At 39.0% G+C, this 1040000-nt stretch overlaps 5 protein-coding genes, 5 long non-coding RNA genes and 5 pseudogenes across 44 annotated transcripts in view; 8 read left to right on the forward strand and 7 right to left on the reverse strand.

Moving 5' to 3' along the window:
* PAQR8 (progestin and adipoQ receptor family member 8) overlaps positions 1-54086 on the reverse strand; it is a 95366-nt gene extending 41280 nt beyond the window's left edge. The window contains exons 1-5 of one of the 12 annotated variants that reach the window (XM_077903680.1): positions 53471-54068; positions 50511-50653; positions 42062-42175; positions 12839-12972; positions 6235-6442 (exon numbers count right to left, since the gene is read on the reverse strand). In XM_077903680.1, the coding sequence (XP_077759806.1) occupies positions 6235-6425 (191 nt within the window). In that variant the 5' untranslated portion in view covers positions 6426-6442; positions 12839-12972; positions 42062-42175; positions 50511-50653; positions 53471-54068. Of the gene's footprint in view, positions 1-4229; positions 4509-6234; positions 6443-12838; positions 12973-39528; positions 40441-42061; positions 42176-50510; positions 50654-53470 lie in introns of those variants that run through there. The other 11 variants (XR_013383358.1, XM_077903678.1, XM_077903681.1 and 8 more) reach the window with 11 other exon arrangements.
* Positions 54087-76896: 22810 nt separating this feature from the next.
* MCM3 (minichromosome maintenance complex component 3) lies at positions 76897-98262 on the forward strand. Its single transcript, XM_077903685.1, has 17 exons — positions 76897-77103; positions 79205-79317; positions 79729-79937; positions 80385-80515; positions 82690-82928; positions 83395-83503; positions 84566-84719; positions 85289-85420; positions 85999-86207; positions 89758-89932; positions 90263-90389; positions 91180-91330; positions 93226-93366; positions 94478-94581; positions 95317-95402; positions 95830-95899; positions 97349-98262. Exons 1-17 carry the CDS (start codon positions 77026-77028, stop codon positions 97545-97547), a joined length of 2427 nt encoding a protein of 808 aa, XP_077759811.1. The 5' UTR covers positions 76897-77025; the 3' UTR covers positions 97548-98262.
* A 15621-nt stretch (positions 98263-113883) lies between these two features.
* Positions 113884-117593, forward strand: IL17F (interleukin 17F). Its single transcript, XM_077902608.1, has 3 exons — positions 113884-113910; positions 115987-116192; positions 117353-117593. The coding sequence occupies exons 1-3, from the start codon at positions 113884-113886 to the stop codon at positions 117591-117593; spliced, it is 474 nt and encodes a 157-aa protein (XP_077758734.1).
* An 11008-nt stretch (positions 117594-128601) lies between these two features.
* LOC144316857 (quinone oxidoreductase pseudogene) lies at positions 128602-129806 on the reverse strand (annotated as a pseudogene).
* Positions 129807-160118: 30312 nt separating this feature from the next.
* On the reverse strand, positions 160119-167795 carry IL17A (interleukin 17A). 2 transcript variants are annotated; one of them, XM_077902638.1, is made up of 3 exons: positions 167769-167795; positions 161749-161945; positions 160119-160356 (listed from the first exon to the last, which is right to left on the reverse strand). In XM_077902638.1, exons 1-3 carry the CDS (start codon positions 167793-167795, stop codon positions 160119-160121), a joined length of 462 nt encoding a protein of 153 aa, XP_077758764.1. The 2 variants fall into 2 exon arrangements, with proteins under 2 accessions (XP_077758764.1, XP_077758763.1); XM_077902637.1 differs by having other exon boundaries at positions 161749-161951.
* Positions 167796-245724: 77929 nt separating this feature from the next.
* Positions 245725-246188, reverse strand: LOC144316859 (small ribosomal subunit protein eS24 pseudogene; annotated as a pseudogene).
* Positions 246189-246997: 809 nt separating this feature from the next.
* On the forward strand, positions 246998-247757 carry LOC144316860 (transcription factor BTF3 pseudogene; annotated as a pseudogene).
* A 20553-nt stretch (positions 247758-268310) lies between these two features.
* Positions 268311-738852, forward strand: PKHD1 (PKHD1 ciliary IPT domain containing fibrocystin/polyductin). Of its 2 annotated transcripts, XM_077903688.1 has the most exons (69): positions 268311-268478; positions 276190-276353; positions 278774-279026; positions 279372-279506; positions 281032-281109; positions 281710-281854; positions 284519-284627; positions 288734-288791; positions 292091-292169; positions 293440-293514; positions 294868-294932; positions 295444-295483; positions 296113-296183; positions 299130-299231; positions 300041-300136; positions 303389-303530; positions 306335-306449; positions 307611-307889; positions 309307-309396; positions 309508-309598; positions 310278-310420; positions 311783-311913; positions 312933-313108; positions 315710-315848; positions 318055-318182; positions 320457-320641; positions 321576-321698; positions 322905-323010; positions 323721-323996; positions 344189-344319; positions 346227-346362; positions 346759-346954; positions 347664-347731; positions 349177-350775; positions 352740-352883; positions 358604-358823; positions 365167-365317; positions 417471-417627; positions 437970-438182; positions 465524-465734; positions 466530-466687; positions 468961-469152; positions 472443-472568; positions 475054-475110; positions 475560-475690; positions 486065-486177; positions 487419-487524; positions 492034-492168; positions 498573-498708; positions 501193-501439; positions 513731-513908; positions 515280-515475; positions 526257-526322; positions 532617-532745; positions 574956-575093; positions 591153-591266; positions 593716-593803; positions 609708-609862; positions 611239-611391; positions 616510-617388; positions 618522-618690; positions 620473-620630; positions 690623-691637; positions 701967-702102; positions 703277-703364; positions 710591-710698; positions 716751-716909; positions 721076-721195; positions 735745-738852. In XM_077903688.1, exons 4-69 carry the CDS (start codon positions 279455-279457, stop codon positions 736197-736199), a joined length of 12225 nt encoding a protein of 4074 aa, XP_077759814.1. In that variant the 5' UTR covers positions 268311-268478; positions 276190-276353; positions 278774-279026; positions 279372-279454; the 3' UTR covers positions 736200-738852. The 2 variants fall into 2 exon arrangements, with proteins under 2 accessions (XP_077759814.1, XP_077759813.1); XM_077903687.1 differs by lacking the exon at positions 276190-276353.
* Positions 410080-444304, reverse strand: LOC144317385 (uncharacterized). Its single transcript, XR_013383367.1, has 5 exons — positions 444170-444304; positions 441013-441153; positions 440107-440226; positions 439643-439808; positions 410080-410483 (listed from the first exon to the last, which is right to left on the reverse strand). It is a non-coding gene; the product is annotated as an uncharacterized LOC144317385 (long non-coding RNA).
* On the forward strand, positions 451122-452693 carry LOC144317879 (keratin, type II cytoskeletal 8 pseudogene; annotated as a pseudogene).
* On the forward strand, positions 713094-713214 carry LOC144317955 (U4 spliceosomal RNA; annotated as a pseudogene).
* Positions 738853-760389: 21537 nt separating the features above from the next.
* On the reverse strand, positions 760390-814436 carry LOC144317387 (uncharacterized). The gene is made up of 10 exons (XR_013383389.1): positions 814348-814436; positions 813406-813581; positions 807944-808121; positions 805485-805590; positions 804945-805103; positions 799796-799891; positions 785705-785788; positions 771563-771786; positions 763066-763327; positions 760390-760599 (listed from the first exon to the last, which is right to left on the reverse strand). It is a non-coding gene; the product is annotated as an uncharacterized LOC144317387 (long non-coding RNA).
* A 49377-nt stretch (positions 814437-863813) lies between these two features.
* LOC144317386 (uncharacterized) lies at positions 863814-990606 on the reverse strand. Of its 21 annotated transcripts, XR_013383371.1 has the most exons (14): positions 990455-990606; positions 984061-984223; positions 970901-971058; positions 968345-968905; positions 963618-963749; positions 959430-959496; positions 953499-953564; positions 943865-944009; positions 943003-943172; positions 939172-939227; positions 938746-938934; positions 896146-896299; positions 890745-890893; positions 887866-888240 (listed from the first exon to the last, which is right to left on the reverse strand). It is a non-coding gene; the product is annotated as an uncharacterized LOC144317386 (long non-coding RNA). The 21 variants fall into 21 exon arrangements; XR_013383385.1 differs by lacking the exon at positions 943003-943172 and having other exon boundaries at positions 887865-888240; XR_013383376.1 differs by lacking the exons at positions 938746-938934; positions 939172-939227 and adding an exon at positions 889998-890054.
* On the forward strand, positions 957806-959587 carry LOC144317388 (uncharacterized). Its single transcript, XR_013383390.1, has 2 exons — positions 957806-958823; positions 959407-959587. It is a non-coding gene; the product is annotated as an uncharacterized LOC144317388 (long non-coding RNA).
* A 22930-nt stretch (positions 990607-1013536) lies between the features above and the next one.
* Positions 1013537-1030363, forward strand: LOC144317389 (uncharacterized). 2 transcript variants are annotated; one of them, XR_013383392.1, is made up of 4 exons: positions 1013537-1013718; positions 1028168-1028581; positions 1029728-1029950; positions 1030144-1030363. It is a non-coding gene; the product is annotated as an uncharacterized LOC144317389 (long non-coding RNA). The 2 variants fall into 2 exon arrangements; XR_013383391.1 differs by having other exon boundaries at positions 1029728-1030363.
* The last annotated feature ends 9637 nt before the right edge of the window (positions 1030364-1040000 follow it).

Consider the following 1040000-nt stretch of genomic DNA (forward strand, 5'->3'; position numbering starts at 1 on the left):
ACTCTCCTCTCCTTACTTCTATATAGATCCCTTTCACATAAAAGCTCAAGTACCAGGCATTAACTACATGTGAGGTAGGTGACCCTCTGGGTACCATATTTGTGTGCATGAGAAAACAACTCTTTGTTTGTTTTGCCTTCTGTAAAAATGCAGTGATAGGACCTGCCTGGTAAAGAATACGTTGAAAGAGAAAAGAAAGGCTTATTTTCTCTAGCCCAATAGGCCATAAAGTATAACAAGGGGTGACAGGACCAGTTTTTTTACACACATATGAGAGCATATATACCCCAATAAAGGTTGTAATTCAAAACAATTACTTTCCAATCCTAAACACATTCACATACCTGTACTGGATGCCCCTTCTAAATCCACCAGTCCTTCAAAAGGACTTTCATTACTTTAATAGGCATACTTCCTATTACAACCTCAATTCCTCACCTCAAAAACCAGAGTTGGTCCCACTTGCTATTTGGCTGTTTCCCAACTAAGGAAGGTTTGCCATCATGGAGGCAATTCAGTAAGTGTGTTACAAATTCTGAAGGCAACTCCAAGGTAGGAACTCTAAAATTATGCTCAGCAATGACAGCATGACTAGAATCAGGCCACAGCTTGCCAAGATGAGTCTTCTGAAGGGGAGAAATATTCATCTGAATGTATAAAGACTGGCATATTTATTTTAACATTTGGATAAAGAATAGAAAGAATCAGCTAGCTATGTCCAAGTAAATAAATATGCTGTGCAATAATGATAATGCAGATTTTGGTGCAAGGTTCTGACCACCCTCTTATTGAGAGAAAAAAAAAAAAAAAAAAAAAAAAGCCTGTCCTGAAATGATACTTGTAAAGTGAATAAATCACTTTTCCATTAACTTGGATAATTATTGAAGAGATTTCCTTCTCATGAAGAAAAAAAAAAAAAAAGAGTCCCAACATAAGCTAGTTGCCAAAATAGTCCTTGGTCCTCCCAGGAAGCTTAAATCTTAGTATATGTCATAATATGAACCTATATCTATAGCACAGAATAAAAGGAGTGGGGATCATCTCTTTCCTCCTGCCCCTCAAAGCCCAGGATACGTCCGTGGATAAATGAACTGAATAGGATTCCTGCCCACCCCACCCCACCCCACCCCGTCATCCTGAATTAGCTGTTACGTGAAATAATTAAACTAATTACTATACAAAACTAACCGTATTGGATAAGTTATTATACAATGTCAATATTATTTAGCTAACTGAAGGGAGATAGAGACCCAAAACAAACAACAGGGGAAAAAAAAAAAACAAAAAACAAAATGTACTGGTCATTTGTTTATCTTTAGACACACATTTGGACACCCCATTCACTGAGGTCCTAAGCAGCCTAGTGTCCTGCCAGGTGACCTTGGTGAAGCAGCTCAGGGGTGGGTTCAGACTGTGAACACATCTTAAGAGCTAGAGTGCGGTTGAGGGCAGCCCACCTTCCATGCAGGTAACTTCCTACCAACTTCAGTAAAGGAAGCCCTCCCCAACACACACAATCCAAAACTGTACACTATTTCTCCTGTCTACTCGGCTGTGGAATGCAGCGCGTTTGTGGGCAGTGTGTGTTCGTGTGTGTGCGCGCGCGTGCACGCCCCCCCCCCCCCCGCCTTGCTGATTTTCCTCCAGTTTTTACTCAGAAACAGCTTCTCCCAGAGTATAGGGGAATGGGGAGCAAGTGCCACCAGTGGATCTAAGAATTAAATGCACCTTTATTATGAGTTGTGCCCAAGGCACACACACAGGTAGAGCTTCTCTGCATATTTGAAATCTCACTCCTTAACGACTCTTTTAAGCCCCGCCTGTGCTCAGTGGGTCCCTGGGCAAGACGCCTTGTAACCCAGCTTGGAAACAGGAGGTGCGGCCAAGGCCCGGGCCGGGCCGGCGGATCTGCCCCCGAGCGTCCCGCTCCAGGTCCCACACGGATGCCCGGGATGCCCGGGATGCCCGGGAGGCCCGGCGCCCCCGCGCGGCTCAGCGACCTGCGCCCCTGCCTGGTCCCTCCCGCCCCCCGGCGGTGGTGGCCTGGCCCCGCTCGCCCGAGCGAACGCCGTCTCGAGGCTTCCATGACCCCATTCCACCGAGAGGGCGCGACGTGCCGCGAGCCCTGCCTCCCGCCCCCGCCCCCGGCACCCCCGCCGCCCCGCCGCGCCTGCCCTTCCTCCGAGCCCCGGCGCCCCACCACGTAGCCCTGGCCCCCGCACAACTCCGCTTCCCGCGCCCCTTCCCCGACAGCGCCCCCATCCTTCTCCCCGAGGAGCCCGACCCTCTCCGGCCCCCCCCGCCCCGCCCCGCCGCCTCGGGCTTCCTCCCCTCCGCGCTCTCCCCGCCGCCCGGCGGAGGGCGCCCCAAGAATGCCGGCAGGACGCCCCGGTCCCCGCAGCGAAGCTCTCCCGCGTCGCGGTCCTGAGCCCCCTCGGTCCTCCAGGCTCGGGCTCCGCAGTCCCGCACGTCTGGATCCTGACCTGCAGCCTCGGCCCCAGGGCTCGGGCTCTGGGACTCCCCAGCCCCGGAGCACTGACCCCGGGCCCCCGGCTCGGCTCCTGCTCGTCGCGATTCTGGACGCCCTCGGGGTCGGGGTCGGGGTCGGGGTCGGGGCGCCCCAACCGCTGGAGGCTGACCTTCCCGCCCTCCTCCACCCCCCGCCCCGCCCCGCCCCGCCCCGCCCGCCGTTCTCGAGCCTGGGGCTCCCCATCCGCACGGTCCCGACCTCTCGCCCGGCCGGCGCGGCTCCCCCGACTCACCGCAGCGGCGGCGGCTGAGCCCGCGAGCGAGCCCAGCCCAGCCCGGCCCGCCCGGCCCGCACTCCGGCTCGGGCTCCCCGCTCCCAGCTTCCCTCCCGCAGGCGGCGGCGACTGCGGCGGGCGCAGCTCAGGGGAGCGGCCCGGGGGCGGGGACCGCCCGGCTCCGCCCCTTCCCGGCCGGGGGCGGGGGCGGGGGCGGGGCGGGGCGGGGAGGGGGGAGCAGACCCGCGCGCCCCCCGCGGCCCCCGACGCCGCCTCGCCCCCGAGGACGTCGAGGACCCCTGTCCCTCCCCCGGGGTCAGGCCGCACAGTCCCCTTTCAGCGGGGACTCGAGAGGTACAGAGGACTCGAGGGACAGAGAGACGCGTTAACTGCTGTCCTGTCGGTTCGAAGAACCCACTCCAGGGGCCCATTTCTGATGGTTTTTTTTTTTTTGCTTTTTTTTTTTTGTTTTTTGGGGAGGTGTTTTTGGAGGACGGTGAGGGCAACAACAACAAACTTCATCTTCCATCCCAAGAGCGATTCAAATGCTGGCCTCTCCACCACCCGCATCTGCACCTTCAGGGCCATCCTGCCTGTGAGATCATGTGGTAGCACACCCAGGAGGGCCCTGGCAGACACACATTTTCACACTCCTGAGATACACCCGTGAAGTTCTCTCCTGTGACTTAAGCACACACAAACACACCTCTTGCACTGTCATGCTAGGAACCCACGTCCATACCCCTGTATGCTCAATCCACAGCTCCCTAGCCAGTCGGCAGTATCCGTGACCTACATCCACAGGGCGACAGGGCAAGAGGTGAAATTCCACATGTAGACCCAGACTTGCCCCCCTTGCCCGTAATTTCTGGACCTTTTACCAGGATAACAATACACTTAAGATGTAAGAGCATCAATTAACAAATCAAATTGGCTTTGCTGTTAAAAAGCAGTGTCCATTATCTGGAAAAAAGAAAAACCGATCAGATGCTGAGAACATGGCCTGAGCCAGTGCTCCTGCAGGAGATTCATTTGATTTATGTTATTGCTTTTCCGAGACACTGAGGCCTAACTCTGGTTTGGTGATACCTGGCAATTTGCCATTATACCACCCTGCTTAACAACAACACCTCGCTTTTTTACTGTGTTTTCACTTTTCAAAACATTTTAAAATCCATTATTGTCTTTATCTTCAGCAAAACAACATGAAGCAAAGATAGGTTTTCCAACAGAAGTTATTTGAGTTTCATAAATGGAAGACTTAATAGATCCAGCAGTTCAGTGACCAGGTTTGAAGCAGAGTCAGGACTAGGAAAGAGTAAGGGGCCTGGTCTTCAGGTCCACTGCTCTTCCCACAGAATCACAGGCCCAACACACATAGATACTGGTGGAAATGTCACAGTAGGCCCTTGGCAGATTTGCCCTCTCCATCTCTGCTTTATCTCAAAGATGTCAGGGAATTCTCTATTCGCAAAAATGCAACCGTTCAATATTAACAGGCATTTATTTTTCATCCAAAGATCATAAATGTACAGCAAAGCTGATCGACAGGGGATAAACAGTCATTTTTTCCCCCTCTCTCTGCCACTCTAAAAACAAAATTACAGGTCAGCAAATATGAAGGCCCAACCACAGGCTCAGTCTAACTGAAGTGAGCTATCAGTGAGAGCTGATGAGTCTGTGAGATGCATGCTGATTATGCTTGCAGCTTTTCTTCTCCCCTGAGACTCCCTCCACCTGGAGCAATAGAAGGGTTCTCTTGTCCTAAAAGAAGACCAACAAGTCCTTTAAGGCTTTCTCAGTGTCACAGCAAGAAAATGGTATGAACCTTTATCTAGGGAGCAGGCGTCAAAGTGCAGCATGAAGCGTAATGGGTGTCAGGCATTTTTATCTGTGGGCAGAGGGTTCTGTTTACAAGCGTTGCCATCCAGAGCCACTAGATAAAAGACATGGTTCCTCATTCATCTTGCCTCTTTTTCTTTTAAGTGTGGTAAAATGCTCATAAATGTTACCATCTTAACCTTTTGAAAAAAACTTTTAATTGTGGTAACATAAACATAATATAAAATTTGCAACCTTAACCATTTTTCACATGTACAGCTCAGTAGCGTTAAGTACAGCCACAACCTTCATGCCTTATAAAACTACTTGGATCTTACACTAGCTTCTTCCATTTTTTTACTCAGAGGTGATGGCTCACTTCAGTTTGGGCAGTACAAGTGACATCTTTGGTAATTCTGGAAAAAAGAGTCCGAAAGTGACCTTACTATTTTTGAGTTAATAAAAGCCTTCTGGATTTTTCATAAAGGATAGTAAGGATGGCCTTTAGTACATAGAAGTTCACAGCCAACCTCCCTCCATGTAATACTTTCATCTGGCAACAAAATTTAGACTTTTGGTTTTTCTGAAAGCTGTTAAATAGGCAAGATCTGGGATATTACAGAATTTCCTCTAAAAGAGAATGCTAAACTGCTAACCCAATCAACATTCTATCAGACGCATTTCCCGTTCAGATTGCCCTTGAGAGCCACAGATGCAGCCAATATACAGTGTAATTAAAAAATAAATATGCAAGATTAAGGAGCTACTTTTGTACCAAACTCTTAACAAAATAATTTGGTCCATTTTATGTTGTATACATACCACACTGACACTGTTTTTCTATTGCTTTCACAGTGTGTTTACAAAGCATTGTTTTCCAAGAAGCTCCAAGTGCATGCGATGACATCGTATCACTAAACTTCTTACATTTTATGTGAAGTAGGAAAGGGGTAGGAACTGTTAGCCTTACAGTGACACAAAGAAATGGAAGTATGGTAGAGCTAAAACATCTGCTGGAACATCTATTCTGGTTTATACTGGTCTACCCTGAAAGACCTACTCCTGAAAACTCATACAAGAGAGTGTTGTTTAAAAACACTAGTTATTTTTATTTTCTTTTTACATCTTATGGGCAAACAGAGGGCCATGAGTGTTTTCACTGTCTTGGCAGAGAAAAGGAGAATCACTTTGCACTGTGGACCACTATCCTATACCATACACAAAAAAATTACTCAAAAAGAAACTAAACTACTAAAAGAAAACATAGGCAGTAAGCTCCCTAATATGGTTCTTGGCAATGTTTTTTTGGATCTGACTTCAAAGGCAATGGCAACAAAAGCAAAAATAAACCAATGGGACTAGATCAAACGAAAAAGCTTCTGCAAGGCAAAGGAAACCATCAACAAAATAAAAAAGCAGCCTACAGAATGGGAGAAGATATTTGCAAATGATATATCCAATAAGGGGTTAATATCCAAACGACATACAACTCAGTAACAACAACATCCAAGCCCCAGATGGTCCAATTTAAAAATGGGATTTAAAATGTGAAGATCTGAATAGGCATTTTTCCACAGAAGACATGTAGATGGCAAACAGGCACACAAAAAGATTTACTAATAATCAGGGAAATGCAAATTCAAATTCACAATGAGATATCATGTCATACCTGTCAGAATGGCGATTACCAAAAAGATAAGAAGTAAGAAATGGGGATCCCTGGGTGGCGCAGCGGTTTGGTGCCTGCCTTTGGCCCAGGGCGCGATCCTGGAGACCCGGGATCGGATCCCACGTCGGGCTCCCGGTGCATGGAGCCTGCTTCTCCCTCTGCCTCTCTCTCTCTCTCTCTGTGACTATCATGAATAAATAAATAAAATCTTTAAAAAAAAAAAAAAAAAAAAAAAAAAAGAAGTAAGAAATGTTGGTGAGGATGTAGAGAAAAGGGAATGCTCTTGTGCTGCTGGTAAGAATGTAAATTGGTGCAGCCAGTATGGAAAACAGTATGGAATTTCCTGAGAAAACAAGAAATATAATTGCCCCGTGGTCCAGCAATTCCACTTCTGGGTATTTCTTCAAAGAAAATGAAAATACTAATTAGGAAAGACATATGTGTCCTATATGTTCATTGTAGCGTTATTCACAATAGCCAGGATGTGCAATCAACTGAAGTGCCCATTGATGGATGAATGTATAAAGAAGATGTATAAAGAAGACGGAATACTACTCAGCCATAACAAAGAATGAAATCTTGCCATTTGTGACAATATGGATGGATCCTGAGGGTATTATGCTAAGTGAGGTAAGTCAGGCAGAGAAAGACAAATAGTGTAGGATTTCACATATAAGTGGAATCTAAAAAACAAAACAAATTGAACAAACAAGCAGAAACTCATAGGTGTAGAGAACAGATTGGTGGTTGCCAAAGGGGAAATGGGTTTGGAAATGGGTGAAATGGGAGAAGGGGTCCCAGGGGTACAGACTTCTAATCATAAAATAAGTAAGTCATGGGGATGTAATGAACAGCATGGTGACTATGGTCAATAATATTATATTGAATATCATGTAACTTTATATGGTGATAGAGGAAACTAGACTTATTGTGGTGATAGTTTTGCAAACTATACAAATATTGAATCATTGTGTTGAATACCTGAAATTAATATAATATTTTACATCAATTATACTTTAATAAAAAAAAGTATGGGCTTGAAAGTCAGACCATCTTGAGTCTGAGCCTCATTACCATCACTTAGTCTTTGGTACTGTACTTCAGTACTGTAAAATGGAAATAAAAATTGTACCTGCTTCATATATTTATTGCTAGGATTAAGTGAAACAACATACATTAAACACTCATCATTGTACTTATAATAATAATGAGGGCTTGATAAATGTAGATAAAAAAGCAATGGCTTCATGTAAATGGTTCTTTATAGGATCCTTGTTCTAATACTTTCTATTTGATGAGAAGATATACTTATTCGAGAGGACTGCATAGGAGTAATTTGGAGAAACTTGAATATCTCTATTTTTAACACTGAAGTCAAACCTATCCATTCCTTAATATTCCATCATCAGACAGACATCCATACTTTGCTTGTGTGCTTGCTTGCTTGCTTGCTTTCTTCCTTCTTCCTTCCTTCCTTCAGCAGGCACCACACCCAGCATGGAGCCCAACACAGGGCTTGAACTCATGACCCTGAGATCAAGACCTGAGCTGAGATCAAGTGTTGAATGCTTACCTGACTGAGCCACCCAGGTGCCCCCACACTCAGCTTTTCTATTTAGACCCACTGCGAGGTGGAGAAACAACCATGATACTAATTTCACACACAGGATTCTAACAAGCTGTGGTTGGATCAAGTTAAAAATTAAAATAAGATGGGATCCCTGGGTGGCGCAGGGGTTTGGCACCTGCCTTTGGCCCAGGGCACGATCCTGGAGACCCAGGATCGAATCCCACAACGGGCTCCGGGTGCATGGAGCCTGCTTCTCCCTCTGCCTGTGTCTCTGCCTCTCTCTCTCTCTCTATCATAAATAAAAAAAATAAAATAAAAAATTAAAATAAGAATAATGGTTTTCCTGTATTGTGTGTCTATATTATCTTATTTAATAGTAGAATGGTAGGGGTTCATTAATTTGATTTCCTCTGGAGTGGTTTATCCCTGTCTGTCCCTAGTATATTTCTTAATGATAACAATCAATTAACAATTCAGGGAGCAAACCAATGAACACATATAGACAAGAGAGACAAAATGCAGCAATTGCTCCTGGGCATGTGTGAGGTTGTGTCGCCTTGCATTTGACTTCCCACTCTGTTGCAACTTGTGCCTGGCTGAAGAGCTTCAGATGGGAAAGTACAAGGAGCATGATAAAATGAGCAACCAGTTACCCTTTACATAATCAATAATACAATATAAATTCCTACATTCCAATAAGGTTTGATGTACATAAGTGTTAATTTTAACATTTATTCTAAGACTTAAATTTAGAAAATATGGTTTATAATTGGATCATAATAATCTAATGGCAAATAAGAGCGTGGATATTAAAATATGAGGCCTTTATTTATTCTTTAGAAGAATGAAAAGACTCAGAGTAAATCACCCAATTGCTCCCCTCTTGAAAGGTCCTAACAATTATGTTTCTTCCCTTCACTTTGCTCCTGATTCTTAAGTTATTATATTCAGGGGGAGGGAGGAAGATGGGGGCAATCCCTAATCCAGGGGAAAATCAGAGGAATTGAACTTCAAGGACTGAAGTCAAGGGATGCCTGGGTGGCTCAGTGGTTGAGCATCTGCCTTTGGCTCAGGGCGTGATCCTGGGATCTGGGATTGAGTCCCGCACGGGCTCCTCCTGGGGAGCCTGCTTCTCCCTCTGCCTATATCTCTGCCTCTCTCTGTGTGTGTCTCTAATGGATAAGTAAGTATAATCTTTTTTTAAAAAAAAACTGAAGCCAAAAATTTGGAGGAGTAAACATTTTTTAGTCTGCTCAACTCCAATTCAATCTGAACTGTGTTCTTTTTTTAAATTTAAATTCAATTAACCTATAATGTATTATTGGTTTCAGAGGTAGAGGTCGGTGATCCATTAGCCTTATATAACACTCACTGCACATGACATCATGTGCCCTCCTTAATGTCCATCACCCAGTTATCCCATCCCCTGCCCTCCCCTCTAGCCAACTATGTTCTAAAGGGAGATTAGGACATTTCTTAGCTTTAGGACTAGAGAAAGAGCCATGAGAAGTCACTCAGGATGGAAAATAGGCTTGTATAAAACCTCTGCCTTTGCCACGTCTCCCACTGGTGTGTGGCAGGGGAAGTATACAACCTCTTCTAGCTCATTTCTTTCTATTATCTGTCATGTAAGTCAGGTTGATGAGCAAAGGCACAGATCATCCTCTGTTAAACAGTGGTGGGGTAGGGCCAGAATCCCTTACTGTGGCAGAATGTTCCATCCATTGCCTTTTAGTTGATGTTTATCTAAGAGAGACTTATCCTGGCTCTCAGTTCTTTTAAAGAGCATGGAAGGATGAAAATGGCAATCTTGGACAACATGACTAACAATTGCATTATTGATGCTTGCTTCTGGCTTGGTTTCAGGGTTTTAATGATTTTAAAAAGAAAAAAAAAATCAATGCAACAATTAACCAGTTTAAGCCAGCTCATGTTCACTGAGTCTGTCTTTACTGCATAGGGGTGAGCTAGGGATCCAGAACTGCCCCATTCATTTGGCCATCTAGAGATCTAGAGCTATACCCAAAGATATGTATAAGGGAGAATAGAGGAGATCTAGGGTTATACTCAAGCCTAGACCTCAGGAGTAGAGTAGACAAACTGGAGTCTTCTCTAGTTCATGTATATACCTCTCTGAATAAGCCCAGTGACCTGAATGTTGAGCCAGGCTTAAAGTTATAAGTTTGGTTAAAAGTGACCTTTAGTCTAATGAGACAAAGCATCTTGATTGAGCTGACCTCTCTTACATCATTACATCATTTTGTAATTCCCTATGTCTTTTTTTGGCTTCTCCATTAGACTGTAAACTCTTAGGCAGTAAGGTTTGTGGACATGCCATTTGCTGCCACACCCATAAATCTAGCCCATAGTATGTGCTGGAAAAAAAATCACCCAATAAGTGAATGAATAATGTGAATGCTCTGCATATTTGGAATCCAGTTAGCCCAGGAGTCCATGATCACTTACTCTAGATCCCTTAGAGGATGGTAGAATAATCTAGAAATGGACTAGAAAAGAACATGCCCCAGGGATGGGAACAATGAGGACAAGAAAAAGAAACTTAGGAGAAGCATGTTTTCCCATTTGGAGAGAGAAGGAAAAAGAATGAGCCAGGGTAATTCTGGGTCCCCAGCAGGACATGCTACAGAAATAGACCACTCCAGTTTTTTAAATCAAACTGGATTGAACTGAAGTAAACGGAGTTGCAGGAATTCATCCTATGGAGGGGACATCTTGAAGAGTTCAAACTAAAGTAAAATTCTTGGGGTCTGGCTCAGTAGCTAGAGCATATATCTGGCTCAGTAGGTAGAGCATATGACTCTTGATCTTGGGGTTATAAGTTCAAGCCCCACATTGGGCATAGAGATTACTTAAAAATCTTAAAAAAAAAAAAAAACCCTACAGTAAAATTCTCCCCCTCCTTTATTCTCCCTCCCAATTAAATTAAATTTCTCTGGTTACTCTTCCCACTAGACTATGACTCTCCAGCCCTGAAGATATCCAGGGATGAACCTGGAAGCCACTCTAGGCATAGAGATATAACTTTATTGGGTCTTTCTCCCCAAATGTTCCTGAGAGTCTTCAAGAATTACCTAACAGCATGTGTATTTTGACCAGAATCTTAGAATCCTGTTAATGCCAATGGGAAGTTTCAGCAGGAATCACATAGGGCAAATAGTCTCTGGGGTAAAATATGATATCTGAGTCCTGACCAAATTGACTAGGGTCCATGCATGAGATGGAATACTGTACAGTCTTCAAAAATCATGCAGACCGCATGGCATACAGAAACGTGCAGTCTGCAGTTCTGTGGTTCAGTAAAACAGCAAGTTATGTAGTGTGATCCAACTTTATAATAAAGACATATATGGGGGCACCTGGCTGGCTCAGTTGGTGGAACATGTGACTCTTGATCTCAGGGTTGTGAGTTTGAGCCCCACATTGGGTGTAGAGGTTACTTAAAAATAAAATCTAAAATAAAATAAAATAAAATCTAAAAGAGAGAGAGAGAAAGCAAGAGAAATGCACCACAAGAAAAAAAAAAAAAGAATGAAAAGAAAAAGAAAGTTGTACATTCATAATGGTTATTTCTCAATGGTGATATTCCAGGAGAAAATTTTTAAAAATAATTTCCAACATTTTTCAAAATATCCTTAATTAAATACAAACATAAACAAATGGCTGTTGTTCATTGTTCTGCACCTAAGTTTAATTCTAATGGAATATAATTAGTTGTAGATTACCGTAGGACAAAAATGAAATGAAGTTAATTGGGACATGTTGGTGCTTCTGAAATCATAACAACAAATGAGTATTCTTATTCTCTTTTTAAAATAGGTATTAAAAGAGGTAACTTGCTCAAGGCAATCATAAACTGTGTCAGAGTCACTCCATCATCAGTGGTACTGGGGAAGCGGATGACAGGGAGGTCAAAATCAGCATGCTTAGATTCCAAGAACCCAAGGTTCTTGGAGGGGACACTGAGTGCAAAAGGCAATGTGTCCCATCTCTTAACAGCCACTAATAGTCATGACTGGCTCCTTTGGCCAGCTCCTTTGGATGTAAACAGTTTCTCTTCCTGCCATGCTCCTTGTTAATGGTGCATTTGACATCTCTTGTCCCCTCTATTAAATCAGGGCTGGAAGAGAATGGTGCTAGCTGATCCAATTTTATGGAGATTGAGTCCAGTAAACTTTGCAACAAGATGAGGCCTGGCTGCTTTAAGTCTCTCTCTCTCTCTTCTCTCTTCCTCTTTAGACAGATCCAATTAGCCCTGATCCCTCTACATTGTTGACAAGGGGGTCAGCAAATCGTTTAGGGCAGGAGGGAAATACCTTATTTGGATGTTATGAGGACACTAAATAAGATTTAGTCTGGAGACAAAGGGACATGTGCCTATTATCCAATATGCAGTAGTCTGTTATTAATTCTTTCATCTATTCAGAAAATATTTATTGAAGACCGCCTTGCCTCCATGCTAAGAGCACTCTGCTAAGACCTAAGGATAAAGAGATACATTTGATGCAATCCCCATCCTCCCATCTAGCAGAGAAAATATTTATACAAATAATTATGAAACACTGTGGCAAGGGTGGTTAACAAAGGGATACCGGATGATTTTCCCTGTATGAAAAAACAGGGGAGGAGCACCTAGCTCCCTTAGTCATCTAGCTTTTTAGTGTTGGGAGGGTCAGGAAAAGCTCAAGGTAAGTCATGAAGGATGAGGTCTAATAAGCAGACAAGAGGAGAGGGAAACATTCTGGCCTGAGGGAACAGCAGGGACAAGCTGACAACAGCGCCACACTAGCAAGGAATGACAAGGGCACATATGCATGCAACCCCTGCTTATAGCCTTCAACGAGGATGGAAGAGATGGTACAGTCCATAACCTAATAGTTTTACTGTCATTTAATCAATCACACACATGGAATACTAAAGAAAGTAAAAACAGCCCTTTACTTTGGGTTCCAGTGGCATGTTCCAGAACATATAAAATCCTCAGGGGAAGAGATATTCCAGAGCAGCTCCTCTTACCTCACCAGTTCCTCTAACTAGCACCAAGACTTAGTATCAGCATTCACAGTGGCCATGTGATCTGTACCCAGAGTAAGTAAGTACAGGAGGGTTATTTCTCCCCTTTGGACTCTCTTCCTCCTCTCTTCAGTCCTCTAAAAAAAAAAAAAAGATTTATTTATTTATTCATGAGAGAGAGAGAGAGAGAGAGAGAGAGAGGCAGAGACACAGGCAGAGGGAGAAGCAGGCTCCATGCAGGAAGCCCGATGTGGGACTCGATCCCGGGACTCCAGGATCATGCTTTGGGCCAAAGGCAGGCGCTAAACCGCTGCGCCACTTTAGCCCTCTTTCTTTGGTATATTTAAATAGTTTCATTCTCCCCATGCCCTGCTCTACCCAGCATCCCACCTCTTCTGGTTCTTAGTCTTGGAGGCTGTCAGTCACTCCATCCACTTCTGCTGCTGGACTGGGTCAGGAGCTTCAAATCAAGTGAGTGGCGGATAGAGCCCAAGAATTGGCCTCAGGGTCAAATATCTGAAAGATCTTCAGACATTTCTTGTGGCCTCATTTATCCATTTGCTAGCAAAGCATTATTAATTGTTATATTAAGCCTGTCAACATCTCTGCTTTGGGGGGTAGTCTCAGCTTGGCAATGAGTAGACCACGGGGTTTGGGAAAGTTGGAGAAAGAAAATCCATCGTACTCCATGAGAGGAGCCATGTCAAGGAGTGAGACTGGAGAAGGAAGCAGGGGTCACATGATAAAGGGCTATGCATGTCCTGGGAAGGACCTTGAACTACACAATGATTCTCCACCAGAGTCAGGGTTGGGGGGCAAACCCCCTTCATGTCATCAATCTCTCTGCTATCATGGGCTCCTGTTGTGGTGGGAGCATGGTATGGCCCCCAGGTGTGTTGGGTCACTACAGTAGATAAGCAATTATCAACAAGGAAATTATATGAGATATTTTCTTTTTGAAATATCTTTCTGGAGGCAATGTGAGAGAAGGAATTGAGACTAGTGAGGCTGGAGGCATGAGAAACTGGGACAATGAGACTGTTAGGAAGCAGTTGCAGTTATGTAGGCATGAGCTGCTGAGGGCTTCAAGGAAGACAAGAGTATTGTGGATGAAGAGCAAACACCAGATTTAAGAAGTATTTAAAAGGTGGTTAATTGGAGGTAGGAGGTTGGATCCCAGGAGCTGTGTGCTTGCATACAGATACACATCCCTATATTTCCCAGGTATTATTTCTCATCTCACTGTGTTGCGATTCTTCATTAAATAGTCTTCCCAGGTCCTCTGCAAAGGTTAAACCCATGTACATCTTGTTCCCAGCACACAGCACCATGCCTGATACATAACAGGTCTTTATTTTTTTTTAATGTTTTTTTTTAATTTTTATTTATTTATGATAGTCACAGAGAGAGAGAGAGAGAGAGAGAGAGAGAGGCAGAGACATAGGCAGAGGGAGAAGCAGGCTCCATGCACCGGGAGCCCGACGTGGGATTCGATCCCGGTTCTCCAGGATCACGCCCTGGGCCAAAGGCAGGCGCTAAACCGCTGCGCCACCATAACAGGTCTTTAAAAACATTCACTGAAAGGATAAATAAGCAAATGAATGAATGACATAAAGAATGACCCACACGTGGATGGATTAAATGACTGGATGGTTAGGGGAGCTATCAACTAAAGGAAGAAATACAGGAGGAAAATGAGAGCCAGTTCCAGAACTGTAATTTTATTTTCCTTATGTTGGGTTTGAGGTGCCTGTGAGATCTTTGGGGAAGATGTTCAGCTGCAACGGGAGCCCAAAGAAGGGTTCTAGTCTGGCATTGTAAATTAGGTGGTTGTCAGTGAATAGATAGACATTCACAGCATAGATATAGGAAGGATAAGTATACAGAGGGAAGCAAAAAGGGCTAAGAACAAAAAAGTTCTTTCTAACCAGAAGGCTGGTGGGTTTTTTGTTTGTTTGTTTGTTTGTTTTTCGTATTGTTTGTGTTTTTATTAAGATATAATTCACAGGACACTGGGGTGGCTCAGTTAGTTAAGTGTCTAACTCTTGGTTTCGGCTCAGGTCATGCATGATCTCAGGGTCATGAGATCAAGAGCCCTGTTTTGAGCTCCATGCTGTGCTCAGTGGGAAGTCTGCTGGAGATTCTCTCCCTCTCCCCTCCTCCCACTTGCCCACATGTGCTCTCTCTCTTTCTTTCTCTTTTTCTAAAATAAATAAATAAAATCCTTCTTTATAAATAAAAATCTTATACATAAAAAATATATAATTCACATACCATACATTTCAGCATTTTAAAGTGTGTATTTAAGTAGCTTTTAGCGTATTCACAATGTTGTACAACCATCACCACTATCTAATTCCAGAACATTTTTATCATCCTCAAAAGAAACCCCATACTTATTAGCTATCACATCCCATTCCCTGTTCCCTCCAGCTTCTGGCAACCACAAATTATCTTTCTGTTTCCATGGATTTGGTTATCCCAGATATTTTATGTAAATGGAGTCATCTAATATGTGGCTTTCATGTCTGGCTTCTTTCAGTTAGCATAATGTTTTCAAGGCTCCTCTATGATGTAGCATGTATCAGCACTCCATTCAGAGGGCTGTTTAATCTTTGCTAAAGATTAAGCACCATTCCCATCTTTGCATTCCCATCTTTGATTTGTAAGGCTCTCTCAGAACTTTTGAGTATATCCCTCAAAGTTGAGATGGTGAGTCCCTTCATTAATCTACTGAATTTCCTGAAGGGAGTCATAAAAAGCATCCTCAGCTACTCCCTGAAGGCATCCCTGACTTCTCTAGCTCACAAGGATGTCTTCTTTTTCTGACTCCCAGGGCACACACTGTGTGCACTATGCAATTAAATGCCTGGTTCTATAAATTTCCCATCTTCCTTCTCAAATCAGAGTGAAAACTTCTGGGGACAGAGGGCAGGGAGTGTCCTGTGCTATATTTTTCTTCTATTGTTTGCAACACTTAATATAGCATTCTATGGAATTATTCCTACAATCAAATAGAAACCAAAATAACACTTACATTATTCCTCTAATTGCTAAAAAGTTTCCAGGGACACTATTAATTTTTAAAATGGATTTGACTCTTTTTTCTCAGACTCTTTAATAGACTGCTCTTATGACTGTCCAGTTCATGATTATTTTCCATTCTCTAGAAACTGGTTCTCTTCTGTCCCCATTCCAGGTTGATATCCATCTAGCATGCCCTTATCCAGCTATAGTGGTTCTTCATGGCTGATGTTCATTCTCAATGGTTGATGTTTATCCCATAGTAACTGTTAAATATTTTCAATACCACTTCTGTGCTACCATTTACATTGTAGCCACAATAGTATACAGCAGGGTCCCCTGTGCCCCCCACTGCAACATGACTATGCCACTTAGTTAGATAGGCCAGGAAAAGCCACCGGACCCAAACTTTGCCAATTAGTCCCCTTCATAAAGAATTCGGATTTGGTTCATTCTTAATCTATCTGATGTTTTGACCAAGAAAAAAAAGTAAATTCAGGAGATATTGGCAGTGGCAGCATGCAAACTGAAAAACTATACAAAGCCAGTTAGAGAAATGAAAGAAAAAGAAAAACACAGTGAGGGAGTCCTTCCTACAGAGAGGAGCCTGCAAAAGATGGATCTAGAGTCTTAATCCTATCCAAACCCCTGATTTTAACTCATCCTTATAGGCTGACTATATCTCTGCCCTTGAGTTCCATTAAAAGTCTATGTATCTTTGTGTGTTAATTTATTAAGGTACCAACATTCTTGTTGAAAAGAACCAGAAAGAAGAGCTACTTTTGTTTCATTCTTTTCCCCTTGCTCCTTATTTCACCAGCTCCCAACCCCTTCCATGCAGACTGACGGTTCAGCTGGGATGCACCTTTTTGGCTGTAGTGGGTATTAAATATTTTGTATCATATTGCTTCTCAAATCCTCATCCCTAAACCCTCACATACCCTATCTTGCATATTCCTGCTGGCACAATGGGATGAAAGATCAGAATCAGGTTTTGTTTGAGTCAAAGGAAATCTACTAATGTGCCATTCCTTGCATACTACAGTTTCCAACAAATGTCTTTTAATTTTACCTAGTTCCAGTGACTTTGTTATTGATAACCAAGAGTTCTAATTGAGAATGCTTTTATTTTTAATTTTTTAAAATATTTATGAAAAATTTGTTTAAAGATTGATTTATTTATTTTAGAGAGAAGAGGTGGGGGGAGGAGGAGAGGGAGAGAATCCTCAAGGAGATTCCCCACTGAGGGCAGAGCCATCATAGGGCTTGATCCCGTGACCCTGAAATCATGACCTGAGCCAAAATCAAGAGTGGGGCGCTTAACTGACTGAGCCACCTGAGTCTCCCAATTATTTTAAATATAAACATTATTTTTTTAAAAATGGAGTTAGAAGAGACTTTAGAAATCATTCTAGGGAATCCCTGGGTGACTCAGCGGTTTACCCCTGCCTTCAGCCCAGGGCCTGATCCTGTAGACCTGGAATCAAGTCCCACGTCGGGCTCCCGGCATGGAGCCTGCTTCTCCCTCTGCCTGTGTCTCTGCCCCTCTCTCTCTCTATGTCTATCATGAATAAATAAATAAAATCTTAAAAAAAAAAAAAAAAGAAATCACTCTATCATTTGACGGATGAAAAAACAGATTCAGAAAGCCAGAGAACTTGTCTGGCATCACACTGATCTATGAGACTGGAGACTGTAGATCCCCCTTGTATTCACTTTGGGTGTCTTTCCCTTCAACTACTCCCTCTCCTTCTCTGCTTCACACCCCTGGCATCATGCATCATTTAATGGCAGAAGAAATTACAGTAATCAGTGCTTGTGTTACTTGCCCTGATAACTGCCACTGATAAGGAGAGTACAACTGCATTTTTTTTGGGGGGGGGGCCACTTTGAAACTATCAACAATCCTGGTTGACCTGCTAGATCTTGACTGTGGCTGACAAGCAGAAATTGATGCATACCATATGGTGGTTTAATTCAGTAATTACCAAATAAAGACAACTCTTAACTGCCTAGCACACATTAAGAGGATTTTCTGCTCTTTGCTTTGATACTGCAAGCTCTCTGACCACCCCCACCTGACAGCACCACCATATCATAACACATTCTCTTCTCCTTAGTATTACCACTTCCACTTTTTGCATCCTCTGTCCTAGTCTACACTTGGCAAAGGAAAGTGAGGAAACCTAGAATATCTCAAATAATCAAAGATGTCCTGTATCACTGGTTGTGAAATAGTTCTTTGATTGGCCAAATCCCAGCCAGGCTGCAGGCAGCATGTGTGTTGCCTGGCACAACAAAATGTCTCACGTCTAGCCAGATGCTTTGAGCAAGCCAAGGTGAAACATGATCACAGTCTGTAGATACTCTGCATGTCTGCCAAGATGGAGTACCTTTCATCTTAGGGCATGAAACACCAAGCTGGATGGACTCAGAGGTTTAGTCCATGCTCCAAGGTAACAATCTGTCTTTTGACCCCACTTCTGTCACTATTTTCAGTACAGCTGCAGATACATCATTTAAATCTTCTCCATTTCCATTTGTTTATGCAAAAGCACACTACTGACTTACTTCTGAGTCCCTGTTATTCAAAATCTCATGGCTTTGTCCATGCTATTTATTTTGTTAAATATTTTTTAATTTGTTACCAAAAAAATCATATTTAGCCAAGTAACCAATGTCTACCCTAGGCTGTTAATTTCTTGAAGGCAAATACTATCAATTATTTTGTATACTGCCAGGAGCACAGCATTTATAAATCCATGAAAACCTTGAGTATAACTACTTCATGATACTTCAATTCAATTTAGCAGCAATGTAATGACTCTCTTCTGCAGTGGCTGTTTCTGCCAGCATCTTTTCCTTTGAGAACTCACCTTCCCTCACATGCTAGTGCTGACAATCACATTGCCCCCTTCCCATGGGTCCTGTGAGTCAAGAATAGACCCAGGATGGTTGATTAGAGTTTCCTAACCCCTTGGCAATAGGCATGAACATATAACCCAAACTGGACCATTTGACGTTTTCTCTGGGACTGGAAGGAATCATTAGTAAAGAGATACACATCTGCCTAGTAAGGACCGTTCAAACCCAGTGCTTGAGGGACTCTGCCTGAGAATGAAACCATAGACCTAGTTCTGGCTATGCAACTTAAAGAAAATCTGCTGGACTTGGCTCTGGAAAAATTTCTGTTGGTAGGGGAGATAGTCATGGTCCTTTTTATTTTTCTTCCCTTCTGACTTGCATGCATATGTCATGTTTGGAGCTGAAGCAGCTATCTGGAGACCATGAGGGAAAGACAAAGAGAATCACAAAGATGTCAATACTGACATCTGCAAACCCTCCAAACAATAACTAGCAATTACCTTACTCCGGCCAAGCATTGACAAACTAAGGTCCTCAAACATAATTTGTGTTTGTATGGCTCAGGGCCACTGCCTAAGCAGGCTAGCATGGTAAGCTGAAGAGACCAAACCAGGGCATCCTCCTCTGCCCCTACTTCCCCTCTCTGCTCTTGGTACTTGGCTCTCTGGCCAATAGCAGGTATGCATCACCAGTTTCCAGGGTCTAGCTGGCCATCACCAAGATATTAAGGATTCCACTGTTGGCAACAGATGGGTACTGAGTGGTAGACTCTCAGTCTAGGGATTGGTGACCGTTAGTCCCCTTGTCTCTGGCCAGCTGCCCAAGTTGATATGCTGGGTTCACAGGAGTATAAGATGCACAGGAACTCTTGATGTCACTGGGGCAGAGTGATATTAACCAATGAGGTGGCCATCCCTACTACCCATTGGACCAAGCCCCTCCCACTTAAGCCGATAAGCTCTTCCTCTCAAGAATGTCTGCAGCAGAAGGCAACTGGATGCAAACTATGCCCACCCACATGGCCCCTGCGAAAAAAATGGAGCAGGCAGGAGTTTTCTCTTTTGTTATAGAAGTGCCTACATAGTATCTTTGATTTTACTTTTTAGCCCACAAAGTCTAAAATATTTACCATTAACATTATAGAAAAAGTTTGCTAACTTTTTCTATAATATTAATAGTTTTTTTTAAGTCAGCAAACTTTTTCATAATATTAATAGTTTTTTTACTATTGCTCTAGGCAATATCTGTTATGGGAAAGAGAGGGAAAAATCCTGTAGTCAAATTTCTTGTGATTCATAGCCAAACACATATCTAACTTATTTTAGTAAGTAGGACTTCACTAGACAAAGATGTTCTAGGTAGAGCAGTTGGGACACAAATGATAGCCTAAGCAGGGATAGAGAAATAAGAGCTTATGAGCCAGGTGTGAGGAAATGAAGAGCTCTAGGGTGGCTTGAGAACAAGGTTAGTAGTAGGGCCAAGTAATTAAAGACATCTTTTAAAATTTTATGTCAACCCATTAGTGGATCATGACATCAATTTGTGGACTGCAACCAGCATTTGTTTAACTTGGTTTTGTTTTTTACACAAGTGTTCTTAGAAGCTTTATTCATTATAGATAAAAACTGGAAAAAATCCAAATGTCCTTCAGCAGAGAATGGTTAAATAAACTGTCAGACATCTATATTATGGAGTACCACTCAACAGTAAAACAGAATGAATCATCAATGCAGGCAACAGTTTGCATGGATCTCAAGAGAATTATGCTGAGTGCAAAAAAACCCCACTCAATCTCAAAAGATTATAGACCAAATGGTTCAATTTATATGATATTATTGAAATGACAAAATTATAGAGATGGAGAACAGATGTGTAGGTGTTACAGGCAAGGGCATGAGGGAAGGGCAAGAGCTGGCTGTGGCTATTAAAGGGTAGCAGAAGAGTCTGCATGGTGGACTGTTCCTTATCTTAAATATGATGGCGGACACACAAATCTACACCTGTGGGGCAGCCTGGGTGGCTCAGCGGTTTAGCACCGCCTTCAGCCCAGGGTGTGATCCTGGAGTCCTGGAATCGAGTCCCACGTTGGGCTCCCTGCATAGAGCCTGCTTCTCCCTCTGCCTGTGTCTCTGCCTCTCTCTCTCTCTCTCTCTCTCTGTGTGTGTGTGTCATGAATAAATAAATAAAATCTTTAAAAAAACTACACCTGTGATAAGCTGTATAGAACTAAATGCACACATGCAAATAGATGAACACAAAACTGGTTAAATTTGAACAAGGTGGGTGGATTGCATTTGTGTCAATATCCTGGTTGAGATATTGCACTCTAGTTATGCAGGATGTTACCACTGGGGGAAACTAGATAAAGGGTATATAAGTATATAAGATTCCTGTGATATTTCTTACAATTGATGTGAATCTACAAATATCTCAAAATAACAAGTCAAAAAATACATAGAAAAGAGATGGTAGCCTTAGTTTGGCAGGTCTATGAGAAAACAGCACAAGATGTTGAAGAAGGGTGGAAGAATGTGTTCATAACAGAAGTTGGGAGTGCTAAGAATCTGGATACATGGCAAGCCAATCCTTTTCAAATAGAACTTGTTTTATCAACACTACTGCAGACTTCATTCATATTCACTGAACTCTATTTCAAGTATTTGAGGACCTGTTATATTTCAGGCAACTTGATAGAACATTTTCTACTGGCTTCCTTTGAACTAAATTATAAAATGAGCTCTTTTGGGGGAAAAAACTTTTAAGATACAAGAACATTGATTTATATCGAATATGCTACTTAATTTCCTGTTCATGTATGTAGAAGACAAAAAAGAAACTTTTCTAAAAATATTCAATGTCAGTCGCTAAGCAAGTGATTCTTAGAATTAAAGACAAAAGGGAACCCCCATTACTATAATGTTTCTCAAGGTGAGGTATGTTCTCTCAATGTTTTTGCATCAATTGAATATAAAAGTTTAAAACTCTGTTGCAAATCAATAATAAAAAGTAGCCCTGTCTCAGGGCCTTTCTTGCTTAAAGAAGATGAAGTCTGCGTTTTTTTCTACCTTAAAATACCTAAAACACTGTCTGTAGAAGGAATATTGGCAATTTAAAAAGATTACAATAGTTCTTATTTGTGGTCTATATAATGGCTTTCCCATGAACTTCCAAAATTTTCAATTATTCTACATACACCACAGTTAACTATAAAGTAGTAATTTTAGAGGATGCTAAGTATCAGCTCAAATTATCCCCACAAAGAGAGTGAGGGAAATGTTTGTGTATAAAAATACATTTTCATGATTATTAGCTTAAAAATAAAAGAATCCCGGAATGATATAGTGTAGCAGTACATAAAATGTTGTCTTTGCTAAGGCAAGTACTATGTTCTGTTTTACATGCTTTGCAAAGGCACTGCCTTTTCATTCTCATCCTCATCCAACAAGTCACCAAGTCTCTTGCTTGCTCTCACGTGTGGTTATTGCACATGTTTATCTTTCTTTGCTTTCCAAACTTGCTCTCTACTTCAAATGTAGATATCTGGTCATCAAAAGTATACTGTCCCATCTGAACATCCTTAAAATGCTACTGGGGAACAGAAGAGGGAGGATTAGGTAGATGCCTATGAGTTGAGGTCTGGTTCTCTCCCGCTTTGGAAGCCAGTCCTTCAGGGAGAAATTCCTAGACTACTCTCTCTTGCTGAATTCTTTTCATCTAGGATTGTTAGCAGGTTCCCGAGGAGCAGTTATTCAGTATTTGAACATCTTGGTGTACCCTGGGGGTCTGTCCAAGAGAAGCTGATTGAAATCATCCCCTGTTCCTTGTCATCCATTTCTGAGCCACAGGGGCTTATAGTTTCTGCCAAAGGCTCAACTTCATCCTCAGCTGCAAACTTCTTTTTTTTTTTTAATTTTTATTTATTTATGATAGTCACAGAGAGAGAGAGAGAGGCAGAGACACAGGCAGAGGGAGAAGCAGGCTCCCTGCACCGGGAGCCCGACGTGGGACTCGATCCCGGGTCTCCAAGATCGCGCCCCGGGCCAAAGGCAGGCGCCAAACCGCTGCGCCACCCAGGGATCCCAGCTGCAAACTTCTTAAATCTAGAGGCAGGAAACTGGACTCTAGATTCTCTCCCCATAAGAAAAGCCCTGGTCTTGGGGCCCTCATCATGGCATAGAACATCTCAAACCCTCTATGGCCATAGTGACCACAGGACAGAGCACAAAGCAACTGCCACTTCTCACTCTGGTGAGGAGAGAAGCACATGGGCTGCAAGCAGCATTTTAAAAAAGAATCAACCAATAAATAAATAAATAAAAATAAAAAAGAATCAATAGAGTAAGAAAGGAAAGATAGTGTATCATAAATAGTAAAGATAGGTATAATTTTGTAAAATGTTTTAGTTATATTTGTGTATATATATATGTTAGGTCATAATGTAAAACACACACATATATTACATATATACTATATAATATAAACTATATAATATTGGATATACTATATATAAAATATAGTATATATAGTATATAATTATATAAATATTTTTACATTTGATCAGGAGGGTAACGGCATAATCAGATACAGAGAAAGAACAGGTTAAAGGGTGAGAGACACCAACTGGTAGGCAGTAAATTAGGCAAGTACTATCAGGGCAGAAGACTTTCTTACAGGGCAAGTGATAGATATTCAACTTAAACTTGAGTAAACGAGAGTTTATTTCTCGGCTGGCATAGCTGAGAAGAATGTGAGGTTATTTTACAGAACCAAACGATAACGAGCTACAGGAAACCAGAGCTTGGTGACAGCGTGGGAACTCATGACTGCTCTGCCTCTCCCTAGTTTGGCCTCATTGTTTGCTGCACAGAGGCCCTCTCAAAGTGGCGGTAAAGACAGCCTCTAGCAGCTTAGGATCCATTTCCTCCTCCAGTTTAGCAAGTCTGCTGGTCTTTGTCCAGAACTTGGACATCAATCCCAGTGAATGACTCTAAAAGACCCTTTCCTATTCCTATTCCTATTCCTTGTTCTTTTTTTTTTTTTTTTTTTTTAGATTTTATTTATTTATTCATGAGAGACACAGGCAGAGGAAGAAGCAGACTCCACACAGGGAACCCAACATGGGACTCGATCCCAGGTCTCCAGGATCACACCCTGGGCTGAGGCCTGCGCTAAACTGCTGAGCCACCTGGGCTGCCCTCTATTCCTTGTTCTGAACCTTTTACAAGGTTTTAGTTAGAGTGCTCTTAGCTGGGAGCTATGGAATACCCATTCAAAAGTAGTTTAAAGGGCAGCCCTGATGGCTCAGTGTGGTTTAGGGTGCTGCCTTTGGCCCAGGGCCTGATCCTGGGGACCCTGCATGGACCCTGCTTTTCCCTCTGCCTGTCTCTGCCTCTGTGTGTGTGTGTGTGTCTCTCATGAATAAATAAATAAAATCTTAAAAAATAATAATAAAAGTAGTTTAAATAATGAGTATAATGAAATATTTTTATTATAGTTCCAAGTTGGTTGGTTAAGATAGTGGTGCAACAAAATTGGTTAGAGTCTCAGGTAGCTTCTTCACTATTCTCTTGACTTTCCCTTCAAAGGCAAGATGGTTGCTGCATTTCCCAGGATCACCTTGTTACAAAACAAAGTTCAGGGGAGAAAGAAGCAAGTCTTTGACTTGCATCGATATTTAGAATGAGGAAAGGTTTCCCAGAAATGTCCTCTTAAATTTCTTTGGTTGTGATTGTGTCCTATGTAGGCATATTTAGTCCATCAGTGGCAAATGGGATAAACAAGACTGTTAAGACCAATCAACCAATACCCCCTAGGGTTGGAGATACCCATGAAGCACATGAATGCCCACCATCTAAAACACAATTAGTGTTCTGAAAGAGAGAACAATGGTTAGTAAACAAGCAACTAGCATATCTACTAAGCAATGAGAATGAAATACTGTATTAGTGTTCTATGGCTGCATAAAAATTTGCCACTAATATAGTAGATTAAAACAAGACATGCTTCTTATTTCACAGTTTCTATAGGTCAGAAGTTTGAGGACAGTATACTTGAGTTTTCTGCAAGGCTGCAGTCAAGGTCAGACAGCACTAGGTTTTCTTCTAGAGGCAAAACTGGAACAGCGTCTACTTCTAAGCTTACTTTTGTTAGTAAAATTTATGTTCTTGCTCTTGTAGGACTGAGGTCCCTGGCTTCTTGTTGATTGGAGATTACCTTCAGCAACTAGAGGCTGCCCTCAGTTCTCTCCCAAGTGAGCTTCCCCACCATAGGCACTTATTTCATCAAACCAGCAAGAAAAATCTCTAGAGTGAGTCTTCTAGCAAGATGGGTCTTACAAAATATAAACATGGGAGTGATACTCCATCACCTTTGCCATAGTCTGCTGGGTACAAGCAAGTCATACATACTACCTATACTCAAAGAGAGAGGATCACACAGAGGCATGAACACTAGAAAGTGGGAATCACAAGGGGTCATTCTAGCAACTTTCTGCTGCAGATACCATGAATAGCAAGGCCTTGGTCATATACCAGCTCAGTTACCAGAAGATGGGGGATGGGAAAGCTTTCTGGAAAATTAAAGATGTAGCTTCCAGTTAAAATAAAAATTAAAGAGACATTCTGAAAATAGAATTACTAAGATATGGCAACCATTTTGTATGGTATAGGAAATGGAAGAGAGAAGCATGACTCAAAGGCTTTAGAGCCAGTGACTGGGAAAAGTACAATGCTATTACTGGACCTGGAGACTCAAGCAGAATGACAGAGAAGGGATTCTCTGAGGTGAAGAGATTCATTGAGGTTCTCATAGGTGTTCATCTGGAGCTCAGGGCAGAGAAGCATAGACTTGGATATCATTTTTTTTTAATTTTTATTTATTTGTGATAGTCACACACAGAGAGAGTCAGAGACATAGGCAGAGGGAGAAGCAGGCTCCATGCACCGGGAGCCCGACGTGGGATTTGATCCCGGGTCTCCAGGATCAAGCCCTGGGCCAAAGGCAGGCGCTAAACTGCTGCACCACCCAGGGATCCCCTAGACTTGGATATCATCAATCCAGGGGTAGATGACATTGACAACTGTGGGAATGGATGGTATATTTGTGTATGTAGCAGCAGGTAATCATGGCCACACACTCTTCTGCTGAAAGCCTTTCACATTTCCAATCAAACTCCTCAAACTTCCAAAGTCCTTCATGGTTTTATTGTTGCTTACCTCTCTAGACTCTTGATAGACTCTTTCCTTAGAACAGTATTCTACTTTTTATGGATCTCCAAAATGTCCTGTGCTCTGTATTTCCTCTGAGACTTTTCTTGTCATTTTCCACTGCACAAAACCCTTTTCATCCCTTTCTATATCATTGCCTGGCTATGTATCTTTTGGGTTTCCATGCAGATTATGCTCCCTGGAAAGTCTTCCATCATTCCCTGAGATGTTGAAGATACCCCTCTTTGTGCTTCCAGAGCAGGCTATACTACCTCTTTCTGTAGTTTTAATGGCACTATACCATCTTTACTTACTTTCTTGTCTCTTACTAGCTTCCTGAAGGCAGAGATGGGTTTCACTCTTAATTGTACCTCCAGTTCCTAGTACAGTCTTTAGCACACAGAAGATGCTCAACAAGCACTTGTTGAATAAACAAGGAGTTAATGCTAACATATTTCTTGGTTAAAATTTGTTTACTTATAAGTATCAGAAAACTCAATCCAAAAAGGGGATCACTGCTTAAGCAAAAGCAGGACTTAATGAGTAAGCAGAGAAGTCCCGGTATTATGTTGTTTTTAGATGTGACGTGGTGCAGAGGCCCAAATGACTTCACTAGGACAAATTTTCTTTCTCTATCCTTTGGCTTTGCTTCCTCTAGCTTAGCTCTATTCATAAGCTGGGTCTCCCTTGTGGTAGCAGGATGGCTTCATTTGCATTCGGTTTTATATCTTCACGCTTTCAAGCCCAGGGGGAGAATGCACTTCACTCCCAGAAGACTTAGCAGAAATCTCCTAGAGTCTCAGTGATTCTGAGTGGAGGTCTCCTGTCCACTCCTGAGCCAATCACTGTTTGTCCAAGCGAATGAAAGACTCTGCTTGGTCAGGCCTAGGTAACATGCCATGCTCAGATCTCCTGGAGCTGGAGGTTGGGAAGGTGTAGACTCTCCAGACAGAAATCTTGGACTTGTGCTGGAATTTTGTGGAGGAGATCCCCCCAAAAGCAAATTTCCATTAAAGCGATTCCTATCATTCAAGGAATAGGGAGGATAAATACCCAGGAAAGAAATTCTAAGTAAGAGACATAGCCAAAAACTAAAAACAATGTTTAGTGTTATCAAAGGGAAGGAGACTATCAGTTATTTAATACCAACTACAGGAGAGAAACTTTTCATGTAATATCCCCACTTAATCCTCACAATAATCCTGGTACATAGACTTTTAAAATTCTTGGTTGACAGAGTCTCAGGGTAAACTGAGCCTGAGGGGATCTGTGACTCACCCAGACCACACAGCTAGTAAGTGGTGTAGCTGGAACAGGGACTCTCTGTCTCCAGAAAACCAGGTTGTGACAGAAGTTCAGCAAGATGTCAAATCCAGCAAAAGGGCCAAGATAAGTGAGTATTATGATGAGGACTGGATATTTGGAAATAGGAAGTTCCAGCAGAGACATTGTGTCTATTTCAGAAGAGTTGTGAGGGCCACAGGGATTGAGAAACAAAGAGGGGACTATTCTTCCAGGAAGTTCGACAATGAAAAGAAGGAGAAAGAGGGCATATATATATATATATATATATATATATATATATATATCTGTTTAAATGTGTCTTTCTAGCCACAAAGAGTGCTCCTCAAAAGCAAAGACTTTATTTGTTTTTATGTCTCCAGCCTAGGAGAGGCCTTGCCCACACTGTCAATCACTGAGCATTTGGGAAATTAATGAATAAATGACTGCATGAATGGAAGAAAAAAAACTATATCCCAAGAACAAAAGAAGATAGAGAAAGAAATGTAAAGATAGAATAGAGTTGAACATGTTTCTAGGGCAAGTGCAAAGAGGTTGACAGTGAAAAAAAGTTGATGAATGAAGCCAAGTCCCCTGTGTGGTTCAAATCCCATGGAAGAATGAGCCTTACATAAAGATTTAATTTTTCTTTCACCAAGGCAAAAGAGAGGGAGGAAAGTATAGGCTATGATCTTCAGGAAGTCTAGGGTGGAGGGGAGAACCAAAAGCACTTTTATCTATTTCCCTCAGTGTTCACTGTGAAATAGTCAAGGTGCTTATCTCTCTAACTCTGTTGAATGTACCTTCAAGGCAGTCCCAATGTTTCAATTCATGTCTCACCCCCAGAGTCCCAGGCATAGAATAGGAGCTAAAATAAATGTATAAACTTGGTGGGCTGAATTGAATAAAATTAAATTATCTTTTAAAAGAATTTGAGCACAGCCTATAGAAAGGACAGCCACAATATAATCTTGATTTGGTGGCTTGTGGGGGCTTAGTAGGGTGCTGTGGGAAGATGGAGGAAGGCAGTACAATGTGTACATGTGATCTGCTCTACAGAATGTATTTGCTTGGTAAACACCTCCTTATCTTTTTCCTTTTAAATACAAGCTTACGCCCCACTTCTTCAGAACATCTGGGCTTGGGCAGTGATGATTAGGTTGAGTGCTTGTAATCACAGGTCTATTTTGGGAAATTATAAGGTGTGAAGTCTCAGAGGTTAGCAGTCAGGAGTGATTTACTGATCATCCCATGGGCCAGCACCAGCCCTCCCTCTTAGTGGATTGACTCAGCCAGCACTGACACCTGTTCAGCAGGCCACACTGCCTCTGACCACATGCCTCTTCTGCCCTCTCTCAAAGAGACTATGACAGCAGTCAAGTGAATAAGGCCTAGGGCCACCAGGGGTGCCTCCAGCTGCAGAAGGTAGCCTGACCTTGAACTCTAACACAGCTTTAATTCTTCACTTTACAGAATGAGTTAACAGGGAAAATGGATGATTGATGATTCGAATAATAGTGAATGGAAGAAATAAAATGATCCACGGAGAAAAACTCACTCTCCTGTCTGTATTTAGTCTCTGATGGGAATAAGGATAAAGTTAATGGATGGGGTAGAGTGATATAGGAGGTGGGTCGAGAGTATCAGGAGGTCCCTTGGCCATCAGTAGGCACTTTTATGGCTGTATTCCTGTGAAGAGAAACAAAGAAAGGGGGGCTGCAGAGAATGGAAGGTAATTCCACCTCTTTGCAGTAGTGGAGAGCCAAGAGTAGGGCTGGTCTAGGCAGGGAGGCAAGAGGAACTCACCTGTCCATTTCCAGGGATTTCTGAGCTTCCTATTTGTACAAGCAGGTGGTCTCTCTCCACGTACTGTGCAGAAGGCCAAGTGGACTCAGTACGTCCATTTGCTAAAAGATCTTTTTTCTTTTTTAAACATGGAGGTTTGGAGACCTATTTTACAGAACTAACAGAGCTGGGGTTACAGCCTTCTTGAATAAATGAAGTCAGAAGACAAATTCCTACCTTTGGAGGGATTTGACTGCTATGCTGGATTTTCAGGCACAGTAATAAGCATGAAATAATCTTCCTAATATCCAACTATAATACCTGACTCTTACTCCATAAATTGAGACCAAATTAAATAAAAAAACCTCCTAAATCTCTTGCAATCTGGCTTCCTCCCCAACTATTCCACTGAAATTGTTCCTGTCGAGATTGCCTATGAATTATTTTACTTTACATTTGTACCTGTCTTGGCTGCTCTGCAGCATTTAACTGTGGACCATGTGTTGAAATGCTCCCTTCCCTGGATTTTGGGGCAGCAGTCTTTCCTGGTTTTCCTCCCATTTCTCTAGCCTCTCCTTCTCAGATGCTTGCAACACGCTCAGATTTATCTGACTATATCTTTTCTTGGTTTAGGTACAAAGGGAGGAACCCACCCTTGTCAGTTTAGGTAGATAAGGATAATTAGAAGGTACTAATTGGCTTACAGAATCAATGGAAGAGTTGAAGAAGTAGATTCTAGGCAGAGTTACTAGGAACAAAACCACACTCAGGACCAAGTTGCCAAGGAAGCTGCTGCTTCTGCCACAATCGGGAAGTGCTTGCTGAGATAGGAAACCGAAGCTATAGTGGCCCACCTTGGGTCCAGAGTCACTACACTCCATATCAGCAAAATGGATACCTTCTGCCCTGCCTGGTCCCCCATGAATTCAGCTCTGAAGCTGGAGTCTTAATGTGAGTGTGTCTAATTGGCAGAACCTAAATCACATCCTTGGAAACCCTAGAAGCAGGGAGTCTCAGAAGTGTTTTTAGCTTTCCAACTTTATAGCACAGGAAGGAGCACTAAAAGGAGATTGAAATAGATGTTGAGTCACGTAGTCCCTTAAATTTCAGTGTTCGTCAGAGTTATGTTCTTGGCCCTTTTCTGGTGCTAAGACTATCTCTCAGCAACTCATGGCTTCAACCATCCTGTGGGTTGTCTCTAACTCTGAGCTCCAGACTTGAATGTCCAGCTGGCTGCTAGACAGCTCTGTCTCCTCTAAAGTCACTTCCTCCCCCATATCTTCTATATCAATGAATGGCGTCACCATCTATCCAGTAATCCAAGCCAGAAATTAGGGACATTGCTCTGCCTCTCATCTGCCTTGCGCAAATGGCTGTTGAGGTATGCAATTGGCCTATATTTTCTAGTCTTCCTGCAATGAGGTCGGGCCATGTGACTGCATCTTGGCCAATATAATCTGAACATAGGTGATGTGAGCAAAGTCCGGGTGAAACCTGTGGAAACCTTTCATATATTATCTGTGTTCTCTTTCCACATCTGCCAACTGAATGAATAGAACTTTAGGATCCTAGAGGATAGAGCCATAGATATAAGCAGCCTGGGTCCCTGAATGACTCAGTGGAGCTTTGCAACTCCCAGAACTGATCTGCATTATACAACGATGTGTGGGTGGGCTGGGAAGGGGAGTGGGGTCATGAGAGTGTGTCATTCAGATCTACTGCAGGGAGAAGGAGACAAGATTTACTATGACCCCAGCTGCTGCCACACTGGGCCTATCACTGTGTTTGTGCCAAGGCTACATTTCCCATGAGCTTCTACCAGCCAAGGACTGAGCATGGTGAGTGTAGGAATTCAGACCCGTTTCTGCAAGACTCAGGATTCCTCCAGCAGGTAACTCTGACTCCTGGAGTCTCCACTGGCCTGGATGAATTTTTCTTGGAACTACAATGAAGTCTGGGTATCTTGCTACCCAATTCTTCCTTCCTTGTGGCTCTTCTTCGGTGGTGTCAGGTCTGTACTGTGGTCTGAAAGCTCTCATCTCCTCTCATGACATCTTTCTATTTATCCTTCACAAGTGTTTCCCCTAATCAACCAAGTCTTGTACAACTAATCTCATCCGGGCATCTGCTTCTCAGTAGCCCTGAACTAGCACAGGGGAGAAATGAACCTTTAATGTATCATACCACAGAGATTTGGGAGTTGTTTGCTTCAGCAGTTAGCATATTCCAGTTAACCACCAAGTTTTGAATATTTCTAGAAGTTAGTTTCTCTCCTCTTTGCAATCGTGTTTTTTAGGCCTCCTGAGCTGACTGCTCATCTTCCTGAGTGAGTCTTCTGTGCCTGCTCTTGGTAAGCAACCCTGTTTCAGAAACTACCACCTTATCACAGCATTCTTACAAGAAAATTATTAACCTCAATTTTACACAAAGGGAACTGAGATTTAGAGAAGGTAAATCTTCCCCAATGCTATCTCATAAGTAACAGAATTGGAATTTGAATCCAGATCTGTTACCAAACTTTGTGTTCTTTGCACTACCCCAGTGAATTGGATTTAAGTATTTTTTCCTGTGCAGTATGTATATCATGACATTCATATGCATACCCACTCCCTTGAGTTTATCTAAGTTCTGATGCAAATTTACCTAGAAAATGAAGCAAATAGATCACAGACTACTCAGCGAAGAGGTATTATATTAATAAAAGCATATTCTAAATATGTAAGTAGAATATCCACTTAATGATATTGATACTTCTCTGCATGTTTTCTTCATTTCCATTTTCTCTCCTTTTTAAACTAAAAATATAATTATTGGAAAAATAAAGATAAAAATATAATTATTGGAAAAATAAATATAAGATTATAAATAAAAAATATTTTAATCTCCACTGGTATTAGAGGTTATATCAGGAGCCTCTCTGAAGGTTAAAACAGGTATAAGCTGAAGGGAGTTATGCATGCTATTTCCACAGCTCTGGAGAAAATGCCGTTCAAAATAATATTTAAAAGCAAGTGGCTTAGAGTGCTATCATATAAACATTTAGTCAAGTACCTATTTTAATTTATTTAAAACTAAAATTTATTAAATTTAAATTTATAATTTTGTTTATAATTTCAATTCTTTATTATCATTTACAAATTTTAAATGCAATTGACATAGAAGCAATCTTCATGCATGGGTGTGAGGACTCCCACACCTCACCATGCTACATGCAAATCTGATTATGTCATGCCTGTTAAATAGCTTTCAGAGGCTCCACAGCCTATTGAGGATAAGGAGCAAATTCCTCAACCAGCATTCCAGCCCTTCTGTGAACTGGCCCTTGTTTCACCTCTTGGGACTGTCTCCATATCTACCCTCCACTGCAGCCCTAGTAAACCAGTGACGAGCTCACCAACCCACCATGCTTCCTTGTGTCTCTCTGTCTTTACAAATGCTATCCTTTTTGGAGGGAACATCTTTCTCTTACTCTTGTCTTCTGAAACACTAAGAATTTCCCAATATACGGTTTATGTACTACCTTCTCCCAAAAGCTCTCCCTGAAATCACTCTCAGCCATACCTACCTCCTAGGCTGAATCAGGTGCCCTCTCTACCACCATCTCCCCCTCCCTTTCTTCCCTGAGGCTTCCACAACATCCTCTGTCCTATCACACTAGTGTAATTGTCTAATTATATATCAGTTCTCCCCATGAAGTGGCTTCATTCTTAAAGTTAGAAATTGATTTTAAATAAATACATTACTCCAAAATAGTAAGTGCTTAGCAAACAAATGCTTGTTAAATTCATTTAACAGAGGAAGGAAGGAGGAAGGAATAAAAATGTTGGCTTCTCTAGTATACAATTTATGTATCCTCTACGTAATTTATAAAGATGAATCATTTGCCATATAAAAAAATGGAGTTTGTACCCTGTCACAGGCATCAAATATATTATTGGCTTAGCTAAAATTTAGGGGTCAGAATTTTAGGAACTGAGAGTTAGGGAAGGAAACTAATTAAGTGGTTATTAACAGACTTACTGAAGAATCCATGAACTCACCAAAGTAATATGCAAAACTGTATTTGTGTGTCTATGCACAACGTTTATGTGTTCTCCTCTATCAGGCAGGTGGGCAAGTTTCTTTGAAAGGACAAATGGAGGGACGCCTGGGTGGCTCAGCAGTTAAGCATCTGCCTTTAGCTCAGGGCATGATCCTGTAGTCCCAGGATGGAGTCCCACATTGGGCTCCCTGCATGGAGCCTGCTTCTCCCTCTGCCTGTGTCTCTGTCTCTCTCTGTGTGTCTCTAGTGAATAAATAAATACAATCTTAAAAAAAAAAAAAAAAAGGAAGGACAAATGGAAAGCAGCCTGATTTATTCCAGACAAAGCGCCATGGAAACATTCTGATGGGCAATGAGGGGAGAAGGAGGGATAGGCCATTATAAGAATAATGAGATGGCAGCTCCAAAGAAGGGGTGATTCATACATTTTAATTTATGATTAGGTTCTCATTTGGTGAAGTGTTTCACCATCAAATAAAGTATTAAAAATATAGTATATTTACCAATTCAAGTGTGACAGGTCAAATTTTACCCCTGCCCCATCTCTGTTCATGAGTCTGTGTCTGTCCTATTCATCTACTGAGGGTAATGAGGACAAGAGAATTGGTAAGTGCAGAGAAAGACAAAATTGATTTACATACATAAAATTGATTTGTATTTATACTTGTGAAAGAAAGGACTGAATCCAGAGGTGAAAGAAAGGGTCTTCTAGAGTTTTGCCAGCAGGAGAAAGGAGAGATTCAGAAAGCAGCAGCTTGAAGACATGAAACCTAGGAATGAGCTGTCCCCACATGATTTTTAGGAAGTGTGATTTTTTTAGGAAGTATGTCCTTGCCACATTTTCACCAGGCTCAGTAAAGACATGAATTGCTTTTCAAGGTCTTAGGCATCAGATTTATGTTTGTTTTTAGTGTGGGTGCTATGTGGCAACAAGCTTTCAAGCAAGCCTCAATTTATTTGTTCAAGTTACACAGGTTTGCCTGCCCATTCTGCTGTGAAGTAGCCTGAAGTCTACACTTGACTCACCTCTTTTGGGTCTGGGTTGGGTAGGTTGGGGGATGGTGAGTCACGAGAGGCTAACTGACCCCCTATCAGTAGTTTCACTGACCAAGCCACTCCCAAGTTTCTATTTGTTTTATGGGACGTCTGGGCCATTCTTCAGGTGGGGAAATCTGCCCCAGGAAAAACCACTAGGTCTCTGGACAAAAGTACAGAAAAGATGAAGCTGTTTACTTCAGGCCTCTTTTCCTTTAGCTAGCTGCAGGGAGGGTGGATAGCTGACAGTTCCCAGCTAACCCCCTCTGCCTTGAGATTATCCTCTGCTGAAGTGAACAGCTTCATCCAAAGTTTTGTTCCCTTCTCAGAGGCAGCCCATACCCAATGGCTGGTCAATGTCCCCAGAGTAAGGGTAACCCTTTGGGGCCATCTCAGTTCCAGAGACTCTCTTGCAATCTGTGGAGGCCTATGTTGTGACAGCCTCACAGTCAATCTTCTCTGCTCAATCCTGCTTCTTTACACTCCCACAGATGTTGATCCAAGAGAGCCCTCCAATAAGCTTCCTGCATGCTGCTCTCCACTGCAGATGCTGTCTCCCTGGAAGCCCAGCTTGTGACAGTTGATTGGAGGAACAGTGCAAGAAAGCAGATGTTAAATCTGCATCATCCGCTAGTTATCTGGAAATAAGGACCCCATCACGTTGGTTGGTAGAGCATGGATAAAGCCAGGTCCACAACAGCAGTGTGATCACTGAGTTTCTGGAATGATACACTTTTGGAAGGGAATGCATTGGCTGGGGCAATGGAACCAGTTTTTGAGAAGCATGAGGAAATTGGTAATTAGAAGGGCAAAAGATGCTCTGGAGAAAGACAAGGAAAGGCTGAGTGTGATTAATTAGCAATTAAAGGCTAAACATAAAAGTCAGAGGGCCTTCTTGTAAAGAACAATGAGACTCTCATCTCCAATAGCTGGAGGGCATCTAAAACTGAAGATCAGGCTCAGATCTAACCATAAACTTAGCAGAGTTCCAGAAAACCTTAAATTCTCGGTGGCAGGTCGGCTACACTTAGGTCCAAGCTCTAAATGGAAAAGAGCAGGATTCTGATAAATGAGGGGTAGATATTTGGGTTGATGGAAATCATGAATATGCATATTCCCCTGAAGCCTCTAGGTATGCAGAAAAAACCCACTCCTCCCTGTCAAAGGCTGGTACTCATCCCTACTCATCCCCCCATTAAGGATGGTTACTTAGGCCTCTGGCTTGCAAGATAACATGTGTTCCCATGTGAATCTGCCACCATTTCCCTTCTTGCCACCAGGACCATCATAACCCATTACAGTCAATAACATAACCCATTAAATCACAGCAAATGCAGTCATGGATGCACTGGGTCTGTGAGAGGAGGAAAGGAACTACACCCTGAAGGAGCTGCAGGTCCTGGGCAATGCATACTAGCAGAGCTAAGAGAGGATGTGGAATCAAGGGGAAGTAGAATATAAAGTTGGCTAACAGAGTGTTAATTGATATGGGAGCATTCTCCTGGGCTATATAGGATTATTAGACAATGGCAGGGACCCCAGTGTACACTGCTAAGATGGCTCTCAGATTCTTGGAGAAAGTGATGCTCACATTCAATGAGGAGTGAATGCCAAAACTTGTCTTGCAGACAATGGAAAAAAGGATCAAATGTCTCATAGAAGGAAGCATGCTTGAGTGGATTTATTATGTGGGGCTGAAAACTCCACCAGATGACTGTTTTCATGTGAAGGCTCAGAGGAAAGACCAAAGAAGTAAGGAAGGACCTGGTAAGAGGGACATCTGATTCACTGAGGAACTCACTGGTGGCTCTCCTTTATAGTCCAGAGCTTGTGGTTAGAGACGTCATTATAGAACTGGGACCCTTGATAATGATAGGGATGACAACAACCTGAAATATCAGACGCAGTGACAGTGTTTAGCTTTTGCTTTTAGAAGCCAAATGGGTTCAATCATTAAAGTGAGAGGCAAGGTTGCAGATGTTGCAAGAGGGGCTTGATCCATAGAAAGCTATGGAGAGGGTTATCAGAAAAGATTATCCTTATGGGCAAAATAGATGGACAGCCAATAGGAGTATTATTCAATCGACTCAATAAAAATAATTAGGGATGAAAGATCAAGAGGCTGAGGGCAGAAATGCCAATAAGAATTCATGATCCTTTGCCCAGCTTCCATATCTGAGTTATTTTACACACCCAGAACTCTTACCTGAACCACAGAACACAGTAAGCATTAAGTAAACAGAATGGCTCAGGCAGTTGACATCAGCTAGCCTTTGTGTTGTGCCTCAGTGTTGGTACAACAAAGTAGCCATGGTGGCAGGAATGGGAGATACATATGGGCTCAACAGTATGGGCTCCCACTCACCAAGACTGCTTAAGCTATTGCCACTACCAAATTTCTGATCTTCCAACAATAGAGGCCAATCCTATATTCCTAATATATCCCCATCACTTACAGGAGATCAACCAGTCATTTGGTGTCAAGTTGACTTCATTGGACTCCTTCTACCCTGGAAGGGGCAATAATTTATCTTGACTGAAATCAACAAGTACTCCAGCTATTAGTTTATCTTTCCTGTTTACGGGCCCCTGGACAACACCATTATCCAAGGGCTCATAGAGTATTTGATCCATTAATAGGGAGTTCTACAAAAGATAACGTGGGAATAAGGTGAGCTGTAGTAGTGAGTATATGATCATAGGATCCACTGGCCCTATCCAATCCCATACTGCACCACATAGATAAAGCAACAGAATAACTTGTTGAGGTACAACTGAAAGACCAGGCTGGAGGTGATACCTTACAGTATATACCCTAAATCAACAACTACTATATGGTGTGGTGTCCCTCGTGGTTAGAAAACATTGGTCTAAGAATGAACCAAGGAGTAGAAATAGAAGTGTCCCTGCTTACCTACACTCCCAGAGACCTACTGGGAGAATTTCTGCTCTTGTTCCTGAAACTCTGGGCTTTATGAATTTAGAGAGCTTAGCTCCCAGGAAGAGGATGTTCCACCAGGGTGCACAGCAGGAATCCTATTCAAGTTTTGTCTGCTGCCTTGTCACTTCAGTTTCCTCATGCCAAGAAATCAGCAGGCATAGAGAGAAGTCACTTGCCTTATGGGGGAAATTGACTCTAAATATCTGGAGGATATAGGGAGGCTTGGAATAATATATTTGACCCCAATATACTGGTAACCACTTGGTACTCTCTTGCAGCAGCTTTAACTCAAGGAGGGCAAGGTGACCAGGAAATCAAGATCCTAATGCACAAGAGTCTGGGTGACGCCACTTAGGAAAACCACCTAACCCAGAAAAACTGCTACCTAAGGGTAAGTGAACTTCATCATGGATAGTAGAAGATGCAGTTAATGAGTACTAGGTGGGACCTCGAGACCAGGTGCAGTGGAGAAGACTAGTTTTTAGTTCTATGTTAATGAACCTTCCTCTAAGTTGCCCCCCAGGTGCTGATCAAAAAGAGGGTCAAGAGGTAGAAATGTCTTATATTCAAATCTCCATCTCAGACTCTGCTTTCTGGGGAACTCAAATTGTGGCATTTTTAATTATATCAGTTCCTAATACATCTATTTTATTTTTTTCTGTGTTTCGCCCTAGTTGATACAATTTTTGCAGGGTGGGTAGGGGGCCTGATTATCTTCATGTACATGTGCTTTTGTGTTTATTAACACTGTCATAAAGCACTCTTTCCACATATTATTACACAGTCTTCATAAATCTGATTTTAATGTGGATATAACATTCCCTTCAATTGATGTGCATAATTTTCAAAAACCATCCTTCTATTGTGGGCCATTCAGGTATATTTTTATTATAGACTATATCTTACATAAAATTAATATCTTCCTTCAGATGACTATCTTATTCAACTGAATTAACTCCTTATATCAATCCTGAGTAGTAGGATGATGGAGTAACAGGGGGTAAACATCTATTTTTAGGTCTCTTTTTATCTGTTACCAAATTGCTTTCCAAAAAAATTATAGCATTTATACTGCTGCATCAAGGAGCATTTCAACACAATCTTCTGTCATTAGAAATTATTACTATAGAATTTGTTAGTAGTTTAATAAATGTGAAATAGTACTTCGTTATTGTATTAACCGGGTATCTATTCTATAAATTCTGGCTGAGATTTTATTGTTTATTATTACTGTAATTTCCTTTTGTGTGTTAATGTTCCTAGGAATATTGACAACATTTTTGTAAACTAGAAGGCACTCATCACCATCACCAAAATAGAAGAGAACTGAAAGAGTTTTTGATGAGTTAAATTCAAGTAGAAACAACATGGTAATCTGCTAGAAAGAGCACTGGACTTGGAATGAGTACATGTAACCTCCAGTTTTAGTTGAGTCTGTTACTACTTATGGTATTTTGATAATATTTTAGATTAATAAAAAAACTGAGAGACCTCAGAGTAGTAGGCCTGATCCTATTTTGATTTTTTTTTTTTTTGCAAAGATCTTTAAAAACAATAGATCCAAATATAAAACTTATCTGAAGGATTTCAGTCTCTGGTTTATGCTCTCCAGAATTACTCACATTACATCTGCCCTACACCTGGAGGGTGGAGTGTTCAATTCTCCAAGTTGTCCAGGTTACTGGAGCTGACCAGCATGGCTCACTTGTCTCAAGCAATTGATATTTGGTGATAGAGAGGTTACCAGGCTTCTGAGGCCTACACTTGGTTGGCAGAACAGAGAACTAGGCCAAGGAGAGAAGGTGTTCAGACCTAAAAAACATTATTTTATGTTCCATGGTTTAGAAAAGTTTAAGAGAAATAGGGCTAGTTGACATTAACAGACACTTTGGAAATCATAGTTATTTTTACCTGTTTAGGATTATTGGTTTTTGGTTTGTGGTTATTAGATTATTGATTTTTCCTTAATTTTCCAACATTTATTGAGGCACTAAGCTAAGTGCCAGGGATATAAAAGTGAATAATACAGTCCTTGCCCTTAAGGAAGATCATGATTTACAATGGAGATAGCCACTTACAAGATTATAACTACAATATGTAATTATAGGAGTGTGGTAACCACAGCTGTAAAAGTATACACAACGGCTTTCTTCTCCTGTTGTGAATGATGTGTTTCAGAGTTTTAGTGTTTTAAAATATCTTATACTTTTGCTTATTAAGTAAAATAAAGAGATTAGGGACTGAAAGCTGAAGCAAAAATGTCATTATTTGAAAGTTATAAAACTGCATATCTGAAAACCCCAAGAATATCAGCTAAAAAATTACCAGAGCAGTAAAAGAATATAGTAAGGTGGTGGCATTCAAAATTAATATACAGAAATAATTAATCTTCATACAGACAAACGACTAGTCAGAAATACACAGGAAAGACCCCATTTATTTAAAAAATTAAGGATAAAACCACCACATATAAATTAAACAGTAATAGATGCATAATACCTATAGAAAAAAAATTTTAGAACACCAGTAAGGAACACAAAAGATAATTTGGAAAGTTAAAACACATTCTTGGAGAGGGTGATGGCTCAATATCATAGATATGTCTTTTTTCTCTAAATTAATCTATAAATTTAATCCAGTCATCCTCACCCATCCAAATTTAATTAGCAAGCTGATCTAAAGTTTATATAGAAAGATAAACAAGCAAGAATATCCAGGAAATTTTTTTTTCCAGGAAAATTTTGAAGTTAATGAGAAGGGACTAGCTCTTGCATATATTAAAGCATATTATAAAACTATAATTTTTAAACCAGTATACTAATGATGTATGAAAAAATTAACCAGTGGAATGGAATAGAGAAATCCAGGAATGGACCCAAGCATATATGGGATTTTGTATATAATAAAGTTAGCAAAGAGATGCATTACTTACTCACGTTAGGAAGGCAGTGTAATGGATGCTGTGGTGTGCCATCTATATTCCTGGTTCAGGGCCAAGGCACTGATTTCCCCAGCTGCTGGTAGTGCTGTTCACTGATGCTCCTGGCTGAGCCCCTCCCCAGAAATTGCTCTCAGCCAAAGGCAGCTGCCTCATTTAAAGTATACCTTAGGGTCAGTAATATCCAAGGACTGGTTGATGCAGGAATACAAAAGCCTGGACCTCTTTGCTCAATTTAAGACAATTCTGTAAGGACATTCCAGATCCAGAGCTCATGGAATCAGATAAAAGCTTTATTGCCACTGAATCTCAATTCAACTTCTTCCTCTGCCCAGTTCTGTTTCCTTCATTTCCTTACAGGTATGATTCCTGAGAGTATTTCCCAACAAACTTTTTGTGTTCAAATCTCTGTCCCAAAATCTGTCTCTTGGAGAACTTGATCTTCAATATGACTTTCTTCTTTGTTGGATGCAAACCTTGCAAATTTAACTAGAATAAATTTCAGCTGAATCAGAGCTTCAAATGTAAAATTTTAAAAACTAAGCTATAAATGTAGAAGAAACTAGAGAAGAATTTGTATACCCCTTATTAGCATAAATATTAGAACTCATTAAAAAGATGGATTTTTCCACATTAAAATAAAATTCTGATGAATGGATAAACAAAATGTGACATATGCATACAGTGGAATATTATTCAGCTTTAAAAAGGAAGGAAATTCTGACTGATGCTACAACATAGATGAACCTTGAAGATGTTATACTAAATGAAATAAGCCAGTCACAAAAGGATGAGTGCCATGATTCCACTTATATGAGATCCCTCGAGTAGTTAAATTCACAGAAACATAAATTGGAAATAGTGGTTACCAGCGCCAGGGGTGGGAGGGTAGTGGGAAGGGAGGAAAGGGAAGTTGTTATTTAAGGAGTTTAGAGTTTCTATTTTGGATTTCTGTTCTGGAAATGGATAATGTTGATGGTTATACAACATAGTACCTGTGCTTGATGCCACTGAATTGTACACTTAAAAATGGTTAAAATCATCTATTTTATGTTACATATATTTTACCATGATAAAAAATAAATAAAATTGTTTGTCAAAACCCACCAAAGTGAAAAGAATATTTGCAACTTCTATCAGAACAAAGGATTAATTGTCCTATGAAGCAATACAGAAAAGACCCAAAGTACAAAAGAAAAATGGGAAAAATTGTAGGAACAGAGAATTCACAAAAGCAATGAAATTGGCTTTTAGATATATAAAAGTATACTCAACTTCACTCATAAAAAGAAATACAATTCAAATTTCAGAGATACTACCTTACACCTGTACCATTCCAAAAGCCAATGAACGTACGAGGAAATATGCATGCATTGCCACCCCATTGAAGGAACATTGGCAATACTGATCCAAATTATAAAAATGTATATTTTTGACTCCGAAATTCTACTCCCAGGAATTTACTCTACAGACATACTGTACTTATATACTGTACTTATTATACAAGATTACAAGATTATACATTGCACTGTTTTTTAAATGATAATTAAAGTTTAAAAACTATTTGAATATAACAATCAATTTATAGTAGCATTATTCATAATAGCTCCAAATTGCAAACTATCTAAATGTTCATCAAAGTTTGTGAATGGATAAACCATGTTATATATAGCTATACAATGCAAAACTACTCAGCATTAGAAAGGATCAAATTACAGATGAATCTCAAAAACCTTATGCTCAGTAAAGAAGCCAGACACAAGCAACCACATGGTATATGATTCCATTTATATGAAACATCTGTAAAAAACCAAGCTATAGGGACAAAAATTAGGTATGTGGTTCCCCAGTGTGGAGAGCAGGGAATTAACAGCAAACGGACATGAAGAATCTTATTGGGGTGATAAAAATGTTCCAAAGTGGATTTATGTTGATGGTTGCACTATTTGATACATTTACTTTAAAAATCACTAGACTGTACTCTTAACGTGCAAAATGCCTCAGTGAAATTATTTTGAAAAAGTTCCAGGGGAGGATGGTGTTCACTTGGGTGGCTTGCATACCTTTAGAATGAGGAGGCTCAGTTGAGGCCCTTTCCTTATTCTCTTACCTTACGTTTTGCTTTTTTGCCAGCTAGAATCAGCCTGAACAAGGACTGGTGGATCCCCAAAAAGGGTCAAGGAAGAGGGTGGACTTCCTTGGAGTGTTGAAGACTCTCCTGCTCCTGAAGGAGAAAATAGGAAAAGGCAGAGTTAGTGCAGAATCACCTGAGCTTGGGTGGGGTATCTTAGGAGCTTCAGAAGAAAAACCCTTTATCAGGCAGAACCCAGAGCTGGAGCAATGCACATAGGGACTAAGGGCCCAGCGGGAAGTATAAACCCAAGTTGAGGCCAGAGAGGAGCACTCTGCCAGATAAGCAAGGAAATGGATTTCCCGTATGGCTTGGGGTCGGTGAAGTTTCCAGCCTGGTTGTGTCTTCCTTTGGTGTGGTGGAGGGAATAGCTCTGGTACTGAGCCTGTAGAGGTAATACTATGCTATGCAACTCTACTAATGATATATGACACAAATTCAGAGTGGATGGAGCAGAAGATGCATAAAGTTCTCTCTCTGTAGTTTGATAATTTCACTATTCTGTGGCTGATTCTGCGAGGTTCCAGTTAGAACATAGAAGCTAACCAGTAATCATTCTAATAATTACGCTTCCAGGGCACTTCCATGGAACTAAGTAAGTGGCAGGTAAGAGAGAGATGTGAAGGGGAGTGGAGGATGTTGAGAGATATTAAGAAGAATGCTAAGAAGGAAAGAAAGGCCAGGATACCATCAGAAGGTCACAAGGTATAACATGGGAACTGGGCACCCTGGCTTTGCCATCACAGACTGGATTCTAGGCCAGGCTACCTCTCACTATTATGTGCTTGTCCTTGAAGAAGTTGCATAAAGTTTCAGATCTTCAGCTTCCTCACGTGTGAAATGGAGACCTGGCAGTGCCTTCTACACAGAATTCTCATGGGGATCAAGCATCCAAGTGCTTGGCACAATCCCAGGCACATATTGTTGCTCATTAAGTGCTAGCAAGTTGTATTATTGTAAGTTCTCATCACAAGAAAAAAAAAAATTAGTGACTATGTGTGGTGATGGGTGTTAACCAGACTTACTGTGGTGATGGTTTGGCAGTGTATACAAATATTGCATAATTATGTTGTATACCTGAAACTAAAGAATGTTTTATATATGTCAACTATACCTCAATTTAAAAAAAAAGCATTATAAAGAGGCCCACGTGGTAAAAAGCTGACGCCTCTTGCCTAATAGCTAGGACCCATTTGCCATCCAGATGAGCAGGCCACTTTGAGAGCAGATCTTCCAGCCCAACTCAAGTCTTCTGATGGCAACAGCTCTAGCGATTAGCTTGACAGCAACCCCACATGAGACTTTAAACCAGAACCATCCAGCTAAGCTTCTACTGAGTTCCTGACTCAAAGACACTTTGAGATAACAAATATTTATTTTTTAAGCAAAAAAAAAAAAAAGGAAAGAAAAAAGGTAGTAAGATCATGTAGTGGGGGAACATTAGTGGGCATCTCCTCTTTCACAAGCAGCAAATAAAAGTCAAAGCACACTTCTGGTTAGGGTTGATGTTTCTGGTGGGTATACCAAAGACTATGTCTGTTTCTCACCCTGTCTCTCTAACCCTGAAACAAGTCAAAGTGAAGGTATCTTGCTGACTTATAACAACTATCTGCAGAGGGGACAAAAGTGCTTTCTGCTTTGGTCAGAGGAAGAATTCATGAGCTGTTTGTATCGCAAACTGCTTAATTAGACTGCTAGCACTGGCTCCTCGCCTTATGCGTGAACTGTTACCAATAATCCATTTTAACCCCTCTTAAGTTCCTAATGGCAGCTTCAGTAACTGAGAGTTTGGGGGGGGGGGGCAATTTTTGAGCCTTAAATATGTACAAATAAATCAGGTGACTTTAATATTGAGCATGTTAATCTGTACTTGTAAAACAACAGATAGAATATATGCATTATTTACAATGTCCTGTGGACTCAATTTTTTAAGATTTATGAGACGGTGGATGTTTTCGTGCTTAAGTTGAGTTAGGAATAGCAGTTATCATCTGTATCATGTAAACTTAATTTAACCTGTAAGGCCATAATATCTCATTTTTATAGTTAAGTATGCCTTTATCCCTCAAAATCATGCCAAGGTCACCCAATTGTGCCCTTGCTCAGCCAGGACATTTTCACTAGCTGGTTTCACTTGGAAGGCAACTGAATCTGAACTTCATCAGGAATGTCAGTTCTGCAATGTGGCCTCCAAATCCAGTTTTCACACCCTGAAATATTCTATGACCTTCCCAATACTTTAAAAATAAACCCAGGGGTATCTGGGTGGCTCAGTTGGTTAAGAATCTGTCTTCGGCTCATGTTATGATCTTAGGGTCCTGAGATCAAGACTCACATTGAGCTCCACATCAGGCTCCCTGCTCAGCAGGGAGTCTGCTTCTCCCTCTCCTTCTACCCCCACCCCTGCTCATGCTCTCTCTCTCAAATAAATAAAATCTTAAAAAATAAATCAATTTAGAGGAGGGTTGTGGTGGGATGGGCAAAGTGGGTGAAGGCGAGTGGGGGTGAAGGCGAGTGGGAGATACAGGCTTCCAGTTATGGAATGAAAGGCACAGCATAGGGATATAGTCAATGATATTGTAATAGTGTTGTATGGTGACAGATGGTAGCTACACTTGTAGTGAACATAGTGTAATGGATAGAGATATTGAATCACTATGTTGTATGCCTGAACCTAATGCAACAATGTGTGTGAACTACACTCAAATAAAAAATAAAAAATTAAAATTAAAATAAAAAAATAAATTTATTTTGTATTTAAAATAGCCAGAATTTGGGATGCCTGGATGGCTCAGTGGTTGAATGTCTGCCTTCAGTTCAGGGCATGATCCTGGAGTCCTGGGATTGAGCTCATATCGGGTTACCTGCAGGAAGCCTGCTTCTCCCTCTGCCTACCTATATGTCTGCCTCTCTCTCTCTGTATCTCTCATGAATAAATAAATAAAATCTTTAAAAAATAATAAAAAAATAAAATAGCCAGAATTGGCTACATTTTTGTTCACTATAGAGAGCCCTGACTGATATATACTTCTCACACATCAGTTATCTCATGCAAAATGTGAGTAGTATAAATTACACATTATTAGCCCTAAATTAGATTTTTTTTTAAATTGTATTTTTTTTTAATTTTTATTTATTTATGATAGTCACAGAGAGAGAGAGAGAGAGAGAGAGAGGCAGAGACACAGGCAGAGGGAGAAGCAGGCTCCATGCACCGGGAGCCTGAAGTGGGATTCGATCCCGGGTCTCCAGGATCGCGCCCTGGGCCAAAGGCAGGCGCCAAACCGCTGCGCCACCCAGGGATCTCCCTAAATTAGATTTAAATGTTAAATAAGTAATCTAAATATCTCTCTTGCAAATAATTACCAGGAAAATTATCTCATATTTATTTATTTATTTAAAATTTTTTTTTTAAAATTTTTATTTATTTATGATAGTCACAGAGAGAGAGAGAGAGAGAGAGAGGCAGAGACACAGGCAGAGGGAGAAGCAGGCTCCATGCACCGGGAGCCCGACGTGGGACTCGATCCCGGGTCTCCAGGATTGCACCCTGGGCCAAAGGCAGGCGCCAAACCGCTACGCCACCCAGGGATCCCTATCTCATATTTAAAAATGAAATTAGACTGCTTGCTTCTTTCTCCATTTCTTTCTTTCTTTTTTTTTATTTTTTTATTTTTGTTTATTTATTTTCATTTTTTTTTCTTTCAAAGAAATTTACATGTATTAAAATAAGAAGAAAATGTCTGGGTGCATGGGTGTTTCAGTTGGTTGAGCGTCCAACTCTTGGTTTTAGTTTAGGTCATGATCTCAGGGTTGTGAGCTTGAGCCCTGCAGCAGGCTCCATGCTTAGCATGGAGTTAGCTTGAGATTCTTTCCCTCTCCCTCTGACCCTTCCCTGTGCACATGTGTGAGTACAAATGCACATTCCCTCTCTCTCTCTAATAAACAAATCTTTAAAAAAAGAAAAGAAAAGAAAAGAAAAAATGTCCGTGGGTGAGTTGGAAAGTTATTTTCTTTAAAAAAAACAGCTTTAACATCCTTTGGTAATAAAAATATTATAATATCTTGAACTCTATGGATATTAAAATTTTAATTAATGAAAGATATTATTTTAGAAAATGTATAAGAAAACTTTGATCTTCTAGGAAGAAAGATGATATAAAATATAAGATACCATCATTAAAGATATTACAATAGGCATATAATGGACTTAGACATATGTGCACAGCCAGCTGGAAGAGATGGGAGGAAATGGAGTCTTTGTTCCAAGGGGCCAAGTGACCAGCTGATCCCTGAGAGATGTACGATATGGATGAAGGATAGCATGGACATGTGGGTCTCTGTGACAAGGGTTCTTCCATGTCAAAAAATACAGATATTGTTATTTTTAACAATGCACAGACATTTATATTTCACATTCTCTTTTAACTTGAGGTCATTTTCAAACTAGTTTTATGTAAGCATTTTTCTCACCTTGTTGGAGTTCTATTTCAAAGAGAAACTTTTAAGGAACTAGACAGGATGAGGCAATACTTGGAGAGGCTAGGGGTAAACCCAGTGTCATTCAGAACCTCTATAGACTAGTGATTAGTGCTCAGTAGGCAAATGATGCTGTATCAGAGAGCATGAGGCAAATGACAGTGTTATCTGGGCAAGAAACACAAAATATAGTCCTGATACTCTCCCTCTGTGCTCCTATTCTCCATATATGCATGGAGTCTGAATAATTATTTCTTGATTTAGAGAGGAAAAAAATGCAAACTCACGCTCTAATTACCTCAGATACTCAATGATAAAAAATAGAACAAAATAAACTCATGGTTCAACTTGAAGTTTTGAAGGAAATGTATGCTTGTGTTTTCACAGTTTTTTTCCTTCTAATTTAAAGATTAAATAGTGTATCCATGTCAGATTATCTCCATTTTCTTATCTGTGGTTCAAACTTGAATACTTAGAATTTAATAAGGCATAGTGATGAATATAAAAGAATAAAAAATAGGATTCCTGCTTTCAAAGAGCCTTTAGAATCTCAACCATGGATAACTGCAAGGGTCTGCTGGTCCAGCTTCCTGAACCCTGTCTTTGTTCTTTGCTGAGTTTACCATCTACCCTACAGTTGATCTCTACTACTTCCATCATGTCTCACTGCTACTGCCAATGACTCCGTATGACTCTTAGAACAACTTTCAAGCCCCTCCACAGTATGGTCTGAACCCACTGTCTAATTCAGTCTTGAACCATTTTCAAGTGGGAATCAGGCAGTCAAGCTAGCGTTTCAACTGTTCTGAGACCAGTAAACCTATCTTTACAACCAGGCTCCTCTTCATGCTGCTCTCCCTATTCAATGCTCAGTCCCCTTCTCCATGTAATCAAATCCTGTCTATTCCACCTCTCTCTACTCAATTGTTTCCTTATAGGTCCATGTCTTATTTCCAATTTCCCTTTTTTTGGGGAAGACTTTATTTTTTGGAGAACAATTTTAGGTTCATAGCACACCTGAGCAGAAGGTACAGGTATTTCCCATATATCTTCACATATGCATAACCACCCTCATTATCAACATCCCCCACCAGGTGGTACATTTGTGACAACTGAAGAACCTATGTTGACACATCATATCACCCAAAGTACATAATTTACATTAGGGTTCACTCCTGGGTGTTGTACATTCCGTGGGTTGTACAAATGTATAATGACATGTATCCACCATTGCTATATCATACAAAGTATTGTGATTTCCTTTCAGTTCTAGACACTTTCACATTGCTATTTATTTACTTTAGGAGTGTGTGCTCTTTCAGTTATTAAGCAAATATTTCATAAACACTATTGTCTGACAGTGTAATTGACACTGGATGTATAGCTGTGAACAAAACAGACCTAGTTTCTACCCTCTTAGAACTTATAAATGAATGAGGCAAGATAGACTGTAAGTAAATAAATAAATGAATGCAAATAATTCAAGTGATAAGAGCTGCAAAGGCAAAAAAAAAAAAGAAAAATTAGAAAATTATGAATAACAGAGGGGCCTAAATTAGATGGGGTAGAGGGTGGGGACAGTGTGTGGTCAGGGAGGGTCTCCAAGGAAGTGACATTTAAACAGATCCTGAAGGATGGATTAGGCAGCAAGAAGGGTGGCAGTTATCTGCAAAGGCCCTGAGGTAGGAAGGAGCTCAGTGAATTTGAGGAAGTGAAAGAAGCCAGGGGAGGCAAAGGAAAGTTGGGAAAGATGAAGCCCTTTCTTGCTATCTAGACCTTGAACTCCTTAAGCTCAGAGACCCCATTTTGTCTTTCATATATTACCCTTCATTGCTACCCTGAGTACCAGGCACAGTATTTAACATATAGTAGATACACCAATACATTGATAGATTTGACTACTTTACTTATTTACATTCTTACTAAGATATCAAGAGTTTACTTAGGGAATTAGAATAAGTTTAAAATAATGCATAATCAAGTAGAGTTTTTTAAGACTTTTTTAAGACTTTAAGTGTAGAAACTAGGTCTGTTTTGTTCATAGTTTTAAGTCTTTGTTTTAAGACTTTGTTAAGTCTTTGTTTTAAGACTGGGGTAGGTTCCAGGCACTCTCATTCTCAGAGGCCCTACTATCCCCACATTATTCCAAACGTGTTCAAATGGACCCATAGTTTACATCAAACATTGTTTATATGTTACCACCTAAAAGTAGAGTTGAGTCAAGTTGTTTTTCATGATGATAAATTTGTGGACATTTAAAGACACACATATTAATTTTGATTATGCAAGGTTTTTTTAAAGTTGATTTACTTTCAGAGATCTCAAACATTTTTTTAGACCCTAAAAAGAACTGTAGGTCCTGAGCATTTTGCATAAGAGGTACAGCCTGCAATCAAGGGTTGAACTGGTTATAAGAACAAATGCACAGGGATTTTGAGATGGGAAAGATGAGGGAAAGGAGATGTCAGCAGAGCAGGAGGTCTCACATGCGGCTTCTGGTAACCTGCTGATTTGCCTGGCCAATACTACTACTCCCAGGAAACAGGAAGTAAGAGGGCACTTGGATCCCAAAGCAGATGCTAGTGAGTCAATTGAAAGCACTAGGAGTCTTGGTAAGAAGTAACCATATCTTTTTAAAAATTTTGGAGTATCCAAGGACAGACAGTCAGATTTTATGAAGGCAAATATCAAACCATCCAGGAAAAAAAAACTTAGGTCTGATTACCTGGCCAGAGACACTGAACAGAAAGATATCTCTAGAAGGTGAGAGAGCTGTCAAAAATCTGATACCGAGGATACAATGAACAATGTGGATGGCAGGAAGCTGAGAGCTACAGACATTGTGCAGGTTGAAATCCAAGCTCATTGAGGTCAGATTTGGAAAAGACCAACTGGGAAAGAGAAGGCATAGATACAAAGACAGCGTCTTTGTTCAGACTGCCAGAACATAACACCATTGACCGGGTGGCTTACACAACAGACATTTATCTCTCACAGTTCTGGAGGTTAGAATAGAAGTCAGGATGAAGGTGCCTGCAAAGTAGGTGTGATTCTGAGGCCTCTCCTTTTGATTCTAAGCGGTGTGCTCGAATAACCTCCTCTTTGTGGGCAAGGAGGGGGTGGAGAGCAAGCTCTCTGGGGCGTCTTCAAATAAGGGCACTGATCCTATCATGAGCACTCCACTCTCATGACCTCATCTAAACCTGAGTATCTCCCATATAAAACCACTGGGGAGGGGGTTAAGGCTTCAATATGTGAATTTTGAGCAATATAATTTAGTCCACAGTGGAAGGGTACACCTAAAAGAGGAGCAAGGGGATGAGCTGAGACTTGAGAAAAATAAGCACAGTTCTTTTTTTAAAAGGCAGTGTAATAATGAAGAAAAGAATAGGGACTTCAGATTCACACAGTACTGGCTAAATCCCATTTATTAACTACGTAGCCTTGGACCAATTACTTAACATCTCAGTTTCCACAGCTGTAAAGTGAAGATAAAAATGCATACAATATAGGGTTGTGGTAAAAATTAGGAGATTGAGGGGTTAAAGTGCCTGACACAGAAAAAAGGCCCTTTGAAACTTTTGATGGAGCATGGAATGCACAGGAGTGTGCATCAAGAGCAGAAGATGTGGTGGTAATGCGTGACAGAGAGAAACTGTTGAGTGCTGAAATGCACTGTTCACGAGTACCAGTTCTAGTGAATGGGAGGCAGGACTGGGCAGCTTCTCTAGTACCTTCCAACTCTGAAGTCTCATAAATCCGTTTACCTGTGAAGAAGCAAATCTATTCATCTCACCTACTTTGCTGTAACTATCAATCCATTTGTCTCAGCACTCTTCCAAATATCTCTTTCAATCTTCCTTATGGTCTGACAACCTAATAATAATAGCTATTATTATTCCTATTTTACAGAGGTACAAACTGAAGCTCAAAGAATTGAATCACTTACTTAGCCCAAGATTATACTGCTGGAGAGTAACAGAATCTGGATTTGCATCCAGGACTTCCTGGCTTCCACCTCAAAACACCAGCTTTCCTGATCCAACTTTCGTGAAGTTGAATGTTCGTCAGACAAGAATCAGTAGGAAGACACTGGAGCACAAAATGAGTGGGATATTGTAAGAGAACGCCCAGCTTCGAATGAGCTTATGTCTCCAAGGTTGAACAAATTCCATTTGGGGTACCAACAGAATTTATACATGAAAAGACTGTTGGCAGTTGTTCAGGGACTGTGGAGCCAGGGAGGGGTGCCAGAAGGCTGGATGGGTACACACTGTTCCAATTTGTGAAAAGGGGAAGAAAGTGGATTCTGCAAACTATAGATGCCAGTCCTGGGCAAAGTTCTTGAAGGGCAAGTTGTGAACATAAAAAAAAAAAAAAAAAAAAAGAAAGGAAATAATTATTAGGTGCCAGTGAGTTTTCAGTGAGAAGAAATTATTCTAGATAAACCTTTCTCCCCTCTGTGATAAGGTAAAATACTGCTATGTTTTTATTTAGACAAGTCATTTTGTTCATTCTGATGAACAAGTTACAAATGTATATACTGGGGGATAGACAAATGGAGTCATAACAAGTTAAAAACCTATTCTTTTCAACTTAATAAATAATTTTAAATGTTATTGTTTCCATGAAAAATATAAATTTTGGCTATTCATTTTTTTCATTTCTTTCTATCATTCTTTCTCTTCTTTTTTTCTATCATTCTTTTCTTCTTTATTTCTGTCACTCAATAGTTTTTGAGCATCTCTATCCATCTGGAGAGCTACAAAAAGGCTGACTCAGTTCCCTAAACTCAAAGTGTTTCAAGACACTAGGGTTCCCACTCTTAATTCAAATCCTGGGCTCAAATCCCACCTCCATCAGCTCACTAGATTTGTGACCTGTGGAAATAACTTGACCTCTGTAAGCCTCAGCTTCCTCATTCACAAAATGAAGATAAAAACAGTTCTAGCATTATCAGGTTGCCTTGTGTACAGTAAGCATTCAATAAATAGAGCTATTTTTATTTTCAATAAACTATTCTAAGTTATGGCACTTAGGGAAAAAAGTAGCACAGGATCCCAATGTTAATCATGGCCATGTCCTTTCCTATGTCTTTCGAGATTCTTTTATCAGCTCCTTTTTATTTATATAGATAAGTAATTTGTTTAATTTTCTAGGCCAAACTCACTTCCTTTTGTGGTCAGTTCCATAGGTTTTATATTAACTGAGGGCTTCAACTTGGCTTCCTAGAACATTATTTTCTTATGCTTACGAGAGGCAGATCAAGGCTCCAGTGTGGCCCTAGGAAGTACAAGAGGAGACTAAGTAGAGAAATCAGGGTCAGCCTTCTGGGAATGAGTGCTACCTGGGGTTAGATTGGGGGTAGAGTACAGGCCCAGTCTCAAATACCCATGGACACCTGACATGTAGGAATGTGTGAATCTGGCTTGGTAAAGACTGTATCTAGTAACTGTCTTTTGTTGATTTGTGCAAAATGTAGGTCCAGTGTTGATGGCATGTATGAATCTTTTTTTTTTTTTAGATGAAATCCAGAGTTTTATAAGAAATCTCCTAGTATTTCATTGTTAGCAACTAACTTAAAAACAAGTCTGAGAAGCAAGATTCAGCCCACTGGCCATGAGCTTGGCTCCTGAAAGTGTTCAGTGTTCCACGGGCAAACAGCCTCCCCAGTCAGATCTACGCCCTCCCCTACAGAGGAGAAAAGGGACTCTGGAAGTCACACAGCTAATTGTAGAAGCTAGGAGACTAGAACCAAGCTGACAGAGGCAGAGTAACCTTGTAGTTACAGGTTGAATTTAAGCATTTATTTATCTATCAGTCAAAATCCTCTAGTGGCCAGCTTCTTGCACCAAAGAACCAAGTTTCTGTGAACGTTGTTTTGGAATTACTGGGGAGAGTCTTTACTGCAAAGAGAGGAAGTGGGAAGCCAGAACGTCTAGGTTTTATTTTTATTTTAAGGGTTTTAAAATTTCTTCCACTCTCCTCTCACTTTTGCCTATCTTTTTCATTTTGAGAGCCAAGTCCCCAAACTGCAGAATCCAATTCAGGTGGTCCCTTCCAGGTGTCACTCACATGGTGGACCTGTCTCTGCTTACCAACTCTCCTTTGTTGCAAGGATCTGTTTTCAGCTAAGAGTGTGCTTGGCATAAGTCTGATAAATTCACTCACTTCAAGTGTTAATAGCAGCAAGGCCCAGGTATCTGATAAGAATAAGAGCCCGCAGTCACCTGTTATCTCTTCTTTTGCGTTTCACACTCTTTTAACTTCAAAGTCAGTTTTCCGTCCCTGTAAGGGCAGACCCCTAGATAGCTGGCTGGGAGAGATCCTTTCTTCTGCCTGGGGAGTGAGAGAACTGTTTTCCCACAGAGGTTAGAGCATGGCCAATCCGGCAAAAGAAGACAATTGAGGATTTTCAGGAAATCCAGATAGGAGTCCCTCCAGCTATTTTTAAAACTTTTCCGCAAATTGGACATATGTATATATATTCATATATCTATATGATATATATTAATAATTTGTATATCTATATAATATAGAATTATATATAAATATATATCTATATAATATATAAATTATATATGTGTGTGTGTGTGTGTATATATATATATATATATTTTTTTTTTTTTTTAAAGCAAGTAGACGTGGCTTGGAGGAAGCAAGGAGGCGAGAGGGGCCTAGAAGAGCCAGGGAGGAGGGGCGGTGGGCGGGCGGAGGGCGAGCGCAGGCGGGAGGCCTTGGGGTCCGGGCAGTGGTGAGAGGCGCGCGCCCTGCCTGGGTTCGGGCTGCGCGTAGGTCCGCCGGGCTGTCCCCGAGCAGCGCTGCAGGGGAGCTCGTGCTAGGGCAGGGGGCTCGCTGGCCCAACGCTGCCGGTGCCCCCCGCCGGGGCTGGGGTCCGCAGGTTCTTACCTGTCTCCGCTCAGAAGCCGACGTTCAGGTTGGGTGAACAGAGCCCGGCTCAGAGGTGAACCAGCGAGTCAGGTCAGTCCTCGGTTCACTGCATCTGCGCTGCAAGGACCTGGTGCAGGTTTTCGAATTTAACAAAACCCCCTTTTCCTGTAGGGACGGCCCGGAAGCGGTAACGTGGGCGGTGCTGGCGGAGAGGTAGAGCAAACCTTGGGAGAAGGGACAGAGTAGAGCAGTCAGTAAAGGTGATCTGGGGGCAGCTTCTGTGATAAAAGCTTCAAACCAGAATGGAAAAATAAAATTTTTAGACTGTCCTCATCCATGTACTGTCCTTTTTTTTTTTTCTTAAAAGTTATGTGTTGCTGGGGGAGGGGGCATTGGGAGCATTCATTTTTCTTCCTTTCCACTTCCCACCAACCAGTTGATAGCAACTAATTAGGAACAGAAGGACTTGCTCAAAGGTAGGCAATGGGATGCTGAGAAAATCAGCTGGAAACTCCTCTTGCCTCCATCTCTCCTCGTGGGGTTCAATGGGACCAGTCTATGACTGCTAAGGAGAACTTTAAATGATTTGTGAAAAGACCTGACATCTAAGGTGGTAAGTTAAGTTAATGATAACAAAGGAGGAAGCACTAGGCACTCAGTTTTTAACATGTTAGGAGGAGGTATTACTAAAGACTGATAGTGAAGATGTCTTACATCAAAGGAAATAGGCAGAAAACGCAGAATAGAAACTCACATTTCCTCTTGATCAATGGGGGTTGGCTAAGCTGTTATTTCCAAGTGGAAGATGCCAGAAAGTTTAGTAAGAGAGCAGTTTTCTGACAGGTGGACAGAGAATATACTATTAAAATGAGATTACAGTGAGCCCCAAGGTTGTGACCGTAACTAATAAACTCGTTCCCATTCAGATAGGAGATATGTTTAATTACTACATGGAAGGATTCATCTAAGTCATAAAACCCCAAGTGCCATAATATTCAGTCCTGCCCAAGTCAAGAATCAGCCACCAATAGCAAGCACAGACTTTCCATTTACAAACCTAGCCACCTAGAAAGGGATGAGTAGTCACTGCATTTTCTTTCTCTAAGCTGCTGATCTAATAACCAAGGTGCAATGTAATCCTTTGTGCCTGTTGGAATTCCTAGCACATAATAAGGCTCAATAAATATTTGTGGAATGCATTGCTGAATTCATAATGTTTACTACTTTATATATATATATATATTTTTTTTTTGTTTTGTTTATTCATGAGAGACAGGGAGAGAGAGAGAGGCAGAGACACAGGCAGAGGGAGAAGCAGGCTCTCTGCAGGGAGCCCAGTGCAGAACTCAATCCCGGGACTCCAGGATCACACCCTGAGCCCAAGGCAGGCGCTAAACCACTGAGCCACCCAGGGATCCCTTACTACATTGTATTTATTAGACTTGCTTAGAAATAAGCTCTGAGATGCAGTTTCAGCCATCTTTAGCTGATATGGGATCTGGCCTTTTAAATTAGTCCAAGGAGGGGAGCCTGGGTAGCTCAGTTGGTTAGGCAGCTGCCTTTGGCTTGGGTCATGATCCCAGGGTCCTGGGATCAAGCCCCATGCCAGACTCCATGCTCAGTGCAAAGTCTGCTTGTTCTCTGCCCTTGCTCATGCTCTCTCTCTCTCTCTTTCTCTCAGATAAAGTAAATAAATAATCTTTTAAAAAAGATATAAATTAGCCCAAGGATGTTAGAGCAACAACGTTAGGGTTAGGTGAGTCCGCCCTATTTGCTTTACAAGGAGAACACTTGAGGCGCACTGAGAGGAGGTATCTTCCCTAGGCACATACAGCCTATGGAGCTGGGATATGAACACTCCTAATCCTACGTAGGAGGGACACCAGCTCTTAGAAAAATATCAGCCCAAAGGACACATGACGATATAGAAGTAGATTTTCATTAGGGAAAAAAAACATCAGGAAAGGCATTGCAGTGATGTGTGAAGTCCTTAACAGTCTCTCAGTCCTGACATTAAGCCCTCATAGGGTCATTATAAGTGACTTGGCAATGTGGAACTCTCAAATCTAGAACTATAAATGCTAATGTTAAAGTTATTCTGTCTTGTGGTTGTTCATTCTGAAAACTCTAAGGAATAACTAACTGATCTTTTATTGTGCTTCTGTGAAGCAGGTCCTTCATAATAAAGAAGTTGAAATCCAGGGTGTAATTTTTAACTAAGAGCCAGATGCCTGAGATTGAAAAGCATTTTATCTTCTTGCCCTCCAAAAGATTAACTGATCATCTCTTCAGGTACTTCCTTGTGGGAGCATCAGATGATCAAGGCAAGTGAAGGTCTTTGTATTTTCGGAGTAATCCTTAGTTTTAGTGTGTGGAAGGGGACTTCCCATAGAATTTCACCAGTGTGTTTGCTTTGTGAAGAGATCCAGAAGCCCAAGAGAAATGAAAAGTCCTCCAGAAGGAGTCATTGAGAAGTCTTGTCTGTGAAGAAAAGAAGGCACACTAAAAACCTTGTCTAATTTTCTCTGAGCTCTTTTACCATAGCTGAGTTGCTGACTCAGTCTGCAAGAAAATGAACAGAAGTTGCTGATGTGTGGTTACACGGATGGAATTACATTCGTTACATTCAGTTCATAATGGCAGGCCTGATAATCATCAGCTAACTCAACCCTGAGCTTCCTGATGCCCACACCTACATAGGGGATAAGAATTTCATTGGCCATCATTAGGAAAGACATATACAGCAACATATCACTCTGCCTAACTCAGCTCAGTGGCACTCACAAGCCCCAAAGCATGCTCCGTGAATTCAGCCCAGGGGGTGCTGCCGCTGGTTATGTAAGCCACCCTGCAAGTGGGAGCCACTGTTGCCATGCTTGGCTGAGTAAAGAGGCTGACAAAGAGGCTGCCCTGCCCAGGCCATGCAGGTCCACCTGAATCAAGCTGTCCTCCATACCTGGATGACCCATGCAGTCATCCACTCTCTGCTCAGAAAGCCACCGATGCCTGCTATGTCCCAGTCCTTTGGGAGAAGAGCACACAGGACTGGGGCTCTCCCTACACAATCCATCTTTGGCAAGAACTCTAGGCAGACAGACTTAGCCTTCACAGATGGAGGCAAGCCTTCTGGATGTCTCAGGAGACATTTTATGGTATCTGCAAAAAGCTGGTCCCGAATCTTCAAAGGGAAGCCACCCACACGAAGCTACCTTCCTCTGTGTCTCAGAAAGTAGCTATTGGAATGTATCTGCTGGCCTCCCTGGTGCCTCTGGGCTGTGTAACTGAGCTCTCTGAAGTGGGCAGAGCTAGTTTTGGGTGTATTGTCCACCAAGTTGTGGATGCCATCTGTGCTACCTTTCGGCACCTCCAAGAAAACCAGTCTGACTTGGAGGAGGTCATGGAGAGGTTCTGGACAACAATATGGCTTCCTGATGTGTGCCGGGGCTATTGGAGGCACACATATCGAGGTGTCCTGCCCCAAAGGGCAGAAAAAGAACTATACAAATAGGCATCTGTACTTTTCAGTAATTCCTCAAGCTATGGCGGGTCCTGATCTTCATTGCAGCCAAGCATTTGTTGGCTGCTCAGGGCAAGTAAAACTGATTGGATCCAGCCTTAATTCACATGTATTGAAGGCAAGTTATTTTTGCCCTACGGGAGGTGCAGGCACTCTCTTCTCCTCTACCCAAAAAGAAATGGGGAAAGCCTTGTGGCCACAAAGCTTGTCCTTATGGGTGAATAGAGCATACCTTCTCCATCCATCATGGCTGGCAGCCTCGTAACACCAAATCATCACTCATTGTATTTCAGTAAGTGGCTCTTGGCTTTCTGGGGGCACTATGGAGCAAGCCTTCAGGAACTTGGAAGGGTGGTGACAGTGTCTCCAGGGTAAGGTATATGTCAGGCACAGAACATTTATGATATGTTCACTGGCTGCGACTGGCTCCATAATCTGTGTATCCACTGACATGAGGTCTTCCACCTAGAGTGCAACCAGTGCCTCCCACCCTGACTGTGGCATGGAGTAGAACTAGACTGCAGCCTGCCATGCAGACAAAGAGGCACAAAGGCAGTAGGAGTTCCAGGTGGGTCAAGTCATCAGGGCACCTGCTTGTCCCAAACCCAGCCAATTCAAGGTGATGACTATCTACTCTGCTTTTTCACTTGAATTTCTCCTTTAGGCCCTTTTTCTTCTTTCCATGTTAAGCTTCCCTTCTCCCAAAGGATAAAGCACTGCCATTAATGTTTGTCACACTCCAAAGGTGCTGTATCTTTCTATAAAGTGCCTGGAAAGGCATGTAGGCTGGTCATCTCCAGAGAAGAGGAACAAATTGTCTGCACTGTCCCAGGGGCACTGTCACAGAAACTTGTTTCAGGTGTGTGGCTGATATACAAGCGCTGAGCAGTTTATAGTGGCAGATCTGCTCACCTGCTGGTCCTGCTTAAGATTTCCTTAGTGCTGCTTTTATCATCAATAAAGGCATAATGCATTTTCATGTACATTTACAGTGATATACACACACACACCTATGCTTCTCTGGAACCATCCTATTTAAATAACAATAATCTATATTAATTTTCTATTGCTGCTGCAATTGCTATTGCCACAATCTTGGTGGCTTAAAACAACACAAATCTGTTATCTTGTAGTTCTGGAGGTCAGAAGTCCAAAATCAGCCTCAGTGTGCTAAAGTCAGGGTGTAGGCAGGGCTATGCTTCTTCTGAAGGCTCTAGGGTAGAGTCTGTTCCTTGCCTTTTGCAGCTTCTGGAAACCACCTATATTCCTTGGCTTATGGCCCCTTTCTCCATCTTCAAAACTAGCTGCAGAGCATCTTCTCTCCTTTCTGACACTGCTTCTATTGTCATGTCCCCTTCCCCATCCTGCTTCTCTTGAGCTCTGAAGTCCTTTCCATGTCTAACAATGATTCCATGTTCCCAAACTCAGAGAAAGTGCTTACAGCCAGGAGAGGATAGACATGTGCTAAAGTTGCCCAGGGACCCTTCAAGGCATGAATTCATCTTCCAAACAATGTCCTGGGCCACACATGTACTGTTGAGTTCATTTACTAAAAGTTTTATGTGCTACAATGTATTAGGCACTAGATATACAAAAGTGAAAAAGATATAGTCCTTGCCTTCAAAAATTCCAGTGGGACAAAAAGCCAAGCAACTGGACAGTTACACACAGTAAGAGAACTGTTGTGGAGGTAAGATCTGGGCATATGGCTGCAGAAGAGGGGCAGCCAATTGCGTAAACCTGTAAGAGTTTGCCCTTGAGCTGAGTGGTAAAGGACAAGCATGGGAGAGGGAGCTTGAGAAAGTGGGGCTTGCAAAAGGCACAGGAGTGAAAGCAATGAGTTGCTCCAGGAGAGTTGGAGGTAGTTATGCAAGCTAGAGGGTGGAGTGGGGTGGCAGAGGCAGGTGGGGACCTGCCTGCCAGGCTAAGGAGGCTGAACTTCCTGTAAGCCAAAAGGAATCATTGATGGAATTAAGCAAGGCATGACATGGTCAGTTTAGCCTCTTTTTTTAAGAATTTATTTATTTATTTATTTATTTATTTATTTATTTATTTATTTATTTTAGAGAGGGAGAAAGAGAGTGGGAAAAGGGGCAGAAGGCCAGAGAGAATCTCAAGCAGACTCCCTGCTGAGGGAGGAGCCCAATGAGCAGGGCTGATCTCAAGACCCAGGAGATCATGACCCATAGATCATGACCTGAGCCAAAATCAAAAGTCAGATGCTTAACCAAATGAGCTACCCAGGCGCCCCTCAGTTTAGCCTTTTAAAAGACAATCCTTTGTAGCACAGAGGAATGAGTTAGAAGGGGAAGAAAGAGGGCAGGAGAATCAGCTAGGAAATCAGTGGGGAATATATGAAAGCTGGAGGCTGAACTGTATAGCTGTGTGTGTGTGTGTGTGTGTGTGTGTGTGTGTGTGTGTGTGTATAGGGGTGGGGTGGAGTGCACTTTATTGGATTACCCAGAAAGTTTTGCTTTGTTTAGCATCCACCCTCTTCTACTTGTGATTGGCTAGAGTAGCTTACTGGATGATGCAGCTGTCCATTCTCTGCTTTGGGGACTCTGAAGAAGATAGAGTTTCAGCAGCTGCCCTGACCTTTCAGGCAGTTTTCTAAAGGCAAGTATCTTCCCCCACCCCTCAAGCTGCCAGAGTCCTCTTCCATGCTGAGGCTCACCCACCCGCAGAGGCTGGAGCTGGCTAGAGTGAGAGGCAAACTGGGGACTGAAATTCCATAGAACTGGAGGAGGAGCCTCAGCCTCTCCATTTTAAGAAATGTAGCCAGACAATCCCAAACCCAGCTGTGATTTTGCTTGTTTTTGCCCTGTGCCCCTCCATTTTTCTCTTCCTCCCTCACATAATTTCCTGGAAGTAAAAAACCTCACAAGAGTCCATGTGGGGTGGGGGGTAGGTGGGGAGGATTTTAGGGTGGACCATGAGTGTATGAGCAAGCTCTACTAGTTAAAAAGTGTTCTTTAAAACAAAGTTTTGGATAGTCTTTTGAAAGATCTCTTTTAAGATTTGAGGGTCACCTTGGGGGTGGTGGTGATAGGTAATTTAAAAATGCTTTTTAATATTAATGATAATAAGGCAGAGAGAAAGCCTTTGTTTTGGTTGGGGGACATGAGGAGATAGGACAGAAGTTCAGTTATTTGCTAATATGGGGGTGAGAATGAAGAGGAAATGGCATGTTCTTGAGCTGTTTCAGGCTTGAGGGGTGAGGGAGGCTGGTCTTAAGGCCCCAAGAATTCTAAGCAATTGCAACCAGTGACCAGAGGAGAGGGCGTGGCACCCAAACCATGGATGGAGAAGAGTAAAATCACAACTCAGGCCCATCTTTTACTTACTCCTGCATTCTACCAAGAGATTACTGCTAGAAAGATAGTGGTGGGGCTCTGGTGAGATTAAGGTAAGCTTTGGGTGAAGCCTAAACATAGAAAAGTTCTGGAGTCCATCTCCTAGGACTCCATGGTGTTGGAACCTCTTCAGGTCTCAATTTCTTTCTCTGCCTGAAGCTTTAGCACTGCTTCACTTCTAGTGTGAAAATGTCATTGTCCTTGCTCATTGTAGACCTAGCAGCATTCTCTGAGGCCTCAGACAAGTTTATGATGATCAGGTGATCAGATCAGATCAGATCAGATCACCCAGTTCCTGGGGTGGAGACTTTTCAGCTACGTGGCAGGAATGGAAGAGGGAAGGAGGCCTGCTTCTCTTGTCCCCTGCCATTCTTAACTTTCTGGAACCAAGGAAGGCAGGTGCTTACCCAGAGGCCTGGGTCACGGTGACAGCATGGCCCTGGGCAGAGGGAGGAGCTGAGCAACTGAGTGGAGGTTGAGATCATCAAAGGTACAGAAGGAGAGAAGCTCCACCAATGGTTTTATCATTATTTGGTGAAAAAACATCAAAGGTAAACCCTCTTACCTCCAGGAAAAAGGACAAGTCTTTTCAGGGAGTTTGAAAATATCCACTAAAACACCCACCTCCAAGGATTAGTTGGAAATGGCTAGAGAGAAGCACTTATGAGTTAAGTGTGTGTGTGGAGCTCCTACTCTCTGCACAATAACTGTAAATGAGATACTAAAGATGTTTTGAGATACTAAGGCAGTATTCCTGCTTACAAAGACTAAAAAAAAGTCATACACAAAAGGCTTAGGATAATACCACGCAAAAAAAAGAATGCTCTGGTGTAGGCTCAGGCAATTATCACCCTCAGCCGACTCTGTGCTGTGCAGAGGGAGAAGGGTTAGTTGGCCTGTGTTTGCTAGTGGGAGACTTGCTACCACTGCCATATGCCACCTGCAGTGACCAGGGTGGTGAATCTGACTACTTTAGATACTTCATAGAAACAATCATATAGGGCAGCCTGGGTGGCTTAGAGGTTTAGTGCCGCCTTCAGCCCAGGGCGTGATCCTGGAGACCCGGGAGCGAGTCCCACGTTGGGCTCCCTGCATGGAGCCTGCTTCTCCCTCTGCCTATGTCTGTGTGTGTGTGCGTGCCTCTCTCTCTCTCTGTGTCTCTCATGAATAAATAAATAAAATCTTTAAAAAATTAATCAACAATCATATAGCACTTGTCCTTTGGTAACTAGCTTATTTCACTTAGCACAAAGTCCTCCAGGTTCATCCATTCCATAGTATATGTCAGGATTTCCCTCATTTTAAGGCTACATTGTATTCCATTGCATGTATAGACTGCATATTGTTTATCTATTCATCCACTGAGGGGCATTTATTTTGCTCCAATGTTTTGGCTACTGTGTATAATGCCAATGAACATGGGTATGCAAATACCTCTTTGACATCCTGATTTCAATTCTTTTGGATATATACCTAGAAGCAGGATTGCTACATCACATCGTAGTTCCAGTTTTAATGTTTTAAAACTGTCCTACTGTTTTCCCAAGATGATGTGCATTTTTATCACTAATGAATACCAAATCCTGTACTTAAGATAGTGGCTGGGCATAAGGTAGACCCTCAAATGTCTTTGAATGATAACAAAAAGGGCTTGAGGTTAACAAGAAAATTGACCTAAGCTTCACCACCATGGCCTCTCTTGGCTAAGGCCTGAATCATTAGAAGCCCTGATCCAGAAGCTTGTCCACCATTTGCTATGGGGCTGAGATAGAATGAAACATAAGGAAGAAACCTAAAACACTAGCTGCTTTTGAATCAAGATCTTTTTATTAAAATTCTAAGTTTCTTTACTTCTTATTCACCTTTTTATCTACCCCTTTCCTCTATTTAATTTTTGAATTTCTTCTAAAAGAAAAAGGAGAAAAAAGAAGCAAGAATCCAAGTCCCAATGGAGAAATCTTCCCAAAGTCCTGAGTACCTGAGTATGGCAGAGGCTGTAGTCTGTAGGTCTCATTCCTGGCCCAAGTGGCCTAGAGATGCCCTTAGGAGGGCTCTTATGGACATCCTCCTGGTGCTAGGTATAACTCTGTCTAGCCAGCTGGACCAGGGCTGCCATGTGGGTATTGTGCTATTCTAGCTAAGCAGCTGGCTCCTGGGCAAGTTCTCTGACCAGGCACCTGTTCACTGCCATTTCAGCCACAACTGTGTCACCACACAGTTTGATGGTGCCTGAAGGCCCTGGCTGTGCTGGAGCTTGTGTACTTGGGCCACCTGTGCTTCAGGGCATACTGCAGACACCCCTGGAAATTTGGGGGCTGCTAATGGAGTCTTTCCAGGAGGATAGTTTTGGTCTGGATACTCTGGCCTCCTCTGGAGTTCTGCTGGAGAAACAGAGAAAATATACCTACTCTGCTCATCCCATTCTTTTCAGACTCCAGCTTTAAAACTGTAAAAGATTACCATGATGACCAGTTATCAACTATATTTAAGACAAGAGCCAGTTAAAAGCCAGTGGAAGAATCACTGGACTTGGGTTTTAGTGTCAGCCTTAACACTGACTGGCAGTGTCACCTTCTGCAAATTACCATCCTTTGGCTAGGTTTTCTCATCTATAAAATGCTAGGGTTGAAGATAGTCTCTAGCTATTCCTTAGAGCATTAATATGTTGACTCCAACATCTGTAGTGAAACCAGGCTTTCTTAAATTTTCAGGAGCTCTGACTCCTTTGAGGGGATCCCAACTTTTATCACTTATGACTTCCTTCTCCACCCAGTCTCATGTCATTAGGGCTCTGATAGAAGATACTTGGCCACTTATATGCCCAGTCCCTTGGTCATCCCTTGGGTATCCTTCATCTCAGTTGTCTTATTGGTCTGGGTACCAGCTGGACTTTCAGGGCTGAGGTCACTGGACAGCTCTAACACTTCTACTTCCAGCTTAAACTGATACTCTGTCTCTATCTCCATTTGTGGTTCTGGTGACTCCAGCTGCTGCTACCTGGGAGAGTATCCTTCTGCTCATCCATATTTCTGCTCATTACCTTTTCTCCTCCCCTGTGTTGGTAGTGGTTGAGATCCCATGGACAGGTCTGCTCCCTGAGGTTGTCAGGCTGCTGTTGCCCATGATCTGCCGCACCTGACCTATCACTAGTGCAGAATGCCATGTGGGCCTTCTTGTAGGCCCCTAGGGGTCCTTGAACTTGATAGAGCCCTGTGCGTGCTAGACACATCCCTGCTCCTGAAGGTACCTGGCCACATCTTCGAAGATCAAAGTATTATAGTGAAACATCTTCAGGCACCTCTTGATGGCAGGCTCCTTTATGATGGCAGTGGATGGCCAGATGGATCCTGCTGTGGTGTCTGGATGGTTCCACTGGCTCCTGGCCTGGGAGCATGAGGGTTGAAGCCATCAGTGGAAGTCCTGGCCTGGTATTACCAAAAATAAAGAGCACTAGATACTTGTTAAAGGTGGCAAGGCAGATTTTGTTCAGACTACTGCAATAGGGAAGAGAGACTCCACTGTAAAGTGAGCTCAATTAAGACTGAGGTTTTTTAAGGGGCTAAAGGGAATTAACCCCTTAGAGGTAACTGAAAGGGGCTACTTGATAGTAAAAAAGCAGGAACACAAGGGGAGTAGGACAGACTATGGGGAACTAAAAAGGGGGCCACAGGGAAATGGAGAATTAATAAAGTGGGTAAGTGGAAAATGGTTGAAAATAGTTTGGCAATGTGGGTTGGGACAAAGTACATTTTCACGTTTGGCAGAGTTTCATTTTCTTGAGCAAAGACTCAACATAGGGGCTGGGGTCACGTTTAGGCACACAGCCTAATGTAGGCAGAGCCAGGCTAAAGTTTGATCAAGTTTCTTAGCACAGTGTTTGGGCAAATCTTTTCTGCTGTGTGGGAGTTCAGAGTCCATTGTTGCTTCCCCGGGCATAGCATTTCTATTGGAGCAATTTGGAAGCTAGGAGGACAGTAGGCTGGGATCCCTTTTCTTTCTTTACAACCCCAATGGGTGATGGGATAGTCAGGGTGGGCTATACTGAGGTCAGCTAACATGAAAGGCCCTGTACTCTGTTTCTACCCCTATTGCAGAGTGCTTGGAATGGAAGTAGGGGAGAGACAATGTTATTGAGGAAAGAACTCCCAGAGAAGCCCCCCACTCCTGTAGAATTCGCTATGGTTGCTGTTTTTTTTTTTTTTTTTTTTTTTTTTGTTCCTTTAGCTGCTGGAGATTATCAGGGATGTGCCCTGTACAATAGATGATGCTATGGAGGTTTCAAGATAGTAGAGCTTTCTAATGTTGTAGGCCCTTGTACTCTGCCCTATTTTGCTCAAGCTAGAGCTTCTGGCATGGAGGGACAGAACCTACAGAGAGGGTTTATTCACCCAGATGAATCAGAGACCCCAGACCTGCCCAGGATCTAACAAGACTGGATATGAGGTGAGGAGTTAGTTTCTTGGCCAGCCACAGCCATCTCAATCTCAATCTCAATCTCAATCTCAATCCTTGTTGACAAGGAAAGGTAAGTATGCACCTGCTGTCTTGTGCCCTCTTGAAGCAAACAGCAGGCTTCCTCAAAATAAGCCAGGGGTGCACTGCCCATGTGTTTGTTTCACTGCAGTGTGCAATTATCTGAGTAACATTCAGCTATCCTGCTTATTTGCCTCTGCTTCAATATGGCTCCTGTAGAGCTCACTGCTGAAAGACACTAGCTGGCCAATAAGCAAGCAGGCCCAAGGCAGGGCCAGTTACCCCCCAACAGACTGTTTGCACAAACATCTTTTTTTTTTTTTTTTTTGCACAAACATCTTTGTAGGAAAATCCCTTCAATGACAACCAAGCAGAACAGACCTGTTTCCACAGCATAGATGATAGAAATATCTTGCCGTCCAGACTGCTGTCTCTGTTAAGATAGTACCACCCACAGCTGTAAGGAAGAGCTGATTTGTCTTGAAAAGAGAGGATTGTTATCATGAAGACCAAGGCTGGCTTTGGGAAACCAGAGCTGGGAGTGAAAAGGTGGGTGGAGGACCCACACTTCAGCCTGGGACACAGGGGAGGAACAACATGAACCCTAGGTGTCAGGGACTGCCACATCCCTGTCCTTTATCCTCTTGATCATGACTCCCCGTCACGGTTCCCACAAAGTAGAAAAGTCAGGTTCAGGATTCTGTGGCACTCCTGGAACACCCCCAGAAAATCCTCATTTCCAGACATTGTTCCCAGTCTATCTCCCTTGTCTTCCTGATAAAGCACTCACTCTGTGGGCCACCTAGATGTGGGTTTCTGTCCCAGCTTAGAGCTGGGCGGAGGCTTAAAGGTTTCAAATTTTGAGAGCCTGAAAGAGAACCCAAGAAGGCGGTAAAGCAAAAGACAAAGGCTTGGAAAGCTTAAACAAGAAGCCAGGAAATCACTTAAGATCTGAAATTGTGTATTCAAAGTTAATTCAACAGACATTCACTAAGACATACTCTGTCAGGCATGTGCTAAGCACTCAAGGTAAGAAGTGGAATGAGACTTGGTTCATGGGGACCAATTATGTAAACTGTAATTGTAATACAATGAAAGGAGAACTAATAAAAAAAAATGCCAAAGCGGGGATCCCTGGGTGGCGCAGCGATTTGGCGCCTGCCTTTGGCCCAGGGCGTGATCCTGGGGACCCGGGATCGAATCCCACGTCGGGCTCCCGGTGCATGGAGCCTGCTTCTCCCTCTGCCTATGTCTCTGCCTCTCTCTCTCTCTGTCTCTCTCTGTGTGTGACTATCATAAAAAAAAAATTAAAAAAAAATGCCAAAGCAATGAGATGAGGTCATTCCACCCTGCTTTCTTCTATAAGGATATGCTGGGGGTGGCTTCCATGTAAGCAGTCAATTGGTAGCCCTCTGCCATAACTCTTTCTCCTCCCCCAATTCCTCCCCCTATTCTTTTCCTTTACTTCTCTCTGCTTTCTTCTTTCCCCACAGCCATCAGTGGCACCCAAGAGTACTCACTCATCCCACTAATAGAAACAGTGCCAAATAAGTTCTGACTCCTGTCCTAATGAAACAGAACTTTCCAGTGGAATTAGATTGTCTAGCTCCTTGGTCCTATGGTGTGAGGAGGACTTGTTATGTTAGATTATTATTTTGTGGATAGAAGTTTCCTAAGTGGCAAAAAACCAAGTTCAAGTCCTAAGACCTAAATGAGTCAGATAGAAACAGTCTAACACAGAGAAAAGAGGAAAGGATCTGGGTGGATATGTTTTTTTTGAACTTGAATTTTTATTTATGAAAAATAGTTTCAAACAATATAGTCTAAAACCCAGATACTCACCACCCACATTTTATAGGTTGACACTGTCATATTTGCTTCAAATATTTTCTTAAAAATATTTAGATTCAACTAAAGATCTACTCCCTGTCCTTTGACCCTCCTCCAGAGGAAATCATTCTTCTAAAGTTGAGTTGTGTCATTCATTTCCATGCATATTGTTATAGCTGACATATTTATATGTTAATAAAACATAAATACTACTAGTTTATGTTTTAAAATTTTACATAAAAGGTTTACTACTGTATATATCTTTTTCTACCTGATTTTTTTTTTTTTTACTCAATATGCCCTGGATATACGAGGTTCCATTAAAATTCTGTATTCTATCATAAGAAGAAACTGGTATAGTTCTTATTTATTTCTATCATATTTCTTATGCTTTCTATTTACTATGCTTTGATTTCTTTTTTTCCCTCTCTTTTTCCTATCTTCTGTGTATCAATAGTGTTTTCTTTATTCCTCTTTCCCTCGACTAATTTGGAAACGATACATTCAATTTCAATTTTTCTAGCTTCTATCCTTAAGTTTTTATCTTTTTTTTTTAAGACTTTTATTTATGCATGAGAGACATAGCGAGAGAGAGAGACAGTACACAGGCAGAGGGAGAAGCAGGCTCCATGCAGGGAGCCTGATGTGGGACTTGATCCTGGGTCTCCAGGATCAGGCCCTGGGCTGAAGGCGGCGCTAAACCGCTGAGCCACTGGGGCTGCCCTATCCTTAAGTTTTTAATATGAATAACTCCTTCCAAAATGTCCCTTCTCCTTCCAAACAAAGACCTTAGAATATTTACCTTTGATCTGCTCTAGCCACTTGCCGTGTTATTATTGTGTAATGCTGTGTTGTCTAATGTGGTAGCCATTACCCACATACAGCTACTTAAGTTGAAATTAATATTAAATATAATTAAAAATTTTCTTGGTTGCATAGCCATGTTTTAAGTACTTCAGAGCCACACGTGGCAATTGGCTACCATATTGGACAGAGCAGATATAGAACATTCCCATCATTATAGAAAGTAGTATTGGACAGTGCTACTTGTTTACATATAGTTTTAGCCCTCTCCAAACTAGTTATTAGTAGTACTGATTTTTAGATTTACCTTTGTGTTTACCAATTTCTTTGCCTACCTTTGTTTTTTTTTTCCCCTTACTTTTGTATTCAATTTCCTTCCTTCTGAAATTATCCTATAGGAGTTTGCTATGGACTGAATTGTGTCCTGCTCAAAATTCATACGCTAAAGCCCCAAACCCCAATGTGATTATATATGGAAAAAGGTCTTTAGGAGATAATTATGGTTAAATGAAGTCATAAGGATGGGGTCTTAATCCAATAGGACTGGTGCCCTTTTTAGAAGATGTTCTGTAGGGATAGATGTTTTTGTGATTTGTCCCACATAACCAACCACCTGGACTAGCATATACACAAGCAGGCTAAGGAGTATCGTTTGTGATACTCATGTTGTGTGAATAATCTTGGGAGCCTAGTTCCTTGAAATATATTATGTAGCCTCCAGGTCAGACTGGCCCTTCTGTTCTGGACACCAAGAGCTACAATTTTGTCTCACATCCCCTCCTGCTTCAGTCTGGGATGGCCCCCAGAATGGCATCAGGGAGGGGAGGCAGACACCTATAGCTCAGGGTCCTCAAAAATACAGAAACATGATAACATAGAAATATAGCTTGCTCCAAACTGCATGTAGGTGAACAAATATTTAATTTTAAACCCTGTTGTCTGCCATATGAATATGGCCCTTATGGGGACGATCAGTTGGAAGTCTCACCTGAAGGGAGAATGCTCTGCCCAGGCCTCTCAATCGGTACTCTAACCTGCTGTTTCCACAGAATTTCCCCAGTTGAGGCTGGATGCTGTAAGTATCTGATCTGATGTAACTTTGTCTTATTATCGTTTCTTGCCTTCATCTATGTATAGTCTCCTTTCCTCTTCTGTTTCTCTTAGGTTTCAATAATAATAAAGTTTTCTTACCTTTTTGAGACTGAAATATGACTATTATGAATCTATTATTCGGAACAGAAGAGGAAGAGAGACCCTTCTTTCCTTCTCTCTCTCAATTTCTCCTTTTCCCTCTACATATGCTTATAGGAAAGGTCATGGGAGGACTCGGCAAGAAGGTGGCCATCTGCAGGCCAGAAAGAGAGATCTCACCAGAAACTAAACCCTGTCAGACCTTGATGTGGGACTTCCAGCCTCCAGGACTGTGAGAAACAAGTTTCTATTGTTTAAGCCATCTAGCCTGTGGTATTTTGTTATGGCAGCCCTAACAGACAAATATAGTCTGTTCAACAAAGGTCTCAAGTGTTATTCTGAAAGTCTTTATTTTGCCCTAACTCTTTAATAACAGTTTAGCACGGTATAGGATTCTAGGCTGTCAGTTATTTTCTTTGGGAATTGAAAAATATTATTCCATTGTTTTTTAGCTTTTGTTGTTCTAGTTGAGAAATTTGTGGCCAGTCTAAAAAATTTTTTTGGATTGCTTTTAATATTTTCCCCATATTTCTGGGTTTCATTACAGTGTGTCTAAGGGAAGATATGATTTCATATTCCTTGCTTCAGGTTCATTGTAATTCTTTAATCTGAGGATTCTTATTTTTTTTTTGAGGATTCTTATTTTTGATCAATTCTGAAAATTTTTCACATATTATTTATTTTTTAAATTTTTCTCCATCTAGAATTCCCATTAAATATATTGAAACTTTTCATTCTACTATTAATTTCCCTTAACTGCTCTTTATATTTTTCGTTTCCTCTACTCTTCTGCATTATGGCAATTTCTTTATCTCCACCTTCTAGTTTACTAATTCTCTTTTCATATTTGTCTATTCTGCTTTTAACCAGTCCATTAATTTATTCTTCCAATAACTCTATTTTGCAATTCTAAGAGTTTGGTTTGCTCAAACCTATCTTTCTTTTGGGGTCTTGTCGTGTACTGAGCATTTCTCTACCTATTTATTTTAAGTGTATAGATTTTAGAATATAATTGAATTTCTCTGGACTTTAGTTGTCTAGATTATGAACTGTGGCTTTAAATTAAATGGCCTCTACAACTCTGCATTTCCAATCAATGAAGGTGGCATTGGAGCCTGGCAGTGAATAAAGAATGATTATTTTAAAAGCCACCTTCCCCAGACCTCTAGGGCTTTGTGCCAACATCTTCCATTTTCTCATCTCCCCTTCCTATATTAGCACAGAAAGAAACAGGTGGCTAACCAGCTGAAAACAGGCCAGGAAAAATATCCATCTGGGTTTGGTTTCAGATCAGAGATATTTTTTGGAGACTCATCAAAGAATCCAGTTGAAAGGCTGGAAAAGAGATAAACACTACACCTCTCAGCTTTTCAGAGATTTTTGGATTGATTGTTGTAGTACTTAAAATATAAAATTAGAGTGTTCATGGTTTTTCTACACTCTCTGGAATATTGGAAGGCTCAAAGAAGGATAATGAAGGCCTGTATTTCTTTTTATATAAAGATTACCACAATTGAGCTAGAAGAATATAAGGTGCTGGAAGTGAACTATGGATTATAAATTGGGGTGAAGAGCGTAGGATGTGATCTTAATATATTTCTATAAAGGGAAAGTGAGTGATCAATACAACCATCTCTGCAGCTTGTATCTCAGAGTGCCTCACAAGCATTTCAGATTCTGCTCCTATGATGTCAAATGTTCAGTGAGTAGAGGATGCAATGAGACTCAATCTGTGAATGCTGTGGATACGACCTGTAGGTTCTTAGGCAAATGGAATAGAGCCAATTAAAACTGATGTTTGGCTTACTTCAAAAGGCACTGGCTTCCCCCAACATCCCCCTCACCTGACAGGATGCAGTCATGCTGCTTTTATGATTTATTTCCTCTGCTTAGATTTTTAGAATAAAGTTGATTGAGGCATAATTTATGTACACTTTGCTTTACTGAGGTATAGTTTATATATACTTTGTTTTAAGATTCAACAAATATAATTTTCCTTTCTATTCCATGCTGTACTAGACAAAGTTTTGGAACTAAATGTCAAAGTTGTATTCCTCTCCTACTGATGTTTTGGAAGAGGTGGCTGCCTCTTAAATTTCTCTGAGTCTTAACTGTGAAACAATTATTCATTCTAAACAGAGATCTAAATAAAGATCATTAGCAACTAAATGCTTTTTATAAGCCCTTGAGACATTGTGTGTGTGTGTGGCATATGTGTTTATTCTAAACCAAGCACAGCCTTACTCTGCTGGTCAGTGTCCTCTACAGTCAGGTCCAAGGCAGCCCTGCTTCTAGTCCTACAATGAACTCACTTGCCTTTGTACTTTGCTTAGAATGTCATTGCTGTCACATTTCCCTGCAGGAAATCTTGCCCACCTGTTGAGGCTCAGATCAAATCCTATCCCTTTTCTTTAGCTTTCCATCATCACTCATCCAAATTCATATCTGCCATTTTGAAACTCCTAAGGCACTTTGTACCTCGCCTAGAAGACATGTTGCCTTTTCCCATGATAATTTATGCTTGTGCCTTATTTTTCATACTAGACTGTAACCTTGTCATCTTATTCATCTTGGTATCCTCCTAAATACCTTGCATATAATAAAATACTGGTAGTATTATTTGTAGTATGAATATTCACATCTCAAAGCTCTGTTGGCTGAATAAAAATAGGCATTTAAATAATTTGAAACTTCAAAATTATGATATACAGTTTACTTGAAGGGTAAGATAGAATAAAAACTGATGACAAATAACATCTAATTTACTGTGCCATACATAACTGACACATAATTGATTAAATGAATGAATAAACAAATGTTATAGGACACATATAGACACTAGCCTATCTGTAAACTAACACAAGGTATTCATCATGTCCAGAGAAAGTCTCTTTGTACTTTAAACAGTAAGATGAATAAGAAAAAGTATAATGCACTATGGTAAAATATAATACACTGTCTTTTTAACTCAAGTAAAATATTTTAAAATACTAAATATTTGTTTATTTTTTTTTAAGATTTATTTATTTATTTATTTATTTATTCATGAGAAACACACACACACAGAGACAGATAGGCAGATAGGCAGAGACACAGGCAGAGGAAGAAGCAGGCTCCATGCAAGGAGCCCGACGTGGGAATCCATCCCGATCTCCAGGATCACACCCAGGGCTGCAGGCGGCGCTATACCGCTGCGCCACTGGGGCTGCCCTACTTGTTTGTTTAATATTTAAATAAATTCTACTGAGTCTGCTGGGTCAGATTCTGCATTTGGATCTTAACATACTCATTTGTTCTTAAATGAGTATTCAATATAGCCATACAGGCCTGGGTTTATATCCTACCTCTATCCCTTACTGGTATGGGATTCTGGGATCCTTAAAGCTGTAAGTCCTCTCACCTGTAAAATGAGGATTAAATATAACCACATTACAAAGTATTTTAAAGATTAAATGAGATTATATAGTAAAGTGCTTAGCATAGTGTCTGGCATATAGTACATGTTCAATAAATGGTTGCTATTCTTTTAAGTTAAATTATAACCTATTTCAAGAGATAGATTTTTGTATTCTAAAGTTGTGCTGTCCAATGTGGTAGACACTACCCACATTTGGTAATTGAGCATTTGAAATGTGGCTAGTCTGAATTGGGATGTGGCTAAGTATAAAAATCACACTGGATTTTTTTAAGACTCAGTATTAAAAGGTAAAATATCTCAGAAATACTTTTTATATCAATTACATATTGAACTGATAAATTGGGTTAAATAAAATGTATTGTCAAATTAATTTTCACCTCTCAAAAGTAAAAACTGTTTTTAATTAAAAAAATAGGTACTAGAAAAAACCTTACATTATATATGTGTCTTGTATTTCTATTGGGCAGCACTGAGCTAAAGTCTCTGGTCAAGAAGAGAATTAGGTATACAGATGTTCCACTAATATTTGACTGGTTAGTCGATATGTCTAAACCTCTTCATCATTCATTACAATGGCACAATTAAAAGCACAAGAAACTGTATTTTTTTAAGTGCCCACAAATCAAGACAGATTTACAGAATGATTATTATTAGAGAATCTCATGTGTAAATGAGTTATTTACTCAGTAAGTTTTTGGTGATTTTCTCCTGCAAATCGTTAAGCACTGAAGCAAAACTCTTCAAACAGCTTTAGTGAAATTTTTGCAGTTAAGAATGGGAATGACGTTTTATTTGTCAATAATACCTCAGTAAGGCTGAAAAAAACAAAAACGAACAGAGATGACCTTTCCAGGACTAAGAAACCCAATTGCTGAAATTAACTTTGGCCAATGACAATGAATCACAATTTGAATCACAAATTGTCAGCAGGCCAGCTATGTTGTCAAACCTAATAGGCAAATCAGGATCACTGAATGCCCTCTGGCTCCTGTATTTTACTTGTATTTTACTTTGATCTTTATAGCATGTCTAACTGGAAGGATTCCAGGAAGCAAAGGATGGGGGAAAATGCTGAACACTCTCCTGTCAGTATAAGACATACTGGCTAACTCCAGAGACCATTTGGTCTTCTTCCATAATGTTCCTTAAGCATGGAGCATGCCTCTGATGGTTTTCAACACAGGCAGAACTGGAGCCAGATAACATTCTCTGAATGTATTACTCCTTTGCCGATTGTATTTGCAGCAAACAAGGTCTCACTGAAAGAAATGCCTGGATTGGTTCCATCTAAGCTTTTGCTGGGAGTGGAAACGGGCTTCAATATGATTGAATTGTTACAGAATGCACCAGGGTGCATGCTCCCCTTTCCCCCCAACATCTCTTGACTCTTCCCCAACCACTAATGCCTCTACCACCATCTCACCACCAACACCAGTGGTTAACATTTACTTAATGCTTACTACATGCCAGGTACTTCTTTCTCTCTCTCTCTTTCTCTCTCTCCCTCTCTTTCTATATATATAAATTTTTAAAAATTTATTTATGATAGTCATACAGAGAGAGAGAGAGAGAGGCAGAGACACAGGCAGAGGGAGAAGCAGGCTCCATGCACCGGGAGCCCGACGTGGGATTCGATCCCGGGTCTCCAGGATCGCGCCCTGGGCCAAAGGCAGGCGCTAAACCGCTGCGCCACCCAGGGATCCCTCTTTCTATATATATAAAATCTGGTTATTACCTCACTGAATACTCAAACTGTCCTTTAAACTAGATACCAGGGCAGCCCAGGTGGCTCAGCGGTTTAGTGCCACCTTCAGCCCAGGGTGTGATCCTGGAGACCCGGGATCGAGTTCCACATCAGGCTCCCTGCATGGAGCCTGCTTCTCCCTCTGTGTCGCTGTCTCTCTCTCTCTCTCTCTCTCTCTCATGAATAAATAAAATCTTTAAAAAAATTTAAAATTTAAACTAGATACCACTTCTAATTTTCAGGATGAGGAAACTGAGGTACAGAGTAGTTAAGGAGGCTGCCCACAGTTGCACAACTAGTAATTAGAGCAGCCAGAAAGAGAAATGAGCCTGCTGATGTAGGTTCTCAAGACCCTAGACCACAGCAGCTGGAGAAGATTATGACTAGTCCACAGAACAGAAGAGGACAGATGGGCTTCATCAGGACAAGCCTGGACCTGTAGATTATTCCTTAGGCTGCTCTGGTACCTAGAGGTGTAGGGTTTTTGACCTCTGGTTTTTTGTGGCCTCTGAGTGAGTGCCAAAGTTCTATAATGGTATATGCTATTTTCCTGAATGCCTAAAGCTCCTTCTTAATCACAGAGTATGGTTTCAGGTTTTGCAACACATGATAATTACTCATTGGTTTGAAAAGAGGTACATATCATTTAGTGAGAATAAATCATCTTATCATGGTACCTTTGGGTGCCATAATATCCCAAAGTTTTGTGTCCCTAGGACATGGAAAATGGAAGTATTACATACACTTTGCAATCTTTCTTTCCCACCATCTTCCTGCATGTTTTTGCTCTCCAGGGAGCCCCCTAGTGTTTCTTTAGCTTGGAGACTGGCAAAGGCCCATCAGACAATTGGGTGGAGAGAAAATGGATACAGAGGGAAAGCATGAATGTGAGCAATAATAGAAACCATTGATCCACTACTTCATCAGGTTACATATGCTTCCTCATTCTGAGTGAGTAGTAGAGGAAGGCCTTTGGCTAAGTTCAGGTAGGCTCTGTATGAGATGTGTTATAAATGCTTCTAAAATTTTTTTTTTTTCAGTAACAACCTGATTTTTCTTTCAGAGTAGTTTAGAGGAGTAGGGAATAACAAATGAAACCCTTTCTTTACTCAGAGATCTCATGCCCTCATGAAAGAGAAAAACACCAATTAAATATCCACATGTCCTTCATGATGGAAGATTATGACATTAAGGCAAATGAAGTCTGTATCAAGGACCACAGCATGATTAATTTTAAACTGAATTGTCTTTACAGTTTCCAAGTTTGCCTTGGGCTCATGGAATGTTAGAATAGGATAAATCATTAGGAATTTTCTAATTTCCTCATCTTTTATATGAGGAAACTGAAGTCAGCAGAAAAGTGTGTTAGAGTCAAGGATATGGTTTTCATACTTCCACTCCTTTGGGCTTTTACTTTGAAAATGAAATTATTTGCTTAATTTGTTTGCTTCAACTAAGCATCCTGGTTCTTTTAGTATTAATTTCAACTTGTTTCCAGAGCTGAGAATATTGTCAGTACCACCTTCAATATATTAATAAAATGATAGCTATGATCAAGGGATAAAGGCACTCTTAAGTTAATAAGTAATTATTTCTTACTGTACAATTGCGAACAGATCCTCATCTAGAATTTCTATTTTTTAAAAAATTTTTGCCTGTTAATATATACAAAAGCCAGCAGTCAGATGACCAGCTTTTATCCTTGACTAAGGATCAATGTATCTACCCACTATGATGACACCGAACACATAGAACTATAAACTGTAAAATAACTAAAAATGCATGTTCACATACAAATAGATGCTATATATAAATTTTTTTTTTGTTTAGGCAGATTATACTTAGAATACTTATTAGGTAGGACACAGTGAGTCCTGGAGACCTTTGAACATAAGCTGATAATTAATTGGCTGACATTTCAGATATAGAGTTAACAGGTGTCTTGTCAGTCACTAAAATTAAAGACATTCTGCAGACAACGGGACTGTTCTTCACGGTGCACCGGGTGGGTATACACATAATAAAAATCATTGAGCTGTACACAAGATTTGCCCATTTTACTGTATATAAGTTATGGCCCAAGAATAAACCTAAAAAATATAGACCACAAAAGACTAAAAACAAGCAACAAACAAACACAAATCTTGGACATGCAATTGATCATCTAGTTGTTTGTCATTTCAGATTTGCTGTCACTTAGTTACGACAGATACCTAAGAGTGGCTTGAAAACACTTTTCTGTTTGTTTCTTCCGTGTAATTAGGTGTCAACGAAGTAAGTTACATTAAAAGATCTTGTGATCTCCTTAGAAGGAGAGAAAGGCTTTAATTTACCCACTTGCAAGTAAGATGGTGCAATGATCCTGTGCAGAATTTTGTGGACTAACACGAGGCCCTCCCTAGGGAGCGGAGTACAATACTGAAAATGTTTCCTCACTTCGCCCTCCGCCGCCGCCTATTTTTACGCTGAACTAAAGAACCTTTCCCAAAGATGCTATTATTCTATGTCCATCCCACAGAGTCTCAAAATCCACTTTTTTTTTTTTTCTTGGAACGCTACTTGCGGCCAGTTGCTTGAGAAACGCATCCAGCACACCTGATTTGAATACGCTTAAAAAACGATTTGCTTTTATGTTTTTATCTCCTTGTGTATAAATTCCCATTCTCTGACGTTTAGGTTGCTTTTATTTTTTTTACATTTTAAAAATTTTTTTAGTTTTTTTTTTTTTTTTTTTTTTTTTTTTAAGAATAGGTTACTTTTAGTAAAACCGCCAGGCTGGGGTCCTCTGCGGCAAGTCAAGGTACCGCATCTTGAAAAACAAACAAAAACAAAAAACTACAAAACTTCCGGCAAATGGGGAAGACTACGACTCCCAGAATGCAGCGCGCGCCCCGTCTGGCCCGGCGGCCCAATGACGAGCCTCCGCGAGTCTCCTCTCCGCCCCATTGGTCAGCTTTCCTGTTCGTGAGGGGGCAGAAACACAGGGCTCCGGAGGTCCTGTTTCCCGCCACCGCGAGGCCCGGCTCGGGAAACGCCGAAGAAGAGCAAGCTCTCGATTGGATGCTTGCTATTCTCGCGTAAGAGGAATCAGCCAATCAGAATGTGTATATTCTCCGTGAACCCCTCGCCCCTTCGCGACGTAGCCTCTGGTGGCGGGAAAAGTCCGCAAGTTTTCGCGCCGGGGCGGGGCCGTGTGGAGACCCTCCGCGCGGAGCTGGAGGAGGCGGCTCTGTGGCGGCGGGCATGGCGGGGACTGTGGTGCTGGACGACGTAGAGCTGCGAGAGGCGCAGAGAGATTACCTGGATTTCTTGGATGACGAGGTGAGGGAGGCGCGGGGGCGCGAGACCCTGGCGCTTGGAGCCCCTGGGGCCGCTCTGCTCCACGCCGAGCCGGGTCAGGCCCGTGAGCCCCCGGGAGGTCCGCCGGGGCCTCCGGGCTGTGGCGGCCGGCCGGCGCCTCAGGACTCTTCCGCCCGCGACCTCGCCACGTCTCGAGGTGGAGTCGGTCGGTGGTTGGTGTCCTGTGGGTGCAGCCTTGCGGGAGCCATCCTGTGTCGCTGCTGCGTGCAGGTGACCGCGGGGTCTCGCGAAGGGCGAAGGGTTTCTTTCAACTGCCAAGAAGGTGGCAGAGCTCCCTTTGACCTTTCCTAAATCCCTCCCCACTCTGGATTTGGAGGGAGCGTGGGGGAAAGAATGCTGAAGAGCGGTAGTGACCAGCCACCTTAAAGACCTGCAGGTTTTGGGGACGGACTTCCTTCCGGGCGGAAAAGACCTCCTCATTTGGCCATATCCCTTTTCAGTGCCCAAGAAGGTGCAGAGGAACAGTGTTTGCTAAGCTGGGAAGGGGGGGGGGGGGTTGTACGCCACCCAAGATTGGAGGCCGTAGAATATTAAAAAAAAAAAAATTTTTTTATTGGAGTTCAATTTGCCAACATGTAGCATAACACCCCGTGCTCATCCCGCTGAGCGCCCCCCTCAGTGCCCATCACCCAGTCACCCCATCCCCTGCTCACTTCCCCTTCCACTACCCCGTGTTCGTTTCCCAGAGTTAGGTGTCTCTCATGTTTTGTCACCCTCACTGATATTTTGACTCATTTTCTCTTCTTTGCCTTTACTCCCTTTCACTAATTTTTATATTCCCCAAATGAATGAGACCATATAATGTTTGTCCATTTCCAATTGACTTATTTCACTCAGCATAATACCCTCCAGTTCCATCCACGTCGAAGCAAATGGTGGGTATTTGTCGTTTCTAATGGCTGAGGAATATTCCATTGTATACACAGACCACATCTTCTTTTTTTTTTTTTTTTTTTTTGTAGGTTTATAGTAAGTCTTTATTTATTTATTTATTTTTTTATTGGTGTTCAATTTACTAACATACAGAATAACCCCCAGTGCCCGTCACCCATTCACTCCCACCCCCCGCCCTCCTCCCCTTCCAACACCCCTAGTTCGTTTCCCAGAGTTAGCAGTCTTCAGACCACATCTTCTTTATCCATTCATCTTTCGATGGACACCGAGGCTCCTTCCACAGTTTGGCTATTGTGGCCATTGCTGCTAGAAACATCGGGGTGCAGGTGTCCCGGCGTTTCATTGCATCTGTATCTTTGGGGTAAATCCCCAACAGTGCAATTGCTGGGTCGTAGGGTAGCTCTATTTTTAACTCTTTGAGGAACCTCCACACAGTTTTCCAGAGTGGCTGTATCAGTTCACATTCCCACCAACAGTGCAAGAGGGTTCCCCTTTCTCCACATCCTCTCCAACATTTGTTGTTTCCTGTCTTGTTAATTTTCCCCATTTTCACTGGTGTGAGGTGGTATCTCCTCGTGGTTTTGATTTGTATTTCCCTGATGGCAAGTGATGCGGAGCACTTCCTCATGTGCTTGTTGGAGGCTGTAGAATATTGGTGGGTAAAGCACCTTGCAGCGTTGTTAATGCTGTGTCTGTAGACAAATAGCAAGGCTCCCTATTCCTTTAAGTCTGGATGTGAGCGAACTCTTTCCTTACCACACAGCTGATGGGAAGAGAAAGTATTTTAGTTCCCTACATAATTCTTAAATGAAAAGGCGCCTTAATATGCAAGGTAAGGTTTTGACAAGATTTCTACTTGTCCCTTTAGATTTCTTGTGAGCTTGTTTTAATTCTCCACTAGAAGTGGAAAAATGACTGCATACAGGAAAGCTGCAGATGATAATAGAAAAATAATAGCATGGACATTGAGGAGATCATTATAACTCCTGCAGCTGCATTTGGAATCTCAGGCTAGTGAGTGAAAATGTGAAGAAATTGGAGGTCAGTTCTTCTGCAGAGATTGATTGATTGATTGATCTTGCTGTGGGAACCACCTCTGTTTAAATACTGTCGTTTTTTTTTTTTTTTTTTGGATTTGTGGCTGTGATACGTAGTGGTTATTTTGCAGGAAGACCAGGGAATTTATCAGAGCAAAGTTCGGGAACTGATCAGTGACAACCAATACCGGTTGATTGTCAACGTGAATGACCTGCGCAGGAAAAATGAGAAGAGGGCTAACCGGTAAGTGGCAGGGCTTTCCAAGAGGATACCCTGGCTCTGAGTGATAGTGGCTCCCTTTCTCTTCCCCGGATTGATTGGAACAGGCTTCCCAGGAGAGGACCTGGATGAAATGCTTTTGATCCTTGTTGCCTCACCAGCTTCTGTTTTTTTTTTTTTTTTTTTTCTTCTTCCCAAAGTAGGTGGTGGGTGTTTTCCTCTCAACAGCTCCGCCTTCCATGTTTAACTGAGTATCGTTTCTGCATCTTTGAGAAGTTGAATTAAAGTTAACTGTCAGTTCTGATGTATTTTCCCAAGTCTTCTAGAACGGCAGGAGAAACTAGGAACTAGATTTTCTTACCACTTTTGGTTTTGACGGTCAATTTTTTGAAATTTTCTCTCTGCCTAATTATTCTCTCTCTTGCCGATGTGCAGCCTCCTGAGCAATGCCTTTGAGGAGCTGGTTGCCTTCCAGCGGGCTTTAAAGGATTTTGTGGCCTCCATTGATGCTACCTATGCCAAGCAGTATGAGGAGTTCTACATAGGATTGGAGGGCAGCTTTGGCTCCAAGCATGTCTCTCCTCGGACTCTTACCTCCTGCTTCCTCAGCTGTGTAGTCTGTGTGGAGGGCATTGTCACTAAGTGTGAGTGGCTTCAAGTGGGGCCAAGGGAACGGAGGTGGGATAGACTTAGAGGGCTGGGAAAGCAGGAAGATAGAGCTACTGAGTAGAGCTAGGTAGTGTAGGGCCTTAAACTGACAGAGGGGAGCTGGAAGCAGCTGTGAGCATATACAGTGATGAGGGGGTCCAGAATGGTGAATTCTGCTGAGCGTAGGGGAGTTTCGGCCCTTGGCAATCTCCTCATTCTTAACTCTGAACTATTATTTCTTGGTCAGGATTGGTTGTACTTGAGGTTTTATATAGAAATGTTGATGTTCTAAATATAAAAATGAATAAAACAAATATTATGGAAGTAGCTTAAACTAGTCAGAAGAACACAGTATTTAGAATCAAGATAGACTTGCCTGGGTCAAGTTCCACCTCTGTTGCTGTCTAGTTGCATGACTTTATATGCATGTGTTCCTTTGCTAGGCTCTCTAGTTCGTCCCAAAGTCGTCCGCAGTGTCCACTACTGCCCCGCTACCAAGAAGACTATAGAGCGACGTTATTCTGATCTCACCACCCTGGTGGCTTTTCCTTCCAGCTCTGTCTATCCCACTAAGGTGAGGGGAATGAATTACTTGGGGTTCTTGGGAAGTTGGAATCAAAGATGTCTGTTTTAATGCAAATAATTGATATCTGAAGTCTTCTAGAAGTAAATCAGATGAAAAGTAAGGATTAATCTAAAGGAAAGATTGATTGCTAGCTAGAGTTTAATATGGAAAGTCTTCAATTCTTTTTTTTTTTTTTTAAAGAGAATAAAGATTCACTTTAGAAAACCTGGCAAATTATAGAAGGATTGAAAAAAGACACTAATCTACATTGATCTTTTAGCAGGGTTATATATAACTTTATCATCTACCTAAAGTAATATGGGAGAGTGTTTATGCTATAATGTTACCATGAAATCTTTGCAGATATTTTACTTTGGGTTTGGGAGAAGAATGGCATTGGGAATGGCTTTTTACTTAAGTGTTCAGATTGGCCTGAACTGAGAACAATGGGAGGCTTTCTTAATGAGACAAGATGATTAATGTTGGATACTTATCTGAATTCATTCTATCAAAGAATACCTGTCCCTGCCGTCAAATTTTAATTGAGAGCCACTGTATCCAAATAATTGTTAAGCACTGTGGAGGATACAAATACGAATGAGACCCAGTTCTTATTTTCAACTCAATTGGTGCAGGAATCTTAACATAAAACAAAAATGAGTATCTTAGAATTATAACTAAAGCATACTTTAGAATCATTGAGTCTATCTGCAGGTGAAACGCTGAAATTCAGAGAGGTTAAGTGACTTGCACATGGTTCCAGTTAGTGATGACCCTAAGGGCTAGGATTCATGTCCTTTTACTTTCAGGCCATTTGCCTTTTTTAAGTCATCCTCTTTTTCATTAAGATCCCTCCTTCTAGAGTGTCTTCATAAGTACTCAGAGAGTACTCTTCTGATGATTACAGGGGCCAGGCTTCTTTGCTCAATACTTGAAATACGTTGGACTCCTGGAGGTCGTCTAGTGTGGTACTGAAGAATATGGCTTTGGAGTTAGACTTGTCTCGAGTTCTGGTTCTGCAATTTCCTATGTGACTTGGGGAACTTACTTAAACCTTGCCAGCTTCAGTTTCCTTATTTGTTAATGTGAAAAATATCTGCTTTACTGAGTAGTTGGGATGATTACATGAGATCATCTCATAAATAACAGCACAATGCCATCTACATAGTAAGCACTCAATAAGTGACAGCTGTTTTGTTTTTAGAAAATTCAAATAGCAAGCAAGTCAAAGTTTAAAATGTTTTTACTAAAGTTTAATATACATACAGGAAAGTTTATATAAGTATACACTAAATATATACCTATAAAATCAGCATCCAAACCAGGAAACAGTACCTTCCTAGCACTCAGATATTTGAGGACCCACACTCCCAAATGTTAACCCTATTCTGATATCTAGCAACATGGAGTACTTTTGCCTGCTTTTATATTTTATCTAAATACTCATATATTGGGCTTCCTTTGTTCATCAGATGTTTTTGAGATTCATCCATGCTGTTATAGGTGTATTTTATATCTTTTCATCACTGTATAGTATTTTTTTTTTGGTGGATATACCACATTTATTTAACCATTCTGTTGATGGCATTTGGATATTTTCTAATTTTTGGCTATTGGGAATAATATTGCTATGAACATTGTAGTATGTGGCTTTGGATAGATGTTTCTGTTGGGTATTACCTAGGAGTGGGAAATACTGTGCCATAGTATAGGGGGAACAGGAATCTTAATTTAGGTGTTAATAGAGCCATGGTTCCTTTAGGATATAGTTGTCCCTTCCATTAGATGATTTGTTACTATAACAGATGGGAATGGAAAAAAACTGGAGAAGACATTTGGCTTTTTTTGTTCCTAGATACTAAAATCTCCGGAGGTCATTTCCAAATTATATTTGCTTCCTATAAAAAATGAGTACGGGGATGCCTGGGTGGCTCAGCAGTTGAGCGCCTGCCTTCGGCCCAGGGAGTGATCCTGGAGTCCCTGGACTGAGTCCCACATCGGGCTCCCTGCCTCTCCCAGGCAGAGAGCCTGCTTCTCTCTCTGCCTCTCTCTGTCTCTCTCTCTGTCTCTCTCTGTCTCTCATGAATTAAAAAAAAAAAAAAAATCTTTAAAAACAAAAAAGTGAGTATGGCATTTCTAAGACTGGGGTGAGATAATGATGCTTTTCTGTGTGTCTGTTTCAGGACGAGGAAAACAATCCCCTTGAGACCGAATATGGCCTTTCTGTCTACAAGGACCATCAGACCATCACCATCCAGGAGATGCCGGAGAAGGCCCCAGCAGGCCAACTTCCCCGCTCTGTGGATGTCATTCTGGATGATGACTTGGTAGATAAAGTGAAGCCTGGTGACCGAGTCCAGGTGGTGGGGACCTACCGTTGCCTTCCGGGAAAGAAGGGAGGCTACACCTCAGGGACCTTCAGGTAAAGGGGCAGTTGTGAGGTATTTGACATGCTGCTGGCAGCTTGCATTTCTGGTAGTATTCTTGCTCCAATTTTGCCATATTCTGGAGCATCACAACAGACAGGTGGAACAACCTTGCTGCATGGGAGATGGGATACCTCTTTTTCATCAGATAAAACTGGTAATAGTATCTTATGCTAAAAGTGGGAGTTACTGGTAACATGGTCATAGCCTCATGGCTTACCTGGGAGTTCACATATTCCCACCTCCGTCTCATCCACACTTCTGTCCGAAGATCTGTGTGGCAGCAGAGGATAAATTCCGAGGTGAAGAATTATCAGCATATTTGTGTCACAGACTAAGATTAGTCAGTTGCTGAATTCAGAACAATTTGTCTTTTTTCTTTATTGTTTTCCAAATTGCTATTGGCTCTGATGTTAGGATTTGAAAACTGCAGGCTTCCTCTTATTCCTATCTTTGTCCCAGGACTATCCTGATTGCCTGTAATGTGAAGCAAATGAGCAAGGACGTTCAGCCTTCATTCTCTGCTGAGGATATAGCCAAGATCAAGAAGTTCAGTAAAACTCGTTCCAAGGTCTGAGCATCTTTTAGGAATTTGAGGGTGGGATGGATTTGTTAGGGTTGTGTTTGGCGTAGGACACCTTTTATCTTTGCACTGGATCACGAGGAGGGTCAAGGTTTTTTCTCTGAAGCATGTGGTGTTAGCTTTTAGTTTGACCCAGTCAGTAAGCAAGAGGGTGTTTTTGCTGTTCAGTATTTCTTTTGTGTTACCTGCTGGGTTGCTAAGTGAACCTAAGACAAGTACTAGAATAAGAAAATATCAATGTACCAATAAGTCCATGCAGAAGACAGTAGTGACGCATTGTTACCGAAGTTTAAAATAGGTTATTTTTTTAATTCTCTAATTTGTTTTTCTTAAAGACAGAATGTCCACATTTAGAGTTGAAGAATATACAGTTGACCCTTGAATAAGAGTTGAACTGTGTGGGTTTGCTTACTTGCAGATTTTTTCTGATAAATACAGTGCTATAAATGTATTTCTCCTTCGTATGATTTTCTTAGTGACGTTTTCCTTTCTCTGACTTACTTATTATAAGAATACAGTATATAGTACATACCATACAAAATACATTAATTGACTGTTTTTATGTTATTGGTAAAGCTAGTCAACAGTAGGGTATTAGTAAAGGTTTTGAGGAATCAAAAGTTATTTCTTTTTTGTAGTCTGAATTTTTGATTACATGGGGGATTGACACCCCTAACTTCTGTATTGTTCAAGAATCATCTGTATATGCCTGTGTGATAAAGGTTACTGAAAAAACAAACCCAAACCAAACCAAAAGGTTATTGGAATCACAATGCACATTCTTATTAAACCGAAAATGTTTTGAACCCGGCAATACTCTTTTCCTTGAAGATTAAACCTCTAAGCAAGTTTTGGAATTCAGACTTTCTCTATATCTGTTCTGTTAACGGTCTGATCAATGTGATTTGTCATAAGAAAAGGTTTTACAATTAGAAACAATGTCTACATTTGTGGATTTCTTCAAGCATTTTTATAGACTGAAGTATGAAGCAGAGTTCAGCTTCATTGAATCTCACCAGGCTTTTGATGCCTCTGGTAATTCCTTCTTAGGATATCTTTGATCAGCTGGCCAGGTCATTGGCCCCTAGCATCCATGGGCATGACTATGTTAAGAAGGCGATTCTCTGCTTGCTCTTGGGAGGGGTGGAACGAGACCTTGAAAACGGCAGCCACATCCGTGGAGACATCAATATTCTCCTGATTGGTATGGCATTGGAGATTTACATCAGACTCTTGGTCTTCTCTTGTGGAGTGTGGTTGTGGGAATCTATAATCTGTAAGATTGTGTATTCTCTTCCTTTTTTTTTTTTTTTTTTTTTAAGATTTTATTTATTCACAAGAGACACACAGAGAGAGGCAGAGACAGAGGCAGAGGGAGAAACAGGCTCTATGCAGGAAACCTGACGTGGGACTCGATCCCGGGTCTCCAGGATTACGCCCTGGGCTGAAGGCGGCGCTAAACCGCTGAGCCACCTAGGCTGCCCATGTATTCTCTTCCTGGTGTATTTCAGTTCCATCAGAGGGCAAAAGGCTAAAATGAATCTTTTCTTATTATTATTCTCTATTTTTGGGTTTCTTTATTTATAATGTCTAGAATATATTCTTCCATGAATGTTAAAGCAAAAGTGAAAGGATACTATTTACAACCAGTTACTGTAAATTTCTATTATGGCAGGAGCTGTGCTAGAAAAGTAGAACTTGCTGAAGTAGGGGTGGGAGCGGGGCTGGGGGAGGGGTTTCCTAGCAAGTCACCTTGCCCCCACCCAATTACAGGGGATCCATCGGTTGCCAAGTCTCAGCTTCTACGATATGTGCTGTGCACTGCTCCCCGGGCTATCCCCACTACTGGCCGAGGCTCCTCTGGAGTGGGTCTGACAGCTGCTGTCACCACAGACCAGGAAACTGGTAAGAGTTTAAGGGTCTTTGGCAAAGGTCTCACAGTGAAACATGTATAGTTTCTTTGAGTTTGCTCTCAGTACTAGCTTGTACTGGGAAGATACACTAGTAAGGTTAGTTTGAGCCAGACTGTAGAGGATTGAGTATTCTCGGGCAATAGGGCACGAATGATTTAAGTCTTTGGGTGGCCCTCTATGGATAAGAATGTCTCCTAGAAGATACTTTTTGAAGGAGAAAGCTTTGCAAATTGGAAAGAAAAAAGAAGGTTGTGCTATTTTATAAATCAGAGGAAGGGATTGGAAGACTAGTGAAGAGAGAGCAGAGATCCAGCTAGAGAATCACTTGAGGATGAACATAAAAAAAAAATCTATGAAAGAAGTTTGTTGGAGGCTGACTGCTTGGGGATTATTCACGTTGGAGCTAAAACGGTTGACCCACTAGGGTATTTCTCTTAGTCTCTGGGAACTATTGCTCCTCACTATGTTCTCATGAGCTGCAGTGAGTGTTTAGGACGGAGATTGAAATCTCTCCCCTGGTCCTCTACAACCTGAATAGTAACACATATCTTTATTTCCTCATTTTTCTAGGGGAGCGCCGCCTGGAAGCAGGGGCCATGGTCCTTGCTGACCGAGGTGTGGTTTGCATCGATGAGTTTGACAAGATGTCTGACATGGACCGCACGGCCATCCACGAAGTGATGGAGCAGGGTCGAGTCACCATTGCCAAGGCTGGCATCCATGCTCGGCTGAATGCCCGTTGCAGTGTTTTGGCAGCTGCCAATCCTGTCTATGGCAGGGTAAGTGGAGTCAGGCACTTCACTGTTGTCCTCACTTTTGGTTTTGCTGATTAGGTGGGCCATGAAGTTGATTCTTGGTGCCTGGGAGGAATAATAAGCCAAGGACTAATAAGCTCATCCAACGTTTTGTTACTGTCCTTGATTTAGGGCAGTGGTTCCTTACCTTTTCATCCACATCGGAATCCCCTGGAAAGTATTTATTTAAAGTAATTTTAAAAATACAAAGAAGAAAATAAAAGCGACCTGCAGTCTCAACCTAGTAACCTGTATTGTCATTACAGCAAAAATACCACCTGCAGATGTTAGGATGTATAAAGAGAATATAGAGTGCAGTATAGACATTAAAAGCCTTCCTTTTCTCTCCTATATCTTCCCTAAGAGATAACTGCTAACAACTCTTGACGTGTTTGGAAACAAAAACTTAAGTGGGTACCAACAACTACACTGGCTCCTTGTTAACAAATTAGTTTGTTTATCTTTGTTTTTTTTACTATGATGATGATTTGCTAAGGTGTATCTTTTATCTAGCTTTGGGGTTGCTGAATTTTGACTTTATTTTTTCTTTTGGGGGGGGAACTGTCTTATATTCCATTGTATGGATTTATAGTAATTTGTTTAACTTGTTTCCATTTGATGGGCATTTGGGATTTTCCTTTTTCCCTCTTGCTAATTATGAAATGGAGTTGCAGTGAGTATTCCTTTATGTGCATTTTGTTATACATTTAGGAATATATCTGTATGATATATACCTAGTAACAGAATCACTAGATTAAAGAGTTACATGGATTTTCATTTTGGTAGAGATTGCGAAATTGCCTTTTAAGATTGTACCATAATAATACTTTTAAGTAAGACTTACAAATACTTTATATTTATCAACTTCTTTTATCTTCACAGTAACATTGTAGGTGGTAGTTATTATCCTCATCTTACAGCTGAGAAAATGGAGGCATAAAAGGTTAAGTAACTTACTCAAGAGTCACAAGCTAGAAAACAGCTGAGACAGAATTTGAACCCAGAACCTAACTGTGCTCTGGCAATTTATGATTGAACAGTGTATGAGGATACCGGTTTTGGTGGAGTTATTTATTTATTTATTTATTTGTTTGTTTGTTTATTTATTTTTTAAATTTAGCTTTTTTTTTTAAAATTTTTTATTGGAGTTCAATTTGCCAACATTTAGCATAACAGCCAGTGCTCATCCTGCCAAGTGCCTCCCTCAGTGCCCATCACCCAGTCACCCCAACCCCCTGCCCACCTCCCTTTCCACTACCCCTTGTTCATTTTCCAGAGTTAGGTGTCTCTCATGTTTTGTCACTCTCACTGATATTTTCACTCCTTTCCCTTTATTCCCTTTCACTAATTTTTATATTCCCCAAATGAATGAGACCATATAATGTTTGTCCTTCTCTGATTGACTTATTACACTCAGTATAATACCCTCCAGTTCAATCATGTCAAAGCAAATGGTGGGTATTTGTCGTTCCTAATGGCTGAGTAATACTCCATTGTATACATAGACCACATCTTCTTTATCCATTCATCTTTGATGGACACCGAGACTTCTTCCACAGTTTGGCTATTGTGGACATTGCTGCTACAAACATCGGGGTGCAGGTGTTCTGGCGTGTCACTGCATCTGTATATTTGGGGTAAATCCCCAGCAGTGCAATTGCTGGGTCGAAGGGCAGTTCTATTTTTAACTCTTTGAGGAACCTCCACACAGTTTTCCAGAGTGGCTGTACCAGTTCACATTCCCACCAACAGTGCAAGAGGGCTCCCCTTTCTCCACATCCTCTCCAACATTTGTTGTTTCCTGTCTTGTTAATTTTCTCCATTTTCACTGGTGTGAGGTGGTATCTCATTGTGGTTTTGATTTGTATTTCCCTGATGGCAAGTGATGCAGAGCATTTTCTCCTGTGCTTGTTGGCCATGTCTGTGTCTTCCTCTGTGAAATGTCTGTTCATGTCTTTTGCCCATTTCATGATTGGATTGTTTCTTTGCTGTTGAGTTTAATAAGTTCTTTATAGATCTTGGATACTAGCCCTTTATCTGATATGTATCTGATATGTATCAGATTTGCAAATATCTTCTCCCATTCTGTAGGTTGTCTTGTAGTTTTGTTGACTGTTTCTTTTGCTGTGCAGAAGCGTTTTATCTGAAGTCCCAATAATTCATTTTTGCTTTTGTTTCCCTTGCCTTTATGGATATATCTTATAAGAAACTGCTTTGGTCAAGTTCAAAAAGGGTGTTGCCTGTGTTCTCCTTTAGGATTCTGATGGATTCTTATCTCACATTTAGATCTTTCATCCATTCTGAGTTTATCTTTGTGTATGGTATAAGAGAATGGTCTAGTTTCATTCTTCTGCATGTGGCTGTCCACTTTTCCCAGCACCATTTATTGAAGAGACTGTCCTTTTTCCAGTGGATAGTTTTTCCTGCTTTGTCGAATATTAGTTGACCATAGAGTTTGAGGGTCCACTTCTGGATTCTCTATCCTGTTCCATTGATCTATGTGTCTGTTTTTGTGCCAGTACCACACTGTCTTGATGACCACAGCTTTGTAGTACAACCTGAAATCTGACATTGTGATGTCCCCAGCTATGGTTTTCTTTTTTAATATTCCCCTGGCTATTTGGGGTCTTTTCAGATTCCACGCAAATCTTAAAATGATTTGTTCCAACTCTCTGAAGAAAGTCCATGGTATTTTGATAGGGATTGCATTAAATGTGTAAATTGCCCTGGGTAGCGTTGACATTTTCACATTCCACGGCATATGGGGATACCTGTTTTGGTGGAGTTTTTAAAAATGCAGGTGTCTAACTCCAGTCCATGGTTTCTGAATTCACTTTGGGTTGGGGCTATTGGTCGCTATGGTTTAGAAAGGCTCCATAAGATTGGTAATAATGCATAGCTTGGTTTGAGAACCTTGGTTTTTAGATTAATGGTAACATATTTATGTCATTCTGAAGAATTATATTGGGAAATTTGGGGAAAAAATTGCAGGTCCTGAAATGGGAGTGTGGTCAGAATCATTATTAATGTTACCCACATGGTTGTTAGGCCCTCTGACTGTGAAGTTTCTGCAGGTGGGTAGCCTCATAGGCCCAGAATTGAAAGATGAAGAGGTATACAGGTTCTTGAAGACATGATTTATAGATTATTGTCCATTTTTGTTGTGATTTTACTCATTCCTTTCTGAGTAAGGGACTCTAAAGTTTCCAAATGTTTTTGGCTGAGCCAGCTTGTCAGCTTTATAACAGAGGAGAAGGAATCATCTTTCAGGGGTAGTCCTATCCTGGGAATGACAGGAGCAGAATAAAGCTTGGGAAGGAGGAGGCTGGTTTTGAGATCTATGATTCGCCTGTTAGAGGCACTTCAGCTAGAAGGTGGGGCTCTTGAGTTCTCACAGGTCTCCCAAACTTCCTTGAGAGAAGGGTTGGTTGCAGGGAGGCTAACTGAATTAAGTATTTTAATAGCTTTAAATAGCCTCCTTGTCCTCTCCCAATTTGATTTTGCCTCCACTGTCCTTTTTCCTTCCATTTCACAGTATGATCAGTATAAGACACCTATGGAGAACATTGGGCTGCAGGACTCACTGCTATCCCGATTTGACTTACTCTTCATCATGCTGGATCAGATGGACCCAGAGCAGGATCGAGAGATCTCAGACCATGTCCTTAGGATGCACCGTTACAGGGCCCCCGGGGAACAGGATGGCGATGGTGAGTGAGGCCATGGGAAAAGTCAGGCTGATTAATGGAGGGGGACGTAAACAGTTGCGGTTATCTTAGACTTGGCCCAGGTCGTGGTGGGTGTTGCCCTTTCTGGGTTGGTGTTGAAGGTGTCCTTGCCTGCATGGCCACTCTTCCTACTCCCTGGAAGTTATCCTGAGGTGTATCTTTTGTCCATTTCTGGGTCTAGGAACAACTCTGAGCATCTTATGTGTGCCAGGTGGTTCCACTTTTCTTATTTGTGGGTTCCACATATCTGTGTGACTTTGCTTTGTTAGAAGCAAATTCTTACTGTCCTTTCTCCCAACTTGGGTTTTCCAGCCATGCCTTTGGGTAGTGCCGTGGATATCCTGGCCACAGACGATCCTGATTTTAACCAGGAAGACCAACAGGACACCCAGATTTATGAGAAGCATGACAACCTTCTGCATGGAACCAAGAAGAAAAAGTGAGCGTTCTTCACACTTTCTCCCTTGAGGGAACCTGAGATTTGTGTCATATTTGCATGTTTTTATGTGCTGCCCAGGCGAGGTCATGCTTAGATTCATAGCCATGTGAGCTTGTTTTCTTTGCTGGATCCCACACTTAATATACCCCTTTCCCTGGCCAGTTACTTGTGTTTGTGGTAATTAGGCTTAGGTTCTAATCTTTTCCTAAAATGAGAAGTTTTGATAACATGTGCTCAACTGATGGTGGGTATTTATGTTGTCCTCATATGTGAAGTACTGCACAAGTCTTGTAGCTGTTTGTGACAAGCTTATGTTGAAGGGACAGCAGATGACAAGCCCTGGGTGCTGTGTAAGTGGATTTGGATAAAGGAGATAAGGGATCAAGTGTTTAAAGCATGAAATGTGAGATCTTATACCTCTGTTTAGGGTTATAGTATGGTAGAAAGCATATAGTTTCAAACCTATCATTTAAGAAAATAGAATTTAAAGTCAGCAAACTGAATTTGAGTCTTTTCTGAGCCATTGTTTTTACCGATTAAATAAGGTAATACCTAAACTCCTACCTGTACTGTTTATCTCACAAATAATATCTAAGTAATAGCCACAGAATTCAATAAATATATGTGAAAAGGTCTTATACACGTTCTGTATGAGTGGGATTTATGATAATGGATTTTAGATTGTATCTCTACCACTTGACCTTGACTTCTGAGGAGAGGCCAAGCCCCCAACCCCCAGTCAGGTGCCAAGGTATGGCAGAGAAGAAGAATTCACTGTGTGTGCATCCAGGGAGAAGATGGTGAGTGCAGCATTCATGAGGAAGTACATCCACGTGGCCAAAATCATTAAGCCCATCCTAACTCAGGAGTCAGCCGCCTACATTGCAGAAGAGTATTCACGCCTGCGCAGCCAAGACAGCATGAGCTCGGACACTGCCAGGGTGAGTCCCCACAGGGAAGATGGGCCTAGGAATTCCTGAAGTAGAAGGCTGGGGAGTCCCTCTTATCTGGGAGCTCTAAAAGCATTTTAACTTAGTGGTTCCTTACCTTTTTCTTTCTGGTCTGAAGGACTTCCTGTATTATAGTTCTAATTTTAAAAAGGAGAATGACGTGAGAATACCAGAGTTACCTATAACTCATTAATTCAGATGACATTGGCCTCCAGAAGCTATGATTCATTCAGTAAACATAAGGAGCAACTTTTGGGAACTGAACTGGTGTGTGTTCTTAACATGCAGGGTTAAAATAGAAAGAACTATCCTCAGATACCCAGAGAGCTCAGATCTGGGACTAGCAGGCAGGAAGGTAGATGGAAAGATCTTATATGCATATTTATATATATCTACCACAGGGTGGTACCTAAAAGAGAACTAATGTGAAAGATGATTGGAGTATAGATGAAGAAACTATTAGTTTTTCCTTTAGATTATAGAAGGGGTATGAATTTGAGGGAAGAAAGGGTGATATTTGAGCTAGACTTTGACAAGTGATTAGTTTGGTAACCATAGTAGTTATCCAAAGTCATTTCTAGAAATCTGCCTGTGAATTTATCTAAACTTTTTGGGGCAGTATAGTTCACACTGGATTTCATGGCAGCAAGACCCAAGTCTAAGACCATTATTAGGTGCTATAGACATAGACCCTTGGATTTAGACATGATCCTAGGTCACCTATTCCACCTTCACACCCAGACAGGACTTCTACCTTCTGGAATTTCTGCTAAGACTTCTTGACATCTCTAGTGGCAACATGCCTGGTACATCACTGCATTGAAATGTTAGAACATTCTATTTATTAGGCTTAAACTTACTTCCACATGACTTAGACCCATGGGTCTTAATTTTGTTTTCTGGGGATTGTGTATGACCTGTCTTCTTCAGATTAAGCATCCCCTTTCTTTTTAATTGTTTCTCTTGCCACGTGAACACATTCCAGTGTGTCAAAAAGCCTTCTATTGAACGTAAAACACTTGAAAGGAGAAGTGACTAGATCAAGGATCATACAATGCGAGATGTGGGTGTGACAGAAAGAAGTAGCCCTCTGTACTGGTCCCAGGTCTTTTCAGCTAATATTTGGGCCTTACACAAGTCTCTTCACATCTCACAGGTCATAGTTTTTTTATCCATAAAGTGAGAATGTTGGATAATGTTAGGGATGTTTAACTAGGTGAGCACATCACAATCACCTGAAACTTAAAAAGAATACATGTACAGTCCTAAACACATACATTCTGACTCATTAGACCAGAGATGCCATTCAGCCAATAACATGTAAAAATGAAAGAAGCACACCAGTTGGTATGCATCCACCCCCATGAGAACTGCTTGATGAGAACATGCTAGATTTCTGCTCCTCCTCTGGACTTGAATTTATCCAACTTCAGATGACCTCTTCCACACTCCTCCCCTAGTGTGACCTTGCACAAATTACTTGAAGCCCTGAGTCCCATTTCCATCCCATTTTCATCCATAAAACTTGGAGAAGTTAAATGGCACAGTTGATATAAAAGCAAAGTTCCTGGAGCGCTGCAGGCAGACAGTAAAGGATTATTTTTCTTCCTTATTGTAGTCTTTCTAGCCTTTTCTCTTTCCAGCTATAAGATGCCTCATTTTCTTCCCTGTTCTACTATCCCTTTGTCCCTTAACACTCATGTTTCCTTGGTTATTTTTATCTTTGTGAATTTTATGTGGTGTTTATACAGAATACAGAGGTCTGAATCCTTTGCTTTACTTCCTAGAATCATTCTGGTACTATCTTGACATTTTCTGTACAGTGGGAATGATGGGCATGCTTAAGGAATTCTGGACAAATAATCGTCCCTTGTTTTCTTCCCTAGACATCACCAGTTACAGCCCGGACGCTGGAAACTTTGATTCGATTGGCCACAGCCCATGCCAAGGCTCGCATGAGCAAGACCGTGGACCTGCAGGATGCAGAGGAAGCTGTGGAGTTAGTCCAGTATGCTTACTTCAAGAAGGTGAGGGTTCCGATGCTTGTGCGTGAGAGATTTTTCTGAGTAAATGTTGGTGCTTGGGCTGCCCAGCCCTCCCTGGTAACACTTGCATTTAGGTCATCAATGGAAAGCAGCATCTAGATGCATGCCAGGACCAGCTGGAAAGCTTTAAAATACTGATGCCAGATCCCCTAATGACCCCAGAGATTCTGATTTAATTGATGTGTTACATAGTCAATTGACTGCTTCTCTGTCTACTCATACTTCCTTTGTCTCTTAAAAAAGTAGATATTTCCAGAGGATTGATGTTGGTGATCTTCCTCTTCCCTCTATACCTTTTGCATTGCCAGTCTCTTCAAGTATCCCACTGGCATCTCAACAACTCGCATCAAAACTCTCAATTCTCAAACATGGCCTGTCATTCTGTTTCTGCTTATGACATTGTGTTTCTGTCATTTTAGACACCAAGCTTTGGGGCCTTCGTTATCTTTTCATTGTTGCCCATCCCCTCCCCATTTTAGTGAATTGTAGCCCTTGAGGTTTAGTTATTGGTCTGATTGGCTTTTCCTGCTTACTCTTTTTTTCTAGGGTGGGAGTTGTCTTAAATTTAAATTAACTACCTGATCTATAAAGAAATGAATTATTTTCCACTTAACCATTATGGGCTGAACTTTCTTTTCATTCATTTCTTTGTTCCTTAAACCATTGAATACCTACTATGTGAAAGGAATTGAACATTCCTCTCAACATTTTTTTTAAAAGATTTATTTATTTTAGAGAGAGCACAAGAGCAGGGGCAGAGGGAAAGGGAGAGAGAATCTCAAGCAGACTCCCCACTGAGTGGGGAGCCCCAAATGGGGCTCCATCCCACAACCCTGAGATCATGACCTGAGCCGACAATAAGAGTTGGATGTTTAACTGAGCCATCCAGGCACCCCACCTGTCAGCATTTTTAAAGATAGGTAGCAGCCTGTTCCTCTGTCCCTGGTTCTGGGATTCAGGGACAAAAGAGGCTCAGTCATTAGACCCATGGAAGTTATTTCTGCTGATGGTGTAGAAGGGACTCTTACTCAGAGTTCTTCATTTAGTTTCTTGGCATGATTGACCCTTTCCGCCCACTCATACTTGGTCTTAGGTTCTAGAGAAGGAGAAGAAACGAAAGAAGCGAAATGAGGATGAATCAGAGACAGATGATGAAGAGGAGAAAAGCCAGGAGGACCAGGAGCAGAAGAGCAAGAGGTAAGACAGAGCAAAGAGAAAAGAGGTAGACTTCAGTTGGCGTTGAGGACAAGGGAGAGGGGTGGATCTGTACTGCTGGTTGACATCAAGTTTGTTTTGGGAAATTCGGGTGCCAAAGACAACCTAGGCAAAGTAGAGAGCTTAGCTAGCTCCTCTATTCTCTGGTATGATGCTTTTTTTTTTTTTTTTTTTAAGATTTATTTATTTATTCAAGATAGAGCATGTGCATGTGTATTGGCGGTTGGGGGCAGAGAAGGAGGGAGAAACTTTAATAGACTTGTGCACTGAGCATGGAGCCTAATACAGGGCTCGATCCCACAACCCTGAAATCAGGGCCCTGAGATCACGACCTGAGCAGAAACTAAGACTAGGATGCCTACCTGACTGTGCCATACAGATGCCCCTGGTATGATGCTTTTGACCTCTTTCTGCTAAGGCAATGTTAAGTGGCAGGAGCACTAACTCCCACAGGTTTTTGAGTGTATCTTTCAAAGCCCTTTCCTCATGGTAACCCTTTCATGCCTGTGGTTGAATTTCTAAGTGGATGATAGAGAAAAAGAGCACTGGGAAGTGGGGCCTGTTTGTGTTCTGGTCCAGAGACCTTTGGTCTCTTTTAAGAAAAAAATTTTTTGGCCTAGCATTTCACTTTGATTGTAGATCTAGTTCTTTTTCTCTAGTCAGAGGTACAGGATGGGTTTCCCAAAGCCTTTCTCTTAACTGCTGTGGGTATTCTAGGAGAAAAACTCGTCACCCTGATGCTAAGGATGGGGGCTCCTATGACCCCTATGACTTCAGTGACACTGAAGAAGAAATGCCTCAAGGTGAGTGAATGTCTCCTATTGATAGAGTTGGTTCCTTTGACTGCTGACCTTAGTTGCTCTGTGTACTGCATTTTCTGGTGGGTGCCCATTTCGTTCCCTGCTCAGGGCCCTGTGTCCAAGAGGTTTGTCCCAAGAGAACCTCAGGAAACCCAATCAGAACTTTGGAAACTGGGCTTTGCTCAGTTGTTTGCTTCCTTCTTGATGAACTGTGCTCTTTGCCAAGCCTGGCATAAGCATCCCAGATAACATGTTGAGGATCTTTTGCGTGACTCAATTTCTTTACCCTGGCTGGCTCCAGAAGAACCCTAGGAAGTGAGGCTGGTCAGACTCAGTGAGGTATGGGCAATGGAGATTACTTGTCTGGTGTTTGTGGAAATGGCCTCACCATATTGTCTTCCCATTATCTGCAATCATTTATCATCTAAAGTGCACACTCCAAAGACAGCAGACTCACAGGAGACCAAGGAGTCCCAGAAGGTGGAATTGAGTGAATCCAGGTGAGTAGGAAATGAATGCCACATGCTGCTGAAGCAAGGACTTATTTCTGGGGAGAGGGTATGAAACAAGCTGGCTATCAGCAGAGCTCAAAATAGTAGGCCCAATGATTTTTAGGACAGTTTATATTCTGATTATAATTTTGAACTTAAGAAAAATTACCAAAAAAGTAGCAAAAATAGTATCAAGAACTCTTTTATACTCTTTACACAGAATCTCCAGTTGTTTACATTTTACCATTTGCTTTATAAACAGTTCTCTGTGGGAATTTTAAATATAATGTCCTTGGGAGTTCAGGTAGGAGGAGAGTAGAGTCTTGAAGCAAGGACAAATTTTTTGTCTTACTGTAACCTTGGGTTCTTTCAGTAGGGTATACACACACATACACACACAAATTTTCTTCATTGAATTGTTGTCCTTTGTTCTGGGGTGAAAAATTGTTACCACTAGAGGTTCAGAAACTGTTTTATATAAACATTTTTTTAGAGCTTTTTTTGTTTATTTTAGAAAGTGTACATGGGTCAGGGGAGGGGGAGAGGGAGAGAATCTCAGGCAGGCTCCTCACTGAGCACAGTGCTGGATGTGGTCCTGAGATCATGACCTGAGCTGAAAGCAAGAGTTGGTCACTTAACCGACTGAGCCACCCCTTATATATAAATTTTTGTGTTTACTGAATACCAAACAAAATCTATGCTTAAGGTTCACTTTTTTTTTTATTATTTTGAACTATATTTTAAAGCGCTTTCTGAGTCAGCTTATGTAGATTTTTTTTAATGACTGCGGTTTTTTCCATAGTATAAATATATAAAATTTTATTTGAATTTTCTAATGATGGGCTCTTAGGTTCTATAAAGCTGGTATTGACAGTAAAACATACTTATTACTGTATTCATGCAAATGTGTAGCTATAAAGTTATTTTTAGAAATGGACTTCCTGGGACAAAGGATATGTACTTAAAATTTTTAGTGTGTGCTGAATTGCCTTTCAAAGGTGCTGTTCCAGTTTATGCCCCCCCCCCTTTTTTTTAAAGATTTTATTTATTTATTTATTTATTTATTTATTTATTTATTTATTTATTTGAGAGAGAGAAAAAGAGGGCATGCGCTGGGGGAGAGAGGATCAGAGGGAGGGGGTAAGAATCTCAAACAGACTGAGTGGAGTGCAACTCGGGGCTTCTCACAACCCTGAGATCACGACCTGAGCCCAAGAGTTGGATGCTTAACTGAGACACCCAGGTGCCCCCCAATATACATTTCTATGGAAACACCAATTTCCCACATCTTCATAGGCCTCTGGTTTTTAAAATGGTATTATTTCTTAGTATGCAGGAAGCTCTTTAATAGAATGTTGAGGGGATGCCTGTACTATATTAATACTTACATAGATCTTGCCTGAGAGCATTTGGGTTTGTTGACTTTTCACCCTCACCCATCTTTTCCTGACTGGGTAGGTTGAAGGAGTTCAAGGTGGCGCTCTTGGATGTGTTCCGGGAAGCTCATGCACAGTCGGTGGGCATGAATCGCCTCACAGAATCCATCAACCGGGACAAAGAAGAGCCCTTCTCTTCAGCAGAGATTCAGGCTGCCCTGAGCAAGATGCAAGATGACAACCAGGTCATGGTCTCTGAAGGCATCATCTTCCTCATCTGAGAACTTTGGGGCCCTGCCAAGAATGTTTTTTCCATATTCCTCTCCCTGTTCCCGCCAGTCTTTGCCTTCATTCCCTGGATGACAGTGTTAATTGAATGGAAATTGAGGGACATGTGACAAAGCTGAGCTTTGGGAATGGGTAATGAAAGCTGCTGTAGGATAAAAAGAAGAAAGTGGGAAAGGACTATGACTATTTTATCTTCATTCATTCATTCTCCCTATCTCCCACCCAGAATAAATCAAACTATTGTTTGCAGTAAATAACATCTAACTTCTGAGAATATGGGGGGAGCACAGCTGGTTTCTGCTCATCCTTGTTTGTTGGTTGTTTTCACTTTCCTGGGCATGTCTGTCTAGAACAGGTTTGGGGGGCAGCCCTCGTGGCTCAGCGGTTTTAGCGCCTGCTTTAGGCCCAGGCTGTGATCCTGGAGACCCAGGATCGAGTCCCACGTTGGGCTTCCTGTGTGGAGCCTGCTTCTTCCTCTGCCTGTGTCTCTGCCCTCTCTCTCTCTCTGTTTCTCATGAGTAAATAAATAGATAATTAAAAAATAAAAATCATTTAGAACAGGTTTGGGCTGTTTTATGCTGGTAAAGTTCTGAGGCAAGTCACAAAGGCCAAGAAGGCTCGCTTTTTTGTAGCACCAGTGAAAACTAATACATACTTCTGACCTAAATATCTGATACACTGAATAAACTTACCTATTTTTAAATTATACACATGGTCTTAATACTTTGTGCTTTTGTGGTCAGGTTTAATTTTGTTATCCTTGAAAGCTCTGCCCTGCAGGATTTGCTGCTTCCACATTTGCACCAAGTCACCACATGGTGGCAGCAGGCTGCTGTGCTGTCCTTGGGGGTTAGGTCTTTAGGCAATTTTCTTCCTCAGGGACACCAGCATTTATCAGTTAAACTTGTGCAAGCCAAACTTTGCCAATTCGGAATACCTAAATGGCTACAGGAGGCCAGTGAGTGAGAGTCCAGGAGAATTGACCCTTTGCCTGCCTTTTTTGAGCATAGATCAAAACTCATATTCATTACTTCACAGAGAAGTAATACCTGGTATATCAGACATCTCAGTATTGTGAGTTCTTACTCATAAAAAGATCCCCCTATGGGGTCTTTTTGAAACCACTTGCGCCTGGATGTTCAGTTCTTAGTCTTTTTGCACAGAAGTTTATGGAGAGGTCAGGATGGGTTCTTCCTGCTGTAATCCTTTGAGTAGCTTCCAAGGAACTTTTTAAGATTACTTAAATTAAAAAAAAGAAATGTGACTTTATTGGGGCCTATGTCGCATGAACTGGAGGATGCTCTGAAAAGGAGGTTGTGTTGCTTCTCCACTCCAAGATTGGTGTACTTCCTCCTCCCTTTTTTGATGAGGGGAACATCTTACCCTGAAACCATGGGGCAGAAAATGGAGAGTTCTAGTTTCATCTTTGATTTTTTTTATTTTTTTTTTTGCTGATGTGAAAATCCAAGTCCTATCAGAAGTAATCTAGAGAGTCAGGAGAGGGCATTTGTATCAGGGTGAGGAATCTGAAATTAATTGAGCACTGGCAATGAGTCCTATGTTGTGCTGTACTCAGCAGTGGGTGCAGGTATGGGACTATTTGCTCTTGAGGCCTACCAGTTGGGGATTCATATCTAATGTGACCACAAGAAATTTTAAAATATAATGAGGGATCCCTGGGTGGCACAGCGGTTTAGCGCCTGCCTTTGGCCCAGGGTGCGATCCTGGAGACCCGGGATCGAATCCCACGTTGGGCTCCCAGTGCGTGGAGCCTGCTTCTCCCTCTGCCTGTGTCTCTGCCTCTCTCTCTCTCTCTCTGTGTGACTATCAAAAATAAAAAAAAATAAAAATAAAAAAAATATAATGAGAGCATATAAAATAACTACAGGAATTGAGGGGGCTATGAGAGTATCAGGAAGGGGTGCAGACTACCATGGGGTACTGGTGTAAAGAAAAGCCTAAGGGCTTTTAGGAATCTCCTCAAATGATCATTTCCAGAAAGGTCCAGCATTTTGTCAGTAATACTGACTCTTGCTCTCCTTCATGCCTGGAGAAAGTGAAGTAGAGTAGGAGAGTAGGAGGATCCAGCAGTCCGAGATCGCTATAAAGGCAAGTTTCCCTTGCTAACGTTTCAGTGCTCTACAAGCTAACCAAAAGAATCGAAGGAGAAGACCATGTATTCTGCAGCCACAGTAGATGCTAATTGTGTTAAATTAACTGTTAGGAACTCAGTAACTCTTTACACTGGGTTTTTAAAAACGTGTGTGTGTAGTTTCCCAACTTACAGAAACATTAAAAAGGTTGGTAAGCATTTAAAGGATATGTTCCTATTCAGTGTCCTTATGTCCTCGTTCTGCTGCAGGAACTGACAGGCTGCTTGTGCAGACATTGACTTGTCTGCAGGTCATTCCCCCTGAGGGTGTTGCTGTGCCACACAGCACTGAGATGTATGATGGCCCAGATTCACCAGGACAAAAAAATACACACTTCATTATCTACATGCTTCCCTCAAAAAGAGATGTCCGTTTACATTTAATTTTGCTATTGAAATAGTTAAAATAATTTGTGGGCCTTAGAGAGATATGTCCTATCTTGGAAAATTTTATGCTAGTTTATCCCTTAGCTCTCCTGGATAAATGAAGTGTCAATATGAAAAGATAGTTGTCAAAAAAGACCATTTAGTAAGAGTTGCTGGAATGGGGTCTCTCCTCTGCCACATACCAAATAACCTAGGGTAAGTATTGAGCTACTTGTTATTTTATCTGTAAAATGGAGGTACTTCATGCCTTGAAGGGTGCTTGTAAGACATAACAGCAAGTGGTAAGTGCCTGCCAGCATGGAAATACTCCATGATACTCCTGTTATTACTGTAAATTCCAAGTTTCACTAAAAATGTTTCCTTTTAGTGTGTTTGCAGAAAATATGATCCTTTGGTCAAAGCTACTTAAAGCAATCACCCTCTTGTTGAGTTCCTGAATTTTGTTCCTTTCCCTGCCCTTCCATATGTGGCTCTGACTCAGGTACTTCTCACAGGGATGACCCTTACCTCTAGCTCATGAGCCTTCTCCCAAGGATGAGGATCCATCTGCCTGGTGTGGGCAGCCCTCCCCAACAGCCCTGTGAAGTATAGTCATTAGGAAAACACAGAGTAGAAAGGTAAGGAGGAGAAGGGCTCACAGACACCAACAATAGGTTATGCACTTCTCATTTTTCCTGAGTTTTCATACTATACTCAGTGGTCCTAATGATGCCAGAACATTTTTTTTTTTTTTAAGATTTTATTTATTCATGAGAGACCTAGGCAGAGGGAGAAGCAGGCTTCCCTGTAGGGAGCCCAATGTAGGATTCGATCCCAGGACTCCGGGATCATGACCTGAGCCAAAGCCAGACACTTAACCACTTAGGCACCCAGGTGCCCTGATTCCAGACTTTTTGAGGCCAGATTTATTCTGTGGGTTTGGTTGGTGGAGTAAGGCAGGTCTAAGTCCCCTGTTTGCTGGCCACCTCCCTAATCCGTCCTGGCAAGAGCTCTGTGGGAGATGTCTACCTCCCCTCCCATCATCGCTCCCCAGGAGCCAGGTATCACCACTTGAACTTCAGAGTCGGGAAAGTGGCGAGTTGAAGTGCTGTGCACAGTTGCACAGGAGATCTCTTCTGAGAGCCTAGACACAGGAAATGAGCCCCCTCTGGGAAGCAAGGGAACTACCTTCAAGTCCCTCTTCTGACAGCATGTGGCTGAGTTAGTGAGCCAGGCTGGGCAAGCCACTTCCTTAGAGGGAAATGCTTGGTTTCTTTATCTGGGAAGGGAGGTGGTTGAAATAGGTGATCAGAGGTCTTCTGGTAATGCATGACTCTTAACACCCAGTGTCAGTTCTACCCACAAGACAATGCTCTTGGCCCTGGCACCACTTGGAGGCAGGTCAGAATGAGTCTTCTATCCTCTTGTTAAATATCCTTTTTGAGGGTAGTGATTTTTGGGTTTCTCTGTTTTGTGGGTAGAACGCTGGATGTTTCCATTTATCTCAAGGGGTTTTATTTAATTCCTAGAAAAGTTTTAGAATAAAATCAGTTTTTGCTTAATTTCATTTTAATTTAATGAAATATAAACGTAATTCACTTTCTTTTTCAGATCTGGTGCCTCAGTGATGAATGCTGGTTCCTGCCTGGTCCATTATTAACCAGCATATAATCCTGGCTCATTCTCTTCAGTCTTTTCCTCAAGGGAGGGAATTAAGATTCTAAATTCTTTTCCTAAATATTTTTACTATTAAACCCTGAATATGTTCTCACAGCCTGTAGGAGGATATTAGCCTCTGCTGAGATCTACCATACTGGTAATAGTTCTCCCAGCAGGTACTTTTGATAGTAAACTTAAGCCTTTCTACCTTTAAGTACCAACATTTAACCTTCACATAGAAAGGTCGGCTCATGCCATCTTACATATATGTGCTGCTATTCTATTTAAGTGGATGGAGCCCTGAATGAGAGCTGTAATAAAGCTGGATAAAACCTGCAAAAATATAGCCTAAAGTTGGAGTTGAACTATGTGTATAGATTTATTTTTTAAATATGTTACTGTGACTAATAAAAGATAATGGACTATTTAGGAAAATAGAGAACAAAAATTATTTTATCATCTTACTATAACTATTGTAACTTATTCTTGATAAATGTTATTTTTAAAAAAGATTTTACTTATTCATGAGAGACACAGAGAGAGGCAGAGACATAGGCAGAGGGAGAAGCAGGCTCCCTGCAGAGAGCCCAATGCAGGATTCAATCCCAGGACCCTGGGATCATGACCTGAGCCAAAAGCAGACATTCAACCACTGAGCCATCCAGGTGCTTCTATTCTTGATGAACTTTAAAACCAGTTTTGAAAGTGACACTCTTCCATATACGCAGCAGTACCAGCAAGTTACAGATTAGGCATTTGAGATTGAGATTAATGAATAGTGGTAGGGATTTAGGGAGTAAGAATGTTTTGAAACTTTGATTTTAAAGTCAGAGTTCTGAAAATCCTGCAGAAGAAGTGAAAATACATGTCACATTTAACTCTAGTGGATAATAAAAAACTTAACAAATTAGATTTAACATAGGGATGCTGTGTACAGGTTCCAACCTCCCAAGCAAACTAACTCCCAGACAGCAATTCCATGCACTTAGTGATTGTGGCAGTTGAGGAGGGGTGGCCCTACTAATAGGTGGCCCTACTCATTTGTTAAGAGTTTATTATATGTACTAAGTACCATGTAAATCATCTCATTGAATTTTCCTTACCATCCTCTAAAATGAGTTTTACTCTCCCAATTTTTCCAAAGAGGGAGTGGCCTTAGGTCAGAGAATTAATCCAGGCCCCCTTAGTTAGTAGCCAGTAGATTCCAGATTCAAATTCAAGGCTGTCTTGATTCTTATTCTTTTTTTTTTTTTTTTTGTAAAAATTTTATTTATTTACTCATGAGAGACACACAGAGAAGCAGAGACACAGGCAGAAGCAGGCTCCACACAGGGAACCCAACATGGGACTCGATCTCAGGTCTCCAGGATCACACTCTGGACCAAAGGCAGCACTAAATTGCTGAGCCACCCAGGGATCCCCTTAACTACGGTATTCTAACCATGCTATTGTTTTGCTGCCTTCAAAGGGCTGAAACGGCTCTAGGGAGCTGGAGGTAGCCACAGTGACATCTGTTAGTGGAGCTGGTGTGATAGCCCAGGTGCCAGTGTGCAGAGTTGAAACTGAAGACTTTCCATTATTGGTGATACTCTCAGCAATTTGCCCTTGGAAGTCTATTTGGTAATGATTGGTATTTGCTATTTCCTACCATCTCACAAAGTTTGCTCTGTGGTGAGCCCTCCAGTTGCCAGGACATTACTGTTCTGGAACCTGTTTAAAATTTTTTTTAACTAAAACACTAAAGTATCATTTTTTTTCTCATTATGAAAACAATCTTGTCATTAGAGAAATCCTAGAAAACAACTGTAAGAAGTAAATAGGAGCACCTGTAATCTAGTTACCCAGAGAAAATATATTTTGGGTTCCTCCCCGACCAGATAAGTCTATGTATATGCCTATACAGTTGGGCACTTGTTAATTAATTTTTCATGATTATAAATCATACTGTAGTGAACAGCCCTGTTGCCAAATTTTTATGTACCTACTTATTTACTTCCTTTGGATGATTTCCTAGAAGTGTAATTGCTGGATAATATGAACATATTTAAAGTTTTTTGATATGTTTCATTAAGTTATCAATTTATACCCCCACACATATCCAACATCCTTGCTGACATTGGATATCTTGCTCATCCCCACCCACACCCTATTTATTTATTTATTTATTTATTTATTTATTTATTTATTTTTCACACCCTTCTTAAATTGCCAAATTTACTCTGGTTAGGATTTGAAATTACCTTTTTAAGCTCTCATACTATGTACTTACCATATAATATCTTTAGTAGTATTTGCAATTCAGACTTAATAGAATAGTTAAAAAAAATTCTCCCTATCATTACAAGCAGTAAGTGCAAAGAAGGCAACTTCCCACTACCATCTAATCTTTGAGAACTAGAGATGAAAAGTTGGTAGAGCAAGGCATCTTAAGAGCTGTCACCAAAACCATCTGGCCTGCCCTTGTTTCCATTTATCTTGTTTACATCCAGATAAATGTGTGTAAGACAATGTACAAAGGCTAAAAATAAAAAGGGCAGAATAAAAAAAAAAATCAAAGACTGATTTTATTTCTTCTCCTCTTCAGAGAACAAGCAGAGTCATTCAGGTGTCCTGCTTCCAGTCCAGATATCACTTAGAAGATGCTGCTCACTCTTCAAGTCTTATCCTCTGACAACTGCTCTCTTCTCCACTGTGCCTTGGGCATCTTTGTTTTAAATTTTTCTCCAGCCTGCCTCTGCACTGCTTCTCTGGGCTTGGGGTCAGAAGCCCTGGTTTGTATTTCAAACTCTGTTATTTGATAGCTGCATGGCTTTGGACAGTTGTCATGCACTTTTAGGTCTCAATGTCTTAAACTTGTGAAATGGAGAGATTTATCATCTTTTCCTCATACAGCTGTGAGAATCAAATAAAATCAAATATATGAAAAGGCTTTGTGAGCTGCATGGCTTTACCTACAATGTAAGGCTATTAATATTATAATCATTTTCCTTCCTTGACAGCACTTTGTTAAAGAGAAAAATGGCTCTAGAAGAGTTGGAGAGAGGGGCCCCTTTATTTGAAGATAGATAGTGGAGGGAATCAGGAGGCCTTAGTCCAGGCTGGGCTCCTCCAGCAGAGGGGGTCTGGAGGGAAGCCATCCAACCTCCATCAACAGCTGAGAGGGTTGGACTCGATTACCTCTAAAGACCTGCACAACTCTGGAAATCTGTGATGCAGGCCAACAGCAGAGGTAGAGATGCTTCCCTGCCTTAATGGCTACTGTAATGGCTGTTAGGTGAAGGGGTGCTCTGGACACACACATTTGCAGATGTGACAGGTGTCATGCAATAAGAAAGTCAGCAGTTTTGTTCTCTGGGTTATTTGCTAGCATAAAACCTGGGTAATGGGGGCACCTGGGTGGCTTAGTGGTTGAGTGTCTGCCTTTGGCTCAGGGCATGATCCCGGGGTCCTGGGATGGAATCCCACATCTGGTTACCTGCAGAGAGCCTGCTTCTCCCTCTGCCTTTGTCTCTGCCTCTTTCTCTGAACTGTCCCTTGCAGGAAACCCATTTCATCCTGCCATTCTACAGTGTTTCTTCCAAAATGAGGGGAGCCCTGAGATAATTCTGAGTCAGCCAGTCACTGAGTGAAAGTAAGACATTTTCCAGAAGTGTAGTTACAGTGCTCTTTCTCTGGTCTTTCCCCCACCCCCAAGTTATTCTCTTCTTAACTTGGATCTTTGTGGGAAACATACTTAGGAGTTTTAGCATTTTGGAGTCATGTGATTGTTTTCCATAGAAAGAGGAAAAAACTGAGGAAAAGGGTAGAAGATACATTACTGTATCCACCCACATACACATTCATAAACACCCCTACTCCAAAGGCTGAGATTCAGTATGTTTAATTAAAATATCTCTATCTTCTCTCCCTTCCTTCCTTCCTTCCTTCCTTCCTTCCTTCCTTCCTTCCTTCCTTCCTTCCTTCCTTCCTTCCTTTCTTTTTTTTTCGTTTCTACCTTTCTACCTAGTTTTCATAGGATCCCAAAATTGAAGAGACCTTGAGGGAGATCCAGGGTAAAGAGCCCCCTGATATACAATTGCCCTCTGGAATGTCTCTACCTGATATTCACCAACATCTTGGTATGACCTTCTGGTGACAGTCTAATCTCTCTCCATTCTATAAAACTTCCAAATACTTGAAAACAATATTATGTGCCTGTTGTTTTCTCTTGTTCAAAATAACCCTCTTTAATAATTTATTGGGCAGCCCATCTGATCTATTAGGAATTGAAAGTAATGTAGGGGAAGAAAAACTTTCTTCTGCACCCTCTTAGGTTCTTGTCCCGGGTCCTGTAATTTAAACTGACAAAAACAGATTTTTTTTAAAAGATTTTATTTATTCATGAGAGACACACACACAGAGAGGCAGAGACACAGGCAGAGGGAGAAGTAGGCTGCATGCAGGAAGCTGATGTAGGACTCAATCCTGGGACCCCAGGATCATGCCCTGAGCCAAAGGCAGACGCTCAACCGCTGAGCCACCCAGGCATCCCCAAAAGACAGATTAATAGTAGAAGGGGTTTGTTATTTATGCATATGGAGGCCTTATAGAAGAGATACGAAAGACCAAAGAAGTGGTCAGACCTGGGGACTCATTCTATTTTAATGAAGAGTGACGAACTATGGAGAAGTAACTAGACCAAGGGTTGGATTTCTAGGGGAAGTAAATTTTGGGAAGATAGGTATATGGGGGAAACTAATAAAAGATGAGGATAATTAGTAGGATTTGTTATGCAGACTCAAGTTGCTACCTTCACTATTGATAAAAGTTGCCTCCCATGATTAAGAGTTATCCTCTCTCCCTAATATGAGAGAGGGAGACAGCTTTACAAAGGGAAAAATTTATGCCCTGCTTTTAGACAGGGGGAGGCCAGAGAATTTTTCCTGCATTTTATAGTGGCATACTCTGATCCCCTTCATTAGCAAGAAACTGGAAAGAAATAATAAACTAGTGTCAACATCAAATTAAATCCAGTGAATAAGCACTCAGAGTACTAGTTATGAATAGGATATTTTGCTAGGGATGTGGGAGTGGAACATAAAGCAGAAGTCACAGTTGTCTCCTTGAAAGAGTTTAAGATCCAGAAAATAAATAAGACCCAATAAACACTTGAAAACTTAAAAAGCCAAAGCACCTACAAATAGCTGTTCAAAGGGACAGTAGGAAAGTTGTCTCTAAGTAAATGCAAAGTGAAATGCCATGAGAGTAAGTTGAGAGATCACAAAAAGAAAAGATACCAGTGGGTTACCAGTCAGAGATGGATTTTGAGGAAGAGGCTAAGAATTTGCAGAGAACCTAAATGCTAAGCAGAAAGAACTGAAAGGTCAGTCCAGGGAAAAGGAACTGGCCCAGAGAAAGCAAGGGCTCAGAAACAACATTCTGTGGAGCAGAAGCTGAAAATTGAGTTTCCCCTCACGTGGCAAGTTTGGAAAGGTGACTTTATTTAATGAACTGGGCTGGTTCCACGCATTAGACTTGGACCAGTGTCTAAGGAATTGGAAATTTAAACTAGATGCAAGAAAGGAGGGCAAGGTCATCTTTCTGATGCTAGACATGCCATCCCAATTCTCTACTCCAGAATACTGCTGGTTGTCAGTGTGACAACAACGGGGAAATCCAGGAGCAAAAGTCACTGATCCTGGTTCCTGTATGACCCTGGTGGAAAGAAGCTGAGGAGAAATTTTAGTGAGAGGAAGCCAGGAAAATTCGACAGCATTTGATAGACACTCACTCGGGCTTTCCCCAGGCATCGGCACCCGGGTCTTATGTTGACTAATTCCATCCACCTCGATGCAGGAAATCAGCTTGGCTGCTGAGTAAGTGAAAGTCTGCACGAAACCTGAGTTGCTTACAGCTAGCCTGTGGGTAGCTTGGTTAGGCCACCCCAAAGCAGCTGTTACGGAATTATGACATGGTACAATCTCACTGTCCTGTATTGCCTTCATCCTACCCTCACCAAGGAACGTTATGGTTCTTAGCCATGAGGGTGTACAGCTTTGAGATTTAAGGCTCAGGTTTTCCTATCCCATTCACTTTTCCAGGGCACTTGACTATTTTTGTTTCAGTGAACGTAATGCATCTAGTGACCCCACTATGATTTTACGGGAAGTCTTGCATTTCTTAAATGTTCCGTCATAAAGCAGTGCGTCCCAGACTTTCATGTGATGTGATTCTTGTGAAAAATACAAAGTCTGACTTAATGGGTTTGAGGTGGGGGACAGAGATTTTACATTTTTTTGCATATATTTTTAGGCACTTTTCTATGTACCTTTACACTTTTGTATATACACGTATACATATATAGTATGTATGTATCTATACATACAGGGTAAGGTCATGCATTATATGAATTGTGTCTTGATATTTTCAACAAATGTTAGAACAGGGGTATTTTTAAAGTTATTAAATTCTCTTGGAAAACAATTTCTTTTTCTTTAATTTTTATTTATTTATGATAGTCACAGAGAGAGAGAGAGGCAGAGACATAGGCAGAGGGAGAAGCAGGCTCCATGCACCGGGAGCCCGACGTGGGATTCGATCCCGGGTCTCTAGGATCGCGCCCTGGGCCAAAGGCAGGCACTAAACCGCTGCGCTACCCAGGGATCCCAGAAAACAACTTTTAATGATTATTTCTATTTCAGTTTCTAATGGTTGAGTATCTGCCTTCAGCTGAGGGGTCCTGGGATCTAGTCCCACATCAGGCTCCCCACAGGGAGCCTGCTTCTCCCTCTGCCTATGTCTCTGCCTTTCTCTCTGTGTCTCTCATGAATAAAATAAATAAAATTAAAAAAAAAAAAAGGAAAACAGAGAGAGAGACACGCACAGAGAAAAAGGAAAAGAGGGCTTTTCCGTATTTTTTTTTCTTTTTTAAGATTTTATTTATTCATGAGAGACACACAGAGAGAGGCAGGGACACAGGCAGAGGGAGAAGCAGGCTCCATGCAGGGACCCCAATGTGGGACTCGATCCCGGGACTCCAGGATCATGCCCTGAGTCAAAGGCAGAGGCTCAACCACTGAGCCACTCAGGCATCCCACTTTTCTGTGTTTTTTTTTTCCCATCCCTGTTGTCCTAAGTCCCACATAATTTGTATGCCCACAAACATTAGTGTATGAAAACCCTGGTGCTGTATTTTCATCTGACAAATGATCATTATTATTAGCCCTTTCTCGTGGTTAAGTCAAAAGTAAAGTTGTTTTGTTCTTGAAAGTCTTTCACAGTAAAAATTTGTTCAACTTAAAAGAGGGGAGTTGGTTGCTATGAAGTGTGATTTTCTGGAGATTCTAGAAAGCACATAATGAGTCTGAATTTGACTTCAAACAAAATAGGTAAAACTCAATTAACAGGCACAAAAAATCCTGGAGCCAGAAATAACCCTTTGCATTCAAAAGGGAGAGGATTATGTGGAGTTTGTAGAGTCTGTAGCTTCACATCTGTAACAGATGTGGTCATATTACCACATGGTTTTCTTCAATAGGGAACAGAGAAGTAAGGTTATAAAAGGGAATGGGGCATGGACTTTCTGAATGATCTAGAGGTTAAAAAGACAAATAAACCATGTATCTGATTAGTTTGAATAACCTAAGCAGAGGAAGAATTTTTATGATGAGGAGAAGAGCTACAAGAAATTTGAGGATTGGCATTAAAAATCATACTTGAAGGCCATTCTGACCCAGTGTTTTTAACCTATATTCAGTAAGATCTGATTCTCATATAAATAAGTGCTTCAGGGAAATTAGAAAGAAGTGTTTTAACATCATTTGGAGATAAGACTGGGGTTAAAGTAAATATATACTAATAGCCTGTGTTTAGTGAATAAGATAGTGAATGATGGTCTCAGTTTATTTTTTTGTATTTGATTCCTTACAAATATTTTTTAGATTTAGTGTATGATAATATTGTTTAACTATTTTGATAAGGAGTCAGAGCACTGATAAAAAATGAAAATAAGCAGAAAATCTGTAAAATTATTTAATATTCCTATCAGTCAGTTGAGACTGGGATAAAATACTTCGATTTGGAAAGAGAAAGAATGGGAGGTACGTAATAGTTTTGGTCTGGGGGTGCCTGGGTGGCTCAGTGGATGAACATCTGCCTTTGGCTCAGGTCATGATCCTGGCGTCCTGGAATCGAGTCCTGCATTGAGCTCCCTGGAGGGAGTCTGCTTCTCCCTCTGCCTATGTTTCTGCCTCTCTCTCTGTGTCTCTTATGAATAAATAAATAAAAATAAAATCTTAAAAAAATCGTTTTGTAGTAACTTTGAAGACCTGCTTGTGGGGATCCCATAGCCAGCGCATGTGGGATGTTCTCTGATTAGACCCTGATTTTGTTTTTTGAGAGGGGCTCACCTCCCAAGTATTCATATGGTCCCCGGCTCTATCTCTCGAAATATCTCCCCCAATAATATCTGGCCACAGCTGAAATAGTATGGTGAATAAGCCTTCCTTGGGGTCATACTTCCTGCTCCTAGATGCTTACAGGACTGAGAGTTGGTTTGTGACTAACTTTCAGAACTCTCTCGAAAACTTAGTAAACTTTATGTAAGTAGTTCTTTTTGTGGTAGAATTTCCAGGACATCGCCATTTCTTTGCTTTTTCATTCCTGGAAATCTCTCTCCCTCTTTGATTTAGCAGTAGATTACTAGAACTATACCCTTAAATACTCCACAAAAAGAACTGACATTACCCAATTGAAAGGAGTTACTAGATGCTTCATTTTGATTTTTGCCTGTAGGAAGTTTATTTGGTTGAAAGGTGTTACTGGGCATTACTCTCTTAAAGCCTGTTGCAATCTCATCTTTTGTTTTTAGGGGATAGATATAGTTGGGCTTTTTTTTTTTAAGGCTTGAATTCTGGACTCTCTTCATTCTCTTGCCTTTTATTTGTACTCTTGCCAACTCTTTCCTGTATTACCTTGTCAAATGCGGACAATAGTATCTAACATACATAACTGACATTCTGATTTCCAATATCTTCTTCTAGAGCTCTTATTGTACCTCCAGGTAACTGCAGGTAATAATTTTACTAAATGTTTTGCCATTCCATAACATAAGTCATGTAATGTTATGCAATGACCTATGCCCTCTCATTGCATCCTGGTGCCTGACCATTAGTGATCATGGCACTCTTTTAGCTTTTTGTTGTACTCCTGACAACATATCTTGATCAGAGCCAACTTTTTTGAGGATAAAATCTCTCCAATGTAAACTAAATGTGTACATTTAACTATCAATATCCCCAACAATCTCATGTTATTATCGTATTGATTAATATATGTATATTTACTTTCTTTCCCTAACTAGATTTTTTTCAGGATTTTATTTATTTATTCATGAGAGAGACACATACACACAGAGGCAGAGACATAGGCAGAGGGGGAATCAGGCTCCGTGTGGGGAACCTGATGCGGGACTCAATCCCAGGACCCCAGGATCATACCCTGAGCCGAAGGCAGTTGCTCAACCACTGAGCCACACAAGCGTCCCCGCAACTAGATTTTAAACTCAATAAGGTAGAGACTATAATAGTACAGTCTATTTCCTCCAACAGTAGCCCCAACAAACATGTAGCATGACTTCTGTCACATGGTAGAGCATAAAAAGCCTTGCTAGTTTGGATGTTTGACCAGCTATAATATTTTACCACACGTGAGTCTGTAACTCATTTTTGGAACTACGACATCTTTTGCTGTCTCCTTCTGTGGGTTCTTGGACTTGTGTGTAGAGTGTCCTGGTGGTCAGTGAGTTAAATAACAGTTCCACTTGTATCACTGAAACTTAGAGTTAGGTGGTAACAGCTTTGGTTTTGGTTAACAGCTTTGGTACAGGGATAGTCAGTGAAGGGGTTCCACCATAACCAGCTGTGTGTGTTAATCATATATTCATTATTGTGTCCCTAGTATTAGCACATAATTTACAGTGTAAGAAGTAATTAGTAAATGTTAGATGAGATAATGTTCTGGATCTGTTGATTAAGTTTGAACTTGGGGATAGATGGTTACTAGTTTGACATCTTGATGAGTTACTTGTTTTTACCTTAATGAGGGAAAACTGTGACTTCTGGGTATAAAAGGTCAGTTTCCTTCTTACATAAAGGGCCATTTAATTCTCTGCAATGCAGCAAATCCTCTTGTGTTGAATCAGGGACTTTTAAAAGAGTTTATTTATTTATTTACTTAGAGAGTGAGAGAGAGAGAGAGAGAGAGAGAGAGAAGGAAAAGGGGTAGAGGGAGAGAGAATTTCAAGCAGACTCCCTACTGAGCCCAGAGCCTGTCTTGGGGCTCAATCTCTGGACCCTGAGATCATGACCTGAACTGAAATCAAGAGTCAGATGCTCAGCTGACTGAGCCACCCAGGTGCCCCAAATTAGACATTTTTAATTCAAAGTGACTTACTTGTTCCTTCTTTCAAGAGAGCTAATGTAGTCTTCTATGTATTGAGATACGGCTCTGTATACAGAGGAGACCACCAAAGAAAGCGAGTCACTCAATACACTCAATTTACTATGCTCTTAAGGGTCTATTGCATATATTGCTTTGGTAGCATGACTGATAGATAATTAGCTATTTTGAAAACATGGCTCTTGATTTAAGTACTAGCTTCTCTGAGTATATGGAAGGGCCTTGGAAATTCTCTATATAGTGGGCTTAGGGACTTCAATCTGCTGGAAGGGGCTGTCTAGGGGACTCATCTTGAATCTATATATGCATAGAAAATGCACTGTTTTAATTTAGGTCTTAGACTTGAGGATGTATATTTAGAGAAGGAGGCTGGTAGAGATCATTGAGAAGGAGAAACTGAAGTTACCCTAAGTCCATGAAGACCTCAGAAAACCATTCTAAAATATATACACAAGTAGGAGAGAGACTAAATATGAGCACCCGAAGTAACAAGGAAGGGAAAGATACCTGAGGGGATAATTCAAGGAAACATTCTTTGGGAGTTAAACTTCTCATTGATCCAGAGGAGAGGTTCAGAGAAGAATCTACAGGTATGGGAAGGAGAAATATGGATTAAAGGATGAAATATGGATAGAAGAATTTCTATCAGTATTAGAGGGGCTTCCAGTGATCCCAAGAACTACTGCCTTTTCATTGCCTTCATTTAAAGAAAATGGAGGAAAGTTGTTCAAATATGTTGTAATAGAGGAAAATGACTTACCCTGCTAGAATGTACCCTGCCTTTTAAAAAGAGCATGTGCAATTTTCCCTGATCTTACTGGGGATAAAAAAAAAAAGGTAAATTACTGTTATTTCAGAAATATCTATGTATCCCTAGAATACATATACGAGACATAGAGTATGTGCTTAATAAATGTTTGTTGACTTAAACAGAACTGAGAAAAATTAACTTTCTGTAGGTCATTTAAAATTATGTTAGAGCATTTAAACGTTCCATGTGCTAATTCATTTTTGTTAAAAAAATCTTCAATCAGAGAGGGCCAAGATAATGGTCATTTATATGTTTTATGAAAATGATTATTTATTAAGCATCAGCAGGATTTTAAGCATGAGGTTAAAATAGAATTTGTTCAAGGAGCCTATGAAACCACCTGCAGATATAATTCTGAATCTCTTACTGATGTCATGAATTTCTTTGGATTTGTTTTCTCATTCATAAAATGGAGCCAAATATAGTCCTCTCATTTAATACCAAGGACCCTCTAAGGATGACATATCTCCCACTTAAGTCATGGTTCATATTGCATGACTGGAAAGTAGAACATACGGTATGTGACGAGAGTCATTAGCCATTTGTGGAAGAATGTGAAAGATCATTACAGCAATTTGTAATTTGGTTAATCTCTGTAGTAAATTAGTTAAGAATTTTGCTGTAATATGAGGGCAGTGGGGGTGGAAGAAAAGGACCAAATCTTCCTTTGGTCCCTCTCTGATTCCCCTTCAGGAAGTGGAATAGAAAAAAAAAACCAAATACATTCGTCAGTAACTCTGGGGTAACCACAACTTAGACAGTAAGCAGGTCAATCGAAATAAGGACAGTGATTGCTATAAAACCATCAGGTACTCCAATTGACACAGCACAAGCATATACAGCCTGACACACACACACAGGAAGAATTTACTAACACAAAGCAGACAACCAGAGCAAAATGACAATGGCCATCCTGCGCAACATAGCTATGGTGAGTAAAAATCGTTCCTGTTTAGTAGCAGTCATCCTTAGGATTTTAAGAGAGCAGATTTCTAAGGAATTAGGCTTGATTGGCATCTTTTTTTGGGATTATTTCTTAAAAACAGAACCAACTTTAGTTTTGACCCCTGTATAGTGGAGAAAAAGAAAAAATAACTAGAAGTTATAATGGGGTACAAAACATAGCTCCTAATATGGTGGCTTTTGCATAGGTAGTTGATAGCTTGTTCACCTCTGGTGTCACAGACGTAATCTCCCCTGTGGCTGAACATGATCTCCCCTAAGGATCATGATCTGAACATGCTCTTCCCTGTGGCCATTATTATAAAGTTAGATTAGTCTAAAACTCTTATCTCATAGTGAGGACTTCTAGCCTTTTAGGATATGTACATATGTATTTTAGCCAAGTAAAGTGGGGCCCCAAAAGTTTTAATGATTCCCCAAGACTACAAGTAGACAAAGAGTGCCCAGGATGAAGGAAGTAAAATCACTCAAAGCTGAACTTTGGATAGCTCCCAGAGGAGGGAAATTTGCAGTGTCTCAGCTGATTATTTTGTCTTAGTCCTCATGGAGGAGAGAGGGATGTTAGTATGATGGAAATCTACCTCTCCTGGGTCTAGAATCTTGCCTGGCATTAGTCAGGTAAAGCCTGGGAAGAATCTAATTTAGAGGAACTTGAAAACACGGTTTGGGAGGGTGCCTGGGTGGCTCCACCAGACGGGGGTCTGCAAAATATAAAAAGGAGGTCCTTTAAATAGACATTTCTAGTTACCTCCCCTCCCCTCCCTTAACCTGTAAAAAGTATGAGCCTGAGCAACATTAAGCCCAGAGAATGAAAGCAACTCACTTTCAGCTCTTGTTCTGCATTACGTTGAGAGTGGGTGATGGGCTTTATCCGTCCCCAGTAAGAGTTGGTAGTGATGGTGGGGTGAGTAGAATGTGATTTTGACAAAGGGAAACTGGGGAGATTTTTAGCTCTTCTTTTAGTTAGGTCTTCACAGAGCACTTTCTTTGTGCATTACTGTAACATCAGATAGACCAATATTTTGATGTAAGTATAAAGAATATATGTTCCAGAGCTAAAGACAAAGAGTTTCCATATTTTCTGTGGTTGTACATAATTAGTGGCCCTGCTTCTTTCAATTAGCATGGATAATTGGAACTTTGCTGTAGTTGGTTTTGTGCAGTGTTTTTCTTAATACTTTGGGTTTAACTGTATTGTTCATTCACTCACCCACTCTTCCATTCATCAGAAAGTATTTGTAGAACATCTGTTCTATGATACACTCTCCTGCAGGAACTTACAATCCAGTAGGTGTCTGTCTGACCTGAACACAAATAGTACCTTTCCAGACAATAAAGAAATGGCACTTGAATGCTCTGGCCTTCAATGCTAGATGGCAAGTGCTTTATGATTCAAGGAAAATGAACATATTCCTAATTGAATGACTTTAGAGGCAGTTCTTGGAGAAGACCACTTCTGAGTGGGGCCTTGATGGAAGGGTAGAATTTGGATAGGTAGAGGTGGGGCAGTATAGTCTAGGTGGACAGATGGCTGGGAGGATGGATTTTGTGGGAAATTCATGAAATACAAAGCTGTGAATAAAAACAAGAACTATCATTAATCTCTTATTTTTATTAGATACATTTATTGGTGATTTACATAGAATATCACACTTAATCTTGTGAATATTATTATAAAGCAAGTATATATATATATATATATATATATATATATATATTTCCAGTTGGAAAGAAGAGAAATCCAGAGGTTCTGGGATGAGGCCAAGTCAAGATTAAACCCAGTCCTAGATCCTGATATCTTTCTATCCCACTGTTGAGGAGCTTTCAGACTGTTGGAGGCTCAGTTACCAGGCTAATGAATTTACAACTCAGAGAGGCACTCTAGTACCTTCCAGTATGACTGTTCCCATTTCCAGGTGAGGACCTGAGAGAGCCGTGGTCCCATAAAAGACTGAGGATCCTGAGTTCAACTAGAACATGGGGTGCCTCTTGCCAGGAAATAACACCAGGGTCTCTAACCAACTCAACTGTCTCCATTTTCCAGGTCAAGTCCCTGCTACTGTTGGTGTTGGGGCTCACTCTTTTGAGTGAGGTGGCAGCTCGGAAACATCTAAAGGCAGGGGAAACTGCTCTGTGCCCTCCTCTGGAGGATAATAGTGTGAGGGTTGACATTCGCATCCTCAGGCAAAACCGGGGTATTTCCATCTCAAATGATTTCCAGAATCGCTCCAGCTCCCCCTGGGACTACAAGTAAGTGTAAATGAGACTGATCTTCACATTCTTTTGAAAAAATATGTTAACTTATTCTAATCATAAAGTAGAAAATTTAGAAAATGTAGAAAAAAATAAAAGCCCCAAGATTAACTCTTAAAAACAGGAATCTCACTTTGCCTGGGAGCTCATAATTTTTTCCTGCTGTTTTGGGTGAGGTCCTTCTATGTGGTCAGAGGTCCTGCTATTTTGCTTCCAATTTCTCATTGACTCAAATGCCTTTTCCTGCTTCGTGAATTCCCAGGTTGGAATTTACAAACTTTCTGTGTTGGGAGAAGGAGCTCTTTAAAGCAGCCCACATAATGATCTTTGCATGGGGATATGTGTGAAGCAGAAAAGTCAGTGTGGAATGATCCAGTCAGATTAGAAATCAGTCTTCAAGGAATGGGGAGCAGGGAAGAGTGGACAAGAAAGGCCAGTCTGGGAAAGGGGATGGGAGATGGGGATGAGATATTTGGAGTACTCTCCGGTGATATCGTCTGATGTGTCAGATCTTAGAATACCAAGCACTCATCTATATGCTCCAAATAGAGGCACAAAAACAGATTCCAGGGATAATTAGAAGTGCTTCTGGGGCTGCCTGCATGACTTCCTCCAGGAAGGAAGTGTGTATGGTGGCAAGTTGGCTGGTGAGGCTTTGCTCACTTCGTGACTCTTGGTAGAGAGGGCTAAGAAGGGAGAAACCTAGAAAATGTGCTGGATTCACAGGACCTCTGGGGCTTTGTTTTTCCTTTCCAAGCAACAGGCTTTGCAGACTGTATATCAGGAGACCCACTCGTATTGTCCATAAATCTACGCAAAGGATGAATAATAATTATAATAATAGCAGTGTAATGAAAAATGAAAGATCTGCCATTTATTGAATGCCAACATGTAGTGTTTCATGTGCATTCACATCACTGAAAATTGTCAATAGTCAGATGAAAGAGACCTGTGAGAATCCCCATTCTAGAGTGGAGGAAACAGGCTTAGGCAGTTAAGCACCTGCTGGAGGGCAGTCATGAATCCAGGCCATCTGGCTGCAGCCCTGGGTTGCTCGGAAATGCCTCCCTGCAAGCGAGTGCCCAGTGCTGTGGGGCACTCCTGTCCATCTCTCTCTCCCTTGTCTCACCATCTGCTTTTGTCTGCTCCCCCTGCAGCATTACCCGCGACCCCCACCGGTTCCCCTCAGAGATTGCAGAGGCCCAGTGCAGGCACTCTGGCTGCATCAATGCCGAAGGGCAGGAAGACAGCTCCATGAATTCGGTTCCCATCCAGCAGGAGTTCCTGGTCCTGCGGAGGGAGCCCCAGGGCTGCTCTCGCTCCTTTCGCCTGGAGAAAGTGCTGGTGACCGTAGGCTGCACCTGTGTCACCCCCATCGTCCGCTATGTGCGTGCCTGAACATCAGCTTGGCCGAGGAAGCCCTGAAATGCCCCTCCTTACCCAGCGCTCTGCAGCAAGTCCAGTGTGGTCCCAATTCTCTCCCCTTCATAGGCTTCTTGGTAAGACCTGCCTGGAATTCTCAAAGCTCTGTATTAGATATAGTGTTAGCTTCTGAATCATAACGTAGTCCTGAGCTGTTCCATCGTCCCAACCCCTTGAAAATGAATGGAGGAGAATGAAGACGCCCATGCCCTCTCTGTTTGTGGGCAGTGATAACTACTGCTTAGCGTGGCAGTCACTGTGATACGGGGCCATCTCCTGGGAATTCTGTTGGGAAAATGGGGCTCTGATTCTGTGTGGATGAAAATGTAGAAAATGTAACCACAATATGGGTATGTGGGAGGGCCTGTGCAGGGTGGGGTGGGAAGGATGGGGATAAGGATCTAGTACACATGTTTATTCAGAGTTGCTAAGTAAAGAGGTTGGCCTGATAACTATAACTCATATTTGTAAGGAAACTGTCCATCTATTTATGATATATTGTTATATAAAATTTTAGGAGAAAAATTAATATATCAAGTACTAATATAATAAAGTATTAATGATTGAAAAATTCTTCAGGTGTTTGTTTCTTGTCTTGGCTTCTATTCACAGAGCTCATACTGCTCAAGATTTTGAAATTCTAAACTTGTCTTTTGTTTTTCATATTTTCTCATCAATTCCTTATCAGAGGACTACTGTTAGAATTGTTTTATTATTATTATAAATATTATATTATTATTAGTAGTAGTAGTAGTATTGTGTGCATGTGTGTGTGTATATAGTGAGAACATTTAAGATCCACTCTCAGCAAATTTCAAGTATACAATACAGTATTGATAACTATAGTCACTATATACACTAAATCCCAGAACTTATTCATCTTACAAATAAGTTTGTACCTTTCGACCAACATCTTCCCATTTCTCCACCCCCTCCCCCCAGCTTCTGGCAACTACCATTCTACTCTGTTTCTGAGATGGAGAATGATTTTATTATTAATAGTACTTGGGGGCTACATGGAGAATTAAGGAAAATGGTGTAAGCTGAACTCAGTTTCCCTGGTAACTCTTTACTGCTCCATGTTCCTGGCTACATTATTTTACAAAGTGAACATTTATTGGCCACTGAGCTAGCCACTGGAGATATAGAGACAAGTAAGAAATGCATATGGAAGAACCACAGTGTTGGGACTCGCCATCCACAGAGCTCCGGGTCACTGGGGCCATGCAGTCTCTTTGTGTTCTCCTCATTCTGACCTCTGAGACCTTAGGGTTACTAGTTGTCTTTCATTAATATCTTATGCTTCCTGGGGGCACAGGAGCTTCCAGATTCTGGTCTTCGTGACATTCTGGGGAAAATTCAGAGGTTCTCTCATACAACCTTTGCTTCTTTGTGGCACAGCACATTTTCTCCTTAATGCTACCACTGGCTCAGAATACAACTACATTGCCCCTGCTTTTCAGATCCAAGAGAGGAAGTGGGGCACAAGTTCTCACTCCCACCTGAAACTTGGCTTGAGGATAGGCAGGTGGCAGAAGCCTGACACCTATTTTTAACTGGGGTGTGGGCAACTTTATTCTAGTCTAGGTGAGAGTGGGAATAGAGTAGCTGGGTATGCTGGGTCTTCACCGTTGGCTGCAGAATCTTTTGCTTATGGTATAAATATTGATATTTGTACTTAAAATATTCAGGCTTTTGAAATCTAAAAAACATTTCCTGTCATAGCTTCCATCTTCATAAGTTTGCTATGAATCTCACATGTCCATTTTGGTGCTCAAATTTGTGTAATGAATCCTCCTTTCTCTGTTGATTTTAGCAGTAATTGCCTTATCCTGAGGGTAGCACATATAAAAAGCCTCCAAGTGGTAGAAGTATACAGAGGAAGGAAATTGTAGAGGGAAAAATTAGTGTGTGTATCTGAGTGTATCAAGATATTATCATGTTGGGGCACCTGGGTGGTTAGGTGATTGAGCATCTGCCTTTGGCTCAGGTTGTGATCCTGGGGACCTGGGATCGAGTCCTGCATCAGGCTCCCCACAGGGAGCCTGCTTCTCCCCCTGCCTCTTTCTGTATCTCTCATGAATAAATAAATCTTTTTAAAAAAGATATTACCTTGTACACATATACACATGTCATTTTATTTTTTTTTAAGATTTTGTTTATTCATGAGCTACAGAGAGAGAGAGAGAGACAGAGACAGAGACAGAGACACAGGCAGAGGGAGAAGCAAGCTCCATGCATGGAGCCTGTTGTGGGACTCGATCCTGCAATGCTCTGGGCTGAAGGCTGGTGCTAAACTGCTGAGCCACCCAGGGATCCCCCAACACATGTCATTTCAAAACAATGTGCTACATACTATGATCAAGGCATGAAATGTTAGGAAGACACAGAGGATGATAGCTCTCCAGGAAATTTTGGAAAGGAAAAGATTTACACTGAGATGAATATGTGTCAGTCTGGTGGAAAATGGGAGAAATGAATTCATAGCACAGGGAACAGTATAAGCAAACAAAGAGGCATACAGAAGCCTGGCATGTTAGGGGAACAGTGAGTAGTCCCATGTCCCTGGATAGTGTGGACATGGGGACATGGTGGGGAATATGTAATAAATATCTCTTGAAAGAATGATTGAATGAATGAATGTGGAACAGTAGGCAAATGGCCCGCTTATGAATGGTTTCGTGTGCTGTATTACAGATGTGATAAGAGCATAGCTGTATCTTATAGTTTTAGCAGGAGTGAACAAACAGGATCAGAAGCTGAGGCCAGTTAGAAAACCAGAGAGGTGGCAGTTTCTCTCCTGTGGTAGATTCACACTGTTAGAACTGGATGGGCTCCTGCAGATCACCTGGTGGACCTTTTACATTTGCAGATGAGGCCCGAGGAATTAGGGGACTTGTTCAAGGTCACGTGGAGTAGTCAGTGGCAGAAAGGAACTCAATGACTCCAAGTTCATGACTTTTTATGTTGGATTTGCAGTACTCGATCATGTTTCCAGTAAATATCCGTGATTTTTCTGTGCGGCCTAGGGCTGGCTCTGGGAGTGGGTGCAGAAGTACCTCCATATCTCACACTTCCAAGTATGTTGCACACAGTGCCCCCTGGGGTTTGAGGCCTGCCTTACAGCTGCTCTGAGGGCTGGATGTCATTCAGGAAATTGCACATTGTCTCCAGCTCACAAGGTGGCACAACACACCCATAGGTAAAAGGCTCCCTTTGTGGGGCAGAAATCCGTCTCTGGTAGCCAGTTGAGGCACTGCTGAGACAGAATGAACAGCCTGTGTTCTTCAGGCTGAGCCTCGCTTTGTTTTGAATGCAAGAGAAAAGGTCTACGTTGAGCAGTCTAGATGTTCTAGAATACTGCATTGCCGTCATAACGTGCAGAGAGAGGAACTTCTCTTTCACATGGAACTTGAAAGCATATAGTCTTTTCTTTCGATATCCAGTTCTTATTTATGACAGCTTGGCTGAGGGGAAATACGTATTCTCTCTGTCTGTCCTTCCCTCGCCCTCCCTCCCCTACTCCCACATCCAGACAAAAATCACCTATGTTTGTAATGCTCCAGGGGCAAAATTTAACTGGTAATTTACAGTGAGGAAAATGGTCACAAAATTGGTTTTCTATTCATTCATTCGTTCATTCATTCATTCATTCATTCATTCATGAGAGACACAGAGAGAGAGAGGCAGAGACACAGGCAGAGGGAGAAGCAGGCCCCATGCAGGGAGCCTGACATGGGACTCGATCCTGGGTCTCCAGGATCACGTCCTGGGCTGAAGGCGGTGCTAAACCACTGAGCCACCCAGGCTTCCCTGGTTTTCTATTTTTTTCTTTTTTATAGAAAAAAATGCATTTAATACTTAGCTTTTGGCTTTGAATCCTGATTCTGTGATTTTCTGGTTATATGAATTTAGGCAATTTAGTTCTTCTGAGAATCAGCTTATTCATATGTTAAATGGGAAATAATATCTATTTTAAAGAGTAGAGTGTAGGGATGCCTGGGTGGCTCAGTGGTTGAGCATCTGCTTTCAGTTCAGGGTGTGATCTTGGGGTCCTAGGATTGAGTCCCACGTTGGGCTCCCTGCAAGGAACCTGCTTCTCCCTCTGCCTATGTCTCTGCCTCTCTCTGTGTATCCCATGGGGAAAAGAAAAAAAAAAAAAAGTAGAGTGTAAAGTAATTGAAATTAAAAAAAAAAAAAAAAAAAAAAAAGACGGGATCCCTGGGTGGCTCAGTGGTTTGGCGCCTGCCTTCGGCCCAGGGCGTGATCCTGGAGTCCCGGGATCGAGTCCCACATCAGGCTCCCTGCATGGGACCTGCTTCTCCCTCTGCCTGTCTCTGTCTCTCTTTCTTTCATGAATAAATAAATAAATAAATAAACCTAAAAAAATAAAAAATAAAAAAAAAGACTTAATACAGTACCAAGGAAATAATAGGTTCTTAGTACCTGGTTGTCCTTAGCCCAAGAAGTACAGAACTTATGTTTCCCATTTGCTTGGCCCCAGGAAACTCACAACCAACTCTTTTGCTTAAATACCACAGCTCTATTATTCCTCGTGGTTATTAAGTTTTCACTCTTCATTTAATCTCTCTATATACACATATAATTTAAGGCGGTTTAAACAAAAGATCTAGACATTGTTCATATTATTATATAGATCCTTTGTTCAATCCACTTTAAATTAATTTGACAGGAATAGAGGAACTTATAGATTTGAGACATTGAAATAAAATTCCCCTTGGCCCGAAATGTTCATTGTAGTGTACTCCACTGGTATAAATGGGAAGAAAAGCATTTTTTGGTCCAATTAGTCCCAGGAGCTGTACACTTCCCTCAGGGTATGAAACAATACACCATTTCTCCAACACTGAAACATTCTTTTCCACAGGCTGTTTGGTGCCACAAGAATCGCTGAGAAAGTGGTAGCTTCTGAACCTTGTTTGTACCTCTCCATGTGTCATAAAGGACTACAAAGACCCAGCCCTTCCTCCTTGAAGCATGCCTAAGAAGATAGAATTCCTTCAGTTAATGAGAGAAATCACATGTGGGGTGTTGGCCCGCTGGCAGTGAGGAGAAACAGTTATGTATGGAGGGTTTTCCTTCATTTGTTCCTTATGTTCGTGAATATGGTAACCAGGGAGGTGGCACTTACCAACTTATAACTCTGCATCTTCTTATGTTCAAGGCAGGATTAAATTGCATTTGCAACAGAACCTTACTTTCCTTTTTCTTTCCTTTCTTTCTTTCTTTCTTTCTTTCTTTCTTTCTTTCTTTCTTTCTTTCTTTCTTTCTTTCTTTCTTTCTTTCTTTCTTTCTTTCTTTCTTTCTTTCTTTCTTCTTTTTTTTTTTTAGATTTAGAGAGAGTGCTCACACCCGTGTGCAAGCAGAGTCAGGGACAGAGGGAGAGGGAGAAGAGAATCTCGAGCAGATTCCATACTGAGCGTGGAGCCCATTGTAGGGCTCCAACTCATGACCCTGAGATCATGACCTGAGCCAAAATCAAGAGTTGGATGCTCAACCAACTGAGTCACCCAGGCGGCCTGTCAGAACCTTACTTTTCATGTCTGGAGTACTAGTGTGGCCCTGGGGGCTAAATTCAATAACAGTTCCATTGAAGGTTATTAAACATAACAACAATAGCAGCTCATATATCCTCAGTGTTGGCTATGTATACTGTTTTATACACATCTTAATCCTCACATGGCATGAGTTTGGAAAGATTATTATCCCCTTTCTACAGACGAGGCAACTGAGGAATTAATTACTTGCCCAAAGTCACAAGAGCTAGTAAATATTAGCCTCAAGGTTTATTTTTTTATTTTATTTTATTTTATTTTAGCCTCAAGGTTTATTTTATTTTTTTTAACTTTTATTTATTTATGATAGTCATACAGAGAGAGAGAGAGAGAGAGAGAGAGGCAGAGACACAGGCAGAGGGAGAAGCAGGCTCCATGCACCGGGAGCCCGACATGGGATTCGATCCCGGGTCTCCAGGATCGCGCCCTGGGCCAAAGGCAGGCGCTAAACCGCTGCGCCACCCAGGGATCCCTAGCCTCAAGGTTTAAACTTGTATCTCCTGGACTGAAGACCCTCTATTGCCTGATCATCTCATTGGTCCATTTGTGTAAAGTTGAATAAATTACCTAGTACTTCTTCACTTGATTTTTTTCTGTCAAAAATTAAGAACGATTACATTTCTTACATAAGTCACTCACTGGAAGTTCTCAAGATTCATTCTTGATTTACAAGGACATTGGAGATCCACTACTCACTGCCTTTCCAGAAATACATATCTTTTTAAAAAATTATTTATTTATTTATTTATTTATTTATTTATTTATTTATTTATTTATTTATGAGAGAGAGAGAGAGAGGCAGAGACACAGGCAGAGACACAGGCAGAGGAAGCAGGCTCCATGCAGGGAGCCCGACATGGGACTCAATCCCAGGACTCCAGGATCACGCCCAGGGTCGAAGGCAGGTGCTAAACCACTGAGCCACCAGAGATCCCCAGAAATACATATCTATTTACTAGTACCAGATGCTTGACCTTGATCTTGTAACTTTATAATAGGAATTATGTGAAATGTGTGGTTTAAAAACTGTGATGTATTGGGGTGCCTAGGTGGCTCAGTGGGTTAAATGTTGGACTCTTGATTTCTGACTCATGGTCTCAGGGTTGTGAGATCAAGGTCTTCATCAGACTCCACACTGGGCATGGAGGCTGCTTAAGATTCTCTCTCCCTCTGCCCCTCCTGATCTTAAAAAAAATTTGAAAACTGTGATGCACTACTCTTTCACTAATAGCCCTTAGTGGGTGCTGATTTTAAGAATTTTGCTCAGTAGTGAAAAGAACATATGTTGAAACTAAGATGTGGTTTATGTATACAATGGAATATTACTCAGCTATTAGAAATGACAAATACCCACCATTTGCTTCAACGTGGATGGAACTGGAGGGTATTATGCTGAGTGAAGTAAGTCAGTCGGAGAAGGACAAACATTATATGTTCTCATTCATTTGGGGAATATAAATAATAGTGAAAGGGAATATAAGGGAAGGGAGAAGAAATGAGTGGGAAATATCAGAAAGGGAGACAGAACGTAAAGACTGCTAACTCTGGGAAACGAACTAGGGGTGGTAGAAGGGGAGGAGGGCGGGGGGTGGGAGTGAATGGGTGACGGGCACTGGGTGTTATTCTGTATGTTAGTAAATTGAACACCAATAAAAAATAAATAAAAAAAAAAGAAACTAAGATGAAATTTAAAAAAAAGGATGACTCTCATCTGAGCATTAAGGTTGCCTACACAATGGCCACCTCTTCTCTTAAAATATAGAGACATCACAGCAGTATCAGAGATCACAGAGTAATGGCTGAGCACATGGGCATTGGGGCTAGATGCCAGGTGAAAATGCCAGCTCTAGCACTTACTAGCTACACCATTACTAGTGACCTTGGGCAAGTCATCTAACCCCTCTGTGCCTTTCTTTTCTCTACTGTAGAATGGGGATGATAGCAGTACCTACTTTTTAGGGTTGTTGAGAGGCTAGAGTGAGATAATATACATAAGGTGCTAAGACTAGTACCTGGTATGGTACATGTATTGTCCAGTATGTTATTTAAAAAGCGAAAAGTCACCCAGTATCGCACCCCAATTATGTATTAGTTTTTATATCTTGTTTTCTCTTCTGCTCTTTTGTCTCATCTGCTTTATACACTGTAACCATAATATATATATACAATCTGTATTTGATATTTTTTACGTTACATTTTACACATTTTCTATGTTTCTGTATAGTGTTCAAATAATTTTTAGTTGTTTCATACTACTCTTACAGATTGATGAACCAGAATTTATTTATTCCTTTTTTTAAACCTTTATTTTCCCCCTTACAAAAGTAGATGCTTGTTGCTATTTTAGTGTCTTTTTATGATGAACTATATAATGTGGATGGAAGAGTATATCTTTATATATGTACAGTTGCCTTCCATGTTAAAATTTTATGTGTGTGCATTTTCATGTCTACAGGCTACGTTGGGCCAGTTACTTAATATCTTTGAGCCTTGTTTTCCTCAACTATAAAATGCGGATGACAATAATACTTGTCCCCTAGGGTTTTGTGGTGTAGATTAAAAAAATAAATATAAATCATTGCAGTAGTTCTAAGTTTACACTAGCTGTTACTAGTAATGTTACTAGTAATGTATTTACTGGTTTAATACACCACCTTAAGCAGAGCCTATGGATACATACTCTCACCCTTTAATTCTTGTTAAGAATTAAGTAAGTAGGGATCCCTGGGTGGCTCGGTGGTTTAGTGCCTGCCTTTGGCCCAGGGAGTAATCCTGGAGTTCCAGGATTGAGTCCCGCATCAGGGTCCCTGCATGGAGTCTGCTTCTCCCTCTGCCTGTGTCTCTGCCCCCCTCTCGCTCTCTCTGTGTCTCTCATGAATAAATAAAATCTTAAAAAAAAAGAATTAAGTAAGTAAATCAATGCATTGGACAAAGATGGATTTATGAGTTGTTCTGGGGTTGTGGCTGTCACAAAACTTAGACTTCCTACTCCACTGGCTTACCTCTGTGGTTTCCTTACATGCTGTCTGTAGGTGACATACCACAGCCCTTTGCATGGCCTAAAGGCAAGGGCCAGACCTTGTTTATAGTGGTGACAACACCAGAAGCCATGCAACCATCTCCCACAACCACATTCTCGTGACTTTGACAGAGATCAGATCTGGAAGGCACCGTTCTGGATGGGCTACATGTGCTGGATGTTGGAGTGAGTGCACCTTGTTTCTTCAGATGGGATACCTTGCTCATGGGAAACTCCAAGCTTCTGGGGTCCCAGGCATTTGCCAAATCCACACTCCTGGGATTTTCAACATCTAGGAGAAAAAAGACACAGATTTCTTGTCAGATCACTCGTCAAAAACCTAATTGCCTTTGATGGTCACTCCAAACCCTAAGTGAGATCCATTAAGAAAACAAGATTTGCTTCTACCACTTGCTTTGGACTGTGTGTGCATAGGGGATGCCAAGCTTCTGGATACTATATTTGAAAACATGTAGAAAATAGAATGAAGTATAAAAGAAAACACATCCTTTGGATCTATGGATCTAAGCTGCTCAGCTTTTGAAATCTACTACTATAATTTAGGTTTAAGAATTTAGATGAATTGAGGTTGTCATATGAGACATATGAGGCATTTACTGGGTGAAGAAATGGTTGAATTACTTTCATTGTACAAAGGTGAATACTAAGAAATTCCCAATTATTTTCATTAGTAGCAGAACCCTTTATAATAAAAGCTAAGGTTTGTTGAATAGAATAGACTCTCTTCTAACTTATATACATTTACTCATTCAATTATGAAAATGCTTTGATTTAGGAACTATTAATTAGAAGTGTAATTGTACAGGAGAAAATGAAGGCACAGATTGAGTGAATACCTTTTATGAGTTTACAATAGACTCTTGTCTGTCATCACTAAGCTACATTGTGTCTCTGTAAGAGATCCACCAGGAGTCCCTTGCCTATACTGAAATGTCTCAACCATGGAATCTTCTCAGAGGATCCTTTTCTGCAAGTGGTCAGAAAGAACAGGTGAATTACAGTATTTGGTCATCCAATTATAGAATTTTATGGGAAGCTCACTGGAAATGTAATCAATAGATCCTTGACTTTACCAGCTTCCATAAATACCTCACATTGTAGTGGCTTTCATCTTGTTTGTGTATAGGAATTCTAGTCCTTTACCAGGTCTTCTTCCTCAGAGGTTTCTGGGAATCTCTGAGCAGCATCCTCATGTCTCTCTAATGTTTCCTGAGGTTGCTTACTTACCTTGGTCAATTGTCTGGCTTTGAACAACCAATCTCTGCCCTCCCATCCTCCCCTCTTCTCAATGCCCCCTCTCCCCACCAGAAGAGGCCTGGTAACTTCTGTCAGGCTTTATGATTTTCCAAGGCTAGGCTATCAAAGGTTATGCAGCTTCCATCCGGTTTTCTTAAGAAGCTGATTCCAGTGGAAGGCAATCGCCATGTAAGAAGTCAAGCTACCCCGGGAATGCCATGCTGGGAAGGCCATGCATAGATGCTCTAGTTGACAGGCTTGATGAGCTCCCAGCCAACAGCCAGCATCAACTCCTAAGCATGTGAAAGAGCCACCTCAAGCACTCAGCCTAGCTGAGATTTTTTAAAAAAAATAACAATCAAACTTTATTTCCTTGTACATAATATTGATTGACAGGAAGATTTCTAAGTAATCATCCCTTTATTTGGTTTAGATGAAGACTTCCAGTACAGAACACTATTAGAAATTAACCATTAGGAACCATGTAAAAGAGATATAAGGCACGTACCATATAATGACCAAATAGATAGAAGTAGTTTTAATTTTTCTACAGAATTTACTGCGAGTTACCACGTAATGAAAACAAAAGTAGGTTACTCTAAATGTGTTGAATTTGTTTAGTAATTTAAATAAAAAATACATGGCTCCCATTACACAGATAATTCTAAATCTACTCTGAAAAATAAATCAAGAAATATCTATCGGAAGATGACATACCTATCATAGCATACCAAAAATAAGGCTGCTCTCTTCACAGAGTATATGGAGAATGAGTAATCAACCATCAACAGTGAATGTTCTAATATTTGGGGGAATATTGGAAAACTATTTGTTAAAAAATAAATTTCTCTCAACATTGTTTATCTCGTCCTTGTAGATCCAGATGAGATTAGTCTAGAAAGGCAGTCTTCTTGAGTCCAGAAAAATCAGTCCAGGATAGTTCCAGGCTAATCAGATACTAAAGAATCTTTACAAAGACAAACAGGCTTGGAAATCACATAGTCTTATTTTGAATTAGCTTCCTTAGTCAAAGGTCTTGGAATTAATGATCAAGTACCAGGATTTTCTGTAACGCACCCAATGCCAAATGACTACTGACTGACATTCTACTTCCTACCATGATGAGTCTTTGATTAGAGGTAGGTGGGAGGCATAAAGAATATGGTGAACTATAAAATAAATTGTGCTCCAATGACCAAATCTCTAAAGATAAATCTTGTTTTTTAATATAAGAAATTCACTGAATCTAATGAATGCTGATTAGAGCAAAGGTAGTGTAAGTAAAACAGGGGCAGGAGATCTCTAATTGCATTGGAAATATATGAAAGAATGAATCATTGTAAGAGAATCATTCTAAGAGAAGAATAATTTTCCCAGTTGCCCCACTGCTGTGGATGATATTTTCGTGAGCCTGGGCCACCTTCTCCAGTGAATACTGAGAACCTATCACAGGTTTCAACCAACCAATTTCCATTCCAGCTTTAAGGGCCATTGCAAATTTCCTAAATTCCTCCTTAGTTGATGAATAAAGAGCAGTTTTAATTATACTGGTTTCCTTTGGGATGGTATCCCATGGGTTTAAATCAATAGGACCTCTGCTGCCAACAACTATTATTTGTCCTCCATAGGACAGACAATCCAAATCATTACTAAGATTTACATTAGCTAACATTTCAATGATCACATCAATGCCTTTTCTCACCAACAGATTTCTTGATTTTATCAATATAATTAAGTTCTTGGTGATTAAACACTTCATGGCCTCCATTCTGCAAGACAGTGTTTTGTCCTTCCTCATTACCAGCCGTACCCAAAACTTTTAGGCCATAAGCCCTGGCAATTTGGCCCACTGCTATTCCAACTTCTCCACTAGCCCCATGAACCAGAACACTTTCTCCAGCTTTCACACGGGCACTGTGGAGCAGAGCTCGGTAAGCAGTAAAATATGGGACGCCGATGGCAGCTCCTTGTTTCAAGTCCAGTTTCTCCCGCAGTGTGTACACAGTGTGTGATATGAAGCAAGCGCATACTCAGCATTGCCCCCAGAGATGGTGGCGGTAGTGAAATCTCTATCACCTTTCTTGAAAGTAGATACATTATCTCCAATATTATCCCAGCCACATCTGAACCCGGTGTGTAGGGTAAGAGTGGTTTTTTTCTGTAAGTACCAGACCGAATATATGTTTCCATGGGGTTTACACCACATGCGTGGACCTTGATTAGAACCTGATGGTCTTTTGGAATTGGTATTGCAACATACGACCGGAGTTTCAGCACTTCTGGTCCACCAAATTAAAAAACTCCAGTCGCTCTCATCAACTTCCCTCCAGTTGCCATGGTGATCTGGTTCTAGAGTGGGGGAGGAAACCTGCGGATGGCTCACTGGGTGAGATCCCGCCTAGCTGAGATTTTTAATTCACTTCAGCCCCAGTCGATATCAGAATGCAATCTCATAAGTAGGCCCAGTGAAAAATTAAAGCACACAATTCCAAGATGTCAAGCAGAGTATTAAGCCAAGTGTGGGGTCCATTTAAGAATAGGGTCCTATGCAACTTCACAGGTTGTACATACATGAAGCCGGACTGCTCACAAGATCTCCAGAGAACTCCGCTGAGCCTTTCCCAAAGTTTTGTGATCAAAATAAATCAGCACAGATTTATGCTGTGCTGATTTATTATAGGGCCACAGTAATCACATTAGCCCTAAGGATAATTATTTCAGCTCACCATTGTTAAACTTTCTAAAAGTTCATTTAGCCTTAAATTTGTGAGTATGAGCTGGGCTATACCTATAGTCCAATTCTTTTTATTGTTCTGTCCTCGAGTGGGAATTGAAAATTGTGCCTTGGTATCTTTACTGCATTTTTTACTATTTCAACAATATTGCTAGTTAAAAGCTTGCAAACACGCATTTGTATGGTAACAAGTAACAGTGCACAGCAGCCCAGGATATTGATAGTTCAAAAGGCATTTTTTTCTACAAAGGACATAGTCTACAGAGATACAACTCTGCCAACGAGATAAATGGCCTTCAAAATCACCTTCTACAAAGAGAAATTTAATCCCCAGGTACCACAGCTTCCCCAAGTTGTTCCACTTTATAGCTGCATAATTAAAAGGCCTAATTGCATGCATTTCTTAGAAAACAAATGGGAGTTTCAAGACACATCTTGTGCAAGACAAAAAAAAAAAAATTTAAAAAAAGCTTGCCTCTTGGAAATGCAGATTTCTAGATTCTACTATTTGCACTAAGCTTTCAAAGATTTTAGGGAACTCTTATTGAAGGAAAACATACTTTGCAGTTTATTCTGAAATCGAATAGAGCTGACTCTCTGGTTTTATTTATTTGCCAGAATTCTGCATTAATAAGCACTTTTGTGACCTTAGAATCTGATGGTAAATTAATATTCATAGAGAGAATAATTTTAGGTGTTGCTTTCTTTTTTTAGGTGTTATTTTCTAAATAATCAAGAGATTATTATGTTCTATTGTGTTAGGGTGCTGTAGAATGTCTCTGATTGCTTTCTTCTCAGAAAATCTTGCATGGGAAGTAGGCTCAATATTGACCTCCAAATATATCCATGTCCAAATCTCGAACCTGTACTTGTTACCTTACATAGCAAAAAGGTCTTCGCAGACATGGTTAAATGAAGGTTGTTGAGATGTGAAGATTATCCTGGATTTTTATGGTAGACCTAAAATGTAATCACAAATGATTTTGTAAAAGGGGTACAGAAGGAGATTTGACAACAGAAGAGGATAATGTAATGGATAGAGGAAGGGGCCACTGATCAAGAAATGAAGTTCTGGAAGCTGGAAATGGCAAATTCCCTGGAGCGTTTGAAAGAAGCATATCTCTGCTGACAACTTGATTTTGGCCCAGTGAACTGTAAGGGAATAAATATGTGCTGCTTTAAGCCACCATGTTAGCGGTAATTGGTTGTGGCACTGGTAATAAACTAACAGAGTGGGTGTCTGATTGTTTATTTCTTCTTTGAAAATTTTTCTTGCATGGGAAACTCTTCATCAGCCTGGTTGTTTGATTGCCCCTAAGCATTGTATTCCTGGGCTGGAAGAGCACACATTAGGAATTATTAGGCATGATTTACCTGTTGGTGATCTCTGGGCCACTATCCTTGATGCAGAGCAGGAACTGAGTTTCATTGTGTTCAGGCCTCTTGTTAGCCTATTCTGGACAATGTGTTTTATCTCATGGCCAACCCAATTGAACAGAGTCTTGGGTGACAGCAGGAGGTGCAGACTGGGAAATGCCTCTGACTCACCCCTGTGGTGGGTCAGAAAAGGTGCAGAAGGATGCTGTTTCAGGTTGACTGCTATGTGCCCCGTGTGGGAGATGTATGAAGAGCATTCTGGGACACAAAGTTGGCTTCTCACCATCTGATCGAAACGAGCAACTTCTTACAGTAAGCTCAGGGGAAGGAAGTCAGTGTTGGTGCAGTGCTCCTTCCACGAACTTAAGCCCAGATGTCTGACCTACATTTTCATCCTCCAAAATGACCTTCCTTCTACTGTGGTGGTTCAGGGTTCAACACAGAGAAGTAAACAGTGCATAGTAATCATGTTTGATATTAAGATTATTTGAAATTCTTTGGCTTCTCAAACTCTTCGAGTTTGATATACTAAAAGGCAATAGGGCAAAAAGTTGAGTGGGTCATTATTTGTCTTGGTGGGTGTGATTTCTTTTTAGGAAAACTTGCCTCCCTCCACTTCCAGAGCTTCTCATTCTTTGTTTCTGACCTCATGTGGGATTGTCAGCTACGATTGGGTCTCAGGCTTAGCAAAACAGACCATTTTCTATGTGTTGTGGTTTGTGGACCACTGTGAAGGCATTCTGCCTCCAAAATAGATCTTTGTGTTATGCTCAAATCCTCTCTTCGAAAAATCACTTTTGAGGGCTCCCCTTTTTTAAATACACACCTCCAGGAGGTTGACACATTGGAGTGGTAAGGTAGGCTAAAGTTTTGTGACATCCTCCCCAAACTCTCCTCTTAAGGGTCCAGCATTGTACCAACTACTGGGGAATCAAAGATCAGGAAGCCACGTCTGGTGATATTTTTCTACCTCCAGAGGGATTGCCAAAATTGATATCTTTGTAAGAGATCTAATGTGCTTTTTGTTTATTGGTTTGTTTTTGTTTTTTCTTTTTTTAAAAAGATTGTACTTATTTATTCATGAGAGACACGGAGAAAGAGGCTGAGACTTAGACAGAGGGAGAAGCAGGCTCCTTACAGGGAGCCTGATGCAGGACTTGATCCCTGTATGGGGATCATGCCTTGAGCTGAAGGTAGACACTCAACTGCTAAGTTGCCCAGACACCCCTGTTTTTGTTTTTTTCCAACAAACTACTAGAAATAATAAGGGTGACTAGAAAAGAAAATGACTATATATGATAGAAGATAGAGAAAATAGATGTGGCTTTTTTGGAAAAGGAATGGTATGAAGGGTGAAGTTTCTCTTTTTTAAATTTATTTTTAAAAATATTTTATTTAAATTCAATTTGCCAACATATAGTATAACATCCAGTCCTCATCCAATCAAGTGCCCTCCTTAATGCCCATCACCCAGTTGCCCATCCCCACACTCTCTTTCCCTTCTGCAACCATTTGTTTCCCAGAGTTAGGAGTCTCTCTTGGCTTGTCTTCCTCTCCAATTTTTCCCCACTCAGTTTCCCTTCCTTCCCTTATAGTCCCTTTCAGTCTTTCTTATATTCCACATATAATTGAAACCATAAGATAATTATCTTTCTCTGATTGACCTATTTCACTCAGCATAGTACCCTCTAGTTCCATCCATGTCAAAGCAAATGGTGGGTATTCATCCTTTCTCATGACTGAGTAATACTTCATTGTGTGTGTGTGTGTGTGTGTGTGTCTATATATACACAACATCTTTATTCATTCATCTGTTTTTTTTTTAAAGTTTTTTTTTTTATTTATTTATGATAGTCACAGAGAGAGAGAGAAAGAGAGGCAGAGACATAGGCAGAGGGAGAAGCAGGCTCCATGCACCGGGAGCCCAACGTGGGATTCGATCCCGGGTCTCCAGGATCGCGCTCTGGGCCAAAGGCAGGCGCTAAACCGCTGCGCCACCCAGGGATCCCTATTCATTCATCTGTTAAAGGACATTGTGGCTCCTTCCAGTTTGGCTATTGTGGACATTGCTGCTGTAAACATTGGGGTGCAGGTGTCCTGCCATTTCACTGCATCTGCATCTTTGGGGTGAATCCCCAGTAGTGCAATTGCTGAGTCATAGGGCAGTTCTATTTTTAACTATGGAGGAACCTCCACAGTTTTCCAGAGTGGCTGCACCAGTTCGCATTCCCACCAAAAGTGCAAGAGGGTTCCCCTTTCTCCACATCCTCTCCAACATTTGTTGTTTCTTGTCTTGTTAATTTTAGCCATTCTCACCGGTGTGAGGTGATATTTCATTGTGGTTTTGATTTGTATCTCCCTGATGGCAAGTGATGCAGAACATTTTCTCACATACTTGTTGGCCACATGTATGTTTTCTTTGGTGAAATGTCTGTTCATGTCTTCTGCCCATTTCATGATTGGATTGTTTGTTTCTTTGCTGTTGAGTTTAATAGGTTCTTTATAGATCTTGGATACTAGCCCTTTATCTGATATGTCATTTGCAAATATCTTCTCCCATTCTGTAGGTTGTCTTTTAAGTTTTGCTGACTCTTTCTTTTGCTGTGCAGAAGCATTTATCTTGGTGAAGTCCCAATAGTTCATTTTTGCTTTTGTTTCCCTTGTCTTCATAGATGTGTCTTGCAAGAAGTTGCTGTGGCCAAGTTCAAAAAGGTTGTTGCCTGCGTTTTCCTTTAGGAGTTTGATGGATTCTTGTCTCACATTTAGATCTCTTAAAAAAATTTATTTATTTATTCATTTTTTTAAATTTAATAATACATTTATTTTTTATTGGTGTTCAGTTTGCCAACATACAGAATAACACTCAGTGCTCATCCTGTCAAGTGCCCCCCCTCAGTGCCCATCACCCATTCACCCCAACCCCCCGCCCTCCTCCCCTTCCACCACCCCTAGTTCGTTTCCCAGAGTTAGGAGTCTTCATGTTCATCTCCCTTTCTGATATTTCCTACCATTTCTTCTCCCTTCCCTTCTATTCCCTTTCACTATTATTTATATTCCCCAAATAAATGAAAACATATAATGTTTGTCCTTCTCCGATTGACTTATTTCACTCAGCATAATACCCACCAGTTCCATCCACATTGAAGCAAATGAGAGACACAGAGAGAAAGGCAGAGACACAGGCAGAGACAGAAGCAGACTCCATGCAGAGAGCCGGACGTGGGACTTGAACCTGGGTCTCCAGGTCCAGTATCACACCCTGGGCTGAAGGTGGTGTTAAACCACTGAATCACCCGTAGTACCCGGGCTGCCCGCACATTTAGATCTTTCATCCATTTTCAGTTTATCTTTGTGTCTACTGTAAGAGAATTGTCCAGGTTCATTCCTCTGCATGTGGCTGTCCACTTTTCCCAGCACCATTTATTGAAGAGACTGTCCTTCTTCCAGTGGATAGTCTTTCCTACTTTGTTAAAGATGAGTTGACCATAGAGTTGTGGGCCCATTTCTGGGTTCTCTATTTTGTTCCATTGATCTATGTGTCTGTTTTTGTGCCAGTACCACACTGTCTTGATGATTACAGCTTTGTAATACAACTTGAAGTCAGGCACTCTGATAACCCCAGCTTTGGTATTCTTTTTCAACATTCCTCTGGATATTCGGGGTCTTTCTGGTTTCATACAAATCTTAAAATGATTTGTTCCAACTCTGTGAAGAAAGCCCCTGGATTTTGGTAGGGATTGTGTTGAATGTGCAAATTGCTCTGGGTAGCATAGACATCTGCACAATATTTATTCTTCCAATCCATGAGCATAGAATGTTTTCCATCTATTTGCGTCTTCTTCGATTTCTTTCATAAGTGTCTGAGTTTTTAGAGTATACATCCTTTACTTCTTTGTTTAGTTTTATTCCTAGGTATCTTGTGCTTTTGGGTGCAGTTGTAAATGGAATTGACTCCTTAATTTCTCTTTCTTCAGTCTCATTGTTAGTGTATAGAACTGCAACTGATTTCTGGGCATTGATTTTGTATCCTGCCACACTGCCGAATTGCTGTATGAGTTCTAGCAATCTTGGGATGGAGTCTTTTGGGTTTTCTATGTACAGCATCATGTCATCTGCATAGAGGGAGAGTATGACTTCTTCTTTGCCAATTTGAATTCCTTTTATTTCTTTTTGTTGTCTGATTGTTGAGGCTAGGACTCGTAGTACTACGTTGGATAACAGTGATGAGAGTGAACATCCCTGTCTTGTTCCTGATCTTAGGGGAAAGGCTCCCAGTGTTTCCCCATTGAGAATGACATTCACTGTGGGCTTTTCCTAAATGGCTTTTATGATATTGAGGACTGTTCCCTGTATCCCTACAGTTTGAAGAGTTTAAATCAAGATGCTGTGTTTTGTCAAATGCTTTCTCTGCATCTATTCAGAGGATGATATGGTTCTTGTATTCTCTTTCATTGATGTGATCTATCACACTGATTGTTTTGTGAATGTTGAACCACCCTTTCATCCCAGGGATAAATCTCACTTGGTCATGACAAATAATCCTCTTAATGTACCGTATGATCCTATTGGCTAGTATGTTGGTGAGAATTTTTTGCATCCATGTTCATCAGAGATAGTGATCTGTAATTCTCCTTTTTGGTGGTCTCTTTGGTTTTGGGATCAAGGTAATGCTGGCCTCATAGAATGAGTTTGGAAGTAGTCCCTCCATTTCTCTCCTTTGAAACCGTGTTAGTAGAATAGGCATTATTTCTTCTTTTAATGTTTGGTAGGATTCCCCTGGGAAGCCATCTATCCCTGGACTTTTGTTTCTTGGGAGGTTTTTGATGACTGCTTTAATTTCCTCACTGGTTATTGGCATGTTCAAGTTTTCTATTTCTTCCTGCTTCACTTTTGGTAATTTATACATTTCCAGGAATGCATTCATGTCTTCCTTATTGCCAAATTTGGTGGCATATAGTTGCTCATAATACATTTTAAAAATCGTTTGTATTTCCTTGGTATTGGTTGTGATCGCTCCTCTTTCATTCGTGATTTTATTGAGTCTTTTTTCTTTTTAGTAAGTCTGGCTAGGGGTTTATCTGTCTTATTAATTCTCTTGAAGAACCAGTTCCTGGTTTTGATTATCTGTTCTACAGTTCTTCTGGTCTCTGTTTCATTGAGTTCTGCTCTAATCTTTATTATCTCTCTTCTTCTCCTTGGCTTGGGTTTTATTTGCTGTTCTTTCTCCAGTTCCTTTAGGTGTGAGGTTAGCTTGTGTATTTGAGATTTTTCCAATTTTTTGAGAGAGGCTTGTATTGCCATGTATTTCCCTCTTAGGACCACATTTGCTGTATCCCAAAGATTTGAACAGTTGTACTTTCATTTTTGTTAGTTCCTTGAATCTTTTAAATTCTTCTCTAATTTCCTGGTTGACCCATTCATCTTTTAGTAGGATGCTCTTTAACCTCCAAGGGTTTGAGTTCCTTCCAAATTTCTTGTGATTCAGTTCTAGTTTCAAAGCATTGTGATCTGAAAACATGCAGGGGGTAATTCCAATCTTTTGGTACTGGTTGAGACCTGATTTGTGTCTCAGTACGTGATCTGTTCTGGAGAACGTTCCATGTGCACTTGAGAAGACTGTGATTTCAGTGCATTAGGATGGAATGTTCTGTATATATCTGTGACATCCATTTGGTCCAGTGTGTTATTCAAGGCCCTTGATTCTTTGATGATGTTCTTCTTAGGAGATCTGTCCTTTGCTGAGAGTGCTGTGTTGATGTCTTCTACTATTAATGTAGTATTATCTATATTACCTATGTATCTCTTTATTTTGACTATCAATTGATTGATATACTTGGCTTGTTTGATTATTGGCATAAATATTCATAATTGTTAGGTCTTCTTGTTGGATAGACCCTTTATGTGTGATTTAGTACCCCTCTTAATCTCTTATTACAGTCTTTGGTATAAAATCTAATTTATCTGATATGAGGATTGTTACCCTATATTCCTTTGGAGGGCCTTTTTGAATGGTAAATGTTTCTCCACCCCCTCATTTTGGGCCTGGAGGTGTCCTTAGGTCTAAAATGAGTCTCTTGTAGATAGCACAGAGATGAGTCTTTCTTTTTTTATCCAATTTAATATCCTGTGTCTTTTGATTGGGTCATTTAGCCCATTCATGTTCAGACTAACTATTAAAATATATGAATTTAGTGTCATAGTATTACCTATATAGTCCCTGTTCCTGCAGATTTTTCTTGGCTCCCTCCTTCGCTTACAGGGTCCCCCTAGATATTTCTTACAGAGCCAGTTTGGTGGTCTTATATTCTTTCAATTCCTGTCTATTCTTTCAATTCTTTCCTCTTTAGAGATAAAGAGATCTCTCTTTATGTCTCCTACTATTCTGAATGACAGCCTTGCTGGATAAAGTATCCTTGGCTGCATGTTGTTCTCATTTAGTACCTTGAATATATAATGCCAGTCCTTTCTGGCCTGCCAGGTCTCTAGATAGGTTTGCTGTTAATCTCATATTTCTCCCCATTAGATTAGGAATCTCTTGTTTTGAGCTGCTTTTAGGATTTTCTCTTTATCTCTGAAATTTGCCAGCTTCACTATTATATGTCAGGTGATGATTGTTTTTTGTTGATTTAGTGTGGTCCTCTCTATCTCTTGGGTATAAGTGCCTATTTCCTTCCCCAGGTTAGGGAAGTTCTCAGCTATGATTTGTTCACATACACTTCGTGGTTCTCTCTTTCTGTACATATTCTGGAATCCCAATAAGATGAATATTATTTCTTCTCAAGCTATCATTTATTTCATGAAGCCTCTCCTCATGCTTCTTAATTTTTTTCACTTTTTTCTTCAGCTTTCTTCCTTTCCATCAACTTGTCTTCTATGTTATTCACTCTCTCCTATCTCCCTAACCCTAGCAGTTAGAGCATCCAATTTAGACTGCATCTCACTTAAAGTATTTTTAATTTTGAGAATCTCCAGAGTCCTTTATGCTTTTTTAAGAGCCACCAGTAATTTTATAATTTACCTCTAAAGTGTATCTCTGACGTGCTCCTTAAATCCACATCCATTAGGCCTGTGGCAGAGAGTATTACTCCAGTTCTTTCTTTTGTGATGAATTTTTCCTTCTGGTCATTTTGTACAGTGCAGAATAGCTGTATGAGCGAGCGGAGTCAAAAATATCAATCACGACCTAAGAAAAATACACCCTAGACAATTCTGAAGAAGTCAGGGACCAAATAAAAGTGAAAGAAAGGAAAGGAAAAAAGACCATTAAAGTGAAAAACAATTTTTTTAAATAGAAAAAGAAAGAAAGAAAGAAGAAGAAAGAAAAAGAAAGAAAGAAAGAAAGAAAGAAAGAAAGAAAGAAAGAAAAAAGAAAGAAAGAAAAAGAAAAGAAAAGTGGTGGAGGAGAGAGAATATAGTGTCACAGAGTGGACCGAGAGGGTGATCCTCTTGGTCTGAGTGTATTTTGTTCTGCATGTTAGAAGGTGCTAAATTCTATGTTTATATCAATCAGCACAATAGCAACCACAAGAACGAAAACAAGATAAAAGAAGGAGGCAGAATGAGAAGGAAAAGAGAATATAATTTCACAGAGTGGACCAACAGTGTGCTCCACTTGGTTTTGAGTGTATTTTGGTCCATATGTTAGAAGGTACTAAATTCCAAAATTAAAAAACAAAACAAGACCGAAAAAACTCAAATCCATAACATATATCTACAAATTTAAATTTAATACTTTGAAAGGAATTAAAAAATAAAGACATATCTATGACATATAATTATAAAATATGAAAGCCAAAAAGGAAAAAAAAACCTTAAAAATGAAAAGTTGGTAAAATATTGTAGTTAAGGCAGGAAAAAAGAAATAATACTGGAAATTTTTAACCCAAAAGAAAAACCTCGAGTTCTATTTGCTGTTTTCCCTCAGTCCTGGAACTATCCAGGGCTGCTTGGTCAGTAAACTTGCTCTTCCCCTGTTCTTCCAGCACTTCTTCGGGGAGAGGGGCCAGCTGCACTGATTCTCAGGTGCCTGTGCCTGGCAGAGATGCTGTGCCCTTTGCCAAGTGGCAGACTCCATGTAAAGCTGCTTGTCCTGTGAGGCCTTTGTTCCCTAGAGGCTTTCCTCTTACAGATGAAGGGAGAAAAAAGAAAGAAAAAATGATGGCAGCCAGATCTCCAGCTCCAGAGCCAAGAGCTCCCCTCATGTTCCGAACTACAGTCTGTCAGTGTACACTGGCTTAGATCCCCCCTGGGGCAGCTTCAGAGGCACTGATCTATACCAATTGAAGGACACCTGGTGGTGGGAGAGCTTTCACCATCTTGAGCCCTTCCTGGTTCTGCCTGTCCTGAAGGGAACGGGGAACAGAGCATAGTCCACTTCTGTCCACTGCCAGGCTCTTATAAGAAACAATCACTTTTGATCACTTTTCTCTCTGTGGGGTTCCAGCTGTTCTCTCTTTACATCTGAGGTTGAATTCCAGGTGTTCAGGATGATTAGAAAGTTATCTAGGTAACTTGGGTACCATATGAAACGAGGATCCCTACTCTTTTGCCATCTTGCTTCCTCAGGTTCATTCTTTCTCTTCTTTCTCTCTCTTTCTCTCTTATTCTCTCTCTCTCATTCTCTCTCTCTCTCTATGTCTTCTCTTTTTTTCTTTCTTAAGGAAAAAACAAAGTAATTTTCTCCTAAAGTGAAATGACTGTCCCAGGATGGAAAAAGTATATAAGACAAAAGCTGAATGGATATGGAAATTTGCAGATGGTTTGTGGAAAAAGAATATATATATATAAAGGAATATAATGTGCAGTTAAAGTAAGATTGGAATGGGTTTGTATAAGTTAAGAAGAAAAAAAGAGTTTTAACATCAAATGCATACTGATACCAAATTAGAATTTTGTTTCCTCCCTGTTAAAGGACAAAGTTTTCTTGGACTATTGGTCTGCTCTTGGTAAGAAATTGTAAACAAAGGTTTTTCTTTACCTTTAATGGTATCTACCTAGGAAACAAAGGTGCTGTGTTTTGTCTTTACCTGGTCTTTGATTGCTTAAGAAACTGAGTATTTTCTATTAAAAAAGATCAAGTTTTTTTTTTTTTTACAACTATGAGACTTTTTGTATAGGTTAAATTTCATGGGAAACCTTGTCTAATAAGAAACAATGTAGACTTTCTTTAGAGTATATTTGTATGAAATTCCTAAATCTGATATGCCCTGGTATCATGTGTCAGTCATCATTTGAAAATGTATGTCAAAGAAATAACCAAATTTCTTGCCAATTGGGAAAATGAGGAACTCTTATCAGATCCTTAACCATGGACATTTTAAGGCTTCTGTCATTTGCAGACAGTTATTGCTTTACTCTGATGCTTTGGCAAAAAGTATTTCTGCAGAAGTGCCTCATCTTCAAGGAGATTCATGGAAAAGACTTTGACAATTACAGATTTCTGGTAATTAAGATAAATTTGCCTTCTTGTGGGAGGGACACTAATGAACCTTTCAAGTATTTCCCCAAGGCTACCTGCATAGCCTCCCAGTACCTATGTGATGGTAACTTAAGATGTGTCCCTATTCGCTTTCCCTATATCTGTCAAATGGACCCCTATGTCAATGATATAAAGTTAACATGTGAATGTTTGTCTTTGTTGCAGGACAAAACCCTGCAGGCTTTTCTGGAACATCTGTGAGGGAGAAGATGTGTCAAGAATCCACAGAAAATTCAAGGCCCAGGCACTGCCATAAAATTTGAGAGTTGTATGGTCAGGTAAGGTGCATGTTGTCCAGAAGCTGTGTTTTATAAGATGCAAACTTATCCAACCCCTATGAACATAAAGAAGATACAAGTCTTTGTAGGGATTTTAGGGGTTTAGAGGTCTTCTAGTCAATCAGAAAACTGATGCCATTGCTTATCTGGATACAAGCCCTAGCTGACCCTTCAGTAGATACAGGAGACTGAGTGCATAGGAAGACTGGCCACCACAGTTCCTGGGTGGGATGGTGTTTTGCCAAAGAAGCCAGATGGCCTTGAAATACAGTGACGTGTTTAATGCAGTAACAATATGTTCTGTATGTTCCAAACAATGTCTAAGGCAACTGTTAAAATGGTCTGTGGTCATCCACTAGAATTCCCAACTGGTAAGGGATTGGTAGATTGATTATATTGGTCACCATCCTTGTGAGTGAGGATTCTAAATATGCCTTGGTCTGTGTGGACACTGCATCTGATTTAACTCAAGCTGTCTTTAGTCACTGTGCAAACCTGGCTGCTGCTATGAGGGGATTAGAGAAGCTGAGTACCATGTACAGATACCTTGTTGAATAGACAATGATAGGAGGTCACATTCCAAAGGTCATGATACACAAGACTGGGCAAAAGAACGTGACATTGAATGGAGGGTCCATCTCCCCTATAACCCTCAAGCAACAGAGTTGTAAAAAAGACAAATGGGATATTAAAGCAGGAGATTAAATTACTAAGAGTTAAAACCACCTTGGCCTGGTGGATTAAAGTATCATCCCAGGCTTTAGTACATTTGAATGATCCTCCAGTAGGACTTCATATGCCAGACTTCAGATCCCTGCCAAGGCCCCATAAAGACATGGAAGTCATGGAAAACATGTATCACCCTGAGTCACACCATGGATCAAGGTGCTATACTGCTGAGAACACCGAGCCCCATCATGCCTGGGAAAGGCAGTATCTACTGGAATTTGCAATTAAATGTCCTACTGGGATAGGTGTTATTTCACACCCATGGGTGAGGGGGAACTACTTTTTCTTACTGGGATCCAGTTGTCCTGCTACAAGTTAGGCCTGTTGAAATGTACCATGCCTGGAATGGGACACATACCATTGGAGAAGGCAAGAAGGTGGGGGTCTCCTAGGCCACTGCCTCATGTCTGTTAAGGCTGTCTTCCCCAGCCAACATGTATGGTATATACAATCCGGTCAAGTTCCTAAAGCTGCCAACTTCCCTCTCCTCAAAGCCACATTCTATTTTCCATTGGTATTCTTTCTCTTCCCTCCCCTCCCCTCGCCTCCCCTCCCCTCCCCTCCCCTCCCCTTCCCTTCCCTTCCCTTCCCTTCCCTTCCCTTCCCTTCCCTTCCCTCCCTCCCTCCTTCCTTCCTTCCTCCCTTCCTCCCTCTCTCACTCACTTTCTTTCTTTTTTGTTTAGGGCCTCTTTGAACTTGCTGATCTGCCAGTGTTTGAAGAAATTTAGAAAAATTACAACTACAGTAGCAACTCAGGGGTATTTCAGGTTGGGCCATGATTATGAAAGCTTTAACTTTTTCTAGAAGTAGAGAAAAGTTATTTCTGTTTAATTTTTTCTTTAGCTCTGAACTTGAAGCTGATGCTGAGGGCAGGCAAAGGGTTCTAAAAAGTGGGGGAAAGGTCTCCAAAGAGATGGGCATCAGACTAGCTCTCTTTCTGGCTGTGCTAGATTCACTCATATTATTATTCAAGATGAGAATTTTGACTTCGCTGCAATGAAGACAGCACAAGATTTGTTTCTTCCTCTTTCTCTCTGGATCTGAGAGAAAGGGTTATCACCTTCTTGTGGTAAGCAACACTATAGTGAGGCATCAACTATTCAGGAGGGTGTAGAGAGTCTGGTTAACCACACAGCTTACTGAGACACAAGGAGACAAAGCCTGGAGAGGACAGGGCTTGTGGGAGGAGCCTTTGTTGTGACACAGAGATAAAGGCTAGATTATCTGGGACGGGGAGAACTTTATAAATAACAACAGTATCTATTCAAGGACAAAAGTGAAAACCAGATCCTGTACTGTATAGTCCTCTGTCATTTCAGAAACTTTGGCAAATCATCTGAAACCCTTGGTTAAGGAAATATTGAACAGATGTATAAGTTTAGTTGCAGATACTGCACTCCTGGTAGAAAACTGTAATTTATAAAATTAAGTGTAACCTGCAAATATTTCTGTTCTTCTTTTCCAAAAATTTCCCTGGGGCAAAATTCTTTGCTCATCACAGTCACAGTGAAATGGTAGACTGAATGCATAATTTCCAAATATAATTACAATGACAGAGCTTCTGCTAAAATTTGAGCAGCAGGTAATATGAAGGTATATTCTTCAACAATTGACTACTTTCATGTTAGCATGATGCTTTTTAAAAAAATATTTATTTATTCATGAGAGACACACAGAGAGAGGCACAGACACAGGCAAAGGGAGAAGCAGGCTCCATGCAGGGAGCCCCACGTGGGACTCAATCCTGGGTCTCTAGGACCACACCCTGGGCTGAAGACAGTGCTAAACCACTGAGCCACCTGGGCTGCCCAGCACGATGCTTTTAATATTCATTCATATTGTTGTGCATCAGTGGTTTGCTCCTTTTCACTATTGAATAGTATTCCATTGTATGCCTGTGCCAAAATTTATTTTTTCTTATACCAGTCAATAGGCATTGAGTTGTTTACAATTTTTGGCTACTATGACTAAATTTTACACCTAAATCTTTGAGTGGACATACATTTTCATTTCATCCTAAGAATAGGATTGTTGGGGCTTATGGTAGTGTATGTTTAACTTCTAAGCTATTTTTAAAAATGATTGTGTCACTTTGCATTCCTGCCAGAAACATATGAGAGTTCCAGATGCCCCCACATTCTTGTCAGCACTTGGTATTGTTAGGTTTTAAATTCCCATCTCTCTAGTGGGTAATTGTATTTCAATGTGCTTTTATTTTCTTTCTTTCTATCTATCTATCTATCTATCTATCTATCTATCTATCTATCATCTATCCATCTTATCTTTTTAAGCAGGCTCCATGCCAAATGTGGGGCTTGAACTCATGACCCTGAGATCAAGAGTTGGATGCTCTACCAGCTGAACCACCCAAGCACCCCATGAACATGCTTTTATTTTGCATGTCATACTATATTGATTTAAACATTTGGGACACCAAAGAGCTCTGTCCTTTCATTTAGGTGTTATGGTTTATAGTAGCTTGTAAGCACAAGTAGTCAATCCCATGTACCAGCAGTTCTGTCTTAGAAAATTCTTTATCAGAAAAGTTGATTTTTCATCTTTTATGTCAACTTGTCCCGATCTTGTGAGGATTCCTTTGAGCTTCTTCACAGAATATATTGCATCTTGTCATGTGTCCTTCAGTGATCAATCCAGTTCCAGTTTCATCCTTTTTAAGTACAAGTATACCTTTCACCTTTATCTTTCCTCCTGATAGACTGGCATTTATCTTATTCTGAACTCACCCAGGTGATACAGGGCTTTTCTGGCTTTCATGTTTGTGCCACAGTCACTCCACCATAGTCCTATATTGAAAGCTTCAGTAAGTCATCACTGATTCTCTTTACTGATTTGGTGTTATTCACAATGCCCAGTGACCCTAATGGATCTGCTCCATTTAAAAAAAAAATCTTAAGATGGGAAGCCTAAACAATAGAGTCCTGGACAGCTGAAGTCAGATAATAGGGATTGAAATGTAAATTTTTTAAAACATTTTTATTTATTTATGATAGTCACACACACACACACACACACACACACAGAGAGAGAGAGAGAGAGAGAGAGAGAGAGAGGCAGAGACCAAGGGAGAGGGAGAAGCAGGCTCCATGCACCGGGAGCCCGACGTGAGATTCAATCCTGGGTCTCCAGGATCGCGCCCTGGGCCAAAGGCAGGCACTAAACTGCTGCGCCACCCAGGGATCCCTGAAATGTAAATTTAAATGCCATCTTTATATAGAGACAGCTGAAGTCACAGATCTTGGGAGTATATCCACATTTAGGGCACAAGACAAAGAAGTGAAACTGACATGGAAATAGAAGAAATTAATAGGGAGATGAGGTCAAATGTCACAGAAACCAAGCCAAGGGAGAGTTTTAGGAAGGAGAAGGTGTTCAATAGGGTTAATCCTGCGCAGAGGCTTAAAAGGAGAGAACCAAGAAGATGCTGCTGAATTTGAAAGTGGGAGGTTATTCAAGATTTTAGAATGTGCAGTGACAGCAAAACAGTGGAGTCAGAAGCAAGAATGCATAGGATCAAGTAATGAGAAAGTGGAGGAAATAAGGACAGACATGTCTTTCAATAACCATGGCAGACATAAAGATACTTCCATCTGAGCCATCCTTTGCTTCTTCCGATAGGGGAAGAGGTGGACATCTTTCAGTGCTTTGGATTCTATTTTCCTTTGCCTGAGGAAACTTACTCTCCTAAACTGTCCTCTGTCTTCAACCTTTTGTCTTGAACTCACAACCCTGAGATTTAGAGTCGCATGGTCTACTGACTTAGCCAGCCAGGTTCCCCTCATATTGCTTTTGATCCATGGCTCTATGTATGACAGTTGTTACATATGAGGAAAAAAGTAAACTGTGTTTGGTCATTTGGATTTGCCTTCAGGGAGAATAACCAAGAAGAGCTGTTCAGTTGAAGAAAGCAGCTGCTCTGTGACACTTTGTAAGCTCTGCTCTACCACCAGTGTTTTAAGATGCCTCGATGTGGTTCCAGCCCTCGTTGTCTGGGCCCATCTGTGTGCTTTCCTTATTCACTTCTGTTTTCTCACAGTGCCCCACCCTCCATCCCACCCGAAGACACAAGAGCACAAGAGGTCTGAGATTTGGATCTCCAGGATGGATGTTCCCCATGAATGTGAAGGGAAGAGTCATTGTTTTTGTTGCAGAACACAGAGTCTGGGGCTTGAAGTGTGAGGATAGGAATGAACAAAAGCAAACATAAGAATGTTTCTTACAGGGCCCCTGGGTGGCTCAGTTGGTTGAGCATCTGCCTTCAGCTCAGGTCATGATCTCAGGGTCCTGTGATTGAGCCTTGCCTTGCACTCCCCAGTTAGTGGGGAGTCTTCCTGTCCCTCTGCCCTTCCCCTTGCTCATTCTCTTTCTCTCTCTCAAATAAATAAGTAACATCTTAAAAAAAAAGTGTTCTCAGAGAATCTGTCATTCCTTCAGCATAGTCCATCTGAGGTTCTCTTTGACTGAGCCTTGGAACTTAAAGGAAGGAGATGCTATTTTGAGACAGGCCCTTCCCAATCTCAATCTATATCATATTTTCTATTTAGTTCAGAGTAAGTTGGCTGGGGACTCTGTGTACTTTAAGACTCTGAGTGAGAAAATTTGGAAAAACAGTCATTGAGCTGCTTTTGGATGAAAGTAGTGGGCTCAGAGCTTGCTAAGTTATGTCTGAGTGGGTTCATTTGACTGATAAGGTGATTGATGTTCAGAGAATTTAAGTAATCTACCCAAACTCATAGAGCTAAATAACAGATAGATATGGGCTAAACCTAATCCAGCCAGGGCCGTTTGTCGTTTAGGCTCTAGTACATAGTGCTCAGGGTTTATAAACTTAGCTGGAGCCTAAAAAATGTTTGAGATGTGAAAAAAGGAGTTAACTGGCCCCAAAATGTTAAAGGAAACAGATATCAAAAAAGCAAAGTTAAATTTTATATTGTCTTTTTTTAAAAAAATTATGTGCCTTCACAGAATCAAGCATCATGTCAATTAGTTGCATTTTATCACGTTAAATAATTCTATGTAAATTATATTTATTGTTGGATATAGATGAATTTTTTATGGTTGGATCTCATGTGCAGTGAGGCTTCAAAAGGAAGAGTGCCTAAGGCTTAGGAAAGTTGTAACATGGACCTATCTATTCACCCTACCCTCTGGAGAAGCTGTTATCTTTTGCCCTTCTTGGAAAACTTTTATTTCAGACAAATAAAAAGCAAGCAAGAAGGAGAAGATGAAGTAGGGGCAAGGGAGGTGAGGGATAGGAGAAAAGAGAGGGAGAGGTAGGCACGATCAACTCTAGGAAGATGGTCTTATGTTTCCTTTTTACTACCATAAATGCTTAGTTCAAATTAGGCACAGATTAAGCAGCTAACAAAAATACATGAAAGAAGGAGAAAACATTGATTAAAAAAAATTGATGCGTTAAATCTCCCAGTTCCTCTTACTGGAGTTTGATCAGGGCTGAGAAGAGAGCAGCATTCATGGTGCAGACTGACCTCCAGATGGGACCCACATCCAATTAGAAGGGAGATGAAAGGCTTTTCCAGCAGAAGAGGAAAACCCACCCAAGGAACAAGACCAAACATATAATGGCACACATTGACTCAGCTGTTTCTTAGTTTGGTCCCTGTACTCCACCACAATATTAGTGGGGGTTCAGAATTTTCTGCTGACCACTTTTATATATAGTATAGCCAGGTGGCCAGTCAATATAAAGAACAGATGCAATAGCAAATCATTTAAGTTTATTGAGCCATTTCTATACCCTAGACACCATGACCATGCCAACAGTGTAATGAGCATTATCAAGGATATCCAGAATGACTAAAGCTGAGGCCAGGTGTCAACCAGGGCTGCCAAAAGCAAGTTTACACTTGTTATCATATGCTCTGAAAAAGGTAGATAGTTATTTAATGTGAATTTATTTGATTATTAATGTTGGTTAATGTTTCTGCATTGGTTTCAAAGACATTTTGATCCTTTATTATTTTTTCAGTTTACATCTTCTGTCCTTTGAGGAGATGTTCTTAATGCTTGCCTTATCAATTAACATGAGCTTTTCATATTCATTCAGTCAACAAATGTCTACTTGTAGTACAGTATAAGTGTCTACTAGAGTTGTAGTTGGGATGCTTCTGCTCATGCAGGGGTCTCATTTCCCAGCACCCTCAGAATCCATCAGAGGGAAAGAAGACTGGGTTCCCAGATTTCCACATCCAGGACCACATGGAGGTCCACCTGCAAGGTGCCAGACATTGTTCAAGGCACTGGGGAAATAGCATTGAACAAGGCAGACAAATATTCCTTCCCACAAAGAGCTTTGATTTCTAGTGAGGAGAGAGAAACAAAACCAGAATAAATAGGTGACATAGTACACACCATGGAGAAAAAGAAGTCATAGAAGTTGGAGGCAGAGTGCCAGGGTGGTCAGAGAAGCCTTCACTGAGAAAGTGACATTTGCCCAAAGACAAATTCTTTTTTTTTTTTCCAAAGACAAATTCTAATAAGGGAAGAGAAGTTCATGAGGAAGAAGAGTGTACTGGGAGAGGGAACAGCAAAGATGAAACCCTGAAAGTGGGAGTGTGTTTAGTTCTTGGACTAATAATCCAGCTATTAATGTCTTGCAGTATTTGTGACAAATATTTTCTCAATTTGTGGTTTTCCTTTCAGTTTAATGTTTCAATATATAAAAGATTTACAGTTCTGTGCAGCTGAATCTATGACTTTTCTCCTTTGATTTTTCCCATATCTTTAAAAAACTTTTAATTGTGAAATACATAATGTATACAAAAGAATGAATAAAATAGTATGTGTACAATAAAAAGAACTAAATAAAAACAAACAAAATCCCAACACCTGAAATCATGGTACCCTAGTTCAGAAGTGAAATATTACCAGGACTTGAGGTTCTGGTGCCCCTCCCCTCCTCCTCTTTCCCTCTAGAAGGAGCCGGATTTTCATGTTCCTTTTGTTCTTGCTTTTAAAAATAGTTTTATCACACTTATGTTTACATCATATACATATATATATATATTTTATTTTGTTTTTTTTTGTAAATTTATTTTTTATTGGTGTTCAATTTGCCAGCATAGAGAATAACACCCAGTGCTCATCCCATCAAGTGCCCCCCTCAGTGCCTGTCACCCAGTCACCCCACCCCCCCTCCCACCTCCCCTTCCCCCACCCCTAGTTCATTTCCTAGAGTTAGGAGTCTCTCATGTTCTGTCTCCCATTCTGATATTTCCCACTCATTTTTTCTCCTTTCCTCTTTATTCCCTGTCATTATTTTTTATATTCCCCAAATGAATGAGACCATATAATGTTTGTCCTTCTCCGATTGACTTATTTCACTCAGCATAATACCCTCCAGTTCCATCCACGTTGAAGCAAATGGTGGGTATTTGTCGTTTCTAATGGCTGAGTAATATTCCATTGTATACATAGACCACATCTTTATCCATTCATCTTTCGATGGACACCGAGGCTCCTTCCACAGTTTGGCTATTGTGGACATTGCTGCTAGAAACATAGGGGTGCAGGTGTCCTGGCGTTTCATTGCATCTGTATCTTTGGGGTAAATCCCCAGCAGTGCAATTGCTGGGTCGTAGGGCAGGTCTATTTTTAACTGTTTGAGGAACCTCCACACAGTTTTCCAGAGTGGCTGCCCCAGTTCATATTCCCGCCAACAGTGTAAGAGGGTTCCCTTTTCTCCGCATCCTCTCCAACATTTGTGGTTTCCTGCCTTGTTAATTTTCCCCATTCTCACTGGTGTGAGGTGGTATCTCATTGTGGTTTTGATTTGTATTTCCCTGATGGCAAGTGATTCGGAGCATTTTCTCATGTGCATGTTGGCCATGTCTATGTCTTCCTCTGTGAAATTTCTGTTCATGTCTTTTGCCCATTTCATGATTGGATTGTTTGTTTCTTTGCTGTTGAGTTTAATAAGTTCTTTATAGATCTTGGGTACTAGCCATTTATCTGATATGTCATTTTCAAATATCTTCTCCCATTATGTAGGTTGTCTTTTAGTTTTGTTGAGTGTTTCTTTTGCTGTGCAAAAGCTTCTTATCTTGATGAAGTCCCAATAGTTCATTTTTGCTTTTGTTTCTCTTGCCTTCATGGGTGTATCTTGCAAGAAGTTACTGTGGCCAAGTTCAAAAAGGGTGTTGCCTGTGTTCTCCTTTAGGATTTTGATGAAATCTTGTCTCACATTTAGATCTTTGATCCATTTTGAGTTTATCTTTGTGTATGGTGCAGGAGAGTGGTCTAGTTTCATTCTTCTGCATGTTGATGTCCAATTTTCCCAGCACCATTTATTGAAGAGACTGTATTTTTTCCAGTGGATAGTCTTTCCTCCTTTGTAGAATATTAGTTGACCATAAAGTTGAGGGTCTACTTCTGGGTTCTCTATTCTGTACCATTGATCTATGTGTCTGTTTTTGTGCCAGTACCACACTGTCTTGATGACCACAGCTTTGTAGTACAACCTGAAATCTGGAATTGTGATGCCCCCAACTAAGGTTTTCTTTTTTAATATTCCCCTGGCTAATTGGGGTCTTTTCTGATTCCACACAAATCTTAAAATAATTTGTTCCAAACTCGTTCTATGAGGCCAGCATCACCTTAATTCCAAAACCAGACAAAGACCCCACCCAAAAGGAGAATTATAGACCAATATCCCTGATGAACATGGATGCAAAAATTCTCAACAAGATACTAGCCAATAGGATCCAACAATACATTAAAAAGATTATTCACCATGACCAAGTAGGATTTATCCCCGGGATGCAAGGCTGGTTCAACCCTCGTAAAAACAATCAACATGATAGATCATATCAACAAGAGAAAAAACAAGAACCATATGATCCTCTCAATAGATGCAGAGAAAGCATTTGACAAAATACAGCATCCATTCCTGATCAAAACTCTTCAGAGTGTAGGGATAGAGGGAACATTCCTCAACATCACAAAAGCCATCTACAAAAAGCCCACAGCAAATATAATTCTCAATGGGGAAGCGCTGGGAGCCTTTCCCCTAAGATCAGGAACAAGACAGGGATGTCCACTCTCACCACTGCTTTCAACATAGTAGTAGAAGTCCTAGCCTCAGCAATCAGACAACAAAAAGAAATAAAAGGCATTCAAATTGGGAAAGAAGATTAATGTCTTGCAGCTATTAATGTCTTGCAGTATTAGTCAAACTCTCCCACTTCACCAAAGACATGATACTCTACACAGAAAACCCAAAAGACTCCACCCCAAGATTGCTAGAACTCATACAGCAATTTGGCAGTGAGGCAGGATACAAAATCAATGCCCAGAAGTCAGTGGCATTTCTCTACACTAACAATGAGACTGAAGAAAGAGAAATCGAGGAGTCAATCCCATTTACAATTGCACCCAAAAACATAAGATACGTAGGAATAAACCTAATCAAAGAGGTAAAGGATCTGTACCCTAAAAACTACAGAACACTTCTGAAAGAAATTGAGGAAGACACAAAGAGATGGATATATATATATATATATTCCATATATATATATATATATTATTTATTCATGAGAGACAGAGAGAGAAAGAGAGAGAGAGAGAGAGAGAGAGAGAGGCAGAGGGAGAAGCAGGCTCCATGCAGGTAGCCCGATGTGGGACTCGATTCTGGGTTTTCAGGATCACACCCTGGGCGGAAGGCAGGCATTAAACCACTGAGCCACCCAGGCGTCCCCTTATGTTTATATCTTAAATAACATGTTGTTTAGTTGTGAAAAACCAAGGGGCAAACACAAACCTAGCTAGTGAGAGGCCACATCACCACTATTGCAGGAGGCACCCAGGAGCTGTGCGATCCTTTATCTTGTTTAGAATCTGCCTTTAGCTTTCCTGAGAGTTTGCAAGAGCACCTGGGGAAGGCAGAAGTGGACCTGGGAAACTGAGAGTTGTGGGGTGGGGCAGGGAAGCCAAGTGGCCAGCTGCCTCCAGAATCTGGTACAGAGTTCTAGCTGGGATGCTTCTGCTCATGCAGGGGTTTCATTTCCCAGGACCCTCACTATAAATGAAAGGGAAAAAGGACTGGGCACCCAAATCTCTACATGGAGAACACAGGCACAGGGACCAGGAACACTTCACTTGAAATCTCGTGTGATATTTCAGTCCACCTGGGCTGATGTAACAGAATACAAGATTAGATGGTTTATAAGCAACAGAAACTTATTTCTCACGGTTCTGAAGGCTGTGTCCCCACATGGCAGAAAGGATGAGGGAGCTCTCTGGGGCCTCTTTTATAAGGGCATTAATCCCATTTATAAGTGTTCCACCATCATGACCTACTTCAGTCCCAGAGGCGCCACTTCCGATACCATCACACTAGGGATTAGGTTTCAATGTACAAATTTTAGGGGAAGACAAGCATGTCTACCACATGTGAGTGGGGATAAAGTTCTGTTCTACCACTAAGCATTCTGGATCTTGCCCTCAGCCATTTAGTCTACCCTAACAGATACTGCACATTCTCCATGTCCGTTGGAAAGATAGTCATGGTAAGCAAGCTGCTCTGTATTGTCTATTTCTGAGACTACCAGGCCCAATCTCCAGATTTCAAATGTAGATCAAAACAAATCCTTTGGTGACAGGGAGATGAATGTCTTAAACCAATCCAGTCAACAGAGAAAGGAGCTCATCAACTCATAGCCAAAGAAGCCAAGTACAAATAAGAATCTGGGATAGGCTTATCCAGCTATTCTGTTCTTAAATTCAAAAGAGAGCTCTGTGGGAGTGGGAATGTTACTGCTAACAGTCTTTACTATGTGTGTCTCTTGAATCATATGGCTCCAATCTAGACTCGGTGCCCTCCATCCCTGGTACACAGCTACCATTCTGGCATCTTCTTTGCCCCTTCCCTATGTTGATTCCCTTTTCCCTATATTTCACATCTTCTATGTCTTACTTTATGCTCTTGTTTTGATGCAGCACATTGTTATTATTTTTTTAATTTGACTATAGTTGACACACAATGTTACATTAGCTTCAGGTATACAATTTTGAGGCTTGACAAGTTTATACATTATGCTGTGTTCACCCTTTACCCATTTTGCCCATCACACCATCTTCCTCTCCTCTGGCAACCACCAGTTTGTTCTCTGAATTTATAGATCTGATTTTGCTTTTTGTTCATTTTTTAAAGTTTCCATTTATGAATAGAAAGATGTGGTACTTGTCTTTCTCAGTCTGACTGATTTCAATCAGCATAATACCCTCTAGTTTCATCCATGTTGTCTCAAGTGGCATGATCTCATCCTTTTTCTGTGACAGTGTAATATTCCATTATATATATCCCACATTTTCCTGTCTCTTATATCTACTATCAATTTGTATTTGTCATCTATTTGTTACTTTGGTACTCTTCTTCTGTATTCCCAGAGAACATCTCAAATTGGTCTTCTCCAACAGTCCTCTCAAAGACTGGTCTGTAGGTGGTTTCCAGACAGAAAGTACCACCTAGGGATTTTTTTAAAGATTTTATTTATTTATTCATGAGAGACACACGCAGAGAGAGAGCGAGAGAGAGCGAGAGAGGCAGAGACACAGGCAGAGGGAAAAGCAGGCTTCATGCAGGTAGCCCAATGTGGGACTCGATCCTGGGGCTCCAGGATCATGACCCGGGCTGAAGGCAGGTGCTAAACCCGCTGAGCCACTCAGGGATCCCACCTAGGGAGTTTTTAAGTATAGTTTCTCAAACTCCATATCCAGAGATATTTATACCCTTTTAAAGGTGGTGAGAAATAGATCAAGAAGGACATTCCAGATCAGCAAGAAGTATAGGCAAAGCCCCACATGTGGGAACAGTTATGCATAGCAATGAGTGCTAGTGGTGGAGAGGGATAAAGTGATCTAGAGCACTGTGAGAGATGGCTTGGGCAAGGTCATGCAGGAGCATTTTTGTCATGCAGTAGAGTCTGTGCTTTATAGTAAGGCATGGGGGTGTTACTGAGGAATGATCAGGGGAGCTATGTGATCAGGTCTGCATTTTAGAAAGAACACCCTTGAACTATGGAGAGAAATGGAACAGAGCAATGATTATTGCATGGTAACAAAACAGATTTGGTTGACAGGTGCATCAGAAAAGTTGGTTGAGAGGTGTAACAGCAATGTTACTTGTTTTGTAGTATGTTAAAACACCAAAACTCGTAAAGAATATTTTTTAAAAATTAGAGTAGATTCAAGATTATTTATTAATAATATCACTCTCAAGTGCAATGTAGGCTTTCTTACACTTGAAAGTGGCCGTGTAACTGTCCAGCTCTTTGGAATCGTATAACTGGGAGTATATCATGACTGAACCTTCACTCATATGTCCTGTGGCAGACGAAATGCTCTGTCTCACTAAATCCCATTTCATTTTCCTTTTTTTGAATATGTAGAAAGGCTACATTTCTCAATCTTCATTGGTATTTGGGTTTGTGTGACTGAGTTTTGACCAATGAAATTGGCTCTTAAAAACTGTACATATAGTTTTCAGCCTTCTCTTTTATTTCTTTGGCTACATGTCCAACAGAAATATAATGCTGGCCACATTTTTAATTTGAAATTTCTAGTAGCCATATTACAAAAGTAAAGGGGCACCTAGGTGGCTCAGTTGGTTAAGAATCTGACTCTTGGTTTTGACTAGGTCATGATCTCATGGTCATGAGATCAAGCCTTGCATTGGGTTTTGTAGTGAGTGTGGAGCCTGCTTAAGATATTCTTCCTTTGGGCTGTGGCCCCCCACCCAAATTCTCTCTCTCTCTCTAAAAAAAAAATAATAATAAAATAAAAAGGGAAAAGAAACATGAATTTCGAGTAATTTCAGTTTTAATAATATATGTATATATATTTAAGATTTTATTTAATTATTCATGAGAGTCACACACAGAGAGAGCAGAGACATAGGCAGAGGGAGAAGCAGGCTCCCTGTGAGGAGCCTGATGTAGGACTTGATCAGAGGACCCTGGCATCAAGACCTGAGCCAAAGGCAGACGCTCAACTACTGAGCCATCCAGATGCCCCAGTTTTAATAATATATTTAACCACCCCAGCACATCTCTAAAATATTGTCATTTCAACATTTATTAGTATAAAAGACAGAAAGATATTTTACATTTAAAATATTGAAATGGGTGATGGTGGTCAAAAGGTACAAACTTCTAGTTATAAGTTAAATAAATCCTGGGGATGTAATGTACAGCATAGTGAATAGGGGTAACAATACTGTATTATATATTTAAAAGTTGCTGAGACTGTAGATCTTAAAAGTTATCACCGTAGGAAAAAAATGATTGTAACTGTGTGTGCTGATGGACACTAACTAAACTTATTGTGGTAGTTTTTTTGCAATACAAACATATATCAAATCCTTATGCTATGCACCTAGCACTAATATAATATGTCCATTATATCTCAATTTTTTTAAAAAGAGGAAAATACCAGAATCGCCAGAACTAAGGAGCCAAAGTGGAAAACAAGCATTGCAGTGTTCCACAGCACTAACTCCTTCAAAATATTAAGAGTATTTGTCACAGTCCCCCTAATATCTTATATCCTTCCCATCTGTAATAAGATTGCTCATGCTTTGTATTTAGGAAGAACACATGCTAAGTGTACTGTCACCCTTTCTGTATGAGCCACATATGAAATTATGACCTTCACAACTAATAATTGAGCTCTTGCAAAGAATTGCTCTCAAAAATAGCAAAAAAAATTCTTTGAAATAAGTGTGTATTTTACATATAACACAACTCAATTAGGATTAGCCACATTTCAAATGCTCAATAGCCTAGTCTTTCTTTCTCTTTCTTTCTTTCTTTCTTTCTTTCTTTCTTTCTTTCTTTCTTTCTTTCTTTCTTTCTTTCTTTCTTTCTTTCTTTCTTCTTTCTTTTTCTTTCTTTCTTTTTCTTTCTTTCATCTTTTTTCTTTCTTCTTTTTTTTTTCAAGGGAGAAAGAGAGTGTGCTTGCACTCCCAAGAGGGTAGAGAAGGGGTTGGGGGTCAGAGGGGAGAGAGAATCTGAAGCAGGCTCCAGGCCCAGCACCGAGCCTATTGTGGGACTCAATCTCACAACCCTGAGATCATGACCTGAGCTGAAGTCAAGAATTGGACACTTCACTGATTTAGCCACTCAGGAGCCCTGAGACAGTGCAGTTCTAGGTGGTGCTACTACAAGAAAGCAGAACCTCTGTCAGCCTGAGTTCCTGAATGTCTGAATGGAGCAAAGCTCCATGAGAATCCCTGCTGGATAGAAACAAGAACAAGAAATAGACTTTAGTTTATTTGGGCATTGTCTATTACAACATTTTTTTAAAAGATTTTTATTTACTTATTTGACAGAGAGAGAATGAGGAGGGGGAGCAGCAAGCAGAGAGAGAGAGAGAAGCAGGGTCTCCATTGAGCAGGAAGCCTGATGTGGGGCTTGATCCCAGGATGCTGGGATCATGACCTGAGCTGAAGGCAGATGTTTAATGGACTGAGCCACCCAAGCACCTCTGCAACAGTTCTTAATTATTTACACTGACCAGGTCACAGAAAAGTTTGAGAATCATTGAATTATGAACTGTAAGAAGCAAAGCCAAGAGACCATTTAGAGCCATATTACAATGCAACTTTCAGTAACTTTGGAGTTAGAGAAGGGAGAAAAGACATAAGAGAACTGATGAGAGGTTTGTCACAGATTGGCTGAGAGGAATGAGTGACAGAGAAATTGGATTATTTCTTGCTCAGATGAGTAAGTAGTTGCTGACATTTGAGTTGATTAAAAAAGGCAGTAGGAGAACTAGCTTGAGAGTAAAGCTAGTGAGTTTAGTCCCTGTTGACTTTGAGGTGCCTATGGACTATTGGTTCAAAGTTTACTTCATTATTGACTGTCAACTACATGCCAGGTCAGGTGCAAAAGGTCTAGCTCTCAAGAAACCACAAACTGGTGAAATAGATAAATCCAATATAGTACATATGAGGAGTGATAAATGATGCCCACAATGCTCTTAGACCCAGAAGAGAGGGCACTGCTCTGGAGTGATGGCTCTTTAGAGGAAATGATACCTAATGGAGTCTTCAAGCATGTGTGGAGCAGTGGAATAGGGCAGAGGGGTCAGGGCAGGTGTTTTAGGCCATTTGCACTTCTGTAAAAAAATATAACATATGAGGTGGCTTATAAATGACAGAAATTTATTTCTAATAGTTCTGGAGGCTGGAAGTCTGAGTTTGAGGGGCCAACATGGTTGAATGAAGGCCTTCTTCCAGGATGAAGTCTTCTTGTATACTCAGCTGGCAGAAGGAAAGAGGGAGTTCCTGGGGTCTCTCTTATAAGGATGCCACTCCCGTTCATGTGGGCTCTGCCCCATGATCTAATCATCCACAGTGGTTCCACCTCTTAATCCCATCATGCTGGGGGTTAGATTTCAACACATGACTTTTTGGGGAGACGTACACATTCAGATCGTAACAGAAGGGGATGAATGGAGGAACAGGAGGGAGAGAAGGTGATAAAGGCTTTCAAGGTAGAGAGGATTACATGACACGGGCATTGAGTTCAAGAAAAGCATGGTGATCACAACAAGGAATTCACTATGGCTAGAGGGTAAACATCAAAGAGGAAGCAGGAGATAAAGCAGATGTAGGGGCAGGGCCAGGTTACAGAGGGTGACTATTGTTGTGTCTGCTTTTGTGCCATAGACAGATGCTGGAGGAGGGACTGGGGAGGATGGGAGCTATAGCTGCCAGGACATCTGGGAAACAGTTGCAGTAACTAAGGAGAGAAATAAGAAAAGATGATGACTTAAACCTGGGCAGGGAGGGAATTAATTTTTTTAAAAAGATTGTATTTATTTATTCCTGAAAGACACACAAAGAGAGGCAGAGACATAGGCAGAGGGAGAAGCAGGCTCCCTGTGGGGAGCCTAATGTAGGACTCGATCACAGGAACTGGGATCACACCCTAAGCCAAAGGCAGATGCTCAACCACTGAGCCACCCAGGTGTCTCAGGGAGGGGGTTAATTTGAGAATGTTCAGAAAGTGAAAGTTAGAGTTTCGTGATGTGTGGGCATTAGGCCTGAGGAGGTGGAAGAGGGAAGCCTCAGGGATGCCTCACAAATTTCTAGGTGACTGGGTAGATGCTGGAGCTAACAGGGCAAGAGGGAGACAGAATAAAAGCAGCACCTACTGGAGGGAGATGCGGGAGGTAACTCCTTCTTCCCACCCATAGAACTCCCAGGCATACAGTCTAGTGGGAAAGAGTCGATCAGGACTGTGGATACATTTGCCCATTTCCTGCTTCCATCCCAAAACAGAAACAAATTTTTATTTTCACCGCCATCATTCGGGGAAAACTGGGAAATGAGCAGCAGGATTTAAACACAAGGTTGGGAAGTATGAAGGTGGTAAGGAACTGCCAGGGCCAGCTACTTGTGGACCTGTTAAGTGAGGACCAGGACAGGAGATGGCCAAATCAATGTGGGCACACAAATGACACCAGAAGGAGGGACCCCTGGGTTTGGAACTGGAAAAGAGCAGAGAGAAGTCACGGACCTCCTAGTGGGGCTGGTGCATGTGGGAGAATGAAGGATCTCACAAGATAGACTTTACCAAACAGAGAGAAGTTGGACTGGCCTGAGAATTTCCAGAGGCCTCTAGAAGTAGGGCAAGATAGTGTGTCAGGCCATGGTGGGGGAACAGGATTATGACTTGAAACCTGAAACTACTCTGGGATTGAATATGATTCAGTTTTTATTTTACTTGAGCTAAACATTTCTCATACTTGAAGTTTGTTTTGCCTCACTGGCTCTTTTTTTTTTTATCCTGGGAGCATTGGATCAGAGGCCAGGAGCAGGAGGGGTAGTCCTGGGGTGTGGCCTGAGGAAGAGGAAAATATTCCTCTCTAGATCTCCAGTTGTTGGCATTAATTTCAAAAGAAGCCTAAGTTTGGGGAGAGAATAGACATTCTAGTCTGAAAACAATGTTTTTTTTTCCCCTTAGCCCTTCTTCCTGTCAAACTTCAGGTCATATTTTTGGGATGGTCTTGTCTTGTCTTTGTAAGTTCTTAAATAATGATGGGCTGTTTTCACAGAGCCCTTATTTTTACTTGCTTAATTCATTTTGGAATGCTTGTGTCCTCAGCATGGGCCAATAGTATGAAAGCCTCAGTCCTCTATTGTCTGGAAGGCTTATAAAATTGAGTACTTGGACTTGGGTTGGGTGGGAAGCTATTACTCAAAGGCATGCCTTGTTTTGTTCTGTCAGCAAAATTTCAAACTCTTTCAAATAGGGAAAAGCTGAGTTCTCTGAAGTACTTTTAATGAGAAAAAATGAGAAACCAATTTTCTTTCCAAACTTTATTACAAAATTTTTTTATTATGAGGGTTTAACAGAGCAGTTAGACTTGCCATCTCTCTTGTGAAACCTCAACAATTTACAAAATTAATAAATATGAAACTAGGTTTAGTCTTTAGTCATTTTTTAATAGCCATGTCATCCACTTGTAAAGCACAAAGAGGAAAAAGAATCCTTTATCCATGTGTAATACAAACTCAGAAATTTTCAACCGCCATTGAATTCTCTGTAGGATTTCCCTAGGCAGAACAGATAATCACACTCTTTCACCTTTCTATAAAGACCTAAGAAATATAAATAGATCCATAAATAGTTCATATAAATAGAGATTTTACCTGTTAAATAATAAAATTATCAAGTCTGGAATCTGGTCTTAAAAAAGTACAAAATAAGGCATGTAATTCATTAAAATGGAAACTTTGGCCCCCAAGTTATCTCAGGGTCTATTAAATACATAAATAACTTAAAGCCCTTAAAAAAGCACAATAAAAAGCAAAGTGGTACTCAGTGAAAACTTTCATCTTTGGGGAGAGGGAAGGCTCATTCAGATTTTATCTCTGCACAAAAGTGTTACCTCTGAAACTTCAATTGGATGAACTAGTTTAAGAACCCTAATGAGTTTAGTCAGAAATGGGGCTGGGTCTACTTTCCCAGAAAGTCTGCTCTGGGGAGCTGGGATTAGATCAGAAGCTCTTAAGCCACATGGCGAACAATAGGGGTGACACAGGTGCAGCCCACAGCCACCAGCATCTTCTCTAGCCGGAAGGAGTGGGGGCAGTGCTGCGACTCCCTTCGCAGAACCAGGATCTCTTGCTGGATGGGGACGGAGTTCATGTGGTAGTTTATGTTCCCTTCATTATTGACACAGCCCAAGTGGCGGCACTTCGCCTCCCAGATCACAGAGGGGTATCTCTCAGGGTCCTCATTGCGGCTGTAAAGAAGACAAAAGCAAGGGAGGAAGTGAATACCTGGTAAAGCAGGAAGGAAATCAGACAGGAATAAATGAAGGGAGGCAAATTCACAGGGTGACAAAAGATAGGCATTGCAAATTCTTGAAGTATTGCTAGTCTGAAAAAGTAGTTTGGGGAAAACTTGGAGTTGTAAGCATATGAAATGTTACAGAAAAGAATGATCCATTTTTCCCAATTTCTTTGAACACCAAACCAAATAAGATAGACTGAGACTGCAGAGGGAATTTCAGTTTGATACAAAGGACAATTTCTTAGGGTCTGTTTAATAGAGAAAGGCCAAGGGAATCATCTAAGATTATGAGAGCCATTAATCTGATTTATTGAAGACTGTCTTTGAAGCAGGGAATTTTATCTGAAAGCACATTCATGGGAGAAAGCCCAGATCTGACACGAAGGATTGGAATCTCTATAACCTTCTCTTCCCTCTCTTCTCCAGCTGAGTGAATGACTTGTTTTGGCTTTTGAACTGACTTATTTGAACTGTTCTTAGTAATGGGAGGAGAAGAAACCACAGTCAGGTGAATCTATAGTCATCACATAACTGAGGCTTATTTGCATGAAATCAAAGCACTATAATCCATTTTGTATTTAGTCCTAATGGGGTCTAAATATTGGTTGTATTAAGGTCATGGCAAATATAATAGGTCTGTTGGTGATATAGATAAAGACTATATAACTCAAAAAGGGGTGGAAATATTCAACATGATATTTTTCTTCACTGGGATTCAAACTATGTTATTCCACTGCTAATCTGACAAAAAAAGGCACAAAAATCCCAGTTAATTACTAGTTACTTTCAACAAATCATCTTAATGGTAGGTCTGGTAAAGAAAATTCAAGCATTAATCCTCTATGATAAATTTCCATTTTTAGGGCAGCCCGGGTGGCTCAGGGGTTTAGCCTCCCAAAGTGTGATCCTGGAGACCCGGGATCGAGTCCCACGTCGGGATCCCTTCATGGAGCCTGTTTCTCCCTCTGCCTGTGTCTGTGCCCCTCTCTGTGTCTTTCATGAATAAATAAATAAAATCTTTAAAAAAATTTCTATTTTTAAAAAATAAATTAATAGATTTGGGGTATCATAAATATTAGAATAATGACCACCATTAATTTGAGTGGGTTTTTGGTGTTGGTGACACTGAGATCTAATGGATAGGTATTATGGGGGAGAGGTGGTCCTATGCTCTATCAAAGAAGTCTATCGAATAAAGTTTGAGAATCCTTGCTTTGCACAATGGCCATTCCAGATGTGATTGATGATTTTGAGTAAAATAATCCTCAAGGTGACTTAACTGTCAATCTGATGCATAAAAGATAGAACAACACAGAGATTTTTATCTGGGGCCATTACGTACTGCAGATTCCAAGGTGAGGTAGATCGGTTGTAGTAATCTGAGGGCCTTCTGGAGTTCGTATTCCGGTTAAGGATATTTAGATTGACCTTCACATGCTGAGGAAAGTTCTTGTCCTCAGTATTTCGGCATCCTGGATTTTGTGGGAATGCTATTCCTGCCTTTATGATAGCCACCAGGCTCAACAGCAGCAACAGTGACTGGAACTGAATGAGAAGGAGAGGTAGGAGATTGAATTAATGTATGGTTTTTGTTAACAAATTGTGCCGATCACTGTATTGTTAATCATAGAGAACGTACAGTCTGTAATAAATTTTCAGATCAGTAAGATGAAAAACTGGTTATATGACCAATTATATATAATAATGTTATAGACCATGGAGTGTTTACCAGTCTTAAACATTCTCCTTTCAACTGAGGAGAGATACCTTTTTTATTGGTTGGCAGTAATCTTAGTAAAAATGACAAGTCATCATTCTGTCGGTACATGGATCTCTGTCAGGCCATTAGATTAAAATGGCTTTGGTTTTCTGAGAGAAAATGTCCTCCTATATCATTTATCTCTGTCCTAGCATTCTTGAAGTCCTATGTGAACCCAAATGCTCACCTTAGAAGAAAGGCCTGAAGAAAATTCATGTCACATCACATCAGTATTCATGCAAGAAATGCTGGGCAGACGTTCCACCCCAAACTGATCCCCCCCCTTACAATTTAATAGTGAAACCTGCAAATTCCAAAGATAAAGAGAAAATTCTTAAAGCAGCAAGAGACAAGAGATGCCTAGCTTATATGGCGAGAAATATTAGATTAACAGAAGACCTCTCCACAGAGAACTGGCAGGCCAGAAAGGGATAGCAGGGTATATTCAGAGTACTAAATGAGAAGAACATGCAGCCAAGAATACTTTTTCCAGCAAGGCTCTCATTCAGAATAGAAGGAGAGATAAAGAGCTTCCAAGAGGGCAGCCCAGGTTGCTCAGTGGTTTAGCGCCGCCTTTAACACAGGGCATGATCCTGGAGACCCAAGATAGAGTCCCACGTCGGGCTTCCTGCATGGAGCCTACTTCTCCCTCTGCCTGTGTCTCTGCCTGTCTCTCTCTCTGTGTTTCTCATGAATAAATAAGTAAAATCTTAAAAAAAAAAAGGGCTTCCAAGGCAGGCAGAAACTGAAAGAATATGTGACCACTAAACCAGCTCTTCAAGAAATATTAAGGGGGAACTCTGTAAAAGAAAGAGGACACCCAAAAAAATACTTCACAAAAACAGGGGCTGAATAGGTATTATGATGACACTAAATTCATATCTTTCAATAGTAACTCTGAATGTGAATGGGCTTAATGATCCCATCAAAAGATGCAGGGTTTCAGAATGGATAAAAAAAAGCAAGGCCCATTTATTTGCTGTCTACAAGAGACTCATTTTAGATCTCAGGACACCTACAGCCTGAAAATGAAAGGTTGGAGAACCATTTACCATGCAAATGGTCCTCAAAAGAAATCAAGGGTAGCAATCCTTATATCAGATAAATTAAAGTTTCTCCTAAAGACTGTAGTAAGAGATGAAGAGGGACTCTATATCATACTTAAGGGATCTATCCAGCAAAAGGACCTAACAATCATGAATATTTATACCCTTAATGTGGGAGCTGCCAAGTATATCAATCAATTAATAACCAAAGGAAAGACATACTTAGATAATAATACACTAATACTTGGAGACTTCAACACGGTTATTTCTGCAAATGACAGATATTCTAAGCACAACATCTCCAAAGAAACAAGAGCTTTAAATGATACACCAGACCAGATGGATTTCACAGATATTTACAGAACTTTACATCCAAAAGCAACTGAATACACATTCTTCTCAAGTGCACATGGAACGTTCTCCAGAATAGACCACACACTGGGTCACAAATTAGGTCTCAACTGACACCAAAAGATTGGGATTATCCCCTGCTTATTTTCAGACTATAATTCTTTGAAACTTGAACTCAATCAAGAAGAAATTTGGAAGGAACTCAAACACATGGAGGTTAAAGAGCATCCTACTAAAAGATGAAAGGGTCAACCAGGAAATTAGAGAAGAATTAAAAAGATTCATGGAAACTAGTGAGAATAAAGATACAACCATTCAAAATCTTTGGGATACAGCAAAAGCAGTCATAAGAGGGAAATACATGGCAATACAAGTATCCCTCAAAAAATTGGAAAAATCTCAAATACACAAGCTAACCTTGCACCTAAAGGAACTGGAGAAAGAACAGCAAATAAAACCTACACCCAGCAGAAGAAGTGAGATAATAAAGATTCGAGCAGAACTCAATGAAATAGAATCTAGAACATATCAACAAAACCAGGAGTTGGTTCTTTGAAAGAATTAATAAGCTAGATAAACCATTAGCTAGCCTTATTAAAAACAAAAGAGAAAAGACTCAAATTAATAAAATCACGAATGAACAAGGAGAGATCACAACCGATGCCAAGGAAATGCAAACGATTTAAAAAACATATTATGAGCAGCTATATGCCAATAAATTAGGCAATCTAGATGAAATAGACACATTTCTAGAAAACCACAAACTACCAAAACTGGAACAGGAAGAAATAGAAAACCTGAACAGGCCAATAACCAGGGAGAAAATTGAAGCAGTCATCCAAAACCTCCCAAAACACAAAGTCCAGGGCCAGATGCCTTCCCAGGGGAATTATATCAAACGTTTAAAGAAGCAACAATACCTATTCTACTAAAATTGTTCCAAAATATAGAAAGGGATGGGATACTTCCAAACTCGTTCTATGAGGCCAGCATCACCTTAATTCCAAAACCAAAGACCCCACCAAAAAGGAGAATTATAGACCAGTATCCCTGATGAACACAGATGCAAAAATTCTCAAAAAGATACTAGCCAATAGGATCCAACAGTACATTAAGAAGAGTATTCACCATGACCAAGTGGGATCTCCCAAGGATGCAAGGCTGGTTCAATACTTGTAAGGCAATCAACATGATAGATCATATCAACAAGAGAAAAAACAAGAACCTCTCAATAGATGCAGAGAAAGCATTTGACAAAATACAGCATCCATTCCTGATCAAAACTCTTCAGAGTATAGGGATACAGGGAACAATCCTCAGCATCTTAAAATCCATCTATAGAAAGCCCACAGCAAATACCCTTCTCAATGGGGAAGCACTGGGAGCCTTTCCCCTAAGATCAGGAACATGACAAGGATGTCCACTCTCACCACTGCTATTCAACATAGTGCTAGAAGTCCTAGCCTCAGCAGTCAGGCAACAGAAAGAAATAAAAGGCATTCAAATTGGCAGAGAAGAAGCCAAACTCTCCCTCTTTGCAGATGACATGATACTGTACATAGAAAACCCAAAAGACTCCACCCCAAGATTGCAAGAACTCATAAGCAATTCGGCAGTGTGGCAGGATACAAAATCAAAGCCCAGAAATCAGTGGCATTTCCATACACTAACAATGAAACTGAAGAAAAAGAAATTAAGGAGTCAATATCGTTTACAATTGCACCCAAAAGCATAAGATACCTAGGAATAAACTTACCCAAAGAGATAAAGGATCTATACCCTAAAAACTACAGAGCACTTCTGAAAGAAATTGATGGAGACACAAAGAGATGGAAAAACATTCTATGCTCATGGATTGGAAGAATAAATATTGTGAAAATGTCAGTGTTACCCAGGACGATTTACATGTTCAATGCAGTCCCTATGAAGATACCATGAACTTTCTTCAGAGAGTTGGTACAAATCATTTTAAGATTTGTGTGGAATCAGAAAAGACCCCAAATAGCCAGGGGAATATTGAAAAAGAAAACCATAGCTGGGGACATCACAATGCCAGATTTCAAGTTGTACTACAAAGCTGTGATCATCAAGACAGTGTGGTACTGGCACAAAAACAGACACATAGATCAATGGAACAGAATAAAGAATCCAGAAATGGGCCCTCAACTCTGGTCAACTAATATTTGACAAAGCAGGAAAGACTATCCACTGGAAAAAGGACAGTCCTTTTAATAAATGGTGCTGGGAAAATTGGACATCCACATGCAGAAGAATGAAACTAGACCACTCTCTTACACTATACACAAAGGTAAACTCAAAATGGATGAAAGATCTACATGTGAGACAAGAATCCATCAAACTCCTAGAAGAGAACACAGGCAACACCCTTTTTGAACTTGGCCACAGTAACTTCTTGCAAGATACATCTACGAAGGCAAGGGAAACAAAAGCAAAAATGAACTATTGGGACTTCATCAAGATAAGAAGCTTTTGCACAGCAAAAGACACAGTCAACAAAACTAAAAGACAACCTACAGAATGGGAGAAGATATTTGCAAATGACGTATCAGATAAAGGGCTAGTATCCAAGATCTATAAAGAACTTATTAAACTCAACAGCAAAGAAACAAAACAATCCAATCATGAAATGGGCAAAAGACATGAACAGATATTTTACAGAGGAAAACATAGACACGGCCAACAAGCACCTGAGAAAATGCTCCGAATCACTTGCCATCAGGGAAATACAAATCAAAACCGCTATGAGATACCACCTCACACCAGTGAGAATGGAGAAAATTAACAAGACAGGAAAAAACAAATGTTGAAGAGGATGTGAAGAAAGGGGAACCCTCTTGCACTGTTGGAATGTGAACTGGTGCAGCCACTCTGGAAAATTGTGTGGAGGTTCCTCAGAGTTAAAAATAGACCTGCCCTACGACCCAGCAATTGCACTGCTGGGGATTTACCCCAAAGATACAGATGCAGTGAAAGACCGATGAGACACCTGCACCCCAATGTTTATAGCAGCAATGTCCACAATAGCCAAACTGTGGAAGGACCCTGGTGTCCATTGAAAGATGAATGGATAAAGAAGATGTGGTCTGTGTATACAATGGAATATTAATCAGCCATTAGAAATGACAAATACCCACCATTTTCTTCAACATGGATGGAACTGGAGGGTATTATGTTGAGTGAAGTAAGTCAATTGGAGAAGGACAAACATTATATGGTCTCATTCATTTGGGGGAATATAAAAATTAGGGAAAGGGAATAAAGGGGAAAGGAGAGAAAATGAGTGGGAAATATCAGAGAAGGAGACAGAACATGAGGGATTCATAACTCTGAGAAATGAACAAGGGGTAGAGGAAGGGGAGGTGGGCGGGGGGATAGGGTGACGGGGTGACAGGCACTGAGGGGGGCACTTGGCAGGATGAGCACTGGGTTGTATGCTATATTTTGGCAAATCAAACTCCAATAAAAATATACAAAAAATAAAGATACTTTACTCTAAACCATAGTTACATGTGTATCTATTAGCATAAGTAGGTTTGGCATATAAGACTATGGTATAATAGGAGCACCTGAGTGGCTCAGTAGGTTCAGTGTCTGACTCTGGATTTTGGCTCAGGTCATGATCTCAGGGTCCTGAGATTGAACCCTATGTTGGGCTCCATGTTCATTGGGGTTTCTGCTGGAGATTCTCTCCCTCTCTTTTTGCCCCTCCCCCATCTCCCTTCTAAAATAAATAAATAAATCCTTTTTAAAAAGGCTGTGGTATAATAATAGAATAATGGAAAGGAAAATCAGTGCTGCAATTAGTTAAATTCTCAAGGATACTGTCCTATTTTATTAGGGAATAAAGAAAAATGCTGTGGGAGAATTATATTAAGTCCCTTGTACTCAGAAAAGCAGATTTTCAATAAACAATCTTTCTCACTGCACAGCATCATGTGACACTTCTCATGTGGTTTAGCCTTAATCTAGCTATCTTTCAGTTTTCATCTCATCTTTCAAACTGATGTATATCAGTTCTTGAAAATGCTATAAAATGACAAGTATCTACCAAAGCTTTTGTTTCCTATCCTGTGTATGCAGCATTCTTGGATCTCCATAGTTACAATCCAGAATATCAAGCCTGCAGTCCAAAAACATTATCTGGTCTAAATCAACAAAAGCATTGCATATTAGTGTAGGACTCACCATGGATGAAGTTGTCACCAGAGTCATTGTAGTTTCTCCCAATTGACTGGAGATGGATGAGCTTGTGTCTGTTGCGAAATGGACAAAGTGTAGCGCTATCTTCTCCGTTTTTATAGGACTTTGCTCCTCTGTGGTCACTTACGTTGACGTGTTGAAGTGGGTTCAAGGATGACACCATTTTAGTTCAAAGTTCCATCCTCAAATGAGGTCAGAGAAATTTCCTTTCGTGATGGGTAAAGAAGAAAACGTAGCTGGCTCAGGTTTGAATATCTCTTGAGATGGGGGAATGCAGGATTGAGAATTACGATGCCTGGGACACTGGACAAAAGTCACTTTTGTGTTCATTGCAGCTCTGCCATTCATTACACATGCCCTTGGGTACCTCATTATCTTGAGGTTCAATTTCCATTTTAATAGAGTGAGTTTTTGGGGCACCCAAACTCAAACTGAGATGGCTCAGTGGTTGAGCATCTGCCTTTGGTTCAGGTTGTGATCCTGGGGTCCTGGGATCGACAGAGACAGAAAGAGAGAGAGAGAGATTGAGAGGGAGAGACCATAAGCAGGCAGAGCAGGAGTGAGAGCAGGAGAGGGAGAAGGAGACTCCTCACTGAGCAGGGAGCTTGATGTGGGTTTCGATCCCAGAACTCTGAGATCATGACCTGAGCCAAAGGCAGATGCTTTTGAGCCACCTAGGTGCACTATTCTACAGCCTTTTTAAATAAAAAATAACAATAGTCTGTCTCAGTATAGGAAGAGGCCCTGTGCCATCATTAGTGATCAATATGTGTTAACATTTGAGGTGATGGCTATCCAAAGATGTGCATGCCATTTTATTTAATGCCATGAACGTCAATAGTAAAACTCCTTTTCTCTTGATTTTTTAATTTTTTTAAATTTAAAAATATTTTTTATATAAATTTATTTTTTATTGGTGTTCAATTTGTCAGCATATAGAATAACACCCAGTGCTCATCCCGTCAAGTGCCCACCTCAGTGCCCATCACCCAGTCACCCCCACCCCCCCACCTCCCCTTCCACCACCCCTTGTTCGTTTTCCAGAGTTAGGAGTCTTTCATGTTCTGTCTCCCTTTCTGATATTTCCCACTTATTTTTTCTCATTTCCCCTTTATTCCCTTTCACTATTTTTTATATTCCCCAAATGAATGAGACCATATAATGTTTGTCCTTCTCTGATTGACTTATTTCACTCAGAAAATACCCTCCAGTTCCAATGGATAAAGAAGATGTGGTCTATGTATACAATGGAGTATTACTCAGCCATTAGAAATGACAAATACCCTCCATTTGCTTCAATATGGATGGAACTGGGGGGTATTTTTAAATTAAAAAAAATATTTATATAGGAGATACACAGAAAAAGAGAGAGAGAGAGACAGAGAGAGAGAGAGAGAGGCAGAGACATAGGCAGAGGGAGAAGCAGGCTTCATGCAGGGAGCCCACTGTGGGACTCGATCCCAGAACTCTGGGATCATGCCCCAAGCTAAAGGCAGTTTCTCAACTGCTGAGCCACCCAGGCGTCCCCTTTTCTCTTGATTTTGATCTAATAGAGAGAGGAAATAGCTGTAGTGTATCCTCTTGAGTTTTATTTATTTTTATTTTTTTAAAGATTCTTATTTATTTATTCATGAGAGACACACAGAGAGAGGCAGAGACAAAGACAGAGGGAGAAGCAGGCTCCCTGCAGGAAGCCTGATGTGGAATTTGGTGCCAGGACCCTGGAATTACAACCTGGGCCAAAGGCAGATGCTCAGCCACTGAGTCACCCATGTGCCCCTCCTCTTGAATTTAAAATGTGGAGGCCAGATTTTACTTTGAAAATAGGCTAACATCATCAAGCAACATCAGACACTTCAAATGAAAACATGATATTAAGGGAGAATGTTTGTGATAGTCATCTGGAAGGCCTTGGAGAATTGCCAAAGTCAGGATTTAATTGAGATCCAGATTTATATTCAGCTTATCAAGGTCTAGATTATCTATCCCCAACTTCAAGATATTAATGGTATTATGTACCAGAGGCTCAGCTTTGAGCTTAAAGCCTTTGTCTCATAAGAAGCAGGACTTACTATATATGAATTTAATATGATTTATTAACTAGGAAATAACAATCTTAATGTCAACCTGATAGTATCTTTGTTCCTCTCCAGCATATTATTGTTAGGTGTCCACAGTGGCTGTGTTTCTAAGGACCAACCTGAATGATGAATTGTTGGGTGGGGATATTGTAGAGGTAGATACAGGCTTCCTCTGGAATCCCTGTTGGAGGAATTTCTCCTCCTTAGTGACATGATGGATTGAAGAAATGATTGACAATGAGGACATCTGAACAGGGTGATTGTTAATAGGCTGGTGAAGGCTGAGAGATGAGGGATAGAGTCCTCTTCAACATTTGGATTCTGTTTTATCACCATTGGTCATTCCAACTCTTGGGGGGTTGTTCTTCCCTGATGAAGATCTGTGTGAGCAGCTTCTTTGAGGACTTATTTTCTTCTACTTTTGATTTTTGATACTGCCCCATATATGGTCCAGAGAAGACTACTTTATCTGATGGAATCAGATCATAAAACTGTTTGAACATCTTTACAAAATAAACCTAATCTATATGGTCAAAACAACCACTACATTATCCATGTGAGATATTTGATTCTGTTCCTGGTAACTTACAAATAATGCATAATGACTTTATCATTTATCTCAGAAACAAGACTCTCTTTACACATCTTTTCCAGCCCTAAAGCACTGAGATAATGCCTGGAATCTCTGTAAAAGACCGAGTCATGCAAGAAGGAAGATACCTCACAGTACGTCATCTTAAAACAACCGCAATCTATCAGTGTTTCCCCAATCCCTACATTAAAATCCACAATCAAACACATCATATAAGCATGTCAATTTCTCCTTTGAGTAATAACTGTTAACCTCATGGAAACCAAGCCTCCTCCTTAGGTGGGTTTCTCACTAGCCTTTTACTGAAACACTGATTTAAAGTGGGTCAGGAAACTTTCCATTTCTTTTTCGAACAAATAAATTTAGAATTCTATAACTATACATTAGCAGGCACATGCAAATTTGTTTTACGGTGGCCTTCCCTTTGGTAATGCTGACTTCATCTTATACCCCGAGAATCAAGGTCAGCAAATGATTGAAGTTTCAAGTCTGAACGGATGTCGCTGAAAAGTAAGGTCTAAAATTAAACAAGCAAATCAAACCGCACACTAAGGGTGGGCTACCAAGATAACATCGTTATTTTCTTTTCAGAAATTTTGAAGCTAATGTGATTTAGAGACAACCTCAGAACGTATTTAAAAAGAAGCAGATAGCATATGAATTGCTGACTGGTTTTTCTTCTCTAGGAAATACAAAGCATGATATGGTGATGTGGCAACTCTGTGACTAGGAAAAATGGTAAAATCAATAGACAAGTCCAATAAAAGCCAGTATAGTTACTCTAGTTGAGGTTTACATTTGCCTCTGAGCTTCCTGGTAGCCAAATCAAAAAAGTAGATATACTCAGTTACATAGTTCTCATTATGAGAAAGGAAGAAGCTAGCTAACTTCTTAGAGGAGATGGGAGTTTTTCCTATAGTTAAATTTTGAAGAGAAATTTTTGTCTGGGGCTTTTAAAGGGCTCTTGTTTAGTATATTGGTTAAGGACAAGTTTTTGACATTAGACATTCCCGTAATCAGATCTCAGCTCCATATTAGTAGCTGTGTGCCTTTGGGAAAATTATATCCCCTGTGACTCGGTTTCTATACCAACAAAATGGAGATAATAATAAAACATGACTCATAAAGAGTGGTGAGGAATGAATTAGATAATATTTGTGGGATAATATATATGTGTATTAAGTGCTCACTCAATGTTGGTAAAATGTTAACTTATATCAGAATGTCAGGGCATGAGAATTTGTTAGTTTTTGTCAAACTTTTTTTGAGAAAAGAGCCATTAGTTCTGAGGGATACTACATGTCTGATCACTTGAATGTCTATTCTGTGAGGATAGGGGAATTTCTTCAGATTTCATAATGGTCTGGATGAAATAGCCATCCATCCAATGAATGTTTCTCAAGTACCCATTACATGCCAGGCACAGTGCTAAGCTCTGAGGATACAGTAGGGTAGAAAGAGAAAAGGTCCTGTTTCAAGAGGCTGACATGCAGGGTAATTCAGGACCTATATTCATGTTCTGTGCTTATCAGACTATTTGCTAATAATAAAGTAGGCTTTTTAGGTGTTTAGATAACCTGAAAACCAGTGCCCTGGACAGTAGAAACAGGAATTCTGATTAGTACAAAGAATAGTTCCTGTTATGACTTATTAATTTGTCCTTCTGGTTTATATACTATTGTACTGTCAATAAAGGAATTTCGAGGTTTATATATATTGTATTGAACTTAGTGAAAGGGAATATAAGGGAAGGGAGAAGAAATGTGTGAGAAATATCAGAAAGGGAGACAGAACATAGACTCCTAACTCTGGGAAACGAACTAGGGGTGGTGGAAGGGGAGGAGGGCGGGGGGTGGGGGTGAGTGGGTGACGGGCACTGAGGGGGCCACTTGACGGGATGAGCACTGGGTGTTATTCTGTATGTTGGCAAATTGAACACCAATAAAAAATAAATTTATTATAAAAAAGAGCTGCCATCCCGTATATATTTACCAATATATTTTCTATTATCTATCTATCTATCTATCTATCTATCTATCTATCTATCTATCATCTATCATCTATCTATCATCATATACCTTTCTACACATGTACATACACACACACACACACACAGTTCTTTCAGACCATGAAAGTGATATATGCTCATTTATTATACAAAATAGTGAGGTGGGGAGGGAGGCAAGAAGGCAGAAGAGTAGGGGTCCTTGTTTTATCGGGTCCCCCAAACTTAAGCCTAGATAACTTTCAAACCATCCTGAACATCTATGAATTCAACCTGAGATGTAAAGAGAGAAGATCTAGAAGCTACAGAGAGAAAAGTCCCCTACAAGTCCTACAAGGTAGGAGTGTGGAGAGAGGAACAGAGTGGATATATCAGAAAATAAACAGCTGTGGCTGGGAGGGAGCCTCGGTAAGCCACTGCAGGAAGGTGGTGCGGTGCACAATGGGGAGATTTAGAAATCTCCTGAGAGTGTTTTCCCTGTCTGAAAAGTGCTCAGTAGGGAAATAGGGTAGATCACAGGAGGGGCAGTAAAATCTCAATATTCCTGGAGAAATAGTAAGAATAGGGTAGTCTGGGAGAAAGCTCACCACAAACTGTGGTCAGATCGTAGAACGGATGCCTCCTACGTCCTGGTAAAGGGCTGGAATGCAGCCACCCTCCAAGGGCATCTGGGAGAGGCACATCAGAGGCTCAAGTCCAGTGGTGCAGGGCTCTCTGTCCCAATGCCCAGCAGTGGATAGAAGTGAAAAATCCTCTGTTCACTGTTCCCTCCGGTACAGGCAGAACCAGGAAGAGCTTAAGATGGCAAAAGCTATCCTGCCGCTAATCGCCCTTCATTTGGTGCAGATCAGTGCCCCTGCACCTGCCTCCAGGGGGATCTAAGCCAGTGTGCACCTACAGACTGTAGTTCGGGACATGAGGGGAGCTCTTGGCTCTGGGGCTGGAGATCTGGCTGCCACCCTTCTTTCTTTCTTTTTTTCTCTTTTCATCTGGAAGAGGAGAGCCTCTAGGGAACAAAGGCCTCACAGGACAAGCAGCTTTACATGGAGTCCTGCCACTTGGCAAAGGGCACGGCATCTCTTCAGGCACAGGCACTGGCACCTGAGAATCAGTGGATCTGACCCCTCCCCCAGAAGAACTGCTGGAAGAGCAGGGGAAGAGCAATTTTACTGACCAAGCAGCCCTGGAAAATTCCAGGACTTTTCTTTTTTCTTTTCTTTTCTTTTCTTTTCTTTTCTTTTTTTTCTTTCTTTTCTTTCTTTTCTTTTTCTTTTCTTTCTTTCTTTCTTTCTTTTTTTCTTTTCTTTCTTTTCTTTTCTTTTCTTTTTTCTTTCTTTTTTCTTTTCTTTTCTTTTCTTTTTTCTTTTTTTCTTTTCTATCCAACAGTTTATTAGTTACATTTAAAGTTACAGGCAAAAAAATCAAAAAAATAAAGTTACAGGCATTCATGTTGTCCATAAATTTTCCAGAGAACTTCATTCTAGTTTTAGCTAAGTCAATATTTGCTATCTTGTTAAGTACCATGCACACTTCCAGATGCTAATTTTTGGTTATTTTACCATTCAGTGGGTAAGGAGGTAGGTATTCACCTCTAAAAATGAAAAACAAGAGAACAGCACATTGATAAACCAGTCCCCCCCAAAAATTCAACCCAACTTTACTAGTGTAGATCTCTCTAAACTTGTTAACTCATACTTAATTCTGCAAATCCACTCAGTAGTAATTGCCAATGTCACCTCTGCCTTCATCCAGTATTGACTTGGCTGTTTTAGAACTCTGTAGAAATAAACATTAACTTATAGAAAACTCATAGCAACACAAATAATTCTTTCATGTAGACATGTACATAAATTTCATTCAGTGAAATTTCAAGTGAACACCCTGAACAAGAGGATCCATTTCCCAGATGGCTTTTCCATTCTTATGTCTGGTGCTTTGGTGTGGATGGCTGGAGGACTGGACTCAGCTGCTGCTGTTGACGAGTGAACCTACATGTGGGCTTTTAGGTGGTTTGGAATTCTCAGAACTTCACGGTTGTGTCTTCAGGAGAAATCATCAAGAGACCAAGTATTGCAAAGGACCAAAGCAGAAACTGCAAGTCTCATTTTGACCTCACTGCAGAATTTGTATTTCTTTCTGGTCAAAAATTTCCAGTATTATTTCTTTTTTTCTGCCTTAACTACAGTATTTTATCAACTCTTAATTTTTAAGTTTTTTTTCCTTTTTGACTTTCATATATTACAATTAAATGTCATAGATATAGTCTTCATTTTTGAATTTCTTTCACCTATTCAATTTAAATTTGTAGATATATAAGCTATGGATGTGGGTTCTTTTTGGTCTTGTTTTGTTTTTTAATTTTGGAATTTAGTATCTTCTAGCATATGGACCAAAATACATTCAGAACCAAGTGGAGCACACTGCTGGTCCATTCTGTGAAATTATAAATTGGATGCTCTAGAGGCTAGGGTTAATGAGGTAGAAGAGAGAGTGAGTAACAAAGAAGACAAGTTGATGGAAAGGAAGGAAGCTGAGGAAAAAAAGAAAAAAACAATTAAGAAGCATGAGGAGAGGCTTCAGGAAATAAATGATAGCTTGAGAAGGAATAATATTCGTCTTATTGGGATTCCAGAAGATGTAGAGAGAGAGAGAGAGAGAGAGAAGTACATTTGAACAAATCATAGCTGAGAACTTCCCTAACCTGGGGAAGGAAATAGGCACTTATACCCAAGAAATAGAGAGGAACACCCCAAATAAACAAAGAACAATCATTACCCCGACATATAATAGTGAAGTTTGAAAATTTCAGAGATAAAGAGAAAATCCTAAAAGCAGCTCAAGACAAGAGATTCCTAACCTAATGGGGAGAAATATGAGATTAACAGCAAACCTACCTAGAGACCTGGCAGGCCAGAAAAGGCTGGCATGATATATTCAGGGTACTAAATGAGAACAACATGCAGCCAAGTATACTTTATCAAGCAAGGCTGTCATTCAGAATAGTAGGAGACATAAAGAGAGATCTCCTTATCTCTAAAGAGGAAGGAATTGAAAGAATAGATAGGAATTGAAAGAATATAAGACCACCAAACTGGCTCTGCAAGAAATATCTAGGGGGACCCCGTAAGCGAGGGAGGGAGCCAAAAAAACAATCTCAAGAAACAGGGACTGTATAGGTAAAACTATGACACTAAATTCATATATTTTAATAGTTAGTCTGTACATGAATGGGCTAAATGACCCAATCAAAAGACACAGGGTATTAGACTGGATAAAAAAGCAAGATCCATCTCTGTGCTATCTACAAGAGACTCATTTTAGACCTAAGGACACCTCCAGGCAAAATGAGGGGATGGAGAACCATTTACCATTCAAATGGCCTTCAAAAGAAAGCTGGGGTAGCAATCCTCATATCAAATAAATTAGATTTTATACCAAAGACTGTAATAAGACTTAAAGGGTCTATCCAACAAGAAGACCTAACAATTATGAATATTTATGCCCATAATCAATTATGCTAAGTATATCAATCAATTGATAGCCAAAGTAAACAGATACATAGGTAATATAGATAATACTACATTAATAGTAGGAGACTTCAACATGGCACTCTCAGCAAAGGACAGATCTTCTAAGAAGAATATCATAAAAGAATCAAGGGCCTTGAATAACACACTGGACCAAATGGATGTCACAGATATATACAGAACATTCCATCCTAATGAAACTGAAATCATAGTCTTCTCAAGTGCACATGGAACGTTCTCCAGAATAGATCACACACTGGGTCACAAATCAGGTCTCTACCAGTACCAAAAGATTGGGATTACCCCCTGCATGTTTTCAGATCACAATGCTTTGAAACTAGAACCCATCACAAGAAATCTGGAAGGAACTCAAACACTTGGAGGTTAAAGGGCATCCTACTAAAAGATGAATGGGTCAACCAGGAAATTAGAGAAGAATTTAAAAGATTCATGGAAACTAACAACAATGAAAGTACAACTGTTCAAAGTCTTTGGGATACAGCAAAGGTGGTCCTAAGAGGGAAATACATGGCAATACAAGCCTCCCTAAAAAAATTGGAAAAATCTCAAATACACAAGCTAACCTCACACCTAATGGAACTTAAGAAAGAGCAGCAAATAAAACCCAAGCCAAGCAGAAGAAGAGAGATAATAAAGATTAGAGCAGAACTCAATGAAACAGAGACCAGAAGAACTGTAGAACAGATCAACAAAACCAGGAGCTGGTTCTTGAAAAGAATTAATAAGACAGAAAACCCCTAGCCAGACTTACTAAAAAGAAAAAAGACTCAATAAAATCATGAATGAAAGAGGAGAGATCACAACCAATACCAAGGAAATACAGATGATTTTTAAAATGTTTTATGAGCAACTATATGCCACCAAATTCGGCAATCTGGAAGACATGAATGCATTCCTGGAAATGTATAAATTACCAAAAGTGAAGCAGGAAGAAATAGAAAACTTGAACAGGCCAATAACCAGTGAAGAAATTAAAGCAGTCATCAAAAACCTCCCAAGAAACAAAAGTCCAGGGATAGATGGCTTCCCAGGAGAATCTTGCCAAACATTAGAAGAAGAAATAATACCTATTCTACTAACACTGTTTCAAAGGAGAGAAATGGAGGGACTACTTCCAAACTCATTCTATGAGGCCAGTATTACCTTGATCCCAAAACCAGACAAAGATACCACCAAAAAGGAGAATTACAGATCACTATTTCTGATGAACATGGATACAAAAATTCTGATGAACATGGATACAAAAATTCTCACCAACATACTAGCCAATAGGATCATATGGTACATTAAGAGGATTATTCATCATGAACAAGTGAGTTTTATCCCTGGGATGAAAGGGTGGTTCAACAGTCACTAAACAATCAGTGTGATAGATCACATCAATAAAAGAGAATACAAGAACCATATCATCCTCTGAATAGATGCAGAGAAAGCATTTGACAAAATACAGCATCCATTCCTGATTTAAACTCTTCAAACTGTAGGGATACAGGGAACAGTCCTCAATATCATAAAAGCCATTTAGGAAAAGCCCACAGTGAATGTCATTCTCAATGGGGAAACACTGAGAGCCTTTCCCCTAAGATCAGGAACATGACAGGGATGTCCACTCTCATCACTGTTATCCAACGTAGTACTACGAGTCCTAGCCTCAACAATCAGACAACAAAAAGAAATAAAAGGCATTCAAATTGGCAAAGAAGAAGTCAAGCTCTCCCTCTATGCAGATGACATGATGCTGTACATAGAAAACCCAAAAGACTCCACCCCAAGATTGCTAGAACTCATACAGCAATTCAGCAGTGTGGCAGGATACAAAATCAATGCCCAGAAATCAGTTGCAGTTCTATACACTAACAATGAGACTGAAGAAAGAGAAATTAAGGAGTCAATTCCATTTACAACTGCACCCAAAAGCATAAGATGCCTAGGAATAAAACTAAACAAAGAAGTAAAGGTACTATACTCTAAAAACTCAGACACTTATGAAAGAAATCGAAGAAGACACAAATAGATTGATAACATTCTATGCTCATGGATTGGAAGAATAAATATTGTGCAGATGTCTATGCTACCCAGAGCAGTTTGCACATTCAATGCAATCCCAACCAAAATTCCAGGGATTGTCTTCACAAAGTTGGAACAAATCATCTTAAGATTTGTATGGAACCAGAAAAGTTTCCGAATAGCCAGAGGAATGTTGAAAAAAGAAAATGAAAACTAGGGGTGTCACCGTGCCTGACTTCAAGTTGTACTACAAAGCTGTGATCATCAAGACAGTGTGGTACTGGCACAAAAACAGACACATAGATCAATGGAACAGAATAGAGAACCCAGAAGTGGGCCCTGAACTCTGGTCAACTCACCTTCGACAAAGCAGGAAAGAATACCCACTGGAAAAAAGCAAAACAAAACAGTCTGTTCTATAAATGGTGCTGGGAAAATTGGACAGCCACATGCAGAAGAATGAAACTAGACCATTCTCTGACACCATACACAGAGATAAACTCCAAATGGATGAAAGATCTAAATGTGAGACAAGAATCCATCAAAATCCTAGAGGAGAACACAGGCAACACCCTTTTTGAACTTGGCCACAGTAACTTCTTGCAAGATGCATCTATGAAGATAAGGGAAACAGAAGCAAAAATAAATTATTGGGACTTAAGATAAAAAAGGTTCTACACAGCAAAGGAAACAATCAACAAAACTACAAGACAACCTACATAATGGGAGAAGATATTTGCAAATGACTTATCAGATAACAGGCTAGTAGCCAACATCTATAAAGAATTTATCAAACTCAACACTGAAGAAACAAACAATCCACTCATGATATGGGCAGAAGACATGAACAGACATTTCTCCAAAGAAAACCTACACATGGCCAACAAGCACTTGAGAAAATGTTCTGCCTCACTTGCCATCAGGGAAATACAAATCAAAACCACAATAAGATACCACCAAACGTATATATATTTATCCTGCAATATGTGTGTGGTGTGTGTGTGCTTGTGTGTGTGTGTGTGTTTCCAAAATGCTGGGCAGAACTCTCCACATGCCACTGGTAGCACTGGAAGCTAACTCTGAGCGCTCACCATTTTTCTAGTGGAGTATTACAATGGATTATAATAACCATGTATGCTAGTGGTTACAATGGAGTATTAGTCAATCATCAGAAAGGATGAATACATACCATTTTCTTCAATGTGGATGGAACTGGAAGGTATTATGCTGAGTGAAATCAGTCCATTGGAGAACAACAATTATCAAATGATTTCACTCATGTGTGAAATATAATAGTGAAAAGGACTCTAAGGGAAGGAGGGGAAGCTGAGTGGGGAAAAATTAGAGAAGAAGATAAACCATGAGAGTCTCCTAACTCTGGGAAACAAAAAAAAAAGGGTTGCAAAGGGGGAGGAGAGTGGGAGGATGGGGTAACTGGATGGTGGGCACTTGATAGGATGAACACTGGGTGTTATACTATATGTTGGCAAATTGAATTTAAATAAAATATTGAAGAAAATTTCCCCAAATACTGGGGTGAATGTAGAAAGTAAAGTAAAAAAAAAAGAAGAAAGCCAAATTAATCCATAATCCTAATTCTTAGAAATAAACTTGGAGTATACTGCTCCTGTAATTTTACAAGACTGTGATCATTTTAGGTGTATTGTTCAGGTTTTGTTGGTGTTGTTTTAGTTTTTAAAAATACATTTAAAAAACTATGAATATTTTATGTAATGAATTGGGCCATGTTATAATACTGTTTTGTAACTTGTTTTCTCACCTCACAATGCATTCTAAACATTTTGTCCTCATAAGCTTCTTTTGGTTTGTGTGTGTGTTTGAAACACATTGGCTACCTAACCTCCTGAGAAATGAGTGAACAGCAAACCATTTAACCGATTGTCAATTGTTAAATATTTTAGCAGCTTCTAAATTTTCATTATGACTCTGACTTCCCTATTTCATCCCCCCATAGCAGTGACATTCCTACTACCTGGGTGCTCAGTAGAATTCCTGTGGAGTTCTACACTTCCAAAGTGACTGAATTTGACTGAAACCAATATTCTCAGGATGTAAAAACAATGAAATAGAAAGGCCCACAGGGTTAAACATGCTTGGTTGTGAAAGTAGGGTGACCTTTGTGAATTCATAACACTGGCAAATTACAATTGCCTTTGATGATGGCTTGACTCAGAAAGAAGCAACTCCAACTCAAGTGTTAGAAAAGAACAATTTAATCACAAAACCCAACAGGATGGGTTAGAAGAGAGAAGTTTGCTCTGTAGTTACAGTAGTATGAAAAGTGTAATGGTAATAGGACACATTCAGTATTTTAATTGTTATGTCAGATAAATCATTAAATGAAAGGATTGATTTGTTCAGGCATCACTGCATTGCAATTTTCTGACTTTCCTATGGTGGAGAAAGGAGTGAATATTTTGGGTCAAAATACTTCCTCAGCAATTTTTGCTTGGTAAGAATAAATAGAAATTGTGTTAATGTTAACAGATTTGTTAAGGAAAGTATGCTATCTGTCCACAACAATATGAATATAATGTATTGAATCTATTCATAGATGGATGACAATAGCATATAATAATAAAAATAATGCTGAAGATAAATTGACAGAAATCTATAAAGCTTCTTAAAAATCCTAGGTGGTTTTATTACAAGGGCAATAGCCATTAAAGTCATCAACAAAAATATTGACGTCGGAAAGGCCTATGAGTATGAAAAACAGTAGCCAACATAAGGTAGGTATCCAATGTCAATAATATACATTTTGTAATATCACAGAGCAAGACTTTTTTGGTATTTATCTATTCATTAATTTAATTTAATTTCTACAAAAATCCTATAGTATATTATTATTGAAATTTATAGAAAAAAGAACAAAGTTTTGGTGAGTTTCAGTAACTAGTCCAAAGTCACCTAATCTGCAGGTGGCCCTGAGATGGGTCACAGATAGGGTTGATTCTCAAGTATGTGGTCTCTTCATTCTGACAAACTGAAAACACTGATAGTGAAACTTTTTTTTTGCAATTTTATTTTTTAAAAATTTTAATTCCAGTATAATTAACATACAGTGCTATATTAGTTTTAAGTGTACAATACAGTGATTCACCAATTCTACATATTACTCAGTGCTCTGCTAGATAAGTAGATTCTTAATCCCCTTCACTTATTTCACCCACCCCCATACACCTCCCTTCTGGTAACCAACAGTTTATCCTCTATAATTAAGAATCTGTTTTTTTGGTTTGTCTCTTTTTATTTTCCTTTGTTCATTTATTTTGTTTCTTGAATTCCACATATAAGTGAAATCATATGGCGTTTGTATCTCTCTGACTGACTTATTTCATTTAGTGTTATAGTCTCTAGATTCATCCATGTTGTTTTAAAAGACAAGATTTCACTTTTTATGGCTGAATAATATTCCATTGCATATATATATGCCACATCTTCTTTATCCATTCATCTACTGGTGGGCACTTGGGCTGCTTCCATATCTTGGCTATTGTAAATAATGCTGCAGTAAACAGAGGGGAGCATGTATCCCTTCAAATTAGTGTTTCCATATTCTTTGAGTAAACACCCAGCAATGGAATTACTAGATAATATGGTAATTTTATTTTTAACTTTTTGAGGAACCTCCATACTGTCTTTCACAATGGCTGCACCAGTTTGCATTCCCACCAACAGCACACGAATGTTCCCTTTTCCCCACATCCTCGCCAACACCTGTTGTTGATGTTGAAACATTACAAAAATTTATTCTGCAACTTACTCTACTTCCTAAAAGTAAATTTCTCTTATTTTTGGAGCTTCAAAATTTTGAAGTTTTAAAAATTATAAAATTATCTTTTGTTCATCTACTTGCAGGTATCAACCCCCTTCCATTTACCCTTATCTATTACCTGTGTTTTATGACAATTTCTCTCTGTCTGGTGTAATGACCATGTATAGATTAAGATATCTCTAATATACATTTATTTAATGACCCTCCCCCAAGGTGTAGATTTCCATAAAAATAAATGAAGGAGGAGCATAGAGAGGTGTCTATATTTCTATCTTTCACTGAGGGTGGAGGTAAAACGATCAGTGCTTAATTATCTGGCTTAATTTCTGATTAGAAGATTAGTAACCTTTATTTTTCTTTTTCCCTAAAAATGGGGGCATTAGAAGTATAATTTAAGTGTGAGAACCACATATTACATGTTGACTATGAAAGAGATTGTTTTTCTATTTGACCTGAAGAACTAGAACATTACAGTCATTATACATTTCTACTATGGAGGAAAACTTTGCAGGAGTCATGGTTTAGAGCATTAGACTAGTACTGAGCTAAACCTCATGAACCTGATGCCAAGTGTAAGATGATAATAGGTGAAAAACAATTTTGAAAAATATCTGATGTACATATTATTAAAAATGTTTAATCAAAGTTCAATTGTATTTATATATCATTATTCATATATTTCGTCTGTTATGAATGTGCTTTAAATTCATTTCAAATTATTCACTATTAATACAGTGATAAATATGTTATTAGTTAGATCTTTGCTCAACTACATGTTATTATTATTATAGGACACATAGGGGTTGTATTATTGTCTCTATTTCATTAAGAAAATTTGCAGATTATATAGTTTCTTTCCCTATACTAGAAACTCAGTTGAGCTGGCTTAAGCAAAAACATGAAATAATTGTAAGGATATAAAGATGGCTCAAGGAAATCAAGGATAGGAATTACAGCATGCATTTAGGAGAGTACTGGGACAAGAGCTAAAAAACAAACAGGAGTCAAGCAACTGTTTCCTCAATCTCTCAGTCTCCTTTTTTTTTTTTTTTTAAGATTTTATCTATTTATTCACGAGAGACATAGGCAGAGGGAGAAGCAAGCTCCATGCAGGGAGCCCGACGTAGGACTCGATCCCAGGTCTCCAGGATCAGACCCTGGGCTGAAGGTGGCGCTAAACCACTGAGCCGCCCTCAGTCTCCTTCCTTAAACTATGTCATTACTCTCTGTGAATACCTTTTCTCTATACTGCTGACTCTCCAAGTTCACATATTCTCAGGTCCACTGATAGGCATTTCTCCAATCCATGCCAGAGTCTCAGGAAAGTCTGATTGGCTTAATTTGAGTCATGTATCCAATTGGCTATCCTTGTGAGGGATCATTTGGTACAACCAGTGCTGCTGGGGGTCTAGCCTTGTGGTTCAGTTAGCCCTATTCTCAAAGAAAAGGGCTGTTGGTTGGGAAGACATTCTAAGTAATGTGTGTACTCTAAGTAAATTCCCCCCTATGACAGAGGAAAGACATTTGTAGGTGACAAGGTAGTTTCATCCATACCATCAAATCTTGGCAAAGATGCCCATAGTTCTTTGAGCTTTATTATTCCTGGTCAACCTGAAAACGATTGTTTTTATTTTGTTGATGGCATTATTTTTTTTCAAATTTTTGAGTTCTAGTTAACATACAGTGTAATATTAGTTTCAAGCATATGATACCATGATTCAACACTTCCATACATTGTCTGGTGCTCATCACAAGTTCACTCCTTAGTCCCCATCATCTATTTCACCCATCCCTCCACCCACCTCCCCTCTGGTAACCATAAGCTTGTTCTCTAGAGTCAAGAGTCTGTTTTTTGGTTTGTACTCTCTTTTTCCCCTTTGCTTGTCCACTTTTGTTTCTTAAATTCCACATTTGAGTGAGATCATATGGTATTTGTCTTTCCTCTGACTTATTTTGCTCAGCATAATACCCTCTAGCTCCATCCAACTTGATGTAAATAGCAATATTTCATTCTTTTTTATGGCTGAGTAATATTCCATTGTGTGTGTGTGTGTGCATGTGTGTGTGTGTGTGTGTGTGTATACCATATGTATATCTTCTTCATTCATTCATCAGTTGATGGACACTTGGGCTGTTTCCAAAATTTGGCTATTGTAGATAATGCTGCTATGAAGTTGATGGTATTATATTTTAAATATATATGTATATACTTTATATATGTATGTATATATAGAATTTATATGTATATATGTGTGTGTATAGCCACATATGTATCCATATTTTATATATAAAATATTTTTAGTCTATTTTCATGAGACTTAAACTTATTAAGTTGCAGTTCTTAGCATTGTACAAAGCATATATGGTAGATGTTTAATACATGCCTGTTTATTATATTCTCAAGAGCATTTCCCTGCCTGAAAAGGCTAGCTGTAGACCTATTATCTATCACTTTTAAAAGTAATTATGTTTTATATAAGTCTGTGTAGATCTTGCTGAACCTATGTGGTTTTTAAACTTTTCTTTGATAAGATCTGCTGCATAAAGCATGGGGACCAAATGTGGTAAGCTTAATACCTGAAAGTGAGATATAGGGAACCAGGGTCATATGTGGGCTCAACAGAACATCTGCTAGACATGATGAGTAAACAGCCATCAAGGAAGTGGTTGACAGACCATTTGACCAAGGTGAAAAACTCACTTATCTTCCTTATGCTCGTTGCCAGAAAAGATACTTTGGCAGGGTGCCTGTTGTATACATAGGAAGGCTCTAGAAATGCTTTGTTTTTGGGAGCTAGGATCACAGCAGAAATATATTGCTTAATTTGTTAAATGTCTCCATCCATCCACCCATCCCATCTATCCTCTAATAAACATTTATTGAGCAATTATTATATAAAAAGCAGCAAGAATTAGTTTTAGAAGGAGCACTGGTTAAGACTCACTCAGAGTTCACAAATACATAGGAAAGCTTTGATTAGACACCTCTGTGACCATACTCAAGTTACATAATATTCTATAAAAATCAAGTTTCTCATCTTTAAAATGGCAGTAATAATAATACTTATAAAGTCATGGTAAGGGTTGGAAGAGATACTGCATGTAATGTTTTTTGCACAGAGCCAGAAATATTAAGTATTATTATTTTTAATCATCAAAATCAAATTCATCATCGACTACAATGAGTTCTTATAGGAGCTCAAACTTTAATGCGCTGTGAAATATATAGAAAGAAAAGTTCTGCCTGCCACAAGTCATCATTCTAAGGAAATTGCTTCATGTAGGATGTGCCCATAAAATAAAAAGATATCTGAAGGAAGAAAAGATAATCAGAATATTTTGCCTATGTGTTGCCAAATACAACTTTATTTCTACTACTGTATCCAGATGGGCTAATTTTTTCACTTTGCATTTGAAAATATGGACAGTATGTGAACATGGCCTTAGACTTAGACTTACAGAATGAAAAATGGAAACAATTCAGAGAGCTTATCCAATCAGTAGGCATTCTTGAAAACTTGTCTGAATATCTATGCTTTATCTAAACACATTCAGAAAGAGAGATGTTATAACTGCCTTTGAAATTTATCCTTATTTCTAACCAAACTCCTCACATATGTAAATTCAATTAATTTGTTTTGTTTTATCTTTAAGGAATATCTTCCAAGTTAACGAGAACGCTTCTGCTTGCAGACTATCTTGCTCACCAAAACCACATCCATCTTCCTTAATCATTGCTCTAATCAAAGCATTTTTTTAAAAATGTGAAGCTATTATAGAATAGATGAAGTCTGGACTTCTCTGTCATACATCAAGATCTTCCACCTGAGGGACCGTCCTTCTTGTCCAGCTCTGTTCTTTTTAATTCTTAGCGCTGCCTCTGTCTGGTCATTTTCTGTCTTGCAAACATAGAGCTCCCATTCTTTCAGCAAGTCTTTGCTCCTGTAATTTATTTCTGAAGAAACTAGACAACCTCTCACTTTTGAATAGTATGTGGCTAAATGGTTTGAAAAGTGAGCAGTTATAAATGTTTAAACATTTGCTAGTAGTTCATTATGGAAGAGAAGAGTTGAGAGGGTAAATGACAGAGTTTAGGGATGATAGTCATCTGTTTACACATGAGCTGGGAACTGTGTGTCTTTCTCAGACCAGGACATGGGAAAGATGGGAGGTTCCAAGACAGGGATTCTTAATTTACGGTCCTTGGATTTCTAGGACAGGATTCAGAGACCTGGGAACTTACAAAATTACAAGGAAAGATTTATGTGTATGTGCATGTATTTCAGGGGGGAGGATCCATAACTTTCATTAGGAGAAACAGGACATTTGATGAGAAGCAGCTTTGGTTAGGGATTTGACCGGCCAAAGGGATGTAGGATGAAGCTGGGACTGAGCACTGCCAGGATGAAACTCGTCACCTTGTACCACACCGGGTGATGAAGTCTTTGCTTGGATACTGGAGAGAAACTCAAGGGGCAGGAACCAAGGGTCACTAGACTACACCTGTCATCAGCGCTGGCCAGGAGGAATCTGTACAAAATGATCTTAGAACCTCCTGAGTGTCAGAGTGCCCAAGATTAGGCTGAGACTAGAAAAGGGTTTTTTCTTAGTTCCAGAAGTCAGAGATTAGGCAACCACAATTTAGGCTGGTTTAGAGCACTGATTTTGAAGGCAGGATGGAAAATCTGGTTGGAGGAAGCAGGGGGCCATATGGAACATGCTTGTGAGATTAAGAATTGAATTCTGGAAAAAATGGAGATCCTTTTTAACAGGGCCACCCACAATGGTTTCAGGTGGGAGTATCCTTGTAGGTGGAAAGAAGAGTAACTTCTATGTATGTAGACCATTTTGTCGATTAAGAGATTTGTGATGAGGGTTTAGCTATCCAAGTTTCCTATTATCTTATATGTTCAACATTTTTTCTGTGTTCACATTATGTTTATTGTAATTCCTCCTTTCAGTGTTTTGTAAGACTTTGAAGTTGTGAATCTAAGCTGTTTTGAAGAACCAGAAACTTAGGAAAGTGATAAGGTTTTGTGGGGCGGATGAGAGGTACTATCTTATCTGGGCAATGGAAAACATGTGGTGCAGTTAGGAGACCCCTCTTCCTGCAGCTTCCCTCCATGTATGCCACGTGGGTCCCCCACTTACAGCTCTCCCACCCCCAGATACCCACCTGTTGCCTAACTGTCCTTCTGTCATATTTAAATCCATGAGGCTGCAACTCCTTACTGAATTTCTGGCAAATCTCTTGTTTTCTCTTCCTAGAGCAGTGGTTCGTCATCATAAAATAGATTGGGGAGATTTTACAAAATAAACCCTTACCACAGAGTCCAACTGAGGACACATATTGTGTGTATCACTTGTTAAAAAAATGATTTGACATTTATATGTCTGTAGTTTATTTTCCCTAATAATGCCCTGAGTACTCACAGGGTTGTTGGAGGCAGACACATGGGTTCAAATCCTGGCTTTTTACTCTGTGCTATTTAATATGAGGTATGCAAGCTTGCTAAACCATGGTTCTTCATCTATAATTGATTAAGTGCTAATAGATGGTAATGTGACAATCACATTATAAGCATTTAAAAATATTAGGTACTGGGGTACCTGGGTGGCTCAGTAAGTTAGGCGTCTGACTTCTGCTCAGTCATGATCCCAGGGTCCTGGGATCGAGCCCTTCATGGGGCTTCCTGCTGAGTGTGTATGTGGGTGTCTGCTTCTCCCTCTGCCCCTTCCCTCTGCTGGTGCTCTCACTCTTTCTCTCTCAAATGAATAAAAACAAACAAACAACAACAACAACAACAACAAAAAAACCTTTAAAAATGCTGAATACTAAGAAGAATTGAGTTGGTAATATTTAAGGGTAGAAAGAATATACTTAATATACCTGAAACAATGTATTCTAAATTTGCTATCTACTAAATATAAAAAAAGGAAGGCTTTTTTTTTTTCCCTCAAAGAGATACTTCAGAAATAAATGAATCTAAATGAACTAAGTGGAATTCTCTGGCAAATTAGATCCTGTGTTAGACTTATAAGGTATAAGAGGAGAATGGCTAACAGGTTTCAGGCAATTAAGCCCAAATTAGGGCAAGAAGAAGCATTTAAAGTTTCTTTGTTAAGAAACACTATTAAAATTAATAAGGGAAGAAGGATCCATGGTTTATATCTCCTAGCAGGAAGATCAAGTGTTGCTGAGTTAACAAAATAGGTTAATACTATAACTTAAACTGCCAGATTACAACAGCAGTTCATCTTTGAAGGTTAGTGAACTAACTGGATCAGTTAAGATGATTTTATGACCTATTTTCTAAGGAAATAAAGTTTCAAGTTTACTTACAGAAACTATGCAAATGAAAGAGATCATAGCTCAATAATGACAAACTGAGAGAATGAGAAAGGTAAAAAGATTGTAATTTCCCTACAAAAAGATTTTCCGACCAAAGTTAAAAATTTGACAATCCAATCTCCACGAGAAATAAAAAGATATACATTGATGAAGTTAGCAGATGGTTTAGAAGCTCTCAAGACTTCTGAATATAAGAAAAACAGCATGTAATGGGAAAGATATATTGAATAATAAGAATCTAATGATTCTGAATTTATGTTTCTAACAAAATAGCAATTAAAAAGACAGCTTGGAAAACACATCAAAGATAAATGCTGGAAATGTAGGGAGGAATGAAATTTAATCGAAATTACGTCTTCCCTGTTAGAACAATAAAGATTTTATGATTCGTGTCTAATAGAAATTGAAATATTTACTTGATATCAATACAAATGGAAAGGAAAAATGGTCAGAAGATACAATATTTTGCCTAAAACTAAGAATCTGTTATAGAAATGGATGTAACTGTGTGCTTTGTTCTTCAGATGCCTTTTTTTTTTTTTTTAGATTTATTTGTTTATTCATGAGGGACACACAGAGAGAGGCAGAGATACAGACAGAGGGAGAAGCAGGCTCCTTGCAGGGAGCCTGATGCAGAACTCGATCCCAGACCCTGGGATCATGCTCTGAGCCAAAGGCAGATGCTCAACCACTGAGCCACCCAGGCGTCCCTTTCAGATGCCGTTGATGTAATATTTTGCAGAGTACCAGCATTTTAGCACAACACAGGAGAAAACAATCCTCTTTCTTTCCTATGACACATTAGGAAGCACCAGGTACTCTTATATGTCCTTCGGGCATCTGAGCGAAGGACTGCCAGGCCCCAGAGCCTGGGTTTACCCAAGGCATTCATGGTCATCAGAATACATGCTTCCATAATAATAAGAATCTTCTGAGATGGGGGAGGAATCCTCTTGGAAAGCCATACCCATCTTTGTTACTCTCTTGTAGCTGCTGAAGAGTGAAAACTTTGTTGCAGATGTGCTTGATTAGGTACATGGCTCTTAGGTGCGATGCTGTAGGAGGGATCCTGAAGGGGGCTGGCGATGGAGGAAAACCAATACAGTTGAGTTTTCTTCAGTGAGATTCACTCCACATTTGAGTGAGTCTTGAGGATCAGAGTGGAGATTGAAAAGTCACATGGGTGAGTGAAACCTTCTTGTTGTCCACAGAGAAAGGAGTCTGAATGTGCAAAGCGCCCGACACCACAGCCTGAGGCTGCCTATGCATTTAGGGAGACTGGAGGCACATTTTCAAAGGATTGTCTGGTCATGACATTTCTGTCACCAGGCAGTCACGGTAGTGTTTGGAATGATGTTGTTGGAGGTAAATTTCTTCGCCTATAAGTTTTGCCCAGTCTCTGAAATTCTTTTATTAAAACAAGTGATATTAGGGGTGCCTAGGTGGCTCAGTCAGTTAAGGTGCCTTCATGATCTCCGGGTCCTGGGATCCAGCCCCACATGGGGCTCGTTGCTCAGCAAGGAGTCTGCTTCTCCCTCTCCTCCCTGATTGAGCACACTCTCTCTCAAATAAATAGATAAAATCTTTTTAAAAAGTGATGTTAAATTAAACACATGGTGGTGGGTGCTCCTTTCAAAGAGACTTTCTTGATACTCCAAGGGCACCTAAGGAGCCAGGAGAGAAAGCCTGGGGGTAAGGGTAAGATGAGGGAAGGTGCAGAGACAGTATTGAAAAGGTAAAGGATAAATTTTCCTGCTCCTTGGTTGGTTCTGAGACCTGTCTTTTGTATTCCCAATTATTGGGGTTGCAGGCTTGAATTAGGCACTCCATGACCTGTAGTTACTCTTTCTTTCTTTTTTTTTTTGTTTTTGCAGTGACTATGTATGTATATATGTGTTTATTTATTTAGCTACTCTTTCAAGGTCAGCTGATTATAATCCTGAAAATCTTTAGTCACATGCCCATACCTATTGTTACTAGCTTGGAAGAACATTAAAACAAATAATACTTCTATGTGCATTTTGAAAAACTGGAACTGGCAGAAAAATATTCACGTGAACAAAAAATTCACCAATCACCCCATCAGCTCACAAAAGCATCACAGCATTCACATCTCTTTATGTCTATCATCATATGTAGCTGAAATTAGTCTGGATATACAATTTTATATCTGACATTTTAAAAGATTAAAATTTAAAATTGTATGATATAGGTTTCCCCATATGATTAAATATCTTCGTGAATATTTTAGTGAGTGCCTAAAATTTCTTTTTGTGGCTATACCATAATTTAATATTTCCATATTATTGCATAATTAGACTATTTCTAGTATTCTGCTATAATAACACGATGAACATCTCTGCATATAAATCTTTGTCTCCACTTTAGATTATTTTCTTAGGATTCTAAAAGTGAAATTGATAGAGTATAAACATTTTTGGAAATCATGTTACATATTCAACTTACTTCCTGAACACCTGGGTTCCAATTTCTATTACTACTACCAAGGAGAGTACACACTATTTAATTTATTGAATGAATTGAATTGAATCCTTCCTGGCACTTTATCATAAGCAATCCACACTAAAAGAGAAAAAGCATAACATTAATAACAGTACATTTCTAGCTAATTGATACAGAAAGAATTGCATTTAGCTATTATGATTGACATTTCCTTGAAGACTAGTATACAGGGAAAATTTCCTTACATTTATTAGTCCTGATTTTTGCTCTTCTGGGAATTATCAGATGCTTTCCTGGGTCCAAATATTTATGGAAGGAACTGATATCTGGTGCTGTTTGGAGGAAGGGTAGCATTTGTAATTTGTATGTGGGAGACTGGCTCTTCTTCAACTTGCTGTTAGTAAAGAAAGTCTCTAAAATGGGCTTGGTCGCAAATGGATATCTCAGAGATCTTCAAAATCTATTAGAATCCCCAATGATAGCAAATCCTTGGGACATAGTGCTTACTTTGTCCCAAGGATGTTCTAATTGACCCACTAACTCCTTCCAATCACTCTCATGGGTAGATAGTATTATTAGATAGTATTATTATGATCATCCCTATTTTTCAGGTGAGAAAAATAAAGAATAGAGTGGCTAAACAATGTGCTGGAAATCACACCACTAGTTGACCACATGACTGAGTGTTGAACCCAACAGTCTGCACCCAGAGTCTAATTTCTTCATCACTATTCTGCTTTGGCTTGCCAAGCATGTCAGAAAGATCTCCCAGACAAGATGTGTGATCCTGTTCTAAGCCTTCTTGGCATCCAATGTTTCTTTTCCCTACTTTGTACTAAATTAAATATGATCTATGCAGTGTTTTCTTAAATGTCTCTTCTGCCAGAAATTAAGCACCCTGAGGGCAGGAAGCTTTTCAGTCTTATTAACATCCTATCCCTAGCATCTATCATGTGCTTACGTACGGTATATAGGCCCAAAATATTTTCTAGATGAATGAATGAATGGTGTCAAGTGTCATCTTTCGGTGGATCTTTGGCTAGGGATTGGGTTAATATCTGTGTGTGGTCAGATAATGAGGATGTGTGTGTTGGGGGGGGAGAGCTGTGTGAGCACCCAAGTGGATGAGTGTACATACTTTGTCACTTTGTCACTCCACTGGGTGAAGGTCTTGTGCTGGTTTTTCCACTTTCTGTCCATGTTCTCCTCCTTCACTGCCAAGGGCATCTCCAAAATGTTATTTTGCTGTATTCGCAATTGTGGACCTGCTTTTCTCTGGCCTGGAGAAGGATGGATTCTGATAAGTTGGTTTAATCATGAAAGATTACAATATCAACAGATCTTAGTAAGCATCTAGCCCACCTGGAATGAGGAAGCAGGTATGTCACTACAGAATTTGGTGGCGGTGCCTAGGGTGGCTCAGTTGGTTAAGTGTCTGACTTCAGCTCAGGTCATGATCTCAGGGTCCTGGGATCAAGTCCCATATCAGGCTCTGTGCTCAGCAGAGAGTCTGCTTCTCCCTCTCTCTCTGTGCCTCCCTCCCCCCAAAGACCTCTGCTGGTGCATTCTCCTTCTGTCAAATAAATACAATCTTAAAAAAAAAAAAAAGAATTTGGTGAAGGCTAAGGCTAGTTTATGAGCTTCCTGATGTCTGACTCCCTAGTCAGTGCTCTTTTTACTGTAACACATGGATTTAAGTAGTTGTGCTAACAAATTTAAGCTGATTTTTGTGACTTGTTCTAATTCAAGCTTAAGCAATTCACACATTATAAGCACAAGTGTGTAGTACCTGGAGTGTAAGGGGTCAAATTCTCTGTCTCAGACTCTGTTGATGATGGGATGGTGATTCTGAATGTAACCTCCAGGCATCCTTTAGACCAGTATTGTGCCATAGAGAGCATATGAGGCACATGTGTAATTTGAAAATGTTTTTAAAGTAAATAGAAATAGGTAAAATGAATTTTAATAATAAAAAATGATTAAGCCCAATACATGTAGAACATTATAATTTCAACATGCAATAATATAAAATTAATAGGGGCGCTTGGGTGGCTCAGTGGTTGAGTGTCTGACTTCAGCTCAAGGTGTGATCCTTGAGTCTCGGGATGGAGTCCCGCGTCTGGCTCCTTGTATGGAGCCTGCTTCTCCTCCCTCTGCCTATGTCTCTGCCTCTCTTTCTCTATGTCTCTCAAGAATAAATAAATAAAATATTTAAAAAAATTAATTAGCAAGAAATTAGAAAAGACAATACTTGCCAACACGTACACACTACAATACAATGTCTTATGGAATATAGCAGTTAAAGGGAAATGCAGTTCTACCAAAACAATAAATCAGAGTTTAACAGAGAAGTATTGTACACTGCTTCAATTTTTAAATTTAAGTTTTAATTAAAATTAAGTAAACATAAAATTCAGCCCCTCAGTCCTATTAGCCACATTTCAAGTGCTGAATAACCATGCATAGCTAGTGGTTACTGTATTGGAGAGCATGGCTTTTTAGAGCTCCACGAGAAAGGACTTTGTGGCAACAGATGGCTCTTGCTATTTCCTTGGGGGCTCGTGTGATCTGAAGATATCCCAGGGGTTCTGGGCAATCTGTGGTTCATTCTCAGAATGATGGCTTCAGAGAGTTGATATTAATTCCTGAGTGCTCTTTGATGGGGTTGGAGATCTGTGTTTTAGTTTGTGTTGGTCTTTTGGGGGTCTCTCCAAACTTACATTAGAGAATACTCCAATATAGCTTGTTCTTCCTAGACAATGGAGCCTAGTAACAACTCCTTAAAAGTCAAATTTCTGGAGCCAAATCCTGGCTATGCAATTTACTGGATATATGCCTTCAGGCATGTGACCTGATTGGTCTTCTACCTCAGTCTTTTCGTCTGTAAAATGGGGATTGTGATAGTACTATATTATGGGGGTTATTATGAAGAGCAAATGCATTTATACATGTTAAGTATTTATGAGTGTGCTTGGCACATACTAAGATCTTGGGAGGTGTTAGCTATCATTATTTTTAATCATAAGCTACATGCAGTCTCTGAAATCCAAGATTTAGCAGGTGCTGTTCCTTCTGTTGTAAACACTCCACCCTAATAAAGCTTTCTATCCTTTAGTTCCCAATTTAGATTTTACTTCTCTTAGTTTTTGAGGGTCAGCCCAGGTGGCTCAGTGGTTTAGCGCCACCTTCAGCCCAGGGTGTGATACTGGAGACCTGGGATCGAGTCCCACGTCTGGCTCCCTGCATGGGGCCTGCTTCTCCCTCTGCCTGTGTCTCTGCCTCTCTCTCTCTGCTTCTCTCGTGAATAAATAAATAAAATCTTAAAAAAAAATAAATGTTTTTGAGAAAGGTAGTATCATTTCCATTTCATAAACCAGTAAACGAAAGATAAGCTAGGTGAAATAAATTTTTTAAGGACAGCCAGATAGCAAATGGCAAAGCCAAAATTTTAACTGGACTTGTCTGATTCTGAGCTCATATTTTCAATGGATGGTCTGGTGTACTCCATGAGTTGTACGCTCCAGTGGAACCTTGGACTTGTTAGCCTAGAATTCCTCATGTCTGGCCCAAGGGCTCAGGAGGCTAATTTGTATACCAGCTCTCTGGAGCAAACTTCGTGGCTCCTTCTCTCTTACTCTCTTGAGTTCTACTAGTAGCCACTGACCCCATAATTTAGGCTGGAAGGACTGAGCAAAATCTGGATTCACTCAATTCATTGGGTTTAATCAGATTCATACAACCCTCTGTTCTATATAAACTCTACTTTCAATGCTTCAATTAAAAGACAAATGGGGCTAGAAGCTGCTTTCTTTTCGATGCTTGGGATCTTATTTTGTAAACAACTGCTCCTATTGCCTTGGACACAGCTTATTCACTGTGATAATCTGTGAATTGTATGTATAGTTCTAAGTATTTATTAGCATTATTCCCTAAGCGTAAATTGTATGTATAGTTTCTAAATATTTATTAGCACTATTCCCTCAAAATGCATATTATTAGAGTGTGTTCTATGTTTAAACCTTTGTTATCTGGACACACTTTAGAGTAGAAGCTCTAGAGAGAAAAGGACATTGTCCTACTCTTTGGCAAAGCTTTACAAACATATGTCTGTAATTAGGCATGAAGGGGTGTTCTTTCTGATATTACAAATGGAGGAAGAATTAATCACTTTGTTGTCCAAACTGTACTTCCTATTATCAACTGCTATCATCTGGTGGCAAATTTTTTAAAAAAATTCTTTTTATTTTTATTTTTTGTATATTTTTATTGGAGTTTGATTTGCCAACATATAGTATAACACCCAGTACTCATCCTGTCAAGTGCCCCCTCAGTGCCTGTCACCCAGTCACCCCAACCCCCCACCCACCTCCCTTTCCACCACCTTTTGTTTGTTTCCCTGAGTTAGGAGTCTCTCATGCTCTGTCACCCTCACTGATATTTCCCACTCATTTTCTCTCCTTTCCCCTTTATTCCCTTTCACTATTTTTTTATATTCCCCAAAAGAATAAGACCATATAATGTTTGTCCTTCTCCAGTTGTCTTATTTCACTCAGCACATTACCCTCCAGTTCCAGCCATGTTGAAGCAAATAGTGGGTATTTGTCATTTCTAATGCTGAGTAATATTCCATTGTGTGTGTGTGTGTGTGTGTGTGTGTGTGTATATATATATATATATATATATATATATATATATATATATATATGCCACATCTTTAACCATTCATCTTTGATGGACACTAAGGCTTCTTGCACCGTTTGGCTATTGTGGACATTGCTGCTATAAACATTGGGGTGCAGGTGTCCTGCCATTTCAATGCATCTGTATCTTTGGGGTGAATCCCCAGTAGTGCAATTGCTGTGTCATAGTGCAGGTCTATTTTTAACTCTTTGAGGAACCTCTACACAGTTTTCCAGAGTGGCTGCACCAGTTCACATTCCCACCAATAGTGCAAGAGGGTTCCCCTTTCTCCACATCCTCTCCAACATTTGTTGTTTCCTGTCTTGTTAATTTTCCCCATTCTCACTGGAGTGAGGTGGCATCTCCTTGTGGTTTTGATCTGTATTTCCCTGATGGCAAGCGATGAGGAGCATTTTCTCATGTGCTTGTTGGCCATGTCTATGTCTTCTTCTGTGAGATTTCTGTTCATGTCTTTTGCCCATTTCATGATTGGATTGTTTGTTTCTTTGCTGTTGAGTTTAATAAGTTCTTTATAGATCTTGGATACTAGCCCTTTATCTGATAGGTCATTTGCAAATATCTTCTCCCATTCTGTAGGTTGTCTTTTGGTTTTGTTGACTGTTTCTTTTGCTGTGCAGAAGCTTTTTATCTTGATGAAGTCCCAATAGTTCATTTTTGCTTTTGTTTCTCTTGCCTTCATAGATGTATCTTGCAAGAAGTTACTGTGGCCAAGTTCAAAAAGGGTGTTGCCTGTGTTCTCCTCTAGGATTTTGATGGATTCTTGTCTCACATTTAGATCTTTCATCCATTTGGAGTTTATCTTTGTGTCTGGTGTCAGAGAATGGTCTAGTTTCATTCTTCTGCATGTGGATGTCCAATTTTCCCAGCACCATTTATTGAAGAGACAGTCTTTTTTTCCAGTGGATAGTCTTTCCTCCTTTGTTGAATATTAGTTGACCATAGAGTTGAGAGCCCATTTCTGGAATCTCTATTCTGTTCCATTGATCTATGTGTCTATTTCTTGCCAGTACCGCACTGTCTTGATGATCACAGCTTTGTAGTACAACCTGAAATCCAGCATTGTGATGCCCCTGGCTCTGGTTTTCTTTTTCAATATTCCCCTGGCTATTTGGGGTCTTTTCTGATTCCACACAAATCTTAAGATGATTTGTTCTAACTCTCTGAAGAAAGTCCATGGTATTTTGATAGAGATTGCATTAAATGTGTAAATTGCCCTGGGTAGCATTGACATTTTCACAATATTAATTCTTCTAATCCATGAGCATGGAATATTTTTCCATCTCTTTGTGTCTTCCTCAATTTCTTTCAGAAGTGTTCTGTAGTTTTTAGGGTATAGTCCTTTATCTCTTGGGTAGGTTTATTCCTAGGTATCTTATGCTTTTGGGTGCAATTGTAAATGATATTGACTCCTTAATTTCTCTTTCTTCAGTTTCATTGTTAATGTATGGAAATTCAACTGATTTCTGGGCTTTGGTTTTGTATCCTGCCACACTGCCGAATTGCTTATGAGTTCTTGCAATCTTGAGGTGGAGTCTTTTGGGTTTTCTATGTACAGTATCATGTCATCTGCAAAGAGGGAGAGTTTGACTTCTCTGCCAATTTGAATGCCTTTTATTTCTTTCTGTTGCCTGACTGCTGAGGCTAGGACTTCTAGCACTATGTTGAATAGCAGTGGTGAGAGTGGACATCCCTGTCTTGTTCCTGATCTTAGGGGAAAGGCTCCCAGTGTTTCCCCATTGAGAATGATATTTGCTGTGGGCTTTTTATAGATGGATTTTAAGATGCTGAGGATTGTTCCCTGTATCCCTATACTCTGAAGAGTTTTGATCAGAAATGGATGCTGTATTTTGTCAAATGCTTTCTCTGCATCTATTAAGAGGATCATATGGTTCTTGTTTTTTCTCTTGTTGATATGATCTATCATGTTGATTGCTTTACGAGTGTTCAACCAGCCCTGCATCTGGGGGATAAATCCCACTTGGTCATAGTGAATACTCTTCTTAATGTACTGTTGGATCCTATTGGCTAGTATCTTGTTGAGAATTTTTGCATCTGTGTTTATCAGGGATACTGGTCTATAATTCTCCTTTTTGGTGGGGTCTTTTTCTGGTTTTGGAATTAAGGTGATGCTGGCCCCATAGAACGAGTTTGGAAGTATTCTGTCCCTTTCAATCTTTCAGAACAGCTTTAGTAGAATAGGTATTGTTTCTTCTTTAAACATTTGATAGAATTTCCCTGGGAAGCCGTCTGGTCCTGGACTTTGTGTTTTGGGAGGTTTTGGATGACTGCTTCAATTTTCTCCCTGGTTATTGGCCTGTTCAGGTTTTCTATATCTTCTTGTTCCAGTTTTGGTAGTTTGTGGTTTTCCAGAAATGTGTCCATTTCTTCTAGATTGCCCAATTTATGGGTGTATAGCTGCTCATAATGTTTTTAAAATCATTTGTATTTCCTTGGTATGGTTGTGATCTCTCCTTTTTCATTCGTGATTTTATTAATTTGAGTCTTTTCTCTTTTGTTTTTAATAAGGCTGGCTAATGGTTTATCTCTCTTTTTAACTCTTTCAAAGAACCAACTCCTGGTTTTGTTGATCTGCTCTACAGTTCTTCTGGTCTCTATTTCATTGAGTTCTGCTTGAATCTTTATTAACTCTCTTCTTCTGTTGGGTGTAGGTTTTATTTGCTGTTTTTTCTCCCATTCCTTTAAGTGCAAGGTTAGCTTGTGTATTTGAGTTTTATCCAATTTTTTGAGGGATGCTTGTATTGTGATGTATTTCACTCAGGACTGCTTTTGCTGTATCCCAAAGATTTTGAGTGGTTGTATCTTCCTTCTCATTAGTTTCCATGAATCTTTTTAATTCTTCTCTAATTTCCTGGTTGACCCTTTCATCTTTTAGTGGGATGCTCTTTAACCTCCATGTGATTGCATCTGGTGGCAAATTTGAGGAATAGCAGAAACCTTCAGTAAGTAATTCCATAGTAATTTTCTCTTTTCATGTTCAGCAAAGTGTATTGAGTGTGGTCATGTGTTTGCCTATAGTATATGATCAAATGAAGCATTTTTTGACAAAGCTAGCACTTATCATAAATTAACACCTTCAATCATTTTTCTTCAGGTTATAATAATAACCGATATTTAATGAAAGTGTATTAGACACCAAGACCTGTTTTAAGTGCTTTTCATGTATTATCTTATTTATTATTCATGAGACATCTGTCAGGTGGATATCATTATTCATTTTATCACATTGTGGCATCCACAGGTTGACTAATTTGTCTACTCACACTGCTGATAAGTGATAGAGCTGGAACAGTAACCAAGAGATCTGTTTTCTGTATGCATGCTCTTAACCACTACTTTACAATAGATGCATAAACTAAGATGGCCAGGGAGGGAGAAGATACTGGAAGTAGGAGATTTGGGTGTGAATTTTAGCTCCACTGTTACCTTGTTAATAATAATTGCTTGGTCCAAAAATGATTTACCTCAACAACATCTGACCTTGGTCTTATTTCCCTTCTCTGGGTCCCATTTTATTTTCTATAAAATCTTGGAAGTGGACGGGATCATTGGTTTTCAAGCTGGTATTTGTGATGTGCTGGTGGTTCCACATGTGATGAGACCAGTGGGAGGGGGATGAGAAGGAAGGGAGTGCTTGGCTGGTGGGATTGGGACCCTCATTCCTACCACTTTTGCCTCCACTTCTGTTACATAGTAGCCTTTTAATTAAAGTTTTGGTTCTAAAAAGACGTTATACTTATGAGAAAATTTAGAAACTACATGCCCCAAGTCTTTTGGGAACTCTCAGAAATACCTGGTAGAGAGAACATGGCCAGACAATTGTGGAGAGAGTCATTGAAACAAAGTTCTACTGATCTTCAGGAGAGAAACAACAGAAACTCCATTTTCATGTGGATTCTTCCAGCCCAGCATTCTGAGATATTGTTGCTTCTCTGGAATATTAAGAATGTATATTTATAATATGCTCAAAATATTATAAAGAGCTTTGTCTATGGAGAGAACCTAGTTCTATATTTGGAATAGGAAACAGGTTTAAAGGCAAAACTTTTACATGAAGACCTTTTAAAACTTTCTCTTTGCAGTGTGTGGGGTGCAGGCTTTAATTCAATAGAAGAGAAGAAACAAAGCAAATCATGTACTATTTGTCTTAATGTTTTTGGCAATTTTTTGCCTACCAAAATGCATTAATAATTATAGACATATTTATATCATTAAAATTTTTAGACATATGTTTCTTATTTTATGTAGTATTTCCTCAGTTATGCTAGACTTTGGTTGCTGATAAAGTCTGAGAGTTTTGGTCCTAGGTGTAGATTTTATGTCACTGTTGAAATCTGTGCACATTCTTACCACAGTACCTAGTGCATAGTAGGTGCCCATTAACTATTGAAGGAATATTGCTGGCTTTGCATGAAGGAACATGCTAGATTGGAAGCTACACAATTTAATTCTTTGGCTTTTGGGCCTACTGAATATTTATTGGCTTATAAAATTGATTTTTTTCCCATTTACTGCTTTCCCCAATTTTATAGATCTGGAACTGATGCCAGGGAAATGGCATTGTTTCAGAATGTTATGGGAAGTTGGTTAAAGAGAATCAAAACTTAGGTTTTCCTAATGCCTCTATGTCAACTTTCCAAAAATCAATTTCCTGAAAGTCATTCATCAATTGATCAGTGCACCACATTTACTTGCTTTTAAATATTCAGTTTTGAGTGACCTACTTTCATAACTTTGTTTTAAGGGTTCTTAAATTTGCTCTGGCCCCAGTTCTTGCTGCTGCAGTTGATTGACATGGAGTAGAAAGAGGTGGAAGATGAATGGAGATGTTGGAGGGCAGGGGTGGTAGTGGTAGTGGTGGTGGTAGTGGGCTCAGTCATTGACAAAAGAATGTAAGGAATCTTTACTTTCAAGAGTATATTAATGTTTCTTTGTGAATGTATTTTCTTTTCCCCTTCTTTGGAAAAATAGGATCATAGGATTCTCAAATTATTAAACATTCTCATTAAATTGTCTCAAAACCTCTCTCTCTCCCTCTTTCATTTTATTCACACTTCTCATCTTCCCCCATGCCATCCAAGGCAAGCATTAAAATGAGCTTAATTTATATCTTTTTGCTTTTGTGTTCTTGTAGCATGGGTGTTGTTTGTGCATGTGTATTTTTCAGTTACCCAAATGATATTATGTTGTAAATTTCATTCAGTTTCTTACCAGCCCACTCAGGATTCCATCATAAAAGGCATTCAAATTATTACTAGCACCCTTTGACCAGTGTTTCTGACCTGATGGTGCACCTGTTCCACATTTCACCCAGCTCCTCTCTCAGTGATGGGTGCCAGGTTGCAGTCAACTCTCCTCTGCCTACCACTGCAATAATAATACCCTTGAACATGTGCTTCTACAGATTCTGGGTGGGAATTTCTTTAGGCTCTATGTCTAGGAGTGGAAACTCTGCATCATCAGGTGTGGTTGTATCAGTTTTACTGAGACTTGCCAGAACTCTCCTCAGCCTTTATTTCTTTCAGAACACAAGGGTTTCTCTGTGCAGATCCAAATGTTTTGCAAATCTAGTATGTGTTAAGTCATATCTCATGGTTTCCATTAACACTTCTGTGATTACTAATAACTTTGAACATCTCTTTTGAGGTTTGTTAACTTTTTAATTTTTTTGTTTTATTGCTGAGCGGTGGAATTTCTTGTATACTATAAATATTAGTTGTTTAGCCTTTGCAATACTTGTTTTATAGTTTGCAAAGCACTTCTGTGAATTTTTCTATTCGTTAATATTTCTGTGGAGTTCCTTACTGAACAGAAATCAGTAATTTTGATGTAATTTGATTCATTCCCCCCTTTTTAATTTTCTGTTTGAGACTTTAAGAAGCGCTTCCTCACACCTAGGTATCAGAGTGTTACTCTGTATTTTCTTCTATTGACTTTAGAACTTTACTTTTAGCAGGTGAGTTTTTAATCTACCTGGAGTCTACCTACCAATTGTATTTCTTTCTATAAAATGATCTGTTTTCTCTACATAATCTTCTTAATAATCCACCTTTTTCCATTCAATATGGGAGCTATTTTGATAGCTATTAAGTTTTCCTATGCAGAGGTGTGCCTCTGAGTTCTCCAACTGTTTCATTGGCTTATTTCTCTTTTTGCATAAATACTACACTGAACTAACTTATGGTTGTGGCTTTCTGATAAGTACTTTCTTTTCCTTTTTCAGCTTCGTTGAGATATCATTGTCAGATAACATTGTGTAAATTTAAGGTGCACAACATGATGTTTGATACATGTATATATTGTGAAATAGTAGCAAAACAAGGTTAACAATTTCATCACATAGTTAACTTTTTTTTTGTGGTGAGAACACTTAAGATTTATCCTATTAGCAACTTTCAAGTATATGATATAGTATTATTAACTATAGTCATCATGTTGTACATTAGATCCCTGGAACCTATTCTCTTATAACTGAAACTATGTACCCCTAGACCAACATCGCCCTGTTCACCCCATCCCCACTCCCTGGCAGGCATCAATCTACTCTCTGTTTCAGTGAGTTTGGTCTGGTAGGCCTTAATATCTAGCAGGGCAAGATATGTACCTGTTTTTTAAGTTGACTTAACTTGCAATTAATAATTATTCTTTCATTATTTTTGGACTAAATGCAGTTGGTTCCTAAAAAAATAATAAGTAATGCACCCCAATGTTTATATCAGATTTATAAACAATTGCAAAAATATGGAAAGAGCTCAGATGTCCATCAACAGATGGATGGATAAAGAAAATATGCTATGTATATACAATGGAATATTATTCAGCCATCAAAAAATGAAATCTTACCATTTGCAATGATGTGGATGGAACTAGAGGGTATTATGCTAAGCAAAATAAGTCAATCGGAGAAAGACAATTATATGATTTCACTCATAATGTGGAATTTAAGGAGCAAAACAGATGATCATAGGGGAAGGGAAGGAAAAATAAAATAAGAAGAAATCAGAGAGGGAGACAAACCAGAAGAGACTCTTAACTATAGGCAACAAATAGGGTTGCTGGAGGGGAGAAGAGTGGGGAACTGGGGTAACTGGTGATGGACATAAAAGAGGGCACTTGAAGTAATGAGCACTGGGTGTTATATGCAAATAATGAATCGCTAAACTCTACCTCTGAAATGAAAAAAAAATTTTTTTTGACTTGAAAAAAAATAAGTGATCCAAACTTTATTTGAGATTACATTAAATGTGTAGATTAATGGGAAGAAGAGATCTCTATATGATATCACCCATATGGGTCAAGAGCAAAGAATGCATCTCTACTTATTGAAATCATTCTCAATGTTTTTTTACTGAGCTCTTAATTTTTCAGAAATAAAACATTTCAGTTAAGAGAGTAGTTTTATTGTAACACCAAATGGTGTCTTATTTCTAAAACATATTTTGCAGCTATGGCTGATGTTGAAAAATTCTGTTGCTTTTCTTCTTCTTTTTAAATCTTATATCCTGCTACCCTGCTGAACACTTTTTTTCTTTTCTAATAGCTGGCCTGTTGATTCTGTTAGTATTTATAGAGGTGGGTAATCATATTATCTGCAAATACTCACAGGTTTATCTCTTCCTTTCCAATTCTTAAACCTCTCCTTCACTCTTTTTTTTTTAAGATTTTATTTATTTAATCATGAGAGAGAGAGAGAGAGAGGCAGAGACATAGAGGGAGAAGCAGGCTCCATGCAGGGAGCTGGATGTTGGACTTGATCCTGGTACCACAGGATCATGCTCTGAGCCAAAGGCAGATGCTCAACTGCTGTGCCACCCAGGCATCCATCTCCTTCACCCTTCTATGTCATCTGGGACCACCAATGCCATGTTTGACTGTAGTGGTATGGAGGAGTTTCTTTACCTTGTTCCTTATCTTAAAAGAAATGGAACAAAGTTTCTCCTTAAAGTATTTGGAAGAGGTAAATAATTGTTTTTAGGTGTATAACTTTTACCAAGTTAAAATATAACCTAGTTTGTTAAGAATTGTTTAAAAGTTATGAATAGTTGATGAAATCTGCCAAATGCCCTTTCTGCACCTATTGGGATAATTAGATAGTTTTGCTTTTTTACTGTATTTTGTAGTAAATTATATTGATAGATTTTTAAAATGTTGGACTATGCTTGCATTCCTTTGGAGAGGGAGGAAATGTACCTGTTCATAATATATTATTATTGTTTTATTACTCTTTAGATTTGCTTAGCTGATATTTTACCCAGGATTATCACGATTATGACCATTATCCATAGTCATAAATGAAAATAATAGAATTTTATTTATATCATTCATAAACAGCTTCAGAGTCAAGATTATACTAGTTTCATACAATGAACTGGAAAACATTTGCTTTTTTTTTTTTTTTTACTTTCTGGGCAACTTTAAATTAAATATTAATTCTGTTTTGTGCTGTTCATCTGGAGAGGCTTTGGCCTTTTGGGTGTTCTTAGACCTCCATTTACATTTACTTAATACTTTCTTATTTCATGACTATATTTATCACAAATATGCTTATAAGAAAAATGTATTCATAGGAAGAAAATACTCCTTGGATATTTTTTTCCTTTGGAGATTTTTGTAAACAGTTGGCATGTAGATATTGGTGAAATGGCCTGTTTCTTTTCTTAGCCTTCTATTGAGATACACATTTTTTTGTACATTGAAAACCGTTCTGTTATTATTTTAAGGAAAACAATACTAAAAAGTAGTACTTTTCAATAAATCTGAGAATGCAGGTTCTATGGTATTCATGTATTAACATGAGATGGAGGGAAAGATTTCCCCACTGGATTCTGGTGAGTCAGATGAGGTTGAACTCCAATGGTGCCCTGGCTCTTTAAGGAATTTCTTTCAGCAGATTTCTTTCTATCAAGCAAATACATATGATACCTTAAGCAATAGCACTAATGATTGAAAAGTTAAGCTATTTAGTTTGTTGAATTTTGTTGTATTTCTGCCTGGCTTTGGCTGCAAGGATGCTCCTGGTCAAGTTCAATGCCTGATTGTAGTGCACGTCTTTTCCTGGTTTGGGTTACTTTCTTCATGTACGTGTTTCAGATCATGTGCTCTCCTCTGACTTTATCTTGAACTGCCCCAGAACCTTTCAGACTACCTAAATCTCAAGTACCTGCTTTTTTTTTTTTTTAAAGAGATTTTATTTATTTATTTGAGAGAGGGAGAGAGCACAAAGGGAGAGTGAGAGGGAAAAGCAGACTCCCTGTGGAGCAGAGAACCCGATGCGAGGCTCGGTCCCAGGACCCTGAGATCATGGTCCCACCTGAAGGCAAATGCTTAACTGACCAAGCCACCCAGGAACCCCACAAGTATCTGATTTTGTAATTTCATCATCTTTAAATGGAGATAAAGACACCTATATTGTTGTGAGGCTTAATGAAACTATGGAAGAAATGAGAACCCCCAAGCTGAGGGGCAGATGCAGGGCAACCCCTTGGGGCTCACTTACTTCTTAAATGACTCACTTCCATACACTAGCCTCTGGGAAGGAGCACAAATTCCTGTCTCAGAAGAATTATGAATCACTACATCATGGGCTTTTAGAGTCAAAAAACCCAAAAACCCAAACTACAAAACTGAAGGTTGAACTCTATGTGTTCATTGGGAGAAGTAGGAATGGCATAAATGATAGGAACCATATGTCCCTGTTGGGGGCCGTGGAAGTAATGGATGCCCTTAAGAGGCTCCAGCTAATGCTCACCTCAGCTCTCACCCCCAAGGACACTTTTGGTTTTTCCCAGTCTAGCCTTATTTGTCCTCCTTCTCCTTTAGCTGATTAGAGGGAAGAGTTTCTGGCTCAGCTTCACTATTTCAGCCAGTTGGAAGCTTGGGGATGTCCCCGCACATCACTGCAAGGCTGAGGACTGGATGGGAACCCTGGGGGTGATGCTCAGACTGTGACCTGTTAGGGCATGTGGAATTGAGGCGGAGGCCTCCAGACAGCCAGGGAAACACAATGGGAAAGATGCAGGGGGTGAGCAAGACAAGTGAGAGGAGATAATAGGGTAATAGAAAGATCTAAAGTGAGTAATGTCTAGGGCAGTTTTTAGTGTTTATTCCTCACGCTGGGTTTTTCTTTTCTGAATGTCTGCTTCCATGGTTCCCCTGATCCATTTCCCTAGAGATCTTTCTGAAATCCTTTTCCATCAAGAAGGACTTCTGTGGATCAAGTAGAAACACATTACATTGTTGGAATTTGAGAATTGGTGTTTGAGAAGATATTATTGCTTCTGGCCTAGAAACCCATGTGCAGCGAGGTATTTGGAAGATCTACAGTTCGAGAACACAGTGTCTGTTCTCAATATTTAAAAATATATCCCTTTCAGGGCGCCTGGGAGGCACAGTCAGTTAAGCATCTGACCCTTGATTTTGGCTCAGATCATGATCTCAAGGTCATGAGATTGAGCCCTGTGTGGGGCTTTACACTGAGTGTGAGGCTTGCTTGAGATTCTCTCTCAGTCCTTTCCCTTTGCCCCTCCTCCCTGCTCATTCTCTCTCTCTCTCTAAAATGAATAAATAAATCTTAAAAAACCTGTCCCTTTCTTTTTCTCCAATTTCTTCTCTATCCTTCTTTCTTCACTCTTCTGCACCTCAATTCACACCCTCCTGCCCTCACCCCCTCCTCCCATGTATGTCCATGGTGATGAATAAAGCACATTGATCAGATTCAACAGAGAGTGACTGAAGGCACCATTTGCCACTTGGAAAGGCTGGGAGCCAAAGGAATGTCTGTAACACAAGAAGCATTTTTTTTTTTTTTTTTTAAGGATTCTCTTTCTCTTCCCATCTCTGGGCTTTATTTCTCTACCCTATATATGTGTGTGTATGGGTGTGTTTGTGTGTGTGTATGTGTTGGAGGGGTTCTATTGCCACAGGCAGTGGAAAAAGTTTCTCTTTGTTGTAGAGTGTGTTTTATTTTGGCATATGCCCTTAGCCACCATGCACATTCCAGTTTGGACAAGTGAGGCAGAACAGTGGTCACTCTGGCTAACATGCTTTACTGAGTGCCCTTGGTTGGGGGGTGAGGTGTTTTAAAGTTCAGCAAAGGCAGTCAACAGGTGGCTGTTTTTCCAGGATGCATTTTTCCAGTTCTCTAAAATGCCCACAGTTACTACCTCAGGAAGAGGATGTGGAGGCTGGGGGGAGGGCAGGGGGGAGTGCGGGGAGGATCAGAAAGGAGACAGAGGTCTTGAGGACCATCACATATGTTCAACAGCTGAGTCTGGCAGGGTCAGGCAGTAACAAGGATGTCACTCTGAGCTTAGGTCACTGGGTAGAAGTCTTCTGACCAGTAGTCTGTCTCCATAAAACCTAAAAAATAAAGGAAATGGGGCACCTGGGTGGCTCAGAGGTTGAGCATCTGCCTTCAGCTCAGGTCGTGGTCCTGGGGTCCTGGAATTGAGTCCCACATTGGGCTCCCTGCAGGAAGCCTGCTTCTCTCTCTGCTTATGTCTCTGCCTTTCTCTGTGACTGTCATGAATAAATAAATAAAATCTTTAAAAATAAATAAAGAGAAAAAAGTGTGCAAATTCCCTTAGAGGATACCACTCTACAGACTTCAGTTGCTGTCAAACAACATTGGGGTTTCTTCCTTCAGGTACCTTCTGAGGTCCTGGGCCCTAATTCCACTTTTGGATATGTTGACTGAAGGAGTATTTTTAAAAACCATTGTGATGTGGCCCCTGACAATTCCAATGAGAACAGAGAAAGGAGCTTTGAACCTTTAGCATTTTTAAAAAAAATAAAAACATAAATTACAAGTAACCTGCCTACATCACCTTAATTACATCCTTCTTCTCTGAATGACCCCATAGGGGTGGATACAAGTCTGGGATTGGAGGAAGTTCAGGGATGGGGTGTGGTAAGGCTCAGGGAGGGGTGAGTGTGGCTATATATATAATTTGGTAACAAGGAAAAGTCAAACATTTATTTAATTTTATTTATTTATTTATTTATTTTTAATTTATTTTTTATTGGTGTTCAATTTACTAACATACAGAATAACCCCCAGTGCCCGTCACCCATTCACTCCCACCCCCCGCCCTCCTCCCCTTCCACCACCCCTAGTTCGTTTCCCAGAGTTAGCAGTCTTTACGTTCTGTCTCCCTTTCTGATATTTCCCACACATTTCTTCTCCCTTCCCTTATATTCCCTTTCACTATTATTTATATTCCCCAAATGAATGAGACCATATAATGTTTGTCCTTTTCTGATTGACTTACTTCACTCAGCATAATACCCTCCAGTTCTATCCACGTTGAAGCAAATGGTGGGTATTTGTCATTTCTAATAGCTGAGTAATATTCCATTGTATACATAGACCACATCTTCTTTATCCATTCATCTTTCGTTGGACACCGAGGCTCCTTCCACAGTTTGGCTATCGTGGCCATTGCTGCTATAAACATCGGGGTGCAGGTGTCCCGGCGTTTCATTGCATCTGTATCTTTGGGGTAAATCCCCAACAGTGCAATTGCTGGGTCGTAGGGCAGGTCTAATTTTAACTGTTTGAGGAACCTCCACACAGTTTTCCAGAGTGGCTGCACCAGTTCACATTCCCACCAACAGTGTAAGAGGGTTCCCTTTTCTCCACATCTTCTCCAACATTTGTTGTTTCCTGCCTTGTTAATTTTCCCCATTCTCACTGGTGTGAGGTGGTATCTCATTGTGGTTTTGATTTGTATTTCCCTGATGGCAAGTGCTGTGCGGCCCGGGAGCGCGAATCCAACATTTATTTAATTTTTAAAAATAAAAACAATTTTTAAAGAGTCATGAAACAGTGTAAGTGTCCAAACATGACTAGGCCTTGGGAATAAAGGGGTCCAGGACAGCTGCTCCAAAGTGACCATAGTAAAATGTGAGGTACTCAGGATAACATGAGAAATTTTAAAGGGCAACATTCAAGATGCATAAAGTTATTTCTCTCACACTGATCTTTTTTTTCTCCTCAAGAACTATAAGAAAACAGAAATTACTTTGCATGCCTGCTAACAGAAAAAGCCCATGGAAGTATTTAAATCTGGGAGGAAGAAACTACTTGGGCATGGCCCCCTGGGACAAGCCATGGGATATCAGGAAGTTCAGGATGCAAATACATGTGCTTCTGTATTTTCTAAGTGTGCTCTCCTTAGAATACCTTTTATTTATAACAGTATGCTTTTCTGTGAAAAGAACAAGAATTCCTAATGTTTTAGTGGAAAATTCTATAAGTATGTGAGACTTCCTTATTAGCTCTCTATGAAGAAAAGACCAAAAATTTGGAGGGTGGGGGTTGAATGGAAATGTGGCTACTATTGATTTCCCCAGAGAAAAACTTGAGAAGAAATGAGTTTACACAGTAGGGGGGATTTTAGGGGAATATAATGAAGAGTTTTCAGCAGTAACTTTCCTTCAAGAATGTATGAAGCTTCTTTCCTTAGGTTGTAGGATGGTCGTCTCGGCAGGGTCCACATTAGGCCACAGAGAGCCCTCTTCAGTGACCCCCACCACCTTCTCCCAGGTCCCTCTGCCTGCAGCGATTCCAGGGGTACTCCAAGTGCTGGAGTCATGTCCCAATTAAGCCCTGCCCTTTGAGGAGCCATCAGGCTTTGCCCTACATAATGGTTATGTTTGTAGCAAGGATGGCCTGATCTGACTCACAGAACATTCCCAAATTTCATTTCCAAAGACCTATCTCCAATGACCCATGTTTTTGTCCAAACAGTATTTTCGATTGCTTTAGATGTGGATACCTATGTTGGAAAAGAAGCTGGGGATACCACAGAGCACTACCGTTTTTCATGTAAAGCTTTAAATATCTAAACTTTGTACACGTGTGCCTTTGAGAAAAATTTAAGAAGTATTTACAAAAATCTCTGCTGCTTTTTGTTATATAAGTAATACATGCTCATTGGGCAAAATTAAGAAAATTTAGAGAACTACTCTCGAGATGCACCATCTAGAATTAGTTACCATTGAAACTTCTTTGTAGATGCTTTCATATTTTTCTCAACACACACATAGATGTATTTTTTTTTAAACAAAATTGGATCAGGTTATTTTGCTTTGGTCACTTAACCATATTTATTTTGTTTACAAGTGAAAGAATTTCAGTAGTAAGTGCCGTAATAGGGATACAGGATATAGGGACTGGGCTTTGGGAATAAATGGGTCTAGGACATAAATGCCTCTGGGACTCTATATCTCTTCTCATTATGTTTTTTCAAATGCAATTGGTTTATTCTTCTCTCTTAGTGAATGCTGGGAGGGACATACTAGGACTAGTTATGGAGCTTTCTTTACATCTTCCCAAGTTAGCTCTACAAGGAACTATATCCCTTTTTTACAGACCACAGTCCAAATTCCCACAAAAGGCCTCCCTGGGATTGCCTAACTGTGTGTAAGAGCTCACCAGGATTACTTAGCTGTGTGTAGTCATGAAAGGTTTTTGTAGAAAACTGGTGAGTGGAGTGGAAGAAGAATGTTAAGGAGAATTTTAAGGAGAAGGAAGAGGGTCTGAGCTGTTAACAGAGGCAGGGAGGGTTTGGGACAGGGAAATAATAGCATCCTCAATGCATATGTGTTGATAAATTATACTCTAGAGAGTATCACCAATACTCACTCCCCACTGCAGTGTATGAGCTGCCTGTTGGCCAGCAGTCTTGCCAAGGATGGAAATTATCATCTAAAGGAAGGCCTTGATGAATTTTATCTAATGGGATCATCCTGTTCTGAATCTCTTCAAGATACGTAATAGCCCCAGCACTATTTTCTATCAACTCCTGTGGGAAAGAGCGCCTTCAGCACTTTCCATGCTATCATTATTTTCTTCTTAGAGATTACGCTTGCCGGATGTGGGGGGTGGGATCCATTTTGAAAGTGAGCCAGAGTTGTCAGTTGTGACCACCGTGATGTCATGTGCTGCCTCTTCCTGGCACAGGAATGATAAATATACAGGAACATTCATGAAGGGACACAGGCTTCATGTAAGTACAGCTAGAGCAAAACCACATGCCCCACTGGGTGGCCTAACCTAGATTTCTGCCCTGAAAAGGGGCTGTGGCAAGATGAGCAAGAGCAAACCTGGGGCATGATGCCCCAACTCTTGTGACTGAACTGAATTCCTTACCTAATGCAGAGTTCAGTCTTGTGACACTGCCGAGCAAAGTCATCACGAACATTCAAACTTAGCAGAAAATATCCATGTTCTGATGGGTTTTGCCTTTCTTTTTTAGTGGCTAGCAGAAGCAGAGATGCATTTCCTCTTCTAGTTTTATGAAAATCATACAGAAACTTGCATTGAAGTTGTATTCTTGGGGCCAAATACATGGGGCCAAGAATGGAATCTTGGATTTGGAGGCAGGCTGTGGCTGGAACTGCTTTCACGCTGTGGGAAGGTCAAGGTCAAGGGATATTGGGATCGACATATTTACCCCATGTCTTCTGACCCTTGTCAGAAGTCCTATGACCTGCAATAGGTACATAGCTGCTTCCTAAATCACCCAGTAGGAGGGGGTTTTCAAGTCGAGTTGCGTGTGGGTTGCTTCTTCCTAACATAGAGGAAGACGTTATTTATCTTAGACTTACATGGTCCTGTCTAGTTTCATCAGGTATTTTGGCCATAAAATCCCCAATTTGAAAGTGGCCTTTTCTCCTACCATGTGCACCTGCCATCCTTTAATCTTTAGTGACATGACTTCTGCTCTCCCAGAGGTAGAAGGTCTTGTCAAGTCCATCTAGTTTTTGACTATGTCATATTTGTTTTCACATCATTTAACCCTTCTGTTCTTCTGGGTATCTGCTTCAGAGCTCTATCACTGTGCTTTAGGTCCCCTAAGAGGCATGTGTCTAGCTCTGGGGGTGGCTCCATCAGAAAAAGGAGAGGGGACTGGCCAGTATCCCACTCCTTACTACTGGTCTGCACCAGTGTACTGTGTTTAAAGAGAACAGCAGAAATAGTTGAACCAGAAATTCTATGATCCCACAGTTTGTGTTTAGAATACAAAAAAAGAACAGGTGATTTATTAAATAAGTGTTTATTGAACACCAATTTAGTTCCAGGAACATTTCAGGTACATTATCAAAGATAAAAATCCTTAAAAACATATTATGTACCCATCACTAGTTTTATTCATTTCCATGTATTTTTTATTTCATTCTTACGAAAACCCTACAAGGTAGATGCTATTATCAATATCTCCATTCTACAGATAAAGAAATAACCAGAGAGGTCAAGCAGCTTGCCCAAAGTGGCGCAGCTGGTGGGAGTGGGTAGGAATTCTGGGATTTGAGCCCAGGCACTCTGCCTCCTGTGCTTATGCCTAAACTCCACACCTTTGGAATACACACTCTGTGGCCTTCATGTACTCAGGAGGACGTATGGTTACAGACTAGCATCTCAGCACTGCTCACAAATGAAGGCTTCCCAGTCAGGATATTTCTTTAAGATCAGTCCCATGTATGAAGCAGTTTTTAATAGTATATTTTATTACATACTAGTAACACATGTAAGGGTGAATGCATGCTACATGATAATAGAATTAATAATTGGAAAATAAAAAGATCCTGTAAGGAGGTTTTATTTATTTTTTGAGTTCTTTTTTATTTTATTTTAAAAATCTCATCTTCCCTTTGTCAGGTGCCTGAGGACCCAACATCAGCCTTGAGCTGTTGCCATGTACAATAGCAAAACAACAGGTACTGTTTCTTGAGGGCTTATATTTGGCTCTTTGTAACCATAACCTTTTAAATCTTTAAATCAGCTTTAAGTATCATTGTCCCCATTTTATGGATGAGGAAACTAAGGTTTCTGCAATGTTAACTAAAGTTCAGAGAGGCTGTCGCAGAGCTAAAAAGTGAGAGGGGCAGGATCCAAACCTGGGTCTCCCTGACTCCCAGGTATGTACGGATAAGCACCACATCCCCTGTGTGGAGGTGTGGTGGGCTCTTGGCATTGAGACCACACTGTCAGAGCACAGCATGTGAAAACACGCATGCTTCTGGAATTCAAACAACAAATGTTATGAGCTTTAGCTAAGTTCTGGGTACACTCCCAGGTGCACTGTCAAAGAGATACATTTTGGAAAAAAGACAGGTCAGGATAACCCCCTTAATAATCGATAACAATTATTGAGAGCTTTCTAACTCCTTTACATGTATTTTCCTTTCATTCCGCATAAAACCATATGAGGTAGGTGGTATGTTTATTATCCCCATCCCATAGATCAGGGAACTGAGTCATGTGCATATTGCTTAGTGAATAGATATTTGTGCTTTGACTCGCAATTCCACAAATAACCATCCACCTCAGGAAAAGAACCTTACCAATACTGCTGAAGCTTCCTGAAGCCATTTCCCAATTTATCTCTTTAGTTTCACCTCAGAGGCAACTATTATTCCAAATTCCTTTTTAAAAAATAATTTAAATGTTATTTTTAATAGTTTTATCATTTATGCATTTATTGCTAAACAATATATTGCTTGTTTTTTATATAATAGTACCATGCTGCAGGCAGTCCTCTATGACTTGGTATTTTCACTTAAAATGGTATTTGGGGCTGTATGGATGGGTAGAGATTTGATGGCGTGCCATGTGCCAGGCATACTTGGTGGACTATGTGAGAAGAATTATGTTTTGGAACTATCTGTGCTTTGACTCGCAATTCCATTGAATTGTGCCATATTCATGTGTCTAATTTCTTAGACTGTTGGCCCCCTGTGAGCAGGAGCCCTGTCTTCTAGGTCCTATACTCTTCCCCTGGCTGGCACAAATTCCATCCTCAAAATCTTTGCTGAATGCGTGTGTCAAGAGCATGGGAGCGGTTCTAGTTGTGGTTGCAAGGGCATGGACCTCTATGTGCAGAGCATGAGACTCCTCTTTGCTTTTGAACCCAGGGCTCCTCTCTTCTCCCTTCCCAGGAGCATGAGAGTATATGACAAAATCAGAGTCATTCCTTAAGGGAAGCATTAATAAGTAATTTCAGCTTCAGGCGAATCTCTTCTGTTTCTCCAAGGACTGGGTATTGCCAGCCCTGCTGTAGCTGGTTGAAGGGGACCAAACCTCTCAGGAAGACGGACTTGGTTCCGTTTGACCAGCCAGAGCAGGGGGCAGCTCCCTTGGGAGGTGACCGTAGCCTCCAGGGTGTAAGGATCCTTTGGTACCTCTGAGTATCGGTTGTACAAGCCTGCAACATAGACAGAACCAGCATTAGCATGAATCAGATCCCAGTAGCTCACCATGTCCAGGACGCTCTCTCACAGGGCTTGTGAAAGCCACACGAATTTGTACTTTGCATTACATGACTTTGTTTTATCTTCTGTCTTTGATTCTTATTCATTTTCAAATAGAAACAGTGTGAAGAACTGAAATGATATCGAATTGTATGATATGAAAAACGAGCCTTCCATAATTCTCTCTTCTCCTATATTCCAAAATAAGTGTAATATTTTGGTCTCTATTCTTCTGAATATTAAGATTATTTTAAATATTTATGTAATTTATTTCAAAAATTAAAATGTATAATTTTTAATTCAAATATGATGTACAAGTAAAAAAAATCCATGTCATGCATATGTAAGCTATGACATGTAATGATGAAACCAACACCCACAAATAACCATCCACCTCAGGAAAAGAACCTTACCAATACTGCTGAAGCTTCCTGAAGCCATTTCCCAATTTATCTCTTTAGTTTCACCTCAGAGGCAACTATTATTCCAAATTCCTTTTTAAAAAATAATTTAAATGTTATTTTAATAGTTTTATCATTTATGCATTTATTGCTAAACAATATATTGCTTGTTTTTTATATAATAGTACCATGCTGCAGGCAGTCCTCTATGACTTGGTATTTTCACTTAAAATGGTATTTGTGCATTTATCCATATTGATGAGGCAGCTGTAGTTTATTAATTTTCATTTTTTATGGTTTTCTATTATGTGAATATATTACAATTTATTTAGTCATTCTCCCAGCAACAGACATTGAGATTGTTTGGTTTGACAAGTGGGTAGAATTGGCAAAACAGTTCTCAAGGGAGGTGGGGAAATCTTTGATTTTTGTAGTTTCTAAGGGAGAAGTCTGGATTCCAGCCTGTAAGAATTGTATGTTGCCCTTGCAGAGGAAAGCAACATTTATGAGTCTACAACGCTGGGGGTGAGCCTGGGCATTTGTGTAACCTGCCCTCCAGGAGATTCCCATGCAGCTGAAGTTTGAGAGCCCCCGGACTTGTAGAGGTACCCCCTGGTTTCTGCCTATTTCTGGGAAAGTGTGATCAAGAGGGCAGGAAGCTGATGAGGAAGGAGACCTTCCACAGAAAGGCCTCCTGGCTATTGTAATGATGTATTTGAGTGGGTAGGGGATGAGGCAGGCAGAAAGGAGAGTTTGAAGAATGCCAGAAGGCTGTCCTCCTCCCTTGGGGGATACTCTTGCCTATTCTTTTAATTTCCTCTCCCTGATGAAGAGAAGTGGAAAGCAAGTGGCCTGGGAGTCACACTTATCTGGGTTCAAATCCCACTGATGTTTCCTGGTTCTTTTGCTTTGGAGAAGTTACATAAATTCTTGAAACCTCGATGTCTACATCTGTCCAGTGGGGGAGCACACCTACCTTGTCTCCTCTTATTAGACTGAATGATAACAAAGGCAAGGTGCTCAATACAAAATGGGGGACACAGTAGACAGTTTCAGGGGTTGGGGGAAAAGTCCTAGAGACAATCATGCCTGCTTTTGAGGCCAAAAGTTTCATTCTCCACTTCAGGCTGTTCTTCACATATTTCCCTTCCCAGGGCTGCAAGTATTTTCATTTCATCTCTGAAGTTGTAAAGACCACTGATGAGGAAACAGAGCTGGTTTACCTGGCCAAGCGGATTTCTGCCAAGTGGACTGCACCTGGGGGGTCTGTCTGAAATAAGTAAGTTATTGCAGAAGTCAGTGCAGTCAATAAGGCACCGTAGATGTGGCGACTGGGGAAAAGCATGTTGTGGTGTGGTGGTGGTGGTGGTGGTGGGGGGGGGGGAGAACAGGAGCTGCAGCAGCTATGGCTTGGCTCTAGATGGTTTGTGCAGGGCCATATTGCAGCTACTTTCTTGTGTGAGTCCCCTCTGCCTTGGCATGCATCCTGCAGCTCTGCCGTCAGGCATCTTACCTTCTTCCTCCACCTCCTGTCAATGACATAGGGGTCTGGGGGCTACGGCCCACGGACTCTTCCTCAGGCTAACCTAGTTCTTGCCCAACCCTCCTTCTCAGCTGCTCCTGGGGAGCAAGGGAGTAGGCAGCTGTGGGGACGGGTGGGGGGGCAGCCAGGCACTACATGTGTCCCACTCATCAAGTCAGGACAGACCTCTTGCAGGGCAATTTCTTTGAGTCAGGACAGTATCCCTCATCACCTCTCCCCTCTCTTCACTCATGTCCTACTCCACCTGCACTACCAGTTTCTGGGTAGATGACATGAAATCAATCTCAGGGGAGGAAAAGGAGAACTATCTTTGGAGCGGGTTTGATGTAGAAGAAGGAAGGGTTGTCACTGGGAAGTAGAGCTTTGAGTCATCTGCCTATTTTAGAGACGTGAAGCCTGACCAACATCTGGACCAGAAGGGTAGTAATTTTCTTTGGAACACTGAGTGTGCCATACTATGCCGACTTCAGAGGCTTTGTTCATTCAAAGCATCGCAATGTAGAGCAGGGTTTCTCAATCTCAGCAGAGGGACACTTGGGGCCAGCTAAGCCTTTGCTGTGAAGGACCGTCCTGTGCATTGCAGGGTGTTTAGCCACTAGATGCCAGTAGAATTCCTTAGCTGTGACCAGCAGGACTGTCCCCCACCCTAGGCATTGGCCAATGTGCTCTGAGGGACAATGCCTCCTGCAGCTGAGAGCCACTGATCTAAGGCTCTAAGTCTCTGTGTTCAGTCCTGCAGCTGCCCCATCCCTGGTCAGCCCCTCACGTTCTTCTGAATTCTCTCTAGTCCCCTAGGAGTACAGGCCAGCATGCCCTGGAAGGCCATTAGACCCCCACCCCGTGTCTGGAAGAGGTAGTGGGTGGCACTGCCTGCGCTGCAGCAGCCTGATGGGGCCCCCGGCCTGGTGTGCTGTGGTGCAGTCACCTGTGAGGGGGGTGGTCCCCTCTGCCTCCTACCACTCTGCATTCGCCCTTTCTTGTCCTCCTCTGCCCCTGCCCTTGTCTTGTGGCTTCTCAATTCTGTCTCACAGTCCCCTCCTCTGCATCTGGGGCATCTGGCCTTGTGTTGGTCAAATCCTATGCTTCTGCTTATGAACTCACAGTAGAAATTCAGAGTGGCCCAGCCCTCATCTCTCTCTCTCTCTCTCTCTCACACACACACACACACACACACACACACGAACAGCACGACAGGAAGCAGAGCTGTGGAAGGCACAGGCCCTCCTGCAGCTGGGGTTTAAGTGAGGGAAGGGGTCCTTTCAGCTTCCTCCCTTATTCTGAAATGCTGGGGTAGGTGATAGCATGAGCCTTGGGTGACTGCTGTGTCTCCTCGCGCCCAAGGCTTCACTCTGTGAGTCCAACTCCTTCTGAATGTGGGTTCGGGCCCTCTAGGGTCAGGGCCAGAGATGTAGGGGTTCAGGGAAGAGGAGGGGAAGGAACTCAGCCACCTGGATGAGTGACTTGCTGTTTGAGTATTCTGACCTTCTTGGCAAGCAGCTTCACCCAGCACTGCTTTGCAACAGGGCTGTGATGTGAGGTGGAAAAGGTGGCAGAGCAGGGCCAGGAGGCTTCTAGAGACCCAGACCATGGTTTCCCCATCCTCACAGCACCTGCTGACCTGCAGGGAAAGCCCTGGAGCTGCGCAAAGTGCCATAGACTTGATGGTCCTAAAGGGAAGTGATAGAGATGGATGTGAAGGAATCACAAGTCAGTTTGGTTAGTAGAAAACTCTTATTTCAGGAGCAAAATGACTGGAAGGAGGAATGTGGAGGGTGAAGGCTGACTGTGTGAAAAACTTTTAGGAAATGTGATCTCTCTGCCAATGGGCATGGGGTGGGGGATAGTCTGGGAGGCTGGCACAGCCATCTGCGTGCCTGGAACCTGGCCTCAGGAGGGAGAGAAGGGTGAGTGGGAGAGGGCCCCACAAGATCCAGAGGCTCCTGCTTGGTTGTAGATGGAAATACCTGGGGGCACAAAACCCCCAAGAGGAAAGGGCCAGACCTGTGCCAGGGGCTGGTGTGGGCCTGTGAAGAGGCACTTGCCGAAACCACACACTTCCTTACATTCCATAGCAACGTAATCCGTATGGGGATATAAAGAAGCATGTGGCCTCGGGAAGCAGTCTTGGCCCTGGCCTGGCTTCTCCTGTCATCCAGATGCAGCCCTGCACATCTAATGGTATGGTACCTCTCCACCCTCAGGAAATGGGAACTATCTGGGGCAGGACCACTGGGAAGTACCTCCACCATCCTATCGTGGCCCCCCAGATCATCCTGGAATAACATGCTGTGGAACGGTGGTGCTCTGCAGGCCCAGTTTCTTTCCCTACCTTTTATTCAGAAATAAACATCACCCAAGTGGCAGTGGCCTACTTTGGTGCAGCCATCATCTTGTTATTGTTATTGCTATTATTTTAATAGCTGCTGCTTTATATATGTCGATATGATTCTTTTTTCCTGTTTGGAACCCTACAAAGGCAAAACTTTTTTTTAAAAAAGAGAGAGAGAATACAGCAGAAAACTGTTCTTCATGCGTGGGGAGTGCATCTCCCACGTCGAAACACAGCGGGCCCTCCTGCGCTGCCTATTGTACAGTTGTTGTGGGCACACGTTGATGGGCCGCAGCTGCTGGCCCAGCATTCCAAGCACGATTGTTCATTGTGGGAAGGATTTTTTTGTTTGGCTTCTGCTCCCCCTGGCCCGTCACCTGCCCCACAGTCTGGGAGGCCAGGGTGAGGGTGAGGGATGCTGGCAGCTGTCTTGCCACTCTGGGTCTGGACAGGCCACCCTGGCTGGAAGGAGATGGGGTTTTCAGCTTCATGGCATCTGATTCTCTACTAGGAAACGCGGAGGATGCCTAAAGTAGAACTGCACCCCAAAGGAGGTTAGAGGCTCAGGGCAGTTAATGAACTCTACTAATAAAAGTACTGAACATGAGAACAAGCTTTTTTTTTTTTTTTTCCTGAGCATATTCTGTGATGGGGATAATTTTCTGTGCTTTGCAAACACAATCTCCTTAAATCTTCACTACTCTATGAAGTAGCTATTATTGTTATCCGGCTTCATAGGTAAGGGTCATAGAAACAAATTGGTTTACAGATATATACATGGTAATCCTTAACAAAAAACTAATTTGGTTGGAGGGACAGTCTCAGTCAACCCATGGAGACAGGCCTGGAAGGTAAAAGTTGAGAAAGAAGAAAGGGAAAGAAACACTATGGGCCTTGCACTCTGTACATTTAATTCCTCTGTATTTGTGTACTTGGGGTGCTGCTGCTACTGCTGGTGATGGCTTAGAAACCATAATTTTTTCTCAGGAAAATAGGAAAATGTCCTAAGTGCCCCATTCAAAACCTTTACTGGCTGGTCTTGGGAATTATCCATTTAATCCAATCCAATGACTATATAAGCTTCTGCTATGAGAACTTGGCTCTCCCCCATAGTCAAATGCAAGCTTCATATGAGTGAGAATGTGGGGTTGTTCTTCCTCCCCCAGGTCTGGGGTGGTGGTCAATCAAAAGCAGGGGCTGATGAGAGGAAAGAAATCGGGGCCAAAGGAGATGTGGCTGAAAAGAGGAGACTGTCTCATCTCTTCCAGTGAACCAGGGAACTTACCAGCTAAGTAGTTTCATTTTACCGTCAGATCAAGATCCTCCAAAGTGTTTGGCGTATCAGTTTAAGGAGTGAGGGTTTGCACAGAAGAGAAAGATCACTGTGTTTTTTGGTCCAGAAAACAAGAAAGACTAGCTTTAAAAGACTTGCCATTCATGAGTAAGCTGAGATCCAAAGGTGATTAATTCATGTAAGAATACAAAAGAAAAGATTTCCAGAGAAATAATGTGAGATAAGCAAGATGTGATATGAGATAACTTAACATTAGGGTGTGAATTTCTTTGTCTTTATCAAGTCCAACCTTATATGGTCAAGAGTTTGCTAAATTAAAAGTTTACTTCAAAATCTACAGGAAAAAAATAATAACAAAAAACTTTTAATAATTACTCCGTTGTTCTTGAGTCCAGGAAACTAATTTCTTTTCAACTTAGAATGCACAAAGAAGTGGCACCTGGGTGGCTCAGTGATTGACCATCTGCCTTTGGCACATTGTGATCCCAGAGTCCGGGGATGGAGTCCCACATCACGCTCCTGACAGGGAGCCTGCTTCTCCCTCTGCCTATGTCTCTGCCTCTCTCTGTGTGTCTTTCATGAATAAATAAATAAAATCTTTTAAAAAAAATACATACACAAATAATTTTGAACCTGAAGGGAAAGTTTGAAACGGGAACAAATGTGTTGTCTAAACCCTATGATAAAAGTGTTGTCTAAACCCTTGTGACCCTTTCCCTGATCATCCAATTTAACATGCAAGGAAAGAAATTCATGGAATGGCTTAGAAAATGGAGCACAGGTAGGCTGGAAAGACAAAAATGAAACAAACAACCGCAACAGAATTAAACTGTTTCAGGTCAAGCATGATTAGAAGTAAAAAATCAAGTATGGGAACATAAAGACATGTTTCTCTGAACTTTGCAAAGGGCATTGATATGGAAATTGAATGTAGGTTTTTTTCACACTATCATTTAGTGTCCTGCCTCCCCAAATCTTCTGACTTTAGTAGATAGTGTTAATAGGAAGAATGGAGAAGGATGATGTGTCTCCTGGCCACTTTGTGCTGGGTGGTATTGGTGACCTTTCTGTCCCTTATCCCTGTACCAGATCCCATGCCAGCTATCTGCAAATAACTGTGTAACCCCATCTGCCCACCACAGGATGGGTTGAAGATTAATGGGATAACACATGCAAGGGTCTTGAATTTCTCAGAACAGACTGATGACAATAGAAAATGTCACTCAACATGTTATTGAAAACAAGATTTATTTCTCCCTCCCTCTGTCCTGTAATCAGACAAGTGTTCAAAACCTTAAATGAATAATAAACAGTCCTTTTCCTCGTTCCTGGGGAGCAAGTATCGTTTTAAAGCTCCCAGAATTTAAGGAACAGTAAAAGCAGGATCTAAAGTATAAGTTGCAATCACATGCTTTTTTCCCCCCTTTCCTCTATTTCTTTCTCTGAGCTGGGCAGCATTTGCACATAAGTGACTAAGGCACAGCACTACGGAGAAGTGGGGATAGGGATTTCCCATTCATGGTCAGCAGAAAGACTCTTGGATTTGGGACAAACCTAGGATGTGTTAAGACAGGGAGAACACCGTGTAACTAATGTAAGTAACATGATGTACTCTTTAGGCAGAGGGCAGTAGGAAGGAAGGCCATGGCGTGGGCACCGGTGTATCTGTGCCTCTAGCTCTGTGACCTTGAGCAAACTACTTCACCTCTTTGAACCTCACTCTCCTTATCTGTAAAGTGAGGATAATAATGCTTACTGAGTAGACCTCAATGAGATAGATTTCTGTAAGGTGTCATGAACAGAGAATTAACAGTCTAATAAATGGTCTCTTACTGTGATTACTATTATTTGATATGTGCTTACTACAAAGACGGCAACCAAAACTACTCACTGCATGGAAGTCCCTATATATGCTCTACTTTAAAGAGATTCATTGACATGATAATTGTTATTATGAAAGGGGTGGTTCTAAGATACTTGAGAAAGCTTAAATATTATGAAAAATATTTCCCCCCACAATTTTGGTTTGCCTGTTTTTTATTTAATTTTTTTTAATTTTTACTTATTTATGATAGGCACACAGTGAGAGAGAGAGAGGCAGAGACACAGGCAGAGGGAGAAGCAGGCTCCATGCACCAGGAGCCCGACGTGGGATTCGATCCCAGGTCTCCAGGATCGCGCCCTGGGCCAAAGGCAGGCGCTAAACCGCTGCGCCACCCAGGGATCCCTGGTTTGCCTGTTTTTTAAAAACAATGTTTGATATTCTCCAATGTCTGAAAAAGATTTGTTAAGGATTCATCAGTGTCATTTCTGATAACAATTATTATAAGGTTCTGAATATCCGGGGCTCCAGTCTCACTTGCAGGACTTTTATGAAAAGAGAGATATGGTGAAATGCTCAGACTGTTCCCTTATTGGCCACAAGGCCTTGGGCCTCTGGCGACAGATCCTTACTCAGTCAGCCCTTTGCTGGATGAGGGAAGGAAAACAGGACTTTTGGCAGAAAAATCACCTGTGTCAACTCTGAGTATCTAATACAGGGAACTTACCTCTCTCCCTACTCCTTCTCCACCCCACAGTCAAGCTTGCAAGTCTTAAATAACCAATAACTATCTCTTTTCTTTTTTTCTTCTTAGAATATAACCAGAATTGTATGCTTTTATGGGAACTAGGACCCTGCTAGTGTCCATAGGAGGAGTGGCCTGCTCAGATGCATCCACCCCCAAACCTGAGCACTTGTGACCTTCTGCACCAGTATCATTACTCATGTTCTTGGTAACTGTCCATGAAAGAGAAGCTATTCTGGAGTTCACCAAGGTACAGGCCAAATTATTTGGGGCTTACCATCATCTGGCTGAGGAGGTAGGAAATAAAGCAGAGGCCCCTCCTTTTAAGGCAAGCATGGGGTAGTATGTCAGGAGAGGACCTTATTTTTCCTAAGGCTCAGCCAGAATGTCTAGCTATTTTTAGAGGCCTGGCCAGTTCTGGGTGTTGATTCCATCATGGGCATGAGTCCCATTTTAACTTCCCAGGGCAGCCAAAAGCAAGGCCACTCCAAGAGCCCATCTTGTCTCCCTGCAGGCATCCTGCCACCTTTCTCTGCAGAGGTAAGTACTGATGGCCTTTCACCATCACTGTTGTCCTTGCCCTGCTTCTCATCAGAGCTGGAGAGCCAGAGCTGGGACTTCAGGGGAGATGGAACAAGGGGTAGAGAGGGAGCCAATGTTATACTAAGGCAGTTACTTATTTATGCTTCCAGCAATTCTGTGAAGCACATTTTATTGGACAGGAGAAGGCTGTCTTCGGCAGGTGAAGAATTTGGAGGCACAGAATAGTTAAGAAACTCACCCAAATCACACAGCTGGCAGATGGCCAACCTACGACTTACAGTTGCTCTCTAACCCAAAGGATACATTCATTCTAACACGCGGTGTTTTCCAACGTTGCCTGATCCTTAGTGTCACAGAGGCACTTATTAACACCCCTTTCCCTCTACCTCACTCCACAGCCGTGAACTTGGAATCTCCAGGATGGCCAGGTGTCCATATTTTTAACAAGCACTCCCAAGCGATGCTCCGCAAATTTGGCTAAGAAGAACTCCTGAAGCATTGCTTTCAAACTTGTGTGAACAAGAGGATCACAAGGGAGCTTGTTAAAATGCAGATTGTTCTGACTTGCTCTCAATAATACCAAAATAAGCCAGTTGGGCTAGGGCCCAGGAATCTGCACTTTTGCAAGCACTTCCAATTTATTCTGTTGTAAGTGGACAGAGGACTTTGAAAATCATTGACCTAATAATATATATATATATATGAGAGAGAGAGAGAGATGAATGTTAAAGTAAAAAAATTGTTAATACTGGAAAGGACTCATTTTACGAAAGTCTCAGGAAAGTTGTATAGTTTGGATTAAAGGAAGATTTTCTGCAAACATTGTGACAAACGGTTAGACCCAGACACAAGGTGATGCCCCTCCGCAACATGAATGGCTACCTTATTAGTAACAGAAAGGGGAGCGGGCACTCAGGAGCCAGGTGCTCAGCAGCCACCTACAATGTTCTTTTCTCTTAGCCCATCTCTGCTCTTTAAAATTTCTCTCTCTTTAAGCCTCAGTTCAAAAGACACATCCGCCACAGTTTTCTCCCAGTTGTCTCGTTCTCTTCTTAGTTCTTATTGTGTGGACCTGTATCGTGTCTTATTTTGCTGCTCCATTCCTTGTGTATTTACCTCTAATTTCACATACCTCCTCTCATGGGACCAGGATCCTGGCTACTTCCTTTTTGACTTCCTACACCACCTAGTGAAGGCCTTTTGCACAGGAAAGGTGGAACAGGTAAAACAACCCCCACCTCATTCAGAGAGCACTCACTGTACACAGGTACTGTTCTCAGTGCTGTAATAAGTAACTTCTATCAGAAATACTCCTATTTTGCAGGCCAAAGACACACAGCATTGACTGAGAGGTGGTTATTTGTGGAGGGGTCTCTTGAGAAGCAATAGCTCTATCGGCAACTGGAATCACCCGTGTAAGGAGATGTGAGCTCTGTGTGTTATTTTAAAGCATTGTAACCTCCTGATTCAGTGTTTCAGAGTCATCTGGAGGTCTTGGTCAAGCACTTGTGCCTGGCCCCAGCCCCAGAGTTTCTGATTCAGGAGTTCTGGAGAGGGATCTGAGAATTTGCATTCCTAACAGGGTTCTCAGGTGATTCCAATGCTGCTTGTCTGGGGACCACACTTGGAGAACCACTGCTCTAGTTTAGAGTTTCTGATGTTGAACAATTCGAGGGCCAGGAATCGGCCCTTACATTGTGAGCTTCCTGAAAATGGGGAGGTAAGGAAAAAGAGTAAAGCCACACAGAAGCCAGGATGATGTAAATCCTCTTCAAGGTATGATTGTAGGAGCTTTCACCCTTGAGGGTATAGACAGATGATCAACACCCCAAAGAAAAAAAAAACACCCCAAAGAGAGGGGAACCCCTGTCTGTGAAGTTACAAAGTTGCTAAATGACCAAGTCACTGAGAATTTTCTGCTTGGGGGCTTGTACACGACTGGGGATCGTCTCTTTGGCTCCCAAATCTTATCAAACAAACCTTGGCTGGAGTATGGTGAAGAATGGATATAAAATGAAGCGCATGTTTTTCTTGGGAAAGACAGCCCAGCAGGGGGTCCATTGACTCACAGGATCTCGTATCATATTTGCAAAGGGATGGCGATGATTATATAACATAATGTAATAACACAGAATAATGATAAAGCTCTTTAGCTCCAAAAACTCTTTTTAAAAAAGTACACCTATTACATTGAGTGAGTAGTAAGAATTATTTCCAGGGGCCATGTCAGAGAAACTGGTTCTTGTCCTAGTTTTCCAAAGAAATACATTGCTCAGGGGCTTAGCTTCTTAGTTTTTCAAAAAGATGTAACAGTTCACGTTGTTTTAGTGAGGGTGTCTTTGGGGTCATCCGAAGAAACCACTCTTTTTGCTGATGGAGTATTTGAGATAAATTACATATTAGAAATAAAGTCCTTTGGGTTACTTTGAAGGAAATTTCAACACACATTCAAAGTATTTTACCAAGGCACTGAAAAGACGAGCCGAAAGTTCAAGGTCATATGCTGTCAAATTTTAATAGGTCACTCCTAAAACCCTAGCTCTTCTTTAGTAATTGACTAGCTCCTAGGGTGCTTGTGCCAGGATCTCCCCCCTCGAGCTGCCCTGCGTTGCCCTGTCCCCCTGTCTCCACACACACCCTCCTTGCCTCTGCCTTTGCTTCAGATGCCCACACACGGAAACAAGTCCACTGTCAGCATAGCCAACAAATCATTCCTACGCACTGAGAATTGGGCAGGGGTGATTTCTCTCATTGATTTCCCCTCGCCCAGCTCTGCCTCATGGACCTGGATTCCAGCAGTCCTCCCCCCCCCACCCCGCCCATGTGATAAGCAGAATGTGGAGCTTCACCTGCTCGCATAGACACTGCCGTGCTGGCTTCAGATGACAGAAGCAGATCGCCTGCAGGGCTTCCCAAAAATTCACAAAGAAAGCAAGACAGATGGGCAAGCAGGAACGGCCAGGGGACAATTAGAGGAGAAAGCAGCACAGGGAACAGCTCAGTACATACCTGGGGGAAAGTTGCAGGCAGGTCCCTCTTCCTCTGTGCGCCTCCTTCCCCTGCAGGCTTCGGCCCCATTGAGGTGTTTAGAGCATGGGTTGTTATTATTATTATTTTTTTTTTTCAGAGCTGGCAGTGTTGGCTTGCATTTCTATGCCTTCTTGTCAGAATTCTCTCAAGGAAACAGCAGCTGGTGAGCTCAGAAATGTCAGTCAGAATCTTGGCCTAGTTTGGGGCCTTGAAGATTCTTACAGAAAGTTAAAAAGGTTTCTGGGCCAGTGTCTCCTTTGGGTTTTCTTTCTCCTGCTTCTCACCTTTTCCATCTTCTTTTTTTTTTTCATTTTTTTCATTTTTTTTTTTTTTTTTTTTACCTCAGTAGCTAGCTACTTAAATTGCCTGCCTGTGTCTTTACTGATGGTCCCCTCCTGGGTATGGCTGTGGGGCTTCTTCAGCCTAACAGCCTGGTGATTTTTGAAGCATTTAACTGGTACCTGTACTCTTATTACTTATTTTGTCTCCTTACTTATTCCCTGTTTTCTTTCCTTTTACCCTTATCTTTCAAATCCCTATCCTAGCCATCTTTGTCTTTTGGTATATATATATATATATATACCCCCTGCCCCGATGAACTGTCATCTCTCCCCGGGCTCTGTCCATTCATCTGTCTTTTGCACAGGTCTGTCCTTTATTGTTGCTTTCTCTCCTTTTGGGTCCTGTTTAGCTGAGATCTTGCCCCCCATCTCCTCACCCCTCCTCCTGCTCCTTGCCAGCCTCACACTCTGCCTTCTCTTGTCCCTGCTCTCCAAGCGAGCCTCCCCCTTTTGTACTCCCCAGCCCTCTGCCCACCCCCAGCACACTCTCCACCTGTTTGTGTCTTTTAAGGGCCTTGGTCATGTCCATGCCTTCTGTCCACCTCAATCACCCCAGTGACGGGCCTCTGAAAGCCGTTAAATTACACCTCTTCAGCTGTCCCATGGCAAGGAGAAATGTCCTTTGCTAAATCCCTTTGCAGATAGGCAAATCTATATTAATGCTTCAGTTAATGGAATATACTGAAATGAGGCATGTATTATTTTAAGGAGTGAGAATATTCTTCTTTTTTTTTTTTCAAGTGAATGAATCCCTATCCTTTGATACTGGGTTTCTTTTAGGCTATGTCAATATATACCACTTCAGATACAATCATTTCAGTTTGTTTCTAACTTGTTTTGGTCATCTTTCAAAGGGGAGGATGGCTGTAGTAGAGCTATAGAAAAAATGGCTAATTTCTGGCTTGACTAGATTCAATAATTTATGTTTAGTGAATGTCTGCTAATCTTGGTGTACTGTGCTGAGCCCTGGAAATGCAAAGACATATCCATGTTCCCTTCCTTGGGAGGCTTAAATAGGTTCTTTTGGAGCTAGAACCTATATCTAGAAAAATATACAAAAAAAAAAGAATATGATAATTGCAAAGTGATAGTACAAAAAATAAGTATTATTAGCATTTAGAGGCAGATATTGTTAAGTGGTGAACCAGGTAGTGACAGCTTAACAGAGGACATGTGGTTTCAGCTGTGTCCTAAAGATAGGGAGGCCTTACATACCTGGAGGGGTGACAGAAAGCCTTTCCTAGATGGGGGAACAGCTAGAGCAAAGGCATGGAAACTGGAATGTCCAGAGTGCTCCAGAAATACTAATTAACCTGTGGCTGGATCCAGTGCTTTGTAGAGGGGTGACCCTGGGGAAGGCCTTGGGCACAAAGCAGCCATGTTGAGGAAATATACTCATAGTAGGAAATCTCTCTCTCTCTCTCTTTTTTTTAAAGAGTCCTTTGGACCACACATTCATAGGTAACCTAATTTTAAAAGAGTAATGCTATGTTGGTATGATATCTACAAATTAAACAAATATAAATTTGGATTCTTTGATAATCATCATCTGGAAAATCATGGTCTGAAATCTGTTGCTATTGAATATGGAGATAAATAAACATTCTATCTCCAAATTCTTTTTCTTATTTAATTCTGGCATTTGTTATGAAGGTCTGCTGTTGAAACTGCTCATCCCACTCATTCACAGTCTGTCTCCAGTTCTATCTTTTTCATATAGCTTGTCCCGAATGCTAGTTAACACCATCTTTCCTCTTTCTGAAGACTCCATCCAACCTGGCTGGGTTAAGTTATTTGCTATAGGTCTATATACACTTTACCATGCCATTATACTGTTTTTTTTTTTTTCCTTTTAAGATTTTATTTATTTATTTGAGAGAGTGAGAGTGTGTGCAAGCTCACACACTGGGGGTAGGGGCAGAGGGAGAGGGAGAAGCAGACTCCTCACTGGACAGGGAGCCTGGTGGGGCTGGATCCCAGGGTCCTGGGATCACCACCTGAGTTGAAGGCAGATGCTTAACTGATTGAGCCATCTAGGCGCCCCACCATTATATTGTTTTAAAATTTGTTTTACAATTTTTTTTTGTGTTTGTGTAAGTCTTGAATTCACAAGACTATAAGCTCCTGGAAGTCAGATTTATACTCATTTTAATTTCTTGCCTTGTCTTTAGTACAAGGCACACAGTGGGCTCCCAATAAATGTTAAGTAAACCATGTAAAGAGGTTTGCTAAAATTCTACAACAGATTATAAACCCACCAGCCACCCCATTGATAGGTAGACAAACATCTTTTTAATGTTGTATCAATCTTTCAGTTTCTCCGAGATTTATCTAGGATCAAAGAGGGAAGTGATTTTAGGTGAGGAATTCTGACTTCTCTGATAAAGTGCTACTTTTGTTTCCTTAAAATCTTCAACAAACCAGATCGTTGTTTTTGTTTTTGTTTTTGTTATAACGTGGGACTCAATCCACAGTCTCCAGGATCACACCCTGGGCCAAAGGTTGTGCTAAACTGCTGAGCCACCCGTGCTACCCAACCAGATTGTTTTTTTAACCAGGAAAATCGATGAGCGAAGTAGAGACTGGAGTGAGGGGTGACTAGGGTCTTTTGCCGAGATCTTTCCTAATGAGATGCTCTTCCCTGTGGAAATCTCCAGAAGCCAGGAAAAGGGTAAAATTAAAGCTGGTCTGAGCAAGATTGTATTCAAAATTAATCTTGAAGATAATCCCATTTACCTCATTTAATACAGGAAGACACCAAGACTCAGTTAGCAGAGACTTGCCCTCCATCACAGAATGAGCACCTCTTGACTGCTAGGTCAGTGCTCTTTGTATCGCATCCTGACTGCCTCCTATTTGGTAGAGAGCCCTTGAAGAGGTCCCCTCCCAAGCTCCCCCCACCCCCACAGGGTGACACTGGGACAGGGCAGTGGTGGCAGAGGCAATACTCAGACTGACCTGTTTCTGACTGCAGGGTACCTCTTAGAGCCCTCCAACAGTGAGCAGAAATGAGGGGAAACCCCACAACCGTGGAAAGAGTGTTCCATGTTAAACATGGGTCCAGTGCTTTGAGTGGGATCAGCTACTGAATTTCATAAGGATGATAATAATAATAATGAAATCATGGGATGATAATAATAAATCCTTTGAGATGCTGCCAGAACTACATATCACAAGCTTTAGATGCCAATGGGCAGCTGCCTGGCTAAATGTGGTCCCCAGTTGTCAAGGAGAGACCCACCCCGATATGGGAGAAACAAATCAACAAGGGTGTGCAGGGCACACACAGGGCAAAGCCACTTGGAGGTGAAGATTTCAATTTAGACACCACTCCTTAAGGAATTAGCAATTTGAAAATGTGCTCAAAATGTCAAGTTTGACAGAGAGGCATTTATGACTCCATGAACTGGCTTGCATGGATCTGAGATCAAATAAAGTATCGGGTGCCCCAGTTGATTATCTTGTTTTCAACCAAACAATTGACAGTTGTCAGCATTGAAGAGGCTGGACACACATGAAGGTGGTGTTGGCAGTCAAGTTCTGTTAACTTTTTTGTTTCCAAGATGGTTTGATTTCCTCAAATGTAGAAGATAGGACTTTGTTACTTTCTGTGTGATTGCTAGAAATTCCTGAATCTCACCTCAATTTCTTCATCTAAAAAATTGATGTAATAATATCTGAATTACTTCCCTTGTTAGGTTTGTTGGGAGGAATAAATGAAGTAGCTTATTTGCTATGAGATATCCCAAAGTGGTTCTTGGTTGGTTGGCTTTGGTCATATTGGGGTGGGTAAATATTCAGCAGTATGATAAAGGTAAGTTTGAATTTCATTCGATGGTGGATGGAATTGATGGGGTGGGGGTGGGGGGTAGGTTGCTTTGAAGCATTTGTCCATAAATGTTTATTCTAAGAGGAGAATATCTAGTATAATCTTCTCCTTTTGTACTAAAGGAATAAAGTCCTGACTGAGTCTTGGAGTGATTTTGTCCCCCCCTCCATGTTGTTCATGGAATAAGCATCAGAGCTAGGGTCAGAACCCAGGCCCAGATCTTGGGCTCCTGATTCATAATGTTACAGCGTCTGCCAGGTTTGTTCAAGTGAGACCAAAAGAGATAAACACTTATGAGAATTATCTGTCAGTGAAATAATACTACATAAATGTGAAGTGTTATTTTAATGAAATGTGTCCCCCCAAATCCCTGTACTGCAGACAATTACTCTTTGCCCTGGGTAAAGGCAGAAATGTGGGGCCTTGGACACCAGCTGTTCCCCAGGAGGTTTTCCCAGCTGCTGCTAGGGCCAGCTCTGTGGTGGAGGAGCTCAGCAGTGGGGGATTCCAAGAGTGCAGATTCTATATAGGATGGAGCCAAAGCAGGTCAAAGGCAGAACAGTTGAAGCTGTTTGCAAACAGGTGGGAACAATGGAACATTCATTTGGTTAGATGTGCCCTTAAATCAACACAAAGGTTATCCCAGTTGCTTGGTTTGGGAAGACACTGCATATAGTGTTTAAAGGCTTTCTCCTTGTTTCCTTTTTCATTTCCTTCTTTCCTTCCTTCCTTCCTTCCTTCCTTCCTTCCTTCCTTCCTTCCTTCCTTCCTTCCTTCCTTCCTTCCTTCCTTCCTTCCTTCCTTCCTTCCTTCCTTCCTTCCTTCCTTCCTTCCTTCCTTCCTCCCTCCCTCTCTCCCTCCCTCTTCCTTCCTCCTTACTTCCTTTTCCCTCTTCCTTTCTCCCCTTTCTCCCTCTTCTTTTCTTCCCTTCCTTCCTCTCTCCTTTGTCTCTCTTCTCCTTTTCCTAATGTTTATAAATTTAACATTTGAGGCTTGATCAGAACTTAAAAGAAACTATAAAGGCGATTTCACTCTCTTTAGCTTACAAAGGGATGTTAAATGAAAGTTGACTACCAGTCATTGATTTTCCCCCCTGTTTTATAATATGTGATTTCAATGCAGAAAATTTTTTTTTAAAGATTTTATTTATTTATTCATGAGAGACACACAGAGAGAAGAAGAGGCACAGGCAGAGACAGAGAAGCAGGTTCCTCAAGGGGAGCCCGATGTGGGACTTGATCCCAGAACTCCAGGAGCATGCCCTGAGCTGAAGGCAGATGTTCAACCACTGAGCCACTCAGGCACTCTAGAAAAAAATTTTTTTTGTTTTGTTACATATAAAGGAAACTAAGTTCTATCAGGCTTTTGGCCTGGGACAGCTCCATGCCTTCCCACATGTTTTCTCATTTAATCCTCACAAAACTGTTTACCCCAAAGACATGTTAAACTCCCTAACGGCAGAGTTCTTTATCTTTCATATTCTGTCCTGGCTTTCAGCATTTAGAGTATTATTTTATTTTATTTATTTTTTTAAGACTTAAAAAAAAGGTTTTATTTATTTATTTGACAGAAAGAGAGAGAGAGAGAGAGAGAGAGAGAGAGAGAGAGAGAGAGAGAGAACGAGTAGGGGGGAGAGGGGCAGAGGGAGAGGAAGAAGCAGGTTCTCCGCTGAGCAGGGAGCCAGATGCAGGGCTCCATCCTAGGACTCTGAGCAGAAGGCAGACACTTAACCCATTGAGCTACCCAGGCACCCTTAAGTTATTATTTTTAAAAATGTAACCTATGTCATTTTTATCCATGCACCAGTTAAAATAATTTTGAAAAAAGACATTTTCTCAAACACATTTTAAAATTTATATTTGGGGTTTTAAATGATAATTACTTAAAAGACTCAATTTTTGGCCTATTATACATACTTATATTTTAAATTCAAATAGTATATCATTATTTTAAGTGTATCCAGTGAAACCTAATCCATAGCAATTTGACACTCATCATCTCTCACTAAAGGAATACAAAAGTAAGCTCTTTGAAGCAGTTGAAATTTGGTAATATTCATTCTCTTTCCCTGAAACCTGTTACCTTATTTTATTTGTTAACAACACATTTTATCCTAATGCAGTGCATTATGTTTGAAAATATTTTATTTATTACTCTATCAGATTTTGCTTATTGGTACAAAGCTTGAAATTAAAGTAAACATAAAAAATATTTATTGGAAATATATCTCATGAAATTGATAGGGCTTTAAAAACTTTCCAAACATTTCCATGAGTTCATCTATCCCTGATGGATATTACCAATTGTTGGGGGGAGGTTTGGCATTGACTCTCTTTTATTTTTCCACCTATATTTATGAATATTGAGAGTACTTGATTGCATAACCAAGAAAATGGGAGGGGAAGGAATTTTATGATGGCAATTTCTCAAAATTCTTTGATCCGCACTTGAGTTTTATGCCAGATATTATGCAGTATTCTATTATAAGAATTATGATTCATGATCCTTCACTCACAACTTGCTGAGGTACTCCTTCAATTTTGTTGAAAGCTAGAAAATGGGACCTATACCATTTGCAGAAGAACCTGTTACCCAATTATGAGAGTATTCTGTTGGGAGAGGCAGTCTGCTTGGGCCCTGAGTGTTCCTGAATATTCTTGCGGGGTCTGCAAAGAATGCAAGGCTCCTGCTGCTTTATATCTGGGCCATTTCTCAGGACAGTGAGCAACCTTGAGATGAAGTAACAACTCTCCCCAGATAAAGAGCAGGCTTGCTTCTGCTTGCTATAAGAGTGTTGAATCCCCCAGGCTTCGTGTGATACAAACCCACAGCGTACACAGCATGCACCTAAGTCCACCCACTGACGTGCATTCCCTCCACGAGATTTGGAGGACACCGGAAACCAATGCAAACCAACCAAGCTCATGCTTCTCACTGTGCTGAGGGTATCAAAGGTCATAACCTCTGACCATCAAGTTTCATGTCTTTTGTCTGCTTCCATGAAACCCTCACAGATTAGTTCATTAACTTTTAAGTACGGTAAAATCCCAGATCCTTCACAGACCCTGACATATTTATGTTTTTAATTTCTGGGAACACTACCAAAGAAGACATTATCATGGCTCATTGAATGACTCTTAATTATAGTAGTTACTGTTTCACATGGAGGCAGCCTGATGACTATAATACAATCAAAGTGTTGGGAAAAATAATCTAAATATTGTTAAGTTTAGTACACACTTGTCAATGCCATAGTTTTGAAAAACTCTTTGCAAATTTTATCATGTATTTTGAATATACAGTCCTTAAAAATTGGGAACCGTAAAAAGAAAATTGGAGCCATAGATTTAATTCATTCAAGTTTTAGGAGTCTCTGCCATTATAATCTATTGGCAAAACCAGCCTTTCTAGTCAAACCAATCAGTTAAGATAAACTTACTCAATGTGACCTACCTGTCTTTATTTTTTCAATACAAATAAACAAGTTAATATGCCTTTCTGGGGCACCCATTTTATTTCTGAACACAACAATAAACCATCTCAAACAGCTCAAATTGGTATTATCTCAAACATCTCAGGAAGACAGAATTCAATGCCCCTAACTTCACACCATTCGTTATCCGGGAGATCAGCATCCAATGCTATCCAAAATTCTGGAAGAATTCAGATTCAACCATTTGGTAAGTCAAGCTTGTTCATGAATAAAACAAGGTTTCATTAAGTTTTAAAGCATAGATCTGAGCAATGAAGCCCCTGTTGTGCCTGGGCATTGCAGAGACTCTAAAGGTAGACATTCTTATTCATTCTCCCCAAAGAAAGCCCAAATCAACGCAAATAAAAGGAGGGAAATTTGAAAAATTACATCTTCAGTTACAAACCTAGAAAAGCCTTTGCGTGCTGTAGCATTTAACAGGATTGTTAAATACAATGTTGTTTCTTTTGCTGGAATGGTGGACGTATATTATTAATTGAAAATGGTTGGAACTGTCCTTCGGTTTACCAATCTGTAAGGCAAATATTTTTTATCTCCTTCAATTTTCAACATAATCTGCTGAATGGCTTTTCAGTGAATTACCATTATATCTGAATAGAGAATCAGTTTAATTGTAGGAATGCTATTCCTTGAATTCTGGAACCATGCGCTCACCTGCCTGCTGAATATCTTCCTCCTCATTTCCAACAGATACTGCAAACTTGAGATCTCTAGAACTGAACTAATTTTCAATTCTAAACTCATTTTTCATCTTCAGCCTTACTGATCTCTGTTGACAGCAACTCCATCCTTCTAGTTGCTTGGGCCAAAATCCATCCTGGGAGTCATCCTAGAATCCTATTTTCATTTTTATCCCAAGTCCAAATTATCAGGCAATCCTATAGGCTGGACTTCAAAATATATTCAGAATCTGGTCATTTCCCCCAACTTCCACAATCTCTGTCCTGTTCTGAGACACTGTCTTTTTTTTTGCCTAAATTAATGCAGGGCAGCCCGGGTGGCTCAGCGGTATAGCGCCCCCTTCAGCCCAGGGTGTGATCCTGGGGTTCCGGGATCGAGTCCCACGTCGGGCTCCCTGCATGGGCCCTGCTTCTCCCTCTGCCTGTGTCTCTGCCTCTCTCTCTCTCTCTGTGTCTCTCATGAATAAATAAATAAAATCTTTAAAAAAAGTAATTAATGCAGTAGCCTCCTAACTATTCTTGCTGCTTCTGCCTGTGCCCCTCTACAGTTTATTCTTAACACAGCAGCCCAAGGGATCATTTAAAAACATACATCCGGGCAGCCCAGGTGGGTCAGCCGTTTAGCGCGCCTTCAGCCCAGGGTGTGATCCTGGAGACCCGTGATTGAGTCCCACGTCGGGCTCCCTGCATGAAGTCTGCCTGTGTCTCTGCCTCTCTATCACTCTCTCTCTCTGATGAATAAATAAATAAAATCTTTAAAAATAAATAAAAACATACAAGCAAAAAATAATAAAAACATTTTGCCCATCCTCCACCTAATGCCCTGAAATGGTGCCCATTCACCCAGAATAAAAGTCATTATCTTTACCGTGGCCTACAAGATCCTCCTACATGATTCCCCCCTACCCTTAATCCCCTGACCTCATTCCCTACTATCCTTCCTTTTTGACTTCTCCTCTCACCACTGACTAGCCGCCTTGATGCTTCATCTGCACCCCAAGGGTTCTCCCATTGGGAGGGGTCTTCATTCTCACTACTTCCTCTGCCTGAACTGAATTCCACAAATATTCATATGGCTGACCCATTCACCTTCTTCAAGCTTCTGTTCACTTGTCACTTCAATGAGGCCTACACTGAGAGTGCTATTTGAAATTGCTACCCATATTTCTTGGCTTAGCATGCCCAATTCCCCTTTATACCTTTGGCAGGCTGCCTCAAAGATAGCCCCTGCGATCCTCACCTCCAGGTATTCAGGCACTTGGGTAATCTCTTTCCTTCAAGTAACTTGTTCCTAACTAATAGACTATGGCCAAGTTGAGGAAATGTCACTTCCATGATAGGATTATATACAATTTTAACTTCTATCCTGCTAGCAAATTTTTTGATTGCCCTCTTGACTTGCACATTTTGATGTCAGAAGCTGCTCTGTGGGAGAAGTGTGTGTGTGGCAAGGAAGTGAGGAGCCTCCATCAGCAGCCAGATAGTAACTGATGATCACAATCAAACAATCTGCAAGCAACTGAGTGCTGCCAACAACTGCTGAGGAACCTCAAAATTGGATCTTTCTCTGGTCAAGCCTTCAGATGAGACCACAGACCCTGTACTCTTTGATTGCAGCCTCATGGCAGACGTGAAGCAGAGGGTCCAACTAAGTTGTGCCTGGATTCCTGATCCACAGAAACTTTGAGATAAAAAATTTGTTCTTTTAAGCCACTAAATTTTGGGAGTAATCTGTTACTTAAATAACAAATATATCCTCTGTACCTTTCCCTGCTAGAATATAAGCTCCAGGGCAGAAATATTTGTTTTATTACTAATGTATCCTAATTACTCTGAATAGTGCTTGGAACATAGTAAGTTCTTGTATTTTTTTGATGAATAAATGAATGAATCATTGAACTAATGAATGATATCTTGGTGTCTAGCTATTAAAAATTTCGTCAACTTTCTAGCTGTCACCACAGTATACCAAGAATTAGAACTTTTTCAACAATCATGTAACACTTTCCATATTTTGCAATGAACAGTGCTAATTTGTAATAGGTTATACAAAGTTGACTTTGATGACTATTTGAAAATGTTAAAGTCATTTACATTTTTGCCAATGCCCTTAGTTTTCATCAACAAAAAATGTGTAGTTTTAGTTTTCAAATCCGGATGTTTGAAAAGAAGAGACTGCAAGATAAGTTTGTACCACCCTTAATCTCTAGAGTCACAAATTCCCCATCAAGAGCAGTGTATTTTTTAATAATAGGGGATCAGAGAGGACATTAAGATAAAATTGGCATCACCAGTCTACTTTATATCTAAATTCAACACATCCACATATTGGCCCAAGTGCCCATTTCTTATGTTATACTTTGCAGTGACAGAATTATATCAAGGAAAGAAAGAGAGGCAGCTCTATGACAGTTTCATAGGGCCTTGATTGAAGCAGGTTTTGCAGATTTCTAATATTTCAAATGCCCCCCCCCTTTTTTGGTCATCTTTGAGTTTTTTTTTTTTTTTTTTCCAACTCAGGAAAATTTGCCCTAGGAAGAATCAGGTGGAATTAAATACATGATGTCTTTTTGTTGAGTGCAAAATATCAGGCTCTGAAAGTAGTATAAGAGAATTGGACCAAGGTGGTAAGAAGAAATGAGATTTAGCAGAGTATATGTAGGAGCCAAGGATCTGGGAGTAGTTTCCTAGAACTTTCTATATCCATGTATCTGTTAGGAGATCTTTGTTTACATCCATTTCCAGCACTCTGATCTAATCAACTGAAGAGGGTTTGCTTGGGGTTAGGGTGGGGGCCAGAACGGTTGAGGAACCAAGTGGCTGTTTTCATAGTACTCTAGGCTGACTGCCTTCAAATGAAAGGCTTACCCTATTGTGGCATGGAGCTAAATGAAGAAAATGTTAATCATTCTCATAGCATTTGAGAGTCACAGATTTTATAGAATTAAATATATTTGCATCTAAAAATGGAGAAATAAGTTCACTCCAGTAGAAAAAAATGTCTAAGGGTACAAAAGCAGGCAGAAGTCTAAATAAGAGGGAAAGTCCAAGTGACTAATTTTTCCTTTTTTCTTTGTTTTAAAATGTTTTATTTATTTATTCATTTTAGAAACAGAGAGAGAGAGAATGCATGGTGGGGAGGGGCAGAGAGAGAGAGAGAGAGAATCCTAAGCAGACTCCACACTGAGTGTGGAATCCGATGTAGGGCTCAGTCTCACAACCCTGATATCATGCCCTGAGCAGAAATCAAGAGTTGAGTGTTTAACTGGCTGAGCCACCCAGCCACTCCTGCATTTTTCAATCACAATCAAAAGTTGACTTTATTCATAATGTCAGATTGTCTTCCACTGTTTTGAATTATACTTTTTATTTCAGTAACAGAATGATAGTTTCACATATCACTAACGCCTCCTGCGAGAGTTGTCACATAAGTATAAACAAGCCACATTTCTATCTTTCTAATTTTATTAATATTTAATGTATGTATGATGAACAAAAATTAAGTTTGGAGAATGGTTTGGTCAGAGGGGTATATAAATTGTACACAAGGCAGTATGGCACCCATTTCTTAATCTGTAGTTCTCAAGGATCTGTCAGTAGTATCTGGCAGAGGCCTTTGGTAGCTGGAGCACTTATTTGTGAATAAACAAACAAATACATAAAAATCTCCCTGGGGAGTCTCAGAAATTTTGACATACTTGGGGGAGAATCATCAGAAGTTAAAGTCCTGATGAGCACATAGGTAAGGGCAAGGCACATGACATTTGGGTTCATGACACCTCATTTGTCATTACATTCCAATGTGTGTGGCTGTCCAGTGAAAACTCAAGTTACAGACAAAAATCTTAGTTCTTGTTGAGTGGCAACTGTTGAAACCCCTTCCTTCTTCTCTCTCAGCTGCTTCTGAGTTACCACATCCCACACTCCTCCCCCACTCTTTCCACAAGTGGCTAGGGCTGAAAAGTACCATTTTGGCAATGATTTGGGGGTGAAGTAAACCTTTTTCGTGTTGATTTTTTTCTCAACACAAAATCTATCATCCCCTGTCTCAGGCCTCTGATAGACCTAGTTGAGATGGAGTCCCAGACCTCTTGAAAATCATTTCAAGGAGAAATGAGGGAGTGGTTCTTACAGCAGCAATAGGAAAATGACTAGTACAGCCTGCCTGCCCTTACTCCATTGACAGAAACCAACACTCCCACTTGTTCCCCAGACTTGCTCTGCCCTTAATGCTCAAGACCAGTAAGTTGCCTAGTTAATGTTTAAAACAAAAACCTGTTCAACAGAAAGAAATTCTCCCAAAGGGCGAAAGGCCTTCATGCAGAAACTCCCTTCAAAGTCTTTCCTGGGCAAAGAACACTAGATGTATAATCTCAAATAACTTTTGATGAGATGGAATTTTAGTTTCTCAGGGAAGAATATTATTAGAGTTTAGGTCAGGAAAAACAAGATTCTGAGTAAAAGCCTAGAATTTCTGTGCAAGGGGAGGGGGGTACTGAGAAGATTAGTGGACCCTAGACATCAGTGTGTTCAGAAGAGGGTCTTGGGCCCTTTGAAAACAAATCACCAGATTGGCCATGAGTTGGGTCTACAGAACAACTGGATGTTCAATGGAGAAGTCAGTCAAATAGATTCTGAGAAAGGCCATCTTCTCTGCTCTTTTGTGATACACAAATCATTAACTAGCTCCAACCACACTGGAAGAATGTTTGGGAATTTTATCAACTGTGGTTAATGTGGGCAGCAAGAAAAAAAATACCCAAGTAAATATTTGACATTCAGCCTGTGATCTGAGGAGAGGAGGCAATGGAGGATCCTACTAAAATAAATGGTATTTTATTTTTAATTGCTTGATAAGAATGAAAGAACATTGTGAGAACATGTAAAGTCTATAGGCCTTCATTCTCAGCTTGGAGTGCCTTAACAGACCCCTCATGAGCATTCTTACTTCCCTATTCTGCTAGGAGTTAGATATAGTCCCCTAAGGGATTATACATGACTGGGGTATATCAAAGATCGACCCCACAGCTGGACAAATAAATAGTTATTTGAGGACTTTTTCCTGTAGGATCACATTTCCACCTATGCCGTATCTAGAGAGTAGATAGGTAGGGCTTGTATGCATAGAAAGGATGATAGCTAAAATATGAATTCTTTATTTTGTCCATGGATATATCCTAAATGCTTAGAACATCTCTGTGTTAAATGAATGGCTCTATTCATATGATGAGATGGATAGCCTACCAAGACCAGCACAGTTTCTAATGCATAGGTGCTTCTTAACAGTAGTTGCTTTCCTAGAACAATGCTCTTGTATCTTTCAGGTCATGGCTCCTTTGCCCCTCATCTTAGCCTTTTCCCACTAAAAAATCAATGAAAGGGTGACTCTACCCCCTTTCCTTCCTTCCTTCCTTCCTTCCTTCCTTCCTTCCTTCCTTCCTTCCTCCCTCCCTCCCTCCCTCCCTCCCTCCCTCTCTCTCTCTCTCTCTCTCTCTCTTTCTTTCTTTCTTTCTTTCTTTCTTTCTTTCTTTCTTTCTTTCTTTCTTTTCTTTCTTTCTTTCTTTCTTTCTTTCTTTCTTTCTTTCTTCTTTCTTTCTTTTAAAAATATTTTATTTATTTATTTATTTATTTATTTATTTATTTATTTATTTATTTATGAGAGACACACAGAGAGAGGCAGAGATATAGGCAGAGGGAGAAGCAAACTCCTTGCAGGGAGCCTGATGAAGGACTTGATCCCAGGAACCTGGGATCACACCCTGAACCGAAGGCAGATGCTCAACCACTGAGCCGGTCAGGTACCCACCCCTTCTTTTCTTCTTTTCTAACTGATAGCATTCCTGCTCTCTGTCTTAACGTAGTTGCCCCAATCCCTGCATATATACCCAACCCAAAAGGGAACCACCTTTATAGTTTTACAATGAAGAAAGGGGGAAAAAAAAACCCCACAACTCTATCAGGATACTTGCCCCTGTGAAGTCTGAGTGTTCTCTTCTGTGTGCTCTTATCCTTCATTGCATTTCTAAAGGTGCTTAGGGAACAGAGATGCTACTTATGGAGTGTTTTATAGGGTAGAAGAAGTGAAAAATCTTTATTTCTAAGGAATAATACTTGGCTTAGTATCAGTCACGTTGATATGTCATGTATATATCCCATGCTGGTACAGAATTCAGGAACAGGAAAGAAGAGAGAAATTATAAACTGGGAGAAAATATTTGTAACATGTATATCATCTGAGAAGTAAAATATCCACAATATGTAAAGAGCTCCTATAAATCAATATCATAGTAAAGATTACAGGGTAAAAACAGACAAAGGTTATTTTATTGGTCACTTCCTAGCAGGAAATAATGGCTTACTCAAAGATTTCAGTTAAGAAGTTTAATGAAGGGACTGTATACAGAGATAATACCAGAATTGAGGACAAAAGTAATGGTACTAGCAAGATTAGGAAGCCATTACCACTCCTAGCTCTGGAGGCATAAGGGGAAGGAAAGGTTTTTTGAAGCTTGGAGAGAGCTGGGGTTTCCTGCAGGTTCTGGGTCCTGGATCTGAGCCTGAGCAGACATGCAAGGCAGGGCATAGAAAGGTAAAGAAAGGGTCTGTGGTGGGGCTGGAGGAACAAAGAATAAGCAGGATAGTCATAAACAGAAACCCACAGTTTAAATATAAATTATGTAATAAATATTTAATTTATTTAAAACTCAACCTTGTTAATGAGCAGTGAAATATAATTTTAACAATAAGATACTATTTTCTCACATCAGACTGGGAAAATTGAAATAAAGTATTTAATTTAGTTGGTGAGGATGGAAAGAAGTCAGAACTCTCATAAATTATTGGTGGCATAAATTGATAGTTGTTTTGGAAAGTAATTTGGCAGTAATTATCCATGTAAAAAATACTCTGACCAAGCTACCCAACTTCTAGAAGCAGCTTACCCCCTGAGAGTGTATTAAATTGTTGTGTTCAGAAGGAGACCCCATCCCTGCCCCACTCCATTCCTGGAGACTATAGTCTCTGAGGGAGGATAGCCATTTCTCACTCATTGTTCACAGCTTGTGTCTCAAAGATGTAGTTTAGCAAATATTTATGGAGTGTCTACTTTGTGCTAAGTTCTTTACCAGGCACTCAGGATAGAAAGGGAATACACACGGCTCCTCTCTTGGAGGGCTTATGATCAAGTAGATAAGAAGGTTACATAAACAGATAATTTGAATAGGAAGTGCTAAAAGGGGACACCTGGTTGGCTCTGTGGTTGAGCATCTGCCTTCAGCTCAGGGTGTGATCCAGAGTCCTGGGATCAAGTCCCATATCGGGCTCCCCTTGAGGAGCTTATTTCTTCCTCTTCCTATGTCTCTGCATCTCTCTCTGTGAATAAATAAATAAATAAAATCTTTAAAAAAATAAAGTGCTAAAAGAGGAAACAGACATATTCACAGAATAATATCAAAACAAAGAGGTGGAAGAGTGTTACTTACATGGAATATGTCCTCAGAGAAGTTACACATTTCTATTGAGTTTTGAGAGACAAGCAAGATTTACCCAGGTGAATAAGGGATCAAAGGCACTCCAAAACGAGGGGAGAGCATGAACAAGGCATAAAAGCAGGAAACAGAAGAGTATGTTGGAGAGACAGAAAGTCAGCTTAGTACAGACTAAGATGGAGTAATAGGGGTCAGACTTACCCTCCCACCTTTAAGAAACAAAACACCAGACAAAATATATAAAGCGTGGTTTTCAGAACACCAGATATCAGGTCATGGACAGTGATCTCTGAGAGATGGAAACAAATGAGGCTTGTTTTAAGATTTCCTCAGCTTACTGCTTAGAGTCAGGCACCAGGCTGTAGTGCAGGGACAGGGAGCCCAACTGGAGCCCAGCCGACTCTGAGATGAGGACACAGTGCTAAGAATCCTAGGAGACCAAGCCCAATTTCACTGGAAATTACAAAACACTGCTGAAAGAAATTAAAAGGGATTGGATAAATGGACAGGTATGCTTTGTTTATGTGTTGGAAGACTCTGTGTTTTTTAGATATTAATTCTCCCCAGATTAATCCATAGATTCAGTGCAATCCCTCCAAAATACCTGCAAATAGAGATCCCAATAGAAAACAACAAGTTGATTCTAAAATTCACAAAAGTGAAGTCATAACAACTTTGAAAAAGAAGAAAGTTGGAGACCTGGCACTGCTTGACGTACCTATAATATACCTATAATACTCCCTACACAATAAAGACTTACTATATAACCATAATAATCAAGACAGCGTGGTATCTGGCATTAACACAGACATTGGAACAGAATAGAGAGGTTGGAAATAAACTATATGTATTTAGGACTGATTTTTGACAAAGGTGTAAAGGCAATTGAGTGGAGAAAGGATAGTATTTCAGTGGTGCTAGGACAGAATGGATCATAAGCCTAGATTTAATATTTAAAACTACACAACTTGCAGAAGAAAACATAGAAGAAAATCTCTGTGACTTTGGGTTATAAAAAGATTTCTTAGATACAGTACCAAAAGGACAACCCATAAAAGGAAAAAAAAAAAGATAAATTAGGCTTTATCAAAATTAAAACCTTTTTTTTTAGAACCCACTGTAAGAGAATGAAAAGTAAAGACATAGATTGGGAAAAATATTTGCAAATTTTTATATCTCATAAAGAACTTCTATTCAGAATACCTATAGAATTCTCAAAATTCAACAATAAAAAAACAAACAATGCCTCCTACCACCCCCTCAAAGTGGACAAAAGATTTGAAAAGAATTTAAATTTGAATTTATTGAAGCAGATTTATGGATGACAAGCACATGAAAAGATGTTCAATCTTAACAGTTATTAGGGAGTTGCAAAATAAAACCATAATGAGATATCTATTAGAATGTTTGAAATAAGAGAAGACTGACCATATCAAATATGGGTGAATGTGTGAAGGAAATAGAACTTAAACATTGTTGGTAGGAATTTAGTACAACCACTTTAGAAAACAATTTGATAATTTCTTAAAAAGTTAGACATATACCTACCATGTGATCCAGCTATTCCACTTCTAGGATAAGAGAAAAGAAAGCATATGTCATTATAAGGTGTTTTCAGGTGCTATGATAGTCTTTAAATTCTTTACTCTTTTTTGTTCTTTCCAATTTTTACCAGAAAAGTGGTGGATGGCTGCAATGAGCATAGCATGTCTTTCTGACTTTTCTGGTTTGGGAGGAATGTGGAGAATAGGTAGACTAAATTAATTTGCTCATTCATTTAAGAAATGCTGTGTGCCCATTTTGCTACCTGCTGGTTGGGAATACAGGCAGGTAAAGGGAAAATTATGACAGTCTAGTAGGTGTGGAGACCATGGGAGTGGAGAGCACCAGGCATGAACATAGCAGGGCTATTAGACCTCAGCAGGACAGGGAAGTAACAGGCAAGTAGGAATCAGCCAGTGACAGAGAAGAGGATAGTCAGGCAAAGTCCTAATGGGGAATGCACAGGTGCCATTTTGGATTTCAACCTGGAATTCAACCTGAGGGCTCTAAGGGGTTGTTAAAGGGTTGGAAGTGGGGAAAGCCACTATCTTATGTGTGCTTAGAAAGAACACACCGCCTCAGGGTGACAAGGGTAGAAAGGAGACAAGGCTTGGGGAAGTGAGCGTAGTTAGGAGGTAGGCAATGAGGGTAATTTAGGCAGAAGGTGATGGTATCCACATGAGGGAATGGCTGTGGGATGGTGAGAGGTGGCTGGGTTGGAGAGACAGAGGTCTTGGCTACTATAAGGCAGTTGGAGGGGAGGGAGAAATTCATGAAGACACCCATTTGGGATGGGAGTTATGAGGGCAGATTATGGGTTCAGTTCTAGCATGGTGTGATGATATCCAGTAGGACACATGATAAATAGTTTGAGTCATAAGAGAAAGAGAACATTGTTGAAGATGAATGTTTAGGAATTAGTAAATCTTCACTGTACCATAGGCAAGGAAATTGACTGGAAATTGACAAGTTTTTTTTTTAATTTTTTAAAAATTTTTTAATTTATTTATGATAGACACACAGTGAGAGAGACAGGCAGAGACACAGGCAGAGGAAGAAGCAGGCTCCGTGCACCAGGAGCCTGACGTGGGATTCGATCCTGGGTCTCCAGGATCACGCCCTGGGCCAAAGGCAGGCGCTAAACCGCTGCGCCACCCAGGGATCCCGAAATTGACAAGTTTTAAACGACCAGTATACTGTTCTCTTTGGAAATCAATGCTGAATATCTAGTGTAAGGGCTTTAGCCATGCAGGAAGCAATGACTTTCTGTGAAAGGCCCAAGAAAGAGTTATAGTGGTAGTCTCTGAAGAACAGCTCATCCCATCTATTGTTTAGATACTCTATTTGAACGGTATGGGAGGGAGGGATTGGAGAAGGATTTTTTTTTTCCTTTAAAAGTTTTAATGGCCAGGAAATGGTATAGAATAACTGCCAAGTCACATAAATTAACTTTTTTGTTCAGTTTGTGATCCTGGAAAGAACACTCAAACAGCCAATGCAAATTGCATGGGAATTTCATCAGTGGTCGTCTGGGCATGTGACTGAGCGTGGGCCATGGACCAATCTTTACATGGTCCAGAAAAAAAGGCGGCTGCCATGTTTGGCAGGCTTCAGCTCTCCCTCTATCTCAGGGTTCGGCTCTGGTCTTGGTCTTGAGTGATAGGGATTCTCCGGTAAAGGCTGATCTGTTTTCACTTTGGTGACCTTGGACAGCTCTCCCAGGTCAGGTGGTACCCAGCCCGGTTTGTCCAGCACATACTCAGCTGGCAGGTATTGACTTCTGACAAATGATGTTGACAAACTAATAGAGGATCGCGGGGGTGAGGCTGATAATGTGTCAGGCAGTCACAAAAAGAAACATACAAACAAGACCACCAAAACAAAAGAAGCTTTAACAAACTCAAGAAAAAGCTGCTTTTTATTCATTAATTTTGTCAGCTGTTTCTGTATGTTTGCAACCAAGAAGTAGCAAATGTGAAAAATTTAAGAAAATGTTATATAATTAAAGCAGATCAAGGGGAAAAAACTATCCATTGAGATAAAAAAAAAAAGTTCCACTCAGAGGCACATCTTCCATGCATTTGTGTCAAAATAAACCAAGATGTGGGTAGCACTATCTATGCCACTGAACGGTGTAAGTCCATCTTCTTAGCTTCTTCCTGACCATGGCTGCAGAAAGCCAAGTTCATACTCCATGCTATTTGATGCTAGAGTGGAGAGGGAGAGACCCATTAATCTCACATGTAGAACATCTGCTGTCCTTATGATGGGGGTAGCTGGGAGCACACCTCCTAAGCCCCCACAGATATAGGAGGTCTGCATGGGGCTGAGCTGATGGCTGAAACCAAAGAAGTCCCAAACCTGTTGTCAAAGCAGCTGCACGAGCCATAAATTGCTTGCAGAAGCAGACCCAGTGGCTTTCTAAGGGGAGAGAGTGAAACGGGAGCAGCTATGATTGAGATAGATTTCTCTTTGGTTTTCTTATCCAGCTCAGAGCTACAGAATTCCAGGTTCCTTCTTGGAGACAAAAAAATCCATAGGCTGTATTTTCCTATAGATTCCCTAAGTCAGGCTTGTTTTCACCATCACCCTGGTGAGTAGTTCCACCACTGGGCTGATTACCATTTCCAAGAGAGCATTGAAGAGCCTTCTCATTGTGAGGTCAATAACAGAGCATCCCTTCTCTGGGCCCTGCAGGGGCTCCTTATCATATTGATCTTTATGATGTCATACATATGTTTTTACAAATGAAGAAGAGCAATCCTGTAAATTTATCTCTACTTCATTTTCTTCCCTGGCAGATTACAAATAAAGATCTTGGCCATCCAAGTGGGGTCTCATACCTATCTCTATGAGGGCCACACATCATACATAAGTTGTGTGTTTTTATGTAAGGTGTGTATGTGTGTGTGTGTGTGTGTGTGTGTGTGTGTGTGTGTGTGTTGAGGAGGGATGGCTTATTCATACGTTTTAATTTTATTTTTATTTTTTCACATTAACATTAAACTAAGAATAGTTTATTAATCCTCTCGTGAAAAAATCTGCACAATCACCACAGATAAAGCCACTGCAGAATCTTTACTCCTTCTGTTTCCAATCTCCAGCTCACTTCTTTTTACCAGCACCAACATTGGCTTTTGCAGTCCCCCTGACTTTCTTCATTCTATTCTTGCATTCCTTTCACTGTTTTCTTGACATCTTTTTCTTCTCATTTAGGTCATGTCTTGCAAGTCTATGTTTGGGTTCATTTTTTTTTTTTTGCATAATCCAAGGAATCATAAATCATGCCAAAGCCAGTTGTCTTGCCATCACCAAAATGGGTTCTGAATCCAAATGCAAATATGACATCTGGTCTGGTCTTATACATTTTGGCTAGTTTTTCCCAAATTTCTATCTTAGGTACTGTCACTTTTCCAGGATGAAGAATATCAATAACCATCTGTTTCTGCTGAAGTAGTCAGTTGGTCATGAACTTCCTGATTCGGGTAGTTACTGTGTCATTCATGATGGCAGCCGAACTTCAAGAAGCTGGAGAAGAAAGAAGCCATACATTTGAATTTTAATGAGTGTTTTAGTTTATTTCCTGTTACTGAAGAGTTTTAAAGAAAGGAGACATATAGAAACTCGCACTGGTCATGAAAACTATAAGGGCAGCAATCTTGCATCTTATATAATTCCCTGGCTCCTTTTCCTTCTGTCCTTCCTTCCTTCTTTCCTACCTTCCTCCAACAAGCTACTAAGTAGTCCCCATGTGCCTATTATAATCCTAGGTGCTGTGGATATTGAAATGAATTAGGAGACTTTCCTATCCTTGAAGAATTGTCTACACTTGTGTATTGAGAGCATTCCCTAAATCCAGAAGGAGGCTTATTTTGTGTGTCAATGACCAATAACCAGCTGCCTATTACATTGGTGCTGCTGCCAATCCACCCTCTTGGACCTGTATTTGGAGTTCTTTCCCAGTTGAGCTAATTGTTTTGAGGTGATCCGTCCGTACTCTAGCATCCGGTTACTGGTGACTAAGGACACTCTTCTCCCCTGTGACTGGCCACAGCTGGAGGCACAATCTGTGGTTATGGAGGTAGGAAAATGAACTGGAATACAACCTTGGGAACTTGAAATTAATTAGGACAACGCCTGAACACAGTGTGATGGCCCTTGTTGAGAATCAATTTCTTTCTCTCCTGCATCATCTATTTGTGCCATACAAGTGTGCTCCAAGATCACCACTAGCAACAGCAAAAACCTGTCATAGAGGCATCTCCATGTGTATACACCTAATCTCAGTTGGTCCACTTGAGACCCCCTGAGCGCCAACCCTATTCCCCCACGTGGTCCCATTTCTGCTCCAACAAGATGAAAGAGACTATCATGAACCAGGAGAAACTCGCCAAACCGGAAGCACAAGTGTGCATTGGTGGGAAAGGAACTGCTCGCCGATAGAAGAAGGTGATTCATAGAACAGCTACAGCAGATGATAAAAAAAACCTTCAGTTTTCCTTAAAGAAGTTAGGGGTAAACAATATCTCTAGTATTGAAGAAGTGAATATGTTCACAAACCAAGGAACAGTGATCCACTTTAACAACCCTAAAGTTCAGGCATCGCTGGCAGCGAACACTTTCACCATTACAGGGCAGGCTGGGACAAAGCAGTGGACAGAAATCTACCCGGTATCTTAAACCAGCTTGGTGCAGACAGTTTGACTAGTTCAAGAAGACTGGCTGAAGCTCTGCCTAAACAATCTATGGATGGAAAAGCACCACTTGCTACCGGAGAGGATGATGATGACGAAGTTCCAGATCTTGTGGAGAATTTTGATGAAGCTTCCAAGAATGAAGGAAACTGAAGTGAGTCAACTTCTGAAGAAGATAAAACTTAAAGAAGTTACTGGGAGCTCCTATTTTATATTATGACTGCTTTATAAAATTTTGTTCATGGATCTGATAAAATCTAGATCTCTAATATTTTTAAGCCCAAGCCTCTTGGACACTGAAACTCTTTTCAGTTTTTGCTTATACACAATTCATTCTTTGCAGCTAATTAAGCTGAAGAAGCCTGGGAATAAAATTTGAAACAAGATTAATAAAGTTCTTTGCCTAGGAAAAAAAACCTCCAGAACCTGTCATAGCAAAACTTCTTGAAAAAGATGTCTTTTGCCTCCTTCCCATGTTTTTACCTCTTATTCTCTTCTCTTCTTAGCGGTTGGACTTTTTTCCTCTCTGCAGTGAAACTCTTGCAAGGTCACTAATGATATTTACCCTGCCAAATTCAACTATTGCTTTCTAGATCCCATTCTGGCTTCTCTGCAGCCACCATTCACTTGCTTACTCACTGCCTCTTCTCAGTTACTATGTCAGCTCTTTCTTTTTTGCTTGGTCTAAAAATATTAGAGTACCCTGCTGACCCCTAACTCTTCTCTAGTTGTAATATCTCTCTCTTTTTTTAAAAAAGTTTTATTTATTTATTAGAGAGAGAGCATGAGTGTTGAGGTGGGGTAGGGGGGAGGAGCAGAGTGAGAGGGAGAAGCAGGCTCCCCTCTGAGCAGGGAGCCCAATGCAGGGCTTGATCCCAGGAGCTCAAGATCATAACCTAAGCCAAAGGCAGACATTTAATTGGCAGAGCCACCCAGGTGCCCCTGTAGTAATCTCTCTTGGGGGTAAGTAATCCTGTATAGCCCTGTGCCTTGACCAGTATTCATCTATACAGATGACCCCAGATTTACCTCTCTCCAACTTTCTACCTCATATATCCCACTTCCCACTTGACTTGTCCATTTGGATGTCAAAGAAGTATCTCAGATTTAACATGGCCAAATTGTAACTCTTAACACTCTATTTTATATTTTTCCCTTTCTCTTCTCCACCTCGGGAGATAACATTCAGTAGTTTAGGCCCCAAATCCAGGTTGGTGTCATCTTTGCTTTATCTTTTTCTTCTCTCTTCACTTCTGGTCTGTCAGCAAGCCTTCCCAAATATATTCTATATCTGTCTCTTGTGCATCACCACTTTATTCCAATCCATCAGTAAGTCTTATCTGGGCTACGACCACTCTTTCCTCCCTTTGATCAATTTGTAACTAATTAGCCATGAGATTTTGCAAAACACTAATCAGAATGTTTTATTTTATGGTTTAGGCCCCTCTAATAGAGTTACATTTTATTTAAAATAAAATCTTAAAGCCTTACCATGATCTCTTCTATAGCTTATGCAAACCCCACCAGCTTCTCTTACGTCAACCGCTATCACTTCTCTCAATGCTCTATTCTCCAGCTACACTGACTTCCCTTCTGTTTTTTAGACGTTCCTGTTCATGTCCACTTCAGGCCCTCTGCAGTTGTTCCTTCATGTGGAATCCTCTTCCCCCATGGCCATCTCCTTCTGGATGTTTTGGTCTCTGCTGATATATCATTGCCTCAGAATATTCCCTGGATATCTAAAGCTGCTAGACAACCTTGTAACCCCCATTACATCATCTTGTTTTATTTTAATTTTAATTTTTAAGTAATCTCAACACCCAGTGTGGAGCTTAAAGTGGAGCTTGAGCTCATGACCTTGAGATCAAGACCTGAGCTGAGATCAAGAGTCTGATGCTTAACCAACTGAGCCACTCAGGCTCCCCACCTTGTTTTATTTTTTATTACTCAGGTTTCTCAAGTTCTGAAGTTATTTATTTATTTATTTATTTATTTATTTATTTATTTATTTATTTTTACTTCTCCTGTCTTCCTCCAAAAGAATGTAACCTTCATGGGAATAGAGACATTGTCTCATTTAATTCCCTATCTCCAGTGCCTACAATGGTCCGTGGTGCATACTGGGTGCTCATAAGTCATTTCTCTGCTCATTATGTTTTACTTCTTTTCATTTTAAGGTAAGTCAAGGTCTTGTGCATTTGAAGACCTACAAGATCCTATACAATTTGCCACCCCGCCCTGTTCCCCAACCACCAATGCCCTGAGCTCATCTTTCTTACTCTACTCTGGTCTCATTGGTCTGCTCACTAAATATTGAACAGTGACACCTGGGTGGTGCAGTCAGTTGAGCATCTGACTCTTGCACCTGACTTGGCTCAGGTTGAGGGTCCTGAGATTGAGCCCTGCCTTGGGTTCTGTGCTGAGGGCAGAGCCTGCTTGAGATTCTCTTTCCCTCTCCCCCTGCCCCTCCCACTGTGCACATTCTCTCTCTGAAATCAGTCAATCAATCAACCAATCACTCTTAAACATTGAACAGACACACACACACACACACACACAAAACAAAACAAAACAAAACAAAACAAAAAAAACAAAAAACATTGAACAGACCAAGCAGATGCTCTAGGGGATTTAAACTTGCTGTTCCTCTGATGGGAGTTCTCTCACCTGAGCCATCTGTAGGCTTGCTCTTCATCTTTCATGTCTTCATCTGGGGACTTCCTTCCCTTTCCTATCACAAATTTTAGCTCCTACCCTGGCATTTCCTTTCTTCCTTCCTTAATTTTCCTCCTTGGCACTTAACACAATCTAACTTGGTATATATTGTTCTCACTGTCCTTGTTTATTTTCACTCTCTCCAGCTAGACTGCAGTTTCTAGGAGGGTTAAGGTTTTTTGTCTGTTTTGTTCACTATTATATCCAATGCTTGGGTAGTGCTTGGTATACAGTCATTCTCAAATGGCAAACATTCGTTGAGTGGATGAAAAAAGGAAGAGCCTGGTAGGTTCCATTACAAATTCTGGACTTTATTGGGAAGCCATTGAATGATTTTAAGGAGATGAATGTCAGATTTCTATTGAAAGAAGATTGCTTTGGAGATCTGTGACAGATGGGGAGAGTAAATATGGTAATTAGGTGACAGGGTAGAAGGAACTTGCAGTAGTTTGGGGGACAGATATTCATAGCCTGGATTAGGGCTGTGGCAGAGGGGATGGAGAAAGGGGGTGAATCTGAGACAGTCAAGAGGCTGAATGTATAAGAACTGGTGAGTGATTAGAAATGGGAAGCTGAGCTGCATCAAGAAACAATCTAAGGTTTCTAGAGTGAGTACCTGTGTGAATGGTTGTTCTATTCCTGGAAACAGAAAACCCTAGAGAAGGAAGAGACTTCAGGCAGAAGATCAAGGGCTCAAAGTATCTGGACTCGCTGAGTTTCGCATGCCTGGGAGATAGAGGAGTGGAAATACTGTGTTGGCAGTTGGATATTCAGGTCAGGAGCTCAGAATAGTTGAGTCATCGGCACATAGATAGTACATGAAGCCATGGCCGTAGGTTATAAACAAAAACCAGTATCAGGTTGCGCCTGTGAGACCAAAAATTCATCGAACGTTTTTATGGTTCTAGCATTTATGGTTGTTTTTCTCTGAGAAGATTTGTTTGCTATGTCACTCCTATACTGAGTGTCAGAGTACTCTTAATCTCCAACCGGAGCCTTAAACTTTCTGTTGAGTCCTACCTGTGACCCTCCCACCAGGGTTAGTCTGGACATTAGTGCAACTCTGTAGTCTCTTCACTGCACTCTGTTTTCGGATTTCCCTGCTGCATCACTTCTGAGTTTTCTCCACCAACCAACCTGGCTGTGAAGAAGATACACGGGGATGGTGATAGTCATCTAACCCAGCTGCAAGTTGGAGCAACTTTTTCTCAAAGCTTTTGGAGCTGTGCTTGGACCACAGTCATTTGATGTTATGTGGAGGCAGAGGACACACAACTAAGAAATGAAGAGCACAAGGCTAATGGAAATGCCTTAAATTGAACACAGATTTTGCTATTGCTCCATAAACATCTTTGACATTATCGTATCTTTGTTTCATTCTGAATTAATGGTGATAGGAAACTATGCATTTGCTTTAGGCTTTTTTATCCTTTTTCTTTTTAAAATATATTTTTTAATGATGTATTTACTGTAAAAAGTTCAGTATAGAAGGGTATAAGTGAGAAATACAAGTCCTGTTTCCTCCTCTCCACCTTTTTTCTTTTTTAACTGGTTCAATTGGTTGTCTTGTTAAATTATGTTTTAAATTCAAATTTGGTTGTGTTCAACAGCTTAGCATGATTCACTCTGGTTCCACTCAGGTTTCTTTGTAGCAGCTGTTTGCCATGAATGAATATCTTGCTTGTGCTGGGGTCTTCTATGTGGCTTCTCTAGGCAGCTTTTGACTGAAAAGCACCTGGGAGTACAATCAGATCTTAATTCTTGGGCAGGAGGTGGTGTGCTCTGAGAACAGGCAGCTGCCTCCCTTTGGGAGGAGTGGGAGCAGGTGGGGGCAAGAGGGCCACATGCCACCAAATCCCTTGCAAATTTTCCCCCTTCCTCAGCAGAGGCTGCCAATAGGGCTGAATACCATAGGGAGATTTTTTCCACTGTGAACAACTGTCCCAGGACAGCAAGCTGGGATCATGTTTCAGGAATCTTGTGTTGCCCTTGAGAAGCCATGCGGATGGCTGTCAAGTGTGTTGGGGATAAGAAGGCTCCAAAAAGAAGTGATGAGTCATGAGGCACTGGGGTGAAAGGGGGTCTTTTGGTGGGGTTGGGGGCAGAGTGCAGTCAGATACCTCCAACTTCTACTTCAACTTTTTGTGAAAGTGAATTATCAAAATGGTAATGACTCACACTTTAAAAAATTAATTATTTGTTTCATCTAATTTTTTCCTTTCCTTGAAACTTTTTTATTTCAATTTAGTTTCCAGTCAAGTTTGAAAGATATGAAATTTATTTAAATTTGAATTATGAAATATATCATAAATGTAATTTCATAAATATGAAATAATTAGGAAATATTTCATAAGTTCAATTATGAAATCTATTTATATTTAATAGTTTATTAAAATTAACTGGACACATAATAATATCACTGTGCTCATTTTCTTTCTAATTGCTCTTTGGCTTTGAACTATATCATTAATCCCTTCATTCCTAGGACCATCCATCCCTTTTTAAAAAATTACACACATTATGCATGAATACATCTTATAAAATTTTCCAATAACACCAGTTCTTTGCATTTGAGGGCACTTTACAGTTTGCAAAGTGTATCACAATTATTTTCTAATCTGATCTTCAAAAGAAAAAAGTCACCTTTATCTGGTAGATGAAGATTCTGAAAGGCAGAGAGATTGAGAGATTTGCCTATGTTCATGCTGAAGTAGGAGTCAAAACAAGATCTTCTGTGTTCTCTATAGTAGCTTCTCTGCCTTTATGCGTACAGAGTGGATCAGATCCCAAGAGGGTCATTTCTCTGGTTTTGGATATCCTTGATTATGTTTTTGTTTGATATTTATTTATTTATTTATTTATTTATTTATTTATTTATTTATTTTTAGAGAGAGAGAGTGCACACGTGTGTGCGTGAGCATGCAGGGGGCAAGAGAGAGAGGAGGAGAGAGAATCTGAAGTGGACTCCATACCTAGCATAGAGCCTGACATGCAGCTCAGTCTCACAACCCTGAGATCAGAACCTGGGCTGAAATCAAGAGTTGGATACTTATCTGAGTTACCTAGGTGCCCCAGCCCTTGACTACCTTTTGCTTTACACCCCCCTGATGCCTTCCTCCCCTCTTCACCCCAGGCTCCTTTACCCTGCCACCCATCACCAGTGAAGATCTAGCCACACTGTTCCTCTTCTAGACCTAACCCCTGTCATTCGGATGCTCCATATCCTCCGGAAATGGCTCTTGCTAATGGGCTGCCTAGCAATGATGACTTTGCTAAGCTGCCTCAATTTCTTCCAGTGATGGAGAAGGACCATCTGAAGAGATACACTGGAGCCAGCACACCTTTTTTTTGACCACCTCTTTGTAGAAGCATACTTAGACACATGGGGTCTTCCCGGCTTAGAGTTCCATGAGAAGAGTCCTATTTGTAGGAAATAGTGGTGGCATTTCATTACCTACTTCTCAGAATGTCTGTAAGCTCTTGCATTTGTCCTATATGCCAGGACTTTTAAGATCAAATATCTCTGCTCCTAGCCCATCTCTTAAGCTCTTTGGTAAATAAAGGATGCACTAGTAATCAGAAGGGTAGACGTGGACCAGGCACCTAGTCCTGGAGATGATGAAACTCTACCAAACTATAGAAAAAGCAATTTCTGAAATCCCAACTGGTGTTTGTGGAATACGTTGCTTCTCTCAAATTAACATACTGGGGCTTTTTGCATTTAACTCTACATCAGATGAGATGAGAAAACATTCTCCTAGGTACTTACTCTCAACATTATACTGTGACACTACTTCATTTTGACACCAGATGTGCAGGTTTTCCCAACATTAAGCCATTCTGTTATACCAGCGGGGTGTCCTACAATTTAACTCAGTTCTAATACTATTTATCTGGAGACAGTATCAGATCCCACAGGTTAAGGCATCAGTCCCACAAGGCTGCTCCCACATTAGATGCCAATTGCAAATCCAGGTTATTACCTGTAGTTCTGACCAACTGGCTATAAATCAGAAGTTCCCGTGATCCCCTCTTCAGGCTCAATTAATTTGCTAGAGTGGCTCACAGAACTCAAGAGAAACATTTCACTTACTAGATTACCAATTCATTATAAAGGGACATAACTCAGAAGCAGTCAGATGGAAGAGGCGCATAGGGCAAGCATGTGGGAAGGAGCAGAGAGCTTCCATGTCCTCTCTGAGGGCACCTCTCCCCTACACCTCCACCAACTCAGAAACTACCTGAACTCTGTTTTTTGGGGGTCTTATGGATGCTTCATTGCTTAGGCATGACTGATTAAATCCTTGACTACTGTGATTGAATTCCATCCTCAGCCCCACTCCCATTCCTGGACATCAGGAGAGTGGGGCTGAGAGTTCCAACCCTCTAATCAGAAGATTGGTTCCCTTGGAAACCAGCCCCCATCCTTAGGAGTTTTTGAAAAATTATCTCATTAACATAATCAGATGTAATTGAAAGAGGTTTGTTATGAATATCAAATGACCTTTATTGCTCTTACTACTGTGGACATTCCAAGGATATTAGGAGCTCTGTGCCAGAAATGGGAAGAAAACCAAATATGTATTTCTTTTTCTTAAAAAAATTATTTATTTATTTTAGAGAGAGTCCATGAGTGGGCAGAGGGAGAGAGAGAATCCCAAGTGGACTCCACACTGAGTACAGAGGCTGACTCGGGGCTTGATCTCACCACCTTGAGATCATGACCTGAACTAAAACCAAGCCTCAGACGGTCAACCGACCAAACCACCCAGGCACCCCTCAAATATATGTTTCTTGTTACAAATCACAATATTACACCAGAAATTCCCGAGAATGTTCAGAAATCCTAGTTGCAGGCAAAATGATAGATCTGTGATGAAATTGTTGTGAGATACTGGAACATCTTAAGTAGGATTCCTTTCTGCAGGACTTCTCAGAGGCTTTAATAACTCAATCTACTTTGTAAGTCTTTATGAGAGGGGATAGTTCTTAGCATTTTCCAAACTTATTTGTCTGCAGAACTTGTTTTTTTATGGATTTATATGTGTATTTATATGTCTTTCTAAATTATTCAGATGTGCAAAATATACTTTCTAAGACTCCTTCAAATGAAAGAAGTTGCTCTAATGCTGCTCTGTGAGGTTGATTGGTGTGTAGATATTTTGGGCTAGACTGGGCACTGAGGTGCATGAAATTTCACATTTTGAATGCCTATCTTTTCCTGATAGGTATTTGCTCACAGCAGTCTGGTTCTGTGTTTATCTTCAAGGGTTCAATAGTGCCCCCCAGTGGGTCCAGTTAGATCCTGGCTTTTCTGTGCAATAGTCCTATGACCTTGGCAGTTTCTACAAAACAAAGTCTTCTAAAGTCCCAAAAAAGATAATACTGTTATCATACAGGATATCATTTAAACAATAATATGACACAATAATATGAGCTTGTTTTGGAACAATAATATTAAGCTAAACAAAATAAGAATAATTCACGATCTTACGGCTCAAAAATCAACTATTAATCTTTAGACATTCATATCCTTCTAGTCATCTTTATTTATATGTATACATAAAAATACATATCTCTCCTGCTCCTAAGTGAAAAAGTTTTTTTCTAGCTTGTGTGTGTGTGTGTGTATTCATTTAAACATCATTTTGAATATTTTTGGTCCTTTTAAAAGAGGCAGGAGGGGACACTTGAGTGGCTCAGTGGTTGAGCATCTGTCTTTGGCTCAGGGTGTGATCCTGGGGTCCTGGGATAGAGTCCCACATTGGGTTCCCCATGGGGAGCCTGCTTCTCTTTCTGCCTACGTCTCTGCCTCTCTCTGTCTTTCATGAATAAATAAATAAAAATCTTTAAACAATAAAGGAAGCAGGAGAAGAGAGAGGGTGAAGTATTGATGGAGTAACTCAGGAGCTAAGTAGCTTGCTATGTTTTATGGGTAATTGCATCAATGTCTTCCAAGAGAAACACACTTTATTTTTTTTTTAATTAATTAATTAATTAATTTAATTTTTTTTAAAATTTTTTATTGGTGTTCAATTTACTAACATACAGAATAACCCCCAGTGCCCGTCACCCATTCACTCCCACCCCCCGCCCTCCTCCCCTTCTACCACCCCTAGTTCGTTTCCCAGAGTTAGCAGTCTTTACGTTCTGTCTCCCTTTCTGATATTTCCCACACATTTCTTCTCCCTTCCCTTATATTCCCTTTCACTATTATTTATATTCCCCAAATGAATGAGAACATATAATGTTTGTCCTTCTCCGACTGACTTACTTCACTCAGCATAATACCCTCCAGTTCCATCCACATTGAAGCAAATGGTGGGTATTTGTCAGTTCTAATAGCTGAGGAATATTCCATTGTATACATAAACCACATCTTCTTTATCCATTCATCTTTCGTTGGACACCGAGGCTCCTTCCACAGTTTGGCTATCGTGGCCATTGCTGCTATAAACATCGGGATGCAGGTGTCCCAGCGGAGAAACACACTTTAATGGCACCCAAAGACAGCTTTCCTGGCTGTGTCAGTTTCCTGTGGCTGCTGTAGCAGTACCGCAAACCTAGGAACTTAAAACAATATGGATTTATTATCCTACAGCTCTGTGGCTCAGAAGTCCAAAATCAGTCTCATGGACCAAAGTCATGGTGTTCTTAGAGCCGGTCCCTTCTGGAGGTTCTGAGGGGATCATCTGTGTCCTTGTCTTTTTCAGCTTCTAAATGCCACCTGCATGCCTTGGCTCATGGCCCCTTTCTCAGGTCATGTCAACTTGGCTTCCATTGTCACTTCTCCTACTACTGACTCTGGTCCTCCTTCCCCTTCTATAAGGACTCTTGTGATTACATTTGGCCCACATGGACAGTCCAGGAGAACCTCCCCATCTCAGGATTCTTTTTGAAAAAAGTAATTTTATTTATTTACTTGACAGAGAGAGAGGAGAGTGAGAGAGCGAGTGTGCATAAGCAGGAGGAGTGGGAGAAAGAGAAGCAAGCTCCCTGCTATGTAGGGCTCAATCCCAGGACCCTAGGATTATGACCTGAGCCAAAGGCAGACACTTAACTGAATGAGCCATTCAGGTGTCCCCCATCTTTGAATTCTTAAGCACATTTGCAAAGTCCCTCTTGGTGTGTAGGGGAGTATAGTTCCCTACTATGAAAACAGGTTCCAGGGATGAGAATGTGGGTATCTTTGTGGGGAGAGTGTTATTCAATCAATTCAGTCTACCACACTGGCTTTTTCTTTCTTCTACTGCTTCTTATTTTATTTTTTTACAACTTCAGGTAAGAATTATATATTTTTTATTTTCTGGAAATCATGGTCTCTAAAGGCTTGGATTAATCTGATAAAGATGAGATTTTGTCAGAAGGTGGCAGTAAGTCAAATAAAGCTCTCTTGCATCACCTGCCTTGGCTGAAAGTCGCACTTCTGGGATTGACATAAAGGGTTTGGCCATCTATGCACAGGGTTAGGGGGAGCAGACAACTGAGCATTCTTGGCATGGTTCAGAGCTGGAGTCTAGAAGTCGTTGTGTACCATCCCTTCCATGCTGTATTTGAGAACTTAGCATTTCAGAGTGTTCCTGCCACGTCTCTGGTTTGGCTGTGTGCCCCCTTTGAAGCTCTGTAGCAGTTGCTGTCCATAAATAAGGCATGCCCGGCACCATCAAAGTTCTGAGATGAAGGGCATGACTCACAAGAACACTGGAAGTGCAGGGCAATGTTAGGGAGCCATCCTGGTTTCATTCGTCTTCGCCCACCTCCCCTCTATCCTCCCACCTCCAACTTTGTGTAAAAAATACATGAAGGCCCCAGAGAGAATAATCAAAGCTCTGTCACGCTTGGCAGACTCTCTCCTGCTTCCCTTTAATGAGAAGGAAGAGGGAAGAAATGAGCATTTGGATAAGAGCCCAGTAGCCAACATCAGTTCAAACTTTTCCTGAGCCGCGGTGCCTCCTGGATGACCCTCTGGGTGGTAACGCTAATGATAACTGCATTTATGGGGGCTCACTTCTGACTCGACTATGCTAGGTTTTCTCTTCTCATCTTTATGACATCCCCCTGGAGTTGAAGTGTAAGAATTTCCATTTCACAGTTGAAAAGTCAGGGCTGCAGGGAGGTGAAGCAGTGCTTTCCCCAATTTTTCACTCCTAGGCACACCATAGACAGTGGTAACATTTGAACTTTACCCTGAGGGAAAATGATAGAGATGCTCAGAGTAAAGGTGGTGGGCCTTGGCCTCCAGGTGCTGAGGTACTATCCGCAGTGTGCTGAAGTGGGTGAGACCTCAGCATACCTTAATTTTCCCAAGACTCCAAGGCTCAAAAGTTGTAGATTGGAAGCCATGTTTGTATGATTCTTGAGTCCAGATTCCTTTGTGTGTGTGTGTGTGTGTGTGTGTGTGTGTGTGTGTGTGTGTGTGTGTGAATACTAGGCTCTCTGGAAGCATCTTGACTAAAATAACCACTTTGTCTTTAATTTATCTTCTCCTTCCAGTTATCTTATCTTGCTGCCTGTCTCAGGTCAGGTTCCCAAGAAGCAGAGCCTGTGCCATCCTTGGGCAAGGTGCTTTTTAATACGTGACCGCAGGAGATAATGTGTAAAGAAATGCGGTTGAGGATCCTGCAAGGCAGGCAAAGATGTGGTTGAGCCTGATGGGGGAGCTCTGGAATACCACAGTACCACAAAGCCCTTTTAAATCCAGAACTGGCCTTTTGAACTCCACATCCATCAGTCAGTGGCTTTGGGCTGCTTTGGGAGGAGGGTGTAATATCCCAGGCATTCCAGGCAAGGTGGCTCCCCGGGCTGTGGGGTGGGCACAGCTACAAGGGAACCTACACTCACAGCAGCAGGGGGACAGGTGCACCAGCCTGGGATCTGAGTTGGGCATCACCAGCCTCTACCTCTTGTCTCGGTCATCAGACAACCTTTTGTCCAACAGCCCAAATAGAAACGCCAGGCTCATCGCTGTTATTTCTTTCTGTTACATTATGTCACTGGTTAAGTTCTCTTGAATCTATATTAGAAATGCCTTTCAGGGTGCCTGGGTGACTCAGTTGGTTAAGCATCTGTCTTTAGCTAAGGTCATGATCTCAGAGTCCCAGGATCGAGTCCCATGTCGGGCTCCCTGCTCAGTGGGGAATCTGCTTCTCCCTCTCCCTCTCCCTCTGCCCCTCTCCCTACTTGTGCTCTCTCACTCATTCACTCTCTCTCAATAAACAAATAAAATTAAATTTAAAAAAAAGAAAAAAGAATTCCTTTCAAACTTGTTCTTCTCTGGCTATTGCTGGAGTTCAGGCAACCACTATTTTCCTATTAGTCCATTTTCCTTGAATCATTCCCAAGACCTCATCACATCTCTTCCAGCATCCATTTTCTTCTCCACCGGCCTACACAGATGCCAGTTATTCTTTGTGTCAGTTGATGTCATTTGATGGCCTGAAAAGGATTGGCAGCTTTCCAAAGCCTATAGGATAAAATGATTGTTTCTGTAGCATGGCCAAAAATGCTCTTCACAATTTGGCCCATCCCACCTGTCTATCTGTATCTCTCGCAATCTCCTAGGGCACCTCTGGGTCACACAGAAATGCTCATTTTCCCCAGACATCCACTAAGTTTTTGTTGGATGAATTAATGAATGAAGACTAATGGTTTTGTACAGAGATTCACAGTTCAGGTTAATATGGATAGTTTGTCTCTTTCTGAGGGACTATTTGAAAACCAGGATACCAGGACTGGAAGCTCTGTTTTTAATTCCAAGTTTGAAACGTGTTACCATGGCATAGACTCTACTTTCTCATATGTTCCATTTGTTTTAACTTAAAATAATTCCATGAGTGTCTTATCTGATTAAGGTTTATTTTCTTGCAGGGCACCTGGGGGCCTCAGTTGATTAAGCATCCTACTCTTGATTTCTGCTCAGGTTGTGATCTCAGGGTCTTGAGATTGAGCCCTGTGTGGGGCTCTAGGCTGGGTGTGGAGCCTGCTTGAGAGTCTCTCCCTCTCCCCACTCATGCTTTCTCCCTCTCTTGCTCACTCTAAAAAAAAAAAAAAGGTTTATTTGCTTGCTTGCTTCTTAAATATGAAAAAGTTGGAGATTATTCTATAATGATCAGAATTTTGGCTATTTTGAATCTGCACAGTCTCTGCTTCTGCCCCAGCAACGAAACCATTCTGCTTAACATAGTTTAGGGGTCCAAACATGGTTATCAATGTCTAAATTGAAAAGATAAAGAGAAATAATTTATTTCTCAAGGCGATGCTATTGGTATGTACAGGTAATAACAAAATAAAGAGCCAAATATAATAATTTCCCTGCAGCTTTGGTGAGGAGTGGGTGAGCCTGGGCGAGTTTTCCAGGGTGTGAAATTAAGAAGAAGGTGGGAAATGCTGCCCAAAGGTGAGTGTGGGTCCAGTGCCACATGAGCCACCCCAATGCAGCATTATTTTGAAGTGGGCTAGAGGGTGAAAAGCAGGTCTGAGTTAAATAAATCTGTGACCACAGACAGATGTACAAAGAGAACAGGTTTGTGGGGACTGAGGAGGGTCTTTGCCTCAGGTTTAGGGAGCTAGCCGAAGCTGGATCAGGTCACATTGCACCTTTCTTTTTTTCAATGATCTTTTTCTCTATGTATCAACCTGCTTTTTAGAAAAGTTAATTTGCAATGTTAATTTTTTTCAAAAACAAAGATCTTTTGTTTCTTTTCTCTGCACATATAGCTGTAATGTTCATGGCAGTTTAGCTGTTGGATGGGACCACAGAAATCTCTGAGAAAGCACAGGGCTGAGGTTTGGATGTCCACACCACACCGATAAGTTTCAATGTCCATACATTTAAACCTTCCACTGCTGCCTCTACCCAAGACTAGCTGACCCTGCCCTAGTTCTGCAGCTTTCTTTTACTTTGTTTCTCAGTATGTAGCTTTCAACCTTACTTTTGAATTTCCTTTTTAAAGAAAGTCTTTCTCCTCTGTCCATCTGTAGAAATCTCACCCATCCTTTCACATCCCACATAGGTGTCAGCTGCTCCAAAGGCCTCCCTGAAGTGATTACTCTGGATCTATCACTCATTCTTCTTCTATGGTGTTTCCAACATCCTGCCTTATGTTGCCTTGTTTGTAAGTGTTCTATTTTTTTCTTTCAAGTAGATTGAAAGCTTCTGAGGGCAGAAGTTACATTGTGGCCCTCACATCACAGGTACTCCATCAACATTTACTTTTTTTTGCTTAATGGGATTGAGTTAGAGTTAGAAGTTATGAATTCAATTTCTTCATTAAGTGAGAAACCAACAAATGCAATTAATGACAGCACATTTTCCTTATAGGGCTAGTTCTTCAGGACTGCTGCTGAGTGTCTGTCTGCATTGGGATATTCATGTGGGCTAGGAAAGAAGTTTCTTTCTAAGTGTATCTCATTCCACGAAGTCAGCCCTAAGACCACCTTATGCATTGGTGCCTATTGGTCCTCACAGCAGAAGGCATATACCAAATTCAGTTGGAGAAACACATGGGGGTCTGTGATCCAGGGATTTGGGTTTCTAGTCCTTATTACACATGAATTAACTATGACTTTAGAAGAGCTTGCTTCATATTTCTGAGAGTCACAGTGAGTACAATAGCCATTGGACTGTAGTAAGGATTATATGAGTTAATGTGTGAAAAGAAAAGAAAATCTTGAAAAAGTAAAAAAAAAAAATTAGGCATTATTTTAGGATATGAATGTTCCCAGCATGATGTGTCTCAGTGCCTCAGACATAGTCTACATAGCAAATGTGTTACTATAAATCTTGTTCATGGTCTGTGACTTTATTAATTTATCTATTCATCTGTCCATCCATCCATTTGTTCATCCACTATTTCCTTTATTGAATACTTACAGTTTATCACATATGATGTACCAAAATAAATAGGCTTACTCAGCATATGGTGAGCCTGGGTGCCCCACCTGTGGAAGACTAGCTAGCATTCAGAGTAGTGTTCAAGGGCAGTAGTGCTCCCCCTGACAGATTACTCAAGGTCAGGATGAAGCGTGGTTCAGAAACCTGATTGGCCAGCATAGCAAGGACTCTCTGCTTCTCAGGTGAGTTTTAATTCACTGAATCCTAAGTGACTGCTCAGTTATCATCCAATGCTCATTGATTTGCTCGTGATAAGGCAGATCCTGGCTGGCGTAGCTCTCCTTTTACACCTGTACCCCAGAGCCAAAATATATGCTTGGTGGCATGGGAATCAGTCCTGGGGACTGGATATAGGATTTGAATGTTTCAGGGCATCCGGTACTACCTGATGCAACTTTCTCTACACGAAGTGGAACACATTAAGATGGACTGGATTTTTTAAAATATACTTTTATTTTTAAATAGTATAAAAGGCAAGAAATTACAAAAATCAGAGTTCCTATGTACCCTTCATCCAGCTTTCCATAAGGGTAACATCGTACACAACTATAGAACCTTTATAAAACTAGGAAATTAACATAGATACAATGCTTTTAACTCAACTGCATGCTTTATTCACATTTAACCTGGTCTGGATTTTTTTTAACAAATAGAAATAAGGTGCAAACTATGAGATACACCTGAAGTGTTATTAAAAAAGCAATAATAAAGATTTGATGAGCATGATTGAAGGCTTTGACTAGAGCAAAAGAAATCCATTTCACCTCCATCAATAATGATGTATACAGAGTTTAATACATCAATAATAATTATTTAAATATAATCAGATTAAGTGCTACAATGAAGAAAAAAGATTTAACAAGTATACAGAATGGAGGAACTCATCTGGCCTTGGAGGAAAGCTTGGGGGGATAGTCATTTGGAGATCTTAGGATGAGTAGAAATTAATAGTCAGGTAACAGGAGTACAGAGTGGTTCTTAATTCAGAGTTTAGAAGATCACGTAAGTGTTTATCCCTGGACCCACCTATTTCTAAGCTTCTTAGGGCTGATTCTGGTTACTATTGCTTCATAACAAACCACCCTACAAGTAGTGGCATTAAACAGCAGATTTATTGTAGTCACAGATTCTGTGAATCAATGCTTTGGAAAAGGCATAGCAGGGAAGGCTTGTCTCTAATACACCATGTGTGAGGCCTCTGATAGGAAGATTCAAAGGTTGGCAGTGACTGGATGCCCAGGGTCTGGAATGGTGTGAAGGCCCATTCACTCATGCGTGTGATGTCTGGAACTGCAAATTGGAGTACCTACAAGAGGTGTCTCTATGTGGCTTGGCTTCCTCCCAGCGTGGCAGCCCCAGAGTAGATGGAGTTCTCACAGGGGTGACTCAGAGCTCTGAGCGTAAGTAAGTGTTCCAACATACAAGGCAAAATTGCATTGTGTTTTCTGACTTAGCTTTGTAAGTCAGGCCGCATCATTTCTGACACCTTCTATTAGTTTTAAGTGAGTAACAAGCCCCTCCGCTTCAGGGGGAGGGAGACGTGGACTCTGCTTCCAGTGAGATAGCTGACAGAGAATTTGTGACCATTTTTGTAGAACTGCCACATTACATATCTTCACAAGTAGGCCATCTGAATGGTGTTCTTTAGATGACTAGCCATAAATCTCACTGAGCAATTTGATCCATTATCTTGTTTTTATTGTTGAATTCTGAAGGCAATCTTCTTTCTAGGTTTTTGGAATCCTGTCCTTTTGATCACCTGTATGTCCCTCATAGTAAGTATTGCACTCTCTGCTGTTTTATCAGCTGTGTAACATTTGCCAGGGAAGGGGCAAGTGCTTTTTTATCTTTCAAACAGTTTCCTCTAAGATATAGAACTTGACAGTATCAGAATATTCTGCTGCTAAAGCAAGCACTCCACTGGGCCGCAGAAATGTCTGACTTCAGTGTCACTCATCATTTTAAAATTAAGCATGAGATACACTTCTGAAATCTCAGCTGGGCTTCTGGACTCAGAGAGTAACATGGTACCACACTAGAAAAAAATTAATTGCTTCCGTGTTGTTGCTCCCTGCTGGTATGATTTATTTTAAATTCCACTGAACCCAGGGAGAAGGAGCTTTCCTGTAATTCAGAAACTGACATGTGCTATTTCGCCCACATCTCTCACAGATGCTCCAAATTCAGAGCAAAGGATGTTTCGGCAGTCTGGAAGATGTTGGATATTGCAACATCTATTTTATCCGACAGGACAAGGATCGAGTTACTCCACATAAGTACATTTTATGAGCAACTGAAGTCTACCCCCTTCCAGTGCCAATGTATTTTTATAAAATATTTAATTTTTCTAGAATAAGGTCGAACATGTACTATACTCATTTCCCCATTTTCTTACATGCAGCATGATCAACTGTCTTGCTTTGTCTGGGACTTGCCCTGTTTTAACATCAGAAGTCTCACATTCCAGGAAAGGTCCTAGCTGGGATAAACTGGAAGAGGTGGCCACCCTCCACTTAGATATACACTTAATTTCACTACTTTCCAATTGCTGGGTTTGGTTGGTATGAACATTCAGCTGTGTTGAACGTTATAATCCAATGATGCCCTCAGGGTGATTGAGGCATATCACTATGTGTCTTCAAACCCTATGATGTTAGAGTCGCTAGTCAGCTCTGCTCATTTCTTTGAGGAACTATCTACAGTTCAATGTCACTTCCAAGTGTGCAGCTTTATAAGCTACTGTTCAATGTCACTCCCAAATGTCCAGCTTTGTAAGCTGTTTTTGCCTGTGCCCCACAGGGGCCTTGTTGGTTTTCAGGATTCTCATTGAGATGATGGAGATCACTACAGTTTGGCTTCTGGATAAGTGGGGTCATTGTTATCAAAATAATTTAGTGAGCAAAACTGACTTAAGACAGAGGCAATAATGACAAATTACTTTTGAATAATTTTATTTAGTGGGAAAGAAAATTTTCTGAAGAAATTATGAAGCAGGTATGTCACCTGTAACTTAGACCCTCTGGTGGAACAGATTTGTTTCCCCCCAAATTGGAATGCCTGTATTCATTTATCTTTAGGATCTCAATTTACTTAGGAGTATGATATTAAACCAGAGAGAATATCATTGCTTTAGTTTTGTTTTGTTTCTCCATGGAGAAGGGATACCAGGAAGACTTGAGGAAAAGGAAGGAGGATAAGGGGTCTATTTTAGACAGGTGGAAGAGGAATTGCCTGGGGAGGATTCTTCCAACACAGAAATAGCATAGCAGGGCCATAGCTCCATGGCTGGTCACATAGGACCTGTCCCTGGAGAATGACAGCAAAGTTTGCTTCAGAGCTCCTCTTCCTCATACTTCATCTAAGTAAGATGAAGTTCTTACTTAGACTAAGGGGCCATGTGAATGTCCTGCTCCATGCTCTGCCTCTGCCTTCTATCAGAAACATGTGCGTAATTTGAAGAGCATATAAAAACCAAGTTCGATGGAGAGAAAGCAAAAAAGCAAAATGCACTGAGCATTCTCGGTTTCTACTTAAAACCTAGTTTTGGCTTTTGCGGCCTTCATCTACTCAGTGTTTTTTCTCAGATGGATTTACAAGGCATTCCTGTATGTTTTATTATGCCTACACTGTATAAGGTACAGTGTAAAATGTTCTCTGGGTACAGAGAAATAAAGATAATTATTTTCCTTAAGAAATGCAGCATCTGGTCTGGAAATGACATGTATAGCTCAAATGTTGCCAGGCATCACCAGCCTGTGCATATTCATGAGGTCACATTTACAATAGCATCTAATTTTTGATGACTTGGAACTCTACATTTTCCCACTTGGGAAATTAGTTATCTCTTAGAGCTTATATGTCAGTTAGGTTTCCAGTAGGAAGCAGATGGACATTCAGCCTGAAAAAATAATAAAGGAACTATTCTAAGAGATGTGACCAAGGCTTAGGAGAAGCAATAAAGGATGGTGTGGTACGTGCAAACTAGCAACAATAGGAGCTGTTAGTCTTGGGCCTGAAGGGACAAAGAGAAGGGCTACCAGAACTTGCAGAGTGTAGGGAGAAAGAGAGGCTACATGAAAAGGGTACCCTATCAGAAGCTAAGATTAGCTGGGAAGTAACTGGGGGAAATACACCCCTTTATCAAATCTTGCCCCTCTGCACCTCCCCCTGGGCTCCTGGTACTGTCCTCCATTTGTGAAATCAACCAGAAGCCAATGGGCAAGGAAGACCACTGGCATAGTCCACACAGGTCACCCTTCCAGGGCACAGAGCAGGGTGGAGAAGGATAGAGAGTAGATCTGGGGGGTCAGATGGAAGATCTTAAACACACTGATTTCAGAAAGTTCCTAAGATGATACTCCCTTGTTCTTCTTTTGTTCTGGCTTCCTCTGTTTAAGAACCACAGCCTACAAAATGACCTAGGATTTTCACCACTGACTGACACTTCTGCTGAGGTGACTAATAACATGTCTGAAGTTCTTGCCAATGTGTTTTCTTCCAGTGTACCTGTGTTAGTCTGAGTCCTCTGAGAAATAGATGCTAAGACAGGATTAAATGCAAGGACTTTACTAGGGGAACTGCTAAAGAGAGAAAACAGGGATGAGCTGGCAAGGCTGGGAGAGTTGTCAGACTGACCCTAAGTGAAGGAGAGGTGGATAGAAGTATCTTAGGCTGCTATCTAATCTAAGGAAGGTTCTGCAAGATTGTTGGGGAGCCTTCAAGCCAAAGACCTTATGAGAGGAGTCCTGTACCTTGCTGGGCCTGTCCCATTCACTCCTTGGTTGGGAGCAGCCTATAGAGTGTGGCCTTGGCCAAATGTGGTGATGAACTTCAGGACACAACAGCTAGACCCTTATTTGATTATACTTTCCATAATTGGGGATCTGTAAAGTGCTTTCTCATGGGCCCCCCTCCCCCCACTTCCCAAAGCTGCTAGTCCCCAGGAGTTCAGAGTGATGTTAGAATCCAATAGAAAAGGGTCAGAGAATGACTTTCTCCCTTGACCTCCCTGAGTTTGTTTCATAGCCCTGAACAAAAATTTCTGTGCCAAGGTTTCATAAACTCTCATAGACATGGCTTCCTGTAGGATGGTGTCAATGTCTGGGAGTGGGCATGGCTACCTGTGTTGAGGTGGCAGGGGAACAAGGGTCAGGCTGCCTTCTGAGGAACATTTGTTTTCAACATTGAGTCACAGACCTGAGCTCAAGACTTTATTTAGATTTTCTCTATGAGAGGGAATTTGGCGTATGTTTAGATGTCTAGAGATTGTGTTTGCTTGGCAGACTTAGATCTGTACCTAGATTTGAGGCTCTCAGGTGGACCCGGGAACTCACAAAGGGGAGTACTTGATGGTCCCCAAGCTTCAGGTGGTATATTACTCCCTGTAGAGTTACTCCAAGGTCTTAGAGCAGTAAATGGCTCATTTCTCTTCATTTCTTTAACAGTAGAGCTTGATTGCCCACCAGGAGGCTCGTAAAGCACAGAAGCCAAAGTTATTAGGATTCTTTTGATTAAGAATGGAGAAGCAAATCCACCCATAGGAAAAATGGGGTGCTTTTGAATAAAATCTTGACAGTAAGGCTGGCCAGAAGAATTACAAATATCTATTTTAGGCTATTTACCCAAGAATAGATGAGATTAATTTTTGGAAACCTTTAGCAATAAAGAAGCTGGTGATGTATATTGGAATGGATGGTAGGACAGAAACAGAGAGGTCAGACATGAACCAATGAAAAAAGTGCCTGGTGTTGACTTCCTGGACCTATTCTCTGATTCTTTATCAGGAGTCAAACCAATGACTGAGACCCATCGTCTTGGTCCTACTAGAAGCTGGTGAGTAAAGGTCAAGGACCTCATCTTCTTGGTCAAGAAAGTGTGGTCAGAAGGGAGGGAGGAAAGTACAACAAAGAGGGCTAATGTGCCCTTTCTTAGGATGACTTTGAATAAATTACTTCTTTTTTCTGTTTCTCTAGCCCCACACCCCTGTAGGGAGAGTGTCAGCCCATAGCAGGGAACTCACAAATCATTCCTCTTGATGAAAAGAGGACTAGCCCTCCATTGGCCCTTTGTCTTGGGCCCTGTGTTTGGTCACTGACTTACTGGCAAATTCTTTCAATCACTGAATGCCTGTTTGTCTCACTGGGTGGACTTTTACTTAAAATTCTTGTCTGGGGCACATGCAGTAAGTGGAGAAAAATGTAAGACAGTCTTTGGTCATTAATAAAAGTCCCCGTGGTAAAAGCCTAAGTAGCTTGTGTTAATCATTAAACTCGCCCTATGGTCACTTCTGAACTTTTATTTTGGTGCATTTTTGGCCAGGACACAAACGAGTTAGGTGAGTTACAGTCCAACACGAGGGGTTACCTGTACAGTAGCTACAGGCTGGGCTCTAACCAGATAACATGGCCATGGGTTCTTATCAGAGATAAATGAGGTTATTTAGAAAGGAAAGATCATCTCTCCCATGAGTTACAACGAGACAGAAGCAGAAAAGGTAAGTGCAATTCAGAAATGTCTCTGCTCTCCATTCTCTAGATACTGTACTTCTTGCCAATGTCCTAGTGAACAAAAGGAAATGGAGGATCCATATTAGCAACCTTACTGCTCTGTCTCTGAGTTCCAGAGGGGAAGGTGACAAGGAGGGAAGAAAAGAGGAAGGGGAGGAATGGGAGCAGAGAAAGACAAAGTGAGAAGAGGACCAAAAGCACACAGCTCTTGTTTGGTTGGAAATTCTCTGGTTAAGAGAATTAAGTGGAGGCTAACTTTATCCTTAGGAAGAGTAAGTAGATTCATCATGTTGAGAAAAATTACACTTATTATTGATTTGATTGCTCCATTCTAGAGGAAAAGATGCAGGTCTGAGGATAGAACTTTAAGAAAACCAATGTGTTAAGTATTTACTTCTGTTGTTCCGAACTAGGAAGCAGAAAATATTAAAATCATGCAGTCAGATTGAAAATAGACTCTCCCGTGCTGAGGATATTCCATTGGGTGTAATAGGCAAGTCAGATCCTGTTCTTTTGACTGAGTAGCAAATACTCCTGGGTACCTTTCCCTATGCAGTAGATGTATTTCTGAACATCGGATGTTTTAAAATAGAATTCTATTCCAAATAGTTGTAAAAATGTAGAGAATTTTGCAACTTATAGGAACACTTGTTGAATCCACTTGGATATCATAAATCTCCCTTCATAAATGTTAAGTAGCCTCCATTCCTATCCCACCTGCTGGGGACTTGAAGGCACATACTCAGATTGTTTCTGTTTTACTAACTCCTAGCACAGTGCCTAGCATATACTAGGAATATAATAAATGTTTGTGGAGCTTAATTAAATATAGATTATTTCATATATTGGGTTATCTTAATCAGGACATTCCTCTAAGTTCATTCTAAGTTCCAAGCAGATATTCTTTTATCTGGGAGTTTTTTGTGGCTTTTATATTTTCTGAAATGGTATAACTATTTTTGCTAGTCTCAGTGTTTTCTTAAAAATGTAAATTAGACATATATTTAGTAATATACACATTTAATTCTGTAAAATTTTAAAACTTGTTATTATTTTTAAATTTAAATTTTAATTCCAGTATAGTTAACATACAGTGTTATATTAGTTTCAGGTGTACAATATAGTGATTCACAATTTTGCATATTACTCAGTGCTTATCAAGATGAGTGTACTCTTAATCCCCTTCACCTACTTCACCCATCCCCCCACCCAACTCCCCTCTGGTAACCATCTGTTTGTTCTCTGTAGTTAAGAGTCTGTTTTCTGGTTTGTCTATTTCTTTCCCTTTGTTTAGTTTTATTTCTTAAATTCCACATATGAGTGAAATCATATGGTATTTATCTTTTTCTGACTGGCTTATTTTGCTTAGCATTATATTCTCTAGGTCTATCCATGTTGCTGATGGCAAGATTTCATACTTTCTTATGGCTGAGTAATATTCCATTATATATATGCCACATATTCTTTATATATTGATCTATCAGTGGACACTTGGGTTGCTTGCACAATTTGGCTATGGTGAATAATGCTGCAATAAACATAGGGGTGCTTATATCCTTCCAAATTAGTGTCTTTGTATTCTTTGGATAAATATCCAGTAGAATTTTTGTAACTTTTAGAAAACTTCAGTGTCAATATATTTCAGAGGATTTTGTCTGTCCTCTGACTTGGGTATGCCAGGAGGGGGTGGGGGAGCTCAGCAGCCTCTGTAGAGCAGTCATTAAGATGTTATCTAAGGCATATGGCTTTTTAGCTGGACTTCCATGGATTCTGCTCATCTTACATGTGTGAAAGCCATTTCTTTCAGATTAGGTAAACCAGGCATAGAGTTTTAAAATATATATTCACCAATTAGAATTTACTGAATACTATGTGGGACCTTTGCATAGAGATGATTGTGGAAATAGAAGAATGGGCTGTAGACCTCTTTGAAGAATGAATAATTTAAAAGAAGAAGTGTATGTGCCACCCTGTGGCAGAGAGAAGAAATGAATATTTGTTGCAGTGGGCTGTCTGCTGTGGGCAGTTTGGCCAGATTACCGATGTCCAATTACAGGTGGAAGCTAAAAGTTAGAAATTGGAAGAAGAGCTCACATTAGAGAAAGATGTCCAGGTGTCCACTACTCTGCTGGCTCTGTGGCTGACAGACAAGGTGGAAGAGCAGGATAATAATAAGAATAATAAGGATAATAAGTTGGAGAACTTTGTGTGCTTTTTTGCAAAGCTAGGAGGGCACAAAATGCCATGGATTAAGATGCCAGCACTTATGACAAAGCCTGATTGGGATCCTAAGAGGTGGAATCCCTGTGGAAGTGAGGAGAGCAAGGGGGAGGATGTTGAAGGGGATGTTGTGAAACAAAGTGACCCATGACATCCGACCTCTGATACAAAGGAAAGCAAAAGCACAGCAACAGCAACCCCAGCCAGCTGGAGCAGCCACCAGTTCAGGAAACACTCAGGATGAGAGAACATACTCCACTACTGAATTTATTGATACAGATGCCAAATTCCAGCAAAGGATAAGTATTCAGGCATGGTTAGTGTGGCAATGGGATAGATACAGGAGGCCGTGTCATTTCTCTGAACAGGCAGGAGACAGAGAAGATGAGCAATGTTGCCATATACTTTGCCTTCTAGCAGTGCCTGAATGATGTTCAGGGGCTCAAGGGACTCAGTTTCTCATAGGTTGGATTATTCTAGCCTGTAGGGAGGCTTAGCCTAACAAGGGGACTTTCCCTGGGCACAAGGTGTCATGGAAATCTATAGACAGGGTATCACAAATTCTTAGGGGATTGAAAATAAGACAGGGAATCTATCCCCCTGTCTTTGAAGGCCCCAATCAGGCCACATTCACTGCAAGGATGAAAGCCAACATACTTCAGTGTGCCCTTAGCACCTGGTATGGGACACTGAGATCCATGCTGAGTCCAAAGGTGGGACAAGACATTTATGATGTTGGGCAAGCCATTGATGATCTAGGAGAAACTGAAAAATCCTGAGAATGGGTATGGGCTGTGGGAAAGGCTTGAGACAGAAAGGGGATTTATAAAGCTGTTCCAACTGGCTATAAAGGGTCTAATAAAATTAATGAGAATGTAACTGTGGTTTGATGGGACTCCACCTGAAAAAATTGACTGGCAATCCAATGCTGTGTTGGTCAGCCTGGGGGAAATCCTTAAAGCCTGAATAATAGTTAAGCCCAGTTCCATTGGCCCCTACCATCCCTGGTGCCCTGGCTCCGCCAGCAGAGGCCTCAGGGATATAGTCCTATTTGGGGTGGGTGCCTTCCACACCTACTGTATAGGATGCAGTCCAGGATTGCCTCCAGGTGAGGGGCTGTAAAGGATGTTGGAGTCCTCATGTTTAGCTGACTGTTCAGAGATTATCAAAAGGTGATGACTCCGGTGGATACTGGAGCTGAATGTACTCTAATACATGGTAACCCTCAGAAGTTTTCTGGCCCCCTTAGTGACACTGAGGGTTACAGACGACTAATATTTATGGTTAGAAAGTTCCCTTTGCCACTAAAAATTGGGCGTTCTTCCCCCAAGGATACAAGGTTTTTTGTTTTTTGAAAGATTTATTTATTTGAGAGAGACAGAGACAGAGAGAATGCATGTACACGGGCACAAGGGGGAGAGACAGAGGGTGAGGGAGGGAAAATCTTAAGCAGACTCTGTGCTTAGGGCAGAGTCTCACATGGGAATTCGATCTCATGACCCCAAGATCATGACCCCAAGATCACGACCTGAGCTGAAATCAAGTGTTGGATGCTTAACCGACTGCACCACCCAGGTGCCCCAAAGATACAAAGTTTTAATCTCTTCAATAACGGAACATTGGGCATCTGTATCCCACAAAGTCAAACTCTGCGAACCATAATCGGTGAATTCTGCCTCCAGGTTAGAGGAATCAAACTAATGCCGAGGGGAGATGCCAGCTGGAAATCGGTACATCTATCACCCACTTGAAAATGCTAATTGTCAAACAATTTACATTGAGGGGGACACAAAGAAATAGAAAACCTCTCCAAGAACTGCACTCAGTGGATATTATATGCCCTGCTTGTAATGCTTTCAATAGCCCTGTATGGCCAAGGACAAACATTATATGTTCTCATTCATTTGGGGAATATAAATAATAGTGAAAGGGAATATAAGGGAAGGGAGAAGAAATGTGTGGGAAATATCAGAAAGGGAGACAGAACGTAAAGACTGCTAACTCTGGGAAACGAACTAGGGGTGGTAGAAGGGGAGAAGGGCGGGGGGTGGGAGTGAATGGGTGACGGGCACTGGGGTTTATTCTGTATGTTAGTAAATTGAACACCAATAAAAAATAAATTAAAAAAAAAAGCCAGATGGTTCATGGAGGATGATAGTAGATTACCAAAAATTGACTAACGTCATACCCCCCATCCATGTGGCTGTACCCAACACTGCCACCACCCTAGATACTTTGGCCACAGTCCTAGGAATGTACCGTGCTGTTCCAGACTTAGCAAAAGCCTTTTTCAGTATACCACTGGCCAGAGTCCCAAGATCAATTTACCTTCATGTGGGAGGGGCAACAATGGATAATTCAGGTACTACCCCAAGGCTACTTGCATAGCTCCACAGTATGTTACCAAATGGTAATCTCGGACCTGTTCCTGTTCTCCTTCCCCACATCAATAAAAATGGGCCTTTTACATTGAAGATATTATTATTTAAAATGTGAGGACTAGTCTCCACTGCAGGACATTTTGCAGGATATGCTGAAACATCTTTGTGGAAGAAGATGGGCAGTGAACCCACAGAAAATTCAAGCCCAAGGCACTGCCATAAAGTTTTGGGGAGTTGTTTGGTTGGGAAAAATGTATATTATTCTGGAAGCTATGATTGATAAGATGCAAGCCTATCCAACCCCTAAGAATATGAAAGAAATGCAAGCCTTTGTATGGATTTGGGGGCTTGAGGGGACGTTTATTCTGTACCTGACATAGTACCTCAATCCCTTGCACTGCTTAGTAAAGAAAGGACACATATAGAACTGGGGATAGAAACAAGAAGCTGCCTTTGAGAAAGTGAAAATATTAGTGAAGCAGGTTAAAGCTCAGAGCCTCTCCTGTTTGAATTAGAGATGTCTGTGGCTCCATAAGGTAGGGACTGGGCACAATTAACAAAGACAGTGGAAGGACAGAGTACCTCTGGGATATTAGTCTCAGCCCCAGAAGGGGGTAGAAACCCAATTTACCTCCATAGAGCAATAGCTCCTAGCAGTATACCCCATGCTCTTCCAGGTAGAGCCTCACATGAAGGAATAGCATATCATGGTAGAAATTTCCATTCCCATCAAGAGATGTGTTAAAAATATGTTCCACTGACCCACCTCTGCCATAGCTCAAACCTCCACTTTGAGTGGTGTGCCTGTTTGCAGCAGAGAAGCAGCCCACCGTCTCAAAAATGTAGGTGCTACTAGGCCATGTAGAGTATGTAGAGCCTCCAGAGCTCCCCACATTCCTCCTAGGGCTGCCCCTGAGGCCCAGGCAGCCTATAAGAGAGGACATGGGGGAAATTCCTGCTGATGCCTGTATAGGGATGGGTCTGGTCAAGGTAACTTTTCTATAGAGACTGCAGCTGCCATTCAACCCAACACTGACACCATCTGGATGGAAACCGTAAGGAACCTCAATAGCTAGCGGGCTGATCTCAGTGGTTTGGCTGGTGATCACTTATGCATCTTGCCTGTTAACTCTTTGCACTGACAACTGGACTTTACAAAGAGATGAATCCTATGGCTTAAATAATGGGAAGCCATGGGATGGATGATCATGAATAAGCCCTTGAGGGGTCAGGATATGCGGAAAGACATTTAGGTTCATCTGCAAGAGCTGAAATAGTCCTCACTGTCTTCCACATCCCACATAATAAGGCACTGACATCCTGTGGCAATCAGGAAGCTGATGCCCTAGCCCGGGTACAAATTGTAGCAACTGATCCATCAGTAGATAAAGCAGATTGGGTACATATGAAGAGAAGTCATCCTAGCACCCGAATAAGATGGCATATTGCCAAGGATTCCTATTGCCTCTGAAATACAGTGACATGGTTAATGCAGTAACACCATATCCTCCTGTATGTTCTAAACAACACCCAAGACAACTACTAGAGGAGTCTGGGGCCATCCACTGGAGTTCCCAACTAACGAGGAATTGGCAAGTTGATTATAATGGTCCCCTCTCTTTGAGTGAGGGTTCTAAATATGCCTTGTTTTATATGGAAACTGTAACTGGCTTAACTCTAACTATCCCCTATTATAGCACAAACCAGGCTGTTATTATTAGGGAATTAGAGAAGCTAAGTACCATGTACAGATACCCTTACTGAACAGACAATGACAGGAGGTCACATTTCAAAGGTCATGATGTACAAGCCTGAGCAAAAGAACATGACATTCAGTGGAGGGTCCATCACCCCTGTAACCTACAAGCGTCAGGGCTGGTAGAAAGGAAAAATTTAATATTAAAGCAACAGATTAAATTACTAACAAGCAAAATTATTTGACTGGGTAGGCTAAAATACTATCCCAGGCGTTAATACATTTGAATGATAAATTGGTAGGTCCCATTGCCCCATATAACAGACTGGGAACCTTTACTGAGACACCCAAAATGGCAAAGATATGGAAGTCATGGGAAGTAGCCATTGCCCTATCTCTCACTGTGGATCAAGGTGCTATGCCGCTGAGAACACCAAACCCCATCATGCCTGGGAAAGGCATTACCTGCTAGAGTTTACAATGGGATGCGTTACTGGAATGGGTGAATTACTTCGCATTCCTGGTAAATGAGAACTACTCAGTCTCCCCTGGGATCCAACTGTCCTGTGGCAAGCTGGACCTGTTGAAACACACTGTGCTTGGGATGGGACAGGCACCATTGAAAGAGGCAGGTAGATGATATGCACCAGATCAAGTTTCTAAAGCTACCAACCTCCTTCTCCTCAAGGCCAGGTGAGGATGTTCTATTTTTCCACTGGAACAATCATTTGCCCACCCTTTGTCCCATCATTGGCCTGGAGGACATCATAGCACACATAGAAGCCCTTCCTACATTCAGCCAGCAAACCTTAAATGATAACTGGCAAAGTCTGTCCTTACTGAACACAGAAATGTCTCTAATGAGAAAAACTCCCCCACAATAGGAGGGCTTTGGACATTATAATTGCCTCAAAAAGAGACACCTGTGCCATTATCCAAATAGAATGTTGTATGTTCATACTTGTTAGAGTCTGCTAATTAAATCACAAAGACACAAGTGAGTGCTCTGAGTGATTGACCCCTAGTCTAGGGGACTTAGTAAATGAATGGTTTAGATCATGGAGCTCTTGACGGAAAAAAATTACTTATTTTGGAAATCATTATCTTAATCTATGTTTTCTTTTGCATGTGCCCATAGTGTTGCTGCAGTATCTGCCTCTAAGTGCAGCTGGATAGCTGCCAAATGAGCCACCCTGGTGCTAGTGGAAGCCCCTGCTGACTATTCAGGGCACACTGCAGAAGAAGGGGCATGTGAGATGGTTAGGAGGGGTGGAGTGCTGGGAGGAGGAATCATGGAGGGGATGAGACCTCCGGTTGACCAGAGAGCTGACCCGGGCAATCAGAGTTTCCTCACCCCCTTCTCTGTCCTTGAAACGTACACTCCGCCCACCTTTCCCACAGTGACAACCATTTTCAAGGACACAGCCCTGAGAGAGGAATGTGGGGCTGAGACTACCTGCCTGTATAGTTTGAACCCAGTTGAGGCCTCTATATAAATGTTGAAGATTGTGGCAGGCAAGTGAGGAGATCTACTCACACTGAGGATGCCCAAGACAAGCCTGTCTGTAAGTTTCTTTGCTTGTTGAACCTGCTGCTTTCCAGCCTGGAGTGGTGTGTCTGTCTTTGCCTCCATCTCTCCTTGCCTTACGGGTAAGGGGGCAGCAAACGAACTACCCAGGGGGACACATTCCATGGAGGAGGTAGCTCCTGAGCAGGTCGTGAAGGAAGGCTGGGGTTTAATTACACTATGAGAGAGTTTGGGGAGTGCAGAAGGTGGCCGCAGGAGCCAAGGAAGGGGCTGACCTGACCAAGGTTTGTCTGAGAGGTGATGGGGAGAATCATCTGGCGGAGTGCAGGGTTCACTTTGGAGAGCCATGGCAGGGAAAGTTGGAAAGGCAGGGACCAGATGGTGGCCGACTGGAGAAGTCAGAGACAGGGTTTTGGGTTGGAAATAGAGAATTCCTAAAAGGAAAACTAACATCCCTGAGGTGTCTCCTTTGTGCCAGGCCCTGTGTTAATTTCTTTGTATATATCACCTCAGTTAATTTTTAAAAAATATTTTATTTATTTATGAGAAACAGAGAGAGAGGCAGAGACATAGGCAGAGAGAGAAGCAGGCTCCCTGGGATCACGCCCTTAGGCAGAGGCTCAATCACTGAGCCACCCAGGTGCCCTACCTGAGCTAATCTTTTTTTTTTTTTTTTAAGATTTTATTTATTTATCCATGACAGACACAGAGAGATGCAGAGAGAGAGGCAGAGACACAGGCAGAGGGAGAAGCAGGCTCCATGCAGGGAGCCCGACGTGGGACTGGATCCCGGGTCTCCAGGGTCATGCCCTGGGCTAAAGGTGGCACCTAACCGCTGAGCCACCTGGGCTGCCCTGAATTAATCTTAATAAAGCCACACCTGGGTGGTTCAGTGGTTGAACATTTGCCTTCGGTTCAGGGTGTGATCTCGGAGTCTCCGGATCGGGTTTCGCTCTGGGCTCCCTGCTTGGAGCCTGCTTCTTCCTGCTTCTCTTAAATAAATTCTTTAAAAAATATATCTCTAAGGTCAAATAAATGTCTTTAAAAAATCCTGAGTATTCTTTTTTAGAAAAAATATTTTATGTATTTATTTTAGAGAGAGAGAAAGAGAAAGCAAGTGCTAATGGTGGAAGGGACAGAGGGAGAGAGAATCTTAAGTGGACTCCACGCTGAGTGCAGAGGCCAGATCAGGGCTCCATCCAGTGACCTTGAGATCCTGACCAGAGCCAAAATTAGCAATCGGCTTGCTTAACAGGCAGAGCCACCCGGGTGCCCCATTGATGGCTTTTCTTACCATTTTATGAACGATGGAAGTTTTGCACTGAAAAAACAAAACAAGACAAAACATTAAGCAGAACAACTGCATGATAAAGGCAATGTTTGAGCAGCCCCAGTGGCGCAGCGGTTTAGCGCAGCCTTCAGCCCAGGGCGTGATCCTGGAGACCCGGGATCCAGTCCCACTTCGGGCTCCCTGCATAGAGCCTGCTTCTCTCTCTGCCTGACTCTCTCTCTCTCTCTTTCTCCCTGTTTCTCATGAATGAATAAAAATATAAAATCCTAAAAATAAATAAATAAATAAATAAAGGCAGTGTTTAAGGAAGATAACCTGCTGAACTGGGCCAGGATTCCACAGGAATGGGGTAGAGAGACCCTGGAATCATGTTGGGGGGGGCAGTTTGGGAGGTCTATTTTGGAGGGTCCAGCTTTTTCTTCCTGTTTTTTTCCCTCCCTTTCTCCTCTGCTGCGAGGACAAGACAGTTTATCCCCAAATTCCTGATGAAGTTTTGGAATGTAGGTGAAGTTTGATGGGGTGAGTTCAGGAGCCAGTGACCAAGAAGAAATTCTTGAGACATCTTTGGTGCAAAATGATGGTTTTATTAAACCATGGGGACATGAGCCGTGGGCAGGAAGAGCTGCTGCTCTGGGCCTGTGAGGGGAAGCTGATTATATACCTGGGAGTTGGGAGGGGTTTGAGGATAGTGTACTCTCGAAGGAATTTTGGAAGAAAGGTTTCCAGGACCTAGAGGCGGAGAGCTATTGTTGGGAAAATGTCACTTATTACTGTCTAATTAAACCTTAGTCATGAGACTCTTCAGATATATATTGCTGGGCCCTGTGCTTGGGAAATGATCGCCAACACGTACCTTGGGGATTTAGAGATAAAGGAAATTTCTAAAGGAATTTTTATATGTTAAAGTAGATTTATAGGATCCTGGGGGTTGGGTTAAGATTGCCTTTTGCCCCTACCAAAGTATTAACATCAAGGCAATTGAGTCTGTAGAGGAATGTCCCTTTGCCTATTTCAAGGACTTGTCAATGTGTTGTCTCGGGCTCGTGCTTTGTCTTCAGCTGGCCCTGTGTTCCCCCATCATTCCCATTAGTACTATTTTTTTTTTTAAACCCAGTACCGTCCTTAACATTTGCTTTGTTAAACTTTTTACTTTTTTTTTTTCAAAGATTTTTAATTTATTCATTCATGAGAGACACAGAGAGGCAGAGACACAGGAAGAGGGAGAAACAGTCTCCCCAGAACCCAATGTAGACTGGATCCCTGGACCCCGGATTCACGCCCTGAGCCAAAGGCAGATGCTTAACCGCTGAGCCACCCAGACATCCTAAACTTTTTTGTATTGATTGGTGTCTTGGAGGACGGAGACTCTTCTAGAAACAAAACAAAACAACCTCCCCATCCCCCCTCCACAATCACTATGTAAGTATCTTGATATCTAAAAAAATATCCAAAATAATAAATTCTAGGTATTTTTAAAATTAAACTTTTGTTCAATAATGAATTAATTGAAGAGGCTGTTATTATTTACCCATCTCAAACATGCATAAAATTAGTTGATGGGAGGGGGGATGGGGTGGAATAGGGATGATTTTATACAAGATTCTTAGATTATCCTTTTCTTCTGAGCTTGGGAGGATGGTAGGTCCCCATGAAGACTCTAGGGCCATGTTGGTCTCACTTCTTTAATTTCCTGAGTTTTGGCATAGTAAAGTAATTGTATGAGAACAAAAATGATAGTAATTTTTATTTTATTTTTTTATAAAGCGCAAAAGCTACACTGCTCCTGCAAAATTGAAAAGGCTTTTAATGTCTGAGCCATTTTGAGAGAATTGATTTAAGTGGACAGGATGATTGTCTGGCTGATCTCACTGATGAGTATTGAAATACTACTACTGGCAGGTGAGTAGGTTGTATTCTGAAGGGATTATAGATAGAACACAACAAGTTACATTGAGAACCTGTTTATCAGTATTTAAAATATTATTCAGGGGAAAATCTTGAAGTATCTGCTCTGGGTTTAAATTTTCACTGCTTAAAAAGTATTTTTTCTGTTTAGTAATTGAGGCTATATATTAGTTATTAATATATAATTTTATTTTTGAATGGCCAATGGAGGTTGCTGTTATAGTCTAGAGCTTCTCATAATGACTTATAACCTTCTTTTTATAATTCCTTTTTAAGCCATGTGATATAATTCTTTTTAGATCTTATAGCTTTATCTTCCCAAAGAGAATAGCTTATCTTGTCTTAGCGGTTAATGACTGTTGGTATCAAACTCTTCTTTTCTCAAATCATGTCTCTAATTTTCTCTGTGAATTTGGTTATCCTCGCTGTCTTTTTATGGCATTTGTTTTTTGCCTTCTTTAGAAGTATCTAATACACTTTTGAAGGATAAGCATGGGCTGATCTGGCAGGGGCTGCTATAAATAATTGTGCTGATGTGAATGATTCCCCACCAGCCTTGGTTATGCATTATGCCACCTACATAACTGCACATGGAAGCCCTGAGCTAAGTGGAGTTAGCATGGCCTGGATTATCCTTGATCTTTTTTGATATAGGAAATGAAAATTGTTCTATAGATAACATTTTTTCTATATGATCTCATTGAGATACTGACTGATTTTTGATGGCTCTTTGAATTGTCTTTGCCTTGGCTAATCCACATCCATGAGCATCTTCAAAGATAAGAATTTGATTATTATGCTCAGCCAATGATCTCTATGGGAGAACCAATCTAGCCTAGCATGTATAGTCTATAGTGCTGCCCCCCGCCAAGGAAATTCCAGCACTAATCCATGCCTCAGCCTCTCTCTAAGAAAGCAAGGCAGAAATTTGGTATCCTCTGTACAGAATTTTGTATCTATCTGGGAGTCATTCTGGTCATACATTCAAAAGGAGGAAATCAGAGGATGGTATACTGAGCAGGAAGATTGAAGTAGGGACAGCTTCTAGAAGTTTCTCCTCTTCTCTGAGAAGTAGAATTACAAGAAATAGGAGGTGATTTTACAACTAATGTATGACTACCTAATTAAAGAGTGAGAAAGAGAGAAGAGGTATTATGGGTTTAGTTAGGAGCCAAATGTGTCCTTGAGGCCCTTTCCAAAGGACCTTTCCTAGTTCAGGACATTGGGCTTTTGGATGTCCAAAATAAGAGGATCAGTCAGAAATTCTCTAAAATGAGAGTTTTGAAGGTGTGATCCCCAGACCAGTAGCAAGAGCAGTGCTTGTTCAGAACTGTAAATTCTTGGGCCTTATCCTATACCTGCTAACTCAGAAACTCCAGGGGTGGGGCCCAGCAATCTGTGCTTTATCAAGGCCTTCTGGTGATTCTGAGGAATGCAAACTTTTGTTTTTTATAACATTGGGGAAGCAAGTGTATTGAATCTGAGCTTCAAAACCAGTGTTTTTCTTACTTATCTACAGGGCCTGCCCTGAGTTTCCACATTGAGCCCAAAGAAGGTAGTCTTGCAGGAGGAACATGGATCACAGTCATTTTTGATGGTAGGTTTGTGTCTTACCAAACACAAGTTTCTTATGTATTGATATTAAGAATCCTAAATAAGATGAGTCTTTGGCTAAGGACAGGTGTAAAAGAGGGCCTGAAGGGTGTTGGACCCACTGAGTGACTTCTGTGTTTCCAGATGCTTGCTTGCTGATGTCACAGGTCCTCTTTCTTCTCTCAAACTGTGGGATGGGACCTTAGGGGCCCTAAATGACACGATAGGGAAGCATGTGGCAGAGTCCTTGGCAACTGTTCCCCAGAATCTTAGTTATCTTCCTTGCAGATGGTTTTATATGTGGGAATTTCAAAACTGCAGCTTAGCTGACCCATCTGTACCAGGGTAAAGTGTCATTTTGAGGGCTGAGAAATTCCTGGGTTTATGTGGATGGATCTAAAGAGAGAAAATCCTTTTAACAAACTCATAAATGAGAACATTTATTTATACAGCAGTCATAAATGCATTTGGAAATGAGGAGTAGTAATTTAATCCTTAGGCAAGCTCAGCATGTCACATTGCCCCTGTGCGGCCAAGTTTCTATATTCTCCTATATAGATTACAACTCTACTCAGCCTGAGATTCCCCTTTTTCTTGAGTTTAGGTTTGGAGTTGGAGCAGCTCTATCCTACCAATGGCTCTCAGTTGGAGATACACCTGGTGAATGTGGCTGTGCCTGCCCTCCCGAGCATCCCTTGTGATGTCTCTCCTGTCTTCTTGGATTTGCCAGTGGTGATGTGCAGGACCAGGTACACCTGTCTGGGTATGAGAAGATCAGATAGGGCGAGTGCTTTGCTTATCTTGAGAGTTTTTGGGGGCAAATTAGAGCAACTCCTGCTATGACTACAGTTATCAGCTATTGCTTTAAAGATGTTCCATGTGAATATATTTCTTAAAAGTCCCCTATCAGGCCTCTACAGCTTAAGGGAGGATGAAGGTTATAGGAAAGAATTTTGAGAAACTTGAGATATTTATAAGGAGGGCTTGGATTGTGTTTCCAGCTGTTTTCTTCTTGTTGTTTGCAAGGAGCTCTATCGCTATTAAAATTTCAATAAATGGGGGATCCCTGGGTGGCTCAGCAGTTTAGCGCCTGCCTTTGGCCCTGGGCGTGATCCTGGAGTCCTGGGACAGAGTCCCACATCGGGCTCCCTGCGGGGAGCCTGCTTCTCCCTCTGCCTGTGTTTCTGCCTCTCTCTCTCTCTCTCTCTGTGTCTCTCATTCTCTCATGATGAATAAATAAATAAAATATATTTTAAAAATTTCAATAAATGTTACCATTTTGCCATCAAAGAACTCATCTAATGATACACTGTATGTTAACTAATTGAATTTAAATAAAATAAGTTGAAAAAAAGAAAAAATAAAGAACTCATTTGAAATAGGCATAATTGTAATGATTGGGCATAAACCCAAAACTAGATAGAAAGGAAATTTGCTTTAGTCCTCAGTGTATTTTGTTTTGGGTATGAATTGCACAGGATTCCGGGTAATCTGTCTTACTCAAGTTTTTGTTGACTTATGAAGTTTCCACGAATTCATTCTTTCCCTACTTATATCTTAGAGATGCTGCGTGAAAGTGGATCGCTGCTTAAGAGAAAAAAAAAATGGTCAGTTTCTTCTATTTTCTTCTTTAGGAAGTCTCCCTTTCTTCCATCTCTGCCTACTGAAACCCTAACCTGCAAATGTCACCTTTTCCCCGAGCATACAGATGAGTGTGATCTTCCCCTTCCTTCAGAGGGGGACACATAGGGACTGAAATCCAGGCACCTTCTATAATTTACACAGAAGCATGGCACATTTAGCCTCAGTGGTCCCGTTTCCTCGGCCCTATGTTTCTTATCACACTTATGTCAGTTGTTCCCTTGTTAGCTTCATCATAGAATTAAGCGCATTGGGGACAGGGGATGTATTGCTACCACTCTTGCAGTCCTTATGGTGCTTAGCACAATACCTTATGAGTAGAAGCTGCTCCATAGGTGTTTTGTGAACTGAACTTCTTTACAGCCCTTAAAGCTCTTGGTTTTAAAACCTTGTGGTATGTTTTACTTACATTTTTTGGTCAATAGGGACATAGAGTTCCTGCAAGAACTTGCATGAGAGAAATCAAAACTCTGAAGTTTTATATGCTCTATCTCCTCAATCGTGTCACACTAATGATTTTCAGGTGCACCACTGATTTTATATAATCTTTTTAGAGGAAAGAAAACAGTACGCTCTTACACTTACTCATTGGTTGCAAGCTGAATATCAAATTCAGTTAACACTTAAATGTGAAAAAATGCACATTTCATCATCAATGAAATACCGTCCCATTCGTTATCATGAAGACATATCTGCTTTTACCAAAACAGGCATTATAGCATCTAAATCAGCACTGTCTAATCAAAACATTATGTGAGCCACAAATGTGATTTAAAATTTTCTAGTAGCCACATTAAAAAATCAAAAGAAACAAGTGAAATTAATTTTAATAATATATTTTATTTAACTCAACACATTCAGAATATTATTGCATATGGAATCAATATATAGATTATTAATGATATACTTTATATATTTTTTTGCACACCAAGTCTTTGAAATCCAAAGTGTATTTTACACTTACAGCATATTGTATTTGGTACTAGCCATATTTCAAGTGGTCAATAACCACATATAACTAATGGATAACACATTGGATGATGCAGAATGAAATACTTAAAGTTATACTGAAGATTTTGGTGAGAAGGTTTGGCGGGGAGGCGCTTCTTAACTGTAGTTCCTTATTCATCATATTCCCGCTCTTAGAAAAATCAACTTGAATGGTCACATGAAAGAGGCAAAGAAATCACTCTGATATCTGTGAAAAGAGAAGAGGAGGTCCTGGACCCCCTTGATATATATATATATATATATATATATATATATATATATATATATATATGAAGTATTAATGGACTGCTTGAATATTATGAAGTCAAGAATTTTTTTGGCAATATGTAAAATCAATGCCTTTTATCAGAAAGAGTCTAGGATTCAAGCCCCACATTGCCCCTGACCTATAGTATTTGCATACGTAAGTTCCTTCACCTATTTGGAACTGTCAAAAAAAATTTTAAGGAAACTAGGATTAGATTTTTTATCAATGTCCCTTCCAACTCTTAAAGTCCTAAAAGTTCTATGGTTCTGAGGAACAAGACAGACTTTTTTTTTTTTAATTTTAAAGACTTTCAGTAAAATATAACATTTTGCTGAAGGATCCGATGTTTAAAGTCTAGTAAGTGAGTGGATCTAGATGGTGAAAAATAAACATAGGAATCCTTGTTTAGCTCTGTTTTGAAGGTGTGGGAGGAAATTTGAAGTGGGAAGTGAGGCTGCTGGCTTTGGTAGTACATAGTTTTTGGTTCACAAGGATTTCCACTTTCTGCCCTTAGATCGCTGCTGCCTGAAGTACACGAGGGTCTGTACTACCTGGAAGCGCACGCTGGGGGACAGGTGGTAGGCAGCCCAAGTCCAGGACTGCAAGACTGTTGTACTTTCAAGGTGGGTTCTAAGGATGGAGAAATGCATGTTTGCCTAGTTTGAGGGTAGGCCTGTAGTCTAGACAAGCAAGTTATAAATCAGTCAGAATCTGTTTTGTAAGGGTAAGAAGAAAGAGGGATGGTAGTTGTGGGGTTTCTGAGACTATACCAAAGAAAGTTAAGTATTGAGCACTTGTACATCAGGCTCTGTGCTTTATGTACATTTAATTTGATGCTCACAACAATTTTATGGGGTAGCTATTTTTTATTTTGGTTTTACAGATGAGTGACTTAAGGCTGAGAGATGAAATAATGTGCTTATCTCATCATTAGTTTGCCTGTGTCATCCAGGTAGTAAATGGCAGAACTAGGATTTTTAAAAATTAGTTTAATTTTTAATTTTTAATATCATGTCCTATTAGCTTCATATGTATATGATAGTGATTTGATATTTTTGTACATTGGAAAATGATCTCCATGATAAATCTAGGTTACCATCTGTCATTGTATGGAGTTATTACAATATTATTAACTATATTCCCTCTGTTGGTGGGAATGTAAATTGGTGCAGCCACGGTGGAAAACAGTAAGAAGGTTCCTCAAAAAATTAAAAACTGAAATATGATCCAGCAATTTCACTTCTGGATATTTATGTGATAAAAATGAAAACACCAATCTGAAGAGATGTATGCTCCCCTATATTTATTATTTATAGTAGTCAAGATATGGAAGCAGCCCAAGTGTCTACCAATAGATGAATAGATAAAGAAGATGGGGTATATATACATAATGGAATGTTACTCAGCCATAAAAAAGAATAAATCTTGCCATTTGTGACAACATGGATGGAACTAGAGTATTGAAATAAGTCAGATAGAGAAAGACAAATACTATATGATCTCACTTATATGTGGAATCTAAAAGAACTAGGATTTGAGCCTGCATCTGACTGTAAATCTTCACCTAAATCGAAGCCCATAGAGGAGCCACAAAGATTATCATTGTGGGTTAGTGTTTCATTCTATAGCTGCAATTCTCCTGAGTCTCAGTAGGAGGAAGGACTCAGAGATGTAAAATTTACCTCCCTCTCTGCTTTGTGGTTATTTCTGCTACTCTTACCAATCCTAGATTGAAAGGACATTTGCTGGTGCCATTCTTCTTCAAGTGCAGAGCTGAAAGGAAGCAGAGATAGGGAGACTTTGAGTTCGTGCCTAACTTGTTTTGGAGAAGCAATACACATACTTAATTTTATGTTTGATTCGGCCTGTTGTCCATTTCAGGTTAGTCTTACACTAATCTCTGAAAGGGTAGGTCTTAGACTTTTCATAAAAGGCTGAGGTTTGACACTGCTCCTTTGTCATGGTTGTCATTCCATAGGTTGCCTCTGTTAAAGAGCCATTCATAAAAGCATTACTCATGAATGAAGGCTCCTTTAGAACAAGCCTTCACCTCCTAAATTCATTCCTGTTATGATCCACATTTTATATAGGCGATCCACTTACAGATTAAGAATTTGCTGTCAGTTCACATTTAACAACTTGTTTCTGACTCCAAGAGACTCTTGTTTTCTGGAATTTTGCTTCTGTGAATATGCGGCAGAAAGAAAAAACAAAATCGTTCTTTCTTATTAAGACCCACACCACCACCTCTCCACGGTCTCTGTGAATGTAACAGAAGATGGATGGCCAAGCCCCCTCCCTAATCACCATGTGGTTTTTGGTTTTGATGTTCCTTTCACCCCAGATAGTAGTTTTCCTACTTATTAAAGATCGGAAAAGAGACCAAGGGGAGACAAGAGAAGCACTTCCTAAAATTGCACATTAAAGAAAACAAGTCCTCGAGTGCTTCTCCTAGCTCGGAGAGCTGATGAAAAATCACCAGGGGACGCAGTTAATGAGAGGCATTCCAAGCTAAATAAAACACGGTGTGTCTCTTTGTTTTGGGACTGGGACTGGGGGAACCATGAGTATTAAAAATTAATTCCATCTCGCCAGTCCACTTCAAAGAGCCAGCTGCAGGCGCTGACAAGTTTGAACAACTCGCAGAAGGTTTATCAAGCAGCTGGTGGCTGTGGCTTCCCTCTCCTAATCTGCTGCTTTTCCTTTTCCCCATCTCGCTGCCTCTGACCTCACTGGGGCTCAGGGATCAGCATGCGGGAAGCTTGATTTGGAAGCTCATTAATTTTTCACTTTGTCGTGTCTCTAGCTTGGTGGGTGAACACGGCCCATTTTCCTCAGAAATGTACCATTTTTATGTCGTGTCAGCTCAGAGGGAATCACAAGTAAAGCTCTTTCAGAGATTTAACTCTGAGCCACCCCATGAGGTGGAGGAATGAGAGGGAGTGATCAAGGAGTCACTCTATTGCCCCCACACTTCTGGTGCAAGGCTCACACACTGAGTGGTAGATCTTACATTTCAAGCTGGAAGTCCAGAGGCACGTTTCCTTATTTGGTTTGGACTTGATTGTTCTTTTGCCTCAGTTTCTAACGTCTGTGAGAAGGAGCAGTAACCACTGCTCTACCTCACGAAGCTCCTAGGATATACTTCCAATGGGAATGACAATGGCACAAAGGGCGCCCCAGTGAGAGAGAAAGGTGGGGGGGGGGTAGGAAGTTAGGACGCTGAGGTAGGGAATTCATGTTTGGCAGGTGTGTGTGGAATTGGATTAATCCTTATCTTTTGGTGAGATCGGAGCCTGCTCCCAATCGGTGAGGTCACAACATTCTTACTTTGACCTCCTGACTGTACATAATTTCTGTGACCTGTTCTCTAACCGTCTCCTTTAGAAAGGAGGAAACTAGCCTTGATGGCAGGCTGTACAGCCATGCCGATCAATACTTAAAACTCACACTTGCCAAGCCACTGTCAGCTTTGTTGAAATGTCATTGGCCCTCCCCTCTGCTTAGAGCTGTCGATTAACAATGGAGTTATTCTTTGTTAATATTCTTCCTGGGAAGGTGGACTCCTGGAATGCTGGAAGCAGACCATGCAAAACAATCTGCTGTCATTGGATTTACAAGTGTGAAGCAGTGTATTTTATGGGGGAATGAAGGCAATCTAGGTATTTAGAGGAGGTTGGGGGTGAGGGTGGCAGGAGGGGGAGACCAGGTCTTTTCCTGAGTGACATTGGCTCATGGGTCAAACCTTGGTCTGGTTAGTCCTTCCTTCTGCTTTTCTATTTGTTCACACTGGCCCTGGCCATGTAATGCACTATTCTTGGGCTAACCAAGATGCCAGGTGAGATGGAATTTCTGGAGTTGTCCTTTTCTCTCATCTACTTCCAGGCACCGTATCAATCATCTCACTTGATGCCACTCTATTCATTCACAAAAATTTGAATATCTTCTTTATCACAGGCTATGCATAAAGATATGATCGTGACTGAATCCAGCATCGTCCCTACATTTCTGGAGCTTATAATGAACAGAGAATGTGTTTTGGGGGAGGGGGCATAGAAAGATGATTTAGAATGCCGTGAGCAGGCCTCCACCTCTTCCATCAGTGCTCTTTTCCTTCTTCTCAAAGAGTAAGGCTGCTTCCCATTCCTTTGAATCATTTGAATCCATTTGAATCACTTTTCTCCCAATAGGCACTGTCCATTTCCCCAACAAACACCTCACTTGTGTGCCTACCCAACTTCCAAATTTTTGTAGCTCGCTAATTCCTGCCAAGGTGTTGGGTGATGATAATTTCAGTTGCAGTCCTTTCAGTTTAAGTAAGGAAACTCTTTAGAAAAATTTTAGAAAAATCCATCAAGATTCCAAGATACCAAGTTGCAATAATGGAATTCTCAAGTCTGGCCTACCTACCTTTCTTCCTGGTAAAATGTGTTCCTGGGTATGGCAGGTGGGCAAGTAGAAACAGACTTGCCAAAGTTTGGACAATATGGTGCAGGACAGAGAGCTATGTGACCTTGTTTAAAATTCCTTTGGAAGAACTAGAACAGTATCTGTCATTTCTGCTTCACAAATAGATTATGAGGATAAAAAGAAATAGGTGTAAGTTGATTTGAGGAAACATAACCATTTACCACCTTAGACTAATATTTGATGAGGAATGACTTTTGCTTCTTGTTTGTGGTTGTGATATTCTAATGAAATGCTCCCTTGGGATGGCCTTTCCTGACAGTTTTCCAGGGAACAGACACCCATTGTTTACCAAGTTACACCACCAAGTGGAGTTCCAGGTAAGAAATCTCCTAAAATAGGAATAATTATGGATCCCTTTGCCAAAGCTACTGCAAACTCTTCTACCTAGGGGGCTGCTTTCTATAAATGGGTGCTTTCTTTCAAGTGCTGTTTTGAAAATAAGTGTTAATCTCTGGTTTATCTTTAACTGGGCTTGGTTTCACCTCTGGACACTTTGTCTCTGTTACTTCACTGATAACAAAAGGAACCCAAATATGAAAAGAAAAAGAGGCAGGCAAAATCAAACCAGGTCCTGCCAGAGAATGGAGGGAATAGAAATCATCATCGCTCTTAATCTTATAATCATCTGCATGATAGCAAACCTTCATTGAACCTTACTGTGAGCCAAGCACTGTTCTAAGCTTTTGACATGTGTTATCTTATTAGATCCTCACAAGAACCTGATGACATAGGGATGATTATTCTCATTTGCAGATGAGAAAATGAGATACTAAAAGGTTAAGTAGCTTGCTTAAAGTCTGCTAGTCTGCGTATGGCTGGGATTTGAACCCACATGGGCAGAATCCAGAGTGGGCAGGTATATCCAACATTTTGTTCTTCATTGAACAGTGTTGCATACCACATGGGAGGCCAGCAACCCTGATAATTATCCTGGGGTGGTATTTATGAGTTAGAGGGCACACACACATGCCAAGGCCAGGGGCTAGAAGAGAAGAGAGAGAAAGCTGAGATTTACATAAAAGAGGATTGTAGGTAAGAAATAGATTCAAGAATTGCTAAGCCTGCCTTACAACCAACTAGTAAGCACAACTAGGATTATATGTAATCCGCTGTCTGATTCTTGGCAAATCCCTATGTCTACTTCAGATTTTTCCTTTGTTCAGGGTTTCCAGATGGTGTAATTACGAAAATATAAGTCGCTAAATGTTTATATATAGTTGTGTCTAAATGCATAAACTGATCTAGTTTTGAATGGCTTGCTCAAGAATGTCAAAATGAATATCTGAGTCGCTGAAAAATGTTTGTACTTTCGTGTGTGTGTGCATGTGTGTATAGACGCAGATTATGTATGCATGTATTTAAATTATATCCTGAAGAATATATGAATCTGGTATGATTTTATTAATGCAGGTTATTCAGAGATCTGTTGCTTTCCATTTGTCTGAATGATCAAGGCATGATCATGTTTTATTAAAAAGACATGCATGTGGTCTAAAAATCACATGCAGATGTTTGGGTCCCTGCTGGTCTGGGGTTAGAAAGCTCTTGTTTAAATGGCAGAAGGCCACAGGGTGAGGGATGAGGAAGGAGCCTGCCATCAGAGGTGTGAAATGGGATATTGGCTCACCCAGATCTGTCAGGCCCGCCTCTCCTGCTGAGTCTGAGTGTCGCAGATGGTCTCCTCCACCTTCTGGGGGAATGATTGGTGACTGGCCTGGGTGGAGTGGAGTGCTCCCTCCAGGCAGGATCCACACAGCGGCATCTTAGAAATCACTTTCCAGACAATTACTCTCGTTTCATTTGGGAAGCCTGCCCAGAGTGGCAGCCAGGGAGATGGGGGAGGTGGTGGGGACAGGAGAGGTGGGTTCCATTAGCAGCTGAATTTCTATATGTGGTTAACAGTCCTCCACTGTGACATGGAATCCCCTGGCACCATAGGCAGGCTTAGCCATTTCTCAGCTTCTATTGGGCTTCTTTGTTTAGAAATAAGACAGAAACTCACAGAATTCCCAATTTTAGAACTTGTTACCAATTTTTAAAACTGTGCCCATCAAAGCTAGAAATCATGCTCACCAAAGCCAGGAAACCAATAACTTAGCTCTATTCAAACAAAGGGAAATTATTTTGCCAGTTGTTAATAGTAGCAGAGAGCTCCGGACTCTATGCTTTCTTTGTGTCCATGACCTTTGGCTAAGGTCCCTTTCTACCTACTCACCGTACAGTGGCTCTCATACTTCTTGAAGTCTCCCACGCTTCCAGTGCCAGTCATCCTATGACCCCGTATGAAAGTCATCTTGTATCAATAAAACACAAGCACAATGTGAAGGAAACAACTTGGTGATGTTCTTTTGTGACTTTGAATGTGGCCATGAAGAGATTCAAAGCCTACTGCACTCGGTGACCTCATGAGCCCCCCATAGGTATTCTTTTCTTTTCCAACTTTCAGGTTTTACTTACTGACCAAAACCTCTCTCACCTCTTAACATCATTTGTGATGCTCCAAGACTATGACAAGCTGGTCAGATTCTCTAATTATTTGGAAGGCACACATTTCCAGGCTGTAGGGTTGTCTGGTGAACTTTAACTACATCACCTAGCTATGGTGTGTTTGCTTAAAACCTTGCCTCATGTAGTTCCACAGAGCTGAGTTTAGGTATTTTCAACTGTGGAAGAAATCAGCTCATATAGCATCCGGGAGGGGCCCCCAAACTCTTTTTGAGAAAGAGTTACATCAGATTCCTTTCTCACCTCCTGTGAGCAGAGTGGGTAGGGACAGTACCGAGAATGCACCTGGCTGAGAGGGGATTGCTGATGCCTGCACTTCCTCTTGAACTTGAATTCAAAAGAGGGGAGTATTAAGGCAATGCTTGTTACCCAGTGGAAATCCCTGTGAGTCACATCGAGGAGCTCAGCAGTAGAAGTCAACTGTTTGTCAGTGAGCAAGGCAGACACCAGCTGTTTGCAGATCCCCAATTTGCCCAATCTTTGAACATGAGCATATGGGTTGAATGAATATGTGCAATTGTCCATCCTTTAAGCCATAACTCTGTTCTATTTCATTCTCTCCTTTCTCAGTTCCCATCCTTTTGGGTCATCCTTGACATTTCTCTTTTGTACTCTGAGATATGGAAACAGTTTAACCAGATTGTGTGATAGGAACCTTCTCGCTTGTCCATATTAACAAGTGTCCAGAGGAAAGTCTATAGAAATGTGAGGCACCCCAAGGCACATTGTCCTTAAATCTCGTGTTAAGTGGATGGTCTATACATAGCCAAGAAAGTAGAATGAGGCAGTGTGTGGAAACTGATACCTTCCTCCTAAAAGCCTCATACTTTATGGGACTGTGAGGAAGACCTGTTATTGTTTCTATGTTCCATACATAGATGATTATGTCAGTGATTGCAATAATTGGTTATTTTAGCCTTTCTAACACGTAGTGTTGATCACTGGATCATACTTGGCACTCTTTTCCTGTTGTACGGTTTTTAAAAGGCGTTAATATTCTGAATCATGACCAATGCGGCTGTATTAAATAGATGAACCAAAAAGAAATAGTTTATGTTATAATTTATGTTTTGAGCTAAGTGTATTAACTCTTTAAAAAATCTTAAAACAGGAAAAATGATACATGTGTATGGCTGGATTATCACTGGAAGATCAGAAACCTTTGATTTTGATGCTGAGTACATTGATAGGTAAGTGTATGTTTGTTTCGGTGTTCAACTAGTTACAAATATGCTGGATTGCTTCCTGAGACCAGCTTCCCCAATAGCAATAAATTCTGAGCAGTTGGCACAGAATTGCTGTTTTCCTCTTTGCGGTTTATGGTCCCTGGTGAGCTGGGCTTCAGCAAACTTTGTTAATGTAATTGCAACTGGTCGATTAAGTCAGTCCATTTATTTACTGACAACTAGTCACTCTGGGCTCAGCGTGAATCGTGCTGTAATTTCATCTGTGGGTTTTCTTTTGCGATTCTTACCCTGTTCCCCATGTTTCTCAGGCTGAAATAAATATTTTATAAAACGATGTGTGAACCCAAAAGACCATCATAACTTCCTTGTTTGGTTGGTATGCACTTGTGCATTTAGAAACTGTGTTAGTGTGATCGGAGGAAGATATGGGAAAAGGTACTGAGAGTTTTACTGTTTTCTGGGAATGATTGGGATTGCCAACATGACTTTCTTCACCAGAGACTCTTTAAATGGAAAGTGCTACTATTAAATCATGTGTGTTAGGAAAAGAGGAGAACCAGAGGGTAAGTATTAAAGTTGTGTTTGGCGGCAACTTTAGCAACTGTGATTACATGACATCTGAATTAGTTTCAGTGAGGATTGATAAAGTCGAAGAAAAACCTAGTGTTACTATAGCTGAGCAGATTCTATATACTGTGTCTCATTTTCCTCGTCCTCCTAGATGGGGATCTCCTCCTCTGTTCTGTTCCTTCTCTGTGATTCTGCCCTAGTGGAAGAGGACATGATCTGGCTACTCTCGGGATCTAATTCCTGCCATTAAGTCATAGTCTACTTGTCTTGAAAGGAAATGACTCTTTCTGTGGAGTCTAGAAGGCCCAAGTACATACATAATATGCCACATTCACTGCTTGGTCCCATGTCAGCCTGGGTCTGGGATAGAGCTTTGGGAAGTAGGAACATAGGCATAAATTCCACAGTAGTTCTGTGTAGACCCAACATAGCCAATGTAGACATGACGAAGATTTGGGGGGAAAAGGGAGATGCTCCTTCTGCAGTGTCAAATGTGGCCCATGCAACAGTGCTATGCACTCCTACCTGCAGGCCGAGAGTAGATTTAACATCTCCTCAGGGGACAGGCTTCGGCCACCTGCAGAATGCCCCATAAATCCAGAGAATGCTTATAACAATGTTTCCTGTGAGTTTTGCCAGGAGTGTTTACTGGAGCCTTACACTATTGTCTCATGTCTTTTTTCCCCATTTAAAAAAAATCAAGCCCACTGATCTTGGAAGCTCAAGGAGACAAATGGGTCACAGCCTGCTCTCTTATAAACAGGCAGACAGGAAGCTGGTGAGTGTCTTTCCTGCCTACATACATGCTATTAGCTTCTTCCATGTGGGTTTCTTTCTCTCTCTCTCTTTCTCTCTCTCTAGCCTTCTCCCCACCCCACATCTATTTTTTTTTTAAATATAGATAACCCATAACTGCTGACTGCCTTGTTTTTAGACTTACTGGAAAATACATGGTAATTGATTGGAAATGCAAATTGAAGTGAATTCTGAAACTGTTCTTAAGAACAAATAGCTAACACTAAGTGCTCATTCTAGGCCACGCCCTGCTCTAGCACTTTTACATTTAAGTTACCCAATAGCCTTATGAGGACATATAGTTATCCCACTTTATAGAGGAGGAAACTGAGGCACGGAGGGGTCTAGTAACTTGCCAGACTCCAAGTTCATGCCCTTAACCGCTCCACTATAATGACTAGCCAAAGGGGAAAAAAACCCTACGATTTATTTGTTTATGTATTATAATGACAATTTTTAAAATGAGTGTCTACATCTACATGCTTACAGTTTAGCTAACCAACATTTTGCTGGATTTTCACTTCACTTAGGACTGAGTAGATTTAACCTTCTTGTGAGGCCATCACAAGGCCATTATATACTCTATGGTTCAGTTTTTTAGGACTGGCATTTTGTAGAGCCAAATTCTATAATATAGTTTCTTCCTACTGTCTTCAGTTTGTTTGCTTGGAATTGTTCTTTTTTTGGGCTGACATTTTTTTTCTCCAAATTTTTGTTTAAATTCTAGTTAGTTAACAGTGTAATACTGGTTTCAAGAGGAGAACTTAGTGATTCATCACTTACAATATAATACTCAGTTCTCAACATAACAAATGTCCTCCATTTTTAAAAAATTATTTATTTATTTATCAGAAAGAGAGAGAGAGAACGAGCAGGAGGGAGAGAAAAACGCAGACTCCTTGTTAAGCAGGGAGCCTAATATGAGGTTCAATCCCAGAACCCTGGGATTATGACCTGAGTCAAAGGCAGATGCTTAACTGACTGAGCCACTCAGGTGCCCCACAATTGCTCTCCTTAATCCCTATCACCCATTTAGCCCATCCCCCCACTTTCCCTCCATCAACCCTCAGTTTGTTTTATAGTTAAGAGTTTTTATGGTTTGCCTCCCTCTCTTTTTTTGCCTCTTCCCCTAACTATTGTGTTTCTTAAATTCCACATATGAGTGAGATCATATAATTGCCTTTTTCTGACTGATTTATTTTGCTTAGCATAATACACTCTAGCTCCATCCACATTATTGTAAATAGTAAGATTTCATTTTTTTAATGGCTGAGTAACATTCCATTGTGTATATATGTCTGATAATTCTCACCTCAGGTTTTGATTCTTTCTTTAGCTATCCTCTTCAGGAAAACCATGGTCTTGGGACTCTGCAGTGCCGTGTGGAAGGCAACTACATAGGTCTGTTCAAGAAGTAACACAAATTTAAAGTCTTACCTGTTTCTTTTTTTGTAACAGAAAAATACGATTTTAAGAATTTGTTCTCATAACGATGATAATAGTAACTACCACGTATTGAGAACCACTTAAAAAGCTATACAAACAGCTTAAATATAAACTAATGTAATCCTCACAATAAGTGGATTGGTGAGTTGGTAGAATTATTTTCACTTTATAGGTGAAAAAACTGTGGCTAGTAGCCAGTGCAGCCAGACTTATGATGTTTAGTGTAGCTGCAAGCCTGGGCTCTTACCTGCTATGCACCACTACATTTATCCTTTTATTGTTGTGAGTCAGCACTGATGGTGCTAAGTCTCGGCAGTGTTTCTTTTGGGCACTATTAAAGAAATTCCAGGTTTAGGTGGTCAGTTGGTGATACCTGGTGACCTTGGGTTTATGATAGCAATGGCATGTCTCATACATGGTGATATATGCAGACTCTGGTGTTAATGTCTGTTTATTTTTGTTACAGGTTCCCAGAATGTTAGTTTCTCAGTATTTAACAAAGGAAAGTAAGTAACTGGAAGCAAGTAAATTTATTGCCACCTTATATTATCGATCTCTTTCTTTCTTTTTTTTTTATCGATCTCTTTCTTGTCTTGCTTATTTTTTCGAACCTTTTATAATGTAAAATTCCAAACATATAGGAACAGAATAGCATCATGCATTATGATTCTGAATGATTTCTGCATGCTTTACCTAATGTTGAATTTGTCAGGGGTTTTCCTGAAAAGCGTACTATATTATAGCTGATATTCATCCCATTATGGGACATAATGTGACACATTGCCTATAGCTCACAGCCCCAAGTATGGAGGTTCTCTCTTTCTCTCAAATTTAGGAAGTAATAACACTAATTATCTATTAAAGATCTATTCTAAGCCAGCTACTTCCCAGGCCCCTTTATGCTCATCTTTCCCTAATGCTTGTGATTCTGTGAAGTAGGTATTACCATCACCATACAAAAACTTTCTAAGTCACAAAACACATGTCACCACATTGGTATCGTTCTCTACCAGTGGTAAAGAAACTGTTCTGAAGATCAGGAGACATTGGCCCCCAATCTTTATTTTAGGTAGCCAGTTTAAGAAATGCAATCTCAAATGCTTTTCTCATCTAAACCAAAACTTTGTCTTGGAAGGTCCATGGTACACAAGAATGCATGGCTGGTCAGTGCTAAACTGGACCTTTTCCTATACCAGACATACTCAGGTATGATTTCCTCGCTCCTTCCCTCATGCCTCACTCAGTGTTGGATCCTCCTTCCCTTTCTCCTGGCCATTTCTCTTGGCCTTGGGCACCTGAAGGTGGTCCCATAATGATGAGTGATCCTTGGATTTTGGGTGAGAAGTTGCTTGTGTGAATGTCAGCTTTATTTATTTTTTATTTTTTGGAGATTTTATTTATTCACGAGAGACACACAGAGAGAGGCGGAGGCATAGGCAGAGGGTGAAGCAGGCACCCTGGGGGCAGCCTGATGTGGAACTCGATCCCAGGACTCTGGGATCACTCCCTGAGCCAAAGACAGATGATCAACCATTGACCCACCCAGGCGTCTTGTGAATGTCAGTTTTAGTTGCAATGTTATCTATATTTAGTTGCTTGATCATAGACTTCTATACAAAGTTTGTGAATATAAACTGAATGGAAGAAAGGAAGTCATCCTTGTTCTATGTTCTGAGAAATAATAGAAAAGAGGTGGCTCCAAAAAATACAAAAGTGCATCTTTCCAGTTACTTTAACACCACCTCTGAGCATCACCCAACAATTTATGACTGGCTGATACTGATGCTAAATTATAGTGTTATTATCTGATGAGCAAACCTCTGTGTTAAGAGATGAATGCTGAAAATTGGCAACTTGCATGAAATTGTGAACTCAATTCAAAAGTAGAAAGTTGACCACTCAAGAAGAGTGCTTAGATTTGAGTCTTGAAGATGATCATAAAGCCATTGAAGACAAGTCTGTGAGGAAGGTGCAAATCCAGGGACAGCAGGATCAAGCCTTTGCCAAAAGTGCAAGAAGTTTCACAGATCATGGGGCAAATGCCTTTCCCTCTCTAGATAGTCTAATTGTGTAAAAAGCTGAATTTTGACCATTGTCTTTATTTTCTTTAAACAGAGTAACTAGTCTCTTTGGGAGTGACTTTGAAGAAGCCACCTGAGGGGGTGGTGATGGCAAGGGCCACGAGAAGCATGGCTGGCCCTTGCTGACTGTTTTACATGCAATCTCAATATTTATTTAATTCAACCATGAGATAGCTATAGTACTAGTCTCATTTTACAGATCCTGCAGAAATAGACCCAGAGAGGCAAAGAAACCAAAATTCCTAGTGCTAGAAATGCAGATCCAATTCAAAATCTTATGCACATTACCAAGATACAATGGGAAGTACACTTGCCTGGCCACCCAAAGCTTCCTGGTGAATGTGCCTAACACTATTGAACCCTGAATGCCAGACAGGCTGACAGGTATCTCCAGTCACATAGCTATTTTTGGCACCAACATCGTTGGGTGAGGACTCTCTTGCACCAGAACTTTCTCATAGCAGAGGAAGCTACAGGAGAGGAGATATGGACAGTGACAAAGTGCTCTGAGCAGAGCTTCTAAGGGCTGGCATTCAATTACACCTTGAGTTTGGTTAGGTCATTGAGCCTTTCTGAGCCGTAATTAAGTATCTATGAACTGGAAAAAATGGTGTCTGTCCTAACTCAAAAAGCTGTCAAAAGAAGTAGATGAGCAAGAGTCTTGGGATTCATCTACAGTTTTCTTCCCTTCTCCTGTTTCTAATCCATTTAGTTAACAGTTTCTGCCAGCTTTACCTCACATCCATTTCTTGATATGGTTTTATATTATTTACTACAATTAGACCTCCCATGGATTTCTTAAATATGATGTATTCACTCTGTCTCTACAACCATTGCCTCGAATCAGGACCCCATCCTCTCTTGCCCGGCCTGCCACAATGGTTCCCAGGGGCCCTGATGTACCATCTGTCCCCTGATGGTTCATGCTTTACATCGCCACCACCATGCCCTATACCAAACATACATCTGATGCCTCTCCCTTGCTGGGTGCCCTCTATAGGAAAGGGTACCAGATACCACACTCTGGTGTCCCCCTCATCTGCTTCTCTTGCTCCTTCTTTCTTTCTTATATTCCAGCAACACTGACATGAACTTTAAATGCAACTTCTCTCCATACTCAGGCTATTGCTTGCCTTTAAACACCCTTTCCCTTCTTCTCTTTCCTCTACTTGGCCAGTTCTAATTTATGCTTCAAGATTCAGCTCAGGAGTCATTTCTAGACATTTCTTTCTTTCACCAGACCCTCACTCTACTCCTAAACCTCCCCTGTGCACTTTCATGTGCTCTCTCTAATTTCACTACTCCAGAATGCCCAGATAATTATACTGTGTCATTGGCAAAAGCATTGTGTAAGAAATGTCCTGATAAAATCCATAACCATTCATGATTAGCTTCTTTGTATCTTTAGTTTATTGGAGAACACAACTCCTCTTTCCTCTTGAGGGAATGGAACTCAGAATGGTCAAAGTTGGATCATAGGAGAGGAAAAGATTAGAAATCTTACATTCTGGTAGATGGATGGCATATGACAGTGAGGTTTTGAAAGCAACCAGGAGGCAGCATAGAACAGGTTTGAGGTGGTGAGTGCACATGGGGGAGGAGCGTGTGGGTTGGGGAGGAGGCAAGTTTCCCGAAGACAGTGGTGGAATTCATTCTTTTGCTTAGTGCACACTGCAGACTCATGGGTGAACGGAGGTCTTGCCTGGTACATCCAAAGTTTATTCCTCCATAACATATAACCTACTATTCTGTGACTTATAAATTGAGTACTTGAGATCTGGTGACAGATTTCCTAAGAAAGCATCCTGGTATGTAGGGATTTCTGCTGATAGCATGAGTGATTCAGTCACTTTGAAATATTGATCCTGTATTATATGTATTAGTGCATATTGTTATAGATGAGACTTTATATTATGCGTTTTAAATAGCTACTAGAAAAAATTCTAACCATTGCTTGTCTTAGAAAGTTCAAGTAAGGAATACATTATTGATAGCTTTCTATTATTATACTATTCTCTGTGTCACATTCTGGCCTATATTCAGAAGCTTACTCTTTTTTTTTCTTTTGCAGAAATACTATCAGTGTTTCCAGAAACTGGAAGCCTTGGGGGAAAAACAGATATCATAATTACAGGAGACTTCTTCGACAATCCTGCCCTGGTTACCATAGCAGGTAACTAAGTTGAAATGGCTGAAAATAGTTCATAGTTTTAACTGCTGTAGGAGATTATGTATTTCTAATGATATGGAGAGGGTGGGGGAAGCAATTTTTGCCTCCTCGGACTCATCATGTCACCCTGTTCTATGGTATTTTACCTGTTTGGTTGAGACTATGTGGGATCGCAGTCCTGCAGGAACAGAGTATTCTGTGGACACACTCATAATTCATGGGCAATTCCCTCAGGTGTCCTCATTCTGGGAATGAAGAGAAGGGAATAGTATAGCTGCATCTTCACAAACGTCTACTCCTGCTGCAAGGCAACCTCTCTCCCCACTCTCCTTGCTTAGCTCTCTCTATAAGTTGAAGTGGGCAGGAGTCTGCTAGGCAGAGTCTTCTGGAATGCCTACTTGGCTAATCCTTTTGTGGGATTCTTCTAGAACTTTCAGTTCTGCCTGGTGGGAGTTTCCTTCAATTGGCAACACCAACGGTGCAGGAAAATATCCTCACCATCTCATGTCACACTTAACCTCCTACACTCAGCTGAGTGGTTTGGTGCATTCTCAGTGAATGGCACTGCTTAGCCTGTTTTCTTTCTGATTACTGTAAGCTGCCCTGTGTCTGGTTGCCCTGAACTCTCCCTTTCCTGGCCCCCTTCATTTGGGAGAACAACATCCAGTTCATTGCCTGATAATAGGAGCTGTCTACTTCAATGTGGTCATGTTGTCCTGCCATCTATATACCTCTATATACTTCTATATACATCTATATACCTCTCTCTTTCTCTTTTTATCCATTTTTCTAATTTCAGAAATTCTCCTTAGGTGTTCCATGTGATATCAGACACATGTCTCCCAGGAAGATTGAGTGTACCACTAGGGCTCCAGGAAAACGGGCAAGACTCACTGCTCCTCAGGCAGGTAAGGAAGCCACCATAGCTGTTCAGTGACCTCCAATCATGACCATGAGAGACTGGGAAATAGAAATGAGTGTTTGCCGTCTCAGCTGTTTGAATGGTTAGCTTGGTGAGCCCTGGGCCTGTGATACCACTGTCAGGGCTTTCCTTTCAGAGAGGCTCTGAGCTTTGTTCCAATATTGAGTGACACTGTACTAGCCCCAACCAGATGAATGGCCAGGGGAGACCCGATCTAGAAAGCAGAATGGCAGTCAAGACATTGTGGTAGCTACTGGTGGGAAGACCCTAACTTGCCTCCCTTCATGCCATGGGTCAGTTGTGAGCCCTTTGTCTAAGAAGTCGGGGCGTTAGAGTGCCCTCCTGTGCTCATCATGACAGCAGTAGGCAAGGCTAGGGAGCAGGGCACAGTGGAATGCATTTAAATGCCTTTTCTCCTTCCTCCAGGGGCAGCTGTCTGTTTTTTTGAAAAGTAGGGATGTGTTGCACCATTGACTCAAGTTTATGCCTGGTGTGGGCAGAAATAGAGGAGGCAAGGTGGCAGGTTCTACTTGTTCTTTTCTGTTTAAAGCTTGCATGTCATGGCTGCAGATCAAAAGCACACCACCAACGCACCTTTCTGGTAAGTGTTAGAATTGGAAGCTCAAGCATAGTTAGGGACTAAGGGTGGTTGGCATGTCACGTAGCCTGGAACCACAGGCTGCACATCTTGTGTTCCTCACCTGTCCCATGAGGGGCTGACTTCATGGTTAAACTATAGACAGGGAGCTCAACTCCAGGAGCTCAGCACTTAACAGGGAAAGTAACCCAGCGTGGGGCAGAAGAAGCCTTTCTAAAGAAAGGCCATTCAGGTGTGAAAATGCATGCAAAGCTTTGGTTTGAGCATTCCCCAGGTCCCAGATCTGCAATTTTTACTCAGGGAAAGCTCCCATCCAAGAAAAGGAAACTCCTGAAGCAAATGATAGGGAGAATGTGTGTTTCCTGTCAGGAAATAGAGAGCTATCCCCTATTTGAGTGGTTCCTGCTTCAGCTACTTGGGTAATGGTAGGATAATTTCCTGAATGCAGCTGTTCTTGGGAGTTAAAGTCCTTTATGAAGACCTCTTGAAGTTTCTTCTGTGAAACTAGGGCAAATTATTATGTAAAGCAGGAGTGCTCTGTGGCCTACAGGGGATGTTTGGCATCAACTGGTTGTTACAGCTGGGGTGATGGTGGCGGTGGTGGCACAGCTGGCCTTTCTTGAGTGGAGGCTTGAGGTGCCCAAAACATCTTTCCTTGCACAGCACAGGCATGAAGGAAGCTCTCCATTAATCTAAGTTCTACATTAAAATATTCTCTTATTTAAAGGGGAGCCCTCTTGTACTGTTGGTGGGAATGTGAACTGGTACAGCCACTCTGGAAAACTGTGTGGAGGTTCCTCCAAGAGTTAAAAATAGACCTGCCCTATGACCCAGCAATTGCATTGCTGGGGATATACCCCAAATATATAGATGCAGTGAAACGGCAGGACACCTTCACCCCTATGTTTATAGCAGCGATGCCCACAATAGCCAAACTGTGGAAGGAGCCTCGGTGTCCATCAAAAGATGAATGGATAAAGAAGATGTGGTTTATGTATACAATGGAATATTACTCAGCCATCAGAAATGACAAATACCCACATTTGCTTCGATGTGGATGGAACTGGAGGGTATTATGCTAAGTGAAATAAGTCAATCGGAGAAGGACAAACATTATATGGTCTTATTCATTTGGGGGATATAAAAATTAGTGAAAGGGAATAAAGGGGAAAGGAGAGAAAATGAGTGGGAAATATCAGAGAAGGAGACAGAGCATGAGAGACTCCTAACTCTGGGAAACAAACAAGGGGTAAAGGAAGGGGAGGTGAGTGGGGGCTTGGGGTAACTGGAGGACGGACACTGAGGGGGGCACTTGACGGGGTGAGCACTGGGTGATATGCTATATGTTGGCAAATTGAACTCCAATAAAAAAATTAAAAAGGGAAAAATATGCTCTTATTTTTCTGCTTGTTCCGCATCTATTTCCTTTTTTTTGGATTTAACAAGGAAAAACAGTAGGAGTTTAAAATAATAGCTACCCCAGCTCTCCTTTATTGAGTACTTACTATATTTCAGGCTCTTTGTGTATATATTTTAAGCTCCCTTAGTCTTTTTTTTTTCTGAAATTGTCAAATTGACTCATTTCTTCCCCCAGCCTTATTGAGATACGATTGACTTATAATTCCATCTACCTTAGTCTTTAGTGAATGATCTTGATATTGTTGACCCCATTTTGATGCACAAGAAAATGAAGGCATTAAGAAGTTTGCTCAAAGCTGCACATCTAGTAAGTGGCAGAGCTAGAATCTGAGTCCACAAACAGATGACTCCATTGCTTGACTTTCATTCCGAGTTAGCATGCAATATTGATTATATTTGTACCTTTGGTGTCCGGGTTTGCTTAATATAAAACACAAATTAATAAGTACAATATCCTTGAAAATGTCATGTAATGGTAGCATGCTACATAATTTGTCCCACAAATAGGGGCCATGACATGTGAAAAAATTTAAAGATTGCCAATATTCTGGAGGAAAAAGTGTTGTAGGGAATAGGATTCCCAGGCTGAGCTAGACCTTAAAAGATACTGAGGGGGCACTTGGATGGCTCAGTGGGTTAAGCTTCTGCCTTCGGCTCAGGTCATGGTCTCAGGGTCCTGGGATCTAGCATCAGGCTTCCTGCTCAGTAGGGAGTCTGCTTCTCCCTCTCCCTCACCCCCCAACCCTGTGCTTGTGTGTACGCTCTTTCTCTCTCTCAAATAAATAAATAAAATCTTAAAATACTTAAGTTCATTCTTGAACAGAAGTCAGAGCCCATGATGACGTTGTCCTCCTTTACTCAGTCATAGTATTTGTTTGCTCTGTCAGTTCTCCCCATGATTGGTTTCTCTTTCCTTGACACTCCCATTAAAAAGGGCTCCCTACCCTTCTGTAGTCCTCTGAAAATATTTCCCCTTATTGCTCCTTATCAAGCATCTTTTTTTCCCAAGAGACTCCGTCCTACAATACACAATATTTACTGCTTTCCAGAACATTTGTGTTATCTGTAGAATTTCTCACGGGACTACTCCCTCTAGGTCTCAGCTGACTCACCTTTGTAGATAGTATCTGGATCAGCTTCACTCTGTTGTCCAAGGTAAAGTAGTTCCCCAATTTGGGGATGGAAGTCTTCTGATGCTTATGAGGCATGCATGTCTTACAGGCAATCGAGGGCTTCTGTTTGAAGTTGGAGAAGCTGTCGAGGGCTTGGATCTCACCGTAGCCACCCCTGGATACCGGTGGCAGATTGTCCCTAATGCCAGTTCACCGTTTGGATTTTGGTTCAAAGAAGGGCAACCTTTCAGGTATGCTGTAGGAAAGTGGGAGTTCATATCAAAAGTGTCTTTACTAGCCTACATGAGACTAGGAGAAAATAAGCAATGAAATTTCCAGGGGAAGAATTCTAACAGCTACCAATTCAACCACAGCTCATGCTAGTGTAACACAAGCCTTTTATAGTGCACACGAAATTTTGATCAATAGATATAATTGATATTTTCTACAAGTCTGCTTACAGTCTGCTTTGGGAGATGACTATTAATTGGAACATTAAGCTGGATAAGCCCAGAAACTTGGTAGAGAGCAGGGTAAAACTTGATGTCGGTACATGGCTAAGACATGAAATCAACATGTTGTTGATGCCAAAGAAAAAAGCAAGAATATGCTCTTTGGTCATTTGGAACAACCACCCGGTGCTGAAGGTCAACCAAATGGCTGGTGCATAGCAGAGGAAGCTATTATGGGTCCTAAGAGACATTGTTTTCTACAGCAGTGACGGCAAATGTGAGTATGGTTTTCCTATTAGTGTTGTTCTGAATATTTTTAATCCCTTCAAGGACATGGTCAAAATGTCTAGCTTTTTAAAGTGGTCATAAAAATATAAAAAGTTGAGAATTGCTTAGACACATTGTTTCCTTAGTGTGCCCTCAATGTATATACAGAGGGATGGATTCTTTACTGTGTGATGAATCTCTTCTTCTTTCAAATCACTTCTCAAAGAGGTTGGTCATGACCCCTGAATGTGAATTCCAGCCATTCTGGGACTTCCTCCAAGGATTTGGCCATTTAAATTTCAACTCAATTGTGGAATGAAAGACTTTGTTCCTTATTCAGGGTATTACAGACATCAAAGAAGCCAAGTAGGGAAGAAAATCTTTGAACAGAAAAGAGTAGTTTCTATTGTCCCAGAAGCCTAACTAACTAGGTATTTAACCACCAATGTATAGTTTTAAAGTGGCAATCGTGTGGTCCCTTGTGGCACCTAATGATACATCTTTATCATAGTTTTTGAGAACTAACAATAATGTTCAAAGGAAAACCTTTCAGCTATATTCAGTATGTGGGAGAATGTTAAGGAAAGAGTCAGATCATCTCAAAATACAAAAGGGCATTTTGACTGTATGGTATCACCTGCAGGGAATTTTAACTGCCATTTGGGGGTGCCACAAGCCAGAGTAACTCTTCCCATTCTTTCTGTCCTTCATTTCTTTAAAATTGTTAAAGCATTGAACTATTTATCAATTAATTGATAAATTATCATTTTGATGAACCCTTAAAATAGTTATTTTCAAAATGATTTTCAGAACATATTCTTGGTATTTATTGAGATAGTTTAATAATTTTCTTAACCATATCTCTAATACTAAGGTCTCTACAATTTACCTTAAACATTAAAAAATATGGTCATGTTTTTAAAATGTTTCATAAAATTACCTGCAACCTTCTTTGAAGTTGTACGATGTCTTTTAATTCAAAATCATTGACTCATTCGGCTGACTTTTCTCTGTGGGCCATAATATTTTTAATTGGAAAAATAGTCTCTGTAGGTAGTGAGGTATCTGGTAAGCTCCCAGCAAATCACCCCCCTCGTTTGTTGAGATAACGTTTAATGGATAAACCTTCAGATAATGAAAAACTGCTTACATTACGTACAACATTGTGTTCGGTATTGAGAAGTTTAGAAGGTAGAGAGCAAGGTCATGATCTTGAAGAATGACCAGCCTTGTCATGTTCATGTACAGCCACAGAGCAAGGTCAGGCAGCATGTACTAACATTCCTCAGAGTATCTGGTGTGTCTGCTCGTCTTCTGATTCAGTTCAACTGATGCTCATTGACTTATTTCCATGCTCCAGGCCTTCGAAGACAAGTTAGTTCATGAGGAGCAATACTGAGGAAGTATTTATAGGTCTAGTTTGCAGATGAGGAATCATAGTCCCCAATAGGTAAAGTGTCTTTCTAATATTATGCAATTGTCAAACAGCAGGACTAATCTCTGAATTTTTGGGATTTCAAGTCTCATGATTTCTCTGTAAATCCACCTACACCCCATTATGCACGCATCCTTCTTCACCCATAGGAATACGATACTTTAAAGAGACACACGAGTCTGAAATCTCACATAAACACCTGCTTCTGTGAAATTAATGGCTAATATGAGGAAGACAAAACAAAAGCCTCTCTTAATATCACTTGGGGCCATGTCAAGTCTATTACTCCCTTCAAAAAGAACTTCAAAGTGTTATCTACCCATCAAGTAAGATTATTTGGCGGGAAACACTCTTGTTGATTTATGATTATCCACGTATACTTAGAGCTGTGCACACACACACTTGTAATGTGGCTAATCACTGGCTTTTGCCAGAGAGATTATCTAACACACATCATGAAGTATGATGCATTGGAGTAGGAGACAAGGAACAAGGTTTCTAGAAGTCAGAGAAAATTCTGATTGGTGATCTCTCTTTATTTCTAATAATCAGAATAATATTTATTATTAATTGAGTGCCTATCATGGGCCAGGCCCTGCACTGTTAGTAAATGTTCTCAGCTAAGCTTCCAGGCAGCCCTGTGCTGTGGCTACAACTTTCCCAAAGACACATGACTGCAAAGGGAGTCCTGGCCATTGTGAAGGGTTGGGTTGAGATATTGACTGCAAGTGCCACAGGAAGAGCTGTTTACAGAGTACCCTGACTGCTCAGGTGGCACAAGAGTTAAGCGTTTCTTCCTCATTTTGCCATAAAGAAAAACAAAGTATGAGGGAGTCCATTTGTTGGGTCAGTGTTTCGGGTGTGGGTTTCTCTCACTTCTCTCTGTTTCTGTGCTTTCCAGAGCACGGCTCAGTGGGTTCTTTGTGGCCCCAGAGACAAATAATTACACTTTCTGGATCCAGGCTGACAACCAAGCTTCCCTATACTTCAGCCAGTCAGAGGACCCAAGGATGAAGGTATTCACCTCCTTCTTATGTTTTTTTTTCTTCTTCCCTGAAAAGAAAAAAAAAAAAAAAAGGAATAAACTCTAAAGCTCTCATATTCTACTAATAGTTGTAACATGCCACTAAGCAACCAGGGGTTTTAACATTTCATTTTTTTGTGTGTGTATGTGTGTGGGGTATTTTTTTATTAATTTGTTTTGAAAATTGAGATCTAATCGACATGATTTTAATTATTGAAAAAGAATTTGGTTGAATGTGTTGGCATGTTTTTAAGTACTTACTATAAGCCAGGCATTAAGCTACCTCTTTTATGTACTTTGTGTCTCATCTTCACAGCATCTCTGTGAGCTAAGTATATTTATCTTCATTTTCCAGATAAGCAAATTGAGACTGAGAAGGATTGTATGGCCAATCCAGGGCCATGTTCAAATTCCTATCTGTCTGCCTCTAAAACTTGTGCGTTTTCCACTGATTTTTGGGTAGAGATGTAACCAGTCTTAGTTAGGAATTTCCAAGTCAGCTTTGAAGGATAAGAAAAGGTGCTTTTAACAAAAAGCCAAAATTCACTAGCGCCATGGACAGAGAACCACATTTCCTCCCTCAAATTATTAACATGCTTCTATGAAATTGCTTTGTAAGTTGGCTAGAGGAACATCATAGATTTTGATGTGGTCGAGTCATTTTAGATTTCTCTAAAATGTCTTTAGACTGGCTTAGTACTATTTTATCCATAGTATCATGTAAAGCCAGGCTTTTAGGTTGGCTGGTTCTGCTCTAAACATGATCCATCCATCCATCTGAATACAATTTATTTTTATTTTTTAAAGATATTATTTATTTATTCGTGAGAGAAAGAGAGACGCAGAGACACAGGCAGAGGGAGAAGCAGGCTCCATGCAGGGAGCCCAATGTGGGACTTGATCCTGGGTCTCCAGGATCACACCCCAGGCCAAAGGCAGCGCTAAACCGCTGAGCCACCTGGGCTGCCCTGAATACAATTTAATACACCGAGATAGAGTGAGGAGGGAAGAAGCATACAAAATCACAGGCTAACTGTTGGAAAAGCAGACCAGTCCAAAGACCCTGTTAGTAGCTGTCCAGACACTTTCTGTTTGAGAAAGAAATGCCCATAAGCTTCACAATGTTGATTATGATATGCTTCTTGGGCCACAGGTGAAAGTGGCTTCTATCAGGGTGGGTACTGCTGACTGGTTTGACGCCTGGGAACAGGACAGGAATGAGGGGGTCTGGCAACGGAAGACTCCCAAGTTGGAGCTGGTTGGTGGTACCAGGTACTACCTGGAAGCAGAGCATTATGGGAGAACCCCCAGCAGGGGGATGAGAATTGGTGTCCAGATCCACAACACCTGGCTGAATCCTGATGTGGTCAGCACTTACCTCCGGGAGAAGCATCAAATCCGAGTCCGTGCCCAGAGACTTCCGGAAATCCAGGTTTGTGTCTCTTCTCTGTGGGGTTAGATTCAGAGGCTCAACTCTGGAAGGAACATAGTTTTGCCTAGTGGAAGGATCACTAGCCAGGAGCCAGGAGATTTGAGTCATAATGATAAATCTGCAGCTAAAGAGATAGGATATCTATCCAAAAGGGTTGTGAGGATGTCTCAAAAAAACGTAGTGTCGGGATCCCTGGGTGGCGCAGTGGTTTGGCGCCTGCCTTTGGCCCAGGGCGCGATCCTGGAGACCCGGGATCGAATCCCACATCAGGCTCCCGGTGCATGGAGCCTGCTTCTCCCTCTGCCTATGTCTCTGCCTCTCTCTCTCTCTCTCTCTGTGACTATCATAAATGAATAAGAAATTTAAAAAAAAAAAAACGTAGTGTCTTATTAAGATAATTTTAATCATGGTCTTAGTTTTAGGAATTTAAGTTCCAGGTAAATCTTCTTCTGGAAACTTATTCCCCAGAGTAGAGATAAAGTCCTCTAAACTAACACACCCATGTATGCATGCACATTAGTGTACACACAAGTGATTGCATTGTTTTTACTGGTTCAAGTCCTATCTCCCTGTACATGGCGTTTTCTACATCTACTTTTTAAAGGTCAAGGCCTTTAGGTCTCTCCACTGTGCCCCATATTTTCATTGAACTATATCAGTGTACTTTCAGTTCTTCACTTCTTGATATACAAAGATGAGTTGATATGGACTCTGCTTTCTTTTAAAAAAATCAAATTATTTGTTTATTTATTTATTCATGAGAGACACACAGAGAGAGGCAGAGAGATAGGCAGAGGGAAAAGCAGGCTCCCCACAGGAAACCCGATGAGGGACTCAATCCTGGGACCCCAGGATCACACCCTGAGCTGAAGGCAGATGCCCAACCACTGAGCCACCCAGGCCTCCCATGGACTCCGCTATTAAAGCTTACAGTCTAATAGTAAAATATGTACACAAAGAACCATAGAACAAAGTAGAAAGGAGCGAGTGATATAAGATGACCAATCTTACTTCATAACTGAAGTACAGTGTGCCTGTCGGGGAATGTGCTAGGAGCAAAGCAGAGACTGAATAAGCTCTGAGAGAGTGTGGCGTGCTGCGTGGCTGCTCCTGCCCACCAGGCCACCCACCCTGGGAGAGAGCACTTGGTGATAAAGGCTGAACCGGGGCCATTCAGTGGCAACATTGGATCTCACACCCTAAAGGAAACAGGAGACACAGATGAATACAGAGATAGACATATAAATGTTTTCATTTGGTGCTGACCCTTGGGTTTCCAGATATTTGTAGATGATAGTGAGTGTAGACAAAACTGAAATTATAAATAAAAGGAAATAGCCAGTGGAGGAGATCGGGCCCGAGTTTCTCCAGCTTAATTGGTTCACGTCATTTATTCCTGTCACTCTTGACATCTCAGATGCTGACTGTGTCTGGTAGAGGGAGCTTCTTCCTTACTTGGGACAATGTCACTAGCCAGCCAATCCCTGAAAATGCCACAGCCCATCAGGTAGGAACCTTCTTCAAATAATGACAAGTAGGGGAGCTGGGAGGTCTTTATGCCCATGGTATAAACCCTTGAGGGGTTTTTTGGTTTGTTTGTTTTTGTTTTTTAAAACAGATTCAAACAGCCATTGAGGAGTTACTTGCTGTCAAATGCAAACTGGAACCGCTTTCGGCTAACATCCTACTCTGGCTTGGGTTTGAGCAAGGTGTGCTTTCCTTGGTTTGACAAATGCTGATCCTCTTCACCACCATTGTCTTCTCTTTCTTTTTTTTCTGTAAAATGGGAGCAATCTTCATTTCCTACTACCAGAGTCAAGCAAATATATGGAAAGTGGATCTGGACACCTAGTGGTTAAGAGGGTGACTACACGCGTGGGAGGAAGCCACTTGGTGTGGGAGTCAGAGAAAGAAAAGGCATCCTCCCTGAGCTGTCCGATGAAGCCAAGTGCTACCATTCTGCACAGTGGGGAAGGGGCAAACCATACAGGCGGAACAAAAACAGCAAAACAGCATACTTTATTTAATTCAAATTGTATCCAAATAAAGGAATTGTTACATGGAACAGTTGTTTCACCAAATTCTAAAAATGTGAGGGCATGTTCAATGTTAAATATTACAGTGAACTAAATTACAGTCAGCACTCCTTGTATTTTTGCTTCTCAACAGTTTTTCATGCCATAGGACACAGAAAAAATGGTAATAGATTTTCGATGCTCCATGGCAGACAGAATGGGGTTCTCACATCTTCAAGTCTTCAAGCACAAGCCTCACCGGGCTCACCCAAGGGCTCAAGGGCTGCTGCCATGGTGAACTCATAACTCAGCATGTTGGTAAGCTCTGTCTTATGGATCTCTATGCCAGTCGTCCTGTTTTATGTGCATCCAGGCCCAGAAGGATCCAGCTTTGAGGGGGACCTCACCAGTGGGACAGAGCCCTTCTGTGGGAGGTTCAGCCTCCATCAGCCTCGACGACTTGTCCTAACACCCCCAGCTGCCCAGAAAGACTACTGGCTAGATCGGTACACACATGTAAGTAGCAGTGCTCACGCTCCCAGGTGAGGTGGGTAAGGAGGGGTTGGCATTATTTTCTGGGGTTAGACTGAGCTGTGATTTGCCAATGCATTTTGAGCTGAGGTTCCAGGTTTCTTAACTGCTGTTTCAAATAGTGAACAGACACCTCTGATCCTTCATTAGTTATTACATGGAAATGCCTTTGTCTTAGCTGTGAGACCTATGGATGTTCTTATGTCCGCCAGTATCTTTGCTCGCTAGGTAAGAGTGTGGACCCTACAGTCAGACTATCTGGCTTTGAATTTTGACTCTACCCTTACATCTTCTCAGGGTTTCACTTTAGTTTACTCTTCTGTGAAATGGATAGTCATCTGGTCTAGAATTATGGTGGATATTAAATGAGATAATCCACTGACACACACTGGTTAGGATTCTGTTTAATGCTAGTTGCTGTTATTTATTATAGTTTTTTTTTTGTTGATGGATTGACTGGCACATTTCTTGAATAACTTATATCCTTTGTGTCAAGTTCTAGCAACTTTCAAAAAAAATGCAGTCTGTTTGCTCTTTGGGATCCAGATGGAGCCTAAAAGTTTGGCTAAATTAATGGCGGTGCTTAGGGGTGGTGGCAAGAGGAGTCTCTTTCAGCTCTGAGATCATGTCATTCTTTGATACCCCCTCAAAATTCCATCTCCTATGTGTTTCAGTGTTCAGTCGGTTCTTTGTGGGACTGCAGTGGGACCTGGGATTAGATGGGTCAGCTTGGGGCACCACCCATCTTCCTGCCTGTCTTAGGCAGTACAGGCCCCCAATAGGGGCAATTTTGCCCACTTGGGAAAGGTTGGCAATTGTGAAGACACTTGGTTGTCACACCAGGGGAAGTGCTACTGGCATCCAGTGGATACTTCCTAGGAATAGTGCTAAACATCCTACAATGCACAGGGAAGACCCCTCACAGAAAAGAATTATCCAGTCTGAAAGGCCAACAGTGGAAAAAATGCTAAAATAAAGTCTTCTCGTGACAATTTTACTTAACTCAGAAACCAAGGATGCCACTGAGTTTGAGTTCAGGACTGAGGCTCAGAGGGGTCAAGTGGCTTGCTCAAGGTTGCACAGGTAACTGGGTCGGAACAGGGGTTTTCTACTCGAGATACTCTGAAGTCGTAACTGCCAAACACAGTGGTAGGCATTTACTAACTCTCTGTGGAGTCAATAACAATTTGTCTTTCTCGGGAGACTAGTAAGCTCCAGGAGGAAGGGAACTGGGCTAACTCTACCTCTCACAGCACGAGGCGGTCTCATAGGGAGGGGGTTCTCCTGACTGCTGGAATGACTGCTTCCTGCACTAATCAAACTTGTGCACTTATCTGGTATCCATAGTTGTGCATTGCATACAAAGGCCGGATGAAAAACATCCTGAAGGTGACCGTGTTTTTCACAACTGATTTTCAAAATTTCATTAAGAAGAACATCACCTGTGACTGGAATCTTGTGGGGACTCGTCCCAACAGGTAGCTAATCTGTGGGGAGGTGTGGTGGGCATTCTTCCAAATGGGATGATTAGCTCTCTTGGGGACCGGGGCCCATATGAGGTATTAATGATGTCTTATTCTGGGCCTCAGATACTAACCTGGGGTTCTTCTTCTTCTTCTTCTTCTTCTTTTTTTTTTTTGAAAGATTTATTGATTTATGTTAGAGATAGAAAGCACGCACACAAACAGGGAGGGACAGAAGGAGAGGGAGACTCTCAAGCAGGCCCCAACTCACCGCTGCGCACAGAGCCTCGATCCCACCACCCTGAGCTCATGACCTGCACTGAATCAAAAGCTGGCTGCTTAACCGACTAAGTCACCCAGGTGCCCCTTGACTTGGGATTCTGAACACATTTTATTCCACTAAGAAGTTTGATTTAAGAGCAGTTCGTTGTTAGGAATATAATACTTAGAAGTACTCTGACACTTTTCGCAGGGAGAGAATGATAGAAGATCATATTTGGAAGAGATTTTAGAGACTGTTCCTTGACGTTACAGATGAGGAAAATTGGGACCCAGGGAATTTGTGAATTATCATAATTTATATAGCAAGTAAACAGAGACTCTGCAATAAAATACAGGCCTCTTGATCCCTTGGTTCTGTGTGCTTTCCACAGATGCCTTATGGGTTTGTGAGTGGTTTTAAACTTGAGTGAGTCCAGGAGTATTCATCTTCTCTGTGGTTAGAGCCTAACATATGCCCTGCTTAAGATACATAGTTATGTTGTAATCTGAAAATGCCGCTGACACTGGGTGTCATGAACAAATAATTGCCTTGAAATGTGACTCAGTTGCATGATACCTCAAGCTGAACCAAACCTGTCTTGGTTATGATGCCTGTACCTGTGGCACACAGGGCTGTTTAGGTGCAGGGGTCCTTGGGGCGTCTCTCCTGACCGCTTAGTCCTCAGGCACCCAGGTTTGTGAACTTGGCTCCTTGGGAAAGGGCTGCAGGTGCACACAGAGAGGTCCATTTCTGCTCTGGGCTTGTTTTTCAGCTGGCAATTCACTTGCACTGACCTCTGGGAGACTTGTGTGCACCACTCCATGTATCTCCAGCCACCTCTGGTAGACTCCCCTGTGCTGGTTCATCGGATTGACCTCTTCCCTCTGTCTCAGGAGACAAGTGGGTTCTATGTGGATGAAATTATTATTGCGGACACAAACATAACAGGTGATTATCGAATCTGCTCTTGTCAATGAGCCTATCAAATGCTGACCCCAAATTTTTCTGCTAGGGGCTGCTCTTCTTTTAATGCAGAGGGAACACATGCTTCCCCATCTTGTCTGCCTTGGTTCTGGAAAGACGATGCATTCAGGATTGTGTGCCCTTGGTCCCTTTCTCTCTCTAGCTAATTCCCTTTTCCCCTATTTATCCAATGCTTGCTCTTGCTTCTGTTCTCTTACACCAATTTTACCACTTTCATCCTGAGAAGGCTTGGTTTCCTCATCTATAAAATGGGCATAATCAGGGCCCCATCTCATTGATTTACTGTGAAGGTTGATTGAAATATAGCATGTAGTGAAGTCATTACAGGTCCTGGACCATAGTAAATGCTCAATAAATATAAGCAATTATTATTACTATTATCAGTATTATTATTAGGCCGGCAAGATTTCTTCACCTGTCCATGAATTAATATTTGTCACTCAAAGTGCTGGAAGGAACAAGACAATATCTGGCCTGTAAATGTGCTAATGGTCTCATTTGCACCTTTAAGGCAGAAAAGATAGAGAGTAAGTAACCGCGTCCTCATGAGAATAGGCTTGTCCTGCTTTCTGCCCATCCACATTCCTCCTACTCACCATTTGGAGCTCATGGCCCGTTCCTCCATGAAGTCCCCCTTGATGTCCCTTAGGCACAGCGGCCTCCCCTGGCTTCGCTTGTCCACGAGTCTTAGGGACAGAAAGCTAGCTCATCAGGGGTCCTCCTGACGCTGGCCCAGTATGACATGCACTCAGGGAAGAGAAGCCCATGGCCAGGACAGAATGGTGTCATCTGTTTATTGGGGCTTTCAGGCTTCAAGCTTTTGCTCACTTCCCCTTTTCCCACGTTAGTCTTTCATCTGAAAATTGTAGAGCTGAGGGCAGGAGATCTTGGGGGTGGATGGCAAGAGGACTCACTTTCAGCCCCGAAATCTCATCATTCTGTGATACTCAAAATTCCATCTCTTATCTGTTTCACACACTTAAGCGTTTTGGGACATCTGCGTTGGAAGGAGGTATTACTGATTTCAAACGCTGTTCATGTTATTTCACACTTAGATGATGATAATATTCAAATGATGTGCTGGGGTAACCACCTGAATTTCTCGGGGCCCAAGGCAACTGGCTGGGTCCCTTGGTGTACCCATCCTGGACCCTAAGTGCTGTGCGGATTCCCGGAGTGCTGAGGGGATCAATATTTCAAGCACTGACTGGGAACTTGGGACAAGATGATAAATACTGTTTCCCTTCTCTTCAAACCCCTGAAGCCCAGGAGCCAGAGCCCCTTCTCACTGCCTTTACCCTTTAGCCACCAAATGCTCCAGTACATGGAACCATCCACAGGTGAGGTGAGTGGGGAGGGAGGGAGACAGGGGCGGGTTAGGTGAAACAGCCTCCTTCCCACTTTGTCTAGTTTCCCTGTTGGTGATGATTTTGCTTTGAGGATTATTTAATGGCAAGATGAGCCCTAAACAATTGGGCCAGAGAGTCATAGTTAATTGAGATTCATCTCATCAGCTTCACACTTTATATTGCTTCACTTAATCTCTTCTATGAAAGTTCCTTTTTATCTACTGATGCCTACCACTTACTTCTCATTGAGATTTTGGGAGTCCATGAAGTGGTCCTATTATCTCTGTTCTGTAGAGGAGGAAACCAAAACTAAGAAGGGTTGAGTATCTTGTCCAAAATCACAGAGCTGGGATGTGGGAGAAATTGGAATCTGGATACCAGAGGCAAGCCTTCAATGATTCTATCCCCAGCTGAGCAAATGAAACATTTATTGAGCCCTACTGTGTGCCTGCTACTGTGCTAAATAAGCATGGGACATGCAAAGATGCTGCCTTTACACTGTCCACTGTTTTGATTGTACAGTCTTAGGGAAGATGCGTCCTTTACCCAGGGGAAGAGGATATTCTATTGTGCTGCTCATTTTGAATCTGTGATCCTACTAAACTCTCCCTGCCATGCAGATTGATGTGTTATGATCGCCACTTTACAGATGAGGAAACAGTCTTAGTAGAGAGGTTATGTTAATCAGCCAAATAGTTACCTAATGGAAGTGGAAAATCAGGATTTGAACAGTAGTTGGTTTTAAAGTTTGCACTTTTTCTGCACACATGCTGAGTCCATGCTGTGGATGAGCACCCCCATCAGGTGCCTGTGTGCTCTGTGTTCCTGAAGAGGATCAGCTGTATGTACCCAGAGTTGCCAGAGGCCTTGGGGAGGAAAGGAAGTAGGGGAAAAGTCCACACTGCAGTAGATCCTCTGTGTGGAGGTGCCTCCAATAGTATCAGGAGGGACATTTGCCTAGTGTGAGGCTTATTAAACTTTGCTATGGAATTAGTGTTTGTCTCTCTAAACCATGACCTTACATTTTCCTTTTGGTATCAAGCCGAGTCCTACTGCCTCCTCTTCCTTTGATTTTCATGGTGGCAGATAGGTAGGATCTCTGCTTGAAGTGTGAGTGGAGATCTAAGTAACTCAGCATCTACGGTTAGGATTTTCCACCAGACATCAGCTCTTCCATCTTGAGTCACTTGCTAATGATTGGATCATTGGTCTCTAGTTTCTCAAGCAGATTCTGAAACAGCTCACCCAGGTGGGAATCTGGTAGAGTCGCTCTGTGTGGTGGGATCCCCTCCAGTCTACAACATAAGCTTCTGGTTGGTGGGGTGCGGCCAGGAGCTCCCACTCATCACCGCAAGGTAGGGAGCAGTCTTTGCTCATTTGTCCTTTCTTAGGATTTTTCATTGGCCTTTGGGGACACAGAGGTTGGGACTTTTATCAGAAAGAGCCACCTGACTTGTTGCTTAAGACCATGGTTCTCAGGATTCTCAGTTGTAGGAATGCAGCAACAGACTCACCTGGAAATCTTGTTAAAATGCAAATTACTGGGCCCCAACCACTCTGTCTTTAACTCAGTAGGTTTGAGCTGAGGCCCAAGAATTTGCATTTCTAATGAGCTCCCAGGCAATGCTGATTCTACTGGTTTAGGGACTACACTCTGAGAACTAGTTTCTAGTGAATTTCTGTGTTTGTTTTTTTTAAGATTTTATTTGTGTATTCATGAGAGACACACAGAGAGAGGCCGAGACACAGGCAGAGGGAGAAGCAGGCTCCCTGCGGGGAGCCTGTTGTGGGACTCGATTTTAGGACCCCGGGAACACACCCTGAGCCAAAAGCAGATGCTCAACCAGTGAGCCACCCAGGTGTCCCTCTAGTGAATTGTTTTAAAGTAGTTGTATTTTTATGCTATTCAGAGTATCCCATTCCCACTGTTTACATCCCTCATTCCATCTTCCATATATTAACCTTATTGGAATCTTTTGAGGTGAAAGGAAATACGCCAACGGACTAAACCAGCTATTTCTAAGAACTTAACACCAGATGGCACTAAAGGCCCATAAGAGTGGCTTCTCCTTAATTGTCAACAGAGTCTAGCTGCAGTTCATAAAGCAGTAACTACGGATCAGTCTCCTCCCAACTCTTTGAACACATGTATGCTCTAATTCGTTCTTTCCATTTGTCACTTAAACCCCAATAGGATGAAAGAATTGAGATGCTCTGCCTTTAACATTTTTCTTTCCATCTTTTTCTAACGTGTTCCCAGTTGAGTTCTACTCCTATGACGTTTGGGATGGTGTATAAAAGGCAGGTGCAGAGAGCTTGAATCTGTGGTCTGCCCTCTTTGACTTAGTGTTCCAGGGCCTGTTGGGCAGGAAAGATGTGAAAACCATCAGGAGAATCAAGGAGTGAAGGAGCTATGGCGGTGGGGAGGGAGCCTGCCATATTAGTCAGCCTACAGTCCTGTATTCCAAGTGCCTAAGCTTTAACTCAGAAATGCCAGAGGCTAATTTGGGTTTCTCTGAACAGGTCCACAATAGAATGGTCCTGACAATCTTCCTTTCTGATATTTCCTCAAGTCCCTTAAGTCCTTCTGGAAGCCTCCCACCTCAGCAAGATAGGACCCCCTTGGACTGGCCCCTACTGGCTTCATCCCCCAACACAGCTAGTATCACTCTGTTTCTGTATAGTTGTAATTATGTATATCAACATGTGGTTCTTAAATAATATTGATAAATATAATATATGCTCATTGTTGAAAATTTGGAAAATACAGAAAAAGACTTAGAAGATAAAAAGTCACTCATAATCCCTCTCCTTGGAGATAACTTTTATTGACATGTCAGATTCATATTCTAACTCCCTTTTCTTAAGCAGCTTTTGTATACATATATATGTATATATTTACTTTTTAAACCTCAAATTGGGACCATACATTGCACACTATATTTGGCAACATGCCCATTTCACCTAATGGTATACATTGAATATTCCCCTGTATCATTAATGGGGAATGGTAAGATTTTTCTAAAATATTATTTTATTGGCTGAATGGTATTCCATCTCATGGTATGCCATGATTCATTTGACCCATTTATGGTACTAAAGCAAGATTATGCAAGCAGTGTGTTTGCAAACAGGCAGTAGCTAAGAAGTGGGCCAGAAGGAGTGGCCTGTGTTTCAGGTGGGGATACAGAGTGGAGAAGCATCTGTGGGACAGGTACTGATTCCTCATTTCATGATGCAAATAGCTTAGAGAATATCAAATTCTTTTTTCATTCTGTGCTTCAGGGCCAAAGCTGTGGAGGCTGAAGTTACCACTTTTTTTACTCTGGGTCACTGTGCTTCCAGGATCAGTGCAGGGGCAGGGTGGAACATTCTGTAAGAATCCTAATATTTACACTACACTGTATCTGCTGTGATGCGACAGGGATATATCTGGGAGGTTGACATTGTGTCCTGGAAACATGGCAGACTATATGGTCTTTGGGATGAAGTTAAGTTCTGTTTACAGTGACACTTCTGGATGCTTACTGTGGTTAATACTTTGTTTTTGACATCCCACAGCATTGTGCCCACTGGAGGAGAAGCCAGAAGATCTGGGTTGGTCCAGGTGACAACACAGAGAATACAGAAGACAAGCCCACCTTTAGGAGGATACTTTCACATCCAACTTCCTACTTCAGTGATTCCTGGTAAAGAGGCAATTAGAGTGCACCGATTTCTCATTTCCATTTTTAGGGGCATTCCCAGGCAAACAATATCCTGAGAGATTGTCAGGCAGAGTGATAGTCTTAAAGCTATTTTATTTTCCAGTATTTGAAAGTGACCCTCATAAAATTAAAGATCTATACAATAACCATACCATATTATTGTTAATATGACCCAACATTTGGTTTTGTAGGTGTGGTAACTGAGTGAATTAGCTTCCTGGGGCTGTCATAACAAATTACCACAAGTTTGGTTGGTTAAAACAACAGAAATCCATTCTCTGACATTTCTGAAGGCTAGAGATCCACAATCAAGTTGTCAGCAGTGCCTCGCTCTTTCTGAGGGCTCTAGGGAAGGATCTGTTTCCTAGCTCTTCTAGCTTCTGGTGACTTCCCATATTTCTTGGCCACGTCACTCCCAGTCCTGCTGCCATGGTCACATTGTTTCTTCCTCTTCTTTCTCAAAACATCTTGTCTCTCTCTTACAAGGATACATATGATTGCATTTAGGGCCTACCTGGATAACCCAGGATAAACTCCTCCTCTCAAGATTTTTAACCACATCTTTTGCAATGTAAGGTAATATACACTTTTTTGCTTTATAAGGAAATATTCATAGGTTCCAGGGATTAGGGCATTGACATATCTTTCAGAAGCCAAGTATACTAGAGCTTGCCCAGAGGTCATACAAATAGTTGATGGCAAAGTCCGGATATGAACTCAGGTATTTGACTATCAGGTCAGTCCTATTCTCTCTAGAGTTTCCTAGGCCAACTTCCATGGTAGCCATGGTCCATCCAAGTTAAACTCCATAGTGACACCATATACTATTGAGAATTTTAGTGGTCATAACAGTGTAGAAAGAGGTTTCAGATGTAATTTGCATGACACCTTTTCTAAATCTTTAAGGGTATGCACATTTTACAAAGGATAAGGAATAGAAGTGATTATACTATTTATTTGGTAAAACACAGAAGAATCAGAAAGGAGGCTCAGAAGAATTCAAGGGTGGCTGTATAAAAATTGGCACATGGTCCAAAGTCTTCCGCCTTTGGAGAAGAAAGATGGCTGGGTTTCCAAGACTCTTTTTGTGTGGAAGGAATGGTGCTTTTACCCTAACAGAGCCACTTAGGACAAAATGAAGGCCACGGACTATTGGAGACTGAAAAATGGCTGTGGAAGCGGTGCTCTGTATTTATGAAGTCCATCCCTGGGTCATGAGTTTACCTTATCATGAGCTGCAGTCTGTCTACTACTACATCTACTCTTGATACCACCATGTTCTGTCATGATGCTCTTCACATCACTGCAAAGCAATCCAGGAAAGGCAGCCTTAACCTAGCCTTTAGAAATGATAACAGCCTCAAATTATGTAAATGTAGAACAAGCTTTTTTTTTTTTAAAGGATAATTTTGTTTGCATGGTAGAAATTCAGTGGTATTTTATTAACACTCCCTGGCCATGTGGAATTCAGGAGGCAGATCCTTGAGTAGTTAGGAAGCATCCTGGGTTAAGTGTGAACCCATCTTGCTTGGTTGGCAAGCTGAATCTCCTTGAGTCTCATTTTCTTCATCTCTAAAGTAGGCATGAGGATACCTAAATGGCTCACTCACAGGGCTTTTGGGAGTAGCTAATGAAATGGAAACTTTTGGTAAAGCGAGAACTGGGGTTCAAACGCAGGCAGGGCTTAAGCACAGAATGCTATTATTTCTCTGTGGGGATGGGGAACAGGGAAGCAGGTGGTTGGGCTTAAAAGAATTCTAATAGAGAAACCAAAGTTAAATGCCAACATTCCTCAGCTGGGTTGGCTAAGTTTTTATGGGTGTCAGCTGCTGTGTGCCTCCCCGACTCCCTGTGAAAAGTGGCCAACTTTTCTCTGTTCACAGGGCCAGCTAAACTTTTCCAGGGAAAAACCACTGTTTAATTAGGTTTTCAGGCATTACCAGGGTGTCTGGAGTGTACATTTGGAGTTGACAGTGGAGATAGTTTTGTCTGATGTGCCTATGCTCCCTTCTTGCTGTGAGATGGGATACTGATTAAAGAGATCACAATATTTAAAAAGTAGGCATCTACTTGTATTTGCCTTAGGAAACACATGGTTAACTGGACTGGGGTTTCTCTTGAAAGCATAGTTTGAACTTGAGGATCTCCTGCATAGTCAGTAGACATCTTGACATTTATTCTCTGTTATTTTAATGATTAAACCCCATGCTGTGGAGTAATTAGTATCTTTTTTTAATATCAAAACTTGTCCCACAGATGTCCCTGTGCATATTTCAGCTAGTCACCTTCGCAAGCTCTTGCAGAACAATGCTGATAACTTTACATCCAGGTACCTCAACAGCAGTGACCTCACTGTAATGGAGGATCTAAAGTCTTGCTACGAACATGAGTGGACCCTCTCCTGGTCCAGCCAAGTTGGAGATTTGCCCAATTTCATTAGGGTATGTATGGTAGTGGTGTGGATTTGGTGTCCTAGAGCAGTTTTGTAAAACAACAACAACAACAACAACAAAAACACAAAAAACCCCTCAGAATTATCTGAATGAAACTGTCATGAATTATTAATTTTGTTGGAATATTCAAGTAAAGGGGTTCGGTGATCTTCTTTTGGGAAGTTTTCAAGGCATGTTTTGTATCTCATGTTCCTGATAAAGCAATTGCAACCCAACATCTCCTTTCCTAACAGACTATAGGTAGAAGTTGTTGGTCAGTGTCCACCATACAATAATTCTACATCTGTTATTGGATAATTTAAGCAGATGTGATTGACTTAGATTATCATGGAGGCAGATGGCATAGCAGAAGGAAGTTTAGAAAAGGATTTGCTGTCTGTGGATAATGATAAAAGCAGATGCTCTTGCATATTTAGGGTTTTAAAAAATAATCTAATGATCATCTAGCATTTGGTTATTATAAAATGAAACTCAAGATAAAATTTTATCCCTGTTATATGATATTGTGGGTCATCTGGTTTTCAAACAAAATACTGGGATGGAGATGGAGGATGGATGAGGAGTCATCTCAGCACTTTTTTTCCCTTACCTTTTATTTTAATATTTTGGATTGCAAACATATAAAATAGAAAAGCACATAGAAACAAAATATCTCAAGACAGAGAGAAAAGATTGTTTTATGTGCCTTTTTTTTTGGCTATTCTACTTGCAGATAAATACTCCTCTAGTCTACTGGGGCTTTGGTTAGCTGTTACTTACAGTTAGGTTTCTAGGCCTCAACCCCTGTCACCCTATCTTTGCTTTCTAGCTATCTGGTTATCTTAAATAAAATGTGAAAAGACCCTTTATCATTAGATTTAGACTTCTATTAGATTAGACTTCTATTCTATGACAGAATTCACCAGAAATTTAACCATCTCAGGTCTCTGATGCAAATCTAACTGGAGTGAACCCTGCTGCAACCGTGCGTGTAGTATATGATGGTGGAGTTTTTCTTGGACCTGTATTTGGAGACATGTTGGTTACTGCCAACCAGCACACTCAGGTGAGAGTAGATGGGCCTCTCAAAGTGCAAGTACCAGTTGCAAGTGTCTCAGCCCCTTCCTGATTTGTAATGTGAGCCAGTTTCAAGGATAATTTATCCAATCCATAAAACAGAGACAATTATGCCTATCCTCTTTCTCTTCCATAGTGCATGAAAAACCTTTGAAAATAGAAATGCTTTGCAAACACAGCATCCTACTATTATAATTATCAATGCTATTATTATGGTACAAAAAATGGGGAACCTCTATAGCTACCTAGAATTTATACTTCCAGACAGTGATCCCAGAAAGTAAATGAGTTAGGTCAGTGCCTTTTGTCTTTGAAATATATTTTTTTTAATCTTTCCAATCTGCCCAGTTCCTGTTATAAGTCATCTGCTTTTAATTTGAGAACATTTTAAAAAATGAAAACTATAAAGAATAATGTAACCATCACTTGGGTACCCAAACCAAAGTTTAATAATTGCCAACATTTGGATAAGGTTTTTTGTGTGTTTATGAATAAAAGAAAACATTAAAGATAAAATTGAAGTGTTCTTTGTCACCTATGCCTTCATGCCATCCCCCACCTCTTCTCTCCATAAGCGAACACTATTATAAATATAGTGTGTGCTTTTGATCCATGTTTTATAGAGAGAGCATCAAACAAGTCCTATCTTTTTCACTTTCTCCATCCCCAAGTATTGTACCAGATTAATATTGAGATTAACAGTGAGAGGAAGAATCATATAGTCTGTTATTGAGGACTTACCATTCTAGGACAAAAAGACCCCAACCGAATAAATGCCCAAATACACTATTTTCCATTTACATATCCACATAGTATAATTGAAGAAAGGTGCCTATTTTGTTGGCATGTACCAGCAAAGAAAGGACTTTTTACAGGTATCCAGTTGAGTATAATCTCAAGTGATTAAAAGTCCTTGGGCAGTTTGAATTTTATTAAATTTACTACAGAAAGGAAATTTTCTCAAGATTTAGGGTATTTGATTATAGAAATGTTAGGTTTCAGCATAACTACCATCATTTTAAGAAAACCTAACATGTTCTGATTCATTCACTAAAGTTTGTTACTGGGAAATAGAAGAAAGAAAAAAATGAATCATTAAACATGTTAATTTGGACAGATTTCAAAAGTACTTTATGAATACTCTTGAGCACATGAAATTCACACATTTGCGTTTAATTCCTTTGCCTTTTTTCAGGTGGTTGTGCGAGTGAATGACATACCAGCTCATTGCTCAGGTTCCTGTTCATTCCAGTACCTCGAAGGGTCAACTCCCCAGATCCACTCTGCATGGTATTCCCTTGGTATGATTTATGATTTGGCATTGAAATGGTCATGAACTTCAGACTCAGAGTGATTTGTTAGAGGCCATGTACCTGGTGATGGGTGGACAGAAGGTGCATCGATTCATGGGGTGGATGTTGAGTGATGCAGCAGAAAGTATATATATATTTTCCATCTAAATAAATGGAGAGAGGTGGAGGTTTTTTGTTTGATTTTTTTTTTTGAGAGAGAGAAAGAGTGTGTGAGCAGAGTGAGCACATGAGCAGAGGAAGGGCAGAGGGAGAGGGAGAGAGAGAATCCCAAGCAAGGTCCATGTTGAGCATGGAGTCCAACATGGGGCTCAGTCTCACAATCCTGAGATCATGACCTGAGCCAAAACCAAGAGTCAGACACTTAACTGAGTCACCCAGGTGCTCCCAAGACAGGTAAAGTTTTGATGACCTAAAATATCTTATTCTCTTTGTCCCTTGTTTTGAAATGTTGTTTGATATGTTTTCACTCTTTAAAGTTGATTAGTGATCTCTTATTCCTAGTTTACTAAAATTTCATATGGGGGCTGTACATTGCAATAATAAGTATAGGAGCTCAATATTTGAGTCAGCACTCAACTCTGAATTTTGGGAGAGGAAGGTGAAAGAGAATGAACATTTGACATAGAAAGAGTTTTCTTAAATGAAGTTACATCACTGAGAGATGACTTTGTTCTTTTATTTTTTTTTCCTACTTTAAGATGGTGACATCAGCCTACTGATTTATATTTTTGGAATCAATTTCTCTGGTGACCCCCAGGCCTTGGAGATTATGGTGAACAAAACGAATTGCAAAGTTATTTTCTCAAACCAAACAAATGTGATCTGCCAGACAGATCTACTACCTGTTGGAATGCATCGGCTCTTCATGGTGGTAAGGCCTTTTGGTCGTGCCATCAACACTAGTGGAGAAGCCCTCTTCCTAAGTGTGGAGCCCAGACTGGATGCTGTGGAGCCTTCCAGAGCTGCAGAGATTGGTAATCTGGGGAGCACCCCACATTGCATCTGACCCTCTAAAGCTAACACTCTTTAAAAAATTTTTTTTATTGGAGTTCAATTTGCCAACATATAGCGTAACACTCAGTGCTGTGCTCATCCCACCAAGTGCCCCCCTCATTGCCTATCACCCAGTCACCCAACAACCTGCCCACTTCCCCTTCCACTACCCCTTGTTCATTTCCCAGAGTTAGGTGTCTCTCATGTTTTGTCACACTTACTGATATTTTCACTCATTTTCTCTCCTTTCCCTTTATTCCCTTTCACTAATTTTTATATTTCCCAAATGAATGAGACCATATAATGTTTGTCCTTTTCTGATTGACTTATTTCACTCAGCTTAGTACCCTCCAGGTCCCTCCACATTAAAGCAAATAATGGGCATTTGTCGTTTCTAATGACTGAGTAATATTCCATTGTATACATAGACCACAACTTTTTTATCCATTCATCTTTCGATGGACACCGAGGCTCCTTCCACAGTTTGGCTATTGTGGACATTGCTGCTAGAAACATCGGGGTGCAGGTGTCCCGGCGTTTCACTGCATCTGTATCTTTGAGGTAAATCCCCAGCAGTGCAATTGCTGGGTTGTAGGGCAGGTCTATTTTTAACTCTTTGAGGTACCTCCACACAGTTTTCCAGAGTGGCTGCACCAGTTCACATTCCCACCAACAGTGCAGGAGGGTTCCCCTTTCTCCACATCCTCTCCAACATTTGTTGTTTCCTGCCTTGTTAATTTTCCCCATTCTCACTGGTGTGAGGTGGTATCTCATTGTGGTTTTGATTTGTATTTCCCTGATGGCAAGTGATGCGGAGCATTTTCTCATGTGCTTGTTGGCCATGTCTATGTCTTCCTCTGTGAAATATCTGTTCATGTCTTTTGCACATTTCCTGATTGGATTGTTTGTTTCTTTGCTGTTGAGTTTAATAAGTTCTTTATAGATCTTGGATACTAGCCCTTTATCTGATATGTCATTTGCAAATATCTTCTCCCATTGTGTAGGTTGTCTTTCAGTTTTGTTGACTTTCTTTTGTTGTGCAGAAGCTTTTTATCTTGAAGTCCCAATAATTCATTTTTGCTTTTGTTTCTCTTGCCTTCATGGATGTGTCTTGCAATAAGTTGCTGTGGCCACATTCAAAAAGGGTGTTGCCTGTGTTCTCTTCTAGGATTTTGATGGAATCATGTCTCACATTTAGATCTTTCATCCATTTTGAGTTTATCTTTGTGTATGGTGTAAGAGAATGGTCCAGTTTCATTCTTCTGCATGTGGATGTCCAATTTTCCCAGCACCATTTATTGAAGAGACTGTCTTTTTTTCCAGTGGATAGTCTTTCCTGCTTTCTCGAATATTAGTTGGCTATAGAGTTTAGAGTCCATTTCTGGGTTCTTTATTCTGTTCCATTGATCTATGTGTCTGTTTTTGTGCCAGTACCACACTGTCTTGATGACCACAGCTTTGTAGTACAACCTGAAATCTGGCATTGTGATGCCCCCAGCTATGGTTTTTAAAAGCTAACACTCTTGCTAATATGCAGGAATGTAGTCCTGTCACTTGATAAATTCCATATCCCCTACAATTCATAGCTTTTTGTTTTCTGCCAGCAGCAGTTTTTAAATGAGCAATAGACTTTTGAGCCCTTAAGTGAAGTCACTTGCCACATGAAGGATCATAGTTCACTGATGGTGTCAGGCATAACTCAGTCACTGAGTCATGGGACAATTTGGTCTAGTGGAAACAACACTAGATTGAGAGTTAGGACATGTGCCTCGATTTTTGTCCTGTGAAAGTCAGTTGTGTGACCTTAGGAGTTTTGGTTACTTTTATGGGACATAGTTTCCTAGTAACAATGATGATAGGCACAGTATCATTTATTGAGTACCTCTTCTGGGCAATCGCACTCTCTAAATGTCTAGAGCTGCCCCATGGAATGGAATTGTTACTTATTTCTTTTAGATAAGATGGAATTGTTACCCATTTTTTTTAGATGAGATAATGGTGGTTTAAAGAAGAGTGACTTGCCCAAGGCTTTCCAATGGAAAGAAGTGGAGCTAGATGCAAACTGGGATTTTCAGAAGCTCAGTCTCCTGCTTCTTCCATGGTGCCATGCTGTCTTAGCTATGCAGCAGACCTAATGATGCCTAATTCACAAGCCTCCTACTTTTGTGTGAGATTAAAATGAGTCAACAGGTGGGATAGTACTTTGAAAAGTGAAAAAAATTTGCAAATATGAAGTACAGGTCTTATGTACACAAATGTTTGTGGACTGATGTACAGTTGAATACTTCGCTAGCATGCAAAGCCAACTACTATTTGAGTAGAGGGGTATACAGAGGGCAGTGGGTCTTAATAAGTATAGACCCCATAGATTGTAGGTTCGTGCCATGGAAACCAAGGATCTCTCCATGCCTTTGAGGGGGCACAACCAATTAAAAACAACCCAGCCAGGTTGTAAGAATGTCAGGAACATTCATGCTTATATGTGTTAATGTATCATTTTTAGAGCATAGAACTACTTTCCTTAATGTCTCAGATTTTTGTCATTGTTTGTTCACTTGGTCAAAGAACTGTGGCTTAGAACACTTTCTTAAAGCAACATTTCCGGCCACAGAGTCATTGCAAAGGAACAGCTCATTTCTGATTTTACTTTGCCTAATGGAGTGAATTATAAGGCCCCCCCCCCGCCTCATCTCTGCACAGAAACAAAGCAAGTTTGCTTTTATTTCTTGGTGGTTTCAGGAAGAGGCCAGATGATATGTGGTGCTCAGGGTGAAAGGTTATATTCTCTATGAACTCAATAATTATTGGTTTGAATTTAGAGTTTAAAATAGTCTTCTCCCTAGATTTATAAGGGGCTTTTGATCTTCCTATAAGATTGCTTTTGAAGTTCAGGTCATATAAATCTTCTTTGCCCTAGCGTGCTTTGCCTAAGCAGGGTGGCCAGCTGTCCTGTTTTCTTGGGACTGAGGGGTTTCCCAGGACACAAGACTTCGAGTTTTAAAATGAGGATGTGAAACTCTTAATGCTAAAATTTGGAAAGTCCCAAGCAAACCATGATGAGTTGGTCACCCTATTAGGGTATGCTGCATCAGCAATGCATAGTGCAGGGATTTGTCTGGTAGGATTGAACTTCATCCCTAGAGACCTTAGTAAATGGTGGAGAAAACTCCAAGAAGGGTTAGTGTCTTATGGGTGCAAGTGAGCTAAGGAGAAAGGGCAGGAGAGAGAGAGAGAGAGGGAGGGAGGGAGAGGGGCTCTAGCTCCTACTTTTCTAATTATTGGCTATAACCTTCCTCTTCCCTGCCACTTATCTAGTATCAGCTAGTGTCAATCACTTAATCAACATTATAAAGCCCTGCGCTGGATGCTGAAGATCTTGGCACTCAAAGTGTGGTTCTGGAGCAGCAGTATCTGCATCATCTGGGAGCTAGTTAGAAATGCAGAGTCTCAGGCTCCACCCCAGACCTCCTGAATCAATTTACAGTTTAACAGCATCCTCAGGCAATTTCTATGAATAGTACAGTTTGAGAAATGTTCCTACTGGGGGTTTAAAGAGAACCAGATCAAGGCCTACCAGCAAAAAATTCACAGAATAGCTTAATATGTAATGAATACCTAAAGTAATGTAATCAGTAACATTTTAAATCACCACTTGCGCATATGTCAAAGCACCCCTGAAAGGTTTTTTTTTTTTAAGAGAGAGAGAAAGTGCAAATGGGGAGAGGGGCAGAGAGCGAGAGAGCGAGAGCAAGAGAGAGAGAGAGAGAGAGAGAGTCCTTAAGCAGATTCCCTGCTGAATGGAAAGCCTGACATAGGGCTCTATCCCAGGACTCTGAGATCATGACCTGAGCTGAAATCAAGGATTGGCTGCTTAATTGACTGAGCCACACAGGCCCTCTTGAAAGGGTTTTTGAGGGAAATCTCGGTATTGTCTTACGTACTTCCTTGGCCCATTTCTGTGCTGAGATAGAGTTGCCTTCTCCTTAGGTACAGATCCTTGTGAGGCACCTCAGCTTTCAAAGGGAGTGGTACAGTTTCATCTCCTCTGCAACTTTTAATTGTTAACACCAACAGTAACAATGATAACAATTGATTTAGCTCTCATTCTGTGCCAGGCACTACTAGTACTGGGGATACAGTCCATTAAAACTAAGTACCTGCTCTTGTAGAGGTGATGGGAAGTGTGTAAGAGAAAAATCAAGCAGGGAAAGAGTGGGGGAGCGGTGGTGGCTGTGATAGGATGATCACTAGCTTTGGAGGAGTGACACGGTGGCATCGGAGAATGGAGACACAGATGAAGTCAAGGAATGAGTCCTGGGAAATCTTGAAGAAGAGAGTTTTAGGCAAAAGAAACACCAAATGATAAAGTCTTAAGTCAGAATGAGCTTGTCTTCTTCCAAGAGGAGCAAGAAAGTTGTGGCTGGAACAGCTTGAGCAGAGGTGAGGAATAAGAGATGACTGGGAGCAGGTCAGATGGCTCCAGGGACAATAAAAGGTTACTGGCTCTTGTTCTGAGTGAGATGTGGGCCGCTGGAGGGTTTTTAGTGAAAAAGTAACATGATCTGACTTAGGCTGCTGTGAGAATATTCTGTAGGGAAGCAAAGGTGGAATCAGGGACACCAGTTAGGATGCTATTGCAATCATCCAGAGGTGAGACAGTGTTGGGCTGGACCAGGGCAGTATCTCAGAAATATATAGAGTTGCCCTGGGGGCATTCTCATTTCGGCTGAGGTCTTCTTCTTTTTGAAATTAAAAAAATTGAGATATAATTCCCATGTCATAAAATTCCCTTCTTAAAAGGATACAGTTCAGTGGTTTTCAATGTAAGTATATTTGCAAAGTTATGCAACCTCACCATTACCTAATTGCAAAACATTTTCATCACCTTGAGAAGAAACTTTTCTATCCATTAGGAGTCGCTCCCTATTTCTCCCCTCTCCTGATGTCTGGAAACCACTAATATATTTTCTGCATCAGTGAATTTGTTTATTCTAGACATTTCATATAAATAGAATCACACAGTATGTGACCTTTTGTGTCTGGCTTCTCTGCTTAGGATAGTGTTTTCAAGGTTCATCTATGTTGTAACATGCATCGTTCCCTTTTATGGCTAAATAATATTCCATCATAGAGATAGATACACCATGTTTTGTTTATCTCTTCATTTCATGGTGGACATTTGAGGTGTGTCCACTTTTTGGCTATTAAGAATAATGCTGCTATGAAAGCTTGTGTACAAGGTTTTGTGTGAATGTACATTTTCCATACTCTTGGGTATTTACTTAGAAGTGGAATTGCTGGGCCATGTAGTAACTCTATGTTTAACTTTTGAGAAGCCGTTAAACTCTTTCCAAAATGACTGCATGATACTGCATTCCCACCAGTAATGTATGAAGGCACCAACTTTTCCACATTGTTACCAATACTTGTTATTTTTAAGCTTGTTGCTGTTGTTAGAAGCCTTTAATGAATGTGAGATGGTATCCCATTGTGTTGTTTAAAATTTGAGTATACTTGACACACAATGTCATATTAGTTTCAGGTGTACAGCTTAGCTTTACATTATGCCAAGCTCATCACAAGTGTAGCTGCTATGTGTCCCATTACTATTACACTATCCCTGTATTCCTTACACTCTGCTTTTTATTCTGTGACTTCCAGAACTAGAGGCATGTATCTCCGCCTCTCATTCACCTATTTTGCCCAACCCTCCCACTCCTTTCCCTTCTGGCAACCACTAGTTTGTTCTGTAGTTATAGTTCTTATTCTGCTGTTTGGTTATTTTTTTTAAATTCTATTTATGAGTGGAATCACATGGTGTCTTCTCTTTCTCAGTCTTCTCTCACTTAGCTTAATACTCTTTGTGTCCTTCCATATTGTCTCAAATGGGGCGATCTCATCTTTTGTTATGGCTGTGTAACATTCATTATGTATATATACATATGTATATGTATACATGTCATATTAGTTTCAGGTGTACAGGTGTAGCCACATTTCCTATCCATTTGTCTGTTAATAGACATTTAGGTTGCTTCTATGTCTCTGTTATTATAGATAATGCCCCAATAAACATAGGGGTGTATATATTTTTTCCAAGTCAGTGTTTTCATTTTCTTTGGGTAAATACCTAGTAGTGGAATAACTGGATCATATAGTAATTGTATTTTTAAGTTTTTGAAACTTCCATACTGTTTTCCACAGTGGCTGTGCCAGTTGACCTTCCCACCAACAGTGCACGAGGGTTCCTTTTTCTCCACATCCTGGCCAATATCTGTTGTTTCTTATCTTCCTGATTTTAGCTATTCTAATAGACATGAGATGATATCTCAGCGTGGTTTTGATTTCCATTTCCCTAATGATGAGTGACGTTGAACATCTTTTCATGTGTCGGTTTGCCATCTGGATGTCTTTTTTGGAAAAATGTCTATTCAGATTCTCTGTGTATTTTTTAAACAGATTGCTTCTTTTTTGGTGTTAGGTTTTATGAGTTCTTTATATATTTTGGATATTAACCCTTTATTAGATATATCATTTGCCAATATCTTCTCTCATTCAGTAAGTTGATTTTTTTATTTTGTTGGTTGTTTACCACATAGAAGCTTTTTTATTTTTATGTACTCCCAATAGTTTATTTTTGCTCTTATTTCCCTTATCTCAGGAGACATATCTAGAAAAATGTTTGCTAATCGTTGATGTCAGAGAAATTACTATCTGTGCTTTCTTCTAGGATTTTTGTGGTTTCAAGTCTCGTGTTTAGGTCTTTAATCCATTTTAATTTTATTTTTGTGTGTGGTGTTAAAAACTGGTCCAGTTTCACTCTTTTACATGTAGCTGTCCAGTTTTCCCAGCACCATTCATTGAAAAGACTGTCTTTTGTATTCTTCCCTCCTTTGTCATAGATTAATTGACCATAAAAATGTGGATTTATTTCTGGGATCTCTATCCTGTTATATTGTCTGTGTGTCTATTTTTGTGCCAGTACCATACTGTTTTGATTACTACAGCTTTGTAGTATACCTTAATATCTGGGACTGTGATCCTTCCAGCTTTGTGTTTCTTTCTCAAGATTGCTTTGGCTATCCAAGGATCTTCTGTGATTCTATACAAATTTTAGTATTTTTTGTTCTAGTTGTGTAAAAATTAGTGTTTTTATTTTGATAGGGATTGCATTAAATCTGTAGATTGTTTTCATTAATAGGGTCATTTTGACAATATTAATTCTTCCAATATATGAGTATCTGTGTTATCTTCAATTTCTTTAATCACTTTTATAGTTTTAAGAATACAGGTCTTTCAGTTCTTTGGTGAAGTTTATTCCTAGGTACATTATTCTTTTTGGTGCAAGTGTAAATGGTGCTGTTTTTTAAAATTTTACTTTCTGTGATTTTATCGTTAGTTTATAGAAATGCTACCAATTTCTGGGTATTGATTTTGTATCTTGCCACTTTACTGAATTTGTTTATTATTTCTAGTAGTTTTTTGGCAGAATCTTTGGGATTTTCTACTATAGTATCATGTCATTTGTGAATAATGACAGTTTAACTCCTTTACCAAAAGGATGCCTCTTATTTCTTCTTCTTGTCTGATTGCTGTGACTAGGACTTCTAGTAATATATTGAGAAAAAGTGGCAAGAGTGGACATCCTTGTTTTTTCCTGACCTTAGAGGGCACTCCCTCTTCACTTTTTTACTATTGAAGATGATATTAGCTGGTTTTTTTTTTAAGATTTTATTTATTTATTCATGAGAAACACACAGAGAGAGGCAGAGACATAGACAGAGGGAGAAGCAGGCTTCTCACAGGGAACCTGATGTGGGACTTGATCCCTGGACCAGGATCATGCCCTGAGCTGAAGTCAGACACTTAACCACTGAGCCACGCAGGTGTCCCAGCTCTGGGTTTTTTTTTTTTTTTAATATATAGCCTCTATTATGTTGAGACATGTTCCCTCTACCTCCACTTTGTTGAGAGTTTTTATTGTCATTTTTTCCCTGCATTTTATTAGGATATCATATGATTTTTATTCTTCATTTTGTTGATGTGGTGTATGATGTTCATTGATTTGTGACTTTTGAGCTATCTTTGCATCCCAGGAATAAATCCCAACTGATTGAGGTGGCTGATTTTTTAATGTATTGTTGCATGTGGTTTGCTAATATTTTGTGGAGGATTTTTGCTTCTATGTTCATCAGGGATATTGGTCTATAGTTTTCTATTTTTTTTGTGGTTTTTATCAGGTTTTGATATTAAGGTAATACTGGCTTTGTAGAATGCATTTGGGAGTTTTCCTTCCTCTTCTATTTTTTTTAATAGTTTGAGAAGAACAGCTATTAACTTTTTTTAAAATTTTTATTTATTTATAATAGTCACACACAGAGAGAGAGAGAGAGAGAGAGGCAGAGACACAGGCAGAGGGAGAAGCAGGCTCCATGCACCGGGAGCCCGACGTGGGATTCGATCCCGGGTCTTCAGGATCACGCCCTGGGCCAAAGGCAGGCGCCAAACCGCTGCGCCACCCAGGGATCCCTATTAACTCTTTTTTAAATGTCTAGTAGAATTTACTTATGCATCTATCTGTTCCTGGACTTTTACTTTTTTGTAGTTTTTTGTTACAGATTCAATTTCTTACTTGTAATTAGTCTATTTAGATTTTCTATTTCTTTCTGGTTCCGTCTTAGAAGATTGTATATTTCTAGGAATTTATCCATTTTTTTCTGAGCTGTGTAGTTTGTTGGCCTATAATTTTTCATAGTATTATTCTATTATAGTCCTTTGTATTTCTGTGGCATCAGTTGTTACTTCTCCTCTCTCATTTCTGATTTTATTTATTTTGATCCTTTCTCTTTTTTTCATGATGAATCTGGCTAAGAATTTGTCAATAAGTTCTTGGTTTCATTGATTCTTTTTCTTTTTTCTTTTTTTTTTTAAGTTTCTATGTCATTTATTTCTGCTCTGATCTTTATTATTTTCTTTTTTTCTACTTGCCTTGGATTTTGTTTTTTAAGTTACCTTAGGCATAAAGTTAGATTTTTTATTTTAATTTTTTCTTGTTTCTTGACATAGGCCTGTATTACTATATACTCCCCTCTTAAACTGTTTTTTTGCTGTCCTGGAGACTTTGGACTGTTGCGTTTTCATTTTCGTTTGTCTCCATGTATTTTTATAAATTTCTTCTTTGATTGCTTCATTGATTTATTCGTTGTTTAGTATCATGTTGCTTGGTCTCCATGTATTTTTTTTTTCAGTTTTCTTCATGTGATTTATTTCTGGTTTCATACCATTATGGTGGAAAGGTGCACGTATTTCAATCTTCTAAAATTTATTGAGGCTTGTTTTATGGTCTAATATGTGATCTGTTCTGGAGAATGTTCCATGTGTACTTGAAAAGAATGTGTCTGTTGTTTTTGGATGGAATGTTCTGTGTATATCTGTTATGTCTATATGGTTCAATGTGTCATTCAAAGACATTATCTTACTGATTTTCTGTCAAGATTATCTGTCCATTGATGTAATTGGATTGTTAAAGCACCCTACTATTATTGTATTACCATAAATTTCTCTATGTCCTTTATGTATTTAGGTGCTTCAAAATTGGGTTCATAGATATTTACAATTGTTATAACTTCTTGTTCATTATGTAATGCCCTTCTTTGTCTCTTGTTACAGTCTTTGTTTTAATGTCTATTTTGCATGATGTAAGTATTGCTACCTTAGCTTTTTTGTTCACTTCCATTTGCATGGTGAATATTTCTCCATCTCTTCACTTTTGGTCTGTATGTGTCTTTAGGTCTGAAGTGAGTCTCCTGAAAGGCAGAATATAGATGAGTCCTATTTTTTTTAAAGATTTTATTTATTTATTCATGAGAGAGAGAGAGAGAGAGAGAGAGAGAGAGGCATTCAGGTCTCCAGGATCAGATCCTGGGCTGAAGGTGGTGCTAAACCACTGAGTCACCTGGGCTGCCCCCTCCCCCTTTTTAAAATCCATTTAAAATCTATCTTTTGATTGGAGCATCTAGGCCATTTACATTCAAAGTAATTGTTGATATTTTAAAATTTGTTTTCTGGTTGTTGTTATAGTTCTCTCTGTTCCTTTCATTTTCTCTTTTCTTTCTTTGTGATTCCTGAGTATCTATGGTGTTTTGTTTTGTTGGCTTTCCATTTACTTACTTATTTATTTATTTATTTATTTAGGTTTTATAGAGGTTTTGGGTTTGTGGTTATAATGAGGTTCATATATAACATCCCAAGTAAATAGCAGTTGATATTAATTTGATGGTCATTTATGTTCAGACACATTATGAAAAAATAAAAAACATAAATCTCATATTTCATATCTTTTTATTTGTATTTTTATGTCTAATCATGACTATTCCTTTTCCACTTAAAAAGTCCCTTTAACATTTCTTGTAAGCCTGGTTTAGTGGTCATAAATTCCTTTATCTTTTGTTTGTCTGGGAAAATCTGTATCTGTGCTTTAAATCTGAATGATAACCTTCCTTGGTAGAATATTGCTGGTTGTAGGGTTTTTTTTTTTTTTTTCCCTTTCACACTTTGAATATATCATGCTCCTTCTTCTGGCTTGCAAAGTTTCTGCTGAAAAATCAACTGATAGTCTTATAGGTTTTCCCTTGTAGGTAACTGTTTGTGTTTCTCTCCTGCTACTTTTAGGATTCTCTCTGTCTTTAACCTTTGACATTTTAATTATTATGTGCCATGGTGTAGACCTTTTAGGGTTCACCTTGTTTGGAACTTTTTGTAGTTCATGGACTTAGATGTCCATTTCCTTCTGCAGGTTAGGAGAGTTTTCAGTTATTACTTCTTCAAGGAAGTTTTCTATCCCTTTCTCTCTTCTTATTCTGGGACCTCCAATGTGAATGTTTGTTCACTTGATATTATCCAAGAGATTTCTTAATCTACCTTCATTTTTAAAAATTCTTTTCTTAAAAAAAGAATAAAATAGAGTTTTTTTTTCTTTTTTTGCTGTTGCACTTATATGCCTTCCATCATCTTGTTCTACCCTATGGCTGATACATTATTCTGTATCCCCTAATCTACTGTTGATTCCCTCTAGTGTGCTTTTAAATTTCAGTTATTGTATTCTTCAACTCTGATTGAGTTCATTGAGTTTTGCTTCTTAAAATATATTCTATTTACTGAAGCTCTACTGAGTTTTTCCATTCTTTTCTCCAATCCAGTGAGTGTCTTTGTGATCATTAAATTCCTTATCACATATTACTTATCTTGGTTTCACTTAATCTTTTACTGAGTTTTTTTCTTGTTCTTTCTTTTGGAGAGCATATTCCTGTCTCCCCATTTTGCATGACTTACTATGTTTGTTTCTATGGATTAGGCAAAATGGCTACTTCTCTGTGAAGTTGGGTATAGTAACCCCTGTGCAGACTGTCTGTGCTTCATGATTCTTGCTGACTGAAGCTGTGGATGTATATGCTAGTTACTCTTTTAAACAATGAGTTTTTACAAAGAGAATAAAGAAACAAATAATAATGAAATTAAAAAAATACAATGAAAGCAGAAAAAAGAAAAAAGAAAAAAGGAGAAGAAAGGATGAAAGAAAAAAGAGAAAAGAAAGAAAAGAACAAAATAAAGAAGAAAAAATAAAAACAAAACAAGACAAATTTTAAAAAGTAAAAATAAAATAAGACAGTATAAATTAAAACAAAGAAGCCTTCACACAAATCCATGACTTGTTTTCTTTTCTTTTTAAATTTTTTGAAAGATTTTAATTATTTATTTGACAAGAGAGGAAGAGCACAAGCAGGGGGAGCAGCAGGAGAGGGAGATGGGAGGCTCAATCCCAGGATCCTGGGATCATGACCTGAGCTGAAGGTGAATACTTAACTGACTGAGCCACCCAGGGGCCCCTCCCTCCACAGCTTGTTTTCTGTGCCCCAGCACTGCAGAGTGGCTGGTGCAGGCTTGTGGCCCTTAAACTTGCTGAAGTCACAAGTTCACCAAGATGACTGAATGTTCCACTTATGTTGTCTCAACCCTATTCTGGTCTAGGCTTTTGTGGCAGGATGAGAATGTAAACTGTGTCATTCTCCAGTCCCTGTGATCTGAAGAGCTTTCTAGCAGCAACTTGACCACTTGGCAGAGTTCTTGTGTTTCTTTTTTATATGCTAGCTAGATGCTCTTTTAAACTACAGATTTTTTTGGTGTCTCCAAGGACAGAGGGATCTGTTCCTGTTCCTTCAGTACTATTCCTCTCCACAGCCATTTGCAGCATTGGGAATGGGGGTTCTTTTTGTTACTGTCTTTCCATATCTCTTATTGTTCTCTTGCTATTCTCTGTCTTTTGTTGTTACTGTTCAGTCTGCTCTCAGTTCTTCTTCAGGTGGGACAGGTATATTAGCAGGTATAATTTAGTATGTTTTGTGGAGGAGGTGAGTTCAGAGTCTTCCTACATTGCCATCTTGAACTGGAACCTATCTTCATTGTGGTTTTGATTTGTGTTTTCCTAATGACTAATGATATTCAATATCTTTTCATTTGTTTATTAACCATTTGTATGCCTTTGGAGAAATGTTCACCCAAGTAGTATATATGTGTGTGTGTATATATATATATATATACACACACACATATATAGTATATATAATATATATATTATATATACTACTATATTACCTACTATATATCTTATATATATAGCAGGTAAGAGTCTCTTACCAGATATGTGAGTTGCAAGTATTTTTTTTCCCATTCTGTGGATTGTCTTTTCATTTTCTTGATAATATTCTTTGGAGCACAAAAGTTATTTTTTTAATTTTTAAAAATTTTAATTCCAGTGTAGTTAACATACAGTATTATATTATTTCAGGTGTACAATATAATGATTCAATCATTCTATATATTACTCAGTGTTCATCATGATAAGTGTACTCTTAATCCCTTTCACCTATTTCACTCATTCTCCCACCAACATCCCCTCTGGTAACTGTTTATTCTCTACAATTAAGTCTGTTTTTTTGGTTTCTTTTTTCCCTTTGTTCATTTGTTTTGGTTCCTAAATTCAATATATGAATGAAGTCATATGGTATTTGGTTTTCTTAGACTGGTTTCTTTTGCTTAGCATTATACTTCCTAGCTCCATCCATGTTGTTGCAAATGGTAAGATTTCATTTTTTATGGCTGAATAATATTCATATATATGTGTGTGTGTGTGTGTGTATATATATATATATATATATATATATATATTTGGAAAGATGTTGTTATAGCCAGTGACAGAGAAATGACCACCTGTTCTCTCTCCTAGGACTTCTGATGACACATTTAGGTCTTTGTTCCATTTTGAATTTATTTTTGTGTATGCTGTAAGAAAGTGGTCCAGTTTTCCAGATCTTGTTGTCCAGTTTTCCCAACACCATTTGTGGAAGAGACTTTTTTCCCATTGTATATTCTTGCCTCCTTTGTTGAAGATTAATTAACCATATAATTGTGGGTTTATTTATGGGCTTTCTATTCTGTTCTATTCATCTATGTGTCTATTTCTGTGCTTACTATACAATTTTGATTACTACAACTTTGTGATATAACTTGAAATCTGGAATTGTGATACTTTTAGTTTGCTTTTTCTTTTTCAAAATTACTTTGGCTGTTCAGGGTGTTCTGTAATTCCATACAAATTTTAGGATTGTTTGTTCTCATATGAAAAATGCTTCTGATATTTTGACCTGAATTGCATTAAATCTGTATATTGGTTTGTGTAGTATGGACATTTTAACAATTTTTGTTCTTCCAATCCATAAGCATGGAATGTCCGTTTATCATTTTCAGTTTCTTTCATTAATATTTTATAGTTTTCAGAGTACAGATCTTTCACCTATTTGGTTAAATATATCCTTAGGTATTTTATTAATTTTGGTGTAACTATAAATGGGATTTAAAAAAAATTCTCTTTCTGTTACTTCATTATTAGCGTATAGAAATGCAATGGATTTCTGTACATTGATTTTGTATCCTGTACCTTTACTGAATTTATTTACCAGTTTTAGGAATTTTTTGGTAAAGTCTTTAGGATTTTCTACATATAGTATCATATCATCTGCAAATAGTGAACGTTTTATTTCTTCCTTGCCAGTTTGGATGCCTTTTATTCCTTTCTCTTGTCTGATTGTTATAGGTAAGACTTCCAGTACTATGTTGAATAACAATGGCAAGAGTGAACATTCCTGCCTTGTTCTTGACCTTAGGGGAAAAGCTCTTAGTTTTTCACCATTGAGGATGATGTTAGCTGTGGATTTTTCATTTATGCCCTTTATTATGTTGAGATATGTACCCTCTAAACCTACTTTGTTGAGAGCTTTTATAAATTGATATTGTACTTTGTCAAATACCTTTTCTGTATCTGAAATGATCATATTGTTTTTATCCTTTCCCTTATTGATGTGATGCATCATTTTTATTGATTTGTGAATGTTGAACCACCATTGCATCCCAAAAATAATTCCCACTTGATTGTGGTGTATATTTTTAATGTATTGTTGTATGCGGTTTGCTAATATTTTATTGAGGACTTTTGAATCTATGTTCATTCAGAATGTCAGCCTCTAATTATCTCTTTTTGTGGTGTCTTTATCTGGTTTTGATATCAGAGTAATGCTGGCCTAATAGATTGAATTTGGAGGTTTTCTTTCATGTTCTATTTTTTTGGAATAGTTTGAGAAGAATAGGTATAAACTCTTCTTTGAGCATTTGGTATAATTTGCCTGTGAAGCCATCTGGTCCTGAACTTTTGTTTGTTGGGAATTTTTTGATTACTGATTCAATTTCATTGCTGGTAATTGAGCTCTTCAATATTTCCATTTTTTTCATGCTTCAGTTTTGGTAGGTTATATGTTTCTAGGGATTTATCCATTTTGTCTAACTTGTCTAGTAATTGACATATACCTTTTAAAAATAATATTCTTGTCCAATTCTTTGTATATCTGTGGTGTCAGTTGTTATCTCTCCTCTTTTATTTCTGGTTTTGCTGATTTGAGTCTTCTCTTTGTTTTGACAAATCAGGCTACTGGTTTATCAATTTTGTCAGTCTTTTCAAAGAACCAACTCCTGGCTTCATTGATCTGTTTTATTGTGCTTTATGTTTGTTTGTTTCTATTTCCTTTATTTCTGCTCTAATCTTTCCTTCTGCTTGGTTTTGGGCTTTGTTTGTTCTTTTTCTAGCTCTTATAGTTGTAAGGATAGGTTGTTTACTTGGGATTTTTCTTGTTTCTTGAGGTAGGCCTATATTTCTTTAAACTTCCCCCTTAGAACCCCCTTTGAACTGCTTTTGCTGAATCTCAAAGATATTGGACCATTGTGCTTTCATTTTCATTTGTATTTTTTTATTTCTTGGTTGGCCCATTCATTGGTTATCAACATGTTATTTAACCTTCATATATTTGTGATCTTTCCATATTTTTTCTTGTGACTGATTTCTAGTTTCATAGTGTTGTGGTCAGAAAAGATGCATGGTATGACATAATCTTTTTAGATTTGTTGAGATTTGTTTTGTGGCCAATTGTATGATCTATTTTGGAGAGTGTTCTATGTGCATTTGGAAAGAATTTGTATTCTGCTGTTTTAGGATAGATTGTTCTGAATATGCCTGTTGGGTCGATCTGGTCCCAGATATCATTCAAAGATACTGTTTCTTAATTGATTTTCTGGATGATTGGTCCATTGATGTAAGGTGACTATTAAAATCCCCTACTGTTATTGTATTAGTATCTACTATTTCCTTTATGTTTATAATTAACTGTTTTATGTATTTGGACACCCTTATGTTGGGTGTATAAGTATTTATAATTGTTATATCTTCTTGTTGGATTGTTCCCCATATTATTATATAGTGTCCTTCTTTGTCTCTTGTTGTAGTTTTTTTTATAAATTTATTTTTCATTGTTCAATTTGCCAACATATAGAATAACACCCAGTGCTCATCCCATCAAGTGCCCCCCTCAATGCCTGTCACCCAGTCACCCCCACCCCCCGCCCACCTTCCTTTCTACCACCCCTAGGTTGTTTCCCAGAGTTAGGAGTCTCTCATGTTCTGTCTCCCTTTCTGATATTTCCCACTCATTTTTTCTCCTTAGTTTTTGTTTTAAGTCTATTTTTTTCTGATATAAATACTACAATCCTGGCTTTCTTTTGACATCCATTTGCGTGGTAAATGTTTCTCTGTTTCCTCACTTTCAATCTATATGTGTCTTTAAATCTGAAATGAGTCTCTTGTAGGCAACATAAAGATGGGTCTTACTTTTCTATCCATTATGCCACCCTATGTACTTTGATTGGAGCATTTAGTTCATTTACATTCAAAGTAATTATTGATAAATATGTATTTATTGCCTTTTTGTTACTTGTTTTGGTGTTATTTTTATAGATCTTCTCTGATCCTTTATTCTCTTGCTCACGTCTCTCACAATTTGTATAGCACAATTTGTGCTTTTAAATTTTGATGAAATCTAGTTTGTCCTTTTCTTGTTGGTATTTGTGCTTTGGTGTCATATCTAAGAAATAATTACCTAGCCCCTTATTACTAAGATTTATGCATATTTTTTCCTGATAGTTTTATAGTTTTAGCTTTTGTATTTAGCTATTTTATTTATCTTAATTTTTGCTTATGGTGTGAGGTAGGGGTCTGTGTTAGTTTTCTAGGGCTGTTTATCCAGGTATCAGAAATTGAATGGCTTAAACAACAGACATTTATTGTCTCACAGTTCTGGAGGCTAGAAATTAAGAATCAAAATGTTAGCAGAGTTGATTCCTTCTAAACCAGCCTATGAAGGAGAATCTGTTTTATGCCTCTCTCCTAGCTTCTGGTGGTTTGCTGGCAATCTTTGGTGTTCCTTGGCTTACAGAAATATCACCCTGGTCTCTGCTTTCATCTTCATATGGTGTTCTCCCTGTGTCTTTTCTGTGTCCAAATTATTCCTTTTTATGAGGATGTCAGTCATAATGGCCCACAGTTCAGTATGACTTCGTCTTAATTGATTACAAGTGTAATGAGCCTATTCCCAAATTAGGTCACCTTTTGAGGTACTGGCAGGTAGGACTTCAACATATGAATTTGGGGGTGGGACACAGTTCAACCCCAAACAGGATCCAACTTCACTTGTATGTGGAACTGTAGTTGTTCCATTTTGTATATATGTGAAAATAGTAGCATAATTTCTTAGAAGTGGAATTTGTTTAGAAGTGACTTGGAGGGCAGCCCAGGTGGGTCCATGGTTTAGTGCCGCCTTCAGCCCAAGGTGTGATCTTGAAGACCCGAGGTTGAGTCCTGCATCGGGCTCCCTCTGCCTGTGTGTCTGTCATGAATAAATAAATAAAATCTTAAAAAAATAATAAATGACTTGGAAGTCAAGAGGTTATGTACATTTAAAATTTTGGTAATACTAAAATATTCTTTTAGAGGTTTTATAGTTTATTCCCTGTAGCAATATATATGACTATATACTTACTACATCTATAGTAGTATAGTATACTACTGTATACTTACTACATCTTCCTAGCAGTGTTACCAATTTTTTTTTATATTTGCCTATTTTATAGAAGAAAAATAACATTTCATTATAGTTTTACTTTGCATTTACTTTAAGAGAGAAATTCATAAATTTAAGAAGCATTGTATTTTCTTTTCAGTCACCTGTCTGTTCATCTCTTTAGCCCACTTTTTTTCAATTGGGTTATTTTTCTCTCATTGATTTTATGAGCTTTAAAAATACATCATGGATACAAGCCTTTGTATGTTTGTCTATTTGTTTACCATTTTTGTAATTTATAAATACTATATTTATACAGTAAGTGTATCAATCTTTCTTTTATGGCTTTAGGATTTATAAAATACTTAGAATGGGCTTTCCATCTCTAAATTTACATAAAAATAAGTTTTCCCATTTTGCCTTCTCATTCTTTAATGATTTCCTTTTTTATGTTTAAATATTTGATCAGTTTGGAGTTTATTTTGATGCGGATGTGAGGTAGGATAACAGATTTGATTTTTTCAATACTATTCACTTATTTTATTTACTAAAAAAATTCATCTGTTTTTCACTTAAGTGAAATGCCACACTTATTATTTCCTATAGCCTCTTACTTTTTTGGGTTTATTTCTGAACTTCCTCTTCTGCTTATTGATTTGTCTGTATGTGCATGTTTTATTATTACATTTTAATTATAGTTGTTTTATAAGATATTTTAATGTATGGCAGAAGACCCCTTTGCTCTTATTTTGAAATTCTGTATTCTGTTTATTGCTTTTAATTTTTTAAAAATTTAAAGGTAGCTTATCTAAGTTAAATAAAAAAATTCTGTTTATATTTTTATCAGGATTATTTAGTGCTTTAGTTTATTTAGAAAGATATACCACCCTCATGAGGTTCACTATTTCTACCCATTTTTTAAAGTTTTTTTAAATTTAAGTTTTAATCCATCTATTAAATTCCCCAGTGACATTTCAGAGTTTTCTTCAAATTCTTCATGTTCTTGAATATTTCTTGTCAACATTGTTTTCAGATATTTTATCTTTTATGTTGCTATTATAAATTGCCTCTTTTCTTCAATTTTATTCTCTTCCTCTGAAGATAACTGCAGTCTTGCTCTGAATCTTTAGGGCAAGTTCATATATTTAACTTCAAGGTTTAATTCCATCCACTCACATTCTCCTGAGAGGTGTTCATCAGATTAGATGTTTTGCTCTCTAACCCTGATATGCTTGGGGAAGAAAATCTTGCTTCTGCATCCATTTCCCACTCTCAAGGTGTATGTGTCTTGATTTGGTGGCTTTCCTGCCTCTCTTGTATCCTCTTTCTGGGGAGATGGCAGACTGGAATCATTGCCCTCAGGAATAATAGGTGAGCTTTCTGTTTGTTAGCTTGATTAAGTGTTGGCCCTCCACATGTGTGGCATAATTATCAATATGATTGGTGCCATGACTCTGCTTGCTGATGTCTGCAGCAAGGAGAAGTTTATGTGTTTGCTCTTTAGTGGTTAGTACAGAAATCCTGATGGTGGTGGGTGGTGGTATCAGTCACCTTTCCAGCATCGTGGAGACTAGAGCCTAATATGTATGGTATCAAATCATGAGGTTGGAAGGGCAAAGGCTGTCATTTAACAATGAGGGAACAAAGGCAGCCCGGGTGGCTCAGCGGTTTAGCGCCGCCTTCAGCCCAGGGCATGATTCTGGAGACCGGGGATCAAGTCCCATGTCAGGCTCCCTGTATGGAGCCTTCTTCTCCCTCTGCCTGTGTCTCTGCCTCTTTTTCACTGTGACTCTCATGAATAAATAAATAAAATCTTTTAAAAATTAAAAAAAAAAAAGATGAGGGAATGAGAGCCAGTGAGTTCAGGGACAATGCTACAAATGATCTAGTATAAGTGGCAGAGTGATCTGTGGCCCTGACTCTGGGTCCAAGTTCTTTGTACCATGATGCTCTCTTTTTTAAGATTTTATTTTATTTTATTCATGAGAAACACAAAGAGGCAGAGACATAGGCATAGGGAGCCTGATATGGGACTTGATCCTAGGACCCCAAGATCACAACCTGAGCAAAAGGCAGACGCTCAAAAACTGAGCCACTCAGGTGCCCCCATGATGCTCTCTTATACTTGAGTCCTTAGAGAATAAGCTTTATAGGATTAGGAGGGATAATATTTAAAACTCTAGGGAAGGAAGAGTTTTCAGAGACCATCTACTTTACTTCTCTGACACTTGGTAGTATTTGTTTTTTTTTTAAGATTTTATTTATTTATTCACGAGACACACACACACACACACACACACACACAGGCAGAGACACAGGCAGAGGGAGAAGCAGGTTCCTTGCAGGGAGCCTGACATGGGACTTAATCCCGGGTCTCCAGGATCACGCCCTGGGCCGAAGGTGTTGCTAAACCACTGAGCCACCTGGGCTCCCCTATGTTTTATTTTTAAATATTTCCAGGACGTGTTACTCCTGTCTGCCCTTTAAGCATCATTTCTCCCTGTTTATATACTAGTTTATATATTTAGCATCAGTCTTTTCCTGCAGTTTGAGTAGGACTTGTGTTTTGACTAAGGAGCTTCATATTTTAATTAATTTCATTTTATTTCTCTTGTGGATAATTGCTTTTTGTCTTCCTGTATGGCTCTTCATTCCACCTGAAAATGCTTTCTTTATTGCAGGAGGGCTCTGGGCCACCATCCAAGGCTCTGGTTTAGAAGATGTGAGCCTGGTGTTATTTGGATCTCAGTCTTGTGCTATCAACATTACCACAAGCAATTCACGAAGAATTCAATGCAGAGTTCCACCCAGAGTAAGTGGAATCTCCTCTCTGGGTGGGTGGCCATTATTAACATGTAGTGTAAGGTTTTTCACGAATCTTTTCTTAGAACTTAATTAACATGACTTTTTCATCATGAGAGTATGCTAATATTGTTTATATTGCCTATGCTGCAAAAAAGTGGGAGGCTAACTCCAATAGTGGAACTTGCAATTAACATCAGTTGATCTTTTTTAAAAGAAGATACCAGGCAGTCCCAGTTCATATTCTCAATGAATAATAATGCCACAGAATAAATGAATTTATGTAGTGTATATATTGATTTGGAAAACTTCCATATATTTTCATCTCATTTCTCTTTCAAGCAAGCAAGAATAACTTAGTTTTTACAAATAATTTTCTTTTTTGGCATGGATATGAATAGTGGAAATTAGAAACTTCTAGAATGCCTCGTTTCTAGAAAATATTTTCCTAATTATTCTCTACTGCTTCTTTTTTCCCTTAAAAACAAGTCCCTTAGCTTTCTCTTTCTTCTTCAGTTAGTGCTATCAAAGCCTACTAGGAGATTTGAGTCCACATTCTTCCCTGGTGCTGTTGGCAAAAGTCATGCTCACAGTGGAAGTTGAACTATCTATTCACAGTTCAGTGTCATTAGCATTCTCAGCACATTCATGACCCCAAAGGATGACTGTTTACTGAACAAATAAAGACCCCTAGAAGAAAAATTTCAGAATCATCTTTGATCTCTGGCCCCACATTTTTATCTTATCTAGTTATTCAAATATTATGAAATGCTCACATTTACATATAAACCACATGGAATTACAATATATAGTTGTATGGTAATTTGTTTAACTCTTCCCTATTATTGGACATTAAGATAATTTTCAAAATATTTTATTTTAACAGAAATTTGAGCATCCCACTAACTATATTTTGGAGCATATTTATTTTTCTCAGGATATATTAATCTAAATTCTAAAGCTTTTGGTATGTAGTATCCAGTTATTTGAAATTTCTTTTGGTAAGATTTGCATGGTTTGGATTCTTTTGCTAGAGAGAATAAGCATTAAAAAAACTTCAAATTTCGATCAAAGTAATACATGCAAAGATTAAAAGAAAAATAGTAAAATAATCCTGCTCTCCTGCCCCTCTGGACTCTTCTTCAAGTTCCTTTTTTGGAAATAACTACTTTTAATTCTTTTGAATGTAGTTACAGTACCATTTCTTTGTTAAATCAACAAACTGTGTTTACATTATCATAACTATTTTAATGATGTGGGCAGAATCAGATAATGTATTTTTTCTTTTATAGTTTTTTTCTTAGAGTTTCTAATTTTTTATCCTAATATGTTTTCCTCATAATAAAAATCCTCTATCTTAAAAAAATTCCATCACATTAATTATTCTTTTTCCTTGAGGTTTTCTATTCTCTTGCTTCATCTAATTTTTTTTTTTTTTTGGTTTATTCTACAGATTTCATCCTAGCACTTCCCTTGATTGCTCTTGTGGGTAGATTCACTCTTTTGTGGCTGTTGTTTATGTTATGAGGCCACAGCCTGAAGAAACATTCTATGTTTCTATGTGAGAGGGAAGACTATGTGAGAGGGAAGTTTTCTGAGTACTTACATGTCTGAAAGTATTCTCACACTTGATGGATAGTTTAGCTAGGTATAGATTTTACTTGAAATTGCCACTTTTTCCAAAACCAATTGGTGTGTTAATTGCACATAATTCTTATTTAATTAGTTGGATGCCACACTCGCCTATTCTAAGTAATTGTCACCATGTATATGTGTGTGTGTGAAAGAGAAAGAGAGTGAGAAACTTGAAAGTAGCAATATACTTAAAAAATAACTTTCTTAAAATTAATCTTTTAAACTAACTCGATATAGGCCTCTCTCAAGTTAGAGGTTTGATTTTAAAAACCATTTTTTCAGGGGAAAGATGGACCCGTTGTGAATTTGACTGTGGTTTCAGGGGACCATTCTGCAGTTCTTCCCATGGCATTTACATATGTCTCCTCTTTGAATCCAGTGATCACATCTCTGAGCAGAAACAGGAGCAACATAGCAGGTAAATACATGATACTGCAGCATCTTTTTCTTTTTAGACCATTGATCCTATAAGAAAGGCAAATAGTGGTCTCAATTATATTGAAGATAGCATTATATTTTGAATGGAAATTATTTTTCTGAAAGCTGGACTGCTGCTATTTTCATTTTAGCTATCACTGAACAAATCTCCTTATATCTACTTTTTTCCTCTGTAATATTGGGACCATTTCCATCATGAAATTGGCATGAGAATTTAAAGGTAACAATTCAATATATACTTATGGAGCACCTATTATGCTGTAATGATAGCACAGACATTTAATAGACTTTAATCTCTGCCACTAATTTATAGGATGATAAGTGGTTGAAGCCACAAACCCCTATCACAGAGGCTAATGGATTCTCTTTAATGCAGGAGGTGATACCCTTTTCATCAGAATGGCACTTTTGGTGAACTACACAGACCTGGATGTGGAGGTTTGCATCCAGAACACGTTGGCTCCAGCTCATGTGCAGATGCCTCAGGGCCTGGAGGTGGTACTGCCCTCATTGCCCGCCGGTCTCTATAGCATCTCAGTCTCCATCAATGGGATCAGCATTCGCTCACCAGGGTGAGGTGGACACTTGCCATTCACTTAGGTCTGCTGAATGGTCTAGTGATTTAGTTGAGGAAATCTGGTTTTGAGTTAGGTCTTCACTTTTTCCCCTTCTTCTGAAGTTAGGAGATAAACACAGGAGAATCATACAGTTGGAAGAAGTCCTAGAGACCCTACTGGATGATTTGATCTCAAGACCAATCCAAGGGAAATGTTTGGATTATTAGTTGGGGAACAGAAAACTTTCTGAGATGAGGATGTCATGGCTTTTGATTAAGGTGGGGGTGAGGTGAGCATTTATATGTATTGGGGGGGAATATTCTGTGCTTTAATTAGATTCTGTGATTAAATCTGACCTTTAATAAGATTGTGTCTAGGATTTTGAATAAATGGCTTACAATTATTGCACAAGCTATGCTCAGATCCTTTTTGCCCCAGAGTCCCCCTGCCTGGTATTTTCCCAGAAGTTTCCTCTTCTCAACCAGGAAGTTAGCTAAACTGTATGGGGCTGATGCCACCACCAGATACCAGCCCAGGAAAGTGCCCCACACAACACTTTCCTCCACCATGTCCTTTCTTTCCTGTGAAGCAGTGCCATTCACATTTGCTTTCCATCACTGCTCTCTGGGTCTGTTCTCTCCCAAATACATGTCTCTTTGTCTTGCACCTCCATTCCTCTCTTTCTAACTCAGTTATTTTATAACAATCTTCCCATTCTCTACAGGGTTGATCTTCATATCCAGTATATCACAGAAGTTTTCAGCATTGAACCTTGCTGTGGGTCCCTTCTGGGTGAGTGGCTCTCATATCACTTATTCAGCAGATCTACTCACTGGATATTCAGGTTTTGCTCCTGGATTTGAGTCAGTGAGACCAGAGATGGGGCAACAGGGAGAGGAACCTTCCTTGTGCTCTGGGAATTGACTGGTGTACTTTGAAGGGTGTAGAAACCGCTGATTTGTTAGCTCCGTGAGCTCAGGAAATTGAAAAATTGGTATGACAAGAAGATATGCCTGGTTTTGTTTTTCCAATGAAAAGAGGCTGAAACATCCAATGGGTAACACGTCTCTAGAGGATATTAGAAAAATAAGAGAAGAGAACCTTATTTTATCCTTTTAGATCCTGGATGTGCAAGGGGAGGAGGAATGAATCTGGTGTCTTCATTTTCCTCTAGGGGTGCAGATGAAGGACCCAGAAGGAGTTAGAAACACAAATGGTGATATGGCAGATGTAAGGATAAGCCAAAAAAATCTGAAAAACTATGCATTTTTAGAAAAAAAAATTGAAAGCTATATATCTGCATGTGAATCATCATTGTGACAGTGCATGCAGTAGTGCTTTATCTTTTTTTGAGTATAGGAAAATCCTTTTTAAAGCTGCCTGTCTAAAATTGAACTCCAATTAAAAAAAAAAAAGCTGCCTGCCTATACCACAGGTTTGGTCATGATATGACCAACCCCTATCCTGAAGACAGGGCTTGCTTGTCCCTCAATTAGAGAGACAAAATCTAGGAATATACTAGCAGGATCACAAGCGTATTTTAATATTTCAGTGGCTCTTGATATATCTCAACATATACACACACACATACATACACACACAGACATATGCCTATATAATATATAGACTATTGGAATATCACATAGAATAATATAAAAGATAAGTATAAGACTTCAAAAAATTGGATTTTTATCAGCACATAAGTTGAATATATACAGAAAAATCTATATATACTCTACATCATAACATATATAATAATATGGAATAATATGTGAGATCATATGGCAAATGACAAGAAGACTAAGGAATTTGATTTTCCACTAATGTAGACATTATACTATCTTTACATGATTATATAGAACGTCATTACAGACTTAACATGCCAGATAACATAGCAGTGACAAGAATACTTCAAGAAATTAGATTTTTCCTTAACGTATAAATTGACAAGAGTGGATTCTAGGATCTATAAATATACTTGAAAATTTTGTCTTAAATATTATAAACATCCTTTCCTATATAACAATTTATATTGTTTTACTATTCTGTGAATTTCAGCTCATCTAAATCCTGCCAAAATGATCACAAATGGAACACTGATGGGGTGAGGTGAAGTCACTGAAGTTTTGCTAACACCCCACCATCCACTTAAATTGCACTGGGGTTTGTGCAGGTGCTGTGAGTTCATAGTTCTGAATATTCACTTTTAAATTTTGTTTTTGATGTTCATGCTTTAGGTGGAACCATCCTCAGCATCTCAGGAATAGGGTTCATCAGGGACCCCACTTTGGTTTGGGTGTTTGTGGGTAATCGGTCCTGTGACATCCTGAACTCAACAGAGACAGTCATCTGGTGTGAGACCCCGCCTGCTGCCTTGCTACCTGATTCCAACATTCCTGCTATCCCAGTCCCCATGGAGATCTGGGCTGGCAATGTGTCCTTTGCCAGAGAATCCTTACTGAACCTGAGTTTCACCTTCCTGTATGAAGCAGCAATGACACCAGTGGTCACTGCCATGAGAGGGGAAATTATAAACAACAGCCTGAGGTTCTATGTGGAAGGAAATAACCTCTCCAACTCAGTGATCCTTCTGGGGGTCTCACACTGTGATCTCGAGACACAGACTTTAAGGAACAACGTGAGCCTCTCTGGGTGCTCCTTTCCTCTCCACAGTTTGGAGGCAGGCTTCTATCCTCTCCAAGTACGTCAGAAGCAGATGGGATTTGCTAACATGTCTGCAGTGCCCCAACAATATGTGATAACACCTTGGATAATGGCCATCTCACCGACACATGGGTCTGCTTGTGGCGGGACTGTACTCACAGTGAGGGGGTTGGCTCTCAGCTCTAGGAAGAGGTCAGTTCAAGTTGACCTTTTGGGTCCATTTACTTGTGTGATTTTGAGCTTGGGGCACCAGACAATCCTCTGCCAGATTAATAAGGTGAATGACTCCTTCCCTGATGTTTCCTTCACTCTGAACGTCACAGTCATAGTCAATGGGCTACCCAGTGAGTGTCAGGGGAATTGCACTCTTTTCTTGCAGGAAGAGACAACTCCCATTGTGGACTCCTTGACCACCAATATCAGTGGGTCTCTGACCATGGTGCTGATTAGGGGTCGGAAGTTAGGCATCACAGCAGTTGAGCCAATGGTGTTTGTAGATGATCACCTTCCCTGCATTGTAACTTTCTTTAATGCAAGCTATGTGATCTGCTGGATAAGTGACTTGACCCCAGGACTCCACTACGTATCAGTTTTTCATGCAAGAAATGGATATGCTTGTTTTGGTAATGTTTCCAGACACTTCTACATTTTACCTCAAGTGTTTCATTATTTCCCCAAGAATTTCAGCATACATGGTGGAAGCCTCTTGACCGTGGAGGGCACAGCTCTGAGAGGAAAGAACAGCACACTGGTCTATGTTGGCCAGCAGGCCTGCCTGACAGTGAGCATCAGCACCGAGCTCATTCAGTGCATTGTTCCTGCAGGGAATGGCTCTGTTGGCCTGGTCATCGAAGTAGATGGACTTTCATACCAGATGGGAGTCATTGGTTACAGCAGTGCCTTCACTCCACGATTACTCTCTATTTCTCAGACTGATGACGTCCTAACCTTTGCAGTGGCTCAGGTCTCAGGAGCTGAGAACGTTGACATTTTTATTGGGATGTCACCCTGTGTGGGTATCTCTGGCAACCACACGGTACTCCAGTGTGTGGTTTCATCCCTTCCTGCTGGGGAGTACCCAGTCAGAGGGTATGACCGCATGAGGGGGTGGGCCTCATCTGTTCTGGTGTTCACATCAACAGCCACTATTTCAGGAGTGACTGAGAACTTTGGTAAGTCAAGCAAATAAGGCAGGCCTCTTTTTCCTATGTAAGTGAATTAATAGCTACAACTCCAAAAGATAGAAAATCAACCACAGTCTAAAAGACAAATGGAAAGAGAAGCCTAATTGGAATCTTATAGTCCTCATTTTCTCCTCAATCTTGCCTTTGTCATGCACCCTGTAGGAGGCTTTGTTTTTTTATCAAGGAATTTGTGCAGATTCTGTAAGTGTGATTTTATTTTAAATTGATTCCTAAACCCAATTTAATTTGTGTCTTCAATTTCATCTCTAAGAGCTCATAATTTAATCAAATGAGTAGTACATAGATGCCTTCACCTATTTTTAGACCTATATGTCAATTTGAATTATTTTAAGTTTATTAAATATCATTTTTATTGCTTTGGAATATTTCACAGATGAATTCACATTCTAGCAATTGTAGGCCAGTTAGTATGATTGCACTGGTTGAACTTTGTTCTCTTTATATATATATATACACTGAAATTTGCCTTGCCTTTTCTTCCAGTGATGGTTTCAGTTTCTGTTCAGTAAAGCCTTACTACACTTGAAATAGCTCAAATTTGATTGTGACGCAGAAGGTACAGAGGAAATTATGAGAGCTGAATCCTACACTGATGAAGTGCTAGCCAAGCCAATTCTTAGAACAAATTTGTCTGGTCTTGGCTGGGTGGAATGCTCTAAGGCCTGGGATTTGGGTCCTGGTCTGTTAGCAATTGAGCTGGGTACCTTTTCTAAGGACAAAGGGGTTTGGGCTGGATGCTCACTAGTTCCTCTTTCTTCTAAGATTCCATGATTTTTATGATGAGAGAGCAGGGCTACGTAATGCACCCCAAGCAAAGTGGTATCCCGAGGCTTGTCAGGTGGCTGTGAGCACCATCTGGACTTGACCTGAAGGCAGTAGATACTGGAACTCTATCTCAGTGTGGACTAGAGGTTGCCACATGTCTGAGAGTCCAGGTGATATTTACCTTTATTGATTCTTAGACTGAAGCAAAACATGTTTGTTTAGAATTATTATACTTTTACCCATCAGAGATGGGTGCTGTCATGTGGAGCTGGTAGGAGTGTAAACTGGTGCAACATTATTTTAAAGAGATATTTGGCAATATCCATCAAATCTAAAACCTTACTTTTCCTTTGACCTAGAAATCTCACTTCTAACAGTTTGCAACAGTTTTATGCCAATAAATGTACAGTTAGTTCATCGGCACCATTAATAATAGCAAGAGAGGAGAAATAAGGAAAGTATCATTTAGTAAAAAAATTACTAAATAAATTGTGGCATAATCATAATGGAATTCTAAGTAGCATACATACATGTATGCATACTTGGAAAATTGTATATGCTGTATCTGTAATTAAAAAAAAACAAGTTGAATATGTATAGAAGAAACAAGAAGAATCTGTGTAGAAAGAATTTTTAAAAAATAGTTCCATGCCCAGCATGGAGCCCAATGTGGAGCTCGAACTCAAGATCTAACTGGAGATCAAGAGTCAGACACTTAACCGACTGAGCCACCCAGGTGCCCCTAGAAAGATTTCTTTGTAGAAAAATATATACGCTTAAAAATTCTGGAAGCATTCACAAGAAACCAAACGTGGCTACCTCTGGGGAGTAGCTAGGTGGTTTAATGGAAATTAACTTTCACTGTATAGTTTTTGGTATAAATAATTTAAGAACGATAAATAAGCATTATTTTTCTATATAAATGCTATTACATTTTAATAGATTGTTGACTACAGTTGAAATCTGACAGAACAAGGACTCTAGGCTCTGGAGGCTGGAACTTAGTGGGAAGACACTAAGGATATTCGGGACCTAACGCCATTGTGTGGATTCTAGAGGGCATGAAAAGAATGATGGGCAGCAAGAAAGTGTGGATCTGAATTTTGAATTAAGTAAAGAAAGAGAGATTTGTGTCTATAATCATGAACTTGTATTTTGTTTTGAAGGCTGCCTGGGTGGAAGGCTTGTGCATGTGTTTGGAGCAGGATTTTCTCCAGGGAACATGTCAGCTGCCGCGTGTGGCGCTCCCTGCCAAGTCTTGGCTAATGCTACGGTGTCAGCCTTCAGTTGCTTGGTTCTGCCACTGAATGGTCTGTACAAATGCCACATATTTTTTAAGAGTGTATATAAAAATGGTATTCTTTGGTTAACTCACATTTTTGTAATCAATGCTGTAAAGACCTTAATTTTTCTATGTGTTCCTGGGAAGAGGATTTCTGTGTCCTCCATCTAATATGTTAGATGGGACTGCCTATTAGAATGTTTCATAGTAACTTTAGTCATATTAATGGCAATGGAAAATTTATCACCTGTGTTCTTGATTGTTGTCATACAATGATGGAGAAAGTAATTGTGTGTTCTGAATTTTAGTTTCAGTGACAACCTTAGACATCATGGGGAAAGCAATTTCTTGGTCTTGTTCTGAGGTGGGATTGCTGAAAGCATCTGCTTATTGGAGATACTAGTGAAGGGATGGGATCAACAAGCTGGATATCTCTTGCACATTTGCCTGGTGTACCCAGTTCTGGAATTCTTATTGTAGGTGAAAGAGCTGACACCAACACCATCCTCTTATTCTGTAATGCCCAGGTGTTTACTCAATAGAACGCTATGATCTCTCACTGTTTTAAGCTTCACAGCCATCATGTAAATCATGGTACAGGATGCTGTGGCTTTGTTAGAGAGAAAGGTACAAAGCTTTGATAGTCCCATGATGGGACTTTAAAACCCTGGATAATTTCTCACTGAGCTTCAGAAAAAAAGAGAAGAAATTGCTGTTATCACTATAGGACCAGCTTAGCCAGGTGATTCACTTGTTTGCATAGTCATAGATTTCGTATCTGTGTGCTTAGGAACCATTTGTACACATGCTTTCAGAATAGTGCTTTATTCTTTTTTTAAAAAAAGATTTTATTTATTTATTTATTTATTTATTTATTTATTTATTTATTTATTCATTCATGAGAGACAAAGAGAGAGACAGAGAGAGAGAGAGAGAGGCAGAGACACAGGCAGAGGGAGAAGCAGGCTCCATGCAGGGAGCCCGATATGGGACTTGATTCTGGGACCCCAGGACCATGCCCTGAATTGAAGGCAGACCCTCAACAGCTGAGCCACCCAGGTGTCCCTTTAGTGCTTTAAATTATATTCCTAACTTGTGTGTCTACAAGTTGAATGTGGGTGAAGGATTTACAAAATGATCAAAACATCATTTTATTTGAACTTGGACAAAAATCCCGTGGTGGGTAATTAGTGATGGCAGTTTGCAAGAGATTGTCTTAAACAAGATGGGGGAGGAGGAGAAGGAAGGGGATGGAGAGAGAGAGAGGTGGAGGAGTGATGATCCTTGTTTAAAATACAAACTAGAAATGGAGTTTCCTATTAGCATCATATATATAAGCAAAGCATTATGGAAGAGAGGTGTATTCCACCAAAGATTCCATAATGGACACTTAAGATATAATGGAAGATTTAATTTTAAGGCATTACCTGTTGGCTCCTCCGCTCTACCTCCTGTGCATAGACCAATGCTGGCTCAGTGTACGTGCAAAATTAATGCTTGATAAAAGAATAATGAATTGGGAAATTGTGGAAACAGAAAACCAAGATTCCATATTTCTAGGTTCTGATATTTAACAAATAGGGCTACAGTCTTTTTAAAAGACTTTCACACATACACAGCTTAAATTAACTTTCTAAAACTTCTTGGTGTTAAAACTGTCAAGACACAGTTTTGATTAGAAGTACAAAATAAAAATCACAGAGGTTTCTGGGCCAGGTAAATTGTGATATTAGAAATTTGATAAGAAGAAGAAGAGACATTGGTATATTTTAAAAGATTTGATTTAATTTTAGAAAAGGACTTTTCAAAATTCCTTGATTTTTAAAAAAGGAAAACAGAAGTTGGAAGCTGTAACTCTAGCTTTTTGCCACTAGGTGTCACCAAACACCGACTGATTGTGCAAGAGCAGCTCATTTGCTCTTGGGAAATGGATAATTGGACATATTTTCCTTTCATAAAAAAAGAAAAAAATCTTTTTTTTTTTTTTGAAAAAAATCTTTTTAAAGACTTTTAATTACAGTATCTAAAAATAGAGAGGAACTTATGAAAGTCAACTCTATTGATTTCTTACTTAAGATCCAGGATGGTATTCAAGGATTCTATCAATATCCTGAGTTGGATAAAACATTTTGAGTATAAGTTTGTGTATTTTTTTTTTTCCCGGAGAGTAAGTCTACAATGAACATCAAATGATCAAACAGAGTATGTCTCACAAATGGTTAGAAACTGCTAATAATTCCCCTACTTCATATAGGATTGCATATTTACCAAGGTAAATAAGATTTAAAAATCTTATTTTTTAAAAGGTTTTTTTTTAAGAGGACTATTTCAGAGCAGCAACCTACTGTTAGCCGTTAGCCGTGTTTCTCAGTTGCCATTGTCAGAGCAATCCATCCTTTCACTTAACCGATGCTCCCCTGCACACCTTTTTTCAAACTTAATCAGGCCTTCAGAATGCAGAATAATCTTGGTCCTTCTAACACAAGGTTCTCAAGGGTATTATTACTAAGAATTACATTATTATTGAGAATATCATATTATTTTTAAGAATTGTTTATTTATTTTTTGGGGGGGCAGAAGGAGAGGGAGAGAAATTCTCAAGCAGACTCCACGCTGAGCCTGGACCCTGATGTGGGGCTTGATCCCAGGACCCGAAGATAATGACCTGAGTGGAAACCAAGAGTTGGAGGCTCAACTGACTGAGCCGCCCAGGCTTCCTGAGAATATCATACTAATGTTGTTGCTGGAGCAGCAGCAGTAGCACCTAGGAGTTTGGTAGAAATGCAAATATTGAGGTGACCTAATGAATCAGAAACTTTCCAACAAGTAAATATTTTGGCATTTCTTTTCTGAGCCTTCTCTGAATGCCAACCTTTTTTCCCCTAATTTTAAGTCTCAAACTAGGTAGCTCCTCTTTGTAAGACAGTTCTGGCCCTATTGGGTAGCATCAGAAGATTGCCTGCATAGAAGCTGGCACCGTATTTGTTTTTACAATTGCATCACTGTCTTGCTGGTTTTTAATCTTGCTGTTACCTACGATTGTTCCAAGGTGTTTTTTTTTTCTTTCTTTCTTTCTTTCTTTCCATGCTTGTGTACAGCTGGACATTCCTCATTTGATATTTACATGAGTTTTACTTTTTTTTTTTTTCTGTGGTTTGCTGCCTTACTATTTTCTTTTTTTTTTGTTTATTTCTGTAATTTCTCTAATTTACTAAGGTCACTTTGAATTCTGACCCATGTTCTGAGTTTTATTCCTTAGTGTGATTTTGCACTCTAAAGACAGTGATGTTTCTCATTCCAGGTTGTAGATGATGGCCTAGAACTCCAATTTCCCTAATGATTGTTTTCTTGTTCCCACGCCACGGAGCTCATGTGTTTTCTTTCATCAGTGGGGCAGAGACAGTAAAGGTGGAGCTCTGAGGATGTGCTTTTGCTGCTCTGGTGTCTTCTGTATTTACGTTTCTCTTAGTTAACGCTTTTAACAAAAGAAGAACTTTACTTTTTCCTATGATGGGTTGCTCAAACATCTTATTCACAGGAACTAATATTTTGTATTTTTTTAAATCAGCAAAATCTTTGATGTTCATGTTTCTTGAATTTATACCTTGAATTATATGGCATGACTTCTTCATGGAAACTTTAATTTTTCCATGAGGCATGAAAAGCTAAAGTGATTAAAGTCATACAGTTATATTTTGTGGTAGAACCATGGATTCTGATCCCCAGCCCTGGGCCCTTTTCATAGTCCACCTTGTCAGTTTGCATCCACTTCATCACCTGTAATGAGTTCATTATTTTATAGGTGTTGAGCCTATATTTGCCCGAAGCCTTACTAACTGGAAAGTTCTTAGGTTTTTACACATAAGAGTCCTACTGTCATTGCTGTAATTCCTACAGTCCTGCTGTAATTTATTCTGAACACATTCACAGAGAACCTACTATGTGTCACATGCTTTGGAATGTACCAGCAACAATAATAATATTTGTGTGTGATTGAACAACTGTAAACCTCACATGTGCTTATCTCATGTACCCCTTGCTGCACACAGCACTCTGACATAGGTAGGGCAGCTTGGATTCAAGCCCACAGTCCTTGGTAATTTTTGTTGCATATTTGTTTTGACAGGTTAGCTGCAGAGGTAGAAGACTGAAGAGATTTTCTTTTTTTTTTTTTTTTCCTTTTTTCCTTTAGTACGGTTTTCTTTTCTTTTCTTTTTTTTTTTTTTTTTTAATTTATGATAGTCACAGAGAGAGAGAGAGAGAGAGAGAGGCAGAGACATAGGCAGAGGGAGAAGCAGGCTCCATGCACCGGGAGCCCGACGTGGGATTCGATCCCGGGTCTCCAGGATCGCGCCCTGGGCCAAAGGCAGGCGCCAAACCGCTGCGCCACCCAGGGATCCCTTTAGTACGGTTTTCAAACAGAGCTGCTCCCAGACCATCTCATGTAGAGACTTGTTGATCTTCTTGTTAAAGGTTATTGCCAGTCTACCTTGTTGATGCCTTTTACATTGTGTCTCGTGAATGAGAAAGAAATGGCCTAAGGGTCATAGGGCTTCAAATTATTGCTTTTCTTCTTCATACAATATTAGTAGTCAAAATTGTGTAAAAATCAAGGACTTCCATTAATCAAGAGATCCCATCCAGAAAATGAAAAGACTAGCTAAGAACCTGGAGAGGATATGAGTAACCATATAACCTTCTAGGGTTAGTACCCAAAATATATAAAGAGCACAAATCAATAAGAAAAAGACAAATATTCCAATATAAAAAAGAGCAATGACAGAAAGAGGAATTTCACAGAAGAAGAAATAAACATATAAAAAATTTTTACAAAACATATAAAAAATTGTTTGACCTAAGAAATAATAATGCAAATCCAAAGTAAGGTTGCAATGAGATGCCATTTTATTTGTCCTGGACTGACCAAAATTAAGAGTGTGATAATCCCAAGTGCTGACAAGTTATGTAGAGTATTGGAAACCCATTAATATAGCTGGTAGGGATGTAAAATGGCACAAGCACTTTGAAAACAATATGACACTATCTTGTGAAGTTGAATTTGTGCCTACCCTATGAACAAGCAATTTTCTTTAAGGCATATACCCTAGAGGCCCTAGAGGAAATTGAGTATATGTTTGTAGTAGCAAAACCTGGGAAATAGCCAAAAGTCTATTGGTAAGAAAATAGATAAATATACTGCAGTAATTTCACACAATGCAGTATTGAACAGCAATGAAAATGTATTATCAAGTTTTATGTGATAATTTGAAACTTGGTAAATCTTCAAAATGTAATATTGAGTGGAAAGGAGCAGTCCAAAAATGTCATGCAGTCTATTGTATAATATTCAAAAACAAGTGAAATCCAACAGTCTTTCCTTTAAGAATACTAACTCATGTGAGAAAGTGATTTAGGAAATGTAAGTGGTTGCTTCTGAAGATGAGATGTAAGATGATGGGCTTGACAAAGAGACATAGATTTGAGAAAATCACAATTGTTTTAGACCTTATGTTGGCTTATAGATTCATATGAGTTTTTCTTATTATGATGATTCATATTTATAAAAATGTTACTTATGTTCTATGTGTGTGTTTTGTACACATAATGCGTTTTTAAGAAAAGTAAACTGGTAACTTTATTTCCCTATTGGTCAAGGAGCAACACATGAAAATGCATTTATGTAATGGTATGAGGCCTTCAGTTCTTTCTGTGGTCACCACCTAACCTAATGGTGAGTGTTTCCTGCAGTGTCCTTGGCTTTCCTGTGTGGCCTGAAGCACTCGGAGGAGAGCTGTGAGGCTTCTAGCAGCACCTATGTGCAGTGCGATTTGACTGTCACTGTGGGGACAGAGACACTGCCCCAATCATGGCCTTATCTCTACATTTGTGAAGAAAGTCCCCAATGCCTCTTTGCACCAGATCATTGGACAGAGTCAACGTTTCCATGGTTCTCAGGCCTCTTCATCAGGTAACTCTGTCCTTTACCTTCCTGGCCTTCCCCACAAATGCATGGCCAACTAACAGATGGAACCATCAGAAACTGCAGGCTGGGTAGATGTGGCCCCCAGGGCCTACCACTCTTGTTAGAGGGACCATTCCTTGGTGGATTCCAGCCAGCCTGCATATCAAAGCATCTCCTGTCTTTTCAAGTGTTTGAGAGAACATCTGAAAAATCTGCCCAGTAAACAGCTCGCTTTGTTCTTGCTTAGATTTTAATATTTATCTTCCGATCCAAAGCAACATCTGGTGAATGCCAATGGGGAAAAAGATTAGACATTATGAAAAACAGAAGGCTCTTTTCCCCTTTCTTTTTTCTTTTCTTTCCAAACAGATTCACAAGTATGAAAAAAAGTCATAGAGAAATCCAGCAGATTGCACAATGTTTATTCAAAAGAAGGGGGGATGGGCAGGCAGAAGTACTCTACAGTAGTAGATCTAGGATTTAGAAGTCATAAGCTTATAAAAGTTTTTTGAACTTGACAAATAAATAGCACCACTTTCCAGGTAAAAGCCTCTTTTCTAAACCTATTTAAGGAAAAAGTGTGATCATGTTGTTGACTCAGGGCAGCCTTAATTTCTACTAGCAGTTCTTTTCCCATGCAGTGTGATATTTCAGAGCAAAATGTTGCCCTGCACTTTTTTTTTCTTATCTAGATTGAGTGGCCACATCTGATTGTTTAATGAAGGCCTATCTTTCCATTCAAAATTAAAACTAAACATGGCTAATTACCCAGAATGAAAGAGCTAACCAGCACTTTTCATGGCAGTCTTACTTTTTGATGTCCCAAGGCAGCCTGTGTTTTAGTATGAATTCATCACCAGAGAGAGGTTTGTGTTTAGCCGTTGGAAGAGAGGAACCTCTTTGGCCAATTGCCTTCTAGAAGGTGTGAAGTACCCTGTTTAGGTCATACAGGAAACGAGATACTGGAGGTTGTACTCAGGCAGGCGTGGGTTTCAGAACTCACAAATGCTGGATACCAAAAAGCACATGTCAGGTTCTGGTTCTATTGAATTTGAAGACTTCACAAAATTCCCACAACTCTTCTTTGAAGTTCTATGTTGTTCTCTACTCAGGAAGTCATTGAGGGAATAGCCTCAGACCCTGTTAAAAGTTACACCCTTCTTATTTATATCATTTAGCAATATGCACAAATAAACCTCTAATTCTCCCTTCCCTGTGTTCTAGTAATTCACTTCTAGGATTTCAAGAAAGCAGTTAGAAATATGTAATATTTATGGAAAACTACATTTTTGGAAGTTTTCAGTATAATAACAAAAAAAATTTGAAATGAAGTCTTTAGTAATAAAGGATGAATCCAAATACTAATGTATTAGGAAACCTTTAAAAATCATGATGTAGAATATTTTACTGAAGCAGGAAATGCTTACAGTATGTTGGGAAGTAAAAGGGACAGATCATAAAAGAGTGTATAGATTTAATCTTAATGGTGTATATAGTACATATGTTTGTATACACATATAACAGGTAATTAGAAACAGGACTCAAAGGATGTATTCTTAAGGGTTGAGTGCCTACCCTAGGTGATTGGAGTATTACATTTATTCATTGCATTTTAATGTATTTTTTTCAGTGAACATGTACTAATTTAATGACAGTAAATACACTATAATTATGCAAGGGGTATTAAGAAAATTATATGCCAAACAGCTTACCTTAGTTCCTCTTAAGATTATGCTTGTGAACCTGAAGAATTACTTGCCATTATCTTTGCAAGGAACCCATTTCCATTAAATGCCTTATCCTATCCTATCCTTTGCCAGCCCCTACCTCTATGGATTTGATGTCATTTGACAAAGGTAGACATGTGTATCTCTGGTAAAAATATACTCAGTTCATCCACTCATCTATGCAAAATTTATCAAGTGTCTACTATGTTGTAGGTACTGTGACAGGAGCTGGTAACTCAGTGAGGAATAAGATGGCAAAATTCCTGCCTTTAAGGGAAGAGGAAGAAGCCAGAGAATAAACAAGCTCACATATTGTGATAAGAGCTATAATGTGATAAAAAAATAATAGAGGACTCCTGTATACAATGTGCTCAGGAAGGCTTCTCTGGAGTATCTTTTGTGGAGCTGAGAAGAAGAGGTCATTGTGGCCAATCAGGCAGTGGGGACAGCAATGCAAGGCCCCACCACATTTATAAACTGTCAGAGGCCAGAAGGGCAGGAGTAGACTAAGAAGGAAGGAAAGTTCTCTACATGAGCTCTGGGAGGTATTTAAGATCTTGGAGGCCATAGTAAGGAGTTTAGATTCTGTCCTAAAGACACACTAAGTATCTTTCCAGAATCACACAGTCCAGCCTTAGCAGTGTCAGGTCTGGAACCCAGACTTCTCTGACTGACAGTGTACTTGGCATGGTGCTGTGCCTTCAGTGTCAGGGATGAGAGCCTCGACTGAGGTGTGTGATTCAATGAGATTCCAGAACCACCAGTAGCAATTTAAGGCTAAGTGAGGGAGACATAAAGACAGCAAGTGTTTTTGATGCCTATCCTAGAGGGTGCATGCAGGATAACCTGCTTACTACTTTTGGTTCTGATCAGACTAACTGAGAGAGCCATACATTAGGACTCAGGAAACAGGTTCAAGAAGTCTCTTTGCCACTATCCATATCAAAAATATTTGCCACATTCCCTCAAAATAAACATAAATGTGCATGCATGCACAACTGTATTATCTATATCTATGTATGTATGTCTATATATACATGTATATTTACATTTATATTTATACTTAACTCAGAATTATTGTGGAAGAAAACATGGAAAAGTATCTTTTTAGGAAACTTTGAAATTTTGTAAATGTTACTCTATTTTTGATATCATGGTATCTCTGCTAATTTTGATGATGGACTTTCAATGAAAAATAATCTCTAGTGAGATAACCAGGGACAAATACAAAAATAAATATGACCTAAAGCTTTTAAAAAAGTCTAAGCTAACAGAAAATGGTTTTAACTCTATGAGAGCAAAAAGAACATGATTAGGGAAGATGGTGCATTGCCACCGACAAATGAGAGGATTGCTGAGTGGCTTAACCCATTTTTCTCTAGACTTTGCTGATGAAGAGCCTAGAGAGAACAGAAGAAGGCTCATTAACAGGGTAGAAGCTCAAGACCAGAAAAGGTTGTATGGGAAGCTGGTCACGCCTTTCCTTTAGTTCAAGTCTATGTCTTAGATCATTTATATACATGCACATACAGTATATACAAAATACTTGCTTGTAGGATTGAGGATCATTACTTGCTGGTAGTGAACATGGGAGCGGGGGAATACAATAGAGTAGATGGACAACTATTTTTTCCTTTGCCTAAAAAGGGAAAAAGGGGAATTCTGGACATTTAGACAACTCAGCTTCTGTTATCCCTGACAAAATTCTAGAATTCATTACTAATCAAATGGTTTGTGAGTTTTCAGAAACAGAAGTACAGATCTCCCTCAACTTACAACGGAGTTATGACCTAATAAACCCATTGTAAGTTAAGAATACCATAAGTTGAAAATGCATTTAATACCTAACCTACTGGACATCATAACTTAGCCTAGCCTACCTTAAACATGCTCAGAACACTTATATTAGCCTGCAGTTCGGCATAGTCATCTAGCAGGAAGCCTGTTTTATAGTAAAGTGTTGAATGTCTCATGTAATTTATTGACTTCTGTACTGACCATGAAAAACAGAATGATTATATAGAAAAAGGATGACTTATAAGTGTATCAGCTGTTTATTTTTTGTGATTGTGTGGCTGACTGGGAGCTGCAGCTGCCCAGCATCATGAGAGAGGATTGTACTGTATATCCCTGTCCGGGAAAAGATCCAAATTCAAAATTGGAAGTATGGTTTCTACTAAATGCCTATTGTTTTTGCACTATCATAAAGTAAAAAAAAATCGTAAGTCAAACCATTGTAACTCAAGGACCGTCTGTAGTTATCTGGGTACCAATTCATAAGGAATGTGATGGAGTGGTAAACCAACTTTATTTCCTCCTTGTTATATTTATAAGTGATTTCTGATGGAAATATATATATAGAGAGAGCTTCTCAAACTATTCTAACAACTCCCGCTCCCACCCACATGGCAAAAGGAACGTTCTAGCTGCAAATCCCAAAGTGGCCTGACACAAGCATCAAGTGGCTTTGAAGTCAGGTGTTTTGAAAAAATATGTAAACATTGCATTTCTATTTCAATCATGTTTCCATTTTTATCTGAATATTATATTTTAATTTAAAATTTAAATTACTTTTCTGAAACTTTGAGTACTAGTGACACTTCAGAGCGAATGCTGTATTTATCCTCTAGCTCTGTCTACCCCCTAGATCATGGCTCAGCTAAATGGATTTGTAGTTACAAGAAAGGCTCCAGGTCCAAAATGCATTTGGGAAACAGGTCCCTATGAGTGAGACAGCATGTAATTCCCACATTTATATTTCAACAATAATATCGCCAACACCACTACCACCAAAAACTATAACAAGAGCAGCCTTCATTGGACACTTACTGTGTGCCAGATTCTTTGCAAATCACTTTGTAGGCTGCACTTCACCCCAACCCCTCAACACCTATGTAAAATAGGCACTCAATGATTATAACTCCATTTTATAAACATGGAAACCAAAACGTAGAGTCACATCCTACACAAGGTAAATATCTGCTTGAGAATTCAAACCTAGCTGGTCGCTTCCAAGCCTAACCTCTGCATGCTAATACTTCTCAGAAAATCAGTTGAACAAATAAAACATGGTGAAATCCTCAGGTGTTGTGGCTCTGAGACCGAGTTTACAACCATCTTTATGTAAGCATTGGGCTTCAAAACAAGCACAATGTTAGATGTCATGGGAAGGAGGACTCAGGTAAGAGGAGACCGCAGCCCCAGTGGTCAGCTCAAACTGTGTGTGTTCAGTTCTGGACCACATGATGTTAAAATGTGAACAATCTAGAGTAGGTCTAGAGCACAGTGGGTATGAAAGTCCTGACCTGGCGAATACAAAGGTGGGAATATTTTACTGTGAAGAAGAGATTAAGTAGATGTGGTTACCCTTGGTATTTCTAGCAAATTGTGGGAAAAACCATCTTGACATTGATTTGGGAAAAGATGCTCTAGTTTGACATGATTTATAGTTTGTCAAGCAGTGACCTTTTGTCCTTTCCATGGCCCTGCCACTTTTCCTATGGGATCTGCCTTCTTTATGCTGATGTTCAAACAGCATTGTAAAACTTGAGAGTCTTGCTTTAGGAAACAGGACACCTGGGTTCTAATCTTGGAGCTGTCGCACTTTTGTTTTTGGCTTTACGCAAATCTCCCGATCTCTTTAGGTTACATTTGTTATGCCTGTATCTACTTTACTGGCCCAAATGAGATCATACAAATGAAATTGTTAAAAAGTATGGGACATCATGCTTTATCGTTACTAATAATCTTTGAGTTAGTTGCAACAATGCCTGAAACCAGGATTGTTTTTGAATAAGTATCACACCTGTTGGGGACAATAGCCTGCAATATCCACACTTTCACCTCCTCTAGACAGCATATTTTTAGACTTTCTGTAATGCCACACTGCTGTTTTTCATTTTAAATCCAGTCTGGCTTCTCTCCTTAAAGCAAGAGGACTTTTAAAGTGAGTGGCTGGTAGTATAACTGGCACATATATCGAATCTCCTTAGTCTGGGCTGTTAAGTAAGTTTAATTAATTTACTAAGTTAATGTTCCACTGCTAGCAACAGAGCCTCATTGCCATCAGCTGGGGAGAGGGAATTGAAAGCCTAAATGAGCTCATTTTTTCACAGTTGGAATTAGGGACCAGTTAGCCAGTTGTGTGGGTTTTCCAATTTCTCCATCTGCCCTGGGGGGATTGAGGCAATTCACTCCCCCAACACTAAGTGTGAGTAAGAACAGAAAGAGGGAAGGGGAAAAGAAAAAAAAAAAAAAAGAAAGAAAGAAACACCTCTGCCCAACATTTGCTTCCATTTTTGGAACTGAAAGTATTGTGTGCACATTGCTTGTTAAGTTGGGATATGGAGAAGCTTTTGCTAATGTTCCTAATAGATTTGGAAAAGAGAAAGGCCTCAGTGAAAGATATTTACCATGTGCATTTTCATTGCAGCGTGTGCAGATAAAAGGAAAACAAATAAACAATAAAAGAATGGAAACAAAATTACAGAAATTTGCAAAATTTGACAAATGGTGGCCTGTAGTTGCCACAAGCTAATGGCTTGCAATGATTAATAAGAGTAAAAATAATTGCATTTCATTAAGATTGATGACACCCCATTTAACCTCCCCTCTCGTTTCAGCCCTAAAGTGGAAAGAGATGAAGTTCTCATCTATAATAGCTCCTGTAACATTGCCATGGAAACTGAGGCAAAGATGGAGTGTGAGACGCCTAATCAGCCAATTACCGCCAAGATTACTGAGATACGGAAGAGCCGGGGCCAGAGCACTCAGGTATAATCAAATCTTTTTTACAGACTGATTCAAACAGCTCAAATTAAATTTGTAATATTGTGTACATTAAAAAAACAATTTAGTCCAAATGGCAGCGATATATAATATTAAATGCTCTCAAACTTTGAGAAGCGAGTCTAATGCACAACATCTGAATTCATAGTTAACTATGGTTAATCATATATTTTCTCAACAACAAATGAGTGCTGCCTGGGCTCTTTTAAAGCAAATTCTGAACAGATAATCTCCGCAGCGTTTTGTCCTGCTTTCCATGTGCGTGTTGGAAAGGGGCTCTCTGTGGTTTATTTCTTCATGAAATAAATGGCCCCCAATTTAACCAGGCCCCCCTGGAAGGTTTCCAGATCACTCAGCCATCCTCAGTTGGTGGGATGGGGATGTCTGCTGGTTCATCCGGCTCATCTGTTCCATGGAGAGCAGAGTGGAAGCTTCAGCTCCCGAGTGCAGATCAGAGCTGGAAAGCACTGCTGGGACATTTGGTCTGCCCTCTTTACCTTGATTTATCTGCTTTGAAATCATCTTAAGCACCCCTCCAAGTGGCTCCCCTAAGAATGTGTTCTTAAATGTCCCCACTGAGAGATTCCACAGCCTCCCCAGGGCATTTTCAAGACTTGAAATCAGAGGCTGAGGGCTCTTTGGAAGTATATCAGATAATCTTTTACAACTCTCTGGACTTCTCAATGATAAATGATAAAAAAATAATGTTGATAAAATAATGATAAAAAATATTTATTGAGCACCTACTCCCTTAGGGGCTTTTTTCATTATGAAACCACTTCTCGGTTTTCCTCTTTTTGTCTCCTTTATTTGGAACAAACATTTATGGGGTGCCTATTAGGTGCCACACACTACATGAGATTCTCTAGTGAATGCTGCTTCATTCAATTAAACTTTGCGAATCCCAAACTATACTTCCTGGGTTTGTGGGCATGGGTTTTTTTGTTTTGGGGTTTTTAATAATTTTGGACTAGTGTCAAAAATGTATGCAATGACAAATAACATAACTTTTCTGTTCTTCCTTAACTTCTCTGCCTGTCTCCTCCCTCCCCCATGCCTCACAACCTCCTTATCCTCCCCTCAGGGGCTCCTTTCACCTTCCATTCAAGGAAGATTGCACCAGCCTGCCACTTCTGGCTTCCTGTGTCCCCCAAATACACATTTCCTTTCAGTTCATTGCCAATTTTATCATCTCTGGGACCATAGTCCTCTGATCATAGACTCCACCTTGCTCCTCTGTCCCTTTCTTGCAGTTGGCTGTCAGTAACATCTCAAATGTTTATCATGAGGCAGTGGGTGTGCTGAGTTGTGTTGTGTATCAGTGTTGTGTAGTGTAATGAGAGCTGTGGGACATTGAACAGTTTCTAAGTCTTCCTGGGCAATAATGTGAGTTGTTGGGATGCCCATGAGAGCAATGCCAGTGAATGGGAGGGAGAGGCAGGTTGCATAGTGCTTAAGTACGGACCTTGGAGCTAGACTGTGGGGACTTGAACATATCATTTGCTACCTGGCAGCCTTCAGACAAGTTACTTAACCCCTCTGTGCTTCAGTTTTCTCATCTGCAAAGTGGAAGTAATAATAGTACCCATCTAATAGGATTGATTGGGGGCTGGTATCCTAACATCTGGGCCACTGAAACTGCTCCTCCAACTGAGTAAATTTCTAGTGGTAGCCATTACTGGCAGTGCAAGTTTGCTAGTAGGAGTGCTAGAAAATGATACCGTGTTATTTCTCTGTGGTGCTTGCTGCTTTGACCAGATCATTTTGGTTCTTAGTTTTCATTTAATTTTTCACCATCTCAAAAAGTAATTTTGAATTTTTCAATGCCTTAGTTGTCTTTAAATATTTGTGCAGCATATATTTATTGAGTTATAGACATGTTCACGGTTATCTGCCATTTTCTGAAGGAGAATAGTAACATGAAAAGAGACCCCTTTAGGGGATAATTAGGGAGGAGAGGCCATCTAGGGATTAGGTAAGTCTTAAAGGACATATAGAGTCAATTCACTACAGTAGGAGGGAATGTTGTGTATCATCTAGACAAGGCCCTTTATTCAAGAGATGAGTTCACTGAGGTCCTTAAAGAGAGGTGACCTGATAGAGGTCACACACCTAGTAATTTGGCCTCATAGCCCATGTGGCCCTAAGTCATTATGAGGGAATCTTTAGGAACCAGAAGGGCATGTCTGTCAAAATCTACTTGGCTTGTGTCAGTGTCTGGGAGACTCCAGTCCTGGGATGCATGGTTACCCTATAGATGTTGGGATGTCTGGTTTCCCTGCACAGGTATGGGGATAACACGTCACTTGTATTGACAAACACAGTTGCTTTATCTGGACCTGGATCTGATGAAAACCAGTGCTGACAGGTGCTTAACTAGGACTAGAATTCAGGTCTCCAGCTCTAAATACTAAGTGAGAACCTTGGAACACACATTTCATGGAATGTTAATAAGTATTTTGTGATAAAATGTTCCAAGGTCAAATACATTTGTGAAAGCTGGGTTAAACAAAGTAATAGGGTTCTTTTTTTTTTTTGTGGACTTTGAGAGCCTTCCACATGTGACAACATAATGCGAATGTTGAGAGAACTTTTGTATTATCCAAATTTGTTCGTTCGTGGAACACTTTATTTTCAGAATTGAAGCTCCTCTCTGTCCTGCTGTGCTTGCTTTGCAAAATGTTGCTCATGCCGTGCTCTCCCCCTACCATCAAGTGGGGGATCAAAGGTGGGAAACATTACTTCCAGATGGGGCAGCCATCTAGGTCTGCTGAAGTAGACAGTATTTGTATTTTGCCTTCAAGAATGGGCAGGGTTTAGGTTCAGGGTTGCAGAGGAAAGGCATTTCTGGTGGAGAAACCAATATGCACAAGTCTCTGAGGCAAGAGCCTGTGGGAATAGTGCAAAGAACATGATGTGTGTGAATGGGACTAGTGAGTTATAGGTTTGGGAAGTAGGCTGGAATTAGGATGGCTGGTTGAGTGTGTGGCACCTTGAGTTCATCAGGTGACAGGTAAGCTTTGAGGAGGCACTGCATGATCACAGGTGTGCTTTAGTCACACTGATCTGGTTGTGGGGTGTAGGATGCCTTGGGGATCCATGGGAGGCAGGAGCATCTCAACCAAGAAAGTTAAATTGAACTAGGGAAGTGGTAGAGGGAATGGAGAGGAGGAACACACACAATATTCTGCATTTGATAACTTGTGTTAGTCAAGGTGTTCAAGGAATGGAAAATGAATGATGGTAAGTAGAAAATGACATGCCAACTTTCCCAAATGATCTTTTCAAATTTATGAACTCTCTCTATATATATCTCCATGCTCATGACTCCCATATTGTAATCTCCATCCCAGAGCTCTCTCCTGAACTTTAGATTCCCATACCTTAGGGCCTACTGTTATCTTCACTTGGATATGGAAGCGGCATCTCAAGTCTAGGAGATTATAAATTGAATTCCTGATCACCACTGCTTGTCTTCTGTTTCCCACTGTAGTCCTGGACCAAGTTTGTGGCAGCTCTGTCTTTTCAGTTGCTCAGGCCATGGAAGTATCCTTGGTCCTCCAAATTCTATATCAAATCTATCAGGAAATTATGTTGGCTTTACCACTAATCTGCCCACTTTGTAGCATGTTAGCTATCATCATCACTCTCACATTTTACTGAGTATTACAAGGCTTACCCAACTGGTTTTCTACTTCCATCCTTACCTCCCTTCAGTCCAGATTAGTGGGGCCCTGGTGATATTTCAAAATATGTCTGATGATTTCACTCTTCCCAAAAACATTCCAGTGGCTCCCAAATGGTCTTGCAATTAAAAGACAAGTCCTAACATTGACCTAATGGGCCATTCTCTGCACTAATCCCCTCCTCCAATTCCTTTCTGCCTTCACTACTCACTTCTGTCACCTTTGTCTGCTCTGTTCCAAGATTGTTGCCTCCTCGCAGTTCCTGGACCATGCCAGGCTTGCTTCTACACTGAAACCTTTGTATTTACTGCTCCTTCTGCTTGAATACTCTTCCTCGTCCTTTTTTTAAGTACCACTGTTCAAAAAAGAAAAAAAAAAAAGTACCACTGTTCACTTTTAACTTTTTTGCTGAAGTTACTTCCTCGTTGAGGTCTACCATTACAACCCTATTTATAACTGCAACCCAGTGTTGCTCACAAATATATCATGCTTGCAATTTCCCTTACTCTTTCCTGTTTTCTTTTTTTTTCTTTCCTGTTTTCCTATAGTCCTTATCACCTGCCAATATTCTATATAAGTTTGTTATATTTATTTAGCATCTAGCTTTTCCTGCTAGAATATGATCTTCAAGAAGGCAGAAATGTTTGTCTGCTTTGTTCACTGGTATATCCCAACTACCTAGAACAGAGACTAAATCAATTGTACTAATGAACAATATAGAAATGCAAATGATGAGTTAAAACAAGCCAAATCACATGTTGCTTCTCTAATCCTATCCTCTGGTGATTATATCTGAAAGGACACACACACACACACACAGGTGTACATGCATACATTTGCACACAAAGATGTTATTGCCTTATTTATATTGTTCTTCAACTTGTACTTTTTTTAAGACCTCATGGCACTCTGGGATATAAGCTCCTTGAATAGAGGAAATTTGTTTTGCCAGTAATGTTTCCAAATGCTTAGAACTATGCTTAATAAACAGCAGATCTCATTAAAAATTATGGAATGGATGAATGGATTTATAAATGAATGAATACATCATGGTCTTCTTTTCATTTTAGCTCAGGTACATTTTTCATTTTCTTCACAAGACATTGATTGTACCTACCATGTATCATGGTGATACATCAAAACAAGAAAAAATATATGAGGACAAAGAATCTGAAAGAATGCTGGAAAACACTGTAAGATGCTATGAGGCAACCAATGGGCTTGAGACGTTTCTGAAGGACATATTGAGTTGGATGGGTAGAGAAACCAGAGCAGAATAAACACAAAGCAAAGTAAATGTAGAGAGAACTGATATAATATAGCTATACTCTTCTATAGGGCTCTGGAAGAAATTCCAAGCTTGAGTCAGGGCATACCCTTAGGGTAATTAATGAAGGGATTGCTGTGGGAATTACTGGGTTGGCATTTCTTCCCCCTCTCTCTCTCCCTCCCCACCTCCTTCTTTCCCTTTGTACACGATGTGGTTGGATCTATGGCTCTCAAGGTGATGTCTTAAAAGTAGCTCATAGAACAAAGAGGAGTTATTTATTTGGGAGCAAGAGATAGGTTTGGTCTACTGTGGATGTTAGGACCACTGTTAAACGCGGTTAAACCCATGCAACTCTGAAACTCCAGGGAAAGAGGGAGGGTGAGAGCTCAGCATCCTCTCCATTTCTGCCTCCAAGAAATTCCTTTACATTCACTTGACTCATCCAGATGTTTTACCCAGCAATTTCAGTTGTGATAACTGGAAGAATTTTCTCTGAACATCTGATCTGCCATATTAGTGGAAAAAGAAGTCTGAAAACAATGCTGTTAAAGTTATCTGGGAAAGGATTTTAAACCTAGAATCCTATATGCAGTCATATACTATTTGGAGTAAGAACAAAATAAAGACATACACACTATACAGAATTCAGAAAGTTTATCACCCTTGTGCAGTCTCTGAAAAATTGTAAAAGCAATCCAGAAAGGGAGATGATATGGGATTCAAGAAATAGTAATGAACTAATGGTCTCCCAAAAAGCAGATAAAAATTGTTGAAAATGTGGCTGTGAAGATGAACATAGCTAAGAATGTATTCTTAACCAGAGTCAGGGACCTGTTTCACATAGGTATAATCAAAGGAGAATAGGAAAACAGAGACATAAATCTCTTCTTTGATAAAATGAGGAGACATTTCAAACACAAACATTATGTGAAGATGAAAAGTAAGAGAGGCGCAAATGATTTAATGGGGTAGAGTGGAGGCACTCCACTTGCTTTTAGATGAAAAGCAAGACAGTTTGCCCCAAAGAACCCAAAAGAAGCTAGGTTTAGAAAAATCTAAGTAAAAGGAAATAGGTCTGAGGCAAGATGCTAAAAGGTATGCATGTGGGTGGTTATTTGAGGTTCTGAATGAAAAAAATCTTCATCAACATTCTCTGGAAACCACATACTTGCTGGTTGAAGCCAAAGTTCAACTTTACTACAAAACAAACAAAAAAACTGTAAAGAATGGTTAGATCCCTAGAGTACTGCTCCTGACTGACCCAACCAGATATCTCTTCTTACTCTCCCTCCAGGATGCAGAGGCATTATTTGTGGACAAATTGAATTTATAAGATATTAATTAGGCACTTGATATCAAGCACAGAGAGATGGAGATGTAGGGTGGTACTGAAATCTAGCAGATGAATGGAAAATCTGCTTGCTCTTTAGAGAGAGGTCAACTTCTCCTGATCCCACTAAATTCTTTCCTCTGCCCAGCTTGGAATCCTGGCAACCCAAGTTCTCCTCCTTTTAGAAAGGAGACAAAGATTCTTCTTTGGAAAGATAAAATCAAAGTAAAGATCCACAGATTTTGACATTTGGAAGCCTCATGAAGTTCTGCTTACACAGATCATCCACTTAGATTTTTAGTGCCTTACTCTTATATATGAATGGGTGGGCTTCTGGTTTTGGCCATGAGAGAATAACGAGTTTCAGACTACCCTCCTGCCATACCCAACTACATATCTAGTTGAAATGTAAGAGATAACAGCGCAAGGCTGTGATCCTTGAGAGAAGGGGAACACACTAGGAGAGTGGCTTTCTGTCTGGGAGCACATTCCCAAACACAGCGCTGGGAAATAGAACCCAAGAAGAGAGAAGCCCAGTCTCACTGGTAGGAGCTCAGGGCTGCTTAGGTAGGGAGCTAGTAGGTAGAATTTAATGAAATAATGGCCAACATTTTTTCAACTTTGATGAAAATTACAAACCCACAAATATAAGAAGATTAATGAATCTAAACCAGTGGAAACATAATGAAATCCATTATTGGAGTTCTCAGTAATGTTTAGGTGTTAGTTCTTCCAGTTAAGTTGTATGCTCCAAGGTAATATTTAGAGTCAATGCAATTCCAATAAAATATCCCAACAGATTTGTTAATTTCTTTCTTTCTTTCTTTCTTTCTTTCTTTCTTTCTTTCTTTCTTTCTTCCTTCCTTCCTTCCTTCCTTCCTTCCTTCCTTCCTTCCTTCCTTTCTTTCTTTCTTTCTTTCTTTCTTTCTTTCTTTCTCTCTCTCTCTCTCTCTCTCTTTCTTTCTCTCTCTCTTTCTTTCTTTCTTTCTTTCTTTCTTTCTTTCTTTCTTTCTTTCTTTCTCTTATTTCTTTCTCCCCTTTCTTCCTTCCTTCAATAGAAATTTCAAGGTTGACTAAAAAATTTTATGGGAACACAATGAATAGCCAAAACTGCCTTAAAAAAAATTTGAGGACTTAACAGTGCCTGATTTCAAATCTTACCATAAGATTGTGGTAATCTATTGGAGCTTTATGATCTCATTTGAAAGAAGGATTCTCTTGCTAAATGTATGTTTGAAAGCTCTTGCCACAGCATCATGAAACCCAGGAGAGGGAAAGGGTTGAAGGAAGGTGTGATGAGATGTATCAAAAATAATGTGATCAGGAGATCTTTAATAACATTTGAGGTGGTAGGATGGTATTGGTGGAGAAAAACTCAGATTTTCTATGGTTAGGGAGTGCAAATAAATGCAGGTAGGTGGTATTGATCACAAGCAGGAAGAGAAAAGAAGGGTGCAGATGAGTATTGTGACTGGGCAGCACCTTCCTTGTACCCAGAACTCACCATCACTAGCACTAGGGATGGTTTCTTCAGTGAAGGTAATGGATTAAAGCTGTGGTCTTCAAGGATGTTCCTCAACTTGACAAAACGCAAACCCCAAGCTTCTTACCACATCCATTCATCTAGTGACCACAAAGTAACTCCTACATAACCCTGATGTCATATGGTCAAATCACCAGCATCTTTTGGGAAATATTTATATTTTCAGACTTACTTGGGGAATCTTCAGTGTATACGTCTCTTAGGAAAATTTTATTTTTCTTAAAATTGAAGGATTTTCCTCTTGGGAAGTCCCACAGTACCATATCATACTCATTTTAGGAATTTATCTTTTAAAATTATTTAAATTATGTGTATTTATTGAAATATCTTTTCCCTCAACTAGATACTAAATTCTCTGTGAATGGGATGCATATTGGATTCCTCCTTGATGGATGGGTGGATGAAGGTATATATCTGCACTGGATTATTATTTAAAAAGCAAAATCACATTGCTTAATCTAATATTTACTTTCTGTTGAAGGGGATTCTTCTAGAAATTGGTGTAATACGGTGATGTGCCAGATTTTACATTTGAAAAATAATGTGTATAGCTAGATAAGAGGCCAATCTGAAATGACTTTCCATTCCCTGTTTTTTCCCCTCCTATTACTGAAACACAAAAAATACTTTTCTGCTGTTGTTTCTTCTCTTCTCTCCTTATTATTTGCCTTCCCTATTCCTTCTTTTCTTCTCTTACTTTTTTCTCCTCTCTCCTCCTCTGCCTCCTATCTTCTCTCCCTTCCCTCCTCTCATTTCCTTCTCCTTCTCTCTCTCTCTCTCTCTTTTTTTCCTATTCCTCTCTTTCATTTCAAAGCATTTTTATTCCTTGTGTATCATCAGTCTTGTGTGCCTGGGGAGGTAGGTGCTACTGAAAGATGGGTTGAGCTGGTTGTTAGGCCAGAAACCCAAGATGTAGGAACCCAACCATTACCTTCCTGTCTTGGAGGAAACTTACAGAATCCCTTGTGCTTCTAGTTTTTCTGTGAAGTGAGGCCCCTCATGTGTACCATTTCCCCTACTGTGAGGGCAGGGTGAGTTGGGAAGGCAAGTGGCTTCACATCTGAAAAAGACTTTCCCTCCTTAAAAGGATGATGCGGCAGGTAGCAGAGACAGATGGGATACGTGATGAACAGGACTCCTTCAGCCTGACTCATAGTTCTAGAAATGTCCTGTCTGATTTTGAGTGTGTGGCAAGTCACTTAACCTGTCAGTTGATTAAGGTTAGTACTCCCTGACTACCAGGTTTTGGATAGAGGAAGACAATTGATACAAAAGGGTAGTGATAGGAGGAAACTAAGAATTCAAGTGCATGATGCCAGAGTAGTTATGAGCTTGAGCTCTGAATAAAAACTGGATTTGAGGCTGATCCTTCTACTTACTTATCATATAAAATTGGGCAAATTTTCTTAATTTCCTTCCATTAATTCCTATTTCATACACATAGAACACTTAAAGCAGTGTCTCATTCACAGGAAACCGTCAGAATGTGCTGGATATTACTACCTCTGGTTAAAAACAGAGTGGGACTACATAATTAAGAAAGAAAGTGAGTGAGTGTTCTGCAAACTGTTATGAATGGCTTAGGTGTTATAATTTATGGCATTGTTTATTGCAATTTTGTCATAACCAGAACTGGCTATGTAATAGAAGCCTTGCCACATTTTTGAGCTCAAGACTTTGAAGGCTTCTTTCTCTTGCTTTTTCTTTAAGAAGAGGGAATTCAGGCAATTTGTAGCCTGAATGCAGGCTTAAATTCATCTGAACAAATTAATTGTGCCTCTCTGTTTCTCAAAGACTCTTTGTATTAAATGAGTTCATGCCATCCGCCTGTTCCTTTCCCACCAAGGTATTTTAACAACAAATGAGGTTATGATTTCAAAGACTCTATCCCATTTTGGTCCCCAAAAGTCCTTATCATTCTTAGATATTATAATATCACCAAGTAATTATTACACTACCATACAAGAGTTTGAATCATCTTAGGTAAATTTGTTCTTAGCTTTTATCTTAAAATAATAGTTTCTGTTCTCAATGGAAAACAGTGAGCTTTATTAGCCCTGTGAAAATGACTCTATTAATGACAGGCAGAGGGCAGTCCCACTGGGACATGACATGATTATTTTCTTCTGAAGTACAGCTTCGTAAATGGAAACCATTCTGGTCTAAATAAATACTGTGTGGAATTTTCTCAGGGAACCTCATATCATGCAAAAATACATGGACTCATTTTGGGTCTGATTATGGGAGTGTAATGATCAGCTTTCTTCTGTGCCTTTCCAAATATGGGACTTTAGCTAGCCTACCAAGAGGTGTAAGTGCTAAGAAATTGCTTTGGGTAGTAGGATGGCCCATAATATGGCTCTTTGGATTCTACAGGGGCACTGGGGCTTGGTGAATGAAGAACCAGAAATGTTTGAGTTAGTTTGTTCACTGACTCATTGGTGACTTTGGACGATTTAGTTTTCTAATCTTGGTCTCAGTTTCTCCATCTGTGTCATGGGTGGATTATATGGAAGCTCTTAGCAATGGAATGTGAGAACTGTGATATATGAATATGTTACATTATCAGTATATTGAATTCTTCATCTGATAGAGAAGCTTGCTTTCTCAGAGGTTTATTAGTTCATTTCCTGGAGACTTTGTTGTGAATCACCATCTTCCTGAACCTGATGAAGAAGTAAGAGAGCACTCAACCATGAGTAGGCTCCCTTTCCAGGCCATGAAGGGTCTCAGGTAGTAGTTGAACGGATTTCAGAAATTAGATATAGATTAGATGTGTGTGTGTGTGTGTGTGTGTGTGTGTGTGTGTGTTAGTGGTAGTGGTACTGATGTGGAGGTGTTTGTGTTGGTGGAAACAATATGAGTTTCATAAGTGTTTGGACATGTGGTGTCTTACTAGGCATGTTGAACATTTTTAATTTTGCTGTGAAATGTTATCAGTTTTGAGTCTAATATATATATAGCATTTCTATTTGAAACAGCAAACAATCACCTGTCTTGTAATATAACAGGCAACTCAGTGAATTTGGAAGAATGGGGTTTTCAACTCAGTGATGTCCTCTTTGAAATCTTGTTTGCTTACCCATCCATCTTCTTTTTCAAGATCCTTGCTGTTAGTGCCACAACTCTGAGGTTTGTGCTTTCTCCAAAGAGTCACAGTACTGCCTCAAAAACGCATGTTGTTATGAAAGGAGTATAGAGAGCCTTGTCTAGCTAGTGATAGTACCAGGTGGAGCCCTGAGGGTGAAGAAATTTGGGTAAAAGCTATAGGAAGGGCATCTCATTTTGCATGAGGGAGAATGCGGTCGTTCAAACATCGAAAGTGTCATGGAAGCTGACTTCATCGATTGGACATCCAGCTCTGAGAGAGAGAACTCTTGTCTTTCAGGGGCTTGCTTTAGAGGTGGAGAGAAGGGGGACCAGAAGGAGAGAAACAGGGGTGTTAGGTAGAATTAAAAGAGTACTGAACCGCATTTTGATAAAAACTGTTATGGAGATGGAGGTCCTCTTGATGGGATTGCCATTTGTATGAATCAATGGATGTTAACTTGTTTTTGAGTCTATGAAATGGTTGTCTCAGGCATAAGCTCTCTTACATAAATTTGGACATTCTGCTTCTTTTCCTACTGGTTCATTTCAGCTTTGAGGGGATTGGACTAATGTCACTGGGCAGATCAATGAAGGGTACATAGGTCCTACTCTGTATTGTCCTGCCATCTTCATATGTTGCTTTGTTCCTGGGTAGGGCTGTTGGGCAGGACCTTTTGTGGCCCTTCATTGTTGACTGAAGTGTGCTGATGACAGACTCCTGCCAGGATACTGATGAAGGTGTATTTGACCCCAACAATGGTTTAAGTTCTCTCTCTGCCTGCCCTTCTCTATGGAACCATCATAAATGCAAATCAAGGTATGTGGTTGAGGGAAGATTTTCCATGAAATATACACCAACAGATCACCTCAGCTTTACTAAAATGAGGGACATGTGTCCTTTCTAAAGGAGGAAGAAAGGAATTCTCTAAAAGCATTTAATGAAGGAATATATTGCTCATAGAAGCTTATACATTAAAAACCATAAAAAATGAAAAACAGGAAAGGCATGTATTGATTCTGTTGATTTGCCAAAGGAACTTCTGGCCTTTCTAGGATATGATAACCACTGTACTAGTTTCTTCAGGTTCTTTTGATGGGGGATGCAGATATAACTCAGGAGGAATCCATGTAAAGTATTTCCTTACTTCCAATTAAGTGCCAAGAACCTCCTACGATTAATGGGTATTTAAGTGATTTTCCAGAATTGTCTCTCTGTTTTAACTAAGAGAATGTATCACAGTTCTGCATTTAGTCTCCTCTGTGATAGCCATCTCTATCTAATATCCAGTTCTCAACTATTTTGAGCACAAGGAAGCTTTGCACTTTCCCACCCTTTTAAGGTCTGATGGGGCATATGAGTTGCTTAGAATGTGAGTAGAAGCCTTTAATTTCTAGGGCTTGGCTCTCTAGCTAGCCCTTTCTTTTTCTTTGCTATGATGACCACATGGCTCAGAGCATGAGGTCAATAACATATAGAGGACAGTTGTTTTACCCTAGAGAATTGCTAACATTTATAGCCGTCTTTGTGTGAGCAAGAAATAAACATTTATTGTATTGTCCAGGAGGATTTGAGATAATTTATTACCGCATATAAGTTAGCCCAGCCCTAGATAGTGGCTAACCATATCATCTTTCACCTTTAGCTTTGTGGCTTTCCCACTACCTTCCACATGGTGTCTTTAATTCTTCTCTCTGACCACATGGAATCATCACCCAGTTAGTGCAATTGCTTGGTCATAGGGTAGTTTTATTTTTAGCTTTTTGAGGAACCTCCATACTGTTTTCCAGAGTGGCTGTGCCAGTTTGCATTCCTACCAACAGTGTAAGAATGTTACCCTTTCTCCTCATCCTTGCCCATATATCTGTTGTTTGCTGACTTGGTAATGAGGTCATATCTCATTGTGCTTTTGGTATCTCATTGTGGTATTTCCCTGATGGCAAATGATGTGGAGCATTTTTTTCATGTGTCTGTTGGCCATTTGTATGTCGTCTTTGAAGAAATGTCTGTTCATGTCTTCTGCCCTTTTCTTGGATTTTTTGTGTTTTTTTTGGGTATTGAGTTTGTAAGTTCTTTATAGATTTTAAATGCTAGCCCTTTATATGATATATCACTTGTGAATATCTTCTCCCATTATGTAGGTTGCCTTTTAATTTTGTTGATTGTTTCCTTTGCTATGCAAAAGCTTTTTATCCTGATAAAATCCCAATAGTTCATTTTTGTCTTTGTTTCCCTTGCCTCTGGAGATGTGATCTAGCAAGAAGTTGCTGTGACTGAGGTCACAGAAGTTGTTGCCCTTGTTCTCCTCTAGGACTTTGATGGATTCCTGTCTCAAATATAGGTCTTTCATTCATTTTGAGTTTATTTTTGTGTATGGTGTGAGGAAATGGTCCAGTTGCATTCTTCTGCATGTGGCTGTCCAATTTTACCAGCACCATTTGTTGAAGAGATGTCTTTTTTTCCATTGGATATTCTTTCCTGCTTTGTCTAAGATTATTTGACCATAGAATTGAGTGCCCATTTCTGGGTTCTCTGTTCTGTTCTACTGATCTATGTGTCTGTTTTTGTGCCAGTTCCATAACTCATACTCTCTTATTTGTCTTTTTATATTTTACTTTTTTTAAAAAAAATTGTTATAAAGACTTTAATCACAAGGGAAGAAACACAACTCAAATAGATTTAAATGATAGAGACTCACAGGATGGCTCACAGAATGGGAAAACTCAGGAATCATAGATATGGCCTGATCCAGCAGTTCAATGCTCACTAGTGGGATGGCTCTGTCTACCAGAGGGTCAGATTTAACCTAGGCCTGCCTCCTTTGTGCCCACAAGATGGCTGTCAGCAGCTCCCAAGGCTACTTGCTCTCGTCTTCATATTGCATGGGAATGAAAGGGTCTTTCATTTATGGGAACAGTCTCAGAAAGAGGAAGGTGCTTTTCCAGAATCCTCCAACAAATATCTCCTCAAGAGTCATTGGTCCAAGTTGAGTTACTTGACCACACTGCCCCATGCAAGGCTTTAGATGAGTGTCCACTGTGGAACTTAGAATGGACCTCATCCAACCAACACCTGGGTAAGACTATGAGACCAGTGATGCCTGGAAGAAAAATCTTGGGGTTATTGATGAAAGGAAGCTGGAGAATGGAAATTGAGGGGAATCAGCCAATGCTTGCCTACAACACCTCACTTTTTCTCTTAATGGCTCTCAATTAAGGCCTCTTCCTCTGGTTCTGCTCACTGATCCTTTTTGATAACTTAACACATTGCTATTGCATGGCATTTTGACAGGTGTGAAAATAAAGCACCTCTTCTGTATAAGAGAACTGGCTCTAGAGGGTATTATGCTGAGTGAAATAAGTCAGTCAGAGAAAGACAAATACCATATGATTTCACTCCTATGTGGAATTTAAGAAAAAAAGCAGATAAGCACAGGGGAAGGGAGAGAAAATAAAATAAGATGAATCAGAGAGGGAGACAAACCATAAGGGACTCTTAACTATAGGGAACAAACTGAGGGTCCTGGAGGGGAGGTGGGTGGGGGATGGGGCAACTGGGGGATGGGCATTAAGGAGGGCATCTAACTGAATGAGCATCTAACTGAACTAAATGACTTTACATAAGACTGATGAATCATTGAACTCTACCTTTAAAACTAATAATATACTCTATGTTAATTAATTGACTTTAAAATTTAAAAACCCAGCAAGATCCCCTTATTAAAAAAAAAAAAAAAGAGAGAGAGAAAGAATTGGCTAAATGAGAAGGAAGCATAGACTTGGTAAATCTCCCTTAGAATTCAGTAGAGTGTTTGCTTTTAACAAACAAGTAAACAAGCAAACAAAAGAATACAAACACATAAAAGCGTATACACCTTCAATAGCATGCAGGACCGCAAAATCAGTTGTTTTTTGGTGATGTGCAGTGTTCCTGATTCAAAATGAAAGTGATTGTTTTTATGATGTACCAGCTCCCAACGGGGGTGGCTCATCATTCAGTTCTATGTGAGACAGCCCTCCTCTAATAATAGAGAGAAAAGCCATCTAAGGAAAGAAATGGTGTGTTATAACGTTTGTTTCTCATAATGGGTCCTCCCAAACACTATACAAATACTAATTAACTAAACCTTTCAGTGTCCCTGCACAATGAATACCTATTTATATGGAGTGAAGTTGACAGAATCAATTGACTAAAGCCCCCCCCCGCCCCCCCCCCCCATAAATCTCAAAGTAAGAACCATGATTCCTGGGCTCACAGCTCCTGTACCCATCCCCAAAAAGCACTGCCATTCAACTTCTTTCTCTTCCCAGAGGGGAAAAGTATGCACAGACAAGCAGAAGCAAATCTATTTTGTTTCTGCCTGACCCTGATTAATATGAGTTTGAAGGACACTACTTGATGATTTTACTCAGATGTTGAATGAATGGAAGAACATGACCAACGGAGAGGGCAAGTTACTCTTGCACCAGGAAAATGAAATTATGGTCCTTTAGTCCTCCTCAAATATTGTTGACAGCTCACTCTCAAGGTGCCAGTCAGTGTATTAGTCCCTGGATGGGATTTTTAGATACTTACTTTGATACATAGCAGAAGACTGTGAAACTGTGAAGGTCTTGGATGAAATTCTGTGTTCAACTTTGGAAGGATCGTGTTAACTCTGCAGGTGAATAAGATACAACCTCAACCTGGAATGTACTGTTTGATAGGAGAGTTATAAGAACCCAATAACTGAACTGTGAGCTAAGTGTCATAAATGTGATAATAAAGGCATTGCATTTTGCTATGGAAAATCATTGAAGGTCAAGAAATCATCAGATGGAAAAATCATTACCTGGAAATTCCCTGGAGGGTATGGCATTTTATCCAGGCCTACATTTATTTGGATTATAAGGACAAGGGGAGACAAGGAGCAAAGGTGGATACTAGGGAAGAGACAATTATTATGGAGTCCCAGAAGTGGGAAGACACGGCTTATACATAAGTCATGATATTTGATTGGAATGTAAGGTTTGAAAAGAAGTAGCAGGAAAGGGAGTGACTAGAAACAAAGGTTGGGGAACATGAATGGTCTTGATGTCAAACTAAGGAGTGTGGTTTCCTCCAGGAGAAACTATAGAGCTATTTGAGGCTTTATAAATTTCGCAGCTACCACTTTGTCTCATAAAATACCATTTAGAGCTCCTATTAGAGTCAGAATGCTAGTCTGGCTCAAGTGTGGTCTGACGCCAGGTTAGTTCCAACACAAGTTAACTGCTGTTCTCTTAGGGCTCAGATACAGGGAGAGAAAGGTCAATACTGAGGCAAGAGTAGAAGGAAGTGAGGCATCTTCGAGCTGCAGCCAACAGGGTTGAGGATGGGTATTCTGAAGGAAGTACAGAGAAATGCTGAATGACTTACTGAGTGAGGAGAAGCATAGAGACTCTCGTTGGTGTTCTGGATTCCTGGTAAGTTAGAAAATGCTATAGTGGTCTGAGAGTCGCTAGTCTGGTCCTACCTTCTGGGCATGGATGATACCTACCTGCGAGATTATAGGCAAGTCCTGAGGAAAACCTGTTTCCTCATCTGTAATGAGGAATGGGACTGAATCAGCATTTTCGCATGTGAGTTCAGCATGTGAAGAATATACCATTGGAGAATAAGGCTCTGTGGTCAAATAAGCATGGGAAATGCTACAGACACTCCCATTTCACTCTGGGAGTCATGACACCCAGTGACACATTAGAGGCGTGCGGAGTCCTGCAGAAAGGAACACAGTTTTATCCTGTCGAACTGGCTGTCCCCCAGCCTTCTTTGGTCATAAGAAGTTTATTTATTTATTTATTTATTTATTTTTCCCCATGCAACTCCTATCAGCTCCCTGTGGAAATTTCGAACTATCATTGTAAGAGAAAAGTCTCATTGTCACATTCTCTGATTCTGGGTCATCACTGAGGGTGATGGATTTTCCAGATTTTCCAGATCCAAGGGAGGTATTCTCTTCTACTCTCTGGTTGAGTGCATTCTCCTCCCTATAATGGAGGACTTACCATCATTCCCCAATCAACTTTGCCTCAGAGTTGAGGCAAAAAGTTCTTTCACAATGTTTCTTAAAGCGCTTTGAGGTCTTCTGATGAAGAAGATCCCTGGTGGATTTGTCACCTGACTTCATTAGAAACCCTGCATGCTAAGAAGCTATCAACTTCAGCTTCCAGTATGGAATCATCATATTTCTAACGTTCTCTATTAACCAGGAAAGAGCTGAGGGATTATTTTTTTCTTCTCTCTTTTGCATCTGTATATAATGTAATTTAACCGAGCAAAAAAGACACTGATTGTCTGTCCCACAGGACTTCATTAACTCCCAGCTTCATGGTGTGCCGCAGCAATAATAAGAAAAGGAAAAGTTCGGGTGTTCCGTACCTGTCCACTTCCACCTCTGGTGCATAATGAGATGTCAGGAGTGGTGACACTGATGAGATGTGTGAAACGCGCTGATTGCAGGAGGCGCCCAGCTGCCTGCTTAGCTCCTGGGAGCGGAGCGGATCGGCAAGCAGCATTTTCCCCATTCACCTCCCTGCCACCTGAGCGGTGGTTTTGTTGACCTTTAGCTCTGCCTTCTGCACCCCGGTGGGATGTTATGACAATCGTCGCGGGGCAGATGCCACGTTTATGAGGCTGCCTGTAGCGAATCGGACTGGTAGTGCGGGATCTCCCAGCCAGCCCTCAGGGGAGCCCATTAAGAAATTGCAAGGCTAATAAAAATCATGCTGGATGAAATTGCAGTCCTCTGGTGCCACTCCGTGATGGGTCCAATCTGGTTTTAAATTTTAATGGGGGCAGGGACCGAAGGTTTGAACTGGGACCCTTGTACCGGCGGCGCTGAAAGTTGTACCTTCTTAACCTGGAGCTGGAACCGTTCAGTGAGAGGACACGCTGGCTTCTCTCCTTGTGCGACGTTTCTGCACAGTTGAGATAGGAATTTATTAATGTTTCTTATATGCTAACAATGCACTGCTCCTGGAAAAAAAGGCCTCACTCAGCCAGGTGGCATGCAATTTGGGCTACAGTTCGGGTCCTCTGGCCTCACACTGATGGAAGCCTTGTGTGTCCCTGCCTGAGGGGGCCTTGAAAACACATGGGCAACAGTTCCCAGCTCCTCATCTCAGTCGGATTGTCCTAGGACTTTGCTGTGCTGGTAGCTTCTCGAAAAGGAGACTGGGTGAGCTCTCTTGGAGAGCCATTCTAGCATTTAAATTCATCTTCACACTGGACTCCGTCTAATCCGGACCACTGCATCAGAAGGTAGTTCTTCATCCTTTGCTGAATCTTTTCTTCCAGAATTCGTCACTTCCCCTGGTTACACTAATGGCTTTCACACAGTAAAATTAAACAACCGAACATCTAAGTGCTCTTTTGGTAAGACTGAGGAAAGTGGGAGGAAAAACGTGATAAGGTGCTTCGTTGCTGGGTCTGACACCATGTAGAAAGGTATATTCTGTGTTTTATTGTAAAGAAACACTACATCTACTGAAAGAAGGCGGTAACAGTCACTGAATACTTACTTCTTGTCAGGAACTGAGTGAAGCCCTCAATCCCAACTGCCCATTTAATCCTCAAAATGAAACTTTGAAGTGATTGCTGTTATCATCTCTAATTCACAGATTAATAAGTGCTCAGAAATATTAGTGGCTTATTTCGGGGCCCACAGCTTATGTAAGTGGCAGAGTGGGGACTCAAAGATATAAGAATTCTAGAGCCCATACTATTACTGCTAATTTCTTTTGAAAAAAATATTTCAAAAAAAAAAAAAAGAAAAGAAAAAAATCTATTCTCTTTTGTAGACATTTCCCAAAATAAATATGTGAAATTACAATATCGATGAGTAGAAGTAAATCTCAGGGTAGTGGAGAAAGCATAGTATATTAAAATTTATCTCCTGAGCTTCAACCTCAGTTATGAGCGTGAGTATGGTTCTGCCCACTTCACCTACCACAGCTTCTGCTTTCTTGTGGGTATTACCCTACCACTTGTGTTCTATGTCCTTCCAGTAAGATTTCCTGCTTCCCTTTTCCTTTCTCTCTGACAGTGATTTGAGGGGAAGTGCCTCTGTGTGTGTGTGTGTGTGTGTGTGTGTGTGTGTGTGTGTGTTTAAAGATTTTTATCTACAGGCAGCCTGGGTGGCTCAGCAGTTTAGCACCGCCTTCAGCCCAGGGCCAGATCCTGGAGACCTGGGATCGAGTCCCACGTCAGGCTCCCTGCATTGAGCCTGCTTCTCCCTCTGCCTGTGTCCCTGCCTCCCTCTCTCTCTCTCTGTGTCTCTCATGAATAAATAAAAATCTTAAAAAAAATAAAGATTTTATCTATTCATGAGAGACAGAAAGAGAGAGAGGCAGAAACATAGGCAGCGAGAGAAGCAGGCTGCCTGTTGGGGAGCCTGATGAGGGACTTGATCCCAGGACCCCAGGATCATGACTTGAACCAAAGGCAGACACTCAACTACTGAACCACCCAGTGCCCTGTGTGTATTTTTATATGCATTTATCTTCGTGAGGTAGTATGCGATATAAGGCCCTAGCATTTATATCTTCTCTGTAATGACCACTGGAGGAAAGTTTTATTAAATGAATACATGCATGAACATAATTCAGGTTAATGGTCACTAGAATTGAAATCAATTCCCAAAACTTTCATTGTGAAACTTTCGGAAACTATTTTGAGACTGTAGACATTAGGAACCACCAAAGAATCCTACTATTACTAAAGAAATGGTATACAAAGGGCAGTTTTATTCAGAAGGGCCCTCCCATTTCAAAGAAAGGCATTTAGCCTTACTATTTACTACCTGGGTTTTCCTATGGGTTGCAGAGGTGGAAGATGTGCTTGACATAGTTGACTTTCTCATGGTATCTTTCGGAACTCTTTTACTAAGTCTTGATAATGTAAAATTTAGTAGAAATTACTTATTTGCAGTATAGAGAAAACCTCATAATTTCTTTGCTATGTTATTTTAGTGAAGTAATGGGAGACCAGGTCTGTAGTTCCAGGATGTGCACTTTAATTTTCTTTTTTAAATTTTCTGGGGAATGGGGCAGTACATCTTAAGGTAGAGAGGAGTGGTATTGGTGTGGGAGATATAAGAGTTTCATAAGGTTTAAACATTTGCCAATTTTACATTGCCCTGTAATTCCAGCTTCACTCTTCCTACCATTGTGGGCTCGCTACAATATCACTTAAGTGCTTTAGTGTGCAAAACAAGAGAAAACATGTTTCCATCTTGTTACAAAAATGTTACATGCTGCATAAGTAGAAAATTTAAAAGGAGATAATAGAAAAAGACAAAAAATATCCTTCATAATTTTAGAATCAAGTTTCTTTGATTCTGGCCAAGGAAATGTTGACCAGTGATGTCAAGAGCCATTCAACGATTCCTTGGCAGCTTTACCTTGTAACTTTCAAGCTGGAGCATTTAAAGATGGCAACTCCTGATTTTAATGTCTATAGACATGATGTAGAAGTATGATAATTTGGTGAAGTAATTAAAAGATATTCTCTGCAGGATGAGTAAATTTGGAAAGGTCATAAGTTTAATGTTGACAATGCATGGGGTGATATATTTATGTCTATGACTATATATCTATCCATAAAATTCAGCATTAAAACAATTTTAAAGATTTCTGTGTTCCATCTTAAGAAATCATCCCTCTCAGAATCATGGGAAATTGACCCTATTCTTTACTGGGATGTCACAGACTTCTATGGTAAAATGGGAAGAACAGTACAATTGGTCTATTTAAGGCAATATACTTATTAAGGCCTAATTTTTCTTCAGCTTTTTAATGAACAGTGTGTATTATTTTTTTAAAAGATTTTATTTATTTATTTGAGAGAGAGAGAGTGCTGAGAGGGGGAAGCAGCAAAGGGAGAAGCAGAGTCCTTGCTGAGTGGGGATCCTGATGTGGGGCTGGATCTCAGGACTCCAGGATCATAACCTGAGCAGAAGGCAGATGCTTAACTGACTGAGATACCCAGGCACCCCTTTTAGAAACAATTTAAAATACAATTGATACTTGAACAGCTGGCTCCCTGTGCAATCAAAAATCTGTGTATAACTTCGACTCCCCAAAACTTAACTACTAACACCGTACTGTTGACTGGAAGCCTTATCAATAGCATAAACAGTTGATTAACACTTGATATAACAGTTGTTTATTATATGTATCACATACTATAGTTGTACAATAAAAGAAGCTAGGGAAAAGAAAATGTTATTAAGAAAATCATGAGGGGGGGCACCTGGGTGGTTCAGTTGGTTAAGCATCTGCCTTCAGCTCCTGTCATGACCTGGGGTCCTGGGATGGAAGCCATCTCAGGCTCTCTGCTCAGTAGGGAGACTGCTTCTCCTTCTACCCCTCTGTCCCTCCCCCCCATGTGCATGTGCATGCAAGTGCTCTCTCTCTCTTTTTCTCTTGCTTGCTCTCTCTCTCAAATAATAAAACCTTAAAAAAAAAGAAAATCATAAGGAAGAGGAAATACATTTACAGTGCTGTACTGTAAAAAATCTGAGTATAAGTGAACCTGTGTTGTTCAAGGGTCAACTGAATATAAAGGTAGAGAGAATAACATAATGAACTCCATGTGCCCATTACCCACCTTCAACAGCTATTAGTTTATTTACTTTTGCTTTCTTCACTTCTAACTGAAGACGTTTTTATATGGGTTACCTTTGAAAATGGAATCTGCTAATGGGAATTTTAAGGATAAAGGCAATGTTTAACCCAGAATGTTCATAGTTGAGTATTTTATACAGAATATATTCAGAGTGAAAAGGATGACCATATTTCACATTTATTGGCATTTATAGGAACAATGAGGCATCTGGAGTTTAGATTAAAAATTGTTCATATATGTGAATATATATATGCAAAGTATTGCATTGAGCCTCTTTTGTTTCTGCTTTCGTTCCTATTCAACTCCTATTTGAAGTTGAGGTCTAAAACTCTCCAGGTGTATTTGCATTTTATAAGAGAATTCTTGGAGACCCAAATACTGGAAGGTATACTAGTAGAAAAATAGACAGTGAGGATAATTTTTGCATATGTTGTGGGGCAAACTTGTTACCCTGTCAGATTCCATTGCCTGAGCAATGACTGACTATTCAGTAACTTTCAGGGAATAAATAGTAACTCAGATATATTGAGTGTTTCTAGGTAGTTGATACTTGCTGTATAACTATTATGTGCACATTGTTTTCACAGTACTATGGAGTATATATTATTAGCTCCATTTTACAGATAAGGAAATGGATGCTTCTAAAAGCTGAGAGACTTGCCCAAGGTCGCATCGCTAATAATATCGGAGCAGGGATTGTGAAATGCAGTCTGCCTAGTGTTGAGCTTTCTCTTAACCATCATGTTCCCTGTCAAATAAGTTACTAAAAATGATAGCAAATGGTATGTCAGGGGTGAGGGAGAGAATGAGATAGCGAAAAGATGGGGTAGTCTGGAAAACAAATTTGAGTTAATCAAAATAAATTAATAAAATCTCATGTCTCGTAAAATTAGAACAATGCTCTTTGGATGCTGTATAAGTTCAAGGGCATGGCTTTGTATTTACTAAGGAACAGAAATGTTTCAGTTTTGTTTTGAAAATTTTGGCACAAAAGAGCAAGATGCTTTTCACAGCTCTGGCCCTGGAATATGGAAAGGCTCTGAAAAAAGGGAGGGGCTACCCACACTGATTTTGTATGAAAGGATGTCCACTGGAATCAAACAAAGAAAAATGCCATACAAGGGAAGAAAAGGACTTGGGAGCAGATATTATCAATGCTGGGAGAGGCAACATCTGCGCCAGGTTGTTAAGATGTAGCAAGTCAAGATGGCCGCCAAAGTAACCACAGGCTATGTGAAGAGATAAATGGTTGACCCCAGCCCGTGTCAGCCTACGATTGATGCCACTATCAGCCCTAGTGCCTTCCCAATGATTTTTTTTTAAAAAAAATCTTTGATAGAATGTGTTATCTAGTTACTGGCATGAGGGCAATAGCCCGGAGGGGTGAAGGAAAAGGAAAGAATAAAAGGTCACTCCAGGAGGACAATCTCTGTCGGACTAAATGAGAAAAAAGGATCTAGCTCAAAAGGGGAAGAAATAAATAAATAACAATAAAAGCAGCTGCTAGGTGCATGGATGGAATAAGAGAAATCACTCTTCCTTCCTTCCTTCCTTCCTTCCTTCCTTCCTTCCTTCCTTCCTTCCTTCCTTCCTTCCTTCCTTCTTTTTTCTTTCTTTCTCCCTCTCTTCCTTCTCTCTCCCCTTTTCTTTGAAATTAAGAGAGACCCTGAGCTGTACTGGGGAATTTAGCAGACGTATCTACAGAATTGTTGTTTTCCTCTTCAAAATTTTAAATGGACTGATTGAGATTGTTAAGTCTTTTTTTTTTTTTTTAATTTCTAGGAGAGATGAAATTAAAGACATTAATTACCCTGCCACTTTGTCTGTAAAATAATGATAATTCAAGAGTGAAAAATCCAAAACAAAATGAAATTCCTCTAGATAACAGAAAAATAGCCTTTGTAAAATGCTATTGTTCATTTATTTGTGGTGGATATGGGAATTCGATCGTGTAATAATTCTCCTGTCTTCCTCCTCATGCACTACATGCACACCCGCAGGTGTGCCCAACATGCATAGTTTTTTTTTTTTTTTTTTTTTTTTTACAGGCACCTATACACACTTTTGGAGAGGCAGGAATAAAATTGCTTTTGCTCAGTATTTGTTGCACCAACAGAATTCTATTTTGTGATAATAGAAGCTTTAATTGGCTCCCTTTAGCTTTGAAACAAGTTTTGCAGGGGGAAAAAAAAAGGAAGAACTGAATTTTCTTGTCTAAAAGAATATGGCTTTAATTAGTGTGAATTTTTTCTTTTTATTTGACCTGGAAAAATCCAGTTTTGTTTTTTTTTCCCCCCCTTCTAGAGTGTTTATAGAAGGTAAAATGTTGGTTCTGGGGCCAGGGGTCTGAGGGCTGGAGTGGATCCATGCCATTCTCAAAGGAATGTTCTCCTTTGAGAAGTCATGTCTGATATAAAAATATTGGTCCCCAAAAACAACTCTGGAAAGAGTAGAGAAATTTATTTTAGGCAAATTTTTATCCTTTTCTAAGGCCAAAGGAGTTTAACAATGTGACCGTGTGGCCTACCTCCTTGGTTCTCACTAGCCGGTGCTATTCAAGGTCATCTTTAATTGGCACGAGTTGGAGGGCTTCCCTTTTGCTTTGCCATCCCTTTCTCTGTCAGAGGCATCAGTGTAAGGGAAGAGCATGAGGCTTGCTTTTTGAAGACTTGAGTTCTAGTCACAGCCAACACCATCTTACTAAAGAACCCCAACTCAATGACTTCGTTTCTTAGAGCCATAATCGCCCTTATGTACAATGGCAGTACAATGGCAGTACTGCTTCATAATATCTTTCTGCAAAGTTTTTGAGATTTAAATGAGTCTACAGATATGAAAACCTTCCAAAAGTATTAAGGCACTATTTAACTCTGACATTTCTCATATTAATGTGGATTCCAGTGGCGTACTGTGGAGGTAACCACCTGTAATGTGGCCAAGCGCCTGCATAGAAAACTGTAATGTGGCATTTGCAGTATAAAGCAATGAGACAGCGGTTCTTAGAAATTTCTACGATTGATTAAAGTGGAAGCAAGGTGGAGAAATAAAATTTTAGGGCTAGATGAAAAATATATGGTGTGGATTTTTTTGTGTGTGTGCTTTTACCAGTTTCTAGTTTGACAATCTAAAATATATGCTGTGTAATTTGGCTGGCTCATAGAATTAATATGTTTAAGATACTAAATTTAAAATTAAAGTTTGTCTTGTCAAGAATTTATCTTCATAAAAATTGAGGTGTAAATTATATTTATTAAAATGCATTGATAAAAAAAAATTAAAAAAAAATAAAATGCATTGATCTTTTTTTTTAAAGATTTTATTTATTTATTCATGAGAGACACACAGAGAGAGGCAGAGGGAAAAGCAGAGGGAGAAGTAGGCTCCATGCAGGGAGCCAGATGTAGGACTGGATTCTGAAACTTCAGGATCACACCCTGGGCTGAAGGCGGGCACTAAACCACTGAGCCACCCAGGGATCCCCAAAATGCATTGATCTTAAATGTATATAGTTCATTGACATATGTATACCATGAGGCCCACTTTCAAGTTAAGGGATAGAAAATCATCACCCAAGGAAGTTGGTTTTGCTTTAGCTGTTTTGATTTTTTTCCCTATTTTTGCCATAATTTAAGAAGTGTGAGAAAAGCAGGGATTAAACAATGACACGTAGTAAACACCTATTATTTACTAGGCACTGAATTAGTCTTCACTTTACTACCTCAGTCATTATAATAACCCTTGAAAAATCTCCATTCTGTCGGTGAGCACTTTTTGTTGTTTTTGTTAAAGATTTTATTTATATATTCATGAGAGACACAGAGAGAAAGGCAGAGACATAGGCAGAGGGAGAAGCAGGCTCCCTGTGGGGAGCCTGATTTGGGACTCGATCCCAGGACCCTGGGATTGCAACCTGAGCCAAAGGCAGATGATCAGCCACTGAGCCATCCAGGTGCCCTGAGTGAGGGACTTCTAAGATCACATAGTAATGGTGAGAGTGGGATCTGAATGTGTGTTGCTGACTCCAAAATCTCTTTTCTTCAACTGGTAAGAGAAAACAATTGCTGTGATGTGGGGACCAGAGGATTTTCCACAGAATCAGAGATACTGAAAGTTTATATTTGCAGGAAAAAAAAAGGTCTGAAGAAAAAGAACTTCTCCCTCATGAGGGGAAAAAATGGAGTATAACTTTTGATTGGCAATTCAGTCTAACTTGAGAACTTTCTATTTCTGGGGCTGTTATTTTTCTCATAATTTCAGCTTTCTGGAAACTTGGACTATTGAGACAAGTATTTATATTACTCTAGATTGTTCTTTAGGGCATAAGCTCCTAATATCTGAAAACATAGCTCTGAAGGCCTGGCTCCACCACTTTTAGCATTTTGTCTTTGAGTCTGTGCCTTTGGGCCCTGACAAGTCTCAGTGTTCTCATCTGCAAATAGGATGAAGAAGATAGATCCCTGAGAAGGCTATTGTGAGGTTTTAAAAGCGTTGTGGAAGTAAAGGTGTTGCTTGGTGTCTAACAAATTCCATTGGTGTTTATTATTATTTTTTTGGTGTTTATTATTTTTATAATTATTATTCCTCCCAGACTCATGCCTTCAGCCCTGAGCATCTTAATCATTTCAGTTTTTATTTTGATACTTTCCAAATTCAGATCAATTTAAAATGCTACCAGAATGGGGGGCCTTGAGTGAGTGACCGAACAACTGGAATCTGAGACTGTATCAGGCATATGCTTGCCCCCTACAGCAGAGGGCTTTCCTGTTCTGCTGGCTGGTGCTCCATCATGGTACCTCCATGCCTTCTGTACCCATCAGAATACTCAGCACCTGCTAATATACTTGTTTCCCATTAGATTACTTGCCCAGGGGGAGTAGTCTGGGCACCTAGCATGGTGCCTGGAGTTTAGTGGGTGCTACACCACTATTTGTTGAATAAATGACATTTCTAAATTTCATTCCTGGACCAAAGTCCTTATTCTTCTATTTTCTTTGGGGAATGAGGAATAATATGCGTGTTAATTTTCTGGGCGGCCAAAAAATTTCCCTTTACATTCCAAGCCATGTTTATTTTGTATGTTATCTTATAAAACAATAAAGGTGCTGCTTCTTTGGCTGAGTATAGGCAGTAGAATAAAATGTTTTCTTGATGCTTCTGCATTTGCATAAACATCAGTTATTTTACTTTAAAAAATAATACCTCTACCCCAGGTGGTATTGAAATTGCAGGAACATGTGTGCTCCTCAATAAGTGGCCTATGACTGTGCTGATATGTTCTGGCCCTTCCTTTGCTGTCAACTGTGGGGGTCAGGTGTCACATCTGGTTGCTTCTGTTCTCCTCTTCATCAAGGGACAAGGTAACAAAATCTTAATAGATACATGTGCACAATCAGAGTAAAAAGATTCTAAGCACAGCCTTAAAAGATACTTCTTGAGGAAGTGCATAAGGTTTAGTGTGCAGACACTACGTCATACTCTCCTCCCCTCCCCCATTTATCATCTTCAAGACTGAGTTTGTGGGGCATTGGCTCTGCACCTTTCCACCATCAAGACCTAGTGCAGTGCTCCTATACAGCTAGAACCAAATGCTATACACTACTTATATTTATGGATCTTTTTTTTTATGGGTCTTTTAAAATATAGGATACCGGGTCATTATAGTTCCGCGCATTTACAAAACAGAGGGATTCCTGTTTATCTTTAAGCTTTTACACCAGTCTGTCAATTTCATCAGTGGAAGTATGCTAAGATGAAAAATAAATTGGTAATGTGACCTGTGCCATTTGCTAAGCCATAGCTCTCAAAAGTGCACTCTGATTCATTGATGATGATTATCAGTGATTTTTTAAAAAAAGCTGCCCATGGTATAACTTTTAGAAATAACTTAGAAGTCTTGTAATATATGGCAATTAGGGAACATACAACAAAGATTCTATATGGTATTTTAAAAGAACTACAATTGAATAATGGATTTTTCTATGAAAAAAATCTAGTAATGACAAAAATATCTTTGGACACAGAGCCCACCTTTCCTGCTTTTTCTTTATTTCTTTACTTGTAACCCACAAACTATCTTCATGATTTGGTATCATCCTTGAGCATCTCCTCATTTCTGTTGTAGGGGTGGCCCAATGTTGGTCTGGTGAAGGAAAGTCTTGAAATCACATGTGCTTTCTAGTTCACAGATTCTGAACTTCCTTTTCTTTGTAACTGAAATTCCATCTGCATTCCTCAGAGGCATTCCAGATTAGGGTCTAATTTCTCCTTTTACTTTTACTCTTCCTTGGTCCAGGAATGCCTCAGGCAAAGGATACCCCTGCATTCTTCAGCATAACACTGGCTTCAGGGAAAGGGTGGTGACTCTGAGCTTCATACTGATATTAGCATCCAGGCATGTTTAAGGTCAAGAATCAATACAGGATCTCTGGCCACACAACAGTGTTCCTGGGACTGTGGCATGAGATTCAGAGTCATGCTCCCACTCTATTTTAATACATCATGGAGGTGGAGGCTGACAACCTGCAAACTTGGAGCAAGAGCAGGGTGTGTATGAGTATATTTTCATTTCAAGTTCATTCCTTCCCTTTCATCGTACTCCTTTTTAAAATGAGTCAGTGTGCCTCCAGCCTTCTTTGGTGAAGAGTAAGTGAATAGCTCCCTCATAGGCCTTTCTGTTGGGGGAAACTACTCGGTTAACTACTTGGTTAAACTACTTCCATTCAGTGAACCAGAATTTTATCTAAGAAGGATCCATGGCATCTTCCTAGCCTCATCAGTCTACTTGCTAAGTTCTCTTTTGGAAAAGAATATTTTTTGTGCTATTGACAAAATACCCCCCAGTATTTTTGTCTCGCCTTTTGAGTGAGCTGAAGTCTCTCTGTGGGTTCATTCCTTTTTGCCTTGTGGCCTGCCCCTTTGTCATAACTCAAAATTTTCAAATCTGTCCTTCAGATCCAGGTGCTATAGAGCAAAGAACTTCATTAACGTTTTCCTGCTCGGCTTGAAAAACAATTAGAGTAGTGACTTGAAGGAGTTAAAGAAAAGCCCCCAAACCCTGAAACCAAACAGACATCACAGGGCAGGGATAGCAGGTAAAGTGGTTGCTATAAACACTTTCCCTTGAAAGCTGTGTCTTTTCAATAAACACACCGTTAGGCCCTAGCAAAATATTTCCAGTTGCCTTCATGGGTGGTGCAGCGCTGGAAGCTGTTAGCTCATGCTCAGTTAAATTTCAAATGTCAAAGCTCATTAATAGTGATTTTAGCCAAAGACAGCTTGTAAGGAGCTGTGCAAACTTAACTTCCTCAAATAAAATGAGAAGAAAGATGACCATTTAACATTGCTTTTCCTCCCCCTGCTTTCCTCACCTCCGCTTCGAGTTTGTTTTAGGTTTTATTGACAGTAGGTTTCAAGTTTATATTCCGCATTTCCCTTAATTTGCCTTGTCCTTTTATCCCCCCCTTGGGAAATAGGCCTATTACAAAGGTGTTGCGATGTTTCTTTGAGTTTTAGGAGGAGTGTTTTGTCTGTTTGAAGCGGGCCTGGAGGAGTCTGTGAAAGTGTTAAGGCAGAAGGTTCAGCTTTTGAGGGGGAGAAACACACTGTGATATGATTATGTGTTCAGATGCTGTTTCCAGCCTCGTCTGAACACAAATGCACAGGGAGATTCCGTTGACAAAATAATGGGGTTTCTGAAAGCATCAATACAAGCAATACGAAAATGAAAATATTAATACAAGCAAGCACCCCCGGTACTCAGAGTCTGGTTGGTTCTCTCCACTGTGGTTACCTAGAAAATCAAATGAAAACACATTTTTAAAAGCTTGCTCTCAATTTGCCTGTGTGGTCATGACCGTGGGCTGGCCAGCTGTGTTAAATTCTATGACAAAGTAATTAATAATGAAGCCACCAAGGACGAATTTGACATCAGTGAGGCCTCCTCATTGATCCTGGGTTTTGCTAGCAGCACACCGTAGTGTGCGTCCTTCCTCAATCCTACAAGTCTTCCTGGGTGTGGAGTAAGCAAGGCCTGCATTTCAGGGTATGGTGTGGTAGGTTTAAGGAGTCGGGGCAGATGCCTCAGAGGTAGTCTGGTATGGATATCTTGGAACCTCTCTTATTGGGATCCTGTGGCCACAGTTGTCTTGAGGAATTTGGGCTGGGGTTGCACTGTGGTTTTATGTGACTGATCAGAGGACCTCTGTAGAGGGTCATTAGGAGAATATGTAGAATGAAGGTGTAACAAGGGATGGTGCTGTACCAGGGATTTCTTCAGAGGAGTTATGCTGATTCTCTTGGGGGCAAGCATGAGCCCCAAACAGAGGTTTGTGAGCCTTGTGGCTTTTTCCCATTTTTTCATCAAAACAAGGGAACAGTTTGTTTAGATTTTTTTTTAATTTTTATTTATTTATGATAGTCACACAGAGAGAGAGAGAGGCAGAGACACAGGCAGAGGGAGAAGCAGGCTCCATGCCGGGAACCCGACATGGGACCCGATCCCGGGTCTCCAGGATTGCGCCCTGGGCCAAAGGCAGGCGCCAAACTGCTGCGCCACCCAGGGATCCCTGTTTAGATTTTTAAAGAAGCTGACTGATTTGGACAAATTTTGCCATGCTACCACAAGTCATTAATTGTAAGCAGTCTACCATCTTGCTGTTAAAAGGAATCTAGTTATATTCTTTAAATGGATGTGTGTTCAGTTATTGTTTGTAGATTTCAATGATATTTGACTCATAGATAAAGGTTTAATACTATGGGATCATGTTGAGTGGGCTATATTGTTTAGAGTACTAAAAGAATGATTTCCTTTTAAAAACCAAGTAATTATGTTTCTGCAAGTAGGATCGTAGTTGAGGAGAGTATTCTTAAAAATACCCTTTTAGCTTTTATCTTCTCTACCTTTTCCTGTAAACATCCAGATTCTGCCCTTTTAAGAAAAGAAACAAGTGTTTGTGCTATTATAAGAATCAGCTTATATGTTAGTTTCTTATAGACAGTGAGCTTCCTGAAAGCAGGGAATTATGTTATTTATCATTTTATCCTTAGGGCCTACCACAGTACCTACTCAATAAATGTTTATTGGTTGAATATAGTAAAACTTCATTAATTGATACATTAACAAGATTATAGGTGGAATATTTAACTTAAGAGAAAAATCAATTTTATGGACTCTAGCACATTAATTATTTGCATGCAAATGGGAGTTGCAAATTACAAATAAGTGCTATCAATTTATTGAAGCAGCGCTGGAGAAACTTTGCTAGCAGACACAATGCCAGCAGTTTGAGTTCTGCCTTGATGAATATATTCTGTAATCTTCTGAAAAACACTAAATAACTTTAATAGAAGATAAGAAATTATAAAATTCCAAGCAAGAGAAAGCTTTTGGCATCACTGTAGTCCACTGTTTGCTGGCTGCCTGTTCCACATAGCTGGTCTAATTTATTAATTTGGTCTAATTAACTGGTAAGTGCCTGCTATGTGCCATGTATGGTGCTAGTGACTTGTAATACATAGGTGACCATGGGCACCTGGGTGGCTCAGTGGTTGAGCATCTGCCTTTGGTTCAGGTCATGATTCTGGGGTCCTGGGATTGAGGCCGGCGTTGGGCTCCCTGCGGTGAACCTGCTTCTCCCTCTGCCTGTGTCTCTGCTTCTCTTTCTGTGTCTCTCATGAATAAAAAAATAAAATCTTAAAAAAAATTCATGGGTGACCATGATGTAGTCCCTGCCCTATAGAACTTACAATCTAGCAAGGTAAAACATTGATGTAAATATGGACCACAGAAGCAGTAAGAGCAAAGTGCAGGGCAGGTGCTAAGAACAGAATAACTTCTCAAGAGCCTAACAAAGTCATCACAGGGAATTTAAAATGGGGCCAGATCTTGAAAGACAATTCTTCTGTCCAGGAGAGAAGAAACATATACATAAGCATGGTCACAATATGTTTAGGAGGAACTGTGGCTTTTGGTATAGATTAAGGACAGGAGAGTTCCCAGTGGAGGCATGAGGAAGAGCGGGAGATGAGGCTGGGGAGACTAATTATGGGGTGAGAGTTATGTTAGGAAGCAGAGTCATATACTTATTTGAATCAGTACTGGGAATCAGCTGTCTTCTAAGCTTCATACGTGTGTATTCTAAGTGTGTCAGGGGTGGGGGGAGCAGACCAGGTATGTGTGTGCCTGTGTATGTGTGTGTGAGAGAGAGAAAGAAAAAGAGAGAGTTGGGGGGAGGAGATAGAGGGAGAGAATATGAATTAATGATGTTCATTTTTCTAGAAAGAGAATATTAGCTGTATCAGCTGTGGAGAAAAGAGTGGAAGGATCTGTGCAGAGCAACAGATAAGCTATAACAACCAATGGTCATTCATTAACCATCCATCCATTCATTTAATGAGCATTCATTAAAAATCTGCTGTGGGCCAAGTACTGTGCTAAATTCGACATGTACAAACAGACCTGCTCTCCACCCTCAGGGAGCCTGTTGTCAAGAAGATCCAGATGAGAGACAAACACCTCCTATAACCCACACATTGAAAGGAGCAGAATGAACGGAGAGGCATTTATGAAGCAAATGGTCACAGTTTGGTGACTTACTGGATGTCAGAGGTGAAGAATGGGAGGAGTTGTAGGTGACTGTATTTTTGGTGTAAGGGAACTCTGCAGTTTGGTGGATAGTGGCATCATTAAGTGATATTTTAGGTATTGATGGATGAGTAAGTGTGTGGGAAGGGGAGAGTAATGAATGCAGGTTTACACATGCTCCATGTAACATACAAATGGAGATACACTGCTGTTACAGTCGAGGAGAGGGTTCAGTGTTTGGGATATCGATTTGAGAAGTGCTAGAAGGTAGATGATAATAGAGGCCATGGGAGGTAGTGACAATATCCAAGGAGAATGGATAGGTGAGGAAGAAGGGATGGGTGCTTGGGGACTGCCAGTGCTTGTGGGATGAGCCGGGAAGGAAGCTGGTCCCTGCCTGTGTGTCTAGACTGCCTCCTCTTCTACCTTGGCACCATTTGATGTCCTCAATGGCCCCCCTCTCCTTTCTACATTTTCTATGTCTCTTGTTTGGTTAGCTCATTTCCCTCAGTATATAATCTGTTTAATCTGAAAAAAAGAGCTCCGAACTTCCCCTAATCTTCCTTGGACCCTGTGGCTCCTTTTACAAAGTGGTTGTATTCACTCCTTCCTGTCCAACCATGCTTGTTGAAAGGGTAACACTGTTGCTGTTTCCAGTTCTTGACCTTTGTTGCATCTTTCCCTTCAAGTTTCTTGGCTTTGATAGCCCCTCAGCGCTGAAATGGTTCTGGCTAAGATCTTCTGCAACTTCTGACTGAGTGAGGACTATGTTTAAATCCTTATTACTTGCTTTTGAATGTGTTAGTCTTGTTGGGCTCTAATCATCAGCTAACTCTAATTCAGTCCAGTGTAATTTCCAAACCTCAAGCTTTTAGACATTTCATAAAGATTCCCTCACCCTCAGATATCTTGGAAGCCTTCAGTCGGGGGAACAATTATTTCTTCTATCTCCTTCCCTACTTCTTCTAGCAGTTTACTTGGGGTGAAGGAGTGTGAGGGTACAAGGGCATATCATATGTGTTGGGCACAGCTACACGTATTCAAGGACATCAGTAGAAGGATTTCCGATGAGCCTACAAAAAAGCCCATGAGAGAGCTAACAACTCCAACAACGTCCATGAACTGCAAGTATCTCTGAATGGTTGGCCCATTGCTTTTTTGCAGTGGGGGGCTTTGCTTTCCCCAGTGGTCCAGCTTACCCTTTGGAAAAAATCTATTCCCTTTGATGGGACTTGCAGTCACCTCTGTTTGTCCAGCAATGACATACAGATTGCTTCCAACCCTGTGCCCTCTTTTTCCTCTGCTGCTGGCCAGGGACAGCTCCAGCCCTAGTCTCTGCTATAGACTTTGAAGGTGTGAATCAAACGCGAGTGCCTTTTCCATTAAGTTCTCCCATTGGTTCCTTTGAATCTCTTCTCATTTGGCTTAGATGAGGTGGGAGTGGAAATGGAAAATATCACAAGACACTAAATATTGTGAAGTGAAGCAGTATGTGGCGTAAGTACAATAGAAGTAAGTGCAAAGCCCAGTGGAAGTATTAAAAAGAGGGGAGGGAACAGCTCATTGTGCTTTTGGGTGAGGGGGACACTAGCAAAAGCCTCATAGAAAAGGGAGATGACCTGGCTTTTGAAGACCAAGCAAGCATTTGCCTGGAAGAACAGGGTTGAAAGGTGATCTAGGCAGAGGTAGTAGAGGTAGACCCCCATGACAGAAGGCTTAGAGCTGTGGAATAGCACAGTGTGGCTGGGACCTGCAGGAGATTTCTTTGTGTGTCACACTGGAAGTAGGTGAGTAGAGTCTCCAGAGAGGTGAACAGAGACTATAGCAGAGAGGCCTTGTAGACAGGCACATGCACGCATGCTCACACAAACAGTGGACAAACCCACACTCCGCAGAGCAGTTAAGGCAAACATGTATGCTGACACTTGTCTTCTTTTTTGTTTTTTGTTTTTTGTTCCTTTATCGGTTTTATCTGAAAAAAGTTATTTAACCTCTCTGGGCTCCAGTGCCCTTATCTGAAACGTGAGGAGACTGAGTGTTCTGAAATTCCCTAATACCTAGCAAGGCTCTACAGGAGCACCAAAACAATTGGCAAAGTTTCATTTTTAATCTGTCACTTGGTCTAGAGAACTAGAGAACCCAAGAGGTTTAATGATTTAAATACAAACAAAAAAGTCTTTTTCCCCCCAGTTTTTAAATTGTGGTAAAACACATAAAATTTACCATTTGAATTATATTCAATTGTACAGTACAGTTCAAATATATTTATATTGTTGTGCAGCCATTACCACTGTCTATTTCCAGAACATTCTCATTTTCCCCAACCGAAACTCTGTAGCCATTAAAGGATAGTTTTCCATGCTTCCTGTCCCCAGCCCGGGGGAACCACCATTCTGCTTCTTGTCTTTATGAATTTGATAGCATAGATAACTCATCTAAGTAGAATCTTATAATATTTGTCCTTTCGCGGCTGGCTTATTTTTCTTAGCATAATGCCCTCAGGGTTCACCCATGTTATAGCATGTCTCAAAATTTTCTTCCTTTTTAAGGCTGAATAATATTTCACTGTATGTATATACCACATTTTGTTTGTCCATTTCTTGTGATGAAGCCGCGGGCTGCTTCCACCTTTTGGGTAATATAAATAATGCTGCTGTGAACATGGGTGTACAGATATTTGAGTCCCTGCTTTCAATTCTTTTTCATGTATACCTGGAAGTGAAAAGGTCAGGTTATATGATAATCCTATGTTTAATTTATTTTTTAAAAAATTATTTATTTGTGTATTTATTCTTTATTGGAGAGAGAGAGAGAGAGAGAGAGAGAAGTTGTGCATGCACACCTGAGTGAGGAAGGGGCAGAAGGGGAGGGAGAGTGAGAGAGAGAATTCCAAGCAGACTCTACTGAGCACAGAGCCCAGCGTGGGGCTTGATCCCACAACCCGAGACCATGACCTGAGTGGAAACCAAGAGTTGGGCACTCAACCAACTGAGCCACCCAGGTGCTCCATCCTATGTTTAATTTTGTGAGGAACTTCCATATCACTTACATAGTGGTTGCATCATTTTACATTCCTACCAGAAATGCAAGGATTCAGTTCTCTACATTCTCATTAAAGCCTGTTATTTTTATTTATTTATTTTACTAATGGCCATCCTAATGGGGTGAAGTGGTATCATTATGGTTTTTTTTTTATTTTTTTTTATTTTTTTTTATTGGTGTTCAATTTACTAACATACATAATAACCCCCAGTGCCCGTCACCCGTTCACTCCCACCCCCCGCCGTCCTCCCCTTCTACCACCCCTAGTTCGTTTCCCAGAGTTAGCAATGTTCTCATTCATTTGGGGAATATAAATAATAGTGAAAGGGAATATAAGGGAAGGGAGAAGAAATGTGTGGGAAATATCATTATGGTTTTGATTTGCATTTTACTAATGGTTAGTGACCTTGTATATCTTTTCACGTGCTTATTAGTTATTTATATATCTTCTTAGGAGAAATGTCCTTTGAAATACAGTTGTTTGGGTTTTTGTCACTGAGTTGTAGGAATTCTTTATATATTCTGGATATTAATCCCTTATCAGACATAAGATTTGCAAGTATTTTCTTTCATTCCATGGATTGCCTTTTCACTGTTGTTACTGTCCTTTGACACACAGTTTTTAATTTGATGAAGTCCAGTTTATCTATTTTTGTTGTTGTTGCTGTGCTTTTGGTGTTATATCCAACAAATTGTTGCCGAATTTAATGTCATTAAGATTTCTCATGAACCAAAAAAAAAAAAAAAAAAAAAGAACTATGTTTTATATAAATTATATTGACCTAAGTTTCATATTAAAATCCAAATCTCTTACATGGTCTGCAGAATTTAATTAAGCTTCATTTATTGTCTGTTTTTGCCTCCTTGCCTCTAGACATTCTTTGGGTACCTTTTTATCATCTTGGTTGCTTAGGGAACCAGGCAAGGTGTCAATTGTAAATTTGTCCATTACATTGTCTATAAATGTTCTCCTTATGTTCAAAGGCTTAAAAAATATTTTCAACAAAATCAAGTTTAGGTTTACTTTGATCTGCTCATATGAGAAACCTAAAGACTTACAGATGAAAAATTACCTTCCCATCTGAATTTGTTGAGTACAGTGGGGAACGGGAGGGAATACCATGGAATAGTTCTTTCTGTTCTGTGTGATTGATAAAGAGGTAAAGTCGTTTTTTCTTAATTTTCTAAAACAACAATAAAAACTCCTTTGGGTAGATCCCAGGCAAGGGAAACTTCAGCTGTAGAGGGGGATGTCAGGAAGTTGTCAAATAGTAAGAGAGGGAAGTGATAGCTGTACCCACATGCTGGCCGGCTTTTTCATGGGATCCACTGGGGTGGCTCATATCTCCCCAAGAGTGATTGCTCCATCAAGAACATTTTAAAGGAGCTCCTTATACTATGTTAAATTAAAAAAAATAAAGTACATGCCTTTTGGTGGAAAAATAAGTCACTTTGATTTGGCTTTTATCCTAACCCTTCTCCTTGATGCTGTGGGTAATCTTGCAGTAGTTGCTTTATTTTTCATTTTTGAAGTAAGATACAGTAGTTCCCCATTAAGTAGTTCTGCTTTCCATGGTTTCAGGTTCCCTTGGTTTCAGTGTCCCACAACAAACTGTGGTCTGGGAAGCAGATATTCCTCCTGACTGTCAGAAAGTCAATAGAAGCCGAATGCTGTGTCACAACATCTCCTCATTCACCTCACTTCATCTTGTCACTTAGGCATTTTATCATCTCACATCATTACAAGAAGAGTGGATACAACATGATAAGATAATTTTCAGGTGGAGAGAGACCCCATTCATACAACTTTTATTACAGTATATTGCTGTAATTGCTCTATTTGTAGCTATTATTAATTTTTTACTGCATCTAATTTATAAATTGAGCTTTATCATAGGTATGCATGTATAGGAAAATGCATAATATCTATAAGGTTCACTGCTATGCGTGGTGTCAGGCATATATGGTGGAGGAGTCTTAATGTATCTCCATGGGCAATCTGCATTGGGACAGATATCTAAGCTTTTTTTTTTTTTTAAAGATTTTATTTATTCATGAGAGACACCCACAGAGAGAGAGAGAGGCAGAGACATAGGCAGAGGGAGAAGCAGGCTTCCTGCAGGGAGCCCAATGTGAGACTCAGTCCTGGAACTCCGGGATCACACCCTGAGCCAAAGGCAGAGCCCAACTGCTGAGCCACCCAGGTGTCCCAATATCTAAGCTTTCAACAACTTGAGGTAACTAGAGGGACTTATGGAGAGCTTTATTTCTTCCAATTGGGAAAATGGGGAAAGGAGAAATTTCTATTTTCTAAGGCAAAACAGAGGCCACATGAATAATTAATACCTCACCGCATTAAGTAACTGATTTTCAGCGAGGGGCTAATGCCCCAGAGTTGAGAGAATTCTGCAGAAAGACAGAGGGGTTAGGCCTCTGATCACTCTCTTTACTGCTTATTGATTTAGTCTGGCCTTGATTCCCTGTGTAGCCGATTATTGCTGCTTTCAGGCTCATTTCATAGGGGTCTTTGTGGCTTTCAAACTTCTAAACTTTGAGGAGCTTCTTGAGTGATAACTATGCCTGTGGATTGTTTGGTATTTGTCAAGGGTTCTGAATTTTCTGCCTTTAAAGACAAATATGTAATAAGGAAAGCTTTTCAAATGTTTACATAAACTTAGGTGTATATGTTATAAGCCCATGTTTCTACATTATGTGCATTGTATGCAATGAATTCCAGGTGTAAAGCAAATGATTAAAGTGCATTTTTTTTCTATCTGGAAATTCTATTGAGCTTTATGAATTTTTGAAAAGGCTTTGAAACCCTTTTGCTTTATGAGGTTTTCCTCTGAAGAAGAGTTTGCTAGAAAGGAAAATGCATACATTTCATTAATCTTATTTACCAGCAGTCAAAAAGATAAATTATATATATATATATATATTTTTTTTAAAGATAGCTTGAAGCATAGTGCTTTGATATACTAAATAGATGGCAGTTAATTTTTGGATGTTTTATTTTTAATCATGGAGACATTTAGATTATGTCACCACCTGCTTGCCACTACCCATACTGATAACTGGCATAAGAAATTTTGGAAAAATAAAACACAGATATTTTTCCATCATGTCAGAATGGCATGTGGTTTTGATCCTGAGAGTGGAGGGTTTCCATCAGACTACCCTATCTGAAATCTCTGGGTCTATTTCCTCCTTTGCCTGGACTGCTGTTACTGGTAGTTGGTGTTATTCAATTATCTCTACATTTTACCTTGGTGTTTACCTCTAATGTCACTCAAGTCAGTAGATGATTCATCGCATCTGGAACCAATAAGCAGAATTTGGCAGAAAAGGGACAATGTGTGGCGGATGTGTTTGGAGTAAAAGGAACAATGCACTCGAAACTGGACGCTAAGGACTTAGAAATTCAATTAGGCATTCATGGGTACAGGGATAGGTACCACAATGCCTGGCCCATAGTTAGCACCCACTGAACATTCTTGAAGATTATGGTGATGATTTTAATTAGCACAATCAATAATATATAAAAAAGGCATCTGCACTGTAGTGCCTAGGCAAGTTCCCTAAATTCTAGATACTTGGGATTTCATCCCAGCTCTGAAACACATCACTACATCTTTCTCCTTCCTCAGATAAGATTGATAATTTTGTGGTAGTAGCTTTAAAATGAATAACCTTTTGCATCATTAAATACCAGGTAATATATACATGAATGCTCAAAGACAAAACATGATGTTGTTTTGATATCAGGAGAGCTAAAAATCTAAATTAACATTTCCTTTGTCCTTCCTAAAGAGTATATTAATCTCTACTCTGAAGCTTAAAGAATGAGGGAGAAGTTATTTAGTCAAGACCGGTGAAGGTATCAGGTAGAGGATAGATTTCTCTGGTCTTAGAGCTTGGTTTTCTCCTGCAAAGTGTTGCTCTCTCTCTCTCTCTCTCTCTCTCTCTGTGTGTGTGTAAAAGGCAGTCAGATGTTCTTTCCTAAGGAAGCAATGCAAACCAGTGTTAACAAAGAGTAGTGCTATTAAAGTCAATTATATTCAAATACTATTCTCAGAAGTAGATTCAGAATATGGACTTTTAAATATTCTTAGTATCTCCTAAAGGACACACATTCTGGCTGTGTTCAGGATCAGGAAGGTTTTGCATTTCTTCGGCTTACAGACAGAAGGGTTGTGAAGATAGCAGTCTTGTGGCGTTTGTTGGCTCAGTAGTCTTAGCTCCTCCTGAACAAATGGAAGGGCTCTATCAGGTATTAATTTAAACTTCTTGACATCATAAATTTAAAACAATTTATACTTCATGTCCTCTGTGTGTGTGTGGTGGGCCAGGTCACTGAAAGAACAACCTGGCCATTGGCCAGTACTGCCATCCCAGCTTGGTGTGTTGTTATCCACTCTCTTGAGTGATAAGTTCAATGAAGGTTGGTAAACCCAATGAAAACAAATGAAAATGACTCTCCAGAGATGGCCATGATGGTGGCATATTCACTTTCTATTGCTGCATAACAAATAACCATAATCTCAGTGACTTAGAGCAATGCCTACTTATTATTTCAGAGTTGCTCTAGGTTGAAGTCAGAAATCGGGGCACAGAGTAGCTGGGCTCTCTGCTCCAGGTCTTACAAGGCTGAAATTATTAAGGAGTCAACCTTGCTACCAGCTCAAGGTATTCCTACAAGCTCATTCAGGTCATTGGCAGCTTGTTTGCTTGTTATTTGCTTGTTAGCTGTTGGCCAGGGACCATTTTCAGGTCCCAGAAGCTGCTCTTGTTTCCTGGTCCTCTTCATGATATGGCACTTTGCTCCTTCAAAGCCAGTGGGGTTCTCTCTCTTTTAAGGGCTCTCCTGAGGGGGATCCCTGGGTGGCTCAGCGGTCTGGCACCTGCCTTTGGCCCAGGGTGTGATCCTGGAGTCCTGGGATCGAGTCCCACGTCGGGCTCCTGGTATGGAGTCTGCTTCTCCCTCCTCCTGTGTCTCTGCCTCTCTCTCTCTCTCTCTATCATAAATAAATAAATCTTTAAGGGCTCTCCTGAATAGATGAATCCCATCTCCTTTTGATTAAGCCAAAGCCAACTGATTTTTGAACTGAATTGCACCTGCAAAATTCCTTCACCATTGCCCAGACCTAATCATGGGAGTGCTATCTCACTGTATTCACCAGCTCTGTTCCTACTAAAGGGGAGGAGATTATGCTGGGCTTGTCCACAGGGTGCAGGAATTCTGGGAGGGGGGGCACCTTGGGATTCTTTTTTAAAACAGGTGGTATGCTTGAGTTGGGGAATTTGAGAAGGTCTCTAGACACTGCCTTTGTGAAAGCCAATTTTCTACTGGCATTGTGGTGATCTATTCCATGTCTCCCTGGCTTCTACCTATTTCACTGAATCCTGAGCTCTCCTGGAGTACCAAGGCATGCTCCTAGTCTGGGTAATTTCTATTTATGGAGACTTTAATGAGGCTGTTAGTTCTAGCTTCTCATGAGGGGTTCAGGTCTTGGGTGGCCTCCCAGGATCTCACTCAATGAGATGACCTGTACCCTTTTTAAAAATTATTTTATTTATTTATTCATGAGAGACACAGAGAGAGGCAGAGACATAGGCAGAGGGAGAAGCAAGCTACCCGTGGGGTGTGGAACTCGATCCTAGGACCCTGGCATCATGACCTGAGCCAAAAGCAGATGCTCAACACTGAGCCACCCAGGTGCCCCTGATCTGTATTCTTAATAGAATATCCATCTCCATATTCAGTATTTCTCAAAGGTGGACATGTCTGCTGCCAACAAAAAGGCTGACAGAAGACTTGGCTTTGTCTCTTTCTGACCCAAATGTAAGGAGCTGGTATGAAATAACCTCAGACCTAGAAATGTGGCTCGTCAGCTCTTTGCCCTCTATGAGCTGTAGGCATGATTCTTCCAGAGGTAGGAAAAGGAGAGTAGGAGGGAACCACAAAGGAAACCCAATTTGTTGTGTTAATCAGAGACCTACCCACTTTCCTAATTGATTGTTCACTACAAAGTAGCTTGATGCTTCTTTAGCCTGGGAGCTAAATGTAATCAACTTTTGTTTGTTTCTGTTAAAAAAAAATTTTTTTTTTTTGCCCTTAAGGAGATCATTATTCCTATTGTATGAAGATAGTAGCCCAAACATTAAAAGTAATTAGAGCAGATGGCAGTGAATACTTCTATTGTAAAATACACTGATGTTTATAAATGGGTTTTCCTTCTCTGGCTTCCTTCTTTTCCCTCTGCCGCCACATACTCATTTTGTTTCCCTTCAGGTATAAAGGGGAGGGAAAAGAGAAAAGGAGGGGAAAAAAGGTTTCCCCTGTGTGTGAAACTGAGGAGCTGTCAAAGGTTCATAGCAGGGAAAGTGTACTCCCGTGTATTCAATCACTGAAATTAAGTGTTTTCAAAGGTGGTGTAGTCATGGGTCCATTGCATGGGGAAATAACGTGCTGTAGTCCATCACTTAAAATGTTAACCTTGTCTCTTACTCGTGACTGGGAACAGAAACACATGCTCTGTGCTCGCTGGTTAAATGGCAGTGTGTCAGCTCTGTGGAAAAGGCTAGCATGTATCTGTCAATCTTCTGATTTGGTTCTATGTGCGTATGTGTGCATTGACACATGTGTGGTGCGTGCATGCATGCGCGCACACACACACACGCCCACACTTTTATTTGCATTTATGTAGCCTTCAGAAACCTGGATTATTGCTTATTGGAAAATGAAAAGAATTGAACCAGTTTCCAGCATTTTGATGTATATCATTTACTAAGAATTTTTTATCATTCCCCAAACTCCTAAGTAGCTGTATTATACTGATTTATTTTTAATTATAGACAGTTTTATCTTGAATGTATTTAAATCTCAATGAAGTATATAGATGTCCTGTACCGAGTGTATTAGAGGTACTTGGGCAATATCAATCCTTATTACCATACTGATTGTATGAATTGGAACATACCAGGAGTCAGCACACTTTTTCTATAAAGACCCAGATAGTAAATATGTTAGGTTCTGTGAGCAATTCAATCGCTGACACAACTAAAAGCAGCTGTAAACAATATGTAAATGAATGGTCAAAGCCATGTTCCAGTAAAAATTTATTTATCCAAACAGTGGGTGGGCCGGATATAAGCTGTAGTTTGCTGATCCTGTTATTTTTACGTGATTCTTTTCTCTGTGGCATATGAAGAACTTGAAACCTGAATGCAGTGGCTTGAAGAAAAACAAGTGTCCCACTGCATCAGCAGGAAGGTCAGAGAGCTGTGCAGTCTTCCTTCGGACAGCCTCCCTGGCCATGGCTGCCCTCTTAGCTGACCCCGAGGCACTCCGCACATACTCCTTCCTTAAGCTCTTCCCCAGATAGCCTCTGGCTCGTACTCCACTCCTCTAGTCCAGTCCTTTAACAGAGGTGCAGTCCCTGATCACTAGATATGAAATAGCCCCTTCCACCCTGGCACTTCTGATACTCTTCACCCTGTTCTTTTTTTCTTTCAGAGCATATTATTTATTTGTTTATTTATTTATTTATGTTTTTATTTATTTATTTGAGAGAGAGTGAGACAGAGAGAACAGGAGCTAGGGGGTAGGGCAGAGAGAGAGGGAGAAGCAAGCTCCCTACTGAAGAGGGAGCCTCATGTGGGGCTGGATCATAACCTGAGTATACACTTAACTGACTGAGCCACCCAGGTGACCCTCACATTATTTGCTCTATATATTTAACTTCACCTCTCTAAAATATAAGCTCCATGAGGTCAGGAATTTGTTTTGTTTTGTGCCTATACCAGTGTCTGGTAGGTAACAAAAATATTTGTTGAATCCAGAGATCCATCTGCTCAGTGGTTCCAGGCAAGAAGACTGAAAAGAGAGAAGAATTATGAAGTGGGATTATACTTGTTAGGTACATGCAAAAATATTTAGCCATTATTATTAATTTTTAAGATTAAAAAAACCCTTCAAATTTAAAGTAGGGTAATATGTGTGTTTTTCAGTTGTGAGGATTCGGTGACACTGTAAGTAAAATGTCTAGCGCTGTGCTTGAGACATGAGAGGCATGCAAGGATCTGTAGCTGTCATTGTCATTACTTTCTCTGGCAAGTGGAATGATCCTCTAGTTTATAATTCAGAAGAGTCATTGTTAGTGGAGATCTGAAGATTCACACAGAAGGGAAGATAAAGAGCGGCTCTGTAAATTTGTTCTGTTTGCAGACTGTCATAGTTCCCTGAAGCTCAAAAGTGTGGGAATAACTTACATGTAAGAAGCATTAACTTAATATAAATATTTGTTGTGAAATAATGGGAGTTTAGGATATGTATAGAACTGAGAGGTAAGCTAGTAAATTGCCCTGTTTTCTAACAGGGACAGTGGGTAAATTTGAACTGGGCACATGTATCTGGCAAAAGATATTGGTGCCATTTCTTTGAGGAGTCAATATGCTGAACGGTGTAGAAGGACTTTCTCATGTTATCTCATACTCATGAAGGGTTTATCAGCACCAAGAAAAGAAAGTGATCACTTAGGGCCTGCATGAGCTCAGTAAGAACAAATTATGCCAAACTAATTTAATTTCCTTTTTGTTCCCTTAGGAGTTATTAGATTATAGGTCAGAGGCTTTATTCGTAATCCTGGATTTGTAGATGGTTGACTTTTCTAAAATAAGCATTTTTTGTTTCATAATCAGCTGAAATAATCTCAGCCTGTGTTAATTTATCTAGAGTCCAGATTTTTTAAAAAAAAGGAAAGAAAGAGAAAGTGATTAGTAAGCTGGATTGCACCTATAAGGAAGTCTCCACCAGGGTCAGCCAGCTAATCTGCTGAACTCCCATAGCACCGTGGTTATTATTTTAGTTATTACACATTATATTAATTATTTGGCTATTTGTCTTTTTCTCAATGATAATATGAGCACCTTAAGAATAAGGGTGAGGTCGGGTGTACCTGGAAGAGATGCCTTTACATTAGCTCAAACATAAAAGGTTTGGGATTTTAATTGGCTAACAAGTTTACTATCACCCAACATTATAATACTATTATTAAAATAGCCAAGACTACTAGTTGGGAGAGCAAATGCTATTTAATAAAGGATACGATGACAGTTCACTATTTGGGGGAAAAACAAAAAATGGAAAACCTGTCACCAACATAAATTCTAAATTTGTTGAGGATTAACATGCAGATATGAAACCCTACAAATCAAGAAGAACATACAAGTGACGTTCTATGTCAGAATGAGAAAAGGGTGTCCTGTGCGTCAAATAAGAGGATGTCACAAAAGAAAATATAAAGACATTTGTTTTATAACACTTAAAAACATTTCTATGTGAAAAAAGGTTGAAAACAATTTGTAGCTTCACATCCAATTATTTTAGTTATTAAAATGATACTTTAAATGATGGCATAGTGATTAGGAGCCCAAATAAGAGTCGACTGGGGATTCAAACATATTTTGAGGGTGCCCACCACATGCCAGGCATTGTAGGAATTGGGGGTACAGCAGAAATTCCAGAAGCTCTCACGAAGCTTATATTTTATTAGCGGTTGATGGACTATAAACAAGCACACGGTATTTCCGTGATGATAAAAGCTTTGGAGAAAATGAAGAAAGGTCAGAGGTAGAGAAAATATTGGTCGCAGGGACCTGTCTTTTCCTGTTTCCTGAGCTTGCATATTCAAGAAGGCATTCTGGTGAGGTGTCAAGACAGTTCTTCCTTATCTTTGTCATCCAGGGGCACTGGAACTAGAGAGATTCTCACACTCTGCCTTCTCCAGCACCCCAGCTTGACACATACACTCACAAATAGGTCTCTGCTGTGGTTGGTGTTCCAACTTGCTGATCAATGACTCCTTTCAAGATGACTCTGGTGGTGTTGCAAGTACATTTAAGGTGACATGTAAGATTTGCAGACACTGCACATTCCCTGAAGTTCAGAGAAGTGCTGACATGCTGTAAGAAGAAAACAAATTGCATAAGCTTCCTCGCTGAGGCTGGAAAGTTTTTGCTCATATTTATAAGTATATAAGTTTTTATATATATAGGTCTATTTGAGGTTGTATGTACTGAGGTAAAGATGAGGACATGTTCTGGATAGTTCTTAAATCTCTGTTTCCACTCTCACTTCCACAGTCCTGTGAAGAAATGGTTTTGAGGATGGGGATGAGTAATTTGTTTATCTCAAAGAAGAAAGCTAAAGCGAAAGGTTCAGTATTTTGGGGACTAGAGTGGAAAGAGCTTATATTTAGTGGAAGTGAAACTTGCATTGACCAATGAGCTGGGTTGGTGACACGCAACATAGGCCTTCACCAAATACATCATGCTGGAACCAACTGAGTGGCTTTCTGTATATTGGCAAGGTGTCTTTTATTTTATTTTTATTTTTTAAAGATTTATTTATTTATTTATTTATTTATTTATTTATGATAGACACAGAGAGAGAGACAGGCAGAGACACAGGAGGAGGGAGAAGCAGGCTCCATGCCGGGAGCCCAACATGGGACCCGATCCGGGACTCCAGGATCGCGCCCTGGGCCAAAGGCAGGCGCCAAGCTGCTAAGCCACCCAGGGATCCCCAACAAGGTGTCTTTTAAAATATCCTTGGCAGGGGCACCTGGGCAGCTCAGTGGGTTCAGCGTCTGACTCTTGGTTTAGGCTCAAGTCATCTCAGGGTCATGAGATCAGGGAGCCGCTCGTAGGGCTCTATGCTCAGCCCAGTCTGCTAGAGATTGTCTCCCTTTCCTGCTCCCTCCCCTCTACCCCTCCCCCCAACCTGTGCACTCTCTCTCTCTCTCTCAAATAAATAAAATCTTTAAAAAATGCCCTTAGCAAAAAAAAAAAAAAAAAAAAAAAAAAAAAAAAAAAATGCCCTTAGCATTCTTTTTTACTTAATTGGATTAAAGTAACAGGAATTAGAAGATAGGGATGTTGGAGGGTGAGCCACTCCCACTGTTTTCTGGAGTGTTGCCCTGGTAGTCACAAGACTGCCACTGATGCAGGGAATGATACTACCAGCGTGTCACCTGTGAAATTGTCAAGAGCTAAGATTGTGTGTTTTTACCTCCAGGTTCAGTGACAATTCGTAATTATGGCGATACATTTCTCTTCCACTTCCCCAGGTGGCTGCTAGATAGTTGAGGTGCATTACTAGAGCTTTTAGTATTTAGTCATTGTTTTGTACTGAAGCATGAACCATCAATAAAAATGTACACATCTTAAGATACCATTATTATGCTAAGGAGAACTGTGGGCACAAAGGAGGCTTGGGTCTCTTAAAATGCTTCACATTTACATTCATTTGCAATCTATCACACTAAATAGAGAAACTGAAGGCGAAAGAAAAAAAATGGTAAAAGATTTCACAGGGAGACAGAATTTGAGTCTTGGGTTTTAATTTGGGTACAGTCACCATCATTTGGTTTAAATTAAACAGAGCTTGAAAATGCAGAAAGCAATGTGAAAGCATGTGGGCCAAACCCAATGGATGAAACCCATGGGCTGCAGATTTTTAAGTATTCTGGATTTCCACCTATTTGTTCACCTACTCTATCAGGAAGGTGGTTGTACTCACATGCCTGTGTGTGTGTGTGTGTGTGTGTGTGTGTGTATTTAACATCTGTAAATGCACATATGGGGTTAGCAGTTGGATGATTCACTTAGAACATTATTTCATTGATTTTCATTGAGCATCTACTATGTGTCAGATATTTTTAAGCGGGGTGGGGATATAGCGACGACCAAAACAAAGTCCTTGCTTTCATTTGGATAAAGATCAATAGATGATAAATACATACAAAATTAAAGATCTTAGACCAGAATAAAGCAGCTTTGGGGAGAGGGAGTGATTGTAGGTTCTATTTTATCAAGGAGTTAGGGTAGGAGGGATTATTTGCTCAGAGACCTGAATGAAGTAGGAAGGGGAGCTAGCAGATATTTTGAGGACTGTGTTCTGAGTTAAAGTGATGAGTGAAAAAATCTGATTTGGGAGCTTACTCTGCATGGGTCCCATCTGTTTTCACTACTGTGGCCTCTGACACATCATTCAAACTCTTTGAGCCTTTGTTTTTGCAACTGTGAAGAGGAGATAATAATATTTAACCTTTCCATTTGGCAGGGGGGGACTGAGTGTAGCAATTTTTGAATTCTGATAATTTTTCTTTATCCAAATGAAAGCCAGGCTGGGCCAAGGTGTTATAACACATGGAGGACATGCTACACTGAGTGTAGCAATTTTTGAATTCTGATAATTTTTCTTTATCCAAATGAAAGCCAGGCTGGGCCAAGGTGTTATAACACAGGTACTTCAGAACAAGAGAGAAAGTCTTAAAAGTTCACGCAGAGCTGGATAACAGGTATTAGTGCTAATTTTAAGTGTTAAGATGTTCTCAATTAATGGAAGATACCATGGAATGGCCTTCCTTTGACACCCTTACATACCTAATTGTTCCAGATCTTTCCACTGTGAGGGTCATGAGCCTTGGTTTTTTTGTCCTTCTGTAGCAGGATATGGATCTGATTACCAGGTTAATGTCTCAGGAAGAGCTAGGATGCTGAATCCTTCAAACTCCTTAAAACTCATCCATTTCCCATCTCACTGGGCTTGTTGGGCTTCCTTATGACCCTGAGTTTCAGGGGCTGGTTTGGAGGAAACATATCTGGGTCCCTTTCTGGGATATATCTTCTTCTCCTCTAGCCCTTGCCCTGAGTTCATCCTCAAACATTGATGGGGAAGTGGATGGATCATTAATATGACAGTTCCCTGGGCCCCACCTCTTGGGCTTCTGTTTGTCACAGTGGCCAACTTTTTCTGCACTTTTTTTTTTAATGTTTTTAAAATTTAAATTCAATTTGCCAACACATAGTATAACATCCAGTGCTCATCCCATCAAGTGCCCTCCTCAGTGCTCATCACCAGTTACCCTGATTCTCCCCCCCCCACCTCTCCTTCTGCAACCCTTTGTTTGTTTCTCAGAATTAGGAGTCTCTCATGGTTTGTCTCCCTCTCTAATTTTTCCCACTCAGTTCCCCTCCTTTCCCTTATAATCCCTTTCACTATTTCTTATATTACCCATATGAGTGAAACCATATGATGAATGTCCTTCTCCATGTGACTTATTTCACTCAGCATAATACCCTCCAGTTCCATCAATGTCAAAGCAAATGGTGGGTATTCGTCTCTTCTGATGGCTGAGTAATATTCCATTGTGTGTGTGTGAGGGTATGTGTGTGTGTGTGTGATATATATTACATCTTCTTTATCCATTCATCTGTCGAAGGACATTGTGACTCCTTCCAGTTTGGCTATTGTGGACATTGCTGCTATGAACATTGGGGTGCAGGTGTCCCAGTGTTTCACTACATCTGTATCTTTGGGGTAAATACCCAGTAGTACAATTGCTGGGTCATAGGGTAACTCTATTTTTAATTCTTTGAGGAACCTCCACACAGTTTTCCAGAGTGGCTGTACCAGTTTGCATTCCCACCAACAGTGCAAGAAGGTTCCCCTTTCTCCACATCCTCTCCAACATTTGTTGTTTCCTGTCTTGTTAATTTTTGCCATTCTCCCTAGTGTGAGGTGGTATCTCATTGTGGTTTTGATTTGTATTTCCCTGATGGCAAGTGATGCAGAGCATTTTCTCATGTGCTTGTTGGCCATGTGTAGGTCTTGTTGGAGAAATGTCTGTTCATGTCTTCTGCCCATTTCATGACTGGATTATTTGTTTCTTGGGTGTTGAATTTGATAAGTTCTTTATAGATCTTGGATACTAGCCATTTATCTGATATGTCATTTGGAAATATCCTCTCCCATTTTGTAGGTTGTCTTTTAGTTTTGTTGACTGTGTCTTTTGCTGTGCAGAAGCTTTTCATCTTGATGAAGTCCCAATAGTTCATTTTTGCTTTTCTTTCCCTTGCCTTCATGGATGTATCTTGCAAGAAGTTGCTGTGGCCAAGTTCAAAAAGGTTGTTGCCTGTGTTCTCCTCTAGGATTTTGATGGAGTCTTGTCTCACATTTAGATCTTTCAACTATTTTTTGAGTGTATCTTTGTATCTGGTGTAAGAGAGTGGTCCAGTTTCATTTTTCTGCATGTGGCTGTCCAATTTTCCCAACACCATGTATTGAAGAGACTGTCCTTTTTCCAGTAGATATTCTTTCCTGCTTTGTTGATATTAGTTGACCATAGAGTTGAGTGCCCATTTCTGAGTTCTCTATTCTGTTCCATTGATCTATCACATCAGTAAGAGAAAAAACAAGAACCATATGATCCTCTCAATAGATGCAGAGAAAGCATTTGACAAAATACAGCATCCATTCCTGATTAAAACTCTTCACAGTGTAGGGATAGAAGGAACATTCCTCAATATCTTAAAAGACATTTATGAAAAGCCCCCAGTGAATATCATTCTCAACGGGGAAAAACTGAGAGCCTTTTCCCTAAGATCAGGAACACGACAGGGATGTTCACTCTCACCACTGTTATTCAACATAGTACTACAAGTCCTAGCCTCAGCAGTCAGACAACATAAAGAAACAAAAGGCATTCAAATTGGCAAAGAAGAAGTCAAACTCTCCCTCTTCGCACAGGACATGATACTGTACATAGAAAACTGAAAAGACTCCACCCCAAGATTGCTAGAACTCATACAGCAATTCAGCAATATGACAGGATACAAAATCAATGCACAGAAACCAGTGGCATTTCTGTACACTAACAATGAGACTGAAGAAAGAGAAGTTAAGGAGTCAATCCCATTTACAATTGCACCCCAAAGCATAAGATACCTGGGAATAAACATAACCAAAGAAGTAAAGAATCTATACCCTAAAAACCACAGAACACTTTTGAAAGAAACTGAGGAAGACTTACCGTGATGGAAAAACAGTCCATGCTCATGGATTGGAAGAATTAATACTGTGAAAATGTCTATGCTACCCAGGGCAATTTATACTTTCAGGGCAATCCCTATCAAAATACCATGGACTTTCTTCACAGAGTTGGAACAAATAATCTTAAGATTTATATGGAATCTGAAAAGACCCCAAATAGCCAGAGGAATATTGAAAAAGAAAACCAATGGCAGGGGCATCAAAATGCTGGATTTCAAGCTTTATTACAAAGCTGTGATCATCAAGACAGGATGGTACTGGCACAAAAACAGACACATAGATCAAGAGACTCTGTAGTTTAAGCAGCTCTAAGCTGTCCCTTTAAAATGAAGGCCCAGGATTTCTCTAGTCTTTCCATTTCTGATCTCCTAGGAAATTTTATCCTTTTATAGTGGACTTGCAACCAATATGAGCAATGGTCAGGTTCACCTTCTCTGCCGTTGACTTTACTGTCTTCATATAGTTCAGCCCTTTCCACCTTCTCATCACTGTATTCCATTCCAGTTTCCTCCTACTCATCTGCTTTTCCTCTTCATGGATTTTATGAGAGTGAATTAAGGGATCCTAAGAACATATCATGTATAGCCTTTAAGGACCACTTTGAAATTTTACCCCCTTTTGCATAGCTTCAGTGTGAAATTACTAGAGAGATAAAATTCTCTCTACTATTTGAGTCTACAGATGGTCATGGTAGGGTTGTGATTCACAGGGCTCACGAAGATGCTCACACACCACCCTTTTTTCTTGTCATGGTGTGGTACTGCTTATCACTGTGCTTTATGCTTCTCTGTCTCTTAAATTAAGAGGAGTCACTGAATTTTTTCTCCTTTGTAGGTGTGGCTGCTTTTCCTTATGCAAAAGGCTTGTTGGTGATTGGGTTGGGTATACAACTCAAGACCTTTGTGCTGGGGGGTTAGTACACTCACCTGGAAAATCTACTGGCTCTTCTGGCTACACACTTTTCTGTTTTCTCTCTCAGAAATATTCCATGGTACTATTCTCTGTGTAGATGTAGTTATTGGTATTATAAACATGCTTTCCCTTCTTAATGATGTTCTCCCATCTGCCTCTAATATTTCACAAGAGGACCTTATAGGAAGTTCTTTTATAGGGACTCAGGCTTCACATTTGGTTGGAATCTGGGCAGGAAGAAGAAGTTTGTGGGAAGAGGCAGACACATGTTGTAGGTACTACCTTGAGGGAAACACCTTGTTTATTTTGATTTTATTATACTTATAATTATAGTTCCATAAGTGTACAAGACATTTAGACATGTTCTCGGCCTCTTTGCATGAGTTGAGTACTGCTTTCTGTGGTTTTACATTCCTCTTTTGAAAAACATGTGACTTTAGTGTGACCATAAATCAAAAGGAAAGCCAACAGTTCTGGAAGGGAGACTGGAGGCTGGGCTCATCTCAACCTCACTCTCTGTGCCTCACTCAAAGGTTCTGGGCTATCATTCGAAGTCAGTGGGCCTTTCACCTATGTATTTTGTTTTCAGCACTGATGCACCAAGTTCAGAGGGAAAGACAACAAAAATGTAAAAAAAAAAAAGTGGGGGGATGGATCTGAACACTTGGAAAGAGGAATGTTCCTATAAAACAGGGATGCTTGGTAGTAGAGCCGTGAAAAATGATACCAATTACATAAAACAAAATGCCACCCATCAAGCAGAACATTTTAATTCTCTCTATTCTAGGCTATTTATGACTTTTTGTTCAAGACTCAATACATGTCTGTAAAAATAAAAAATGGAATCAACTCTATTAGGTAGACTGGGGCTTGTCTTGAAAGAAAAAAAAAGGTAAGAAAACATGAGCAGCATGATATTGTTGGGGAATTCCAATGGCTGACAGAGACATTTCAAGTGTAACTTTGCCCCTTCTGTATTTTTCCCCTTTCGAGTTAGTGATATGAGGAAGAGAAAGTGACTAATTTTATTAAGACATTTGACATTTTATTAAATTAATTTTCATTTAAGAAGTTTCCATTTAGATCGATCCCCCATACTATCTTACTTTAAAACAAAACAAAACAATAAAACTGTTTTCCAGGGCAACTTTTCCTTACAGTTCTGCCTGAGGTGGTCAAGGACTCACAGCTGGTTTCCTGAAAGAGTGCCACAAGATGGCGACAACGTCACAGTGGAGAATGGCCAGTTGCTACTGCTTGACACCAACACAAGCATCCTCAACTTACTGCACATTAAAGGTTTGTAGAGCATGGAGGTCGGTGGTGGCATTACTGTATATAATTCTATCACTTTTGGGAAGCAGAAGGGAGAGGAAATTTTTGGATTAGTTCCAGCACTTGCTTGACAACTTATTCTGGGAACGAATTGAAATTTTACTCTAAAGGAAGAAGTGGTCAGAGGGTTAAAAATGAAGCCCCTTTCTTTTGGCTCTTATAAGCACAGAGCTTAATTATTTTATTTTTTAAAATACAAGAAGGTTAGCAGTGTTATCAAAGAATATGCTTCTTTATGCAAGTACTTTGTAGTCATGCTTGTCCAGGGCAGCCCCCACAATACAGAAAAATGCTCTGAAACTGGTTAATGCTGTTGCCTTTGAAATTGCCTGCCAAGAAAGCAATGTCTTCCTGCTTTTACCCTGTTGTGGTTTTGACTTCCTGGTCCCATGGAAAGTCATATAAATAGGCTTCCTTATTGCAGAGCTGGCCACATAGCTCTAGGGTCTGGGAAGTTGGATGAGACTGAGAATTCAAATTTCAACTCCTCCACCACATCACCAAGTGACTAAGTCACTTATTCCACCTCTTTGAGCATTTGTTTCCTTATCTGTTAAATGAGAATAAAAATCATTGCCTACTTCAGTGGCTGATAATAAGGAATGGTTATCAAAGTGACTGTCTTCATTGGCAAATGAAAATAGCTTTGAGAATAGGATTAGTTATGGGTTGCTATAAAACTCTGCACTAAAACCATACTCTTTACTAAAAATATATTTAACACTTACAGGGGCATTTGCTCTTGTTACTGTAAGAACATGGCTACATAAGGGAAAATAAAATATTTTGAAGGCATAAACCATTGTAATATTGATATCTGTTTCGTATGGATGGAATCAGGTTTTTCTGATTAGGCATTTTACATTCTATATTTTAGAAGGTCTTTTTTTTTTTTATCTTGGTAGCAAGGAAGAAGTTTTCAGGCAAATCAGTTAATTGGTACCCTTTAAGGAAAATGATCTATCAGCTTGGGCTCTTGACCTGTCTTTGTGCATGTGTGTGTATGTGTGTGTGTGTGACCAGTGGCTTTGGGAAATGCTGACTTGTTGATGGACATCAACTACCTAAGGACTAGCAATGATACAGGAAAATTACAGACCTAAATACTCAGTTTAAAGATGCTCTTTGTTGACCTTTTATCTAGGAGTCAAATGCTGCTGGAGGATGGGATGATCTTTAGGCTCTCGGGACTTTGCCTTATATTGATATCATTTGGGAGAACTTTTGTAGCTACAAGTCTTGCCCAACTAAGTCTCTGGATCTCCCATTAGCTCCAGGTAAATGTTCAATCAAGGAAAGGTGTTGATAGGGCCAGAGACTGAAGATGGAGAAGAGGCATCCGAGAGAGCAAAGGGTAAGGCAAGGACATGTGGAATATACACTTGGCTCATTGCTCTTGGAGATTTCAAGATCTGAATAATGCAAATACTTGCCCTGACCTGTCACCTTTCAAAAGTAGTTTTTAATAATATTCCCAATCCAGGCAATATATTTCAGTCTCAAATTATTTGAAATAAGTGAGCTAGGTTTGGAAGAGCAAAACCTCATTCTGTGGAAAGGGAGAGTAAGTTAGCTATAGGATTCCCTCTTTCTCTTGGAGAGTAGGGCCATTAGTAGAAATATGAGGGTAAGTAGAGGACACCAGTTTCTTACAAATATGTACAGGAGTTGTTGGCAGGGAGCAGGGTTGCCTGGAATGAAGTTGAAATTTTTCATATTTCCATATATATGGAAAATTTTCAAATTCCATATATATATATGATTCACAGCTTCTAGAAAGAATGAAAACCAGGAAAGGACACAGGTCAAATTTAATTCAACCAGTGACCTGTGGATACTTAGGAAGTGGCATAGGAACTCTTAAGAGATACGAGAAAAAGTGAAGAATAATACTTAATGTCAATAGTCTGCATATCACTAAAGAAATTAATTAGGGAGCAAATATTTAAAAAGTAACATTTCTAATTCTAAAATGTGTATTACAAGCAGTGAGGCAGAATGTAGTTCAGGGACTCAGGGTATTGAGGATGTAAGATTAGAATTGAGTAGTGAAAAGGAGATGAAGAAGAGCCTGTCATTTATGAATAAGTTTTGACCATCCACACACATAGAGAATCTAAAGTTGAGGAACTTCTGCATCTTGCTTATTGGAACTATAAATGTCCAGTGGCTTGGGCCAAAAACCTTGGAATCATCCTGGACTTCTTTTTCTCACATCCCATGACAAATCCATCCATGAATCTTGTCTGGACCTTCAACATGTGTCTTATATATATCAGCACCTTCATTGGTACCAACTTAGTCCTAACCAATATAATTTTTGGCTAGGACCATTTCAAATGGCCTTGTAACTGGTTCCCATGTTTATGATTCTTTGCTTTCCTTGGTAGAAGGAAGTCCAGTTTTTATTTGGGGAAGCAATGTATCCAGCTAAAATGCTGTATTTTCTGCCCTTCTTTGTAGTTAGATGTAACCTTGTGGCTAAGAGCTGGTCAATGAGATATAAGGCGAGGTGTGGTACAGGACATCTTGGAAACGTCCTAAAGTAGAGTGGACCCATTAGAAGACATGTCCTATTTGTCCATCTTTCTTCCTATTCTTTGCTTCTTGGAATGTGAATATGATAGCTACATTTTCAGCTGCCATCTTGGATAATGAGGTGATTCATGAAGAATGAGGCAGCAGAAAAATGGAAGAAACCCAGGAGCCTGATGACTTTGGAGTTGCCATAGTAGAGTAGCAACTTGGACTGCTCACCTCTGAAATTATTTCATATGTTTAAGTCATTGGTATTTAATTTTTATGCCATATGCTAAAATAAACCCCCAGCAGCATATTGTACACATCCTTTAAGAATATATCAGATCACTTCTTTCTTCTAACTTCTTTCCTTTAACACACTCCAGTAGTTTCCCATCTCATTAGGAAGAGAATCTAAATTTAGGATTACTAACCTCTGATCTCTTCGTTGACCTGTCTTCCTCATTCACTCTGCTGCAGCTCTTCTATAAGTATACCAGGCATACACCTACCTCAGGCTTTGCACATAATGTCCTTTGCCTAGAGTATTCTTTCTCCAGATATTCATGTGGCTCACTTATTTTGTTTGCTCTTTGAGAAAATATCAGCCTATCAGAGAGGCCTTGCTGGTCATCTTTTTGAAATTGCAGACACTTATTATTCTCTATCTTCTTATTTTGCTTTCTTTTCTTCATAACATTCATCACCACATAACATATTATAGATTTATTATTTGTTTACAATCTGCTTCTTCTGCTAGAATGTTCCAAAAGGCAAACGACTTTAGTGATTTATTTACTACTGTCTCTTCAATGTCTAGGACACTGAATATGTGTTGATGTGTTGAATAAAACCATGTGTTGAAGGTTGATGGAGAAGTAAAATGGTGCAGAATTCAGGTCCTGGATTAAATTTAAGAAGCATAATTTGTAAACTCTTGATTTCTTAATTACTACTTTTTCTTTTTTAAAAGATTTTATTTATTTATTCATGAGAGACGCAGAGAGAGAAGCAGAGACATAGGCAGAGAGAGAAGCAGGCTCCTCACGGGGAGCCCTGTGCAGGACTTGCTCTTGGGACCCCAGGACCATGCACTGAGCCAAAGGCAGACACTCAACCGCTGAGCCACCCAGGCATCCCAATTATTATTTTTTCTAACTAAATTTTTTCTAATTAATTTTTACCGTCCTTAATTGTTCTCACATATATAAATATTTATGTGTACATGGGTACACATGTAAACACATGTATATGTGCACACACATACACGTATGTATTTACACACATATATACAGACATATACCTATATCCACAAATGTATGTAATTATGAGTTGTGAGAAATGTAAAATCCATTGATAAGTTATCTTTCTGTTTCTAAAAGACATTTGAAACTGCTAAAGGACTCCAACTCTCAAAAATCTGGTTGCTAGCATAGCTCTAAACTTTTGTCTTCTCTTGTCTGTAGTATGTATGAAAGTTCTTAAGAGATAATAAAGTTATTCAAATATAAGATTGAATCATCATTATTATCATCATCAGTGGTAATTCAATCTCTGAATCTCTGTTCCTCTCTCTCTTTCTCATACCCATTTATGGTACCAGAAAAGTAGCTGAGTGGAATTTTCTTTCTTTTTCTGATACCATCTATGGGCCACGATAAAGGACAAAAAGTTTCAAGCCCCCAAATAATTTCTTTAAGAGATTTGAACAAATGAAATAGAAAGTATTATAGTGGAAGCACTTTATCAGCTATTCCCACAGTATTACAAAGGTGACATTCTACATGGAGTATGTATGTACTTTCAAAGGATTCTGCTATGTAAAAGTGAATCAAGATCACCTAACAACTATATTTAGAACTACTTTATGAAAATATTGCATCCTCTATATTATTTTTCCATTTATGGAAACCAGCATCCTAATATATCGAAGACTAGGCCCCTTCATCAGGAAACCCAATAGTTCTACATATGGCCTTCAGGAGTCTTGAATTCTCTGTGCCTTATTTGTGTTTCCATCTATAAAACAGAATTGACATTCTTTTCTTACTAGTACAACTTATATAGTAGAAAGGAGGATTATAAATTTCTTTGAGGCAAAATTTTCACCATTATTTATAAGGCTGTACTTATTGACTCCTGAACTTTATTTAAAAATGGCATCTTAATTTTAGGATCATAAGAGCTATAGTTATATTTATCATTATTTTACCTTAATTAGCAAAATATCCAGAACTTTCATTTATTTACCATCTCTACTTCTTCTTTCCATTTCTCCCTCCTTTTTTAAAAATTATTTTTAGGGGGTACTATTAAACACAAAAGAGAATTAACCCAATCAATTAATACTAATGAGCTGGGATAGAAATGGGCATATTGCCTTAATTTAGTTAATTATATTTTTCGTTCTTTTATGTTAAGATGCCCAACAGCCATAGGCATCTCTGAATTAAAATTTATTATTTTATCCCAAGTAATTATGATGAGCCATAATAACACAGGAGGGATGTTACCCTCTTGTCAGAGCCATTATGCATCATGGACAAGGATCTTCATTTTGTAGTCTGTAGTTGGAGAAACATTCGTATTTTCTGAATGAAGGAATGAATTCCTCTCTCTTCTGATGGCCAAGCAGTTTGACATAAGGTGGCCTAGAAATGATGGTTAAGACAGGGCCAATTAGAGGAAGATGAATTCCAGGAACTCCTCTTCCCTTGGTGTTGGGCTTTCAAAAGGAAGATATTTCAGTTTCTTACTACTTACAATGCCATCCCTTTAAAATGCTTGAGCAGAAACTTGTTTCTAGTCTCTGTTGCTGCTGAATAGTGCACTGGTTTCTTTTAATGTGATTTTTCTATTTCTTGGTCTGCTAGTGTATACCAAAGCAGTTAAATGCTTGGCAGGCTTTTGGGCCAGAGAGAATGGACTCTGAATCTGAGTTCTGCTTCCTACTAGTCTTGTGACCTTGGGCAAGTTGCATAGCCTTAGTAAACCTCACATTTCTCTTCATGAGTGTCATGCTTGATATAATGGCAGCAACAGTAACAATGATGGCTAACTTTTATTGTTTGCTATTGTGTGGCAAGTCTACGGTGTATTGCCCAGCTCAAATGGATGCTTTGAGTATTAGATGAGGGAGTATATATGTAAGGCCCTTAGCACAGTACCTGGTCCAGAGTAAGTACCCAATTAATGATAGCTTTTGTTTTGGTTTTGTTTTTTTCCAGACTGATGGGGATAACAGAAGAGAAGGCTGAAATATCAGGCCTAAGTTGCAAACTTATTTACAGATAGTGGCTGCTTTTATATACAAAGCAAACTGGATTACTGAAAGAATTAGCTTGGTAATAAGGACTTTGGATTTGCTTTTGCCTCTGTTATCTTCAGAATACATATTGAAGTGCTTTTCTTTCTATGGAAGAGAGGGAAGATACAGAGATGGCAGTAGCAGAATCTGTTTGGTCGTCTCCATTTTCCTTGTTATTCTGACTTCATAAGAGCGTGTTTTTCTGGTGCTTTTTGGCACGTGGTCTTATTTTCTCCAATTTTTTTGTGGTCTACAGTTTTGAAAATACTCAGATCTTTCTAGTCTATTATGTTTGGGATTTCTGTGACATGCAAATGCATATGGGCTCACTAAGATGAGTCACCTTCTCTTGACCCACTATCAAGTTCATTGCAGAGTTTCTTCATCCTTTTTTTTTTTTTTTAAAGATTTTATTTATTTATTCGTGAGAGACACAGAGAGAGAGAACAAAGGCAGAGACACAGGCAGAGGGAGAAGCAGTCTCCATGCAGAGAGCCCGATGTGGGACTCAATCCCGGGACTCCAGGATCACGCCCTGGGCTGAAGGCAGCTGCTCAACTGCTGAGCCACCCAGGCGTCCCGAGTTTCTTCATCCTTGCCAAGGATTTGCAGATTTCAGAATAAGGCATTCAGTGCTGTACCCAGCACAGCCTTTTTTAATCTCAGGGATTCTCCACTGGGTTCCTTCTAGTGAACACTGAGTCAGGCTCAGTTGCAGTAGGTACATGCTTCAGATAACACTTTGCAGTGCTGTAGTCTGGGAATGCTGTGAGGCGGGACTTCCCTGGGACATAACTTGTGGTTTATTTGGGCTTCAGGTCTGTGTGAGTCACTGAGCAGATTACCCTAGGCATGTAATTTCAACTTCACAGATACCAGCATGGATTTAAAAGAAATCTAACTGCAGGCAGGCTGGAGTTTTGCTAAAAATGAAGTACCCTGAAATAATACTTCTTTTGTAACTATATAACATCCTAGTCAGCAGGAGGAAGTTTGGGGGGCTGGTAAAATTTGTTACAAATTGGTGAGTTTAAAATAATTTTCCTGAAAGCTGGCTGAAAAAGATCAACTGAACTGCCTCCTCTTCCAGTTGAACCATAGCTACCATTCAAGGCAGAGGGAAGATGATGAGGTATAGACAGTATAGAAAGGTGGACTTCTTGCAATTTGGTCAGGAAACTGGGGGCCTGAGTTGAAATATGAGGCAGCCACAGATTCTCCTTGAGCTTTGAATCAGGTGCCTGTCCTCAGATCAATGCAGAAAATGCAAACAACGGTGACTCTCTCCCCTTTGTAGGAGGGAAGTGCAGTAAAGGAGTTAATGTACTTTCCTCTCTCTTCAAGCATGGTGCTCCAGAAGAGGCTGGGCTTTGCAGTAGGCAAATGGTGAAGCCGGATGAAGAAGTCGGTATCAAAAGAAATAGCCCAACTTTTTGTGACATCCACCGTTAACTCCCTTTACCTTGTGTGTCTCTATGTGTTTGTCTTTTCCTGGTGACTACATATTTAATATTAGAGTGTATTTTTTAATTCCCTCTATCTTTGGAGAAGGTGCGGTGTAAGGCTATACGCTTAAGAGAGCAGGAACAGGGTCTGCTTTTGCTCATGTCTATATTGCAGGACCATTATATCTTCAGGCACATAGTAGGCATTCAAATAATTGTAGAATGAGTGAACTAATGAGTGAAATTCTGACCTAAAGAGGCAGATTAATGTTAGTCGTGGATTTCTCTATATTCAGAGTCCTTCCTGGTATTCTCAAATGTTAGTGGATTAGTCCAGACAGTGACCAATTTCATTTACTATTTGTGTATCAGGAGATCAGAGACAAAGGCTTTTTACTGTGGGGGACACTTGGCTCTGAAACCCCTTATTTTTCCCAATCAGACAATGGCTTACATTATTTACCTCCAGAGAACAGTCCCAGACGCACTTGATTAGCCTTAAATGAAAGATAAGCCATTGCTATGAGAAAGGACATGCTTTCAATAGATAGGCAAACAGACAGATAGATAGATATTAAACAATTTACAGTTTTATGTCTTGACAACTTGAATGTTGTAACATGAAAAATGCTACCAAATGGGATCAGTCCCTTCCTAGCAGAGAAGCTATAATATTTTCAGTAATGAAAGATAAATATTTCAAACTTCCTTACTTAAAACCCTTCACTGGCTTTCCATTAGCTTTTGAGATCAAGCCTAAACTCCTTAATATGGCTTATAGGGTCCTTCAGGGTTTGGTCTCTCCTTACCTCTTTACCTCATTTGTTGATTAATGATTTCCATATCCTGTTTATCCAGATTGAAAGCAGAACTAGAACTCTGGGATGCTTATGTATCTGGGATTCTTATACATATAAAAATATATCAGAGACCAAGCATTTCATCACTTTTCTTATAGACTATGATATTCGTGGGGGGTCAGGAAAAGATAGGAGGTATTCTGATTTTTTAAATAAGTAAGTCCTATGAGGAAACAACCATGATCTTTCACTCATGAAGTTATTATGCTATATCCAGTTTATGTTTACAATATTCAGAGAACAATTATATTTGGAACTTTTTGAATTGCTTAGAGAAATGTAACAAACTGGAGGGTTTATTAAAAAATGTGATTGGGTCGATGCTAATTTGATCTTTGATAGAAGGGAGGAGATTATTTGAATGAATGAATGAGTACCTTGGTAGTGAAGGAGATTCTTACATGACTGGTAAAAATCAGTCAGTTCTTTAAAGAAAAGATGGGGTTTTGTTGGTTTGTTTGTAGTTTTGTCCCCCCTTGGTCTTCTCTGTTTCTCCTTACAAATAGCTTTCATTCTGAGATCTTAAGAGACTTTTTAGAAATCCACAGAACAGTTGAGGGCCTTATGTACTTAAATGCCAGAAGCTGTGTTGATAAAAGGAAGTGATGATTTTTTGGAGAGAGAAAGGAATCAAGGTTTAGTTAAGTAACAACAGATAATAATAGCTGTAATGACAAAGGCATTTATTTGTATCCGTGTGTCAGTTCCTTTAAGTATTTCTATATAGTTTCTTTTCCACAAATATGTTTAAATGTTGTAATGTATACAGTTAATTTATAAAGTTTAAGAGTTTTGTGTTTCATAGAAAAAGTAAAAGCTGACTCACAATCTTTATTGTCTTTCTCAAATGTCTAAAAATGGCCAAGCCACTAAAACCAGGGTGTTTTTATTCACCTGGAGCAATTAGACTTCACTTTGATCTTGTGGCAATAGAGACTGTATTTTTCACATTTTTAATTTCAACATCTAGCAGAAAGTCTGGGAAATAATGCAGATGTTGGTTGAATGATGAAGTGAATTAATCCACAATCCCAGCCTTGTATTCCTCCACTTATTTTCAGTGATAGCAAACAACACAAGATATGGACACCTAGATCAATCGCTTTATTTACCTAGAATAGTGGTTCTGAAAGTTTGGTCCCTGATCAGCAGCATCAGCATCACCTGGACACTTGTGAGAAATGCAGATTTGGGGGCCCCACAGCAAACTAACTTTGGGTATGAGGCCCGCCAATCTGTGTTTTAAGACCTCCAGGTGGGCAGCCCTGGTGGCTCAGCGGTTTAGTGCCGCCTTCAGCCCAAGGCCTGATCCTGGAGATCTGGGATCGAGTCCCACGTCGGGCTCCCTGCATAGAGCCTGCTTCTTCTCCCTCTGCCTGTGTCTCTGCCTCTCTCTCCCTCTCTGTGTGTCTCTCATGAATAAATAAACAAACAAAACAAAACAAAAAAAAGACCTCCCAGTGATTTAGATGCATGCTGAGGCTTGAGAACTACTAGCCTAAAACAATAAAGGGAGCCATATAGAACTGTTGGGACTGGAAGACAATTTACCTAGCCCTGCTACTTTTTTCCCCAAAGGCTATGCGACCCTTTGCAAAAAACAGTGAAAACTCTGGCTGGCCACATTGCATGGGCCAATCCTGAGCATGGCACTTTTTGTTAGCTGTAGTTCTCTGCCCTGCCAGGGGAATTGGAGCTGATGAAGATGATTTCTTTCAACTACTATTGTTTGTGGCTCTGAGTTGGTGATTTTGTTTCAGATATGCTTTTTCCCCTCTCCATTGCCCATTTGACGGTAGTACCAGGCTAATTAAGGAATTAGTATGTGACATCTATTTCGAGGAGGCATGTGATTCTTTTCCTGCATCCTGAGAACATTTTTGCCCACACTTTCTAGTTCATATTTTCTTTTTTTAATCAGGCAGAGACATTACAATTAAAATACCGTTAAAGCGATTCTGGCAAGTATTGCAATAAGCATGTTTTTTAATTAAAGGAAGAACAGGGGGATGCATAAGCAGCATCGGCTAAAGGGGAAATTTTCATTCGATATCTATTTTAATTGAAATGAAAAAAAAATCGGGAAAAAGCAACAGCAGCAGCCTGTGCCTGTGTGTGTGTGTGTGTGTGTGTGTGTGTGTGTGTGGCTCGCTCCCAGGTTGCTAGGTTTAGGTGTTCTGTGCTTGATTAATTAGTAGCCAGTCAGAGAGTCCATTCCCTTTGCCCCCAATCCTTAAAGCCTGATTTATGCCTCACATCCCCCATGAATATGTGAGGGCTCAGGCATCTATTTCCTGAGCTGCTAGTGGATAGGATTATGGAGCGTGCACTGAGCTCTTGGGGGCTCTCGTTTGCCAGCCAAATTGATTTTCCGCCTTTCTGGCCAGGGACAAGCCCACCTCGAAGGCTTCCAGGCTCTGCTCCAGTGGATCAGGCACAAGCCTAATCCGGATCTTGCCAACAAAGGAAGCTGTGTGCATCCCCAACACAACACAGGCTTTGGGCTGTGGCTGCCTTCCCCATATACCACCTTTTCCCCCTTCTTTCTCACTTTCTCCTGATGCCCATGTCCACAGCAGCGTGGTATGATAGGGTGCAGCAATGTGCCTGCATCACTCAGCCAGCCCTTCTGACCATCCTGAATGGATAGTCATCTATAATTTTCTGGGGAAAGGAAATTCCACAAGCTTCTGTATCTATCTGACTGTGTAACAACTGTAAAGGTAACCAAAATACAGGCGGCTAAACATTTTAAGGAATTATTTGGGGTTGACACAAAAAACCGAATGAGGGTTAATCAATATAAATAAGTAAACTGGATTGTTTTCCTATACAAATTTAGGTAGTTCAGGCTTTGAGCAACGAATTCTCTAGTTTGGGTTATAGATTAATCTAATTAATTGAGGTCCTCAGATGCCTGCCTGGGTCTTACCTCCATTCACCTCTGGCTTTCCCTCTGCTTGACCCTGGAGTCACTCTCCCTGGGCTCATTTTGTCACCTCGCATTTGCCTAAACAAGTGCATTCTTGCTCTGCACCCTTTCTCCCGTGAGCCTCCTAAAAATGACATAATGACATCTTCATCCACCACCTTCACACTTCTTAAAGTTCTTCCTAGGGCCTCTGTCACTACGACCTTCCAAATGCTCTAATTCACCTAATTCTTTGACCCACACTCAAGAATCTTGCTCCTTTCTCTCCTTATTCTAGTTTTCAAATATTAGTATTTGACAGGTGTTTCTCTTATCTTTCTTCTGCTCTCACTCTCCATGTTCTCCTTGGGAGACCTCATTCATTTATGTCACTTCAACTGTTCCTTATTCAACCAGTATTTGGTGACCACTTGCCAAGTCCCCAATGTGCCAGGCACTTTTCCAGGCACAGCGCTATAGTTGTGAGGGAAATGGACCAAAATTCTTGCTCTCATGGAGTTTATGCCTATAAAGAAAGTAGTCCAGGGAGCAGATTATATTTTTGTGAGATTTGCTGAGCAGCATGGAGAAAAACACAGCAGGAATGGTGGTGGTTGGCGGGATTTTCACATGGCGAGGCAAAGACTGCAAGTCAGTGGGAATAGGAAGGTCAATACATCAGGAGGACTCTGAGCCTGCGGCAGAGCAGAGTGAGATTGGCCCAGAGAGGACCAACCCTGTAGGATTTAGTAGGCTTTGACTCTGAGTGTGGTGGGAGCCATTGGAGACTCTGAGCAGAGAGGGACAGGAGAAAGTTTACATGAAAGAAAAAAGAATCACACTGGGTGCTGTTTTGAGAGTAGACCCTGGGGTGGGGTTGGGGATAGAAGTAGGGAGCTGAGTGGAGAGGCTGTTACAATAATCCAGGGATGAGATGAGAGTGACTTACACCCCAGTGGTAGACATGGAAGTGGTGAGAAGTGGTTGGATCATGGGGATTTTCTGAAGGAAGAAGGCACTAAATTTCCTAGAGAATTGGCTCTGAGTGAAATATCAACCCTAGGATTTTCTGACTGAGCACTTGCAAGAATGGAGTTGCCACTTGCGGCCTTGGCAAGGACTGTAGGATGATCCATGGGACAAGGCGAGGAGATCATTTTCTGGATATACTAAGTTGAGGGTCGGTGAGACATCCAAGTAGAGATCTTTAGAGGTAGTTGGGTGCATGAGTTTGAGCCGAGGGCAGGGGTGGGCCTTGAAGATATAAATTTGGGAGTCATCAGCAATTAGCCTGTGATGGTGTTTAAACCCCAAGGACAAGATGAGACCACCAATGCACTATTCATGGAATAATAGGAAAAACGGTGGAGACACTCCAAGTGTCAGGGTACCCCCAACTGCCAGTAGTTGGGAAAATCAGGAGGAAATTAGGTAGAGGAGGCTGGGAGGAGAGGTTTGAGGGGTAAGAAGAAAACCAGCACTGGCAAGAGACGGGAAGGAGTTTCAAGAAAAAAGGAGTGACCAAGTGTGCCAAATAGTGCTGGTCACTCAGGACAGGTGAGAACAGAGCTTTGAGCCTTCGATCCAGCTGTGTGGCTGTTGCCATTGTGACCTTACCAGGACCAGTTCTGATAGACTGATCAGGAAAAGGCCCACCTGGGGAGGACTCAGGAAAGGGAGAGAAAGAATTGAAGATAGAAAGTATAGCCGGCACTCTGGGTCTTACTGTGGGGTAAAATACTTATAACTCTAAATTTTTAGTGTGAGGGGGAAAATAGCTAGAATGGTGTTGCTGTTTATTTATTTATTTATTTTTTTCAAAACAACAGATCATTTTGCGGTTATTACAGAGGATGGCTAATTGTAGGGTTAGCCAAAAGCACATTTTGATGTGCTTTGCAAACATTAAGCTAGCTGCTAAAAGTCTCTTTGACTTCCCTTTAAAAGAAATAAAAGGGATGTTTAATGGAAAAAAGTGATTACATGTAAAAAGTTGTGTTCATTTATTTATTTTAGAGGGGAAGTAACAATAATGATGGTTGATTGATTTTAATAAAATTACCCAAGGTTACTTGTGGGACAGACTCGGCTTTCATGAACAATCATAACAAGCAATGTAAGGGTCATGGCCACAGGCTGCGTTCAGCCCTGCGCTTTTTTTCAGTGTTCAGAAATGTGGTCAAGCGCTATAAAGTGGAGGAATAAAGTCCTCCCTCTGCCCTCCCATACGCAAGCACTATGCTCTGCAGCAGCCCACGGGATATTTGTTTTAAGCTAATAAGGTGTGAGGATAAAACACTCGGGGCCTTGGTGCAGGGCCAGATTGAGTATAAACCTTACATTCCTTCACACTAGAAGCTTTCATTGTGGTTATCACTTTTAATTATTTCAATTAAAAAGAGCTGAATTCCTCATCACACTCTCTTCTTAATTTACCTAGATTTCCTTATCCTTGCCACTGATAAGGAAGGAGGGAGGGCTTTTTAGCCTGGAATAGTGGTTATCATATTAATTAATTAGTCCTGTTTTTAGTACTCTTGCCAACACAAATCATTCATTTTCTTTGGGCCCAGATTTCTCCCTTCATTAGCGTCATTATTAGTTCCCATCAGTAAATGACGTTTTTAAATTTCTACCAATTTGTTTTAGTGTGTTTAATAGTTTGCTTGATGTGACAAGGAACAAAGCCCAGGTTTATAAATTTACCCACTAATCCTTGTAATCTGCCTCAAATCCTGTTTGGAATGAGGCGAGGTATATCTACATTAACAAAATGAAAATAAATCATATATAAACAAGCCACAGGCAAACTTAACTTAGGTTAACACATGTTTTTCCTTAAATGTAACTATGATAATTCTAATGAATAATAAAGTAACCTGGGAGGGTTTGTAGAAGTGGATAGAGTAGGAGCTCTTCTGACAGGGGCTCCTGGGCTCTGATGCTTGCTCTGCTTATTCTGGGCTGAGACAGACCCCCTCTCCCACCCCGCTCTCTGGCCTGTGAAACATGGAGTGTGTAGTGACTTCCTGAGCTTGTTTGGATGGTCATTTCAGATGACATGTATAAAGATTCTGACATATGGTAGGTGTTTCCTAAGTGTTAGCACCCTTTTTGAATTTGTAGTATTATTTGAATTTCTGATTGTGTATGTGATACTTTTCTCACGTGTAACTCAGAGTTCCCTGCAGCATAGGTGGTGTCAGGAAAACATGAGCTCCGTGTCTCCATCAGTATTGGCACACCGGAGTGCATCCTTGAAGATGTAGGTGTCCAGTGTTCTAGAGCTGGAAGGAGTCCCAGCGAATGCATGGTTCTGTTCTGTACATGAATGATGAAAAAACAGATCAGCCCCTGGCACTGAGTAGGACAGGTCTGGAGATCAGGTAATCTGAGGCCTAGCAATCTTATGGGACTTATTGCGGGTCATTCAGAGGCCAATAGATGGAGTCTGTCCCCTGTTTCCACCTCTTGCTCATCAAGGTCAGTTCAAATTTCCTGACTGTTTATAATGGAGGAATCATGCCATGCAAATCCATGGTCCACCAGTTGAAGATAATTAGTTGGGACATTAATGACATGTGGCTGTGAATGAAAAAGTTTTAGTAAACAGGTCACATTTCTTCCCTCTTGTTCACAGCAGGATTAATGATTATTATTGCATTTCTTTTTTTCTTTTTAAAAGATGTTATTTATTTGTTAGAGAGAGAATGCACGTGTGTGTGTGCCAGCACAAGCAGGGGGAGCTTCAGGGAGAAGGAGAAGCAGGCTCCCTACTGAGCAGAGCCCAGTGCAATGCTATGCTGTGTGATGTGGGACTTGATCCCAAGATCCTAGGATCCTGACCTGAGCCAAAGGCAGCTGCTTAACCTAACTGACTGAGCCATCCAAGTGTCCCTATTATTGCCTTTCTAATGATTATTCTTGTCATCATAATGACAATGGAAGGGAAAATTAAAGTCAAAATCACCAGTAGGTCCTTTGGAAGCCTGGAAGCCATGTGGTGCTGCTCAGAGCATCAAGCCTATAGATCAAAGGATAGTTTTTCACTTCTCTCAGGTTATTTACCTGAGGATGTGATTGCTGTGCCATGTTTCAGAAGGAAAGGTGGGCCTGCCAATGGTGAGACATTGGAAGAAGAGGGTCCAGTAGTGCTACCACAATGGAGGAACTGTGAAAATGAGAAGTAATGGCAATAGTGAGAGACGTACAAATGATGAATGTTTCAGTAGCCGCTGATACGACTGTGTTAAGTGTCTAATAGGTGTCAGACCCGAGACTAGGGATCTTTAAGCATTACTTCAAGAAATCTCATCATAGCTCTTTGAGGGAAGAATCCTTACCACACACATTTTACTGAGGGAGAAACTGGATACCCACATGGGGTATGGTGTTCTAAATCGTGGCTGCAAGGAGAGAACACTTTCAGGGGTCAGATCCACGTAAACATCCTGTGCCTGTTGCTGATGGTGTGTGGCTTGGGCTTTAGGAGGCAAGACTAGAAGGTTTGATGAAGAGGATGAGAGCAGTGGAAGAGCAATGTTGGAGCAGAAGGTCAGGAGTGAGGTGGCTTCAACATCTGACTATTGGGTCAAATGTTTATTGATCACTATCTCTGCATGAAGATGGAGGTAAACAAAAATGACTAAAGGCACGTTAACCTTTTTCTTCTGCCCCTTTCATTCCTCCAGTGCATGTTTGAGTGCTTCCAGTTGTGATTTCTGGAGAACAACAATCTGACTCAATAACTTGGCACATTGGATCTAGGACTAAATTTAGCCACCAAAGGAGTCTTGGTACTCACTGTCGTTCACTCTCTGAGACCCCCTCTTACTGCAGAAGAAGCTGCTTTTTGAGCTATTTCTTTTCTGACATGTTGCTTCTTCACATCCTTGGTCTCCCTTTGGTTCATTGAGACAATGTATGGATTTATAGGTTAAATGTGATAACAACATCCTCTCTGAGGAAATGAGAGGGTGTGTGTTGTGTGTTGTGTTGTGTGTGTATCCATAAAGGAAACTCAGATACTTACATCGGATTCTTTAAGGTGATATAACCATTTATTGATTTGTTCCAGAATTATATAGTGAGTGCCAACTACCTAGCAGTCATTGCTCTAGACCACTAGCGGGACAGAGGTGAACAAAACAGAGAAGAGCCCTCATGAAACAGACATTCTGGTGGGAAGAAGGCAGACAATAAATATGTAACTATAAAATATGCCTGATGGTAAGTGTTACGAAGGAAGGAAAGTGTGTTTGGATGAGGGGCTAGTGCCTGCTCTTTTCTATAGACCAGAGAGGGAGGGCCTCTGTGAGAAGTTAACATTTGACTAGAATGACAGGGAGTGAGTGAGTCACAGGGATGTCTGACAGAAGAACACTGCAGGTAAGGGACCGACAGGAGACCTGTCAGACACCTGACATGTTCAGGGCACTTGAATGCAGGAGTGAGTCTTACAAGAAGATGGCGCAAGGGAATTGGAGATGGGTTGGTAAACCATGAAAGGCTACTTGCAGCCCAGTATATGGAGACTTGGACTTTTATTCTGGCTGAGATGGGACATAGTAGTGTGGTATAGAAAAGAGGACCCCTGGCTTTTCCCGTATGAAGTCACAACTCTGACCATGTTACAGGATAGAAGAGTCTTGTCCAGTACTTTTGCAAACCACATCCAGGAGGGAGATAGTTTTAGTAACTCATTCAGTTTAAAGTGGTTATTTATTTGGGATACATTAGTTATTTTGGCATTATGCGGAAAATATTGCTTGAATTCTAAGTCTCTTTAAAGAAAAGTATGTTTTAATATCTTAAGTATTTATTCTTACAATATAATTTTATTATAAAATAATATTCTTATAGAAAATTTGGATATTAGAGAAACATATCTGAATTGGTTAAGGTTATTTGATTACAAATAACAGAAGCCAGCTTTCTTTTACAAAAGGAAATTTATTGAGAATGCATTAGGTTACTAAGAGAATTGATGGGAAAGTCTGGAAAATCAGATATAGAAGTAGGATCAGGGCATTTAAGAATGTATTTAAATTCAATTTGCCAGGGGATGCCTGGGTAGCTCAGTGGTTTAGTGCCTGCCTTCAGCCCAGGGCGTGATCCTGGAGTCTGCGGATCGAGTCCCACATCAGGCTTCCTGCATGAAGCCTGCTTCTCCCTCTGCCTATGTCTCTGCCTCTCTCTCTGTGTGTCTTTCATGAATAAATAAATAAGGTTTTAAAAAAAAGAAAAAAATAAATTCAATTTGCCAACACATAGTATAATATCCAGTGCTCATCCCATCAAGTGCCCTCCTCAGTGCCCATCACCCAGTTACCCCATCTCCCCCACCTCTGCTTCTACAACCCTTTGTTTCCTAGAGTTAGGAGTCTCTCATGGTTTGTCTCCCTCTATAATTTTTTCTACTCAGTTCCCCTCCTTTCCCTTACAATCCCTTTCACGATTTCTTATATTCCCCATATGAGTGAAACCATATGATGAATGTCCTCCAATTGACCTCCAATTGACTTATTTCTCTCAGCATAATACCCTCCAGTTCCATCCATGTCAAAGCAAATGGTGGGTATTCATCTCTTCTGATGGCTGAGGAATATTCCATTGTATACATATACAACATTTTCTTTATCCATTCATCTGTCAAAGGACATTGTGACTCCTTTTACAGTTTGGCTATTGTGGACATTGCTGCTATGAACATTGGGGTGCTGGTGTCCTGGTGTTTCACTCCATCCATATCTTTGGGGTAAATACCCAGTAGTACAATTGCTGAGTTATAGAGTAACTATATTTTAAACTCTTTGAGGAACCTCCACACAGTTTTCCAGAGTGGCTGTACCAGTTTGCATTCCCACCAACAGTGCAAGAAGGTTCCCCTTTCTCCACATCCTCTCCAACATTTGTTGTTTCCTGTCTTGTTAATTTTTGCCATTCTCCCTAGTGTGAGGTGGTATCTCATTGTGGTTTTGATTTGTATTTCCCTGATGGCAAGTGATGCAGAGCATTTTCTCATGTGCTTGTTGGCCATGTGTAGGTCTTCTTTGGAGAAATGTCTGTTCATGTCTTCTGCCTATTTCATGACTGTATTGTTTGTTTCTTGGGTGTTGAATTTGATAAGTTCTTTATAGATCTTGGATACTAGCCCTTTATCTGATATGTCATTTGGAAATATCTTCTCCCATTCTGTAGGTTGTCTTTTAGGTTTGTTGACTGTGTCTTTTGCTGTGCAGAAGCTTTTCATCTTGATGAAGTCCTAATAGTTCATTTTTGCTTTTGTTTCTCTTGCCTTCATGGATGTATCTTATAAGAAGTTACTGTGGCCAAGTTGAAAAAAGGTTGTTGCCTGTGTTCTCCTCTAGGATTTTGATGGATTCTTGTCTCACATTGAGATCTTTCAACCATTTTGAGTGTATTTTTGTGTCTGGTGTAAGAGATGGTCCAGTTTCATTTTTCTGCATGTGACTGTCCAATTTTCCCAACACGATGTATTGAAGAGACTGTCCTTTTTCCAGTGGATAGTCTTTCCTGCTTTGTCGAGTATTAGTTGGCCATGGAGTTGAGGGCCCATTTCTGGGTTCTCTATTCTGTTCCATTGATCTATGTGTCTGTTTTTGTGCCAGTACCACACTGTCTTCAAGAAATCCAGCATTGTGATGCCCCTGCCATTTACTTTCTTTTTCAATATTCCTCTGACTATTCGGGGTCTTTTCTGATTCTACACAAATCTTAAGATTATTTGTTCCAACTCTGTGAAGAAAGTCTATGGTATTTTGGTAGGGATTTCCCTGAATGTGTACAGTGCCCTGGGTAGCATATACATTTTCACAATATTTATTCTTCAAACCCACGAGCATGGAATGTTTTTCCATCTCTTTACATCTTCCTCAATTTCTTTCACAAGTGTTCTGTAGTTTTTAGGGTATACATCCTTTACTGCTTTGGTTTGGTTTATTACTAGGTATCTTATGCTTTGGATGCAATTGTAAATGGGATGGATTCCTTAATTTCTCTTTCTTCAGTTTCATTGTTAATGTATAGAAATGCCACTGATTTCTGTGGATCAGTGGCATTTTGAAGGGGCTTCGCAGGTGGGAATTGGGGGCACCTCAGCAACGGGAGCTCTTCTCAGGCTCATTTAGATACTACCACTGGAATTGCTAAAATCTAAACATTTCCAGTCTTCTATTCCCTCTTGTTCCAAATTTCCATTTGAAGCCTGGGTACATGACTTAGGCTATGGAAGGATGGGATGCTGTGATTGATAGTCTCACTTAACCCTATTCAGTGGAACAGAGCAACTTCTTAAGGAAAATTGGATCTATTATCAAAAGTTAAGTAAAATCGATGGTGGGGCCAGCTAAAGTGGGGCAAATGTCATGCTGGTAGTCCTAATTACATTTCCTTTTTACCCTAATTCTAGTAATTTTGGCCTATTTTCTTCTATTCCTATTTCTTATTCATTTGTTTCTTTGTATTTCTTTTTTTTTAAGATTTTATTTATTTATTCATGAGAGATACAGAGAGAGAGAGACAGAGACACAGGCAGTGGGAGAAGCAGGCACCCTGCAAGAAGCCTGATGTGGGACTTGATCCCGGGACTCCAGGATCACTCCCTGGGCCGAAGGCAGGTGCTCAATCATGGAGCTGAGCCACCCAGGGATCCCTGTTTATTTGTATTTCTAAGCTTAATTTTATAGGCAGCTTTCATCTGCTGCTAGATGGCTAAAATGGTGACCTTCTCATCCTCATTTAACCGGTCCTAAACTGCTGTCATTTAGCATATTGTCATTAAAAATAACATAATTAGGGATCCCTGAGTAGCTCAGTGGGTGAGCATCTGCCTTAGGCTCAGGGCGTGATCCCGGGGTCCTCGGATTGAGTCCTTCATTGGGCTCCCTACAGGGAGCCCACTTCTCCCTCTGCCTATGTCTATGCCTCTCTCTATGTGTCTCTCATGAATAAAGAAATGAAATCTTAAAAAAAAAAGAGAGAGAGAGAGAAATAAAAATACCATAAATAAAGATATAGTGAAGAGTGATAGCTAACCTCAACTGGCTTAGTAGCATAGTGCTTCTACCCCTGGGTGGTCCAACCTATATTCTATCACTCTTCTAGAAGAGAGAGCAAGATAAAATAAGTTTAAATTTCATCAAAGTATATAAATTGAAGAGGATTTCATCAGACATTGGAACTGTCAAAAGGAGATGAAATTTATCCTCCCAGGGACTGACAATCTTCTCTTTGGTCATTAGGAGGCAAGCTGATTTTCATGGATCCAGGGCCCATTGAGCTGAGGGCACATGCCATCCTCATTTCTGATGGTGGAGAGCTCCGGATTGGATCAGAGGACAAGCCCTTCCAAGGCAAAGCTGAGATCAAACTCTATGGGAGCTCCCACTCTACCCCCTTCTTTCCATATGGCGTCAAGTTCCTGGCTGTGAGGAATGGAACTCTTTCTCTGCATGGTGAGTGAGACACTTGACCAAAAAAGGTGAGGTGGAATGGCTCCTAGACAATGTACTGGTGATGAGGAAAATGGCAAAAACCTCTTAAAAATCTTTGGCTGTTAGGTACTGAGGCAACAAAGTTAATTATAGCATGGACACTATTTCCTTAAATAAGAAATATCAGCTGTTATGATTCTTGTGGCAGACAGAGTATATGTGGTTCCCAATTATTTATTCCTCTTCCTGGAAGAGGATTGTATGCTTCCACCAACTGCCAGGTGACTTTCAGTGCCTCCCACTAGGTGAACCATACTTCCCTATCCCACTGGGACATGGGCTTAGCCTTGGACTTGCTTTGGTCAAAGAATGTGGGTGGAAATGATATACCACATGGCCAAAGAGAAGTTTTAAGAACTGTTACGATACTTTGGCCATCTGTCCTTTTCCTTCTGCTTGAGAATAGCCTGTCCCAAGTAGGGGTGGCTTCTTCAGCTTGGGAACCTGAACGAGGACATTAGGGGCAGAACTGCAGCCCACCTGGGGAATGATCTTTGGCAACTGAAATCATGGAGATTTGTGTTATAACTGCAGCATAGTACAGTGCAAATTGACTGATGAACCATGTACATAGATGGCATCACAAATCAAATAGAGACAACTCTATTGTTGTCATGGCTGTCTTCCCTTCCTATAAGTAGGGTTCGGGTAGAGTTCTACTGAGGATCCTGCCCCGGAGGGGTTGGGTGCTTATGGATTTCTGGGGAAAAAAAAACAAAAACAAAAAAACAAAAAAACTAGGTTACATGTGCTTCTGCTGCAGTTTTGCCTTCCAATCACCTAGTCTCACTTGGCAAAATGGGCATGTTCATTTTCCTTGAGATTCAAGAAATTACTAAGTGTGCCAGGAGAATATTTAATATCAACTAGTAAGTGGTTAAGTATAAAATGAGGAGCTTTAAGTATCTTTCAGTTGCTACTTATATACTTTTGGTTACAAAGCATGAGCCCAAGGGAAATCAATAGGTAGGCTCCAGATAGTGGCTCAGTCCAGAAAACATGATGTTATCTCTGTTGGTGTTTCTATATTGGCGTGACAAACTAAAACCCCATTACCTATCATAGAATGATTACTCTAGACATGGGCTTGTAGCTATGCTGAGGAATCTGTCATTTTGTTCTGTCAAGGCTCTATTTATTATATAGTAGTCCTCCCTTATCTGTAGGAGACATGTTCCAAAGCCCCCAGTGGATGCCTGAAACAATAGAGTACCAAACCTATAGATAGATAGATAGATAGATAGATAGATAGATAGATAGATAGATAGACAGACACACACACACCTATGATAAAGTTCAATTTGTAAATTAGGCACTATAAGAAATTAACAATAGCTAATAATAAAATAATTATAACAATAGAAGGTAGTAAAAGTTATATAAATGTGGTCTCTTGAAAGATCTCACTATTCTGTACTCACCCTTCTTGTGATCATGTGAGATGATAAAATGCCTCCATAATGGGACGAAGTGAGGTGAAAGACGTAGGCATTGTGATGTAGCGTTAGGCTCCTAGTGACCTCCCAACCATATGTCTGATGGAGGATCATCAGCTTTCAGACTGAAGTTGATCCTGGGTAACTGAAACTACAGAAAGCAAGACTGCGGATAAGGGGGGACTAGTATAATCTCTGGGCCTCAATCATAGTTTACTAAAATGTAGTCTTTTGCCTCTTTTGGCTTACTGTGAGAGGAAACGAAATCTTTTCATCAAGCACTTATTAAGTGTTGACTTTGCACCGGCCAGGCTGCTATATACTGAGGACAGAGTTTGCAAGGCTTAAAAACCCATATCTAGACAGAAATTCCAAATGCATACAGTACTGATTCTTATGTTCTACTTTATGGAAGGACTCTTCTCCCATCTTCATCAGCAAGAACTTACATTGATGTGGTAGTCTAGCATCGTGAGGGTTTTCAATTTGCACATCAGCTGTGGTCTTCAAATGTTTGCGCCAGTCCAGAGGCCACTTAGGCTACCATTCCAGTGTACTGCTGTTTACCACTGAAAAACACAGCAGAAGAACAGTTAAGAGGGCACAGATCAGTACTTTTTATAGACCATCTGAAGGACCCTGAAGCTTAACGGTGGTCCTCTGGTTTGAGAGCCACTGTCCTATACGATGCAGATGCATACCCCTTGCTAGAAATGGAAATGCAAATGAAGAAGAGTGAAGACTCCTAATTCTTTTACTCTATTTCTTTCATTCCAACCCATCTCATGCTCATGTTCTATTATGAAGAATCAGCAAAACAACTCATAAATAAACTTCTAGGAGCACCTGGGTGGCTCAGTAGTTGAGCATCTGCCTTTGGCTCAGGTCCTGATCCCAGGGTCCTGGGATCGAGTCTCACATCGGCTCCCTGGAGAGAGCTTGCTTCTCCCTCTATGTATGTCTCTGCCTCTCTCTGTGTCTCTCATGAATAAATAAATAAAATCTTTAAGAAAAAAAAAATAAACCTCTATTGTGCCTGCATTTTCAAAGTACCCTGTGCTCCTAAGCCTTTGCGTGTCAACTTGACAATTGTCAAGTTAAGAAAATCCTTAGTTTCATTGTTTATAATCAATCAATGTGGGGCAACCAAAACAGAGTAGATGCTTCTAATATGTTTTGAGAATTCTGAAAGTCATAAAACAATGTTGTGGCTTTAAGCCCTGTGATGTTACTGGATACTGAGAGTGCAGACACTCTCCTCTGTTCTCTCCTTCTCTTTCTTCTGCTCCCTCCACCTCCTCCCCCTCTCCTTTCCTGCATTCCCAGGGTTAGGTCATTATTAACAACTGTTTTACCCATTTCCGCATAGCACTGCCAGTGTGGAGGTAACTAGGATCTCTGGAGAACCGCAGCACTTGCACAGTGAACACTTGCAAAGCCAAGCTATTTTCCTCTCTGAAATGATGCCGCCACATCTCATTCATTTGAAGGAAACACTGTGTGGGAAAGAGCGCAGTTAGTGAGAGAGGGTTTGCTTCCCTCAGTGTCTGTCAGAGTATCCCCACCCCAGCCTGCAGCTCATCAGTCCTCCCCTTTCCCTGTCTCCTGAACACCTGAGGTCTCAGAATCCCCTCTGGCGGGGCTGTATAGCATGGCTAAAATCATTACGTAATTTCACTGGCCTTTTCTCAGGGCCAGACGTGGGTCTGGTGACACTGGGGCTTTAGGGAAAAACTAATTTTCTTTTGCTGTCAAGTATGCAAAACGGCGAGCAACTTGATTCAGTGCTTCACACCCAAAGTCCCTAATGGCCTAGCCTTCACTCAGCTTCCTGGCATGATGTAGTGAGATTCACCACCTAGTGCACAGAAGACTTGTCTCCAGGAGATTTTTAAAATCCAGGTTTCTGGGCCTCACCCCCAGAGTCTGACTCACTCGGTGGGCCCTAGTGGGCCTAGAAGTGTGCATTTCAGTGGGATCCTCAGGAGATCTGATTCAGACAGCTCACTAAGTACTCTTGGGGAAATGCTGGTTATTAGCGGTTCATAGTTTTGGAATCAGAAATCTGTCCAGTTCTGGACACTTACCATCTATGACAAATTGGACAAATGAAGCTCCATAAAACCAGGAAAATATGGTTCCCACCTTGTAGATCTACTGCTTATGAACTACTCTCAAGTGTTTGGCACAAACTAACACACAAGCAGAGTTAGTTATGACTATTTTAGTATATTCTTACCTGCTAGCCCAAGCACTGAGGACCCAGTGCCAATTATCTCATGTTTTCTTTTAGTGGGGAGAGGGTGTGGGGCGTCTATCTCAAAATTTGGCATAAGGCCAGCCCTGCCTAGAGATTTTTCTCCTTATTAATTTCCTTGTCTACCCCTTCTGGTCAGAGCAAGAGAGAGGTTTTAGCAATATTACCAAGCATCTTCTATTCTGTTCCCACCATCCAGTAAACACCTTTTGATTTTAATCTCTGGTGGCACAGCTGCTTCCCAGCAGTGGAAAACCACCATTTCTGGGTTTGGTTATAAGAAAGTCTTCTGGAAACCATTTGTATGGGCCCTAGAATAGCCAGAAGCAGAGCACTGCCCAGTAATGAGGCCTTTTGTAGGCATTTTATCCCTCATGTTCAACAGTGAGAGGCCTGACTGATGGGTATTAATTTAGCTCCAGCTCAGGTCACAGAGAATCACACAAATGGTCTGCATGTCAGGACTACAGCTTTCCCACCTTCCCTCTCCTATCACATTCTTCACTGCCACCCCTGGAACCCTTCTGCTCCAGCTGATTTCTATCATGGATTCACATAGCTAAGCAAACAGGCTTTTCTGTTCAGCTGTCATGAGGAACGATGGAGTTGAAAGTGCATTTCATGTTTTTCTTTTAATGTAGGAAAACTCACACACTTGTACACACACACACACACACATAGCACCATCTTTCTCTTTCTTGGGATTTGGGAGTGGACTGTTCTGTTCGGAATCTCTGATGGGTTTCAGATTGCTTAGGAAATCCTGTCAGTGGCTCACTGGGATTCTAAATGTGACTCAAGGGTCTCAGGACTCCTCCAGAGTGGCAGTCTGGGGTCTGGCCAGTTGTAGTCAATAAGGAAATTTCACTCGTGCTTTTTCTTTCCCCACTCTGTCTGCCAGTCCAGGTTCACTACCCCAAACCAAGTGTCAATCACTTGTCACTTTTCAAGGGGGTCGCTGTCAACCTGGGTAACTTGAATTTTTGACAATGTAATTATGGCCCTTGCTTCCACAGTGGGAGTCTGAACAGGATGGTGGGGCTTTTATTGATTGTTCAGCAAGGAAATTTATCAATGTCTCTCACTTCATTTCCAGTTCCTCCCTGAGAAATTTGGCTGACAGTTTCTTAGGAGAAAAAGCAGTCTTATGGCCTTGAATGGACTTCTGCCTTTGTCCTTTTCAGTAAATTACAAGATACAGGCATTAAATATACATGGAAGTTTCTGAGTAAAGCTGGTATGTGGGAGCATGGTTGAGGAAAACACTGGTACAATCATTATGAACCTAAGGATTTGGTAAGGAAAAAAAACTAGTCTAAACAAGCAAGTGTAGATATGGTTTATTTTCCTTCCAAAAGTACCAAGTACCTTTATTTAAATTCCATGCTTTTTATAAGTATTGTATGATGGACACTATTTTAGTTGCTAAAGCTGGTTGGGTTGTCTTGAAGCATAGTACCAGGTATGTGGAGTAGACACGCATTTAGAAGCATATTCCTGGTTTTCGCCCTATGCTCTGCAAAATCTAGATGTTTCCTGGAGGAGCTTCAGGGGTTCCTCAGACAACAAAAACCTTTGGGGGGTGAGCAATAATGGTTTAAATTGCTCAAGAAATCCATTTATTGCTTATCTCTATATTTGTGTTTTAAGTAATATTTCATTAGAAGAAAGAGTTCCATTGCTAAAATAGTAATTAAAAGCAACTCTCCTAAACTCATCCTTTTAACTGTGGTGTGTAGATACTTTTGAGGAATTCAGGGCTCCTCTTTGTCTGACTCTTGCTTTCCCCAGAACTGATAGAGCTCAGGGACTTTTCCAACTATCTACTCTTTGATGTAGGGTAAAACTTTCCAGAGCCTAGTTCATCTTAGAATATTTCTTCCAACAATATTTTCAGATCTCTGCTTTTTTGTTACCTGAACAGCCACTTCCAATTCAGTCTCCTCCACATCCATAACATCTCCTCTTGACCCTGCCTGAAATCTATTTCTTCTAGACCATGAGTCTTCCCCTTTTTTGTCTCTTATTCCTTTAGCCTGGAGTATAAACCATTGTGGTGGCATGGCATTTTTGTGTGTAGTTTTACTCCTCTTAAATTGCTTGGTGTTAAGGGACAGAAACCCCGTGCAACAAAGTTAGAACAGAGAACTTATGAGTTTTTGGTCAAGGTGCAAGGTGGACGGGAAGACCATGGGCCTGAGGTATGACTGCCTCCAGGGTCTCCATCCTGTCAGGACTCACTCACAATCTCTCACCTATGCATCTCTATGCTTGTATTGGCTTCACTTGCTCCTACTCCTTACTGGCTACTTCTACATGGTTACTGCATTTTCTGGTTTCATGTGGACTTCAGTTTTCCACCACCAAAGAAAAAAGCTCTGGAAGCAGATGATGTATCCTCAAAAGGCCAGTAGTAGCATAATGCCACATCACAATGCCTGTGTCCTTACCTCACTTCATCTCATCACATAGACATTTTATCATCTCACATCATCACAAGGAGAAGGATGAGTACAGGTATTTTGAGAGAGAGAGAGAGAGACCACATAACTTTTATTACAGTTGATTATTATGATCTATTTTATTAGTTATTATTAATCTATTGTGCATAATTTATAAATTAAACTTTATCATAGGTATGTATGCATAGGAAAAAACTTAGGATACTTAGCGTTTGGTACTATCTGTGGTTTCAGGCATCCACTGGTGGTTTTGGAATGTATAGCCTACAGATAAGGAGGGGCTACCAGAAATGCTATGGTTTTTCTTCCTCCTTTTCGAGGATCTTGGATTTTCTCAATATTAAATAGTTGCTTTGTCTTCCCCTAGCACTTTTTACCACAAACTATTGCCTGAGATCTCATGGGAATCTGGAGCTGGTGGTGTGCAAATTGGCCGTAGGTCTTTGCAAATGGAAGAGGTATATTTTTAGGGGATGTTTGAGAGACTTGAACCTTCCAGACAGAAATCTGACTCAGAACAGACTGTATTTTTCATTAATTACTATCTTAATCCATATTCTGATGGATCTTTTCCCCCTTCCCTTTGACACCACTACTTTGGGCACCATAGCTTTCCAGTTGATTTAAGACATATTTTAAAAATATTTTATTTTATTTATTCATGAGAGACACACACACACAGAGGCAGAGACATAGGGAGAGAGATGCAGGCTTCCTGTGGGGAGCTTGATTCAGGACTTGATCCCAGGACCCTGGGTTCGCGACCTGAGCCAAAGGCAGATACTCAACCACTGAGCCACCCAGGTGTCCCTACAGTGGATTTAAGATATTTAAAAAGGCCAGTTCCAACTTATCTATCTATGTATCAATCTATCTATCTATTCATGAGAGACACAAAGAGAGAGGCAGAGACATAGGCAGAGGGAGAAGCAGGCTCCCTGCAGGGAGTCCAATGCAGGACTCGATCCCAGGACCCTGGGATCACACCCCGAGCCAAAGGCAGATGCTTAACTACTGAGCCACCCAGGTGTTCCCAACTTATCTACGTTAAAACTTCACTCTCCTTCTCATGTAATGCTTCTTTCTCCTTCTCAAAGCTCTGGCCTGAGACATTTGGAGTAGCAGGGGTTTGGTCTGCTCCTTTGCATTTGTGTCTATTTTTTTTTACCTATATTTTCTTGGTGCTGCGACAGGTAGACAAGGTGAGGTGTGAAGGCTCACTGGAGGCTTTACTGAAAAAACTGTGTCTTGTATCCTCTGCTAGGTGTGGCTGGCTCTCTGGATAAAAGTGGTCGACTATTGATTCTCTTCCTAAAGATTTCTATACAAGATCATTGGAGCCTTGTAGGAGACCTACCCTCTGTTTTCTAGTGTGGAGGCATGTCCCAACCCCCACCCCCAGGTTTGCAATGCCCTTAGATACCACCTTAGGTTCAGTTAAGATGGAGTACCAGAAAACTGGCTCACAGAAAGCTATCTCCCCCAGAATCCACCTAATCAGAACAAAGTTACTGAACTTTGCACAGGAAAGATGTTCCACTCACCACCCCTTGCCCTGCTCAGCTCTCTTTTTCTAATTATCCTTTTTCCTGTTCAGATAGGTACAGGTAACCCATCAACTATGCTGCATGTGCAGACATCTAACCTGGGGGAATGAATCCAGGCTCCTATCCTTGCAGGCAACCCTATGCCTGGTACTTTTGAAACCCCTTTTCTCTAAGTGGAGAGGAGTACCTTCAGTCTTCCCTCTACGGGAAGGAGAGGAAAGGACATGGCCAGTTTACCCAGGCTGATGACTCATTCCCATTTCTGAGAATTCCTTTGAATGTCCTCTTTTAGTTAGTTAGCTCATATAGCCTGAGGTGGGGTCTGTCAAGGGATGGCTCAGATGGCAGAGTTAGATTAGTCTCCTTTTTCTAACCCCCAAGGAAATGTCTGCTCCCTAACTGTTCATGGCTCACTTACAATGTGAGACGTTTATCATCTCTTTGTTTCCTGCTTGGGCCCTCTTGGTTGCTTTAGGGGAGCAGAAGTCCTGCTTGAGAACATGCTACATTTGCACCCATATGAAAGGGTGCCCCAAGGGATATTGGGTTGAAAGGGAGAGCAGTTCGACATTTGTGCTTTTGTGTGTGTGTCTGTGTATTTTGCTATGATTCATTTTGATTTAGGGGTGGAAAGGAAGTAAGATAGAATTGTAGGGAGAAATGGAGGAAGAAGGATGTGGAAAATTTAACACCAATTCTTTGCTTTCTATAATCTTAAATTCAAACAAACTTCAATACAGCATTGGGGTTCTAGTCAGCTTGTATGTCATGGCGGATCGTTGTTATGTGGTCAAGTTATCTTGGAACCCTTAGCGTGGTAGGAGGGCTAGTGATGCATGACTCGTTCTTCCTTTTGAGCGGGGGAAGATCGGTCCTTGACTACATACATATCTCTCAAAATATAACCAACCCTGCCAATGGAAGGTAAGGTGAGAATTTTCTTTATTCTGTGTCGTGCTTCAAGAAAGTCCAAAATACAACTATCCTATGCACAATGGCAGAAATGTTTCTGGTAAAATCTAATTGATTTTTTTTTTTTAACTGAGACAACTTAAAATCTGTAATTCCTTGATTTGGACAAGAGTGACCTTGGAACAATCTATATGAAAGAGTTCCTTAATTTAAGAGTATAAACTACACTTTAAGGAACTTATTTAAACACGTTAAAGTGAACCTGCTGTTTTTAAGGTCTTTCGGATTTTAGGTGTTTACATGTAAATGCATACTGGTAATTAGAAATGAGTTCTAGCTATTCAATAATCCAAGTACAGCAGGAACCCCACTTAGAAACACATTGTAAGATACTTTAGGTTTCTATATATACCTGCAAATGTTGGCATTAGTCAGATCTTTTTTGGTTGCAAGTGACAGAAAACCCAGTTTAGAAAAAAAAAATAAGGGTATTTATTGCCTCATATAACTGGAAAAAAACAAAACAAAACAAAAAAAAAACTTTGAGGCACAGCTGAGTCCAGGTGCTCCAATGAAGTCATCAGGACTTTGTTTCACTGCAACTCTAAGCTCTGCTTTCCTTTGAGTTGCCTTCATTTCCTTCCTTCCTTTTTTTTAATTTTTTATTTTGAGATAGAAGAAACACATGCACATGAGTGAGGGGAGGGGTGAAGGAGAGGGAAAGAGAGAATCTTAGGATCCACAGGATCCACACCCAGTGCTGGGCTCCATCTCAAGATCCAGAGATCATAGCCTGAGCTGAAAGTTGGACACAACTGACTGAGCCAGACCCAAGTTGGATTTGTTTTCAGTCAAACTCTCCTCTCCTGGAGGCAGAAATGGGTCTCTGCAGCTGCAGATGAAAAAGTGACTGTTATCCACCTGCTATTTGACCTCTGAGCAAATTCTAGTATTTCCTTCCATCAACATTCACATCTCTCCTGTTTTTTGCCCTAGTTTTTAACACTAATGTATTACATACAGTATATTTATCATATTTATTGTGCTTGTTCTAGAGTCTTCCTTAGTAGAATGTTTAGATCATGATGGTAGGGAATTTACCGTTTTGTTTTGTTTTATTCATTTACAATATCCCTATAACTTACAATAGGGCCTGGACTCATAGTAGGCTTTCAAGAAATATATATTGTGAACTGAATAAAAAGCTTGAACAAAAACCTCAGGATTAATTTTGGCCCTGTTTGGGTCATAAGCCTATCACTAAAACCACTGCTATGACCACAGAGGTAGTATTCTTTGGGCCAGGAGAGAGCAAATGTGTGTACAAGCACCCAGAACAACACTGTCTGAGGTGGAGGCAGGATAGTTTATTAACATTAGAGATGTGTTATCTAACCAAAATAAGGGAAGGGACAGGTAGAAACAACAGCTTGTATACTTTTTAAACATTTGACCATTTAACATTTTTACTACTTTTACTAATTTGCTACTATAAATTAATACAATTTTATTGGATAATAAATTTCAATTTGTTTAGTTTGGCTAGGGATAAAAAACCAACAAACCAGTCAATTCACTGGTGAAAATGTGAAAGTGAAACCACAATTGATAGAAACATAATTAATAGAAAATTTAGAATTGAGGAATATATAATAACATTTTGATATTTTCTAAATTTGATTATGCCTAGAAAGTGTTAGTAAAAGAATGAAGTTGACTTTAAGATCGTTTTCAGTTAGGAGATCTAGGACAACATGAATCTTTATCTGGATTGGTCACTTTTTTGGTGTAAATATATACATTAAAGGCAATGGCCAGCAAAGTCATCAATCCTGAGTGTAGTTGGCCCTTGAACAGCATGGGGGTTAGGGGCACTGATCCCTTGCACAGTTGAAAATCCATGTATAACTTTGACACCCCTAAAACTTAACTACTAATGGTCTACTGTTGACTGGAAGGAAGCCTTATCAATAACATAAGCAGTCAACACATATTTTGTATATTATATATATTATACACTGTGTTCTTACAATAACGTAAGATAGAGAAAAGAAAATGTTATTTAGAAAATCATAAAAGACAAAGTACACTTGAAGTAATATAGTGTAAAAATTTTGTGTATAAGTGAACCTGTGTAGTTCAAAGCCATGTTGTTCAAGGCTCAACTATATTGGGACTTGGCTGAAGCCATAAAGAGGACCTATAGGGAGCAATGATGTATCACATGACTAATTCTTCTTGACTAAGCTAGAAGGGGATGGGCAACAAGCTTGCTTTCCTTCTCTACTCCTAAGACCACAAAAGACATTGGGGACTATGCTGATTAACAAATGTAAGTCTAGGGCAGCCCGGGTGGCTCAGCGGTTTAGCACCACCTTCAGCCCAGGGTCTGATCCTGGAGACCCTGGATCGAGTCCCATGTCAGGCTCCCTGCATGGAGCCTGCTTCCCCCTCTGCCTGTGTCTCTGCCTCCCTCTCTCTCTTTCTCTCTCATGAATAAATAAAATCTTAAAAAAAAAAATGTAAGTCTAGTGTAGCCACTGAGTTTAAGAAGAGAAGGGAGCAGACTTGTCTCAGTGTTCAGGGGAGAGCCTGTCCAGCCTATCTACTTTAGGCCTTGCTAGATTTAGGAGAAGATTCCAAGGAGCTGCCTCTTGAAACTTTTTCCCTATCTCTATGAGGGAGAAGAGGGTAAAAGTGGAGACTCCCCTTTGTTTGGCCTGGTGAATTTTCCATTCCCTAGGACTATGCCAAGTATAACCTAGAAATGAGTGAGGGATTGAGAGGGTGGGGCAGGGAAGAGTGCTGTGGATATCTCTTAACTACTAAGGAAATTATTATTTCCTATCAAAAGCAGAGGCATTAACATATTATAAATTTTAGTACTACAATAGAATGTTTAGGCCACACAAAGATAAATTGGGAAGGTATTTTTCAATTTAGAACAATAGATTTTTTTGAAACTGCGTGCCACTTCCTTCTAAAATCCCAACTGTTAATAAAATGAACTATGGAAAGATAGTATCTAAGGCCTTAAATTTCCTATGTAAGCCCCTATAGTTCCAAAATATTTGCATAGATGTATATATCATATTGGTTCTATTTATCTGGAGAACACTGACTAACAGTGATTTATTCATTCAGGAATAACATAAAAAAATTCAGAGAAAAACTTTGGAATCATAAGATTTTTTATAGGAAATTTAAGGCCTTACATACTATTTTCACTATTTAATCCTATCAACAGTTGAAATAGATAGATAGGTATGTAGATGACAGATATATCATATTAGTTATATTTATCCTGAGAACACTAATACTGTGGATTATAATAAGATTTTTATAAGGAATTGGCTCATGGGATTAGAGAAGCTGAGAAGTCCCAAGATCCGCAGTCAGCAAGCTGGAGACCTAGGATAACTGATGTATATAGTTCTAGTTTGAGTCCAAAGGCCTGAGAACTAGGAGAACAAATGCTATGAGTTCCAGTCCAAAAGCCAGAAGGCTTGAAACCTAAGAGGAGCCAGTGTTTCATTCCAAATCTGAAGGCTGGAAAAGACCAATGTCTCAGCACAGCAGTTGGGCAGGGCTTTCCTCTCACTTAGCCTTTTTGTACTATTCTGATCTTTGATGAATTGAATGAGGCCCACCCTCATTAGGGAGGACAATCAGCTTTACTTAATCCATTAATTCAAATGTTAATCTCATCCAGAAACCTCTTCACAGACATATGAAAATAATGTTTGGCCACTTGTCTTTGGCCTTAGCCCAGTCAAGTTGACACATCACAATCACTAACGTGTATCCCATTTTCTATAACTGACTCTGTATCATATCTTGGACACCTAATCCAGGAAGAAAGCAAGCCTTTTGTCTTGACACATAGTTTCCCAAGGGGAAATACTTATCTATAAGATCCATTTTTTCCTTTCAATATTTCTATAGTTTATTTTCTCCTGCTAGCACATGAGGATCTTTGCTGGCATTCCGCATCTTCTCCAGATGAGCTTGTTCTGACTCAGAGAACACTCACTCACTCATCTTCCTCCTGATGAATGTCAAGGGTTTGGGCTCTGGAAGTAGACTGCTTAGGTCCAAATGCCATCTCTATCACTGGTTATCTGGTGGAACTTGAAAGTCAATTCCTCAATGTTATGGTTTCCATATCCATAAACTGGAATGATTCTAAAACATTTTGACCTAAAAACAGCTTCTTGGCCCTTTCTTGAAGCTCCATCAGGGTCAGCCTACTCTCCTTCACCCCAGCCTCCATTCCAGCCTCCACCATGTCCTTCAGGGTGACCCAGAAGTCCTACAAGATGTCCACCTCCAGTCCCCAGGGCCTTCAGCAACTGTTCCTACATGAGTACACCTGGCACATGTATCAGCTCCTCCACCTTCTCCTGAGTGGGCAGCAGCAGCAGCTTCTGGGGTGGTCTGAACAGCAGTAGGAGTGTGGTCAGGGGCTACAGCAAGGTCAGGGGTGTGAGAGGCATCATGGCTATCTCAGTGAACCAGAGCCTGCTGAGCCCCCTTAAGCTGGAGGTGGACCCCAACATCCAGGCTGTGCACACCTAGGAAAAGTAGCAGATCAAGACCCTCTACAAGTTTTCCTCCTTCATCAACAAGTTGCAGCACCTGAAGCAGCAGAACAAGATTCTGGAGTCTGAGCAGGGCCTCCTTCAGCAGCAGAAAACTACTTATAGCAACAAAGACAATGTGTTTGAGAGCTACATCAACAACCCTTGGTGGTGGCTGGACATGCAGTAGCCTCGGAGAAGCTGGAGCTGGAGGTGGAACTTGGCAACATGCAGGGGCTGGTGGGGGACTTCAAGAATAAACATAAGGAGGAGATCAAAGAACATCCAGATGAAGAATGAATTTGTCCTCATCAAGAAGGGTATAGATGAAGTTTACATAAACAAGGTAGACCTGGAGTCTCTCCTCGAAGCTCTGACTAGTGAGAATAACTTCTTAAGGCAGCTGTATGAAGGGGAGACACATAAGCTGTAATCCCAGGTCTCAGACATGTCTGTGGTCCTCTCCATGGACAGCAGCTTCTCCTTGGACCTGGACGGCATTGTCACCAAGGTCAAGTCCCACTAAGAGGAAATCGCCAACTGCAGCCAGGCTGAGGCCAAGACCATGTACCAGATCAAGTATGAGGAGCTACAGACATTGGCTGGGAAGCAAGAGGATGACCTCTGGTGCATGAAGATGGAGATTTCTGAGATGAATCAGAACATCAGCTGACTTCAGCCTGAGATTGAGGACCTCAAAAGCCAGAAGGTTTCCCTGGAGGCTGCCACAGCTGATGCTGAACAGCATGAGGAGCTGGGTGTTAAGGATGCCAATGCCAAGGTGGTTGAGCTGGAGGCTGCCTTACAGTGAGCCAAGCAGGACATGGCGCAGCAGCTTCATGAGTACCAGGCACTCCTGAATGTCAAGTCACTGCCTACCACAAGCTGCTAGAAGGCAAGGAGAGCCAGCTGGGGTCTGGGATGCAGAACATGAGTATCCATGCTAAGACCACCAGCAGCTACTCAGGTGGCCTGCACTTGGCCTATGAGAGGCTCACAAACCCTGGCCTCAACTATGACCTGAACTCCTTCCAGTCCAGTCTTTGACTTTGGCAGGGACTCTTCAGCAGTCCCTTCAGCCAGGGAAGCTTGTTCAAGGTTGTAGTTGTAAAGAAGGTCAAGACCTGTGATGGGAGGCTGGTGTCTGAGTTGTCCAATGTCCTGTCCAAGGGAATAGCCGCTGTGGTCTCTCCCAGCCTCCCCCATTCTGTGTCTGCCATAGAGACTTTGGAGGAAGGAGCTGTACAGGGAAGTGGTGAGAACAGGAGACCCACCTAGGGCTCAGCCCCAGTCCTCAGCTTACCCTTGAGGGGAGTCTGCTGCCTTGGGTACTCCCTCCTGCCCATGCCTCTAACTAAAAGCCAATTCAAGTGTCTGTTCCAAAATAAAGCTTCAGGTGGCTCTGCCAATCCCCACCCCTCTGCCTGCAATTAAAAAAAAAAAAACCCACAAACATTTCTCATGGCACTCTATGGTTTAAATGAACTAAAACATGTAAGGCATTTAGCCCAAGAATAAACGTCAAACAACTACTCAGTAGATGTTATTTATTGTTGTTATCATGTGCCTACAGTTTTTTTTTAAAGATTTATTTATTTATTTATGATAGACATAGAGAGAGAGAGCCAGAGACACAGGAGGAGGGAGAAGCAGGCTCCATGCCTGGAGCCCGACGTGGGACTCGATCCCGGGACTCCAGGATCGTGCCCTGGGCTAAAGGCAGGTGCTAAACTGCTGAGCCACCCAGGGATCCCCCATGTGCCTACAGTTTTGATGTGATAAGGCTGCCTCATTATTATTCTAAGAATGCTGGGATGACATTGTTTTCCAGTAATCCATTACCTAGAGACCTGGTTGTATTCTTAATTTCTCCTTTTCTATCATTCCCTATATTGTGTCCATCACCAAGTCCTGATTTTAATTCTTGGACAATTCATGAACCCAGTTACTTTTCCCACCCCCATTACTCTCGCCTTCCTTCACAATACCACCAACCTGTGTCCAGACTACTGTTTAAGCTTTCTGGCTTATCTGTTAGTTGCCATTTTTGTTTCTCTCCAGTTCATTCTTTACCTTGGAGCCAAGGTGGTCCTTTAAAAGCACAGATCAGTTTATATCATGCTGCTGCTCAGAGAAAGCTCTCCAGTGGTGTCCCGTCCAAGGTTTCTAACACAGTTATGGTGTTCTATCTGTTGTAGTCTCTGGGTACTCCTTCTGCTGTCTCTGCATGCCCCTCCTACTCTGCCCTGCCTAACTGCAGTGTTCCAGTCTTGGTAAACTTCTCTTAGTTTATCAAATGGTTAATAATAGTCTTGACTTGACATTTTTTACATTTTCTAGTATCAAAAACGAATTCAGTGTTGCTAAGTAAATGGAATGTTACATGGGCTGGAGCTTGTGATTTTTTCCTTCAAAGAAAATTCTTCCATATATATCATCAAAGCAGTACTATAAATAGTATTGCTTTCAGCCTGGTCATGGAGGAAGAGTATTGTTGAATTCGGCATTATATGCAGTGTTTGTTAAAATTGGATTTTACCTACATCCTGGCACTTTATAATTTTCAAAACTCCTTCCCATTCTTTCCTGTCATTTTAACTCTCACAACAACTTTATGAAGTAGCAAAGACTGGGATTATTACTTTTGTCTTACCAATAATGAAACCAGGTCCAGACAGGGAGGTAACACTCATTCCATCCTTTTCTTTTTTTCTTTTTTTTTTTTTTTGATTTTTATTTATTTATGATAGTCACAGAGAGAGAGAGAGAGAGAGAGAGGCAGACACAGGCAGAGGGAGAAGCAGGCTCCATGCACCGGGAGCCCGACGTGGGATTCGATCCTGGGTCTCCAGGATCGCGCCCTGGGCCAAAGGCAGGTGCTAAACCACTGCGCCACCCAGGGATCCCTCCATCCTTTTCATATGCTTAAGATACACGTGGCTCACTTCTATTTTGTGTACCCATAGCTGTGGCAGAAAGAAAAACTGAAGATACTCCTTTCAGGTTTCCAGAATAGTCTTTTCAATTTTAATTTTTCACATTATTAGCTCTTTTTGTAATTTCTTTTTCCCACCTTTGTAATATTATTGATCGGGGTATAAAGAACCTGTTTCTTTCCCACTTATTTACCTTCAGTATTTTTATGACATTTTCTGACCTGTATAATAGCAAGTCTACAAGTCTTTTTTTTTTTTTTTCTTTTTAAAGAAAGAGAGAATCTTAAGTAGGCTCCATTCCCAGTGTGAGCCAGACACGGGGCTTGACAGCACAACCCATGAGATCATGATCTGAGCCAAAATCAAGAGTCTGACACTTAACTGACTGAGTCACCCAGACACCCCAGAAAACTCCTTTATGGATGACATAAAAATTTGCCTATTTGTTTCCTGGTTGGTTTGTTTGTTTGTTTGTTTATTTATTTATTTATTATTTATTTTTCCACATTAAAAATGGTTTCACTGAGCTAAAATCAAGGCATACATAGGACTGTTTCCTTTTGGAGACTCTGAAACCAGAGTTTTAAATTTAAACCCAGTCTTTAATTCAGGGTTGGCAAACTATGGCCCATTGGCTATATCTGAACCATTACCTGTTTTTGTAAACAAAATTTTATTTCACACAACCATGCCCATCCATGTGTTTAGGTGTTATCTATGGCTGTGTCATGCTGCAGTGGCAACACAGGCCTCCTGGCCTACAAACCCCTAACAACTTGTTATCTGATTCTTTACAGAACAGCTTTGCCAACTTCTGCTTTAATCTACCTAGAATTTATTTATTATATTTATTTATTTATTTATTTATTTATTTATTTATTTATTTATTTATTATTAAGTAAGTTACCTGACTTAAATGTTATTTTTCTTCAAATGGTTAGTCAGTTTTCTTGATACTGTTTATTTAACAATGCAGTTTTGCTAGGCTGACAAATGGTCCCAAATATGTTCATGTCTCAATTCCTGGGACCCATGAAGTTTGCCTTATTTGACCAAGGGAACTTGGTCAAACCAAGTTCTTAAACCAAGATTTAATCAGATGTGATTAAATTAAAGATCTTGAAATGGAGAGATTATTGTGGATTTCCAAATGGTTTTAATGTAAGTACATTGGTCTTTATCAGAGGGACGCAGGAGGAGTCATACAAAAAAGAAGATGGGGTTGAAGGAAGCAGAGATAGTAGGGATACACCTTGAAGAACAAGAGTCCACAAGCCAAGGAATACAAGGTGGCCATTAACAGTTAAAAAGGCAGGGAATCAGATCTTCCTCAGAGTCTCCAAAAGGAAACAGTCCTATGTATGCCTTGATTTTAGCTCAGTGAAACCAGTTTTGGAATTCTAACCTTTAGAACTATTAGGTAATATATTTGTATTGTTTTAAGACAATAATGTTGTGCTTATTTGTTACCGTAGCAGTGGGAAACTAATGTAGCAATATTTCCTTAGAATTTTAAATGTTACCTTTATCACATGCTGAATTCTTATCTGACTTATATACAGATTAACATCTTTTATAAACAACTTTTTAGACCAAATTTAAAATCTGGCAAAGAATGTGAATAGACACATCTGTATAATTAATGCAAATGTCCAGTTAATCTGAGTACATGTGGAGAAGGCTCAGGTTTATCTTATGTTGACAATGAAAGAGAGATTCTTTTTGGTTTTTATTCTACCTTCTCCCCATTTGTAATAAAAAAACACAAATTAAAACAAAAGTGATTTCTTTTTCCATTAGTAATCAAATTGACCAAAACCAAAACCAAAAAAAAAAAAAAAAAAAAAAAAAGTAGTAGAAAGTATGAGGAATGGGCAAACATGTATGCTGCTAGTAAATATAGAAGTTGTGAGTCTTCCTGTAAGGAAATTTGGTAATTATATCAATAGGCTTAAAACGAGGTATGTACCTTGATACAGCTATGCCACTTTTGGGATTTCGTTCTAAGGAAATGATCATGAAGCATGCATAAAAATTATGCTCAAGAATGTCCATGTTTGCATTATTTATGGGAGCAAAATATTGAGAAGAAACTGAGTACAAAGGAATAAAGGATTAGTATACAAAACACATATCTTTTAAATGGGATACTATGATACCATTATGAAGTTAAATAATATATAATACAGCTATTATTATCATAAAGAAAACATTAATATATATTATATTAGTTAAATATATTAATATTTACTAAATTAAAGATAATTTGCAAAAATGGTATGTTGAGAATTATAACATAATTCTATGGTATGTACAGAATTAATTATTTATATATGACATTTTGTCAACTTGTGAACATAAGAAAGAAAGGATAGGAAAGAAAAGACATTTATTAGTCATTGTAAGATTGTGAATGCTTTTATTATCTTCATTTTGCTTCTCTGTATTTTTATATTAATTACTTACCAGTTGCTTTTCTAAAAAGAAATTATGCCATTAAAAATTAGCCCTTTTCCCCCTCATTGTTGCCTCCACTCCAAGCAATGATTATCAAAAATACTATCTGGTCTGAAATATACCTGAAGTTTTATATATTTCCTGGACAATGAATAGGAGTGGGAATTAAAGGCATACTGCAGAAGCCTTTTGCTCATACCATCAGGATTTTGCACTTCTACTTTAAGTAAAAGACTGGCCAGAACAGTTCTGTAGGGCCTAAGAACATCATTTATTTAATTGGCCTGAAATCCTTGAAGGAGCTAGGAACAGTGTTACAGTTATTTCCATGTATCTTACAATTTACTATTTCCTGGGTATGTTGAGCTTTATCTTTATATTCTTCTCAGTCACTTATTCTTAATCACAGTAGCAATAGTTAAGCTCAGATTGGGTAGAAACCAAGGTGAGCCTTTCCTTTATGCCTTTGGCAATGGCCTTCAGTCAAAGCATGGCTCACTGCACCATCCGAGTAACCTTGGTTAGCCTTGGTCTAAACCCCTGTGCCAACAAAATGGTAGACTTCTTCTCAGCATTGGGAGCAGGCTATGCCCAATTCCCTTTCATCACAGTGTAGAAATGTTACTGCTCAGCTATGGATGCAGCCAGCTGATCTGCACATTAGAGGATTGCTCTGTTGAGCTGCCTTCTTCCTGCAGGCACATGTTCCCTGCTCCATCAGTACCACTGGAGATTAACCAGTAATGATGCAGAAGGCTCACAGTGTACACACAGAGCTGAACTCATGCAGGATTCCCTGGCCAGGTTTTGTCTTCAACCAGCAGAGGTATCATAGCAAGTGGTTCTCAAGGGCAGAGGGAAATGGTACATGAAAAATGCCCCATTACATCTCTTAGGTCTGCCAGATAATCTTATATTAACGCTAATGTCACAGTCTCCTCTTCTAAAGTACAGTAAATTGGATCGCTTCCAATTCACAAATGGTTTGAGTTCAAAGAGTTCCCTTGTAAGATGGCTGTCTGGAACTTAGAGTGCATTTTTCTCGAAGAAATGCTGATAACCTTTTGGTTAAGGATGCAGGCAAGCCCTCAAAGGCCAATTTCACCGAAATTTCCTTGCTGTCTAATGTTAGTGGGAGTATAGTAGCTGACCACTGAGTATAAGACTAATTGTGTGGGGAAGTAGGTCCATTTCCACTATGGGATACCAGGGAGACCTCTCTCTCTCCATTTGGTCTCTACTATCTTAATTCTTTTCTTACTGAGTACTAGTAACAGAGAATGACTTTCTCAGTCCCTCTGCCCTAAGAGTGGCTTCTGTGGGCTGGAGGCGGACTCCTGGCACAGTGTGGTTTCTGGGAGCAGAGAGAACCAGCTCAGATGCATGGTGGAATTATAATAGTCAGCCTTTCCCAGTTTCTCTGGTTACCCATCACCCCCTCCTATTGTTAGAGATAGTATATGACTGGAGAATTTGAGCCAAGTGTTGGCAGAAAGAAGAAGGGAGGAATGAGAAATGGTAGAAGGGCCGTGTTTTCTCTACATCTCTTTCCTCTCAAAGCCCATATCCTGCTACTCTGTAGGAAGAAGGATGAAATGAACAGTGAGGAATAGAACTCAAGCACAAGAGACACTGGTCAGGGTGCCCAGATCTTAACAATAATAAAAGAGTAAGGAGATGGGGAGGGATGAGTATCTCTTCACTGCATTGTTTAGTTTAGTTATGGGCAAGTGTGTATCTTAATTTTTGGTTTTCTTCCTTCTACTGCCCCTTTTAGGTTTGTCTTCATCCACTCAGTTTTGGAATGATGAAGTTCCCATGGGCTTAGGCTTGGATATTCTTCATTTATAGCTATATACTCTCTCCCAAGCAATCCCACTCATTTCCATGGATTTAACGTCTCTTTATATATTTCTCTATCTAACCTCAGACATTTATTCTGAGCTCCAGACTTTTCACTTGGATATTCTCTTTAATATCTAAACTGTAACCTGCCTGATGTCTAAAGCTTAGTATGTCTAAAAGCAAATGCCACTAGAATAGAAACCATATGAGGGCAGGGATTTTTGACACTTTTGCTTACTACTATATTCCAAATGGCTAGGAGAACACATGGAACATAGCATAGTAGGTGTTTAATAAATGTTTATTCAATGGACTCTCTATCTTCTTCCCCAGATGCCCCTGCTTATCTACCAACTTGCTTCTGCTCTAGGCCTGTGAGGCATCATTGGCATCTTCTCCTTTACCTCTACATCTAATCACCCAGTCCTCTTGGTTCTCCTCCAAAAGATATCTCAAATTTTTATGCTTCTTTCAAGAGCTACTGCCTAACAATTAATCAAACTTACCAAACATTTTGTCTGAAATACCGCACTCTTCTACATTTATTTTAGCAGCCTGCTACATAGACTCTCACTTTCCCTTCCCTTTCCTTCACTCAACAGCCTTTTAAAAGGGTAACCTTTTTAAAAACAGAAATTCGATCACATAACTATTTTGAGTTAGATTTAAGTCCTTGAAAACAGGCCAACAAGGTCCTGTGCCGTCTTTCCCAGTCACATTGTGCCATCTCATTTGTCTTCTCCAGACCCTCCTATCTCCATTTAGTTCCTGGAACATATCAAGCTTCCTCTTGCCCCCTGTCTTGTTCATCTTAGGACTTGAATCAGGTTTTTTCTCAACTTCCCAAATGTGCAGTAAATACATTTTCTCACTAAGGATTCTCTCCCCTTAGTTTAATATGTGTACTCATGGTCTTAAAATATCACTAGTCCCACAAAAGTGTGATTTCTTTGTTAGCATCTTGAATATTCCTTTGGTGGTTACTTTTGGGATAAACTTTTAGTTCTTTGGGAGGGCCTGAGAGTCCCTTTCTGAGTGGGTCTTATTCACCTTTCCAGGCTACTCTCACTCTTTCTTTTAATTTATTTTATTTTTTTAAAAGTTTTACTTATTTATTTATGAGACACACAGAGAGAGAGAGAGAGAGGGAGAGAGAGAGAGAGAGAGAGAGAGAGAGAGATACAGGCAGAGGGAGAAGCAGGCTCCATGCAGGGAGCCCAGCATGGGACTCGATCTTGGACTCCAGGATCATGCCCTGAGCCAAAGGCAGATGCTCAACCGCTGAGTCACCCCGGGATCCATACTCTCATTCTCATCAGCAACACCCCCTTCTGTATATGTGCATTCTGCCCATGCCACAATACAGCAACTATTTGAATGTGTCATGTTGGCCCACACAATCATATACATCATTGCCTTTCCTGAGAGTGCTCTGCCCGTTTTGTCACCTGGCCCACTGTGACTTATCCTTAAAGACCCAGCTCAATCATCACTTCTCCTGGGAAGCAATCCCAGAAACAACCCCTCCTCTTGTGTGAGTGAGGTGCTCCATGGTTGTACCAGTAGACCCTGGATACCCTTTGTCTTAACACTTAACATGGTACATTTGTGATTTTTGTCTATTTCCTGTACTGGTCATGGACCCTGGCAGACAGGGACCCAGTTCTCTTCATGTCTGTCTTTTCTAGTGCATGAGAAATGCTCATCTACACATACAAAGGAGACAGCATTCATCATTTTACTGTGTGTAATATGAAGCTCATGTAGAAATAGGGGGAAATAATTTGCATGTATTTCAGAAAAATATTTCTAGTTCTTCTGTGAATTCCCTTATCTTTCTATTCTGATGTGAACATTATTTTAATGAAATTATTCTTTATCTCCTTCCCTCCCTCTCTCTCCCTCTCCTTCCTCTCCTCATCCTACACTACCTCCCCGCCCCCAGTGATTTGGAAAGGTCTTGGCAGTTATTCACTTGGAATAAAGACTGAAGTCCTGCAAAATAAACAGAGGGCAATTAGTGATTTTAAAGTGTATTAACTCACAAAGATTATTTTCTTTCTCTCCATGCCCATTTGGTAAGATGGTTCTCTGGGACTGTGTAATTATGGATGAATGGCACTGAAATGCTTGGACAATAATTTGTAGGAAATACAATTATGAGTCGAAGTCATTAGTGGGACTAAATGAATAGTTTGTTGGTTAACAGGTCAATGTTGAAAGCCCAAAGTGGTTAAACATTGTATTAAATTACACATTAAGAGCTTACCCCTTTTCATTTGAGCATATTCATAAATTATTGAGCTTTTTAAACTGTATTTGTATGGTTTTTGATTTGTGGTAGAGAAAGGAAGGGAGCTGCCCAACTTGGGTTTTCTAAGAGTTCTTGAAGTGAAATGACTCACGTTTACAATGTGGGCAATGCTTTCTTCATCCCAGAAGCCAGCTAGTTTGCCTTGTAAGGCACTTAAATAACATTTATGAAATAAGGAAAATAATTTTTTGAGTACACTGCGATCTGGGTACAGTTAGTTTAAAGTTATTTCCAGAGGCTGGCAACTTGATTATGTGTCCAGTTCTTTGGTTCTGGATTCAGAAGCCCTGGTTTCAGAACTTGCTGCTAACATCTCATTACTGTCCAATCTTGTCCCTGAAGCATTTCAGTTGTGTAATCTGTACAATCTGTCAAAGGAAAAAAACAACAAGAAAAAACAAACCGTTCTTACTTTGAGTGGAACTACTTAGCCTAGGTTGGGTTTATTTGGAGTTCTTAATAAATGTTTGTGTTGTTTGTTCTGCTTTGAAGCATATTGGATATTATATAGTCATGTAGACATATATCTGATGGGAGTTTGCAAGTGAGTGTCCAGAAGAGAGTATTCTAATAGTTAATTTAAATCCTTATGAATTGGGACACCTGGGTGGCTCAGTGGTTGAGTATCTGCCTTTGGCTCAGGTTGTGATCCCAGGGTCCTGGGATCAAGTTCCACATCAGGGTCCCCGCAGGAACCCTGCTTCTCCCTCTGCCTATGTCTCTGCATCTCTCATGAATAAATAAAAAAAATATTTTAAAAAAGCCTTATGAGTTGAATGCTAATTGTAAGTCCAGGACTGGGTTAGGAATTGTGACATATATGAAGGAAACATGTAAAGTGGTGGCCCTGCATTCAGCTAGTAAATTTTGAGTGGGAGATAAGGCATAAGCACTGTACTAATTATGAAATAATTTAATACTGAAATGTATGGTACGAACTATAGATTACATAACTTGTCTCTCCAGCCCCCATGCCTAGCCTTCTCAGCCTATGTATATTTCAGCAGTAATACTAAAAAATTTATTGCCCTCCCCTACCCCCAACTCTCACAGAATCTCCATATTCACTTTTCAGTATCCCCCCATATTGTCATGACAAATGTCATGTGAGTTCATCAACTAGTCTGTCTGTTGCAGTCACCGTGAGACTTCTTTCGTGCACTTTTCCTCCATTTTGGCTTCCTTGGTCATTGTCCTCCCTTCAGGAAGATGCTGAGGGCTGGCCTGCTGCTCCTACTGTGAGTCTGTGCCATGAGAGTACTCCCCACATGGACGCTGAGGGTATAAGCTTTCACTGCCACTCAGGTGGTCAAACCCCTGAGTATTGTGGAAGTATTGTGTCCCATGATGCAGTGTACTGACCACCTCTTTTTGCCACTTGGGGTTCCACTTGGTCACCCAGATACCAAAGCTTTGGGGTGCATGTTTCTCCATGTCGCAGTCATGATTTTCCTCATTCAGCACACATCTACTGAACACCCATGATATGCTAAACACTGTGACAGGCACTGGTGCTATGGTGGTGAACAAATGTAGGAATGGTTCCTGCTGTCCTGTGCACTAGGAAAGACAAACAGAATTACAGTAAGAAGTCAAACTGCAGTGTGTTAAATGCTAGAAAGGAGAAAAGCACCATGATGTGACAGATTATACCAAGAGGTTAGACCTAGTCAGGTGGTCTCGGAGGCTTCTCCAAGGAACCAAGCTGAAGATAATGCTGAAGAAGGAGGCAGAGTGAGTTAGTGCTAGAGTTCCAGGCAGAGAAGCATCAGGTGCAAAAGCCACCTGGAGAGTTCTCAGGCTCAGTCACGGGTCCATGGGCTCAGGAAAGAAGGCCTATATCTGAGACAGACCTCGTCATCCTGTTTTTCCATTTGCTCCTTTTTATAAGCTTCTCCTCTCATGCAAAGCAACTCCAACAAGTGGCCCACTGACTAGCCACAAACTTGGGCATGACTAAATCCCAAGTATAAACAAATCTTTTGCTCAGATACGAACCCCACATCACTACAAGGTCTATAGGAGGAGGTGGACATCATCACAGACTGAAGTGCTCCCTGAAGTCCAATGGAAGAAATGGGGCTTGAGCTTCATTTTGGAAGACTAGAAGAAGGAAGGAAGGCCAGGCATACAGGTGGAAGGGGATAGAATGGGTAAAGGGATAGAGGAAGGAATGATCCTGTTAAATGAGAAGAGGTAAACAGACTTGGCTTCCCGAAATAGAGAGTTTATTACAGTCAAAGACCATAAAGTAGAGTCAGATTACAGAGTCTTAAGAGTCAAGAGGGGAATTTGGGGCTTTGTTACTATTGAGTATTGTAGGCAGATTCTGTGGGTTGTAAGCAAAGAAGGGATGTAGCTAAAATAACTTTGCAAAGCTTTTTAAAAAAGAAAAATACAGAATGATCAGAAGAGAAAAAGGTATATCCAGAGGGTCTAGCTCAGGTAATTGTTATAATTATTCTGGGATCCCTGGGTGGCGCAGCGGTTTGGCGCCTGCCTCTGGCCCAGGGCACGATCCTGGAGACCCGGGATCGAATCCCACATCAGGCTCCTGGTGCATGGAGCCTGCTTCTCCCTCTGCCTGTGTCTCTGCCTCTCTCTCTCTCTCTCTGTGTGTGACTATCATAAATAAATAAAAATTTAAAAAATTAAAAAAAAAAAAAAATTATTCTGACATTCATGAGTTTGAGGAAACAGTAGCTCATCCAAACATCAGTATCCACCACATAGCTGGAAAGATGCTGCTAGCATTGATGAAATATCCAAGTTCAATGTTTCGGTCATACACATAGATATGTGTTATTTTGCCATGAGAATGAATAAGTTATGAGATAATTTTACTGCTTTCTTGAAACCCTGTCAACAATTGAAAGGACATATGTTTATGTTAATAGTCAAAAATGTACTTCAAAGATGCTATGTGATTTTTTCATTCATTTTGATGTGACTATTATTTTATTTATAATGATGAGTTGAGAAATATCGCATACTCTACTCTAGGTTCCGTCACTTATAGCCTGCATGTTTGTAGGTGGAGAGTAGGTGTTTTTTGCATATTGATTTATTACTGTGAAGAATTGATCACAGAGTTTAAGAGCATCTTGTCTTTGATAAACATTTTCTATGCTTGGCAGAAAATTTTCTGTGTGGACATTCAAGAACAGATCATAGAAATTTGCATATATATCCATATACATATAAATAGACTTTATTTTATGTTAGTGTTCCCAAAGGTTAAAACATACAAACAAGGAATAAAATTAAAATTATTTTCTTTTGGGATGATTTATGTCTTAATTTCTACCTGCCCTATAATTAGAAATTCTGAACTCTGTAAATTATTTCAAGATAAAATTATTGCCCAAGTAAACTTCAGAAATTACATTATTAACCTAGGGACCCTTCTAAGCCTAGAACAACGTTATTGGTACAAGTGCCCATGCACACACAGGCACATAAATTAAGAGGGAAGTTTAAAATAATTTGAAAATGATTTATTGTCAGCTACCTCTGTAGTTGGGGATTCAAGTATTATTACTTTGCTTTAGTGCAACAAGGGAGGACAGTAAGTTGCTGTGGGCTAAAGGTAAATTATGATCTATTGCAAAGGAGGAAGGAAATGTACTGAGGAAAGAAGAAGGAGTTGGGAATAAGCCATGTATTTTCTGAGGTATGGTTTCAGATAATGGCTTGAAAAAAGTCTTTGCCTTGACCCTTGTTGGGAAAGGCCAGAGTAAACTGTGAGACAGACTACCTTCTTGAATCTTTGATAGTTAAGGAGTATACTGGCATGGGGAGGATCAGATGGATGAGCTGGAGCCTGATATAAATCAAGATTTCTGGAGTCTCAAGTTCAACTTTGCTCAGCACACCCATTGTGGACACACCCACTTTAGAGTTTGAAGGGATCATTTGATACATCAAGACTGAGAACAACCAATCCAAGGTAGTTTTGATTCCACACTCTACTAACCCTATTTGTAAACTGAGTTGCAGTCTTCAGATTAGAGATCTGTTTTGAACTTTTACATCAGAGAGCCTAATAATAGCCATTTAATTTTATTTGGAATAAGAAATAGGTAGTACAATTTTATTCTCAAAACAATGTGATGCCAGGAAGGGAAAGACTAAAATATGTTTTAGATCTATTATGTGCAAGGTCCAAGCTAAATGTTTGAGTCCTCGCATTTAGACCTCTTAACTCTCTGTGGGGAAAGGCCTCACTACTTCTACTTTGTAACTAAGGAAACTGGAGCCCATCCTTGAGTATATTACCCTTGGTTAGAACATGGCAAAACTGATTCAATTGTCAGTTGAGTCTGACTCCAATTCCTGTATTTTCATCCCATGCTATATTCAATCCTACATTATTTTTATCGCAACATGTAGCAGATGAGAAAACTAATATCCAAGAAAAAGTAAAAGCATTGATGCTTATCAAGCCTGAAGCTTGTTTTCCCAGACTCTTCTTTCAAGGATTCCTTGGTTGAAAAACATGATACTCATATTAACTATTAAAATGTGTAAGGCAAGTTTTCCTCGTTCGGCTTTAGGTTTGCTACCAGAAGTGACTTTCACCCATCTTCAAGCAGCTGCCTATGCCGGTGACACAGTACTGGTTCTGGAGGATGCTGTGGATTGGCACCCTGGGGATGAAGCTGTCATCATCAGCAGAATAGGTGTTGGAGGTGCCAAACCCATGGAAGAGATTGTTATTGTGGAAGCTGTGCACAATACAGACCTTTATCTGAGGTCACCTTTGAGGTAATGAACATCAGCTTGGCTCTGTTTAGACAGATGATGAGGACTCTTTTTTAAAGGTTTTATTTATTTATTCATGAGGGACACAGACAGAGAGAGGCAGAGACATAGGCAGAGGGAGAAGCAGGCTTTTCACAGGGAGACTGATGCGAGATTCGATCCCGGGATCCTGGGATCATGACCGAGCCAAAGGCAGATGCTCAACTGCTGAGCTACCAAGGTGCTCAGAAGATGAGTTTTTAACTGTGTTGGTGTCTGGACACTTGTTTGTCTTTCAGTGCTGTATTTTTACAGTAAATAATGCTAGATGTGTTGATAAGAAAATTAGAAAGCATGAAACTTTTGAAAGATTTAGACTTTTTTTTAAAGATTTTATTTATTTATATGAGACAGAGAGAGAATGAGAGAGCACAGTGGGAGGGACAGAGGGAGAGGGAGAAGCAGACTTCCCACTGAGCAGGGAGTCTGATGTGGGGCTCGATCCAAGAACTCTGAGACTATGACCTGAGCTAAAGGCAGATGTTTAACCAGCTGAGCCACCCAGGCATCCCTGAAAAATTTAGACTTCTTAAATAAGTTTTTCCTGTAAGACTCTGCAACTTCTGTCTTACGATGCAATGCACCTAATTTTCACATACTTGTGCCTATAATTCAACTCTTCTGTGTCTGAGTTTGTAAAGAAATAGACTCCCAAAGGAGAATTAGGCTAATCTAGTGGCTTACTATTCTAATAAGATTTGGAGGAATATCTTCTGATGTGTCTTTTCCATGTTTTTTTTTTTTTTTTTTTTTCCTCAGATACTCTCACAACTTCACAGAGAATTGGGTGGCTGGAGTACTCCATATTTTAAAAGTCACAGTACTGCTGCTCAGCAGGAGTATTACCATACAAGGAAATCTCACTGCTGAGAGGATGAAGCACCTTGCTTCATGCCAGGAGGCCAGTGATTCAGAAGGTAGAGAAAGATTTTTCTGGAAAGTCAATGAGTGAAAAAGAATGTTCTTACTCTCAAACAATATCTAGTATTGTCAGCTTCTTTCAAATGGAACAAACCCTTGACCTTTGCATGTCCATAATATTCTTTAGTTTTCAGAATGCTTTTGATAAATTGTCATTTCATCTCCTACCTTCCACAGCCCTGGAATGAGGTAAACAAGTGTCCACTTGTGAAATTATTTCTCTGGGGAAAAAAATCCTGTTAAATAATTAAATTCAGAGAGTCAGATTAAATTTCCAAGGAAATTTGTAATGAAGTCTTAATTCTCATTCTAGGCCCCTTCTAAAATTCTCAGAAAAACAATTTAATGCTAGAATCACAGACCCAGTCAGCACATTCTTACTGATTAGACTGATAGGGTTCTTGTGTCTGTCCCTACCCCCAACCCCTACTTTTAGAGTTTGTTTTCTGAGTGAACTACCACATACTTTAAGTAAGTGGTTGAAAAAGTCAATTTATCTTCTAGAAGAATAACAGGCACTGAATCACACTGATGTGCCTATTAAACATCTATTTCAGGGATGGTTAGTTTAGTAGGTTATGTTTTGGTTTCCCAGGCTGTAGATTATGAGGCTTTCACATGTTGTGAAGATATCATTTGTCAACTTTGGTTTAGGATGGTGTGGGTGTCAAGGATGACTCCCAGGCATGAGCTCTGGATGGATGATGAGGCTATTTAGTGAGATGGGAAGAGGAACAGCTTTTGGAGTGGGAGGCTACAGATCATGACTTTAATTTTGTACATGTCGAGACAGATGCCAGGCCAGGACCTGAGCAGAGGTGCCTGGTAGTGTCTGGGGCCTGGAAGAAATGTCATGGCTGGAGTTAAAGATTTGAATCATGTCTACATATAGATGCATGTAGGTATAAGTTGGAATGTAGTTGGGTGAGAGGGACTTTGACTCTACTCTCCACCACCCAGTCACCTAGCTCACAAACATATCATTCTGAAAAAGGTTTGGATACTGTGGGTTTGAATTCAATGATTGACAAACTTAACAATTTTGATAAAATTGATATTCATTCTATTCAGACTATCTCAATACTCCTCATATAGGCATTCTCAGATCATATTCTCTAAAACACTGCATTTGATTATGCTGCTAGAGAGACCATACTTCTCTATCTCAGCCATTATAAATCTGTTGGCTCCTAATGGAAAAACCCCTGATTTCATCACAACTCTTCAATGTTATTACAAAATCCTCAAAGTAAAACAAATCCATACACATTTATTAGAAAGAATTACATATTACTTGCCCTTTCTTTGTGTGGGGCTGAAGTGTGGAAATGAGGTAGCCAAATAAATATGGGTCCAGGCCACTCAAAATATCATGGATCCTGGGTAGAAATCATCAAAATTGTGATAAATCTTGCAAATATGAAACATCTCTTCATTTACCTCTTATATATTTATTCCTGGGTGTAAGCAAATTTACTGTGAATTATTCACTGTGGAATGATACATCATTTCATATTTGTGGCCCTTTGGTTTATTAGCATGGATAATAAAGAAATAGTTCAGAGTATGATTTCTTATCCATTCTAAGGTTAGTTCACACCACCAAATGCCATGTGTCAATGAAAGCATCCCGGATCCTGAGGTTACAATACTGCAAAGGTAGCTGAGTATAATGCAGGGAGTTGTCCTCACTAGGGAACTGTCTGGGAAGGAGGTGGTGGGGATGGGAGTGGGGCGGATACCACTCAGTTACTTCTCTGGAGCCCTTTGCCATTTCTGCCTTTAGTAGTTTGCTAAGTCCCCAAATGACAAAGCAGCAAAATAAAGAGGAAACCCCGCTGGACAGCTAAAGACTAAAAAGAGCTGTGATTACATTCAGTGCTCACATTTCTGCCCTACAATTATCAACCACGAGAAGGTCATTTTATTGCACACGCCCTCCAGGGAATCTTTTGGATTGAAATAAGCATCTATTTAGGTTGAGTTTGTGGGTTATAGCCAGCCTCTTTGTGACAGTAATTAAGGTGATTGATTTGGGGGCTTCTGGAAATAATAGAGTGAAGGCAACATCATGTCCTAGTTATTGGATGTTTTAATTAATAATCCAAAGAGGAAAATCAAAGTAAAAGGGAAATAAGATTATTAAATGAACAAACAATAATGGTTTATCCTCTGCACTTACAGTACCTTTCATACCAGATGATTTGTCTAGAAGCACGTTGCACATGCTTCAGTTCCCCCCTAACCCTGACTTCATTCTGTGTTTCAGGGAATTTGCAGGACTGTTTATATTCCAAGAGTGAGAAGATGTTGGGATCCAGGGATCTGGGGGCCAGAGTCATCGTTCAGTCTTTCCCAGAGGAGCCCAGCCGGGTCCAGCTGAGGGGAGTGCAGTTTCGGGATCTGGGGCAAGCGTTTCGTAAGCATGTGAGCGCACTGACTCTGGTGGGAGCTATGAGAGGTAAGCAGGTCCAGGCTTATGACTTCTCATTTTTCTCTCTTCTTTGCTCAAGGCTTTGCATGCAGGGGTCATGATACGTGACATATAGGGACATGGGAGTTCAAAGGTGGATAATTATACTCTAGATCTGTGGTTCTCAAATTTTAGTGTGCTTAACAAAAATTATTTGGGGAGTTCACTAAAATTTAGGGCTATAGATTCTGCCCTGAAAAATTCTGGTCTAAGCTAGGCCTCACAATCTGAATTTTTAAAAGCAAACTTTGTGATTCTAAAACAAGAAGTCCAAGGAGTACCCTGTGACAACCATCAGTAGAGGTATAATAGACATGGAGTGAACCACACACATCAGTGTTTTGAATCCTCCTTCTGTCATTTACTAGCTTTTGATTACAGGCAAACTGATACTGAATACTATAAATAATCTGTGCTATGAGAGCCCAGGCACAGAAGAAAGCATTTCCATACGAAGTCGTCCTAACTTGAAGATATCTTCCATCTGGGAAAATGCGAGAGAATGGGCTGAGAACCAGATACTTTTCCTGGGTGCCATGGAGTAGCCAGAGCATACAGATCTTGGCCAGAGCTAAAGATACAGGAACGGGGATGCCTGGGTGGCTCAGTGGTTGAGCGTCTGCCTTCAGCTCAGGTTATGATCCCGGGATCTGGGATGGAGTCCCTTAGCAGGCTCCTTGTGGGGAGCCTGCTTCTCCCTCTGCTTGTGTCTCTTTCTCTCTCTGTGTCTCTCATGAATAAATAAATTCTTTTTTAAAAAATAAAGACATAGGAAGGGAGCAGGAAACAGCAAATGCAGGTGAGAACAACTAGGTGAAAAACAAAACCAGAACCAGAAAGGAAGCATGTAACCAGATATAGAGAAAGGTTCTGAAACCAAAGTTAGAGAGACATAGAAGCATCCAGGGCAAAAGCCCAATACCAGATGCAGACATGCAGAGATGCTAAGTAATGAGGATAGCAGCTTCCTTTCTGAATCATCCTCCCAACCCCCAGCTCCTCCAATGCCCACACTTTCAAGCTTTGCCTTCCTTGAAAGGGATGGTGCTCTGGGAGTGATGTCTAACAAAGAGTATCAGGGCCTCCTTGGAGGTTCAGGTGAGTCTTGAGAGATGCTAGGATTTCAGCAGGCTAAGACAAAGTAATCCTTGAGGTCCTTGAGGGCAGAATACTGTCACCTGCAGCAATTTTTTCCCACATCTCAAATTGTCTGCACCAAGGATGTCTATTTATACTAATTTCCCAGATCTCCTCCACATTATTTATTTTTGACATTCATTTAGGGAGATGGTTCCTAATATGGCTCCTCCCCTAGCACATTGGGATGATCAGTATCTTTGTGCCCTACTCTCTAATTCTTCGGTCTCCTGGTCCTTATCATGCTGCGGAAAGTTTGATGTGGAACCAGTTCTTTATAAATCAGGATAAATCAGAACATATGAGTTCTCAGTTGAACATAAACAAATGCTCAAAAGTCAATCTGCCTCTGCCAGCCTGCTTCAGAATATCTACAGCTTTATCTATTTTTTAAATTTGGTTTTAGTTGAAAAGGGTTCAGTGCTTTAAAAGGTTTGAAAATCGCTGAATGAATACATTATCCCCTATAGGTCCCTGTTAATATGCAATTGTCTTCCCTGGGAGGGGTTAGAAACTTCTGGCATGCTTGCCAGAGAATCTTTTATTGTTTCATGCCCTGAAGACTCTTGAACCCTCTGTGGCCAGTTGCCTCCAGCCAGGGAAGTTAAAGGTGTTGAAATCTTTGCTACTTGTGCAGGTAAATCCCTGAATTCTGCCCATAATAGCTCTAATCATTAGTACTTATTGATTGTTCGAGTGGGCAGACCTAATTGAATGAATGATATAGTAGAGATCTGGAGCCAGGAAAAGTCTGCAACAGGCAGTGTTTCCTACAGAGGTAGGTATGGATGGGTTAACTTATTGGTGAGTAATGTGAGGGTACCATACCAGAGGAGCTGAGTTCAAGGGGAATGTGGAGGCTCTGTGTCTATAGTGACGTTATAGTTGAGAATTTGCTGGATAGCTCTAATTGAAAAGTCAAATTATTCCAGGAAGCAAAATAATTTTTTCAGTACTTCAAACATTTGATATTTATATAATATATCTCCCTACCTGAGAATAATACAAAACTCCTTTATCAGGGTTTATCATTTAATTATCCATTATTATTTTATTCTATTTTATTTTTTTTAAAGATTTTACTTATTTATTTATTAGACACACACACACACACACACACACACACACACACACACAGAGAGGCAGAGACACAGGCAGAGGGAGAAGCAGGCTCCATGCAGGGAGTCTGACGTGGGACTGGATCCTGGGTCTCCAAGATCATACCCTGGGCCAAAGGCAGTGCTAAACCGCTGAACCACCGGGACTGCCACCATTATTATTTTAATGTAAGCTTCCTACATCAAAATAAGATACACAAGTGCAGAATTTACTTAGTTTTGTTCACCTTTGTCTCTAGCAAAATGCCCAATTCCTGAAATACATAGTCAATACTCAGTAAATATGTATTTATCAACTGATCCAGTGGACATAACTTGATGGGGGGGCATAAAATATGCCCATGGAGCCAGGGTAATGATTTTCCTAAGTGTCTATTTCTTTTGGCACAATATAGGTACTTGCCCTTCATTGTCTTAAACCTACCACATTCAAATGTGAGAGTCATGATCCTTAGGTCAACCTCTGTCTTTGCTTACATTTTGCAATAAGAATCTCTGGCTGTCTTGGGCCAAGAATATAATTGCCTGGCAAGTTAAAAAAAATTATGTCATAGCTTGAAGAAATAATGACTGTATCTTCTTATTATGGAAGATGTGATTTGCAAAGATCAGATTTGTTCCTTCAGAAATACTCTTTATATTGTCCTTGACTTCTCATTAGCCACTGTCAGCCATATTGTGATAAGAATAGATACCAAAGATGTTAGTCAATTGGAAACCCTGACAGCCATGAGTCCTTTGGTAGTTTGGCCATATTGTCTCTTTCTCAGATGGTTTTCTTCTTTCTAGCACCTGACTCTCAGATTCTACTTTGCTTATCTCTGGTATCTTTGAGGGACATTGGCCTGAGTTACCCATCTTCTTGATTTGATTTCTTTTTCCAACTCCTCATTTCCTGATTTTCATCATTGTATGGGAGAATGTTCTCAGTTATATTACAGTCTGCTTTGGAAATGATCAACAGAATCTGAGGAGCCATCAAGACTCACTTCAAATGTTTGCCTTACTCTTTCCTCTCTTCAGATTCCTATGTACAAGGCTGCACAGTGTGGAGCTCCTTCAATAGAGGCCTCAGCATGTCAAGGACCTTGGGCCTGAAGGTGGACAGTAATATATTCTATAATATTTTAGGCCATGCACTGCTAGTGGGTAAGAGTTGAGCTTGTTTCATTTAGGCATTCTTGATTAGGACAAATCGTTTTTTGAAAGGAATTTTACCAAAATTTGAATTCCCAATCTATAAAAACTTTAGCCTCTGATCATTGGAAGTAGGACATAGTTAAAATTCTGAATTTAAACTTACCCATGACTAAGTTTAGTTCCCTAAACTTAATCACGAGGAAACTGATCTTTTAAAGATGACATTTCAATTAAGGTTAATAAATATGAAAGGGGAGGTTTTCAGATATACTTTCAGCAATTTTCACAATAATTCAAAGTCACATAAATAAATCTCTATACAGTCTCAAGGAATGTCAAGCCTTGATGTTGACAGGGAGTTAAAAATCCTGAATTCTGTTCTTAGCTTCTCCCATGGCTTGCTAAAGAAGCTCACGTTTGAGAATCTTCTGCTTGATCACTTGTATCTACATTTTTCTCCTAAAGTTCATTCCCCTTGCAGAACCCAGAATTATCCTTAAAAAAACTCAAGTTGCATCATATCACTCCTATGTTTTAAACTCTTTAAGAATTTCTTATTACTCTTAGGATACAATTCTAAGCCCTCGACTTGACTTAGAAGACTCCTTTAGTGATTTTTGTCTCTATTAAGGTTTTTAAACTTGGCCTGCTCTTTTGCTATTCCTCTGTACTCTAGCTACACTGGACTGTTTTAATTCTTTCAAAAGGTCACTTTTTTTTTTTTTTTTTTTTTTTTTTTTGCCTCAAGGCCTTCCCACAAGCTCTTTTCCTCTCGTCAGACTCCTCCTACGAAGTTCTCTCCCACACACTCCCAAGTCAAGGACCTTTATTTAAACTCTTTGAGCACCAGTCATTACTTATTGATTTAAAATTACATATCATGTTCATGTTTCTGATCATCTGATTGATGTCTATTTGTACCACCAGATTTCATGTGAACACAGTTTCCTTAGCATGGAGCACATTAATTAGTACACATTAATTAGTGCATTGTAGGTGTATTTGTTGAAAGAAATGAATGAATTCGTAAACAAAAGGTATTTTAATACACTGAAATACAAAAGGAAATCAGAGGTTTTAAATGGAAGTCAGGCTATATTTGTTAAATAGTGTTTTATATTTAAATTAATTCTGTGATATCATCATTGGGAACACATATGTGTTTCATTTAAGAACAATCTGTTAAGAGCTGTAAAGTTCTTAATCCTGAGAGGGAAACTATTCAGTGAGAAAATATGGATCATATAAGCTTGCTTTAAAACAAACTCCAGCTCTAAAAGACAAAGAACTAAAGACAATAGTGACAATCAGGTGCAGGGAGTTCTTTTGTTTGGAAAAGAACACCTACAGGGCAGTTAAACTAACAGATGGAGGGTTGACTTTGTCTATTCTTACTCTTGGTTTGTGTAAGGGAAAAGTTTGCTGAAACCCAGAGCAGAAATTCAGGAGGGTACACTAACAACATTACTGTAGCAGAAAACAATTGTATGGAATAGACATTAACTAGGCAAGGAAGAAAACCTGCAGGGGGAATTTAGCCTTTAGAGCTTTTTGTGAATTTGAGGCTCTTGACATCTATTATACTGCAAGTGATGAAATAGAATATTTGTTTTTTCTATTTGTGCAGTATAGATAAAGTGCTTAATTTCATGCAAAATGGGATTGTAAACCCAGTTCATGAAATGACATGGAAACCCATATACCTAGATACCTAAAAAGGAGAAGGTTCTGTGGGGCTGTTCCTTGTTGATGCCACATATGGGCTAATCAGTCTCTGTGGCATGGTCCATGCTCTTTTATTCTCTTCTATTCCAGACCAGTGCTGGTAGTTGTGGCTGATATGAACAGCTAGGGAAGGGATTGGAGCTGACACATGCATATATGGCATTTGACTATGGAGACAGTCATTTTTTTTATAATAAATTTATTTTTTATTGGTGTTCAATTTGCCAACATACAGAATAACAGCCAGTGCTCATCCCGTCAAGTGCCCCCCTCAGTGCCCATCACCCATTCACCCCCACCCCCCGCCCTCCTCCCCTTCCACCACCCCTAGTTCGTTTCCCAGAGTTAGGAGTCTTTATGTTCTGTCTCCCTTTCTGATATTTCCCCACACATTTCTTCTCCTTTCCCTTATATTCCCTTTCACTATTATTTATATTCCCCAAATGAATGAGAACATATAATGTTTGTCCTTCTCTGATTGACTTACTTCACTCAGCATAATACCCTCCAGAGACAGTCATTTAAGACTCTTCCTAAGAAGTAAAATTGTACCTCTACTTCTTTGTTCTTTATTCTGTTTAAAATGAACTTAGCATTCACTATAGTACTCCAGAACTAAAAAGCCCATATAATCTATATCTCTTTGGTCCATAAATTAAAAACACAAAACCAAATTTAAATAAAGAAGAAATAGTGTGGCTGTATCCCTCATTTTTCTGGGTGGCATAAAGTATGCTCAATGAAGTAACATGACCTTTTTTTTTCTCAGGTACAGACATGGACATAAAATATATCTCTTGGGAGGCTGCCCCTGAAAAAAAACCTGGTAAATATGTAAATTGTTTTTTTTTTAAAGATTTTATTTATTCATTCATGAGAGAGAGAGAGAGAGAGAGAGAGAGAGGCAGAGACACAGCCTGAGGGAGAAGGAGGCTCCATGTAGGGAGCCTGACATGAGACTCCATCCCAGGTCTCCAGGATCATGCCCTGGGCTGAAGCTGGTACTAAACTGCTGGGCCATCGGGGCTGCCCTGTAAATTGGTTTTAAAGCTAGTTACACTCCACTTAAATTGTCATATATTTTATAGACAGGTCTGATGGCAAAATGTTAGATATCTTAAATTGTGGAACATACTAAATGTTTTTTAAATATATGTATATATATTTATATGCATTATTTAAGCTATAACGTGTATTAGTAGAAGCAAGACTGTTATGTAAATTTTAATTATATTTGTGATTCCCCTGGGTTTGATTTATCTTTTCTTAAATTAGACTGGTCAGAACAGGGAAATATAATAAGAAACAATGTGATCATCAGTATTTCTGGCACCGAGGGACTCTCTAGTCCTGAAATGTTGACACCATCTGGGATCTATATCCTCAATCCCACCAACGTTGTAGAGGTAAGATCTGGCTCCACTAGGAAAGTCAGAGCTGAGAAGCCATAAAATTCACTACAAAAGTTATTTGGAAGTGGCAGCAGTAGTAGGATGGTATAACATGTTTACTTGTGGCATACTGGTATTGAAAAACAACTTTATGATTTTATGTTAAACAAGTGCTTTAGAATAAATGTAATCATTTCTCTCAGAATTCCTGTGAATACTCTTTGAAGCAGTAACTATATGTAGCAAAACAAAGTAGATATTGATTATTTTCTGGTCCTTTAGATTAATGCACACTACAATATCTTCCTGAGCTGTCTGCTATGCTTGCTGATTTTTGTCTCGAGTCCAATAATAATTACTTATTAAGTCTTCATTATCTTACTATATCAATTGGTCATATTGTTGCCCTTTAAGAGTATTCAGAATGAGAGATCAGCAATCATGAGATGTATGAGATCATGTCAGATTCCAGGACAAATAAAGTACACTCTGATGGTCTTTCATATCCCATTATGTAGTACAACTGAACGTTACTTTTCCTTGGTAAATTTCTCTATAACCACTTTAAGAAATTTTTTTTTTTGAGTACAGTTGAACCAGAGATCCATGAATGAAGAGTTACATCAGCGTAGTTGGAAGGCCATTTAGTTTCCCTTTACAATGAGTCTAACCTATGGATGGATCATCTACCGAGAGGTTAAGGACCTTAGTCTTCCAGGACATTTGTCTGAGCGTCTATTGTATTGTGGCAATTATGCCAGATTTCTGAGGAACCAAGAAAATGAACTTCTCTCTTTCTCTGATCATTTGTTTTTAATTACCTTCAGTTGAATAACCCCTAATAAAAGTCATGGTTATCTCCTCAACCTTCCTCCAGACTCTTAATTACGCTTATTCCAAGCACAGCACTTACACACCATTTTAGGTGCCTAATAGGGGCAGCTAATATGCCAGTGAGGAAAGGAAGCAGAACTGCTTTAGATTGAAGGAAACCAAACTCTAGGCCCAGAACAACAAGAGTAGCATTTAACTTGTTGGTGACTAGGAGGCTTGTTGTGCCGTTATGCCCACAGCTTTAGGGCCTAAAAAACTCTGTTGCTGTTGTTGTTGTTTTTAAGATTGTATTTATTTATTCATGAGAGACACAGAGAGAGAGGCAGAGACATAGGCAGAGGGAGAAGCAGGCTCCCTGCAGGGAGCCTGATGCGGGACTCAATCTCAGGACCCCAGGATCATGACCTGAGCCAAAGGCAGATGCTCAACCACTGAGCCACCCAGGCATCCCAAAAACTGTTTTTGTATGCCTTCTCACACAGCTTAACTTGACTACATTGAAATACCCAGAGTCAAATAGGTCCTCAGGATTATCCAGTTCATCTTCTCACATGAGGTTGGAATGTATCTAAGTCCTGCATTGAATGGCAGGTGTAATGCCCATCTGACTTTGCTTCTCTGGGTAGTACACTTGTCTGCTGGCATCATTGAGTTGGCTATAGGTGCATGGGACTTGGGGGCCATCTAAAAAGCTGATAGGTTGCCTGCGCTTTGGCAGACTGACCTGTGAACAGTATCAAGTCAGCAAGGACAAAACTGAGTCTGAAGCAAGTTCTTTGTTTCCCATTAGATGCTTTCCATTTTTATCCCTTTATTTTCTCTGCTTATATTCACTTTATGAAAGTAAAAACAAAAACAAAAGCAAAAAACAATGCATATGTTTTGAGAAGGAAGCTTTAGTTTAAGCTGGTAGTGTAGATTCATTAAACATATTCATTAGGTGTATTCATGGCATTTTCATCTTTGATGACCTTAAAATTCTGCAGTTGTCTTTTCATTAGCTTATTAGCTTTTAGACCCTAGCACAGAATCTGAAGCATAGTAGTTGCTCAGTAAAAATTAAGTATAGTGAATTAATGAATGTAAGTAGAGTTCCATAATCAGAGAATGGAGGGAGGAAAGAGAAAAGTAAAGAATAGATTCCAAGATCCCACAATTATTCTGATCACTGAAAAATAAGATGTTTATCTGATCCAGCATTTAAATCCTGTGGGACTTATCTCTCAGTGTTAAATATTACACAATACACTGCAGTTTTTTAGCTGCATGTCACTGGTGTTGTGCTATGCTGTCTCTTTTGAATCCTGTTGTTTAGAATGTATCATGACTAAAGACGTAGGTGGTAACTGGTGTATGTGGCAAAACTTAAAAATTATGAACCTCTCTTGACCCTTAGGGCCAATGAAGGTCATTTCAGTCATTGAGCAAACGCCAAGTTCATTAAGTGTATCCCATGTGAGTGATCCACAGAGTACTTTGAAAACTATATTTTAGAAATAAGCCGTAGTTCCAAAGGAATGATAAGGAAGCTGTGCAAACAACGATGTGTGTGCATGTGTAATATGTGAAATAGGAAGAAAACCTTCCCTCTTCCAGGGTATTTCTGGTATTTAGGAGAGAAACATTCCTGTACTCTGAGGAATCATTTCATGGGTTGTGACTTCTATGTCCTGCTATGTAAGTGGTTCAGTCAGACTACCCCTAACTGGAAGGTCATCAAGTCTAGGGTATACTCAGGATTTGTATCCTTTTCTCATGCCTTGCTTTGAAGTTTTATTACAGCCTGGCAAAATATTTTTTTAAAGTAACTGTATTTTTGTAATATCTTGGGATTTTTCTTTTCTTGTTTTTTTATTTTGAAATAATTTTAGACTTAGAAGAAGTTGCAAAAACAGGAGTTCCTGTGGGCCCTTCCTTCAGCTTCCCCCGTGATACTGATGGGGAACAGGGCTAGCTGAGGACAAAGTACAAGCTGATATCCCACAAAGGACCCCCATCCAGAGTGGGATATGTATGACATTCCTCAGGAAGCTTTCAGTTGTTTTAATGTGAATGCCCTGCTAGAGGGAAAAGCAGTCTTTAACTTGACAATGACAAGGCCTCCAGTATCTTGTAGGTCCTCCTTAGCATGAAAATCCTTTTGAAATCTCCTTTTTCCTTACCTTCCCCAGTTCTTGGGTATATAACCAGCCACCCCTCACAACCCTGGTGCAGCAGCTCTTCCTGCCCATGGGTCCTGTCCCCTAGCTTTACTAAAACAACCATTTTGCACCAAAGATGTCTCAAGAATTCTTTCTTGGTCATCCGGCTCTGGACCTCACCCCACCAAACTTCACCACCTATATTCCAAAACTTCATTACTATCACCATAACCATTGTCAATCCCTCAGTAATACCATAACTACAACCATAACTGTCACCATATCAACCCTCGCCATAGCAATATCAAAACCAGGATGTTGACAATGGGACAAAACCATTAACTAAACTAAAGCCCTTATTTGGACTTGGAGAAGGTGACTTAATCCTAGTTGCTGGGCAACCACTTCTCAAAGCCTAACCTCTTCTCATATACAGGGGTCTGACTTTGAAATCTCTGGCTTGGCAGACAGGCAGGGAAGAAACCATTGATCCTTAGGTGTCTGCAGTGATTTATGGTAACATGTTATTCCCAATTGCCCTGACCCAGAGCCTAGGACCAAATGCTCTGCCACCAGGCAAGGAATTTGCCTTGGCTGCTAGTCAGCCACCTCAACCTGGCACAGTAGAAGGGGATTTCAAGTGTGATATTCCTTTGTAGCTTTCATAGCCACGAGTGGTCTGTCTGCTTCCCTGCCCAGGCTGCAGCCCAACCAAGCCCAGGACAGTTTCTCTCAGAAGCAGAACCTGAGCTTTGTGTCTTTTTGCCAGTGATAGGATAGTCAAGCGTGCTATTCCTGTTTCAGTGTCTGAGGAATTTGAGGTATTCCTCTGAGTACTCCTTAGGTAGTAGCATTGAAAAGGAGTATTGAAAAGTAGTCTACTTTGCCATGCTTTTCACAAAGAGATTGGTGGTGTGGTTCTTTGGTGCTTCATCTATGGCATTTAGAGCATTCTTTTATTTCTTTTTGTTTTAGATTTTATTTATTTATTCATGAGACACACGGAGAGAGAGGTAGAGACACAGGTAGAGGGAGAAGCAGGCTCCCCAGGGGGAGCCTGATGAAGGACTCAATGCCAGGACCCTGGGATCATGACCTGAGTCAAAGGCAGACGCTCAACCACTGAGCCACTCAGGTACCCCCATTTAGAGCATTCCATTTCCAGGCTGTCTTCCCTTGACTCCCCAGCATTTGAATCTGTGACTCTGTTTAGGGAGATTTCTTGCTATCTGTCTAGAGGCTCCATGGTTCCATCTTTTCAGTAGACATAACTTATGTCAGCCTCAGGTTGGAAAGTCTTTGCTCTCAAACAGCAAGGGGCTGTTCACTTCCAGAGCTCTAGACTATCCCATGTTTCTGTAGGTACTGGAAATTTCCCATGACCAGACTCCTGTTTAGGATAGTCCATGGAAAAACCCTGCAGACAAGCCCTTTGGAAACATCCATTTAATTTGAGGGGAATTTGTTCTGGTTTGTGAATCAATTTTGTAAGGAATTCTGTGTTTAAAGGCCAATTTCAGTTCTCTAGCTCTCCCTACTCAATAGCTAATGTATATTTAAGAGCTGCCTGAAGGGTTAACTCACTTTTTTTTTCTAGTGATTATAGATGCACACCTCAAGGAGCTGGCTTACTTGGGCAGTTAATTTCTCTCTGGAATTTCTCTTGCTTGAATGTCCATAATACATTGACTTCCGCAAAGAATTGATTTCCACACAAAATTCCCTGCTTGCCTTAAACCCTTCCCCACAAGCCGCCGGCTGCCTGCATAAATATGTGGTTTTTCCTCATGAATCATTTGTAGCATACCCAATTGGAATGGAGAGTAAAAAGGGCTGGGAAGTAATGTGATCTGACTGTTCAAGTACTTCTTTTATAAGAAAAGTGAGCCTTACCAGCTAACGGAAGACCAAAGTTGCAATATCCTGACCAACTATAAATGCACTTGGAAAGCATTTCTATTTATATATGTTCACCCAGATGTTCCATAAATGCTAATGACACTAGGGCAGGTGATTCCACAAATCTATTCCTTTGCTCAAAATATGTACTCTCTGAGCACCTGTCTGGCAAAAGTAATGTATATGAATGTAGTCCATAGAATATATTCTTGAAATCCCGGAATCTTTTTCCCTTCTGGTAGAGTCTTGGTAATGAATGAGCATTTCATTGGTAATGATCTAGAGGTGTACGTGCAAATGAGATGTGCCTTTCTCAGTGTTTATATACTTGCAGAAAAGGTGGGTGTTTAAGAAGTCTCCACTCTCTAACTCTCAGTGCTTATGTACTCATGTCTTTTCCCATGGCTCACACGTGTGATAGAGACACAGTTAATCCACGCAGGCTATGTGGAAGGTTGAGCTTCACCTGGTCTTCTCTGAGGAAGGTTCCAGTTGTGTAATTATAACAGAATCAGTAGCCATGTTACTTCCTTGTGTTTCTATGAGGGCTAAAGAGATAATGGATTTGATGCTAATTAGTAATTATTTTTGGGAATGCGTGATGTCAGATTTAAATGTTTAAAAAACATGCATATCCTCCTAGTAAAGACTGTCAAAGTATTCTTACTGTAATTAACCATGTTTTTATATTTTGGTGGTCTTTCCATCAAAATTTAGAGATTTACTGAGGGAAAGCAGGCATGGGTTGTTTCCACAACCCATAGCACTAGTCTGGATTAGGGGTCCTCAATCATGATAGTATTAGTAGTTTACGCACTAATTCTTTGTTGTGAGAAGCTGTCCTGTGTACAGCAGCATTCCTGACCTCTACCCTCTGAAGATCAGTAGCATCCCTCCCCCTCTGTTTGTGACAACTGGGAATGTCTCTAGAGCGTTCCAAATGCTCTCTGGGAAACAAAATCATCTCTGATTGACAGCTCCAGCTCTAAACTCTGCCACTTCAAGATGATTGGAGTCTTAGAGATGGCCCAGGTTTCCTGAAGTCATGCTAGCATCTTGAATAGTAATTCATCCTCATATTATATGATGTCCCAAAGTCACTTGTGCCGAGTTCCGTGTGGTAGGTGAGACCTGTGATTAGAATCTTAAATGGCCTCAGGAAATTGGAGAAATGCTCGGAATCCAAAATAAGGAAGTACAGGAGAGAAGGGCCCACTAGTCCACAAAGAAAGAAAATGTTCTGTAACTGAGTAAGAAATGAGGAATGGCGGCCTAATTACAAATGCCCAGGATGACAGAGCCTTCCGGCACACAGTGAATAATAAGCTGAAAGTTAAGGAAACAGCACCTTGGTTGTGTCAGCATGTGCTGGCTCCCTGGTCAGGTCTTTGTTGCTCCCTGCCGCCAGGTTTGATTAACTCTGGCCCCCAATAACGCTTCCCCAGAGGCGGGAGACCTCAAGGGACTAGAGCACTGGGGCATTGGCTCCTCTTCTCACATGAGGCAAAAGTTGAGTATTGCTGGTTTTAAAACAACCTGTTAAAAATAAAGACAAAAACAAAAACAAAAACCACAACAAAAAAACCCAACCTGTTTCAATTTTTCCTCCACATTGACTTTGCTTGGCTCTGTGTGCACGTGTGTGCACGTATGTATGTTCCTCGTGGAACATGTAGCACACCCAGAGAGGACAAGTTTTTAAAGTTCCCTTCCATAGGGAACACTGCTATCGAATGATGACCAGTGGTCTACTCAGGTTCAGAGAGCTGCCTTTCATAATACCTCAAATTCTTTCATTTAGGAATTGAAGTCAAGAAAGTATTAGTCTAGAATGACTGAAGCTATGGGCCGAAGTAATTTTACTCAACCTAAGGATAAATAGGGAACAGCTACAAGTAGAAGAGCGTACCTGCAATCTCTACCGTCAGTCCTCCCTCACTCAGAATGGAGTAAAACTCCTGAGCCATGTGAAAGGCTGTGAGAGGGCTCTGGCCTGAGTAACCAGAACTCCCTCCTTCAGTTCTGACCTTTTTTGTGTGTCCTGTCCTAATATCCGTGTTCCCCATGTGTGCATTAGCATTCCATAGGCTTTGCAGACAATCTCAATCTTTTCTTCTGTTGTCGTTCAAAAAACTCATGTCAGCAGCCAGTCCTAGTTAACTTGATGCCTATAATATAATGTGATAGTGCTTAATGCCTTAATGCAGGGGTTTCAGACCCCCCATCCTCCTTAAACATACTCTTCAAAATGCCATGTCTTTTCCTGCTGACCAGTCGGATGTGGCTCAGTTCCTCACCCACGTGTCTTTCTGTGTCCTCTGAGCTGAGTGTGCTATTTTTTCCCCTTTGGTGGGAATGGAAGGGGTTTTATACTGGGATTTGGGTGTGAACAGAACAACTCTTTAGTTAACTCTGACCTGAAAAATGCTCTCCAATTTGAGGAAACCTATATTTGTGTAGCAATACCATAAACTATTCCAGTCTTGTGCACAGATTACTTGGTATCTGAAGGGTTAACTTATTTTTTTCCTGTGAGTATAATGGTGCAACTTAAAAAGCAAGTTTACTTGGACAGTTAATTTCTCTCTGGGATTTCTCTTGCTTGAATGTCCATGCTGCATAGACTTCTGCAAAGAAGGTTGCTCAATATATTTCATCCACTATTAGGAAGGCCAGAACAAACTCTCCAGTTCTGCCCTTAATCTGGTGATGTGACTGCATTGCACTCTACTGTTTACATTTCTTCACTTATGGCATATTGTTTGGCATCTTGATCTGGGTCTTGCCTTCATTTCTCTAGTTTAGTCTATAATCTCTGACACTTTCAGGTTTGGACACAAATGGAACTGGCTTTGAGTTATTAGCTCTGCGACTTTGAAGAATTTACTCAAATTCTCCAAGATTCAGTTTCTTTGTCTGTGAAATTATAATAATAACATATAACTCAGAATTGTTGTGAAAGTAAATGAGACTAAAATCTGGTACCTGGACAATAGCAGCTTCTCTAGAAATCTTAACTATGGAGTATTATTATCACACTAGGTTCTAAGTTAAGACAAGATAAATATTTCTAAGGAAAAGAAAAATTCAACATAAATGCAACTTGCAGGGGTACCTGGGTGGCTCAGTCAGTTAAGCGTCTGCCTTCAGCTCAGGTCATGATCTCAGGGTCCTGGAATTGAGCCCTGCATCAGGCACTCTGCTCAGTGGGGAGCCTGCTTCTCCCTCTCCTCCCTCTTGTGTTCTCTCTCACAATCTGTCTCTCAAATAAATAAATAGAATCTTAAAAAAAATAATAACTTGCACTGAGTTGGATGATCTTTTTGCTGGGGATCTGATAACAGATTCCCATCTTGATTTTCTATGTCTCTATCCTCCTGCAGTTTTCTATAGTGGCTTCCATATGAAGTTGGCTCCCAAGGCAGCTCATGGCAAAATTGCCAGGAAGTGAATTCTTCCAAGTGTCTGTCTCCTCTTTGAACATCTCCTGGAGCCCTTGATGACTAGACAGTACACTGTTAGTATCTCAGTCACCTCCAGAGAAGTCGTTCTCAAAATGGGGTTAAAAGATCACCTCTATTGGTGATCACCACCTGTGGTGCTCAAGATTACAGAAAATTGTTCTTCAACTCTTCACTATCACCTTCAGTGCCTGCTATGTCAGAGTATCTACTGGTGGGGGCCTAGAAATCTGTATTTTATATACTGCCTCCCCCTTTGGGGTTTCCAAACAAAATACAACATATGTGGCTAAATTTAAATTTCAGAAATGTAACTAATTTTTAGTATAAATATATCTTATACAATATTTGAGATATACTTATACTGAAAAAATAGTTGTTTCTTTCAAATCTGAAATTTAAATCTTCCTTGGCCTCTGTGTTTTTGTTTGCTAAATCTTATAGCTCTATCCTGCACATACACTGAAGTTTGAGAAACTGTTCTAGCAAGTCACTCACAACATAGTCCCACCAAGTCCTATAAAAAGGCAACTATGGCACTGAAATATTGTTTCATAGAAAGACATTTAATGCCTTGTTGGTTGCACAGCATCATGATCCTTTCTGCTTTCCATTCTCTCTTCTGGGACTTGATGCTAATGTTCAGGATGAGCTGTCCTAGGCCTATAGCATGTACTCTCGGGAGATGAGTTGCTCACAGATAGGACACTCCAGTTTTCTTGTTGTCACACTGGTAGGCCATGTCAACTCCCCAAGTGATCAGGGATGAACTGTGTAGAAACTTCTGGAGCTCCCTTTGTCCCTGGAGCACAAAGCTTAGGCCTGAGGCTGGCTGAGCAGCTTGTTTCTTGACTTCTATTCTCTAGGTAGATATGGGCATCTGGCCTCAGACCAGCCTCTCAGGCTGAAAGAGAAAAGATGCACATAATTGCATAGGAAGTAGTCCAGCAGCTTGGTCTCTTGGCCCTTCACTCCTACTGGAACATAGAACAGCCAACATACCATCTACCTTACTGCCTGGAGTTAGAGGTTGCAAATTCAAATACCCATAGGTGCTAGGCTGGTATCATAAATCAGTGAAAGAGGAAGGGTGGGGACTATGCCAAAATAATCATAATCCAAGAGAGCAGACACTTCTTATCTCCATCTTGTACATGGCTACCCCACAGGAATTTGGGCTCTATATTGTTAAAAAACTGAAAGCCTGAACTTTAATATCAAGTGTCCCAATTTTAAAATATTGGAAGCAAAGTAACAATTTTTATAAACATTGGGTAGGCCAAATAAAAATACCTCTGTATAGAATAATAGACTTTAAGGAGTTAATTTTCTACTCTGTCTTAAAGTATACTAGACAGTGATGATTCTACTGTAGGTGTTTTGTTGAGTTTATAAAGATAATCCATTGTGTTCAGTTTAATCAGAATTAAATGTGGTCCAATGAAGAATTTAGATTTTATATGAACGTATAAAGGACATCAAATTATTTAGATAGGAAATCCTATATAGAAATATTAAGGTGATTAAGATCATCTAATCAGGATAAGAGTACATTGAGGAGATTTAAGTTGTATTTAAGCTCAGGCACTGTATCTCAGAACCAAGACATAGCCAGTACAATCATTGGTCTTCAAGTCAGCCAAATCATTGTTCAAAGGATTGGAGAGGACACTTTGTGTGTAGACTTGGCTTTAAGGTATGCCTTTGCCCCTGTATACTGTTGCATACACTAAAGAGGAGGGCTTGGATTGATGATGAAGTAAGCATCTCACTATGGAAGCTTATAAGAACGCTTTAACATGAGCTATCACTTATTAAGGTGGGCAAATTACAGTTTAACTGAGCTGCACAGAGGAAGAAAAATGAGAGTATACCTGATTCCTGGGGTAGTGGGGGAATGATTGGGGTGTGTGAAGAGTAAAATAGTCTGTGAAAGTATCAACATATTTTGACAAGAAGTAAATAGAAAAGCAGAATGAGCACATAGAAGAGTCTTTCTGGCAACCTTACTGTATCTGAAATAACTATTATTTAACTATGCTTAATTTCTGTAGGGAAACAGGGTGTATGTTGCTGGTTTGGGCTACTTTTTTCATCTTGTGACCAGCCAAACATCACAAGCTCCACTTCTCTCCTTCACTCAGAATATTGCGCATTCTTGTACAAGGTAACCTTGGGGAAATTCATCTACATTTTGGGTATGAGGATTATGGTTTAACTTTTGTTCTTTTTGTACAGCACTCTCAGGGTGCAATTTGGGGCATCGATGTCAGATTTGATGATGTGCCTGTGTAAGCATTTTAGATCATAAAAGTTGGGTATTGAAGGGAAGGAAAGGGACAGGGAGATCATTTGAGAGGGAAGCAGGACAGAGTGCATCTTTTGCACCCAGAGGGGAATTCAATAGAGCAGTTAAAGTTCTAAGGAGTTTGGAGCAACCTGGAGGCAAGGGTGCCTGGCCTCAGGAGCTGAGTTGGGTAAAGAGCCTTTGGGAAGAAGCTCTTCACCTGGAATGGGTACTCTGTAAGAGAGGAGGAGACTTATTCAAAGTCTTTGGTACATGGAGGTAAGGTCATCTGCTAAGAGCCAAGAGCCGAGAAGCATGGTGGGGACATGGGAAAAATGTGGACTTCAGAGTCAGTCAGGCCCTGATTCAAATCTGGTCTCTACTCCTAAACAGTTGGCTTTTTTAAACAAAGAGTCAGATCCCTCATTTGTAAAATTTCAGATCTACACTGAAAGTTTGATGTGATACTTAGAGATGACTCATATCATGCTCCTAAGAGAACATCTGGAATATAGTCGGAACTCAATAATTGATAGCTATAAATAATTATGATAATAATGGTTAGCGATAGTGCTATGATGGACAGTGAGAGGAGAGTGGAATCAGAATTAAGAATGCTGCTCCGTGTTGAAGTGCCAGCTGAGGCTGGGATTAGCACATGTGCCATGAATTTATCATTAAGATTATGAAGTTTTACCAATGAGCTCTCAGCACCCCTGTAGTGTGAGCAAAAAAAAGTATGCAGAATCCTGTGAAAGTGAGATATTTCCAGGAGAAAAACAAAAGCTGGAGGGAGTAAACATGCTCATCTCCACTTTCCTAGCATATTCTAATGGGCTAGGCATGGGTCTCCTGACCCTTAGGAAGGGGTGGACCTCAAGAGAGGCTGGGAGAAAAGACTGGAATCATGGCAGTTTGCATCTGCTGAGATGCAGGAGCAGGTCATGGAGGTAACAGAGAGTGGAGGCTGAGGGATGGGTAATGCTGGTCAGAGAGAAGGCTCACAGGCTTCATTTCCACTCCTTTCTTCATTGCCTTCATTTTATATTTCCCAGTGAGAAAATGCGGGACATTTGAAACATGCAAAGTGGTTGATTTTCACTCTTTGTTTTGCATTCAAGGTATGGTCTCTTTATATACCCTCAATTTCAGCCTCCTTGGGATGATGGCAGGGGCCCCACCCTGTTCCAAAACTTCACAGTTTGGGGGAGTGCAGGTGGCGCTCGGGTAAGCCATGTTCGTTTTTCATTAAATTGTCATTTGTTTTCTCACTGTAATTTATTACACATCTTTATTTAGGGGGAATGGCTAGGGAGTCATTGCAATATTATCATAGTTGTAAGGAGCAAACAGCATCATAGGTGTGTGGAAAAGCTGTTGAATGAACAAATTCCTACTCAGTAAGCCAGGGTCAGTTGATTTCCTTTATGGTGACTTCTCAACAGCTCTAATGGAACCAACAAAATCATAGAGGTTTACGAGCAGGAGGAATTGTAGAGGTCATCCGTTCCTCACCTTCCATGCCTATTTAGAGATAAGAAATGAAGGCTCAGAAAATAAAAGTATTTGCCAAAGGTCACACAGTTAATAACACAGCCTGGTGTAGGATCCAGACTCCAAATGCTGTGCATCTGATGCCTTAATATACTGAATCATGCATGTTTTAGTCTTAAAAAAAGAAATGCTGTTTATCATTGAAACACAAAAATTCCAGCTCAAGGTGCCATTCTTACCTTTATCAACTACATTTTCTTCAAAAGGGAAATAAGTTCATGTTCAATCATTCACTTTTCATTACCACAATGACTTCTTATAAGGAAGCTTTGGATGCTCACTGTTAACAGCAGCATACAAAATTATTCAAGGCCACTATTTGGTGCTACACAGAGTAAATTACATATACTTGGTCTCAGCCATTTAGCAATCTGGAGCCTAAGATGCATAGATGAAGAAATATGTTTACAGGGCATTCAGGAAGTAGAATAAAAACATATAATTAAGTTACATTAAAGTTAGACATTTATTTCACATATCCAACAAGAGGAAGACAATTGTGGATACAGAAAACCCAAAAATATGTAATTAGGGTAGCTAACAGGAAGAATCCCAATTGTATTTAGTGTTTGTTCTTAGTTCTTATTTAACTTTATAGAGTACTTTGTGGCCCATAAACATTATGAATATAGGGGTGACAAATCCAGTAGAAATGCTGACCAAGTGCCATCTTAGGCAGAAAAGTAATTCATGCCTTATAGAGACTTATACTATGTCTCCATGCTCTTGAATAGCCTTCTAAAGGAAATAACCTTCTAAAGGAAATAACCTAATATGAAAATATTAAAAGATGATTATTAAAGTCAGTTTTCTCAAGTTCTGCAGTCAGAAGTGCTAAATCCAAGAAAGAAAACACAGATCCTTGAAGATGAAACTCTTGTATACTCCAATTTAATTAATCAAAAAGTTCAAATAATGAGAATGCTTTTGGAACTTTACTTTTATGAAGAGAGTAAAGGAGAGTAATTAACATGATAGCAGGAAATTTAAAAAAGTAACTCCCACCAAAATAATCCTGAAGAAGCATAGAGAGATTTACACTTCCTTATTCCAAAAACTACTACAAGGCAATAGTAATCAAGACAGTGTGATATGGGCACAGGATAGAAATATAGATCAATAGAATGGAATTTAGAGTACAGAAATAAACCCAGAGAACTGATTTTGGATAAGGATGCCAAGACCATTCTGTGAGAGAAATAATAGTCTTCTCAACAAATGGTGCTGGAACAACTGGATAGCCACATATAAAAGAATGCAGTTTCTCCTTATCTCATACTATTTATAAAAATTGATTCAGTAATGGATCAAAAACCTAAACTTTGGACAAAAACTATAAAACTCTTAGAAGAAAACAAAGGGGTTGGGATGCCTTGGTGGCTCAGCAGTTGAGCACCTGCCTTCAGCACAGGGCGTGATCCTGGAGTCCCGGCATCCAGTCCTACATCAGGCTCCCTGCATGGAGCCTACTTCTCTCTCTGCCTATATCTTTGCCTCTCTCTCTGTGTGTCTCTCATGAATGAATAAATAAAATCTTAAGAAAAAAAGAAAACAAAGGCGTAAATCTTCATGACCTTGGATTTAGCTAAATATTCTTAGGTATGACATCAAAAGAATATGCAACAACAGAAAACGGATAAGTTGGACTTTATCAAAATTAAAATTTTTCATGTTTCAAAAGATGTCATCAGGAAAGTGAAAACAAAACCTACCCAATGGGACATAATATTTGCAAATGATATATCTGATAAGGGAATTGTACCTAGAAATAGATCTCTTACAACTCAACAGTAAAAAGACAACCTGACTTAAAATATGAGCAAAGGATCTGAATAGACAATTTCCAAAGAAGATACACATGTATAAAAGATTTTCCATGTAATTAGCTAATGGAGAAATACAAATCAAAACTATAGTGAACTATCACTTCACACCCACTAGAATGGCTAGAATCAAAATGATAACAAGTGCTGATGAAGCTGTGGAGAAATTGGAATCCTCACACACTGTTGGTGGAAATTTTAAATGGTCTAGTTGCTTCAGAGAACAGTCTGGCAGTTCCTTACATGGTTACATATAAAGATACCATATGATCTATCTACTTTACTCCTAAGTATATATCCAAGAGAAATAAAACATAGATTCACAGAGAAACTTTTACTCAAATCTCTATAGCAGCATTATTCATAATAGCCAAAGGGTGGAAACAATGCAGATATTTACCATTGGACAAATGGACAAATGTAATGTGATATATCTTATAGATATATCACATAGATACAATAGGTACAATAGAATATAACTTAGCTATGAAAAGAAATGAAGTGTTGATACATGCAACAACATGAATGAACCCTGGAAACTTTATGTTCAGTGAAAGAAGTTGAGTCCTATTTGTGTGATGTTGGGCAAACCCCATGATTTTTCTTACTTCATTTATAAAATGTAATAATATCTAAAGGATAAGTTTGTTTTAAGGGTTAGGTAAGTGCCTGCATGCAAAGTGCCCAGAAGAATACCTGGATTTTCGTGGGTACATAGTAACAGCTCTTATTCTTACCATTGTTAGTAAACAGGAATAGGTAATAGTGATAGATCAATGTTAACTATAATGTCTCTGGAAACTTTAACATTGAGAAATGCCTTCTGCATCCATCAAAAATGCATTGTGTTTAGATTTAATAAATTTTTATTATTAGATATATTTGACTGTATTTTGGTCATTAGACATAAGGTCATGTATATAGATACTTGTTTAGAAGATTCCATTGGGTAAAATTCCTATTGTATGTTAACATAAATTTATATTTATTTGATGATATTGATAGCTTGATAGCTAATATTTTCGGATATTTTCTCATTTGTTCATCTTAATAACCTTGAGGGAGCTTCACCATTATTATACTCTTTCTTGAAGGTAAGGAAACTTTCTGAATAGGAGTTAAAATACTGCTAAAGTCATACAGCTGGGCAGCCCAGGAGGCTCAGCGGTTTAGTGCCACCTTCAGCCCAGGGCCTGATCCTGGAGACCTGGGATCAAGTCCCACATTGGGCTCCTTCATGGAGCCTGCTTCTCCCTCTGCCTGTGTTTCTGCCTCTCTCTCTCTCTCTCTCTCTGTCTCTCATGAATAAATAAATAAAATCTTAAAAAAACCAAACCTTCCTTTAAAAAAAAATTCTCCCCCTTCTCTAGTTAATGACAGGTGCAGGTTGTTTTTAAATATGACTATATTTTACAGAACTTGGGCTGATGCCTGTAATTAGGTCACAACTATTGTCAAGTTAACAGTTCAGATCGTACCTATTTTGTTTAAGCAAACCTCTGTGTCTTTGGAGACCTATCATTTTATAAAAGCTGTTGGTACGTAATCAAGCACAAAGATTGATTGATAAATAGGAGCATGATACTATGATAAATCAAGGCTACCTTGGCCTTAATTAATAGGAAACTTCCACTTGAAGATATGAAAGTAAATATGATCCTATTTAATAAAGAAAGGAATGACTATGTTAGGTTAATTGCTAGTCCAGACCTCCACCTTGATTTTAAAGATGGTTGAACTGAAGTCTAGGAAAAGATAAATGTCTTGCCCTAGTTGGTTAATATCAGTGCTAGCTCAAAACCAAGAGCTCTGTCCCCAAATTAGAGGGAATCTTTCCACTCTACCAAGCTAAATTTGTTAATATTCAATCCCTGTTTGGCCCCATTAACCCAAGTTGTCATGAGTATATATGCACATAACATATTTTGAGTCTGTAGTCACGCTGAATCACTTATTTCATATTTATAATTTTCTGATAATATTAGTTAATACATACTATACTGAGCGAAATAGTAAGCACTGGAGTTCCTGGATGCTCTAGTTTTCTCCATTAATTTTGTGTGATTTGACAACTGCAAGTTTATTCTAGATATGTGAAGAATTCACACTGACATTTTTAATATAACAGTTATTATGAGGAGAAATGGAAAGTACAGAGGGGATGTTACCAAAAGGGACTAGTTAGTGCTGACCTCACGGCAACTTTGGGATGTCTGTACAGATATTGATGGACAAAAACTGCTTAAATATGGCATAGCATGCTTATTTATACTTAATCAATAATTAAAGAGGCTATAGGAAGTCTGCGAGAAAAACCAAGCTGCAGACCTTTGCCATAACATATGCTATTATTTTATAGATTTCTAGAAGTAGCAATCTTCACCTGAAAAACTTCCAAGTTTATTCATGCAGAGATTTTGGAATTGACATCTTGGAAAGTGATGCAAATACTTCAGTTACTGACAGCTTATTACTTGGCCATTTTGCCCACAAGGTAAGTGCCTTAGTGTAGTTGTTTTAGGCTGTCCATCAAAACAGAATGTGCTAGGTTCCCTGGTGATCCAAGATATGTAATTTTCATAGCATTCTTCAGTGAATCTTGTGTTTAATTGGTAAAAGTTGGGAGAGCTTTATATTTGTAGCAGTGGTGATATGATAAAATTCAAATATACACAAGGTTTCAATATAATGAGTCCATATAAATTATAAAAGTCATGAGTAGCTTGAAGAATTCTTACTTGATTGCTACTTAGCATCATTTTCATACCAATTCAATAATAAACCTAATAATTTTAGGCTAATTTAACCTCATAAGGATTATGGAATGGCATAACTTCACATTTTCTCTTTGTATTATGGTTTGCCAAGTTTCGACATCAACATTTTGTCCATTGGATCCTTATTCTATTTAGGGTGACCCCCAAAGAAGTAGCATATACTTACATTGTATACAGGGTTTCTTAGAGGATTCCCTAATATTTGCCTAAGTGTGGGTTTCTACATGATAAACAACAGACTATAGATAACTTCTCTGCTATTGCATGGCCAGGGTTCCAAAATGTAGATGAGGTAAAAAAAAATTTCCCAGATGTAGAACTAGGACTACTGGTTCCCCTTAAGGGAAGTCCATGACTGCCATTGGTCTCAGTAGGCTTCAGATCTGTAATGGGTTCCCTAAGTTCTTGTTCTTGAAGGAGTTACATGCATATTCATTTCACATTGTCATAATAATCATAGATGGAAGAGATCTATAGTATTTCTGGAAACCAACAAAAGAGCATTCTCTTCAGTTTGTTCCTCAATACTTGGACGAATTGAAATTTAAATAATGATTGCCCTTTGTACTTCCTTTGGAGGTTATTTTATAGGTATAGGTATAAATATCAAGATTAAAAAAATAATTTTCTTGGGGCACCTAGGTGGCTCAGTCAAGCATCTGTCTTCATCTTGGGTCACGATCCTGGGGTCTTGGGATGGAGCCCCATATCTGGCTCTCCACTTAGCACAGAGCCTGCTTCTCCCTCTCCCTCTGCCTGCCAGTCTCCCTGCTTGTGTTCTCTCTCTCTGTCAAATAAATAAATAAAGTCTTTTAAAAAATAATAAAAAATAATAATTTTCTTACTAGGCTTCATTTTTCCTATCTTTAATCCTCAAATTTAGTTATATCTTTTTTGAACCATCCTTTTCAGGAGGGAAATACCTGCCCATTTTTCCTTTTCTCTGAAAGGATTACCACCTTGAAAGATGAATCTTCTTTTTAGATTGAAGGATTTTCAAGAAAGGATGGAACCTAGATTTAGATTCCATGATACTGATAGATCAAAGGCTCTTAACTTCCTCAGAAATAACCTTAGAGAAGATGCCAAAAACAAAATGAGTCACTAACTGTCCTAGTAAATTAATGTCACAACATCTTAATTGATAGTAAATGGACACTGTAATTAATGGGAGAGTGACACAAATTAAGATATAAATTATGACAAAAGGGTGCTTATCATGAGATAATGAAAAAATAATCCCCCTTCTGGGGTGTGATTCACCATGAATGCAATGTGGCCAAATGAAGATCTCTTCTCCTTAGGAAAGTGCAGGTCAAAAGTCCCTGAATAGGAGATGTTAAAAGTTTGTTCTAGGAAAGATCTAGAGCCTCGTTAGGCATCCAATCATTAAAAACATGGAATTTTAGAGCTACCTACTCCCTGAGAGTTGATCTAGTTAGAACTCCTGAATTAACAGGTAAAGAGATGGAAGGTTTGGGAACTCTAATGGTAGCCCAAGATCTATGCTTAATATTATGGATCTAGGACCATGGCATATCCTGCCACATGTGGCTGAATACTCTTCCAGTTGCACATGGAAAATAGCTTTGACAACGAGCATTGCCTAATCCAATATTTTCCAAAGTGCTTTTCATGGAAGGCGAGTCCCAAGAGGAGTTCTGAGGAAAGCAAGATTCTTAGGTTAATTACATTTAGGATATGCTGTTATAGTACCTCCATTCCCTGAAATGCATACTGCATATTCACCCTCTAAAGGCTCTGTGAAGTTGTAAGGTCAAAAACAAAAAAGAAAAAAAAAACATCTATGAATCTCTATTTAATGCAAGATTGCTCAGATTTATTTGGGAATCACTTTATTGTCACATGAAATTGTGTCAGTTGTTAAAAGAAAAAAGGATGACCGACCATCTGTGGTTATAGAACTCGGAATTTAGCTTCTGTCTGTCATGCCTGCCAGTCCTCTAGGAAATAAGATTTTCAGAGACTGTGGCCTATCCTTTCTTAGACCTTCCACCCACACATAATTGGTGACACGCAATTACCAGGGAGTCCTGTCCTAAAACAAACACTAGTTAATAGGACAACTTTTCATTAAAAAGGATTTTTCTCTTTTAAGAATATTTGTGTAGGGGATCCCTGGGTGGCGCAGCGGTTTGGCGCCTGCCTTTGGCCCAGGGCGCGATCCTGGAGACCCGGGATCGAATCCCACGTCGGGCTCCCGGTGCATGGAGCCTGCTTCTCTCTCTGCCTGTGTCTTTGCCTCTCTCTCTCTCTCTCTCTCTCTCTCTCTCTGTGTGACTATCATAAAAAAAAAAAAAAAAAAAGAATATTTGTGTATATGTTGGTACCCTCTCACTCAACATTACCTTTATATTGTTATATTGAGGTTGGTGATATAACTTTCAGGGAGGATGGCTTTAATATACCAGAAAAAGAGATGCCTTCTATCACTATGTACCCCAGTCTGGCTGGTCTGTGGTTTATACCTTGTTGTCCTTAAGTCCTATTTCATTAGCATCTCCTTTCACTCTCAGAAATGTCCTGATTTGGATGTGAATTGTGGTCACCCTACTTTGGGAAGTATCTGTGGGACGGTTGCCTTCTTATTGTTACTGAAATTCATTTGAGCAGATAATAATACTTTAACATACATCTTATTCAGACAGATGCTGATGGATGGCTTAATTCTTCTTACTCTTTCTTGGCGGGGGAGGGGGGTTACTTCCTATTTTCTCTTGTGGATTTATCTTCTTAATTTAGACCTTTCATCCTTTTGTTTCTCTAAGTTCTGTTGTACGGTCTGTTGTTTTCTCAATGCACTTGCTCTCCCTGGGCAAAATCTCATTTTCTCTAGTGGCTTCAATTATCCACATGCTGATGTTTCCCATATATTTGCATTTATTTTTACCATCTTACTTTGTACTCCGAGTTGGCAATCTATTTTCTTTCTTTCTTTCTTTCTTTCTTTCTTTCTTTCTTTCTTTCTTTCTTTCTTTCTTTCTTTCTTTCTTTCTTTCTTTCTTTCTTTCTTTCTTTCTTCCTTCCTTCCTTCCTTCCTTCCTTCCTTCCTTCCTTCCTTCCTTCCTTCCTTCCTTCCTTCCTTCCTTCTTCCTTCCTTCCTTCCTTCCTTCCTTCCTTCCTTCCTTCCTTCCTTCCTTCTTCCTTCCTTCTTCCTTCCTTCTTCCTTCCTTCCTTCCTTCCTTCCTTCCTTCCTTCCTTCCTTCCTTCCTTCCTTCCTTTCTTTCTTTCTTTCTTTCTTTCTTTCTTTCTTTCTTTCTTTCTTTCTTTCCCACTTTTCAAACTTGATCTGTCTTGCATTGAAGAATATCTTTTCTATATTTACTTATTTGAAAGTTACTCATTTTGTTATGATTATGTTAGTTATTGGACTTAAATTTTCAACATGCCCTCTCGTCTTAATGAAGGCTACATTACAATAGCCCTGTTAAACTTTACCTAAGCAATGCAAGGACCTTTAACTTCTTTCTTTCCTCTCATCTTGTATGTTACTTTTCTGTCTTGCTCGTTCCACTTCTTAAAATAAATGTCTTATGGAAATAGAATGTTTATGGAGAAAAGTGCACCAATCACAAGTGAAGAGCTCAATAGATTTTTATAAAGCAAAACCCATGTACATACCACCCAGGTCAAGAAATAGAACATTACTCATTCCTTTGAAGTCCCTTCATACCTCCTCCCACCACAACCCCCCTCCCTAGCTCCACCAGCCAAAGTGGAACCATTACTCAGACCTCTATAGACATAGATTAATTTGAAGTCTGTTTTTGAACTTTATATAGATGGAATCATAGAGTAGTAATTCTTTTGTGCCAGGCTTTTTTGGCACAACATTATGTTTGTGAGATTCATTCATGTTTTTATATATTTTTTATATGTTACGATAATTTGTTCTTCCAATCGTTATATAGTATTTCACTTCAGGACTATACCACAGTTTTTTTTAAAGGCATGTTGCTATTGATGGACATTTGAAGATTTTTAGTTTTGGGCTACTAACAATAATGACATCATGAACATTCTTTCCTGTGTCGCATGGTGTTCATGTGCATGTACTTTTGTTGAATATATGCCATATTATAAAATTGCTGGGTCAGAGGATATCCCTTCAGCTTTAGTGAATAGTGTCAAAAAACAGTTCCAAGGGTTTACAAGTGCACCAGCAGTTTTGGAGAAGGGGTTCACAGCTGTCTCCCTAGTATTGGAACTTTTATTTCTGATTCACACATTTTCCTTCTTTCTGGTTTAATACCTCATTTTTATTAGATTGTAGCCAATAGTAACCTTCTGAACAAAGTAGAGGTCTATGGAAGGTAAATGTTTGGAGCTACCAACAGAAACTTCCCCCCGCCCCCCGCCCTTATTCATAGGTTGTCGGTTATGGAAGAAGAGGTTGAAGTTCATTTTGCCTTGACACTTTGAAGGCAAATGCTCCATTGTCTTCTAGATTCTAGCACTGAGGTTGACTAGTTTAATATACTGTGACCTAGGTCTAGTTTGTAACATTTTAGATCTTCTTCTTCGGAAATTTTTAGAATCTTGTCCCTGGTATTCTGCAGTTTTAAGATGATGTCCCTCTTGTAGCTTTTTGTTCTAACAACTATGTTAGGCACCACATGGGACTTTGCAATTTAGAAAATCTCTCCCTTCTGAGAAGTTTTCTTCAGATATTTCTTTAATAATTCTTCATGTTTCTCTCTCTCTCTCTCTCTCTCTCTCTCTCTCTCTTTCTTTCTTTTTAAAATTATTATTATTTGGGTGTTGGGCCTCCTTGATTGCTTTTCTACTTAATGTTGTCTCTGATTTGTCAACTGTCTTTTTATTCTGTTTTCAGGGGTACTTCCTCATTCTTTTTAAATTAAATTGATTATTTCTGCTCTCTCATTCTTTTTAAATTAAATTGATTATTTCTGCTCTCTCATTTTTGTTTTTTGTTTTTTTTCTTTTCTGAAAAATCTCTTTTGGGGCTTCTTGTTTCATGGATATAATATACTTATTTCCTTGAGGTTTTTAATAATAGTGGTGAACTGTTCTTCTGATTTGTATACTGGCTTTGTTGCCACTGGTTTGCTTTTTTTTCTTTCTTTTCAGCACTGTCTTTCATGGTGGAGGCCCCTGACAAATTTTTGGTGATTCTCAGGCATACAATTATTTTTAAGAGTAGAAGAGTAAAAAACACTAACAACTTGATTAGATGGAGTTTATTGAAGAGATTTTGTGGAAAATACTAGAAGCAGTTTTTGTTTCTTTTTAGATTTTCTAATTTTTATTTTTTATATTAACATCCAGTAAAACTGTTTTTTTTTTTTGATGTACTGTTCTATGATTTTAAGCATATCTGTAGATTAGTGTAACCACCACCACCACCACCACCATAATGAAGACACAAAACAGTTGGTTCAACTCAAAATTACCTGCCTCAAGCTCCATCTTTGTAGCCACATCCTCCTCTCAAGTCTAGCCTCAAGGGAGTTCTAATCAATTTTCTGTCACTATAGCTTTATCTTTTGAATAATCATCTAAACAGAATCAGATAGCATGCAACCTTTTGAGCCTGGCTTCTTTCACTCTCAAATGTCTTTGGGATTTGCCTAACTTGTAAGAAGCAGTATTTTATTCTTTATTATTGCTGGGTAGTATCCCACTATATGGATGTACCACTGTCTGTTTATTCCATTCATTTAAGACATTTGAGTTGTTTCCAGATTTGATGATTATAAATGGAACTGTCATAGTCATTTGTGTAAGGTTTTTGTATGAACGTAAGTTGTCATTTCTCAAAGGTAGATACCTAGGATTTGAATTGCTACGTCCTATGATAAGAGTTTATTTAACTTGATAAGAAACTGCCAACCTGTTTTCCACAGTTGCTGTGGCCACTATGGAAATTATCAGCACTTGATATCATCACTATTTTTTATTTAATCATTCTCATTCGTGTATAGTGCATCCTATTGTGATCTTTTGTCATATTTGTGATTTGTAAATATTTTCTTCCACTCTCTAGGTTGTCTTTTTATTCTCTTATTTTTATTTGTGCATTACAAATTTTATTTCATGTGGTCAGTTCCCTTCTTTTTTTTTTCTTTCTAAATTACAGGGAAGCCTGTGTATGTCAGCTGGGATCAAAACTCCCAAAAGATGGGAACTGATAATATCTAACACAACCTTTGTTAATTTTGATCTTACTGACTGCGTGTCCATCAGGACCTGTTCGGGCTGTTCCCGGGGACAGGGTAAGTTGTTTGAAGAGAGAAGACAGAAGATAAAAAGGCCAACATTCAAGTAAATACAGTGGTAAAACCTTTGTGATTCATCATTTCTTTCGGTTATAAGATTGCATCAGTAAAAACTGCTCCTCTGATCTCCTAAAAGAATTCCCAGAGGAGACTAGGTGCTCCCAATGTGACTCTTGTAGCTCCCCTTTCTTTCCCTGTGATGGCATCTGTCTACTCCATCTTTTTTTTCTTTTAAATATTTTATTTATTTATTCATAAGAGACACAGAGAGAGAGAGAAGCAGAGACAAAGGCAGAGGGAGAAGCAGGCTCCATGCAGGGAGCCCGACATGGGACCCGATCCCGGGTCCCCAGGATCACTCCTCAGGCCGAAGGCGGCACTAAACCGCTGGGCCACCCAGGCTGCCCTGTCTACTCCATCTTTATGGTGCTGCTGGACTCTGAGCTTCATAAAGGCAGAGACCATGTATCTCCTGCTCAGAGGTTTAGCATTAGTACCCAGCAGCTTGGTGCATACTAGGCAGTTCATTGATTGAATAAGTGGAGTTGGGTGGATAGACATATGGATATAAACTAACACACATGCAATCTTTCCTAAAAGAGCCAGAATTCAGTACTTTATGTTTACAACAGCCCAAGGCTTGTTGTATACACAGAGAAAACTGTAGGAATTCTCGTTCACTTGTTAACCACATCTCTGAGGTGGTGAGAAATACCTTGGAGGACTCATGGGCCAAAGTGAAAAGAAGCAGAGAGCAATCTAGTTGATTTGATCATTGTAAACAACCAAACCAAGTAATTCAAGTAAATATGCTCTTGTGGTTTGAATCACCAATTTAGATAATTGTTTGTTTTTTTAATTAAATGAATAATCAGCAAGTCTCCGCTTTACTTTTTTTCTGTTTAGGCAGAGTCAAAAATTGTTTTTATTTGGGTGGCATCTGAGTTTGAGATTGTAGAAATAATAATAGGAATAAAAAATGCCTTATGGCATTCACTTCAGATTACAATACCTCAGTTCTTTAAAAGCTTCGCTGTTTCATAGCATTTGTAAGACACTGAAGAAAAGCATATGACTCCTTATGACCTTGTATCTCTTCTCACCAGATGATCTGGCCTGAGCTCTTTTATTTGTTTAAGAACTGTCCATTCTAAGTTCTGTCTGAGGAACTGGTGTGTACAAAGATGAAAAACACATAATTCTTCTCTTCCAAGAGTTCTTGATCTAGGCATAAAAATATTAAGCTAGTCACTGTAGTAAGTGACATGAGTACAATCCTAAGCAAAGTCAGTGAAGGGAGCAAGATAAGGGTCAGGCAATATTTTATAGAGATGGCTCTTGAGCAGGGTTTTGAAAGATGAGCAGGAATTCACAAGGGGGCAAATGGCAGAGAAAAGCTTGTAGGAATTAGAAACAGCATATGCAAACATTGAAATTCTAGTAGGGCTGAATGGTAGAGCTGTTGGTGGTTGTGGTATTAGATGAAATATGGAAATTGTAAGAGGTAGAATCCTGGAGTCTTGAAGTGCATGACTTAATTCACTTCGTGGACTCTGTTGGGATGTGGAATGAAAACATTGGGGCCACTAATTATTGATATCTTATTCTTTTTATTTCCCTTTTGGTATATTTTATAATGCACATAATGCAGAAATATTGTAGCATATATACTGAGGCATGTAGACTCAGTGTTTGCATTTTAATGACAGGGGCGTGGAGTTTAGAAGGCCCCTGCAGCTGAATCAGCAGCAGTACCAATGAGTCACATGGAAGTGGGGTCAGGGAAAGACTGCAAAAAGTGTATCCCTACTGCTAATACTGCTACTGTTAGTATTTGCCCATATGGTTGATTGAATGTTGCTTTTGAAAGAAAATGTTTAAAATGTGAGCCTCATAAGAGATAGGGTTAGGCTCCCTATGAAGAACTAGAGCAGAAAGACTGAAAGACTGAACCACAACACCTTTACAGTTAGTAAGTAGTAATTTAGTGTTCTGCATCTGTATTTCTCATTGTATAGTTTCTCACCCTTGGCACTATTGGTATTTTAGGCTGGATAATGTTTGGTTGTGGAGACTGTCCTGTGCAGTGAAGATGTTTAACAGTATCCCTACCTCTACCCACCAGATGCCAGTAGCACTGCCATTCACCCAGCTGTAGCAGCCAAAAATGATTCTGAACAGTACCAGATGTCCCCTAGAGGACAAAACCACCGTTGTTGAGAATCACTACCCTTAGAATATAGGCTACATGAAGGCAATGCCAGTCCTGCCCTTATTTCCCTCTGTCACTAGCCCATACCACAGAGCCTGTCATACAACAGACACTCATGATTTTTTTTCTTGAATAAATAAGTGAGTGAATTGTAACTGTATAAATATGCACTTTCAAGTACTAAAAGCATCCCAGTGAATTTAGCGGTCATTTGTTATAATCGTCTTTTGTGCCATGTGTTAACAGTCTTTCTTTTTTCTAATTTATAGGTGGATTTACTGTGAAGACCAACCAGCTAAAATTTATAAACTCTCCAAACTTAGTAGCATTTCCATTTCCTCATGCAGCAATTTTGGAAGACTTGGATGGGTCTCTGTCTGGGAGAAATAGAAGTCATATTCTTGCTTCTATGGAAACCCTTTCAGCTTCTTGTTTGGTCAATTTAAGCTTCAGTCAGATTGTTCCTGGCAGTGTCTGTGGGGAAGATGTTATCTTTCATCATATGTCTATTGGTTTGTAAGTTGACTTAACCATACTTTTCAGCTTCCCAGTGAGCATCCATATATTGTTCAGGCTGTTGAGGTTTATAGAAAGGAAACTGTTTTCCAGATTCTATTAGAAGTATTGAGTTCTATAAAAATGATATTGGAATACTTTTGACAGCTGTCAAATCAAAGTCTATGGTCATTTTAGGCTGACTCAAATGGCAGCTAACTAACTTTCAATATCAGTGGACCAGGTCACATAGCCCATGACCTCTTATTGACATTTTGAGCTAACAGCTTCTTCTTGAAAAGACTTGCAACCAATGGAGAATTTGAAAAGTATTTAAATTTGAAGTATTATTTAAAAATTCCAATAATGTCCATTCTCATTTATATACATGTACTCTCCCCAACCTCTTTTTAAGTGTTCAGTATGCTCTGGGGAAGCAATTGCTAATGCCTTCCCATTACTTGCAAAGTTGCTCCACTCCAGTTCATTTTCCTTGTTAATTTCATGAACTATTGGATTCGTACAATACATTTCCTATTAATATTGGAGCAAGGACTCCGTGGTTTTGCTAGTCAAACTACCATTAAGTCAGCAGCTAGGCTGTTTATAATGCATAATAGGATTGCTTCTGCCCTCTTTAATTTCCAGGTAATGATTGCTGAGTGTCTAGGGTTCTATCTTTTACCTATTTCAAATGCATTGCATATATTTAGCCACACTTCTTTCCTTCCATTGTTTTAAGTGTCCTGACTGCATGAATATTAAGCCAAGTGATTCAGCTAGACTATGTTGGCATCTTATTTAAACAGGTAAATTCCACAGTAGGTCAATGTGATCAGGATTACTAAAATGCTAAGTATGCGTTTTGATTGCGCATGAAATCAGTATCCTGACATTCTTTTTTCAAAACCTCAGCAGTACGTTGCTAGCATTGACTAGTCTGAAAGCTTTCCCCTTTTGCTTTCTTGACTGTTTATTATTCTATCAAATGTTAATGGGCCTAATTCTAGTGAGCAAAATAGCAATGTAGAAAGAGATTTTCATTTCTAATCATTTCGATTGTGCACAGCATACTTTCTGTTTTCATTCTCAGGGATGCATCCGAGTATTACTTCTATTTTAGTGATTTTACCAAAGATGTTTTTAATGGGTGTTTGAGACTTATATAAGTTATTTATCTCTTAAATACATTTTTTTTTCAAATGGAAAATTAAAATAGATTTGTGTAGTTAAAAAAGAACATGAGAGGCTTGAGTATTTATTTCTCTGTATTCTTTATACTCCTTTTTTATGCTCTACTTTGAGACTTACTGGAGACGGTCTCTTAGAAAGGTACTTAGCAGGAGAGTAGAAGGTACAGGCTTCCAGTTATAGAATGAATAAGTCACAGGGATAAAAGGTACAGCACAAGGAAGGAAGCCAGTGGTATTCTAATTAGTGTTGTATGGTGGTACATGGGAACTAGACTCGTGGTGAATGTAACATAGAAAGTAATTGATTCACTATGTTATATATCTAAAACTAATATAACATTGTGCACCAACGTGACTTAATTAAAGACATTAAAAAAATTAAAAATGAAAGGTACTTAGCAATATGGTGTTAAAAGGTTGGGCAGATGTAATCTTGTCGAAGCATCCATTCTTGGAGGACTTTAGGACAGGATACGTGCCTTCATAGTAGGTTATGATCCCAGCACTCAGGGACCTACAAGGTAAAAATGATAATAGTCCTGATACAATATAATGAGTAGATTCAAAATTGTCCTACTAGGATAAAAGACTTATCTTGGTTGGTCTGGAATTTTCCTGGTTTTAAAATAGAAAATCTCATATCCCAGCCTTGAGGAAACTAGGATGGTTGGCCACCTTACCTACTCCCTATGCTTCTATTTTAAAAATTTCAGGTGGATCTAAGGTCTATGAATAAATGCCCAACTACCCGAAAATAATCCTCAGGGAAGTTTCAGCAGGCTCTCAATTATAAGTCTCTTGGCTCTACTGTCCTTACCTCTAGGTTAAGGTGACTAGATTCCATCATTTCTTGGACTTTGCTAGTCAAAGTGCATCAGCATTACCTGGGAGCTCTTTAGACATGGGACTTCTCAGACTCTATTGTGGACATCCTGAATGGGAATTTCTAGGTGATTTGTGTCAAAGTTTTAGAAGCACTGCTCTGAGGTCCTTATAACTTTATTTTTCTATGATCTATCTCTAGCTATTTGTGCTCAGTGACTTGATCTCTGTCCCAGAGCATTATAACCTCATTAGGAACATGTCAGAGCTAATGAGCAATTTGAATTCAGCATAGATACAAACTTTGCTGCATTTCATGGAGAAAGGATTAATTTGTTGTGCTATTTGCCCTGAAGCAAGCACCCTAAGAGTTGATTTACAAAGCTCTCACAGTCACGATCTTTTGGGGTTGCATGTTGATGGAGATCTGATATGGCACAAGCACCCTGCTGTCTTCCCTCTCAGCTCTTACCTCCCTCCCCCAGCACAGGTCCCCCAAGGGCAGGGTGTGAGGCCTCACAGAGCTGCATAAACAAGGCATCCATTCCCCCTTTGCTAACAACCAGTGGCTGGAGTGTGATTTCTTCCTGGGAAAGCCCCCTCTATGGTCCAATTTCACTGTAAGTTCTTTGTTTGACATTGGACACCTTCTGTTTCTGTCCCTCACTACCTTATTTAGGTCTGATTTGTTTCCATATTTGTGGCATTTCCTGTTTTATTGCTTCCTCTGATTCCAGCTATTACAGTTGGGTTGACTGAGACATATGTATATATTTAAGTTGGTAATAATATTTAATACTTAGGTAAAGAAAAATTCCCACCCTCCACAAAGCAGAGTCTAGTTTATGTTTTGTTAAAATGACAGTGTGCTTGATCTGCATAAATGCTGCTTATATTCTCTCACTTACCAATTGTAAAAACATTTTCTTTTTGTAGGAGCCACAGGTATTCTGGATAGTGATTTTGTTGTTGTTGTTGTTTTTAAAGATTTTATCCATTTATTCATAAGAGACACAGAGAGGCAGAGACATAGGCAGAGGGAGAAGCAGGCTCCCTATGGGGAAACCGATGCAGGACTTGATCCCAAGACCCTGGGATCATGACCTGAGCCAAAGGCAGATGCTCAACCACTAAGTCACCCAGGGGCCCCTCTGGATAGTGTGCTTTTTCCGGCTTCTTTCACAATAAGTCTCATTCTACCAACCTCATCCCTCCTGATAAGACAAGGGTGATGTTAGCCCTATTATGTAAGTCAGAACTTCATTTCAAATAAATATATCAGTGATCATTTTAATCCAGAGGTCCCATATGATGACATGCCTCATATACCTCATTGATTTATTGATTTCCCCCAAATTTAGATATTTTCTTCTGTATAGGGCTAATTACATGGAACACAGAAAATATTACCAAGAGTTTGTTGTGTGCTCCTTCTGTGTCTCCCTTGTAAGTTCTTCTCCCTGTCTCTTAAATGCTAATATTGGAGCAACTGGCTAGCTCAGTTGGTAGAGCATATAACTTGAACTCAGGGTTGTGAGTTCAAGCCCCACATTGGGTGCAAAGATTACTTGAAAAAATTAAATGCTAGTGTTCCTTAGGGCTCTGTGAAACACTTTCCTTGCTTTTTAAGTAACACTCTTCTCAGGTAATCTGAATTACCTTACCACTTCAGTTAATATACAGTGATGCTTCCAGATTTTTTTTCCTCTACTGTTGACCTCCAGACCTATTTATCCAATTGCCCTTAGGATCTGCACTGTCAATATCATAACCACTAGCCATATGTGGGTACTAAGCCTTAAAATGTGGCTAGTCCAGATTGAGATGTGCCATAAGTATAAATCATACTTCATGTTTCTAAGATGCTATAGGAAAAAATGACATATCTCAATAACTTGTTTATTTTATGCTGAAATAATAATATTTTGGATATATTGGGTTTAACATATTATTAAAATTAATTCCACTTATTTCATTTTACTTTTTTAATGTGGCTGCTATAAAATTTAAGATTATACCTGTGGCTGGCCTTCATGGCTTTGCATTATATTTCTACTGAGCAGCAATGCTTTCTACTAGAGTAAATAATAGTCATCTCAAACTTGACTTGTCAAAACTGAATTTATGCTCTTTATCCATAGACTGTTCCTCTCTGGGCATTGAGAATTTCTGGATGTTCAGGCAAATGCTTCAGTTTTCTAAACCAGAACCATAGGGTCACCTTTGACTCATTTTTTGCCTTATTTCCCACAAGCACTCCCTACCAAGTCCTGTTCATTCTCTCTTAAAAAAACAAAACAAAACAAAACAAAACAAAACAAAAACCCTTCTTGCATCTTTCTACTTCTTGCCCACTTCACCTCTCTAGTCCTCTCACCTGTAGGATCAAAATAGCCTCTTAGCTGGCTACCTTGCTGTGACCTTATCCTTGAAGTTAGTGAATGCAGATCTTGTCTCGCCATCTATTCATTCCCTTGCTTGGAAATTTTTAAGAGCTTCCAGTGCCTCCCTTAGAGAGTCCCACATTCTTATTGTCTCTCAGGCTCTTCATGACCTGCTTCTTGCTTATAATTGTAGACTCATCTCTCAATGCTCTGCCCTCCCCTCCCTGCAGCCCAGGCTTCGGCCATGCTCAACTCTCTGTGCCTTTCAATTCATAAGGTTCAGTTTCCATGAACTCAGCATGAAGGTTATTTTTTTCAGGTAAGCTTCCCTGAGTTTCCTGTACAGGTTTTGGTAGCCCTGCTGTGTGCTGGCTCTCTATATTTGCTCTATCCAATACTCAAAGCTCCTGTACAGCTCTATAAATTGTCTATCTCTTGTAGAACGCAGTAACTCAATAAAATTAATATTTAATAAGTGGATATAGCTTTAAAAATTACGGACTCCCCCAAATTTTCCTCTCATGTTTTTACTGCCCATTTCTCTGTTAGGACATGTTTGTGAGGAGTTCATGCACTCAATTTTTGTTTATAAGACCCAAGATTAAAATACCATCCTGACTTTATTTCTAAAAATTTTAGGAACATGAAATACTTAAGAATGTTCTTTCATAATGTCTTTTGGGCTTTTGCTTCCTGAGGCTATCAGTTGACCAGATGATGTATTCCAACAGCTGATTCCTTCTTCACTCCATTCCTATCTCACCCCGATGGAATTAGCAGTTTGTCAACATTTGTAGTTGTTTTCCTTCCCTGGTGGTTTAGATGCATCTAGTTGTGATGGGGAGAATAAGAACTCAACCCTCAAAATTACCACGTGGGAATTATTATTATTATTATTATTAGTCATTAGTAGCAGTAGTAGTAGTAGTGTAGAGCACTCTATAAATATTTCAATTGTCCTAGACTTATTCAAATACCAATAAATCAAACCCTGATCTCTCTCTAGTTAATTGTCTTGTACTGAGTGTGGGAGAAATTAAGAGTTTATAAGGTGTTGTAGTTTGGCCAACCAGTCCCTCCAACTTTATAGGATGTACATAAAATAGTTAAGACACATGCATGTATTTGAAATTATTTTTCAAAGACTAAAGAATGGAGAAGTAAGTAAGAACTATTTGCGGGTACCAGGTGAAACTCCCTACCCCCTTCCTGAGGGGTCTTTTTCTGGACAAATTACCCCCCCGCTTTTTTGCTTTAGCTCTCACATCAATAAAACAGACATAATGGTATTTATCTCAAAAGGTCACGTGGTATATACTGAGTACTTAATAAATGTCTTTAAAAAGTCTCTATTTTACAGCTGTGATTTACAAAACAACATGTGAACATACTGCTAATTGAATAAAATACTATAGATTTTATGTATCTGAGAAACAAATGCCTGGCAAGGGAATTAAGTGAGCTCAAATGTAACTTAATCCAATTCTTGAAAAATAAGGAATACTTTCCAAGGGTCACATGACATTGTACCAATCTAGCAAAACCTCCCAGCTAATCATAGAATGTAGAGTTATTCAGGACAGTTTTTGATTCATTTTGCTCCAGCACCTTCTACGTCTTTCTTCCTACTTCTGGAACAGAAAAGGTTAATGTTCTTGTTGATCACCTTGATTCTTAGATGTTGCTTAACATCCTCTCCTGTAGTGCTTGCGTTCAGTTTTTACCTATGTAACTGCTCTTAATGTGTCAGTGTTCAAAGTATGAGGCACCCCCTGCCTCTGTGAATGCAAAAGTAAAGAAGAGTTCAAATGGAAATTTTGGCCTAGCTTTTCCTTTAATAATCGCCTAACTCTCTTTCCTAGGGATAAAGGCATAGCATCACTAATGGTATCTATTCAGACTTAAAAAAGAAAGTCATACAGGGAAATTCCAAGAAGTATCTCCTTTCTTGTCACCAGAGGTTACAGAAGTAAAGTAGAAAAAGCTCTAAAAATCATAATGGACCCCAGATTGAGGAATATCTACAACACCACATAGTTGTTAAATTTCATGAATAATAAAGGGGCACAGTAGCAAGCCAGTAAATGTTTAGCAACTAACTTTCTAGAATAAAAAGCCCTGATTTGTAGCATTTGCCCAATTCCATGGTGAAAATACTCATAGGACCTATTCATGGCTACCATCATGCTGTCACTGAACATGTTGGGAAGAGAGACTGACAATGAGCTCCTGAGTAGGGGTCAGTCAGCTCTACCATGGCACTAGAAGTGTGTGTGTGTGTGTGTGTGTGTGTGTGTAAAAGGGATGACAAGTTTCTTAGTCTAACTCCCTACCTGATGTATAAAATTGTTTTTCAGTATCTCTGACAAGTAGTTGTTTACTTTTTGGGGGCATAGCTCCAATGGTAACATTCACATGTTCTGGCTGATTCAACAAATCAAGAGAAGAGATGCAATAGTGTATGAAGGGTTTTCTTAGGTAGGATAATAGGCATCTATTGCTTTTCTTCATGAACTAAGATATAATAAGCAAGCAGTGTTGTCCTAAGTGTGCTGCCAAACCTATAGATGCTACATTTGAGGAGGTGCTAGGTTGATTCCAGGACTTCTCTATAACAAATTATTATTGCTTTAGCAGACTCTGAAAAGATAAACAGAAATAGATACTTGCCTAGTCACAAGGGAGTGATGTTGGGTGTGGCTATCAGAAACAAGGATTTTTAAATCACAGGGCTTCTTCTCTGCTTACTGGTTCTGTTTTGCATGTGAATTTAGGGATTTAAAAGTTTGAGGGAAACACTGAATGTCATAGCTTTCTTCCTCTTTTTACGTGTCTTGAAAGGAGAAATATATTTAAGTGTTCCTCAATCAATAAGGGTATATAATAGTTTTTATATTGATACATATAAAATAGTACTGGATGGTGGCAGATCAGAGGTAGGAGAATGGTTTTCTGACAAAGACTTGTTATGAGTACAAGGTATTTTTTTTTTTTTTTGAGTACAAGGTATTTTAAAGGATGTTCAAGCAATGCTGTGCCACACACAAAAAAATTGTTGGCTGTGCTTAAAATTCCAATTTCACCTTCTTTGTGTAGTACAAAATGAGAGTGACAGCAGCAAGCCCTAATATTCAGGAGATGCAACATCATCTGAGGCTAGTTATTAGGATGTGTATGGCTTAGGAGATGTGTAATTATAAAGGGTTTATTTCACAATTGTTCTGAATTGAGAGCATTTAGAGCTCAATACAATGTTTGTCTTAATACACAGAGATATGGACCCTCAGGAAAAGTAAGCTAATGGTAAACACAAACCAGGGAGTTAATATTTGTTCTCATTGGTATTGTTGATTGCCTGACAAATCCTTTGTGGGCAGTATACATTCAACAGTTCCACACTGTATATGGGCACTAAATTACATAACTGTTTACACAACTAGTATTTTAAATTGATACTTAGGCTGGGAAATCTTATCAAGCGATAGTGCCATTATTTTTAAAGGAAAATATCCCTTAATTAAAAACAAGCTTGGTTATTTAAAAAAAAAAGAACAAAAATTAAGGCACCCCCTTGAACAGGAAAAGAAAAAGCTTGTAGTCCTTTTGTCTTTTTGATTATATATAGAGCTGTTGCTGATGCAGAGGTAAGGGTTAATATTTAAAATGGACTGGTTGCCTCCTGATTTCTTGCACATAAAGCCATGAGAAGTTCAGAGAGAGACTTCTTCCCCTAGTAATGAAGCTCTCTGCTGCTAATGGCCCATGCAGACTCCCTTGGCTCCTCCAAATTAGAAATACTTTTGTGCTCCTTTGCTTCATTAACAGTAAAGAGAGGGAGATTGGTGGCTATTTAGGGCACAGGGAAATTGGTGGCTATTTAGGGCAAGTGAAAATTGTAGTCATTATCATTGGTAAATTCTCTTCATGGTGTTCTTTGAGACTTGATGTTCTTTTGGTGCCTTTCAGAAGAGCCCACCATTGTCACTGCTGGCATTTGGCCTAGAAGGAGAGGAGATTATTTGACTTTGGGTTTTTGGCCTCCAGCGATGGTCAATACAAGGTGTCTCACTTACCTATCTATCTCCTGATGGATCTTTGATGTTTTGATTTTCTTTTCAGAATGCACCATTTCCACTACCAGCTATAGTAAAGATATATTTGATAACTTCCTTCTCTACTTGGATTGTATTACACAAAGGTGCTGCACATTTAGTACTGGTAAAATTGCATCCCAACTAAACCTTAGTTGAAATGGTTGGGATGGCTTGATAGGATCAGGGCAATGCATGAGGAAGAAAGAGGAAGATATAATTTAGGATCATGATGTGCTGTGGTGGGTCTCTGGTTGATCAGGTGCTTAGCATCAGATTGCTGGATGCTGCTTGGAAGGAAAAGGGCATCAAAAGGAAGGTGTAATAGTCCCAGAGACAGGTAGAACTGAATGACTCTTAGCATTTGGTGGTTTTACAATATTTGAAGAGGGGGTCATGTTTATAAGAGCTTTTAGAAACCTGGGACTATGGTCTGGAAAAATGGCTCCTTCAATAATTGAAGTCACAATCAATAGAAACTGAACCCAGGAGAGATTGTACCCTAAAAAATGATTTATAAATGTGATACTGATAGAAATTTGAGAAATAATTATGTCTAGTTAGGATGACCAGGAGGACTCTTGGGGCCATGGGCCACACTGCTGAAATTAGGAACCATTTCTGAAACTATCTACCCAAATGATTGTATTGTAACATATTGAGGCAATATTTTCATAACACTCAAGATGGTATGCATGATATCTTAAGAAAAGAATGAGAAACATAGATTGCTAAGGCAAAGTAAGTGACAAAATATAGGTTAGAGGAACTAAATGTGAAGAGACGGATGGATTTGAACAAATAGAAATCTTCCTTTGGTCTATAATTTTTAAAAAATTGTAAAAGTGGTTTGAGAGCACTTGACTAGGGTAAAAGAAATAGTTTATCAGGAAACATTAGCACTTTAAAATTTTTATTCTTTTTACTCAGCATTTTTTAAAAGATTTTATTTGTTTATTCATGAGAGATACAGAAAGAGAGGCAGAGGCATAGGCAGAGAGAGAAGCAAGCCCTATGCAGGGAACTGGATGCAGGACTTGATCTGGGGACCCCAGGATCACTCCCTGAGCCAAAGGCAGATGTCCAACTGCTGAGACACATAGGCATCCCTTTCCTTAGCATTTTTTAAAACCAGTCTTACTAGTAGTGTAGATTGCTTATATATGTCCTATTTTCTGACCATTAAATATAAGTGTTTAAGTCTTCATGGCAAATATCCTATTGATATGGGGGTTGGCTGTATTAAGCTCTGATAGCTTATAATTAAGTTACTTGTTTCTTCAATTGTTAAGTTTATAAGAAATCTTCTTACCCTTGTGTGGGATTTCCAGGTAGTCTTCTCTGTTGGGGAGAAACATCACCGAGTATTGGTTTGGAGTGTACTGGTCCATTTTAACACTCACTCATTCATTCAACAAATATTTATCAAATACTGACTATGTGAAAGGAAGCCTTATTTCCTACTGTGAATTATTAAATGGGAATTCTGATTTATCTATTAGTCTCTCCTGGATTTAGTTCTTGTGATTCATTTTCCAGGATCCATATATTTCTGTGAAAACTGAAAGGTTATATTTTCAGAATCTGAAATACTCAGAATCATTCTCTGAACTAAAACGAATCCCACATTACACACTGATCATGACACCTACTGTAGCCAACCTATCGACCACTTTGGTATTTCTTGGTTCCAACTTTATCTCCTCTTAACACATTTGTGTTACCTTTATTTCTCAGAAGACTATTTTTAAAATGTATTAGTTGGGCCAAACTGTGCTGGATCATCTCCTGGGACCCTGGGATGTGTGGTTCCAAGCTCTATCAGAGAAAGTCTTCCACCCCAAGCTTTCTAAAGCTTCCTGCATCAGGAAATCTAGGGAAAGAGTAGTCATGGTTTTTATTATTATTTTTTGCTTGTTTTTTGTTTTAATTTCCTAATGCTCTGAACATTTTTCATCCCTTTCATTCTATTAGTTAATGAATGAAAGAAGCACATGCATTCTTACAGTAAGTATGTATCAAATACTGCATTGCCAGGGCCACAGCTTTGTACCATGAAGAGTTTTAAGTGTGTTTTTAAATAAACTGCTAAACATTAAAACAAATAGTACAGAATGGCAAATCTGGCACATCTTAAGGTCTATTCCCTTTAAAAAAAAAAAAAAAGATTTACTTATTTATTTGAGAAGAGAGCACCTGAGTGAGTAGAGGGAGGAGTAGAGGGAAAGAATCTTCAAGGGCACTCCCCGCTGAGCATGGATCCCAATGTGGGGCTCCATCTCAGGACCCTGAGATCATGACCTGAGCCAAAACCAAGAGACAGACACTTAACCTACTGAGCCACTGAGGCACCCCCTGAGGTTAGTTCTTAAATGAGCTGTGGGTAGATGTGACTGGGCTTAGTGATTAGTGGGTTACTGAATACATAGATTATCTCTAAGTTTCACAGTCTTTCATATATGAAAAATACATACTATCTGCCTTCATTTGTTGAAAAAGGAAAGGAAAGCTTAAAGAGGGCCAGTAATTTGCCCAAATTCATCCACCTCATGTACATAGATAAAGATTTCCAGTTTATGGCCATCTAACCATTGTGCCTAAGCATTTCAGACTAAAAACAGTTTCTTTTTATAAAATCCACTGGATTGTAAATTGGCTTTGGATATGGTCATGCCACACCTCACTTTGAAAACCCAACATCCTCCTTCGTCTCATTTCCCTCTACTCTGAGAATTTAATTATCTGCCTGCAGCAAAATGCCACAGTTAAAGATTCTCATGAAAACCAAACCAAATGGGGAAGGACAGTCATAATGTGTATTGATTTTTTTTTTTTTTTTTTACATTTGCCTTTTATTTTCTGTCCACTTTGACTTTCTTTTAGGGTCTTAGCATGTGGCTAAATCTGTTATGTTCTAGTGAAGTTTTAAAAATCACTCTGGAGTGGGCTGTGTAATTTGTAGAAAGTAATAAATTTCTAGTGCTGCCTTGTGACATTCTAATAATACTTTTGCCATGCTCTGCCTCAATTTCCTCATTTGCTAAAATGCACTTGTAGAAATGCTTTCTAAAACTTAGGAAATTGGCACCAGCTGCTCTAGAGAGAGTTCATCCAGCAGTCCTACCTTGATATAACAAACATGAGTTGAGTACCCATTGTGTGCAGACCCTGTGCCAGGGTGGAGGACACCAAATGGACAAAATATCTCTAACTTAAAGATCTCACAGTCTATGTTAACCAACAAAAAAACTGACACTAGGTGCGGTGGTAGGACTGAGCCCTGGGCGTTATGCAAGCCCATGGGAGAGGAGCCAGGTTACTTTTTCATTCTAGGGAAGGCTACGGCAGCCATTTCTGCCCGGCAGTTGGAGGTGGACTTCTGAGAGTCTAGGCACATTAGTTTCTGGGTCTCCGTCATTGCTTCCTATGAGAGTATCTAATAACTATATATTTCCTGATGCTGATAAAATAGGTCCATGGCAAGATTCTGAACATGGATATTTCTTTATTAAAATAACAATATATAGTCCTGGCCCTTATGAACTTGTTATGGCATTTATTAGTGGTCTCAGATCTGAATGTTAACTACCTTCAACCCACCAGGCCAGTGGAAGGCACAAATGATCTGTGACATCTGGGGGCTGTTTTGACCCACACAGTGATTGCTAAAAGCTCCCTAGATGTACAGACAAGATGGCGCAAGAGCAAGAAATACATGGAAAGAATAAAAGATGAATTACCACTGATGGGAGAGGAGTGTATTAGAGCCAGAATGGACAAATAACTTACCACCCATTTTTTTTTCTTTTTAAATCACCCTAGAGCTAATGCTTCAAATGTTTCTTATGATTTAACCATAACCGACAGCAGAAATAAGACAACCACTGTCAATTATGTACGTGACACATTGTCTAACCTATATGGCTGGATGGCTCTGCTCTTGGATCAGGAGACTTACTCACTGCAATTTGAAACCCCTTGGATCAGCAGATCCCTGCAGGTAACCCCAGGAATTCTTTCACGGGTATGGTCTATTCTCCAGGGGTTCTTATCTTTCTACCCGTGAAATAGCAGTTTGCAGGAATTAGCATCTTCTGGTGCTGATAAAGAAAACTGCCACAGTGTTGTGACCTGATGAATGTAATCTGAATATAAGATTTGGTGGTTATTTTTTATTTTAATTTTTTTAACTTGAATATATTAGAATCTGTTTGAATCTTGTCTTAAGTAACAGAATGGTTCTGCCTGAAATTTTAACTTTATTTATACAATGAGAAATACCTTCTAAGCATTCTATGGAATTATATTATTAGATAAGGGATTAAGAACCAATTTACCCCTCAGGGAAGTGTTTGTAGCCAGAGAAAAACGTCTTAACAAAGCATTTTTACATTGCATACTGCCACCTTGTGGTCAAAGATTAACTTGCAAATAAAGGTCTGGACGTTCATTGGGGTTGGCTAAAGTGTCAAATGGTTAGGGGCAGTGAAGATAGGAATAGCCATGTGGAAAGTGGGTGCATTTTCTGGAAAAAAAAAAAAAGACAATCCAGTGGATTTCTTCAAACTTCACCTCTTTCTTTTAACACATTCCTTTCTTCCTTCACATTCTCCTTAAAGTCATGAGAGCAGGTCTTGGGTGTGGTATAGTTCGAGGCAGAGAATCTCCTTTGATCTTCTCACCACCCTTCTCAGAAAAGAGAGCTCTTTCCTTTCCTTGAGGTTCCCATGAGAACGTTTTGGGGAATTTTCATAAGGTGACGGCAGCAGAATGTTGACTGCAGAGGTGGATACTCTTCTGTCTTTCCTGGCTCAGTACTCCCCTGCTTTGTGGTGTGGGGCAAGTTACTGACCCCCTGTCTGCCTCAGCTTCCTCATATGTAAAATGGAGGCAGTAGTACTGACAATGACAAGGAGTCTTTGAAGGATTGAATGCTTTGGTATGAATAGAACCTGAGCATGTAACAAATGCAACAATAGTGCTAGCTGTTGGTGTTATAAAAGAACGGGCCTCCTATCATTCAATGCCTTTTTAAGTTATGGGAAAAACTGGAAAAGAATTCTAAATCTGGCTCTGTCTTGGCTAGCTGTTCAACCTGGGACAAGTCAGCTTACTTGTCTAGGTTTTCTCCTCTGTTAATTGAAGTTGTTAAGAGACACTCAATGGCATCTTTCAATCCTCATGTTCCATGATCTTGTAGCTCTGGTTAAGAATTTATTATGGAATGGATTTAAGTAAGCCCATTTCCTGCAAGGAGAGTAGTCTAAGTGTGAACTGCTGTATTTCTAAAGTACTCCATCTGTGTTCTTTGTAGCTCTTGGAAAGCCTTCCTTACTAAATGAGCATTATTGTATTGTTCTCTCACTTCAAGTACTCAGCCACATTTGGCAGCTTTGCTCCTGGAAACTACCTCCTGCTGGTGCACACAGTCCTATGGCCTTACCCTGACATCCTCGTAAGGTGTGGGAGTCAGGAGGGACGGTCCCTTCCATCTCTGCCATTACCTGGTCAGGACCAAGGTTGCGACTGGTTCTTCAATACCCAGTTGAGGCAACTCATCTACCTTGGTAAGTATAATTGGATGAGCATTTTGAGGGCACATTGTTGGAAACTACCATTCACTCTTGAATTCCAAACATTTGTGTTATGAAGCTATGAGGAACTGGAAGGGGGAGTTGTATGTTACAGTTAAATGGTTGGACTCTGAAATCAGACTGCCTGGGCAGTTGTCCTGACTTCCTCATCCATCTCCCTTGTGCTTCAGTGTCAATTGAGCCTGACCTATACTTGAGCCCTGGGACTATTACATTTTAATAGCACTACAGTGGAGAGTATGGTAATTCCCTGGTATTGTTCAGTCTTTGCCAAATGGATTGTTGTATATTTTATCTGCACTGAATTGTACCATTTGAATTTTATTTCTGATTTGATCAACCATAAATGTAACCTAAAACTATAAAGACTCAGGATGAACAGAGATCCCTGAGAATCCTTTTTGTTATTAGAGCTGAATGCAGCCATTAAGTAAGAACAAATAGGTATCATTAACTTTAAGTATGACTGTTCACTTGATATATATTCTATAACAAAATTTTAATTCCAAATGGTTCTCCTTCTATTACTTAGCATGCTTGTGAAGAGCCTGTCTTGTCCATTGGTCAGATTTTGTTCATGAACTGCAAACTAATGTTTTTAAAAGATTTTATTTATTTATTCATGAGAGACACACAGAGATAGGCAGAGATATAGGCAGAAGGAGAAGTAGGCTTCTTTCAGGGAACCTGATGCAGGACTCGATCCCAGTACCCCAGGATCATTCCCTGAGCCAAAGGCAGATGCTCAACCACTGAGCCACCCAGGTGCCCCCAACTGCAAACTAATTTAAATGACCCCATAAGCCAAACATGGTAAAGGAACATTTGTGGCATAAAGGGGAAAAAAAAAATCAAGTCATGCAACTACATGTTTTCTTCCCCTTTGTTATCATTATTTATTGAGTTAATGGCAAGTTATACTCTTAGACTATTTATACACATACATGGTATAAATGCAAATCTGCCTAAGTATAAATATTTATATATTCATATTTGTAAATATGAATATTGTATATATTTGTATATCTGTATGTCTATATGAGCAGATATATGATACGGAGGCATTTTTCAGTCTAAGACATTTTTATTAGGTAGATAGCCCTTATTAATTTAAAACATTCTATTTATCAGAATACCTTAATATCTCCACCTTTAGGTAATGAGTTGGAAAAGGAACAGGAAATCACAGAGGGTTGGTTGAATGTTTAATGAACATGGAGACCCTTGTTCCTTAAGAGGATTCTCAGTGCTCTGTGTACTGGCTTTTGTGGTCATTTGTGCCTTCTATATCCTGTGATTGGGGTAGGTAGGTGGCTAGAGCCACTTTGGTTCTCATTTCTGGGCTGGTACAGTGAGGATATGAGGATTCAGGGGGAACCCAAGCTTGTACTGCTCCTCGATGGTGGTGTCCTGTGCAGCTATGTTGAATTGGGTAGATTCGGTTATATTTTGGACATTCTCTGTGTCAAGTTTACAACATTGTTGGGAAGGCTGATGATGCCATAATGGCAGTGAGGTAGTTGAAGCTGGTATCCCAAGACCCCAAGCAATAGAGTTCTAGCTCTGTGCTGTGTGTTTTACATATTGATTTGTTCGTTACGTTCACTTAATTGTTTTTTGGGACCATGTGACTTTATAGGTTTGCGACTGGGAGAATTTACATAAAATACGTTTAGTCTAAGAAGAAAACAAAAGTCAAGACCTCACAGTCAGTGTGGACATATTCCTGAGATTAAAAAAAAAAAAAAATGTGGGGAGAGCTGTATATACAGAAGTTCCATTTTATCTATTGTAGGGAAACTGCTTGACCTCTTTCAGGTCCATTGAATTTCCTGCCAGACTTTCAGGGGTGGGGATGAAGAGACCCTGTTCCTATTCCTGGCTGGCTTTTCGTTCAGAGTGCCGCTTCACTGACAATTGGCTGTGTTTCATTAATTTGTTGACCACTTCTAAGTGGACCATCTTTTTTGTATTTTTTGTTTCCAACCTTACCACATCCCCCAGGATAGGAAGTTTCAAACAAAATCACAATTATCTCTGTTTCCTCCATTTGGCTACTTTGTGTGTGATTGAAGATACCTGACTAATCTTAGACCCAGCCCAGAAGGGAAAAAATCAGAACCCAGGCATTCTAGCTCCTGGCTCTGGATCTCCCCACTAGAGTGTGCTGCCCACTAAATAATCATTGATCACTGCCCAAATAGGGTAGGGGGTGCTAGGCAGGATTGTGGGAGAAAACTTCTCACTGATCCCCAGTGACAAAGAAAAACAATCCTGTACGTAATGTTTTGAGAGTATTGCTCTTCTCTACCAAGGCAAGTTTTGTCTTTCTTTAGCAAATGTCTTTTATGGTATGCAGGTTCTTTGGAAAGCTCATGGCCAGAGATTAGGGTTTAGGGTTTTAATCAGTGGCTGGCTGGCTGTTCCACTTGGGGCATGGAATTAAAAATGCTCCATGACTCAATGGCTTCACCTATACGATGAGGTTAAGAATACCTACTTATCTCTTGGAATTGTGGTACAAAATGCCCAAATATCTTCAAATGTGATTAGTATACCCTGTTACTTTACCACAGGTTTTCTCAGTAGATTATTTCTCTGGATTTTTTTTTTTCTTTTTTCCCCAGAAGATTAACAATGTCATATGCCTTGAACTTAGCATACACGTTGTAACCTTTCCGAAAGGGTCTCATTCTATTTTCCTTGACTAGATTTTGTAAGATAACTGAGATTCACGATAATATGACATATTGATATATTGTTTCTGTGATTGAAATTTAATACCACTTAAGCAATTGTTACCCACAGAATAAGATAACCTCGCTCATTTAAAAATATCTTTTAAGGAGATTGGTTCGGGTTGCCTTTCTAAAGCCCCTGGGAATTTTGCCTTAAGAAGCCACTTGCCTACCAGACCATAGTAGAGCACTGGTGCGCTACAGTTGGTGTGAGGACCCAGGAGGAGCAGTGTTTGATGGGAGAAGTGATTCCGAATGGCAGCTCCGAACTGTAACTTCTATGCCACGCTTGGGAATGGGTGAGACTGCAGGACAAGTGTTCTTTTACATTTTCAGAATCCCAGGAAGCCCATTTTTCCGTTTATGCGATTTGATTAAGTGGCAGCTCTTGTCTCTGCCTTACAGAGCCAGTTCCCCACTGCCTCTTTCCCCGCTGTTTTTTCTTTTTTTTCCCAGGGATGTTTCAGTTCATGGTTAACTATTTTTATTTCTTAGTTACATTAACGCTATGAAATAATTAGTCAGCTAATTAATCTGGTTTACAAGCTTTGTAGGATTCTTCAGCTGCCAGTCAGGCCCCGGCCTGAGGCCTACATCTCGTCTCAGCTCTCTTGCCCATGTGATTCGCGTTGCCATGGCTACTGGCTACATCTGCTGACACCCCACTCTCTATTTATTGCTTAATTAAGAATTTCACGCTCAGCCCTTATCTGCCTCTAAGAACAAGCGCACACTGTTAAGAAATTCCAAATTTAGGCCCAGGCACAAGGAAAGCCTTTCTTGCAGGCTTGGCTGGATGGAGCCTCTCTAACGATCTTCTCGGCATCCCAGCCGCCACCCTTCAATCAAAAATCATTAAATGGGGCAGAGATAATGAGCATGTAGCATATCAAAAGAAGGATGTTTGCTTGGTCCAAAGGAGGAAAAGCTGCTAGGCCCCATGCTCAGCTCCACTTCAAAGGGAGATGAGACCCCCTCATCACTGGGGCCTGATAAAGCCTCATTTGTTCTGGGCTTGACTTATGAAAAAGGTCTGGTGTGTCAGGGTCCCGTCTCACAGACGCAGGATCCCCCCTCAACCTTTCGCCTCCACCTCCACCGGCCCCCTCCCTGGCCTTCCGCACACTCGTGTGTCAGCACTTAGACAGCTGGGTCCCTCCCCCAAAGCATCAGGCGGAGCGTATAATCACTGACTCTCCACTCACAATGGCCACTTGTAGGGGGGTGGCCAGGAGGAGGTCTTCATCACAATAGGAACACAATTATTGCAGCTGCCAGGGAGGGCTATGCTTCTTCCTGTAGGAATATAATAGGACTTGCCCAAAACAGGAGGAGAAGGTTGGGGGTGGAGGGGGGTTGGTAGGGGTGGAGGAGACAATCTTGAGTTGATTATTCATATTCTGACTCTTGGAAGCCCGATGCGGAGCCAGTGGGGTTCCAGCAGCTGCTCGTGCACAGTCCCCTCCTAATAATTGTACATTCTGTCAGGGGTCAACTTACTTTTGACCCTGTCCTTTTCTATCGGGAAAAGGCTCTTTAGGGCAAACTGTTGGGTTGTGGCAGAGAGCATCAAACACCCCCAGCCCCTTCCCCTCGCTTTCTGCCTCGGCCAACCAGCAGCCGGTGATAAATTCCTGTCAGATGCTGAGCCATTCAGAGCGGCCCTGCCGGCTCGCACAGCCACACTGCGCCGGATGTCATGTGGGGCTCCTGTGGGGCGGCAGCTGAGCGCCCGGCCCCTGCCTACCACCCTCTTCGGACCTGACTGGAGAGAAAAAAGAAGCCACGTCTAGCCAGGCTGGCCAGGGCCTGTCTCCGAAAGGGCCCCTAGCCGAGCTAAAGGCAGGCTGCTTGGCAAGAAGCCGGGGCCATGTTCGATGAGGGCAAGGGGGCTGTGGTAGACAGACAGATGGACTTCGTTGTCCGCAGCCGTCTCCCTGAAGAAGTCGAGGCGCATCACACAGAAGGCTCAGAAGAGATGCTGTCAACCCGGGAGGTCCTGAGAATCGCAGAGTTGGCGGCCAGGAGGTGGTGGGCACTGCCTGGGTTTCTCTTGTCTCCCAAGTGCCCAGGGCACAGGGACGGAGCAGGCCGCGGCTACATCCGTCCGTCTGGTGTCCGGCGGGGCCAGAAGACCCTGTCAGCTCCTGGGGAAGGAGCTCTGCTGGCACATGTGGGGAGAGAGGCCTCGGCCGGCCGCCCCGAGCATCTGGGGAGGGGTTTATAAGCAGAGCAGAATCATACTCCTTCGAAACTTTGCTGCCATCCCCATGCTGAGGCCCTCGAAGGCAATCCATAGCACTCTAGTTAATAAATTAATTTACATTCTCAAGGAAAACTCATTCCCCGAAGATCTCCAAGGATTTTTGCCAGTAATATAGAGGATTGACTTTGGGGAACTGCACTAACCTTTATGGCAAAAATACAGAGAATGGAAGAGGAGCTGGCCATGGGAAAAGGAGTTTTGCCTCTTGGTTGCAAGCGACTTCTCTCCCAAAAGGAAAAGGAAGGAAAAAAAAAAAAAAAAAAAAAAAAAAGGAGAAAAGGAAGGAAAGAAGGAAGGAAAACTTAGAAGTCAGAATCAAATATTTTTTCCAGGCATCAGATTAAGGAGCTAATGCTTAGTGATGCTGATGGCTGGCTCTAGTTCACATAGAGCATAGGTGGTGTAACCAGTATTCAAACTCAGCCTTTCTGACCCTAGGTCAGTGCTTTTTCCAGTACACTGGTGTTTTGGTTTTTTTAATCCAAACTTATATATATTCTTATAAACCAGTTCTTCTTCCTTCTACTTAAAGGAAAAACTTGGGCCTTTTGAGGACTTTATGCTTCCTAAACTTTAGATATTTGAAATCCAGCTTCACTCTTTGTCACATCCTATACCTCTTGTACTATTATTTACCTTAGAGTTTTCTTAAATCAATACCCATGCTGTCTTTTTTAAAAAACCTAACCTATTTTTAAGTAATAATATTCATAAAATCATGGGTTTAATGCCCTAGTTGTTTTCTCTAAAATATATTAGCATCCATAGCTATTAAAATAAAACATTAGGGATCCCTGGGTGGCGCAGCGGTTTAGCGCCTGCCTTTGGCCCAGGGCGCGATCCTGGAGACCCGGGATCGAATCCCACGTCGGGCTCCCGGTGCATGGAGCCTGCTTCTCCCTCTGCCTGTGTCTCTGCCTCTCTCTCTCTCTCTGTGTGTGTGACTATCATAAATAAATAAAAATTTAAAAAAAAATAAAATAAAATAAAACATTAATGCCACTAAAATCATCACCTCAGATTTTATATTTTGGGAATATAATACAGTCTGCAAGTTTTGGGTATAACTGATGGAAAGTAAAAAGTGTGAGCCCAGGGATTTCTTTTTTATCTGGGTCTCTTTTCTCACTTGCTAAGAACACCTGCTCCTGAGAACAAGCCACGTTTTTGAGAGAAATTGTAAAATTCCTCAATTTGGAGCTTTTTAAATATGCCTCATGGGCAAACAGCTGGAATGTTTGTTCCCAGGCTGCTCTGTTGGAAGTTCTGGTTCTGTAGATCTGCATGGGGCCCAGGACATCACATATGCTCCATGCAAGTGTAGCAAACATCTCTGAGTCAGATTAGCAATAGTTATTGTTTTCTGAGTTAATTAAGAAGATTTGATTGATGTCTTAGGACTGTAGTTAATGTACATATATCTGTCAGTGTCTTGCATAAGTTCTTTTACTATTACACCTAAAAAAATTTATACCCTTCCATGAATGAATATTACTAGGGCTAATGGAAGACTCAAAGGTGATTGTAGGATTTTCATGTAATGTTTCTGTGAAGGACTTGGAAAGATCCTGTGTTATGAGGGACAGAGTGGCTCTGTGGCTGCCCCTGTGCAGCCGGAATCAGACAGAAGTATGTTCCTGTGAATCAAGCATTAGCTGCCCAGGGACCAGCTGGCAAGTAATTCTCAAAGGTTAAGTGAAAAAGGCTAATTTCTGGGGAATGAGGTCAAGTTCACTTAACAGGGAGGGAGAACAGAGCAGGAGTGTATGGGTGTGAGAGAAAAAGAGGTGGAAGTGGAAGATAGGGCAAAGCTAAACTGCAATGCAGAGAGGGGACCACACCCAACATCTGGCTCCTGAAGACAGAGCTGGAGCCTGGGTCCAACATAGACAGAGACCGAGAAAGAAGGCATGAGTCAGGGAGAGAAAGGGTGAAACCCGCAGACACAGATGCCATCGCTGTTTTAAATTCTCTTCATGAGTGGTCAATTGCTGACTCATACTATGTAAATATGAATTCAATGAGAGGTCCAAATATGTGTTAAACCTCAATGGTGAAGTGCAAATGGGAATATGGATGAAGAATTAAATAGGAAAGGAGCAAAGGCCCACTAAGATGCCACTTACTTTTTCCCTTTTCCTTAATTCTCCCTTCAAAATTACAAGAGAAAATGGGACCTACTCAAGGAGAGAATTAATTTTTCTCTTCCCTTAGTGCCCTAGTGAAGACAAAACCTGCTGGAAACAATACACAATGGTGGAAGACACTAGTATATTTGGCTGAGTAACTCTTTCCTCTTTCTTGGCATATTTCTCACTTTCTTCTGGATCTCTGCATTTATAGCAACCTTACATCATATAGCACTCATCGGAATAATTTGACTAAAATTGACCTAAAGACTTCTTTTCTTTTTGAGGACTAACCAGATAGTCTTACAACCTGGGAAGGATCAACTGCAATGAGGCTCCGTTTATAAACAAAGTAGATTAACCACTCTCATATTACAAATACAAACTCAGAAATCATAAGCACTGAGAAGACATATGCATAATATCACACTCGTGTAAGGCTTTTAAACTCTTCCTGAGTCAATACTTTTATTCTCAAATGATTTTAATCCCTCTTTGTATTTATCCAAATTGGAAACAACGCTTAACATTTACACTGTCTTTTATAGAGTCGAAGCACTTAGCAAACTAGCAGATCTGGTTAAGTTGCTTACAATTCTGAATACTATGGCTCATCATGATTAGGTGCAGCTGTAAAAAGAGTAGAAGCATATTTCTTGGCTTTGGTTAACTGGATGCTACAATTACGAGCTTGCCATGATAACAGTATAGGTAATGACTAGCATTTATATGCCAAGCACTGTGCTAAGCATGTTATATAGGGATTATCCCATCTTTTCTTCCAGATAACGCTAAAGGGTGGATAGGATGACTATCTCCATTTTTCATGGGAAGGAAGTTTCAGAAATGATAGAGAACTTATTAGTTGCTCACATCAAGGAACTGGAAGACCCAGTATTCAAACTCAGGCTGTTGGACTTCAATCAGCACCCAAACTCCTCCCAGTGACTGACTATGGCTCCATTCCCAGGGTGTGGAAATGGTATTTGGGAAGAATAGCCAGCCCTCTGACCCACACTCACATTTCAGAACCAGTCTGCAGGGGGCCATGTACATGTGGTGGTGAAGGAAATCAGACTTTCTCAGTCTTTCCTACTTTTGGTAACTTTTCTCCATTTCTTTGGATACTGAAACTACTCCTTTTCTCAGAGTGAATGGTATTCTCACATTCGCTTTAATAAAATGAGTGATAGCTTTTAACATATATTTTGGGGAAGAGGGTCCCCAGGAGGTGGGAAACATTTGTGCATGTGTAGAGGCTGGAAAAAACAACAACAATAACAACACAGTGGTCATGCAGTTCAGAAGCCATCAGTGTAGAGCTGCAGCTATGATAGCACAGTCACCAGGAAGCCTTGAGTTACAAAGAACAGAGCCTGGGTTAAGTTAGTTCCTGAATGGAAGGACAAGTGGAACAGTCTATATGGGAGTTGGCTATGGTGGGGGTTAGCCTTTTCAGTCTTTGGGTTAATTATCACCATGACAGTTACAATGCATGATGCAATATAAAATGACTGCAGTAGTTTTGAAAAAAGATTTTGTCATGTGCAACTTTACTTTTTTCCTTTCTTTATTTCAGTGGCTCTGTCTTAAGGAAGAGGCACAGGTGTTATGAAATCTACAATTACTTGGAAGCTGCTTTTAACAAGGATGATTTATATAAAACCTTTAAATGAACTAATAATCCTTTACAAATGATTCCTGGAATTTTTTCTAATTTGCCTTCTTCAGAGTTTTATTCTATTATAATATTTAAGTCCTTCTTCATATGGAAGAGTGCTCCTTTGTTACATTCTTTTTCATGTTTTTAGATATCATCTTGTCCATATTCTCTTTTGCTTTTCTTTATAATGGAGTCTATTCTATTATTTTGTCTTTTAGTTCCTTTAAAAGGGTTTTTCCTGTCTCTATTTGCTCAATTGGTTAAATTTGTCAGTTAAGTACTGGGTATTCAGAGTAGAGCCCTATAAATTTAGCATCTCCAGGTTAGTTCATAGTAAGTATCTACATGTCCAGCAATGTCTAGTGTCCTAAGGTACTTGAGAAAAGTTCCTCCCTCTAAGATTTAGAGACAGAGCTAATGACTGATGCAATCTGAAATTTACCACAGTTGATGCTTGATAAATATTTGCTAAATTGAGAGCAAGCTTGGGATAAATGTCACCAATATCAGTATGAGCACGAGTGGGTGAATTAGACATTATAGAAAAAAGAGAGATAAAACATGGGGCTGGTGGCATTATGTTTATTTATTTACTAAGAAAAGTGAGTGAAATATGCAACAGGCTAGAGAAACAATATAAACAAAACCTTGGAAGTAGTGATAAAGTAGAACACAGAGAGAACATGTTGGTCATTGTACCTGGTCTCAAAATATGTAGTATAAGGAGAAAGCCACTTTTTATAGTGGGAAAAATTTTAATGAGAGTAATTATCAGAGTAAGAATAGAGGGATTGGAAACATCTCATCATGGATCCCCTTGGGGATTATTATTATTATTTTTTGTAATCTGAAACTTTTGCTTTGTAATTAGAAAAAAATGATCCTTGGTCTAGTCCATCCTGTGATGAAGGAAAAAGTTTAGGGCTCCACGGAAAGGCAAATGGAGAGCATGGGTTTGACCAAGTCCTCAAGCTTTGGGCCCTCCAGTGGTGGGAGGTGTTGGCTCATGTGACATCTGATAAGGCAGAAAGGTAATTAACCAATAAAAGACAAGGTGTTACTGAAAAGTGGAGTTGGCGCACCTGATTACTAATTAATCAGGCGTAAGAGCACCTTGTAGATGCATTCACTATTTAATTATAGCAGCCTCTCTTGGCAAAGGAGCATATGTTCCCAGCTTAATCTACTGGTTTATACTGACATCAAATTGTCATTATCAGAAAGAATCAGGCCTTTTGATTATTTCCACTAATTTATTGAACACTTAAAATTAATGAACCCCAGGCCTTTTAAATGTGCTCAGTTGGTTTGGAAGATGGAGGAGAAAGAGGGGATGGAAAAAAGCCTTCATTAAAAGGATAATTTGTTTAGATAAAGGTAAAGCAAATACATTTCATGGGTGATCTGAACTCTATTGAAAAACACATGAATTCTAACAGCTAACCCTTCAAAATGATGGAGAGGAGAAAAAGGATATGAAGTGTGCCCTGCTGACCAACATTGGCCTCCAAAGAACATATGGCTAAAGAGTTTCCCCCCTAATTTATTTATGTGCCAATTCTCTTAGAGACCTCACTGCAGTTGAGTTTAATCAAATAAAAGCAATCAAAATCAAATGTTGGAAATCAATTGTTAGACTAACGAGGACTTCATTTTTTTATTTTGAAAATTTAGTTAGGTTGGGGGGAATTTAGCATAAAGCCATCTTTATCACATAGGAATATCTTTTGTATTAAAATGTTCTTTGGGGATGCCTGGGTGGCTCAGCGGTTGAGCGTCTGCCTTCAGCTCAGGGTGTGATCCTGGAGTCCGGGATCGAGTCCCACATCGGGCTCCCTGCATGGAGCCTGCTTCTCTCTCTGCCTCTCTCTCTGTGTGTCTCGCATGAATAAATAAATAAAATCTTTTTTAAAAAATGCTCTTTGCATCACATCCAAGTTTTGGCTTTTTGTATTCAGTTTCAGGTGAAGGCCAAGTTCAAGTGACTCTCCAGGTGAAGGAAGGAGTTCCCCCAACTATTTCAGGTGAGTATTAACCCACTCACCAGATAGAAATGCCTGGTACCACAGAATGTCCTCCAATAATAGTTCCATAAATTGCTTCCATCAAATTGTTTATAACAGGTAGGTATCAGCCCTAATGCTGTCATGTCTAATGACTTGCTATTGTGCCACCCCAATAGCTGAAACGTGCGTCTGCATTTCACAGAAAGATGTAAGAAGGGTACATTTCAAAACATTGGAAAATAAGAATTAAAATGTGTAAATAAGCATATTTCATAAATTATGGACCATATGTGCACACAGGAGTCCAGATCTGCAGATGGGCCATTAGGCCTCTACCAAATGGAAAGAAAAATTCAGGGTATCTCAAAACTTTAATTGTTCCCAGTAATTTCAGGACATCAGGGTAAACAAACCCTTCCCAAAAGTCATATGGTTCTGTGAAATCTCTCTAACTCATAAAAGCCAAATTCTCAAAGACTAAAAGACTCATACGCACCTTCTAATGTATTTCATTGTTTGTTTTTGTTTATCCTGAGCCAGTTTAACTATGCATTTGCATCAGGGACAAGTCTTTTCAAAGGCCAGGTTTTCCTTTGATTTTCAGTGGCATTTTTGTGATATGTCAGAGCAGAGCCCATGCTAACCAGAAAATCATCTAACTCTTCCATTTAAATTAATAAGTAAATGAAGTAAAGGCAGTAGAGTAAAACTCTGAACTAGATGGACTGGTGGCTAATGCCCCATACTTATTGGACTGGGAAGAATGTGGTTCTTTGTTTTCATAACTGTTTGTGGGTGACCATAGCATTTTGTTCTTTATGTTCCCTGTCCTTTATCCTTCCTTTCCTTTAGGTGGCTCACAACGCATTATTTATTGAGTGCCTCTTGTGCAAGATGTAGGAGGCTACAATGATGAGAAATAGTATTTGACTCCATGGGGTCTTATGGTCACATGGGGATCTCAAACAAATGACTAAATAATGAGTAAATCTCCGTTAAAATGACTGTTACCAAGAAAAGTATCTTGCAATTCTTTCCTCTCTGATAGTTCTGTGTTCAAATTTCCAACTGATTGGATCGGTCTTCATTTGTAGAGAACATATCTGTTGGGGGTAGTTCTCATGCCAAGCCCCTTTAGGGATACTGTTCCATTTGTGGGTGGTCATTCCTCATTCAACCAGCTATATAGTTAGGGTACCATGCCACTCAGTACTTAGTGGGAAGATTTTCGTATTAAGGACTCTTTGGAAGGAGACTGTCAGTGGCCAGACTCCAGGGCTTCTTAGGAGGGGTCGGTTTAACTGAAAGATGTTTCACTTGGCTAATCAATTACAACATGCTAAACAAATAGAAAGCTTCAACAAGTTATAGAATATTAATAAGTTATAGAACCTCACAGGCTATCCTATCCAATTGCCTCATTTTAAAAATAAGGGAATGGAAGCCTAGAGATTAAGTCGTTTAGTTAGTCACACCTATTCAGTGGTTGAACTTGGATGAGAGCTCAGGTTACCCAACTCAGTCCAGTGTGTGTTCTGCTATGCCAGATAAACTCTAAGCTGTTTAAAATATGTTTTTTTGGCATATATTAATTTATGACTTGATTAAAATTAATTGTATTTATTCAGTTTTCCTAGCCTACATAATTTAGAACAGAAAACAATCCTAAACACAGGGAGTTACAGAATTCATATATTACCATTTGTCAGGAAGAAATTTCAAATACTAATATGCTCCCAAGATATTCCCTGATTCCTATTGTGTGAGTAAATGTGTTAATGACAAAATTTAAATATGAGTGTCTATTTTGCTTAATGAAAAGTTCTATGGAAAACAGTAAAGGGGCACCTGGGTGGCTCAGTGGTTGAGCATTTGCCTTTGGCTTAGGTTGTGATCCTGGGGTCCTGGGATCAAGTCCCACATCGGGCTCCCTGCAGGGAACCTGCTTCTCCCTCTACCTATGTCTGTGCTTCTCTCTCTCTATGTCTCTCATGAATAAATAAATAAAGTCTTAAAAAAAAAACAATAGAATTATTACAATATCAAAAATTCTTTGACAAAACAATGGAATGATTGATTAATGGAATTCTATCTATATGTTAACTCACTCAGAGATTCAATATGATCTATAATGCAGATGAGACTTTGCTTTAGAGTGTTCTGCTGCAGAGTCTCCTAGTTGACTCAATTGAAGATTTATTCTGAGTGTACAAGATTGTGCTGGACACTTATGGTTAAATCGTGGACAGGAGACTCCAGAACCAGCAGAAATTAGAGTACATATCAGCCAACGTTAAAGAGAGGCAGAGGAGGTGGTGTGATGCAAGTTGTTGAATGGATGCTTAGTGGGTCTGTGGTGAGGATTTATGCTAATTTGAGTCAAGATGATATCGATGTTTCAGAACACTCCAGTGCAAATCATTCATATTCCTCCAACACTGTGCCCTTACTGGTTTCCTCTCAATGTGTGCAATGCTGTTTAAAAAATGGGAGACAGGAAAATGGGAAAAACAACCCACTTCTAAATATTTATATTTAGAAATATAAAAATATTTCTAAAGAGCTTTTACCTCAAAAATGTTTTCTTTTCAGTAGGGGCTAACTGGAAACATGGTGCATAGTTGTATGGGACAATTGATCAGATAACTTATTTATTTATTTATTTATTTATTTATTTATTTATTTATTTATTTAGTATTTATTCATGAGACACACACACACACACACACAGAGAGAGAGAGAGGGAGAGAGAGGCAAGGCAAAGACACAGGCAGAGGGAGAAGCAGGCTCCATGCAGGAAGCCCGATGTGGGACTCGATCCTGGGACTCTGGGATCATGCCCTGGGCCAAAGGCAGGCACTAAACTGCTGAGACACCCAGGGATCCCGTCTTCTTATATTTACCATCCTTCCCCCACAAATCGAAGTTTATTTCCTTTCCTCAGGTTTCTGAGAATCTGTCAGCCCTTCTCCTATTTAAAGTCAATTCATCCTTTTCAGCATCCTTTGAACTTTGTTCCATCAGTAAATGACTCTGTCTTGTGTAGTTAACCTCTATTTTACTGACTCCTTCTGATCAGTACCTGTCAGTTAAACCAAACCAAAACAAAACCAAATTCCTGGTCAATGAGTCTTTCTCTAGTTGATATCTCTGCTGCAACTTCTCAAAAGACTAACCTCTTGGTGCAGAGCCATAAAATGCAGGGCAGATGAAGGTTTGAGGTGGAGAGGACAATATTTGGCTCAGATATCAAGTTGGAGACCCCCTTAAATTGTAGCTGTTGCTGAGTGACAGATTTGTAGAGGAAAGCAAGATGAGGCTTCTTCACAAGTGTTGGTCCTGACCAAAATTCATGGAATCGGGTTTAGAGATAAGACTCATTTATCTAAATATTGGAGAGACAGATCAAAGCCTGAGCATCTCAAATCCTAAAACTGTTCATTCCTCAGTGAGCTTTTGGGATGATCTGACCTTGTTTCTTCCCTTCCTCACCTCCTGTGCATTCCTCAGTCTACTGTAATCCACACTACTTACCACCTCGACCATTCTACTGGAGCCACTCTTACCTGGATCATCCATGCTCTGGTTCTTGAATTCAGTAGTCACTCCTTATTCACTCTCTTATCAGAACTGCTGTTGACAAGATCACTTTTGCCCTCTGGACATACTCTATCTCTTAGGCTTTCAAGACATTCCTCTCTCCTGGTTCTCCTTGAACATCTCTACTTCTTCTTGAACTCTTGTAAGCTTCTTGTTCTCTCCCCACCTTTCTATATTAAATAACCATATAGAAGCCTGATGTTAACTATAGAAATCTGATAATTTTGCAAGAGACTGAAATGTGTTAAATTCTCCATTATGTGTTCCCATCTGAAGGTAGAATGATCAAATTCATTCATAATAACAACTTAGAATAAAGATTAGCTTGTTCAATTAAAGACAGTTTTAGCCCTCTTATAAATGAGATTGAAGATGACAAAGTGAAGAATTTGTTTCCAACATCTAAGGTATAAAGAGTTTTTGAATCCTGGTATAGGGTTTTGAAGAGGCTAGTCATTGCCCTTTTGAAATATCACTGGAAATAAGGCACCAGAATATCTCTTTCTGGCCTTTGTGGTGCTTAGTGGCCACTTCAACAAAGCCCCCACCCCATCCCCACTTGAGTATTTAGAGTATACTGTTGGAAAGGAGGCAAAATTGGGAGGAAACTAGGTATTATAGTCTTAGTGTTTGTAAAATATTTATAAAGCCTCTTTCTGAGTGAAGCTTGTGCCAAGACCATGCCTGATTCCCATGATGTGGGGTTGATTGTGTGCTAATTAAATTGCCTAGGATTTCTACTTGACCACAATCTATATACTTCTCAGTTATCCCAGGGCTCTAAGGAGATCATGATTAGGAGGGAGTTGGGTTCTGGTAGACAAAGTAACTGGGTGTTCCCCAAAGTTCTGACCTCAGGCATTTTCTCTTTTCACATTGTAAGCCTCTGGAGCTATCACAACTCTTAGAGTTTCAAATGTGACCACCAAATCTGTTTCTTTGACTCCGAGCTCTCTCAGATTCCTCAGATTCATATCCAATCCCTTCTTGCTGTGTATCCCCACCTGGAGGTCTTTTCAAAGACACTCCAAATTCTTTATGGCCTAAACTGAATTCATCAATGTCTGTCTTAATGGACATCTCTGCCTATTCCACCTATGTTGGAAACTCAGAGGTCATCTTTAGCTCTTCCATCTTTGTTACCAATTGCACCTGGATCTCTGCTTATTTCTCCAGCCTTATCACTTGCCTCCTCCCAGCTCTGTGACTGAGCACTCCAAACTGCTTAGAGATCCTCCACTTAATCTCTTATTTCTTGCCATTACTCCTGATCATCCCTCTGTCTAGAGGGATGCAATTCTCACCACAATCCCCTTTACCTTTGTAGCTCCTAAGGCTTTTAAAATGCAGCTCAGAGGCTCCCTCTCCAGGAAGCCTCTCCTGGCAAGGTTTCACTTATTCTCTTTGTTGGGTACCATTAAAGAGAACTCCCTTCAGAGTTCTATCCTCCCAATATTTATTTAGACAACTTATACAACATTGCTAGCTCCTTTGGGGGCAAGAATGACATTTTATTCCTTTTGGTGTCTCTACTTTTTAGGAGATGTTGGTGGAGAAGGCACTCATTCTTTGTGCTTGTGAAATTAGTATAATGGATGCAAATCTGCCCTCTCTCCCCAGTCATGTGAGATCCCACATCACTTGAGCTCTTGAAACTCAAAGAACATTTGAAGTCATCTATGAATCTTTTCATCCTCTTTTAAGAGTCTCTCTCTCTGCCCTCTATCTTTGTGCTAAGGATCAAACTCCAGAAAAGAATCTGTGGGTGCAGTTCAACATGGTGTTGTGTGTGATGAATACTGTGCGGTCACCACTGGAAATTATTAGATTTGTGTTACAATTCCTGATGAAGAGGCTAGTGAGGTGTTTGAAAAGAAAATCCCATTTGATCATCAGTGGCAGAATCAATAAAACCCAGTTGAGACGTATGAACTGTATGTAAATTACTGTAATGAGAGGTGTCCAGATTATTATCTTGCCTTTAATATGCATTAAGAACTATGAAAAGATTATACCTTTTGACTAAGTGATTCCATTGCTAAGATTCTATTTTAAGAAAAAATAATTGTTATTGGCAGATTTATGTAGATATATTTAACACTGCATTACTTATAATTTTAAAAGAGAATGGAAAGATCCTAAATACCAAACATTAAAGATTGAGTAAATGATAGACTTTTCATATGATAGAATATTATGTAGCCATTAAAATTATGTTGACAAGGAGTTTTAATGACATTAGAAAATGCATGTTAAAACTTCAGCTAAGAACTGAATATAAAATTGCATGTATGATGTAATCTCAATTATATAAAAATGCTGAAAAATTCTGGAAGGAAATGCAAAGAAAAGATTAATGGCAGTTATCTCTAGGTAGTGAGATTATAGGCCATTATTATTATTTTTCTTTCTATATTTGCATATTTCAACTGTTCCATGATAAGCATATGGTCATATTTATATCAGGTAAAACACAAATGTTTAATAACAAAAGTAGAATATATTTACTCTAGAAGTAGAAGTAATTGAAGGATTGAATAATTACTTGCTTTACACTGATAAATGATTTTTAGAATGTTATTAAATATCAAAAAGCAGCTACCTTGGGAGGTAAGAATATCATCAATATCTTAAAATAAAGGTAGAATTTTCAAGTTATTATAGCGAATCAGATTTTCATAGTTACTTTGCTATTTTCTTTTTGTTTTGTAGCTTCTACTTCTGCACCTGAGTCAGCTTTAAAATGGTCCCTTCCTGAAGCATGGACAGGGATTGAAGAGGGCTGGGGAGGACACAACCATACCATTCCAGGTCCTGGGGATGACATCCTGATTTTACCCAGTGAGTAAAACAGTCCACGAATTAAATAATCACAGACAGACTGAACTAGGATAATCCAATTGGGGATTACCTGTCATTTAAATATATTGTACAACAAGTATAGAACGTTGGCAATCTTATTTGTGGGCACTTATGTCTACAACCTTCTTTTCTGAATTTTTGTAGGTGACAAATTTCATAATCCTATGAAATCCGGCAAAAATAGCTCAGCTTACCTTCATTAAAGGTAGAATAAGCAGTCACAATGCCACAAGGAGTTAGACTAATCCACTAATGGGATATTCTTCTTATGTGTCAGAGAACAGATTTGCAGAAAATTCTAGGGTCTTTAATTTGGAAAGACAGGGTGTTTGGAAAGAAGCAATTTGCAAGTGCTTTCTTTTCCTTTGCCTTTTGTGGATCTTTTAAATAATAGAACTTTTAAACTTTAAATATAGAATCTTTCAAATACAGAAAAATAATGAATAAGTTCCTCTGTTACCATGATTTTTCAAAGATGCTAGAAAAGGAAACTAATAAATAAAACAGAAAAATAAAAGTCCATGTATGTATGTATACATGTATGTATGTATGTATGTATCTATCATCCATCTAGAACTCTCTTCCCACATAGACACATGTGGAAAAAGATGAGTCTTCAGATAAACAGAAACATAACATAATTATAAAATTCTTTTTAAAAAATATTCATTATTATTATTTTTAAAGAATCTCTATACCCAACATGGGGCTCAAACTCACTACCCTGAGATCAAGTTGCACGCTCCACCAACTGAGCCAGCCAGGTGTCCCCAAAATTCTTTTTTTTTTAAAAAAAGATTTATTTATTTATTTATGAGAGACACAGAGAGAGGCAGAGGGAGAGGGAGAAGCATGCTCCCTGCAGGGAGCCTGATGTGGGTCTCCATCCCCGACACAGATCACGCCTTGAGCCAAAGGCAGAGGCTCAACCACTGAGCCACGCAGGCATCCCCAAATTCTTCTTTTTAAAGAGAGAGTTATTGAAACTCCTAGAAAATCTCTCTAGCCTGAGAAGTAGATGTTTTTCGAAGAACAAATATATTTTCCCTAAAAGACCTAATTTCATTTATGGCTTAGTTCGAATTTCCACAGTACTACTGAATTTAAAAAGATCCATATTGTAAGAAGAAGGTTTGGTCATCTGCAAAGTGATAACAATGATAGTATCCGACATTTATTAACAACTAACAACATGGTAGGAATGATTCTCCGTATGTTAACTCATTGAGCCCTCAAAATAACTTCTTTGTGATATAAGTGATATTATCATCCTTTTTTTTTTTTTTTAAAGATTTTATTTATTTATCTGAGAGAAAGAAAGGGAGAGAGAATGCATAAGCTGGGGAGAGGAGCAGAGGGAAAAGTAGATTCCCCACTGGACTGGGAGCCCGATGTGGGGCTCAATCCTGGAACCCCAAGATCATGACTAACTGACTCATGACTCAACCAACTGAACCACCCAGCAGGCATCCCTATCATCTCTGTTTTTACTGCTGAGGAAACAGAGGCCCAGGGCAGTTGAGTAACTTGTAATTTGCAGTTCAGCAGTTAGGAGTTTAAGCCAGGCAGTCTGACTTGAAGGCTATATTCTTAACCCATCAAGTACATCTACTCCCTTTCTAAAAGGACCAAGAGGAAATGACAAAGAGTAGTTGTGGTGCTTGTTTTATTTAAGATAGAAAAAAAAAAAAAAAAAGAAGGCAGAATGATTAAAACACTAACTACCTCTGGGCATTGGTGGCGTGCTGGTATAGCTGTGCATAGAGAGATGAGGGACAGGAGGGGGAACGCTGACCAGCACGAACTTGAACTATTATTATCATCCAACTCCCCTATCATCCACCTCTTTCAATGGAGAATGTAACTTTTTGAATAAACAAGCTCATGACTCATTCCTGTACGGAAGGGAAAAATCTGTTCTGTCTCAGCCATTTCTTTGATGAATGTAGCCAGCGGATTGGCCCTGGGCTATGGTTTTTCCCACTAAGCAAGCTGTTTTTCCCCCACCCCATGCAGGAAGCAAGTAAAGCTTTTGAAGGTTGCCAAGCTTTTAGTATCCTTTGGGACCTTTATGCTGAGAGAGGAGTAATCTTAGCTATCTTGCTTGGCACTGCAGTTGACTGTATCTACTGTGTGCCCTGAGTGTTGGGAGCCCCTGGCATTCTCCATCATTCTTCATTCCATTGTTTGTGCATGGTAGGCTTATAAAATGGGCCTGAATTCTCCATGAAGCTGCTCTTAAATAGCACAGATCAAAAAATAATAAAATAAAATAAAATATAAAATAAAATAAATAAAATAAAATAAAATAAAATAAATAAAATAAAATAAACAAAATGCACAGATCCGTGCTTTGGAAAAAAGTGGGGTGTTAGGGAGAGGCGCAAACATTGGATGTATAAAGTATCTTTCCATTGGTCCTTCAGTCTTATTGTGAGAATCAGAGAAGTTAAGACCTTTAAACCATGCAATTATTGTTCATTATTTCTGGAAATGGAAAGATCCATGGAACAGATCCATGGAAAGATCCATGAATGAACACGGGTGTGTAATATGTAATAAATGAAGTCTTACTCTTATTCTGTTGCCTTTTTTTCCTTCTAAGTTTTTCCAATGATGATCTTATAGTGGCCAGCATTTTAATCCATTGTTCTGTTCTTTTTGGAGCTATTCTGACGTACTTTTCCCTTCAGGTTTTTGGCAAACCCTCATATTTTGAACTCTGATGGGACTTCATTTGAATTTACCTTCTCTTTCTACTTGTGGTTTTGTATTCTTGACCTTTTCCTGGCTCTCCTGGTTTCTTTCATTGCCAGTCTTCCTTGAATCAAGTAAGATTATTCACCACTAAGGGTGGCACAAAATAGACAATATATATTGCTTGAGTGAAGTGCACCATCTCAATGTTGCCACCTATAATTTATTTATTTATTTATTTATTTATTTATTTATTTATTTATTTATTTTTTGCCACCTATAATTTAATATTAGAATTAAATATTTGAGTTAGATGGTTTTGACATAGTACAATATAAGATTGTACAAGTCTGTGAAAGAGAACGTCTTCTCCTTTGAGTAGATATCTATTAATTAAGATTTTTATGATGATGACATTGATGATGATAGCAGCAAATATAATTTGACTGCTTGGTGTGTGCCCTGCCCTATGCTCCATTGTTCCACATGGATTTTTTCAATTAATTCTCATAACTACTTTACGAGGTAAATCTGCTGTTGTCCCTCTTTTTTTTAAAGATTTTATTTATTTATTCATGAGACACATGGGGTGGGGCGGGCAGAGAGAGAGAGAGATTGAGAGAAGCAGAGACACAGACAGAGGGAGAAGCAGGCTCCATGCAGGGAGCCCGACGTGGGACTCGATCCCAGGTCTCCAGGATCACACCCTGGGCTGAAGGTGGTGCTAAACCACTGAGCCACCCGGGCTGCCCATGTTGTCCCTCTTTTGATAGTTGTGGAATCTGAGACACAGACGGTTTAGTAACTTGCCCAAGTTTCATCCAGCTAGTCAAAAGGCTGGGTCAGGAAATCAGTTTGATTCCAGAGCCCTCATTATACTGTAATTAAAAACAAACAAACACACATACAGATGCACAAAATTTACCATCTCTGCCTATTCTGATTCATCCAAATCAGATGACATATTATATAGGATTTGTATTTCTCTGCTTATTGTTCATATTGCCTCCTCCGGTTGGAATTAAAAGGGGGAAAAAAACCCTCAACTATTTATTGACTACCTAGCATATGTCAGATACTCAAAGAATTCTATCTTACCACATCCCCATTAGTACATACACTTGGGAAAACTGGAGAAACTTCCTAAAGAGGTATCTGATGTAATGAGACTTTAGTAAAAGCATGTGCTTTGCATCTGGCAGCAAATGTAGTTGTAATTCAAGTTCACTCTTCTTTCCAATTCAGTTTGACCAACATTTACTGAACACTCACTGTGCTCAAGGTACTGTACTGGGTGCTCCTGACCTGGGGAAGGAAGTCAGATATACCGTGACCTCCAATAGCTAGGGATTTAGTCGAGTAATAAAATACAGAATACATAATAATACATCAAATGGCTGGAATTAGCAACAGAAGTGTTTTGAATCAAAATGTCTTGGGTGAATGGAAGAGATACGGCTTCACGGAAGAAGAGGAACTAGAAAAATGGAGTAAGAATCTGAGGGACAGTTAGGAGGCACAAAAGCATATCGGACAGTTAGTGATGCTTCAGGACATGAGAATGGGCTGTTGACTAGGATAAATCTGGGTTCACATTTGGATTTTGACATCATGTGACAATTGTGTGACATTGGACAAGTTTTAAACTTCTCTGACCCTCATCTCTAAAATGCGGACTCTAATTAATATGTATGTCATGGTGTTAAAAAGATGAAATCAGGTAATGTCAGTACACATGACCACTGCATAGAGTATTGGCAGTAATGGAATTAGAGATGAAAGCTGTGATTTTTAATGTATCAGTTGCTCTTTTCCAGCATTTTTCCATTTGGCTGCCCCCCTTGGCCTCTGGTATTAGCGACACTTTGTATTTGCTTTCCAATGGCTTATTATTTAATTTTCACAACATCCTTGGGAGCTAAATAGGTAATAACTATTATTACAGTAAAAACCCATTTTTACATAATACGATTTTAATGGAACTGCTGATTTTACAAAATGAAAGTGACTGGTAAAGAAGATTTAAGTGATACTTTTGAACCTCTAATATAATTTTATGGTGTTTTGTGTATTTTAATTCATTAATAAAGGAAACGTGTAGAACATTCCCATCATTATTCAAATAGAATAGCATAATTTTTCAATAAAATTCTTAGGGTAAATTGCCTATTTCCATTTTCTGGGAAATCAATTTTATGGAATGACCTCAGACCCATCCTATTCCATAAAAATAGGACTTTACTGTACTAATAAAAGATATCACTATCTTAAGTATGGTACCATTTTCCTCCAAGGCGTTCTGTCTTTATAGACATTGGATTTTGAAAGAGCTGTAAATTCTACTCGGTGGTATTATATGGAGTAAGCTAAGGTAGTCATGACGAATTTTCTTTGCATTTTAGTTTATAACTTTGCTTCCCACAAACAAGTATATCTGATTGTCTTTGCCTCCTAAATATTGAGAGAATTGGTATAAATGCATTCTAGACATCTTACAGAGTGGAAACAAGTTCTATCTAACATGTTACACAAATCACACTTTCACAAGCATAGCTGGTCAATGGGTGACATAATCCTGCTAACCTATACTCCATGTTTTGTCCTGAAATGACCTAAGAGGATTTGTGTAAGATGCTTCCAGTGCTTTTTCTGAAGGAATTTCAGCCATGACAAAATGACACCCTTTTCATGCAGAGCAGGCTTAATGAAAGGAAAATGTGTTTTAATTCCAAATGATAGGATTCTGTTTTGAAGGGTACAGATATGATATCATATAGCCTCCAGCGCAGTGTGTGTGTGTGTGTGTGTGTGTGTGTGTGTATGACAGCATTCACTGTGTTCCTTTTTGTGTATTACTTTGAACTGTCTTTATTTGAAGAAATGAATGGGAGAATACTGTGTTTCCTTTATAATAGTTCTTCTGTTTGTTCTGATTTTCAATACTTGGGTATTTTAAATGGCAGAGAAGCTCATCAAAGCCTAGTGATGTTGAAAGATGGCAATATTTAATGCATTTCTTTGTTAAATCACGAGGCATTAAAATTGGTGATATGAAGTTAAATGATTATAAATCAGGAAGTAATATTGGGGGAAGAATTTCTACAGAATGTTGTAATCATAGCATTATTAGCTCGATTTGCCTTTTTCTTACTTGAGATTATAACTAATTGAGGATAAGATATATATAACAGATTTGAGTCTGCAAGATCAATTATAAATCAGACATTATAAAACCTATGTTCTATCTCTGTAGCTTGAGTAGTTTTCAATATTCTGGTCTTGTCCCATTTAGTTGAGTCTTGCAAACCACGACCCCATTTATTCTGGATTACTGGTGAATGGAAAAGGGAAGAAATTTAGACTTAAATTACTGGGGTCCCTTTTATTGTGTATAGTATCAAAATGGTGACTGACATGTTCTGGAAATCTATTTCTACTTAACAAACCACCTAGAAACTTAATAACCTAAAAGCCACATTTTATTTTGCTCTCAATTTTGTGAGGAAGACTAGACTATTCTTGTTTGGGATCTTCCAGGCCCTGTAACCAGATGGTGGCTGGGATGTAGTGATCTAAAAGCTCAACTTGGGTACATAGTTTAAGATGGCTCACTCTTATGGCTGGCTGTTGATGTTGGTTATGGGCTGGGAGGTCAGTCAGGGCAGTCAGCTGAGAGGTCTCAGTTTCTTTCCATGTGTGTTTCACTGTGGAGCTTTTTGGGCTTTCTCTCAGCATGGCAACTGGATTCCAAGAAACAGACAGCTACGAGTGAGTTCTCCAAGAATGAGCAGTCCAAGAGACCCGGGTGGAAGCTGCATGTCTTCTGAGCCAACCTTAGCAACCTTAGAATATTATGACCACCACATTTGCTTGGTCAAGTGAGGCCCTAAAGACAGCCCAGATATAAAGGAGGAGAATTGGGCTCCATCTCTCAATGGGAGGACCAACAGAGAACTTGCAGCTGTTTTAAATCTACCACTGTGTATGTGTTTATGTGTGTGAGTGTGTGTACACGGCATGTAATTGGGAGCAGATGTACCTGACTTAATTCAAAAGGTTAGAGTGTTTTAGGGTCTGCTAAATTTGTACTGTCTTCCCACTCTTGGCAGAATATATTTAGATTCTGTTGGCTTACCTGAATTAGAAACTGAGGAACACCAGGAGACAGACTGGCCAGAAGATTTTAGTTTCTTTATTCTTTACAACCTATACACTTGGTGGTCTTGCCTCTTTGCTGCCTTAAAGTAGGATTCTTCAACCCTCCAAACATAATTATGGGCCCCTGACCTGGGATTGCTCACTTTGAGTGGGTGTTGGATGACAGTGTTTGGGCAGCAGCATGTGTCCAACTCTTTCCATGCACGACCAGAAGCCTTTTCTTGGGAGAGAGGAGTGTGCTGGGGTGAGGGGAACAGAGCACAAATATTTTGAACATTTTGTTTCTCTCAGGGCAGAAATTAAAAGTGCACTGGGATGACAGTCAGACTGTTCTTTTACCTTATTTAGAATATGAATGGGAAAGCTATTCTTTAAGATTTTATGAGGAAGAACAGATGAATATGATTCTTTAAGAAGTAGCTTTGACACAGAAACTTTAATCAATATTATTGTCAAATAAAAATAAATAAAAAGAAAATCTGAAACCAAAGATCAAAGGATCTTTAGATACTGTATAAATCTCCTTCCTTTTAAGCAGTTCCTTGGAGGAGAATATAGACCGTGAACATTGCTTAATGGTAAGGAGTGTTAAGGCCATGTTCTTCCCACAAGAAGGAAAACTCAAAATCTCAGGTTTCATGGGGCAAGTATTTCCATAGACCTCCCCCAAATAGTTTTGAAATATTCAATGTAAATTGACTTTTCATATATCCATTATTTTGAGTATACTTTAGAATATACTATAGAAGCTCACTCTTCAAAGCAATCTAAATGTAAAATCCTTTGCAGTATAGAATCCTTTGATGAACGGAATGGTTATCTAGGAATTTGTTTTATTTTGGAATGTCTCTATGTGGATTTACTTGTATTAAATAAATATTAATATATATATACATATATATAGATACATAGCACTGTTGTAGCTCCTAGGGAATTTAGTGGCTCTCTAATCCAACTCAAATGAGCTAAGGTATTGTAAGTGTTTTAGAAATTGTAAAGCATTGTGAAATGCATTATTATTGCCCAGACTTTTATGGTATTTTGTGCCAAGGATAAGAGCAGAATTTCTTCTCCTTGTTCTCAACCTAGTGTTGCAAATTGCGTCCTAAAATTTATAAGAAGGGATATTGTTGTTTTAGATTTCTGTTTCCTTAAAATAGGATATCTCCAAGACACGGTTGGAGCCTAGGGAATTCCTTCTAGTTGCAATGACCGTGATTCAAATGGCTTCTTACAAATAACAGTAGTAGTACCATAACTACTGACCAAAGCCTGTAACAGTCCTTACAAAGTATGGACAAATCAAGGAGGAGTTGGAATTTAAAAAAAAAAAAATTTATGACTATATATGTTTTCTTTATAAAAATTAAAGTTTAGTTAAAATAATGGCAGAACAGAGATTTTTTACTTCCTGTAAATGACAAAAGGAGCATTATTTAAAAAATATTAAAATAGGTTGATATCCTTCCATTGATCTCAATTTGTCAATCTTTGCTTGACTCAGTCATGGAATTTGTTTCTGGGCTAATTAGAAATCACTTAGAATCTTCTCTTGGGACCCAAAATCATGTAGGCCCTTACACTCTTTATGGCTTGCTAACTTGCTGGAACTAATTAGAGTTCTCCTTTAATTGAGTGGTTTTTCAAACCCTTTGCTGTCATTACACACCTGAGAAACATACTCATTATCATAGTCCATTAGTATTAGTACCATAGCAATTTTTTAGGAGGGGACATACTTCTTCAGGTTTGAAGGTCGTAATTTGGGTGAAGGGGCAGAGTGGCATTGGCAAGTGTGAAGTATGTAAGAAAGAGACCCAGGGCTTATTTTGGTATTCACACCCACCTTGAGAATCACTGCTTTTCTAAGTTTACAAACTCCTGACTCCAGGCTTCCAGAAGTATGACCCTTCTGGGCACCTTATGTTCCAACCTGAGAGGAGCCTAACAGGTTTGCCTGTAAAACACTCATAGTGCTTTTCCTTCAATTGCAATAGGTGTGATTTATTTGCTACTGTAACAACTTCTCCTACATATCCTCTGCATACTTCCATGCATAGTATAATATTACTTTTTAAAGAAACTATGCATTATCTTCCTTAGAACTTTTAAGTATACTTTGACCTTAACAGTATAAACCACCAGCTTCACAGTAGTAATAAATGCATTGGTGGTTGCAATGAAATGGTGCTGCTATGGTGGGAAGCAGAACTGGCAGGTCTTGGCGTTTTATTAATTGTGAAAGGTAAAGACAATGAGTCTAAAAAGAGTACTTTTGTGCATGGGTGAACGTCTTTTGTGCATGGGTGAACAGGTAGGGAGGCCATCAATAGAGAGGATGCAAGGGAAGGAATAGATTTAGCAGGGAGGTTAATAAATTCCCTTAGACATATACTAAATTTCATGTGCAGATTCTTGAATGGTAACAGGAAATGTGGACCAGAAGTTTGGGAGGGAAGCCAGTTGGGAATCTGAATTTAGATTTGGTAATCCTCAGAAAAGTTGACTGAGACTGAAGAAGCCTTGGGGATTGGCTCTAACTAGGGTTAGAGCCAACAGGAGAGCCATCACACACAGCTTTAAGGAGAGGATAGGAGGCAACATCTTGGAAGAAATTCTAATTTAAGTGGCAGAAAAGGAAACCAGAGAAGGAGCAATCATGAAACTAGGAAGTGAGCTGGGACAGCAGAAGGCAAGAAGAGAGCAAGACCAAGATGTTGGAGGTGGTCAACAGTAAATGTTCCAAGGAGGACGAGAAGGATGGTATTTATGGGCATCCTGGGTGGCTCAGCGGTTTAGCGCTGGCTTCAGCCCAGGGTGTGATCCTGAAGACCCAAGATCGAATCCCGGGAGTCTGCTTCTCCCTCCGCCTCTCATTCTCTCTCTCTCCCTGTCTCTCTCTCTATCTCTCTCTCTCTGTCTCTCTGTCTCTCTGTGTTTCTCATGAATAAATAAATAAAATCTTAAAAAAAAAAGAGAGAAGGATTGTCACTTAGAAATTGCCCAAAGATAAACTATATACTTCCCTGAAAGCTGCTACAAGTCAAATGCAAAATATAATGCTTGTCTTGTCTTACAATTTCATGCATTTACATTGGAAACCTTTATGTAAACTTGTAGAGATCGATGTCTTTAAGGATCTCCCTATCTTTGTGAAAATTAAAGCAATTACTCTCAGATGAGATGGCAGCACTTCTAAGGTGGCAACCAAGTTATCTCTGGTCACTCTCTGGTTAGAATACTAAGTGTTCTAAATTAATAGTCTCCTATGATATGTTGATTCCAATAGAATAGGTCAATTTGTACAGTTCAATCAGTTTGGGAAAATAGACTATAACCTCTAAGATATCAACTGTCACTTCCTGAAGAGGCACAGTATTAGACAAATACAGAACAGGACAAAAATAATTTTTAAAATATTTAGAGGATTGTGCATAATTTTTACAATGGGTTTCATTTGGAGGTGAGAATTGAAGGTCGTATTTAAGACAGGCAGCAGTAGGCCATCAGAGCACTGCTGGTAAATAGTATTTAGAACTAGAGGGTCCTTTTCTTTTTCTCTTTCCATTATGATTCATTTTTATATCAGACTAAAAATTTCCAATATTTTTTCTCTTTTTCTACCGTAACTACAATATTTTACTGGCTCTTCATTTTTTTTTAAATTTTTTAAAATTTATTCATGGAGAGACACACACAGAGAAAGAGAGAGAGGCAGAGACACAGGCAGAGGGAGAAGCAGGGTCCATGCAGGGAGCCCGACGTGGGACTCGATCCCAGGTCTCCAGGATCATGCCCTGGGCTGAAGGCTGCACCAAACTGCTGAACTACCCGCGTTGCCCCCAAAATCACTTTTAATGTTCCTTCCAACCCCATATTCTGTGATTTGTGTTACTACAAATTTGCTGAGAATTAATGAGTTTTTTCTTGCTTTAAATACATAAACTGATGTTTTACCTAGTTTTATTCCCTCAGGAAGTTTGTCTCATGGAATTAATATTCTTTGAAGAGACACAGGCATTTCTTAAAAGAGAAGGGGACCTGAATGATTGCATATGCATTTTGCCCTCCTGGTTGGGGTTGGGGAAGTAGAGCCAAGTTAGGAACAGCTGCCCATGGGGCTCTTAATATAGAGCAGGGCTTTTTTCACTTGTTCTAATTGAATTACATCTTTTTCTCTTTACTTCATGGTCTGTTTTTCCATGAAGATATTCTTGGGATGTAGAATTAAATAATTCATGATTTCCCAATTATTGGTTTAGTAGGTAGAGTTGCCATTTCTTGAGTTGATTATACATACTTTCCTGAGGTTGCTTTTGGAGTTTCTTCATATGCAGAGCTTTACAGGTAAAATAAGTGTGACCAGTGAGAAGGTGATTATGGTACAGCCCAGCCAGCAGGAGCAGGAGTAGCACAGGGGGCTTGCTGTCAACTCCTGAGTCACCATGCTTTTATACAACCCAGGAGTTCTTCACTTTTCTTGTACTCTTGGTCTGGTTGGCAGTCTGGTGAAGCCCAGATCTATTCTCCTAATAATACTTTTCTTTTTTTTTTTTTTTTAATTTATTTTTTTATTGGTGTTCAATTTACTAACATACAGAATAACACCCAGTGCCCGTCACCCATTCACTCCCACCCCCCGCCCTCCTCCCCTTCTACCACCCCTAGTTCGTTTCCCAGAGTTAGCAGTCTTTATGTTCTGTTTCATACATAAGATAAAATAGGATTATTTTCCTGACAGAAAAGTGCTTAGCAGGGAAATTGGGCAGAATCACAGGAAAGGCAGTGAAGCCTCAAGATTCCCAGAGTCATTATAAAAGGAGGGGCACCGGGGGAAAGCTCACCACAAACCGCGGTTCGATATGGGTAAAGGGCTGGAGCGCCCTCTGGGGCACTTTGGAGAAGCCAGTCGGGTAGGCAGGCTGGCTCCAGACAGGAGTGGCTGTACCCCATTTCTTTTGGGAGAGGTGGCCCCCAGGAGTGCCAGTCCAGTGGCACAGAGCCCCAGATCCCAGGGTGCCCAAGAAGATAAAGCCAGCGATCCTCCATCCCCCTGGGACAGGCGGAAGCAGGGAGGGCACAGGACAGCAAGAACTCTCCTGCCGCTGGGCGCCCCACAAGCTGTGCAGATCAGTGCACCCGCGCCGGCCTCCAGGAGCATCTAGGCAAGTGCAGACGAAGACTATGGATAGTTACCCAAGGGGAGCTTGACTCCAGAGCTGGAAATCTGGCCACTGCCATTGTTGTTTTTCCTCTTTGTTTCACCTTGTGCCTGGGAGGGGCGGGGCCTCTAGGGAATAAAGGCCTCACAGGGTAAATAGCTCCTACTGAGCTCAATACCTGGCAAGGGGCAGGGCATCTCCACACAAGCACATACACCTGAGAATCAGCACAGCAGGCCCCTCCCCGAGAAGAACTGTTGGAAGAACATGTTTATTGACCAAGAAGCACTGGAAAGCCCCAGGACTGAAGGTAAATAGTATTTAGAACTAGAGGGTCCTTTTCTTTTTCTTTTTCCATTATGACTCATTTTTATATCAGACTAAAAATTTCCAATATTTTTTCTCTTTTCCTACCGTAACTACAATATTTTACTGGCTCTTCATTTTTTTTAATTTATTTTTTTATTTATTTATGATAGGCACACAGTGAGAGAGAGAGAGAGAGAGGCAGAGACACAGGCAGAGGGAGAAGCAGGCTCCATGCACCGGGAGCCCGACGTGGGACTCGATCCCGGGTCTCCAGGATTGCGTCCTGGGCCAAAGGCAGGCGCTAAACTGCTGCACCACCCAGGGATCCCCTGGCTCTTCATTTTTAAGTTTTTTCCTTTTTGACTTCCAAATTTCTACAATTACATGTCTTAGATATATTTTTCACTTCTGGATTCCCTTCAACATATTCAATTTAATTTTGGTTGATATATGAGATATGAGTATTTGTTTTTTGTTTATCTGCCCCATTCTGTTTTACAATGGTGGAAGTTAGTACCTTATCAAATATGACCAACATACACCCAGAACCAAGTGGAATACTGTGTTGGTTCATTCTGTGAGATTATATTCTCTCTTCCTTCCCATTCTGCCCCCCTCTTTTATCTTATTTATGTTTTTGTGGTCAATGTTGGGGCTTTCTATAAGTATTGCTGGTTTATATAAATTTGGGATTGATCATCTTCTAACATACAGAACAAAATATACTCAAAACCAAGAGGATCACCCTCTAGGACCCCTCAGGTAGATGACATTCTCTCTCTGCTACCATTTCCTCACCACCACCACCCCCTTTTTCTCTTTTTCCTCTTTACTTTTTTTCTTTTTATCTTTTCTTCTTCTTTGTTTTTGGTTTTTGGATTTTTATTTTTGCTACTTTGTTTTAAAATTGTTGTTCACTTTAGTAGTCCTTTTGTTTTATTTTGTTCTGTTCTTTTTCTTTCATTTTCTGGTCTCTGACCTCTTTGGAATCATCTAGGGTGAATTTTACTTAGGTCGTGGTTGATATTTTTGACTCAGCCCACTCAGATATCCACTCTGCACTGGACAAAATTACTAGAAGGAAGAATTCACCACAAAAGAAAGAAACAGAAACAGTACTCTCTGCCACAGAGTTACAGAATTTGGATTTCAATACGATGTCCGAAATCAATTCAGAAGTACAATTATAAAGCTACTGGTGGCTCTGGGAAAAAAGTATAGAGGACTCTAGAGACTTCGTTACTGCAGAATTGAGATCTAATCGGGCCAACATTAAAAACAGGTTAAATAAGATGCAATCGAAATTGGATGTTCTAACTGCTAGGGTTAATGAAGTAGAAGAGTGAGTGACATAGAAGATAAGTTGATGGTAAGGGAGGAAGCTGAGGAAAAAAAGAGAAAAACAATTAAGAGCCCATGAGGGAAGGTTCAGGGAAATAAATGATAGTTTGAGAAGGAGGAATATATGTCTAATTGGGATTCCAGGAGAGGTTGAGAGAGAGGACCACAAAGTATATTTGAACAAGTCATAGGTAAGGACTTCCCAAATCTGGGGAAGAAAACAGGTATTCAGATCCAAGAGATAGAGAGGACCCCCCCCAATCAATAAAAACCCTTCAACATTTTGACATTGAATACTGAAACTTACAAATTTCAAAGATAAAGAGAAAATTCTTAAAGCAGCACAAGACAAGCGATTTTTAACTATGTGTGGAGAAATATCAGATTAACAGTGGACCTCTCCACAGAGACCTGGCAGGCCAGAAAGGGCTGGCATGATATATACAGGGTACTGAATGAGAAGAACATGAAGCCAAGAATACTTTATGCAGCAAGGCTGTCATTCAGAATAGAAGGAGAGATACAGAGCTTCCAAGATAGGCAGAAACTGAAAGAATAGGTGACCACCAAACAGGCTCTGCATGAAATATTAAAGGGGACCCTGTAAAAGAAAGAGGGAGCCCAAATAAATAATCCACAAAAAACACGGACTGAATAGGTATTACGATGACACTAAATTAATATCTTTCAATAGTTACTCTGAACGTGAGTGGGCTAAATGATCCCATCAAAAGACGCAGTGTATTGGACTGGATAAAAAAGCAAGACTCATCTATTTTCTGTCTACAAGAGACTCTTTAGACCTAAGGACACCTCCAGCCTGAAAATGAAAGGTTGGAGAACAATTTACCATTCAAATGGTCCTCAAAAGAAAGCAGGGGTAGCAATCCTCATATCAGACAAATTAAAGTTTATCCCAAAGACTGTAGTAAGAGGTGAAGATGGACACTATATCATACTTAAGGTGTCTATCCAATAAGAATCACGAATATTTATGCCACTAATGTGGGAGCTGCCAAGTATATCAATCAATTAATTACCAAAGTAAAGAGATACTTAGATAATAATACACTCATAGTAGGAGACTTCAACATGGTACTTTCTGCACATGACAGATCTTCTAAGCAGAACATCACCAAAGAAACAAGAGCCTTAAATGATACACAAATAGATTTCGCAGATATGTACAGAACTTTCTATCCAAATGCAAATGAATACACATTCTTCTCAAGTGCACATGGAAAGTACTTCAGAATAGACCACATATTGGGTCACAAATCAGGTCTCAACTGATACCAAAAGATTGGGATTAACCCCTACATATTTTCAGACTACAATGCTTTGAAACTTGAACTCAATCACAAGAAGAAATTTGGAAGAAACAAACACATAGAGGTTAAGTGGTGTCCTACTAAAAGATGAATGAGTCAACCAAGAAATTAGAGAAGGATTAAAAAGATTCATGGAAACTAATAAAAATGAAGATACAACCATTCAAAATCTTTGGGATACAGCAAAGGTGATCCTAAGGGAAATACATCAGAATACAAGCCTCCCTCAAAAAATTAGAAAAAAATCAAATACACAAGCTAACCTCACACCTAAAGAAACTGGAGAAAGAACAGCAAGTAGAATCTACACCAAGCAGGAGAAGACGGATAATAAGGATTTGAGCAGAATTCAATGAGATAGAGACCAGAAGTACTGTAGTACAGATCAACACAACGAGGAGTTGGTTCTTTGAAAGAATTAATAAGATAGACAAGCCTTATTAAAAGGAAAATAGAAAAGACTCAAATTAATAAAATCACAAATGAAAGAGGAGAGATCACAAGCAATACCAAGGAAATACAAATGATCTTAAAAACGTATTATGAGCAGCTATATGCCAACAAATTAGACAATCTAGAAGAAATGGATGCATTTCTGGAAAAACAAAAATTATCAAAACTGGAACAGGAAGAAATAGAAAACCTGAACAGGCCAATAACCAGCAAGGAAATTGAAGCAGTCATGAAAAACCTCCCAAGACACAAAAGTTCAGGGCAGATGGCTTCCCAGGGGAATTCTATCAATCATTTATAGAAGAAACAATACTTATTCTACTAAAGCTGTTCTGAAAGAGAGAAAGGTAGGGAATACTTCCAAACTCATTTTATGAGGCCAGCATTACCTTGATTCTAAACCAAAGACCTCACCAAAAAGGGGAAGTAAGACCAATATCCCTAATGAACACGGGTGCAAAAATCCTCAACAATATACTAGCCAATAGGATCCAACAGTACATTAAGAGGATTATTCACCATGACCAAGTGGGATTTATCCCCGGGATGCAAGGTTGGTTCAACACTCGTACAACAATCAACGTGGTACATCATATCAACAAGAGAAAAAACAAGAAGCCTATGATCCTCTCAATAGATGCAGAGAAAGCATTTGACAAAATACAGCATCCATTCCTGATAAAAACTCTTCAGAGTATAGGATAGAGGGAACATTCCTCAGTATCTTAAAAGCCATCTACAAAAAGCCCACAGCAAATATCATTCTCAATGGGGAAACACTAGGAGCGTTTCCCCTAAGATCAGGAACATGACAGGAATGTCCACTCTCACCACTGCTATTCATCACAGTACTACAAATCCTAGCTTCAGCAATCAGACAACAAAAAGAAATAAAAGACATTGAAATTGGCAAAGAAGAAGTCAAACTCTCCCTCATTGAAATGACATGATACTGTCTATAGAAAACCCAAAAGACTCCACCTGAAGATTGCTAGAACTTATACAGCAATTCAGCAATGTGGCAGGATACAAAATCAATGCCCAGAAATCAGTGGCATTTCTATACACTAACAATGAAACTGAAGAAAGAGAAATTAAGGAATCCATCCTATTTACAATTGCACCCCAAAGCATAAGATACCTAGGAATAAACTTAACCAAAGAAGTAAAGGATCTATACCCTAAAAACTACAGAATACTTTTGGAAGAAACTGAGGAAGATGTAAAGAAATGGAAAAACATTCCATGCTCATGGATTGAAAGAATAAATATTGTGAAAATGCCTATACAGCTCAGGACAATTTACATGTTCAATGCAATCCTATCAAAATACCATGGACTTTCTTCACAGAGTTGGGACAAATAATCTTAATATTTGTATGGAATCAGAAAAGACCCCAAATAGCCAGAGGAATATTGAAAAAGAAAACCGATGACAGGGGCCTCACAATGCCGGATTTCAAGCTATATTACAAAGCTGTGATCATCAAGACAGTGTGTAGTGGTGCAAAAACAGACACATAGACCAACGGAACAGGATAGAGAACCAAGAAACAGGCACTCAATTCTATGGTCAACTAATATCAACAAAGCAGAAAAGACTATCCACTGGAAAAAAGGATAATGTCTTCAATACATGGTGTTGGGAAAATTGGATAGCCACATGCAGAGGAATGAAGCTAGACCATTCTTACACCATACACAAAGATAAACTCAAAATGGTTGAAAGATCTCAATGTGAGACAAGAATCCATCAAAATCCTGGAGGAGAACACAGGCAACAACCTTTTTGAACTTGGCCACAGCAACTTCTTACAGGATACATCCATGAGGGCAAAGGAAAGATAAGCAAAAATGAACTATTAGGACTTCATCAGGATAAAAAGATTCTGCACAGCAAAAGAAACAGTCAACAAAACTAAAAGACAACCTACAGAATGGGAGAAGATATTTGCAAATTACATATCAGATAAAGGGCTAGTATCCAAGATCTATAAAGAACTTATCAAACTCAACACCGAAGAAACAAACAATACAGTCATGAAATGGGCAGAAGACATGAACAGACATTTCTCCAAAGAAGACCTACACATGGCCAACAAGCACATGAGAAAATGCTCTGCATCACTTGCCATCAGGGAAATACAAATCAAAACCACAATGAGATACCACCTCACACTAGGGAGAATGGCAAAAATTAACAAGACAGGAAACAACAAATGTTGGAGAGGATGTGGAGAAAGGGGAACCTTCTTGCACTGTTGGTGGGAATGCAAACTGGTACAGCCACTCTGGAAAACAGTGTGGAGGTTCCTCAAGAAGTTAAAAATAGTTACCCTATGACCCAGCAATTGCACTACTGGGTTTTACCCCAAGGATACAGATGTAGTGAAACACCAGGACACCAGCACCCCAATGTTCATAGCAGCAATGTCCACAATAGACAAACTGTGAAGGAGCCACGATGTTCATCAAAAGATAAATGGCTAAAGAAGATGTGTGGTGTGTGTGTGTGTGTGTGTGTATATATATATATATATATATATATATATATATATATATATATTCCATTCAATTCAATGGAATATTACTCAGCTATCAGAAGAGACGAATACCCACCATTTGCTTCGATGTGGATGGAATTGGAGGGTATTATGCTGAGTGTAGTAAGTCAATCAGAGAAAGACAATCATCATATGGTTTCACTCATACGGGGAATATAAGCAATAGAGAAAGGGATTATAAGGGAAAGGAGGGGGACTGAGTGGGAAACATTAGAGAGGGAGACAAATCATGAGAGGCTCTTAACTCTGGGAAAAAACAAAGGGTTGTGGAATGGGAGGTGGGCCGAGGGTTGGAGTAACTGCGTGACAGGCACTGAGGAGGGCACTGGATGGGATGATCACTGGGTGTTATACTATATGTTGGCAAATTGAACTTCAATAGAAACAAATTAAAAAACATAAAACAAAAAAACAAGAAAATAAGATTATAAAAAAACCAGTGATATTAATATATCTATCAAAATATTAAAAAAATAAAATTTGTGATATATATGCTTCTTTATTAGTGTGTTAAATGATAATATCTAGTGCTGGTTCTAATTACTATCATAATGTAAATGTTGTAGCTATTCTTCAAAATGTATTGCCATGTATTCCTTCTCTCTTTGTACATGTGTGCTATTCTTCCCCTGGAGAAGTTGGGGCTCACTCCTCTTCTTCTGAATCTGAGCTAGCCAATAGAATGTAGTAGAAGTGATGATCTGGGACCACCAGAGGTACATCATTAGAACCCTTATATAAGAAGACCTTTTTGCCTGAACGTCTTACTTGCTGTTGGGTTGCTCCTTTAGGGTATGGGAATCCCAGGTCATGTGGAGAAGCCATGTTTTTCATACTGATTGCTGGCCTCAGATAAGCGCTAGCTTGTGGCCAACACCAATTTCTAGCCATGTCAGTGATCTATCTTCAGACATTCAGGCCAATTAAGCCCCAAAGGGGGTCTTGCTGACAAGTCTGAGAGATTTTTTTTTCCCTTTATCTGAAAACATCTTAAATCTCCTATTTTGTCCTTAGGTTGGCATTACTCAGGATTTCATGTCTAAATAAGTCTAAGTACTTATTTAGAAAGAATATTCCAAAGTTTTGTCCATTAGGATTCCACATGGGCCCTAGAGGAGTTAATAGCCTCCATGCTATCCAAGAGAGCAAAAAGTGACAAAAACTTCTGAAACTGAACACTGGATCTTTTCTCCCCAAATTGATTTACGTATTCTATCATGCCATTTGCACAGTGTGCCTGACATTAAAGCAGAGTTAAGGAATTATGAATGTATTGATCAACTGCTTACAAGGTATATGATTTATCATGTGCCATGCATTTTGCCTTATGATGGGGATAAAATGGTGAGCAAAGCACTTCTAATACTCACCTGGAAATTACTGCCTAGTATGAGTGACAGCAATGTAATCACACATACAATTATGAACTGATAAAATTAACAACTGTGGTGTAGGAAATATTTAAAGAGTTATGAAACCATATACCATGAGAGCCTGGACTGGAATGGAAGTGAATCCAACTAGGCGAACCATATTATAAGGCTAAAAACAACCATTTTTATATTAACTACTGCAAATAATTAATTTATCCAGAATTTCTCAAATTGTTTCCTATGAATTCATGGCTCATGGAAAAAGATAAAGTCCAATGAGCTTGGAAAATTTTGGACTAAACACAGATAAATAACTTCTTTGCATCTGGTCTTTTCAAAGCCTTTTATATAGTAATACAGATCATGTAATTTCCACAGGAGACGTGGTATATGTTATTTTTCAATGATGTTTAACCATGTAATCCTTTTATTCACAGAGAAGCTCATAAGGCCAGAGTTTTAGGGAAACATTCTGAATACAAAGTAATCTCACACTTAATCTAATCCTTACAAGGGCTCCATGGGGTTGGTTATTCATTTGGATTAGGTAAGATTAGGTCTTCTGTGAATAACAAAGACACGAGAAATAGAAGTTTATGTCTCCTTAAAAAAAGCAGTCTATTCCACAGGGTCAGGGGCTTGGACTCCATTTATCTTCTTGCATCACTATGTGTTGCTTCCATTCCCAAAATCACTCTGTTGTTCCAGTATGGTTGCTGGAGTTCCAGCCATTGCAACCACATTCTAAGTAGGAGGAAATATAAAAGAATTCTTCCTGTAAGTCACACATGACACCTCCTCTTACACCTTATTGGGCAAAACTTATTCAAATGGCCATAACTAACTGGAAAAGAGTCTGGGAAATAGAAACTTTTGACTAGGTAACAAAATATCCAGCTGGAAACTGGAATTTTTGTTAGTAAGGAAAGAGAGGGAAAATACTAAGAGGCAGCTGGTGGTTTCATTTTACAGCTGAGAAAAATGGACCCCAAAAGTGTGCCTAAGATTCCTCCAAGATGGTAGAGAGGGCACAGATTCAAATACAAGCCTCCAGATTCCTTGAGTCTCTTTAATTCATTATACTGTTTACATATTTGGGGGAGGGGATCAGAATAGAGCCTTTGAAAGGATGTGATATAAACAGGTAACAGGTCTAAACCTGGGGATCTAAATAGATAACAGTACTGCTAAGTATATTTTAATGGAAAGATAGGAATATATGTTGGAGATATATCCCCATATTTGGAAATTAGCAGCATTAGATTAACAAAATATGTGAGATGTGATTGCCTTTCACTCTGGATATATTATTAAGACCAGTATTCTGTTTGTCAGGCTGCTGTGCACGCCATGGCCTGCTCAGTGTCAAATGGGTTGTCCTCACTTTTCTGCATCTGTAACATCAGTGACGCTCTCCCAGCCCTGAATCCTGTCTGAAGCCATCTGTTTCCCTTTCTTTAGTTACATGATAACATCACCTCATGGCAATTTGGTGTCTGGATAAAAAACATTGCTCCTACCTAGATTGAGCTGGGTTTTTGTCTGGCTTACTGACAGTGGGCTAATCCCTCCGACTGCACTTCCCAGGCAGTGGGAGTGTGCACAGAGAGAATGTCAATCAAGCCTGCACAAAGACAGTGAACTTATTGCACTCTGTCAGGACTGGATGGGCTGTGCTTAGCAGTGCAAATGGCAGACAGCACTGCTGTCTTGCAGTACATTGTTGGTACCCGTGGGAACTCATCATCTTTATGCTCCCAGTGTCCAGGATATGACACCTCTCCCAGAACAGGGGTGGATGCTCTTCGCATCTTTGTTAAGTAAGTGGATGAGTGAGTGAGTGAGTGAGTGAGTGAGTGAGTGAATGGTGAATTGGATAGAGCACCAATTGAAGCCCAGCTCCTCTCTTCCATCTATATTGATGGCACAATTGCTGAATCTGGGACAGTTGAGCAGGAAGTTGCTTGTTGGCAAACGCCTCAGGTGGTTGGGCTCTAGTTCTGAATCAGTGTGGACACTGACAAACCAGGTCCCTCCCTTTCCTTTCAGCCCCATCTCAGGGTGGAGGCTTGGGTGTGGAAGTGCTTTCTTCTTGAGAGCTCTAGGGAATGAGTGTCTAGAGCAGAGTTTCCTCTCACAGATGCAGGTATTTATAGTTCCAATTTTTGTCATACTGGCAGTTTTTCTTTCTAAAACCTTGTGGTAAAAGGAAGTGGACAGGATCCTATGAGTAGGATTCAAGCTTAGCAATACTACTTCTGGCAAAGCAATACAGACATGTTCCTCTGATATAGGGTGAGTTCCAGAGTGCTGACTCCTAGATCCTCCTGAGGGACAGCTGGAAAATTAGTCCCTAGAAATATGACTCTGTCTCTGAGATTTTAGAGTTCTGGTAATACGAGAACAGGGGTTATCCTGGAAGCTCTGGACTCCCCATCACTCCTCAGGTGAAATATCCTGCCTCTAGTCCTCTAACTTCACCCAGGTTGCTTTTCCTGTGCTATAACGGGATGGAGGGCTTGCTTCATAATTTGTGCTAGCCATAAGCCTGATAATGACCCCAGAGAGTTAAAGGAAGGGTATCAAGTTATGATCTAGTGCCTTAATCTCTTATCAGCTACACAGAGATTAATTGGACTGGAGCATGTTATGTCATCACCGTCTTTGATTACTCTCCTTGTCTCTGTTTTCCTTCATTTAGTTGATTTGCTTTCATGAATGGCATAGTTACATCTCTCTACATGCATATATCAGTGTAGTTGAGGGGGGCAGTCTAGGCATTTGTTAGCTGTCTAATGGAGTAGCTTCCAGAACGGGGCATGAAAGATAATCCATGGGGAATGCCTGGGTGGCTCAACAATTGAACGTCTGCCTATTGGCTCAGGGCGTGATCCCAGGGTCCAGGATGGAGTTCTGCATCAGGCTCCTTGCAGGGAGACTACTCCTCCCTCTTCCTATGTCTCTGCCTCTCTCTCTGTGGGTTTCTCATGAATAAATAAATAAAATCTTAAAAAAAAGATAATCCATGGAAGAGCAGATAGGAAATATGAAAACCTTTATTGTAATTTACTTTTTATCCCATCCCTTGAAAGTTTTACTTTTGTATATGTTTTCTTATGTAGATAATAGTTACCAGATTAGTATTGTAATATATGTATATAATTTATCAATTTACCATTAAATTTATAAGTAAAAAATATTGAGAATATATGATTAAAATTTTATTCACCTAGAGAAGGAATATTTGACATTTATTTGACTTTTAATACCATAGTAAATATAGTGTTTAATAACTAGTAAAAATCCTCTTTAAAAGTACTTATGAGTAAAATATGGGCTGTATATGTATGATACACGTCATTCTATCTATGTGTGTGTATATATATATATATATATATATATATATATATATATTTTTAAGATTGATTGATTGATTGATGAGAGACAGAGAGAGAGGCAGAGGGAGAGGGAGAAGCAGGGTCCTCAGAGGAAGCCTGATGCAGGATACCCGGTCATTCAACCGCTGAGCCACCCAGGCATCCCTCCATCTGTATATGATTTTACAGAAGCTTTTAAAATTGATAGAATATAAAGTTAGAGATTTGACTTCAAGAAGTTTAAACATAAGTTAACCTTTATGGAAATCTGGAAAATTTGGTTGGTCGAAAGCAGCAAGTTTTAATTTTCCTAAGGCCTTAGTCTCTTCTTTTTTTTTTTTTCTTTTGAGATTTTATTTATTCATGAAAGAGAGAAAGAAAGGAGGATCAGAGGGAGAGGGACAACCAGACACCGTGCTCAGTGTGGAGCCAGACACGGTGCTCGATTGATCCTATGACCCCGAATTCAGGACATGAACTGAAATCAGGAGCTTGAGGTTTACCTGACTGAGCCACCTAGGTGCCCCAAGGCCTTGGTCTTTTGTATTGGTTTTGTATGTTATTTTAGGAACTTTCTGATGCTTTCAAGGTAAATCTCAAAATCACTTGTTCCACCAGGGAGCCTGCTATGATCTGGCCTCATCACTCACCACTTCCCCGTGTGCCTTGCAGCCCAATCAAACCCATCTGCTTACTGCTACTGTGTGGAATCAACTCCTCCTTTCCCTTCCTCTGTGCCTGGCTTTCCTGGCCTCTCCTCCTGGCTCCCCTCCCCTTTCCACCCTAACATTCTCTTCCAATTACTCCTTTTTTTGTCCTTTCACACTAGATTTAGTGTCCCCTCTTTCAGAAAGTATCCGAAATCCCATTTGATTTCATTCTCCTCCCCTGTGTTCCTACAAAACCTGGGGCATATTTCTACATGTGCCTGTATTCTGAAATTATTTACTTGAATGTCACTCTGAGGACAGAGGCCACACCTCATTTGACTTTTTATATCTCCAGGTGAAAGCCTGGGATTCGGCAGGTAGTGAATGCTAGTGAATTTGAGAGTGAGGATCTGCAAGAGTGAGATGCAGGAATTGTCCAGCTAGTTCCTGCTCAAGTATTTCTAGGGACTCAGGAAACTGATGGGAGAGAGATGTCACTGGCTTGCTGAGAATCTTGTCAAACAAGGGATGGGTGGAGGGTGGTGGGTCCCTAAGGACCTTAGCAATTGACTGGGAGGTGCTGACATGGTGGGGAGCTCTGGTGGTCTGCCACAGAACCATTCAGTCTGGGAACCATTCAACTCCAGCATTTATTTAGAACCCTTGCACCAGAAACTTGTCCTTTGTGAGACGTGCTTTCCACCTGTATGAAGCTACTCTTCGCAAGAGAGCTCAGGCTCATTCCTTTTCTTAATGGAGTTCTCTGAACTCTACTATTCCCAGTAGGTACCTCCCATTTTCTTTCTCCCCTGGTGAGCTGGTGGCCTTACATTGAAGCTACTCCTTCACACAGCTTGCCTCCTCCCTCCTTCCTGCACCTTCCACCTGCACAGTTAATGGGCCTCCTGCAGATCGGCACCTGAGGAACGGAGGGGCCTGGTATGGCTTGCCAATCAGGAGTTGAGAGCACTCTGGGAATTTACTGCCTTCCCAGCCTGCAGGCCTCCCACAGCTTAGTATCTAGGCGGTTGACACACCTCCTGTGGTTTTAGCTAGCGAGCAGCTTGAGGATCTTCTGTTTGCTGTGAAATGGTTTCAGAGGTTACCTCTTCTCATTTGCATAGTGTGCATGCACCTGTTTGTTTTCTTTTCTGGCAAAAGGAAGAGTGTAAATGGGAAAATACTGGTGTGTTGGCTTCGAGTCATTACGTTGGCTACTGCAAAGGACCCAAGTTTTGCTATTTGTACAAAAGTTAAAGTCTAAATCACAGTACTGGTGAGGAAGTCATTTGTAAGTGAGGGGATGGGAGAGGTATGGTGGGTCTTTTATGCTTCTAGTGTTTGCACCTGGTATGTATTTAATACTCTCTCATGGGATTGAATGAATTAGAGTGGCTTCTAACACTGCTTAGGTTATCTCACTCATCTGGAAGCACCACTTGAGAGGAGGCAGAGCAAGCTGGCCACATGGCTCAAGTAAAAAGGGAAGGAAATAGTTAAAGGATTTTAGACTGCTAAAAGAGGCTTTTCCATTTTTCTGGGAAAATAGCAGTTTGCATGGAAATCACAGCTTTTATACATTAAGTACGGTTATGAGTCTCTTCCCCAAAGCTGTGTGAGAAATGTGTTTTTTTTTCCCCCTGGATGGAAGAGCAGAACTCGGATCAAAGGTGCACATATCTTCATGCTAAGGTTTTTCAGGTGACAAAGCGAAGGGGGAGACGTGTTAGTATTCAGAAAATAGAAGGTTCCTCGATAACAACTCTGCCACACCGGCCAAGTTCAAGCCTCACTCCAGGAGGAAAACTTTCACCATTTTTTATGAACTCTACTGTTTTAGTATCTTCTCTTTTCCCATTTAATTCCACCGTCTCCTATCACAGGCAGATCCAAATCACATCATGTTAGTAAGGAGCATGCCAGGATATTGCCAAGAGCTGAATGTGCCTTTCAAGATCTCAGGTTATTAAAAAACAGTGGTCAGAGAGACTCAGTTGACACCAGAAAGCCACAAACAATTATTGGCAAGAAATGATATACAAAAATAGCAGAGGTATTCAAATTTAATTTTTTGAGCCAAAAAAGAGCATAAATTATATAAATATAAGGCTATAGAGAGATACGCCACATTGAGGATATTCAGATTCAAGATATTCAGATGGAGCCTATTTGAATAAAACGCTCTGTTTGCTAGTAGTTTGAAAAGCTATATGTTATACAGGTGAAAACATAGAATAGAGAGAATCATATAATCCCAATTGAGAATAGCAGATATCTGAAAGGGGGCAAGAAGAAGGGGTTAAAGAATTCTTGGATATTCTGCTGTGTGTATCTTTCTATTATCTTGGACAAGAAGGATTTTTCATGTATTAAGCTTTTTGTGAAATAATAAGGTTACAGAAGTCAAAACTAACTGTAAGGATGTATAAAATTGGGTGTATAAGGCAAGAAAGTAATGTATTAATCCTTCATTTGGGTACAAAGCGGCATGAGAAAAAGTATGTATAGGGCAGCAGGGGTTAGACAGATCTGGATTTGATGCTGACTCAGTCTTTACTGGTTGTGTGATCTAAGGAATGTTACTCCAAGCCAGGGCTTTCAAGTGTGTGGTCTATGGTCTATGGCACCTTGCTTCATTACTAATTGCAGAGTTCACTCAAAATGCAGATCACTAGTATTTTAAAACCATCTCAGGTGATTCTTATTTGCATGTTCAAGTTTAAGAAATTCTTAGTCTTGGCTTCCCTGTGTGTACAGTGTGGTGCCAATGTCACAGCATCTTTATGATGCTTTGGTGATATAAAGAATAATGCAATGCCTGGCACATTAAAAAACTGAATTCATATTGTTATCTTATTATTTTAATGGGCATATTATTATATGTTACTATTAATACCATACTATTATTATATGTTACTATTAATACCATACTGTACTTATTGCCAGTATTATTAGATGCCAATGTTACAGCATCTCTATGAAGCTTTGGTGATATAAAATGAATATTAATGCAATGCCTGGCACATTAAAAAACTGAACTCACATTATTATCTTATTATTTTAATGGACACATTATTGTTGGTAATACTACTATTAATGCCATACTGTAATTACTGCTACTACTATTAACTTAGTGCTACAAATCTTTCTTGCCCATCATAACCATTTATGATGAATATGCTTTGTAACCCTCATAACCAACTTATGAGGCACTATTATTATCCTTCCTTATCAGTCAAGCAAGCTGAGATTTAAAGACCATAAAGCTCATCGGTAGAGGTACAAAATTTGGACCACAAATTCTGGTGCTCTTACCTGCCATGCTAAGGATTATTTCATTTCAGATGATTTTTAATAAAATTAACAATATATCTTGATGATACTATCGTATCAGTAAAGAGAAAGCTATCATATCATTTTTGTATAACTGCATAATATTCCAGAGTAGGAATGTAACATGATTCATTGAGCTATCTTACTGATGAACACTAAAGGTTTTCATTTTCTTAGTTTTTTGCTTTTACAAAAAATATAGTAGCAAAAAATATCCCTTCTTGTATAAGTGGGATTTTTTTTAGGCCAGTTGATTCCCAGAGTGGAGTCTATAACCTATCTATATCTGAAATCACTAGGCTGCTTCTTAAAAAAATGCAAAAAATACCTTGAACACATAATAACCATATTATAAATTTTCTGGAATTTATTCCCAATTCATTCTCAAGGTTATAGAATTAATGTTAAAATTAGACAAAGTTAGCACAATGAAAGAAAATAGAGGCTAATCTAATTGATATTGATGAGAAATCTTAGCAAACCAAATGTGCTCATACTTTAGAGGACTCATAAATGATTAAATAGGGTTTGATCCTCGGAATGCAAGGATGGTTCTACTTCAGGTAAAACATGAATTAACATAATTCACTGAAGCAAAATTAGAACTTTCTCTCTTCCTTACCGTAGACTGCACTTTGATTCTTTTTTATAATAATGTCATAATTTTCACTATATGGAGAACCAGAGAATGGTAAGAGCTTAACTTTCCCTCTTCCCACCTTGTCAAGTACAATGACTGTCTCCCTCTACACTGCTCTGTTCCTCTACCCAAGTATGGGATTCTTAAATACTCAGACTGTCCAAACTCCAGAGCCTATAGGGTCTTGTGAGTTAATGATAGAAGTGTTGTCTATTGTAGGGAACTAAGAATGAATGCACAGAGAAAACTAATCTAGGGACGGATGGGATAGGAAGGGCTGAAGGAGGAACAGACAAATTGAAAACAAATTATGGGTTTGAAAAAAAAAGAAAAGAAAAGAAATTATGGTTTTAATATGATCCCATCACAAGTCTCTCAGCATATTTGGGAGAATGAAGGGAAAATTTCTCTAAGTTATTTCATATGAGAGTTACAGCAAATAAATATAAAGTCTAACCATCTTTTTCAAGCAAGACTTTTGAAGATATTTCATGTTCTTTTTTTTCTTAATATACAGGCTCTCTCTTGAATGTGGCACAGAGCTATTTGTATGCCTTGACTAAAGACAAAAGCTAATAATCACAGTGTGTCAAATTTATCTGCTTCCCACTTGAAGGAAAAATGATTACATAGTGGTATTGAGAGGATTTTTCCCTAAGGCTGCTCGATCTATAAAAGAGAAAGTATTTAATCAATTTCAATAACTGCTAAACAAAATTATGAGGTTAGAAGTAGAAGGAATTTTCCTTAACTTGATATAAAATATTTACAAGAAATCCATAGGAAACATCATAAATAGCCATGAGAGATTAACTGCATCTTATTAGAGTCAAGAACAAAACATGAATGCCTAGCATCATTTTTATCACTGGCAGTACAAAACAATGCAATAGAATAAGAAAAAAATATAATAAAGGGCATAACCATTAGAAAGAAGGAAAACAATTATTGGTAAACCTACATCTTTTTTTTTTTTTTTGAGGAAAATACAACAGATTCAGGTGAAATACTATTAAATAAGAAAGGTTAGTAAAATGACTGGAAATAACACCAACATATGATGAGCAATAGCATTTCTAATTTAAAAAGGCAATAGGCAAAGTATTCTACTTTTCATTAAAAAACATAAAAGACCTAGATATAAACATAACAAGGCACTCATATATCATATGAAAAAAAACCTCTCAAAACTTTGGTGAGTAAGTAGAATGACATACCAGTACAGGAAAACACTATTACAGAGATTCCCTTCTACATGAATCTAGAAATTCAAGTGGTCCTAATTAGAACTGCAGCTAGTTTTTTTTAAAGACAGAATGGGAAAAGGTGATTATAACATCTTTAGAAAGAAGCAAACAGACAACAGTAGGTAAGAATTTTTTAAGAGGAGGTTAATTTGTGGAAGCTTATTCTAGATAAAGTTCAGCAATCAGAGTGGTGTGGTATTGACATAAGAATAGAAAAATAGCTGGAAGTGAATGAAACAAAATAAAGTCCAGAAACAGATCCATGGATATAGGAAAATTTACTCAGTGGTTAGGATGGCTTTTCAAAGCTGTGGGGAAAGACTAAATTTCAGTAAACAATGTTGGAAAAGTTAATTTAAAAAGTTAGATATCCTTTTTCAGCTCCCAGATTAGCACAGATTACTGAGATTATAAAAATTAGCTTTTACTGAGTACTTGCTGTTTGCTATATATGTGCTTTAAACATTGACATTCTTATACTCATAATAACCTTACTATATATATTAGATATGTATGATGATTATCCATACTTTATAGATGAGGATTTAGTTGGAACTGTTACTTTATTAGCATTATACCTTAACAGTTAGAAATCTGTAACTTGTACTTGATTCTCTGCATACTACCTTTCTTTGTATCCCACATCTTCCTCTTTTCTGGATTTACTTTTTGTTTGCTGACACATACCTTCTAGTAATTACCTTCTAGTAATTCATTCATAGAATAACTAAAGAATGTTGATGATCTTGTCCATTGTTTTCTAGCACACAAGACTGAAATCCATTTGGTTTTTATTTTTATGTGGGCAATTTGTTTTAATCTTTGGAAAACTTTAAGGATTTTCTCTTACTCACTTGACTCTTTTAGCATGGGGATATAGTTTTCCTTGACCATGGTAAACCATTTCCTTAATAGTTTTTCTTCCTGATATTTTGCTTTTTTTTTTTTTCCTTTGGAAACATGTAAGTAGATAGATAGGACTTTAGGGTATCTTAGTATGTTCTATAAACTTCCCCCCTATGCCCTTATTTTCTATCTTATTATTCTTTTTGTTTTGGGTAGACTCTATGAGCTTGATTTTGTGTTTCAAACTTCTAGCACTATCCATTGTACTATTTATTCACTCTACTAATTAATCAAATTTTGTTGATGATACACAGTGTATGGGAACTATTCTTCAATACAATTTTTTTGGTTAATGATAATTTTAAAAATGCCATATATATAATTGGTTTTTTTCATGGATATAGTTTCTAAAATATCTTTTGAAATATGCTTAAACTAGATTCTTCTATTTGCTCTGTTTTGTGTCTTTTGATACTAGTTCTTGGGATTATTAAATTGATTATTGATTATTCAGGATCTCTCTTTTATGATTCTCTGCTTATGTTTGTATTTACAATTCCTTGTTTGCCTATCCATGAATCCTTGTTTTATTAAGTTGTCTCCAGTGACTCTGGGTGAGTAAAAATGCAATATGGAGATCTTTCTGAAGAGCAGTGTAATCTCTGGAAGGTACTGAAGTTTGGTTTTGTCCAAATATTAATTTAGCATGCAAAATGCTGAAATCAGAACAAATTAAAACATTGTACCAAACTCCAATCTCAATGGCAGAGTCAAAATTTTCCTGGATTCTCAGCTACTCAGCAATGGGAGGCATTTCACAAATATCCAAATGTAAAAATGACCAAAATGGAGAAAATGAGAAAGGAACACTGCACACCAAAATGTAAACTAAGGACACTAGAAATAGTCAAAAAAAGCAAATCAAGTAAGAAGAGACTGCATATTTAACTCTTTTCCTCAAGGCTTTGCTAGCAGTGGAAACAAAAATTAAGTCTGGCAAAAATGAGAAGAGAATTCAAGAAAAGACTCTCTCAATCTCTCTTCTTCTCCTTCTCCCTCTCACACAGACAAATACATATATACATGGGATTACAATTTTGCCTATTGCAAATAAAAGATATAACAAGTTTATTTTTAATCGTGGTTAAATTTTTTTAAATGTTCAAAAACAGTGCATTCACATTTTTCAAAATAAGAAAAAAAACACAAAAGATACTCATTGGAAAGTCACCCTTCATCTTCTGTTTTTCATCTAGTTTCATTTCCTAAAAACAACAATATTACTAATTCCTTGGATACCCTTCCAGAGATATTCTGCCTATACAAAAAATTTAAATTATATATACATGTATATATCTTTCCTTAACCATTTCCTTTACATAAATGATAGCATATTATAAACTCTGTTGTACCTTGCTTTAAAAGATATTATTTGAAGATGTTTCTATATTGTTAAATTAAGTACTTCTTCATTTTTAAGAGCTTTATTGAGGCATAATTCACATTCCATACAATTCATCCATTTAAAGTGTACAATTCAAAGACCTTAGTATTTGAGTTGTGCAATAATCACTAATCAGTTTTAGAACATTTTCATTATCCAGCAAAAATAAAAAACAACCTGTACCCCTTAGCAATCACTCCCAGTCCCAAGCAACCACTAATTTAGTTTCTGTCTCTATAGATTTGCCTATTCCAGAATTTCATATAAATGAAATTATACAGTGGGTTTTTATACTTTGTATAATGTTTTCAAGGTTCATCCATGTTGTAGTATGGAACCAGTTTCTTTTTGAGAATGGACAGATGGCTAAAAAGACCCCATATGTAAAAAAAAATACATGTTTGGTTTGATATATGGATGTATATACACATATATTGATCACATTAATAATATCATGCATTTATACAGTAGTCGCTTATCTTTATGTATTAATTCTTAACAATTGCTTTAAAATGAATCCTCTTCATATGTTGTTAAGTTAACACAGTTTCTTAGGGAGATACTAAGCTCTGATATATAGATTTATTTCATGCAAAGAGTTCTGTAGTAGAGGTTATTCCTGATTGATTGTTGGCAGGTGGAATCTAATATTTCTATTATCTGATTTAGAGGCAAGCTGAAAGTGTGTCCTAACTTCACCATTTTTCCAAGGTGTTTAATTTTTATGGTTTGTACCAATCCTCAGTTTCCTCTTGAAAGGAAGTGAATACATAGAGATGGTTTGTGCTCTTCTCTTCTCTCCTGTTCTAATAGAGAAACTGCTTTACCTTCACCCAAAGGTCAGTGTCACCTGGTGTCCTCTGCATCCAATGTACTCCAGACTTCTACATACCTCAGGTGTCTTTTCTCTCTATTTGCAGGCTTTTCCTCCTTCAGGGTACTTTCTAGCAGTATACTTGTATCTTACGTAATTAAAATAATTCCCTTAAGCCCTCAATGACCTCTAGATACAGATTATTCTCTCCTCATTCTGTCTTTGCTTCTGTGGCGATTCTTGAGAACATAAATTTGATAGTTGTCAACTTAAAGTCAGCACTGGAAGCCAGTAAAATCTTTTTGCTTTTGCCAAGTATCAGACCCGTATGTCCAACTGTCAACTAGAAATCTCTGCTGGGGTGACTTAAAGGTATTTTAAACCAGAACAACCCAGAGAGGATCCTCTGTATATATCCTCTTCCATCCCTGAAGCTGCCATTCCCAGTTGCCAACTTGCTCTTCCTCTAGCTTTTCCCATTCCAGTACCTGGCATCATTTTCCATTATCAATTACTTTGAGTTGTTCTTGACACTTCGGCCAATCTTGTATTTTCTGTTCCTAGCTCTTTCTCAAATCTGTCTGCTTTCCTTATCTCTTCTCTCACCACCCTAATAAATGCATTATCACATCTTGGGTAAATCACTGGAATCCCTATTCCTTCTCTTCTGCTACTCTTGCCCTCGTCCACCCTACTGCAGCCAAAGTGATCTTTTTAAATTATGAATTGCTTATGTCATTTCCCTGCTTACAAGCCTTTCCTGGCTTAATGCCATTCTTAGGATAAAGTCTCCAGTTGTTTCAGAGCCTCCAGAGTCCTACCTGATCTTCTTCCTCCCTACCTTTCCAACCCCATCTCTCACTGCCCTCCTCTGGATTCTATAGTCCAGGCACTTCTACTGCTTTTCAGTCTTTTGAATGTATGGGGCTCTTTTTAATCTCCCACTATTTATATATATTACTTTCTCTCTCTAGAGCATGCTATCTCCATAACATCATGCATTTTCCTTCTTATCACTTAGTACAGTTTCTGCTGTATAGTTATTTGTGTGTGATTATGGTTAAATGGCAATTTTCTCTAAAATATTTTAAGTTTCATAAGAACTATGCCTCTCTGGATCACTGAACAGTAGAGAGACAGGTATAGAGTGGATACTCAAAAATATATATTGGATATACAAAGCAGGTGATAGCTAATAATTTTTTTCTGTTATGTGCCAAGAACTGTAATACTTTTATATGTGGCATTTCACTAACCCTAACTATCATCTCCATGAGGTATTTCTTTTATTTTGGACTTGAGGAACAGAAAATTAGAAGAGCTAAGCAATTTTTCTTCAAGGAATGACTTATGTGGATTCCAACTTTGGTCTGTCTGAATTCTAATCTGGTGAGCATCCCATTGTACCAGATTGCTTTTGGGGCAATTAGTAATAGATGAATTTGCCAGTGTATTTGCCCTATGCTAATTCTTTATTAGGTAGGTGTCTGTGAATGGAGCTGAAGAGAATGAGCACACAGTTGAGAAGTGACAAACTATAGAAACACTTAGACCCTGGATATGTATGCAGTGTAGGCAGGTGGGGGCATCAGTGGGATTCTGGCCATTAGGGAATTATGAGCAGATGAGGGCACTGAGTTCTTAGGGGGTGGATGGGCACTAGAGGGAAGAGAGAAACAGATATAGTTTTCTTTACTTTGAAACATTACCTAGACCTTCTCATGATTATTTTGGTGGGTATCAGAAATAAATACTAAAAATGATTCAGATCTACTTCTTCCTTCCACCCAACCAATCTCATGAAAATATTCACTCTATGTGGAATGAGAGCCTTGTTTTATTTATATTTGTTTCTTTGACATGGGTGAGTACCTGGCAAGGCAACTTGATAATATTTGCTAAGTGAATGAACGGATGAATAGATATATTTATTGATCAGTAATAATGCTTTTCTTTACATATCATCCTTCTCCTAGGAACTTCTAAATATCTTGGATCCAAAAAAGAGATTAACACTAAAGATGGGGATTTTAGTACCTTTTCCAGGCAACATGGAGATATTTTAGAACATTGGGGCTTTTGGTGGAGGCTGTAAAATCTGGATATTATTATTGAAATACTTAGCATTGTGAGTAAAAGTTCTAGGAAACATTATGGTCTCTGGGACAGTATTTGAATTCAAGGGGAAAGGAACTTATTTTGGAAACCTCAAACAAGAACTCTTTGCATTAAATAAGTATAATTTAGTGGAATTTATTAAAAAATTCTTAATTCGAGAAATTTGAGAATTTCTAGAAAATGTAACCATGGAAACTATGAGAATGTTGACAACAGTGAAGGTCTCTACAGAAGTAATTTTTGTATTTATATAGAATATAACCACTTCATGAATTTAGGAAAGAAAATAGTTTGCACCAAAATGATAAAATTTTGATATATTAAAATCTAGAATAGAGGTAATTTACTCAATATTTATTAGGTACTATATTCTAATATTTCTCTTAGGCATTAATTATGTATTTTTGAAATAATAGATAACTTTTTAAGCAAAAAGGATATAAACATCTTCCTAAGAAATTTAATAATGTTTTAGGGTTTTTTTGGGTTTTCTTCCCAGTTAGAAGAAACAATTGAAAGCTTGAGTCAAAAAACAACTTTAAAAAAATGAAATCTCACCCTTTTCTGGACACATTGCCTTCTTTCAGGTGAAACAGAGAAAGAGAGGATTTATTTTCAAATAAGAAAATACTTGATGGCGGAAATAAACTTATTGAATACAATGTTTGCTACATGGGCCTATGCCTGAATAGTCTCTTTCAGGAACAAATCATTTATTTTATGGATGTTCATTTTTTTTCTTCAGGGCTAAGGTGTGAAAATATTTGTTAACTAGCAATTGGTCTCATTATTTTTCTTAAGTAAACAGAAACCCCACATCGGAAAATAAGTTCTCTGCTTCCTTTGGCTTTGACACTAACTATAACATGTAAAAATGTGATAATTCCATCTCCTGAGAGCTACCAGTTTATGCCTTTCCACATATATAAGTATCATTCACTATAATTACTGAAGAGGGATTTTGTTCCCAAACTTATGGTTAGTATACATTCATCAATAATTTATAGAGGTAGTCAAATTATGCAGATAAAGTCAAACTGTAGTTTAAATCTGACCTCAGGTTTATCAAAATGTTTAGTTTTTACTTTTAGGTCTTCTGAGGATTATAAGGCCTAGATTTTTTTTTTGAGACTCAAGACATCTAAGCCATCAGAGCACCATGGACCTTCTTTCAAATGGCAACACCAATGAACTTGGGAATGAGATAGCTCTCTAAGAACTTGTCATTTCTTTTGGGTTTATATCCAGAAGCGCAATTGCTGGATCATAGGGTAGTTTTATTTTTAATTCTCTGAGGATTCACCATACTGTTTTACATAGTGGTTGTACCGATTTACATTCCCATCAACAGTGTACCAGGGTACCCTTTTTTTTTAATCTTTTACTAATACTTGTTATCTTTTTTTTCTTTTTGAATGAAAGTCATACTACCAGGTATGAGGTAATATCTCATGGTGGTTCCGATTGCAATTCCCTGATGACTAATTAGTAATGCTGAGCATCCTTTTATATTACTTGTTTATTTGTATGTCTTCTTTAAAGAAATGTTTATTCAGTTCCTTTGCCCATTTTTAAATTTAAAAAAAATTAGTTTAAAAATTTTTAATTAAGAGAATTTTAATTTAAATTCCAGTTAGTTAACATACAGTATAATCAGTTTCAGGTATACAATATAATGATTCAACACTTCCATACAACACTTGGTGCTCATCACAGCAAGTGCCCTCCTTCATTCCCATCACTTATTTCACACATCCTGCCACCCTGCACCCCTCTGGTAACCATCAGTTTGTTCTCCAAAGTTCAGAATCTGTTTCTTTGTTTGTCTTTCTCTTTTTTGCCCCTATGATTGTTTGTTTTGTTTCTTAAATTCTACATGTGAGATCTCATTCACTCACCTATTTTTTTTAATTGAGTGATTGCTAGGGACTGGGAGGAGGAGGATATGGGGAGGTAGTAACCAAAGGGTACAAAGTTCTGTTTGCAAAAGGAACAGATCCTAGAGATCTTCTGTACAGCAGAGTGCTCACAGGAAACAATACTGTGTTGTATACTCAAGAATTTGCTGAAACAGTAGATTTAGACTAAGTGTTCTTATCACAAAATAATATAATCAATAAAAAGGGTGGGAGGAAACTTTTGGAAAGAATGGATAGATTTATTATAATGGATACATGGATGTATACCTATCTGCAAACTCATTAAGTTGTATACATGAAATATATACAGCATTATATTGATTATCAATATTTTTTAATATTAAAGTTGTTTTTTAAGTAAGGTAACACCAAGTTGGTCACTCTGAATTCTTTGAGGTCTAGTGGAGAGAGCAGGGGCACAACACCATCTCAAGATTTAAAAAAAGAGAGAGAACCTGGAATGAGAGAAGGCACAGATTCTTTTCTATTTTTATGAAAACAACAGCACCTTCTGGCATTTTCCTTTCAGAATTTGGGATTCAGAGGATTGATCTGATACAGTTGGTAATTTTACTTAAAGACCTTCCTATTAAATAGATTCAAAATATTTTTGGAGAACAGATGGTATAGACTAGAGGAAGAGATAAACATTGTATGTTAAACATTTTATTGATCAATTAAAATATCATAATTTAAAATGTTGATTCTATTATAAGAGTTATGCACGTCTGTGTGTGATTGAGAAAGAGAGTGTCTATGAGGAGTGGGATAGGTATTTATTATCCAAAGTTAAAGCCACCCCTCCCTGAGGGTCCCCCTCCCGCACAGGCAGGCAGGCAGATGGTTTTTCTTCAAGGTGTTAAGGAAGCTGGATTTCAGTCTTGAATCATGTGCCTCTGGAACTTTGAAAACTGCCTCTTCTGCCTATTTTTAAGACTAGTTTGAGCAAAATATATATAGGCAAAGTAGAATAAAGAAACCACCTGTGTGGATTTGATAAAAAGGCAGATATAAAGTTACCAGCTCTTTGAAAAGAATTTACTTATAGAAAAAAAATGCATCCTTACCTTCTCGCACTTCTTTGTTCTGCTTTTCCTACAGGAGAATGAATTCTTGATAAGTGAATACCATCATCTGTGTAAATTAGTCTACTTGATACTAATTTTCAATCCCTTTAATCTTTCATCTCTGTGAATGATTTATTTGTGAGAATTTCCATTCTATCTTAGGAGTACTTTTTTTTTTTTAGACGGTACCAGCCCTTCTCATAAATTGTGTAGACAAAATATTGGATAAATTGTTAGATCCACCAAAAGTTAAGCAAGACTACAAAGGAAAGAAAACACTACCAAACACTGTTTCAAATGGCATTAAAGCTTACTTTTTCATAGGTTCATATATTTATGGAAAAGTATTGTGGGTAAGGCTGAATGTAGAAACAATTATGTTTAATTGTTAATTACGGTAGGTAGAGGAAAATGACAAGCCCACAAATAGTCCTTGTTTGTCCTGCTCTGCCCTTGCATGCCATCACCCTCCCTCAGAAGTCTGAGCTATGTCCAAAGTTGGTTGTAAGCTGTGTTTCTGACAATAGCAGGGTTGTAATGGAAACTGTCTTCACCACCTAAGTTATGGGGCCTGATACAGTGAATACCATACAAGCAGTGGGTCTGCCTGCTCTAAATTATGTCTGTTAATGTGACCCCATCATTATTCCCAGGATCTGTGCCCTTCGCCCTTGATCTCATTTCTACAGGATTTAGACAAGTGTCAGACCCTTGGAATGCTACACAATAGTGACCTTGATTCCTTGACTTTGCTGGAAAATTAAAAAAAAAGTTTAAATCTAGTGTTGAAATGATATGGAATGCTTTATAACCAGATTAGTCCTGATACAAAAGAATCCCTTGCCCTCTGTCAGACATCTGCCTTTTGATTTGGTTCAAGCTTTCTGGTCATAAGTGTAGCTAGTGCATTTATAGAAGACTAAAGCCTCTTTGTTGTTATTGTTGTACTTAATACATGAGGAAATTGAGGATATTCCTCCTTAGGGTTAACTTTCCAGGTATTTATTTTTAAAGCTTTGTCCTTAAAATTGTCAAAATACAACTCTTTAAGGGGGGAAAAACACTGCTTGGCAAAAGATGCTAAAATAAAGATGGTGAGATGTTTAGTGCTTGATAGATGAACGAGTGGAAAGGGGGTGTAATTCAGAACCAAGAGGCACCACCCCAAGGCTGGTCCTAAGCTCCTTTGGGGGGAAAAGCAGTCTTTAATTACATCTGGTACTCGTTAATTCTTTTTGGAGTCTCTTTCCAGATCTGTTCCCCCATCAGCCTCCCATTGAGCAATAGAAATTCCAGATGGTTCCCTCCATATGCCCATGCTCATTCTCTCAAGTAGGATAGATTGGTCACTGACAGAGTAGGATGGAACAGCCTTGGTCAAAGTAAGGCGAGATGAAAACAGTGGGTCACAGTTAATTTAGAGATGGTCTATCATTCATGTTTTTAAATGGGTTGTATAAATAACTTTCTGAGTGATTTTTTTCTGAAATATTTTGAGCAATTTTATGGAAATGAAGCTACGTAGAGAACATGGCATATTGATCCTAATTTTCATACCTGGAACAGAGAGAAATCCATTACAAGCTGTCATTATAGTTAAAGGTTGGTCAGTTTGAACCTGCAGTTGATCTGCTGTGGAGACTAACTTGGAATCTATTGTTTTGCTTGTGTTACTTGCAATGATAGCTGCAGTCTCTGTTATTATGATGTGAAAATTCCTTTATAGAAATATTTATAGGGCCTATGTTTCTTTCATCTTAACAGAATTTTGTTATTAGTCACATTGATAGACTTTCTCTTTTGAAGTACTTGGGAATAAAGATGAGATCAACCTCATATAATGAAAAAAAAATACAGTTGACCTTGAACAACATGGGAGCTAGGGTGTTGATCCTCCACCCTGTGCCATTAAAAATCTGTATAGAACTTTTGAACCCCCCAAATGTAACTAGTAATCACCTACTGTTGACCAGGAGCTTTACCAATAACATAAACAGTTAATTAACACATAATTTGTATGTAATATATGTTATCTACTGTAGTTTTTCAGTAAGTAAGCTGGAGAAAAGACAATGTTATTAAGAAAATCATAAGATAAAGGACACTTGCAGTAAATACTGTATTTATTTTTTAAAGTCTGTGTATAAGTGGACCCATGCAGCTCAAACCCATATTGCTCAAGGGTCAACTGTATTATCATTATCATTCAACTGTGTATCACATTGTGCTTATATGTTTATCTGTCATCATCTGATAATGGGAAACAAGTCTTACTCATCTCTGAATTCCCACCACCCAACAATATTTGGCACATCTGGGGAAGGAAAAGAAAGAAGAAAAGCTAAATAGATCCCAGGAAATTTCAAAGTGGAGGGTGTCACTGAAAGCAATAAGAGCAATGGTTTTCCTCTTGTCTTCATCCTATAATTCTTCTTATAGCTATTTGATATTACATGTCAGGAGTAGGGTGGGGTTGTGCTCTGTGTTCTTTGCTGCTATTTCTGAATATCTATAGTTCAAGGTCCTCAGAAACTAAAAATGAGAATTGAAGCTATGGTCTCTGTTCTCCTGGTTCTTTTTTTTTTTTTTTAAAGTTGTAATAGTCTAACAACTTTATTTTTTTAATTTTTATTTATTTATGATAGGCACACAGTGAGAGAGAGAGGCAGAGACACAGGCAGAGGGAGAAGCAGGCTCCATGCACCGGGAGCCTGACGTGGGATTCGATCCCGAGTCTCCAGGATCGCGCCCTGGGCCAAAGGCAGGCGCTAAACCACTGCACCACCCAGGGATCCCTGTTCTCCTGGTTCTGGCAATAGTTAGGCTAGCTATGGTTTGTGTGAAATTTGTTATATTTGGAGTGGATAAGGCAATTAAAAGGAATATTTTCTTCTAAGAAGGATATGTGATAAAGACCAAAAGGGAAATTTTAGATTCTGTGTAGTTGTCACATTTTAACCAATAAGTTTGTTAAAAAGAAGCCTAATATCATGCTTTTATGAATGTGAGTACTCTGTGAATGAGAGAAAAAATTTTTTTGAAGCAGTTTAATCATTTTGTACAATCAGGTTCAGCAGCCAAATTAGTAGTTTGGGCCATGAGTTGGAAGAGATAAAAGGCCAGTGGTATAGAACTCTATTTTTTTTTTTTTTTTAAGGTGCTGACTTGAAATAATTTCTGTCTGGGTTTTGAAGACATATAAAACCCATGAACTCATGAAATGTGTGTTAAACCTCAAACATTCCCTAGATATTTCACTCTTTGAATGTTTTTAAAATACCTGAGATTAAATTGAAATATACACATTTATTTGTATCTGTTTAGCCTGTTTTCTCATTTTGTATTAGTTACTAATGTGCTCTTGAATTTAAGGTGTGTAGGGAACTAAACTCAGCAGATCTGGGCAACAATTATTTAATAACTTTATCTTTGATGTCACAATAAGCACTAGGAATTTTTAAAAATGGGCGTTTGCTTCCCTAAGAGAGTTACAGTGGGTGAGAAAGACATAATTATACTCAGAAACAGCCCAGTGACAGTTACCTCCTTACATATACTAATTATGGATATAATTATAATAAGTATTTTAATGTTCTATTATCAGAATGTACAGAGATTTCCATGGGGGAAGTGGTGGGCCCAATGGGATGAAGACTGGAAATGTCTTACTAGGGGATCCCTGGGTGGCGCAGCGGTTTAGCGCCTGCCTTTGGCCCAGGGCGCGATCCTGGAGACCGGGGATCGAATCCCACGTCGGGCTCCCGGTGTGCATGGAGCCTGCTTCTCTCTCTGCCTATGTCTCTGCCTCTCTCTCTCTCTCTGTGTGTGTGTGTGTGACTATCATAAATAAAATAAAAAATTTAAAAAAAAGAAAAAAGAAATGTCTTACTAGCAGAGCTGGAACTTGGGTTGATTCTGATGAGTGAGGGTGGTGCTGATGCTTTTGGACCACAACCATACCTTGAGAACCATCATCCTACTGTCCAACTGAGACATAAGGGAAAATATATGCCAGAGAATTTATGGATTAGGCCTACAGAGGTCACACTTCAGTTCTGCCTGCATTTTATTGACTACAGCTCAGTCATGTGGCTTTACCTAACTACAAAGGAGGCTAGAAAAGATGGTCTAATAGTGAACCCAAGAGGGAAAGGGTAATAATTGGTTTACAATCCTAGAATCTCTGCCATATAAGCTATGTGGCAGTCTTATAGCTAGGGAAGTAGTTAGGGACTAGGAAAGACAACCTATGAGACATTAATTTGGAAGGCAGGTCCTTAAGAATAGCAGGGTACATTGTTTCCTAGAATGAGACATGAGATTATATTAACAAAATTCCATAAAACCTTTACATGTGTCAGTGATTACGGTACTTGAGATTTAAGCAGAAACATTTATTTGAGATCTTTAATTTGTGTTGAATTACTACTAAGCCTCAGAAAGTAACACTTAATACTTTGGCACACATGAAATATTTACTGTTTTAAATGAAAATTTTTCTTCATGTATTGCCCTATTGTTACTTTCAGACAAAAATCTGTGATTCTTTCTTCTGAAGTTATATGGAAACTCTATGAAAGGGGAGAGGAAGAACAATGGTTTTAAGTTGTTCAGTGAACTCTACAAGCATGCCAAGCTAATTGACAACAGTTCAGTAATGAAAATACCCAGCATTTCTTGAGCACACATCAGAGCTTTGCTTTACATGATAGGAATCTGGAGATTGAGAATAATTTACTAGTATTGTTTAAGCACTTTAGATCTATGAACTCATTTCATCCTCACAAAAAGCCTATGAATGGAGCAGGTATTTTTATTATTCTCATTTCACAGATTAGATAACTGAGGCACAGAGAGGTAAAGCTCTTGTTTCACATGGTTATAAGTAGCAGAGCTGGGATTCATATCCAAATAATCTGATTTAAAACAAATAAAATAAAATAAAACATATAATCTGACTTTAGGAGCCAAGGTCATAACTATAGTTCTCTACCTCTCTCGAACTACAGCCAAAGTGAAGGGAAGGGGCATAGGGTAGGGAACTTACCTGTGCATTTGCACAAAAGTAGGCCTGGGAGTTTGGGGCATAAACACTGCCTTTTGGCCATAACACTTGGTTTCTTAGGTAATGGAAAAATGTATTAATCATGTGCTTTTTCTTCCTGCTTCCTTATTAAGACCTAGTCTTTAATAAAATATTTGTTCTGGTTTTTCCATCTGTCCTGCCATGGGTAGCAATGTAAGCATCTCCTGAATTGCCTAGAGAACCCCAGAGTAAATCACTGGAGGAGAGAAGGCAATTCTTGGTTTGCTTATGTGTCTGAGCAATTTCTTTTGTTTCTACAGACAGGACGGTCCTTGTGGATACAAATCTTCCATTCCTCAAAGGACTTTATGTGATGGGGACTTTAGAATTCCCTGTGGACAGAAGTAATGTTCTGAGTGTGGCATGCATGGTCATTGCAGGCGGGGAGCTGAAAGTTGGTAAGTACAGAGCACAAAGATTGAGAATTAACTCTATGAGAAAAGCCTTGGCAAATGGTGGTATCTTCCAGCAAGTTGGTTAATGGAGTTTGGGGGCGGTTAAGGCAAAGGGCGAGTTTACTAGTAAAGCTTTTCCTTTACAAGATTTAGACAACATAGACAGAGGTAACTTTGGTCATTCTTGCATGACCACCCACTGTCATCAAGCCATGTTTCTGGCCCTGGGATCCCCATGCTGCCGCTCATAGCAGGGCTCTTGGCTTTCTTCAGGCCACAAATCAATTCGGTCTTCAGTCCTCTGTATGAGAATTTACCTATGTGTCTATTTTTGTGCCAGTGCCATACTTTTTTGGTTACTATGGCTTTGTAGCATATTTTGAAGTCTGCAATTATGATATCTCCAGTTTTGTTCTTTTTCAAGACTGCTTTGGCTATTGAGGGTCCTTTGTGATTCCATACAAATCTTAGGATCATTTGTTCTTGTTTTGTGAAAAATGCTGTTGGTATTTTGATAAGGATTGCATTAAATGTGGAGAGTACTTTGGGTTATATGGGCATTTTAACAATATTTGTTCTCTAAATTCATGAACATGGAATTTCTTTCCATCTCTTTGTGTCATCTACAATTTCTTTCATCATTATTTTATAGTTTCAGAGCATAGGTCTTTTACTTACTTGGTTAAGTTTATTCCTACGTATTTCATTATTTTTGGTGCAATTATACATGAGAATGTTTTCTTAATTTCCCTTTCTGCTCCTTCATTATTAGTGTATAGAAATACAATGGAATTCTATATATTGATTTTGTATCCTGCGATGTTACTGAATTCATTCATCAGTTCTAAAAGTTTTTTGGTGGAATCTTTAGGGTTTTCTATATATAGCATCATGACATATGCAAATAATAAAGGTTTTACTTCTTCCTTACCAATTTGGGGCCTTTTTATTTCTCTTTGTTTCTGATTGCTGTGGCTAGGACTTCCAGTACTATGTTTAATAAAAGTGGTGAGAACACTGTCTTGTTCCTGACCTCAGGGGAAAAGCTGTCAGTTTTTCATCACTGAGTATGATGCTAGGTGTGGATTTTTTCATCTATGGCCTTTATTATGTTGAGGTATGTTCCCTCTAAACCTACACTGCTGAGAGTTTTTATCATGAATGTTTGTTAAATGCTTTTTCTGCATCTGTTGAAATGATTACATGATGTTTATTCTTTCTCTTGTTGATGTGATTTATCATATTGATTTATTTGCAAATACTGAACCATCCTTGCATCCCAGGAATAAGTCCCACTTGATGATGGTGAATGATTTTTTAAATGTACTGTTGGATTCAGTTTGCTAATATTTTGCTGAGGATTTTTACATTAATGTTCATCAGAGATAATGGCTTATAGACTCTTTTTCTGTAGTACCTTTATCTGATTTTGGTATCAGGGTAAAGCTGACCTCATAGAATGAATTTGGAAGCTTTCCTTTGTCTTCTATTCTTTTGGAATAGTTTGAGGAGACTAGTTATTAACTCTTCTTTAAATGGTAGAATTTGCCTGCAAAATCAGCTGCTTCTGGACTTTGACTTGTTAGGATTTTTTTTTTTTTTGTAACTGATTCAATTTCATTGCTGGTAATTGATCTATTCAAACTTTCTACTTCCTCATTCAGTTTTGGAAGGTTATATCTTGCTAGGAATTGGTTCATTTCTTCTACAATGAATTGTCCAATTCGTTGGCATATTTTTATAATATTCTTTTATGTTCTGTATTTGTGATGGTTTTTACTTCTCTTTCATTTCTGATTTTTTTTTTTTTACTTTCTCTCTCTGTTTTTTGTTTGTTTTGAAGAGTCTAGTTAAAAGCTTATCAATTTTGTTGATCTCTTAAAAGAACTAAATCCTGGTTTTATTGATATGTTCTACTGTTTCTTTGTTCAGCTTCTATTTTATTTCTGCTCTAATCTTTATTATTTCCTTCCTTCTACTGGTTTTGGGTTTTGTTTGTTCTTTTTAGCTCCTTTTAGGTGTAAGGTTAAGTTGTTTATGAAGATTTTTCTTGCTTCTTCAGTAGGCCTGTATTGCTATAAGCTTCCCTCCTGAAATAACTTTTGCTGCGTTCCAAATTTTTTGGGCCATTATGTTTTCATTTTCATTTGTCTCCATGTATTTTTTAATTTGCTTTTTGATTTCTTATTTGGCCCATTCGTTGTGTAGTAGAATGTTATTTAACCTCCATGTATATGTGTTTTTTCCAGATTTTTTCTTGTGGTTGATTTCTAGTTTCACAGCATTATGGCTGGAAAGATGCATGGTACAACTTCACTCATTTTGAACATGTTGAGGCTTGTTTTGTGACCTATTGTATGATCTTTTCTGGAGAATGTTCCATGTGGACTTGAAAAGAATGTGTATTATGGTGTTTTAGAATTAAATGTTCTGAATATATCTGTTAGATCCATCTGGCTTAATGTGTCATTCAAAGCCACTGTTCCCTTGTTGATTTCCTATTTGGATAATCTATCCATTAATGTAAATGGGGCGTAAAATCCCCCTACTATTATTGTATTACTCTTGACTACTTCTTTTATATTTGTTAATAAGTGCTTTATGTATTTGTATGTTACCATATTGGGTGCATAAATATTTACAATTGTTAAATCTTTTTGTTGGATTGCTCCCCTTATGATTATGTAGTCTTCTTCTTTGTGTCTTGTTACAGCCTTTGTTTTAAAATCTGTTTTGTCTGATATGAGTATTGCTACCTTGGCTTTCTTTTCACCTCCATTTGCACAATAAACATTTCCTATCCCTTCATTTTCAATCTGCATGTGTCTTTAGGTCTGAAGTGAGTGTCTTATAGGTAGCATATAAACGTGACTCATTTTTTTTAAACATTCCATCATTCCATGTCTTTTGATTGGACTATTTAGTCCATTTGCATTCATAGTAATTATTGACAGGTATGTACCTATTGTCATTTTACTACTTGTTTTATGGTTGTTTTTGTATTTCTTCTCTGTTCAGATAAATGCATGTTTTAAGGTCCTTGATACATGTTGTCAAATTGCTTTTCAGAAAGATTTTACAAATTTGTGCTCCCTTCACATATCTCAGAGTTATGAGATCCCTCATGCTCCTTGACATTGCCTTTAAATACCACTTTGTTCAATTCCTCTGAGAGTATAAAGCCAGAGGGAAAGAACTTTCCCTGGGGGGACCCTGACTTACTCTGAACAAAGTAAAATAAGTATAGCAGTGACAAGCATGGGCCCTAAGTCAAATGGCTTGGGATCAAATCCAGCTCAGTTACCTACTTGCTGTTTGACCTTAAGCAAATCACCCTTTGGACACATCCATTTATTGATCAGTAAAGTATATGGCAAAATAGAAACTTCCTTGGAGGGATCTTAAAACATTAAACATAACAGCTTTTTCTACATGTTTGGCATGTAATAGGTATTTGATAAAAGTTTACCTCTAAGAGTTCTGGAAGGAAATAGGTGTCATACTGAATTGGACAATTTGAGGAGATGTTAATGAAGAAAATATTCACAAAAATATGAATAGCATGGGACATTCCCTAGGGCTAGTAAGAGCAGAGCATCCTTACTACCCCTTGCTTTAAAGGAGTGACAAAAGGAAGTCATTGCTGGAATTAGAGATTAGGGGTGGGGTAGGGGTGGTAATGTGTGGAGATGATTGCCAAACAGTGCCATGACCTTTTGTGTGTCTGAGACTCACTCAGACCAGGAAAGACCTATGGGGAGAAATACCTTGATCTTACTTCCTTTTCTCCCTCATCTCTTGCTTATGCTATCATTTAGCTAAACCCAACTGAAGCTCAGAGTGAAGGAGAACTTGATGTAGTGTATGAAAGTCAACAGCATCCTGGGGAACTGAGCAGAGAAAAGAAAGGCAGAGTTTGAAAAAGGAGGTGTCAACAAAAGCTCTCCAACACAATCAGGTTCCAGCTACGATAATACATACCACCCTTTTATTAATACAGCCAAACTTTAAACTAATTTCTCTGTCCAACCCTTCATGCTGTTGGTCCTGCCCACCTGTACTGTCAACTCTAATTCCTATTGTATTTATATGTGTTGCCTCTACAGGTACATATCTCTACATTGTACACTTGTGTAAGGATTATTTTGTTTTTCTCTGAGTTTTAGGGGGATCTAAGTATAATACTTTTTAACTTATTTCTTTACTTTGTCATTTCAATCCATTTTTCCATAGTGGGGAAATCCATTTAGATTTTGATCTTTTCCTCCCAGATTAATATCGTTTGCTCATTTATTTAATGTTAAATGAAATTCTCATTCAGCTGATAGAAATACTTAATAAAACTGAGCTTCGTTCTTCTGACTGGAAAATGTATTTCAGGTTAACATCTATTGCTCAGATTAGTCTTTTTATATATAGATTGTTATTTAGGTCTTTGAGTTCACTTATTATGATAAAAACTTGTTGTCTTAAAAAAAATGTACCTTTGAAGGGAAGTAACACAGACACTTTCCAGTTTTGAATTATACATTTCAAATCTTATTTTAAAATTTGTCTATTCTCAACTGTATTTTTACCTATTAGTAGACAATGGTGTATTATTTTTCTCCCTGCTTTCTGCATGTGTTCCAGGCCTAAAGGTTGATTATTGGAATCCATCTGCCCAATTTTATGTGTTTTATGCCTGAAGGAAGACTTTCAACCCATCTGTCTAATTCTGCCACACTCTAAGGAAATAAATAAAAAGACTGGTTAATAAACAAACTTAATAGATGTGGACATTGGCACAGAGCACTGCCAGAGTATGTCTGCTGTCTGATGCCATCTGATCCAAGTCCTAATACTGTCCTAACACTGGGATTATATTTCTTGGTGGTCCTGCTTCTAAGTCAACTGGTGCTGGTAGAAGGTATCAACTGACTTTTAGTAGAGTAAAAAGATAGATTGCTATAGAATTAGAAGGGATGTGTAAGATCAAAGCTATGCTTAGAGGTTTATAGCTGCATCATACATGCCGAACTCAAGTTCATTTTTTATTCAATGATTGTCTCACTAATCTGATAAAACACTTGAGATAAGCTTAAAGTATTTCATTTGTGTGTCCATTCTTTCATTCATCATGTGTTTGCTCATTGCCTATTGTTTGCCCAGTACCATGGGAGAAGTTGGATGTCCAGAAACCCTGGTTTGCAAGAGATGTCTCAGTAAAATAGTGGAGAAAAACAAGTAAAAACATAATTGGAGGAACCCTATCTGCCAACCTGGCGGGGGCATAAAGATAGAAGAAGAGATCTGAAAAGGCACATCTTTGGGGAAATGCATTATACCTCCAGGAGATTGTATGGAATAGCTAAATCTGAATTACAGGATTTATAGAAGATGGTATCTGATAAAGTTTCTTGACCTTATGTATTATGTTAAGGAGTTTGGATTCTATCACGAAGGCAGTGAGTGGATAGTGACTGGATAGCTTTAGGTAGGGAAGTGATGTAAATAAATTTGGTCTTAGAATGATCACTCCTGGCAGTGTGGATGGTGCACTGGAAGGGGCACAGTGAAATATGAGAAGCTACTGAGGTGTTTTGGGAGACGAAAGGAATAAACCAAGGCATTGGAATTAAAGAGGGGGAATAAATTACAGAAATACCAAGACTATAAAAAATCATTAGACCCTACTGGTAATTTTTATGTGAGATGAGAAGAAATTGTTTAGAATACATCCCACATTTCAAGTTGAAAGATCTGGGTAGATGATAGTGCCAGGATGGAATCACCTTTCTGCTATTTGTTAGTTGAGTAACTATAGGTGAGTGACAGGATCTATCTCTGCCTCAGTTTCCTTACCTCCAAAATGGGAATAATAGTTCTTATTTCATGGAGTTTTATGAGAATTAAATGAGGAGTATTTACTAAAGTGCTTGAATAGTGTCAGGCACATAGGAAGCCCTTACAGTTGTTTGTTGAACACATAGACTTATACACCTCAAAATTAGATTTCTTTTTTTTTAAATTTTATTCAAAATTAGATTTCAATGGAGTGTGTAAGTGTCTAAAATTTGGGGAAGCACCAGCCTTTTAAGGGTGTTAGAAGAAGCTGGGCTCAGGAAGGAGGATGGAAAAGAAACAGCAATGTAGGCTGAAGGAAAATGAAATGATAAGAAAATAATATTTTGAAACACAAGAGGAATTTACAAGAAAGAAAGAGTGCTCATTAGTATAAGATACAGCAGAAAGAGCAAAGAAAGTAGGAAAGGAAATTGGCCATCTTATTTTGCTTTTTGTGTGTTGGTTTTTTTTTATAATGGCTGTCCAGTATAGTTTTGACACAAAATGGTATTTTGCATGTGGAACAAAGAAAAATTCAACACATTATTTGAGGGACAGTAACTTTTAATGAGCTCAATACCATTTACCTATTCTTTAACAACTTCATTTTTTTTTTTGGCTTCAGTATAATCTTAAGTACAACTGAACATATTAAATTTCATGTTTAAAAATGGACAGTAATCCATATTAAGAGTGATGTCATGAAACCTTTATATGCTTTCATGAAATAACTTTCCTTTGGATGATAAAATGTGGGAAATTAGTAAATATTAAGGAGAAAATTATTTCTCTGATGTGATGACTGTCCAAAGTTTCATTTATAGATTTGTCTCTGTCTCTGTCCCCGTCCTGCTTTCTTCCCTCCCTTTCTCTTTCATTGAATGCAGCTCAGGGGCGTCCAGGTGGCTCAGCAGTTTAGCACCTGCCTTTGGCCCAGGGCCCAATCCTGGAGTTCTGGGATCGAGTCCCACATCAGGCTCCCTGCATGGAGCCTGCTTCTCCTTCTGTCTGTGTCTCTGCCTCTCTCTCTCTCTCTCTCTGTGTCTCTCATGAATGAATGAATGAATGAATGAATGAATGAAAAAAATAAATAAATCTCTTTAAAAAAAAAAGAATGCTAGCTTAGCGCCACAAATTCTTCATGGAATTTGAATACTCAGCAGTAAGCAAGACAGGTAAGATTCCTGTTTTAACAAAATTAAGTAAAGTCCAGGTGAGATCTAGGCACCATAGATTAGGTAGTTAGTAAAAGCCTTTCTGAAAAGTCATTGCAACCTCAGACCATAGACCTAAGAAAATGCTAGACTTGTAAAGATTTGGACTACAGGTTTCCAGACAGAAGGAAGATCTAATGCAAAAGTGCCAAGGCAGGGTGGGAATGTGCTTTACATTGTCGTAAAGCAGAGTGGCAGCATAGTAGCTGGAGAATACTGAGCAGTAGAAACGAGTTTCATGAAGAAGGCTGGATGTTAAGCAATGTAGTGTTGCTTTCCAAAGTATTAAAGCCAAAAATGAGCCCAAATTGTGCTGGAAATCACTATTTTTCATAATCACATGAGAATAACTTTAACAATATAGAAATTAGTTGAAGAACCTCATAAATATGGCCATTTTGGAGACCTATATTATAATTCTAGTTAAGCAACTTCTTCTACAACTTTTGGAAAGTTCTCTCATTTTTAGATTTGTTATAGTAGTATCATAGGACTCAATGATTCTGTGAATCATCTATCTCATTGCTTGGATTAGGAAATTGAGATCCAGAGGGATTACTGATTTGTTCCCAGGTCTCCTAGCTGATAAAGACCAGCACCAGGATTAGAGGCTATTTTAGTTACCTTAAATACTCATACTTGAAGCCATTGCTCAAGGACTATCTTCACTGTGAGTACTTCCTGACTCCATTCACTAGGTTTCAGTATGTCTTTTCTTTTTGTTCATTCTATTAGTTCATATTTTCATTATTGCTCTCATTGTATTGCTATGAAATGGTATGTTTTCAGGAATGCCTTCTATATATTAGATGATAGAATTCCTCAGACATTTTGTAACTGAAATACCTAGTGTAGAGCAGGTTTCTGATACTGTTCTTTGTGACTGATTAGTGTATCCATAAATGAATGGATATTCTAACTCTGTCTTTCAGCTCAATGCCTTTTTCTTATAACATGTTCAGTGTCCCCAGACTTAAATGTCTATCCCAGCGAGAAAAGAATTATGGTATTAATGTGTAAATGACTGCAATGTTTTTCCCCTCTGTATGAAAGGAATAAAACAATGGTGAAACACATTGGAAAAGTTGGTGATATTTTACACATCCAAAGTATTTTCAATTTTTAGTCTGTTTAGGAGAAGAAAACTCATAAAAATGCCCAACTCAAAGCCTGTTTAATAAACATTGATTTGTTGATTGTTTTAAACTGTGTATTCCTTTAACCATGAGTAGCTGTCTGAACTCATCTTTTTCACTGGTGTCTCTTCTTAGAGGAGACATCATTCCTATGCATTAAAATGTGTTCTTTGTTATCTTAGATCTAGTGATGTTAAGATGCTATTCATCCAAATGTTCAACTCAGTAGAGAGTGATTTATTTATTTCTTCATTTAGAAAGAAAGAGAGGTTAGGGAGGGGCAGAGAGAGAATCTTAAGGAGACTTCATGCCCAGCGCAGAGCCCAATATGAGGTTCATTCCCATGACTCTGAGATCATGACCTGAGCTGAAATCTAGAGTCAGACTCTTAACAAACTGAGCCATCCAGGTACCCCAGGAGAGAGTGTTTTAATCTCATGGTTCTAAAATTGCAAATGGACAACTCTCTTCTGATACTTTGTTTTTATTTTTTTTTATCTTCTGATACTTTGTAGGTGGATTTCAGAGAGGGATTACCAGTAATAATTAGTGTCTTTAAACGTTAATAGAACCCTCCTTGATCCCTAGGTAAGCAATGACATGCCCCACACATCAATTTCCCTGAGGACATGGCAGTTCATTGTTTCTTTGGCCTGTCACAACCAGGTCACATGACATGCTGCCTAGCTGCTCAGTAATTATGCTAAGAACTGGGTTTTTATCTTAAAACTTGTCACATATTGTTTTGCAGAGCTAGTGATGGGTATTTGTCAGCCCTGTCTCGCATTTGTAGCCAGGAGCCTAAGGTCATCATTAGCACATGACTTTGATTGTCAGGAAATGAAGTACTAGGTGTATGGAAGTTTCTTTCATTGCTTCCATGATTGGGACTTTCTCAATCCTAAAGAAGAAAAATCCATACACAGTTTATTGCCTTCCAAACTGACAGTTCTGTAAGGCTCATTGGATGATTAAGTAATAAAAAGGAGACAAACCAGAGAAAAGTGTAGATTAAAACATATCCTCTGGCCTAAAGCAACAATACTCAGTAGTTAAACTCATTGAGTAGCCAGAGAGAATCTTGTCGTGATATTTAAAAATAATACATTAAGTTAAAAAAATATGTATACTTTTTTGAGTTGAATCATGATTATAAAATAATACTAATGATCACACACTTAATATGTAAGTATGACTATAAGTATATATAGATGTCTGCAAAATAGATAATTTATGGATGAGCTAATATAAGTCATCAATCAACTAATCAGTTTCTGTTTACACTGACAGTTCTCTAATTAAACCACTTGTTAGCTTGTAAAATAAAAAAATGACACAAAAGGGATGTTACTTCTAAATATTGTACTTATTTAACTAATAAGGATAAAAGCACAAAAGCTTTGTTCTTTACAGATTCAGGAAACACTGAACTCCATTTCTGGGAATCTCTAAGAAAACTGACAGCCAATGTTTAGCATGTGTCACAAAATGAAATTAAGCACAGGAATATCTTTATTTTCAGACAGATATTAGTTCTCCAACAGATAAACACCACTTTATACGTAAATATATATGTATTTGAAAGCAAAACATTACCACAAGGAATGATCCTTCTGTTTTGTCAGGCTATCAGTTTCTACTAAATGATAGCATCTTTCCTTTAATATGTTAATATTTTCTAAGTCAGTGTTTTTCCAACTATATTTTGGATTTTTGAATTTCTGTTACAATAACATAAAATTCCTTAGAAATTTATTATTTTTAAATGATTAAGTAGTGGTTTATAAAATAAATAAAATTACTGTTAAATATTTATTTTTGCATGGAAAAATGAATTATTTTAAGCAAACAGGTGACTAAATGAATGAATGAGTAATCTGTTTCCTTGTTTAAAAACCTCTCACCAGAGTGTTTAAGATAAATTTACTTGTATTTCCTGCAATTCCTTAGGCTTGACATTCAAATGAGTAATCAACTAATGTTTTTATCATTGGAATGTCTAGTTTTTAGCACTTTAGAAACAAAATTACTAGTTGGGAAGGGCTTGCCTTCTTAATTTCTAGATTTAAATGTTAATTTTAAAATGTTTCATTTCTCCATTGTTACTACTACTATTTTTTACTATTATTACTACTAAGAGCCAACATTTTAATAAACATTTAAAGCATTTTATGTTACATGCAGACACTGTGCCATGTATCATTAACGTGTAGTACATCTTTTAACTCTCAATAAATGTATGCTATTATTGTGCCTACTTTATAGTTGCAGAAACCATGGCTTACAGAAGTGAATTAACAATTTATAAAGTTTTAAGGGTTTTTATACATTTTGTAAGTATGTGAATGGATGAATCATGTATTAACTTTATTTTAATATTCTATCAATTGTTGGACAAAATTACAGGTCTCATCAATGATAAAAATTTGTCAGCCTGAACAAAATCATTCTCAAAGGGATTGCAAATTATCATTACATTGTGCCTACTACTGACTGTTATGACCAATCATTATTTCATTGTACTGAAAGACCCTCTTTCCTATGTTTTGTTTATTTGTTTGTTTGTTTGTTTTCACCCAGGTTTGATTCTATTGGAGAGGAATGTTTTAGTGATGGGTGGGTCAAATGGACACTAGGAATTAAAATCTAATTCATAATAAAATATGCTTCACAATTTAATTGGTTTAGCACTATTTGTCAGTTTGGGTCTGATAGTAAGAACATTCTAGAGGCTCTACTCTGAAGAAAATAACTATAGCAAGACAGAGAAAAATAGTTATGCTCCAGTTAGAAGCTCAATTTCTAAAGTCATCACCATATAACCTACTTCAGAGGACAAAAGAAAATGTGCAAAACTGATTTTGGGGGGTAATTCCATAAACATCTTTCATGTGTGATCACAATATTTCATGAAATTTATAAGGTTTATTTGCTAAGATATACAAATTATTTAGAAATACAATTTGTTGCTTTGGATTCAATGAAAAAGACCTGAAAAGAAGATATGTCTAAAATGTTAGTATATATTAAATATATGTAGTTTTTGTGTATCAATTATATCTCAAGTTGAAAAATATTAATGGTATGGAGGAACAGTAAAACAAATATAATTTTGGCCAGTTTCCATTCTTTTGATCAACAAATACTTATTTGTGAGTGTCCCTGAAACATAATAATCAGTTAATAAAATTTTAGTTATTATAAAATATGCATATATAGGAAAGTATATGAAATAAAAAATACACAACTAAATTAAACATAAGTCCATTCTAGCAAATATGTAGAAGGATCTCATTATTGTTTAATTTGCATTTCTCTCATTTCTAACATGATTGAGCAATTTAAACATTTTTATTGTCTATTTGATATCTTGTTTTGTGAAGTAGATGTTCTCTTACCCTTTTTAAAATAATGAATTATCTGTTTTATATTGATTTACTGAAGTCATTTATATATTGCAGAATATACCTTTTGTTGGTTATATTACTGCAAATGTCTTTGCCCATTCTGTGGCTTGCTTCTTCACTCTCTTAATGGTATCTCTAGATAATTGGAAAATCTTTATTTCAATATAGATCATTTTATAAACCTTTCTCAATATGAATTGTATACTTTTAAAAAAATATATTTTATTTATTTATTCATGAGAGACACATAAAGAGAGGCAGAGACATAGGCATAGGGAGAAGCAGGCTCCCTGCGGGGAACCTGATATGGGACTCAGTTCCAGGATCTTAGGATCATGCCCTAAACAGATGCTCAACCACTGAGCCACCCAGGTGCCCCTGAATTGTATACTTTAATTGAACTGTGGTCAGCAAGCACATACTATAGATTCTGGTCCTTTTAAATTTGTTAAGCTTGCTTTATAGTCACCATATGATCAATATTTGTGACTCTCTTGTGCATGTCAGCAAAATGATATGTATTCTTTGTGGGTTCAGTTTTTCATCTATGACTATTATGTTAGATTTTCCCATCGCATTATTCAAAACTGCTATGTGCTTTCTGCTTTTTGTTTGTTCTGTGAGTTGTTATGTTTTATTTTCCACTGCTATTACTATAGATATACCTATTTTCCTTGTAATTCTGTCAACTTTTGCTTCCTTTACTCTGCAGCTATGATGCTAGGCACATAGATACTTAAGATTATTTCAACATTCGTGAACTGGGTATTTTCTACTCTGGAGTATTCCTCTTTATTTCTCATTGTTTTCTGCAAGCAAGAAGATTGGTTAAAATGACCTATTTCACCATCTCTGTGATAACATATAAATGAACTCTATTGGCAGTACATGGCCTTTTCTATTAGCTCACTGCAAAGAGGAGGCCGTCAGGGAGCAGGCACTTAGGGCATAGTTTGGAAGTACTGAGATAAGCCATGGTATGCTGTGACAGCCCAGAGGGGGCCTCTTAGCCCAATCTTGGCTAACAAGGAAGGATCCCAAAAGAGGTGGCATCAGAGATGGCTTTGGGCTGGTTTAGGGACTTAGGTGACTCAGCTTTTGAGCATGTCAAGGAAACTGGGGAAAAGGGATAGGATCTAAATGGACAAAGTTGTTTTCAATCGTTTGTCTCAAAATCTGCTCAATTGTTTGCTACCATAAGTAGATAACACGGCATTGAAGGACCTGGAGCATTCATCCTTGTCCATATTCCATACTACTTCATTAGGACAAGCTCCTTGGGGGAGAATTACTGCAGCAAGGGCTGTGGGCATTGTTACTCACAAAAGAGGGCTTCTAATTCAAAGTCAGAGAAGGCTGTTAGAAATAAATTACAGTGGAACTGAGCCTTGAGGGATGATTAGGAGTTAGACAGGACAATGGTGGGGATGCTAAAGCCTGGGACTCTCATGTGCACAGAAGAGAGAGCGTGGAGAGAATGGTAAGTAGTTCAGTGTGTGTTGGCTTAGTTACAAGGTGTGGGGAGTCATGTTAAGAGAGTGGGCTTAAGTGTAAACTAGGTTTATACTTGATTCAATCAAAGAGCTTTAGTTAATAAAATAATATAAGGTTCTTTTCCCTTTTTCTTACCTTTGAAGTTCATGGAATCCATTTGTACCGTATTCCTCAAATCATTATAACAGTTATCTTTTGTATACCAGAACTTATTTTCTTCCATCTCCCCAGGTGATTTTAGCATCTGGAACACATTCTGTTTCCCCTCCATTCCCCGCCATCACACTAAGTAATGGCAACGTCCCTTTACTTCTTTCCTGATCCCCTCTGTCCACATGTCTGAGGATGGTACCTATTATGTCTAAGCCGAGGCTCACCCACTTACGAGCTGTGTAATTCCTGACAAGTTACCCTCACGAGAACCTTACCAATCATCCACCAGAGGGTTGGAAGAACTCAATGAAATCATGAATGCAAAAACACTTGGCATGTCTGCAGCACAGCAACAATGATTTTCCCTCCGTGATGGGTATAAATTTGTCCAGGTTGAAAAATGCCTTTTGCTGTGCTTGAGAGCAGCTTGAAGCAACATGAAAAGGGAAACCCAAAAAGGCACTGCATTATCTTGAGAAGTTTCTCTCAGAGGTGGCTACTGCCATTTAGGAATAAACCCAAGCTAGTGAGACCCCTCACCTTTCTTTTTGCTAGATTTGAGAATAAGAGAAGAGCCTCTTCTTTAGGGCTTCCTATTCACCAGCTTTTACAAATTCAAGAGGCACTGCATTTTAATGTTAAAATAGCATAATTTTCCCCCCCTCTTAGGTCATTCTTGTCTTCTTTCTTCCCAGTCCCAATCCTCTATCATTCCTTCCCCCATATCACAAGAAAAAACAAAAAAAATTCAAACTCTGGTCATTTCAGATACCAAAATATAACGGCAGAGACTAATTTTGCCCAGACTTTCTGTGAACGCTTACATGTGCTGCGTTTGCGGGTTGCATAATTGATTTAATCTCTGATTTTAGAGGAACGCTGAACTCTCTTTGTGGGACTCTGCATACATTTCTCTAGGGCAAAAACTGTCCTACTTTTTTCTCTCTGGTATCTGTTTAGTGCTAGGCCATTCTTCCCCCCAAGAATCTAAACTACCCTCCGTGAAATAAATGAAATCACAGTTGGAAAACGGCTTACTGGACAGACTTAAAACTGCCAGATAAGAGCTACACCACACACATTTTTCTTAACATTCTCCTCCTCCCCTGCTTTCCTTCTTTCTGCTCTAGCACATCTTTGTTTGGGCCGAGAGGATGCATTAGTCACTCAACTGAGGATTGGCCTTGCCTACGTGGAGCAGCAGCAAACTTCAGCAATTCAATGGGAATACACAGGCTGTTGGTGCTAATCCTTGCCCACTGACCTGCAGTGTGGCTCCAGGCAGATTTCCTTCCCTTTCTGAAGCTTCCTTTCAACAGGGCCTCATGGACTAATGGCTGTGAAAGCTAGACTATAAAGATGTAGCAAGCTGCAAACTCACTCACATTGGAACCTTCTGGCTGACCAGGTACATACATGGAATGCCGACCGAGGAGGATGATTTTGTGCCCCCTGAAAGACCACTTAAGCAAAATAAAAGCAGTTTTAAGTTTACCAGTTACTTCATACTTCATTTGGCAACTTCAGTTTGGGTTATGTTTTCAGGAATTTTGGAACTAGAAAGTCTCATTTGCTAACAGATGTTCTTTGTCAACCTGTCTGATCCAGAGTATAGTTTGGGGACGACCTTCACACTAGTTGCTTCTCGAGAAACGAAGTCTTTGTAGTACTTTCTGTATCTTATGATGTGTGTTCTGCAGAAAATACCCTTTGTTAGGTTGATGTGAACACTATTCTGGCAAAATTCCCTGAACAATTCTCATGCTGTAAAAGTGACTGAACTCGGGGCACCTGTGTGGCTCAGCAGTTGAATGTCTGCCTTTGGCTCAGGTGGTGATCCCGGGTCCTGGGCTTGAGTTCCTTGTGCCTATGTCTCTGCCTCTCTCACTGTGTCTCTCATGAATAAATAGATCATTTTTTTTTTTAAAGTGACCAAACTCCTCTGTTTGCATCAATAGAATGAAGTCAAAAGTCAAAAGTAATGCTGACCTTTGTAGGCTGAACGGATTGTCTCCTTATGCTGCTAAAAGCATTTAGGCGTAGCAAAGAACTTAGTACTAGTTTAATAAATTACTTGGCATAAATTATTCAAATTCATCAGTGTTAAAATCAGACACTTATTTACTAGTTGGAGAAATTCGGACAAGTCCCTTGACTTCTAAGCCTTGTCATGTCTGGGTATTTAAAACTGAAATAGAGTCATACTTGCTTCTCAGGTTTGCTGTGAGGATTAAATGGAAAAATGCATGTAAATTTTAGCAATTTAGACATCCAGCCTCAGACAGTGTATCAGCCAGGTTTTGCTATAATAATGTGTAACAAATACCTCCCAGATCTCAATGGCTTACAACCACAAATATTTATGCTAGCATCAGTTCCAGTTTATGCATTCTATTCAAGTGTGCTACTGAGGACTCTTCATTCAGGCACTAGATGTTATTTAAGGAATTCTCTTTTCATGATGAGGAGCATAATTGCAAATGATCTGGTAAAAACTGGTGAAGTATTTGAAAGCATCAACTCAGCTTCTACCTAAATTTTATTGGCCAAAACAAATCACACGCCAGGCTAAATTTTAGTAAGTCAGGAAAGTATACCCTTCCCTAATGGAGAAAGAACAGTGAATATTTGCTAGTCATACAGTCTACCTCTGAGAAGTTTTCTGCATCCCATTTTCCCCCCTTTTCTTATTTCATCTATGTGATCATTGGCTCTTTTCCATATAGCTTACGTGATAGCATCTACTTTGCATTCCCAAAATTACATCACAATTTCCTTCTCTCTCTTTTAATTTCAAATTAACTTAAATGATATACTTTTCTTTGTAAACAGGTACTCTGGACAATCCCTTAGAGAAAGAACAAAAGCTTCTGATTCTCCTTAGAGCCTCAGAGGGAATTTTCTGTGACCGTTTGAATGGAATTCATATTGATCCAGGAACAATTGGTAAGAATATAATATAGTTTTTTATTAAAAATGAAATGAAATATGTGTGTTTCTGATATAGAAGTACCATTCATAGAACATCTACTAAATTCCAGGCACTCTTCTAGATAATTTATATTTATTATTTCACTTACCTGGTCTTTTGTAACAGTGTTCATTTTACCGTTGTCAAAAATAAGACTCAGAGATGATGAACAATATGCAGAAAGCCACATATCTTTTAGTGTCAGAGCTTAGATTTGTATCCAGATTGTTCAGAGCTTAGATTTGTATCCAGATTGTACCGAGCCTAGACTAAAGAGTCTGTTATCAACTGTAAATACTATTTGGTTGTTGATATATCTTTCAATCGATAGATCTATAGATTGCTTAGAAACATTTGCTGTTGACAGTTTCTTCATTTGATACTGCCATAGCACCAAATCCTGTTTTAAAACTGACTAGTAAGAGCACAGAAGCTGGGACTGGGTTTGCATAACAGGGATGTGAGAGCCGCTCTAACTCCATTCTTAGGGATAGGTATAAGAGGCTGTTTATTCTAGCATATTCTCACTTTCTTTCTCTGGCATTACTAATTTTCTAAGATCTCAGCAACTCAACAAAATGGAAGCAATTCTATTAGGACAGTGTGAAGTTTGATAGCCTAGTTTCATAATGTATGGCCATTGCCAGAAAGTACTATACTTAGGCGGGGCTTTATTGTTTCTGAAGGATTTTTCATACATGCTTTTATTTTTTAAAGAATATGAGATTTTTGCTTTTTTCAAGTTGGCAAACTAAATGGCTGATAAGAACATTCAATTTATTTTTTGTGTGGTGTCCACTGTGCTCTACACAGCACCACATCGGATTAAACTTTAAGAGCATACAAGGATGCTTGTCTTAATCTTTGACTCCAGCTAATGTTTTTGAAATTCTCTCCAATATTAAATTGAATAAGAATGATATATTTATTTCATTGGATGTTTAAAATTTTGTGACATCATAAGTAAATGACAGGTATTAATTTAAATATTATAAGTTTGAAACAACTAAGAAATGGTTTTATTTTACAGTAAATCTTTGATGATTAGAAATGATCAAGAAATCTACTTGTCTGGCCAATCTAATTTTCTGCACAACTCAAATTTAAGGAAATTACATCTTCGCTAAAATCTTTTGTTGAAAATTTATCTAAATTCCTTCACTTTCCTCCCTTTCCTAGTTTACTTACCCATAGTAAAGAAGCTAGAATTTTTTTAAGATGGTGATGATGATACCATATGAAAAAAATATATATAGTCATATTTGTATGACTATTATTATGAAAGATTATTCCAAGACATGTCCTGAAAGTGAGAATACTTCTTACATTTCCATTAATCCTAATTTTAGTGTTATGACTTTTTTTTCTGAATTAGAGTATGGAAAAAATATAAATAATGACATAAACAGTGGTTAGGTTCTAATTGATTGAGATTTTTGTTGTTGTTGTTCACATTGGATTAAAACCCAAGGCATAGTATTTGTACTTTATAGGTAGTGTTTGGTTCTTTTATTCATATGTTTTCTGCTAAAAATTGTGAAATCTTTAGATTTCAAGATTAGTGATTTGCAAAATATGCTATGTACCAATCCAGGAGTATGTGGACAATCTGGGTTAAGGAAGAAAATATTTTGAACTTCTAATTCAAACATATGTGAATATATTCAAATATCTGTATGTTTTTCTAAAAATAAATAAATACACATGCTTTAGGGGTGCATGATCATAATTTTGTTATGGCTTGGGTTCACGCTCAAAACATTTGAGACCACTGGAATATAAGGAATTGTGCTACATGTGATTTTAAATGGCAATAAAACATGTAAGAGGAAAGACCTGAAGGAATAAAACTGGACTGCATCAAGCATGTCCCTGGTACGCCTTTAATTTATGAGTCTGAAATAAATTATATTTTGAAACAAAGGAGCTAGAGATCTATCCTTTGATATCTATAATACAAAAATATATGAAGTTCAACCACTGAAAACAAAGCTAATAGCACCAAATCTGTTTCCTCAGGGGATAAAATTACCCTTGCCTTTTGGAAAATGAAGCCTATAACATAAAATATCAAAACCAGTTAACTTTGAACAGAATTGCAAATGATTTGGAGTCACTTAATGGTAGAACTTAACTAGTTAGCCATTTAGAGTGGTCCATTTCCCAACTTTCAGATTACTAGATGTGGTGTAGCATTTGTTTCTCTATAGCTTTTGAGAGAATGAGAGTGAGTTCCATAGCCATGTGAGATATATATGATTTTCTGAATATAGAGAACTTAAATATTCTTTGATATGGTGGACATCTTCATATATAGTTTTCATATCACATATCTTGCACAATAAGCTCTCTAGTGGGTTTTCCTTGGGTGGCCTTAATTCCTCTGAAACTTTCTTATTCAACTGTTGATCCTTTTCATTTCAGGGGTATATGGGAAAGTCCAGCTTCACGGTGCTTGTCCTAAAAAATCTTGGACCCGTCTTGCAGCTGACATCGCCTCGGGCAATGAGAGGTAAGAAATGAGAGTAAATTAGGGATGTATTTGCTTGTTTGTTTTACTGATGTCTCAGGTTTTATTATAACAAAAAAAATTAATTAAATATTATATTAAGACTCAAAACTCAAGGATGAACAAATGGTAAAATAAGGGACTAGACGGGATTTAAAAAAACCTCTGTAACATAATATAAGAACAAAACTGAAATCAAAAACAGAGGAGTCTATAGTTTATTTAAGGAGTAAAGTTTACGTAATACATTTTTACTCCTATCAATAAGTCTTTAAAAATATGAATTCTATGAGATAACAGATGAAATGTAAAGTGACATCCTAATAGTCTGAGTTGAGATGATGGCTGGCTAAGAGATAGAAATAAAATAAAAATGAGATAAAGTATGAGAATCTTATAGAATTTAAAATGCAATAACAGAATTTTAAAATGCGTTGTAGGTAGGAAAGAATGAAATTGCCCCTGCCTCAAAGTGAATAGGCACCATTAAGAGTGAACTGATGGGATCTGCCTGCATATGGAAGAGAAGAAGATCAGGAGATAAAAATCATAGAAGAGATGGTATTAGAAATAGAGAACAGAAAATGCAAAGTACATATAGGTAATTGCTCTTTTTAAATAAGCACCTACAGTAATTACAACAGAAAGTATAATGAAAATTCTACCTAAAATACACATAGCAAACCTGAGAGAACTTACATTTAATTTGAAGAGATGAACGTCAAAAATAATGATTGCTACATAGCCTCACAGTACAAGAAAAAGTGGTGAGCAAAATAAAAGAAAAACAGAAAGGAACATAAAGCTCGTTAACCTTAGAATTCTCTACACCATTAAATATAGGAAAATAGTGGTGTAAAATATATACACATTTAGGGAAAAAATATATACATGTTTACAGATTTCTAATCAAAGAATTGGACACCCTGCTAAGATTACTGTTTGCATGTGAAAACAATACAAAACAAAACAAATGTATATCTTTTGCTTTGTAAGAACTGAAAAAAATGTAAAAATAAAGTATTTTAATAAAAAGATTAAACTGATTTAAAATGCGTGAATAAAAATAAAATTCAGGAATCTGTAAAGGTACATAAAGTGTCAATTTTAAAGGTAAGCATTGGAATAAGTTAAATATAATACCATAAATATGGCTGTTAAAATAAGACAAAGTCTAGTTATTCTCATAAAAGAAACTACATAAAATTTGAAAGGTTAATGTATTAGTCAGGATTCTGTTGTGTGTTGTATATATGTAAAATATATAATATATATGGTAGTATATATAAAGAGATGTATTTCAAGGAATTGGCTTACATTCTTATGAGGGCTGGTAGGTTGAAAATTTGTAGGGCAGGTTGGTAGGCTGCAAAGTCTTGAACCTTGTCTGGAGGCAGAATTTCTTCTTTTTCAGGGAAACTTCAATTTTGCTTTTAAGGCCTTCCAGCTGATTGTGAGGCCACCCACATCATTGAGGGTTACTTAAGGTCAATTCATTGTAGATGTTAACCACATTTACAGAACACCTTTGAACAAGCACCTACATTAGTGTACAGATTAGATAGAATTACTGGGTACTACAGCAGAGCCGACTTGACACATAAACTAACCATCACAGGTCGTAATTCTCAGATAAAACGCTGGGTTTACAACCTGGGACTATGGCCATAGGAATTTGACAATGGGACGTGAGTGCCATATGAAGTAAATATGAGTCAATTTGTTTTAGCAGAATTTAAACAGGATATATATATATCCTGGGTGCTGTGATCCTGGAGACCCGGGGTCGAGTCCCATGTTGGCCTCCCTGCATGGAGCCTGCTTCTCCCTCTGCCTGTGTCTCTGCCTCTCTCTCTCTCTGTGTCTTTCATGAGTAAATAAATAAAATCTTAAAAAAAAAAAAAGCTGGGTAATAAATCAACATGTAATCACAACTTTTTTTAATAGAGAAAAATAAGACCAATATGGAAAAAAATTAATTAAATATCAGATAAAATGAGTCATTGAAATAAAAACAAAGGACTCAATTATAAGAAAAGAAAAATTAAGTGAAAAAAATACAAACATTTTATATTAATAAAAACTTAATCTCCAGAGATACCTTAATAGTCAGGAAAGTTTTATACCAGATAACATAATATAGAAATATATAAAGTAAATCTCAAAAAATAATGAAGAAATTGACAAAAACAAAAATGATACTGAAAGTTTCTTTCAGTTTTTTGTTTTCCTTTCTCTCTCTCTCTCTCTCTCTCTCTCTCTCTTTTTTTTTTTTTTTTTTGAAAGAGAGAGAGAGAGAGAGAGAGAAAGCCATGACTGGGAGAAGGGGAAGAGGTAGAGGGAGAAGGAGAGAGTATCCTAAGGAAGCTCCACATTCAGTGCAGAGACATGGGGCTCGATCCCAGGACCCCAATATCATGATCTGAGCAAAAATCAAAAGTTGAATGCTCAACCAGTTGAGCCACCCAGGCACCCTCCTTTCCATTTTAACCTTTAATTTAAATTAAAAATCATAAAGAAAACATGACAAAGTCTGAATAATATAATAAAGGAAATTTGATTTATAAATACAAAGAATATAAATATAGTTTACCCCAGAATATATATATAGTTAAAGCCTTAACAAATTTTAGTAAACAGAAATGATGTAGAATATGATCACAATAAAAAGTGTAATCTTGACCAACAATATTAATCTCTTGCAAGATTAAAGAGCAGAAAAGAAAAAATAAACCTTTTCCTAAATAATTTTTGTATCAAAGAGGAGATGAAAACTCCCTCAGTAGAATGCTAGCAAAATAGCAATAATGACAGTATTGGATGAGACATAGCCAATATGTCATCACATTAAATGCTTTTATTGCTGAAAAATAAAATACAAAAATACACAAACTAAGATGTCAATGTGAGAAACAAGAAACAAAATAACCAATGAGTCAAATGAAATTAATTTGTGTAACATATAAGGCAGAGATTAGTGAATTAGGAAGTAGAAAAGTAGTAGAATTGAAATTTTTTTTAGAGATAGTGGTTTAATCTTTAATAACTTTAATTATACAAAGAAAATACTATATAAATTCAGAAATGAAAATTCAAATATAACAGACCAAAGAGACTAGAATTATAATATAAAAATGTATATATCTACAGAGTGTAATTGTGAAATTTAAAAAACTAAATTATATGTGAGAATATAGATTATTATAATTGGCTAAAGGAGCATATAACTGAGAGAACCAACAATAGCAAAAGACATGCCATTATCAAAATTTTGTTCCCAAGAATAAATTTGGCTCAAATAAATTGATAGTATATTCTTTCAATCATTCAAATATCAGACACTTTTTATGTTGTATAATCTGTTCCATAGCATAAGAAAATACGTGAAGTTTTTCAATTCATTTTAGGAAGCAAGCATAAAATAATTTTTAATTATTTATTATTTTTATTTATTTATTTTCATAAAATAATTTTTAAAGCAGTTACTAGATAGAATTCAAATAAAGAATACTAGGGTAACACCTAAGGATAAATTAAATGCAAAAATTCTAAATAAAACAGCAACAAATGAAATCCAGTATATTATTAGGAAAAAAATCATGGTTGGGGATGATTTATTCAACTAAAGAAGGATGGTTTAAAATGAAATAATTCCTTAATATAATTTATCTAAGCAATACATATAAAGACTTAGAACATGATTAATTTGGTATAAAACAGAAACACATTTATAAAATTCAGCTTGCATTCTTAGAATAAACAATAAATTAAGACTACTAAAATATTCCTTTATTTCTTTTTTTAAAGGATATTCCTTTAAATCAATGTTTCTTTTTTTTTAATTTCATTTTTATTTATTTATCATGAGAGACACAGAGAGAGAGGCAGAGACACAGGCAGAGGGAGAAGCAGGCTCCACGCAGGGAGCTTGATTTGGGACTCAATCCCGGGACCCCAGAATCACGCCTGGGCTGAAGGCAGGTGCTAAACTGCTGAGCCACCCGGGATCACTAAATCAATGTTTCTTAATAGAGTGGTTTAGCCATTAGTTGAGGATCACTGCTTTAAATAATAATACAAAATAAATAATTAAAAATCCCTCCTAAACAAGCAACTTTCTATTTTATGGAAAACCTGACATTAAAAATTATTGTGTATTACAACAGTCATTAAATATTATTATTAAAGTTTTAGCCAATGTATTGAGTCAAGAAAAAAAAAATGAATCAGTTACTACTATTAAAAGGAATCCAAATTGTCAGATTTTTGTAAATTATATATATTTTTTCCTTGAACCCTAGAGAATCATCTGAAAAACTACCATTGCATTCAGTAAGTGCACAAATTAATAGTTTTTAAATATTTCAATGTAAAATCCTATTTAAATATCAATTTAAAATATCTAAAAATAAACTTAAGGAAAATTATAGGAACAACAGAAACAAGACTACAAAACACTAGTAAAAGGCATAAAAGGAGATTAGAATAAATGGTGATGCATATCATCAATGCAAAGGCTCAAAATTTTAAATATATGAAATATTTTTAAAAGATTTTATTTGTTTATTTGAGAGAGATCAAGAAAGCACAAGCAGGGAGAGCAACAGAGGGAGAGAAGCAAGCTCCCCACTGAGCAGGGAGCCTGACATGGGGTTTAATCCCAGGACCCTGAGATCACAACCTGAGCCAAAGGCAGATACTTAACTGACTGAGCTGCCCAAGAGGCCTAAAGATATTAAATCTAATGAAGCTTTAACAGTGAGTCAAATATATGCATTTGAAATCTGGTTCACTATTTCTAAGTCTTTTGGAACAATAAACACTTGAAGATAGCCAACATTACCAGTAACTTCTTGAAAAATATATACCTGTGTATATCTTGGGGCACATGGGTGGTGCAGTTGGCACCTGACTTTTGTTTTCGGCTCAGATCATGGTCCCAAGGTCCTGGAATTAAGCACTGCTTTGGCTTCATGCTCAGTGTGGACTCTCTCCCAAATAAACAAATAAATTATATTTGTTTTAATCTGAATAATTTAATCACAGCTTTAATCTGAATAATTATCTTATTGCTATTGGCACCAAAACAGAAAAGAATGCCTAGCAATAGACTCAGGTATGTATTATTACTTAGAATTTGAATAACTTAGCATTTCAATTTAGTTGCAGACTTGTGCTGGAGTAATTGGTAAACACTTTGGAAAACTATAAAATTAGATTCTCAAATTATGCTTCACTCTGAAAAAGTTATAGCTAGATTTTAAAAAATGTAAAAAAAAATCCAAAACCATAAAATTATTTGAAGAACACTTAAGTAAATATTATATAATATTAAATTAGGAAAGACCTCTCATTATAAGAAATGCAACTATAGCAGCACGAAGTCATAGATTTGACAACATAAAAAAGTCAATATTTAAAAAAATCAGTATTTTTGCAAAAAATTACAAAATGCAAAGGCAGATAATAAACTAGAAATATTTGCAATTTATAATAGTACAGATGGAGGGCTAATATTTTTATATGTAAAGAATGCTTAGGAATAAAAAAAAAGATGAACATGCTAGAAGAATAATCATTAAAGAGTTTGAATACACAAGCCACAATAGAAGACATACATCTGATTAATAAACATATGAAAAAAAGTTCTTCTCTACTAGAGTTGAAACAAATGTTAATTAAAACAAAATTGAGCACTATTTAAAAATATTTAATTATCAAAGGGGAAGATTATTGAATTCCATGTTGACAAAGGGGAAGAGATATGAGCATTCAAGAAAATATTACGTATTAGCCTAGTTTTGTAAATAAAGTAAAATAACATTTATGTATGCATATATGTGGATAGAGGATGTCTGGAAGGACGTACACCACAGCAAGGATCCCTGTAGGAGAGATGATAGCTGGCTACTGCTTTGGTGTGATTTTTCTCTCTGTACAGAATTTCTTCATAGAGTAGTTATTGCCTTTGCACATTGTTATTGTTTTTTAATACAATTTTTGTATACTCTTACCCTACATCAAACACTGAGTTATGGGGCCTGGAAATACAATAATAAGTAAAAATTGATATGGTCTCTGTACCTAGACATTAATGAAATAAATATAAAGTAAATGTAAAATTACTTATGTGACAAATGCAATGAAGGAGGGCTTTATAGGATTCTGAAAACATGAATATGAGATCTTGAGGCAGTAATGGAGGTTAGAGAAGGCTTCCCTGCAGAGTGATTTCAGAGGTGAGAACTAAAAAATGAGTGGGCTTTAATTAGGCAAAGTGGGCTTGGGTATGTATGGAAAGAGCACTCCAGCAAGAGCAAACAGCATTCAATCATTCAACAAATATCTGATGGGTACTTACCGTGTGCTAGGGTGGCTGTAAGCACTGGAGATGTAGAAGTAGATTTGAAGAGATCACTGTCCTCTGGGACTTTATATCTTCATGGAGAAAGGGACAATAAAGAAGCTAATACAGAAATATAAACAACATACTTGCATATTATAAAATGCGCTAGTAAGGAAATAAACAGGATGATATGATTGAAAACAGTTGGGTAGTGTACAGGGTACCCTTTTAGACTGAAGGGAAGACCTCTTTGGGGAAAAAAATTTGAGCTGAGCTCTCAATGGTAGGAGGCATCCTGCTGTCTAATGAGAATGGACTAGAGAGCTTACTGAAGGAGGGACATCTAGCATTGTCTCTGAAGTGGCCTTTGGGGAGTGGGAGACAGAGAGCAGGTTACTATAGTTGGACCAGAATAAGCAAAGGGGAGAATGGTTATTATATAGTAGATGCCACGTCACATGGTACCTAGTTTAGGTGTGAGAGTTCAGAGGGAAAATCACTGAGGGGTTTACAGAGGGCAATCGATAGACTCTGACTTGTGTTTTGAAAACCACTCTGGCTGCTATATAGATGATGAGTGGTGGAGAAAAAAGCAGAAGCTGGGCTATGAGTTAGAAGGCCAGTTGAGACCAAGTATCATGGTGGGTAGAATTATAGAGGAGGCAATGGTGATGGAGAGAAGAGATGGCACTGTCTGGACATGCCAATGGACTGAATGTTGAGATGAAGGAAGTGCTTCAGATTTTTTTATTGAGCAACTTGGTGGGAGGTAGAAACATGCACTGAGATGGGAAGACTGGAAGAGGAACAGATTTGTCAGGGTGGAAGACGGGACATGCTAAGTTGGAGACACCAAGTGGAGATGTCAAGAAGGCAATTAGATTTGTATTTTAGGGCTAAGGCAAAAAATGATGGGGAGTCATCCAGGAACTAAATGATGCCACTGATCAAGAAGATAGGAAGAGGAGAAAATTGGAGTCTGTAAATGAAACTGGGCCAGTCCAATTCTTCAGAAGTTGATAGAGTCAGCAAAGATGATGGAGAAGCAGAGGCCCAACAGGTGATTCTGTGGTGGGAGGAAGAATGGGCAACATGAGTGGCTTGGAGGAAGGCCAAGTTGGTTGACCTGGAGAGCAGGGACTGAGCACAGTAGGGTTCCCAGGAGTAGTTAGGGGTCAAGGCATATTCACTGGCAATATCAAGAATTTAATTTTTTGGGATCCCTGGGTGGTGCAGCGGTTTGGTGCCTGCCTTTGGCCCAGGACGTGATCCTGGAGACCTGGAATCAAATCCCACGTTGGGCTCCTGGTGCATGGAGCCTGCTTCTCCCTCTGCCTGTGTCTCTGCCTCTCTCTCTCTCTCTCTCTCTCTGTGTGTGTGTGACTATCATAAATAAAAATAAATAAATAAATAAATAAATAAATAAATAAATAAATAAATAAATAAAAAGAATTTAATTTTTTACCCTCCAGGAGCATTGTGTAACTGTTTTAAGTTCCTAAGAGGATAGTATGGATGGGAGGTAAAGCTTGTAATCACATTCCTATATCTAAAAAAAAAAAAAAAAAAAATCATTCTAGGTACAATGCAGACAACAGGAGTCAAAAATGTATGTAGGGGCACCACTTAGCAGGTCCAAGCAAGAGATAATATAACCTGTAGTCAAGAGCTGACGTGTCGATGGAGAGAAGTGGGCAGATTTAGATACAGGAAATAAAAATCTATAAGATATACTGGATATGATGGACTCTCTTGGTTTCTGGATTGCAGAGATGTATGTGGTGCCATTCACTAAAAGAGGACTAAATTGGAAGAAAATATTATGAGTTCAGATTTGGTCATGTTGACTTTGAAGTGCCTGATACCCAAAAAGATTTGTGAAGTAGGCGTTTCAAGGAGGGATAAATACGAAACTAATGATGAGGTTAGCAAGTTGGAATCTGGCAAGAGCTGTATGAATGGATTTTTCTTTAAAGGTGTGTTAAGAACCTCATTCAGTCAGAGCTATAGGCTCCTTCAAAGGAAATTCAATTTTATGAATGAAAACTATCTATAGTAATTCGCTACCATTTATTGAGTTCTTATCATGTTCATTTACTCATGTGAGGCATTACCAAGCATTTTACATATATTGATCTCATTGAAATGTTTCAGTGCTATGTTAGGTATTATTATCTGCATTTACACATACAACAACTATATAGAAAAGTTGAGTAAAATTTCTAAGTTTATAAAGCTAGGAGTTCCTGGGGTTGACCGTTTTTTTATCATGATTTGTCTGATTTTATTGTTTGTGTTCTGGTGTTCTATATAATACAAATATTAAAAACAAAATTTCTTGTATCAGTGTTCTGATAAGGAGTTTTTAATGAATTTATATGAATGGTATGTAATTACCGTAGTGCATCCACTTAATGGAGAGCCTTCCTTTTTTTAACCTTCTAAAAAAATGTGAAATACTTGAAGCCTCATGAGAAGTTGCAAAAATAGTACAAGGTTCTCATGTACCCTTCACCCAGCATTCCCTGATGATATATTTCATAACCTGAACATGATGAAATCTAGCAAATTGATATTAGTATAGTATTAACTGAAGTACAGACCTTATTCAAGCCATTTCTTTAAACATTGATCTATGGTTTTCCTTATGTTAAAAGTCAATTTAATAAGTCTTTCTAGTGCATTGTTATAGGAACAGATTTTACTCAGACTTCCTTATGGATTTTTTACCAACAGAATTACATGTCTGAATTTACTTGTGTATAATTGATTCATTTTATGAAGAACACCGAAGTGAAATCTTCAGAGGAAAAATTTCATGTTGTTTATAAACTTAAACTACCACTGATAAAAGTAAGCTTAGCAAGATATTTGAAACAATATTATTTCGTTTGTTACACGTTATAATTTAAATTTATTGCTAAGTTGCTCTTTACTGTCACTTGCTCCAGTTGACTTTGAGGAAGACTGATGAACAACATGTTGGATTTTTTGGACTTTAGCTAAGTCAAGAGAAGTTATACTGACATTTGTACTTAGATTTAAAGACATTGGTTTTTACTCATTATAAGCATTAAGTAGATGTTTTACTGTGAGTCATTTAAGGGTGACCACATGTTCTTTGTAATTAAATGGTTACTCAATCAATCCTATGCAAAGCTTTTAGTTTTTATCCTGGTCATTACAAGATTTTAAACGGCAGGGACAGGGTTCAATTCATGTTTTAATATGGTTCCTGCTGTGTGCAGAGTTGACTGTTGGTGAGGACAAGGGTGGGAGCAGAGAGACTGTTAGGCCAGTGTTCTAACATTATAGCCATTTAAGTGACACATGCTGGTGGCTTAGATTATGGTAGTAGTGAAGATGGAGATGACAGAGTGGTGAAATACCTGTGGCAGACAGGGGAAACGTGGAATGCTGATAGATTGGGTAAAAGAAAAAATGAAGAATCAGAGATTACCATAGAATGTTTGACCTGAGCAACTGGGTGAGGAATGCTCTGATATACTGAGAAGAGTTGAGGCACCGGGGTGGCTCAGTGGTTGAACGTCTGCCTTTGACTCAAGTCATGATCCCAGAGTCCTGGGATCAAATCTTGCATCAGGCTCCCCACAGGGACCCTGCTTCTCCCTCTGCCTATGTCTCTGCCTCTCCGTGTCTTTTATGAATAAATAAATAAAATACTTTTAAAAATAAGAAAAGAAGAGAAAACTGAGGGAAGGGTAGGTTTATGGGGAACCTTCCTCAAAAGATCTCATATTTTTCTTATTTCTTTTCTCATTTAGTTTTTTTTAATAATAAATTTATTTTTTATTGGTGTTCAACTTGCCAACATACAGAATAACACCCAGTGCTCATCCCTTCAAGTGCCCCCCTCAGTGCCCGCCACCCAGTCACCCCCACCCCCCGCCCTCCTCCCCTTCCACCACCCCTAGTTCGTTTCCCAGAGTTAGGAGTCTTCCATGTTCTGTCTCCCTTTCTGATATTTCCTACCCATTTCTTCTCCCTTCCCCTCTATTCCCTTTCACTATTATTTATATTCCCCAAACGAATGAGACCATATAATGTTTGTCCTTCTCCAATTGACTTACTTCACTCAGCATAATACCCTCCAGTTCCATCCACGTTGAAGCAAATGGTGGGTATTTGTCATTTCTAATGGCTGAGTAATATTCCATTGTATACATAGACCACAGCTTCTTTATCCATTCATCTTTCGATGGACACTGAGGCTCCTTCCACAGTTTGGCTATTGTGGACATTGCTGCTATAAACATCGGGGTGCAGATGTCCCGGCGTTTCATTGCATCTGTATCTTTGGGGTAAATCCCCAGCAGTGCAATTGCTGGGTCATAGGGCAGATCTCATTTAGTTTTTAAAGAAAGATAGTGTTATAGAGCCTTATCCAGTCTCTTGGTCCTATTATTTTTCTGGGTTTCTTCTGTGACATACTTTTCTTCTGTGATGTACTCACTTACTCTGTTATTTATAAGAAAATAACTCTGAACTAAACAACACATTGTCACCTCAACTTTGCCCCAGGACCGTGGCCTTCCACTCTGACCTCATCACTGACTTCATCTAATTTGCTATCTCCTGTATCAAATTAGTGATTATATTCTTTGGATGTACTTTGTTTGGATACTTCTTGTTCTTCTTTCTAGTACATTCCCACTTCAAACATGACTGTTCATATAGTTATTTTTACTAGGCTTCCTAAATGCTTGATAAATAAAATAAGGGTGTACACAGTGCTCTGGAATCTCTTCTTGCTTTACACTCTCCATTTGTCCTGAGAATCCACCACATCTTCTACAGGCTTTTAATCTCCCCTCTAGCATACACTGACTTTCTTACCATCTAGATTATAAAATGTGGTTTTCTGATTAATGATTTTAATAAAAGTATGCTTCCTGGTTGACTGATACTAAGCTACTCAAGGTGTCTGTGTCTTGTTCCTCCAAGTGGCTTCTTCTACAGGAGCAGGAAAATATTGTTTTTTATTGATTGTGTATATTACTCAGCATCTAGTACACAGCAAAACACAAAGAAAACTTCTAGTAAATGCCTGCTACCTTGCATGGATATGTCTTTTCTGGAAATCAGAACTTACTGAGCCTCTTGATTCAGAGGTAGATCATCTAAGAAATGAGAATCTTACATTTATTTTTAAAAGTCACTGTAATTTATCTTGCTTATTACTCAAACTTTATTGCTACACTATGACAATTTAGTTCAAGTAATATTAGAATAAAGAGTTGCTGACCTTATTCATTTATTGGCAGGAGTTCAGGATCATGTGTGTAGAAGATCATGTATGTAGAAGATGGTTCTCTGGTCTAATGAGCTAGTGGGGTCCTGGTCTCAGATTGGCTCTTGCCTCCATGCTGGGAATAGGCACAAGAGGTAGGAACATAAGGTGGAAATAGTGTGGTACCATGAACACAAACTGGAACTTTGAGGGAAGACAGACTGTAATAATTCTTTTTTTTAAAGATTTTGTTTATTTATTCATGAGAGACATAGAGAAAGGCAGAGACACAGACAGAGGGAGAAGCAGGCTCCCTGCCGGGAGCCTGATGTAGGACTCAATCCCAGGACCCTGGAATCACTACCTGAGCCAAAGGCAGATGCTCTACCACTGAACCACCCAGGTATCCCCAGACTATAATAATTCTAACTGCATGATTAGCTAAATGTGTAATTTTGAGTAAAATTTCTGACCCTCGAGTTCTTATTCTATGATACAGCAATAAAATGCTAATAGAGTAGCTAGAAGGATTAAGTGAATTAATATATGTAAAGTGCTTAGCCCAGTTTCTGGCACAAAGTGAGCCTCACGACATGCCAGTTATTGTGGTAATAGTAAAAATAAGTAAAAGCAGCCTTTCTCAATCCATTTGGGAGATTGTGGCAGACCTTCTCCCAACCTCTCCTTATTTCTCTATTTTGACTTCATTTGCATCTATGGAAGAAAATTTTTCTACATTCTGTAGGGTATAAGTGAACCCAGATCTGTCAGGCTTTTCCTAGCTCTACCACAAGAGAGTACATTTTTCTCTCTCCTTAATTTCAATTCTGAAGTTCAGGCAACTATCACTCATGGCACTGTATTATATCATTGAAATCTGATGAGAGTAGAACAAGGGTTTCCACACACAAAAAATAAATGTGTGAGGTGTTGTGTGTGTCAACCTGATGAGAAAGTCTTTTCATAGTGTGTGAATCTATCAAACTGGCACATCGTGCACTTTAAATATCTTATATTTTGTCAATTAATATACCTCAATAAAGCTGATACAATGAAGTCCAAGGGAAGGATTTTCAAAAAAGCAGGTTGGATCCCTTGCACACCCTTTTGCAAAGGCTTTGTGAGGCTCTGTTCAGCAATGCTCACTAAGACACAGAATTAGGATGGTGGTTAAGGAGACCAGTTATCAGAAAAGATATGGTGAGGGGCACATGGTGGCCCAGTTGGTTAAGTGTCTGCCTTTGGCTCAGGTCATAATCCCAGGGTCCTGGGATCCAGCCCCATGTCAGGCTCAGTGGGGAGTCTGCTTCTCCTCCCTCTGTGTGTGCTATCTCCCCCACTCAAATAAATAAAAATAAAATCTTAAAAAAAAGAAAAAAAGATGTGGTGGATTTTGTGGGGGAAAAAGGAGAAAGGAGGCCAGGTACACAAATAGTTGACATGATAGCTTTTCTGACTATTATCATCAGTGTTGGCATCGCTACAGCCATTTTCTTTCTTCAATACTTCTCATTGTCCCATGCAGACTGACAATCCACAGTATCTTTTGATGTCACTGAAGAAAATGAAAGAAGAAATTTTAACTGAAGTTTAAAAACAAACCTTCAGTGTTAGTAGAGTTCAGAAATCTATAGCTATCCCTTATTCCTGGGAAGAAAATATCTTGGCATCCGGACACTCTGAGTCTGTGGTCAAATGCAGCCATCATTATGAAGACCTCCCCAACGTTTAGTTAACAAATCCATTTAAGTGGTAGGTGTTTATATATAGATGCCGTATGCCTGGTTGTAAAAACTTTTTAAATCAAATTGGAAAGCATACATTTTTTTTTGCTTTTTTGTAATTATGTTCTTTTGACCAAAAGTATTATATTTTCTCAAAACTAGATAAAATGTTAGTGCCAAAATAAAGAAAACTGTGCTGACATCTTGTTTATATATTTTTAAAGGTTTTCTTTCAGGAGACTTATTCAGAGTTTCCTCTCTTTTCATATGGTTTTCATTTAGGTCCAGTTATGTTGCAAACAGCTCTTTTAATTTTTTTGTTTATTTATTGTTTTAGGTGTGTTTTGCTCAGAACAAAAAGGTCTATCCCCTCCCCTGTGGCTGTAGGACTCTTATTAGTATTAATCAGACAGCTGGGCTTCAAGCAGTCCTGAAGGAAGGATTTCTCAAAATGGTTGAAGGGTGACTAAATAATGGAAGACTGTGAGAGGAAAGTGTAGATGTTGGAACTGAAGAAAAACTGATACTTGACCTCCAGAACCATCTAAGTTCTGGACAACAGGGATCACAATATTCTTTGAAGTTACCACTGTTGCTGTGTGGACACAGAAGTGGAAGGGGCCATACTCCTTTGCCATATGTATACAGTCTTTGTGACATATGGGTTCCCAAGGCTCCAAGAGTAGGGGGGCGGAGATGAATTTTCAAGAACCTGCAAGGTTTCAGGAGCCTTAATGGAAAAGGTCAGCTTCAGTTCATTTATATTTTTTAATATGAAACTTGGACTAATAATTTCATTAGTTCTTTTTTCTTTTTGTCAAGAACATTGCTATGTGCTATGCAGTTTATATAGCTCAGTAGCATATTTTTTATTGAGAGAGAGCACAAGAGTAGGGGAGTAGCGGAGGGAGAGGGACAGGGACAGGCAGACTCCATGCTGAGCACAGAACCCAAAACAAGACTGGATTCCAGCACTGTGAGATCATGACCTGAGCCAAAGTCAGACGCCTAACTGACGGAGCCACCCAGACACCCCAGTATTGCTTTTTATTACATTTAGTGGTGGAAGGACTACAAGTCAGACAGGTGAAGCAAAGTGATTTAGTGGAAAGAACCTGAACTTAATCAGGAATCTTGCTTTGTCCTAATCCAACCTCTGACTCCATTCAATGACCTAATTTTGAGGTTTGCTATTTCATCTCTCGGGCTTTAGTTACTTTGCCTTTAAAAACTGGCAGTTGCTTTAATATTCTGTATCTAGGATGTCACTACAAATCAGAAACACAGGTAAGACTAAATTCTTTCATTAAAATTACCACATTTGACAGTAGCCTTTTTTTTTTTTTGTGACTCACTCCATCTGTCTATAAGGCTCAGTTGTACAGACTAGAATTAGTTATAATTTTTGATTCATAGCAGAGTCATACCATTGACCTACAAATGATCCCCTATTGATTTATTGGTTTTTTTTTTTTTTTTTGGTGTTAATACTACATTGTGTATCTCTCCCACCCCTTTGTAGTAAACTCTTTAGGAATATCTACTAGCCAAAATCTAAGTTGTCATTTTTAAAAATGCAAATGACATATATTTTATTTACCATTTTGCCTCTAGCACCTACTATAGTGTCTGGTGCATACCAGTTGTTCAATCAATAAATGTTTCATGATTGAATAGCCTTCACATGGACCTCTCGCCTGGGTGAATATTTATGGGTAGAGGAGAATCTCTTATCAAAGCTTGCTAAAATGTGGACATTAACGAAAAAGGCAGGTTAAAATAAACTTATGCCACTGATGTTGGTAATGACTGTGAATGAAGAATAAAGCAGACATATTCACTAGGAAAAGCTAGGCAACAGTGAAAGACTGAAGAGAAGTTTCATTAAATGTGAGTTTAAAAAATGAAAATGAACAAAGCTATCATTGTTTCATATTGTGGTGAAAGCACAGCGTTTGGAACATAACACACTCAAGAAATGCATACTGTTAGTTCCTGCAGTAACATGGGGATGTCAGGGGGGAAGCCTTTAATATTGGCACTTTTCAGATGAAGATAGGAAACTCAGAAAAGTGACCTCTTAAGGTCACATAGCTAGTAAGTGGTACCTCTAGGATCTACATTATATCTGCCTGACCATGAAGGTATAAGCCTTAATACATAATGATAAATTGTCCAAAAATGGCACAATAGTTCTTCAGAAAATTCAAGAAATGATTTCTTGTGAAACATCTTTATTATTCAAACTGTTTCCCAACCAAGGAGGAATATGTCTGTTAAGAAACCATGTTTAGTCAGCATATAATAAACCCTGGAACTTTTACTATTTCTTGTTTTTTTGTCTTGACCTTCATGGCTACAGAATATCTTTGCTATCTTATGTAATATACATAAGCCAGATCATGGACTCCATGAGCATTAAACTTTTCACAAAAGCCATTTTTTCTCTGTCTTGACTTGTTATTTCTAAGTCAATCTCCCTGGTGGGAATTGGTGGTTGCAGTGGATTTCCTTTTCTCTTTGGAGTTAGTAGGTGATCCGTGTTGCACTGCCAGTATACTTGATCCCATTTTTATGCTGTTACAGAATTATAGTAGAGGACGCAGTGGATTGGCGACCGCATGACAAAATTGTCCTTAGCTCTTCTTCTTATGAGCCTCATGAAGCAGAGATCCTCACTGTCAAAGAAGTCCAGGCTCACCATGTTAAGATCTATGAACGGCTCAAATACCGGCACATTGGTAAGGCTTTGTTTTACTGGGTAAGGGAAGTGAATGGACCAGGAAGAATGTGTTCAGCAACCTGACTTATGTCCAATGGCCATTCAGAGGGGATGGGTAATACCTTTCTGCTTTCTAGACTCATTCTAGAAGGCTTTACCTCTATTCCTTCTTTTTTTGCCTAACTTTTAAAGAATATTTAGTTGTGAAGGAATTTGTTGTTGTTTTTTGCTTTTTACATATCATAGCAAGTTTAGAAGTAAGCAAAAAGGTTAAGCATCTGGTTCAAGGTAACTGGGCATTTTCATGGCTAAGCCAGAATAAACCTCAGGGGGACTGAATTTCTAGTTCATTTCTTGTCACACTGAATCACACAATCACTTAAAATTTGGCAGTTATTATAAATAGTGGCTTCTTTTTCCACACTCAGGAATATGTCCTTCCTAACACTTTATGTACTGACTACTACTACTATTAAAAAAAAAAAAAAAGATAAAAAGCCAAATATCTTTTTTCTCAACAAAGGTATATTTTTATAGGCTATCCACAGTTAAAATATATTGACATAAATTGTAAATACCCAGGAGTTTCCTGGCTCAGTCCAATAAATACATTTAATCCAAGAACTCTCATAAGTAATAAAACACAGAAATAGAGGGATTAGGGAATATCTTTTTGTCTTTGATATGGGAGAGGAAAATACATGTATGTAACAAGATTCCGTCTAAAACTATTTCTAAATCATACTTCCAAGGATAATTTCTTTTAAAAAAGTGGAAGAGAAAGGAGAAATCTTTGGCAGTCCTTGCCAGTAGGATGTAAGGTGCAGTGTAAATGGAGGGCAGTGGGACACACCAGCAGGGTGCTCCTTTCCTGCCCCTGAGGAGGCTCCTTCAGACAGCACTACAGTTAAGACCTATCAGGAGGGGACAGCGCTGCTGCTCTTCGTCCCTTTACTCCTATACATTGCTGTTTTAGCTCTGTCACCACCTCAGTTGGTCTGGGATTCTTCATGCTCATGAAAGAGGTCCACGGACAATGCACAGCCAAACACTCAAGTCTTACGCCTATGAATTTAAGGAAGGAGGTTGGGGACTCCACTAATTGGACAGGTGTGCCCTGCCTTCCTTGTCCCAGTACCCGCAGTTATTAAGGAGAAATGAATTCTTGCTTGAACACTCTCACTCTGATCCCAAAGAGAGATATGTGAACGAGCTTTTCATTTCTCAGCTGACATTTGTGGAGAATGCCTGAGGAAAAGCAACCTTAATGTTGGTAGGACTTCTGAGGGGAAAGGAGTGTTTTCATTTGTCAGGTTCTCTGGGTCCCCAGCTGGCAATTTCCGAAATAGGTTTTTAAAGTTTTTTTTTTTTCTTGCCCAATTCCTATTGCCCCAGGAAGCGTCCATGTCATGGAGGATGGCCGATGCATTCGTTTGGCTGCAGAGGTTGGACTTCTGACCCGAAATATACAAATCCAGCCTGATATATCATGCAGGGCGAGACTACTTGTGGGGTCCTTCAGAAACTCCAGCAGTAAAGAATTTTCAGGTAAATGGAATCTTAAGTTACTAAGCCTTACCAATTGGAGCCTATTCTTCTGGGACACTCAGGAATTCCAACTGTGAGAATTTTCATTTCTAAAACAAAATGTTCAAATTAGATGGCTCCTTTGTGCTCTGAGAAGCTATGAATTTTCAGTTCTAATCTGTGCTTAATTATCAGTGTGATGTTAAAATAATATACTAGCGATCAGCACATATGCACATTTTTACCTCAAAGAAAACATTTTCAGCAGATGTGAAATTTCCTCTGCTTTGAAATTATAGATGATTTAATGACCACTTGAATTTTTATCTCTTTCCTGATTTTCTATTACTCTTTCCCAGTAGCATGCTATATCTGATGGCAGGCCTCAGCTCATGCTATAAATTAATAGCGTAAATTTAAATAAAAATGATTTCCATATTCTAGACTGCTTTAAGGATCAGTTCAATCTTTCTCATTTCTTTCAAGCTTTAACTCTCTTGGAATGCTGCAACGTTATTTGATTAGGACCTTATTCTTAAACTTGTGTTCCTTAGATATTATTCCATAATTGTTTCCTGGTCAAATAAATTTCAGGAAAGGATATCACTGTTGCTCCATCTTAGAAAGTTACTGAATACATGAATATAATAAAGGCTCTGAGAAGGCCTAGAATAAAGGATCTAACTACTTCCCAAATATATTGAGCATGAAACACTTTTGACACATCTGTTCTACCAGTATGGTAAAGGGCAGCGTTTGCACCTTAAGTCAAAAGTTCAGAATTTCTGGCCTGTAGAACAAGCTCTCTCTCTCCATAGGCTCTGTGTCCATGAGTCCTCAACAGCAGTGACATTGCTTCCCCTCTCCCCCCAAAAGACATTTGACAGTATCTGGAGACATTTTACTTGTTACAACTTGGGGGAGCTTCTGGCATCTAGTAGGTAGATGCTAAACTGCCTATAATGCACTCTGTAGTCCTATAAGGTGAGGACAGTCTCCCACAGGAAAGAATTCTCTGGGGCACCTCGGTGGCTCAGTGGTTGAGCATCTGCCTTCGTCTCAGGTTATAATCCGGGGTCCTGGGATCGAGTTCCACATCGGGCTCCCTGCAGGAAGCCTGCTTCTCCCTCTGTCTCTGCCTTTCTCTCTCTCTCTTGTCTCTCATGAATAAATAAATAAAATCTTTAAAAAAGAAAGAAAGAAAGAAAGAAAGAAAGAAAGAAAAAAAGAAAGAAAGAAAGAAAGAAAGAAAGAAAGAAAGAAAGAAAGAAAGAAAGAAAGAATGAATTCTCTGGTCCAAGATGTCAATAGTGCTGAGATTGAGAAACCATACTTTAGAAGATGGAGACACAGGCTAAGTCCTGGTCTTCTGGAAATGAGACAGATCTCTTTTACCTGAAACTGTGGGCGGTCCTGGAACATCATTACAGGATAGAAGTCCAGTTCTGACAGTTTAGCACCAGGCCAGAGCTGAATGGGTAACAAGATTGACATGATCCTGAACTTCTGGCACTGCTGATCCAGGGTTTCTTAAATTATTTCTGGGGAAAGGGATGTTATAGACCAAGATTAATGCAGGTTTTCATGCCTATATTGTTTCATGCGATCCTAAGATCTTTGTGAGAGAGACATTTTTATAGATGAGGAAACAAAGTCTGTAATAAAATTGCCTGCTTATGTGTGAAACTCACTTATGAGCTTGTGAACAACAACTTGAGGGTAAGATTGGGTCTTTCATCACTGGCTTTCTAATATAGTTAACTGTATTAAGTGCTATGTATTAAGTGCTCCATAAATGGGAATGAAGAAAAGTAAGTGAAGAGTGAGAAAAGTCATCCAGCAAGAAAGTATCAGAGGTAACATTTAAGTTCAAGTCTGATTCTGAAGCCCTTGTTGAATAGATTTCTAATTTTGTAATCATTTTAGATTTATGGAAGAGTTGCAAAGATAGTATGGAGAGTTCCTGTGTACCTTTTGCCCAGTCTTCCCTATAGTTAATATCTGACGTATCTGCTACATTTGTCAAAACCAAAAAGTTAGCATTGATGCATTACTCTTAACTAAATTTAGGATATTTTCCAGATATCACCAGTATTTCCACTAGTATCCCTTTCTGTTCTAGAATCCAATCTGGTTTCCCACACTAAATTAAGAAATCTTCCATTTTTCTGTAAATATACGCCAGAGCCTGGATGAGGTGAAATCTGCAGGTGTAGGTCAAGGATGCTAGCAATGGATGTTGAACAATTTTAAGTTAGAAAATGTGGCCAGTACTTAAAATTTCTATTTTAAATTGGAGGCCCCTGTCATTCTTTTTCTGACCAATAACATCCAGCAATTTGTACTTAGAATTGTGATTTTTCAAAAGGAAAAATAGAGCAATAGCTGGAAACATAATCATTGCTTAATGTTTCACTTAAATGCTCAAGACATTTTAAGTATTTACTATTGATTAGCTTTCAGCCATTGATTAATATGTACATGAGTAAAATGATCTTATATGATTTATAACTATGAATTATAATCATGTAAGTTTAAGACATAAAAAATCCACAAATTAAAATAATACTGATATATTGCCTTGACTGAAATTCTAGAACCACTTTCCATTCTACAAAATAAGCTATTTATGTATGGGATCTAGCATCTGGTATCCTTTGGGCTGCAGTCCTAGGGTGACAGGTTCCATAGCCCTTCAGCTGTGTGCTATTGGTGAGGGACACTGTAAAAAATGTTATCATCAGACAAATAGTTTTTGAACATTTTTTAAAAGATTTTATTTATTTATTCATGAGAGACACAGAAAGAGAGAGAGGCACACACAGGCAGAGAAAGAAGTAGGCTCCATGCAGGGAGCCCGATGTGGGACTCGATCCCGGGTCTCCAGGATCACACACTGAGCTGAAGCTAACGCTAAACCGCTGAGCCACCTGGGCTGCCCAGTTTTTGAGTATTTTGTCATTCTGTGAATATTTCTGCACCATCCACCAGTGCCTCCTTAATTGGTGTCATTTGAGAAATTTAGATATATTGGAATCCTGTCATCTAGCTACAAAGAAAGACATATGTAGTCTCTTTTAAAAAAAAATATATATATATATATATTTACTTTAGAGAGAGAGGACATGGAGGAGGTGCAGAGGGAGAGGAAGAGAATCTCAAAGAGACTCCCTGCTGAGCATGGAGCCTGAGGTGGGACCCTGAGGTGGGGCTTGATCCCAGGATGCCGAGATCATGACCAGAGCCAAAATCAAGAATCGGCTACTTAACTGAAACACCCAGAAGCCCCAGAAAGACATACATGGTCTTTTACTTCATCCGTCTTCTAGATGATGGTATGATCCTTCATGGTACCCGATTCTTAAGGGTGTTAGTTTCTCCTCTGTGAAAAAGAAGTGGGGAAGGTGGAGGGTTTAGGCTGGACTACTTTTGAGCTTTAAATGCTATTCCTGAAACACCATAGCTCCCTCTATTTTTAGTGAGAGAAAGAACTTTATAGTTCACCTTCGGCAGAACTTTTAAAAAGAAAGAAAAAAGGGGTGCCTGGGTGGCTCAGATGATTGAGTGTTGGACTCCTGATGTTGGCACAGGTCATGATCTCAGGATCATGGGACTGAGCCCCATATCTGGCTCCGAGTTCAGCAGGGAGTCTACTTGGGACTCTCTTTCCCCTTTTGCCCCTTCCACTTGTACTCTCTCTATATCTCTTTCAAATAAATAAATAGATCTTTAAAAAAAAAAAAGAAAGAAGAAAGAAACAACATGAAATACGAAGTTGGGACCTATGTAGCTAAGGGCACATGATTAACTCCTGGCACATTAGGTATAGCCCCATTGCCTGAATCCCAATGCAAAGCTGCTCCTTTTATTCCTCTGCATCTCCCACTCCCCACCAGCATGCCTGCTTGAGGGTTAACAGTTTATCCTCTGCATGCATTTGCCTCCATCCAAGTCTAATATGTTACTTAAACCTTCTCTACCTCAGTTTCCTTATTGGTAAAATGGGGATAATTATACCTACCTTATAGAATGTTTGTTAAGTTAGGAGTTTAAACACACACACACATGTATGAACACACATGCTATATTGATGTATGACTTAGAACAGTACCTGGTACCTAATGAGTGCTAAATGAGAGTTAGGTGATAAAGTTATTAATCCACCTCATTATTTTCTATAATCATGTTCTTATCTATTTTACCAAGAGGATATACATTGACATATTAGTGCACTATATATATATATATATATTTTTAAGATTTTATTTATTTATTCACTAGAAACACACAGAGAGAGGCAGAGACACAGCAGAGGGAGAAGCAGGCTCCATGCTGGGAGCCTGATGTGGGACTTGATCCCGGGTCTCCAGGATCACACCCCGGGCTGAAGGCAGCGCTAAACTGCTGGGCCACCGGGGCTGCCCCAGTGCACATTATGTTTTTAAATCAGTCTAGTGGCTGCAGTTCAAACTGTGTTTTTGCAATATCTACTTAAATTAGTACAAATAAATTTCTTGGTAAGGCTAAATAATTCTATCCTCTCTTGACATAAAAGATGTAGAGAATCTTATTATTGTGAAAATGAGACAGGGACCACACTATGGTGAGGATAAAAATACAGGAAATATTTTACCAGATTGTTAAAATGACTTAAAAATATGTTTTATATAATTGAATATTATATTCCTTCATGCAATATCTTTATGGGAATGGTAATAGACCTTTCACTTGGGATCCCTGAGAAGAGACATGCCATTGAGGTGAGTGGCTGGGAATCCATATTTCCTTCATTTTCATCCAAGTCCTTGACTAGCCCAGCAGAAAAATACATGGAATCTGCCAGCTAGCGTGCTCATCTCCAAAGCCTATCTCTCTCTTTCCTATCTGTCCTTCCTCTTCCCCATCCAACTGCCAGACTCTTCAGACTGCACATGAAACCTTGGCAGGCACTCATGTGATATTTCTAAGGATTCATTTGTTATCAGCGAGACTCATGGTGTGAAATATAGTGCTGGTATTGAGAATAAACTATTATATTAAAAAAAAACTTTTTGCATCTCCTGATGCCTACAAATGGGCCATCCTTTTGCCTTTTGTAGGAAAAGAGAGAGTACCTGATGATATGCATTTTGTTTGCAGGTGTCCTTCAACTTTCAAATGTGGAAATTCAGAACTTTGGGTCACCACTGTATTCATCCATTGAATTCACTAATGCATCGGCAGGATCCTGGATAATATCATCTTCTCTGCACCAAAGCTGCAGTGGGGGCATTCGTGCAGCTGCCAGTCATGGGATCATTTTAAATGACAATATAGTATTTGGCACAGTTGGCCATGGCATAGATTTGGAGGGTCAGAATTTTTCTCTCTCTAATAACCTTGTGGTTCTGATGACACAGTCAGCATGGTCCACCGTTTGGGTGGCAGGAATCAAAGCGAACCAGGCAAAGGACATCAACCTTTATGGCAATGTTGTGGCAGGATCAGAGAGAATTGGCTTTCACATCCAGGGTCACAGGTGCTCTTCTCCTGAAGCTCGCTGGTCTGACAATGTGGCCCACTCAAGCCTTCATGGCCTTCATCTCTATAAGGAAAATGGGCTTGACAACTGTACTGGTATCTCTGGCTTCTTGGCTTTCAAGAACTTTGACTACGGTGCCATGCTACATGTGGAGAACAGTGTGGAGATAGAGAACATCACTCTGGTAGATAATTCGATTGGTCTCTTGGCAACAGTGTATGTGTCTTCTGTTCCAAAGAGTCACATCGAAAATGTACAGATCGTACTTAGGAATTCAGTCATTATAGCCACTAGCTCCTCTTTTGACTGCATTCAGGACAGAGTTAAGCCTCGCTCTGCCAACTTGACATCATCAGATCGAGCTCCTTCCAATCCAAGAGGGGGTCGAGTTGGTATTTTGTGGCCTATATTCACTTCAGAACCAAATTGGTGGCCTCAGGAACCATGGCACAGAGTGAGGAATGGCCATTCAACTTCAGGAATTCTGAAACTTCAAGGTAGGACGTTTCAGCTCCTAAGCAATGTAGTGCATAGGATCTTCATACATTTGTTCATAGGATCTTCAATAGCGTTCTGAAATTATATCAAGAGTGGTCTAGTGTTTACCATCCAATGGATAGCCTGCTGGCTATTGATAATCACCATGGTGATTGATTGATTTATTTTTTATTTTAATTTTTAAAAATATTTTATTTATTTATTCATGAGACACAGACACATACACACACACACACACACACACACACACACACAGAGGCAGAGACACAGGCAGAGGGAGAAGCAGGCTCCATGCAGGGAGCCTGACATGGGACTCGATCCCGGGTCTCCAGGATCAGGCCCTGGGCTGAAGGCAGCGCTAAACTGCTGAGCCACCCGGGCTGCCCCACCATGGTGATTTAAATGACAGTGAGTGAATCCTTTAAAAAGTCATTACTTTATTTCTGTTGAAGAACTTTCACAGTGATCATTTGATTATATGACTACTCTCTAAGTAGGTGTTCTTTTTCCTACTATAAGCAGGAGAAAATAGATGCAGAAATTGTGCTTCACTGAAGTTGTTCAGTAGTTGATCTGGCAGCCTGGATTAGAACCAGTTATGCTACAACCTATGATGTTAATCCTCCATCAGATTTCTTTTGTGCTATTGTACTCACTCTCACTGGATTGTGATCAAAACTTTGATGAAAAGTAGAGCTCTTAAGACTTTTTTTAAAAAAACTATTTATTCATGAGAGACACAGAGAGAGAGAGACAGAGACAGAGGGAGAGACACAGGCAGAGGGAGGCAGGCTTCATGCAGGGAGCCCAATGTGGAACTCAGTCCTGGGACTCCAGGATCACGCCCTGAGCCGAAGGCAGGCCCTAAACCACTGAGCCACCCAGGCTCAGCCCCAAGCTCTTAAGACTTTAATGTGTTGGAATACTCTCCTCTTTTGCATGCAATATTCATGTCTTGAAGAACTACAGATATTTTAAGTCAGGGTTTATATATTAACTCCTGTAACTACCATGGATAACTTAAATTTACTCCCAGATAAGGGTTGATATAAGAATATTTAGTTGTGTAGTCTGTATTTGTGGTTGATAGTTTATATTTTCCAATGTTATGATATCTTAACTTTTTTTTCAGATGTCACATTTTCTAATTTTGTGAAGAGTTGCTATAGTGATGACCTAGATATCTGCATCCTGCCCAATGTGGAGAACACAGGAATCATGCATCCAATAACGGCAGAGGGGACCAGGATGCTAAAGATCAAAGATAAAAACAAGTTCTACTTTCCTCCTTTACAAGCTAGGTACCAGTTTTAATATTTATAATAAGCCATGTTTATGAAGTGTTTGGCAATTCCTCTAATCCTTAAACATGTTTAGAAAAAAAAAAAGAATACAAAAAAAAAAAAGAATAAAATCATCAATGTGAATAGAAGTAAGTTTTTCTGGAAAGAAATGGTAGATTTAATGGCCCCAGTTCTTTATTTACCTATGTGCATGCCCTTTGATATAAGATTTTTTTTAAAAAAATATTTTACTTATTTATTCATGAGAGACACAGAGGCAGAGAGAGAAACAGGCTCCCTGCCGGGATCCTGATGCAGAACTCGATCCCAGGACCCTGGGATCACACCCTGAGCCAAAGGCAGATGTTCAACCACCAAGCCCAGGTGTCTCTCAACATAAGATTTTTGCGATATCTCTCACAACAGAGGCTCTATTTCTCTCTTGAATTGGGCTCAGCCATGTGAGTTTTCCTGACTAAAAAAGGGAGCAAAAGTGATAGAATGCAAATTTTATTGATGTGTCATTGTTTTATCTTTATTAGAGATATTCCTTTGGAATGTTTTCAAAATCACTGGGAAAAAAATTACCCCAATTCTTGACTCTTCCATGGAGTATGGTGTCATTAGTTTTCGGAAGAAGGCTCAGGAGGCCTTGTGCAGGGACTAGGATGGGTTACTTTCTTTCCCCCACAACATTGGGGAAAACGCCTTTAGCTGGAAGAAAAGAATCAAGAAAAATTGCCCTAATTAGAAAGTTAATATGTTTGGCCCAACATCAGTCCTTTTTTAATACCCATCCCTGAGTCATTTTTTCGGTACCTAAACATTATGAGGTTTTCAATTTGTGTTATTCTGTCATTTTTTCTTCTGCCCAATTTTCCTTAGGTTCATGTCTTACTTATGGGATGAAATAGTTATAAAGCTAAATGATATTAGCTTCTGATTCTTTGTATTATTAATACCTGACACATGGTTGGCATACAATAAATATTTAATATTATTACCAATGGTGCCTAAAATTATTAGACCAGGGGAAATCAAATAAATGCTCTATAATTCAATGCTATAATTGTCCATAACTTGTTTATATAACCCGCCTGACTCAATTCTGAAAGTATAGGAACCATGTCTGTTTTTATCACCACTGTATTCCCCAACATGTAGATGTAGGTTTTCAATAGATATTTGTTGAATGAAAACATCTATTTTTACCTTGTTTGTAGATAGCACAAATAGAATTGATATTTATAATAATAATCTTAAAGTCCTGCAAGGCCCCAAAGTTTCATAAAGAAATGATTACATTATGCTCAGTAGATATTAGAGGTAGGAGCGTTTTATTATATCTTGCTTCTTACAGAATTAGCAATTGAGGCAAAGATTATATATTCAGATATCCAGAATATTTGGTTAAAAGAATGTCTTTCTTTTTGCCCATATAACTGGGAAATAACATTTTCTAAAGCTTTTTATTTTGTATTTGTGTAGTACATTATTAATAATAAAATCCTGTTGAATTTTTCTCTCTTTTTTAAAAGATTTTATTTATATATTTGTTTGTTTAAAGGAGGGAGGAACACAGGGAGAGGGACAAGCAGACTCCACGCAGAGTGCAGAACCTGATGCAGGGCTTTATCTCATGACCCTGAGATCATGACCTGAGTCGAAATCAAGAGTCAAATGCTTAACCAACAGAGCCACCCAGGCACCCTGAATTTCTTTTTCATGTCAATACTACCAATATATGTTTTCTTTGTGTTGCTTATCATGGAATGAGAGAGTTATTTTCTGTCTTCACAGGAAAGGTTTAGGGATACTGGTTTGCCCTGAGTCAGATTGTGAAAATCCAAGAAAATACCTCTTTAAGGATCTGGATGGGAGAGCCCTGGGTCTGCCACCACCAGTGTCTGTATTTCCTAAAACAGAGGCAGAATGGACTGGGTCCTTCTTCAATACAGGTTGGTTATATCTGAACTTGATGCCTCCAGCAAAGGGAGCATGCCGGTGAAGGAGCTGGTTTGTTGGCTCGGTTGTCTAATAGAAACAAAATAGCCAGGAGAAGAACTGAGCTCAAGTTAGAGTCTATGCTATCACAGGGATGCTGAGGGATTAAGCAGTGTCACTATAGCATTGTTATTCCCTCCACAAAATCACTTATGTCTTTGTGTAAGGCACAGATTCCTGACATGCAGCTCTGTGCCCAGGTGAGAACATGCTCTCACTAGTATGGTCATCTGAACCTGAAGCAGGATTCTTTCACAGTCGGCCATGGAACCAGCTGCTCTGCCATCTGAGTCCACATTTCTCTTCCCTCTGAACTTAAAGGCTCTTCCTCAGGAGAGGGTGGAAGAGTAGAAGGCACGCAGCTTTCCTTCCTTTCCTTTTTCATTGTCCCTGGGGGGCTATAATCAAAAAATCCGTCTTCTTGCTTATACAACCAGAGCCCATTTAGGGATCGGTTTTAATAACTGGAACCCCAGACAGAGATCATTGTCCTTCTATGTCCACAAATAATGGGACTCTGAGTTTCTGTTGGGTTCAGGTGGAAACTGCTGCACATAAATCTGAAGAATTTCCCCAGATTTCTTTCTGTATCAGTGTTAATTCTTTCCACACTTCTCTTTCTAGTCTCCCTTTCCCTCTTTATTTTCTAAGTGAATGAATGTCCCAGGACAGTGTTCTCAGATGTATTTTATTCCCTCCCTAATCTTGCTAAGTTGAAGGTTGAAATCTTTTCTACTGCTGATGACTTCCAGTTTATATCTCCAGCCCTGAACTTTGGTCTGACATATCCAACTGATTCCATTGGGAAGTACAATCAGCATTTCAGATTCAACACACTCTAAAAGGGTTCTTGAGCTCTGCCTGCACCCACAGCCTGCTTCTTGCCTAGTTGACCCTACCTCCATAATTGATATCATCATTCATGAGGTTATTTGAGTAAAAAATCTAGGAGCAGTTCTTTATTCCTTTTTCTGATATAAATGTTCTCACTTGTAAACAATTATCATCTCTCACTCAACAAGGGAATAGGATAGCCTCCTTACTTGGTCTTCTTTCTTCTGTTTTTATATTCCACAATCTATTTTTCACATGGTAGCCAGAGTGATCTTTTCAACTTTCTGAATGTTTTCCATTCCCCTAGAATGAAATCCAAACTACAAGCCTATAAATCCTGTAGTATCTGGTCCCTGCCTACGTGTGACACCTTTTTGACTTACTTATAGTAGTCTGATGTTGTTGTTTTTTAACGTGCTAAGTTTATCCCTACCCCAGGGCTTGCCTTTGCATTGACTGTTTCTTCTACCTGAAATATACTATTCTCATTTCTTTGCAGAGCTGGCTTCTTCTTTTCAGATGATAGCCCCTCAGAGAAGCCATCTCTGGCCACCCTTTCCAGAATAATTATTCCCCCACTATTCTCTAGCCCTGCTATGCCTGCTTTATTTTTTGTCAGAGTTCTACTACTTGAAATTATATTATGAATATACTTGTTTACTGGTTGATTTACTATTTGTCTTTTAAAATGCAAACTTAGTGTGGGCAAGAATTTTGTCCTGTTCATTGCTGTGTATTTGTGATATAATTTAATATCATATCAACAACATTAGTTGACACATTGATCAAGTGAATGAATTATTGATAACCAAGGAGAATATTAATGTTTTTTTTTTTGCCACAAACCATTCAAGAATGTACAGAAGAAATTGAAGCTTAAATTTAGGTCATTGGTTTAAGGATTATCCATAATAGGAGATCTGGAACTGAGTCTTTCCTAGGTCTCTTTTTACTTGTTCCCACCTTTCTTCCATTTGAATTGCTGCTACTTTTAGTGTTTGGCATTTATAGAAGTTTCTATATAAATCTTTTAATTACCATACAATTTTTCATGCTTTAATATTTTTGCACATTTCTTTTAAATATTTTCATTGATTGAAGGCTTATCTTTGCAATAGGATGACAAGCTGTGGGGACTTCAGTATAGGTTTTAAAAAGTCAGTGCTGAGTGTGTGGAACCCGCAAAGTAAATATTCATTTGGATATGTTGGTCATATCTGTTAAATATAACCAGCAAATACATTTTTGCACAGAGGAATAAAATTTGGGTAAAATATATATTGAGAAATAATGTGCAAGAGTAGTAAAAGGAAAAAAAAAAGATAGGCAACTGCTCTCTCATTTAGCACTATATCTATTCAAATAGCTTTCTATAGTGAGTTATTCTGTTGGTTAAGAATCATCCTACTGTTATAGGTGTTTCCACCATGGAGAAAATATCCTCATGTTTTAAGACAAAGTATAGGCATAATTGTAGGGCTTTTCCACACTTGTGGTCTTTGGTGAGGACCACATTTCTGTGGAATCAGTACCAAGGGACATGTGTCCTAGACTATTTAATGAAAAGCACATTTCAGAAAAGAGTAAGGACTGAAGCAGGTCTTAGTGTGGATTGCTCCAGAGGCAGACAGTGAGTGATACAAGGCTTAGAATCTAAAGTTTTATGTGAGGAGGTGATCTCGGTAAAGCGGAGAAGTGGGGAAGTAGGACGGGGAAGAGGATGCATCCAGGAGGGATGTAATCAAACTGGTTACCACTATGGACTGCTGGAGCTCAAGTCTGGGTGGGAGGGGGGTGAGAGGATCCAAGAGACCGTGGACCCATGGCTGAAATGTGTCCCTGCTAAGCTGTGGAGAGACTAAGGTATTTATAGCTCAAATCCCCGCTTATCATTGGCTGAAGTTTGCTTCTGGGCATTAACTCTCCAGCCTCTTGGCTTTCCCTGAGCAAAGGCTAACTATGCTCTTTCCTCTGGCCAGGAACAAACCTCTCTCAGAAGGAAGTGGTAGGGTTTTGCAGTAGTCATCTCTGGTGGTGAAGGTGAATGCTAAAAACATATGGCCGTGGCACTAAAAATGTCTGGTACAAGTAGGAGCTCTAAAATGTTGATCAAATACTTCATGTGTATGGGTGCCTGGGTGACTCAGTCAGTTACACATTTGCCTTTGGCTCCAGTCATGATCCTAGGGTCCTGGGATCAAGCCTTGCATCAAGCTCCCTGCTCAATGGGGAGTCTGCTCCCTCTTCCTCTGCCGCTCTCCTTGCTCATGCTCTTTCTCTCCTCACCCCTTTCTCTGTCAAGTAAATAACTATACCTTTTAAAAATACTCCATGTGTAAATGATGAGGTGGTTCGATGAACTCACATGGTTGCTTACCGTGTGGTATAAATATGCTGATTAGGCGTAAACGTCCTCTTGCGGCTGGTTGTATATTTTATTTTTCTTAACTCTCTAGCCTGGTTGTGAAGTATGATTCAATGGTAAAACTCCAGCAGGTGTTACAGTATCACATACTGCTTAATATCAATGTGTAGACAAGCATGAGTGTGTGTGTGTGTGTGTGAGATTGAATGTATATAAGAAAATGTATATGACTGACTACTTTCAACTCCTGATGTTTTAAAGCTTTACAACATTTTAAATGAGTTTGCTATAGGTACCAACCGCAAGGATTCCCACAGTAGAACCTGCTGTTTACTGCACTAAAAATACAATCTGTGTCTTCTTGCAACAAAGGAGACAGCACATAGTATAAATGGTGCCTTCCTGGTGCTGACAGGATTATGGGGTTTTCCTTTATTTCCAAAATATGAATAGATCCTCCTTCCCTGATTCAAGTCCCTTTTTATTTTTTAAACCATTCAATTCTATGCCACTTTCCAATTCCCGAACACAATCTGATAGATGAGAAAAGCACAAATTTAATCTGAAGAGGAGTGTCTATTTTGTATTTTTCCTCTCGGAGACGAGAATCTATAATCTTCTGAGGAACAGGAAGAGGAGTGCAGGAGAGATGAAAATGGAGACGACTGGAACCAACTCTCATATTTATTCCAAGTGACATTGAGTGTGACACACCCTTATGTTCTTTCTCAACTTTGTTAATAACCAGTTTGGAGTCCATTGCCTTTGAGGGTTATTTTTAATTTGAAAAATACAGATTGTATTTGCACATATGAGTTCACAGCAAAGCTACCAACCCAGACAGATATCCACAGGTCCCGGCACATTGTCATATACTCTGGCATTAGAAGCAAAAATTATCCATGTGGATCAGTTATAAGGAACACTGTGCCAGTGGGTTTTGCTATCTGTGTGATGCAGGGTGTGTAGCCAGGGGAAAAGTGAGCTGTTAATTTTGATTTGTACTTATCTGTAAGTTTGCATTTGCAGCCAACTTTGAAACATGCATGGCAATAGAGTGCAAAGCAGCTAATCCCAAGCAGGAGATGTTCTGAGAACCATTTGCATTTTATTCTGGAAAGGATTTCTTTTGAGTATGGGAGCAGCTAATGATCTGAAGATCCAAAATCATTGAGAAAAACAAAGTCTTTATTTATTTATTTATTTATTTATTTATTTGAGAAAAACAAAGTCTTGAAATTAAGGTCTACTTAGGTGGGACTAGACAGGTGCCAGAGCTTCGCACTCCAACATCTTAGTCATTTCCAGTCTGTCCCAGGCTACAAGTGGTTGGCTTTACCTCCCAGACCAGTGCGTATGCACGGAGTACCTATATGGTTAAGTGGAAGAAATCAGAGCTTTACTTTAAATGGCATTTAATAATTTCTGAGCCATGATGAAGAAAGTAGAAGGGAGATACAATGGAAGGTAGCATTCCATGAGTGACTTTTGCATGCTACATGCTGAAGTTGACATTTTCATCCACTCTGCAAATGCATTTTGGCCGCCTACAGTCTACTAAGGCTTCCAAGATTGGGAGCTCTAGTTGTGAACACTCCTGCTTTCATCAAGCTTATGTTCCAGTAGAGAGAGATATATAAAAAAATAAATCGAAATACTCCAGAAGTGAGGGGAAGTGTGAAGAAAATAAGGGGATCCCTGGGTGGCGCAGTGGTTTAGCGCCTGCCTTTGGCCCAAGGCGCGATCCTGGAGACCCGGGATCGAATCCCATGTCGGGCTCCCGGTGCATGGAGCCTGCTTCTCCCTCTGCCTGTGTCTCTGCCTCTCTCTCTCTCTCTCTCTCTGTGACTTACATAAATAAATTAAAAAAAAAAAAAAGAAACTTAAAAAAAAAAAGAAAATAGTATAGGGTTTTGGATTTGAGAGGCAGGTTGAAGGGTGTACATGTGTGCATCTGTGTGTGAATAAGGCAGTTGCTACTTGAAACAGAGTTACATTTCCAGTGAGACCTGAATGAGGAGCAAGGAGTCACTGCTCTGAGCAGAGGAGAAGCCTTGTAGGAATAGAGAACAGCCAGAACAGAGGCTTTGGGACAAGAATGGCCTCAAAGTGTATGAGGGGTGGGTGAAAAGGAGATCAGTGCTACCGGTGTGTGATTAATGGGAACAGGAGTAGTTGCAGGTAGCCAGCACCCAGCTCCTTCCTAGGCCAGGGTCATTTGATAAGATGATATTGGAGGGTTTAAAGAAAGGTGGTGATAAGACTTTGTTCACTGTCTGGAAAGTGGGATATACAGCCATGGAATAAACGGGCTGTGGGAGTCAGACTCAGGGCAGGCAATGCTGTTAGGAAGCTACAGCTAAGGGCGGCTTGGGGATGCATGACCCCACAAGTGTTCTGCTCACGTGTGCTGGCACACAAAGTCTTGCACTAGTCTACAGTGAGATAATTACATGAATGGATCAATTAGAAACAACACATGACAGAGTAATTTTATATCTGTTGACACTAATCAGTAGAACTTGGGGCTTTTATTTTGTATGATTTGTCAGATAATTTATATTTTTGTAAAGTATTGGTCCTCAATGGACTGGAAATTTTAAAACAAACAAAAACAAACGAATGAAACAAACAAAAAAATCCCTGTTCTCCTGCCAAATATTTTCCAGTTTAAGAAAATGTTTTAGTTTCAGAAGGTAAATTTAATGTGTTTAGCACAGTGGCTTCTGTAGCTGACTTACCATCAGAATTACCTAGGACATTAAGCATTAATTTGCATGTTGCAGGGGATTCAGTAGGTATGTGTGAGGCCCAGGCCTTTGTATTTAAACATACGTACACACATGTACACACTCACTCACACACACAATCTCCCCAAGTGATTCTGCTGTGCTAAGGTTTGAGAAACACTAGCTAGAGACTAATATGCTCGCTTTGAAGTAGATAGATGGGATGTTATGAAGACAATATTTTTAATTTAAAAAGTGAGCAGTCTCAATCTCTCACGAAAAATAAAAAATTTACTATCTGTGCCAAATACCAAAGGCATAAATATACTCACTTATATACACACTGGATGTATTTCTGAAAAGAAATAGGATATGAACTAAAAAGATATAGGAATATTTACAATCTAAATTCAGTCTTTGAATAGTAACAATTAAACTTTTTTTTTTTAAAGATTTTATTTATTTATTCATGAGAATGCACAGAGAGGAGAGAGAGAGAGGCAGAGACACAGGCAGAGGGAGAAGCAGGCTCCATGCACCGGGAGCCCGACGTGGGATTCGATCCCGGTCTCCAGGATTGCGCCCTGGGCCAAAGGCAGGCGCCAAACCGCTGCGCCACCCAGGGATCCCCAATTAAACTTTTTTAAACGTAGATTACTTTTGCTAGTACTAGAGTGAGTTGAATGACCTCAAAATGTCACCTTAATAATAAAGCATTGGATAAAAATGAGTTCAGTGCTAAGTTTATTTTTTGAATTCTACATTGAATCATTATATTAAAAACCTAAACTCATGATAAGCTTTTCCCACACTTTCCTTGACGTCATTCCCAGCAAAGTACAGTGGTCTGACCAGGACTTCTGACCAGATCCACCTTCCAGGCAGTTGAGAGTTTCCCACTCTTTGCCACAAGAGGATAAGAAGTATTTTTCAAATGGTGTTCCTTCTTGGTCGCTTCTTGAGAAAGAAAGTTATAAACCATTATGGAGACCTTAAAAGTGACTGGCCTCAAATCAAAAATGAAAGATTAGGTTGATAAAAAAGAAAATAAAGCTGGCATTTGACTGTCAGCCCATGGGGTGATGAAGTGGTTTCCAACTGAATAACGGGAAGGCTCCAGCACGGGAGACATACGCTCAGCTGCTTGCAGACGGAATGGCTAACATTTTCTCAACTCTTTGTTGCTAGATCTCGAAATGTATCTTTTCTTTAAGCTTTCTAGGCCTCTCTTTCTTCCCATTTGTCCTGGGAATGACAGCAAGATGGTATTATAAAATGGGAGAAGGGAGAGGGAGGGAGAAAATGAAGGGACAGAATGTAGAGAGGAAATGGTTTGTCTGCCAATATCTGTGCTTGCAGAGGTCTTTTTCTTCTAGCTAGAGGGGGAAATACCATTCTCTTTTCCCAAGCAATTATAGGCCCCCAAAATTGAAACTTGGTATATAGCTCTTTAATCTCAGCAGATATTTATGGTTAAACATTAGACTTTTAGGATTCCAGATGTCAGGGTATTAAAATATAAAGGCACAGTAGAGTCTCAGAAAATATTAGAATCTTGGGGTGTGTGGCTGCAGGGATTTTTCTCCCAAGCAGAAGAGGGTAAAGCTTTCAGTGATCCTTTATGAGACCCAAAGAGCACCTTTCCTTCACCTGATTCTCTCACTCCCACATGACTTGCCCTGTCTCCAGGCCGTAAATGGCATATGTGTTTGATAGCATTTTTAAATCGTCCATACTGTGAGTTGGAATGCTTTTCATGTGTAATTTGTAAAGGATGATGTGAAAAGGCATATGAGCCATGGGAATAATTTCTGTTGCTTCTCCTCAATCTGGACACTGTATTCCTGAGATTTTCTTGATCCTCAAATCTTCCATTAGAAGCTAATACTTGTGAGTAGTCACCATGTTTCTGACTCCGTGCTAAGACCGTCAGATGAATTATCTCATGGAATGCCATCAACAGAATATATCCTATGAGGTAGACATTCTTATTCCCTACCTGATAAAGCTATGGAAACTGATATAGAGATATTAGGTAACTTGCCCAAGCCACATGACTAATTAATAGAAGATTCTGGACTGAACCTGTGTTTTTAACACTACATAATACTGTACATGGGGGATCCCTGGGTGGCGCAGCGGTTTGGCGCCTGCCTTTGGCCCAGGGTGCGATCCTGGAGACCTGGGATCGAGTCCCACGTCGGGCTCCCGGTGCATGGAGCCTGCTTCTCCCTCTGTCTGTGTCTCTGCCTCTCTCTCTCTCTCTCTGTGTGACTATCATAAATAAATAAAAATTAAAAAAATAATAATAAAAAAATAATACTGTACATGGTACCCTATTGCTAAGTTTTTTTTCCTTTTTTCTTTACATTCTCCAGTGTTAGTTCTCTTACATCTATCAGCCATTCTCACACACAGATTCCTGTCTACACAGAACAAAGCAAGCTGAGACTGTACAATTATTCCAGCAATTATCCACCCCAACTAGCAATAATAATACTTACCAATTATCGAGCATATTCCATGTGCCAGGCATTATACTAAGTGGTTTATAAACATTCTCATTTATCCCTTCAACAACCTTAACATGTAGGGATTTTTATCCCTTTTCAGCATTTGAAGAAATAGGGGTTTAGAGAAGCTAACTAATTTTTCATGGTCCTGCAGCTAGAATGTGCAGAACCAAGATTTAAATCTATATTTGTCTGATTCCAAAATCTGGGCTTGGAATCACTTCTAGATAATTATCATCTTGTGGTCTGAATCATCTGGTGAGGAACTGCACAGAGGGATATTTAACTCAAGAATTCACATATTTCCATCTTATAGCAAATCAATTTTTAGATTTTAAATTATAACTGTTAATTACCGTAACATTTTTGAAAGGCAATGGTAATAATGATCACAAGAAAGCCTCACTTAGTTCCTCTCCTTTGTATGATATATAGCTATTTCCAATGTGCAAAGTAAATGGACTTTGTCACATCCAAGAAAAGCATTTTGTCAGGGTTAACCCATGGAAGTTGTGTGACAACCATAGAGCAAGCAGTATGAAGTAGAAGCTTTGGTCATGAGATAAAAATTTTATTATGGTAATTTTTCTGTGGCTTCCCCTTTCCTCCAATAAATTGAGGTAGGGTTTTTGTTCTGTTTTGTTTTGTCCAACTTAGACAGATGTTTACTGAAAGTCCAGGGAGAGCAAAGTACTATGTACTATTGGGGTATCCTATAAGATACAGCAAGGTAAATAAGAAACTATCCCTGCCCTTGTGGATGGGTGGAGGGGGGCTAAGCTACAAGATGGAGAAAATTAGTTAATATAAAATTGGCACAATATACACTGGAGAGTCCATGTGTACCTGGGGATATAGACAAAGGCTCTAGGAAGGAAATAGAGTTTGCCATAAGCCTAGAGCATTGGGAAAAGCTTTAAAAAGCATATGTGAAATATGCAAGTACAAGGGGGTGTTTAGAAGCAGTAGACACAGTGTGTGGCAGTGTGGCCGCTCCCCTGTGGAACACTCCTTGGCTTTCAGATGCAGCTGCCTTTTATGTCCTTGCTCTACCTATCACCAAATTCCATTATAGCACATCTGATGCTCTGCTGCCATCATCTTCCAAGCCTGTCATCTCACCAGACTATGAAGGCAAAGATCCTTGAATTTTTAGTACAGTCCCTGGGACATAATATATGCTCAGTAAATGTTTGCTGAGTGAGGGAATGCATGAATAAATGGGTGAATAAATGAGTAAAAAAGTCAAGAACTCAAGTTTAGGTTGTCAGTCAACTGCTCCACAAAGTAAATCGTATCGATTCACTTAATATATAATTTGTTTTACCATTCTCAAAGAATGTTCCCTATTCACTCACCTCAGGAGATGGTACAAATTGTGGTCGTTGGCTAAATTTTGAAAACTCTAATTCTTCCCATTTTGGAGATCTATCTTGTACATTAAGATATTATAGGATCTGATAAGTTCTGCAATTAAATTTAAAAATACTATTTAAATTTGTCTTATTAAATATTTCTCAAACTTCTTAACCAGTGAGTACTTATTCATACTACACAATTACTGTACTTCAGAATGCATTATGAGAAACATTAGCTCATATTAATTCATTAGTTTGTAGGGATACATGCCAATTGGAAAGAAATGAGATTACAGGATGTTTACTTTAGATGTTTCCTTGAAGGTTAATATGTTCCACTTCCCATACAATGCATAGATGGTCTCTACCTTTAACTTTCTTGGGAAGTGAGAATTCACTTGCTTACCGGGCTACCTAATATATTTTGAATAAGTTTGTTTTTTTATTTTATTTTATTTTTTTAAATTTATGATAGTCGCAGAGAGAGAGAGAGAGAGAGAGGCAGAGACATAGGCAGAGGGAGAAGCAGGCTCCATACACCGGGAGCCCGACGTGGGACTCGATCCCGGGTCTCTAGGATCGCGCCCTGGGCTAAAGGCAGACGCTAAACCGCTACGCCACCCAGGGATCCCCCTGAATAAGTTTAATTGTTAGGATTCTTTCTGTGAGTTGCACCACCAGTGACCTAGTGTGCCTCTTGGTGTGACAGAGTACAGGTCTAATTCTTTCCATATTACAGCCTTTTATTCAAATCAGTAAAACAACGATCTTATAATAACCCAGTATGCCTTTTGCAAGCAAATAATTCTAAATTCCTTCTGTTAGTCAACATATGACTAAAAATTGTTTTAGGTCTTCATTTTCTAAATTTATTTTTGGTATTCTTCAATTTGTTGATGATTTTTCCAAAATGTCAAAGCCAGAATATGACCTATCTAGACAGCATTGTCCTCTAGACAGAATAATGCAAACCCTAAATGTAATTTAAATTTTTTAGTGTATAGGCTAAAAAAGGTAAAAAGAAATAGATGGAATTACATTTAATAATGAATGTTATTTAACCTACTATATTAAAAATATCATTTTAAGATTAAATATAAAACTGAGATATTTTGCATTTATTTTTTCATATTATGTATTTGAAATTTTGTTTGTATTTCAGAGTTATGGCATATTCAGAGACTATATTTTCATCAGGAATATGTTCTGTGTGTCTAGATTTCATAAACTTTCCAATTGAAAAAGTAGATTCACATGTACAAGTTGTTCCAAATATACCTAAATATTTTCCAATAATTAATCATTTATGCAGTTTAAGTTATAAGTAGCTAAAATCATATTCAACTTAAAATTTTTTTTTTAATTTTTATTTATTTATGATAGTCACACAGAGAGAGAGAGAGGCAGAGACATAGGCAGAGGGAGAAGCAGGCTCCATGCACCGGGAGCCTGACGTGGGATTCGATCCCGGGTCTCCAGGATCGCGCCCCGGGCCAAAGGCAGGCGCCAAACCGCTGCGCCACCCAGGGATCCCCATCAACTTAAAATTTAATTCTCAGTTGCACTAGTCACATTTCAAGGGTTAAATAACTATATTTAGCTATGATTACCTTAATGGGTATCTTTCTTCCCTAATTCTGGGAGGTCAAATAAAGAGAAGTGTTTTTTTTTTGTTTTTTTTTTTTAACCTATTTACTACTACATAGATTACATACTACATGCTTTATTCATCTCTTAAATTTCATTTTTGTAAGTCATTTTTATAGATCGTTAGATACAACTTCGGTTTCTTTGGATTAGACACTAAGCCCAAAATTAGAAACCATTTTACAGACCACCTAACTGGTTCTGGGTACATAAGCCAGTCAGTAAAAGAAAGAAGCTTATCAGAATTATCTGCCATTAGTAGGAGCTACTGTTCAAATACCCAGTTCTCCAAAAAGCATCAAGGATTTCTGAGACTGAGAATTTTACCATTCAAAGACCTTTTACTGAAAAGTCTATTCACTTTTCTATGCTTTGTTATATGAGAATATTGATAATATCAGTGTTTCACAAGAGGGGCTATTTTTGAATATCTTTAACTAAATGAAATTACCTGACTTTTTGCTGTGATAATATACTGGCTCTCTAATCTTCCTTAGTTTTCTTTATTTTTCTCTCTTTCTTTGCCTCTGCCCCATCCCCTATTCCCTCTCTTGAGATTATTTCCAGACTTCATTGAATAGTCAACTGTATTTCTATTTTTTAAATGTTAATAATGGAAAAATCCTGCATTGCTGTGTTCAATCTTTTGGTACAATAAAATTGAAAGATTTAGAAGGCAGAAGCTCAAACTTTAGTTTATTTTACACCTAAGACAGATGGATGTTGCTTTTATTTGTATGATTATTTTATATATTTTTTACGTGTGTTTGTGTGTGTGTGCACCCACATGTGCATTTTAATGGAAGGAAATACTTGAACAGTCTCATCAGTAAATAAAATGCTTGCGCCTTACCAATATGTACTAAACAAGTTTGTGACTCAGACCTTATCATTTCAACATTATGTACCTGGAAATTTCTTTGATCTGGTTCTCAGTTTTTTCTGCATCTATTTTTGCACACTCACTAGATGTAAAAACTAATGCTGCTTTACAATGGTTTGAGTGTAATTATTAAATATATCCTGAAAATAGATGTATTGAAGGAACAAAAAAACTTTTAAAGATCAGAATAGACCTAAAGTATTTGAGAAATTAGTTTATAAAAAGATGACATTTTTAAATCATGAGAAAGTAGAAATTATTCAATTAATGACATCAAGACATTTGAGTAGTCATTTAAGGAAAAAATTGAGGAGTTTATACCTTTCTTTTTATAAAAATAAATTCCATGTGGATTAAAGATGAAAATATTGAATATATAGAATTACTAGAAAATATTGGTGAGATCATACTCTTCTAGTTACAGAGACCTTCCTTAGCATAAATCAAAACCCAGGAAACATTAGATAAATATTTGATAAATTTGGCTATTTAAGAATTAAAAAGTTTTGCAAATAATATCAAAAACTAAACTAAAATACTAGGAAAAATTTACAACTCCTAGAGAAAAGAGCTAATTACCTTATAATACAAAAGAATTCATAGCAATATTTAAGAACAAAAAGGAACAAACCAATTTGAAAAATATTCAAAGGATTCCCAAAATGTATTTAACAGAGAAAGAAATACAAATGCCAGTAAACATAAAAACAGTCCAATTTCTCTCATAATCAAAGCACTGGGTTTTTCCACTGAGTCAGGCTGCCTGGATTGTATCCGCTTACTAGATATTCAACTCCAAGCAAGTTTCTTAGCCTCTCTGAGCCTCAGTTTCACCACTTAGAAGGTGGAGACATCAATATTATGTGCTCATGATTATTGTAAGGATTAAAAGAGAGAAGCTCAATAAAAGTGTCCACCACTATTACTAAGACAATGGTGACTACTGCTACTATAATTACTATTAATATTGCTTTAGCAATTGTCTTGGCAGTGATTTAAAAAGTTTGATCATTCATCTCTGTGTTGGAGAAAGTGCAGAGAAATAGTCCTCATACTTTGTTCTCAAATATCATTTGATGTAGCCTCTTGGCATCTGGTACCCATCTAAAAGTTCTGACTCAGCAATTCCACTTTTAAGACATTATCCTAGGGATTTTTGTTGAATGAACAAACAAAACGGTAAAACATAACACTGAGAAAGAAAACACTCCCTGCCTCTTAGCCCTCTTCTTTCCTGATCTTCATGCTCAGAGGGAACAACTGTGAGGTTGCCATGTTAAAAAATCATGTATATGTATAACTTATTATTTTAATAAGAATAACGATAGTAAAACTCATTTATATAACAAATGGAATCTGGAAAAATGAGTTGGTTATTATGTAAAGCATGTCAAGAAAAGGGACACAGAAGAAAAGAAATTTTCGTAGACCTAGAAGCCAATCTTTTTACTATGGAATTAGGGACTCCCTGTAGGACCCAATTCCAATTTGCTTAACTCCCTCACAGGAGAAATATTAATACAAATTGAATGTAAGTTCCTGAAAGTAATTGCCATGGAGAAAGGGAGTTGAAGCCGATTTTTTTTTTTTTAATGTGGCTGTGGATAATAATCTCTTCCCTTTTGGGTAATGTTGGTAGGATGCACCTCTCCTTGAGCGTTGCCTGTGTGGAAACCAGACTTTCCCTACATCTGGGCCATATTCTCTCTGAATGCTTCCGGGGCAAAGGAGCAGACCTTAGAGCTATAAAAGATACAATGTACATAAAATACTTAGTCCCAAACCTTGACTGAGATAAGCACCAAGTAAATACTCATGATCACTATTCTGTTGTCACCATTGACCGTGGCTCTGTCTGGGGCAATGACTTCCAACATTTCAGGCATCACATTTTAATGATTCTTGTGTGCTTCTTTTCTATTGCTGCCATAATAAATCACTGCAATACCCATGCATTGTTTCATAGTTCTGCAAGTCAGAAGTCTCTTAGACTTGGCTGATTCTCTACTTTGAGTCGCTCAAGGACCAAATTAAGGGATTGGCAGGACTGTACTCCTTTCTGGAGTATCTAGGGATGAATCCACTTCCAATCTCACTCAGATTTTTGGTCAAATTCAGTTCTGTGGGATTGTAGAACTGAAGTCCCCATTTCCTTGCTGGTAGGCTTGGAGGTCACACTTAGCTTCTGAGTCTCCTCACTTTCCCTGACTTGTGGCCCACTTAACCTTCGAAGCCGGCAGGGGTAGACTTCTCTTACAGGGAAAAAATGAGGCTTCGTTTGTCTTGCTTCAGAGATATTATAGAAATATGCAGCTGTTCTGCAGGGTGAACATCAAGGCTTGATGGAAAAATTACCAGTGTAACCTGATTTATTTGATGTGATTATGCAACATTGTAATTCATAACCTGATTTTTGTCTCATTTTTGTAATAAGTTGAAACAAGAAAACGTTATTTTGCTATGCATTTTTTTTATTTTTTTAAAGATTTATTTATTTATGATAGACATAGAGAGAGAGAGAGAGAGAGAGAGGCAGAGACACAGGAGGAAGGAGAAGCAGGCTCCATACCAGGAGCCCGACGTGGGACTCGATCCCGGGTCTCCAGGGTCGCGCCCTGGGCCAAAGACGGACGCTAAACCGCTGAGCCACCCAGGGATCCCCTGCTATGCATTTAAATATATCTTTTATTACATGTATTTTAACTTCAACTGTTTGCTATACCCCACCTTTGATATATTTATTTCCTGTGCTAGCATTTGCCTCCTCTACCAATTGCCCCCGAGTGAAGGGAAGCAGAATTTAGGCATTAGAAACTCCTGGATGTCCAGTGCCTGATGATGCTCGGTGACACAAATGTGAACTTCCATAATAAAGGAAAGCAGCTCATTTTCCCTGGCTCTCTCAGATACTTCGATGGCCCACCTAAATAGCTGAGTATGAGCTAGCAAAAGCTTCGATGAGGGAGCACTGCATTTTGCAGCAATTAATTTTGCAGAGAAAGCAGTCTGTTTAAAGACGCCTGCAGCGCTCACTAAAATGGGGGTTGTTTTTCAAGGCCACCAGAGCTGCAGTGGGCTTAGGCTGGCTCATCAACAAAACAACAATGCTAAAATACGGCCTCCTGGGTTTTGCAAAAGAAGCGACTAGAGGGGCAATGAATTATGCTCACCTGCTAGAGCTGGATGAAGACTGTGATTGTTTAGCCCCCCAGCACTACCCTGCAAGGGTTAAAATGACAGAGATATTAGTTGGCAATGGCTAAAATTGTTGGTTTGAAGCTCTCGGCAATACGCACACTGTTATTTACCGGACTTGGTCGATTTACTTCTTAATGCAATAATGACCTGTGAAATGAAACGTGAGCTAGACAATTGTTCCTCATTGTTTCCAGTAAAACATTCTTTCATACCCCATTAAACCACCATTAATTCCATGTGAAAGAGAGTCACGCACAAGCACCCAATGTTCGCTCTCTCTCTCTCTCTCTCTTTTTCTCTCTCTCTCTCTCTCTTCCTTGGACTTCCTTGCCCCCATGTTCCTGCTTTCTTTTTCTTTTTCTTTAGTATTTTCCCTCTTCCTCCCATTTCTCCAGATAGAGGAGGGACATCATGAAGCACGTGGTGGGAAATTCTTTCGAGGGACATCCTGGGTGACATTTCCCCTGAAATAGGGAAGGTTTCCATTGCAGAGGCTCAATGTGGCTCTCCATTTGCCTTGAATGTGAAAACAGCCACAGGAACAGAAGTTTTTCAAACGTGGAGCACCTCTTTAGGCTTGTTTTTGAAACGGTACGAATGCCTATTTGAGTGAATAGGCATCAATTCTCCCATGCTGGTGGCTGAATAACCACTATGGAGAAAGCAACCATGTGAACTGGTGAGGCCTCTTCACTGGGCTAGGGAGGGGTCCTTTCCTCAGCAGGAACACACAGCAGTCACAGGAAGCCCCTCTGTTTTCCAGAAACCTAACTGTGGACCGCTTTCCCTTTCCTAGGGACCTGCTCTCACTTCAGAGCTAAAAGTCCCAACCAAGAAGCACTGAACCACATGGCTTGAGAGGTGCTTCTCTCCATCTCTTTTCTCCCTACAGCCTCATGACTGGGGCTTGCCTTAATTTCCTTCACTGTGTGACTGGAATGTTTTGCTATCCATTTTGCCTCTTGCTATTTGCGTGGTCACTGCATCACTCTAACTTCTCCTCTTCTGTGGTTAAATCTTCCCTGGCTTCCCTGCAAATGTGAGGACATTTGTGATTTATGTTTAGAGCCCACCAGGATAATACAGGATAGTCTCCCCACCTCACAATCCTTAATCATATAAGGCAATGGTCATGGGGTCCAATGATTAAGGCATGGAGTTCTTGTGGCCATTGTGTTCAGACTAACATGTTTGGTGATTCCAAGAGTCCAAAATGAAATATATATATTTCGTTTTGGAAAGTACAAATTTGGTAATTTATAGTGTTATCTTTCCCTTTCTCCTCTTGAAAGGGATGAAGGAGAATGGGGAAAGAAAATCTCCTGAATTGCCTAAATGAATCTCTCTCTCACACACACACATACACACAATCACAACAGATCTGAAATAACATCTCACCATCAATTGTTTTTCTAATATTCTTTGAACATTCTTCACTTTTGGTTTTGGAGGTCAGTTTATCATCACCATTTGAAATTCTCAACCATTGATTTTCCCATGTCTTTCAAAATTGTTCCAGCTGAACCTAAATTGTTCTTGAAGGGCCAGTTTGTAGACATGAACTCTGGCACTGGTCTATATGATAGTATTCAGTCACTAGAAAGGCTACTAAATTCCCCATCTTCCCTTTTTAAGGAGGTAAATAGCCAACTGGTTCATCCCTCACTCTTTCTAGTTTCCTGTTGAAAGCATTATCTGACATTTTGCTATTTTCAGCTGGTATCATGGAGGTCCCAGGAGCAAAATGATTTCTTTATAATCATGCAGCCTATTATACCAGTCTTATAGTCTTCAAGCCAGAATTTTTCCTCCTGTATTAGAATGCCTTTTAACAAAAAGTTAATTAAGAAATAAATCAGTAATTAGTGAAGTAAGTAAATGATTAATGGCTCATTTAAAACAAGCTTCTTTTTTTTCCTAAAAAAAAAAAAAAAAGAAAAAGAAAAATGATTGAGAGTAACCCTTTACTGTTCAGACTATGCCTATTACTGTTGCTATTCCAAATTTCCAAAAAGGTTTTGGAGAACCTACCTGTCTTTTGAGGGGATGCCCTCTCCACTCTAGGACCAAATAGTCTTTTTCCTCAGAAAACCTTGGAACTTACTGGTGATGTCATCATGATACTAAACTCGGGGAGTTCTCAGGCCCTGAGACCTCAGTCACCAGCCCATGCCAGGTTCTTGACTTTGTTGTGAGAAAGAATTCGAGGACAAGTCAGAGTAAAGTATAGCAGAAGAAGCTTTATTGCAAAGTGAAAATATACTGTCAAGATGTAAGAGTGGGTGAGTTTAAGGGAGAGCTTGGCCCCTGGGGTTTGGGTTTCTTTTATTTTATTTTATTTTTTAATTTTTATTTATTCATGATAGGCACACAGTGAGAGAGAGAGAGGCAGAGACACAGGCAGAGGGAGAAGCAGGCTCCATGCACCGGGAGCCCGACGCGGGACTCGATCCCGGATCTCCAGGATCGCGCCCCAGGCCAAAGGCAGGCGCCAAACTGCTGCGCCACCCAGGGATCCCTTGGGTTTCTTTTATTAACAGTTGTTAACAAGGGAGTGGAATATTCATGACTTGAGGAGGAATTTCTGGGAAGCAGGGTTATGTGCTCTTTCTTTTGTATTTGGTCAAGGGTTTCCTGTCATGGCATCATTAAGGAGGAGATTTTAGTATGTTAACATAGTACAATGAAAGAATAATATGAGCTTTGGTCTGCATTGTCACCCATCTTGGGCCTATCTGGTTTGATCCAGTTTCCTGTGGTTTTATTTTAGAGTGCTGCCAGGACAGGCCTCTGACTTTCTCATAGTTGGCCATGACTTCCTCTTTAGCGTCCCCAGGGATCCTGTTAGAACCTAACTAACTGCCTCTAACAATCATTCATGTTACATTTTGTTTAGAATGCTTAATTATGTTAGCATGTAATGGTGACTTCTTTCCCCAGTTTGATTATAACCTCCTGGAGGACAGGGCAGATTTATTATGCTAATTTTAGTTGTTTAACCAATATGTGTTCATTCTGTATTACTAAGTAATAATAAGGATGCCTGGCTGGCTCAGTTGGTAGAGCCTGGGTCTCTTGATCTTGGGGTTGAAAGTTCAAGCCCCACATTGGGTGTAGAGATTACCTAAAAATTAAAAACCTTAAAACAATATAAAACAAAGTAATCTATCTAGTGATACTACTATTGTGGTAGCTTCCATTTACTGGGTGCCTCTCTCCTACCAGCCATTGTGTTAGGTGTTTTATATGTCATATCTTTATAATAACTTGCAAAGTAAGCATCATTTTTATCATTCTAAATGAATGAAACAGGCTCTCAGAGTTTAAGGACTCTGTTTAAGATGATATGTTCAGTGATAAGTCAGGATTTATACCCAAATCTGTCTGAATTCAATGCCTAAGTTTTTTTTCTTAATGCCCATGACCCTTTCTGTATATACGCTGTCTGGGGAATTACATGTGAGATTCATCTTTGACCCTCAAGGAGATACTTTAGTATAATAATCCAAGCATCTGACTATAATATGAAGCAATATATGATAAGCACCTGCAAATACCTGAAGAATACTCTGAGCAGACTGGATGGATGGAATTTTGACAGAGAAAGAAGACTGGGAAGACTTGTTAGGACACTGTTTCAATTGTTTAGATTTAGAGTAAATGCATTGAGTATCTGAAAGAGATTGATGGAATTGGAATGGAGAGGATGGTATAGATCAAAGAAATGCAAAAGAGAAGTAGAAAGGGCTTCCCTACTTCTGACTGCTAGGAACTGATGAGAGGAAGTCAGCATGGAATATTTGGGGGAATGGAAGTTCCAAGAGCAAATAGGGGAAGTAAGATAAAGTGAATGATTGCATAAACTTTGCCTTTAGTGAATTTGGGGTGCCTACTGTATGGGATAGGAGCTATTCACATAGGCAGCTGGTGGCTAGAATCTCTAGGATTAGAGACTGGAAGATAAATTGCAGCTAGAGATAAAATAAAAATTATTAAGAATTAGGTGGTTGGTGAAACATTAGGGGGAAAGAAAGATTCCAAGAAGGGAGAAAGCAAGTAAACTGAAGCCAGAGTGTTGATGAATGCATGCCATTGAGGAGAGCCGTTGAAAGTGTGCAAGCAGATAAGTGATACATGGCATTTATGTCTTGTTACAGAAACAAGGAGACACAAAGGTAGAACTACCCACCATGGGAGCAAAAGCTCTCACTGTATGCTTACTTATTGACTTCTGGAGTACTTATAGGAAAATAATAACTGTGACAAAGATGGGGTGGGGTGTCATCTATCGGGAGAAGACTATATGCCAGTCTTGTGCGCTGATGGAGGAAATAGGTGCAGATACAGTATGATGTAGGGGATTTGTTCACCCGGGGTCTTACCAGCCCCTAAGTACTTCCCCTACCCATACTGCCTTCTCCTTTTTAGCTTGGAACTGCTAACTTTGCTGTCAGATATTTTCCTTTGGAAAGTCATTGTTAAGATATACTCATTCATTCATTCATTCATTTATTCAGCAGAAATTTATTGGCAGCTACTGTATACCAGGTATTGTGATAGAGCTGTGTATACAAAATGACATAATTCCTGCCCTCATTTTATTAAGGAAAGTAAACAATAAGAGATAAATATATACATAAAAACAAATGAAAACATAAATTCTATATATGATAAATGACACAAGAGGAGTGTCATGAGTACACTACTTTAGAATGGTAGGGTTCGGTGGTGGGGAGTCAATGAAGGCTGCTCTTGGAAGTAATATTTAAGTAAGACTGAAATTGAGTAGACATTCACCAGGTTGTGTGTGGAAGGGAAAGCTTTCTAGGCTGAGAGAAATCCCAAGGCAGGAGAGAATATTGGAGGAAGGAAGGCCAGAGGCACTGAAGAATGGTGAGGACATATATATGTGAGTAGCCTGTGATGAAGTTGGACAATGGATGAGAGCCAGATCCTGAGGAGTCTTGTGGGACATTTTGAGTGCATGAGATTTTATTCTACTTGCAATGGAGACTGACGTAATTGACTTTGCATCTTTAAATCTGTGGAAGAATAAATGGAGATTTACAAGAATGGTTAACAGAAAGATGAATTGGCAGTTCTGCAGGGATCCAGGTGATAAAAGATGGTGGCATGGACTGCTCTTGTAGCAGTGGAAATCTGCTAATTTTTTGATAATTTGGAAAATATTTAATAGAAGATACAGAACTATGATTGGCAATAGAATTAAGAGTGCTTTGTTCTTCAGAAATATCCCCCTCGCCCTGACCCATGCACATACATCTGAAAGCTTTCCTAATATTTGGAATGCCACATAGATGTCATTCATTGAGATTCACTAAAGTTAAAGCATTCTTTAACATATATATAGTAATATCTCTTTTAAGCATTTTTAATACATAAAGATTTGATGATAACATGTGTCAGGAGCTGTATTAGATACTGGGGATACATATGTGAATAAAGAATGATCCTGTGCTTGAAGAACTATCAGATCTTGCTTTATTTATGAATTTTGTCAAGGAGGTAATGTTTTTACTACAAGAGAGCAATGCCGTCTATTGTACAGTATAATCAGTCCAATTAGAAGATGGGGAAATTAGAAGATGGGGAAAAAAATTAGATGGGGAAAGGAATTTACACTTTATAAAGATAGCAACAGATATTATCTCTTTTGATTCTCAAACAATCCTCCGAGTCATGGTTCTCAATGAAATGATTGAGTTTGTCCCTGGGGATATTTGGCATCCCCCAGGGGGATGTTTAGGGTTATCTTTCATAAGTTGAAAATATCTTGAGTCAAAAAATGCATTTAATACACCTAACCTACTGAACATCATAACTTAGCCTAGCCTACTTTCAATGTGCTCAAAACAAATCAGCTCATAGTTGGGCAGGATAATCTAACAAGAAGTTGAATATCTCATGTAATTTATTGAATACTGTACTGAAAGTGAAAAATGGAGTGGTTGCATGGGTACAAAGCGCTGTAAGTGTACCAACTATTTATCTCTGTGATCATGTGGCTGACTGGGGAGCTATGTTCACTGTTATTGCCCAGCATCACAAGAAAGGATTGTCCTACAGATCACTAGCCCAGGAAAAGACCAAAATTCAACGTTGTAATTATGATTTCTACTGAATGCATATTGCTTTCACACCATCATAAAGTAAAAAAACCATTAGGTTGAACCCTTCTAAGTCAGGAACCAAATGTGTTTGAAGACATCGTATTAGTTGTCATAACTGGTAGGGTGCTACTCGCATCTAATGTATAGAGACTAAAGAGGCTGTTATACATCCTATAATGCATAGTGTAGCTCCCCATGACAAGAATTATTCAGCCCAAAATGTCAGTAGGGCTAAGGAGGGTGAGAGACTTTGCTGTAAGTTATTTCCTTTTTTATCTCTAAGAAAAATAATTTTAGCCTAAAATATAATCCAACTCCTAATTTGACACATTCTGTATTATGCTTCATTACTTGTCCTAGAAGTTTTACAATCTGACTGACATTCAAGTTAAATCTGTATTCATATATGTGGTTAAAATTGGCTACTTCTTATGCATTTCTATGAAGCAACCACATGTCAATATATTGAGACCTGGTCAGTAGGCTATAGACTGAATTAAATAAAACATTGAAATGTCTGAATAGCATAAGCACAAAAATACTATAACCCTCGTGCTATATTATAAGTACTTAAATGATAATTTCCCACACCATAAATAAGAATACAAACACATGAACATTGGGTTTGTATTTCCCTTTGTCTTGATATGGTACACTTGTATGCATCATCACACTGATCTGCATTATCAACTTAAAATGCTGTTGCCAGGCTTTTTTATTTGATTGTATCTCCATTTATACTTGTTTCATTTTGTGTGAAGGAGGCGGGAAATATCATAAATCACTTTCATTGAGACTATCTCTATTTATCTACAGATCAGATGACAGATAATAAGTGTTATTTAATGGATCTGATATAGCAAAATCTCTCCATGCTCAACCTCAAATCTCACCAGTAATACCCTTATTGCTTAAACTTCAAGAAGATAATCTGCAAAGAAATTTTTAATGTATTTATGTATCCTTTAGAGATTTTACCTCCTAAACCATAGTGACTAGATCCATATTTCTAGGCTGTGAACATTGATGACAATATTTCATGATTCGGTTCCATGAGGACAACTTTTTCCCCCATTTTTTTTTTCCCCAGGGGAAGTAAGCATCAGAGAATATCAACTGTTTTTATGGTTACTAGAAGTATGGCCCACATCATTGGGTGGATGCAGTGAGGTGTACGCAGTGGAAGAGCACAGCTATTGAGAAAGTGTGGTGTGTGTAGGCCTTGCACACAATGGTCCTCACAGCATGATTTAAAGGACCTTGAAAAATGGTTCCTCTCCCTCCTTTGACTTCAACTCAACCCACCTGCCTTCAGGCCCTGTGTTTCCATAGAAAAGATTGATCATTAAGTGTAATGAAGAATTTCTTGGCTTGAACAGGCCACTATTAAAATGTTAATGCTCTGAGATGCAGCAGAAATGTTTAACTGGTAGCAAAAAAAGACTTAGATCATTTAACCAGAGGTTTCTGCACTGGGGTACCTTGGTGAGATATTTTGACCTTTAGAAATGAGACACATAAGGTAGGTACTTGTAGTGAGGTTCAGAGTAAGTAATTGTTTTCTTGGCTTGAACTTTGCTTACAATGCTGGCTTTATTTCTTAACAGACCCAGTCCCCTTGAATCTAGGCTACCTTCTCTAATACTGCCTCATGCGTTCATGCCTGTGTCCCTTCCACTCTGTTCTCAAAGTCCCCTTTCCTGCCCTGCCTTAGGTGATTGCTGACTCAAAATATCAATCAGGGCAAGGAAGTGAATCAGTACTCTGAGAACCTTAAGCAACATGTAAATATTTGGCTTGTGCCTACAAAGAGGATATTGCAATCCCTGGCACAATAGCAGAAAGAGTTAGAAGGATCTGAGCCTTGAGGACTACTAGGAATTGGATCCAAGGATTTAATGCTGTCAGCCCCGCTTTCTGCTGTTGCTGCTTCTCTCTGCTCCTTGAGACTCTTGACCTCATTCTCTTCTTCTGCCAAAGAACCTTTTTCATCTAGTTCAGCTTTGTAACCCTAGCTGAAAAGGAATTTTGTTTTCTCCCAAAATCTATGTATCAGGCCTAGGGAAATACTGATAATTCCTATTTGTCCTTTAGGCCTCTTTCAGGACAAAGCACTGGGTCCAAAGGAATGGGGGAATATGATTGGAGAGAGCTTGGTTATGGGTCCATTTAGTCAGAGGTCAGCTCCCAAGACCCATCTGAAGAGATACTTTTTGAACCTTCTCCTGACCCTGCAGTGGGAATGGGCACCATTACCTTATGCCACTGCCTAACAATAAATCCAAACCATTCATTGTACTAGATTTGTGTCTTTACCTATATTTACACTGCAAGCTTGCTAATGTTAGTGCTTTTGGAATGTTTTCAGATAAATGCTGCATCTCTCCTTAGCTCTTCCTCCTAAGATTCAGGAGTGTATCAGTGACTGGTGTGAAGGGTGTGGTCAAGCTAAATGACAAGAACGTCATTTCATTCATTTCCATATCACATTTATAGCCCACTTGGGGAAAGCCAGCCCTATTCAGAGAACATTCTAGGTTTTAGCCTTCTGTTGGCCTAGAAAAACACGTGAGTGTTGTGTTTCAACAATTTAAGACCAATAAGCCTATAAAAATAATCTGTGTCCCAGCAAGTGGGTCTTTACTAACTTTCCTTTTTTTATCACTAAAAGTTGATTTTGAAGGATTTTATTGTTCGATGGTATTAAAAAAAAAAAAAAAAACTACAATGAGCACCCATGTACCCACCATCATCTTTAGAGGTAAAACATTACAAACTTACAAAGGTAGTTGAAGACCCTTTAGGCCCCTCCATGATTTCAATTGAATTCCCTTCCCTGTCCCTCCCAGAGATCACTATCTTGAATTTGGTATTTCTTATTCCTATGCATTTCTTCATATTTTGTCTTTATTAAATTTGTTTACGAAAGAATGAATAAACAAGCTTCTACTCTGCACGGGAAAATACCAGTATCGGTGACATTTCTCACCCTGTTATCGTCTGTATTCAAATGCCTTTCCATATTGGGTCATACATTTCTCTGCATGTCCTCCCAAGGAATTGGCATTAACTCTATTAGTAATGTTGAATAAATGATGTGAAGCTACAAAGAGACAAAGTGAGAATGTGCTCAAGGACAAAACCCAGCTCCCAATTTTGTTGAGGAAAATGGAATACCTCTAGTATATGTCTTTCATGTTCCTTATCAGACCAAGTGCTTCTCAACATCCTGCTAATAGAATAGCGTTTAATTTTAATTCTAAGCATACCAGATATCTGAAAGAATATACATGATGGATAAGTCAAAATTGTGGAAGTCTTTGAAAGTGATTCAATTCAGAATTTCTGCTTTCTTTTTATGTAGTAAGAATTGATTTTTTGGAATTGTCTGGCCTTCCAGGAAAAAGCATAATAAAGTAGAAGAAGCTTGGGTACACTGGCTCTCCCAGTTACTGACTCTGTGACTTTAGGTATTTATGTTCCCTTGGTCACTTCCTCATCACAAATATGTACAATGATACCTGTTCTGCCTACTTTTTATAGTTGCTTTTAGAAAAAAAATGAGATTAGCTCATGTGGCTCATAAACTGTAAAACACCATAAATATAAAGGAAAATACGTTTGGTGGACATGGTTCTGTGTCCCATGATAGGGGCAGAAATGATGGACATGTTTATTCTGCCTGAGTAAATATTTTTTTAGACTTGAGGCTCAATCATGAGAACTCTAATTATTTCCATTTTATCTAAGATTTTAGCATTGTGAAAAATGGTCTTCTATTCATTTGCTTTGGCATATCCCTAGTCCAGAATCCAGATGTCAAAATCTATCTACTTACTGATTATGTAAAAAAATGGTAAATGTGAATTTTCTCTTGTATTGTAGCTTTAGGAGAGACTTCAAGGGCTGGGAACATAGCAGCAACAACAAAAAATAATGACAAAAACTTCACCTTCTAAAGTGAGGTGCTAGAGTTCCAGCTTTGTCCATGGAACTTTCTGCAATGATAGAATTTTTCAATATCTATGTTGTCCACTATAGTAGCCACCAGCCACATGTGAGTATTGAGCACTTGAAATATGGCTCAGGAGAAAAAGGGACTAAATTATATTTTACTGTATTGTGGTTAGTTAAAATGTAAATGTACATAAACACAAGTGGTGGGTGGCAACTGTGTTGGACAGCGTAGACTAAGACAGTCGATGTTGACCTTGCAAAGGAAGTGGCTAAAATCTAGTACAGCCCCTGCCTACCTAGTCCTCATGTACTTCCAGGATATGTAAGAGAAAATGTACATTCATTGAGAGTTGGAAGAAGCTGTTCTGAGCATTAAGTTACAGATCATTTCAATGTGCTATGAATTCTCCATCTCTTCTCACAGAAGGGCACAGAATAGTGCTTGCCCTCATGTTTCTATCCAAATGAGTTAGTGTTTAAAGCACAACTAGGAGAGTTTTACAGACAGAGAATGTTGCCAGTCATGCTGAAAAGTTGAACCTGAGAGACTGGCTTAAGTGGATGATGCTGAAGAGGGCTCCTCTTCCCAGTTTGCTGAGCAAAGATGGCCAACAGTAGACCAGGTATGGGCCACTTAGGGGAGAGGGTCAGGCATCATTTCAACAGAGAACCACCCAAGAGGTGTGAGGTGACTTTAACTGAGGGGTAGACACTAGACAGCAGGAATTACCAAATAAGTCTTAGACAGTAGGAATAGGCACCACCACGCCAGGCATGCAACTGCAGATCTTTGGTATAAATCCCTGTGGAACCCTCAGGAGGACCTAACTCAAAAAAGACTGTTTTAGAAATTCACAATACTCAGACAACATCAATGCTGGATTGTAAATGTTTTAGTAAAGGAAGACCTCTTCCATCCTAGGTTGTTCTTCCCTCTCTTAACCCCAAGCTTCAGGCTCAACCCTGGAGAACTAGTGGCTTCACAGTGAGTGGAGGAGGAAGAATCAAGGGAGGGAAGTGGTGCAAAGCCAACCACACTTCTTTTCATCACAAATTTCTCAGCCTGAGGCAGACCCAAACTGAGGGAAGGAAGATGTTTTCAAAAGAATTTGAGATTGGATTGGATTGGACTGGAATTTTTCATATGTGAAAGTAATCAGAAAAGCTATGTCATCTACCTAGGGTTTCATCCAGGATCTGAGAAAAATCATTTGACAGCATGAGTTTAAATGAGAATTGGTCAGAAACACTGAATTTCTTCTCTTGCACCTGCTGAGTCCAACTCATTCGATAAACTGATTACAATACTAAGGATAATTGTACATTATTAATGATACATTAATAGTGATGGTGATGAATAGCTAACATTTATCAAGTGTTTACAGCCTGCTAGGTACTCTTCTGAGCACTTTATCTGTTTTAACCCCTCAGTTGAAGACACGTATAGAGCTGATTCCTCCCTATCTGAAGTAGTTCAGAAAACTGAACTGTTAGATTTTTGGTCTCACTGGAAGATAAAAATTATACCTACTGAATAATTACTATCATCTAATATTTATTAAGCATACTTATCAGTTAACCTAATGGAAATTCTAGTCTAGGCTATTGGGCCTCAGTGTCTTGCTTTTTGTCCATATACTACATAGGAGAAAAGGACCCATGCTCACCTATTTTCCTTTCATGAAAACAAGTACATTAATTATAAATAACAAGGAAATGTCTTGCTGAAGCAAAAATTTAAATTTTAAATTGGTAAATTTGAATATTGCAAAAACACTTTGGATACTAGTTAATAACTAAATTTGTTTTTTCTCTTGCCCCAAACTCTTAAATTTAATGTGGGGAAAAGTGAATACAGAACATGGCTCAAATTGACATTTAATCTCTATGACTGCAAATATAGGAAAAACAAAAGCAAGGAGCAACTCTTCATTTCTGACTGCCTGAGTACTCTTGATCCTTCCAAATCTTCTTCCTCTCCACTTTATTTCATTGTTGTTCTTAAAATGAATTCCAAAACCCAAGAGAGGGATAAGACTCTTACCAAGAAGAAAAGGAAGAAGCTATGCTGTTATGGTTCAGTGTATTTTGAACTCTTGAAATTTGGGGCCTATTTATACTTCAAGACAAACAGATATCATGTTAACAATAGCAGATGTTGTAAGGGAAGGATAGAATTTTTTATAGGCAGATCTATGTGGGGTCAGAAGCAATAGGCTCTTCCTGTGGAGGAAGTCGGATGGGCAGCTGCAGTTTGGCTAGAAAAATCTGGTTATTGTATTACAGTCCAGGCTGAGAGCACAGTGCAGTGCCCATCTCTGTTGGTTGGATGCTTGTGCAAATTTGCTACTCCTCACACAATTTTCTGCTTGTCCCAGGCATTACTTCCAAAACTGAGTAGGTGGCTCAAATACAAGGAAAACATCTAACCATTTTGAAGGAAGTAGGAGATGCCTCATATTTGCAAATATGATTGGAAGCATTTATCTTTCCTTCCCCCCCACATCTTCTAAATATTAGCATTTAATAAAATACACATTTCTTTCATTTATTTTGAACTCCCTCCAAAGCCAGCAAATACCAGAACCTCAAATGTTATGATAGGATAGGTTCTTTATTGGTTTGTTTTCTTTTCATTCTTTCTGTTTTTACTGTGTGATTCTTTTTCATTATAAATCCTTATGTTTCCAACTCAAGGAGCCTGACTAATCAGAAGGGCTTCCAGCAGAGGTAGACAAATATTCTCAATGCTGTCCTGAGACCCTACAGATGCAGATAGCTCTGCTATTCACAGGAAATGAAGAAGTCAGGTCCATCAGAGACAAGGGATTTCCTCTTCAGATAAAGTATGTTAGCTGTTGCATATTAGTGATATAAAGCTCAGGAGTAGAGACAAGATGGTTTCAGATGGTGAGGGAAATGGCCCCTTCTTATCCTGGATGCCTCTGAAAGCAAAGCTTGAGACAAAGGCTATTTATTTGGGAAGTGATTCCAGGGAACGAATGTGAGGGGCAGCAGTAATGAAACAAAAGAGAGAAAGCAACTCAAGATGCCTACAGGAGCTACTTGATCTTGTGAGACCTTCTGAGAACTTATGAAATGTGTCTCAATATTAACCATGGACAAAGAGAAAAGGCTCAAGACAAAGTTCATGTCTCTGATTGGTCAAAGGTAGACCCAACTCCAATACTTTCTGGTTATACATGTGTGAATGCAAGGTGGTTCATCATGCAGTAGTATCAGAGACACCCAGATGCAGAAGGCAAGTAGATCTCTCTTTAGATTTCTCCTGCGTAGAACTGAGAGCCATGTCAGTAGCTGGAGAAAGAGTTGACATCATGGAGATTTGACGTGGCATACAGAGTTACCCAACAAAAGCATCCCCAAGAAATGGTAATTATAGGGTTGTGGTTCGGAGTCAATTCAGAAAGATATGAGTTGAGGCTCCACCTGGATTACTTCCCAGCTGTGTATCTGGGGCAAGTCATTTTCTCCTAGTTCCAATTTTCTCATTTTTTAATTAATGGCATTTATCTGGTTGTTGTGATGAGTAAGTAAATCACATAAGCTTAGCGCCTAGTACATTGCACATATTCAATAAATTCTATCGTTGATATTTAATAGTATTAATATTAAAGATATATTTGAGGAGCTTAGTCTGCGGGTCAGACTGTGGTGGCAAAACACCATTTAGAGAAGTGAATAGGAAATTTTTTTTTAAAGATTTTATTTATTTATTCATGAGAACGCACAGGGAGGAGAGAGAGGGGCAGAGACGGGCAGAGGGAGAAGCAGGCTCTATGCAGGGAGCCTGATGTGGGACTCGATCCAGGGTCTCCAGGATCACACCCTGGGCTGCAGGCGGCGCTAAACTGCTGAGCCACCGGGGCTGCCAGAATAGGAAATTTTGAAGAGATGTAAGGTTCATATCTTTCATTGGATAGGTATGATTCCTGTATGGGAAGTGTAGTACAGACTAACGTTCTTTAAGATGACTCTCAGGCATGAAGATCCCAAAGTTATTCTAAATTATTTTAAAAAAAGGAGTACAATGTAAAAAGATATTTTGTTTCAGGTATGTTTAATTTTATTTAAATTCACGGGAAAAAATTTAAACAGACCTGTTACTGATTCCAAAGGAGCCTGATACACTGCAGGAATATTTACTTCCCTTGCCCTCCATGAAATAAGGGTGGTGAACTTGAACTAGACCATTATTAATTTCAATTCTTAAATTTTGTAATCCAAATTAACTAATTTTATCATTCCTACATTTTTATTAGCCAGAATATCTAATTTCCCAGTCATGCCCTCTCCCAAAGTGACTTACCTGTATATAGCATGGACGAGAAAAGACCTTGTAAATATGTTCATCAAATGTAATTCTACTGACTGCTCCAAATTCAAGATGGATTGATTTCCCAACATTTGTTATTTACAATATGGGATGTGTTTTCACACAGTGATTACATTGGAAAAAAATAGGCATCTCCAGGTCAGTGAACAAAAGCCTATTTTAATCATGATGTTCCACAAGCTCAGTATTTCACTAATATTTTTCTGGATTCTGAACATGGTGTTACAAGGATTCTTTTCCCCATATGAAGAGCTCTGCATTTTGATACAAAAGCCACTGTAATTTCTGCTCCAGTGGTTTTAAGAAGCTTTCCTTTCCCGGGGAGTAGGATGTTTCCCCAAGTATCCTATCTTCTTCCAAAGTGGGATGCTTTTGAGAGGGAAAGAGGGAACTACCAATAATTTTGCTGAGATGACAAGTATAAATCATCATTGTCCTGACAGCACAAGGATGTATGGTTGTCCCAATTATATGCCCCTGAAAGTACTTCTGTGGCCTATTTATAGACACAGTAATATGGAAGCTGTCATTTATTTTCATTTTCATTTTGGCTTTTCACCAATGTTTCCTGGGAATCTACCATGTATGACATCTGGGGATATAGTATGATAAACAACATGGTACCTGACTTTGTCAAGCGTGGAGACTAGTTTGAGATGGAGATATTAAATAATTGCAGTAAAGCATCAGTGTGGTAACTGAGGAAGTCCAGGGTATCAAGGGAGCACACAATAGAGGACCCTCAGCTGACAGTATAAGGCAGGTCTTAGCAAACTTTTCTGCAAAGGGCCTAGTAAATATGCTAGGTTTTCACTATTTCAGGCTTTAAGGGCCATATATGGTCTCTTTCCTCCTCTCCCTTATCTTCCTTTTCCTCCTCTTTTTCTTTTAAAAGTTTTAAAACCATTCTTAGCTTGAGGCCTATAATCAAACAAGCCAGGGGAAAATTTGGCCCATGGGCCATAGTTTGTCAATGCCTTATCTAGGAGATCAGGAAAGCTTTCTGGAGCAAGTGACATGTAAGCTGTAGTGTGAAGTATGAATGAATGAGTTAGCCAGATACAGCATAGGAAGCCGGATATCAGATGGAGCAGTAATATGTGCAAAAGCGCAGAGATTATATTGTGTCTTTAAAGGATCAAGAGAAACACAGCCTGGCTGAGAATGGCCCAAGGTGACACTGAGATGTGAGAGTTCTGTTCGTAGAATGTTTTATAATCCATGTTAAGGATTTTAGGCCTAGATCCTGGTGATCTAGACAGATTTACAGAGGATTTTACATGAAGGCGCATGCATCATGATTAGATCTGCATGAGGGCAAGAGAAATAGCAAGGAGTCTAGTATGGTGGCAAAAGTCCAAAGGAGAGATAATGAAGCAGCATAGACTGGGATGATAAAATGACAAATATATGGGTTTAGTGAGATTTGTGAGGTGAAATTGGCTGGATTTGTTGATTGATTGAGTATAGGGGATGAGGGAGAGAGAGGCAAGGATGACTTCCAGGTTCTTTCTTAAACTATGAGTTAAACAACTAGGTGTCTGGTGGTAACCTTAACCAAAAATGCACCCTGGAGAAAGAGCAGGTTTGGAAAATAAGAATGTAGTTTTAGACATGCTAAATATGAGGTATATGTTAGATATCCAAGTGATGATATCTAATGAGTTAGATATATGGCTCTGCTGTTTACATGAGAGGTCATAGATTTGAAGATCATCATATAGGTGGGAACCAAGACCACAGAACTTAGTGAAACCACATATATAGAATAAGAAGAGCTTCCCAATGTTGAAGGAATGGCTAGGCAAGGAAGATCTCACAAAGCGTACCAGGAGGAATAGACAGACCTGTGGGAGGAAAATTGGGATATTGTAGAGAACTAAATTCAAGGAATGGAAGCATTTCAAGATGGGTGGGATGGTGCTAGTATAAAATACTACAACTAGGGAAAACAAAATAAGATTTGAGAAGAAATTATTGGATCTATTAACACAGCCTTCATTGGTGATCTTAATACAAGCAGTTTCAGAGAAGACTGAACTCTTCTGGATCAAAGAGTGAGAGTACATAGAGATAGTGAAAGTAAAACCTTGTATCAAGAAGCCCAGCAAGTTGAAACATTGGAGGGGAAAAAAGGAAATAGGATGGTAGCTAGAGCTGGATTTGGGAATGAGGATGGGGTTTGCTAAAATAAGGGAGGTCCTGAACATGTTTTAATGTGCATGAGAAAAAGTCAAAGGACATAATGTTAGGGTACAGGAGCAAGGTTATATGAGAAACCAGAAGGATGTAGGATTCAGAGCACAGCCCTTTGGGCTAGAGGTGGCCTTATATAGAAATAGGAACATCTCAAATGAAGCAATAGAAAGCAGAAAGGATTCATGAAGATGCTGCTCTTTTTTTTTTTTCTTTCAGGCAGAATTTACAGTTCAATATTCTTCCTTATTGTGACTCCTAATCTTTTTAACTGGGAGAATGCCTCCACCATCAATGTCAAAAACTTATGACACTGTCATAATAGTAATCATTTCTTAATTCTCTATTGATATTGGAAAAACACACATTGACATAAAGCTACTATATATTCAGCAAGTCTTTTAAATAAACATACTTTAGTAATCACCATACAGCTATGCAAATTTTTTAAAAAGTGGGAATCTGTGTGTCAAATATTACTTTTCCAGTCTACACAGTGCTTGGTTAACATATGAATTCTCAGATTCTTTGCAATAATTTTGATAATAATAATTCTACTTATAGTAACTTAGCCATGGGTCAGACCCACAAGCTAGGGTCCTAGGCTCAACTGCTGCTTTTGAGAAAGGCAATCTCATATATAAAAGGTAGTAGTACTTCCTTGACTTTCAAAGAATTGAAGTGAAATTAATTTTTATTTCTTTTTTTTTTTTTTTTTTTTAAATTTTTATTTTATTTTATTTATGATAGTCACAGTGAGAGAGAGAGAGATAGATACAGGCAGAGACACAGGCAGAGGGAGAAGCAGGCTCCATGCACCGGGAGCCCGATGTGGGATTCGATCCCGGGTCTCTAGGATCGCGCCCTGGGCCAAAGGCAGGCGCTAAACCGCTGCGCCACCCAGGGATCCCTAATTTTTATTTCATAGGAGAATCAGATTCACATTTTCTTAGGCATTTCATATAAGTGTGTGGCCAAGGATGGGACTATGGAGAAAAGGCATGAATGGATAGGTGATAAAATGGGACAGAAGTTAGAGCCTGAAGAGGAGTATCATAATTGAATATCTAGAAAGTGGTTTTTGGTGTTTAAATTAGTTTTCTTCCATCTATTCCATTTGCTACTCTTCCTCTACATGCTCCTCCTCTTCTTCCTTCTCCTCCCTCTTTTACTAGCCATGCTACATATTTTCTACCAATATAGACCAATCCTGGAGTGACATAGGATTTATAGATGGTTTATGAACTTGTCCTTCATAGGGATAAGAAAGGACAATAAAATGCAAGTGGAAAGGAAGGTCCTTCTTGGGGCTGCAGTAGCTCTTATATAGGTTAAAAGTATTTTTCTAGTTGCTCATTTGTACATTGGGACATTTATACATTGTACATACATAAATTGTATATGACCTTCTTTCAGTATATGAGAAAACAAAACAAGGATCCAAAGAAGGAGAACTTGGGATGGGGATAGCAGACACAACAGACACAAATGTAAGTGAGTTGTTTCAATTTTTGAAGGAATGTGTAGGGGAGGGAAATTTTCTATCTATCTTAGGTTCAACAAATTAGACCAACATAAGACAGATTAACAAGAAAAAAAACAAACAAGTCTACCAACATGTACATCACCTATATATGTGGAAGACTCAGTGATGAGTAACTCAAGAGTGGTTAGAACTTGAGCTTATATAGCATGTTAGCAAAGAACACTAATTGTGTGGAAAAATAGCAAGATAAAATAAAGAGACTTTGAGTTTCTAGAGGTGGCAAATTGTGGGAGGCAAATATATGGAGAAATTAATGGCAGGCAAGGGTTACATAGTAAAATTTATTATGTGGATTCCTCTGGTATAATCTCTAGGCTGATGGGGGTGTCTAGAGTCTCAGATGATTATTAACTTCAATCCTTCCTGGTAGAAAGGAGACAGATATATCTCTTATCTTTAGGTGAAAAGAGGGAATGCAGAGAGCTTTTTAAATTTCTGTTATTTCTCAATTGTCTTCAGCTTGAAATAACTGATATGCCAGAGTGGCATTTTTTTGTGAGGCATATGCTGCTACCTTTCAAAAGGTACTAGGTTTTACCTAGTAACCACTGTCAGATTTAGATTTCCTCATATCCTTACATCACTTCTGTGATTGTAATGAGGGAAAATTGCAATTGATTCCTATAAGTTTGACCCTGGGGCATTTAACAATTTTAGGCACCATCTATATCTCCTGAGAGATTTCATTTTGATGCAAATTAGTATTACTTTTTTTAAATTGTATTTTTATTCTTAGAGATTGATAATCTATGTATGATGCCTCCCTGTATGTAGGATGTGGAGGATAATTTCAGCTCAACAACATCTGTGATTAAGTGTTCTCTGCCCATTACAGAACACAAGTAATTTTCTGGCATTACTAGTGACTGCATCTGGGGCCAACTCAGGCAAAAACTATGAGGTAGGCAAAGATTTTCTTTGGCTTTTTCCTTCTTACTTCCTCTTTCTACTTTAAGCATCTATCCTGGCCTCATTTCCAGTTGTCACTTAGGTATTTGCACTGTAATAGAAAATTGCTACTAGGAAAAAGTCTTTAAGGCTCATCCAGAGGATTCTTTCCTAGCAAACTTTTAGATGGAAATGGGGCCCTGCAGGAGAGGCATTTTCTGGAAAAAGGCAGCCGTGAGCTTGTGCTGTGGGCAGTACAGACCTGTCACATGACATTCCAAGCACTAGCTCTGAGGCAGGCTCTCTCCTTATGTCTTCAAACTATTCTTGAGGCTCCTTGACTTGGCATCCGCCCATGGTTACTACCATATTTTTCATTTCTTCATAGTTGAACATCTTCAAAAAGAAGCCTGCCCTCATTGACTCTATCTTACTTATCATTCCATCTTCCACTTATTGTCACTTCTTCCCCCATTGCTTCATGAAAATTGCCCTGGCAAACACCAACAAATTGATCAGATGTTTTCTTATGTATATGATCTGCTGAATTTGACTCTGAGTCTGATCCCTGATTCTTAAAATCCCATCCTCTTTATGTTTCTTGGCAAGGCAATGTGCTCCCCTGGTTCTCCAACCTCTCAGTTTTAGAGGAACTACTGAACCCAGGGTTGGGAGTAGGGGTGGGGAAACAATGTCCAGCAGCATTCCTTGTTTCTTGATATGGGTTATTGGGTTTTCTCAATTCGTATATCAAGTACTATGCAAACAAATATTCAGGCCCCTTTCTGACCTAATTGCTGATATGGATCCTGTTGAATGGAAATTTTAGAGCTACCTCTGGCTAGGTATTGCCTCCCCCTCATATTCACCATCTGAGTCTTCTTCTATTCATATCTCTAATGTTAGTGATCACTAAAGTTTTATCAATAATCACCTTCTTTTCCTCTTTTTTCCCACCCTGACCTTATCAGTGCCCTGACTTCTGACTCCAGGGTCCCAAATCTCTACCTCTATTCGAGGCTCACCTCCCTTCCACACCTGACTATCCAACTACCTATCAGATATCTCCATTCTACCCATTTTAGAATACCTTATCTTCCACCTCCACCCCATATCCAATCTCCCAAATTAGTAGTCATTCTTGGCTACTTTGCCTTTTAATGTGGCTTCCCTTATGCAGTCCCCAAAACATGCTAAATCTCTCTCCTTAATAGCTGTTAAATTTATACTCTTCCGTTTTCTCACTACTGCCTTGGTGTGAGCCTTTATCTGAGCTAAAGCAGTAAATGCTGTTCATTTTACTATTTTAAACCTCTATAATTCTAAAATTTGCACAAGGAAGAAGTGCTTTTTCCAAAATGCAAATCTGATCTGTAAATGTTTGCATAAACCTGCTAACCTGATTCCCTTTATTTTCCAGAACAAAATCTTGGTTTATTAACATAACATCTGATGTGCTTTGTGATCTAACCACCTTCACAAAACTCTGGCTTCCTCTTTCAGGCACCACATCCTTTCACAGTACAACCTCTGGACAGCATGTCCTTCTGGACCATTCTCTTAGTTTCATGACTGTGTCTTATCTACTTATCTAGAAAATAGACTCCATGCTAGAAGGGATTGCGGAGTGAATTCCCTTTCGGAAGGTGTGACTAAAGCTCGTGTCGGGAAGGATAAAGAAAGGCAGAGCATGTATCGTTTCTCACCTGGTTACTACTGCCTCTCATCAAGATTGGTTGGACTAGCCTGACTCTGAGGTACAAATAACTTCAGAGATGTCCCAGGCACTCTCCAAACTAGGACCATCAGAACAGAGATATGAATAGCCTCTATTCCTCAGAAACAGCATTGCATCTTAACTGCTAGACCCTTCTCTTTATGTCTATTGCCAGATAAGCTTTCCAGGATTTAAAACCAAAGGTGAACCTTTAGTTTTGAAAGTCTTCAATACTTCATCAATCAGGCATGTTGCCCAATGGTAGGTAATATTTTACCACAGGCTTCCCCAGGAGAGAGGAGATAGTAGACTTTGGTTTCCTTCTGAATTTATAAAACAAGTGTGTGGCTTGGTGGTTTATTGCCTGTTGTATGTTCTTGCTTTGAAAGATAAAAAAGATACTACTATTAAAACTTTCTCCCTCTTTCTTCTGGCTTGGATTTATAGTGAATGATCTGGACTTTTGTTTGTTTGTTCTCATAAATTCTTGTTTGAATTTTTGAAACTTCCAGAGGGAAATTTTCCATTAGTTAGAGTTCTCAAATAATCAGAATCTTAATTGCCAGTAAGAAAGAAAGCTTGCTGTGACAGGTATCACAATAAAATCACAATAAAATAGCTTAAAAAAAAAAAAACCCAAATAAAATAACTTATTGATTCTATCTTCATTGTCCCTTCCAATTCGAGCAAATCACCTGGAATGTCCACCTCTGTGAAGTTAAACAAAGAAAATGGGTCAGAAAGGTTATTCAGAAGCAAAACTGTAATTCTTAATCAAATATTCTGAAGGTTCAATGTCTTTATTACTAAGACTGCAAGGAAGAAATATACATTTTTAGAAAAACTTTCAGCAATATTTTCATAAGCCTCCATCTGTGTTTATGGAGCACTTTATATAAATTTTTATGTAGCACTATATACCTACTTTTATTGCACACACATTATATGACATTATAGTATTTTATCTATTTGTCTCCCCTCGAATTTTAGTGCTTTGAAGTTAGGGGGCCATTTCTCTTCATGTCCTCATCAGCTAGCACAAATTCCACAAGAATCATAGTAAATATTTCATTGATACCTATTTAATCAAAGGCAGCTCCAAGCAAAAAGAATGAATTTCTGATAATTCTTGATCCCAGAGAAAATTTGCTAAATTTGAATTCTCTATTCTTCATTGAGTTTTTATTTTTTTTCATTGAGGTTTTAGAAGATAAAATATATAACCATTACTAATTACATTCTCTGAGATATGTAAATCTGATATAAGCTTTGAATCTCATCAATAAAAATTGTGGAAATCTGTTTTCTTTCTTATTATATAAGTATGCATATAATATTCACAATTTTGCCACTGTCTGCAAAGCCTAAAATACTTACAGGAAAGATTTTCTGACTTCTATTCTATAAAATACTTTCTAAGCTTAAGAAACAACTAGTCTGTAAAAATTTCCCTGATGTAACCTTATAACACTAGCCTGGTCATTGAAATCTTGAATTCTGCTTCTCACCTACATTTCTGTCTGACCCTTCTTTTCTACCTTATTTGACTTGGCATAGAGCTGAATGCATGCATAATGGGTACTTCATAAAAAGTGGTTAATTGATTTGTTTCTCTAGCTGCTCAGTGTTAGGAAAACACTTTACCTTATGCTATTAGAATTTTAATTAATGGAATCCTAAAAATTCAATGTAACACATATTTATAATGAAGATTAGTTTAAATGACTGGGCTGAACTATGAGAGATATGCTCAGAAATAAATGCTAGAATCATCAGATTTAACTTTCTGCCAAACATTAGAAGTTGGTGAAATCTGTGAAGAACTAGAGGTGATAACTCAGCCTAAGAGATGCCTCTGAATTAACACGTTAGGCCAAATGGGTGGGTTTTTGCTTACTTTTAATTTAATCACTTCAAATGCAGCATTACCAACAACATCAACCATACAAATATTTTTAAAGTTCTCAAAATCAGTTAACTACGTAGCAAAGGAATTGCAGAAGGTAAAATGAAACCCAGAGTTTATGCCTTGGCTATTTAAGGTTAGCATTTTAGTGAAACTTCTCTTTTTCCTTTTTTGTTTCCGGGAAGTCCTTGCTAATTTCACTGGTTAAGAGAGTGCATTTTCCACTGCCTGGATAAGATGGGTTTATTGTAAATCCTGCCTAAATTTAGTTTGAATAAACCAGTCAAGAATTTAACCTATGTTTGACAAACTAATTGGCTGGGGGTTTAAAACCATCAGTTATGTAATAAAACTGTATGCAATCAATTAGAGTGAACTGATTATGTTCAGGTGGCTTCATTTCTGAAGAATCCTGTTAGCAGTAGAGCTCTGAGTTACTTGCCTAACCCTTAGGAAGCAACTCAGCCTTCTGTATAAGCATGAGGTTTTCAATTCCCCGCCAATTTCACAGGACTTTCAGGTTGCATTTTACCCAACGGAGCAATGTTAAGTGCATGTGAGAGAATGGTTCTGGCATATTATCCTTTCCTTAGTGAATCACAAATGAGCTATTAATATCTGGTTCCCTCTCTAGATGGCCCAGCAAAGGTGCTAGGAAATCTGAGATGGGGACAAATGCAGTCCCTCATGGGCTGGCTGTCATCTAACACTGGGAAGATGCAGATCTGATCCAGAGCCAGCAATCAAAGGAGTTAGAGAATAAGAACCCTGGTATGATCCTTAATAATGAGATAGAAATGGAGAATCTAGACAAGGAGAGAACATTCAGAGAAAGAAGGTGGGGGGAGGGAGATAGGGTCTGATGACACTTTTCAGTAGAGGGGAGAATTAAGTTTTAGCTATCAATAACATTAAAATGCTCTCTCCAGGGGCACCTGAATGGCTTAATCAGTCAGGCATCTGACTTTTGGTTTTGGCTCAGACCATGATCTCAGCATTGTGGGATCAAGCCCTGCATTGGGCTCCATGCTCAGCCTGGAGTCTGCTTGTCCCTCTCCCTGTCCCCCCTAAAATAAATTAATAAATAAAATTCTTTAAAAATGTTCTCTCCATTTTTCAAAAGAGGTTTGATATTTTAAACTATCATAGTTTTCTTTCTGTTTGTATTCTAGTTCTGCTTTTTCCAGAATCTTGCAATTGAAGGGCTTTGTTCAGTTTCTAATATATATTAATTTCTTAGTTTCTAATAAATATTAATTTATCAGAAACACTTGTTAATTTCATTATTTGGATTAAAGCACAGTCTCCTGTGGGTGAGTACCTGACCCTGATCAAACCAAGACCAAGTTCTCCTAAAACATCTTCAGCTAATATTTCCTTTTTTTTTTTTTCAGCTAATATTTCCTATGTAGATCTTTAGGTTGACTACTCATGCAGTTAGTTATTTTATATATATTTATAAAATGAGGACAGACACCAAGTCTGTCCTATCTATAACTACTCCTAGGATATTATTCCTAGGCTAATAGCACTTACCAAATATTTGTTGAACTAATGACTGTGGTTCTGGTCCTTGTAGCAGCCCCAAAAGCATGGAATCCATTTTTATAGTTACCATAGACACACAAAAAAGAATTAAATGAGTAGTTCAGGGAATTTGTCTCCTAACAAATTACTTAACACAGTTTTAGATGATCTTATCATTTGAATACAACACTGTATTATGGTTTCAAATATTCGATATCAAAGCACTTTCTACAAAACAATTTATTGGGAAATAATGCTATTTCTTAGTTGGAGAACTAGTTGCTTTATATTAAGCACATACTACCTTATAACAGTTGATAAAGTTTTTTTTTTTTTTAATAAAGCCATTTTATTATTCTTAGACTGAAACTGTCAGCCTAGAGTACCAAGTGCTGGGGGAGATGTGGAACAAATGGAACTCTCATACACTGTTGATAGGAGCAAAATTACAGAGATATTCTGGAAAAGAGTTTGGCAATTTTTTTTAATAAAGTTATACATGTACTTAACATATTCCTGAGCAATCCTGCTTCTGATCACTTACCCTAGAGAAATGAAAATTTATGTTCACACTAAATCCTATAGACAAATGTTCAAAACAGCTTTATTTGTGGTGGTCAAAAGCTGCAAACAATCCAATGTCCTTCAACATTGGTATAGATAAACAAGCCATGGTATATCCGTACAATAGAATACTACTTAGAAGTAAAAAGGAACAAACTATTGACATATATTGATATTACTACATGTAAGATAGATAATTCTCAAAGACCTGTGGGAGTGAGAGATGCCAGTATGAAAAGGCTACATACGGTATGATTTCAACTATGTGATATTCTGGAAAAGAGAAAACTATAAAGCCAATGAAAAGGTCAGGAGTTGGCAAAGATATGGGCATGGTGAGAATATTACTACAGAGGTATAGCACAGGAAGTTTGGAGGCATGAAGGAATTGTTTTATATCTTAACAGTGGATACATTATTGAACTCCAGGTAAATGAGCACCAAAAGAAGAAAAAAAAAACACCATATGATAATTAAAAAACAAAATCTCTCAGCTTTTAAGATTTAGGTAATTGTTTAACCAATTGAGACAGTCAGGTGGTAACTTTTCAGATACAACACAATTATGGAAGGTAGAAATTCAGCTATAGTATCATTTTCTAAAATTATTTAAAAAAATTAAATTCTATGCCTAACATGGGGCTTGAACTCACAATCTTGAGATAGAGAGTCACTTGCTCTACCAGCTGGGCCATGCAGGTGCCCCTTTAATAATTTTTTCAAAAAGCATAAAATACTACTGTCAAAAAGTAAACTCTCCTATACTTTTTCAAAATTTGAAGCAGAGTTGTGGAATCTTGTTCGAGCCCATCACTCTGTTGCCCAGTTATGTAGATTTCCCCCTCTGGTGTTTATTCTGGCATTAATTAATATAACAGAATTTGAAAGAAAGATTAGAAATGTGTTATGTTAGACAGAGCCTTGCTGTAAGGGACATGCATATTGATATGCCAGGAAAACTTGGGCAATTTTCTCACTGCTAAGATTTTCTTTTTTTTTACCCAGTCTGGAGTCCAATGGAAACCACGTATTTATTAAATGATTGATGTTTGTGCTCCTTAAGAACCATGGGAATTACCATCCTAGATCACATCATTAGTCTGCCTAGTCTAACATCTTGCTTCTGGCTTAGGTAATTATCTGATGCTTTTGAGGGACATTTAAATCTTCCTTTTAAAGCATTGACCATTGTTTCAAAGAGTGTTGACTCTCATTGCCGAGATGTGGATGAGAAAGCTGGGCTAAAGGAAACAATATAATACAACTAAGTTCTTTTATATTTTTAAAAGCTAATTTTATTTTGACCATTTGATGATACTGCTGAGGTCCCAAATAATAGGAATGTGTTGTGATACACTTGATCTAATTCTCAAGCATTTGATTTTCTACTCTACTGTGAGGCTGCGAAAATTACTAGATACAATCTCACCTAATGGGTTTTATACATTTGAAGTCTCATTTTATATGTGGAAAAGCAAATAAGGTGCTGTGTATTTGTAATATGATTGTTCAGTGCTTATGTGCTATGGTCTCAGAATGAATTATTCCCTACCTCTTCCCAGGAGTTATCAAACTTACATGTCTTTAGTTACTTTTTACCATTTTCTCTCTAATATATTGGTTTGATTCCTTAAGAATGAAACAGTTTAATTGGCTAACTAATATAAGTTGATCTTTTTGGTCTTCCTATCACCTAGGTAGATGTTAAATGTACAGGCATTGTTTTAGGGCCAGCAGCAATTTATTTGGCATCTATAGCTTCCTAACGAAGAATTTTTTTAAATGAAGGACAGATAAGAGACAAACTCTTCTGCAAATACCCAAGAGTTGGAACACAGGCATTCTACTCAATGAAAATATTTTTTTGTTGTTGTTTAAGCAGAGGTCTAGCTGACATAAGAACTTGATAAGAAGGCTCTTGTTACATGAGCAGTAAGTGACCTAAGAACCATGTATGTAGAGAATCCTTCTATAGTAGTGACTTCTCAACTGATATAACTTTGCCCTCCAGGGGATGTTTGGCAAATATGGAGACATCTTTGGCTGCAACAACTGGAGGCTGGGGGGAGTATACCTACTGGTATTTATTGGGTAGAGAACAGAGGTGCTGCTAAATATCCTGCAATTTGTAGGACAGACTCCACAACAGAGAATTTGTCCAATCTAATATGTCAGTCATGCCAAAGTTGAGAAACCTCAATCTACAAAATGAAGAAAATGTGTTTTTAGCATTGAGCACATTGTCCTGAACATGGTAGGTACAGAATATGTATTGAGGTGATTTTCACAAGGGACTTCTCAAATCAGACTCAGGGCAAAAAGGAGAGTATTTATTATTGTAATCAAGCAAATTGCAAAGCAATGTTAATCTAACAGAAACTTCATGATATACATTACAATTATTTTGCAGCATGTTTGATTAGGCACACATGGAACACAGCTCATTAAGAGGACTATTACCAGTATCATATTTTAACCTGTGTGAATAAGCATTGTTTTCCTCTCTATTATAGTTAGTTTTCAAAGATCAGTCATCAGTTCTTCCTCATCTATTCCTATCAATGACACCAGTTTCTTGGGTCCACATCCTATCAGCTGGGGTTGCCTTGCTTCTATGACAGTTCTCCAGGGCTACAGTTATCAGTTTTGCCTCTAATCTTCTAGTTTGCTAATCCTCTGTGTAACTGTTTGATCTTTAAACTTGAAGGTTATTGGAGCAGAAAAATCCTGCTGATTTCTTCTCTCTCTCTCTCTCTCTCTTTCTGATTTCTGGATCTTGTAAATAAACTCTTTATATTGAGATAGTCAATAGTAGGGTACCTGAACCAGAAAATGATTTTATATAAATAATCAACTGTTGAGGGGAGAGTGCATAGGGGAAAGGATGAGGTATCTCAGTCCTTGGTTTGGGACTAAAGAAAACCACTTCCAGAACATTTGGGCAGATGTTTGTGTAGTCATGCGCCTTTCATAAATTTTGCTATGTTGCTCCTAGAAGCTAGCCTTCTAAAATCCTCAGGCCCAATTCCTCCCTTTCCTGGGCATTAATAATGTATCTATGGGCTATATAGACCAGCAGCTATTCTTGGCTATCTTGGTGTCTGTCCATCACTGCCAAATTCTTTTTTTTTTTTTTTTTTTAATTTTAGTTTGTTTGTTAGTTAGTTTGTTTGTTTTTCTTCAGCGCCAAATTCTTAAAGCAGAACTGGCTTCAGATTCAGCCTTCAGAATGCTAAGGGTTTGCAGACTAGGGAAGACCCCTTTCTAAAAGTCATAGCTTATAATTCCTTTACTTGAAGATAGACTTTTAAATCCACTGGAGAGTTTAAAAGTTCAAACTTGTAAATGGAAACTGGGAATGCTAGCTTATTAAAACAAGTTTTCATCAAAATTCAAATAAGGATAGCAGATTCTTTCTTCTTCTGTAGGAAGAGAGGATAGTTTTGGGAACCCAAAAGTGGGAGAGGTTGTTTTTCCAAGAACCAAAAGGCCATCAAAGGCAAACTTTTCCTATTTCACAATTTCACTTTGGGCTTGTGCCATTTTCCTTCTACTCTTCACATCCAGATGTACAGCAGATACAAGATAGTAAGGCAGGAAAGAGAAGGAATTAAGATTTCCATTCTAGAGTTCAGTTACATAATAAAATCTTACACACGTTACAGTCTGCAAAACCCTAGAACTTTATAATTAATGTACTTCCTAGAGATCTCCACATCTATCCATAGTGTTATTATTTTAAATCAATGATATTAAATAGCCATCAGTTATCAATTTCACAGCCTAGGGAAAAAATGTTCTTGAGTATCAATTTCTGAGACTCAGATAAATGCAACATTGGTTCAAGCTGAAGAACTATAGAAATGAACCCTAGAAATAAGTGAAATAGGTAGAGGTTATTTCTTGATCACCAATAATATAATAGATTATAAACTTCAAGATTTCATTTTTGGCAAGTTGGTCTTTATATCTCAGAAATAACAGTATTAAATGCTATAGAGAAAGGTTAGAAGGTTGAGATTGAGGTTGCATTAAAAAGACGAGTTAAAAGCTTTAATTTATACTTGAGAATAACAAGATATGAAAGGATTTTACGAAAATCCTTTGTTCATTAGATAATGTTTATTTAACAAGAAATGAGTGTTTTCAATGAGATTAAACTAAGGATTTTATTGGAAAGACTTTAAGAAGTAAGGTCTCTGTTCTTTAAACCCTGCTGATTTAAAGAAATATTACTAAATACTTTTAAGTCCATTTTTATTCAGTTCTGTCTACTTGCCATTGGTTATATAGACTTACAGCCTTAAATCATTTTTTTTATTCTTCATTTTCTGTTTTAAAATTTTGGCAAGATTGTTTTCTTTGTGCTTGTTGTTATTTGAAGGCCCCAGCAGAATTCCAATTCTTGTGTAGTCAGTGCTATTGGGAGAAGCCATGATGTCATTGTCAGTGGAGAAGCTTTTAGCTAGGAAATCTCTTGAGTCAACAACGTGGTTGTGTAGCTATATTGAGTCTTCTGTGGGTCTAAAGTGATGTGGCTATCACTCCTGTTTGCCTAGGACAACCCAAATCTATATTTGCTGTCCCAGCATGATTGTAAAACAGCCACTTTCAAAAGTGTCTTGGTTATAAACAATAAGTTACATGGTCACTCCAAACTTAGAAAGATGTATGCAGAGAGTGGTAATGGTTCAAGTAGTTCTTATTTTTTATGATAGAAGTAGTGTATAGCTTATAAGAAGATCAGTAAAGTTAGGTTATCCAGGATGAAACAGAATATGGTTGGATTTTGGGGGTACTGAGAAAGAAAATATTTGAAGACATTGTTAAAAACTAATAAGCCAAAACATGGAAGAGGAGAAAAGAATAAGCAAGTATTATAACAGCAGGGCTATAAATCATTGGGACAAAGCCAGGTAGTGTGGTGATGCTATAGAGGGAAGAGATGCATAGCAACCAGCATTCAATGCTACTTGCAGAAACACAATAAAGTTCTTAAATAGCAAGAGAGTATAGCATAGAGGTCAAGGACATGGGCTTTGGAACAGACTGCCTAGTGTTCATTTTTCTTAAGCTACTTGAAAATGGAGAAGATGTTTAAACCATATATGCCGCATTTCCCTCATCTGTAAAATGGGAGTAAGAGTAGTACCTATGCCATAAAGTTACCATGAAGATTCAATGAGCTTATGCTTATAAAGCACTTAAAGCAGTATCACATTGTAAACACTTAATCCATGTAGTCTGTTACTGTTGTTGTTGTTATTTTCAGTGAGCAAAGGAGGTAATTGCTATATCCCTGTCATCCAATACTTTAAATAAAACTGTCTCCTGAAGGCAGAATCACACCCAGAACAGGTCTGCAACCACACGGGCCGGGTACCATCCATGTTTCTATCACTTACTTGTTTGGCAAATTTCTGAATTCCTTAGTTGGTCTCTACATCTTTAAATGGAGATAAAAATAGCATAGACTTTTAGGTTTGACTTACTACAGTCCTTATAAAATTATTCCATGCAATCTCAGGGGCATACTCAGTGCTTCAGTATTAGAAGCTGTTCTATTGGAACCTCTTCTAATAAATTTGCATATATGATAAGGAATAAGTAAGCTACTGACTTTCTGGATCTTTTAAATCTAATCATTTCTTAAGTAACTAGGTGTGAGCACATAGTTCCTCTTGAAGCATGGAGTGGTTGCATGGAGTGGATGCAGGAAACACACCTATGTTTGAGGTGTGTGTGAAATGCCTTGAAAGAGAGAATACTTGACACTACAGTTTTGTCATTAAAGAGAGATCATGAGTTTAGGGTCCATTAGCACATGAACTCTAATTTGTCTCATGCTTTCTATCTCTATCTCTCTGTCGTATACTTTTTCTCTCTGTCTTCCTCTGTTGTCTGTCTCTCTCTATCTTTTTTGCGTGTATGAGCTTGTCCACGGGGCATATTTATTAGGAGAAGGAGGCAAAGAACTGAATCCTGAAAAACACCTTCCTTTAAAGGATTGGATGAAGAAGCCTGCCTCCCCGCCACCCCCGGCCGCCCAGGGAAACAATAGTAGTTGAGGAGGCACAGAGATAAGAGAGAAACAGGAGATAATGATGTTCTAGAAATTAAGGCAAGAGGGCATCTCAAGAATAGCAATAGCAAATGCTGTAATTATGTCAAGTAATAAATCAGAAAAAAAGCAACTGGACCTTAGAACTGGATCTGAAGCTTAGGTTCTAGTAACATTACTGGCAATAGTATTGGTAGAATGATTGGGGCAACGTGTAGACCTCAGTAGATTGAGACCTGTCTAAAAGATGAGAAAAGCACAATAATAAGTAACATAAATCAAAATAAAAAGAAAACCTTTATTTTCAAGGAATTTGAGAGGAGAGGAGAGGAGAGGAGAGGAGAGGAGAGGAGAGGAGAGGCGAGGCGAGGCGAGGAGAGGAAAGGAAAGGAAAGGAAAGGAAAGGAAAGGAAAGGAAAGGAAAGGAAAAAAGAAAGAAAGAAAGAAAAAGAAAGAAAGAAAGAAAGAAAGAAAGAAAGAAAGAAAGAAAGAAAGAAAGAAAGAAAGAAAAGTGTTTATAATATGGGAAACTTATATATGCTTCTGGCTGATGGGAAGAAGTTTGAAGAAGTTTGAAGATCCAAGAAACAGCCAATGATTGATGAGGGCTAATTTGTGGTGTTCAAGCAGGAAGAGATAGGGATAAGGTCATCTGTGTAGAGGTTAGCTTGGGAAATAGGGAAGATGAGGAGGATATAAGAAAGAGTGAATATTTTAAAACATTAGGGGTAAAAGTGGGAGGATTAATTCTCTGTGTCCTTAAATATATTTGTGAAGGACATGACTTGGTCATGATGGTAGAAAGAGAACACCAAAGCCTTAAACAAACTCTTCCACTAGAGGTGAATGAAAGATGGGTTGATTAACATGGAAGGCTTGATTGAGATTGGAGATAAAGCACTTGTGATAGCACCAAATAACACAGTTCTTGGTTATAGATGGTTTTATTCTTTTTTAATGATGTGGTTTTCTGTAGGTTCTTAAACTTCCAGGAGTAAAAGCGATGGAAGTGGATGCATTAGCTTTGCCAAATTCAAGGATTTTATACATGGATATGGACAGAAAATGAGGGATGAAAGAATGAGAGGTCAGAAAATGCTGATGAGAGAGAGTCCAAAGCAGTAATGGAAGTAAGTAGCCATTATGTGAGTAATGGAAGGAAGTCAGGAGATAGCTGATAGACCAAGGCTAAAGTTTCAGTGAGGTAAGCAAATAGATACAGCAGGAACATAAATACAAATAATTTTTAATTAAAAAGTGTAGTTTTTGATTGGAGGATGAGTTTTCTTTTCTACCATGTCAAAGGTGGAGAAATGAAAGGGCCAGGATCCAACATTAGAGTGGTGATGAGGAGGATGGTTTCTAAGTGATAAAATCAATTACATGCTGAATGTTGAAAGTGATCTCAATAGCTTATTTAGTCCAATATCATTTTTAAGATGGTAAGTCTGAAGTTCTTTTTTTTTTTTTATAAATTTTTATTTATTTATGATAGTCACAGAGAGAGAGAGAGAGAGGCAGAGACACAGGCAGAGGGAGAAGCAGGCTCCATGCCGGGAGCCCGACGTGGGATTCGATCCCGGGTCTCCAGGATCACACCCTGGGCCAAAGGCAGGTGCCAAACCGCTGCGCCACCCAGGGATCCCTAAGTCTGAAGTTCTGAGAGCTAAGGCAACTTGTTTAAGAACAGTTGATTTTGGGGGCGCCTGCGTGGCTTAATTTGTCAAGCTTCCACCTCTTGATTTCAGCTCAGGTAATAGTCTCATGGTTGTGAGATTGAGCCCTGTGTAGGGCTCTGTGCTTATCCTGGAGCCTACTTGGGTTCTTTCTCTTCTTTCCTCTGTCCTTCCCCCCTAGTCATATACATTCCCTCTCTCTCTTTATCTCTCTAATAAATAAATAAAATATTTTTTTAAAAAGAGCAGTTGATTTTGGCAAAAGTGCTAGTAGAACCCAGTTCCTCTGTTTTCATGTGAGAGTGTGTTTAATAAGCCACAGGGTTCTATACTTGAAACACTGTAAAAGAGGTCACACTATTACAAAATGACTCTAGATAATGCTTAGAAATTAACAAACCAATATGGATACTTCGTCAAATAAATCCATAGTGTCAAATTCTGGCAGCCTATTGTGACCAATGACTTGTACATCAGAAAGAAAATGTAATCCCAGTGACATGTGACATAAAAAGGTCACATTGCCTAGCACCAGCCCTTGCTTAACTCTAGCTAATTAGTGGTGCAAAATTTTTGGTTAATTCAAGTGGATGGACCTCAAGGCAATACTATTTATAGAATTCAGTCTGATAGTTACCCTCTATGTTTTAATTAAAAATGTTTTTAGTATTAATCCACATGGTTTGAAAATATAAAAATGATTTCAGAATCACTTTGGAAATGACAGAATCATGCCTTGACTGATATTTTCACTCTTAAGTTCACCCACTATGTGGGTGATTTTGGGTGACTACTGGGTAATACATTGGTTTTATAGCCAACGCAAAGATCATCAAGTTGTGGCAAGGCTATTGTACGAAGATGTCAGGAGAATAGTATTTCTGATAATTCACTCAATCTTTGGCAAGTACTAAAGTATCTGAAACTCAGTTTTTTCATCAGATAAAGGGAAATACCCTCTCTCATACCCACCTTTTATAGTTGTTGTAAAGAGCAAATGACAACAGGTAAAATGGAGGCAAAGTACACAATACAGCAACTAAAATATGGCTTCAGATGCTGACTCTGCCACTGAGTAAATGGATGTTCATGTTATTTAACCTCTCTAAGCATCAGTCTCTTCATCTGTAAGATATGTAATGCATGCAATATATCTCTTCATACAAGTATCTATATTCTCATGTAATAGCAGGAGTTATAATTATTTGAATATTAAAAGGCACAATACAAGGGTAAAGTTCTTTTACCTTCCAGTTCTTGTTGAAATCTTGCTGCAATCCAGGCAATCTGATGAAATCATGTACCTAACTTAATGACCTTCTTGCCTCATGTTTAATTCATTCCCCTCTATGGAGAAAGTACTGGGAATACTATCATCTATTTGGACCTTACATCTGTTTGTCCCTCTCCTTCTCATTCACTTTTTGCAATGAAATAGCTTATGTCTTTATTTGTGGTATTAGGATTTTAGGAAGCTAAGGATATCAACTTTACTGAAAATGAAGGGAAAATGGAATATCTGAGAAAATGTAAGTTCCTGAGTGACATATGGCAACCTTGATACCCAGTCCTTCTTGGAAAGCATTTTTAGGAAAATTTCCTTAGAAAATTTTAAATATATACCTTTGGGGTGCCTGGGTTATTCTGTCAGTTAATCATTTAACTCTTGATTTTGACCCAGGTCATGATCTCAGGGTCATGAGACAGAGCTCTATGTCAGGCTCACATGCTAGGCTTGGGCATGGAGCCTGCTTAAGATTCTCTCTCTCCCTCTCCCACCACCACCACTGTGTGCTGTCTCTCTCAAATATAAATATTTTTTAAAAAATAATAATAATAATAAATTAAGATAAAGAAGCTTAAAAAGGACTAGATGTGGATTGGTGAATGGAATTTGGATAGAATTCTGGATAATGGACTATGGTTAGAATTTGGATATGTGGACACGGAGAGCTCACATAATACATAAGAGGTGTTAGTATAGCAGATATAGTGGTGTTTGTCCTGACAGCAAGTTTTGTTGAGACTCCCCTGTATATACCACCTCTCACCCCAGCAGACTGCTAACTTATCATAGCACTTTTCTACTGAGTCCTTATATGGCTTAATAATCCTTTCTAAGACAGTATTTTGGCAGCTGCTGCCACAGATAGGCACCAGCCCTCAAAGTAAAACCTTTTTCCATGTGGGTTAGCTAGCTAGAACAAAGAAGTTACTTTGAAGAATAGTTAAGTGAAGTTTGCATAGAATACAGAGGAGCAATTGACAAAGGTTCTCGGGGTATAAGGTGAACCAAGTACCCGCAGGTTGATGTAAATGCAGAACAGGATCTCTGGATCATGAAGTTACAAAAGTGAACAGTCTTAGAAGCATTGAGAGACAGGAATAAAAATTTTCACATTTTAAAGAAGTGGTAAAAATTCTTTTATTTTTTCTTTACCTTATTTCATATGAGAACAAGTATGCTCTCAATGAAGTTAACAGTGGGAAATTTTTAAACAAATAAAAGGAAATACTTCTACACTTAGCATATAATCAGTCCATAGACTTTTCTGTTGGGGAAGGTCAGGGAGTCAAATGCTAAAGAGGAAAAGAAAAGAGAGGAAAATCTGGTTAATTTTATGACCAATAATAACATTATAATTATGCCCTAAGATAAGAATAATGAAGTTGAAGCTTTGGGGCATAAAATGATCGTCTCAGAGGAGAGGGAAGGAATTCTCCCACTCTTACCCCTAACAATTTGAATGGCACCAGAGAATTGGCCAGATGCATTATGGGCTATAGTTTTTCTCAGGAGGCAGCTCCTATTAACCTATAAAACCATTCTTGAAAGGCCAGTGACTAGTGTTATCTGGAAAATCCTGTCATTTCAGGAGAAATCAGCCTTGATTCCAAGCAAAAAGAACTTTGTAGTTGGTGGAATGATAAACTTTCCAATTACGGAGATGGCCTAATTTTGCTTTTGACCCAATATGTGCATTTCTCTAAATATAATATTCAGATAACTAACTTAGTGTATGGTACTAGATGGAAATAGGCTTTTGACACAGAGCAGGTCCAATAGAAAGCACATGATGTATCCCTAAGGAATTATAACTATGCTCTTGCTCTTTTCCCAAACTTTTTTCAAAGTATAAACCAGGTACTTAGAGCTTCTACTTTTCTTTCTTGGCATGCAGTATGCTGCTTGCTTTCTTGTATTCCAGACCTTAGTGAAACTGAATTTTTAGCTGTCTCTAAGAGCTCCCAAGTTAGTTTTGAGCTGGCTACAAAGTGGAGATCATTTAGAGTGTAAACTCATCTGTAGCCAGTTCTCAGTGAACTTCCAAGAGAGAGCAACACTCTCACTAAATGGAGCCTCCTTAAGTGGTAGGTATAGTCTAGGTCAGAAAATCTGGGCATTCAACCTTTCCTCTTAATACTACTTCTAAACCAACTGGGACCTTAGCCTTGTTTGTTCTTTATGTCTGTGTACTTATTCGTTTCATTTGCTCATATAAAACACAGATATTGTGTGATACAGAGTAACTGACTCCAGTTAACAGATAACCCCCAAATCTCAATTGTTCAACAAAAGGACAACTTTTTTTTTTTTTTTCCCATTCGCATCTCAACCTAAAGAAGACTGGGTGGCTCCCCTGGCAGCTGTGATCCTGGTGACTCAGGCATTTAGCTTGCTTCTAGTCTGACTCTGCTATTTTGGGGTCCCTACATTCAGCTTCAAGTCCAGTTTCTTTATTTGGAAAAAAGAAATGATAAAAACATACCTCTCAGCTTGGCATGATGACTAAGTAAAATAAGACATGATGAATGACTCCTGCAATACCTGGCCCATAAGGACACATCCATAGAATTTTGATGTTTCTTCCCTTTGACTGTAACAGGCTCTGGGACAGGAGCAAGACTTGCCAAGATAAGTAAGGTGGATATCTGTACTCTGATTGCTCATGATGAGTTCACTATCTGAAAAAGAAAACTGTTTTTTTTTTTTTTTTTTGTACTGGAAACTTGATTCTAAGTAAGTTCCATGACGGCAAGCATCGTGACTATCTTTTATTTTTAACTACATATTACCAGAGCCTAGATCATTATCAGGATAATTATTAATGCCCCAAATATAGTGTTAAATCAATGCTTAAAATGGCAAACCTGTACAATGAATTAGCTAGAAAATGATACTCAGTTCCTGTTTTTTTCTCATCACCCTCCCCTCCTCCAGAATTTACAAAGATTCAAGATGATAAGATAATGCATAGAATGATTATTGATTTCCTGATTCCATACCAGACTTCATCCAAATTGAAGAGTTCATCTTGAAGTATCCCTACATGTAAACCATAGTACATGACTGTTAATAATTTCTAAATCTTACATATAGTTGAGTATAACTAAAATTTTTCTTAATCAGTTATTCTTTCCCATGTTGAATCTCTAGATAGTGTTTATTGGTATCTATAGATATATTTTGCAGTACCTATTCTTATAGCTCCAGACACTACTTTGCCTCCAGTTTTTATACAGCCCTTGCTATGAATAAGCCATCTTGTCTGAGCTCATTGTGCATCTCAGTAGTCTAGTTATGTTTTGTTCCTCCAAATTAAGTTTCAAAATGTCCTTAAAACTCTTTTATCCTGGTGAATTGTTTGTACCAGTTTTTAAGAGGAGCCATTGAACTTGAAAGGTAACTTGGAAGTAGCTTACCTGGGAGCCCCTGGTCCAATATCTTACTTGTAAAAAACCTAACAAATTATTTGTTCAAATGACTGAACAGTACCAGGTTAACCTCATCACGTGTACTATCCACTCTCCCCCCTGGCTCATACCTATTGCCCTCAGTGGGCAGATTGCTTGGGTTGCTGCCTCTTTCAATTCCCTTTCCCCTGCAGTATGTCATAGACATTAATGCAGTTAACTTTTTTACAATTTTTCTGTAGGTAAATATCCATGTATATTGCTTTATAATGTATGATAAGTCAACTGAGATGCATGGTAGTCTGTTGTCAAAGTTATCAAGGGTAAGAAGAATATAAATCAGAATTGCCATCTTCAAACTAGTGTCCCTATCCATCAGATCACAGCACTTGTCTTGGCAAGATACCCTTTGGCTCTCCCTTTGATGGCTGACACTAGGAACATGATACTCTTGTAATGGCCTCTATCACTTCCTGCTTTCAAAGAGCAGTATCAGTGGCAGGCTGTCCCATCAACTTGTACTTCTGTGAGGTTGAAAGAGACCATGTTGTTTTCTGCCAAAAAAAAAGGACCTGTTTCTTTTTCCCCCAAAGGAGAAGATCTGGACATAGCAAAATGAACACGTAGAGCCAGCTGTATGCATTTTCTACCGTATTAGAACTGCCAAAGACCAAATGCAAGAACTCATTCTGAAAGACATCAGCATGCCAATTCTGGGCTTACAGAAATCTTTTTCTCTAATTATTTCAACAATCTTCTGTACTCAATATATTGAAGAAATTTCATCTTTACATGGCAAGGAAGGCAGGTTTGTGGAGATTTGTGGAATAAGTTTTCAAAGAGCTTTAACAAAGAAGATTGATTCTCAGGTATTAGTTGAAGGAAATATTGAGATAAGCTATATAAAGAAAATTTATGTTTAGAAGGGGAAAAATTCCAGCCAAATATTGACTGAGAACTCAAACATTTCATGTCCTCATCATGTCTCCTGAGTACAAAAAAAGAGAATAAAGTCCTCTTATGCTTTTCATTCCTTTCCCTAAAGCAGGATATATTATGTATGTGCAGAGAAAAAGATACACATGAGAATAGTAAAGATTCTGTATCCATCAGAGTAGGCTAAGTTAGGATGTCATAATGCACAACTTGCAAATCTTGATACCTGAAAATAACAAAGGTCTATTCCTTGCTTATTCTTCTTGTTTATCTCTGGCGGGGACCCAGGATGAGAAATAAGCCTCCATCTTGTACTTTGCTGCTCACTGCTTCAGAGACAAATTTAGAACTCTTAGAGCAGGGATTGGCAAACATTTTTTTTTTTTTGGCAAACATTTTTTATAAAGGGCCAGACAGTAAATATTTCCAACTTCAACTTCAAGTCCATAGAGCTTCAGTCACAATTACTCAAATCTGCTATTACAGTGCAAAAGTAGTTTACATTAGTTTATAATAGGTAAACAAGTGAATATGGGCCCAAATTCACAGGGCCCATCTGTCTACCATTGCACGTGGACTGTTCCCCAGTGGCCGACTGCTCCTGCAGGTCCCCGTGGAGCCACATGTGGCCCCCACGAAATCGCACCACCCGGCGGCAGAAGCTCTCTGTGGAGAGCACATGGGCTTCGTGCTTTAACAGGGTCTCCTTATTTCATCAACTTCAACTGGTTTAAAAATATGTTCATGTTAGTTCTCTGGAGTGTGTGGGTGCTCCAGAACAGGCTGTCCACCCCGGGGGGCGGGTGGTGGTGGCGCTCTCGGGGACTCGGTGGGCCACCTGGGCAGCAATCGCCGGGTCCTCCCGGTCGGAGCTGCCTGGCCTCAGGGGACACGGCCTCACTGCACTCCTCCCCCTGGAGCTCATGGAACCTCCTGGACCTCATGTGGAAGTTGGATATTAAGTCATGGGTTTGATAGCCAGGCGGTTCATATGCACTCTCTGTTCCGTACATTAACAGCTTCCTGTAATCCTGATGTTTGTTTTTGTACTTTTAAAAAACTGAGCACAGTGAAAAACAAACAAACAAAAGTTGCTATTTATTAAGACATTGCTGTTAAATAAGCACAGCTGACTCAAATCATTATACATATATCATCACACATTAGAAAGTTTCTGAAAAGATATATCAGGATGGGCTTCTCTTGTGGCTCAACTGCATTTTAAATATTCTCTTTAGAAGTCTGAGTAATGGTGCAACCTATATAGCAGGGCCTTGCCCTTTCTGTTCCCCAAGGCAAAATATCCACTTCTGGGAGAAAAATCCATGGTATGAACAAGAGAAATAGTCTTCTTTTTAATGACTGGGAAGTTTGAAAATACTGTACAGGAGGGAAGGTGAACCAATCTGACTGCTTCTTTCATTTCTTCTGAAGCAATTGCCAAGATTTCTGTAGTAGGATTGAAGGTCAGAGAAGTAACACCTGTAACCAAGTTTCAATAAAACTTTATTTACAGTAGCTAGTGGGCTGGCTTGAGCCTATGGCCTATGTTTTGCCAACTCTTTCAATTAAATTGTATGGCCCCCAAAAGTTGCTTGTTACCTCTGCTCAATGATTGATGACTAACAAATGATTCTACTCAACCACAGGAGGATAGGGAAGTACAAACCTGTCACTTCCTGTGACAAGCCTAACTTGTATAGATGTTGACACACATACACAGAAAATGATGAAGAAAGAGCTGAGCAGTTATTTTCATAGTTCCACAATGCTTGATGAAGCTACTGCTCTTTTAGAATTTCTTTGCCCTCTCAGTTTTCTCCTTAACTCAGCAAAACAGACTTTAAAAGGTAGCAGTGTTCATTTTCTATTTAAGAGGCAGTAGGAGTGGCCAGTCAATCACAAAGAGCACTGCTCAGCTCTGTGTTTATTCATCCTTGGTGGTGCTGTGGGGTGCAAATAGCTGGGGTTATCAGCTGCATAAAATCTTCACGTTTGCAACTCCAACAGTGAATCAGGATATGCATCCTAGGAGCCGATCTTGGGAAAGGACTTGGATGTAGTAAGGAAGATGTCTTGTTACATGACATTCTTCAACAGTGAAGGTCCTAGGGCACAAAGTTATTTTCTCACAGACCAATTTTGGAGACATTTCCTAGATGTAGCATTGCAGCCTGTAACCTGGAGCAATGATAAGATGGGGTTGTCTGTTTACTTTACTATATATGGAGTCTCCATTAAGTCTATTTTACCACAGGATGATGTCACTTTATGTATTTGGTTTTCTAGCAAAACTCACCTCCCCAAATCACAATCAACCCTATTTTGCCCGCTCCTGGCTCGTCATTGTTTTATAAAGCCAAATGGTTCCTTAACTTTGGTTGACATACTTCTTTCCATTTTTAGGTACTGCTCTAAAAGCAAAACTGAAAGAGTCCATTTAATTTTGCACAGTTCAAGTCATTCATATTTCTGACTTTCTCCACAGAAACAGTTGACTAGATATATAGAAATATATATTTAAGTGCATTTCTCAGTTAAAACAGAAATTAGGAATTTATTGTGTAGGTAGTAGACTCTATAAGTTGAACTATCTCTGTTATATTAATTATAATCTGCACCTTCTAAAATGTTAAGGTGCTTTCTTGCATATTATCGCACAAACAAAACATGTTAGTGAAACATTTTAATAAATAACTTTTAAAAAGATAAAAACAGAGAGTGGGACATAGACTCTAAGATCTGTTGTTAGTTGGGGATAGCTCCAACTTTTATTCTCCTAATCAATGATTCTTCTATTGAGTATGAGAAGATTCTAGAGGCAAAAGTTACTTGACCATGACAAAGAGCACTACTTTAGAAAGAGTGAAAATAGCCTACAACTCAAAAAATATTTTCAAATCCAGATGATATTTTTATTAACAATGTACTACATCGTATAATTAATTGCAATTGACTTCAATGAAAGTACTATTATGGTTTTCCCCCACAGGTTTTAAATTTTATTTATTTTATTTACTCATGAGAGACACAGAGAGAGGGGCAGAGGCATAAGCAGAGGGAGAAGGAGGCTCCCGCAGGGAGCCTGATACAGGACTCAATCCCAGGACCTGAGGATCACAATTTAAGCCAAAGGCAGATGCTCAACCACTAAACCACCCAGGTGCCCCTCAGGTTTTAAATTTTATTTCCCAGATAAGCTGCCAATATCAAGCTATCCTAGAGAAGAGCTCTAGTGGTTTTAAACCACTATTTTCCAAGTTTCTTTGTTTGGAATAATAATAATGACAACAATAATACATATTAAGTCCTAGCCACTCTTTGATCCTTTTATCCCCTTCTCCAGCCTCTGGCAACCACCGTTCTATTCTCTGCTTCTATGAATTTGAGTCTTGTAAATACCTCATAGAAGTATTATCATGCAGTATTTATTTTTTTAAACTGGCTTATTTCACTTAGCATAATGTCCCCATTTATCATTTATGTTCAGAGCCCTTTAAAACACACTTAATTGTCACAGCTACCTTATGACATACCATTTTTCTTCCCACTTTGCAAAAGTGGAAACTGAGGCACAGTGAAGCTAAGTTACTTGCCTAAAATCACAGAGAGTAAGTATCAAAGTGAGGATTTGAATCTAGGCAGTTTGGACCAGAGTCCATAAGAATAACTATTAAGCTATAAGGTCTTTCTTTCATAGGGACATCTGGGTGGCTCAGTGGTTGAGTGTCTGCCTTTGGCACAGGGCGTGATCTCAAGGTCAGGGGATCCAGTTTCACATCGGGCTCCCTGCAAGGAGCTTGCTTTGCCCTCTGGCTATGTCTCTGCCTCTCTCTCTCTCTCTGTGTCTCTCATGAATAAATAAATAAAATCTCTTAGAAAACCCAAAAGACAAAAAAAAAAAACATCTTTTTTTCATAGCTGGAATAATGAGGTGGTTATTGAGATTCCAGTAGAGGAGCAAAAACATTTAAGGACTTAAACCAACGAATCCATGTAACTGAGAAGAATCTTTGCTTTTTTTTTTTTTTTTTTTTTTGTACTTATCAGAATTGACCACAAATTCCCCAAAATAGACTACTTCATTTTACTGGGACTGTAGAGATAGAGGGAAAATGATGACCCCCCCCCCCTTTCTTTCAACAACCTTTTTTAAATAAAGGAAACATGAAAGAAAAGGAAGCCCTCCTAGGCTCTGGTTTACTTTCAACAGGTAATCAGTGGGATGGGGTCACTATTACGAACTCTCCTCCTTCCTACCTGAACTACCTCCCTTGGTCTTTCTTTCCTAAGTTCCTTTGGAAACGCTTTACCATACCTGAGTTCCCCTACATGACACTCTTGCCTTGTGAAGAAGAGTAATATAAAATATCAGGCAAAGGTTTTGTATTCCCAGCCCAGATCTTTATCTCAGAATAAAAGAGGAAAATTTATCTCTTGTGAATCATGGGCACTGAGAAGCTGGGAACATTTTACTGGCAGGGAGGGTTGGCAAAAACAGTCCTAGTGGATTTCAAGTTTATTTGACTAATTCTTTCACCACTTGTCAAACGAAACTACTTTTGTTTAGGTAACAAAACAAGCTGTTTCCTCTGCCATTTCTCCAGTGAGTAGTATAGGCACTTGTGGCGAACACACATTACTGCTAACTGTTATGATGTTTGCTGTCAAATTCATTTATTTATACAACTGCTGTAAAAAGCCTGAGGCCCATAAGCAGCCATGAAAGATTTCAGAGTCATGGTGTGGGGTCATGAGAGGGAAAAAAAAAGTCTCCACTGGTTATGAGAAAGGAACTGACACAGGAAATGGTCACATATGGCGCAGATTTATTGTGTCCGGGGCTTCCCATTCAAATCTCATTACAGCCACAGCTCAGAGCTGGGCATGGCACAGTCCCATTCATTTTAATTTTGGCATCCAGCAGAATTACTGCTGCAGCTTCAGACCGAGGGCTGGAGAGGTGATAAGTTTATCATTCTGGGGAAAGAGCATGCTCAGATTGTATTTGTAACGAAGGCTGTTGGCTGCTCCTGACTTTAATCTAACCCCTGAACATCACTGTGGTCAAAAATGGCAGGCAAGGGTTGCTAGCAAAAGGAAATCAGAGGGTAGAGAGAAAGGGGAAGTGAGGTGGAGAATATTACCAAACTAATGAAGGAAAAAAGCTAAGATTAGATGGAAGGGTTGAAACCATCTTGCATTTTGCAGGGTTTTATTAATTTTTTGATTGGTGAAAAAAACAGACATTCTGCTTATAGACATGTACATTTCTTTCTTGCACATATTTTCTAAGATCGTAGATAGTATATCTGCTTTGTAGCATTTTCTTCACCTGTAACCTCTCTCTTTCAACATTATTCATTATGAATACTTGCAGCACTTGCCGGTGCTGTTTCAGACTAAACGGCACTGAACGTTATTAATTTGTGATGAGGGTAGTAGCAAAAAAGGCAAAAGGAGAGTGGGAAGCATCTTAAAGAATACTACTTTTTTTAGTATGGCTACTGTAGCAACCTACGTCTATTAGCACGTTTGTTTCCAACATACATCATTTCATTTAAACCTATCCATCAGCCTATGGGTTGGATGCTATTTTCAGTCTCTTTTACAAATGAGTTAACTGGGTCAGAAAGAGGGTAAGTAACTTGCCCTTGGTCTTGCAGGTAGAAAGTGCAATGCAAATCTCTCTGGCTAGAAAAATTGATGTCTTACCTACCAAGCTGTTTTTCCTGAACTTGCATTTGCTTTGGCTGTTTTCACTGTAGTAGTCAAAAAATAAAAGTCATAATTGAGACCATACCCATTGGTGTTTGCAGGGCAAATCATAATACAACAAAATAACAAAAATATAAAAGTATTTTTAGGTCACTTATTTTAAGTAGAATATAGATGACATTTCAACTTAGTAAAAAAAATACAAAGTAGTCTTCTGGAATTGATTTGAATGGACTTATCTATAAAAATAAGTGTTGTTTATTTAAAAAGAACAAACAAAAAAAAGATTGATTCAGAAGAAGGATCTATTTGATATGTATCTAATGCTCATCCCTCATCTTCATTGTCATTTTATCACATACTTTCATTTTCTGATCATTTTTCCCTCTCAAAGTAACATTTCTATTAAAAGGACCCAAATATTTGGAGATACTCATCAAGGGATCTTAGTAAAGATAGAAAGATCTTTCACCAAAGGCCATATGGGCATCCTGCTTCAGGTAATGGTTAGTTTTATATAGTTTTCCATTTTTTTCAGATTAGGTTGGAAATGTATTCCCATCAAAAATAGACCTAAGTTCAAGGACTTTGGTGAGATTCCTCATGAAATTGTGGCAAATCCTATCATCTAGAGCCCCTGAAGTCCATCTCCCATTCTGTGTGCCTACAGAGGTGTGCATTTCTCATCTAGCACCTTCCTCTTCTGTGCAGTATCTTCAGTCCTGTACTGCTATTTCCACACCAGGACCTCTCTTTTCTGCCCGCTCAGGACTCCTACACATTGGAAGCCACTGCACCACGCCGATCACCAGCTATAAGAGTGCTGTCTTTTTCAGTAAGAATGATGCCAGAGGAGACTACATTCCTAAGCACCACTGTTCAATGAATTATGAAAGCCAAGCTGAAAATACCTTAATTTTGAAGCTTCCAGTCCTGAACTTTGAATACATTAATTTTTCAATTTAATAAACTTTAAATTTCTCAAATTACATTATCTTATAATGCCATCTGTGTATGTGACTGTACATATATACATATCTATCTTATCTCTTTTATGATTACTAGTACTACCATATTGTAGTCACTCAACAGAATTTACAAACCTCTAATTCTAAAGCAAGCCTATGTTTTCTGTCATCCATATTGAATCTATGATGCATAAGAGCATCATTCTCAATTCACCTTACAGATAAAACGCACAGCCATTATTTCTGAAGTTTAAAAGATAAAACAGAACTCTTAGCAAGAATTCCTCATTCTAAAAAAGTGGATAGTTTTTGTCTATTATTTTTAGTATGACCAAAATGTCTTCCTTCATATTTCTTTCCAAGATTTCAGCTACTCTCTTTGTATATTTAGGAACACAGCTTTGAGATTTTGGAGTCTCCCTTCATAGCCTGAAGGTCTACAACAACATCTATAAATGGGGATCAATTCAACCTGTCTACACTTTATTTGATCTGTGGCCATTTATATTTGTTAAATTAGAAATAATGAGGTGTAAATGTTGTTTGACAGAAAAGAATTGTAAATGATTTCATTTCTTGAAAATAAGAGAATGATTATATATTTTGCTTTTGTCAAAATCTCCTATACTTTACTGTACCATGAATTGGGAAATCTATCACAAAATGGCTAAAAAAAAATTATTGAGGGAAATGGTGATGTTAACCTCGAGGAAAAAAAATCATTAATGTTGATGTATTTCATTCAATTTTAAACATATAAATTTTTTCCTTTTGTTGAAAGGGGAAGATGGAAGGATTCTATGTGCCTTTGAGTCAAAACATTTATTTTAAAAATACTTTTTTTTCTCTTTCCTTCTGACCCATTTTTCTAAATAAAGGATAGAGGTTGTTTCTTTTTTTCCCTTTTCTTTTAATTTTTTTTCCTAGCAAAGACGACCCCTTTGGCATATTTTCTTTTCAAATGTGAAATGAGGTGGAAAATCCTCATTTCACGACAGGAAGGACAAATATTGACACAAAGTTAATATTTGTTAGAACCCTGGAAGCAACCTGAGTATACATACATACTCACACACACACATACCTTCTTTTTTTCTCCTCCTTCACCAGACATACCTAATTCACTTTTTTTCTTGGTTGTTAGGTCTGAGGTCTCCAGTCAAGGGAGAGGAAGATGGAGGATATTGTATGTCTAGGACGTTCTAGGATGTTAAAGTATACACAAAGCCAAGTGTTCATGTGCACACATGCACACACAAATACAACCTGCTTAATCTAATTTCCCCCACTTAGAGAAGAGCTTCTGGACTTTATCACTGTGCTTGTCCATCTTGAATGCAATAGCATATGCCAAGCCAATACTCACTGGTCACTCAGCATTTATTAAGTCCTGTCCACTCTTGCCTGTTTGAGAGGAATGCCCTGGGGTGACTGGGCGGCCGGCCCTGACAGGCTGTGTCACTTATCTCTTCACATTGATTATGAAAGTCAGCTGTGGCCAGACCTTGCTTTTTTTCCTCTTCTCCTCTCAGCCCCTCTTACAAGCACCCCTGCCTGGATTTTCATGAGGAAATAATCAGATTAGGCCTTTCACGGTGAGTTCATATGGAGTTCTCTTTCTCCAGTGTGCTACTAACTGAATAAACGTGTTTAGTGGTAAATTGTAAATGACATTATGATTACCAAAGCCAGCATGGGTTTCATTTAAAAGTGATCAGAATTGCAGACCACAAAAATTGTGACTGGCAGATAAGGCCATTTGGAGAAGTGGGAAAAGAAAAGACAGAAACAAGTGAGAAAGATAATCATTACTCAAAACTAAGCCTTCCCCAACTGAGAGAAGCAAGAGGGAAAGAAATCCAGAGGAAGAAAAGATGGAACACTGTTGGGAAGGGAAGCCAGATTGTCACCGTGAGCTTCTGCCAGCTGTGGCCAGGACAGTAAATGATGATGCCTGCTGGCCGTGTGCACACCCTTCTCTTAAGTCCCGTGTTTTCTCCCCTACAGTTAAGAACCATGCCCATTTAGCAGGAACCTTAATGCATTGCTTACATATGCTTTATTTTGCCTCGCATTAAAATTAAAATACTAGAATTGATTAGCTCTGGAGATGACTTAGGAAAGTGGATGGAAAGAGACTGATGAACCACGCTGTCTCTTAGTGCTAAATTCTGGAGGAATAAAAATAAAATTTCTTATTTATGAACACCAGGGCTGCAAGTTTGGCTATAAAATAATAATCAATGTTACTTGCTGATAATCTTTAGACTGGTGCCTTTGTTAAATGTGTGGTTGTGTGTTTAGAGTTCTGGGATAGTATGCTAAAATATTAAGAAGACCAAGTGGCAATATAAAAAAGCAAATGGACTCTCACCAAATATATGATGTGACAAATAATAACCAATCACTGAAAACCTCTCCATAAGTTGCTCTCTCTCACTGTGTTGAGAGAACTCCTGATGATTGTGGTACTTCTTGGCCAGTATTACTCATCACAGCTGACTCTACAACTAAATACAACCCAAAGTGAAGTTATTTGGATTATGTTGCTTTTCTTTTCCCCTTTCTCCTCATTATTGTTACTACATAATTATGAGTTAAAATTGTGAGTCAGTTTTTTTGTCTATGAACTAGGAATAATAAACTTGCCATGTAGAAGTTTTAGGTAAAGAGGGTTATGGAAGGAAAAAGGAAGGGAGGAAAGAAGAAAGAAGGAAGGAAAAAAAAATAGAGAAGGACGGTAGGATCACCAATCCGATGGCTTGAGGATATCTTCGTAGGGAAGTAAATCTTCCTCTACTATTCTAATCTCTATCCCATCCTGTTCCCCTTCCAGATACCACTTCCATTAGGCTGTGGACCTGCTGTCAGATATTTCTATACCTGAAACTTTCCTGAGCAACCATTTTATAGTAGTTGAAACAACCATGAGATGATCATCTTCTGGCCAACAAGACTAATTTAAGCAGTAACTAGAGTCCCCAGTTGACAAGCTGTGAAATCCATAGAACCCTTCTGATAGTGTCCAACTTCCACACCACATTAGAGAGTATAAGGGTATAGTGTATTTTGTTTAGCATCCCTGCCTTCCGACAATCGCCATCAGAAGTCCACCACACGTTATTTACACCTCCAGAATACACATGTCTTTCCTGATCATTCATGAGGTCAACCAACCTTTGACTCTCTTTCTCCAAATCTTGCTCCTGGTGCTATGTGAAATTAGCTCTGAAATTAGATTCAACAAACTGCTTTCTGTTTTCATAGTGTTCTTTAACCCTTTTGCCTCAAGCCTACCTATTATCACACTCTCAAATCTTCACATTTCAATGTTATTCACATGCCCTATGTCATATCCCTTAAGCAAAAACCCCTGCTTCTCTGTGGCTGATGTCATTAGGCTCACTACCTGTGTCATATTGACATGGTAGCCATTGCTTTTCAGTCCCTGAAAGCCACTGAAACTAGTTTATGGTTTCCTTGTCCATTCTAACTCTGTCATCACTCTTATTCCAGGTAAATAACTCATCTAAAACCTTGACTTCTGTGAAAATAAAGACTACTCAAATAAGAACAACCAAAGAATAAAATTAACCAAATCAGTTCATCTTAAAAAAAAAAAAAAAAAAAAAAAGAACAGCCAAAGGCTCTTTACCTAGATTTGCTATAGCAAGCGAGTTAGCCACCATCACTTGCATTTGGCAGAGGCTCAAAGGCAGAGAGAGTGAGAAAGCTTTATGGTGGAAAAAAGGAAAGATTTCAGGTATATCCTGATTGGGTGCTGTTTTTGGCATGGGGAAGCTGGAGGTGGGCTACTTAGAAGTGTGACATCCTATGCAATTGATTAGAGGCATGTGTTTGGCTTTCTTCATTTGGTCCTCAGTTGGAGAGGGGGAAGTTGACAATTATTAATCAGGTGCTAGCTATTTGGGGCTGATTTTTTCAGAGGTTACTGTTTGGTCATCCCGGACTAGATACAGATAGAAATGTGACCTTCCTCAACTGGTTGTGCTAATAATAAACCGGTTTCTTGGCTTGGTCACTGCTGACTATGAATCAGAGTTGTTTTCGTGTATGGTATGGCTATTGTCTGTTGGTATATTCAGTCTCTTACTGTTCATCTCATCTTCAAGGCTTCTCTAGGAGAATACCTGGCACAGACAAAGTCTTCCATAAATGTTGGTTGTTGTTATATTTTTTCAAGTATTATTTGTATATAACATCCCTTACTTCATTTCTCTCCTTTTGTAGCTGAGATGTGCTATGCTTCATATGATTGGTTCTTTGAAAATATCTTTAATACCTGTGACCCTCTGCCCCTTCTTCTCAGTCACAGGCAGAAACCTAATCTCAGTGAACCCAGTCATCCTGTTTTCCCATGATATCTTATTAAGCATATCCAAGGCATTTGCTCATTGGCTCTCTACAATCCAGGCTGACTTACTGTGAAGGTGGTAAAGTTGAGGTTTCAGGGTCTTTGCTTACACCTTACACCTTGATAGTGGCCTTATCAAGATTCCAGAAGGAATGCTAGCAATGAGTTTGCATGGCCCTATGTTTTTTTTTTTAAGGTCATTTATTTATTCATTCATTCATTCATAAGAGACACAGAGACAGAGAGAGGCAGAGACACAGGCAGAGGGAGAAGAGGCTCTGCATGGAGCCTAACACGGGACTCAATCCCAGATCTCCAGGATCACGCCCTGGTCAGAAGGCGGCGCTAAACTGCTGAGCCACCTGGGCTGCCCATGCATGGCCCTATGTTTTTTAAATTTATTTTTATTATTTTTTTTAATTTATGATAGTCACACACACACAGAGAGAGAGGCAGAGACATAGGCAGAGGGAGAAGCAGGCTCCATGCACTGGGACCCCGACGTGGGATTTGATCCTGGGTCTCCAGGATCCCGCCCTGGGCCAAAGGCAGGTGCTAAACCGCTGTGCCACCCAGGGATCCCCTTGCCCTATGTTTTTTTGTAAAATTTGCAAATTTGAGATATTTTAATGAAAATTTAAGCTAACACTCTCCTGGCTCTAAATTCTCCTCCATCATAAGCACTGAGAGGGTGGGTAACAATGGATACAAGCATTTTTAAGATCTAGCTAACAGAGAATTGAGCTGGACATGCACTTGGTATGGGTGTAAAAAGGTCTTTTTTTTGTGATTCGAAATCACTTCTATATAAAGTTCTTACTAGCCATTTATGTCAACTTGCCCATGCTGTGATAAACAGGAGCCAGACTCTGGGTCTCCTGTGTTACAAATGTATCCTAAGGCATGAGAAGAAAGTGAGAGGTGGAGGAGAAGTAGGTTTTTTAATTGACCGTGCCACAAAAGTTATTCTATAAAAAGCTTTTGAAATATTACAGCTCATACATGAGGAAAACTTCATAAGAAATTTTCCACATTTGACAGTTCTAAACATGTGGGCCAGAAAAACACTCTTTCATAAGCTGGACAGCCTGAAAATATAATTAGTAGATTATTTATTACAGATTTTTTACAGTGCTATTCCTAGAATAGCAAAAATTGTAGGGTGTATGATTTTGGAGGAAAAGTATTTCATTTGTTTTATATTTTGTCAAGAAGACCTGAAACAAAGAAGTAATTTAAGTATTCTATTTACTTACGTTGGATCAAATGTGTTTGTCTTCCATCTTATGGGGGTATACGAAGGAAGGCATGGGGGATAATATTTTATAATAACCAATGTTTCATGAAACTTTTTTTATGTAACTTAGGAGATACTAATTATTGACTTCGTGGAGGTCATGGGAGTAAGTCTCCAACCAAATGTCTCAGCATCAGAAAGCATGTGTTCCTTTTAGTGAGATGTTCACACACAGAGCTTCAAAACACACACAAAAATGAATACATTAGGAATAGAAACAATGTGTGTAATTGGCATTGCACTACTCTGAATAAGGAAGGTAACTACGTTTAAATAAGCAAATAATTCCTACATATTTGAGTAGCCATATGCGCTTAGCATTTAATCTTTATCACATCACAACGCTTAATAATACAGAAAGGTAACTCACTCCTAACAATGAAGAGAGAAGAGACATAGTAACAAAATCTTCCTGTTGACAGGTTAAACATGCACAGGGAATTCAGTAAATGTTTATTGAATTTCTTGCCTGGTTTTTGGGGTTCATAATCTAACTCCTACAAAATTCCAACAGGTTATAAAAATTTGACAGTGACTTCTATTCTATCACCTTATACCTGAGCTTGCTTTGTAAAATAAAATAAATTGTAAAAAAAAAATTCTTTGTAAAAGAATATTTAAATCACATTAGAAATCCTCCATTTTTGTTATTTTAGCTTTAGAAGGCACTTGCCATCAGGAATAGAAATAAATACTCATTTTTCTACATGTGTATTTATATAATGAGTTAGTATAGGAAAAAATGCTTTGTCATAACATAATTCTTTTGCAAACAAATCAATAATATTTTTAGGAACATAAGAAAATTCATATAAATATAATCAGCCATAATTTCAATCTTATGGTTTCATATGAAATAGATGGATTTCTCAGTGTATTGAGCTTTGTCATATATTAAAGGGGGCGAGTCTCATAATAAATTTTTGTAGTATATTCTGTTATTGTTGTCATATGTTGGTTTAAAATGTATTCAAGCTATAGAAAAATAATCTTATAACTAGATACTTGGAAAGAATTGATAAAAATTATTATTTTTTAAAGATTTTTTTAAAGATTTTATTTATTTATTCATGAGAGACAGAGAGAGAGGCAGAGACACAGGCAGAGGGAGAAGCAAGCTCCATGCAGGGAGCCTGACGTGGGACTCAATCTAGGGTCTTGAGGATCACACCCTGGGCTGAAGGTGGTGCTAAACTGCTGAGCCACCTGGGCTGCCCTAAAAATTATTTTAAAAATAAGAGTTTTGAAAAGGACATTATACATCAATCAACTAATACATATTAAGAAGCATCTACTGTGTTTGAGTTATTGTGTTAAGCCCTGTGGTAATAGGAGATATAGTCCCTCACCTTGAGAAATAACCCCTTAGAAGCACTGACACTTACAAATTCTGTGTAATTTATCAAACTACTTATAGTTAGTAGCAGAGAATGATTGAGAATTGTATCAAATAAGAGAGTGATTAGTTTAGTTAGGGATAGTTCCTAAAATTTAGCAATCTGTAGAGATCACTTTAAAAGATGTTATATCTCCTGAATCAAAACCAGGAGGAACAAAATCAGACATCTATAAAACTGGATAGAATGTGAATGAATAATTGACATGACATCAACATGGCTAAAAAAGAAAAAAAAAAAAAAACGTGTTAAAAGAAGGAGAGTGAGCTGTAAAGTTTAGAAAAGGAAAGTAGAGAATCCCTGGGTGGCACAGTGGTTTGGCGCCTGCCTTTGGCCCAGGGCGTGATCCTGGAGACCCAGGATCGAATCCCACGTTGGGCTCCCGGTGCATAGAGCCTGCTTCTCCCTCTGCCTGTGTCTCTGCCTCTCTCTCTGTGTGTGTGACTATCATAAATAAATAAATTAAAATTAAAAAAAGAAAAGAAAAGGAAAGTAGTGGTTTTTTTTGTTTTGTTTTGTTTTGTTTTTTTTAGGAAGGCCCCCTAAATATCTCATTTCAAAAGGATATATCTATAGTAGAGCTGTTTATCAGAATCTCAGGGCACAATTTCCATATCTGTTAAGATCATGGAATTAATTCCCTTCATACTGGTTCCATGTTTTTGAAAATAATTCTTGATTTACATTAGGGTTTCCATATTATATGACCATAGGGAGAAAACATATTATGTTAAAAGTGACCCTTCTTTTATGTTTGATAATTGAATCTCTACTTAAATTAATAATTTAGTATTCAATTTAGTGAATTCAATTACTTTAAAGAGTTAGAACAATTTGAATTTTCTGTTTTATTCTGTATCTGTTTTCTTTTTGTCTATTTCATCTACATTGTTGAATTTGTTAGCATGAAGTTTGTTTTAGTAGTTTCTTAACCTTTGTCTGTAGGATCTGTAGTAATAACCATTCATCCCTGAAACTGGTGATTTATGCTCTTCCTTTTTATCTTTATCAGTCTAGTGAGTGGGTTAAATAATTAATTAATATTTTCCAAGAATCAAATTTAGCTTTGTTCACTTTTATTTTTGCTTCTTTGTTTCTTTCTTTTCTATTTCATTGATTTCTGCTGTTATATTTATTATTCCCTTTCTTCTATTTACTCTGGATTTGTTTTGCTTGTTTTCTAAATTTGTAAGGCAGAACCTTAAATCCACAAATTTTGATGCTAAGATTTCATTATTATTCAGATGGAAACATTTTACAATTTCCTTCATAATTTTGACTATTGTTGCTATTATTATTGAGGCAAAATTAAACCATGTGGCCTACTCCTGAAGCAACATGTTGGTAATTAATTTTATGGATATCAAAGGCAGCTTTGGCATAGATTTCTAATCATATCATATGGAAGGAAGGAAATAGGAGAAGGCTAGATTATGCCCAAATGTAGTAATTTGATTTTTTGGTTCCAATCCTGAGGCTAAGTAGGACTAATGGATAATGCTATTTCTCTAAACGTCTTGATTAGCCCCAATCATCCTCAACTTGGGCTCTATTTAGTATCAATACCCCCAAATTACTACTTTATTCTTTTCCTCTTCTTGTATTTTTTAAAAATTCTTCATGTTTAGAGAAAAGAGAAAATGAAGACAATCATATAGTCTGACATCCAAACTTTTTCACACCCTTTCACAGTATACCTCTTCAATTTTAATACACCTCCATACAGGCACCTGGATGGTCAGTCAGTTAAGGATCTGCCTTTGGCTCAGGTCATGATCCCAGGGTCCTGGGATGGAGCCCTATGTCGGGCTCCCTGCTCAGCAGGGAGCCTGCTTCTCCCTTTCCTCTACTCTCCTTTCACCTCCCTCATGCTCACTGTCTCTCAAATAAATAAATAAAATATTTTTAAAAATACACGTCCATAAATTATTCCTTCCAGCCCCCTCAATCTACCTCTTTTTTCATTGACTTAAATATTATTATCTCCTTCTCCCCTATCCTTTTTCTGTTAGGGAGGCCTTAGTGATTATTCCTTTTCCTTAATTATTTGACTCAACTCTTTTTTTCACTGAACTATTATATCCATTATTACTCTTGATTTTTATTTATTTATTCATGAGAGACAAAGAGAGAGAGAGAGGCAGAGACACAGGCAGAGGGAGAAGCAGGCTCCATGCAGGGAGCCCGATGCAGGATTTGATCCCAGAACTCTGGGATTATACCCTGAGCCAAAGGCAGATGCTTAACTGCTAAGCTACCCAGGCATCCCCATGATTACTTTTAAATAATGTATATTATGTAACATGTACACTTAGGTTATCCATAGCTGTTATTTAATGTATGTACCCTTTCATATTTTATCCAGAGTTCTTTACACACTCAGTATCTAGCACACTTGAGTTCAATAAATGTTTCGTGAAGTTACAGATGATAATAAGGATGATAGATTGCAAATCATCTTTGAGAGATTGTGGTTTGTATATTACTTATTTTCTTTTATTTTATAGGTACATTTAGAGAAGAACAGAAATGTACATACCGAGCCCTGATACAAGGCTACATCTGCAAACAGTCTGACCAAGCAATTCTAATTCTTGACAATGCTGATGCCACTTGGGCAATGCAGAAGTTATATCCAGTTGTATCTGTTACGCGTGGTTTTGTCGACACCTTTAGTAGTGTAAATGCCGATGCTCCCTGTTCTACTTCAGGGTCTGCATCTACTTTCTATTCCATTTTACCTACCAGAGAAATCACCAAGATCTGCTTTGTGGATCAGACTCCCCAAGTGTTGCGTTTTTTTCTATTGGGGAACAGAAGTACCTCCAAGCTTCTTTTGGCTGTATTCTACCATGAACTTCAGAACCCCCGTGTTTTCATAGGGGAAAGTTTCATTCCACCCATTATGGTTCAATCAACTTCCTCATTGCTAGATGAGTCAATTGGTTCCAACTATTTCAGCATCTTGGATAACCTCTTGTATGTTGTCCTACAAGGACAGGAGCCCATTGAAATACACTCAGGTGTCTCTATTCATTTGGCCCTCACTGTGATGTTTTCAGTTCTAGGAAAAGGCTGGGAAATCATCATCCTTGAAAGACTAACTGACTTCTTGCAGGTTAGCCAAGATCAAATCAGGTTTATTCATGAGATGCCTGGCAATGAAGCAACCTTAAAGGCCATTGCTGACAATAAAGCAAAGAGAAAGCGCAATTGCCCAACTGTGACTTGTGCTAGTCCTTACAGAGTCGGTCAACGAAGACCTCTTATGACGGAAATGAGTTCATATAGGGTCCCATCACCAACCATTATGGAAACTGCTTCAAAAGTGATAGTCATTGAAATTGGTGATCTGCCAACAATAAGGAGCACTAGACTGATTTCATATTTAACAAGTAACAAATTACAGAATTTGGCTCACCAGATTATCACTGCTCAACAGACCGGAGTACTAGAGAATGTTCTGAATATGACTATTGGGGCCTTACTGGTAACTCAGCCAAAGGGAGTCACTGACTATGGGTGAGTACTAATTATGATAACATCTAGACAAGGGCTGATTTCTTGGGCACATATTGCAAATGTCAGTCGACTTCCACTGAATCACAGAACCTGTATGCTTAAGATAAGAATAAAAACTTAAAAACCAAAACAAAACAAAAAAAAAAAAAACCAAAAAAACAAAACAAAAAAAAGAATAAAAACTTAGAGAGTCACTTATAGACTTAATTCTCAATTTAAAATTTTTTTATTAAATCTATATTTTTCATGACTATTCTATATTTTGTGTAGTTGAAAATGTTCTATTTTGGTACCTCAAAGTGAAAATCATGTAGGAAGAAATTTTTCCAAAGCAGCTTGTTTTCAGTTCATTTGTTCATTCATTTATTCATGTAATGAATTTAAGTGGTAAGCTAGATTCCTGGATTGCTAAGGTGAAACAGATATGATCTTTGCCTTAAGGGACAGAAACACTACCTATCACAATTGAACAAGCTACAAGCTAAAAATTGAGTATTGAGGAGGATGATAATAATTCTTCCTATAGAGCTGGGGAAGGGGCTAATGTTTAGGAAAAATTTGGAGGTGACTAGAAGTTTACTAGGGTAATGCAGTGACTGATTGGGTCTTATTTAGCCTAGAATTATAAAGCCCTGAAGAGGATGCCTTTGTCAAATTGTATGACCAGGAGTATTCCTGTTGCCAACTACATTTATGACACAGACCTGTATAAGATCTGTAACACCCCTTGTGCTATATTATTCTGACTGTAAACACTTATATTTTGGAATCCTCCACCAGATTTCTGTTAATAGATGTTTCAGAATTAAATTTATCTGAATGTTATCTGAATGTTATCTGAATTTAGTGAGTGGAAAAGCATGGGAAGTACACAATAAGGGAAGTCAAGTGTAAATTACTCTCAATTTTATAGATTGTGTTAGCCAACGGATTAATTGACTAACCCAAGTTCATCTAAAGTATCTCTCATAAAGTAAAGACTGAGTCCCAAGCTTCAATTTTTAGCAGATGCAAAAGAACCGAAAAATGATAGCCCAGGTTGAGAGACAAAAAATGAACTTGTTATAATGCTTAAGAAACATATATAAATGAATATTGCTAGTTAAAACGGGCTAAAGGTGGGCAACATAGGTATTCCCTACAAATTTGTCATCACCACTAGAAAATAAGCTCAAACCAGTGCATATTTTCAGATGATACTGGGTCCCTGGTATAGGTAAGATTATTTATATTCTGATCTATATTATTCAATAGATTTTAAAGCATTCATATTCTTTTAGATTATTCTGATGTTACTGCTTTTTCATCTTATTTGTGGTAGTATTAATAAGCAATTGATATTTAATGGATATTAGTTACTTCCATATGCCATCTTCAATGAATATGGGATTTGGTCTAAAACAAAGTAAAAACAAAAAAAGACACCTTCACATTGTTAGTCATATTTAACTAATATACTTATTGCCTTTTTTATATATAGAGCAATATATCCAAATGAAAGCTCAGCTAGTGTTTTTGTGTCATACTTTACCTGAATTATAACATAGATAGATATTCATCTTCCAGACAGTACATTAATATGTATGAGAGATATGAAAAGGAAACTCAAGCAGTTTTTTCCCTTGAATTCTTGTTGAGTTGAAGGACTTTAGGAATTATCTTAGAATTAAAAAGTAAAAAAAAAAAAAAATTAAAAAGTACTCTTAGTTATGTGGATTGCTCAGAATCTATTAAATCTTGGCTATTTTTACCAACCAACAAACCTTCACCATGTCATCAATGTCATTATGCTATATATAATGAATGCATGGTAATATAAGAATCAAGAATATGAAAAAAAATGATGCCAGTGCATCTTAGCTTGTATTTAAATATCTTTTTCCTTTAGCCCGATTTCATTTAGATCCCATTGAGTTCTTATAGATATAATACATGTATGACTGACTGACTAGAGAGAAAAAGGGGCCAATCCATTGCTAAAATTTATTTAGATTTTATAGTATTGAGCTTTTCTAACAGGTCATCATTCCCAAATAACTGATTTTTGTGTGATGTATAAAAAAAGACTCAGTGAATATTTAGCCTTTAACTACAAGGAGAGAAAAGTCAGAGTAGAAGCAATGGATGTATAGCAGAGGAAGCCCAGCAAGGAGAATAGAACCAGTACCAGTTTAGGTACAGACACATATCTGTGGGCGATCTTTCTATTATGAAGAGATGAGACAGCTTCAGAGAAGAGATCACCTTTATGGCCTACTATCCATCATAGCCATCATGTTTTCACTTTTGACTCAGATATTTCTGATTTAATAAGAAGCTGCCAAACATGTATATTATAGCATCGATTTTCTGTTGGGATATGTTCTATTCCCTTATCTCTCTGTGTCCCTCTAGTATTTTAAGAGAGATTTCAAATGTAAGGCAAAAAGCAAATCTTCTGAAGATAAGGAAAAGCTGCTTCTTAAGTATATCTGAATAAATCTCTACAGAATAAGAAATGCCTTGTCCTAAGGGATTGAATGAAAATTAGCAAAATTTCCCATGGTCCAAAGAATTGCACAATATGCTAAACAACCCTGGAGCCCTATGCAGGCCTCAGGCCAGCCCTGTTTCTTTCAACTTTGATCAGTGTCAGTTGGGACTTCCATTGAACTCACTGGAGAGCCATTGACAAGCTAATGAACTGACCTTGACACAGCAGAATCAGCCCAGGAACGCAGGCCTTTCAGTAAAAAACACCATAGATGTTCTCGAGAGGTTCACTCTTGCTAATTTAATGGGTTTGCATGCATTTCAACAAATTGAGGCCATATTGGACATTTACTTTTCAAGCGGAATACTACCTGCTTTCCAAAGTAAAAAACGAAAAAAGCTACCAATTTATTTTTGAGGAGGAAAAATGGAATTCGTTCTATTTTTTAGTTAAATGATACACAGTGAATTGGCCTCTCCTGGTCTTATTCTCTCCTAGAGGCATCTGGATTTAAATTTTGTCCACTTGGCTAAGTCCGTTCCAGGAACTTGTTTTCTACCTTCCAAAACTTCATTGACCTCTTGTCAATACTTCTCTCTTCTCCTTCTTTGTCTTTATCTTTGTTAGTTTACAAAACCATTTATGCTAATGGTTCACACCATTTTATTTATATTTATGCTTTTCAGTAATTTCAGTGGAGTTGGGGGCACAGAGATAACCATAAATTCAATCTGCCCTTTTTAAACTAAGCATTCTCCACAGAAGTCTTATTTATATATTGTTTTTCATCCGGAATCCTGGCAGGACACATTTTATATTGCTTACCTTTCTTTCAGTAGGAACTTGATTTTTGCTCTCAAATGTTTCTCCTTTCTTTCCCTTTTCTCTCCCTTTCCCGTTTAATTAAAAAATATTTTTGGGATCCCTGGGTGGTGCAGCGGTTTGGCGCCTGCCTTTGGCCCAGGGCGCGATCCTGGAGACCCGGGATTCCGGGATCGAATCCCACGTCGGGCTCCCGGTGCATGGAGCCTGCTTCTCCCTCTGCCTGTGTCTCTGCCTCTCTCTCTCTCTCTCTCTCTCTCTCACTGTGTGCCTATCATAAAAATATATATATATATATATATATATTTTTAAACACCTTTAAGTAATATTCTTTGTCCACAGTAAAATTAAATATATCTGTATCTTTTTGGATGTTTAAATATTGAAATGCCAAGGCTGTTTATTGTTGGCAAAATTTCTAAAATGGCTTCCCAAAGATGTTCTGCCCTGATCCCAAATATCTATGAATATAGTGAGATAGAACTTCATTCAATACAGAACGTTATGTGGCACAGTTGACCCAAAGATAGAATATCCCAGATTATCAAGGTGGGCCCAAATAATAGCATGAGCCCTTTAAAGCAGAGAGCTTTCTCCTCCTCTGGCCACAGAGGAAGACAGAGGGATTCAAAGTGTGAGAAGAGCTTAAAACCATCACTGGATTTAAGATGGAAGGGACAACATGTTAAAAAAAAAAAAAAAAAAAGCAGGTGGAATAAATAGAGAATGGACCTTGGCTGACAGCCAGTGGGGAAATATGGACCTCCATTCTACAGCCACAAGGAAATAAATTCCACCAACAATCTGAATGAGTTTAGAAATTGTTTTTTCCTGAGAGGCTCCAGAAGTAAACCCAGCCAAGCCTGTTTGGATTCTTAATCCATAACCCAAAGATAATAAATTTGTATTATTTTAGCCACTAAGTTTATGGTAATTTGTCATGCAGCAATAAAGACCTAATATGCTATCTCAAATAAAGTTCTCTGTTTATGACATTGCCAGGATCCTTGGCTCCTGAAAATGGTTCTAATGAGGGTGAGCAAGACATTGTATGAGTGGCTTTCTGTAAGTTCTTGAGCCCATCACCTTAGCATCTTTTTAAGTTCCCTTACTCTGTAAATAGCAGCTTCTCAAATGAACTTGGAATAGAGAAGAGAACTAGCTCAGACCATTGGTGAGACTAACTAGTCTATTGATGTGCAGTCTCATTTAGCATCTTCTCTTGTATAACCTCTCCATATCCCCAGGCACCTGCTTTCTAGGAAACAGCTATTGAGTATATAAGAACAGAATTTTCTGTCAACATGGGAGGACATTCTTCTCAAGGCTGGCAGAAGGTTCATCCTGGAAGAGATTTCTGTACTGCCAGCTTGTCTCTTTCCTCCTTCATGGCAAAAAACAGTGATCTGTCATTGAAGAATGTTTCTGTGCTCTTTCTTCTTTTTGCTACCATACAAATTCACTGCTTTGTTGAGCTAGGTGGATGGCGAAATTGTCTTAATGGTATTTCATATATCTGGCTTTTTAAGGAAAATGAAATGCTTTGCATAGGCAAACTTTCCATTTAATTAAAAATTGTTCCTTTTATCACTACATTTTTAAAAGCATTCATCACTTAAACTAAAAACAAAACAAAAAAATCCCCCACATATTATCGACCCTTATTAAGTGGGAAATAATGTAGATCATTCACATTTTTATTGATGACTCATGGTTATCATTAAAATTATCATTTATTTCACAGTCTTGTTTCTGCAGTGATACCCTTAGGGACCATTGTTCTTACACTAATTGGCCCCAGACCACTAAATCCTTGACTCTACTTCTGCAGGTTATATTTTTCTGCTATTTTCCTTATTATAAATAGGATGTAACTGTAATCCATTGCTACCACTCACATATCTGTATCCAGCAGTTTCTCAATCACATTTGCATGTAGCTCTAACTCTAAAATTGAACCATGCTACCTTAAAATCAAGTAACTAAGATCTCTGTGTACAGATGGTGAAGTTGTAGGTAGATATAATAAGGACTCATAAAAGCTTAGATTTCAATATCTTTTAGTTCCCAAACATTAATTGAATAGCTATTATATCCAGAAAATTATATGGCTCATATGAAAATCTAGAGATTTAAAAATTAATGGAAAGGCAAAACAAACATTTGTACAACTATTTAACAAGAATATGTCATATTGAATCTAATTCTATGTATAATTATAAAGAAATTAATTCAGTATGAACCTGCTTCACCGTTAGTCTAGTTTTTTATAAAATTAACTTTAGTTATATTAACTGTAGTGTATTTTTCTCTTTGTAATAATTATTAGGTGGTCAATGCTTCAATTTATTATTATATTCCCAAGAGTGCCTAAGCATAGAGTCATGCAAATAAATAACCATTAAATATTTGTTGCAGTGAAATGTAACCTGTTTGGCTTCTTCGTTATTCTGATATTCCTGTGTAACCAATATCCTGTATTAAATATCTCCCAGCAAATAAATCTTGGCTCTTGTTTTCCTGGCTGCACTATGACTGCTACAGCACCCTAATGCAAACAGAACATTTTGAATAGTTTGTGTGTGATCTTAAAGAATGTATTCAGAGTTTCCAATATCCCAGATAAGATAGTCATGATAGATTTATTACAAAATATTATTTTAAATGAGTTTCTCTACCTAAAATGCTTAGATTTTAACCCTTGGGTTGACCTTGTTGGAAGATGTGCCATGTTTATTCTCTGCCTTTATATACTCCTGGCACACTGCAACCTACACCTAGGGTTACTGGAGTCTCAATTTGAAATGAGTAATTTCAAAGAACCACAGAGCTTAATAATAAATACTAGAGCATAGCACAAAGCATACCAAATGAGAAATATGCCAGAACTTGAGATTGGCCAGGCCAAGATAGGTAATGGCTTTCCAGAGGCATATGAAGACCTAAGAGCAGAGAAATGCATGATGGGCACTGATCTGTCATAATGTTACTACAGTAACATGTATTAGGTGCTTACCATGTACCAGGTTTGGAACCACTCTGTTGTGCCAGAAGGAAACCATCAGATCTTAAGCCATTTCTTCCCTCTTCTCTCCCTAGGAGTTGACAGCAGCTAAAAGCATCTGGCTAAGTTTAATAGGGAGGACAAGGACTGGGAAATATAAGTAAAATGGTATGTGTGTACTCCGGAAAGTCATTCTTGCCTTGCAGACTGTATAGGGAGTGGGTGGAGGGACTCTGTTCCTGAGTGACAGAGGTCATGGTGTTTTATTTATGTTTGCACATCTCACAGTGCATAGAACAATGTTTGGACATAGTTGGAAGGGTTAACGTGTTTGTGAAACTGAGTTGACTAGAGGGCTTACTTTCTTCTTCCAGGTATGGAATCTTGCAAACTTCTTTGGAATTCCAGTCACCTCATGCATGGCACATATAGATTCTGCTCTATCTAGCCTACTTAAAACAGGAAGAATTGAAAATATAGGACAACTGAAACATTTAATAGAAACATGGGGCACTTTTACAGAAATCTGACTTAACTTTGAGGAGGTGAAGGCTGAAGAAAGAACAATTAAGTATCTCTAACAGTCCTACCTTCAGCCCACCCCCATAGGTCTTGCCCAGAACCAGCTTTCAACAGAACTTATTTGTTTATTTTCCAAGTTTGCCATGCAAATAGAAATAATCCTTTCCTCTTGAAAAAGTAAGCATTTCAGATCTGGCAGATTGAAAATCAAGAGCTGGAGTGAATAGTGGTGATCTCAGAATTGGGAAATGCCTGTATTCTCTTGATCTTTTTTTTTTTTTTTTTTTTTTTAGCTTGTACTTAAGCATCATCAAAGGGGGGGAAATTCTTTCACATACTTGACTGGGTATTGGAAGCTGTTAAATAGTGGTTAAAACTGGGAGGATTGGAGGGCACTTTCCTCCCCTATTTTTTAAAGTTTGGCTGTAGGTCCTTCTGCCTGCAGGCTACAGTCACATTAGCAGTTGGAAATTGGATAACGACAGCACAATGACAAATCCAGGTTGCTTGCAATAAGTTGCTAATCCCTTTGCTTTAATATCGGAGCAGCGTCTAATGATGTTTGGACATCACTCCAGTTTACTGACGACCCCACTGGGGCCAGCAATAGAACCTTACAACTGTCTAACAAGGCGTCAGGTGACTCCCGTCGTCACAGCAACGGACACTGGAATCTAATCTTCCTTCCATCCCTTCTAGCACCCAATAACGCCTAGATTATATAAGTGGCCCATCATTGCTTGGTAACTTGAATCAATTAACGTTAATTCGCACAATGCTATGATGTATTGTGATCACTTTCATTTCAGGGAAGGGGGAGAAATTGCTATAAGTCACCTAAAATGAGGTTGTCTGTGGTGCTGAGGTATTAATTGGGTGTCCATATTAAATGCAAAAGGAGCCCCATCGTGAAAGGAACGTGGATGAGTGACTCTCTTGGCTGCTATTGACCTATCAGAAGAAGACAGTGCCCTTTTCTTTTGCTTTTATCTATTACAGTTTTCCCTATTGCGTGTCAAGTTGATGTATTATAAAAAATTCATTTGGTGACCTTTCACCCCCTTAGCAGATTAAACAATTTCACTTCGATGGCATCATTAACAGGACCCTGCATTTAATGATGATTTCTCTAAAAGGCCACGGAGATTCGATTTTAAGCTAACAGATTTATTGCACTATTATAACATATCGTAAAAAACTGTACCACCTACGGTCAGGTTTTAGGATAGAAACTGCTTAAGAGTTTATGCGGAGCTTAAAGTGGTATTACCTTGGGATATGCTGTAGCAGCAAGTCTCTGACCTCCAGTGAGATGCTGTTTACATTTAATAAGAGATGTTTGCTCACAATAAACTTTAAAATGTGTCAGGGACGAGCCTTTCAGCAGGTTTTCAGGCAGTTGACTCCCATCTCTTCATCTCTAGACGGCAATGTACTTACGTCAGGATCTGCGCTGGAGTCTTCTGGCTTCCTTAACCCCATTGCTAGCCTGCACCCTATCCCACATCAGAAAGCATTTAAGAAAGGATTTAGGGGAGAGATAGGATCTGGTAACAATGTTAGAATTTTACAATAATCTGGGCCCCATGGAAGGATAGGATTAATAGCATGGATTTTAAAAATCTGATTTAAATAGTTCCCCTTAAAAAAAGAAAACTTACTCATTCAGGCTAAGCAAACTAATAAATGATGATTAAACTAATGTATGTTGAATTCCCAGTGAGTGGTTCTAGCACAGAGGTCAGAGCTTTAGCCAGTAGATGACCAAAGGGGATTCCTAGGACCACATACGACCACCCTGGCCTTGTTCACCCAGGATTCTCAGGGGAGGGAGAAAATGCTTCCTACAGAAACTTCGTAGTTTGTGATCCACTCAATTTGCTCTTTCGCTCTTCCACTCTTTCCTCTTTTTAGGATGAATTGTCATCTTTGCCTGACATACACCTTCCATGTTAAATAAATATTTTATCCTTTTCTCCTTAGGTGAAAGAGGAAGAAAAAAATGGTTGGGGAATAAAGAAGCATTTAATTGGGGAAGAGTAGCTGTCTCCTCCTCCTCCTCCTCCTCCTTCTTCCTCTTCTTTCTTTTTTAATCAAAGCCTTGTTAGAACTGACCTAGGCTGTTTTGAGAATAAGTCAACAAAGGATGCCCTCTACTAGGGTAATATGTGTGATATGATTTCTATATATCACCATGTAATTGCTAAAAATCTATTGCATGGCTGTGATGCATATACACAATAGGCTTAATAGGACAATGGATATATAATCTATAATATTCTTTTAATAGAGCTGTATTGGTCATCAAAACACCAAAGCTCGGTCACCTGATGGCTCAGTCACTTAAGTGTCTGCTTTTGGCTAGAGTCATGATCCCAAGGTCCTGGGATTGAGTCTCACATTTGGCTCTCTGCTGGCAGGGAGCCTGCTTCTCCCTCTCTGTCTGTCTGCCACTCTGCCTGCTTGTGTGCTTGCGTGCTCTCTCTCTCCTTCTGTCAAATAAATAAATAAAATATTAAAAGAAAAGAAAAGAAAAAACACCAAAGCTTTGGGAAAAAAGATATTTTGAGGTATCATGAATTGCATAACCATTTTATGTTTATTGTATTTTATTACTGAGTCACATTAGCAATTAACATGCTTGTAAGGGGTGAAAAATAATATAGCTCCTTGATTAACGGCTCTAGACCTTGATCATTTGTGAGACCTTTGACAAGTTACTTAAACCCTTTTGAGTCTCAGTTTCTTCCAGTTTAACTGGAAGTACCTACATCACAGTGTCATTTTAATGATGCACTGGGTTTATATGTGGAAAGCTTAGAATAGTTCCTGGTACACAGTAAGCGCTCAGCATATATTAATTTTAAGGTATTATTCTCCCTAAGGGCTTCATTCAATTAAAATAAATTAATCAATTAATTCCACAGTTATTGAGCCTATTTAGTGCAAGCACACTGTGGAGAATGTAAATATGAAAGGGTTGTTGTGAGGAGTCCTTAAGCTATTTTGTGCAGAACAGTGCTATTGTCAGAGCTTGCTGTCAGGCATCTTTTCCAATTCTTTCAGTGACATCATTTTGGTACCTCGAATCAGCCATGGTAGAAGTCTTTATACCACAAAAATTGGAAAATACCACAAATCAGAGTTTTGGGGGGAGAGCTGGTTTACGAGCAGATTAGTGAACATATCTACACCTTCTAAACATTTTAGTCTGGTAAGGCATTCTTGGGGCCGATATTAAGGAACGGTGATAAAAATCCAAGTTTGTAATTTGTGCTTCTTTCCACTCCCACACACCAGTCCATCCTTTATCAATGCTAAACAAACACAGAAAAATAAATATTTAATTATTGTTTGATTATAAGGTCATATTTTCCATATAATACATTATGAAGTTTCTAGAAACAACAGCCAATGTAAATATTTTCACTGGTAATAATGCACTTGAGAAATTGTTATGATATCTGTAACCTTATGGATGTGTTCTATTTTTGTCAACATGTGCCAGAAATGCAAGCAGTTTTAAAACTGGGAACTTCATATATATCCGGCCCTATGCTCTCTCGGTCCTCGTCCAGCCTTCAGACGGAGAAGTGGGAAAGGAGCTTACAGTACAGCCACGGCTTGTTTTTCTGGATAAGCAGGTAACTGGTTCCTGGGTACGCATCTCTCTTAGAGCTGGGAGCATGTCTTATGGGGCACATGTCACACATTTACCGAGTGGCTGTCTGTCTGCTGCCCTGAGAACCTCTGTGTACTTTGTCGTCTGCCTTCTACCTCACAGCTGAGGTCTGGCTTCCTCTCGCTTCCTGTGAGTGCCCAAGATCTGATGAAAAGTAAAAATAAAATCCTGATACTTTCCCTCCCCAAGCAAATTCTTGAAGCGGGTCTTTCATATCTCCTGGAAATCTAGCCTTCCCAAAGAAATCATTCCATATGCTAATGAAGGAATGTCTGTTATCACATCTGCATTACAGTTTTATGTTATTTTAAATGATGCCTCTTATATGTGGTTAAGTAAATCATCAACAGAGGCGTCTGTGTGATTTCCAATTTTAGTGTCTGTGTCCTCTGATTCTATCTTATTTCTTCCATATTTACTAAAGTCATGTGGGGAAGGAAGGGAAATAAAGTAGTGAAATAAGCTTTCTACTCTTAATTGTACATATATACCCCTGACATGATTGCATGGGGAAGAAGGTGGTGAGATTGAGGTCAACACTTGGAAATTTGTCCTTTTGGAAGTATAATCTGGCACTCAGACAGCTGAGCCCTGCTTCCTTTGCTCAATCATACCTTCCTTATTAATCTTCAATGGAAATACCACTGTCCTCTCCTGTAAGGTTGATTTTCTCTTCACCTCTTCACTGACCTGCCCCAAATACTCCTACAATAATCTCCATTATCTTCTCTTTTATTTTTTTTTTCAAAAATTTTATTTGAGAAAGAGAGAGAGTGTGTGCATGCACACTAACAGGAGTGGGTAGGGGAGGGGGGTGAGGAGCAGAGAGAGAAGCAGACTCCCTGGGAGCAGGGAGCCGCATATCAGGCTCAATCCCAAGATCCCAGGATTGTGACCCAAGGCAAAGACAGATGCCTAACCAACTGAGCCGCCCAGGTACCCCCCATACTCTTTTTTTGATAAGCTAATTTTGATATATTCTTAACATAAGAAAATATTCATCATTTTCCTTCCTCTACCTATCTCTACTGAATATGTTTCATAAAAAATTCTCTCAGGGTCCTTTACTGTTTGAGATAACTTCATAAAATTCTCCTCTCAATTCAACTCCCCCCACCCTTTTTTCTTATTTCCAGAATCAGAGAATAGAGTCCTTGGGTCCCCCATCAGAACCTTGGGCCATTTCTGTTTCCTTGGAAGGGACATCAGATCCAGTGCTGAAAGGTAGGTACCTGTGACATTCAGACACCTGTTAGTACTACATCTGAAAGAAAATGTTTGCAGCGATTTGAATCTTTAGCAAGGTCAGTAATACTCAATATCATGGGTAGTTTGGAAGAAATCTCCTTTATCCCCAGTCTACAATGCCATATCTGTAAAAAGGAAGATTAGACCGGCAGTGAATACTTAAAAGCCACCTCCTTTTCTCCCTTTGCATGATAAGGACCATTTTGTCATAATCGTATCCTTAATATGATATAAGAAAAAAAGCATGTCCCCAAGACAAGTGATTCTGGTACAGTGTCATGGACTGTCCCAGAGAGCAAGTCACAGATATGATATTATTCCTTTTATTTTTCTCTTAAGATATATTTATTTATTTAAAAGAGAGAGAGAGTACATGACATGGGGGGAGGGGCTGAGGGAGAAGGAGAGAGAGAATCCAAGCAGACTCCCTGTTGAGTGTAGAGCCCACTCAGGGCTTGATCTCATGACCCTGAGATCATGACCTGAGCCAAAAATCAAGAGTCGAATTATTAATCAACTGTGCCATCCAGGCACCCCTATGATGTGGTTTCTATAGGAAAATAGAAATACTCTGTGTTATGAAGGATAAATGCTATGACAAATGCAAAGCACCTGGCCCAGAGTAGGCTCTCAGAGTTTACGTCTCCCTCTCCATCTTTCTTTCTCCTCTATTGCCTTCCTAGTAAGTCCTAGGACCACTGCTAGCTTCATTTATTTTCCCTGCAGCTTGTTCATATAAAAAATAAAAAAAAAAATTCTATTCTTTGCTTCTATGAGTTTGACTATTTTAGATATGACATATAAGTGGAATCATGCAGTATTTGTCCTTCTGTGACTGGCTTATTTCACCTAGATTCACCTATGTTGTCACATATTTCTGAATTTTCTTTGTTTAAGACTAATGGATAGTATGCTATTGTATGCATATATGGCATTTTTTAAATCCATTCATCTGTTGATGAACACTTAGATTGTTTCCATATCTTGGCTAGTATGAATAGCACTGCGATGAATATGGGAGATTTGGATACCTCTTTAAGATCTTGATTTCAATCCTTTTGGATAAATATCTAGAAGTGGGCTTGTTGGATCATATGGTAATTCTATTTCTATTTTTGTGAGGAACCTCCATGCTGTTTTCCATAATGGTTGCACTATTTTGCATTCCCATCAACAGTGTATAAGAGTTCTAGTGTCTCTACATCTTTACCAGCTTGCTTTCTTTCTTTTTCTTTCTTTCTTTCTTTCTTTCTTTCTTTCTTTCTTTCTTTCTTTCTTTCTTTTTCTTTTTTTTCCTTCTTTCTCTTTTTCTTTCAATAGCCATCCTAATAGATGTGAGATTGTATTTCATTGGAGTTTTAGTTTGCATTTCCCTGATGATTAGTGGTGTTAAGCATCTTGTCTAACTTTGCTTCACATGTCCATACTACCCAAAGCAATCTACAGATTCAGTGCAATCTCTATCAAAATCTCAATAGTGTTTCTTTACAGAAATAGAGAAAACAATTCTAAAATTTATATGGAACCATGAAAGATCTTGAATACCCAAAGAAATCTTGAAAAAGAAAAACAAAACTGAAAGCATCACACTTTGTAGTTTTAAAGTGTATTACAAAACTATAAAAATTAAAACAGTATGGTACTGGCCTAAAGATAAATGTATAGACCAATTGAGCAGAATAGAGAGCCTAGAAATAAATCCTCACATATACGGCCAACTGATATTCGACAATGGAGCCAAGAATACACAATGGGGAAAGGATAGACATTTCAACAGATAGTGTTGGGGAACTGGATATCCACATGGAAAAGAGTGAAATTGGAGCATTATTTTACATCATTTGGAGTATGTAACTCAAAATGGATTAAAATCTAAAACATAAGACCTAAACTAAAAAAAAAAAAAAAAAAAAAGACTTGAAACTAAAAAACCCCTAGAAAAAATAAATGAAATCTTGACATTGGTTTTAGGAATAATTTCATAGATCTGACATCAAGTGCACAGGCAACAGTTAGAACCAAAATTAGAGAGTGCATTAATAACTTTTAAAAAATGAGCTTATCAGCTTTCTTATGTACTTCATGAGTTGGTCAAGACATTTCTATTGGTTTAGGGTTGTCTGTAATTTTTTTTTCCTCAAACTTGTAAATGAATCATCTACCAGTTCAAAATATCTATAAAATTGCTGGTTTCCAAGAATAAGCCACGACTTTACTGTTATTTCTTGCTCTATCCTGGCTATGAGCCTAAACTCTTTCAGATGGATTCTGTAAACTATATGAAACACTAAAATATATAGGAATAAATCCATTGTAGAAATAAATGCTAAATCTTACCTCTCCTGCTAGTTGAATTTATTTTTTGGCCTGAACTATTACTGTGATCTGGCATAAAACACCTGTCTCTCCTGTTGTCCTTCCATTCTTTGTGATTGTCTTGAAAAAAAAGAAAGATATAAAATTCTTATGATAAAGTTTCTAAGTTAATGAATTATCACTCAACATAGTTTTTAATGAATTAATCCCAGAAGTTTTTTATATCACTGCCTATTTAGCTTATACATTTTGTTTTCCTGCAAAGCTACCCCTCATCAACTCCAGAAAAACAGAATTAGTCCCTTCTGAAAATGTTCTTGAGGAGGCAACTGACATTTCGTGATTAAATATTTCATAGCTTCAAAAACCCTGTCTCAGGTTTGTCTCATTCTCTTTCTTTCTTATTAGAGCTATAAATTTCTTTGCTATCTTTTTTCAAGTTGCCTTTCAACTATTTTGGCCTATAAATTCCCTATCCTATCTACTTATTTATTGAGAAACTAAATCTTTTCAGCCTGTGCACAAAAATTATTTCCCCAAACTTTCATAGTTTTGTTACTCTCCTGAGCATCCTGTCCACTCTTCATTTGTACAATTCAACTTTAAAGGCCCAGGTAATGCTGCTTATTCTGTGAGACTCACCTCACAGACTCCATATTTTCCATTCTTCCACTCATAACAATGTATATTTTACTCACTTTGGTGAAAGTAACACCCATAATGCTGACTCATATTTTTGCTATTCTTGGTCATTTTTTTGCCAAAGCAGTTAAGCCTGAAACACCTTAGGTTTAAAATCCCAAGGAAAGAGGACAGCCCAAAATGATAAGGACATGCAAATTCACAGAAACAAGCCACATCATAAAGAAAGCAAGATAGTTAAGCAAAGCAATCCAGGATTGGCCAATATGAAAATTAAACATTCAAAATTGTATTATCAGGTAGTTTTAAACTGCCTGCTCTGATGATGTATTCTGTCCATTCTTCAATGCCACGTAGCTGTTGGTGTCATTTTGCTATGAGATTCAGAAGACATAACAGTAATTCAGAAGATATAACAATCCCTTCTAATCTTAAAACGACAGTGTCAAAATACCAATTTTCTGCTGTTTTTCCATGTTTCAGTAATGTGCACATCAACTGTCCTCACCTAGATACTGAAGCTCACCTACCCCTAATCCTCTATTTCACATTATACCCGTATTCCATGCTCATATAGATAAGAATCCATGCTCCAAACTTTATACACACTCCAGATCTGTCTTTGTCTTTTCAGGCTACTATAACAAAACACTGTAGACAGAGTGGCTTATAAACAACAACTAAAGGGGCACCTGGGTGGCTCCGTGGTTGATCATCTGCCTTTGCCTCAGGTCATGATCCTGGGATCCTGGGATCAAGTTCCATATCAGGCTCCCCACAAGGAGCCTGCTTCTTCCTCTGCCTATGTCTCTCTCTGTGTCTCTCATGAATAAATAAATAAAATCTTAAAACAACAACAAAAACAAAAATTTACCACTCACAGTCCTGGAGACTGAGAAGTCCAAGATCAAGGTACAGCAAATTTGATGTCTGGTGATGGCCAGCTTCCTGATTCACAGGTGGCCATCTTCTCACTGTGTACTCACATGGCCAAAGGAGTTTCTTTTTCTCTTCTCTCTTTCTTTCCTTCTTCTCTTTCTTTCTTTCTTTCTTTCTTTCTTTCTTTCTTTCTTTCTTTCTTTCTTTCTTTCTTTCTTTCTTTCTTTCTTTCTTTCTTTCTTTCTTTCTTTCTTTCTTTCTTCCTTCCTTCCTTCCTTCCTTCCTTCCTTCCTTCCTTCCTTCCTTTCTTCTTTCTTTCTTTCTTTCTTTCTTTCTTTCTTTCTTTCTTTCTTTCTTCTTTCTTTTTCTTTCTTTTTCTTTCTTCTTCTTTCTTTTAGAAGAATACACTTAATCGACTGAGCCACCCAAGCACCCCTAGAGTTTCTTTTATAAGAGCACTAATCAGTCCACAAGGACCCCACCTCCAAATTCCAGCACACAGGAGATGAAGTTTCCACATTGGGATTTTGGAGGGACATGGACATTAAGTCCGTAGCAATACCTTATCCATACTCTATAACTTACCCATATCCAGTACCTCATTCATACTCCATGCCTTACCCCTACTTCACATCTTTAGTCATACTCTACACCTTGCCCATATTCCTTCTTAAAAAATGTGGTAAATATATACAACAAAAGCTTGCTGTCATAACTATTTTGACATGTACAGTTCAGTTACCTATACTCCTTAACCATGCTTCATACCTTTACCCATTTGTTATACCTTACTTAGACTCTATTCCTTACTCATACTCCACAACTCACCATTCTTCAAACATTACCCATACTCATCACCTTACCCATATTCTGTTTTTTTTTATCCATCCTCCATACCTCATTCTGTACCATACCTTACTCATCCTCCATGTTTACTTTGTCCCACTCCTGACACCCTGTCCCAATCATTCATTTTCTTTCAGTTATTCCAAAGATATCATTGACTAGCTTAGAATCATATTGTGGCCATGCAAAATGAATTAAACTGTTTGCTCTTTTATTCAATTAACAATGTCACACTCAGCCAGCTGACTCATCTGGATTAATCTTGGGGGATTCACTGAGGAAGTATGAGGAATGGGCTGAAGTTGTTTCTGTGCACACATTTGTGTGTGTGTCATGAAGTAGAGAAACAATTTTACAGAGTTGTGTGTTTTTAGAATGCCCACATCACCAAAGCACCCTTTTTTATATGAGTGAAAGTATCTCTTGAAGCCATCATAAAATGCTTCTCTTAAACTTCAGAAAGAGTGGAACCAAAACAATTTGGGATGGATTACCTAGCTTATTCTAAGTATTTCCCAGTGAAAGACAAAATAACAACAAAACCATATTTGTAGGTCTAGTCTAGTCTTTCATCCTGTAATTTAACTTTATGTTCTTTTGTATCAGTAAATCCTCCTAAATAAAAAAGGAGGTTATAATCAGTTAACAAAAAAGGTGAATTTATATACTGGAAGATAATTATTTAAGAGTCCTATAGACCCTTTAATATTTAATTATAGATTATAATAGGAAAAAATACATTTTTGATATTAAAAAAATAAAGTCTCAACATTAATGATGTTATCAGTTTGCTAATATAGCTAGGGGTGAAAGGGATGACTGTAGGAGAGAATTAGGGCTGGAAAGTATTTTGGAAACCATAGGGCCCACAGAAACACAATCAGTAGCACTCTCTGTTAAGTCATGGAGTCAATTTCAGTCTTGCTTCAAGCCCAGCATCCCATCTCATCCCAAGTTCCCCCAGCCAGTACATTGCTTATACCAGCTTGATCAGGGAGCCTGTCGATGGCACTTGTATATTTTACAATTACCATTCCAGAGATATGATGAACCCTGGAGTAATGTACTGTACTTGGCAACAACTGCCTCAGCTTTTGGGCACATATGCTTCAAATCTGAGAATATCATAGATATATATGGGAATCTTTGTAGAGATCTCTGAGGCAAGCTGGTATTTAACACAAAAGCAAACCCATTTGGAGCTAAAACACTTTCCATTAGGCAGTTTGGCGGCTGTTCTACGAGGCAAACTCACTGTGCTCGACGGACACATTTCGATTAAATGCTGCTTTGTATTCCTCCAAAGATGGGAACAATAAGGACGTTTGTCAAAGGAAAAACTGCAGCAAACGATTTCATGTTGAACATCTGTACTCTGCAGTTCATTGTTTGCAAGAGTTTATTGACCATAATTTTGATGCATATAGGTTTTAAAGAGTATAAACTGCATTTATCTTGGGCGCCTATCATTTATTTGAGTCTTGGCTTATTTATTTCCATTTTTCTGGGCATTTTATTTATTTCGGGATGCTGAAGAGATGAAGGAAAAGATGTTTTTGAAAAAGGAGTTTTTGTTAGCTCTGCAAAATTGATGAGGAAAGACAATGTTGCCACAAAAAGGATTAAGCAATTGAATTGAAAAATGTAACACTAAGCATATTATATCTTTATGATACCTTTCAGCCTTAAAGATCTCAAAACAATTTATAAACTTTAAGATCACTCTCCTAACTCATTGTCCATCATATCAATCATAGTGACATTTCCAGAGTGAACTGTAGCAGCTGTTAATTAGCAAAGTAATTTAAGGATGGTGGAGTTAGAAAACTAATTAATGGCATTGAGAATGGGATCCTGAGTTAAGTTGCCTTCTTCCACTTTAAAAATGGATGGCCTATTGTTAGAAGACGTAAACTTTCTTTTTTTTTTGCATTTTATTCAAGGAAACCACAGTGCAAGCAACCCAAGTTGCTAAATCAGGGTAGCGTTTCTCAGTCATGATTTGATGCATTGCTGTGGTCCTGCTCTATTGGCCTAACTCTGCCACTACATAAACTACAGATCCCTTGAATAGAAGAGAGTCAGAACCTAGAAAGTGACCACCTATAAGATAACAGACTTTCTTTCTTGACAGACATTTAATAATAAAATAATCAACATATAGTAGTGGTTAGGAATGCAAACTTTCAAATCAGGCGGATGTGGAGTTATAATCTGAACACCGAGTAATTTCACCTTCCATAAACTTATCTATCTCCTGTTGTGTAGTTTATTTAAAATGATGTATATAAAGCACATTATCTGGCCTAGCAAACTTTCGATTACTGTTGTTATTATTATTCTCTCTTGGATTATTTGGTTCCAAGATTTATCTAAGAAAAGCCTGATGGATTTCATAATCTCTTTCATTAAATCTTTTTATTTTCCATTATTGTCCAATTGCCTCTTTACAGAGAAGACTTGAAGAAACTGCTCTTGAGTAGGTAACTAACGCTTTGTGTTTCTGTGTTTGTTTGTAGGGTGTACTCAGGCAGAAAGTCAAGATGGTTATGTGAGCTTCTCCAACCTGGCAGTTTTGATCTCTGGGTCAAATTGGCACTTTATTTTTACTGTCACTTCCCCTCCAGGTAATATCAGCAGAGTATGTTTCTACTATCTGTTTCTTTTTAAAAAAACAAAAAATAGCCCCTTCTCTTTCACGATGGGAAGAGCTCCTATCATGAATAAGAAGTCGTCACAGCTTAGAGAAAAAATTCACTTGGTTATATCACTAAGGTTTGAAAAGCAAGAACACATGTAGAAATTAAGCTCCAGAAGAATTCTGGTAAGCAAGGATCCAAATGTACATTTTCTTCTAGTTGTTAAAATTTACTTTGAATGCTTTTCTTAAATTATTATTTAATATTTCTCTGACATGTGGTGGCATTTGGTTAGATATTAATTAGAACATTTCAACTAATAAGAAGAGTCATGGGATATTGAGTTTATATTACGATTTCTGCCCTCCTCAACCACTGCCTCCTCCCAACTCCATAAATGGCAATCATATCCATTCAAAATCCTGGTACTTTAGAAGTAGAGATATATAAGGTGTGTATAAATTGTCTATATGCTCCAGTTCTTCTTGACAAAACCTTGAAGTCTTCCCCCTTCTTGACAATTTTTGCTTTATTAGAAGCCAATACTACTCAATAAGTTTGAAGTAGATAACATGTTAATTAAACTTCAAATGAGCCCATGCAAAATACTCCTCTCTCATTTCCACAAAGAATAGAGCCAAGTCTTCTCCTGCAAGAATGTAAGAATGGAGGTTTTTGTTTTGTTTTGCATTTTTGAGGGTTTTTTTTGAGAGTATAGTTTTTGACATACTCTTTTTAAAATATTGGGCTCTAATAGAGACACAGAGTAATCCACTGGGGTGGAGGAGGGGGAAAGGAGATTTAACTCTTCCATTTATTATTGTGATTTACCAGAAAAAAAAATTCCTTAGCTAAGAGAGTATGAAAAGAATTCTAAAAATGCTAACCCCACATTTGAACTAAAAAAGTACAATTGATATTTGTAATCAGTTATTGATTTGGGGCAGAAAATTAGTCTGATGTGAAAGCCATGCAACTGTGGAAAGCCATTAATACACAGGTGTGATAATGCAAAGTTTTATGAAATACATTTGAATAATCATTACTGGATTTAAACCAGTTAGTTAATGGAAATGGCCAGAAGAATCCCATATTTTGATGTGAGATATCCAAAGCCCAACAACAAATGTTTAAGTAAGTCCACATATTAGTTATCCCTCATGAAACTTAAATTCAAACGGTCATAGTGTACTTCTCAAAAAGTGAAAAATATGGCTCTTGTGAAAATATATAATGAGTATTTGTCAACAAACTTTTTACCTCACAAGTGAGGGTACCAGGAAGATGGCAAATCTGGTTTAAAGAATATTTGAGATTATCTCAGTAAAAAAGTAAGCATAAGACAAAGAGCATTTGAGAGATATGGATCACATAGCCAAGCTGAAATAAGTTTGCCACATTGCATACAGGACAATAAAGCTGTAACCTTTGAGATGACATGTCTATTGATACCATTTGCACCTTTACTGGAGCAAAATCATTTGCAGTTTACTAATTTACAAATTAACAAGACTGGGCATAATTAATATTAAAAAATATGTTCCAGGGAATTTGATAAACTTAAAGTCTCCGGTATGACATTGATCAGATCAGTAATCACTTTTATCCCTTAATTCCAAATCTTGGGCAATTTTTCTGCTCTTACTGCTACATAGCTTCAGGATTACCTTCTGAGGTCAAATATATTATTATCAATTTTAATTTTGCAAGGCAAATAGCCTTTAAGTACCTATGAAAGTGTCCTTATGTTAAGTATAGATCCATGGAGATCCATGTTCAGTGTTCTTGACCACGGGATTTCCAAGTATATATTTTGAATGGCAATCCATGCAGAGCTGGATATTTTGACCCAGATTTGCCGGATTTTTTAAAGGACCTTTGTCCTTTAATTTCTTCATTGGTAAACTAAGACTAATTACTTTATCATATTTATTGTAAGGAATAAGTTATAAAGCCAGATATAAAACGTGGTGTAGACAAAAACTTCTCAATAACATGATTTTGTGCCAGCCGTAGTGTTCATGTTTACTACACTACTACTTTATTTTAGGTTTCACTATAACTTATAGAAGAGGCTAACTGAAGAATTATCTTGAGAAGTTTTCCTTTTAGGAAGCCTAGGTGGCTCAGTTGCTTGAGCACCTGCCTTTGGCTCAGGTCATGATCCTAGGATCCTGGGATTGAGTCCCACATCAGGTTCCCCAGAGAAAGCCTGCTTCTCCCTCTGCCTGTGTCTCTGCCTCTCTCTCTCCATGTCTCCCATGAATAAATAAATAAAATATTAAAAAAAGAAAGTATTTCTTTAGCATTTTTCCTTAAATTAATCTTCATAATTCTCAAAACCACATCTATGAGGTGAGGCTCTGTCAGAATGAGATCTACAAGCTTTGCGAAGTGGCAGTATCATAGCCAATGAGGTTTATCTGAGGCGCGATTATTACTAATAGAATGATATTTACAGTCTAAATTAGAGGAGAATAGATGGAAGACAGAAAGTCATATGTCTTAGAAGAACAAATCCTTACTCCTATTTTAGAAATAATAAAATTTGAGAAACTGAACAACTAAAGGTCTGGCCAAATGTGTATGGGACCCTCACAAGTCTTTCTAATATGTTGACTAATCCAGCTCACTTATTCAGTATAGAGCGTCCTGAGGCACCACCAAGCGAGAAGGCCTTCTGTGTATTTATTCTACTGGCTTCCCAGCTAGCCAATTTCTCTTCGTTAGCATTCCCATGATCTGGCTGTGGTTTCTCTGATCATTCCTTGGAGCCATGGGAGCTTGTAGGGGATTCTCAGGGGCTGTTGGGCTGAAAAGAGTCTGAGGGAGCCAGGGCTGCTCCTGGCCACCAAATCCAGAGAAACCCTTGTTGTCATTGCCATTGTCATGCCTGGAATACTCTTTCTCCTGAAATTCACATGACTCCGTCATCATTTCACTCAGATTTCTTCCCAAAAGTTCCCTCCAAAGAGAGGCCCTTTCTGCATCACTCAGGCTGTACCACCACTCTTCCCAACCCTGCTCCATCTCCAGTCACTCTCTGCCAGCCTCACTTTGGTCTTCATGGCTCTTACTGCTACATAGCATCAAGGTTATTGGGGTATTTGCTTGTTTGTCTACTGCCTATGTGCTCTGCTCCCCCCCCCCCATTAGAACCTAAATCCCAAAAGGAACAGGAATTCTGCTGAGTTCAGCGCTATCTCTTCAGAGTGTAGAAAAATCTGGCACAACATAGGCACAATTTGTTTATAAGTAAGGATATTGAGATTATGTCAAAGATTACATTTTTGTAATGTTCTTCTGCCAGAAATATTTGAAAGCTGGTGGTCTATACCCTTAGATTCATATACATCTAAAGTGGATTCACTGACTTTAGCCCATCTGCCATTATATGTGTTTGAAACCCTTCTACAGCCTGATCTTCTATATCTCACTTGGTTCATGCCACTTCCCAGCTCAGAAGTTTTCCTTCTTGACACCTCATTGCCTTCAGAATATGGTCAAGGATCTTTTGCTGACATTTACTGTGCATCAAAATTTATCTCCAATGCTTTCCAGCATTAATTCTGAGTATTTTTCAGCATTAATTTCCTAAACCATTGCTCCTTTCTCCTTTCTGTCTTTATTTGCCTAGGCTTCAAAGCCCTACTTAAATATTCTCTCTTTTGGGTTGTTTTCCCTGACCATATTGATGAGAAATACCCTTTCAGAAAAATTGATTTGCAATATTCTTTTGGCATGTGTCACATTCTGATTTGTATTATAAATGTTTGTACATATATCTCATTTTATCTAGTAGCTTCTAAATATCTTCAGAATGAGAACAATAACTTATCCAGTTAGCAAAGTAAACAATCACTGAGCAATCATTTGAAAATGGATAAAAGCATGAGGCATTTTGTTTTACTTCTGCAAAGCCCTAGTAAAATCCACCCCCTCATCTCTAGGCTAGATTTATCTTATTCAGATGCTCATAAAAAGCAACTAATTAATAACAAATAAGCCAAGTATGTCTCAAGTATAAGATGTACACACAGGAGAACCATTTCTAGCTAATTTTGTTATGGTAGCTTTGGGACCAAGTCAGCCAGGAGTCAACAGACTGAAAACCTGACTGTGACTTTCAATCAAATTATCAGATTCAGCCCAAGGAAAGCACAGAAAAGAAAAACACAATGTCTCCCTGAGAAGAGAAAATAAAAATTCTTTTTTTGCCTGCATTATGCAGATGAAAGCAGAGGTTTGGTGTGGGTTGGTTTGTTTTGAAACAAATCATAGGCTATAACTAACTCATGTTCATAGGCAAACTTTTTTTTTCTTTAACTTTTCATTTTGTATTAAGTATAATTGACATATGATAAGCTATACATATTGAAAATATACAGTTTCATAAATTTTGATGAATATATACTTCCATGAAACATCTCCACAATTAAGAAAATGAACATACCTATCACCCTCAAGATTATACGCAAATTTTAAATTTTAAATTTAAAAATAATATACGTTAAATTAATTTTATATGTTTTTATGGATTCAAATACATTAATAGATTCATGTAATTACCACTACAATCAAGATATAGAACATTTCCCAGAAAAACTCCTTTATTCTGTTCCTCTGTCCTCACATCCTCCCCTGCCACTACGATTAATGCCTGACAATCACTTACCTGTTCTTTATCAGTATAGTTTTGTCTATTCTACAATGTCATATAAATGGAATCATAAAGTATATACCCTTTAGAGATGGACGTCTCCCACTTAGCATAATGCCTTAGAAGTTCATCCCAGTTGTCACTTTCTTACTAATAGTTTCTTCTTTTTTCTTTCTTCTATTTCTTTTCTCTTCTTTTTTTTTCTTTTTTCTCTCTTCTTCTTTTCTTTTTTATTTTCCTTCCTGCCTTCCTATGTTCCTACCTCCTTTCCTTCCTTCTCTTTCTTTTTCCTGCCTGCCTTCATTCCTTCCTCCTTCATTCCCTCCCTTCCTTTTTTGGTTCCTTCTTCTTTTTCTTCCCCCTTGTTTTTGGCTGAGTAGTATTCCATTGTCTGGATAAACCATAGTTGGTTTATTCATTCCTGTGTTGAAGAACATGTGGGTTGTTTACTGGTTTGAGTGGTTACAAATAGAGGTGCTATAAATATTTGTGTACCAATTTTGTGCACATAAACATGCTTTTATTTTTATTTTTTTAGATTTTGTATGCTTTATTTATTTTTAAGATTTTATTTATTTATAAATAAAGCACAAGCAGGAAGAGCAGCAGAGGGAGAGGGAGAAGCAGGCTCCCTGCTCAGCAGGGACTCAATCCCAGGACCTGAGCCGACTCAATCATGACCTGAGCCGACTGAGCCACTTAGGTGCCCCAGATTTTGTATGCTTTAGTTCAAAAATAATAACGGAATGAGAATGAAATTCTTCAGACTATTAAAGAATTTGAGACAAATTCTTAGAAAGATCCCATCTCTAAAGGAACTTGTCCACTTTGCTCCACCATCATGACCAGAATGGCTTTATCTATTTGCCACTACTCTACTCCTAGTTTTTCAGGTAACAAAATTCTCATGAACATTAGCAAATTCTCCTGGCTCTATGGTAGGAGTCTCTGTTCCCCTGTTTTGATGTGTTACATGCCACTTTTTAAATAGGATACATACGTTAGAGCAAGTAGTTTCACACATTCTGGAGCTGAGAGCATTTCTGTTCTAATTAGTGGAACATGAGAGTGAAATTGAAATTTTGCATTGGTGGAAAAGGTAAGTCTGAGAATAAAAGGAGAAAATTGGAAGAGTGCCCCATGAATAATGGACAGAGTTGGAAAGAACAATTGCATGTTATTGTTGGAATTGGATTCTTGTAGTTCTTCAGAAATACAAATTTTGGATTTATTTTTGGTTCATTTAATCGCTTAATTCAATAAATATTTGTTGAACCTACTAAGCGGAAGATATTGTTGTAAACATATCTCTTCCAACATATTTTTATTATATCAGCATCTTTTATCTTATTAATATGTTATTATTGTTTTTTTTAATAGGGGCCAATTTTACAGCTCGATCAAGGTCATTCACTGTCTTACCTGCGGCTCCATCAGAGAAGTCAACCATCATCTTGGCTGTTTCCCTATGCTCAGTGGCCTCATGGCTGGCTCTATGCTGTCTGGTGTGCTGTTGGTTTAGGAAAAGCAAAAGCAGAAGTATGTAGATTTTGTCTTTAGAATGAAAATATTGGTGGGGAAATGTCATCATGTATAATATAGTAACATTTCTTTTTCTTCCCCCAAAGAGAAATTTTTATGAAAGTGCAACATATTAAACCACATGGAACCAAATTATTCAATGCATACAGTAGAGTCAAAGATTACCTAGCCTTAAATAATAATAGCAATAATAGTGAAAGCTCATATTGATTGAATATTCACTATGGACCAGGTAGTAAGTACTTTATATGCATGGATTTATTTAGTGTTCACAAAAACTCTATGAAGTAGGTATTAAATATTATGTCTGTGTTATGCAGGTGGAGCATGATACACAGTAAGGTCAAGTAACTTGCCCAATGTCGCATAATCAGGAAAAACTAGACAGTTTGGCTCCAGATCCCACTATGTTCCACTGCCTGGATAATCCTCCAAAAAGTATGTTTAAGAATCAAGGGGAAGGGAATCAAAAGAAGGAAGAGAATGCTTGGTGGGTTTTTTTCCCTCTAGGAGCATGAAAACTATATTCTTGGACATTCTCCCAGAAGCAAATAACTTCTTTTAGGCTGGAGACATAGAGAACACTGAGGGAAAGGAGTTCTGGAAAAGAAGCTTATTTTTTTTTTAAGATTTTATTTATTTATTTATGATAGAGAGAGAGAGAGAGAGACAGGGACACAGGCAGAGGGAGAAGCAGGCTCCACGCAGGGAGCCTGATGCGGGACAGGATCACGCCCTGGGCCAAAGGCAGGTGCTAAACTGCTGAGCCACCCAGGGATCCCCTAAAAGAAGCTTCTTTTTATCTTTCTACATAGAAAGCAGAAGTGAGGGAGATAGGGAGGCAGACCAGGTAGTGGAAAATCACTTACTCCACCCAAATAAATGGGGGGCTGAAACACTTGTGATATTAGGAGATGCTAGGAAACCAAAGTGATAAGCAAGCATGAGTACAAATGAGGTGAAGCAGAGAGAAAGTCAAAATAAAGAAAAGAAAGAGGGAGAAGCATGGTACCACAAATAGAAGATTCACCAAGCTTGGGTTTCTGAGAGATGCTGAGGAAGGGAAGCTCCAGGAGATGCATTCTTTATTTTGAACAAAGTATCAGCATGATATCCCCCTTCTCTCCCTGTCTTGATGGGGCTGGGAAAACTGTCTTTCTCAAGAAGAATGGGATTTCATTCTGGGTTGTCACCTGTCATTTGTTGAATGCAGGTTTTGGTCTTTGCTTTTAAATCTAAATGTGGTGTGTGTGTGTATGTGTGTGTGTGTGTATGCACGCACATGCATGTGTTGCTTTCTGGTTTGAAAGCAAAGATCTTTCATAAGTTTTAATTTCATGTGACTCTGTGAAATACCCTATTTATTTCTTGTCCTCCATTTTACAGGTATGTGTATCAGCAATGGAGGGACTTCCCACCTAGCTCTGCTCACCCCATCTCTTCACTTTTGTTCCCTAGTTACAGAGGAAGCTTCTTCCTGCAGTTACTAACATATCATTACTTCACTATCCTCTTTTTTTGCTCTTTCAACTTTTCAGTATCTGTGGACACATTTCTCTGTATTAAATTCACATACTTTCCTGACTGGATGCAGACTCCTAATTTTCTTTACAAAAATGTAAAGAGATCAGGAAGCACTTTATGAAAAAATGGTAGAGTAATCAGTTCTGTATGAGTAATTTGTATTTTCTTCTTTATATCTTTCTGTGTTTTTCAATTTTCTATAATTAGCATTCATTACTTTAGAATAAAAAGTATCATTCCCCATCTTCCTCATGAAACAGAGTTCTCTGATTCAGCTGTACGGTCTATGTCAGCAGTATACAAAATTTTGATCTGGGGACCTTATTCCACTTTCAGTAATTATTAAAAACCCAAAAAGAATTTTTGTCAATGTGTGTTCATAGATTAGTATTTCCAAATAAGAAGTTAAAAGAGCAAATGTAAAATTTATTCACCTTAAAATAACAATAATACATGCATGTTAACATAATTAACATTATTACATTTAAAAATTATGTTTTCAAATATATATAATGAAAAGAATGCCATTTTTATAAAACTCTTTAATGTCTGCCTTAAGAATTGACATTTTTTTAACATTTTTAAAGAATTTATTCATCTTGTACTTTCAAGCATGCCATTCACCTCATCTCTCATACAAGGAATATGTGCTCATGTGTTTGACAATTTGGGAATATTAAAACAAATTGAGAGGCCCCTGAGTGGCTCAGTGCTTGAGCATCTGCCTTTGGCTCAGGTCCTGATCCCAAGGTCCTGGGATGGAGTCCCGCTTCGGGCTCCCCTGCATGGAGCCTTCTTCTCCTTCTGCTGGTGTCTCTGCCTCTCTCTGTGTCTCATGAATCAAAAAATAAGCTGGATTCACTTAGCAGCTTCTGCATTACATTTGCTGCAACGTATTGTTTTTTGGCTGAAGTATATGAGGAAAATTCAGCAGCACACAGATACGTAATAGAAGGGGAAGAGTATTTTAATAGACTTCACAGTTAATTGTGGGTAATCTTCTTTGATACTGCACCCAAACTGGCCAAGAGATAGTTACTGAAAGGTACATCTTGATGTACTTTTTGTACTTGGTTACAGGAAAAACTACTAATCTGTCATGTTCTTTGAGTGGAGATTTATCTATGTGTGATTTTGAAACATTATGCTTTAGCCATTTGGAAAATATTGTATCACTGAGTTATAAAAATCTTCCAAATACTGACATACTTCACAGTATAATTTTTTAAAAACTGCATTTGTTAAACTTTAATAATTAGATATCTGCAAAACGTAAGCTGTCCAAAATTCTAAATTTGCCATGAGAGCTTGAATTTTATCACTGGCAGCAAATATTGTCAGTTGTTTCATAGAAGTTACAGGCTGGTCATTCACTTTAAAAAATCTACCAAATATCCAAGTTTGAATAACCAGAATCTGTCTTTTGTTCTTCCAATTTCTTTCAACGTAAAAATGGTTCGGTGAAAAAATCAACTATTTTATTATTTCTATTTTTTTAAAGATTGTATTTATTTATGTAAGAGAGTGAGTGAGGGAGAGAGAGTAGGAGGGGGCGTGGCCAGAGGGGCACAAGGAGAAGCAGACTTCCCACTGAGCTGGGAGCCTGATATGGGGCTCATTTGGGAACTCCAGGATCATGACCTGAGTTGAAGGCAGATGCTTAACCTACTGAGCTACCCAGGCACCCCTAAAATCAGCTATTTTAGCTAAACTCAGTCACTAAAGTGCTTTTCCATGAGAAAAATTATCATATGCCATGGCCTGGCATCATTTGAAATTACATTACAATTTTTATTGTCTGCCCTCCAAAGTAGAATAAAAGCTCTGTGAGAGAAAGACTGAGTCTTTCTTACTCATTGTCTTTCCATTGCCTAGAACAGTTCCTGGCATGAGAAATGTATATATATTTTTTATTATGATATTTAATAAATAAATGAATAGAATATAAAACATCCCTTTGGTCAAAAGTAGGAGTCTTTAATCAAATCACACAACTGCATGAGCTCTATGGATTGTTCCAATGTCAATGTCTTGGTCTTGATATCATACTACAGTTATATAGTTTGTTACCAGTGGAGGAGGCTGGATGGGGGTGCATGACTTCTCCCTATATATTTCTTTGCAACTTCTTGTGAATCTATCATTAATTCAAAATAAAAAGAGTTAAAAAGAGCATTGTAACAATCCATACCACCTCAATCCAGTGAAAGCATAATATGAACTGTGAGGCACATGATGTAATTTTCTAGTATCTTCTTAACCTAATATATCAAAATTTATTTCAACATGGAATAAATTAAAAATACTAGATATTTTACAGTTTTTCAAAATCAAGGGTATATTTTATACTTATAGCACATCTTAATTTGAACTAGTCACATTTCAAGTGTTCAGTAGCCATATATGATGGCTGTTGTGTAGTTCAGTATGACACCTCAAAGTTGCCGGTAAGTATATGAGATTGTATTTCATTATTCCTTAAGCTCTGAATACATTACATGCATTTTAGTGTGTGTATATCACAGTCATTTTGTTGAGACATAGAAGAGAAACACCTTAACACTTAGGACCTGTTTACGAATAAAAATGTCTTATTCTAAAAAACAAGAAACATTCATATTTTTTTCTCATTAATTTAGAAATAAAAAGTGAAGATATTTCTGAATTCAAGACTAATGATCAAAAGAGTCATATTCACATGTCATCCAAACACCCAAGATCACAAGAGACTAAAAAGGAAGACACCATGATGGGAGAAGGTAAGCTTGGACAGTAGGAATGATTCCCACAAGAGACACCTATCATGGATGAGCTGTGGCCTCCTTCTCCCCATGGCTGTCAGTTTCTGAATCAGTTTATTTGTTAGTGGCTTCTTTAGTCTTTGTTACTTCTTCTCAAGGAAATTATACCCCAGCCTAAGAGTATACAAGTCCCGCTGATTCACTCAGCTATTAACCAATTATTCAAGCTGACGTTCATATTTTTTTCTTAGGAGATGATAATTGGTTTAACAGTTGAATTTGCTACATAGAAAAAGGAAAACTAAAGTATAGGCATATCATCTTTCCCTTAGCTATTGCAAAGCTGCCAATCTGGCAACATTATTGAATTTGGGAAATAAGACAGTGGAGTTGCCAAATACCAACTATGCAAATTAGATTGAATATGGAACCCTTAAGAAATGAGTCAGGTTTGTTAAGCTCTGCTTTGTTCTTTAGTCATACTTTTAGCAAAATGCATTATTTGCTTACATTGTACATTATGCCAGTTGATTTTACTTATTATGTTTTTTAATTGCCATTAGAATTGGTGACAAGCAAAGAAAAGGTAAGCGTTTACTTCAGACCACTGCTTTGCCCTTGTCCTTCTAAGACATAGAAAATAGGAAGATAATAGAAGACAAGATGGATTTGCAGAATATGGATATGGTGTATGAAAAATATTCATATAATTTCCATGGATCTGAAACACTTTGTAGGCTTTACTCTAAAGAAAATAATATTTTTATTTATTCTAAGCAATAGTGAATATTCATGATATTTTCTGCTTGAGAAAGGAATATGATTCCAATGGTTCTAGTACCATGTTTAACAAAAAAGTAGCAATTCAATGTTGTTCTGCCTCTAACTAGTTCAATGAACTTTGGGGTGTGTGTGCGTGTGTGTGTGTGTGTGTGTGTAAAATATCAGTTTGTTCTCCTGTTTGTATTTTTTCACATGGAAAAAATGAAGTTAATTTTTTAGAAATGTCCCAACAAATTAGCCAGCCATACTCCAGGCTAGACCTATACCAGAAGATGGTAGGAGGTTTAGAGTGAGTGGGTATGAGAAGAATGAAGAGAGAGAAAGAGACAAGAATTCTTTCTGGATTCCATCTAAGACCATTTTAATTTGGTTTCTAGAAACCTCTTGTCCATATTATTGCAATCAAATTCAGGACAAGTGTTCAAAAATGCTCATGTGAAATCAGCACTGCAAAGAACAGCATATTCAGCTGCATTCTTAAGCAAACAGCAAGAGTGATGCTAATCTCTCCCTAATCTAATATGGCTATCTACATGAATCTCAGTTGCTCTACTTAAATTAACTACATTAAGCAGTCCACAATGCCTGGGTGTTTTATTAAGGAACATTTTTTATATGGTGACTTATTAATAAATTATCAGGAATGAGATAAGGGGCAGGGTTCCTGTGGAAAAGTTTAGATTGAAGAGATGGGAGTATCAAAGGCCATTTTATTGGGACATCCAGGTTAAAAATAGAAAGATATGTTATCCAAATCCTCCCCTAGGGATCATAGCAGATTTGTTTCCTTATTTTCTACCCTTTGTCCAAATCTAAAGAGCATCCGTTCCAAGGCAAGTAATGATGCATCTCCTACTTTTCTTCAGGAATTATTACCAGCTATGAAACAATTAATTACTGCTAGTTTTGAATAAGTTTGGTTTTGTTTCAATATTTCCATGGCACTTAAGCTTCCCTTTTTCCTCTTTTTCTAAACTCTTGGCCTTTGCTGATCAAAAGATTGGCTCTGTCTCTCATGAGCACATTGCATTCACTAAGTACTATCCTGGCACTAAAATTATTTAGCTGGTGGAACTGAGTGTTTCCACTGCCCAGTAGATTCAGACTGTAAACTCATCATGTTATGGCTTTTATTAAAAATTGCATGGATGCAGTAGGGATGGTGGAGAGTTACAATGGAGAAAGAAAAGAGTGGTGCATATATTCTTCATATTTTACTGTCACCAGCCATACATATAGAATCATCTGAACCAGACTTTAATATTCATAATTGTGCTCATCACTCTGCCAATCAGATCTAATGAATTCCCAGCATTAGCCGGAAAGCAGAATGTGACAGTTAACAGCATGAAAATCAGGAGTCAGATAGAGCAAGTTTAATTCTAACTATCCTATGGCTTGCTTCCTGATCTCAAGGAAGCCAACTATCCTCTCTGTGTCCATCAGCTCCTTCACTGGTAAAGTGGCCATAATAATACTGCCCACACTTATAGTTGTGCAGATTAAGTGAGTTAAGATTTGCACTAAAGTGTGCAAAACAATTGCTGGCATATTGTATGTAATATATATGTGTTATTTATTTTGGTTCTTCTTGTTATTTAAGACTCAAAGCCTTCCAAGCCTGACTCCATCCTATCTTTGTAATCTTACTTTGCAATTCACCTTCCTGCCCTCTGCTCATACTCCCCATACTAGCTCACTCATTCTGAGATGTGTCTAATATCTTCTCATCCATTTGCTTGCACAGTTTCTTCCAGCTGGATTGTTTATCTTCACCTGTTAAAACCTTCTAAAGCTTTTAAGCGCCACTAAATACGTGTGTTCTTTTTTTTCCATAAAGTCTTTCCCAATCACTCCTACTTCATTGAAAATTAGTATTTTCCTCTTTGGATGACAAGAACATTAAATGTGTACCTCCATGGTAGTACTTGCTTTTTTAAGAATGTATAGATAGATAGATCTTTGTTCCTACAGGCCAATGGCCCCTAACCAGGGTAATTTGGGCCCCCAAATAGGGTGGTCGCCTCATCCTGGTTATCCCAAGACTTTTCCAGTTTTAAAAATCAAAGTCTTGTGTCTCAGGAACTCCCTCAGTCCCAGACAAATTGGGATAGTTGGTCATCCTACCTCCAGAGGACATTTGCAATGTCTGGAGACTCTTTTTTTAGAGACAGAATGAGCACAAGAGGGTTGGGTGAGGGGACAGAGAGAGAATCTCAAGCAGGGTCCACCCTCAGTACAGATCCCAATGTAGGGCTTAATCCCAGGACCCTGAGATCATGACCCAAGCTGAAGTCAAGAGTCAGATACCCAACCAACTGAATGACTCAGGTGTTCCTGTCTGGAGACATTTTTATTGTCACAGTTTCACAGGGAGGGGAAGATATTTCAGGCATCTGGTGAGAAGAAACCAGGGATGCTATAAAACAACCATAATGCACAAACCACCCTACAATAAAGATTGTTTGCCTCAAGATGTCAATAATGTCAAGGTTGAGAAACCCTAGCAGAAGCTATTATTTGTCTTTGTAACATGTAAATGGAAGATGCTGGAATGCCTTGATAAATGCAGTTAGATTATGTCTCTGAATAAATATTGAATAAGTATTTATTTACCTTATAATATTTATTTAATACCTTATGAGATCTTTGCTGTATAGTTGCAAGGAAGTGATATCTGGTCCCCTATCTGTGATGAGTTTGCAGTATGGTTGGGATGTAAGAATAATACTAGGGGGTAAATGAGAGAACAATCCTAGGCAGCAAATAATTAGATATAAAGCAATTACAATGAATGACATGTATTCAATGAGTTTATAGATGGGAGAGAATGCTCCAAGAGAGAAAGAATATCATCAACTTAAGTTACATGTTTAGTCCCTCTAGCTCCTAAATCATATCACATTGTTTCAAATCCTATTTGCCTTGGTTGTCCAATCTTCACCCACTCAGGTTTATAGAAATGTCAGGGAGCGAATCTAACTTTGCTCTGTCAAAGGTCAATTTTGTATCATTCATTCTCAACTGTTCCCTTGCTCCCCTAATTGGGTGAACCAGGGGCCAATCTCCCAGGAGAGATACCTCAGAATTATCTTCACCTCTTCTTGTCTCTGTACCACCCTGTGCATTTGTTCGAGTTTGACCAATTCCACCTCTGTAACATCTTTGGTTTCCATCTTCACCCACTCTGTTTCACAGATCTATCATCAGTTCAGTTTCAGTTCACACCCCGCCCCTTATAGATGTCCACTCTACCACTCCTTCTTTTCCCTCCAGGATGGTATCTCCTCCTTTTTTTTTTTTAAACTCTTATCTTCAAATCTTTCCAGATTTATTTTTTTTTAAAGATTTTATTTATTTATTCATGAGAGACACACAGAGAGAGAGAGAGAGGCAGAGACATAGGCAGAGGGAGAAGCAGGCTCCATGCAAGGAGCCCGATGCGGTACTCCATCCTGGGAGTCCAGGATCATGCCCCAGGCTGAAGGCAGGCACTAAACCGCTGAGCCACCCAGGGATCCCAATCTTCTCCTTTTCAATTGGTTTGTGTGTTTGTGTGTATGTGTGTGTTTTGAGTTTTGTTTTGTTTTGTTTTGTTATAGCTAGAAGGAATGATCGATACCCTTCTCTTATCTTTTATAACATTTGCCTCTTGTTCACTTAACACCCTTTAAATATAATATAATTGTGATGTTTGTGTGGTCTAGATCCTTTTGTAAAAGTTCTATATCTTTTCTAATTCCAGCAGCACTATTACCATAGAGCGTTAGGATATTAGACGGCTTATAATAATGGTTGCTGAGTGAAACATGAAGTTAGAGATGAAGTGAAACCCCTTCCTGTCCTTCCCCCTCTCTAGAGAATCCTAGATTCCAGCAGTTTTTTCAACTGCTATAGGAAAAGCCCTCTATCTCTTCTAAAGGAAATGTGGAAAGCTTATTTGGGTTCACAAAATTAACCACAGGATAATGAATTACATCTTTGGGGTCCTAACAACTGGCAAAATGTGACTTCTTACTTCCAGGCAAAATGCTTGCTAGGACCACTTTAGTTTCCTTGCTACTGCCTTCCTCTTTGTGGGACAGCTGCTGCTACAGAACTTAGTGCTTCCTTCTCCTGAGCAAACACTGATCTTTGGTCACTGGCTCCTCCTCCTCCCCCTCCTCCTCCTCCTCCTCCTCCTTCTTTATTCCATGTACCCAATGTTGGGAATTGTAAATTGACATGTAAAAATGGCAAGATATTATGTATGTGTGAGAATAACCATCAACTTTAGGGATTTATGTCTCCAACTTTAGAGTTCTATTGACTATGTATGATGTATTTTATGAATATGAAATAAAAAGAACTATCAGTTTACCTTCATAAGTACAAATCTATAAGAATGACAGGGAGAGGGGAGGTTGCCTCAAGATGTCCAGAAGCAGGGAAAACAAAACATCTCAGGACTACAAATTGTCCCAAGTTCCCAGGAAAGTAAAACTATATTTGGAAATTATTAATAAATAGCATGCCTGCATCATATAATTTAAAATATATGAATATCTCCTAATTTAAAAATGTGAATAAAACCTAGCACTTAATTCCTTAAGAAAACTTGTAAAAATAGGAATAGTTTTTAAAATACTAGGAATAAGAGGCTTCCTGCTAAATAAGATGGAGAGTTCCAATGCTCTTGCAATCAAGATCCAATATCATGTTTAATGATGGAATATTAGAAGTACTAGTCTCATGAAGACAAAAGCAAATAACTCATTATTGCAACTTTAAAATATATATTTTAGAATGCTAGGAAATACAGATATAAAAACAAAACTAAGGCAGTATTAGAGAAAATAGGTGATGGTTTTCAGATGATATAATTGTTTAACAGTAACTTTAAAGATTCAACCATTAACTGCTATAATTTATAAGTAACTTGAGTAGCTTACTCAAATATTATATCATATTATGCAAAAATAATGTAAAAATCAATGGTATGCAGTTAGGAAACATACTGAAATGCATAATAGTGACTAAAGAATATCCTGTCTTGGAAAACAACCTTAACAAGAGATGTATTGGACTTATATAAGAAATAAACTATATTCTATTGAATTGTTTAATGGGGAGACTTGATTTCATAAGGAATTGCAACATGCTTCTAATTAGATTGACTAATATTGCAAAGACATCAGTAATTCCTAAATTAACTTTGGTTTAATGCAGCTGCAATCATTTTACACTGAATAGAACAGCATAAGATGATTCTAAAGTTCTTCAGAAAATACAGATCAATGATACAAAGCCAATTTTTTAAATAAGAAATTGACTTTATGGAGGAAGGATGGGTAGCTCAAAGGAATAATATTTAGGTTACTATTTTTAAGGCAGTGTGATACCGACACAAGAATATGTGGAGATATTAGTGTAAATAACTTCGATTAGATATAGTTATTAGATATATAAATGTAACAAATGATAAAGGGAATAATAAAAACAAAGGAAAACAAGTGTTAGTCTATAAATGGGGTTAGTAAATTTGACTATTTAGAACATTTCTCAGTTCTAGATTCACATTTCAAAAACTACAGCAAAGTGAGATGCCTGGGTGGCTTAGTTGGTGAAGCATCTGACTCTTGATTTTGGTTCAGGTCATGATCTCAGGTTGTGAGATGGATCCCCAGGTCAGGATCCATGCTCAGTGGGGAATTTGCTTAAGATTCTCTCCCTCTGGGGATCCCTGGGTGACGCAGCGGTTTAGCGCCTGCCTTTGGCCCAGGGCGCGATCCTGGAGACCCAGGATCGAATCCCACGTCAGGCTCCCGGTGCATGGAGCCTGCTTCTCCCTCTGCCTATGTCTCTGCCTCTCTCTCTCTCTCTGTGTGACTATCATAAATAAATGAAAAAAAATGAAAAAAAAAAAAAAGATTCTCTCCCTCTGCTCCTTCCCCCACCCCCGCTTGAGCTCACACTCTCTCTCTCTGTCTCTCCCTCTTTCTCAAAAATAAAAATACACCAACGTAGATCCCATATGGATTAATGAGTTAAATCAAGTTTACTAAAACATATTCATTGCTGGAATATTATAAAAAAATAAAATGGAAATCATTCATGATATGATATAGGATTAAATGCATTTTTCTTTATCTTTTAATATTCCCATACCTTCTGATTTGCAGTGCATTTCTTATTAAAAATATATAATTTTTCACTTAGAGGAAAAAATAATCTAGATTCATTCATCTTAATTATTGCATTTGTCTTCTTCAATATGTAGGCAGAACGGTTGCTTTTATTAACAAATGAGGAACCAAGGAGGAGTGCATTCTTTCTGTTGGTTGATCAACTGTCCATCTGTCTGCCTTAGACCCTATTTAGGCTCCAAGGTCCAAATGAGTATATTTGACCTTCTATGCTGAATCCAGGTCATCCAACACAGAATGCAGGTCATGGGAAAATATGGGCAGTGAAGGTGATGGGAGGGTGAGGAGAGATTCATTGTTGATGTTCTCCTTGCAAAAGAAGCTAGTGAGTAGTACCCACACAAATTTAAAACAATCACAGGCACACTATATACTTGTTGCCCAAGAAAGTTTTGGAAGACAAAGGAGGTTAAGGATAGCTGGAAAAGTTATAGCTACCTATGGTGAACTGGATCCAAAAATACTGAATCTTCTTTTTAATAGAAAAGGGATATATAGCCCCATATTTTATCTCATTCTTCCTAAAACTTGATCAAACCCACTAGTGGGACTGTAACTGGCATTTGAAATCTTATCTTTCCATTTTAATGGGGACTGTCCAACAAGGTGGAAGTAGAATAGAGTCATGCCAATTCATATGTTTTGATATTCACTATTCTTCCTTCCCTAAAACCCATTCAGCTGAATGCCTTAGGACACGTATCTGCTATAAATTCATTTTTTATCTAATTTGTCTGAGATCTAAGCTTCCTGTGGAGGTCCGAGATCAAAGGATCTGATTCCTTCTGATGTCAGTGCTGACATATAATGTGTGCCGACTTAGTTCTGTCTATAACCTCACAGTGGGAGGTGGCCAGCCTCCCTGGGCACCTTTACACAGTACACTTTCATTTCGACTGGGGAGTCTGTCAGGTATGTTGCTGATTGGAGCTTCCATGTAAATAATTCATGGGAGATTTTTAAATGTTCTGGGGCCCAGAAAGGAAAGAGACTCTTGTGTTAGTCTTTTATGAATAGATGCAGACTTGAAGAACAAGGGAGAACAGATCTCCAATGACGGTCTCTCAAAAACAAGACAACAATATCTTCAAGGGGTTGAAAATAGGTGACTTGCATTGTTTGATTCCTCTTCTATGAAGTGGTGTTGGTTTTACCAAGGGATAAAAATTCGAAGTCTTCTCCCACCCCCTTTTTAAGTTTACTTCTATCTGACAATTTATTCTTCTTTTTCTTTGGTTATTTGCTGATCTCAATAAACTATATCTTTTCTTCTGGGAGGAGCAGTAATTATGGAGATGACACCAAGCTCAGTAGTTGGCATAGGACTGGGAGTAGTAGGGAGACAAGGTTGATGGCATAAAATGGTCCTTCCCAGAACATCCCAAGAGGAAGAAGAGGCTGTCATACAAGGAAAGGTGATAAAAGCAGTTGCCCAAGTAAAATGAGAAACTTTAGTCATCAAGTATTGAGGCATAAATTGATATAGTCTGAGCTGTTCAAGAACAGTTCTGGAAGGATCTGAAGATCCCATAGGGAAACTAGGATAATCGGAAAATTCTCATATCTCTAAGCAGAACAGTCATCCCATAGTTAGGTCATATCCCAAAGCAGATACATGCCAGGGAAAAGGACTCTGGAAAAGCACAGAGGAGATAGGTATAACATGGGTGTGGCAGCGTATTAATTGGTGTATTACAGAAACAATGTAAACAGCATGATTGTTGTCTCTCATTTGACTGCTCCACGTCAAAAGTATATCACATATATTTATATTATGTCATTAGTCCTCCTTTCCTCACCTCACTTCCCCTTCGTCATCAGATTAAATTGAGGCAGGAAATTGATATCCTTTGCCCCAATACTGTCTCTTAGAGTATGATACAGACAAGATCACTGTCTGCTAATGCTCATCAAAACAGCTCTTGGGAAACAGAGAGCAGATATGACACAGGTTAACAAATTAGCATTTACGTTACACATAAAAAAGTGATTAAGGTATTTGAAAGTGAGATATAAGGAAAGCAGGGATGGGAAATGTTCATGACAGTATTGCCCCTTGCCCAGAAACTTAGGATAGTTCTCATCCTTTGTTTTCACCATAAAGCACATGAAAGATGACATTTGCATACATGCATGTATCCAACCCAACATTCTTCCTTAACTCTCTGCTGCTGTCCTCAACTTTGTACAGTATTATGTGGTGCTTAAAGTATAGACTCTGAAGCCAAAAATCTTGAATTCTGTAAAGTAAGTAAGATCTGTCACTACTTTGTATGTGGCCTTGGGAAGTTACCTAATTTCTCTGTACTTCAATGGCTTCCATTCTAAAAGGGAGATAATAATAACACTTACATCAGGGGTTTGTAGTAAGTATTAAATTATACATATGTATAATTAGTGCCCAACATGTGATAATTGCTCTAATTGCTATTTCAGTGTTATTTTCAACTATTAGCCTGTTCCTCTTCAAAAGACACACCCTGGAACGCAAATGAATAAGGGTATCATTAATGGAACAATTTTGAATTCCTTTTAATTTGGTAAAAAAAATTATAATTTAATAAAACAAATTTTTAAAGACTTATTTATTTATTTATTCATGGCAGACACAGAGAGAGAGAGAGAGAGAGAGAGAGAGAGCCAGAGACACAGGCAGAAGGAGAAGCAGGCTCCATGCCAGGAGCCTGACACAGGACTCGATCCCGGGACTCCAGGATCACGCCCTGGGCCAAAGGCAGGCGCCAAACCACTGAGCCACCCAGGGATCCCCACTATTTTTTAGATCAAACCATAATAGCTTAATGTGTATAAAAACATATTGATACATCCCTCTATATACAACGTGTTGTGACAATAAGAAACACATGAGTTAGGAAGTCCTTTCTGAAGGAATTGAGGCATTTGGGAGATGAATAAAAGACAGAGTGTGGAAAGATAGGATGGAAAAAATATTTCAGGCCTAGGGTGTTTTAAGATAATTCTTACAAGTGGAAGATGAGGTAATTAGGGAGAAGAATTCAGACTTCTGGGCTCAGAAGAGGATGCAGCCAGAGACCCAGCACTATGTGTCTTTAAAGTACTTGAAAAAGAATTGGACTTGAACACTCAGCTATAGGGACATTAAGATGTTGAAATTAGAAAGGATTATACTTTTTTTAGAGCAATGTTTGTAATGAGTAAGCCAGTGTGTACATTAAATTTCAGTGAAATGCTCATATGAATGGTTCCTCTGTTTCTTCCTCAAGTTGTCATCATCACCACAATAACAACACAACCGTAACACAACAGCTGAGCTTTGTAGGGTCCTTCATTGTTTACAAGGTGCCAAAACATTGGAACTCAACTGCTTTCATGACAATTTTAGAAGATAGCAGACCAAATTATCCCATATCACTAATAAGAAAACTGCAATTAAAAGGGTCAGTTTTCTTTTTCTTTTTTTTAACTGTTTGACTTTTTTAGGGTTTTATTTATTTGTCAGAGAGAGCACAAGCAGGAGGAGCAGCAGGCAGAGGCAGAGGGAGAAGCTGGCTTCCTGCGAAGTAGGGAGCCCGATGGGGACTCGATTCCCCACCCTGAAATCATGACCTGTACCAAAGGCAGACGCTTAACCAACTGAACCACTCAGGCACCCAAAAGGGTCAGTTTTTCTAGTCAACCAAGACATGGGTTCAATAGTTTATCCCATTCCAGAACTTGTGCTCTTTCCACCTGCCCTGAGGTCATGTGCAAGTGTACACACACGTACACAAACACACACAGTTAGCACTGGCCAGAATGTGAAAAATTAGGGCCTTTGGTATAGGAAATACCTTTCCAGATATATCATATGAGAAAGTTTCCCACTTTCTTAAACATTCCTTTTAACAAAAAAGGAAACTAATGTCAGTGCTAACAGTGAGATAATTTCTACAGAAGATAAAAGCAGAGTGAGAGCAAGCCCATGTTTTCAGGAAGGCTAAAATTTCTTGGGGGAAAATGTAAAATGTATTAATGTCCTTATATTTATAGTATTCATTCAAGAAAAATTCATTAGCATCCATAGCCATCAGAAAGTTGGACAGCCACCAGTAATAGAGCTCGAGAGGAATATTTTTATTTTCAATCGGCTTATTTTCCTGGGCACCAAAGAATGTTTTGTGTTTTTTTCTGATGCAATAGAAATACACTATGTTTTACTTTCTCTAGATTACAAGATTTCTTCTTTCTTCTAATCTCTCATATATAAATGGGGATAGTTTTTAAGTCCTTGGCCCATACGTAGATGTTTAATAAATACCAGTCTTCTTCTCTTCCAAACCACTGTTGTAATGCATACTCAGAATCTGTCTATTCTGCTCTTCAGCATGTTTGACTCTGGCCTACTGTTCTTTATTATATTTTGCTCAGAGTATTGCAGTAGTCTTTCAACTGACCTCCACCAGTCCCTCAGAGTTCACTGACTTCATTATAGAAAAGCAATTCTTCCCAAGATGGGAATAATATGTCACCTCCCTACTCCAAAACCACCTCCCCATCTTCTATGAAATAAATTCCAGACTCCTTAGTAGAATTTTCAGGACTCTATTTATATTATGGCCTCTATCAAGTATGATTACCTTTTTCTTTTACTACCCCTGGCCCCACATCCACATCCATATCCACATCTATATACACAACCTCAGTTCTCAATGTCTGGAGCTATTTTCAGAGTCTCCAACACATTGTTTTTGTTCTTGATACCTTGCTTTTGCATGTGCCATACTGTATATTAGAGTGTCTCCACTCAAAATTTGTGAAGTCTTCCTAACCTTTCAGACAGGGTTAAGTAATTCCTCTTTTGTCTTCCCTAGTATTTTACTTACACACTTGCTACCCACACTATAAGACTGTCACCTTAATCAGCATAGAGATCTGTTTCCTGGAGCCCCTGGAAAGCAGTGGTCATGTTTCTAGAACCTTTGTTATTATAGGACCTAGAACAGGCTCCATGCATTTTCTGATTTATGTCTGTCTACACTACTAGAGCATAAACTCCATGATATTAGACTGCCTCTTGTTCATTGCTATATTTCTAGATCTACCACATAGTAGGTGCTCAGAAAATAATGAATGAATGAATGAATGAATGAATGAACTAACAAACCAGTGAGAAAATAGATGAGCTCTCCAATGAAGAATTTCTGGAGGCTCAGAATGATTCCTCTTGGAATCTAGTTTGAGCCTCTGAAAAAGAATTGCATAAATAAAATGGGTAAAGAGAGAAAAGAATAGAATTTGGGAAAAATTTGATAAGTTCATTCTTTTGAGATGTCAAATCTGAGGCACTTTTGAAACTTCAGAATGAAAATGTCTCAAAGCTTTAGCAACCAAGATATTTGACAAATAAATGCAAATCGAAGAGCTGACATTTAAGAAAATTGGTGAGAATGGAATATATATACGAAATTTAAGCAAACTTGGAAAAAAAAAAGATACTCCCAAATGAGACATCTAGAGTCTCTCTTGTTGATATTGCTTGCTTGTTTTATTTTAATGTGAATTTGTATAAAGTTTCTATCTGTGCAAAATAAAGATATCTACATGGCTATTAATTTAGGGTATATTTTTTATTAAGGCAAATTGTAGACAGCATCAAAAACGATGCATATAGAGTCCTATTAAATAGTTATGTTAGGTGGTCAAGACCATGGGCAGCCCCGGTGGCCCAACGGTTTGGCACCGCCGTTAGCCCAGGGTGTGATCCTGGAGACCCGGGATTGAGTCCCACGTTGGGCTCCCTGCATGGAGCCCACTTCTCCCTCTGCTTCTCTCTCTCTCTGTCATGAATAAATAAATAAAATTTAAAAATAGGTTTTTTTTTTTTTAAAAAAAAGATGGTCAAGACCAGGCTAGCTAAGTTCAAACTCATATCTACACTTGGAGGCTTTGTGAATTAGGGCAAGTAACTCCACGCTCTCTACCTTTGTTTCTCCATCTGTAAAATGAGGACAATGATAGGACTAGCCATATGGGGTAGATATGAGGATTAAATGAGTGAATGGATATAAAGTATTAAGAACAGTGCTTGGCAGGGATTAGTACTCCGAACATTAGTGATTTGAATTCTGGTGAAGATTATTTATCCAGTCTACCATATTGTAGATTCTGGGTGGTGCTCAGCATGATTCATCTTACTGAACCTTCAAATAGTCTTATGGGGAGGATACTATCAATATAACTGTTTTACAGATGAGGAAACTAAAGTACATAGAAAGTTAGTACAATCCACACATGTGTTCAGCAAGTAAGGGACCAAGCAGGAAATCTAACTATATTGCTTGATTCCAAGCCTGTATGTACTCTTAGCTGCTTTACTCTGTTGCTTCTGGGGACCATCTCTCACATATTTAATACCATAAACATCTGGTTTAGTAGGTTTTACTTAACTGTTTCAGTAGAACTTTATATAGCTCTAATTCATCTTTATTTATTACCCATGTAATATGATAGGTTAGTTAGCTCATTCACATATGGCATGATCACATTTTAAAGGCTTAGAAGTGTTATGGCTTTTATAATACATCCTATAAAGAATTGGGATGGATTAGGGCAAAAGTACCCAGATCATCTGTTTACCCTAGCCAGTACCAATGTTGTACTCTTCTGAGTTGAATATTCATTCTGCTGAATAGGAAAGTAAAATACAAATGAAATGTCAAGGGAAGAAAACTGTAATTAAAACAGAACTGCTAAAATTAAACACATTTTAGTAAACTGTGTAGTAGCACCTGAGAGTAATATGAAATTATACAACTGAGGTCCAGAGAGGCTAAGAGACAGAAAGAAAGTCACAGAGCCAGCTAGTAGGGAAGGGGGAATTTCACCCTGGTTTTGTGACTCCAGTCTAGTACTCCTTCTCTCTTTCCCCTGTTATACAACAATATATGTACACACTCATATGGATACATGTTTATTGATAGATTTAGGTTATCTCTACATATGTTTATATTCATGTTTTACAAAATCAAAGATACTCAAATTGTGAATTTGCCACAAAAACCACAGTGTTAAGTAAGACTGGCTTTTGGAGCTCAAACGTCTTAATAAAAATGTGAGTTATCCTGTTCTGTAAGGCCTGAGCATGGTCTGGTTTTTGCATGTAAGCCACTGTGCTTACAAGGAGAAATCGTTGTTGACCTATCCACATCATAAAAAGTGTTTTTTGGGGAAGTGATATTATCAAATATTCATTTTATTACTTGTATTTATTTATTTATTTATTTATTTATTTATTTATTTATTTAGTGGAGCCCAATGCAGGGCTTGAACTCACAGCCCTGAGATCAAGGCCCAAACTGAGGTCAAGAGCTGGACACTCAACCCACTGAGCCACTCAGACACCCCTATCGATTTTTTATTAGATAACTGATATTAATTATAAATTAGGTATGGGATACAGTGGGGGTTTTATGGGAAAAATATATTTCTAAAGATATTTGGAAATCAATAAGCTAATACAATTCAATCTTTAATTGACAGTATCATTTTGGGAATGCTAAGTATGTAAAGTGAGGGTTCTTAACCTTGACTGATTTGAGAACTAAATTCATTTCTTCCCCTACTTCTTTTCTCTCACAGATATGAAGATTAAGGTCATCATGGACAAGGTGAACCAGCTCCCCCACCAATCACTGAATGGAGTGTCCAGAAGAAAGGTCAGCCGTCGCGCAGTCCGAGAGGAGGGTAGCAGCCGAGAAGAGGATGTTGTACCTGCTCCCAGGATTATCAGCATCACATCCCAGGGGCACACCTGTGTTCCGGGCTCTCCTGATCAGCAGATATACCTGCAAGAGGCTGGAAACTGGAAGGAGGCCCAAGAGCAATTGGTTAGTTATCAGCTGGCAGGCCAAGATCAGAGGTTGCTGCTCTGCCCAGACCTCAGACGAGAGAGGCAGCAGTTACAGGGGCAGAGCCAGTTGGGTCAGGAAGGAGGAAGTGTGGGGCTCTCCCAAGAGAAGAAAGCCTCTGGTGGTGCCACCCAGGCATCCTGTCCTCATTTAGTACACCCAGAAACTATTCAGGAACAGCTGTGACTCGCGCATGAAAATTGATGTTCCCATGGGCTTTGCTGAGACTTCAATTAAGGACAAAGCTATAAAAACAGTAAGTTTGGGGAAGGAAATTGTCCATGGACCAAAGTTACATTTTTAAATAGTTCTTTCCATTAATAGCTGGGTCAAATTTACAACTAGAAGAAAACTATTTTGGGAGACCAGAGATAACCAAATGCCCAAGCATATTATTAGTGAACTCATATTTCAGAGCACTGATTTTTGGAGAAGATAATGCATAAAGCTGCCCAATGAAGGAGGGAAGAGATTCTATCATATGCAACCTCTTTAGTCTGTGTGCTGGGAGTTCTAATGAAGACCAGAGCAGAGGGTCAACTGGTAACAAGCTGGGTAAGGATGCTAAAGGCAGTTTCACCTAATTCAAACATTTATAGAATGCTCCTCAGTGTTCAGACTAGACACTTCCAGCAGCTTGATTGTTTCCTTGGCTCTGGATCCAAAAGGCCTTACACTCTAAGAGAGTAGAGCAAGGATGGCAGAGATGAGGAGAATTTCCAGAAACAACTTATTCTCAGTTTTTCCCAAAATATAAACCAGAATTTTTCAATCTCTGAAAGATTCAGAGGCTGTCCTATGTTGGAATTAGAATAGAGAAAGGAAACAGACTCTTCTATTGCAGCATTTTAAATAATGGTGCCCTGGAACTAGTCCCATAGTGGGTACTGACAAAAAGTCATCATCTGCAAGGCATCAATGGGAAAGTATGTCTTACCCTACTATGAGTTTTCAGGAACATCCTTTTGTCCATTCATTAGATGTATTATAGACATCTCAAATCGTAAAGCTGCCTTGAAAGGAGGGAGGCAGCTTTCTCTGTGACATGGTATTGGATTCTGAGGGAGATAACCAGCAGGTGTCAAACTGATACTCTCCAAGAAATTTCAATCCAGGCTGTGTTTAAGAAGGGCATTGATGGGCAATGCGGTCTATAGAAATTTACTCTGGAGGTACAAACTAGCTTCCTGCAGATTAAGTCCTTTTTGTGTTTTGTTTGGGCACTAACAACGTTTAAAAGCATAACAAAGAAAAAAAATAACTTGATTGGTTTAGACAGACTAGATTTTCTCTAGTTTAATTAATCTCTGCTATAACCTGTCCCTTATCTATTTTTTTGTAGTTTCCTGGTCCATGAAGTTATTTGTATTTGCAATCTTTAGTATATACATTGAGTCATCAGAGATCTATAATCTTTTGTACAAAAGCATTTTAGAAGTTAAGACTTTTGAGAATTATAAAATGACAGCAGTCTTAGCACTACTGCTGTGGGTTTGTCTATGCATTCTCCCTTTCACTCCCGTGACTTCTTTTACCACCACAAATTCCAGCCCAGATTTCTTTCCTGAGCTCTACACCAAAGAGTTAGCTACCTACTAAGAACTTCCACTAGATTATCCCACATCCATTAAGAAGTTACATGGCCTTAAAACCTGCTTCTCCTCGTGCTCGCCCTCACACAACCACACAATATCACTGTACTCTGCTTGGAAATCTAGATGTCAATAAGGACTCCATGTTCTATCTTATTCTTTCCAGTCATTTCCCAGCTGTTATTTCTACTCCTTCTTTACCCTTCTTCCAACCTTTACTAGCTTCTTATCATCTTCATTGTGCCAAATGACTGATCTTTCCGGAAAGCAACTTTGAGCCTATCCCTCTGTTTAAGAACAACCGTCATTAATCTGTTAATGCTCCCTTAACAATGCTTGGGATCCCTGGGGCCAAAATGGACTCCTTGGCCCTGAACAGCAGCCAGAAATATCCAGAGTAACTTGCAGGGTTCTAGCATGTGTCATGGAAGTTCAGATTCTAGTTAGAATCCTCTAACCCATAATTAAGCCAGTCTTCTTTTTCTTCTCAGAAAATGGGAGAACTGGGTAAATACTGGAGGCCAAGACAGTTGCTCTTGGGTCATTTATGTCTGGCAATGAGCTGATTAGATAAAGCACAGCTTTCAGCCAACCCTAAACTTATTCAAACCATTAACACAGGTGGCCAAGAAAATAATTCCCAGCAGCGACAGGCCTTACTCTTTATTGAAATAAATAATTGAGAAGTACATTATTCCTCTGTTATTTTGAAGCAACTCTTCTTGCTTCCCTTCTGATTTTCTACATATGGTAGATTCTTTTCCCCAAGATACTGAACAAACTAAAATTCTTAAGAGTTCAAAAATATTTATAAATATTTCTGGATGTTAAGATCAAGAGGGAAGGATGAAGAGAACTAGGGTAGTTTCCACCATCTGTCAAGTTTTAGGGGTGTGCTCAGAGAAGGTACTATACACTTTGACAGAACTTCATGTCTCCCTCAGAGTGACAGACTGAGCCAATCTGACTAGGGTTGTGTCCTGTTGCAGGTTTGCCCATATTGTTGTCCAATGAGGCTACTGAGAACCAAGAGACCCAGACCTTTCAAGGATTTTTTAGTGAATGGCTCTTTTCCATCTAGCAGTATAAATCCAAATGTATGAAATTACTATACATTGAGATGTATGCAAACTCTATGCAAAACTGAGTATGGGGAAATTGAATGTAAATCACATGCAAATATTATTCAACCAAGCTTCTATAAAATCCTACGTGTCAATAACAGTAAAGGATTTTAATTAATTCTATCATTTAAAATTCATGCATTTATTCCATATTTTGTTTCCAGAATTTATAATGTATTCAGTGTCAATTTTGAAAGCACTATACACGGAAGGAATTACTCTACTGAGTGTAGAACAGTTTATTTCAGCCTACACGATAGCACTGCGATGCATTGCAGATATATTTAAGACACAGATAACATTTTCTGAATGTAATCTTTTAAAAAATATAAGCCATTTTTATAAAGTTAAATGATACTTAAGTGGTAGAATATGGCGATTTGTGTGTTTACAAATATTCTTCTAACATTTGTTATTTTTATACATGAAAAAAGACCAGGGTTCTCTGCTTGGAACAACTCAAGAAGAGGGATTTCTCTGCCCATCAATCTGGTCTCTTTTGAAACAGAAATTTATTTAATGCATTTGGAGGACTGTCTAGAATTTACTAGGTTTTTAAGAATTTTCTCTTTTCTTATTTCAGTCTCAAAATAATGATTCATTATTATAACCATATATTTTATTTCAAATTAGTATCTTTAACAAAGGGGAAGTTTGTTTCCTTTTGAAAAATGTGGGAAATGGCCACTTCTCTCGCTACTTTATAGATGAAGAAACAATCAATTGCTAAACTTTTGCAAGGGTCCAAGGCAAAATTGGAAATTTGTCTGGACTATATCTGATTCTATCTAAAATGTTCTTAATGTAATGGTATGTCCATCCAGTAGAATGACTGATATAGAAAATTATTCTAGGTATACTATTAAGCTAAAAAAAAAAAAGTTATGGAAAGATAGCCAATAACCTTTTGAAAATAATAGTTATCTTTAGGGAATGGAGCAAATTTGCACTTCATATTTTATATCTTTGTATTTCAGTGTTTTATAAGACATATTACTTTAATATAAATTTTTAAATTTTAAAAATTTTGAAAAATATTTTCTGAAACTTATGGTTGACCAGAAGTTAGCAATCTCTTTAGTTCTCATCCAAGAGTAGGACTTGCTTATAGAAAATGCATTTAGTTCTTGATGGAAGGTATATATATATATATATATATATAGAGAGAGAGAGAGAGAGAGAGAGAGAATGATGAGTAGGTCAGAAAGAGAGGCCAAAAAGGAATAAGAGGGAAAGGAAGGAAAGTCTCCAACTTAAGAAAGGAATGCTCCTTGGTGGACAATGGTTAGAGTACTAACAAATCTGAATTTTCACACAGTATCCCTGGAATATCATATAGGGCAGGCCACCTAAGATCCCACCATGTGAGGGAAAATCTGTATTTGGCTATGGATTCAGCATTTCTTAGTAAGATTCAAATATAAAAGAGCCACCCTCCCATCACCCTTATGGAGTATACACTGTGGAAGCAGATGCTCACCCTAAGTCATGAGTAGGCCCAACACAATACCCATAGCTACCGAGATGTGCCGACTGGATAGTATGCCTCTCTCTATCAGCTTAGTGCAATACTGTATTCTTCTTCCAGCCGAACTCCATAAGAACTTATTCTAAATCCATACCATGTGGTATTAAGACCTGAACACAAAAGGCTGACTCTTGGCAGCAGCTATCACAGAACACTTATTAGGCAGATTCCGCAGACTCAGAGATTTGTGATAAAGCTTTAAATAAAAAATAAAAAATAAAAAATAAAGCTTTAAATAAAAAGACTGTGGACTTTAATTTCCAAATCATGGATGTGGCCTGAGAAATAAGATGCTCCAAAATTTTCTTAAATTTGGGGATGAATAAATAATCCTGTATGCTTAGCTACAGTTTAAACAACTCTATAAGTGCTATAAACTTGGACTATATGTCTAGTAATACCAAATTTTCTCTTTAGTACTCTTTTCTGTATATCTTCATTCTGTTTCCAAGGATGTCACTACCTCAACTATCAGCTATCTTTCAATATTATCAATCTCTCCCCATCTACTAGATATTCCCATTACTATCCAACATAGTTAAGTAGCTCCCATAAAAAATTAAAGAGAAAGAAAGAAAGAAAGAAGAAAGAAAGAAAGAAAGAAAGAAAGAAAGAAAGAAAACATTCTTTGATTCTATAGGCCCCTTCAGTTCTCTTTTTTCTACTCCTATTCCAGCAACATTGTTTAAAAGACTTTTGTTCACACATTCCATTTCTTCCTCAGTTTTCATGAACTCTAACAGGCACTCCAGGATGCTTTCTGACCATCTACAGAACAGGGACTGTTCCTGGGGCAATCCTAGGAACTTCCATATAGCCAGTTCTAAAGAATAATTCTTTCTCTTCACCCTATATGACATCTCAGGAGCATCTAATCCAAACTTTCTCTTCGTCTTTTTGAACCATTTTCCTCTTTTGGCTTTTGTAATGGCTCTTCTCCTTGATTCCCTCTTAATGTCACTGAAGACAACTTTCTCAGCAATAGAGTGAAGGCTCAAAGCTGGGTTTCTGATCCCAAATCTTGTGAGCCCCTAAGAAGAATATCCAATTGAGTCTTCCAAGTCTTTTGACTTACAGAACTGAGAACTAGTATATGGGAAGTTGATGTGTCTTTCCAAGCCTATCGTCTTAGAAGATGGTTTCAGACATGTAACACCACTTGGCTGAGTATAAACATTGGAATCACAACCTTTGCTTTGCAAAACTGTGGAAACATCATTCCAGTATTTTCTGACTTAATGTTTTAGAGGAGAGGAGATGTCAGAAGCCATTCTGAGTTTTGTTCTTATTTAGGAATGGTTGGACAACTATAAGATCTTTTTTCTAAATTATTTTAAATACTTTGAAAATTCTCTCCATATGTCTGTTTGTATACTAGCAATAATCACTGAAAAGAGAGGATAATAATTTTTTTAAATAAGGGAAGAAAAACTTTAAAGGGAAGGAAAATGTAAGTAAGCCTTTAGAAAATAGATAGGATTTAAATAAAATTTTTAAAAGATGACATTTCAGATAGGGGGAAATATAAATTGGACTGGAAGAGTTACTTATCCCCAGATCATGGATTGTTCAAAGAATGAAATAATGCTGTTAAACACAGGAAATAAAAGCCTGAATGAATAATTAATAACCATTTTAAGCATGTGAAATTATATTAAAATGATGGTAGAAGTGATTTCAACTTAGATTGGGCTAGATGGAAGTATACCCACCATATATGAAGAGATTAGGCATTAGGAAAGAAAATTATTGCTTGAAGAAAATATCAGTAAGTATTACAATTCTTTTTTTAATAATAAATTTATTTTTTATTGGTGTTCAATTTGCCAACATACAGAATAACACCCAGTGCTCATCCAGTCAAGTGCCCCCCTCAGTGCCAGTCACCCAGTCACCCCCACCCCTGCCCTCCTCCCTTCCACCACCCCTAGTTCATTTCCCAGAGTTAGGAGTCTTTAGGTTCTGTCTCCCTTTCTGATATTTCCCACCATTTCTTCTCCCTTCCCTTATATTCCCTTTCACTATTATTTATATTCCCCAAATGAATGAGAACATATAATGTTTGTCCTTCTCCGATTGACTTATTTCACTCAGCATAATACCCTCCAGTTCCATCCAAGTTGAAGAAAATGGTGGGTATTTGTCATTTCTAATGGCTGAGTATAAATATTACAATTCTTTCAGCATCCTACTCTTAAGATTTTTAAGACATGGTTAAATGCTACTTTGCTAGTCTAATAAATATAGTAGGAGGTCATGGAGTAAATGACCTCTAGATATTCTTTTTTTTTTTAAGATTTTATTTATTTATTCGTGAAAGACACAAAGAGAGAGAGAGGCAGAGACACAGGCAGAGGGAGAAGGGCTCCATGCAGGGAGCCCGACGTGGGACTCAATCCCGGGTCTCCAGGGTCATGCCCTGGGCTTAAGGCAATGCGCTAAACCGCTGAGCCACCGGGGCTGCCCACCTCTAGGTATTCTTATTTCTTCATCTGTCAAATAAAATCGGGGTCAAAGACATATGGCACCCCAGACAATACTGCCCTTAGACTCAGTGAGGGCCAGAGCCCAGGCTCTGGGCTTTAGAGAGTGCCATTTGGACTTCCTCTCATCTGCAGATGCCTTCTTCCCCATAGTTAGAGAATCCATGAGGCCAAGATGATGTGCCTAATCACACACGATGCCCACCATTTCTAATCCATTCATTGACGGCCCAAGACTGAATTTTCTGTCCAAACAGTCCTGAGCCCTCCATCAGGGCTTCCAAAGGCTGTTTAGATTCCTCCTTTGCTTGTCATATCAACTTTAGTGAAAGAAGAACCATTTTGACTTAGTGCTGAGAAATGTGCCAAACTGGCGTTGATATTATCTTTCTGATCAATACAAAGTAATTGTAATTTCTATATCTTATTTTTTCTTAAGGACACAGATTAAGACATTTATAAATATATTTTGGCTTAATGCCTTGCTTGCTACCCTTCTGGATCTCCAGAAGTTTCTTCTAGCTTCTCAGAAACCACCAGCTAGCTAACCTCAGCAACTATTCTGTTTATCCTGGGCTGGCACCAAGAGTCACACATAAAACAATATGGCAGGCAGAGTTTTAAGATGACCTCCACTATCTCAGTCACTTGGTGTCATACCCATGATTACATTAAATAGCAAAAACAATACTGCAGTTTTGATTAGAGTTGCTAATTACTTGACCTTAAAATAGAGAAATGTATTTGGGTGGGCCTAACCTAATCACATGCACCCTTTAAAAAGACACAGATTTCTCTGGCTGGTGGTAGTAGAGGAAGTCAGAGATATGCCAAACTTGGGAAGGAGTCTGTGTCATTGCTGCTTTGAAAATAGAGCAGATGACCTGGCAAGGGATCCAAGTAGCTTCTGAGAGCTGAGTGGCCCACAGATAACAGCACAGAAACAGGAATCTAAGTCCTTTGACCACAAGGAAATGAATTCTGCCAATAGTCTGAATGAGTTTAAAAGCTGATACTTCTCCAAAGCCTCTAGATAAAAGCTCAGCCTGGCTAACATCTTGATTTTGGCCTTGTGAGACCCTAAGAAGAAAATTCAGTTGAGCTGTCCCAGTCTTTTGACCTACAGAACTGAGAGCTGATAAATGGGTGTTGTATTTTTGGTTTTAAGCCATTTTATTGATGTGCAACTGACATGCAAAAAGCTGTATGCAGGGATCTCTGGGTGGTTCAGCGGTTTGGTGTCTGCTTTCGGCCCAGGGTGTGATCCTGGAGTCCCAGGATCAAGTCCCACATCAGGCTCCCTGCATGGAGCCTGTTTTTTCTCCCTCTGACTGTGTCTCTGCCTCTCTCTATCTCTCTTTCTCTCTCTCTCTCTCTCTGTGTGTCTCTCATGAATAAACAAATAAAATCTTTAAAAAAAAAAAAGCTGTATGCATATTTCATGTATACAACTCCATGAGTCTGGATATAAGTATCCATCTGTGAAACTATCACCACAATCCAGGCCATAGAAATTTCCATCATCTCCCAAATTTCTTCACTTATTATTATTATTATTATTAGTAGTAGTAGTAGTAGTAGTAGTAGTAGTGGTAGTAGTAAGAACAAATAATACAAGATTTATCCTCTTAGAAAAGTTTCGGTATACAATACAGTATTTTTTGGTATAGGCACTATGCTGAATTGATAGATCTCAGAACTTATCTTCCAGAACTAAAAGTTTGTACTCTTTGACCATCACCTCCCCATTTCCCTTTCCCCCAGCTTCTGGCAATCACCATTCTCTGCTTAGTTCTGTAAGTATGACTATTTTAGATTCCACATATAAGTGAGACCATACATTTTCATCTTTCCAGGTCTGGCTTATTTCACTGAGATAATGTTATCCAGGTCCAACCACATTGTCACAAATGGCAGGATTTCCTTCTTTTTTAAGACTGAATAATATATATTGTGGGTATTGTTTTAGGCGGCCAAATTTGTGATAATTTGTTACACAGCCATAGAAAACCAATATAGAAACTGGTTTCACTAAACAAAAAGGGAGCCTAGTCCTCCTCTCTTGTCTTTTCCTGGGCTTCTTCTGATCTCTTTTTCAGCTAACACAAATCACTTCTAGTCCTCCAGAACTTCAACTCCTCCTTCCATCCAGAGATTCCTTCCCAACAGCACGGTTGCCTACTGCGGGCCACTGAGTCCTATCAGTTGTCAGGTGTCTTCCCAAGTTTACCACTGGCACATGCACTCCCTCTTTATAAAATCTGCCAGCTGTCAGGTCCTTGAGCCACTAGAACCACAAGACAAAAAACAAGCCACATTATTCTTTTCTCTCTATATCCTTCTTGTCTTCTCATTTCCCAGTCTGTTTCCCCAACTAGATTCTGACAAAAGTTATTTGCGGCATTCCCATCAGTTCACTGAGTGACAGGAGACTGGTGTCAAATGAGAAAATGAAATGTAAATTTTATTAAACACCCCCCTCTCATCTCTGCGTATCAATCCAGATTCCAGCTGAACATAGCAAATCAAATCCTGTCTATGCCAGGCCTCAGGGCACACGGAAAATCACTTCTCCTTAATACCGTTCCCTTCTAGTAAAAAATATTGTTCTGTTTGGTGAATGAAATTTTTAAATGCAAACCCTGTTTTAATCCCAGTAAAAAGTATTTTTTCAAATGAACATTTGAAAGAGGGAGCAGAAAACAGAAAAGAGACAATTGGAAGGCAAAGGAGAAGGAGAAGGGAATTGGGGAAACAGAATCGCATTTAGCTGTGTCATGTCTGGTGGCTGCGCAAGGATGCATATCTGCAGAATAAATGGTGACATTCTTTGAAAGCTTGGACTATCAGGACATTTATCTACATGCTGTCCTGTCTCAGAGATAATAAAGATCTTAAATCTGATACACCGCCTTGAAATAGCATTAGAAATATAGATGTTTCATTCTGGGTGTGAATATGTGGACAATTACCAGCATGTCTGGGGTTTTGACAGGTGGCATCTGACTGTGTATAGAGAAAATCTTGATTTGGAACCTTAAAAGTGTGATTAGCTTCAAAATGATAAAAGCACATTTTGATTGCTCACTGAAGTAAAAATAAGACTAAGTAAAATTTGAGCCAATGATAAACGTTGAAAGCACCACCATTACTTAAAATACATTCTATTTATGCCTATGCCACTTAATAAATTTAAATAAAAATTACACATACTGCTCTATGTGTAAGAGAAGAATATAATTTAATGTACCTTCTTTTAATTTGCTCATTTTAAGTGGGTAAACCATTTTTGAAATGATGTTTCATCAGGAATATGTTTGTACTTACCACCTGCATAACCCCTTGTCCTGATGTGCCCAAGTCTAAGGGGTTTCCCAGGATATGGGACTTTTAGTTCTAAAGCTAGGATACCCAAGAAAGTCCCAGGAAAAATAGGATGAGTTGGTCACCCTAATATATTACCATTATAATTAATGTAAAATAGTAATTTCTTATCCTATAATAAATTATTAGTATCATGGACTTATTTTTGTAAAGTGATCTTGAGCTAAATAAACTTATAGATGTATCTGGAAGTGAACTTGATTTGCTCAAACTTGGTAGATAGAGTTCAGACTTCCAAAATATGTGAGGTTGCAGCTAAAGCATTACTATCAATATCTGAAAATAATGTCATTCTTATCCCCTACTTTCCCTGACTTGTGGTTAAGCTCAAAAAACATTCTTCTTGATACAACTAGTCTGTAAAGGAACCTGAGTTGCTTTTCAGATACTTAGGAATGTGCTAGAAGAACAACTGATATTGCATAAAAATATCTCTACTTATATTTTAGAATGCAGCTTAGATGCATTAATGTATTTAAGATCTAAAAATATAAATCAAGTGTTGGGCTAAATAGTGCATTCACTTCCCAAAGGAGCTATACATTTCTCACCTTAGCAGAAGTCTGGCTTCTGAGATAGAAGGTGCTACATTTAGTATTAAAAATAATAATAACGCCATGCTCCCTTGTGCACAAGAAGAAAGTTTATATGGTAATGTAGAAATTTTAACTTGAGTTATTGTATTTAGGATCCATAGCCGTTAGATGCTTAATTAGATATGTTTGATTTAACTGTTCTTCCTCTTTAGTATTTTTGTGCACAAGCTAATTAAAATGGAGTGTTTTGCTTTAGAAATGGGTATAAATTATATATGTAAAGAGTATGAAAGCAGGGCTAACTTGAGGCAAAACTGTGGAATTATCAACACGAATGTTTGGGGCTTGCCCTGACCTTTGTCCTATTTTATTACTTCTAATCTCAGTCTTCGTATCTTCAGTGCTGAGAAGAGCTCATCCCAGATGTGTTTCAAGCTCTAGATCTACTCCTTCTCCATCCTTTTCATCAAACTTAGGCTACTCAGTGACCTGTTTCTTCCAGAATTTCTAGATAGTTTCACAGAATAATTCACACGTAATTCATAATTCATATGCTGTGACATTTGAATATATCATACCCGCTGGGAGTATTTTTATTTTTACAGATTTCTCAAGCCATGGCCTAAAAGAATATATCTAAAGTTGGAGTTCCAATTACTGGAGAAAGCTCTTTTAGGAGAGTTACCTTAAATAATGTACTTGTGTCCTATTGCTGCTATTACCACAAACTTTGTGCCTTAAAACAGACCAAATCTCTTCTCTTAAAGTTGTGGAAGTCAGAAGTCTGATATCTGTTTTGCTGGGCTAAAATGATAATGTAGTCTAGGCTGGGTCCTTCTGAAGTTTCTAGAAGAGAATCTGTTTCCTTGCCTTTTTCAGCTCCTGGTGGTTGTGTGTATGGCTTGGCTTGTGGTCCCTTCTGTATCTTTAAAGCATATCTCCAGTGTTGACTTCACTTTAACTTCTTGTTTCATATCTCCTACAGTTTTTTTTCTGATCTCCTGCCTCTCTACAGACCCACTGTGATGACATCTAGGGCCCACCTGGGTAGTCCTGGGTAACCTTCTCATTTCAAGATCCTTAATCTTGTCAGTTGTATAAGTCCCTTTTACAGTGTAAGCTAACATTCCCAGGAATTAGGAGGGGGATAGCTTTGGAGTGGCCACCATTCAGCCTACCACCAATAATAACCTCGCTGGTTGTTTATGTCTATAGGTGAGATTGCCTCTGTAGGAAGGAAAAGCTATAGTAATGACAATCCTGCCTTAAGCTGAGAGTATAATATTTGGAAATTAAGGATGGAGTCCTTCATTATGATACCTACCTCTATATATACCTTTATAGTCCCTGTGGTAGCGAAGTTGGAGAAGTCACAAAGTGGAGCCCCTCTGTCCCCCTGTCTCCAAGGTCCCCTCTCAGTCATACTGGAGTGGAGGTACCAAAGCTGAAAGAAAGACACCACAGACACAAACATGAAAGTCATTGAGCCTATCGGATCTTGAAGCAAGAGGATTATATTTTGAAGCTCAAAAAATTACAAGAAAGAATACTTGTGTTTTTCTTCATAATTTTCCCTTCCTTTCCTTCTACAATTCATGTCCTATATATTCTTCAGAGTCCAGACAGGGTCTAATTATGATCCCTCATGCCCCAGTGAGATTTTCCTTGCCTGAGATGGTCTATGCTGCCCTCATTACAATATAAGGACATGCCTAGGTGATGAGTGACTGCTGGCATTTTATAGAATGTCTATCTCCCCAACTAGGTTGTAAACATAGTGACAGCAAATACCATGTCTCCTGTATCATTGAATTCTCACCACTCCTAATACAGTAGGAATCACTGTCCTAATACAATACCTCAGTAACAGAGTGGATACAAATGTTGAATGAATGAGTATATGAAAAAATTTGTTTTCTTAAATCAGACTTAAGGCAAGATCTGTCCTTTTAACATATTTATAAATAAATATTTTTAAATATTTATGATTCTTCTAGGCAATCAGGAGTAGGTGCTCAATAAATATTTGTTAATTGATAATGTAAGTTCTATAGAAGGAAAATTATTCTGGGTTCACTTTAATGACATTAGCTGGCTTAATATTCTTTTTTCTTGAACATTCTATATCCAAATGGTTGGAGTTTTAAATGTAAAATAAATTTAAGATGGAGCTTCCAATATTTTTTTTCTCTTTTATTCTGTTCTAAAATACTACAAGTTAAAAACAAGCACTCTACAGAATTTTTTTTTAAAAAAACCAAGTACTCTGAAAAAAAACAAACAAGTACTTTATACATAAACTGTGGGTAAATAGTATTTTAAAACCTAAGCTTTAGGGATGTCTGGGTGGCAGAGTTGGTTTAGTGTCTGACTCTTGATTTCAGCTCGAGTCATGATCTCAGGTCATAACCTAAGGGTCATGAGATCAAGCCCAAGTTGGGCTCTGTGCTCAGCATGGAATCTGCTTAAGATTCTCTCTCTCCCCCTTTGCTTTTCCTACCACCCACCCTATCCCTGTGTGAGCTCTCTCTCTCACAAGTAAATAAATAAATCTTCAAAAAATAAGTAAAACCTAACTTTTATACAATCACATGATGCTTTAGAAACCATTGGTCAAGATACAATAGCTTACAGTTGATAATGTATGTCATTATTACATCCCTTTTAAATGTTTAATTTAATGCTACTTCAAAGATAAAGTCATTGGATAAAATTACTTGTAACATGTAAAATAAATTTGAATAATTAAAAGCCTTTTAAAACTCCTTAGGAAAAAAATAACCATGGAAAACTCCCCTCAAAACTAAAAACATACTATTTACAATAGGACAAATACAAGCAAGTAATCCTGTGAAAACGTTCAATTCAATAATAATGCAAATTATAACAAAGTGATGCCACATTTCACCCATCCATTTGGCAAACATTTAAAGAAATGACAATAGCTTATGGGAGCACTCTTTAATGCTGGCAAATATACACTCTGATAACCTACCCATGCATTCTCTGTGTGGCTATCAGTTGGTAAAAACTTTATAGAGGGCAATTTGATCATTATCAAAAGACTTTAAAATGTGCATATATTTTATATAAGTGACTAAAAAATAAAAATGGAATGAAATAATTTATTGAAAAGTATGAGGCAAAATATATACTCTTCTCATATACCAAAACAACAACAACAAATTCCCTAAACTATCAACAAAAGAGATAGAACTAAATCAAGATTGGTATGTCCACATAATTAAAGACTTTGATTCATAAAAACTATGTTTTTAAATAATTGCATAAGAATCTCAATTTTTTAATATTAAAGTCAAGCATATAGCATGTAAATAGAGTATAATCATACATAATTTTGTGCATATGCATTTATGCCTTTTTATGTGTGTGTATGTGTTAACAGAAGTAATCTTTGAAAATTTGTTTTTTTTTTGTTTTATTTAGACTTCAACAGGTTACTTTTGATGGGATTTTAAAAAGTAAGTTTTCTTTATTTTTTTTAAAGATTTTATTTATTTATTCATGAGAGACACACACAGAGAGAGGCAGAGACATAGGCAGAGAGAGAAACAGACTCCCTGCAGGGACTGCCCTGCAGGGAGCCTGATGCAGGACTTGATCCCAGGGTTCTGGGATCATGACCTGAGCCAAAAGCAGACATTCAACCAATGAGCCACCTAGGTGCCCTAGTAAGCTTTCTTTAAAAGAAGACTAGAGGGATCCCTGGGTGGCGCAGCGGTTTAGCGCCTGCCTTTGGCCCAGGGCGCGATCCTGGAGACCCAGGATCGAGTCCCACGTCGGGCTCCCGGTGCATGGGGCCTGCTTCTCCCTCTGCCTGTGTCTCTGCCCCTCTCTCTCTCTCTCTCTGTGTGACTATCATAAATAAATAAAAAATTAAAAAAAAAAAGAAGACTAGAGACCCCCAACCTCTGCAGTGATAAATAGAGCCCTCCTCTGCTGACCTTGAAAATGCTTACCTGTACAAAAGCACTTTGTACTGACGTGCTACCCTCTTGCCCCACTGTGGGAGAATCGGCTGGAGAGGACTGAGCTTAATCTGCAGCCAGAAAGAGATCATGGAACCCAAGGCCCCCTTGGCAAGCCCCTCTCATTTTTTGCTGTTATTCCTCTTTACCATTGTCACCCTTGTCCAAAATTAGGGTGAACATAGTCTGCTCATTGCAGAGGTTTTTCCACCAGACCCAGTGGGGAAACATTATTCTTAATACTCTTCTTCCTACAGTCGCCCGACTAGGAAGGAGTGGAAGAAATGTGCAGTACTGTGCAGCTGGCAGAGGATGGAAGGGTAATAAACAGGAGCATTGACTAGACTCAATATTAGTGATGGTGCTGGGGAGCCGTCCTGGCTTTGGGCTGCCCGAAGGCAGTGGTGATCCCCTGCTTGTCCTATCTGTCAGTCTATTTGATCTCCAAATGAATTGCTTTTGATAACAGCTATATAAATGCAGAACTGATCCGCTGGGCCTTCTTAAATGAGACTCCTCGCTTTCATCTTCCAGTCATTTCAAAAAGCAGATAGACTTGTTAGAGGTTTTAATGCAATGATTTATGTTTTATCTTGCCTGGTTTGAGGCAGCATTTATTTAGCACTAAATTCTTCCCAAGCCTCGATGTGAGGGGAGAAACGTTTGAACACACAACATTTGAGGTTTCTTTTTTAAAAAATAAATTCAATAATATGTTTTTCTCCTTTACTAGGAATAGAAAGGCAGTAAACTTTATCTTAAGGAAGGAGGAAGGGAAAGAGTCACCATACAAAATACTCTCACTGCTACACCCTCAGCAAAAATTACAGGGAACTGCAAAGGAAAAATATCAATTCTCAAAATGTGTAAAACAAATCATTAAGGTTTCTGCACCCAATGACTGCAAGAAAAAGAAATCACAATTTTTTTTAAAATTTACTTATGACAGTCACACACACAGAGATAGAGAGGCAGAGACACAAGCAGGATCCATGCACCGGGAGCCTGACGTGTGATTCGATCCCGGGTCTCCAGGATCGCGCCCTGGGCCAAAGGCAGGCACCAAACCACTGTGCCACCCAGGGATCCCGACGATTTGATTCAATTAAAAAGAAGACAAGATATTGTTTGCGTTATCTATAAGAGAACAGTTTGTAGAAATCTTAATTATTTTTGTCTCTTATATTTTTCTCTTCTTACACTGCATTTTCAAGATTCTTTCCACTTTTACCCTTTCCCATCATATGAATGAGGAAACTTTTCTTATTAAAGAGAGTAGAACACATTCATACAACATAGAATCTTTGGTAAAAAGTTTTACTAGTTTACCACTCATATGCTATATGTAAGCTTATTTAAGAGGGTGTACTTAAGGGGATAGACACAACCTATTGCATCCCAGGAATGAAATAGAGCTTGATGTCTCCTTCATCGGAAGAATCCTTCCCTTCACAAAATAATAGCTGTTAAGAAGCACAACGCAAATTGTTTATGTGTGTATCAATCAAACCATCTAAATGAATTGTGACAACCTATTTTAAATTATGATTTTCAATCAAATAAATTATGATTTTCACAGAAAATGTATAATCGCCAAAATCTGAATTTTTTTTATTGATTGTATTCTGTTAAAATGAGATCATTCTCTTATGAAACACCATGACAAGTATTCCAGTCATTGTACTAAGACAGCCTGCAACAACATCTTATTAAGAGGAATATATAATAGAGAAAAGGAAACCACATGGTGTGAAATACTTGACATCTCTATCTCTAGGAGGTGAAGTTAATTTTTTGAGAGGTGAGGGGACTCATAATTCAAAAGTATCAGTGCTAACTGGAGATAGGTTAAGACTTTTCTATGTGGTAGAAAACACATTTGTATCTTACATTGGGCTTTTCCTCTGTAATTTGCTTTTGAATCCCAAGAAAAGATAAAAGAAGCCTTTTAAATGCTTGAACATTTGGTTAAAGCAGCTATCTTGTAGTTCGAGCATTGAATGCAACAGGTTACAGCTGCTAGTGATAATTAGATTGCCCCTACGAATTTTTTTTCTTGTTACTCTTTCTAAATGTTTATATGAATATTGTAAACTTATTACGTTTCTGGAAACAGAATATCCAAGTTAAAGGAAAATTGACAAGTATATGATTTTCTTGGGGAAAAAAAACCTTTATATTAGTAGTAGATTTAAGCAAAGGTCACACTCAGCTCAGAGATAGTTATGACAATTATATTATCTCATATTCACTTTGCTCCCTTTCCATTAGGACACCAGATAGCTTATACTTTTTTTTTTAATTCAAGCATTTTGATTGAATATAAAGTATCATATAAATAGCCCTAGGAAAGTGCTTTCTTAAAAGGTATGGTACCATTTTATATTCTATAGAGAGAAATAATTATAATAATGATCTTTCAAAGGTTTATAAATCACAAATCTAAACTGATCCACTCTGAAAATCAAACCATTTAATAAACAGAGTGACAATTATTAATCCTAAATTATACAATGTGAGGATTGTATTGCTATGATTATTTTTTACTCTTGAGAATATTGAAGCTCAGAAATGTAAAGTGATTTCTCTAACATAAGACATTTCAGGGCTAGTTGCATTCTGAGTAAATTTGGCTCTCTTAACTCTAAAACCATGCACCTCCCAAGATACCAATGCTTTGGGTAAAGGGCAGTCAGGCCATTCTTAAGGCTGGCTCTTCTAAGTGGATGCATGATGATGATCTGTGCTCCACTTTTGCATGACATAATCCAAAATTTACTTTGGGAAGAAAATTGTATTATCCAATTATGTTTACAAGAAGATATCCATTTGGGATAGATCATATATCAACTAAAATGTGTTTTACACTTTCTTTAAACTGTGCCAACTTCCTCACTCCACAATATGAAACATATATGCCATCTATTTATATGGCTGTATACTTTCTCTATTTCTATTGTAAATACATTCTAAATACACTTCTCTCCTTTTGTCTATTAAGTTTGAATTCATAGGTGTCTGGATTTGCCATGATAGATTTACAACATAATGGACTTAGAGAATTATAAGGAACTTCAAAATCCTTCCCATCTAATACCCTTGTATTAAAAATAAGGAATCAGATTTAATAGGTTAAATCATTAAATTCTTCAAAGAAACAAAGACAATTTAAAAGTCCCTAATTAGTAAGCCTTCTACTTATCCACTCACACAGTTTTAGTAGTGGCTTTCAAAAATCATTAGACTGCCCTTAAAATTTTATATGAATTTCAACCATAAAGCAACTTCTCTTCCTCCCTATTTTCTCCAGTTGGTCCTTTACACCTGTGCTTACCCTAACAGAGACAGGTGCTATAAATTAGTTTAGTGGTTAGAAAAGGATGAAGTCAGCTAATGGGGTTTGAATCTTAACCACCTTACCAGCTCTTCAATCTTGGGCAAGTTGCTTAACTTCTCCATGTCTTGCTTTTCTCTCTTCTTTTAAATGGGCATAATCATGACAACTACCATTTGGATTGTTATAAGGTGAAATTAATTAGTTTATGTAAAAGGAACAAGAACATGCTGAAGGTTGGTAACATTCAAAATATGGTAGCCACTACTATTATTGTAACAAATAAATGGAATAGCATGGAATGCATAATAATCAAAAGGCAACTCATGTTTATCTTTTACCACTCTTTTAAACCTTGTGGGTAGAAAATACCTCTACCCTGTCACGGTATGAAATATCAGACCACATGATTTTTCTGTTCCTCCGCAAGTATTATATAGTTCTATATTCACTTTATGATATACAAACACAAATTTATTCAGAAAAAGATAGTGTCCCATTCAAGGTACCAATCAACATTTTGACTTAATTGAAAAGTAACTTTTCTACTTCCAACCAGCTTGCACTGATGGACAGTTTGCATTGGAGAAAGTCGATAGGTGACTTTTGTTTCCTTACCCTGTTCATCCCTTCCTCCTCTCACGAGCTCTGGGACCAAAGTGACAAGTAAGGACAGGAAAGTACCTCTTGATCAGGCAACAGATACCATTGGAAGTTGACTTTTTTCTTCCTTGTTTAAGGATTTCTCCTTTGTATTGAAGTATAATTAACATAGTGTCATATTAGTTTCAGGTGTAAGATATAATGATTCAACAATTCTATACATTTCTCAATGCTTGTTAAGATAATCCTCCCCTAATCCCTTTATCTATTTTACCATCCCCCCTTCCCCTCTAGAGAACAAACTTAAAGTTGATTTTTACTCTTCCTGGGCCATCCTCATTGGGCAGACTTTGAAAGCTGATTTTGTGGTGTTGGAAGATAATTCTTGGTGTGTCTCTTCTGTTTCTGAGCATCTCATGAGCAAAGCCATTGACTGTCTTTGTCCCAGACCATCTTTCCGAGAGTATTTACATCATTAGCATCCTTAGAAGACAGGAACAGTGTTTCCTGCCAAAGAAGCTGATAGGCATATTTACTGTCCAAAAGAAAAGGTTTAGATTCACTGAACTCGGGGTTCCTCTTCTGTAATGCAACCTACTGCTCAGAGAGCTGCCACATGATCTTTTTTTTTTTCCAAATCCCTGTGGAAACTGGGGTTTGGGAAACTAGTGCAAGAAAATGCTGATGCTCAGAGTATTGCTACTGATGTGAGTAATAAAGTCCTTGGTTTCTGACCCCGTAGTCTTGTTCTACCATTATTCATAAAACCCTGGAAAGCAAACTCACTAACTTATAAAAGGGTAAAATTTCAAATCTTTCACAGTTCTTAACAAGGACATATTCTTTGGATCTTTAGTGTCCTCTACTTTGAGAAACCTCTATACTACATTTTCATTCTCAGGTAATGCATTCCTTGTGACTCCCTACTCCCTTTTCAGTGCCCAATTTCCATAAATTCACTATACAGACTCTCCTTCTTAAAATGTATTCACTCTTAGAATAGAACTGAAAATCTCCAAGCTGATTCTCACTCCCCTGCGGCCAACATCTGGTGCATAGAAAGTACTAAGGCATATGTACTCAAACCTTGCAAATGTAAGCCAATTCCAATATTGACATATGCCACTTTAGCTCTCCTAAGCATGAGTCAGGCACCAATCCTCCATGTTACACTGAAGAGCAAATATTTCAAGTTCTCCAAGTGATTTGACAAAAACCACTTTCATAGTTAGCAGTCCTATCACTTCCTAGATTTGGCCTCATGAGATGGCAATGGCTTTCTTTAAAGAAAACTGCTCACACATTTCTCCTTATATAAAATCCTCTTCACACTTTTCAAGGATGTGAAATGATATACAGTACAAACATTAATGAAAAGACAGCTGAATGGCTATCTTACCAGACAAATTGGATTCAAAGCAAAGAAAATTACTTAGGGAGAAGAGACATTATATATTGATAAAGGGCTAATTAATTAAGAAGATATAACAATGCTGTTTTTATACGTAACAAGAGACATTAAAAACTGGAAAAAATCTAGAACTGAATGATGCCATCAACTAACTGACATTCATAGAACATTGAATCCAACGGCAGCAGTACTTTTTCAGTTATACATATTCATGGGGAGAGACCATAAAACATACCTGAACAAACTAGGAGGACTGAAGTCAAACAAAGTATGACCCCTGATCACAATAGAATTAACTTAGAAATAAACAATATAAAAATAGCAAGAAAATCTTCAAACACTTGGACATTAAACAACATACTTCTAAGTAATCCAGGGGCCGGGACGCCTGGATGGCTCAGTGGTTGAGCATCTTCCTTCAGCTCAGGTCATGATCCCGGGGTCCTGGGATGGAGTCCCACATCGGGCTCCTTGCAGGAAGCCTGTTTCTCCCTCTGCCTATGTCTCAGTCTCCTTTTCTCTGTGTCTCTCATGAATAAATAAATAAAATATTAAATAAATAAATAAATAAATAAATAAATAAATAAATAAATAAATAAAAATCCAGGGGCCAATTAGGGAAGTTTCCAAGAAAATTATGAAATATTTTGAACTAACTGAAACTGAAGATGAAACTTATTGAAATTTCTGAGATACAGCAAAAGCAATACTTAGAGGGAAATTTATATAGTTAGATGCTCACATTAGAATAAGAAAATTTCTCTTCTAGTTTTATGGTTTCAGGTCTCACATTTAGGTCTTCAATCCATTTTGAGAATTTTGTGTGTGTATGATATAAGAAAGTGATCAGTTTCATTTTGCAAGTAGCTGTCCAATTTTCCCAGCACCATTTATTGAAGAGACTTGCCTTTATGCATTGAATATTCTTGCCTGCTTTGTTGTAGATTAATTGACCATGTAAGTATGGATTTATTTCTGGACTCCCTATACTATTCTATTGATCTGTATATTTTTATGCCAGTACCATACTGTTTTTATATTATATCTTGAAATCTGAAATTGTGACACTTCCAATTTTGTTCCTCTTTTTGAAGTTTGCTTTGTCTACTCATTTTGGTTCCCTACAAATTTTAAGATTATTTGTTATTGTTCTGTGAAAAATGCTGTTGGTATTTTGGTGGGGATTGCGTTAAATCTTTAAATTGCTTTGGGTATTTACCCAAAGAAAATGAAAACACAAATTTGAAAAGATAGATGCATTCTTATGTTTATTGCAGCATTACTTATAATAGCCAAGATATAGAAGCAACCCAAATATCCAACAATAAATGAATGGATAAAGAAGATGTGGTATACATTTACAATGGAATATTACTCAGCCATAAAAAAATAATATTTTTCTATTAGAAACAATATGGATGGACTTGAAGGGCATACGGCTACAGGAAATAAGTCAGGGAAAGACAACTACCATATGATTTTACTTACACTGGAATTTAAGAAAGAAAAATGTACAAACAAAGGCAGACTCTTAAATCCAGAGAACTGGTGGTTGCCAGAGGGGAATTGGGTGGGGCAATGGGTGAGATAGATAAAGGAAACCAAGAATACGTTTATTGTGATGACAATGAGTAATGTATGGAATTGTTGAATCATTATATTGTACACTTGAAACCAATATAATACTTTATTAATTAATTATAATTCAATTAAAATAAGAAAATATCTCAAATCAGCAATCTAAACTTTCATCCTAAGAAATTAGAAAAAATATTAAAGGAATAAACCCAAGTCAAATAGAAGGAAAGAAATAATAATAAAGATAGTAGAAGGCAATATAATTGAAAATTGAAAACCAATAGAGAAAAATCAATGAAAGCAAAAACTGGTTCATTGAAAACATCAATAAAATCGATAAATCTCTCACAAGAGCAAAATAAAGACACAAAATACCATTATCATGAGTGAAAGAGTGTTCCTATAGATTCCATTGTATTGTATTATACTTATTTATCACATTATGTTACAAAGAATAGTAAGCGAAACTACAGATAACTCAATGCATATTGGACCAGTTCCTCCAAAAACAGACTAATTAACCAATTCCTCCAAATCTATAGACTGCCAAAACTTAACCAATATGAAGTAGATGATCTGAGTAGTCCTATAATAATTAATAACTTTGAAATTATTGTTTAAAAATCTCCTGAATAAGAATCTTCCATGCCTAAATGATTTCACTGGTAATTCTACAGAACATTTAAATAAGAAATAATGGCAATTCTGGATAACAGCTTACAGAAAATAAAAAAGGAGATAACATTTTCCAACTCATTTTATGAAACTTGCTATACTCAGATACTAAAACCAGATTAGAGCACTTACAAGAAAATTATAGACCAATACCCTTCATGCCTGTAAATATGGGCATCCTTAATATTAGCAAATCAAAGCCAGCAATATATAAAGAAAATAATACACCAAGACCAGGTTGGGTTTGTTTTGGGAATACAGACTTGTTGAATATTCAAAAACACATCAATATAACTCACCATATCAATGAAATAAGAGAAACAGTATGGTCTTTTGATGCAGAAAAAGCATTTGACAAAATACAATATTTATGATGAAACCTTATTTCCAACTAAGAACAGAGATAACTTTCTCAATCTGATAAAGGTATCTACACAAAACCTGTAGGAAACATTACACTTAATTGGGGAAATACTCAGTGATTTATCCCCTAATATCAGTAGTAAGGCAAGAATCTTCACTCTTAAAACTTCTGCAGTGTGTCTTAGTGAAACAAGGCAAGCAAAAGAAGTAAAAGGCATACAGAGTGGAAAGGAAGAAATATAACTGTCTTTATATATGCAAACGTGATTTCTTATGTTGTAAAAACCAAGGCAGTTTCAAAAACTGAGTTTAACAAGGTAATAAGATATAAGATCAGTACACAAAAATCAATAATTTTTCTACATATACTAGTAATATGCAGTTTGAAAACAAAATTTAATGGAACATTAACAGTATTGATTTGAAACCTTGGGAGTTTCCCAGGTGAAACCGAAACTGGCCCCTATGAACAGGGCAAGGAGAGACTGAAGAAAGCAGCAGACTGCTCCAGATTGATAAGAGGCAGTTTTAATAAGCAAGGGAATTTACATACAAGGCTTGTCTTGAGTAGCTGCACTCTTCAGAGTCTTAAAAGTTCATGCAGAGGCATTAACTGGATTCAGTTACTTACTCTGTACATGTGGTCTTAACAATACTTTACTCTCTCAAGGCTACATCTTTGAAGCAGCTCCACCTATTTAATTGGAGGGTGGTGGGTGGAACGTCTATTCCAAGGACAGAAGAGGGGGCAAGGAGCCTCCAATTGCCTGAGTCCAGCCCTCAAGTCAACTGGTACTCACAACCTCTCAATGACGTCCTTCAATGAACATTTACAAAAATTTCCAGAAAATTAAATATTTAGGTATAATTCTATCATAGCATATGCAGAAGCTGTATGCTAAAAATCACAAAATGCCAATGAAAGTAATATAAAAAAGCCCTAACTGAATGGAGGGACATCAGATATGCTTGGTTTGGAAGAATCATCATAATAAAGTATCAGCTGTCCCCAAAGCAATTTATAGAAATATCACATCAATAAAAAAATTCCAGAAAGATTTTGTATAGATATAGGCAAGATGATTCAAAAATGTAAATGGAAGGACAAAAGAAATAGACTATAGCAGTTTCGAAAAGAAGAATTAAGTTAAACTATATTACAAAGCTCTAGTAATCAAGACAGTGTGGTAATGTCAAAAGCCTAGATACAGAAATCAGTGGAAAAATTTAGAGAATCTAGAAATAGATTCATAAAAATAGAGCCATTTCCTTTTGCAAAACCCAAAAAGACAAGTAAATCAAGAAATAAGAGAGTTTTTTCAATAAATTATGTTGGCATAATTGGGCATCCATAAATTTAAAAAAATCACTTTGACCTAAAACTCATACCTTATATAAAATATAACTCAAAATGGATCGTAGTCTTTAAAATAAAGTATAAAAGTATATTTTTAGAAGAAAACAGAGAGAAAATCTTCATGACCTAGATTAGAGGAAAATTTCCTAGACATTGATGTGCTGAATGAAAGGAGCCAGTCTCTAAAGGTCACATGCTGTATGATTCCATTTACATGACATTCTCAAAAAGAAAAATAATATGGAAGGCATATCAGTAGTTGTCAGAGATAGGAGCAGGAGAGGATATGACTATAAAGATGGAACAAGAGGAAGTTTTGGAGTGATGGAACGGTTCTGTATCTTGATTGTTATGATGGTTACATAAATACATATACATGTGTTAACATTTACAGTACTGTACAGAAAGGTTAATTTTATGATATGATCATTTAAAAGATAAAATTTAATAGAGTGGATTTCATTTTAAAACATTATTAAATGGGGCTCTTGGGTGGCCCAGTCAGTTAAGAATCCAGATCTTGATCTCAGCTTGGGTCTCGATCTCAGGATCTTGATCTCAGAGTCTTGATCTTAGGGTCCTGAGTTCAGGCCCCATGTTGTTCAGGCTCCGCGCATCATCAAGCCTACCTAAGGAAAAAAAAAGGTATTAAATTTCTGAAAAATACCTATTTTTAGACCTTTTAGACCATTAGTACATGAATCTGTGTTTATTTTCAGAGTTAAATTAAGATAATCTATTGCTCCTGCTTCAAAACTGATTTTATGATGGTTAACAACTTCTAGTAAAAGTTTACCATTCACTTAAGTTCTTTTATAAGACCTCAACAATACTCACCTTCAAACAAATAACTCATAATTTCAGCTTTTATCTACTATCTTCAAGCTCACAATTTACTAGGTAATAAATGTAACATGGTATAGCACTGAGCATTATTGAACACTCAGCAAATAGTAACTATATTTTTCATTTCACTTTCCTTGGGTATGGAAGAGCCAGAGTTGAGTCTTTAGCATGGTATGTCTTCAAGTCTAGCCCATATGTACTTCTGAGACCCTGTTCATTTGAAAGGATTAATATCATTAAGACTCTGACATGTACATATGTTTTCTTAAAAAAACATATTATGGAATCTACCCAATTTGGCAGAATAATCCTGAATACAGAGGTAAATATGATTTGGGACTAACAATGGATATATTATTTTATGACAATATGTTTATCTTATAAATCATGAACTATATTATACAGTAGTACACTAATTCTCAGTAAATGAATGGATTATATTTTGGTATAACTTTTCTGAGTCAATGAACATGAAACCAGGATTTTTCTAATAGTTCTTCAGAGATAGATTTTATACTCCTAGGACAATAGGTGTGTATAATTTGGGAGATCTTTTTTGGGCAGAGGGGGCATTTTTGTAGTTGGAGGAAGAAGAGTAGGATATTGATTGATTGATTGATTGATTGATTGATTTTTAAGTAATCTCTATGCCCAACATGGGGCTTGAACTCACAATCCCAATATTAAGAGTTCAGTGCTCTACTGACCTAGTCAGCCAGGTGTTTCTTATTGGTGTAATTTTCTAATAAAATCACTTAGCAGTATGATTTAGCATCCATCACATTTGAATTTTGTAGCATGATAACAAAGAAAGTAATTTTGCAAAAAATAATTTTCTTTTGCTTTATCTCATCCATTTCTGCCAAATTTCTGGGTATAGTAGGTATAGAATTCTAGACTGGAAATCACTTCCCAAGGATTTTGAAGTCGTTAAACTATTGCCTTCTACTTCTTATTGTTACAGTTTGAAATTGATGCTATTCTGATTCTCACTTCTTTTTCTTTTCAGAGGTTTTTAAAACTCTTTGTTAGTGTTACCTTGAAACTTATTAGTGTGTATATTCTTTTCCTATTTACTGTATTCAACACTCAGTAGACCTTTTCGATCTGGAAGTCAATGAATTTCAGGTCTGACAAATTTTCTTGACTTACTTCTTTGATGATTTCTTTTTGTTTTCTCTGTTCATTTAGGTACTTACATTTGTTAGCTATTGAATGCCTAATATAAATTCTGTAATTTTATTGCCTTTTAAAAATATTTTATTTATTTATTTGAGAGGGAGAGAGTACAAGCAGGGGGAGGGGCAGAAGGAGAAGCAGATTCCTCTCCGAGCAAGCAGCCTGATTTGGGGCTCAATTCCAAGACCATGAAATCATGACCTGAGCCAAAGGCAGCCGCCTAATCTATTGAACCACCAACGCATCCATGTAATTTTATTGCCTTTTAAAATTCATCTTTTTTGGCTTTTTTCTAGTTTCTGAGAACAGTCCTCTATTATTCTATTCAATTTTTCTATTTTTTAAATACATTCTGATCTCATATTTTTCATTTCCAAGATCTCTTTCTTACTCTTAGAATATCCCTGACTTATAGAATCCTGTTCTTGGTTCATGAAGGCCTGAAAATAATATCTCCTTATCTCAGTTCTCCTAGGATAATAGGCACACACCCATACAAACATACTCTCTCTCACACACACATACAGAGTTTTGTTTGAACACTCTCTATCGTTCAAGTTCTAATTTTTATTTTTAGTTTCTTTTGGTATATTAGAAGTCTACCTTAAAATTTTGGCAATCTTTGTACATTTATATTTAAAATGAGGTACTAAAAAGGTAACTATAGAAGCTCTGTATGCACAAGTGAGCTCATAAGGCTCACTGTAAGTTGATTAAGCTTGATTTGACTATTTGCATTGAATTCCTAATTTACTACCATTTGTAGTTTTTTCTTTTTTAAATGGGGTCAGTTCCTCTAAAAAGAAGTTCTACTGATCTTTACTTGAGATTTATGAGCAAAATTGCCGTTATTTTGAGAGCTGACCAGGGAAAGAATGCTAAGAAATTTTCAACATCTAGGATGCAGCTTTACCCTTCATCCACTTGCATGCCTGAATCCCAACTTTCTCTAATTCAATCTCTCTGGAAAGAAAATCCCCTGTATTCCTTTGAGATTGGGAAAAGATTCTGAGGGCTCAACTATTCCCTTACACACTATCAACCAATTCTCCTTATTTTTGACTACATACCATTGTTCATCTTTCAGAGATACTGGCTCCTCCAACTTCTAGATCTTTTGGGGTTTCTGAAGCAGGTATTCAGTCAGTTGGCTTCCCCGTAGAAATTTGGTTTTAGCTTCTTGGCTCTACTAATTCAATTAAACACATACGTCTAGTTTCCATTTCAACCTTTTCTTGACATTTTTCATCTCTTATCATCTCCTTTTCTGTTATCTTTGTTTATGTAAGGTCTTAAGTATTCTCTTCTTCTGCTGTCATTTTAGTGTCCTTTCTGAGAATGCAAAGATAAAATCATGCGTTCAATATGCCACATTGAACAAGACATCTTCACCACAAATATCTCATCAACCCATCCCTTCCTTTACCTCTGTCCTCTGATTCCATTATGTTTTATTTTCCTCTTTTGTTTACTACCAGCCTCTCTGTTTTCAGCTAAAGTCTCTCTTTTTTATCTTCCATACTGCTTGGAAAAGTGATCTTTATAAAAACAAATTCTGAAAATGCCACTACCTTGTGTAAATTCCATAAGTGTACTAGCAGTAGGTAATTTATAACTAAGATACTAGGTCTTTCATGAATCTAGATTCCTAGACTTTTTCCTGATCATGTCCTTGAAATTGTCCCATTCATATTAATCTCCTTGATATTCTCCAAGTGGATTTACTTAATTCTCTACTTAGAATATACTGTCCTCTTTCCCCCTGACTTGTGTCTATTCTTCTAACAAAATTCAACTCAGAAGTCATCTCCTCAAGAAGCCCATCTTCAACCATGAGTACTTCAGTGTATCTCCACAGTGTCTTCTACATGGCTCACTCATAGCAGTTAGGTGAGTAAGTAGAGTTTTAACACTTTCAATACTATATTCCTTGTTCCAATTAGAGTATGTGACATAAAGTAGACAGATAGTAAATGTTTGATGAATGAATGAATGAATGAATGAATGAGTCAGCTATTGGGTTGGACCGGAGTATGTTGTTGGAGATTAAAGAAAAAATATACAAATACAAGTTTATTAACATAGTACTTCATCTAAATTCATCAAAGTTATTCACCACTGGTTTCTGGAAGAATTCTATGACTGTAGTAACTTAGATTTAGACACTCCTCATTTTATTCTTTATTATTAGGAAAACATTTTAATTGTTTATAGCAAATAGTGATAAAGACAGATGGGGCTTGAGTGGGGAAGTAGTTTAGAATAGATAGAATTAAGAACGTATTGGAAAACAAGAAGTTGTCCAAGGTAAATGATCTCCAGAGTCCATGATTCTTTGATCTGGCAAAGAGACCTTAGTCACTGTTCTTGTTGCATCTTAGCTCTCACACTGCTTTGTGTTGCTGGAGGAAAAATGTTCCTTTCAGGAAACTGTACTGGTTAACTTTGTTTCCATTTTGTTGATATTTCTAAAAGACTATTAGTTGTTGTGGGTGAGGAGAATAGACAAATCCATTTGTTTTTGCCAGTCTTTTGTTGATACATCCCTAGCCACTCTTCAATAGTAAATAATACAATTTTCAGTATTTTTGCTTGATTTTAGATAAAAGGAAGTCAATATCAATTTTACTCCTTGTTTGATTTGACTTTCCTTCCCTTTTTTTGCTTTTGGGTTTAAACAACCTCCTTTTTTTCAGTGTCAAGGAGGTTGAGGAGGTTGCTTTAAAATAAAGAGGGTAGAGGAACAGGCCATAGTGCTTTTGTATTTCCCCCTATGTATCACTTATTAAACTCCTGTTGCCCTGACCATTGTTGCTTCCCACTGAAGTCTGGTTTATTTACTTGAAAATCTGATTTGTTTCATTTTATTACTGTGTTTGCGAAGTAACTGATATCAGATTCGGAGGGAAAGAACTGCCATTTACCAGCAGGCTGTGATGGCTTTGCCTCGGTCTGCACGCCTGATTTTGAGGCCTCGTCTGCCCTGGGGCTCCCACAGAAATAAGATTACTGGCAATAACTGCTTCAACTGCTTTGAATAACAGACACAACTCAGAGAGCATAAAATTAGCATAAACACAGCACTAGTGTGTTCCCTCAGCGGATATGAGACAGGCAGGCTATGGAAAATTGACTGAAATGGGGTCAGACAACGTAGAAATCTGAAACGTAGGAAATACCGCCTAAGAGATATGAGGTATTACTACCTCTCTCGTTTGCTTTTATCTCTCTATATATATATTCATGCAGTTTTAATGATAAAATGTGAGAACTGATGAAAATTAAAGATGCAAAATCACTACCCCCCTATAATGCCTGCATTATCTTTCTAGACAAATTATTATTAATCATTTCTCAGCTTTTTAATCCTGAGGGTAGAAAAATAAACACATTTTCACAGTCGTTTTAAATTGATTTTTGGGGGATATTAGTTTGAGGATAGAGAGTTTGCTTCAGAGAGGAGGTGAACAGCTGAAGCAGTACAGGATCGTAGCTTGAAACAATTCCTCCTATATCTATTTATCAAATATTAAAATGGAATATGCTGCCGACAAACGCAATAAAGTCTAACATTACAGGGAAAAGAGTGACGCTGTGCATCTCAACAGGCAGATGGAAGCTATGATTTTGCTGTTTTAATAATATGTTGTCACATATGGAATACAATTTTCAATACAGCTGCATATAGATGGGTCTCGTTGCCTATTTATTTTTGGTGTGATGTTGGCAAAGGCTCAAGTTATCAACCTCCAAAATGGAATGCCTTTGGAACTTAGCATTTTCTGATCTTATCCTGACCAAAGATAGTTTCAAAGGTTAATAATATAGCACTTCAAATTTGGATTATGGGGAAAAGATATAAATGTTTATTTTAGTACATATCTTCCAAAAAGACTAGCTTTAGGTCACTCAATCAGAGTCTATACATATTCTCTTTCATAGCATTTTTCATATTTGGAAATGTTAATAGTTAATAGTTCATGTCTGTCTCCCCCATTAATCTGTAAATTCTGGGATGCCTGGGTGGCTCAGGGGTTGAGCATCTGCCTTCTGCTCAGAGCCTGATCCTGGGGCCCGGGATTCTAGTCCCACAGTGAGCTCCCCACAGGGAGCCTACTTCTCCCTCTGCCTGTGTCTCTGCTCCTCTCTGTCTTCCATGAATAAATAAATAAATCTTTAAAAAACATCTTTAAATCCCATAAAGTGAGGGACCATCATTTGCCTTATTCCCTACCAGATTCAGAGGGTCTAGTACTGTGCCTAGTATTTATTTATTAAGCACTCAATAAATATTTAATGATTACAAGAACAAAATATGACTGAGTGACCAGGGATATAATATTGTGAAGGATATTATAAACTTTAGACAGTGATTCTTACAGAGTGTCTATAAAAATTTTGATTAAAGAAAGATGATATATCTTTAAAATATATTAAAATGAGATGTCAAGGAGCCACCCCTGTAACACTTAACATCAAAGATAGAAAATATCCATCACACAATAATTCCAAGGGAGCCTGATGTTGCGAAGTGCAACTGACATGTGACTTGTTTCGTTTCACATATTCATAAACAGTCAACAGTTTAGGTTGTCAAGTTATGCCTGTCAAGTTATGCCTATGTACCATAATGGTATCAGAAAGTTGCAGAGTGCCAGGTACCATCTCACTCTATGCTGCAGAAGATTTTGGTGAGTTACTCCTTTTTATGTTTGCAAGTATTTCTGTGTGTCCTGTCAAGCACTCACTCTGTGGTTAAATAGAGAAAACTCACATTTCCTTTTTGTCTAATGATTATATATGCTTAAAACTTGAGATAGGGCAGCCTCGGTGGCTCGGTGGTTTGGCGCCGCCTTCCGCCCAGGGAGTGATCCTGGACCAGACCCGGGATCAAGTCCCACGTCGGGCTCCCTGCACAGAGCCTGCTTCTCCCTCTGCCTGTGTCTCTGCCTCTGTGTGTGTGTGTGTGCCTCTCATGAATAAATAAGTAAAATCTTAAAAAAATGAAGAAGAAGTACCAAAAGGCAGACACCATGTTTAATGTTGCTAGTATCTTCAGATCTTTGCATATTGGTGGTATGTATCTGAAAAGTAAGTAGTATAGACAGTATCCTGACTTACTTCAGCTCCCACTTATGTATAAATTAAAACACACAATATGCACACAAGAATTCTGAAAGATGGAAGCCAATCAAGGACCCTACTATATGCAAATTTAATCTCAACTTAATTTCCAAAAAAGTTCTTTTCAGCCAGAACTTTTCTTCCTGCACAGGAGTACATAAGCCACCAGGCATGGTTATATTTGTGCATGTGTACTAGATGAGATTAGGAGAGTCGGGTGCTGTGGGTTGAATTCCCTGTGCCCAAAGTAACAGCAATTCACATTTTGGGGCTCTCTTCTTTGTTCATGGGTCCATTTGAGTAAATACTAAGCAGCATAATTGCTGGATCTTAGTCTTATTTCTATATATGGAATTTTGAACAGAAGTTTTGCAAGGACCAGGGAAGAACATATATGTGTGTACATTATTCATATTACAGTCTATGGGCAGGTTGTGAACTATCGTACATATTTGCCACATATAAACCAATCTGATTGATTATATTTTACCACTCTTCAGACTATTACCTAAGTTACATGTACCATCATCTTCCCTGCACATTCTACGAAATTCAATCCAATTTAGTAGAAATCTATAAATGCTAGGGTTACCACATAAGATGGAATAATGCCTGGAAACAGTAATTTTCCTTCCAAATAAGTGCAAGAACAGTGTGTGTATCTAGCTCAAAATAAATGAAAAACTTTTTTAACTTTCAGAATTATGGAAATGTGAGTGGAAAATTGTGTCAGATAATGCCAGCTCCTTGTCCCATGTTTCTGCCTCTGGATACCTTAACTGTGCTTCCTGCCCAGTCTTGGCTATTCATGCACAAACTCTCTCTTCAGGTAAAAGACTCAACAGCTAACCATTGCTTTTAAAAAGTTGATTCTGGGGGTCCCTGGGTGGCTCAGTGGTTGGGCGCCTGCCTTCGGCCCGGAACATGATTCTGGAGTCCCAGGATAGAGTCCCGCATTGGGCTCCTTGCAGGGAGCCTGCTTCTCTCTCTGCCTGTGTCTCTGCCTCTCTCTCTCTCTCTCTCTCTCCCTTTTTCCTTGCATCTCTCATGAATAAATAAATAAAAATATTTATAAATAAATAAAAAATTGATTCTACACATGTCCTAGTTTCTGCATGGGTAATATGCTGTGCCAGGCACAACATCAACAAGAATCTTAATTCATAAGCCCCCAATAAACATTATATTCCTGGGTCAGAGTCTATGTTCAATGAATATTGAGTTGACTCAACAAATATATACTGAGTACCTCTTTCTCACCAAGTAAATTTCTAGGTACTCAAAGTACAGAATTGAAGGAGACAAACAAGGTCCTTGCTCCCTTAGGGTCCACAAAATTAGATGGTCAGGTGGACCATTCATTAGTAGGATTTCCCCACACCACTGTGTGTTAAGGCTACCCCTGAGGCTATAGTGTAGGGCAGTCTGTTTTTAGTTTGCATCCTCATACCAAGCCAAATCATTTGTGAACCAAGCTTGACCTTTCCTCTCTTCTGTCAGCTGGTTATAAGAGACTACACCCCATGTGGCCACAGGTATGAGCTGATGGAGAAGTGTGATGTAACAGTTATAGATAATAGGAGAGTCTGGGCTGCCTGCTTGTGCAGCTCACTTGTAACCCTTTGGTACTGCGTATGTTTCATCCTAGATGAGCCACTCTCATTATTCGGGATTGTTGCTGAGCCTGGACAACCATATGACTTAGTGGCTCTGACCAACCTTAGCTCATGGTGGGTGATTCTAGCTGCATGGTCACTTGATAGTCAATTGGTTGCGTGCTCCTTCTTAACCAGGCCCCAGTAGCACACTAGGAGCTGATTTTTGAAAGGTGCATAATTTTCCAATGCATGTGGCATTGCCCTGTTTCAGAAACCCAGGGGTCTTTTTTTTTATTCCATTAAGGCTCCATAAGGAAGGAAGGCTTAACATGCTACCTTTCCCCACCATATACATTCCAAGCTCATTGGACCTACTGGATCATGTGGCCCAATGGGCGCAGCCACATTCAGAGCCATTCCTGTTTGGTGCTCACCTCAAACCATTCCATCAGTGTATCAGCTCAGAAGTATTCCCAGGTATAGAATGTGCTGCCTCCAAAACCTGATGAGGCCCGCCAAGCATTCTGCTTTATTTTTCGTGGCGGGTGTTGTGACTACAATAGCTTCACTTTAGATAAGATGTTCTTGCATGCTCCAAACCACCACCTCCCTGAATATTTCACTGATGCAGGGGATCCCTGATTACCCAAGCTTTGTCTCACCCTCTGGAAACATGTGTACTACTGCACATATCACTTTCTGCTCCTACGGTCTAGTTAGCAGGATGCCATCAATGAAGTGGACCAGTGTGATGTTCTGTGGGACATCCGGGCAATCCAATTCTCATTATAATAATGCCTCCGTTAATGCTGGACCCATCACTATCTAGTCATGCCCATCACTATCTCTGAGCCCTGATCTAGAGTAACATCTCCTACCTCCTACTCTAAGGCTTTCAGTGATTCTGGTGCCCATCTCATCAGCACATTTTCTGTTATTTTAGCAAAATGAAGTATCCACCGGACTCCCCTGTAGGACCATAATTTTCTAGTACATTTACAACCTTATACAATGTACATCCACTCAGGCATACTTACTTCTCTGAGCTTTTTGATTCCTTCTTCCTCCATCAGATATGGAAATTATGACATTTACACGTCACTTTGTATGGAGCTTCTGTAAGCCATTCTAGCAACACATTGGCATCATTTCCTGGGTTCCTTGCCAGGAGATTAAATCCTATGTTGTGGGAGATTGTTCTCCCTTATCCACCATCATATTCCACCAGCTTTAATATGGCATTCTCGGGACCAAGCTCCACATGAGCTCTCCAGGGTCCTGCTGGTGTATGATGGCTAGGTCCTGGAGCTTCTTTGTGGTGTCGTCCTTTACTTCCCTTGACAGGCACATTTCCCAGCTGACTAATATGTGACTTAAACCTAACCATTGGCTTAGGGACTGTGAGGAAAGATGAGAGTACATCTTTTTTTTTTTTTAAATTTTTTATTGGTGTTCAATTTACTAACATACAGAATAACCCCCAGTGCCCGTCACCCATTCACTCCCACCCCCCGCCCTCCTCCCCTTCTACCACCCCTAGTTCGTTTCCCAGAGTTAGCAGTCTTTACGTTCTGTCTCCCTTTCTGATATTTCCCACACATTTCTTCTCCCTTCCCTTATATTCCCTTTCACTATTATTTATATTCCCCAAATGAATGAGAACATATAATGTTTGTCCTTCTCCGACTGACTTACTTCACTCAGCATAATACCCTCCAGTTCCATCCACGTTGAAGCAAATGGTGGGTATTTGTCATTTCTAATAGCTGAGTAATATTCCATTGTATACATAAACCACATCTTCTTTATCCATTCATCTTTCATTGGACACCGAGGCTCCTTCCACAGTTTGGCTATCGTGGCCATTGCTGCTATAAACATCGGGGTGCAGGTGTCCCGGCGTTTCACTGCATCTGTATCTTTGGGGTAAATCCCCAATAGTGCAATTGCTGGGTCATAGGGCAGGTCTATTTTTAACTCTTTGAGGAACCTCCACACAGTTTTCCAGAGTGGCTGCACCAGTTCACATTCCCACCAACAGTGTAAGAGGGTTCCCTTTGATGAGAGTACATCTTGAGTGGGATACTACTTGATTTGAAAAGTAGAGGTCTCTGTACTATCTTTAAGCAAAGATGTGCCCCAGTCTCTAAAAGGGAGGATAGGCCACTCCCGCCAGCCCTGAGAATTTACAGCAACAGTTGCCAACCTGGGTAATTTCCCTCCACCCCCAGTAGATGTTTGGCAATGATTGTCACAAATGGTTGGGGGGAAGCTACTGGCTGCTGGCATCTAATGGATAGACCAGAGATGCTGCTAAATACCTTACAATGCACAGGACAGCCCCTCTGACCCCTCCCAACAACAAACTATCTGGCCCCATATGCCAATAAAGCAGAGATTGAGAAGTCCTGGTTTAGGGGAACTTGGGGGTTTGCGGTGTTCAATACATAATGCTCAATATTTCATCACTTATCTTAGGGTCTCATTCTTCCTAACCAGGTTCCGGATCTTGGCATAGAAGACCAGCTCAGGTTCTCTGAAGTTCTGCCATTCTTATGGATAAATCTTGGGCTGGTCCTTAGGTTGTTCTGCTTTTCAATTGTGCAAGATAGATCTAACGTTATATGTTTCCAAGAGGATTTTCCGGCTTTCATACCTAGCCTTTAATTTATGATTAATCACTCCAAGCCTTCCATTATTTGCTTTCCAAAGATTCAAATATCCCCCAGCAAACCTACTCAATTTCATTGTTCCTATAGCTATTATTGTCTCTGTATTTCCCAAGCGCCTAATATATTACACCCACTAATGCATTTTCTTCCACCAGGGTACCATTGCAATTTACCTCAGATGGAAGTTTTAACTGCTGTCTTGTGCCTTCCACCAGTAATAGGGAACTCCTGCCCACTGGCTGGCAGGTGAATCAGTTCCAGAATCTCATGCCAGCATCTGCTTTCTCTTACTCCTGCTACTGTTATCAATCAAGTTCCCCAGGAAGGGAAAGGAGACTCCTGGATGAGAACTTGTCTACAGAAGATGTCTTGGAGAGTACTGATGGATTTCTCTCACCTGTGGGAGAAAGAAAGGCAGCAGAGATAGGTGAGAAGTTGGCTCTGGTGCAGACACAGTCACAACAGTGGGCTCAGACATTTCCCAGGGAGCTCGGTAGCCAAAATGGTCTTGCAAGGTTGATCAGGTTGAGATAAGGATACTGGTCCTTTGCGTTCTGCATTAATCCATCATCAATTCTATTGGCTGCCCCCTGGAAAAAGTAAAACTTTGGGTCAAGCAGCTCTCTTCAGTGGAGGGCAATTCCTGAAGAGAGCAAAAATGCAGAGGGTTGAATGTGAACTTGTACATCCCGCAGGTGGGCAACAGATCCTTCAATCCAGAGGGAAATCTGGTAGCAGGGCACAGCATGCATTACAATGGGTAACCCCCTCTGGCTGAATTAAATGGGGTGACTGGTTATCTACTCTCTCTGTAGCTGCAGATGGTAAGGCAGTCAAGGAGAGAGTGAAGTATTTTCAGATTTCTTTCTTAAAAGCTAGAAGTAAATAGAGGGCCTCTTCTCTGCTCTCTGATAGCAAGATCATGTAGCAGTCTGCGGGGAGGATACATAGTGGTATTTTCACTGGGGGCAAAAAGATGAGAACTGCTTCAGCTCTGTCTCAGAGCTGATAAGAAATAATAGTTGATGGATGTGTAATAAGGAAATAGTAATGTTCTTAATAAATATTGCCAGAACTCTTCTTAGAATGGAAACTACCTTTGTTTGGAAAACTACCTTGATAATCCACTTGGGATAGCGTGAGGCTCCACACTTATGAAAATTCACAGGGATCTAAACAAGGGATGGTCATTAAAATGTTTTATATGATTTTTTTGTTATTTTTAAAGGATTTTATTTATTTATTAGAGAGAAAGAGAGAGAGCACAAGCAGGGGAGCAACAGAGAGAGGGATGAGCAGGCTCCTCACTGAACAGAGTCTCATGCAAGGCACATTCCCAGGACCCTGGGATCATGACTTGAGCTGAAGGCAGATGTTTAACTGACTGAGCCACCCAGGCACCCCATGAGTTTTTAAAAACTCATGTTTTTAAAAAGAAAGAAAAGTAGGTTGTTTTGTTCCTCGGAGAAAGCACAATTGAAAAGAGGACTGTAATCCATTAGGACACTTCCTCCCCTTAGTAACAAGAATCTGATTCAAATAAACTTAAATAGCAATATCTTATACTCCAGGAAATACAAAGGTGGTGCGGGTGCTAGGTATGAAATCAGGTATTTTCTGTCTCTTTGCTCTGCCACTCACAGCTTCTTCTTTTTGGTGTGGATTTTATTCAAACAAAAAAAAGAAAAAAGAAAAAAGAAAAGAAAAGAAAAAATTAATCTAAATGGAGGAAATAAGTCACAGACTCCTCAAAAACAGTACTTGACATGGATTTCTATCAAAACACCAAATGAATGGCATAAGCTAAAATAATTTAGGAGAATAAGAATTACTTTTATCATGTAATGATTCTTTTTTTTTACTTAATAAACCTGTTAGTCTATAATTATTCAATATCCACTGTACCAAACTTTTCTTGTACTGCAAGCAACTATTGTTCCCAGTCTATAGATAAGAAAACTCACACCTTGAAGTCTCTAAGGACCCTACAAGTACAGTGTCTGATTGGCTTTGTCTTTCCCAAGATCCAGGAGAAAAATTCATTGCAGATCTTCTAGGTCTTTGAGTATTCCCCATCCTTCATTTATTAATATCTGAGCAACTGCAGAGGAGAAACTTCTTTTGCATACCAGACATTTTCTATGAACTCAATAATATATCTCACATATAGTTAGTTTTTCAAATATATGTATATGTTAGAATAAATAAAATTTAAATTTATTTAAATCATCATGTCATAGAACTTCAGTTTTTTTAAGTATGTTTTCCCAGTTAATAGATACATTTCAAATATAATTACTGTCAGTTAAGGATCCAGAACAATTTTTGACATTAAATCTAGGTCTTCAATCTTTAGAAGATTGGGAAAATGAGGAACCTCTCTCATTTTCTGAGTGTTGAGGTATGAAAGGGGGAGAGTTGTATTCATGTTGATAATTATAAGATTACGTAACAAACCACCAATTTGTCAACCAGATAACCCCTCTCTCTCCACAGTATCCATTCACACAGTCATACATTTATGAATAAGATGGTTACACTGATTCAGGTTTATGCAGGAAATAAAGGTAATTATTATTATTATTTTTACAACCTTGGGTAAGAGGAGAGTGGTTTAAGACAGTGACATAGGAAGATCCTGAACTCACCTCCTCCCATAGATATACCAAGTCTATGGCTATATTTAATTCCCTCTGAGAAAAACCTGAAAACTGGCTGAAGAGCTCTTGCACAGCAAAGGATAAAAGGGCCACATTAAGAGAGGTAGGAAAGGCAATGATGTGGTCTCATCAAAAACCATGCCCCTAACCCAAGTGCAGTGACCCATAATCTAGAGGGATCAAACAAACACAGAATTTTCCCCTGAGGAGCAAGGGATTCATATTGCATATAAAATACTCCAAAATTTGGTATCTACACTAGAGAGAGAGGTCCCCAAAACATCTGGCTCTGAAAAGCAACAGAGCTTATATCAAGAAGACCAAAAGGCTGTAGGATATAGAGAGTCCACTCTTAAAAGGCTTTCACACAGACTCTTAAAAGCAATAAGAGAAAAACAATTTGCTACATACAAGGGAACCACCATAAGATTATTAGCTGATTTTTTAGAAAATTTGCTGTCTGGAAGAATGTGGCAGGATGTATTTAAAGTGCTAAGAGAAAAAAAGAAAACTTCCAATCGAGAATACTCTACCTGCCAGTGCTATCATTCAGAACTGAAGGAAAGACAGAGTTTTCCAAATAAGCAAAAACTAAAGGAGTTCATCACCACTAAATTAACTTTATAAGAAATGTTAAGGTTTCCTCTTTAAGCTGAAAAGAAGAGGCACAAACTAATAAGAGTAAAACATATAAAAGTTTTAAAGTTTTAAAGTTTAAAAAGTACGGGATCCCTGGGTGGTGCAGTGATTTGGCGCCTGCCTTTGGCCCAGGGCGCGATCCTGGAGACACGGGATCGAATCCCACGTTGGGCTCCTGGTGCATGGAGCCTGCTTCTCTCTCTCCTGTGTCTCCGCGCCTCTCTCTCTCTCTTGTGACTATCATAAATAAATAAAAATTAAAAAAAAATTTTAAAACATATAAAAGTAAAAATCTCACTGCAAGGAAAATACTTAGTAAAACTGGTGAATTAACTACTTATAAAACAAGAAGGAAGGCTAAAAGACCATAGTAGTTAAATTAACTATAACAATAATAATTAATTAAGGGGCACCTAAAATAAGAAATATAAAAGTTAAAATGGGGGAGGAGAAGATAGAGTTTTTATTAGTGTGTTCAAACTAAAGTTGCTATCAACTCAAAATAGACTGCTATACATATTGGCTGTTATATATAAACCACATGGTAACCACAAAACAAAAACCTATAGTAGATATACAAAAGATAATGAAAGAAGAAACTAAACACAACACTAAAGAAATTAATCAAACCACAAAAGTGAGAGAAGAAAGGAACAGAGAACTACAAAAACAGATAGAAAACAATTAACAAAAGGGAAATAAGTACATATCTATCAATAATTACTTTAAATGTAAATGGACCAAATTCTCCAATCAAAAGACATAGAGTGGCTAAATGGATTAATAAAACAAGACCCATCTAAATGTTGCCTGTAGGAGACTCACTTCAGTTTTAAAGACACACACAGACTGCAAGTGACAGAATGAAAAACAAATTATATGTACATGGAAACAAAAAGAAAGCTTGTGCAACTATTTTTATATCAGACAAAATAGACTTTAAACCAATACTATAGAGGTGCCTGGGTGGCTAAGTCAGTTAAGTGTTTGACTATTGATTTCAGCTTAGGTCATAATCTCAGGGTCATGAGATTGAGCCCTTTCCCCTCCTGTTTGTATTTTGCATTCTCTCTCTCTCTCTCTCTCTCTCTATATATATATATATATATATATATATATACACACACATATATACACATATATATGTTCATATATACTCATATATATCCATATATATATATGAATGCTATAATAAAAGGCAAAACAGTGCATTATATAATGATGGGGGCCAATCCAACAAGAGGATATAACATTTGTAAATATTTATGCACTTAACACAGAAGCATATAAAGCAAATGTTAATATACACAAGGAAGAAATTGACAGCAACACAATAATAGTAGACCATGTAGACAGAAAAACAATATGGAAACATTGGCCTTAAATGACATTCTGTACCAGATAACTTAATGGATATGTACAGAACATTCCGTGGAAAACAAGCAGAATACGTCTTCTCTTTAAGAGCACATAGACGATTCCCCAAGACAGATTATGGTAGGCCATAAAATAAGTTTCAATAAATTTAAGAATACTGAAATCATACCAAGTATGATCCAAGTATCTTTCCAACTACAATAATATAAAACTAAAAATCAATTACTAGAAGAAAACTAGAAAATTCACAAGTATATGCAGATTAAACGACATGCTACTAAACAACCAATGGTTCAACAAGGAAATAAAAGGAGAAATAAAATATATTTTGAGACAAATGAAAATTTAAATAGAACATTCCAAAATCTATGACATGTAGCAAAAACAGTTCTAAGAAGGTAGTTCATAATGATACAGGCCTGCCTCAGTAAAGAAGAAATATCTCAAACAGTTTAACTTTGCACCTAAAGAAATTAGAAAAAGAAGGGCAAACAAAGCCAAAAGTTAGTAAAAGGGAGGAAATGATAGAGATGATAAAAGAAATAAATGAAATAGAGACTAAAACATAATAGAAAGATCAGTGAAACTAAGAGCTGTTTCTTTGAAAAGATAAAATTGACAAACCTCTAGGCAGACTCAATAAAAAGAGGGCTCAAATAAAATGAAAATAAATGAGAATTTACAAATGACAGCACAGAAATACAAAGTATCATAAGATATCATTATGAACAATGATATGCCAACAAATTGGACAATCCAGAAGAAATAGATACATCTACAAACATACAATTTTCCAAGACTGAATCATGAAAAAATAAAAATTTGAATGGGCTGATTTCTTGTAAGAAGATTGAATCAGTAGCCAAAAAATTCCCAGCAAATAAAAGTCAAGGACCAGACTGCTTCACTGGTAAATTTTACCAAACATTCAAAGAAATACCTATCTTTCTCAAGCTCTTTCAGAATATTGAAGAGGAAGGAACACTTCCAAACTCATTCTGGAAAGCCAGCATTACCCTGATACCAATACCAGACATACCACAAAAAAGGACACCACAAAAAAAAAGAAAATTAGAGGTTTATCCCTGATATACATAGTTGCAATAATTTTGGCAAAATGCTAGAAAAATAAATTCAACAGTATAGTAAAAGGATCACACGTCAGGACCAATGGGATTTTACTTGATGCAAAGATGGTTTGACATTTACAAATCAATTAGCATGACACGCCACATTAACAAAATGAAAGATAAAAATCATATGATCATTGCAATAGGTGTAGGAGAAGCATTTGACAAAATTCAGCACCCACTTATAAAAACTCTTAACAAAGTGGGAATAGAGGGAAAATACCTCAACATAATGAAGGCCATAGATGACAATCCCACAGCTAACAATATACTCAACACAGGACAAAGATGCCCATTCTCACCACTTTTATTCAACATAGAAATAGAAGTCCTAGACAGAGCAATTAGGTAAGAAAAAGAAATAAAGTCATCCAAATCAGAAAGGAAGAAGTAAAATTGTCATTATTTGCAGATGACATGATTCTATATATAGAAAATCCTAAAGACCACACCAGAAAACCATTATAACTAATAAATGAACTTAGTAAAGTAGCAGGATACAAAACCAATATACACAAATATGTGGCATTTCTATTAGCTAATAATGAACTATCTATCAGAGAAATTAAGAAAAATTCCATTTACAATTCAATCAAAAAGAATAATATATCTAGGAATAAATTTGATCAAGGAGGTAAAAGATATGCGTATTAAAAAATATAAGACATTGATAAAATAAACTGAAGAAAAAAATAAATGGAAAGATACTCATGCTCATGCATTGGAATAATTAATATCAAAATGTCCATACTTCCCAAAAAATCTATAGATTCAATTCAATCCCTACCAAAATCCCAAAGGTATTTTTTCACAGGACTAGAACAAATAATTCTGAAATTTGTGTGGAACCACAAAAGACTCTGAATAGCCAAAGCAATCTCAAAAAAGAGGATCAAAGTTAGAAGTGTCACTCATTGATTTCAAACTACATCACAAAGCTATAGTTATCAAAATGGTATGGAATATAATTGTGAGAGCACAGAAATAAATCCACACATAGAAAGTCAATAAATTTATGACACAGGAGGAGAATGTACAATGGGTAAAAGGAAGTCTCTTCAATAAATAATATTGGGAAAAATGGACAGCCACATAAAAAAATAAAAGTAAGCCATTATCTTATATTATATACAAAACTAACTCAAAATGGATTAAAGCTTAAGTGTGAGATCTAAGACCATTCAATTCCTAGAAGAAAATATAGATAATAATCTCCTTGATATACATCTTGGTGTCAAATTTTTGGATAAGACTTCAAAAACAAAGGCAACAGAAGCAAAAATAGGCAAGTGAGTCTACATCATATATCATACTACATAAAAATTTTTTTGCATAGAAAGGAAATCATTAACAAAATGAAAGGGCAACAAAGGGTACCTGGGTGACTCAGTCAGTTAAGCATCCAACTCTTGATTTCAACTCAGGTTATGATCTCATGGTACTGAGATCAGACCCCACATCAGCCTCCATGCTGAGCATGGAGCTTGCTAAAAATTCTCTCTCTCCTGCCCCTCCCCACCACTCTTGCTTTCTCTCTCAAAAAATAAAAAATAAAAAATAAATTCTAATTAAAAGCCAATCTACAGAATGGAATAAAATATTTGCACATCTTTTATGTAATCAAGGTTTAACAAACAAAATACATAAAAAAATCAACTCAATCACAAAATGAAACCAAAGCCAACAAAAAGTTCAAATAAAAAATGGGCAAAAGTTATAAGTAAACATTTTTCCAAAGAAGACACACTGATGGCTGATAGGCAGATGAAAAGATGTTCAACATCACTAATCATCAGGGAAATGCAAATCAAAACCACGAGATGTCATCTCATACTTGTCAGAATGGCTATTATCAAAAGATAAGAAACAACAAATGTTAGGATGTGGAGAAACGGAAACTCTTGTACATTGTTGAAGGGAATGTAAATTGGCTTAACCACTATGGAAAACAATTTGAAGATTCCTTAAAAAATTAAAAATGGAATTACCATATGATACACTGTTCCACTCTTGTGTATTTATCCAAAGAAAATGAAAACACTCATTTCAAAAGATATATGCATCCCTAAGTTCATTGCAGCATTATTTATGATAGCCAATATATGGAAACAACCTAAGTGTCCATTGATGGATTATCGGACTAAAAGATGTTATACACACACAGGCTACACACTGGAATACTACTCAGGCATGAAAAAGAAAAAAATCTTGCCATTTTTGGATGGATGTTGAAGGTATTGTGCTAAGTGAAGTAAGACAAAAAAAGACAAATATCACATGATTTCATATACATGCGGAATCTAAAAACAAAACAAATGCATTAACAGAACAAGACTCATAGTACAGAGAACAGATTAGTGGTTATCTGAGAGGAAGAGGATTGGGGGTAATTGAAATGATTGAAGGGGATTTGTTATATGAGGTGATAGATGGTAATTGTGATGATGGATGATGGATGGATGTGGTGACCACTTTGTAGTGGATATAAAACTCAGATTAAGGCAGCACTGGTAGCTCGTCGGTTTGGCGCTGCCTTCAGCCCAGGGCATGATCCTGGGGACCCAGGGTCAGGTCCCAAGTTGGGCTCCCTGCATGGAGCTTGCTTTGTCCTCTGCCTGTGTCTCTGCCACTCTCTCTCTCTCTGTCTCTCTGTCTCTCATGAATATGTAAAAATAAAATCTTAAAAAAATAAAAATAAAAATCAAATTATTGTGTTGTACACATGAAACTAATATAACATTATATACCCATTTTACCTCAATTAAAAATGATTTACTTAAAAAAGAATTTAAAATAAAAGATATAAAAAACCTCAGATAAGAAGCAAGAGGCTTTTCTTATCTTTCTGATGCCTGCAGAAAATTCTGTATGTGTGTGTGTACACTAATAAAATAGAAATATAGATAAAGCATATTGAAGATATGTCAGATGAAGAGAAATCACTGTATGAAAATATTGACAGTATACTTGATGTTTTCCTCAGTTTTCTTCTCCTTTTGGTGAGATGAAAATTGCTCTGGTGTGGACACTAGATAAAAGAGTAATATTTCTCTGATTTTGATGACAATACTGAAGTCTTAATTAAGCACAGTGTATAAGGAGATCATGAACAGATTTCAAAGTCTCTTCTCCTCTAGGCTTCAAAACATGCGGATGCCACTGTCATTTCCCAAGAAGCCAGTCTTTTGTTCCATAACAAAACTAGCCAAATCTCTCTATTTTTCCAACCCATAGATTGAACACTGTTTCAGAAGCATCACTGAATTAATCTTAAAATATCTTCACCACACATCTACTTATAGTACAGTGCCTAATATTAAATAGGTGCTAATATTTTTTTAACAAATGAAAAACTATATTCTCAATTTCCAGATAAATTCCCCTGATTATGGGGAATTTATGGATTTTCCATGGAAAATCACGGAGATGCATTTTCCCATTTGCACTTTAACAAATTACCAGACACCTTGAATCAGTTAATGATGTTACTATAGATACAGAGAGCAGAACATCTCCAGATTGGTATGTAAATAATTACTGCCATAATAAACCAAATAATCAATAAATAACAAAGTTATTGATGAAGTTATTATTGATTTCTTAAATGTATGCATCAGCCACCACTTTTATTTCCTCAGCTTTGTCTTCATATTGTCAGGAGTTATTTCAACTCATTTAAATTTAATTGATCTAAAATTTTTGAGACAGAATTTTTTTTAAAGGACTCTACTTCAGCATTTAAAAATGATGTGATTTCTAATTTTTCCTATATTTATAATTATACAGATGCATTTCTAAGCACATTTACGTATATTTTTAAAATTAACAAATACTCTCTACCAGTAATTTTTTGCGAACTCTAGAGGAACAGAGTTTAGTAGGACACATTACTTTCAGAAACTCACTACTGGAGCACCTGGGTGGCATAGCTGGTTAAGCAACCAACACTTGGTTTCAGCTCACACAGCGATCTCAGGATCATGAGATCAAGCCCCTGCATCAGACTCCATACTCAGGCTCAGTATGCTTAAGACTCTCTCCATCTCCCTATGCCCCTCCCCACTGTGATTTCTCTCTCTCTTAAATAAATAAACAGATATTTTAAAAAAGAAAAAGTAACTAACTCACTATTATAAGAATGTATAAAGATGCAAACATACAAATTTAAAATCATGGTTTCATTTAAGTATTCTGAATCAGAGGATGGGGGTAAAAGAGGTATCTAGTAGGTTGAGGCCAATGAGGTAACCGAACATCCTACAGTGCACAGGACAGGCCTCACAATAAAGAAATGTCTCTTGCAAATTGTCAATAGTGCAAAAGTTGAGAAATAGTAGGTTTAAGAAAAAAAGATACTGGATGCCCAGATTAGAATTCAGATCTGTTGACTCTGATGTGACCATAAGACAAATTACATCATTGTGTCCATCTCTCTGTGAAATGTATAACAAGTCCACTTTGCCAACATGGGGGAAATTATACCTACCTTAAAGAGTTCTTACAGGATTAGATGAGATACATTTGGATATCCTAAAATTTTCTGTTAACCTTATACTCTAATAGGAGCTCCAGCTCCTGTTAAGGACACACCCTCTAATATTTTCTAATTTGTATTTTTATATTTATCCTTTGATAATACATTGTTTGGTTCTACCTGTTGTGGTTTTACATAAACAAATTATTTTCTCACATCATATTTTTGGGGGTTTTCTGTGTTGAAACTTGTAGTTGACTTTATTCATTTCATTAATATTTCATTTTATGAATAAGGATTCATTGTTATTGATAGTATATTTTGTGAATAAATATACCACAATTTACTCATTTTACACTGACAATTACTTCGGTAGTTTACAGGTTTTGCTATCACAAATAATGTCTCCATGAACATTCTGTACTTTTCTAAGTGTATACCTAGGATAGAGTTACTGAGCATCAGAGGGTACATTTATTCCACTTAGATCATTAATGACACTAGCAGAAGATGAGAATTTTTATTACATTAATCCTTACTAAGGCATTTCTATGCTTTTCTATTTGTTTTCTAATTAAAAGACATGAAATGTTTGTGCATTTGGGCTTTAATTTGTTCATTTATAATTAACGAGATTGATCTCTATTTATGTTTATTGTTCAATTGTGTGTCTTAATAAGTCAAATGCCAGCTCCTAGCTATTATACATTTTTTCTTCCTGATTTATAGGAGTTCTTTTTATGTTCAATATACTAATCCTTTTGTTATACATATTGCAAGTATTTTGTTGCCTTTATGGTATCTTTTGTTAAATAGTAAACCTCAAATTGAATGAAACGATCTTTAGTCCATCCAGAATTGATTTTTGTGATGTATAAGCTAGGATTTAATTTATTTTTTTCGCAAAATATAACTGAGCTTTTCTTCCATACCTTGTTTTATTTTTTTTAAGATTTTATTTATTTATTCATGAGAGACACAGAGGTAGAGACATAGGCAGAAGGAGGAGCAGGCCTTTACTAGGATCCTGATGTGGGACTCAATCCCAGGATTCCAGGATCACACCCTGAGTCAAAGGCAGACACTCAACCACTGAGCCACCCAGGTGCCCCACACCATCCTCTGCCCAATGATATGCGACATGAACTTTGTCATACATCGAGGTGCCATAAATGCATGGGCTTGTTTTGTGGCTCCACATCAATTCCCTTGGTCCTTTTATTAGCCAACTCTACCTAAGTCAATACTATAATATCTTTAGAACAAGTAGTTTCTCATTGTTGGTATATATCATGTACCCCTCATGTCATACATTAGTTCTTTTTCTTCTTCAGGAGTGTTTGGCTTTTTTAAAATGCTTTTCCATTTAAATTTTAAAAAGGAAGCATCTAGTCAATTCTTAGTCAATGCTAGCATTTTCACTGAAATGTCATTGAAATTGTATATCAATTTGAGAAAATATGACCGTATGATATTGAGTTTTTGGCTTCATGAACATAGTGTATGTCTCCATTTAGGTTTATAAAATGTTTTTCAATAAAGTATATAACATTTTCATAAAAAGTTTTACATATATTTTTATAGCTTCTTAGCTATGTCATTTTTAGAAAACCATTATAAATGATATAAATATTAATTTTTCCAACTGTTACTGATCTAAAGAAATGTAATTACTATAGGGTGCCTAGGTGTCTCAGTTGGTTGAACAACCGACTTGATTTAGGCTCAGGTCATGATCTCATGCATTGTGAGATTGAGCCCCACATTTGAGCCCCTTGTTCAGTGAGGTGTGTCTGTGTGAAAGAGTCTCTCCTTCTGCTCTCCTCCTGCTCTCTATCAAAATAAATAAATAAATCTTAAAAAAAAGAAATGTAATTACTATGTAACATTTTCTAATTAGTATATGGAAAAAACAACGGATGGTTTACAATCTATTGATTATACAGCAAGTAATCAGCTCTCACCTTGTTATAATTTTATATATTTATTATCTACCTTAAAAATAATGTTGATGTTAAAAGATTCTTTCTCATTCTTAGATGATATTCACTAGGATGATCATCCTACTAATACTAGGCATCAAAATTTTGTTTTTATCCAGAATATGTTTCACCAATGAAACCTGTTACAGAGTATTCTCTTTTTATTTTGTGAGGACAACAACCTAACTTAGAATCAAATTCTTAAATGGATGTCTCATATATAGTGACATATAGGAGCTATTACTGATATATTTTAACAAATAAGGTGAATTAACTTATTGGGTTATGTATATACTTTTATTGTAACCTACATAACAATTTGTTTAAGTCAGTGTCTCACCTGATTACATTTATCATAGTCTCTCCTTAAGAGTGAGTGTACTTGAATTTCACAAGAGTGTGATTTTTCTGGTTTGACATTTTTATTGTCGGGAATGCCTCCAGACCTAGAGAAACAAGGTCATTTCTTTAAAATGTTAAACTCTTCCCTGGTCTAAAACTTTATTCTTCTTTGCAGTTTTTTTTAAAGGACTTAAAAAAAAAGGTCCAATTAGTAAATTTTCTGGAGAATGCCAGATGTCCTCTCTTAATTTACCACTTTCACCTTTACTTCCTGTCCTTGCAGCCATACACCAGCAAAGGGAAATAGATAGCTCTGTGTTGTCTCAACAAATACAATTTGAGAAATAATATTTGGGGGAAACCTTGATAGTTTAAAGTCAGAAGATGTACCCAAACTAACTTCTATTACTTATGGGCAGGCAACAAAAAAATCAAATAACCAATAACCCATTCTCTTCCCAGAGCTGCAGGCATTTGACTTACATTTGGGTCCAGAAGCCTTTCTTTAGCTAATTCTGTTTTTATTGGCCAATTCTTTCATTATTTTTATATAAACTAATCAATGTAAGCTCTAGTCTAGACAGCAAAATCAGCAAGTCCCTTCTATGTGCCTCCGTCTGACATCCATGGGGCTGCTACCCTGTATCTCTAAAGGATACATGTTAAAACTTCCTATTATGTTTACCAGAAATAGAATTAAGGATTAAAGGAATATTATATAGTTTCTGCCTTTTGGTACAAAAAATCTGCCTCTATTATTATTATTTCTAGTTTCTATTTTTATTTCTTTTGTCAAGCCTCCTTCATGCAGCCTTTTTAGTACAGTTTTGAACTAGCAACTAGCGAGCTAGTGATAGTTACATAGTGACAAAGAACCCATATTCTCCAACCCATCAGGAGAAAAGAAGAAGCACATCTGATATCCTTTCCTGTAAGTAAGTCTTTGTTAATATTCTCCTTGATCTTTGAAGGCTTAATCCAGCAAAGGTAGAGGGACTCCTGTGTGTTTCCCTCTTTGCCACCAATCTGTGTTTTATGTCCCATTTCATCAGGCAGAGCGGGAGAGAAGGAAGTTTCCTTCCGTTGTTTCTCCCAGGCCAGATGAAATAAACCTGGCAGGAGCAGATGTTAAATTGAAGCCTATGAAAAGTTAACACTATCTTCTGTAATTGAAACCTTAGGGAGGAAGGCTTGAGACAACTGCCAATGGACATAGAATACCAATGCAAGAGTTTATTCCCAGGGGCATTTCTTGTACCCTCTCATACATGAAAGCAGAGTAACCAATAGATGGGCAGACAGTGATGGGTCCATGTGAATAGAAGGCTTCAAAAGATACTCCAGGCTTAGTTCTAGCTGTACCGAACCCCACAGTGAGCCTTTCTCAAAGGTTCTTCTTCAAGACCTTTCTTTCTTTCTTTTTTTTAAAGATATTACTTATTTATTTATTTACTTCTGTATTTATTTATTTGAGACATGGGGGGGGGGGCGGTGGCGAGCAGAGACACAGGCGGAGGGAGAAGCAGGCTCCCTGCAGGCAGCCCAACGTGAGACTTGATCTCGGGTCTCCAGAATCACGCCCTGAGCCAAAGGCGGCGCTAAACCACTGAGCCACCCGGGCTTCCCTTCAAGACCTTTCTGAGGCATTTCAGGCAAGAGAGCCCCCACCAACTTGCCTCTCTTTTATCAAGTGGATTCCCTTCCAACTTACCAATTAGAAGCCTTTGTAGAGTGTATCCTCCGTTCCAATGTGTGCCTACATGATGAACACCTACAGCTTCCAACTAGGCCAGAGCTAATAAAAATAAATAAATAAATAAAAAATGAACTAAATGTTTAGAAACATGGTCTTTGACCCTTTTTGGTGATTCTTTTAGTGCTATTGTCATATCATTAGCACTCAGCTTCTCCAGATCTTTATCATTAAGTCCCTCATGACTATATATTGGGTTTGTTTTCTATAACCCTTTCACATGGACACACACAGAGTGCTCATTTTGCATAAATCACACTGCTATGTATTTGTTGCCTGTGAGTGTGGGATGTTTAGGCAATGTATCTCACTCCCTACTCTTAAAAGTTAAAAATTCATTTGAAGTTATTATGATTCAAGGATTGTGAACTCAGGCACTAGAATTATTGCTGCACCTCTTCCTACTTGTGTAATCTTGAGCAAACCACTTAACTTCTCAATGATTCAATGTTCATATCTGTAAAATAAGGATAATTATCCCATCTACCCTTTATTTGACTATTTAAAGTGTTAAGGCATGAAAAATACCTTCAACAGAGCCTGGCTCATAGTGAGATCTAAAAACAATTACCTATTGTTGTTATAATCCTTTTACTTGACTTGCATCATATAAACATAATAATGGTTCTAGTATTTGAAGATTTAGGATATAATGACTCACTATTACTAAAAGTGTCATCTACCCTGTGTCACACAGAAAAAATGAGAGCAAGCCCAATAGGATTTTGTTTGTTTCTTTTGTGGAAAGACTCAAGTTTAGTTTAAATATGGTGAACAGAATAGCAGAAAGAAGTACAGGACAAAGTGTAGGGCCAGGATCATCCTCAACCTTCCCTATACTTGTGGGTAATGTGTTTCAATAAAAAGTATAAGGATGTCCAACCACTAGAAAGAAATGATAATTTTGTAAGATGGTAGAGGTGTTAATTATCACTGCAGGCATTCATATTACACTATCTAGAGGTATCAAATTAATGCGTACACTTTAAATTTACACCATGTCGTATCTGAAACACATATCGAAAAAAATTGTCAAGTGTGATGATGAGTACTCTTCCAAGCAGGTATGCCTAAAAACAACTGTGCGCAAGTTCTGCTGGGAGAGCCATTGCTCCCACCATCATCCCATCTCATCTGCAGGTGAGAGTTATGCTCAGAAGGTTTGTGAACACATCTCAGAAGATGTGAGAGAAGAGAGGGCAGCAGAGGATGGAAGTGGACCCAGAGCAGGGGATGCTGAAGGCAAGACGTGGCCTACCGGTGTCCATGTGTTCCAGCGCAGGCAAAACTGCATGAACGTCATGAGACACAGAGGACAGCTTCCAAAGCTGTTTTCTTCATCAGCATTTTCTGTATTTCCCTCTGTATGTTTCACCTGTTACTAGGAAATCCCCCGACTTCCCCATATCCTTCCCACCCACCCGTTTTACTAAGTCTGTATTCTTTGGCACCTTCAGCTATTGCTCATTTTAATTATTTACCTCATTTGCCTCTTTTAAAAAATATTTTATTTACTTATGAGAGACACAGAGAGAGGGGGGCAGAGATATAGGCAGAAGGAGAAGCAGGGTCCCTGTGGGGAGCCTGATGTGGGACTCAATCTTAGGACCCTGGGATCACGACCTGAGCCAAAGGCAGACACTCAACCACTGAGCCACCCAGGTGACCCTCATTTGCCTCTTTAAACGTAGAGTTTGGGCTTCCGGTTTTGTGCCAGGTCCCTTTGAGTGCTTCCATGCTCTCATCCCTCACCTTAATAGGAGGAAGACTCTGCACAGAAATATTCTCAAAAGTGTAAGTTAAACCCCTCTCGGCCTTGTATTTTTGTCTTGTTGGATCCTAAATCGTTCTGGGACATAACCATGCAAGACCTATTCTTAATCATGGCCCTATTAATGGAAGACCTAGGGCACTCTCCCGGTTTAAATTTTGCATTCCGCTCGATTCTTGCAGTGTCACACAGTCTTTCTCTTTTCCTATTTCATTTACTTAGATGTGACTTTACAGAATGAGTGAGGCATCTGCAGCCAGGGGGCAGATCTCTCAAGCAGCATAGTGTATCCTTTTCAGAATTTGCCAGTGGCATTCGTCTGCCTGGCATGGAATTGTGAATTACCTGTACCCTAATTCCCCTGCTGCCACCAGCAGGGCATCCAAAGGATAGGCGATGCTCCCAAGGGGTTTCACCTCTGCAGAGAAAGGTAATAGTAGGAATCCACCTATTTATACATGGGCAGAGTAGGGTGAATGGCCGTGACAGGTTTTCCAATTGTTAACTTTTCATCCAGTTTTCCTTTCTCATCCACCAGGGGAATAGGAGTTTGGCTTTGGGAAATGGAGTAGATTTTTCCACAGTGCTCCTCTTTTTCCACTTGTGAAAGAGAGAAAATGCATTTGAGCAAGAACTTCAGACACAGTAGCTTCCTTGAATTGTAAATAGAAAACACAGAATCAGTTGGCTATTGTGGCAGTTAATGAGAAGGAGAAATTATTTTTGTATTTCTCACAAAACTCCTGGCTCCCCTGGGCCTGGTACAGTACTTAGGAAAGATGATTTTGAAGGATTTTTCAGTTTTGTATTTTGTTTCTAAGATAATGGATGCTCTGTGAAGATCAGCTTTCTCTCAACAACTCAGAAATGTCTGTATTCTTAAAACTAGACAATATTTTATTAGTAAAATTGCATTATTTATAATTAGATACTTACCTTACTATTTATTTTTAAAAATGGAAAAGTATAGAGATCTTGGCTAGGCATTCAAGAACTCTTTAAATTATCTTTCCAGCTTCTCTCCAAATACTTCTCAATATTAGCCAAACCAGTTGGCTTTTTTTCCCATCAGCATTTTTCAAATGTTACATCCTTATCTTTTGTATTGTCTTCTCACCACTGCCAAAATGCTTATTATTCAACACCAAGTTCAAATTTCATATACTGGGTTACTTTTCCTGAACATCTCAACTAAATATAATCTCCCTGTTCTGCTGTTTGCTTAGATAACTTCTAGTCATTAGAATTTTGCTTTTGCTGTTTGCTTAGATAACTTCTAGTCCTTAGAAAGGATTCTGGCAATTTCATATAATGCAAATATTCACCAACTTTGGAGTGCCAGTAAAATGCAGCTTCCAAGGCTCTATCCTTATGAAATTCTGACTCAATAAATCTTGGGTGGGCCCCTGGCATATGCATTTTAACAAACATGATAAATGCGTCTGATACAAATCATGTGTTGAAAAGTTTCAATGTGATGTTTTATATATTTTTTTAGTTTTTTTTTTAAGATTTTATTTATTTGACAGAGAGAGAGAACAAGCACAAGTAGGCAAAGTGACAGGCAGAGGGAGAGGCAGGCTCCCCACTGGATCCCTGGGTAGCTCAGCGGTTAAGCGCCTGCCTTCCACCCAGGGCGTGATCCTGGAGTCCCGGGAACGGGCCCCACATCGGGCTCCCTGCATGGAGCCTGCTTCTCCCTCTGCCTGTGTCTCTGCCTCTCTCTCTCTCTCTCTCTCTCTCTATGTGTGTGTGTGTTTCTCATGAATAAATAAACAAAATCTTTAAAAAAAAAGATTTAAAAAATATTAATCAATATTAATAGCACTAATTTAGGGGCATCTAGGTGACTTAGCAAAGCGTCTGACTCTTAATCTCCGCTCCAGTCTCAATCTCTGGGTCATGAGTTCAGGCCCTGCAATGGTCTCCATGCTGGGCGTAGAGCCTACGTTTAAAAAATAATAATAATAGCACTGATTTATGTAGTTCTCCTTAGACATGTCAAAATCAATTTTTTATGCTAAGTGCAATATTAGGAAGAAGGTTGATCTGTAAAGTTATTCAAAAGAGAAAAAGCGGCAATATTGGAGTTTTTTATGACAGCAAGAGGACAAGAAGAAGTTTCAAACTAATGGTTATAATTAAATATTGATTTACTCGGGGTCAGATACTCTCCTAATATTTTGGTACACTTCCTTTTAGGGGACACCTAGGATTCTTTATTTTCTAAATGTCATCCCTTGTGGTAAAAGTGAGTACTGAAAACTGAAACCTAAAAATTATAAGGCTGCCGTAGGACATCTTGTTGAAGGGAAACCAATTTTCCTGGTGAGAAACTTGGTTTCATTTTTTATTTTATAAATGTTGGCTTAATACTGATTACGTGTCATGGAAAAGCCCCACAACATTCGCTACATCAAATGCTGTGAAAATTATCCAGCTCATATTATACCTCTAAGCACTTCACCAAAATGTAATAATTTCCTGAAACATAAAAGAAACTTTTCCCCATCTTTATTTTTTGTCAAGTGAGAGTACTGTGTTTGTACTTTAGTTCTCACTTTCCAAACTAGAGGCCCTGAGTCGCCTTGATTTCTTCTCCCTGGTAGTGAAGCTAGAGCTTTGAAATCTCTGCCCCTAGGATCACTGGTTCCAGCTTCCTGGGTGTCGCTGGAGGAAAACTATCTCTAGTTGTCAGACAAAATGAGAATCCAAATCACTGACTTACAGAACGAGAAAATCCCCTTTCTGGAAGGTTCTATGGCTGTCTTTCCCTGATCTGGAAAGAATTATGTAAATATTCTATAGAAGTAGTTATAAACTCTCTTCTGGGAAAGATGGCTCCACAGCCTCCCTGAAGCCAGCGGAGATGGCTTGACATCTGCTCCTGGATCTAGATTCTTTTTCCTAGTGATCACCTCACATGTGGTGCTTTCCTATTTAAGCTCATTACAATGTACCCTAGAGATGTGGGTCAGTGGAAGAACTTTAAAATGGACGCTCATTCCCTCTGTGGATACACACTGCCAACAAGAGGCACTTTGCAAACATGTCTGCCCAGGTTGCTGAGTTCCCATCTCTGGAGGTTAGTAGTTTTGACTTGATATTCCTTGAGGACTTTTTTCCTTTTTCTTCTTCTTCTTTTTCTTCTTCTTCTTCTTCTTTTTTTAAGCTTAACACTTCTGAGTGAACATGCTCTTTTTTGAGAAGTCTGAATGACTGCTACGCCTCCTGGTTAGCTGTCTCTTATCATGACTTAGTTCACACACTGTGTCTTAAAAGAGTGGAGGTCTACCTACTATACTTTGGGTCACATTACACCTTGTATTGCCTTCCTCAGAAAGGCCTAACTTTGGTTTCGTCATGCTTCGTAGTCTTCATAAGAAAGTTCTAAGACTTTCAGCCGCCTTCCCAGCAGATTGCCTGAGGCCTTATATCCCTGAGACCATTTGCAGGTTGAAAGTATGGTGATAAAAGTCTTTGTTTTACAACAGAAGGGGTTAGATACCAGAGTTTCTTTTCCCAAGACTGATGTTCTATAGAAGTGATTTTTTTTCTCGATCTCTATTCTCACCCCTTCTTTTCGTTGCCTTATTTTCTTTTTTCTTTTCTTTCCTTTCTCCCTCCTTCCCTTTCATTCTCTTTCTCTATCCCCCACCCTGTCTCTCTCCTCTTTGGTTTTCTTTCTTTCTTTCTTTCTTTCTTTCTTTCTTTCTTTCTTTCTTTCTTTCTTCTCTCTTCTCTCTCTCTCACCTTCCTTCCTTCCTACTAAAATTTGGAACAAGATTATTTTTGGTATCTCACTTGAGAAACCATAGTCATTCCTCTAACTTTTCAATTTTCCAAATATATATGTAACTTTTACTCATCTTCTTATATACTATGTCTTTCTTTTCCTACCCCTACATGTCAAGTATCTATTTTCCCCTAAGAGTATCATTTGGTGGTCTTTATTCCTTCCCTCTCTGAAGATTGCCTAAATATCCATTCTTCAAAAGGATGTTCTAAGTCAATCATGGCTATCCCAGGGTTTGGTTTTGTTTTGTTGTTGTTGTTTTTGCCAATGATTGGTTTAGAAATGGGCATGTGACCTCATACTGGCCTATGAGATTGGAGAAGTCCAATAGGGGCTTTTAAGAAAGCACAGTTTTGCAGAATTTCCTTTTTACTGGGCAGTCTATCAATGCCACATTGGAAAAGTCATAATTTTTTTACAAACAAAAATGTATTTGTATAGGATAAGTAGCTAATTTGCTTAATTACTTGAATGTTGAGCAATAAACTGCACCATTTAATTATTTCTAATTTTTCACTCATATATATGATTTTAGAGAATAGTCACTTCTTTTAAAATGTTATTTAAATTATATTCCCAGAAGTTGAATTACTAGGCCAAAACTAGACAACTTTTGTTTCTTAGTTTCCAAAAAGTTTATACTAACTTTAGGTGCCATTAGTAGTCTAGAAATTTTGTCTATCCACAACTCTGAAAGAAGCAGGCATCATACCTTTTTACTAATTTGCTTGAATGTGCTTTTCTTTGATTCTTGGAGAGTCTGAACATTTTCCCTCTCACATCTGTTAGTTGTATTTCTCTTTGGACACTTCCCATCCATTTCCTTTCTGACAATTATCTATAGGGTCTTATTTTTCTCAAATAAATATGTGGGAACTTTTGATGTAACATAGTTATTGGCCCTTTCCTTATTTGCTGAAAATACTGTGTACTTTCCCACTTGGGATACCTTATTTTGACTGCAAAAGTTTGAAGCCTTAATGTCATCAAATTTGTTTATTCTTCCTACATGATTTCTTTTACTATTTTCCAGGGTAGAGAGTTCTCTCTCAAATCCCCCAAATCCAGTGAATATTAAATTCCTCATCTGGTTTCCCAACATTTTATTTTCCTATTTAATTATTTTATCCAACTGGAATTACTTTTCACCAGTATTTGGAGTTTCGAGTCTTGATTTTTTTTTTTTTCCTGAAATGCTAAGCAGCTATTCAACTACCATTTACTGAATAATCCTTTGCTTCCCTGCTGCTTTGATAAAATAAATCTTGTATATAATAAAGTCTGTTTTGAAGGACTCTCTTCTGCTCCATTTAGCTTTGCTTTGTAGTTCTCAAGACACTTTAACATACATTATCTCATTTCATCCTTCCTACCCCACACTGATTGCCTGGTTCACCCCCTGCTGCTTCCCCTGCAATGCAAACATCAAACAATCTGACTTGTCCCCTCTCCCTCTTCTTAGATGGAAAACAAAACCCTGAAAGGTGAAGCCACTTATTAACCAGCCCTCCCAGCCATTTAGTATTGGGGAGAAATGGAAAATTTCAGTCTTCACTTAGCCCTGAGCCCTGGGACACCTCATCCTGACACTGGGGAAAACATGGATCGCCATTTGTTTGGGCTTCAGGATCACATGCAAGGCTCCTTTGGGGTTCCCACCCCTTAACTTCGAACTAGGAAGCATTGCACACACACGTTCACCTGGCAGGATACTGGAAGCCTCTGCTCCTCCAGCAGAGGGCAAACAGGCAGTGGGCGGTGCGGAAACAGCCCCCCTGCATCTGTGCTTCGCAGCCTGCGTGTGCTTGGCACTAAGAACTCTGCTTCTCTGTCAGTGCATTTGTGCGGTGACACATATTCTCCGGTGATTAGATTAACGCTGGCAAAGCCAATATGAAAAACCCACACAGATTACCACTGTCACCCGCAGTAATTACATTTATTCATTTCCATTTAGCCAAGTTTTTACAAGCCGAGCAAGGGGCCAAATAAGCAATAAACACAGAGGCAAGAAATTAAAATGCTGATCTGTTTGCTGTGAAAACAATCAAACTATCATCTTTCTTTAGGCACCTCATTCATCATCGGATAGGGCCACACTGGTGAAATGGAGGTGGGGAGCCTAATGTTATTACATGTAAATTCACTAACATGAAATTACTGCCCTTGATGTGATTTTACTAATAAATTAGTTCATTTCTACCTTTTCGCTAGAGACTTTAGGGACCGTGGAGAATGTACATGTGTCTCGTAATCTTGCCTGCTTTATTTCTGGCCAGCTAGCTGCTAAATTTCTATTTCTTTTCACTCCCTCCCATCTGATTCCTTCGTTTCCTTGCTATGCCTTATTGGATAAACATGCCATACAATTTGTTGTCTTCACATGTAGTTTAGAAATAAGCAGCTTAAGGACAAATTCTCTTTCGCAGGCAATGAGAACAGCATCGGGAAGCATTATGAATATAATGGGTCTTGCAGCTAGTTGGCAGCTATTATTAATTCATTGTTGGGTGTGGTGGTTTTTCTCATTTCTGTATAAATTTTCAATTTGAAAACAGAATGGAGCCAAACTTTGCCATGTCAAGTTGCTATTGAAGCAAGGAAATCAATCTGCAAGCAGCTCCCTCCACTTGCTCCCCTTCTGCTGTCTTCAGAGTAGCAAAGGGAGCACAGTGGAGGGGCAGCCAATGGCTCACAGAAGACTGATGTGGAGCCACCGATCCGCTCCCTCTCTGGGACTTGCACGGTGCTTCCCTTGCTTATTGTTAATGGCCCATGTCCGAATGTAGAATATTTCACTTATTTTTTAAGATTTCATCTGCTCAGCTGTTTATTCCCAACCCAATCTTGCAATTCATTTTTTGCAAGATTACGAATGGTTTCTATGAAAGTGATTTTGATGCTACAGATGAAGAAGTGGAGATACTGAGAGAACTGGAGAGGGAGGGAGAGACGAGGCTTTGTGGGAACCCCTTCCCCCTCCCAATTCTCTACCTGCCCCCAAATGGAGATTCTGTGAGATATGGTTCAATGCTAAGCCTTAGGGAAACATAAAATATGCACAATAGTATATTCATGCTTTATACAGTAAAAATGTGTTAAAAAAGAGTTTCTTTGATGCAGTGATTCAGTGAAAATCCAAAGCTCAGTAATGGTAGACATTATACATAACACTCACCTCACACATGATCATTGGATAGAGTTCCCTCATCCCCTCCATAGAGTTCTGAATAGAGTTCCCTCATCCTTCCAATTAATGAAATTGGCATATTGAGGAAGAAACCAATATGAATAGGAAATAACTTTTATGCTTTTTGATTTGAATTTAACTCCATGTGAAGTTATATAATGAGGGAGATTGTGCATCTAAATTTTTTTCTTTTTTTCTGGAAGAAAAATGAGAATAATCTGTTTACCTAGAATGATTTGATAATTGGCTAATTGACTATTTTCATTAATGAGTGAAATATTTGGGGATCCCTGGGTGGCGCAGCGGTTTAGTGCCTGCCTTTGGCCCAGGGCGTGATCCTGGAGACCCGGGATCGAATCCCACGTCGGGCTCCCGGTGCATGGAGCCTGCTTCTCCCTCTGCCTGTGTCTCTGCCTCTCTCTCTCTCTCTCTGTGTGTGACTATCATAAATAAATAAAAATTTAAAAAAAAATTAAAAGTGAGTGAAATAGTTGGATCACCTATTTGAAAATAACTCTAGTCAATACGTATCTATTAATCAATTACTGTGTACAGAATCCTAAGCTAAATGTTGTGCCATAAAACCAAAATAAATAAGTCCTGCTTTTGGGGATTTAAGATAAGATTCTTTTAGCTCCTGAGGCCACCATAGGGACCCACATCTCTCTTGGTACACCCAGAGAGCCTTAAACTTTTCCTTCATAGTTCTTCCTATACAGTTGGACATTTTATTTTATTTTATTTGTTTGTTGATTTCCTTAGTGTCTATCTTCCCAGTTTGAGTATATTCTCCAGTAGAGCAGGGACTGTTTCAGGATTTTCCATAATTGTGTCCTCATCGAGCACATATTAAGTATTAAATAAATAGATATTGGACACAGCTAAATAAAGTACTGGAGGGAAGTTTTCTCAAAAGGAGAAAAGTGCTGCTTGCCAACTAGATACTTGGAATAAAATAGATGATGTCATCTGGAAGCTCCAAGGGTTATTAGTCAATTAAGCATCTGTGTTGATAAATTCAAGGTGTTACTTTTGCTAAGTCATGATTTGTGAGGAAGTGTGATAGGCTCAGATGAAAGACTTGAGAAAATGGGGAGCTGCAGACATGTGTGTGCTCATGTGTTGGGCTTTGGATTCCCTCCACGAGAGAGGAACATACTGTAATTTCTCTCTCCTGCAATGTGCTGTAAGAATGAGTACCACTACTCCCACCATTTCCCTCCTAATCCATGGCTTTCGGGGGTAATCATGAAGATTAGTACATGGATGCACAAACCCTCCACCACATACACTAAGCAAAGGTGTGGTTTGGTGTTGGTTTAATAATATAGTGTTATCTTGCTCAACAACTGTAATTTCCATGTTCTTATTGATTGTAATTTATAACATCATTAGCTTTCTAAACTGCCATTAACTAATGATGGACTCTGTGGGCTAAACAGCTCTTTGAAATCAGTTACTGACAAGTTGGCCCCAGAAGCATTTATCAAAAGGGTAATGGATCCCTATTGGAGTGACAATAAATTAGGTTATGCTCTTATCGAATTAAACAATGGATGAAGGAAAATTAGCTATCAATAAACATCTATAAAGCCTTCCCGATTATTCCCAGTCAATTATATCAATTAGAGATCAAACAGGGGACCCCTGCAGTACGTTAAATAGGACAAACCAGAGCCCAAAGAGGCCAAATTGTGTTACAAAATGCAACACCAGGGGCAGCTGCAAAAGAGGTCATCATTACTGCCATTGACAAAGGGGCTGCTTTATTAGAACATGGGGTATCGCCTGGAGGCTTGCTTCTGGCTAAAGGACAAAGACTCCCTAATAAAGGCAAAAAGAGGGAGAGAAGCCAGAAAGGAAGAACTGGAGGAAGGAAAGGGAAAGTTATGTGAAGCACAGCACACGGTAGGATGAGAAAGGGGCTGCAGAATTGTCGGTGTATGGGCAGCCTATCCTTTCTGATACAATGAAATTAAAGCTTTCGGCTTGTAAGGATGTTTCCCTAGCTCTCCGCAAAACAATGACTTTTGTGGAAGCCATTATCATTTTTAGGAAGTCTTAATCATGCATGCATATAGATAAATGTATGTGTGAGTATAGACAGATACACAGATATGTGGATAGATACATACGTAGATATACAACCACACTCCTCTCCATTTCATGGGCTAAGGGTCTTAATAAGCTTGAGCTGATTTTCTTTAAATGTCTTGATTAAATTAGAAAGCTTAAGAAAAATGGAACAAAATGTTTTCAAGTGATTTGAAATCACTGTTGTGGTTCAAGGGGAACTGGGAAACCTGATTTTTTCTAATAGTCATACATCAATTTCCTTATGCTTCGTGCAATAGATTCTCAATAAACACTTGTTGTTCAAATCTGACAAAAGGCCTGAATTTTACATACAGGGAAGAGGAAATCACAAACACAGAATAGTGTAGTGGTCATCCGGGGCTGCGAATCCAAAGTTCTTTTGACATATGTGCCTTTTGGTCCTGCTGACATTTTTTTTTAATAAGGGATGTATACCTTTTTGCTCCATGTCTTTGAATTTTATGGACATTTATCATGTGTTTTAGACATATTCCACTGTTCCATTCCATTGTTCTCCAGTGAGAAATCGCTCACCAGGAGCCACCACCGATGCTGTGCCTCTGCACATTTTGAACATTTTTAGGAACCCAAGATGATATCTATCTAAGAACCTTAAATAACTTATTCCCATGTATGACCCTTACAAAGCTCTGTTGGGGCTGGCTTTACAGTGAGCGGAAGCTAAAAAGACCTAAATAGAAGCTAAATAATGAGAGGAAGGAAAGACTTGGGGAAGTCAGCATGACTTGATACGATGGCCTTGGAGGCGGGCAGTGAGTCTTGAACTCAAATTCCATTTCTGCCACTTAAAAGTTTCCTTGTCAACCGATTTGCTTAACTTTCTCTTTATTGTATATGGGGATGCAAAATTAAAGTGTGCATAGTTGTCCTGATGGTTGGAGGTGATGTCTGCACAATGCCCACTGTACCAATCTCCTTTTGGATTCTCCCAACTTGGAGCTTTCATTCAGCCTCCGTATCTGTGAGGTAGAGCAAGGATCCCTGATATCTTGCTGGGTTGTAAGGCTCAAAGTGATAATTAATTGGGACAACACTATGTCAACCATAAAGCACTAACCCAACTGCTAGCTGCTATGAAAATCATAACCATTACTGCTATCTCTCAGTCTTAACAAGAGAATTGGTTCACTCACCTAAATACACATTTCGGTAAGACCAAGTATCTTATTCCTTTACTGTTTCAGGATAGATAAAATTAGGGGAAATGTCCACAGCTGCAGAAAATGAATTTGCAAATGTAGGCAACTACCTAAGATTAGATTCTCCAAAACAAAATACACTACATTGAGTTTCAATAGCTCAGGAAAATGTGAGATTTATTTCAAAATATCTGAGAAGATGACTCAGTGTGTAATTGCCCTTTGTAGTATAAAGAGAATTTAAGGGTTGTGTTTGTACTGAGATAAAAAAAAATTAAGTTGGGAAAGCTACGTCTCAGTGTTGGCATTGCAAAAGGGTCTTGGCAAATGCTTGGCAACTATGGTCTTTCCCAGGGAAAACCATAGTGCTTGTGTGTGTGTGTGTGTGTGTGTATGTGTGTGTGTGTGTGTGTGTGTGTGTGTGAGCCACCTGTGCCTCAGTTTCTCCACCTACTAAAGGGGCAGAAGATTGTTATGACCATTAAATGAGATCATACAAAGTGATCCCCAGAATGCTGGAGAAACGGTAAAGGTTTCATAAATGCAGGTAGTGTTTTTATTGTTAATGATAGTGAGTTAACATGCATCAAGTTTCTACTGTGTGCTAAGCACTTTAGATCCTTTTCTTTTGCAAACTCTCTTGAGTCTTTGTTTCCTCATCTATAATACGAGGATGGTAGTACTTATTTAAAAGTTAGTGAGTGCTAGGGTGCTCAACGGGATCAGTTGATTAAGCGTCTGCCTTCAGCTCAGGTCATGATCCCAGGATGGGATTGAGCCCTGTGTCAGGCTCCCTGCTGAGCAGGAAGTCTGCTTCTCCCTTTCCCTCTGCCCCTGCCCAGTGATAAACATTTATCACTCGTGCTTCCTCTCTCTGTTTCTCTCTCTCTCTCTCTCTCTCTCTCAATAAATACAATATTTTTAAAAAGTAAAAGTTAGTAAGTTCCAATCTTTTAAAGATGACACACAGTTTGCAAGTGAGGGACCCAAGACTTACCAACTGCCACACTTGTTCTACTACCCCTTGCTGTCTTCCAGCAAGATCTGTTGTGAGCCCTATCTTATAAATTTTTTTTTTTATGTACTCATTACTTTTACTAAAGCTTGGACCAATCCTTTAAAGGAACTTTATAGTTATTAACTCAAAGGAAATGCCAATTACGCTTAAGAGGAGAAAGGAATGTTAACTCCTCATCCTTCTTGCTTTAAAAATGAGTAACTACACTTGCCTGCAAATAATGGAGCCAGTCTTTTCCAACATTTATTCTAAATCTTTTGTGTTCATGGGTGGCATAGCACAAGCCCTTACTACTAATAAGCATCAAATGCATACATGCAATCTCACAAGCGGGATAAATTAATTGTAAAAAGATACGGCCCTTCCCTGGAAAAGTGGGTAGCTTAATAGCTGTAAAGCTGCCTGGAAAAGAATGGTTAATCTCCACTCTGGGGATATGGTAATCTTGTAGTGATAGTGGCATGCCTATGTCTCTATACAGAGGCCAGAATTGGTAGGCATGCTCAAATATATATATATAATCTAAGTTTTTTTTTTATTTCTATAAACAATGATTTGTTCAGATTCTTTCAACATGCATAGAACTGTATTATACACCAGAAGGTGTCAGTGTGGGAAGGGATGATGTGTCTGGGGGATAGTGGGATAGGCAAGGACCATAAGTAATTATCTGAATTTGAGAAGCTTGCAAGTAGGAAAGAATGAACATATATGGAATATAGGTGGAAATTTTTAACATTTTATCAATTTAGGCTATAAGATAGTAAAGAGAAAGGGATTATAATACATATTAACTCTTCCAAAATACTTATAGACCCTCTCAGTTACATTGGATTGACTTGAGTCCATTTGCCAATAACATCCTTTTTTTGTTTTGTTTTCTTTTGTTTTTGGCAATACAGCTGCACTGTCTGAGTGGTTACATGTGGACACCAATTGCAATATTTCAGCATCTCTCCCCAGACCACATTTTCTTGCTATTCCAATAGGGGAAAAGAAATAAAAGGAAGAATTTACCAAATTCCTATCAGGCCTTCCAGTCTGGGATGCGCTTCCATCTGGCCCTATGCATGTGAGGCTTTGCTTGATGGCTCTATGATCTGATAGGACAGCCTTTAAAATATACAAAAGAAAAAAAAACAACTACTTAACACAAATGCTTCTTAAAGCATAAATATGTATTTAAAACATTTGTAGTTCCACTTTACAAAATGCATATTAATGTTAGCAGTAGACAAAATGATACACAATAAAATGCAGATTTTAATTCAATACAATGTCTAAAATTAGCGAGTTAAATTAGCTACAGTAGTTAAGGTTTATAAATTAGCTTCAGTGAAGCTACACAAGATTTCTGAAAGAAGCATTAGCAGTAGAATGTGCATTTATCACTCTGAAATAGACACACTCTGCCACGTTGCTTTTGAAATCATCTGGGCGGCCTTGAATGAACTTGTGGCAGTTTCATTAAAGGCTTGCTAGCATAATTTGGTCTGTGATTTCAATTTGTTCAACTGGCCACTTTAAAGAAAGTTAATTTCTCTGCACGTTTAAATTTACTGCTTGGTGCTCCTACATTTACACATCAGATTTCTATGAACAATTTCTGCTTTGGATCCCTAGGACTTTCCCCTAGACTCACTTAAATACATGTCTATTAAGCACCTACTAAGTGCTGGATATGGTTCTCTGCCCTGAGAATACAGCAGTGAACAAAGCAACAATTCCTGACCTTATATGCTTTTGTTCTACTTGAGGGATACTAATGATAAGGAGGTAAAATATAAATAATTTTATGCTTATCAAAATGTCTATAAGAAGAATAGAGCAGAGTTAAAGGATGAGAAGCATGCACGGTTTGGGAAGGGAAAGGAGTGTTGAAAAAGTCTATGAAGGCCAAGGAAAACTCCCTGTGAAGACAATACTGAAGCCCAGACCTAAAAGAAATAAGAGAGAGATCCACGTAAATATCCAGGGAAACAGAAGACAGAAAAAATGGCAAGTGCAAAGGCCCCGGGGCAGGAGTATTTCTGAAGTGCTTAAGGAACAGTGAGGAAGCCTGAGTGGCATAACTGGGAGACTATAGGAGCCAAGGTCAGAGGGGAAGGGGAACACACTAGCTAGGAACATGTCAGCTGTGGTAAGGATTTTGGCTTTTACTGTGCAGGAGATGGAAGGTAATTGGAGGGGTTTGGACAAAGGAGAGATGCTTCTATTTGACTGTCTTTTAATCTTTTGAACCAGAGATCAGTACATACAGTCAGATGAGTGAACCAACTGGTTGCTGTGTGATCATATAAAGAAATAAAGGTCCTAAGTGTGGTTAGAGGCAGTAATAATGAGGCAGAGACCTTTCTGCTCTCTGCAATTAACTCCGATGTTCATGTATAGCCAGCAACACATCTCCTCTCCAAATTTCCTCTTTTCCTAAATCATCCAGAATTTAAGATGAAGCCAAGCAGCAAAAAGTCCTTGTAAGCCTCCATTCATTGATTCCACTAACTCCAAATATTTTATTGAAATAAAATTTTGCTTAATAGAATACAGAACTGAAAATGACCCTCCAAAAAGGCCCAGTCCTAAATAATAAAAAAAGTCTCTTAAAGCAAATTCCTTGATTTTTTTTTAGAACCCACACATGTTTTCCTTCATATCACTAGCTGCTTTGCAAATGGCATGTGAAAATAGTCAATGGCAATGTTTTAACTATCCAAGCTTCTCTTCACCTGGAAGGCATCTAGCCATAAAAAAGAAGTGACATATATATTTGCTAATCTTCACCTGGTATAAATTGTTGCTATCTTAGGCAAGTGACTGCATATCCTTTGTAGGACAGGACTGTACACAGAAAGTTTGATAGTAAATTTTTTTTCTTAAATCATGGAATGTATCAACAGCAGTATTCATGAACTGAATCGGGTCCTGAAACTAAAAGAAACGTGGTGCCATATAGATGACTATGGGGACTTCTTGGCTTGTTTGATGACAATAAAGCAGTCTCTGATTTTTGAAGGGGGTAGTTTCCCAAATTATCTTCTTATCCCATAATTTGGAACTTTAAAGACATATTCCCTGAGAAAACAGATTATTGATAGTGTTTGGATTCCCAGGTGAGCTCCTGAAGCCTCCTTAGCCCCAGAGGATGGTTAGATTGTAACAAAGATGTGATGTCAGAAATGCTAGCACAGACAAAAGGCAGGAAGGTGGAGAAGGAAGAGGAAGAAGAAGGGTTTCTTCCCTCATTCAGAGGCATTGAGACAAACCAGGCCACATTTAGAGATTGATGATTTGTCAGGTATCTGCCCCCTCTCTTCCAATAGACACCTCTTTCTCTTACCCAGCAGCCCTCTTCCCCGGCCTTCAGGGCTCTTACGTCTAATATATGTCACTCTCTGGCCTGCCTTTCCCCGAAGTGAGCCACAATTCCAAAGGACTCATCTCACCTCCACCTCAAACAAAATTCCAGTGTCTTCAAAATAGCTGGTTGTAGCTACAAGTTGGGAGGAATGGTGACTTCATTTCAGTGAGCAAGTGATTGATAAACCTCATGTATGAAGTCTATAAAAAGGGGGAAAGGGAGAAATTTTTTTTGCTAAGAAATTTAGGATTGGTGAAATTTCTGTCAGTATGGCAATATGAACTGAAAAAAAAAAAAAATGTCACATTAGTAGAGAATGGAAGAAGGAAGTCCACCAGGAAGCTGTGCCCAGAAGTTGGGTTTTCCTTAATGGGCCTTGGTTTCCTCAGAATATCCTCTCCCTCTCATTTTGAGCCTAGGTCTAGAGTTTTAGTTGTGCACAAACATACAACAGAGGTAACAGTGTTTATTGTGACAGATCTGGGTTCCATGTGCCTGGGAATGTGGGGGAAGAGGTGGGCGAGGTGGTGATATTTCATTTCAGTGTCAACTCCAAGGATAAACACCCCCAAATCCCTGAGAGCCACTTATGCTCACTTATGTTCATTTTACTCTGTTGTTATGTTTTTTCAGACCCAATGAGTATGAGTTTTGAACAAAATAAGCTGTTTTAAAGGCAACTTATTGTTAGCCTCATAAAAACAAAGCATTATGATAACTTATATGAAGAATATAAAGCATTTCTCGCATCTTCTATCATGTCTTGGTGTCTGCAAGCTAGTGATTTTATGACACTTTTCTTTTTAAGTAGAATATTACCTTTCAGCTTGGAAATGAATCGTAAGCCCCAGAAGTTTTCGCTCCATGGAAATAAATAAGAATCATGCCTAAAATAAGAACCTAGGATAGTTATCGCTTTAAAAAAATAGCAGCTGAGCCACTACCATAAAACAAGACTAGAAGGATTCCAAAAAATAGTCGATTTATAGCTGCACTCAGTGGCATAGTTTAAATTCCAGAGCCTCCAAGCATATTTTTGCATAGAAACTTGGCTGTAGTGTCTGCCGCTCCTTCTCTATGCACCCCATCTCGCACCCCCACTCCCACCACAAACAAAATGCCTCTGTCATAAATCAGAGGTCTGTCCCACTCTCACAGCCCCTTACCAACTACTGGGAGTGCCCAGGCAAAGAGCACTCATAGCAGGGAGCTCTATGAATGCAGTTGGAAAGGAAGACTTGGACTTTTTATTGACGATTCTCTTCCTCCAATTTCCATTGCTTTAGCATAAGTTGCTAACAATCAAATTAGTTAACATTCAGGCCCTTGAAACTTGTGAAGTAATCACTCCTTTCTAAAGAGCACAGTGGGGGTAATTCTTCGTATTATTTGTTTTCTTTTACATTCACTGTATCTCTTTTTTTCCCTTCCTTAATTCATGCTCCTATGGTTTTCCCCTCTGTGCCCCAGCTATATATTGCTTTGAAAAATCAATAAATCCTTTGCACATAATAATGCTTACCTACTCTACCTCACAGGGGTGCTGTGATGCGTAATTAATTAATGTGTGTAAAGAGCTAGGGGCTCGTGCGACGCGAGACACCCTAGAAGTGGGAAGAATCATTATTAATAAGTGTTATTACCCAATGCCTCTAGATGTCAGCAAAACATCTTTTTAAAAATATAATTGGGCCGCTAGTTTTGCAAAGCCCAAGTTCATTTTTCTCCCGTGTAGGGCAGACACAGAAAGAAGGGCATCAGTGGCAATGCTGGTGGAGCTTCTTCTTTTGGCCAAAGGAGGCTCATTTAATCTTAGAGTATGAACTTTGAATAGAAGTAAGCATTGGAACAAAGCAGCACTTGAATGCCTTGAGGTCTGAATGGGTGGCAGGCTGCGTCATTTTCTGGACAATCCGTATGAAAGATCGGTCTTTTCTCTAAAAATAGCATTTCATTTCCTCATCTCTGAAGCAATTGGTGTTGGCGGTGAATGGATGGGAGAAGAATATATAGATATATAGATATATAAATAAGTATCTATATCTCCTGTTTGTGCATATTTGAATGTGTGCACGTTTTCTCTGTCCACATTTGCATATGCGTATATATATATATATACAGATGTGCTGGCTTCATTCCCTGACGGTAAGGTGAAAATGACAATTATGGCAGTTTTCCACAAAGCGCCCAGACTGATTTGCAACAGAAAATACAGAGCAACCTAAATGACCAACTACTGATGCTTATCTCAGTAACCAGTTATTCACCATGTCTGCTTTCTTCTTGTCCATCATTTGGTCCATCCAGGGGGTGGAATTGTGAGCTGTGATTCAGGAAAGGAAAGCCATAGCCAGAGAAACCTACTGAGAAACTCCTCAGGTGTGCGAGTGCTACGTGGTGGCCAAGTGTGAAGGAAGACAATAAACTCAGTTGGGAAAGAGCATTCCATTAAACTTATTTTAACTCAACTCAACACACCTTGGTTTTGTGATCGGCTGCGATGTTTAGACCATTTAGCTTAGCAAGTACTTTTTAGGGAGGTAAAAGTTTTATTTCAAAAGTGTTCACAATTAAAAAAAAATGGTCCCTGTGTGTTGTGTTTAAGTCAATAGAGGAAGTTTCAAATTATTTTTTTCCATTACTCAATATCACACAGACTTTATTTCTCAAGGGAGCTTCGCAAAGAAGAGGTTGAACTGTTTATTCTGGTTTTGTGTTAGGTGATTAGGGAAGTTTTTTAAGGAGTCTGGCTTCCCAGGGCAGAGCAGATACCAGCCCCAGGCTGTGCACCTGTGCACTCATACGCACCTCTTGGGCAAGAGTGGAATTGCCCTGGATGAATCTGGAATAGCTTTCTCCAGCTAGACCTTGAGTCTCTGACCACTTTGATAGGATGGAACCAGGTGGGCTTGGCATTGACAATGAATGTGATCATTTGCTTTACTTAATTGCATCTCATTCTTGTGGCTGACAAATATGAGCCCCAGAGAGGTGACCAAAGAGAGAGAGAGAGAGAGAGAGAAGGTATAGCAAGACAGTGAGAGGAAATACAAACATTGTTTAATCAGAATTTTCTTTAGTAAATTTAAAGTCACATCTAGAAGCATGAATCACATAGAGCATGGCTATTATTTCGGAGGGACAGACATAAAATTCCACCAGAACATTTCAGAAAGACTCAGATATGAGAATTTCCTCTAGGTGTGTGGCTGGTGGCTGGTGGCTGGTGGCTGGTGGCTGGTTAGAAAGGTTTCAGTGCACATCTGCCATCAATCCCTCTCTCTATTTAACCTCTCACCCTGTCTCCTCCTACATTGTTGCCCTGCTCCTCCTGACAGGTTTCCTTACCTATGCAGAGATTAAACCAATCTTTCAGTTTCCAGGTTCTCCTCACGGGATTGTCATAAGGCTTAATTAAATAGTGTTCATAAAGCATTCGGCTGTTCAGGTGTCCCTGGATAAAATGCAAAGCACAATATTATTGTGATTATTATTAATTAGGATGATCCTGTCTGAGGCAAGGGATGTTTCCTGCCAGCTTCTGAGAGTTCCACCATGGCCTTTAGCTCTGCAGAGAGGATTTGCAATTAAGATGGCTGAATTTGTAATCCTTGGTCTTAGAGGAATCTTGGAGAACAAGACGGATGCCAGAACTGATGACCAGGAGTTGCCAGGGTAATTTTTAAGAGGAATAATTTTTAAAGGAAAGTTTTGCAAACAACCTACTAAGGTCCTTAATTCTAGTATTACTGCCTCCAGAATAATCAGGATTTTTTATTAAAGGGCTGGCTTAAGAATCCTAGGGTATGTAGTAGTGATTATTAAGAACCAACATGGGGTCACCTAAAACAAGCAATTTCTACAATCTCCAGTTATTCCTTTGGTAGGATCTTTACACCAAGAATTAGGGAAATATAACCGACATAAAAGCAAGACTCCAGGGAAAAATTTGAAAAAACCCCACATGAGATCTTTGGTGGACAAGTTTGAGGACTAAAGATTATAAATGCATATAGTTAGCATGCAAACAACAGAAACCATAGGGAACATGTTAATGGATAGGAATGGTACCAGGGGGCAGGGCTTCAATGGGAACTCTGCTTTGTCTAACATTTTAAATGGATGACTTAAAAATGTCATTTTATTTGGAATGACAATGAATATATTGAATATTTTTAAAATGTTAATAACTGGGGCTTGATAGACTGTCTTAGAATATGAAAATCAGCATGAATGAAAATAAAGCTCTTTGCATCAAAATGCCAAACTCTGGGCAGAGAGAGACATAGCTAAGCACAGAATATGTGAGTTTGGACACTCAGCACCTGTCTGTGGCAATCAAAAAAGCAAGCTACAATCCAGACTTCATCAACCAAGTACGTTGTTGAGTGCTAGGCAACATACAAGGGGAAGACAACAAACTGGGGCATAGTCTTTGAGGGGAGAGGCTATACCTTATGCAGAGTGGTATCACCACAGACTAGCTTACCATGGGACAAAGTCAAGACTCAATCAATGTTGAACGAACAAATTTAGAATTTGGAAAAATGCCATATGAAACAGGACTGATGAAAGTTATGGTATTTAACTTGGAAAAGAGAAGACTTGGAATAATATGATCACTATCTCCCAGTATTTGAAGGAAGATTGCCATGTGACAGAGAGACAAGATAGGTCTTAAATGGCTCAACAGATCATACAGGGAGTAGGGGATCCAGGGGTACTCAGTTGTACCCTTTGGTGGCAACGTTCACATAGAAAATGGCTCAGGAGCCCTGAAGATGTGCAGTCTGCAGCCCGCACAGCTGTATAAGCAACACTGAGAGTGTGTAAGTTTGAAATTTCTTCCTATTTTGAGCCAGAATGAAAGCGAGCTTTACAAAGATACTATGAGCTGCCTTCAAATCTAGAGATAAAGTGTTGGCCTGGTTTTCCAAATCATGGAGTTTGTAAAGATGTTCCAGGAAATTTCTGTTTTAAAAGGTGGTAATGATGTCAGTTTCAATTTCAATTAAAAAATAATTATCTAAATGTTTGCTCTTAAAGAAGGAGGAGCCTGAACATATGCAAAAAGGGACATAAATTTGCATGCTGACTGATTGATTCTATGAGCCTGTGTGTGATCCAGCCACATTTTATATGTGAACCATTACACATTTTAAAATCATTTTTACTCTTAGACATCAGGATATAATCTATACAAGCAATACACATAAAAAATGCTGGTATTTTACTTTTAATACAAATTAGTGAGGAGAATAATTATTATTTAATTATTATTAAATAATTTATTATTTAATATATGTATAGTGTGCACCATATACCAGGCACTGTCCTAATTGCTTTAAAAATACTAATTAGGAGCCCCTGGGAGGCTCTTTTGGTTGAGTGATCAACTCTTGATTTTGGCTCAGGTCACGATCTCAGGGTCATGGGATCCAGCTTTGCATTAGGCTCAGCACTCAGCAGGGAATCTGCTTGGGATTCACTCCCTCTCCCTCTGCCTCTCCCCTACCCAACCTAAAATAAATAAATAAATCTTTTTAAAAATAATAAAAAATAAAAATATGAATTAACTCAGTTTTCTTAATAATCTCAGAGGGTGGGTGGGCACTATTATTATCCCAATTTTATAGATGAGGAAACTGATGCTCAGAAAGGTTAAGTCACTTGCTCAAGGTCACACAGCTAGAAAGTGGGAAAGGTGGATTTAAATTCAGGTGCCCAGCTCCAGGATTCTCCTCTCAACATCACATTATGTTAGCTCTCCCTGAAAAGGCTACCCAGAACCCACAGGGCACACTTACCTCATTAGAGTTCCTGCATTACCTTGTCTCCAGTCTTGTGAAACACATGTTGGAAACACAGCACTTATTATGGCCAATTTGGCTGTTCATTTGTTGGGAATAGACTATCCATATCTAAGATGTATTATTTACAAAGACAATGCAAATAATAGCCAAAATCCTTCTCCATTATATTTTCCTTTAGAAACACAAGAAAAAAATATTTAAAAAATAACAATTACTTGAGAATAAAGCATATGAATTCCAAGTAAGAAGTTATAATAGCATTTTTAAAAGATTTTGATGTTGTAAAACACTTAATTTTTAATTCATGTTTTAATACAGATGCCCCCAAACCAAATTCAACACATTTTTTAAAAATTAATTTGTACACAAATGATGCTTTTTCTTACATAATTAAATAGTAAAGTAAATAGTGTATATGTATTAAATGGGGAAAAGTAAAAATTAACTCTTTTGTGTCATAAATATTATTAAATATTATATTGGAATGTATCAATTTTGAATTATAGACTGTCCTTAAATGAAACATTGTTTTAAAATCTCCTTCTCCTGTGCCATGAAACATTGATGATATGATTAATAAATTACTCAGGGGGTTCTCAAGATTGATTATATTTTTGTGAAAAGGATTCCCAGTTTTAAAATGAAATCCCATTCTAGACTAATCAAGAATAGAAATGAAATTGAAGTCACAGGATGTTGAAGGCCTTTCTCATGCGGTATTCTATGATATGACATCACCAAATTTTCACTCAGTTTGCTTAGGGGGCGAGTTCGTGATATTAATGGGAGCCTATCAGGTTTATTCAAATGAGAAAATAGCCAGGACTTTGGGGATTTTCTAAAACATAGAGCCAAATTCGCTCATAAATTTATAGTTTTGGAAAGAGGGAGACATTTTTTTTTTTTTTTTTTTTAAAGAGGGAGACATTTTAAAATGGCTTCTTCGATCTATAACAGTTGTCCAAATCCTACTTATTTTTCAGTTCCCAATGATAATTTCAGCACAGCCAGGCCATTTCTGATTACACCACCCTTCTTGATCTTCTGTAGGATTTAACCTGGACTCTTAGTCACCTGGTGACTTGCATTATTATTACAGGAGGGACTGCTGACTTTCTCTTATAATCTCCTTAAAGACATTTGCCATCCTCAGGGCACCTGGGTGGCTCAATTGGTTAAGTGTCCAACTCTTGATATCAGCTCAGGTCATGATATCGGGCTTGAGAGACTGAGCCCTGTGTCAGGCTCTGCTCAGTGGGGAGTCTGCTTAAGACTCTCTCTCCCTCTCTCTTCCCACCCTCTACCCACTCATGTGCACATGCTTACTCTCTCTTAAAAAAAAAAAAAAGACATTTGCCATCCTCTCTGGTATGGCTTTAAATTTAGGTACCTGGCTCCAGAGTCTCCCTCCTTTTTAATATCTTTTGAATGTTTTCTTTGGAGTATGATTATATATACCTCAGTGCTATGCACATAGTAGGTGATCAGGTGGTTTTGGCCTTAAACTGAAGACTAGGTGATATTCCTTAATCCTACATTTCCTTACCTTACTTTGCTTTTAGCACGCATATAAAAAATAAAAAACATCACAACCAAAAACAACAGTGTGACTATTTGGAGACTCTGTACCCCGACTCTCTGCTGGATGGACTTTAGTGGAAATAAAAAGGCAGCCAATGTGCCTGAAGACTTGAGGCACTTGAAGACTCTCCTAACTGGGAAGATTCCTTTGGGTCTCTTTGCAATTTGTAGTGCTAATTTACTGCCTGAAGTATTACCAGAACCATCTAATCTGTTTAATTTCATAAAGTTTCACTTCCTTTTCCTCCATAAATCTCCTCATTCCCAGTTTTATGCCAAGGATGACTCCGAGGCTGCATTAACTAAAAGAGTAATGGAAAGTGAGAAAGGGACTAATGACCCAAAGTTTCCTGGGAGAACTTTAAAACATAGCCCCGAGGACTGAATTTCTGATCTTCGTGCTCTCACTGTGTTTCGAAAACCCTGGCCCTACCTACAAATGCCTTCTTCACTTTAATGTATTTCTGTCACAGTTTGGTTAGAAAACTATTTCTGTTTATTGAAAAATAGCAGCAAAAAATCAGGAGAGGACGGAAGTTGGGGATGGGAAGGCAAGAACAAAGACAAACGCAATTGAACAGCTGCAGAAGTAGGACAGAAAGAATCTAGAAGATTCAACTGGCCCGATGATCTCTCTCTCTTAGCTTTTTTTTTTTTTTTTGCCAATTTCTGTGTGTGTGTGTGTGTGTGTGTGTACACGTGTGTCTCTCAACAAAAGCCTAAACAGTTAAAAATGGAGACACTCTATGCCACTTAATAGCATCTCTGTTGATCTTTCTCCAGTAGGTGTAAGCACTGAGAGCAACAGCACCTCTTGTCACCAGCTGTGGATGGGGAGTGGCTGCCTCAGGGGGAGCTGAGCCTAAAAAATCCACCACTGAGAAAAGGCAATAACAGAAGTCTGTTGCTGTCTAACCTGCCATATAAATGAAACAATCAAACAAGACAACAAAGGAAACTCCAGTAACCACCAGAGGCAAAAGCAGTTGGTGTAATATATCCTGGCTTCAGTGACTATTTTTAGTGTCTCTTCCCATCCACCCCCCCCCCTTAAAAAAACCCTCTAATTTAGATTAACTGGAGAAAAACATTAAATAATTCAAGAGAGTCAGAGATAGGGAGTAACCGAGAGACAGGGAGAGCACGCATGTGAATGAAATAAAAAACCACAATGATACCTTGAAATGTATGTGTGAACGTGCTTGTAATCAATGGATATTGGTGATTGTTTAAGAATCAAAGGAGAGGTCACTCATCAGTTTCATCCTCTGTTCCTTTCTTCTCATTCAGGAGTCTGTGCTCTACATATACTAAGTCACTCAGAGAAAGGATTTTCATGAATGGAAGGAAGAAAAATAACCATTTATCCCCATTTTTTTTATTAGCTGACTGCCTTGAGCTCCCTCTGGGCACATTAATGAACATGTTGGACCAGCAGATCCAAAACTGTCTCCCAGAACTTTTGTGGGAAAACTGTACACAAATGTCACTGAATTATTCTTTGCCAAAGCATATGTTTGTTTTTTAAAGATTTTCTTTATTTATTAGAGAGAGGAGAGAGAGAGAAAGCACAAGCGGGGGGCGGGGTGCAGAGGGAGAGCGACAAGCCGACTTCCCACTGATCAGGGAACCCAATGATACAGGACTTCATCCCAGGACCCTGAGATCAGGACCTGAGCTGAAGTCAGAGGCTTAACCAACTGAGTCCCCAGTTACCCCAAAGCACATGATTTTTTAAAGATATTTTATTTTATTTAAATTCTATTAGCCAACATATAGTATAACACCCAGTGCTCATCCCATCAAGTGTCATCCTTAGAAAGCACATGTTTATAATACCACTCGATCAATACTCTAGTGTCAGTGGGCAAGGATGTTAACTGAATTTTCAATGAAGCTGTGGAGTCTTGGATTCCAGGAAGATTTGAATACTTCAAACACAAATCCATGGAATTTCATATGTATAATTATTTTAGGAGGACTCTGGAAATGATCTTGTTGGCATAATCAACATCTGAGAATAACTGAGGCAGAATAAAACTTCCTCACAATACTGTCTCATTGTATCTCATTTACTGCAAAAGGCTGCCTCCCAAGAATTAAGTCCTGATGAGACAGCCTGCTTACTTTCTCTCATTACAAGGTGACATTTGTTCCAATAAGAACTTCTTCACACTGTACCATTTTGTTCCATCTGGTCAAATCTTAAACACTATAAGGTGTTGGATCCCCTTTCACTAATTTCCCCCACATGTTCATTAATGGCTTAATTGAGGGTACTCCTCTGAGAGGCATTTACCTTAAGAATATCTGATGGCAGGATTTCAGGCAGCAAGTCAGATGAATGGTGGTAGAATGGAGCACCATGGTGGGGTATTGTGCTCAACAAAGGACACCATGAGGACGTTGGGGGAAGGGAAAAGAACTTCAGAAGTGAAGAGAAAGGTTCTATGTTGGAGAAGGATCATCTTTCAAGACTGCAGTCTTTAACATGATGGCCATGAGCACAGGTCGATTGCAGAAGGTACTGAGGGAGGCTGCCTACACCCCCTGAAGTGGAAGCCCTGTACCTGGACTAGGTCAGGATAGGAGCATAGGTAGCAAAGAGCGTGAGAAAGCAAAAGTTGAGCTAGCTATCTAGAAAATAGCAATCCAGGGACACATTAAACACTCCTTCAAAAGAGACTCAACAGAAGAAGATCCCAGGAAAGAGGACCATGGCTATGTGAGCAACTGTGAGCCATGGCTGGAAGGGAGAGTCCCAGAGCCACAGGAAAAGGACCATGGCAGGATTTCACAGAATCTTGTGGTCTTTTATGTGGCAGGGAGGAAATGGTTGAGGGCAGGTCTCTGGTTTAGTTACCAAAAGCAAAACTTCCATACAAGAGGGATGGCACGAAGAGGGATGGCATGAAGTGCTCTTTCTGGAGATCTAAGAACATAAAGCTTTTTCTGGAGATCTATCGTAAGTGCATTTCAATGCATTTCCATAATTTTATTGTGTGGCATAAAATCATGCTCTTTAACTTGAGTTTATTTATTTAAGGGCATGGTATGATAACTTATTCGTATAATATGTAGAATTAGCCTCCATGCACAATAATGGCAATTCTGTCTCTGCAGGTGGGCAAGCACCTGACATAGGACCCTAGTCTATTTTGGCTCTGAACTATAACAAATAATCATTTGTTTGCAGTGATACCCCCCATGCTTATTTTTCCGGAATAATATAAAGTCTACCCTTTTATAAGCTACCCAGGGCTGCTTTTTTGCTTATTCTATGTATTACTCTATGCCTTTGTAGCTCTGGATATCTGTCTATCTCTTTCTCTTTCCCCCACTCCCAAATGCCTCTAAGTTTGTTTTCTATTCATTCATTCCATGTCTCTGTGTTTCCCTTACAGATGATACAAGTATAAAATTCCCAGATGTAAAGTTACCACACTTAGCAGTAGTCATTGCTGATATTTACGGATATTTTGGACATCAGGGACAGATAGTAATCACTGCTGACATTTATAAGGCGTCTTTGGGTATGTCATAGATATTAATTCTTTCACTCCTCACAATGGCCCTATCATAATAATTAAGCAGCTACCATGACAAATGAGGAAACGGAGTCAGATGTCTTCGAACCAGGAAGTGGTAGCTCTAGGATTTGAACCCCAGCAATCTGCTTTGAGCCCACGTCCTTAAACTTTACACAGTATTGCCCCCTTGATGAATAGCTTATGTTCAAAAATAGCCCCTTGGGGAACATGACCTTAGGTTTATCTTTAATGCTTTACAGCTCATAAAATTCTTTTGCATACGCTACTTCATCTCTGCATCCAAGAAAACATCGAGGGTGTTATTAGAGAAGTGGAAAGACTTACTTTTTCAGGATTCCGCAGAACTAAGGTTTGGATCCAGTTTTTATGATCTAAATTGGGTGCTTTTTCCACTTTTCTGCTGCTTTAACTGCAGACTGGGGCCTTCTGCTGGCAGGATCCAGATGGCTATGGAGGCTGCATGGACAAACTGGGCGCATAGGAGGAGGTAGAGCAATAGACTGGTAAAAGAGGACATAAGGCAGATAGAAGAGATTTGGTGGAGGTCTAACTTCAAGAAAGCCCAAGAGCTTTCAGTGTATGTAGACATACAATGTCAGTGTAGACATTCATTAAAAAAAAAAAAAAAAAAAAAGACCCTTCTCTTAAAAAGCATTCTTTTTGGTCAGGCTTTTAAAAAAGCTAATATGCATGGGAATCACCTGGGGATCTTATTGAAATGCAGATTCTGGTTTAGGAGGGCTGTGGCCTGAGACCCTGCTTATCGAGCAAGTCCCCAGGGATGCCCTGTTGGCTGGTCAGGGACCATACTGCCAGTGGCAGCTTCTCCTGCCCTACTTCTCTGAAACCCATGAATGTTTTTTGAATTCCCCACCAGTCTAGCAATTCCTTTAGGTCACAGTCAACCTGGCCACCTCCCCCTGGTAGAAGCCTGCTAGGCTAAGAGAGCCTAATTCGGAAACTCCAATTATGGAAACAAACTACAGCTTTCACCCAGGAAGCATCTGCGTCACGTGGCCATTAGTCTCAGACACCAAGGAAGAACTTAACATCTTTCTATGAGTTAATGAGGCAAGGGCATTTACTGACAAGATCCCCACCCCAACCCCTCCCCAAAAAAGAGAAGTTTCTAGAAGTTTTTTCTATGCCTGAGAACACAACCTGCCCTGAGTGACCCACATTGAGGGATGTAGGTAAGCTAGGAACGGACCCCTACCCCCAGTGCCAGCCCTTCCTCTCCCCTGGGTGCCCAGAGTTTTCACTCACAGATCACACAGGACTGAATGGCGCTCCTCGGGTGCCCTCCCCACTTTGACACAAGCCCTTTGAAATGATATTAGCGCTGGCTAATGGTCTGTAAATGTGTCAGAATGATGCCACCCAGTGCCACGGATGCCATTTTCCCTTGTGAAGTCACACTGGCTGCACCACAGCAAGCCAGAATATAATTAGTGTTAATTTGGGTTTTCACTGAATGACTACAGCACAGTATTCATGGTCTCTACTCTTTGCTTATTTGGGGGACTTTTTTTTAACGTGCTCTGGGGTTGGGGCAGGAATGTTAGGGTGGGGGCACCGCAAATTTGGCCCCTTTTTTGGCAGATGTCTTGCAGGTGCTTGATCACTATATGTTAGTGAAATGTATGCAATTTGATATTTTTATATTTCTCTCATTTTTAATTTGGTGGCTCTAATATGTCTAGAAAGAATCCCAGGGAGACAGATATTCTAAGTCCCTCATTCTATCCCTCTGGGCAAAATAGCACCCCCAAATTTCTAGGTAGACCCGTACCTATTAGCTTTATAAACTAGTTCAAAAGACCTTAAAGGCGTAAATATGCTTACCAACAACAGAATCTGATTCATATAATAGTGCCATTAATTTGAAGTACATTTCTAGTGCACTAAGGCCCACATTATATCTTCTTTTTAAATTAATATTATATTGCTCTATTTGGTTTCTTTAAGACTGGATTTTTTTTTTTTTTTAGTAATTTCATGGGTGGTCTAACTTATTAAAAGTTCTTATATAGCCCTGTAAGTTATAACACCTTCAATGAGAAAGCTGATCTGAAAGTATAACTTGCAATTTTTGTTATGACTTGGTTTGCCCATTTCTTCTTGTGTGGATTTCAGGAGAAATAGAGAATATACAGATCCACCACTCCCAATTTCTCCTATCTACCTGGTGATGGGCCAAACCTGGGTCTTCCACAGGTTATCATGTGATTTTGCTTGTGGAAATTTCCCAAGAGTTTGTGTCTACATGTTCAAAGTCTTGCAAATAAGAACTCTCCAGATGCTTTGCTGTGCTTGGTGTGTGTCAACCTCTGGGGACCACCAAGTAGCAGAAGTATATCTAGTGCACAGTCCTCCAGAGCTAGTAGTGAATACTTTGAAATACATCATAGAGAGTCCCAAATATTTCACCTACGATTCTCAAAAAAAAAAAAAATACCTGGGAACAAATCATTCTGACTTTGCACTCCAGATTTTATAGCTTACTAAGATGAAAGAGATATTGTATGTCATGATGGGGATCTTTGAACAATGGTAGGGTTATATCAGGTCAGACATGATTTGCCCTTTCTGAGGAAAGCCAGTAGCACAGCACTTCAAGATTTAGGTTGAACTCTAGGCTGAGAGTGGCCTATGTGAAGGTACAAATCACTTTCTCATGCTGGGTCACAGTCCTATGGAAACACAGAATTGCCTCACAAGTAGGGACCCTACTGGTGCTGTAGCTGCTACATCCTTTACAAAGGACTATTTTATTGTTACTAGGGAAGGCAAGTCCCAGGAATTGTAGCTTCTCCTGGTCACTACAGGTATAATGGATCAGAAATTAAAAACCTCATAGATCAGGAGAGCGACAGCAGAGAATCCAGGTGATAAAGAAATCTGTGGAACTTAGACCTGAATGGAAGTTTAACTGAAGAATTTTTTTTTTTTTTTTTTTTTTTTTTTTTTTGGTGACTGAAATTCCTGAAGAGGTATTAGCATACCAAGATCTCCAAATGAATGAGCCTTCCACAGGACTATGGAGAAGAAAACCCAGTGTGAGGAAAGGACACCTCAGTCATACATATGCTTTCCCTTTAATACAGCATCGTGGATTCTCAGGCTTTGAATTTTTCTAAGAAGCCAATATAGTCTAGTTTCTGTGAATCCAAAGCATGGACCTCTACTAAGGCATTCCCTATAGGTAGTTATCCAACTTCCAGGTGAATTACCTAAGGGATAAGAGAGTCTTTCTCAAGGTAGTTTATTTCCTTCCTATCTCCTAGGAAAGTTGTGAGGCAACTAATATGGTGGCAAAGTTCAAGCCTTGACTCAGCCCTGCAATCTTGAGCAAGTCTCTCCCTCCCTCCCTCTGCATCCCAGTATGCTTTCAGCTGAAGTGAAGATATAATAAAAATTTTCCATTAGTTAGTCTCTTGCAAAGTGTAAGAACAGAGACACATTCAGGCTAACTTAGTTAATGATGAAGTATGGAAGAGCAGGTAACCATCTTGTAAGCTGCAGGGTGAGGCCTCCCAGAAAATCATTTGGCAGTCTGATCATTTTGTGATCTCCCAAGCAGGAAATTTCCACTCTCCTCTACTCTAATGGACCACCAGTATAGCGACATCACTTCTAGCTCTGCTTCCATCAACCCTGGTGCTGACAGTCTTACTCCCAGTGTCTCCAATTCACAACATCCCAATCCAATTGATGGGTCCAGTCCCTCACGATACAATGATGACAATCCTGAATCAGCTGAGCTCTTGCTGGTGATTCTTCACAGCCAATTACCCTTGGTTCAGACATTCACAAGGTGACTGGAAAATATTTACTAAGCCCTTCTGTATGTCACACTCTTCTTTAGGCACTAGGGCTTTAGGGGTGAGCAAATCAAAGTCCCTGTTCTCTCAACAGGGAAGAGAGATAGTAAGTGAGTGAACAAACCAGTAAGACAGTTTTAGACTATAACACAATTTTTGAGGAATATAAAAAAGAGATAGGAGAAGAGATTTGGTGGTGACCGCTGAGCCTCGGATGGTCAGAAAAGAGCTTTCTGTGTGTGTGTGTGTGTGTGTGTGTGTGTGTGTGTGTGTGTCGGGGGTATTTGAGTTGAACCCTGAAGGAGTGGAGGTAGCATTCTAGGGTCATGAAGAAGGGTGCTTGAAGCAAAGGGAACAGTTACTGCAGAGGTCTGAGACTAGAAAATGTTTGGTGTGGCTAAAGACAGAGAAAGGGCAAGGGGTCTGAAACTAGAAATTGAGGAGACAGTGAAGGGGCCGGACAAAGCAGAGAGGGGAGAAGGGGATTGCAGGCTATACCAAGAAGCTTGGATTTTTTAAAAAGATTTTATGTATTTATTCATGAAAGACATAGAGAGAGAGGCAGAGACATAGGCAGAGGGAGAAGCAGACTCCCTGCAGGGAGCCCAGTGCAGGACTCCATCCCAGGACCCCAGGATCACCCCTGAGCTGAAGGCAGACGCTCAACCACTGAGCCACCCAGGTATCCCAAGAAGCTTGGATTTTATGCTCATTGAAATGAGAAGTCATTGAGTAGTTCAAGGAGGAAAAATTTTGTTTGATTTTGCTTCGAAAAGATGAATAAAATCTGAAAAAAAGATCCTAAGGGTTGAGAATGAATACCTAAAGGAAGCTATTGCAGTGGTTCAAACGAGAGATGATAGCTCTTCAACTAGAGATTTAGAAGTTGCAATGCTAAGGAGCATTTAAAATGAGGATTTATTTTGGAGCTGAGCCAAGAGAATTGTTTTTGATTCAGATATGGAATATGAGGATAAGGGGGAAACAAGATGACTCCTAGGTGTTTTATTTAAGCAGATGAGCGGTTAGTGGTACTATTTATGGGAGAGTGAAAGACAGTAAGAATTCTGGATTCACTACGTTAAGCTTGAGATCTGAGTAGAGATGTGACATGCAAACATGGTGCAGGGATGCTGACAATACTGACTCCATCTTTGGCCCTCTAGCTTGTTCCCTTTTGCTCAGTGACCTCTTTTTGGCTACATGTTCTAGGCACCTTGGAGATGAATATATATACCTTAGAAATGCCTGCCGGGGCTGGGATGGGGGGAGGCTTGTTTTGGCTTCCCCTGAATCTGTTAGAGATAACATGATCTTTTCCTTTCCTGATGCACAGGTGGTGCCACAAGATCTAATTAGAGGTTAGCTGTCACTTAGGTGCACACAAGCCCTTTGAGGTATGTGTGAACCCTTTGGTCTCACTATGATGATGCCCTTCTATGTGTCCCCTTGCTCTTTAAAATCTGGGGGCTAAGGTCTGGATTTTGCAAAGCATAACTATGCAGCTACCATGAATTGTCCTCTGTCTGATTCCCCTAGTCAGTAAGTTACCCTGAATAAAACTCTGTGTAAACTGGGTGGAGTAGCCTGTTTTGTTTTCTGGTCTTAAAGTGCCATCTCAATTTGGGGGATACTTTACTGTCTCCAACATGTCTTTTACATGTCTTCCAACATATGGCATTCGGGGGAGAGGTCAAGCTGGAAATGCAGACTGAGAATTCATCAACCTAATCATTGCTCTGAAAGTCGGGGCTCTGAATGAGACCACTGAGGGACAAGGCATAGATGCAGGAGAGGGTTTGGGGGTACCCCAACGCTGACAGGGGCAAGAGAGATGAGGAGTCAGCCTACAAAAGAGATAATATGGCAAGACTCATGGAGTGAGGAGACTTGGAAAGAGCTTGTGGTGCAGAGACCAAGAGAAGAGAGAGTTCAAGGTAAATGTGACAGGCGATTCGATACACTGCAGAGAGGCCAAGGGTTTTACACAGGCCCACCACAAGCCACACAATGAGTGCATGTGTGAGCCAGTTGATGCGAGGTCATCACACTGTCCTGGCTTTCTCCAATACCTGTCCATTCTCTTGCCCTCTTACTAGGGCTCCCCTAGCATCACCAGGATCCTTTCTATTCTTACACTCAGGAAGGCTTCCCTGAATTCCCCTCCCTGCCACCACCACCCAGTGTACTTAGTAACCCTTTAAGGCAATTTCCTATATGCAATGCTCAAATTGCACTTAATACACAGTTTCATAATTATATATTTGTCAATTACCCCACTGAAAAATTTTTTAAAATGTGCTTTTTATCTCCTCATTTCCAATGTCTGGCTTGACCCAAAGTTGCTCAATGAGTTTGATGAGTTGAAGTGCTCTGAACTGAATTTGCCCTCTCTGGACTCCCTCGATGGCTCCAGGTCTTCCAACTGGGCTTGTGTTATTAACACATCCCCATCGGGTCTGAGTGCACTGTCCAATGGCTGCAGCCTCCATCCATGGCCAACAAGGAAGGAGAGGGAGTCAGGAGCTGGTGTAGGCTTAAATCTCAAGTATGACCTATAAAATAGTCTTTTTTGCATACTTTTGTTTTGCTCATTTCTGAGTGATATAGGCTGGATCTTCCACCCAAAGCAGTGTATCATCAGAGCAGCCAGGGAGGCCGTGGCCAATTAGAACCCTGGAACTTGTTTATCAGTCAGTCAACAACCGTTAGCGGAACCCACTGGGATGCAGGGTACTGTGCGCGGCGTGCAGCAGCAGTTATATTGGAGTTAGGCTGAATTAGTTTCATTTTCACAAACATATAAAGTCCCTACGAATCCTCACAAACTGTTAATTCTACTCTTGTTTTACGAGTGGACTCATGGGGCAAACAGATGTAAACTACAGCAGACTCTAAAGAAAAAAAATAATAAAGTGATTGTGAATTTAGCACAAATACTTCTGCAGAGGGTGCCTGGGGTGCTCTTGTAAACTCACTCTCAGAAGGCAGCCTTCAAACACTGCCACCTGTCAAGTATTAACCAGGCTAGTTTAAAAACAGAGAGCCCAGTTACAATTTTAACTAATGTAATATCGGGGATTCCCAGCTGCCCATTGCTGTGAAAAGAACCTAGAATCCCAGGAGGACAATTGGAATAAAGTGGAAACATTGGAATAAAATATTGCCACCTATAGCCGTCCAGGGTATAACTTACTGGACAAAAAATATTTATACTGGATATAAAAAATATTTATATCTTGGTGTGATTACATATGCATATACATATACATTATACAAATCATTATAATTCATTATACAAATCATTATATTATATATACAATTGTATATATATGCAATTTTAGCTGATCTGCCCTAGTAAGTCAGCTTTTCTAGATGCAGTGAGAAAGCTTGGGGAGTCAAACTCTTGTGTTCAGATGTCAAGACTTGTATTTTCCCACTTATTTACAACTCATTATTGACTATAAAAGAGATGGAATGGCATCTTATAGAAAGAAAGTGTTGTGTCCATGAGCCTGATAATTAATTCTAAATCTTTCTCTGGAGTTGCTGATTTGTGGTTTCTTATTAGATGACCTTTTCTCTTAGAGCTTTGACAAAATCCGTGTGTGGACTATCCCATGTCTCCTCCCAATTTTTTATTATCACCTGATTTGTCATGTCTTGGCATAAAGGATTTGGGGGGTTGTGGCTCATATATGCACATGCAGTTTCCCCTTCTATTCCTCCCTCTGAACTGGCCTCAGCTTCTCAGGAGTCAAATATTCCAAGAAGATGCCCAGAGTTCCAGATGCTACAAGAAACACTAGCATGAAGCTTTACAAAGTTATTGGTCAAAATGATGAAAATGAGACCCCATCATCACTCTGAAAATCAACAAGAAGAATATAACTGGAGATAAGGCATATGATGACTGACAAGCAATGCAGGCTTTAAAGAAAGTGTCTTGGGGATCCCTAGGTGGCGCAGCGGTTTAGCGCCTGCCTTTGGCCCAGGGCGTGATCCTGGAGAGCCGGGATCGAATCCCACATTGGGCTCCCGGTGCATGGAGCCTGCTTCTCCCTCTGCCTAGGTCTCTGCCTCTCTCTCTCTGTGTGACTATCATAAATAAATAAACATTAAAAAAAAAAAAAAAGAAAGTGTCTTAAGGAATATCTGACTCTACTCTACATGTGTTGGACACATACTGTGAATGGTGCTGGGCCTTGGATAGGCAAATATCAGCACAGGACACAGGCCCTGTCCTGGAGGAGTTAATGTGCATGTCATATAGACAAACATCACATGCCTAGTAAACATTGACTTTCAGGGTTCTGATGTCTGCTCTAATATTGGTATTCTCTGCAATTCTCTGTTTAGCTTTTCCTAAACACATGCAGTTGTTTGTCAAAGACAAAGTAAAGAAGCTCATTGTGCAATCTTGGACATGACTAGATGCGTTTCTTAGAAATCTCTCAACTTCTGGGGACTGTGGCTTCAGGAATTAAATGTCAGACGTCCCCTCTCTCCCTGAGTAACCAGTTACTCTTGTGGCTCTGCCTGGGATGGTGTTTTTGGAGGCAGCCTGAGTTTGGGTTGGACTAAGTTACTGTGGCAGAGGAGAGCAGCATCCTGGGGCTTCATAGAGGGTGAACCCTTGGAATCCGTGGAAGCTGAAAGTTTCTGAAGAGGACTTCTGATAATAAGGGTGAGATATCTATTAGCCTTCCAGAAACAGTGGAACCAGCAGTTTCCCTATATCAAATGCAAGTGGTAAAAGAGAAAAGATTAGGTGCTGTTTCACCCTGGGTTGGCATGTCCTGGAGAATATGTGTTATTCGGTGAGGTTCAGTGAGTGAACCCCCAAAATCATGTCTGGGTCTAAACATCCAATTATTTTCTTAAATTTAATCATGCCTTCTCATCCCATTGCTTCCCACAGCTCTTCAACACCATTCTATCTTTCAGGTAAACTTATCTCTTGAATTCTGACTGGGAAAAGAAATCAGAAGACATACACTGCTAACTCTTAATAAATGCAGTCTTCAGGGACGGAGTTAAAACATAGACTGTTCCAAAGCCCATTCTTTTAAAAGTTCTCCCTAATGACCCTGGGTTTTGTGCATTGGGATTCCAGATTATCACTTACTCAGTGGCTCTTCCTGACAATTACTACAAGCACCCTATCCTCAGAATTACCAGAATGAAGAGGAGATTCTAGTTATTGGCAGGAACATCTGCTTCTAGAGCCAGACTGCTCATCCTTCCTTAGCAATGTGACCTTGTACTTGTCTTAATTTTTTGAGCTTTCTTTTCCTTGTCTGTAAATAATAAGAATAGTGGAAACATAATATCAAATTTATAATAGTGAAGTGAGCATCAGCTATATGTAAAGGACCTATCATAATGTCTAACTCGTTTTTCTATACCATTAAAAATAAGTTAAAAGATACACTGGAGGGAGAGGGTGGGGGATGGGCAAAACAGGTGAAGGGGAGTAGGAGGTACGGGCCTGCAGTTATGGAATGAGTAAGTCATGAGGATGAAAGCTACAGCATAGAGAATATAGTCAATGGTATTATGATAATGTTGTATGGTGAGAGATGGTAGCTACACTTGTAGTGAGTGTAGCATAATATACAGAGTTATTGAATGACTACATTGTACCCCCAAAATTAATGTAACACTGACTATCAACCATACGCAAATACAAAACTAAAACAAAAATAAAATAAAATATATACTGGGTATTGGAGCACCCGAATGTCTCAGTTGGTTAAGTGTAGGACTCTTGATTTCAGCTCAGGTCATGATCTCAGAGTCCTGAGACAGAGCCCTGTGTTGGGCTCCATTCTCATCATGGAGTCTGCTGAAGATTCTCTCCTCTAACCCTCCTCAACTCATGCTCTCAAGCACTGTCTCTCTCTCTCTCTCCAAAATAAATAAATCTTAATACACACACACACATGCACACACGCACTGGGCCTTTAGTAACTTCTGCAAAAAGAACAGTCGATTGGGTTTTTCCTCCCTGACAATTCCCACAAATCAGAGATCTCAGTGTTTCAAGGTAGCTGTCACTGTTTCAGGCATATGGTGTACTCTCAGTACATATTTTGTGAATGAGTGGATGAATAAAGTATAAAATGTGTTGCAATATTAAAAAATGCAAGTTAGAGATACAATGATAGAACAAAACCAGTAGATCCTAACATGGGCTTGCTTTACTCTTACATTGTTTTTAATTTTGAGAAGTTACAGCTATACAGAACAAAACAAAACCCCACAGCCTTATCAGGAGTGAGCTCCCTTGTTAAACTGCTATCACATCACAGTATGCCACAAGAGGTTAGGAGGGCAAGGGCTTGGAGTGTTACCTGGGATGGGCAGGTGTTGGGCTATTGGTCTGCTAGGTGAACACTTAGGACATAGGGGTGATTTATACCCTAGATTGCCCTCATCGACTGAAAGAACATTCAGCTTCTAGAAGCACCTGGCTACTTGCCAGGGAAGAGCTTACTAGGCCAGCTAACCTGATTCACTATGTCATTATCCTCTCTGTGAGGGACTGCTTCTATCTGTAGCTGTTTTACAGAGCAGGATACTGACCTAATGATCTCTGGACTCACGCCATAAGCTAACAGTGGCCTGGCCAATGAGCTCTGCAGCAGGATATCAGCTCTGTAAAAATATCTGAAACTGTACAGTGATTTATATTCAAGCATTTATATATGGGTCATCATGGTGAATATTCAATGCATAACCACCAGTCAGGAAATATTAGAGGCCACATAGTGTAGTAATTAAGAATGTGATCCATAGAGTCAGACTTCCTAGGTCTGTAGCCAAGCATGCCCTGCACTAGCTGTGTGACCTTGCACTATGCTAACACTCCTTATGCTTCAGTTCCTTCAGTTGCAGAATCAGTGTAACAAAAGTACTAACCTCGTATGATTGCTGTTTCAACTAAATAGGATAAAGCATCAAGGGGCAGGTGGCCAGTAGAAATCATCTGTCATCACATAAACGAAAGGGTGTTCTCTATTGCCCACTAGTTCATTAAATAGTAACTTGTGTTATGGAAAAATAATTCGAGACTTGAATAAATTGGATGAACAGTGCATTAGATAAACTATAGATAAAATAAATATTAGTCATACTACAACCACGAATTTCAGGTTTCTAAATTGCTAAGCTCCTTGTCTGATAATTACATTTACCAGAAAAGATTCCCAAGTAGGTGCTCAGCAAATACAGTTACTGTACTTAGAGCCACAAAGCTTCTTTTAAAATTTTTTGATACCTATTTATTTATTTTAGAGAAAGCATGTGTGAGAGCATGAGTAGGGGGATGTCAGAGGGAGAAAGCAAGAGACAAAGCAGCAGACTCCCCACTGAGTGTGGAGCCCAGAGCCTTATGTGGTAGACACAGAGCCTCACAAGCAGGCACCCCTTTATTGGGCTAGAGCAAAGTGATGTTAGGGCCTAGCACCATCCTCATACACAGAGACTCCCAAATTGCCTTGTACCAGAGGGAAACTGCTTTTAGTGAATAGCTGGGTTAGAGAGCAGGAGAAAGAGATAAGCCCATCAAAATTCGGGTGTCCTGAACTATCTCTGGAAGAAGCAGATTCTTCAGCTCAATCCAGTGTCCTGACCTAAAAGGCTTCCCATGAATGCCCCTAAGACTCCCCTTTGTTAATAAATGGCATTTTATTACTTAAGTCAGAAAAATATATAGACCACTATCTCACAGGTGGTGGACTGTCAACAGCACATGTGATAATTTTGATTCTCGGAATAGTTTACCACATATTATAGGTCTAATGAAGGTATTCCTTTATTGCAAAGGTTACCCCTAGAGAGGTATAAAAATCAATTAAAATTGTGCCCCAAAATTACACAAGAAATATTAGGTTGATTTTGAATGTTATTATACTTAGATAATCCAGCAAAATTCAGTTGGTGGAAAACAGTATATGGCCTACTGAAGCAAGTACGGTAGGTGGAAAACTTAAATCTGCAATTAACTTTTCATTCAAAGGGAATCTAATGATTCATAATGTAGACCATAATATCCAAATAATCCTCACATCTTCCTGTTTTAATCTATGCTAGTATGTAATAGTCCTGGGACTTAGTGAAAGTCAAACCTGTCACTGCTTTGTTGGGTATCTGTACACTTACTTTCATGGAATGCCTAATTCTTTGTGATAATTCCACTTTGGATCACATTTCAAAACCTATCTCATAGCATACAGAATCAAATAAAAAAAATTGATAGGAAAGTGTTTCCTTCTTCTGCCCCCAAAATGACAGATTTTTCATCTACAAAGTCAGTCTCCTACCACTTACGATTTTAGGAACACCATGGAGAAGTTCCACTACTTCTCTTTCCCTCAAAATAATCCTCCCTGTCCAAGAGCCTAATTGACCCTATATTTCTTTGGGTTTTGAAGCTGATATTTAACATGAGCAGATGCCTTCACTTGTATTGGTTGACAACAGATTTACAGTGGGTTTCAGGGTATTGGGCACAGATCTAGTGTTTGGGATGAACTGAGAAGATAAGGTGTGGAATGAATGATGTTGGAGGTGAGGCTGGGAGTGCAAGCATGAGTAGGCATTGGTGGTTGAAGGGACCACTGAAATATAAAGCATTAGTTAGGGCTGCTTAGTTTTAAGTAACAATCACCTCATCTTCTATAACCAAAAAGAAAAAATAAAAGGATTTACAAGTTCATATGACTGGGAAGTTCAAGGGCCATTCAAACTAGAGTTTTATCTCTCTCTCCATCACTTGGCTTGTCTTTTCACTGTAAGTTGGCTTTATTCTCAGGCAAGCTCTCTGCACTGGCAGAAATGCTGGCCCTGGCAACACTAAGAACTTGTGAGCTGAGAAGAAGAGTTCATTACTCTCTCTGATACAAATTTTTGAAAATTCTGGGCAAGGGCTCCCATTTGCTGAGTCTGGACTCAGTATTTCCATCTTCAGATCAGTCACGGCACTCTGGGAAATAAAATACTATAACTGATCCACAATTGGCCAATTGCAGGGGTAGAGGACAGAGAAAGGGATGATGATGATCATTGCCAAATTCACCAGGGCCCCACAGAGAGGAGAGGGGTTCCCTGAAGGTAAGTGTGCTAAGTGGGGAGTCCAGATCCTGACCAAAAACTTATGTGCAACTATTTAGACTCTACCAAAGAAAATTACAAGGGCTCTACGTGGCAGACCTCATGGGGAAAGTGGCCCTACCCACACCAGACTTGGTGCACAGCCAATGGACTCCCTCCCCTGGCTAGCCATACTCTTAGGCATGTCTATATTCCTTCGTCCGGTCCCAGGTCCACAGAAGCCTTTTGTTAGAGGCTCCTTTGGCTGCAAGACTACCTCCGTGTCTGTGTTGATCCATCTGATCTTTTACAGGTGCCATGCAATGGGGAGCAAGCAGATGAAATATGGATTAGTTGACACTTTCTCTGGTTTAGCCTCTTGTTTATGCTATTGTAGTGAGTGATTAAAGTCTTCACTATTACTTAAATTTTGGCTTTTTGTAGTAATCAGCGACTCTGACACCTGACTCTGACACCTCTCTCAAGCTCAACTGATCTCCTGATAAATTGGCACAATGATCAGAAGAATTGATTAGACACAATGCCAATTGTGGAAAAACAAAAGGAAAAACAAAAGGCCTGAGAAGCCCACAGGTACCTTTGGGAAATGCTATTAGAGTCCGTGGGGCATCTAGAGGTGTGTGACAGATCATTTTCAAGAGTCTGAGATCCCGTGGGGTACTTACCAATGGGTCTTGGGAAGTGCTAGTGGATCCTGAAAGACACTTCACCACCATGCCACTGGATCTCAAAAAGTGCTACCAGAAGCTTCTGGGCATTGTTTGTGGGTGCTAGTGGGTTGTATATATAAGCTTTTCAGTTCTGAGGGAGATCATTGGTTATTCATTTTGGCCCCTGACTCCCCACCTGAACTCATTTGGTAGGTCAGATTAGAAATACAGCAGAAGAGTTTGGAGAAAGCTAGGGAATAGTTTCTTCCTAGCCACTGTGTAGAGCCCTCTGACAATAGGACCAGAGCTGGTCACTGGGGCTCCTGTGAGCTGAGGAACTCCAAGCAGATCCAAGGTACCAATAAACTTTACCTTGTGGTATAGCAGCACATGCTAGAACTTTAGAGAAAAAGAAAAGAACAAATCAACCATTCGAGATCACGTTAGCAGCCTCAAAGAGACCTTAGAGCCTTCCTTAGATCCTCTCTAGAAGTAATCTTGTTGAAGTTAGTAAAAAGGGAGAGGGACCAAGACATTTGGATTGGTCCCTCCAGAGCAGATTCTCTTGACCTCAAACTCAACAGTAATATTCTAGGACTGTATGTTAAGAGACAGCTGACTGAGCCAGTGGAATGCAGAGTGAGGAATTAGAGACTATAAACTTAGAATAATTCTCAGATTCTGTAAGAGATTCAATCGAGAGGAGTGCCCACCCTTTTCTTAAAAAAAGAATTTTTGTCCATGGACTCATTTCTGGGATCTCCAAATTTAGATTTATAATAGTCAGTGGAAGCTGCTCAGGAATGGGCAAATATTCACAAATGAAATGGTGTTATGTCTTAAGAAAGCTCTATTATATATTGTGTAGCTTGTAGAGACAATGATCAGAAGAAATAAATACTTTAATCCCAAAGAATTAAGAACTGTTAGTCCTATAGACCCAATGTAAGTATTTCCAAGGCTTCCATTGCTTTAATGAATTAAACTAAGTTTCTTGAAATATACACAGTATCCATACAACGAATTGCTCTAGACACTTGAAGAGGATAAAGGGGCTATATAACATAATTCCTCACCTCAAGGAACTTAGTGTTTACTTGAGGGTAACAGAGGATAGAATGTATAGAAACAGAAATAAGAGATGTTCAGTCCATAATGACTTGCCAATGTGAGTGATAGAGGTCCTAAAGATTCTAGAAATCCAAAGAGGCAAGATTAAAGTGAAGGAATAATCAAGGAAGACTTCCTATGCCATGGTCTCACTTCCTCCTGCTGCCTCTGACACTTTGCTCCATCTACATTCTCTTCTTCATCTCAGCCAGCTCCCCAATTATGAATCTGTCTCTCAGCACACAGATATTGAAGTCGATGCTTCTGTTCTCTGTCTCCTCCTCACCACTCTCTATAAGCAAGAGTCATCTTTGACCAGTCTCCATTTCTTTACCTCTTCCTGATATTTTTACAAACATAAAAAATGGTTACTTTCACATATAACAATTACATTTAGCAATATGCCTCATCAATTTCTTGCTCATCTTTGTCTTCTGTTGGGGCAGTGTATGTAGTAGTTGAGCATGTGTCTACTAGAGCCAGTCTGCTGAGGTTCAAACCCCAGGTCTGCAGGTTTCTAGCAGAGGGAAAGTTATATATCCTTCTTGTGAATCAGTTTTCTCAACTGTAAAATAGAGGATAATAATAGTACCTGTCCTGGATTTTTATGAAAATTAATTTTAAAAGGGGGGCCTGAGTGGCTCAGTAGATTAAGTGTCTGACTCTTGGTTTTGGCTCAGTGAGGGTGAGATCGAGGCAAGGTCACAAGATAAAGCCCCAAATCGGGCTCTGCCCTCTGGAGTCTGAGATTCTTTCCCCATCCCTCTCCCTCCCCCTCTGTTCTTTCCCCTGCTGTACTCTCTCTCTAAAATAACTAACTAAATTTTTAAAACAATTAATTAAATAATGTAATCACTCAGAACTGTGCTTGACAGAGAGTAAATACTCAGTAATTGTTAGCTGTTATTTTTATTATTCTTGCTTTCCACCTGACTTTTCTTCCTGTTTAAGAATATCACTTAATGATTGTTTTAGTGAGTTTGAGGTAAACTTTCCCAGTTTTGTATGTTTTAAGATGTTTCTTTTTTCGATCTTCAGCTTAAATGATAATACATTTGGATATGGAATACTTGGTTGATAATTATTTTCCCTCAGTGGTTTGGAGATATTATTCCAAAGGCTTTGACACTTATTGTCACTTCTAGGAAGTCTTTAGTTAACTTAATTTTTATTAATTTTTAAGCAATATGCTTTTTCTGATAGCCTTTGAGGAGTTTTCCTTGTCTTTAAAAGACTACACACTTCCACTGGAATCTGTCTGGATGTAGCTTTATTTTTATTTATCCTAATCAATGACTGGAATGCACTTTTGATTTATATATATACATTTTTTATTTTGGAATATTCCATAGTATTTATCACTTCTCTGTAATTCTCAGCATTTTCTTCTATGGGAAGTCTTATTAAATATTTGTTGGACCCATTCAATCTTTATTCAGTAAACAGTAACTGACATTTCATATCTTTATCTTCTTATCTCTTGGTGCCAGGTTCTGTGTTAATTCTGCATTAGTTCTGTGTTAATTTTGGTACAGTTATCCTTCCTTTATCCCAATCCAGTTTATTTATCAAATTTTATTTTTTATTTCAATGCCTTTATTTTTTATTTATAAGATTTCTAGTTGTTCACTTTCTAGATCTTATTTTATTTAATTTTGATCTATTTCTGATTCATTTCTTGTTTTGTTTTAAGTAGGCTCTATGCCCAATGTAGGGCTTGAACTCATGACTCTGAGATCAAGAGTCACATGCTCCACCAACGGAGCCAGCCAGGCATACCTGCCTCTTGTTTCTATCTTTCTTTTTTAATGGAAGACATACTTTCATCTGTCTTTGAAAATCCCAAACATGAACTTATCTGGGTTTAGTTTTTCTGTTTATTAGTATTTGATTTTTCAAATTTTGGAACTTTAGTTTGCAGGTTTATTTTGAGTGGTGTGTCTTCTGTTGTTTCCACTCTTCTCCCTCTAAACTTCTTTCTTCTGCTAGCTTCCCCCCTACACAAGTCCCCTCTTTACCTCCTTTGTAAAATGAGATCTTCTAAATATGTTTTGGAACTCTTAGTTCTTTCCCTCACCATTTATTTATCTGAATTGTTACCCAAGTTGGTGTAATATTCCAGTTGTTTCCTTGCCTTCAGTCTCATGCCTTTCCACCAGATTCTCTTCCCCCAAGTCCTACCCTTTTTTTGTGTTCTCTGCACTTCTATTAAAGTGAATTTTCCAGGAAAAGGAAACATGATCACCATACTCACCTCCTTAATGTCCATCAATGGCTCCTCATTGCTTTTTTATTTTCAGAATGATGGTTTTTGTATGACTCACAGAGTATTTCATGGTGGGTTTCTGGCAATATTCACCAACCTCATCATTTACTGTTGTCCTCCTTAATACCATGACTGCCATACTGAACATTTTGCAATATCTTGAATTTGCTGTATTTTCTCAGAATCTGTTATTTTCTCACTCTAATCCTTCTGATTACAGTACTCTACCCACATCTCCCTTGCTCTACCCTTACGCTCTGTCTGGTCATGCATCAAAATACTATTCAGATATGACCTCTTCCAGGGAACTTTATAGATTTATCTTCCTACTTATCTTCTGTCCCCTAAAATCGGCTTCAGAAGAATTTGTACCCAGCTTGCTTCCATCATCATGTTTATTTGCTTGCTGTCTTCCCCATTACCTTTTGGGTCTCTTGGGGTCAAAACTATTTCTTTCCTTTATCTTTTTAAGCTTTGTATTGCCAGCACCTAGCATAGTACCTACCCTGAAATAAGTACTCAAGATTTGTTGAATTAATAGGCAAATGTTAAATACATGAATGAATGAATTAATTAATTAATTAAAGCCAGAGCCATTCTGGTGTCTGCTACATTAAGGATAGGAAAACAAGGGAAAGACTGGTGGGGACTTTTCTTCTTTTATTCTTTTCCAGGATAAAGAATCCTGGAACTTATTCACAGAAAGGCCCTTTTAGAGTTCCTGGACACCAACATTATTGACAAGGGACTTACTTGTCAATAAGGGAGATTCACCTTGTCATATGGAGCCCCACATATCTCCTGATAGATGGTATGTGCCAGGTTCCACCATAAATGTTGAGACACAGGCATGAATGAGCCACAATTTCTCCCAAGTCATGGTCTATGGTGGAGATACAGATGGATAAGATGATAATGCCAGTGCAACAGAGAAATGGCTACAATGGAAGAATGAGTGAAACATAGAGAGAACACATGACTGCTTATGGAAACCAGAAAAGGCTTCATGGAGGAGGCAATTTTTCAAGAGAATTTTCAAGGATGAGAAGACATTTTGAGTGAGAAGTAGATAGAAGATCTTGAAGATGAGAGAGGTGAATAAGACCATCGGTTAGAGCTCAATGTGCTAAACACATTGGGATATTTTTAAATTATGAGATACAGAGTACCACAGACTCCAAGCTTTAGTATTTGAAAACCTGGGCTCAAGTCCTGGCTTCCTCCTTGACCAGGTATGTTACCCTGTGATAGTCTTTGTTGAGCATGATGTCAACTTCGGCAAGGCTCTTACTATTTCTGAGTTCCAGTTTCCTCATTTGCAAAATAAGAACAGCCTTTTTTTTTTTTTTTTCCCTGAAGTGATTAGAAGCATCAAATTAGTTAATGGTTGTCAGAGCTTTTTAGAAACTCTGGAGTTTTTCTTTATTTTGATTAGGATAATAAACATTTAACTAAATAAATGATGAAGTCTTTAGATTTAGCCGGAGTGCTGATGATTCAATAGGTCACATAGATTTTAATGTGCTGCAGCTTAGAACCAAAATAAAACCCAAATAATCTAAAAACAAAATCCCTCATACTCTCCCTTCTTCCTGAGAGCTGAGCAGTCATCTTTTTTCTAAGTATTCTGATCTTCAACGAACTGGCAGTGCTTCAAGGCCCAATTCAGGCGCTTCTGAGTTCAAAAGTCTCAACACTTCTAAAAAGGATGAAATTTCCATTTCGCAAGTGCCATTGTGCCACAAGGGGGTAGGGGTGCTCTGTGTAAGTCTTTGCCATGTGCTCTTCCTAGCCAAACCTTTTGACTAAAAATATGATTTATATAAGTTGAATTTTAATAACTGTCTTCTATGCCATATACATTTCTACTAACATTTTTCTTATAATTAACATCTGTCCAGGAGACATCAGCAAAGACGTCAATGTCCAACATATCTAAGGTCTGTCTTTCTGTCTAAGGTTCAGCAGGACAGTTGTAGAGGGGCCAGAGATGGTGACCCTAGGGTTGGGAGATTTGGTTACAAAGGCTACCTTTCATTCATCTGAACAGATAGCCACAGGGCAATGTGAATCCTCCACAACTGGATTTTATCACAGCAAGTTCCTTTCAATGTGCGCACATTAAAAAGAATGCAATAAAAAAAAAAAACTTGTTTTTTTTCTCTTCTGTTCATTACGCAGTTCTTGAATGAAGAAAATAAAATGATTAGATGAAAGAGGAACCGACTAATCCCTTAAAGCATGCATTAAAAAGTTGTTCACAGTGTGTTTGCCTCTTAAGCAACATGTTTAAAAAAAAAAAAAAACAACGAGTTGAAACACGCAGGAGTAAGGCTATGACATCATTTCTGGATAAGGTGTCTTTCCTCAGTGCTGAGGTTGTCCAGGGCATAAATCCAGAGGTAGTCTGTGTGGAAGAGAAAAACACAGCTGGGACACTGGGGAATTCCCCCCAGGATCTACAAAGCAAGTCCGATCATTTACCTCCAGTGTTACGGAGCTAATAGATTCCACCTGCAACATGCTGGCTATGACACCCCCTTTTCTTCCAGGGTCCTGCAATACTGAACCCCTAGCTCCCACCCTTTCTTTGTACTTCTTGCTCTTTAGCTTGGGATATTATCCCATCTGTACCTTGGGTTCAGATGGTCTCATTTGTTTGGTGAACTTCAACATGATGTCATTAGGAATTCACATTGTTGTTCTTTAAGGGCTCAGAGAGGAAAAACAAAGCTCTGCGTACCCCGTGGCTTGGGTGGAGACGCAGGCGGTCACAGTGTTTCCCCATCCCCACGGTGGCACACAGCCCTTCTGGGCCCACGAGCAATCTGTCTGTAATAAGTGACAGATTCCGCCTCCTCTAAAGCAAAGGGCCAGAGGAGAGCAGCGCAGACCTAGTACAATAGCGAGGCAGGTGCTCCGGTCAGACTCCACTCTACCAGGAAACGCTTCTGGAATGCATGACCAATTTGGTTTCAGAACAGAATACTCGCTTTAATGGACAGAAAACACTAACCTTTTCTTTTTCCTTTTCCCTTCCCTCATACCCCCACCCTCCTGACTCCCTACTTTCAGACCCCTTTCCACTTAACCCTTTCAAAGGAGAAAGGGCCATGCTCCAATCTGCACACACCCATCCATCTATGTGTTGCCTTGCTGACAACCCAGGAAGAAGAGTAAAAATTCATTAGCCAGGAGAACAAATCCGTTCTCGGATAAGGAACACAGTGAAATGATGGGGATGGGAGTATGAGTGTATTATTAACTTGGTAAAACCAAACAACTACAAGTTTCACTTTTATTTCTGGATTCTCATGCAAACTTAGGAAGCATACTTTTAGAGAAAGGAGTGGGGTATTAGAAATCTGGAAATAAGGGCTCTGAAAGGAAGAAATACACTATGAAATTTGAAATAGTCAAAATCACAGTAAAATCACACATCCTTTTAGAGACAACATAGCATTTGAATGCAATTTTAAAAATCTCACTTTAAGGAGTGTCAGGTGGGTCAAGTCGGCATAATAGTGATTGAATCAGATAATAAATAATGATATTATCATCATGACATCGGGGTTTGCTCACACATATAGGTGGCATCACTGGATCATGTATTATTCAATATACCCATTTCCCAATATACAAAAGAAAGTACTATAACTTGGGAGGGGATAATTATCCAATTTTCCAATTAAATTCTTACATATGCCTACCCTGACTCTATTGACAAAGAAGATGTAAGGAGTCTTGTATGGTCTCTTTTCCACGCAACAGTATTTGAAATGCAATGATAGAGAGTAACGTATATTAACAGTAATAAGGGCTTCCCCTCAGAGAGTTATTGTAACTTATCTTTGAAGTTAAGCTCATTTATCATGGGGAGAATAGACCCCAAAAAGTACAGCAGCCGCGGCATCCTGCCCCAGGCAGAGTTAGAGATTTCCAATAGCTGCTGTAAAGAAACATTTTGAAAATGCGCATTCACTACTGCACCAATAAATCTTAAAACAGAAGAGTTTTAATTACAGAGATGGCAAAACCAAGATTTTTCAAATGAACCCAAAAGTATGACTTGAGAGAGCTTCCCCCCATATTACCCAACCTTTGATAAATTTCCGTGTTCTTCATCTGGGAACAAAAATCTGCTTTTAAGCAGGACTTCTGGAGGATATCTTCATTTGTAACATAATAGCAAGAGAAACAATGGAAGTGAAATATAGTAAGCCAATCTATATGCATGTGTGAGGTGCGAAGAATATGATAAGTGCACTGTGAATTCTTTGGGGGCATATTGCAGATTGTATGTACAGAAGAACGTGTTATGCATGTGTATGCAGCTTCCTTCCATGTATATATGGACATGTGTTCCTATATGGCTTGATCCTCAATAGACTACTTCTTTAAGGAAAGAAAAAATATTAGTGTCATTTGTGTCCTACTACCAAAAATGAACTCTTTTATTTCTAAAGGAAAAAAAAATTAAGCCTAATGAAATTAGGGGTTGTTTAAATCAGACGCAATTAAAATGCACACATTTCTTTTCCTGGAATCTGCAATTGTATTCAACGTTTGCAGTACAACGCCTGCCTGTAGGATAAATAATTTAATGGGTTTTGTGATTTGGTACTAAAAGCATAACAAAATCCTACAGCTGTAGCCTCATTTTTTCTCCACACTCAAACTGCTCCCTTCTTAAATTGCATATTTTTTACAATTTTTTTAAGAACACAAAGTAGGTTCTACATCTTTGAGAACCAATTTCCGACATAATAGGTAATTGCACATAATTACAGGAGTTTCAGAAACTGAAACAAGAAAAAAAAAATCTCTCTTTACTCCAAACCTTCTTTCTTCAAGATCGGAGTTAAATCACCATCTGATTCTGTTCAACTTTGTCTGCCCTTTATTACTATAAATGATGTATGCTGAGAATAGCCCAACGTGAAAACTACCTGAAATGCTTCTGTTTTCTGGTCATTCAATATTAATTTAGCATTTTGATGATACAAACATGAGGATGGGTTTTTATAAATTGCTTCATTTTTACATGTTGTGTGCTAATGCAAAGGAATGTGGTCCGTTTAAGGCTTTGGAATAGTGTGGGCTGCATTTTTGATTACCTTGCTATTTTCTGCATCTACACGTCGAAGTGCTTCCTGATATGCATTAACCTTCACACACAAAATGAGACCAAGGACCAAAAGAACACCTGGCTTCCATTGCCCAAGAAAGATGACGTTGAACTTTCAAAAGAGGATATGGCAGGCAAGTATAAGAGCGCACAAACTCTGTCTTCCCTCATCTTTTCCTATTTCTTCAGGGATGTGATTGAAGTAGGGTCGGTACCTCAGGCCAAGGTAAGTCTTGCTCCAAGGCCTTTGTGGGTGTGAGAGATTCACAGCTGAAAATCAAAGCCTATGGGGTTGTCTCCCTGATTGTGGTAAGCTGGTGGCTACCTTTTCTCTCTGTCCTCTCTCCCTGACAGGAGATTGTAGATCAGAGGTTGAAAGCATTGTCGGATTTCCTATCTTTTCCCACCTTTCCAACTAAAAAAGACACATCTCATTCAGCGGATGGGTAAAATTAGCCAGAATGTCTTTTTAGTTTCTGTTGTGGCTATGAGGGCCGCCTAGTGGCTTACAAACTGGTAGCTGCTCAGCCTCTAGGAGGAAGTGAGAAAGGGACTTTAATCTTAGAACCCAGAAAATGGACAGAATTCTATTTACAGGGTGCATCTTCAACTTATTTCTTTATGTGCTATGATACCCGGATCTCAGGGTCCTGGGATTGAGCCCCTTGTCGGGCTCCCTGCTCAGTGGGGAATCTGCTTCTCCCTCTCCTTATGCCCCCCTCCCCACCATTAGTGCTCTCTCTAGCTCTCTCTTTCTCTCAAATAAATAAAAAATAAAATCTTTTTTAAAAAGTGCAAATCAGAAGTGTACAGATATAGTTTTTCTTAAACCACATGCTTAAAAATCAATGGGTTAAGCAAATGTATAGGAAGAGTGAAATTTATCAGAGAGCTCAGGTCACACTCTAGCCAATCCAGGGGACATTATGGATATTGGCGATTCAATATTCATCTCTTTATGCAGAGTTAGAAATGAGGGAACAGGTCTGTGGGCCTGATCATAAGGACAAAGTTTGAAGATTCTAATCCTCATTGATTAGTAAATGATTTCACAATTCATAAAACCCAGTTGATACAACAAAACATGAATAGTCAAGGAGTCAGCATTTCCAGAACAAATCACCTTCAACTTCAAAATGTAAATAAGACAAGACAGTGTTATTCCTCCCATTTTGCAGGTCTGAATGATAACACAGATGACAGCAGATCAGAGATGGGCTCAGAAGATAATACTCAAGAGAGGCAGTATGGGAGAAAAACAATTGTCTTACTCTTAAAGAATCTAGAGTAACTTCCTTAAATAGGGACTTTGTAAAAGTCTCTGGACCTCATTTCTCTCAACTACAAAATGGGAATAACAATAAAATTAATGAGTCTATAGGAAGGCAGGGATTGGACCACATTATCCCTTTAGTATATGTCATGTTGTGCTTTGATTGTTGGCATGTCTATATCCTGTTACACTGTGAGGTTTTCATCCATGTCTCCCTGACCCTTCCAGAGTGTCTGGCACAGAAGCATTCCATAGTATTTGACAAATGGCTAAATGATGGCAGGGTTAACTCTCTTGAGATTCCCAACCATTTTAGGTCTGTGACCTTATGACAGTCTATTCAAGAAAGCAGAAGTCAGATAAGCCCTTTTGTTTTGCATATGATCTTACAATTGCTTCTTGCCTAATTCCCCCAAGGCACCCCATCCAAAAAATGATTGAATTATTGAATGTGCTGAACTTGTCAGACATTTTTCTTATATTCCACGTAATGCCTTATACAATTTAGGAACTTAATAAAACGTTGAAATGAATTGATAGTAAACCTATAACTTAAGTCAAAGTTGGCAAACTGTCCCAAGAAGGCTTAGTCCCTACTTTTGTAAAAGAAAAAAAAGGCTTTGTTGGAACACAGCCACACTCATTCATTGATGTTTGTTCATAGCTGTTTTTGTACTATAATGGCAGAGTTGAGTAGTTGCAACAGAGACCATATGGCCCGCAACACTGAAATATTTGCTATCTGGCCCATTAGAGAAAACATTTGCTAACTCTTGACTTAGAGGATTAACTCCTTTCTCCACTCGTATTAATTAACTCCTTTCTCCACTCGTATTAGTTCACGGAGACTGTGAATTCTGGTCTTTCATCTCTGATCAGAGAATTAAGATCAATTATATTAATAGTAATGTGATTAACAGGAGTTACTCACCATGTCCATGAATAGACCCTTAGCTAAAAGTGAGCTAGTTTTACCATAGGTTCCTCTGACCTCTCAAGTAATAGAGGCTCTCTTTTTCCATCCTCATCAAATAGTTCTCAAGAAACACCTCATTGTCTTAATTTTTAATTAATTAATTTTGTGACATGGCAAGTTGCAAGCTGCCAATGTATAAACTCTTATAAGATCAGATAACAAATATTTTTTAGAATGTCATTGCCTAGACATGGATGACTCCAGGAGATGGGAAGAAAGGTTAGTTTGGGAAACAAGAGTAAAAGATCTAATAATATATGCCTATATATGTTAAGAGAATGAAGTTACTTTTCATCATCCTAAAATCATCTTTTTTTTCTCCACATAATGTTTATTATTGTCAGACTTCTGAAAGTGATATTTTAAGATTTTAGAATGGAGAGTAACATCAAATATGATTGTGTTTATTACTGTATAAAGGCATTCAGGGTATAATTTTAGACTGTGTAGATTGTGGTTTATGTATCACAGGCAAAGCATGTGTACCCATTTTGTGGAGACACATATGTGGATTAGGGTTAAATATTGACATTTTAGCTAGTATTATAGAAAAGCTCTTATGTTCACAATATGATGTTGTGAACCCATAAAATATAGTTACTGGATTAGAAAAGAAGCAGGTAGCAATATTTCAGAATCCTCCTCAAGTTTAAACACAGTCTAAATCTGGGGCTAAAGGGTAAAGATCTGTCTACATGGACACAAAGCATGTTGATAACAGTGAAAAAAAATTAGCATAGTTTCTGAATGGAGAAGTTATGACCCTGGGGTTAGTACTCATACACTCAGACCCTGACTTTCAGTCTTGGCTCTCTTCTTAGACTATGAGCAACTATTTACAGGTTACTTAACTATTCTGTTCCTCAGTTTCTTCATTTATGAAATGGGGATTCCACTAGTGCCTCCTGGTAATATTGTCTTAATAAGCACCTGAGTTGATATAGGTGAGGCTTTTAGAATTGTGCTTAGCTTGACAAATGACAATTACTACTTCTGGTCCCTGAACCAGCATGAGCCTGTCCTTTCAGAACCTTATTTATATTTTCTAAAATGGAGTTTATGGAAGAATCATTTATCTACCTTATAGCTTTCATTTTTTGTTACATATTTATGGATGATGTAGGAAGAGGTCTAGAGACTAAAGATGATAGGGGAACTGGGACAGTCAAAGCAGAGATGATAAAGCTAGCAAGTATAGCCATAGGTCTGCACAAGGACCTTAGTATTAACACACACGTGGACACAAGCACTCACATACCCACACACCACACATGTATGCACACACACACATCCACCTCATGCTTGACATCAACATTTATCATATTGAAGAAATCTTGATGTTCCAATCTTAGACACCAGCCTCCAAGGAGTTCCTTCTTTTTTTTTTTTTTTAAAATTCTATTTATTTATGATAGTCACACAGAGAGAGAGAGAGAGAGAGGCAGAGACATAGGCAGAGGGAGAAGCAGGCTCCATGCACCGGGAGCCGGACGTGGGATTCGATCCCGGGTCTCCAGGATCGCGCCCTGGGCCAAAGGCAGGCGCCAAACCGCTGCACCACCCAGGGATCCCCAAGGAGTTCCTTCTTAAGGTAAAGTGAGGTTTGTTTTCATTCTCTCATACTTGTTAAGAAAAAAAAAAAACAACGACAAGAAACAAATCTTTTCTGAAAATATAACAACCAGATTTTCCCATGCCAATAAGCTTTTAGGAAATGGTAGCTTTTAGCAAAATACTCCAAGGCAGAGGTTAGAAGGGACACGTGGATTCCAACACATCTAACCTTATCTGAACATACAGAGAATCCAAATCTCTTTCCGCAGGTAAGTGTAAAATTAGATCATACAGAATAATCTTAAGAGTTACTAGAAAAATGAGAGTATCTGGCTGGTGCAGTCAGTTAGGTGCCTGACTCTTGATTATAGCTCAGGTCATGATCTCAGGATTCTGATGTTGAGCCCCTTGTCAGGCTCCATGCTCAGTGTGGGAATCTGCTTAAGACTCTCCCTCTCCTTCTGCCCACCTCCTCTTCACTCACTCATGTGCCCTCTCTCTCTAAAATAAGTAAATAAACCTTAAAAAGTAAGAGTCACTAGAAAAACAGTCGATATCTTGAAATTGAGTTTTTGAAGTAAAAAAGATTCAGTGGAATTGCAAACTCTTGAAAATATTTTGCAGTGAGCTGCATTTATCATTAATTAGACTCATCTATCAGAGGTCATTGGATGTTTGGGTGACATATTTACCACCACTGTGTGAAATGAAAGTTTACCACACCCTCTGTGCTTTTTAAAAAAATTCAGTTTAGTTTTCTCCAAAAAAGGTTTAAAGGAGATGAAGACTTTTGGAAACCATAACACTTTGCCCTATGATAGTTTGTCTTAAGAAAACTATTTCATCAATCCTGTTGGGGTATTGGAGTCACTACTGACCACATGATAACATAAAATCAGGAGAAGAATTTGCTACAAATGCATATTTTATAACCATGCTATCTACTTCTAGTTAATGTTACAGGCGCTGTGTTAGCAAAGTAACATTTTTTTAATTAATATTTCAGCTCTACAACTTACTATGTAATCTTGAGAAATCATTTAATACTTGTGAACCTCAGTTTCTTTAACCCGTAAACATAATATTACTTATCTCATTGTGTTATTGCAAAGACTAATCAAAATACTCCATGTGTATTAGTTATCTATGTCTGCATAACAAATTACCCCTTCCTCCGAAACTTACTGGCTTTAAAACAACAGGGACAGGAATCTAGCCATCGTGGAGCTGTGCTTCCTTACTCAGAATCTCTAACAAGGCTGCAATCAAGGCTGGGGCAGTGGTCATCTCAATGCTCAAAAGGAAAAGAATTTACTTAGACTGATGACCATATTAGTTATCCACTGGATATTGGTCAGAAGCCACCTCCAGTTGCTTGTCATGTGGGTCTCTCTCTTTTTTTTCTTAAGACTTCATTTATTTATTTGAGAGAGAGCACAAGCAGGGGGAGAGACAGAGGGAGAAAGAGAAGCAGACTCCCCACTGAGCAGGAAGCCCAATGCAGGGCTTGATCCCAGGACCCTGAGACTATGACCTAAGCCGAAGGCAGATGCTTAACTGACTGAGCCATCCAGGCACTTCCCATGTGGGTCTCTTCATAGGACCATTCACAACATGGCAACTTCCTTCATCAGAGTGAGCAAGTGAGAGGCAAGAGTGCGAGCCAGACAGAAATCATAATCTTTTATAATCTAATCTCAGAAGTGCTTTCCCATCACTTTTGCCATATTATATTCATTAGCAGTAGATCACTTGATCCAGCTCATTCTCTAGTGGGAGAGATTTAAACATGGGCCTTAAAACCAAGGGGTGGAGATCATTGGAAGTTTTTTTTAGAAACTATCATGTCACATAAAGTTGTTAGCACACTAGTTAGCACAGAGGAAGTGCTCAATATTTTTTCTCTGAGTCAGGACATATTTCTAAGAATTTTGCTCTAATGGCAAGTCTAGAAGCAAAGAGGTATGAGGTCAGGTTTAAAAATTGGGCTTAAGGTCCTTGTAAACTGACGTAGCTTCTCTTTGAATTTCTGTATTTGTGCCTCAGTTTCTCTTCTGAATATATATTCAGATAAAGTATAAAGTGATTATGTGAGCTAAAGCAAGTGGGATGAGCCACTCAGAATTTACTGATGAAGAATAATATTAATATGGGCATTGTTATTCTTCGCAGTCCTCCCAATCCAGCCATAGGGTATGTGGGCTGAAACCAGAAAAAGGAGAGCTCCATGTGTCCAATTTGTTTCCCAGTCTTGTCCTAATGCTCACTCCAAGCAAAACAGGAAACTTGCTGGCATGTTCAGTGCAAGAGTAATGTCTAACCTACATCTCTGAATGGCTCGTGTGGATTTCAGATTCTCATTACATCACTTCTAGTGCCCTGACTCCACTTCTTCAAACTCAGTGACCTTCCTACTCTGTTTCTGCAGATGCCTGAATGTCTACGTGTCAGACACCATCACTCTGCACCTCCATCTATGTGATCTTAAATTCTGAAATAGCCCTCCCTGAGTATGCCTTTAGCACTTTCTCATTCCTGTCAAACTTGGTCTTCATCCTTATGGAAAACTCCAACCACAGCACTCTTTCACTCAGTTTTGTCATCTCACTTTTTCCTTGCTGTTCTTCCATTTTGCAACCTGGGATCAACAGTTTAATTCCTTCAATTCTAATCATTTAAATCCTCAACTAGATGTCTTAAATTCTGAATTTATGCCATTTTCCTAATCCTGGGTTAATCCTCTAATTACTTCTGCTGCTCTAGTTTCCAGGAGACTAAGAATTCTTGAAAGTTAAAAAAAATGTTGGGGTGCCTGGGTGGTACAGTAAGTTAAGTATTTGACTCTTGATTTTGTCTCAGGTCATAATTTTGGGGTCATGAGATTGAGCCCCAGGCTCTACACTGAGTGTGGGGTCTACTTAAGTTTCTCTCTTCCTTTGCCCCTCCCCCTTCTCTCTCTCTCACTCTCCATCTGCTTCTTCCCTTTCTCTCTCTCCCCCCTCTCTCTCCTCTTCTTTCTCTTCCCCTGCCCCCAAAATAAATAAATATTTTTTTAAAAATCTTGATTTGGTCCTCTGCAGTTTTTGCTGGGTAACTGCAACAATGATTCCCAATACTATATAAAGGCTCATACTTTAGAGTCAAGTAAACATGTTTAAATTCTGAGTCTGGCAATACGAACCTCCTCAAGTTATTTTAATTCCATGTCTCAGTTTCCTCATCTGTAAAAGGGAATGGAATACAACTAGAAGATGAAACAAAACAAAAAACTACTTTCTATGTTTTTTTCTACTTCAAACTCTCTGAAGCATTTCATTGTTTTGGCTACTGGCTCCTTTATCAACATTTCTTCTTCCTCCTCTTTTTTCTTTTTCTTATAGGATTATATTTATTCGAGAGAAAGAGAGACAGAGACAGAGACACAGGCAGAGGGAGAAGCAGGCTCCATGCAGGGAACCTGACGTGGGACTCAATTCCAGGACTCCAGGATCACATCCTGGGCTGAAGGCAGCGCTAAACCGCTGAGCCACCCAGACTGCCCAACACTTATTTTACTTTTTGTCACTGCACTATCCTGGTTCTTCCTTTATCTAGGTGCCAAGCCCTTGACAAGTTTTTGCATAACTTTTTATAATGTGCATTATAATCATGGTTGGTATGTTTTACTTAGTATCTTCTGATCACAAATGCCCCCCCCAAAAAAACACAATATTGACCCAATTTTATTGTAGTACATTTGGCCTGTGCATATGATTAATAGTTAATAAATGGTATTGAGTAGGGATGGATTTGATATTTAAGATACTTGCCTACATGCTGTTTAAATGTTGGCATTCATTGTATGTATAAAGCAGAAGATCAATTCTCCTCTCCAGTTTTCTAAATGCCATTCCCCAGTCTGAAAAATCTGAGGACCATGCTTATTTTGGTTCATCTCTGATTGGTAGCTGTTGCTTTACTTGTGAAGAATATATCAAAAACCAGACTTTAACACCAGAAAATGAGCTTACTATCCAGGCTCGATTTATCCCGACTGCCACACTGTTTGATAATTTCAGATCACAAGATCATAAAACACAAGAAGTCGTGAAAAAAAATCACAGCATTTTGCCCTCCCCGCCATGAGATTAAAGTAGTTTTCATTTAGAATTGGGAAATGACACAAAAGTAAAACTAGGAAAAGTGACTAAAAGTATTCCATTATCTAATATCAAGATATTACCTTGTTTGTAGATAAACTGAGAACACTCCAGCAAGCGAACTGGATAGCTCATTTTGATATCTTACATTGTTGAAATTCCTTCCAGCCAGAGCTTAAAAAACTAATATTTGATCATTTTAATTTTCAAATGCTCTGACACCTCTCTGCACCTTAGGAGTCAACTGTAAACTTATGAATCTAGAAATGATCAATTCATATTTCTTTCCTTAGTAACTTCTTATCAGAACTTGCCTGAAGCAATGTATCTTCCTTAGTGCATGTCCAGGAAGTCTGAAGCATTTTCTCCTTTGTGACCCAGATTCTCTGATCTGTGTGTCTATATCTAGCTTCCAATTATGTAGAGCATCTCCTTGTACATGCTGTGTAGTCCTTATTAGTAACTTAGAAAAACAAGTAGCTAAAATATGATATGCTGTATTCTCCAAAGGACACTTGAAGGAAACATGTGATCTAGTATATGGGTTTGTTTGTGGGTTCTTTGCCATTTAATACTTACACATAAAATACGAGTAACCAATATTTCTCTGGCTATTTCTCTCACTGTTCCATGTAGAACACCTGCCCATTCCAAAGTCCCAGTTTTAAAGTACACTTGGGAGTTTTCAGAGGGTGCGTCACATGTGCCCGCAGTGAGTTATCACCCGCTGCTGCAGACAGGTCCCACTGCCACGTGTTCTAGGCACCCCGTTGTCCACTACACACTCATCTTCCTCTGGACACCACATATTCCTACTGGGTATTGCTGCCAAGGCGCAGGGAATCTAATGGTGTCAGAGCCACATGAGTGCTTGAGGGAAAGTAGAGGGAAGATCTCTCCTATCCTATCTATGGCCTGCTCTGCTAAAAGGATGCCGGGGCAATGCTGCGTTGCATAGAGTTTTAATTCAATTAACTCTTCTCAGTCGCTGTTATTTTTCCTGCTTTCTCCCAGGCCACTCTAGCTTCACAGGATTCAAACATGACCCAGCTGTTATTCTGGCTCAAAGGCAAGGCTGAAGGGCAACAATGTGATACTCAGATGACTGAAGCTTTGTTTCTTGGTTGAGTTTGTCTTGACAAACCCCATTTTACTGGGTTGTGTTCTTTCCCAGATGTTTTCTCAGCCCTTGAGGCAAATAAACACCTGGCAGCTTAGCCCTGCCATTTCACCAAGCCTACCTGGGCACATCAGAACTCTCCATTTCAGCTCACGCTGCAGCCCCTGCACTGACTTACATGAAGTGACATGGGGGCACCAGGGTGACTCAGTGGTTGAGCATCAGCCTTTGGCTCAGGTCGTGATCCCAGGGTCCTGGGATCCAGTCCTGCATTGGGCTCCCACAGGAAGCCTGCTTCTTCTTCTGCCTATGTCTCTGCCTCTCTCTGTGTGACTTTCATGAATAAATAAATAAAATCTGTAAAAAAAAAAAAGAAAAGAAAAGAAAAAAAAGAAAGAAATGAAGTGACATAACATAAGAAAATGCTTAACGCTTAACCCAGAGCAGGTGCTTAGGTGATGCTCTCGCCTGGTGCAAATACTTTGATTACAAGGAATGTCAAGCTTCTTCAAATGGCAATATTATTAAATGTGAATTGGTTTTGTTCCTTTTTTACAGAATCCTAGTTAGTAGAAGAGAGAAGAAGAGAGAATACTTGATTTTGGCATGACTCAGTGTGGATAAAAGACATGTGATTAAATAGTTCAGTCATTAAGTTTAGGGGGCAGTGAGGTGCCATTTGTAGAAGAAACTCAAAGAGAGAGCAAAATTGTACGCTGAGGCCCCATAGGAGTGCGTCACTGAATTAGGGGCCTGTTTTGATGCTGTGATTCCCTGGAACACTTTGTTCACCCCACAGCTGTGTCTTTCAAACGTTTTTGTATGAGACTTTCAGCAACAAACAGATTTTTAAGGGATAACTCAGGACGAGCCTCCCACACAAACACATATGCATATCTTCACATGTATGTGTTTGCATGTCTGTAGAACAAAAACAAGTTTTACTAAATAACATCCACTCTCTTTACATGTAACATATTGTTTCTGTACTGTGTTGTTTTTTTCCTTCTTCTCCTCCTCCTCCTTGTTTTTCTCTCTCTGTGTCTCTTTTCACTGCTGTCAATCAGATCCATCAAAGGGTTGTCACCGCTGTTTTGAAAGCACAGCCCAAGAAGAGCTCATGAGGCCTCAGAGCAAGTTAAACCTATCTGAGAATTCTGGGGAAACTAGTAGTGACCTCCAAAAGTCTTCAAGAAGCCAGGTAGGTAATAATCCACAGACAAGATGCCTTCCATCTAGCTCTAGCTCAATTTCACAAGCTCGAACATCAGGCCAGGTGGTCCTGTGGCTTTTTAAAAGAGTCTCCTCATTTGGCAAAACGCTGTTCAGTGAGAGCACAGGGACTAGGCAGGGGCAACTGAAATTTATGACAAATCCAACCCAACTTCTCAACTTGTTTGTTATCTATGCTAGTCCCCACCTTTGGAAGTACTGAAGGTGCCAACAATGAGCCTTCTTTCTGTCTGAAAAAAATGAACAAAGAGCTCATTAGGCGACTATTTCTCTCGTGTTGTAGGTGGGGAAAAAGCCTGAGAGAGGAGAGAAGGCCAATAAAGAAGACCTGTAAGCGTACCCGGGTGGTTCAGTTGGTTAAATGTCTGACTCTTGATATGGGCTCAGGTCTCAATCTTGAGGTCACGAGTTCAAGCCTCACACTGGGCTCCACACTGGGTGTCGAGCCTTCATTGAAAGAAAAAAACGTCTTGAATTAACTGTTCCATTCATGAGTTTCTGGGACTTTGTAGTTAGTTCTTTTTCTTTGCCCCCTACAAGAGAAGGGAAGCAGTTCAGGGAGTCTCACCATTTGGAAGCTCATAGAGAGGAATTCTTTTCATCCTCCATCCTTCATCTTCTACACAATAACCTTAACCAAGATTTACACATTCTAAAACCCATGCATGTTAGGGACAGGATTCTCATTGCCAGCCTGATGATTCTTCCGGGGCACCTTGGATGAACCCCACTGTGTCCCAGCATCCTGGGGGCAGGAAAGAAGAAGGAGTCCTTCTGCTTAGATGATGAGAGGACTCAGTGCTTGCCCTTCATGGACCACTGGTAGGAGAAAATGAGGGCAACCCCTTACAGTCATCTAATACCTTCATCTCATCTGAACTGTTTTCCACAGCTCTCTATGGATCTTTCATTGATTCCCTCCATTGTTCCTATGGAGAACTCCCTCTGTAAACTCGCATTTCTCAGACCTCGAGGTGAAAAAGAGAGACTGCCCCTTGTGTGCATGCACTGATTGGCAGCCATAACGAAAAGCTGCCCCAACAGTATACACATATCCATGGAGTGAGAGTGAAAATCTTTGCCCAGGTCTGCTCAGAATGGAGGTTTTATTCTCATTAAGACTGTTAAAATTATGATGGTTTTTGCAATAAGATGGGATGGCAGTCTTGAGGAAATGACCTCATAAAACACATTTTAAGATGTGTTTCTTTTTAAAAGACAAGGGAAAATGGATATGATTGCTTTGCTTTCCAAAGTTCCAAAGGCTCAGATGAACTGATGGCCTCTCGCTCAGCATAGAGCAAGGCAGACAGTGCTGCATCTGCAGCCACCTCAAGGACGTGTGTGCCTCCTTTTCTGGAAATTTGAGGTTTCACACTGGCCATGTCGTGGTGCAAGGAGGAGTCAAAATTGAGATCCATATTTTGTGGCTGTCATGGTGTGACATGGTGTAAGTATATGGACCGCTGACTCTGCAGTGTGACGTTTCCTGGACTGTCCAGTGTGACGGTCCAGAGGGACCCCAGCTCTGAGATATCTGGATTCCCAGCAACACACCCCTATTTCCAGGCTTCTGTCTACCCCACAAAACATCAAAAGACTGTGTTAAGCATTATGCTCTGCTCAGCAGATCACGCGTTGTGCGTACTTGCTGGTAACTGTTGATGCAGCCCTTTCACTGGGAGTCAAATGGACAGACATCTCATAGAGAACAGGACCCTGTCAGGCCACTGGGGGACCATTCCAGAAGTTGCTGCTTCAGTGTGTTAAATGGTAGCCTAGGGCCCGGCAGAGATTTCATGCTGCTTCCTAAACTGCCTGGTGAACACCCAGGGAGCAGCTTAGGTGAGAAGCTGCTTCATTAAACAGAGAAAGCTCAGTTTGAAATAATAAGGTAATATCTTTCTTATATTAAACCGGCTGCTTATTTCCAAGTATTTTACAAACAATATCTCTGTCACCCACAGAACATCATGGTGAGAGACTACGGGGAACTGTTCCTATCTCATCTGAGAAATAGCAGATAGCTGGCAAATGACTCCTTATCCCACAGCAGCCACAGGAGAAAATAACCGTCTCTTCAACTCCCTCTAGCTCAGCTTTGCAGATCAGCCCCTCGCTCGCCCTCTGGGCCCACCCTCTGCCTCAGCCCCTCCAGCACAGTGCCTGGGCAGTGCTCTCCTACTGTCCTGCCTTGTTACTCACACCACTGGCCTTCTCTCCACTCTTTTTGCATAAAGCTTGCCAGCCCTTTAAGGCTCAGATCAAGTCCCACTTCCTTATTCAAGATTTTCAGGAGCCTTCCAGCCTGGAAATTCACCTTCCCTCCTCTGACAGCATTACATTATGTTGAATTCACTTACTTCCTCATCATGTGATCATGTTTTATCCTCCCAACTAGAAGAGCAGCATCTTAAAGGCAAGGACAATCTTTGAAATGCCTCCTTCTATCATCACCAGGCCCCTAGCTGAGCTTTGCTCATGACAATCTCCCAATGCATACATGTCCACTCTTGCCATAGTTACTAGGTCATGGCATTTCACATACTCCAGATGGAAGCTTATGTTTAGGGAGCTCAGATAAACCTAACATTCAGATACTATTAGATGGCCCTGCCTTCCTGAATTATATTTATTGCTCAAAATAAGTGGTTCCACTCTGAATATTATCTTCCTGGCGCATGGGCCAGGCCAGCCAAAAGGCAGAGGAATGTCTGAAGGGGCAGATTAATGAGCAATCAGAGGGGAGGTTGTGGATGCCCATTCAAGTTCTTGGAAAGTGTCTGTCTGTGGTGTGATGAAAGGGGCCAGAGGGTGAGAGTGGCTCCACATGTCCCCTCCCTCCTGCTGCTGTAGGCCTGAAGAACAATGATGAGTCAGGGAGGCAGTGGCACGTGGGAGGCAGCTGGCTCCAGCTGATTGAAAATAGGCCATTTGTCCTGTTCAATGCAGATGCAGACAGGGGTCCGCACGGTAGGCGCTGCAAAGCGGGACCAGGAGGCAGTTGCATTTATGTGTGCATGTGTGTGAGGTGAAGCTCTCCTTTGCTTTTTAATTGGTTTTCCCTACTCAATAAATGACCAATAAGAATAGCCTATGATCTCACCAGTTTTTCTAGCTGGTAAAAACATAAGTGCTCTAGGGAAAAAACAAAAACAAAAGAAACCCCAAAACAAAAACAAAAGAAACCCCAAAACAAACAAAAAAAAAACAACCCTTGGATTTGAAATCTAGGTGTTGGTAAGGGTCCCACCAGGTATTTCTTTCAACCCAAAGGAAGAAGAGTTGGTCAGAAGTAGTTAAGAGTGCCAATGCTATTAAAGGTACAGCTGAATATTTTGGTTAATTGGATATCTGTCCTCAAAAATATTGCTTCATTAAGCAGGCATTTGTAAGGGTTAGAAATCTCTGCACTAGATGGAGATTTTTACTGAGGTGGTATTTGCAGCTGGCCCTGATAATCTGATCAGTAGTAGCAACTGTTAGGGGCTACTTACAAAAAGTCAGATGGTCAGTGCCTACAGCATCAAGTACCTCGGGTTCGGGGGGAGTGAGATACAGTATAGTCAGACTCTATCTGGGGAGATGCTATACACAGTCAAGTCCTATAGGAAGATTCAGTAAACTGCTGCTTTGTTTTTTGCTTTTTAGATTCCTTGTACAAATGATGTCAGGGCAGTGGCACCTGACCACACATACCCGTTGCTGATGGCAGAGAGTGAGAGACTTAAAACACTTTATCTCTTGTCTTTCACAAGGATATTATGAAGGGACATAAGCTTTCACTCTGGCACCATTAAAAGTCATCCGACGAAAAAGAAAAAAAAAAAGTCATCCAACGGAATGGAATGTGGTCCAACCTCCTCATTTCTTGTGAAGAGATAAGTGAGGCCCAGATAAATTAAATGGCTTGTCCACAGCCATTCAGTGCCGTTTGTCCCTTCAATCTGTGCCAGATTCTTTGCAAGGTCAAGGACAGAGCTCAACCCACCAGCTCTCCAGGCTAGAATTTTGTTCCACTATCAGTGCTGACATAATCTGTCAAAGTTAGGCAGTTGAGAATCTGCCAAAGAGAGAGTCTTCCTTCACGGGCAGGTGTCTCTACTTCTGCAATGAGGCTAGTGATTCTGACCCAAGTGGCCAATTATCTGCTGGCGGCATTTATACGAATCGTTGATCCCTGTCATTGGTCTGGAGGTTGAGAGTTGGCTTATGTGTACTGGGCTGGAAAGCCCCAGCCATTGAGGAGGTGTGCTACAGAGTTAGAACGGGATGGTTTTAAATTGCTTCCCAGGGCTGCGAGGCAGTCAGTGCTACTCCTGGAGTCCCTACAGCGATGGCTCTTCAGCTTTTCCTCTTGTCTTGCTTTTTAAAAAAATCTTATAGAGGTTATTGTAAAAATATCCCTATATTCTACTTTAAAATTGCTCTCAGTAATTTTCTTAAAATAAGGACATCAATTTTTCTTACAGAATTACCTCTTGCATCAAATACTGTGTGCTGGTCTCTGATGTTCCTTCAGGAAAGCCTAAAAATTTAAGGGCAGAAGAAATGTCCAGTTTGTTCTGTTTCTCTTTGTTCTCCACGCTTTCAACTCAAGGTTGCTACCGGGAGGGGATTTGGGGATGCAAAAATCAGTAAGACACGGACTTGTGCTTCAAGAAATTTCCATCTTAGTATAGGAGATAACAAAAGCATATACATAAGTTCAATTCAAGGTAGAGGAATTTAAACAATATGAAAGGCACTGAGATCCTCCTCATCATTTCCTCATGGAGCCCTCAGCTAAGGACCCGAGGAAGAGGTCATATTTGACCTGAGCTTTGAAATGTTGATAAGATATGAACATACAGGCAGGTCAGGGCAATCATCTCAGGCAAAGGTGCTATGGAAGCTTCTTGATAGCTTTTGCCAGTATAAAACTCTTTTTCAGAAGACCAAAGCTTCATTGTGTTCATAATTTTTCCAAAAAATATTCTTACATCTAATTCTTGGTTTAAGATACCTAGCCCAAATTGTCAATAAAACGTACACTGAGACAGGATTCCAGTTTGTCACCATAAAATACAGGAGTGGTCTCTTGGAAGCACATGTTCTGGGTCTTTAGTGAAGTAAGGACACTAGAACACTTTCTGGCAGGGCACCTGGGTGGCTCAGTGGTTGAGCACCTGCCTTCAACTCAGGTCATGATCCTGGGGTCCTGGGATCGAGTCCCAGTCAGGTTCCCAGCAGGGGGTCTGCTTCTCCCACTGTCTATGTCTCTGCCTCTCTATGTCACTCATGACTAAACAAATAAAATCTTAAAAAAAAAAAAAAAAAAAGAACATTGTCTGGCACACAGAGATACTCAATACAGGATGATATTCCAGACTTCTCAGTATATCCAGGCCCAGTTTTCAAAGGTTGACATCTGAAACTAATGTAACATTGTATATTTAAAATAGTAAATTAAAATAAAATGAATAAAAGCTTAACATCTATTAACTCCTTAACTCCCATAATAATGGAGGGGCATAACTTCAAGGTAGGTTTCTCTTTTTACCCTCACTTACAAATGAGAATACTAAGACACAGAGTTAAGTAACTTTACCAAAATCAGGCATTAGATGTTTGAACCAGGATTTGAACCAGGCAATCTGACTAGAGTTTATGCATATAAACACTATGTCAGACAGGCACTTCTCTATATAAAAACAATTGCTTTCTGAATTATTTTGTTCGTCAAGTCTTCATTGAGCAACTACTATCTTCTAGGCACTAGGTTATGAGCTGAGAATGAGAAGAAAGTGCTGTTTCACCTTAAACAGTCTATCCAGAACCTTGGAAAGGGAAGCCATTATTTAAAGTGAAGCCAATTGCTAACAAAGAGAGGACTGGAACTAAAGTCTTTGGGCTTTATTCATTTAGGTCCCATATTAGAAAGGAATAATGCTAAAAACCACAAAAGAGGCGCTACTGAATCTCAGCAACTTAGCATAATATATTTCTCACTAATCCAAAAGTAATGTTCCTATTTGGACAACTCTCCAAGTGAGGATTCAGGGAGTCAGGCTTTTTCCATTCTGTGTTTCTGCCATCTCTCCAAGTTCATCTCCGGGGTTCATCTTTTCCTATCAGCTAGAAAATGTGAAGATACAAAGAATCATGTGTGGGAGGATTTTATGGGACAGGTCAGGAAGTGGTATACATCACAGGCACTCAAAGTCCACTCAGTAGAAGTCAATCACATAGTCAAATCTAGACACTATGGAGATGAAATGTAGGCTCACTGGGAGCCCAGAAAGAAGGGAAGATGGATTGATGATCACCTAGAGGTCTCCATGACATATCCCTACACCATCAACTTTCCAATTAACGAATCTCCAAATGATACCACTGTTCTGTTTGAGACTGTATATAACTTTTAAATCCAGAAATGTTATGGAGATAGAATAGGATCTATCCTGTAATCCTCTAGTCTCTCTCCTGTTAGTCAACAGAGAGCTGTTAGTATATAAGGGGCTGGAAGGACAGGGCATTTACTTAATAGAGCTCCAATTCTTGACTCTTTATCCTACTACTAGATATGGACTACTGTGCAAAACACTGAATAGAAATTCAATTGTTTGTGCATGATTCCATCTACTTCAACTACTCAGAAAATTTATGCCAAAAATACGTCATCAAAGGTATGGAAGATGCAAAGAAGATTAACAACATTTATTGAGAGTTCACCAGGTGGCAGCCACTCTTTCAGTTCCTTTGGTGTGACTGCTTTGAATCCTTATAAAATGTCATTATTAGACCCATTTAATAGAAAGAGCTTATTGTAGACTAGAGCTTAAGTAACCTGCCAGTGTTGCATATACATAAATGGCAAAGCCAGGATTAAAAACCTGTTATATCTAATCTCTAAATTTTTAGTCACCCTGGGAGTGACTGAATTTGTTCAGTCTGAACAGGCAAAACAGATAATTTAATGAGGGAAATAACTCAGAAGGTTTCAATTTACAAACCTGAAGTGCCCAGGTGATGTCTACCACTCTCTGATGAACTCTACCCAGACAGACAATAAATGTTTATGAAGCAAAGTCATCTGCAAGCAAAGGAATTATAGTAACTCTGTGTCTCAGGAGGCAGCTCATCACAGATTGTGCTCATTAATTAACAACACATCCTGAGTGTGAATTGTATGCTTCTCACTCCCAAGTTATGCAGTGATGATAAAAGTCACAGTTTCTCCCTCAAACGCTCCCCCTCCCAACAAATGCAGGCTTAGGTGTTTCTCCCAAGAGCAGCTCTATAGATACCTACTGTTATATCTATGTCATATGCTTTTGTACCTGCTGTTTTATTTGACTATATCCTACCTATTCTATTAATTCATGCATTTTGTGCTTTGCTCATGACGATTCCCACACCTCATCTCATTCCTGACATACAAGTGGCTCAGAAAGTACACTCTGCAATGAATGGATAGGTAGATGGTATAGTTCTGGGGAAAATAATGAGTAAAAGCAAAGGCATTAAGACACAAATTAGTGAAATTGAGGAACTAGTAACAATTTCTAAGTGAGGTCAGGGCGAGGAATAGGGGATATTAAATAAAACAAGATAAGAGCCAATTCAGGACTAGGAATTGTGGGCTTAATTCAAATATATGTATATATATACATTAATGTGCTTGATTGTTTGAAGATAATAGTTGAGGTGTCAACTTGGTAGATAATGACCACTTCAAAGCAGAAACTTTTTCTTCCATTATTTAATTACAAACCACTCCAGTTTCAGTGAGAGGTCATGGTTAAAGGCCAAGAGAAGGCTTTATTTTGTGGGACTGAAATGAAGGTGAATTATTTGAAAACTTAAAATCTTTCCAGTAAAGAGTTCCAGTATATTTGCTAACCTTTTGAGAGTGGATTAGGATTCTGTCATAAAGTAAACATTCATGACTAATAAAAAATATAATATATGATCGTTTAGTTCTTCATTACTGGTATTGCCTGGAGCACTGTTGGGTAAACACTTGAGGAATATATTTTGAGTGTGTTTCCTGTTCAGATATAAATCAGAGTTTACATATGATGGGGAATGAGAAAGGAGGCAGGAGGAAAATCACGTTAATTGTGGTAGGTTAGGAGAAGTACTAGGATAGAATTTCAGAATTAAGGAAATCAGGCCATCCTCAGAGTCCTGGTGAAAACAAACAATTTATTCTACTAGGTCTTCTCAGACTTCACCTATACGACAAAACGGAGGTTGAGCAAAGGCCATGAAAGTGCTTTGTACTCAGAATCAGAATTTGTTCTAGATCTAGCTCTGCTGCAAGTAAGCTGTGAAACTTTTGTCAAGTGACTTGACCTTTCTGAGTCTGTTTCCTCATCTGAAAAATGAGGATTTGAAATAAGACTACTAGACCAGATAATCCAAGAAATCATGTACATCCTCAAATAAGCTATGAAGTTTTCAAAGCACATAATTTAATTTTTATTTCACCTTGACTCACAATACAACCTTTGGAATTATCTAGTATTCAGTTATCCAACATTAGACCCCTGGAACTGGAATCCGAAAGAAGAGCAGATCCTAGGTTGCCACGCTAGGGTTTCTTAGTGATGCCCATTTGGTGGAATTCAAGAGAGATGATCTTCAATGTTCTACCAACTTCAAGGTCCAGCATCAGAAGCTAGTAGGAGGCCATATTGGCAGATGAAATTGTGAATTGGGTACAAAGCCAATAGAGATGAATGTAGGAGAAGGTGTCGTATATGCCAGCTGTATTCATTTTCTATTACTGCTGTAACAAATTAACCACATAATTTAGTGGATTCAATAATACAAGTTTATCTTACACTTCTGGAGGTCAAAAGTCCAAAATAGGTCTCATTGGGCTAAAATCAAGATGCTGGCGGCCTATGTTTGTTTTCTGAAGACTCCAGGCAAGAATCCATATCCTTGCCTTTTCCCGCTTCTAAAGCCTGCCCATGTTCTTGACTTATTGATCTCTTGCTCTATCTTCACAGCCAGCCACATTGTGTCTCTCTGACCCTTATTCTGTAGTCACATCTTCCTCTTTCACTATTAAGAGCCTTCATGATTTTACTCAGCCCAGATAATTCAGAAAAATCTACTTTAAGGTCAGCTGATTGGCAACATTAATTCCACCTGCAACCTTAATTCACCATAGCTATGTAACCTAACAGCCCAAGTTTCAGGGGTTAGAACATGGGCATCTCCAGGGGGCCATATCTTGTTTATCATACCTGTTCAACAAGGTCTAGGGGAGCACGAATATTTGATTACCACATCCCTGTTTGGTATGCTCCAGGACTACAGCCAGTCCCTACTAAAATGTGTGTGTATTATAAAAACAAACAAAACCACATAAAATAAAAACTAGACTTGGAAGTTCTAAAGAATTAGTATGAATCCTTTAACAAATTATTTCACATTTTATATCTGAAAAGGGACATAATAGTACATAGATAGCAGGATTGTTTTGAGGATTAAAATATTTGATAAATTGAATCTAGTTTCCTCATATGTTTCTATCTATAACAATTATGATATATATGAATGATTGTGTTTTGTCTTTCTTTTATTAATTTGTTTTTATTCTTCAAGACTAATGTAAATTATGGTAGAAGTCTTTTTTTTTAAAAAAAGATTTTATTTATTCATAAGAGACACAGAGAGAGGCAGAGACATAGGCAGAGGAAGAAGCAGGCTCCCCACCGGGAGCCCCATGTGGGACTCAATTCCACGACCCTGGGATCACGACTTGAGCCAAAGGCAGATACTCAACCACTGAGCCGCCCAGGTGCCCCAGTACGGTACAAGTCTTGATAATTCATTTCTTTTTAAAAATATTTTATTTATTTACTCATGAGAGAGAGAGGCAGAGACATAAGCAGAGGGAGAGGCAGGCTCCCCATGAGGAGCCTGATAGGGTACTCGACCCCAGGGTCCCAGGATCACCACCTGAGTCAAAGGCAGACGCTCAACCACTGAACCATCCAGGCATCCCAATAATTCGTTTCTTGATTGTTATAAAGTCACATCTAGTTCTGATTTTCGATGCACATAGGAAAAGAACAAGCTTTTAATTATCCTTCTGAGGAAGAGCACATAATCCATCATAGTTTTTCAAAGAATATATAGGTTTATTGGTCCAAGCAAGACCTAAACATTTATATATGAAGCCTAAGACTAAAATAAATCAGGCTCTTGGCAAGAGACAATTGTATTATACTAAAAATGAGCATTTCAACAGGAGATAAGAGCTGACTTGTGTGACTGGCACTAAGTCTGGAACAGTGATAAACATCTCAGTGCCTATTCAGCATTCCTATCCAGGAGATCCAAGGACTTCTGCTATATTGCTCATCAATCTTACGATGAAGAGACTCATCATATACAGAATCTAACACAATGATCAAACATTGAGAATTTTTCCAGCTCTCATTCTGAGAGCATTACTGAAATAGGAACTGGTCTTGTTTGGCCTGTCCATCAGTTAGTTTTGTCTTTGTGATTAAAAAATGTAAAAAGCAGGAAATTTTACTCATGCTTTTACTTCAATGGTCACACTCATTGTGACCACTACATTGTCCATTACAGGGTATCTTAAGTTGGCAATGGTACAGTGTCTGTGGTGATTGACTACGTAATCACCAAATCAAAAGAAAACAGAGCAGTGTTGGGTCAAGGTTGAGAACAGGTAGCATGGTGAATGAAACTCTGAGCCAAGAAACATGTCTTCAGAGGACATTTTGGCTATGGCTGCCTGTGTTGAGTCCTCTAGGCTTCACACCTTTGACTATGCTGATGCTGCCTGGCTGGCATTTCCTGTTCATTAATTATAGCATTATACCGACACATCTTTTTGCATGTTCAAATGGTAATAAACATGAATCATTCATTCGTCTGCTAATACTTGACCTAGCTCCCTTCCTCTGTTTTACTGGATGATATTAAACCAAAAGGAAATGGAATTGCTTTACTCAAAACCACAAATAAACTTTTTTACCTCAAAATTGTATTATTATTATTGTACTACCTACTGGTATTAAATCCTAGTATCAGTAAATATATTAAAAGCATACAACATATAAATATGATAAAAGGGGACATATAAGATTAAAGAAAGCTAAGACGAGCTTTACCTTTAGGGAAATTACACAACTTTTTTTTTTCCATTGTATCAGTATAGAAGACATTTCTTGGGAACTAAAAATGGACTTTGGAGACATACAGTATTAGGAACTTCAGATTTGAGAGTAAGATCAAGCTAAACTAAAGTCATTGTTACTCTAGTTGGAAAAAAAAGAAATGTCTCATTTTTAACATTTTTATTCTAAATGTCCGTGATGCTTCAGATTGCTAGAAACTGTATTACACACGTAATGTGTCCAGAGCACATTTAATGGAACACTGTCACCATGCCTAGACAGAGAATGATACCACTTTAAAGAGCTCATTTGGACTTATGTTTAAGGATTTGTTTATGGAATCTTTTAAAGGAAAGATAAAGGCAACTTTGGTAAGATTGGGGAGTTGCCACAAAGAAAATCTTTTATTCATTGCTCAACAAAAATGGATTACAATACATATGAAAATATTTTAGGTAAATCAAATATCAGAACCGTTTTCTAGGGAGACTCTGCCCAAATCCTTGTTGATAACTGCACTCTACATTATGAGATTTACTCATCCCCCCCTCCTCTCCTTTATCTGTTGACCCCTACCAATTTTAGAGTGAATTCCTACAAAAGCAATGATTTCATCCTATTGTTGTCTAACTTGAAAGGAAAAAAAACATGAGAACAATTCCTTCCTATGGCACAGGGAAGATGGCAATGGTTTTCAGGAATATTTTTATCTTAGAGAATTGTGCCACAAGAGAGGCTATGAGCATGTGGGCACCCAACACTCTTCAAGAAGATATTTCAGTGCCAAGAGATTCCTTTTGGCATCCCATACTAAAGGTGATCCACTTACTACACACACTCCCATGGCTGGTTATGGATCCTGGAACAACTTAGGAGATTCATGAGATAAGACAGGCAAGATACCATACTTGAATTATTTTTCCCTCCATATTATATTCTGATAATAGCACTTAGCACTAGTGAAAAATGGGTTTGTCGATCTTATAATATTAATCAAATAATAAAATCTTCTGTTTGAAAGAACCAAATGACCATTTAGTTTGTTCACTAAAGATCATGAAAGGCCTCTGGTTCTCTGTTGTCTTTGGCTGGCTGTTTCATTATGCAGCCAAGCTTTTTAAATCTCTATAGTGAGTTATAGCTTGACACTACCTTTCAAAACTGCCTTTCCAGAATTTACTTCAATAATAACTTGAAATTTCATCAACTGAGGGATTATTTTTAGATCATTTCATTTGGTTTTAGGGGTACATTCATTTGTAAATATTTTTTTCTTAGTTATCCAATTTCCTTTGAAATTTGATCTCACTACACTAAATTCCAAATTTTTGGATTCTCTCAAAAATATTTTTGAAATAGGAAAAGCGAAGGATGCCTGAGTGGCTCAGTAGGTTAAGTGTCTGACTCTTGGTTTTGGCTCAGGTCATGATCTCAGATTGTGAGACCAAGCCTTGTGTTGGACTCCTCACTGAGCATGGAGCCTGCTTAAGATTCTCTCTCTCTATCCTTCTCCCTCTGCCCCTCCCCGATCACACATGTGCTCTCTCTCTCTCTCTCAAAAAAAAAAAAAAAAAAAAAAAGGTGAGAAAAAAAGAAAATAAAAATTTCAGTTTGGGATTTTAAGAGGTATTAGATACTTCCTGTGGTTCTTTTATTAATTCAGATTTTATTTGTGTGTACCTTGGCCAAGGCCCCTCCTTGTCTCTTTGAACTTTGTGCTACTTTAACAAAATATACCACTTCTGTTTGCTTTGCTTTGCTTTATATATTTACCTTCTTAGGCTGCTCTGTATCAGGATGTATCTTTATGCTGGTAGAATCATGATCAATACGGAAAGAAAAATTCAAATCCCAGCCAAACTAGGCTTCTCAACCTGTGTCCCACATACATTAAACTCTGGAGTCACATTGTTATGGGTGACTCTCACCACTCCAGGAAAAAATTAGAAAACATGATATACGTTAGCATATTTTCCTTCAGCCCCCACAGCTCCCCATTCTAGGGAATTTGGGGAGCTTTTGTTTAGCTGGTTCTCTGATAGCTTACTAGGTGACATAAACAGCCGTGCAACCTGGCAAGAACAGATGGAGACATGCAAGTACTGTTTGTTAAGAATAAAAAGAAACACTAGTCATTTTGCTTATAGCAGCTAGCCTGCATAATCCCTTTACCTTCCACTTTCCCAATTTTGTAATCAGGTGTTCTTACTTTGATTTACTACTAGGGAAGGGTTGGAAAAATGTGAATTGAAAGGGTAAACTTTATCCTCCCCCCAAAACTTAATTATGGAAATTTCAGACTGGCCAATATTTCTGCTATAAATACTTAGACCAATGAGATCCCACACTTGTTTCAAAACTCATTTGTGTCTCTGTACAGCAGTATGGCTGGACCAGACCCAGTTGGGGTAAAATCAATGCTCACTTTATTTACACCAGTTTACTCAAAGCTGTTGTTTTCTTCTGCCCAGTTCTGTCACTCCATATTTCTCCAGAAGAACCAGTTGCATGCAGGAGGCTGTCTAATGACTCACAACATATTCCAAACCAGACTTGTTTTCCTGCAAGACTTTAGTAGATTTCATTTCTAAGTGTAGAGTCATTGCTTTATGAATTGCTAATACCAATTTGTCTTTTCTTTCTTTCTTTCTTTCCTTTTTTCTTTCTTTCTTTTCTTTTTTCTTTACTGAACAATAAAGGGAATGGTTAGAGCTTTAACAACCAAGACATAAATAAGAAAAACAGCTCGAAAGCAGAACACTGTGTGGCTGTTAAACGATCAGCTCCTTTCAGATCCTCCATAAGGATTAAGGACTAAATGAATCTTTTCACATATTGTTACTCGGACACAAGGCACAGAATCAACTTCATTCTTCTCCTTTGAACCAAAACGACAATCATACTGGGAAGCCCCCCCACCATCCCCTGAGTCAATTAAAGATCCTGTTACTGGAGTTATTTTAAATGGGTGTGTATAAAGCGCTAGGGGACAGATTGTAGGATATAATCCTCAACTGACAGAGGGGAATGTACTAAAAGTCCCCCAGGAGATCACCCATCTTGATGTTTGTGAGACACATGGTAGCAGAGATGGACAAACCAATTTGAATGAGATAAGAAAAGCCAAGCTTTTTCTACCCTTCCCCCAAATCCTCAGCCACCTCACAAGCTGAACCTTTCAAATACACTTAGTGCTGAGGCAATTTGACATGGGTGGTAGATTAGCACACCCACACAATACAAACAGGGAGGGCACCTCCTTTATTGACGCCAACGTCGCAAAATCAGCTGCTGCATGTAGGCCAAAAGCCAGCTTGGAAAGACCAGAATTGTATCCTTAACTCTATCTGTCTTTATTTTAGGGCTCAACTGGGAGTCCAGGAGAAGGAAGTTCTATAGATTCTTGAAAAGTCCTGAGATGGACTAATTTTATGAAAGAAAAAAAAAAATCTTCAGAGTTTGCTTTTTTTTTTTTTCTTTGCTAGATTGTGGTGGTATTCAGGAGCCACTGGTAGGCGAGAGCAGAAGGGGGAAAAGAGAACAGAATTCACCCAAATCCAGATATAAAAGCAGAAATCTTGCACATTTTTCTAATTTCTACATATCCTCTTATATTATTATTTATAACCTCACCATTCTTGTACCTTTACTTTCCTGGTTATATCATAATGCTCACAGGAAGAAACAGAGGGAACGTGTCCCCACAGGCATACACAGTTATGGGTTTCAGTGTCCGTTCCTGTAGCCCTGTCCATATACAGTAGGAAGGGAAGGCTCACCATAATTTCTGCTGAAAAAGAGACCATAAGCATAAAAGCAGAGGAGTTTGGCATACCTCTATGATCTAATAAGGCTTTCTTGTTCTTTAACCTCTCACAAAAATAACAGGTTAGAAAATTATTTGAAAGTGAGTTGCTTAGAGGCCAGTTTCTCTTAGGCTGATGACTATGCATGTTTGTTTCCAAAGGTTTCATGTATCCGAAGCCCAAGCACATACTCAAGCCCATGTGCTCACTCTGAAATGTACCCATTCTACTAGGCTTTATCTTCTTCACCTGACATCTCCTATTTCTTGCATATACCCTCCCCAACCTCACATCAAAATGAACCGGTGGGCAAAATTTTAATAGCATCCATTTGAGTCATTACTATAGGATGTAGAAAATAAAAAGTAAGAATTTTGTTTTCTTCCCCCACCCCTAGATTTTAATATTTACTTTGATTAATAGTAGCCCTATACATTTTTTTGAAATCACAGTGTTACATTTTCTGTCAAATGACATTTAACTCACTCAGATTCACCACAGAATATGTTATTTCTTCTTAATATTATCAAGATTTTCATTAAAATAGAGAATACTTGTGACCCAGGGGTTGGGATAAGAGACAAAATGTAGCTGAAAGAAGTAAAAACATTTGAAGTGGTGAAAAGAATAAATGCTAAATGTGAATATGCACAGTGTCTCATACATGGTCTTTTCAAGTGCAGTTGGAAAAAGGAAGTTAAAAACAGCCTCTCCTCAGGAATTTGCCTCTGAAGAAATAGATATGAAGTTTTGGTCAGGGTATTGGTGTATTCACTTTATGGAAAACCCAGATTTTCTGAGAGCAGGGATTTTCCCCAGGAATTCATGAGCATTTTTTAGAGATGACAAAACTCAAATCCAGAAATGGAGCTGATAATCTGGAACCAATAGACATGCTAAAGTCACATAAGTCCTTTCAAAACATGGTGCAAAGCTACCATAAAAATTTTTCAGCCTTTGGTTGGTGGGAGTGGGGGGTGGGGAACTTATGCAATTCCCTTATGAAATTATTTTGTTCTGCCCATCTGCATTAACTCATGCTATCAGAGTATACGTCTCAAAATTCTCAAGTACTGCCTGATAGTTCCACTAACCATTTACTGGTTTCCAGAAAGCACCTTTGATTTCATAGAAAGCTACTATTTCAACACATTCTCTATCTTTCCTTTTCTTTCTTTCTTTTTTTTTTTTTCCATATATTGCTTATATCCTACTGACACAAGAACATCTTTTTGGAAATAATCATGTATTTTCCCATACCTTAGCCAATTACAAATAACTTTGGAGGTGTGGAAAAGAGGGACAAGATCTTTATTTTGGGACCTACTTATTAGCTTATAAATTGCTTAATAACAATAACATTAAAATTACTAATTGTAAAATAAGTTCAGAAACGCTTTTGACCATCTCTTTGAGTAAATAGGCACTAAGGAACTCATAAATCATGCATCCTCATGCACTCATTTGCAAAACAATGGCCCAAAATATGTACTCCAATTATTTACGTACAGTTCTGCTTCTGTAGAAGAATATTCTTACATCATTAAGGTAATTATTCCGATGGTCTTGTATGCTGAATAGATGTGCAGTTCAAAAAAGGTAACATTTTCTTTCAAATATATATGATTCCTTTTTTGTCATCTTTGTGCGTTATTAATTAATGATTGTTAGCTCTATTTGTATATGTATATCGGTATGATTTCTACTCTGTGTCATTAAATTACTTGGTTTACACAGTCTGCTAATGTGCCTAGCACAGAGCCTTGTGCAGAACTGATAGCAAATTAAGTTTGTTTAATCATGTGTCATTTCCCGTCCTTTTTTGTTTATTCTTGAAATGTGATGGAGAGTTGAAGGAGATGAAAGATTCATCCTCCATCTGTACTAAAGGAGTCTCTTCCATGTTTGAATGATCTATGTAAATGAATTTCTGATATACACAGTACAAAATATGATAGCACACCTTCCCAATTATGGTCTTCATCTTGTGTCTAATAACAAAGAGATAGTATAAAACCACCTTTTCTAAAATGGCAGTCAAGTTTTTAAAATGTTTTCCTACTTAGTAGACAATTTTTTTTCTAAAAACTAAAAATACAAAAAGAAAAACCAAAACAAATAAACAAAAATCTAAAATTCTGCTTGTTTTGTGTTCTCTTCAATTTCTAATTCCATTGACTTAACTTCAGTGCACAGAACTACCCTCCCACCTTGGGCAGTCAATCATGCCACATGGAGCAAGAGCCCTCAAGCTGGGGATATTGGATACAGTGAAGAAAATACTATAAACTGTAAATCAAAGATGATGTCTAGTTTATGAGAATTTTGCCTGAAGACACATTTTTATTCCCTAAAGCCTCTTTGCTAAAGCATTTATTACAGATCCTAATTCCTCTTGCAAACTTAGTTAATACTCATGGATATCTTTTGCATACAGAGCAGGGCACATGCCATCAGAACTGATGTGTCTGTCTGGCAAGTGCAGAGCGGAGCAGAGTTGATTATAGAGAGGAAGGCGGACAGCTGAAAGACAAGCTGCCTAAACAAAATGCAGCAAAACTGTTTGCTCTGTGAGCCATTCTTGACATCCTGCACCTTAGTAACCCCTCCTTAGGACCATTCGCTGGAAAGTTCACACTTTGAGAAAAAGTAACCCTCTACGTTCTCCAAAAGCAATTCATAACTAGTTTTGAAATGATTAGAAAACTTTTGCTCTCTTCCTTCAAGTGTTTTTAATTCATATTTCTGAAGTTTTCTGGCTTGATTTCACTTGAAAGTCAACATTCTTGGCCTCCTCCCCTTGTCTCAGCGTGTTTAAGTTGAGATGGTGCTCTTGCTTCTTGTTTCCTTAAAAACTCTTGCCAACTCCCTGGGTATGTGTCTTCTGTTCTTCTTTTGGGAGTTCCCAATAAATAAATACATATCCTGATTTTTCAAATTCACCAAAAACTAAAAGCTCACTTTCTTTACGTGGGAACCAAATTCTTTTCATCCACAAAGGTGTCTTATATTTGTGCCTTCCCAATGCCTGGAAAAATCAGGCTTTGTAAACTAAACATGTCCTCCATCCTTCTTCACCCCCAGCTCCACATCAAGACATGGCTGACTAATCCTCAAGTCCACAAGTTTGGTTGACCCGCCTGTGTGTGATCACCTGTCACATCCTGCTGCAACAGATCTCTGTCTACAGAGATTTCCATACCCTACTTCTAGTTTTTGCCCACTGACTTTAAGCAAAATTATCTACAACCAAATTCTGAACTTATAAAGGCATATGGATAGCTTCTTGAGAGTCAATTGAAATATATTTTGACCTGGATGGGAGAAAAATGTGTTGTTTCTTGGAATATGCAACATTTTCTCAATGCTCAGAAAGATTTTATTTTTATTTTTATTTTTTATTGCACTCACATACATGTATCTCTTAGGAAAATAGTTCTGGAACCCAAACCAGCAAACCTCATTCCCTTTTGCCACATCTTACTTCAGTTAGTGTTTGTTTTGTTCATTGGGCAGTTGCCATGTACTACCATTTTATTGTTGTTTTTTTCTCTCTTTTGGATGACATTTCCTTTTAAATCCAAGACCTATGATGGTGCCAAGAGTTATACCTCTTTTATATTAGCTTTTTGGATTCCCGACACTGGTTTGATCATTTCAATCATCCTTGGCACTAGGTATTCCTTATGTGTATGTGATTGTGCTGCTGATACACAGGCCTGGCATGAAGCTCTGGCTCAAGATGGTGAAAATCAATGAGAAAAAGAACTGCTCACCGATGTATTGTAAACAGTCTCTTAGGAATTCTATCCTGGAGGTGAATCATCCAGGAGGGGAAAGCATGTCTAGCTTCAGGTAGAGCCTTTCCCTGCTTTTCCCTGGCCCAGTCTCCTTAAACTGATATATATAGGGCCCAGTCAAGAAGGGTCCTCTGAAATTTTCAGCACAAGCAAGTAAAGAAGTGAGGAGATATTTGCTTGGACTTCTTTGGAGTCCTAAAAAAAGAAAAACCAAAGTCATAGGCTGAAGGACATCTAGATTATGAGAGTTAATTTAGTTAATTTAGCGTCTTCAGTATAACAAAGCATCTTGCACTTTCCCTCCTGGAAGGAAAGTGCTGGGATTCAGAATTCTATCTTTTTACCTCTCCATCACGTACTTTCCCTCCTTTCAATGATGCCCCTCTCAGGTTCCCTATATCCATGTGCTTTCTCTCTCCCCCTCATCTATTTTCCTTCTATCCTAAAATTTTTCATTTAAATATTAGATTTTAGTTCGCACAAAAGAATAATGACTGATGACATCTGTGTGTAAAGAATGCAAATGGCATGCGTGATCTTTAAAAATATGAAAAAAGACTGGAACAGTTACTATGAATTTTGGGAATTAACATAGGGAAATAGAGTTAGGGGGAGAGGAGCTTAATCAAGATCCCTAACATCATGTCAGGTAGGCAGTACTGTACCCTGTCCATACAGTCTCTGCTTGAGAAAAATGGTTAATTTTATGGCACTTTTCCATGAGGATGCTCTGTCCCCTGCTGTACACCAGCTCTAACCTTAAAGGAGATAACACATATGAAAAAAAAAATATATGATTAACTTCTCTGAGAATCAGAAGCATTCTAATTGAATGGTGTAATCCAAAGAGCCATTTTATACTCCAATAGTTCCACATTCCATGTCAGACTTCTGGTGTCATCCTTCAAATTCTCTTCTTTTAATACACAGCTCAGATTTGGTGATTCATAAACCACCTAAGATCATCCATCTTGCCTGTAACAAGTGATCATTCATCCATTTTACCAACAAATTGAATGCTTTTTACTAGCTAGGAACTCCGATAGTTCATAGAATAATGTTTGTCAACCAAGATGTCCTACTGCACTGCAGTGTTTATTCATATACTCAGTAAATATCTTTGGAGCAGGCACTTTACACCAGACTCAATACTTACTACTGTGAACACAACAGATATCATGGCAAAGACCTTCTTTGCATGTAGTGGGGCATTATTGTTTTTTAACAAAGTATTTCCAAAAACTTTTGTTACAAGGAATTTTCAAAAAAATTCCCAAGACTGCACCCTCACTTATTTGCATTCCAATACACCTTTCCAAGAAGATATTTGAATTATTTCCCTATGTCCCTCCATGAGGACTTCATCACACAAGAGAGTATTAAAATTAGTATTTTGTGCATGAAACATTTTTGGTGGTGACTTTTTAATTAAACTGAGTAGGCTTTAAAATTAACAACCCCCAAATCCATTAATTTTATATACTAAATTCAGAAAATGGTCTTTTGAATGATGGCAATACTCTGTACTTATTTGATTCTTCTTTGGTAGAAATTGATCACCAAATGCTTGAAATTTGGCAACTTTCCTAGCAAATCCAGACATCAGAGTTACAGTATTGGAAAAAAAAATAGAATTAATAACCATGTTAGTCTTTGCTGGACCTTGTTTTCCTAACTACCAGGACTTTCCTTTCTAAAACCAGTATCTCCTGCCACTCCAAATCTACCTGAAGAAGGACTTGCCAGGTGCTAGGGGAAGGCTCAGGGCAGTGATATTATCCTCTCAAGGGCCTTGCATCGTCTAGCCTGCTTCATTCCTGCAGGACCTCTCTTGTCTGGGGCCCTCACTTCCTTTCTTATCCCTCTTTGTAATGGCCCAGTTTCAGCCTTTCTTCAATGCATGTTAACACAACTCTTTGATGTCAACAGAATTAATTAAATTATTCATTAAAAATTTCAACCAGTGGTGCACATTTTCATAGAAGCTCGTGTGAAAAGCTACCCGCTGAGGACTATGTGTACAGGAGTAGTAGGCAACACAGCCTCACTCCAATGAATTTTCTGTTAAGTTTCAGAATCTCACAAAAGTGTAAATGCTGCACGTTAGGGATGATTCATCATGAATCAAAGTGATAGAAAAAGATGGAAGAGAATGTGAATGCTGGGTAGTCGGGTAGTCCAACACTTCCCACTTGGGAAATTGTTTAGCACATTCCTAATTAGGGCCATATTTTATTAGCAAAAAAAAAAAAAGTGGCAATCAATCAAGCAAGGACATTTCTGGTGGGTATCTCTCTACTGGGGAGCCCACTGCTCTATGAAGATCTATTACGCTGCACTGCTAACTTTGAAGACTGTTGCAAGTACCATGTAGTGATCAAAGAGGGAAGAGGGAGAATTTAAATGATGCCAGAATCTTAACATAACATCTGTGGGTAACTTCATGAATCCCAGATAACAACAAGTTTCTCAATATTTCCAGGAATTCAATATAATCTTCAGTAAAAATTGTGGGAACTTAGTGGAGTAGCAACAAAGGGGATTTAACGCATTTTAAAAGGTGAAAAAAAAACATATTGTCTGAAATGATTCGATTTAAAAGTGGTGAATTGGAGATGTCTGAATACACATAGACTTAGATTTGCCTTTTCCAAGAAATTTAGTCAGGCTTAACCACTTCTTATAATTTTTAACTTGTTATATTCTCGACTTTAATGCATAGGATCCCACATAATTCTGCCCTTGCTTATAAATTGTGTGTCAGTTGTTGGCTGTGTTTATGTCTCATTTCCTTTATCATGTTACGAACTAAAGCAGCAGCGTGTTTCCTCCTCACCCTGTGCCTCTTTTCGCATCGAAGGCTGCTGAGCTGTGCGTGGTGTGCAGTCAGAAATGCCTATTGAATGAACTTCTTGTCTATGTTGATCCTATTAACCAGATAATTGCCTAATCTCCACTTGGCTTTGTGCTCTATAGGCACAACATAACAGGTGAAGTGAATAAAAGCTCTCTTCAAGCAAATACGCTCATGAATGGGGTCTTTTTCTGAGAGGGCATGGTCGCCTGTACCTCTGGAAGACAATGATCATCTCACACCAATGAGCAGATTAGACTCAGAGCAAAGTTGACCCAAAAGATCAGATTTAGTATCAACACAAACAAATCTTTACGGAGGAGAAAGCAGGGGGAGGCTGCACACCCAACAGCACTTTTCCTTCCCATCTCCACTTTTCTCTGAGCAAACATCCGAACCACAGACATTCCAATCACCATCAACACTGTTTACTTGGGCTGAGGCAAAACTCAATAAGATCGATTCCAAGTTACAGAGCCAGATATACGGAGGAGGAGAGCTGTGGTATGAATGCAAAAGAAAAGAGAGAGAGAAGAAAGGAAAAGAAAAGAAAAGAAAAGGGATCGGTGCTCACACAGACGATAGTCAGGTTGCCAAACATGTCATGAGTTTGTGGTGAATAATCCACCTCTCAACAGATCCATTGTATCTGAGTTAATCAGATACAGTTAACCGGCATTTCAGGGGACGTCCTACTATTCTTGAAGGTCGAGATTGTCCGCTTGAAGAAAGTTATTCAAGCAGCTACCTGTACATCTTATATCCCGACTCTTGATACATTAAAAAAAAATAAATACAGAAATATGTGGCCCATCGTAATATTTTCATATTGGGTAACTACAGAGAATATTTTGGCAAGGGTACTTAATCTAAAATGTTCAATTTTAATCAGTTTGAACTATGGTCTGTCTTTCTGTGAACTGAAAGCCACCAATCAATTTTCCTTTATCTTTTTTTCTGTTTTTCTTACCCAAGGCAATGCCTTTTGTAAAAGGGTATTTATTTTTAATGGATTTTTTAATGAATTTTTCAGTCAAGCTATTAATAATGCCATTAATTATAGGCAGCTTGTATTAAAGTGCACACTGGCCTCTTAATCCTGACCCCCAGCTATTGGCTTGCAGCTAATCCAGCCTGGTGCTTGGCAGAGAAGGGCAGGACTCAGCCAGCGGCTGCTAGGAGACAGGACGGGGAAAGGCAGGACCACAGGATAAGAGGGAGGAGGGCTCAAATAGAACGTTTCGTCTCTTCTTTGCCAGAGGGCCTGAAGTTTAAAGCCAGATGATGTGTGAGTGGGGTGGGATAATCCCATGGATGCCATGCAAGCACTTAGGAAGAACTTCCCAGTGGAAGGGCTTTGCTCTGCCTTCAAGGCCTGGCCGGGTTGATAACCCCACAGGAACACTGCGCTCCCTCACCTGAGGCGGTTATGTGCCACTGCCTGGGCTTCAATCTGCTTAAATCGACCAGACAGAAGCCTCGGCCACATAATGGATTCCAATCCCTAGCTTTTTTTCCTTCCCCGCCCCAGCATCCCAGGGTTGGGAGAAGTGTTTAATCACCATTTGCTTTCAAGATAATTCAAGGTTCCAGGATCTCACCCATTAGTGAGAATGCTGCTGTGGGTTTATGGCGCGGGGTGTGTTGTGTATTTTTAGGAATGTTGGCAGGTAGCACAAGCAAACTATCAGGTTTTGGTGAGCAACAGCAAGCTTTTGGGTGTCTTTTGCTGATTGTTACAGTTGACATGGGAGCTCCATTTGAGAGAAGGAAGCCAGTTATCAGAAGCTGTGGGGAAAAGGTTGCAGGGGGCAATAGCAACCCAAACCAGAGAATGGAAATGTCAACGCTAACAACTAGGGAACAGTGCAAGTAGACATACAATAGCGAAAGCACACAGCTAAATGGGATTTTTATCATGACCAAGAGACAAAAAGGCAGGAAAAGAGGAACTCAGGGTCTTCCTGGCAGCAACTTATTTTGTCTCTCAAAAAGGAAGTGGTTGCCTGTAATTGGTATGAGAGAAAATATTGTTTCTAATAACAAATCCATTCCAATCAAAATAAACAATAACCCAAGTGGCATTATTCTATGAAGGACAATGTTAACAGCTGTCTTCTGGTACCATGATTTTGACATGAACCAAGGTGAAACCTCACTTTTAATAAATACTCCAAACAAGCCTGGGTTCCATTGTCTAAAGAAATTTTCTAAAGAAAATTTTAAGGGGTTTATTTCACATGGGACTGTGAACTAAATATTTATGCTATTTTGTAGAATGGAAGAGTTTCATGAGGAGCTGGTTTCAGAACCAATTGGTCTATTAACGACACCTGACTTTTATTTTTTTCCAACTATAGGCATTATCAGTTTCTCATCTGCCTACAAGGATTCTTGCCATTAAAAATAAAACAATATATTAATGGGTTGTTTTGATAAGGACAAATTTTAAAAGCATCATCACATTAGATTAAATTCCTTTTCACGTAACCAGTGTATATTACATGGCTTGTGTGTGTCTGGTATTGTGCCACATTTTGTGGATGGAATGATGAACAAAAACAGCATACTTCTACCCTTACAGACTTAAAAGTTAACCCAGGTACCTTGGTAATGCCAACATCTACCCTCCTCCTCAAAAGATTTTTTTCCCCTACGTCTGCCAGAACCATAAAGGTAATGAAAATTAACTGCTACCACCAAATGTTCCTAAAGAATACTGGACATAGATTATAATTTATTTCCTCCATGACTTCTGCCTTTGATGAGTGGAGCATTTTTTGATGAACCTAAGAGGTCCATCTTGATTCACCTAAGACAATCTTCTCTGATGATATCTGATGAAGTTATCATATGGGAGAGTTTTTTGCGGCATTAGGTCACTGACACTGGGAGCTGCTGGATTTAAAGATCTGTCTGTTACATCATCTGCCAGGATATATACAGAAATTCCCTCTCTAGTTCATCATTTTTCTGACCTAAGTCCATGCTCTTTTAAGCTCTAGGTGCTTGATGGTCAAGTTGTATCCTGAACTCTAGACAGAGTAAACAGAAATGTTCTCCATATGCCCCAAATAGTTATTCAGTTTACCTTATTTTCTTGGTATATGGGAAAATTTGGTTTATGATTTCAAAGGCTAAAGAGTGTTCTCCTACGTATTACCAATAGTTTATATGTTTGCCTTCCCACCAAACTAAATTGGGGGGGGGGCGGTTTCTCTTCTCAATATTTTCAGTCTAGCACAGCAAAAGACAGAGTTGCACTCAGAACTCCTGAGTGAAGAAGATAGTAAATGTGAAAAGCTTCTTCACTTCTTCCTGAGTGAACAAGATGGTAAATGTGAAAAGCTGAAGATAGTAAATGTGAAAAATCATAATAAATGATTTGAATATAAAGTAAAATGTAGGGAATTTAGTGTTCAGGGAGGTTGGTTCCTGGTAAATTGTAGTTGAAAACTGGATCCTTTTATTCTTTATTTGACCCCTAACTTAAACCTCCACAAGCTGGATAAACTTGCAGATGTTGTTTAACCTCTCTAACCTACTGTTTACTCATCTTTAAAATGGGAATAAAAGTCTCTACTTCTCAGAGTAATGAATGCAAAGTCCCCATAAAAGACAATGTGTGGGAGTTCAGTATATGGTAGTAAGCTTATTATTACACTTGTTGACTCCTGACACAGCATAAATTAAAACCACATCACATGGCATTCTTTCTGGGGGTGGGGGGCGCATGCCCTTTCCAGGAATAAAAACTATGCCTATTCCTTGATTTAACTCCTATGCTTTATGGCATGTGCTTGATTTAGCTGGAGATAAGCCCTCATGGTCTGTCATTTGACTGTAACATCTTATAGATCTTGAAGCCATCTTCATACAATTAAGAGATGCAAAGGCAAACAGAATTCTCTGCTAAACATTACTTATGTCCTTCTGAGTTCCTCTGTGATTTTCTACATGCTTAAAAATATGCAGACTCATTTTTTAATCCAAAGGCATAATGTTACAGATGGCTTATCAGGGTTCAAACTCAAGATCCATCTCAGTCGAGACAAACCATTCCACTCAGTGTACTGTTGCTCTGCCACCTGACTGGAGATGAGGAAAAGACTATGTAGCTTTAATTTTATGAGCACCCAACCTGAAACTCACTAAAGGAATACTCTGTACTCACGTTTCTGAGCCAGGCATTCTTCTCACCAGATTAATGGGTTTGTAAATTGTGTCTTAAAACAAGCAGTAGAGTGAAGATAGATTACTGGTGACAGACTCAAGATGTTCTGGAGGCCCAGGCTATGTGGATGTGGCCATGGTGCCTCTCTCAAAAGATACCACAGTTGGAAGGAGCATCACTGTTGGTTTAGTTGTCCCAAAGTGTTGGTGGTTTTCTATGTCTGGTGTTCTGTATTAACTAAAAATTTCAAAGTTTTTCAGGACAAATAAAACCATAAATTCGCTTAGCTGATTTCAAGTCTATGGATGGTTTTATAATATATACAAAATTCTTCCCGTTTTTTCCTCACTTTTTCCTGGGAAGCTGGTCTTCCTGTTGCTATGATGGGGACAACTTGAGAGTTGACTCAAAGCCCAACATTTGGTATTAACTTTCTTATAAGCCAGACCAGTCAGAGCCCTAGAAGGTTACAAGTTCATTTAGATGTTGGTAGCACACATCAGAGTTGTGAATAAGTCAGAAAGTTGTTCTCTTATGCAGCATTCATTTTAGAATAGAGGACTCAGAGGCCTATTTTTTTCTGATTAAAAAAAAAAAGCAACATTTAGTTAATTGAGTAATGTGTCTCAGTGAATATATATTGTATGTCTCTATTCATGCCAGCTCTTCAATGTCTTATTCCAATTTTAGCTGCAGTTTTCATAATTTTATATTTGTATTGGTTATATGTAAATAAAAGTACAATTTCTAGGACATTTTTCTAAAGAAAAGCTTTGTGAAACAAGTGGTATAATCCCTGAGTTTGGCTTAAATTTATATGACTGGGTCATTGACTATATTCATACTTCAGTGTGACATACTGTTGTTTTACACACTGTGGAAGCTGTTACAAAATATAAATCCTACACTTAAACAGATTTAAAATAAGTCAGGTACAAGATAAGATAAATATTTCTGAGATAAGATTGAGAAGGATCTAATTGTTTTCCTGAGGGGTACCAAATAAAACAGAATTTTTTGGTACATCAAGGTTGGAATTATCAGACAACGCCTTAAGGAACTTAATTTTCTAATGCTTCTGACCCTCTTGCTCCCACATCCACTCCCAAGTAAAGAGCGTAATATACTTAGTTTCTGTCTGAAAAAGAAAGCAGACTGCTCATGAGCAGATGCTCATGGCTGGCATGCTCATGGCTGGCATCCTATAGAAAAGTTATGACTCACTTTCCCCAATTCCTTGTTCAATATGCTATGCCACTCTGTGAGATGGAATGGAATAAGCCCCTTGCTTTCATATGGCACCCTCCCTGGAGTCTACAAACTGCCTTTACATCATTCATTTCTTCACACTATCCATGTGATAACCGTATGCAGCAGATAGAAAAGAGACTGTCATCACCACCTTATAGATTAGGAAATTCAGGCTCAGAAAATTCAAGGTAAGTTCACCATCCTATAACTTTGAGTGTCAGAGTTAGGATGTGATCCCAGATCATCTGAGTCCCTATCCACTGTGCTTTCCATCATACCAGGCAATACTTGCAGTACTTACAGCTGATAGAAGGTAACTTGACTTCCTATAATGTGTGAATGTGCACAGCTATGATAGAAACTGGGTTGGTAAGTTGAATTATATGAAGTCCAACTTTCTTTGCAACCCTAGCATTCTAATGGTGTGTCTGGACCATGCTGGAATATTTAGTTAATGCTGTGAGGAACATAAGGATCCCAACATTCCTCACAGGGCTTCTAGTTCTACATCAGATAAGAGAATAAGCCATAGCATCTGCAGTAAAAGGCTGTAAAAATTAAAAATAAATCTTTTTACAAAATCTAGTTCATAAAAATTATAAAGTAGCCAACCAAGGCAGGTAATTTCCCTGAGATGTCTTAGAAAATCAAATAGTAACCCAAGAATTCTGAAGGAAAGATGGGCTAAGATGAGTTAGCCTATTCCAGGTCTATCCAACTCAGTCCCTCATCCACCTGGTGGTGTTTGTGAGGGGTGGGGGAGGCCCAGAGGATGATGCAAGCTCTTTTACAGTATCCAACTGTAGGTGAATGATATGGGGAAATGACTCCTGTTCAGACACAATCAGGAAAAGGGAATTCCTTGTCCTGGAGTCTTTCCTTTCATCTTTCAATTAACTTGTTAGTAGGGCAAACTAATGTGTTGCCAAACTCTTCCCCCTTTGTACATGGTCAGTCAGGTCGCTTACTCTCTTCCTCTGTCTTCTGTAACCCTCAAAGGAAATGTACTTGATAGGAGGACAGCGTTGCCAAAATTAATTTCTAATAGGTAAATCTATAATTATTTCAAATCCTTGAAATAGTTGCTTGTTTCTCTTGTTCATTTTTTTAAAAGATTTTATTTATTTATTCATGAGAGACACAGAGAGAAAGAAAGAGAGAGAGGCAGAGACACAGGCAGAGGGAGAAACCGGCTCCATGCTGGGAGCCCCATGTGTGACTCAAGCCCAGGACTCCAGGATCACTCCCTGGGCCAATGGCAGGCGCTAAGCCGCTGAGTCACTGAAGGATCCCCCTCTCGTGTTCATTTTTGCCCTTTCTTTCTCATCCATCTTGATGGTGTGTCTTTAAAAAAATATTTTTTAAGGCTTTCTGGAAAAGAGTTCAATATTGTTCCCAATTCCACTACTTTCCTTTTCGTAGGGAAAATTCAAATGGCTGATGCTTTATTTCATGTCACTTGCTAGTCAATTCACTTTGACAGAGCTGGGTTATGGATTCAAGGGAAGGAAAGAGTAAAAGAACAAAAGGAATTCAATTCAATGCTTGAGATTTTCTGTCTTCCCAGTGGGACTGTGATTTTGTTTGTTCTTCAGAGGAATGATGAATACTGATGAGACTAAATTTAAGACCCACAGGGAAGTTGTATGTACTATAAAATTCTTTGGGTCCCTAACAGGGTAACACATTTTATGATTTCAAAAAGTGCTGATGAATTTCAGTAAAGACCAGTGTAAATTTTTTTTTTTTAAGGCAAAGTAAATAGAATGCCCAAGGGATTGACGTTTCTCTCATTTCTCACTTCCTCTGGTTTTTTTTTTTTTTTTTTCTTAACTCTGGAAGCCCCCACCCTTCCAACATTTCTCCAGGGAGAAATACAATTCCCAGGGTTGTAGCAACAACAAAAATGACAATCAGTGAGCTTGCAGAGTAAACAAAGGCTGTGCTTGTGTACAGAATCTGTTTTATTGGCCCAATTTAACAAACTCCTTCCATCTCGTCCTATGAATAGCGAGAATTGGGACATGGTTCCTGGAATCCAAGACTGTGTTATGGATTCCAGGCAATAGAAAGCAATTCAAACCTTCAGTTCTATCTGATTTCACTCATGCATATAGATATGGTGGTGTATGTAATTGTGGAATAGGTAGTAGAAAGACACATAGATACATACCTAAGGTGATTTGTGAATCGTATGAAATCATGATATGCTTAACCTTTTTATCATATAGCTTGTCTGGCTATAAAGAATACTGGAATATCTAACAAACTTCAATATGTTCTTGAATATATAGATTTTATTTTATAGTCACCTTCAAAGGACAAATTGACAAACATTTATCTTTCTTTCTTTAATTTTATCTTTAAGTAATCTACACTCAACGTGGAGCTTGAACTCACAACCCTGAGATCACAAGTCACATGCTCTACTTACTAAGCAAGTCAGGCACCCCTTGATAAACATTAATCTTAACTCATTTGAATTATCCACAAGAAAAAAAAAAAGCTGTAAGTATTACTTCTTCATTTGTTTCATTACAATCGTTTCCCCATTGGCAGTGAGAAATTCTAGTATAGTACAGTCTAGTTTATCTAGTCTAGTTTAGCCTATCAGGGGTCAGTAAAGTTTCAGAAAAGATCCAGAAAGTATTTCAGTCATGTGGTACAAACCAGTATTTGTGGGCCATGTGATATCTGTCTGAACTACTCAATCCTGTCCTTGCAGTGCAAAAGAAGCCGTAGACAATATGTAAGCAAATGGATGTTGTTGTGTTCCAACAAAACTTTATTTATAAAAACAGATGGTAGCCTACCCATGGGTCATAATTTGCCAGCCCCTTTCTACTTCATGATCTATTAGGTATGGTGTGGAGAAAAATGCCTCCTCAGTTTTTGAAACTAGTATCAAGTTCACATGATATTATAGTTAATATAATGTGAAGTAGAATTCTTCAGTTAATCCTTCATCTGTAATATTACTACCTAGAAGGCTATTATTCAATAAGCCTGAATCTGTCTTTCTATTGACTGTCAAATCAAGAGAAACTATATTGAACATGTATATCAATAAGGCATCATGCTTGAGTCTGTAAAGAAACAAATGTATGAGATCAAATTCTAGATACCCCAAGAATCTGCAATCTGGTTAGAATTGTAAGGGATTAGCCCCTTACTGCAATACAAGATATACTAAAAAAGCAAGTCATACGTAAGGGTATTGATAATGCATTGTATTGAAATCCAGAAACAGTAGCAGTGATTGGTAAGGTAGAAAGGATACTAAAGTATCCCCAGATGTCAGTCAGTGTGCTTTAGCTTTCTATATTTCTCATATAATCCTGGACATTAACCTGAAGCTACAGCATTGTTCTTTTCACTTACCTCAGGTAGGAAATTGAGCCTCAGGAGGGAGGGACTGACCCAATCCAAGGTATTTTTTATCCCTGTTTGCCTTTTTCCTTGAAGTCGTGGTAGCTCACCTAGGAATGTTTGATCATCTTTGCTCAGTACAATTCAGAGGAGTACATGAGAAACTACTTTTCGTCAAGAAGCCAAAGCAGAGACTGCCGGTGTGACTTGTCTCTAGTCTTGCAGTAACTTTACAAAAGAGCTGGATTGGAATTTGCAACTGTATATTTTGAAACCCCAATAGCACACACCACCATGTAAAAGACCAAGATCTAAACCATGGTAACCTGGTTAAAAAAAACGATGAGTGGGACATGAGCTTAACCACTGTTGTAAGATTGGCATTTGGACTATTTTGAATGAAATGTCATAAATAGACCAGTAAGTATAGGAAGGCTCTGTGAACTGTTAAATTACCATGGGATGGTTACTTTTGCAAACCCTCTGCAATTCTCCACTACTGCAAAATGAATCTCAGATGCCGTGGAGATAATTATAGCAGTTATCTGCCAGTCTTTAGATTTTCAAGCTCATTATAAATGTCATTAGCTCATTAGGAGATAAGTCATTTCAACTCTGGATCTGTTTTCTCATCTGAAATGATAAAAAAACTGCACCAATACTGATCACTAAGATTACTTCCAGTTTGAAAAGCCAAATTCAACTGAAATTCTCTTACTTGCTCTTTTCTAAGCCTTTGTGTTACATACATGGGGATAAACCCACCCATCAGAGCCTTGTTCAAGCACTAAGCCAAAAAACACATGCCTAACCCAGAGCACGTAGAGACAACACATATGCTAGTGACTGCTAACATACATCTTTTAAAATAAACAATTATCTCCTTGGGGTTTTTTTATTGAATTAGAAATCCATTTTTTTACATATATCTCATGACTATTGCATTTTTCACGAATACTCCAAAGCCAGAGTTATGAAGATGTTGGAGCTAATGAAAAGGCTTCGAGAAGACAAAGTTCAGGCATGTGTCTTCCTTCTGAGCAATGCTGAGTAAACCTGAGGCCCAAGAGCAAGGAACCAGTTCACCAGGAGCTAATAGTTTCCTATCTTTCCGTTTTAGGAGATAGATTAAGGAATGTGTGGTTTGTGCCCTGTTCCTTTTTCTTACATTACACATATTATTCATCACAGGAAAATCCTGCCTCGACCAGCCAGACACATTGCTGGGCATCTCTATACTTAGCACAGGGAGTCTGATCAATTAGTCCATTTAACAGGAGCTCCCCAGCCAGCCTCCCTCTGGAAAATAGGTGAGAAATTCTTATATTCCTCTCAATATGTTAATCAGACAACTGGTATCACAGTTCTCTAACTGTGTAATACCAGTCCCCCTTGGCAGATATATTTTATTTGGATAATGATGTGAAATTTAAGATCTACGTTTCAATTGTGCAGAGCCACAGGCAGTTGTCAATTTTAGTGACAGACATAGACCTCGAGCTAAATTCCTGTGCACAAGCAAAAATTCCAACAAGCGTAGCACAATTCTGGTCCCTTAATAGAAATACATTTTCTCCCATCGAGGGGCAGTATTTTTAAACTGTTCATCACATCTCTTGGTACCGGCAAATCATTAATGCTCTCGAATATTTCCTTTAACATGGGCATTGGTGACTTGAGCCATCAACCAGCCTGACAGAAAATCAGATGGTTATAACCTGATAGCCTACTCCTTCTCTAGAACAGTGCCAAACGTACACCATCCTTTATCCCTCTGCAGCTTCTTGAGCAATGTTGCTAGTTAATAGATCCAAACTCCAAAGCGAAAAGAAGAGCTCACACATGCTGAATTTCTGAGACCTTAGCATCTACGTACTGAGGAGAATTCCCACTGCTGATCTTGCTGTTGGCAATTACATTAAAGAAACAGCCAGCAAGTGAACTCTATGGCCTGGGGCAGCGGTAATGTGATGAGCGGCCTCTCACCTCTAGGTCACTGGTTCAAACCCGACCGTGGCTAACGGGGGTGGGGGGAGGGGGGCACTGGATAGTGTCTGGTATTCTAGGTAAAATTACTTGTTAGACTTGTGAAACACACATCAGATCCTCAGGCAAATGTACCAAAATAAACATCACAATTAATCCTAACCCATTGGCATTATGATTTAGCACTTAGTGAGTTTTAACCAGCAAAGTCGAGAAGGGAAGAAAAATAAGTCTGCAAAGTATGTGTTTCTCCTACAGAAATGGACTGCTTTGTATGTGTCCTAAAGGTAAATAAACTGGGGCTTTGTCTAAGTGGAGAACAAGGGAATTCCAGAGAAAAGGCTCCTTTTCCCCGAAATGCAAAGCAGGGACATCAGCAAAAAGAGCTGAGTTTTCGCAGCTCCAGCACAGACAGGGAAAGCCACTGTCTCCCCCTGACCAGCTTACCCACTCCCACCCACGTGCCAATCTGGTGGCACAAACGGGAAAGCAAAAGATGTGAGGGCAGGGCCAAATACCATTGTTTCCTCCCGCGACCTGATTTCCTTATCTGTCATGTAAAAGGTTTAGGAAAAAAAAAATCTCTGAAGCACCTACTAGCTCTGTGAGTCTGTAATTCTTTCACGGAGAGCTCTGAGCTCTCATCTGCAATTAGTTTTTAACTCTCTGATTAGGCTACTGTCACCACCATGCTCCAGCGAAAGCACATCCAAAGTCTCTGACATGAGACCCACACAGGCTTGGGAGTCACCAGGACAAGATCTGAAATTTGTCTCTGCTCGTCCCAGCTGTGTCCTTCTGCAGGAGACTTCCTCTTCCAGAGCCCGAGACTCCTCGCCCATGATAGAGGGAAAGGCTCCCTCAAAGCTTGGTGGGGATTGAAGAAAATAAATAAAAGAACCTGGCACAGTACCTGGTATGTACGTAGTACATATGCAATAAATGCTAGACATTTTACTAGTAATTACCTTTCACCATCCCCAGAAGCATAAGGTTGGTATTTCTTATTCACTCACTCCAGGGTTCCTGAGATTTGAACTTATTTTTTATTTATCAGATCTATGTAGTCAATAAAAGTGAACTATGTAGTGCCAACTGTTTTCCATCACAAGCTCACTTCTAAGTAAAGTGAAGGTGCCCACTCTACTTACTTGGAGGGACTTCCAAGACTTGGGAGGCAAAAGAAAGTGCTTTGAATATGCTTAAGAAAGCCTTTAGTTAGGAACGAAGAAACAAGGTATTTTTAAGACCGACTTTTATTTATTTAGTTTTTAAAGAGACTACTGGGGAAAAAGTCAACTTCGAGCAGGTGATTGGAGATGGTTTTACGACTCATGCTCAGTGTCTTTCTGCACTGGACTTGTCGTTCTCCAGTCCATCTTCTTATATTTCTTCCAAATATATACACCCACGTTAATAACTGCAATGACTTAGCAACACTGCATGGATAAAAGAAAATCTTATGGAAAATAAATGAAGGTCTCCCTTGACTACTTCCATTCTTATCTTCTGACTCTAGATCTAGAGCAAGATTTTTCGACTTTGACACTTTTGACACTTGGAGGAGGATAATTCTTCATGTAGCGGCTGTTCTGTGCTGCTTAGGTTGTTCAACAGAATCCTTGGTCTCCAGACACAATCAGCAGGTACAAACAGCATATTCTCATTTGTCTCAAGAAAATGTCTCTAGACATTGTGAAATATACCTTGGGGTGCCCAAATCAAGCCAACTGAGAGTCCTACTCCCCTCTTTAAGCCATCTGGGAAGATAACACCAGTGGAAGATGAGCAGTTGGCACTTTCCCGGAGAGCAAGGGAGCTCCAATCCGTACTGTGTTTACTCCACTTTCAAGGTATTTGTAATGATTGCTTGTCTTTATGGTCTCCAAACCCTGTGTGGAGCTATGGATAGGTACATTGGGTTTTAGTGGTACCTTTGGGTTTAGAAACAGAAACTAGAGTACTAGCATTTGTTTTTATTTGGGTTTTTGAGCTTCTGTCTATTGATCTTTGAGGTCTTCCAGATAGAACACACGAGACCATGCATTGAGTGGTTGATTTTTAAAAATACATTATTATACATATTATATATTATACATATTACATATTATACATATTATTATAATATGTATTTTTAAAATCAACCACTGGATGCAAAGAAACAATCCAATCATGAAATGGACAAAAAATATGAACAGAAATTTCACCAAACAAGACATAGACATAGCCAACAAGCACATGAGAAAATGCTCTGCATCACTTGCCATCAGGGAAATACAAATCAAAACCACAATGAGATACCACCTCACACGAGTGGGAATGATAAAAATTAACAAGACAGGAAACAACAAATGTTGGAGAGGATGTGGAGAAAGGGGAACCCTCTTGCACTGTTGGTGGGAATGCGAACTGGTGCAGCCACTCTGGAAAACTGTGTGGAGGTTCCTCCAAGAGTTAAAAATAGAGTTACCCTATGACCCAGCAATTGCACTGCTGGGGATTTACCCCAAAGATACAGATGCAGTGAAACACCAGGGCATCTGCACCCCAATGTTTATAGCAGCAATGTCCACGATAGCCAAACTGTGGAAGGAGCCTCGGTGTCCATCGAAAGATGAATGGATAAAGATGTGGTCTATGTATACAATGGAATATTACTCGGCCATTAGAAATGACAAATAACCACCATTTGCTTCAACGTAGATAGAACTGGAGGGTATTATGCTGAGTGAAGTAAGTCAATCGGAGAAGGACAAACATGATATGGTCTCATTCATTTGGGGAAAATAAAAAAATAGTGAAAGGGATTAAAGGGGAAAGGAGAGAAAATGAGTGGGAAATATCAGAGAAGGAGACAGAACATGAGAGACTCCTAACTCTGGGAAACAAACAAGGGGTAGTGGAAGGGGAGGTGGGCGGGGGGATGGAGTGACTGGGTGATGTGCACTGAGGAGGGTACTTGACGGGATGAGCACTGGGTGTTATACTATATGTTGGCAAATCGAACTCCAATAAAAAATATTTTAAAATATAGGTATGAATCTTATTTTGCTGGAATGCTAATTATACTCATTAAAAACCTGAAAGCTTTTAAAAAATAAAAATGCATATTATAGCAATTTTCAATAAAAATCCAGAAAATAATGAGTGTAGCAGAAATCCAGCCACAAAGGAACACCACTGCAACAGGAAGTAGTAACTCAGAGCCATAGCATAACAGCTGGAGCCAGAGAGAAGGAAATCAGAGACATAAAGGATGTCTGCTTCACAAACAAAGCTGTGTACTTTCAGAACTCTAGGACAATAAATAGATCCAGTGTTCTCTTATGATTGACTGGCACTTAAACTTTATTATGAGTGAATATGTCAAGATACTAACAGAAAAGTGCTGCAAATATGCAAAGAAAATTATTGCACAACAGCCTCCATAACTCAGAGGGAAGAAAATGATAAATGACCCAGCCACACCATCTGAGCAAGAATATGAAACTGGTTAAACTGGACTGGAGAGCTGTCTGCACTCTGCACCTCCCAAATGCAGGCACTGTTCTGGACCATATGTAAGGACATAAATGTGTGCCATGTCTTGCAAATATCCTCCATTACCAGGTAACTTTGTCAGATACTTTGGCAGTTTGCCGAAACCTCTTCAGGTGTGTGTTGTTACATGTCAACTACAGAAATGTGTTACTGACTTTTTTCCCCTGCTTTTTGTGCTATGCACTGAAATAGTACACTCACAGTTGTCCTTATCATCTAACATATTTCTTAAGAACCAGACTTAGATGAGACTGAGGAATGATATATTTGGTAATTCATACCTTTAGACTTCCCCACTTTGCTTGTGTCCCTAGTCTGGGGAAAGAAATAGGATGATAGGAAGAGGGGATGAAGGAGATAAGAAAGGTGAGCTACATTAAAATATTTTCTACCCATTTGTTGAAAGATCCCTGAAAGATTCCCTTCCCCCTTGTCACTTGCCAGTCCTTTACTCCTTGCAAGAGAATGAGGTGTGTTTATCACTTCGGTGTCAACTAAGGACAATTCCCTTATTCCACAACAAGATTTTCCTTCTGTAGGAGCTCTTCTGGGACTTGGAATTAACTAACTGATCAGCCATTTCTCCCCAATATCTTTTCCTTGCTCCCCATGAGGAATCTAGAAATAACCACTTCTCAACCCTCCCCCCAATTCCAAACTCCACCAATGCATTGTGCTGTTCACAAATAGAACATAGTACAAGGTCCTTTTTTGAATCAAAGACAGCCATGTTGAACCTAAACTTGCAAAGGAGTCCCCAAAGGGTGGCTGGACCTCTCCCTGGGAAGAGAAGACGCTATTTGGATTTACATCCACATAGAAGTTATAGGCAGACTCTTCTGCTTCCAAATAGAAGAGCAGCAACACATACATTGTAAGCACCTCAAGATTTCACAAAATACTTTTCACTCTAACAATAGTTTTGACAGGAAATATAAAAGGAAGTTGTGCCTGGGATTTAAACAAGGCAGGATGTTGATTCCCAAACTTGCTTTCAATAGAGATGGAATGAAGATGAGCAATTGCCCTTAGTTAATACAACAGCTAGAGAAATTGTGTGGGTTGTTTCCGAGTGATCTGTAAAACAGAGTAATATCAATTTTCTTACAGAGTTGCTTTGAGGATCACATGTGATGGTCTACAAAAGCATTCTGAAAATATAAAAATGACATTTAAGTGTAGCATGCTATTAACAACAATGATTATTTGTTTAAATAGCAGCTCAGTGTCTAACGCATTATTTCAGCAGATAAGAGATGTGGAATGAAAGTAAGTTGGGTGATGCTCTGAAGCACATGTTCTCTCAGCTGCTACCTGTCAACGTTGTTCAAGAATATGGTGATATGTTAATTGCATTCTCCTCTTCAGGAGTCTTCACCACCTAGATCACCATTAAGTGCTTGAGGTTATTCGTGGCTCTGGGCTTGTTTTTGTCACAGGAGCAAAGGAAACCACTGAAGAGGGTGCAAGGTATGTGGAAGGATCAGAACACCACTCTGCATTCACATCTTCATTATAACTCTTGCTTACTTTGTGACATTTTCTATTTGACAATTTTTGTGAGCCCCATCCTACTTCTTAAGGACTTAATATTAGAGATAGATAATTATCACATGGACATGAGCAGTTCAAGTGCAAATATTAAAGAAACAAGTAAATAGATAACTCTGTGACAGACAGATCATATGCTTAAAAAATCTTGGGGTAGAGCAAGGCTAATGTGCATCATCAGGAAGAAGAGTAAAGAAACCAGAAGACTGCTCTTTATTTAATGTCCCTGTGATTTCTCTTTGGGAACCTCCTTAATTAGAAACATTTATTTCTTTGACAGTAAGGACAGAATCTCTACATTTCTCTGGCAATAAATATCTCTTCTCCCAGAGAAAAATTCCCACTTTTCAGATACTAAATGCATAATTTCTACATTTTACTTATTAAGAGAGGAAGAAAAGGAAGGACTCCTTTCTGATTATACTACTTTGTATTATTACTCTAGGCAAGAAGATATTTATAGAGAATAAATATCTAAACTACTTAATTAACTAATTAATATATTTGAGTTAATACTTGTCCCAGGCATAATTACCAACATGGTACAATTTCTTCCTTTTTAATAATGACTTATATTTAAAGTTACTAAAACAATGATTTTTAATATACATCCTTAAAAAGAGAGGGGACACTATTTTTGCATGAAATCTGTATTCGATGACACTTGAGACCATCCTCATTCTAAGGGGTTTCTGCATATTTTAATAATATCTAAGGCTGAAAGGCTAAAAAAGAACGACTTTTTCAAATACTGATTATCTTGTCCTCCATTGTGTTTCTTTTATTTCATGAAAGGTTTGTGTTTTTCCTAAGTTTTTTGAGTAATAATTTATAAGAAAGAAGAGAAAGCACTTTATAAAACAAAGTGGCAACCAGTACTAAATTATAGCTAATAAACAGAAAGTCTCCATAATAAGAGGAAGTCTGCTAATTTATAGCCAATTCATTATAAGGCTAAATATTAATACATTTCCGTTCTGCCTTCACTTAGAGCTGGTTCAATCATGAGCCTCATCAATGACCATTAGGGGCTCAAGTTAGGTCCCATTCAAAAGAGAAAAACACAGACCTGTTTCCCGCTCCCTTGGGGCTCAGAAACTAATTTATAAAATAATAATGTGGGCAAAGGCCTTACAGACAACAGGAAAAAAATGAAATCATCATCTTTATAGGCAATATTTTGCATCATGTGCTTGTCCCATATGTAAATATTTTTAGAGATAAGGTAGCAGTACTCTACACATAGTAGACATTCAATTAATGTTTCCTGATTATAATTAGGAATTATTTATGGTTTTGTGGCCCAGAGCTATATTTCTAAAGCTCTAAAATAGACCCGCTATTTGGTAGAAAACTGTTCAAGGAATCTGCAAGTGGTCAAAAGCCAAGCTTTTGGTCAAAAGCTCCACCCCAGTCAGTGTTCTAGGCCTCCTTAAAAAGACTTGCCAGACTACAGGGAGTGTCATGTGCCTATAATTGTTCCCCTCATAAAAATGCAGAGAACACCACCATTGTTCTTTAAGAGAAAGGGAAATGACAATAAGATTAAAAGCGGGCGGTGTTGATCATTACAGCCTGAGAAAAATTTTAATTCTCCTCCCAATAACTACCCTCCCCTGACCTAACAAATATCAGAAACCAATGGTACCTCCTTTGCCATTAGTTTCTGGATTCAGAATTCTTCATTAAAGTTGAGGGATTAAATATAGCACTTCAGCTAATTAATTATAGTTTGATCATTTTGACACCTCCAAATGACTCAGCCACATACCTTGAAGCTTTGTCAACTCAATTGCATCTTTATTTTTGTTGCCTTTAACCAACAATGAAGACTAATGCCACTCTTTCTAGTTCTCAATCACCTCTACAGAAGTGCTCCCCTGGCAATGTGCAAGGACAGACCTAATTAATCCCTCATCTGCCCTCCGTGGTGTCTATACATCACACTGGCAGTTGGAACTGCTGCTTGTTTTAAGGCTATTGCTGGAATGAAAAGCTCATCTGTTTTTCAATAATTTTACCACAGGTGGTGATTTGTAATTAGAAAGGGCAGAATCCAAATTTTGGTGTGTGTGTGTGTGTGTGTGTGTGTGCGTCTGTGTGCGCACGCACCCGCGCGGGCCCACTTGCTCATGCACTGGCATGTGCACGCGCTTGCATGTGTTCTATTTTACAATGGGCACTTATTGTAGAAGAGAGGAAAAGAATAGAAAGCAGCAGCACAGCAGGAGAAAAACATTTACTTTTGCATGATGCTGAACAGCAAGATTTTCAAAGAAATGTTTTTGTTGTGTTCATTCCTGTTTTTTTCTTTTTTCACATGGATAGAGTCACATGCAGGTTAGAGATCAAACACTTGGAGAAACTGGAAAAACTCTAAGATCCAGGAACCCTTAGGACTCGCTGGTGTTCCCCGGAGGGGTAGAGGCTTGTGGTGAGTGCATGGAGGTACATCAAGGAGGGTCAAGGTGAAAACCTGCTTTGTCTTTCTTCTCACTTGGCTCTCTGGTCTCACTCTGAGCAGAGGCACGGGCATTCTCATTTTCATCCTAGGGGAAACCTGCCCTAACTGGCAAGAGAGTTCAACATAAGCAGGCAGTCTGGCTAGCTTTAGCAAAGCAGCAGGGAGAGATTTGCTTTCAGGTGGATAAAAATGCTGTGATAAAGGTAACTTAATTTCAGGACTTTATCCATCAGCAGTCACTACATCATCATCCCCTGACACTAGCCTTGATCACTTTCCTTGCTCTTTTTGGCCTATTCAGATTCTATTCTTTAAACTTCAAGGCACTTCCAGGAAGCCTTCCTCCACCATTCCAGCCTGCCATTCCTCTTATGCAGACCACATGGCTTAAGGCTCTTTTTCTGGCCTGAAAGATGAACAGCCTCGATTTCCAAATATCAGTGAAAGCATCAATATCTTGCCTCTCCGAGTAGACTGCATATCTATGGATGGCAAGGGGACTTTTTAGGGTTTCCTCTTAGTCCCAGAATCATACTATGTAGAGCTAGTTTATGTAAATATCATTATACTTATGTAATGTATGTTCACATGTATATGTATTTAGATACATATAATTCATATATCTCAAAGTGAAATGGTCTTTATGATTCCCAGTGTGAACTGCGAGATGGAGACTGAGACAGTGCCTTCACTCCTCGCTGGAAGAAGGACAGTAATATCCAACTGTGGCAGGAAAGTAAAATGTAAAATACCTTAGGATTTTTGTCCAACAGAATCTTCCAGGCTGCAGGTATTATGAATTACTGGGAATGAATTATCAGCTGGTGTTTGTTTTTAAGAATAATCGGTTACTTTCTAAGTAGAATTTTCTTTGGGGAGGGTGAACCCAGAAAAACTTTGGTGTGGATTTTTGCTAGTCATAAGCTCTACAATTATGGGGTCTGGTTGTGGGGTAGATATGGAGAAATGGAACACTGACTCTACAATGGTTTCTGCCGACTGACATTTGTTGGCCTGGAAAGAAGCTATTTCCACCCTTTGGTACCACATAAAGACGACGGCACATCCTACCGTAGAAATATGAGATCTATGTCAGAGGTCAGGATGCTCTTTCACATCACAAGATTTCCACATTGAAAGAAAATCCATGCCTTGTTCTCTAGGGCCCTCTCTCCACAAGAGCAAGCTTACAGACCCTGCATAGAGCTGGTGGAGAAACACTTCCCATTCCACCATGTCAGATTTGTGGGAATCTGTTGTGGGAACCTGGTGATTTGTGGGAATTAGTTCATCCAAACAACTGAAAGGCATCTGAATCCTATAATATCTTGTCCTTCCATTTAAAGAGTTACTTTGTTCTATACTAATATCCTCACATTCTTAATTTAACAACATGAAGAATATTATCTGCTCTGTTCATTTGAAAAAGGGGAAGTGGAAACTATAAATGCAAAGAATAGCTTGGATCTTTTTTTTTTTTTTTTTTAGCTACTTTTTTGTTTGGGCTTTATAGTTTAGACCTTGCGGTTTTGGGGGTATTGTTTTTTCCAAATACAATGAATCACTGTATATATATCTCTTAGTTCAAACTGCTTACCCTGTTATTAATGTCTCCTCCTATTTTATATGCAATATTTATTTTCAGCCTGATTCCTCACTGTTTCCCTACATGGATTTTCCTCTGTAATTAGACTTCTGTTCTCATACCCTGCAGACAGGCATATACATTCCTGTTTCTGGGCTTGTACACACAATTCCCTTCACTGAAGACACACTCCCTATCTCTTCTCATCATGTGAAAATCTTACTTTTTTTAACCAGACTATTCCAGTTGACCATGGTGCCCGCTTTTTCTGACCTCAATGCTCTTAGCTTGTGTACAATGCCATAAAGCTCTACTCTCAGTACCAGGGCAGTAAATCACGTTTTGCCCCAAGACATTTCTGTATTTTTATATTTATTGTTATTTTATTCTGGTAGCATCATTTTATACATCAATGCTTTATTTCCCTAATTAAATTATAAACATGTCTCTTCTTTGCCTTTCACAGTGCACACAACATTCAATAAATGTTCGATAATCTCTCTTTAAACATGATACTGTCATACTAATTCCTGAATCTACTTTAACCAGAGAAAGGAAAATATAAGATATTGAACATCTCTACAAAAGGATCAGGGACCTAATCCCTATACAGTACAGAACCAAAAGTACTGAAAAAAATCATACTTTTGCAGAATTAAGAAAATAGTTCATACTTAGACCTAGATGGAGCTGGAAGGTATATTAGAGCTAATTTCCTCAAACTTCTTCTTTCAGTAAATGAGAAGACTGAGACTCCAGAAGAGACGACTTGATTTTATGTCTTTTTTTTCTTTAAAAAAAATTTATTTTTTTTTCTTTTTTCTTTTTTCTTTCTTTTTTTATTTTTTTTATTTTTTTTTTATTGGTGTTCAATTTACCAACATACAGAATAACCCCCAGTGCCCATCACCCAATCTGGACAAGATGGCCCATAATATTAGTACAATTTAATATACTTCATATTTTTCAAAGTATTTTTATATACATCTATTTTTATTCCCATCATAGCATTGTAAGACATTTCTTCTTATCTTTCTTCTTCTTCTTCTTCTTCTTCTTCTTCTTCTTCTTCTTCTTCTTCTTCTTCTTCTTCTTCTTTCAGATTACAAACTTCTAGAAGTTCATGTGCTCAGTCCATAGCAGAGGCATGAGTAAGACTTGCATACTTGGCCATTGCCCCCTGGGTGTTTTCTTCCATTCCCCCGAAGTCAAATATCTATTGCCAACTCAGAACTTGTCCTACACATTTAGACACACATACAGAATCCAAGTGAACAGAAGTTGTGGGGCTGGGGAGCAATTGAGATAAAGAGAGAGAGAGAGAGAGAGAAATATTTCCAGGCAGAGGGAAGAATATGTTCAAATACTTGAGCTGAGCTGAGAGGGACCAGATGGACTCTAAAGAAGGAAATGAAGGCTGCAATGTTAAGGTAGAGTAGCAGAGAAAGAGAGAAGTTGTATGCATGTGTGTGTAGGAGAGGGTGATCCTCTTCTTCACATTTCCATTTAGATGTCTCAAAAACATTCCAACCTCAATATATCCAAAACCAAACTCACCATGTTTACCAAACAGCCCCACATCTGATCTTACTCCAACATTTCCTCCCTTGGTGAAGAATGTCCCTATTCATGAAACTGAAAGTCTGACACTCATCCAGGGCATCTCTAACCCATTGTATCAATTCACCACCAAGGAGGCCTGGTGATTTTTCCATCTAAATGTCTCTTCACTGCACTCAGTCTCTCAGTGTAGGCCATCTCCATTCTGGCCCATGATGCTGTTTGCTCTTGCCTTATTCCACCAATATCTTGGTCGGAGTAGTTCAGCTCTGATCCCCCACTCCTGTCTGTTCTTCCACATTATAGCCAGGGCAACCTTTCAAAAATATATAAGTGCAATCATTTCACCAACCTGCAAATATCATGCAATAAATTTCCATTTCTCTAAGCACTGACTACAAATCTTTAATTTTAGATCAATGTCTCTTGAACTTTAATGTGTGTACAAATCACCTGGAGATCTTTTAAAAATGCTGATTCTGATTTGATGCATCAGGCTGGGCCTGAGATTCTGCATTGACAATAAGCTCTCCAGCAAAGCAATGATGGCAGTCTGCAGATGACACTTTGAGTAGCAAAGGTCTAGAAGCCCACCACCAGCCTCAGGAGTCTCTCCTCTGTCACTCTGTTTTCTAGCCACAATGGACTCTTTTCCATTCTTTGAAGTCAGCATGTTCCCTTTCAGCTCATGCCTTGAATGTGTTCTTTCCTCTACCTAGAGTTTTTCTTCTCTATCCCCATTTTTCCTACCCCACATTCCCAGGTCCCTGGCCTTCTCTTATTCATACCTTAGAATTTACCTTCCGATCCATTCTGCTGCCTATACTTTTTTTTTTTCACAGTACTTAACACAACTCATATTCACATTTTGTTTTTCTTGAGAAAGAGAGAAAGAGAGAGAGAGAGAGCGAGCGAGCACATGTGCATGCAGAGACAACAGAGGTAGAGGGAGAAAATCCTAAGTAGGCTCCATGCCCAATGCGGAACCTGTTGTAGGGCACAGCACAGAGCTCGATCCCACAACCCTGAGATCATGGACCCAGCTGAAATCAAGAGTCAGATACTCAGGTGCCCCTGTATTCACATTTTTAAGTTGTGTGATTATTTGCTTAATGCCCATATTTCTCTATCAGACTCCAAACTCCACAAAGATTGAACTTAGAAGTAAAAACCAAGAACTGTGTTATCAGGGGTCCAAATAGCTTTATGGGTCCTTCTTCTGACTCTTTAGGACAGAGTTGGATATTAGAAAATAACACTTCCTACTGGCTGGAGTGGCAGATGAGCACCAGACACCTGGATACAGGTCAAAGATAGCAAGGAGTAGAATTTTCTGCAGTAGCAACTGAGGAGAGAGAGAGAGAAAGAGAGAGCAAGAGAACTTGAAGCACCAGAGGCCAAGTGTGAGCCACAATGTACCAGTCTATTTTGCTTACCATTAAATCCACATCTTGTTCAGTCCTTGGCACATAACAGAATTCAGTAAATACTCTCTGAATAAGTAAGTACATATAAATAATTAAAATACATATCTTCAGATCTAGTGACCCCTCTAAATCAGCATAATGTAGATATAGTGTGAGTCATAATGTGAGCTAACTACATATGTAATTTAAAATTTTCTTGAAACCATGTTTAAAAATGTAGAAACAGGTGAAGTTAATTTAATATTTTGTTTAACCCCAAATATTACATATTAGCATATAATTGATATTTCACATTCTTCTTTCTTTTCATGCTAAGTCTCTGAAATACAGGGTGTGTTTTATGCCTATAACACAGTTCAGTTCAGATGAACCACATTTCCAGCGCTCAACAGATACATATGGCTACTGGCTACCATTACTGGACAAGACAGCTCTAATCCATTTGGCCTCTCCCTACCTATCTCAAATGAATATGTAACCTGGCACATACAAGAAATGAACCTCCAGAAAAGAGGGTAGCCAACAACTGCAAACTCACAGCATCCTTCAGCCCACACCTCTTAAAATGAAGTCATCTCTTCCCCACTGATGTATGCTGTGTGTGTGCACAAGTTCCTCTCAGGTAAGAGCCCACACATAGTGTAAGCAACTCTCACTACTGAGAATGTAAAACACAACAGCAAATAGAAAGTAAGTGCTTTTATTTCTGTACCTATACACCTGAAGGGTAGAAACAGTTTTTAAAACATTTTGTACCTGATTTGGAATCTTGAGGAAGGTGATAGAAGGATTTCTGGTTTTACATCACTTGCATGCTTCTAATGAGCCACTGACAATTCCAGGTATCATCTGCAGCCCGTATCTATTTACATGCATTAGTACTGGCTAGTGACAAGGAACAGCTCCTAATAAAAGATTGAAGACAAATTCTGTTTGACTGCTAAGAAAGCCATTCATAAATACATGTGTAATTTTGGAATTAATCAAATGCACTCCTTGATTGGTGCTGCACATGGTGAAAAGTATCATATACGTTGTGTGCCAAACACTGTATATTTCCGCACATAGCTCAAAGGATCTTAATTCTCCATATAAACTGACTGGCTACTTATTATTTATTCAGTCTATTCATTTATTCATTCTTTCAATGTATTTATTGAGCCCTCTTGTGTGCATGCTGGTAACTGAAGACACAGTGACCCCCAAAGGCATGATACCTGCACTTTACGGTCTGGGGAGTCTAATCTGGTGACAGAACTCTTGCATATTATTTATGCAAGGAATTTTTACGTGTATTTTAGAGACACTGGAAAATAAGCTGCTAATTAAATACGACAGGTGTTTGTGTTAGGCCTGTAGAAGTTGCCCATGCCAACAAGATAAGCCAATGTTTTCTAGGCCCCACCCCCAACATTCCAAAAGAAGGTCACTTTCACGGTTTGTCTACAGGTGTGCCGATCAACATTTCAATCGACCATGTGACAGGATCTCAGTAGCTTTCCCCAACACCAGCTGTCCTCAGTCTCTGGGCCATTAGAGGGGAAGGCCAAGGGAGAGATGTCTCATATAGCCTCAGAGCTCGGCCTCAGAGCTCAGCCTCAGCCACTGCAGTTCTGTTGCAAGCCTTCACTGAAGCCATCTTGCTATGCATTTCTGAGGCTTAACTGTCCACTTTTTCTGCTCACCCAGTGGGATAGGCCCAAACTAGGAATCTGCTTGCCAGGATTATTCTAGTCTCTTAGTTTCCCTGCTGTCACTCTACAGAACTCCTTGCCATCTTTTGGGTGTCTCCAGGTCTCCAATGTTCCCCTTTTCCTTGGTCAAGAGGCAATTACACACTCTTCTAGTACTAACACCCTTTCAGAAGGGATGCTCACAGCAGAAATTCTAGGGTCCCCAGTCATCAGATCTTTTGGTATGTGCCACTACACAGTCCTAGCATGGGTCTATATTTCCCAGTGAAGGGGCTGGTTAAGAAAGGTTTGGAAGTCTTCCCTTACCATATATATCCTGAATCACTACTAAATCTAAACCACTTTGCAGACACATGCTGCAAAGGAACGGATAGTTTTTCTCTTGATTTCTCTATTACCCCACTGCACTCTGGATTCAACCAAACCCTCCCACACTACTTCCCCGAGATAAGCTGATATGTGCATACATTTAAACTTCAATGGTAGTCAAGACTCAAGTATTTACTCTCAGAGCTCCATGGCCATTGGTTAGACACTTGTTGTAAAAGACACCACAGTGTCTTTTAACACTGTGTGCAAGTGAGGAGCCTATGTATGCCCAGAGAATGTGAGGGACTCTCAGGAGGTGTCAGCTCTCCCTGCCGAAAAACCCTGTTACGTCAGATGCATGCACTCTTAGTGTTGGGACCTTGGTGTTCATAAAGTTTAATCAACCTCTCAATTTCCAGCTTCTATTATTATGGATAGTTTAAATTTCCCTTTAATATATCCCCCAAAAGATGGCAATGGAATTTGTGTATGTATCAGACTGAGTCCGACATTCAAGTTAATTTTTTGTGTATGGTGCATTGGAACACAGACTATATAATGCCATCCTAAGTAGTTGCCTAGTTGAGAAAGGAGCAATCATTAGAATGGGGATTTTACTCTATGTGATCATCAAGTTAAGTAGCAAGACATTGATCCATTCTTTGATAAGCTGACTACTTATTTAGAAGCTAATAAGTATTTGTTATACACCTGCTCTTTGAAACTAGGCTTTTTATTGGGTTAATTTCTTTGAGACGGTAAATATATCCTTACATAGATCATAACACTCAAGGTGTATTTTTCCTGATAAAATAAATGAGTAAAGTTAAGGTCATATATAGGATCACATATTACCATTGATGTTTATAGTCATTTTAGAGAAACTTTCATATGTGGAAGTTAGTAAGGAAAAACACAAAAAATTTCCAACTTTCCATTCCAAATGTATTCTGCTTTATTAGTATATTGCCTTTGTGGCTTTTATTTTCCTAATAAATTTTCCAGGAATTAGGCAGACAAATGGATGGCCCACATGAACTCAAGATATTCCCTAAGGAATATACATGTATGACTATGTAACTGGAGATCCTTTGGACTTCATGGGATTTGCCTATCACATCTGCAGTTCTGGCAACATTAAACTGAAAAAGTTAACTGAAAATTTGTATTCTCTAATATCTCAGATATTATAAAGTGTTACTGTTCCTCCCATTGTGGTTCTCTGCTTTCTGTAAATCTTGGTAGGCATCAACGCTTGCTCCATTAATAATAGAGTATCACTAAACTCAGATCTGATGTAGAAGATAATCTTATCTTTGAGAACTTCAGTAGGGAGCAATCTTAAGTGAACTTTCTGCTGCTACCCTACCCTCCTCTAAGCTGCTGGGATGGGTAATTTGGACTGGCATCGTGTGGGAGACAGAACTTGGCATCTTTCCTAAAGAGAGTCCCAATCTTCCCCAAGTACTTTCATGCACAATGAGATCATTTCCAAACAGAACATTCAGTGGTATCCATATCAACTGTAAGCATCCATACTATTTTCCTACTCTCTACTTGTAATCACCTCCTATGTGCATTGTGAAAATATAGATGATTAAGTAGAAGAACAATGCACAGTCATTGCTTACCTTCTTAAATACCTACTCCTCCCATTCCTACTGGAAGGAAACAAGATTGAGAAGAGGATGCCAGTGCACATGCCTCTGGGCATGGCTTCTCCTCCAACTTTGGGATTCTTTCCCAAGTTCTAGTTTTACTACCTACCTGGTAAAGTAAACAACCAAAGGATTTTCTGAACATTTCTGCAAGGCTACCATTAAGATTCTCTATCAGCCCTTCTCTGTGTATGTTTTATGCCTTAGAGACTATTTGGCAGAGCCAAGGAAAGCTTATAAATCACCTCTGGGTGACTTGGCCAAAAGTCCAACAGTCTCTCATTCCCCAAGTGGTTTACTTTGCCATTTATTTTTAGTCTAGTATCAGATGAGGTGGTTGATAAGGTGAAATCCTAACAATCAGCTGACCATGGTCTGACGTGGCTGCAGACTAAAGCTGATGTGTGCTAGGCCTGGTGACAGCCGCTATGCGACAGAGCTTGTTGGAAGCACAGGCAGGGCCTTAGGTTGTAAGTGTAGGCCTAACCCTTCCAGACGAATGGGAGCTGACAGGAGTGATCCCTGCAACATGGAATGGAGTCACGACACAAAAACAGTGACATGTTTGAGATTGAAACACCAGGCACAGATATGTCACTTATAATGGCCAGAGAAATGACAGGGGACTCACACTAACTCGACTTGATTTCTGTTTAAAGATGTCCTTTGTGCTAAGAGCCAGAGCTAGCTAGGAGTCATGTATTGGGAAAACTACTCCCTCCCCAACCATGCCCACCCCAATTTAATAGAAGCTACAAAATCACTGGCATTTTGTGTCATTGCAACAGTGATCCTTGACCCTGGTTTCATATTAGAACCACCTGACCATTTAATGGCCTGGACCCTGGGAGGGAACTTCTGATTTGATTGGTGTGAGGGGGTGGGGTAGTGGTAGTGCAGGCGCTGACATGGCCTATCAGCACCTGCAGGTGATTTTGATATGCAGCAGTGATTGAGAACCACTACAGTAGAGGATTGAAAATGAAGAATAAATGCCCTGGAAAATGGGCATAATTTTCACTATAATAACACTATGAATCTATATTACCCAAGAAGCTCAAACTCTTACTATTTTATTATCTCATTATTATATTTTTAAATACTGGCACCTAGCTAAGCAAGGTTGAAAGAATTATCTTGTCTCATCCAACAAGTCACTTGGTTCTAGGAACACACATTTCACCCCCTTCCTCTGTAATGCCCTTACTTTGAGCTAGAAGTTAATATTAATTGTGAGCCCCAAACAAGTGTTACCTTGACCCTAGCCTGATTTGAACTTGGAGTATTTGAGTGGAAAAGGTATATTAGAGTTGTTTAGTCAGTAATACAAATGTGTTGCTTTTTTTATGTGGAGGTGATACAGACCCACAGATGTTGCAAATAGCAGATACTTTCTAATTTCTAAATTTCATTTTAACTGAGGTAGTAGTTTCCACTTTTTTTTTTTTTTTTGCATTTACATATTCTAACTCAGAGGTGAGGAAGGGTGTGATTGGGATGGATCAAGATTATGACAAAGACCAAACTGAGTTAATCCTTTCCTCTTCCACTACCCTGGCCTCTCATGTAGGATTGAGTCCACACATCAAAACCTGTCTCCCAGAAGAATCCAAGAGATACTGTTCCCTTAGCAAAACTGTTAACCATAACTTATCCGAGGGTAATTTATATTTCAAACATTATCTCTAATGTAGACTGAAAATAATGGAGACATGGGTCATTGTTTGGGGTGCCCCCATGGAACTCCACAACACAGGTAGCTATCTTTGAGTAGCTCTGAACATAGTGAAATGTGAATGAAAATTAATCCTTACATCTTTCTTCTGTGTAGCTTTACAGGTCAGGAGAGAATATATATATGCATAAAGTAGAGGTGGGTTAAGGGACTTCAAATCATATCACTATCACTGCTTCCTTAACCTTCAGTAATCTGCCTAGTAGTAATTGCTACAGGGACATGAACATGAAACCAAGAATCAATGTATTAGGAATTGGAAGCAAAATTATAACTCAAACACTATTTTTTACCAATCCATTAAACATCAACAAACCATAATTTCTGCTTTGTATTTGTTAATAATAATAAAAAAGTGAATAGTGAAATAGGCTATTTGGTTTAGGAAGAATGGCCGTTTTATTTCTTGCTTGTGAGGACCAATAAGTTAAGTTGAGAAATATGATTGCCACTGAGATATTCTTCAAATATAAAAGTTTTTTCCAAATATACCCAGGTCTTGATTAGAAATATGTAACTTACTCATTTTCATCCACCTGAAAACAGAATAATAGGCAATGTCCCAATTTTTCATTATACCAATTTTGTGAAAGAATTAACCTCAACTACATTATGGGTAGGATGAATTGTGAAATTTAGTCACCAGCTCATGTCAAAACCTATAAAGGAAAGTAACTCAGCTAAGCAAGTAGATGGTAATAGATCACACAAGCCCACAATAACTGCCTCCATATTTGCCCACACCCCCCAAATTCACTTACATCAGAGAACCAGGTTACATCATCAACAGCTTAGCTTGGGATTGCTCCACTGATTCTAGTATTCAGAGGTGTCTGCTTCACTCTTGAGTCCTCTGTTTTCAACCCCATCAGGACCTCTATTGTGGTCCCTGTTTAAGAGACTCTGACATCCAACCTGCACAGACCAGGAGTGAAAGGTCATGAACACTCATATCCAGCATCTTGAAATGTGCATCCAGATTCCATCAGACAGAGGCAGGCAGGACAAAGGGAGCACTTCAGCAAAAGGAGACCATAGACTACTTTTTAAATATCCTTGTATAATAATCAACCTACCCAGAGTTAGAATCTGCAGAGGAAAATCACTGGCTGTGCTCAAGAAAATAGATATACCTGACTTTTCTGGAATAAAGAAAAAAAAAAATCCAAGTGCCAGACAAAGAGAAAAAAAAATTAATGAATTCAGGCTAACCTCAGACTTCTCTTCCTAATCGGAAATGTTCCCTATTGAAAAATATTCTGTGTAAATAGTAAACAAAGAGATGAAATTTATAATGAAATATGCTGCCAAAAATGTTTTAAAGACAAGACTTCCCAAAGTTTAAGGTGGCAAGGAGAGAGGTACTCAATACTGTTGGAGGCAGTGTAAAGTGTTTTAGAAAACATTTTGGTTTCTATGTCAAGACTCTTAAAACTTTAGATTAAACTAAGAGAAAATTTATCCTGAGGGTGGAATCGGAATTTAAGACAAAGATTTGGGTATAAAGAGATGGAGCTCATCATGATTGGTTAAAGCAATAAAAGTGTGATAACTGAAAATAACCAAAAATTAATAGATGAGATAAATTAACTGTGGTACTCTTTTCTGTAAGGTTAGTATATCGTTCTTAAAAATATTTCCAGGTAATATTTTACAAAATTGCAAAAGCATCCATAAGATAATTAATGATAATGCAGAATACAATGTACACATAAAACAATTCTAAATTTAAGACAATCTACATTTAATATGAAATAATAAATAATCTGAGCCTGATCCATTTTGTTTTTCAAACATAGGAAAATCTTGGATGGGACTTAATCACTATACCTTGTGGTGGCTGTCAAGCATTATGTCTCTGAAATCATAGGTCCTTTTATTTTTTTTTTATACCATGCTATTTAGTTCATTTTTCTATCATAAACTAGTAATATTTTATGCTGAAAAAATAATTATATCTATTTCTAAGCAATAAAAAAATTCTTGACCAGCTAAATTTGATAGCTAGTTTCCTTGCTCTGAGAAGTGAGATAGCAAAAAACTTTCAAATAGAGCCAGAAAATGATAAAATGTCAAATGATTAGTATAGGGAATATGTCCTCTGGAAATTCAGAAGAGAGAGAGAGTTAGTTTCTTGGGGAAAATGGAACATCTTATGAAACAGAGTTGAAGTCAGATCCAGAAGACCTTGAATGCTAGACTAAGGAAGATAGACTTTATTCTGATGCAAATAGAAATGCTTGAAGAAATTTTTGTAGCCCTAATTAATGAATAGCCTTTGTTCTTCTCCATTAAAGCTGGTACCTTGAAAATGTATATGCATATGTGTATTCATATCTGAACGTATGTACACTGAATGTATTCACCCCTGGGCAGGAAATAATGTGTCTATAAAGAAGAAACAGGAGGAACGATTAAGGCATTCGTTAATTAGGGTCCATTTACATTTCCAGAGTCAGCTAAAATCGTCCACTTATTTAAACGGAAATCTCCTCAGTTTATTACAGTCATTATTACTTGGCAGTAAGAGATAACTGGTTTGAATTTCACAAGTAGAGAAAATTGCATAGTCTGTTGCTTCTCTCAGGGGTCACTATTAGTCAATGTTTGAAATAAGAAATTGCAGTTCTTATTAAATGAAATTAACATTTATTGAAAACCTACTATGTGCAAGAGAGTTGGATAAATCCCCTTTATAATCTCATTTACTCCTCACAGTGACCCCTCACATTGGTATTTATAATCCACACATAATGAAGGAGGCAGAGAAAGAGATGAAGAAAACAAAGTAATTGGCCAATGTGAGCCTAGATCTATACTCAGAACTGACCTCTCACCATTCAGTGTAAGCCAATGGATGATAATGTGTCACACTAGAGCCTATCCATCAACTCATTAACTCATTTTCTGATATTATTGTTGAATTATATATTTTTGAGAATATGTATATAGATATGCAATATATCATGTCATTGTGGGTATCGTGTGCATATATAGGTATTATAGACCTGTATGTTTATGTGTGATACATGTATATATTTATATATATAATGCATATATATATGGATTATAGCAACACAGTACACATAAAATTATAGCAACATATTGAAAACTTGTGCTATGCTTTTTATATTCATGTGTTATGCATAACTATACATAAACATATATTAAGCGGTAATACATATAAATTATATATGAATGCATATGCATATATCATTTACACATAAAATTATATATGAAATAAATTAAGGCAGCTGTATTATACACACATGAATGGATAGAATTATTTTCCTACTGTCCTTACCTAGGAAAGAAACTGACGGGCAACTGGAGAACCTATGTTATAGCTGAGGAAACATCACCCCCTCCCTGCAAAATTAGTCCTGACTCTACCTCCAGGATTGTAGCCCTAAAGAAGAGCGTGTTAACGTTCACCTAGAGTCGAGGGGTGTTGTGTCCCTAGGAATGACCTGAGAACCCCCAGGTGTCAGTGTGAAGGGACCTGCTTCCTCCTCTCTCCCAGCCCTTGTGCCCTGGTCACCCAATACCTGCCTCTCCAACACTCACCCAGTACAAGTCCCCGGTTAAAGGAGGGATGGAAGAGCACCATCAGCCCTGACTCTAATTCTATTCTATATACTCAAAAGATCAGCTCTAAATCTGATCCCTGCGGTGAAAGGACAACCACCTACTAGTTAAATTCATTCAGCTCTTTATTCAATGAAATGATGTAGCATTTTCATCAGTGAACCAATTGAACAATCAGCCCTGCAAAAAATAAAGCATCCACGAGGATAGAAAAGAGCCCTTGGTGGGAGTTTCTGGTTCTGCACAAAGGCTGCGGAGGCTGAGCTGTCACTCCCTTTCTTCATCCCAGTACCCCATGCATAGCACCAGCTCTAGCGTGAAGGGAAATTTAAAAGCAACTAAGTACATATAAACATTTCTCATTCATTATCTGGGGTTTCTGCTACTGGGTGACATATCATTAGTCCTAGTGTAAGGCAAGCTTTAAAAACGTAATTACTTAATCATGCAGTTAGCGTCCCATCAATCCTAGCAGCATTTGTTCTTAACTAGCTTTTAAGAACAAAATTAGGAGTAATTTGTAAACAAAAGTAATTGAAGAAAGGCAGATATTGCCAAGGTGTTGACAGCATTAGCAGACATTATTGTTTCCCTTAATGCCACCACAGCACTGCAGCTAACAATAGGTAGCTGGCAAAAGGCAGCATGAGGGAATTAGTAGGTGGCGAGCTGAGGAAGCGGGCACTAGGCAGACTGGTCCTTCCTCAGCCCTTACAGAGATTCAGCTCCAACAGGTAGTGGACCCCGTCCTCCTACATTGATTTGCTTTAGAATTCAGTGACTTGGAGATTTATGGCATTTATATTTTTAGCATGATCATACAAATAAACTCATCATAGTTTTCACACCCTCTTATTAAATATTGAGCCCAAGAATTTTCCCCTGAAAGGTGCAGTGCTATTTACATAAGCCACAGATATGCAGTTTCCATCTCGTGAGACCCACTCAGGCAAGTCTGAGTAATAACAAAAAAGGCAGAAGCCAGTCCTTTCTCCAAAAGATTTTTGCCTGTCCTAATTTCTGGTTACTTGTAACAGGTTCAGTGAACTTGTAGTGCACATCACTTCTGGGCCAGACAGGGTGCTAAACACTTGAGAAATAACAGTGCATAAGAACTGGACACCATTTTCAAGGAGCTCATCATTTTGCATGGAGAGAAAAATGGACATAAAATGTGATCAGAAAGGTTTAAACCAAGTGTGTCAAAACCCAACAGTTGGTTTCTGGCTTTGTCTGCTAGTGTTGAAGCTCACAGGGCTCCAACAGAAAGTGTGATGAAAGTTTTGGAGTATAAACAGGGATGTGAGGTCCAGGAATGAGGATATTCCTATCTTTAAGCTATAAATAGTGTAACAGAGTCTGAAATAAATCAAATTAAAAAATCAAATACTAAAAATCATGCACGTAAAGAGCGGCAATTTGAGATTCAGATCTAGGTACTTTACTTTTATTATCACTGTTGTTATGATAATGAGTCCAAATATTTTTCCAGGATACACTAGGATTCAACACAAGGAGTCTAGGACCCAGAATCCGAACGCTCAGCTCCAATTCTGCCTCTGTAGCCTTCTACTGTGTGACTTTAAGCAAGTCATGAAAATTTTCTGAGCTTTGGTGTTTCCATCTGTAAAATTTTATGTCTTGGGACCTTCATTCTGTGGCTGCAAGGAGTAATGAAAGTGAAAGTGCTTTGTAAATTTTAAGTTCAGAAGGAAGGTGTTAAGACAGTAAGATTCCACCCATATGAAGCCCAGGAACAGGCAAAATGATCTGTGGTAAGCAAAATTAAAATATAGTTGGACCTAGAAAGTTAAGAATTGGCTGGAAAAAGGCACAGGGAACTTTCTAGGTTCATGAAAATATATATTAATTGTCAATATACATCTAGTTGAGCATTTAAAAAACTATGTACTCCATTGTATGTAAATGGTGCCTCAAATTACATTGAAAAATAAGATATTTCCACTAAGGTTGCTTGGGTTTTTGGGGGTCTTCTTTTTGGAAACTAAATACAGCTTTTCACATCAATTGCCACTATCAAGTGAATTGAAGACTAGTGTCCAAAATGGACACTCTAAGGGATTCATCTCATATATCATTAGAAATCTGGAGAGAGAGCCTATACCTTTACATCCTAATTTAATTCAAAATAGATATCACCACTTCTTCACATCCTTAAAATCCAAAGCATTATGAGCCATCATAAACTTCCAAGCATATTAGCAGAAGATAAAAATTCATTTCTTTTTATATTTGTCAATGGGGTAAGGAGAATGTCAGAATTTAAATGTACCAACCAGAGAATAGTTATACTACTAAGTGTGATCTGGCGATAGACATGAGAGGACTTTTGATCTGCTGGCATATAGGAAAACAGAAATTGTTACCAAAGCAAGTATGATGTCTTTCCACATCTCTCTGGGCTGGGTAAACGCTAGCTTATTTCATTTTTAAAAAGTGATTAGAGCAATTTTTAATCTCTATAGGTTTTATCATTTTAGCATAAATAAGGGCAAATAAATGTATTTTTTCCTGGATGTTCAAGGCATTTGGCCTTCAGAATCATTAGGTCAGAGTTTACATATATGTGTGTGTGTGTGTGTATAACATAATTTATCTATCTATCTATCTATCTACATATATATATTACATATGTATATGTACAAATTACTATAAGGATATATTTATAAAATGGCCTTAAAAAAAGAAACAAATCCCATCATTTGCAACAACACAGATGAACCTGGAGGGCGTTATGCTAAGTGAAATAAGCCAAACGCAGAAATACCATATTGCATGATCTCACTTATATGTGGAATCTTAAATACTCAAACTCCTAGAAGCAGAGTGTAGAATAGTGATTACCAGGAGCTGGAGGGAGAAATGAGACATGAGAGATGTTGGTCAAAGGGTACAGAGTTTCAGTTGTATAAAATGATTAAGTTGGAGATCTAATGTACAACAATGTAACTATAGTTAACAATACTTTTTTGGATACTTGAAATTTTCTAAGAAGATAAATATTAAGTGTTCTTAACAGACACACGCAGAAACAGCAACTATCATTTATGGGTATGGTGATGGGTATATGAATTAGCTTCATTGTGGTGATCATTTTGCAATGTATATGTATATCAAATAGTCCAGTTTTATACCATAAATACATAAAACTTTTAATTGTCAAATATCCCTAAATTAAAAGGAAAAAAAGACTCCCATTCAAATGTGGGGAGAAAAAGGAATTATTGGGCAAGTCTTCATAGTCAAAGGCAAATCAATCAACAAGTTTCCATTGAATGTCTGCTATGATCTCAGAATAGCAGAGTTAAAAAGGTTGAGGTAATTATCCAGATAATTATCTAGGCCCCAAAGTGACTTTTATTGGTTTACATAGATCATCTGGGCAGAGGAGGCTTTTCTCTTTCAACTATCCATAAAACGAAGTCACTATATTATAAAACTGGCCTACTTTTTTAAAAGATTAGATAAAAATTACTCATAATAAATGTAAACACTTTGGCTGGAAAATTATTCTACAAATCTTTAGAACTTGAGGGCAGGGGAAGTGTATCAGCTTTGGTTAATGTCAGTTAGGTGAGGCTTGAAGAACTCTCCAATCATGAGAACTGCCCAGCATGTTTTTCCTTCTTCATCTCACTTTCCCCTCCCTAAAATTCTTTTAAATGTGCTTATGGTACTTTTGTATTTATTACCTACCTTCTCCAAAGTAAAAACTCAGAGGAACAGAAGTCTATCTGGTAGTTTCTAGAAGAGTGTCACCATTCAAAAACAATAATTCAATAAATAAGTGAAAGACTATTCTTGTATTCTGCTTCACAGCCCACCCCCTCGACACTTGTGCTTAAGCTTTCTGAATCCCTTGTGTCACCTGGGAAAATGTAGATATTCTCTGCATGTTGGGGTTATCATAACGATGAAAGATAGTATGTGTAAAACCCCTAACACACTATTCAGTTGATAGATGTTATCTCTCTGAAGACCTCATGTACCAAATATAAAACTATGCCCTTTGTTAAGATGGTGCCTGAGCTGTTGGCCACATTCATTCTTCCTCCAAACTGAGATATTCACTCTGTGTGTGTCATTTGGGCCTAACCTACATGGAATCAAGCAGGAAGAAAAAGAATTGACATTATCTACTAAATGTCAGATGTGCATCAGCATACTTAATTTTCAGAATAGCTTCATGAAGAAACCACATTTAACAGTCAAGCAGATTCAGGTTTAGAGAAGTGAAGTGACAGGCACATCACACACAGTGTATAATGCAAGTGGGCCTGTGGAGCCCAGGAAGGTCCTACTGCAACTTTCTTTGCCTGCCTGCCTCCCACCAGACTGGATGCTTTTGAGGACTGGGATCATGTCTTTAAGTTACCCATGCAATCTCAAAGATCTATCATTATACTGCATATGCCTACATATATCTTGAGCAAATTTTGGCCAAGCAGATAAAACAAAAAAAGGAATGAAGCCCAGTATTCCTTCTAATACATCCTGCACCCTCACTGAGCTCTAAGACTAACTCTCAATGCTGTAATGATGGGATACACAGGGCAAAACTCTAGGAAACACATGGAGAAAGCCCCATCAGGATTAAGGATGGTGCAAATCTTTTGTTTCTTTCCAGGGAACACACTGTTCAGAAAGTGAAAGGATTAATTGCAAAGGTTTATCCTCAAAACATAAAAGCAAACAATTGGTACTAAATGTTCTAGGACCTTAGAGTACATTTAGGAGACTCACTTAGCATCAATAAATAAATTAATCTACTAGTATTTATTGTGCTGAGCCAGGGACTGCAGGGAATAATAATAACAATTTACATTTGGGTCTACACTTATAAATGATTCTTGACTATTAATCTACTTTCTCTTTAATTCTCAGTACAACTCTGCAAGTTGGGCCTTATTTGCCCACTAAATGTTACAAAAGAGAATACTGACGTTTTAAAGTTGTTTTGATTTCACTGGGTTGCATAGTGGGTTAGTGTCAGGACCTGGGTTTGAACTCATGCTTCAGATCCACACTTAAGCTCAGTCATCATCACTGCTGAGAAAAGAGGCTTAAGATATAGACTCTGAATTCCAAGAGTCAGAGACCTAGTCGTAATGACACCACGGTGCCTGAGAAACAGGACAACGCAGTAAAGAATAATGAACAGATTAGAAGGGAAGACAGAATAATGAAGGTGGCAGACACTGAAAGAGGAGCATAACCTTCCAGAAAGGATTTTCTTAAGCTGTGCTATTTCATAAAATTTGGGAACCAGAAAGATGCTACATCCTTCCAAAATCTTATTTTTGTGTGTTTCTGAGATAATTACCCGTGTAGAGAATAATTCCAGTAAAAAGCAAACACTTGTATCGTGCTTTGCTATTTTTTTTTAAGATTTATTTATTCATGAAAGACATAGAGAGAGAAAGGCAGAGACATAGGCAGAGGGAGAAGCAGGCTCCATGCAGGGAGCCCAAAGTGGGACTCGATCCCAGATCCTGGGATCACACCCTGAGCCGAAGGCAGATGCTCAACCACTGAGCCACCCAGGCATCCCCTATGTGCTTTGCTATTATAAGACACAGTACTTCCCTCTAGTCAAGGAAAAAAACTGGTTTCAATGAAAATGATGGATTTAGATTTGAACTAGTTACATTTAAGAAGTTGCTAGATTATCCAGTAAAAACAATCAGTTGGGGGTAGCCCCAGTGACTCAGCAGTTTAGCGCTGCCTTCGGCCCAGGGCCTGACCCTGGAGACCCAGGATCGAGTTCCGCATCGGGCTCCCTGCATGGAGCCTGTTTCTCCCTCTGCCTATGTCTCTGCCTCTCTTTCTCTCTGTGTCTCTCATGAATAAATAAATAAAATAAAATCTTAAAAAAAAAAAATCAGTTGGGTCCCATATTTAGGTAGAAACCAGAGCTTCAAGCTATAGCACTGTGATCTCTTGGAGGACAAGAGCTAGCTTTAAAAATTCATCTTATTTTCTCACAGCCATCTTTTTTATTCTGGACTCCACCCCCATTTTGCTGGCATATATCAGAGCTAACTAAGTATATATAAATTGATTGAATGAATAAATGCCTGATCTAATAATTATATCTGTTACCCTACCTGCAATCACAATAATAACAAAAAAAGGCTTTGGAAGCCCTCCTCTCTTTTGAAGAGCGATAATTCCAGGTAACAAGAAATACAACACAACTCACTGTCATTTTCTTATTTTCTTCTGTTTTCATGGGAAACCATATTTTCAGGCAAACTATTTGCTGCAAGTCAGATCTTCTCATCTTTTGTGGGAAGATGAGAGAAGCAGGGAGAGGCACAAACATTCTAAAATGCAGTGAAGGCCAATGTAGATCAAATGTTAATTCCCTCGTGTGCAATGTTTTTTTTGTTTTTTTTTTTTGTGTGTGTGTGTGTGTGCAATGTTTTTTGTTTGCTTGCTTGCTGTTTTGTTTATTTCCAGAAAAATATCTAAGACCCTTCCACCTATTTCAGGACTCCCAAACGCCTTGCAATTTGCAGACCCTTCTGATCGCGGAGGATGGCTCTTGTTTAAAAACTGCACAATGTAAATGGTATCTAGTATTTAATGAAAAGCACTGAAATTGTTATATGGTACCACAGATTCACTGCCGAACATGTCATGAGGCAACATTTTATAGGCGTTGTAAAATCTTTTTACCACACACAGCTGCATTACCCAAAATTACTCAAATCTGCAGGGCATCTGAAACTCACTCTGTAACAGTAATAGGCTTTGCTGCTTAAAAAGTGATTATGACTAATGCACAAAAACAATTATCACTAGACTTAATTGCCAAGACTTAAGATATATAGCTATATATTCCTTCTCACTGAAATTTGAGCAATCACTAGGAAAAAGTAAGATTTTCAAAACTTACAGAATTCTGAAGCAGGACTGGGAAAAATGTTTTTAATCTGTCAGTCCATACAAGAAAGATTTTATTGGCGTTATTTTTATAAGTCCTAAAATTCTACTGTTTTTAATATGTACTGTGGGCTAATTGGAGAAATTTTCAAAAATATCGATGAATAAAACTGCTCCATAGGGCTGGCTGTACACCAAGCAGAGAGGTACCGTGAGGCCCTGGATTGAGAAAGGGATAGAATATGATAGACTAGGTTTCAGCCCCGAGCAATCCCTTCTTTTCCCTAAATCTTACCCTTTTGCTTTCATACAAAGAAAACTTTGGGCTAAGTATTATTGAGGACTCTTCTTGTGCAAACCTTCTGCAATTTGATCTTATGTGACCTAAAGTAGCAGGAGTTTGCTGTCACCTTTGTCCTTCTTCTGAGAGGAAGAGGAGGAGAATGCTAGGGAAAGAGGTGATATTTTTGTGCCTTGCCTTGAAGAGTTTTGGTGTGAAAGAAAGTGATTTTGAGTCTTTCAGCAGAATGGACAGTCTGGTATGGTAGAGACAGCGTGGTGGGGAGTTACAGAAATGGTTCAAGAAAGGATTGAAAAGGTACACTGCCTTCATACTAGAGAAATTTAAGGTTAATAATGGTAGCTCAGAAAAGTCCACATTCTCTTCTTTTACTTATCTGGCCTCACTGTGGGTCTGTCTGTTCTAACTACAGAATGTGGCATGGAGGTGACCTGTCACTTTGGGGCCTGGTCCACAGAACATATCCCGGGCACTCTCCTTGTACTCTTTCTCTTGGCCAACCAAATGGAAGCCTTGAGCAACAAACGTCTGGGTTTCTCAATAATTGTGTGAAGCAGAGCCACCCCACTAACCCAAGCCACTCAGCACTGCTAGATGAGCAAGAAATATGCAAAGTTTGAATATGGTATCCCCAGTGGAGCATTGCTGATCAACACAGTCAGCTGCCACTCACCTGCAGAGTAACTGCTATGCTGTGGTGGTGGCAGAGGTGAGGGTTGTGGGACGAAAAACTGGTTCACAGTGAAAAGCAATGAGGATAGACTCTATTTTCATGAATTCAGCAGTGAAAGGACAGACGAGTGATGAGAGGGAATAGCTGAGCAAATTGAGCATGTTGTTGGGAAGCCAATGGCTAGGAGTTCAGGCTGTGGAATCAGAACTCATATTAATGCTTGCTAAACATTTTGCCACTGAATCCTCGTATTGACCCTCTTAGGTGGATACTCCTATTAACCCCATTTTAGAGATGAAGAAACTACAGCTTGGAGAGCCAAGCATAGTGTCTAGAGTAATTTATGATAAAACAATAAAGCTGCAATTTAAACCTGGGTTCTATCTGACCCCAAAACATAGAGTTGACATCAGTCAGGTTGTGGGACAACTAATAAAACATCTTCAAGATTAGGCACGTGCCTAAAACTGCTCCACAGTTGAGCTGGCCCATGTTATCTGGGAACACTGACAGGAAGGAAAGATAGTCAGAGGCCTCTGAGCACAAAGCACCATGGGCACTTTGATCACTGGGCCCATTACTGCCCCACACCACTTGAGGTGAAACTAATGTCCCTTGCCACAAAGCAATCCCGAAATAGCTACTGGAGACTGGAAGAACAAGTCATCCCTAACTCATGTCTCTGTCTCTACAGGTTAACTGCAAATAAATCATCACTGCACTTTTTTTTTTTTTTTTTTGCATTTTACTAATTTCTAGTTTAGTGTAGAAAGCAAAAGTCCCTGTGTAGCCCCTATAGGCTATCACTGGGTGGTTTTGATAGGCTCTGGTTGGACGGTTCAATTAAGTAGATCTTTTTTGTGGCTTCCACTGTTCCTGAAATCCTTGTCCAGGCAAAGACATGTCATTGCAGGAAAGGACTTATCCAACATATATTAGTTGAGTATTTACAATGGACTAGGCAGTTTGCTAGCAAAGTAGGATCCAGGGAAAACCAAGACGTGGCTCCTGTGTTCGAGGAATTCCTAATCTGCTAGAGAAGGTGCACAAGTAAGAGGCCATTTTGTTATGGTGTAAAGCCTGAGGGCATGGAACCAGAGACAGGATGTATCAGTTTGCCTCCTAACTCTTCTAGTTACTAATGGAGTGGATTTGGGCATCTTACTTCCCTTCTTGGTGCCTTTGTTCTCTCAAGTATAAAATGGGAAACGCTGCCTCATGGGGTTGTCAAATTACTAAACGTTAAAAAGATAAAAATGAGTAATTTGCTCATCAACCTCATATGCTCATTAACTTCAATATACTTGAGGTAACTAGTGTTAGCTTCTTCTTCTTTTTTTTTTAAGAAATTACATACCTCAGACTCATTGGCTTTATCACTCTAGGTTCCCATTGGAAGTGATAGCTGAGTTGAACATTGAAAACAGCATGAACCAGGAAGTCAAAGGTGTGAAAGCCTTCTAGGCAGAAGGTGATATGTATGTGGAGATTGTGAAAGAACATATTATAATCTTAGGGAAAGAAACGCCTGGGTGGCTCAGTAGTTGACCATCTGCCTTTGGCTCAGGGCATGATCCTGGTCCCATGATCAAGTCCTGTGTCAGGCTCCCTGTGAGGAGCCTCCTTCTCCTTCTGCCTATGTCTCTGCCTCTCTCGGTGTGTGTCTCTCATGAATAAATAAATAAATAAATAAATAAATAAATAAATAAATAAAGTCTTTAAAAAAAATAATCTTAGGGAAAGTCCAAGAAGTCCTATCAGCTGGAGAGTCGTGTGTCTGAGGTAGATGATACTGATGAGGCTGGAAAGGAAGATAGGATCCAGGTCACGAGGAGGTTGTAAGTCAGGTTCAGAGGTAGACTCATTCCTAGAGGTAGGTGGAGCCACTGTCATATTTTTAGCAAGACAGTGATAGATGGACACCAGTGGATTAATGTTGGATCAACAGCCCTAGTAGTTGACTGAGGCAGGAGCATTTGATGATGATGGGCATAAGGGCATAAGTGTGTGTTAACTCCCAAAGACTTGCTTTTATTTGTTCTACTGGTATGTGCAGATATTAAAAACCAGAAACATCCACACAACAACTGAGAAAAGTGAAGCCCTATTAACAGTGAAGCGCCCTTTTAGCCACTTTAGATTCCACCTTTCTCTTAGCCTCTTATAAATTTAAAACAGGAATGAGATTCTGTTTAGCCAGCTCTGATAGTCTCTTTAGAGCAAAACACTAAATTCAGTGCAAAGGAGTCAAAAAAGCAAAAGGCAAGGCATTTGATATTATGTTTTAAGTGAAGGAGAGGAAAAAAACACATATAGACATACATGGAAATATATGTGAAAATTAGTTCTTTTTTTAAGATTTTTTTTTATTTTTAAATAATCTCTGCACCCAACATGGGGCTTAAACTCACAACCCTGAGATTAAGAGTTGCATGTTTTACTACTGACTGACCCAGACAGATACCCCAATAAAAACTGGCTCCTAAGAAAGTGATCTCCACATCTATAGCAGTGTCTCTTCAACATAGTCTGCAGGCACCAGCATCAGATTTATCTGGAACACTTGTTTAGAATGCAGGTGCCTAAGTTTGAATTATGGAATGAATAAGTCACAAAGATAAAAGGCACAGCATACGAAATATAGTCAATGGTACTGCAATAGTGTAATATGGTGATAGGTGGGAGCTACCGTTGTGGTGAGCATAGCATAATGGATAGAGGTATAGGATCACTATGCTGTATACCTGAAACTGATGGAACATTGTCAACTATACTTCAATTTAAAAAAAAAAAAAAAAAACTTGTAAATGACTGAGCTCCACCAAGACCTGATTAACCAGAATTTGTGCTTTTAACAAGTTTTTCAGCCTCCCTGCAACATACCAAAGAACACCTAAACTATACCATTCCTTATTTTATATAATTATGCATGCTTACATGCATCTGTAATCAAAGAAATAGAATTACTATTTATTTGTTCGGGACTATTCTGTCCCCTCAACATTAGGGAGAAATGACTCTTATCCTTTTAGGAAATTCTCTTAGGGCACTAAAATCATTTCATCTTGTGGACCCAAGTTACCACTACAGAACAAGAGAACTGAATCAATTACCGGTTTAAAGGATAAGACACTTCAGTATTTTCTTGCCATTACTGTAAAGTTTGAAAGAGAACCCTGCTTCTAAAATGGCATCAATTTAGGGACAGCCTTTTTGGCTTTTCACCAGCCAGTATTATTGTCTATATATACCAGGCACTAGGTCCCAAACCCATGGATTACCATGAACAATAGGATATGATCTCCACATGAGGAAAACCATGGTCTTTTCTTCTTCTTCTTCTTCTTCTTCTTTTTTTTTTTTTTTTTTGGTCAGAGAAGGAGATGGCATTTGATAAAGATATGTAAATATTACCAGATGAACACAATATTAAAGATATGCTACAGGGGCTTTGGGAGGCCAGTAGTTGAAAACCTTAACATATCAGGGAAGGTTTCACACAGGCAGTTGCTTCTGAGCAGATGCTGACAAAGGGGAGAGATGTTCTTCCCCAAGGGGTCAAGTGGAGGAAGGGAAATGCAGGCATAACAACTCACAGAGGTCACAGCTTCAGGGAAACACTAGTCTCTGCAGTTACAGCAAGGGCTCCCAGGACCCACCCTTCTTTTAAAACTTGGATGGTCTGACCAAAATAGTCTTAAGAGATAATCAGATTTGCATCATTTATGTGTGAATAGGAATACTATTCCTTCAAACATCAAGAAGGAAAACACATCCAAATAATTTTGCTTGAAACACAGGCAACACCCTTTTTGAACTTGGCCACAGTAACTTCTTGCAAGATACATCCACGAAGGCAAAAGAAACAAAAGCAAAAATGAACTATTGGGACTTTATCAAGATAAGAAGCTTTTGCACAGCATAGGATACAGTCAACAAAACTAAAAGACAACCTACAGAATGGGAGAAGATATTTGCAAATGACCTATCAGATAAAGGGCTAGTATCCAAGATCTATAAAGAACTTCTTAAAAAAAAAAAAAAAAAAAAAAAGAACTTCTTAAACTTAACAGCAAAGAAACAAACAATCCAATCATGAAATGGGCAAAAGACATGAAGAGAAATCTCACAGAGGAAGACATAGACATGGCCAACATGCACATGAGAAAATGCTCCGCATCACTTGCCATCAGGGAAATACAAATCAAAACCACAATGAGATACCACCTCACACCAGTGAGAATGGGGAAAATTAACAAGGCAGGAAACCACAAATGTTGGAGAGGATGTGGAGAAAGGGGAACCCTCTTGCACTGTTGGTGGGAATGGGAACTGGTGCAGCCACTCTGGAAAACTGTGTGGAGGTTCCTCAAAGAGTTAAAAATAGACCTGCCCTACGACCCAGCAATTGCACTGCTGGGGATTTACCCCAAAGATACAGATGCAGTGAAAGACAGAGACACCTGCACCCCAATGTTTATAGCAGCAATGTCCACAATAGCCAAACTGTGGAAGGAGCCTCGGTGTCCATCGAAAGATGAGTGGATAAAGAAGATGTGGTCTATGTATACAATGGAATATTACTCAGCCATTAGAAATGATAAATATCCACCATTTGCTTTGACATGGATGGAACTGGAGGGTATTATGCTGAGTGAAATAAGTCAATCGGAAAAGGACAAACAGTATATGGTCTCATTCATTTGGGGAATATAAAAATTAGTGAAAAGGAATAAAGGGGAAAGGAGAAAAAATAAGTGGGAAATATCAGAGAAGGAGACAGAACAGGAAAGACTCCTAACTCTGGGAAACCAACTAGGGGTGGTGGAAGGGGAGGTGGGTGGGGGGTGGGGGTGACTGGGTGACGAGCACTGAGGTGGGCACTTGACGGGATGAGCACTGAGTATTATTCTATATGTTGGCAAATTGAACACCAATAAAAAATAAATTTATAAAAAAAAAAGAAATCAATTAGCATCCTCATTTACTTTGTCCTGATAAAGAAAAAGCCTACATTTTCTTTACATTTACAGACATTACATTTACAAAAAGAGACATCTCAAGACATCCTGTATAAATTACTAAAAGGAAAAAAAAGCATTATATTGTAATTAGGTTAACTCTATTTCCTCACTCCGCCCTCTGGCCACATCCTTCCCAAATAGATCACTGTGTAAAAAAGTAGCAGTTATTCAAAACAAAAATATGTTGGTGTATCTTGCAGCCAAATGAAATGGATCGACAAGGCACAACAATAGGAACCAACCTCAAATTGATAAATTTGTCCAGTAAAAAAAATTGTAGCCTGAGCAGCTTGTTGATCATTTTAAATGTTAATGGTAATATGCTTCTTTACTATTGAGATATTTATGACTGATGGTGTGATGCTATTTAAATTTACAACATTCATTAATTTTAGCTGTTTTTCATCATTAGGAAAAATAATTCAAAAGAAACTTCAATATTTTCCAAGTGCAGCATATGAAACAACACCAGAGTGCTATCAAGCACAGAAGGCCCCTTCCACACACTCAATTCTGCCAAAACCAGGCCCTCAAAAGTAGACTTTCTCTTAGCAATTTCTTGATTGTACTCAGATTTCCAAAGACTTAAAATAAAAAGCACTCTTCTAATTCCTCAATTTAACTTGGTATCAGAATATTATTAGTCCCATTGTGGTTATGATTAGTAATATATAAAGGCTACATTTATGCCCCATGTAAAAAAGGTCATATGACCAAAGTGATTTTTCCCCTTGAGTCTATGGGTGACTCAAGAGCATCGTAATGTTCACATTTTATAACAGGAAATAGAAAGTTAATTGATAGCTATTTAGAGCCTTAAAAAAAAAAAGATAATGAAGAGTTACTTTGTATAAGATTAAAAAGATCATGGAAAATAATTTCTTAGGCCCAACTTCCATGTTGGTTGTTGAGCCAACAGACTTCTGGCGCTAATTGTTTACTTAAACTAAGTCACTGTAACTCCAAGTCAAAATGTTTTCCATAATTTGATATTGGCTTCAGCCTTTTACCTCCCTGAATTGATGGGCATGAAGGTTCCACAGGATATCCGTTCTATTTTTTTCCCTTGTTCTAAAAAGATTTTAATGTTATGTGAAGTCAGGGGCTTTATTTTATTTTTGTTCTGTTCTACATAATCCTGTCTTTATTCATGTCTATGGATGTGGAAAGAGCTACATTCATAGCCATGCTTATCTATAAACTTATTGCCTTGTTCATTCAGAATAAGATTAAAGAACCACAGTTTTTATTACCAGATACTTAAGCAGTAATGTACTAATATTAAGTATGCACTATTGCCAAAATTAATATGTACATAACAAATGAGATAATAAAACTTGGATCATTTTGGCATTTTAAGAGGAAGGGCCCTCACTGTGCAATGATCGATTAATCAATGAACTGTCCCATGTTTTATGCTCATGAATAGCTAACTAGCTGGGATGTAACATACATATCTACAGAATCATGGTGACCTAAGAAAGCAGTCACCAACTGTCTACTGGTAAGATGAAACTCTTTTCCTTGACTAACAATGACAATAAAATACCAAGATGAAAATGCTTGAAAACTGCACAAAGGAGGGGGAAACATTGAGAGAGAGCTGTAGAAGATAATGCTTGATCAGGCATTCTTCATGGTTCTTAGGAGAGATCACTGAGCTCAGTTCTGGAACATCTAGAACTGTAGAGGGTGACTTATTCTTGAATTTGAGCCAAGTGTATGCGAGTGAACTGTGCCTATTTCTATTTTGCAAACAAAATAAAACAAAACAAAGGCAGGAAGGATGGAAGGAAGGAAAGAAAAAAGAAAGGAACCTGAAATTTAGGGAAAAGGGAAAAAACAACAACAGGAAGTGAGGGATCAGTGATTCCTAATTTACCTAATTTGGCACCAGGAATATAGCTGTAATAGATAGTAAACATTTTGCCAAAAGAGACTGTTGTGGTTGACTACTCTGTCTTGTAAGCCTTCCCAAACTTTGTGGCTTACAATAATTTGTTATGTACCACACATCTGTAAACTGACAGCACTCATCAAGACTCTTACTTAGGGACTCTCACTTAGGGACTCTCATGGAATTGCAATTGGATGTTGGTTGGGACTTCAGTTAACCTCAAGTCTTGACTGGACTGGCCATCCAGGGTGGCTTCCTCATGGCTGGCAGCTGTCAGTGGGGGTACCCAACACATGACTTCTCTAATTATTTACTAGCTTTGGTTTCACATTGTGTGGTGGCTGGGATTTTAGAGGGAGGATTCCAAGGGATTCAGGGGCAAACTAAGAAATCTAATGACCTAGCAGCTGAAGTATCAAATCCTCATTTGTGCCACACTGTATTGCTCAAGCAAGTTACTAACTCCAGCCTAAATTTAAGGAGAGGGAAAATAGGGCTCTATCTCGACATGTAGCAGCATGTGTATGTAGAGAGGAAAGGAATTGATACTAGCCATTGTTGAGACTCTCACAAAGGCCTTATTTCCATATTGAGCATGCCAGATATAGGCTGTAGATCCTTCATGATGGGTATGGATTCTATGCACAATGATGTGGCCACAAATTTTGTTCTCAAGGGGAACAAAAAAATGAGATCATGTCACCCATTCATTTAAAACTAACCAATGCTTCCATTATACTAAGAATAAAATTCACACTTATCACGGCCTGCAAAGCCCTATATGGTTTTCTCTATTCCAACTTTCTGTACATAATATTCTTTTTTTTTAATTTTTATTTATTTATGGTAGTCACAGAGAAAGAGAGAGAGAGAGAGAGAGAGGCAGAGACACAGGCAGAGGGAGAAGCAGGCTCCATGCACCGGGAGCCTGACGTGGGATTCTATCCCGGGTCTCCAGGATCGCGCCCTGGGCCAAAGGCAGGCGCTAAACCGCTGCGCCACCCAGGGATCCCATATTCCAACTTTCTGACTTCATTTCCTTACACTCTTTTCCTTGCTTGCTTTGCTATAACCATGCTGACTTTCTTGTTTTTCTTCCAACAATCCAGGCTCATTCCCACTTTATAATCTTGTTAATTTCTACTGCCTATACCTGCCCCCAGATCTTTATGCATCCCATTCCTTCACTTAGTTCAAGTTTCTGTGCAAGTATCTCTTCAGGGAGAGCATCCCTTAACCATCCACTTTAATTTAACTATGATCCACTCACTGATCACTACATCATCACCATCCAAAACTACCTGTCCATTGGTCTGTTTAATTTTGGGTGTCAGGCCCCAGATTATGATCCCCACTAGAGCAGTGGTCTTATCCACCTCCATATCTTCAGAAGAGTGTCTGGCACATAGTGATATTCAATACATATTTGTTGAATATATGAATAAAGGTAGATAATGCTCAAATTTTCTTTTAATTTGATTAGAATTAGAAATAACCTAAATATCCTTAAAAATTATGCGGGCCTTATGTATAATTCATTCAACCTTCAATTTTACCTTTGATCATTCAGATGAGATATAATCTAAAAGGAAGAGAGTCATATTCCCTAACTTACCCTTATACCTCTCATCTGTTCAGGACTCATCTCTGGTTAGCCTATGGTTTTCTTTGTTTCCACTATGCTACCCAAAATAAAACAGAGTATCTTTCTGCCCTTCCCTTTTTTGAATCCTATATGGTCTTTAGGAAACTACAGACAGAGGGCTTAAAGAGAGAAGATAGGAAAGGTAGCATTTCACAACCTTTCAAAATTATTTTTGTATTCATTTTTTGATCCCATATTGCCTCTTTCTGCTTATCATTTGGCATCTGTTGATTTTAAATCTACATTACAGCCTCATTAAGCTGTACTCATCCCTTTGAAAACTAGATTCTTACTCTACTTTCTACCTTTCTGGAATGCACCTTCCCCTTTTGTTCCTCTAGCTAAGTACCTCTCATCCCTGAACACTTATTTCATGTCCATTTGGAAAGACTGACATTAACCACTATCTCCACTTCCCATTTACCAACCGCTTCTGGATTAGATCTGCACTATAGTGAGGTAAGCCTTGTCTCCTCATCCAGCTGAACTCTTTGGAAGCATGGATGTCATCTTGTTAGTTTCTAGAATATTATTGCCAAGTCCGATACCTGACATATAGTACACATTCCATAAGCACTTACTGAATTGGATCAATTTTAATTGCTGCAAAGTATAAAGAGAATAATAGGGAATTAGGACATTGGGAGAAAATGTCAAGGAGCTAAGAACACACTGCCTTCTTCCTTTACACACAGTAATTTTTTAGTGCAGACTCAAATATATATGCTTTTCTAGAAATGTCACCATTGTCTAATACATTAAGGAAAGAACTGAAACTGAGTTATTTAGAGCACCGGCATGAAGTCAGGCATTTTTATACTTCTTTTCTGCCACACTCACCACTCCTCCTCTTGTTCATTGGCATTTTTCTTGTTCAGTCTGTGAGTTGCAGGTACGGAAAATAGGCACCAGGTGAAATCTATAGAATTCTATGCTATCTCTGACAAAAGATGCGATTGATCTATGCATTTTTATAATTGTAAATTCCCTCTGTTTCATATCTACTTAGATGCATCTACATTTGTGAAAATATATCTTTTGTGTCTGTGTTTTTGGAGGTATCTTTCATATGCATATAGAAATTGGATGTGATATCCATCTCCAACACATAGAGCTGTGGTTGGCAAGGAAAGTTCTTACTTGAAAGGAAAGAGATTGATGTTGCCTTTCAAGAAATTATAACTCTTCAAAAAATATTGCTAACATGGTGCTTTTCCACTTTTTTAAAGAAAATGAAAACTGAGCCATCTGCTAGCAAGCTAGTTAAGTTGTAGCCTTTTCACTGCATACAGAAAGCAATTTGCAATAGTACCTAAGTAACCTTCACTTTAGCACAGCCATTCATCACCTTGTTAATAGCACTATTAAGGGTCCCCCTTTGAAACACCCCTGTGATTGAAACTTTCTAGGTGGGAAAGATAGCACAAGTCAAAATAACAGATTTTGCTCTGGCACAATGCTTGTAATGCTTGTGACTATTATGTTATTTTACAATGTGGCTTGATCAATAATTGTTGAACAAGGTTATCTGCAAAGTCTGAAAGATTGGGTCAGCTGGTGGTGGAGGATGGCAGATGAATTAAGTTAATGGAAAGACAAAACTAATGGTAGAAATTATGATTTTGTGGTAGTTTGGAAAATTGATGATTGTGCTTTTTGGTCCAAGATTTCCTATGAAATGCAAGTAGTTGATTAAGAAAATACATCAAATTTCTCTGTATCCATGTGCCTTCACTGAAAGGATAAAGCTGGTGCCAAGTTTTTTTTTAAATACCACAGTGATAGAAGGTTTAATGTATACTGCAGAAGTATCAGACTGAATCTGGCATTAATCCTTTCATTTCTAAAAAGAACACAAACACCCAGTCCCCTGCCTTGAAGTGCCCACCACTTCCATTGGTGCATGTCTATTAGAGGCCAAGACAAATGTACCATATTTCATTGCTTCTCAGGTATATGGCTTACTCTGTAATCTAATGCCAACCACCATAAAATTCAAGCTGCAGCAAGTAACCTTGCACAACAGGTCATTCACATAGCTTTGTCCCTTTGAGTTTATGGGAAATAGGAGGAAAATCGGTAGTATATATAAAGGCTTGGTGTAGACCATCAAATCACTCTCCTTGACTAATAGTAGACTGTTGGTCATCATTTGTGAAAGTCAGTTCTTAGGTCAGCCAGGCAAAAAGAGTTTCTAATAGATTTCTTAATGTCTAATTTTTTTCATACTTGACACCCATGAGAAATATTTTTTTCCTAAACTTATATATATATATATTTTTTGCCACCATCAATTAGAATGCAGCATTTTTATTGTAAAAGTCCACATAATTAGGCAAGTCCCTTCGTGAAAAGGTTTTCAAATACATAGATGGGGAGCAGCTAATAATTAAGAATTAGATTAAATATATATTCATATTGCCAGTACTATGCACACATTGGAAAGCTAGCTTTTTTGAGTGTCCCCATTACAGAATACATTTCAAATTGACAGTAATGTTTCTCACCATTGAAAATTTGCCAACAACTCTCCCAAAGAGTCAACATTAAATATGTTAACAATTCAAAACATGAAAATAATTAATTCTGTTTACATGTGTTTGAGGTTATATACTAGAGCACTGATATAGTAAAGGTGTGTAAAATTGGCAGCTAAATGTGTTTCAAGATTCACCCAGATGACTCAATGAGGACCTTACATGGTTTTATAACAAAGCCACTCTTTCTTTTCTACTCTTCAGATTATCTATCAAGTTATACTGGCTATGATTGAATTCTAACTTCATCATGTCAAAACGGGCACTTGCGAGGTGGTGGCACTCCACAGATGCTGTAATAAGAACAAGATAGAAGAGCGGTCACAGACGGTCAAGTGCTCCTGCTTCCCGGGGCAGGTGGCAGGCACCACACGAGCTGCTCCATCTTGTGTGGATGCTTCAATAGTGGAACAGAAATGGTGGTGCCATATGCAGCCATGTCTTGAGGGAGAGGAGTGTAAAGTTCTCCCAGACCGGAAAGGATGGAGCTGTTCCTCTGGAAATAAAGTGAAAACAACCGGGGTAGCTGCTGCTTCTGACCCATTTTCTGTACATCCCAACAAGGGAGAAAAGGCAAAGAATAGACAACCCTTGTTGGAACATCAATATTTTGCATACATGTTCTTCATTACCCCAAATGTTTAGTCTGGAGAGAAAGGAGGACGCATCACTGGTTTCCTGAACCCTATTTCTTACCTTAAAGGTGGAACCTTACAACTGCCTGTGACCTCTGTAATTATCTATTGTATATCTATTGTATTACCTTTAAGAACTCCTAAATTAAAAAGAAAGGAAGGGGAAAAAAAAGGTTTTTTCATTTATCACATCAGGCCTCATATAACATCCCTTATATCCTCTACTAGACTGACAGCTCCAAAAGGGCAAGGTGTTTGTCTAATTCAGCTTTTTATGTATGTAGCAATGGGAGGATACAATGCATAGCATTATATATGAATTCATTTAATAAAATAAGAACGAATGAATTTTGAGACCGTAAGGCATGCATTCAATTTTAAATGTAGAAAGCCAGATATAATCAGTTCAAACCTGAAGTTATATTGAAAAATAGTCTAATTTCAGTCACTTGATTTTGTGAGCAAAGGCAAGTCTATAAAACATTAGAAACCAGAACTTATATACTTGGTATTTTACCGTACTTACTTAAGAGAAATTCAAAATTAGGTGATAGAAGTGTCAAATGTTACTAATTGTCACACTGCTTTGAGAAGAATTTTCAAATAAAATCTGCCCTCAGCAACTAAAAAATAGCAAGATTGATTAGCTGAGTCTGCCATTGGTACAGGGAAAAGTAGAGACATGCCCCTGAAATTCCAGATCAGATTCAGATAATTTTTTTTAATTTTTTTATTATTATTTATTTACGATAGTCAGAGAGAGAGAGAGAGAGAGAGAGAGAGGCAGAGACACAGGCAGAGGGAGAAGCAGGCTCCATGCACCGGGAGCCCGACGTGGGACTCAATCCCGGGTCTCCAGAATCGCGCCCTGGGCCAAAGGCAGGCACCAAACCGCTGTGCCACCCAGGGATCCCCAGATTCAGATAATTTATTTTTGAAATACTAGAAATGGAGACAACAAGGCAGAGTCATCTTCCTAAAGTCCTATCAACAGCCAGTTGTTACCAAGGCTCTAACTAAGGGCTCAGTTCTCAACACACTAGGAAGGGCCATTGCGGGGGAAGAGTTAAATGAAGAAGATTCTATGGGAAGAGTAAAATTCTTCATCCAACCCAGAAGAGCCAAACCTCTAACCTTGAGCTGCCAGCCTGCCCAGAGGTTCTATGGCTGTCACACCCACCGGATACAAAACTACAGGGATGAAGATAAGATAAAAACACTGGAGTGGAGAAAGAGAACTCATCCTAACAAGCCCAACCCTCCTAATATAATGAAGACTATGTTCACAGGCACAAGAGTTAACAAGGAAATCCTCAGAGGGTCCTCCAAATACCAGCATGTCTCCATGGCCACTTCTAGAGAAGCACCACCAACCACGGGGAGCTCTCCCTGGTGCTGCCACAGCATAGCCCTAAACCCTAATTTCAACACGGTTCACTACTCAGCTCTAATCTCCCTTTCTAAGCCTGGTTTCTCAGATACAAAACCAAATCAAACCCCATTTTTAAATGTTTTACTATGGAAAATTTCACACAAATTAAAAGTAGGGAGAGGAATTGATAAAATCTCTTGTCCCCATCCTCTAACGTCTGTACTTGGTCATGCCTGATGGTGACTCCCTAGTCCAGCTTGCTATTTTGCCACATGTGATCAATCCCCCAGCCTCAGTCTGTAATTTAGTCTGATCCATACCTCTGTGATTCACCATGACCTTCCCAAGAATTCTATCCCACCTCAATTCCAGACCAACAGGCTATAGCTCCAGAGTCAGTCCATTCATTCATTTGTTTTTAATTTCGTTTCCCAAACCTTTACTTAGTACCTACTAGATATTCTTTGCTGTTGATCGGAGGTCAACAATTGATAACCCTCAGCTTTTGTCCTGGTGGAGATAATATATGATGCAAGAGAGGTCTATCTATCTGCTAAAGGATGTTAGGAAGGAAAATGTGGGTCTTCTCCACTATGAATGAGACTGGAAAGTAGTAGCAGAGTCAGGACTGAAATCTAAATCTAAAGGTACTGCCTTTCTATGATATCAGTTATCTCTGAGAAGCACATGGTAACTTTTGATTAGGTACCTGTTACTTACTAGCCTAAAATGGAATTGAGCCAGTATTCTGAATGAAATAATTATTACCTCAGTCATGGGACACATGAATGAACAACTCCTTTCAAAGGAAAGCAGGTAATAAGTCCTAACTACAATAGAATCAGAAATGTGCTAGGAAATGGGATCTTCACACAACTTCTAAGCAGTGAGAGTGATATTGCAGGGAAAACCACATTATGAGTTACTGAGAGACAGGAGTTCTAGCATTGCCTCTGCCTAGAATTAGATGGTGACCTTCAGCAAGTAATTACTTTTCTTTAGATCTCTGTTTTTTCTACTGTAAAATAAGGAGTTGGATTTAATAACCTCCAAGATTTCTAGTAGCCTGTATGACTCTTCTGTTCCATGGTCTGATTTTAAGGTAGCATAAAGGACTGCCACCACCTCATAGCTCAGATGACCCATGTGTTGTGATTATTCCCCTGGACTCTACTTTCTGGGAGCTGACACTAACAACTATTATGGGGCTTTCCACAAAGCCCTGCCTTGTAATTCCTCATAACTACATCATGCATTGTGACTGTCAGAATTCTCTCTCACACTCATCTCTTCCTACTTACACAGCTAGGTGAAGCAGCTATTTGTGCTCTCATGTTTTTAGAGGAGAAAACAGAGGCTATCACCCCCACCCAATACCACTTGAAAAGCCATTGTCTTTTCCACTGCTTCTCAAGTGCCCACATAGAATCTACCTTTCTGAAATAGATGCCAGCCAACCACTTCTGCTTTCTTTTTTTTTTTTTTTTTTCTTTTTAAAATCTCTTTGTTAGACCAGATGCTAGAAAAGGACTAGTCAGGGGTTTGGATAAGTATAGACGCATCTCTGGCTCTGACAAAGATATGTGCTTGAATGATTATATATGAAGAGTCCTTTTAATCACATTTTTAATATGCTAAAGGCCTATTCAATAGAGAAGACTTCTGTACAGTGAATAATTACACTTTATGGCACTTCTTACCCCCAGTGATTTGTTCTGGAAACTCACATTTTCTATTATAATGTGTACTAAAGTAGAAGTATAGCTGCATTTTAATAGGATCCACATGGGCTTCCTGATGAGAACTTGTTTTGCAACATTCTACTGAATTTGGGGGTTCAGAGATGAAGCACCTTGCTTTATTTAATGTTATTTTTCCTGCTGTAGCACCTATTTGGAGGCCCTGTATTTCCTGGCAGCCATGCTGTTCTTACATCATTTTAAGTCAATTAAAATTATTAGTGTAGTTTTAATAGCCAGGGCTCCCTGAGGCCAAGTAACAAACGGTGCAATTTGAAGAAAATTGAATAAATAAAATAAGGAGGAGACAAATGAAACAATAGTCAAAGAAAGGAATAAGGAAAAAAATTAGTCTATTAGCAAAGCCACCTACATTAATAATAATAATAATAATAATAATAAATCATTTGAAAAACTAGCCAATACGCAGGACAGAACCAGACTTAAAAATAGATGAAACTGGTTACAGCTGATGATACTGTGCTTTCAAGAACACTGGGAAAATCTCCAGAGCCCACCCCATCCTCAATAGCCTTGCTGGCATTTGAGAAGACAGGATTGATTCCTCTATCCTCCGCTAAGTTACCCTGTGGGAGGGACAATGCATTGTGCTTTATATTTAAGTTTTACAGGATGGACAGGATGTTTTTTTTATTTATAAGTTTATCACTTCCTTTTCACTTGTAAGTAAGGCAATTGTACCCACCTATTTGTACAATCTTTCAAGTGCCCATAATGTCACAATCTCCACTTCCAGAAAGGAGTCAGCAGGGACATGAAAATATATATACATTTTTAGGACATGAAAAGGAGAAAGGAAACACAGATTGGGCAATAAATTTAAGCAAATTGAAGCAGATTTCAGTAGTGGGGACAGTAGTCAGGGTCCTGGGATAAGAGGTGTTCCCAAATGCCATCTGAATTACTTGCTGGCTTTTAAACTTTGGACAAGTTATTTAGCATCTGTGAGCACCAAGATCTTCATCTAAAAAGTGGGGTTAAAGGAAGAATCTATTGTAGGAAGATGTTGGGCTGACTAAACAATATCATATAAGCAAAGTACTAAACGCCGATCCTAAAGCATGACAAATGCCCAATAAAAGTCAGTCATTATTGTCATTATAGTTTTTCACTCAACAATGGGGATAATTCCTGAGACTAAATGGAAATATACAGAAGGATGAGGCTAGCAATCCTAGAGGCCACACTAGTGATTTTCTGCATTTGATGAGGTTTAGGTGGCCTTAGCACTCAGCTATACACAATTAGTGTCAGCCAACATTTTGTGAGAGCTTCATTTGTGCCAGATACTGTTTCACATGCTTTCTATGAATTTTCTCACTCAATCTTCAAAATGACTTCTGATATGTGCTATTACTGCATAGCCATTTCACAGATAGAGAAACCAAGACATGCAATGTTGGAATATCTTGTCCAGGATAAGAGAACTGCATAGCTAACAAATAGTAAACCCAAGATTCAAACTCCCAACACAGTGTGGCTGTGTATCCCTTGCCCCCTGCCAGTACATTGCATTACTGCTCACACTGGCTGTAGCTCAAATGGCTGATAGAGGTGTCATGGCCTACTCAAGCTGTACCACATAGTCCTGGATTTGTGTGGAGTGTGAACCTGTGTGAGGATGGAGGGCTAATGTCCAGTGAGCGGAGGCAACTTTTTCTAATCTACTGGCCTGGAGGGGCCAGGGTTCTCCAATTCTCATAAAGAGCCCTGCCTGGACCAGGGCAGGCCTTGGGCCTATGCTGCCCCTTCTTCACATGTCCAGCACACATTCAGCCTATAGAGCCAGGCTCAGCCCTCTCATCTACAGCCAGTATTCTGTTCTCCAGGCGGTATGCCCAGGAAAAGACTAATCATCTGAAAGCGTTGGCCATGGGAACAGATGCCCTGGTGTCACTTGATCAAAGAAAACAGAATTGTTAATGTACCGGAGCACTCTTGTTGAGGAAATGAGTCACTCCACAGAGCCTGGCTGCTGCAGCATCACACAGAAACTGCATAAAAACGCAAGGGCCACTCTCAAGTGGAGGAGAGCTGGGCAGATGGCCAGGAAAAGGTGCAGAGGGTGCCAGACTCCTAATAAAAGAATGGCTTCATAGTCAGTCCTCTCACTGTAACTGTCTCTTCTGCTTTCTCTTTTTAAAGCTATTTTTCCTATTGTAAATAATCCCATTAAATGAGGACCATTGTCTCTCTTTCCACACAAGAGGCCCATTCAGAGCCTTTAGCAGCAATGAAAGGGAAAAGTACACACAATCAAAAAGATGAGGGGTGTGGTGTGTTCCATGATGAGGGAAGCAGGAGGAGGGGGAAGGGAGGAGCTGGGTTGAGTAAGGAAAGGCCCAGTGTGTCAACCTGCCCAGCCATTTGGAAAATCTCTTGTGAAATCTCCCCACAGTTAATGCTGGTTACGGTGGCGGAGAGGGTTGTGTATAGAATTTTTACTTGGGGGGTTGGGAAGGGGGGGTTGCGCATAGAAGGGAAGATGGATTTAGGGTGCAAAGTCTTATACTTTCTAATATCTTTGAGAGTCAGACAAATAGGCAGGATAATGACTGATGCAAACAGAAGACCAGATTGAGTGACCAAACGAAAACATTTTCTGTAGCCTGTAGCACAAAGATACTATATAGTCAATTAGTGTTAGTTTTTCTGAGCAGCTTTAGAATGAACTTCTCTGTCATTACACAAGGTAGACATTTCATAAGATGGAAAATCAGCTCATCTTAAAAAAAAAAGATATTTTAAAAGGCTAATGAGAAAGTCTGAAGTCCTTTTAGGAGTTGATTCTTGACAATTCTTACAGTTATCATTTTAGAATCAGGCATCAATATCAGATTGGCCAATCACCGAATTTTTCCTTTAATTTTCAAAACACAATGGACACATTTCAAGGAGAGGAAAGAATGAGCTCAGGCATCAGCAGAGCATGTTGGCTAAAACAGAAGACCCTGGAAACAGATTGCATGGGTTCAGATTAGCTGTATCATTCATTAATGTGTAACCTTGAGGAAGTTACTAGACTTCTCTGTGCCTCTGTTTCTCCTACATAATTTGGAAATAGTAATTCAAAGTACCATGGAAGATTGTTGTGAAGTTTCAATGGGTTAACAGAGGTGAAGTACTTAGAAGAGTAGCTGGCACATCATTAGTGCTCAATGAATGCTTGGGTGTTATTATCAAAGAATCACTGTCAACTGGGGAGCCAGCATCTCACCATACATTGTCACCTAAGATAATCCATGAATAGATAAGACATAAGTTTCTCCCTTTTACATATGGCACCATTAACAACTACGATTTTGTTCAGAACAAAATTGCAAATTGTACCTGTGTACTCTGTGACCTTGAAGCATTTGAATGTAACTTGTCACCCAAGGTGAAAACAAAGGTGCCAGTCATGAAATCTTTATTCACTCTTGCTGCTGTTTAACTAGAGTTATCATAAAGAGACACTGAATCAGAATGGTCACCTCAGGCCCCATTTTTGGAAATTTTAGTAATATCTGATCAGTGACCTTGAGATGAAGTAAATGAGTGCTATTAAAAGGTCTGTGAATCATATACCATTATTCTCTGACTTTCACCCCAAAATCACCAAGCCAAGCTGAAAGACTATTCTTTGCTGACATCCTTAAGATTATGAATTATGCTTTAGTGACTTTTTCTCTTTGAAAGTCATCCTTTCTTATATTTTTAATGTACTTTCCCTATGTACAAATGTTTCTCAGGCCATGGTGAACCTCATTAGTCATGAGATTGAACACTACATGGATGTCACTTATTGAGGCTGCTTTCTGTCTGAGAAGATCTATATATACCACTGTGGTCATGTCCTCATTGCTCAAGCTATCTCATGGGTGGTAGGGTTAACATGCTGTACTTGCTCACATATTTTTAGACTACCTGGAATGGAACAAACATATCAAATGTGTTAAACCCATCTAAATTATTACACATATAAAGTAAAAGGTTAAAAAAACTCAAAATATGGAAGCCTATAAAAATGCTTTAAATGTGGATAGGAAAAAAGGGTGAATCTCAGAGCAACAAGTTTTAAATAGTACAATGCTGCTCATTCAAATCCATTATTTGGAGAGAAGATGTGAATAAAAGTAATATTTAGTTCAATCCTATAATAGTGGCTTTCAATGAGAAAGATCCAGCCTTGGTTGTGCTTTGGAAGTTTGCAAGGCTAATTCGATTGCCTCAGTGACTGAGTGTGCTACTGGAATTTAGTGGGTGAGATCCAAGGTTGTTAAGGTCCTGCACTGGGTGGATGGTATGACAAAATGAAAAGTTGTTCTATATCCCTGATGACATTTTTTGTATTCTAGTGGACATCCATATATACAAAGATTTGGTAATGTGTTTGGCATGTTATTCCTACACCAGTTAGGGTTATTTCCCTCTTCCTGTCATAATATGCTAATAAATCTAGTCTGTTATTATGTTGCCTAATGCTAGTTTTTAGTTTAGTCTTTGCTTACATCTCTGTTCTTTCATTTTCTTGTGTAGCTTGACTGGAATGGCTTCTGATCTTTTTTACAGCTCTTAATCCAGAGTTAGTCATTTTAAGTGGGGGCAAAAAAAATCTAATTCATCATCACAACCTCTAGTATAGTCATGCCCAAGATTTTCCAAATTGAAATACCTATTATTTTATTATCAATTACTTTCTTTCTATTTCTCCTCTGTAAAGGACATTTTATTAAATATTTAAATTATATGTGGAGTCATACTTTATTTATGAATTTTCAATTTAAAATAGAAAGAACATACTTATATGCATATATTATACAATGTTTTATAAATTGTTATGTATGTTACATATACATTCTGAAATATGCCATATGTTTTGTTATATTTATATAAATATTTATAAGATATTAATATAAATATCATACAGTATAGGTTCATATATGTTATAGATACATATGTCATATAGGTATACATATTACATGTGCATGGTGTAAATAGTATTTGTCACATATGTTATATGCTTACTGACTCACTTAAACGTGTTACATATATGTATATATTTGTGCGCTATGTACACGTCTTATAATGCATAAGTATATACATACATGTCATATGCATGCCATGCCTGTTGCCCATATTTTACATATGTGTATGAGCTAACATCACAAATGTGTGTGCATGCACACATGTGCTGTACAGATATGTGACATAGATTTTAAATACATACATGTGTGTGCCTCATACATATACATGTTGATGGGTGTAAGTGCTTTGTACCTTCATGTAATCTATGTTTTCTATATTTATTTATCTTTTGTATAAGTAACATAAAAGGAAGAATATTTAGAACATATTTTTTTGTGATAAGAAGATACTCCCTGAGGATAAAGTAGCTGGAGAGGCACTGCTGTGATGTTTATTTAATCTCTCCCACAAATGGGCAGTGATGGATTTGCAACTTTTAGGAAATCCATTGTATTTTTAGGGTATATTTCAAAGGAGATTCAACAAGTCTAGAAATATTTGAGAAGAAGAAAACAGCAATTATATGAATGAGGTAATATAGTACTTACTGATTCATCAGCATTAACATGACCAAAGCCGTGTTGGAAACTAGAACATTCTAGCCAGTTTGCTTACATCCCATCTTTTTCCATTTGTAGGTCTGAGCCAGAGGCAAAAGGCCCAGAAATACCCATGACTCTCATTTGCATTTTCATATTTGCACATAATTCAATTTCCTATATCCAGCTAAGGCTAGCATTAGAAGCGCCCAAAGACACAGAAAAAGAGCAAGAGTTAGAGAAATTAGAGATATAAATTCATTGAAATGTACTGGAGGTGGAACAGGCCCAGAAGCCCTCATGGGAGTGCCAGCTCATACAGAGTCTGGCCCCCAATCTCCTCAGAAATTCTGTCAGTTGACAGACACCATGTGGATCTTCTACCTCCTTATCTTGGCATACAAGTCACTGCATTATCATATACAAGAAACTAATTCCTGTTCATAAGGCTTGATGCTAAGTGTGACTCAGATATTAGACCATCCAGTAGACCAGTAATGCTCCTCCATAAGTTAGCCCTGAGGTTGGTAATAAATTGTCCTCTTGGGCTTCATCTGGTAACAGAAAATAGAATTTCTAAGGTTGAAGAAGTCTTTGAGTCAAGTTGTAGCCTAGTCAAAGCTATAAGATACATTGAGGCCTAGACTTATTCTTTTGCCTTGGCTTTTTTTTAGGACAAGTAGAGATTTTTCTTCCCAAAAGCTTAGGGAGGGCTTGTAGATTGTATTCCACCCTCTAGTTGTCCTGGTTCTCAGAGGTATCCTTGCCTAGAGGTGAGCATTATTATTAATTTTAAGCAGGCTCTACATCCAGTGTGGAGCCCAACATAAGGTTTGAACTCACAACCTTGAGATCAAGACCTAAGCTGAGATCAAAAGTCAGACACTTAATCAACCGAGTGACCCAGGCACCCTGAGAAATATATTATTAAGAGCTGCTGAAGCTGGATGATTAATTATTAACCTAGAATGATCAAACCTTTAGAGGATGTCAATTCCTTAGATCACCCACATTTAGTCTTTCAGGCAATCAAATAGGTAATGAAGAGGACAAAGAGAAGAGATGCAGGAAAAGGTATCAACAAATTCTTTGATATTTTACTGAAAGCCTGAGATCCTATCCTTGTGAGCACATCATGAGCACTTTAAAGTCCTAGCATTGACCTGTGTCCATTGACCTGTGTCATCCCAACAGTTCCATGACTCTGCATTAGTCTAAATACTTTTCACAGGCAACTTTAACCCACTGGAAATGGCTGCCTGTAACTCAGCTGAGAAGGATTAGAAGCCTGACTCAGGCTGCGTAGAGGTGCACTTGTGTGTGCAAGAGTGTGTGGGTGTGTGCGCACATGTGTGCATGTGTGTTAACAGGGTACATAATGCATGATCCCTCAGAAACATTCCCACCCACTGGGGTAGAAAAGATTTGAGCTACAGAGTTTCTCTCTGTCTCCATTCAAAGCATCAGAATATCATTCTGACGAGATAGGAAGGGAAGGTGCTATCCTTATATATTATATATAAGGATACATACATCCTTCCCTTCCTTTTCTTTCACTCAAAGAGAGATTATAAATAAATAAAAAGGAAATACAATCCATCTTCTATCATGTGATCCTGTCTGACTGGATTGTAACTCTCAGTTACCTAGAGCTCTCCTGGTTAGCCTGGCAGTGTGTGCCTGTGGAAGACACTTTTGCCAGTGGTGGATGTAGCCAGGAGAACCACAGGTGGGGGCAGGGGGCTGATATTCCATGTGGTGAAAGCATGAACCCAGAGGAAAGGAAGGATACAGGTGGACTTTTAAGTATATATTTCCTCCTCCTGTTGTATGTTTTGTAGAAATTGTCTGTTAAAGTGTTTCTGCTCAAGAGAGAAGAGTAACAGAGACTGTGCCTTAATTAACTTTGTATCCAAAAACTTCCATGTAGTACCTGTCAACCTGTAGGTACTCACTCAATAAATAGTTCTTGTTTGAATGAACACATAAGTAGATGAGTGAATGTCACTGGGCCTCCATTTCTTCATCAGTAATCTGGGGACAACACCACCTCCCTCTGGGTTTCTGTGAGCATTTTGTATTATAATACACACAAAGTGCCAAACTCATAGAAGGTGCTCAATTGGATGCCCATCCAATGCCCCACAACTTAGGACCTGATGGAAACTAGGGATATGGTTGCACCCAGCCAAAGAAATATGCAGATTTCAGTGAAGTATTCATCAGTCGTCACTACTGTCTAGTACGACTTTAGGTTTTTGAGGACTTGTTTTTCCCCTGTGAACTAGGGACATACGTGATTTAAGTGAGTATGGTCATTGATGTTAGAATAAATGCCTATAAAGATTTTTTTTCACCATTTGTATGTGAATCTTTATTTTTGCCTCTGGGTATCTTCATCTTCTCCAGTGGTACCTAGACACTCCAACATGACGCTCTATTTTCCATTTGCCATCCCAAGCCCACTTTTTACTCCTATCCATCCTTCCCTGCCCCAAGACTACATCAGTGGGCTCCCTTGCTGGCTTCCACTGATTGGATTCAGCCAACACAGGTGGGAGCAGGAGTATGGATCGGGATGGCACTGGCAGGGGACTGAAGGATCATAGGAGAATGGGAGGAACATCGTGTTCAGGTGTTTGTACCCCAAATTATCTTCCTGCTGAATCATCCCAGGTTGACTATCTCTGTATACCAAAAGCTACAATGTCTGTCATACTGTCTTCTTTGCAGGTCCTGATAACTCCTCACTCCTCTTTCCCATTCAGTTGAAGGTTGGTAATGGCTCCCTTGCTCCCACTTGGCCATGAGGGGCTGTGGTATCTCTGTTCCTCCTTTACTCTTTGTAAAGAGTCTGCATTAAATTAATCTCCATTGTAGCTTATGTGTGTCATCTTTTCCTGTTTTAATCCTAATGATACAGTATCTTTGCTTCTAGTCTTCTTTTTTAGATACTATTTTCTTTGTGAAATATATTATCAGTATAATGACTATGGTAGGCAGAGCAATGGTCCCCAAATGTGTCCAGCCCTAATCTACAGAATCTATGAACATGTTACCTTATAAAACAAAAAAGGCTTTGCAGATGCAGACACTGAGTTGAGGAGACAATGGGGATTACCTGGATTGGCCCACTATAACCACATAAGTCCTTAAAGAGCAAAGAACCTTTCCTGGTTGTGTTCAGAGGGAGATGTAAGTATGGAAAAAAAGATTGTAAATATACATTGCTAGCTTTGAAAATAGAGGAAGGAGGCCATGGGCCAAGGAATCAGGTGGCCCCTAGATGCTGGAAGGTGCAAGGGAATGTGTTCTCCCTTAGAGCCCTCAGAAAGGAGTATAGCTGTTGACACTTCGACTTGAGCCCAGAGACAACTATGTTGAACTTCTGACCTATAGAACTGTAAGATAATCAAGTTGTATTGTTAAGTTATTACTAAGTGTGTGATAATTCCCATGATTGCAACAGGAAACTAATAAAACAATATAAATATTCTTTGGGATCCAGTCCAAAGATCTTCTACTCACCCAGGAAATGATGATCACACAGGTACCTGGATAATACTAAGTACCACTAATGAAAGGGCCAAGAAAAAAATAATACGTACAAAATTTGAGAGACAGTAAGAAGCTCTTCTGTAGAAAAATGTTTCTCCTGCTGCTCATATATGAAACAGCACTATTATACAGTTAATTTTCATAAAGGTAATACTTGCTATTAAAAGGCAAATGCCTCTGAGAAAGTTGGTGCATTAACACTTACCAGTTATTAGCACCATAGAGAGAGGTCGATGAATGTATAAATGTAAACTATTACTGTTATTAATAAGACTCACTACAAGAGTAGTAAACATCTTTTTCAGAGAGGTAAATGCCTTGTCGTAGGTTCATGGAGGAATGTGATCAAAACATGCATGACTGGGACACCTGGGTGGCTCAGCAACTGAGCATCTGCCTTTGGTTCAGGGTGTGATCCTGGAGTCCTGGGATTGAGTCCCACATCGGTCTTCCTGCGTAGAGCCTGCTTCTCCCTCTGCCTGTGTCTCTGCCTGTGTCTCTGCCTGTGTCTCTCATGAATAAATAAATAAAATCTTTAAAAAAAAAACATGCATGACTGCATGTAGTGAATAGTCACGTCATCTTAGGGAAAATAGAACATGGTCATGGCAGAGGAAGATGAGGGATGAGGACAAAAGAGATTCCCAAGTTAGGAAAACTGAAAACCTAGATCCTGGGAGGTGGGTGAGGGATTAATTTAAAGAATAGAACACAAAAATGAGGATATTGGGGGGTCAGAAATAAAATACATTTGATTTCAAATTTTGTCTAGGTCTGTCCTTGACAAGGGCAATATCCCCCCTCTTTTTTTTTTAAGATTTTATTTATTTATTCTTGAGAGATACAGAGACAGAGGCAGAGAGAGAAATAGGCTTCCTGTGGGGAGCCCAATGTGGAATTTGATCCCAGGATCCCGGGATCACACCTTGAGCCAAAGGCAGACACTCAACCACTGAGCCACCCAGGTGTCTCAGGTAATATCTTCTTAATAGCCCATAAAACCCCCTCTGTTGCACTCACATCTTTCTGTGCTGTGTTTTCTTATTAGGCTTGATTTGACCCATTTATTCAACAACAAAAATTTACTATTATGTGCTTATCAATATGTGAAATGTGGACATTTTAGAAATAAAATGCAACATAGTCCCTACTCTCCAGATTTGCTCTAGCAGAGCAAAAAGCATGTGTGTCTGTAGTAAGGAGATAGAAAAAAAAAGGTGGGGGGGGTGGGGGGAGTTGAGGCAAGTAGTAGATTCACCCCCACTCACACTCATGCAGGAGGGAAAATCTGAACAGTAGAGTTCTGTTACCCATTAACCCTCTACTTGCAGTAACGTGGAGGTAAGAAGACAACATATACCAAATACTAGTCTTGAGAACGATGAGGGGAATCTGCTTTAAAAAGCAGGTTGGTGACAAAATTTGAAGGCCAACATTAAGATCTTTCAAGATTTTCAAATATGCTTCCCAACAGAGCATTCTAAACCATACCAGGCTCTCAATTCTATGTTCCACTATCATTTTCTAAGTCCACAAATAGGATTCAGAATGCTGACTTTCTCGCAGCACTTGGTAAAGTTTTAATGGATAGATCAATGGATAAAAAGACTATAATCAAAAATTCTAATTAATATTAGGAACTACCGTAGATCAAGAAGACAGTGACTCTAAAAACTCATTTCATATTTTTGACCCTTTGTATATACTAACCTCTTGCTTTGATTTTTATGGAAAAATATTAATTCAGTGGGCTTACACAGACATTGCCATAGTCTGGTAAGTTCATGATGGACTCAGAAGCTTGGGAAGAATTTCAAGAGAACACCTAATCCCTCCTTTTTACAAAGCTGGAGCTAATAGACAATTATCTATCTGTAAGAATGTAAATAGACATTAGACTATAAAATAGAAAATTTCTATTGATGTTAATGTGGATCAAATTTGCTAGAGAATATGAGTACTTTTAAAACCAGCACATTTGGGATCCCTGGGTGGCGCAGCAGTGTGGCGCCTGCCTTTGGCCCAGGGCGCGATCCTGGAGACCCGGGATCGAATCCCACGTCGGGCTCCTGGTGCATGGAGCCTGCTTCTCCCTCTGCCTGTGTCTCTGCCTCTCTCTCTCTCTCTCTGTGACTATCATAAATAAATAAAAATTTTAAAAAAATTAAAAAAAAATAAAAATAAAAAATAAAAAAAATAAAACCAGCACATTTGAGGACTAAATCTCATCTAGTGAAAGAGGGGGTAGGGTGAAAGAAGAATAAGAGAAGTGTTAAGAAAGATAGAAACTGGGGTGCCTGGCTGGCTCAGTCAGTGGAGCATGCAACTCTTGATCTCGGGGTTGTGAGTTCAGGCCCCATGTTGGGTATAGAGATTTACTTAAAAAATAACCAAAAATAAAATAAAATATATCCCCTAAATTTATTTTTATATATACACATAAAAATATAATATTTATGAATATTTATTTACACATGATAAATATTTATAAATATTATAAGTATGTATGCATATAAGAAATATGCATTATATATATAAAAGAAAGATAACAAACCAAAAGTAAGTAGAGTGGGCAAAGTTATGACAAACCCTCAAATACTTACTTCCTTCTCTAATTTTCAGAGCTTCAAACCTTCTAAATATCATACATCAAATGAATGTCTCCTCATTGTGTTATTGGGGAACACACATTTCTTTCCATTATACTTCAGACGTTATTAATTAGTCTGGTGCAATGTTATTATAAACTGTTGTTGATTATCTGACTTTTCTGGGCATGTGAGTGATGCCAGAATGTCAGTTTTATATTAAAAAGATGTCGTTTGTGAAAACTAACTACAGAAATAAAGTATGTGTTTAATTAGGGCTTTAATCTTCACTGAGTTCATTTTTTAGAAAGGGGGTGGTGTCCTGGATGCCTATGGGCTTGATAATGTTTTCCTAAAATGGTTCGTATTCCTATAATAAGTATTAGTAAACATCCGTTTGTGTTAGTAATTAACTTTAATGGCTTGATATTATTTTACCTCTCTTGATTGTATGTTCCAGTCCAGATACTTATAAATGGTGCCATCTATATATTTTGCTGAGTTAAAAGAGAAAAAAAAAAAAGCCATATAGAGCTGCCCATGTAGCAGACACCTTTGAGCTGCGAAGAGAAGGAAGAGAATTTAAAAAGTGAGAAGGAAAGAAAGGAAAGGAAACAAGACAAATAAAATCCCATCAGAGCCAGGGAGCTGGGAAAGGAGAAGAAGGCCACACAGTGTTGGACAGAGGCCAGAATCCACTAATACCAGGCCCTACGTGTGTAGAAGCGGGCTTCCGGGTCTCAGTGACTAAGGGCCATAGGCAGAGTGGTTGAGCCAGCCTAAAGCTTGAAGCTGGTTCTTTCTGTGGGGAGGGTGAAGGTAAAAGGAAATGTCAGAAAATTAAGCCCACTACTAAAGGTTGTTTTCTTTTACAGATTTCCAAGAAAAGCTTTTTTTTTTTTTTTTTTTTCCCCTGGTTAGCAGGCCCCATTAATAATGAAAACCTATAGGGTACCTAGGTGGCTCAGTGGTTGAGTGTCTGCCTTCAGCTCAGGTCATGATCCCAGGGTCCTGGGATCGAATCCTGCATCAGGCTCCCTGCAGGAAGCCTGCTTCTCCCTCTGCCTATGTCTCTGCCTCTCTTTCTGTCTCTCATGAATAAATAAATAAATAAATAAAATCTTATTTTTTTTAAAAAAGTGATGAAAACATACTCTGTACTCGGTACACCCCCTTCGGCCTTCCATGGGTCAGGCCTGTGAGGTTTCCTTCTCTCTCTCTGCCATCCCTCACCTGAACACCCTCACCCATGGAAAGAGTGGGGTGGCTCCTACAGAGCAGGTCGCTGGTGCTAGGTAGAGATCCATTTCCCCTCCTGTGTGTATAAGAAGAGCCAAGAGAGTAGAAATAAAATCAAGCCTAGGGGGATGGGCCCTAGTGACTTAGAAGGGCTGAATGTGGCTGGTTTCAGAAAAACAAGTTCCTCTATCTTTTGTGAGAATAATCAGCAGGTATTAAAAAAAAATAATAATCTCTTCCAAAATAGGTCAAATGTTGAAACGGTATAAAAAATTCTATTTTATTCATTTTCTTGTTCCACCCATGGTCCTGGAATGCTTGCTGACATCGCCCCACTTAGGGTTCAGATTCCAGAGAGTGCCCTTGAGTTCTAATGATAACTGTAATGATATTTTGTGGGTTCCCCACTGCTTAAACAAAGACAGAATTTATAATGCGCCTCAGAGCATCAAAAATGGATGTTAGAAAACATTAATATTACTATTTTTATCACTATTTAGTGAGCAGTGCTGGAAGATATTAATATTACCATGATCATTATTACGGTGAGATAACGAAGACGCGGAACTCCATGTGGCAAAGAGATTGTTGAGAGGGAAGAAAATGGATGAGCTTATTTTTCTCTAAGTTTTTAAAATCAGGCTCAACTGGAAAAATCATTGCAAGTGGCTAACAGAGTCAGGAGTCAGGGTAATTAAGTGGGTAAATGAGGCCCGTGTCATTTGAATTTATGCATTTTCCTTCATCCCTTTGTTTGCTCTGCCTTTCTCTTAGCTGGGTCTCCACCGAAATGTTGTTTATTCATGGAGGGCATGCCACAGTTTTTAATACTGGGGGGAAAATCTGAAACCCTTCATCCGACTGGCCAATGTGTAGACTGGAGAGAACACAAGGGGATCAAAGTGATATGAAGACAACAGGGGTTTCATTAAAATGTTCCGTACTCTGCCTGAGGACAGAGCAGTGAGAAAAGGGTGAAAAAAAAATCATCTAGCCCAAACAAGTTTAACTTAAAAAAAAAAGCAACGAACCACCTGTGGTCTCCTTGGAAACAGGCAAGCACACCCTCCAGCCACCTTTTAATGAAACCCCAGAGCCCCTTTATTAATTTATTAAAGAATCTATTTTCTGAAGATTCATAAACCACATATAACTCATATTCCAACACATCTCTACTATGCTAATGGAATGCGCGTCTATGAATAATTAATTATTTAATTAGTAATAATTAGAGGTTGTTGTATAGGTCAAATCATTGGACTGACAGCATGCTATTGTCAAAATGTCACTTAAATTAACGGAACAGCATTGAAACACAGAGTGATTCATCGTTTAGGGTGGTTACTCATCTACCCACTCCCTTCTCCACAGAGGGAAAAATGGCATTTTAAGATGTGTAGAACATGTGAGATGGAGCATTTAACATTGAGCATTCTACAGAAAGTGTGTAGCCTTCAATCCTTGGTTAGACACGTGGGACAGGGTGAGTTAAGTAACTGAATTTGTGACATCCAGACACTACAGCAACAGTTCGTGGGTTTACACCATTTACATATCATTTCTAAGGCGCTGTCTATTGCTGGGAACTAAATGCTCGTAAAGATCAAGATGCTCAGAGTGAATAACTGTTCAAATACATTTAGGTACATCTGTTGGGTAGCTCGGGCGACATAATCCTTAACGATGATTTTTCTAAAATAAGCCAGTATTATTCTAAAATAAGCCATATTTCTAAAATATGCTCTGGACTGTGCCAGGTCTTCACACTAGCTTTCGCGTGGCATTCAGTCTGAACTCCAGCCCTGCTGAGAGAGATGCTTCATCCCCACCAGACAGATAAGAGAACTGAGAACAGATCTTCCTAAGCTGTGAAGCCAGGCTTTGCACTTACTGGTCCTGTCACTCTAGCTATGTCAATCAAGCTCTTGAGGCCCCGGTTTCCTCACTTGTCACATGAAATCCAGGATAAGGATGACTTTGTGAGGATTCAATGACATGGCCCATCTAAAAAAGGCTGAGCTAAACACCTGAGTCATGATGAGTTCTCAATAAATTGTAGCTATTGCTATTTCACATTTTAAAGACCACTTTTCTACACACAGAAGAATGCCATAAGTCATACAAGGTAGACATTTATGGCCTCTTTACTCAGACCAGGAATCCAAGCCAGGGATAAGCCAGAGGTCACAAACATTTTCTGTACAAATAGAATTTTTTTTAAAAAGCAGGTAGCAGACTGGATTTGGCTGGGGAACTATAGCTTGCAAACCCCTGGTCTAAGCCATGTTGATAGCAGGTTGGCACATAGGAAGCACTCCATGAATAGCAGCTGGACTCATGAAAGAATGAATGAATAAAAAATCTGGGACAAGACCCCAGGTCTTCATCTTAGTGCCATACTTGGCCCAGATAGCACCCCATTAACTAAATTTACAGTAACTTAAAACAGTGAAATTTACTTTTCGATTTTTTTAAAAATATATATTTATTTATTCATGAAAGAGAGAAGCAGAGACATAGGCAAAGGGAGAAGCAGGCTCCCTGCAGGGAACGCAGGGAACCCGATATGGGGCTCGATCCCAGGACTCCGGGATCACGACCTGAGCCAAAGCAAATGCTCAACCAATGAACCACCCAGGTGCCCCTACTTTTTGATTTTTATATGCAAAAAAAATTACTTGTGAGTATGCTGCTGTAGATACTCTTTAAAGGATTCCCATAATGGGACCTTTTAACAAAGGAAATAGACTATTAAAAATACATAAGCTTTTATAGACTTTTTTTAAAAAATTTATTTATTTATTCATGAGAGACACACACACACAGAGAGAGAGAGGCAGAGACACAGGCAGAGGGAGAAGCAGGCTCCATGCAGGGAGCCCGACGTGGGACTCGATCATGGAACTTGAGGATAATGCCCTGGGCCGAAGGCAGAGGCTCAACCACTGAGCCACCCAGGTGTCCCTTTTAGATACTTTTTAACAAATATGTACAGCCTCAGAATTGGCTTCAGCTTAGAGCTGACTGATGACAGAATATAGAAAACACTGCCTTCTATATCAAAAGAGCATAATTAATTTCGTTCATCTTTCTCCTGGTCTTCCTTCTAGGTGTAGCAAAATATTTAGAGTAGGCTGAGGTAAAGAGCCTAAAGCAGCGCTGTGCCCCTTCCCTTCTGATCCTAGCTGGAGCCCCACACTCTTCCTTGTTTTCCTTCCCCTGGTCTCCCACGATCCTGCCCTTCCTGGTGGTTTCTTCACAGCCTCCAAGATGGAGAGGCAGTAACAAACTCCTTACATAGGGAAAGTCTCTGAAGATGTGAGCAAAGCCCTGTACTTCAATTATTTAGTCAAAAGAATCATGTTAGAGGTCTAAAATAACAACAGAGCATACAGCGAATGAACCAGAATATTTTGTGGAGTTTTATAAATACAAAGGTGCAGCTGCTACATTAGTGGATATAAATGAGAGAATATTTCCAATTGAAGAAGTCAAAATGAACTGGACAACAGTATCTAGGAGTCAGAATCTACTCCCAGAAGATACTTCCAGTAATTTCCATGTGTTTGTTGAAAATTTGAGCCAAGAAATTGTAACAAAGGGAAGCAAGTCATCCTTTTCCCCTATTGAAGGAATGCCAGATACCTGGGTTATTATAAATATAGCAACTAGAAAAATCTACTGAATTCCCTACTATTGAGCTATCATTTTATATGCTTTACAAATAACTAGATGCAGAAGATGTAACTGCATATGTATAGGATTAGTGAAAAAGTAACTGTCAGGTCAATTAATTCGGCCATACAAAAGCCACGTGCTCCTAAAGCACATACAAATGCAACCAACAGCAGCTGAAAGTTGAACATCACAAATACAGTGGCATAAAAAGTCAAACATTTGAGACTCCTGGATGGCTCCGCGGTTAAAACGTGTCTGCCTTTGGCTCACGGCATGATCCTGGGATCCTGGATCAGTACCATATTGGTAGGGAAGCCTACTTCTCCCTCTGCCTATTTCTCTGCCTTTTTCTCCGTGTGTCTTTCATGAATAAAAAAATAAATCTTTTTTAAAAAGCCACACATTTATTACCTCACGGTGGTTGTGATTCGGGAATCCTGACACAGCTAAGCTATGTCCTCTGCTTAGGTGTAGAAGCAGCCAGGTCCGGGCTCCCAACAGAGACTCAGTTGAAGAAGGCCACATTTGTGCTCCCAGAGTTCACTGGCAGATTCCATTTCCCTGTATCTGAGGGATGCATGACAGCTTGCTTCTTCAAAGCTAGCAATGGAGAGAGACACACACTCTCCAGCAAGTCGGCCAGCAAGACAGTCTACGTAACATAGCATAATCCCATCACCTTTGCTAGAAGTAAATTGTCAAGTACTGCCCACATTCAAAGAATGGGATTTATACAAGGGTGCAAACGCCAAGAGTCAGGGATGATGGAGGACACCTTCAAATCTGTCCGTCGTGACTATATCATGTTTCACAATAGAAATATGCTTTGAGGGTTACCTGGATGGCTCAGTGGTTGAGCGTCTCTCTCTGTGTCTCTCATGAATAAATAAAATCTTTAAAAAGAAAAGAAAAGAAAAGAAAAAGAAATATGCTTTGAACATGAAAACCTTGTATATACCAGCTTTGTAACCCTAGAAAAGTTTCTTAACATCTCCAGAATTCACTTCCTCTTATGAAAATTATAGACAATAACACTGCGTTAATAAGGTCATTGCATCTAAAATATATGTGAATGTGCTTTGTAAACACTAACTTCAGTGAACATGAAGTGGTCAACCAGGTTCCCCTTTTCTTTGCATCTTTCTCTATCTTACATACTTTCTACTTATATTTTCATTAGACCTAAATCTCTAGGATAACTAGATTCTGAATCTAATATCTAAGGAGATTTAAACTTAAAAATTCTGGGATGATACCTGTAATCCATACCAAAGTATGAATAAGTAATTTTAAAGGACAGAGTTTTCCCCTCCAGAGAGATTTTGGGTGAGTGGGATCAGCCCCACATTTCTCTTCCTGTGTGGTCGTTTTGGGGGCCCATCATGTGGCCAAGGCTGGTAACCAGTTGCTAAAGATCCATGTTTCCCTTGCATGGTGTGGGGTTGTGGCTGGGTAGCAGCCTGGCCTGAAATCAAATTTTGTAGCCCTGTCTTATATGTGGGCAGAACTCTGTGGCTGGGTGCTGACCAATGGAATGTGGGGGGGGGAAATGATGCACATCACTTCTGGGCCAAGACCGAGAAAACTTCCAGGAGATCCTCCACTCTCTCCTCCCCACTTTTCCACTGGATGCTGACACATTCAGAGTGACTTTGGAAGCTCAGTTTGAAAACAGCAGTCTCTGTCATCTCCATGTCCTGTGTAGAACATAGTTCCCTCCATCACTGATTAGACTTTAAGTTGAACAAGAAATTAATTTGCATTACGGTAAGCCACAGATTTCTGTATTTATCTGTCCTACCAGCCAATGTTGCCTTCATATGTACATACCTTAAAAAGGGATCGGAGGGATTTTTTAAAATACATATACTTCCTCTAACACAGTGCTTCTCAAACTTTAATATGTATAAAATTGACCAGGGGTCCTGTTAAAATGTTGAGTCTTATTTGGTAAGTTTAGAGGAGGGTCTGACTTGCCGCATTTCCGAACAGGCTCTGACATGATGCTGAGATTGGAACACACTGGTAGTAATAAGGTTCCAACACAATGGTTCTCAAACTAGGGTATCAGAATGCCCTGAAGGGCTTGTTAAGATATGGATTGCTGGGTTCCTTTCCAGAGTTCTGAGTGAGGCCCAATAATTTGTATTTCTAACAAGTTCCCAGACAAGGCTGGATGCTGTTGGTCCAGGGAGCACATTTGAGAACCACTGCACTAAGCAATTCTGGTCCACACCCTTTCCTGGCTTCTGTGAGAGTCATTAGTCCTCAGGTCAGTGCATCATTTATTACAAGTATGCTGAATAAGAAAAGAACCCTTACGGACCAATACCTTCAAGTATTTATAATCACCTGGTGTACTTTTTTAAATTGTTTTTTGTTTGTTTGTTTTGATTTGTTTTTTAAAATACTGATTCCCAAGTCCCAGCCCAGACAAATTTAATCTGAATCCTGGAGGGGAGGGCAAGTATTGGGCATTAATGTTTTTTTTTTTTAAAGCATCTCATGTAATTCTATTAGGCAACTAGGGTTTAGAACCACTGCTTTACAGAAATGCCAAGTGTTAGCAATCTGAGAGACAGACTCTTGCTATTCCTTAAACTGTTAACTATTGATATGAAGACCAGGCTTATCTAATTCTCTCTCTAACCAGTGGGAGAGAGCTCAACTTCTTGAACATATGGTTTGTATCAACACTATTTGATTAGGTAACTCTCCCCCCGCCCCCTTGCCTTTGACAAGAAGTTAAGTGAGGCTGAATTGATACAAAAGAAACTCAAGGGAAGTTCTCTAATTAAAAAAAAAAAAAATGCAGGTGAAAGCTAATGAGAACAGGAAAGAAAGGGGGGAAGGAGAGAAATAAGGGATGGCTGGCTGTCTGGAGACACACAAAGAGAAAAAGGAAGAAAAGGGAAGAGAAAGATGCATGCAGTAGTTTTTTCTGGGGAAATGGAAATTATTTTGCTCCAAGTCAAGAATTATTTCCTGATTCTGTCAGAAACCATTTAGTAGTTATGCACATTGGTGCTAACTAGAGTGGCTAGAGTTGGACCTCATAGTGCTCTGCTATTAACAAAACCAGGTCAAGAAAGATGTAGCAGTAGATTCCTTTGGAATGGACACCAAAGGAGAGGTTTTCAGCAAAGACAATGACTCAGGGTGATTAAAGTACATTCATATTTCTCCACAATCAATTGCAGAAACCACTCACTTCCTGGCATACACGAGCTACCAAATTATTCAGTATTATAGGAAGACCTCATCTTCTGAGATGCCCATACATTTTTCCTCACTGAGGGTTTAATGGATAATGGGTGTGATTGGTCACATCCTATCCTTGGGGTCACTAGCTGTGCACTATTCTGAATCAAGTGGGAGGTAGTACTCCAATCGTCATCTCAATGCCTTATCCTGACCCCTATGCCTGACAAGATCTCATCTTCCCAGTAACATCCCACGTAGCCAGCACATGAAGCCAATAAACAAGTCACATGGTGGCCCTTCCCAATGGAATTTTATGAAATTAAAAGGAGGTGGGGACAAAACAGCACTATGGTCAAGAGCATAGGCATTGAGTTTATTCTCATCAGGCTTTCAGTTGTGATTATGTGACTTATTATCTGTGAGAATCTGACCAAATTTCTACCTCTCCCCATGCCTATAGCTTCAGCCACTAGACATCTGGTTGCAAATTATTTGCATAAAAATTAAAAGAAATGATAATTCATACTTGTAAAATACCTAGATATACCTAGACAAAGGATTATTTCCTTGTGAAGGTATTAGCAAATATCTCCCACAATATTTATGTTTTAAATATATAATAAAATACCACAATAATAGTATAAACAAAATATTGAGGAAGCTTTAAAAATGGGGGATCTGGGAAGTGGGGTGGGGCAGTTAATCATGAGAAAAGTGAAAGCAGGTGGGAGTGAGCCAAGGTCAGGAGCTAGATATGGGCAAATGCATGGTCCAAACCAAACACGTGAAATACCAAGAACCCAAGTTCTAGAGATTACTGGCAACTAAGATGGGCAGGAGGTGGTAAAGAGCAGGACAAGATACACAACATTGTAAGGACTGGTTTGTTGTCCAAAGTCTTACTGATTCAGGGCCCAGAGAAGAGAATATCACATGGGGTCTATTCCTCATAAAGACACAACACAAGGTAAAGTGATCAAAAGGCTGAGCATTAAGACTTCAGCAAATGAATGTTGTTTGTTGTTGTTGTTGTTGTTGTTTAATGAGTGTTTATTGCACATCAAGGCTTAGAAGTTGACCTTTCAATATTAAAAATACTCCTGAAAATTGAAGAAGAATATCCCTTGGGGGATAACTGAGCTCCCTGTGCCCTGCATGTTCAGAACTTCTCTGAGAGATAGAGCCTGACCTGAGGTTCTCCCTATGCTAGGAACCCTTTTGTCCAAAAGCTTTGCATGTCAGGCAAGACAACTATCTGGTTCACTGCTTACCAGTTCCTGGCTCACCAGTGCCTCTTATCTCTTTCCTTCTGGGTTTAATCTCCCTCATACCTACTTTAGAATATCTCATTCAGCAACTTTCTGTGAATGGACATCACTCAGTCTTTGTCTAAATGGATTTCTAAAGATGCACTTTTCCCCCCCACTCAGTTCTATGAACATATTCCTCTTATTATCTTCTTACCTTCATTTTGTTGATGAGAAATCCTTTCTACATATAAATGTTCCTTCCTCGGTTCTTCTTTACTTCATATTTAGTCTCTTGCAGTTTTTCCAAGATAAGTCTTTGTGTGGATGTATTTTTATTTATCCTGCTTGGTACTCGTTTTACTTCTTAAGGTTCATTTTTGTCACCTGCTTTAGTAAATTTTCACTCATTATTGATTCAGTTAAATGTGGTCTGATCACCACTACCCTTATTTTCTGATTCTTCTCAATTTATGCCTCAGCCTCCACATCATTTTGTTTTTTTCTCTCAGTGCTGCATTTGTTTTTTTGGGGTTTTTTTTAAAGATTTATTTATTTATTTATTTATTTATTTATTTATTTATTTATTTATTTGAGAGTGTGAGCTGGGGGCCAAGAGAGGCATGAGCAGAGTGAGAGGGAGAAAGAATCTTAGGCAGACTCCCCACTGAGGGAGGAGCTCATCTCACAACCCTGAGATCATGACCTGACCTGAAACCCAGGGTCGGAAGCTCAACTGACTGAGCCACTCAGGTCCCCCTCCATGCTGCATTTTGAATAATTGCCAAAATATGTCTTCCTGTTCATTAATGCTTTATCTAAGTTTAATCCAGATGTTTAACACATCAAATTTAGGTTTCATATGATTTCAATGACTATACTTTTTGTTTCCAGAAATTGTGTTTGGATCTTTTTCAAATATGCGTCTTCTAGTTCATAATGGGTTCTTTTCCCTATGGCTTCCATGCTATTTTAATTATTTAAAACATTCTTAAAGTCTCTTTGGATTTTCCCACTATCTTGATATTTTAGGATCCATCATTTCCTCATGTGGTTTATAATTTTTATTGTGAACTTACCTTACGAGGTTTTATTCCCTCCTGGCGGGCTGGAAATTGTGGCAGTCTTGCTATGGAGAACTTTGCATTTGTTTCTTGCTGGCACTCTAGGAATTTCTCTGGTGCAGGATACATTTTACATTAATTTATACCCCTGAGGAAAGTCCTGTAGTGAAAATGCATGTAGTGAAAATTATAGTCCACGCCCACAGCTTGTGCAGGCAAGCCTAGTTTTTAAATTTCTCTTAGAAGACTCTCTGTCCACCCATAGCCCAGGGCAGAAAAATACATTCAGGTCACTTCCCTGTGCTGGTAGGAAGAATCCTTCTAGTGCTATCACTTAAGGGTTCTGACTTTACGTAAGTTCAACTTCTCTATCTCACACAGGCTTAACACCACATCTCTTGGCCTTATTTGGGTGTAGAAGCCCAATTCCTTAGCCCTTAAAGCCTCTATCCAATCTGATATATCCCTTTTTAACATTGATGACATCAGTTCATGAGATTTGTGTTCTGGCTCTAAATTCCCTTTCCATTTGTGACACCAAGGGGACTTTTCCCTTACTTCCTCCCTTTTTCTTTCTTTCTTTCTTCTCTTTCTTTCTTTCTTTCTTTCTTTCTTCTTTCTTTTCTTTCTTTCTTTTTCTTTTCTCCTTTTCTTTTCAGCTCAGTTATATATTTAAAGGTTTAGCCAAGTCTGACACAATGGGGAAAATGAGAAGTAAGGGACAATTCGGTGATCTCTCCTAAATAACAAACTGCTTCCTTTGACACTCTTAAGTATTCTGCAACTACATGAGATCAATCTTCTGGCAATAGTGATATGAAGTGATTCTATCCTATGACTGTGATCCTATCCTATGACTGTGACCAGGCTGAAATGATGCCATGTGTTTCATTGTTGTGCCCTCACTGCCCACCACATGCCCTGCATTCATTCTTCCAAATGCAGTGCTGGTAACAGGAAGTGCTGGTGACAGAAAGGCAGCAAATCAAGAGAGTAGGTGGCTTCTACAGAAAGTACCCAGCTACGTATTAAAGGCAAATACTTGTCAAAGAACCAGGCACCTCATTTCAAGCCAGAGTGGCCACTACAAACCTGGCTAGGTGTCGTGAAACATTTTGTTTCCTATTGTCTCTCTTTTCTATTTTCCTGTCTCCAACCACTTCTACAGCCTGACCTGGAAGACCTCAAAACTACCTACTCTAATATTATAAAATTTCCAAGTACACCTAACTGAAGAACTTATTTGCCATTTATATCAGTCAGGATAGGTTAGGTTAAGGTGTCCTAACAGAAACCCAAGAGTGAGTGGCCTGAAACAACAAGATTTATTTCTTGTTCGTTCACATAACTTTCATCATACTGATATGTATCAATCTTCATAGTTCAAAGCAAGTCATATGGCCACAACTAACCTCAAGAGTGCAGGCCCTATTCCTACCACATGCTAAAGAGAAGGACTAGAAATATTTGGGAAACAGAACTAGGATTACCACACTAACATTTTGCCTAAGGACAGAAATCCTTTGGGGACTACTCTAATTATCATTGCAGAGAAGACACTAGGCAGTGCTGTCTCTGGAGAGAGAGCTGCCAAAGAAGAACACCATGGCAGCCCTTAGCAACTTACTAGGCTTCAGACCAACTCTAAACAGCTAGGGGCTGGAAAGGGCATATACTATGTATTACATACACCTTGTCATAACTGTTTTAGCTTATTGGATTCAGAGACCCTCCACAAAACTAGACTTTTCTTTTTTCTTAGGCTAACTTTTCATATAAAACAGTCATATTTCCTCCTCAGAACTACAAAGTTTATGGTTTATGAGTCAGTTTAGCTGGATATTCTGAGAAGAAAATATCACTATCCTCATTTTATATATGCTCAAATTAAGACTAAGAGAAGAGGTAAAATTAGGTTTTCCTCAGTTTGCTCACCTGTCAAATGGAACTAATCCTATATACCTTGTAGGTCTCTTGTGGAAGAGACAGATATAACATATATAAAATTTACCCAGGATGTGAGTACTCAGCAAATATTCATTCCCTTTCCAGTTCAGAGATATGGGAGATCAGTCAGGGATAGACTGGCTGGTTTCTTAACAAATGTGATGAGACTTGAGCTACAGCATTTCACTTCATATAAAAGATTTTTTTTAAGATTTTATTTATTTATTTATTTATTTATTTATTTATTTATTTATTTATGAGAGACACACAGAGAGAGGCAGATACATAGGCAGAGGGAGAAGCAGGCTCCCTGCAAGGAGCTGGATGCAGGACTCCAGCCTAGGACCCTGGGATCACGCCCTGAGCCGAAGGCAGACACAACCATTGAGCCACCCAGGTGTCCCCGTATAAAAGATTTTATTTTATTTTTTTAAAGATTTTAATATTTAGTAATATTTAAAATCAGCCACAGCAACGACAAAAAAATCATATGTACCCAGCTCTTAAAAGGACATTACTTCTTACAACATAAAAAGTATTTAAAAATAGCATTACTATGTGTGCATTTCCTTACAAATATTAACTCATTTAATCTCACTATATGAGATAGGTGACCATTGCTGTTATGATTTTATAGGTGATGACAGTGGGGCACAAAGAGGTTAAGCTATTGGCCCAAGGTCACACAGAGATGAACTGAAATTTGAACCAATCTGGCTCCAAAATCCATGCTCTTAACCAGTAGAATTTCCTAATGCAGCAAACAGAGTCTATTTAGAACTACAACTCCACATGAAAAACTGATTATTTCTACTGCTCAGAAGCAGTAAGTAAGTGGTATGTAGCATCCCTAACAAAGCTGGGATGTGGCACCCTCTTCCTTCTTGATATCACCTCCTCACACAGTGGGAGGTGTCTCAGGCACACTGTGATCCTGGTGACTGATGAGCTGGAAGGCAGCAGTGTTTTAAAATCCATATGTCACTTTTCTTTTAACATCTGAGTTTCCACAAGTTCTTATCTACAGATGGCTATGAAATTTACAGACGTTTTTAGTACCTATTAAGTATTTTATGCAATCTTTAATACCTTGCATCACAACTGGATCAAACATACTGCAATCCTATTTATTGGGTGAGCAGCCTAAGCACACTGTAACAACTGGGCTGGAATTTTAATTTATTTCACTATTTAGATATGGCCTGTCTTCCTTTTAACTCTACAGATGCTACAAAGAAAACCTGTAGATCTAATTTCAATGAATTGCACAAGTAAATGTACTATTAAAATAATTAATAATTATCCAGAGATTGGCCAGATAATTCAGTGTCTAATTCTCTGTCAAGTCTTTGTCAAAGTCAAAGAGTCCTTTGTTCATTTCCTTGCGCACTGGGTTTCATTTCTGAGGTCATTTCTAAATGGTTCTAGACAGATATTTTTGTGAAGTGATTGGGGACGTAAACAGCCAAACAATAACTTCCCAGAATTACATAAAAACCAGGAGGTATTCTATATGTTGGCAAATCGAACTCCAATTAGAAAAAAAGAAAAAAGCAGGAGGTATTGACTGAGAGAAACTGCCCAGGTTGAGAAGCCTTCCAATGAGAATTTCTGCCAAAGGAGATCACTAAATAAGTAATCTGTGACATTCCTTTATTTGCATAAGCACTTCACCCCCATACAGGTGACTATTCCAAGAGAAATTAAAAGTGAAAGAAATATATGGAAAGAGACCTAGAGTATATTTACCACTGCCTAGAAAGGAAATATAAAGTAAATAAAACACAGCCAGGCCCTCCAAAAACACAAAACTCAAAAAGCTCCTCCTTAATTGGCATTCAACCAATTAATTTTAATTAGACCTCAAGCCCCTCCTACTTACCACCCAGTGGTTGAGGGGTTAATGGAATTAGGGAGGGCTACCAGGATAGCTGATGAGTGATTCTTGCATGAATAATAATTCCTGAGTGGGAGTGAGATGTGCCACCTCCCTCCCCATCTCAAGGTACTTCAGGCTCAACTGGATATAAAAATTAGACGGTGTTCTTTCTGCTTCATACATCACCCAGCAGAACACAGCTGGCTGTTTGGCTCCGGGGCAAACACATTTGAATAGACAAAAATACAGGCTATGTTAGGGTAACTTGACTGAATTGCCCTTCAACCTGAATTTTCTTATTCGTTTTTTTATTTATTCATTTAATTGTTTGACAAGGTAGGAGGACTTTGAAAATTTCAGTTCCCACAACACCCCTTCTTTCAATAAGAAGCATTTCTATTCTGAAATCTTGTTTTATCATTGATCAATAACCACAGTCAGCATCATCTCCACGGATATGAATCTCAGAATGACAAGGGAGCTGCTGGGTTCTGAATTTAAGAAGGCTTCATTCAAAGTGGCAACAATCCAGGCTTATTCAATGTACCTCCCCCTTCTTCTCTTCTAACTTTTAGGAATCATCATTGCTTTACAGGCCTAATGCCAGTCTATAAAGTTATAATCTCCTATAAAGCCTATGAAAAGTATCCCTGTAAGAACCACCTGCCCCTCTTGGGGTTGTGGGGAGCTGCCCTGCTCACTTAGGGACAGCTTGGTCTGCTGCCAAGTTGAAGATTTTACTGGCTGACCATTGTTCAAAAGTAAACACAGGATTTTCAGAGGGCAGGGGAGATGAATGCTGGAAGATAAAAAAATAAAATAAAAATAAAATTTAAAAAGGAGAAAGGGAGGCATATAAAAGAAAAAAAATGGGCCCCTGGAATTGGTATTTCAGTGCTCTTGCCTCTTCTTTCCTGTAGCCAGGATGAGTAAAGGAACAAATCTCCCATTTTATCAAATCACAACACAACTCAATGGAAAATAAAAGAATTTACCAGCCCTGCTCCCAGAACTTTGTAGGAGAGAACACTAATAGATTGGCCTTACACACTTCACTAGAATCAGATTAAAGAGATGAAAGAAATAACAGGGGGACAGACTCTACCAAAACAACAACAAAATTCTTTTCCCCAACTGTGATGAAATTGACTCTAGTCTTATGCAAAAATGTATTTGATAACAGCTCTGATGCTTCAGGGCATGTGAACAATTGCTGAAATACATAAGAGAGAGGGAGAAATTGTGGGTTCCTCCCACAAAGAGAAAACTACTCTAAGAGTTACGTAATTAAATTTAGATGCATATTAAGATTATAATTTTTAACTTTAAAAAGACCAAAGTTGTTCCTTTTTAAAAGTAATCTATGCATGATTTGTAAGCCCATGTGATGCTTCTGTACCTTGAATGTTGTCTTATAGTAGAAGAGTTTGTTCATTATTTTACTCTGGGATATGTATGTCTATGTATATATTATGCACATGCATACACACTTTAATGAATACTTTCTGTGCACACAAAAAAAGACATTATCTTTGCATAAAAGCACATATAGTGTCAATAAAATTATTATATTAAATTATCAAAAATATTTTTGAAATCTACATTTATTTTCTTCCCTCCCTGCATCTTTTAAAACTTTACTCTTAGATAAACTAGTATTGACACCTCAAAATAAAGAGAAACCAATGAGTATCATGATTGCATAACTATTTTGCTCCTTCTAGTTCTAGCAGTTGATCCAAAACCCTAAAAAAAAAATCTGTTTTAAATCCATAAATGAGTTTTTGCATGACACAGGAGTGTAGGGATTTGGGCCAGAGAATATGTGGCAAGTAAAAACGAGTTTTTACATGGTGCCAGCAGAGTGGATATTTTCAGAACTGGAAGGTGGCCAAGAGTGTGGATCCAGGAAATTGGAGGGGGGTTGTCTATTGACTCCTGCAAAGAGATAACCTCTGTATGCCTGGAGGATTTGGATCTATTCAGTAATTGGTTTTGAAGACAGAGGGGGATGAATCCTTGACACCTCAGTTTATTGTAGTGATTCTCAATGGAGAGAATAATAACATGATACTTTCAAAACTGCACATGGTTCTACCCATCCCAGAGATTTTAATAGTCTCTATTCAGGAAAACATGTACCCCAGCAGCAAAATCCTCTGGAACTTTGTTGAGTGGAATCAGAATCACAGGCTCTCATAGTTAAGAAGGAGTCAAGGAATCACAGAGCCCAGGCCTTTGGGATAGGCATTGCCATGAGGTTCTAGTAAGGGTTATTTTTTTTTTAGCAGTGTCCACAGACACTCACTTGACAGGGCTCTCTACAGACCCTGGCCTTTTGCTTCCACTACTTCTTTGCTGCCAATGCCTACCTTGCCGTTGCTCTCCTTCTCCACTCCTCTGATCTCTCCATCTTACTGTACCTACTCTACCATCCCAAATCTAACCCTCTTTTAAGACTAGGCTCACAGATCACCCTCCTTAACTTTCCATGTCTGAGTTAAAGGCTTCTTCTTCCTGTCCTCCTGGCACCCCAGGTTCCTGTCTATGCACGTTAGCACCTCCTATAATTGATTTGTTTATTTACTTGCTTATGTTCCCATTATACACTGAGTTTTGTAAGGTCAGGGAACAAGTTTTATTTGCCTTTGAAATCTTCCTCTTAGTAGGTCCCAGTGCAAAATAAACAGAAGTATTTATGGAAATAAACTAAAATTCTAAAACAGGTTTTTAAAGATACAAAATGACAATTTAAAAAGACATAGCAAAGAAGAAAGAGGAGAGAGAGGAACTTGAATTATTCAATGATCTTAAGTAATCACATCTAGGAAATATCATAACTATGAGCTATAAATTATTGTCAAAACTATACTTGAAAATGGAGTACAGATGACTACCAAACAGAATATTCAAGTAAATATTAAAGGTAATCTAAATAGATACTACTGAATTGGATATTTTGCCTTTGCATACATTCAATTTGGCATGACTTTCATTGTTTAAACAGGTGCACTTTCTGTTATCCCTTGCATCACCAAAGCCACAACAACCTAAGGTGTGGGAAGATTTCTGGAGTCTCTATGATCCTCTGTCTTTCCATTTTTTTCCTGGCTATGCCAAGCCTGAATGACATGGCTCACCCTACTCTGTGAATTTTGTTTGGGAAGATGGATTAGGTGAGTTTAGAAGACAGAGATGGAGAAACAACTAAATAGTTAATATCCACCAAGTGCCTGCTATGTGCTACAGAAATTTCCAAAGAATTCTACGTATACCAACAAATGTAAGCCTCATGGTGACTACTCAAGATCAATGTTTGCATCACCAGGTAAGGAAACCAAACCCTAGGAGTCATTCTTCTAGAACTACACAGCAGGTGGAGAGCAGAGACGAAATAGAATCGAGGCCTACCTGACCTCGTAATTCATGTAGGATTCCTATGTCCTGTGACCCCCAGTCCCACCGTCAGACTGGTCCAGGGAGAGTAATGTCCACCACTAAGGGCTGACACAGGAATCCCCTTCTACTGAGACAACACACAACAGAAATATTCAACTATACTCACAAAGGAGTTATATGACATAGTGAATATATTAATCTGAGGTGATAAATCTAGAAAATTGCACATATAAATTCATTCATTCAACCTTTATATCCATGTCTTCATTATAGGAGATCATCCTTCCTGCATCTTATACTGAGAAAGAGGATTTAATCCCATCACGTTTAATAGAATAACTGAATGAGTGATTTTACTCCTTTTATGTTATGTTTAAAGTGTATTGTGGTTTGTGATCATTTCCTCTTTTCCCTTTCTTAATATTTTTTGGCTTAAGTCTCTACTCATTTCCTTTCTCTCTGTTAATAATTTGGAAATTGCTTTTTAATGTGAATAGTTATTATTTTCTCATTCCTATGATATCAAACTTTTATTCTTCTATTATTATATTTGGGTTTGAGATGCAGGCTTCCAACTCCTCCTCATTGCACTGCAGCTCAACAAGATCAAATATTCCTTCCAGAGTCATTTTCCTATGTCCCATCCTTCCTCCCAACTCTTAGATTTTGTTGAGATAAATTTTAGTTCCAGGTTATTGGCTTTGTTTTCTCCCACAACAGAATGCCTCCTCTGTTTCAAAAACTCATTATTTAACAAATATATTTTTTTCTGACAGTTCTCAACCATTTATGTTAACTTCCATATTGCATGATTTGCTGCAAATTGTGCAGCAAAATTTTCACTTTTCTCCATTTTTACCTTGCGATCATGGATTAATCAATTATGTAAAATATTTTTGTGAATTTTTCCCTAGATCAAGTCATCTTCATTTAATTTCTCTCACTTTGTTCTAAGTGGTCACTGTTATTTCATGACCTTGGACTTCCAGAATTGTAGATGAAAACTCTCATACTACTCTAATCCCTTCTTCTATGTACATGAATTGTTCTTTCTGGGAAGAAACTCATGATACTTTCCATTTATCCTCAGATTAAGTCATATCCTGGTTGTGTGTCTTTTATTTAATTCTGCCTGAGACTAAAGTCAGCTCAGTCAATTTCCTCATTCAAGTTCTTCTGAAATGAGAGACATTTTCTTCTATGGTCTGCATAAATATCCCCCTTACTGTCTCTGGAACTCCCACTGATGACATGTTAGTCTTGAACCTGCCCTCTCAGCCTCCTGTTCTCCCCTCGTGGTTTCTTTATCTCTGCCTATTTGTGGGATGAGCTGTTTCATCTGTTGATCTTCCACACTCCACTTCTGTTTCCAACTCCACTTCTGGTCTATCTTTTTCTTTTTAAGATTTATTTATTTATTTTTAGAGGGGGAGGGACAGAGGAGCAGAGAGAGTCTCAACCAGACTCCCCACTGAGTGCAGAGCCTCACGCAGGGCTCAATTACATGACCTTGAGATGATGACCATGAGACCATGACCTGAGCCAGAACCAAGAGTCAGACACTTTAACCAACTGAGCTACCAAGGCATCCTCAACAGGGTCTATCTTCTTTTTTCAAATCCTCTATTGGACTTTTTAAGTCATGGACCATGTTTCCTAAATTCAAAGCAGAAGTCCTTTTTTATGCTCCAATTTTATTCACTTGAGAGTTCTAATGTTTTTTATGAAAGATCTTACTTGGCACTTTTTATTGTCTCTACCTCAATGGGGGCTACCTGTTCCAGACAATCAGATGGGTTTTCCCCTCTCAGATTGCTAGTGCACTTGAGTTGTAACCTGTCTCTGCCTCATTATAAGCTTCGGGCAGTCCAGTTAAACTTTAAGATCTTTTGAACAATAGAAAGCCAGAAAATGGCAAATAGTTCACCCTTTGCCAAGACTTTCTGCTCCTGGATCTCCTAGCAGTATGTAACAGCTCTCTCCAAATCTCAGGAACTGGGAGCAACTCCACACACCCACATAACTGCCCTTACCCATGCCCTCCAGGGGCAGTTGGATGAGGCAGGCCTTCCCAAGGTGACAGAAAATTGGCTGGTGCAACATTTCCTAAAGAAAGTTAGGAACCAGTCAGGAAGATATATCAGCTAACCAGTCTGGAAGATACAAAATTCTAGACTTTGCCTCAGTCCTAAAGGACAAAGAAGACTTCCTCTCTACAACTGGTAAACTCTTTTCCCAAATAGAACCAAATCCTGGACCTGCTCTTTCCTTATAAGTGAAATCTAAGATGCCTCCAGGGTTTACCTGGAGACCCTGCTCCTCCTCATTGATCTCTCATGCTACAGACTAAAACAGGAGGGAATGAGAGCCAGGGCCATATGCTCTGGTTGCTGTGTTCCCAGAATTTCCTCAAAACATACTTACTGAGCACTCATGTGCTGCCAGTGGGACATGTTGAAATGGAACCGTCAGAAGCATTCATAGCTTTATCTGGAACACAATATTTCATGTTTATTTGTTTTAAAAGGTGTTAAAATTACGGTTAAAGAACTGAATAGTTCTAGACAATCTGTGAAAGATAAATAACACAGGAAGAGCAAAGCTAGAAATATTCTTGTGTTGCATAAAATGTGCAAAATTTGATTGATAATATGCATTTAAGGGGTAAAATCATGAAGGACATTTTAGAATGACTTTTTTCTGCTTGAGTGGGCTTCAGAGCCGACAGAGCAAATTCACTAGTACCTCATAGATTCCCAAGAGAATTTGTGATATAATACCTATTATTATCATTCCCTTAACTCTGATGAGTCCACAGTCTAGGTTAGGTTAAATGATTTGCCAAATAAAAAATAAATAAATAGTGAAACCTAAATCTGCCAAAAGCCAACTCCAGTATACCATGAAAATTCCTACCATACGATCCCCAATAACACTGAATAGTGATAGCATAGCAAAATGCTAACTTTAATCTCCTAAAGCAATGGTTCAGTTTCTGCACTGTAACAAATTGATAAATATATTTTAGCAGAGTATGCATTAACTTTCTAGTCCAGAGACAGATTTACAAGCAGATTCTCTTTCCTCTGAATAACTGTGACTGTATACAAAGTTAGACAATGTAAGTACAGAAAACACACCAGCTTTCATGTCACCTTCCAGCTCCTACGATCTAGTAGGGAAAAATGAGGAGGGATCACTACCGTGGAAGGAAACTGGGAATTACTGTCACTTGTCTTTCTGAGAGAAGTGTACTTATAGATGGTAGAAAAGGATGTAGAGTTCCTCTGGAATCTTATGTGTCCTAACAGATTGGGCCTTTTTCTCTTCCAGCAGGGGAGGAACAATGTTCTCATCAACAGGTGTCAACCAGGGATCCCTGGGTGGCACAGTGGTTTAGCGCCTGCCTTTGGCCCAGGGCGCGATCCTGGAGACCCGGGATCGAGTCCCACGTCCACGTTGGGCTCCCGGTGCATGGAGCCTGCTTCTCCCTCTGCCTGTGTCTCTGCCTCTCTCTCTCTCTGTGTGACTATCATAAAAAAAAAAAAAAAAAAACAGGTGTCAGCCACATAGTATTAGCACACGGACCAGGTAAAGGTCCTGTTGGCATTTGATCCTCTCCAGGTATAGGGCCAGTTGGCTAGTGTTGACACCTATCAGGGGTTGCCAGGCATTCAACAGTGGAGCTGCCAACACACGAGTAATTCAGCCATCCTTTAAGTATCCACAACTAACCATGTAAGTATGAAGAACTAACCTATGTGTATATCCAATTCATGTTTAAAATGGTGTCATAAGCAAATTGTATTAGTACATATTATATTTAAGTCCAATAGGTTTACCCAATTAAAGGACAGTCCCGTTAGCCAGGTCATAGTGTTATTTTTAATTGAGGGTCCTAGTCCCCAAAAGGCTTTTGTTTCAGAGAACTAATTTACATACTAAGTATACATAAATACATATCCAGCCTTAGGTTCTGCACTACAAGGGTTTCTCAGCTACTGCATAGTCACTACTTTTCTTTAACTCTTACCTTCCTTTCTTTCTCAGCTTCATCATTCCCTAGGTGCTTTCCTATTTGAGCGCTTCATCTCTAGAAGCATATTATTATTTTCACAACTCCAGATACCACATTTATGGTAAACTATTTCTAATTCTAATTTCAATTAAGTCTTTTTAAAAAATTCATACTCATGCTATTAATTGCCTTAGTTTTTTCAAAAGAAAAACTCATTGCACACATCCTATTTCATATGAGTTTCTCATTTCTGAGGGAACTTCTCTAAAACACTCACAACACACAGGTACAGGACCCCTGAAAGCCAGCAGGTTGAGAATAGATGAGGTAGGTTAACTTACTACCCCTCTGATTACTTCTAAAGCGACCATTGCTTCTACATTTGATACTACACTGAGCCTGCAGTAAGGAACAGATCACAGTGGGGGAAATGGAAATGGTTATATTTTGCTGGTGAGGCAGTTTTTCTACAGACTTAACAAAAGGGCCTAGAATCTACAGAAAAGATAGTCCCTAGGCTGATCAAACTATTCTTATATAGACCCACTATAGGAAATTGAGTGAGAAAAAGAAACTTTCCTAAGTTGTCTGTTCTAAAACCTCAAAAATAAATACTTTTTAAGTGCCTTAGGTTTCAGTTCCTTCTTTTCTTAGGTATAAACATAATGTAATGTATTCAAACTTTATTCTTTTTTTAAAATTAAAAAAAATAATTTGTTCATTTTAATTCCAGTATAATTAACAGTGTTATAGTAGCTTCAGGGGTACAATATCATGATTCAACACTTCCATACAACACTCGGTATTCATCACACAAGTGCACCCCTTAGTCCTCATTACCCGCTTAACTCATCTCCCCACCCACATCCCCTCTGCTAACCATTAATTTGTTTTCTGTAGTTAAGAGTCTATTTCTTGCTTTGCCTCTCTCTATTTTCCCCCATGATCATTTGTTTTGTTTCTTAAATTCCACATATGAGTGAAAACATGTGATATTTGTCTCTCTCTGACTGACTTATTTTACTTAGCATTAAACCTTCTAGATCCATTCATGCTGTTGCAAATGGCAAGGTTTCATTCTTTTTTACAATCAAGTAATATTCCATTACATATAGACTCACATTTTCTTTACCCATTCATCTTTTGATGGACATGTGGATTGCCTACATAGCTTAGCTGTAGTAAATAATGCCGCAATGAACACAGGGGTGCATATAGCTTTTCACATTAGTGTTTTGTATTCTTTGAGTAAATATCCAGTAGTGGGATTATTAGATCATATGGTAATTCTATTTTTAATTTTTTGAGGAACCTCTATACTGTTTTCCATAGTGACTGCACCAGTTTACATGCTCACCAACAATGCACAAGGACTTCAATTTCCCCACATCCTCCCCAACACTTGTTCTTTCTTGTGTTTTTTATTTTAGTCATTCTAAATGGTATAAAGTGATATCTTATTATGGTTTGGATTTTCATTTCCCTGATTAGTGATGCTGAGCATCTTTTCATGTGTCTGTTGGACATCAGTATGCTTTCTTTAGAGAAATGTGTGTTCATGTCTTCTGCCCATTTTTTCATTGGATTATTTGTCTTTGGAGTATTGAGTTGTGTAAGTTCTTTATATATTTTGAATATTAACCCTTTATAGAATATGTCATTTGCAAATATCATCTCCTATTTAGTAGGTTGTCTTATTTCATCAATTGTTGCCTTTGCTGTGCAGAAATTTTTTATTTTGATATAGTCCCAATAGTTTATTTTTGTTTTTGTTTCTTTTGTCACAGGAGACATATCTGCAAAAATATTGCTATGGCCAACATCAGAGAAGTTACTACCTGTGCTCTGTTCTAGGACTTTTACGGTTTCAGGGCTCACATTTAGGTCTTTAATACCTTTTTACTTTATTTTTGTGTAGGGTGTAAGACAGTGGTTTAGTTTCATTCCTTTGTATGTTGTTATCCAGTTTTCCCAGCACCTGTTGTTGAAGAGACTTTTTCCCTTTGTATATTTTTGCCTTTTTTGTCGAAGATTAGCTGACCATGTAATCATGCATTTATTTATAGGCTCTGTATTCTGCTTTATTGATCTATATGTCTATTTTTGTGCAAAGACCATACAGTTTTGATGACTACAACTTTGTGGTATGTCTTGAAATCTGGGTTTGTGATAGTTTGTTCTATCACAATCAGTTTTGTTCTTCTTTTTCCACATTATTTTGGCTATTTGGTGCCTTTTGTGGTTCCATACAGATTTTAGAATTATTTGTTATAGGTCTGTTGGTATTTTGATAGGAATTGCATGGAATCTGTAGATATCTTTGGGTGGTATAGACATGTTAACAATATTTGTTTTTCTAATTAGTTCCTTATTTCATGGTCTATTTTATTCCATATGTTATCTTTTTACTTTTTTACATCTTGTTACTTAACTTCTTACAAATTTTTTTTTCTGTTTTTTCTATCAGTGGGTAACAATTATTTATAAAATGAGAAGAGGAGACTAAATGCTTATGTAGTCTGTATTCTACAGATGTATAAAATACACCACTGTATAAAAATAGAAATCTATGTATGGTGCTCATATAATCCTAAGTAAATATTAAGAGATTTTGAAGAATTTTTTATCATACATATTCCTACATTGATCTAACATTTAATATTTCTCAAAGTCATTAAAATTTTTTTCCATTGCAAAAGTGAGGTAAGGCAGATGTTAAACTTAATTTAAAAAGGCAAAGGCAGAGACAGTGGTCAAACTTAAAGTCCTAAAATTAGTGATAGAAATAAAATAGCACTTGAGTTCCTGTCTCTTTACATCAATGTCCTTGTACAAATATTGAATAAAAAAACATACTGGTCATCTTAAATTACTAGAGGTCACAGTGCCCTTACAGATAGGGCTGACCAAAAGGTAAACTGGCAAATAGGAAAAAAGGTTCAGTTATTCTTTGGGGATCTTCCCAGGTCTGGTCACATCCCCAGATCTTTTATTAAGCCATTCCCTTTCTATTTTTTTTAAGATTTCATTTATTCATGAGAGACATAGAAAGAGGCGGAGACACAGGCAGAAGGAGAAGCAGGCTTCCCACAGGAAGCCTGATGTGGGATTCAATCCCAGGAACCCAGGATCATGACCTGAACCAAAGGCAGACGCTCGACCACTGAGCCACCCAGGTGCCTCTCTCTTTCTGTTTTCTAAAGTGCAGTGGAAAGCCCTCATGTCTGTAGCCACTAACTTTGTTCCTTGGTCTGAAGGCTTTGTCCTATGCCAATCTCTGCTTCCTTCATGGTTTCTCCTTATCTCCATCAAGACAGTTCCAAACCCCCAGGCAAGGAGGTTTCTGCCCCATTCCCAAGCTCCCAGGCCTGAGGCATTGTGCATCAACCTGAAAAAAAACAGCTTATATTTGCTGACAGACCAATGATCCATCTTTCTTTCCCCAGTAACACTATGTGCTTTTTGGCGAGGGTTCATTTGGAGATAATGCCTCGCTTTTCAAATTCCCAAAGGGGAATTTTCAAGTAATATGATAAGGCAGCACCAAGGCAACACCAAGGCAGCCCAGTTTGCCCAATGTCAGGGCCAGATGATTCCCTTGCATCCTAGACTGCCTCACCCTCCTCAGACAGGTAGAGGGGACTTTGCCTTAATGTACATACCTACCAAGGTGCTAGGAACATGACCTTCTGGGAAGAGGATGCTCCCTCCCTCTCTGCCAGCATTTCCTGGTAAGGTTAAATCCTTTATAGGTTTTCCATTTGCCCCTCCAAACCCTCTTAATGTGAGTGTGGTAAATAATTGTGTACCACAACCCCACTTCCACAGAGTGCCACCTTACCTCTACATGCATCACCAATAGCAATCATATATATCTCAGAGCATTAAAAAGGGGGAAGGGACAGACTTAATGTGTCATTTTATTGGCACAGAAATCCTTTCTGTATTAATATGTGTTTTTCAATATACACTTATAGAAATTTAAAAAAACAAATATAGAAATTAAATGGGAAGCTAATTGAAGTCAGTTGTTATAAAAATATGGTTGGTGTGAGCATGGCAACATTTACCTCATGAGGTGAGGGGTTTTTATATGCCTGACTTATTTACCTGATCCCAGAACAGCAAATCCATAAGTTCCTAGTTTTAGACAACATCAATAAATGTAAATATGCAAATCTAAAGAGATGATTTATTCTGAAAATCTAATAGATTTAGCACATAGTTTACCTCTGTCGATTGATTCCAAAGCTACTAAATTTAATATACATTTTCATCTGTGTCAACTGATTGATCACTATTTTTTAAGAACAGGTGTACCAGGGAATATTACCAACCTATGATGCTGTTAGCCTATTGGACAAACACAGATCCTACTGCACAACGTTCATGAGGCACCTTTCTCTGAAACACAAAAGAGGCCAAGGTCAGCCTTGGACTAAATATGGTTGTTCATATATCCTTTATAAAAAAAATAAAAAATATATATTCTGTACTTTGTCCTAGCTTTTGTATATTAACAGTTCTAAAGGTTTAAAGTGGTTCTGAGCTCTACTCAGGAAACATAAGGAGTTCAGAAATAAAGAAAGACACTGTACATCCATCCACAGAGTGACAGGTCATCAGCTCTCTTTTCAAGTTCACCAGATATTCTAATCAATAAATTAAATCATTGGAAACCAGCACACCTATTGCAATTAACACTGCATTTTGCCATGTGCCATATACCATGCCACAACATTTGCCATTTACTCTTTGTTTTTAAACACAACTGTGCTGGCCTACAGAATCAAGAAGACCTGACTTCATGGCTCCACTAAGTCATTTATTGAATATAGAACCTGAAAAGGTCATTTAGCCTCTAAAATTCTTAGTTTATTTGTATGTAAAATCAACCTAATATAAAACTTACCTTATAGAGAGAGGATTAAATAGACTTATTACAGTGTCTGGACAAATACAAATGTTAATAATTATTACTAAATAGTTCAATTATCCTGACTCTACTCACTTTCTCCATAGGAGTGGGTATTTCGTCTTCCTTGGTGGTAGGCACTATAATCCTCTTCTTAGATTATTTGCAAAAGTGAACATTAACAGGTAAGCTCATATTATCCATAGATTTCAACTAGAATATTCTTCCTTCCTTTTTACCCAGCCCATTTTTTTTTTGCTTGCATATTATGTTCTATAATTCTATCCTTTGGGGTTGAATTTTTCCATGCATGATCTCAGCCAAAGGTGATTTTTTTTATAATGTTGAATCAAATTCACTCTGTCTACTTTTGAATTAGAAGCAGATGAAAGTAACTTATTTTATTTTTCTGCCTGAAAGAAACATAGGGCTGTTTTTGTGCCCAGATAATTCACTAATAGCTGAAAGTATCCAAATATCTCATCTTCACTCAGGAAGTCTCCTGGCTAATTATGAAAATATTAATTAAGTTAGGGGCAATTGAAAAAAGTTACTTTTGAACCTGCTCAATGTGAGCTAGTATTAAGTTACTACTGTATTTGTGTGGAGTCAGGTTTCAGAAACATCTGGGAAAAGATTCCCATCAAATATAACTATGGCTTTATGATCTTCTTTCTCTAGGGAAAGAGATAGGTATTCTACTGTCAGTGAGCACACTTGATCTTTGGAAATTACTCAAAAGTTAAATTTGTCCAAAACAATTCAAAACTAGGCCAACATTCTTTCATAATACATTGGTCTGTATTCTGGAGATTGTCCATTTGCCCCTGTGGACCCACTTGTCCAATATTCCTACCTTGCTCTGTACCCAGGGAGGCTGACCATTCCGGACAGCATCCATGGATTCATTTGTCCTAGGGCTTTTAGTTGGTTTCAGCCAAAGTGCAGCATAAGTACAAGCTTAGAGGATGAGAAGAACATGAATTTGGGGATGTATTCCCTGTTCTATTTACACTAGGTTGCTGTAGGCTGCTTGCATCCCTCTACCAAAGGCTCCTGTTCTGATCCTTTTCCATATAGTTACTCTATGTGGTCCTGGATAGTCATGCCCTCATCTCACTCCTGTTCCCCTTTTACACCTTGGGGTATAATTTCCTGATGTTAATAGCTCAAGACACTGCACACCCCTTATTGGTTTCCTTAAACCTCACTCATGCTGTTAATTTAGTCTCTATATTAAACTTCTAAAATTATCCATTTTGACTGTGCCATAGGATACTTAGTGTTCAAAGCATTTAAGCCCATTCAGACTCTATTCCCTCTGCCTAGCATACCATTCCCTGCCTTACTTGCTTGCTTGAGAATACTCATTCATCCTTTGAGACATAGCATCAAAGACAGCTGTTCTATGAAGCCTTTCCCTCTAGTCCTCTAGACAGTGAGGCATGCCCTTCTCTAGGCTACAGTTTTGAGACAGGTAGCCTGGGTTCAATCCCTGGCTCTACCATACTGGTTGTATGATATGACACTCTTTGGGGCCTCAAATTTTTCATTTATAAAAAAGAAACAAATAATAATGTCTTCTTCATAGGATTGTTACAAGAGTTAAATTAGTTAATACTTTTAATGTTCTCAAACACTACCTAGAACATTTGAATCAATAAACATTATTATTGCTGTGATTGTTATTATTACTCTGAATCTATATCATTAGGCTGTTCATGCTACTTATCTTGATCTCCCCGGCCTTGGCCTAGGACTAGTGCATTTCAGTTAAGTGTTTACTGAATCTTGGAAACAATGGGTCTTAGAGTGAACATTCTCTTCTCTGGGCGGCTTTTCATTTCCAAGGAGGGGGGACACTGAATGCTGCGTGTAGTTATAAAATTCCATTTCAACTTTCTTACGGAGTTGCATTTCAAAAGAAGTAAAGAACTTGGACATTGGAATTATATATACTTTGGATTCTCTGGGAAACCCTTTCAGGTTAAAAAGTTATAACAAATGAAATGACATGTAAAAAAAAAAAAAAAGCTTCCAGAATTTCCAGTATATGATACTATGCTTTAGAAATGCACACAGGGTTGAAGAGAATCCAGGATATACAGCACTTCAAAGGAACCAACATAGGGTTGGTTGAGAGAATGCCTAAGACTGCTGGTTCTCCAGAAGCCAACTTTTTTTAGGAAAATGACTGGTACCCTATCCATTGTCTGAAATGAGAAAAATCTGAGAATCACGTCTACTCCTTAGAGGTTACTGCAGGTCACAAGCTGGTCTGCAACAGACAAAACCCATTCACAGGAAATTAATTTGCTGGACAATGTAACAAATTGATTATTGAAGTGAAAACTAAATGTTCAGGTAAGTGAACTATGCCCATAAATTGAAGCCAAATGAGATTCTCAAATCTACATTAGATCCTGTATTCCATTTCTGGGATATTTATATCCCCACACAGATTTTCTTAGGCCCTTTGTTTCATGTCTAGACACATCCACCAAAATAGCCCTGGTTGTCCAGAAATCAAGTCCAGCCCTTCCTATGAAAGGAAAATTTTAAAGTATGAAGAGAAAGAATGAATAGAAGTTAATTACATACTGTTTCCTACCATTCGTGAGGTGATTCACTAGGAACTTTATATGCATTATTACATTCATTAATTATAATCACATTAACAATAATCTTATGAAGTGGCTTAATATAACTTTCACTACACAAATGAAGAAACTGAGGCCCAAGGATAAGTAATTTGCTCTGGGCCACACAACTAATAAGCTCTACTTTATTTTTATCGCCACTTACATTATTTTTATCTGATCAGAAGTTTCCAACCACAGGCAACACCTTCCTTCCTACCCCCAAGGAACATTTGGAAATGTGTGAAGCATTTCTGTTTTACATACATTTGCCTGAGTTCTTATGGTTGTTAGTGTGTGGCCATGGATGCCACACACCCTGCAAAGTGTGGGAGAGCTCTGCACAGAAAAAAAAATTAATCTTCCTCAAGTGCTTACACATACTATTTGAAAAGGACAGTGATTCTATTCTAGAGGTAGATGATTTCTGTCTAACAAATAAACTATTAATTAAGAAATAGTTCATTTGTCTGAGTTTATTTTAATCAAATATATCTATCCCCATTGTTAAGAATATTTGAACCTAGACACAGTGATTGAGTATAATTACAGCTCAAAGTACAGATATTTGACCAACTAGACAGCCTGTGCTTACTGGTCTCAGATCAAACTCCAATTTTCATTGAATTGTTTTTAAACAACTGAAAACAAGAGGATCTCACCAAATCTTTAGTTAGTAGTCACTGCTAGAATTGTTCCAGTGAGCCTGGTGAGGCTGACAAGTTAATGTATTTCTGTTAACAAAACCATCATATTTTAATACAAATTATCAGTAAATAATCTTGTATAGAAACTACAATTTGAAGTTTCAGCAAATACACCACGACCTTCGTATCACAAAATGCTGCCTTCCAAAACCATCACTCTGAAGCTGACACATGCATTCCAGTAATGTGTCTCTATTATTTCAAATACATTTGCCATTCCTCTCTGCAAATGTTTCCAGAACCTAGGTACGTTCCTTTCAATACCTTCAAATGTGTACTCTGTGAGGAGTTGTCTGGAGTCAACTCTTAGTCCATAATATTCCATTTGATTGAATTAGACAAAAATACATCAGTCACATCTCATGACAGGATAGAGATGACAAGGTAGAAAAAAATCTGCAAAAAGATGAATGACCTTCTTGATAACAATATTCTTTGTTAAAATTTAAGTGTGACTGTATTTCTCAAGCTGACAGCCCCATGTGCCTCAAAAAACTAAAACTGAGGACCCCATCCAAAGTGGAGCTCCAAAAATGTGGCAAACTTCATTAGAATGGATGCACAGGATAATGTTCATTTAAACATTTACCTTCTATTGTATCTCTACAGAAATTAATTTTATTATGTTACCTTCACACTTTGTATCTATTCACACAATTTGCTTTGTCACCTTATTTGCTTCTTATTTTGGGGTACACATTTTATTCCCTGAATAAATAGCCTTGAAGAACAAAGCAGTCCCCTCACTCAGATCAAGTGGAATGATGTGCACGTTGGAAGCAGCATCAACAACATGACAGACTAGAGAGGCAGAGCCATCGGGTTAAGCACTGCTGAAGACTCCAATCTAGAACAGGAAACTTGTAGGGACAGATGACTTCTCTTTTTTTTAGTTCATCAACCTGTCACACTGCTTGTATAAGCTTAGACTACCACACAATGAAGGGGCAAATGCCTCTTAAATGTAGTAAAGGAGCCAGACAAATGGAGCAGTGAACAAACACAGAATGGGCAGACAGGAAGCCTCTGTTCTGGGCTACTCTGCAAATTCCCAGTTGTGTAGCTTTGGGCAAATCCTTTGACATTTCTGAGCCTAAGCATCCTCAGTGGAAAATAAAGACTTTCAGCTTGTTAATACCCATCATTCTTTTCACTTACATGTTGTATTGTTTTAAAGAATCAGAAGGAAAATGATCTCCTATAAAAGATATAGAAGCTAGCAAATTCAGCAGCCTAACTGAAAGAATCTGTATTAGAGATGCCTACCAGCTTTAGGAGTCTAGATTCACAGCAGGAATTGATTTATTACATCACAACCCTTACAAATGGGGCCACTTCCTCGGCTCTTCTCATAAAGCATCTTATCCCTACTTCACTGTTCACCTTCCAATCAAACTTTAACATTTATTCCAACTGAAGTCAGAACTATTCCGAAATCAACCTAGTTACTCATTTCCTTCGAAGTTTTCACTTAAGGGGATTTCTTGACTTGTAGGAATAAGTCCCAGGATTTCCCAAACATGAAACCAGGCAGCCCTTCCTTTTGTCTAACATGGACGTCCTGCATCATGATTTTAAATCCTTTCCCTTTGGTTCCCTGACTCACTTTGAATAGAAACACATCAATGTTTTAGTCATTCTCTCAGACTTTATGATTCACTCTATAGATAAAGTGTCCTTGGGAGGAAACCAGAGGTCATTCTTGCTGTCAAAAAAAATCTTGGTCAATATTGAAATGAGAACTAATTTGATTTAATCTAAGTTGACAGGGGTAAAAAAAGCTCAGTACTGGAATAAATTCACCAATGATATCAGAATCAGGAGACTCCAACAACAAAAATACATCCCCAGTCTGAGGGCAGTTCTAAAGTATTTGGTAACCAGAGAGCACCAAGTAACAGATATAAGAATTCTATGTGGTTGTTTTCTATTTATGACTACAGAGAGTACCATTTCTTCAAATGCTACATTTTATAATCAATTACTGTTCTGGTGAAAAACACTTTTCTGTTTTGGGATTAACAAAAGTGCACTTAAAGGATCTAACAATAAAAAAAAACAACAAATTATCACATCAGTTTATAAATAATTCTATAGAGTTTATTTTATGTGGTCCTTTTTTAGAACAAAGGCAACATCCTTGCACTCCATCGTGGGTGGTTTATTATATTGTTGGCTTGGTTCCCATACTGTAAGTAAGGAAATGCTATTTAATGATAATTGACATTGTTATGGCAAATGTTTTGATTAGTATCATAATCAAGAATCTTGGTTACACAATTATCATTATTATTCCCGTTTCATCTTGATAACAAGATGGGTCACTTAGCGATCCCAGAGACCTTTGGACTTAACCATTGATTGCCTGGTGGTAAAATCAGAATTGTGAAAGTATGTGTTAGAACTTAGGCAACATGGTGATAGAGGGACCAACTTATCCCAGTTTGCCTTTGCAGTTTTATCACTGAAATTTTCACATCCTAGGAAATCTGTCACGCTCAGGCAAACTGGGACAGCAGCTCACCGTATGTGGTGGAGTTGGGACTAGGCTGTAGGACTCAGAAAACCTGGATCTGATCGGATTCTATTGCCCACTACCTGATGGCATCTATCTGACCTTCAGTTTCCCATCTTTTATAATTTCATGTCTTTAAAAACATATTTCTATAGTAAAACACTTGTATTCTGAAAACTACAAAGTTATACACAAATATTAGATCTTTTCACTTTTATCTTATAAACCAGCAGCCTGAACAGATATGCCCATCTTCCTGAGAGCCGTGGACTGCACAGTTTCTGTTTAACATCTATTGATAATAGATCCTTTGGTTCATTGAGGTGATGCTTGGGGTGAGGTTTTGTTTTCACAGTTGTTAAGCTTACTTAATGCCCACAGAAAAGTTATTTTCTCTAATTAAATTTGAGCAGTTGCGTGGATCGTGGAGAAGAGTACTGAGTTAAGTTCCATCTCTATCATGTATTAGCAGCGTGGCTTGGGATGAATCATCTTTCTTAGTTTCCTGTCCTCATTTGAAAAACAGACAATAATTCCTGCAAAACATATCTCAGAGGGTTGTTTTGATCATGAAAGAGTGTATGTAAAAATGTAAAATACAGTGATATAAAAATAGGATGGAGGGATGCCTGGGTGGCTCAGCGGTTGAGTGTCTGCCTTTGGCTTAGGGTGTGATCCTGTGGTCCTGGGATTGAGTCTCACATCAGGCTCTCTGCATGGAGCCTGCTTCTCCCTCTGCCTATGACTCTAACTCTCTCTGTGTCTCTCATGAAAAAATAAATAAAAATTTTTAAAAAATAGGATGGAAAATGAATATTATTATTTATTTTACTATTTTTAAAATCATAGATATCAATCCCAGGATACATACTAGGAATCTGTCCTTCAACCAGAATATCATGACATTCAAATGTTCTAAGGAGGAATTATGAACTTATACAAACAAAGAATGATAAATCCGGAAAGAATCTTAGACACTATCTGGTCCAACTCTTGAAGTATAGACATGACACTCTGATGCCCTGAAATTCAAAGTGAATGCAATCCATTTCCAGCTAATTAGAGGAGTAGTCACACTTGAACTCCAATCTCTTGACTCTGATTCAAATCTCTTTTATTACACCTCTTGGTTTCTCCTCCCAAAGCTTTAAAAGTCGATGTCAATTTTGTACCTGTGGCTATTTATTTTACACATTTTTATTTCATTCTCCCAGAAATATTAATACCTCTCAGTCTAAGAATCCATCAAGATGGTTGTGAAATAATTTATATACAAAAGGATTGGATATAAATCTTTAATTATTTGGTCAATAAGCAGTCTGTAATATAGAAAGAATCAAGTGTAAGGCTAGGATGGTCAGCATCTAGCCAGCCTTTCCATGTCCATATCCATGACTTACTACACTTTTTTCAAGTAAGACTCTAGGGTGGAGGAAGATAGAAGGAGGAATTGGGAAATGAGAAATAGATACAGGCTAAGCTGGATGCATAAGCATGAGAAACAAAGCAAATTATCTCTTGTGTACATATTTGAAATCTCACTCAGTCTGACTTGCCATAGAAGATGAAAAAGTACTCAAGAGAAACTGCATGGAGTTAGAAATAGAGTCTGCAGGAAGTTATGTTGAGGAGCTGGAGGAGAAAAGGAATGCCAGAACTCTGGGTAAACCTCTAGGGCAGAGTGCTCAGCAGACTGGAGCTAAATCAGCAGAGGAAGGGATTTCCATACTCGAATGGAGTAGAAAGCCTATAAAATATAAACACTGAGTCTTATCCTCAATTAGTAGGTACAAGGGGTTGCTCTATGAATCTGCATTTGGGCGGTTGATTCATGGTTACAAGGTCCATGATCTATACTTTGAGCACCATGCTCTGGGTATTCTTTTAGTGTTTCCTTCACCCCAGCACCTCCAACCTCCTTCCATGCCTCAATAACACCTTTCACAAAGCCAAGACTCTAGACATGCTTTATTTGGAATCTAAAAGGGGAAAGGACAACTGGATGCTTCTCTGAAGATAGGATGAAGCCCAAACTCGGATCTCTATCTGGATGATCCAAACATGGTAGTCATCACATAAATGCTCACAGTATCCCAGGCACTATGCTAAAGGCCTTACACACAATCTATCAGCTGAGCCTTATGATAACACTATAAGGGGTACAGCAGCAGCATTAGCCTCAGTTTATTTCAAAGGAAAACTAGTTTTTAAAAGGTAAAGCAATTTGCCCAAGGTTACACATCTATGAAGCAACAGAAATATGAGTCAAACCCAGCTCTCTTTGACTTCAAACTCCATGTTCTTAATCCCTGTATTTATTGCTTTTCACCTGTTATTTTTTAGGCAAGCCTTCCTCTCCCTTTAAAACTCAAATTCAGGTTTCACAGATTCCTGTCTCTCAGGAGCAATCTCTCCCCCAACTCTGTTGCCATCCATAACATTTTACATAACTCAATTGTGTTTGCATTATACTCACCAGTTTATACTCTGGTCTCTCCGGCTCAATTTGAGAGCTCCCGGAAGACAGGAGCTACATTTTATTCTGCTTTGCATCTCCTTGCCTAGCCGCCAGTATCAACACCATAAGTAACGGCTGAATTGAGCATTTAGATAATGCTATCTTTTTAAGGCAAAGTTTCTATGAAGTATTGTTGTTATTGTTGTTTTCAATGCCAAGCTGGCTTTGAAGATTATAAAGCTACAATTTGAAAGTGATGGAAATTAAGAGAGGATAATGATTAGAGGCATCTCCCCCCCACCACCATCCCATGAGAGCAAATTTAGAGGAACATTCTTGAAGTTTGAAAGGAAGTTCTTAACTGCAAATGAAGTAACATGTGGAATTTATTATGCCCATTATTTATATGAGCTGAAAGTAAAAATAGGAGCAGGAAGGGCTTAGATAAATTCAAAGATGAGAGCTGCATAACAAATTGTTAATAGCAAATTAGACTGGTTCAGGGCGCATCCAGAATTTTTTCATGAAGGAAAACTGTCCTCTTCCTCCTCAAAGGTCCTTTAGTTCCAATATTGAGAGCTGAATGAGGAGTTAATAGGAATTAGTCAGATTTAATTGGCTGCTTCCATCTACACACACACACACACACACACACACACACTTTACTTTTTTACTTGTATTTTGATCCCCTCATATGTTGAGCAAGAATTGGGCACTAGGGCTAAGACACTAAATCAAGCTGTTCCTAGTTCACAATTGACACTCCGTAAATATTATAGAACAATAAGCTAGAGGACATAAAATGTGGTTACTTTTCCGGTGGACCACAGAGGACATTTCCAAAAACATAGTAGGACTCACATGATTTGACACCAGTGCTATAAATCACTAGAGTGGTTTGATCAAAACTTCTTGATCAAACTAAGGCATCCAGGATGACTAAAAAAGAAAACACTGGGGCACCTGGGCGGCTCAGTGGTTGAGCATCTGCCCTTGGCTCAGGTTGTGATCCCAGGGTCCTGGGATGGAGTCCCACATCGGGCTCCATGCAAGGAGCCTGCTTCTCCCTCTGCCTGTGTCTCTGCCTCTCTCTCTGTGTCTGTCATGAAGAAATAAATAAAATCTTTAAAAAATAAGAATAAAATAATAATAAAGAAAACACGGATCATAGTAATCAAGTTCAATTTACCGATATTACAGGATCATTCCCTAAGAATTTCCTAGTATCGACATGATTGGGCATAGGTCACTAAGAAGACTGTAAGTCTTGAAGGTCTAACAAAAGTATTTTGAGTGTCCCTTTTCCCTCCCATCTGAGTCTCTATGAACCCTTCCACCAAAGGTACACCATTTTATTTCAGAAAGAAGTAGGGACATAGCACACTCTCCCTGGATGGTCCTTCCTGGTTACTTTGTTATTGACTACGGAACAAATTATCCTTAATAAAACACTTATTTATTAGACTTCCATATATGTACTTAGTATTAGCTATTTCATCGAGAGAGGCTCTTGTGTTATGTATCATATCCATTTCTCCAAAAATCTTATTATTGCATGTAATTTTACTTCCCTCCAGAACTAGCAGTAAAGCTGGTTAAGTTGCAATTACCAATACAACTGCAATATAAAATTAGATGTGTATTTCCACAGGCCCTTCTCATTTTGCCCAACTCTCTGTGGGCATGGATAGCACAAAGTTAAAATGCTTAAGATCAAGGTAATCAGATCATCACTAACTAAGTAAAATGTAGTTGCCTATACAAGGTAATTCTGCTCCACCTGTGAAGAATGAAGAACCTGTAAGCAGTGCTACTGCCTGCTGTCCCTGTTGAGTTATTAGCAGCAAAAGAAAGAACCCTTGCCCTTGGCACATAAGCTATCACACTTGAAATAGATTTTTCCAAAAGTGCAATCTGATCATCCTTGCTGAATGTCTGTAAACTCAGAATTATCGTTGGAGTTCCAAGGTGGACTGAGATTTCTAGAAATAAAAGGCCCATGAGAATGGGGACATGTACATGCATGCACACGCACACACATACACACACACTCCTTAGGGATTTTCAGTGTGACCAGAGAAAGGGGCAGGCTGTCTGCTTTCATCAGTGATGGGTTATCAAGTATTTACAGAGCCTTTAAGATGTAACTTATGCTGTCCTGGGCATTGTGGGAGGAGAGGAATAGTAGAAAAATGGATAGCACCATTCCTAACCCAAAAAGGTACACAGAATTTGTAAGAGAGGCAAGGCAAGGCACAATTACTAAATAAGATGACTTGTAACAAATGCTGGTATGAGTCATATCCATACAAATTCAGTTCAGCAAAACTTTATTGTATCTCCTAAAGTCAAGGCCAAGGCCCCCTGTCAGCTGTCTCAGGAGATAAAAGGAGCAAGGTTCGATTATATTGTAAAGAAGGGAAGGAAGATTCGGGAAATCATATCATTTGGGGCCTGAGACAAAGCCTTCTGCTCAGCACCTCAGCCCGCTAACTGATGGAATGGGTATAACAGTTTCCCAGGCAAATAGCAGCACCTCCGTTTTGCAGATGAAGAACCTGAGATTCAGAGTACCTGATCCAGTATCTTCCATGCAGCTAGAGCCAGGATTCTATCCAGGGAGTCCCATGTAGAGTTGCTCCTCACGCTAGACTACCACTGAACTTGCAAGTCAGGCCAGAGGTGACCAAAGGCTGGCCCAGAGATGGTCTGCGATACCCCATCACCGGTTACTTGGCAAAATGGAAAACACAAAGCCAATATTGTGAGTTTTCCATAAATATACATGGATTAAGTTGAAGGGACTATGTATATAGATGAAGTTTTCTCCTTTCTCCTTTTTGCGCTATTAAACATCCATTTAGAACATGATACTGCCAGCGGATGGCAGCTGTTGTTACTTTCCAAACTCCTTTTGTTCTAGAAAAGTAAACTCAAAACTGGAACTCTGTGTCAGTTCCTGCTGCACTGTTTTGAATTTTTCTTTTGCACGGTATTTGAAACCTAAAATCTGGGAAGTACTCATTGAACAGACAATTTTGGGGTCAGTCTGTGCACACAGTTTGGTGATATGAAAAATGCTACCAATTTTCAGCAGATTTTTAAAAGGACGAACAAAATTCTGGAAGCTCTATACCATTTCTTTTTTTAGTTTATGCCATTTCCCTGGCTTTAGCCCTATACTCTTTTCTGACTCTCTTCCCTCCACATTTTTTTAAGCAAATTGCTCAAACCACAGGAAAATACCCCATTTTGTTACTCCCTGGAACCTACTCCCCTTTACACATCTTACATGATGTGAGGAATGAAAGTCACTTAAGTGAAAATAAGACAAAACTGTTGGTGAAGCACACCAACAGGAAAGGGCTGTTCCTCCAAGTGAGTTTATTTTTTCTACTTTAATGGATAAACACAGCCCCCTCCACTTCAGTTTGCCTTCCTGATGATATAAGGCAGCATGGTGGCCTCCTGCCTCAATGTCCACAGTTCGCTCTGTCCTCACTTCTCCCAAAACATGTATCAGGCGGGATAGAGAAAGGAAGCTTCGTATATCAACAATGGGGAAGAAAGGAATCTCATGTTAGTGGCATTCGCCATGTGGGTCTGGCTAATAACAAAAACAGGACAGTGACAGGAATGGTGGTAGTGAGCTGCAGATGAGAAAAGTTTATTGCTCAGCCAGAGAGGCAAGGACCTGGACTTTTCTGATGTTGTGTCTTTTATGCCAATGGCATGTTTCCCTCTCCCAAACTCAAAACTTTGGATAGATCCCTAACAAGGACAAAGAGTTACTTGCGGTTATGTGTCATCTTGGTAATGGCAGTGAAGTTGCAGAACTGGTATTCCCGGGTCCCAGCCCTCCTAAACTTGAGGCAACACCAGGACAATTCAATCCAACACTTGTCAGGCACCTCAGACGTGCAGCCCCAGTGAGGCAGAGGCTCGGAGCTAGTTAAGGGGAAAGATCTTGCTTATTTGCCTTTGTATTCCCCACTTCTAACATGGTTCTGGTGCCTAGTAGGCTCACAGGAACTTCTAGATCGATCGATAGATAGATGATAGATACAATAGGTTTTCAATAAATACGCATGAAATAAAGAACTGAATGTACTGTCTTAACCTAGTGCATTATTTGAAGGTTAAGATTATCAATCATGGGTGGAGGATGGGGTAACTGGGTGAAGGGCATGAGGGAGGGCTAGGATGTGATGAGCACTGGGTGTTATATCCAACTGATGATATATGCAACTCATGATGTACTGTATGTTGGTAAACTGAATTTAAATTAAAAATAAACATACTTTTGAATATGCAAAAAAGAATGAATCAATCGAAGTGTTCCTTTCTTTAGGAAAAGTTTTAATAGTGTCATGACTATTCAAGGTTCATTGTAGTCTATATGTCTGTCTCTGTCATCGCTCTCTCTCCGTCTCTTATCTGTGTAGGTACATCTGTATCTACCTACCTACCTACTTATCTGTCTCCAGGTCTTTCTCTCTCTCTCTCTCACTCCCTTCTTTTCCTCCCTCCTGTCTTTCTTTTTTGCTGACCTTTTCAGTGGCTTGAAAGAGTCATAACAGAGGAGTTTCAGGGGGAAAAAATAAATTCTTAGTGAAGGATAAGACCAATTCCTATATCCTGGCTTCACTTTTTTGCTCTTTCCATTTCTTTTCCAGCACCCAGCCCCAGCCCCCCTTAGTCCTCTGGCAGTAGAGCCATGGCCTCATAAGCACTGGGAATGCTCTGTGGTCCCAGTCATTTATTCTGTTCCTGAGATTCTCTGGGAAACCACCAGGAACAGAACACAAGGAAGGTGCTAGGGTTTACTCTGGAGGGCTTGAGAAATTGTCCGGCATAAAAGGAAAACTCTAGGCAAAAATCACCCATGTCTTTTACTAAATGAGGCTTGTCATCACGTTCAAAGGACAAAGAGAGCCCTGTTTCATTTGCCATAGTTTCTTCAATTTGTTTCTTTTTTTCCTTACATGCCGCTTTCTAGGTTGGCCAGGGTTGTTGAAGGAAAGAGAAGGTGCCACAGTTCAGCAACCTCTAATGTGAAAGTGAATGATTTTCGATTTTCCCTCGGTACGTGACACTCCTTACTGACTCCCGGGAGCACACCCTGTCATAGCCTGCTCACGCTTCCCACACCAGCCTCCCACTGACCTGTGACATCCATAAGCCGCAGAAGGCGAGCCTCATAACCTGCAGCCTCACGGTGCATAGGGCAGGCACCGCGGCCTCCTGCCAGCACCGGGCCGGAGCCAGGACCTCGCTCCCGGGTCCTGCCCGTACTGCACAGCGCGGCAGATAGACACCTGCCCTGGCTTTACCACTTGCTCCTGCCTCCCTGGGATACACATTCTACCAGGAATAGCTCCTTTCTCGTAGCCTCATCTCCACTCTCTCTGCAGGACCTGTCACCCCCAAAGAAGCCCCACACCTGGCTCACAGTGTGAGCAGAGCTTCCCTGGAACATCTGCCTGCTTTTGCCCATCTCTTAAGCCCTCGATCCAACACCACCACTTCCATGAAGATGTGTTCGAATTGCAACAGTTGTAAATTCTCTCTCCCCATATCCTAAAGTGTTTTTTTGCTGTGAGCATCTGACAAATAAGCACTCAAACTGAATTCCGTCATTTGTAAAACAGGGCACATAATAATTACCAGTTATGAGGAAAAAATAAAATAACATATGAACACCTGGCATAGAGTGGGCAATCAATAAATCTTATTTTCATGTATTAGTATATTGCAAATTTTATTTTCATTATAGTTATATATATGTGTGTGTATATATATACAGCTTGTATATATATGTGTGTATATATACATATGTGTGTGTGTGTGTATATATATATATATATATATATAGCTCGTCTACAATACAACATTAGCTCCCAGAGTGAAAATACCATCTTATTTATCTTTATAAATTGTCTAGCATAGTTCTTTTCATACAGCTTCTTTAAAATATCTATATTGAATGAATAAATTAGCTCTCTGCCTCGGTTTTTTCATCTGTAAAATGGGAATAGAAATAGTTTAGTTATTCCAAAGCATTACTATCAGAATAAGTTAAAATGCTACATGTAAAAACCTACTGAAAACTAAAAAGACCAAATGCTAGGCAAATATGAATTATTATTTGGTATATTTCTATAGTATATGGACACAAGTGAAACAACATTGCCCAATTTATCCAGTAGAGGGCAATGACACACACATGGATGATATTCAGATTCTTTGTAGGACTCCACAACCATAAATTAAAAAGTGAGAAACACTTTGGTATCACGCAAACGAAATAAAGTGCTTTTTCTGTACTTAGCTGCTTCTTTCATCTCTTTTAGTGCTTTGTCTATACAATTTATATGTGTAGAAAGGACCTTCGACTCCATTGGGTATTTCCAGTGTGGTTCAGTGACCCAGTGTTGCTCTATTCAAACTTCCACTTGCCCATTTGTCCAGGGTGAGGAATGATCCTGGTCTAGCCAATGGGAAAAGAATGCTGTTTTCACTGGTTTTATTACCACGATCATGCATAAACGCATTTCCACAGGGCCAATGAGGGCTTGGTCCTAATCTGGAAAGCAGCCTGGAAGAGTTTCCACGCTGGGGGAGGGAACAGAGAAGGACTTGGACAAACAATGCTGACTATTGTTTCCTCAGCCTGCTTTGGCTCCCCCTCGTCTGCTCCATTAAGACACTGAACCCATTGACATTTTCTTAAGACAGGCTAAGTCTCCCGGAGATAAGGGAATGGCAGAGGGTGGTGGAGTGTGAGTGCAGGCACTAGAGTGTACACACCGCACGTGCTTCTATCCTCCACTCCGTTCTGAACTTCCTAACTGTCAAACAGAAAGATGGTTTGAAGATATATAGTATTTGTGGTATTCGCCCTTGAGGGATTCAACTATTGATAGGAGGCAGTAAGATATACCTTAGATTAACACAATCTGAATGTGAGTAGTCCTCTGTGTCAGGCACTGGGGTAGGGAAGGGCAGATGCTACAAAGACCAGAAGAGAGTTAGTTTATAGTCAGACCAGAGAGTAGAGGACCCATGTGAAAGCAACCAAAAATAAATAGATGCAAATGTGGTAATAATAAAAGTAACTACAGACAGTTATTTATAATGCTTATTTTCAAAGATATAAATTTGTTCTAACATTTGTTATATTATGGAATGATTTGAGCATTATGTGAATTTTCCATCTGATTATGTGCACGACACCTGCAGGAAACACTAAGTGAATGGAGAAAACTGCACCCAGATGAACTGAGCAGTGTAGGAATATCCAAAACGTACATGTATACACATGCGACTGTGCGCACACACACCTACCGAAACACCGCATCCTCTCCCTCAGCTCACTGTGTGGGTTCTGGGCCCCATGCACCATCTCTGATATTACAATGCTCCCTCAGCTTGCAACTCACTTTCTTCCATCAAGTTACAAACTGAACCCTTCTTTTTTTCTAACGATTATTTTAGAGGGTGTGAAGGGGCAGAGGGAGAGAATATCCAAGCAGACATCTCTGCTGAGTACAAAGCCCAACATGGGGCTTGAGCCCACGACCCATAAGATCAGGACTTGAGCCAAAACCAAAAGTCAGATGCTCAACTGATTGAGCCACCCAAGTACCTCAAGCTAAATAAACCCTTCTGACCCTTACTTCTACCAACAAATTTTGGGTCTCACTCAAGACCAAGTGTGATATTTATTGCAGTATTTATGTATCTCTTAATCATTTTACATGTGTAGAATTGCTCTGCTATTTTCATTCAGTCTCTTTTTTGTCATTTTTGTATTGATGTGTCACTTTAAGTTTGTATGTTGTGTCCCTAATCCCATTTTCCCTGTAAATCCTATGGCTTTCTTTGCTTGATTTTGTCCAGCACAGTGATTTTTAGGGGAATATATATAGCATTATTGAATAACTGACTCAATAGCAAGCTGTTGAGTGCATAAAGCAAGGAGCTCCTGGGGAAGAAGAGAAGAGGCCCAGGAATGGCCTTCCACAGAGACTAACATGGAAAATCACAGCAATATGGAAGAACACGAGTATCTCTTTCTTCCATTCTTTTCAACTTGCTTCATTAGAAGACCAACAACAAACAAACAAACAAACAAACAAAAAAGATTAAATGGTTGTAAAAATTCACTTAATACAGCAGAGCAAATACATGAAAAATAACTTTTCAACATTAATCAGAGAGAAGACAAAGTACGTGTTGGTGTTAGGTAAGCTTACATGAGGCATGCCTTAAGTTCCATATAAAGCTATTCCAGAGCCAACCACACATTTGTCTCAGAGCCTCCTAGCCATCAATGCCCAGCTTTCTACTGGTCTGAGGTGATCCAGAGAGGATTTTGCGAAGCCTATGGTGCAATGTACAATATGGTAGCCACTAACCACATGCAACTATGACATGTGAAAATGCAGTTAGTTCAAATGGCTAAGTGTAAGATAGACACTAAATTTCAAGGACCAGCTTACACACAAAAAAATAAATATCTCATTAATAGTTTTATAATTATTATACATTGAAATAATATTTTGTAATAGATCAAATACATTACTAAGATTTATTTTACTTGTTCCTTTTTGTTTTGTTTTCAACACAGCTACTAGAAAAGTTTAAATTACATGTGTGCCTCACATCTGTGGCTCCCACATTTCTTTCAGACATCCTCGATCCAGAATATATAGGCTACATATGATTATAGATGATCATCCATAACAACCGATTTTCTGAATAGTAGTGAGTTCAAACAATGCTTCTTGACAAATGTCTGTAGTGAGGATTTATATGTGGTTGCTGAGAGAAAGAGCCAGTTGTTTTAGCAATCAGCTAAAATGAGGGCAGCATTAATGTGCTTTTAGGAAAAGCAAGAAGCCTCATTCATTCACGAACCAAATAAAAGATTATACTACCTTTCTGGAAATGAGACCCAGGAAAAAACAAAGATTAATCCTCAGGAGATGGAGTATAGGGTGTGTGTATTCAAACACTTGCCCAAGTCTGCGTGTGTTTGTGTGTATGTGTGTGTGCGTACATGCCCATGTATGTTTCCTTCTATGTGACCCATGTGTATTCTTATATGTGCATCTCTGTGTGAATACCTACCTGTGTGTATGTGTGTGCATACACGTGTCCTTATGTGTGCCTGTGTGCACACTTGTGTGCGTGAGCTTTTATATGTATCTGTCTGTCTTATATGTGGCCATGTGTGTCTTATAAGTTTGCCTGTGTGCATATGTATATCCTTCTGTACATGTGTGAGCACACAGTGTGTTTCCTTGTGTGAGGTATGTGCCTATGTGCATGTGCCTCTGTGTGTGCATATAACTTATATGTGGTATAGATTTTTTAAAAATTGGGTGGGAAGGAGAAGTAAATATAGAAAGATATACACAGGGTCCAGAGGAAAAAATCAGATTTGGAACTCATCCTATGGATACTGACAAATTTCAAACCAGAAAATGCTAGGGAAATATTTTTTGATAGCTCATATTGGCTATAGTAATAAACCAACAACTGGACAGGAACACTTCTAATGAGGGAAGGGACATCTATAATTTTTAATAACTTCTTAAAAGTTAGATAACATGATGTTTAAAGGTGATATTCTTATACTTTATAGAATGCATATCCTTTTGCCTTAGATATCTAAAACCCTGAAATGAAAGCTAGAACTATCTATTAGCATGTCAGTCCCACAGGAGGGTGGATTAATACATCATGCACTTAATCATTAAGTTTGGGTAGCCTCATTTTTTTTCCCCTCCTTATCTGCAAAAGCATTTCATAAGCTTTGTTGTGTCATCTTATGAGAAGGGCCTTGGGGTTCTCCTTCCTCTTTGACTGAAAAACAAACAAGACCCCCATGTGGTCATAAGCCTTGTCCTCCGTTTGCTAGAGTCAGAGCTAAAAACGGAACTCAGAGCTCAGAGCAGAGATAATGATTCAGAAATCTACCTACTTCTCTGCCCTAAATACATGTATGGACAGGAGGGATGAAGGGTTTCAGAGAATGGGAGGGATTTGCTGCCTCCTCTCCACTGCCACTCAATCACTTTTACCTCTGGCCAACTCCCTTCTTAATCCTCTTAATCTGGCCCATTTACACAAACACAAAGGGATGATGTCACCATACTTGTAGTTAGGGTATCTGTGCCTTTCAGCAAGGTTAACATCAAAGGGTATACTTTTCATACCCATAGTCTTGAAAAGTGACTAATTTTAACTGCTCAGGTGCTTCCATATTAATGGGCTCTCCTACATCAGTAGGAGAAAGAAAAATCTTGATGGAGCCCCAGTAAATCTCAGGAATTCTGATCAATCTTCTAATTGTCATGTCCTTGCCTGGTTCTACATTGGAATGTTACCCAGGGCTTACAGAATGTGAGTGACAAAAAGATCCAGTCTTCACAGACTTAAGTGAAATCATTTAAGTGTTAAACATGCCATTGACTATTTTAACTGTTAGATGAAAATAATCAGTCTAAACCATCTGACAAAAATACACATGGAATATCGCATGGGACCCAGTAGAGTAAGCCCTAGACTGAAGAAGGTAGATGATGTGAGGCTGTGAGGCACTGGACCTCATGACATATACACGCACATATACACGCACATACAAGCACATGACATATACAAGCACAGAGAGAGAGGTCCCACGCTGGATGAATCGCCAGACATGGATCTTCAAACTCATTGATGCCCCGATTTTAAAATGTCTGTAGTGGACAGCGAGTGGTGGACATGTTGAGTGAGAGACACCACGAGGGGCTGTCAAAGGGTTTTAAGTGACTTCATCAATTTCATTTTGTTTATTTACTTTTACTCCAGTAGCTGTGGTTGGTGGAATACCAGCGGGGGTGAAGTAGGAAGGTGTTAAGATATTCTAGACAGATGGCAGCCAAGAGTTTTCAAATCAATAGAGGTGATTATGGTGAAGAAGAGAGAGAGAGAGAAAAAAAAAAGTTGGAGCTCAGGCATGTAGGAGAGAAGACAGAAAGTGACAAGGTGACTCCAGAGTTTGCTAGCTGAGATGGCCGGCTATATGGTAGGGCTACCTGAAATGGAAAATATAGGGGGAGGACCAGAGTCCACAGGATGAGGAAGAGTTCTGTTTTGAATATTTTACATTTGTAGTGGTTTGGAACACCAGCAGGAGACATGTCCAGGAAGCCATGGGGTGTATGGTTCTGAAGCACGAGACACAGTTTAAAGCACATATACAGATTAATGAGTTATCAGCCAACTGAAATAGAAGAAATGATGAATATGGATGAGATTAATCCACAGAGCAGATCGATTAAGAAGAGCCATGACTGAGCTCCAGTCCAACTCTGGGAATCTCTACATTCCAGGCATTAGTGGAACAAAAAAGGAGCCCATGAAAGAGACAAAAGGGAAAAACAGAAACAGAAAGGAAGAACAGTTAGAGAAGAATCAGAAAAGCGCAGTGTCATGGAAGCCAGTGGAGTAGAAGGACCACAGAGGACTTGGAAAGGGCTCTAAAGTTGATGCTTCTGTGCTGAGTGCTGAGTGCCAAAGAGGAATTACTCCGGGGAGAAGATGGGGCAGGGCATACCTGAAGGGAAGGTCAACTTTGTGAGCTGCCAACACTCCATGGATGCTCACTACCACAAGTCCACAGATTCCTCTCTCAACAGCATCATGCATAGCATGATGTTTTGTGCTAAGCAAAGACTTAAATGTGTTTTGAAGTGAAATGACTTCCATAATAAAACAAAACAAATTAAGTGACCAAAGTGTGCTAGTCAACAGAAAACCAAAATCATCACATGCATCATATCGTTTAAACCTCACAGCAGCCCATGTCTCAGACAGGCTTTAACATAAAGAATTTGAGGTTGGGGGCCCCTGGGTGGCTCAGGTGATGATCCTGGGATCCTGGGATCCTGGGATCAAGTCCTGCATCAGGCTCCCCACAGGAAGCCTTCTCCCTCTGCCTATGTCTCTGCCTCTCTCCCTGTGTCTCTCATGAATAAATAAATAAAATCTTAAAAAAAGAAAGAAAGAAAGAAAGAAAGAAGAAAGAAAGAAAGAAAGAAAGAAAGAAAGAAAGAAAGAAAGAAAGAAAGAAAGAAAAAGAAAGAAAAGAAAGAAAGAAAGAAAGAAAGAAAGAAAAGAAAGAAAGAAGAAAGAAAGAAGAAAGAAAGAAAGAAAAAGAAAGAAAGAAAGAAAGAAAGAAAGAAAGAAAAAAAGAAAGAAAGAAAGAAAGGAAGAAAGAAAGAAAGAAAGAAAGAAAACTTGAGGTTGATAACTTGCCTGGGGTCATACTGGGAGCACACGGCCAGTGAGAGACTTGAACTTTGGGTCTTCTGAATTCAAGCCCTTGCTTTCACAGTTGTATTGCATGAGCCAAGTTTCTTAGGGTAACTCCTTATATCTGGCACATGTACAATAAAAATGTGGGGTCATAAAATATTCAGGCCCCAGCTAGGCTTTCCTCTAGGGTTTGTGGTGTGAACTGATATAGCTGATGTGACAACACCGACTTGCATCTATAGAAAACGGGAGCCTTCCACTGAATTGCCTTGAGGCCATTCCCCTTTGTGAAGAGTTGCTGTTCCCACAGTTGTCTATCCAGTAAAAATACACCCCTTCTTCCTCACTGACAAAGCCTCAGTGTTGTTTGGAACAGTGATGTGCTCAGCACCATTATTCACCTCCCTAGATTCCCCAGGCCAGGAGTCGCCACATCAGTGGGTCTAGGGACAGACCTGCTTGGCATGCTCTCTGCGCTCTATTTGCAGCTGTGCCCTTCCTCCTTAGAATGAAAATACAATGACTGGAGGTACAGCCATCATTTTATGAACGTGAGGACAGAAGCCATAGGCTAAGGATGGTGAAAGAGGAAGACAGAAGGCGGCTTGCCTCTAACGGCAAATTCGAGCCGTTATACCTACCTATCTATCTGCGTGGCCTATCTACAGACTTTTTGTTCAGTGTGAAAATAAAAGTCCTTACATATTTAAGATGCCGACTCTCAGCTATTCTTTTAACTGATCCCAGCTGATACGAAGAGCATCCGTCCCAGTGTTTCCCAGTACCGTCAAGCCTCCTTTGTTCACGGATGTTTCCTACCTTTTGGTACCTGGGTTTGAAACTCATGATTTAGAGGTGCAAAAGGATTGATTTCTTCAATCAAGGGAACATGTGGGAGGCTTGTGTTTAGGGAAGATACTTTCAATCCAAACAGTTGTACTTCTTTCAAAATAAACCAGATAAGCAAAACTGTAGGATACTTCAAAATCTAATAGAAATAACTTATTACCACAGAATAGTACTTAAGAGCTCGGGCTTTAGGTGTGTCTGGGTGGCTCAGATGGTTAAGTGTCTGCCTCCTGATCAGGTCACAATCTCTGAATCCTAGGATCAAGCCCCATGTCAGGCGCCTGGCTCAGCAAGGAGTCTGCTTCTCCCTCTCCCTCTGCCTCCTCCCGGCTCATGCTCTTCCTCTTTGTATCTCTCTGTCTCAAATAAATAAATAAAATCTTTAAAGTAAATAAGTAAAATGAAATAAAATTTAAAAAGAGTTTGGGCTTTGAAGTTATACAGACTGTGGCATGCATTTCGACTTAACTTCTCTGAGCCCTGATTCACTTGTCTGCAAACTGATAATTATACCAATCTTATAGTGTTGTTATAGGGACTAAACAAGAAAATGTGTGTAGAATGCTTCAAATAGTGCTCGGCACAATCAACATAACCTCTGTTAATGATAGATCTTAATATTGAAGAAGGTTATCTATCCTGCTTCCAACATAAGCCACTTTGCATAAAGTATGTCCTTCCTCATTTGCTCCTGCTAGGTCTCCAGGATGAGAGTGGGCTGTGATGAACCACTCACAGTGTTACCCCAGCTTCCTGGGGACTAATGGAGAGGGGCAGACACAAAGTGTCTCAAGGCAAAGTCTGAGAAATGAATTGAAAAGAAAATATTAAGCCAGTGGCTTCCTCAGCAAATACTGGGGAGAGAGGGGTGGTCTGATGGAAGTGGGGCAATTCGGAGAACACAGATCACCTTCAGGTTAAAATTATGGCCATCGTTGGGTGATCTGCCCAGAATCTAGGACAGAAAGCTCCTACATTCAGTTAATGGAAGCAAAGCAAGTTGTACTCTGCAGTGGTGGTCAGAGATCCAGGACAATCTGGCACCTCCTACTCCCTCACTTCCTGTTGGCTCTCAAGAAAGTAAGATTCAACATCTCTCTTGCCAAGATGCCAAGTTATCATATGGGCCTTTTGGAACTTTCTTGTGCAACATGAAGATAAAAAAGATAATCATCCTTATTTGTAAGCTTAAGTGTATTGTTCTCTAGTCTAGGGCTCTTAACCCTTTTAAAGTCTCAGACCTCTCTGAACATCAGATAAAAGTTATAAACCTGTTTTACAAAAATGCACATAGACACCCACCAAATTTTGCTTATAATCTTAAGAGTTTTCGGAGCCCTCTCTCCCCAATTCAATCCTTGTGCCTGCTGTGAGTTCACAGACTCAGGTAAATAGTTCTGACTCTAAGGAATTTTTTTCTGTCTTTGTATTAACCGTCATCAGTCAAACTCCTGTAACTTCATATTTTATTTTTTAAAAAGTTGGCAGTGTGAGAAAACAGTGAACTACCCTTTCATTGCCTTCTACTACAGCCTGGCTTTCTAGACTTTAGAGCTGTGGTGAAACAGATCTAGTTTCAGGTTTGTTTCTCAAGGGCTGAAGATTTTTTTCATCTTGTTTGTTAGGTTTTTCCTGTTATATATATGTGTGTGTATACACACACACACACACATATATATGTAAATAAAATATGCATGTTAATATTTATATATATAAATAAATAAATTATACAAATAAATATATATATATATATATATTTAAAATAAATTTTAGGGGCACTTGGGGGGCTTAGTCAGTTAAGTATCTGCCTCAGCTCAGGTCATGATCTTTGGATCAGGCCCTGAGTCTGGCTCCCTGCTTAAGCAGGGAGTCTGCTTCACCTTCTCCCTCTGCCTCTCCTCCTGCTTGTGCTCTCTCTCACTCTCTATGTCTCTCTCAAATAAAGAAATAAAATCTTTTAAAATAATAATAAAATAATTAAAAAATAAATTTTCTATAAATTAGTTAAATATATATAAATAAAATTTAAGTGAACTACCCTTTCATGTAAATAAAACATAATCTATATCTATTTTTTGTAGTTGTTAGCACTAGGCTTTTCCAGAAGTCCAAGGTAGAACTATCTGGGCTTGTTTTCTCAAGATGGTGGTAGGCCAGCCCAAAGGCTTAGAGTTGGGGCAGTTTTTCAATAGTAAAAGGGTGACCAATGGTTCCTGCCCATTGCTTGTGTCAGGATAATCCATGTCACCAGCTGCCTCAGTGGAGTGGTATGCTTCTTGTTCATTGCTGCTTTTCATACTGTATTTTGTCATTAGAGGTAATCTTAAGACCAAATTTCTACACTTAAAGACCAATGTGAAAATAAGGGATAGTGAAGAACCCTGTATTCTCATCCCCAGTCCCTACCAGAATTCAGTGTGTTTAGAAATAATCAAATAGCCCAGTGTTAGCCTCGGGTAAAGTTGATTATTGATTGCTGTTTACCACATGCCACGCACCTCTCTACAAAGACTGACATAGAAAGAATATTTAGAAGTTCATAAGGTAGAGCCCATCACATAGTAGGTACTTACCCTATTGTAAGTGTTGAACCAAAGGTCACATAATTAAACACACTTAAACTGAAACCCAGGTGTCCTGGCAACTTTCCATTGTGCCGCTTCTGACACTGTAATGCAACCAGGTTTCCCAGAACATACATCACAACTGGGTTCGGTATTACTGGGTACAGTGAACCTACAACATGGAAAAGTCAAAAGATTATACTATTTCTAACTGTCAAATTAGACCTTCCCAGGTCATTTTAAATTTATTTTAATATCTTTGTTTTCTGCCTCTTCCTCTATCTTTTGGTTACTAGAGCTCTTGGTTTGGGGTTCCCCCAAGTTATCAGATCTACTGTGCATATGTGAAAAACACAGTCAAGACACAAGGTTGGGACACCTGGGTGGCTCAGCGGTTGAGCATCTGCCTTTGGCTCAGGTTGTGATCCCGGGTCCTGGGATCGAGTCCCACATCGGGCTCCCTGCAGAGAGCCTACTTCTCCCTCTGCCTGTGTCTCTGCCTCTCTCTGTGTCTCTCATGAATAAATAAATAAAATAAAAGACACAAGGTCTTTTAAGGATTTCCAGGTCACCACTTCCTTTGTGTGCTCCACCCCTTTATCTTCTCCAGTATCAAAACCTGCCCTTAGGGTGGGATCAATTAGAATCCCTTTCCACCTTAGTGGGGATTCTGAAGCACAGCTCCCCCTCTCAAGGGCATTTGCCTTTCAACTTTAGCTCTACTAATGGCATGTCTTCCTGTGAAAGATATCAGATATATTAGCTCTTCTTCTGTTTGTGGGGGCAATACTTTGGGGTAGGGTGGGGTTCAACCTGAATCCTCCTACAGCTTCTGAAATGGGAGTGCATTGGGGCACTCGCCACTCCAATTTCAGGTCAAATCTTCCTGAAAGGACTTTTCGCAGAGAGTCCCTGAGTCTCATGAAAATGTGACTGTTACCCTCCTCTGGAAACACTGAATACTTTTAGGGCACACTGAAATTTTCTGCCTGGAAGAAGCGGTAAAATGGATTCGCTCACCAAGGGTTACGCTTAAGAAGAGTCTGGAAGTGACAGGTACTTCTAAAAACTATTTGGAAATTGTGTCTGCCCGGATTTATTTTCATTTATCAAATATTATTTTGCTACCGTACCTAAGGTGGTGTAACTAATGTCTCCAATTGCACATCCCCACACCCTGGCCTCTTGCCTGCCAGCCCTGTGGGAGAAGGGCGTCAAGTGACATCAGCAAGACTGCTCTTTAATAGCCGGCATTATTTTATTAAGGAAAATTTGTATTGCCCTTTTTCCCTCACAAAAGTGCCAAGTGGACAGATTTTGATTTTCCTTGGCCAAGGGAATTAAAGACCAGGGAAGTGGCTTTGCTCCCCCTCTGGCACTTCTACTGCAAGTTCAGAAGGTGTCTGCTGAATCCAATCACTCTGAGCAGCTAAAATTTCAGGTTTGAATTTCATCTCAGAAATGCACAAAGCCTGGGAGTTGGTGACAGTATCAGAGTGCGGGCTATTGTCAGTTACCTGCTATTCTGTTGGGACTCACAGCTGGCCCAGGTGTATTCCCCCCAGGTAAGGCAGGAGGCCCTGCTGAATGCCACATCTCTTTGTTGCATATTATCTTGTTAGTTAAGCTGTCAGGAAAGTTACCAGTAAGGAGGTTGGGGGTAGAAGGACACACAGAGTTTAATCCAATTAAAACTTCACTGGCTTTTCCACATTCTTGGTGTCCTGGCTCAAACTAGGAAGAACCTTTTCAATGTTGGGGGGGAAGGGGGCGTCAGGGGGGTACAAAACTAATCTTAAATGTTGATGCTGCAACAAGGCATAATATAAAGCATGAGGCAACAGAGAAAGGATTTGTGGCATGGGAGGTAAAAAGAGCCCACTTCTAACCGTTTTTGCAAAGGCCTTTAACCCAGGGCTGTTTCTGGTGAAAAACTCACTGAACAAGCCAAGCAAGAAAGCTCTGGTAGCTTCTACCCAAGAGAGGTCTTTCTCAGCAGATGTTTTGACCTGACTTCCAAGAAGGGATTTGGTGATCCCAGGAAGATCTTTCTTTCTGAGGGCTACAGGAAACAATGACTGCAGCGCTTGATGCCTTGGAATGAAAACTAACAAATGTGTTCAGATTTAAATCTACACCAGCACATATTGACATATATTGACACAGATGGTATACTTTAGCGCTAAATCTATTTTTCTTTGCTCACAATGGGAAACATGCAGTGCGAGCTCACTTGACAGAATGGGCTCTGAACGAAATCTGCATTCGAAGCAAACTTATGCATGAAGCCTGCTCAGTGTTGTGCCCAAGATTGCGAATCCGAGAAACCGCCAAGGAGCCGACACCGATGCAAACACACGAGGGTTTATTACAAGCTCAAGCTTGGGTCCAAGTGTACCCGACGCAGTGGAGCAGGGACTTGGACCCCGAGACCAAGAGGCGTAGCAACTTTATAGGGGCCAATGGGATTGTAACATACGCAGAAAGTTGCAGTCCTGTCGGTCCACACGCAGGTGGCCGATTGAATTACATCTTACCCTATAGCATCCACTTGAGCTGGCCTATTACTTTGGTCAGAATTGGCGGGCAGTTTTGGCGGGCACAAGGCGGGGTTACATTGTCATGAGCCGATTTCCAATTAGGGTGTGCCCAGAGGCTTGACTAGGGTGGGGCAGTGCCCTAAGCAATAAGCGGGTCATGTGGGGGTCATACAGGAGGTGGGGGGTGCAGCACAAAATGGAGTTAGTCCTGCTCTGCTTGTCCAAGGGTTGGGGATTTTTGTTAAATTTCCTGGGTCCCACACTCAGTCTTTGAATGTCTTCTGAAAGGAACCCACAAGGTGAGCAGGAGCCAGACTCTGTTCTCTCCTGGGTAAATGGAAGGAGGTGAAGGGCCAAGGACTGTGGAGTGTGGGCAGTTGAAGAGAAGTTCTGCTTTGATGAAAACACTTGACTTTGATAATTAAAGACTATTTCTGTTTCAATTTTACAGAAAGGATGCACACTGCAAGAGATCCTGATGCTTTCAGAAAATAACGCTGTACACTCCTTCAAAAACAGTTTTGTACCACAGAGCAATATCCAAGATACATTGTTAAGTGAGAAAAGCAAGTGGAACCACATGATTGCATGAGTTAAAGGTTACTCACACACGCATGCACATGCACACGCGCACACGCACACACACACGACTCAATATATTCGTAATTGCCTGATACACACAACACTATTCATACTGCCCATCTCTGGGGAATGGGAGTAGAAGAAGTAGAAAATTATTTTACAAGTACATTTTTTTATAATGTAAAAAAAGAAAAAAAAAAAACTGGAGTTCTAACAAAACATCAAGGGGGATTATGACTAAACTGAAGTAAAGTTACAGTACTGGATGTTCCTAAAGACCATGACAGCCCTGTGTTCTCAGTATCATAGAAGAGTGTGTGACTAATGATTGATATTAATTACTGCCTAATTACTAAATTGAGGTAATCTTTTTTTTTTTTTAAAAAAAAGTAAATTTCAAGCTTCATCTTTCTAAAAAGTACTCTTAGAAAGTTTTGTTGATAACAGCTAGGAGAACTGTATTACCTTTTTTATGAGAAAAGTAAAAAAAAATACCTTTTGTTAGGATTTGTATTATTAGTATATTGAAGTGATTCTTAAACAGAAGAAAGGTTGTAGACCCATGTGATAATCTAATTTCTAACTGTTCTAATTCTATACAGAAACTAAAATCACTAGCTTAAAATGCTGCTTATTGTTTGCAGGGAGAGCATGGTCCATGAAACTTGAAATCCACCCAGGCACCATGTCATCAGTGGATGGTTATACCAGGTAGGCCTTATCAGAATTACCTATGGAAATTACCTGAGTTTGAAGCAGTGCAGAGATACAGGCTATGGAGGAATGGGAAGACTATTTTTAAAAAGCTTTACAGATGAGCTTTGCCCAAAATGGTCATGTCTGCCCATTGGGATCTCTGAATCTTTGGCTAAGAACCTCCCATGTAGCTTTCTCGTTTTTGCTTTTTTGCTGTTGTGTTCTAATGAGTAAGAAGGAATAAGGAGCTCTGAGGGAAGGCATTTGAAATCTGTGGGGAGTGATTTCAGCAGCAAGCTGTAAATGAGAGTAGGCCCAGGCATGATTCCTTGTGATTAACTGAGAAGCACCCCCTGGGGACCTTGCAAGGATTGAGTATCCAGGTGAGGCACTGCAAGTAGCCTGAGGCCACTGTGGTGTGGTGCCATCTGAGGATAACCCCCAAATCTTCCAAAAGATAATGCTTCTCTAAACATCATCCTTAAATCTCTCCATTGACACTAACTAGTCCAAATCCTTCAAAACCTATGAGTTGAGGCCAAGACTTTGCTACACCTCAAGCCACACAGGCTCTACAGTGTCTCCATGGTAGCAATTCTCAACTTTGGCTGTACAGCAGAATCACTTGGGAGGTTTTTAAAATACTGACACTGTGGTCATACCCTCAACCAGTAAATCAATATCTTTCTCAGGTGAGACCCAAGTGTTTACATTTTATAAAGTTCCCCAGGTGATTCAATGTGCAGCCACTACTTTTCAGTCCTTCCTGGTGAAGCTTTCCTCACAGCATGCCTATAACTGGGGAGGTATGAGCAGACTGAGGTTGTACCTCTGGACTCATCATGTACATTTCCTGCGCCATGGATAAGCCTTTCAGTTAGTGAGACTGACTAGTTAACATATTCAAAGTTTATGGCATGGGGACGCCTGGGTGGCTCAGTGGTTGAGCGTCTGCCTTTGGCTCAGGTTGTGATCCCAGGGTCCTGGGACTGAGTCCCACATCGGGCTCCCTGCATGGAGCCTGCTTCTCCCTCTGCCTATGTCTCTGCCTCTCTCTGTGTGTCTCTCATGAATGGATAAATAAAATCTTTAAAACAAAAAGTTTATGGCTTGAGACCAAATAAGGACACCTCATCAAGACATTACCTCATTTCATTCTGCCACAGTCCTTCCTGTTTTAATCTCTCTCCACTTTGATATTAGTGCCGAGAAAGCAATCCCTGTGACTCAAGAGACACAGCAAAGCTTCGTGGTCGTTACCCAGGAAGTAACCACCTCATATTTTAGGACCTACATTAGCCCAAGTAATTGTGAGTGAATTCTATTATTCCAAACGGTTGATCAAAAGGCCAAAGTACCCACAGACATTTAGTGATTTTAGGCTGTGAATCCTCAAATATTTTAAACTGTGTTTCTAAATTAACCAGGGCTCTTTCCATTATAAGTACTAGGAACTATGCTCAAAGTAGCTCAAGCAACACATACAACAAATGGCAAGGATAATTTACTGGCTCATCCAGAGGCATGGCTTAATCCAGGTGCTCAAAAAAACCCACACTTCTCTTTCCAACAGCATTCAACCCTGTATGCTTTGTTGTGCACTGCATTTTCATGTCTCTTCTTTTCAAGTGGAAGGAAAATGGCCATTAAGTTCTGTCCTCCATGGTCCCTAAAATCATTAACCCTGACACACAGAAAGAATGTTGCTCCCAGGATGCTTATAGTACACGTAACAGAAAGACTAGTTCTGTTTTGGGATTCCTCACCATGGACAGAAAGATAAGGCCCCACGATTGGCCAGGTGTGGATCACACATGATCACCTTGGTAAGGGCAGGACTGGCAACGGCAGTCTCACCGGAACCATAGGGGAGGAAGCACAGTCCTTGCACAGAAAAGAAGCTGTCACATGAATATCCTATATTTATTAACAAGTAAATTGTGACCCTACTCCATTTTTTTTTTTGCCAAGTATATAATTATATAAGGTAGCAAAACTACCTTTCATATTATAACCGATTGCTTTCAAACAATATGTATTATATAGTAAAATGTTATAGATAGGTTTGTTCAATTCATAAATATACTTTTTATTATAATATAACTTAGTGTTATACCCTGAGACACTAGACTGAATTTCTATTTGCTATAAAAAGCAACTTTTTGTGTACAACAGAGTAATTGCCATCAAAGTTCTTCCTTAGTCATTAACAAAGAAAAATATCATTATAAAATAGATTTGGTAAAAATGTGTTTTATTATTTTCTTATATTTTTTGAAAATTTTAGGAGTGTATAAAATGTAAATTAATTCAATTAAAAATTAAAAAGTAAGAATTCATATAACCACCAATATAACCACCAATGAGGCCAAAACACACCACACTGCCAGCCCTGTAGGATTCCCCCATGGGCCCCCCAGTCATGACACCACAGCCCCCTCACTGTAGCTAGGGACAATCTTTATCCTGACATCCATGAATGGTTATCACTTTCTCACGTCCCTTATTAACTTTACCTCTGATACAGGCATCCCTAAAATTGTGGTAACTGTTTTTGAACTTTACATAGGTGAAACAATACATACACATTCTTTCATGTTTTGCTTCTTAAGCTCCATTTGTTGACAAATATCCATCCATACCAAAGGTGATGCAAATGCCATGGGTCTGGGAACTGCACTTTGAGTACCACTGCTCTGGCTCTTGCTACTCAGTTGGTCCACGGACCAGCATCACAGACATCACCTAGGAGATAGAATTCTATACTTGGAAATGTAGAATTTCATAAACCACCCTGAATCTATTGGATTAGAATTTTAATTTTAACAAGATCCCCATGAGCTGGATGTATACTGAAGTTTGGAAAAAATTGCTGTTACATTATATACATCTTGAAGTGGCATTTTTTCTGGGTCAGAGCAATGTGGGTATTTTTAACATTTCTAAGTAACATCGAACTGTTTCTTTTTTTTTAAGATTTTATTTATTTATTAATGAGAGAGAGAGAGAGAGAGAGAGGCAGAGACATAGGCAGAGGGAGAGCAGGCTCCATACAGGCAGCCCGATGTGGGACTCCATTCCAGGACTCTGGGATCATGCCCTGGTCGGAAGGCAGACGCTCAACCTTTAGCCACCCAGGTGTCCCCACCGAACTGTTTCTTATAGCAGATTTAGAATATACAAATCAACCACCAGAAATATGTATATTTTCAGATATTTTTCAAATTGATAAGGAAAAAGACAGGACAGTTTACTTTTAAACTTAAATAAAACTTCCAAAAATGCTTGTAACTTATCATCCATAAAACATCTTCCCATTACCTTAAATCTGTGAAAATATTAAAGACTATAAACTCTTTAATTATTCCACATATTCCTCCTTGTCAATTCAAAGAAAAGTAGGAGCTCTTAAAGGTTTTTGAGGGAGGCCTGGATGGCCCAGCAGTTGAGTGTCTGCCTTTGGCTCAGGACATGATCCTGGAGTCCTGGGATCGAGTCCCACATCAGGCTCCCTGGGTGGAGTCTGCTTCTGCTTCTCCCTCTGCCTGTGTCTCTCATGAATAAATAAATAAAATTTTTAAAAAAAGTTTTTGAAAAACATTATAGAGGATTAAAAGAATTTTCAAATACAATAATTTTTCTTGGGCAGGTGATATAAATCAAAGTGGTCATAATATAATTTTAAAATATTTGATAGAACAGTATCAAGTTTTAATTGCCCTCCCCCCAAAAAACACTAGAAAGTTTTGTGGGCACTTTCAAGTTTAACATGGAAACCTTTTTTTTTTTTTTTTTAAGATTTTATTTATTTATTCATGAGAGACACACACACACAGAGAGAGAGAGAGAGAGAGGCAGAGACACAGGCAGAGGGAGAAGCAGGCTCCATACAGGAAGCCTGAGGTGGGACCCGATCCCGGGACCCCAGGATCACACCCTGGGCCGAAGGCGGCACTAAACCACTGGGCCACCTGGGCGTCCCTACACGGAAACTTTCAAATGGAAGTGATGCAATCTTAACTTTTTTCTATCATCATAAACTTTATATATTGAGGGTTCAGTAGCTCACAAGTGCCATACTCTATGCTTGCATTCCATCTTATTAAACATTTGTGTTTATTTAAAATTTCCTTAAAATAAGAATATTATTTTTCTGATAGTATTAACAGCTTCATGTCTTTCTTTTAATCCTCTCCTTTTATTTTAGATCACAAATCAAATCTAACGACTGCCACAGGCTTTTGCCACCATCTGTAAAAATGTCCTTCAGATAACACATACAATGGAGGGAAAAACACCATTACCCTAAGAATGTGAGCAGTAAGGAAATATAAACAGGACTACTTCTAATATTCTTCCACATAATCGTAGATGTGTCCTAAAATATACTTCATACAAAAAAGACAATATGAGAACTCCATCTGAAATATTTTGTATATTTCAATGCAGAAAATCTAAAACATTCATTTAATGTTTTTTTAATTGTGCTAATAATATTATGGTGGTTTCCAGCCTAATTAAAGGATAATTAAGTGTAGGACAATAGCTAAAAAGTATGTCTCTCTTTTATAATATAATCATTTATGCTAATGCACTATAAATTGAAATAGCAGTAATATTGGAGACAAAAATAAGCTTGCAAGGGAACTCTGTAATAGCTTAATATAACAATACCATTCCACATTATAGATATAAAAGGGAAACTTTGCTAATAAGAATGTTTTGGACATGTTCATTTTTTTTGCTCGGTGAAGTATTAGCACTTCACCACTACCACCTCCCTTTGGTAAAAAAGCCTGGTCTATAAAAGCAGCATAGTGGTATTGTCTATTAAGTTCATGGATTATGGGTTTTTTCTTTCTTTCTTTTGTTTTCTTTCTTTCTTTCTTTCTTTCTTTCTTTCTTTCTTTCTTTCTTTCTTTCTTTCTTTCTTTCCTTGTATTTTATGGCATCTCAGAGATTAGGTTGCAGCCTGATCAAGAGCAGTACAGTAACCATCCAGCTGATGATTATCACAGTCATTGTGCACCAAGGACTATGCCCTGACCATTCCCATAGGTGTGTTGTGACTCCACGGTGGAACTGGACTGACCAAAGACTCGCTAACATCCCCATCATGGGTTCTGAAGAGCAACGCATGTCAGGGTCCTCCCATGATTGTTCAGCTTGACCTAAACTCCAGATACTCCATCCATTGAGCTCTCTCCTCATGACTCGCACTGCCCAGATGACCACCAATGATCATTACCCATATGACTCCAAGTGCTTGCCAAAGCTCTGCTAAAGTCACTGATTAGTACAACAGCAACCCTAGCCTGGTTAAGACTCCTTGTATGTTATCACCATCTATAAGAATGTGGCTGCCTCATCTGTGCCTCTGTTACGTACCATGTGCTGCAAATGGTACTCACTCGGGGCAGAGTAATGACTTTTCCCAGGCCCACTACCAAACTCACATGCCCCATCCTGACACGGTGTGATATGAGGGCAGCAGAAGGCTCTGACCTCAAATATCTCTTTTACCTAACTTACTATGTTCGTGAAACTTTTACCATCACGAGAGCCATTTATTGCAGTTAAGGTAATTGCCTAGAGAAACTCCTTATCGAAATGTACATTTACCAGGAAGTGGAATACCGGTATGTAACCCTTGAACATTTCTTTGCATATGTACATGAACTTAGGCTAAGATATAATGAAACACAAGACAGAAGTTGTGACCAGAATATAAATTTGAGAACAAGTGACACTCTGCTCTCACCACAACTTGCACTGGTTAAATTCCTAACAATGATCATCTCCTAATTGATACCCCTAAATTCTTGCCAAATGTCATCCTATTACTGTGTCATTTTGTCTTCTATTTTGAGTGCAGTGACAATTCCAGCCCAATTAACCCTAGTTAAAAACAATTATCAGGATCTAGAAGAAGTATATGTCCCACCTGTGACTCACCTCTGCCCTCTCTAAGTATTCTCTGTTCTTAATGGCACCATTCAGGACAGAATAGTGACTTTTCCTAGGCTGACAACTAAACTGGTGCCCCATTCCCACATGGTGTGCTGTGAGAGCTGCCATGAGGCTTAGCTAATCAAAAGGTCTCTTTACCAATCTATCATGTCACATCAACCTTCTGCCATTGCCTCTACAAGCAGTACATTAAAATATACATTATCAGGAGGAGAAGGAGCACAGCATAGAACTCCTTACCACCCCTTTGGATGTAATTATGAATTTCGCAAATGGTAAGATATGCAACATAAAGCAGACGTTTTCTGGGAATGAGAAACAGGAAATCTGGAGCAAATGACACTGTCCAGATTAGCTTCCTTTCTAGGAAGGCTCCTAATAACCATGAAAAAATATAGGTGTGAATGAGTATACCCAGGAAGTTTGGTAGGACAGAAAGGAGCTCCCTAGAGGGAAAGTAGAGTACTAAAGTATCCACTCCCACCACCTATTTACATTCCTAAACAGAAGAGTGCACTTACCAAAAAAAAAAAAAAAAAAAAAAGAACAAAAAAAAGGTGCACTTACCTTACAAGGATGAGATGCCCCAAGTACTGGGATGGGAAGTTTTAGTAGGTGAAAAAAATCCCTCTTATATGAGTTGCCAGAATCCAGGACTTTTAGAAGGCCACAAAAAACTTCAAATCAGGCTTTATTAATATAAAGATTTTGCTGAAAGGATTCCTAAAATAATAAATAATACATATGAACACATACATGCCTATATTTGTTCCTCTTACTCTCACCTGGAACACCCCCCACCAAACTTGAGAACCTGAGCATCTCAGGTGACCATATCTAAACAGTTTTTGTTTTTGTAGCATCAAAAATCATTAATAGTATTCCTATTACATGTGTGTGAATATTAAATCAAACTAACTTCCTTCCTTACCACACATGCGTATAAAGTCTAAATCATGTTACATTTCATTGCATTCACACACAAAAGACAAAGAGTAACTCAGACTAAACATTGTTCACCTCCCAAGAAGTGGCACTATCAGTCCCATGGAAATCAGTAAACAACCACAGTTTAATTAACAATAATCATCTGTCTACAATCTTAGTTATGTATTCAACTTGATAAGTAAACACTTAAAAGTTGGAGAACATGGAGAAAATTCAAACTTCAGAATTGGAAATGTTGAGTTACACAAGATACCAAATCAGTGAAATAATTCACAAGATCTTATAAATTTCTATTTGCAATAAAATATGACAGTCCATAATTTACTCACTCTTTCTTCAAATGCCAAGATGTGAGAAAATTTAATCCTACCTTTACAAAGTCTGCAAGTTAAATATTGAGTACATTCCATGAAATATATAAAAGTGAACTATGAACTAACAAATATTAGATGCCATACTTGATGATTACTAAATAAAGTTTTCAACTAATACCCTCAAATATTTCCATAAAAGCCAACAACAAGGGATCCCTGGGTGGCGCAGCGGTTTAGCGCCTGCCTTTGGCCCAAGGCGCGATCCTGGAGACCCGGGATCGAATCCCACGTCGGGCTCCCGGTGCATGGAGCCTGCTTCTCCCTCTGCCTGTGTCTCTGCCTCTTTCTCTCTCTCTGTGTGACTATCATAAATAAAAAAAAAATAAAAAATAAAAAAGCCAACAACAACAAAAAGGAACCAGCAGTCTATACAGACCTTATGTGGATTGTATTGTAACAAATGATTTTTAAAAAGTAAAACACAAAGAAAAAGATCAAGATAACCATAAAATAATCTCATATTTTTCCTGATTGATTTCTTTGTAAGAAGTAATAACTATTGGTCCACAATTAAGTAGTCATATTTAAAGTTTCCTTGCATCTCATAGAGAATATTGGATGATTTACAATTTATAAAGAAAGATCATAGCATATATATGGTGGAAGATCCAGTAAGCTGGTAGACACGCAGAGCTGAGTTTCTTTCACTGCACTTCAGACGCATCCAGTAGTACTGTCACTGTGGAGTTGCTGGCCACTATCCTAACTCAGTCATCAGACACTAAAATATAGTTCTTGCAGCAGGACATCGTCAGCGGTGCTTTATTTTTTAAATAGAACATATAAGAATGGAACAGATGCTAACCATTATAGAGAGGCCTTGGACATAAAATATTTGGGGCAGTTATTTGAGGGTCATAAGACTGAGAAAAATTAGCTGACTAGGTGTGTAATTAACATCTGAAAATACAAATTTTTGGCTTGAGTTTCTGGGAGCATCAGTAATGCCTCACACTCAGTGAGAATGGTGAACTCAGCTTCCTAGTAGCTTAGTCTTACAGACAATTTAGGCAAATTCACACCAGACTATACATGAAGAGGTGCTGCTGTCTCAGCATATGCCCACCCCAATCCAACACTCTGTGTGTCATGTGATCACAGGTGGGAAGTGCTTTCTTTAAAACATCATTGCCTAAACCTGTCTTTTGGTAATCCGTGTACCTCATCAGTCAGTAACTGTAGGTACCTAAAATTCTCTATGCTTCACTACCTAGGCATAAGGAGGTGGATTAAGGATTGGAGACCGGACTACTTACAAAGCACCTTAACTGGATTAGAACGTGTGATTGTCCTGTGCAAACAGCTTAGGCCACTTTAAACACATTGTTCTCATAATGCCATGGACTTACCAGATCTTTCATTCCCGACCTCAAAGTACTCTGCAAACAAAATGCTTTCTCCATTTTGTAAAGATGAAAAAGGCGGAGCACAACACAGTCAAATGAAAGCTGGAGTTTACTGTTCTCTTAGAGGGACCTTATAATTACAATTTTTTGCTTGCACAATTCAAGTTACCAAAAAAAGAAAAAAAAAAAAAAACCACACACACACACACAAACTTGGGAGGTAGGTGGGGTGGGAGGATGCATAAAGTACCCAGTGGGGATTAAGAGTACTCAGTAATGTTTAGAATTGATGAATGACTATATTATACACCTAAACTAATATAACACTGTATGTTAACTCTACTTGAATTAAAATTCTAAAAAAGTTTTGGAGATAGTAATGATGGTCACACAACATTGTGAATGTAATAAATCCTCCTTAATTATACAACTAAAAATGGTTAAATGGCACATTTTTTATGTGAATATTACTGCAATAAAAACATTCAAAACAAGGAAAAAACTGCTGAGGGAAAGGAGTTTAAAAACTAAAATATCTAATTAGTTGTTTAGTTGAATCAAAAAACATTTTTTAAGATTTTATTTATTGATTCATGAGAGACACAGAGGGAGAGGCAGAGACATAGGCAGAGGGAGACGCAGGCACCCTGTGGGGAGCGTGATGCAGGACTCAATCCCAGGACCCCAGGATCATGACCTGAACCAAAGGCAGATGCTCAACCTTTGAGCCACCCAGGTGCCCCAAATCAAATTCACATGGTAACTATTTAAAATTCCACTGGTATTGTGTGTGTGTGTGTGTGTGTATGTATATCTATCTATCTATCTATCTATCTATCTATCTATATCTGTCAGTTGTTTCATTAAGTTTATTTTATTCTACATACAATCACATAAATTCATATCAAGACAATCGCTGAGTCATCTTAATCAGGGAGCAACTACTGCAACATATGAGAAAGTCATAAGTGGACAAAAGTCCAGAGACATTCCAAACATAAATATATGGAGCAGGAGAGAGGGTCATTACTTATTGTCACTTTTTTTGATTGTTTGTTTTTTGTTTACATTCATTTTTTTCTAAGAAGTCAGATAATGTATGCATTCACTTCACATATATTTATTGAGGTCCTACTCTATACCCAGTACTATTTTAGGCACTGGGGACAGAGCAGCAAAAAGAGCAGCAAAAAGACAACATTCCTGAAGAATCTGGTAAACTGAAGGCTGTGGTCACAACCTGGAACACTCTAATATTTAGATAAGTATAGGAGGAGAAAGCAGCAAAGGAGTTGGAAAAGGAATAGCCCCCTATGGGGCTGAAGTAGGAACAAAACCAGGAAAATACAGTATCACAGAATTTAAAAAAAAACAAAAACAACTCATAAGGCATTAGAAAGATTAGTTGAGAGGAAGGAGAATTTAAAAAGAAGAGACTATTTGTTTGGCAACATATGATTAACCCAGCTTCAGTGCAGATACAGAGAAACAGGTAAGGAAGTGGGTATGATGACTACAGACAATTCCTCCAGTAAGTTCTGTAGTGAATGGGGATCCCTGGGTGGCGCAGCGGTTTGGCGCCTGTCTTTGGCCCAGGGCGCGATCCTGGAGACCCGGGATCGAATCCCACGTCGGGCTCCCGGTGCATGGAGCCTGCTTCTCCCTCTGCCTATGTCTCTGCCTCTCTCTCCCTCTCCCTGTGACTATCATAAAAAAATTTAAAAAAAAAAAGTTCTGTAGTGAATGAAAAGCAAAGAAATAAGAGGTAGTAGGAGGGAGATGTAGATGAACAGAAAAATTTTTGAAGTTGCAGATAAAATGGCAAGCTTATTTGCTGACAGATAAGATATAGTGGAGAGGGGGAAACTGATGATGGTTGTTAGAAGGAGGATTTTAAGAATGTAAGATGCGGTAGGACCCTAAGCCCAGGAATGGGTTTGGCCTTTGATGGACGCAGACACACCTTACTCAGAGGCAACATCTGAGGGGCACCTGGGAAGCTCAGTATATTAAGCATCCAACTCTTGATTTCAGCTCAGGTCATGATCTCATGGGTCATAAAATCGAGTTCCATGTCCCGCTCTGCCCTAGGTGGAGCCTGCTTGGGATTCCCTTCCTTCCTCTCTCACCCTGCTTGTTTCTCTCTTCTCTCTCTCTCTCTCTCTCCCTCTCAAAAAAAAAAAAAAAAAAAAGGAAGAAGAAGTAGCAGCAGCAACATCTGAATACAGACATAGGCAAACTGCCTTTGGTAATTTCAAAGGTGGAAAATTGTGGAAACTGTTGGTTGGCTTTTTTTTTTTTTTAATGGACTTTGAAGAAATGTTTTCATCAATAACTGAGGCTCAGTCATTTGCCCAAAGGTTCACAGTTAGTAAAATAGCAAGGCTGCCATGCTGAGGGTTATGCAGACTTTAAGAAGATATAGAGAGATTGTGTGTGTGTGTGTGTGTGTGTGTGTGTGTGTGTGTGTGTGTGGAATCTAATCATAAAAATGTAATATCTTGAAAAGCAATCATTTATTGACTCTAGAAATAGGTCAATGCACAGCAGATCACACAAGGTGGATTCTGAAGAGGAGAGGAAGTGGGCCAGCTATTGTATTATTCTGCAGTGGAGGCAATCTACAATTACGTAAGGCATCGTTCTCCTTAGGCATAGCATACCGAAACAGCCAAAAATGACATGACACAGCTTAAGCATTCACATCTTCAGTCAACCCTGGCCCCCAAAAGTTATGGCTATTTCCAGAAATCTAATTCAATTGAACCTTCAAAAATACAGATCTACCCTGTGGAAGATATTCAGAAGGGACTGGAAAAACAATTTTGTGAAGAAGTTTGAAAACTGTTGTTTTGAACAATGGCAATGGTGTCATGCTAAATGTTGAACTCTCTAAGACTGCCTACTTGGAAGCAGGCAGTGTTCATCTGGGCTAGGATCCTGCCACAGTTTAAAATGCAGTGTCATTAGTTTGTCATCAGATCTAGGAATTATATCATTTATGTCTCTATCGCCTTTAGAAAGTTACGTTATACCCACTTATTTAGGTGAAGAGAAAGAAGGAAAAAAACCAGCATTTAGATTACAGTATTTATTGGATATTTGATGCATGAGTATTGAGGCTGACTTCCACTAATTTCATTCAATAAGCTTTACTGCTTTCTATGGGTTAGACACTGTAGTTCTGGGAAAATGGACTTTATCTCTGTCTTTCTTTTTCCGTGACGTCTTAAGAAAGCATAGTTTACTGACCTAATCAAGCTCACACAATTAGATGGGCTGGGCTGAGGCATTAAACGAATAAATGAATTTGACTGAAAAGGTATTAAAAGTTCCAGACTGTTGGTATCTATAGAGTATAAAAGAGCACATGGGGGGGAGTAGGAAATTTATCCTTGGGATATATCAAGAGAAGCAGCTCAAGTGGAAACTTGAAAGGTGAGTAATTTTCATCAGGTACATGGGGAACTAGGAGGTGGGGAGGGAGTAAACCAAGCCACAGGATCCATGTGAGTAAGGATCCCCAGAGCAAAGCAGTAAGTTTGCTGATTACCGACTACATGCATTTTTTCATGCTCATCTTTCTAAAGTTTATAGACTATGTGGCAGATAGTGCTCAAACACCATGATTTTCATTTCAAGGCCTAAAAAAAATATTAGTGTCATTAATATTTGTAATTCCATCATAAACTATTTCTAAACTGAAAATGGCCAAATAATTGACCTAGGACTCATGAAGAAGAGAAAGATAATTATGGATAGTAAAATTCGTTAACTTTGCCTCAATCCCTGACACAATTTTGGAGCGACTAACCAAAGGAATTTAAGTTGAACTTCAGAGAAAACCACATCCTCCCAACCACCCTCAGTGTCCTTGGCCAGTCAGGTTACTAGGCTAGGTGAGTATCATTAGGCCAGGCAAACATGAAAGACATTTTCAAATACTAAAATAAAAAGTCACTATAATATTTTTCTGATTTTCTAAGGAGAGGGGTAGAAAAGACTTAAAGTGAAGGCTTCAAGCAGACAGACGGGGAGAGTAGATTAAGCACTTTTTTCCCAGTGATTGATAATACCTGAGAAGTCTTTAGACAGTCAAACAATGCATCTCAGGACCCCTTTTATTATTTTGGGTGTGAGGTACAAGAAACGGAGGTTAGTTAGAATGCTCAAACTTCCTTTGTACTAAATAAGCCACCAGGGCACCTGGGTGGTTCTGTGGCTCAGCGTTTGCCTTTGGCTCAGGTCGAGAGGTCCTGGGATCGAGTCCTGCATCAGGCTCCCCACAAGGACCCTGCTTCTCCCTCTGCCTATGTCTCTCCCTCTCTCTCTGTGAATCTCATGAATAAATAAATAAAATATTTTTAAAATAATAAAAAATAATAATCCATGAAAACTTTATTGCTCTAGGCAAGGAGGGGAAACGCATCCCCAAATCAAAATCTACAGAGAGTATACAAGAGCATATGAGACAATTCTCAGGAAAGAAAACCCCATAGGCCTGGCACAGCTAACTCTTTTCTCGGCTGATCCCTTGTTACTTACAGGTTAATGCACAATGCTAACAGTTCACCCACTTGTGACTATAAAAGAGATAAGAGGGCATGTGTGTAGAAAAAAATGATTCTCCACACAACTTAGAGACATCAGCGTTCTCATGCCTTCCAAATCCTCAAAATGGAAAGTACCAAATACTGATTCACATCTGCTGAGAATCACAAAAGTTAGTATCTTAACATTACCCATGTTTTCCCCTGAAAAATACCTCATCAGGAAATTTTACCAAGTAATACAATTGAGTCAACGTTTTCTTTTGTTAAAGTTCAGTTAGGCTTACTTATATCCCAAACATTATCTGAGATTCTGAGTCTGGGCTTCGTTCTAGGATCCGAGCTTCACTTTAGGATTTCATTACATTCCATTCTGCATGGTTCCAGGGTTATTTTATGATGTGCACGTGAATACTGGTCTATCATTAGAATTCTAAAATGCCTCAAAGTTCCTCTACATCAAGTGCAGATCAGACATGGTGTTTATCCAAGATCATACAGCCAGAGACTGGTGGAGTCAGAGTATTTTTCTCCACCCACACGAAGCTTTTTGTGAACAAAACTGTGTTCTTCCCTATTAAGGAACCACACTGAACCATAAACACACAGTGTTTGGAAAGACTCGGTTCTAATGTCCACTTCTCTTGATCACCTCTCTTTGCTCCAATCACTTTCCACATCAGTATTTTGTAGACCTTGCTTGGGTGTTTTATTCTGATAATCCCACTTCATTGTGAACCCTTGAATGCAGACTACATCTTCATTTTTACACCTACAGTGCCACGTGCACCTTACATACTGAATAAAAAAGTGCAAATAAACATCAAATGCTCTATGACTTAATGCAAACTTGGTGCCCATCAGATGTCACACCCAACTTGTGTTAACTATAACTTTAATTAATATTTATTTGTATAACATTGGTGAAACCAAAGACCAAATGTTTTGCACTCAACTGTGGACCTCTTGAGGGCAGAGAGCACATTTTTATTTTTATTTGTGCTTCTCCAGTACTAAGCATGATGCCCAGTAGCCAATATGTGTTTGTTCAATGAATGAATAAATGAAGAGTTACTTCTCAAGGAAGTTCCAGGCACCACAGTAGCCCCAGGTCATCTCTTACATTAGATGTCTACCAAGGATGCCTCACTTTGATCCTAGCTTATATTCTTGGCAGAAAAAGGGTAGCATTTTCTTGGAAGCCACACACCTTGTTTGTACAGCACCATAAGCTCCAGCTTTTGCATCTCTTTCTGTGCTCAAGGGTTTGGGAATCACTTATTAATGCTTATAAAAGGGAGCCTTGCTTAATGATAACACTCTTGTTGTAACTCGTTGGAGTAGAGGTTATTGAACAGAAATGGATACCTTCTATGAAGATGTGTGCTGCTGTATTCCTGAGAGGTCAAAGGGGAAGGTCAAATAATTTAAATCTCTTTTATCCATTCACATATTATTGAGTACCCACTATGTGCCTGGTGAGTAGCTGAGGATGCAGAGATGACTAATTGGATTCTGCTGTCAAGGAGCTCACGGTCAGATGGGGGAGTCAGGTATTAATAAATCACTTTCACAGACCTGTGAGCCAGTTTGTGTCAATTCCACCAAACTGATCTTTCTCCCAAAGCATCTCATCCTTTCTGAAAGAAGGAATTGCTATGCAGGGCTCTGCAGGGCTCTGAATGTTTAAATATCCTGAATTCTAATTGGCCTTTAGCAATTCAAAGTTAATACTGTGTTGGGGCTGAAGAAATCAACTTTTCCAGACTAATATATGTTTTAGAAAGGAAGAAAACAACAGCAACTATTTCTGAGAAACGTATATACCCTGTGAGGGGAGGAAACAGCAAATCCCTTTAAAACAAATGTGTCAGAAGCAGGACTCAATAAAGCATGGATGTAACATGAAACAAGTCACATAATGGAGCTGATTGTATTGTTGGGCACAGGTTTTGAAATCCTTCTTCCAGCTCATGCCATGGCCCCAGGTTAAAAATCTGCAACGTGTTAAGCAATAGTAACCTTTAAGGTAAGAGGGTCAACTTACTCAATGTGGTTTTACTCTGGAGCAAACACTGGGACTAACCAAATGGCAAGTGTCTGCTACCAAATACAAACCGCTCCTCCATACAGCGAGTAATAGAAAAATTTTTCTTTCCCTTAGAAACCTAAAAACGCCATTTCGATATCTGTCTTCCCATGATTCTAAATAATATTGGTAGTTTGACCTTTCTGAGTTTGTACGGGGGGGGGGGGGGCATTAACATCTTCATAGCATTATTTTCATTCTACTTGAGAATTTTTAAGCATTTAAGTGTGCTCACCAAATTTCTCAGCCTGTCTCAAAAATATGTGTGTTTGATGGTGGTTTTCTAGAATGTGGAATAATCTATATAGAATGTATGCTGGGAGGAGTAGGTTACTCCAGTTCCTTTTAAAAATCGAAATAACTTGCTCTACTGGTAAGTATCAGATGGCTTATTTACTGATCATAGGTGACAGTATTTTGGCTCACTTCTTTCTATGGTACCATACTGCAATCCACATCCCTTCCAAAACATTTGAATTACACTGCCACCAGTTAAAAACTGACTCAAAGCAACACTCAATCCTTTTTTTTTTTTTTTTTTTTTTTTTTAATTAGGCCTTATGTTTGGATTTTTGCTAAGTCTTCATTTTTGGAAAAGAAAATAGACTAAATTAGCTTGCATTTTATCATCAGATAAAAATGGATCTTTTCAATTAATGACAACTCATTTTTCTCAGTCTCCCTCCCTGCATTTGGAGCAGATGAGGAAAGGGAACCCAGCATTTAGACTTCCAGGCCCTTACCCCAATCATTGTACACATGTACTTTCCTTACCTAGTAGGTATCATTGCTCTGTGTCTTGAATAAAAGATCTATCAAAAGAAATTGTTTCCCATAGATATTAGATTCCCCTAGATATGTCACAACTATTCAGCCAGTGAACTGCAACACCCTTCCCAAAAAAATACCATGTTCTTTACTGTTTCTTTAGTCTTTATTTTTCTCCCTCTGGTTAATCCTTACATTTCCGCTAGCCTATTTACAAAGTATCGTGTAAAGCATAAAAAAAAAAAAAATCACAAAAGCTGAAGGTAATGATCTTGAGAATTACTTGACAAGCCACATCATGGGAGATGGGCCAAAATGTCAGTTTGAGGATAAACTGCAGAAAACACTGAATTCTTATCTTTCACTTGAATGCTGGGGAGGAGAGGAATTGTAGCCAGGTATACAAGTTTAAGTAAGGTTCATGGAGTACTCCAGACTAAAAAGAAAAGGGTTGGAACTCAGTGAAAGCACAAATAAAGAGCTGCACACAATAGGCATTGACCATTATAATAATGGAGATGGATGGTTGGATGGATGGATGGATGGATGGATGGGTGGGTAAGTAAGTAGACAGATAGAGATAGCAAGTAGCTTTTAATGTGTCAGGCAGTATTCTAAATCCTATCAGTACTTTTTAATTTAATGCTCACTCTAAGCTTATGAGGCAAGTAATATTTAAGGTCAACCGAATTGGTTATAGAGATTAACTCTAGAGAACAAGGCAAAAATCAAGATTGATTCACGGTTCCAAGTTTGTTTGACAGAAAGAATAGATTATTAACGCTGAAATCATTTTGGAATCATTTTTATAAAAAAAAAATTGTCAGTTAGAAGGCTAGAGACTCTACGTACCATGTCTTTACTTTGCATATCACATAGTAAAACCTTAATTGAGGCATATTAAGTGTCATGAGGCTATTCTGAATTAAAGAAAAGTCTCAATAAAAAGGGGTGTTTTGAAGAAAATATAATTTTATTAAACCAAGTTCATTGTATAAGACAGTTGACAAGTACTAGGCTCTTAATAGAAGGAAATATTAGCTGTATTAAGGATTCTTATAGAAGTACTGACAAATATATATATTAAAATGAGCATTTCTACTGCGTAAATGCAAACAAGATCACTAAAGAGTTCTAGTATTAAACGAGCTTATGTTTTTGCTTTCTTTATTGTTTTCTTGATAAAAATATTGCTGACATATCCATAAAAGCCTTACAAAATTTTCTCAGAACAATATAATATCCAGGTCTTTAGAAGATGACCCATAGAAAAATTTTATTTCAGTTTGATTACATTATGGTCTATATTATTAATATTCCTACAAATTGAATATAAATTTTCTTTGCCCCTTTTTTTATATAGAAGGAGTTTTTAATTTTATGTTCTGTCCAGTGCCAGTGGAGTGGAAGAGCAGAGTTGCCATATTCCTAAAGTATTCTCAGGTTACTTTTGTTATTTTAAAGCAAAAAAATGTCATTTAAACTCCCCTTGTTACTTCCCAACTCATTTATGTCTCCACACTATCTCTTCTGCCTACCACCTGGCCTACCATGTGCCAACTACCCCAGGATAAATGGATAATGCTTCCTTTGGGTACTCTCAGCCTGTACAGCAACTTTGAGATGGTACTTTTACTATGCCCATTTTAAAGAAGGAAAAATGAGGCATGGAGAGTATAGGAAATTTTCTGAAGTTGCACCAGTAAAAGAGTCAGAACTTAAACTTGTGTTCAGGTATTAATTCCTATGATCTTTACCACTTTGCTGTAGCATCTCCTGCCCTGATTAACTGGGGACCTATCACACCCTCACTGGTGCACTGGAGTGGAATAGTATTAGCTCTCAGGAGTAGATTGTGCATGTCTCCTTCCAAATTTTCATTAGGTGACATCACATTGGTTGCCTGAAAGTGGCCACAGTGAAAGTGTTTATACTATGGAAATTGGCAACATAAACATATAAACCAGGGCTTTATTCCCCACCCCCCCACCCCACCCCTGTATTTATTGGCATATCACTGGACACCATCTTTTGACTTTGGGGGCCATAGAAGTTATGGAAGTAAGAAATTCCAGTCCCATACTGATGGACAAGAACATCCTAACAAGCTGGAATATGGGATTGAATTAAATCTCTATGGTGATTCTTGTTAAACAGAAGCAGGCTAACACAGTGTATACCAGACAGATATGAGAGCTAATCAATGGCCATATGTGGTCTAGCTTCTCTGTTGACACCACACTTGTCTAGATGAAAAGAGTGACTATTGTCATCAAGCAACATGTGCACTACCTCACATTCTCTTAGCCTCACTTTTGCATCTGTACACATACCTTCTAGATGCACAGACATAGTACCTGTTTCCAACAAGAACAATGTGACTCTCACTCCCATTAGGGACACCACCTGTTGGAGCCCATTTGGCATTTACACATACACAATCTTAAACTACGGGGCACCTAAACTTGAGGCAATCCTCTGCCAATGGAGCATAATAGGTGATAAATTCATTTTCCTTTTTATCTTGGACTGAGATATGAAATGCATTCTCTACTATTTCCCAGCAGGTCCAGGGCAATGGGAACCCGCTATCTGCAGCAGTGGTCAACTCAATAATGCATCCCTCTACTGGCTTTACTTCCTTCCCTCATTCTGCTCTCCCCCTGTCTCTCACTTGGATTCCTTAGTGTCAATTTTCAAATAAACCACCTGCGCATGAGCCTTTGCCTCTGGCTTTATCTTTGGGAGGATGGGGAATTGGGCCAAGATCTCTCTCCTTGAGAACCTCCTAGAGCCAAGGCAAGGAGGCCCAAATTTGAACCTAGAAGAGGATGTGGATTTTTTTCTTTTTTCAAGCAACTGGACACAGCGCTTTCTTTTTTTTTTTTTTTTTTAATTTATTTTTTATTGGTGTTCAAGACACAGCGCTTTCTTAACAAGACTTTGCCTTCAAAAAAAAAAAACTTAAATTCTAGCAAGGAAGATGAACATTAAACAAATAATTATATATAAATATTTAATTTTTTTTCTCTAAAACAAGTATTGCAAAGAAGACCAATCTATTTTTTCTAGTTTGAGGGTATATAAAAGCCAACTCCACTTTCTTAGTAGTCTTGAAATGTTCCTTTCTAGAGGGTAAAACCCTGGCATCTCTTGCCCAAGGCAAAAAATAATCAGTATTAGAAATCATAATCACCTTACTGGAGTGGCACAGGTCATCCCCTACAAAAAACAATCTGAGATCACAACAGCCAATCCAGAGGGGGAAAAAAAAGAAAAGAAAAAAAAAAGCAATCTTTTCATAAAAGAGAAACAAACCTTACTACTCAGATAAATTTCCCCATGGAAAGTACAAATCCCCAATTACTACCCAACATGTGCAAGATATAAAGCCTCCCTCAGAGCTGAGGATCTGCACGATATTTAACAAATTACCAGCATCACAGCATGTTGGATGGAGATTCAGGACCAGACCAGGCAGGGAAAAAAGAGAAGAAAAAGCCCCAAAGTGGTTGCTTTCAAAATCCTGTATGAAGCCAAATAACTTTTTGAAAATCTCCATTTTCTATCTAGATTCTCCCTATTGACAGACTCCAAGGACCCAGCTGATGATGGAGTCAAGATAGAAGGAATCTAATTATCTTCAATGTGTGGTTTTAACTGTCCTTGATTCTTCTCTGTGGCTTTGTTTCAATGATAAAGGCATTTAGAAGACCAGAATAAGAAAAAAATGAAAAATATTGATCTTTTAAACTCTCATATTGGTTTCAGTCACCACTATTTGGGGTAAGAGAGAACAGCAATGCTACAATTTGAGTATACTATTGTTCCAATGTAAAATGTCTTCATCCTGCTCATAAGTTTCATCTCTGCCTTAATTAATTACTTCAACAAATATTATTGAGTACCTAAGATTACCAGGCACAGTGCTAGGCTTTCAGAAAATGACCTGTAACACTCACTTTTTGAATGTCCACCACATTCAAGTCTCAATAATGGCACATCAATAGTGACTATAGAATTTAGTCTTGAATCTGACCTATTTCCCACAGGCACGTGAGCCTGACCATGTATTTGTGACTGTGTCTCAGGAAGATATTTTCAGCAGAAAGAATCACAGCTCCACAGAATGCTAGAATTGTATCAGGCCTCAGAAATAATCTAGTTCACTTGCCTTATTTCACAAGTGAGAAAATGGATTCCTAGCAAGATGAAGTGACTTGCTCAAAGATATGGAACAATTAAGCAGCTGTGACCAGGAAATTAACTATTGATACATTCTGGTTCTTCTTAAATCATCCATAGACATTCTTTCCCCGCCCCCCCCCCCAATTAATTCATTCACTGAATGATTGGGGGATAAAAAGATGCACAAAACGGGAAAGGTTGCTGCTTACCCTTGAGAGTTTACAACCTAATACTTGAGGCATATAGTCATCAAATAGTCTTCCAAATAAACATAAATAAGTAAGTTAATAAGTAAATAAATAAATAAGTAAATAAATAAATATCCCTCTGCAATTTGCTTCATTGATTATATGAAGCCTATACCTGATTTAAGCAGGAAATCTGAAAAGGCTTCTCTGCGGAAGTGAACAGAGACATGAAGAATGTGGAGACATTAAGCAGGGACAGGGGGTGGGAAAGAGGAGAAGGTGGAAATAGCAGGGGAGATTTAGAAAGTGCATGAGTTTCCTATGACTGTTACAAAACAAACAAACAAACAAACAAAAAACAAAAATTTATTTGTTCATAGTTCTGGAAGCTAAGCGTCCAAAATCAAGGTGTCAGCATGATTGAGTCCTTCTTAGGGGCTGAGAAGATGAACTGTCCCAATGCCTATATTAGTCTGCTTGGGTTGCCATAACAACAAAAACTAAAAAACCAAAACCAAAAAAACCCCACATACTGGGTGGTTTTAAGAACAGAAGTTTATTGTCTTTATTCTGGAGTCCAAGATCAAGGTGCCAGCAGGGTTGATTTCTGGTAAGGCCTCTCTTTCTGTCTCCTATGTCTTTACATGACCTCATTATGGTAATGTCCAGAGAGACAGCTCCCTGGTGTCTCTTCGTTTTCTTACAAAGACACCAGCATCAGGTGAGTTAGGGACCCACCCTAACAATCTCGTTTAACCTTAATTACCTCTTTAAGGATCTACTTCCAAATGTAGTCATATTAGGGATTAGGTTGTAATATATTAATTGGGGTCAAGTCAGTCCATAACAATACTTCTTGCCTAGCTTCTACTAGTTTGGTAGCTGCCCATCACCTTGGCATTCCTTGGTTTGTGGCAACATAATTCCAACCTCTGCTTCCAATATCATGTGGCATTCATCTTATGTCTTTGTGTCCAAATTTCCCTCTTCTTATAAAGACAGGAGTCTCTGGATTTAAGGTGTATCCTAATCTGTTATGACCTCATCTTCACTTGATTATATCTTCATATAACTTATTTCTAGATAAAGTCACATTCACAGATTTGGGGCAGACATGAACTTTTGAAGTTCAACCTAGTACAGAGGGTAAAGAGAGTTCCTGGAATTCACGTGAACAAAGCACCTGAAGAGGTGACAGAAAGAGAATTGCACAACTGGGAAATACAGCAGTGTCTGGACTGCAGAGAGAGAGAGGAGTCTGGGCCAGAAGGCTTAGTCAGCTGTGCCCTGAGAATTTAGTCTTATCCCAAGAGCAATGGTTTCAAGAAGGAAAAGACGCAGCTGAATTAGTGTGCTAAAGGGGCAGCTTCAGTGTAAAAGGAAAGAACCTATAAGAACTTTAGGAGGTGAATGCAGTAAGCTTGATAAGTGAGGGGGCGTTGCTGGAGACAAATGCATTAGAGAGAGATACCCCGGGGAATGAGATTGATCACTTAGTGGAGAGAGAAGAGGAATCCCTTATCACAGACCCCTCAAAACCTGCAGCTCACAGAAGCCAGTTTTGTTCTCTGCCCTTTGTTGATTGGCTTTTTGTTTTTTGGTTTACAGTCTTTGATGTGAAAATTCAGGTATAGTAAACTCTCCACAAAACATAAAATTTTCCCCACAATTAACACTAGGCTTTTGGTGACTACAAGAGAAAGCTCTCTTTATTGATCTCAAGGTGGTATGGACCAACAAAGCATTAAATAAATGTTGATTTTTGAAAATAAAGATTTTTGTAAGGGGTAAGGTCACAGAATTTGATGATTGGTATTCAGGGTATAGGCTACATTTCTGCAGTGGTTTAAAATAACTGTATATTTAAATGATCTACTTGATTCCCTTTGCTCTGTTTGATTTCCCCAATAGCCAATCACTGAGCCACTTCATTAAATATTACCTTGATTTATTAACTAATATGATTGAATGAAAAGGGAATTAGAAATGGCTAATCTAGTTATTTCAATTAATTGTATATTGAATTTTGTATACTCTGTGATAAAACAGTTCATTTGTTCAGCTTTTCTTTTGCATTCAGTTGGGACAATGGTCAGATAGACACCTCAGACCATTTGAACCCCATTCAGGTTTACAGTATGAAGAATATATTATAGCATCCCAGAAATATAACCACTCACTGTATAAAACTTCCATTCATCTCTTTTCTCTCCTTTCCCCATTTGAAATAGTTAGGAAGAGGAAATCCCATAAATGTGGACCAGAAAGGAAAAAATCTATTAAATAAAAGAAGTACATAAGTTAATGGTAATGTATTGGACATGCAATTTAAATTGGAAAACCAACTTAAATGCAAAGCAATTACTGACACTTTTAATATTAGCTAGACTAATAAAGCAGCAATTAGATCTCATTATATAGCTATAAAATTGGTTTGTAATAGATTGATTGCACCAAATGTTCCTACTGGTTTTTGATGGCCTTATGGACAAGAGTACACTTATTTTGTCTTGAGAGGAAGAATTTCTAACAGTTATGATCCATTTGAGCTCTTCTTTTTAAGTGGGCATCAAAGATAAGGCAAACAAGCAAATAGAAAACGGGGGGCGGGGGGGGGGGAACCAAGAAGGAAAGATACCAAACACTATATATACTCAAGTGTATTTATTTTTTCCAAGAGATCATCAGTTGCCTCAAAATCTTCTTGCCAGAAGCAGTTTTTAAAACTCTAATAGCAGATTGTTCATTTGTTCATACTTAAGGTAAGTGTGTGGAGATGCTATGTTAAATAGATTTTTCTCTAATTTATATAATCAAATAACTGAGTAAGTAATCTGAAATGTCTATTATTAGACCCTATAATTCTAAAAAACAAAGAAACCTCTACCCATCCATACCCTCACCCTCTCAATCTTCCTGCCTCCCTTCCCCTTCAGCATCACCAAATATGGGAAAGCCAATTAATGTGTTATTAATGAGAGAAAAAAAAATATAAGCAGTGGCCCATGACCACTGAGTGTCTGCAATGGGATTCCGAAAGGCCCCTTTCCTTGTTTCCTTATCTTTGTTTTATGTGGCACAGATTTGTGATGAATTAGTGCTGCAGAATTCCCTGGGTGTCAGACTGTGGTGAAACCGCATTCTTCTGTAGCTCCTTCTCTTTTCCTGTCCTGTTCATCTCCTCTCTCATTCATTTCTCCTGAGAGTATTCACTATATTAATCATATGCTCACAGAGGCCTATTTTAAGCTCAGTTTCTAAGAAATCTGACCTAAGACAAGGCTCTTCCTTTGTTTCTTTGAAGCATTCATTGTCCCAATTACCCATTCTCCCTTACTTTTATCAGAGATAGGGCCTCTTAGAATAGTTACACTTCCCATCACCCCATGCAGGCTTGATAAGGCTCTAAGTTCTGTTTCTTGGGAAACAGACAGAGAGATCTTTGGTAGACTTAAGGAGTAACTTTTTTTTCCAGACATGTGCCTTGTTTGCCCCTGTTCTTCCTTCCTTTACTCATCCTGCTGTAGAATGAGGACACCACCATCTTGAGTGAGGAGGATGAACAAACACCACACTCTAGGGATGACAGAGTGGCCGGATGAACAGAGTCCAGATCTCTGAAGACTTTGTAAAACAGAGCACAAAGTCATCCTTGGACAGCACACCTCTGGAATTTTACATGAGAACAAATTAAACTCTGTCTTATTTAAATTACTATGATTTTGAGTTTTCTAACACTGTGGAACCTAATCCTAACAAACACAGGGCAGGTCACAAACTGTTACATGCAAAGTCCTACAAGCCTTTATGTGTCTAAGGTATCTGGCATAAGTGAAACAATGAGCAAAAAGAGAAGTTGCAGAAGAATAAACAATACATATTGGGGATCATTCAGAAATCAATATAGTGGGGTCTAGCACTCATTGGCTGGAAGGTTGCAATCCAGAAACTCACCAGGTTTGATCTGAGGATTTTATGTTCTAAGGAGGCCAACTCTTGTCAGCTTGGCTTGTACTCACAGCATGAAACATTATCAGAATAGTGTTCTGTAATATATTGGGGTGGGGAGAGGTGTTGTGTGTGTGTGCATCTGTGTGTACTCACACACTACACAAATAAATTTTTAAGAACACCTTAAATGAGATATATGACAATATATACTAAGGTTAAAAAAGAGGAACTTTATAATCATTTTTCCTGCTTTTTAAATCATTTACTTCTTCCTCAACTAAATGGCAAAACCAACACCCAAGTTTTGATTTTCTTAAGTCTGGGTAACAAAGATGGGAAGTTATCTGAGACTCTAAAAATATGAGTCAGGAGAAATGACTCTACAATGATCTGGTACTTAAGGGGTAAATGTGCTCTCTAAAATACAGGGACACCTGGGTGGCTTAGTGGTTTAGCGCTGGCCTTTGGCCCAGGGCATGATCCTGGAGTCCTGGGATCAAGTCCCACATCGGGCTCCCTGCATGGAGCCTGCTTCTCCCTCTTCCTGTGTCTTTGCCTCTCTCTGTCTTTCATAAATAAATAAATAAATAAATAAATAAATAAATAAATAATCTTAAAAAAATACAATTGGAGCCTATTTAATGATGGTGAATAAATTCATTCAATTGTATGGGGATACTTTTTTATGATTAATTCATTATGTAGATGCAGCAAGGAGTTGTGCAACTCAAAGCTAGTACTACAAAGGAAAATTATTGTGATATCTCTATGACTCTGGGGATAATTGCTAACACTATCCCAATAAGTATGGCCAAAAATCAGACCATGTTCCCGAGCCTCATTGTGTATATTTTTGGAGATAATCAACTATTTATTCACGTATAAGGGGAAAAAAACCTATACATAGTAATACATAAGAAGGATTGCAAGAAGCAAGTGGATATGACTTAAATAATATACATGCATTCTTAATTCAATAGACATTTAAACATTTTTAGTGACATTTTGTGTCTCAAACTTAACATTCTAATCAATATTCTGTTGAACTATATTTTCTTTATAAAACTAATCAAAATAAAAACATTGAGCATTTATTGTATTCATGTCTTCCATTTTGTAGAAATCTTCCAGTTTATTTTCACTTAATATTTCCTCTAGGTTTGTTAATATTTACAGAAAGCATTGCAAATGTAACCAAATATATTAAATAAATATATTTATTACATTTGTCTGTTTAGTGCATTTTTCTTCTGATTTTAAAAATGCCTATTCTCTTCTTTTCTTTAAAGTGAACATCTGTTGTAACCTGTGGGAAGCTTTATGAATGAATATATCTTCAAGCAAAATAGCAAAAGTTTAAATTTTCTTTCTTTCTTTTCATTTGCTTCCTATGAAAGGATTATTATCTTTTCAAAAGTCACTAAAATGATCTATGGCTTGCCAACAAACAAAAGTCCAGGACCAGATGGCTCCACAGGTAAATTTTACTGAACATTTAAAGAAGAGTTAATACTTAGTCTTCTCAAACTATTCCAAAAAACAGAAGAGGAAGGAAAGCTTCCAGATTCATTCTATGAGGCCAGCATTACCCTAATATCAAAACTAGATAGAAACATTACAAAGAGAACTACAGGACAATATCTCTAATGCAAATAAATGTAAAAACCCTAGAAAAATATTAGTAAACTGAAATCAACAATGCATCCCCCCCAAAAAAATCATTCTTCATGAAAAAGTGGGATTTTTCCAGTGATGCAAGGGTGGTTCAATATTCTCAAATAAAAAAGAAAAAGCTTGGCTTGTTATATCACATGGCTGTAGGTTAGTTCAAACAAGTAATTATTTACTAATTTTTAAACTAATATCACACTTCCTCCTATAATTTATCTAACTTGATTAATTTATTCTTCTAAATTACATGCTATACTAGTGAAAAAGTGAGGGCTAATTTCACTCTTACATCAAAAATGAAAGCAAATAAATATTAAAATATTATCTGAAAAGAAAGCAGTATTCTTACACTCGACCAAATAAGTCATCAAATAACAAATTAGAACAACAAATACCTAATGCAACTCAGTCCAAAAATAAGCACAGCTTTGAGAAAGCTGTGCTAATTTGAAGTTTGTTTTTTGAGGAAAACAAAACTAAATTTTTAGAAATGCGTGTTTCCTAAAAAATTAATAAAATGCATAGAAAAAATGACCAGATATAATTACCCCCAAATTATAGTGATTATATTGCAGTCAGTAAAATGCATTCTTATTTTCTTCTTTAGTTTGCTTTAGTTCTCAATCTTCCTACAATATGCACATCAAAATCGTTCCTCTCTGTGTCCTGCATACAAAAAAGCAGACAGAGAGAAAGTTAGGAAATTACAGAAAGGTTTTAGTGGTGGTGCAATGGGAGGTTTTAATCAAGCCAATGTCCTCAGGAAAAGCTGTAAGTGCTTAAAGAGATGATCAGAGATTTTTGCATCATGTAGAAGGAAGAAACAGTCCTAGACTGCAGAACACTTCCTGCAAAGAGAGGCCCTCAGGAAGATCCTACCTGTCCCACGAGCAAGTTTAGCCCCCAAAGAGGGAAGTATGGTGTCCATGAGAACTTAAAAGGAAACGAAGAGCTCTCCAGCCACCTCTTTGCCCACCTGACATTACTGCACTCCTGTGTATCACCACGTCCTTTTCCTTCATCACCTGCAGAGCTGTGGCTGTGGAGAGGAAAAAATTCTTATTAAAACTCTTCAAAAGGCAGAAAACGCCTGGAACAAAGTAACTGTAACTGTAAAATGTCCTGAAAGGCCAATTAGAAATTGCAATACTGGGAGTTTTATTACAACTAACTCCTCCTTAATTATCAATCAATGGATTCTGTTGGAAAAAAAATCCCTCATATTCTCTGCTGGGGAAATGATGCTAATTATTTTCTGTTAATTAAGGCTGTTCTGGGATTCACACGCGCCATCCTTCAACTAAAAGATTGACACATCAATGCTAACATGATGTTCAGTGCACCCTTCTAAAGTCTTTATAACCAGTGACAATAAACTAGTGCATGTTATTTTAAACCTCTTGAATAATCATGGCTTTTTCTGGGAATGAAAAAGGGATACATATGCAATAATACAAGTTCTTTAATATGTTATTTAATGTGGCCTTGCAAATATTTAAAGAGAATCTCTCTGAAATACTGTGGCTCACTTTCACATTTTTATTAACCAAAAATTAAATACAGTATTTATAAAGATATCCATTCACAGTTCAGACAGCAGAAATATGGGTTTAAAATAATTTAATTCACTGAGTTCTCTATTATCAGAAGTAGTACATTTCAGTTGCTTTGACACAAAGCAACTACTTTGCAATTGTTTGATAAAATTATAGTCTAACTAGGATACTGCATTTATCCAAGTTAAAATTTAAGGTATAATAAAGTAAATTTGTGGTCTGACGCTTTCTCTTATTCTTTCCCAGAGTGAACAAGCTTGAATACAAAATAGCTCTCATGAGGGATCAGCCAGTCTGGCTTCAGCCTGCATGGGCCAGAATGAAAAAGTCCCAGAAGTCGTGTGACCTAAAGTGATAAGCAGAGTATAACATGTTGTTAAAGTTATTGTAGGATCTTCTTATTTATCCCATGTGCCCTGGCTACTGTCAATTACACACAAACACATACATACACACACACACACACACACACATAGGCACACATGAACATACAGATACACAAGTGAAATGCACATTCCCACTTGTTCTTCCATTAGGAATGTGGAAACAGCAGCTGAAACCTTACTGGAAATTTTAAAGAAATTACTCATTGAAATGAGAGCTCTCTCTTCTTAACCATGACATTAACTATACTTTCTTACATGTGAAGAAAAAAAATAATGGAAGCAAAGTTAACAAAGGGTGGTGATTGTTTTCCACTATTACTGCGCCTTTACATCTTTTAGTGGATATTCAAAGTATAAGTTGGTCAGTTTTGATGAACAATTACAGGTGAATAGATTGAGACACAGTGACATGAAGAGACATATTCAAATAAATGTATCAATACTGAAGCTAAGCAAATTCTATTCCATTACATAATGCACCCTCAACTAAGCAAGATTTTCATTTCAAGGAAATCGCCCCATGCACAATTTCTAACCATCTATATTTTTAGTTCAACATTTATTTCATGACCATCAACAAACTGAAAAATATTTAGATACAAAAAGAAAAACCACATTTAATGAACACGTAAAATTTATTTACTATTTGTCTAATTCTCAAAATAGAACTGTAGGATACCATTTTATAGAGAAGGAGACTGATGCCCAGAAAGGTTTAACAAAGGTTTAAATGTGAGCTCCTGGTTGCAAGCCAGGAAATACCAAGATGGTATCCAATCTTAAGATCTAATCCTAAATAACTTAAGTCATGTTCTCAATGTGTCTACTCCTATCACAGTGTCCTATTCAGTAATTATCTGGATATAACAAGGTACCGAAGAAGTTTCACAGATGTAGAAGATATGGTTGATGATTATTTGGGGTAACAGAACACAGAAATAAGCTGACAACAAATAATACAGGGCAAAATATTCTAAAATCCTATAGTTAATAAGCGATATTTGCTGACCTGGTCAGTTGTCCGTCTTGCCAACTTTCTATCTGGTCCATGACACTGTTCTGTAGTCTTTGTCAATACTGTGATTATTCCCTCACTCAGTTAAGCTCCCTCCTAAAATGGGAGCCCGCCTAGGGCAAGGAGTATGATTCACTTCTACCAAAATGACTAAATCAATGCCCGCACATTCGATCTGGCACGCTATTGTTTGCTAAGTGGATGGCTATACCAGATGCCTTAACCCATGAGGCTACTCCTTTATTTAATTAATCTTCCACGTGCCAGGCATTATGCTGGGCTTTGGGAATACAGCCCCAAATGAGACAGATGCAATTTCTATCCTCATGAAGCTTGCAGTCTAAGGGAAAGATGCATCCAATCAACAAGCAGTGGAAGTACAGGACACCAAGTGCCTGTCATGGAGCACCTAACCCAGATACTGGGGAATCTGTAATTCAGACAGCCCAATTCATTACCCCCAGATTTGTTTAAGGCACTTAGAGAGGAAGAGAAGTAAAAGCAAACTTCCCAAACCTGCAGGTGAATAGCCCCTGGGAAGAAGCACCTGAACAGCAACTGCCATTCTTCACAGCTACAGAGGAAGGAAGGAATGTAGCAATCAAAAGACAAGACGGGGCATGCTGATGAGAATACAGACTGAGCAGAACTGAGGGAGTGAATGCTCTGTCACTATCTCCAGTGCCTCCCGGGGCCACATTACTATCTGCAGGTACAGAGACACTCTCATCCTTCCAGGAACATAAGTCATCACCCTACTGTCCACTGAAAACATTTATAGGAGGAGAGGAAGGTCAGGAATAAAGATCAGCTTCTTTGTGCACGTGGCAGTGCCCATTGAGTTCACAGAGAGCAGTGCCCAACATCCGGCACCTCCAGCCTTGTTGGTCAAAGCCCAAACTGGCAGAGACGCTCTGGCTGGATTTTGCTATTCTTCTCCCCTGCAAATAAACAGAATATTTTTTACCTACGAAAGGTGATTATATGGCTTTCACTCAGCTCTTGTAATTCATTCGTACCTCCCGGCATTCATGAGTCATGGGTCTTTTACACTTGTCACAGAAACCTAATCCCTACCCTTCATGGGCCAGCTATCCTAAAGATGGCTGAACATGTAATTGCCTTGAAGTGTAAAATATTTCCCACATTATTTATTATAGCCGTGCCTGCTAGCACCTCTATGGTTGAGGTTGTGTCAGCATTTTCATTATAACCCCCTATTTCCAGCAGTAAAAATGTGCTCCAGGCTTAAACTCGGCACATGGAAAATAAGTCCAGAAGGGAATTTTCAACTACTTCTTTTTTTAAATAAATAAATTGGTTGGAGCATTTTTAAAGTTATATGACTGAAAAGGGTAAAATGTCATAAAATAAACTTTTAAAAGTTTCCCTCTCGCACTTCTAAATTCTAAGATTATGAAGACTGTGTAGTGATAAAGGTCCTCACAATTGATACAGGAGGCCAACTCCATTCCTTCTTCTCTATCCTTGAGAAGCCAAAGGAAAGAAATAGAGCCACATCCAATTCAAATTTTTAAAATCCCCTAAAGAAATAAGAAAATAGATTTGAGTCAAAAAATTAAATGGCCCCAAATTTGGAAGCAGGGCCATCTGCTAATATAGGGGCAAATGTGGTCAGATCTGGGACAAGATTGATGGCACTCTTTGAGCTGCCGATGGGTTAGAAATAGTTACATTAAAATGGAAAAAGGACGGGATTTGGCATCAATAGACCCATGCCCCAGTTCTGCCATTTATTAGACATGTATTTTAGGAAACCCATTTAAGACACTTCATTGCCATTGAGCCTCTGAGCCCTTATTTCAACATTAGAGCACTAGCATTCCAAGTTCCCCACAATTAAAAAGCATATGTTACTTGGAAGCTCTTATTAACAAAGCTGATTAGTGGGATCAATGAGATGTTCTGAAAGACCAGCTAATTACATTAGCTAACTGAGATATAAGCAGCTAAGAGTCAGGTTAGGTACGTTTCAGTGGTGGGGTACTAGTCTTGATAAGCCTAGGGCAGAAGGTACATTTGAGTTGGAGATATATTCACTCCCAGAATGAGGGGCAGTGGCTGGGGAACTGGGAGAAGCAATATGATTGGAATGAGGACAGTTTGGCTCCATGAGGTGAGTTTTAGCATCTCTGTACCTCATTTCTGGTATGGGTTTGGCGATGATACTCTAGCCTTGATGATTGATTCTGGCAACCTGTTCTTGGACTTGTGGTCATGTGCAACATATTTCCCTCCAAAGGTCAATTTTTTTCCATATGTAATCCAATATAATTTCATACATTTAGTACAATGTAGCAAGAATTAACTCTCCATTATGGGCTCAATATTATACAAGGTGCCACAAAGGATTAAAAAGATATCGCTCTCTGGGGGCTGAGTGGCCCAGTAGGTTAAAATCTGCCTTTGGCTCAGGTCATGATCCCAGGGTCCTGGGATCAAACCCCTCATCATGTTCCCTGCTCAGCAAGAAGCCTACTTCTCCCTCTGCCTCTTCCTTCTGCTCATGTTCTCTCTCTTTCAAATAAATAAATCTTTTAAAAATTAAAAAAATAAAAATGTATTACTCTGTATTATCAAGAAGTTTACATTTTTATAGGAAATGTATACACACCCACATAAAGGAAGATCAACTCCGGGTAGTGGGTGTGGTACGTGGAGAAATGGCTCACCCAAAGAAGTCCGCATTAAATCCCTAGAACCCATGACTGTAATCTTCTTTGGAAAAAAGTTTTTGCAGGTGTGATTACATTAAAGATCTTGAAATGAGAAGACAATCTTGGGTCATCTCGGATGGGACCTACATGTCATTACATACATCCTTAAGAAAGAGAAAAGGAGTAGACACTCCCATTGAGGAGAAGACACAGAAAAGGAAACAGTGTGAAGATGTGGCAGAGATTGGAGTGATGTACCCTCAAGCAAAGGAATGCAGCAACCACTAGAAGCTAGAAGAGGCAAGGAATAGAGTATCTCCTAGAGCCTCCAGAGGGAGTGTGGGCCAGCTGACACCTTGATTTCAGACTTCTGATTGTTAGGGCAGTGAGAGAGTAAATTTCTGTTGTTTTAATCCTCTTAATTTGTGGTAATTTGCTCCTGTAACCACAGGAAACATAAGGAAATGAAGTCCAGTATGGATGAGTGGAAGGAGTGGAGAGGAGGAAACCCAAAGATTACGCAGACCAACCAAAAGTTAATTTTGCCTCCAAATTACGGTTAATGTGATCCAAGGCATGGAAGGTTGCCTCTTGGCAGTAGCCAATTGTAATATATATTTTTTGCACTGACTTCTATGAATTGTCTCTAAACCTTTAAAAATCTATGTGTTTTCTAATGCTAAGTTTTTCAACGAACCATTAGCTAAAGTCAGCAAAAATATACTTTAGCAACAAATGAAACCCTTCTTCAAATGGTTGTATCATCTGTGGAAAGAGACAGCACTTTGTTGTAAAGGAAGGGGCAACACTTCGATGTTTAGTAATGATATTCACAAGCAACATTCAAAACTACAGCTTGAAAGATGAATCCTTTCTGGTCATTTTATCAAATTTCCTGATGTCAACAGAATATTAATTTCATAGGCAAGGAATCAACTTCTCCAATTTTTTTTTATATGAGAAGTATGGCTTTAAAAAAAGGTCATTGAATTTTAATAAAAGGAAAAAAGTTCATCTCTCCTTAATCCTGGAATTATTCAGTAACCACATTCGCCATGGGACCAATAATTTGAATTGATTCAGCCAAAATCAACCAAAATATTGAGGGAAAAGTAGATTTTGTTTACCTGAATGATAAAATTAATTCATTTGACCAGAAACACTTTTTTGTCTTAACTTTCATTGGCAGTAGTTTTTTTGAAAGCACATTAACTCTCTTTCCTCCTTCATAAGTGTAGACATTTAGGGAAAGGGCTCATTAATCTGTTGCACTGGAAGAGGCTGGTCCCAGCATGGTCAAGAAGCCCTATAGGAGGGCTTATACTATTATTACCTCCAATTACATCTGCACCGTGAGCTGTTCCTTCTTTCTTTTTTTTTTTTTAATAATAAATTTATTGTTTATTGGTGTTCAATTTGCCAACATACAGAATAACACCCTCCTCTTTCAAAGACCATTTCATAAACATGTTTGTGGGATTGAGGCGTGGAGCCAGAACACCCGTTTATTTATACTTATAAATTGTATTTATAAATCCTATGGACTAGGATTCCTGAATTGTTGTGACCACAGCAATGTCTTCATTTCAGCAAGCCACTTTCATATTCTGGATTTCTCTAAAGAACCTATCAAATTTATAAGTAAATAGCTCGTCGCTAAATGTTTTATTTCCCTGATAGAATGTAAGCTCCACAAGGGTAGAGCTCCTACTTGTTTTGCTCATTACTCTATCTTAATTAAACACAGGAACTTTAGTACACATAAACACAGGTGGGTGTCCAAGTACACATCGGTCTACTTATAAGTATGATATTGACTTATACCATAAGAATTAGCAGTAGTTGGACAATTGATGTAGAAAGCCCGCTTGCTCTTTAGTCAAAGAAAAAGCCAGAGAAAAGTGCACTTTGAGACATATACATTTAAAGATGGAACAGGCTTCTCAATTCTTTTCTTAACGTTTGGGAGATTTCACAGGGATAGGAATCCTTTCATCCTTCTAAATCCTGGATTCTAGGTTATCATCCCTGTGTGTTCAAGATCCCAGAGCCTTGAAAAGCTGTTTCCTGGCACTACATTTAGTTATTCTGCTAGAGGCTAGACTGATGACTGATGACCAACTGCCCACAGGGACAACTGCTTTCTGTATCTGTCCCCTGCTCAGGCCCAGGCATAGGTGGTACCCATGTGAGACAGTCACCTCCTTGGGGCAAAAGGTCAGGTTAATGATTGAACAAAGGAAACTGAAAAACTATGCGAAGATAGGATTAGTTTGCCTGTGCATAGTGTTACTTCAGTTTAAAAAAAAAAACGGAGATCAAGTGGTTATGTGCTACTCCAAATCACAGAATAGAATTGTACTTTTGGAAAAGACTTAAAGAATTTTAAGAGATCTCTTTCATAGTTTTTTCCCATGAAACCTACGTACTCTTATTTCTCCCTTCTCCCCAGCATGGCCACATTCCAGGCTGGTCTCTGCTGCCCTCAAACAAATACCCCATATCTCTGTGGTTTCACTTTTTTTTTTTTTCTCTTTGCCTGGCATTCCCTTTCCTTGGCCAAATCACATCTATCCTCTCCTTCTTCTGCAATTGATCTTTCATTAATTTCCCTTCCTTGAAACTCCTTCAATATTTTGCATCACAAAATTTAGCAAAACAACATACTCTAACAAGTACTGAGTTATGTATGCTTGTTCTATTTCCTCAACCTAATTTATAGGACATAATTATAAGTACCTTGAGGACTGGATCAGTATCTTATACATTTCCTGTAGCCTCCATTTCCACTCAGACTAGGGTCAAATGCATAATAGGTAGTCCATAAATACCTACCAATGATGGATTTATATCTATCAGATTAAATTCAGTTCCCATCTCCCCTATAATGAGGGAAGCTACGGTGCAGGGAAAGATCAGATTCTTCGCGATTACTAATTTAAAAGAAATACTCCATAACTCCGTGATAACAAATTGAAATGTTTGATCCATCTATTCATTTATCTCTCAAACATAAAATAATGCTTTTTCATTTCACTCTGCTCTTCTTCCATTTTACAAGGTGATACAGTTCAGGGCAGGCCATGTCAGAATGTGCCACTATGGAACGTGGATTATTTTGAGCTAAAGGTGATTAAGGCCCAACACACTCAAGAAGAGCTTTTTACCTCCCTGTTAACTGTCTAGGGACACCTGGGTAGCTCACTGGTTGAGCATCTGCCTTTGCTCAGGACATTGAGTCCCACATCCGGCTTCCTTCATGGAGCCTGCTTCTCCCAGTGCCTATGTCTCTGCCTCTGTGGTGTGTGTGTGTGTGTGTGTCTTTCATAAATAAATAAAATCCTAAAAAAATAAAACTGTCTAAAAGAGTTCAGATATGGAGTCTGTATCAAAAATAGAACAATTACCAAAGAATTATTTTGTTTTACGTAAGAAAGACTTCTCCACGTGACATGGCAAATATTGTTTACCAAATATGCACTCCTCCCATCTTCCTGTGAATTGTTTCCTTCCCCTTGAAGCCTCAGACTTCTACTCCCTTCTCTTTACGTTAGGATGGCATATAAGCCTCAAGTGTTTGACTGTCATTGAGGCTCTAATGTCTTTGTGGTACTCTTACATATAATGATTAAATTTGTTTTTCTCCAAAAACAATTTTTTCTCCTGTTACTTTGTTTTTATGTCAGTTTAATAATTAAGCTAGTCAAGAACCTAGAAGAGAAGAAGGGAAAAGTTTTCTGCCCCTATAGTTTTGGTGCCTAACATGGGGCTCTTCACTGGCTGGACACTATTCAGTCCTAGACTGCTGCAGTAAGAGGTCCTGGGACTTCTGACAAGCACCAGCAGAAGGTAAGAATTCCTACAACAATCTCCTGAATCTTTGCCGGTAGGGGCTGTTAGATGCAAAAATGGTGAGAATCCTTTTCTTTTTCTACATTTAAATTAGCAGGAGAGAATATTTGTGTATACTAGTTCCTTGGGTATAGCGACTTTGGTAAATGTCTGTTACGAGTTCTCTTGATTTCTGTTGATCCTGTTCCTCCAAGAGATGGTCATTGTTTTCTTTTGTCTTTGTGTGTGTGTGTGTCATTTGTCTTAAAGAGAAAAAACTCTATGACTTTGTAGAACACAAGTACAGGTTCTATAAGTCTGGCATTTGAGCCAGCCTCACAGATTGATGAGTTCATGCTTCTCACCAGGCTGATATCTGCTGAGATAAATTGTTGCTGTAGTCCCCTATTTGAAAAATGGATGAGGTATTCCTTTCATTTTATTCTATGTCTTGAGAGCTCGGCATTATAAGCAATGAGAATATTCTCTCTAGCTTCTGCCATCCAGAAGATGCACACACTGGTGTGCACCTGGTAGCCAGTCAAATAGATTGAGATTCCAAGACAAACTGAAAAAAAAAAAAAAAAATCCTGTATTTGAAAAAAATATTTTTTTAAAGAGCTCTCATCCTAAACAGTTGTCTTATTGGTATCTGTAGAAAAACCAAATTAAAAGGTGGATCCAAGGAAGTACTACATCTAGTCTTAGGGATTCCTATAACAAGATCAAGGAACAAAAATTAGAACAAAAATTAAAGTTCACATCCAATATATATTTCCTTTCTCAAAATCCAGCCTTCACTCCTTGATAAATTCCCTTAGCTTTCAAAACAACTCCAACTTTCCCAGAAAATCCCTTAAATACCCAGTTACCTGTTTTAACTTCTATTTCCCTGCAAGATTTACAGGGAGCAGTCTGGCCTGACTTCTAGGCCTGGGTTATATAGGTTACTTATATAAATGCTGAATGTTAGGAAGTGAATTTAACAGAAGCACCTGGGACAAGCAGCAAGGCTCACTTTACTGTCCCTTATAACTCCTACTACTTTCCAGGGCTCTGTAATCAGGCCCTGCCAGCTGCAGGCCTTTGTATGCAATAGTCTTTGTGGAAATATCCTGGGCCCTACCACAAAGAATTCCTGTCTCCTAGGCAGGAGCAGATCTTTTAAAGTATAAAGCCATTTTACTTCCACTTTTAGAAGATCCTACCAAATTTAGAGAGGAATTAGAGAGAACAATGACCATTCACAAAGACCTCCTATGGCTAGAGGTGTTTTTCCCTCTCAAGATTATGCTGTACTTAACACACAAGCTAGATGGCTCCCTAGAAGACACACCCCTTCTTGAATAAAAAAAAAATAGAAGGCCAGATATTCTCACATTCTCTTCTGCAAATGATCAGGAAATGGCTCAGCTGGAAGCCGATATTTAAGTCTTGATGGGAGCAATATTAGAGGCTTCCCCCCACCCCCGAAACTGAATTGGTCTAAGGTTGAATTGGCACTGAGAAAGACGAGCATCCAAAGACCTTTCCTGAATGCTGTATACAATTTAGGGCATACTGCGCTAAGCCCAGAAGCTCCGGAGCAGAGAAATCTTAATGTCTACTTTAGTAGGATATTTTCTCCCTCATAGAAAGAGGCGAATTCAAGATAATGTAGTTCAGGGGATCCCTGGGTGGCGCCGCGGTTTGGCGCCTGCCTTTGGCCCAGGGCGCGATCCTGGAGACTCGGGATCGAATCCCACGTCAGGCTCCCGGTGCACGGAGCCTGCTTCTCCCTCTGCCTGTGTCTCTGCCTCTCTCTCTCTCACTGTGTGCCTATCATGAATAAATAAAAATTAAAAAAAAAAAAAAAGATAATGTAGTTCAAAGGGCCAGCCACTCTGTGAGTGTCATAATAGAGGCAGCTACTCAACTTTTTAAGACTAGCTTGTAAGAATACAGGAAAAAGAAAAAGATGGGCACCGAGGGGGGCACTTGACCGGATGAGCACTGGGTGTTATGCTATATGTTGGCAAATCGAACTCCAATAAAAAAAAAAAAAATACAAAAAAGAAGAAAGAAAGAAAGAAAGAAAGAAAGAAAGAAAGAAAGAAAGAAAGAAAGAAGAAAGAAAGAAAAAAGAAAGAAAGAAAGAAAGAAAGAAAAGAAAGAAAGAAAAAGAAAGAAAGAAAAAAGAAAAGAAAAGAAAGAATTAAAAATTCTTGACTTGCAACCTTAAATCTTTAGAGAAATAAAAGCATAACTCTGAGAGCAACTCTAAGTCTATTCGGGGCCTTTCCTATTTGCCTCTAGACATTTGCAGATTTTGTAAAGACCCAGGACACTGAAAGTACAATTGTCCTGCACCTAAAAAAAAGGAGGAAAAATTTCAATAGTAATTACTTCAGCCTTCAGATAAGAGAGAAATATCCCAAAACTCCTAGAAGAAAACCGACACTTTTCTCTGTCCACTAAAGATGCAAATCTTGTCATTTCTTTGAAATGTAAACTGCCTAGGAGATAACTAAAACAAGGACTGAAGACTGTTAAAAAAGGGAGGAGGGCTTTTAAAATACCAGCTGCTAGCAAGGCTCTCCTGCCCTAAATCTAAAGCCCAGCCTCTTTAAGATTGCTTGACAAGAAGAAATACAAATCTTAAGAGTCTTCTCTATAAACATTAGTAAAAAGCTTTTAAACAGTTCACCTTAAGTCTTTCCATCTCCCAGACGCAATTATTTATAAACCAGAAAGTTTTGTATTGCACTTGATCCATGTGGAAAGTTTTGGAATGAAAACTCTTAAAAAAAAAAAAAAGAAAGAAAAAAGAAAACTCTTAAGATCTCTCTTTGTGTCTGTCTGTATATTTAGGTATGTCTATATATGTGCATTATCAATATGGTGTTTTTCTACCTCCAGATGGTAATGCCAAAATTAATTTGTAAAAGAGCTCGATTTAATTGGCTTAAAAATAAGCACTTATGAGTTAAGTATCTCTAAGTCTCAGAAATATCAGAGAAACTAAGTCAATGTTTCTCAAGTTCACACAATCCTGGATATTTTCGGCAAATAAAAGCTAGTTTAAACTTGTTGCTTTAATTAAAATAGACATGTCTTTAGAATTATCAGCATTAAGTATAATAATTTTATTCTATCTAGGTTTATTGAAAATCAAATAAGCTCATGTTATGTCTCGTTCAAAATTTGTCAGCAAGAAAAATAAGATGATGGCAAGCTGTCTTCATGTCTCATGAAGTTTTCATGGGCCATCTAAATATGATTGTTAAAAAACAAGTATATTAAATCCGCAAAAGTGGGATAAGAATTTTTAGGTGAATTTTTAGTGATTATTTTATAGTATGTCTATACTTAAAAACTAGTTTCCCAAATTTCCTTGGTAACTTCCACCCTTATAATTTTGCTCAGTTAAATTAAATGATAGGAAATCATTAAATATCTAGATCCTTTCCAAATAAGATAAAATACCAAGGCATTAATTATTAAACATACGTTTCCTTTTACTGGGGAACCAAAAATATTTGGTTCATTAGTAAACATATCCTGTGCCACACTGAAAAATTTACTATGAGAAAACATGTTTCTAGAAATTAAAAAAAAAAATTATTAATTTGCCAAGCCGCAAAATGCTAATGTAAAAGACATCTCATAATTGTTTACTTCTTTGTTCTCACTAAAAATTAAGATTTTAAGGGTTAAAATTCTAATATATAATTAAATCCACTAGAAATTATAAGGAAAACATCTCTGAATGCAAGGAAAGCAGGATGTGTGTTTTCAGTAAATGAAAGCATGAGGAATGGAAATGCATTTTTGTTAAGTCCTAAAGGAAGGCTAATCATTTCAAAATGGGAAAGAGGGACAAAAATCTGAACGTAAAATAAAGTTGTAGAAGGTTTGTGAGAAAAGATTCTTTGAAAGGCATTTTAGTGTATGATCAAGCTGGCTAAGTTTAGAATAAATTTATTAAATTAAATGAATCTTAATATCAAAAATAAACTTCAAAATTAGAATTTATTTTTTTCTCAGTTAAAAGGAAAAGGTTTTTCTTAAACTATCTCCTCTTGATAAAAGATTATAAAAGGTTTTTCTTTATGTTTTAAGGTAATCTACTCAGAAAACAAATATTTTGTGTCTTGTCAAATTAATTTCCTTTGTCTTTATTAGGTCTTGATTACTTTAAAAAGCTGAGTCTTCTCTATTAAAAGAGCTAAGGGATGTGTGAGTGTGTGTGTGTGTGTGTGTGTGTGCGCGTATGTGTGTTACAACTATTTAGCTTTCTGTGTTTGCCTACAAAGTCTTTGTAACTCTGGTTAAATGAATAAGTATCATCTCACAGAGACCTATAATTGTATTTGAATGTTTTAAAAACTTTTTGATATTTTGACAAACTTCTCAACAATCAAATTCTAATTAGTCTTTTTGACCTTGAACTAATTTTGGGATTTTGCAGAGCCCCTACAATAACTCAAAGGTTTTTTTCTCTCTCTTTATAGAACAGGAAGTGTTAAACTAATTATGTTTATTTGACATACTACATTGCAAGGGAAGCATTGTCAAATAAGAAGTAATACTAAGCCTTTTTCATGTTATATTGTATAGGTATGTAAGTGTTCTGTGAAATTCCTTGAAATGTAATATGTCCTGGTAAGAATGTCAGTCATAATTCCAGTTATCTTAAAATGTTATATGTCACAAAAATAAGCAAACTTTCTTGTCAATTGCATTGCAATAAACTCTCATCAGATCTTTAATCATGGCTATTTTCAAATCTTTTGTCATTTACATACAGTTATTGATTCACTCTGATGCTTTTGCAAAGGATTTACAAAATGGCTTCATCTTCAAGAAGATCATGGGAAGTATTCTAGAATACAGGTTTCTGATAACTTTAAGTTTAAAAAAAAAATGAACTGGGTAGGAATTTCCAGAGCTCGTGAAAAAATTGGATTCAAGCAGAACAAATATTAATTACATAAGATTGAATGAACTGAGGAGAGTATCTATAATTTTTATGACTTTTTTTGAAATACTGCTGATCTTTTTAATGTTTTGGGTTTTTTCCAGATTAAGGAAATTTTTTTTTTCCTTTTCTCTTAAGCTACCTATGATTTAGAGAAATTTGGTTAAATATATCTTTGTGAACAAAAGTGAGACATTTATCTTTTTCTCACCATCTGATCCCTCCAGAATTCAGAAAGTCTTGGTGAGTATTCTTATTTCATGGTGATATAGTCACTTGCAAATGTTTACTAAAAATCTGTTCTTATAACAGGACAGAATTGGAAACACTGACTATATTATCAAGGTTTTGACTGCAGTGTCATATTTGAGAGAGACACGCATAGACTCAGAGATGACCTAACAGCTTTATGGAGCTAGGTAGACTTCATGTAGCTAATAAAGCTCCTTGGAAAAATCAGCCTGGCAACTTCCTTTAGGGTTCCCAGCGCCTCACAAGGTGAGGAAGGAAAGTTAACTTCTGGAAGGTGCAGGAACCTCCAGATATTCTGGAGACCTTTAGAAGAGAGGAATTAACCCAAATCTATAGATATTGCAGGTGAAATCTAAGGGCAAGTGCTTGGCCTGGCTTCTTAGCCTCAAAAGGTTTTCAAAATCCAATCTAAGATTCCTTACAAGAAGTTCCAGCAGACTCTAAAAAAAAAAAAAAAAAAAAAAAAAAAAAGAAGTTCCAGCAGATTAAAAATTCTATATAGTCAATTCTTGCTGCACTTATGTAAATAATCAAGCCAGGTTTATGAAACTAGATTTAATTTGCAAACAATTAGTCTTACTACAGTTACCTTTGATAGAAATGAGGGTAATGGTAAAGAGTAAATTATGGTTCAGTAGAAACTATAGTACACATTTGTGGAGATTAGATTCTAGTTCTGTTAATTGCCTTTGGGGTTTGTTTTTTAACCTGTCAACTGAACTAGATACTGGATTCTCCCAATTTCCTCCAATATTTGGTTCAACTCTCCAAACTAACTTTTCCAATATTGGTCTCACCCTTCTGACCTGAAATCATTGAGAACTAAAACTGCCGTTTCCCAAAGCCACGCAAGCTAACGTCAGACAATTCAATATAAACTTCAGAGAAATCACCACAATAGCTCATCTATAGACAATCTCCATGCCTGTTGGTGTGTGGACCACTCTGAAAGATCATCAGAGGCAAGCAAATTGTAAAACAGGAGAATCTCTCAAAATGCCATTGCTGGCCCTCACTCCATCTGAAGATACTTGGTGCCTGACATCTAGAAATCTTTTCAACTAGCCCTTTAAAATTCAGAAACTGGTGTATAATTTGCTCCAATCACTAACCATCACTTTTCTTTTGTTTCCATAGAAATGGTTTATTAAATAGCTGATACCTTGTAGAATACCAGGCTAACTTTGGGAGCGCAGCAGCATCACTGCTTTTTTAAATGAGACAAAACTATTTAGTTGAATTGACCTATTTTCGAGACTAAGAGATTAACTCAAGAAATTATGGAAGAATGTACCAGCTCAGCTTTTAATATGTGAGAGTTCTGGAGAAGTTTCAGAGGAGGGAACCAATGGGATTCAAGGTAGATCACCCCAAAGTGTGCCATTTTGGCACATAGATTATTTTAAACTGAAGACAATTCAAGGCCCAAGAAACTCAAAAAGAGCTTTTAACCTCCACCCTAACTGCCTAAAAGAATTTAGATTGGGAACCCATAACACGAAGAGAGTTATTCCTACAGGTAACATTGTTTTGTTTTGTTTTGCATAAGAAAGACTTCTCTGAAAAAAGAAGAAACAAACAAAAAAAAAATGAACAAAAGAAAGAAAGAAAGAGAGAGACATAGGGAGATACTTCTCTGCAAGGCCTGGAAAACATTTGTTTACCAAACATTTGCTCTTTCTATGTTCCTAAGAATTGTCTTCTTCCCTTTGACACCCAGACTTCTTTCCCCTTCTCCTTAGCTATGGATGAAATATAAGCCTCAACTGTTTAACTGTCTTTGAATCACATGTCTTTGTAGGGCTCCTGTATTTATGATATTTAATTTGTTTTTCTCTCCTTGATCTGTCTTCTGTCAGTTTAATTATTAGGCCAGCCAAAAGAACCTAGGAAGGAAAAGGTTTTCTTCCCCTATGAAAAGAATAACTATAAGTGCATGTCACATGTTTCTGGCTCCTACATCAGGATTTTAAAATCTCCTTGTTTTTTAATGTACAGCCAAGGTTGAACACTTCTGACTTAGGAAAACACATTTGAGAATCTGTGAACACTTCTGGAAAAAAAATCTCACCCTGTATGATTACCTGGCCTAGTGGCAGTTGGTGTAGAAATACAAAAGTGACTATGACAGAATTTCTGACATTAAAGAACTCATAGTCCAGGAGACAAGTATTATAGTTATTCATAACTACAGAACAAACCAACTCAAAATATAGTGCCTTCAAACAAGAGCCGTTTTCTTATATTTTATAATTTTGCTGAACAGGAATTCAGATAGTTCTCAGCTAGGTGATTCTTTGCTCTGAGGTCCCTCAGTGGTATTCAGTTGGTGGGTGGGCTGGAGTATCCACATATCTGGAGGTTTGGAAGGGATGGCTGTACACCAGGGCTTAGCTAAGGCTTTCTACAGGAGTGCATATGTCTCCTCCTCCAACACAGTGGCCACAGAACAGGACTTCTTACACAATAGTTGGCTTCTCCAGCGCAAATATTCAAGAAATAAGATGTTACCAGTCTCTTAAGGTGTAAGTCCAAAACTGGCATGGGATCATGGGTCACTTCCCATGTATTCTGTGGATCAAGCAGTCACCAAGCCTCTCTAGTTTCAAAGCCCTTTTGTGGGAGGTCATAACATGAACTTGACTGTAATGTTAGGTAGAAAATAACTATTTTCATGGAAGAGACACAAATGAGTACCGGGAAGTTTAAAAAAGGAAGAGATTACTTCCATGAGAGAGAGACTAAACTGTTTTCCCCAAAGAGTTAGTATTTGTATTGAGCCTTAAATGATGGTTAGAAAATATTTTGAGATGCTGAATTAAGGAAAAGGCTAGAGGGATGGTAGAAACGAAGTTAAAGTGCTAGTATATCTCACAACACATATGATAAAGACCTGGTAGCTCCATCTTCCTGATGTGCAGGCTATGTGAACAGAGGTGATTGGAAATAGGATTGGAAAGTTTACTAAAGCCTTTTTACTTCATGCCTAAAAAGTTTGGACTTGATTTTATAGGCAATGAAAATTCAGGGATCCCTGGGTGGCACAGCGGTTTGGCGCCTGCCTTTAGCCCAGGGCGCGATCCTGGAGACCCGGGATCGAATCCCACGTCAGGCTCCCGGTGCATGGAGCCTGCTTCTCCCTCTGCCTGTGACTCTGCCTCTCTCTCTCTCTCTCTCTCTCTCTCTCTGTGATTATCATAAATAAATAAAAATAAAAAAAAAATTCATACTTTTCTTAACCAGTTGCTGGGAGCAGTGAGGAAAGAGTGGGTTCTTCAGATGAAGGAGCTCTTTAGACTATGAAGAAATTGTGCAAGAACCATGTATTTAAAAATTAGAAGTTTATTTTCTTTATGAAAAAAATTAGAAGTATATTCTCTATACTATTTGTCATACTCCATGGTAAGGCCTTACATATATTAACCAGTTAATCTTTACAACTCTCTGAGGTAAATATTTTTTTTTTAAGATTTATTTATTTATTAAGGACAGAAGGACAGAGGCAGAGAGAATCTCAGGTGGACTCTGCACTGAGCGTGGAACCTTATGTGGGGCTTAATCTTACAATACTGAGATCATGACCTCAGCCAAAACAAAGAATCAGACACTTAACTGACTAAGCTATCCAGGCACCCCAAGGCAGATATTGTTAGTATTCTTATTGCCATTTTATAGATGAAAATACTAGGGCACAGAGAGATGAGATTCCTTGCCCATGGTCCTATCTATAGTGAGCCCACACATCTAAACAATGTGAATACAGTTATATAGTTGGTCAGGAAAAATATTGGGACCAGAAGCCAAATCTCCCAATTCCCATCCCATTTCCTTTATCACCAAACAGTACTAAGGAACAAAGAAATGCTCCCTCTTTATTCTGTTTTCTACTCAGACTTTTTTGACTCTTTCTTCTTTCTTTCTTTCTCTTTCTTTCTTTCTTTCTTTCTTTCTTTCTTTCTTTCTTTCTTTCTTTCTTTCTTTCGACAGGGAGAGAGAGAGGGGTAGCAGAGGGGCAAAGGGAGAGAGAAAATCTTAAGGAGGTTCCTGCCCAATAGAGAGCTTGCTGTGGGGCTCAATTTCACAACCCTGAGATCGTGACTTGAGCCAAAGTCAAGACTCAGATGCTTAACTGACTGAGGCACCCAGGCACCCTTAACCCCTCACTTTCTAATTATTTTCTCTGTCTCCCCAGTATGATGTGTCATAGAAGAATGTGTGATCTTTGTCAACACTTCAGTCCTTCTCCAACCAATGCCCTCCAATACCCTGCCCTCAATCATGTTCTTGTATTTTCATTCCAGTGAGCAGATTCTAGTTATCTTCCAAGAAGAAGCATGGGATACTTGAGATTCTTTATAAACATTTGAATTGATAAGAAATTCCACCCCTTGTCTCTCAGTAGCTTCTGCTTTCTCCCTGAAAATACAAACTGTAGGAATGTTATGGGATAAGAGGCTCCTTGCAGCTGCATTTTAGATGCTTCTCTAAATGCTGTCATCTGTAGTATCAGGACTGGATTGCCAAGGAGTATGAATTGCCTCCAAAAGGGATCAAAAGAACGGCTGTAGGTGAAGCCCACTTGCCCTGTTGACCATAATAACCCCCTCTCAGAAATAATGTGCTGAAGTCACATGTCTTTCAGGCTAAATCAATACCTAAACTCAGTCTGCAGAGCACCTAGGTCATGGACTTCAGATCAATAATCAAATAGAAAGTAAGTGGGGCAATGCATAAGGAAAATGAAAGAAAATAACATTTCCGTAGCCTGAAACTTGACCTTGAGACACACCGCAAAAATCCAATTTCCTTGATCTTTCCAATCTTCCCCAGTAAGAGCAAGAGTTGATAGGAGGATGAGATGTTGTAAACAATATCTAGATGTCTTATTCCTTTACATATGTTATGTCTATTTCCTTTCTATTAGCAAGGTAGGATGGGGAAGGGAAGACAAATACAATAAATCTGTTTGAAGTCCAGGAGAACAGATAAGGGTGGAGTCATGGGTTCAAATCCCAATTGTAGCATTCATCGGCTGTGTAAACTTAGCTATGTAACCTTAACCAAGGAAATGAACTCTGGCACCAAATCATTAAACTTAGGACGACAGCAGCACACACTGATAGAGCTGTTGCAAGTATTAAATAAGTTAACATCTATAAAAATTTTCAAACAATACCTGAAATATAAATGTTATCTATTATTTTTAAATCCTTAATATTGTTTTCTCACCCTGATTCCCTTCTGGAACCATCTCCTTCCTATCTCCACATCACTCACTCCTCTCTAGTTGCCAGCTCTCTCCTAGCCTAACATGGTAATACTTCTATCCATTCCACCAGATTGTTCTTTCCCCAGAGCTCCTCATAGCTGCAAAACTGTACTCACTCAGGTCTCTGCTTACGGAGGTCTTCCCGACAGCCTCATCTAGAAGAGCCCTCCATCTTTACTCTGCCCTGGACCCTATGCTTGTCCCTTCAATGCACTGTCACATACTAATTTGGTTACTTGTTTACTCTCTATCTCTCAAACTAGAATGTGAGGTCTATGAGAACAAGCACTCTGTCTCTTTTATTCCCTGCTCTATCTCTCATGCCTAGGAATGTGCCTGGAACATAACAGTTTCTCAGTAAATATGTGCTGAGTGAATGAAAACTGTTACAGAGTATTGTAAATTTTCTGCAGGTAAGATATGACAATAATAATAACAACAATAACAATAATACCTTCCTTTACCTGAACAAACACACAAAAACACTGGAAGGAGAACTGTGCACAACCAAATATTTGCCTCAGTTATTTGGGCAGTACAGTCAGTCCTTTTGAATAATATGGAAAAAACACATTTCCAAATTTGGCCTTTTTTCTCCCAGAGGCACATGAAGGGATTGACTCATTGGCAAAAGTAGACTCAGCCTCTGACTTTGAGAAGTCTCCTCTTCTAGTTCACTCTCACAATTGCTCCACAGAATTCATATGAAGATTTTCACAGAGAATATTAGAGCCATTAGGAAGCAACACAGCTCTTACGATACTGAGTTTATAAGGAATCAGTGATAGAGATATGCTCAAACACCTCCATTATGGATGCACTGATATGATACATGATACAGACTTCTGTGCCATGAAACTTAATTAATCAACATGCTTTAGATTTACCTTTGTTTTCATATGACATTATAATTGTCTTATGGCATACAAAAGACATACAAAGCTCAACCCATGCCCACAAGGATATATATCTCTTGGATGAGAAAAACAAATTCTTAATCAATTAGCAGAAAAGGCAACCTTTTGATATCACTCCATGTGTTAATACAGTATTTCCCAAACTTACCTGGTCATGAAAATTACCTGGGTTTCTTTTGTAAAAATACACATTTCCAGGCCCTGTCACTGGAGATTCCAACTCATTACATTGGTGGGGAACCTGGAAGTCTATATTTTTAATATCTTCCCAGTGAATCTTATGATCAGACAAGCTTAGAAGTGCTTTCTTAAAATAATATAGTATTGCTTCATTAAGTGCAAACGGATTTGGAGAGATTCAGTTTCAATGTAGGGGAACAGCATCACTAAATCTCAATAAAATATGTTATTCTTCCTCTCATCCATACTCAAGAGCTTTTCTAATGACTGCTGTCATCTACAGTTTGACCATCCTTCTATCCTTAACTTCCAGCAATCTGGAGGTTCCCCTCCCTATTCTTCACCTTGAATTCCTACTCCTTAACCATTTAACTTCAAAAGGGATTTTTTTTCATTGCTTTTAGCTTCTTGGATGCATGATGAGGAAAATCTCCACTGTTTTGTCTTTCCTCTGACCCTGTTACAATTCCCTGATTTTCCAACTTCTCCTCTCTTTTTGAGTGCTTACTAAAGTGTTGTGCCCAAGATCGCGAATCTGAGAAACCACCAAGGAGCTGACACCGATGCAAACACACGAGGGTTTATTTACAAGCTGGAGCTTGGGTCCAAGTGTACCTGACACAGTGGAGCAGGGACTTGGACCCCGAGACTACGAGGCGTAGCAGCTTTATAGGTGCCAGTGGCCAATGGGATAGGCAGAAAGTTGCACAGTCATGTCGCAGGTGGCCACACACGCAGGTGGCCAATTGAATTGCATCTTACCCTATAGCATCCACTTGAGCTGGCCTATTACTTTGGTCAGAATTGGCGGGCAGTTTTGGCGGGCACAAGGTTGGGTTACATTGTCATGAGCCGATTTCCGATTAGGGTGTGCCCAGCGGCTTGACTAGGGTGGGGCAGCGCCCTAAGCAATAATCAGGTCATGTGGGGGTCATATAGGAGGTGGGGGGGGCAGCACAAAATGGAGTTAGTCCTGCTCTGCTTGTCCAGGGGTAGGGGATTTTTGTTAAATTTCCTGGGTCCCGCAAAAGTTCCTGTACTTTTTTTCTAAACATTTTCCCTCAAAGATATTAACCTACCTCAGTATAATATCACTTCTTCACAAATGTCTATAGCTGTTTTGTACCAATCCTTGGATGTTCTGTATTGTGGGTTTGTTTTATTTTTTAAAGATTTATTTATTTATTTATTTATTTATTTATTTATTTATTTGAGACACAGTGAGAGGAAGAGACATAGGCAGAGGGAGAAGTAGGCTCCCTATGGGGAGCCCGATGCAGGACTCAGGACTCTATCCCAGACCCAGGATCACAACCTGAGCCAAAGGCAGACGTTCAACCACTGAGCCACCCAGGCATCCCTTGTGGGGTATTTTTTTTAGATTGCTTTTTTTCAACTGGATTTTGTATTTATGAAGAAAACATCTACCTTGAATTAAACAAATGATTGGCTGATTGGCTTTGGCAAAAGAAGTACAAAGACGCACGTTAATTATTCTATTCTTTTCTGCTAAAGACACTTGCTGTAGTTATGTCTGAAGTCTTGAAAAAGGCACATACTGTACTTAAATAAAACATAGACACCAAAATTTATCTTAATATACAAACCATGCTAATGCCCATATTCAAAGCTAATATTGTCATGGTTACTCTTATGGAGCATGATCTGTGGCCCATCAAAGGATTGATTGTTAAGGTTCTCCTGAAAAATGATCTGATTTTTTTTTAAGGTTTTATTTATTTATTCACGAGAGACACAGAGAGAGAGAGAGAGAGAGAGAGAGGCAGAGACACAGGCAGAGGGAGAAGCAGGCTCCACGCAGGGAGCCCGACGTGGGACTGGATCCCAGGTCTCCAGGATCACGCCCTGGGCTGAAGGCGGTGCTAAATCGCTGAGCCACCGGGGCTGCCCTGATCTGATTTTTAAAGCCAGAATTCTTTAATAATTCTTGCTGGCAGTTCAGTTCCATAGGTTTTAATGTTTCCATACAGTGCAGGGCTGAGTATTAGTAACCTACTAAGTAAGCTATTATTTGCTGTTAAAATTTTTATTCAGTCCCCCATTCAGCCTTCTGCTAACATATCAGAGTACCGTTCATTGCTTAGCTATTTTCACTGCTCCTGTATTCACAAGGACACTAAATTTGGGCAAAGAACAGTTTGTTACCAGCAAGCACATCACCAATGAAATGTTGAACGGACATACTTTTCAACTGTAGCTGGTATTATGACGAAAAATATCACAGACATCCTGTTAACATTTTATGTTTTATCACTTTTATCATACGTTACCTTATAATTTAGCAATTCGTTTCCAAATAATTGCTATGTATCATTATTTCCTTTTTAAAAATTTGTTCCTCCTCAAGAGTATTAATCACTGGTGAGTAGACCAAGTGGGCTAGGGTCTAATACATCTGAGATCTTGTACCTGAGAGGTTGGTGAGGAGCCTTTGCATCCACGAACAAGGCCTGCCCTTCCAGGAGCGGGTCAGTGCACACCACTTCTCAGTGCCTGGACGATTCTAATAACTCTCACACCAATAGTCAGGTATGTGTCCTTGAGGTCTCTGGGAAGGGTGTGGGGACTTGTGGTGACTAGTTGAGGCCACAACTCTTTTCTGAATCATACCACAAAAGGTGCTTAGGATCTCATGAAGCGCTTTCTCTGTGTAGAAAACAACCCTTGGGAAAATAAAAGCACTGCGGAATCTTGTACAGTGTTTATCTGAGTTGTTTTCTTTATTTCTTCTTCTTTTTTTTTTTTTAACTGCTTTCATCTTTCAATGTAAATGATAAAAAAGAATTTTAAAATAAAATATTTTTGATTTTTCTTAGTATTGCCTTTCCGTGTCAGCTTGAAGCAATTCTTCACATGAACTGAAGTGCTCTGACAGCAGGTAGAAGAGGCCTGCTCTTAGGCTTCAGCACTCAAAGAAACTTCTGGTGAACAGTTTCTCACCCAATGAGAGTTTTCAAAAAGAATTAAAACTAAAACATAGGGATCCCTGGGTGGCGCAGCGGTTTAGCGCCTGCCTTTGGCCCAGGGCGCAATCCTGGAGACCCGGGATCGAATCCCACGTCGGGCTCCCGGTGCATGGAGCCTGCTTCTCCCTCTGCCTGTGTCTCTGCCTCTCTCTCTCTCTCTCTCTGTGACTATCATAAATAAATAAAATTTAAAAAAAAAAAAAACTAAAACATAAATGTTGAGAGGGGAGAGGTAATCAGTAGCCATCAATGAATAAGGGTAAAGTTATTTAAAAAATACACTTGGGGTGCCTGGGTGGCTCAGTCAGTTAAGCATCTGACTCTTGATTTTAGCTTAGGTTTTTATCTCCGGGTTGTGAGATGGAGCCCCATGTTGGGATTCACACTGTGCACAGAGTTGGCTTGGGATTCTCTCTCTCTCCCTCTCCCCCCTCACCCTGCTCGAGTTCTCTCTCTAAATAACTAAATAAAAACTTTTAAAAAAAAAAAAAAAGTACATTCATGCATTAACTACAGCTTATACTCACTCTTGTCAAAATGGCAAGTCTGCATTGGGAGTTGAGAAACATCTTTCCCAATAAAGTATTGTTTGGATACTCTATAGGCTATGAAGGAAGGATTCTTCTTAGTTTAACATCTTTCTACTTGCCTGCTTAAAAGCAGCAAAGTCCTAAAGTATAATCAATTCCACCGCAGCTGACACTGGATAAGTAAGAGAACTAGCATTTATTGACCACCTGCTGTATTATCTGACACTTTGCTTTCTTTATCTCATTTTATTCTTGCTATAATCCTGTATGGTAGGCATTTGTATTCCACATTTTACAAATGAAAAATGTAAAATCCAAGAAGCTTAAATAAATTATCCAAAGACCCAAATTCCTAAATGATAGTCCGGATTCTAAACAAGACCGATATAACTCCCAAATCCATGACTTTTTACCTTTTCCATCTACTTCTTAGGATAACAATACTTATGTTTGCTAATTCACATATCATTTTTAAAGACAAAAAGAAATTATGTATGTGAAAGTATTTTGATAGGTTAAGGAACTGCGGAAATGTAGATCTGTTTATTATTTGCGGTACTTAATTCTCTCCTTCTCTTCTCTCTCACCTCCCTTTCCTTTCCTTCTTTCTCAAACACAGGCATACCAATAACATAGGACCCATGATATACTTTCAATAATATAATATTACCAAACACCTACTTCTTATATAGGTCTTTTGTAACCTATATAAATTTTATATGTTTTTCCGGGTTATTCATCCATGTTTTTCCTTCCCCAATCAAAATAAAGCATAAGAATCATAGCTACACCATCAGAGATCACCATTCGAAAATCTAGCTAAGAAAATGAGTTTGTTCTAAGTCAAACTCATTTTCTGAATTAATACTGACAACTTTCCTAAGACCAAGGATACACATTAGAAAAGGTTAATATTTGTTTAATCGATTTGATCAATAAATAGCTGTGGTGAGCAATGCTTTCTATGTGATTGCAGGCACATCAACCATAACAATAGTGTTGTGGGTCTGAGGACGCCTAGGTGGCTCAGTGGTTGAACACCTGCCTTTGGCTCAGGTTCTGATCCTGGAGTCCTGAGATTGAGTTCCGGGTTGGGCTCTCTGCAGGAGATCGAGTCCCGCACCTGCTTCTCCTTCTGCCTGTGTCTCTGCTGCCTCTCTCTGTATCTCTCATGAATAAATAAATAAAATCTTAAAAAAAAAAAAAAAAAAAAAAGAGTATCGTGGGTCTGGATCAGAGCAGCACTCCAAAGCTCTGCATTTGGCAGACAGCAAGAAATGCAGTTTATGTCATTCTGAAGAACGATCAAGGAAGTCATGATGCATCACAAGACTGCAGATTCCTCAAAACGTACATTACATAGTAGAAATATATCCTTGCTGGAATCAAATAGCTGTGGATTGGAAGTCAAACCCTGACTCTTCCACTTCTGTGATCTTGGGAAGTGACTTAATTTTAAATTAATGTACTGAAGTACTTAACCCACCAACTATTATTGTTGCTATTTTTTGTTTTGTTATGTTTTTT

This window comes from Canis aureus, chromosome 7 (assembly GCF_053574225.1).
Source record: "Canis aureus isolate CA01 chromosome 7, VMU_Caureus_v.1.0, whole genome shotgun sequence".
Classification (NCBI taxonomy): Eukaryota; Metazoa; Chordata; class Mammalia; order Carnivora; family Canidae; genus Canis; species Canis aureus.

Excerpts from the sequence above, each read along its gene's own strand:
- PKHD1 (XM_077903688.1), top strand. The coding sequence starts at position 279,455 with ATGATTGTCTGGCTGATCTCACTGATGAGTATTGAAATACTACTACTG. Across the intron at positions 296,184-299,129 it reads CCTATACCAGACATACTCAG|AAATACTATCAGTGTTTCCA; the intron begins GTATGATTTCCT and ends TTTCTTTTGCAG. Across the intron at positions 347,732-349,176 it reads TTGCTGTGGGTCCCTTCTGG|GTGGAACCATCCTCAGCATC; the intron begins GTGAGTGGCTCT and ends TTCATGCTTTAG.
- IL17F (XM_077902608.1), top strand. The coding sequence starts at position 113,884 with ATGGCCATCCTGCGCAACATAGCTATG. Across the intron at positions 113,911-115,986 it reads TCCTGCGCAACATAGCTATG|GTCAAGTCCCTGCTACTGTT; the intron begins GTGAGTAAAAAT and ends TCCATTTTCCAG. Across the intron at positions 116,193-117,352 it reads AGCTCCCCCTGGGACTACAA|CATTACCCGCGACCCCCACC; the intron begins GTAAGTGTAAAT and ends CTCCCCCTGCAG.
- IL17A (XM_077902637.1), bottom strand. The coding sequence starts at position 167,795 with ATGACTCTGGTGACAACTTCATCCATG. Across the intron at positions 161,952-167,768 it reads TGGTGACAACTTCATCCATG|TTCCAGTCACTGTTGCTGCT; the intron begins GTGAGTCCTACA and ends CTTCTCATTCAG. Across the intron at positions 160,357-161,748 it reads ACCTCACCTTGGAATCTGCA|CCGCAATGAGGACCCTGAGA; the intron begins GTACGTAATGGC and ends TCTTCTTTACAG.
- MCM3 (XM_077903685.1), top strand. The coding sequence starts at position 77,026 with ATGGCGGGGACTGTGGTGCTGGACGACGTAGAGCTGCGAGAGGCGCAG. Across the intron at positions 93,367-94,477 it reads AGTATGCTTACTTCAAGAAG|GTTCTAGAGAAGGAGAAGAA; the intron begins GTGAGGGTTCCG and ends ACTTGGTCTTAG. Across the intron at positions 95,900-97,348 it reads GTGGAATTGAGTGAATCCAG|GTTGAAGGAGTTCAAGGTGG; the intron begins GTGAGTAGGAAA and ends CTGACTGGGTAG.